Below are 1,153,433 nucleotides of genomic sequence, written 5' to 3'. Positions count from 1 at the left end.
GTTTTAAGAACAGCAGCGAAGACGAAGACGAGTTGTTTTTACATGAATTCGGCAGAAGTCGACTCGAGTACATTTTTTCAGGGAAAGTGCAAAAACATGGAAGAGAGTAGAGGACGAGACACGCCTTTCCTTCTCAAAATTTGTCCTTCTCTAAAAATCGAATCGAGACGCATTCTGTCGCATTCATGTAAACGCGGTGGCTTGAACGTGAGAGGGAGAGGAGGATGCGAGGAGGAAAGCAGGAATTACATACATCCTAGTACAGAAGTGAGTGTGAGGAGGCGAGTAGCGCCCACGCGGAGCAGGAAAAGTACTAAGGAGTTTGAGGAGGAAGCAGCGGGGTAGTCGGCGCCTGGTCGATTCATGTGAGTTGAGTTTCGTCTCAAGAGTGAGCGGTCTAGCACCTTCTCAGCCACAAGAATCTCATTTCTCTTCTGATTGTTGCAGTCAGCACACGTGTACGCTTATGCGCATCAATGCATAAGCGTTTATACGCAGACACAATAAAAGCATCGCATGTAGTCTACCTGGCCTGTTGGCAACAGAACGCACCAGCCACACAACGCAAAAGCCAAAGCGCCGACTCAAAGATAATGCATACAGTTGCTGCACCCCCCGTTGCAAACACGCCTCGCCAGGGAAATGGCGAATCACCGCCTCAAAACCGAAGCAACTAAAAATGAAAGGCAATGCCACCACTGCGTCGCCACAACCATAAGAGTCAACCATTAGTCTGCTACGGATCATCCTTTAGTGCGCGACCGTTCGTCCGAAGTGAGACACCTAGGGGTGCAACCACTCAACTTAAGTGAGCAGCAGCTGAAAGGAGAAAAAATGCACGGAGTTCAGTCTTTGTTTCCGGCCAGGTAGAGAACCGACAAAGCTTCTTCCCTGTCTTCCGGATGCTCCCATGACCGTCGGCATCGTGACAGTGCCGCATGGCGCAGTGCGGCAGTTTTCGCGACATAACGGCTTTATAATCAGGGAGCAATTATTCATTGGCATCCACCCAAGCGCAGCTATACGGCTACAGAGGAACGGTATACAGCTTTCTCATAAACTTCGCAGTTAAAGAAAAATTCGTCCTGGTCCGTGGTTCGAATCCGGGACTACCACCGGAGCAGTCGCTCCATCAACTGAGCTAACCGGGACGGCACGCTTATGGTAGGGAGAGAGTGAATTGGCCAATAACTCGAAGTGGGAGCTGTCAGACAATTGACGGATGGATACTTAGTCCCCCACAGATTAGATGGAGTGCGATGGGGACGAAGCGAACAGGTCGGGAACCAGATCTAACTACTTCATTCTACTTTGCGCGTTGCTTCACGGAGCCGGCACCAGCGCGTGTTGCAAGACGAGGCGGCGCAGCACTGATGACGGTGATAGCGCCGATACATACTCTATATGCAGTCATGCGTACAACTTTGCAGGCATTGAATAGTTCACTTCATATAACTTACGACAAAAAGCACAGCTTAAACTGATGAGCATGACGAGCACAGCGCTCGTTGCGTGTTCTTCTGTTCTCGTGCGTCGTCTACGTTTTGCGCTGCTCACATCAGAGCTTAAGGAGCACAGCATAAAATGACGAGTCAAATAAATTAAGAGTGAAAGCCCTAATTAACCTAAAGCAAAGTTTCAGAAGCCTGAGACAATACATCATAGCATCACTGCATCAGCTAAGGTAAAAATATTTAGCCAAGCTTTTTGCTACAATACAGTGCGCTCGGCAGGTGCGATCTGCTAACACAAACCGCAACAAGGATATTAAAAGAAGACGTGTGTAATTACTTGGAAACATACTAATTAAAACCGATCACAAATACGTCGAGCGGGCGTTATCAAATGTTTTAAACCATAACATTCGTCAATCTGATTTGGAAATTTATTCCATTTATGAATGGTTCCAACCATGAAAGAGATTTTGAAAGAATCTTCTAAAAGCTAGAGATCGATATCTTTAGAATGCTTTGTTTTAGTTCCAGTGGGATTCTCTGGTTTGAGATAGTACTTTGATATCCCGGAGGTTTCAATTCAGGAGGACTTTGAGAAGTTCAAAAATATAGGTTTTTAATTTAATACATCGCTTTTTCTATATTGTATTACCAGTGTTGACGGACACCAAGAAACCACTAAATCGTATCAGTAGTAAGTGGCCTAACTAATTTTTAATAATTATCTTTTAACTATTAGAGTTACGCGCCAAGCTGTAATTAGAGATTTGTAGCTGACCGTTAGTAATAACCATACTAATCTTTAGAATTTCGATAACGCGATTTTCCTCGGCGATGTGGCTCCGCAAAATCAGGGTATACATCGTGACAAAACACGTGAGCTTTCGAATAGCATGCAGGCAAAGCAAACCCTCCCAGTGCATGTGGGTATAGTCAAAAAAGCCAAATTTTGTCGAGCCACAAGGTCCAAGGGTAATCGCGTTTTCGATATTCTAAAAACTGTTATGGCTATTACTAACGGACAGCTACAAATCTCTGATTGAAACTTGGCGCCTGACTATAATACCTAAAAAGTAAATTATTAAAAATTAGATAACCAGCTTCCTACTTAGGATGACTCACCGGTTTTCAGGCGTCCGCCAACGCTGGTTGTAATGTGCCGCAAAAGACACATTTCGAGTCCAAAAACCTGTTTTTAAAAAACTTTTAAGCCTTCCCTGAAACACGTGGTATATTGCACTTGCCATATATTAACTTGTTCTCTCTTTAATCCTAATTCCCGGTGGCAATGATGGTGCAGCCGTTGACATCCAGACTAGTCCGAGGAGTCAAGGAGAGAGCAAATTCTCCTCATGTCATAGCTTTGTCTAGCCGCACACTGAGGAAAGAAAACGGTTAAGGCGCCGCTGGCGCCGAAGAAGCGCGAATGATTGCTAAGATGCGTTGAAGGGCAAGTGAGGAAAGTATAGAATTCGATGAGCCCTTGGGGCCGAGTCTGTTAAACTTGGCAGTACCACATGCTTAGTCTTTTCGGGCTAGTATAAGGATTAGTGGCGCAATCACGCAGGTTTACTAGAACCGCTTTCATGCTTTCCGCAGCGTACAGCGCAGGGGAGGAAAGCGGCGTAAATATCTTTAGAGTGCCTGCACATTTGCAGCATTACAACGCAAGTTTTGAAGAATGAAAGCGAAAGCCATTGAATGCAAAGTCCGCAAAGCGTTGTTGGCGGCATCCGGCGGCGCACGCAAAGTCGCGGGCGAAGACAGCAGCAGTTTGAGATCTCTCCTTTCGTGACGTCATCGACGAGTTTCCGCGAAATTATCTGATACTGTCAGGAGAAGGTTGCGCATTAATCGTTGATTGCGTCACAATTTAAACGGTAGCTCAAGATCTCGCGCAAATTATGGATCTGAAATGAATCAGTCTAGCATTCCACAGGTTTTAAACAAATACCACTTCAGAATAGAGAAATTGCGTGGACATTCTAAACTTGACTTGTATTCACGTTTTGTATAATGCTTGCTAATATTTTGCTGTTTATTCTAATTTTCCATTTTTTTGTCTGTTGTTTACAAACTAGCAACGTAGTTTTTTATATTTGTTGTGCCAATCTGTGCTACTCACTTCTGTCTAGGCGTCCGCTGTCAGTTATTGAGAGGTAGGGCTAGTCAAGCTACTTATATGTAGCTTTTTTCCCACCTTCCCTACCACATCTCATGTATCATTGTGCGTTGTGGTAAAATAAACTTCAAACATTATCTGCAGCCTATATAGATCTGTATCTTGCATTATCACGGAATCCACGAAAAGCTTCCTAGCCACATTTTAAGCAGCAAACGGACGCTGAGCGTACTGCGTCTACCACAGATATGCAGGATGTGTTGCGTAACTTGAGCCAAGGGTTGAGAGGAATGATGAGCGGCTTACTTATAAAAACAGCATCATGTTTGCCGTCATGTACCGCATCTTCAAGAAATTTTTCGACGTTCTTGTCGCCCTGTGGTTTCCGTCAATTAGCTATGCACCAACTAGCCCAGACAAAATTCTTTATTCAACGTACTTCATCTACACAGAAATCTTTTCTGTGTCGACTAACTTAGCATGACTCAGCGATCACTCTGGTTAACCTTGTTGCCGTAACGACGTGCCAGGCGAGAATTCAGTACCCATCCTGTCTTCTGTGTTCCCTCTTGCCTTCATTCTTTTCGCGCTGTGGTTTCCGTCGATGATAAACACCGAAGCGATAACACCAGCTCAAGTGGGCTATGGCCTTCTCAGCTCCGATAGCGAACGGTAGGCGGAATCCCAGTGCACGCATGGAAGTTTTCACAGCTAGCCCAGCAGCTTGAGATTTCATCATTATCATGATCTCACGTCGAACGAGAGTCAGTTCGTTTTCGCCCCCTTATTGCCCTCTGTCTCTGTGGGCTGCTCTTCTTTCCCTTCTGACCAAAGCTCTCTGTGGGCAAAAACGACCCACCATTTTCTCCCACTACTTCCCTTCTTTCTCTCATCGCCGCCCCTTCACTCGCTTTCTGTACTTTCTCTCCTGGCCGCATCGCTTGGCCACCTTGGACGGACTTCATACACGCGAAGAGTCGCCGCTTTCCTCTCTTGATTTGGCTGTGTGATGAGCGGGTAAAAGCCTCGTCTCAATTCCCGTTAGTGGCCCGACTGTCACTTATCGGAGTGGTCGGGGAGCAGTTTACATTTTCCGGGAAAAAGTGCTGACGCATTTTGCAGGTCACTGCTGACCGCAGTGTCCACCCCATCTCTTCAGCACAGTTGGTGTGCACGCTTCGTGCGCAGAAAACTCGGTTGAAAGCGCGAACATACTGTTGCCGAAGAGAGCGGTCTCGTTTACTTTTCGTATTTAGAGTGATTTCTCGAACTGTCAGAGAAAGGAACCACGCACGTGTAGAAAAAAAAAACTGCACGGGCTGTCTCTGAACACTTTTTGCACTCTAATGAAAGACGCATGGGTGTAAAATCAAAATAAATTTCTTGCATTTTTAGCTTGTTTTATAATTCGTCGAAAATTTAAAAAAAATTGAGGGGCCACAATACCCACCTCTAAGAGCATGACTCGATCTCCTTAGCTCATTACCCGACCGCACGCTCTACTAAGGTAGCGGACCACATGGGACACTAATGTCATGTGACACATGCACTGTTGTTCGCGTACGCTCACCCCTCTCGGATATGCACTTTGCTACTTGCTTAAAAGCAACTACCTTAATTATTGCCTTTCTGATCCCTCACACGCTATTAGCATAATGTTGCAAGCTTATGTCAGAGACTACACGACATGCTTAAAAAACTCCCTTTTAAACAAGTCGTACGAACGTTCCTGCGTAGCCAAGAGGCACCGTGTGTGACTCGCAGTCCAAGATTCATGGTTGCGGTTTCCCACTAATTACCGCAATTTCATTTTCAGTCCACAATATTTACTTTATATACTGGATGGAGCCGCCGCGGTGGCTGAGTGGTTGTGGCGCTCGGCTGCCGGCCTGAAAGACGCAGGTTCGATCCCGGCCGCGGCGGTCGAATTTCGATGGAGGCGAAATTCTAGAGGCCCGTGTGCTGTGCGATTTCAGTGCACGTAAAAGAACCCCAGGTGGTCGAAATTTCCGGAGCCCTTCACTACGGCGTCCCTCATAGCCTGAGTCGCTTTGGGACGTTAAACACCCATAAACCTAACCATATAGTGGATGTAATGACGTTTGTGTCATGCTGGGACCTTGTAATCACAATTAATTTAATGTTTTGTTCAATTTTTGGCTTCACCGTTCTACTTAAGACGCCAAACGTTTTCGACCAATCCGTGGTGTCCAGACTCAACAACGTCGGACGCCGACGGGGCAGCGCCGCCTTTCTTGCTGAACGCTGTCACGTTAAAACTATGCTCTGAGATGCGCCACACGATTCCAAAGATGGCATTGGTTGCACGCGTACTGCGGCTGTTTTAAAATCTTCGCTCAAGTTACATAAGAACGCCCTGCACGTGTGCATATGCACTGGTCAGGCGAAAAATGTGCATATGCCGCTCCCGGTTATGTGTCTTTTTATCTGACCTTGTGATCCCTTTTGACGTTTTCCGCAATGAATGTGTTCAGAAGGGCACAATAAAAGGGACGAAATGAATGCAGAGAAACTGTCATTTTTTGCATTGTTAGGAATTTTCGAAGCCTGTTTTCGGAAACATCTGTTTCGAAATTGCACCTCACGCAGGCATCTCGATCAGTTTGATAAGAAACAGCAACATATTCTGTGGGGGAAAAAAGAACTAGAAAGCGAGGTCACCAGTAGAGTTACAGGCTTACGCTGCATGCCGATTGCTGCGGCAGATGCCTTATGCGCCGATGCCATGGAAGCCTTTCATATTCGCTCTTCTGTTGTTGCTAATCTTGGCTGGCCTTTGTCAAAAACCAATCATACGTTACGCGCTCGTTCGGGCATCTTTCCTCTGTAATTGCACATGTGTGTTTCACGACTTTTATTCAGCTGTTTCAAATACCTGCTCTTTTTTTCAGTGTCACCCAATGAGTAGGCCGTCTGGATGCCCATCCGGTTGTGAATGCTTTGCAAACCCTTACACGCCTCGTGGACACTTCTGTGTGATTATTGGACAGCCGCTGCATCCAGAGCTGCTTACAACATACCGCCACCTATTTGTGTGACCATGCGGGCACATACCGTTGTTACTGAACGACGGATAGCCTTGGGCACATTAAACTTTTTCAGCCGAGCATTCTCAGAATGACTTTTTACGTAATTTACAAGGCACCTAAATATCACTCGAAAAATCCTTGCAGGCAACGGCATCTTGCGCTGTTGCCTTAGGATCCTACCTCAGCATCTTACAGATGCTACCTCGTCTACCTCAGCATCTACCTCATCTACCTCATCTACCTCAGCATCTTACAGATGCTGAGGTAGATGCTGAGACATGCAAAGCCCCCAGGCAGAGCGCTGTTACTTGGCTCGTTATCCATTTTATGACTTCCTCATCTTGTTTTATCGTGCTATGCGTTCAGCATTGCTGAGAAGTTTGTGAATTATTTGCAGTCACAAAAATTGAGTATTGTTATGGTCCTGCAAGCTCCTGTAGACCTATGCGGTAAGGTCACAACCCGACTGTCGCGTGGCTGCTTTTCTCGAGCTAAATGGCATACAACACTTTAGTTTCCTTTACTCTGGTTTGTATGTGAAGAATTGACTCGTATAGTGAGTCGTCGATTCGATAGATCCAATCAATGTTTACACTTAATGTAATGCAAGCTGGAAGCTGGAATACTGCGTTTAATTGACATATCTCAAATCATTCTCTTTTATTTCATATTTATGTTGACTGGCTACCAGGGACCCCGGGCTGGCTCACACAAATATCCGTTGTTCTGCGGGTTATCAAAGAATAATTTGCGGCTAAATAATTGTCTACAGTTTTCTGATGTATTGCTGCAATTCTGTTCAAAACACATATATTCTATAGAGCCCTAAGTACTTACACCTCGTATTAACTATTGTGGTCTGGAATTACTACATGAAATAGAGAGTATAGTAGTTTATCGCTAGTATATTATACTGTGCGTAAGAACATTAGAAAAATAAAATTGTTTCGTCGGTGACGAAGATGGCGTTACATTAGTTGCCCGAAGAGGGCTTGCTTGCATACGCTTACAGACAATGGAAGCTCCTGGCGTGACTCAGAACGGCATATTCCGCTGCAAAGGAGCTTTTTGAAGCACGTTGATATCGGTAAAAGCAAGAAGTCGCTTAATATGACATGACGGATGTAGGCGACATGATATTGTGGGTTCTACTGACGGCCGTCCCTCCGCGCGCGCTTCGTCTCAGGCCTCGGGCATCGCATTAACCCCGGAGCGTTGCGCAGCCTTACCGGCCGATGAACATTAAACGCTTTGATGTCCCTAAAATGGGAGGGAACAAATAGCAGAAGAAGAGGATGTACAGATACTTGCCGCGGTGAGTGATGGCATCAATGAGGTGGATGGTATCTCAAGGAGTTCAAGACAGCTCGGCCGATGTTCTGTCAGGAAATTTTTTGGGAGGCTTCATCATTTCTGTTGTAGTGTTGAGGACAGTTTGACGGGGTGCTGTCTTCGTTCCGTGAAATCGGTGCGGGGGACAGTGCAGGGAGAACGACAATATTCGGTCTCCACCAGTTCTAGCTGGGCTAGACTTGGATGTTATCAAACAGGAACGCTCGGCCGGCGATGAAGACGAAAGGCTCCGTATCTACAACGACTGAACGATGATGAGCTATGCGGCTCACAACCTGAGCTCCCTTGTGCAACCAATTTTCAGCAGATTTCTTCAGTATGACGACAGCCTGTAGCACTGCATGGAGTCCGATTTACAATTCTATGTTTTAGCTACGTACGGCAGTTATTTTTTCCTAAAATGGTTAAGGGTGAGGTTGATAACAGAAACAGACGATTAAGGATACAGGCTGAATCGCACGATAAAAATGAGATTTTGAGTCAAACAAGAACAAACAGTTCTATTAAAATCGCTTAAGAATATATGAATAACGGAGAAGCGAAAGTATGCCAAAGCATCCACACTTAAAGCCGACTTTCATCGTGAGCGAATAAACGAAAGGTAAAGGTAAGATAAAAATAAAATACCAACAAGGCAGAGTGTCAGGCAGGGAAAAACGACCTCGGCAACGATATTCAACACCTGTTCAGAGCAGGTACTCAAGACCTGGATTCCAGGGGACAGTTGGTGGTATGAGTTAATATAGACTTCCTTGGTAATCTGCGATCCACTGATGGCATTGCCTTGTTGAGTCACTCAGGAGGTGAACTGAAGACCATGATCAAAGAGTTAGATAGGCAAAGCAGAACGGTGGATCTAAAAATGAATATGCAGAAAACTAAAGTAATGTTCAACAGTCGCGCAAGGAAACCGCAGATTACGTGTAGTATGAAAGCACTGGAAGTGGTAAGGGAATACCTGTACTTAGGGCAGGTAATGAGCCCCTGACCACGAGAGTGAAATAACTAGCAGAATAAGGGTGGCGTGGAGCGCATTTGGTAGGTTCTCTCATATCTTGAATGGGAACTAATATCCCTGAAGCGAAAAGTATACAACAGCTGTATCTTACCGGTATTCACATATGGCGGTATAAATGGGGGGGGGGGGGGGGGGGAACGAAAAGGGTTCAACTTGGGCCAACGCAGCGATCCATGGAAAGGAAAACTATAGGTGTAACGTTATGTAACGGGCTGGATTCCAAGAGAAGGCTAATATAGATGCAGACAGTTAGGCGCGCTGATCAGATTAAAAAGGTCGTGGGGGTAAGGCGGCCGCGGCTGGAGCCAGGGAGGGTTTATCGGAGAGATATGGCAGAGTCCTTTTTCCTGTATTGGTCGTAGTCAGGCTAATGATGATCACGACGAAGGGGAGTACGACGGCATATAATGCGACCTGGGGAAAGAATAGTACACGCAACATTACGATGCAGACGAAAGAAGCGAACAGTCACTGAACAAAAGGAAAATATATGGGAATGTGTTTTTCATTTGAGTGTTGATCGAAATGAGAAATAATTTTGATAAGTAATTTTGGGCCGATTGAAGAGAAGTTAATAGACCTTAGAAGAATAGGCGGCCACATGTCGTTGCTGAAATCCAAACTGACGACTATGGTACGACGCGTGCTGTACTCTATTAAACGTGCTACAGCGACGGCTGTCCAGCCTTTAGCTTTCAAGTGCATTTGTGCTGCCGGTAACCTGCACTTGACCGCATTAACCAAAGCCACCGAAACAATAGCTGCGTAAGTTGAACGTTCGCTGTGGTTGTGGTTCAGCAGAACGTTCCTCTTTCGTGTCTTTGTCATAATGAGCTCCTTATTCCGCTGCCATTACCACTCGGATGAAGGGAGACGGCTATAAAGGTATAAATTATTCAACAGCTGGTCAGAAGGTGACGATGTGCCGTTGCATTTACCTAAACGACACTGTGTGCAACTAGACGCAAAAGTAGAAGATTTGTTGCAGAAAATGTGCTACAATTTCTTTGGACACGCTTTCAAAAACTGACTGTCATGCCGCGAAAGCAAAAATATTCGACGAACTGCGCCAGGTAGGGTCGATATAAGGAAGCACAATGAAGTGGTAACATTTTTAAACTCACTGAAAAACCTTGGTTACCTCTGCTCTTTATTACCACTGTTTTATAACGAAACTAAGTGAAAAAAACAGAGCGTGTCTCTTTCCATCTGTTTGTTATCATGTGAACATGCAAAGCACGTGTGAAGCAGATACAAAAAATGTTCCGCAACTGCCCAGCAAAATCACTCGAAAGTGCATACTTCTGAGTGCTTATTAGTAGTTCAACCTATGAGTTCAAGCAATAAAAAATTGGTGGCGTTTTGGCATTGCTAAGCACGAAATATGGTGTGAAGGCAGTTCTTTCAGGTAGACACCACCGCCACGTACCTTAAAGCGCGATTGTAGTGTCCACTGACCCAGGGAGCTAGTTATGCGCCTTTCCTTTACACAAAATCGACAAAATCGATGTCAACGCCAGCGGCAAACCACTCCTCCCCGCTGACCTCCGTCCCATGTCTCTTACGTCGTGTGTGGGCAAGCTCATGGAGCGCGTTCTCCAGACTCGGCTCAGCCGGTATTTGGAGAACAACAACCTTATGCCTTCGCGCATGTTTGGTTTCCGCCCGGGCTTGTCCACCCAGGACGTCTTTCTACAACTCAAGCACCAGATCCTTGACTCCCCCGCGGCCGACACCAAGGCTATCCTCCGCGTCGACCTAACAAAAGCTTTCGATAACGTTACCCCCGCAGCCATCCCAGAAGGCCTCCACGCCCTAGGAGTAGCCCCGCGGATGTACAATTACGTCCGCAATTTCCTCTCCGATCGAACAGCCACACTCACCATGGGCGACCACCAGCTGTCCGGTGTCTCAATGGGAGCGCGGGGTACTCCTCAGGGTGCTGTACTGTCTCATATCTTCTTTAATATAGCCCTTCTTCATCTCCCCCAACAACTCACCCAAATACCCGACATACATTTCAGTAGCTATGTTGACGACATCACTGTCTTGTCTAATCGAGGCAGTGATGCCGACATGGAACACAACCTAAAGTCGGCCCTCAACATCATCGACTCATACGCTCGCGCGCGTGGCCTAGCCTGCTACCCGTCTAAATCAGAACTTTTCTTCTACCACCCGAGGCCGCATGACCTCGCCAACCCTCCCTTCTCAATCACTCTTGGAAACCACCCCATTCCGCTGGTCTCCAAGATTCGCATCCTGGGCCTCGTCCTTCACTCCCACAGCGCGCATGGCAACGCCATCCAAACTCTCCAGACCCAAGCCCAGCAAGCCACCCGTCTCATTCGGCGTGTGGCGAACCGGCGCGCGGGTCTGCGAGAGCGGAACACTCTCCGCCTCACCCAAGCCAACATCAGGAGCCGCACGGCGTACTCATTCTCCTACCTCCCCCTAAAGCAGAAGGAGCGGGACCGCATCAAGGCGCTCCTCAGTAGTTGCACGAAGGTTGCCCTCCGCCTACCTCCCAGCACCTCTACTACCCGGCTGCTCAACCTCGGTACCCACATCACGTTTGAGCAGCTGGCAGAAGCCACCCTGACCGCACAACTGACTCGCCTGTCGAGTACCGCGGAAGGCCGCACTCTACTCGATCAGCTAGGCATCACCCCGATCACCCATCCTACCAAGGGTGTTCCTACCTCCAGACCTACGCTCCCACCTCATAATCCTTCCAATCCCTAAGAATATGCACCCCGAGCACGACGGAGAACGCAGGAAATCCCGCACCAAAGCCCTGCAGAAGCTCTACGGCAAGAGTTCCGAGGTAGCCTACATGAACTCGGAAGCTTACTCGTCGGGCTCCCGCATTGTTCTCGCCGTCCCTAATAATCAGGGCCGACTAGTCGCATCAGGATCCGTCGGCACAGACTCATCGGAAATTGCAGAGGAAGCGGCCATTGCAATCGCTCTCATCTCCACCTCTGCCTCCAAAATTCTATCCGACTCAAAATCCGCCCTATCGAGTTTCGCCGAAGGCCTGATATCCCGCACTGCGGCTGGCCTTCTACGCTTCTGGCACCCCACCCACCCCGTTACCCTCATCTGGACCTCCGCACACGCAGGCCTCCCGGGTAACAAGGAGGACCGCTCTCTCGCCCGAGGTCTCACTTTCCGGGCCGGCGTTGGACCTTCCTGCATCCCAGGAGCGTCTTCTTACGTTCAAGGATATTCTTAACTACTACCGAGATATCCGGCGCGTGACGCGCCGCCGGCTCCCTCCCTAACCATAACCCAGGCCTCCCACTGGCGCCGACTCTAGACACGAACTTCTCCCTACCCTATTCTCCTTCATGCCCGCTACCCCGATCAGTTCCTTTCTTCTTGTAAGCTCTGCGGGAAACCAGGAGACTTCCTTCATGTCCTCCTCACATGTCCTACCTTCCCACACCCTCCATCCCCAACCACGGCGGAGTCATACTGGGAGACTCTCCTGGCCAGCTCCGCTGGTGCTGACCAGCGCCGGATAATTACCGACGATAGCCCTCCAAGGGTCGTCCTTTGCCCTGTAAGGGCAGCCCCCTAAGGGTTGCCTCGTGCCATGTTAGGGGGTTTGCCGACTTTGTATTTGGCAATAAATATTTCCACCACCACCACCTCTGCCACTACCGCCATGTTGTTCAAAGCACGATTAAGGGTACCACATACCCGGGGAGCCATCTAAGCATGTTTCCTTTCCTTTCTTGACTTTTGCTCAGAGTCCGAAGTTGATGAAGACGAGGATGCAATTCACCCTCACGTTAAAGTGGCTAGGCTAGCCACCTTACTCACGTCTTTATTGCCTCGATTTTCATTCCAATCTCCTTACAGTCACTTAAAATTGGTTATTTGTTTTCCCAGACTCCTCAATTTTTTTATTAATGAGCCGCTTGAGATGACCCTGGGTGAATTTTTCTTCTATTTAGATCTGCACCAAACACTGGCCAATCCCCCACCGTAGGTATGTGCCATCGCTTCTGAGGCAACAACAACAACAAGAACATGAGGCGTCATCGGCTGCGGCGATAACATAACTATAGCTCTCGCGCAGTGGAAAGCGAAATTGATCTGTTCGCTGAGCCGCGGGTTCGAAACCCAGTCGCGGCAATATTTATTTTATTTCTGCAGGTATCTGAGAGGCTTTAGACAGACATCGACTTTTTCAAGATTGCTAGGGAAGTACTGGTTTCACACTAAAACAAGAAAATGTACGTAAGTCTCAAAACACCAGAGAACGTTCTGTAATCGGCTTGAACCAGAAGAATGCTAAAATGTACTCGAGCGTTTCAGACATCTATCCCTGGCCGATACGGTACTGTTGCACTTTTGCACACAGTATAAAACTATCCGGATTGTTTTCAAAGCCCCAAGTGGTCCACACAGTGCACTCAGACCGAATATTTACGCCGAAAGAGTCGCAAAATTGTAATTATTCGACGAATTAGTTTCGCAAGCTCTTCGAATTGTGAGAGAGACGCAAGCTCTACTTTTTTTTAATGCCGAGGTTCCTCATCCCACCAAAGCCTTCGGCTGCGGTGCCGCATGTAGTTCATGAATATCACCAATAGGTTCCTAGAGTTGCGCGTAGTTCTGCCATTTCCAAGTTATGGGGGAAAGCCGCAACTTTTGCGTGCAAGAGGCACACTTGGAGCAGTGGGTAGAAGGTGTGGAGGGTCAAACCGCTTGTTTTTGGCAGCCGAATTAGCTTTATTCTAGCCGAAATACTGGTGCAGTGAATAACACAGCTTGCTAGTAACACGTCTGCTGCACAAATACCTAGCTAAAGGAGTTGCGAATAATATACTCACCACGTAGTATGGGTGGCGCCACTTGTTTTAAACGGGCCACAAGTCAGAAGCGTTTTCTTTTTAACAGTTAGAGAACATTTGTAACAGAAGAGACATTTTTGATAAGAAAACATCGTTTTTAATGTACGTTGCACTAAAACAAAAATAAGAGCCGGAAAGCACGGGAACAGTGAATGAACCAGTAGACTGCAAGCAGCCGCGCGTGTTGAACGATGTGGAGGAGTTGGCTTCTTCGCAAAGCATGGATGCTTTGTCAGCCATGTGATCGCGTTTGGTCAATAGAGACACGAGCAGCACAGGGAAAAAAAACGCGGAAATCTCAGAACCTATACAGTAACTCTATTCGCTGTGATGTTGCTCTGACACGTATCGAGAGATGCCGAAATTTGGCTATTCAGCATTACGTATGACCTCAACAGATGGCAGAGGCATGGTTTCACTGCCTGCGATCATTGGGTACAGCTGCTTCGAAGGAACAGAGGCTTTTGAGCAGGGCGGCACATTTCAACGGTAAGACCCAAGTGCGCAGATGAGGCTTTCATAGTCGTCCCTGCAAACCCTTAATGTGGAAAAACGCGGAAAACTCAAATCCAAGCCCACCCACACTTTCCTTTCTACTTGGAGTTTCCCCAGTAAATGAAATTCGGGGGCTTCTAAGTTTGTAGGAGGAGGCCGAGGAGGGGTGGGGGGGGGGGGGTTGCTTTTGAGGGTAGAGGACAAACGGTGATGGTTTCTATTTTTTATTTCGTGGTTTCTTCTATTACAGGCCAGCTGTGGAAGATCTGTTCCTTCGCGTATATGCCTTTCTTCCGGCGCTATTAAACGAAATTCCCGGTTGTGTGTAAAAAAAATCTTTCCGTATTAAGGCGATGTCATCATAAAATCAAATGTGTGTGTAATAATATAAGTGATTTCTATGCTGGGCTGGCATCCAAGGCACGATTGTGATGAGATAGGCACTAAGCGTTTTATTTGTGTATCGTCTTCAATCGCGGGCGAATTTCGTACGACGTAGCGTCGATAAAACCCGTTGATATTGAAAGTAGCGCATTTCTGTGAACTTTGCCGCCACGCCGCGAACTCTCGCACATCCTCCTCGCCCGACTCTCTGCTCGGCGCTTTTCTGAACGATGATTGGCCCGCCTGTCCGTCGCCCAAGCAACGCGCGGGAAAGGATAGTTTTCTTGTGTTTTCTTCTTTCATCGGCGCCATGTGCAGGCCGTCTGCTGCGGGTCCAGCTCCGATGACTTACGCGCTGACAATTCGAACTCTACTTTTAATGCCGGGTTATGTCCAATTGCGGTGCATTTCAGTGCACAAGACGAAGTGAAAACTACGTCGTGCTATTCGCGATTGCTCGAGGAAGAAATGACGTCAGCCTAATAACAAAGGGGACCCACAACATTGCCCTTATGGAGTTTGTTTTGACAAAGCACACCGTCTTCGGCGAAGTCCTGTGCTTTTCATGGTACCTAACCTGGTGAGCATGCTTAAAACCTTTTGCGAGATAGTCAGGAAGCTTTTAATATTGCTTCATTCGCTGATCATTGTGCGTTGTTTCACATGCTAATCTTTACATTTAATGGCATTGCTCTGTGTGTCCTAACCGCATCTGTTGGCGTGAGGATTACGCCTATTATAGTCAATTTAATTTCTGAATCTCAGTGTGGGTTTCCGCAAAAAAATTTTGCGCCATAAGCGTTATTTTTTTTTTTGCTAGTAAATACGCGTGCTGCTGACCTTGCGCAGAATATAAAACATGTAGATTTTCGTAGCGTGTACGGCAGTCTCCCTCCCTTGTGCCCCAGAGCTCTAGCGTGGCAGCTTTAACGGCGTTATACCATCCTATGTCTGAGGGATTATAAGGGGTGTGAATCTATAGGGAGTTAAGGCGCTCGATCCACCGTCGCGACTGTGCGCAACCCTACCGCTATTCCGATATCTGATGCCACCTGAGGAGCAAGTCACAGAAAAGGTGCTTTGTAGAGCCAGCTTTGAATTGTCGCAGGCGAAATTGTTATGATAACCGCATTGAATGGGGCTTTCAAAATAACATAGGATTATTTAGGTTCGTAGTTTATAAGAGTACAAATCGTTTCTGTGAGACTCACTTAGTCACGGAATTGCTCCCTGGGGACACTTCCCTCTTCTTACAGCCATGGTTTGCGGCCAATGACCCGGAAGTCTTCAAAAGGAGGGCTTAGGAAGCCAAGCTGGCCCTCGCCCGATATCACACTATGAAGAAGGGACCGAGCCTGTCCCGAAACGTCGTGTTTTTCAAAAATGTAACCTGGTTGGAGTCAGTCGTATTTCTAAATTAAATTTCCCAACCAGACAGACTTCTGTCAAATGCTAAATTGATATTCAGCACGGGCATCTGAAGCATTCCTTGAATACATTCGAGGGATTAGCGCAGATGAGTCATCAAGAGAATACCATATCTTTCCGTCACTTTATAAAATCTTCTGTTCGCACCAGCAATCACCGCAAAATTTAAAGCCAAACCCTTGGCCAGGCTCGCTTCTGCAGTGTGTAATAAAGTTAACGAAAAACTAGAAAATAAAGTTCTCTTTCAAACAGCCGTGGAATTTGTAATGAAGGCAATAAAGCCGCGGCGTATGCTTCACTCCGACGAGCCAAGCTTAAAATTTTCGCTCTGAAACCTGATAAAAAATTCATAACGCGCATTAAAGAAAATTTCCCAGCATTTGCGCAGCCGGTCACTCGCTCGCTCGCTCGCTCGCTCACTCACTCACTCACTCACTCACTCACTCACTCACTCACTCACTCACTCACTCACTCACTCACTCACTCACTCACTCGTGAAACGACTTCGTTAACCAATTTACCGCAATATTTACCTACTCCGATTGCAAAATAATAGCGTTATAAAGAGTATTTCCGCGAAAATGTAGTGCTAGGTCAAATCTACATTTAGCGGAGCAAATCTCGGGTTAACGTAACGCAAATCTCGGGCTAATAAAAACTGCCGTATTGAGGAGCACGGAGTGCGGTTTGATTGCTCATGCCGCAAGCGCTCACGTTTAGTGCTTTTCTTGCTCGAACGAGAAAGTGATAGATGTGGTTCGTGGCAGAGTCACGCATGTCGCATCAATTTCTTGTAGTTGTGTTTAATAATAGAGCGTGAAAAGAAGCGCAAACTTCGGCGCGCTCATGTGTGCCACCGAACACATCGGGCCGGCGAGCGCGCGATGGTTTGCGATGCGTGCCGTGCGCAGCGCGCACAGCCGGCGGGCGATGATAATCGAGGAGGAAAACGCTGGAGTAGAGGAGAGTGTCGCTGCTTTCAATATCAAGGGGTTTTAAGCGTCGTCTGCTCGTTACGCCCCCTATATCTCGTTGAGCAGTTGGTTTTCCCATGTATGCACATTAAAAAAAAATATTCTTTTTTCTTCTCGCCGATCATGTCTGCTTCTGCTTTCTCTGGGTGCACTGCGGCTCACTATTTGTTTTCCTCTTGTATTTCTTTCCATTTTATAAAGCACGCGCGCTGGCGTACCGTCTGTGCAGAAAACTGCTCGCACGTTGTTGTGCCTCGCCTTCTGGTTCAGATAATCGTGTTTTACGCATAGCTTGAGCAGTGTGAACCAGTGTCTTGAAACGACAGGTGCAGACTTCGTCCCTAGTAGAGAGATCAATGGGTTGGCCTATGATCAGCGTTGTGGGGCTACCTTAGTGTCGGCGGAAGTGGGAAGTCCTAAGCCTCGAAGGGGCAAGGTCTGGCAGCAGCTATAGTCATCATTAAGAGGAGCGGCTGGTGCGAACGTAATTGTGTGTAGCGTTGAGAGATGTGGTAGCTGCAATGAGGAGGGTGTGGCAACCGTATGCCTACCAATCGATAATTCGTGTTTGAAATGTAGGTGACAAAACATTCGCAGTGTACATTCTCTGCTATTAAAAAATTAATGTAGCTCAAAAAATTAATGGGGGTGTAGCTCAGCACACGGATGAGACTTTCATCAGCTACATTGAGGACGCAGTAGACCTCTGCAAGCGTGTTGATCCGGCTATGTCCGAGGCTGACAAGATCAAACACATCATGAAGGGTATCGATGACGATGCTTTTCAGCTGTTGTTAGCGAAGAGTCCCACCACCGTTACCTCGGTGCATACCCTTTGCCAGAGTTTCGACGAGTTGCGCAAGCAACGTCTTTGCGCTCGTCGGCCTCCTCCGCCTGCCGACTCCATCTCCGGCCTGGCCATCAATCCAGATCTACTTGCTACCATCAAAGACTTTGTGCGGGACGAGGTCGGCCGGCAGCTCTCGCTCCTATCTCGCCAACATCAGACACCGACCCCCCTCAGCGCTGAGATCCGGCACGCCATCACGCAGGCGGTCGCTGACGCCCTCCCTCCTCTTCCACAACCAGCCCCCTTGGATCCCCAGGTCGGCCTTCCCCCGACCCCGCCACCGCCTGTTGCTGCTCCGTTGAGCTACGGTCCTCCAGTTGAAGTGCCGCCTGCCCCCACTCCCGTGCCTCTCACGTATGCCGAGGCTGTCGCGCGACCACCGCGACCGCAGGCTTATACGTACGTTCCTCAAGTGGTGCCTGCGCCTGCTGCTCCACGGACCCGTTTCACGCCCCCTACTTACAACCCTTGGCGCACGGCTGACAATCGACCGATATGCTACGCATGCGGTCTTCCGGGCCACGTCGCGCGCCTCTGTCGACATACTCTGCATGCGCCTGTCCACCCTCTGCCAGACTACCCTGATGCAGACCGTACCTTTCGCCCACGTTTTGGACCACAACCTCAGGAGACCTCTCCTGACCACGGGCACGGTCGCCAGCCCTCCGTTTCCCACCGCTCGCCTTCGCCTCGCCGCCGCTTATTGTCGCCCATGAGGCGTCGCAACGTCCGTGCCGATTCGGAAAACTAGCAGCCGCAGTTCCGGGGGCACGAACTGCGCACTCATCGCCCTGCTTAAGTCCTCGCCTTTCCCCGCCGAACCTTCTTGACGTTTTTGTCGACGGAGTCAAGACACATGCGCTTGTGGACACTGGGGTCACCGTTTCTGTTATTCACGAAAACTTCTGCCGCTCGCTTCGCAAAGTTACAACCCCATCTTCTGGACTCTCACTGCCTACCGCCAGCGCCGATACCGTTCATCCCTCTGCCGCTTGCACAGCACGCGTCGTCATCGCCGATGTTTTGTATGTTGTCGAATATTTAGTCCTCCGTGCCAGCTCCCATGACGTCATCCTTGGATGGGGTTTTCTCTCCCTGCACAGTGCCGTCATTGACTGTGCCCGTGCGCACGTCGTCTTCTCTCCACTCTGCGATGCGCTCCTCGACGAGCCTCCGATTAGTTGTGCTGCTAAGCTTGTTGTCGCCGAGGACACTGACATTCTCCCTGACAGTGCCATGCTTGTCCCTGTTTGCGCCGCCTCAGTTTTTGACGCCACCGTTCTCTTCATGCCTTCCCCTGTACTTGCCTCTCGCCGACACCTATGTCTTCCCTTCGCCTTCATCGACATTCACCACGGTGCTGCCGCCATCCTCGTCTCTAACACCTCATTCTCCGCGCTCTCCCTGCTCCGTGGCGAGTGCCTCGGCCATTTTTAAACCGCTGCTTTGATCTCTTCCTTCGACACTGATGTAACCTCCTCCAGTGCCGAAGTCGCTGCCCTCACCCCACGTGGTGCTACTCCAGCTTTGTCATCGGACATTTTCGACCGCTGCATTAACCGCGCTCTCAACACTGCTCACCGCGCGCAGCTCCTTGCCCTGCTCCACCAGTTTCGCTCATCGTTTGACCACCAGTCGACTTCTTTGGGCCGTGCGACCACTGTCGAGCACCACATTGACACCGGAACCCATGCTCCTCTCCGTCAGCGCCCCTACCGTGTGTCGCCTCCCGAGCGCCGCGTCATAACTGAGCAAGTTGATGACATGCTACAACGCGGCATTATTCAACCTTCCGCCAGTCCTTGGTCGTCCCCAGTCGTCCTGGTTAAAAAGAAGGATGGCTCGATACGATTTTGCGTGGACTATCGCCGGCTCAACAAAATTACGCGCAAAGACGTCCACCCGCTACCACGTATTGACGACGCCCTTGACTGCTTGCAAGGCGCCGAGTTCTTCTCCTCCCTGGATCTCCGTTCCGGCTATTGGCAAGTCCCGATGGCTGAGTCCGACCGTCCTAAAACGGCGTTCGTCACCCCTGACGGACTCTATGAGTTCAACGTGATGCCATTCGGCCTCTGTAACGCTCCCGCAACGTTTGAACGAATGATGGACAACATCTTGCGCGGCCTGAAGTGGACTGTTTGTCTCTGCTATTTAGATGATGTCGTGTTTTCGCCCGATTTTCCGACGCATCTCAAGCGCTTGCGCCAGATACTGAGCCGCCTCACCAATGTTGGCCTTCAACTTAATCTCAAAAAATGCAACTTTGGTGCCCGGCAGCTGACAATACTCGGCCACCTCGTCTCCAAAGACGGCGTCCTGCCCGATCCTGAGAAACTCCGTGCTGTCGCTGACTTCCCTAAACCGACTTCTACAAAACAAGTGCGCCGATTTGTGGGTCTCTTCTCCTATTTTCGGCGATTTGTTCCCAATTTCGCCTCCATCGTCGCGCCCCTGACGAAACTTCTTAATGGTCCCGCCGACCTGTCTACGTGGGACTCGGCCTGCGACGACGCTTTTGCTGCGCTCCGTCGTTTTCTCACCTCACCACCTATCCTTCGACACTACAACCCCAGTGCCCGTACTGAAGTGCACACCGACGCAAGCGGAATCGGCCTCGGGGCTGTCCTTGCCCAGCGCAAGCCTGAATTTCCTGAATACGTCGTTGCGTACGCCAGCCGTGCCCTCACCAAGGCTGAGTCGAACTACAGCGTGACGGAAAAGGAGTGTTTCGCAGTAGTGTGGGCTCTAACAAAATTCCGCCCATACTTATATGGCCGCCCGTTCACCGTCGTCACCGATCATCATGCTTTCTGCTGGTTGGCTTCACTCAAAGATCCCTCAGGGCGCCTAGGCCGCTGTGCCCTCCGTCTTCAGGAATTCGATATCACCGTAGTTTGCCGATCGGGCCGCAAGCACTTCGACGCCGACGCCTTGTCCCGCTCCCCACTGCCCTCTCATGCGCCCTCTTCGCCAATATCTGCATCCCTACTTGCAGCGCTCACTACCATGGACATACCCCATCAACAACGCCAAGATCCATGGATTTCATCGTTGCTCGACGCACTTCGTGCACCCTCTACGGCATCCTTCCCTCGAGCACTTCGTCGCCAGGCTTTCCATTTTGCCCTTCGCGACGGTCTTCTGTACCGGCGCAACTATCGTCCAGATGGCCGCAAGTGGCTTCTCGTGATTCCCCGACATCTCCGCACTGAGATTTGTGAACACCACCATGCCGATCCTCAGAGCGCTCACGCTGGCTCGCTGAAAACGTACGAGCGACTACGCCAGAGGTACTATTGGCGGGGCATGTACAACTTCGTTCGTCGCTACGTTCGCTCCTGCACGGCCTGTCAGCAGCGGAAGTCGACACGTCGCCCTTCGACTGCCCCGTTACAGCCAATACCGTGTCCGGCTCGCCCTTTTGATCGTGTGGGCATCGACCTATATGGGCCACTTCCCTTCACGACCGCTGGGAATCGCTGGATCATAGTCGCCGTGGACCACCTCACTCGGTATGCTGAGACCGCTGCCCTACCTGCGGCTACTGCTCGCGATGTAGCCTTCTTCCTTCTTCATCACTTTGTCCTGCGTCACGGCGCTCCTCGCGAACTTCTCAGTGACCGCGGCCGTGTTTTCTTGTCTGAAGTTCTTCACGAGCTTCTCGCTGCGTGCCACACAGTCCACCGCACCACTACTGCTTACCACCCTCAAACCAACGGCCTCACCGAACGCTTCAACCGTACTCTTGGGGACATGATCGCCATGTACATTCACTCCGACAGCTCCAATTGGTATCAGGTTCTTCCGTTCGTCATAGGCATATAACACCGCCTCTCAAGCAACCACCGGCTTTTCCCCATTCTTTCTTTTATTCGGACGCGAACCTTCTTGTATGTTGGATACAATCCTTCCCTACAACCCCGACAGCTCGGAATATGCTTCCCTTTCTGACATCACCCGCCATGCTGAGCAGTGCCGCCAGTTGGCTCGCTCCTTCACCGCCGAACGTCAAGGTATCCGTACCCATGCTTCCGATCAAGACACGCCCGCGGTTCACTTCTCCACTGGCTCACTGGTCTGGCTCTCTGTTCCGAATACGTCCAAATTTTCGGCCAAGCACATCGGCCCTTACCGCATCTTGGAGCGCACGTCACCGGTCAACTACATTATCGAACCGGTGACACCATCTTCGGACCATCGCCGCCGTGGCCGCGACGTCGTTCACGTCAGCCGCTTGAAGCCGTATTATAGCCCCCTCGTAGTCTCCTCTCCTTGAGTCGCCAGGATGGCTCCCTCTTCCCGCCGGGGCACTTGGAATGAAGAAGATGAACCGGCCCCGAAGCCAACGAGGACGAAGCGCTCGCGCCGCCGGTTGGATGCTCGTGCTGGATGGAACACTGCCGCTTGCGTCTGGTCTCTCGGCTCTCTGCCTCGTAGATTGCCTGTGCCAAGGTCTTCGTAGCCGGCGCTTCCATCGTGCCAATAAACCGCTCTACAAAGAGATTAATGTTTCTTTACTATTTTATATATCTTTACTTGAAATATACCACAGCCCGAAGTTTGGTTTATTCGGGTTTTACGTCCGAAAGCGACTCAGGCTATGAGAGGCGCTGTAGCGAAGGGCTCCGGAAATTTCGACCCTCTGGGGTTCTTTAACGTACCCTGATATCGCACAGTACACGGGCATCTAGAATTTTGCCTTCATAGAAATTCCGCCACCGCGGCCGGAATCGAACACGCGTCCTCCGGGTCAGCAGCCAAGCACCGCAACTACTGAGCCACCGCGGCGGGTAGCCAACTTGACTACGTTGTGGTCTACTTGCTTACGTTTTCTGCGAGCCTCTAAGTACTTGCTACAACTGTTCCTCTTTTTGGTGAAGCAGTGCTTTAGCTCGATTCATCGAAGTTCCTATGCTGTCACCCCCAGCTTACCATCATCATCATCATCATCATCATCAGCCTGACTACACCCACTGCAGGGCAAAGGCCTCTCCCATGTCTCTCCAATTAACCCTATCCTTTGCGAGCTGCATCCACCCTTTGCCTGCAAACTTCTTAATCTCATCCGCCCACCTAACCTTCTGCCGCCCCCTGCTACGCGTACTTTCTCTTGGAACCCACTCCGTTACCCTTAAAGACCAGCGGTTATCTTGCCTTCGCATTACATGCCCTGCCCAAGCCCATTTCTTTCTCTTGATTTCGACTAGGATGTCATTAACCGGTGTTTGTTCCCTCACCCACTCTGCTCGCTTCCGATCTCTTAACGTTACACCTATCATTTTTCTTTCCTTGGCTCGCTGCGTTGTCCTTAACTTAAGCTGAACTCTTTTCGTTAACCTCCACGTTTCTGGCCCGTAGGTGAGTACCGGTAAGATTATGCTGTTGTACACATTCCTCTTGAGGAAAATTGGTAAACTGCCACTCATGATCTGCGAGAATTTGCCATATGCGCTCCACCCCATTCTTATCCTTCTAGTTGTCTCCCTCTCATGATCCGGATCAGCTGCCACTACCTGCCCTAAGTTGACGTATTCCGGCACAATTTCTAGGCTCTCGCTGCCAATTGTGAACTGTTGTTTCCTTGCTAGGCTGTTGAACATTACCTTGGTTTTCTGCATGTTAATTTTTAGACCCATCGATCTGCTCTGCCTGTCTAACTCGTTGATCATGATTTGCAGTTCACCTCCTGAGTGACTCAGCAAGGCAATGTCATCAGCAAATCGCAGATTATTTAGGTATTCTACATTTATTCTTATTCCCCAACTGTTCCAAATTCAGGCCTTGAAATACCTCCTGCAAACATGCGGTGAACAGCATTGGCGAGATCGTGTCTCCTTGCCTGACGCCCTTCCTTCTTGGAATTTTATTGCTGACTTTATGGAGGACTATAGTGGCTGTGCAGTTGCTATATATATCTTCCAGTATTTTGACATAAGGCTCTTCTACCCCCTGATTACGCAATGCCTGTATGACTGCTGAGGTTTCCACTGAGTCGAATGCTTTCTCGTAATCAATGAAAGCTATATATAGAGGTTGGTTATATTCTGCGCATTTCTCTATCACCTGATTGATAGTGTGAATATGATCTATTGTGGAATATCCTTTACGAAAGCCTGCCTGATCATTTGGTTGATTAAAGTCTAACGTTGCCCTGACTCTATTAGCGATTACCTTAGTAAATACTTTGTAGGCAACGAATAGTAAGCTGATCGGCCTGTAATTTTTCAAGTCCTTGGCGTCTCCCTTCTTATGAATTAAGATAATGTTTGCATTCTTCCAAGCTTCTGGTACAGTCGAGGTCATAAGGCATTGCGTATACAGGGTGGCTAGTTTGTCTAGCACGATGTCCCCTCCATCCTTCAACAGATCTGCTGTTACCTGATCCTCCCCAGCTGTTTTTCCCCTTTTCATTGCTTCTAAGGCTTTCTTTACTTCATCTTTCGTTACTGGCGGGATGACGCATTGCTGTGCACTGCTGTCTTTCTCATTAGCGCTCTGATTGCATTGGCTACTGTACAGGTCTGTGTAGAGCTCTTCGCCTACGTTAACTATCTTATCCATATTGCTAATGACATTGCCCTGCTTGTCTCTTAATGCATACATCTGGTTTCTACCTATGCCTAGTTTCCTCTTCACTGTTTTAAGGCTACCTCCGTTCTTTATAGCATGCTCGATTCTCTCCATATTAAACTTCCTTATGTCGGCTACCTTGCGCTTATTTATTAACTTTGATAGCTCCCTTAGTTCTATTCTATCGGTAGTGTTAGATGCCTTTATGTTTTGGCGCTTCTCAATCAGATCTTTCGTCACCTGAGATAGCTTCCCGGTATCTTTTCGAACTGTCCTACCGCCTACTTCTACTGCGCACTCCGTAATTATTGATGTCAGGTTATCGTGCATTGAATGAACATCAAGATCATCTTCCTCAGTTAAAGCCGAATATCTGTTTTGCAGCGCTATCCTAAACTCCTGTGCTTTCCCTCTTACGGCTAACTCGTTGATGGTCTTCTTCTTCGCTAGCTTCTTCCGTTCCCTCTTCATCATCATCATCATCATCATCATCATCATCATCATCATCATCAGCCTTACTACACCCACTGCAGGGCAAAGGCCTCTCCCATGTCTCTCCAATTAACCCTATCCTTTGCCAGCTGCATCCACCCTTTGCCTGCAAACTTCTTAATCTCATCCGCCCATCTAACCTTCTGCCGCCCCCTGCTACGCTTACTTTCTCTTGGAACCCACTCCGTTACCCTTAAAGACCAGCGGTTATCTTGCCTTCGCATCACATGCCCTGCCCAAGCCCATTTCTTTCTCTTGATTTCGACTAGGATGTCATTAGCCCGTGTTTGTTCCCTCACCCACTCTGCCCGCTTCCGATCTCTTAACGTTACACCTATCATTTTTCTTTCCATGGCTCGCTGCGTTGTCCTTAACTTAAGCTGAACTCTTTTCGTTAGCCTCCACGTTTCTGCCCCGTAGGTGAGTACCGGTAAGATTATGCTGTTGTGCACTTTCCTCTTGAGGGAAATTGGTAAACTGCCACTCATGATCTGCGAGAATTTGCCATATGCGCTCCACCCCATTCTTATCCTTCTAGTTATCTCCCTCTCATGATCCGGATCAGCTGTCACTACCTGCCCTAAGTAGACGTATTCCGGCACAATTTCTAGGCTCTCGCTGCCAATTGTGAACTGTTGTTCCCTTGCTAGACTGTTGAACATTACCTTGGTTTTCTGCATGTTAATTTTTAGACCCATCGATCTGCTCTGCCTGTCTAACTCGTTGATCATGATTTGCAGTTCACCTCCTGAGTGACTCAGCAAGGCAATGTCATCAGCAAATCTCAGATTATTTAGGTATTCTCCATTTATTCTTATTCCCAACTGTTCCCAATTCAGGCCTCGAAATACCTCCTGCAAACATGCGGTGAACTGCATTGGCGATATCGTGTCTCCTTGCCTGACGCCCTTCCTTATTGGAATTTTATTGCTGACTTTATGGAGGACTATAGTAGCTGTGCAGTTGCTATATATATCTTCCAGTATTTTGACATAAGGCTCTTCTACCCCCTGATTCCCTCTTCAAGTCTAAGCTAATTCTAGACCTTACCATTCTATGGTCTCTGCAACGCACCCTTCCGAGGACGGCCACATCCTGAATGATGCCCGGTTTAGCGCATAGTATGACGTCGATTTCATTTTTAATCTTACCATTGGGGCTCTTCCAGGTCCACTTCCTGTTTTCTCGTTTGCGGAAGAAGGTACTCATGATCCGTAAATTATTTCTATCCACGAATTCGACTAATAACTCTCCCCAGCTATTTCTAGAGCCTATCCCATAGTCACCTGCCGCGTGGTCGTCAGCCTGCTTCTTGCCCACCTTCGCATTGAAGTCGCCCATCAGTACAGTGTACTGCGATTTTACTTTATTCATTGCTGATTCTATGTCCTCATAGAAGCTTTCAACGGTGTGGTCATCATGGCTGGATGTGGGTGCGTAGGCCTGCACCACTTTCAGCTTGTACCTCCTATTCAGCCTAATTGCTATAGCTGCTACCCTCTCGTTAATACTGTAGAGCTCCTCTACGTTGCCAGCTATATCCTTATTAATGAGGAATCCCACACCTAGTTCTCGTCTACCCTCTAACCCGCGATAGCACAGTATGTGTCCGTCCTTTAGTGCTGTATACGCCTCACCTGTCCTCCTAACTTCGCTAAGCCCTATCACATCCCATTTAATTCCCGCTAGTTCCTCAAACAGCACTGCTAGGCTAGCCTCACTAGCTAAAGTTCTAGCGTTAAATGTTGCCAGGTTCAGATTCCAATGGCGGCCTGTCCGGAGCCAGAGATTCTTAGCACCCTCCGCTGCGTCACAGGTCTGACCGCCGCCGTGGTCAGTTGCTCTGCAGCCGCTGGGGACTGAGGGCCGAGGGTTAATTGGTTTGATCATAGAAGGTTGTGGCGAAGTACTACACCAGGGTGGCCAAATCCTGCTCTGGTGAGAGAGTGCGTTGTCGGTTCTGGTCACCGAGGAAAGGCCGCACTCCAGGCCTGGTTATGCAATTCCATCGACACGCGGATTTTTTTTTTTAACCCGGTGGAGAATTGCGCGGCACCAGGATTTGAACCCCGGTCCTCTTGCACGCGAGGCGGATGTTCTACCTCTACGCCATCGCTGCATCGCGCCTCTACGCCATCTACATCTACCTCTATGCCATCGTTGCTTACCATTCTTTGTCATCTGATCGATGTCATTGGAATAGGACTGGACCCGTTAAAATATGCGCCTTCACCCTAGGATCACAAAATGTCGTCACAAAGTTGCCGCATTGCCAGCAGAATCTTATCATGCCCCGCCGCGGTGGCTCAGTGGTTAGGGCGCTCGACTACTGATCCGGAGTTCCCGGGTTCGAACCCGACCGCGGCGGCTGCGTTTTTATGGAGGAAAAACGCTAAGGCGCCCGTGTGCTGTGCGATGTCAGTGCACGTTAAAGATCCCCAGGTGGTCGAAATTATTCCGGAGCCCTCCACTACGGACCTATTTGTTCCTCTCTTCTTTCACTCCCTCCTTTATCCCTTCCCTTACGGCGCGGTTCAGGTGTCCAACGATATATGAGACAGATACTGCGCCATTTACTTTCCACCAAAAACCAATTATTATTATTATTATTGTTGTACAACGTGCTCCAACGTTCCAGCAACGTGTTCATAAGTTGGTCGCGATAACATACTGTCTGTTAAAATTGCAGCCACATGTTCAGAAGATGGTTAGGAAAACCTACCATCTGTCATCGTTGGAACAAGATCGCAAATCAACTTTAAGCCATACACACCTACACAATATTCTGCATTTAAATGCTAAATGCTTCGGACGTTTACCGTCCAAATAAGCATTCTTTTATTAGAGCCTTTTCAACGTTATTAAAGTGTCTGAATCATAACAACAAAACAGCATTACAAATATATGTCAAGCACAGGGTTCCAGAACTTTTCCGATAGTTGTTTCAGTAAATATGTGTTTCATTTAGCAGTACCTTCCAACTAAAGTTCTTATAATGGGTCTTCTATAGATTGCATACACGCCCTCATTATTTCTTCACAAAGCTTTGCTTATTATCCAGTTACCACTGTCACCCGTGGGACACCTTTCCGCGCTTGGGCACGGAATAAGCAGCCACTAGGGCAAAGGCTTCCTTATTCCTGGTGAGCGAAGAATATCTGGAGCTTTATCGGCCAGTGTTCATATTCGCACCATTTTTTGGACGTTTAGTCGATAACAGAACCCCTGAGCAGAGGCGTTCCTCTTTCCAAGCGGCTCATCCCAGCGGGAAGCTTCCTCGTCGCTAATCACCCTGCTGACCCCGCCACTTATTTTGGCCGATGTTGGCGCACCAACTCGTGCTCAAGTTCGCACCGACGCCAGCGGACACAGGACCGATGCTGTGCTGAAACAGCAGCGGCAAGGGCTTGAACGCGTAATCCTTAATGCCGGCCGCTTCTGCCGCGGTTTAGCGAAGCCATTCCACTACCGAAAGCGAATGTTTTGGGATTCAGTTGGCTATTTCCAAACTGCACCCTTCTTGCTCGATCGACTATGCTTTTAGATGACCGACATATGTCTGCTATAAGACACCACCGGCCGACTAGATGTCTTTTCTTTGTGCGTTACCTTATTCGCTCATTATCTCGCAGAAGTCCACTCGTCTGCACCAGCACGCGCACAGTTTTTCACGTCACCCTGTAGAGATGCCTGACTCGAATGAGGCTCTAGTTTGAGCCTTGCCTTTTCGCTATTTCACACTTCCTCACTTTGCCGACGAGAACAGCCTCCACGTTTGATCAGTTAAGGCTTCTAATTGAAGATCTTGAGACTTCATACCTGAATGCCGCCATGCAGCTACTTGTTCTTCGCAGAAGCACTCTGCATCGCAGCAATGTGTACTTTGACGAGCCACCATAGTTGCTACCTTCGAGCCTTTGCAGCCCCGACGGTTAAGTCAGGCTGCCCATTGGAAGCTCAATGACCTGCCCACCTCCGGCCATCTTGGCGTGTCTCGCACATACAACCGGGTGCTCCACTGTTGCGTACCGCACCGTGCTTTTGGCTCTTCCATCCTCTACCAGCGCAGGAAGCCGCTACTAGCTACGTTTGCTTGTTGGCCCCCTTCCGTTCTGACATGCTTTCCTGAAAATTTTATCGCGTTTGCGGCGACGTCCATGGTTTTTTGCCGACGTCCCGCTGAGCAGATAAGAGCATTGGCACGGTCAATAGACATATTTAGTAGGGAGTACGCAGTGAGGTAGCGTACGCAGCGACTCTGCGGGCAACTAATGCGCATGCGCAGAACGCTACGTATCAGGCAGCGCCTTGAAGGCGTACACACTCTGCAAACCATAGCGTGCGCGCACTACGGGCACGTTACGGCATGCAGTGACAAAATGGCGGCGCCCAGCTCGCCCACTCAGGTATAAATACATATCGCCGCTTAAATCTTCGAGCGCGATACCTCGCTCAAATGGTAGCGGTTCGCTTTTGTTACGCGCACTCTCGCATCCCCAGGATTCTGGTCCATGAGCCTCGAAGAACCGGTCGCGCCATCTCGTGACAGCCGCGGTGCGGCTGCGCGTAGCTCAATGGCGATGAAAAATAAAAATTAACACCTCGTCGCTCATAAAAGTTAGAGAATAGCTCTTTCGCTAAGATGTTAAACTCTTCTTAAAGTTTATTTGAGTACAGTTTTATCAATGTAGCTTACATGCTGCGTTTACCATCCGCAATAAGCTGCGATAGCATGGAGCCTACGGCGAGGCCCTGAGAAATACCCCACTTGACTTCACCTTATCGCTCACCACAGCCCTAATTTACAATATATCGACAAGCTCTCGGAGCTTCAGGTAGCGTAATGTCCTATACCTTTAAAGAAATATGAAGTATGTTACATTTTAATGAAGCAAAAGATTTCCTGCGCTGTTTTTCTATTGCTCATGCATTCTCAGCATCGGTAAGAACCGCGTGGCGCCCTCTCTCGGTGTTTTGGCAAGGCGCATGTCTTTGCTGCAGTGTCCCTGTTTTGGTAGTTTGCTTTGGGAGGTTGAGCCGTGCCGTACGAATGCGCACTTTTATCAAAAGTGCCCCCATTTGAGTGAGGCTATGACCATCGGCTGCTACATAAAATGCTACAAGAAAGCGCATGCCTTCTATGAGGTATATAGAGGAAACTATAAGGAGACTCTTTTGCTTGACAGGTACACTTTTAATTAAGCGCGTACAGTGACCACACGGGCATTGGTGATAGTCCGGGAATGAAATTCCCGGACGGTTAGAGCTCACTCACCGATACTTGTATATGGGTCTTGCACTGTGCATTAAAATTATCAAAATCGTGTATTAATGACTACATTTGAACAATAATATTATTAGGCTCAATAGCAGACAGCTCTTCCAAAGTTTTGTCGATGTGGAGAAAGTGCAGCACGGATGCCTTGAAGTGAATGTTGTAAGTGCCAGGCGGCAAACCTGATGCTGCGTTTTATGGCAGTAGGTGATTTGTCTGATGTAACAATTAGTAGTGCGGTAGTTCACAAAATTTTTTTCAAAGTTGGTAAAGTGCATCCCATGATTCGTTTGTTCGCCGTCGATCAGGGCTTTACCATTGCTGTGATCGATGCTAGTTTCGGCAATTATATCAATGGTGTACGTAAACTATGAACCGCTAACGAAGACTTCATAGAATGGCATGCTGGGAAGTATTCTGAAGACTGCGCCATCTGTTCGGCATGCAAGTAAATACGCCGTTACCCAGAGCAGCAATCAAGAGTCAAACATTAATTAAATGTTCTTGATTACGATTTAAATTTGCTGAGAAATGAACGGAAGTTATTGTCGTCTAACACGAGGTTTCCAAGCTTACTGGGTTTCTCCAGCGCGGCGGCTGGGCTGTCCACCCAGCCCGCTTGTGCAATGTGGCAGTCGCATGATTAATTATTGACAGGATGCTACGTGCGCGCGGCCCTGAATATGCAGTGAATTTACCGCGTTGCGGATATGTGCAACACCACTTGTAGGCACTCTCGGACGAGTGGCGCGAACATATTAATTTTTTTTTTTTATATGGGGTGCAAGCCTACCCCCGCCTTTTTTATTTTTTTGCTGTCGCTCTCCTATGTACAGTACTCACGGATTGAAATAGGACATTCTGAGCGCAAGCCTTGCAGTGCCCCGCAGGCATGTGGTAAACCACAGTCCGGCTCATTGGCTACTGGAAGGAACAATTCTGCTTTGTAGATGTTCTCCCCCTCGCGCCATACCACAATGCACCACCTTGGTTCTATGAGCATCTACAGGCGGCGCTCCATGAAGCGACGGCCACGCGCTCTGAATGTCCTATTTCAATCGGTGAGTACTGTACTTCTCTGTATCCTCTCTATTTGCCTTTAATTTTGCCGGTTGCAGTTCCGGTACTTGAGAGATTAGATAGCAATCGCCGGGCCCGCAACATTTTTAGATTACTTGTATTTTCGTCAACTGTTGTCTATGAAGCGATTGACAAACTATTACTTCTTCGAGGTGCGGCTCCGGGGGAGTTGCACCGACCGCGGGTGTAAAAAGAGGTGCCATTTCCAGGGAACGATTAACATCTTCCCGCGACTTTTAAATTTGCCTTGATTGGTATTCACAGCCTACGATACCAAGCACTTGAAGCAGGGTATATTCCATACCATGCCTTAGGCCTTTTCTGTAGGATGACTGTCGTGAAGGGGCAGAGGAACGGTGGCCGGCTTGTGTGTAGTTTGCATCCCTTCCTTACTGACAATACTGGCCAAGCTTTCGCTGACACCTTTCGCGTGCGAACTGCATGCGCGTTTTTGCCACTGGCGTGTCCTTAGCGTAAGCATACAGAGTTGTTTGCGTTGCTTCCTTTTCGGTTTTGGATGATACATCGAGTGAAGAATCTTGGGCATTCATTTATTAGAAATGTTTTCTTTTGCTGATGATGAGATTTAATAGTGCAATGGCAACCTCGCACCAAGCGCAATGGGATGAAGTGTTTTCTTCAACACAAGGTTAGGTGCAAGAGCATTTTCCAAGCACTTTAACTCAAAGGAACCAAGCGCCAGGCTTGAGGAAGCTTGTGCCCATTGTAAACAAGTTAATTGGTACATGGCGGCACTGAGGAAGGAATCACACACCGTCCTCGAGCGGCATGCTTAAAGCGATATGTCCATTGCTGTTGTCGCGGATTTTGGAACAAATAAAAAAGAATTTGGAATCGTCTTAAACAAAACTTGCTTGAATTTCACCCTACCTTTCAGACACAATTTTTGGCAATGTTCCTCCCACAAAAGGTGCGAGAACAAGACCCACTGTTCGCAGCATCAAACGGATGAAGAAGGGTGAGGGGCGGTAACGTGAAGGGCCAAGGATGTGGGCAGGTACATAGGTAGGGAAAAATTCTTTTTCCAGAGCTATACACGGACAGCCGGTTGCAGGGTGGTAAGGGGGAGGAAGAAAAGGACAGTGGGGAGGGGTCTTCTGCTGTACCTTTGCCTGCCTTTCTTTTTTTTCCTCCTTTTACTTTTCCTCTAATAGTAGAGCGCAGACCGTGGTTGCTTGTTGAATGGAAACTGAAAATTTTGACAGATTTGCCTATCTGGTTTGGTTTGAAGACTCATATAAAGTGTATGTCTCCAACCAAAAACTTTAATTTTAACGCAAAATTTCGAAGCTGACTCGGCTCCTTCGTCAGGGGTGGCTGATACCTCGGTCACACGGGCAGCGCAAAAGCCTTTAAGAATCAGGTCCTTATATCCAAAGGTCGAATTTCGATGGCGGCGAAATTCTAGAGGCCCGTGTACTGTGCGATGTCAGTGCACTTTAAAGAACCCTAGGTGGTCGAAATTTCCAGAGCCCTTCACTACGGCGTCCCTCATAGCCTGAGTCGCTTTGGGACGTTATACCCCCATACACCAAATCTTATATCCAAAGGCGTAAGGTGTGCAGCTATATGGCACAAATGTTGCGCCTTTGCCGCTAAGGGCCTTGGACGCGATGGTGCTCGTCAGAGACCTTTGGAGCCCAAACGCGCGGCCTTAGAGAACCTACGATCGCAGTGTCATCCAACGTCTAAAGTAAAATCAATAAAAAAAGATACAGCCAACAATGTTTGAAAATATTTTTTTTTAATACGAAAGGTGTGTCTGGCTTTGCTTTTGGTGCGGGTGTTTATATTCTATGCACAGATGTCAAGACAGTGAAAGTGTTGTAGCAACACCGAGTGCTGCTGATGACCAAGGCAATACACAATACGTGCTGCTGATGATGAGAGTAGCTCTTGCAATACTTTTAAGGAAGCTATCGGAATAAAAAAAAATTGTCTGAGCTCAACTAATGAAAAGAATACCCCACTTTAACTTTAAAACACTCACTTCAGCCGCCTCGAGAACAGCAGCGGGTGCAAAGCCTGAACGACTGTTTGGGCTACACCATGTAGGTGCGTCGCTGCTCCTTTAAGCTTTCGCTCCTTTGGTGAAAAAAGGTGCCTTTGCTAGAAAGGCCTTCGAGGAATGCCGTGTGACAGGAGTATGAGGGCAGTAGCTAGCTTCTTTAAGTATGGAAGGAAGGAGGCGGTCAAATGAACAAAAGCTGTGATGTGAAAGGCGTGGGGGAGTGGGTGGAAGGGAGGTTAAGGCTGTTAGTCACGTTGTCGCACTGCGGGGAGGCGGTCAATGGCGACTTTTTTTCGTTCAAATGAAGAGCGAAGTCCCTGGGCCTATACTGGGGGCAGGTTTCCGCTTGTGCGGTTGATGCTGTTCGGGGTGGTTTGGATGTGTCAGGATTCGAGAACGAGTGTTTTTTGGTAATTTGTTTCGGTTCCGAGGATGCTGGTTTCTTCGAAGTTGATTATATGGTCGGAGTCCGCGGAATTTTTGGCTACAGGATTGCCCTCTCTTGCGAAGTTGCGGACGTCGTTTCTATGTTGCCGTATTCTTTATTTGAGATTTTTGGTTGCGCCGATGTAGCTTGCGTCGCAATCGGCGCAAGGAATTTTGTAGACAATGCCTTGGGCTTTTTCTCTCGGCGGCCGGTCTTTGGGAACAGGTAGGCAAAGCAGAACAGTGTTTGTCGGCTTGTGCGAAACCTGGAGACCCCCTTTTTTCAAGATTCGGGCGATGGTTTCGCTGACGCCTCCGACATAAGGTAGAGTGACGTATTTGGTGGTGGCGCTGGTCCTTGTGCATTGATTTCTTGGCGCATATTGTAGTGTTTGTGAAGTCGATTTTTTTTTCAATAATATATTTTGGGTAGCTGTTCATGATGATTTCTTTGAATATCGTGCGTTGTTTCTGCGTTATGTTTCTCCTCCCTACGGTTTGAAGTACGACGAAGTCGGTGCCTTTGCGAAAACGGCGCGGAAAGGTCAGGGACACACTCTTGTCTCCAGGTTGTCAAAAAAAAAAAAACTTACAACCGCTAATGTGTCAGTCCCGGCAAAGGGTCTCTCCACACACGGACAAAAATCTCCCAGAAAAGACATCAGAGCTTGTGCAGAAGATCAGTTACATTCTTTAATGCCTTCCACTAACCTAAGGAGTTCTACCAGCTTTGTTAAAAGCGCAGCGCATCACACAGGTAAACAGAGGCACAAAAACAAATTTTGAATGGTTTAGCGTGGTTTCGCCCAATGCAACTAGGAGCGCTTGCACATCGGTTTTCAGTGCTGTTTCGGTGTTCGGTTCCATTGAGCACGGATGCAGTTGAAGAAGACGACGATATCCAAAACACAGCGCAATAGACTGGTATTTTAGGACGCAGAATGTGCGGCTGTGGCGGTGTTGCAGTTGTCTAATGCAGTAACCAGCAAAGCTGATGTGCTCTCGCCGCCACGGGCTCGAGACTCACTCGCGGCCGTAAAAAATTTCCGATTATTTTATTTATTTCAGGTCAAGTAAACCTCAGACATACAGACAGACCACGTCGAAATCCAAAATTGAAGCCTCAGTGCCAGAATAAGAAATGCGACCCTGTTAGCCCGCTGTTGTTCTGCCAGCTTGTGGAGGCAGCGGTTGGTACCAATGCGGTCGCTCGATGGAACCGCATCATCGAGTGGCCATGGTTCTCACCTGCTCACTCAATGAATGAGACTGCACGCTGAAAGGCTTTTACTTAGAGCCTTTACTACGTTCCTTGTCATGGCCTGTGTACAGTACAAAATAAAGGCGACCATTGTGAATGGGCTGCACCCTTCTGCGGCCACGTAATTGGCGACAGCTTCAAAAAGCACGTGTTTTCGCCTTGTGTGGCAAGAAATGAGTCGAGTGGAACAAACTGCCCATTTCACCAGAGATCATTTGGTGACGAAAGGGGTCGAGCACGGTGGATCGAGTCTCCAACGCCACTATATCAAGAACAAAAGAACACCGCTAAGTACAACACAAAAATCAGGAGACTCGGTTAAAAAAAACTAAACGTCTTGACAGGTTTGCCTGTCTGGTTGGGTTCGAAGACTTACAATAAACTGCACATCTCAGTCTCATCTGCAGAACAAGCACAGAACTTGACAGAAAAAGACAGCAACGCACGATATTCGAAGAACTCTTCATGAACGGCTAGCCAAAAAAAATTTATTCAAAAAACCAATTGACATCAAAACCACGACAACATGCGCCAAGAAATCAACGAACGAAGACCAACGCCACCACCAAAATACGTCTCTCTACATTATGTCGGAGGTGTCAGCGAAACCAACGCCCGATTCCTGAAGAAAGGCGGTCTCCAGGTGGCTCACAAGCCCACAAACACTGTTGCGCTTTGCCTACCTGTTCATAAAGACCAGCCGCGGAGAGAATGAGCCCAAGGAATGCAAGCTACATCGGCGAAACCAAAAATCTCAAAGAAAGAATACGGCAACATAGAAATGACGTCCGCAACTTCGCAAGAGAGAGCAATCCTGTAGCCGAACATTCCGAGGACTCAGACCACAGAATCAACTTCGAAGAAACCCGCATCCTCGGAACCGAAACAAATTATCACACAATCCTCCTTCCCGAATCCTGGCACATCCAAACCACCCCGAACAACATCAAACGCACAAAAGGAAACCTGCCCCCAGTATATGCCCACGGACTTCAACGAAAAAAAGTCGCCATTCACCACCTCTCTGCAGTGCGCCAGCGTGACGAACAGCCTAAACCCCCCCTCCCACTTCCCCACCCCTTTCGCATCACAGCTTTCGTTGCTTTGACCCCTCCTCCCCTCCATACTTAAAGACGCTAGCTACTTCCCTCGTCACCCCTGATGAAGGAGCCGAGTCGGCTTCGAAACATTGGGTTAAAATTAAAGTTCTTGGTTGGATATGCGCAGTTTATTATGAGACTGGGTTACCACTGCAGAACGCCAGATATCTTATTCTTTATTGCCATATATTTTCACACTGCTTTGAGACGCATGGCGCCACTATTCTTTTATTCTTTTAGTCGTGATGTCACTGTGCTCGTATACCGCTCAGCGGGGAAACGTGAGCGCGTGCTTGTTAAGACTTGTTATCTTGTTCGGTGAGAATTTGTGCAAGAAAATGTGGCGTTTTAAAAAAAAATAACGAAAGGATTGGCAGCGTCATGTGTGTGTACACAGGTTGACTCATTCTCATGTACAGGTGTGTAACAGAGCGGCTTCCTGGCTAACAAAACTAGGAAGTGTGTCGCCGTGCACGGAAGCGTGAATTTCTTGAATATAGACAATTCAACCAGCATAAAATGTCTTTTTTTATGAGGACATGACCTAATGTCGGATCGAAATGGTCGTGTTTCCTCGAGGTGTCGGCGTCGGAGGAAAACCGCGTCCCTGGTGGTGTTTGCGGCTGGGCGGGCAACCCAATTTAGGCCGGCTTCGTTCAATCGAACACGCTAATTCTTTTAGATAGCTATGCCCGCATCTTACAGTTAGTGCAGCGGCGCCGAAATCAAATTTTGCCACTAACAGAAGGACCAGCGTCGCTGCTTTGTCAGGCCTTCTCGCTTAGCAGTGCTTGCCCTTCGTTGATGACATTTAGCTTTAGCATTGAGTGATACCGCAAGTCGCTTTTTTGCTTTATGTATCTCCAGCTGAGCGTCAACGCGTCGCGGCGCTCTCTGCCTCGAAAATTCTGTCGAGAATAGCGTCCCAGGCTTAAAGCGTCCCGATATTTTATTATTTTTTCAAATAATGAACGTAATGAGCTTCCGAATACAGTTTTAGCGCAGAAATTCATCCAGCTCCCACGTTCTGCAGACTGAAGCTAAACCTTCCGAAATTCGTTTGACGGTACTAAAAAAAAAAGGAAACTTTGCAACCATGAGCGCAGAGAGGGATTGTGACAAACGCCGCCAAAAATGGGCATTCTTTGTTTCCGTACGCTTCATACCACTGAGCCACAGCCGTGGCATCCCGCGCTATGATAAAGTGCTTGTTGGTAGGAGTTACCTATATCGTCGTCATCATCATCTTTCATCGCTTCGTTCTCTGGTTCGCAGGGGTCGTGCCGTGAAAGCGTACGAGTGATTAACGATAAAGTAAGACTCGTCTTTGTCACCCACAGCAGCTTTTATGTAGCCGTAAAAATAAAGGCGAGAAGCGGACCATCTCTTGTGTGATGTGCATACTTGCAGTAGTTTTAAGAGCATGAGCTCTTACTCATCACGTTTCTCGAGTTCTTAGGGTCTGCTACCAGCTCCCTTCGGTGTGCAATTTTCTAAGTCCGAGGAATTCAAGATGACAGCCTCCTTAGTAAATCAATTTTGCAACCAATTTTGTGATTTACTGCCAACATCATGAGTATATCGAATTGGTGATTGATTGGTTACATCAATTATAAATGCAAGATGTCAAATTTGTATTTCAATTGGTGTCCCCTCACTTTAATCTCATTCATATCAATTCTAGTAAACCACACAGCTAAAGCGCGAACTCCAGGCGCCCTTCGTTGGCGTACGCGCTCAGCGTCGGCGCTCTTGGTGTACGCCAAAACCGGCCTGCGCATGCGCACTGCAGAAGACGCTAGCGATTCTGGGCGAGGCGCCGATATCTGCCCGTGCTAGATGTCCGTGCTAGCGAGCCATCGCCAGGAACATGGAGATGCATGCCCCTTTTCAACGCCAGTTCCCGCGTACACCAAGAGCGCCGACGCTGGACGCGTACGCCTAGGAAGGGCCCTTGAAGTTGGGACTTAACGCTGGTTACTTCAACGTCTTCCAGACAGTGACGGGCCGGCATATTTTTTGACAGATGACCACTCAACATCGGACAAAGACGGCGCGGTATTTAGCCGCGACCCGACTGTTTTCGTTTTCTGACAACCCAGCCAAGGAAATGAGTAGGGGAGCCGCCCAGTCTGTCCCCCTTTTACACGCTGGTGAGAAAAGAAAAAAAGAAACAAATGCAAAGCCGACCCCCCCCCCCCCCTTGCTCGGGAAGCTCCCCGGTGTGAGGGGGACGACACACGAAGTGGACAATGCGCGAAGCTTATCGGCGCCTCTCTCCCAAACCAGGGAGGGAGAATGTAAGAGAAGGAGGAGGCGCTCACCGTCATGCGGCGAGTGGTGGCGGCTTTGTGAACTAGCGGCGCATGAACCAGAATCCTGGCCATGCCCACACGTAGAGGCATAAGCGCTAACTGGCCCCTGTTTTTCAGATAATTTCGCGATTTTCACGTTCTTCAGCATAACTAAATGCACTGTGTTTTCCTCGTAGAAACGACACCTTGCGAAGAAGTTCTCTAGCTTTTAGTCAGTTGTTACATTTTCTTCTATTCGCAAAGTATTTTTTCTTAAAACCAATAAGGCTCGCAATGCACCCACCCTCGTCACCAGTAATTAGGAATGAAAATTTTGGGAACCCAGCATTGATGTGCCTTGAAGTCTTGACACTAGAGGGCGCTACTGTTCACACGTGCCCGTGAGGGACGCTGCAGCATAGAGAAGCATACTTACGTACTAGTATCTACAGTACTGCCAACTAAAAGTGTCGTGTTTACACTTTCTACAGCGTACTCAACACAGTCAGTGATGCGTACTCAGCCCTAGCTACTACGTATGCCCAACTGAAAGTGTCTAACCATACCACGACCACGCAGGTAGGCAGTAACGCTTCCGGAAGGCGCATGTGACGCTATCGAATGCGCAGGTTTTCTTCGACAAGACGTGATCTCTCACCATTACGCTCTCGGCAGGTACTCACCCACCGAGGCCGTCGCTGATTTCAGTCAAGAGCCGTCCATGACATACTCCGCTCGTGTACCTGCCCAAATTTACAACAGCCGTATCGAAAAATCTCGTATATATATATATATATATATATATATATATATATATATATATATATATATATATATATATATATATATATATATATATATCTGTGCCATATGTGTCTAGCCCATACGACATTAAATAACATGTGTCATACGTGACCACATATGCGATACGTTCCCATATGTCATACGTTTCTCGTATGTAAGTCTATTGGCACAGAGAACACTGGGCTGGAATTGAAAAGGTGGAAACGATAAAAAAGCTGCCATGCAATTTAACACTAACCATTACTCCACGACTGCCACATGGAGCTCTTGGGGTTTTTTTGTACCACAAAACTGACGCTGTCCTTTCCAATACTTTGCAACTGGAGTCTAAGACATGCGGTGAAGTGGTTATTCGCCTGGTTTAAGGAACGCAATAGAGAACTGATCTTCCACTGATACTGTGAATCTTGATGTGTACTGCGATAAGCATTGAAACAAGCTTTTCTCACTGCGCAAGTATTTCTTCTACACACAGAGCTCTGCCAAGTAAATACCCAAGTTATTAGTTGCGTTGCTTTACAGACGGCTCAACAAAGGAATGCCATATTTACCAACCAACTAAACGTGTATGCAAGCACATTGAAAACGCCGGACGACAGGCAGCTTGGGTAACCGGCGTTCAAAGCAAGATTGAGGGCATAAGGAGAGAAAGAAGGAAAAAATTGTGTGAAACAGGCCAAGCGTTCTCTTATTTCTTTTTCATGGTTCGCATTTATTATGTGCTTTTTGGTCGCTACATTTCCGCGCGTTTCAAGAAGCACGCGCGACTGTACACAAGGCACTCATGAACGGCAATGTTTCCAGGATGTAGATGTAGGCTGATACGATGCACATTGGAGCTCCTGTGTGCGCACGAGTGCCGCGTACTTGTGTTCATTCGAGACATGTTCACCCAAGACACATGTGTTCACCCGAGACATTCGCAACGCGTATGAACTCGTACAGAGCCCAGTAAGTTCATACGAGGCACATGTCTGACACGTATGAACTCGTATGAAACTTGTTCATACCAGGCACCTATCTGGACACATATAACTCATATGCTGCCCTTTAAGTTCATACGAGACACGTTTGTGACACATATGACCTCGTATGAAGCATAGATGTGTTAATACGAGGGACATAACTCGACACATATACATCAGTGCGGTCCCTGAGAGCTCTTACGAGATACATATGTGACATGTACAGCTCGTATATAACACATAAGAATTCATATGAGACACATGTTTCGAAGGATTGCTTTAACTATTCATTTTTTCTATTAACATGGCGTGATTGGAACCTGCCTGAACAAGCAGTAACGGCTGAGAGTGGTGAAGTATTTTCAACACTTTTATTGAACATATTTAAAATAGAATGCTGATGTACTGGGTAATGGTGTATTTTGCTCTGTTTTCAACTTCTGTTACTTTAATTTGTCACATTAGAATGTATTATAATTCTAGTGAAGTGTTTGGCACTGTTCTGTTCTACAGTTTTCTACCGTTTTTTTTTCATTCCGTTTTGATACTATGCTGTACGAAGCCGATCCTATTGTATTTTCGCACTGTTTATTGTTCCCGCTGTTTTGCAGTTTTGTTTCTGTCGCTCTTGTATGATCTAGTACATAACCACTCCTATCCAGGCTCTATTTTGGCTGATAGTATAAATAAATAAATAATTAAATAAATAAATAAATAAATAAATATGTAATCATACGAAATTTCTCGCTAGGGACGCTGTCCCCAAGTTAACGATATTACTGAAAGCTTCAACGGAGGTCAACGTTATGACTACTGGACCACTTCATAAATCTACCCAAAGTTTTTCTATTGTTGCATCCAAAGTCATACACCAACCGTGCGAAGTATTTCTTTGGACCCTCTTTCATTTTGAATTTAAAAAGTGTCATTAGTTATAAAAACTTTGCTGTGAGTTGTCCCTGCAGTATTGCGAATCAGTCCTCTATGGCTTACAATGAGCTTCATGAAATCCCCGTTTATCCAGGGCTTCAGCATTTTTTCGAGTTAAAGCTTAGATGCTGGGAACCTAGTCATCAGTTGGGCTGTTAATGCTGTCTTTAAACAAACCCCAAAGGTCATTAACGCTTGCGTCATGTATCATGCATTCAAAGCAGTAAAAATTATCGTGTGTTTCTCTTATATTGTCGTACAATCTGCTCTATCGAAACAGTACAGCTTCCTGGACTCGCGTATTTTTGTTTGCTTGTTAGCTATGGCCTGTTCCGCAGTAACTGCATCATGATCACTAATGCCACTAATAGCACGTGCATCAGAAAGCACATCAGGCGCGTTGAAGAACAGCAGGTCAAAAATATTGGCATCACGAGTAGGCTTAGATACATATTGCACGTAACCAAGCGTATCGGACAGCTTTTTTAAAATAACAATATACACCAGCACCATGATTCAAAACGGAAATTCCATCACACCGCTTTACATCACCCAAATTGAAGTCTCCACCAAGCTGTCTGCTGTCTGCAGAAAAACTACATGCAATTTTCCGTAGTTCATTCATGACACCTGGTTCCCAAGGAGGTGGGCGGTAAAATGTACTAAGAACAAGGCTTGAACAATCGCAGTTAGTGACACGACATCATACTGACACAGTTGTGTTTTGTTAACTTGATGTTCACAACTCCCGATAGCAATCGAGAGAAGAATAAAGACACCCTCAGCGCGCTTTGTTCTATCATTCCGATACACATGAAAGGAACTATAGAAACACTTCACTGTTGGCTGCCATGTCCTCAAGGCAGTGTTCTGTACCGATAATATCACCGTCAACGGTACCGATTGAAGCGGAGAGTTCTAGCACTTAAAGTTGACGACGTTTGCAACAACGTTGCACAGTTTACCTGTCTTACAAACCTGTCATTGTGGATTTACTCTGAGAACCTTCTGCATCTGAGTGTCCCATGCGTACTGTTTTTTCTCAATGAATAACTTATCGTTAATGAGCTTCAGAGTTTGTTCTTTCTATTATTTTATGCTTTCAGCATACTCAGATAAGTGCTTCTATCTTTCATAAACTTCCCGAGTATATTCCCCGCTCAGTGACAAATCGGACCCCTTAAATTTATCTGCATGTCAAAAGAGTGCTATCTTTCATCGTCTTTATACAATCGCAATATGACCGGTCAAATCAAGTCATGCCTGATCTTACCAAAGCGATCAATTCCTTCAAGACTTGACATCTTGATACCCATATGTGTGGCAAACACGTCATCAATGATGCTTTCCTGCTGGAATGTAGGCGCTTCATTGTCTTTTTGGTCCACCACATATAAAACGATATTATTGCGTCTACTTCGCTGTTCAAAGTTTTGAAATTTCATGCTTACTGTCGCCATAGGAGCTGATAGCGCTCCACCTATATTGTCACATCTCTCAATATGTGCACCATTTGCTCCAAGGCGTTTCAGTTCACTTTCAATCGTATCTAATCGCATATCCATCTGCATAATGTAACCGCCAAGCTTCTCTTCGACTCCACCGCCAACTCCACTAGAGAGATGCGAACCCACCAGCAAGAAAAATAAGGGGTAGGGGTTTAACGAAAGAAAACCGAATACAGGAGAGAAAGCAAGGGACACTTAATCCCGGTTTTGCGGGCTTTATTAGGTTAATGTCCACATATACCGAATTGCGAACTGTGTACTTAGCGTTCATAGATTGCAGCGAGTCCGCATACCACAACCAACGCAGTGGCGAGGCGGTTCAGCTATACGCCAGTGCACTGGCAGGTGGCTGTTTTTATAACAGCCACAAGTAGAGTTGTGTGACACATGTTGCCCTTCCCGAGCAATCTTTCGCGACAAGTCATTATTTTAACTCCCAGGTGCCATATGGCGGTAGTTTGCTCAGAATGCGGTGGACAGGTTGGGATAACGCCACAAGATTACGTGACCTAGGTGGCGCGACGTCCTTGTCCCATTAGCTATAGGTGGCGCGACTCTCCCCCGAACTTAACCGATGTTCCTCCCATTTGCTGGAGCTTGCGCGACGTCTTCAGAACGAGCCCCAGCTGCTCAGGGTAACTCGGGTAAGCACGGGCTAATTCTAAGAACAAGAAAAAATTGGAGCGGAAACTTGAGCTCTGCCGTAAGGGTATGACGCGATATCTTCAGTGGGTTAATATCAATATATGCATAATTGGTCATTCTGAATTTAGCATTCATTGATTCCTGGGAGTACTCATACGCCTCCTGGCGCAAAGGTGCAGCGGTTAAGCGACGGCAGGTGCTCCAAGCGGCGGGCCTTGTGCGACTCAGGTTGCTCTTTCAAACCAACCACTAGTCTCATTTAACTTCCACCTACCACAGTGGGCAGTTAGATCACTATCCGATGGGCAGGTTATGTGATCTCAGTGGCCTCCCTGCCTACTAGGTTGCTCTCGGTCCACCATCTGCCACATGCTCGTGATTTTTCGCTCACAACGCCGCAGTTCCGACGCCGGATATTCTGGGTAATGGAGCTCTTAATGCTCTCGCATTAAAAGGCAAGATTCTTGCTCGTGGTTGGACAAGACATTGCACAAGACTGTCCACAAGACAAGATTATTGCCAGAGATTGGTACGCCTGGAATAGTGTTCTCGCTCCTAAGCAGTACCGATACTCCGATCAAGCTAGACGTCTATAGGATCGAATATGCTGACATTTATAGCTCTGATAATCAGGATGCTCTCATTTTTATAACCGAACAGTCTAAGTTTATGTCTTAAGGCGAATAAAACTGAAAATAAGATGAAGGCGAACTATCGATGGATGCTATGAGTCTGCTGCGACTCTTTAATGGCAACGCTTCATTATAGAATTCCAGCCACACGGATTCACATTGTACATTCGTAAATGAGAGATCAAGTTGGCGTTTATATTGCAGATACTGCGAGATAAATATGTCTGATCCACCACTGCGGTGCATATCCCGATGATGATACTCAGAAACATAACCTGGCAGTCATAAACATGACCTGACGGCTGCTTATTTTTTATTTCAAGTCCTTCTTTCCGTGCGTCAGGGGCTCGTTGTGTTTCTAAATAGTTTAATAGAGCTTGTTAAAAATGCTTAGGCTCTCACGCACTCCAGTGACTTCGGCACGGAGGACCGTTGAAGGTCAACGGGCAGCGAGTTGATGAGGACGTGCGCATCACATGGGCTCCGTCAACGTTTGCTCGTGGTGGCGGAATATCGACCTGAAGTGACCTGCTTTCCATCTGACACAGTCAGTGAAGGTGTTGTGCACCTCTACGCACCATTTTTTCGGCTCTTTTCGCCCATTGGAACCGATTTTGGAAGATTTTTCTGTCGCTCCAGGCGTGGAACGCCGTCACCGGTTAGGCCTAACGCCGCCGGCTGCTCATAGCCCTGTTCGTCTCCGGGTCTACATCGTCACAGATGGAGTACCGCGTCGATGGCGATGTGATTTCCCCAGAATAGTTCGAAAATGATCCACGGTGGTCCCGCGCCGTCCGAGCGCACAACAAGCTCTACCCCACCACGAAGCCGTCATCGCCAATGACGCGTCAGCAGCGTCCAGTTCCCGGGCAGGTCCAGGAAAGCCCGCTCAACCGCCGCAGGACAAGTCTACTCCGCCAAAAATCAAGAAATACGCTCCACTTCCTCGTCTACCAGCTTCAGACCTCAAGATTGTGTTCCGCCCGGGCGGTGGTCTCGACCTGCGGCCCGTGAACGGCGGAGCTCTTCTCCAGCTTCTCTGCACTGGCACAGAGATCGACTACGCGCAAGCGCGGAGCCAGGACAAGCTCCGAATCAACCCTTACAATAACTCGTTCACCGTGAGTACGCCTTCGGAAGCCCGAGTGAAACGATATGTCCAACTTCAAGAACTCAGGCTCCGCGATCAACAGTATCCGATGAAGACATACGTCGCGGCCCCCGACAACGCCGTCAAAGGGATACTGTACAACGCGGTATATAACCAGACTCAAGAAGATATTTTCTCCAACCTCGTGGCGCTGAACCCCAGCCGCCACTTCACGATCGCCGACGCCCGCCAACTAGGCCGCACCAAGTCCATCTTGGTCACCTTTATTGACACCACGGAAGTTCCAAGACAGCTCGTCTTCTACGGCACCCTCTACACGTGTCATCCCTTCAAGGCGAAAGTTGAAGCATGCTTCAACTGCCGCAAGCCAGGCCATCGTGCTGATGTGTGTCTGAAAGAGCGCACCGACCTTTGTCCTCGGTGCGGTGCGTCTCATCCCATCAAAGAAACGCCGGATTGCACTCCCAAATGTATCCTGTGTAATGGAACGCACTTCACAGGGACGCGCAAGTGCAAAGTACGCTTCGAACGCTCCGGCAACACCATGCCGGTCTCCAGTCTACGGACAACGCCCCCGGCGAGTCCACCACCGTCTTCGCCACTCAAGAGTCCCAGGGCGTCGCGAAGCCGCCAACGCTCCACCTCCCGCCCAAGAACTGGTCGCAGTCGCAGCCGTTCCGTGTCCTTCCCACCACTTCCAGGCCAAAGGGTCCAGGAGTCTTCGAAACAGGTGAGCTGGGGGCCGTAGTCTTCCCCGCTCGAGAAGGAAAACGCGGAGCTAAAAGCACAGTTGTCCTCCCAGAGTCGCGAAATTGCTGCTCTAAAAGAGCAACTGCAAAACCTTTTAAAGGCGTGAACACTTCCCACCGACATTGCCCCCAGTGGTGCAAACCCCGACACATCCAAACGTGCCTAGTTCCTCCTCCGTCTCTTCCCTCTCCGCCTCCTCCTCGTGCGCCACGTCACCGGCACATGGGCTTCCCGCTAGACGCAAGTCCGCCGATGACGCCAATTTTCCCTCCCAACCAGTCACTGACAACCTTGTACACCAGGTGACGTCTTTCATGCAAGATTTTGAGAAACGCATGATGGCGACCCTAAACACGTTCCGCTCCGAAACTCAAACGTGGAAGAAGAACATTTCTGACCGCGTGGCGGCGCTCGAGACCCGCCAGAGCCGACCCGAGACCCGCCGACACTTTGTGCATTGCGTGCGGAGAGGAGGAGGAAACGGCTGAACACTTGATACTTTTCTGTAAAGGGCTTCACCCTACAGTGGAAGGAGCGGGGCTGACTTACCCAAGGCATTGGGGTTTAGGGATAGTGAAGGGAAAGTGGATTTTAAGAGGTTAGAAGTAACCAAGCGAAGGTTATCTGATTGGTGGCTAAAAGCAAGACAGGAGTAAAATTTCACAAGACATGGCTAGGTGGCTTGAGCCACCGCCCGATGTAAAGGGTTCAGCCGTATCCATCCATCCATCCATCCATCCAGCAATCTGGAGGCCAATGTTGCCCAACTCCAAACTAAGATTCACGAGCCTCTTCCCAGAGGTCATACGCCACCCCCTGGATCTTCCGCTCTCTCCGTCATTGCCCAACATGGCTGCGACACCCCAACGCATTAAGGTGTGGCAGTGGAACTGCAGGGGTTTTCGCTCAAAGCGAGATAACCTGCAGCTTTACTTACAAACCCTCTCTAGCCGCGACGCCCCGCGGTCATTGCGCTTCAGGAAACTCTGACGTCAGTCAAGCTCCGAAACTACACCGCATACGAACCTTCTATCAAGCCACAGACCAGGGTCGCCACGCTCGTACATCGCAATATCACTGCGATAGAGCACCCATTAGAGGTAAACGACATAGACGGTCTTCTGCTGGAGCTTCTCCCTCCCACACGCAAGTCACTTAGCCTCTTCATCCTCAATCTCTATAGCCCCCCAAAAGGTCCTCCTCCCCCTCTTCTTGCGGCTTTCCGCAAGACGCTCTCGATCAGTTCGAACAACTCCCTGTTGGTAGTGGGCGACTTTAACGCCAATCACATCAGTTGTGGGTACCGCAAGAACTGTCGCAAAGGCACCTACCTCCCTGTGGTCATTCATTCAGGACGAAGGCCTCTCCCTTTTGAATGACACCACGATCCCCACCCGTATTGGTTCCAGTGTTCAGCACAACACCAGCCCAGACCTCACAATTAGCAAACACATTCGCGACAGCCAATGGATCAACACGACACACTCCTTTGACAGCGACCATTATATCATTTCCACAGAGGTCAATACCTCTTCCATTACCTCGCCAAAACGACGAGGGACTCAGGTGGTAGATTGGGACAAATTCCGCCAACTTCGGCGCTTAACCCCGAACACTATCACGGACCTCTCTGAATGGACCGCCAGTCTCAACCGCAATGTCGCCCGCGCTACCTCCACCATTCCCGAACCTGAGGACACGTCGGGTGCTGACAGCCGGCTCATCCACTTGTGGGAAGCACATGCCAGCCTGCAAAGGCGCTGGCTCAATCAAAAGCACAATCGGCCCCTCAAAAGCCGTATCGCTCATCTCGTACGCGAGATTGAAACACATGCACGCGACCTGGCCCATCACCAATGGGGACAGGTCTGCGATCGCATGAGTGGAAATTTAGACCTCAAAGACACCTGGTCCCTCCTCAGATATCTCCTGGACCCGGGTCACACGAAGGCCACCCAACTCAAGCATGTAACACGCATCTTGCACCAGCTCCCCCTCTCAAACGATGCACTCCTCCAAGCCCTCAAAGATCAATATCTCGCCACCACCCCTCCCACCCCCCTCCCCCCGTACACGGGAGACCCCAAACCGGAACTCGACGCGGACATCTCTCCGGCGGAGGTTCGGGCGGCTATGCACAAACTTCGGACCACGACCGCCCCCGGCGCTGACAGAGTCCCCAACAAGGTTCTCCGCAATCTCGACGGCCAGTCCGTGGAGGCTGTTGCAGACTTGTTAAATAACTGCTGGCTAACGGGAACCCTCCCTTCGCAGTGGACTCATGCCCGCATAACTTTCATCCCCAAGCCAGGAAAGCCTCTTGAGATAAGGAATCTCCGTCCCATTTTCCTTACGTCTTGCATCGGCAAGCTTTTGAGCACGTCGTCCTTGGTCGCCTCTAGGAACACATGGACGACAACCTCCTCTTCCCCCAACGATGGTTGGTTTCCGTCCCCACCTCTCCACCAAAGATATGTTTCAGCTCTCAGAAGACGTCCTCCACCCCCGAAACACGAGGCGCACGCACGCGGTCCTGGCCCTGGATCTAAAACAGGCATTCGACAATGTACATCATTCGGCCATCTTGGACGCCCTGTCGTCCCTACCCGTCGGCACTCGTACCCATCAGTACATCTCAGCCTTCGTCCGCCACCGCACAGCTGAAATCACTTTTGGCTCCCTCTCCTCCCCTGTTTTCCCCCTCGGTAGCCGAGGTACCCCTCAGGGATCGGTACTCTCCCTGCTTCTATTTAAGATAACTCTCATCCCCATTGCAATGGCTCTTTCAGCCATTCCCGCCCTCTCGCACTATTTATATGCCGACTACATCACCCTGTGGACCTCCACGGGTAATGTCGGCACCATTGAAGATACACTACAAGCGGAGGCAGATGTGGTGACCTTCTATGCCCATCAGGCCGGCCTTGCATGCTCTCCTACAAAATCGGAACTTCTGGTCCTTCGCCCCCCTTCGGGGAAGACTGGACAAAACTCCCCCACCTGGCATCAATGTCACCATTGATGCCACCCGCATACCAGAGATAGACAAAGTTCGCATCCTGGGGATGGTTCTCCAGAACAATGGCAAGAACACTGCCACAATCACCAAGCTCACTGCTACCGTTCAACAAACCGTTCGCCTCATCAGACGAATCGCTAACAAACACCGAGGCATGCGGGAACACGACCTCCGCCGCCTTATCCAGGCTTTCGTCCTTAGCCGGGTAGTATACTCCCTGCCCTATCTCTTCCTCTCCCGAGTAGAAGAGAACAAAGTCAACTGCCTCATCCGTCAGGCGTACAAGACGGCCTCAACCTCCCCCAGCACACGTCGAAGGAACGCCTTCTTAAGATGGGCGTACACAACACCCTCGCCGAGCTCACCGAGGCCCATCGATCTGCCCAACTTGATCGGCTCTCCTCCACCATAGCCGGCCGTCACATTCTTGACGCCATTGGCCTACACCCCCCTGGCTATTATACCCACACCTTCTCCCTCCCACACCGCACACGGGACCTCATCACCATTCACCATTCACCCAAGAACATGCATCCCGAGCATCACGCGGCTCGTCGTGCTGCTCGGGCTGCAGCCCTACACAAACACTATGGCGCACAGCCGGAGAGCGTCTACGTCGACGCAGCCTCTTACACCTCCTCTTCCACCTTTGCCGTGGCGGTAGTGCCCAATTCGTACACCCCTATTACGGCAGGCACTGTCATTGCGTCCACTCCTGCGGAAGCGGAGGAGGCAGCCGTAACCTTAGCCATCGCTGCTACATCGGCGACCCACATTTTCAGATACTCAAAGACCGCGGTCCGTAACTTTGCGAAAGGCCGCATCTCCGAACCCGCTTTCCGGTTTCTAAGCCAGTCTCCCGCCCCTACCCGACCTATTCAGCTTCTCTGGGTCCCGGCCCACGCCGGCCACTCAGGTAACGAGGCGGCTCATTCTTTAGCTCGAGATTTCGTCAGCCGAGCATGAGCCGCCGACGCCTGGGGAGACGCTCGAGATCGAATGGTCGCGTATCACGAGATCACTCTACACTACCGTGAGCAACGGCTAACGTATCCCCCTCCGCACACGTCTCTCACTAAATTGCCGCAGGTGACGTGGCGACAGCTACAATCCCGCACCTTCCTCTCTCCTGCCCACTTAGCCCTGGTTCACTCGGGACTGTTCACGCCAGTATGCATCCTCTGCGGCGCTCCGAAAGCGGTTTTTGCACACATTCTTTATTCATGCTCCGAGCTCCTTCCACCAGCCGATTGGCAACTCACAGACCTCGAGCGATGGAAGGCTGCGGTGTCCAGTTCTGACCCGGCTGCCCAACGGCAGCTAGTGGACTGGGCTTTGGAAGTCGCTGAGAAGCATCACCTTCCGGCCACGACACGCATCCAAGAACAATCCCATCACTAGGATGTAACAATTAAGGCTTGCTCTACTTTATAAAGTTTTTCACCACCACCACCAAGTTCTTTGGATGGCTCGGCATTGGTGGATATGATGAAAGAAAAATTATGAGCAGAGGGCAGCAGCAGTAGCGGCGCAGAACAAAATAAACAAGTACAAAGCAGCACCTGAATACCAACCTGGATGAAGGGCATGATAAATTTTAGATGCCAGTAGAGCCGCAGCCTCTGCTGCCAAATGAGGGACAGGAGCAAAAGTGCTTCTTATATACAGCGCTTCTTCCGTTAGGTGACAAGCTATGCGTGGCAGGCAGGAGGTATGACAGGGGCAGGAGGTGGGGCCAGTCTCCGTGACGAAGACGCCAGTCGGGCGTACATAGCGTTTGTCTTTTGTTGATTGTTTGTTATGTGCAATTTTCTGTGTCAAAGCCAGGCAATAAAGAAAAAAAACACGTGCGGCGTTGGAATTGAGCGGCCGCCAGCGAGCAGGTTACTCCAGGTTGATGACGTCCGTAACCTGGATGAAGGGCAGGATAAAATTTAGATGTTTCTAGAACCGCAACCACTGTTGCGAAATTCTGCCAAACTCCTGCAGGGTGCCCTCACTGCCGTGTACTTACCTAAACTGCACTCAAACTGAGTAGTCTACTGCACAGCCATGTTATAGGCGAAGACGGCGTATGGAAGAATGGCGTCCCAAGTCTTGTGTTCGGCGTCCACATACCAGGTGAGAATCTCAGCGATGGTTTTGTTCAGTGTCACACGGTTGGGTGGTCCGCGTATTCTGCGTGTGTGGGCCTAAAAGGTCGAGGGATGGACCCCGAGGCTGCACTTGAGACAGGACATTTTATACATGATAGCACAAACAACGACACAGCTAATGAGACGTGCAACACAGATCAAATGCTAATCACGCAAAAAATTTTATACGCGCACACGACAAAAAAATAAAGGCTGTCAATCTCGTAACAAGCAAACGTTCAACTTAAGGCGTTGGAGTGCCAATGCTAAGCAGCGCCGGAGAGACGTTACTCGACGAAGCAGCGGTACTATGCGTCCCGCGTTTCGATTGTAAAAGTAGCACATCTGGCTGTTGAGGGCGTCCGGTGGTGATGAAAGCTTCCAGAAGGCTCTCAGAAGAAACTAGGCTGAATCATGCTTACAAAGAACTGAATGACTCGGCAGCGGCGATAGCAACACGCATGCTCGGCAATCATCGACGAATGCCTGCCGCTCTCGTCCGCGCTCAATTTAAAGCAAGCAAGGACCGTTCGGGATAAGGCGCCAAAGCCAATGTAACAATTTTGAACAAACTGAAAGCAGTTGCTCGTGGCTGCGATGATAAAAGATAAGTCTGCGCGCATCTCGCGTCACAAGCAAATGATAAATCCGAGTGCCGACGGGTTGAAGCATAAACAAGCTAGGTGTATACCACCATCAGCACGTTTAAACCCGAACGTGCGATCGCGTGTCTTCCACCGACATTAGCGCCTCATGGCATCGGCCGCTGGGTGCAGCATGCATACCGTGCAGCGTGGTCTCGCACTCGGCGCCCAGCTCTCAGAGGCTGTAATATCAGCGCAGGACGAGCGATCGAGCGTTCGTGTTAAGCGTGTTGACGGCGGTACAAAGATCCGTGGCAATAGAGGTCTGTTAATGTTTTGGCACCCTTTAGAGATCTTGTCAGTCATTTAATGACTGAATCCGACTGGCTTTGTCTCCTTTCTTCTTTCTCATGAATACTTTACCGTTTCGTGTCTCACGCACTTTTGATTTTGCCACCAGGCGCACCTCCAAAAAAAAACGGCGAGTCAGATTATTATTGACGTCACTTTCTTAAAGTTTGAATGCCTCTCTTTGCGGCCCATAAATCACTGTTCAGGAACAGGGCTTTTCCTGTCAGCAGCTTCGACATACGCGGAACTCGGTGCACGCTAACGTCTTTTGTGACACAGACCCTAAAATAATCAAGAGATTTTCGTGTTCTTTGAAAGTAATCTAACGACTCCGAACGTTCTTGAGCTGTAAATATTGTCCAACCTGATTCTTATCTATGTTTAGCTGTTTTGTCTCACGATTACCTTTATTCTAAATATATTTTTACAAAGTTAGGCCATGCTAGTTACATTTTCAGCAGCGTTTTTCATGACGTATTATCACTGTCCTGTCTTTTTTTACTGGCAGTAGTTCTTTGCTCCTGTGCCGTTTTCAAAAGAGGAAAATCTGACTGTGCGGCCTGCCCGTGGATCCCCCTACCAGCTGGATCGGCCGAATGCGGTTCTGCCTGCCAGGATTTGTCCAGTTACAACGCCAGCGTTCAGGATGGTATCTGCCGGGGCACATCATGGGGGGAGGCAAAACTTCACGCTAGTTGTCAGCGTACTTGCCGCAGAATTGTGAACGTTCCACAGCCCACGTTCGCCGATGCGAGATGTGGGGGTATGTCCGGAAGGTTCCGAACCGTGCACGTGAAATCCGGTGAGAAAAAGGTGGCAGAAATTCAAAAGTGAATATTGGCAAGCCGCTCAGTTACAGCTCGATGCGGCGTGCGCACCACCGGGCTGGTACGCGTGGTTTCCGACTCTGAAGAGGTCAGGTCAACGCGGGGCCACCGCGTCTCGGGCGAACCAGGCTCTTGTTTTGAGGAAGCAGTCCTTAGGCCCGATGAGTAACGAGGAGAGAGGGGATCTCAGCCCTCTAGAATCAAGTCTTGGTTTTGGATAACCTGCCTTTAGGCCAAAAGAGAAAATGGGATGAAAAAGTAGTCGATGGGAGTGGCCAGTAAGCTCCGAAACTAGGGAAAGACCGGCGGCTACACCAAGAACTGCTTAGTATATCCAACACAAACGCAGAGATATCTCACGGCCCTGGCGCTTCGGCTTGAGGGTTAGGAATGGCTCTGTGTCTCTGTTAGTAATCCCTTCCTCTGAAGGTCGGAAACCTGGCATGCGCTTAGTGGTGTTGGCCGCCCACTTGAAGGCCGAGGGCGTCATATTCGGCTAAAAGCGAATGCTCGACCTCTCACTTTAGGGAAGGTGGTTTTGTGGTTAAGGGCAGAGGTTCAGTCGAGATTAGCAAGAAAGTCAGAGAGCTCTTAGAAGATTAGCACTAGGTGCCCACGGCAAAACCACAAACGACGCAATACAGAGGGTTATAGGCTGAGCATCGAAGCTGGGTTGGAAGCGCGAGAAGGTTAGAGTAAAAGTTTATATAAAAAACGTCTCTGGAAATTGGATGATAACAGGTGGGAGCTAAAACATTTAAATACTTACGTTAACTCACAATGGCGCAAAGGGACTACGAAACTAACCATTAAGTATTCAGAACACAACGACGGAGAAATAAAAAGCTTTAACGACAGGTAAAAACACAGAATGTAAAGACTGGAATAGATCAATGGAAAAGAATCAGAGTGTGTAACTATATCGAAACTTAAAAAGGCAGATCAGGAAGGAATCGTTCTGTGTTAAGTGACGAGCCAGTGCCCTACTCTTCGAAGCTGGGCCAGGGACCTTGGGACGCGCCGATACAAAAAGAAATTTAACCAAGCAGATGACACACGTCCTCTGTGTGGTAAATCTGTAGAGCCAACTGAACATCTCACACTCGAATGTGATGGTATACATCCGGATGTAAGTGCAGCCACGGTCGCACTCCCTGATGCCCTAGCGCTTAAAGATAACAAAGGTCATGAGGTGAATCTGCGGTGTAAGTTAACAAAGAGCGATTGGAAGGTTGGTGGCTCAGAAGCAGCGAAGGGATCCAAGGTTGGGATTGCAGGGCTGAAAATATATTTAAAGGAAATAGGAAATTTCAGACAAATTAATAACACTGGTTAATAAAAAGGAAAAGAAAAGTAGAGCCTGGTGGCACCTGCCAGCACCGCGTTCCAAAATGGACGCTCCTACCTTTCATTCATCCATCCATACCGCACCTTCGTAGGTAGGGAAGGAGGGTATTCAGCGGACTTAATAGTGACAGCCAGACACAAGGGCTGAAAGGCTCCCGGTTCGCACATACCTTGTTGGAGACGTACACCGCGCTGCAGCGTTGCGTTTTGGGCGAGTTCGTTGTTCACAGGGAATAGAAATCTTGCGCACACAACAAACATGGACCAGAAAGGAGAAAAGGAGACACACAGAGGCACAAAAGGTTCCCGTCGTGTGGTGTGCCAGCCACTGCGAGTTCGGGTGCCTTGAAGTAGGAGCCCAAGCCGATTCTTACGGCGAAATCGATTCCTCCAGTACCCAGTACGGCCGGGGCGGTGGAACAGGTCTTGGTGGACGGAGAACATGAGCCGTCCCTCCAACACCTCTAGTACCAGATACGGTCGGGGCGGCAACAGGCTTTGGGGAAGGGGACACCGCCGCCCGGTCGTGCCTCTGTTAGGAATCCGTGTCTCTGAAAGTCGAAACCCGGCAAGCGCGTTATGGTTTTGGGAGTCCGCTTGAAAACCGAGGGCCGCATATTCGGCTAAGAGCGAGTGCTCGCACTCTTAGAAGGCCTGAAAAGGATCTAGACTCATTCGGCCTCACTGAGCTAAAACCGACGCTGCCTCCATTCTCCCCAAATTCCCACAACCCCCTCCCGTTAACCCTCATCCCATTCCTATTCCCAACTCTTCCTGCTGCCCCCCATTGGAGTCAAGGGGACACTTCCCTGGCCCGCTCCCCTGGCTGTCATGTTGCTAGTGTAGCAACCTCCCCCTTTTATTTCTTACATAGTTCCGCCTGTTATTATTTTTATAGCTGCGCCTGTTGGCGAGACAAACAAACCTTTGTTTCTCGGGATCGATTCGTGTATTTTACCATTGACTTAAGCCTGTTGTGCCTAGTGGTGCAGTCAGGGGCAATTAACTGTCATTCCTTTTGCGCGCCCAATATAATATTTGTACCGTTTTCAAGACGTCATCACGTCTCTAACATTGAACAATCAAACTTCTACTCTGCCCTTTCCGTCTTTTTCAGCGTGCCCTAAGTTTCTGCATAGTAAGTACGTGTTGCAGGCGTAGATGAATGATGTAAGTCAACGTTTTACCGGCCTGTTCTCGAGTTTCTACCCGTCCTGCATCGTATGCCGGTCGTCTCTCAACCTGACAGTTTGTACCACTTCAAGCGTCAATCTGACAGTCATAGACATCAGTGAAGCCTTTGTCACACCACAACATCGCCCACTATGGCTCGTATCTTCGCATTGCCAGCACTTAATAGTGCAAGATCCAGGTGTAGATTGCTTGTGAGTGACATGCCCAGCGGAGCATTTTACGACGAGGGCAGACCAGCAGACCAAAGAACGAAACAAGAACAAAATCACACCGCGGAGTGCACTGCCTGCTGATGTCTTTTCGGCCCGTGTTTTTCCTGCTTTTTAAGAAAGTTTTTTATCCTATCTCTCAAGTAAGCGTTGGCCGCACATCTTATTCCTCTTTCTTTCCATTGTTTGTTGCCTCACAGTGTTAAATTTGCGATGCGGTTGTTCTTATCTTGATTTTTAGAATGTTGTCCTCCTGCTCGGTCTGTGACTGCAGTATGTGTAAATAAATAAAAAACAAGAAACGAACACATTTAATGGCGAGAAGACTCCGTAAGTGGTTTGTAAAGGTTGTGCCCCGCCGGTCTGCACGTTCGTGCAGGGTCCTCATATAGCCGCAGTCACTCCATATACGAAGGCGCGTCCAGCATTGGCCACTGTTGTAAAGGATACTATGCACAGCGCCTATAGCAGTCCCGGTGCATGCGCTTTTGGTATACATGCATGCTTCAGTTAATCGGCTCTATTTGTATACTCGCAGCGTTGCCATTTCCGTCCGGAAATGGCGAGAAGACCACGTGAGTAGTTTGAAAATCTTGCTCGCATACGGAAGGTGCGGTGTACGATCGCCTCTGCTGGCGGGAATCCAGCGGTGTTCGAATGGCTACAAGGTTCCTCCGCCCTGGTCCTCGGTTCTTCAAGGCCAAGAAAAATTGGCGGACACTCAATCTCCGCTTTAAGGGTCTCACGCAAGAGCGTTATGGTGTCTCTTCAAAGGCCTGAAGTTATCTTTGCAGATCACTTCTCTGACACTGATACTGTTTTTTTCTTTCACCATCACATAACACCTAGGCTACCCATCAGAATACGATGAGATAGATATAGATATACCTATATGCCTAGATACCTGTATGTGAGAAATTGCTCATTTTATGTTTCGCGTTTATAGATAGGAGGGAGTCTTCATACCACAGATGGTGCAGTGGTGGAGCGGCTAACCGGTTCGCCATTACCCCTCCAGGTGGCTGTTACAAACGCAACCAACGGTGGAGCTTGTGACACCTAGGTTTGTCTTCCTGAGCAAACTCTCGTTATCAATCATAAATTTAACAACTACCTGCCACGCCGGCAGTTTGGTCACAATCTGGTGGACAGCTTGTCACCTGCCGCAGTGGTGTCACCCTGTGTCGCTCGGCTTTCCTGAATTCCATAGCCGTGAGTAAACACCGTCAAGAGGTTCAGTACGTGGATTCACTTCAACCTGTCCTTTCACTCTGGCCATTTGCAGTTACGAATGATTGCAGGAGTGCGCCTGATTTCGTGGCCTAAAGGATGACTATTTAAAAGCAACAAGGGCTGGGCGAGCAATCATTGTCCGTATTGGGGGAGCTCTGCAGGGGAGGGCCTTCCCATTGCCGAAATTGGCCTCAAATACTTGGTGGTCTTCTTGAAGCTACTGAACAAAGTGCCGCAGCTTTTTGTCACTAGCGTCCTTAGCCTCCAGCATTTTACGCAGCTTGTCCAATGTGGTGCAGACGTCAGAGACAAGAAACTTGCCGATTTAGCTTCCGATCTGGAAACTGGTTCCCGGGTTTTCGCACAGCCTACTTGTCGCACATCACCTCCCACGAAACACAGTAAGAAGTAGTTGACGTTTAAAAAAATTTTTACAAAAAACCTTCTCATCTAAATGGAGTTTCACCTAAGCAGAATTTTAGACATGGACGTTTACAAGCTCTCCTGTAGCTGTGCCAACGCTACGCTTGTAGATAACTACAAAACTTCATAGGTAGACATTTTGAAGAATTTTTAGACTCTGCCTTTCTAGTCGGAAAAGGGCCCCTTATATATTCTACGAATTTTAATACTAAATTTAGCGCTCCGTTTAAATCCTTTAAAGAGTTTATAAATGTAAAATAGTTCATTTTTCTGAAAGAACCAGCTTAGAACTGAGCTCAAATCTCACATGCAATGATGGGAACAATTAGCCCGCATTACGTGAGATGAACGGCTGCAGTCAAGAGCCGTAAATGCATATGCTAAGTTTGAAAAGAAAACATGCTTCTCATTCGCTGCGTAATTCTCAATTGAATCAAGTGCTGATACACGGAGAAAAAGAAACTGACCAGGCAATGAAACTTAGTAGCCACAAAGGAGGCAGGGTTGCTGATTTGCTTGGCATTCAAATGGTAAGCATTTGGATGGTGGAAAAGCATTTTTAAAATAAAAGACGTCTTGACCCAGCCATAGGAGCCTTCTTCACAAAGGATGCTTTGATGAGCAATTTACTTGAAATTAGACGACAGTGAACAGCTCTCTAGGTGGTGCCAAAATCGCTTCTCTTGCAACGAAGGTGCCAAATAGGAGGTTCCATGACTACAGTAAAACGAACGGGACCTAGAAAAAGGACACAGGCAGGGACACGATACAGCGCTTTGTCGTGTTCCTGCCTGTGTCCTTCTTCTAGGTCCCGTTCGTTGCGCTGTAGTCATGGAATATCGTAACCAACTCGCGCAACAACTTAGTTTGTCGAAATAGGAGGTAACACGGGCAATTAACCCTGTCCTGTGCCACCTGCGGCCACGCTATCTCTGCCAATCGTTTATCTCATCCTCCAACCTAACTTTCTGCCACCCCTGCTACACTTCCCTTCTCTTGGAATCCAGTCTGTTGCCCTTCAGAACTATCGGTTATCCTGCCTTCGCATTACATGCCCGGCCCAAGCCCATTTCTTGCTCTTAATTTCCGCTAGGATGTCATTAACCTGTGTTTGATACCTGACCCACTCTGCACTCTTTCTGTCTCGTAACGTTACATCTATCAGCTTTCTTTCTACAGCTCGCTTTGCGGTACTAAGTTGAGCCCTTTCCTTAATCTCGACGTTTCTGCCCCTTAGGTAAGTACCGGTAAAATACTGCTGTCGTATACTTTCTCGTGAGGGATATTGGTAAACTGCCATTCATGATCGGAGAGAACCTGCCAGCAAGGTGAGAACCAGCCAGGCACGTAGCCAGATATTTTTTTCGGGAGGAGGCCGAGAGACTTGTATCGGGCGAAGCCGGAAGGGGGGAGGGGGTTACATGCTTAACAAGAGCACAGTCAGGAGGCTGGGTGGAGAGGAGAACTTGATTTAGAGAGGGGGCCGGTCCCCCTCGGCCAAACGTTGAATACGTGCTTGGCACAAGCAATCTGCTCGGAAATCAAGGACCACTTTCTAATTTCACTTTCGACTGCCTGGTGCAAACTGCTCAAGGGCTCTAAACTAGGTTGACGCGGGCTGTACTCTGGAAACCTCCTGAGCTGTATCCTGCCAACAGGCTTTCTTTTACTGCGCGATGTGGCTGAGACAGAAGCGGTTGATGGTTCACATCCTATCCGCATCCATCCGGATAAATTAGCTGAAATCATGCAATCAGAGCTAATCTACAAAATATTCAGCCATATTTTCATTATGACGTGCCGCAAAACAAGTCATCAAGAATATATTGGTTGAGTCCTTGGTTTGCTTGGTTTTGTAAATCGTGGAGTTTAACGTCCAGAAACAACACATCCGGACTATAAGGGACGCGATAATAGAGTGCTCTGGGTTAATTTGAGCTACCTAGGATTCTTTAACATAAACTGGCTTCGTGCATCACACGGTCCTTTTTGTATTTCGACTCTATCAACATATGACGGCCGCGTCCGGCGTCGGAAAACCCGCGGAATTGGGATCGGCAGCCGAACACAAAGCCACACGGCCACGACGACGGATTTCGAGATCATTTCATAATAATTAATACTGCACATTCCACTCCTTAGATATAACCAAAGCATAATAAAAGGCGCATAGCCGCTGAGATGGAGCCCAATGTCTCTCATTGCTAAACATACAGCGACAACAACAAGCTTAGCCAGGGAAACGTACCTCTCACTACGTATATCCTGGCACGTATATATATGTGGTATAGTCGTTCACCTACTGTGGTAGCTTATGACCTTATGGTAATGAGTGTCTTTAGAGAGGCACTACTTAAGGGAGTAGTAGTTAAGCGAGTAGCAAAGTGCATATCAGTGAGGGGTGATAGCACGCGAACGACTGAATGATTGTATTGCGTGGCATTAGGGAGTCATGTGATCTGGAAACATTAAAAGGCACATGATTGAGCAATATGCTAATGAAATCAAGTGGAGTCACTGACGGGCCCGTTAACGCTATCGCGTCGTACCCTTAAAGGCGGAGCTTAAGTGCTCACCAATTTTTTTTATTGCGACAGCACTGCTACAGACGAACCAACCCCGAGCAAGAATCTCGTCTTGTCTTGTCAATTTTATCCTTGTGCTCCAAACTAACGCAGGTTTATCCGTGTCAGCTCATGTAAGTTCGGAGGAGCGTCGCGAAAACTGCAGCCAATGGGAGGAGAGCGACACACCACCTAGGTCACGTAACCTTGTGTCGTCACGACCTGCCCTTTCAGGTGGCAGTTAAATTATTGATCAGTCGCGAGAGGTTGCCCGCAAAGAGCAACACGAGTCGCATAGTCCCTACCGATGTATGTGATAGAAGCAGCTACCTGCCATAGCAGTGGCGTAGCGATTAAGCACTGCGCTGGTGGTGGTATGAGGACTCACCGCGATCTATGAATGTTTAGTGCACAATGAACAATTCTGCATATGCTGGCATTAACCCACTAAGGCTAAGGCGGAGCTTCAGTGTCCCCTTCCATTGAAGTATGTAAAACTGCTTTCGCACGTCTACTCGGTTTAACTACGTTAAACCCCTACCCCTTTTTTTCTGTACGCGATATATGATAATGAAGACAAAGGTGAATTTTTATCACTTAAGGGCATCACTTATGAAATAGTGCCATGACGCAAGGCACAAGGTTTTTAGGACTACGAAGATTCACTCAAAGAACCATTTTCTAGGAGTTCCATCCCCCAGAAACCAAGCACCAGGAAGGTTGGTTTTCTATGGCCGTCTTAAGCGCTGCATATGAGCGATGCAAATATTTTAAAAGAAATATTTTGCTACACGTCTGAAGAATGGACCATTACTTCAACATTTCTGTAATTGTACCATACAATATTCCAATATTCAAAATTTTTCAAAGAATGTTGGACATGACTGTATGCAGTGCAACTTTTTTGATGTGTAATAGTTAGGTGTGAATAAGAGGAACACCACAGCATGTTTTCAAACGCACATGTTGTTTACTGTATAACCTCACCCTAGCAATGTTTGAATATGCTGCCTCTGGCAGTAAACTGCCTTTATGCTTGCTTGAATGACGCCTCCTTGTTACAGGCACTTCTCTGCCAGGTACCTAAGTGAGCCTTAGCCCTCTACTTCAGTTGTTGCATGATGTGTGGTCAGTGGTATTGGTTTAAATATCTTCGATAGCTTCGCTACATATAGGCAGAGTCAAACATTTAATTGGCTTTTAAAAGTGCGTGGTGTTACACTGCTAATTAACTGTGGGACCTTTGAAACCTATAGCATTCCTTCTGTTGTCTAAAACAAGAAATAGCATGCTTGCAATCTGTAACTGTGCAAATGCTGTTGTATTTCTTCGAACTGCTGTGCTCATGCTGGGATAAGACTGCGGAATACTTCCTCCCACTTCACTTGAAAGCTACATGAATGCGGATACCAGTTAAGTTCTTAATTTAACCAGCTTTTTTTTTGTCTAGTCACGACTGTGATCTCCACTTTTGACGACCGCTGCTGTGCGTGCGGGGATCTTATCAAGAGATGAAAGCTGTCTGAAAAGTTTGTATGTTTTGTTAGCAATTAAATGGTCGCCCTCTGCGCCATCTCAGAGATCTGGAGCTCCTTTTTTATTGTGTGCAGATAGATTAACATGGTTTTATAGGTGACAATAAACTGCGTTTACAAGCCTACAAAAAAAAAAGAAAAAAGTAGAAAAATTTTCTCTAACGGTTAGGTACTGGCCACTGCTGCCGGCCGTGCTCGGTTACAAAGAGCACTTTAAAAAAGTCGGAACCGGACTTAAGCTGCATATTTTTTCTGCTCTGATAAGCGAAGCGTTTACTTTTTAATTATATTTTCATATATTTCATTTACCGCCGAGGGATGCACATGCTTAAGACAGGCCTTCGGCTCGGGAACCTTCAGCGGTTGGCGCTTAAAGAAGACGACAAGCGCTGAACGCTCCGACGATCGTGCGTGCTCCGGAGTGATCGCTGCCGCTGGTCTGGATCTGGTCTGTACCGCTAGTTCGCGACACAGCGCCTTGTAAGACGTTCTTTATTACAAGTTCTGGAGGCGTTAGCGATCACCTGACCCTGGAGCATCTCAGCCGAGAATTTCCTACCGATTCCGCGATGCCCGAGACCGTCACCCAACCTGCTTCACCGCTTCCATCGGCTGTAATCTGTTCCGCCGCAGCGCGGCAGCGTGACGCGGATGGCACGGATGTGAAGGATTGGTTGGCCTCATATGAACGCTTAAGTGCATACAATAAGTGGGATGACAGCATCAAGCTCACGAATGTTATCTTTTATTTGAGTGACGTTGCCAATCTGTGGTTCCGAAATCACGAGGCTGACATCTCAAACAGGGCAGCTCTTGAACTAGCCTGACAGAGGTCTTTGGCTGCCCGGCAGTGCGTATGCTGCGCCCCCGGCAACGCTTCGGCCTCTGCAATGCACCTACCACATTCGATGTATGTTGGACAGCCTACTACGAGGGCTCAAATGGCAAACATGCCTTTGTTACCTGGACGACGTTGTGATCTTTTCCAGGATTTTTCATCTCACCTCCAGCGCCTTGAGACTGTATTTCGATGCCTGGCCGAAGGTGGCCTCCCAATCAATTTAAAAAAGTGCCGCTTCGGAGCTCGGCAGCTCGCAATTTTCGGACATGTCGCGTCAAAGGATTGCTTTCTCTCGGGTCCGGAGAAGCTGCGATCTGTAGCAGAATTTCCAAATCCCACTTCCATGAAAGAATTCCGCAGCTTCGTCGGTCTCTGCTCCTACTTCCGCCTCTTCGTCCGCATTTTCGCCGCTATCATCGACCGTCTGGCCAAGTTCCTTTCCAGCCACGACCTTTCGACCTGGTCGCCATCCTGTGATCAAGCCATTACGACGCCTTTACGAAGCCATTACGAAGCCATTACGAGCCTTTTGACGGCTCCGTCAATCCTGCGTCATTTCAACCATCGTTCTCTCACGGAAATCCATACCGATGCCAACGGCGTCGCGCCGGTTCAATACTGAGGCTAAGTGCGAGCCTGGCTTTGACGAATACGTTGTCGCTTGCGCCAGCCGGACACTCTCAAAGGCTGAAGCCAACTATTCCGCCACCGAAAAGGAGTGTTTAGCCATCCTTATGGCAATCCACAAATTTCGTCTCTACTTGTACGGGCGCCCTTTTGACGTTGTCACCGATCACCACGCCCTCTGCTGGCTGTCCTCTTTGAAAGATCCCTCCGGTCGACTGGCGCGCTGGGCTCTGCGACTCCAAGAGTACTACATTACCGTTGTCTATCGTTCCGGCCGTAAACATGCAGATGCTGATGTCCTCTCATGTTCCCCTCTGCCGTCTGAGGCAGTGCCTTGTATGTCTTCCCTGCATTATTTCTCGTTTGAGGCAACTGATATAGCTTCCGAGCAACGCAAGGACCCGTGTATCACTTGCCTGTTGGATTTATTATCTGGCCAATCGTCACGACTTCCTTCCTGAGCTCACCGACGCCACTCCCACCATTTCGCCATCACAGACTACTTTCTTTCCTGTCGGAGCTACCTCCCGGATGGTCGCAAGTGGCTGTTGTCATTCCGACCCATCTGAGCTCCGTCGTTTGCTCCTACTCCTTCGATGATTCCCAATGTGCCCACGCCGGCTTATTGAAGACGTTCACCCGCCTACGACATCGGAACTACTGGCGTGGGAAGCACGCCAGTTCGCCCTGTCTTGCCCCGAATGCCAGCGCCGAAAAACCCCACCTCGACGACCCGCCGCTTCTCTGCAGCCGCTGCCCTGGCGAGCACAGCCTTGCGAGTCTGTTGGCATTGACCTGTACGGCCCCCTTCCCAGCACATCAACCGCGAACCACTGAATCATTGTTGACATCGATCATTTTAGACGCCGCGCGGAATCGTCGCCTTTACTATCTGCTACAGACCACGACATTGCTTCTTTCATCCTATATCTTTTTCCGCCCTGGTGCTTCCAACGCGTTTCTGAGTGATAGACGTTCCGCCTTCCTCTCTGAAGTTGTACAAGCTGTCCTTGAGGAATGCAACATTGTTCAGTAGTGTCGCTTTGTGAGCTTGATGGTACACTGTAGCACGGCAGAAGACGAAAACACAAATAACAGAAACGGCAACGACGGGCGCTAACTTCCAACATCAATCCGCAGACAAATGACATGGTTGAGCGTTTTAACCACGCCTTCGGTGACATGCTGGCCATGTATGTTGCTTCCGGTCACTGCAACTGTGACCGCGTTCTACCTTTCGTCACCTGTGCTTATAACTCCGCTGCGCAAGCCACCACCAGATTTTCTCCAGACTTTCTCCAGTACAGCCTTGACCCTTCTTGTACAATGGACACCAATCTGTCATACCGCACTGATGCTTCTGAATTTACGACTCTTTCCCAAGCCGCAACTTATGCCGAGTGAGTGAGTAAAAGACTTTATTGTCCAACAGGAGAAGATGACCTCATCCTGCGGCTCTCCCTCTCAGTGGAGAGATGAGGGCCAGGAGGGATTGGGGTGTGCAGGGTTGCCGCGTCAGATGCTGGCCTTGATTTCTTGAATCCCGGCGGCCTCTTCAGCCAATCGGAGAGCGAGAAGCTGGTGCTCAGGGTCCGGGCTACGCAGCAAGGTCTCCCAGGCATCTCTACTATTTATTTTCTTCCACCTATGTGGGGACTGTGTGCATTCCCAATTAAAATGGTCGAGGGTCCCTCTCGCTCCACATTTCTTACATTTGTCATCCTCAATTTCCGGAATAATATGTTTAATTATTATTGGGTGCGTGTAGACAACTGTTTGTCGACGTCTCCTCGCCACCGCTTGCTGATTATTAAGCTTCACACTGGGCGGGGGAAGTTGTCTGCGGTGTGGCCTATAGTGCTGCGTTACTTCTTGATATGATATTAGTCGCCCTTCTCTTCCGTGGTTCTCGAAGGAGAACCCTTCTTGAGCTCCTGAGTGGTCGAGATCTCGAGCCAGCTCATGGGCAGTCTCATTGCCACGTACAGATTCGTACGCCGTGGCCCAGATTATGTCGAAGAATTCCGCCAGCTTGCCCGGTCCTGCACTTCTCGCGCCCAGCAGAAGTAGAAACGCACCCGTGATGATTCTCCACTTTTTACCGATTACCTTACTGACCCTTCGGTCTTGCTATGGGAACTCTCCTCAATTCCGGGCCTTTCCTCCAAAGTGGTTGTTTGGGCGCGTTGATTGTTTGGGGTTTTTTGGCGTCCTCCAAGCTTCTTAGCAAGTACCAGTGCCCCTACCGCATTCATAAGCAGAAATCCTCCGCCAATTACCTCATCGAACTCGGTACACCGAGCACTGATCACCGTAGCTGAGGCCGTGAAGTTGTACACACGGCCCGCCTCAAACCATACTACGACTCCGCAGTCGTCCCATCTTCCTAGGCCGCCAGAATGGCGCCTTATCGCCCGGAGGAAGTTGTAAGACAGGCCTTCCGAGCCTTCAGCGGCTGGCGCTTAAAGGAGATGACAAGCGTTGAACGCTCCAACCCTCGTGAGTGCTCTGAACTGACCACTACCGCTGGTCTGGATCTGGACTGTACCGCTAATTGTTCGTGACGCAGCCCCTTGTAAGAAGCTTTTTATTGCACATGCATCATCATCATCGTCATTATCAGCCTGACTACGCCCACTGTCCCTTCCCAGCGGCCGCTACCGTATCCCCGCAAACTTATTGTCATTCGTCAACCTAACTTTCTGCCGCCTCCGCCTACGCTTGCCTCCTCTTTCCTCTTGGAAACCTTTCCGAGGACCTCCACATCCTGCACAATGCTAGTGTGAGTGCACAGTATGGTGTATTTCATTTTTATCCTAACCACTAGGGATCTTCCACGTCTACATCCTTTCTCTCGTTTGCGGATGAAAGTATTAATGACCAGTAAATTAACTGTCACCGCGAACTCTGCTAATAACTTCTTACTGCTATTCCTGGAGCCTACGCCATAGTCGACTACCGCCTGGTCTCCACCCTGCTTCTTGCGTACGTTCGCATTGAAGTCACCCATCAGCACAATGTGCTGTTATTTTCGTTCATTTTTTTCAAACTGGTTACAGACACTAATCTGCATGGTCTCCTGGGCTAAGAGTTGCACTCAGCAACTTGGTGAGGCCCAGGGGAGATAGTACAAAACAGCAGTCAACACAGGTTACTAAACACTTAAACTGCACATTCAGAATAAGTGAAAGAACATGTAAAAAGATATTATCATCAAACACACACACACACACACATCACGAAAAAAGAATTTGTTATACTACGGAAGCATAAAATACAGGAAAAGTGAACTCATTTAATAAATCATAATTAAACACCAATAAGAGTTCTCAGCATATCAGGCTGACGCCCATAATTTCAGCTGAGGTTACAAATTTTTTAAAATTCTTTTTTAGATGCACAAGGCTCTTTAGGGTATGTGTTTAGAACGGATGGTAGGTCATGTTTTAATGACTGAAACTTGTATTGCTTGCTGAAAGAAGAAACTAACCAATATGGCAGGTTTCTAATGAAGAAATTGGTTGTTCGCTGTTGTAATGATGCCACAAGTTTAAGGAAACTTGGATATTTTGCGGAGGAAACTAGATCCCGTTTAACAACTGTTGTGCATAACTGCGCATGAATCTAATAATCCCGTATTTCAGGAATAGGTTCTTTGTGACTGTCTGTAGTCAAAGTTCACCAAATCACGCAATGTTTTTCAGAAGAACACTGATTTTATCAATGCCTCTTTTTGTTCTGGAGCTCCAGATAAGACTGCAGTAATTTATTTGAGGTGCGAATAGTGCATGACATAAATGAAGTTTAATTTGTTCAGGAAAGATATCCCTGCTATTGCAGAGAGCTTCTTGATCACATATTTGATGTGGGGATGGCAGCTTAGGTGAGAGTTCAGAGTAACACCATGAATTTTATGTTCCTCTACTATTGCTGTATGATAAATCAAATAACTAATGGAATTTTGGAGCGTAAATAATTTATATTTTGGTCTAAGCAGTAAAACTTTAATCTCTTTGGTATTCATTTTAAAGCGGCTAGACTGGGACTACCATGACAGTTTTTGAGCGTTCTCTTGCATTCAAGGGCTAGGTCATTTGGATCTTTACGGTAAAAGGGCAATTGCCGCTGATCCGGATTGTGTCAGGGAAAGAACTAGAAGATTAATAATGGGATGAGGCACATATCGCAGGTTCTCTCAGATCATGAGTGTCAGTTTACCATATCCCTAAAGAGAAATATGTACAACAGGTGTATGTTACCGGTGCTCAACTATGGGGAAGGACAACGCAGTTAAGGACAACGCAGCGAGTTATTGAAAGAAAAATGATAGGTGTAACGTTAAGAGACAGGAAACGGGCAGAGCGGGTAAGGGAACAAACGCGGGTTATGACATCCTATTCTAAATGAAGAGGAAGAAATGGGCATGTAATGCGAAGGCAAGATAACTGTGTTGTATTGGGTTTAATTGCACATAGGCAGCTAAGGCCATCATGAGCCGAGCAAAAGGTATATAAAAGTTTTCTGCAGAATTGTATAAAAAATGTGAAAAGTGATCAGTTGTGTAGACGACCTAAAATGTAGGTTTTACTACCTCGTGATGCCAAAGAAAAGACATTTTGAAAACGGACATTAGTAAAAGCTATAAAGAGAGTCAGATAACCTCTGCAGCCATCCTTACCTGTGCAAGGATGTCGAGGCTCCCAACCAATCGAATAAAGACTCAGCCCTCTTACCAGGAATGAGAAATTGGTTGAGGTGTGGTTAAAGAAGTGTCTTGATATAAAATTACTATATATTCCCATGTCTACATTTTTTAACATGCCTGCTCTCTTTAAAAACTTAAAACCTGTGAAATCTGAGCAAGCGCTCCTTCACCTAAGAGTAATGTTGGGTGGAGTGGCATATGTGTTCGTTGTAAAACACTGCACAACGCTTTTTCCTTAGTGTTTCGAGTTTTCTGCATGAAAATAAAACTTAGTTTACTGTTAGCTGACCTTCGCATAATTAGCATTGGGGCTTCTCTTGTGTTGTCAATGGGAATTTATGTATGAGTTGTGTATGTCCTATGCGTAGACGACAAATAATCACTTCCTTGAAACGTTCTTGGTGGGTGCAGGATTTCCATTCTACTAAAACTGGTTTTACAAAGTGCAGTTTGTTACTTCCTTCATTGTACCAAGCGGAACTACCATTTTTGCCTTATTTCACAATGTACAGAGTTCATCTTTAAAGGGAATATTTACTTTTTTTATTTGCTTGCCACGAGCCTGCGCAGAGCAGAGGTCTGCTCTCTCGTTGCCTTTAATTCCGACATGACTCGGCGCCCAGCAAAGTGTTCCGTTTTTTCCTGGTGCTATGGCTTTTGTTGTGTTGTGTATGATGTCACCGAGCGTCGGAGTAATTGCATATATAGAGTGGAGAGCTGTAAGTAAGCTAAGGTAGTCTGTGTAATTGAGACTGATTCTGAGGTTCTCATTTACTATTTTTTTACGGCTAAGCATGGAGCGTACCATTGGGCTCTGAAAATTGATCCACACCGTTGAAGTCTGATTATTTCCGGCTCCTGCCCTCTTACTACTGCACTTCCTAGGCAGGCATCTGTTTTTGAACCGTCAGTATCAAAGTCCGCAAAACCATTTTATTTTCCCTCTAGTGCAAGAAATTATAGTACTATATTTTGTGGCGGAGTTTGCTTTTTGTGAAAATGTGTAAGGGTGAAATTGCATATCGCAGGAAGTTGCACCATAGAGGTGGTAACTCTCGTCTGAGTGCAATGCTAGGTAATGTGTTCAGTACGCCGAGATTCTGAAAAATTTCTTCAAAACGCACGAGGAGTGGCCTAGTAGTTTGCGGTTTGTTATTAAAGACTGTTCTGTATTGGCACTTTGTAACTATTTAGTAGCAGATATGTTTCAGTATAGAACGAACTTTACGAACGTATGAGCATGTGAGCATGATGGTTCGTTAGTTTCAACATAAAGACTGTAAATACATAAAGTGTGAACATAAATACAAGCGCTGGCCTTGTGATAGAGCATCCTCCTCACATTCGGGAGGTGCTGGGTTCGATCCCCAATGCCGCCGGGTACCCACTGGTTTTCTAATGGGCACAAGATTTACCACATCCTGGTGTTTGGCTCTTCTGGGGTGAGATGCTTGGGAAAAGGGTCTTGACCACAGTTGCCTTGACGGATCAGAGATAAGTTCCGCCGTCAAGCAACGCTAAATCCGCCTCGAGCGGTAGAAGCCCAACTTGCGGCCATTTTTTCAGAAAGTGGGGTCAGAGGCCCATTTACTAAGCATTTCGCCCTAAAGAAGCCGAGCACCAGCCTGGGGAATGCCTGCACCCATTGTACCACCGGTGGGTACCCGGCGGCACTGGTGACAGGCGACGTCCTGTAAGCGCCAGTTGAAAAACGTAAACCTGAACCTGAATAGGGCACTGGTTCGAGTCGTTTCAAGTACGATATCCATGCTGAACCACACGCTATACTACCATAGTTTAAGCAGGATCGTACCATAGAGCGGTAAATTTTTAGAAGGCTTGCCCTGTCAGAACCCCAGTGTTTATTGAAAGGACTTTGAGTATGTTCAGTGATCGGGAAGATTTCTTTTTTACGCGTTAATATGAGGCAATAAAGTGAGTTTTTTGTCAAATATTATAGCTAAAAATTTTTGTTCATCTATTACGGGCAACTCGGTTTCGTTCAGATGTAGGGTCGGATCTTACTATAATCCTCGTTTGAGTGAGAAAATAATGGCTACTGAATTCTGTGCAGAAAACCGGAAGCCATTTATTTCTGTCTGCCCACGATGCCAGTCTGTTTATTGTTAATTGTGTTTGTCCTTCGCTTGTTGGTCTGTTGGAGGATGTGCAAGCTATCTGGAGGTCGTCTACATAAAGTGAACATGTAGCGGTGCTGATGAAGAAAATGAAGCTGGGAACGTGACATGCCCCGCGCAGAACAGAGCGCTTTCGGCAACCGGCCTGGCCAGCAACTTCAACAGCCCACTCCAACGGCTGGCCAGCTGCGGCTACCGGGACCTCCAATAAATGTGTTCCACCCTCCACATCTGGTCACCCGGACGTCAGCTCCGACGCACGTAACGCCGCTCCCACCGGCACTGCGCTCCTGCCCGTCCTGTCACTCCACTTGGCCTTGCCGCTGCACGCCCGCTGTTCGCACCCGGCCTTCGGCAGCTTCTACTCGCCTCCATGTACGCGCCTACTATCACACGCGGTGAGCTCCTCCAGACTTATCAGCGCTCCTTCCTTCGTCGGCTGCCCGGCATGCCCGCTTTTTATGCCAGAGACCACGTTTTGTGGCTGGCGCTGCTGGACTCTCACTCACTATCATGTCAACAACGTGTCCAGCCAGCTGCGGCTGCCACCTCTTGGCCCCGACATATACACCGACTTCAATAAGGGCCTGATGGAGTATTATGGCTTGTAGCTCCCGCCGACTCTCTGCGCTCCTTTTCCCGACTCAGCAGCGGCGGCGCCACTCGATCCACCACCACCACCCCTGGCCGCATTCCCTACCCGAGCTGTTTCGGCTTTCCCTGCGCCCGCTCCTACGTCGGCGCCCCTTCCCACACCGGTCTCTCCACTATCGCCGCCACCATACGTGCCCCACCCACGGTTAGGCAAGTGCCACGCGAGGACGTACCAGTCTCTTGCCAACCTTCTCAACCAGCTGCCTCCCTACGGTGTCTCTCGGCTTTACTTCACCGGACCCTATTCACGGCCATCTACCTGTGATCTCCCGTCCCAGAGCGCCCCTGCCCAGCTCTGCTTCCCAGCTGTGGCGCCTACCCTTGGGCCATCACCGGCAGCACCCTCTCTCGACCTGGGCTCGGACTCGCATCTAGTCCCAAATTCTCCTGCTCCCAAAGTCCAACCACAGTGAGCACAACTGTCATTCCTGTCGCGAGGAACGCATGCACGTCACCGCAGGGCCTTGTCGCGCCTAACGCGCCACCCGAAACGCCTGCCACGCATCCCTGCTCACCTGGCGCTTTCATCAGTGCCTGTGCCTCCGCAACAGACGAGACAGCCTCAGCAGGTGGTGGTACGCTTGCGACTCCTCATAGCGTGCCCCATCCAACCCCGCCAATGGCCTCCGCACTACCGCTTCCTTCTTACTCTGACTCCTACGTCAAGGACTTGTGCCCTCTGTTACCAGCACGCGACCCCAACGCCACAGTGGGATTGTTGTTGCAGACAGCCGGTCCACCCTGCCACCCGTTTCGACTACTTCCTGACGGGGCAGCCCGAGCCCCACGCAACAAACCTCAAGCACAGTACCGTTCGCCGTCGTTTCACCGTCGCCAGCGGCGGAGGAATCGTCTTCATTTCTACGGCTGTGGTTTCCCCATGCCTTATCTTCGTCCGCACCGACTGGGCCAGCGCACATCGCCCATCTCCCGTACATCCCCACGCGGCTTCCTTTTCTGTATCGGCCTTGCCCGGCCCACTTCAACCCAACTGCCCGCCCCACCCTTAGGCCATCCGACTAAACCACGCCTCGCTCGCCTCCCATTCCTCGGTGACTTTTCCCACCTTGCGCTTCCGTCATCACCATCTTTTGTCTACCCTCGCCCTTTGCGAAGCAGCCAGGCTCGACCGCCGGAGCTCGTTTCCTCCGCCCGATAGCCTTTCCGACTCCTGACCCGACCTTCACTGACATAGTGTTAGTTCTAGGCCTCCACCGACGCGGGGAAGTCCGGCGGGATGCCGACCCATGGACCGGCTCTCCCTGCTTAGGGAATGAATGGGGCGCTTTCGCTGTCCCTGCCTGGGGCGTAGATGGCCCTGCCTTAGGGTCGGTGAAAGTGGCCTCGGCAGGTGCCGGCGTGCTGTATGGTGCTACCCCCCTGCGCACCACATTCACGAAGTTGGGTTTTGCTGTGAAAGAGAATGTGTTGGTAGGCGCAAAACTCCTTCTCGCTTCTTTAAATGAAGTGTTTTCCTTCGTCCTTTGGTGATTATCTCTTTTTGTTTCTTCCAGGACGGGCACGCCCTGCAATATGCAGCATGAGCCTCCTCACAGTTTTCGCAGCGCGAGGCTGCGTCCTTCGAAGCACATTTTGCGCAAGGTTTGCGACCGTGGCAGCTCTGTGAGCCGTGGTTGAACCTTTGACAATTGAAACATCTGCGAGGGTTGGGTATGTCTGTTCTTACATTAACTTTCAAACATCCCACTTCGATTTTGTCGTGCAATTTGCTGGTGTTGAATGTGAGGATCAAATTTTTGTGCCTATTTCGTTAATGTTTTTCCGGATTTTGATTCAGCGAACATCTATGACATCTTGGTCGCTGAGCCCTTCGAGCACTTCTTTTTCGGTGATGTGGACAAAATCAGTTTCAGAGATGACGCCTCGGACAGTGTTCAGTCATCGATGAGAAGTCATGGAGACAGGGACTTCCCCTATGGACACGAGGTTCGGAGTTTAGAATGATGGACGTTCTCACATAGTTCGAGCAATAAGTCGCCGCAGGCCATTTTTGAGACCTTGTATCCAATGCCCAAGGTTTCTGTTAAGCACTTGGATACAAGAAATGGTAGTAGTATTCTCGCTTTATCTTCTACTTCGTTATGGACTACATGATATTTTGGGAACGTTACTTTTCTTTTTTGAAAAAGATTTTTGCCTCATCCCGCCCTCTTTTGATAGCTCGATCAGGTTTCGAAAGGGGGAGCCATAAAAAATTTAGTTTTTCGGTCACGGTGCCTGCCACCCACCATGGAGCCCAACAAGGGAACGGGACAGGAACTTGCAAGCAAGTCCTGCCCATGCCAGCTGTACACCTCAACTATAACCAAATATGACAAAACTCAGGGTAGTTGGTCGCGCAAGTTTAACCCTCGCCGCCAGGAAAAAAGGAAAAAAACCAAGAAGTGAGTAGGAGACCGGATAGTTGTGAGAAAGGGGCAGGAAAGTGAAATATAGAGGGCAGGATAGGAAAACGCGAGTGCCGATTTCCCCCCGGTCGGGTCAGACCGGAGGTGCCGTCTACAGGGAGCTGGGGCCAAAGTGGTGTGTTGCCTCCACCGAGGGGCCTTAAAGGTCCAAACGCTCAGCATCGGCTCAACCACCAGGACCCCCTTTTCCCCGGACACTGCCGTGCCACGCACGGTCAAGCACGGGTGCTCAGGTCCGTGGTGACACACTGCTCACCATCACCCCGCGGGGAAATCCCTGTGGATGCTCAGGAACCCGTGGTGCCGCCACTCACTCACCCCACCCCCTGCGGGGGAAGGCAAGATAACCGCTTGTCCTTAAGGATAACAGAGTGAATTTAAAGGGAAGGCAAGCGTAGCAGGGGGCGGCAGAAGATTACGTGCGCGTAGAAGCAGGCCGGAGGCCAGGCGTTAGGTGACTACGGCATAGGCTCTACGAATAGTAGGGCTGAGTTAGTAGTAGAGCTCTCGGAGAGAAATTATTTTCGGATCATGAATACCTTTTTCAGAAAACAAAAGAACAGGGAGTTGACGTAGAAGAGCCCCAATGGAAAAACTTCGCACTATGCGCTGACCCTGGCACCATGCAGGATGAGCAGGTCCTTAAGAAGGTGCGCTGTAGCGACCACAGAATATAAACGTCTCATATTAGCGTATACTTGAAGAGGGAACGGAAGAAACTCGTGAACCTCAAGCCCGTTAACGAGTTGGAGGTAAGAAAGAAAGAGAAATTCGTGCTATCGCTGCAGAATATGCATTCAGGTTTAACTCCGGAAGACTGTCTTAATGTCCAAACAATGAATGATAATCTCACAGCTATCATTACGGAGTACGCAGTAGAAGTAGGTGGTAGAACGGTTCGAAAAGTTTAGCGGTAAGGTGTCGCAGGAGACGAAAGGTCTGATTAAGAAACGCCAAAGCATGAAACCGTCTAACCCTTCAGATAGAATAGAACTGGCAGAGCTATCAAAGTTAGTACATAAGTGCAAGGTAGCCGACATCAGGAAGTTTAGTAATATAGAGAATCGATGATGCTCTTAAAGGGACTATGCAATAAATTAATTGAGATTATGTAAGCAGACGAGAGATAGGCATTTCATCACTCGTCCCCGCAACGCAAGAACGCAAGCTAGCATCAATAACAACGAAGATATAGACGATTTAAAATTACGCTCCTTCTCTCCCTCTCTAATCGTACACGCGGGACACCAGACAAAAATAAACAAAACAGGTCTGGGACTGGGCCCTCCCTATGAACACGTCGTCCGCTGACGTTCTTTTTGCAACTTCCGGTTGTCACTCCTAGCACCCCAGCAGCAGCGTCGGCGGCGTGATTGCGGCGCGCGTCGGGTTTCTTTGCTTGTCGCCTGTTATAGTTAGCAGTAATGGACCCGGACCTCGGGGCGCAACTGCTCGCTCTTACGTGATGGGCATCAAGCCCTATGCCTTCACGCCGTAGCGGCTGAATACCAGCGACGAAAGTAGCGACTCCGCGAGCCACTGCGAGTGGCTCCGGAACTCCCGACAGGAGGCAGGAGAGGAAAATTGAAACCATATGCGCGAAGGCAATGCCGTGGCTCGCGCTTGCCCGAGAGGGTCGCGCGGCGGCACGAGCAGACGATTTTCACGGCTACCGGAAGTGTGCCCGTGACGTCGTGGCTGCCATGGCTACAGCAAATGACAGCGTGTGGTGGCTTGGTGACGTCATGGTTATAGTGACGTCTTTTTCACCATTTTAGTTTCAAAATCGGTCACTACGAGCACACCAATCGGTTCGCAAATTAAAAAAAAACACGCTTTTTAAAAATTCATAATCAATTGCCGGCAGTTCCGAAGACTCATACTTGGTGTGAATGCTTCTTAGCATCATTTCTAAGCATTGGAAACATTTAAAATTGACTTTTTATTCATTGCATAGTCAACGCAGCGAGCTATAGGAAGAAAAATGATAGGTGAAGCATTAAGCGTCCCGAGCAGACATAGATAGAATCAGACTTGTTCTAATTTATATCATCATTAGGCAGTCTTACGTTGCTCCCCGTTATCACAACAGAATCTCGCTTTGCTCTAGACTTTAATTGTGCAACGATGTGTTTTTCAGCTTCTTTCCAAGTGGGCACCTTATGGCACACCTCAATATCATGCTCCGAGAATGATTCTTTCTAGGCACTACCCATCTGTTTGACAATGCCAACATTGTTTTCGTTTTGCTGTACACTTACTGGTCTAATTTTCATGTATTTGTTCCTGGAATACCGGTATGCTTGCATAATGCGTCCTTAAAGGTCCCCATTTTCGGTTTCCACGCTATTGCATTTTTCTTCCCATGCCCTGTTTTCATCACCAAGCGTTTGATTCTAGGTGACATCTGCTTCTAGCTTTTCTTTCAGGTCTTTGACACCTGACGGGTTTCATTTCGCGCGTCTCTTTCAGTTGTTAAGACACTTAAGACACTTCACTTTATTTCCTTAAAGACCCTCGTGTGAGGGTATTACATAAGGGGTGGGACACATATAGATTAACAACAGAAAAAGTACACAAAACTTGAACGAGTTATACAAAGAAAAATGATTATCGTGATGCAAGCAAACGCGGTTTTAGCTTCTCCTTCAGTTCCTCCTTCAATTTATGCAGATTATTTGTCATGACGCAGAAAGTATAGTGGGGGCGCTCTAAAGAGAACAATGATACGGCAGAAGCGATCGTACTTCACAACAGCGAAAATATTTACAAGAAATACTTCTAAAGTTTGCATGTACCTGCGAAAAAAAGCGCAGCAAAGTGCTGAGTTTGATGAAGGCTGTCTTCGCCGCTTCTGCCAAGTGAGGGTCAATGGAAAGGACAGCTCCTTTTATATCCAGTAGCAGGCCAGGCGTGTCGCAGGTCAGGCGGTGCAGGTGATGAGTCTTGCTGGCGTGTTCTCAGTTTCCGATGAAATCGCTGCCGGAAAGTCAATCAGTTCTTCACACGTGCCGCATCTCAGATGGCAGGGAGGACGGCTGGGCTTTTAACTCTGTGGCAAGTAAACCTGAGGGAAAGAGCGCAGCGAGGTGTTGAGTGCAATGAATGCTGTATTCCCCATTGCTGTTCGTTGCGGATCCCACGTCTTCATAGAAGCTTTCAACTATCTTGTCATCATGGCTGGATGTAGGTGCGTTGGCCTGCATGTCATGCAGTTACGATAGATGCCACTCTCTCGCTCATAGTATAGAACTCCTCTATGTTGCCTGTTTTTTAATGATTGATGAGGAGCCCCACACCTAGTTCTCGCCTGTCCGCTAATCCGCTATAGCACAGCACGTGCCCGCCCTTAGTGCTGTATAGGCCCCATCAGTCCTCCTAACCTCCCAAAGTCCTATGACATCCATTTAATACCAGCTAATTCCTCAAGCAGCACTGCTAGGCTATCCTCACTGGATAATGTTTTAGCATTAAACGTTGCCAGGTTCAGTTTCATATGGTGGCCTGTCCGGTGCCAGAGATTCTTAGCACCCTCCGCTGCGTCACAGGTTGCTCCGCAGCCGCCTGTCAGTTGTGACTATGGGCCGAGGAATAATTGATTTGTGCTTAGAAGGTTGTGGCCAATTACTACGCTACACCAGGTTGGCCAAATCCTGCTCAGGGGGGGGGGGGGGGGGGGGGAGTGCGCTGTCGCTTCTGGTCAGCAAGATCAGGCCGCAGCCCAGGCATGATTATGCAATCGCATCGACACGCGGAGTTTTTTTTTCAGATCTGGTGGAGAATTTCGCGGCACCAGGATTCAGATCAAGGATCGAGGTTAATGCTCTACCTCTCTACCATCCCCGTTTTTTTACAGCGAAGCTGTATACTTCTGTCGTCCAAAGAAATTTTCGTGTCGCCATCGTCGTCTTAAGCAAAAAACGCCAGGCTAAAAATTGAATGCCACTCCAAGTGGCAAAGTACTCAACAGCATAGGAATCGTATATCATATTGATTATAAAGAAGTCGTAGTATAAAAACAAAAATATAAACATATGTGTAAAAATAAAAACCAATGAAAAAAGAAAACATGATAAAAAATAAAATATACAGTTTTGAAATCGTATATCATACTGATCAGAAAGAACCGCGCCGTAAGGCAATGAAAATGAAACTAAAATTGGTTTAAAGGGAAGGAAATGACGCCTATCTCACAAATCTCGGTGGACACCCAAACCGCACCGTAAGGGAAGGGATATTTCGGACGCGTGGTGGCGACTATTACAACTACGCGTTCCGGCAAAAATTACGCTTGCAGCTGCTCCGAAAGGGGTTTACGTCGTTCGAAGCCTTCGTGTGAAGTGGAAACCGCATAATGTATAATAACGGCGCCTGCAAACGATACGAAGCACGTTCCTTCTCCCCGCGTGTTTCCCGGTAAAGATAGCGGTTACGTTTCCGTGTCGTTGTCTTAAGCAAAAAACGCCAGGCTAAAATGGAATCCAAACAGCATACCTCCTTTGAAATCGGGCATACAGCGGACAACTGAAGTACATTTCACTTGTCTCTGATTTCACTTTTCGTGAGCCACATGTGTTAATTTTCAAATGACGGCGCAATGGGTAATTGGGTGTCGCTTTACAGCTTCGCTGTCCGGCCATCTTCAGAGCATGGATTGCAGCCACAGTGTTTTTGCATAACAGATGCATAACAAGGCCTAAGAACTAAAACAAGTGAGTGAAGACAGAGCGATTGAGTAGGGAGACATGTGCCAAGCACATAAATTTGCTACGTGTCGTGGCCGAAACCTGTGAGAGGTGTCCATGCGAGCATCGTAAAATGTCTAAAGCATGTAAGCCCACGAAGGCCACTAAAAGCAGATGAAGAAATTCAGGAAGAAGAAACTTTATGTAAGGCGAGCTCAAATCACCACTAAAAATGAGGCCCTGCTCCACTATGTCTCGTTGTTCATCTGTAGAGACTGAGTGAAGAAAACTACTCCAGGAAAGAGAAGGATAAGAAAAATATGATGTAATGGCTGCATTGCATAAGGGCAGAAAGTGTTGTGTATCTGCCTTGATTTCTAATCTGGACAGCTGAGGCAGTGAGCTGGGTCACGCCATCAGAGCATTACGGAGTGACGATGCTTACCCTGGTGGTACGTGATAGATGAGCTAGGTCTAGATCGTTGGCGAAATGACTGTAGGAATCGTGGCACGATGCATAATGGTTTGGTTTGGTTTAAGGGGGTTTAACGTCCCAAAGCGACTCAGGCTATGAGAGACGCCGTAGTGAAGGGCTCCGGAGATTTCGACCACCTGGGGTTCTTTAACGTGCACTGAAATCGCACAGTATACGGGCCTCTATAATTTCGCCTCCATCGAAATTTGACCGCCGCGGCCGGGATCGAACACGCGTCTTTCGGGCCAGCAGCCGGGCGCCATAACCACTCAGCCACCACGGCGGCGTGATGCACAATGAGGTTGGTGCTGCGATAATGAATACTTCAAGATTCTGTAGTTTGTTACCGGATTCTTTATTTTTGCGATTGGTCCCAACTATATTGGCCAGTTCCGCATCCGATTCGTGCATCCAGACTGTACCTGCTCCGTGCTCATTGGAATGTGTGCCTATAGCACAGTCGCTTGTGCAATGCAATGCTTGTGAATAACGATCTATGCACGTGCTTCGTGATGTTATCAACTCTCTTGCATTAGTGTGAAAGCGAAGCTCCTTGGCGCGGCATGAAAGGAAAGTTGCTTGTTCTTCATGACATCGACGTTTCTATCACAAGCACGAACGATCAGCGAAGTGCGATCAAACCCGGCGTGGGAGGAAAAGGAGTTTGGCCTTTCATTCTGTAGAGGCGCTTTCAAGAGGTTACCGACATCTTGCTGCGACCCGCGAGGCGCGAAGCATAGGCTCAGAAGACGGGTGGTCACGGGATGTAGACTGCGCCAATTCACGGTGCACTGCCGACGCCGACAATTAAACGAAACGGGAAGTACTTGGCCTATCGTAGCTCTCCGTAATAAATTCACGACGCAAAGTGGATGGTGAAAGGGAAGAGATGAATTCGAGTCCATAAAAGAGCTCGCCACCTATAGTTAGATGGCGTCGCGACTCTCGTCTGTTTTAGTGGTTATTTTTTGGCTGTGTCACCGTCAGAAAGCACTATGCCAATAAAACTAGGCTGAGACACTTAAAACTGCTTACTTGCGGAAATGAGAAATATTGCTGTCCATGGGTGTATTGGGTCAGAGGCTTGGTGGGTCAGAGGCTTGGTGATGCACGAAACGGTCTTGAAAAATCGTCCGTAATACGCGCACAGTCCGAAGAATCTGTGCACAGCTCTCTCATCGGCTGGGGGTGGAAACAGTGCGATATCGGATGTTTTCTGCGGGTCTGGGCGTACCCCTGCTTTCTAACGATGTTGCCTAGAAACAGCAGCTACTCCTAGGCAACGTGGCACTTTTCTGCTTTCAAGGTCACACAGGACCAACATGATTGCCTCTAGTACTGTCTGAAGCCCTTTTTAGCTGCTCTTCAAAGTTCGAGCCGAAGACAACGACGTAATCTAAATATACCAAACAATTTACCACTTCACTTCTGCCACCACTGTGTCCATTCACTGGCCCGGGACAGAGACCGAATGGCATCACCTTGGACTCGCGGAGGCCATCCGGAGTGATGAAGGCGGTCGTCTCGCGATCTCTCTCATTGACCTCAATTTTCCAGTAGCTGCTCCTGAGGTCCATCGATGAGAAATACTTGGCGTTGCGAATCAGATCCAGTGTGTCGTCGATGCAGGAAAGCGGGTATACGTCCTTTTTCGTTATGTTCTTCCAGCCGCATTAAATGACGCAGAATCCAAGTCTGTCATTTTTATTACTCACTGTAAGAACCGGTGCCACACAGCGGCTCTTCAATGGCCAGATGAAGTCGTCGCAAGGCACTTCTTCTACTTGGTTTCAGATGGCTGGTCATTCTCGCGACGACACACGGTAAGGGTTTTGGCGGACAGGTCGGGCGTGCTGGTCGCTTGCGATGCGAATTTCGCAATCGGCGTTTGTCGGGCTTTCGGCGATGACGAGAAGCACACACTGTAGTTTTGAAGCAGATTGCGTATTTGGTCTTGTTTGTTCCAATGCAGGGCTGGGTTTATGTGAAGATGTGCTTGTGATCTTCCTTAGATGAATCTTCTGAGGGTCGATCAGAGCGGGCGAAGGCGTCGCAAACGTCGGATAGTTCTTCGAAGAAAGTAATCGTCACTTTTTAAACGTGCATGTATTCTTCGCTGAAGTTCGTCAGCAGCACTTCAGCTTGGCCATTGCGGAAATGAGCAATGCTTTGCGATACTTTAGAAGCAACTCCGTGTTCCCCTCGATGGAAGCTTTCGTGTTATTGGCATCCGTGGGATCTAAGGCAACCATAACGCTTGATCGGGGTGGGCTGCTCACTTGTTTATGCAGGACAGTCAGGGCAACATGCTGCTGCATGGTTGTCATCGATGGGATGGCTTAGTCCGACAAAACCATGATGAGCTTAGGTCGCAGCTCGATGATCGTCTGATGTTCGCGCCCAATATGATGTGATGTTCATGCCCAATATAAATCCATGCAAAATATGACATCGCTAAACACTGCTGCAATACTACGAAGGTCTTAGGATAGATATGCCCGTTAACAGTCATTTGCCCTGTTTATCGTCCCGACGGCTTAATGAGGCGGCCTCCTGCGGTCCAAATTTGTAGGCCATCCCAACTGGTTTTGGCTTTCCTTTTCCTCAGCAGTGTGGTGAATGATCCGTTCCCCGAATAATCGGTTCCTTTGTCGACTAGAGGACTAACTTTCCGGCCGTCGTTAGCCACTTGCACGCCAAATGTCGTGGATATTGCGTTGCACGTCGTCGTCGGCGTCGGGTCACGGCTTCGTAGAGCATGCGAATCGTGAGCAGGACGTGCCGTCGGGGCTTTTCTGGGTGGCAGCGTGATTCCGAAGTGGGGATCGTGTCAAGATCGAGCTTCTGTTTGTATGCGGCATTAACGTCGCGGGTTCGGCGTCTTCATGCAGCGTGGTCGCTGGAGGATCTTCGTCGATTTGTAGGCAAGCAACCCGACATCCTCAGGTCCCCTTGTTTAGTTTGCCCTGCGGGGGCCGGGGGGGGGGGGGGGGGGGGGGCTTCCGCGAACAGCTGTTGCGTAGCTGCTGCCTGGCGACGCAAAACTGTGTATACGGTGATAGTGAGCAGGACAGACGGCTCGACGACACGTAATCCTCTCGGCGCAGATACTCGTTGATCTGCCGTGGTCGTTTCCCGTGGAAGTGGTTGGGGCATCAATTGAGAAGTCACGCAGGCCCATTCCGTGGGGAAGTGTCGAAGAATGTAGCCGAGTTCGCCACAATAGAAGCAGAGCGAGCGGCGCTGATCGGGGGTTCTCCATAGGTTTGCTTTCCTTCGCTGAGCTTGTAGCATACGTAGGCGGGCGGGCGACTGATGTCTTTTGGGCACTGTACAGGGTTCCTGGAGTAGAGTGGCAGGACGTGTTTGGCTGCGCACTGCGGCGGCGTAGGTTATGGCGTGGTTTTCTGAGGTAGTTGGAGTCGAGTTTCCAAGTGGCTTTTGCACCCTTTCCCGTACTGCGTCCATCAGAGTAGGTGCTTGCGGTTGTGGGGAGGATGGCAGCAGTCGTCGTAGCTCCTTGCGGGCGATGGCACGGATGATGTCCCGTAGGTTGTCACTCGTGGTCGTTTAGATATCCGCACGGCACACGGAAAATGCTGGTGGTGTCCGGCGTACTGCCGACCCCAGATGTCGAGGGTATTCTCGATTGTAGACGCTTCGGTTACGAACTACGGCAACGTTCTTAGGTGGTTTCCAACAAATGGGGCGAAAAATTCTTCTCTGATACCACGCTTGGAGAAGCGCACCTTCTTCTCCGATGTCATGTGAGGGTCAGCGCGTCGGAAGACAAGGCAGCTCTCTTCGACGTACGCAAGGACGGTCTCATTTGGCAGTTGGATACGCTTCTCGAGTAGTAATTGTACCTTTTCTTTTCGGACAATGCTCGTGAATGTTTTCACGAGTTCTTTCCTAAATTCTTTTCATGTTCGCAGGGAAGCCTTTCGATTCTTGTACCAGTATTTAGCTGGGCCATTCAGGACAAAAAAGACGTGCCGTTGCTTTGCTTGGTCGTCCCATCCGATGAATGTCGCAACACGTTCAAACTGGTCCAACCTTTCATCGGCGTCTACAGGAGGATCACGTAGCTAGCTGGTGAAGAACGAGCGGTGATGAAGCAGAGTTGCCCTCCATCTTAAGGAGCATTGCAGGCCCACGACAACCAGCATCGGCAACACATGTCACGTAGTGGTGACGGCAGTCCAGGCAGTGAGGAGGACAGCGACAGAAGGCCTTTAAAATAAAGTGTTTTTTGGGGCTGACCTGCGCCCACAGGGAACTGAATGAGTCGGCAGCGGCAAAAGCAACAAGCGTGCTCGGCGGTCGTCGAAAATAATGCCCGCTGCTCTTTACCGTGCTCAGTTTAAAGCTGATAGCGAACTTTCTTGGTACAGCGTGCAAAGTGACCAGAGCAGTTTGAATAACGTAGAATCGGCTCCGCCTGGACGCGCTCAATCGAGATAAATCTGGTTGCGTCTGACAACACAAACAAAGCTATAATGCAGCGCGCCAGTAACTTTGAAGAATGAAGAAACAAACGGTACAAAGGTTCGCGGCAAAATGACACCACTCGGAGTGGTGTAGCGGTGTATGACGAACGTTTGCATCACAATTTTGATGCGAATATTGGTTTTTCAGGAAAGGAAATGTCGCAGTAACTCGCTCACATCTCGCTGGACACCTTCCTTAACCGCGCCTTAAGAGAATGGGGACGAGTCTGGGAAGGCATGCAATTGAAGGTGCATATGTCGTTGGTTGGAATAGTTGGCGTAAGCGAGCCTCCAAATTGATTAGCACATGTAAGCTATATGCAACATAAGAGACATGTGGGCTAGTTGGTACGGTGACATAATGAATAAACAGCGCTAAAGAAGCGGACGAAGAGCAAACAGGACGAGTGCTGTTCTGCTCCACTCCTGGTATGAGCGTTGCTGGTGACCTTGCATATCTTGGGTGGTTGGTTGGTTGGTTCTGATTTATTATCTGCTACGTGTTCCATGTGGGCCTAAGATATTAAATTTCTTTTTGGAAACATGGCGGAGTGCTTGAAGCACTCACGCAGGGGCTGGCTTGGTATTGCACTGCCTCCGAGATCGGCCAGGACATATTAGCGCGCGCGCGTCTTTCATAATCTTTACTCTCTTATCTTTTGACTCTCCAACTTTAAGCACGTAGCAGTGATTGTGGCTCAGCTTGAGCTAGTTTGCAGGCCCGTGCACTTTCGTTTTCATTCTTCCTGACAGCAACAGCAGCAGCACATCGACGCCACAGCCGACGCGCAGATTGTAATTGTAGAATGTACCTGTCGCCACATCTCAGAACACAGTAAGCTGCACATCCTACGGCTGTGACCTTGCGACCGCTGTAAAGGCCCAAAAATAGCTTGGGCTTCAGGGGGGCAGCAGCCTAGCTTCTTGTACCAAGAAGCTCTCTTGTACCAGCGCTCCTCCTGTTCGCTCTTCGTCCACGTCTTTAGCTCTGTTTATTGACTATATGCAACGAGGAATCGAATGGTACCACTCGGAACTCTGTACGACAAGCGGTTGCGTCTCAATATTAGTACGAATGCTGCCGGGAAAACTGGTGCCACATGAAAGTCGGCCAGTGGCGAGTATAGAAGAACGACATGTATAGGACGGTCTAAAGTGGCGGTGCTTGTCTTGCTGTGTGCGTCATACGGGTGCTTGATGACGTCACCCTAGTTTTCTTGCCATCGCTGCGATTTTATCTATCTGCAAGTACACATGCACACAAATACCCGCCGCCAGATTTTTTTGGTAATGCGACTTCTAATGCTGTCTCATTAAAAAGAATGGCAGCATCTTTTGTTACACTTCAATGGGAACTTCGACCGCAGCATAACATGTGATACGCCAAGAACGGTACTGTCGAGTATGGTACAATGAGGCAGTCGACTAGTAGTTTATGCCTGTACGGCTGCACAATATGAGCCCTGCTCATACAGTTCTGGAAATTCGCGCATGGTGCCAGCAGCGTCTGAGATGGCTTTCTTTCTAAATCGAGCATTTGTCTGGATACCCTTGTTCATACTCGACCACTGTAACTGCATGCATTTCCTTTGCAGCAAAAAACGGTGTAGAAAAGTGGCTCAGAAGCGTGAATTGCAGGTTAGTTGGCGCATGTTCAAGAGAAAAAGTGATTTGGCTGAACTCACCGGAGCCGGGATTTGCAAAGCGAGAGCTCTGCTAAGCATGGTTAGACGCGGTTTAGATGATTTGGTTCTTTATTTTTTTCAAGGCATCAGCGAGAGCAAGTCACCTGATGCATCACGTGCCACAAGTGCAAGAGCGAGCGTCCAGAGCGGCGGTCGGCGCAGCGGCGGACGTGACTGCCAAGCTCAGGAGCGAATCACGTGGCACCTCGAATGAAACAACTGGGGAGGAGGAGCGGCCGAGGTGCAGCCAAAGCGCGCAGCTATGGCGCCGATGAAGAATATCGAGGAACCTGCCACGCGCGATTTCCCACATGATGAGCACCTCCTGTTACAGGCGAAATCCAAGAGACGTTTGAGCTTCAGGCTTGGCATGGGAGGAGTAGAGCTTCTCGCTCTAGTAATGGCTGGCTGTTTAGCATTGTTAAGCACGAAATATTTGCGAAAGCACAGTTTTTTGCAGCTTTCTTTTCCGCCAAATCAACGGAGCCAAAGCATTGCTCATTCGTTAGGGCACTCGGAAACTGAGCCGGAGTTCCCGAGGCCGAACCCAGCCGCGGCGACCGCGTTTCGATGCAAGCGAAGCGCGAAGGCGCCCGTGTGCTTTCCTGTGCCAGTGCACGTTAAAGAACCCTCTATCCGGCCCGTGCACGACGGTGCGTCCATAGAGAAAGGGATTCATGAGGAGCGGACACTGGGCGAAATCTGGCCCCAGGAAAAATGTAACAGATTAGTTGATATCCCCTCTTTTTAGTAGCGCCACCAACGTAAGAGGGCGGGCGAACGGCGACAGAGCGGACGGGCAGAAGTGGCAGAACGGAACCAGGAAGCGGTCGTCTGTGCGGCTGCGCCTGTCAGCGTGTGGCGTCATTGTCAGCGCGCAGACTCTGCATTTTAAAGCGAAAGCTTTACTACGCCAGCCAGCGAGCCATTTCGGCTCGTCGCGCCGCATGCCATATGTACCCTGCCGAATGCCGTATGCCGTATGCGGTGGCGGATGAACAACCTTTAGCCACCGTTGCCTAGCAACACCGCAGCCGCGCTCCGACAGATGGCGCCGCCGTCAACACCGCTTACCACCATGAGTCATTTCACTTGTTCACAAGCATCAATGTTCACTGTACCCAACTGGATCATTGTGGCAATATATGTAAACAAAATGTAACTGTAAACACTGACATAATTATGACCAACATGAAAAGGGAAAATGCTCACCTCAGAAGGTGCTCATGCAGCCTGGTACAAAGCTCACTGAAATGCAGGTTGTGCTCTATGTAATATAAAACAAGGCAATAGATGCACCTTAAAAGCAGCAACAGCTTTTTGGGGTAATGAAGATTCCCTGCAAACTTCTGCAAATGTTGGGCATAGAGCCCTTTATTTACATGTCACAATATCATCCCTTGCACTGCATACTGCCTTCTTGCACATGTCATGGCTACTATGTTTGTGCAACATTAACACATATAAATTCTTAGCGCATGATAAAAGATGAGACGCGTGTTAAAATTAATGTCACAGCAACAAAATGTTCATTTGTTTGTCATAAGTGGCAAATGACAATGTGAATGATATGTCCACACACAAAGACAGAGTTCGTAATTCTCAATGCTTTGCGATTATAGGTAACGGCAACAGCCAGGGAGACGGGAAACCTAGGAAACGTTCTACATCAGCAACAACAACAAAGCTGTCAGAGGCGGACCATCTCTATAATAAAATACATTCGCTGCAGCTACTCGCAAAAAATAAATGCAGAAGAGGGACTACCGCGACACACAACTGATATATTCTAAACGATGCCTCCAACCAATGCAATCGGCCCATATAGTTCTCATGAACTCATCAACAACAATTCAGAAGCCGAAGTAGCAAATCGTTCAGCAACAATACTGCTTTTAAATGCAACAGGAAATTAGGGGGCCGTATGCATAAGAACACTCCCATCGTAAACAACGGTCAGTGCGAAGCCTGAATAATGTGTGATGTCCCACAATGTGCCTAAATCTGTGCTTTAGATTCAACGATATGCTGCAAAGTTGCAGCGCTTGCTTTTTATTGACTTTTATGCACAACACAGTAGAGACATTGGTTTCAACCGAGGCTTCCTAGAATAATTGTTGGGCTTTGATAACAATTTTTTCATACGGGGAACTTGCTTCTCACTTCAGGAACAAAGGGGTAAATATTAATGAGACATGACTGTAGTAATATAGCACAGCAAACAAGGAAGGAAGGGAAAATAAGCAAGTGCACCTAAACGGATTCGTCCTTGGTCTATAAGCTAGGGCAGCTGTCTGCACCACCACACACTTACATATATTTCAACATGAAAATGGTGGGGACACTTTGGCTAGAAAAGCGTCGTCGCAGTGGCCTAGTGACTATAGTACTCAACTGCTGACCGAAGAATGCGGGCTCGATCCCGGCTGAATTTCAATCGGGGCGAATTGTTTGAGGCCCGTGTCCTGTACGAAATCACTGCACGTTCAAGAACTCCCGGTGAGTTAAATTTTCGGACCACCCCACTGCAGCGTCTCTCACAGCCTGAGTTGTTTGGAGACATTAAACCCCATAAACCAAACAACCAATTAACTTTGGCTAGAGCAGTTCGCTGCAGTGGCTTAGGTGACTCGGTGAAATCACAGGTAGCCCCATATCAAAAGAAGAGAAATCCAAAAATATGCGTGTGCTCTCCAAAATGTCGGCGCACATACCTTAAGAACCCCAGGTGTAATATGCAGCTGTCCGCTATGGCTTAATTCTAAGCTGACATGCTGCTTGAAAACATTCAACCCAACATATCACAAATGCAAGCATAGAGCACCACACAACCCTTTGTCTACAGTTAATTTAAACACAGTATTAATGTGTGCCAATAAATTTTGCAAGAGCACCAAGTGCTTGTATTCCTTGTTTGTCTTGTGCTCATGTCATTTCATGTGGATTGGTGCGCCGCAAGAGGCTACCACTTGCATTTCTTATACAGAACACAAGAAGACAGCATGTCAGTGTTCACGCCGCTGGCCTTAAATACCCTTGCAAGCTTGGGGGCCACAAGCAAGAAAAATACGCTAACCTGGCTCCTGTGCAAACATGTGTGGCAACTGACAAGTACGGTTGCCACCTTGTACATCTGGGGTGCGTTTTGCAGGAGCAGCTTTTGGTTCTTCTCGCAATACAAGAATACTAACATACTGACAGTCTTGCCGAACCCCCACTCAATGATTTGACGAACAGTGCTCATCGCACAGTTAAACAGCTGTTGTTCTCAGCTAAGTGCAGCACTTGCATACGGCCGCATCAGGAGAGGGCCCAGGAGATAGGCTGGATCCCCATAGGTAGTGAAGACGGAGCCGTTCACTAAATCCAGCAACTTTCCATGCAGGCCACTGTCTCCTAGGATGCCCGGAAAACATGTAACAGAAATGAATAATCACTATGCCTAAAGGAAAAACTCTAAACATTCAGTTAGGATAATCATGGGTAAACTTGCAGATTTATGAAAAACCCCGGCAACGGCATCTAGTTTCTTTCCTCTACTAAGGCAGGCGTGTGATGCACTGAATATTGTGCAGTGTGCTGAACAGAATGAAAGCAAACTGAAGGACTCGCGTAAATAAAATCAAAGCAAACGAACAGTCTGACACCGCGGATGGCAAAGGAATAATTACTTTGTTTTAATAATGTGTAAATATAACAATGAAAATTACATGACCTACATGAGTCATAAAACAATTAAAATCGAAGTAGCAGAAAAGACAAGCACCGCTGGCTGGACCCGAATCAGCAACCCTCGAATTACGTGTCCGATTCTCGACCAATTGAGCTACAGTGTGGTACATGCCTCCCCTGCTAATTGTTCAGGACTGTTCGTTTGGTTGTATTTACGCGAGTTCTTCAGTTTCCTTTCATTCTGTTCACTGCATTGCCTTAGTCAAAGACTCAGCGTCTTGGTGCCGAGGGGAGTTTAAGAGGACTTTCACAGCGTCCACCATCCCTCTCGTTCACGTTCCATGTGACACTTGCGGTTTCATGTGGACGTTCTACGCCCGCCGCTTGTCCTGGTAAAGGCTCTCAAATACAAGACAATAACTTCCATCAATATATATACCCGAACAATTAGCTGGGGAGGCATGCACCACTGTAGCTCAATTGGCAAAGCAAAGGACGTGTAATTCGAAGGTTGCCTGTTCGGGTACAGCCAGCGGTGTTTGTTTTTTCTGCTACTTCGATTGTAATTGTTTCACGGTTCATGTAAGTCATGTGATTTTCCTTATTACGGTCACACATCATTAAAAAAAAGTAATTTCCTCTTGGCCATTCCCAGACTGTAAGTTTTCTTTGAATGAATATTGTGCAGTACGCTTTTGTTCTGTAGCAGTAAACAGCTAGCACTAGGTATTGTGTACGCATAAGCAAGAACACAGGTTCACTAACACTAATACAGCTGCGCATGTAATGTGTTATATTATTAATTGTGTAATGTATGCTGCAACTGAAGTGTTGAAATCAATAGGTAAAAAATGAAGGCTGCTCACTGGTATGGTCTTTCAATGACAACAGTGTTATTTTCGTAACTTAGCACACTGCTATAAAACTGCTATACATTTCACAATCTCAATATTCCGCAAATTCAGCTGAGCTCATTGTTCATAAATAAACAACATTTTGCTGAGAATATTACAGGAAACTGATTTCTCACAATTTATATGCCATTTGCAACCATCCAGTATTATATAGCACTGATGTTCGTTACTCTAAAGGTTTTATGTCACAGAAAAAATATGTGTAAATGTCACAAAGCAGTGCCTAATTTGATTTCTCGTAGACACTGCCATAGAACCTATCTTAGTTGCTATTGATGCTACTACTATTTATGGCTGAGCATTTCTACATTCTGCCAATAAGAGAGGTTTTCAGGTCACTGCTGCTAAGAAAGCGCAATGACTTCATGGCTTTTAAGTACAGCCTTTGAAGAATAGGTGCACCAGGTATGAATATATAACACGACGTTTTCAACGCCACAGACTTGTATTGGTAAGTCAAAACCATGCAAGCAAACCTGTTTACACTGAATTGATGTGCGGCGAATATACTGCACTTGTTGGTCATGGCTGACATGACATCGCATTAAATTACAGTTCCTAAACGAACTCTATTTAGTGCTGAAATGTCAGTTGCAAACCTAATGAGATACCTACCAAAGCTGTAAATTTACATCTTTAATGGCAAAACCTTGAATATATTTGGCTCACCTTTATCATGCCTGTGGCCAGGGTATTGTCCATCGAGTTTTACAAACAATACCATTTGCGCACATTCTGGCTTGGTGCTTGACGGCATGCGGCCGCTTGTGTCCAGAAAAATAGATTCTCTGGTTTATAGTTGGTCGCTATATGGGCCTGGCAGCGCCATCCACGAATCCCCAGCATTTGGTGAGAGGGGAGCCCCTGCGATGAGCAGCCTGCAATAAAACCGGCACATTACTATTTTTTTGTACAAATGAAGGCTTCTGGCCGAACAGAAGTATGCAACATTCCAAAACCCTACTTACAGTTCGCAGAAGCAGTTAAAGATCCCTAAAAAAATTGCTGCGTCGCTAATGGTTTCACACACAAACTGCGCATTAAACACTTCTTTCTGCACAGATGTTTAGCTGCAGTTACGAAGTTCTCTGTAATGTGAAAAAAAGCAGCCTTGAGTAACTTTTTTCGGGCCTCGGAAAAGAGCTCGCCTTGTTTGACGTACACGCCCGTCTGAAAAACGAGCCAAGTCCGCCAGTTTCAGTTACTCGGTGCAAGTACAGAAGATTACCAAACGTAATTTCAATGTGGCCGAAAAGTGACGCCACAATGCTCGACATTGCCGAAAAATGACGGCCGAAGATGGGCTCTACGTCCCACCACCTATTAGGACAGGCGAGGTCTTCAGTGCGCCGAGATGCTCTCTATCAAATCGGAACATCCGCCGAAGCGACTCCTCGTCCAGGGCATCCGCGTTGAGAAGCCCGTTGCTTGAGGTGTAGCGTCGCGGCGCGGGCTCCCGGTACCGGAGAAAAAGATCCTCTGTTTCGCTCCAGCTGAGGTGCAGATAGAGGAGCTGGTCGCACAGCAATTCTACCCGAAAGCGCCTCAACCTCGGCATCGTTCAAAAGCCACAACAAAGTGTGCGAAGACGAAACAGTTAGTGCCAAAGCGAGCGCAGAAGTTATGCAAAAAAACAAAGCAAGGCACCCTCACGGAGGCAATCAGCTGTTTATTTATTTATTTATTTATTTATTGATTTATTGATTTATTTATTTATTTATTTATTTATTTATTTATTTATTTATTTATTTATTTATTTATTTATTTATTTATTTATTTATTTATTTATTTATTTATTTATTTATTTATTAGAGATACTATCAGTCCGGTCAGGACCAAGATAGGAGCGATACAGGGTACAGATTACAAAGGCGGAACACGACAAACAAAACACCAGCACCATCCAGTCGGTGCCAAGTTTTAACATATCAAAAATGGAACTGACCTCTAAGCAACAAATAAAAATGCGCAAAAATATCGCTGCAACGAAACAAAAAACAATGTGAAAACACCATGCCCAACACAAATGCAAGGCGCATTATATCAGGCACTATACCAACAATCACGAACTCCGGCAGAGAACACATCCACACCCGATGCGAGCACCACATTCTCTGGCAGTCTGTTCGATTCTCTCGCTGTGGACAGGAAGAAGGAATGCTTGTAGCAGTGCTTAGAAAACTTTTGTTCTTTTACGTGTCTGCAATGTTTACCCCGAGTGATACGTGAAGTAGTTTCGCTTATGTATCGCTGCTTATCGATATGTACCATGTTGTTCATAATCTTATAGAAAAGAATGAGTCTTTTTTGTTTCCGGCGACATTGAAGAGGGCGCAAGCTCGCTAAAGTGTAAAGTGGGCTTACCTGATCTTGTCTTCGGAAGCGAGAATAGATAAAGCGAAGTGCACGTCGCTGCACTCGCTCCAGTTCAGCTGCAAGTGTTTGAGTGTAGGGATCCCACACCTCACACGCATATTCCATTATCGGGCGTACGAGCATCTTATAAGCCGTAAGTTTAGTATCCTGTGTAGCATGCTTAAGTGACCGCCTAATAAATCCTAATCTTTTATTTGCTTTAGCAACAATGTTATGTACGTGAGTGTTCCAACGCAGGTCTGAAGTAATTGTCACTCCCAGGTATGTATATTCTGTTACTTGATTAAGTTTGTTTTCTTGTAATGAGTAGTCAAATTCGAGTGGCTGATGTTTGTGTGTGATTGTCATCCATACTGTTTTACTGGGGTTTAAAGACATTTGCCACTTTCTACACCATTCGCTAATGTTGAGCAGGTAACCATTAAGCTTAACTTGATCTTCAACTGAATTAACATTAGTATAAATAATGCAATCGTCTGCAAATAATCTGGCCTTGATTTCTGAATCTTCAATGAGGTCGTTTATGTAAACAAGAAACAATAACGGTCCGAGTACCGAGCCCTGTGGCACTCCGGATGTCACGTTACACACTTGGGATGCGCTCCCGTCAATACTTACAAATTGCCTGCGGCCCACAAGAAAACTTTCCAGCCAACGAACTATATTTGAGATTTTGAGTACTGATTGAAATTTGCTTAAAAGTTTTCTATGATTTACCTGATCGAAGGCTTTCCTAAACTCTAGGAATATTACGTCAATTTGCCCTTTCTGGTCAATGATTTCGCTAAAATCATGCAAAGTTTCTATTAATTGTGTAACCGTTGACATGCCCTGTCGAAAACCATGCTGACACCTATTCAAGAATTTAATATCTGTTAAGTATTGTCGAATGTGCTTTGAGACAATGTGCTCTAGAAGCTTACAACAGGTTGACGTTAGTGCGATGGGACGATAATTACTGACCGTTTTTGAATCTCCAGTCTTGAGAATAGGAACTATTTGGTAGTTTTCCAATCATCGGGAACCGTGCTTATTGATAGTGACTTCCTAAACACTAGTACGAGGTATCTAGCTGACCATTCTGCGTATCGCTTCAAACACAGGTTAGGAATATCATCAGGGCCCATTGATTTTGATGTTTTTAGGCTCAACAATGAATTCAGTACGCCTTCTATCGATAAGCTTATGTCGTCAATTGCGCGTGTTTCAGCAGCGAACCTAGTATCCGCTGGCTTGTTATCGTCTTCACTGAAAACACTTGCGAAGTATCTATTGAAAAGATCGCACATTTCAGTCTTTTCACTTATAGGTCCGCTCTCTGAGCTTATCTCCGCGACTTTTTTCTTTGGTACTGCCAAGTATCTCCAAAACTTTTGAGGTGATTCTCGTAGAAATTTTTCCAATGTAACATTATAAAACGTAAATTTAGATTCCTTTATGTGTGACCTCATATTGCTACTTAGAGCTAGCATGTCACTCAACGCAGCCGGATCGAGTGTGCGTCGGTACTTTTTCCTACGCCTGCCGATTTTTCTTTTTAGTTGAATAATGTTCCTTGTTATCCACGGACTGCACGCACGTTTCTTTTTTGTGACCAGTGGCACATAACGAGTTATGCACCTATGGACTAAAGATTTGAATTCTAACCATAGTTCATTAACAGTCACTGATTCGTTACAGCTTAGTTCTTCAAACGGGCCAAAGCAGTAATCTAGCTCGTCAAGTACGGCGGTGTCGTCTGCCCTGTTAAAATCTCTGTAAGATGACACTTCAATCGTTTTCTTTCGAAAAGAGGCAAATGACAATTTCATACTAACTAAACAATGATCGGAAAGACCAGGCAACACTTCTACCTCCACCGGCTGTGACAAAAGACCTTGAGTTAGAAAAAGAAGGTCTAAAAGTTATTTGCTGTTACCCTGTACTCTTGTGTACTCTCGTACTACCTGCTGAAGCCCATGAGAAAAGCACAAATCTAGAAAACCGAGCGCTGCCTCTCGTTCACGTTGCCCCGGCATCATTTCATCCCATTTCATATCCGCAACGTTAAAATCCCCCGCGATTATCGCGTTTTTGTTTTGAATTCGCAAATGGTGTAGAAAGTCGTTCAATGCATCAATGACGTCTGAAGTTGCGCCCGGAGGACGATATACAGCGCCAATTAAAATTTCATGTGTTCCGCGATAGAGTCGGCAAAAAGCGGATTCGATGTTATGAGGGCCTGAAATAACCGTGTGCTGTATCGTATTGTCAATGAAAATAGCTACGCCTCCCCCTCGGCTGCTGCGGTCAAATCTGATAACGCCATACCCAGGGGGGCATATCTCCGTATCCAAAATATCAAGGTGAAGCCAAGTTTCCGTGACAACTGCGACATCAGGTTGGTGTTCTAATAAAACGTGCTCCAGCTCATCTACCTTATTATCAAGACTGCGTGCATTTATGTTTAGTATATGAAATTCTATTCCGCTTGTCTGTCAGTCTTGAACAGATGGAGAAGCACTCCCCCGGGTAGGCGTAGAAGCACTCTCTCGGGCAGGCGTGGAAGCATTTGATAGCGGCTGATGAACCTGATAACGTTCGCTTGTAACGTCATTCCAAGCATACATGACACCATCTATTTTCAGCTTGTCAAAGATTAAAGCCACTTTTTGTCCGTTCTTTCGGTTATCTGCAGCACTCTTCCAAAGGTTTTGCCTTCAGTTCCTGACGATACTTGAGAAATCTTCGTGAACGGAAAAATTTGTATCCTTCAACTTCTTGGTATTTTTTAGTACTTCTACCTTTTGATTGTAGTTGCCAAAACGCACAATTACAGGCCTGGGACGCTCTGTGCTTGGTCGTCCTAGCCTATGAATACGTTCGGTGCTCGCCACGGAAACGCCCAGTTTTTCATGAAAAACACCGCTTACTACACTGGTTTTTAGCTGTTCGTACGTTTCATCTGGAACCTCACGAATACCGTGAATGACAACATTGTTTCGACGAGAACGATTCTCGAGGTCGTCGATCTTTCTCAACATGTTATCCATGCTTGCACGCAAACTAGATAGTTCTTTCTCAGACTCCTGAAGCCTTTTAGCCAATTCGGTCACATGAGATACCACCGTTTCCATGTTAGACAGCTTATGCTTCATTTCTGATATATCCGCCTTGATTTCGTTTTGACCATCAAGAATAGTTTGTAACAAAGCCGCCGTGTCGGGCCCCGGGTTCGTTTCAATATCGGCGGCAACTTCCTTGTTGGATAGTCTTTGCTCGGATTGAACATGTCCGCATCATAAAAAAATATTTGCATTATTTTTCACATTTTCTAAGTAGTAATTGGTAACTACAACAGATTACGTGTATTTTTATTCACACAATGAAAAACACAGCATATATATTAACTTTTTTCGTCTGAAAGCTTCTCTTTACCGCCGTCATGGAGCGGCCTTCTAGCAACGCGAAGCGATCCTGTTCTACAGACAGAAAACGTGAACCCGTTCCTCTAACGCTAAGCGCATGCGGATAGGGTCACCTATTCACCCCGAGCCTATTCTAAAGCTTTCTACTATCAACAGAGACAACAAAACAGATAAGGGGGCGCCTCGATGGCGCCTCGATGGGTTGCACATGTAGGGTGCCTCGATGCACGCGCCCATGGAGGAGAAAAAAACTTTTTTTTTTTGGCGGAAGAAAAAAGTTTTTTCGTTTTTTGCTACCTTCATGCGCGAGCCCCCGCTTAAGCCTGTTTCACATGCAAGCGAACCGCTCGCGAATCCCGCCGCCGCTGCGCATGCGCCCTCTCTCAAGCGGCGGAGGAAGCTCCAGCGGCTGGAGCGGTCAGGTTCGGCCAAGTTGGAAATTTTCGCGGCGGCTACGCGGCAGCACCGCATCTCAACCAATGACGCCCCGGCGTTGCCGCGGAGTTTGTACGGTGCACGTGCGAACTTTTGTTTAAAAACGAAATTGTATATAGTGCTGTTTAATGCTTAAAACGCAAGAATTATATTTATTTATATAAACTGTGAAAAGACATGACAAAATAATGCTTATATTTTACGCTTCTTTTGTTTGCGGGCCACCAAAATCGGTTGCAAGTGCATATCTTTTGCCAGCAACATTGGTTTTTGCAGCGGTGGTAGGGTGGCTAAAGTCTAGCCACCCTAGCGGTGGTACAGTGCTCTAGAATATGGGTAGTGGGTTCAGGGAGCGGCCAGCGGTGAGGCGACTTGTGTCGACGATACCAGATGGCGCCACCAGAGCATGGGCTGTATGAAATGCGGTGCGCCGCGCCGTGGATGCGCGCTGTGCACAGAATCGTCGGAGAAATAAGCAAGGCTCTGTCTTTTAAAACAGGTCCTACAAATAGGTGAAGCTGTACACAGATATTGTCGGCGAATCAAGAAAATTAGATGTAGTAGTAGCCAACAGCCGATAGCGCGGCGGTGCGGACGAGCGGCCCCGTTAATGCTTCGCAACGCTGATCGTGCACTTTTGCAGGTACGGCGCCCATATTTCAACGTTAGTGCATACTAGTATTATCGCCGCCCATAGGAAAGGCTGAGTACAGGGAGAGGAGCAAACATTCTATCGATCATCGTGGTTATCCAGCGGCCAACTCGAAGCTGTCGGCAAACGTGGCCGAGTGTACTCCAGCTTGAGCCATCGGAAGTGTTTTAGCAGAGGGGCGGGGCAACAAGAAATTGGAATAAAAAAAACGCTTCACTTAGAGACCGTTGTGTGTACAGCGTACTATATGTGAATGCGATAATTTTAAGTGTGGTATGCATGCCTCTGTTTTGTAAAAAGGAAAGGAACGCCGACCAAAGGTTGTTGTTAAAAAAGAAGACGTTCTGGCTTCCCTATGGAAGCTTTGATAACTCTGATCAAGGCTTCCGTATGGCAGCCGAAACGTCTTTTTTCTAACAACCTTTGGTCGGCGTTCCTTTCCTTTTTACATGAATCTTCTACATGACCGGACGAGTTTTCGTCGAACTTTAGATTTCATGCCTCTCCCTGTTTTAATTGTTGTTTTGATGCATGCATTTTTTTCATCAAAACGAAGGGTCAATTGCCGCCGGTGCATAAACGCTGATGAATGCAAGACAAGATAAAATAACTTTTATAAAACAAAGCACTCCTTTATTGCAGCGCTCCAACTATGCACAGTGTGAGACATATTCTTGAATTTCTCAAAGGAATGCCGTGTTTTCTTGTTTGCACAGTACATTTAGCCGCGCGACTATGAGCACTTGCCCATCTTAGCATGAAGCTTCTTTTTCCTGCGAGCTTCTCGCGACTCATTGATTGATTTAACATAAAAATGCAGCCTTGTCAAAACATAAAACTTGAGAATGCTGACTGTGAGCGCTTCTGAGTGCTGGCTGCACCCTACACCACATGAAATCTGAGATTTTCCCAGCACCATAACATATACCATGCTGTTACTGCACAGCTTTTCCTGACTAAAAAAAGTTGTGAAAAGGTTTTCCAGCCTTCTCACCATCAAAAAAAGCACACGAGATGGGTAGAGCAACACTCCTTTGTCACAAATTGCAGTAAACTCACTGTCCTGGCTTTCCTCATTTGGCGCCTGTAGAAGCAAGTTTTTGCATTCGACACAGTCATTGCGTGCAATGAACTTGCGCGCTACATAACCTGCCATATGTAGTTTATTAGCCGGTCATCGCTGCTTACACTAACATAACCGCTGTGATCTGGAGATATTTGACGTAGTTTGCCTTCAGCCAATGAGAGATTGCCCGACTCTATGAGTTTGTCAATGTCTTCCTCTGCAGTGTTGGCATTATATGCGTCCAGCAAGGAACTAAGTGGCTCATTGCTGTCGGCGTTGCCTGATCTCTCTACTCTCGCTAGATTGTAAAACGAAAAACAATTCACTACAATCAAAAATTGGGTTGGTGTAGGGCGATCGTTAGATACACAGGACTGCCTAACGATACCGAAAAAGTTCGCCAATGGATCCTGTCTCAAGCGCGATGTTATTAAATACTTAAAGCCCTGTGTACTCAGGAAGTCCAATAGTTCGATGGTGGCAGTAAGTGTGACCTTAAAGCCAACTGCCGTTGACAAACTTATGAATCCTGCACCATTTGCGTGCGTTTCCCAGCTTGATAACAGCTGCAGGAAGTCCTTGATTTGCTATACACTATGAGAGCCTGGACGCAATGCTTGCGCTGTAAACCGAGACGTCATGATCCTTATGAGACTGCTGACAGTTTTGAAAAAATGAAAAGCGAACTTTAGTGCAGACATAGGACACCACATGGTAAAATAACCAAATTACGTTGCTGTCGAAACGATACCTTAAATAAGCATAGGAGCAAGAACGCAGTTATGCGGAAAAGTGAGAAATGAACATTGGGGTTAACTTGTCCGGCAATCATAAACAAATGCTATTGCTGTCAGTGCTATAATGTCACGTGGTGGTGACAATGCCGCAGGCACCAAATGTACTGGCAGGTAGGTGTAGCACTCGTATGAACTCTTTTATGGGGGCTGACTCGCGTCCGCAAATCTACTCGGCGTTGGCGATAGCCACAAACGTACTCGCTGGTCATCGAACAGAGAATACCCATTTACCCGTCGAACAGAGAATACATATATAAATGATCCGCGCGCTACAATCACACTGATAAGGCCACATGCCGATGGCAGCTAAAAAACAGAGCTTTGAATGGTTCGCGATATCTTAGTGCCCTTCAATCCAATTACGAATAGGTAGTGATGTTTCTGAAAAAGCGCTTGCTTACCTGAAGAATGATATTGTTGCATCAATGTTGCCCCAAGACGATTCTAACTTCTCCTTGTAGAAGTGTAGGCCACTGATAACACGATTTCCAAATAGCTGGAATGCAAGTGTCACCCTCATCTTTTCAAACCCATTAGGTTCCAAGTGTGTAGATGTCAAGCCAGGCATTGCCTTTAGAGTGATCTGGCTCGAGTCGAGCTTGAAGGCTTGTTTTACAGGCTGGATGGAAACCTGGAACAGTTAACATACCACATGTTGAGCTGTCAAAAAATGCAGTATCTAGAACGCAGCTTTCATAAGACTTGCTAAGACAACTGCTATTATACAAGGATGGGCACTTACCATACCAGTTGGAGTGTTCAGAGGACCTTTGAGTAGAGAGTTCCTCAGGCATTTTAGGAGATGCGGAAAATCCGATAGGAAAAACAGCTGTCGAGAAGGGTCCACAGGGTGTTCTCGGCTGCACGTAATATTTCCATTTTTTACGCCAATTCCCAATAGGTTCCACATACACCGATTCCATGACGCACCATCACATGTAATGAAATCAACCAGAAGTCCATTGGCCTCGGCGACAATTGTGGCTTCTATTAGAATTGTTTCCAGCATTTCAGCCTTGACATTGCCACTAGTAGCAAAAGTGCCAATAACTTGCGACCATCGTCCAGTAAAGGGCACAAACATTACGACCATCCCATGGTCAGATGGAACATTCTGTCCGTCAGTTGTAAACGGGCCCAAGTCAACGAATCCTTCAATACGACCAGATGATGTCACATTTAGGTATTCAGACAATTTGATTTCATCAACCAAAAGGCCGCCACGAAGTTTGAAGCTATCCATGCGTCGAGTTTTTTTCTTCAGTTGGCAAAGTACTCTGTGGCTGAACCCAAAAGTGGTTTTGTAAGCCCGTAAATAGCGCTTTAGTGTACTCTTGCTTGGCAGGCAAATAATGTTGTGATTTCGGAGATGTTCATACAACTTGGCACTTTTCATCTTCATTAATATGCATTCTAGAATCCAAGCTTTACTGTACACATTTCCCTTGCTGCTTTTTTTTTCGCTGCCGAGAAACATTGTCTCACGCATTCTTGCTGTTTAGGATCCAGGGCTGAGATCTCTGTCTCGATCACTTCCATAGGCTTAGAACCATTTTTCTCTTGCATCTTGCAGAGCTCATCTTTCAGGTCACTCATTCGTGATGATAGCCTCCGGTTCTTTTGTCGCACTGAACGCAGCTTCTGCGTTGTACTTTACACAGTATTTCTAATTGACCGCGTTACCCTTGAACACCGCGTCAGTAAGGCCTTTCTGAGGTAGCGGCAGGATACGCATGCCTGTCCTGCGAAGTAGAACAAAACAGAGGAAAAATAACTTACCACAACGTCGGCTCTAATCGTACATGCATTACATTGTGTGTAATGTAGTAGTGTGCGGCAGCCGAGCGGCCGCACCAAAGAACCAGCGAAGACCGGTGCAGGACAAGGAATCAGCGTTTATTTGTCTGACGCTTCTTTTATACGCAGCGGTTGCTTATCCGCTGCTGCTATCAATGCGCGTCATGGCAAAGTGACGCGTCATGCACTTGACGCTATCACATTCCTTCCCTCCAAGATCTTCGCCTCCACTCATTAGCTGCAGTGGCGGAAATCGTGGGAGGTATATCGGTCTGGTGGTTTCCGGGCGCGCTGGCTTCTGCGCAGTGTTGTTGGTGGAGAGTCGGAAGGCGCTTCAGCTTGCGCCTCAGGATGTGCGTTGTGAGCAGCTGGTAGCTGCAATTCTTGCCCGTCTTGTGGTGGCGGGGTCGGGGTTGGTGCATCATCGCGAAGAGGGGGTACTCCCGCGTCCGCGTCATGCTGCGCCTCTTGTGGTGGGGAGGGGAGCGTCTCCTGATGACGCTCAAGGTCGTCGGTGTCGGGTCGTCTCGGGGCTTCCGCCCCGGTGTCCAGTCCTTCATACTGGAAAGAGCTGCGCGATCGCAAATGATCAACATGAACGTACCGAACTGTGTTCTGAGTCTCTACGAGATAGGTCACAGGGCTGACTAGCCGCACTATACGCCCTTCCGTCCATGACACCTTCTCTTGCCGGACAGTCTTCACGTACACCCAGTCTCCTTCCTTAAACGAACGGAAAGTTGATCTCCGTTGGTCATGCTGCTGCTTTAGCCTTTCTTGCCTACTCTGCATGTCATCCCGAAATGATGGTCTTAGTAATGACAGTTTAGTGCGTGGAGTTCGTTTCAGAAACAGTTCAGCCGGACACTTGCCAGTTGCCGTGTTAGGGGTTGTCCTATACGCCAGCAGGAAGTCGTCCAGTCTCTCCCGCATCGATCTGTTGTTACCTCCCTTGTTGTCGTGCAGAAGCTGCTTACGAAGACTCCTTTTTACAGTTTGCACCGACCTTTCGGCAGCCCCGTTGGACTGCGGATGGTATGGCGGGCAGTACGTGCGTCGGATGCCACAGGCATCGAGGAAGTCCTGGAACTCCTGCGCTGAAAACTGGGGCCGTTATCAGAAACCAGTTGTTCAGGGTATCCGTAAGCAGCAAACAGACTTCGCAAGCGCTCGATAGTTTTCGCGGCTGTAGTAGAGCGCATAGGAAACACTTCGATCCACTTTGAAAATGAGTCAACGCACAAAAGAAATGTCGTTTGTTCAAAGTCAAAAAAGTCCACATGCACTCGCTGCCAGCAGCGGGCGGGAACCGGCCATGGCTCGAGTGGAGAACGGGGAGCGCTATTTTGCATTTGTTGGCAAATGCTACACGTTTTTACCGTGTTTTCTATCTCTGCGTCTAGCCCTGGCCACCAGAGCAAGCTACGTGCGAGCATCTTCATGCGTGAAGCACCGGGGTGTTCCGTGTGCAACAGACTCAACACTGCATTTCTCATCTTTGTTGGCACAACAACACGACTGCCCCATGTGACGCATCCCGCTTCCAGCGACAGCTCCGCACGTCTGTTATAGTACGGTACAAGTTGAGCATCTTTGATTTGTGCTGGCCATCCTTCAAGCGTATATCTGTAGACTTTGCTGAGAATGCCGTCATACTTGCTAGCTTTGGCAACGTCTTTAGCCGTCAGTGGCGTAGTTTCAAAAACAGCGAGCGTATGTGTCTCATCAACGCTGTTTTCGGTTGCAACAGGCAGTCTGGACAGCGCGTCCGCCACTTCCATTTGAGATCCTTTCCGATATCTCAAGTCGTAGCGATAAGAAGCCAGGATTAACGCCCACCGTTGCATTCGAGCAACCGCCAAAGATGGGACCTGCTTCCGTGGCCCTAAGATGCCTAGTAATGGTTGATGATCCGTGAACAACGTGAATGCCCTTACATATAGGTAAAGATGAAACTTCTTGAGAGCAAAGATTATTTCCAGCGCTTCTCGCTCGATCTGGGCATAGCCGCGCTCAGCTTGCGATAACGTCCTGGAAGCAAAAGCGACAGGCTTTTCTTGCCCACTGGGAAGTATGTGAAAAAGAACCGCGCCGAGCCCATACTGCGACGCATCACAGCTTAGAGCCAAGGGTTGCTTCGGATTGTAGTAAGCAAGTACCGGACTGGTCGTGAGCAAGTTCTTTGTTTTTCGAAACGCGCGAGAACACTCGCTTGTCCATTTCCAACGCGTGCCCTTCTTCAGGAGCTCGTAGAGCGGCGCAGCCACAGTCGCCAAGTTCGACAGGAACTTGGAGTAGAATGTTACCATTCCCAGGAAAGACTTCAGTTCAGTACCATTTGTAGGCTCCGGTGCACGCTCTATTGCCCTTGTTTTCGATTCCAGTGGCTTTATTCCATCCGCTGAAATTATGTGGCCCAGATAGCGGACTTCACTGCAAAAGAGCTTGCATTTTTCCATGCGCAGCGTCACATTGTGCTCCTGCAATCGTGTCAAAACTTCTTCCAGCCTTTTCCGACATTCATTCTCACTTGAACCTCCAATGATGACATCATCAATATAACACCCTACTTGAGGGATACCCTTGAGAAGCCCGTCCATGAGCGACTGGAATATGGCAGGAGCACTGGCAATGCCGTAAGGGAGCCGCTGGTACTGGTAAAGGCCTTGGTGGGTGTTTATAGTTAAAATCGCCTTTGCATCGTCGGCAAGTTCTACTTGCTGGTAAGCGGCAGCAAGGTCTAGGACGCAGAATACTTTTGAGCCTGCCAATGTTGTGAACAAATCTTCTGGCAAGGGAAGAGGGTAGTGCTCAGTCAGCAGCACAGGGTTCACCGTGACCTTGTAGTCACCGCACAACCGCAATTTTGCTCCTCCGTCTTTCGGTACCACTACCAGCGGAGTCGCCCAATCGCTTCTGGTGACCCTTTTCAGTACCCCCGCCCGTTCCAAGGCGTCTAGCTCTTCGGACACAGCTTGCTTCAATGCAAAAGGCACGGGACGGGCCTTGCAAAATACTGGCTTGCTGTCTGGCTTCAAGAGGACCTGTGCTTTGTAGCCCGTTATCAGCCCCATCTGCGGTGAAAACAAAGCCTGAAACTTCTTCTTAAGTTCCTCCACGGCGTCGTCTTGCTGTATAGCATGTACTTCCTGCCAGTTTAATTTCAACTTCCTCAGCCAGTTGCGGCCGAGCAGACACGGCAACACTTTCCCACCGTCATCTACTATCAGAACAGGTAGAACGTCAGTTTGATTAGCGTGCTCAACACGCACATCAGCCGACCCTACGATCGGCACTAGTTCTCCTGTGTACGTTCGTAAAGGAACCGTAGCCGTCGTTACTGTCAGATGGGGAAACGTACGAAGAAAAACTGACTTCGGCATGACGGTGACGGACGCCCCTGTGTCGATTTGCATCCTTAAGGCCTGTCCTTCCACCAGAACTGTGACATAGTATGCAGACTTATTTGTTGTCATACTGTATATTTCTTGCTCTTCGTCAGACTCATCGGCCGAGTTATCGATCGCATTCAGCGCGTTCGGTTTGCCTGTGCGCTGCCTGCACTTTGATTTCAAGTGACCTTGCTCTCCGCAGTTATGACACTTGTACTTGCGATATCGGCAATTATTGGCCGCATGGCGTTTACCGCAACGGAAGCGCTCTACGGGCTCAGTCTTGCTTCGATAATTGTCCTTAGCACGGTAGCCTTGACTCAGAACATCAACTTCTAGTCCTGAGCGCCTTTGTGGTATACTTTTCAGCTCTTCTAGCTTTACTTGTTGAGTCTGGGTGGTGGCTAGTTCACGATTTAACGCAATTTTGCACACCTCTTCGAACGTCAGCTTTTCAGCGGCAACCAGCTCACGCTGAGTGTCGACGCAGCGTAGCCCGGCGACTAGCCTGTCTCTAAGCGCTTCGTCGAGAAACTTGCCAAACTCGCAAGTTCTGGCCAGGTGCTTCAGCTGCACAATGAATTCGGCTACAGTCTCTTGCTCAAGTTGCAATCTTCGGTTAAATCGGCACCTTTCCGCAATCACGGCCTTTCGGGGACTGTAGTGTGTTTTCAGTAGCGCCGTGACCTCGTCATACGTTTTGCTGGCAGGGGAGTTCGGAACTAGCAGGTTCTTCAATACTTCATACACTCGAGGTCCTACTACAGTCAGGAATACGGCTAGCTTCTTGCCTTCAGCCACATCATTTGCCAAGACGTAAAGCTCAAATCTTTCCAAGTAGGACTCGAAGCTGTCGCTCCTTTCGTCAAAAGTATCAATTTTTCCCACCTTCGCCATTGCAGCATCCGCCAGGCAGTAGTCTTCAGCAGCAACCGAAGAAAGCAGCCAGCCGCCTCGATCCCATCCTCGTCGCCAGTGTAATGTAGTAGCGTGCGGCAGCCGAGCGGCCGCACCAAAGAACCAGCGAAGACCGGTGCAGGACAAGGAATCAGCGTTTATTTGTCTGACGCTTCTTTTATACGCAGCGGTTGCTTATCCACTGCTGCTATCAATGCGCGTCATGGCAAAGTGACGCGTCATGCACTTGACGCTATCACATTCCTTCCCTCCAAGATCTTCGCCTCCACTCTTTAGCTGCAGTGGCGGAAATCGTGGGAGGTATATCGGTCTGGTGGTTTCCGGGCGCGCTGGCTTCTGCGGAGTGTTGTTGGTGGAGAGTCGGAAGGCGCTTCAGCTTGCGCCTCAGGATGTGCGTTGTGAGCAGCTGGTAGCTGTAATTCTTGCCCGTCTTGTGGTGGCGGGGTCGGGGTTGGTGCATCATCGCGAAGAGGGGGTACTCCCGCGTCCGCGTCATGCTGCGCCTCTTGTGGTGGGGAGGGGAGCGTCTCCTGATGACGCTCAAGGTCGTCGGTGTCGGGTCGTCTCGGGGCTTCCGCCCCGGTGTCCAGTCCTTCATACTGGAAAGAGCTGCGCGATCGCAAATGATCAACATGAACGTACCGAACTGTGTTCTGAGTCTCTACGAGATGGGTCACAGGGCTGACTAGCCGCACTATACGCCCTTCCGTCCATGACACCTTCTCTTGCCGGACAGTCTTCACGTACACCCAGTCTCCTTCCTTAAACGAACGGAAAGTTGATCTCCGTTGGTCATGCTGCTGCTTTAGCCTTTCTTGCCTACTCTGCATGTCATCCCGAAATGATGGTCTTAGTAATGACAGTTTAGTGCGTGGAGTTCGTTTCAGAAAGAGTTCAGCCGGACACTTGCCAGTTGCCGTGTTAGGGGTTGTCCGATACGCCAGCAGGAAGTCGTCCAGTCTCTCCCGCATCGATCTGTTGTTACCTCCCTTGTTGTCGTGCAGAAGCTGCTTACGAAGACTCCTTTTTACAGTTTGCACCGACCTTTCGGCAGCCCCGTTGGACTGCGGATGGTATGGCGGGCTGTACGTGCGTCGGATGCCACAGGCATCGAGGAAGTCCTGGAACTCCTGCGCTGAAAACTGGGGCCGTTATCAGAAACCAGTTGTTCAGGGTATCCGTAAGCAGCAAACAGACTTCGCAAGCGCTCGATAGTTTTCGCGGCTGTAGTAGAGCGCATAGGAAACACTTCGATCCACTTTGAAAATGAGTCCACGCACAAAAGAAATGTCGTTTTTTCAAAGTCAAAAAAGTCCATATGCACTCGCTGCCAGCAGCGGGCGGGAACCGGCCATGGCTCGAGTGGAGAACGGGGAGCGCTATTTTGCATTTGTTGGCAAATGCTACACGTTTTTACCGTGTTTTCTATCTCTGCGTCTAGCCCTGGCCACCAGAGCAAGCTACGTGCGAGCATCTTCATGCGTGAAGCACCGGGGTGTTCCGTGTGCAACAGACTCAACACTGCATTTCTCATCTTTGTTGGCACAACAACACGACTGCCCCATGTGACGCATCCTGCTTCCAGCGACAGCTCCGCACGTCTGTTATAGTACGGTACAAGTTGAGCATCTTTGATTTGTGCTGGCCATCCTTCAAGCGTATATCTGTAGACTTTGCTGAGAATGCCGTCATACTTGCTAGCTTTGGCAACGTCTTTAGCCGTCAGTGGCGTAGTTTCAAAAACAGCGAGCGTATGTGTCTCATCAACGCTGTTTTCGGTTGCAACAGGCAGTCTGGACAGCGCGTCCGCCACTTCCATTTGAGATCCTTTCCGATATCTCAAGTCGTAGCGATAAGAAGCCACGATTAACGCCCACCGTTGCATTCGAGCAGCCGCCAAAGATGGGACCTGCTTCCGTGGCCCTAAGATGCCTAGTAATGGTTGATGATCCGTGAACAACGTGAATGCCCTTCCATATAGGTAACGATGAAACTTCTTGAGAGCAAAGATTATTGCCAGCGCTTCTCGCTCGATCTGGGCATAGCCGCGCTCAGCTTGCGATAACGTCCTGGAAGCAAAAGCGACAGGCTTTTCTTGCCCACTGGGAAGTATGTGAAAAAGAACCGCGCCGAGCCCATACTGCGACGCATCACAGCTTAGAGCCAAGGGTTGCTTCGGATTGTAGTAAGCAAGTACCGGACTGGTCGTGAGCAAGTTCTTTGTTTTTCGAAACGCGCGAGAACACTCGCTTGTCCATTTCCAACGCGTGCCCTTCTTCAGGAGCTCGTAGAGCGGCGCAGCCACAGTCGCCAAGTTCGACAGGAACTTGGAGTAGAATGTTACCATTCCCAGGAAAGACTTCAGTTCAGTACCATTTGTAGGCTCCGGTGCACGCTCTATTGCCCTTGTTTTCGATTCCAGTGGCTTTATTCCATCCGCTGAAATTATGTGGCCCAGATAGCGGACTTCACTGCAAAAGAGCTTGCATTTTTCCATGCGCAGCGTCACATTGTGCTCCTGCAATCGTGTCAAAACTTCTTCCAGCCTTTTCCGACATTCATTCTCACTTGAACCTGCAATGATGACATCATCAATATAACACCCTACTTGAGGGATACCCTTGAGAAGCCCGTCCATGAGCGACTGGAATATGGCAGGAGCACTGGCAATGCCGTAAGGGAGCCGCTGGTACTGGTAAAGGCATTGGTGGGTGTTTATAGTTAAAATCGCCTTTGCATCATCGGCAAGTTCTACTTGCTGGTAAGCGGCAGCAAGGTCTAGGACGCAGAATACTTTTGAGCCTGCCAATGTTGTGAACAAATCTTCTGGCAAGGGAAGAGGGTAGTGCTCAGTCAGCAGCACAGGGTTCACCGTGACCTTGTAGTCACCGCACAACCGCACTTTTGCTCCTCCGTCTTTCGGTACCACTACCAGCGGAGTCGCCCAATCGCTTCTGGTGACCCTTTTCAGTACCCCCGCCCGTTCCAAGGCGTCTAGCTCTTCGGACACAGCTTGCTTCAATGCAAAAGGCACGGGACGGGCCTTGCAAAATACTGGCTTGCTGTCTGGCTTCAAGAGGACCTGTGCTTTGTAGCCCGTTATCAGCCCCATCTGCGGTGAAAACAAAGCCTGAAACTTCTTCTTAAGTTCCTCCACGGCGTCGTCTTGCTGTATAGCATGTACTTCCTGCCAGTTTAATTTCAACTTCCTCAGCCAGTTGCGGCCGAGCAGACACGGCAACACTTTCCCACCGTCATCTACTATCAGAACAGGTAGAACGTCAGTTTGATTAGCGTGCTCAACACGCACATCAGCCGACCCTACGACCGGCACTAGTTCTCCTGTGTACGTTCGTAAAGGAACCGTAGCCGTCGTTACTGTCAGATGGGGAAACGTACGAAGAAAAACTGACTTCGGCATGACGGTGACGGACGCCCCTGTGTCGATTTGCATCCTTAAGGCCTGTCCTTCCACCAGAACTGTGACATAGTATGCAGACTTATTTGTTGTCATACTGTATATTTCTTGCTCTTCGTCAGACTCATCGGCCGAGTTATCGATCGCATTCAGCGCGTTCGGTTTGCCTGTGCGCTGCCTGCACTTTGATTTCAAGTGACCTTGCTCTCCGCAGTTATGACACTTGTACTTGCGATATCGGCAATTATTGGCCGCATGGCGTTTACCGCAACGGAAGCACTCTACGGGCTCAGTCTTGCTTCGATAATTGTCCTTAGCACGGTAGCCTTGACTCAGAACATCAACTTCTAGTCCTGAGCGCCTTTGTGGTATGCTTTTCAGCTCTTCTAGCTTTACTTGTTGAGTCTGGGTGGTGGCTAGTTCACGATTTAACGCAATTTTGCACGCCTCTTCGAACGTCAGCTTTTCAGCGGCAACCAGCTCACGCTGAGTGTCGACGCAGCGTAGCCCGGCGACTAGCCTGTCTCTAAGCGCTTCGTCGAGAAACTTGCCAAACTCGCAAGTTCTGGCCAGGTGCTTCAGCTGCACAATGAATTCGGCTACAGTCTCATGCTCAAGTTGCAATCTTCGGTTAAATCGGCACCTTTCCGCAATCACGGCCTTTCGGGGACTGTAGTGCGTTTTCAGTAGCGCCGTGACCTCGTCATACGTTTTGCTGGCAGGGGAATTCGGAACTAGCAGGTTCTTCAATACTTCATACACTCGAGGTCCTACTACAGTAAGGAATACGGCTAGCTTCTTGCCTTCAGCCACATCATTTGCCAAGACGTAAAGCTCAAATCTTTCCAAGTAGGACTCGAAGCTGTCGCTCCTTTCGTCAAAAGTATCAATTTTTCCCACCTTCGCCATTGCAGCATCCGCCAGGTAGTAGTCTTCAGCAGCAACCGAAGAAAGCAGCCAGCCGCCTCGATCCCATCCTCGTCGCCAGTGTAATGTAGTAGCGTGCGGCAGGCGAGCGGCCGCACCAAAGAACCAGCGAAGACCGGTGCAGGACAAGGAATCAGCGTTTATTTGTCTGACGCTTCTTTTATACGCAGCGGTTGCTTATCCGCTGCTGCTATCAATGCGCGTCATGGCAAAGTGACGCGTCATGCACTTGACGCTATCACAGTGAAGTTCGAAGCAAAATTGAAATAATTAATTTGAAAGAAATCTGCACACCTTCACATGGCTCCTTTCCGGCGCATCTTTTACTGAAGTATGTGCCGTCGTGTAGGGTCAACTGCGCTTGAAGTCCTTTGGTAAGGCTGTTTTTCGGCATGCTGCTAACGGAGAGTGCTCCTTTACATAGGCGGTATAGGTCGACACTTCGAAGCAGTCTGTTTCCTTCCTCACGGCTGGCAATGCGCCCCGTTTCTACTAAGTGGCCGCAAAGGACGCACTATATGCGGCGCCGGGCCCATCATCGCGTGAAAGCATCACCACCCTCTCTGACTCCACGCATTGATTTTCGCCCATTCTTAGCTTGCAGTACACCGTACCACTGTAATCAGGTATGCGATGGCAGCTCCAGTATTCTGAAGGAACATCCAGCTTAGAAAAATCGTTCGGCACAGATGCTTCGTCAACTTCACAAGGGTCTTGGTCGTTCGCCAACACGCTACTCTCAGTGTCAATGCCCGGACACCTTGATTTCTTGTTAACGTCGGAAGCATTACTTTGTGGTCTTTTCGCTTCATTAGGATATGTACTTGTGCTTTTCCTCTTTCTAGGTGGTCTCTGTAGCGGTGTTGTCTTTGACAGATAGCTCGGCGCGTTCGGCAGCAAAGTTGGCACCGCATCGGGTAAAAGTTCCGGCTTTTCACGCGGGATGCGGACTTCTTTGCCGTCAGTGATGTGTATAAAGTCCCTCACAATGCATGATGGCTCGAAATGTAGCTCACACACACAGCAGGTTTCGTCCAAAACCTTATCTTTTCGATGAAGGTTGCGTTCCCACTGCTTCCGTCGGTTCTCATCCTTTGGCACAGCGAAGTCTTTTCGATGAAGGTTGCGTTCCCACTGCTTCCGTCGGTTCTCATCCTTTGGCACAGCGAAGAGCGACGGCTGATCGCCTTTCGTCCACTGGTATCCCGTTTTGCACCTGGGAGCAAAACAATGCCGTTGACGCCGACGATTCGGCATGACCGTAGTCTTAACGCCGCGAACTCACAAAGAGGAAAAATGCACCGCACAAAAAGCAACAAACAGCTGCAGGCAGCTTGGCGGGACTGCTAGCCGCGCGCGCGGGCGCGCCGAGCCTACAGCCCACGCTACAACAGCGCCACCGCTTACATCCGGGACCTGTCGACACTCGCCGCCTCACCGCATCGCATGGAGCGCGCCGGCTCCTGAACCCACTACCCATATTCCAGAGCACTGTAGCGGTGGGAAACGCGCAGCGGTGATGCATGTGAAACGAAAGCTCGCAAACCGCTTCGCAGCGCCGCGCCGCTGTTCGCTCTGTTCGCCAAATCGCTTGCATGTGAACCGCCCTTTAGCCTCGTGAGACCCCTTACCCCTCTACAGGGGCATTGGTTCTCAGATCCTGACGAGAAACTCAGTTTATGTAGAACATAGACCTAGTGTCCCCCTCGGAGGACAAGCGTTGTGGCGCCACCTGTGAAGAGCGCAGACAGATATCTCGCTCCGTAAAGAAGACAACTTGGCGGGAATAAACACGAGAATGTTTTACATGCGAGGGAGAGATCAGACGCATTTTACCATTGAAAACTGTTTTGATTGGAACCGTATTCGGTATGTCTGGAATCACTATGGCTTAAAGGGAATTTTAGTGCAGTTCATTGCGAAAAATCTTACTTTTCTGCCGCCAGCGGTATAATAAAAAAGTGTCCCTGCACGGGGACATGGGGTCTCAGTCCGGCCAGTTCTTGGTTTGCTCCGGGTGATGAAACGTTTTTTGTTCAATGTACGCAGCTTAGAAATTAAAAAAAAATTTTTGTTGGCTGTTTAGGCCCTACCTATTAGCAAGGGCGAGGAGATTTTGAGGTCAATTTGTGACCGTGATAACTCCGATATATCTGACTCTCAAAGCAAAGAAGAGGATAATGATGCGTACGACTGTAATACTGAGGAATACACCGATTCCTCATCTCGCAGTGACAGTGAAGAACCAACCCCTCAAACTTAACAGCGACGTGTTTTGTGGAGAGCAGCGAGTTCAGCTCCAGAGAATGACGACCCAGATCTAGAAACCTCGACATACAGTTCATTTGTTAATTACGAATAGTAAACACTTAGTTCTTTCTAGTGCTGAGTGGCTTGAAATTCTGACAGCGTTTGAGGATGTCTGCAAGAGCGTGGGAAAATTCTGAACTACCTACGAAATACACAGATAGGAACCCAAGTGTCCCTGTAGGGGGACATGCATTTTCAGCCAAGCCGAAATTGCGATAACTGGAACTGAAGTTTATTTATTTAGTACATACTGTTGGCCTCACTTTGATGCCGTGACAGGATCGGATTTACATACATATGAAAAAGTGCGAAACCACTTTTTCGTATATATGTAAACCCGATCTAGTTTATATATGTTCTGACGTTCAAAATAGGAAGCATCATATTTGAAATAAACATTTTCGCTCGGACGTGTGTTCTCAGGTCTGAGGAGGTTAGGGTGAAGTCACCCTTTCAACCACACTACGCCACCTTAACCTGTTTTCGCGCGCTCCCTGCGCCATTGTGTTGCCCAGGTCGACCTCGCCGCTCTGCTGTCGCGCGGGCGTCACTGCTGCGTGCCTGCGTCCGCGCGGCTTTCATCGCCGTGCAATGCCTGGATGTTCTGTTCCTCAGTGCTCCAACCATGAGAGAAATGGTTGGAGGAAGTTCCATTTCTCAAGAGACTCGAAAAGGAGGTTTCTGTGGCTGGTCCGGATCAAGCATGACAAGTGGCAACCGGCGAACTCCTCATGTGTCTGTCGTGTAAGTGCCGAATGTTGGTTCAGTGCTGTTTTTACTGCGATTTACCGCTTTTGCGTTTAGCCAGCTCAGTGTAGTATAACATTTTTATTGGTCAGAAGTCATTTCCGCACTATTCGTCTTGCTCGCGAAAAAAAAAAAAGGCACGCTTCAGCACCGAACCGGCCATTGGCTGCCGCTTGCCTGTTTGCATCCGAGATTGCATGACACAATATTTTCGCTCGTGAATGCGTACCAAACGTGCTTTAGCCGCTTCTGCTCATTAGAAAACAATTGCCTTTACGAGGCGCTTGCCAGCTAACCGCGGCCTGCGCGAATCAAGGCACAGAGCACTAGAACAAGTGAAGGCACATAAGCTTTGGCAATTACTGTGCATCTGAGTCGTCTAGAAACCAATACGGAGTAATTTACTTACGATTTTTTGAGTTTTTGACATGTATGCTGCGTTGGTTAGGTTGCGCTGCCTGTTAGCCCGATGCTTCGTCCAACGACGTCCCATTAGGCCAGTAAACAAGAATTACAGAATGTGTTGTTATGTGCAGATTCAGGTGCTCATTCAAATAATTGGACTCATATATTTGGAATACTTTGTTTTCTTGCGTGCTGTGTTCATTGTTTTCATTCTTGAGCAGGCCATGCTGAGCCCATTCCAATAACAAATTCATCTGCAGGCTTATTTCGAAGGCAAGAGCTTCGAACTAAACCGCGCAGATGGATGGAAGAAGCTCAAACCTAGTGCTGTCCCAACGGTGTTCCCATTCAAAGTTCAGATACCTCCGAACCTTGGTGTTTGTTACCATGTTTCTTATCGCCTCATCGTCTACATTTGTAAACGTTGCGTGATTATGTGGTTGGTGCTCATATATATTAAATTTTCTGGTGTGTCTTCTTTGGACACTTCTCAAAAGTTTGGAGGTCAGCTTCTTGGCACAGCAAAATTCCTTCACCCTGGCCGCCAAACCAGCTTTGTGGTCAGATAAAAGTGGAATGCTGCAGACGTATACCAGGTGTTTCAGGGAAGGTGATCACTTGTGTTTAAAAATAGGGTTTTTGAGGTAGGGTTTTTAAGGTTTCTCCGGCACAGTAATGCCAGCGCTGGTGGACGTCAAAAAACAGCGAATCATCTTAACTAGCTAAGTGATTAACAAAAATTCTAATCGTTAACTTTCGACTATTACCAATAGGCACCTGATTGCAGTTAGAGATTTGTAGCCGGGCGTTAATAATAGCGTATCAGGTTTCAGAATTTCGAAAACGCCATTACTCTCGCCGCTTTGGCACGACAAAATTTGGCTACATCGTGCTAAAATACATGCACTTTCGAAAAGTATGCAGGCAAAGCAACCCCTCCAGTGGTCGTAACTCGTCGAAATAGCTAAATTTTGTCGTGCCACAGCTAGGACAGTAATGCTGTTTTTGGAATTCTAAAACTGATATGGCTATTACTAACGGCTGGCTACAAATTTATTATTGCAATCAGGTGCCCATTGGTCATAGTTAAAAAGCTGACTATAAGAATTTAGTTAATCACTTGCCTACTTAAGATCATTCGCCTGTTTTTTGACGTACGCCAACACTCATATTACTATGACGGAAATTGCTTCTCGTTACCTCAGAAACACTATTTTTAAAAATTAGTGATCACGTTCCCTGAAACACCTGGTAAAGTCTGAACAATGCCGCGTACCTTTCCTTTACACGACACGCTGTCGGAATAAACGGATTTGCACCAGCTTTTCCTAGCCACTCCTTTTGTTGAAGAGGGGTGGAAAACAGCTTCCCCTGACGTTCAGGATGGGCCGCCATGGTGAAGAGTCGTTTGCAATGCAGAAAACCTTACTTTCGGAGTTTTGAAAAAGAACCACTATTTTAATTATCTAATGTGCTATTTTTCCTTTTTTATCTGCTTCCAGAACTTCCTAAAGAGCGAAGGCCACTAAGAGACCGAAATATGCACGTGCCTGCATTATTCAGTGATGACGCTGCCGCACAAGGTTCTTCGCCAGAAGTGAGAAACGCGGCCTTCCCTCAAAACACGGAAAAGTATCCTCCACCAGATTCATTCTAAGACGGCGTGATAAATGAGACATTGGTGGGTACAGAAAACAGCAATGCTTGTGAGCAGCTTACTTCGACCATTACGGATGTACAGCCTCAAGAAGCTGCAGTGGTTCGCACGACCCAACCCTTTGATTCTGAGGCAACAGAGCTTAGGAAGAAGATAGTGGATCTCCCAGCAGCAAATAATAAGCTGAAAAAAAAACCGTAAAGAATCTAAGAACACTGTGAAAAAACTACGGAAGCAGAATTTGACAAGCTGCAGGAAGAGGCAGCTAATTTCTCACGAAATACGAAGTTTTTAAATGAAGACCACATTCGTGCCCTTTCTCGGAACGACAGGCATGGCAATTCATGGTCAGCGCAAACAATAAAGCAAGCTCTAAAAATTAAATTTCCTTGTGGAACCACCGGATATGAAACGCTCAGAAAGATTGGCTTCCCTCTCCCATCAAGCAGAACGTTAGTGAGAAGAATTCAGAGCCTGAAGTTTCTGCCAGGTATCCTGCATGTAGCGATCGACGTAACGAGGTCGAAAGCAGAGGGAATGTTGGACGCGGAAAAAGGCACCGTTCTCTTTGTAGCTGAAATGGAGATAGCACCCGGATTTGAACTCGATCGTGGAGAAGACGAGCTTTTGGGAGGAACGACCTTGTCCTCGAAGCCTGAAGAGGCAGCCAACCATGCTTTTGTGTTTATACTAGGTGAGGTAAATCAAAGATGGAAGAAAGTGATAGCCTATGAATTTAATGGGAGGCACGTGGACGGCTCTGCACTCAAGACATATGTCCTGGAAATAGTTCAGATATGTAACCACATTCCTCTAAGAGTACGGGTGGTCACCTGTGACATGGGTGCAGCAAAGCGCGCTATGTGGAGAAAATTTGGCTTTTCCAGTCACCGCCATTCGACAACTTCGTGCACAATACCCCACCCGACCTTAGGCGGGAAGGAACTTTTTTTCATCTCTGACCAAGCACATGTCCTCAAGAACCTGAAAGGACAGCTTCTAAGCTCTAAACTTTTTCCACTCAGAGATAATACAGTAAACATGAACTGATTGACTTCCTCGAACGGGAAACTAGAGCGTGTACAGGCCGTCTTGAAGTATGACGCTGCCAATGAACTTAAGGTAGCGCAAAAATTATCAGAAATCCACATTAGTGCTGGACACTTCACCAAGATGAAAGTTGGAGTCGCTGTCCAGCCCTTCCGCGAAGCCCTACCAGCTATTCGGTTCCTAATAAAAGAAGGAGCGATCGAGCCAGAAACAACAACGCGGTTTCTAGACCTCGTTGCTAGGTGGTACACCCTTATGTCGTCGCGTCATCCCACCATGGCGCTAAGCCGCGGAAACATGACTAAATGTCATGCCGCCTAGGACACACTGCGTACGGCAATAGACACGATCATAGAACTCAAAATGGGTACTGGATCTGAGTAGAAGCCATCGCAAGTAGGGGTCCTAATTGCAACAACGGCCGTCCTTCGCCTTCAAGAAGTGCTTCTTGGCAGTGAACGGTATGAATTCCTTCTAACGAGCAGTCTGTTGCAAGATTGCCTAGAAAATTTTTTTTCGGTGGTGCGGCTCATAAAGCCAGTGCCTATTGCGTACGACTAGAAGTGTGCACTTCGACTCATCAGCGTCAGCCACACTTTCTTCATACTCCCAGGTAGACAAATTACGAATTTGATGACCCTGAATACCTTGTCGACCTGCTTGCCCACGTCAAGAAGGAAGGTAAAGAAAATTAAGTCGATGAAATCAATGATTCGGAAATCTTGTTTATTGAAGAGCTTACATCAACCGAGTGCCGTATTTTGTTTTACCTTGGCGATTTTACTTTGAAAAGAATTCTAAAATTCGCAACTTGTGCGCAGTGCAAGAGTGCTCTCCTTGGCAACCCTGACGATGACTATGTTTCCCTCACTGCACGCAAGGAATACGCCAGGGATGGACAAAACCCCATATAGCCCAGCATGGATGTAATGAAAACATTAAAAACTATGAAGAGCATTTTACTGCCGTGAAATCATGGCCTACGGGCACATTTTCCACCATTAAGTCTCCTATTCGTTTTCTGATGGCATACCTTGATGAGACAGAAAAGCCCTCTGTGAAGACTTCCATGGCTCAGAAAGAACGAATAAGAAAAATTTTGACCGTTGCGTATGCCAGAGTGAGGCACCGAATTCATCTTCGCCAAATTCCGAGCCCTCATTCTAGTGCTCACGGAAGCAAAACTTGTGCTGGAGTCAGCCTTGCGCAACCAATCCGGAATATGAAGTTCCGCTAAAGTTTTGCTTCGAAGCCTGAATTCTGAATCTACGTATATATGCAATCACAACTGTTTTTCAATTGCAGTCATCTATTTAACATAAATGTCTACTTTGAAAAAGTGCAGAAATGTTCACGTTCCCATAAAGAGAAATATTGGCAACTTTACTGCGAGTTTCCATAAGCACTAAATAAATGATTACATGTTTACTTGGGCAACAGTGTATGCGTTCATCTAGGTATACCCAGACAAAGAGGCGATTGCTTATATTTTATTACCGTTGCTCATATTCTTTGTTACTTCAAAACGTGCGAAACTAAGACGATGTGTCATTGACCACGTCTGCTCAGTTCCCTTACCCATTCATTGCACTCACTTGTATAAGGACATCCATAGCTTAAAATTTAAAATCGAATGCCAAACAAGCTTTAACAGAAATCACCTGATGCGTTTGAGCAATTCTAGTATACTAGGTAGTTTGAAATTAACTACAAATGAAGTGAACAGAATAAATGCTTTGAATTGAGGGAGGTGCGGTCTAAAATAAATTTTCAAACTCTCTCTCCCCCCTCAACTCAGTGCATTTTGACATTTTTCAAACGTTTTGTTCGCCCGGAGATTAAACATGCGTAGTAAGGACAAGACCAACAGGTCTGGCAATACCCGCGGTGGTATGCAGAATATGCCTTTACTTAACCGTCACCGAGATTTGACTCATCTCAAAAGCTGCTCAAATGTTTTCATTGCATGCTCTCCTGCTTACTAACGGTTCCCTTCATCGTAATTTATCGCAAACCTCGGTAAATAAACGTTTCCAGGAATTTTTTTCCTCCTCTTCTCTACGAGGACGGTCGCTTGACGCGAGTAAGCTAGCTGACGACGCAAATTTATGTTGTGTGGAGAGCTGTCTCGACGCACCAACGGGGTCAGTGCATGAGAGATAGGTTTTCAACTATAGCAATAGAATCTATAGAAGCTTCACTGCAATAATTGGCGCATATCTTGCATACCCGCTTTCCTTGTTACCGTCGACGCCTTCACGTTGGCTGCTTGTCCGGTTTTTCAAAGCAGAAGGCTGTCCATCAAAATTTAGTATTTTATTGTCATATAAAACAAAAGCACACCGCAAGACTCCTTATTTTTCTTATTTTAAGCTCCCCTAGCAAGCGAGAAGCGAGCAGCCCTCCCCCCACGAGAACGAAGCCTGCATGCCACGGGAGCGAAAATGGCGGCCGCCGTAGCAGACGACGCAGCTGTCCTCACCCTAAGCGGAGGCCCAGCATCGAGGCACCCTAGGCGCATGTATCGAGCTGTGTACGCGAAACCGCGCGCCCTGCACGTTCCAGGAGATTTGAGGCTCCCCCATTTGTATGTTTGTTACCGTATTACTGCTATTGGTCAAAATTGGGCGAGAGCTGGAATAGCAAAGCTCCGCCCAATTATCGAAGGGTTTAAAACCTGTGTCAAACAAATAGGGGGAGCGCGCCGAGTCTCAGTCTCGCCTTTTTCTCAAAATTCCTTTATCTCACCTGCCTTGTATTTCGATCCCGTGTTTAATAAATATGTTTTGTTATTAAGCAGTTGGAGTTGCTGCCCCAACCGGCAACGTGTCGCCGGACGAGCGGACGAACCCCCAAAGGCTCTTTGCACTGCTAACCGCCGTGTATTCGATCACCGGTCAGCCTGCCATCATCAGTCATTGCTCAGGACGAGCATTCAAATCAGCACCAAACCGCGACTATAAGAGGGTTCCGAAAGTTTAACTATGCTGAGCAGAAATAATGCGCTAAGAGGGTGTTGGCGGCAGCAGCGCATGTTAGCATTCAAACTGCGCTCGCCTGAAACCGCAACCGGAAGTCCCCTTACCCAGCCGCTTGGTGCGCTACAGTCAATTGGGCCGCTGGACCCCATGGGAGTGTTTGCTCGTTATGAATCCCTTTCTCTATAGTGCGTCTGTGTTCGCTGACTTGCGCAGTGCGACCTCCTTGTATTCACTTGTGGGCTGTATAAGTAACATGTTCCATTAAACCCGTGTTCTCGTTCTGGCCATCATGCTGTTGTCACGTTCTTCCCGGCTCGGATACATGGTGTCAGAAGTGACTACGCCGGTCTAGCTACACGAACGACGTACGAACCATGGAACGGGTGGTCACACCGGAACGACTGCGTCTGCCAGGGAACGTCTCGGCATCATGGAAGCCGTGCAAGCGAAAATTTGAGCTCTTCCTGCAAGCGTCGGCAGTCAAGGACCAACCGAGAAGTGAGGCTCAAAAGCTGCGCTCTTCCTTGGTATCGCCGGTCACGAGGCACTCGATGTGTTCAACAATTTCAAGTTCAAGCCGGGCGAGAGCAAGGATAACTACAACACTAATAAGGAACATCGGCGCTTACTGTACAGGGGTGAGCAACGAAGTACATGAAAAGTAAGCAAGGCAGCAATGTGGGCTAGTTGGTTGTACATTTTGGTTTAAATAACGCGCTACACACTAACAAAACGACACCGGAACGAAGGACACAGGACTTGTCCTGTGTCCTTGCGCACTTGTCCTGTGTCCTTCGTTCCGGTGTCGTTTTGTTAGTGTGTAGCGCGTTATTCAAACCAAAACATGAAAAGTACCTTTTTCGCACGAGGTACCAAGCCAAAGGAGAACCCTTCGAATAATTTATGCATGGCCTGAAGAAGCAAGCCTCCCAGTGAAACTTGGGACGTTGCAAGACTCAATGATTAGGGACCAGATCGTCTTTGGTACAAACAGCCCTAGCTTGCGTGAAAAGATCCTTCGTGAGAATGGGTTGAAGTTGGAAAACGGAGAAGAAATGTGTGAAATTGCAGTCAGAAAGAGGTGTGGCGTACAGAAGACTGCTGTATGGATTTTATTTCAAGACGCACAGACTTGCGGAAAGAAGAGCCCAAGCTCGGCAGCGAAATTTGCAGCGCAGAAGGCGTAGTTGTAAGCACAAACCGAAGCAATAATGCCCTGAATTCGGTAAAAAATGTTACGAGTGTGAATGGTTTCACCACTTTGCTAGATGCTGTAAGAAGTCAAAAGAAGTGAGCGAAGTCGACAAACTTAAGGAGAACGACTTTGACGCACTAGATGTAGGCATTAAAAGTAGAGGCGCGAAGGAGTGGACTGTAAAGGCAGAAGTCAACGGTCAGGATAGTAGTAGTAGTAAAGACTTTTATTCGACCATAATTTATAGGCCGAGCATGTCGACCGCCTGGGCGACCAGAAGCCGCTGTTCTTCTTCCCCTTCAGCGCCAAGCCAGTCGAGCCAGGTGGTGATGGATAGAAAGGGTGGGGGGAAGGAACCCGACTGCTGAGCAGCCGGGCAATAGAAGAGGCAATGGGACAGGTCCGCATAGATGCAGGGGCAGTTGGGACAGGAAGGGTCCGATCGATAGCGATAGAGGAAGAGGCGGGACGGGGTGATAACTGCATTCATCTGAATGTGCCGAAGAAGGCGAGACTCCGGCACCGTGAGTGATGGATGAGGAGGAGGGTAAAGGCGTTTGTCGAGGCGGAGCTCAAGGTAGACCTCTTTTATGGTGCGGCGAAGGGTGAGCCTCCCACTGTTCTCCGAGGGCCTGGGCCAGGGGATCAACGGTGCCCGGAAAAGTGTGTCGCGGGCGAGCTGATGGGCCAGCTCATTGCCGTCAATCCCTGAATGCCCAGGGACCCAGCGGAGGAAAACGATGGAAGGCTGCAGTGCGGAGACCGCTCGTTCGACCTCCTGTTGGAGAGAAGGGGTCAGGGTGCGTTTCTGTATGTGGTGTATAGCGGCTTGTGAGTCTGAATAGACTGTGTACTCTTGGAGAGAGGGAAGGAGGGCAAATGACTGGAGGGCATGCGCAATGGCGAGGACCTCGAGGGACAATGCGTCTGGAGGGTGTAGATACGGCCCGCTGGTGTGGGTTTCAGGAGCAGGGAGGTGTGGATGGTACAGGGCGTAGCCGCAGGAACCTCGAGGAGCCACGAAGGAGGCATCCGTGTAAGCTACACCCTGGGTATCAAAGAGAGGGGAATGGTGCTGTGCGGCCGCATGACGACGTCCGGCGTGCAGGACGGGGGACATGTTGGTCGGGAGGGGAAGGATACGAAGATTGGGAGCGGGGGTGGGAATAGGAGAGGTAAACGGGGAGATATTGCCTTCAAAATAGACACAGGATCACAAGCGATCGCCTTTTACCGCTTTCAGTTTATGGGAAACTGCAATCAGCTATACAACTAACCCCGACGAGCACAGTGCTGGGGGCGTATAACGGTAGCGTCATTACGTGCTTTGGTACCGTATCGGAAACTGTGCGCGTGGTAAATGCCCAGACTACAGTTAAACTTTTCATTGTGAAAAATGGTCGCCACGTTATACTGGGACTAGAAGCCAGTGAAGCTTTGGGACTGGTCCAGTGTACCGGTAACGTTGTAAACATGTCCCCCCTCCGCCCATATGGACCTCGCAAGGATTTCAGGCCTGTGTTCGAGGGACTGGGTTGCTTGAAGCAGCCATATCACATGGTCCTGTAACCATGAACAGTACCGGTCGTGCAACCATCCCGTCGTGATCCGCTGGTGCTAGAACAGCCCCTAAAAAAGGAACTCGAAAGAATGGTAGGAGCTGAAATCATTGTGACAAAGAATGAGCCTACTAAGTTGGGTAAGTCTGCTGCACCAAGAAGTATGAGGCCGGCGCAATGAAGGTAATGGTCCAAAGTGCTAGAGCCTATGCTCCCTTCACCCAGAAAGCACCCAATGGGTCGTGACGCCAGCACGAGAAGGGAGCTCAATTCGGCTGCACTTCGGCGTCATCTTCGGCGGCTGGTGCCACTCGTGCTGCGGAAGGCCGCTGCTGCTGCTACAGCAGGTCCTCTCGCAAGTTACGGAGCCCGGTGAACTGGGAGCCGGAACGGTACTTGCCGCTTGTGAGGAGTGGCAGGGAAAGATGGCGGAGGAGGGCAGCTGGTCGGTTGGGGCAGAGAAATCACAGATGTAGGCCCAATGTGTGGGGCGTCCTCTGTGAAAGCTGGCTTCAAGCGGTCGATTGAAATGGTGTCAGTGCACCCATGAATATCGACGATGAAGAACTTCGATGTTCTTTCGAGTGCATGGAACGGGCCGTCGCAGGGACGCTGAAGCGGCTTGCGGACAGAGTCTCAGCGAACAAAGACGTGTGTGCAACTCGCTAGTTCGGATGGAACGTGTGAAGATGGTCGAGGCTGGCGTCGGAGGTGACGACGCAAATGGCGGAGCTGCGCCACGTAATCGATAGGGTCGGGACTTCTAGACGAATCGGTAGATGCGGAAATTTCACCAGGTAGACTCAGGGGCAAGCCGAAAATAAGTTCTGCCGTAGTGCAACGAAGATTTTGTTTCACTGTAGCACGGAGGCTGAGCAGAACTACTGGTAGGGAGGCAGTCCAGCGGGTAGTGTCGAGTTGGTCTTTGAGTGATGCCTTTAGCGAACGATGGAAGCTTTCGATGATGTCGTTTGCAATGGGATGGTAAGCAGTAGTTCTCATTTGGGAAGTTCCATGTAAAGTCACAGGGTTATGAAAAAGCGATGATTCAAACTCTGTGCTGTGTTGGGTTTTATGGCACGTAGGCAACTCAGGCCATCATGAGCCAAACTCAAGGAAAGAAAAAATTTTTGCAAAATTTTTTAGAAATATTATTTTCGGTGCTATAGAGGGCGTAAACGTTGCTTTGTATTACCTAATTATAAAGGAAGAAAGAAGTTTTATGAATGGGTAATATTAAAAGCTTTGAAGAAGGTCGGGTAGTCTCAGCAGGCAACCTTGGCTGAGCAAGGATGCAGAGCTTCCCAACCAGTAAAACAAAACCTTCGCCTTCTTCTTAGGATTGAGAAGTTGGCTGAGGTATATTAGATACGAGATAGGGAATTTTAATGAAAGAAAGGCGGAGAGGTCGGCCGGTGGTAACAGGGCCCTGGCCTGCTACTCCACACAGGGGAAAGGGAAGAGGAGGAAAAGGAAAGTGTGAATGAAGGCTGATGATGGCATAATACAATGAGTTTCACGGGTGATGTCTATGCACACGCACACACACACACACACACACACACACACACACACAACACTGGCTGGCGCTCGCATCGCGGTTACTGGACACACATAAAACTCAAAACTGGTGTCTGCAACACAACACCGACACATGTCATTAACCATGTAGGTTGTGCACAGGCGGTCACAAACGAGTATCCAGGCCTGTTTCACACAAAAAGTTGAGCAGGGCTTTTGTCACACGCCACCAATCAGAACGTCTCGTCCTTGCGCCCAGAAGAGTTTCCTCAGAGAGAGGGCGAGAGTCCAGGTTTTTCACGGTCGCCTCCAATGTTGTTCTTTCAGAAGTATACTTCGGGCACGCGCAAAGAAGGTGTCCAATAGTCTCTGGTGTGTTGCACTGTGCGCAATTTGGGTTACTTTCGATGCCGACCTTGTGAAGATAGTGTTTGGTGTAGGCAACGCCAAGCCGTAGCCGGTGGAGTAAAGTCCCATGACGTCGCACCACCACAGAGGGGAAATGTAATCGTGAGCCAGCGTCAAGCTTACACACGCGGTCCTGTTGATGACTCGGATCATGCCAGTGCGACTGCATTGCCGCCTGCATTAAATGCGCCAACAAGGCTCCAATGTCTGATCTTGAAAAGGCTATCTCAATGAAAGCACCATCACTATGTGCCATCCGAGCCTCGGCGTCAGCACGCTCGTTTCCCGCTATGCCGCAATGGCTCGGTATCCATTGAAACTTTATGATATGGCCGCGGTGGAAAGCCTCGGCTAACAAAAGCACAATCTGTTGAACCAGCTGCTCGCATGCTCTTGGTTTTAGATAAGTTTGTACGACCTGTAATGCCGATCTGGAGTCGCAGAATATAGTCCATTGCTGCGCTGGCTGGTGACCAATATAAAGGACGGCTTCTCGTATGGCTGCCAATTCGGTTGCCGTAGAGGACGTTTTGTGCATGAGCCTGAAACGGTGACATGAGGCATTTCCTGGCACTATCACCGCTGCAGCTGAAGAAGTGGTCGTAACGGATCCGTCCACGAAAACATGCTGGGTGTTAGTATACATAGATGTAATGTATGACAGCGCCAGCTGTTTCAGTCCGACTGTTGGAATGTGCGTTTTCTTTGTTATCCCTGGGATTGTTGTCCGTATAGATGGTTTTGGTACTGCCCAAAGTGGCACCTCCGCAATCTGGTGTGGCGCGTAGTTCGAAGGCAGCGCATTGCGCTGCATCCAAAGGGCTCTGGAAAAGGCTGCATCTGGACGCACCGCACTAATGTTAGTCAGGGGGTGATGACGATGCCTGGTCAGATGCCGCAAATGCACACGAAGTGGCTCCTGTTGAAAATAAATTCGTGCTGGGCAGGCGCGGGCCTCATAAAATGTGCCCCATGTAGAAGTTTTACATGGCAAACCCAAGCATACTCTTAAAGCACGAGCCTGCGCGCTTTCAAGCACACGCAGGCCTGATAGTCTGACCCCCGAGAGAACGGGTGCACTGTATCTGAGAAGGCCGACTACCAGCGCCTGGTACACGTGTAGTAAAGATCGCTCAGAGGGACCCCAACATTTTCCTGCCATACACCGCACAATGCTTGCAAAGCTGTCGAGCTTTTTCTTGAGCACAGAAATGTGCTTCGTCCAGGACAGGTCACGGTCTATCGTAACACCTAAGAATTTGTGATGTGTTACGTATGGAACAATTTGCCCGTCGATTGTGACCGGATACCACGCCATTATCTTGCGCGTGAAAGCCAATGTTACGCTTTTAGTTGGCGAAAGTTCAAGCCCCTGACGGCGCAAGTACGCAGACGTAATGGACACCGAACGCTGCAATCTTGCTTGCACTTGGGGACGCGTGACACTTGATGTCCAGATGCAAATATCGTCTGCGTAGGCGGATATTGAAACAGTCTTCGGTAGTTGTTTGAAAAGGCCAATGCGCACGAGATTGAACAACGTTGGACTGAGCACTCCTCCCTGAGGAACACCACAAGCAACATGATGATCTGCTGTGTCACCTTCAAGAGTCTCCATGTAGACTGTCCGGTTTGTCAAATAGCTTGCAATCCAATTGTGTAGACGTCCGCCTATACCACATTCTTCGAGTGCATTTAGTACTGCATCATGCTGAACATTATCGAATGCGCCCTTTATGTCGAGGAAAAGAGCAGCAGTCAACCTGTGACGGCGTTTTTCATGTTCTACCGTTGACACGAGATCAATTACACTGTCGATGGCAGACCGGCATTTGCGGAAACCCGTCATTGTGGAAGGGTATAGCCCATGTTTTCAAGGAACCATTCTAGACGGGTTAGCACCATACGCTCCATCGTCTTGCCAATACAACTTGCCAGAGCTACTGGTCTGTAGGTTGTTAATGTGAGTGGCGATTTCCCTGGTTTGAGCAAGGCCACAATGCGGCTTCTTTTCCACTGTTGTGGTACAGTGGCAGAGGCCCAAGAGTGGTTGAACAATGTTAAGAGGGCTTCCATTACCTGTGGGCCTAGATGACGAAGCGCATTGTATGTTATTCCATCAGGTCCTGGGGATGAAGGATGCGTGCAAGCAGAAAGAGCTGCTTTCAGTTCTTGAATTGTGAAGGGGATGTCCAGTCGATCGTCCATCGTGGGGGGAGCACATCGATGCTGCCGAGGTAAAGAAGCGCTTCCGGCAATTCTCGAGCAGAAATCCTCCGCCACCTCTAGTTCTTGCCGTCTATCATGAAGTGCCAATGCACGGAAAGGGTGTTTCTGCTGGGGAAATGTCGGCAGTGCTCGAACAACGTGCCAGATTGTGGAGAGTGGTTTGCGGGGATCCAATCTGCTGCAAAATGACCGCCACCGTTGTTTGCCTAGGTTCTCCAAATAGCGCTGTATTTGCTTCTGGGCACGTCGAGAGGCCCGCAGATCCGAGACATCCTTTGTCCTCCGGTATTTTCTTTCTGCGCGCCGACGAATCGCCCGAAGCTGCGCGTAGATCACATCCACTGGTGCTGTGGAATTTGGCGCTGAGATATTGCGTGTTGCATCGTGCATGGCCGAAATAATACGCTGTTCCACATCTGTTGGATCAGCGAGGTTCCCACAGGTTTTTTCTAGAACAATGCGGAAAGCACTCCAGTCGGTGCAACGTATTTTGGCATTTGGAAGACGGTGAAACCACCGTAGCTGCACATACGGCGGTATGTGGTCACTTCCATAACTTTCAATATCAGCACACCACGTTGCGAACGATGACAGGCGCCTGGATACAAATGCAAGGTCCAGGCAGCTGCTGTAGGTAGTCCCGCGTAGAAATGTCGGCGTGCCATCATTGAGCAAAACGAGACCTGCATTGTTCATGAACGTGGCGATATCCCGTCCTCGAACGTTCGTAACGGCGCTTCCCCAGCCGTGGTGATGCGCATTGAAATCTCCTACTATTATATGGGGTTCCGAAACGCTGTCAAGTAGCGATTGTAGTCGTAGGGCATCAAATCGACCCCTTGGTGGTATGTAGCCACCTATAATAGAGATTGTGCGCCCATTCAAAGTCACTGTGATTGCTACATACTCGTTGCTACTGCCCCCAGGAATTTGATGCCGAACGTAAGTGAGGTCACGACGGACGCATAGTAGTACCTTGCTCAAATGCCCAGCCGCTTCAGAGAGGAAACTTTCATAACCGGACAGTCGAAAAGGAGATGTGATATTAGGCTCACATATTACAAGCACCGAAAATCGGTATTTGAAGATCCTCTGCCTGAGATCTGCTAGGCGGCCTCGCAGACCTCGAGCATTCCATTGTAATACTGCCGATCGAGAGATTCTCTCCTGCAGTGAGGGTGCTGACGACGGTAGAGCCATAATTTTGACTGCTATTAAAGGGTGGCAAGCACCGGTTCAATAGCGTCTAAAATTTGGACAGCAGCCTGAGCAATTGGCGTGTCCACTCCAGCAATTATCAGCCGTAAGGTGCCTATCAGCTGTTTCAGCATCGCCCTGATTTGATCATCTGTTGTCGACACAGCCGGCGGACGCACAGGCGGACGTGTCACAGAGCTTACAGTACGCGATGGTAGAAGTGGCCACTCTGCGGGGTCCTCCTGGGGGGTTGTCAGTCTTGGCTCTTGCGGAGCTGGAGGCAGTGGCTTTTGCGCGGCAGAGCGGTCTCGGTCCTCCTGATGTGTTGACACGTCATTTGCTGAGCTCAATTTCTTCTGCCGACTTCGTGTCCTCCTCCTGGAGGTATATTAAAAAAATGAAGCGAATCAGTGGGTAAAAATTAAGACTTCGTTTAGGAAACCTGCTTCTCTTAAAAAGCTAAACACACATCATATGCCGACAATTGCATCATCTCCCAAAAGTAACATAGGGTGCAAAGGAATCTGTTCATTATAAATTTAGTAAAATAGTTTTCCTAAGTTTTTCAAGTGTCGAGCATGAGTATAAAATGTAATTAACAGTCAGCTCACACACAGGTTTGTCAGCTCACACACAGCTCACACACATTTTTCACAAACAGGTTTGTCTTGTTTGCTCAATAGAAAGTTGCGTGTGAAGTAAGTGTGACCTATGCGGAGACGGCATAAAATAACTTCAATGAAACGCTCATTGTGCAATCATGGCTTCATTCATCTAAAACTTGCTTTATCAAATGTAATTTTTTATTTACCTCGTTGTTCCGAGACGTCTGCCATTTTTCTCTTAATTTACGTTATAATAAGTTTACGCAGTCCTCAAAAGGTATATTTACTTTTCTTTATTTCCTTGCCACGAGCTTATACAGCGCACAAACCTGCTCTCTCGTTGCCTTTCATTCTGACATGACCAGGGATCCAGCATATCTTTATATTTTGTCCTTGAGCTGTGGCTGCTACTTTGTTGTCTATGATGTCAATAATTAGAGGGGTGATTGCATTTTTAGAATGGAGAGATGTAAGTACGCTTAAGGAGTCTGTGTAATTAATAGCGTTTTTTAGGTTCTCGCTTAGTATTTTTTCTCTGACCAAAACATACTGTATAGCATTCCGCAGTGAAGGTGGACGCGACTTTGGAAGTGGTACTGTTTCCTCCGAATTCCCTCGCACCAGTGGGCTTCCTACGTAACCATGTGTTTTTCATCCATCAGTATAAAATTCAGTCAAACCACTGTATTTTTCTTCAAGGGCAAGGAATACTTATAATATATGTTGTTGTGGAGTTTGTTTCTTCCAGAATTGTTTAAGAGTGAAATCGCATATTGTAGGGGAATTTCACAAAGGAGATAGTGGTTCTCATCTCTGCGCAATAGCAGGTAATGTGTATATTACGCAAATATCCTCGCACATCTCTTCAAATCGCAAGATCAGCGGCCTGGTAGCTTGCGGTTTGTTGTTAGTGTTCTAGATGGGAACTTTGTAGCAATGGGGTAACATAGATGCTTCTGCAGTGAACGGATGTTTAGAATGTATGAGCATGTCAGCATGCTTCTGCGGTCTGTAAGTGATGGTTCGCCAGTTTCAACATAAAGACTGCTTATGGGAGACGTCCTGTATGCACAAATGGAAAGACGCAAACCTATATTATGCACTGGATCCAGGCATTTAAGATACGATGGTCTCGCTGAGCTGTAAACTATAAATCTGTAATCTAAGGTCGAGCGAACAACAGACCGATAAATTTGTAAAAGGGATGTCCTGTCAAAACCCCAGCGTTTTCGGGAATGTACTTTAAGTATGTTTAAGGATCCTGAGGCTTTCTTTTTTAGAGCATTAATGTGAGGTAACAATGTCAGCTTTTTGTCGAAAGTAATGCTTAAAGATTTAACTTCATATTTATGGGTAGTTCGACTTTGTTTAGATGTAAGCAGGGGTCACAATGTAGACCTCGTTTTGTAGAGAACAGAACGCCCACTCCTTTTTCTGTCGAGAACCGGAATTCATTTCTGTCTACCTATGTCTCTAGTTTGTTTATTGTTAACTGTGTTTGTCTCTCTCATGCTGCTTGTAGCTAGAGTGGATGATGTGCAGGCTATTTGAAGATCGTCGACATAGACTGGATACATCATGGACTTCGGGATTATTTTGCTAATGGAATTCATCTTAACAATAAACAGTGTTGTGCTTAAAATACACCCCTGAGGGACCCTGTTGTCTTGAACGAAGTTCCCGGAAAGGGTTGATCCCAGGCGCACTTGAAATGAGTGGTTCGACAGAAAATCATTTAGGCACTTTACCATCCGGTCGCGGATGCCAAGTTCTGCAAGGGCGCGAAGAATGCTAAATCTCCACATTTTTCCGTATGCTTTCTCCGGAACAAAAAAGACAAGCAAGGCAATATTGTTTGTGCATAAAAGCTTATCTAATGGCGTTTATAGGCGAACTAGGTGGTCGGTTGTTGAACATGCCTTTTTAAAACCGCAGTGATGGATGTCAAGAAGTTTGCGAGTGTGAAGTACAAAAGTTTTAAGATTATTGAGAACACTTTCAAAAGATTTGGCGAGACAGATTGTAAGGGCTTTTGGCCTATAGCTGCTAGGGGAGGTGGCAGCTTTTGAGGTTTCGGATGTGGTACTATAATCGCTTTTTTCCATTCGTTGGGTATTTTTCCTTATATGAATATCCTATTAAAGAAATTCAAGACGGCTTCTTTGGTAGGCTGAAAAAGATGGGCAAGCATTTTGTAGTGTATCTGTCGTGCCCAGGGGCACTTTTTTTGGCCGGCAGACACTACTCTAATTATTTCTTGGAGGGTAATTAGACTATTGTATTTTTCAACTCATACCTCCACTTGTTGGCGCCTATGTTTTTCGCTGTGGTTTTGTATTTTAGAAATGACTAGCTACAGTGGGAGGAGCTTGAAACCGCAGCAAAGTGCTCCCCCAATATGTTTGCCGGTTCCCCTATATTTGTTTGTGTACCACGTGTTGTCAAGAAAGGAACTGTAAAGTGTGAGTAGCTACCATTCAGATTTCTAACTTGCTCCAACATTTTCTTCGATAGGGTTGAGCTGTTTATGGAAGACACATAAGTTTTCCATGATGTTTTTTTCGGCATTACACGGAACATACCGTGCTTGTGCTTTCGCCATTTTGAAAATGATAAGGTTTTCATATGTTGCGTACCTATGGAAAATACCCCAGGCTTTGTTTTGTTTCTTTTTCGCTTCACGACATTCCTGCGTGCACCAAACTTTGCGATTTTGACGCACCAGTTCCGATGATTGAGGAACAGACAGCCATGCAACACTAATTACACAGATTATGAACATTTTATTTAGTTCATCTATACCGCGATCATGTGAAAAAAATTTCTCCGGACTGGATTTTTCTTGAAAAATTGCCCAGTCGGCTAAATGCAACTTCACACGGCGAGGTTTCGTCGGGATAATTCATGGTGAGGATGATAGGTTGATACTAACTGCCAAATATTTCCAGGCAGCTCATTTTCCCAGTGCTCGCAGAGCAGTACATGCGCTTTCCCGCATTTAATAGGCACACATTATTGCAGAGAATAAAATCTTCTAAAATACGGCCTGTAAGGCCGTATTTTAGAAGATTTCATTTTGAAGATATCATTCTGGCGTGTCCGTTTCTCCACTACACCAAAGAGAGGAGGGTGCTTTAAAATCCCCCACTACAAGATGGCTCCGGCAGCTGTTTAAAAAGTGCTTCTAAGTCATGTAGTGTTCTCGATAGATGTCGTGCAAGGTATACTGAGCATATTTTTATTGTTTTAAAGCGTAGTATGGTGACTACTACAGCTTCATGTTCAGTCTTAAGGTTTATTTCGTGGGTTCAAAACCGCTCGGGACCAAAATAGCAGCCCCTCCAGACAGCCTACTCGCTTGCTCTCGGTCACGCCGAAAGGCCTTATATACCTCTTTAAAATATTTTTTGTAGAGGTCCTAAGTTGGGCTCTTGTAGAAAGAGGACGACCAGAGGATGAGAATTTAAAGCATCTTTACATCCCTGTAGAGTTTAAAAATCCGCGACAATTCCAATGAATTAAAAACTCATTATAAGTGATTTTTTGGAGGCTGTGGTCAAAACCTAAATGTCCGGAGTTTATGGGCTTGTTATTGGGGTTTTTCTTTTTCGCTCAGGAGAGCTACGAACTTGGCGTTGTGTTCAATGCCTCCCTGGAGGCGCTGGAGGACCGCAGAGTAACTGCGGGGGCACGAGTTGTAGGCCTCTCCCGACTGGTGAAGCGTTGGGAGCCGGCCGGCCCTTTGTTAGAGGTAGCATGGCAGCCTTTGCTGCTTCTGGCGGGGGCGCGGATGGCCCCGCTTCACGCTCACGATGTGTGGCCTGGGCAGGAGCCGTAGGCCGCTGTGGTGCTCCGCCCCATCGCGCCACATGGGCGAAATTTGTTTTTCTTGTGAAAAAAAACAATCATTCTGGTTGTGTGAATCGTTTCCTTGCTTCCTCAAAAGTTATGCTTTCCTTAGTTTTAATTGTTCTTATCTCTTTCTCTTTCTTCCATGATTGACACGATGTCGAGTATGCAGGGTGGTTCCCTTCACAGTTAGCGCACTTCGGTGCAGCGTTACATTGCACGGATTCATGGTTATTTGATGCACATTTGGCACAGGTCTACCGGCCGCGACAGTTCTTGAAGCCATGGTCGAATCTTTGACATTTGGTATGTATGGACGGACAGCCGTTCTCATGTATCCTACTTTTGTGCTTCTGGGAGTTATCTAGAGGCGAAAGTCAGGACTAAGTGTTTTGTTGGTCTTTCTTTGCCGTCCTTACGGATGTTGATACGGTTGACGTCAGTCACGTTGTGGTATTTCAGGCGTTCCAACATTTCTTCTGTTAAAGTCAGGAAATCGTGCTCTGAGATTAAACCTTTCACGGTATTTAGTGATCTGTGGGCGCTGATGGAGACCGTTATGTCCGCGAAGGTCACTACGTTTTCAAGTTTGGAGCATTTGTTATTATCTCTGATCTAAAGCAGCTGGTCACCGTTGGCTAATTTCGTAACTTTGTATCCAAGTTCTAGGGCATCTGTTAGAATTTTAGAGACAATGAACGGTAATAAGATTGTGGCTGGTTTTTTCTGTTCCACTATGTACCACATGATACTTTGGGAAAACTTTTGATTTTTGAAAGAATTGTGGAGTTACATCGGACCGTACGTTTTTTGGAGGGCGATCATTTGTTGCATGGGAAGCCAAGAAGATTGTGTTTTTCGTCCACGGTGCCAGCCGCCCACCATAGAGCCCAACGAGAGGACGAGACAGGAACTTGCACGCAAGTCCTGTCCACACCAGCTGTACACCCCAGCAACAATCCAACATAACGCAACTAAGAGTGGTTGTCACACAAGGTTAACCTTTGCAGCCAGGTAAAAAAAAAAGAAGAAGTGAATACGAGAGTTCTGAGAAAGAAAATAGGAAAATGAAAGATGGAGGGGTGGACAGGAAAATGCGACAGCCTATTTCCCCCGGTCTGGCCATGCCGAACGTGCCGTCTACAGGAAGCTAGGGCCAAAGTGGTGTGTTGCCTCCGCTTAGGGGCCTTTAAGGTCCAAACGCTAGGCATCGCCGCAACCACCAGGAACCCCTTCTTCCTGGACACGGCGGTGCCACGCACGGCTAGGCCCGGGTGCTCGGGTCCATGGTGACGCACTGCTCACAATCATGCCCCTGCGGGGATATACCTGCGGATGCTCAGGAACCCGTGGTGTCGCCGCTCACAAACGTCTGCACACTGCTCACGCCCCTCCCCCGCCCCCCTGCGGGCAGAAGATTCAAATTGGGCGTCATGTTCAGTGGTGATGGTCGAAGGTACCCCGTAACGGGATACCCAGCCGGCGACGAAGGTTCTGGCGTTGGTGTCACTGGCAGCGTCAGGCAGAGGGAACGCTTCGGGCCAGCGAGTAAACCGATAGATGCACGTAAGAAGATAGGAATATTCAGCGAAAGGTGGCCAGGGACCCAAGATATTGATGTGGACGTTGTCGAAACGTGCTGATGACGGAGGGAATGAGCCGAAGGGAGATTTCGTGTGTCGCTGAGTTTTAGACTGCGGGCAAGCCAGGCAGGCACGGGTCCAGGCGCACAAGTCTTTGTTGCTGCTGGCCCTGACAATATTTTCTCAGGAAATACTGCGTGACTTGAATTCCGAGATGGGACAGGCCGTGGAGGGCGCCGAAGACAAAATGACGAAAGGCAGAGAAAACCAAAGCGCGCAGAGGGCCTGCCGAAGTGTCGCTGAAAATGGGCTCGGGGCACGAAGGGAGGAGAATGTCACAGAGAACCAGCAAGCCGGGGTCCTTGTGAGAGGGCATAACTTCCTCGTCATGTAGCTACGTTTTTGCGAGGGCGGCAAAGTCGAGGTTCGGCGACGGAGCAGCAGGGGCGAGAGAAGCAGTAACACGTGACAGTGCATCAGCCGGTGCGTTGTCAAGGCCTTGCATATGTCTGATGTCGGTCGTGAATTCCGACAAGCATGAAAGGTGACAAATTTCACGAGGCAAAAATTTACCGCTGCCCGATTTGATAACAAAGGTGAGCGGTTGGTGGTCGGTGACAATGTGGAACTGCCGACCATCTAAATGGTGCTTCAAATGCCCAACGGACATGGCAAGAAGTTCACGGCCGAAAGTACTGTAGCGGCTTTCGGCAGAGGAAAACTTGCGGGAGAAAAAATACAGGGCTCCAAGCACCATCCACGAGCTGGTGTAGCACGGCTCCAACGCCGGAGTCAGAGGCATCGGTCGTGATGCAGAGGAGTGCACCAGGGCGCTGATGGGCAAAGAGAGCGAGGTCGAATAGTTTCGCTTTTGCGGCCTGGAAAAAATCCAGAGCAGCTGAAGACCATGTCAGTTGTGCGGAGTTTGTTTTCTTGTCGTGAAGCATGTCTGTCAATGGTATGAGGAGTGCCGCACGGTGAGGAATGAAACGGCGACAAATAATTTATAAGGCCGATAAATTTACCGAGCTTGCGGATTGAGGAAGGGTGCAGAAAGTCTTGAATGGCCTTCACCATTGATGGCAGAGGTCGGATGCCAGAGAGGTTGACACGGTGACAAGGAAGCCGAGCTCCGACTTGCCGAATACACATTGTGCTCTTTTGATGATCAGGCCGCAATCAAAGAAATGTTGAAAAAGCTAGCGGAAGTGGTGCAATTTCAGCTCCGTGTCGCGGCTGAATGCGAGGAGATCATCGTGTAGGCCACGCAGAAGAGTTGACCCTGTGTCACTGTGTCCATGCAGCGTTGAAAGGCCTGGCCAGAGTTACGGAGTTCAAATGGCATGAGGATGTATTCGAAGAGGCCGAATGGTGTAATGACTGAAGTTTTGGGTACATCGGATGGTTCTACGGGGATATGGTGGTAGTTCTTAACGAGATCTATTTTAGGAAAATTGTGGCGCCATGCAGCACTGTGGTAAAATCCGCGATGTGAAGTATTGGGTAGCGGTCCGGAACGGTAGCGTTGTTGAGGGCGCGGTAATCACCACAGTGCCGCCAGTCCCATAGGGATTTCTTCGGTACCATGTATAGAGGGGACGCCCATGGGCTAGATGAAGGTCGAAAAATGCCGAGCTCGAGCATGTGCTCGAACTCACCGCGGGCGATCTGTAAACGGTCTGGAGCAAGTCAACGGGCTCGAGAGTGTGCGAGCGGGGCAGTGGTCACAATGTGATGAGTGACCCGGTACTTGACGGGCAGTAAGAAATTGGAGGGTTGGAGCGGAGAATGGTATTCATCCAAGTGGACCTCCCAGGCCGACTGGTGTGGGCTGGGTATACTGGCAAGCAGTTCTCGGAAACGGAGGCCCTAAACAGAGAGGTTCATCGCGGCGTCCACGACACACTTGCTGTGTGTGTTGATAAGCAGATTGTAGTGGCGCAGGAAATCAGCTGCAACGATTGGGTAGCGTACGTCCGCGACGAGGAAAACCCATCGGAACACACGTCGGAGACCCAAATCTAATGTGAGAGCATGTTCTCCGTACGTAGCGATGGAGGTGAGGTTCACGGCTTGTAGCGATGAGCCAGTGCGGCGAGAAGGTGCTGATGTAATGCTGCAGGGGGGGGGGTGCTCACCTGTGCTCCGGTGTTGACAAGAAAACGGAGGCCCGAGATGCGGTTCCGCATGAAGAATAAGCGGCTGGTCTCCAGGGCGACACCACTTGCCCCTTCTAGTGGCGTCGTGGGAAGTTTCCTTGGAAGGCACAGGGAGGGGTACACCAACGTACTGCTATGCCAAAGGTGCGGTGATATCAACACTCGCTGGCTTGAAGAGGTGGTGTATCATTACATACGTTGTCGAGGTGAGGTTTGGCGACAGGAAGGCGAGCGAGCGCGGGAAGTTGACAGTGCGGCGATCTGGTCTAAGAGACGTGTGACCTGGGCGTGGAATTCGTCACGGAGGCTCTGAAGGTCGACGCGGGAGGGAGGAAATGATGGCGGGGTGGGAGAGAAATTCTAGAGTAGTAAACGACCATGACGAAGTCCGCCAGCTTAGCGAGCTTCTCCGAGGACAACGGCTAAGCGGGCACGAGCACCATGCGGCCCGACGACAGCAAGCGCTGAAGGAAAACGCAGGAAGGCTTGGTCGAAGGTAACAGCCTCGTCGCCCAAGACCTCCCGAAGCCGCCGCAGTAACTGTGTAGGTTTGCGGTCGCCCAGTTCTTCGGAGGAGATGAGCTGCTGCAGGCAGCGATGTTCCGAGACTGCTCTTCTCTTGATGAGCTCAGCAGCCAACGTGTCAAACGGGCCTGAGGCGGGTGGAGTTATGAGGATGTCGCGGACCTCGGTAGCAATCTCAGGTGGTAGCGACGCAGCGATGTGATGAAACTTCTGCGCCTGGCTGGCGATGCGGCCAATAGTGAACTGGCTGTTGACTTGAGCGAGCCAGAGTCTAGGATCGGCCGGCAGAACTCTGGAGGGCGAAGGGACAGCGCAGAGACGGCAAGGAGGGTCCGTCACCGGGCATGGCGTAGGCGTTGTCGTCGGCGTTATCATCTTCGGCGGCTGGTGCCGCTCGTGCTGCGTAAGGCCGCTGCTGCTCTTGCAAGTCCACTGGTTGTCGTCAAGAAAAAAAGAGTTTGCCTGCTGCGAGTTTGCTTGGGTCGCAGACAGATCAACCAGTACGTTAAGAGGCAGCATCCTCCTTTCCCGGGACGGGAAGACTTGGAAGCTAAGTTGGCTGGCGCGCGCAGTACCTTAGCTGCCTAGATGCTACCTCGGGGTACCACCAGATACCGTTAGATGAAAAAACGTCAAAGAAATGTACTTTCTCGTCGCATTTTGGGAGATTGCGTTGTTTGCTGTTACCGTTTGGAATATCGTCTACACCGAAAGTGTTTCAACAAACAATGACTCACGTTCTAGACGGGTTACCAGGCACGCTAGTATACATTGACTACGTTTTGGTGTGGGGCTCAGCGAGACAAGAGCACGACGACCACCTAGTAGCTGTCCTGAAAGCTGCCAAAAAAGTGGTTTGGTTGGCTTGGTTCATGGGGGTTTAACGTCTCAAAGCGACTAAGACTATGAGAGACGCCGTAGTGAAGGGCTCCGGAGATTTCGACCACCTGGGGTTATTTAACGTGCACTGACATCGCACAACACACGGGCCTCCAGAATTTCGTCTCCATCGAAATTCGACCGCCGCGGCCGGGATCGAAGCCGCGTCTTTCGGGCCAGCAGCAGAGCGCCATAACCACTCAGCCACCGCGGCGGCCCAAGAAAGTGGGCTTGTCTTTCAGTGCATACAAGTGGAAGCTCAAGACGACAGAAGTAAAGTTCCAGGGTGGCACAAAAGTTGAAGGGAGCACTTCAGTTACTTTACGTGCATCAAAGGGAAAGCCTGTGTCGCCCTGTAGAGCTCTCTAGCTCAACAAGATTGCCTCATGCTTCTGTAATTAGTTTGGGTTTTCGGTTTCAAGTTGTGACATACTACACCTTCGGTATATCCGATGTTCTCGCTATATCCGGTTTGAATTTACGACATATGATTTTGAAAACACCCTCGTTTCGTCGGACTAGGTGGACGAGTGGTTAAGGCGATTGGCTGCTAATCCATTGGGCTCTGTCCGCGTGGGTTCGAATCCCATCCTTGTCGAATTTTCTTTCATTTTATTTGACCCACAGGTGGAGCGGACACTTCTTGCACACGTTTTCTGCGGACAGGGCTTGCGCACACTGATGAGACAAGAATAGCTTCCGCCTTAAGAACCAGATATGGCATATCTCTCAAAGCTCAGCCCGTTAAGACCATGACGGAAATGCCACAATCATCAACGGTGATGTGCAACGTCTGCTTGGTGTCCTGAACTACTTTGGAAAGTACGTGCCGCGGCTTTAGAAAGAACGGAGTTGTTGACGGATCTTATCAAAGGTTGCTCTTATTTTCAGTGGACTGAAAACCATGTTAGAAAGTGGAAGAGCATATCGAAAGTTTGACCACCGTTTGACCACCGCTCCCGTGCTTGCAATCTTTGACACTCGAAGTGAAAACAGGATCGCTTGCGACGCTTCGCGGTATGGGCTAGGGACGGCTCTTCTGCAACGTCATTCTGATGAATGGCAACCCGTGGCATATGCCTGACGTGTTTTAGCACAAGCAGAGCAGAGGTATGCTCAATAATACAATGTTTATTCAACGTCATGGGGATGTTTTGGGGAACGGGCAAAAGCCAGTGTAAAGGAGGCCCTTGGCATTTGCTTTGGATACGAAAAGTGTCATCAGATAGTCTACGGGCCAAAGCTGTTCTATGAAACTGACCATAAGCCACTCATCAATTGCGGAAAAATCAATCGATGACATGCCGCCTCGACTACAAAGTTCTTTTTTCTCACGTTGGCATGTGACTTCGTTTTGCAGTACATTCCTGGCAAGAACTTCGTTCTGGCTGATATGTTGTCACGATCAACGGTTGATGACGGAAGTAGCGAAGGCACTGGCAGGAACAGTGTGGAAATTCACGCAGAGGAATCCCTGCGTGATATGCTATTGGCAGCGATGCAGCACGAACTACCGAAAGGAACTACATGGGACGAATACCTGCCGGCCGTGGTTGAAAGTCTGTCAAGGCGCCAGACAGTTGAAGGTGAACTCAAGCCTTTTATACAAGCATTTCAGTTTATAATGGAATACTGTTCAAAATCTTCAAAGTAATTAATCGCACCACAGAACATGCGAAAGAAAATTCTAAGATCCATGCGGGGACAAGTTGGTATGCAAAATTGTAAGTAGAGGGCACGCCGTCTTGTTTTTGGGCCCGGACTTAACAATGAGATCATGTCACTAGCAGTCAGCTCTCCAACATGCAAAAAAAATTCGCTTACGCGCAAGCAAAAGATCCGCTTCTGATGCGGCCAGTTACCCAATTAGCATGGCACAGGGTTGTAGTGGTTGGCTGGAGACGCCTACTTGCTGACTTATGATACATTTTCTAACTTCCCAGAGGTCCAGCAACTTCACGACACTAGTGCAAGACCTACAGTTGCTGTACTCAGCCCTATCTTTTCAAGATATGGCATTCTGCTTGCAGTTTGCACAGAAAATGGCCCACAGTTTTCGATCTACGAGTTTGCCGTGTTTGCACAAATCTATGACTTTCCACGTGTAACTTCTAGCCCCATTATCCCCCAGTAGAACGGTCTTGCGGAAAAAGGTGTGCAGGCCGTCAAACGCTTCTTAAAGAAAACACAGGATTTCGGGACGACTTCTGGCAACGCCTACTGGCTTCTTTGCTTACAGGTGCCAAAACACACACAACACAAAGCAGAGATACGGGACGAAGCGCCACTCACAACTGATTTATTTGAAGGCAACACGCACATATATATACCATCTTACTCGCAAGGAATACTATCATCTTCAATGTTGATATAATAGCGAAAGAGTGAAAAAATTGTTCTCAGCCTTATACAAAGATATGAACGTGTCGCTGACGCACATGCTTCCTTTCTTTGCAATGAAAAAGCTTCGATTAATACCATGGCCTTTGTGTCTTTGCTTTTTGATAGAATTCGCGCACCGGAAAAACATGGCTCACAAGAGCGTGACAGGCAGGACCTTATATGCTTAGGCGTATTTGGGCCTTCTTTATCTTGCTCAACGTTTCTTTCGTGTTCCCTGATTCGCTCGTTAACGCAGCGCCCAGTTTGCCCTATATAGGAGCGGCCACATGAGAGTGGCATTTCATGAACTACCTCTTCGGCGCACTTCATGAACGATCGCCCATGTTTGGTGCCACACCCTCTCTCTTCTTTTCGTTCTCTTTCAATACGAGAGCATTGCCTCACGCTCTTGTGAGCCATGTTTTTCCGGTGCGCGAAAACTATCAAAAAGCAAAGATGCAAATGCCAGGGAATTAATTGAACAATTTTTATGGCAAAGAAAGGAAGCATGTGCGTCCACGACACGTCCATATCTTTGTATAAGGCTGAGAGCAATTTTTCACTTGTTCGCTATCATTTCAACTTTGAAGATGATAGTATTCCTTGCGTGTAAGATGGTATATATTTGTGCGTGTTGCCTTCGAATAAATCAGTTGTGAGTGGCGCTCCGTGCCGTCTTTCTGCCTTGCGTTGTGTCTGTTTTCGCGCCTGTAACCAAAGATGTACAGTTACCAACTTGCCCTGCAAGACGTTCTTTTAAGCCTACTCGCTTATCGATCAACGCCACTCCATGACGGCCGTTCCCCGGGTGAGCTTTTGCAAGAGAGGCGCCTGCGATCCAACCTTCCTGACTTCGACAAAGTGCCATTCAGCAAGGTAGAAAAGCATCGCCAGCAAGCAAAGGGCAAACCTTTGCCGAGGCTCTATCGAGGCGACGTGGTAAGGCTGCGAGGACCAATAACGTGGTCCTGAAAGACGAGGGTAGTAAGCACGCCTTCTCCAAGGTCGTGCCAACTGTGAATTGAAGATGGGCGATTTCTGCGGCGCAACCGGGGACATCTTGTGCAGACGCGACCGCCGTATGCTGAGGCGAGCAGCGACGACGGTGACGATACAGCCTAACCGAGTAGGCCAGTTGGCAGCTCCCGGGCTGTCAATATAGCAGGCCTCAATCAACATCACAAGCCTCCGGATCGCAAACGAAGGACTGCCGGGGAACCACAGGGGAACGAACAGTACGGCGGGAAGCTCGCTGCCGGATTCCTTGAAGCTACCAGCTGTACGGAGGTCGTCTCGGAACACGAGGCCCCACAACGCCTTCGTTATGACACGGCCTTTAATCGGATCATTTAGTAAATCCCACTTATTGCGACTGTTTTTGTTTCTCCCTGCGAAAATACGTATCGGCTCCGAAAAGATGTATTGGGCCTGTATCGCTGACATGCGCAGTGCGACCGGCTTGTTATCACTTGCGGGCTATATAAGCAACACGTTCCATTAAACCCGCGTTTTTCATGTTCTCGCCATCATGCTGTTGTCACGTTCTTCCCGGCTCGAATGAAATCCCCAGGTGGTCGTTAGTGAAAGAAGCCGTAACAAAACATCGGAAGACGCTTAAGCTCCGTCTTTAAGAGTGCGACGGGACAGCGTGTTGCATCGCTGACAAGAAGTCCACGGAACGCCATCGCCCGTTCGGCGCGACGCTTTGCCCGTTGGACAAAACGCTCGGAGTCGCTAGGAGGCCTCTCAAAATGCAGACGCTGCTCCACACTAGCACTCGTAGACGTCTGCGGTTCCATCACACCTGTTCAGAAACGAACAGCGCTACTCCGCCACCGGAGGGTCCCCTACGCGCGCGCCATCTGCCGGGCCAGCGCCGTGCATGGCGAAGTGGGTGTCTCAGTGGGTTCCATAATATGACGCGACGACTGCACACCAAGACCGGGGGAAATTTACCGGAAACGCACTTACTCGCTTAATTCTGACATCTGTAATTTAGATGCACCCGCCGCGGTTGTTCAGTGGTTAGGGCGCTCGACTACTGATTCGGAGTTCTCGCATTCGAACCCAACCACGGCGGCAGCGTTTTTATGGAGGAAAAACGCTAAGGCGACCGTGTGCCGTGCGATGTCACTGCACGTTAAAGATCCCCAGGTGGTCGAAACTATTCCGGAGCCCTCCACTACGGTACCTCTTTATTCCTTTCTTCTTTCACTCCCTCCTTTTCCTTACGGCGCTGTTCAGGTGTCCAACGGTATATGAGACAGATACTGCGCCATTTCCTTTATCCAAGAAACCAATTATTATTATCATTAATTTAGATGATCATAATTACTCATGAAGCCTCCGTACAGATCTCGAAGGTGTGCTTCTAAGAAACCCGTGCATTCACTAGACGCGTGTTTATTCACGCCCGAACGTCCAACCGCTGTGGCGGAGTGGAAGCGTCTCCGTCTCGAAAGTCAGCGCTTGTGATTCGATTCCAAGCCTTGACCCAGGATTTTTTTGCTCATTGAGTGTGTGTGCTCCGTGATTTTTACTCAGCCCTCGATTATATCCGACGCGCGGTGATGACAACTACGCCTACGACGCCGACGGCTTTTCGACCGAACGAGATGTATAGGCTGTCGCGTAACAAAGAGCAAATGGCTGAACACTACCGGCACATCATAGAAATTCGCATAATTTTACTCCAGCCACAACCGTCACTAAAAACGGAACTAGCACGCGTCCTTTGCAGTATTCGCCTCTCCTCACGCCACTAATGCTCTACCAATTCGGATAGCATGACACGGCTCACTGTCTCAACTGTCCAGAGATCAAGGGAAACAAAGAACGCATTCTCTTTTTACGTAATACTGCTATTACCTCTCCTTATTTCTCATACCATTCCCCTCCTTGTTGTAGGGCTTGGCAGGACGTCGCCCCTTTCTGGGGGTCACAGAGGGCCAACCTGCTCTAATTCCAGACACCTGTGGCAAATAAAGTTGTGTGTCTCTCTCTCCTTCAGCAGATCCTCAGCGGGCCTTGGAAGAGCAAGCGATCTTGTTCACTGACCCTTAGTGCTGGCCTCAAATAAGTATTTTTTCCTCCCCCTTCCCTGGTACAGGTTTTCGTCATTAGCCGAAAAACATATGCAGTGCCTTACCTCGAACTGCGGCAAAGCGACAAGAATAAATTAGACGTAATAGTCAGAGCAGCCATCAAGAAGGCGCTCGAACTTCCGTCCAAGACGTCCACTGATCGCCTTCTCCACCTAGGAATGTATAACACGCTAGATGTATGCAATGAATCCACCCATTCCCACCCCAACAAGTCCTACACCTCACATGATTTCTCTGCGCATGCAGGATCACATGTGCCAGAAGCCCCTACAGCGCAATGTGAGCGCTAGCCTCCATCAGGGTAGGCGGAAGGCTCGAGCGAGCTGTTACACCAAAACATACAACAACCGCTCCGATGTCCTTTATGTCGACGTGGCAGAAAATTCTAAAGTAGGATTCTTCACGGCAGTCGCAGCCTATGAAGACGGCATCGAGGGGGCCGCCGCCACCATCCGAACTAATTCACCTGCAGAGGCGGAAGGAGCCGCCATCGCACTTGCGGTGGCCCACTCCACCATTGACATAAATGTAACCGAAATTTGCACAGATTCCCAGGCCGCATACCGCCACTACCTAAAGGGCGTGGCGACGCCGGCCACATACCGTATTCTTGCCGCAGCCACCTCTCTCGACCGAACGGTTACTCTGTCGTGAATCCCTGCGCATGCCTCGATCCCCGGTAGTGAGCGCGTTCATGCGCTGGTCCGAGAACTCTCCTCCCGGACCCCGGATGATCAGGCACCCAACCCTGCGCAAGAGGCCCCATCGGTCCTTTATACATATCATCAAATAACCGCATTCTACAAACTCAGCCGCATGACATTACCACCACCCCACAGTACTTTGCCGCCCTTATCCAGCGCCACATGGCGACAATTACAGACGGCCTGCTTTATTTCACCCTACCGTCTCATGCTTTCACCCCACCTTTCCTCCTCATTTTAACATCTGTGGCGTGCCCAGGTCTCATGCTGCGGCGTATGCGCTCGCACCCGCGCTCACGAATGGGCGCGGCGCTGCTCGAGTATGAGCAATTGACACAAGGCCCACCCCCCTACGGCTCCTGCGCGCCCTGGCCTGCTGCCTCGGAGGTACAGCGAGAGATCGTCGGCATTGCGGGAAAGCGTAGCAAACCACTCTGTGCTGTGCAGCAGCTGGCCAGAGCCGTCATACACGAGGAGCTCCAGGACCATCTCCTTGTGTACACCGACGGCTGAGTGGCCCGCGACAGCTGCTCCCTTGCTGCGGCGGCCACCATCCCCACCCTGCGACTGCACAGCCAGCAACACGCAGCCTTCCTGGGCTCCTCCACCACGGCGGAGTTGATGGGGATCCGGCTCGGGCCGGACCTGCTGCTCACCCTCGGCCCTCCGCCGCCCAGGAGTGCTCTGCTGTGTGACTCCCGCGCCGCCCTCAGCCGCCTGCAATCTAACGGCCGCGGTACCCCACTAGTGCCGGAAATTCGGTCGCGCATCGAACGCCTCGCGCAGAGAGGTTGTGCCGTGCGTGCACAGTGGGTGCCCGGTCACTGTAGCATCGCCGGCAACGAAGAAGCTGACGACCTCGCGACAGCTGCACACCAACTACCTGCCAGCGATCTGCCCCTTGCGCTGGAGGACGTGCGTGCGGCCATCCACGACCATCTCTGTAAGCAGCACCCCGACCCACGCATCGCGGGAGGTGAGCGCATCGACAGTGTCACCGGCTGTCGCGCACTTACACGGTCACAACGTGCAATGATCCTCCGCGCGCGCATTGGCTGCGTGTGGCCCGGGGAACGACGGGTGCGTCACGGAATCGCGACGAGTGATGTGTGTGACGGATGCGGTGCTGTGGAAACACTAGAACACCTGCTCCTTCACTGTGCCGCGTTCGCCGATGCTCGTCGCGATATGCTCGCGGCCTATAGGGCGCAGGGCATACTACCAGACTCCATAAAGACGCTATTGTGGCCGCAGGGCAGTGCGCGCACTCGTGAGAGAACTTTGGTGAGCCTCTGTGCATTCCTCGAACACACGGGCTTGACGTCCCGTCTGTTCTTCATCAGGTAGTTACACGCAGTGACCGAACGCTCCGCAAGTTCTACCTTGAACGATTAATAACTGGACGCCCCACTCCAGTTGTAACCAACACAGTGGTGTGCGCGTGCGCGATTTAATTCCTCTAAAATGAACTAATCACGCGCACAACCTGGACACATTTCTTATCGTGAAAATAGTTTGTACATATTACTTCTCCCCCTATCCTCTCTTCCTGTCCCCTCACCTCTGTCATTTCATTTCTCCATTCTGCCTGCTGTCCTTTATTTCCGCTGCCCCAGCTCAGGTGCTTCAGTATCGATTGCAGATGCCGGGGCTAGCAAAAATCTTTTCCTTCATTTTTTACTACTATTTTTAATAAAACCACTTCCACCACCTTCCCCACAGGCAGTACCCCCCATTACCAATCCTACTCATTCTTCCTGGGACGCTGCTTTACGGACCGCTCAGTCCGCCGGCCAGAAATGGCTGGTGGATCGGGCCTTATGTGAGGCACAAGCCCGTGGACTCCTGGACCAGTAGGAGACCACCCTGGAAGATTTTTTTTCTTTCCTTTTTTTCTAATAAAATTTGTTTCCATCCATCTATCCAACACGCTGAAGAATTAGTCGAATCTCACCAAACAAGCCAAATAATGCGGTTATCAACGACCAAAGTTGGTAAGCGAGTCCTCGAGGATCAGCACAAAGCGCTGCCACCAAGAACAGAAGATCAAATCAAATCAAATCAAATCAAAAATTTATTTTCAACATTGATACAATGTTGATGGCTTCCGTGACAAAAAGCTGTGAGGACAGCTTGACTAGGTCAGGGAACCATTTTGGCAGCAGCGACTTCATATGCACTTCAATAATTCAAATACAAATGAAATGTGCAACAGACTACATACATTGTCCTACTTACTGAGTACAATAGTTAAAATGCAAGTGAATATTGTAATGGAATACACGGACTTCATTCATCAACTTAACTACGCCACAAAAGAACAATGTGCACTACAATCAAACTACGCAACAAGCGAATAAAAATTAGTACCATAAAGAGTTTGACATGTGAGATCCCGATGAGAAGGCAAACACACACACACACTCACTCTGTATGCCCAATTTCACAATTACCACTCAAAATCATAAAACAGTCTTAGAAAATTGCCCAGAAACAAACATGCTGCGCAATGCGGTGCGCGTTAGGGCAATGGAACCAGAAAATTGCGTTTTAATCTTGTTTAATAGAAATGGTACGTTGTACGTTAATGTTTGCAGAAGATAATTAGTGCGTGGCCGCGGTACAAACCATTCCTCAGACGACCTGGTTCGATATGTGCGAGTTTGCAAAGTAAGAGTACACAGCTCCTTCAGGAACTGCTGGTAAGATACACTAGAGAAGTACAGCAGGTATAGTAGACGGTAATCGTAAATCTGTTGTATACTGACCAACTTGAACTGAGTAAAGAGGTCATGAGTGTTGTGAAAGTATGAAACATTAGCGATGCAACGAACAGCTTTCTTTTCGAGCCTATGTAGTATAGTTATGTTTTTTTTAGTAGTCGTGGCCCAAATTAACGTGCAGTAGTTAATGATAGGGGGCACATTTCCAAGAACTGGAGAGATAAATTACTGGTCAAATCACTACCAAAAACATACATCCAGAGTACAATCAAGGTAGGAGAGAAGCCAGAGCTAGAGCTATGGAGAAGTATTACGGCAGCAAAAATGGCACGTATTATGTAGACGCGCCGCGCCCTACGGAAGAGGGCATCTGCACCATCGCGGTCACACACGAGGGAAAGCAGGTGGACGGGCTCTAGGTGAAAACTAGTAAAGTTACGGTAGCCGAGGAAGCGGCGATAGAGCTGGCAGCCACTCACTCCGACGGCACGCACAAAATTTCTGATTCTCAACACACCTGTCGAAATTATATAAGGGGAAGAATAGCGCCGCTTTCCAGCAAAATTTTAGCCAACGCGCAATATAGCTCAATGCAGAGAACAAAACAATCGGTATGGATGCCCGGACAACAGGAAATATAAGGGAACGAGGCTGCTCACACAGCCACCCCGAGCATCCCGGAGTTCCACTGAATTCCGAGAATGTCGGGACTCCTGTACCGAATCCGCGCTCCACATATGTGGACATTACAGCATATCTGCGCCTCAGTAGGCTAACGTTCCCAGAGCCCGCCAAAGGCCTAGACAGAACTGAGTAACGACACATCAGAAGGCTGCAAACGGGGCAGTTTCGAAGCCCTGCGCTTCTAAAACACATAGACCCAACTTTTTCGGGGTACTGTAAATTTTGTGAGATGTAGGCAGACACATATTATATGGAATGGGCCTGCAAGAAAAATTCGCAAATAAAGAGAGTAAATCAGCCAACGAAAGAGTGCTGGTAGGTGACTTTGTCCATCTGCTTGGACCTGGAGTCCCAGAGGGCTCTAGTTCAAAGAGCGCGGGCAGCGGCTACCGTTAATGGTGTCCCTAAATGAGGAGTAGCACCCAGGCAAGGGAGCAGCGAAACTCTCCACTCTCCTTTAAAACCCGCTACAGTGCATCCAATAATGTTTTACCACCACCACCACATCTTTCCTCCAGGTGGTTTAAATGATTCCGGTGCTCTCCACTGCGGCACCTTTCTTTTTCTTTCATGCCCACCTTCCTCCGTTCTCTTACGGCGCGGTTCCAGTATCCACTGAGATGTGAGAGAACTATAGCGCTATTTCCTTTCCCCAAAAACCCAAATTTTCATTTTTACTGTATCCGGAGTTCCCGGGTTCGAACCCGACCGCGGCGGCTGCATTCTTATCGAGGAAAAACGCTAAGGCGCCCGTGTGCTGTGCGATGTCAGTGCATGGTAAAGATCCCCAGGTCGTCGAAATTATTCCGGAGCCCTCCACTACGGCACCTCCTTCTTCCTTTCTTCCTTCACTACCTCCTTTATTCCTCCCTTACGGAGCAGTTCAGGTGCCCAACGATATATGAGACAGATACTGCGCCATTTCCTCTCCCCCAAAACCAAATATTATTATTATTATTATTATTATTATTATTATTATTATTATTATTATTATTATTATTATTATTATTATTATTATTATTATTATTATTATTATTATTATTATTACTATTATTATTACTATTATTATTACTATTATTACTATTATTATTACTATTATTATTATTATTATTATTATTATATTATTATTATTATTATTATTATTATTATTATTATTATTATTATTATTATTATTATTATTATTATTATTATTATTATTATTATTATTATTATTATTATTATTATTATATTCCAGTGTCTCTGCTTCAGAGAAATTATGAAGCGCTGGAGAACATACTTCTGTCTATCCTTAACGGATTCTTAGAGACTGCTGAAATACCGAGTGTCTTAAAAACGGCGATTGTGAGACCAATATACAAGGGTGGCAAGAGAGAGCTTCTTGATAATTATAGGCCCATATCCGTTTTACCAATACTTTCCCAGATTTTAGAAACATTTATGTTAGAGTGCATGACATCATTTGTGAAAAAGTTTTCTATTCTGTCTGACCGACAGTTCGGGTTCATAGAAGGCCGTGGAACGCTATTACTTTTAGAAGAATTTGCAGATGAATTGTATACTGCTTTTGATCACAATCTGTTTGCCTGCTGCCTATTTCTAGATATCGCCAAAGCTTTTGATACAGTAAATCACGAAATATTATTACAAAAATTGTACCTACTTGGATTTAGGGGTCCATTTCATAACCTTTTAAAAAGGTATTTGCAAGATCGCTCACAAGTCGTAGCCCTTGATAATACCAAAGCCGTGAGCAGCCGTCAGATGTTGAAGGCTGGGGTTCCTCAGGGGTCCGTTCTGTCACCTTTACTTTTCAATCTATTTATAAATGACTTCGCGTCAGTGATAACAAATTCCCTGGTCTTTCAGTACGCCGATGATACGGTGTTACTAACAAAACACATTTCATACAAAACTGCGGTTTCCTTACTGCAAAAAATATCGGTAATGCTATGCACTGGTTTTCTTTGAATAGACTTTTGGTAAACCACCAAAAAACAAAATTAGCTTGTTTTAGAAACCCCTTGAAGACAACTGTACTGACTGAAACTGTTTTCTTACACTGCCACAACGGTAAAGATTGCCATTGCGCTCCTGTTGAAAATGTTCATTGTATAAAATATCTGGGTATATACTTCGACAGTGATCTGTCTTGGCACAGTCACATGGCATATATTTGTAGCAGATTACGTAGCACTGCATGGCTATTGTTTACAATTAAATCTTTCCTTCCTGTATCTGTAAAAAAGACAATCATGCATGCACTAGCGTACAGTGTTATAGGGTACGGCATCACAGTTTTTGCGCACTGTTCGCAAAGGTGGCAAGATCGTGTAGATACCCTTCTAAAAAGCATGTTGAAGAGTACTGCCTACGAACGTTCATTTACCCCTCGAGGAAACTTGTTTAAATTTCTGGCCCTTGCGTCTTTTGAAAGTTTATATAAACAAACAGTAGTTCTCCGACACTTTTGGAATCCTGCCTTCAAGACTAAATCAGTTGCTACCAGAACCCTACGTTAAGGTCAGCGCTACATAGTTCCTAAATACTCAACCAGATACGGCAAAGCAAGACGAGGTGTATATGTCCCTGCAATATTCAACAGTCTTCCTGATCATGTATTTTCTGCCACTTCCAAAGCGACGTTGAAACTGATGTTGAAATCGATGTTATAAGGAAAAATGATGCAGACAGCACGTCATTGTTACAGTGGGTTTTCTTTTTTTACTATATAATTTGTTTAGTAGTTATATTTCAGTGTATGTACACTTACCATGATATTTTATTGCTTATACTTTCGCTCGCCGTTGCTGCCGGGCCTAATCCTGCAAGCCTTCTCTTGGCTTTGACAGGCCCGAGTTTGTATGTATAACAAGATGTTATGGCAATAAAGTTATTATTATTATTATTATTATTATTATTATTATTATTATTATTATTATTATTATTATTATTATTATCATCAAAATTATTATTATTATCACCATTATTATTATTATTTTCAAACCTTCCTCTGGTTTTGAAAAAAGGAAAGGGGCATAACTTCCTCAGTTTGCAGGTGGACGCCACCGGCTACTCACAGCCGAGGGACGTGTCCACAGACCTACCAAGCCAGCTACAGTTGCTACTCAGAGGCTTCACATATATACACAGACACACAGCGCTGAAACTCGAGGAGTGTGGCTAGAAGTGCTTTCGAATAAAATTGCCTTTCTGAGCTGTATGAGTGGAGGGTGTGAGCTTGGCATGAATGAAACGGAGGGATGGAAAACGACATTTGCAGACTAGATATGTGTCGTAATCAAGGCATCTCACAGACCGGCTGTGAAAGCATCGTAGCGTGAAAGTTTGCAATATCTTTTTCTCACTTGCATCTTTATTTTGGTTTGCATAACAGCGAAGGGAGAGCAAGCAAAAGGTGTATCAACACCTGACGAAGACCTGCCCACCCTGTAGAGAGACTTTACAAAAATAAATGCAAAAAGCATCGCATGAAGATATTGTCACGGTGGTGACTGCAGTCCGGAGAGCAGAAAAGGCTGCGAAAATGATGTCTTAACAAAGCTCTTTATTTGGGCTGACTTCCGCCCACAATGGACTCAATCACTGGGCGGCGACGTAGCAACAAACGTGCGTCGAACAAAATGCTCGCCGCTTAAGCCATGCTCAATTTGAAGCTGATAGCGAACTTTCGAGATAAAGCGCGCAAAGTTACAACATTCTGGAACAATGTAGAATCAGCTCTGCCTAGATGCGATCAATCGAGATGATTCTGGTCGCTTGTTGATTGCAAACAAAGCGATAAAGCAGTGTGCGGATGAAAACGTTTCTCCAGTGTACATTAATGAGCACTTGTTCCTGACATTGAAAAAATTGCTTGGGATGGCTAGTGCGCGCAAGCGTGAGCACAACTGGAAGTTTGTCTGGACCCGAAACGGCAGCATTTTTGCGCGCCGCACTGAGACGTCACCGATTGTACAAATTCTTCCGAAAGTGACATCGGCTAGATCTGTGCCGATACATCGCCTGAAGTATAAGTGGCCAATATCATGGATTGTATTCTCCCGGAAGATATAAAGTATCTCGTTGGGGTTAACCTAGCAAAGTGCATCAAATTGTTCTACTTAAATACCAGAGTTGTTTCGTCAAACCACGATGATATAGGTGTATTGCTAGAATCATGTGGCTTCAAGTTTGATGTCATTATGTTCAGCGAAACATGGTACACAAACTTTTCTGATTTTCGAGTCTTGCCTGGTTATCAACATCACTACTTAAATCGCCAAGGCCTACGAGGAGGGGGCATCGCAATACAGACAGTGTTCAAGGACAGCGAAAAGGTAGAAGAATTCTCAGTTATAAATGATAATTTCGAGGTCCTCTGCATAAGAACGGGCAGGAATTTGTTTGCGGTAGTATACCGTCCACCTAGTGGCAACGTATCTGCGTTTTTAGAATTCCTTGAATGTCTTTTATCTTATTCAAATGACAACAGATATGAGCTAACCTGTGGAGGTGATTTTAATGTGGACGTATCTAAAAATTCAACCCCAGCGGCACAATTTATATCCGTCCTTGAATGCAATAATTTTCGCAATTTTACATCGCCAACGCGTGTCACTGCATCTACATCTTCACTGCTGGACATGTTCCTTACGAACGCGTCGTCAGAAGTCATACTATCGGGAGCATTATGTGCGGACATAAGCGACAACATGCCTATATTTTTGTTTATAAAGCACCGCAGCGTTCGTAGGCCCAAAGAAGCAGATGTAAGCGCATATCCTGATATCTCGCCCGCCACATTAGAAAGTTTCAGACAGAAACTGCTCCGGATTGATTGGAGCGATATCTTTCAGCTCACAGACGCTGATGACTCCTATAACAAATTCCTGAGCATTTTTCGGAAACTTTACTTTGGATCCTTTCCGTTAAAGATACACCATCAAACAAAACGAGCACGCAGGCCATGGATCACAAAATACCTTCTTAAGCAAATGAAAAAGAAAAATGAACTTTATCAATGCTTTATCCAATCTAGAAACATCAGTAAATGGATAGAATATAAAGCTTTTCGAAATAAAGTAAACAAAAAATAAAAAAGCAAAAAATGACAATTAATATCGTGTATTTGGCGAAACCTGTCTACAAAGAAGCGATATCTTGTGGAAAAGGACAGTGTGTTAAACAGGAAATATGAGTGCAGCCGCATTGACAGCCTGACAATAAACGATACGCTTCTCAAAGAAAAAGAGCTCGCAGACCACTTTGATAGCTTTTTTACTGATATAGGAGTCGGCAGTAACGATTATGATGCCCCCACAATTATCCAAATGAATTTAAATACATTATTCTTCAACCCACATGTACCTCAGAAGTAAAAACGCTTATCCAGAGCCTCAAAAACAGCCGCAGTAAAGATGTAGATGGCATCGAAATGAGACCAGTTGAACATGTAGTGGATCTTATTGCACCTGTATTAGCTCATATTTTCAACACTGCATTGTCAACAGTGGTTTTTCCCCAGAGCATGAAGGTCGCGAAAGTGATAATTATACACAAAGGAGGAGATAGGAACAATATAAGTATTTATCGTCCAGTCTCTATACTGCCAATTTTTTCTAAAGGCCTTGAAAAGGTAATTAAGGTCCGAGTGGATAGTTTCTCTCGCAAATATAATTTAATAACAGATAGTCAGCATGGTTTCAGACAAAATTTCTCTACAGAAACCGCCTTACTAATTCAGAAAGACATAATACTAGATAACTTTGAAAAAAAATTAATGACGCTTGGTATTTACCTAGACTTCAGTAAAGCTTTTGACCGCGTTAACCACGACTTATTGCTCACCAAATTAGAAAGATATGGTATCCGAGGACTATCGCTCCAGCTTCTAAAATCTTACCTTCACTCACGAACCCAATTTGTAGAAATTAACGAACATAAATCAAGCCCTCGACAAATAAAAACTGGCGTTCCACAAGGCAGTATCCTACGTCCCATATTGTTTTTGTACTACGTAAATGATGTTCAAACAATCCCCAGATGTCAATTTGTAATCTACGCCGATGACTGTACTGTGTATGTTGCAGGCCGAGATTTATCATGTATGCTTCGCGAAGCAAGCTCCGTTTGCAATCCACTTCAACAATGGTCGCAAAGAAACAACCTGCTTATCAACGAGGCAAAAACAAAATGCGTCCTTTTCAGGGCTCGAGGGACTTGCGTCAAGATGACACATACTATAAGATTAGGACGATTTAGTATATCTTGCGATAAAAGTGTAAAAACACTTGGGGTGACTTTCTCTGATGACATGTCTTGGAACAAACATGTCAAGGTTCTTTGCGGGAAAGTGCAAAAAGCTACCGGTATTTTAAATAGGTGCCGTCACTCGTTTCCAACTGGCGTAAAAAAAACTTCTTTATAATTCGTTAATCCTTTCGCAGCTTGATTATTGCTCACTCATTTGGGGAAACACGACATTAAATAATATACATAGCTTAATTCTATTGCAGAAGAAAGCAATACCAGCAACTGAGAATGTTCCTTACTTGGAACACACTCAACCACTTTTCCTCAAAAACAATATATTAAAAGCTACTGACATATATAGCTTCAAATTAATTAGATGCTACAAGCGACCAATTAAGGGGAAACTTGAGACATTACTAACACAGGCAAACTTATAGAGCACACACAGCGTCTATCCCTATCGTCATCAGGTACCCTGGAACATTCCTTTTTCGCGTACATGCTATGGCCAACAAAGAATTGCGCGCACGCTGCCAAGCATTCTTAACCGCGTCCACTCGTGAGGCGTGGATGCGAAAAAGCTTAAAAAGAACCGCATTTCACTGATATTATCATGTTATAGTGAACATTTGTGATGTCAAGAGAAATAAGCAGTGTGGGTAAGTTTTTCATTTCATTGAAATTATTAGTGTTTTCGCATTAGACAGATGCGTTGCGTATGTATGTCTCTCTTCCATGTATATTTGTCCGAATCTTTCATTTTTTATATTTCTTTTTTTCCCTGTAATAAAAAAAGAAAAAGATGATTGTCATCTGCCTGGTGCCTTTGTAAACTTCTAGGATTTGAAACCTGTAGTCTTGTATGCAGAATTTATTCTTTTTTTTCTGCAATCTTGTAACTGGATATATGCAAGCTGTTACTGTTGCCTTTGCCTTTGGCGGATGGAGAGCTGTCAAGCTGTATTAAAACAGCTTTTTCTCCACCCTCCCTTTTCACTTTTTGTGTGGAATAAATGAATGTTCAAATTCATATCTTTACACAGCATTATAGTACGGCTGAAAAAAGAAGTGCATTTCCAAGAAAGCCAATGTATAACCAAATTACTCTTGGGGGGGGGGGGGGGGGGGTATTAGGGAGCGTTTATGCTCACTTAGACGACCATTGAGGCAACGCCCTGTTTGACCAATATAACAACGCCCACAGGATAGCTCTATCTTAGAGATAACATTTTTACGGCACGGCACATAGAGAGATTCGTGATTTTTTTTCACATTCGGCAGGTGGAGGTCCTTCATGGTTGACGGTTTTACACAAGTGCTGCAGTTTGTTTGGGGCAGAAAAGGCGACTCTGACGCCGGCCTTTCCTGCAATTCTTTTCAGGCTATGTGATGCCTTGTGCACATAAAGTATAACCGCGAAGTTTCGGTTTTCTGCAACAAGAGAACTGGTTGTTTTTTGTCCTGGATTCGGCAAGAATCTTCTCCGCTACAGCGCGTAGGATGTGTTTTGGAAAGCCGGCCTATTTCATTCTCATGATCTGGCTTATGAAATAGATTTCATTTGATGGGAACATGACGTGGAAATGCCATTTTTTAGAGCGGCTGTCACGAATCCTCGTTTTACTATTTTTGAATGAGAGGATGAGTATGACAAAAGCCCTTTTTGTGCTCGGGGTGCGTAGCGCCAGCATACCCCTTCGTCGCACATGATTAGACAGTTTTAGCTGTGCGTACGCAAGTGCTTGCGTACGTAAAGCGCTACGGCGCTGCGTGCGTTATGCTGTCCGCTCCGAAGTATAGTTATAGCTGACCGAGCGGTAGCGTCCCTTAGACGCACGTAGCGCCATCTAGTGACAAGACGTCAAAGCACATCAACGCTCGGTTGAAGAAAATTTCATCCGTGATCACTGATAACTAGTGCGAGTGCATTGGGAGCCCTTTTTTGTTCCAAGAAGAAAAACTATGCAAACCGAAGAAAATGTAAGAATTGGCTGAAAGCTAGAAAACTGCTTCGCCAGGTGTCGTTGCTACGAGGAAAACACACTGCATTCAGTTAGGCCTAGGAGCTTGAAAATCGCCACATTATCTGAAAAACAGGGGCTAGTTATCACTTATACCGCTAGGTGTGGGCAAGAGTAGGCGAAATAAAAGCGAACCGCTACCATTTGAGCGAGCTATGGCGTCGGAGAATCCAGCGGCGACATGTATTTATTCCGAAGCGGGCGAGCAGGGCGGCGCCATTTTGTCAACGTTATCGTACGCAAGCCACGCAAGCGCCGCAACGCAAACTCCGCTGGCTAGTGTACGCACGCAAGACGCAGGGCTTGCGCTTGCGTTCTGCGCATGCGCACTACCATCCCCGCAAACTCCTTGCGTACGCTAAGCCGTTGCGTACGCACAGCTAAAACTGTCTATTATCTGCAGGCCCAGAAAGCGAATGGTTTTAGACCTGAACAATGAGAGGATTTCACTGGCTTGATTTGCAACACTGTGGCCACTTCTTAATCTAGACATCACCAGATAGTCATCAACGTATCAGGACACACGTACCACTGAAGATCCAAGTAAAGCTTTGTGCAAATTTTGGTCCAAGGAAGCTAGTAGACAGCCACTGAGGAACGGAGCGAGGCTAGAGCCTATACAGACGCCCTCCTCCTGAATAAAGTAGCTGCCGTTGAAAGACACGACGGTCGAGCACAGAGATAGGTCTACTAGACCAAGGAGGCTGGCAACGTCCATTCCGCAGTGGTTTTGGAATTTGGGGGCAGCGTACAAGTCAATCCCTCACCCACGGCAATGTGCACGGCGTCTTGAGGGAGGCAACAGAACATGTCCTTGCTGTCGACAGACAAGGCGCTGACATTTTTCTAAGGCTTCTCCTGAAAAAATTCAGACACAGCTGCTGGGAAGCGCACAAGGAAAGGGTCATTGACAGTTAATTCCGAAAAACAGTTTTGAAGGTAGGACGCGAGGGCAAGTTGCCAGATTCTGTCTGTTGATTGTGCTCCTTCTCGCCTATTTATTGCATGCGAGCATTAAAGCCTTTTAGTCGTAAGTCAGCGCTGTGTTTGTCTCTTTCTTAATCCCGTCCTTCGTGCTCTGTGCCTTCAGTTAGAGCATTATGTACCCGTATTCACACTTGGCGTCTAGATCACATGCAAACTACGCAGCAGCGAATCCAATTAAAAAATAATGATGATCATCCTATGAAGCGAAAATCAAAATTGAAGAGAAGTTGAAAACAAGCATACGGTGACCGGGGGCGCAGCGGCAGTACATTCACCATGTTTAGGAGCGGTTCTCAAGGACGATGGTCCTTCCGGAACAGCAAGCGGGTTTTCCAGGAAGTCGAGGTGTCGTCAGCGTCTTGGAGTCCCTGGAGTACTGATCGGCGGTTCCATCGCCCCGAGGAGTTGACTGGAGAGGTTGACGGACGGGCCTCTATTTATAGGCTTTGCGGCGGGCGATGGAGACTCTCGTGGGTCCTCCCTTTGTTCACCTGTCACCTCACCCCTCAAACCGCGAGCACGTTCACAAACCACTTAGTTACTGCTTGGCCTTACTGTTACAGCGGGGTGAAGGTCACTTTGGTTGAGGGCCGCGGTTGGGATCAACTCGGCACCGAAAGAGATACATCACACACAAAAAGAGACACGTACGCCCTTACTTTCAAACTGCTAGAGCTAACCTTGAAGATCTGAAAAGAAAAATATAAACTGAAAAATCTTCGCTTACACCTTCCTCTGTCTCCGGTGGGTCACCAAGAGTAACCAGGTATGCCTAATTCACGAAGAATGTCATCATCATAATAATACTCATCGCCCTGACTCCACACACTGCAGGACAAATGTCTCTCTCCCATATCTCGCCAATTAACCCTGGCATTGGCCAGCTGCGGCCACCATATCAACACAAACTTTTAAAGCTCACCCGCCCGTGTAACGTTCTGCCGCCCCCTGCTACGCTTGCCTTCTCTTGGAACCCAGTATGCTACCCTTACGGACCATCGGATATATTTCATTTACATTGCATGTCCTCCCAGAGCACATTTCTTCCTCCTGATTTCGACAACGATGTCATTATTCAGTGTTTTATCTTTGACCAACTCTGCCCTCTTAGCGTCTTTTAACGTTAAACCTATCATTTTTAACCGCACTGGCCGCTTACATATGTTGAATTAAACAAGACGCTAAAAAGCATAAATGCTACCATGTTTGTGATACTACCCATTTGATTTTATTTCGGAAATTTAACGTCTCAAAGCAACTCAGGCTATGAGGGATGCCGTAGTGAAATGATGCGGAAATTTCGACCAACTGAAGTACTTAAACGTGCACTGACATCGCACAGTACACATGCCTCTCGAATTCCGCCTCTAGCGAAATTCGACCGCCGCGGCCGGAATCGAACGCGCGCCTTTCGGGTCAGCAGCCAGGTGCTATAACGACTGAGCCACCGCGCCGCCTTGTGACACTATGTAACGGCAGCGTAAGCGTATTAGATGTCACTACGCTTGTCGTATCTGTCTCCCAAAGCGCACCTTTCTTTAACGACCACGAACGACACTTGAAGAGACCTACAATCATGGGATGCGAACAGCAACGGTATTATATATCAGGTTAATGTTATGATACCTAAGGGTGACCTCGAGCGTACCACAAAGTTGAAAGAATGGTAACATTATCTTAATTCATAACAAAGGAGACCTCAAGGGCTAGATAAGTTACAGACTGATCAGGTTACTGTCCGTTGCCTACAAGGTATTTACTAAGGTAAACGTTAATTTTGTAAGGACAACCTCCGACTATAATCACACAAATGATCAGACGCGCTTTCGTAGAGGATGCTTCACAATAGTTCATATTAACACTATCAATCAGGTGATAGCGAAACGCGCAGAATATAACCAAACCATATATCTAGCCTTTATTGATTATTAGAAAGAATTTCAATCAGTGGGAACCAAAGCACTCATGCAGGCATTGCAGAATCACGGTGTAGAAGAGTCTTTTACGAAAATACTGGAAGATATCTATAACGAGTGTACGGCTATCATAATCCTCCATAAAATCGGCAATAAAATTCAAGAAAGGAAAGGTGTCAAGCAGACGGACACGATCTCGCCAATGCTCTTCACGCCTGCTTACAGGAGGTATTCCGAGGCCTTAATTGGGGACAGTTCGGGACAAGAGTTATTGGAAAATACCTAAGTCATTTGAGATTAGCTGATGACATTGTCTTGCTATGTCACTCAGTAGATAAACTGCAAATCATGATCAATAAGTTAGAGGCATAGCAAAATGGTGGGTCGATGCAGAAAACCAAAGCAATGTTGAACAATTTAGGTAGGGAACAGCAGTTCACTATTAGTAGCAAGGGGCTAGAAGTCGTTAAGGAATACGTCTACTTCATCCAGGTCATAACCGCTGATTCGATTCATAAGACGGAAATAACTAAATGAATAACAATCGCGAGAAGCGCATATGGTGCGTGCTCTAAGATCATGAATGACAGTTAACCAATATCCCTCATGAGAAAAGAATAGAACAGCTCTATCTTACCGGTACTCACCTATGGGGCTGAAACGTGGAAGCTAACGAAAAGGGTTCAGCTTGAGATAAGAACAACGCAGAGAGCTATGGAAAGAAAAATTATTGGTGTAACGTTGAGACAAGAGGAGGGCAGAGTGGCTGAGGGATCAAACGTGGGTTAATGACATCCTAGTCAAAATCAAGAGGAAGAAATGTGCTTGGGCAGGGTATGCAATGCGAATGCAGGACCACCGCCAGTCGTTAAGAGTAACGGAGTGGATTCCAAGAGAAGGAAAGCGTTGCAGGGGGCGGCAGATAGTTAGGTGGGCGGATGAGATCAAGACGTTTGCGGGGATACTGTGGCCGCAGCTGGCAAATGACAGGGTTAACTGGAGAAACATGGGAGAGGCCTGTTCCCTGCAGTGGGCGTAGTCAGAAAGAGTCTCTTCGTAACCACTCCAAATATGGCGCCGTGATGACAAATTCCACATAAATTGCAGCGATGGAGGCGCGCCTGGCCAAGCTTTATCTCTACAGCGCAAAAGACGAGGACGAAACGAGTATACACATGAGTTGACCGCCGTATCTGTGTGTTCGTCTCGTCCTTGTCTTTTGCGCTATAAGGATTATGAACCTACATGCCCAAGCTTCCACCTGGTCTCGTCAGGCTGTCCGCTGCGCGCGCCCACAGCGCTCCTCTTAGACGCAGCGCCCTCTCGTGCCGCCCTGAGTTCATCGCTGAAACGACCCGCTAACCTCAAGCGTACGACATACTTTCCAGTTCGAGTGCACTATAGCATTTGTGCGCCAGGCAGGCGGTGAGACTTGACCACACGCTTTGTGACGGCAGAAGGTGCAGCAATGCAATTTTACTTTGCTCCGCGACGCATCTTAGATGCCGCAAATTTGTGCGGCCGACATTGCATCGCGTATCTTCGCCTTGCCCATAAACACAAAATTGTTACGTGACGGCAAGCCGATGAACAGAGGACTACATGGCCGATGGCGATGGAATGATTTAATGATAGACGGCCTGGCGCGAGCACTCCTGCCCGCGCCACTGCAGAATTCGCCGTCTTCTCGTCCGTCACACCACCCGGGGCCGCCGGGGATCGTCCCGAACGCGAACGAGAAGATCGGCACTAAGGATGATATGCTGTAGATGGCGATGGGCTTGAAAAATGGTTCACAGTGTATGAGACGATCGACGAATGTGTCCCGGTCCACGAAGATCCGGGCCGCAGGGTGCCAGGAGCCGACGGCTGAGGCCCTTGAACGCGCCGAACGGCAGGGGTAGAGGGGCGGTGTCCTCACGTGTGGGCAGCGTCTCGGGTCGGCTGGGTCATTCTGGTCGCGGCAACGTCGTCAGTTAGTCGTGCCTTGTGGTGCGGGCAGGGGACGGGGCTGGGCTAAGCGGCGAGGTCGGTTCAGGTGTGGCGGGCTGATGCACAGCCGGGCGAGTGGACTAGGTGCACTTGGCCGATGACCACGGCAGGCGCAGGACTCCGAAGCTCCGGGACCAGGATGGCGATGAAGGGACCCCCGCACCTCACACCAAATGTTACGTGACGGCAAGCCGATGAACAGAGGACTACATGACAGACGGCGATGGAATGATTTAATGGCGGACGGCCTGGCGCGAGCACTCCGGCCTGCGCCGCTGCAAAATTCGTCCTCTTCTCGTCCGTCACAATATGAAGCAAACTCACCACAGAAGATGGGTCTCAATCTTATGACGCCTGGATCTTGCCAGTAAAGCAGCCACCCAGCTGCAGAGCTTCCACTCCTGCCCGCCACTTCGACGACCTGGAACACATACTGGCTAAATGCCCCCGCCCCCTCCCCACGTAGCCTTTCCTCTTTTCTTCTCTTTCCATTTCATCCCTCCCTTTTCCGTTCATCTTCCTGATTTGAAGTTTATGGATAAACCAAGAAACTCCAAATATGGACCCAATAAAGTATTGAGCCAGTCAGTAAAGTCGTTCAAGTCAACAGCAACACCATAGCACCAATATGCACGGAGAAATGCGTGGCTGTGTAAAATTAGTCCCTTAATTAAATAGAAAGATGCTTCTGAAAGGAACGAACAAATGGGCCAATGTGGTAGACACTCCAATAAAATAAGTGGCCTTTGGTTTGGATGCTTTTTAGGGGGGAAAAATGGCGCACTATGTGTCTCATATCGTTAGACACCTGAACCGCGCCGTAAGGGAAGGGGTAAAGGAGGGAGTGAAAGAAGATAGGAAGGAAGAGGTGCCGTAGTGGAGGGCTCCGGATTAATTTCGACCACGTGGGGTTCTTTAACGTGCACTGACATCGCACAGCACACAGGCGCCTTAGCGTTTTTCCTCCATAAAAACGCAGCCGCCGCGGTCGGGTTCGAACCCGGGAACTCCGGATCAGTAGCCGAGCGCCCTAACCACTGAGCCACCGCGGCGGGCAAAGTGGCCTTTAATAAAGTTAATAAAGCTGACAGAAATAAAGAACCATCAATGCCGCCGCTGTGATAGGTGCGTAACGTATTCTGCACTCAGCCAGCCTTATTGCAGAACTTTCCGCCCAACAGCAAGGTTGAGCGGTTATGGTCTTTTCCTGCCCTTGAAGTGAGCATTACATTCCATGTGTAAAGCAAGCAAGCCTTTCGCCACAAAAAGGCTGTAAGCTTGTGATGATCCTGACTTGCGGCTGAATCTCTGACTTGCTGGGGTTACTAAATCTGCGCGTTTGTTTTGATTGGCTGCTTACGTGAACGCGAAGCGGTGCTTCGGCGACTTTGTCGTTCTGGTCATGATGTCCCGTTGGATTAAGATGCACGCTCAGCACTCCAGTAAAAAGAAGGGGGAAGGTGATAATCACTGCTATCATAAAGAGGGGAGTCGCACCAACTTAAGCGAACACGGCAGAAGTAAGTGAAAAATAGAGGGGCGAGGAAAAGAAAAACCACAGGCGCGCACCTACTCTGCTCAGGTCTCCTTGTCATGGAGGTCACTGTCCGCCTGGCTTTCTCCTAGGGCTTTTCTGCGCTCTATTATTTTTCTCCGTTCGCTGCACGGTTTTTCGGTCGTCAGAAAAAGTGTCACCACTTTCCTTATCCCTGGTCGTAATGGGGCAATAAAGAAGGTAGTCTTCCCCTCCCGGCCTCGAATTATTTTTACTGGCCCCTTTCGGACATAAAAGCTGCCTTTTCGGGCCGCTGAGAAATAATTCTGACATTGCTGCGCAAAGCAGTAGCAATAAGAAAGAGGGTCTGCGTCGTCGCTTTCTTGTCATTCTTTAATGTTCGGGGCTAGGCTGCCAAAAATAAAAAAAGGGAAAGAAAAGTCGGCCATAAATATGCGAGGCGATGAGGCACGGGAACTGAGGACATTAATTATAATTGCGCTAATGGTTCCGACGAGGCGGCCGCTAGGCATGCGAGGGCAGATCGTGAAGTGCAGCTGCCGGTGGCGCGTCGTTATCGCGACGGCAATTAATGCAGCAATCAATACTAGCACCGAAACTACCGGCCTCTGCTATCGCGCTATGAAATGCAGCGGCACGCCCGTCTGCCAAGATTTCATCGTTTTGAAGGCTTTAATGGTGCAGGTGGACTCAAAACAGTTGCGTATGCAGTTACACGATGATGTGAAGCTCAACTGTACTGTGTCCCACTCTATCTTGGCATTGAAATGAAGCGTCAGCACATCACCTTGCCAATTACAAAACTGTTCGTGCGTTATGATTGCTTGTGATTCTTGACGGTTTTCTTTCCCATGTCGCGATCCACCTCTAGCAAGAATGTGACGGCATGGGATTTTCACTAACAAAGGTGCGAACCTATGAGAGCTCGCACGGTGATCTACAGGCTTAGGCGCAGCTGTCGCTTCAATAGAAACAAGCTGGGACGCAGGTTAATCCGGGTGCCAGGATCTCTCGTTCATTTTACGGCTTCATAAAATTTTAACTGCTTAACCGTTTCATGCACCCTCATATGATTTTTTGAAAATTGAGTAAACAATATACAAATCCAAATCCACTTTATTTCCAACCTACAAGTTGGGGGCCCCCAGGCAAAAAGCTGCCACCGACAGCTTGACTGGGCCCTAGGGGACTACAGGCAGCATCACGCAGTGGAGTTCACAGCACAATCTAAATAATATGAATATGAAGCTTATACCTAGAGCAAATGCAGTGCTTACACTTCCTAAAGAATGATACACACAGCAGATGTCAAAAATGAAGATGAACATGAAGCTTATACAAATAGCAAATGCAGTGTTTAAACTTCCTGAAGAGCTATAAAATAATATTTCAGTATAATATATTTCATTCCCATACATTCAAAAAATCAAAAAACGGTAGCACATTATGATGCAAAAAAAGTTAATCGATTAAAAACCAATCAGTTGTCCGTCGGTCGAGTAGTGGTGTCTGTTCTTATTGTCAGTGCTATTTATTTGGATCCCAGTAATATTCATTGCCTCATCAGAAAATTTGTTAATTCGTGTCTAAATGTGTTAATCGTGGCAGTAAAGTCAACGTGGTTTTTAAGGTTATTATACAGTGATGGTATGCGGTATTCAAGAGTGGACCGGCCATAAGTTGTTCGTGTACGCGGCACTGGTTTTAGTTCCCTACGTAAGCTGTAAGCATGCCAAGGAGGATGTGTATTATTTGAAAGGTTATGTTTATCCACATAGAGAGACACTTTGCAATCATATAATTTAGTTGCTTTAGGCACAATATGTTTAGTAAACAAGGAATCAGTAGATAGCTGGCTAGGGTTTCCATAAAAGTTCTCAAGAATTCATAACACCTTTTTTTGTAGTTGCTCCAGTTTATTGTAATTATTGATGGTTGTAACTCCCCGAACTAAAATGCAATATGAAAGACGTGAGTAGAAATTAGCAAAATATTTTGCTTTTTTGCGCCTGGGGGAAACGGATATCGGGCGATAGTTCGATATATCACTAACACTTCCACCTTTGTGGACCAGGGTTATACGCGCCTGTTTAAGGTCAGAAGGAAAGATACCAGTTTCAATCATTTGATTGATTGTAAATGCGAGTGGTATGGCTATAATCGGTGCTACATGTTTAATAGGGACACTTCTCAGGTCATCCAGTCCAGCAGCGACATTCTTTCGAATTCTGGCAATGAAGCTGATGACTTCTTGGGAAGTAACTGGGGAAAATATAACTGAATTCTCAAGCCTTGGGCGAAGTATTGAAAACGAATTAGCACAGTATCTGTTGGGAGAAATGTATGTTAGAAAAGAACTCATTCATCGCATCTAACACCTCTATATGTTTTTCCATCAGCAAAAGCTGGTATATTAAGATGAGACTTAGCTTTAAGGTTAGTGGATAAATTATTGATTTCTTGCCATAGTTTCATTGGGTTGTTATATATTTCAGCAAATAGACATTGATAGTAGTACATTTTTGCCTTCCTTAAATCGATATTTAATTTGTTACGATATGCCTTGAATTGTTTTAGTAGAATAGTATCACTTGATTGGAGGAAAGCGTGGTACATTTTGTTTTTACTTTTATTCTCCTATGCAAGGTGGTCGTAATCCAAGGCTTGCGTATTTTTTTCATTCGGTTAGAGTTGTGCGCATGAGGAGAATGTTTCTCATCGCAGGCCTTAACTTTGGTGAGGAAAAGGCGATACGCTTGAGTAGGATCGCATTCGGCGTAGATACTTTCCCAGTGAATATCTTCTATCGCAGTGTAAAATTTTTTGAGCGAAGCAGAGCTTATGTCACGATAAGTAAAGCTATAAGTGACTTTCTGTTTGGCAATCGCTGTCGGCAAACATGTAAAAACTGGGAGGTGGTCACTGATATCAAGGGAAAGCACACCTGATAAGCACTGGTCACAAGGTACATTGGTAATGCAGATATCGAGAAGTGTAGCGCCGGTATCGGTAACACGGGTAGGCAAGGAAATTATATATTGAACAAGCGAAAGTTCTAAGTATGGTTTCTAAGTGCTCAGAAGATGAATTTTCACCGAGCATATTGATTTTCGTATCACCCATAACTAAGAACGCTCCATGCATTGAATGGAGGCTTGACAGCAGTTTCCATGAATTCAAAAAAATTGGACTTTTATCCTAATTGTGGCCTATAGACAGCTGCTATTAGAATATTTTTCAACCGTACCACAAGGCACTCAACACTGGGTGTAATGCATGTTAATTCGTTGACAACTTCACAGGTAATTGAGGCTTTGATGAACATAGCAATTCCACCGCTCCTGCGGTCCGCACGATGCCGTGATAAATATAATCTGGTATTCTCGGTGGACCATCAGTTACAGAAAGCCAGGATTCTTTGAATAATATAGCATCATATTTACCCGATAGGTCATCGAAGAACATGCGCAGATCATGCATTTTATTTTTAGTGCTTCGAGCATTTAGGTGAAATGCTCTGATGTAGTGAGACGGCACTTCAAATGCTTTGTTGAAATTGTCAAGTTCATTGTATTTACACTCTGGTGCGGTAGCCATATCGCTGTTAGGGCGAAAGTGAGTTTGGAAAAACATTGCAAGTCCTACTATTGCATTTTGTTGAAATCTTGGCAGGTGATTCTTGCCATGTCTGATGAGTCTGTCTTCCTAGCACAAATTTTTCCGCCTTGTGTCCAAATAAATTTCCATCCTGCCTTTCGTTTCTGTGCTACTGCGGCTCCCAAAAGCTGTTTGACCTGCCTAGTCAGATGTTAATTGACAAATACAGAAGCATCGGTTTCGAAACCAATGTCTTGAGTGGAAAAACGTGCCTTCCTGGCTTTAGCCAATACAGCATTTCGCTTGTCATGTCGCACAAAGCGTACGACAATGTTCTTTACATCAGACTTGTTGGTTGGTACTCTATGGCAAAAGTCAACATCTTTCTGAGTTACTGGCTCCCTTACCTTTTCACAAATATTCTGCACAGTGTCAAAAACATCTCCGCTATCAGGCACACCCTTAATTTTAAGGTTATTAGCCCGTGAGTACAGTTCCAATTCTTTGATTCGCATGTGCAGTTTCTGATTTTCTGCAGCGAGTCCTTGGTTGCAGTTGCGCGTTGCGGCAAGTTCCTCACGTAGAGCCTTTATTTCCACGAATAGTGTGTTGACACTGCCACAAGATTCGCTTCAATATTCTACACTCTGCTTGAAGGAGCGAAGTTCAGCACGAATTTCCCGTTTGAAATCATCAAGCGTCTTACTAAGCTCCTTCACGTTCGACATCACAAATAACTGATTGAAAACACTAGGACTGTTCTTTGGCAGCAGTGCGCGCACTAACAGTAAGATAATAAAAAAATGAGGAAAATGGTCCTCACCTGTACAAGAAAGAACTTGGATGAGTTTTGCGAAAACCGCACGCACTGCTGCCAAACTGAGGAGAGCACGCGAAAGCGGCCCGTATATGTAGGCGCGGTCTGTGGCTTGTTAGGACACGGCGCAGGCGCGGCAACGTCGACGTTCACTAGCTGATCCCAAAGGATAACGGTGCAACGATGCTCGTCGCCATCGACGCTTTAGCTTGTCAGACACCTTCTTTCCCAGCGCAGCTTGTACCCTCGCAGAAGCCAACGGTTCGCGCCGAAGAAACTATGCGCTCCGCACCTGTACGAGAAAGAACTTGAATGAGCGTTGTGAAAACCGCACGCACTGCTGCCAAACTATATATTTTTAACCCCAAATGCACCTGAGAAGATAGTGCAATTTTGCAACGCACAAGCTGAAGTGAGAGCACGGAATCTAACCGATATGTTCCACTCATGCTTAGTGGTAGGTTCATTTCACTGCTGCTAAGTTGTATTATATAGCGCTTGTTATGCTTAACATTTCTTAATCGCAGGATAAATTTAAAAAATTGCCTGGCCGTTTTAAAATCCTTTAAATTCCCTTAATTTGACCATCACATATATTAATACTTAGGGCCGCAAATTAAAAGCCACAAAAACGGTTTGACGAGGTCCACGGCCCCATACACTTGATATAGGCTGACACAGCAAGAAACAGTGAAGAATACAGTGCATGAACTGATACACTTATAATTTATACAGAAAAATAAGAAAAATATATAAGAAGAAATAAAAGAAAAAGAAACTCGCAGATTCACTGAAAAATCTGCTTATACAGCACTATTTAAACAACTTGGAAGGCCAAAACATAGCGTGCTATTTCCATAATTCCTTCGAGTGCGTGGAATTTCAGTCTGGCAGCATGCGAGTGCTACGAGCTTTCTTCGTTTGTCGAGGTGCGAAACTAAATTAAATAAATTGTTATTATACTTAATGGCCATTTTATAGCGCCTAAGAAGCACGATTTTGTCAAACTCAGGTATTGCAGGTTAACTGCGGTCTTTAAATAGGGGTTTTCTGTGTTGCATCCCTGTGGAGAATTAGTTATAGCACGGATTCCTTCGTTTTCCTTCCAGTTCGAAAACTCAAGCAAGGTTTGTTGCTGGGTGAGTTGGTTGGGGTACATCTTGAGAACACAGCGCTTGCAGACAAAGGACCAGAACAAGAAGGGCACACACCTGCGCTAACTAACAACTTTTATTTCGGAAGGGGGCCGATCCGCGCCTTTTATACAGAATTGGAGGGAATGATGCGCACGCGCACAACACAGCCAGGTGGGAGCATGGAAAGAGCCAACACATAGACCAACTATTCTTATCGCCACTGATAACCAACAACGCAGCCAAAACAAGCAAGAAAAGAAAAAGGAAAAAAGAAAAAAGAAAAAAGAAAAAGGAAAAAAGAAAAAAGAAAAGAAGAGAAAGAACCAACGGGGGGAGCAAAGGCAGGGAAAGTAAGAAACAATTCCAAAAAGTACCAAAAGATCCCGAAGAAGCCAACAACCAACACGGCTAAACGACTGGCGATGAAAGGTAACAAGATGAAGGCACTAAAAACTGAACAAACAGGCATAAAAGGTGCAGGAAAAACCTGCGGGAGAGTAAAAGATTCGGCACAGCTAAAAGATGACGGAAACTAAAGGCGTTAAAACAGATACAAGCAAAAACCCAAGAAGCCGACGCGAAAGAATACAAGCAGAGGCAAGGAAAGAGCCTAACCTCAAGGGAAGGGCAGAGTCGCAATAAAAAGGTAGCTGTAATCCCCTACATCCACCAACTGTCGCACAACCTAAAAAGAATTGGAAAAAGGGCAGGAGTAGACGTTATTTTCTCTGCTCCTCACCGGCTTTCTAGACTCTGCAGGAAGGTCAACGGCTCTGGGGAAAAAGTTCCAGACTGCACAATTAAGCATCGGGATCCGTTCGTAGCATGCTCGTCGGGTGTCGTCTATTCGATTCCTTTACCCTGCGGCAAAAAGTACGTCGGCCAAACAGGCCGATGTATCAATAAGCGGTTACTGGAGCATAAAGCTAATGCTGAGGATAAAAGGTCCGGTAATTTGGCCATACACTGCCGTGATTGCAGTCCTTGCCGACGCGTCTCCCCCACTTTCAAGGAAACAGATATTTTGGCAAAAAACTTAAATCAACTGACTCGAGAAATCATTGAAGCAGCCACTATTACCAAGCTAAAAGATGAGTGCGTTAGCACACCATCAGTTGCATTGTTAGACAAAGAGTGTTCATTCCTCTCTGCTTTGATTTGATTCAGTGTATTCTTTTCGTTTCATTCCGTGATGATTTTTTGAGATGTTTTCCTTTTTAAACTCTTCTGTATTCTTCTCTGTTAGGTTTTATCGCCCACACGTTTTTTACGATTCTTTGCTTGTTTTTAGAGATCTGTTGTCTGTTCAATGTCATATTTTAGTGACCACCTTTTCTGCTTGTATTCTTTCGCGTCGGCTTCTTGGGTTTTTGCTTGTATCTGTTTTAACGCCTTTAGTTTCCGTCATCTTTTAGCTGTGCCGAATCTTTTACTCTCCCGCAGGTTTTTCCTGCACTTTTTATGCCTGTTTGTTCAGTTTTTAGTGCCTTCATCTTGTTACCTTTCATCGTCAGTCGTTTAGCCGTGTTGGTTGTTGGCTTCTTCGGGATCTTTTGGTACTTTTTGGAATTGTTTCTTACTTTCCCTGCCTTTGCTCCCCCCGTTGGTTCTTTCTCTTCTTTTCTTTTTTCTTTTTTCCTTTTTCTTTTTTTCTTTTTTCTTTTTTCCTTTTTCTTTTCTTGCTTGTTTTGGCTGCGTTGTTGGTTATCAGTGGCGATAAGAATAGTTGGTCTATGTGTTGGCTCTTTCCATGCTCCCACCTGGCTGTGTTGTGCGCGTGCGCATCATTCCCTCCAATTCTGTATAAAAGGCGCGGATCGGCCCCCTTCCGAAATAAAAGTTGTTAGTTAGCGCAGGTGTGTGCCCTTCTTGTTCTGGTCCTTTGTCTGCAAGCGCTGTGTTCTCAAGACGAAAACTCAACGCGAGTGCTCTTATGCTTTTCAAGCGCCACGGGACTTGCATCGCGTTTGTGATGTTAGAAAGTATGACCTGTTGTTTTGTTCAACTTTTTAAGTATTTTTTCATCTGCCTCCTCTCATCATCATCATCCCCCATCGTGAACCTCTTTTTTCTCCTCTTCCCGTTACACAGTGCGCAGTAGCAGTTCAGTATTCCGCATACGCGCGAAATCCTGGCTGCGACTAAATCTATGTGCATGTTCAAAGTCATATGTCGCTCAAATAGATAGCCAAGGCATTGAATTTCAGCCACAATTCTGATCTGTAATGATCAATATTTCAACTCTAAGTTAATTTTTATCCTGCAGTTTTTCGGTCGGAAGATCACGGTTTTTGTTTTCATTGTATCAATGGCAATAGAGTTAGCAGTGGTCGAAAAGAAAAGGCTTGACAACACTCGATTGGCATCGGTACACATCAGCAGGATCTAGCCTTGGGGAAAGCAATGCGGTGTCATCCCCATAAATTATGAACCTGGTGGCATTACCATTGTTAACTAAACCGTCAATATCAATACAGAAGAGTAGGGGCCCCAGTATGCTTTCCTGCAGTACGCCTGCAGTAAAATTGCTGAAAAGTGAAACATGATTGTTAATAGATGCTTGCTGTTTGCAGTGTTGAATATAAGATTGTAAAAATATATAAAATACCCCTCAAAAACCATTGTGATAGAGTTTTTTGGACTAGGTAATACGATTAATTCGGTAAAATGCTTTTGAGTAGTCCACAAACGCATTTAGAGTGCACTGCTCACGCTCAAAAGACTCCAGTATTTTTTCTTTTTGTAACAAAAGTGCGCATTCTGTTGAAAGCCCTTTCATGTATCCAAACTGCGCACTTGTGATTATATTGTGCTTACTGACAAAGGACGCCATGCGTGTGTGTGTATTAGCTTTTCCAAACCATTTGAAAATACCTGAAGTATAGATATCGGTCGGTAATTGGAAAACATGTTTTTATCACCAACTTTATGTATTAGAGCACTTCCGCCTCTTGCATTCTTTTCAGAAAACTTCCCTCAGAGAAAGCAAGGTTAAAAATGATCGTTAAGAGAGGTGAGATTACGTCTATACCTTCTTTTACTGGTATAATTTGCAACCAGTGCAGTTAGAACTTTTTAAGGACGGAAAAATGGCGACTACCTCTTCTTCACTGGTTGGAGTTAGGAACGCGCTTTCATGCATCTGAGTTCTAAGGAAAGCCATGAAATCTGGATTATGGTTGCTGGCGTCACACAGAGATGTAAAGTAATCATTAAAGGAGGACCCTATATCCATACCTGAAAGAGCTATGTCGCTTACAGTAATGCAATCTATACCTGTCTTCTCATTGCCCTTACGTCCTAAAAGTACATTTCATCGTTTCCACGCAAGGTCTGTGTTTTTATTGCATTGTTGTCAAAAAGATTACGCAATTATCGCCTTTATTTTAATACCGCAATAGCGTATTCACCTTATATTTCAGGAATTTGAACGCCCGTAGGATTTGAGCATTTTTGTTATTTATGAACGCTTCATACAGTTTGTTTTTAATGCGTTTTTATTTAAGAAATTTCTTGGTAATCAGTCGTTTTTGCCTTTACGTGGTTCCTTTAATGTTTTATAAAGAAAGTCACATGCAGAGATAAATTTCTTCAGGAAAACTTCATACACTGTTTCGGCCGTGTTGGCATGCCAAACATCTGACTAATCTGTTTGCACGAGTTCGTTTCGAAACTTCAAGTTAAACCTGTTTACATCTCTGAATGTTCACGAACTCGCCGGCGCAATGTGTGTCAGTGAAGTGTGCTGGCTAGTGCTAATAAATATAGGCAGGTGATCATTAATAGGTGCGCAGATTAGAGCAGACACCAGGTTTGGATCGTCGACATTAGTTATGAACATATCTAGCAATGTTGATGTACTTCTTTGAATGCGTGTTGGAACTGTTATAACGTTAGAAAAAGCACTGCATTCCAAAATCGTGAACAATTCCTGCTGTTGCGCAGGTACCTTGAGAGCATATATATTCAAATCTCCCGCTAGAACTAATTTGCCACCGCTATCATTAACACTGCCTAGGTAATCATTAAGGAAGGAAAAAATTTGAAACACTTCCCTTGGGAGGACGATATAAAACACAGAAGAAAAAATTGTGCAGTGGTTTAGCTCGGCTATGCCAGGATATACGTAGCGAAAGCTAAGGCATAGCTTGGGCCTTGGTTAATCTTGATTGCAAGTCCAGGTTAGTCTGGTTGTCTGTCGCACGTGGTTCGTCACGCCGTTGGTCACGTAAGCAGTCACGTGGTTGGCCACGTGGTGCGGTGCGAACACGGTGGGAATGCGAGCACCGCGAAACTGCGAGTTCGTGGCCAATGTAGCTCTCGCTACAAAAGTCGTTAAAGCGAACAGCCAATAACTGGTAATCAAGTGCTATACTAGTGCGGAAATGTGCAAGATGACAATGTATAGCTTGATTTGCCATAAACATAATGTCTCCCAATTTTTAGTGAAGCGATTTACAAAAAAGCTTTTATAGCCAGGTTATTTAAATACATCTGTTTCAGTCCGTGTACCATGCTTTAGTCACCATAAAGACACCAGGTTCGAAACCAAGGGTGGCGTAGAGTGCAAGGATATGCTCTTCTTTATTCCTGGCAGCTTGCGCATTTACATGCATTAAAGTTTTGTTCTTATTGAGTTTAGCATGCAGCGCACCAACCTGGCGCGGTGTCAGAGTTGTCGCTAATATTTGATCGGAGCGTTACGCTGCCGTGAAAGGGGGCAAACTTGCTCAGTCCATCTTATCTAGATTACGAATATGGGTAATGCGCACAGTTACTGAAGATGCTGACTTCCTCGCGTATATTTTGATGATGATGATGATGATTTCCTCAGGCTGAATGGCACGTACCCACGGCGGGGGATTGGCCGTATATTGTTGTTCTTGCCGCCCCTGGTCCACGTGCAACGCCAGTCTTTTTGTTTCTTCCTTTCAACTGTCATGCCAAGAAGTTTTTTTTTTTTTTTAGCTGCGGACATAAATTTTCTTTCCCGAACGCTGAAGCCTCATCTGAGAGGCGAAGATCTTTGGCAGAAATATGCTTTTTTTTAGCTTTTCCAATCACAGAATCGAAGTTCGCTTCCCTAGAGAATTGAACAATTATGTTCGATTGGTTAGAACGCTTGACTGGAACTTGTGGCAGGCTTCGACATCGTTTTCTGTGATAGGTTTATCAAAGGCATTTCCTGTCTCTCCAAGGAGGGCGGGCAGGCTGTCACCTTGTAATGTCGGAATACCTTTGATTTCTTTATTTCTGTTGCTAGAGTATTGCTCCAGTTGTGTTATTTTTGTTCGTTTTTCAGCATTGCTTAGCCCCAAATATTGCGCGAAAGCTCAGTTGTTTTCAGGCGGACACCATAGCACCGTACCTGGAAGTGTGATTAAGGTGTCCATTGACCCAAGGAAGCAGTTATGGGCGTCTGCAATTTTTTCATCATCAATGCCAATTTAGCGAATGTATGCCGGCGGCCTGTGCTCCAGTGCGGCGTTTCCGCAGCAATGCTGTCAACCCCAACGCGTGAAGCGTTAGTGCTCTAGTGAAGCGTTACTGCCACAACGCTGTCCACGACAACGCATGCAGCGTACAGGTTTGTGTTACTTCCGCCACATAGCTCAAAGCTCGAATACTAGTTTGATAATAGTGTTAGTTGATGAAGAAGACAATGCGCAGTGCACAGCGCGAGTGTGTGTCGCAGTTTAACACGAGGCGTGATCCTCTGCGGCGGCGAACCTAAACGGTTGGGTGTCTCTGTATTTGCCACAACAGGCAAGAAAGAAAAAAAATGCGGCGATGCAGTGCAGTGCGTGCAGTGCCCAGCGAAGCTTAAATTTTCACGCCACCACGGGTTCGAATCCCAGTCACGGCAATATTTATTTATTTATGGTCTTCAAAATCATCCATCACACAAACCGGTGAGCCAGTTTGACTTCGTGAAGTAGTGCATTTGCTCCAAAAGTATGCTTTATAAGTAGGAGGCCAGCACACAGTTATTGACCTCGCGTCTTACGGCATCACTGCATCGAACGTTGCTCCCATGTTAACGACGCCTGCTCAAAAGCTGTTGGTCATTTTAAAGAGCCGTCCTGATGTTGAAGCCATGTTTTCGCAGTGCGTGAAGGCAGGGAGGCCTCTCAGAGAAGCTGATGTTGGCCTGCGGGAACTATTCGTTCTCGCATTGTTCGAGAAGAGCACCCTTAGTCTCACAAACCCCACCGCGGGCTGTGTTCGAAAGAGCCAGCTGCGAGTGCAGTGGCGCATTGCTTAACCGCTGCGCTACTGCGCTGGTAGCGATATGAGGACTCGACGCTATGTATGTGACGCATTTTGAGTAGTTGCGCAGTCAGAATTGGAACAGCATAAGAATTACAGTAGACTGCGTAGCGAAGGACAATGCATCCAGAATTTGAATGGAATCATGGCTGGTATACACTGGAGAGAGAAGAGAATGCTATCGCGTTTCCTCCGCAACGATCCAATTCATCGTCCTTGCATTTTTTTTGTTATAGATAATGAGAAGGGTAACTTGCTTTCAACTTGTCGAAACACTTTTACGAATGCCCACAACCTGGCCTAAGCCACAGCAATCTTCGAACTTGATCTGCGTCGCAGAGCATCTGCCGGATACGGTTTTTCTCTCAGAGTATGAAGATGCTATTCGCAATTTCACAACTGCGCTTAGAGGATTTGATAAGCGTCGAGAACGCTTTATTAGTCGGTTGACAATATTGGTACAAGGTACGTCTGAACAACTTCGCACTATTTCTCTTACCGTTACTAACGTTGAGCTCAAGTTCTGTTAACGTAACTTTGCAAGAGGATTATTGTATTTTGTCTGTTATTCTATATCTTTCTTTTGTTTTCCTCAAGGACGTTACCGGTTTTCAGCGAACATTCATTGGTGCAATGTTTGTCTTGCATCCTTCCCATAATTTTTTTTATTCCAGTTTGGTGTTATGAAAAAGTACCAGATACTTTTGTTGGCACTGCTTTCAAATATTTTCAGCACTGTGGAGTGCCCTTCACAATTTTTAATCGAATAACAATCCCAGACTACAATTACCTGTACATTAATGAAATTCAATTGAATTTTCTTTCGTTGCTATGGTTAGATATCACCCAATAGTGATGTATATCGCAATGGCCCCATGAAATTGAACGCTGCATTCCCGAGATCCCTGAACATCACTTGGCCTTTTCAGCCGCGCAGAGATCGCTGCCTCCTTCGTCAGCTTCATGTCTTCGTGGAAGTCCTATTTTCAGCTGACACGCTTCCTAGTGGTGTTAACCTTTCACTGCCTCTTATTGCCAGTCGTCGTTAAAGCCACTTCAAAATGGGCTTTGCAGCGCCAGTCCTGAAATAGAATACATTGTCACTCTTGCACTGCCTCCATGGAATACAGCAATGTTTACCTTGAGTGCATTTTTTTTCCATAGCAGCTCTCCTGTTGCCCTCACCGTGCCGGCTAAAGTAAGACAGGGCAATAAAAACCAAAGTTTTACACATGACCACACCAACCGTAAAATAGCTCACCGTTACTCTTGATTTTCATCAGTTAGTGATAGCAAAAAACCGGCTGGCAGGTGTTCTTTCTTTCTTATAAAGACGATGTGGTGATTCTCAAATTTGTTGCACAAAGCACCGTTCATAATCTGCCCGAGACTTAAATAAAGCGGATATATCAAATTGCTGACACGCTGGGCCTCGAGATCGTATCGTAATGATGGCCAACCAATTTCGGCATCGCTAGAGAAAATTAAGGGGGCACACGCTCAAATGTCATATGTCCACTGTTCTTTGTTTTCTTTTATTTTCTCAATATTTTAATTTTATTTCATTTTATTGTTATTTTGTTTTCAATTACGAGACACACAAAACCTTCCTCAACCAAGTCGAATGAACGTTCCTCAGTAGTCGAGGTGTACCGAGCCCAGCTCAGGACCCAAAGAGAAGTTGTTCGAGTCCCGCTGGATCATTTTCCTTTCAATCGTTGTGGGTGTTTTAATTACCCGCCGGAGGCCATGTGACTCTGACTTCATGACCCTCTCGACCAATTCCGAATTTCTCGACACGTGAATGCCCTCGCCCACTACGACACCGGGTTCTCCGCTGAACGTGAACCTTAATGCTGTCGCGTTAAAACGAAATGTCCCGCCCTGCTCTTGAAGGCGCAAATGCTTGTAGACAGCATTGTAAAGACCTGATGGTGCCACATGTTTGAAGCCCGATTCTCTAAATGGTGCCAGCACTAGGTTTACACAGGACGGTTTACCTGGGAAGGGCCCCATGGTAAAAGAAGTAAAGTCACAAAAATCTCAGGCTTTGTGTTCTCTGAAGATAACCGTTCTGATGAACTTATTGAAGGTAGTTAAAGATCGGTAAAGCCAGCCAAAAAAGGACGCATACAAGACAGAGCAAGCACAGGACAAGGGCGGCACTAACAGCTGAAATTTTATGGAAAACAAACCGCCCAGTAAAGGTCATGTATCCGCCAAGCCTGGAAAGGTAATCTACATTTGATAATTAAAAAAAATGAAATTCTTTTAACATCAGTGCTTTAGATTGCGAACTTACAAAGAATTCTCATGTTTCGCTATCTTCGTGGCCGCAAATATTTCTCGCACCTTAGGGTGTTTTCCAGTGGCTCGGAACGGAAACATTAACTGAAACGAGGGGAACATTTGGGCGTAAATCTGCTGCAGTGCAAGGAAAAATCACCATCTCTTCCGGCGCCAATTTGTGTTCGTTGCTTCCGCATCTTTTTTGCTGACATTTCCTTCAGTCTGACCTATGCAAAGATTACTTCTTATTTCCCTTCTCTGTCTTTGTACCGGCAGGAACGCTTGGTGATATTCATGTAGCCAGGAAAGGCAACGGATATGCACTCGTAAAGAGTCGAGGGTTCTGTATGTCCAAAGCGCATGGTCTGGCCAATATCAGTCTCCACAGCAGCTGAGGCACTCCAACGGAGAACCTTGCGTGTGCTTTCGTACTTGTTTTTATTAGTGCGAAAGCATTAAATGACTCATCAGTCAGAAACCCCTGTGGTGACCGACCGTCCACAAAAGACGGACCGAAGCCCCCACGTGACCTCATGACGTCATCGGCAATCCCTACATCACCAGGAAAGAAAGAAAAATGAAATCGGTTTCGAACCTAGGCCGGCGTGAACAGACGTGATTCGCTCGCCACTTCATTAGAGCGCTAAGCCATCACTTTTTTTCTTTATTGCCTGACTTCGGCGAGGGCCACAATAAACCAAAACAAAAGCTTACAGGTCTCAAGAACGAAACACTAGACCATCGCCGAAGCAGAGCACCCCGCGCGCTAAACTGCAAATCCTCCGCTCTGTGTTTGGGTATCGTCGTCTTCATCAAGTTCCATTCGGCCGGCGCGAACAGATCAGCTTCCCTGGCGACTGACTGCATTAGAGAAGTATTTTGTATTCACAGCACGCAAGTGGCCTTAAGTGCCCTCCGTCATTGTTGGTGGCGCAGCGTTACTTTTTTCTGCCGGGCGTAATCTGTGAGCAGAGACCTGACAGCTTTGCTGGAGCTGACAAACCACATTATCGCCTTGGCGCTCTGCTACTTTCTTATTAAATTTCCTGCTACATTCTGCAAATAAGAATTTACAGTCTTCCTTTCTGGCCACTAAAACTATTCGTATTTACTCAATAGAAACCACGAGTCATCTAGTTAAGCCCAGATTCAACTACCGCTAGCAGCCATCGCTAGTGATGGCATGCCTACATCTTACAAGCGCTTGGCCTGCATAGTGAAACTTATTGCTGCAACTTTTTCTCACTGTCTTTGGGAAGCAAGTCTTCGCATACCTCTCTTGATTAGCTTTGCATCAATCATAATGTAAGGGTCCTTATTGGGTTCCTGGTGAGTACATTCAGCACACATGGCTTTTTCACGAAAACGTTATTAACAATTAAAGCAAGCGGATGGAGTTTCGCGTAGCTAACTCTTATCCTTTTGTGGCCAAGGACCGCGAATTCGCGACAAACCCCCAAGCACCACAGGTCATCGGCCCAATATTCCAACAGGATGGTCTCATCCTGGTCATTTGTAGGGCCAACTTTGCCAATACAGTTTCAATGTTGGGCCAATTACTTGTGCTGCTTGGGCCGTTTGTGAGCTCCTGCATCAAGTTTGAACGCACTAAGAAAGTACCCCGGTTTAGACAATATTTAAATGTGTCAGCAACCGCTTAACTTCGTAGTGTCACCTCATGCCTCATAAACAAGTTCTATACGCCATTGTTTGCGCGGAAGAAACAATGCAGGAGCCCTGACCGTTTTCTTTCGCTTTCATCGTCATCGCGAAAATGCGATAGCCATATCAGCTGTGAAAATATATTAATATCAGTCATTCACTTCTATATAATAACTTTGTTTTAAAAAAAACGCTGTTGTAACATTCGGGACTAAATTACGTTTGCAATGGTATGTCGCGTTGTCGCATCAAAAGGCTATAAGAGACCGTTTAGAGGCAGTTTCATAGCTACTTCAATTACTATTGAACATCAAGAAATTCCGCCATATTAAGAGGCAATTTTTCTTCCGATTTCCGGATAGACGTGAAGATTTTAAAGAATTAGTGGGCTGTGCGCAGACAAGAGTGAAAAGCGCTGTTTTACCGATAGCAACAGCAGTTCGGACTACCATCCTGTTCACGAGGGGTACGAACCAAAAACTGGGAGCTGCAATTTGGCGAGTGGGACTGATATGAAAAAAAAGGGAAGGGAAAGTAAAGAGAGAAAGAATCCCTGGCCGATGGGGTAGATGTGACGGTCGCAAAATGGTACAACTAAGGTGGAACACTGGCTTACACAAGCGATAGTGCTGTGAAAATAGGGCAGCAAGAAGTATGAGAAGAAGGAAAAGGAAATACGTGATTTGCTACAGTCATCGGTTGTTGTCGCAACTCATTTATGCATGGTGTTGATTTCTTTGGTGCACTGAAGGCATATTACAGAATTTCTCGGAAGTGGTGGCGGGGAAAATAATTTTGGGAGAGATAGGGAGAAGTTGCCAAAGGTAGCTGGGCTCCTCAAGTCCACGGCTTCAGTGCCGAGGGCCGAAAATCGTAGTGCAGTGCCCAGACATGAAAGAAAACCAGCAACCCTTGAAAATGAAACGATGAAAAGGTTACCATTTGGCCTAGCGCTTAAAGCCAAGCGATTTAAAGCCAAGCCAAAGCCAAGGCTTAAAGCCAAGCCAAAGACAGCCGTCTGGCCTGATGCTTAAAACCGCAGTAGGAAAAAAAACTCTGCGCCACAAACGTATACGAACAATTGTGTAAAATACGGAACGGAAGCCATATATAACAGCGCTGACGCCTGCAAAATTTTACATTGGTAAGACTGGAGAATCTGTGAACGAAGAGATTCGCAGGCACCGAAGAAAAAATAATGCCCGACGGTATGATATAACCTTGCCTAGAAATATTACAGATGTACCCGCAAATGTACCCCAAGTTTCGGTGATCCTTGTATCCCGAGCCGCGCAGAAACACGTAAAGCTCGGGAAATCAAAGGTTTTCCTGATAGTGAAGTAATTATGTAATATAGTCATCTAATGTGCTGGTGTCAAAGAGTTTTGGTTTTAGCGCGACAGCAACCGAAGCCTCATCCGCAAAAAGACTTAACCGCGTTCTATCACTTCGCACTATTAATTCCCATGGGCTGAAAGGGACGTGACCTCACGCAAAACGTGATTAGCGCAAGCTCGCGGCGGGTGAGACGACAGTCGGCTGCTGCTCCCGGCCGTGCGCTGACGTACCCGGCTCTCTCTTGGCATGAAGCCAGAACCAGGTCTGTCTACGCCATTGAGGAAGGAGAACTCAGGAGAGGCCCTCGCTATCCGAGCTGCACGCCAAAAAGTTCGCCGGAAGTCACGCGCCTGCGCAACGACTACGGGAGTCTTTGGCCGACGGCGCAGCCAATGGTGGCGCTGGGCGCCGCGATGTCGTCTGCTAAATTGTCTGCTGCGCATGCGCAAGCGCGCCGAGACGACGTCCAAGTGGGGGGGAGGTGGGCAGCTGGGAGTAGTGGCTTTAAATGTTGGCTGTGGTTTACCTCTGGTTAAACCTGGTTAAATTGCGAGAGCTTGCTTAGCTTTCGCCTTAGAATTTAACTGTTCCGAAGCAGTAAACCAACTAGATTCAAATATAGACTCTTCGTCCGTAACTTCCATGGCGACACTGATCACCAACGCGTAGCGCACCGCTATATATCCCAGTGAACCCGCCACGGAGCGAGCGGAAGGCGAGAAGGTCGTCACATCAACGACGGTGAGACCACCTGCTGGCGCGGCGCCGGCTAGGTGGCGACGGCGCACGCGACTAGCGGCCCCCCTCTAACTGCGGCGGGGACCATGGTGACGTCACGCGTCGTCATAGCAACGGAGAAAGCTGACGTCACATCACCTGCCAAGCTCAGCGCCGGGTCTGGGGGGAGCAAGGCATACGCGGCGGCTGGTTAGACCTGGCGTAGTATTCCTTTCGCAATAAAAAACGTGACCTAACCGCCACTACCGAGTTCTTTCCTCCCTCCATGATTTGCGCGCTGCGTAAAATCGCCGCAAGCGCAGAGAGCGCCCATATGCGCGCATTACCTTTACGTATCTTGTGGTACACTGGCAGTAAAGCAACAGTCGCACGGAAGAACTATGCTCTCGCATTTCAGTATGCAATAATAATTAAGCGTCCCGCTATTTTTTAAATCAATTATCATAGGTAGACTACCATACCTGGAATGTTGCAAGGGCACCTATTAGTCGATTTTTCAATTTTTTTATTCATTCAGTCCTTGTTCTGAGCTTTTCTCTACCGTGTGTGTGCCTTTTTTCGACTTTTTATACACATACCAGTTTTGCTTAGCGGCAAGACGGATCGAGTTGCGTGATCTGTTTTGGTGGCGATGTGCGAGCGTCCTAGCAGAATTTTTTTTGCTCAGACCTGTTTAAATAAAGTACGGCTGACAGCCACTAAAGTTTAGTCTTGATAATGCTCATATGCGTGTGTTACTGCCGCCGCGCCGAGTGAGAAATTTCATTAGGAGGAGGAGGAAAGGCAGGTTAACCGGCTAACCGGTAGATGAAACCAGTTTATTACCCTGCGCTGGGGGAAATGGATAGGGTACATAAATGTGGGGTGTGAAATAAACGAAACTTCATTAAATATATCGCTTACTTTTGTACGCTTGACTGCTAGCTTCACATGCCCTGCCTTGCCCTGCTTGGCTGCCCGCTTGCCTAGCTAGCATATGACAGTATCAGCATTACCGTCATCAGCATCCACACCAGCCTGACTGCGCCCATTGCAGGACAGATGCCTCATCCATATCTCTCCAAATAACCCTGCACTGTGCCAGCTGCCGCAACGTTATCGCCGCAAACTGTTTAATCCCATCCACCCACCTAATTTTCTGCCGCCCCCTGCTACGCTAGGAACAATCGAGGACCAAGGACCGGGTCTCGGCAGAGTCCCGATGTTAAAAGCCTGATGAGGTTAACTTTTGTCCTTAACGAAAAGGAACTAGGGGTGGTTAGTTAGAAACTCATAGATGCATATAATGACGTTAGGGTGTAAATTCAGCTGCTCTAGCTTTATTTGTAAACGTGCAGAAAGTACGGTGTCAAATGCTTTTGCAATATATTAAGCAATTTTATCATTTTAGGTATTACGATTGGGACTGGCGCGCAAATAATTTCGGAGAAGTGCGAACAGGCTTTCTAAGAAAAGCTTTAGTAAAAGCCATGTTGCAAAAGGACGAAAAAAGCAGCTAGCGTTCAAAAAGTTCTGATTGATTCGGGTGTAAACGGCGTGTTCCACAATTTAACGCGGCAGGCTGGTTAGAGAATTTGCGCCATATTAGTGGGGCGATTGGTTGCCCCCTGATTTTTATGGCGGAGCTACCTTTACCACTTTTCAGTTATACGGTAAGGTTCCTGCAGGAAGTGACGGTGTGAGCAACAATGAAAAGTATTGAACGGGGATGCGTTTAGTGTTCTTTAACAATTCGGAATAGACTTGATTCACGCTAGCTGTTGACGAAATGTCCGTATTTTTCGTCAGAATAGAGTTAAAAATGTTTACACATGCATTGCATCGTATTCTAGTCCTATCATCAATAGCTGACTGTGTATTTCTAGATTTTTCAAAAGCTTTCGACAAGGTATGTCACAAACTTTTACATCATAAACTAAAACAACTGAATATTGACTGTAGCTTATTGAAATGGATTGAATGTTTTCTACTTAATCGCTCACAATTTGTTTTTGCTAACGGTTATAACTCCAGTTTTACCGAGGTGTCTTCCGGGGTTCCACAAGATTCAGTTCTTGGGCCCCTACTGTTTCTATTTTACATTATTGATCTTTCCTTTCTTGCGAACTCTCATATTCGCTGATGATTGCGTCATTTTAAGAGAAATAACCAACGCTAACGACATTACATTGCTTTAGTCAGACCTCAACACAGTAGGGAACTGGTGCAAAGATTGGTTAATGCAGCAAAATATTAACAAATGCAAAGTCATGCTTGTATCTACAAAAACTTCCGTCCCGCCTCACTACTACATCGATAACATTGTGTTGGAATTAGTCTCGTCATATAAATACCTAGGCGTTCACATTACATCGAATCTTAGCTGGTCTATTCATGCCGAGTACATAATTAAAAATGCTAATCGCATGCTAGGCTACTTACGCCGCAACATTTTGTAATGTTCGTTCGAATTTTGAACTATTGCTTTATAAAACACAAATACGATCCCAACTCGAGCACGCAACACCTGTATGGAACGCTACTTATGACAACTTAATTAATGATCTTGAGATGGTGCAAAATAACTCTGTACGTTTCATTCTTGCTAAGTACAACTGTACAGTGAGTACAACTGCTATAAAGTTTTATCTCTGTCTCCCAAAGTTAACATCACGTAGGAAAGTGTTTCGTATCGCCCTGTTCCACAAGCTGTATCATTATCCCGCTCTACGTGATCACCTCATCCCCCAGCCAATTTAAGTATACCGCCACATTGACCATAATCACAGAGTCGGAATTGTGTCGTGCAACACGGAATCGTTCTCGCAGTCATTCTTGCCGCGAACCTCACGTGACTCAAACCACCTTCCCGCAGAAATTGTTGGCAATGTAAATTATGAGCAGTTCCGCATAGCACTAGCTAAAATTGTATATTCAGATGCTAATTAACATTCACTCAACGAACCGTATTTTCTCTCTGTTTTTGTATATTTACCACTCCTCCCCTGTAATGCCATTGGCCCTGAAGGGTAATGTAAATGAAATAAAATAATAAATAAAAACATGAGTACAAAAGAGCAGTAGACAGGGTTAAGGGTGAAGTACAGTAGTTGAAGGCGCAGGTGAAGTGCGAAGTTAATTGGTTAATACATAAGATAATGTGACGTTAAACAAATCAGCACAATGGGCGCCACCGAGAGTTCGTGAGGTTTGTAAAGACCGAAGGTTTTTGGCTCGCTGTTTGCTATCTTGGGTCAATCGAAATAAAAGTAGGACTCTTGAGAGCTACGGATAGCAGCGTAGTATTCATCCTCGGGAGCATACTATCTGTTGCAACAGCAGGTGCTTGGTCTAAATTAAACTTTTCGAAAGAGGCGGTTTTTCCCTCTTGATAGCCTTTTTAATGCGGTCCTGAACCTGATGACTCAAGACAGCTCCTCATGTCTTGCGCGGATGGTCGATCATCTCAGCAGTGTATTCGTTCGCCAGCTAGGCAAATTTCTTAATAAACAGTAGCCAATTATCAGCGTAGTTCGGACTGGATCTCAGGAAGTAATTTATTCACCTCGTTTTAATTAAATATTAACTGCCTCGATCGTAAAGTTGTATGGTCTTCTTATGTGTCTTACGCATACCGGTAACAATCTGAAAAAGTGCATGAATAACTTTCGGATCACTAGGTACACGTAAATTCGCTATTAGTGATAACTTTCCGTCGTCAGTGATTATTATCGAATAGTATGTTTGAGAACAGCGAGTCACACGTGATGACTTGATACTAATATATGTAGAGCAAGCATGCAGAATTTTTTTTATCGTAGTTACTCGTTAAGGACGTTTCGTTTTTTTTCCAGCAAATATCTGGTTGATTGAAATGCATAAAAAGAATGTTGATTTTCCAGCGCGAACCTTCATGGCCAGCGCGCGCTGGCGTACCGGGCCAGGCTGACGGCAGCAGCTGCTGTAGAACTGGACTGAATTAAGGCATATCCGGGTGGGGCAAAGTTACTGTTAAACTAAATGAAGAAGATGGAAAGTTTTCGAGGACGCTATGGATTCCTTTTTAAGGTGCTTCGCATGCGCTTGGCTCGGCGGTTTTCGGTGTTCCCCGCCGCGGTGGCTCTGTGGTTAGGGCGTTCGACTACTGATCCGGAGTTCCCGGGTTCGAACCCGACCGCGGCGGCTGCGTTTTTTATGGAGGAAAAACGCTAAGGCGCCCGTGTGCTGTGCGATGTCAGTGCACGTTAAAGATCCCCAGGTGGTCGAAATTATTCCGGAGCCCTCCACTACGGCACCACTCTCTTCCTTTCTTCTTTCACTCCCTCCTTTATCCCTTCCCTTACGGCGTGGTTCAGGTGCCCAACGATACATGAGACAGATACTGCGCCATTTCCTTCCCCCCCCCCAAAAAAAAAACAACAATTATTATTATTTTCGGTGCGACGCGTAAAAAGGCCACATCGTTTCAAGTTTAGACATGATATTAATACGGGAACATAATCATTGTTTAACAACGGCATCACAGGCAGGGGCACGAAAACACAAAAATTTGACACTTCATTACCAGTCACATTACGCGTAAATCAAGTTTTGGTCATAAATATATATTTATTTATTTGATTTAATACTTGCTGTTGGCATCACTTTAAGGCTGTAACAGGGTCGGGCTCACATGAGAATGAGCCGAGAAGCAGCACAGAAAAAAAAAGAAACAGTAGAGAAGCAGTATGGTTTATCACGCATAATGGCAACGCTGCCGTTAATAATTTTTGAAGTATCTTGTTAAGCGCGACGAAAATGTTTCAGGATACATCTGGTTTGCCCTTTCAGAAGGCAGGATATTCCACTCTCGAGTCATCTGCGAGAAAAATAAAATTTGTATCACCATGAAATCTTGAATTTCTATTATGTCCAATCTGTGGCTGTGTGAATGCAGGGTGCCTAGGGCCTAGTCAGGTGACCACGTGTGTCACCTTTAGCTCGGTTCACAAAAACAATTGTATTTTGCCTAAATTTCAATGAATTCAAATTCAAACAACATCTGAGCCTTCCCTGACAGACCTTACAAGACACCTTTCCAGCTGTTGCAGGCACCCAGTGACCACGGCATACCGAATAGACTGAAATACCCTACCGTCCCAGTGTGATTTGAGTGGAGAACTTATCACTTTGACACTTTCGTATGCGGCATCGGTTCATCGCTTCAAATGCGCTCTTCGTCTCGAACGAAACTGCCTTTCTGAGGACAGCACCGCTGAGAGTTAAGACTGGAACTGTGACTGGTGTGGCAAAAAACGATTACGCATGCGTAGCCGAGGAAAACGCACCACGAGGACAATAAGTAAGCAAGCACTTGTAAATAACGTTGCTAGCATGCCAGCAGCAGCACGCAACGAAATCGCCACCCAGCTATAGCACCGGTACAGTAGATTGAGAATCAAGAATGGGCAAATAATTTTTTTCACTATAATTTTTGTTCACTCTTTTAATTTGGCGCTTCGGTTCCACTGTATCTAAATGCTCTCACTGGGATCTGCTTCTAGACAATATTTGAGCTTTGTCTTCGCGGACCGTATTCATTTCCCTTACGTGTTGTCTTCCTGGTACCTCGAGCAGCCTCTGCCATCAGCCTCTTTCTTAACTTGGACAGCGCGTTCGGTTTTGTTTGCCAATTTCTGTGCTTTTTGTGCCGCTGAGTTCAGCCGCGCCTGCATGTTTACATAGGTAAACAAGGGTATTGGAGAATAATAAGTACATAAGTTGTGAGCCTTGATATACAATGTTAGCTAAACTGTTACGGAAGCGCAGGTTGTCTTGAACGCAGGCTGTCGATCCGGGAAGGTTGTTCCAATATGCCGATGTACGGGGAATAAACGAATGTGAACAAGCTTTTGTTTCATGGAACGTTGTGACGGCTTTGTAAGCGTGATCTAGTTATGGAGAGATAGCGATGAAAGACGGACAACATCTGATTTCATCGCGTACATTAGGACAGTTGTGAAGAATTTTATGAATTAAACATAACCGTGAAAATTTTCGACGGCAGGGTAAAGGTCAATAGAGTGCCGAGCCAATTTCTTTATGGAATAGGCTCACCATCTTGTCACTTACACGTCGATATGCTTGTTTAACGATACGGTATGTCTCTAGAATTTCGAGCTGGCTCCGAGTTTTACCGCGTCCGAAAATTGTAGTCTTCTGAAAGAGCGGAGTGCACTTGTGCTTCATGAATTGTTTAGGTAAATTCGCCCCGTCATCTGTGAAAAGCGACCTTTCATGTTCTCTGAGCCGGGTGTTAAGACAGCGGCCAGTATGCCCGATGTATATATTCCCGCAGGATAAAGTTATGCAGTACACAATCTGTGTGGCACAGGTAACGTATTTGAACTCATGATTGAGCGTGCGCTGTGAAATTTTATTCTTCCTATCGTCAATGCTTCTGCACAAACTGGCCAATTTCCGCGGGGCTGAGAAGGCTACATCAACACCGTGCCTACTCGCGGCCTTCTTTATGTTATGTGAATGTGTGTGCAAGTAAGGCATCACTTCACAACTTTTTGTCCTTCGTTTCTTCTGTCACCTTAGGGTTGACTTTCATTTTTTAGAAGCTTTTCAGAAACACCTTTGACAACATGCGTAGGCAAGCCTGCTTCTGTTAGTCTTTGCTCTTGCTGCAGAAAGCTTTCTTGCACAGTATGAAAACAGCTTTTCTCTAGCACGTTGAGGCAAAAGGTTGCAATAGCCCTTTTGGTAAGTTTGAAGTGGCAGGAGCTGTATGGAAGTATGACTTTCTTGGTTCGTGGGGCGTAGGTCCAGCAAAGCTGTCCATTGCAAATAAAAGTTAAAACAAGGTCTAAATATCTAATATGATTATCGGCCGGGAATTCATAGGCGAAAGTCAATGAGCTAGAGCACGAACTAAAATAATCTAAAACGCTAGCCGCCACATCCTGCATATTGTCATTTCGTATAGACATTCAAAAGTCCCAAAAAATCATTAGCATACACGAACACCTTTGTCACATGGTTCTTGTCCGGTTTTTCTGTCAGTAAGGTGTCATACCAGGACAGGTAGATGTGAGTTAACATTAGCGCCACACAACACCCAATACAAATTCTCTTTTTCTGGACGTACACACCACCATTAAAGTCAGCATTATAAAGGACAAGTAAGCCGTAAGAATTCTAAAAAAAAAAAAAACCTTCAACTGAGCAACCAAACCGGTTCTGGAACTGAACCGTTCCGGATTCTTCCGCTAGGTCGTGCACTGCCTGCAGCATCTGGTCATGGTGCAGTGAGTAGTACAGCTCCTGGATGCCTGTGGACACACCTGCATTGGATACGTGCTCTCGTAGCTTGGGCACCGCTGTCAAATCCTGGAAACTCCCAACAGAGTGGGTCAAGGGGCTCTAGAGTAGAAAGCTTGTATTTTAGGAACTGTCTGGTTATTTTTGCCACGATCCCCGTTCTGTGATTACAGTCCTCAGCGGGCAATCAATTTTGTGTATTTTAGCAGTGAAAAAGTCAAGGAATGTAATACTTTGGCAGAAATTGACGGATTTTTCCAGCCTCCCAAATATGAGCTCATGAAGAAGCTTCAGGACTTCATTTTTGGCTCTTATCGTTGTTTTCTTAGACTTGTTGAAATTCTTGTTGACCGCTAGCAGCCAATGCTTTGTCACTGAAGGCCTTTTTTATTTATTTATTTATTTATTTATTTATTTATTTATTGTTCCCTCAGGGCCAAAGGCATTACAGAGGGGATTGGGTTAATTACGATAAACAACAATGAATAGAATACAGTGAAAATAGATAGTACAAAATAAATTTCCTCCAGAATAAAACAAACAGCGTCCAGAAAACGTAAATAGTATAAAAACAATGTATACAATACAGTGGAAGCAGATATAACACACAATCAACTTTCTTCAAAGTAAAAAATATCAGCTACAGCGTCGTGAAAGATTTTATTATCAGCCTTGGCTGCAATATCGGGGGGAAGGCCGTTCCATTCCACAGATGTGCGGCGAAGATATGACTGAAAAGAAGATTTGGTGTGGCATGTTGGGATGCCAACCTTGTGGCGGTGATAGAAGCGACGTGAAATGTATTTGGGGGGTGACATGAAATAGTCGTGAAGCGCAACGTGGTGATATAGCTTGTGAAATAGTGTTAGGCGACCAATTTTGCGGCTAGATTGTAACGGTGGGAGTGAGACGTTAAATTTCATGGCCGTATTGCTTACCGTACGGTTGTAATTTGAAAGAATGAAGCGAACGGAATTATTTTGGACTAATTCCAAGGAATATACGAGGTTTTCATGTGTAGGGTCCCATATTGATGCTACGTATTCTAGTTTAGGACGTACGAGTGTTTTAGAGAGTATAAGTTTAAGGGATGAGGAAGCGGCAGAGAAATTGCGACGTAAGTATCCTAGCGTGCAGTTAGCGTTATTAATCTTATTAATCACGTATTCAATATGAATAGACCATGTTAAGTTTTGAGTGATATTAATTCCTAGGTACTTGTACGTTTTTACTCAATTAAGAGGAGTGCCATCAAGATAATATGAAGGAAGAGCGTTAGATGACCGCGAAACACGCAAAGCTTTACATTTATTAGTGTTTAATTCCATACTCCATGTAGTGCCCCACTTTGGCACCAAATTGATGTCTGACTGGTGAGTGTCAGTATCGTTGACGTTATTTATTTCCTGAAATAATACACAATCGTCAGCAAAAAGGTGAATGTTAGAAGATATGATAGAATGAAGGTCATTAATATAGATTAAGAATAGGAGTGTTCCAAGGACCGATCCCTGTGGAACACCAGATAGCACACTAGCAATCAGTGAATTAGTGTTATTAGCATGCACAAATTGCCAACGGTTTTGAAGTAAAGATTCAATCCATTGGAAGACGTTAGGATCAGGATTAAGATGACTCAGTTTATGTAGCAGCAATTTATGGCATACTCATACTTTATCAAAGGCTTTGGAAAAGTAAAAAAAGGCAGTCAGCGCAAGATGAGTTGTCAAAGATGCGGTATAGCTTATCAGTAAAGGCAAGCAATTGAGTTTCACAGGAATATGTTTGACCAAAACCATGTTGCGCAGGCGTGAAAAATGAATTCTCATCGAGAAAGATAACGACATTCTTGAAAATGATATGTTCTAGTAATTTGCAGCATGTGTTAGTGAGCGAAACGGGACGAGAGTTTTGAGGGCAGTCCTTACCACCGGACTTGTGAAGTGGAGCCACCTTCCCAATTTTCCAGTAGTTAGGAAGGCTTGCTGTGTCGAGTGACTGTTGGAAAAAGTTTCTTTAGTATAACTGAACTAAAAGCACAAGTATTTTTTTTTAGGAATTTAGCGCTAATCGCATCGGAACCAGGTGAAGAATCACTTTTTTAAAGATTCAATTAATTTGGCTGCACCAGGTGGATCGACAGTTATAGGAGACATTGTCGGGAACCTGTTGTGCGGTATGATTGGAAGAATGGACGAGAAGCTTTAAACGAATGTGTCATTCAGCACGACAGTATAAAGGTCATTGGGGATAAATTTACCTGAGGCGTCTTGTAGTCTATTTTATTGAGTTGTTCGCAGGGTGTATAACGCGCCAAAATATTTTAACACTCGTTTTCAAAATAGTTGGTAATGTGAGAGACAAAAAGTTATTCTTTGTAAGTTTAATCGCGTTGACGTAAGCGTCGGAAGCAGACTTGTACTTCGCCCATAGCGCATTATATGGTGAAAGCTTCGCGCGGTGGTATAGACGTTTCTTTTTGTTAGATAATCGTCTGATGTGAGAGTTGTGCCATGGTGCTTGTGGATTGGAGGTGACGATGCGCTTTGGGATATACTTATCAGTTAGTTCGTGAACCTTCGTTTTGAATGATATCCAGTTATCCTCGACAGAGCAGTAGTCTGACTTTGCAATAAAGTAATCAACAAATGTGCACAGTTCATTGTTCACAGTTCGGCGGCGGCTGCAACAGACATCGTGTTAAGCATACTTTTGCTATTGCAGTTCTGCAAGCCTGCTGTTTCCATCGCCCGTGAAGAAAGAAGCTGTGAATAAAGAAGGACCGTGAAGAAAGATCGCCGGCTCCTGAGCTCGTATCAGCATCCTGCGCATGCGCGGTGGGACTGAGGTGACCGGCAAGGGGGCGTCATCGGTGATCGGATCGTGCCCCATAAAGAGCGCGACTGCCCAGTTCGGCATCAGTTCGGCGGCGGCTGCAACAGACATCGTGTTAAGCATACTTTTGCTATTGCAGTTCTGCAAGCCTGCTGTTTCCATCGCCCGTGAAGAAAGAAGCTGTGAATAAAGAAGGACCGTGAAGAAAGATCGCCGGCTCCTGAGCTCGTATCAGCATCCTGCGCATGCGCGGTGGGACTGAGGTGACCGGCAAGGGGGCGTCATCGGTGATCGGATCGTGCCCCATAAAGAGCGCGACTGCCCAGTTCGGCATCAGTTCGGCGGCGGCTGCAACAGACATCGTGTTAAGCATACTTTTGCTATTGCAGGTGAGGCTTTTGCTCCTTATTATGCAATTCAGAAAACTGTCTGTGCGCCGCTGCCGAACACAGCATTGAGTGTCGAAGTGCTTCATCTGCTTTGTGTACGTACATTGTCTGAATTTGGTGTTAATCTCTGTCACGCACTACACTGTTCGCCATGAGCAAAGACGTCAAAGAAATCAGTAAGGCGTTAGAAGATCTGAAGCGGGAACTGCGGGCTGATCTTAGAACATTGAAAGACAGCGTGAAAAACTGCAATGACACGTGTGATGGCGTAAATGAAATCAAGAATGAGTTAAAAGAGCTGCGAAAAGAAGTTCAGGTACTGACGAAGAAGAACGATGAGCTGACAGCAGAAAATAAACGGCTGAGTGAAAGGATAGAAGAGTTGGAACAGTACCAGAGAGCTAATAATCTTGAGATCAAAGGAGTACCAGATGCCCGCGACCCATGCGACGCTGTCAAGAGAATTGGAGCCTTTCTAGATGAACCAATAGTTGACTCCGACATTGATGTATGCCACCGCGTCCCAACATTCAAGCAAACAGAAAAAAACATTGTTGTCCGTTTTGTACAGCGCACTAAACGCGACAAGGTTCTGCAGAAATTCCGCAAAAAGAGGCTAACAACTAAAGATCTTGACTTCGGCGGGGAAAGCTGTTCTGTGTACGTAAATGAGCACTTAACTGCCTCGAACAAAAAGCTCTTGGGTGCTGCGGTTGCCCGCAAGAAAGTGGTGGGATGGAAGTTCGTGTGGACCTCCCATGGAAAAATTTATGCGCGCAGGGATGAAACTGCAGATGTCATTAGAATTGCCAGTGCATCTGATCTGGAAAAAATAGGAACCTAAGCGAATCCTACAGGAATGTTTCAAACGCTCACTGAACGCTTGCAATGGAGATGGCCGAGTGTTGCTATTATGACCCTGAAGCTTTCAACAAAGCATATAAAACAAGAGAACGAGAGCTTACAAGTATTCATTTCAATATGCGCAGCATAAGAAACAAAGCAGAGGATCTAGCTATATTCCTGCAGTCCCTGACCATTAAATTTAAAGTAATAGTTTTAACTGAAACCTGGTTAACAAAGGACGACATTCCGCCTTACTTGTCAGGTTATACGTGCGAAAGCGTATGCAGGGAGGAAAAAAGGGGAGGTGGAGTAGCTGTTTATATCGAGGAAAGTATGCGGTATGAAGTTCTAGATAACTTGACCAGGAGTGACCAAAACACAGAAAGCTTGTTTGTTAAAATATCTGATACGGCCATTGGAGCCATATACAGACCGCCATCTGGTATCATGTCCGATTTTTGTGACTATTTAGAAAGTGCACTGAGTTATGTTGGAGCCATTACAAAGTCGTTTGTTATTCTCGGAGATGTGAATATTGATACAATATCGGACAGCACGAATGCAAACGAATTCCGCGACATTATGCACCTGTACGCTTGCACTAATGTTGTGACAATACCTACAAGGGTGACTATTGATACCGCAACGTCCCTGGATATCTGTGTTACCAACATGAGTTGTGAGGATATTTCTGCTGGTGTCATGATATGCGACCTCAGTGATCACCTTCCAGTATTCTGCTTGGGACCCCCTGTGACTGGTAAATATAAAAGTAGCAAAGAAAGTACCTGGTATCGCACAATTAATGACCAAAGCCTGCGACATTTTTGCAGCCTAATCGAGAAAGAAAGCTGGGACGACGTTTACAAGGAAACTAATGCTACAGTCGCCTACAAAATGTTCCTGAGTAGGCTGCTACAGTGCTACGATGCAGCTTTTCCCTTGCGCGAGCACAAAACAAAACGAAAAAGAATGCGGAAACCCTGGCGGACTGTTGACTTGTTTAAACGAATAAGAGAAAAAAACAAGAAGTTTCATGCTTTTCTTAAATGTCGTGATCTGCAGTTGCTGAAAGAATTTAAATCCTACAGAAACAAATTGATCTCAGACCTGAAAAAAGCAAAGATCGAGTACTTTCAGGCTCAAATTCTTCGTGCTCGCAACGACTATAAAAGGTTATGGGAGATGGTTAACGACCTAATGAACAAAAGGCGCTCAAGCCATTGTGTAACAGATATCACAGTCGATGGCGAACGTCTGTCTGATGATCAGCTTGCTGAAGAAATGAATATTAGGTTCATTAGCACAGGGAAATATACAGGCCAACTTGCTAGCATGTCCTACTATACACATGCAAACAGTCCAATGAGCTCTATCTCGCTTTTTCTGTGCAATCCAACTGAAATTTGCAAAATAATCGGAAGCTTGAAAAGTGACGTAGCGCCTGGAGATGACGGTATAAAGGCTTTGCCAATTAAACATGTTGCAAATCATATTAGTCATGTGTTGTCCTATATAATCAACTTAATGCTTCTTACTGGGGAGTTTCCGGATGACCTGAAGATAGCTAAAGTAGTACCCGTGTATAAAGGCGGCGGTGCAACAAATATGAATAACTACCGGCCAATCTCTGTTCTAACTGTATTCTCAAAAATATTTGAGCGTGTCATTAATGATAGACTTAACAGCTTTTTTCAGAAACATAAAATAATAGCTGATGCACAGTATGGTTTTCAAGCAAATAAGTCTACGGAACACGCTCTTATACATATAAAAGACAAAATTATTGAAAACATAGAGAAGAAACTCTTAACCCTTGGTATATTTATAGATCTTCGGAAAGCGTTCGATACTGTGCAACATGACATATTGATAAAAAAGCTAGAGATCTGCGGGATTCGGGGCGTTGCGCTGAGGCTGTTGCAAACGTACCTGAAAGACAGATTACAGTATGTAGTCATAAACGATCGCACTTCGAGTAAAATGAAGATAGAACACGGCGTCCCTCAAGGATCAATTTTGGGGCCTTTACTCTTTCTTATATATGTGAATGATATAACTATGATACCAGGATCCCCCCAGTTAATCATGTATGCTGACGACACGAATATATTTTTTGCAGGAACAACAAAAACATGCCTTGAAAAATCTGTCAATGATTACTTATTATAACTTTCCAGGTGGCTACAAGCCAATCGCATTACTCTAAACACATCAAAATCTAAATACGTAATTTTTAAACCGACAAGCGTTAGGGATCAGAACCTTATTAGCATCAGATATGAAGGTAGCCTATTGGAGGAGGTCACTGAGCAAAAATTCTTGGGTGTATGGTTCAGCAGTGATCTGTCCTGGAACGCCCATGTTAGTTGCCTTAAGTCTGATTTATCACGGATCATTGGTTGTCTTTACAGAATCCAGCACTTGATTCCATCTTGGATGAAGCAGACATTATATTATTCTCTATTCTATTCTAGAATTAGTTATGGTATTTTAGTCTGGGGTACGACAACTGAAACTAATTACAAAAAATTAATTACTTTACAGAAGAAAGTGTTACGCATATGCGAAAATTATCATGGCGAAAATAGGGAACTAAGAACGCATCCACTTTTTTTAAAGTACAATATGCTGAGGGCAGACAAGGTATACTACTTTAAGTTGCTACAATGGATACATAAAAATCGCTTGTATGTCACATCCACAGACAGAATAAACTTGTACGCTATCAGAGACCCGAAAATAGAGATGCCGAGGATAAGGACAAATTATGGTCGTCAAACACTTTCTTTTCATGTTATCAGAATTCTCAATAGAAGAGATATAAATATTAAATACAGTAAACCCTTCTCCACTTTCAAAAACGAATGTAAGGGAGCTCTTCTCTGCAGCGATGTCACCTATAGCAATCGCTAAAATTTCTTATGCGAGCAAGTTGTGGTCTATTTTTTCTTTTTTTTTACTGATTCTGTGTTCGCCTCTCTGTACTCTTTTTTTGTGTTTATATGTACATAATGTCTTGTTTTTCAGTAGGCTAGAACAAGCCTTAAGTAGAACTTTGTTATTTGATGTAGTGTTTCATGTATGTCTTGGTCCTTGTTTCTTATTTACATACTCATCGTACATTTATTATGCAAATTTTTTGTCACGCGCTTCTGTCTTTTTTTTTCCGTATGTATTTTCCTCTGTATAACGCTTACATCTGGCCTACTTTTTTTTACCGGCCCGCCGGACTGTTATAATTTGTAATTTGTATGTTTGTTTGTCATGTAGTAGGGGGCTGAGGCCCTGTCAGGCAACATTGTGCCTTTAGCCTCAGCCCCTTCTTAGGCAAACGTCTAAGCAACAAATAAAAAAAAGAAAGAAAAAGAATAGCGGTAAAGTTCGCGCGTTTGTAATCTAGATTGACTTTTTCTTTTTATTCACTTTTGGACATGGTATATTAATGCAAAAATTGAGCAGAACGTGATCGCTGATGCCTGGAAGATATGTTATGTCAGTAGCTAACCCTGGATTAGTGGCTAGAATTAGATCGAGAGTGTTCGAATAGTTATTTAGCATCCTGATGGCTTTTGTAACTGACTGAGTTAGCGAAAATGTGGTGCATAGTTCTAAGAATTTTTTGGCTTGATGCGAAGGGGGCTGAGCAGTCCATAAAATAGTCGGGAAATTATAGTGCCCAAGTAGAAAAATCGGTGATGAAGGAAATCGTGGGCGAACAAGATTTATAGCGTCGTGAAGTTCGTTAGTGAATGTAGACGAATAAGAAGGAGAGCGGTAAAAGACGCCAATAACCAATTTGAGATAACCCATCACTATTGACGCAAAAATTAGTTCTATTTCGCTGAAGACTTGGATACGTGAAGATGGAATGTCTTTAGAAATGGCAAGTAAAGCACCGCCGCCACGTTTAGCTGTTCTATCGCAACGATACACCGAATAGCAATGAGCGTTGTGGAAGATTTCCGAATCTGACACATGTGTTGGGAGCCAGGTTTCCGTGAGCGCTATAATTCAGCTGAGCATGTGTCTATGGCAGAAGATAAAAGACGTATGCTTGTTAAGTAGGTTCCTGACGTTAGTATAAAGAACTGATATCGACGATGACAACTGTCCACCACCCCTCTCGATTCCCTACGGTGCAGCGGAAGATCCAGCTACGGAATTCAATGGAGACGATTCCAATGCCCGTGCCACGATTTGTTCGACAGTGTCCGTGGTAGGGTTATACATTAAGCATTATTTATTGGATGTGCAGCTTGTAATATCTTATCTTAGAAGAGCGAGGGCCAGCGTGATTATATCCGAATTCAAAAAGTTTTTTCGACCCTGGAGCGTAGCAGGTGAGAAATCTTCGGTGATATTGGTGTTATCTGTTTTAAATTGGTTACGATGGGTTAATATCTTGTCCTTCATTTTAGTGTCAGAAAATTTATCTATGATTGGTGGACACTTCTCATCTTAAAAAACGCCCAGGCGATGTGCACGTTTAATTGAACTCGAGGAGCATACTTCGACCATTTTAGTCAAGGCTTCCAGAAGTTTAGATTCAGTATCTGCCCAAGTCTCTTCCGCATCGCGTATACCGCTAAATAATACATTTTCACGTCGCGATCTATCTTCTGCGTCATCAAGGCGAGACTGCAGCAAATCTTTTTAAATACGTTGGTCTTCTATAGATTTCTTTAAAGATGAAAGCTCTTGAACCATGTCGTCGAATTTATTTGCCTTTTCCTCGAGTTCATCAAGCCTCTTGTGCATTCCAGCTAACTTTGATTCAATGTTCTTCCGACTACTCATAATGTATTTTATATCAGCTGCTAATTCGACCTGATCTTTTGAGCTTTGCAACGTACAAGAATGTACATACTTAAGCAGCTTAAACATAACTTTCACTTGTTCAGACGGATTGTCTGGCAAGTTGTCTATGACAAGGGAGCGAGTCGTAGGACCCGGGTTAGATTCAATGTCGCCAGAGCGCAAAAGCAGGAAAATAATTGAAAAACATTCACAAGCAACATCAATGCACACCCGTGGGCACGGGAACAGAAGTAAACAGCGATCGTCGCATTTCCTAGCGTGCAAAGAATTGTGCGCACAAACCTGCACAGTGAAGAACAAAGCATTGGAGGCATGCCGATGTCACTGTTACCGTGCCCTCTGAAGGGAAATCCAGCGTGTCGTCGCTTTAAATCCGGTGTGGGTGGCGATGCCATCGTCGACGATGCTGGACGTGTGTGGACGAGCCATTCGATGAGCAGAAAAGCCTGGCCGGGTAAAAAGCTGAAGTTGTCGGTGATCCGAATCCCCGAACTTGCAACCACCGGACCAGGGAAAAACGTCGAATCAGTGCCTGCAGCCGGCGTAGTTGATATGGCGAGCGCCAGCACAGCTTGCACAGTGAAGAAACGAAGCATTGGAGGCATCCCTTTGTCACTGTTCCCGTGCCCATTCATAATAATAATACGACGAAGGTTAATGTTTATACGACGAAGTTTAAGAGTGTTTTTATGGAGCTGACACTTGCAGTACGATTAAAGTAAAAGGAGCATGAAACGGGCGGCGTTATTTTTTATTTGTACGTACTGCAGCACCTACAGGGGCTATCCCAGGAGTGGACATAAACATTCAAAAACTAAAGACATGGTAGCAAAAAATTAAAATATCAGGCTTGAATACATAGGGAAAGTCGCACAAATGTGGAGTATGGGTACAGTAAATAAAGAGATCACGAATCAGTTATAGCCTGTTTAAATTTGTCGATAGGAAGGGAACGCACTGGACCGGGCAATGTATTCCAGTGTTCGATCGTGCGCGGAAAGAAACTATTTTTAAAGCAAAGTAAGGTGAAAAATTAAGTTAATGATAACTTCTTGTTAACGATAGTATGACACTCGTGATGTACCAGTCGCTTGAGAGTCGATGGTTCGAATTATCGACACAGTGTAGAAATGACCTGAAGCGCATTAATTGATATTGTGTAGCTGAGGTCCCAAATTGCAGCTGCGCATTCCAGTTTGCTACTGACAAGTGTTTTATATAACACGAGTTTTAGGGAGGTAGGAGAATTGGAGAACTTCCGACTTAGGTAACCTAGCCTGCTGTGGGCATTGTTAATTTTTGGCGTTAATATGGAGTGAGCAATTTAGAGAGAAATATATATGAACTCCGAGATACCGATACGACGTGAAGGCCTCGAGTATCGTATTATTTAGATAATATGCACCAGTACTAGATGATGTGAGGGAGACACGTAAAACTTTAAGTCTAAAAAATGTAGTTGCGTTAGCCATAAGTTTCACCACGCTGATTTAGAAGAGAGATCTATTAGTACAGCGCAAACGTCATTAGTGTCGTTAATTTCACGAAAAATCGCGCAGTCATCAGCGAATAAGTTCATGCTAGAGAATACGAAACTCATTAGGGTGTTAATATAAACAAGAAATGAAAGAGGGCCTAAAACAGATCCCAGGTATGGCACGCCAAAATGGACGGGGGTTGATGGGGAGGTAGCATTGTTAGCAGTACGAATTGAGAGCAGTTGCAAAGGAAGTATCGAGCCAGGAAAAAGTTTCAAAGTTTCAAAGTTCATTTCCCATCTGACAATACAGATGGAAGAACCGTAGAAAAAAGCTGCCCTTGGGCAGCTTGACGAGTCTACGATCCTAATGATCGGCAGGGAAGCAGCATAAGAGTTTCTACAATTTTAAAAACAAGCACATCAAGGAACCATCAAAGATTACACGAAACATCAATATGTAAACATAAGGAAACTTAAACCACGTTATTCAAAAACAAATTATGAAGTTCTCGACGTGAATAGGAAAACAAATCGAAATTAATGTGGATATACCTGTTTAGAATAGATGGAAGAGTGTATTGAACGCATTCTTTAGCAAGATTTGGTCGGGGTGTCGGCACTGTCCATTCTTCGCGAAGTCTTGCTGGATACACCGATTCTTTTTTCTTTTGTTCTCCTAAATTCTTAATATTTGTTATATTATTCTTGATTTTTGTTTTCAAAGTGGCACTATGGCGATATTTATAAAGATTATGCGCTTTAATGACTCTGGAACGACAAAAGAAAGTTGCACAAGTTGCATAAAACCTCGGATCAAGGTTTAGTTTGCTTATCTTAAAAGTAGTAATTTATGGCATACTTTTTCGAAGGCCTTAGCGAAATCAAGAAAGACATAGTCAGCTATTGAGTGGCGATCAAGGATTACGTTAAGTTCATGTGTGATTGATGCCAACTCCGTTTCGCAAGATAGTCGCTTACGGAAACCATGCTATGTGTCCTTAAAAATGAATTATATTCCAAGAAATTCGCAATGTCTGTGTATAATATTTGCTCAAATACATTACGTGGAATGCTTGTTAATAAAGATATGGGCCGGTAATTACGGGGTCAATTCGTGTTACCCGATTTATGGATCGGGACCACCTTCCCGACCTTGCAGTCAGCGGGCAGGGCACCGGTGTCGAGAGGCTGTTGAAATATCTTAGAAAGCAGCTGTGAGCAGTAAGTTTTTTAAGTAAGGAGTTTCGAGCTGATTAAGTCAATACCTGAACTGGAGCAAGACTCAAGGGATTCAATTATCTTCTCAATACCACAAGCTTCGATGTGAATGGCATCCATAGTTATGTAGTTATAAGTCTGCGCTTGGGGAAAAGTGGCGTTAGTACAATGAACAAAGTTTTGAGGTGTAGTTCAATACCGCTGGGCATTCTGCATCAAGGATGGCAAGGTTATTTTCGTCTAATAAGTTAATGATATCTGTATGGTTAGTGTTTACGCCGTGCCAAAACTTGTTAGCAACGGTGGAAAGAATGCTAGGAAGCGTGTTGTGAATAAAATTTTTGGCGCTTTTAAGTGCGGCTACGTAAGTGTCGTTAGCTTCGCGGTATGCCTCCCTTCTTTCTTTACTACCAGATATTTTGGCAACTCGGTAAAAAGGCTTTTTTCTATTGGATAATCGTTTAAGGTAGGAGTTGTACCACGAGGCTCTTGAGTGGGAAGAGAAAGTCCGTAACAATGTATATGTATCTGTTAGTTATTTAACCTTGGGAACAAATAGATTCCAGTTAGTATGGACAGAGCGGTCATCATACCCGTCGCAAAAAAAAATCAAGAAAATCGCGAGTTCCCTAATAATGGCCTGAAAATCAACTTTCTTATAGTCGCGGATATGTTTAGAAATCTTCTCAGCTGCTGGAGTAAACTTGACTCTTGCGGCTCAATTCAAAAGCCAAGGCGGACGTCCTACTGGATCCAAGCGTTGTAAACGTAAAACGAACAGATGAAAGAAGAAGAAGACGGTATGCAGCAAAGAGCTCGACAGGCGGCGGTGATGGCCGACATCAGAAAGCTGTTAGGGCCGTTGCTGGTTCAATCTTCACCAAGTGGCTGTTCATGTGAGCTGTTTCTTCAAGACAAAACTCGTAACGCTTGAAGACACGGTAGTATGTTGAAGACACATGTTCGTCTCATTCAAATCCCACCCATGTATTAGTGAATTTCTGCTGTCTACAGTTCGGACAGAAAAATATGCAAATTTCTGGACAGGTTTGGATTCATGTTCGCCTCCATGTTCAAACTCAGGCACGCCGCGGTTTTTGGACGATGTCCGCCTGAATTCACAAAGAAGGGGAGCTAAAAGAAATGCATAGTTAATACTGTCGCATATTTCGCTGCTGTATTCATAGAGTCTTATTTCGTTGGTTCAAACTCGTCGAAGGCCTTTCTAGAACCAACTTTTTGACCATGTTGGAGAGTTCGTTAACTTTTGAAAGTGATTTTAACGCCAGCCTGTGGACAACAGCTGTGACCTAGATAATGAAAAGCTGCACTTTTGGGGTTACGACTTTTCTGCATGTTTGTCCAGTGCTGTGTTCTATTGCAGTTCTTTGTTGCTTCGGTTTATTCCACTCAAATATTTTCTCGCTGGTTAAAGTACCCGGGCAGGCTGAATCAAGTCAAGTTGAGTGAAGGAGGCTGCAGGGAATTGCTGACGCTGAGAAAATATGCCGGGAGCTCGGAGCCTGCGCTTGTCACAGTTTGCAACTCTGCACAGTGGTAGTGAGCAAGAAATTTGTCCCGTGGTTGAATTCCGAACAAAGAAGTGAGCTGATAAAGCTTTTTTCTTATTTACTCAGGCCCAACGAACGCTTTCGTTCAAAAGAAATAATTGCAAAAAGTTGTCCTACCTTTATATTTAAAACTACTGCAAAGACAGGCGCAAGAATCCGAGGGGCAAGAAAAACTGCGGTAAATTTAGGAAAACAACAGAGGCTAACATAAGACTGATTTATTGTGGCGATTCTCGCCATAGAAAGTAACGTATCCTAAAAGAAAATGAAACAGCAACCGCGCGAAAGAATCTTCGTTCCTTGCCTGTGCACTGCCTTCATTACCTTATTACAAATATGCATAACAATAATACAGGCTTGCTGAGCTTTTCGTGTCTTCCATTCGTGCCACGAATATTGCGCGGTGTCGCCTTCGCCGCATAAAAAGCTCGGCTGAGTTTCTTCGGTTTCTGTGTCACGTGCATACAATGCACCAAATATAGTGTGCTTAAAGATAGCGTAGGGTGGAAGCTTCTTTCCATCAACGATGGTGCAAAGCATCACAGTACATCTTGGCCGTTCGCCGCTAGTAGAGCACACGGAGACACTCTTCGTCCTCTTGGCTTCCACCGTGCAATTTTCAGAGGCATTGAACGAGATTGGAGTCTGATCAGCATTGCCTATCTGTCAGACGTCGTACTCGTGCTCCCTGCGATGTGCGTTGAAATATTGATGAAACTTTATTATTTCGTCCTCTCATTCGGCTGGCAGCTTCTGGCACAACATCTGATCAGCATTGCCTATCTGTCGGATGTCGTACAGATGGCAGAACACATGTCTATAACGACCGAACTGTGTAATCCGCAGCTCCTAAAGCCGCTGCACTCAGGAAGGCAAGAAATGAGGATGAAATCTTATGAGTTAAAGTGCACATGCATGCTTACATCCAGACCATTTTGAACCAAAATTATCGCTATATATCGCGTGTTCAGGCCCAAAACACGCCGAGAACGTGTTCTAGACAAGCGTTTTGCGCTCTGCACCCATGCTGCCTCCGAAGCGCATTGACAAAGTGAATAAACTTAATTATTTATTCATCGTATTTGGCTCGCAGCTTGAGGCACAACGTCTTTCAACGACGGATGAAGAGTTAGTGCCATTTCGTAAAACGTTGAAGCCACCCTCGACTGGCTTTGAAGTCCGCAGGTCTACTGTCCATGTGCTCAGCGATATTAACGGTTTTCATGCGGATCATTTCCGTAGACACTGCACAGCCGTTGCTTCTAGAAGTGTGAACGTGCTCGACGAGGTCCTCTTTAAGTTTTGGGAACTTGCACTGTTGCCTACAGAAAGGTTTCCGGTTTCGGGTAGTCTCGACGAGGTCTTGCATTTGCATTCACCAGCAGCGAACACACTTTTCGTCGATGTCAGACTTGCGCCTGCCCTCCCTTTACCGTGTTCCTCAGCTGCCACTTGAAGTTTGAAGCCTGTTGTGTAGGACCGTCTGCACTTGCCTTTTTGCAGCAGACTGCAGATATGGTATTGTCACGGCCGTAGGCACGGAAAAAGAAGATGGCGAAGTATGGTGCTGGTGGGTGGGGGACGTGGAGGACGAAGTGTATCCGGGCACTGGCCCTTATTGTATGGCTCCTGGGCTGTTGCGGCACCGAACACCTCCACCAATAACAGCCAAGGAGCCATACAATAAGGGCCAGCGTCCGGGTACACTTCGGCCTCCACGTCCACCACACACACAAGAACCACGCTTTGAAATCTTTTTGTCCAAGCCTGGCCGTGACGATATGAACAACAACCTCTGCACGTGCCGTGCGATGTTCCCAGTCCAATTCGAGAGGTTTGCGCCGAACATGCGGAGGTCGCAAGTTCGGGTCTAACCTGAGGTGTGCGGTATTTCATTCCATTAAACGTTAGATTAGAAGTTTACAGTAAAAGACTGCCATTCATGCTATCGGTTTTATTCATCTCTTTTTCTTTCCTTTGCCTTCCCTGTCGGCGCTTCGCACTTGTACATATGTGTGGCGCCTTCAGCAGAGTAAACAGTTGGAAGTCACCGCTCTTTGCACTCTATCTCAGTCGTCGTCCCTTGTTTAATGTTATTCGCTCTATTATATAAGTTATAAGCTGATGCATATACTTCTAATTTATAAGGTTTCCATATACCCGTGAGTACATGTATGCAAAATTTTAAATGTGCCATTATTAACGGCTACACATTTAAAGGTTGCAAGCTAACGTCTGTGTTAAAGGTTGTCGTGTAACCTAGAAGAGTACCGGAACCTATACGATAGAATTTGCAATATCAAACGGTTACGCGTACCTTGTAAATTCGAAGGACACAAAATAAAAGTGTATGCCTTTAATTATTATTGCACATTAAAAGTGCACACAGTCTCAGGAATATGTCAAATGTTGTTATATATTTATTAAATGATTCGCAAGGTTAATGAACAGTAAACGAAGTTTTTAAAAATTGCGTCGGGATTTGACCAACTGTGCTATAAGGCCGACTTCTGTCTGTGTCCTCAGTGCACTACACTTAAATAAGCTCGTAAAGACCCCATGATCAAATGCCCGCGCCTGCGATATTGCCGCAAGAAAACATGCTCTGAACACAGTGGAGCACTACTACGCAACCGTTGCTGGCAGCGCGACGACCGTGTCCACGCGCTCGCGCCCCGGCAGCGCTGGTATGGAACTTCAACAGGAACCTCGGCCACTAAACCTCGTTGTTAGTGTTTTTCCAGCGCGAAAAGGCCAGGTCGTCGAGTCTCGACCGAGCACTGAGAGAAAGGGCAGCAGGGCCTCGAATGGCTGCTCACAGCTCTGGCAGGGAGGGAGACCCTGGTGCGTTTCATTTATTTATGCGCGGCTGTCTATGAGTCCTGTCCCGCGGCCTGTTTGGTCGCTGTCGCGCGGACCAGCGGCGGGCTTTTATGGCCGTCCAAACCTGACGGGAACTCGCGCGCCCTAATGAATTTCCCCGCGTCGGCAGCGGCCGTTAATTAAAGGAAAGCACGGGGAGCGAGGAGACGGGGGCGTGCTCTGATTATGACGACAGTCCGGGGAGGAGAAGCAGAAGGAGAGAAGGCAGCGGATCGCTGCACTACCGCAAACGACGCGACGACAACGCGCGCTCGTCTTTTCCGGTTTCATTTTTGTGTGCTCGGTGTTGATTTTTCCCCGCCAGCGAAGCACGGTATACAAATTCAGCTGGAGAGTTGCTGTTCGTTGCTGCGACACGCGAGTATATACATTCTGGCATAGAGGGCACACTTGCCCCTTCCAGCGGAGCGCGAACGAGTGAGTGGCGGCGGCAGAGCAGCGACACTGCAAGCCTCAAACGAGGCGCGTGTCTGCTTTGCTGCTAGAGAACGTGCGCGGCGAACATGGATACCGCGACTCCAGCAGTGTTTATTCCTTGCTCTCCCGTTGCAATGCCTTTAGAGTAAATAGATAAAGAAAGGTTATTCGAGTTCACCTAACAGCGCCTGTGATTGGTATTGTCTCCCTGTCTTCGTCCTGGCAGTTATTGCGTTAATCTCTTTTCAACAAGATAAACCGATTCGCCCAAAAACATGCATTACCTACGAGCGCTCTCCTACACTCTGCGCAACTAGAGAAAACGGAGGCGTTGCGTTTGAACGAATGACTGCAGTTGTTTCAGTTAGAGAAAGAATGCATTTGCTCGCGATGTGATTGAAAACACCTTTAAATAGCGTGGAAAAGGTAAAATTTTTCATTCGTTGATCCAGTGGTGCCCAGATATAATATAAAAACAAACGAACACTTAATGGCCAAGTCGCAGGTGCTGTCACGTTCAGACAACTACCCGCAAACCCTCTATGACAGGAGAGGCGTGATATTTCAGAGTGACGGAGCAGATTTCAATTTGCACAGGTGCCACTCAGCGTATGGAGCACATCTATGACCGCTTCTGCAGATCCTCCGCGTAACCCTGAGCTGCTTCACCAGCTCATTTCGCTCTCATGAATTCGGAAAAGAAACAGAAAATAAGCGCAAAGCTCCAATGTGCATTCCATTCATTGTCAGTACGCAAAACGCCAGTCTTGTGAGCGAAGAGCTGCTTCAGCAGGTGGGTGATTTGCGGCCGTACGCTTGATTTTCGCAGTTGGAGAGTCGGCGATCCTGTCCTGGTGTAGAGGCGCGTGTGCGTATGGGCTCCGACTATTTTTTCTATTTTGACTGACTTTTGACATTCTGCCGAATTTTATTGTGTCTCCCGAAGTTCACGAAGGTGCCCGGCACCTGCCCAGCCCATTTTCAAGACAGGCACTCCGTTTTTGTGACCTGCATGGATACTTGTTTCCACCGAGCCCAGCGCCATCCTCTCTTCCTCTACCGCCGCTGGCGATAGGCTCCGATTGGCAGCCAAGCCCAGTGCATCGGCAAGCATGGACGTCGTCACCGTGGAGGGGGAGGATCTGGCCCCTGAGTAGTATACACCCACGGAATGGACCTACGCAGCCCACTGCTACGAACGCGGCTCCGCCGCTTCATCATCTTCGAAACGCACTCCCAAGCCACCGCTGACAGCGTCGCCTTCCGCGTCCGCACAGCATACCGCGACCCAACAGCCATCTCCCTCCACCTCCTCGTCACGTAAGCTACCTCGCCGCGCTCCGTCACTGCCACGTCTTAAAGTCATCATTCGCCCTCGCGGAGGCCTCAATGTGCGTGCCTGGGGCGAGAACGCTCTTCGCAGAGCAATCACCTCAAGCCTTGGTTTGGCCTACTCCGACACCGCAGAGGACCGCCTTCGAGTGAATTTCGTTCACAACACCCTCACCTTTGGTACTCCGAGCCGGGACCGCGCAATCACTTATACGAAGATCCAGGCAATCATCCTGGGTCCGACAAGCTACTCAGTTCCCACCTATTTGGCCCCACCAGACGCATAGGCCCGAGGTATCATTCACCCCCAATACATGGATGAGATCCAGGAGGAAATAATGGAGTACTTGATACCTCAGAATACAGAACACTGCATTCACTACGCCTGTCGTTTATGCAAGATCTCATCTATTGTCATCACTTCGCAGGGACCAAGGTCCCCCGCCAAGTCTCCTACGCCAGCAGTGCTGTGCGCTGTTACATCTTCAAGAACAAAGCGGAAGCGTGCCTTAACTGTCGCAAAACGGGACACGAAGAGGCCGTTTGCCCGTCTCCCAAGCTCTCCAAGTGTCCTCACTACTCAGCTCGCGGCCCTGATCAGGCCCATGAATGCGTCCCCACTTGTGTAGTTTGTTCTGGCCCTCAGCAGATTGGCTCCTCCGACTGTAAACGCCGCTACAAAGTGGCTCCTGCCGCACTGCAACTCCAACTAGAGGCTGCGAGCTCAGACAGTGCCACCACCTCCCATCGTTCCCGACACCGCTATTTTGATTCAACGCAACCTGACGGCCGTCCAACACTCCTTAGACGACGTTTGAGTAGACAGCATCTTGATCGAACTCCTCCCTCGTAAAAGAGGTGACCAAAGCTTCTTCATTCTTAACCTTTATAGCTTTCCAAAAGACAGAAATGTGACTTCACCCCCTTCATTCTCGTGTCAACAAGCTCGCGCACCATTCGGGTCTCCTCAAAGTAGGCAATTTAAATGTCCACCACCACGCTTGGGGATACCGCGGCGCCATCTGAAAGAGTAGCAATCTGTGGTGACGGGCACAGGAACTGGGCTTCACCCTTGTTACTGACCCTCACACTGCCACCCGCGTAGCAAACAGCGTGTCTCTTGACACTTCACCTGACAGGGGGGAAAGCTCCAGGGGGCAAAGGTCAGAGGTATAAGTTTCTGTGCCTGATTAATAGTAGGGAGGGAAAGGAGCTGCACAGCTTGGCCAATGCCAGAGTTAGTGAGTTAGACGGACACGGTGTAGGAAGAGCTTCATCCCTGGGAGGACATGGTGAAGATGGATAGCATAGTTTCCAGGGAGGCAATCACAACTAGCGGGAGACAGCCCGCTTCCGCTACTGTTTCTGATGCAGAAGAGCTCCTTGGGAGCCAAGCCATATCCGCAGGCAATTCAGCGTGACCTCGAGAATCTGCTTGCTTGTAGGAGATAATCTTTGAAGCACCGATAGACACTAGCGCAAGGTTCCTTCATCGTAGGCTTTTTCCAGCTGTACCATTAACTGGTAGTTGCCGCCCCACCGTGTACCTACATGTCCCCGCCATGAACCTAAAACTTTCGATGCTGCAGTGATCCTCACACGCAGTTTTTATCTGAGGTGACCACGAGAGATTACTGTCTATCAGAATACCTAGGTATCGCTGAGATTGCACATAAGGCAGTGACAGTCCACCCAGGAGAAGCGGATATCGAGTCATCATTTTTCATTTAAAAGCAATGATAACTCTTTTCTTTCGAAAGACGAAGACATCCGGGAGCCAGGTACATCGAGATTTGCAGTTACGCTTTCTGAAGGCGCTGCTGCGTAATATATCGCGAACGTGACGCGCTCCAGATGTAGATATCTGCATAAATCGTTATGTGTACTGTTCTCGGAAGGTTCCTTGTTATGTGCATAAGGGCAATAATGAACAGAAGGCTAAGCACCGCTCACTGAGGTAAGACCCTCTCCATTGCGTGAAAGAACTTTCGCCTGTTCGGAGTGCTTACAAAATTGGTCGTTTTTTTAATGGTGTTCAATCCGCTTGTACAGCTCTCCTCCGAGGCCATGACTGGCCAAGTCTGCGAGAATTGCATGGTGAAAAACAGACTCAAAAGTGGCCCTGATGTCAAAGAAAACAGCTGTCGGGACATACCTAGCATGAAGGTACTCTTCAAGCGATGATACGAGGGCGATAATATTATCACACACAGACCTATTTTGACGGAACCCGTTCATTTCTTGGGGATACTTGTTGCGGCTTTCGTGGAATCAAGTGATGCGTTTGCAGATCACTCGCTCCATAAGATTACCTACGCAGCTCAGTAAGGCGATGGGCCGGAAGGACGCGCAGCTGGTTGGCTGCTTACAAGGTTTCAAAACAGGCACAATTTTCGCCAGTTTCCATTTAGTGGGCACCTCACCAGTCATCCAAAAAGAATTGTAGTATTTCAGGAGTCGCAGACGGGAGTTGTGGGGTATCTTTGCGATGGCGTCATAGGTCACTTCATCTGGGCCCAGAGAGGTGCGTCTGCTTGATTCCGCGACGGCTGTGGATTGGTCTTCAGTTGCTTGGTTTGGTTTATAGGGGTTTAACGTCCCAAAGCAACTCAGGCTATGAGGGACGCCGTAGTGAAGGGCTCCGGAAATTTCGACCACCTGGGGTTCTTTTACGTGCACTGACATCGCACAGCACGCGGGCCTCTAGAAGTTCGCCTCCATCGAAATTCGACCGCCGCGGCCGGGATCGAACCCGCGTCTTTCGGGCCGGCGGTCTGCAGTTATCAATGAAAGGTCCAACACTGGGACTGCCGCCCGTGCGATGCCTGATTGACTCTCTGTGGAGATTTCCAAAGGCCCTGACCCCGCTTACCTGTCTTCAGTACTCTTCTGTGACTTCCTTTTGGAATTTACGTTCATGCTGAGAGAGGGCAGCGAAGGGGTGACGCTGTTGGATTGCAGTGCGCATACCTCTTATACCCCTGTCACACGGGCACTCCAAAGGCACTTTGAACTAATGCTCCTTTACGCTCCCAAAGGAGCACTACTTCAAGGGAGTTCGTCCGTGCTACACGGTCACGGAACGCCATTCGCAAGAAGTTTTTAGCGCCCTCATCGCCGAAAAGCGTTATTAAAATTGCAAACCTCACTGCACATGTAAATACCGAAATGTCACATTTTTTTAGTAAATTAGTTTTATAAGCGTATTATGTTAAAGCAACGCAATTTTAACTGCAATGATGACATGATTTTCCAAGTACAGAGCATAACGTCACAGTACTGGCCACACTGAGCCCAATTCCCTCAGTCGGGCTCAGGCTCAGCTTCGTTCTTCGGTTGTTCCCTTTGGTTCTTTTGCCCCTGCTATCGCTGTTTTTGTGGTCACGTTTTTCTGGTGTGCCTTGTGTTCGGCGGTCTCCATCAAAATGAGTGGCGATCCACGCCACGACGAGAGAAATTTTGAAATTGCGCTTGCAATGTGTGGTTTTGTCGTCGTCCGTGGACCTTGCGCTATCAAGGCGAAAGGTGCGTGAAATAAGGCGGCGTCTCTTTGCGAATAACGCCTTGCTTATAGCACTGGCTATATGCAAGGCGTTGGTTTTATCGGTTTGGCACTGCCAGACGCCGCAGGTTCACCGCCACTCATTTTGTCAACACACACACACACACACACACACACACACACACACACACGCACACACACACACACACACACACACACACACACACACACACACACACACACACACACGCACACGCACACGCACACGCACACACGCACACACACGAAACTGTATTAAAAAAACGAGCAGTGCAGTCTCGACGTGCGATAATCGTGGGCGATCAGTGGCCACCTCAGTCTAGTGGCAACAGCACCGCAGATGTGACGAGCTGCTCCGTCGCTACTCGCCACAAACAACAAGCAACATGGCCGACATGGCGGCATATTTCCCGTGGCTACCGTGACGCTCGTATATCTGGAACGAGAGTATGGCGTGGTGAGACCGCCACAAAACAAATGATCTTATATTTTATAACACCACTAATCTTATAAAGTGAATTTATAAAATGAAAATTGAACGTTTCTTTTCACAATTTATTTATGCTGTAACTCGCTGGGGGAGAGAGTACTCCCTTGAAGCCTCGAAGGACGAACTCGGGCTGCCTTGTTTCGAAGCTCCTTTGAGCCAGGTGTCCTTTGGCGCGTCCGTGTGGCAGCGCGCGTTCGTCCTTAGAGTAATGGAGCATTAGTTCAAAGTACCTTTACAGTGTCCCGTGTGACACGGGTATTAGTCTTACAATCAGCCAAATTTTTATTCACTGGTTACTTTTTACAGCCTGCAACAAAAGTCGCGCCATCTTTACGATTCAGTTTATCCAGGCAGTGCCGAATGTGAAGTTGCCCCCGTTGCCAGACACGAAGGTCTTCAGGGATTTTGTGCGCACAGCCTTTGGCTGCACAGCTACAGCTTTGTCTCTGCGCACAGCGCAGAGCCACAGCTGTGAGCAGCTTAACTCTTTATAAAGATCACGTCGAGGCTGCTGGCAGTCGTGAAGCCTCGGAATTAGGTTATGCTGTCATCAATCAGCGGCTGACTTGAATATATTGAGAGAAGTTCTGCAAGCTTGGCAACCCTGGAACATGTATGATAGCTGCCCCAAATTTCATTGTGAGCATTGAAGCGTCAAAAAATAATATGAGGAGAAAGTGTCCTTGATGTCTAATTTTTCAAGCCTCGAAGCGTCGAACTGCCTATCTGGCTGAAGGTACACTCTAATGAGCCAATTACTCTTACAGCGCACACATATTCGTGGCCACTGTGAGGGAGGACATCAACCAAGGATGCTGGAATATCCTTGTGAAAGCCTATTAGCAATCTGCTGACGTCATCTGGTCGTTGTGAATGGTAAAAATAGTGTCCGTGCAGTCTAAAACTTTGCTTGACTCGTGATTCAGAGATGACTATGAAAGGGAAGTGGTACGCTCACACGAGCTGCCGGAAATGAGAGAGTTTTGAGAGCAAACCGCGAGCGTGCCATTGTTAAATCTTTCATGCGCAAATGACGTTGTGATGATCAGCTGCGGTGAAGCTGTCGCTGTTGACGCCATGGTTATTGGTGTTTGGTACTACACTCTTGCGGAGCGCAGGAGGTCGACACCAACGGCTCCGTTACAAGAACAGCTTCTAGTTTTGGGAGACCTCGTGGCGAGGGGTTGGCGTGGACAAAAACGTTTATAGCTGCAAACACCATAGGATTCAGTAAGCATATGATGTCTTGTTCAGTGCTTACATCTGCGTTTCGCTGACCGTCCTGTCGCGTTGCGGCGCCTTAGACTCGGAGCGAGTGAGGCTGTGTGTCGTTGCGGCAGCTTTGATGGAGGAGAAGAACCAACGTACTTTCCACGCTTCTTTTTAACCGCAGCTGCGTAGGAGTTGTCAGCTGTTTTTCGACGTTGAATTTTGTCATAACTGGCCGCGTAAGAGTAAGGTACTCCGGCCTCTACAGCCCCGTACTCCAGCCAGCTTAGTTACAGTGAGGAGACGGTTGGCAGCGGCCAGTGTCGATACTGTAACCATCAAGCTTCCGTTCTTGTTAAGGCGATGGCTGAGTACTTTCTCTTGAGACAACGTTAAACCGCCGAAGCCACGATATTAGGGTTTGCTCTCTGTAGGCTTCGTTCTACTTCAGTTGGCCTGAAGACGACCGGTACACCAGAAGCTCTCTTTCCCTCGCAGTACACAACCGTGAAGGATCCCCGGTCCATGTCCTCTGCATGGTCTCCCAAAGGCTTGCCGCTGGCTTGTTCGTCGCGTAGTCTCTGGTTAGCAGGGCCCTAAGTCTATAGCCGCGACTGCACGATCCTCTGGACTAGCCGTTGCAGCTGCTGCCGTCAGTAGAGCATGGAGTTCAGCTGGCGGTGATGATCAGTGTCGGCGTGGATACGGAGCAGCGCGCCTAGGAGCGCAGCCTAGGCGCAGCGCGCCTATGTCTCGATGTGCTTTTGGTGCCCAGGGACCCCCAAGTCGTCGCACGTCGAGGACACAAACCAAAAAAGGACTGCCTACTCTCGGACTGAGAAAAAAACGCCCAAAATTAAGCACCCACCAGTTAATCATCGCCGTCTTCCCAATTTCGTCAGGGTGAAGTTTTCGTTCGCCCGCCTGTCTGCCGAGGACCGGTAGGGCGACTGTTCGCCGTTTGGTTTCGTCGGCCTCACTGACCTGAAAGCCTGTCACACTACGGCGATACGCGGGGGTTTATCGCGCTGGCGTCGTCGTCGGCCAGATATAGCAGACTGGTGTATCAGTGACGGGGTCTGGCGGCCAGCCCACCGCCGTAGTGTCTGCCCAGTGTTACTGGGCCTTTACCGCGCTGGCTGGTGATCCATGGCCGCAGAACGCCACACCCAACTGTGCCATGCGATGCAAAGAAACAGCGGGCACTACACTAACCACGAAGCAGCGGGAAGCAGCGGCGTAGCGATGACGAAGGCTTGCTGGCGGAGTCGACGCGATGGAGAGACGCGAGCGCGTTTTTCCAGAGTGCTTTGTGCGGCTGCCCGGTGGCGCGGCAGAATTACTGGAGAGGTCTAATGACTTCTAATTCTTCAAGAACAACCATAGCAGTCATACAATGGCACCTGTCGCCGCTCCCCATGCATGCACAGAGCACACAGAAACGAAAGGATAGAACACGAAGAGAGACGACAGGACGAATCGAAACTGCTCATTGTCCTTTCGTCTTCTCTCGTGTTCTGTCATACTTGTTTGGCGTCCTTAAAGTCAATGAGCATAGTACCTGTTCAAAGCTGTATAGAATATAGAAGTCTCTTAAGAAACGTGATACATTGCTTTTTCTATTTCTTATTTATTGTTTATTGTTGTTTTTATTTATGTATTTTATTCCCTCCCCCTTCTTTTCCTGGAGGGGTCAATAGAGTATTTTAAAAATAGATAAACAAAACACTACATGGGTGCATACAGCTCTACGTACTCCAAAATATTGCATCAGAAATTACAGCAATAACAAGTGTTATAACGCCTTGGATGGAAATGAACGATTATTTGGTCAGGAACATGTCAAAAGCTATAACATGTTGGCAGCCGTAAAGAAAGAGCACAGCTGAAGAAAATAATCATCAAAAAGAAAAAAACATTGAGGGTATAAAAGAGGGCACATCAAATATGCAAACAACATGACCTCATGTCCACGATGTCGGAAAGGAGACCGAGATCTGTTCCATCGAAATGGCGCCATCTTGACAGTGCGCGAATTGGAACCACCGCCTACGCCTGTTCTTTATTTTATTTGACCAAAATGCGCTCAAAAACTAATTCACTACCTTGAGGAGAGCATTCGTTTCTTCCCCGATCAAATGCGCCACACCCTTGCGGTGGAATTTACTAGTGTTTGCCGAGGAAAACGTGACCTGCTAATGAACCAACCGGCGGCACCCTCAAGTATTTTTTTCTAAGTCTCTTGGAGAGGTGCAAGACTTCTGAACCTGTGGTAGCCTGGCTTGTTCGAACATTTTCTTTTATCGTGCCCCTCAGTACACCTCATGTCTAATCTCAATAAAAGCTGCCATTTTAGCGTCTGCTCCTCCTGTCTCTTCTAAAGAGAGCCACTAGTGTTTTCGCTCCATTTAAATTAGTAATCCTTCCCGCTTAGCAGCAGTAAGTTCTCACTCTACCTCCACCGTGCGCTTCTTATACCAACAACACAAGTCTCGTTGCAGGCTTAATCCGAATACATAGAGAAGCTTCGATGAATGCTATTTGCGCGTTTGTGCTTATGTTTATTCAGCGGCTGCCACTTCTGCAATATGTGACGCCATACAGCAAGGCACTCTAGGCTGGTTTGGGGATAAGAGAGAAGAATCGGAAGATGAGGCGGAATTTTTCTTGAATGCTTCAGGAAGTCTCAAGCACAAAATGTTTCTAAACTAATTGCTTACTTTAATATGATGCACGTGCAAGAACTTGTTTTTGAAAATAATCAGGAACCCTTCCCTACATGGCTCCTCATAGCGCTGCATTGCGTCACAAAAATCTATCGACCAGTCAAAGCGTAAGGCCATTTGCCGGTTGTGGCATATGTCTTTCGCAAACCAAGACCGATCGCACGGGAATTGAACGTCGAAAAGAAATCACTGCGAATTTTTTTTTGGTTCCGTGTGCCCCCTTTCGCTTCCGCTGCCTTGTGTTTTCTGGCTACCCCTCAGTGCACTTATTCGCTTTGCCAGAAGCTCGGCGTTAACCTTCTTTCAGAGCACCGTTTTGCTCTCCGGTGCCTTGCATTGCGGATCTGCACCTTCGACCGCTCTATCTGACAATCACATCGTTACCTGCTATTTTTAATGACGCGTATATGTTTTCTGCTTACTGGCACCACTTTTCATTGTTTCCTTGCAAGCTTCCACAAATAAGCGGGCCGTTTATAACGCAGCGGTGGCGCCACTCAGGCAAAGAGGAACATTTACACACTGAAACACAAACCGTCTATTTTGGTGAACTTGTGCTCCGCCGAAGAAACCGCGCTCGTCAGTGGCGATGCTTACGCACGCACTCCCCTTTCCTCGCGATGAAAATACTCGTTGCTATGGGCCACACTAAACTGTAAGGTAACCGCGAACTTTGGACACTTTGGACACGAAGCGCCTAAAGCGGCGTCTAGAACGTATTTGGCACATGTTCCCGCTACTGTAGCACACAAAAACACAAGGAACGAACACAAGACGTATTGACACACGCTGCGCTAACTACCAACAATTTTATGTTCTGTCTGAAAAAAATTTGTAAATTCATTATACTTGAAGAGCGTAAGTATCCGCCGCATTTTATTAGACCGCTAAATCATCCAGTCATCGGCAAATAATGAAATGTTCGTTGAAATACTATTGCATAAGTCATTGACGCAAATCAAGAAGGCGATAGGATCGAGAACTGTGCCCTTTGGAACACCAGACCGAATGGAAAGAAAGGCCATTAGAAAGGAAGGAAGGTGGATTATTAGCTTGTACAAACTACTCACGGTTAATAAGAAAATCCTTTATTCCATCGAAAACAAATCAATTAAGGTTTAGCCATGAAAGTTATAACAGCAGGCTTTTATGTGGGCTCGTGTCAAATGCTGTTCTGAAGTGATTAAAGGACGTCAAGGATACGTTAAGCTCAGCACTAGTTTCTAGGTTATGAAGTAATAATGCAAATGGAATTTCACTTGAAGGGTCTTTACGAAATGTAAGTTGTTTAGGGTTGAAAAATTTGTGATGTGTGAGTAAATGATGGTCTTTAATTTTGGAACATACGCTAGTTAAGATAGAGAGTAGAACCCTGTTTATGGGACGGAACAACTTTACGAATTTCAAGTCTTTAGGGAAGAAGAAGAAATGTTTCTCCTCACCGTAGCGTCGCTGGTGCTGTGCAGTCTGGAGGCAAATATATTAGCTGTCCACTTGAATAACGACAAGGGAATTAGTCCTGACAAGTGCAAGTTTTAGCGCTTCCTTTCGTGAGGCGTTTTGGAAGGAATTTCTGCCAATGAATCCCGCAATAAACTGTAAACAAAATGCTCGTACTAGTTGAAGTTTTTCTTTGTGGATTTCATATTAAAATAAACTTGTCCAAGTGAAAACGCGACAAACCACATTTTCGATTCCATAGCTTTGCTGTGGACGCGAAAGCGTTCTGTTGCACTCCGTTTTCCTTGCGCCCAGATATCTCTGCCGGTACACTTCTGAAACCGCAAAAAAAAGAAAAGGCACATAGCGAGATTTGCTCGCGGAAGCTAAAGACAGCTGCTGTCCGAGACATCCGCTTGCTCTCTTCGCGATGTTAGCGGCGACTATGCCACGTAGTGTGATCAGCGAAGAAAAGAATCGGCGGCTGGACACAACTCCGGGAAGGCGACAACGGCTGCCCCGGCCTGTGCTGAGTGCGCGTGCGGCAACTCTCGCCGGGTTTGCCGTGTCGCTCCGTCATACGGCGCTGCTGATCAATCGAAAGATTGATCAACCTATTGAATGGGCGCTCCCGTGCTATAGATAAGACCTTGGGACGGTGTACTACATTCACGGGTGGTGGCCAGCACATATCAGCGGGAGACGTGATCTCGGCGAACGCCGGACACAACAACCGTCATCTAACCACGTGCTTCACGGGCGTTTCTCTGCATCGGGCACTGCGCCTGCGTGGATACCTGGCTGACAACACATAAGACCCCAAAGAAGCCGTCATTTGCGAGTATATTTTTGCAGGCTAGTTGGTGCCTAAGCATTCTGGGTTTTTGCGCAAAAGACACGACACAAAAGAAACGAGGTAGCGCTTGTCCTGTCTACCTCGTTTCTTTTGTGTCGTGTCTTTTGCGCAAAAACCCAGAAAGCCGTCATTTAGCCCCCTCACTTAGCAGCATCAGTCATGGCGATCGCACGCTTTTCCAAGCGCCTTAGAGTACATTCACAGGTTGGTGAAATTTTGCCTTACTAGCTTTAATGCTTTTACCCTCCCCGTGACTGATGCTGCTGCCCACTGTCTATCGCCTATACTTGCTTTCGCTGTATTGTTGTTCGTAGAGCGTTCTTCAAACTGCATGTTTTTCCTTCTTTGTAGAGACTCTGTGGAAGGAACTTGCTAAACAAGTAAAAAGTGAGACTCCTACAAAACGAATAGCATATACGGTGTTACAATGTTTTTGATGAAAGACGTACCGAAGTGGCAGGATGAGGATGTCATGGAGGCCAAAAATAAATGCATAGGTCATTCAGATGCCCCTTCAAGGTGGTGACAGTGTAACTGAATGGGAGAAGAGGAACTTTGTAAGTGAATGGGAGAGAAGGGAGAATGGGCGAGTGAAATGTCAAGTGATGTCGTCCGCGAGCTAATACACGTCAATGTAAGGAGTTTAAGGAAAAATTGGGACACACCACGGGTACACTTGCCAAAATCTCTGCCATTCCTGCAGACTCTTGTCCTGAGGGAGGTTAATATTGACGAGCCTGAATGCTTGCAGTTATCACTTATCAGTTTTAAGTCACTTTCATTATGTACATAACACCGGAGGTCACAGTATACTCATTCTTTTAAATAATGATTGATATGCGAACAGGTGCTAGCTGATTTTGTTGAAGCAGAAGTGATTACTCTTAATGTTACAAAAGATGCAGATGAATTCTTAGTGTGCGCATTATATAGACCTCCAAATAAAAAACATAGCCGTTTTTCTTGAAGAGCTTTCGATCTTCCTTCGTGCCCATGGTTCAAAACGAGTTATTCTAGCTCGTGGTACTAATTTAGATATTTGTAACGTAAACAAAACGGGCGTATCAAAATACCTCACATTACAGAGAGCTTCGAACTGGAAAATAAAATTCAAAGTTATACGCGTGAAGAAATTTAGGCATTCGTTTAACAAAAGGTTATATTAACCCCATCAGTACAATATTTTGTAAAGGCAGTTCTTTTGGGTGTGTAATTAAGGAAAAAGTAGCGGACCATTATACTGCGGCCTTGGCCTTTTTTTGAGATGTTGACCAATCCGGCCAACAGTTTAAGGAGAAGTTAATTTTGAACAATGCTTATATCAGTAAACGAATAAGGTCTTTTGACTGAACCGGTTCATACGTGCTGATCATTTACAATGCTATGAGTTATTGGTACAGAGTTTTGCTGATATTGCAGCAAATCTCAAAGGAAAATTAAGCTAAAACGAAGAAACCCCCCAGACCCTGGATCCACAATGAAATTTTTGTACTTTGCTACATTAAAAGCAAACTTAAGAAAAAGCTCTAGGAAAATCTCGCTGATATAAGTACAAAAGATGAATTTCGATATATGAAAATAGAATTACAATAACAGCAAAAGTAAAAGTAGCCAAAAAACGTTATCACATACAGAAATTCTCTGCTCCTCGCTACGATTCTGGAAAAACCTGGAGTATAGAAAACACGGTTCTAGGAAGATCAGCTATGTGTATAGCCGATGATACAATGAAACGAATTTTTCCGAATGTTGAAGGCAAGAAACTGGCTGAAGATTTTAACAGACATTTCATTGACTCTGTGGCGAAATTATTTGCTCCTAATACTTCGTGCGGTGCTCACAACGCAGCAAGTGACTCAAATGTTCATTCTGCTATCTGCCTCCTATCTGAGAAGCTGAACTGTGGTATTTAGTAAATACATTAAAAATCACGAAATCGCCTGGCTACGATAGCCTTAGTTTAAGAGATATTGTTCATGTCGGTAAACTAAAACCAGTATTGTTTCACGTCATCAACAAAACCTTAAAACAGGCCATATTCATAATAAATTGAAAACCAGGGTAGTAAGGCTCCTTATTAAAAAGGATCACGAAGTGTTTACGATAACCACAGACCAATAGCGAGCCTTTCATCTATAGCCTGCATCCTTGAAAAAGTTGTTCATGCTAATATGGTGTCATTGTTTCAAAAGAATGAATATCTAACCCATGCTCAATACGGCTCTCGACCAGGATACAACACGACTCGCCTATTAGAAGACTTCAATGATTTCATCTCCTCCAAAATTGACCAGAACCGTATTTCTCTAACACTTCTTCTTGACGTTCAAAAAGCATTGGATACAATTAATCATCAACTTCAGCTACATAAAATAGATAATTTTGGTTTCAGAGGGCCCTATCAGTCATTCATTTACGGTTATTTCCAACAAGAACAGCAGTGTGTAAAAAGAGGTGACAGTTACAATACAGTGTCGGATAATAATTCAGGAGTACCTCAAGGGTCGGTCCTACGACGCCTCTTATTCAATATTTACAATAATGTAATTGGCAGACAGCTGCAATCCAAGCTGTATTTGTACACAGATGACACTGCCCTTGTACTCCCTGGAACATCTCATAACGAAATTGGATGTATACTTCAAACAGATATAGAGCGCGTGTTCGCAGGGTTTTCAATTAATGCAATAGCCGTTAACAAATCCAAAAAAAGCATTATCTGTTTCCGCAATCCACATAAAGTCATAGCAAATACCAAGCCGACTTACTTAGATAACTCTTGTTCCGAGAGTAGTTCATGTATCCCAGTACAACTAGTAGACAGCGCAAAATATTTAGGAATGACATTCGAGAGCACACTGTCTTGGAATATTCATATCGCGCTAATTGAAAAAAAATAAGAATGGTATGTGCATATCTATACTCCTTGAGGTCGCTATATGATGCACCTATACGGAAAATGGTGTATAAGAGCTTGAGTGAATCAGTACTAAGATATGGTCTTAATATTCATGCTTCCGCATCCACATACAAACTATATGTAATAAATAGTGTTTTAAGAAAAATTGCATCCAGCCTGTCATATGGCACAAAGTTTGGTAGGAACATGTATTACTTAGCATGAGTCGTTTTGATATGTTATTCATGGAAAAATAGTTTTTATTTGATATGGTATACAAACATTATTTCTTATGTCTCTTCAAGGCGGAAAACATAAAATCACGATTCTTACGCCACATAGAGAAATTTATTATTCCACGTGTGTACACTAAATGCGGAGAGAGAACCCGCGCATTTGATGTACCTTCATGTTTCAACAAATTTGAAACCGATAGCACAGTCACACTTTTCGGAAAAATAAGCCGTTTATACGATGATTTGTGCAGTCAAATGAATGACACCATGTGCCTTTTTTATGTTGGCCTTGTTAGAAAATTCATTTGGTAAAGTCCTCTTGATTTACATGCAGTGCTTAAAAAAATTCAGATGGACAAATGCCCTGTCTGGTTTTTTAATGTGCAATGATGAAAATACAATTTTGTGCATATACTATGTCCTAATACCTTATTTTTAGTCTCGATACTTTAAGACAAGCATGTGTTCCGCATCTTAATCTTCGTTTGTTTCTGTTTGAACATTTATCTACTTTAAATATGCTTTTTTGTGCAAGGCTTTGTCCTGATGCACTCATGCTGTACTGCCCAGCCAAGCTCACGAGCATCAATGCTTAAGCGGGCTCGTTATTATCATGTCCACTTGTCTGGAAATAAACTATCATCATATGCATATCCACACTATAAATCAGATGATGGAGAAGTGCGCAGAATATAACCAACCCCTATATGTAGCCTTCATTGATTATTAGACAGCATTTGACTCAGTGGAAACCTCAGCAGTCGTACAGAGATGGCGGAATCAGGGTGTTGATGAGCCTTATGTCCAAATACTGGAAGATATATACAGGAGCTGTACATCTACCATAGTCCTTCATAAAGTCAGCCAAAAAATTACGGTAAGGAGAGGCGTCAGGCAAGAGGACACGATCTCGCCAATGCTATTCGCCGCCTGTTTACAGGAGGTATTCCGAGGAACAGTTGGGGATGAGAGTTAATGGAGAATACCTAAATAATCTGCGATTCGCTGATGACATTGCCTTCCTTTGTCACTCGGCAGATGAACTGCAAATCATGATCAATGAGTTAGAAAGAGCAGTACGGTGGGTGTAAAAATTAACATGCAGAAAACCAAAGTAATGTTCAACCGTCCAGCCAGGAAACAGCACTTCACAATTTGCAATGAGGTACTGGAAGTGGTAAATGAATTCTTCTACTTCGGGCAGGTAGTGAAAGCTGATCCGGATCATGAGAGGGAAATAACTATAAGGATAAGAATGGGGTGGAGCGCATATGGCAGATTCTCTCAGATCATGATAGCAGGTCACCAATATCCCTCAAGAGAAAACTGTGCAACAGCTGCCTCTTACCGATACTCACCTACGGGGCAGAAAGGCGGAGACTAACGAAAAGGGTTCCACTTAAGTTAAGGACAAGACAGCGAGCCATGGAAAGGAAAATGAAAGGTGTAACGTTAAGAGACCGGAAGCGGGCGGAGTGGGTGAGGGAACAAACGCGTGTTAATGACATCCTAGTCGAAATCAAGAGGAATAAATGGGCTTGGGCAGGACATGCACTGCGAAGGCAAGATAACCGCTGGTCCTTAAGGATAACGGAGTGGATTCCAAGAAAAGGCAAGCGTATCAGAGGCTGGCAGAAGGTTAGGTGGGCGGATGAGATTAGGATGTTTGCAGGCATAGGGTGGGCGCAGCTGGCAAAGGACAGGGTTAATTAGAGAGACATCGGAGAGGCCTTTGCCCTGCAGTCGGTGCAGTCAGGCTAATGATGATGATGATGATGATGATGATGATGAAACTATTATTATTATCTATCGTCTCCCCGCCTCTTTTATATAGGAAACGAAATTTCACTATTAGCGAACTCATAACACCTCGGTTATATTCATTACGCAGTGCTTTTTAGCTTCTTGGTTGGACACTATGCGTCCGATGCTCGGCGACATCCCCATTTATCACGCCAGCTGCGTGCCGGTGCAAAGAACGATAAAAGCTTGATGGCCCCGACACTGGAGCCGTTTGGTTAGTTTTCAGTTCTCGTTCAGTTTTCGTTCATGTTCAGTGTGCTTTTGTCTCCATTATTCCTTTACCCGCAGCATTCTTTTTGATTTTCGGCTTTTTTCAACTGGCGGCTTTAGCAACGTCAGCGAACCGCCGCCATCGACTGGACGGGAGTGCCGACTGGATCATTAAACTCTCTCCTGCTGCCTGTGCTGAACGGAGAAAATTCGAAGTATTTCTTATCTCATGGTGTCATCAGGCCGGTCACAAAGTGATGTCGTCGCATTTTTTACCCGGTGCTCTTCTTGAAACTCTCCATTTCTCATGTCCGAGATCTGGGTGATGTGCTGCGCTGGCAAATTGTTCTCCGCCATACTTGATCGCCTCGTGTCACGACAGATCGAGACTTCGGCGACGTGCGCCGCTTCCCGAACCACGTTTCGCTCGTCGCTTTCTCGAACTGTCCGGCACTGAGCGCATTTTTATTTTTTGTGCTTGCCATCAGCTCTCTTTGCACTCTTTTTGCGGCAGGTTCGCCAGTTCCTCGCCCAGAATCCTTCTTTCCGTTTTCGCAGTTCTGAACTTCAACCTATTGCTCATTGCTTGCTCAGGTGGGCAGATTCATCGTCATAATGTGTTTTTATTATGAACGGGTGAATATAATTTTAGCCTTAAAATAACTTTCAGCGCGCTCACTCCCAGATTCCAAGTCATTCTCGGAATTTCTGGACAAGCGCATTTCTCAACGAGAAGTTGTTCACGAATGTAATATTTTTAATGTATCGTCACATTTCACTATAAAAATCAATATATCCGCAGATCCCTACTCAGCAGGCGTGATCTTAATGTTTTTACTGTCGCCAAAAACTTTCCCAATTGTTTTTCTATGAAAAGCTTTACTCTGCGATACAAGCGTGGACAAACATTAAAAGAAAGATGTTGCTACACGTTCGAAGCAGGACCCATTACCCTCAATATTGCATAATACTACCTTATAGTATTCCAGAATTGACTAACAATTAAAATTGATGTCCAAGAATCCTGAGCTTGAATATCTTTGTCGCTTTTAATCTACGGTTGCGCAGACACTTCATCCTTTTATCTGAGCATTGAGACGGGTGCACATGCATGCCCCCCCCCCCCCCCACCTTCGTCAGAAAATCACTGTTCCAATGTTGCGACAAATACTCCATGTGAGATAGGCTTTGTCATTTTGTGTTCAGGTGCAGGTACTATTGCACAACGCACTCAAAAGATTCATAAAACAATCGAAGAAAGAAACACATTCGAATTTATTTTGCCACATGTTAGACCATATTACAGCAATGGCCCTGGCAGTTTTCTCTATACAGGGGGGGGGGGGGGGGGGGGGTAGTATGCGACATGTATTTGACTTGCACATAGAAGAAAACATGTAAAAAATTTTCCAACCTCAATGCTCTGTACGTCGTGCCAATGGGCATAGATAGTTCATGTCTAAAAATGTAAACTGCACAGAAGGCAGGGGTAAAGAGAGATGCATTAAATAAATTCCAAAAGTGCGGCTTTCTGTTTATTAATGACAACCAAGATCAGAAAATATACGCAGGAAAAACAAACCATGTCCAAATGACTGCAGCTTAATCACTCGATGTGCTCACATAATCACAAGCATACTGGCTTCTCAAGAAAAAAATTCCCGCTGTGGCCAACGAAACAAAAAAACACTTAGGAATCAGATGAAGCAAGAATATTGTTCCTAGCTGCAGTGTCAAACTGCAGGCATCCCGGACACCGGACTACTCTGAGGGTCATGTCAAGAAAGAAAACATGTGCCTGCAACGAGAACTAGTAAAAGGTGAGAAAATTAAATGCAATTTAACAAATCCCCCTCCATTATCATGCGTTTAGTTCTCCATATTTTAATTTGCTTTCATTGTTAAATCATGTCTTATTCCCACGCCTTCACCTCTGCTCTTGTTTGCTGCTTTTCAATTCCATCATCTACGAATTTTCATTATGCTTTGAGAATTTACCTTCCCAGTGGCCTATTTCTAGAGTGGCTAAGGTTTGATGCAGCCCCTGGTAAAAATATCCTCTGGTCTCGGATGCCACTGTATGTTTTGTTGCCATAGTGTGAACTTCTTTTCTAAATGCAAGTGTAGTTGATTATCTGAGCATCAGTGAGTGATATCACCAGCTGTAATTTTCAGTATATTCCGCTATGCCCGCATATATTGCTTGTGAATTCATTTCCTATTAGTAAACAGCATTAAGCTTGTGGCTGTAATGACATTTCAGAGCGTATTCCATTGTCGCCATATTTTCATAGAGTTTAAATTCCTGGAGAAAGGCTTCGACTTGACACAAAGGCTATGCGCTATATATTGTAGCGTGCTGCTCCTGGAAAACAAGGAAAAGATTCCGGCAAAAAGTGAAATAATAACACCAGTTACTAGTAAACCAATGTCTATGGTTCCATCAATTTTTGTTTGTATTTCGCAAGTTATGCAATACATAAGCAATAAATAACGAATATAAAATAATAAATAAGGGGAACTTACACATCTAACGAGTCTTCTCCACTCAAGGGTAATGAGGATGTTTTACACACAAAGTTATACGGACCATTATAATAAAGGTAGCATTTACTCAGGTTCATAACAAGTTGAATACTATACCTCTACATTATTAATGTGCAAAAAGCTTCGGTTATTGGACTCGCTTTCACTGAAAAACTACGTTAGCTACGCAATGAGCATAAATTAATTTCCTTCTGAAGCACTATTTTGCTTGAGCAAATTACATACCTTGACTTTTTATATGCATGGTGCTGCTTCAATCAATGCATGCAGCAGAGCAGCAGCAGTAATTTTCATGAATTACATTTTGCCGGAACAGCAGAATGCAACCTCTACATAACATCTTTGAGATACTTAGCATAATGAAATTGTAAATATTGACTGACAGCGTGCAAGAATGGGTATTAAAACTATATCTGCTATCACGTACACGTCACCTGAGCTTAATTAAAGTTTAGGAACACTCTACTGCAAATATACAACCTAATATGGATTCATGCGAGCTGCTGGAAGTTATTCACATCAGGAAACAACCCCATCCTTCTGCAGAAAGGCAGTGTGAACAGTCCATAGAAGATTAACAGCTTCACACAGCTGCACATCACATTTAGCTTTACATGCAGAAATGGGGCTAATCAGACTAGCTCGGTAGCATGCCGCCGTACCGAGCATTACCATAACTGTGCATCATTTTCTCTGACTTTCGCCACACGTGAATTGCACGCAGCGCCCCTCAAACTAATTCAATATGAAATATTTGCTGAAGTCCAGCCTACTTTTGCAGAAAGAACTGCATTGATACTTCACGCAATAAAAAGAGGTCACAATTATTCAGACTGTTTTCAAAAATTCCTTTACTACTAAGTCCTCCAAATCCTTTAATGGATCCAAGATATGTGTAATGAAAGGGATGTAGCTGCACAAGATGGCTGGCTATGTTAATTGAAGGACAGCAGACAATGAACTTGCTAAAAAGTCATAATTACATAATAAAATGCATACACAAAAATCTAGTCACGACCACTTGTGCAGTTTGGAAGAAGCCAGGTTGAAGTTCAATGCCAGGAGCGACAGTGCTCGTGTACCTTTGCATGCGTCCTACTATCAGGTACACTGCAATAGAGGCGTCGTTCATAGCATTAGTGTAACGGTTGGTCATAACTTGTATATCCATTAAAACACATAATGGCAACACACATGCTCAAAAAACAACAGGGATATTTTGACAACGAGAAATTACAACCTTCGATTGCATATTTTATTCATTACAGCGCTTTTCACGCATTTATAAGAGGCATAATTGAAAGAGTGCACTAGTTTATACAACACAGCTGCTGGCACAGTCAGCGTACACAAACTTCTAAACTACAATGGCTAAATACCAGTGAATTGTCACTAAGTGCCTCATAAAATTCAAATATTGTATAACAACAGCGACTGCAGAAGGAAGAAAGAACAATATTGTTACTGTTTACGAGATTAAAAATATTCATAACAGAAAAACAAGCATATTCTCCATTTCAGGCTCTTAGAGTGCCATCGAACTTAAAATCTGCACTCTCCTATAAGGATTGAGTGCTGAACAGAACTTAAGAAAACACAAGAGCACAAAAAGATGTGACGTAGACTGCATGCATTTGTGATCAAATATTCAGTCACCAGACCTTTTCACTTGTCAAAAGAACTAAACAAGTCCACTTTTCACCATTAGTTCTCAGCGTGAATTACATATCAACTTAACACCATTCGCACGCATACCTTGCAATTCGAATAAGCTAGAACTGATGGCATGATAAGTCCCTTTCTGGGTTAGCAAAGAATATTGCAAGGTGTGTGTTTCACATTTACTGTTTTATCGTTTTATTTCTACTCCATGGTAAAAAAAAATGAGGCCATCTATTCGCCCACAATAGAGAAGAAAAAAAGCGACCGGGCAGGAGCTGTTCTCTTGCAGCGCTAAAATTATAACAGGATTACTGTCCAATGAGAATCGGATGCAGTGCTGCGGTAGATGTGAACGCTACGCGTGCCACTGAAGCGCGCACACTAATTTACTCGCCCTTTTCTAAATTGAGACTGTGCTTTAGATATACCTGACTGAATGGTCGTGAGCAAGGACACATGCGTTGCGTTAAAGAGACGACAGGCATTGTTCTTCAGCAGAGGAGACGAAGGATCATAGCCTGCTGAGAAAGGAAGCATCAGAAAGATGCACATTGCGCCGGTGCGGTCTTGTGTTGTAGATGAATCGGCTCCCTCCGGCATGTACGCAACCGGCTCAAAGCAAGAAATAGCAACAATTGAGTAGCGGCTCGCGCGCACAATCCATGATAAAGCATCGTTACTCAATACAACATGATTTTATGGCAGGCAAAAAACAAATATGACCAAATGAATAGGTCCCTTACATGAACGCTTCAAATTTGGCGCCAAAAATCTGTACGATGAGCTGTGCCGCGACGATCTGGCGTGCGCTGTTTGCTTCAGACGTAGACTCTTCCGCTAAGATGTCGCTAACTGCAGCGTCGCACCTTGACGAATAGAGTGCGATGAAGTAATCGCTGAGCACAAAAGAACTCAAAACGCATACGGGCCCGCACAACGTAAAAAGAGGAACGCCCGCCGTGACTCCCACGCACACCACCCTGCCACAACTACCACAAGCGTGGCCAACAGCGGCTTCGTCTTCAGCTCAAGGGGGGCAAATAGTCAATTCAAATATACAGGCACGTGACCTGAAAGCGAAGGGTAAAACCACAAAATTTATATTAAAAAACATCGCTTCGCGCCCTGCTTTTGTTCGGCAGGGAGCCGCGCTTGCCCTATTTCCCTTTTCTCCTCTGACTGAGGGAACGTGACCCAACATATATTTCCCAACAGTGTTCCAAGGTCATGACGCCTGTGTACGGGGCGACATAGCCTTCGGTGCTTGCAGAGTTCGGGTTGCTTGCATTCTTTTTGCGTGCGCCTCTCTGCCCATGTGCACTCATTTTCCGCGCTTTCGGTGTGTCCACAGGTCTTCCGTTCTCGGAGACGTCGAGAGCGGCGAGACTTGTCTTCACAATCATATTTGCTAGCGCTTGTTTCGATACGAGGACAGAATAACATATAGGCACAGGACAGACTCTGTCCCTGTGTCAAAACAAGCGCTAGCGAATTTGACTGTGAATAATTTCCAAATAGCCCAAATTTCCGCTTTAGTATGAGACTTGTCTTGTCCAGCCTCTTCCTCCTCTTCATCGCAGTATGCGTTTGAAGCTTTTCTGGCAGTCAGCTATTACGCAGTATGGGTAAATATACAAATTCTTCCCTACATCTGTGGCGTATGCAACAGAATAATTGTCGGAGTAGCTGCAGCCAGTTACAAGCATTGTTCGGAAGTTCTCGTCAGACACTGCGAAATACCAATAAATTTTCCTTCCTCTACTTCGATGTCATTCACAGAACTGTCTAAAAAAGCGATGTACATGCTAGAGCATTATATACTTCACGTAAGGCAGAGTAACAGTTTGTAATACTGATATCAAATTTTAACCTTGTTTTTTGCTTATGGGCCACACGTTTCAGAAGATTCCGAAAGAAAGCAAAAACCAGCTCTGTTTCAAAATAGTTGAGTTCAAGCGAAATAGATGCAAATATAGAAATATGGATTTTTTTAAAGCCGCACCTAGTGTTTAGAAGTTTGAGGCAAACGAAAGAGATTCAAGACATTTGAACTTTTGAGGAAGATGGCGCAGAAGAGGGTTTCATACAAAAGCCGACCACTGCTGATGCAGCAGTTCCCACCTCTCATCGCTCGAGTGTACGCGGAGTTCTCGAAATATTTTAAAAGATGTGTCTACTGAACGGAAATTGCGCACTGCCAGCGCTCTGCAAGCCTAAGCACGTGGTAAGACGCTACAAGCGACAGGTGATTCGAGCCATTCCACCACTGAATTTATGTTTTTGTTAAAGATGGGTTCATTAGTGCGATGCGATTTGTTGTTTAGCTCAGTTTTTGTGCCTACAAGATAAAAGTCTCAATCATCCGAAGCAACTTATGGTGATGAATGAAAACCTGTCTGTTTATACGGCATAGTTTCTTTTGTTTTCGAGCTTGGGTCATCTAGTTGCGCCTGTCCAGTGAAATGTACTGTTTAGTGCTTATCATTAGCCTCGAAAAGAATAATAATATTAATTGGTTTTTGGGGAAAGGAAATGGCGCAGCATCTGTCTCATATATCGGCGGACACCTGAATCGCGCCATGCTTCTAAAAGAAAAAAGCTATTTCCTGATGCATGAACCATTCCATCAGAATTCTCAATCCATTGCCGTAAAATTTGTGCCTTGGTTACTGTTTCTAGTGTCACCCAGTTTATTGAATTCGGTACTATTTGAAAAAAAAAATTGGAGTCAATGAACGTCATATCTGCCTATCACTACAAATTGATTGCATTAAAGCTGTGCGAAACATCTTAAAAGCTAAACATTACGTACACGTACACTGAGTTTAAGCTAATTTCTGCTCTTGTGAGCGCGCTACATAATTTCAGCCGTGAGTGATGTTCGTAATAGACTTTAATTGCGTTGGACTCCTCGCTCCCGTTTTATCAATTTAATATAAGCTGAAATCAAAATCCTTCTAGTGAAACACTTGTAGACGCCAAACCATTGTCAGGAAAAGCAGCTGTCTTGAATACGGATTACTGTGGGCTTCGCTACCTCGTGTTGAGATAAAGGATCTGCAAAAGGAAAGCTCTAAATGGCATTTACGGTGCGTTGAGGAGTTTCGGAGCAGATGCACAAATACTGGTGATATCATAGTAGATCGGCAAAGCTGCGACTCTTAGACCTGACTGTGTCATAGTAAAAGTGCTCTGAAAAAAAAATTACGTATATGGGATGTCAAGTCCACATTCACAAGGCAGTTAACGTGCTGAATTATTATTTTCATTGTTTCTTGCATTTTTGTTTTTCAGCGTTGTTGGTATTAGTGGTGAAGAGGACGCGTTCATCAACGAGTGGGGCTCGTTTTTGAGGAGATGGAGCAGAAATATGAGAGTGCAATTTATTCGGGATTTGCGTTACACTAGAATATATCTGCTGTTAACACAAAATTACTGCGTCAACAATCTCGCTCCTTCGTAAGACTATGTTTAATTAATTGTATGCATGTTGACCTGAATCTTTTTTGGAAGTTGTCTGGCATCGCTGATATTCCAGTTAAGACTGGAGTGACTGTAACGAGCAAAGCACTTTTGAGGGCATTCTTGACGGGTGGACGGTACGATTTGGCTGGTGTCCCGTGTCTCGTGAGAGAGCGTAAGGATGATTTCGTGTAGCACTATTCCGCTTTATTTGCTCAAGGAATACTTGCCTTAACGAAGGTTTCCTCGAAAAGCAGTGCACGTGCTTGGGAACTGCACGGGAGCAATTATCCTGGTGTTTATCTTACGCTATTATAAAATGAAGAACGTTGAAGACTAGAGCTTAAGCCCGCTGTGAAACAAAATGGTTCCTTTTAAAGCTTTCATTACTGCTTTAATGAAAGGTTCTTCATAAGCCGAAATTATAAGTGAAATATTTTCATGCCTCTGGTAGGTTTGTTAGAGTGAACCGTTAAAATGTTGATTTCGTTCAGAGCTCGATTGGTCAACGTAGTAACACAGCACTCATCTTGCCGTCAGTCTTTGCTGACTTACTGCTTTTTTTAAAACAATATTCAGTCATGACTATGAAAGCACTTGCACCGCTAATTAGTTCGCATCATTACCAGCCAAGAGTGTGTTTGCATGCGCGATGCTTTCGTGGCCGATCCCGGCCAATTCACCTTTTTCCAATAAAGCTGTGTGCATGCGCTGTGCGCTCAGGCAACTAGCAGTCGACGAGGGGTGGTACGGTAGAGGAAAGCGCGCACGGCAATTTGTATGTGGGCTAGACGGGTCGCGCTTCTTCATGCGATGTTTTGTTCGATCTCTAGAGCAAAGCAGGCCCTTGTTTTGACTAATCCACGGTGCACATCGTATGTTCAGCCTGCGATTACGCCTTTTGCGGTAGTTCTCGGTGCTTATTCATATGTTTTTCGTGCGTGTGTGTGATTGTATTTCAATCATATACACGCAAATCTGCATTTTTTGTTTTACTTTTATTTTGCGGTGCACAATTTTGAACACATGAGCCTACATTTTCTCTCGCTCTTTTCTTTTTATTGCATTATACATGTTAAAATATATAGCACTGTATTTAGCATGTGTATAAAACTCCGAGCTGCCAAAATAAGGGGCAATAATATCGTCAAGCTGCTCATTGCAGCTTTTTTGTTCTTGTCCTAGCATTTCTTTTCTTGTATGGGGAACAATGCTGAATAAAGAATGATTTGATTTATTTTATTGATTGTCTCCCGACCTCGAAAGGACAAATGCTCGCTTCATATCACAATCGCATAGCTCTGATTCACAATATGTTTCGGCTGTTAATTTCGTGCCCCGGCTGATATTGCGATTGTGTTCGATGCCTTTCACGAGAGCAGCCGCAGATTCCACCTGTGAGTACGCGCTCAGACGCGCCCATATATGAATGCTGTATACGTGATTGGCGAGGTGTTAGTTGAGAGCGATTAGAGGAGAGCGTGGTCTTCATTGTTTCTTGTGCAGGGGAAAGGCGGACATGCTTTGAGAAATACTTGATTGATTGAAACATTTTCGTTATTAAAAGCCCTCACAAGCACATTGCTCGAGGCATTTGTGCGGGCATGCACAGGGAGTTTCACCTAAATCTTTACAGCTTTTTGAGAAATGCGCTTTTTGACTTTGAACAGCTCTTTTTTCGGCATAGCATTTTCAGTGCTGTAGTACATCAGAATAGAGCTAAGACGTGCTAACTAGCAGACTGGTTAACTGTGCATATATAAGGAGAGCAGCACTACTATTAGACAGTTGAAAGTTCCCGCTCGTTACCTGATTCGTCTTCCTGTTCTTTTTTGTTGTTGTTGAAAGTCCTTGTATTTAAGTACAGCGCCCCAATACCTTAGAGATAAAAACTAATATTGAAGAGTTAACTTTTAAACTATTGCTCATAGGGTCCTTAAATACTGAAAGCCGTTTAGCCCACCGTAAGTAATACCTATATCAGTTTTTAGAATTTCGAAAACGCTGTTAGGCTGCGCGCTTTGGCCATCAAATTTTAGCTCCATCGCGCCAACATAAAAGCGCGTTCTAGAAGCTTGCCGGAAAAGCAATTCCTCCAGGGCACATAACTCGTCCAAATAGCCCAAATTTTTTGGACCACAGCTTCGAGGTAATCGCCTTTTCGAGAATATAAAAACTGATATGGATATTAGAATTGTCTACACATTGCTACATAAATAAGGAGACTAAATCTAATAGTTAAAAGTGAACTATTGAATAATAGTTACCGAGTCTGCTAGTTACAGCATCTTAGCTGTAACTGGTGCACCACACCGCTGGCAATGCTATGGTGAAAAAGCGCTCTTCTGACTCAAAAAGCTTATTATGAAAAATCGTATAAGATTATAGGTGAAACACACTGCATATGTAGCCACACAGTTGTCACGTACGGCAGCCGAAGGAGTGCTGATTTTATCGGTGCCGACTGCTGTACAGCTTGATGTTCGGGCCTCCTGCCACAAATGCTGTACGCTAAGTGCCGTACGCATGCATCACCTCGCGTTTGGCTCATTATAAAGATTTTCCCAGTGCGGATCATCATGCATGCACACACGGTACGTGAGGCTCCGACACGCAAGGCCGGATTGTAGCGCCTTTCATTCGAGTGCCAGTCCTCTACGGTAAAGCTCTTGCATTACAGAGATTATACGCAGCTAAATTTGTACAGTATACCCGTTTGCTCTAGATGAACATTCAACCCGCTGATATGCGCTTTTGTCGAGACTATGCGTACATTCTTTGCCGGTAGCGACGGCCGGCCGGCGACAGACTGCAGTTGAGTGGAACGCATTCCGAATTTTTCCTGCTTACAGCTCACGTTAAGGAGTTCAAGAACGTAGAAGTCTCAACGAACATAGTAGAGTCAATCACCGTACAAGGTAGATCTTCTGCAGCAGTCATACCATACTTACTGCGTAGTAAATAAACACGCGATAATCCGAGTACGGGGTGTCGCTTAATGAGCAACGTACGGGCAGTTTTTCCCTCCAATGGGGTGTTGACTGAAAAACGTAAGATTTCGATTGCTCATCCCATGCTTTTGAAGATTTCGCGAAACTTACCCAGCACACGGTGCACCGAAGGCACACGCTCGCGTTGTCGTCAGCTATTCTGCAGTCTGCGGCAGCACTCAATAACTTCAAGTCGTTGTTTTCTACCCCAAGGAGTCTTTTTCGTTCTTTACTACTAGTAGTAGTACTACTACTCTACCGTACGCGTGCGCAGCAACGTGACGCAGCAGAATGCCGAACTACGGAGAGCATCTGCCCTGCATGATCCGTGGCTAGCTTGCCGCCTTGATTGCCGGTTGGCTGTTTCCGGTGACCGCCAACTCATGTGAACATGATGCGTTTCTGTGAGGGGCGAACTTCCTGGCATCCAGCAGACTGCCCGAAGCGGTAAATCGGACAGACCAAGTCATTAAATCGACTGCCACCTGCCACGGCAGGCAGTTTTGTCACAATCCGGTGTGCATTTTGTGATGAAGTCACAAGGCCACGTGTCCTTGGTGGCTCACCTGCCACCTAGGGGGCTACCTGGGGCACGTGGTCGTGTGATGTCATCACAACTTACCCACGGGTTGGCGAGAAAACTGCTCAACGCACATGGGAGGCCACCTAGGGCAGGCGCCCACTTTCCGGTGGGCATGCATACAGAGGAACCTCACAGACAACGGCTAAGCGGCTGCGTCCAAGTACAGAACGGAGGAAAACACGAGGGCGATAGCAGTAGTGAATGCCAAAGGAAAAATAATCACCGGTGCGTCAGTGCGCACAAGGATAGCAAAGGCAGCGGAAGAGATCGCCATAGCTCTATCCCTAGCTTAGGCAAATCGGCAGAGACTGATTTATTATACAGCGACGGACTCTCAGGGTGCAGCAAGGGCATACAGAAATGGAAGGATCGGCAGCATAACCGCGAAGATCCTGTCTGAACAAAAACACAGATGCGGAGCCAACCCCACAAACATTTAACACAACATCATTTGTGTCCCCGACACTGGGATTGAGGGAAGTGTCACGGTAGACACCGTTGTCCGAGGGTTCACGAAGGGTTCAGGATGCCAGGATGAGGGCTGCAAAGCCTTTTGTCTTCTTTATCCAGCTTTTTCTCGGATTGGTCCCTCTGCTGATGGGGCAGCCATTGACGTTCTACTACGCATCGTTATCGGACATTACGGCTGCTTGCATCGATCCAGTCATCACGTCAAGTCAACCGGCCGCATTCCAAGATTTATACCACAGTCTTCCCAGCGGCGCCACTGTTTCGTCGACTGAAGAGTCAGGAGCATCGGAAGCAGCATTACCGGACTGTATAAAAGAGGCGTGCCACGATGCCCGCGGCAGTGGGCGCGGCGGCAATGCCAGGATGAGGGCTGCACACCCTTTTGTATTCTTTATCCAGGTAAGCAAACGCTACAGAAAATGCCTTCGTAGCAACAATTTTTGCCTTTTTTTTGCTGCCGTGCCCACAGCCCATGCTTGATTTGATGTGTAGTTTAAGTGTTTCACTACGATTCTTGTTGCTCCTGGGGGGCGATATCAAGGCGAACCCCGGACCAGATAATTCGATTCCGGAGCATTTTAAGTTGATTGGAGCAGACATACAGGAAATAAAGAAAGGAATAATGTTACGAAGCAGAAGATCGACTTTATTGAAACGTAGCTGGAAGAGATAGGAAGCCTTCAGGAAAAAGTCATGGAATGTGAAAAAATGTAACTCAATTGTAGCAACAGCTGTCAGCAATGACAAAAAAAATGGATGATTTAGAAAATAGAAGCCGACGACCAAACAGGATTGTTTTTGGCATAGAGGAGAAAGAAAAAGAGTCTGAGGAACAACTTCCGATAATATAGTAACAAAAGATATTCTTGAAGATAAGAATACATCGGCTCGGTAGACGAAATGCAGACAATGGAGGCAAAGATGGACATGTGATCTTTAGGTTATTAGACTACCGTGATAAATTGAGCATTTTAAAGCAGTGGCCTAAACTTAAGGATCTACCTATTCAATCAGCGAATATTTTTCACAAAGTGTCGCAGAGGTGAGGAGAAAGCTGTGGAATCGAACCAAAGAAAATCGTGACAGGAAAGAAAGATTGAGGTTGACGCATGATAAAGTCCTAATTAATGGTTGTCTTTTCGCCTGGGAAACTGACAGCAAGGACATCATTGAACTAGAACCAAAAAATGAAGAAAGCGAAGTAGAGCACAGTATGGAACCACGAGACACTAAGTCAAGGTGCCGGAAACGTTGATCAATTTGGACGTGCCCAGCTTTATCAGCGAATATGACTATCTAGAAGCTTACAATCAAATCACCATGAATGAGGTAAAATATAAGCAATATTAACAAACGCCTCTTTTCGTTATCTCCTTGTGAATGCGCAGTCTAACGTGAATAAAACAGCTGATCTTGAGTACCTGTTTAATAAACTAGATAAGTTTGAAGTGGTTATCATAACAGCAACCTGGTATTCTTGTGAAATAGTAATTAATATGCCGGATACAACTCGTTCTTCATGAACAGATCCTTAAATCGTGGTGGCGGTGTTTGTGCTTGAGTAAAAAATTGTATAAATTTTGATCTAGTACCAAGATTTTATTGTGTCACGTCTGACTACGTATCGGTTTGCTTAAATTTTGACCGTACTTTTATTGCAGTTTTTCACCGCCCTCCTAATGGCCGCACTCCAGAATTCTTTTTTTTTCGTTGACATATTTTTTAATTTTGTGAACTCTAACAACTTCAGTGTCATTCTAGGCGGCGATTTAGATGTAAACCTGCTTTCCGATAGCAGCACAGCAAGAGATTTTATTTTTCGGCTCTCCGCAAATGGCTGCATTAACATAATTGGTACGCCTGCAGGAGTTACTATGCACACATAATCACTCATTGACCTTTTTATTACTAATTTTGATGAAAAGAGCATTGTGTCCGCTGTCTTTCATTACGACCTTAGTGGCCATTTCCCAATACTGCTAGGGGTGATATTAGTATGAAGAAAAAACCAGCACGTGCTTGCTTTCACCAAGCGATAACTGAGAAGAGCCTTGCTTCTTTAAGACAAACTGCTCATTCAGATATGACCTGATCTGACGTGCTCTATGAACGACGTGAAAGCCGCTTAAGATAGATTTCTTGATAAATTTAAAGCGCTTTACAGCCAACATTTTCCGTACAAGGCGCACGTAGCAGCTCGGGAAGAGCGCAAGGCGTGGATGACGTCACAATTGCCCAAGAAGATGCAATCTAAAGAAAAAATTTACCAAGAATTCACTAATACACCCGATCCCGAACTATTAGGAAGATATAAAGTCCTCAGAAATAAGCTAAACAAAAATTTAAGGCGTGCTAGGGATTCCTATTACTACGGCAAATTCGAATCATGACACGGTGATTCCTGAAAGTTATAGAATCAGATTAACAACGTTGTTTTACGCACAGCGCAGACTAGCTGTCCTCAAGAAGTGTGTATTCAAGGACGAAGTGTAAATGGGCAGGAACTAGCGAAGGCGTTCAATCAATATTTCGTTACCCGGGAATACCAAAGTTCGTCAAGCATGTCATATGATGCTCGCATCAGGCAAAGCAGCGATTCTGTGTACCTAATTCCACCTACATGTTCTGAAGTATTCACTGCATTTCTGAACATGAAGAACAGCACATGCCACGATGCAGATAGATGATTTGCAGATGCAGCCTGTGATGCATGTATTAGATATTCTAGCCCCAATTGTAGCACATATGTTTAATTTAGGTTTTGAATGCGGAGTGTTCCCATGGGGCGCATGCAAATTGCTCAAGTGACAGCTTTGTATAATAAAGGTGATATTCTTTGTGTTTCAAATTATGGGCTAGTTTCTGTGCTGGAAAACTTTTCTAAATGACTGGAAAAATTATAAACACGCGAATATCATGTTTTTTGACAAACACCAAATAATAACAGATTAGTAGTTTGGTTTTATCAAACAGAAATCTACAGAGACAGCATTACTGAGCCAAAAAAGAGTATATCTTACAGATTTTCGAGAAAAATAAACTTGCCTTTGGTTTTTCTATAGATTCAAGGTTAATAAGGTGGATTGTTGAGCTAGTTGGTGCATGATCGAATAAATGGCAGCGGAAAGTAAACGAAGACATCGAAGAAACACACAGACGAGGACGATGCTGCACTGACTACTGAACGTTTATTGGAAAGGCCGCATATTTATACTTAGAGACCAGCCAGTGCTTCGAATGATATCTTATCAATTCCTGCTTGCATCCCGGCACAGATATCTCACTTCTTTTTTCGATAGGCCAACCGATGGCGTGCTGACGCATTGCTCTCCGGATTCACGGATGGCCCAGGCTTCCAGGATTTCTCTTGTCAGCTTGTCTTTGCTCTTTTTCACTACCTGCACGTGGTGAAGGTCAGCAGGGCTTGTTTGTTTTTTGCAAGTTTCGCAATCTCTGCAGTGTATCGCAAGGTTGGTGCCAGACTTGCCTGCTATGGCTGTTGCGTGCTCTCTTGCTCTGTCGTTGACGCATCTCCCGGTTTGGCCTATGTAATGCTTCCCGCAGAATAGAGGGATACGATAAACGATGCCCTGAAAGCACTGAGAATACCTCGTTCTGTGTCCGATTTGGCAATCGGATTTGTTTTTCTGCCCATTCACTCGCGCGCACATGCTTTTCGCCTTGTTTGGCGCCGTGGGAATGATCTTGATGCTGTGCTTCTTCCCGATCTTTTTGAGATTGTGGGTCAGCCCATGTACGTAGGGAATAACAGAAAACTTCTTTCTTTGAGTCGATGCTTCAGGGACACTTTCCTTTTCCCTGCCAAGCTTCGTCGGCAGCACGAGGTCTTCTGCTATGCTGCAGAGCAACGCCAAAGGATATCCGGCTTCCTGAAGCCTAGCAACTTGCCTCTGAAGGCCCTGGCTCATCTGGTGTGGACACGACTTCTTTAGAGCAGATTGCAATGCTGCCCTCACAATTCCCCTTTTGACCGTCTTAGAGTGGTTAGAGCTGAAAGGAAGAAACTGCTTCTTTGCTCGAGGCTGGTATGTCCAACATAGGTGCCCCGGCAAGAACTCAAGGCATATGTCTAAGAAGCGTAGGACGCCGTGCTCAGGAAGCTCCCATGTGAACTTGAGCCCTGGACAGCTATTCTGAAAGGTGGTCAGTGTGTTGTCTTTTAGGGTGTCCGTGTCCTCTTTTTTCTGCTCGCATAGCACCAAGTAGACGTCGACGTACCGGACGATCCTCACGATGCGTCTGTCCTTGGTTGCTTCCTGAATTCTTTTGTCGCAGGCCGCGAGGTATAGATCACTCAGGGCTGGAGCGACTCTGGACCCGATGCACACTCCACTCTTCTGAATGTACAGGGTGTCTTCATGGGAAGCGATGGTAGACATAAGGTAGGCTCCCAACAGCTCCAGGAAGGAGTCCACTGAAACTCCAGCGGCGTTTTGAAACGACACAGCTCCCTGCTTTTCTATAGTGTCTCGTAGAACACTCATCAATTCATCATGTGGGATGGAATAGTACATATCTTCAATGTCGAGTGAAAATCCATAAGAGATGTTCCAGTTGTTACTCTTTATCTCAGAGATTAGCTCTTCAGAGTTCTTGATTCTAAAGGGGTCATCCACGTTTACGTTGCTTAGTGGCTTGGCAAGATAAGCCGAAAGAAGCATCTGCCAAGTGTGTGCTTCTGACAGAATCGCCCGGAAAGGGATCCCAACTTTGTGCGTTTTGGCACTGAAAAACACGGACAGGGTGCTTTGTCTTGTCGCTTATACCTTGAGGTGGAGCGGCCCTAAGTTGGCGATTTCGAGCATCGATAAAACCTTCTTTTTTGCTGTTGTGAGATGCTTTTTGTGTACTTCACGAAAGTTCTTCTTCATGGCATCCAAGGCTCTCGTTTTGTAGCTGCAGGAATCCAACACCACAAAACACCCTTTTTTATCCGCAAGGCACAGCTTCAAGTTTTTTCCTTTCAGTTCCTTTATGACTGGTTCGAAACTTTTCTTACGTCGTTCACCTGCATTTGACCGACTTAAAATGTCAATTCCTTCAGCCACAATTCGGCTGGCGTCTTCATCATCCGCTTTGGCGGCGACATGTCTAACGATGGCGAGCTTCCCTGCAGCGTCAAGTTTAGGTGGAAGCGTGAACTTAGGTCCGTGTTCCAACACGTCATTGGTTAAAGATGATAACTGGACGTTCCCGACGGTGACCACGGGGTTTTTTCTTATTTGGACGCGTGTTCTCTGCTTCTCTGTGCAAGCCTTTACAAATGGGAGGAACCACACATTCCACATATGCTCGGTGCAAAATCGTGTGGAAGCGGAATAGTGTCGAAACGAGGTTTCGTCCGAGGCTCTCAGCTTGAGAAATTCGTTGAACAGACGAATCTGCCTCCATACTTCTGGACGTAGTATCCTCATCATCTTTCGACTACATCAGTCAGAATATACTTTTGACAAAACTGTTCGACTACGGCTTTAGGGGTCGTGTTCATGCGCTACTTGCGTCATATCTTGCGCACCGCTTTCAGTTTGTAGGTATTAATAGCTGTCGATCCTCAGTAAAAAAAAAAGTAACTGCTGGTGTGCCTCAGGGAAGTATCCTTGGGCCGCTTCTTTTTAACTTATATATAAATGATATCGTTATATCAATGCCTTCATGCGAAGTGTATTATGTGTACAGAGGACGTCTCACTGTTCTCATCAAGCGCATGTGAAGTTGTGATAAACGAGGAAAATAGGTCGCTAAGTAGACTCCATCAATGGTCCCTTAATAATCCTTTGAAAATTAATGTAACTAAAAGTAAGGCTAGGTTTCATAACGATAGAAGTTGTAGGCAATATTATGATCTTAGGGCCATATTTCAACAAACAGCTACGCTGGGACAATCATGTTAACGCTGTCATCAGTAAGCTTTCTAGTGTCACAGGTATCATTAACCGGCATCGTCACTTACTTCTACCCAAAGTTAAACTTCTCCTGTATAATTCGCTATTTAAGTCCCAAGTGAACTATGCGCATTTAGTTTGGAGAACAACTACAGGTACCAATAAAAATAAGATTTTCGTTTTACAGAAGAAGGTTCTAAGTGCAATACTAAACGTCGGTGCTGATATAAACACTTTCGACTCATTCAGCCAGTTCAATGCCGTTAACGTATCTGAAATGTATAATTCTAGTCTGGCAGAAAGATATAAGAAGGACATAAAATAAAATGTGAATTACTTGCGTGACACGGCTCACTTTTTGCTACATGTACAAGTTTACCCTAGCAGACACAGCGAACTGTGGAATATTCCAACGTGCGGCACAATATATTGTACATATAGCCTAGCAAACACGTTTCCCCGTATTTTAAATAAGTTTCATGCTGCAAAAGTTGATGTCCCACGAGCATGCCGCGAAGATATACAGGATGTATGTGCTACTTTTTAGATTTCACCATGCTGTCCCTGCTTCTTTATCTCTTTCGTTCCATAAAGGGTTGACCTAATTTCAATAACCAAAGAGATTTTTTTCAATGAAATATTTTTTTCTGATAATATTTTGTTACCATTTTTTTTGTACGGTTCATTCCTTATTGTTTTTCTAATGGTGCCCCAACCGTTCTTGACAACCATTGCTTTCATTTTGCCTCGTTACTTGTGTACGTAATTTGCATGTTCCCTGCTGCCCTGCAATATAGGGGACGAGGGGCAAGTCAAGCCACAATTCCTGCCTTTTTTCCCTCGGCCCACACCATGTGTACATGAGAAAATGAATTGAATCTAATTTAGGGCTGATTTGCCGTTGAAACTCTTCAGCTCACAAGAATGGGAGGCAATAAAGGCGTTGTTTGGGGCGCGCAAGAAGTACTCGGTTCCAGCGTACAACCTCAACGGAGAGCAGGCCACCACGCTGAGACGACTGCAAAGAGACACCTACCCAAGCAGAGCCATATGTCATACACTGGAGCCAAATAGATACGTGAAGGAGTGCGTGTGGTGTGGAGGCTACGCCACGGCGCATTACGTCACCTGGCAATGTGAAAAACATTCCTTTACTACCCAAAATAACTAGCCCTAGTCTAGAGCAGTGAGAGCCTCCTGACAGAGTCCGACCCGAGCACACAGCTTATGCTAATACCGAGGGCCTAGGCGGCGGCGGAGGCTAACGGGGTACTGGAAGAGGGAACACCGGCCACTGAACCTCCTAATCTACCTCTACTCCACCTAACGTACTAATTTTTCTCTCCCCAAATCAATGGTTTACTACTACTACTCAGAGGATAATCTTGCGCTAACGCACTAAAAACCTTTAGCTGATCCTCGGTGGATAGTTTAAAAGTGTAAGCAATCAATCGTTCATTATATCCGAGGATTATACTCTAAAGTTGGTTACAGCCGAGGTCCAGGCACAAAAGTTCGTGATTTCCGAAGTACCATAATTAATTTCATTATACCCTGGGCAACACGTGGAACCTTGTCACGTACAAGATAGCATGTATAGGTACGATATATCCAAGAATAACACAATAAATTTCGTTATGGCCAATGTAGTATACTAAGTTCGTATAGGTAACAAACAATGTTCACTAGTAGCCCGGCGGGCAAGTTGCCACTTCCTGATCGTACGCAGTTTACTGACTACTGACAGACGGCGGTTGCCATTAGGCTTGCAAATACGTTTTAATCATAAAGCCGAAGTTGTTAGAAATAAAAATGCACTCTATTTCTTCTAACGGCGTCATCCTTGACACATATAAAGTCCAGCTAACAGGCGAAATTTTAAAGTCATTTCATATTAACAACACCGACTGCTGAGCATAAGTTAAGCATCGAACACTCAATGATAAGGAGATCACCTATTTATCTGACAAACATATCTAACTTTCATGTGCGTTTGCACCATAGTGACGAGGTGTTTCTGACAATCCTCAATAATGAGTAGATTTGTTTGCTTTCACGTTGGTGTTTGCTGTTTTTCTTCGTTAGGAAAACTATAAGGATAATTTTTCCTAATTAAAAGTCAGTTCCGAGTCGCAGCTTTTGTTGCATTTTCTTTCTTTTGTCGGTCCTGTTTAACAGACGGATGAGAACCAACTTGCTGAAATCGCAGACGTAATTTATCTAAGGGGAGGGTCAATTCCAAAGAGTTAGGGCCGCCTTTCAGAACTGCGCGCCGGTTACTACCTTCGCGTCCATCCCGCGGAGCTGTGGTGGTGGTGGTGGTATAAAGCATTTGTTTCACTATATTTACAAACAGGTGCTAGGAGAGAGGTCCCTAGTGGGTCTCGCCCTTTATAATGCAAGGTGCACTCCCTCATTCCGGGATCCCGCTGGTCTTGACCGCTGCGCAGGTCCGTCGAACCAGGAACTGTTGAGCCGATAGTCAATGGCAGCCAAGCAGGGCCGCCTCCCAGTCCTATCGGGTAGGGGAAGGCGAGATGGGGGCAGAGAAGGATTTTGCCTCCATGCCCAAACCATGTGGAAGGTATCGCCCACGTCCCCACAGAATGCCTAATATGTTCGCGCCTGAGCCGTAGCAGTTGAAGAAAAGAAGCGGGCAGCACCAACAAAGGAAGAATAACCTGGAATTGCGAGGTAGGGTTCCCGACCTTGGGGCACAGGGCGTGAGTTCCAACGGATCTGCACTTAAGTGCCACGGCTCAACGCCTTTCCAAGCGCCTTCTCCCTGCGCCCACCACCAACGCCCGCTTCTAGGACACCCTGAATGGAACGGCACACTGCCCGTTCCTCGACCACCAAACTGTAGCTTTGATCTGGCAACATTCCCTCCTACGCTATTCGAGCTTCCGTGACGGGACGGTGTGGGCTTCCGTACCTTCTCGTCACTATGCCTTTGCGCATGTTGATGCCCACTGTCGCGTCTCCAGGATTTTATTGATGCTCGTGCATAATATTCGACCCCATTTTGTATGTTAAAACTGTTCTACACTAAAATAATAGTATTAGGCGTAATAGTAGCTAACCATAAATTTTACGAATAAATACGTGAGATGGAAGCAGAAAATATCCTTGTATTTTGTGCTTTTACCTTTTAGAGCGATAACCGCGCAATCGTCGTCGGCATCCGCAGCGCCGCTTCTCATTTGCCACCCCCCACCAGCCTCGGTGGGCAAGTGCCAAAGTGCAGAGAGAGGACAGAAGGTGGAAGGCGACAGGGTGCAGAAGGGGATAACGGGAATCGTCCACATTATTTTAGGGTAAAGTATGCAGAGGCAAAAGAAGAGACACACAGAGGGCTGAAGGCGACGGGCGGACAAGTGGAGAGGTGAAAATATTCTCTCCAGGGCACAGGAGGCTGATGGAAATGGAAAGAACGAGAGAGGACTAGATGCGACCAGTGGCACATTGGTTTGGGCGCCCGCATTGATTGCGGGAGGTGGCTGATTCGAAACTCACAGAAACCTAAGGCTCAATATCACTGCGGTCCTGGGCTACTCCGGATTCACCTCCGGATGTCTGACTTCCATGGCGTAGAGCTACATTATTTACTTCGCGTGCAAGAGTACCTGGGTTCGAATCCCGGTGCCTCGCAATTCTCTACCGAAATTGAAAAAATAAGAAAAACTCCGCGCGTCGACGGAATTCAACAACAAGGCCCAGGGTGTGGTCTAATCTCGGTGATGTTAAGGATGGAGAACGCCAACATGCCAAGAATGTTCAACCGACTGGGGGTCATCAAACGACAGATGCTTCAAGGGGATGTCGGCGGGCTGCGGCGCCACGAATGCAGGTGGCGGCGTCAGCGAGGGACCCCCGTGTTGTTTACGGGGTGAAATGGTCATCCTCTGCCTGCGAACATTTCTCGGGACCATGGTTTTCATTAGTTCACGACGCCAGACCCACCCGGCACATAACGACCATCGGCACATCGGCAGGGGCGGCGAGCGGCGCGGTGCTGCAAGTGAGTCACGGCGGTCGCGGCTGTGTTTGATTGGGACCAACGACGCCGGAATGCTCGTGCTTCGAAAACGATCTCGTCTTCTCCTAAGTGTCTTCCCTTAAATGGGACCATGTGCGCAAGTGCAGTGGCGGTTTTTCATTCCCACTGAGAGCTGTGTAGTGCAGGTGACTGACCTTCTACACCAATTGGGCCCCCATTCGGGCTTTTCGTCACTGCTTAAGGGACAGCACGGACCATAACTTGCCAGAAGTGGAGAGAGTGTGTTGTTGGGAACGTCCTGGTAGGCGGATCCGAAAAGCTGGACACGTGATCGACACCACAGTGATTGGACGCATTTTTAATGAACTAAATTCCCCAACCAGGACCTGTGGAGAGGAGACCCTATTCAAGAAGCAATCTGGCATGTGATCAACCAGCTCCCGATTCACTCTTTTTAGCTCTGTAAAAATGTAAATAAACACTTTTCACTCTCTTTTCAACCTCGAAGCCCATCTCGTCTCTTCGTCACCCCGTAGCAGCAGAGTCCCGATCAAGAACCCCTGGACATCGGCCAGGCGAGAGACGGCCCAGGCAAACCAGGGGCCCGCGTCTATCAACTGGTGGCAGGGGTGGGATCGAAGCGCAATCCCCAAACACTGGTGGCGTGTTGTGCTCGCGCTCCCTTCCTGCTCTTCAGTTCGGCCAAGTTGGATATGGGGGAGGATTCCCTGAAAACCAGCTCGAAAGTGAATGAGCCCTCTGGAAGAAACGTGGCTGCAGGAACATCGGGTGCAGCGACGATAATAGCGTTCCCACGTGTTCGAACAGGTCATCGGGTGCAGCGACGATAATAGCGTCCCCACGTATTCGTTCCGGTCATCAGACGACGAAGTACAAGATCAGTGTTGCCGTCTTCAGTCACGCAGAGGTTGAACTATTGCGCGAGTGCAGCGCCTTCGACAGAGGTTCCGCGTTCCGGTCAGCAGTACAAGATCTTTCAACCCCTGCTGGGAGACAGCCTGCATTAATTCGTCACGCAGGCGCCTTCCGGGTCCACATGGGCGCGGTACGGAAACACGTGCGCGCCCACCTGGAGGCCGCGTGGACGACAATGTGACCGGGTCCTGTTCCCTTTCCCTCGACCGAGCTGCGAGAGAACATCAGGACTGCCCTGCCGTGGGTGGTACCATCAGTGCCATCGTGTGATTGGACATCATTCTTCGAACTGTATTCCCCAGCTAGGGATCTGGGGAATACAAAGAGTATTTAACCAGCTGCTGGTTTGGTACCAGAGAGAGCCCCCCTCTTGAGCGATACCCCGTTGCTGGGAGAGACTCCCGACTGCTAAGAAGCTCTCTTTACTGAGAAGCACTCTCAATTGCCCGTACTTGTACATTATCTAAATAGTCTTTGTATTAAGTTTTCCAAGTTTTCTTCCTCCGATCATCCTCGTCTCTTCTCCGGCCCAGTCACTCTACCTGAATTATAACAATTGGATGACAGCTGTGGGATGTCCACGTGAAGTTACCGGCTCCAACGGACCTCGGCAACTACGGGACTGACGGGCGTGAGCTATATTTTGGTAGGGTGAGTGCCCAATCTTTTCCGTTGATTTCGCCAGACCGTACTACCACAGGCAGATGCTAGGTGCAGATTCATTTTGTCTGGGAAATTGATTTAGGGAAACTGTTTTGTCCACTTCAAGCTAGGGCTTTTGCTTTAGTGGGCTTGCTAACTTATGGTGGAACTCACGATGTAGAAGTTAAAAGTGCAGGAGCTGCACGAAATTTGCCAGGAGCTGGGGATTTCGCTATGTTCTGCGAAAAGAAAAAAAAAATCCTCGAGGTTACGTGGCAGGAGGAGGTGACTACTGAGGAGGTCGACGAGGCTTGGCAAACGATTGTTGGACGCAAAGAAGAGCAGAAAAGACGGGAGTTGTGCGAGCAGAAAGAAAAAAAAATAGCTTCGGTTGGCTCAAGAAAGACGGGATTTGTGCGAGCAGAAAGACAACGAACAGCTTCTGTTGGCTCAAGAAATACGGGTGTCGTTCGAGCAGAAAGAAAAAGAAGAGCTTCGTTTGGCTCAAGAGAGACGGGAGCTCCATGACGCAGAGGAAAAAGCGAGAGAACATGCTCGAAAAATGAAGGAGCTCGAAATCGCGTCGAACAGAGGGAATATGGCGCGTCTTAGCCCTGTAGCTTCGGTAGAGGAGCAAGGGAGGCAGAGATTGCAGGTACTCGTCGCACCATACCGCGTGGGAGGCGATATTGCACTCTTTTTGATAAATTTCGAACGCGCATGCGGGAAGGTGCAAATCGACAAGAGCGCTTGGTCGGAGAAGTTTCTTCCTCTCCTTCCGTGCGAGGCGGCCGAAGGTGTGGCTCGCCTCTCACGGGAAGAGTGTTATGACTACGAGAAGGTAAAGAGCGCACTGCTTAGGAAGTACCGGCTTTTTGCTGAAGCCTTCAGGCAGCGATTCAGGCAGGCAAAGAAAGGTGAAGAGTCGCATACTGACTTCACGTACCAGCTTAAACTCAACTTAAACGAGTGGCCTAAGACCGCTGAGGTGCACGGAAGTCATGACAATGTACTGGAGAGCATTACACTAAAGCAGTACTATAGCATGATTCCAGAAGATCTGAGGATATGGCTGCAAGATAGGCTAACAGATATAGACCTAGACAAAGCGGCATAGCTCGCAGACGAGTATTACGTTCGCCGAAACCTCCAAAGCAAGGAAGGGTACGATAACAGGTTAGGAAAGGGAGAAACCTATCTAAAGAGAAGCCCCGACCGAAGGGTGCCACCAGCACGCCGGGATCACCGAGCAGAGGATGCGGGATCAAAACGAGGAGGTAGCGAAAAAAAGATTGAGTCAGCCAAATCTGACGATTCACCGAAACAGCAGGCACCTGGAGCTCGCACGTTTGAAGTGCAAAAGCCTATTGTCTGCTATAATTGCAACAAGGAGGGTCACATCTTATTTAACTGCAAACAGCAAAAGATGGCGTTCGCGTGCATGCGAGAGTCGGAGGAAAACCTTAAATTGCTGGAGCCATACATGCGGGACGTGGTGATAAATGCCAAGAAATTCAGAGCACTGCGGGATTCAGCGGCTACCATGGATGTTGCTCACCCGTTCTGTGTTTCTTCCACGGACTACACCGGCGAATGTGCCTGGATTAAGCAGGTCGCCAAAGAACAGGGTGCATGCTTGCCTATAGCGAAAGAGACTCTAAAGGGGACTTTTGGCAGGCTAGACCCAGAAGCGGCAGTTAGCGCAAACTTGCCGACACACTTGCCCTACCTGTTTTCGAACAAATCCGAGCAGCTGCTGAAAGAGAAAGGTCTCTCTTTCACCTCCGGCTTGGCTTGCATGGCGCTAACACGTTCTCGAGCGCGAGAGCTCGCAAAGAAACTCGACTACGCTGCGATAAATGAGCAGGCACTGAAGCATTCTCCTGACCAGCCGGGGGATTCTTGCAGGAAAACTGATCCGTCTAATCCGCATGAGCATGACCATGAAGGCGTTCCCGAACCAGCGGTAGCGCATGAAATCCAAGGAACTGCCGATTCCGTAGAGAATGGGGCAACAGGAACCAACGCGAAGGGTTCGACATTAACACCTGCTTCGACTTGTTCGGAGGAGTTGACTAAGGTTGATAAGAAAGCACTCATTGCAGAGCAGAAAAGCGACCCATCGTTACGAGCTCTAAGCAATAACGTGAGAGAGGGAGTTGCCAGAAAGAACATCAGCTTTCATGAAAAATCGGACATTCAGTACTTGAGATATTGCGACTCAATGGGACGCGCATATGAGCAACTCCTGGTGCCTGAGAAGTATTGGCGGCAGCTTCTAGAGCTCGCACAGGGAAATGCATGGGCGGGCCACCTGGGCATAAAGAAAACAAAAGCTAGATTAGCCCTCGAATATTACTGGCCTCGCTGTTAGAAAGATGTGGAACAGCTTGTTAGATCTTGCGACACCTGCCAGCGGGTCGGCAAGTCGACGAATAAATGGAAAGCGCCCATGACACTGGTTCCCATCATTACAGAGCCCTTTCAGCGTCTTGTAATAGATACTGTCGGCCCACTACCAGCGTCCAACACTGGTTGTCGCTACATTCTGACCTCACTGTGCGTGGAAACCAATTTCCCTTGAAGAAGCTAAGTTCCGCATGTGTTGTTGACGCCCTTTTGTCAAATTTCTCTCGCGTGGGGTTCCCTGCAGAGATACAAAGCGATAACGAGAGCGTCTTTACAAGCTGCTTGACAACAACGTTCTTTGAACGGTGTGGGATTAAAATAATCCGCCGTTCCATTCACCACCCTCAGTCAAATCCAGTCGAGCGTATGCACTCAGCGCTAAAGCGTATACTTAGGTCTCTGTTTTGAGCATAAGGGAGATTTGGAAGGCTGCATTCCAGCAGCACTCTTTGAAATGAGATCCGTCCCCCACGAAAGCACAGGATTTAGCCCCGCTGAACTAGCCTACGGGCGTGACTTAAGGACCCCGTTGCGCATGCTTAGGGAGTCATGGGAGGGTTACGGAGAGGATTCCTGTGTAGTGGAATACGTTTTAAAGCTACTGGAAGGACTTGAGAAAACCAGAGACCTCGTGGAAGCAAATGTCAGAGCAGCGCAGTCACTGTGTAAAATGTACTACGACAAATCTGCAAGTGAGCGCACCTTTCAATCTGGCGACCAGGTGATGTTGCTGCGTCCGTCAAGAAAGAACAAGCTTGAAGTGCAATGGGAAGGGCCAGCTAAGGTGGTGTCTAAGCTTTCGGACACCAACTATGAGGTAAAATTGAAGAACAAACACAATCGTATAATCCACAGTAATTTGATGAAGCCTTATGTACAGCGTCAGGCCATGGTTAACATGGCGCTGAACATGCCAGAGGAAGAGATCTCAGACATACCTTATGTCCCTCGTGAGGATGAGCAAGCAGCGAATGAGCTGCTAAATTCAATCTACAGAGAGCCACGTTTGACGGAAAGTTGAGGAGACATTAAAAACTTCGTCCGCGACTTTGAGGCGGTGTTTTCCAACAAGCCAGGAAAAACAACCCTCATCGAACACGACATTCAGCTGTACAGCGAACAACCGATCAGGAGCAAACCGTACCGTGTCTCTCCAAGACAAAAGAAAATCATTGGGACGGAAATCCGCCATATGTGTGAACTTTGCGTCACAGTGCCCTGCGAAAGTGACTATACGTCACCAATCATTATTGTAGAGGTTCCAGGCAAGGATTCGAGACCTTGCGTGGACTACCGGAGACTGAATTCAATCACAGTGGACCAGACTTACCCCATTCCGAACATCGAGGAGAGGGTTGAAACAGTCGCTAAATCAGAATATATATCCACACTGGATTTAGTTCGTGGTTACTGGCAGGTGCCACTCACTGAGCGCGCCAGCACGTACGCAGCATTCGTGTCCCCCGCAGGCACGTTTCGCCCTGTAATGTTGAGCTTCGGCTTGAAAAATGCTCCGTACTGTTTTTCAAATTTAATGAACCAAGTGCAGCGGGGACTTGCAGATTTCGCTCTCCCCTACCTTGACGAGGAGGCCGCTTTCTCACAAAACTGGGAGGAGCACATTGAACACCTGCGTATTGTGTTGAGCCTACTGCTTGAGGCTGGTTTAACGGTAAGGGCGGGAAAATGCCACCTGGGTTGCGCCGAAGTGAACTATCTTGGGCACGTGGTTGGACAAGACCAACGCAGACCTGCAGAACTTAAAGTGGTTGCCGTGGTGGAGTACCATCGCCCAACGACAAAATCAGAACTCAGGTCTTTCCTTGGCCTAGCAGGTTATTATCAACATTATGTAAAGGACTACTCTGATTTAGCCAGCCCCCTGACCGACGCGCTGAGAAAAAGTGAGCTTACCAATCTTTCTTGGGACCAAAAGAAAGAGAAGGTATTTTAGAGTCTGAAAACAGCCCTAAGCGAGCGTCCAATACTAGCAGAGCCACATTTCTCGAAACCCTTTATCATACACCGCTGGTTAGGCGCTATTCTTTGCCAGGAAAGCGATGGCAGGCACACACGGCCTGTCCTTTACTTGAACCCCAAGCTCAGCACGCGGGAAGAGGGTTATAGCACGTCTGAAAAAGAATGCGCATGCCTCGTTTGGGCTATTGACAAACTAGCATGATACGTCTCCTGGTCCCGTTTCACAGTGGAAACGGACCATTGCCCTTTGACTTGGCTGCACAATATGTCGCCCAAAAATGGTCGTCTACTGAGGTGGAGCCTGGCACTCCAGCACCACAGCTTCGAGGTTCACTACAAGGCAACCTCCACCGACGGTCTAAGCCGAGGCTTTTAGCTGGTAAAGATTCTATCAAAAGGGGATGTCCCCATATTTTTAGTTTTGGAGATTTATTTCATATTCTCTTCCTAATGGAAAGCGTATATCTCCCACTTTCTTTGCCATAATGTTGTTCACAATCAGGTAACATACCTAGGAGTACGTTTTCCTTCTTTCGGCCAAAGATAAGTAAGAACGAGTGGTGTAACGTACCTTGACTCTGAGGTATTGGGGCGGGCAAAATTGAACGCCACGTCGACCAAAACTACTCGCCTATAACCGTACAGCGTGCCCTCTAAGCACTAACCTGATATCATTTAACGAATTTTTTTTCCTTCCGAGCGCACCTCGAGTGCAAGCACACGCCTTGGACAGGCGCCATCACCAAAGTCTTCGTCGGGAGAAACTATGTGTTCATTCAGGCGAAACATTTGATCTCTTCAAGTTTTAGTTGAAATTTTTTTGCTAAGTGCAGTTTTGGCCCCGAGTTTTGGTCTGGCGGGATGAGTGGGTTCTGAGGGCGCTTGCTTTTGTCAGGTGTGGTTTGGCGTCTGTGATCCATTTTTGGCTAGCATTGCAGAGAATGTCCCAAAACGGCCACCTGACGAGGGGAAGCGATGCCGAGCTTCGGCATTGAAGGTCATCCGAAGACTCCCAGAGAACATCTGGTTCCTGGCACGCCCAGTCAGCCGAGCTACGTGCGAGCAGTTCATCTTCCGGGCGCAATATCTGGCGGTGGGGGTGCTGTTGTGCTCGCGCTCCCTTCCTGCTGTTGTGTTCGGCTTGGACATGGGGGAGGACTCCCTGAAAACCATTTCGAAGGTGAATGAGCCCTCTGGATGAAGCGCGGCTGCAGAAACATCGGGCGCAGCGACGATAATAGCGTCCCCACGTGTTCGTTCCGGTCATCAGACGACGAAGTACAAGATCAGTGTTACCTTCTTCAGTCACGCTGGGGTTGAACAATTGCCCGAGTGCCGCGCCTTCGACAGAGGTTCCGCGTTCCGGTCATCGGTACAAGATCTTTCAACCCCTGCTGGGAGACAGCCTGCATTCCTGTGTCACGCAGGCGCCTTCCGGGTCCACGTGGGCGCCGGTCCGGACACACGTGCGCGCCCACTTGGAGGCCGCGTGGACGACAACGTGACCGGGTCAGTTTCCTTTCCCTCGACCGAGCTACGAGAGAAGATCAGGACCGCCCTGCTGTGGGTGGTACCATCAGTGCCATCGTTTGATTGGACATCATTCTTCGAACTGTATTCCTCAGCTAGGGATCTGGGGAATATGGAGAGTATTTAACGAGCTGCTGGTTTGGTACCAGAGGAGAGCCTTCCTCTTGAGAGATACCCTTTGCTGAGAGACACTTCCGAAAAATAGATTGTGAAACAGCGCACAACCCTCATGAAGATAGCGGAGCTGTAAGTGCGTTGAAACGCAGTATCGAAAGCCACGCTGAGACAGAGGACGAAAGCTCAGTTGTAGATGAGCAGAGCGTTTCAGGGGTAAGCGCTCAGAGCGATAAGCAAGCCGTGGAGGAATACCTTCTGGGGAGCGAACTGCCCAACTCGGGGGCAGCGGAAAGTCCGCCTGTCAGCAGTGTGGAGCTGACACCGGGCTGCGAAGAGGCCAGTTTATACTTGGATGGACCCAATTTGGGGGCAGTGCAACGCCCGCCTGTCGGCTGTGTGGAGCTGACACTGTGCTGCGAAGGCGACGAGGCCAGTTTAGACTTGGTGGGAGGTTTCCGAGGTGCGATAGAAAAACTAGAAGAAGCTAGTTTTGATCGGGGGACGCGCAGTGCACAGCCGAGACGGAAAAAAAGGAAAAGGGCAAGGACCAAGACGAAACGATTGAAATTTCAGGCACTAAATTCAGCTGCGCAGACAGTTGCGAATGCTAGCCCACATGGAAATGCGGCCGAAGGGAAAGAAAAACCATCCCGCATTGGACGTTGTAATCTTGCAGCTACCGTTACTGGTCATGCGGCACGCGCAGGTACTTCTAAAGGTGACCGCAGTAAAACAGAAAGAGAAAACCGCGTCTTCCAAGCAGAACAGGACAGGTTTTTCAAAGAGCATCGGCTTACAGAAGGACCCAGACCACCCCGACCTGACAGAAAGGCGGTAAGGAAGAAAGATAATCTACCCGAAAGGTCAGAAGGCGCTAGATTGCCGGACACCCGGCGCATGCGAGCGCAGCGGTCGAGCAACAGAGACCGTGAATGCAGGCGTGTTCAGCGCGTGCTCTTGAGAAGGATGCGTTCTTCACTTTCCGCACTGTATTCGAGAGAGAGAGAGAGAGAGAGAGAGAGAAAACTTATATTGTAATTCGGGAAGGTTGCTCGAGCAACTTGGGTGGCACCCCTAGTCCAAGTCACCGCTGGCTTTCGCTGACTGACGGACTTGCTGAACCAACTTTAGTTGCTGATCCAGGGCCTCCTGGTCAGGGCCACCTCTCATTGCTCATGTGTCCGGTCGGACACAGTTAAGTGTTTTGGTTTCGCTGTGCATTCCCACGATATGTGGTAGAGCGTAGGGCAAGCTCCACACCAAGTGCATGTATTCTGATATTGAGTGGGGCTAATCTTTTGTAGGTTGAACAGCTTAGGAAATGTGTTGGTCTAAATGTTTCTCTAGTCTATGGCTTCGGAGGAGTCGAGTTTTTTGTGATGGGGTGGGTATTTTCTGCGCTCCATCCTAATATGTTCTAATCTGTCACCATAGGTGCTAGGCATGGGCGTGGGGTTGGGATGAGGATCCGCCCGGTTGGGTAAACCTCGGGCTAGATCGTTGGCTACCTCATGGCCAGCTAGTCCTTCGTGTCCAGGTGTCCATGTTAGTTTGTGTGTTTGGCTTAGTTTGCCAAGTAGCTCTGTTGCTCTTCAGGGAAGCCTGCCATTAAGAAAGTCTCGGCAGGCTTGTTGGGAGTCTGTTATGACGTCGGAGGACTCTCCTTTTTGGTCTTTGTGTTTGATGGTGATAGCTATTGCCAGAGACTCTGCAGAGGAGGGGCTTTCTGCATAGATAGACGCTTAGATAGCCGGTTTTAGTTGGTGGTCAATCGCAGCGACTGAGAACTTTCCTGGCTTGTGGTAGGCCCCAATGTCTACGTAGACGGCTTCACGGCCTTTTTCTAGCTGTTTCTGAAGTGCCTTTGATATCGCTTGTCGCCTGCCTTGCTGATGAGCATGATACATGTGACTTGGGATTGGGCTAACGGTGATCTCCTGGGTTCTCTCGGCTATTCGAGGAAGCGCGCAGGGCGACAGTGTAGCCGAGCTTGCTTGGGGCGAGAACAGAGAGCAGCTTCTCGCGATGGTCTCGGTCCTGTCGCCCAGAGTCGGTTATCGGCACTGCATGGGCTACCAGGGCTTTTTGAGCGCGTCGAGGGGCTGTGGAGATGACTGTAGCAATCAGGGATGGCTTTCTTAAGCTCCCTTTTGTCACGAGTTGACAGCAGTACAATCAGTCAGAGCGCGACCCCGGCGGGCTCGTCTGAAATACTAATCCTTTAAACGCGGGGATGGTAAGTCAGCATTCACCCCGCGTAGCCATTCACAGTAGCTGTTTTTTATTCTTTATTTTACGTGCGTGTAAAATCGGGAAAGGAAAGGCTACTTTGTCTCAGGTTAAATATTTGGATCTGATCAGGTGTTACTGTTTTCTTAACACTTAAATAAAGGTAATTGTGCCATTGAGTAAGAAATGACGTGTGTCAATTTGGGATCCTCCCAAGTAATAAGGCACTCACAGGAATGCAGCGAAGGCAGTTCCCGAGTAGGCGATGAGCTGTTTGCTTAAGTAGAACCGTTCTGAGCAAGAAAATTTCTTTGTGTTTGAAAATTTGGCACAGGTTTGCTTTTATATCTTTAGTAGATTCAGACATGTAGGACTTGGTAGAGATACCAAGAGCTTTTCACTACATTAGCGGCAGTGTTGCTAATGTCAGGCGACGGCAAAGAAAGCACGGATATTTGTGCCCGTTTGAGTACTTGCGCTTAGCGGCGTTTGATTAGCTACCCGGTTTTAGTGTTCAGAGACTAAGCGAACAATGTGAGGCTGCAGAATTCTGCCAAGAATAGCTGTAGCAGCTTTCTGTACAGGTCATAGTGACGAGGTGCATAATTGACTAATTGAGTTTAAGAGGAGTCTTTCGCCAGTACGGGAATGAGTGTGGATTGCGATGTGCAGTCGCATCTTTCTGAGTTCAACTCGAACAGTTGATTATTAGTCTCGAGAGTCAAGCTTCTTTGAAAAGAGCGAGTGGATTAATTTGGGCGTGGGCCAGATATTAAGCAGACTATCGATATTCGGGTGGTACAGGGAAATCAGAGCTTTGAATGATAACCAATAAAAATTCTAATCAAAAATTTGTAGGCTTTGGCACATCACCGCTTATCGTACATCCTGGCAGTCGGTATTTGGCGACCTCTGATGAGGCGCGGACACTCGCTTTGACCTTAAATTCGGGCAAAATTGAGGTGCCAGTTTGTTTTTTTGGTGTAGTGTCATTATTATCATTATTATTGTTTTGCTTCCAAATTTGCTACCCCTCTTCAAGTCGTGAACCGCGAATGGGGCTTTGGCAGCGGATTTGGCAGACATGGAAGCAGATCATAGTAGCCGAGACTATTGCTGTCAACTACAAAATTTTGCGCTTACGTTTATGCCGGCAATGCAGTCGTATTGCATAACAGCCTGGCGGCTCTCGGGTGAATTTCGGGCACTGCCTGGGGAGTGGCGCCATGTTGACTGGTTGGTTTCGACTAATGCCTCCATTTTGCGAGGCTTAGGACTCTGTTCTGTGCTCGCAGAGAAAATCAAGAAGGGCCTCCCACGCTACAACTCAAGTCCATCTCTCCTCGGCCAGTGATTGTGACCACTGGCCGATCGAGATTCTCCTGGCCACGGAGGAGCTGTTACGGATGGAGAACGCCAACATTCCAAGAATGTTCAAGCGACTGGGAGTCATCAATCGACAGATGCTTCAAGGGGCCGTCGGCGTCGCTGCGGCTCCACGAATGCGGGTGGCGGCGTCAACGAGAACCCCCCCCCCCCCCCCCCCCTTTGTATACGGGTTAAATGGTCAGCCGCTGCCTGGGAAGATTTCTCGGGACCACCCGGGACATAACGACCTCGTTTTCCCCTGTGTCCGGAGGGGCGGAGGGCGGTGCGGTTCTGCGAGTCACGGCGGACGCGGCTGTGTTTGATTGAGCCAACGACGCCGGAATGCTCGTGCTTCGGAAAAGACCTCGTCTTCTCTTAAGTGTCTTCCCTTAAGTGGAACCATCTGCGCAAGTACAGCGGCGGCCTATCGTTCCCAAGGAGCGCTGTGCAGTGCAGGTGACTGACCTTCGACGCCGATTTGGCCCGCATTCGTGTTTTTCATCACTGCTGTAGGGACAGCAGACCATAACTTGCCAGAGGTGACGAGAGTGTGTTGTTGGGGACGTCCTGGCAGGCACGTGATCGACACACGTGATCGACATCACAGTGATTGGACGCATTTTTATTTAAATAAATTCTCAAACTAGGCCAGGCCCTGGGGACAGGAGACCCTATTTAAGCCGCAATCTGGCATGTGATAAACCAGCTTCAGATTCGTTTTTTGAGCTCTGTAAAAAATGTAAATAAACCGTTTTCAGTCTCTTCCCCACCTCGAAGCCCATCTCGTCTCTTCGTCACCCCGTAGCAGAAAACTCCCGATCCGGAACCCGTGCACCTCGGCTTGGCGAGAGACTGCCCAGGCAAACCAGGAGCCCGCATCTAACAACTGGTGGCAGCGGTGGGATCGAAGCGCAATCACCAAACACTGGTGGTCTGATATGAGATAGAAGCCCCATCCTAACAGTGACCAGTCCGACCACGCCCACCTTACCAGAGTTGGATTTTGCCATCCTGATTAGTTCTTGGCTAGAACCTTCAATGAACAAACAAGTTAACACTCGACTCTCAGTCCAGAGTGACAGTTGATCAGTTGAGAAAGGCGGCGGTAAGATCTTCGTAGCTCACGCATATTCTACCGTGTGGCTTGCCTGCTGGCCATGCGAGCATGCGAGTTGCAGTTGCAGTATATATCAGTGGCACCGCAAAACTGTCTGCGCTTCCACTAGGCTGCATCCTTCAGTAGTGCGCATGTATGCATCAAGGTGCGCCTGAAACGCATTACAGATCCAGAAAAAAGCACTGCTCTTCGCACGGGGCATCCTGCGGAGGGCAGCGCGCACCCACCATTCCGCTGCGCCCGTCACAAGAGAAGGGCGTTTCCCTGCATTCTTCGCGGAAGACGATGCGCCTAGCTGTCAAAACCAGGAGCCGCGGCAGTGCAGAGTGAAAGGAGCAGCTCTCGTTTGAAATTCAAAACGACAGCCGTAGGACTTCGAAAATGGCCCGCTCCGTTCGGAAAGACAAAACCAATATCGAGAATGTGCTGCTCTCCTCTGTAGACCGCAGTCGCGGATGTGGCAGTAAAGGTTGCATGTGCCGGGTTCGTAAGCACGATCTGTTTCGTCAAGCAGTGTCTGGAAAGAGTATTCCGAGTGTGCGTGTAGAATTTCCTTACAAAATGTCAACGTGGCACGCGCTGAAGAGCTCTAACCCTACAAAAGGCTACTCGGCATACTTCGAGTAATCATCAAGTCCGGCTTTTTGGGACATCACTTTTATATATCAGGCAACTGTGGAATACTGCAAGATGCTGTTATGAACATAGCGATGTGAATGGTTTATCCTTCCGATGCGTAGCAAAATCTTGTTGTGAACTATGTCCTGCGCTCGTGCCGAGTTAACCACTCGGCACGAGCTGCTCTGAAAACCAATGGAGCGCATTTTTGACCATTATTGTAAAGCAACTGTGAAATATTTAAGATACTTGCATTAACATAGTGATCATCATCTTCAGCCCGACTACGCCCACTACAGGACAAAATCCTCTCTCATATCTAAAAAAAACCTGTCCTGTTCCAGCTGCGGCCACCCTATCCCCGCAAACTTCTCAATCTTTGTGACTGCAGTGGTCTAATGCTCTGATACGTTGCAAAACCTTACCTTTAAAGTTAGTCCTGGGCTCGCATCGAGTAGTTAACACTGCCATGCAAAATGAATAGGCAGCGTATTTGACAATAAATACAAGACTATAAGCGGCCCTAGGAGGGACATGCGGACATACTGACTTTCGTGGTGCAGTCTTACGATATGAATAAAAATTGCGGGCATAAACAATTTTGCTTTCAAAAAATGCGCTTGTACATAATTCGCTCGGAGGCAACACTCTAGATCATTTCTTAACATTCCTGAGCGAGCAAAGCCTCCTCTTTTCTTACTATGGATTAGCAGGGGTTCCGAAATGAAACTGAAGAGAGAAAGAGAGAGAGCAATCCTTTATTCAGAAAATAGAGAGGATGAGTCGGCGCAGTTCGTGAATGCCGGCATCTTCTTGGTCCGCGTCCCTAGTCCGGGATGCCGCAACATTCCGCCGCCTCGCGAGCCCGGCGTGCGAGGGCAGCTTGTGCCGTCACACCCGAGGAGGAAGGTCTCCCAAGCCACCTTAATGGAGGTGGGGTATAGAGGGAAGTGGGGACTAGGTTGACAGGCCACACCATGCGGGATAGAGAAGAGAGCTCGTCGCAGTGTGGACACAAAGTATTCACTCTTGGGTCATAACGAGCAGCCATGGCGGGACAACAGTAGGCGTTAGTCTGTAGCTGTCGCAACATGCGTTCGTCTGCCTTCGACTCCCCTTTGCTGGTGGAGGGAACTAGTGATGCCTGTCTGTAATAGTCGGCGATTTCTCGAAACCGCAGAAGTGGTCGGTTGGGCTCATTGGTTGCGGAGGACGCGGAAGTAGGTGCCCGGAGGATAAGTGCTCGGGCAGCTGCATTCGCAGCTTCGTTACCACGGAGTCCCTGGTGGGCTGGCGCCCACACGATGCGTCTAGGCCTGTGTTCGGAGTCTTTAACGGCGTTGTAGAGTATATCATTGAGTACGACATTGTTTACGATGGTGGGCAGCGTCGCATATACCTACAGCTATGGTAAGGCACGAGTAGCTGATATTCCTGCTGTTCTCTAATCCTACTTTCGTGTTTGATGCATTATCTGAAACGACGACATCGCACGAGTTGTGGAAGATATTCAAAGCAAAAGTTCTTGAGTAGTAGTAGTATTAAGTGGTTTTATTAAAAATATTAATAAACAAGGAAGGGAAAGATTTTTGCTAGCCCCCGCATCTGCCATCGATACTGAAGCACCTGAGCTGGGACAGCGGAAGTAAAGGATAGCAGGCAGAATGGAGAAGTGAAATGAACGAGGTGAGAGGACAGGAAGAAAGGAAACGGGGAGAGGTGATGTACAAAAAACTATTTGCACAATAATAAATATATGCAGGTTACACGCGCGATATGTTTATGATAAAGTGATAAGAACACACGCGCACAACACTATGTAAACTACAGCTGGAGTGGGGCGTCCAGCTGCTAGTCGTCAAATTCTTTAGCTACTGCAAAGGTATGTCCCTGGATGGAACTTGACGGCCCACCGAAGCAAAAGAAAACCACAGTTCAACAATACCCTGTGCAGAGGAATCGAATTGCTGCGAATTGCGCAGTGCTCCCGGTCCTCTTCCCAGTGCATGTGCGACTGAGTTCTGTAAATCTTTGCGAATAATTTATCTGAAATCCATAAAGCAAGGTGCACTGCCTTCTCTCTGGAAATCAGTCAATGTAGTGCCTGTGTGCAAATCTGGCCCTGGCAATGTGGTTTCTAATTATTGTCCCATCTCTTTGAAAAGTATCGTTTGTAAAGTTTAAGAGTATGTGCTTTTCACTAGTATTATTAACCATACATGTACATTCATTCCTTATTAATTAAACACGAGTATCTATTTTTCAAAGGTTTTTCCTATGTTACACAGTTGACTGAGCTAATTCATGTTGAGATAAAGGCCCTTACTAAAAACTGTGATGAAATTAATGGAACACAAATATCTTCAGTATCTAAGTACAGGTCGTCATCATCATCAGCCTGACAACACCCACTGCAGAGCAAAGGTATCTCCCATATCTCTCCAATTAACCCTGTCCAGTACCTGCTGGCCACCCTATACCCTCAAAGTTCTTAATTTCACCCGCTTATCTAAGTTTAGCCGCCCCTGCTACGCTAGCCTTATTCGGAATCCACTCCGGTACCCTTAAGGACCAGCAAATGTCTTGCATTCGCAGTACATGCCCTGCCCAAGCCCATTTCTTCCACGTGATTTTGACTAGGATGTAACCAACCCGCGCTTGTTGCCTGGCCTACTCTGCACTCTTCCTGTCTCTTCGTTTTACACCTATGAGTTTCCTTTCCATAGCTCGCAGCGTTTTCCTCAATTTAAGTTGAACCCTTTTCGTTAACCTCCATGTTTCAGTCCCATAGGTGAGTACTGGGAAGGTACAGCTGTTATATAGTTTTCTCTTGAGGGATATTGGTAAACCACTATTAACATTTTTCTGTGTTAAAATGCATTCCTCGTTTCTCACTCCACTGGGCTACTTAAACAGCGGACACTTAAATGAGAAACTTAAACAGTGTACATACATGAAGGTGACCGTTCGTTCAGGCTGGTGAGCACTTTTAAGAAGAGCATTAAATGTGCGCAACGTTATTTCAAAGCAGGTATCTTTATCAAACATTCTGATAAATGCATGTCGTAATGCCACACATACCCTTCAGGCCCTCAGCTGGGTGGGCATTTCACGAACCTTCACGAAGCTGAAAACTGAAGCCACAGGTCACGACATCGCATAAAGTTATCTTCCGGATTTCCGGATGCAAAGAGAGTCGATGCATACACTGGTCAAACTAGGGCAGCACTTCGCGGTTACTGCTTTGAAAGCTTCACTGTGCGTTATAAAAGGACGAAATAGTCGTCTACAGATCGAATGATTTTAATAACGCTCATGCCTATTTATCTGCTGGTCCTATGAGCCCAGAGGTAAAATACCACTCCTATCAATAGCGTCTGCCCTTACGAAGCTAGTGAGGCGAGGTTTATTCGCCTGTGCTTTTGCAAGGCCCTACAAAAATCTTGTGATCATCGGTTTCAAGAAAGCTTTTACAAACAGGTAGAGAATCTTCTTGGAGCAGACTACCGCTTACATCATTTGATCTCGGTAGCTGGGAGCATCATCAAGAAAAGCGTAGAAAATACCCCATTGGTTCGCAATAGAAACGACTGCCAAAACACCGTCACAATGTTCCGCCAGCACACAGTAAGCCATTGATTTAACTAAGTAGGCCGCCGCGCAGGCGTGGACGTGGTTTTTCGGCGCCTAACAAGCTTTCCTTACTCTCATCATCATCATCATCATCATCATTATCAGCCTGACTACGCCCACTGCAGAGCCTCTCCTATGTCTTCCCGATTAAAGCTGTTCTTTTCCAGCTGCGGCCACCGTGGGCTCGCAAACTTGTTAATCCACCCACCTCACTTTCTGCCGCCCTCTGCTACGCTCGCCTTCCCTTGGAATCAACTCCGTAATGCTTAAGGAGCAGCGGTTATCTTGCCTTCGGATTACATTCCTACCAAGACCTATTTCTTCCCCTTGATTTCGAATAGGATGTCATTAACCCACGTTTCTTCCCTCACCCACTCTCCCCGTTTCCAGTCTCTTAACGTTGCACCTATATTTTTTTTCCATAGCTGGCTTCGTTCTCTTTAACTTAGGCTGAACCCTTTTCGTTAGCCTCCAAGTTTCTCGTCCATAGGTTAGCACCGCTATGATATAGCTGTTTTATAGTTTTCTTTTGCGGGATATTGGTGAACTGCCATTCATGACCTGGTAGAGCTTGCCATATGTGCTCCACCCTATTCTTATTCTCTCTATTTATTTGCCTCTCATGATTCAAATCAGGGGTCACTACCTGCCCTAAGTAGACGTTTTCCCTTACCACTTATAGCACCTTGTTACTAATTGTGAACTGCTGTTTCCTTTCGATATATTTGAACATAGCTTTGGCTTTCTGCATATTAATTTTTAGGCCCGCCTTTGTGCTCTGCTCAACTCATTATTCATGCTTTGCAGTTCGTCTACTGGGTGACTTAGCAAGACAATGTCATCAGCGAATCGCAGATTACTTAGGTATTCTCTATTTTCAGTTATCTCCAACTGTGACTTATCCGAACTCTGCTTGAGAGTAAATAATCGACAGGTTCTTCGAGGCTGCGGGCAGCCGCATGGTAATCCATACGTTTCAGTGCCACCGATGTCGTCAATTCAGTGGCCTTGTCCTGTGGAAAAAGATTTCTCGGTGAAACTAGACGGTGTATGAATATCACAATTAAAGAGCATACAAGCAAGGTCAATAACAGTGCGATTTCCAGGAATCTTGCCAACTACTGCGAGAAATGGGAAAGTAACACTCCCACTTCTTCATTAGAAGAATACGTCATTATCATCGTTAAAAGATGAAATCGCACATCCACATCCACAGTGCCTACAGGGATGAGGCCATGGAACACTGAAAGCAGCTGTTCGTACATCGAGTTGTGGAAATGTTCAGAAAGCATTTCTGTGCTGCTTCGCTAATATTATTGAACGATAATAGGTTAGTATTGAAATTAATGAACGGCAACCAAGTTTTGTGATAAACAAGGTGTTGCGAAGCCTGTTCGGTTGCGTCAAGAGGGTGGCGCGACAGCGTGCTAGGTGCAGCTTGGCTGTTAAACACACGCGTAGCGGCTCTTCTCCAACCACCGGGTCCCTGACCTTTAACCCGTGCGCACACGACAAAAAGGAAGAATTCTGAGCGAGCGATTAACATTTCCCTATATCTTCTAAATGTACAATGCAGTACACTCTTAGTGCGAACACACGAGCGCATGATCTTCCTTTGGGAGGGCCCCTGCATCCGACACGGCTGCGCATCAAAGCGAAATGGCAGATGGCGTAGAGCGCCGCGTACAGGTCCACCTTCTCCTGCGCCACTTTCCTACGATAAGCGGCTGTGTCGAGCACGCTGGCCCTAGAGAGTGCGGCCACGCACTCGTCCGTTCGCACTAGGAATGGACGACCCTGTACCTTGACTCAAGCATCAATGTTCGTGGGTTTTAACACCTTGCGCGACAGCAGTACAAAACTGATTGTTGCTACTTAGACGTCATTTATAGGAGATAGCAATGTATGACGTGCGAGAAGGGTATTATAAGCACTTGCTAATTCATGGAGTGTTTCCTGAACCACAATGACCCCTTAGCTTTGTACGTTCATTTAGCAGTGTTCGTGTTTAAATTGCTTACACCCAGATCTGAAGCTTCGGCTTCCATCCGGCCTACCACGACGTGAAGTAACTTTGTTGTGTCGCCTGTGGCTTAGTGTAACTTTCACCAACCACTACTCCTTCTTAATAGGTATGGCTGACAGGCGTGCATGCGCCATCTGAGGGTGTGATGAGACTATAGCCCTCATTTTTTGTGAATGCCCTGCCTAAAGCGCCGAAAGACCGTCTCTCTGCCGTGCACAGGAGCATCTGGACCTGCGGCCACTGAAGGAAACGAAGATTCTCGGTCACTGGCCCCGGTGGTCGTGGGCAGCGAAGGCCTCCAAGGCACTGCTCCGCTTTTTGAAGACTTCTGGCCTGCACGATAGGCTCTGACATTACTGGACGCGATAACTTTACATAGTGACTTTAATTTCCTGCAACTGTATTTTCTCCTTCATCTTTTACTGCCCTCACCCCTTTCCCCCCGTGCAGGGTAGCAAACCGGCTATTCGTCTGGTTAACCTCCCTGCCTTTCCTCCTCCTCCTCCTCCTATCAGTACTACCCTAATATAATGTTATATGCACTCTGTGGGCCATGATGTGCAACTGGGTGAGTTTTTCCATCTGTGTCCTGCGTTTTCAGAGATGTCTGCATTGTGAGCCACTTGATTACAGCGTAAATGCAATGCAGGAGCCCTTTGTACAATTTGGCGCTTAACCGGCACTTTGTTCACTTCAAAACCTTTTCTCATTTCCGATATGTCTATGATAGCGTTAGTACAATTTCAGTTTATGTTCAAAGCGAGAACACATTTTTAGGTAGCGTTGTCTTAATACATTTTGAATTATTCTCTTTGAGCCCAGCCGTGAAGCTGTTTTCTACATTTATTCTGTGTTTTTGTGCTGTTTGAATTGCAACCTACTTGTTTATATTATGAGTGCAGTGCAGGTGCACTTATCGGTTTTAATGCTTGAGTTCCACACTGTTATACTTTGTCACCTTTGAGACTGTTCTCCTCAACAGTATTTCAGCGATATTTATGCAATTTATATTCTATGCAAACTTACACAGGCAGCCAGCTGTTAGTGCATGAACATGTCCGAAAGGAAATTTGAAACAATAAATGCCATACTCTCGCTGCAGACAATGTAGCCTGGGTGATGAGGCGAAGAGAGAGAAGAGAAAGCTGCTGTAATGCATTGCGGTGTGGAGCTCTGCATTGCTGAACAACTAAACAATGCCTGGAATAGACTGAACAAATAACACCTTTGATGGAGGTGTGGGTTAAACTGTAATATATCTCTCTTGTCTAAAACGGAGCCACAGGCTAACAGAATGGCACCACTGCCAGTTGAAATGCAAATCAAGACTACCAGTACTTTCAGCGACCCACTGGAAGCGTCATCATAAACAATCTACTCTATGTAAAAATGCTGAAGATTGATGAAGAGTTCTCCGACCACAAGCAGGTGAAGAAATACAAACAGTGGGTTGCTACTAATTTAGATGCTAATTTCAGTCCTGAATCATGAAACCACTCTGAAAGTGGAATCGCTTTTTTACAGAAATCAGTGTTTTGCTGAAATCGTCGCGAAAAAATCTAAATTACTGAGTGACCCTTGCGTAAAAATTTAATTACGTCATAGAGCTGTACGCAAAGGGGAACTCAAGTATTTCTCAAGAAAGCAAATTTGCCCATTCCACTCAGCTTGTCAAACAGCCAAATAGGTGCACGTCAAAGTCCACTAAAACGCTAGATGTAATACTGACGACTGACCCGGAATTGCTGTCTCCTATCACCCATTTGCCCGTAATTACTGGCCAAGGTTTGCTTCACTTCGATTTAAAAATTTCTTTTCCGCGCTCACCGGTGAAAGTTGAGCAGATTAGGAACTACAGGAAAGGTAATTAACGCTATTAACGAGAAACTTTGTCGATACTGGGACACGTACATCAAATATTTTGAACTCTGTTCTGTACAGCAAGACTGGAATTTGTTTGCCGCGAAAGTTACTGAGCTCAGCAACATGTTCATTTCATTCAGATGTATTAGGAGCAACGTTAGAGCCCCGTAGTTTAATAGAACACTCGCCCGCATTTCTAACAATAAACAGCGGCTCTTTCATCCAGCTAAAGCTCGAAACATGCATAATCGATGCGACGCCTACTTCTCAGTTTATAAAGAGTCATCATCATCATCATGAACCTGACTGCACCCACTGCAGTACAAAGGCCTCTCCCATGTTTCTCCAATTAACCCTGTCCTTTGCCAGCTGCACCCACCCCATTCCTGCAAGCTTCCTAATCTCATCCGCAATCCTGGATACCAAGGATCATTTCTTTAACAGCACGTTGCAAAATATGTTAATAAGCAATCCAATGAACTTCTGGTACATTGTAAACTTGAAAGATTATAGAGTAATTTGTCGTCACGATGATTCTGGAGAGCCATTTCCGCCTGATGATTTTTCCTGTGTTCTGAATACTCGAATGAATTTTCATCCGTGTCTGTAGAATATGTTCTGTATGAAAACCCAGAATTTAAGTGTTCTCGGATGTTGCCAGTTATAATTGCTCCTGGTGGCATTACAAAAGTAATTGTTTCCTTGAAAATCTCATCATCTTTGGGTTCTGATAACATAAATTCAAAATTTCTAAAGCAAACAAAAGTGTGGTCGTTTTTTTTAGCAAAAATTTTTCAACAGTCTTTTAAACGCGGATAACTACCCCTGCAATGGAAGACCGGGAAGGTGGTTCTGTTGTATAAATCAGGTAAAAGATACTCACCTCAAAACTACAGAACCATTTCATTAACAAGCGTTTCTAGCAAAGCGTTGGAGCACGTGCTGTTATCCTATATCTTTAACTTCTTAGAAGAGAACTCATTCTTCACGCATGCGCAACATGGCTTCCGATGTTCATTCTGCTTTGCAACACAGTTCTTGGTCTTTACACATCGTTTTCATGCTATTCTTGACGAGCACTCCGATATCGATATCATTTTCCTTAACTTCTCCAAAGCATTTCAGAAGGTTAACCAAAAGCTACTAAAGTTTAAGCTGTCTCTTCTGAAGTTAGACACTAAATTTCTTTTTTAGATTGCGTGCATTCTTACTAGCCGCCTCCAATACGTAACAGTTGACGGCTACTATTCAAACCTAACTAAAGGGACATCTGGCGCCCCTCATGTTTGTTTTAGGTCCGTTGTTTTTCCTCATATCTGTTAATGACCTTCATAATTGTGTGACAACTTCGATGCATATTTAAGCTGACGACTACTTTGCTTATCGGGAAGCTTGCAACGAAAATTATATAGAAATTTTACAGTCTGACATTGACAGCATTGCTAATTGGTGCCAAATATGGAAAATAGAGCTTAAGAGAAAAAAAGCAAGTTAATGCGTGTATCACGTCGCGGCACGCATCGACCAAAGTACCACCTGAATAACACTGAAACGCAAGCCATATCATCGTATCGGTACTTAGGTCCACTCATAACTTTAACATTAACGTGGCAAACACATGTTGATTCAATAATTTGCACCGCTAACCGCAAACTCAGGTATCTACGTCAAAATTTCAGCAAGGCCTCAGTTTCATGAACAGTTCTAATTTTTAACACTCCTGTACGATCCAGACTAGAATACGCCGCTTCCATATGGGACCCTAACCAAGCTCACTAATGGCAGTCTCCTGAACTTGTCCAGAACAATACAGCCGTTTCGTTCTTTCTATCATCGCACATCAAGCGTAGTAAGCATGAAGAACAGCCTTTCATTAGCTGGTTTTGTCTATGCGTAGAAATTTCTGTCGTGTATGACTCTGTTACAAAGTATACCATCATTCAACTTCAAGAAAGCAGCTCATTCTAGAACCCTCTTATCGCTCATCACGAGTTCACCACAGACACAAGGTTGGATATATTCGCTGTAACACATACGCATTCTTTCACTCGTCTTCAGCACGTACTTGCGGCGACTGGAACCACCTCCCAGCTTTATCCGCTTTTAAATTTGTTGATCACGTGGCCTAAGTGCTGTAACGACTTTTTGTTTATATTGGTCAAACGAAGTCTCAACGTTTTGATCTTGTTAACAATAATGCTGCGTAATAAAAATCATATGCTTAAGCAATCGGTTTTGTATTTTTCCTCTTTTTCCATGGCTGTGTCCCGTTATGTTTTCGTACTTGCGAAAGAACCAATTTCAACTGTCCGTTCAGTTATCTAAATTTTTTCATTGTCTTTTTGCTAATATTATGCAGTGTTTTTAATAGTTTGTCATTGTTTACTCTAATATTCTTGCAGTTCGCTTATTAATACTGTTTTTCTAAAAGTCTTAAATAAAACTTGCTGCTCTTCGACGAAGATAACTCACAAATGTTTGTCTCCGCATATTCATTTTCTTTGCATGCAATACGATTTCAACTCCACTCCCCTCTGCAATGCTTCGGCGACTGAGGGTATTGTAAAAATAAGATAACAATAAGGACATCAGCGAAAGAGCCTACAGTTTTACTAACCATATATAAAGTTAGAACTCCACCACAAACACAAGGTATTGCTAAGCATGAAGCGCTGAAGCTGTGCCCTATGGTCAGGCAGCTGGGCAAAGTAACTTGCATTGCGAGTATTGGCGCCGCTGCACCTCTGTCTATGGCCAGCATAACCTGCGAAACTGCATGAGGAACCCTCCCGGTACAAGGGCAACAGGCGCAAAGGGAATTGCATATCATAGTGAAGGCACGCATGACACTTGCTCACTTCAGCTGCTCGCTGCAGGCAGTGCCGACTGACCCTTCCACTGCTTGCAGCCCAACTTTACACGCACTGAACTTCAACAAACACTGACTATATTGTTGTTGTACTTGTTGGCTTCATAAAATGGTAGTGTGCCCTACTTACCGACAACTTCATCTTTTGCGCCTTCATTGTGTCTACCACACTAGAGCATCCGCGGGAGTACGCGAACTGCCCGCCGTCATCTGTACCCAATTCTGCCACAAATCTGTACTGTTTGTTGGTTCACGCACAAAGTGGCTGGAACACAGCTTTATCAGTTTGCTTTGTGATGCGAGATACAACCAGACTTATCACGAACAATCACAACCAAGCGCAGCTGCTTCCGCATTGTTCCAGATTGTTTTAGTTGCTTTGGAGCCTTATCTTAGTGGTTTTTGTCAGTTTCAAATTGACCGCAACCGATAGGGACAGGCGTTCTCTTCGACGCCCGCCGAGCACGCTTGTTGCTATCGCCTCCGCTGAGTCATTACGTTCTTTGTGGGTGCAGGTCTATCCAATAAAAAATAATGGGGCGCTTTGGTTATCTAAAGTGTGATGAGGCGAAAGCCTCTTGAGCTTTATTGCTGCCCCTATCACTGTTAGTGTGTTGAAACTACTAATCAAAGACTATGTGATTGTTATGAATTTTTGTACTGTCTTTATTCTAGTGAATCCTATTCGGTTAGGTCCATTTGTACTTATTCCATTTCTACTGCACCATTGATGACGTCGTCGTTGACGTTGTCACTTTGCCTGACAGTTACAGTGTGATAGAAAAGCGAGCGGACACGCTGGCGAGTCCAAGGCTATCTAGACATTTTCCTAGCGTTGAGTCCATGGTCTGTTCATTGATAAGCGTCGACTTGTCAAGCTTTAGCAGATCTTGGAAATTCGTGCTTTCCGGCGAAGCAAGAGTGGTCACGTCCGCTCCTTTGAGCATATCCTACAGAATCGCTTCTGCCGTTTCGTTATCAGACTTATCAGCTTCTGTCTTCGTCGCGAGTTTTTGCGGCTCGGAATCGTTCACTGTTGTGATGGGGCGAGTGACTGCTCGAACGGGATTCATATCAAGAGATACGCCCGAGTCGCTCAGCTGCCTTTCCGTTCTGTTCGAAAGAGTGTACGGACAGCTGGGGAATACTTAAGTGCGTTTTACTTATACCATTCCTTCCACCATTGATGGCGTCATCGATGACGCCGTCAGTTTGACAGACAGCTATAGTACGACAGAAACGCGACCGGACACGCTGGCGAGTCATGAGCTTATAGAGGTTTTCGCCTTAATAGTTTCTGTTGGAAGCCCTTTAGAGTGCCTTTTTTACTGCCGGACTGCAGTCATCACGACATAACAATACCCTGCAGCTTACTAGCAAGAGATCTGCAGTAAAACTGGGGGTGTTCGTGCAGTTGATGCAGCTACTTACGAAAAGGAATAGGGTAAGGGCATCTACTTTGGGCGGTTATTGATGCCATAAAATTCATTTGGCTAATTTTGAAGCCAGCCTAAGGTAGGGAGGTTGACCTAGCTAATGCTATTCGATCCTTACCAAAGGGGCTGGGTGATGCCTTTGACGTTATGTACGGCTGTATTAATATTTTTTTAGTTAATTTAGCAGCAGCGAGAAGCGGTGATAATAAGGGTGGCGCACACGTGGCATTGCTCATTAGGGATTATTGCATATTGATGCACTGCGAAGTTTTTACAAACACACAGTAGCGTAAGAAAACGAACACGGACGTGTGTGGCAACGGGAAAAGCATTGTTACAAGCACAGCACTGTAACGGTTAAAGCCGCCGCGGTGGGTTAGTGGTTACGGCGCTCGGCTGCCGGCCCGCAAGACACGGGTTCGATCCCAGACGCGGCGATCGAATTTCGATGGAGGCGAAACTCTAGAGGCCTGTTTACTGTACGATGTCAGTTCACGTTAAAGAACACCAGGTGGCCGAAATTCCCGGAGCCCTTCACTACGGCGTCTCTCATAGCATGAGTCGCTTTGGAACGTTAAACCCCCATAAACCGAACCAGACCTGTTGCGGTTACGGAGTACAGCACGCGTCTCGTTCCCTAATTACATTCGTGTTGTTTTTTCTTTCGCTGCTAATTTCCAAAATCTCCACCAAAAATCACAGCTACAAGTACTTCTCTGTACTGAAAAGCACGGAATAAATCATTTTAGTTCGCTGAACTGTTTTAGCTTTAGTTGTCTACTTACCAATGCAGCTTTCATGTGCACAACTTCATTCTTGACCTAGCCTGCCCAGCCATGTGTTCCATGCAATCCCTGAGACACTGTTTAGTATATTTAGGCAGAACAAAAATCCTAATGAGCAGTAAAAAGGGCAGAAGTACTAACGCTGTACGACAAAGGAGACTGCATTAACATGAATCGTGACCTTCTTGTTTTCCATAACCATTTTGCTTCTACCTACCACTTACGTTCTACTGAGTCGAAAAGGTCTCACTTCAAATCAAAATTACTGCGTTTGATTCAATTTTACATCACTACCGTCAACATAACAGACCGAAAACGTTCTCCATGTTTTAATATTACACTAAAACGTTTAAATAACAAGAAAAAGCGCCATTTTCCGTTCTGCCAAGTTATCTAACACCAAATGCGCCTGGAACAAATACCACACCGCTGCCAAGTAACATTACGTTCTCGCTACTCCAACTAAACGACAGTTCGTTTCCACTACCCTCACTGAAATGTTACAAAGCAACTCTAAACGCTTCTAGAAAACAATCATCCCTGATATAGATAATACCATTTCTCTCATTGACAGCACTGGCTCACCAGTAGGCGTGTCCGACGTACCCCATGTCTTGAACCACGCATTCTCTTTGGTTTTACTAATGAAAAAATTCATGATGTTCCTGATCTTCCGCCTTTGCCACATCTACCAATAGACGGCATCACCTTCAACGCACATGGTATTGTTAAAATTATAGACTCGCTAAAATGTTCACCTTCCTGCGCTTTCGATGGAATTAATTGTAAAGTCTTAAAGAACACTAAAAATGTTTGCATTCTTAATCTTTCCCTCATTTTTTCAACAGTCGCTTGATACTGGCTCCGTTCCACATGACTGGCGAATTCGGAAGGTCCTTCCAGTTTTAATGAAAGGTGACAGATCATCCCCAGGTAATTACCGACGCCTTTCGCTAACCAATGTATGCTCTAATATTATGAAACACGTCATTTCTCTAATTTTGCCACATTTCTAAGATCGGTCAACTTTTTTCACACAAACCAACACAGATTCTGGAAAGAGCACTGATGTGAAACCCAATTTGCCTTGTTCCTGCATGACATTCATACCTATCTTGACCACAATATCCCAACTGACGCACTATTTCGAGACTTTGAGAAAGCTTTCGATTCCTCATTCCCGCCTTTTACTTAAAATGTCTATGGTTAAACATTCATCCTAGTGTCTTGAACTAGATTAAAAGCTTTCTAACCGACCGCATGCAATTTGTTTCCGCTAATGGTTTCTCATCATCTTACACGTTCTTTCAGGAGTACCCCAAGGCACAGTTCTTGCCCCCTTGCTCTTTATAATATACTATAACGATTTGCCTTCCACAGTAACATCTAGCATCCGCCTTTTCGCCGATGATTGCGTACTCTACCGCCCCATAACTAACGCCGAGGATGCTTACATCCTCCAAAATGACCTGGATAACATACAGCAGTGGTGCACTACGCGGCTAATGTCCCTAAATACTACAAAGACTACAAATTTCTTTTCACCACCGCCCAAATTATACTCCGCCTACTTATAAAGATAACGATACTACCATTATTTCCGCTAACTCTTTTAAGTATCTTGGTAATAACCTTGCCAGTGACCTATCATGGTCTTGCCACATTAACCACATAATAAATTCATCTAATCGAGCACTTGGATATCTGCGTAGTAACCTGCGCATTTCACCTTCTTCCTTAAAATTATTAACTTATAAAACATTTGTGACACCTAAACTTGAATACGCTTGCGCAATATTTGACCCGCATCAGTCTACCTTTCTTTCAGCCCTTGAATCTGTTCAGAATCGTGCCACTCTCTTTATCTTTCAAACTACTCGCGATACTCCAGCATATCCCCCTTGAAGTTCCAAATAGAACTTCCTTCTCTCGCTTTCTGTAGCCGCAATTCACGTCTCTGCCTTTATCACAGGTTTCTTCATTGTTCACCCTGTGACAGCAAGCTCATTCTACCAGTACATCTAACACCCCGCACAGGTCATCCAAACAGCGTCATCCCGCATCGTGGCCGCACTACTACATTCCAGAAGTCATTTTCTGTGCACAGCTCGCGACTGGAATGACCTTCCCTGCGACTTAGCGCTAATTCCTGATCCAGCCCATTTCAAGACTGCCATCGAGGAAACCATGTCATCGTCATGATTCCAAAGTAACAATCATTGGTAACCGCCGTTCTTGCACCCACCCCTCATCTAATGTCCCGCCAGGGACCCTTGAGGTTGAGTAGATGAAGCGCACAAAAACACAGAACGCAGGAAAAGAAAGACACGAGATAGGCGCTTCTTTCTCTTCCTGTGTGCTGTGTTTTTCTGCGCTACTCAAGCTATGAACCAACTTGCCCAAGAACGTGTTCTACTGAAAGACCCTTGGGGTTAAAATAATTAAAAATAAATAAATACATAAAAGAATTTTGGGGCGCTGGTAAAGGAGAGGGTAGAGGGACAGTAGAAGGGATAGAATTAATGGATGCTCCGAGGTGCCTTTCCTCTTCCCGCAGGAGAGCTACCTCTTCCTCCCGCTGTGAGGATTGGGGGAGCACAGGTGGCTTTGGACTACGCTCGCTGGCGGTCTTGATGAGGCACTATCGGTGGAAATTCTTTTGGCGTGGGCACTGCTTGCTTGAATTTCGGCATTGTCTGTCGTCGAGGTTGGCGAGTCCTGGCATTGCACGAGCCTGCACCGGTAAGGTGGTTCCCACCACAGAGAATGCATCTCGGCGTGCAAGGCGCCTCTTGAGTGCAGGGCTTTTCACCACACCGCGGGCAGAGTCCAACTTTTGGGACAGGACATACGTCGCACCTGTGGCCAGCTTTCCTGCAGTTCGTGCAAGCATCAGGGCTGCCTTTATACTTAGTGCAGTGGTGTACCACACACATGTGCCTAATGATGTGGGGCACGGGACCTGAGACGAATTCTATTACAATAGATGCTGTTTTTCCCATGAGTCGGACCGTTATGATGCTAGCCTCCGGGCTCCGATGTTGTAAGTCATTCAGGATTTGCTCTGGTGTTTCATTCCAGTATCCTCGGGTAATCACACCTTTGGCTGCCGCTGGAGGGGCCGCGATGTACGCGGCTTCATGGTATAGCTTGTCATCTGAAGCGATTTCCTGTATTTTCACCAAAGCAAGAGATTGTCATTTGTGCTTTGGAAAAGCATAGATTCCACAAAATTGGAAAATATCGAAAATAATTTTGTTGCTAAATAACCAGAGGATGGGGTTTTGATCTCGACGAAATTCGGCCTATTGCTCTCACTTCAAATGTAGTTAAGCTTGTAGAACAGGTAGTCTTCAGACTCCTCACAAATCATGTTCTGTTTCTTGAAGGCTTCAGCGAGGCTCAGATTGGTATCCGCCATGGGTGTTCTATTGGAGCGCGCACATAGACTTGTAGAGCCGTATTAGGGTTGCTATTAAACAAAAAGAGGTGTTAGCTCTGGTTACTGAATTTGGATATTGCAAAGGCGTATGACAGCGTTGAACACAGCATTTTGCTTCAAAAGCTAGCTAGTGTACAACCTCCTTGGTACATCTTCGCGTGGATAAGCGAGTTCTTAAGGAATAGATCATTCTTTTGCACTAAGGTTACGTTAAATTCTAACACATACGCCCAGTCTAGAGGTATCCCACAACGATCCGTTCTTTCGCCGTTATTGTTTAACATACTAATGCGTGATATCCCTATTCACCCGGAAGTCAAAGTTTATGCGTATGCGGATGATGTTGCTTTTTTCGCTACAGTCAAAAGTATTTTAAGGACTTTGGAGCCTGTTTCTGGATGGCTAACCCCATATTTAGAACGAACCCATCTCTATTATTTGGTGGTTTTTGGCCTAGGTATAAGCTTCCTCAAGTTGTGTTCACTAATTTTCTGCTGTCAAAAATGCTTATATCAATAAACTCTCCAGCACAAGATAACCACTTCCGGGCTGATACTGTAGCCTCCTTTGACAATACCCTCACAGGGAATGCTAACAATGTGCCTGCCAATGTATTAAACGGGCTTATTCAGGAGTATCTGGATAATTTTCCTAACCATATTGCCTTTTTTACAGACGCCTGATGGCAAATTGAAAAGGCAGCCATTGGCATTTGCTCAGGGGCTCTTGATTGGAGCTATTCATTTCGGGCCCCTGACTATACCTCTATATTTGTCGCCGAGTTTATGGTCATTGAGTTGGCTTTAATAAGGATACCCTGCACTATCTCTCATGTGATTATACTTTCAGACAGCATTTCCGTCTTCACAGCACTCGAAAAGTCAAGAGATACTCCCGCCGTTCCCTTGAATTTTTTATTTCACCAAATATTACATACGTACGGTTTCGCTGGGTCCCTGGGCACTGTGGCATTGCTTCTAATGAGAGGGCTATTTTTTAGCAAAGTCCGCCCTTGGTGGACCTATTGTCCCGTTCTTCCCGTTCCTCACTGTATCACACTTCCAACAGGTCCAGCGTCTCAACTACTTGTGCCATGAGCCTCTCCTTGCTGTAGCGGATTTTCAACACCTGGCATTTCCTTGGAGTGAGTGGATGTGCCGTTAAAGGCATTGTGAGGCGTCTATGACCCTCCTGCGCTGCAGAATACCGAGACTAAATCTCTCTTTATGTCAATCAGGGTTATCTCTAACCAAACTTTGTGAGTCTTGTGGCGAAATTAGGCCCATAGATCACTTTTTCCTTTTTTGCTGGCGGTTCACTTACGTGAAGAACTTACTTGGAGATCCCTCGCTCGACTGCTGCTTCCTCTCTCTATGCCGATTCTCCTGCCCTTTGGGGCAAACGCCAAGGGATATGCCTTGAAACGAGTGTGTGATTTAATTCACGAATACATAATTACATCAGCTAGACTCCTATGCTGCAATGATAATACATTGATTTTTCATTTCCGTTTTTTTTATCTCCATTTTTATTCCAACTTCGAGTCTAGGTCCAAAATTATCCAATTACTCCAGTCTTTGTCCATGAGTGCGTTTATATCAGCAATGTACCCTGGCCAATCCTCCGCCGTGGGTATGTGCCATTAAGCCTGAGGACATCATCATCATCATTTCGACCACCTGGGGATCTTTAACGTGCGCTGACATCGCACAGCACACGGGCTCCTTTGCGTTTCGCCTCCATTGAAACGCGGCCGCAGCATTCGGGTTCGAACCCGGGTACTCCGGAGCAGTAGCCGTGCGCTGTAACCGCTGAGCCACCGCGGCGGGTGGACATTCGAGGACAAATTCATATCTCGATATCTCAGTGGACACCTCAACCTCGCCTTACACTTGTTAAAAGGGAACGGTTTCACTACTTTCGTCGGAGAGATTTCGCCATCGCCGCGAATTTGACCTAGACGTGAACGTTCAAGGTCAAACTCGCGGCGACGGCGAAATCTAGTAAAACCTTCCGCTTTTAAAAAAGTTTAAGCTGGGGTTGAGGTGTCCACCAAGATGTCGAGATATGAGAGCCACTGCGCACTTTCCTTTCCTCGAAAGACATGCTTTCGCATTTCTCCACGTAAGCAGACTTAAGTTTGGTTGGTTGGTAACAACTTTATTCAAAAGTCCAGCAGAGCTTTCGCCTACGGGGCCTTAGGTCTCCCACGTGGGGACGTCGAGGTGTTGCCTCGCCGTCGCCTCGCGGGCCTGCTGGACGGCCCAGAGTTGGTCACCGAGTTGTATGACTAGAGGATGGTGCTTTTTACCGCCTCTTCTTTGCGCCGCAGGTGGTAATAGGGGTACGAGTAGACAATCCTACTAAGCGCCCGTCCTGTCTGGTCTTTCTATGTGGTTCTTGTAAAAATTAGCGCTAAGAAGAAAGGCTTGTGTGAGGCCGCAGAGGTCGGTCGTCCGCATGCCTCTGCGGCGACTGGCGATGCGGAGGATGAGGCGACTGATTTGGTGGGCGGAGGCGTTGGATGGCTTCTGAGTTCTACATGTTGTTCTGCACCAGCATGCCTAACACGCGGATGGTCTGGTCTGCACGGGAGGTATGAGGTGGGTGTCGATGTGGAGTGTGGTCGGCTCTTCAAGGTCGGTGATGGGTCGGCGAACCCGCCTATCCCGGATGACTAACAGCTCGGATTTGGTGGGAGAACAAATGAGACTGTTCGCCTGCACGAAAGCGTGGACGGTGTCGACTGCCTGTTGGAGTGAATCTTGTATCTCCCCGTCCGAGCCAGAGTTGGTCCAGAGGGGAAGTCGTCGGCGTATAGTGAGTGTTTGAAGTTTGGTACGGTGTCCAGAGGTGAGGGGAGGCCTCGCATAGTGATGCTAAAGAGGAACGGAAACAAGACTGTTCCCTGTGGTGTAACCCGGGTGCCCGTGGTGATTTTGTCGCTGCAGAGGTCTCCAATGTGGAGTTCTGCAGTGTGGCTGTGGAGACAGTTGGAAATATAATTGTAGGTGCGGGTGCCTACGTTCATCTGAAAGAGGTTGGTCAGTATAGAGGCGTGCGACACCTTCTCGAACGCCTTAATGATGTCGAGGCCGAGAATGGTGCACGTGGCCCGGATGGGACCCGGGTCGAGTATGTCGTGTTGTGTCTCCCACATGATGCCCTGGGTGGAGAGTAGCCCGGAAACCAAACATGGTGAGGGGGAGAAGGTCCGCCTTGTTTACGTGGGAGTGCAGTCTGTGTAGAATTACATGCTCCATAACCTTCCCCAGGCAAGACGTGAGCGAGATTGGCCGGAGGTTGCCCAGCTCGAGTCGTTTGTCTGATTTCGGCATGAAGATTACTTTGGCATGCTTCCAGGTGTCTGGAAGGCGACCTAGATGCCAGTAGTGGTTGAAAAGGTGCGCTCGTGCTTCGACAGACTGGTCGTCGAGGTTGTGGAGCATCTTGTTGGCGATGCACTCGTCGCCGGCGGCCGCGGTAGTCTTGATGTCGTCGAGGGTGGCACGGATTTCCGACGCTTTGATGTCGCCACGTCTGGGCTTTTAGATCCCGTGTATTCCGATGGAATGAAAATGTCGGTTTAGGTGCTGATGTATTTGTCTTTCAAGGTAACGAGAAATTCCTCGTTGGTGCCTTGAAACGCGTTTATGACGCGGTTGAGATTCTTGTGGGATGCAGGCTGTATTTGGGTCAGATCAAGCAAGTGCTTGAGCAGAAATCACGTGTTCTTGCATCCCAACTGCCCGTTGAGGCGGTCGCATGTCTGCTGCCATTGCTCCTGGCGGAATTTGTTCGAGTAAGCTTTGATCTCTCGTTCAAGGCGCGCGAGGCGAAACTTGAGAGGGCGGTTGTGTTTGCGTCGGAGCCAGCTAGCCTCCATGGTCTCTTCCTAGGTTGCCAAGGAAGTGCTGTTGGAGGCATCGCGGCATTGTGTATGCGACTGTGCGACGGGAGGCATTGCTGTGTATGCCTGTAAAGGTAGTGCTGAGAACATAGTGATCGCTACCTATGTTCATAGCGAGATTTTCCCAGCACGCGTCTGGGGTACTGCGGACGAAAGTGACGAAACGGGTGGGTCGGTTGGTGTCCAGGAGTAGCGTGAGATCCAGTGTCTGGGCTCTCTCCCAAACCTTGGCTCCTTTGCGACCACAGGCTTTGCGCACGTAGCCCCACTCGGCGTGCGGTGCGTTATTGTCGCCATCTATAAGTAGCATCACCTTCCGCGCGGCCACAAAGGCCTTGCGGAGGAGAGTGGCTACCTTAGTGCTCTTATCACTTGGGGGGCTGTACACGTTTAGGATGTTGAGCGGGGATTGGGTTCGGTGCTGGGAAGGACCTGCACGAAAGTGCGCGGGACTTCGGCGTAGTCCAGATCGAGCTGACTGGCTGTGAGGTTGCAGTGCCCCAGGATAGAGGTGCTCGGGCGGGGATCCGGCGTCTCCGGTTGGTTGTAAGCGGCATAATGGTACGAACACACTGGCGGCAAAACGCGCGCGGCACGCCGCAGGTGGCAAGGGCGCCGCGCGGCAGAGGCCACATTGGTTGTGCGCGCGGCGGCCGCCGTGGAGTCACGTGACAGCGCTGATCTCGCCTTGTCTCGAACTGCGCGATCATAGGCACGATTTCGCGGTTTTCGCGCGCTTTTTCCTTGCTCGGCTAGCAGACCGCATACCAGCTCCCCGTCCCTCGTCATCTACCGAGCCGATCACGTTGACTTCTGCAATGGCAGATGCGGTCGACGATGAGCGTTTTGGTCATTCTGTGTTCTCTCTGCTGTTGCGACGGCGGTGCGCGGAAAAGGCACGCAGGCGAAGGTTTTGGGTGCACCTCTGCTAGAGCTACCGAGACGCTGAGGGGCAAGCGAATGCTTTGCTGCCCCGGCTGCGCGCCCAAGTTGGAAGCTTCTTCCGAGAGTGAGTGGTTACAAGCTTTTTAAACTCGTAGTGTGCCGTGTGTGTCACGTGGTAGTGATGCTGCGTTTGATTCTTGATTATAGCTTCCTTCGAATGCCGCTGAGCTCGTTCGACATACTGCTTCACCTAGTTCGGCCTGTGATTGAGCGGCAAGGCACTCCGTTCAGGCGATCGATATCCTCACACGATTGACTTGCCATGACAGTAAGGTAAGTCCGAAAGTCCGTGACCCCGTACTGTCTCGTCACAGTGCCCGATCAGCAGTCCCCCGGAACATATTGTGTAAAACATACCGCATGAGCACTGTGATGGAATTCACCCCCTCCTCCTCATTTATCATTTGAGACTTATGTGATGAGAATACGCTTTTCAGACTTCTCGCAAACGGCGACACGACGAGAAGTTTCTCGTTCAACTTCCTGACAGGATGTTCTACGGCTGGAAAGATCGTAAGAGAAACTTATGCTGCATTATGGGAAATACTTCAGCCAATCTATGTAAGATTTCCACAAACAGCAGAAGAATAGAAAAAAGTAAGTGCACTGCAGCCCGTTTTGTTACTGCGGAGAAAGTTTATAGTGTTGACAAGTGGCCAGCTTGCCTTTCTGTACCTCATTTTTTATGCTACTGACTTTCCCAATGCCCTCTGCGTACTGACTTTTCAAATGTGTGGAACTCCTGCATCTCATAACGCATAAGACAACTAAATGTCGCCTTATGCATTACTACGCTACTGTTTTTGTCACAGACTATATTATATTGCCTCTCGATTACTCTTTCAGATTGCCACAGACATGCTTGTCGAGTGGAATTTTCCGAACTGCATTGGATGTATTGATGAAAAGAAAGCATGTGAGCATTGAATGTCCGGCAAATTCAGGGTCACGAAACTTCAATTACAAGAAGTAATTATGTACAGTCCTCATGGCAACATGCGATGCACATTACAGATATGGTGCATTCATGGCAAAACAAAGCTTTTGTTAAACGACTCGTTAATGGTGCATTTTTCTTCTGAATCATGAAAACAGTATATCATATACATTGAGAGTGTTTTTGTATGCACTGAAAGAAAAGAGGACCGTTCTAGCTAGATGACGATTTAATGAGCATAGCGTAGACAAGTGTATTATTACACTGGTTTTCTCACTCAGGTTGACAATGATTCTGCACAAATTGCAGCAGATGTTCAGATGTTAACCTCTGAGGGATGATTGTGTGTGGCATGTATATTTAGTCGAACTATGATGTACAACAGAAATGACTTTGCGAGACTTGAACGCAGTGGTGATTTCAGGAGGAGTAAGGTTAAAGTCATGTGCTATATCAGATGCTAAATGGGCTACAATGAAACTTCTTGCTTTATTTCAGATTTGTGTACGTGGTCATGGCCACTACGGGGGAAAAAGTGATGGAGGAGTTTTCTTAAGAGCAAAGTTGATGCGCACATTGGGCGAGCACAGATTTGGTACCACCCCAGCAGCAACAGTGGGCTCAGCGGGACAGATACCATACTCGATGGTGGGCGACGAGGCATTTCCATTGAAGCCTTACCTCATGCGGCCTTATACTCGACGAGGCAAGTTGCTTCAATTACTTTTAAAGCTTACATGTTTCTCTGATTGCCGAGATGAAATATCAATGCAGCTGTACTGTATTACTGCTGCCACTGTTTTTCATATCAGAAAGAGATCATGCAATGCATGCATGCGGCAAAAATGGCGAAATGGCCAAACAATTTCTACAAAAAATTTACAAATGCAGTCTAGCCTGCATTCATCTACATAGCATGCGTTACATGGAAAGGTTTAGTTTCTGCATGAAAAAAAAATGGTTCAGAGGACTGAAGTTCGTGTATGCAGTGCAATATGAGTGTATTAAAATAATTTTATTACGGATAATTTACATGTTAGGTTGCATTTTGTGTGAAAGCAATGGAATTATGCAGTAATAAAATGTAGTGTTGACGTATATGGTTTAATTGCATGATTGCAAGCAAATGCATGAGCACTATTTAACCTGTTTTTCTGACAGGATAATATACTGTAAATCACAAGTTGTGCAATGCAGCCAAATGTGGCCCTATGTAGCATTTCTTTAGCGCAACTTAAGTATGCAACAATTGAAAAAGAAACCTGTAATATTAGGTAATGTAGTATTTCAAATTGGCCGCATTGGAAAAAGGCACCCAGAGGACATAACACGTCCCAACAGTTTTTTCGTTTGAAGTTGATTTCAGCACAACGACCAGTTATTTCAATGATTTGAAATTAGTGCCGTTGCATTTTTCATCTAAGTATGTACGTGATTGCTGTAATTTTATAGCCCTGACCTTATTATGTTTTTTCTCGCTCTTCATGCCTGCAGGTTCAGCCAGTACAGCGAGTACTTCAAGAGGGCAGTATGTAATTACCGGCTTAGTCGTGCAAGGAGGCTCATAGAAAACGGTTTTGGTATCTTGGCTAGTAGGTGGCGAATACTGAAGAGACCCTTTCGAGCGTCAGAAGAAACCACTGACAACATTGTAAGGGCATGTGTGGCGCTCCACAATTTTCTTATGAAGGATTCGGTGTCCTCAAGGACAACGTACAACCCTCCCGGATTTGTTGTCCATGAGGACTGGCAGCTAAATGTCACAAATGGAGCATGGAGGAACGATACTAGTGCCCTCTCTGGATGGACAGACCAGGGGTACCCCTCTGCTCGGTAATTATTTCTAACAGAGCATGAAATCAGTAATGTTTTGCATTTCCTCCTTTATTTACATTAAAGCAATTGAAGCTCATCAGTAAGAAACAGTGAAACCTTCAAAACATTTCATTTAACTTGATCATTTACCACAACATGACAAGATGTTGTTCATTAGAGTCTGCGTTAAGAATTTTATCAGTGCAAAAATACATGCGTAGTGCATGTTTTGAACAAAGTCAGTGGGTACAGCTAACAGTGAGGAGTAAAAAAACGCCCATTAGAAACTGTGACCTCAGTCAGACAGGCAGAATAAGCTGAAGGAAAAGATGAACATCTCCTGCATTTCTGTGTTGCAGGGCTCCATTAGAAGCAAGGGATAGGCTGGCATCCTACTTCATGAGTGACGGCCAGATGGCATGGCAGGAAAGTGTCGTGACCCGTGCAGGACGGCAGGTAATTTCCGATAACAAGCAACTACTTGCCAGCATGCACAAACACTATCATGTCAAAAGAAAGCCGAAATCGCTTGCTTTCATAGAAACATATTATCAGATTGCTTGCACTTTACATTTCATTTATTCATACTGCTCCATTTCAGCTTCATACAACAGCTTGTGGATTTGGAATGTTACCTCGCATCTTTTTTTGTGTGACAGCATCCTCAGCATAGCAGCCATCCAGTTTGCTGCCTCTTGACTGTCATCTTTCGGTGCGGGCATTTCATTTTGTTTCTTAGTCCTTACAGCGTAGCTGAGCAGCTCCCCGAGACATCTTTCACCGCATCATCGAAGCTGTCAGACTGCCTTCTTTTGGTCCTGCATAAAAATATATCAGCACAATGTTTTCTTGCAATCGCTGATTATCATTCAAATACTGCAGGAAATGTGAACCATGCGAGTACCGAGAGGACGGTCCATTGGATGCTCGCCTTTTTGCACACCTGCAGAACAGCCCACATCATTAGATTCAAGAAATGCTCTGGAAAAGTATGTCTGCTTCAAATAAAAGAAAGTGCTCACAGCTTTTTTACCCTGGATATGGGGCAGCATCTCCTTTTTGTGAAGTTGAGAACCTGCCTAAAAAAAGGTTTGTCATGATGTCATTTTCCGACACAAGAAAGTAAGCACTAACTTAACCTGAAGAGCCAGCAGCAGATGCCGCAGCTTCTGATGTAGTGGGGAGCCTACAGAAAAATAAAAATGCTGCCTTTGATGCCGTGCAAAAAACCTGTCTACTTGCAATGCGATGAAAAGGAGCAAGACACATTATACTCATCTAGTACCCGAAAGCTTGGTTTCACACCTTGTTGCAGTTTTTGGGCGTGCAGTCAGTAAATAGGAGACTGAAAGTTTTTCCCAGTACATTGCAATGCAGTGTTGAGTGTGTGATTCACTTGAAACTACAGACCAGTGGCGAGTCATGACAGCAACTAAGCCAAGATCTGTATGCCCATAAAACTAACCCATTACTATGGGAGTGAACCATAACAGTGCATAATAATGGGGGCCCACTCTTAAACGTGAAAGACTGATGAAAAGGGTGTTTTGATATGGAATCTCTGATGCACCACAGCTAAGAAAATTGAAAATCACCGCCCACCTCAAATCGTCTTCATCAGTAAAGTCATTGGGGCTGTCACTGTACATGCAATATATAAAGGCACAGGATGTTGCTACTATTGGTGGATAACGACACCAAAATTAGTACAGCTTACTTACATTTCTTGAAAAAGCGCAGCAGCCGGGCTTGAGACAGAGCTGCACAGGTTAGCGAAATGACAATGCTGTATATATACTGTTTCACTGCAGTAATCGTTATGGTAAGGAAACAATGAGGTGTACACCTGGTCCCCAGTCTGGGACTGGAGGGACTGTTGGATGACAGTGGAGATGGAAGAATGCAGCTGCGCAAAAGCGCAGACGCACTTGCTTTCAGCATAACAAGTTAAATAATTTGAAGCTTTATAAAATGAAGTTACACTTATGGAAGCAAGACTTAACCTACGTACATGTCCTCTTCTGGGGCACATTAGTTGAAGACCTGAAATATGAAATTAGAAGTGTTTTGATGCAATCCATGCAGATTTCTCGCCAGAAAAAAGGTAATGCGAAAATAGCAATAGCGAAGCTACCAGCGCAGGTGAAGGTAAAATAAATTATTAAAAACACAGATGCTTTGGCAGTCAAATCAGGTAAAAAGATATTAAACACGAAGAAAGCGGCCTAAAAAGGAGTGGTAGGGCGGGTGACAGTAGTGAAGTTATGAACCCCAAGCTTGAGTTTTCGCAGATGGCTGCGCAACTAAGTGGTGCTTTTTTTACCTTTTTGCATAATGTGGTGTGTTCCTCAGTATGCCATCCACGATGTCGAAAACTGTCCACTTCGTGTGGACCTATCCGGCCTCTCTTCCAGCGCCACTTTTCCGGGCCCCCTCCGACACCGACACAATTTTAAGCCAACGATTCTTCACATTTTTAAACTTTGCGGCTGTTTGAGGTCCTACAGAAATGCCACTGTTTATCACCAAGAAAGGTTGCAACATAAAAAGATGGGCAACTTGTTCTGAGTGCTCAAGCGGCGCTGTACGAAGCGCGCAGCCTGATACGACATGCGAACTGCTCAGGCAAAATCATCATGCCCCTAGGAAACCGAGATTCATAATCATTTGCTCCACAGCACACTGCTTGAGCTCTCTAAACAAGTGTGCTCACCCCTGCACCTTCCTGCCGACGTGAACATTTAGCGGAAGCTCAGATAAAGAATGAAAACAACTCACCAGTCAGATCGAATGTTCTGCCGATGATCGCTCACCGGTTCATTTTGGCGTTCTTATCTTTGTACTTTGGGTGAGTTTTATCGTACAAAAAGGGGAACACGCGAACAGTCTCCAGAAATTGTTTCATCATGTTCTCTCGGCTGAGATTCATTTTTCAACGTGGATGCACACGAGGAGAAAGCTCTAGCGCTGTTTGTCGCGGCCGGCTCGGAGCGCTTGGTCGTGGTTTCGCCGCTGCCACTGGAAGTTAACTTCGGCAATAGCCAAGAGGCAGCGCTGAGGAGAAAGCCCGGAGTGTTGGGTAGAAAGTAATAGAATACTCGGAGAACTTCAGAACGGGTTCAGAAGTGGTAGGCGCTTAGATGAAGTGGTAGGCGCTGTTAGTGCTTACCCAGTGCATAGAAATAGCTAAGGCGGAAAACAGACCTCTGTATTTAGCCTTCTTGGACATAAGCGGTGCATACGACAACGTGAACAGGGAACTCCTGTGGAACATATTAAAAGGCGAAGGTGTCAGTCATGAGGTAATTAATTTTCTACAGGAAATATATCAAGAAAATGAAGTTGAAATAACATGGGAAGGAATTAAGAGTACAACAACTATCCAGATACACAAAGGATTAAGGCAAGGTTGTCCTCTATCACCGCTGCTGTTCATGTTTTATATGATAATTATGGAAAGAAGGTTACAAGGAAGCAATCTAGGCTATGATCTGTCATACACATTAGGCGGAAATGTTGTTGAGCAACGACTACCAAGTTTAATGTATGCGGACGATATTGTACTGTTAGCAGAAAGCCAGAAAGATTTGCAATCTTTGGTGAATTGCTGTGGAGACGAAGGAGACAGTCTAGGTTTCAGTTTTAGCGCAGCTAAGTCAGGTGTGATGGTTTTCAACGGCACAACTGATCAGGAGCTTACAATACAAGGCCATGAAATACCCCGAGTGGCCGAATACAAATATCTCGGGGCATGGGTAAACAATGGGCATATGTACACGGAAAATCACGAGCAGTCTCTCATAGCAAAAGGGCGAAGAGATGCCGGGATAATGAAACATGGGGCTTTGTGGGGGTACAACAGGTATGAAGTTCTCAGAGGTATTTGGAAAGGAATAATTGTGCCGGGGCTTACTTTCGGGAATGCGGTTCTATGCTTAAGGGCTGCAGTTCAGTCACGATTAGAAGTAAATCAGAGAACTGTCGGAAGATTAGCACTAAGTGCCCACGGGAGAACCACAAACGAGGCAGTAAAGGGGCTTGCCGCGGCACGCGGCAAGCCGCCGAAAATGGCTCCTCGACCCATCCTCTGCGCGGCGGACCAACCCACCTCCGCGGCAGGTTTCGCGGCACGCGGCGCGCGTTTTGACGCTAGTGTGTCCGTACCTTGACTAGTGAGTTTGGGGTCGCTGCACGTTTCTTGGAGCGCGATAATGTAGGGTGTGTGTGGCTGGGCCTGCCGGGTATGCTCCAAGGCTCTCCGCTTTGCCTTCAAGCCATTGCATTTCCACTTCCATACCGAGATGGGCGCGCTTGTCGTCGCGTTTCGTGGAAGGTTCGGGACGCTGCGGAAGCGCTATGGTGGTGTTGAGAATACCTCCAGCACACGCGTGCGTGGCTGTACTCTAGGGCTCGGTAGTCGGACCAGGCGACTGAGTGCGCGGGGGGAGGGGGGGGGGGAGGTCGACCACTTGCGAGAGGCCCGTAAGGTGGTCGAGTGGGATAGTGAGGGGGTGGATATTGGCTGCCATCGTGGCACAGCTATCAATGAGGCTTTCAATAATGGGGTCAGCCCTTGGAGGGCGTTTTCTATTTTAGAGGACGTCCTCGGCGTGTCCGGCAACCAGGTATTCTCGCAGCGCTTGGTCGTAAGCCTGAATGACGTCGTCACTTCTCATCAGCTTGGCTGTTAATGACCGAAGCTTCTGCGCGGCTACGCCTTTTTTCTCAGCTAAATTTGAAGCATTGTCTTCCCAGGGCGGCGCCACCTGATAACGACCATTTCTCTAAGCGACGGTTTCTTGGAAGTCTTTAAGTACATTGTCTTCCTTCTTTGTGGCTTCGCTGTCGACTATCCGAAGATGTCCAGCTCCCAAAATGATTTAGGCTGACTGGATAGGTCGTCGTTGTCCTGCTGGATGGTCACCAAGACGCGCATGACTCCGGTAGTTGTTGTTAAACACGTCGTCGCCGTTGTTTCGGCACTATACCTTGTAATGTCCACCCAAAGATGGTCTCCACGGCAACGAGCTTGTCGCTGACACGTTTGACATTTCCGGTGGTGATGTCCCAGTATCGGTCAACGCCAATCAGGATACAGACGATGGTGTTCTGTCGATGGTCGCCAAGAACAAGATCAGGGAGCTGGAGCCCCTCGTCTGCAGCCAGGCAGGTAGCGGAGGCGTCCGGTGGTTGCATAAAGTCCCCGGATTTCTCAGGAACCTCGAGGGCCTCGACTCGAATAATGTGGTCGTTATGCCGGCTTCGCAGCCGCAACTCCACTCTGTTGCACGTTTTTATGCTTGGCTTAGTGGTCCCAAAGGTGTGAATGGCGAGACGTTCTTCACCCAACACTCGAAGCTTAAGACGCCGGGAAACTTTTACGAACGTTCGTTGGCTACTACCGTCGAGCAGGCTTCTAAACAAGGCACAATTCTGTTTCGCTTCTGCCCAGGCTTGTGCTGTCTGCAGGAACACGCATGGAGTGGAGTTAGGACGCGTTCACACTTGTCCAAAAACCCGGCGAGCGAAGCGGGTTCGCTCGCCGGGAAAACTAGAACCAGTTCACATCTGTTGACGCCCGGACAAGACGGAACCACCGCGTCGTTGCTGTTTCTCGCTTTTCCACACACTTCCCGGCCACCATGTCACCGCACGCGGCGTACACAGATATGGTTCGAAAAGGGCATAAATCGATGCTGTCTGTGTACTATAACCGTATGCACGCTTACGTACGTAAACGCAGGCACATTCCCATTTTTAGTTCATCGTATGCAAACAGACTCGCAACGGAACGCCCAGCCTAGTGGCGCGATCTCCTTGTCAGGACGCGAACTAGTACCGTCAACAAAACCGGTGCTCCTCGTAAGCCTAGTAGCGGCAGAATGGTCACTCTAAAAAAAAACAAATTTATCACTTATACGTCTACTTACAGGTGAGATGAGACGAAGCGATGTACCGGTGTCCCGTATATGGCCAACGAACGCGCTGAAGAAGGCCACGACAACGGCAAATTCATTCCGAGGCGAGGGGTCCTGCGCCGAAGGGCGCCGCCATGTTTTTCGCGGCCGCGGCGGCGGCGAACGCGAAAAATTTGGGTCCAGGCCGATTGCCCTCGCAGGGACTCCGTGTGCATCTCAGGCGCTCTCCGCGCGGAGAAGCACACCGCACAGCCACCATGACCTCCTACACAAAAGTGGGGTCTTCTCAAAGGCCTGTCCGCACGCGAGTAATTGTGCCGCTGATTGGTTACGCGACGTTTAACACAGACGCCTGTAGTTTGTATCAATGCTTGATAAAAGGACACACACAGATCCAGCCACGCGCTGAAGCTACCTGTCCGATTATTCGCGGGATCACTTTCCGTAGTCTGATCACTGCCAACCTTCACGGAAAGCTCCGCACACGAAGAGGCCACAACTTGCGCGAAGTATGAAATTAGGATCGTAAATAGAAGTCTTTACCTTATATGTTTCTTCTTTTAGCAGAGTCGCTTCCTGAGAATTGTGACACGCATGCCATACGCCATAAAATCGAAGAAACCGTTTCGTGGTTCAGCCGTGCCTTTTTGACGAATCCCTAGGGATCGCATTAAGGACAAGCTCTGCATGCAGCCGCTTTTAAGAAAGTGCTTCGATCAGAGTACATTCACTTTGGTCGGCTTGAAATTCTCTCTATTCACAGCAGTGACCCAGCGCTGCGAGTTTTTGATTTTGCAGGAAACAGTGGAAGAAGACACTTCAATAAAACGGAGAGTTGAGCGAGTTGGTACATACTGCTGGGAATAACAGCGCGTAGACGAGGGACAAAGAAAGAAGAAGACGACAGGACCGGATGTCCGTCAAGAGGAGCGGCCTAGGTGCGTCATTGAAAAAAAAAAAAAAACAGCGCCGGTCCTGTCGTCTTTTTCTTTCTTTGTCCGTCGTCTACGGGCTGTTATTCCCAGAAGAAGACACTGTCGCGGCCGAGGTTGTTCGTGTACCCGAACGCAGAGCGGTACCTCATGTTGAACCTGGGGCTGAAACTCGGCTGACACATTTAGTACGTCCACAACGCACGCAATACGTGGAAAAACGCACGCATGACGAGAAACAACGCTCACTGAAAGCTCACTCGGGTGCCTAGAAGTATCTCCGCCCCACAACGTGACGTCACATGAGCCGGCATGAACGAGGTTTCCCTCTCCGCTGTTCCCCTCTCCTCGCTCGCGCAGTATGCGGTAGGTTTGAACACCGCGCTTTGAATTGGTGATTGCGCCAGTGTTCTAACCCGAGTCAAAAAAAAAATCTTTCCATACGTGATTAACAAAGAGCCTGCACCAAAACCCCGGAAAGTTAGCAGATTCGATAAGTGCCTCAGTATCCCTTTAAGGTGCTGCTAAGTGAAGGAAGGGCAAAGATAGGTACAAGGTCCGTCTGTGAACACGTTGGCTAATAAAGTGACCGGCGGTGAAAGAAAGGAGGCAATGCGCAGGTCAGAAGACTTAACCCGTAACAGAAAGTAAGGTGATTTGGATTCCCAACCGATAAGTGAATAAATTATCAAACTGATAAAACCTGTAGCAAACTTTTACGCTGCTTTGCTGCAATACTTACGAGACTGAGTGCACGGCACAGGCCTAGCAGTAACACAAAACGCAGAGCATCGCGTGCCGTAAAGCCTCAAACCAGAGCTACAAAAGAACAGAGACAACAGGCCGTGCGGATGACAGCGGGTGAGAACAAAACTTGAGCTGCCAAACCTTTCTTCTCTCGTCTTCAGCTCCGAGCGCCTCTTTTGTGTCGATAGCCTCGGGTGTCCGGCATTGATTACCGTCGGCCGACACGCCACCACATCGCGTGAGGTGCGCACACAAAAAGTGCACCGCCCAAGCGCGGAGCGGAGGAGGCGCTGCGCTCGGCTCCGGGACTCCTTTGGCAACGCTTCGGAAGAGAAAAACGCGTACTTCGCTCAGGACTTGCATCTGACAGCCCTTCCATACAAGCCATGGCGAAAACCAGCACTTGTGGCTGGCTGTTCGATTTTTATGTCTTGTATATATATATATATATATATATATATATATATATATATATATATATATATATATATATATATATATATATATATATATATATATATATATCACCCAGCAAACCAGCGAGGTTATAACAAGTGCCGTCTTGCGTGCTGTTCGTGTCACGCCTCGCAGCGTATGTGTACGTACACACAGCTGATGTCCTTCCCACGAGCCTATCGGGTTGCGTACTTGTTCCAGTTTCTTGTATGTGCCTTCTCGCTCTCAGGCATGAGGAAGAACAGTGACAGCTTGTGACGAGCGCGCTGCACCTACTCACGCACGAAACAAGCCTAAACATGTATTTTCGATCGTTTTCTGCCCCTTTAGCACAGCTCTCTGGTTAGGAACTGCCGCCAAAGAACGCGACCGTGCGTCGCCAAGCCGTGAGGCATGCATGAGACGTGGGAAGAGAAGCTTTAGCTGTTCACCACTCGAGTGAGCAGCATAAAGGAACGAAAAGGACGCGCAGCACGAGCATCGCCCGCCGCCTCACCACGATGCTTGCTGCCAACCCCCCGAGGAAAACCGCTGGCATGCGCAGGGTTTGCGCAGAGAAAGTAGGCGACTTTGTTTTTCGCTCGCATTACTACTCAACTCTCGCACGAAATCGCAAAACAGCATGCCCCAAAACAAAAAAAAAATATTGGCCCCCGATCACCTGGTCAACATAAGCGTGACAGAGGTCCGCTAGCACGTTTGCCCTTTTTTAGTTTTTATTATCATTTTTTAGGTTTCTTTAGCGCAAAATTTTGAGTCACCGAAATGTTCTTGCAGCCGTTCCGTGGCTTTCCCTTTCGCTTTAAGCCGCATGAGCTGCTCGTTGAGATTAGATCATCGTCCCCTGTCTTCGGCGGTCTCTGCAGCCACCTGTTCTGGCCTCTCTACTGCCCGTTCCTTCAGCGGCTTCATCATTCACCCCTCTGTGGCACCTGAATGTGCACGAAATCGCGATTCTTGCTCTTCATGTGTTTCCGCACCCTGATTAGCAAAATAAGCTGCCTTCGCCGCTCTGCTTCGTCTTGCCACCTCGCTATATCTACAGCGTCGGTTGACTCACGTTGGGGCTCTCTTTTTTTGCGTCGTTCTTCACGTAGCTGTGCACGTCGCTCGGTTTCGGAATCTGTCGAAGGACCGGCACATCCATGATTTACCGTCTGCTGCTGTGCTCGTTCCTCCGGCGACTTCATTCTTCGCCTCTTCTGCGCATGTGCACGCAGCCACGTTCGTTTCTCTTCGTCCTCCACTCGGCTGAAGCCGGTGCGACGCTCCCACGAGCTTACTCGAGCAGACCCGGGTTACGCCGAGCTTCATCCGGACCCATCACGGCTTTTTCGCCAGTGAGTTCCCATCTAGTGTTAGCGCACTGATAATACGCACCTCCAGCCACCCCGGTGCCTCTTTTTGATAGCGCCCCAGGAAAGTCACAAAAATTCTATGCAGCGCATGCAGCTTATAACGCGCACAATAGCACTTGCGACAGGGTCGCAACGAATATGTTGCAGATTTGCGTCCGTGCATAAACGAATTACTCTCAATCCATCCAAGCCTGCTTTTTTTATCATACTCTTTTTATCAGAGCAAAAGGCGAAGACGTCATCAGCATAGGTCAGTCTTAATTTCACATTGTACTAGCGAGAGGCCATGATTAACTGTGTTTTTCAAGATACTGAGTTATGCGGGCTTGAGATATAGAACGCGTTCTACGAAGGCGACGAAGAACAGGTGATTTAATTAAAATATGTTTGGTAAGCTCGTGACTCTTAGGGAGAGCCATTGGTCCCACACGAGACTCTTGAGTGGAGGATGAGCGGTTGAACGAGTCTCGCATATTCTCGTACCATGCGTAAGATGATCGGAATGTGTGTTTTTGTACATGTGGGCGGGTGTGAGGGGGAGGGGTGCTGACTGGCAAGCCGTTTTCTGTCTGCGAAAGGTATCAGTCTCTTCGGATACAGGACAGCTTCCCTTCTCAATAGACTGTGGTAGGGTAGAGGGGGCATGCAGTGGTCCTGACGGCGCCCACGTAAATAATCTGCGTATGATACATTCAACTGACAAACAGCTTCAGGAGAAACATATTACCCGCGCGACGGGGTATCGGAAACTGCTGAAGCTGGAGAACTTAGTAGATGCAAAATCAGCCAGCATTTCACCATGTGTACTTCATCATATAGATTCTGCCGCATGCACAGCGGATTTAATTAATTTTGAGTTAATGTGAGTTTGCGGCTCTAGCCGTAAATTCGTATCTTTTTCCCCAGAGCAGTAACTTATAGTGGTTAAATTGAGAACTGAAGGAACTAGACACCGCAGCATACACGGGACAGGGAAAGAAGACGACACAGGGCTGTACTTGCAACTACAATTTTATCAGAAACTTCATGGCTTTAAAAAGACAGAGGCACGTGTGATCCTACAATCAAGTAAAAAAGGGGGAATGAAAAGCAACAGATAACAAGACCTAACTGACAACAATGCACATGAAAGATATGCGAGTCACAATCTACAGAAATCAGACTTTAAAACGTTATGCAATGCTCATCATGCGAGTCACAATCTACAGATATCAGAAGTGTTAAAAAAACCGTCGACCGCATGTGGAAGCATGAAAACCACAAGACAAAGGAAGAAAAGAACGTCAAAAGGAAGCAGCCCAACCTGTCACCTGTCAAGGAAACACAGTTCTTTTTGGAGGATGGAAACCGAAGGCGAACTAACGCATTCATCCGGTTGCGAGCGCAAGATGGCAATGGCCTCCATAATCTCTCTCTCAAGCTGCCCCTTCCTTCTTCCAAGAATCTGAGTCTGGCTGAACTGAGGGCAACAACCCCGTCACTTGCGGCAATGAACAGGCAGATTCGAACCCCCCGCCTCCCCCAAGGAACGCGCATGTTCTCTCAAGCGATCATTTAAGCACCTACCGGTTTGTCCAATATAAAAACGCCCACAACTGAGGGGGACCTTGTAGATTACCCCTGTTGCACATGCGACACGCTTATTTTCTTCCAAATGTTTCTTGCCGCAAGTTCCACGAATCGAGTCCCCCTTTCCCACTAGATTGCATAATCTAGAGAGTTTACAGGGTGCCGAAAATACAATGTCGATGCCATATTTGCTTGAAATCTTTTTGAGATTATGTGAAACCCTGTGCAGGTAGGGAATGACTTCCACTTTTTTCTGGCCGGCTGGTTCTTGGGAAGCAACTCCTTTTTTTTCTTTTTTACGGAGCTTATTGGCCACTGTTTCAGCCACCGTGGTTAACAAAAACCTCGGGTACCCTGCCTTTTCCAGCCGCTCTATTTGAAGGGAAAAACTGGACTTCAACATATGAGTGCATGATTTTAAAACTGCGGATCTAAAACAGGAGGAGGCAATACCCCGCTTTACCACCTTGGAGTGGGATGAATCAAAAGGCACCAATGCTTTCTTTGACCTAGGTTGGAAGGCCCAGCACACATGATCAATTCTGTTAAAAGATAACTTTAAATCCAGGAACTGAATGGTGCCGTTTTGTGGAAGTTCTAGAGTGAATTTGAGAAATTGCGAACAGTTTGAGAATACACTTAAGATCTTGCTAGCTACTTCTGTCAAGGAGTCATGAGAAGAAAGTTTCAAAATAATTAAAAAGTCGTCTACATATCTGATGATCTTTGCTATGAAAGGTTGGGTTAGCTTGAGCTCGAGCACTCGACTTAGACGCGCAAGAAAGATTTCACACAGCACTGGCGCGACACTGGAACCTATACAAATTCCTTTTTTCTGCACATACAATTTCTCGTCAAAGGAAACAAAAGTAGAATCAAGATAAAAACCGAGCAGCTCCATAAAAGAATCAGGCGACACACCACAGGTGTTCTGCAATCCAACCACGCCGGCAACGTCTATCAGTTCTCTTACTGCACTGAAAAGTTCACCGTGCGGAATCGAGTAAAACAATTCTTGCACGTCGACGGACAACGCACAGTTGGCACTTGGAACACCAGAAGTCAATGCTTTAACCAAGGTGTCAGACCCAGCTATCTTGAAAGGATCCTCAGGCTTTAGTTGTCCCAAATGTGTTTTAAGGAACTTGCTGACTTGGGCCTGCCAGCTTCCTCTTTCTGTAACAATAGCCTGAATGGGCACAGATCTTTATGCGTCTTTGCCGTGAAGAAGATGCTCAGAACGTTCAAATCACATCCCAGCACCGCCCTGTGTCGTCTTCTTTCTCTGTCCCGTGTCCGCTGCGGTGTCTAGTTCCTTCATGTCTCACCAACTGGCCTACACATCTACCCTCCTAAGTTATGTGTCCCCAGACGTAGGCTCTTATATGTGTTCCTTGGCCCCCGAGGATCAGTGTGCACTGTGTTCTTCAATCATCGCTTCTTCGACGTGCAGAGCTAGGGCCTATGCCTATTGCCTGCGAAATAATACTTGCCCCCTTGGCGTTTCGTCAATGTTCGGGGCGCTTGGACCATCTGTAGGACATTGGAAAAGGGTTTCGAAAATCCTAAAAACAGAATGCTGGAGGCAAGTGGGATTCTTCAACGCTTGGCTTCGAAATGTGTGCTTTGAAAGCTTTGGTCTTGGATCGTCTGGTTGGAGGCGATGGCAGGACTTTCGGCGCACAACGCGGCAGTCGACAGATTTCCTTTGGAACCGCTTGCGCCACCAGCTCCCAAGGAAAGGCAAAGGGAAAGAAGTGGGCGTTGTTCCAGTTACCTTCCTCGGCAACGGGAATGTCCCTGCAGAAGTGGAGGCCGTATTACAGCATGGCCCCAAGTACAGCTTGGAACCATCGGTGGACAAGTATGACCTTCTAGCGTCCGTGCACAGAGTGGCCAACAAGGCTCTGGCTGAGGAAAGGACACCCTGCCTTTTAGAAAGCGTCGAAAGTTTGCGAAAGAATTTCACCAAGAACTCTGGTAGCTCAAACGTTCTATGTGAAGTAGCCTGCTACTTCCGGGAGAATGACCTCGCTCTTGTCCAGGCTGACAAGGAAGGTGGCTTCACCGTACTTCCGCAGAGCCTATTTCAAGAAAAAGCCATCAGTGCCGTGAGTAAGAACTTTAAGCCTGTTTCTCAAAAACCTTCCAAAGTTAAGAGCAGGGCAGTGGCTCTTTTAGATAAACTCAACGTACAGAAGCTATCAAAACAGGTGATGGGATGTGATTTGAACGTTCTGAGCATCTTCTTCACGGCAAAGACGCATAAAGATCTGTGCCTATTCAGGGCTATTGTTACAGAAAGAGGAAGCTGGCAGGCCCAAGTCAGCAAGTTCCTTAAAACGCATTTGGGACAACTAAAGCCTGAGGATCCTTTCAAGATAGCTGGGTCTGACACCTTGGCTGCAGCATTGACTTCTGGTGTTCCAAGTGCCAACTGTGCGTTGTCCGTCGACGTGCAAGAATTGTTTTACTCGATTCCGCACGGTGAACTTTTCAGTGCAGTAAGAGAACTGATAGACGTTGCCGGCGTGGTTGGATTGCAGAACACCTGTGGTGTGTCGCCTGATTCTTTTGTGGAGCTGCTCGGTTTTTATCTTGATTCTACTTTTGTTTCCTTTGGCGAGAAATTGTATGTGCAGAAAAAAGGAATTTGTATAGGTTCCAGTGTCGCGCCAGTGCTGTGTGAAATCTTTCTTGCGCGTCTAAGTCGAGTGCTCGAGCTCAAGCTAACCTAACCTTTCATAGCAAAGATCATCAGATATGTAGACGACTTTTTAATTATTTTGAAACTTTCTTCTCATGACTCCTTGACAGAAGTAGCTAGCAAGATCTTAAGTGTATTCTCAAAATGTTCACAATTTCTCAAATTCACTCTAGAACTTCCCACAAAACGGATCCATTCAGTTCCTGGATTTAAAGTTATCTTTTAACAGAATTGATCATGTGTGCTGGGCCTTCCAACCTAGGCCAAAGAAAGCATTGCTGCCTTTTGATTCATCCCACTCCAAGGTGGTAAAGCGGGGTATTGCCTCCTCCTGTTTTAGATCCGCAGTTTTAAAATCATGCACTCATATGTTGAAGTCCAGTTCTTCCCTTCAAGTAGAGCGGCTGGAAAAGGCAGGGTACCCGAGGTTTTTGTTAACCACGGTGGCTGAAACAGTGGCCAATAAGCTCCGTAAAAAAGAAAAAAAAAGGAGTTGCTTCCCAAGAACCAGCCGGCCAGAAAAAAGTGGAAGTCATTCCCTACCTGCACAGGGTTTCACATAATCTCAAAAAGATTTCAACAAATATGGCATCGACATTGCATTTTCGGCACCCTGTAAGCTCTCTAGATTATGGAATCTAGTGGGAAAGGGGGACTCGATTCGTGGAACTTGCGGCAAGAAACATTTGGAAGAAAATAAGCGTGTCGCATGTGCAACAGGGGTATTCTACAAGATCCCCCTCAGTTGTGGGCGTTTTTATATTGGACAAACCGGTAGGTACTTAAATGATCGCTTGAGAGAACATGCGCGTTCCTTGGGGGAGGCGGGGGGTTCGAATCTGCCTGTTCATTGCCGCAAGTGACGGGGTTGTTGCCCTCAGTTCAGCCAGACTCAGATTCTTGGAAGAAGGAAGGGGCAGCTTGAGAGAGAGATTATGGAGGCCATTGCCATCTTGCGCTCGCAACCGGATGAATGCGTTAGTTCGCCTTCGGTTTCCATCCTCCAAAAAGAACTGTGTTTCCGTGACAGGTAACAGGTTGGGCTGCTTCCTTTTGACGTTCTTTTCTTCCTTTGTCTTGTGGTTTTCATGCTTCCACATGCGGTCGACGGTTTTTTTTAACACTTCTGATATCTGTAGATTGTGACTCGCATGATGAGCATTGCATAACGTTTTAAAGTCTGATTTCTGTAGATTGCGACTCGCATATCTTTCATGTGCATTGTTGTCAGTTAGGTCTTGTTATCTGTTGCTTTTCATTCCCCCTTTTTTACTTGATTGTAGGATCACACGTGCCTCTGTCTTTATAAAGCCATGAAGTTGCAAATAAAATTTTAGTTGCAAGTACCGCCCTGTGTCGTCTTCTTTATCTGTCCCGTGTCCGCTGCGGTGTCTAGTTCCTTCATGTCTCACCAACTGGCCTACACATCTACCCTCCTAAATTGAGAAAATCTTGCATTATATAAATTTTGCCTCATCATTTTATATTCCAATGCCACAGGAAAAAGAGAACCGCATAACACCGGTAACAAAAATCCATCTACGTTCACAATTTTTCAAGGCCCTGAACCTGCTTGAACCAGCTCGATCCGGTTCGAACCGGGTGGAATGTCGCACCGGTGTCCAACCCGGAACTAGCCCAGCTTTCCGCATTGATACCGGAACTAAACCTGTAAGGCATTAACCCGAACCCGAACCAAAGTCGAAGAAATTCCAGGTCAACACCCTCTGGTTAGGCTTTCTACGCTCTCGCCATACCCTTCTCGTCCTTCCAGGATAGCTACACTCCAGACGGTTTCTGCGGCTACCACCGACCAGCTGCGCCATACCTTTCTGCATTCACAGCAACCATTCTCCGGTTAGGAATTCCTTCTCTCTCCCGATACCCTCCTCCTTCCATGGTAACAACCTTCCGGATGGCTCCTGTGGCAACCACTCACCCGTTGCAATTTCTTCGCTCATGTCATACCTCAATCCTTACACGGTTACCATCCCACGAGCGGTTCCCATGGTAACGCACTCACTGGTTACAGAGACGACTGCGCCAGACTAGTACTACTAGTATGACGTGAAACCGAGGAGGAGGCACTTAATAGCGGTCGCTGTAGATAAATGCACAGGGGTGCGGAGAAACAGCGAACGGAAGGGATATTGAGGAGGCGAGGGGGATGGGGGCGAAAGGCAAGGGTTGCAGACAAATGTTAGTTAAGTGGGAACTGTTGCTCGATATTGCTCGCAAAGAGCACTATAAAATGTTGAGAGCTTTCCGATTAGAATCTCTTTGAGCGCTCATATCCAGAAAGACGAACTTGCTTACTTTATTTCAATATAAACGGAGTGGTCAAGCATAATTTCACAGTGCATTTGCGTTAGTGTGCTATATATCTCCATTTACCACCAGGAAATGCTTCTGCTTGTCTTGTTACGAACGTTGCTCTAATGTTAGTGCGTACGTGCCCTTCGTGTCAATTTTTAGTGGTTCGTGTTTCCCTGCTCTTCCTCTTGGTTTGGAAGGTAATGGCGTGAACTTTTTCGAGTGGCAATTCGAATAAACTGTCAGTTGTAAGCAGCACCGTGTTGCATTCCAAGTTGCTCCTTCTTTGTTCATGTCCCGCTGCAAACTTTCGTCTCCACGAATTATTTTCACTTCGGAGCCTTCAGGATAACTCTACTAATAGGAACCGAGCAATGATTTGCCATTCTTTGTTGTCGCTCAGCCGCTTTTTATTGTTCAGAGGGCAGAAAAGAAATGCGTATCGGAGAAAATTTTTCATCAGCGAGAATCACGGACGCCTCAGCGAACAAACAACTTCCCTCTTGTTCCGCATCTCGCGGGAAACGGGCGTAGCTAAATTTTTAATCCGAAAGCATTACTATACTTCAATACAGAGTGGGATGTCGAATCTGCTGACGGACGAATGCGAACATAACGTAACTGCTTATTAAGTAAGCGGTGGCATCGGACGAGCATACGAACGCTACGCACGTCCCGGTAGCAGAAGGAAGAAAGCCGCTCTTCCCAGCCGGGCAGCCCGTTTTTGTAGCCACCGTCGGTGACGCATGCCTCGCGTGACGCAGCGGTGGCGCTTTGTTTTATCGGTAACGCAGTCCAGCGTGTGACCGTGTTACGCTGGGCCGGATGATAACAAGGCAGACTCTTCGCGGAAATGTGCGCAGAGTGTGTCGCCGCAACAGCTTTAGAACGAAGCAGCGAATCCCCCTCAAACGACCCCCGCCCCCCTCCAACCAAAGGCGTTGGCTTGATCGGCAGCTCGATGAACACCTCCTAGGCGTGCTGCGTGGAGAGAACCTAGTGTTCCTGTATATGCTCCCTGCGGGGGCATATACAGGAACACTAAGAGAACCCAGCTCCCAGCGCCGGGCCGCGACGGGCGTCGGTCGAAAAGGGGCGCTCATCTCCATGCTCCTGGTGCTGGCTCGCTCCCCTTCTAGAGCCGACTGAAAGAATGTCAAGCCTTGAACAACAACAAAAAAAAACTCAGGGAGCTGAAAGGATTCCAAGAAAATATTGGGGAACCTGAAAGAGCTTCATGCCATGAAGAGTCACCGAGAGCCCCGCGGTCCTTCGACTGTTGTAAACCACAGGGGTCCCCAGTCTGGGACCCCTGTGGTTTCCTCGGCACCTCGGGCCATAGCGACGAGGGCTCTTTGGCACTGTATCGTAGAGCAACCGAGCAGGGCAACCTCCCAGCTCTCTCGGGTAGTTTAGGGGAAAGGGGGTAAGCAGGGTTAGAGAGGCATGCTCACACCATGTGGTACACGTCCGAGAACACGAATCCACAATGCGGGCACTCCCCGTTAGAAGCCACTTTAAAATACTGCAGCACTGCAGGGCACAGTACTCTGTTGGTATATAAACGAAGGAGCCAACGCTCCTCGCTTTTGGTTAGCCTTTTCGCAGGGGGATGAAAGCGGCTATGCTGTGTTCGGTATGACTGAATAATTTCTTTGCAAGTGATAGTCGCATTATTTTCTGATAGCTCAGGCGGGGAGTGCCGAGGCGATGCCCGGTGGTTGAGCGCGCGGGCTGAGGTGTCTGCAGCCTCTTTTTTTCCCTCTAGTACCGCATGTGCTGGGTTCCAAATGACGACACGTGTGTGCGGGCGATCCCAGTACTCGCATCTTTGTAAACTTTGGCGACTCGTGCGCTAAAGTTCAAACACAAAAAGCATTGAATTATTTTCTAGCAGAATTAACGTGTTAACAAAGTAGAAGTAATGCAAGTGTGAACGGAAGCGAGATGTTGCGAAGTTCAGCCCGCAGCTGACAGCTGCAGGATATGGCATAGTAAAAAAAAAATACGTTTTCTGGCTGGTACAGTTGTTAACTCTGGCACATTTATTCCATGGAGTTATTGGCACCTGTAATGGGCTCCGAGGAAGGCGAGGGACTGCCCCGAGGAGCGCGCTTTTGCAGTACCGTCTCACTCGACGTACTGAAGCTTTGCCTCTGCGTGCAAGTTGCGGGTTTCAGAGAAGGTCTGCGCCGGGCGTTGTTCTTTAAGCATTCGTGAGGAATAAGGCCTGTCACTTGCATGATGCTGGAACTCGTCACTTATAGCGACAGCTTCGTTAAGTGGAGTCTTCACTGCGCCTCTCTGGCATGCTCTGCGGCCGCTGTTAATAGCCCTCCGTGTAGAACTTTGTTACAAATTATCGAATCGGCGAGGCCAGCTGCTTATATCGATGCTCCATCGTCTTTGCTTGAAGTGGGAATCGATTCATTGTCTCAAGTGAGGGGCTCATCTGTGGACACATATGTCTATGTTGGGATTGTAAATTACCGCAAAGTACGCAGTGCTACTTGAACTCCCGCTAAGCTTTTGCTATATTTGTTATTGCAGGAAGGTAAAAGTCGGCACAGTGCTTTTGTGCCAACGCTGATGACAGGGCAAGGGCTTGTTCTGTTTGATAAGAACAGCTCATATTTACCGGAAAGGTGCTGCGAAGTGCTTGCATTAACAATTAATCACCACACGGGTGGGTGCACTGAACCTTGTTACATGCAGACAAGTAGGTGCATAGTTTTATTTATTTATTTATTTATTTATTTATTTATTTATTTATTTATTTATTTATTTATTTATTTATTTATTTATTTATTGATACTGCGATCTAGTAAAAGATCACAGCAGCATGGGTGTACGTCAAGTATGCAAGCATACAAGCACTGAATTTCACATTTGCAGGAATTTTCCGAACATCATTAAAGAATCCTGGGTACCAATCTTGTTACTTAGTTTACTCCAGTCTGTAATTGTCCTCTGAAAACAAGAATATTTAAACAGTTATTTCGCGCGTTCAAAAGGGTTATTGTTAAAAAGTGCCTTCGTTTCGTGTCATAACCTGAGGAGTAAGTAAATGTGTTGGGTTTTATGGCACATAGGCAACTCAGGCCATCATGCGCCAAACTTAAGGTAAGGAATATTGTTTTCTGCAGACTTTTTTAGAAAAAATTCAGGGGGCGGGGGCGCACTTTCTTGACCTAAATTGCGGTGATGGTAAAGCCTTTAGCGCGGTGCTGCTGCTTGTGTCGCTGATGTGTGGTGAAGATTTTGATTAAAGACTGGCTACAACAACGTTTATAGATACTTTTTTTAGTTCCCAAACTCCTCCGCTGAAAGCGGGCGCTGCTTGTACCCGGGCGGTGAGAGGGCGCTACAGTCGAGGTTTGCGCGGTCGCCGGCGCGCGCGCGGCCGCTCTCCCGCCGTTACTACTTTGCCCGTGCACGCGTTTGTCGTTGCCTTTTTTTTTGTTCATTTGTGTTCCTGTGCACTCTGCGAACACGTGGTGCCCATCGTGCACTCAGAACAACAAAGCAGCTTTCGAGCGCGACGATGCCAACTTGCCCGGCTGTACTAGCGGGCACAAGAGCAACCCGGAGAAACGGCACTTTTTTGCCCCGCCATCCGATCCGGAGCTTCTCGGAAGGTGGGTTCGAGCTATTCCGCGTGCAGACAAAGGGCTCAGCAAGACTTGCAAGGTGTGTGACGTACATTTTGTGGCAGATGACATTGTGAAGACTTGTCATTGACGGTCAGACTGTCGAGATGGACCGTGGGTGTTGGGCACTGAAGCCTGATGCAGTTCCGTGCCAATTCCCGAATGTTCCGAGCTATTTATCGAGAAATCGCAAGAGACGGCGGTCGCCAAAAAAAAAAGACCCAGCGTACCTATCAATGCGGCCCCTGCTAATGCCACATTTGCGGAGTCCCACCTAGAAATTCCTGAAGCATTGTCTGATCCCGTGCAAGGCATTGATTTCGCACAGATTGTGGAAAAGAGCTCGTCGATACAGCTTCCGAGAAACTGGAGAATGGCGGCCCTTGAGGAGGAGGCGGGAAAATACATAGAGGTTGTCTTTTATGACGCCGGGATGAAGGAAGGCGTTTATACCATCCTGAAAAGTGTCGTATTTCGTGAGGACCTGACCTACGTTGTCCAAGCAAATCGAAGGTTGTTGTACAAGTGGGATGCGGACATTCAGGTTTTTTCTTTGAAAGATATAGAGGCAATTTTGCAGATCGTGCACACAAAGCAATTTTGCCGTGGTTGCTCTGACTTCGATGTCGCCAGCTTCAGGAGCGTGGCCCAAAATGCTAGAAGTACGCTCTACCATAAAGACTGCACTGTTTTGACAAGTGCAGACAAAGAAGTGTGTGCTATGTGCACCAGCTTGGCAAAATGTTTGAAGCGGAGGGCAACATCGACACGACCGAAGAAAAAGGTGCCTGTGGCCGCAAGTGTGCTGAGGAAGCGGCTAATCCGTGCCACTGCAGCACGAGAACGAAAAAAGCAACAAGTGAAGCGGCTCAGTGAGAAGCTGAAGAATGCGTTGACAAGAACTCTGGATGAAATCACCCAAGATTTGCCTGAGGTACAAAAAATGGCCCTCCGAGCAGCTGTAATGCAGCAGGCAGCAAAATCGCCCCGTGGTCATAGATACACAGCCGACTGGCTTATGGTCTGCTTACTTTTGCGGCTAACAAGCCCGAAGGGCTACAAGGCCCTTTCTAGTATGAAAGTTCTTCCCCTTCCAATTACATGTCGCCTCGTGCAGCTGCTGAGGGGTCTGCCGTGTGAGTACGGTTTAAACAAATTTGCCCTCGAAAGCATTCAGCTTCAAATGACAGGAAAGCCAGAACATCAAACCTATGGCTGTATAATAATTGATGAGGTGAAGTTGCGGGAAACAACGGAATTTAACAGAACATCTTGCAAATTTGATGGATTTATCGACTATGGTGATGTTGCCGAAGCGAATTCTGAACAACTAGCAGACCATGCTTTAGTTATAATGTTCAATCCCATGTTCGATTCGTGGGTTCAGCCCATTGCAAGCTATGCCACAAAGGGAGCAGCACCAGGCTGGGTGCTGGCAAAAATAGCAGTAAACTCTGTTCTGCAGCTTCACCAGCATGGCGCCCAAGTCTTGGCTGTAATCAGTGATGGTGCTGGAAACTATAAGTCAATGTGGAAGCACCTTGGGGTCAGCGGAAAGCTTGGCGAGGCCCAATGCTGGATGGAACACCCATGCCTCCCTGACGGTGCATTTTTGCATTTCATATGCGACATGCCGCACATAATCAAGTGTGTCCGAAATCATTTGATGAAGCACAAGTATGGAGAGGTAAGCTATTATAACCACGCCTTCTTATTATGTGGAGAATTGTTTCTTTTGAATGAGCATGTGTGCCTTGCTTTTATTCCCTTGAATCGTGGCAATTTTATTGCAGATCGGGGACCATCGAGTGAACTACCATCACTACGAGCGGCTTTATGAGGAGGAAAAAAAGGCTGAGATTAAAGTGGTGCCAAAACTGACAGAGTTTCACGTCAAGCCGCAGAGGCTTCAGACCATGAATGTTCGCCTGGCAACACATGTACGATGTTTCAGATGCCTTTCCCTGCCAACATGTTATTACTCTTTCCAGATTAAATACTGCGTATGCACGCTCCTACCACAGACAGTTCATATTTCCAGTGTGGGCAACGTTTATTGATTGGCAAACAATATGTTAAGCTTCTATATTCTGAAGCTTGCTGACTTGTAGGTGTAGTAAAATCAGGAAACTGTTTTTCAGCTTTCAGCCGCAGTGTGGCGACGGGGTTAAAGGTCTACCGGCAGCTAAAAGTACCTGGCTTTGCCGACAGCGCAGAGACTGAAAAACTTACTTTGCTGCTAAACGATCTTTTTGACATCCTGAATGCCAAGATTCCTCAAGCTGGAATAAGAAAAGGCTCTCCTAAAATTAAGGTAATCAGTTTCTGTGTACTCAGTTTAAAAGAATCAATCAGAAATCTCTTAATGTGAGAAGAAAAAAAAAATTTTTATAGTGTAATGCACCATTTCTGTTGTAGTTTAATATATTTATTATTTTTTTTCATCTACACACATTTTTTTCAGTTTTTGGAGGAATTCCTCGACATGATGAACCGGATGGAAGCAAGAGGAAATACCAAACTCATTGCATCAAATCAAACCGTTGAGTCCCTGCGGGTGACATTGATGTCAGTGCTATCCATTATAGACTTCCTACACAACAAGGGCGTCAGCTATATTCTCACAGCGAAGTTAAACCAAGACCCGCTAGAGGTAATTAGACTGGCACGTTGAATAAGCCTAGAAGTGCTCATATATAATGTGTTTTTTTTTTATTCCAGAGATTCTTTGGCCTAGTGAGGTCATTTGGAGGTGACAAAGACCACCCTACAGTGACCAAGTTTAGCCAATTATTTAGGCTGCTTTCTCTTTACACGCCTGTTGAAGTAGCTGTGAAAGGGAACTGTGAGATGGGAACTGATCGTGTATTACTTAGTGCATTCAAGAGCCTCGGAGAAAAGCGTCGCGACGCCCTTATCCAGAAAAAGGCTATGGAAGAACCGGTCTGGCAGGAGCTGATGACGATACCTTTCAGGGACCTCTCCAATGCTTCCAACGACAAAAGATGCAGTGTTCCATCACCAGAAGAAACAGCCTTGTACTATTTGGCAGGCTATGTGGCTTTCAAAATGAAAAAGAAAACGCAATGTGAACTCTGCAAAGCGGACGCACTTGGCACGCAGGATTCTCTGCCGCGTGAGGCTATGCTCATTATTGAGCGTGAATATGTCAGTGGCAGTCTCGCGTACCCTTCCGAAAAGCTGTTTGCCTGTGTAAGCACGGTAGAGGGCACTATAAGACAGGCTAGAAAGGGCGAGTTGTTTGGCGACCTGTTTTGGAACGTGCTGGATTCTCTTGTAAAAAAAGGCACGAATGGTGTTGGTTGTCCACAGCTTGCTGAGGTGTTCACAGCTCAATTAATTTACTTTTATTTAGTGACGCGCATGCACTTCTTTGCGCGAGCAAAGTGCTTGGAAAATAGTAGCGCCGTTAGAGCTCAAAGAGAGCGAAAGAAGGCGAAGCTTGTCTGACAAATTAATGGACAGCAAATTTGTCATCAACAATGTTTAGTGGATTTGTGAATAAAATTTTTTATTTAAATGCCAATGGCCTTGAGTTACTCTTGCATTTCGCCCACACCGGTATCGAACTCGCGGCTTTCGGAAAAGCAGCCGCGGGCCGTAGCCACTGAGACAGCTAGCAGCGGGTTTTAGTTGCACCAGTATTGCTGTAATAAAACTTAAAAGTAATTTTGCTCGAAATGCATGACACAACAGCCAGTCGCGAAAATGTGGTTCGGCGGATAATCCGAATCAGTTGAAGTAGCAAGGTTAGGTTCATCTCACGGGATGCAGAATCGAAGCATGCATTTCGTCATTGCCTGTACAAAACGGCCACTTGCGACACTGCTCAGAATACCGCTCTTAAGCTCGCATACGCGCTAAGCACATATATGTTACGAAATACCTCCGGGCAGGAGCCGGAAACAAAAAACAGCCGTCGCGCAGCGATGATTCGAATGCGAGTGCTCGTGCTAGCACGCTGCACGCTAGCAGACGACTCTCGCTCTCCCCGCTCAACCCGCGATTGCAGCGCCGCGGTGGCGGGGACGGCGACAGGCCGCCCGCTCCCTACGGGCGCTGCGAGGAGTTATGGAACTAAAAAAGTATCTATAAACGTTGGGCTACAAAGAGCGTTTCGGCGGCATCCTTTCAGACCGGCGTTCAGGAGGCGTCTACATTGGGACGCGACAGCGTGTTGCAGCGTTGCCAAGCAGTCCATGGAACGCCACCGCCCGTTCGGCGTGAGACATTGCCCGTTGGACAATTTAAAGAAAAGAAATGACGCCTGTCTCCGATATCTCGGTCGACACCCGAACCGTGCCATAAGGGAACAAAAAGGTTTTCTTTAGTTGCTGGATGTAACGGACGCCGGACAGATCCATGGCCGCGAGTATAAGCCATTAAAGGCTTTCGCCTTAATATTAATTATTGTTGGTGCACGGGGCGTAAAGCATTGTTTTCTATTACCTAATGATGAAGACAGAAATTTTATGAATGGCTAATATTAAGAGCTTTAAGAAGGCCGGGTTGTCTCAGCTGCCATCCTTGGCTGACCAAGGAAGCTGAGCTTCCCAACCAGTAAAACAAAACCTCCGCCTTCTTCTCAAGAACGAGCAGGTGGCTGAGGTCTGTCAAGAAAATGAAGCAAATCAGTGGGTAAAAATGTAGAGTTTGTTTAAGAAACCTGTTTCTGTTAAAAACGTAAAAACACAAGTCCTGTCCACAACTGTATCTTTACCCAAAAGTAACACTGGGTGTAAAGGAATGTTTTCATTATAAAACTGAGTAAGATATTTTTTCCTAAGTTCTTCAACATTTGTGCATGAGTGTAAAATGTAAATAACTGTTAGCTCATCTCCACATTTTTCACAAGCAGTTTTTTTTTTCCTTTCGTCAATAGGAAGTTGTGTTTTATGTGTGTGTGGCCTGTACGGAGACGACATAAAATAAGTTCAATGAAACGTTCTTGGTGCAAGCATGACTTCCGTTCACCTAGAACTGGCTTTACGAAGTGCATTTTGTTTTTTACTTCTTTCTTGCAAGCTTTCTGCCATTTTTTCCTTAAGCTACGTTCTACTACTACTAAGCTCATGCAATCCTTAAAGGGTATATTTACTTTTTTATTTCCTTGCCACCAGCTTGAGCAGCGCACAATTCTGCTCTCTCATTGCCTCTTATTCCCACATGACTCGGGACCTAGCAGTTTTTTTATTTTGTCCTTGAGTTGTGGCAGTTACTATGTTTTGTATAATGTCACCGAGTAAATGGGTGATTGCGCTTTTAAAATAGACAACTTTAAGAACACTTAAGGAATATGTGTAAACAATAGCGTTTTAGAGGTTCTCGCTTAGTATTTTTTCTATGGCCACACATACTGCCTAGCATTCGGCAGTGAAGGTGTATGCGCACGCTGGAAGTGGTACTGTTTCCTCCGAATTCCCTCGCACCAGTGGGCTTCCTACGTAACCATGTGTTTTTCATCCATCAGTATAAAATTCAGTCAAACCACTGTATTTTTCTTCAAGGGCAAGGAATACTTATAATATATGTTGTTGTGGAGTTTGTTTCTTCCAGAATTGTTTAAGAGTGAAATCGCATATTGTAGGGGAATTTCACAAAGGAGATAGTGGTTCTCGTCTCTGCGCAATAGCAGGTAATGTGTATATTACGCAAATATCCTCGCACATCTCTTCAAATCGCAAGATCAGTGGCCTGGTAGCTTGCGGTTTGTTGTTAGTGTTCTAGATGGGAACTTTGTAGCAATGGGGTAACATAGATGCTTCTGCAGTGAACGGATGTTTAGAATGTATGAGCATGTCAGCATGCTTCTGCGGTCTGTAAGTGATGGTTCGTTAGTTTCAACATAAATACTGTTCATGGGGGATGTTCTATATGCACAAGTGGAAAGACGGAAAGCTATATTATGCACTGGATCCAGTCGTTTAATATACGACCGTTTCGCTGACCCCTTAACTATACATCCGTAATCTCAGGTCGAGCGAACAACTGGATGACAAATTTGTAAAAGGCATGTCCTATCAGAACACCCAGCGTTTTCGGGAAAGTACTTTAAGTCGTAAGCTGGGGTCGGATTGTAGACATCGTTTCAGTGAGAACAGAACGTCCTCTGTTTTCTGTATGGAGAACCGGAATTCATTTTTGTCTACCTATGTTTCTTGTTTGCTAATTGTTAACTGTGTCTCTCGCATGTTGCTACATTGGAGGATGTACATGCTCTTTGAAGATCGTCGACATAGACTAAATACATCATGGGTTTCGGAATTATTTTGTTAATGGGATTAATCTTTACAATAAACAGTGTTGTGCCTGAAGTACACCACTGAGGAGCCCCGTTCTCTTAAACGAAGCTCCTGGACACGGTTGATCCTATATGTACTTGGAATGAGCGGTTCGGCAGGAAATCAATTAGGCAGTTCAACATTCCTGCCGCGGATACCAAGCTGCGAAGAATCCCAAACCTCCGCGTTGTGTCGTGTGCTTTCTACAGATCAAAAAAGACAGCAAGGCAGCGTTGTTGATGTTCAAAACCTTCTTTGATTGTGTTTCCAAAGCCAACTAGATAGTCAGTTGTTGAGCATTCCTTTTTGAAACCGCATTCATGGATGTCAAGTTGTTTACGAGCTTCAAGTACAAAAGTTAGTCTTATATTTAGAACACTTTCAAAAGATTTGGAGAGACAGCTTTTAAGGGCAATTGGCCTATAGCTATCAGGGGAGGTTGGCAGCTTTCCAGGTTTCACATATGGTACAATAGCGGTTCTTTTCCATTCGTTGGGTACTTTTTCTTCTGCGAATAACTTATTAAAGAAATTCAAGAATGCTTCTATGGCAGGCTGGGAAAGAAGGGCAAGCATGTCGTAGTGCATCTGGCCGTTCCTTGGAGCTGTTTATTTGCTGGCAGAAAGTACTTTCTTTGAATTGAATTGCCTTTATTTCCATAAACATGCAATTTATGGAGGATTTAAGGAAAAGGTTGCCCACGGCAACTTGAGGGCCTTAAACACAGTCTGTTGAAACATTGGTGAAACATTGGTTGCCGTTGAAACATTGGTGATAAACAAATCTAGGCAAGTGGGTGCGGTATGGGTTACTCGTGTTGGGACGGAGATAACGCTTGAGCAACCATGCGGCCGAAGCACGATATGAAAATCCAGAGTTAAGCGAGTATCAGCTAGAAGATCAATGTTAAAGTCGCCACCCATATGACGTCATACTTACACGCAGAAACATATGTGAAGAAATTTTGGAAAAAACAAAAGAACCGTGGTATATTGCCACCTGGTGGACGATAAAACACCGAGTAGACACTTCTGCCACTGAGAAAGGATAGAACTTCGTAATTATCTGTGACACGATGTAGTCGACAATAATATCGTCACGAAAAAGTATGCTAACACCACCACCGCGAGAGGTAGTCCTGAATTGGTTGAAACACTGATAGCCAGGTAGATGCCAAACAAGAGAACTGTGGTTGTACCATGTCTCAGATAACATAACGACATCAAATTTAACATTAAGACTACCGAAGAACACATCTAGCTCATTAGGTTTGCTTCATGCAACCTGAGAGTTTAAATGAAAACATTTAGTGAAAAGGCGGTACTGCGAGCCGATGTAGTCAAGTAATTCTGTAGGTGATACCCAGTCTCCACTTGACATGATGAACTGATGACATGCAGTTTGACCCGTCATTTCAGGCTGTTAAGACTTCAGATCAGCTTCATTCTATATCACGCGAGCACTATCTCCTCCTTCCTTCCTAAAAAAGATCTTGTCATCGCGGTGCCAGACAAAGCGGAAGTCATTCGCTTTCGCCATTCCTTAGCCTTCCTAAGTACAGTCCTGTTTTGCGTTGCCAAGCTCTCCATTACATGTAGGCCATATTGAAAAGTCGGGAACGATTTTCTTTCCTCTAACCTCTTATCTCAAACCGACCGGTTTGCAAAACGTATCGAGACACGAGGAATTTTATCCGCTCTAGCTGGCCGCCTGTGTATTGCCTAAACTGACTTATCATTCAGTACGTCTAGCTTGAGTTTGGATGCAATAGCATTAATTTCGGTAAGCAGGCATTCATCTTGAACGTGCTTAATACCATGAACTTCAAGGTCCAATTTTCTGCTCTGATACGCGATGTCATTTACCGAAGAGCCAATGCGCTGCAGATCGGCACCAGAGCCGACGGTTTTTTTCAAGCTTTGAAACCTTAACGGTGAGACCTTTAATCTCGCCTGCATGCCTGGTTACGTCACCAAGGACGGCGTCGTAAATGTCAGACATAAGCTTGACCGAAGCTTGCAGGTCATGAACCATCTTTTTCAAGCGTAACAGCTCGTTAATTTTTCTATTCATCTCTCGAAGCAGAGCAGTGACAGAAGCATCTTCAGCATCTTTGGGATAGAAAACATCTGGCTTAGACTTACGGCACTGTGTAAATTTCCAAAATTTCTTTTTGTCCTCGCCTTTAAATTTAAATGTTTTCTCTGAGACTCCAGAGCAAGAACCCAAATGTAAAAAGCTTAAACATTCACAGCACGCCATGTACCGAGTATCAGATGGCATGCCTCCTGTGCAGTTCGCACAGGCTTTATCATCGAGATTGCCCATTGCAACTAAAATACAGCTATCTCTGCAGAGGTAAAAGGCAACAGACAACAGCTAAGAGCACTTCGAACATAAAATAGCAGAAAAAGCAGCATGGCAGCAGCAGCGGCAGAGTAGGCTAACACGAGTGTTTACTACTTAAGACAGCATGTGGAAACAATCAACCTGCAAGACGTTCGCAGCAGGTTTAGACAGCGTGTCGGCGTCTCCGCTTCCAGAATGACGGCAGGCTTGTGGGCGCTCCTTTTTATGCCCTGGCTTTGGTTCCCCTGGCACTTCCGTCGCAGCGGCAATGATGTGGCTGTTGACTCGGATGGACGATCACGTGAGGTTCTGAGACTGCGCAGTAGTTGGGGCTCCGGAGCAGTTGATCAGGAGGCATCTGCGAGAAGTTCGTAACAGCTATAGACAGCGTGCCGGCATCTCCGTTGCCGCTGCCGGAATTGATTTCTTGGCGGGTATTGATTTCTTGGAGGGTATTTAAACTATTGTATTTTTCATTCACACCTCCACTTGTTGGGAGCCAGTGTTTTTCGGCTGTGGTTTTGTATTGTATAAATGACTGCCTATAGTGTGAAGAACTTGAAACCGCAGCTAAGTGCTCCCCTAATATGTTTGCCTGTTCCACTATATTTGGTTGTGTACTGGGGGTTGTCAAAAAAGGAACTGCGAAGGATGACCTGCTACCACTTAGATTTCTAACTTGCGCCCACATTTTGTTCGATGGGGCTCAGCTGTTTATGAAAGACACATATGCTTTCTATGACGTTTTCTTGGGATCACGCCGAACATACCGCGCTCGTGCTCCCGCCTTTTTGAAAATCATAAGGTTTTCGCGTGTTGGGTACCTACGGAAATGCCCCAGGATTTGTTTTGTTTCTTTTCCGCTTCATGATATTCCTGCGTGGGCCAAATTTTACGATTTTGCAAAGCAGGAATAGACAGCCATTCAGCACTAATTATACAGGATATGAAAATTTCTTTTATTCATTCAGTCATTTATTTTTCACAGCAACCGGCACAGTGTATATGCATTACATATTTCATTTTCCTACCTCGATAGTCGAGGCAAAAGGCGTATTAAAACGCCTGACCAGGCCTCGGAACCATTATTGCGCACAATGCCTCAGACAACGGCGCGACGATCAAAAGTAAAACTGTACTGATTGGGAGAAAAAACAAGAAAGCATAAAAAGAAACAAAAATAAAAGGGTTGTCTTGCACTAAGTACAACATTAAACGATGTACACGCACTGACGAAATCAAAACGACCAAAGTATCAGGATACACACAAGTGATCCGCACAGGGAATGCATGCAATGACCTTACAATTACAATTACAATAACACTATGAAGAATGCCAATAATCATATAACACTATAAAAATCATAATTTTGGCGGGAACTGAAAAATCATCTTTCTTTTTTTGTCATTTTCTCCACACTCGCTTTGTCTTGAAGAAGTGCCCAGTCGGCTAAATCCAACTTCCAGCGGCTAGGTTTGGTCGGGATAATTAATGGTGCGGATGATAGGCTGATACTAACACACAAATAAATCCAGGCAGCTCATTTTCCCAGTGCTCGCGGAGCAGTACGTGTGCTTTCCCGCATTTAGTAGACACACATTATTGCGGAGAATAAAATGTTCTAAAATACGGCCTCTAGTGTCGATTTCTTCACTACCCCAAAAAGTGGAGGGTGCATTAAAATCCCCCACTACAAGATGGCTCCGGAAACTGTTTAAAAAGTGCTTCTAAGTCATGCAGTGTTCCCGATAGATGCAGTTGAAGGTATACCGAGCATATTTTTATTGTTTTAAAATGTAGTATGGTGACTGCTACAGCTTCATGTTTGGTATTAAGTTTTATTTCGTTGGTTGCAAAACCGCTCGGGGCCAAAATAGCAGCCCCTCCAGACAGCCGGCTCGCTTGCTCTTGGTCACGCTGAGAGACGACTTGATACCTCTTTAAAATATTCTTTTGTAGAGGTCTTAAGTTGGTCTCTTGTCGACAGAGGACGACCGAAGGATGCGAGTTTAGGGTATCCTTTACATAGCTGTAGATGTTTTAAGAATCCACGACAATTCATTGAATTAAAAAAGTCAAATGAGTTCTTGGGGTGTGGTTAAAAGCCTATATCTCCGAAGTTGTTGGGCCCGTTATTGGGGTTTTTCTTTTTCGCTCAAGAGAGCTACGCCTCCGCTTCAGCGGAGGCGAACTTGGCGTTGTGACCATCGCCTCCATAGAGGCGCTGGAGGACCGCAGTGTACCTGCGGGTACACGAGTTGTAGGACTCTCCCGAGTGGGAGTAGCCTTGCGGGCAGCAGACCCAGAAGCCGACGAGCCCTTTGTGTGAGGTGGCAGGGCAACATTTGCTGCATTTGCCGGGGGCGCGGATGGCCCTGCCTCAGGCTCACTGTGTGTGGCCTGGGCAGGTGCCGAAGCCTGAAGTGGTGTCCCGCTCCGTCGCACCACATCGGCAAAGTTTGCTTTAGCTGTGAATAAAAACGTTCCCTATGTCTGTGCAAATCGTTTTCGGGATTAATGAGATGTTATGTTTTCCTTAGTTTCGATAGTTATCTCTTTCTCTTTCTTCCAGGATGGGCATGACATGCACTGGATCAGAATGACATGAACTGAATCAGACATGCACTGGAAAACACACATTAAACACCTTTGTTCGAAGCTCGCATACGCATGCTATGTTCTACTTAAAGCACTTGAATGTTTCGCATATCCCTTTATACGCATTCTTTACCTTATCCTTCTTTCATAGTCACCTCTCTCACTGCATTGAGTCTTGGGGTGCCACTTTCACAACTTCTCACGAACCTCGAATCTGTCGGCAAAAACGTGCATTACGAATTATTACATTTGCAAGTCGCGGTCAATCCAGTAGATCCCTGTATAATTCTGTCCATGTGCTGCCGTTCAATGCATTATACGAATTAAAAATTGCACAAACTATGCACAGAATCTTAAAGACCAAGGATCCTCTTCCCAAAGCTTTGTTTAAACTCCCATGACGAAATACAAGAGCTGCAACTAATAATAATTTTAATCGGCCTCCATTTCCAATTGTGCACGAAAAGGGCTCATAGAATTTAACGGAGCCCTGAATCTTTGCCGGTACACATCAAGCAAGCTTATAACTTCAGTTCAGTTCTAAAGAAATAGCTTTTTGAATACTATTTTTATGTTTAAAAGAATTTGCGACGGAATATTATTGCACTGCCTAAGCAGTGTGCATAAAGAATTATTTTCTGTATTTAATTACTTTCCTCCTCTGCTGTGTTAGAATTAGAATAAATACATGAATTAGAATAAATACATATCTCAGATAGAAAGAAACAAACAAATATTTCAATGTGTTTCGGCATCGAAGGTAACACACGCGGTAATATGCATCAAGAGCAATAGTTAAGAATGGGGCAGAAAAAGAGCATTTACTTTAACTTTCTCTAGTCTTCATGACGGCCAATTTCACTGATATATTTTGAGAGATGTGTGGAGCCTGAATAATCGAAGCAACAAAATTCAGCACAAAGCTGCTAAATTATGGTCGACCAGCGAAAAAGTCGCATGCTCAGGCAAGAAGTCCAGGATTTTGAAATACACACTCAGCTAACTGCGAACTCTGGGCCCAGTGCGTACCCGTCAAAGTTAGCGCTCCATACCGACGCAGAACAGTTGCGTCGTGCAGTCAAATGCGAACGTTGAATGACATGCGAATGGTTATGCGGATATGCACTTCGGTGGTATTGATTTATTTATCATTGCGGTCTTTTCGCCGTACGCCGGACTAATTGCGCACAACTTTGTCTATCTATCCCGTCGTTGCCAACAGATGCTTACACCGTTCGGGAAACGTTGTTCCAACCTATGTGTCGTAAAACGCGCGTGTATGGCCGATGTTCCTGCTACTGCTCTGTAAAGTACCTCAACCAGTGTCTGAATTTGTCAAAGCGAGAAATACACCGATGCTAGCCTTGACTACGACTTTTCACCAACATTAACAGCCGTAGACTGCTTCCTGACAATGTCTGAAACTACACTGAAATCGCGTTGAAAGCACTGAGGAGCGCTTTTGGCAGCTGTAGCAGATAACGTTACTCGTTATTTTGCGTTATGACGCTAAAATGGTACTAGCGGAAATTGTTCTTACTTCTAGGTAATAGAGACTTTCCATCCGGTAATACGGCGGCCCAAATAAGGGTGAACACGGCGCTCTTGTGAGCATTACGGCGGCCGCCGCTCCACGAAGCCAAAGCACGAAAAAGAGCCGCAACTTTTCGTGATCGAGCGAGCGCCCTCTCCCGAAATAGTCTGCAAGGCGTGAGCGATGTACCTGTCAGCCTCGCCGCATGCATAGGCGCTTCGTGTAGCATTTTCAGCGACGAACCTTCTGCCACATGGAAAAGAATCTGAAAGGCTCTCTCTAAGATGAATAGGGAGCATGGATGCTGGGTACAGGATTAAGGAGGCGATGTGCATTTAAAGATTCATTTTGGTGTAAAATAAGACCAAGAGAAAGAAAAATAAGAAGACCTGAGCATACCTACACTTTGCGGTGTACGCTGAGACATTCACGAAGAAAAAAAGCTGCAGATTTTTGCCGGTTAACGGTGCTGGGGGGGAGGCTGCGTTTGTTTTTGCTTCCGTACTTTTGATTGAGGGGTTCCCTCTTTCTAGAGCCCAGCACAACCACTCCAGCTTGTCTTGTTTAAAAAAAAGAAAGCACTCTTAATTTTAGTTCACTTCTTAAACAACATTACATGCGCTTCCAATGCGAACTACTAAAACTCCCAGGTTTGCCGCTATTCTTCGTTTCCCTATGTTTTTCAGGAGGCTTGTGTTTACATTTTTTTTTTCGTAGAACCTATCGTTATCGTAGTCGGCGCACAAATGCAGTTCAGTTTCAATCAGAGCTCAGATCTGGGAGCCGCAAAGGCGGGCATCGCCTGAACGTGTGCTTAATTTATTTCGTTACTATCAGGGCCGTTGAGGCGTTGCAGATAGGAGTGTAAAGTGATTAAACAAAATCAAATACAAAAAGAGAGATACTAACATAGATGACGAAGAAGCGCAGAGTTGAATGCTTCTGGTTCTGCGATGCAGACGATGCAGGCGGGCAGGTGGTTCCAGTCTCAGCTGGTCTTGGGCAGGAAAGAATGAAAGTACTGGACAGGTCTGCAACTTGGAACGCTCACTTTGAAGCGGTGATCAATACGGGATGATACATAACTTGGAGCAGTGAAAAGACTTTGTTTTAACGATTCATTTATGTAATATATTTTGTTGCAAATGAAAAGTCTAGAAAGATGGCGCCGCAGTGAAAGATCTGGAAGGTCTAGAGTTCGCTCCATGAATATGACGCTAGATACACGAGATTAGTTACACAAGATAAAACGGGCTGAACGATTGTGAATAGATTCTATAGCATTAACCAGTGACTTGATGTTAGGGTCCCATACGGAATGCGCATAATCAATTTTAGACCGGACGACCGTTTTGTACAGAAATAGTTTTAAACTAACCGGAGCAAGTGAAAAGTTACGGCGAAGGAAACCATTAGCATTGTTAGTTATGTACTCGATATGCGTTTTCCCTGAGTGGTCATTGGTAATGCATGCGCCAAGATACTTATATGCAGAAACAAAAACTATATCCATTTAGAATATAGGTATGCGGGTTAGCTTTGTAAGGTATTCGTGTTACTTGCATTGCTTTACATTTAGACATATTAAGCTTTATTAGCTAAGTGTCGCATCAAGCAGAAATGTTATTAATGTCATATTGAAGAACTACTTAGTTCTTAAGGTATCAGATACCTTAAGGTATCACATGGGTTGGAAATTTCTCTGTATATTACACAGTCCTCAGCGAACAGCCTGAAATATGATGTTATGAGATCAGGAAGATCATTAATATATATTAGGAAAAGGAGAGGCCCTAGAACAAATCCTTGAGAAACGCCCGATGTTACTGAAGAAAGATCAGAATTATGATCATTAACTGTTACAGGCTGAGTACGACCGGCTAAAAAACACTCAATCCATTTTATTGCATTACTATCTTGTTTAGTTTGCTAAGTTTGAGAAGTAGAAGAGGACGAGAGACGGTATCGCAGGCTTCAGAAAAGTCAATGAATATGCAATCCACAATCGAAGAACGATCCGAAGCTGCAAAAAGGTCATTAGTTAATACCATTAACTGTGTTTCACATGAATGATTTCTTCAAAAACCATGTTTATGGGCTGTAAAAAAAGAATTGGACTCAAGGTTACTCATGAGGGCAGAATAGATTACATGTTGAAGTAATTTCCATGGAATAGAAGTTAATGTAATTGGTCTGTAGTTTATAGGGCTGTGAACATCACCAGACTTGTGTACTGGAAACACCTTGCCCACCTTCCAGTCGTCAGGGAGCATGCCGGCCTGCAATGATTGAGTGAAAATTTCGGACAACATAAGTGAAGCATAAGTAATAGTGTTTCTCAACATCTTGTTGCTGAAACCATCAGCACCTGCAGAAGATGACATTTTAGCATTATCAATAAGTTTGTAACTTCCCTCCCAGTCAATGGTGATGGCATCCATCATTCGGGAGTCAAACGTAGGCATGCCGGGAAGAGTAACGGGGGTAGTTGTAACGAAACATAGAGAAAATGTACGATTTAATAATGTGCAACATTCCTTCAGTGGGACAGGGCACCTTGGTTATCTTTCAGTATCATATCTTTTTTTTTTTTTGGTTTCACGTTAAGGATAGTCCAAAACTTGCGTGGGTTAGTAATGAGCATTCCAGGCAAGGTATGTTGAAATAAGTTGCTTTTCGCGCTGAAAAGGGCATCTTTGTATTGCGATGCCACAGTACGATAAGCATTCGATCTCTCAGTAGAGTTAGATGCCATGCAGCGACGAAAGATGCGTTTTTTTTTTTAGCAGTCGCTTCAAAGGAACACTGAACCATGGTGAACGTTTAGTGCATGTTATTCTACGAAGTGGGACGTACTTATCAGTGAGGGCTTCCAGCTTGTCTTTCAAAAGAGGTCACTTATCGTACAGTGAACGTTCCCAAAATCTGGGGAAAAAATGCCAGCAAATTTTTCTGGTTCGGTGTTATTTGCAGAATAATTTTCATTTTTGTAAATCCGAATTACCTTGTAACGTATGACTGGGCGGGGTGCACGTGACGGCAGAGTGAAGTTGATAACTGAATGGTTGCTTAGTCCAGGCAGAAGTGCAAGAGGCAAATCGGAATCAGGGCAGGTTGTTAGAACAAGGCCCAGAATGTTGGCAGTGGAAGCTGTAATGCGAGTTGGCTCTTTCAGAAGTTGACAGAGGTTATACGTTGAACATAAGTCAAGGAGGGCTAACAATTCTGAAGAAGTAACAGCAGGGCGGCCTTCCGTTCATGACATAGCAGGGAAGTTAAAATCGCCCAAGAGAAAAATTGGTGCTTTTGGAAACCTGAGTACAATTTTGTTAAGACACTAATGGAGGATATCGCAAAAACTCCTGGCTGATTGGGGTGGTCGGTAGCAGGCACAAAATATGGTTTCTTTGTGGTTTATCTTAAGCCATGTGCAAAGGAATTCTAGCCCCGAGGGTATGAGAACGTCATAAGAAAACAAGTCATCTGCAAGAGCGATCAAAATCCCGCCACCCGAACGCTCAGAGCGATCTTGTCTATAAACAATATAATGTCGTTCACAATCAAACAGTTCAGAATTATAAATTTTTCCTACAACCAATGTTTCAGTGATAATATTCACATTGGCACCGCACGTGTCTATCAGGGCGGATATGGCGTCGCGTTTATTCATGATGCTTCGAATATCTGTGAAAGAGAATCTGAGATCACGCGTATATTCTGCGTCAACGGCTGCTGGTTCCTAATCACCGAGAACGGACGAGTCTGAAGAGCCTCCTGCTCCATTGACACGTGTAGATGCCACGCCGGGCTCAGTTTTTCACACACGATCAGTTTGTGGACAATGAACGTAGCATTTCTTATTCACATGTAGTTTGTTGTAGCGCAAAAGGTAGAACGCTCCAGTAATTTTACCGAATTGTAACAGCATTCTCCGCGGTTGTATGGTCGCCTTGCAGAAATCTCTTTGCACACTAACGCGTTTTTTTTAACTTATCCTTTTGCGATAAGATGCGGTCTTTGGTCTTGGGAGAAAAAATTAACAACTATCGGCCGGGTTTTAGCTGGAACGAAAGACCCCAACCTATGCGCGCGAGAGATGGCCTCATCATTTAGTTCCAGCGAGAGGGAATCTATTAAAGGGATCAGTACGATCGCTTTAATAGATTGGCTTGGTTTGGGCCCAGCTCTCATTTGCTTCATCTTCAATTTCATATAAAATTAAATTGTGTCGGCGTGGCCTATCTTCATAGTCATTGAGACGAGTTTGGATCGTAGCAGTCTCGCCTTTGACAGCATCTGTGACATCATAACATCCGCGCAATCAGCAGCCAATAACGACAGAACATGTGCGCATGGGATGAGCAGCAAGCACCGGTTCCTTGAGCGTTTAGAATAAACGGAATCAGGTTGACTAACCTGGGTAAAAGAAAAGAACGGATGAAGCAGCGTCTGCATCCTTTGCTCCTCTCCCATGCCCACTGATACGCGCACTGCTGCTGTTGCTGATAGGAAGAAAGAAAAGGAAAGTGCACGGGCTTGCCTACTGGCTCAAGCCGAGCCACGCTCGCTGCCGCGTGATGAAAGTAGGAGAGTTAAACGATAGGAGAGCAAAGATATAAAGAAAAGGCGCGCGCTAATATGCCCCGGGCCCATCCCGGAGGCAGTGCAATACCGGGCCGACCCGTGCCAGAGAGCTTCAAGCCAAGCACTCCGCACTTGAGAACAGGCAATTTATAGGTGATGAAGACGCTGGCGCTGACAATGCTGTTGTCTCGTAGTGACAGAGCACCAGTGGTGTTCCAATGAAAGGAGGTAGCGAAACCAGAACCTGCAACCCGCAAGCTGCTGGAGGAAGGTCACGGTCTTCGTCTGCGAATACAGTTCCAAGGGCACCTGGCCCAAGACAGCGCACCAGGGATAGGCGAGGACCAGCAACTGGGTAACGAACAAGAACAGATGAAGCAGCGTCTCAATCCTTGCCGCTCTCCCAGGCCCACTTCAAATCTGGGAAGAATGGCTGACTGGCGCATGTGCTTTTAGGTTGTCAGTTCCTGGAGCGACCTGAACAACTGCCCAGGACGATCAGTAGTTGAAACCCGCGTTGTTCGCACAGTTTCTTGCTCCTTCTCGACGACTTTTTTTGCGCTGTGGTGTCTTGTCTCGCTTCGTCCCCGTCTTTATTCGAGCTGTATCGCATTATGGAAAAATACCAACTAGCCCGATCTGCCACTCTCGCAGATGTTCCTGGCCCTTCTGCAAATGGGATATGGAACATAAAAACATTCCTCTGTTTCCGAATATTCTTGACACTCTTCAGCTCCATATTGTCATTACTATATTTGGCGGTCCACGTAAACGCCTTCGTCAACTGCAAGCCCCGTTTCATTTTTCCCCGCTTTGGGCATGGTGGTGGTCGTTACAACTTTACTGCAACAAAAGGGAATGGATTAGTTGGGAGTGAGGCGAGTCCAGGTTGGCCTCCAGTCGGAGGCGACCTCTTTAGCTCGCGTGATGAGGGCCAGCTCCGTTGCCGGAGGAATGCGACAAGCTCTCGGAATTCAAGAAAAACAACGCAGCCGCTGTGGGCAAACCATGCAGACTGAACTATCAGCCGCGCTCGTGTTCGGGTCACTTCCCCAAACTCTGGAGCCAATAATTCGGAAAAAAAGAATCACCTAAGAGCTCGTGCGTTTCACGTGTGCACACTTTTCCTTTGCACAGCATGCTATCTGGACAGCTGCGTTCATAGTTTTAACGTGATAGCGTTGAGAGTCCCTTTCAGCTGAGAAACCGCCGCAGTTGGCATTGGCGTGTCGAGAAAATCAGGATTGGTCTGGAGGGTCGTGACGTCACAAGCACTATACCTCGCCTGGGTAATTCAAGCACCACACAACCATCATATTGTGCTAGAGCGATGACATCACTGCACAATTTCTCATTGGTCTACAGTGTCGCGACGTCATTGCACCAACCATAGTGCCTCTGGAGATAGAAAATGAAGTAGGCTTGGGCCCAGCTGGGACTCGAACCGGTGCCTCCTGGTTAGTGAACTGGGTGCGTTACCCGTCAACTACAGAGAGGCGTTCGTTCGACTTGATTGGAGGTCTTGTGTGTTGTGGTAAGTGAAAGCAAAAACAAAAACAAAAATAATAAACATGATACAAGGAACCATGCCCGTTTCTGCGAAGTTATAAAGACCCCAGGCCTGTTGGAGATTAAATGTCGCCGAAATTTTTCATTTTCCAGAATGCACCGATGTGCAGCTGTGAGTGATTTAAAGGGACACTGAGGACAGCTCCATCCAATTTCTTCCAGAATAAATATTACTTCATGCTTCTCTCTGGGTCTGCTTATGTTTGTCAGGGGGTAAAGGACGGTGAGAAAATTGTGCTCAAATATTTTTAAACGCTACGTTTCCTGGAACATTGTGTTTAAATTGTTTTTAAATACTAAAACTCACAGTTTCTACGCCGAAAACGGCCCTGTGATCACCATTTGGTAGTGAATGATTGTACAGCCTAGGCCCTGCGGTCCGTCCCCCGCACCCCCCCCCCCCCCCCCAAAAAAAAATGGATTAGTAGAGCTAATCCAGGATGTGAAACTAGAAATTGCTTTTCGGGGAAAGGAAATGGCGCAGTATCTGTCTCACATCTCGGCGGACACCAGAACCGCGCCGTAAGGGAAGGGATAAAGGGGGGACTGAGATAAGAAACGAAGAAACAGGTAGCATAGTGGAGGGCTCCGGTATAATAATTTCGACCACCTGGGGATCTCTAATGTGCACTGACGACATGCACAGGACATGGGCGCCTCTGCGTTTCGCCTCCATCGAAACGCGGCCGCCGTGGTCGGGTTCGAACCGGGGTACTCTGGATCAGTAGCCGAGGCAGCTAACCACTGAGCCACCGCAGCGGGTAAATCCAGGATATACAAAGCGAAAGCTTTCGGCGTTCACTGCGTTCATTGACATTGGCGTTGACATCGTTCTTGACGTCGATGATTTTGAGGCCCTGGGTCAGTGAACGCCGCAGTCGCGCTTTGAGGTACGTGGCGGCGGTGAGAGAGAGAGAGAGAGAGATGTGAGCTGCATGCTTTATCGCTGACAACGCTGTGGCGTACACGCGGCACTGCAGCAATAGGCCGCACCGTTCATTAAGTGACTAACCTCTCACGGTCAACCATTAACTGCCGCATGCTAGGATGGCAGGGTGGGCGCGCTGCCTGTCCAGTGTGCGAAACGCAATCAAAGCAGATCTAAATGAAGCGGGCGGAAAACTAGGACAAGGATCGAAACTTTGGACAAGGACATGCAACGACTGACAAGCGCTGCTCCCAACAGTTTAATTGGGTGACACACGGAATATGAAGCAAAAATACCAGCATGCGCAAAACAGTGGAGGCACACACGTCATGCACAGGCAACTTGCCCGACAATACGCTCTTCTCAATCAAAGCAGGTTTTTGCAGTTGGAAACCAAAGCCACGTACATTAAAACGAGATTGACGTTTCCACTGACGACGACGTCCCAGCACACGAAATCAGTACAAGTTGAGTCTCCTTGTCTGGCTGGGTGAGGATTTGGTCCCAGCTTTCCGCAGAGGGAGCTGACAGGAGGGCCTGTGGGGGCCGGTTATTTTCGCATCCCACGAGGATGTGCAATTTGGGAATTGTGGGCTCATATTCCCCGTTGGTGATTTGTGATAGCCTGAGTGGCTAAGAATTGAGTGCGTCGGCAATCTGCGGAGCAGGGTGGCTTGCGCTCTGCCGAGGTGGAGCGGAGGAAAACGACGTCTCGGCTGTTCATGAAAATTGGTGATCTCGACAAAAGTCTGGGGGGCTTCAGCAAGGGCGTCTGGATCCGTGGGGCCAGCCTCCCGGATGGTTAATCCTCGGGCAAGTCGGTTGGCCCCTTCGTTTGCAGAGTTGCCCGCGTGAGCGGGTACGCAGATTCGGTACATTTTGCGGTCGGGAGTGCAACTGCGCAGGATGCGTGCGGCAAGAAGACAGATGCAGCCTGTCGAGTAATTTGGGATTGCTCGTTTTGAGCCCCTGAGGACTAAGCGCGTATACGACGGTCGGCAACGGCCAGCGCTATCGCTGTCTCGTGCGCTGCGGTGGGGGAGGGACGCGAACCATGGTGGCGAAGATAAGGGTAGATTGCGGCGTGGTTGCAAAAACCACGTAGGTTGTTGACTCTTCCATTGATGCGTCCGCGTATGTTGCGTGTCCGCCGGCACAATAGAAATAATCCAGTGTTTGGGCTTTGGGCTAACGGTGCTCGTCGTGTCGGCGAGGGAGCATGTTCTCGGGTAGCCGTTTGACAACGAGGCGGCTATGTACGCCTATCGAAAGGGGGCTGTGGCATGGGGATCGCCTATTGGGTTGACGTTTAGCCGGTCAAGGATGAGACGCCCGTTCTTGGTTCTGCAGAAGTGATAAATTTGGGCTGTCTTAATGCCAACACAAGTTCCCTAAGAGGGTTGCAGATGCCAAGTTAGCAACCCTTTGGGCAGCCTTGTACACCTAGCGGATGATACTGTTTACTGTCTCGTCATCTGTTCGGCTAAGATGATAGCAAGGGCAGGAGTATATTATCATGCTGATGAGAAACGCCTGTGTCAGCCGACAGAGGTCGTCCTCCTTCATGCATCCTTGACCGTTATCAGTTGACAGCCGTGCGGTGCGGACGCTTGTTTCGGCGCTCTTCGGATCAGGCGCGGTGACCGGGACCGGACGGAGGAGTACTGCGAGAGCGCCGTCACTACGACAAATCGATGAGTTCTTTCCGTTAATATTTTGAGAGCTTAGATTTAGGCTAGTTTTAGATCTAGGCTAGTTAAGAGAAGTGCTCGCGTGAGAACAGGTCAGTACCTTATCGGCATGGTCTGTTCCGGCAGGCAGCTATTGAGTTGCAGGGCTCATTTTAGAGTTCACTAGTTTATACAGGTGGTTAGTATTTTTTTCTAGGTGATCGGATTTTGCGGTAGGCAGGATTTTAATTGAGCACGTGGTTGCAAATGGTTTTTCTTTTCTATCATTTGGTGGTAGTAATAATAGAGTCCTGCTAAGATGGCCAAGCAACTGAAGGTTAAATGCAAGGAGTGTGAGGCGTCAGTGAACTTGAAAGAAATGCGGTTCGAATGTGTAGAGGAGGCCGAAGGCGCAGTTTGTATGTGCAAATTCTGCGTACTAAGTGCACGCCTGGAAAGGGCTGACAAAGCGAATACCAACCTATCGTTATGTATGGATGCTCTAGAAAAAGAGCTAAAGGTAGAGAAGGCAGAGAAGCGCAAACTACAAGAGCAGCTTAGTGAATTGTTGCAAGCAAAAATGGCTCACACTGCCATGCGAAGTCACATTGGCGGACATTCCAGCGCCAGCCACGTGGATGGGGCCTGCAATTGCATGCACAGCAATAGGAAAGTAGGTCAGGCAGGTTCAGACAGGAACAGCTACGCACGCGTGGCAGCTAGGAAGTCTGGAGGCGATGGAGAGGAGGGGAACAAGCTAACCCCAAGGAATGAGGTCACAGTCAATGATAGGAGGCCGCATAATTCGGAAGTTAGGAGGGAGGAAGGGAATACCCTAGTACTTATCAGTGGTGACCCAAACATGAGTAGGTGCAAAAGAACTGTAATGAAGCGTGTAAATGGTGATGAGCGGGTAGCAGTCGGGGCATTCCCAGGCAAGACAATGGACGCAGTACTGAGAAAGACAACTAGCGAACTTTCTAAAAATGTTGCAGAGCGCAAATTGGTAGTTGTAGCAGCGGTGCTAAATGATGTCCAGAATGGTGAAGCCGCAAAAGTAGTGGAAAGATTAGCGGACGGAGTTAACGATTTAAGGGCGATAGCACAGCAAATCCAGATCGTGGTGTGCACAGTGCCGGAGGTGAAAGGACGGATAGGAGAAATTGCCAAGGACGTTGTGGCTATTAATCGAGAGATAAGGAAGTTAAGCCAGGAGAAGAGCTCGGAAGTGGTAGACTTAAACAGCGAAGTGCATAGACCAGGCTTTGGCAGAAGCTTTACACGAGATGACATCCACTTTAATGGAAGGTAGGAATCGTGATCGACTGGCGCCTGGCAGGCCGGGCAATAGCTTTTTTAGGGGGTCCACTGCGGCTCAGGATGTAGGGGTACGTAGAAGCAAAGTATAAGGTGTAACAATTTTAGGCTGACTCCAATAAAATGGCCACTAGGAGGTCCAGGAAGAAAACTACAGAAACAATTAACACCAGGAACAGATGCATAAACATGAAAAGCGGTAGAAAGAGAGCGAAGTGGTAAGAAATAAAACAGCAGATAAAGGACGAAGAAGTAGGTGTATACGTGCTATGCGGGACACATCTCAGGGATCTAGAAGACCCACCGTTTATTACTGGCTACGTCTAGGAACGCAGCTGGAAGGTATGCTGATACATCAAAGAAAAAATTGGCAAAGAATAAAGTCCACTTGCAAGGAACATCTCTCGGTATCAGGTACAATGGCCGCTAAAAGGGCGTGGCTTGGTGTAGTTTATTTAGGGATAGGGGACAAATGCAGGCAAGAAAAGAAGGGTCTAGTTAAGTGTCTCAATGACGATATAAAGCAGTTTCGAGAAGGCGCCGACATTATTCTGCTGGGTGACATGAATGGCCACATTGAGGATCTGGATGGATATACAGATTGTAACGGGAAGTTGATGCTATACTTCTGTGAGCGGCACAACCTAGTTATTGTAAATAGAGAAACTGAGAGTGAGGGACAAATCACGCTGAAATCCCGCAACAGGCAAACGACCATTGACTACTGCTTAATCTCGCATGAGATGTATAGCAAACTCGCAATAATGGAAATAGTCGAAGAGGGGAAGTACTGCCTAGGTAGTGATGAAAAGCGTGTTAGTCTACAGTTGTGAGCCCTGCTCAAAAGATAAATGCAGGGAAGTCAAAAAGAGTACGAAAAAATAAATGACGAACAATTAGCGCAAATAGCGGCCGGCATAGAGGAAGCAAGAGAGAGGTGTCCCATGGAAAAGTTGGATTATAATCAGAACTACTATTTAGTACAAAAATAGAAGAAGTAAAAGGAGTAAACCGCTGGAGAGGTAGGAGGAAGCCACGAAGTTCGTGGAATAACGAAATAGGGAGGCCATCGAACAACGACGGTTGGTGTCACGGAAACACAGAGAAGCAAAGAGGGCGCAGTTATCTGAAAAGGAAATAGGCGAAAAATGGGAATCTTATCGACAAAAGAAACAAGATGTGCAGGTCCTCGTCCAGGCTAAATTGAAGCAGTCCTCAGATCGCTGGCTGGCGGAAGTTCGCGATCCAACTAAACGGGAGCAAAGAAAATTCCGAAACCTTATAAGCTAGCTGGGCAAAGCGAATCATAGAAAGCAGGAACAGATTCACGATGCCGAGGGAAAACGTTTAGAGAGAGCTGATGCTGTGAATTACATTACATCAGTTATAGCTGAGTCATTTAGGAAATGTGATTGAGTAATCCCCCAAATGAGGCGAAACACAGCACAGCAGAATAGAAAAGAGCTCACAACTCACCAATCATAACTGGAAAAAGGCGGAAGCAAATATTCCAAATGCACGTGCGCAGGGATAGACGAAATTACAATCAAGCTAGTTAATGAACATGGCCTAAAAGGCAAGGAAACGCTAATAAAAGCATTGGTGGCAATCATAACGAATAAGCAAATTCCGCACAGCTGGAAACAGAGTAAAATGAATTTGATTTATAACGGGAAAGGCGATAAGAACAACATAAAATCCCGAGGAGCAAAGCCGCAACACAGGACGGGTCTGAGGCAGGCAACCACACAGGGCCTCAGTCCCGTCCTATTTTGCGATTTTGCTCCTCACGATGTCCTACCAACTGGCCTACAACAAAGTCCTTCTAAGCAACATGAAATCCTTCCGAGCTATTACGATAACATCAGTTATATACAGGCTGGTGATGTAGGCGGTGAAATTAAAAGTGCATTAATGGGCAGCAAGTAAAAGAAAACTGTAGGAGTACTTCAGAACGGGCTCAAAACCGGTAGGCGCTTAGATGATGGCCTGTCGTGCTTACCCAGTACATAGAAATAGCTAAGGCAGAAAACAGACCTCTTTATTTAGCCCTCCTGGAGGGTTAAATACGCATGGCCCACATGGAGAGAACATTCAAAGAGACTAGATCGATTTCAAAAGGAGTTGCGCTACGCCACCGCTGCCGCGACGCATTCTGGTTGTTGTGGTCTTGCGCTACGCAAGCGTTTGAGTTGCGCAACTCTTTGTGAAATCGGCCTATTCGCTTTGAAAGTTCGCTCCATGTGGGTCACCCCGACCGGCCTTGTTGTTTTTCAAGCCAAGATGGTCCCAAAAAGATGATGTCATCACGGCGTCTCCGAGCGACGTGCACGCATTGCGCCGATAGATGGCGCATGCATAAAGTCTGATGTCACGCGGGAGATCCACTTCGGATCTGACTGGCGAAGGAGGCCGGGTGATGAGGAGTAAAATCGATGACCACAAAGTGACGTCATCTGAACGGATCCCCCTGAATCCTTGCCTGAGTACGAGCCAAGATGGCACCGCCGTGCGCAAGGCTCTCTCGGCGCGACCTCTCATCTATGCAGCGCGCTTGGCCTTGAATGGTCGTTGTCGCATCTCTTCCCAGCCATTTTGTGCGGCTCGAAGTTCCGAACGTATGCCGGTCCTCGTGCACAATAAATCAATTTTTTTTATTGTGAGCAGCGAGAAGTATCCTAGAGCGCAAAGGCCTGCTTTATTTCTCACGTCAGGATGAAGCAAACCATCGTTGTTAATTCTTAGACACGTTAACCATGCGCAGAAGTCATCATTTGCAAGTACGGCTCACGCTTGAGCTGCAACGCAGGCGCCGATCACCCCTGTGACGCAGGTCACGCGGAGAGGAGGAAATATTGAAACCGTTTCTTATAGATTGCATTGGAGAACACGCGCGCCACCCGGCGTCGTCCAGAAAAATCTTGATTGGCTGGGCTGCAGTGCAATCTTTTGTAATGCCACCAGAGCTGAGAAATCTCATTGATGGCGAGACGTGACGTCACCAGACCAGAGAATCATATTGGCTGGAGAGTAAGGACGTCACCAAATGGAGAGTGAAATCACCAGACCTGGTTCATCTGTGTCAAATCACCTGCCAACTGTGTTGTTCAGGAAGTGCACTGCTAGGGTAGACCAAACTGGCTCTCACAAGACCCGCCAGTCACATCCGGCAAAGGCATCCACAGCTTCTAATGACATCGCATTCTCAGCTCATGGCAGAGTTAAGTGCCTGGATGTTTGCGTTTTCTTTACATAATAACTTACTGGGATTTCTGTTTGTGGTCACAATGTTCGCTAAGACAAAAACATGGAGGGCACTTTACCTCTTGTTTAAGGGTACGACGCGATAACGTTAATATATGCGCAGTTGGTCGCTCTAACTTATACTCACGGATCTCTGGGAGTCTTAATACCACTTCTGGCACAGTGATTAACCAATGCCCCACTCTGTTGCGATGGCGCATGCCGCCATCGGTGGGGCTTGTGAGACACTAGTTGGTATTTCTGAGCAACCTCTCAGTTTGCACACAATTCAGTAAGCTGGTTGTAATGACGTAACAAGATCATGTGACCCATGTGGCCCATAAACCGTCTACATTGCTCCTCTGGGGATTTTTCGTGGATTTTTTGGTCATGTACAACGACAGCGGGTTTTTCGCTACACAGGGCCGCTTACTCTATTGCCTTAAAGGAGCGAAAATTTAGGCCATCTTGTTACCCTCGCCAATAGATTAAAGTTATTATTCTATTGCAATTTCGAGTCCATAGTCTTTCACTCCCCAATCTACTGAAGATGTCATTATTTTTCAATTCCGAATATGACACTACGCCAAATGTGTCACATCGTTAGATCGCTGAGGCTCCTCAGACAACTCCCGACGCAGTGGCGCTTCGGTCACGCTATGCGCCACTGCACTGGCAGGCGACCGTTTCAAACACAACAGTCGGTGGGAACTGTGGGACCGAGGTCGTTCTTGCCGAGCTATGCGAGGAATGGCGCCCGCAAGCCTCACTTTTGACACACAGTTCTTCGAGCGGCTGTATATTTTTCGTGTAGACCTGCTGTTGTCTGATTCATTTTTTCTTTTGCTGAGAGTCATTCTGCGTCCGGCGTCTCCCTCCTCTTCCCTACAAGTTGAGAGGGGGACGGCTGAGAGGTGGAGAGAGACCGATTCCCCTAAACACCACCCAGCAGGTGGAGCCTTCTTAGGCCGAAGCCGCAGGATAGTTTTCGCCTTCACGACACCCTTAGTGTTATCCCCTTAGAAAATGACACAAAATTACCTAGTTAATCAAATGCGAAGTAGGTGCGCTAGCACTGCTTACCGATGCTATACTTTGCTATGCATTGTTACATTTTGTTATGGTTTTGGTTTATGGGTGTTCAACGTCCCAAAGCGACTCAGGCTATGAAGGATGCCTTGTGAAGGGATCCGGGAAGTCCGACCACCTAGGGTTCTTTCACGAGCATTGACATCGCAGAGTACACGGGCCTCTAAAATTTCGCCTCCATCGAAATTCGACCCTCGCAGCCTAGATCGAAGCCCCGTGTTTCGGACCAGCAGCCGAGCGCCATATACCCACTGAGCCGCCGCGGCGGCGCTACATTTCGTTATGCATGAGCGAAGGAGATGCTCCAGAGTTTAGGCATTATCACATCTGGCGCCGTGAGGTAAGTGGCCAATGCTAAGGCAGATAACCCAAGAGCATCAGGACGCGAAGGTGAGCACAAGCTGCTTCACGATGCGGAGCACGACGCAGAAACGCAGAGCACCCGAGCCTGTCCGTGTAGACAACCCAGCCTGACCGTGGGGGGCTGAGTTGCGGCTGACGCGAGGGGAGAGCGGCCGAAGCTGAGGGATCGCGACTTACACGCGTCCGTTCAATTGGGAGCCCCCAGCGAGAACAACACATGTCGGCTGCAGCTGTGCGACCGCGCCGTCTCTTCATTGGCTAAGCCACGTGACGCGCAGGTCGCCACCTGCTTGCCTCTCCCGCTTCAAGGTCACGGCGGGGTTTCGAACAGACTCCGGCGCAATCTGTGACTGCGATTGTACTGCTAGCACATTAAAAAGAAATGGTAGACCTAAGCTTAGGGGCTTATCGCATTAATGAGCGTGGGCAGATCGGCATTAGCGGCCACAGGGTGTTGAGTGGTACAATCTTCCGGTACGACCGCCTCATTGTTGTCCGCAGCTAGGCCGGGAACACAAGCGCAGTCTTTGCTACCTTTCCCACATGCCATCTTCGGGAAGAAGCGCTTATACACAGCGCACTCCGCATACAGGAGCCTTGTCGAAAGCGCCAGCAGTGTGGTCCGGCCGCTTAAGTGGCTCGTGTTACGGGAGCGGACGACGGATTTGAAGCTCCCGATGTAACCGAAAGCCGACCCTCTCCCATCTACAATGCAGCTGGCCCTCCGGCCACCGCCAGGGCGAAAGAGGCGGAAGGGAAGAAGTCGTTCCCCGAAACATTTTCGCGGCGACACAGCCACTGGCCCTTGTCACATCGCTTTCGGTTGGGGAGGCTTGGGAGGGGGTGCATCGAGACCGTGGCCCACACCCTAGGGGGTGGAAAATAGGCGTCACTGAAAGGTTCGAGCGGCGAGAAGTTTGTTTTCGCCTCTCCCTCTTGCGTATTGGCGCTCCTGCCCTCTCTCTCACTTTAGGGCCGCACTGATTTTTCTCAGGAGGCCCCCTTAAACTGTAAGAAATGCAGCTCACACCGCAAAAAATTGGAAGGGACATTTAAGCTCTGCGTTAAGAGTATGACTCGAAAGAATAATAGGTTAATTACCATATATATATATATATATATATATATATATATATATATATTAAAGAAGCCAACAGTCACCGAAACAAAGGTGCATAGGGGAATTTTTATTTTTTTTATTTTTTATATCTAGTGCCAATCAATTAGTTTTTAACGAAGATTACTTATAAAGCAGCAGAACAAGCAACCATGCCGCCGGTGGGATCCGAACCCCCGACCTCCGAATATCGCGTCCGGTGCTCTTACCAACTGATCTACAACGACGGCTGCCCGATCTGCTGGTTTCGTGGGTATTTATGTTTATTTGGTGTACGCGAAGCTTGAGAGTGTTCACCAGCGCCACCCTCGTCCATAGCGGCGGACGTAGCACGACCTGTAGTACCGCAAGTGTGACGTAGAACGTCACCTAACGGCGAGGGCGGAAACTGTGCGATACCCCTCTTAAGCAACCTGTGACATCAAGACTGCCAGAACCGAGACCCTCGTTAAGCTATTAGCAGACAAGGTAAAGTAAATGAGGGCCCATTTGACAAACTTATGAAGGGAGCCAACAGTCACCGAAACCAAGGTGCATAGGGGAACGTTTTTTTTTAATGTGTTGTGCTTATCAGTGGGACAATATTACTTAGATTAATAAATCGCTTAAGGAAAGTTACTTATAAAGCAGCAGAAAAAACAACCATGCCGCCGGTGGGATCCGAACCCACGACCTCCGAATATCGCGTCCGGTGCTCTTACCAACTTAGCTAAAGCGACGGCTGTCCAATCTGCTGCTCTCGTGGGTATTTATGTTTATTTGGTGTACGCGAAGCTTGAGAGTGTTCACCAGCGCCATATTCGTCCATAGCGGCGGACGCAGCACGTCCTGTAATACCGCGAGCGTGACGTAGAACGTCATCTAACGGCGAGGGCGGAAATTGTGCGATAGCCCTCTTAAGCAACCTGTGGCATCAAGACTGCCAGAACCGAGACCCTCGTTAAGCTATTAGCAGACAAGGTAAAGTATATGAGGGGCCCATTTGACAAACTTATGAAGGGAGCAAACAGTCACCGAAACCAAGGTGCATAGGGGAACGTTTTTTTTTTTTTAATGTCTTGTGCGTATCAGTGGGATAATATTACTTAGAATAATAAATCGCTTAAACAAAATTACTTATAAAGCAGCAGAAAAAACAATCATGCCGCCGGTGGATCCGAACCCACCACCTCCGAATATCGCGTCCGGTGCTTTTACCAACTGAGCTACAGCGACGGCTGTCCAATCTGCTGCTCTCGTGGGTATTTATGTTTATTTGGTGTACGCGAAGCTTGAGAGTGTTCACCAGCGCCATATTCGTCCATAGCGGCGGACGCAGCACGTCCTGTAATACCGCGAGCGTGACGTAAAAACGTCATCTAACGGCGAGGGCGGAAACTGTGTGATAGCCGTCTTAAGCAACCTGTGGCATCAAGGCTGCCAGAACCGAGACCCTCGTTAAGCTATTATCAGATAAGGTACAGTAAATGAGGGGCCCATTTGACAAACTTATAAAGGGAGCCAACAGTCACCGAAACCAAGGTGCATAGGGGAGCGTTATTTTTTTTAATGTGTAGTGCTTATCAGTGGGATAATATTACTTAGATTAATAAATCGCTTAAAGAAAATTAGTTATTGTTTTTTCTGCTGCTTTATAAGTAATTATAAGTAACTTGAGCTTTTGGAACGAAATTGCTGATTGATCTTCCAAAACGACGAGGAAGAAAGCCTTCTTTCCCCGCAGCTTTGGCCGCGAGGGGGAGAGAAAAGAGAGCGATTAGTAGATTTTTATTTCTTGTTTAAAAGCTTTGGTTCCGAAACGTTATACTCATTTATCTTTCTGGTAACGAAATGCTATGATTTGTGTTCGTTGATTCCCGAAAGAACGTTTCTATACCCTTAGTGGGCGTACGGCCCTTTTGCTTGTGCTTCTATGTCCTGCTTCCACTGTCTAGAATTGTTTGATAAATGTTGTACTGGAACTGGGACGTTCCATCCTTTTTGGGCGCGCACAGGGAGGTTCGCGGCTTGTTGGGCTGATGTCGAATTCGTTGTCGCGCCATTCTAGCACGCCAACGAGTCCGCCATCAAAGGACCCTGCGAGGCTTCCATCGATATCATCATCATCATAAGCCTGACAACACCCACTGCAGGGCGAAGGCCTCTCCAATGTCTCTCGAATTAGCCCTGTTCTTTGCCAGCTGTCTCCACCCTATGCCCGCGAAATTCTTAACCTCATCGGCCCACCTAACCTTCTGCCGCCCTCTGCTACGCTTACCTTTTATTGGAAGCCACTCCGTTACACTTAAAGGGACACTGAGGAGAAATTAAAGTTAGCTTGTATCGATAGAATACCAGCTCCTGATCACAAAAACGCCGCTCTTACAAAAGCTGTTGTAGCGTAGAAAAGAGCAAGAACCAACACACAGGTATCGCCGCCACAGGCCAATCTCGCACGTTCAATTGTGATCACATCATAGTAGAATAGACGCCACCAACGCCACTGTGGAAGCAAAGAACACCGATGTCTGGCGGCGCCACAGGCGGCCAGGAGAGCTTCGGTATCTTATGGCGCTTGGCGTCTAAGCGCTTTGCAAGCCCCGTGGTTTTGTTTTTGACGCGCCTCGATTTACAAGCGCCGAACAGCAGAGGGATTCCAAGTGCCGCCTCAAGTGCTAGTTAGCCTGTGAAGGAGCCTGTTAAGGCTGGTCAGGTGATCGCCACGGTAGATGAAAAACTATGATGGCACGATGGTCGATGGTCCTACAGGGCCGTTAGGAGTATAAAGACCACCCTGTGTCCACGTACGCTATCCCGGCGAAAAGTTCTCGGTTGGGCCAGTCAACTGTCAACTACTTAATGGAAAACATTTATTGGGGATGGGAGACAAGATACAGGGCTGTTAAGAAAAATAGATTTGGAACCTGCCGAGACCGTGACTATTCGCTCCTCCAACTCCCTTTTTAGCGGCTTCATTCAATAACTTCGGCAGTTGGGCGGAGCTGTTATATTCGAGCTGCCGGCCAATTTAATCCATTCACAATACGCATCTGAAGGTACATGCAAGTGAGCTCGAGATCCTGATCCAGTGCACTCCGTACCTCCGGAAACGCGTAGGGCTCAAGGTTTCGTGCACATTGCTTTAACCAAGCGAGGAGCCCGTTGAAGCGTCGTGCGTCGGCTTTACATCCAAGCCGCGAACTTTAAACGTGAGTGCCCTTGAGCACCCATCCGCTTTTTGTGGCAAAAAGAACACTGGCCCTCGCAAACGTGGCAAACCTCCTCAACGCCGCCTGCTGCACCGAGCAACGGCGCCGTTCAAGGAATCACAATTCTTGGGCCCCAAAGCCTCGGACAGCCTCCGATGCGCGCGACGCGGCGACCTTGTCCTCACCCCTTGCCATTCCTCGCACTGAGGTTACAATATAATTAGCAGTGGCTGCTCACGGTGGAAGGGGGAAACGTAACCATGCTCCCCGGACAAAGATATGCCTCGGCAACAATTTGTTGTCCTGTGGCGCAGTTTACCTTGCGCCGTAACAGGGTGCGCTACTTAGTGCCTTCGTGTGCGCCGCGCTCACAGTCAGCGTACTATGTGGGCGTATTGCGTCTTCGGTCTCTTTTTGGTCAACTCTACAGCGCCGTACTAGCAACGCCGGTGGAGGCTGCTGCGCAGCAACAGATCGGGCAATGCGACGTTGGATGTTGTCCTAAGCCGTGCCGAATCAAAGCAGGGCAGTAGCAGAGCCCGTGAGGTGGTGTACCCTAAACTGCCGACAGATGAGCCACAGCGGACCACTTAGTTGCATGCTATGCCGCTACGAAAGGTGAAAGGCAGTATCGCTGTATGCGCACGTGTGTTCGCTGCATTTTCGTCCCGAAGACTACATGATAGATCCGTCCTTGAGCGCGTCTTTCGGGATTCCATGGAAACGCCGCAAACTATCCCAAGCCGCGGTCCCATCTATACTTCCGGCCGAAAGTGGACAACAGCCCTCGCTGCAGCGTGATGGCAGCATTTCTGTGAGTATTCCATTTCTATGCCCAAGAGTAAAATAACGAGCGCCAGAACACCAGCACTCCGACGACTCATCAGCTAGGTTTCCTCTATAGCTGCTGTGTACAGTCAAGCCCTCTCATAACTGGCAGTCACGGGGCACGGATACGTTGGATCCGAAGTTCATAGTAAGTGGGATTCCCCAATCACAGCGAAAAATGCAAAGTCAGGCAATGGTGGCGTTTATTTCTCGAAAATATCCGTTACGCACGTCTGCTGCTTCTATTAGGCAAGCGCTTTCCAAGCACTTCAGTATGATTAAGTGCTACTCGTTGAAATTATTTCTGCCAACGAGCTGCTTTAGGAACGCCCCCAAATCAACCGCATTTAGATATGAAAGCATGTAGGCTCAGTGAGTCTGCATAAGGATACATGCATAATACTATCATGATGTCAGAGCAGTGCAGCACATAATGCAAGAGGAAAATTTTTTCAACATAGTAATGACGTCTTAAAGTGACTGGATTGAACAGCGCACACAGGACGAGGACACATGAAGAAGAGGAAAGACACGAGCGCTTACTATCAACTGAAAAGGAAAAGAAAAATATCGCAGTCATACCGTATGTCCATAGAATGTCGCATCGCCTACGCCAAGTTGGACATAGGCTTGGAGTAGAAGCTATGTTTTCTTAGCCCAATAAGCTAGGCAGCATTTGAGCTAAAATAAACAGAAAAATAGATGACAGGAAAAGCAGTGCAGATCTAACAAAATGCCAGGTAAACATGAAGTATCTTTTCTTCCGTGCACAAAAGGGGTTGTGTACAGAGTTCCATTCACATGTGGCAAGAATTATATCGGTCAAAGAGGAAGGTGTCTCAATATTAGGCTACGTGAACATGGAAACTTCTTAAGAAAAGCGCCATCCTCGAATCTAAAGCACTACAGCATAAGGAGTGCTGCCACAAGCCCCCTTTACACGCTCCTTGCATACTTTTGTTCAATGATGCTTCAACTATGTACAAACATAGAGACAAATTAACCAGAGAATTAAAAGAAGCCTACCTCAATCACAAGAATTCTGACATGTGCGTAAACACACCTTCGGTAATCATTAATTCTCGCGAAATCGCCTATCTGGACGAAGCTGCTTAATGTCAGTGCTTTTATTTGCGAACATCTGCACTTGGTTTTCAGATTGGTTTTGCACATACACATGTTGCTCCAATAAATAATGTAGTTGATAGTCATCGCTCGTGTCTTTTCGCTTCTTCCTGTGTGCGCTGTTCAATCCTGTCATGCACCAACTAGCTCAACTCTCCGTGCTTTTACACGCCTGGAAGTCTCGGGTCATATTTCTTGACCTTTCTAGCATACTCCTTGTGGCTCTTCATTTTAATGCGAATAGCCACAGAGACCAGACAGTAACTAGCGATGGCACACACAGGTGTACGTAAAGGCAGAAAAAGCCAGGCACGGTGCCACATTCGTCACCCCACAGAAGACAGCGCCAACATTTGGCAAGTCGCTGTAATTTGCATATTATATTCCTGTGTAGTTTGTGGTTGCGTGAAAAAGTGCATTGCAAGCAACCAATGCTGGTACTACGCCTTTACTAAAACTAACAGCAGTCTTCATGTTGCAAAAAATGCACAATACCACTGTTTTCATCAAAGTAAAGGTGAGCATGTGGTGAAGAGTCGCTTTAATTGGCACTGGTCGCCAAGCAAGACATCAGCATTCACGACTCGTTCACGAGCTTTGTTCGGTCCCACATGGCAGAACAAGTCAGGCTCTAGTTTCCGCAGACTGTGGAAGAAAAAAAGCATGTGAAGTATATCACTGACAGACCAATGCATTTGTCTATTACGGGGTATGCAGATGATCTAAAAATGAAGGTCATCAAGCTGTGTTTTTTGTATCATAATCAACTTCAGAGGTGCCATGAAACACACTGGACTGACAGTTGGACCAGCGTACACAAAAAATGTGCAGTCCAGGGCAACCAAGGCAGGCCTGGTGGAAGCCTACAAAGCGTTCTTTGCTAAGCCATAAAATGGCTGCTGCACTGAAATAGCTGCCGGAAAAAGACTTGGAAAGCCTTCAACTCATCTCCAGTATCTCGCGTCATGAAACGGTGCAAGCATATACGTGTTCAAATAATTTGCGCATCTCGCTACCATATATCATTCCGCGAAAAATGAAGCATTTAAAATAATACTGATTTACCTTGTGCATTGGTCGCGATTTTTGTTTTTCTCGTTTATCTTTTTTGGCCTTTTGTCTGACGTTCAGTGGCAACCTATATTTGCTAGTATTGTAAAGTAATGTAAGTAATGTGTCTTATGTGGAATCCATATTTTTATTTTCATCCTGTAAGCTTGTCATGAAAATTTGTGTTTATTATTGACATGCAATTCACTTACTCTATGCCCTAACGGCCCCATATATTAAATGTCGAAACCAACCCTGTATTCTTCTTTTGCTGATGTAACAAACACCATTCTGGTCTTGCCACCAACTATGACAGTGAATACGTTGGAAGCAACAGAAAGTAAACTCAGTCTACAATTTTTAAGGGTTTGCTCTGTTAGCACTCCTGAATGTACCTTTTTTTTTATTCAATGTCAGCCTCTATACGTATTCATCTTCTATCTTGCTTATTATGTCAGAAGTGAAGTATGAGGCAAATAAACATTTCATACCTCGCCACAATACCAGTAACTTAGCAATGACCTGCAGAGAATCTTGTTTGAAACGTCTTTGATATGCCCATCAGTGTTACTAGCTGCATATTTTCCAACAACTAAATTTTAAAACTAATCGGTTGGCCAACTGGCAAGCTGTTAAATGAAGGCTGCACCTCGACCAGGAAAGCACACATGTAACAGTGGCCATGCACAGCACTTCTTGAAGCTGGTTCATTTGGCGAGAAGTGCAATGGAAGCAACACTGCGGCTCTATGTTAGCCCTGGCATGACGTTATACCGAAGTGTGATTACTACTTTCATAACCTGACCGTAGCAACAACACAGCCTTAAGTGGCTTTTCAAACAATTCCAGCGGACGATTAGGCAGTTCTAGAGCGCTTGAAACTGTGATTTCCTCATAAGAGTGCGATCACACAGCGGCACATACCAACAGTCATGCCAGTGCACTAACAACTACTGAACCACCCCCTTCATCCCCCTTTCCCCCGTCCCCCTTTCGTCGTAATTTCTAATTTCATTCGACAGGCTGTTCATTTTAGATCTGAACATTACGATTATTTTTAGGACGTTGTGGGCATTGTTTATTCATATGTAAACGACATGGCTTGTATTTTACATGTGAAGTGCCTGAGTGTAGATTTTAAAGTTTTAAGATCTGAACATTGAGTTCTGCCGGAATTGGGTGTGCTGGTGTTATGAAGTGTTAAGAAAAAGTGACATCTGCCATTCGACTTCTCACATTCAAAATTAGTAAGTTATTCCTTTACTTTAACTTGAATTTCTGCTCAGGAAGCCATGCACTCACAAGATACAGTTGAGCTTTGAAAAGCAATTGGACAGGCTGGCTTTAGCTGGCTTCCCTCATTCACTTGTGAAAGCGGTCGCCAGAAGCCTCACACGGAAAATGAAGAGAAAAACATTGAAGCTCGGACAGATGTCCCCCGACAAGAGGTGAGACTAGTGGCGGTGCTGTATGTGCACAAGGTGGCCCACAATTTAAAGAAATTTGCGAGCAAGCATGGCGTATTGCTTTGTCTTTTCAGCCCGCAGGAAGCTCGGAGGCCTTTCCTCTTCGTTCAGAAAAGGAGGCAGAAAGAAAAAGAAGGATGCGGAACCAAGCATGGGTGACTTCATGAGGTGCACATTAGGGGTAATATATAAAATCGCCCTCTCAAGCGGTTTTCCTATATAGGATAAACCGGGCACTGTGTAAATGAGCAAATCTCAGGGAACATGAACAAGACATTTGAAAAAATAAAGCGGGTCAAAATTTAACAAAGCACATCAGAACTTGCCTTCACACTCTTGTGAGCCATGCTTTGCTCGCATGCGATTTCTTGCAAGAAGTAAGAATATAATAGCCATGGAACTGATTAAAGCATTCTACACCAGAAAGAAAGGTAGCTCGCGCATCAGTGAAAATTCTATAACATTGTATAAGGCCGAGAAAGCATCCTTTATCACATTACACTTGATCGATATATTCAGGACAACCTTCGACTTCAATGAACCAGATGATCAGGCAGGCTTTCATAAAGGCTACTCGACAACAGACCATATTCCCACTATCAATAAGGTGATAGAGAAATGCGCAGAATATAACCAAGCATTATATGTAGCCTTCATAGATTACGAGAAAGCATTTGACGAGAAAGCAGTATAAACCATAGCAGTCATGCAGGCATTACGGAATCGGGCTGTAGATGTGTCTTTAGTAAAAATACTGGAAGATATCTATAGCAACTACACAGCTACCATAGTCCTCCATAAAGTCAGCAATAAACTTCCATTAAGGAAGGGTGTCAGGCAGGAAGACATGATCTCGCCAGTGCTATTCACCACCTCTTTACAGAAGGCATTCAGAGGCCTGGATTGGAACATTTGTGGGTAACAGTTAATGGAGAATACCTTAGTAATCTGCAATTTGCTGATGACACTGCCTTGCTCATTTACTCAGTAGATGAAGTGCAAATTATGATCAATTAGTTACACAGGCAGAATATAACGGTGGGTCTAAAAATTAACACGCAGAAAGCCAAAGTAATGTTCAATAGTCTTGCAAGGGAGCAGCAGTTTACAATTGGAAGCGTGGTACTGGAACTGATAGGGGAATACGTCTGCTAAGTGCATGTAGTTACTGCAGATCTCGATCATGAGAGGGAAATAACTAGAAGAATAAGACTGCTGTGGAGCGCATTTGGCCCGTTCCCTCAGATCATGATTGACGCATTACCAATATCAATCAAGAGAAAGATATTTAACAGCTTTACCTTACTGGTACTCACCTATAGGGCAAAACGTGGAGGCTAACGAAATGGGTTCAACTTAAAATCAGGACAACGCAGCAAGCCATGGAAAGGAAAATGATAGGTGTAACGTTAAGGGACAGTAAGAGAGCAAAGTTGGTCAGAGAACAAACATGGGTTAATGAGATTCTAGTCAAAGTCAAGAAGAAATAGGCTAGGGTACGGCAAGTAATGCGAAGAGAAGATATTCGTTGGTCCTCAAGAGTAACGGACTGAATTCCAAGAGAAGACAAGTACAGCAGGGAGCGCCACAAAGTTAGGTGTGTGGATGAGTTTAAGAGGTTTGCGGGGCTAGCGTGGCCGCAGCTGGCACAGGCCAGGTCTAATTGGAGAATTATGCCAGAGGCCTCCTTTGTCCAGCAGTGGATGTAGTCAGGCTGATGATGATGATGAACTGATGCATGAATGTGTTCTTTGAGCAATTGACGACTGAGGGCACACATGGACGTGTTTTCTGTGAAATAAAGCAGCTTTTAGTGGTGCTCTGTCCCGTTGTCCTCCATTGCGGAACGTGTAGTTGCGTTGGTGCCTTTAAATAGTTACAATGAGCAGCTACCAACCCACCCAATAAGAAGCTCTCTTGAAATGTAAGGAGAACCACGTTTCTCTGAACTTACCTTTAGGAGCATGGAATCCAGCCCACACCTCAAGAACCTCAGAAATCGGCAGTACTTTCCTCCTAGTATTCAGCGTATCGAAACCCTGTCGGTGTGTCTGCCGGGAATGATGCCCTTATCTTCGCCACTACACAGGCTAGCAAGATGAGGCGATGCTTTTTCCCAAGCAACGCCAGAGCCACCGAACTAACTGCCGGTACGCTGTACACCGGTACCTTCTGAGAATAAACAAAACCACTGAGTGAATCATACATTGTGATGACAATACACACGTGCATGCATGTTAGAGGACACCCAAGAATGAATAGTCACATAGTGCCATAAAGTTACAATATGCTACAAGACTATTTCGCACGTAATGCAGTGCACCAGAAAATAAGTTTTTTTGCTTTGCATCTAGCACGAAACGCTTACTCATAACAATATAACTCAACCATGATTTACTGTAAAATAAGAACTTTCACGGAAGAACACCCTGGAATGCTAAATAAATTTTTCATACGCAATTCAGTGCACCGGAAATTTACTTTTTTACAGGGCATGTAGCAGGAACCGTATACGCATAAAAAAACTGCACTATTATCTAGAATAAAATAAGAACATTCGGGCATTAACGCCCTGGATGCTAAGTTGTACCGTATGCGCAGCCTAACGCAGCATCAAACTAGAACAAAACTTCACTTGTTCTGTTCTAGTTTGATGCTGCGAATATGAGAATAGAGCAGAACTTCACTTATAGCCGCTGCGGTAGCTCAGTTGTTATGGCGCTCGGCTGCTGACCCGAAAGAGGCGAGTTCGATCCCGGTCGTGGCGATAGAATTTCGATGGAGGCGAAATTCTAGGGGCCCGTGTATTGTGCGATGTCAGCGCACGTTAAAGAACCTCAGGTGGTTGAAATTTCCAGAGCCCTTCACTACGGCGTCCCTCACAGCTTGAGTCGTTTTGGGACGTTAAACCCCCATAAACCAACCAAACCAAACCATAACTTCACTTGTGGTTGTCGTCGCTCATAGATACCCGTTGTGCGCGTAGCTCGAAGTCAGCAACGCAGAGCACGGCGATGTTAAGGCATAAAAGGTGAATTCCGGTGCTCCATAATGCAGCCATCCGGCTGACGACGAGCTCTGTCTCGTGGCTGCACACGCACTCGAGCTCCTCAAAGTTCGACAGAACATGGCACAGTACACAACTGTATCTGAAACAACCGCAAATTTAGAGTGCAAAAAGCAAAAATCTGACTAGATACGCGTATCTCCAGCATCAATGAAAACTTCACTTGTGAGCCTATAGCGTTCAGCTCACGAGGGCGTGCCCTCATGAGGACGTCATCACCTTCACCTCATGAGAATTTCAATCGGTGAGGTGAGGGTGAGGAAGGATGGGCGCATGAAAATTCGTGATGACGAGAGTGAGGGAGGAAAGACGTGGTTAGGTGAGGGCGAGGGAGGGAAGACATGATGAGGCAAGGGCGAGGGTGGAAAGATGTGATGAGATGAGGGTGAAGGAGAAAAATATTCACTGTCTTAGGGAGAGGGCGGTGACCCACACCATACTCCGGGCTAACTTTTGTCTCTGCAGTACTTTATGAATTCCCATTTTAAAGCACTATTTGTTACTGTGAAGGTTCCTGAAGAAGACGTAGTTTCTGCTGTCTGTAGGTACACGAGGCGAATACGAAAAGCGGGGAGCCACATACCTTCTCCGTCGCCGTGATGGACTACACCGTTGAAAATAAGCGGTCTTCTAACTCAAAGAGCCTATTTTTAAAAATTTTGTAAAGTCTTAGGTGAAACACCTGTATAGTGCGCTAACAAGGGCGCACTGGCCGGGCGGTGCGGGTGGCGGCCGGTCCAACGGGAACTGTGGCACCGCAGTCAAGATTTTAATTATCAGCCCCGAGTCTGTCAAACGATCACAGTGTATGGTAAGAGATGTAGAAATTATACCTTATAAGGCTGTTGAATTCCCAAGTTCGAAGCCTTGTTTCCAGGAACGAAGTCCGATTTGAGCTCATAAGGTTTCAAAGAACTGGCCGCGGCGCAAAAATACTTCTACATAATTCCACTGACAAACCAAAGCCTGTTGGTTGCATTGGTGTGAAATTTTTTTACAGTTAGTAGTTCAATACAGCCATATCTTCTTTCTATATATAGTATGGGAAAGCGGTACAGCAGAGTGGTGGGGAAAAGCTAACCACTATAGCCTTACCGAAGAAATAAAGCAGCAGCTGAACCACATTGGTCTGAATAATTGATCGCTTGGCCTTGCATTGTAGGATGTGCTAAAAAAGAAAAAGGTGTACTGCTCTCTAAATAATAAGAACGACTCTTGGTTTATTTCTGTCCCTGGTGAGATGTATGGCCACGTAATCGCGCGCCTGATTTTATGAACCAAATTTCTTTCAGACATGATAGGGAACAGACACTCAGCGTTTGGACAGTGCCTAGACGTGGAAGCGAAAAAATTGCGGGTCAACCATGAATTATCGTGCTCTAATACCATTAGCCCTGTTTTTTCGTGGTTTATCTTGACGTTCTATGCTTTTGCTTGACCTGAACTGGCTTCATTTGGTAGATATATCATATGATGTAAGTTTGCGTGATATGGCATCATTTTAGAGTTATACTGTGGTACAATTGGTCATTCTCTACATTCACAGATACCTGGGAGTCCTGATTCCGCTCCTGGCGCAGAGCTGCAGCGGATAAGCTACGCGCCACTGCCCTGCGACGGCAGGTGCTGCCATCGGTGGGACTCGTGAGACCCACGTTGTTCCTGAGGAATCTTGCGCGACTAATCATGAATTGCACTGCTGTGGTGGGCAGTTTGCTCAGAATCCGGTGGGCAGCTTGTGATGACGTCAAAACATCACGTTACCAAGGTGGCTTTTCGGCGGAGTGGAAGCGCTATGGCACTAATATTGCAACCACAGGAATCGTTCACTCCAAACTCGGGGATTTAGTGATCACAATTATTCAGCCCAAATACTGCATTTTAGCGACCCGTTTGATTTTCAAATGGCCTGAATGATGTTTTACTTTAAGCGACAGCATAAGAGCCTCACAGCAGCGGATAGCCGGCATCCGACGTGGGGAAGACACTAAAGAAATGAAAACTTTATAGCTTGTGAAGCGGGACTTTTACCCGCGGCGGCACTAAACAATCAGTTCCGCTGGCCGCTGCTCAGACCACTACGCCATCGCCACAGCTTTTTTAAGCATGGTATTTGTTGTATTTGTTACATTGAAAACATATTCTATTTAAATTAACTAAATTGTTTTCAAAGCATTCAGAAAACGCCACGACCACATCGCAAAAAGACAGAGCAACAGAGCACGAAACGCGAGGTAAGGCTGAGCACTTCAACAAGAGGGAGTTGCACTCCGGTTTAAAGTCGGTCGGTTCAAACACTTCCCTCAGATGAACAATCATTTGGGAGAAATCGTAACAACCTGCCTGTACTAACTGTCAACCTCTCGAGTTGTGCTTGCAATGTCTTCGTGTAATGGTAATTAAGCGACCTACAAACTTTCCTTGTTCTGAGTCTATTCTGTGCTTAGCACTTAATGTAAGTGCCGTGGGAAACGCTACTGTATTGTTTTCTAAATATCCTTGGCGTACACAACAACGGGCTGACTCATTTGTGCAGTGCATATAGATTACAATGAAATGTTCTAAGTGCACGGCGCATGCATGCATGCATGCATGCAGTGCGTGCCAGAAGTAAAGGCAGTGTGATATCTCGGGGATCAACTCTTAACTCTCTCGGTTTTGTCACACGTATTAGCTCAAACAAAACACGCACACACACATACACACACACGCCAAACAATATAATCATCTACCCACAAGTCCAATAATGCCTCGAGGGCTTGTCTTATATGTTTCTTACTCAGTGTTATCGCCAGAAGTCGCCAACTACAAAAAACAACTCGAGTTTTGAATCGACTATTAGTGAGGGTTAGTGTGAGTGAGGGCCGACGATGTGAGAGCGAGGGCGAGGGAGGGCCAGAAATTTTTCGAAATGAGGATGAGGGTGAGTGAGGGCTGGATAACTTTTTAAAATGAGGGCGAGGTTGAGGGAGGGCCGTAAATTCAAAATTGAGGGTTGGACCTATGGTTGCACGAGCCTCGACATAAGCAGACGCACCGCTCGGTGCGTAAGTAAACGTAACAAGACGCTGGGCAGCACTACGATCTACGAGGACTGTTATTACACAATTCGCATACGTCCGCACGTACCATTCTGAACTCATCAGTCGTGACGGTGGCTCAGCGATGACTGCTCGTGCACTTTCATCCGGCTCCGCGGTGCTTGGGCCTTGATATCCGGCCGCACCAGCCGCTTCAGCCCTCAAAAGCATCCTACGCTCTGTGAGGCTGAGGTCGCTGAAATGCAGGCTGGAGTTTTGCGAGAACTTCGTGGTCGGGTTCGAGGACGGGATCCATCATAACGCTGGCAAGACGCCGTTGCAAACGTAAACGAAGCGACGGTAGCGTCCGCCGATAGATGCCTTCAACGTGCGGCCGGCGGTAGCTTTCATTTCGGCTGCTTCTAGAGCCCACCGCTAGCTGCCAATATTCACGGAGTCTGCGATTCCGTCAAGTTTCACGTCACACCGTCTTATGACGTCATAAGAGAGCCCCGAGTTTGAATCGGAGCGGCGGCAAAAGGTTTTTCAACTTCGGATCCAAATTTCTTTGAATTAAATTCATCTTTCGCTTCCAGACAAGCGACAACAAAGCCACGAAATGCCGAACTATCAGGTTTTGCTTACAAAAAAAAAAACATTGATAGAATTCTTCTCACTGTCCCTTTAAGGGCCAGCGGTTATCTTGCCTTGTTATTGTTGTGGTTGCCTTGGTGACATGGAACATACCCACGACGGGGGATTGGCCAGGGTTAAGTGGGGGGACCCCATAGAATAGGGTAAACTGGTGTTAAGCTAATGATTGTGCCTTAGGTGAAATTTCCCAGTCATTTAAAAGAAAAGGAAAAACAATACACAGGGGAGGCAGACGTAGCTTAACGTGTGCTACGATGCCTTCTTTCTCCCCTAGTGCCCTCCTCCTTTTCTGGAACTTTCAAACTAGGTTATTTAAGAGCACGTTGCAGAATATTATGCGGTTTTTAGTCAGGCTTCTGTATTATCTTGCCTTCGCATTGCATGCCCTCCCCAAGCTAATTTCTTCCTCTTTATTTCCATTAGGATGTCATTAACCCGTGTGTGTTACCTCGCCAACTCTGCCCTCTTCCGGTCTCTTAGCGTTATGCCTGAAAAGATGTGAAATTGTTCTTCCTTCTTCGCACCTCACTTCCTTGGAGGTGCTCGCTTAATTTGCGTTGCACTCGTAGCCGGCATCCAGACGATGGACAAGCGATGACACGCGGACCAGCAAGGAAACTGGACGTAAGTAACAATTAAAAAAACTATACAGAAACAATTATACACCGAAGAAACAGGGGTTATGCACTCAGCTAACAAAGCTGTCTCAAAGTAACCCTCATGCTCCAAGCTCGCTCCTCACGGCTTGCAGAAAGCCGGGCCTGCCTGCTCCGCTGCGCGAAGCCTGACTAAAAACCGCTTAATGTTCTGCAACGCGCTCTTAAATAACCTAGTTCAAAAGTTCCAGAAAAGGGCGAGGGCGCTAGGAGAGAGAGAAGGCATCGTAGCACACGTTAAGCTACGTCTGCCTCTCCCTGTGTTCTCCAGAGCGCTAGAATTCTCTCGAACATATGCCCGTGCGCGCCCCGCTTCGCCAAGGTCGCGACGGGAGGAGGTCCTGGCCCTTGTGCTACGATGCGCTTGCGGCCGCACGCGCCTTTCTCTTTTCTTTTTTCGGCGGGCGCGCTGGCATCGACTCGCGCTCGCTATAGCGGCCTCACAACACCTATCATTTTTCCTTCCATAGCTCGCTGCCATGGAGGAAGAAAAAATTAGGAGGAAGCACGACGTCACGCGCTCAGCCTCTGCAAGCCATCCTCCTCTGACGCCGCTGCCAAGGGCCCTTTTGCGCCGTGACTCTTGGGAAATAAGCCCTCCACAGTTACCAGACTGCCAACCAGCTTGGATCGCGGTGCTTTTTAGTCTGCCGCAACACAACGAAAGAGCGAAACCGAAACCGAAATGCGGCTGATAGCTACCGCTGCCTTGTCACTTGAGGGCCTATTTCCCATGATGCTTTCCATTATATTTTTTTATGACTAGGCTTCGAGATTATGACGTCACGCGCCCTCCTACATTTTTTTCCTCCATGCTCACTGCGTTGTTCCTAACTTAGGCTGAACCCTTTCCGCTAGCCTCCACGCTTCTGCCCCTTAGTTGAATACCGGTAGGATACAGCAGTTGTGCACTTTTCTCTTGAGGGATATTGGTGAACTGCTATTCATCATCTGAGAGAACCTGCCATATGCGCTCCACCCCATTCTTATCCTTCTAGTTCTTTCCCTCTCATGACCCGGATCAGCAGTCACCACCTGCCCTAAGTAGACGTATTCCCTTACTACTTCCAGCACCTCGTTGCCAATTGTGAACTACTTACTGTTCCCTTGCGAGACTGTTGAAGCTTACTTTGGCTTTCTGCATGGAGTATTTTTAGAACCACCGTTCTTCTCTGCCTCGCTAACTCAATGATCATGCTGTGTAGCTTATCTCATGTGTGACTTAAGAAGGCAATGTCATCAGTGAATCCCACATTACTTAGGTATTCTCCATAAACTCTTATCCCCAACTTTTCCCAATTAAGGCCTCGGAACACCTCCGGTAGATAGGCGGTGAATAGCATTGGCAACATCGTGTCTTTTCGCCTGACACCCTTTTTTATTGGAATGTTACTGCTGATTTTGTAGAGGGCCAAGGTAGCTGTGAAATAGTTGTAGATATCTTCGTCTCTTCACATACATATCTTCGTCTCTTCACATACTCTTCTACACCCCAATTCCACAATGTCTGCATGACTGCTGAGTAATTGACATTGTGAGTATGATCTATTGTAGCATGTCCTTTACGAAAGCCTGCCTGATCATTTGGTTGATTAAATCTAAGGTTGCCCTGTCTCTATTAGCGATTACCTTAATAAATGCCTTGTAGACAACGGACAGTAAGCAGTTCGGTCTGTAATTTTTCAAGTCCTTGGCGTCTCCTTTCTTATGAATTAAGATTATGTGTGTTTTTCCAAACTTCTAGGTACGTTCGAGGGCATAAGGCATTGCGTATACAGGGTGGCTGGTTTTTCTAGCACAATCTCCCCTCCGTCCTTCAACAGACCTGTTTTTACCTGATCCTCACCAGCTGCTTTTCTCTTTTGCAATGCTCCTTAGGCTTTCTTTACTTCCTCGTTCGTTACTGGCGGGATGTCCCATTGGTGTACGCTACTGCCTCTCTCGTTACGGTTCGCATTACATTGGCTACACTACATATTTGTGTAGAAGTCTTCTACTACACTATCTTATCTATATTGCTACTGACATTGCACTTTTTGTCCCTTAATGCATGCATCCGGTTTTAACCTATGCCAACATTTCTCTTCACAGCCTTTAAATTACCTCCGTTCTTTAGAGCATGCTGGATTTTTCCTTATGTCCGCTACCTTGCTCTTATTTACTAACTTTTATAACCCTGCCAGTTCTATTCCGTCTGTAGGGTTACACGCTTTCATGCTTTGGCGTTTCTTAATCAGATCTTTTGTCTCCTGAGATAGCTTGCCGGAATCCTCTTAGCTTGCTGGGATCATGGCGGCTCGCCGCCATCCTTTCACGGCGGTGGGTTCGAGGATGTCGAGGACTACAACCGACAGGACAGTGCCGGAAGGCAGATAGATCTGTCTGACTGCCAGTAGTGGACGTCATGGTACGCACCGACCTCGTCAGTGGTTGACACTCAGGTTGCAGGCCTCGCAGGCGGCGGCTCGCTTTGTGGACGGGGGTTGTTTCCAAGCGTCGCTGATGAGCGTCAGAATTGTTCTCGGGGTCAGCGTTCATGGGACGGCACCCCGCAACTCCACCAAAATGTCGCCGGCAAACGTAGGGCGACACAAAAGGGGCTATTAATCGGATGGCCAAGAAGACCAGCAGCGCGCGTCCGAGCGGGAACGTCGTCTTCCTCGCTCCCACACGAGCCCAGACATTCCCCTCACCCGCATGGCGGCGCTCGCAGAATGTGAGCAGTGTGGCAATATATTCAACCACCTGCCGTTGTAGCTTCGTGGCCATGGAGTTCGTTTGCTGAGCAGAAGGACGCCAGATTAAATCATGGCCGTGGCGGTCGCATTTCCATGGAGGCTGTGTGATGCCAGAGCACTTAAAGAACCCCACATGGCCTGAAATTTACCTGGAACTTACCACTACGCCATTTGTCATGAACCATGTTCAGCTTAGGGACGTTAAACCTGGCATACTGCTTACACTCAACCTGTGCACTAGTCACTGAACCAGCAAAAACTTACGAAACGAATAGATACATTACACTTGTATGCGTAAAAAAATAATTTGATGGCGCAATTTCAGTTTCAAATGCACTTCAAGTTTATAGTGCCTGCCAGTTCTAGTATCACTTTGTGTTAGCGCATGTCAACGTCTTGGTAGTACGCCAAGGGGAGCTGCAGCCGGAAAGCACAGCAGGCGAGGCTCTCTGGCCCGCAGTACACGGAACGCCCTGCAGCACTACAGATCACGACAGCAGCGACATGGAGGCGTAGCACTAGTAGTCCACAACGCAATCGTCTGCTGGCTAATTCAAGATACACCAGTCTGTGATAGCGGACTTTCATGGCCTCGTGAACACGGGTCTCCCTTTGTGCTGTGTGTGCATGGCAGAAAAGTCGTTGACGCATGGCAGAAAAGAGGAGTCACCGCAGCGGGCGGCCCAATGAGCTCATTTAAATTGGATTCAATTTATTTTGGAAATGCAAAAATATATATGTCCGCTAGATTAATAAAAAAAAAAGGTTCATGTGCCTCCTGACGAAGCCTTTACTCTGGCTTAGGCATCAGACAGACAATACTAGCAAATTTCATTCAGGTAAATACCATTATATTTGTACTCATTGACCCATAAGCAATTAACATAAGCAGAAACATTGGATTAAGAAAAAAAAGGAAAGAAGATAATACAGAAAATCAAGCTATGCACTACTACAGAATTACGCAGACAGTGCACAATACAACAACTCAACAGCTGAAGCAAGCAATTATAAATAAACCAAGAAATAGTTTGGAACCTGCTCAAAGTTATATCCGGTCTGAAGATAGAAGAGGGAGCCGCTTTACTTCTCTTTTAAAGCAAGAAATGGTTGTGTTTCCTTGGCGAGGTTAATTATGAATGGATATATATTTTACAAAAAAAAATTATATGATTATCTGTATCGTGTGCGGCAACGTTATTGTTTGCATTAGCATTGTGCTGCATCAATGCAATCTTCCACGCAGACGCACAATTCCACCGTTTAATTCTCCCCGTTCATTCAGCAGGGTTGAGGTACGGGCTGACTCACTATATCGTATGCGGCGCCACAGTGTATTTCTGGCGGCGTAACGTATAAGCGGTGCAAGCCTGTCGTTGAATTGTCCAGAATAGCGTGCGAAGGTTGGGCACCTGTAAGGATGTTACGAGAAAGCGCCATAAAAAGTTGGTTGCCCCTTTTCGTCACTGCCTGTTCGTCCCCAAAGAGCGCCGAAGCCGCTGAAAGAAGCGCGAAGCTCCTTCTCAGATTGTCCCGAACTAGCGATGGACGAGCCACGCACCGCCGCTAACTTTGCGAGCACCGCCTTCTCCCTGCGGCATGTTTACGACGTCCGATGCCCGAGAGCATCGCATCGATGGTCTGCGCATCGATCCACGTGCTTTGCAGAGCTGCGCCTCCCACGCGGTTCCATGGGAACGTTTTCGCCTTTCTTGCTGCTTCTTCTTTCTGTTGGCAGCGCAGCGTTTAATTTCGTGCGTCCCATAATTTGCATACTTCACCCTGCGTCTTAGTTGGGCTTAAGTTACAGGGGTTCATTTTACTTGCACCAAGAAGCGACTCCTTATGCCCGGGCAAAGGAATTACAGAATGCTGGACAAACAGTGTATTAAAAACTGAAGAGCTAGGAACGTAATCCTGCAGCTCGAATCGTTAAGCATTTTATCATACAAAAGTGCCGTGTTGCCACTGCCTTCACCAGGGAATCTGGAGCCAGTCCACCGCCAGCGCGCACGCGCTCAATGTTCCCAATGTTCCCGACGGAGGGGTGGAAGATAGGAGCGTCCCCTTTTAAAAGGGTTGTCACAATGCTCTGATTTTTTTTCTGTATTTTTTTTTAACCGGGTTGTTAATCGGTCTTTAATTCGCTTTTTTCTTTTCAGGACTGTAGACATCAAATTTTTGCTTGCGTGTTTTCTTCTTTCAAACGATGCGCCAAACACTGGCATACACGGAGCATTCCGTGGTATTCGCATACGACCGCTAATTAATTTATAATTGAATTTCTTCTTGACGCTGTTCCGGTTTGATCAACCGAGCGATGGCTTCGACATGTAGTTGATGTTTAGATCACGTGAGGCACAAAAAAAAGGCAATATAACCGCTGATACTTTGTTTGTTGTAATTCTAGCAACTGAAACAGGGTGGTTTAAGTGCTGTAGTGAGTTAAAACTATGTATCAGCTTTTATATTGGCGTTTTTTTTCGTGCGTAACGTTACCTAAACATCAACTACACATCGCAGCCATCGTTCGGTTGATGAAGCCGAAACCAAAACAGCATGAAATAAGAAATTCAGTAATATATTATTTAGCTGTCGAAGGCGAATCCACTCGGTAATGCATGTAATCTAATGTCTAAACCATCATTTGAAAGAAGAAAACACGTAATGAAATTAGATTTCTGTAGTTCTTTAAATATGTTTTCAGTCCTAAACTCTAGACTTGTGTCACCTCTCTGCTTTTGAGCCATCAATCTTCGGCATACCAATCTTCGGCAATCTTCGGCAGTTTCGGCATACCGGGTCAGGTGATCAATTGTAAAAATGACCCAGTGGATTCTAGCAGCGGTGTACGGCAGAGGGTCGTATAAATCTATGCCAACATGGTTGCAACTCTCCAGCAGCGTTATGAGGCAGTTGCATGCTTACGGCATTGGCAGGACGGGCAGGAACGGACATACTTCGGGATGAAGTTACACATGCCGCGCCAGTACTGGACACGGATTCGAGTGTACGTCTCGAATACTCCCGCGTGACAACACTGCGGGTCAGCGTGGAAACAGCGGCCTATTTGGGACCGGAGATTTCGAGGAATGACGAGGAATGACGAGACGCCATTTGCGCCCATCAGAGTTATAGTTGCGCCGATAAATTCGATAATCACGAATAGCAAAATGTGAAGCTTGGCGACGAAGGCGGAGGACGCTGGAGTCGTAGGTGTATCGGATAGAAAGTCAAGAATAGAGGCAATCCATTGATCTTTACGCTGCTCAGAAGGCATGTCGCAGGTGGTGAGCGAAGGCGCAGCGGATTGAAGGGCGGAGAGGCTGGCAAGCGCGGCCGGTATCGGGGAGCAGGACAGGGCATCGGCGTCCGGATGCTTGCGGCGCTACCGATAGACTACACGTATGTTATACTCTTGTAGACGGAGAGCCCATCGAGCCAGGCAACCGGAGGGATCTTTCAGCGAAGAGAGCCAACATAGGACATGGTGGTCGGTTACCACGTCAAAAGTACGGACATATAGATAAGGTCGAAACTTGCCAAGGGCCCAGACAATGGCCACTCTTTTTCCGTCACGGAGTAGCTGGATTCGGCTTTCATGACGGCGCGGCTGGCGTACGCCACCACATATTACACGAATCCAGACATGCGTTGGGCGAGCACAGCCCCGAGGCCAATGCCACTGGCGTCCGTGTGCACTTCGGTTTGGGCTTGCGGGTCGATGTGGCGCAGGATGGGTGGTGTCGTGAAGAGTCTGCGCAAGGTGCTGTAGGCGTCGTCGCAGGAGGTGGGCGACCAACTGAAAAATATTCACGTTGCTGCCGAGAAGCTCAGTTAAAGGGGCAACAATGGCCCCAAAGTAACGAAAAAAACATCGAAAACAGGAACAGAGGCGTAGGAAGCCGCGCATTTCGTTAATGGAAGTAGGTTTTGGAAACACAGTCACAGCACGAAGTTTGGCGGTGTCGGAGCGGGCGCCCTCCTTTGGCACAACTCGAAGTAACAGCGCAAAAAACACAGACGGGACGCATAGCAAGAACACACGCACAACGAGCGCTGCTTCTGCCCAAGCCTTCTTCACATTTAGTTATGCGCTTGCGCAGTCGTTATTTAGCGGTTGTGTCTCTGTTCTCTTCTGTCCCGTTCTTTTCTCTCTGTTCCTTCCTAATGATAGACAATATGGGACATGGTTTCCTCCGGCCAGCGTAATGCGGGAGATTAAAACAGGAGTATCGTATCGTCTGTCTTTGAACTTTGCTGGGGTCAAATGCCATTGTTCCAAAAAAGAAACATATACATGAAACTCACTGCCAGTGAAAGACACGCAAGCTCTAGCTCTTTATGTTTCTTTATCAAATTTACCACCTATTTGACTTTAATTTTCCTCGGTTTTGTTCGATTCGAATTGTTTTTACCTGAGGAGGGGCTCCCCAAATGCTCGCCTGTGAAAAGACTAAAAGATATGTCCGTTTATAAATAATATTAAAAGTCTTTAAATACATCGATAATATATACTTCCGCTGCTTTATTCTAGCTTTCCGCAACTTCTTCATCCCCTCAGTTCTCTTCTGCATAAAGACTCGCAGTTTTGTGGGCACCCGAATGATAGCCATCCTTCAATCAGCTAAAATTTTCTTTGACCTCTGCTCTTTTTCTGCGCCACTTTGACCCCAAAGCTGCCATTGAAATTCATACCGATCTCAGTGGTCCTGCTGTCGGGGCAGTGCTCGTTCAACTGGTCACTGAGCATGTGATTGCCTATGCGAGCCGTACATTAACCAAAGCAGAGAGCAATTATACATTGATTGCATTGCAATGACTTGCCGTTGTCTTTGTGACTGATCATCATTCAGTGTGATGGATAGTCGGATTGCGCGATCCTTCTGGACGCCTTGCATGTTGAGTCTTGCGCTTGCCAGAATATGACTTTTCTGTCCCCTACAGGAGTAGATATCTTCATAGTGATGCGGATTGCTGGTCGCGTCATCCCTTGCAAACGACTGCTGCAGATGAGGACACCTTCGAGGAGTGTTTAGCTTCACTCGCTCCAGCCTTTCCCGACGTAGCAACGTTTCGGAGGGAGAAACAATTCGACCTCACGTTGACACCCTACATTCAAGCAGTCCGCACGACTGAGGGTTCTGCACCGTTCATGATTCAAGATGGACTGCTTTTCAAAAAAAAAAAACTATTTGATCGATGGTGCTTGCCTGCTTCTGGTTGTCCTGGAGAGCCTCCGCAATGATGCTTTACACGCTATGCAAGACAACATTATATCGGGTCACCTCGGCTTCTCCAGTGGGCTGCACAGAGTCCTACAGCGCTTTTATTGGTCAAAGATGTATAAAACGACCAAGCAATACGTCACAAGCTGTGACCCATGGCAGCGCCTCAAACCACGCGCCATTCCTGCTGCAGATCTTTTACAACCCGTTCACACTGCATCGTCTTCTTACAAAAAAGTCGGGATCGATCTCCTGGTCCCCTTTCCTAAGTCCTCGAATGGCCACCGCTGGATTATCGTGTGTGTTGAGTACCTGACACGATAAGTTGAAACGGCCGTTCTCATTTCCGCCAAAGCAGATGACTTGTCGTACCTTATGCTCCGATCCATTTTTCTTAGACATGGTGCTTCACGAGTTATAATAACAGACCGCGGTCGACAGTTCAAGGCCGACGTCGTGGAGGAAGTACTTCGCCCGTGCTGCATGGACTATCCCCACTCCACACCCACAAACTATACAAGATGGGGCGAACTAAAAGAATGAAAAATAAAATTATGAGATCGATGCGGCACCCGCATTGGTGGAATGCGTAAGCAGTGACGCCTCCTCTCCCCTCTTTGTCCCTCTTTGCCGAAAGTAATCAAGTTCCATCATGCCCATGTTGAGTTTTCAAACTTGACGCCACGCTTCGTTTTCAAATTTGACGCCACGCATCTCTCCGTCGACACTTCCGACTTTTCAAATTTGGCGCCACGCTTTAGCTCCGCCCACTTCCAGTGTATTCAAAATTGGCGCCACTTTTGCTCCGGCCCCGCCCAATTTCTTACATTTTTAGCTCTAAGTAATTACCTAATTAACCCACCTTAACTCTTTTGTCACTTGCACACTCTCTTTAAATGCTCTATCGGACGATACATTCTTTTTCCGATATACCTACTAGTTCCCCTGTTATAGGACCGAGATTATCTAGTCCACGCCGAAACCGCCTACAAAGCCATACAATGCTTACACATTAATAATAGCCCCTGCCTACACACACAGACCAATGGACCAAATGAACGCCCCAACCGCACCCGCACTAATATGCTGTCGATGCATGTTTTGTAAAACAAAACAAAACAACAAGCAAACGGATGCTAGATAGAAGGTGGGCACAAAACATACTAGAAAAGAGAGAAAGAGGGGAAAAAACAGGGAAAAAGAAAAACGCGCTGATACCCACCCCCCACCGAGGAGCCGCGGGGAGCCGTCCCGGAAAAAAGAAAAACGAGGAGCGGGAGGGAATAATAGCCACTCGTAAGTAATTTTCTTCAGGCGATAGAATAATCAAAGTATTATTATCCTACATTTAAAAAAATTACATTCCCTTCTGCATCTTGGTTTCGATGGCTGTTGGCTTCCTTAATATGTTTGTCAAACGAGCCCCTCATTTCCTATACCTTGTCTGCTATATATATATATATATATATATATATATATATATATATATATATATATATATATATATATATATATATATATATATATATATATATATATATATATATATATATATATATATATATGTGTGTGTGTGTGTGTGTGTGTATATATATATTGCCGCGAATCTTTGCAGTGTTCATTCTTCAAATCTGCCGCCACGCCGCATTATCGCTTTGTTTGCGGTGCAAGACGCGACTAGATTTATCTCGATTGATCGCAGCCAGGCAGAGGTGATTCTACGTTGTTAGTAACTTTGCACGCGTTATCTTGAAATTTCGCTATCAGCTTTAAATTGAACACGGCCGACAGCGGCGGGCATTCTGTTCGACGACAGCCGAGCACGCTAGTTGCTATGGCGCCGCCGAGTGATTCAGTCCATTGTGGGCGCAAGACAGCCCCATAAACACTTTTCTTTTAAAAGAACTTTTGTCCGTATTCATTCCTCCTGAGTGCAGTCACCACTTCGTGACATCTGGTTGAGGTGCCGGGTGACCTTCCAAGTTCCGGACGCCCCCTTCAAGTCGTGACCAGCCCTCTGCTATCGCCCCCGAGGATGAGCCAGCACCTCGCCAAGCCAGCCGACGTCTTCAGGGAGAGGAGCCGGACCGCACCAGACAGCGAAAAGGCGCTGCTACGAACACCGCAACCTCACTAAAGGTGTCGACACCAATTTTACTGCAGCAGCCGCGAGTGCCGCCAAATTTCAATAGATCCCTAGGCGAAGACCCTGAAGAATGGATGGACCAATTTGAGCGCGTGGCATCATTCAACAAGTGGAATGATGCGAGAAAAATTGGACACATATTTTTCTCATGGCAGCGCTCAGCACGCACGTGATAAGAAAACCACGAGTCGTCCCTAACGACATGGGAGCTATGCAGGAGAGAACTATTTAAGGCATTCACCAGTGTCGTGAGGAAAGAAAGAGTCGAACGACTCCTAGAATCCAGGATCCAGCTTACGAATGAGCCCGTCCACGGTTACGTCGAAGAGATGAAGCGCCTATTTGAACGCGCCGACCCCGAGATTACCGAGGAAAAGAAAGTTCAGTTTTTAATGCGCGGCTTAAAATAACAACGCTTTGGCATCCTCGTCCGCCAGCCGCTAAAAACAGTCGAGGAATTCATGCAAGAAGAAGTAGTAGTAGTAGTAATAGTAGTAAAAGACTTTTATTCGACCATAATTTATAGGCCGAGCATGTCGACCTATAAACAGCGACAGAAGCCGCTGTTCTTCTTCCCCTTCAGCGCCAAGCCAGTCGAGCCAGGTGGTGATGGATAGAAAGGGTGGGGGGAAGGAACCCGACTGCTGAGCAGCCGGGCAATAGAAGAGGCAATGGGCCAGGTCCGCATACATACAGGGGCAGTTGGAACAGGAAGGGTCCGATCGATAGCGATAGAGGAAGAGGCGGGACGGGGTGATAACTGCATTCATCTGAATGTGCAAGAAGTATACCCGATTGAGAAGGCCCTCGACGTCCGAGCTCGGCATTACAATCGCCCTTCCTCTGCCTGTGCAATCCTTTCGGACACGCCGGCCACCACCAGCGACAGCTTGCGGGAGTTATCCGCGAAATCATCCGAGAGGAGCTACGCCGATTACTGCCTTCCTCCCCACAGCTACAAGCAGCGACTCTGATGAATGTGGTACGGGAATAAGTTCAACAGGCACTTGGCACCCCGACGGCCACAGATCCCCAAGCCATGACCTACGCCGCTGTAGTAAGGACTCCTCAGCCCCAACGACAACCCCTACGTCCTCCCCGAGATGAGTCACTTGTTCCACAACGCCGCCTCCCAGCCCCTGCCCGCCCAGCCTCTGACAGACGCTCAAACCCCCAGAAATGCGACGCCTGGAGGACTTCCGACAACCGACCGTTGTGCTTTCATGGCGGTGAGACCGGGCATATTATTCGTCACTACCCGTACCGACGTATCGGTCTTCGAGGATTTGCCGTTGACGCCCCACGACCACGCTTCGGGCAACGTCCACAGGAAATCGACGAGTACCTGCGTCGAGAGGAGTGCACGCCGAACCGCCTTTCGCGCTCACCATCGCCGTCAACCTCGCGCTTTGAATCTCCACGCCGCAGCTACGTAGCCGCGGTACGAGGAAGGTTTCCCAGCCCCCTTAGGGGAAACTAAAGACAGCAACCTCTGGAGGTGAGGTTCCTCATGAGTGAAAGGCCGAAGACCCTCCACTGACCACGCCCCATGAAGACGCTGCACCCGCTACGCCGCAAGAAAAACCTACACTCGCTGCACCGACGCCGCACAAAATGACAACCCCGGCAACGACACAAACTGCCTACAAAACGACGCCACCACCCAGAAGAGCTACGACCACACGCCCCACCCTCGACTCGCCTACGCGACGAAGCCGTGACCCGACGCCGAGGGCGACATGCAACGCAAGAGCCAGGTCATCCGGCTTAGAAGTGACTGTCGACGGCCGGAAAGTTACCGCTCTAGTCTACACAGGAGCCGATTACTCAGTGATGAATGGAACATTCGCTGCGCACCTCAGAAAAGTCACAACGGCTTGGGAAGGGCCAAAAAATTGCACCGCAGGGGGCCACCTCTTTACGCCATCAGGATGATGCACAGTGCGAGTGACTGTCAAAGGACATACATATCCTGCGACCTATGTTGGGCTACCGCAATGCTCCCGCGAAGTGATCTTGGGCATAGATTTTATTAATCAGCATCAGGCGATCAACGACCTGCGATCCAAGCTGACCACGCTTTCGACGGACGAGGCCATCCCTTCGATGAAAACTCTGGAAAATCACTTTGCCCTGAGTGTCTTGGAGGAAGAATTGAGCGTCTCACCCTGTTCAAGCGTTATAGTGACGGTAGGTGCCACGAAAGCCATTAAAGCTGAAGCCATCATCGACAGTAACATGCAGTTGCTTTTAGACCGAGGCATCAGCATCGCAAGAGGCATCGGACATTTCTGCAATGGCCAGGCCGAAGTACTCCTCAATGACTTCAGCGAAGAAAACCGGCACATTAACAGCGGAACGACGATTGCTTTCTTCGACGAAATACACCCTCTCCGACCCATCCGCATAAGATTCGCCTGACCAAAAGATCTCGCCCACTTTCAACATCAACCCAGCCCTGCCCCGGAACAGACAAGACCAGATCCGCAATCTGCTTCGAAGCTACAGCGAGTGTTTTTCGTCATCGCCGAAGATTCGACAAACGCCAATTGCCAGGCATCGCAATATAACCGACCAACACGCCCGACCTCTCCGTCAAATCCCCTACCGTGTGTATCCGCGAGAACGACAAGCCATCCGGGACCAAGTCGAAGAATGGCTTCACGATGACATCATCCAGCCTTCAACAGCCCATGGGCGGCACCGGCTGTTCTAGAGAGAAGGACGGCGCGCTTTGATTTTTCGTTGATTAAAGCCGCTTGAACAACATAACAAAGAAGGATATCTACCCCCTCCCCCGCATCGAAGACACACTGGAGCGGCTCTGCAACGCCAAGTATTTCTCATCGATGGACCTCAAGAGCGGCTACTGGCAAATTGAGGTCGACGAAAGAGATCGCGAGAAGACAGCATTCATCACTCCGGATGGGCTCTTTGAGTTGAAGGTGATGCCATTTGGTGTCTGTTCCGCCCCAGCGAAATTTCAGCGAGTAATGGATACAGTGCTGGCAGGCCTGAAGTGGCAAATTTGTCTGGTATATTTAGGTGACGTCGTTGGTATATTCAGATGATGTCGTTCCGCACTCTATTTTGGCAACATCAGTTTTATTTGTTGCTAGTCGCATTATTAGTTTTAATGCATCGGGTCGATGCTTCTTTGAGAGTGCAGTAATGCCGCGAATCTTTGCAGTGTTTGTTCATTCTTCAAATCTGCCGCCACGCCGCTTTATTACTTTGTTCGCGACGCAAGACGCGACTAGATTTGTCTCAATTGATCGCAGCCAGGCAGAGCTGATTCTACGTTGTTCCAGAATCTTGTAGTAACTTTGCGCGCTTTATCTAGAAAGTTCGCTATCAGCTTTAAATTGAGCACGGCCGACAGCGGCGGGCATTCTGTTCGACGACCGCCGAGCACGCTAATTGCTACGCCACCGCCGAGTGATTCAGTCCACTGTGGGCGCAAGTCTGCCCAAATAAAGAGTTTTGTTTAGGCACCATGTTTTCGCAGCCTTTCTGCTTTCCGGACTGCATATATATATATATATATATATATATATATATATATATATATATATATATAGTGAATAAACAGAGACCAACATTTGAAACAATGTAATTTGACGTATTGACCGTGTGACCGTGTAACGGCCTTCATCAGAATAACAGAATAGGAACGGAGGACAAAGAATATGACGGAGGGTGCAAAAAAAGTACAAACATATAATGCACTGAAGATTAAAACCGTGTCACACACGTGACTAGAACGCGAATGTGGGTCACAATGGCTGAACACGAGGGCTACGTTGCGAAATTTAGTGCGTTAACACTCTTAGCTACAGAATGCGATGACAGATGATTAAATGTGTCATGCTTAGAGTGCAAAGATGAGAAACCAGGATTACTGGACAGCAAAATCTTAAGAAGCCAGAAGTTGCACACTTCTATATATATATATATATATATATATATATATATATATATATATATATATATATATATATATATATACACCCTCCCGACACGCTAATTTTGGATGCCTGCCGCGGGACAAGGACGGGTGCACGGTGACCTTGCCGCTCATCGGATGACCCCGACACCCCGCATTTACGCGCTGTCTTGCCGTCATCATCGCAACGCTCGTGGCCCCTTCGTCGATGGCATCCACAGACGGGTTCAACCGTAGGCCGACATTTAGGGCGTTGTACGATCGTTTCGGAGCGCCTTCCGCCTCGTCCGCTTCGGGAGCGGAGCTGGCGGATCCGCCTCGTTCGGCGAACGGATGGAAAGTTGGTGAACTTTCTGGCGGACGAGCGCATCCGGCCGGGGACCGGATTGCAGCTATTGGCTGCTTTTCCCGTGACGTCAGTGACGTCCGAGCCCCTCCTCCCTCCGCCTCGGTTCTGCTCTGCCCCGGCCTGCCGGGGCAAGATGGCCATCCGTCGACTGAACTGGGGAGCGCGGCCTGGGCAGTGGCAGCGATGTCGCGAAGCATATTATATTGTACACATCTTGATATTACCAGTGGTCAGAGTGACTGCAAACTTCGCCGCGTTCAGCAGTGGCGAGCGATAGTTCCACTAGTTGAATTCTGTAATCATCTACGTTGACGGAGTTGACAGAGCGCCTCTTCAAACCGATGCAAACCTGTGCAGTGGCGGTGTCACGAAGTGTTTATTTCGAGCTGTTTTTGGTTTTTGCATGCGTTTGTAATTCCTGCTGCGGCTCTGCAAACCGACGCAAGACCTGTGCAATGGCGGTGTCACGAAGTGTTTATTTCGAGCTGTTTGTGGTTGTGGCAAGCGTTTTGAATTTCTGCTGCGAGTTATTTTCCTGTGCGTGCGCAAGTTTCACAGCATAGCGACAAGTGTCCGCGTAGTGAAAGTGATTATGGTCGGTGCGAGTGCTTTCCCGTCAAGTCAGCGATATGTTCATCTGCGAAAAACTCGCGACGCCCGCCGTTTTCCGAATGTTGAAATGAACTTGGAGCTGTGCAGCTGGTCGCTTCCGTTGCGATGGCTGCAGTGATCGTGACCGAGGCGAGCCCACGACGTTGTTTCTGCTACATATCAAACTGCTGCGTGTGCGACTTGACACGATCTTGGCTGCACGGCCGTCGCAGTGTTTTCTGCTGCGACAACAGCAGCGTCGCCAGTCTTGTGCGTCTTGGTGCACGATACAGTGGTACGTTTTATGATCATGGGTGCGCAGGTTGAGACAGTGTGCCAGCGGCATTATGTAGCCTGTGTGAAAAAAATCGGTGCGCAGTGCAAATGTCAGTTCGGGGGCACCGTCATTTTGTATGTGTGTGTGCCACACGTCAAACAAAAGTACCAAAGTGAATTAAGCTGTCTCTATGCTTTTGTTGGAGGCCTGTTTGCCAACATTTTGTCAGTGCCGAGCAGTTGTTGAGCAGCAGCGCTTAATGCTATCAGCTGCATTAGGTTATTATTTGGGGGGGGGGGGGGGCGCTCGTACGGGAAGTAGGTAGGAAAGGGGGGGGGGGTGGAAGCGCAGTGTGCAGGGATATCGGGGTTTGGAGAGGGGGGGCAGGAAAGGAGGCAAGGGAGAAGGTAGTCGGGCGCATACCGATCTGCCCCTTGGGATGCGGGAGCCCGTTTCGGCGCGTGGAGCGATGCTGGCGGTGCGCTCGCGCCGGCTAGGTTGCCACCGGCCGGAGAAGGCTATTGGACAGACGGATATGCCCGGCGCGCCAATCGGCATGCTGGGACCATCCGCCTCGCTCGCAAGCGCCAAAGTGATCGTACAACACCTTTCCGCCTCACGTCCGCCTGGCGGCCGAAAACTGGCGGACCGCTCCCGAAGCGGACGAGGCGGAAGGCGCTCCGAAACGATCGTACAACAGCCCTTAAGGAGGAAGGGATGTGGAGAACCTGTTTCACCCTCCATTTCGATGTGGCCCATCTTCATCGTCGGCCGTCGGGACGGACAGCCCCCGGCTGGGCGAGGAGGGAAGTCTCCCTCATGGGGGAAAGGGAACGGCGACGGGAGCGCCACCTCGTAGGTTACGCGGAATTCTGCGGAACCGGAGAGAGGCTCTTCGGGATCCGGCCAGCATCACGAGCGGTTGGAGCCGCACGCTCTCGTCACCTTCCGCGGCAGGCGCACGGGGATCCGTTGTGCCTTGCCGCTGGACTTCTGGTTCCAGGCAGCGAAGCGAGCGCAGCGAACGCGCGCTCTGGACGCCTTCCCCAGCAAATGCTAGGGAATGGCTTAGCCTCAAGAATGCGGCGCGCACGGGAAAACCCGGCCGCCATTATCGGCGCATACAAACGTTCGCCGCCGATACCTCCGAAGTGGCGCCCCTGCCCCAGCCGGTAAGTCGGAAGTCCTTCTTACGCAGCCTTCTATTTCCGAGGAATGCCTCGTTGATGTTGTGTAGCTAGCTGGCCCGCTCTGTGTATTAATTGCAAGTGTAATAAATAGCATATGAGTGGTAACGCTGTGTCGTCCCTTCCCTTTGTCCCTCGAGCACGAACCCCTCCGCGGTTAGCGAGCGGGAACGCTGCATCCGCGGAGTGGGAGTGCGGGGCGAAAGGCTTTGATCCCCGATATTTCCACTATATATATATATATATATATATATGAAGGAAGCCAACAGTCACCGAAACCAAAGTGCATAGGGGATTGTTTGTTTTCTCTGTAGTGATGATGAATGGAAGAATAATGCTTAGATTAATCTCCTGCTTAAAGAAGATTACTTACAAAGCAGCAGAAAAAACAACCATGCCGCCTGTGGGATCCGAACCCACGACCTCCGAAAATCATGCCCGGTGCTCTACCAACAGAGATACGGTGACGGCTGTCCAATTTGCTGCTCTCGTTGGTATTTATGCATTGCGTGTAAGCGACCCTTGAGTGTGTTCACCAGCGCTGCATGTAGCAAGAGTCCAATCACGTGAACAGTTCCTGCAGTTGGATGCCACTCAAATGTGGGCTGGACCTCGAGGCTTTAAAACTGAGCCCGGGAGTCCAGTCGGTTGTTTGGAGCTGTTTTGGGTGTACTTCTTCGGCTATGCCTAGCCAGCCAGATCCCCGTTTCATTTTTGCCCTACCTTCCTGTAAATATTGTAAGTCACGATATAAACTTCAGTTAATGTCTCTTTTTTTATAGTGTTGCTATACATAATGAGTCGGGAAATATATATCACCGTGGATGAAAATTTACTTCTTCAATATTAAATTTATTTGTACATTAGCTAAGAATGAATCGCAGTGTCACAAGATTTTGAAAAATTGAAAAGCGCGTGAATTTGATAACCAAAGCTACTATAACGAGCAATGTCAAGAACGAATTACACTAATTGGGCACAAGTGCTGAAACCTTGCCTAAATCCATTCTGAACTTAATACAAAACATTATTCGATTCAAGAAATTTTATGCTTTGTGTGTGTGGATGATATGCTGAAGTATTTTACGTGATGACGATGTATGCGGATAGGCCGGTAGTTGTCAAGATGTTGCTTATTGCAAGGCTGAAATAACGGCTGAACTTTTGCTAATTTTCATTATTTAGATACAATACCATAAGTGAGAGATTGAATGAATATAGCATGTGGATCGAGATGTGGATGGTGAATATTTAGCCAGGAATGCATTGGGGATTCCATAAGACCCACTTGATTTGTTGACATAAAAATTCAGTGTTACGCTCAGAAAACCATCCAAGAAAACGTAACATAATCAACTGAAGATAAGTCAATGTGCTGGAATGAAGGAATTAAGTAATGGTCATGCCGAGAAACAGACTTAACGGAATTGCCCTTTCCGCTCTGAATTAGTCGCTCGATAACAAAAAATAAATTCGACGGAGTATCTTTTGGAAGGACCGTGGACAACATTTTTTTGGGCTGCCAATAAGTAAATTATGCCGTTCGAGATGAAAACAAAAACCTTTTGCAGAAATAGTCACAACACGGAACTATTTTTTCACTCCTTTAAAGGGCCTCTAATAAAGCTTCACTAAGTCTGGGATGTTAAGCACGCTGTTTCGTGAAAATTGTCCAGCAAAGATTTTTTAAATCGTTTCTATAAACTGGATTGTGGTTGAAATTTGAATTTCCGCGTCTTCGTGCCTTTCCCTCTCCTCTCGTCACTTTTTGCACGCTAGAAGGTGTTACGTCTCGCCTTCGACGCGCGGTATAGCCGGCGCGGATGAACGAAGCCGCGGGGTCTGTTACGTCTCGCCTTCGACGCGCGGTATAGCCGGCGCGGATGCAACGGACGCCGCGGCTTCGTTCATCGCGGCCGCAACGCCTCCCGCCAAGCGCGTCCAGGCAGGTTTCAGTGCCACGTGTCGTCGTGCGTGCGTGTGTGTGTGTGTGCATGTTTTGCCCACGCTTGTCAAAGCGCGGCAGCCGGGGAGAGGAGCTCTCCAACTGGGAGGCGAGGAGGTCTGACCGGCGCCGGCCTGGCGGACGCGCCCGTCACGCCTGAACATGTTCATGCGTCGCCGTCTTGTGCGACTCATCCCAAGCCGCTCCTTCTTGCCCTCGACTCCGAGGGTATATAAAGAGAGCTGCCCCGGACGCCAACGAGAGACTTCGATTTCGCCCTTCGAGTAACGTGGTCGCCCTGACCGGCTGCTCTTTTGCGATGCCAGAATAAACAAGTTGTTCTGTTGCCAGTCGACTCATCCTTTGCCGGGACCTTCGGATGTTTCCAGCTGTGCCCCAGGCCGCCAGGCCAACGCTACCCTTGGGGCTTGCAACCCAAATGCAACAACTGGTTGCCAGCGGTGAGATCCCGACAACGGAGGCCAGCAGCGAAGATATGCGTTCAACTGTATGCTGAGCAGCACAACGACAATCCGGGAGCAGTGCAACGAGCCCTGTGTGATGACTGGTTGCCTGCAGCGGAACGACTGCGCTGAATTCTTGGCTGCGAGGTTTGGTGAGTGCGGGACTTTCTTCTTCTGAGTTTTGCCAGGCTTTTGTTAGTGTCAGAAACAGAGCTGGTAATTGTGGTTGTCGTTGCTGCCGGGTTAGTTTGCGGCAAGACAATAGTAGGCAGTAGAGAAAGCAGCATTCGGAGCAGCCATGGATTTGAAGTCGTTGCGCAAACCGAAATTGCTGGAGCTTGCAAGAGAGTTGGGTCTGGATGTCTCAGACAAACTCAGAAAACCAGAACTGCTAAGGGCTATTCTTGAGTTGGAGGCTGATGATGACGAGCTGTCGGAATGCCTTGAGACCATTGAGGAGAGGGAGCAAAAAGAAAAAGAGGAGCGCGAACGTAAAGAACAAAAAGAGAAAGACGAGCGCGAACGTAAAGAACAAAAAGAAAAAGAGAAAGACGAGCGCGACCGTCAACACGCTTTGGAAATGAAGCGTCTCGAGGTAGAGATGGAACGCGCTCGTAATGGAAGTCAGGCACACGGTGCAGGAGAACGGGTATCGTTCAAAATGACTGACCTGATGCGGCCGTTTAAGCTTGGAGAGGACATTGGTTTGTTCCTGGTTAACTTTGAGCGAACGTGCGAGAAGCAGGGGTTCTCTCGGGAAACGTGGCCACAGCGCTTGCTCACTTTGTTACCCGGCGAGGCGGCCGACGTAGTCGCTCGCTTGAAGAGAGAGGAGGCAGAGGATTTCGACCAAGTGAAATCAAGTCTGCTAAAAAAGTACAGGCTGTCAGCGGAGGCGTTCCGTCGGAAGTTTCGGGAAAATGAAAAAGGCAGAAATGAGTCATATACAGAGTTTGCCTACAGGCTTATGTCAAACATGCAGGAGTGGCTCAAAGAAGAGAAAGCGTTTGGTGACCACGAGAAAATTCTGCAGTGTTTCGGGCTGGAACAGTTTTATAGTCGGTTACCTGAGAACGTGCGGTACTGGGTCTTGGATAGGCCAGACGTTAGTACAGTGGCTAAAGCCGCCGAGCTAGCCGAGGAGTTTGTGACGCGTCGGGCTCGCGGAGCTAAGGACGGTCAAAAGGGTGAATTTGGCTCCAAGTCTGAGAGGCCGAAGTTCACACCCATGAGAGCAAGGGGGGACACGCGTAGTGCGGATGCGAGTGAAAGCAGTCCGACCGAACGTAAGGAGACGGCGGGAGCCGAAGCCGAACGCAGAAAGCGGTTCGAGGCGAGGCAAGCGCGCGTGTGTTATACGTGCCAGAAGCCGGGTCACTTTTCGGCGCAGTGTCCAGAAACAAAAAGAGAAGTCGTGTGTTTGTCATTATGTAGCACTGACGAGAACATGAAGCTTCTCGAGCCTTACATGCGAGACTTCCTCGTGAACGGGAAAGAGTGCCGAGTGCTTCGTGATTCCGCAGCTACAATGGATGTAGTTCACCCCTCTTACGTAGAACCCGATATGTTCACGGGCGAGTGCGCATGGATCAAGCAAGCCGTGGAAGCTCACAGCGTGTGTCTGCCCGTAGCAAAAGTGGTTATTGAAGGACCTTTCGGAGCAATTGAGACGGAGGCCGCAGTGTCATCTATGCTGCCCCCCCAGTACCCGTACCTATTTTCGAACCGGTCCGATCACCTCCTGCGCGAGAAGGGTCTTTTGTTTGGTGAGGCTAGCGTTCAGGCCTTAACCAGATCGAGATTTCGGGAGCTCGCTGCAAAGGCGGTAGTTGCGGGGCCGACGTTGTCGAACAATGAGAAAGGGTCGGAGGCGCAGCAAGCTGATATTCAGAGCACGTCCGAACTGAATAAAATTGAGCCTGTAGCGCTTAAGGCACCAGGTACTGGAGAGGAAATGCCCGACAAGGGAAAGTTAGAAGAGCTTCCGGTAGAGCTTCCGGGACTAGGCTCAGTGACGAACAGGGAAGACACTGATCAGGTCATTAGTGACTTACTCAGTAAAGCACAGCTGTCGCCTGAGCAGAAAACCGAACTACACCAACTCTTACAAGAGTTTCAAGGTCAGTTCTCTGAGAGGCCTGGTAGGACTTCTGTCCTTACGCATGATATAGAACTTACCTCCCCAGAGCCAGTACGATCCAAGGCGTACCGGGTGTCACCCCGCCAGCGCGATATTATGGAGGCTGAGGTAAAGAAAATGCTACAGCTCGGTGTTATTGAGGCGGGTGAGAGTGATTATACCTCCCCCTTGATTTTAGTTGAGGTACCGGGCAAGGAACCTCGTCCTTGCGTCGACTACCGCAGGCTTAATTCCATCACTAAGGATCAAATTTATCCGATCCCTAACATCGAGGAGCGCCTTGAGAAAGTTAGTAGCGCTCAGTTTATTTCCACCCTAGATCTTGTCAGGGGTTATTGGCAGGTTCCACTTACAGAAGAGGCTAGTAGGTATGCGGCGTTCATTTCACCAATGGGAACATTCCGTCCTAAAGTTTTGAGTTTTGGTTTGAAGAACGCGCCATACTGCTTTTCAAGCCTCATGGACAAAGTGTTGCGGGGACAGGAAGAATTCGCTTTACCGTATTTAGACGACGTAGCGATATTCTCTGCATCCTGGTCTGAGCATATGACACACTTGCGGGCAGTGCTAACCCGCCTGCGCGAAGCGGGCTTGACAATCAAGGCTCCCAAGTGCCAATTAGCACAGGCCGAGGTTGTCTACCTCGGTCACGTGATTGGACAGGGTCGTCGCCGCCCCTCTGAAATAAAGGTGGCCGCTGTGCGAGACTTCCCGCAACCGCGCACGAAGACCGATATTCGGTCGTTCTTGGGTGTCGCCGGCTACTATCAGAGGTACATCCCCAGGTACTCCGATATCGCGGCTCCCCTGACGGATGCTCTAAGAAAAACAGAGCCCCAAACAGTCGTCTGGAGCGAGACAAAGGAGAGAGCTTTTAGCGCCCTAAAGAGCGCCCTAACAAGCCAGCCTGTGCTACGATCGCCAGACTATACCAAAGGGTTCGTTGTTCAGTGCGATGCTAGTGAGCGAGGCATGGGCGTTGTACTGTGCCAAAGGGACAATGGAGAAGTGGAACACCCCGTCCTGTATGCTAGTCGTAAGCTGACCTGTCGTGAGCAGGCGTACAGCGCCACCGAGAAAGAGTGTGCGTGTCTCGTGTGGGCCGTTCAGAAATTGTCATGCTACCTAGCCGGCTCGAGGTTTATCATTGAGACGGATCACTGCCCTCTCCAATGGCTGCAGACCATATCTCCCAAAAATGGCCGCCTCCTGCGCTGGAGCCTCGCTTTGCAACAATATTCCTTTGAGGTGCGTTACAAAAAGGGGAGTCTCAACGGTAACGCCGATGGCTTAAGTCGAAGCCCCTAACGTAGGAATCCGCCTTAAAGTTGTTGGTTACTGATGTTTTCTTCCTGAGGCAGGATTTTTAACATATTGCTTTTTTTTAGTGTTTCAAAGTGATTATGTGCTTTCTAGTGCAATTTTCCAATTTGTGGACGCGTTCTGAGTGCTGCTTGACTACTGTAAGGAACTAGGCAGTAGTATAAAAGGGGAAAGAGCCTGGCAGAGCTTAGTGAGGGTTGTCTCGTGCTTGCTGACTGAGCGGTTGCGTTTCGGCGTAGTTCTAACGCTTGCTGGGAACGAGCACAAAAATGGCAACTCTCCCGAAGTGACTTTGCAGTGTCCTATGTGATCCTGAACCCGAGAACGAGGCCTTCTCTGTGCGCTGCGCTCAAGCAACGTCGAGGGACGATCGGTTTCGATTACGAGCATCATCGAGCGACATCCCTCTGGACAGCGGATGCAGTCCCCTGACCATCGGGATCTCCTTCTCCCGGCGGGGCGGTCTGTTACGTCTCGCCTTCGACGCGCGGTATAGCCGGCGCGGATGCAACGGACGCCGCGGCTTCGTTCATCGCGGCCGCAACGCCTCCCGCCAAGCGCGTCCAGGCAGGTTTCAGTGCCACGTGTCGTCGTGCGTGCGTGTGTGTGTGTGTGCATGTTTTGCCCACGCTTGTCAAAGCGCGGCAGCCGGGGAGAGGAGCTCTCCAACTGGGAGGCGAGGAGGTCTGACCGGCGCCGGCCTGGCGGACGCGCCCGTCACGCCTGAACATGTTCATGCGTCGCCGTCTTGTGCGACTCATCCCAAGCCGCTCCTTCTTGCCCTCGACTCCGAGGGTATATAAAGAGAGCTGCCCCGGACGCCAACGAGAGACTTCGATTTCGCCCTTCGAGTAACGTGGTCGCCCTGACCGGCTGCTCTTTTGAGATGCCAGAATAAACAAGTTGTTCTGTTGCCAGTCGACTCATCCTTTGCCGGGACCTTCGGATGTTTCCAGCTGTGCCCCAGGCCGCCAGGCCAACGCTACCCTTGGGGCTTGCAACCCAAATGCAACAAAGGTCGGCGCTCCACCGCCGGCGCTACGCTGCATACTGGCCGCGGTCACTGTAGCTGCGTGAGGCCCTAAAGAACGTAACCAAAAGCCGTGTCTGAACTGGTATACGCAGGTGCGAGCAACGGATTAAGGTGCGGGCACGGAAGAGTCACCGAGAAGGACTTGCCAACTTTCGCGCGTGACTGTGGGCTCTCTGCTGCGTGTAAAGGGTTATTACTTGGCTCAGGCGCTCATGACAACACATGCAGTGATTGAGCGAGTGGATGCGCTCTCCTCGGAAGGTGTTTCGAAGCTCTTATAAGACAGGTAGTGCTTTCAGAAATATAGCATGATCTCGATGACCTTAACCTTTTTTTCGACGTGACAGGTGCAAAATTTCCTGGTTAATCCACGTAGCGTTAAGCCTTTCTTCTTAGTCTTAAGAGGAACAAAACGATTAATGCAAGTTTTAACAGTGTTCAAAAAAAGTGCTAGCGGTTTAGCTTTGCTAAGCACGAAATACTTTGCAAAAGCATAGTTTTCGCAGGTGGACAACATCGTCATGCACCTGAAAGAGTGATTGAGGTGTCCACTTACCTGGAACCAGTTATGCGCGTCTTGAACTTTCTCGTCGTCAGTGCCAATTTACCCAATGTACGCCGGCGGCCTATGCTTCAATGCCGTGTTTCTGCAGCAATGTTGTCAACGCCAGTGCGAATTGCTGTAGTGCGGTGTTCCTGCCACAGCGCTGTCCCCGCCAACGCATGCAGTGCACATTTCTCTGTCACTGCTGCCACAGAGCTCAAACCGCGAATATTAGTTTGATAGTAGCATTAGTGGGTGAAGAAGATGATGTGCAATGCATAGCGCGAGAGTTCGTTATAGTTTAACTCGATTTGTGTTCGGTTTCACCGAGAGTCTAGTGCTCTCGCGCAGTGGCCTGCGCAGCTGATCTGTTCGCGCCGCCGCAGATTCGAATCCCAGCCGTGGATATTTATTTCATATATTTTGTTTATTGCTGCCACTTGGCACAAACCCACAAACACCGCAAGCACACAAACATCCCAAGACATTGCTCGGGGTCTACCCAACAGAATAGTGTTTTTCGCGCTAAAAAGTAACTAAAGTGTCAACGCCACTTGCTTTACTAAGTGCTGAAAACTCATCGAAATGATCAGCAAGACAGCCAGTGTTCAAAAGATCGTCGGCACTATTAAAATCTGGAAAATACGAGAGGACATATCGCGGCTTATGAGTAGGACACTCAGTCGAAACTAGAACTGCTTTATGATGCGAGATACTGTCAATTACTCACATTAGGAACATTTCGCTGAGAACTCGGAACTTAGGAAAACTAGATCTAGCGATGCGTCACCTCGAGTTTCACCATCGGCGAATTGCGAAAAACCGAAGGTTGTAGAAATATTCAATACCTCACTACAGATAAAAATGCCTTTTCCAGAAGCACTTTGGCAAGGCCACTTAGTACAGGGGAATTAATGAATCCCATGCACACGCAGCTAGAGGCACCAAAGTCATTTTAGAATATGAACTGATACAGGATAAGCAAGGCGTCGATATGAGAGGTGGGCGGGCGATAAAAAGCACAAATAATGATGGAACACTTGGAGCAGATGATTCTGCACCAAACGGATTCCCTATCTAAGGACTAGGCAAAAGACCAACCCCAAGGTCTGATCCGACAAGCAGAGGAACGCCGCCTCATTTGCCTGTTTGCCTATCTGCTCGAAATGCAGTATAACCAGGAGAAGTGAATACACAGTCGTAGACGCCATCATGCAGCCAAGTTTCAGTGATGCAAACAACATTAGGTGCATGGAGAGAAATGAGTGAAAGTGGACTGAAATATTTATGGACGATGCTTCGCCCATTAACATTCAGAGTTTCAATCGAGTCATTCAGAAGGGTGGAAAGGACTCCGATGAAGCAGATGGACCGGCTGTTGCCGAAGATGAAAGATGGATACGCTTCTTGCACACAAGGGTTATCTGAGTTATTTCGGGTACAAAAAAGCTCTATGAAGAAATTGGAAGCGTGATCCCAATCGTACCAAACGTTATCAATAAACAAAAGATCAAAACCCAGTCGTACACGATAACCGTTGCTGCGAAAAGAAGCCGAAGCGTCCCACAGTTTTTTCGAGCAGAACGCACCCTTGGCAAAAAGTGCTCCGTAATTTAAACCTTTGACAATGTCAGTTTTCAGACATTCTTCATTACGCTGACCTTTTTGTGAAAATCAAGGAGTTTGAGAACAACTGGACGAATCCGACCGTAGCGCCTTTTGCCTATCCTCTGGCAAAGTTCGAGCCGACAGCATTCAATGTCCATTGTTTTTCGTAACTGGAAAACACTGGCAAGCAGTGTGTAATAAGTTTTCTCTTCTTACTCAGCCTGTCCATGCACTAAAATTTTACGTCGCGAAAGACTTTCTAATTCATTCATTTTATTATTTAAGTTTGCGATTTCGCCATTTGTTAGAGAAAATTCAGAACTAAGCTCTTCACGGTTGTGACCACAGGAAGATGATTCGAGCGTTGATATGCGAGATTCCAAAGCTCTAAAACGGGCCAAAAACTGTTTCTTGATATCAGATACATTTCGAGACATTTTCTTTTGATTTTCAAGCAGTTCCGAAAACATTGAAACAACTCAGATATATTCAGCAGAAACAACTCCAGCAGCACCTAAAACATAATCTGCTCCAGACGCAGAGCCAGAAGAACCATTTCTAGAGTGTGTTGCAGGCCTAACACCTGACCGACCTTGCCAAAGAGTTGTTTTTCGATGGGTTCTTGGTTAAGACCGACATCGCCTCTTAACAAAAGGCGACTAAAGCAAAACAAAGCATGTTAAAGTGAGACAAGGCAATGTGGGCAAGGTAACAGCAGCAGTGAACGATCGTCAGATCGGACACAATGCGCACAAGGAAGGTAACATACCTGCATAAGAAACAAGCATCGGTTAAGCACTGTGTTGCTGCCGCTGCCACCAAGCCCACTCAGACACTCATAAAAAATTCTATTTCCTCCCTCTATATACCATCATCATTAACCTGATACGCTCACTGCAGGTCAAAGACCTCTCCCATATACCCCCCCCGCCGCCCCCTCCTCACTGACTGACTTAAATGTGGCGCCAGTTTTCCCGACTACATTCGTACCAAAATTGTGAGCAACCGTTTGTCGTACAGCGGTCCGAGTGGTGCCATACGATTGCTCGCTGCTTATATCTTCATGTGCAAGTCAGGTTTGGACGCTAGCTTGCGAAAGGGATTCGAACCGACAACATATGCGCCTTCGATATATGTCTTACCAGACTTTACCAGTTGCCGTAATGCACTGTCGAGTTGCCACCAAAATGTGAGACATTTACTGCGCATTTCCTTTCCTCAAAAACCAATTTTCTCATTAAAATTGTGAAGCTACGTTCGTCGTACAACGTTGCCGGTGGCTGTCATACGGCTTCTTGTTGCATAACACACACCTTTTATTCTGTTTGGAGGCCAGCTCGTGACTGGTATTCGAAGCGAGTGTCCAAGTGTTTCAATGGGACTTTATGGATCCAGCGTGTGTGAAATGAGCGCTTGTAGGCGCGTATTCGTTTCATTTCTCAATGCGCAAACGCCGTCGAGGTCGAACGCTCACGATGACACACTAATGATTTAGCCTTCGCAGCACGTAGGCTGTCTTGAGTGCCCTCTTAATTTTTTTTTCCTGCGTACACTTGTACTTTGGATCTCCGAAAAGGTTAGAACTAACTGGTATACTATATTAAGCATGAAGGCGCCATAACCATTTTGCACATGTCTAACTGGTAATTCACAGGAAGAACGCATTAGTCAACTCACTTGTGAAGTACCAGATGACGGGAAGAGGCGTCGGGCTAGAATAGTCAGAACCACCGGAAACTTACGCTTCTTCAAGCGCCCAGCCCTCTGTGCAGAAGACGCCTTCCGTCAAAGGGGAATGCAGCGGGATTTTGGCTTGATGCCCACGTTGCTAGAAGTGTGCTGACGGTCCGGAAACGGCCACGGTTCTGCAGCGATTCGGCTCGCTTCCTTTTCCTCTTGCGAGGCATGCATACCCGTCTGGGGCTGCGCGCGACGCGGCAATTAGTTAAACGATGCCGCACCGCTCGGAATGGCCGCTGGCTGCGGGCGGGAACGTTCCGTCCGCTCCTGCTTTGGATTCCGGCAGGAATTTGGGACGTTGCCTCCCGTTGCGATATGAAGAAGAGTAGCGTGTGGAACGAAATAATAACGTCCGTAGAATGCAGGCCCTCCGCGGAATGCAGAGAAAAGAATTGCGCACCAGAGTGGCGGAAATTCGTCCCATACGAGCACAGCAGCAGAGCCTCGCGGGAAGGTACGGAAATGTTCGAGTTCGTTTGTTACGCCTCGTTCCCGCCTGGCGTGGCACGGAATGACGGCTCGTAGTGCTTCTGGAACGGCACGAGCGAGACCGGACGGGTTGGGCTGCGAAACTTCTGCGAACTGGTGATGAATGCTTGGTCTCGACGCGATGCGCTTTGCAGAGCTCTGGCAATCTGTGAGGATTGTTCCCCACAATATGCTTTTCATTATTATCATTTCTGTCGACCTTTGTCGTAGAGGAAGCAATTATAGTTTAACTATCGCCATGCAGTGCACACGCATTTGGCTACCTTGCATTCTCAGCACCGAGGCAGGTAGAGCCCGTATTTGAAGGGAAGACGGCAAGTAGAAATTTCGACAAAAAGAATCGCCTTCTAGCTTTCCGTTTTGCGTTTTCCTATTCGCACCCGCTTTTGAACAATATTCGTCGTTTAACTTCTCTTTGGGTTACATTTCTAGGCTTGAAATTGGCATTTTAAGTAATAAGGTGGAGGCAAACCACTGCCCCTTCATTTCCGTTCTTGATAATCACCACAACAGTGTCATAATACGCCAGTCATTTTTTTTTAAGTTTGGCATGACGCTCTTTGTTTCACTTTATTTGTACATAGTTTTTCATGTGCAGCAAAGCTAAAAAGTCAGGGACAAAAGGTACTCTGCACCTGACCGGGCCTCTAAACCTTTTACATAGCTTGGAAAGCGCGGAATTTTCTTCTAAGAAACAAAAAATACAGACCTGGAACGCATAGAATCCTAGACTAGCAATAAAAAAAGGGCTAATAACAGCACATCAAAACAACTGACGCGTGAACATCAAGCAGGACAACAAATATACATATTTGGAAATAAAAGATTAATTGCTTCCCTCATCTCTGAAGTGCTGTTAGAGATTACAATGGTAAACGGAAATTCATCAAATGAAATACAGCACTAATGACAGGACGGTACAACAAATGACTCAGAATAAATAAACTAGAACAATGCATCTTGCGCGAAACTTGACTCATTATTTCGTTTTTAACCAAGCTTGCGACGCTGCGTGAAACACATTTGTTCTGTCACGTTTTCATTAGGTACAGATCACTTTTCCTTTGGCCCAGAAATTTGGCTTCAACGTTTTACGAAATGAGAACGGCCAAGCTGCTAAGCAAATGTCAGTTCTGTGGAAATGAGAATGCTTCAGCCAGTCAAGCAAGCGAATCTCGAGAGCAAAGCCGAACACTGAGCCAAGCATTCACGGCCAGCTCTAGTTTCAAGCGCATTGACGACATCAAGGTCAGCCTTACTGATAGTTGTTATCGTGTGATGGGTATTGACCTCTTTTCGTGCTCTTTCAGAAAGGTTTGCGTGCAAAATTCTAAGCAAATATGCTAGATGTTCTTTAACATGTCGCTGCGCATACTCAAAGATGTGGAAAAAGTGCCTCGGTTAGCATCGGTCGCGGCATCAGGGAAGGCGGTATTAGGGCTCTATGAAGTCAATTTTAGAATGGTTTGAGCTTTCTGATGCTTACTGAAGCAGCAGCTTTTGGGAATGGAGTACGTGTATGCGCATGGCGATCCTGTCAAGGACAACTACTCCCTAGTAAAGCAAACTATTTAAGAGCCTGCAGAGCAGATGCAAAAACAAAGGCGCCCAGCGAGCAAGGCAGGAAGGAATGAAAAGTCTACTCATTTTAGGAATGACTGCCCGTTCAGCAGTTATGCCTGGTGCAGCGATGGTGCAGTGATAGCGTAGAGGTCGAGCATCCGCTTTGCGTGCAAAAGGGTCGCGGTTTGAATACATGGTGTCACGCAATTATCCGCCGGACTGAAAAAAAAAATAAATCCACGTGTCGATCGAATTGCATAACCGGGTATGGTGTGTGTGGCCTGACCTCGCTGACTAGAATCGACAACGTACCCCCTGACCAGGGTAGGATTTTGTCACCCTGGTGTAGTTCTTGGCCACAACTTTCTATGAACAAACCAAAGGGGAAGTCGTGGGGGAAGGTCCCCACATCCCCCAACTTTATAAATAGACTCACGCGCCTGAAAATACATGCTATGGAGGAGTCTCCTGTTCTTCATGCACTTGAGGCAGGCCTTGCAGCACCCACGCAGACTTCCGCGGTGTTCCGAAGTCGGCGTCAATGTCTGCGCTGGATATCGCAGACGCCGACATGATCGCGCGTGTTGCGCATATTTCATTGACGGAGCAAGCGGCTCGGTGGTACCGACTAGCCCGCAACCGAGCGAGGACAATAGAGAGGTTTAGCGCAAGCTTCCGCGACGAATTCCTTCCCGCGAACTACGACTGGCGTTTTGGAGGGAGCTGGAGCTCTGCACCCAGCACCCCGTTGAGTCTCTCTTAGGGCCCTGTCACACTAGCCCGACACGCCGCTGACGCCGACCCGACAAAGACACCAAAGATCGGCCAACCCGGTCGGCAGACCTTGTCTGTGGCAGACCAAGCTGTCACACTAGGCCGACAACGACACCAACGCGTCCGACGACCAGATGTCTACGTAGTGTGGCATGCTTTGACGCCCGCGACGGCGACAAAACCAGTCTGCCGACCGTGTCGTCGTGAGATCGGTCGCCGAGCTAAAACATTCACCAGACACGAACACAAATCCGCTATAGTACTGTTTGTTTGTTCATAAAAAGCTCTGGGATAGATCAATGTCCAAAAAGGTATCATTACTGAGGATCGTTGACCAATGCCAAGGTGCTGGTTGAAGTGATAACTACGATACAAGCAAATTCGCTGGAATGGTCGAATAGTCGTTGGAATGGTCGAGTAGCCGCCTGCTGCTGCTGCTGCTTCTTCGTGCGGCTCGGCTGACGTTTGCTAGATCCGCTGCTGAAGCCGTCGCGGAAATCGAGCACAACTTTATTTTGAAATCTAAGTTCTGACGAAATCTCGTCTGGTCGAGTATTAAGTAACTCACTTCAACAGAAAAAAAGGCAGACGCCGACCAAAGGTTTTGTAAAAACATACGTTTCGGCTTCCATACGGAAGCCTTGTTCACTAAATTTTTATTGCAGAACCGCGACCCTTAGCTAGCCTTCAACAGGAGGCAGGTTGTGGGAATCCGGGCTTCCCGCCGTTGCCTTTGCGCGGCTGTTGCCGGTATCCCGCGTTGCTCTCCTCTTTTCTTTTCTGCCGCCTCAGGCGACGGAGAGGTGGCTGGGTGACTAGTCACTGTCATTCGGCTGCAGCTCCATCCCGGCTTCCCAAGGCCTTTTCCACTGGTGCATTTTGGCTTAAATTCGGCATCCGCTTGGGCGGAGCGGAGCCCGAGCGGAGCCCAGAGAGACCCCTCCGAGACAGCGTAAGGTGCGTACGCTACTGTCTGTTCGTGCCGGCCTTTGCCATTCGGACCAGTGCATACTCGAGGTCGCCAGCACGGGTCCTCGACCTGCAGCGGCTCGAGCCTGTCCAGGGGTCCAGCGACCTCCGACAGGCGCAACTTGCGTTGACTGCCCACTCTCTCTCGCAAACGGCCCAACGGCCGACACGAGAAAGATCACAGCATTGCCGCGGGGACAATCTCCTGCAACGGCGTGCTAGCGGCGCGCATTACTCTTGTCACTCCGAGCGCGCAGCGGAGCCTTGCTCCTCGCGCGTCCGGGACGGGGTGAGTGTTGAGTATGTGTACCTGCTGGAGGACGGCGTGAATAAATGTCTCCTTGGTGAACTTGGAGGCCTGTGCCTTTGCGGCGAGTCGCTCTCCTCTCTGGAGAGGTTGAGTGCGCCGCAGCGGTGCCCATGCAGGGTGCGTGTGGTGACGGCTGATCGGGGCCCTTGGCTCGCTCGAAGCCCGAACCCGCGGTGGTTAGTGGCCTGTGCTCACTAAGAAACCCACAACTGGCGCCCCACGTTGGGACCGTGACAAACCTCCCGCGCCGTCCCGAGAACCAGGAGGCGAGCGGACAATCGCCGCTAAGAGAGAGGGCAGAGAGAAGGGTGCCGTGGTAGAAAACTGTTCTGCCATGAAGGGAAGGTCAATGCACCCCTTGTTGTCGGAAGTGAACAGCGTGTCGGAGAGGCGGAAGGCACGTTTGTCATCACTGTTCTGTGAATACAACACTACATTCACTGACCTTTCTGGCCTCACTTCACTAGTCTGGCACAGAATATACACGGATGACGCACTGCCTTGGAAGTACAATCCTAGACCAATTACCTTGGCTAAGGGAAAAGCACTACACAGCGCATTACACGAACTTATCAACACTGGCGTTGTTGAGAGGTCTAACAGCCCTTCGAGCTTTCCAGTAGTATTAGTTCCAAAAAGAGACGATAGGTATCGAAGTTGCGTAGGCTACCGCAGGCTGAATGAGGTTACGAGAAAAGACGCGCACCCTCTACCAACCATTTCTTCCCTAGTGCCCAACCTAGGTGGGGCGAAGTACTTCACAACGCTCGATGCTAGCCGCGGATACTTTCAGGTGGAAATGGATGAGCGCGATGGGGAAAAACTGTTTTCACTTGTCACAGGGATCTTTTTCAATCCAAGAGAGAGTCTTTTGGCTTGGTAGGGGCACCCGATACTTATCAGCGCCTAATGGACTATGCTCTGGGAGGTACGAAGTTGCAACATGCGCTCGCATATCTAGACGACATCGTGTTGTACTCAAAAATGTTCGAGGAACACCTGCGCCACTTGAAGGACGTCCTAGAGAGGCTGTGGTTCGCGGGACTCACTTTCAGCCCAAAGAACGTACAGATCGCCGCGACCCGAATAATACTGTTGGGCTACACGATCGACAGAGGCCGCATTCAGCCGCGCGATGATAAGCTTCAGGCTTCAGATGCTTCCTGGGAATGGCGCACTTTTATCGCCAGTGTATTCACACACTGTCAGCGAATGGAACCGACTTCCAAAGAAAATTGCTGAATGCCATAGCGAAACATTGTTTCGGGCTTTGTTGTCAGATGTGTAGCTGCTTGTGCGGTGGCTTCGTTTATTTGGCTTGTCCATTCCTTTCAATTTTTTTCTCTTGTTTGTTACTGTGGCGCCATTCTGTTTTTTTCTCTTTTTTTTCTTTCGCACAAAACGGCCTCTCGTAAACAACATGTATTTCCCCTCTGCAATCATGCTTTCGGGCGCTGCATATATATATATATATATATATATATATATATATATCCCAGATTCTGCAGCGCTGCAGGCGCCTTTGACGAAGGTATGTTACCTTCATACAATGGTATGTTACATTCATACAATGGTATCTTGTCCCCCGCGGCAGCGGCGACCGTGACACCCATGCGCGCGCGGCCACCAGAGAATTCAGGCACTCATGCGTCTCCGCCCATTCCTAAACCTTGTCGTGACGTCAGGGCAGCGTTCTGCTTATACTTCGGAAAGGCTTGCATGCCTGAGTATGTGAGTAGCGTATTGCTCGTAGTTAGGCATAGCCCGAGGGGATAAAAAGAGGAGCTCGCGGCGGGGAAACTCTCTGGCTGCTGGCCTCCACCTGACTACCCGAGGGACCCCTTTGCTGCCCGCCGACCTCCGAACCCAACACCGGTCGACAACAACGACTTGGTGAGCTACTGGACGTCTAACTTTCCGATAGAACATTCTTAAGCAGAGTGCTTTGCCTCGCGTTAGAAGAATAAACTATATTTCCTAGCGTGCCCTGCGGTTGCCTATTTCGTGCGGACCTGCCGTGGCTCCGACTCGGCGCCACTGGTGGAGGAAACGTGTCGCGCACGAGTAACACCGGCATGTAGCTGGCACAAAAGCTTGCCTTCCCAGCCGGCTGGACGCAGAGTGGCCCCATAACTTGAACAGTAGAGAAAATATATACAGAAAACTCGGACCACCAACGCGGCTTCCGTACTCACTCGCTTCGGGCTTGGCAACGCCGCGGGCGCCAGGCCTCGCGCTCCCTCGATGCGGACCAAGTGGTTCTTGTGCTGAAGAACCCCAGGGAAAATCGTGATGAAAAACATGCTGAGCATTTCGAAAAGTCTAAGAGCAGGCCCTAGTCTGGGCGCCAGATGTGGTGTTTTGATAGGGGAGCTAAATACGTTTTCCCCGCTTAACCGCGGCCAACACAGTTCAACAGCGCCAAATTCAACCCGTGATCGCGTAAGCTACCAAGTGCACGGTGACCACGCCGGGCCTTGCAACAAGCGAACAAAGGAACGGCACTGGCTGACACAAACAGGCATTTATTGCTACAACAATAACGTCCGTTAGACACGAAATACGCTAAGGAATCGAGGACGTCCGACTCACCAGCAAGGTTTCGAGCGAATGTTAGCCAACGCTATGGCAGGGGATATTCCGCGGCCGGACAGGACGAGATGCGGGAGAACGTTCCTCCTTACGAGGCCTCGCCCTGCTGGCAGAGAGTGGAGAGCCGCGAGCGCCAGGTCTGCCGGCAACGATGTTCCCCAGCCGAAAGGGACGTGCTCTACGTCGTCTGTGGCGGATGGATGGATGGATGGATGGATGGATGGATGGATGGATGGATGGATGGATGGATGGATGGATGGATGGATGGATGGATGGATGGATGGATGGATGGATGGATGGATGGATGGATGGATGGACGGACGGACGGACGGACGGGTGGATGGATGGATGGATGGATGGATGGATGGATGGATGGATGGATGGATGGATGGATGGATGGATGGATGGATGGATGGATGGATGGATGGATGGATGGATGGATGGATGGATGGATGGACGGACGGACGGATGGATGGATGGATGGATGGATGGATGGATGGATGGATGGATGGATGGATGGATGGATGGATGGATGGATGGATGGATGGATGGATGGATGGGCGGGCGGGCGGGTGGATGGATGGATGGATGGATGGATGGATGGATGGATGGATGGATGGATGGATGGATGGATGGATGGATGGATGGATGGATGGATGGATGGATGGATGGATGGATGGATGGATGGATGGATGAATAAGGCTGAACCCTTTAAATCGGGCGGTGGTTCAAGCCAGCTAGTGATGACTTGTGAAATATAACTTTTCTTGATTTTAGCCACCAATCGGATAACCTTCGCTTGGTTACTTCTACCCGCTTGAAATCTACTTTCCCTTCACTGCCCTTAAAACCCAATGCCTTGGATAAATCAGCCCCGCTGCTTTCCACTGTAGGGTGAAGCCCTTTACAGAAAAAGTATCAAGTGTTCAGCCGTTTCCTCCTCCTCTCCGCACGCAACGCACAACGTGCCTATCTCGTGTCGCCGTGACACCCTCTCTTGCTAATTAAGGTAACTAACGAAGAAGAGTTACGTGGCGCGCCCCTCCTTGAGGCGAAGCCGTTGAGGGTGCACCGCGGGAAAGCAAACCATTACATTTCATGTCATTTTTATTTCCTTTCCGCTCGAAAAGGTAGGAGCCGGGACTAAAAGCTATAAAAACATCTTGACAAGGGCCCCGGCCCCTATATATTGGCACTGCAATGTGTCGGAGACAAATACCACCATAATAACGGCAAAATAAATACAGATACAAATTACAGAGGCCATATACTTAAAGCGTAATAAATAAATACAACTTCAACATCGCAATACAACAATAGTTTGTAACGCTTCGGATACACAAAGAAAAGAAAGAACAAAGAGAAAAAAACAGATGCAGGTGCAGTGTGTTGTACATTCTGGACACAGTATATAACAAACCGAATTTCAACAATAAATTTCTATAGTGGACATGTGTACAACAATTGCAGCACAGGAAACATCTCACATTAAAAGATCTAAGAAACCTATAATAATTTATGCCGACAGAACACACTGACGGTCTGTTTAAGTTCGCGTGCCGGGTCGAAATTCGATGACTGTAAACTATTGAGTAATGTGGGGATCGTATATTTCAAGGATTGCATATTGTATAACGTGCGAGCCGCAGGTACAAGCCATTTTTCCTTCTGCCTGGTAAGGCGAGGTCTCGTGTTTTCTTGTAGCCGGGCTGAAGAAACTAGGTACGTTTTTCTTTCACAAAAAAATTTATATATTAGCATTAAATTAGTTATATAGACAAAACACTGGGAGAACATTATATTTTTCGAAAATGGGAGCAGAGTGATGCGAATAAGACACATTAGCGATATACCGAACTGTTTTTTTCCTTTTTAAGCAAGTGTAGTTTTTTAAGTCTGCCATACCACTCGTGCCCCAGACAATACTACAGTACTGAAGAAAAGATAATACTTGAAATTATCGAGAATAATTTCAACTTTGGTAGTCAAAATTTCTCTCATTCTCGCAATAACGCCAATGGCACTGGATATTTTCAATTGGAGGTACTCAACATGCCTGTTTCAAGTTAAATGTTTTGGTAAATGAACACCAAGTATTTTCACTGTATCGACTGTCTGGATGCGATCTGTACCTAGACGTAGATTCAATGACGTCAGCTGATGTTTTCCTTTCGGTGAATACAAAATTGCTTGTCTTTTAGACGGGTTTATCCTTAAACAGTTTGTGTTAACCCATTTGTGTAAATCAGCACGCGCTTTATTCGACAGCCATTGAATGTTTGCTTCTGTCTTGCCCCTAACAAAAAGCGTCGTATCATCTGCGTACGAGACAAACTGAGCGCAGTCTGTGCATCGAACAATGTCATTGAATTAGACGATGGATTACTGTGGCCCAAGTATGCTTCCTTGCGGGACTCCAGTCGATACCTCCAGAGCGGAAAATTTACTGCCTTTTATGTCAACGCACTGCGTTCTATTTTCAATATATGGTGTGAGCAGTGTGTGAGGAATGCCGCGGAGTCCGTATGTGCGTAACTTGGAACGAAGACTTGAATGGTTTACGAGATCAAACGCATTTGTAAAATCTATATAGCTTCCTGCTATAATCTCTCTCTTCCTAAAAGCTTCTAAAATGATTTCTTTTTGTGTCACAAGGGCCGTCTCTGTTGATCGGTGCCGTTTGAAACCGTGCTGAAAGTCGAAATATAATCTGTGTTGCGGAAAGAATGAAGAAATTCTTATGTGTAATATTTTTTCGCTTCAATTCAAGAAAATTGGACGCTAATTGCTGAGTGTGCCTTTATCCCTGTGTTTGAATATAGGTATTACACGAACGACCTGCATTTCTTTAGGAAATATGCCTCTACATAAAGTTAGGTTATAAATATGAGTGATAACTGGACAGATTGGGTCAAGAATTTACTTTACCGGGATCACCTGCATTCCATTTCAGTCTTGAGCTTTACTGTTTTTTTTATGGCATTCATGGAAGAATAAACATCTGAGTGATATGTGGGTGCAAGAAATAGTGACTGTCTGCTGTATATTTTTGGCAGATACCGGTCAAACTTGCCCTAATTATTATTACTGCTATCCTTAATCTGATTAGATTGCTCAATGAAAATGGTATTGAAAGCGTCGGCTGGTTCGCTACCGGCAATAGACACTTCATGGTGCAGGAAATTTTCAGGAAAAGCCTCTGGGCCACCAACTGAGAGCAAGGGTTTCAATTTTCGCCACACTACATCTGACCGCAGATAGTCTCGTTGTAGAAAATATTAAGAAATAGTAATTCTGCGCTGCCTTTAACTTTGAGTTTCGGCTATTTCTATATGTCTTAAAAACAGCAAAATCATCGCCACTTTTGGTCTTTTATGAATCGAGCATATGTTGCTTTCGTGCGTTTATTCATGCTCAGCAGCTCATGCGTTGGCCAAGGCTTCCACGCTTTGAATGTTTTTTTTTTTACATGACGCAAAGTATAATGGATATCACATATGAATCTGAACACAGGTATGAAATTAGAGTATGCGTCATCGCTACTACTTGCTTTGTAGATGGTATTCAAGTTTTCTTCGTTAATCGTAAAACGGAAAGATCCAAGATGGGTGGGAGTCATGATCTGAACAAAATAATTTTCTGTAAATTGTTTCTTTTTATTTGCGAGCCTTGTCGGCCAGCATAAATATTCCTAAACGATCGCTGATACAAGTGTATACTGTGTCTGCGGTTATTGTCTTAGCATTAATGTTTGTTATAAACACATCTGGCAAAGAACTGCTTTTTTGAGTGACACACGTGGGTTCGGTTATAACATTTGTGAAACAATACGACTTAATTAAATGCTCAAATTCTTTCTGGAAAAGCGTAGGTGTAAGCATATTAACATTCAGGTCTCATCCCAAATAAAGGTCCAGACTGTTAACTAAAGTGTGTTCGAGAATTTTGCTAAAGAAAGGTGTTTCCCACTAGTATGTAGCCGTAAACGTAGAGCAAAAAAGCCATGGGTCACCGAAGAGTTACTGCGCAAAATAAAGCAAAAACAGAGGCTGTACGGGCAATTTCTGAAGTCTAGGGATCTCGCAAAACTGAAACAGTATAAAAAATTCCGCAACCTCCTCAACAAGGAGCTACGCAACGCAAAGCTTGCATACTTTACTAAAAAGTTTTCTAGATCGCCCAGTGAAACTTTTAAACCGTGGGATCATCTGAATAAAATTTTGAATTTTAATACAAAGACTGCAATTGATAGTATCATAAGGGATGGTAAACTTATTAAGGGCGAAGAGCTTTCAAATGAACTAAACAGTTTTTTTGTTAATTTCACAAAGTACTTTTGCGGTCCTTTTACTGGTGCCACAGGGTATGATTATCAAACGCCAAGTGTTCCTGAGTCGATGTTTTTTGAGCCTGTAACAGATCACGAAATAATAACGGTATTCACAAACCTAAAAACTAGAAAAGTAGAGGACAAATACGGCTTTCAAATCAGGCCTTTTATGTATGTGATTAACTTACTCGCACCGGTACTGGTAGGCATTTACAATCTTGCTCTTTCCACCGGAACTTTTCCAGACCAAATGAAAATCGCTAAGGTTGTGGCTATATATAAGGGTGGTGCGAAAACAGAACTGTCCAATTATAGACCCATTTCAGTTCTTACTGTACTATCCAAGGGCCTAGAAAAAATTATATATACCAGAATAACCAAATTTTTAGGAAAACACTCCGTGCTTTCTGACTGTCAATACGGATTCAGGCAAGGGAGGTCAACAGAGATCGCGCTTAATAAACAAAAGGAACTGATCATAGATTCTTTTGAGGACCAAAAAATCGTTCTTGGAATTTATATTGATTTTACAAAGGCGTTTGACTTAGTCCACTATCGCCTACTACTGCATAAGCTACTCCATTATGGAATCAGAGGAATAGGTTTATCCTTAATGGAATCCTACCTAGAAAACCGCATGCAAATGGTTGTCAATGACCGCACATCGTCAACATTAAAACCTATTTTTTCTGGAGTCCCACAGGGCAGCATTTTAGGCCCCTTACTCTTCAATATCTATATTAATGATATATTTTACATGCCCTTACCTGTGACTTTATTAGCTTACGCCGATGATCTCACAATGCTTTTGCCCGGTGATAATGAAAGAAATCTATTGCTGTATGGAAACCAATTTTTAGAATATTTGTGCGAATGGTCGAGAAAGAATTGCTTAAGAGTAAATGCTAAGAAAACTAATGCCATTATCTTCCGTCCAAAGAACAAGCCTATCTCAATGAGTTTTGACTTCATGCTGGGTGACACTAGAATTGAAATTGTAGACACTATAAAATGCCTTGGTGTGGTGCTCACGGAAACCTTGAGTTGGGACAAACATATAAACACTATCCGCAAGAAAATGAACCGAGTCAATGGTGCCCTGTGTCAACATAGATACACACTTCCAAGAAAGATAAAGATTCTTATATATAATGCATACTTACTTCCAATCATTACCTGCTGTATAAGTGTCTGGGGTACCACAACGAAACATAACAAACACAAGATCTTAGTTGCACAGAAGCGTGCTGTCAGATTGATTGCAAATGTACCATGGCATTCCCATGCGTTTCCTTACTTTAAACAATATGGTATTTTGTCTGTTGATATATTGCACCCGTTCATATTGTTATGTGCATACAGAAATGCAGTTAAAACAAACAAGCAACTGTTCCTTGCAGCCTTTAATCTACATCAATACACACCAGTATACAATACCCGATGTCTTTTACCTTGGCTTCTACCCTTTTGCCGTACTTTATACCGTAAACAGTCCTTATCCTATAACCTAGGAAATTACCTCAACACATTGGCAGAGAATAATGTTTTTATAGAAGACATCTCAAGAAACAGTTATTATCTGTCATGTGCATTTTCGAATCTATTGTGGCATCAATGTAAATAGGTTTGCTATATTATATTGTCTATTGTTCCTATTGTTTATGTGCATCTCTGTCGTGTACGCGGTCAGGGTTACACTATTGTTGTCCTTTTTCTTCGTTTGTTTTGATGGGGATATTCAGCTCAACTTCAGCCTGATGTTCGCGAAACACACTGCTGTCGTTGTATTCATGGGGCACTGGGTGCTACTTCAAGCTGCATTATGCAGCTTTTTGCACAGTGTCCCCTTTTTCCACTGTAATGTGCGTGGAGAAATAAATTTTTCAATTCAATTCATAACCTAGTAAAATCGTCAGAACGTGGCCGGGACAAGACCACAGAAATGTTTTTTCTGTTGCTCATGTGTTTTACCAACGTGACCACCTACCGAACGGGCGTCGCGGTGCACCCAGTTTGCACTTCGAGGCGCAATAGTAATGGCGCGTAAGCCCTAATCAGATGGGTACCAACCCTGAGCAAAATCGTCTGTTATCTGTTCGCTGCCGGCCTGGCGCAAGCAGGAAGGAAGGAAGGAAGGAAGGAAGGAAGAAAGGAAGGAAGGAAGGAAGGAAGGAAGGAAGGAAGGAAGGAAGGAAGGAAGGAAGGAAGGAAGGAAGGAAGGAAGGAAGGAAGGAAGGAAGGAAGGAAGGAAGGAAGGAAGGAAGGAAGGAAGGAAGGAAGGAAGGAAGGAAGGAAGGAAGGCAGGCCTCAGACGTTGCTGGCACATACCCACTACGGAGGAGTGGCCAAGACACAGGCGGTTAATAGCTGGATACAGGAAATTTTTGACGGGAAAAGGAGTGGTAATAGTATGTAGTCTGATAGATTACAAGATGGAAGGACAGCGGTCCTGTTAACTTGGAGATCGAAGACGGGACAATGGCTTAACGTGCATAATAGTATACAATGCATGTAATGTTGCAATGTCGTACTGACTGAGGGCGGGAAAAAGAAATTAGAATGGGAGTCGCTGCGTCTCTTGAAGAAAATTTTGCACAGCAGAGCGCACACTCCTGTCGCTTCGTCCAAGCAAAGAAGCGCCAATTGAAAGAACAACCGTGGAGGACACAGGCAAGCCCAGTTGATGAAATGGAATTTGCAAAAGACGCTTCCTCAAATGAGAGAAGCGGCGGCAGAACAGCAGGAAGTGATCTATTGTCTCAGGTTCAGCACAAAAACGGCACAATGGGGAAACCGCCAGGACAGATCTGTGAAGGTAGAAATTTAGAAGGGGAACCCGGCAACGCAAACGCGTTGAAGAGACCTCTAGTCTGCGTGAGCGCCAGTCTTTGCTACTCCAAGGATGCAGAAGATGCTGATATTCGGGAGATGATGTGAGAGCCGAGGCAGCAAATTCCTGAAAAATTGTGTAGCTGCGAAACCTCACCGCAGCTGTATACGCACACGTTGGCAGGACAGCAACAATTGGGCCGCAGAGAGAGGCTCTTGCTAAGGAATCTGCAACCTCATTTAAGTGAAAACCCATGTGTCCTGGTACCCAAAGCAACCTTACCGAATTTAGATGGAGCGGAATCAGAAACTTAACGAGGCGTAATGCCCGAGACTCAGTGGGTGAGGATAAGGAAGAACAAATGGACAGAGAGTCTGTCATAACCTCAACCTGGGAAACGGTAGTTTCTAATTTTCGTAAGGCTAAGATTACTGCCAATAATTCAGCCAGAAAAATGGGAGTGAAGTCAGGAAGACGGAGAGAAAAAGACCAATGCAGTGAAGGCGAAAAAATTCCCACACCTACCTTCTCGTGATCCTGCGAGGCATCGGTAGCAATAAGAACATGATAGGGAAAGAACCTTAGGTGGTCCTGCAACAGACCCTGAAGAAGCGGGAAGGGCTGCAGCTTTGCATTCGATGGGAAAATGTCATCGAATTCAATCTTTACAGATGATGAGTTGTTATACAATTGGCGGAAATCTGTGAAATGAATATTTATGGGATCAAGGAGGGACTGCACGTAACAAATCTGCGGGGTATGAAAACGAGACCAGGAAGCAATAAAAAAGGCGGAAGGTAGACTAAGAAATATTATACTGGAAGCGTGAAGAGGTGAGTCGCACAATTTTAAAAACGTTTGAACTGTTAAAAGGCGAAACCTAGCTGATAATGATGGCATTCGCGCCTCAAGGTGCAGAACAGCATTGGCGACATATTTAGGAAGCCCAAGACAAAGGCGCCAACGCCTCATGCTCCAACAGCACAAGAGGGCGAAGTCTATAGGCACGAGCTCCTGAGAATAAGACACACCAGAACTCCAATATTGGGCGGACGTATATTTTATAAATCATCAGAAGTGTATGCCTTCTCATGCCTGAGCTAGCACTACAAAGCCTACGCAGGATGCCAATGGCCCGAACTCCTTTTGCAGAACGTTGCTCAATGTGTGGCCGCCAGGAAAGAGTAGAGACATATATTACTCCGAGATACTTCACCGTCTGCACTTGAGGTATTGTGTTATTTCTATAGACCAGGCAGATATTTACAGGAACAGAAACTAGAAATACTAACAATGCGCATTTCTTCACATTAAGGGAAAGATGAATTCTTCCTAACCAGTTGTCAAGAACATTGAGGTAATTTTGCAGGGTTCGATTAAGAGTGTGAATGTCTCCTGCTGTTGCAAAAAATGCAATATCGTCGGCGTACACATGTTTTCACATTTTGAATGCATGGAAGTGAGCTTAGAAAAATGTTAAAAAGAAGAGGTGAGCGAACTGATCCTTGCGGTACACCTCTTGTCTGCTGAAATCTCCTTGAGGAAACACCATTTTGGCAGCAGTAAAATTCTCTATTTTCCAAAAAAGCAGAAATCCAGGCTACAATATAGCTTGGGAAGTTCAGTTCCTGTAATCTTAGTAATAGAGTCGAGTGCTGAACGCTGTCGTATGCTTTACTGACATCCAAGGTGACAAGCGCAGCAAACAGTTTTCTATTGCGAACTAATTTAATACGATCTCTAGGTCAGTATGAGCACACCAAATTGAACAACCCGGCCTGAAACCAATTTGACATGGATTCAATATAGCATTTTCTGAAATGAATGACATGACAGGCTGAGAAGGACCCTTTCCACCAATTTCACTAGGTTCGATGTTAAGAAAATAGGGCGTATATTGTCTAAAGTTAAGCCCTCCCCTTGCTTTTTAAGCAGTGGAACTATTTCAGCAAGACGCCACTCATGTGGTATCCAAGGACCTTTATTAGAATTGTTAACTAGAGCCAACAGGTCTGCAGGAGATTCATTGCACAAAATTTTGATCATAGATAAAGTGACCTTATCGGGGCCAGGAGCCGCTGGGGATAAGCGCAGAACAATTTGCGACAGCTCAGGCAAAGATACCTCAATGAAATCACTTGAGGTGCATGTAAACATAGTAGGAGAAGGTAAGGCAGATGTAAAGGAAGCTCTAAGCCACACGCAATATCCTCTAAGACCTTTTCGTTGTCAGCAGTGGACTGAACGAAGGATTCAATGTTGGCAGCCGGTGGAATCACCTTGTTGCGCCTCATGAAATTAAACGAGGCTCGTTTATTTCCTGATTGTGAAAGAAAACCGTAATGATTTGTATTATACTCCTCCTTTGCACGGGCGACGGTGCGCTTAAATGTTGCTGCAACATATTCATAATCCAACCAATTTTTTGGGCATTGATTCATGAGAAGTTTCTTCCAAGCTGCTTTCCGTCGTCTATATGCACGCGTGCACTCAGCATTCAACCAATTGTTCGCAATAGCACCCTTGGTTCTCTTAACCAAAAATTCAGACTTTTGCCTTGCATGGTCCAGTACTGAACATAGATGTGCAGCCCTGCTTTCGGCACTTGTCTGAGCGCAAGTGTCTGAAGTGATTTGGAGGGCTGATTTTAGCGTGTCTTTAAAGCAACTGTAATTTATTAACGTGCGCTGATGTCGCTCAGGAAGAGTTAATTTGCACGCAAACTTGAAACTAGTCGGTAGATGATCACTGTTTGTTGCATTGTCAACAGGCGCCCAAGACATAACAGAGACTCCTGGGGAGAAAAAAGTTAAATCCAAGGCAGAGCGGCATTGGCTCCGAACAAACTTTGGCAACCCAGGATTGTTGCAAATCAAGTTGTTGACAGAAGCCCAATCAAATAGTCTAGAACCAAAGCTGTCTGTTTTAAACACCCACGTCACATGGTGCGAATTGAAGTCTCCAAGTAATAGAACCTGAGATCGGCTACTAGACATGAGTGAGTCAAGGGGTCGAGAGTCACGCACACCAGACGGGAAATATGCGTTAGCTACCGTAAAGGGCTGTTGACCTGGGGCGCTGAGGTCAACCGCAAGGATTTCACATTCGTTGTCCGCATATTGGAAAGAAATGCATGCCCTGTGGCAAAACTTTCTAGAGATGAACACTTACAACTCTCCCCCTCGTGATGACCGGTCAAGCCGGAACGGACGGTAATTCTTGAGATGATAATTGAAACTTGAAGTTAGCCATGTTTTCTGTAAAGCACCTAAATCTGGTAGAAGCTGATTGCATAGGCAATTTAAATCTGTTGAAGCTGAGAATATAGATCGACAATTCCACTGTAGTACACTTAAGAACCCTATCTTGGCGGGAGTGCCGCAGACGCGACTGCCATTTCTAGAATCCTGGTCTTAGCATTTTGACTTGCGTTACTTTTCTTTGTCTTTGACTGGGGGCAAGATGGGCCTGCAATATTTAGAGGAGACCCACTTTGTTTCTGGGCGTGGAGATCAGACTCCATATCCATACAGTCCATAGAGGATGCGTCCATAACGCTGGTCGAAGGAGTGGCCTGAGAGGTCTTTTGTTGCTCACATTGTTTTTGGCCCTGTGGAGCGGAATCAATTACTTCAGAATTAAGGGTAGCTTCCGAAGCCAAAGAAGACAAGAGCGGAGCGGTGGACGCCTGCAGAAGATTGGTCATCTGAGCAGCTATGACCTGCGAAATGCACGTGGACACGGTTTCCATAATGCGATCCATTGCATTTGCCACAGCTTTCTCAACTGCCGCTGTAATAGCCTGGGACCAACTAGAATCCATTATGGGTGGGCATTTGGCGGCCACACTAGAGTAGCCTGAGGCTCACTCCTTGACTGCGGCAAAAGCCTCTCTCCACGTGCATCTGCGCTTGTCTATAAGCTCGAGCACCTGAACTTCTTGTGCTCGTGCAGGACAGTCAGGTGAATCAGCAGGGTGAGCACCACTACACAAACAACATTTCTCTTGCTGTTCAGGACATTCCTCTCTGCAATGACGTTCCCCACAGGCACAACAGCGTAAGGCCGATTTGCAGGCTTTGCCGCTGTGGCCAAATCGCCAGCAGTTTGGACACTGAAGGGGCCGAGAGTTAAAGGCATCTACTCGAAAAACCAATGGCCACACCTTAATCTCTTACGGGCAAAATATTCCTGCAAATGTGGCAATGATGGACTCCATAGGAATTTTTACTCCGTCAACCATCCTGCTGCATCGATGGACAGCAATCACCCCTGCAGGCAGGAGGTTCTCAAGCGTTTCCGCAGGGCTCAATCGAGAGTCAACCCCTCGGACCAAACCCTTGGAACATGCTAGATGAGGCGGAAGTAATGCGCTCACCGGGTGGTTGGCGAAGGACGTACACTTTAGCAGGTCATCAATACTGTCTTTATCCGGCGACCTGCACAAAATACCACCCCTGCCGAACTGTCGGACATCGGTAATGTGCATAAAGTGCTTCGATGTGGACTGAAAGGCCGCCTGCACTGCCTCCGGGTTGTTCAGTCGGATAGCGCCCCCATCGGATGGCACTAAAGCGACCGGAATTCTCGAAACACTACTGCGGAAAAAGAGATCAATTGGGAGCTGGTCTTGGGGAAGAGATGCCGACAAGCGGAAAACGCCCGGCCGGGAGAAGTAGACATTGAGCTCTCGTCCCGCGCCCGATCACCCCAGAGCAGGAGCAAGCAGGCACAGACAAAAAGAAGGAGAATTTAGGAAGCTAGCGCAACATTGCCAGGTACTTAGCCGCTGCCCCGAAGCCTGGGTTGCTGGGCCACGTCACACGTGGAGCGTGCGGGCCGGTCCAAGCGCTCGGTCCAGGGGCACTGCCCGCTCAGCGTCTTCTTCTACGTGGCATTAATCCAACGGTTCTGCCCGAGCAAAATCTTCTCTTGTGTGTCCGCAGCTGGCCTAGCGCGAGTGCTCCGTCCCGCGGCACTGCCCGCTCATTGTCGTTTTCTATGTAGCAGAAATCTGTGCTTTCGCAGTGACTCGAATCTAGTAAACATTGTCTTTGGTTTTTATAAATAAAGCAGGCTCTACGGGACACTTGTGTATTATTTACACAATTAACGCGGACTGCATTTATCTACATCACGGAAAGCGTGATTACATGTCCACTTCTTTGTTATCATACTGTTCCTGAAACTATGCATTCAAGCAACCGTGGTTTACGCAGGCCAAGTAGAATTCTCACGCCCTTATTCATGGCATACAAAGCATTCAGAAGCAAGTCTTTGTGTACGGCTCTCAAGATTCGTTCACCTGTCTTATGGCGATCTCTCTTTTGCCTCGCGGACTGCTCCGTCATCTTCTGCTTCACTCTGGCTCAGCATTTCTTCATCTGATTGGGGTCGCGCCGGTTCACCCAATGATTGCTGTTGAACAGCCTGGGAATTTCCTTCCAGGTGTCGTTTTCTTCTTTTTCCAGTGAAGACACGCGTGTTTTTTTTCGTCTATTCTATGCCAGTGCGTTTACAAAATTGGTTCACAGTACCTTTTCCTCGGGTGTCAAACGAGGCGCTGGTCTCCGCTAAGAGCTGGAATCCTCTTGTGATGATTGCAGTGACATTTTGCTACCGCGATTTCAGCTCAGATGAACACAGCGTACAGCAGAGACTTGTCAGTTGCTACACGGCAACAGGAGAAAAAAAAAGCGACCATGGCTCTAATAGAATTGGGGAATTTGGGGCGCGTTTTATTGTCACCCAAAAACGTCATTCATGCGAAAGCGGTGGTGGTGGCGAAAAACTTTAACGGGCACAGGGGAGCTTAGGACATGCAGATCCTTGGGCCCCCGTACGGCCCCACTGCACTTAAACTTTCGTGTCCCGGAGGCTCATAACACTGGCAGCCCGGCCTGTGGCGATGGCTTCCTTGGCCGGGTCCTCGGAGCGCAGTAGGGTCTCCCAACCCTCCCAAGTGGTAAGGTGCTCCAGGCCCCGCGGGGGAGGATCCGCCAGGCAGAGGAAAAAGATATGATCGAGAGTGGCTTTGGGGTGGCGGCAGAGGGTACAGGAGGGGTTTGTATGGACTTGGTGATAGCGCGAGCGTATATAAGGGGAGGGTAAGGTGCGTGTTTGGAGCCGCCTCCGAAGTGTCTGCTGATAATTGTCGAGGGATGGACGGGCTGCGGGTTTAGAGCCGACGCTCGGCTTTGCAGGCCTGCGTCAGTTCACTAAATAAATGCATGCGCTCCCGTGAGAACACTTCATCGGAGGCCGCCGGTGCCTGGTTGAGAGAGCCTTGGCTACAGCGTTGGTAGCCTCGTTTCCGGGATTCCCGGAGCGGGCAGGCACTCATATGAGTTCCATGTGGCTGGGCAGGTGTGCGGCGAGGGAGCGCAATATGCGAAATGCAGGGACGTGATCTCTCCCGCGAGCAAAATTTAGTATTGCAGTTTTAGAGTCTGACAGTATATACCGGGCCTCCGTGCGCGTGATGGCTAGGGCAATAGCGGCCTCTTCAGCCTCCTCCGAAGTGGCAGTGGGAGATATGTGAAGGGTGGCAATCGGTTGTAGGGAGGGGCTCGTGATGGCCACAACCGCGTCCTCGCCTGTGCATGCGGCATCCACCCACACGGCATCCGGTTCCGTGTCATAGTGTTTGTGGAGCGCCCGTGCGCGAGCTCTGCAGTGCGGTTCATGGTAGGTGGGGTGCACGTTCTTGAGGAGAGGTTTAATTGTAGTTCGTGGTGAATGTGGTGAGGGACCTGGAGCTATGTGTGATCCGTGGCTAGTATCCTGATACCGAGGGTGTGTAGAATGTGTCTGCCGGTGGTGGTTCTCGCGAGACGTATGTATTGTGTCTGTCGGTGGGCCTCGATAAGCTCACCTATCGTGTTGTGTAGGCCTAGCTGGAGGAGTTTTTCGGTTGAGGCATTTAGGGGTAGGTGTAGTGCTGTCTTAAATGCTGTTGGGGTCATGGCATCCAGGTGGAGATTTCTGTGCCCTGCAGTTTCAGGTAGGGGAGCGTGAAGAGAAAGTGGCTGAGAACGAAGGCATGAATGATAGAACATAGGTCATGCTCCTTCATGCTCCGGTGGTGTCCAGAAAGTGGCGGGCGGGATTGAAATACAAGCATTCTTCTGCAAAAGTTTCTCATACCTAGTGTCCACTTATGATTTCTAAACGAAATGCCTGGTTGTATAGCTGTGAAATGAGCGTAATTATAGAAGTTTTTTTAATACTCTCTTCTCCAGACGAGAAACGCGCCCTTGCTTTTAAGCACGCGCTTGGCTTGGCGAAGCTAGTCAGGTTGAGCGTGTATCAAACACGAAACCAGCTTTGGCGTTTTGAAGTCGCATTGGTGTTTTAAGGCTACTTGACGTTGCGAAGTCCAAGCGCGATACAGGTTAGATTTCTGCATTCAGGGGTATGACGCGATACTTAAGGGTATGACGCGATAGCGTTAATGGGCTAATTTACGACCATACATGCGGAATTGGCCATTCTCGATTTTACATTCATACAACCCTGGGTCATCATATCACTCCTGGCGCAGTGGTTCAGCAGTTAAGCGATGCGTCACTGCCCTGAGATGGCAGTTGCTACCACCGGTGGACCTTGTACGACCCAGGTCGCTCTTCCCGAGTGACCAATCCTTAACTTAGCTGCCACTGCCATTGTGACCAGCTTGCTCACAATCCGGTTCGCAGGTTGTGATGATGCCAGAAGGACGCATGACCTAGGTGGCACACCTAGGTTGCTTCTCCGTGGATTTTTCCCCCACAACGCCGACGATGTCGTATTTTCTGCACAACGGGAGCTTTAACGCTGTGGCGTTAAAGCCACAGTACAGTGTACTGACGAGTGCTTCAGTGCCACGGTAGGCAAGAAGCACGCTAGAGACCAGGCACTGGGTGACTACGGCATATGATCTAGAAATATCAGGGGGGAGTTATTAGTGAAGTTCGAGCAGAGGAATAATTTACGGATCATGAATACCTTCTTTCGCAAACGAAAGAACAGGAAGTGGTCGTAGAAGAGCCCCAATCAGACTTAAAATGAAATAGACTTCATACTATGCGCTCACCCTGGCATCATGCAGGATGTGGAGATCCTCGGAAAGGTACGTTGCAGCGACCACAGGATGGCAAGGTCTCGAATTTGCCTAGTCTTAAAGATGGAACGGAAGAAACTATAGTGGGGCGGAACCCCATCAACGAGTTCGAGGTAACAAAAAAAAGTAGAGGAATTAGGGATGTCGCCGCAGAACAGATATTGGGCTTTAACTGGGGAAGATTACCTTTATGTTCAATAAACAATATTCTCACATTCTATTACAAAACATGGACGCCTAAGCCTTAGAAGCAATTAAAAGGGGAAAAGCAGCTGGGGAGGATCAGGTAACAGCAGATCTTTTGAAGGATGGAGGGGACATCGTGCTAGAAAAACTAGCCACCCTGTATACGCAATGCCTTATGACCTCGACTGTACCAGAAGCTTGGAAGAATGCAAACATTATCTTAATTCATAAGAAGAGAGACGCCAAGGACTTGAAAAATTACAGGCCGATCAGCTTACTATCCGTTGCCTACAAAGTATTTACTAAGGTAATCGCTAATAGAGTGAGGGCCACGTTAGACTTTAATCAACCAAATGATCAGGCAGGCTTTCGTAAAGGATATTCCACAATAGATCATATTCACTCTATCAATCAGGTGATAGAGAAATGCGCAGAATATAATCAACCTCTATATATAGCTTTCATTGATTACGAGAAAGCATTCGACTCCGTGGAAACCTCAGCAGTCATACAGGCATTGCGTAATCAGGGGGTAGAAGAGCCTTATGTCAAAATACGGGAAGATATATATAGCAACTGCACAGCTACTATAGTCCTCCATAAAGTCAGCAATAAAATTCCAGTAAGGAAGGGCGTCAGGCAAGGAGACACGATCTCGCCGATGCTGTTCACCGCATGTTTACAAAAGGTATTCCGAGGCCTGAATTGGGAACAGTTGGGAATAAGAATAAATGGAGAATACCTAAATAATCTGCGATTTGCTGATGACATTGCCTTGTTGAGTCACTCAGCAGGTGAACTGCAAATCATGATCAATGAGTTAGACAGGCAGAGCAGATCGATGGGTCTAAAAATTAACATGCAGAAAACCAAGGTAATGTTCAACAGCCTAGCAAGGGAACAACAGTTCACAATCGGCAGCGAGAGCCTAGAAATTGTGACGGTATACGTCTACTTAGGGCAGGTAGTGACAGCTGATCCGGATCATGAGAGGGAAATAACTAGAAGAAGAAGAATATGGTGGAGCGCATATGGCAGGTTCTCTCAGATCATGAATGGCAGTTTATCAATATCCCTAACGAGAAAAGTATACAACAGTGCGTCTTAGCGGTACTCACATTTCGGGCGGAAACGTGGAGGCGAACCAAAAGGATTCACCTTAAGTTGAGGACAACGCAGCGAAATATGGAAAGAAAAATGATAGGTGAAAAGTTAAGAGACCGGAAGCGGGCAGATTGGGTGAGGGAACAAACGCGGGTTAATGACATCATAGTCGAAATCAAGAGGAAGAAATGAACTTGGAGAGGTCATTTAATGCGAAGGCGACATAACCGATGGCCGTTATGGGTAACAGACTGGATTCCAAGAGAAGGCAAACGTAGCAAAGGCCGGCAGAAAGATAGGTGGGCGGGTGAGGCTAATTTTGCGGGGATAGGCTGGCGGCAGCTGGCACAGGAAAGGGTTAATTGGAGAGCCATGGAAGAGGCCCTTGTTCTGCAGACGACGAAATCAGGCTGGTGATGATGATGCCGTTTTGGTGTCCTCTGAATGCATTTCCCTCCCTGCTTTGAATGCAGACAAATTTTAGAATAAAGGCGTTTTACTTTGAACCTACACTCCTCTAAACACGAATATTGTCGACATTTCCTCCGTTAGGTCAGGTTATTGCAATCGATATTCTCAGTCAAGACGAGGTGAACGAAGTGTCTCGGAGGTGCGCGTGTTATGGTCTTGGGTGGTCTGTGCGCGCCCTGTGCTCTCGGCCTGTGTGCTGTGCCCGGGGCGTTCTTGCGTCGTTCCCACCCGCCTTGGAACACGCAACGTATTTGGTGGAGGTGCGGGGAGATTTTCCGGTCTTTTTTTTTACAAACACTTTCAGAAAACTCAGATATGATAGAATTTTTAAAATATAAGAAAGAACAATTGTTGCGCAATTTATTCCGAGCTTGAAGATTCAAAAATTTTAGGACTTTTACTAAAGAAAATAAAGAAAAATAACACTAGGCCTTGCGCCTGCCATTTTCCTTGAGCTAAAGAGCCGCAAGTTATAAACCCTATCACACTATTGCAGCAATTTTAGCTCTTGTAGTTCCGGAGAAAACAGGCCCTGAACGCGGCTCAAGGTAAAGAGAAGCAGAGGGTCTCTACGTCATCCGCTGCAACTTTTTCGGTGAGCTCATGTCTCGGTTGCTTATTCCAGAGTATTGCCACTCGTGGTGAGCATTACAAAACAAGTAGGACTAGTTAACTATCCAGCTGCTTGGCAAAAACTTGTATTATAGGGGTTTAACGTCCCAAAGCGACTCATGCTATGAGGGATGCCGCAGTGAAGGGCTCCGGAAATTTCGACTACCGTGGGTTGTTTAACGTGCACTGACATCGCACAGTACACGGGCCTCTAGAATTTCGCCTCCATCGAAATTCGTCCGCCGCGGCCGGGATCGAACCCACGTCTTTCAGGTCAGCAGCCGAGCGCCATAACCGCTTATCCACCGCGTTCCGTACGCTGGATAGGCAGCGCACCCACCTTGCCACCCTGGCAGGTGGCAGTTAACGGTTCATCGCGAGAGGTTGGTCACCCAATGAAGGCTGCGTCCTATTCAACCGCCCTCTACCGGCGAATCGAAAAGTCAAAGGTCAAGTGGTGCGATACTATGTTTGACCACATGTGGTAAGGACTATAGCAACACTTGACCTCTGCCTGACTTGAAGGTCAACAGGAAACGCATGGTGAAATCGGCTTTACCTAGTGTAGTGAATTTTTGGCTTTAAAAATTTGTTGTGCCCGTCAAATAAATGCGATGCAAAAACAAAAGCTTTGTTGGCGTTTTCCGACCTCCACACTGCGTATGCTCATGCACGATCACCAAAAACATAGTGACCGCAGGTAACTGCATGCCGCAGGTCGACGTAAGCAACGACCAAGGAACGTGTACAAGGACGCATTCTACGTGTCGGACGAGCTGTTCCGGCGTCTATTTCGAGTTGAGAAGCAGACAGTGCAGTCGCTGTGCGGCAAGCTTGCTGATGCACTTGCAGGCATACTGGTGAACACTGCTGGTGAAATAGGAGCTGGTGTGCGCACTTCATCGCTCACCACTGCAGGCTTTCAAGCACAGCTAGCAAAAAAAAGCAATTTAAAAGATGACGGCACGTTGCTGCTTGCGGCCAAGGGCACGATGTCACACAGAGCCTGAGACACGAACCCAGCGCCATGGTAGTACCAGTAGCAAGAGTGGCTGTGTGTGATGGGCACAACAGCTTCTCGGAGGATTTGTGAACGCGGCGCGTCGACAGTGGTGCGTCGGACAGCGGAGCGCTGCGCATGCCAGCCCCACGTTGCGCGTGTGCACGTGCGAAGGGTGTGTGCGAGGTGACAGCGAGGAAGGGCGTGGCGAGCACGAGAAGCGAAGAGCTGACGTGTCAGAAAACCGAGGTGTGGATGGAGACAGTGCAGCGGAGGTCGGGCCATTCAAGCGTGGAGGTGACAGCCGTCGCTGCCGTGGACCTCCCTTGGATCACCGACGCAAGCCTCCTGCCCAGAGGTGGGCAAATGCCCTCATCTTTACTTTTCCTCCCTCACCCTCACTTTTGAATTCATGGCCCTCCCTCACCCTTGACCTCATTTTGAAAAGTTATCCGGCTCTCCCTCACCTTCATCTTCACTTCCGAAAATCTGCTCGCCCTGCCTCGCCTTCACCTTCACACCGTCGGCCCTCCCTCACCCTCACAAGGGGCATTTTAAAACTCGAGTTATTTTTGTAGTCGGCAACGTCTGGCGATATTGCTGAGTAATAAACATACAAGACAAGACAATCACCCTGGTGGCTGATTGTCAATCGCACGTTTTCTTTCCTTGCCGCTGTTAAACGCAACTGGGAAATTGTTCAAGAACAATGTACCCACTCCTGCTTTGACTGCCAAGAGGCAGTTGGCAGTATTTGATAAATAAATAAATAAATAAATAAATGTCATTCTGCCTTAACTTCTGGCAAGCACTACATGCATACATGTGGCCTGCACTTATAACATTTCATTGTAATCTACATGCACTGCTCAAACGAGTCAGCGCGTTGTGTCTCTGTACAAAAACTAAAGTGCGCTAAGAATATTTGGAAAACAATACAGTAGCATTCACCACGACAATTACAATAAGTGCAAAGCACAGAATAGACTCGGAACAAGGAAAGTTTGCAGGGCGCTTAATTACCAATACCCGATAACATTGCGATAGCACAGGATCTTCTGAAGTTCACTGTGCCTAATCTCCCGCCATTTTATGCCGTTTGCTGCACGCTCGTCTAATGTCGCTTTCACGCGCACCGATGGAAGATGATGAGGACCACGCTTCCAAACTGCACCGTGAGACTTGCAGTATAACACGCGTGAACGCGGGCACGTGACGAAGACGACGGTATTACAACAGCTTCAGAGCGCCAAAGGATTTGCATTGGGTTCAATTTGGGGGATTCTCCATGATTACATAATTGCAACTGGTAGGTTGATTTGCTAATTCTTTTAATATTCTTCGTGGTCTTCTTTTTTCACCAAAATTCTATCTGTTATTTAACTTTAATTATTCTTCTGTCGTTTTTATTGATACATTTTTCAAAATTCACGTTTGGTGCTAAAATTTTGTCGTAATATCCTATGAAAATTTCTTTGTTTATGCCACTGCACCTTGGCCAATCCCCCCGCGTGGGTACGTGCCATGTTTACTGAGGTAAAGAAGAAGAAGAAGCTTCAGAGCTTGCCAGCGCGTTCAGGCAGGATGTTAAGTTTTCTCCCTACTGACTGTTCCTCTGAGGGCAGTGTATGAACCGACCTACTTTAAACCGGAGTGGCACTCCCTCTTGGTGATGTGCTCAGCCTTACCTCGCGTCTAATGCTCTGTTGCTCTGTCCTTTTGCGATGTGTATCGTGGCACTTCCTAAATGCTTTGTAAATAATGTAATGTAAATAGAACACATTTTCAATGTAATAAATACCATGCCTAAAAACGACGCTATGGCGATGTCGTAGTGGTTTGAAGCAGCGGCCACCGGAACTCATTTTTTAGCGCTTGCACAGGTTCGGATCCCGCTACCCCAGCTATGAAGTTCTTTTATTTCTTTAGTGTCCTCTCTCATTGCGATGCCGGCTTTCTGATGCAGCGAACTTCTTATGCTGTCACTTAAAATAAAACATTATTTAAACCACTTGAAAATCAAACGGTTCGGTAAAATGCAGCATTTGCGCTGAATATTGGTAATCACTAACTCCCAGAGTCTGAAGTGAATGATTCCTGTGGTTGCCATTTTAGTGCCCCAGCATTTCCACTCCGCCGTAATGCGGTTGTCTGTCAGTCCGAAGCCTGCTTCTAGCGCGTGGGCCTCCTTGATCACTTGACGTTGTGGCACCTCACAAGCTGCCCACCGGATCGTGAGAAAATTTACTGCCCACCGTGGCAGTTCAGTTAATTTTATTTATTTATTTATTTCGGAATACTCTCAATCCCTTCTTGGGATTTTTACAGGACAGGGCAAAACATACAAATATAGGTTCAGTGCTAACATTTTTTTAGAGTCAAATATAGAGGCAAAACGTGCAGTACACATGACAATAATAAATAAAGCAATCGAGTCATAAAACTGATGATAGCAGATGAATACAATAAATACGCTCCGAGGAACACTGCATTACAAGATTATGAACAAAGTTATGGTGAGAGGAATGTCAGCACAGAGCTCTCATCGAGGGTAATAAATTTGTCTGAAGTGAATGATTAGTCGCGAGAGATTCCTCAGGAATAACATGGGTCTCACAAGCACCGCCGATGGCAGCACCTCCCATCGCAGGCAAGGGGTGCCTCACTTAACTGTTGCACCTCTGAGCCAGGAGCAGAATCAGTGCTCCCCTGCAGGGATCTGTAAGTGCAGAGAATGACCACTTCTACCGCAGTACAAGTCTGAAATGATGCAATATCACGCAAAATTACTTATGATATATCAACCAAAGTAAGGCAGTTCAAGTCAGGCAAAAGCGTAGAAAGTCAAGGTAAACCATGCAAAACCAGGGCTAATGGTGCTAGTGTACGATAATTCATGGTTAACCACAAACTAAACCGCCCGTGATTTTTTGTTTGCATGTCTATGCATTACCCAAACGCTGAGTGTCAATTCTCTTCCATGCCTGCAAGAAATTTGGTTCATAATACCAGGCGCGCGATTACGTAGTCACACGTCTGACCAGGGACAGAAACGAATCAAAAGATGTTCCTGTTATTTGGAGAGCAGTACATCTTTTTCTTTTTTAGCAACTCGTACAATGCGAGGCGAAGCGACAGGTGACTCAGATCAAGGTGGTTAAGCTGCTGCTTTATTTCCGTGGTAAAATTAGTGGTTGGCTTTGCCCACCAGACTTTGCGGCACTGCTTTCCTATACCGCATTTCTAGCAACAATAGGAAGATGCGACTGTACTGAACTCCTCACAGTGTGCATGAAAAAATTCCACACCCACGCCGCCAACAGGCTTTGATTTGACAGTGGAATTTCGTAAAAGCATATTTTGCGTTCTTTGAAACCTCACTGAGCTGATATCGGACTTTGTTCCGGCAAACAAGGCTTAGAACTTGGGAATTAAACATCCTTCCTAAATATGATTTCTACATGTTTTGCTCTACACTCTGATCATCTGACAAACCCGGGGCTGATAATGAAAATTTTGACTGCGGTGCAGAGGTTTCTGTTGGACCGGCGGCCACCCGTACGGCCCGGCCAGTGCCCCCTTATTGGCGCACTATAGAGGGTGTTTCACCAAAGACTTTACAACAATTTTTAAAAATAGGATTTTTGAGTTAAAAGAATGATTTTTTTCGGCATAGCATTGTCAGCAGTGTAGTATGTCGCGGCGACGGAGAAGGCATGTATGTGGCTCTCCGTCTTTCGTGTTCGTCTCGTGTACCTTCAGACTGCAGAAACGGTCTTCCCCGTGAACTATCACCCTATGAGCTGGCGCTTTATAATGGGAATGCATAACCGGGCTGCACAGACAAAATACCTTAGCGCGGAGTACAGTTCGGGCCACCAGCCTCGACCTCAGACAGCGCATCTTGCCCTCCCTTACCCTCACCTCATCATATCTTCGCCCCTCGCACTCACCTCATCATGTCCTTCCTCCCTCACCATCGTCCTCATGAATTTCATGCGTCCATCCTCCCTCACCTTCACCTCACCGAGTGAAATCCTCATGAGGTGAGGGTGAGGATGCCCTCATGAGGGCTCGCCCTTGTGAGGATGCCCATATCTGCTCTTGCCTTCCTTGCAAATGTGAAGGTGGCAGCCGACGGACTGAGGGTCCATGCTGCCTAAAGGCACTCTTGGATAGCCCGTTTCAAGCCTCCGGTGTTTCGGGACGCCGTCGACGGGTCTCGGCTACGCGTTTTTTTTTTTTTCTCCTGCTGCCAAGTTCTTCGGGCTGTTGACGGGAGACCACCGGCGTCTTCCTGGAGTCCTCTCCGCTTCTACTGCCACCTAGCTCCGTTCCGCAGCTTCCTTCGACTCAACGCTAGCGACGCGTCCCACTACATCCACCCGCGTCCGCCCTGTCTGCAAGGCATCCCCGCTTGACCTGGGACGCTCAGTACGTGGTCAACTCTCTCCTTTTATTCTGTAGAGTTGTACGCGTCTCGAGTGTGTGTTTTTCTTGTTTTCGGGTCCATTTCTTATTGGTCCCTTTTCCTCTATATTATAAATACGGATTTGCTTTGTTTTCTTCGGGCTCTTTGTTCTCTTGTTCTCTTGTCCTCTTGTTCGAATCTGCACGCGATAGCGTTCCCCTTCGGAAAGTCGGGGACGCATTACCAATTCGCGACATTGTGGCAACTCTCCACGCCAGCACGGTGAGCCTCGGCAGCTACAGCTGCCAGAAGGTGTTGAGCTCACTTCCGGTGACGCTTCCGGATCACGTACTTCCGGATCCCGTCCCCGCCAAGTACCCGGCAAGCAGAGGTGGCCCATTGTTGTCAGGATCATCAGCAGTATCTTCTGCATCGTCTGCAGCCATGCGTTCGCCAAGGCAGATGTTGTGCACGCGGCACATGCTGCAAAGATGATCGCCATTCGCTCCAGTTCGTAGTGTCGTGTCCGGTATCTCTGCAGGCACCCGAAGCGGCTTTTGAGGGCATCAATGCTGCGTTGCATCACACATAGCATTGAGCCGTGTGCAGTGTTTTACTGCCCTTCTGCCGAGTTTGCTCCATGCCTTGACGAGCCACGGCTCGAGTTGATATCCGCTGTATCCTGCACTGCCAAAATATGACGCGCAGTTAAGCGTGTTGTTGTCTATGTAATGAATGATTCATACCAAGCAGCCCACAGCCAGAATGCTGAACATGACATTTACAGACATGCAGAAAATGCTTGACTAAGGAGTACCTCTGACTTGTAGCTTAACGATGCGCTGTGGTATCCTACAGAACACTAGTGGTGTACACACACCCTTTTCCTTGGTGTTTAGACAAGAAATGCTATTCATTATTTTTACAAAGTGCCTTGTGTGTCTGCTAAAATACACTACGCGGCCGTTGTATCGTACTGTTACATCTCTTCCACAGTATAACTAGCCCGCCACTGCGCTGTACTGCAGCTTAATTTATGTCATCCATGGCAGTGAGGGACAACCGGTAGGATTTTCATTCTACCGTTGCAAATCTGAGAGAAAACAGGCACACAGGCTCAGTCATGAACTTGCATTGTCGAGGACCCCACTAGCGACCCGTCAAAAAGGCACTCTACTCACGAAAATAGTGTTCAGCGCGTAGAATCCCTTGCGGCTCCAGAATGCTGAGCTTTTTCCAGCATCAAACTCTGGCACTTTGATTGCAATAAGCGTGTAGTCACAGCCTACACAGCCGACGACGCCGGGGATGATGCCGTGAAGAAACGAAGGTCGCCTTCTCCGCCGGCTTTTCCGCCGGGTAGACTAGGAAGCGCGCCCATCCGTTCTGTGCATCGACTTTGCAGATGGCCTCAGCCACTCGACGCTCGCACTTACTGATCATCGATTGTGTGAGGCCGACGGTCTTCACATAGCCTATGCAGGCTTGAAACTCTCTGGCGTCCAAAAATAAACGTGGTGCGCGCTGAACCTGCCGCTGCACCGACAGAGCGCTTCTCCGCACGCACCCCTCGCAGTTCTTCACACAAGCACTCAATTTTTTCTTTACCCAGTCGGTATAAACGGCGGAGCAGCTCGTCGGACAAGTCTTATGCGTCCTCTAGCACCGCCCTTCGTCGTTTCTGGTGCTGACGTTGCTGCCTCCGCCACCAATGCATCAGGAACACAGCCGCCATTTTCGCTCTAAAACTTTGTAAGCGACTGCACGCGCTCTCAAAAACAGTCTACAACAGTGGGCATAATTTGTTTTATTTTGTTTATTTTATTTGTAACATTCTTTCAGACACAAACGGTCTAGGATGGCAGAGCAAAAGGCAGGTGCTCTGACGAGCGCCCTGTCACCCATAGAATGCTCAGACATGTACAGAGGGTTATAACATTATATAAGTGCAAACGCAATACAAAAATAACATCCAATACAGAGTTTAGTCGGTTTTCAAAACATCTATGCCTAATGCTTTGAATTGGACGGTGTGTACGTTCTGAAGGCATTTTTGAATTGGGAACGCAACGTCGTCTCTTTTTCTCAGTCACGACGCAACTGCAACTCTCCGTGAGGCTACTTTTCAATGTGGCGCCGGCTACCAATAGGAGCGAGCATTTTACAGCCCTCTCAGTTGTAGATGGGTTTTAGAGCGGTTCGAAATACGGCCCCCGTTTCTGCAAATCGGAAGCAGCCCCGTCAGCCTAGCGGCATGTTTTTACTTGCTTTCCAGTGAATGTCTAATAAGGATCACTTCGTCAGCGTTCGCAGCTTCCGCAGCACAAAGGGTGTATGCACCCTGCGCTCCACGGTGATGCGATGCAATACTAGCTGACACTTGCAACTGCATCGTTTCGCTCGCCTTTAGCCGGGATCAAGTGCACAACATGCACCAGCAACGTAGTGCACGCCTGGCGCGGCAGATTCTTCATGCCGCTCATCATTTCCTGTGTTTTTTGGCTTCGCCGCAAGGTCAGTGTTCAGCTTCTGGACTGTTGTTACACAACGGACAGTAGATTTGCGCACCTGTGTCGATTCGCGCTAACAGTGTTGTGTCGTGAATCGTTCGCCTTGCAGCAGGCGAGCCAAGCGACCGAACAAGCGATACCGGCTGCCAATGCCGGCACTTTCTGCATGCCGAATAAGCAAGAGTCTCGTTACGTTACAGCGCCGTAGCTTCTTGAACACCACCGCGTGGATGCAAGCGTTTACTTGGGGAGTCGAAGCTAAAGATGGAACAAGATCCTCTTGCTGCTTGGCACGCAAGACCGGCTGCACTATTCCCTTCTGCAAGCTGGGCCACCCGTAACGAGCTCTAAAAGCATCCTACGAACTTCATCCGAACTGAATAAATTCTTGCAGCGTATCTGTTATCCGTAATAAGAAAGATAGAATTTCGGCTTGCCTCAAAACCGGTACTAGTGGTTTTTTCGCCAATATCCGCTCTGCGAGACGTGGGAAGAGGCTCAGCGCGCTGCACTCAATCCCGTAAACGTAGCGCGTTGCCACCTCGAAAGCTCGGCGCCCGCGCTCTATAGCGAAAGCCCTGACTCCAGCGATCGGCAGGAAAACGTTAAAAAGGGCTCGCATTTTGCTTAGCCAGCGCTTTGTCGACTGTATATTCAAATCTCGTTGCCGCCTCGAAAACATCGTTGGGCCGCAGTTGCGCGCGCAGGCTGGAAGGAGTCGGAGAGAGAGACTGCCGGGTAGATTACAACGGCGGCGTCTGCTCGATGCTAGGCAGATCGCGAGCGTCACTGAACGGAGCTGCAGACGGCGAACGATCGACCAGACGACAGGAGAACGCGGCTGCGGAAAATGGATGGTTTCGCTCAGGTTACCGAGCGTCGACGTATGCAGAGGAGGTGCCTCACGACGGCGCTTTAAAGCATGCGCAAACAAAACTGCGCGCTTTACTCGCGGGGATGCAAAGCCGACGAGTAAACGATCGCGTCGAGTGCATCTGTACCCACATCTGTGTGTAGCGATGTAAGTAAAAAAAAATGGAAGGCATAGGCGGAGGCTCTTGTTTTCTTCTCTGTAGTATAAAAAGAAGCCTACAAGTTTGCCACGATCTTTTTATTTATGCTTCATTATTTACATCCCGGTACGTACTTAATGTCACCCACAGCACTAAAAGCTGAGATCTTAAAACCTTTCTGTTTCTAAGACAATATCTACTTGGTTGCAATAAGAACCGTAAACGCTGGAAAAAGCGTGTCTTTACAGAATGATGCAGTACGTTGAATGAGCGAGCTGCCGTTTCCATTCATGTGCTGAAAAATGTGGCATTAACCCCCATGCGGACTGATATGAGCCAGGCTCGACATAAGCCGGCAGTGATTTCTGGCGCAGGATGAGCCCAGCTAGTTGTATGTTTTCTGGCGCCGTGTGTCCGGTCTAAGGCGCGCAGAGCTCGTCTAAAAGGCAGCATGGGCACTAAGTGACCACTTTGGTTCTTTTTTAAATAAAAGCAACTGTGTCTGTTAAGGAGGTAAGTCGCATCACCTCCGCACCTGGCGCTGTGATGGCACGCCCAGCCCCATCCATTCTGACAGCTGGTCCGACAGTGCCGGTCAGGGCTGGTGCCAGGGAATCAGGAACCACATGCTCATAAAACTACATTCGTCAGAAATTTTGACGACTGACCGCACCTATACTTTGAGAACTCTGCCTCTGCTATGCTCGCCTCAGATCTGCACCTTTTGCTGCAATGCCAGCAATTGTACCTAGTACAGGGCATACCTCTTTAAGTCTGAGCTAATTCGAGATATTCCCATTCTGTCGTAGCTAGAGTGAGTGAGTGAAAACTTTTATTGATCCATTCAAGATATTCGCGGATTCGAAAGCTCCGTCGTCTTCGTTCTTGGCGCTGGCGATCGGAGTCTTCTCTTCAGCATGGGTGGGCCCCTATTCCAGGGCTCCACTGAGCCGTGCTGCATCGCCCGCGTGCCTCATTAAGGCCCGTTGGGCCGTGAGCTCGCTGCTGGTGAGACGGCTCTCCCATTGCTCCGCACTCGGGTGTTTCTGTTTGTGGAATGCTTTGTTGCGTTCGCACTCCCAAGTAATGTGATAAAGTGGGGGTGTGGCTCCGCCCTGTATTGTGATGGGAACATTTTGTTGAGTTTGTGTAGGTTGGAGAAGGTGTTTGTCTGTAGTCTACGCCAGATGGTAGCCTCCTCCTTTGTCAGAGCTTTGTGTGGTGGTGGATATTTGATTCTGATCCCCCTGTGTAAGTTTAAAAGTTCTGCGTATCCCCCCTCGCAGGCTTGCAGATGGAACTCCGGGGCGTTAGACTGTCCTGCTCGGATTGCTTCGCCTCGAGCTAGGCTGTCTGCCCTTTCGTTTCCCTTTACCCCCGCGTGGCCTGGGATCCAAATCAGATTGTGTCTGGGTTTAACTCGGTAGGGGCTACCCCGCTGAGTATCCTGAGGGCCGTTTTGCAAATTCTGCCCTTCGTGTAGTTTTTGCACGTTTCTTTCGAATCTGTTAGAATATTGAGGGGGCGGCCGGTCCTATAGCCTTCTGCTGCCGCCAGCGTGACGGCAATTTCCTCGGCCTCCGCTGCGCCAGCGTCTTTCGCCGTGGCGCTCGTCACTAGGTTTCCTTCGCTGTCTACTACCACCATTGCGGCTGCATGTTCTAATCCGCATGGAGAGACGGCAGCGTCTGTGTAGAGAGTGTTGTCTTTTGGGGCTAGCGTTCGTTCGACGTATTCTGCCCTAGCCTTGCGTCGGTTTGCGTGGAGATTAGGGTCCATGTTCTTTGGCATAGGCCCTATGTTAAAGGATTTTCTGAGGTGGTCCGGAACCTCCGCGTATCTATCGACTAGTCCGCGCGTGTCCCGACCCAGCCTTTTCAGGAGCGCCCGTCCTGCGGGGGTGCCTCCGAGTCTGATGGTCTGTGCACCCAGCAGCGCTTCCGCGAGTCCGCTGAAGGTGTTACTGACGCCCAACTGCAGGAGTTTCTCGTTGGACGTGTTTCTGGGTAGGTGGAGGGCTGTCTTGTAAGCCTTTCTGAGGATGGTGTCGGCTTGCTCTCTTTCCGCCTTGGTGGTTGCGTGGTACGGCAGGGAGTACGTGACTCGGCTGACGATGAGGCTGTTGACGAGTTTGATGGTGTCTTCCTCTCTCATTCCGTGTCTTTTCTGGGAGACTCGGTTGATCATGCGGCCCACCTGTACCGCTGCCTTGCTTAGCAGGCTGATGGTGTGGCTGCACTTGCGGCTGCTTTGCAGCCACATTCCCAAAATTCTAATCATGTTCTTCTCGGGCTTCTCGGGAATGTGTTGTCCCTCGAGGATGACTTCTAGTGTTGCCTGGGTGGGATGTTTTCCAATTCTGAGGAGTTCCGATTTTTCCGTCGAGCATCGTAGGACCCGTTCTTTGGTGTAGTTTTCCACGCAGGTGGCAGCCTCTTGCAGCCTCTCTTGCTTTTCACCGAGTGATCCCTGAGTGGTCCAGATTGTAACGACGTCGGCGTACATCGCGTGCTAGATACCTTGGATCTTCTTTAGTCTATTTGCTAAGCCGATCATTGCCACGTTGAAGAGGACGGGCGATATGACGGATCCTTGGGGTGTGCCTTTGCAGGGGGTGTGAAAGACGTCGCTTCTCAGCTCGTCCAGGCCCACTGTTGCTGTTCTGTTGCTTAGGAAGTCCCTGATCTAGTCGTGGGTTCTCTTCCAGCAGATGGTATTGTTTATGCCCTCCATGTTTATGTTTATGCCCTCCATGCCCTTCATTGTTTATGCCCGCCTCGCGTGCAAGAGGACCGGGGTTCAAATCATGGTGCCGCGCAATTCTCCACCGGGTTTTAAAAAAAAATCCGCGTGTCGATGGAATTGCATAACCAGGCCTGGAGTGCGGCCTGATCTCGGTGACCAGAACCGATAACGCACTCTCTCACCAGAGCAGGATTTGGCCACCCTGGTGTAGTACTTGGCCACAACCTTCTATGATCAAACCAATTAACCCTCGGCCCTCAGTCCCCAGCGGCTGCAGAGCAACTGACCACGGCGGCGGTCAGACCTGTGACGCAGCGGAGGGTGCTAAGAATCTCTGGCTCCGGACAGGCCGCCATTGGAATCTGAACCTGGCAACGTTTAACGCTAGAACTTTAGCTAGTGAGGCTAGCATAGCAGTGCTGTTTGAGGAACTAGCGGGAATTAAATGGGATGTGATAGGGCTTAGCGAAGTTAGGAGGACAGGTGAGGCGTATACAGTACTAAAGGACGGACACATACTGTGCTATCGCGGGTTAGAGGATAGACGAGAACTTGGTGTGGGATTCCTCATTGCATGATTCCCTTACATGATCACTGTACGATTTCCGAGTACACCTATTGTCTTAGCTGGTGACTTTAACTACCCTAGTATCGTGTGGACTAGTACATCACCTTATCTCAGCTCTTTTTCTACTGAGTGTAAAAAGTTTTTGTCAACTTGTATGGATTTCAATCTTTCGCAGTTAGTCTCTAAACCTACTCGAACTACTTTATCCTCATCGAATGTTTTAGATCTTGTTCTAACTAACGTGCCTGATCATATCCCTTCGATTTTTTACCTACCTGGTCTCAGTGATCATTCTTTGCTGCATTTTGATGTACAAATTCCTGTATCTATCCGAGTTAGTCAGACTAAACACATTAGAGATTATAAACGGGCTGACTTTAATGCTATTAACTGCGAACTAGCTGGTTTTTTGGATGATTACTTACCAGGCTTTTCACAGCGTTCTCTTTACGCTAACTGGGATTTGTTCAAGGATATCGTTGAACATCTCATTAACACTTTTGTACCATTAAGATCTTTGAAGTGCGATCGGGAATCACCTTGGTTTAATAATGTTTTAAAACGACTCTCCAATAAAAAGAAGCGCTTGTTCCGCTCTGCAAAGTTGTTGAATTCTAAACAACGATGGGAGGCCTACTTTTCCGCAGCTGCAGAGTACAAAGGTGCGCTAAAAAACGCAAAGGACACATTTTTTAACCACACACTGCCTGCTATGCTGGTCAATAATCCAAAACAATTTTGGAATGTAGTTAACAAGAAAGACCTTTCCACAATACTACTTACTTCTTCTGATGGTGTTGCTTTTCCTCCATACGAATGTGCTTCTGTTCTAAACAATATATTTGCTGCGGCATTTTCTACCAACGTTTCTCTTGTTCATCGCGTGTGCCCTGTTTTTGATGCTCTTCCTATGGATCCAGTTATATTCGATGCGTCAGGCATCCAGTGCATCATAGAAAATCTTAAGGTTTCCTCTTCCTGCGGTGTTGACAACATTAATTCGAAGTTTTTAATTAATACAAAGTACTATTGTTCCATAATTCTTACTAAATTGTTTGAGCAGTCTCTTGCAACAGGTTGTATTCCCAATGATTGGAAAATTGGGAAGGTGATTCCACTGCATAAGTCCGGAAGTAAACATTCTCCTGATAACTTTAGACCTATATCACTCACTAGTATTCCGTGCAAGATCATGGAACACGTCATATATTCTCATCTCATCTCTTTTTTAGAATCTAACTCCTTTTTCAGCATTGCCCAGCATGGTTTTCGTAAGTCTTTTTCATGCGAAACTCAGCTTATATGTTTCACACATGACCTTCATTGCATCCTTGACCACGGGTCTCAGGCAGATTGCATATTTTTGGACTTCTCGAAAGCGTTTGACACTGTTTCACATGAGCTTCTCTTTCTTAAATTAAGCAATCTTAACATAGACCCTAATGTCCTTGCATGGCTACAATGCTTTCTTTCTAACCGTTCACAATTCGTAACAGCGAACAATATAAACTCTCATTCTTTGCCTGTCCGTTCCGGCGTGCCTCAGGGGTCAGTTCTTGGGCCCCTCCTTTTTCTCATCTATATAAATGACTTACCGGCTAACATTTCTTCTTCAATTAATCTTTTTGCCGATGATTGTGTTATTTACCGCGAAATTAAAGATGGCAATGATGTCTCTTGTGTTCAATCTGATATTAACAAGGTTCTTGACTGGTGTTTTACTTGGAACATGCAACTAAACATTAATAAGTGTAAACATGTACGCATTTCTCGTCTCTCTAATGCCCCTTCTTCTTATCACATTAACAACGTGTCTCTCGAAACCGTGTCATGTTATAAATATCTGGGTGTTTACGTTTCTTGTAACCTGTCTTGGAAAACTCACGTTGAATACATAATATATAACGCTGATCGCATGCTTGGGTACCTTCGCAGAAATTTCTCACGTTCATCTACTTCAATAAAATTATTACTTTATAAAACATTGGTTCGGTCCAAGTTAGAATATGCTGCATCTGTCTGGAGCCCTGGCATCGATTCACTCGTTTCAGATTTGGAAGCTGTACAGAACCGCGCATGCCGTTTCATTCTTTCTAATTATCACCGAACAAGCAGTGTAACCGCCATGAAATCAAGTTTGTCCCTACCACTTCTTTCCCACCGCAGATCAATAGCCTCATTGTGTCTCTTTCATAAATTTTACCACAACAGCTTTCTCAATCCTAAGTTACTGTCTAGACCATGTTACATATCAGCACGCGTTGATCACCGTCATAAAGTTGGAATCCCATCTTGTCACACCAAATGTTTTCATGACTCATTCATACCCCGAACTTGTGTCAGCTGGAATCACCTTCCCCACGACATCGCAGGTATTTCCGATAACAATGCATTTCGTAAAGTCCTTATTGTTTCTTTCTGAGTATGTGTCGTTTATTACTGTATAAAAATTGCCTTTTTACTGTCTACACACTGTTTTAATATATCCCCACTGCATTCTAATCTTATTGCCTTCCTGTGTTTTCACTTTTTATGTATTCCTGGTTTATTTTTGTTTTCCCTCCTTGTTGTTGCTGTTTAGGCTGAATTTTTATGTATTCCCACTCCCCTCTGTAATGCCTTCGGGCCCTGAGGGTACAATAAATAAATAAATAAGAATATAGCTGGCAACGTAGAGGCGTTCTACAGTATTACCGAGAGGGTAGCAGCTATAGTAATTAGGCTGAATAGGAGGCACAAGCTGAAAGTGGTGCAGGCCTACGCACCCACATCCAGGCATGATGTCCAGACCGTTGAAAGTGTCTATGAGGACGTAGAATCGGCAATGAATAAAGTAAAATCGCAGTACACTGTACTGATGGGCGACTTCAATGCGAAGGTGGGCAAGAAGCAGGCTGACGACCACGCGGTAGGTGACTATGGGATAGGCTCTAGAAATAGCAGGGGAGAGTTATTAGTCGAATTCGCGGATAGAAATAATTTACGGATCATGAATACCTTCTTCCGCAAACGAGAAAACAGGAAGTGGACCTGGAAGAGCCCCAGTGGTGAAATTAAAAATGAAATCGACTTCATACTATGCGCTAAACCTGGCATCATTCAGGATGTGGCCGTCCTCGGAAAGGTGCGTTGTAGCGACCACAGAATGGTAAGGTATAGAATTAGCTTAGACTTGAAGAGGGAACGGAAGAAGCTAGTGAAGAAGAAGACCATCAACGAGTTAGCCGTAAGAGGGAAAGCACAGGAGTTTAGGATAGCGCTGCAAAACAGATATTCGGCTTTAACTGAGGAAGATGATCTTGATTTTCATTCAATGCACGATAATCTCACATCAATAATTACGGAGTGCGCAGTAGAAGTAGGCGGTAGGACAGTTCGAAAAGATACCGGGAAGCTATCTCAGGTGACGAAAGATCTGATTAAGAAGCGCCAAAACATGAGGGCATCTAACCCTACCGATAGAATAGAACTAACGGAGCTATCAAAGTTAATAAATAAGCGCAAGGTAGCCGACATAAGGAAGTTTAATATGGAGAGAATCGAGCATGCTATAAAGAACGGAGGTAGCCTGAAAACAGTGAAGAGGAAACTAGGCATAGGTAAAAGCCAGATGTATGCATTAAGAGACAAGCAGGGCAATGTCATTAGCAATATGGATAAGATAGTTAACGTAGCCGAAGAGTTCTACACAGACCTGTACAGTAGCCAATGTAATCAGAGCATTAATGAGAAAGACAGCAGTGCACAGCAATGCGTCATCCCGCAAGTAACGAAAGATGAAGTAAAGAAAGCCTTAGAAGCAATGAAAAGGGGAAAAGCAGCTGGGGAGGATCAGGTAACAGCAGATCTTTTGAAGGATGGAGGGGACATCGTGCTAGAAAAACTAGCCACCCTGTATACGCAATGCCTTATGACCTCAACTGTACCAGAAGCTTGGAAGAATGCAAACATTATCTTAATTCATAAGAAGGGAGAAGCCAAGGACTTGAAAAATTACAGGCCGATCAGCTTACTATCCGTTTCCTACAAAATATTTACTAAGATAATCGCTAATAGAGTAAGGGCCACGTTAGACTTTAATCAACCAAATGATCAGGCAGGCTTTCGTAAAGGATATTCCACAATAGATCATATTCACACTATCAATCAGGTGATAGAGAAATGCACTGAATATAATCAACCTCTATATATAGCTTTCATTGATTACGAGAAAGCATTCGACTCCGTGGAAACCTCAGCAGTCATACAGGCATTGTGTAATCAAGGGGTAGAAGAGCCTTATGTCAAAATACCGGAAGATATATATAGCAACTGCACAGCTACTATAGTCCTCCATAAAGTCAGCAATAAAATTCCAGTAAGGAAGGGCGTCAGGCAAGGAGACACGATCTCGCCGATGCTTTTCACCGCATGTTTACAGGAGGTATTTCGAGGCCTGAATTGGGAACAGTTGGGAATAAGAATAAATGGAGAATACCTAAATAATCTGCGATTTGCTGATGACATTGCCTTGTTGAGTCACTCAGGAGGTGAACTGCAAATCATGATCAATGAGTTAGACAGGCAGAGCAGATCGATGGGTCTAAAAATTAACATGCAGAAAACCAAGGTAATGTTCAACAGCCTAGCAAGGGAACAACAGTTCACAATCGGCAGCGAGAGCCTAGAAATTGTGACGGAATACGTCTACTTAGGGCAGGTAGTGACAGCTGATCCGGATCATGAGAGGGAGATAACTAGAAGGATAAGAATGGCGTGGAGCGCACATGGCAAATTCTCGCAGATCATGAGTGGCAGTTTACCAATTTCCCTCAAGAGGAAAGTGTACAACAGCATAATCTTACCGGTACTCACCTACGGAGCAGAAACGTGGAGGCTAACGAAAAGAGTTCAGCTTAAGTTAAGGACAACGCAGCGAGCCATGGAAAGAAAAATGATAGGTTTAACGTTAAGAGATCGGAAGCGGGCAGAGTGGGTGAGGGAATAAACACGGGTAAATGACATCCTAGTCGAAATCAAGAGAAAGAAATGGGCTTGGGCAGGGCATGTAATGCGAAGGCAAGATAATCGCTGGTCCTTAATGGTAACGGAGTGGATTCCAAGAGAAAGTAAGCGGAGCAGGGGGCGGCAGAAGGTTAGGAGGGCGGATGAGATTAAGAAGTTTGTAGGCAAAGGGTGGATGCAGCTGGCAAAGGATAGGGTCAATTGGCGAGACATGGGAGAGGCCTTTGCCCTGCAGTGGGTGTAGTAAGGCTGATGATGATGATGATGATGATGATGATGATGATGATGATGATGATGATGATGATGCCCTCCATGATGGCCGCGTGGCTCACGTTGTCAAATGCCCCTTTTATGTCGAGGGCCATGACCACGTTTTCGCCCGCTTTTGGCATCGTCTCGAGCACTTCCTCCTTGAGTTGGAGTAGCACGTCTTGTGTAGAGAGGTTCGCCCTGAATCCAAACATACTGTCCGGGTACAGTTATTCGATTGCATCGTCGCTGAGATTTCGGATCAGGGAGTTCCGGATCTTGTCCGCTCCTGCTGCTGTTTTCTTCGTTGCCGATCTGATCGCTTCTACTACTTCCCTCGTGATGGGTCTGTCCATAGCGGGGTTGTCTTCCCCGCGGTATTATTTGTAGTTTTCGACCTGATCCCTGCCGTAGCATTTGATCTTGACTTCTTCTAATAGTTCTTCGTTCGTCCCTTGCTACTGGTGGGCTAGCCAGTGTATAGCCTTGCTGCCTTCTGACTTGTTTTTGCTCGGATCCAGGAGAGCTTTGAGGATCTGCCACGTCCTAGCTGTGCTGAGGGTGCCGCTCAGCGAATTGCTGAGTTGCTGCCATCCCTGTCTGGCCAGCTGGTTCGCGTACTCCTCCGTCTGCCTGGTGATGTCCGCAATTTTATTTTTGAGTTTTCTGTTGAGTTTCTGTCTCTTCCACCGCTTGGTGAGTCCGCTTCTTGCCTCCCATGGCTTGAGGAGCCGCTTGTCCACCTCGGGTGTTTGCTCTGTTCTGTCGACTTCTTTAGTGTAAAGGTCCTGGATTTGCCTTAGTTGTTGGCTCCAGTCCTCTGCTGAGCTGGTGGTGTTTCCCTCGAGCTGTCTGCAGTGCGCTCTGAAGGCGTCCCAATCTGTCAGCCGGGCCGTGCCAATCTTCCTCCGGACGTTTTCCGCCGTGAGGCTGATTCTTAGGATGTGATGGTCGCTGCCAAGGTTCTCGAGCAGGTTCTCCCACTACGCGTTCTTGGCGCCCCTTGCAAAGCTTAGGTCAGGACACGTGTCTGGACTAACGCTATTTCCCTGTCTAGTTGGTTGGTTTTCGTCGGTTAGCAGGTCGCAACCCGCGTTTTCTGCCGCCGTGCATATGCCGCGCCCCTTTTTGTCCTCTGTAGGGTAGCCCCACCTTGGACTCTTGGCATTGAAATCGCCTGCTATCACTAGGGTGTTCTGTCCCGCCATCTTTTTTTGCCTCCCCGAAGAGCCTAATGAAGTCTCCTTTGGTTTGCCTAGGCGGGCTGTATAGGTTAATGATAATGGTGCTTTTAGCTTTTCTTTTCTTCTTGGGTATTATTTCCGTAATTACGTGTTCGATCTGGGTGTCCTCAATTGCTTTGTGTGTTATGGCTACTACTTGGTTACTTATAAGGGTTGCCGTACGGCCGCTCTCCTGACATGTGTAGCCCCTGAGTGTAGGGGTGGTGTTAGTTTCTTGTAACATGATTACGTCTGGTGGGGTTGTTTTGGTGTGAATAAACTGCTGTAGAAGGCCCTGCTTACGCTTGTACCCCCTACAGTTCCACTGCCAAATTTCTAATTGTTGTTGTTTGCGTTCTGCCATGTTTGGTTATTGTTGGGTGTGCTTGGGGTTTCTGTGCCGAACCTACGTTCGTTAAATAGTCTGTCTCTAGCGTCGTTAGTGGTTCTTTGGGTGTTTTGGTTCTTAACGTAATTTCTGAAGCTCTGCTCTTGCAAGGCAAACTTTTGTTGAGTCTGTTGTATTTCGTATTGCATTTGCTGCATTCGCTCAAGTATTTGAGTCATGAAGGTTTCTATTTTGTCGTTGGGATTGCTCCCCTCACTGTTGTTTCGTTGCGTCTCCATAGGCGGAGGGGTTGGTGTTCTAATTGGCGAGTAGCCTGTTCTCATCTCTTGTTTTTCTCTAATGAGCTCGTTGAGCTGTCTTTTCAGCTCGTTCGATTCTCTTAGACTCTGCTCGAGCTCGCGACTAAGGTTTTTAATCTCTGCCATTAATTGATTGTTTTGTGTTTGCGTGTTTGTGTTAGAGTGTGGAGCATAAAGCGATTTGGGAGGGCCGTCTCCCCAGCTCACCTTAACGCCGCCGCTCTTCTTCTTATGCTGTTGTTGTCGCTGCCCCGGCTTGCCGGCGTTGTCCAGGGGCGGGAAGGACTCGTCCCGGCCTTGCGGTCCCCGACTCCGACTCCGGCTCCTGCCGTGACTGCGGCTCAGTGACTCGCTCCGGCCCTGGCTCTCGTCCCGGAACCACCGCGGCCGCCTTCCACGGCTGCGGCTGCGACTGCGTCGCTGCTGTTGTTGAGGGCCCCATCTCAGCTCGCTCGCTGACTTGAGGCGTTGCTTGCAATCTTTGGTCCCCGCCGCGTGGCCGCCGCCACACAGCAGGCACTTTGGCGTGCACTGGTGCATCTCCTCCGGGTTTTGGCAGCCGCACTGTCGGCAGGTCCTGGTCTCCGGGATCGGGCAGACGTCCATTCGGTGCCCCTGTTGGCCGCAGGCGTAGCACACCTGCCTTGTGGGCCGGTGGGGTTAACACCACATCTCCCCGCCGTAGTGCAGCACCTGCTTCGGGAGCGCGGGTCCGTCGAAAGTGATGACGGCCGTGCGGGAGTTCCCCAGCATGCGGGCCGCCAGGATCTTCACGCCTTGCGTGCGGACTCGAAGGTTGGTCTTCAGTTCCTCCGGCGAGGTCCCTGGGTCCACGCCGTGGATGACTCCGCGCAGCGTGCCTTCCGGCGCCGCCACGTAGCCGTTGACGGTGTAGCTCTTGCCCTCGAAGCTCAGTTGCGTGATGCACCTAATCTTCTGGGCCGCAGCTTCGTTGTCTGTGCTTACGATGATAATATTCGAACCGTTGCGCAGTCGGATGATCAGGTCCTCCGCCTTACACCCTTCTCCGGTAGCCACGACTACCGCCCGCGCCACTTGATGTCTGCAGGTCTTTAACCGCAAGTCCCCTCGGTCGCAGGACTACCTTCAGGTCGTCTCTCGGAAGCGGCGGGAGTCTCCTCCTCGGCGGCGCTCCTTCCCGCCCTAGGGAATTCCCTAGGGAATTTCCGTTCCCTAGGCTCTTTCCCGTCAGAACTTGCTGCTGCTCGCTGCGTTGTTGGCGCCTTTTCTGTCTTCTCGACATGGCGGTTTCCCAATCCGCGTTGGATCCGTCATTAGTGCTTACTTGTGAAAGTTACGTTGCTGGGGTGCTGCTTCCTAGGGCTTGGCTACCCGCCGCTGCCGCCACCGGTCCGCCTCGGACTTGCTGCTGCTGCTGCTCGGGCATCACCTCGATGTCTTCCTCCATTTGCGATTCGGCCGAAAATCTTGTCGGGCCTGTTGCTGAGGGTCGGTCGTAGTTGAGGAGGTCTGTTCGGGACATCGTTCCGGGTCTTCTCTACCTCGGGCCTAGGCCGGGGAGGCCGCGGAGCCCCGCTCTCGTGCTAAGCCTCGTTAGGCTTAATGCCTGGTTGGCCACTCGGAAAATTCAAATGCCGATAAAATCCAAAATATTGGACCCACCGGCTTGAATTTTGGGTCCTCGTGGTCCTTTTCACTTCCTGCGTCGATCCCATCCAAAATTGTGGTGGTCCAGTGGGATCATCCGGGTCCAAAAGCCCGAGAACTGCGGAGTGCATGTGACACACATCCCCTCGCTTCGACTGCTCGCAGTGCCATCCTCGTAGCTAGAACGCGCCTTTCCGAGGACCTCCACATCCTGCGTGATGCTTGGGTGAGCGCATAGTATGAAGTCTGCTTCATATTTAGTTTCACCATTGGGCTCTTACGCCCACTTCCTGTTGTCTCGTTTGCTGAAGAAGGTATTCATGATCTGCAAATTATTTCTCTCAGCGCACTCCACTATAACTCCCCCTTGCTACCCTAGAGCTTTTGTCATAGTCGCCTACCGCCTGGTCTCTGGCCTGTTTCTTTCCTACCTCCGAATCGAAGTCGCCCATTGTAGTGAACTATGATTTTATTTTGTTCATTGCCAATTCCATGCCTTCATAGAAGCTTTCCACAATCTGGCCATTATGGCTGAATGCAGGCGTGTAGGCCTGCTCTAACTTAAGCTTGTACCTCTTATTGAGCCTAATTACGATAGCTCCCACCCTAACGTCAATACTATGCAACTCCTCTATGTTGCCTGCTGATTGATGAGGAGTCCCACACCTAGTTCTCATCTGTCCGCTAATCCACGACAGCACAGTATACGCCCGTCCCTCAGTACCGTATACGCCTCATCTTTCCTCCTAACTTCGCTAAACCCTATGACATCTCATTTAATCCCAGCTATTTCCTCGAACAGCACTGCTATGCTAGCCTCAATGGAATAGTTCTAAGGTTAAACGTTGCCAGATTCAGATTCCAATAGCGGCCTGTCCGGATCCAGTGGTTCTTTGTACCCTCCTCGGCGTCACAGGTCTGGCCGCCGCCGTGGTCAGTTTCTCCGTAGCCGCTGGGGACTGAGGGCCGAGAGTAAATTGGTTTGTTCGTAGAAGGTTGTGGATCCTGCTTTGGTGAGGGTGTGCGTTGTTGGTTCTGGTCACCGAGATCAGGCCATACCCCAGGCCTGGTTATGCAATTCCATCGGCAAGCGAGTAGCGTTTCGACGGCGGCGAAATGCAAAGGCGCCTGTGTGTTGTACGATGTCAGTGCACGTTAAAGATCCCCAGGTGTTCGAAGTTATTCCGGAGCCCACCACTATGGCACCTCTTTCCTCCTTTCTTCTTTCACTCCTTCCTTCTTCCCTTCCCTTACTGCGTGGTTCAGGTGTCCGCCGATATGTGAGACAGATACTGCGCCATTTCCTTTCCTCAAAAACCAATTTTCACGAACTTTTTTGTCAACCCTGTGGAGAAATGCACGGCACAGGGATTCTAACCCCGGTCCTCTTGCACGCAAGGTGGATACTCTACTTCTGCGCCTTCGCTGAACAAATTAGTGTGCAGAAAACCAAAGTAATGTTCAACAGTGTCGCAAGGAGACAGCATTTCACAATTGGTAGAGAGGCTCTGAATGTGGTAAGGAAATACGTGTGCTTAGGGCAGGTAGTGACAGCTGATCTGGATCATGAGATGTAAATAACTAGAAGAGTAAGAATGAGGTGGAGCGCATTTGGCAGGTTCTCTCAGATAATAAATGGCAGATTACTAATCTCCCTCAAAAGAAAAGTATACAACAGCTGTATCTTAGTGTGCCCACTCTACTGTATGTTACTCACCTAGGGTGGTGGTGGTGAAAACATTTATTACGGATGAATAGGAGGTATGTTTGGATCAGCCCGTAAGGGACCGATCCGTACAAGCACTAGGTGGAGGTCCCTAGTATGGGACCCCAGTGGCGGTTGCCGCCGCCCGGGCGCGCCCGACTAAGGCTTGTTGGGGCTGTAAGTCGTGGCAGCCGAGCAGGGTCGCCTCCCAGTCCTCCCGGGTTGGGTTGGGGATGGGGGGAATAGCGGGGTTGGAGGGGCAGGCCCACACCATGTGATAGGTGTCAGAGGACACTGCACTACAGTGTGGGCAGCTGCCACTAAAGGAGGGGTCAAAATGTTTTAGCGCTGCCGGGCACAGCAATGTATTGGTGAGAAGGCGGAGGAGGAGCCGCTCATCCGCCTTCTTCAGGCCTTTACATGGACTAGGGTAAAGGCGATGACAATTTTGATATGTTGTAATATCTTTGAATGTATAGACCGGATTAAAATCGGGTTCCTGATCGGATGGAGAGGAGAAAACAGCCCGGTGAGAGAGCGCGCGGGCGGCTGCGTCTGCTGCCTCGTTTCCTGCCAACCCCTGATGAGCAGGGGCCCATATGAGGTAACGGTGTGCGGGGTCCGTATCCCGTATGCAATTTTGGTATATTCGATAGGCTAGGAAGGGAGTGCAGCCTTGTTCGACGTTCCGACAGGCCCCTCGCGAGTCGGTGATTATGTATTTTGAATTGGAATGTGAGGCCGCGAGAGCAATCGCGACCTCTTCTGCTTGTGTTACACTGCGGGCTCTGAAAGTTAGGCCGTTAACTGTGTTGCTGTTGTGAACTACCGCGGCCGTGTACCATCCCCCGTGGTGAGGGCCGGAGGCGTCCACGTAGTAGACACCTGTTTTGTTGCCATAATATCGGGCTAGCGCTTCCGCTCGTGCCAGGTAGAGGCGGAAATTGGCCCGCTTAGTGCGGTCCTTAAAGCCTCTACAGTTCCACTGTGTTATTGAAGTTGACATGGCCGAATTGGAGATGGCGGAATTCCTTTGATTAAGGTGTCTCGCCATGATTTAAAATTCTTGGGGGGGAGGAGGAGGGATTGGCTGCCTCAGAGCCAGCTACTTGCGCCATCAAGGGGGTGATGACGGAAGGAGCGGGGCAGTTGTCCTCATTGTCCGAATCAATAATCAGACGGGAGAATTTTGAAGGGCGGGATACGTCCCTAATGGGTCCCGTCCGACGGAGGAGGCGGGGGTTGTCCGAGATGTGTTTTGAGACCACCGCGGGGACGGCAGATTTGACCTTTGTCAAGATCTGGTCCATGGCGGTCTCGATCATATATCGCAATTTAGAGGTTAAGCGCTCCTCCATCGCAGAGATGGCTGTCACGAGGGCAGGCGAGATCTCCGCGTCGCTCTCCATTGCGTCCGAGTTCTGCGGGCTCGGTGCGGCGGACGCAAATTTTGATTCTAAATTTTGAATTTTGTTGAGCAAAAGCTCATTCTGTGCCCGGAGCACGTCTATCTGTTTTTTGTATTCCGCGTCGAGTGCGGAGACGGTTACGGGGGAGGGTGAGGGATGGGAGGAAGAGGAGGCGATCTCAGCCCAGCTGCTCACCTGTTTGTGGTGTTGAGGCGCTGATGCCCGGGCGTCGGTAGCGCCAATTGTCTTGAGGGCCGGGAAGTGGCCAGTGTCTTTGCCGGTGGGCGGTGGAGGCGCCGTCTTCTTCCCGGGCGCTGGTTTCACCGACGGTGAAGAAGGTGACGATGTCTTGTTGTCGGTGCCGTGAGCACCACGCGGCGTTCCGCCACCGGCACCTGGTTTTGAATGACTTGGCTGCTTGCCAGGTCGCTGGTTTTTTGGCACCTCTGGGCGCTTAGCCTTGGGGCCATGCACCTTGAGCTGCCGGAATTTTCCCGTGCAGTCGCGGGAGTTGGTAGCGTGGGCTTGCCCACAGACTGCACAGGACAGACTGCATTCATGCTGCGCCTTGACTCCGTCGACGGTCGGCGCCGTTTGGCCACACAGGCCGCACTTTTCATCCGGGCAGGGGCATGTGTCTGCTCGGTGGCCCACAGTGCCGCACCGCACGCAGGCCGGAATGGTTCTCTTGTAGGGACGCACAAGGGTCACCTCAGAGTTGTAATGCACATATCGCGGCACCACTTTTCCCACGAAGGTGAGCGACGCGACGTCGGATTTGCCAAGCTTGCGGATATCGGCAAGCTCTCCAGCACGCCACTGGATCTTGTTTTGGAGGGACTCACTGGTCTCGTGCTTGGCCACGGTGATGACGCCGCGGCACACGTCTCCAGTGAGTTTCAACTGGCCGTACATGGAGAGCTGGCCCTTCGGTGATGTTAGTTGAAAATTCCGCAGAAGCTTGTCCGCGACGTGCGGCTCTCTGGTGCCTGCGACGATCAGGTTTTGCTCCCATGTGAGGAGCAGGCTGAGGGATGCTGCGGCCTTGGCGCCCAGGTAGGCCGCGAACGCTGCTCCCAGCTCGCCATGTTGGTAGACATCCCTGAGAGCGACGGTCACCCGGGGCTTCAGGATGATGACGATGTCTTCTGGATGAAGACGCGGCAGTGGCTTTGGTTTCCAAGAGGGTCCGGTCTTAGACTGGGCCCCTCCGTGAAGCGCTGCAGCGCGCGCAGCAGCGCTGTGTCGTGTTGAGCGGCCTGCCGACGTGGCGTCCGCTTTCTTGGAGGCGGCGTCCCGCTTGCGGGAGCGGCGTTCCACTAGTTTGAAGAGCCTGGGGTTCTCGATGGGCGCAGAATCCGGACTCTCAGGCGTTGGAGCTGAAGGAACCTCGGACCAGGCCATGGCGTCCGGGTCGTAGCCGCGTTGTACTTTTTGGGCACCCATCTTGATACGGGTGGGCGACTCACTCACGGCCGAGCGTCGGCGTAGGCGTTAGGCCTAGCGCCGTCGCCACGAAACGCAGGTGAGGATCGGCCCTAAAATGCGTAAATGTTGCCCCACCTGTGTGTGAGTGGTGTCCACAGGTAGCTGTCGACTTCGCGAAGACAGACGCGGCTGTGTTGACGGGGTTCCGGCCGAGGAACCGTGGCTCCAGCCAAAAGTTGGTGGAGACGATGCGCTGTATGTCCACTCGCTTCGCGCGCTCACAGCGCCCCCACCTAGGGGCAGAAACGTGGAGGCTAACAAAAAGGTTTCAGATCAATTTAAGGACAACGCAGCGAAAAATGAAAAAAATTATAGGTAAGACGTTGAGAAACCGGAAAGCGGGCTGAGTGGGTGAGGCAACAAACTTGGGGTTATGGCATTCCAGTCGAAATCAAGAGGAAGAAATGGGCTGCTGGGCAATGCATGTAATGCGAAGGCAATATAACCACTGGCCCTTAAGGGTGACGGAATAGATTCCAAGAGAAGGCACGCGTAGCAGGGCGCGGCAGGTTAGGCGGACGGATGAGATTAAGAAGTTTGCAGGGATACGGTGGCCGCGGCTGGCAAAGGACCGGATTAATGGAGGGACATAGGAGAGGCCTTTGCGCTGCAGTGGCCGCAGTCAAGCTGCTGCTGATGATGATAAGAACAAGGCCTCTCGCTCGGTGCAATCAAGCCGGCAGAGGCACAGGGCTCCACGCGACATTTGCCGCGCCATTTATCGGTTCATAGTGTTCACAACCTATCAATAGTAAGAGTAATAGACGTCGTACACCTGAGTGTGACCACGCCTTTCGTCTTCTTTAGAACCACATGTATTCTATCGGAGCTTCGGCCGCCGCGGTGGCCCAGTGTTTATGGCGCTCGGCTGCTGACCCGAAAGACGCGGGTTCGACCACGGCCGCGGAGGTCAAATTTCGATGAAGGAGAAATTCTAGATGCCCATGTGCTGTGCGATGTCATTGCACGTTAAAGAACCCCAAGTGGTCGAAATTTCCGGAGCCCTTTACTACGGCGTCTCTCATAGCCTGAGTCGCTTTTGGACGTTAAACCCTCATAAACCATAAACCATTCTATCGAAGCCTTGAACACCGCCTATGACTGGTAGCAAAACACACTTTTCGGTGCGTTCGCTTCAAGTGATGCGAGTGTCAATAGTGTTACGTGCCTCACCATTACCCACTATCATATTGCCGCGCATCTTTGTGCTGCTTTTTCTTTCACGCTGTCGGCGGCTTTCATATTTTGTTTGTGACGCGAGATGCGAAACGGCTTATCTAGATTGATCGTGGGCACGCGGAAATGCTTTTACATTTTGCAGATTGTTGTAGTTGCTTTGGTTCCTTATTTGGGAGGTTCCTTGCCAGCTTTAAATTGAGCGCGACCAATACCTTTAGGCATGCTGTTCGACGACCGCGCAGAACGCTTCTTGCTTTCGACTGCCGTCACCACAACGTGACATTTGGTGGAGGTGCTGGATTTGTCCTTCTCGTCCTCACTCCTCGGGAGCCGGCAGAGCAGTGCGACCCGTCCCGAAGAAGCAAATCATGAGAAAGCCTCAGAAACCGCCTCAACCCAAGACGAAGTGCAAAGCAGCCGTCGTCTCCAGAGTCGTTTACATGAATACGGGCTACTGACAGACCTTACGCGATTAAAGGACTCATCAGCGCGGACGTCAATCATGGCTGCAACATCAGCCTCCATTATTTTGCACCAGCCCCGTCTGCCGCCCACGTTCAGCGGTTCATCGGGCGGGAGCCCTGAACAATGGCTGGACGAGTTTGAGCGTGTCAATGCATTGAACAGTTAGGATGACAAGACGAAAGAGAGGCACATTTTATTCGCCTTTGAAGGACCAGCCAGAATTCGGTTACAAAACCACGAAGCTTCTCTGGCGACGTCCGAATCGTTCAGGCGAGAGTTCCTCATGGCATTCACAAGCATCATCAGGAAAGAAGGAGCGCAGCTGCTTCTACAGTCACGCATCTAGCATCAGAATAAGATGGTGACCGCGTATACGTAGAAGACATGAAGCGCTTTTTTGACGAGCCGATCTTGACATGGAAGAGCAGAACGTAGAGCTTTCGTTGCGAGATCCTGAAGAGGCACTTTTCAGTGGTCTGACCCGCAATCCATCGAAGACCATCGCTGATTTCATTAGCGAAGATGCCACCGTTGAGATAACCTTCTAAACAAAAACCCGACATTTCTCTCGACAGCTCCAAGTGACCTCGACAACCCTCTCGGATATAACAGCCTTCGAAGGCAACCTGAAGGATGTCATCCGCGACATCGTACGGCAAGAACTTTGTCGGCTGTTAGCGTCTTCCATCCAGCCTCAAGCAGCGACCCTTGGGGAAACCATCCGCGAAGAAGTGCAGCATGCCTTTGGCTCCCCGGCACCCACGCCTCCAGCGGAACCTCAAGCGATGACCTACGCCACTGGAGTATGCAGTCCTCAGCCCCAAGACTGCAGAAGTCCTCCTCTTCGAAGTGAGCCAGCTGTTCCAGAACGCCGCCCAGCCCATAGTTAACGAGCGACACTCAAGCCCCGGGAAACGCTACGCCTGGAGGACTTTCGACAATCTTCCAAGGTCCTTCAATTGCGGTGAGGCCAGGCGCATTCTCCTTCACTGCCCGTACCGACGTATCGGTCTTCGTGGTTTTGTCATTGACGCACCACGACTAAGCTTCGGCCAACACCCGCAAGAAATAGGCGACTGCCTGCTTCGAGAGGAGCCCTGTTTCCTCTCTCTGTCCGTATCTCTTTATATGCGCTAGTAAACATGTGTGGTTACGATAACCAACTAGCCCAATTGAGAGCCTTAGCAGTCTCTAGGAGCATGTGCCGAGCCTCCTTTCCCGCTAACAATCAGCGTCCGCACCACGCTTTGCGTCACCGGGCCGCAGCTACGCAGAGGCTCTTCGCGGAAGGTCCCCCAGCCCCACAGGGGAAAGTGAAGACAGCAACCTCACGAGGCGAGGTCGCTCACTAGCTAAACGGCGAAGATCCTCCACCGAGCACGCCGCTGACGCTGCACACAAACACGAGCTCGACCACGACGCGACCGGACTTCAGAATAACGCTGCCAACCAAAAACGCCCTGATGACACGACCTGCCCATGAGCCACCTACCCGACGGAGCCGTGACCCGGCGCCGAGGACGGCGTGCAACGCAGCAGCCGGGATATCTGACTTGGAAGTGGCTATCGACAGCTGTAAAGTTACCACTCTGGTCGACACAGGCGCCGATTATTAAGTGATGAATGGAGCAATCGCAGCGTAACTAAGGAAAGCCGCGACCGCTTGGGACGAGTCACAAATTTGGACCGCAGGAAGTCACTTTGTTTAGCCATCGAGATGATGCATGCACTGCGCGAGTAACCGTCAGCGGACATATCTGTCCTGCGACCTTCCTAGTGTTAGAGCAAAGTTACCGCGGAGTTATCTTGGGCATGAATTTACTTAATGAGCATCAGGCGATCATCGGCCAGCGATCTAAGCTGATCACGCTGTCGACGGAGGAGGCCATCCCTTTGATGATAACCATTGAACATTTCGTCGCCCTGAGCGTCCTTGAGGAAGAAGTCAGTGTCCCAACCCGCTAAAGGCCGCTGTATGATCGTTTCTGAGCCGCATGCGGACGCGTCCTTCCGACCGTGCGTACGGGCGCGTGAGGGCGCAGGTCGGATGGGGTGTTGTACGATCAAGTCTGCTGCATGCGACTGATCGGACGAATCCAGCGTTCTGATTGTCGCTCTCGTCGCTCCCACCCGTGAAAGGGCGCAGGCATGTCGTGTAGCAAAACATGAAAATATCTTGCAGCACGAATACCCGCATTGATTGTGGTTCACTCGATATACCGAGACATGTTTAACTGTGACATTTTTCTCAGGAGGTAAAACCGCGGTGGGTTGTGATAGCCATACAGATCTCGGTGTGGCCGACGTCCACGATGTCACAACAAACGTTGCAACACCGCAGGCGAGATTTATCTGAAACAGCATTGCGGGAAACGATTGACCTTTACGTTATTTCTACTCCGGGAAGTGACGAAATGCATCGCACCGCGATCGTGACACAACTCGTTCGATCGTAGTCTCCGCTAAAACCCACCCATATATGCAACCGTTCTCACTACGATCTAAGTTGTTTGCCCTCTAATATTTTAAGAGTGCCCCCATTGAATGTTACGCTATCTCCAAACGTGCAATAAAAATTTCAGGATGAAGACGCGATTCGTATCACGATTTCTTAGAGCCAAGGACACGGGGCTACATCAAGCTAGGTTAGCAGTACATATTCTATTCTTTGTAACTACAACAGGGAAATTCATACAGCTAAGATCAGGTACAGGTAAAATCATCAGTTATTCAAACTAGCACACTGCAGTCTTTTTGCATGCATTTAATTGCCTTCATTTTGTACCTTTTTCATAAATCCATACACCGTATATATCTGTCATCTATAAAAGTTGGTTGTCACTGACATGTAAACAGGCCTCCTATTGTCTTCCCATTTAACTGTTATTGGAAAAGGCACTTATCGATTCATTGACATAAAAAGTGTGTATATTATGCATCCATTAAAAATTCAATGTTTGAGCACACTGCTATCAAACACAAATTCAAATACACGAGAAAATTTAAAATTATGACATTTCCATTAATTTGGAATATGTGAAATCAGTTGTAACTGCTGCAGTTCTGCATTTCACAGAAGAGCGACAGTGTAACAATGCTCATTTCTTTCTGTTATGTTTTTCAGCCAATTACAAAAGCCTAAATTGAGATAACATGGTGTGGTGTCAAAGCAAGCGGCCAAACCATGCATCACTGTGCTGAAATGCACGGTTTTGTTTCCGCAGTGACTGTGGGCCGCCAGTTTTATTTTGGCAGTCATTCGTGAGCTCATATTGCAATGGAAATTGCACAAGCCAGAGTTATGCTGCGAGCCAGTCAACGTTGACGCATACTGAAACAAGGTGGCATGTTGTTTGTACAACCCCGAGAACTTCTTAATGTGCCCATCTTAATGAAAACAAAGTGGCTCCTTAGTAATTAGTAAAAGAGCATTAAAAAGGCCATACATTTCACCTTCAGTATAAACACAACTTGATGTGGGAATTGGTAAAATGGTTTACATCTCCTGGACGGCTCCTGGTTGAGGCTGGGGAAGAATACTTCGTATATTCAGGGAAGCAGATACACTGACCATGTATAGTGGTCATCTCAAGCGGAATTTGTAGAAATATATTTACAGGGTGACAGCTATGTTTTCGCAAAATACAATGAAAAAAAAATATAAGCAGTTAAGTGTGTGTGAGGCATACCTGCGTATGTTCTCTTATAGCTTTACAGTGATGGTAAGACTTTTTTTTCTGAATAGAAAAAAAATTAAGGATCGTAACAATGATTCTGGCTCCCAAAAACAGCAGATAAAAGTAAACATTGTCTGCACCACTTGTTATATGTAAAATATTGGAAAGTGCTCTATTCGCTTTTTAGCAATATCTTTAGCAAAGTAAAGCTTATTTCGTAGCCAGTTCGGTTTTCAAACTGCCAAAATTTTCTTTAAGGATATGTTACGTTAAAGTGACTTTTTAATGAGGGAGTAATAACTCATTAGCATCCACCCAAGCGCAGCCATACGGCTATAAAGCAAAGCTATACAGATTTCTCTTTTATGTCGCAGTTAAAGAAAAATTCGTCCTTTGACGTCAACCTAAGTAGCTTGAAGATCTTTCCCAGGGTATGCCTGCTTTTTTGCTTCATACAGAGAGTCTATGTGAATTTAAACCGTGCTGAAATGTCTGCACGTAATTAGGCAGACAAATGTGTTCTTTTGTGGCCTCCTCTTACAAATTTATGCCCCAAATGATAATCCTCTTCAGAACCTTACATGAAAACTCATGTTATTAATTTAAAGAAAACCGAAACTCTATGAGTAAATTAATATTTATTACAGGCTCGTGCTCTTCCATGTGTTTCACTGCCGCCAGAATAAAAAAATCACTGCCACTGTAATCGGACTACATACAGGACGACAAAACTGTATGTGAAATTTACTCTCATTTTAGAGGAGAAGGAGGCACTCTTTTATAAACACTCTAAATGCTGGTCCCGTAGCATATCTCTCTGTGAAGCCATTTCAAATGAGGTTAAGGATCAAATTACACACGCACACAAAAGTCACATGCAAATACGCAGCTAGCATTTTAACCACGTCACATAATTGAAGTATCTGTGTTGCTTCGCTTGACACAGGGTAAGATACAAGAACAAAGGAAATACTGACACGGATGGGCTCGTAATGGAAACGGGTATGGCTGACAGAAAAACTATTAGTGCAGTCCTATTAACATTGGCAATTAAGCCATTATAGAGCACGCAGTTGGTTGTTCTGGAGGATTGCAATTTTGGTATTGATAGTATGATCAATCAAGACTAGTTAAAAGAAACACTGAAAGGATGGCCATTAATGAATGTAAGAAAAAGGGAAGGCCCATGCAAGTACAATACTTTTTGGGTTGCCTGAGGTTCGATAAAAAAAAGACAGGATGAGTAAGAGTCTGCATGGGCTAACTGGTGACAGCCGGCTAGGATCACTTAATTAGCTTTGTGCTCTTTCATGTGTGAGCACGTCGGCATTCTATCATAAAGAGACCAAGGTGGAAGTGTATGTCACTGAGAATCACAAGTTCGCTGCCACAGGAATTTCAAAAAGCGTGCCGATTTCGAACGAACATGTTAATGAGCTTCAACTATCTAGCAGTGCGAGAGTACATAATGTTTTTCATGATTAGGAACACAAGCTAGTCATAGAAATGAAGTAATGATTTGGTGCTTGTGATATTATCAGAACTAAAATATGTACGAAATTTTGCTCTATGCAGCCATGCCTCGTTAATATCCAACCTGTAATGGGAGGACTTGAAACATACACATTTTATGTGGGGCAAAACTTATTCAAAGTATGCAAGCCTTGTCAACACACACACGTGCTGTTTGGACAATGGACAGGGTGAAAGTGCACAAAGCCCATTGGGACCCGCATATTTTTGTCATGTAATATGGATTGGAATGCGAACATCTGACCTGTGGTAACCAGCTGCTATTAAACAGCGCAAGGACTGTTACAAGTGTTTGGCGACAAATACAGACTGAATCATACGGGTGCCTCACCCTGGAATTGCCATGATACCACTTGTAGCATAGCGCGGATTTTTCGTTAAACCTTGAACTGTCACGCCTGCCCACTCTCTCCACTCGCACTTTCTGATTGAAGAATCACATCTCTTTCTGCTGTCAAAATCATTGGCACTGAAAGGCTCGGTGACTAATTTCCAGGCGCACATTGTTCACTGCACAAATTGAATTAAGCTGCTCGCTTGCAGCATAATTTTTTGTTAAAATCTCACAGATGTCTACATGCCACACTAAGCAATTTTCTTTTTAACAGAGCATGCGGCGAGAAGAAAAAAGAACTGCTAGAGTTCACAGCATGTCGGGCAGGAGGAGAACTTAGCACAGCTGCAACGCAGGTCATCTGCAAATACAGATCCAAGCAGTAATTATGCAAGCAGTAAAGAAATGGGTTCAAATTAAATGTGGTCTCAGCCTCGACAGGTCGATGGCTGCACCGGCACTGCAGGACTTTCAGAAATGGCTCAACGTCAGCATTTCAGAGCCAACCACAATGCTACAGCGCATAGTACATTTTGAAAAATCAAAATGAACTTCTTTAATGTGGTTTTGCAATATGCAAAAAAAATAACCCTGTCGCGATCATATGACAAGTGTGAACAGGTGAGTGTCCCAAGAAACCTACAGCTGATCATTGTGGAAGGTGCAAACAAGCATCTATGTTCAAGCAAACAAGTTACGAAATGCAGCAAATGCAAGGAAGAGATAGGAAATACAGGAAGCATTCTATATTCCTGGAAAATACATTCTCACATGCCCAGCATCGCCTCCACCCAGCAGGCAAATAATGTTCATTGCAGGCAGTCGCAGGTAAACTAACGAGCAAATGCACGTGTGCATGTGCATAGATGACATACGCTTCTAAAGGCTTTCAGGATATTTCACACAAACCGCTGAAGCTTACCTGGGAAGCGCTGCTTAACAACTGTTCGACACCAAGAACGCCGAGCTGTCGAGCAGCTTGGCGACAGCAGTGTAGTGAAAGCAACAACAAATCTGGGATCAGGTGCTTACTCAACGAGTACGGTTTCTATCCTGCCTGTCATGTCTCACAGAGCACTTTAAGACCGCTGCGTTTCACTAATAGACATGGCAAACACCACAATGCACTTAATACTGTGATCATTTGTCTAAAATCCAACTTCACTCTATTCTGCTAAGCAAGAAAATTAGGTGCGGTTTAACAACTGCTGAACCTGGTTAGAGAGCGAAAGCAGTGCTGTATCGGGCATGTAGGCGCGGCTTGGCGTCTGTAACGTTGAGTGCGTTCCGCACGCTGGATAGCCAGCGCGCCCGCCTTGCCATCCTCGCAGTTAATGGTTCATCGCGAGAGGGTGGTCACCTTCTGCTGCAGTGCCACGTGTCTGCCACAACGCTGATGCATGCAACCCGGCTACGCCTCTCTCACATCACCGCCACGTACTTCGAAGCGCGATTCAGGCATCCACTTGTGGAAATATGGGGAAAAGCCCCCTCCCTCCCTCCCCCATCCGCACTCCCACTCCGCGGATGCAGCGTTCCCGCTCGCTAACCGCCGAGGGGTTCGTGCTCGAGGAATCAAAGGGAAGGACGACAAGGCGTTAACACTCATGTGCTGTTTATTACACTTGCAATCAATATACAGAGCGGGCCAACTAGCCACAAAACAAAACGATTGTGTTTCTGCCCCCGCCATCGTTTAGTGAGGCTGCGGCGAGCTTCCCAGAGGTGCATCGGGTGGTTATCGACGTCCGATGCACGCTCCGTAAGCTGGATCTGCTTACGGACTCTTTGCATGAGTCCGTGTGCCCAAGTGGAGTAGTCTTGCTCCAAGAGAGAAGTTACTGAGAGGGCCTGGCGGAAAGCATTCCAGTCGGGAAATTTGGCTTGGGCAAGGGGGCGATGTAAGGGTCGAGTGCAAAGGACAGTGCTCAGTATGAAGTGGTCGCTACCGAGGGTGTCTTCAGTGTTGAGCCACCCTGCGTGTCGTATGTGTTTCGTGAGGGTAAGGTCGGGGCAGGTGTCCCGAGTGGCGGAATCCCCTACAAGTGTCGGGTGGGCAGGGTCGGTTAGAAGAGTGATGGTCAGCGTACATATAAGTTCCGCCAACTTACGACCACGCGGCTCTTCCTTGCTATAGCCCCACATGGAACAGGGGGCGTTAAAATCGCCCACTATCATGAGGGGGTCGCAACCCGCGATCCTTAGCGCTGCGCTAAAGATGTTAAAGAACTGATCTTTTTGAGTTTCGCACGGCAGTAGATATTAAGTATGTGTGCGGAGCTATCTGTTTGCCGTAGAGGCAGGACAGAGACCATCACGTACGATTATTTCAGATTTAGGTCGAGATTAACCTCCTGCGCTGTCTAGGCCTTGTGGACAAGGAGACATGTAGGTTAACGGGTCTCGGTGAAAAGTACACTATAGCTCGTGAGCTTGACCGCGTGCCCGGTTTCTTGCAACGCAAGGACGTCACGGGACAGCCGCCAATAGCTGTGGTGCGACGATCTGGTCGTGCATCTCAAAGTTGATAATTGAGCAACTGAGTGCGCCCGGGCGGATGCGTTCATGCGCCCCATTGTTCGGACCGTGCACACGGCCGCAAAAACGCGTCCGCATGCGGGTGAAAAACGATCGTACAGCGGCTCTAAAGCGTCATCGCCACCGTAGGCGCCACAGAAGCTGAGACCTGCCCACTCTGTACCACTCTCATGCTGAGTGGTACAGACTGGGCGGAGCTAAAGCAAGGCCCACTTGTTTCAGCATCTCGTTTTACTGCGCGCTACTACATGACACTATCCACGAAGAGAGAGCCGAAGAAACAGACAAGTGCATGCAAGGCGCGAGTTAACAAATGTTTAATACACATGCATGCAATACTTGGTTTTTATACCTTTTAGTGCGAAAGCACTGCTTCACTTGGTCTAACAGGTACACCGTGTTTGTGTGTAGCTTGACCTTGAAGGCGACCTTTGCAAAACCTAGCATAGCAACATGCCGTGCAGAAAGAAAATAAATGTTGCCGTGACTGGGTTCCGAACCCGCAGCGGCGCAAACAGGTAAGCTTCGCTGGCCTCTGCCCGAGGGCACTATGCTATCGCAGCAGCCGTTCACGCCCCGGGTTAAACAGCAACACACTCCCGCGCTGTGCATTCCACATCGTCGTCGTCATCATCTTCCACCTGCGGTGCGAGCAGATCAGATCAGCTTCACCTCGATCAGAGCTTAACTTGAGTCTAATAAACTCACCAGGTGCGCCGACGGCAGAGCAAAAGTGAAACCCTCAGCCAACCAAGCGAAACATGCTTTCGCACGTCTACTCTATTTACCTACATTAAAAATTGCTGGTAGTTTCGCTGTGGTTAATCCTGGTCGGAAGCGAAAAGCAGCATCTCCCTCGCTACGTTTGTGGTCGAGCGACTGGAGGTTTCCATAGATAGCCATACGGACACACACACAGTAGTAGGCATTTTTTTATTTGTTATGGCGTCTTCGGCTGGTCGCTTTGAGGCTCCAAATCAGAGCAACCCAGGAGCAAACCAATCTGCGGGCGGGTCGTGATCCGAGCCGGAGGTACGGCGCCCCAGCCGAACACAAGGGTGCATTTCGGAGCGGCCGGAAGCGCTCGACAGCAGCGCCAACATTTCGCGGTTTCGCCGCTCAGCAACAAACAACATGGCGTCCGTTTACGGCGGCGGGGAATCGAGTCCGTCTACGGCAGAACAGCTACTGTACGCAATGCTGGACGGTAAGTTTACAGCGACTGCAATGCATTCATTTTAAACTCAGCACCAGTTGCTTTGATGTAAACGTGCAAACACGAGTGCTGGCACCAAATTTCTTACGTGTAGCAACAACTCGCTGTGGTGTTGGCGCCTAAATGGTGGGCTATTTTCAAGAAAGATGTTCTGCGCAAGCGACATACGGAAGGTTAATTTGCATCTAAACCCCAGTCGCATATGTTTGCGTTTGGATGAATCATTTTCGCTCTCTTCCTACTTTGCCGCTGTTCGCCTGCGCTTCCACTTGCGTGCTCCGTAGCACGTTATATGCAGGCGCATTTCGTCAAGCTCTCTGCTTTTCAGTTTTTGTTGACACTCCTCAATGACGTGGCATATTAGGGCCTCCACAACGAACTGGTCGATGATAGATACAGTTGTCAGCGTTAAACATAAATTACGAAATAATACTTATCTAGCGGTTACAGTGACAAGAGCGCTGCGTGGGAAAGCTAATGACCCCGCTTGTATTTCCTCGCCAGCATCTAATTTTCGTTTGTTTTCGCTTTATTTTTTCTTAACTGCTCACCCAGTTTCTTTACGCGCATGAAAATATATTTGGAAATAAAAAAAATCGTGCTATTGCCTTAAAAAGTGGCCACTTTGTGTCGTTCACATCGCTAAAAAAATGTATCAGATTTGTTTTCTTCAGCTGTATTGATATCAACTTATAGGCATATTTATAGGTCGGGACCAATTAATGCTGCTCTTCCTCACACACTGATGTTGGTAAACATAGAACACGGTGTGGGTGAGGGTCGTCGCATTGAGCGATCATATGATGACTCTCCTGCCTTCTTTATGTTCTCTCAGGTAGCCAGCCAAGCACATCTGATGAGCCTCAGTACTCAAGCCCAGAGCATGGACAGCCAAGTAGCATGGATGCTCCACCAAATGGTATGCTGAAGCGTCTGCATGGTCTAGCCTGTTTCCACGGACTTCATTTGCTAATAAGGAGATTGTGGAATATTTCAAATGCAAGCACTAGTGCGCCCTTCCCCACGTTTACTTCTTCGTCTATTTGTGTTATCTATCGTATTAGGCATCTACTTCCACTACAGGTTAGAAGAATATTATACTTTGCCCTTGTTCATTCCCATCTTGTATACTGCAACCTGGTGTGGGGAACTTGCAACAAGACTGATTCGTATAAATTTCTTTCTCTTCAGAAAAGAGCTCTATGCTCATTATGTTCAAGCCCAGTTGTCGAAAATAATCTTTTCGAAACATTTCATGTTCGCACTTTCTTTCATTCCTACGATTTGAGTTTGGCTGTTCACATTTTTTATAAAGTAAAGCATAATTTCAGGTCTTTCCAAAATGCTTATAATTCAAGAAATGTTACGTATGGTTTACGTGCGGTCGCCTTATCCACTGAAAGACCTAGAACAAACTATGGAAAACAAACTATAGATAACCTTGTAACATTGTGTAATGCTTATCAGTCTCTAATAAAAATCGCCGTAGAAAGTCATAGTGTATCTGGTTTTAAGAAAAAACTGAAGATTCTTTTTCCTCTATAAATTCAGCTAACTTTGTATATTTTGTCTTTTGCATTACTTCCTTTACTGCCGAGTGTGCGTATCATGTTTTCTGCCAATTGCTGTTTATTATCTTTGCATCGTTTTTTCAGTGTTTGCTATTTCTATCGTATAACTTTTGTTGCTTGTTTTGAAAGTGTTTTTTTTTTTTCATGCGGCCACTGTTCGATGCATTATTCGGGGTGTAGGCCTCGTCAGGAGGTTTTCCTCGTCTTCCTCCTTTTGCCTTACCTCGAGGGCATATTGTATTATATGGCCAAATAAAAATACCACTACTACTATCTATTTAATATTTTCCATGGCCATTTTATAGCAGTTGGGCATTGTGCGCTTAAAAAGTTGTGCATTGCAGGGAGTAATGTGAAGCTGCTGTGCATAAAATCGATTTTATTGTACTGCAGTAGCATTAAGCATGTACTGCAGTAGCTGGCATTAAGTAGCTGTTCAATTTCTGCGTCACTGTTTTGCCGAGGCCCGCAAGTACACCCAAATGTATTAGTATTCTCTTTGTTTTCCACACAGCGCCCTGGACCTCTGGGGAAACGAAGTACCTCCTTGACAAATATGCGCTGTATACGCCGAAAGTGGGTCCACTGATGAGGTTCCGGACAAAGCGCGCCATGTACGAGCAGATTGCTCGTGAGATAGAGGAGGTCCTTGGAACCAAGCGCACTGCAATACAGTGTGAAACTCGATTTAAAACCGTAGCTAAAAGAAAGAAGAGCGAAGAGAAGGTCAACAAAACGTCGGGACAAGCTCCCTGTCGGCCAACTTTTGAAGAGGAATTTTCCGCTATAAGGGCCATTGATGATAGCTTGGAGCCCGAGGTGCTACGAGGCATTGGAAATGTCCATTACAAAAACACAGCAACACATGTGCGAAGTTCATCCCATAGTAGTCAGGGCTCTGCAGAGCTTGATACTGCATCTGAGGGTTTGTTAGCCGAGGATCTGTGTCAAAGTAAATTGGAGGAACCAGATACAGTCAGGCCGTGCAAAAAGCGCAAAGCAGATAGAAGCATGCGGCCAAGTACTTCACGAGCAAAGCACATGGACTTATTTTTTGAGAAAATGAGAGAAATTGTCCAAGAAAATGAAGCCAAAAAAGAAGAAAGAGAGAAGAAGAGAGAAGAACGTCATAAGGAATTGCTTAGGGCACATGCAGAGCACATGGAAACGCTGAAGAAAATTTTGCATCACGAAGACTGAGAAGACATCGTCACATCTTGGCAATGTTTACACTACTAGTCTACTATTACAATAGTCAGCATATTTATCAATATTTTATTTATTGCTGTTAAGCTGCAGCTGTGTTACTTTATCATTTTCTTGTTTACACAGAGTTGTGGAGCAGTTCACAGCTGTTTTTAACTTTTCCATCCACAACCTTATGTTACGGATTCCTACTTTATTTTTTACAGCTTGTTTTGTTTGTGTTTGGAGCACAATGGAATATTGTCATTTCACCTCTTTGCAATAAAGTACTGTGAAGCAGAAAGTGAGTTGAATAATACACTGCAACTGCATTGCTAAGAATGAAACAGCCAGGTGCAATTTTATTGACTGCAATTTCTAAGCTCACAGTGTGAAGTCAAATGTAAGGAGCAGAATATAACAGCTTGCACAAAATAAGATAACATTTAACTCAAAAATAAAAGTGATAAAGTAATGCCTTAATGAATGTAAAGAGAAAGCCACAGCTCTGTACACGGTTGCAAACAAGGGGAGCATTGCCTAGTTTGCATCATGCTGCACCCTCATTCTAGCACGTCTTAGGAAGAGGTCGGCTAGCTTCTCTCGTTTCAGCTCCCCCAGATGACGTAGCACACTTTCACGTGTCGTCTGACCCGCTCTACATTGCTCAGGGTCCACTTCATTTTGCCATGAGTGCTGGGCAAAGTGTAGTGCTCTTTCTACCACCTCCTCCTCTGTTAACAGATCATCTGTAGAGTCTCCAGCATCAATGCAAACATTGTGAAGGACACAGCATGCTATTATAAGCTGTGTTATCTTGTCAGTCGTGGTTAGCTTAATGTATCTGAGTTGCCGAAACCTCTGTTTTAGCAGCCCAAACGCATTTTCTATTTTCACTCTCGTGGCTGTGTGGCGGTTATTGTAAGCAATTTTTGCTGCAGTAAGGTTGCCATAGTCTCTATATGGGGTGAGCAAATGCTCCCTGACAGGGTAAGCCGCATCACCGAGCAGATGATATTTGTTTACTTCACAAATTTTTGGAAGATCACTACTGATAGAGGATAGCCTTAGCACTCTAGCATCGTGAATTTTTCCAGACGTGCCAGTAAACACATCTTCAAATCTTGCATTTGCATCACATATGCCTTGCATAGTGAGAGACACCTGGTCGTGCCGGTTTCCATATGTGGACCGCACTTTGTTCTTTGGGCAGCGCATGGGTATGTAGGTGCCGTCTACACATCCTATCACATTGGGGAAGCCAGCAACCTGGAAAAGGTGAGAAAATCAAGAAGATAAAAACGATACCTTGTGCTATTACGCATGCAAATATTTTTCATCCATAATGTAATTGCGGTACCTTCAAATGAAGCGTTGAAGGCGTTTGCATATCAGTGCTGCTCTAGAAAGTGATTTTTGCGCAAGATAGGTCGTTGACTACACTAGATACTTTGAGCTACCTCAACCTTCACCAGGCTGTCGTCTACTGCCTGCGCTTGCATAGTGCTACTCAATAGAACAGTAAGTGTACATACTTTTTCAAAATCCTTAGCGATGGCATCCTTGTCGGTTCCGAAGTTGATGACTTCTGGTGCTATATGACAGAGAAACTGAAGAACTCTGTCTATCACTGCCATCTGTGTTGATTCTGCCATGTTAAAGAGTACTGCAACCTCTCGCATGGATGCTTTGTTACTTGCATACCTGAAAAACAAGAGTAAAGCCATTATTATACCGCATTCTTGAGTATGTTGATGCATTGCAAGTGCTACATAGAATTAAGATTGCTTTGATGCGATTACAATTATAAAGCAATGTTACTCATGCATGTTGCACGTTTTATGAATTGTCAATGTAAAAGTAACCCCTTTAGGTCGATGTGTGGGCTATTTAACTGGGTTGGATTCAGGAAAGCAGTGCGCTAGCGACGAAAAATTCTAAACACTGCAGTACCAACTAGTCAGCTGTAGATTGACCACTTTTAAACATAGCCAACCGAGCAAATGACACAGTCCAAGAAATTAGCTACAGACAAAGAATGCTTTAAAGATGTTTTCAGGCGGCAATTCAGCTCGAACCCTGCAAGAATGCCTAGTTGTAAATTCAAATCGCGTGGAGCAAGAACACTGTTTCACTACTTATCATGCTGGGGAAATTTCAGAAAACTTGCCAAAGAAACGAAAGAAGATGCTCCTCTGCCGTCTTGGCGGGTGAGCCACCGTGATTTCTGCTTGAAGGATAGAAATTGGAGCCCTCGAACTTGGAGACAAGCTCGTAGCAAGCCTTGCGCGGAAGGCGAAAATTCCTGCGGAACTGTTGAACATGTAAATTAGAGCTAGCAATATTGACCGCACCTTGGCGCTTACCTCTGATTCAGAATATTGTCGCACCGTCGTGTCCACGTAACTTGTCACTTTGGGTATTTTAGCCGGCACAGTGAACAACTCTGTGAACATCGCTGTATACACCTGAGTGTCATCTTCGTCGGAACTGCTGTCGGTGCTGTCATTTGCAGCTAACAAAAGAACTGATGGCTTCGCTAACGCCACTAGGCGCTTCCGCTTCGACATGATGCTGCGAAACTGCGTGCACTCAGCAGAGCTAAAACAACCAAAAAGTTTAGCACAGCGGTACCCGGTATACAACTTCGGTGCAGAGGCAACTCGATCTGTTCGTGCGTTGGCGCCAAATTTTTCAGCAGGTTACGGAACTGGCTTGGCCTGGCTTGGCGCGGATCCCAACACCGGAAAACGTGGCTATCACGTGATGCGATCTCCAGCCGAGCTTTCGTTGCTCCGTCGGGAAAGTGAGAGCAACTCGGAGCCCTCTGGCACAGAGCGCTCCAAGTCAGAGGCGCTCGAAAAGAACCAGCCGAATACATGCCAATTGCTCGTTTTCGACCAGCCGAATACAACCACCCGTTTCGTAGCGCTCTAGAGCGCTCAAAAACGACCAGCCGAAGACACCATTAAACATCTTGCTTTCTTCGAAACGACATTAAAGGCGCTCACCTATATTTAATATACCTTCGGTGATACTACTGTATTATTGCTCGTTTTATGCGGAGATATGGAACCAAATCCAGTTCCACACGACGCGCAAACCCTGCAGATAATTTGAAAAAGACAAATTGAAAAAAGACAGTCGTATTTTGGGGGAAAGTAAATGGCGCAATGTGAGACAGGTGTCATTTCCTTTTTTAAAACCAACTTTCATTTTCTTCGCTGACGGCGCGGTTCGGGTGTCCACCGAGATATGTGAGAGAGGCGTAATTTCCTTTCCCTTTAAACTAACTCATTTCACTTTCCTTCCCTTACAGCGTGGTCCGGGTGTCCATCGAGATATGTGAGACGCATCATTTCCTTGTTTGACCTCCAGCTACATACAAGGTTAAACTTGCGGCCTCGCTGACGGCTCGAAAAGCTGGCCTAGTGAAGCTTTTCGCTTCAAAACCCTACCACTTTTCTTATCGCATGATGTGGCCGGTTTTTGCTCATGATAAAGCGCGTGTCACCCACCTCCCACCTATATTCGTTGTTTGTTATATCTATCTGTGCTTCTGGTAAGGCACTGGAAGGGTCACTAACACACTTCTCAGCATCTGCTTCGAAGATTGCATATGGCTTTTGTAATCTCTCACTCCCTCCCTTATCCCTTCCCTTACGGCGCGGTTCAGGTGTCCAACGATATATGAGACATACTGCGCCCTTTCCCTTCCCCAAAAACCAATTATTATTATTATTATTATTATTATTATTGTAATCTCTCTCTACCCGTTTATTTCCATCTCATATGATGCTTGTCTCGTCAAACGATGGATGGCACTTGTTCCGAGCACAATGGTTGGCCAAGTTATCTGGGTGCGCATTATAAGAGCGGGTACCCGAACGTCCTGCATGCGTCTGTAGCAGAGAAAAAATTAAAATCGATTACACGAGGTAAGGCCATCAAAAAGCAACCAGGAAAGGAAAGCCCCCGTCCCGGTGCCATAAATTCATAACCCATGGGCTAAAAAAGATTGGCGACAGAGCGGTCCCGGTCGATTTTACTGTGCTTAAGCCGCTGATTTCGATGTGCTCTAAGATAAACAGAAGTGAAAACCAAGAAAACAAAATCCAAATGCAAAATCGCCCACAGAGAGAGAGAGAGATATGTGGAATGGCAAACTTTTCAAATAATTTAAAAAAATACCAGTCTCGTGTGGCGAACATTACGTCTGCCAATCAGGAACATGCATTAACAAAATAAATAGCGAAAATTAGAGAAATTTTGGGCTAATTGCACATCCAGAGAACACGCCCACACATTGGGCTCGGCCTAAGTGTCATCCATTATATGACGACATGAGCATAACAGAAGATGGAAATGAAAGGATACAAAGATAGATTAGAGAGGTATATGCAATCTTCGAAGCAGGTTCTGGAAAGTGTTTGTTATCCTTCCATTGCACTAACAGGAACAGAGATAGACATAATCAAGAGTTGATAGATTTGGTTCATGGCTATTCGGGTTTACCGTCCCTAAGCGACTCAGGCTATGGGGACGCCGTAGTGAAGGGCTACGGATAATTTCGACCGCATGGGACTCTTTAGCGTGCACTGACATCGCACAGTACACGGGCCTCTAGAATTTCGCCTCCATCGAAATGCGACAGCCGCAGCTGGGATCGAACCCGCGTCTTTCGGGTGAACAGCCGAGCGCCATAACCACTGTGCCACCGCGTTTGCCAAGAGCGGATAGAGTTTGGGTGATAAGTTCTTCTTCATGAGCTAAAACCGGCCACATCATGCGATAAATATGTATAAAAAATAAGTTTTGCATGTGCGTTATAAGTATTGAACAGTTTTGAGTTCGCGCCCCTTATGTGTTTGTCTCTTTCTTCGTCTGTCTCATCGACAACAGTAATCGGTTGTGGCGCGCAGTACACCTGCGCTGCAACAAACGCCGTATCAGCAGTTATATTTTGCTGTTTTTTCGTGCCTCACGTGAACTAAATGCGAACTATACGCCACAGCCATCGTTCGGTTGATGACACCGAAACCGAAACAGGGTCTAGTAGAAGTTCAGTTAAAAGGTATTTAGCGCTCGTAGGCGAATACCATGTGGTGATTCATGTATTCTAATGTCTAACGCATCGTATTAAAAAAGAAAACTCGCAAGCATACATTTGATGTCTATATAGTCCTTGAAACGTGCCGCGGTTAATCATGAGTGCTCAGCGATGCTTCTCAATACAAAGCGCCCATTTCCGCATCACTCCTTCCAGACAAGAAAAATAAAAAAAATGTGTTGTGATGGTTCTGGAAGTATTCCACATCAGCGTGGGAACTTCCTGTCCCCATGATCTCTCTGTGCTGCTGGCTCCAGAAACTCACGGGTGACACTTAGCGGATGTTCTATCACGCTAGCCTTTAATATTTTAATGTGAAAGCATTCCTAAGATATAATTTTACTGCAAAACTCTGACGAACAATGTCTGAATGTGGCGGCGAACCACGCAGGCAACGGAGGAAACGATGTGTTTCCGCACGGGCCGATCCTGTTTAAAGTAGTTCGGGACATCGCCGCGCCGTGGCGTCGAGTTAGTTAAAGCAACGTCACTGATTTTTGACGTCATAATTATCTAGTCACGTGACTATCTGTAATCGCTTATAGTTCAGTAATTAATGTAGCAGGGCATAATGGTAGGCCTGTTGGTATGGCATGTTAAAGAAGAAATATACCAGCCAAAAAAGACGAACACACAAGGAGAGAACAACGCAGGACAATGGCTGGGCCCGGATTACGGAACTCGCTCTAAAGTTGTAGAGCATGACGTCAAAATGAGGACAGCATGACCACAAGGCGAGACGTCAACGCGTGACGAAACGCGGAATCAACCAATGGCTAGGGGCGTGCCGCCCCGGAAGCGTTTTATTTGCCCGACAAGAGGCCTATTTGCATGGCAAGGGGCCGTATGCTAACTTGTTTATAAGAAAACGCAGTGAATAAAATTAATACCGTTTTATTCTTTCAAAAAAATGTATTTCACATTCACCGACATGAAGCAAAACAAGAACATTCATTTTTGCGAATAACTGCTTTCGTGGGTAGCCTTTGTTGCCATGAGGGCGCGCTGGCAGATGCAAACAGTGAACATGGCGGCCTTCAAGAAAACAGCTGATCCCATGGCTAGTTCCTGCTTTTTTACTTGTCTGAAATCAAGGGTCAATTTGGTTGTCCTAAGTGTGCGAAGAACATTTATCGAGGCCAGTGAGAGCCACGGGGCTCCAGAAAGGAACCTGTAAGAAACGTCGGGCCCGAATATCGACGAAGACAACTTGAGGTAAGCATGTGTTATTGGTTTAAAGATGCCATATGCCAAGTATATGCCATAAAAATCCATAATCATAATCACAAAGGGTTTTCCCTGTTATTTCTGCTTCCGAAAAACGGAACAGAAGCTATTGCCTGTTTTTTTTTTTCGCCACTGTGTTCGCTGCTGCAATTTTCTACGCGGGAATTTTAGTCCCGAAGTGGCGCCAACACGAAGAATGCCGAGCGAGCAAGAGCTAATCATAATAGAGTTTATGGAGAGCCATCCGCTCTTGGTTCGGGCTTCTGCTGACCTAACAAACTTATACACAGCTGTTGAAAAGCGCGAGCTGTGGAACCAGCTCGCGTCGATTCTGAACAACGAGGGGCCGGCCGTTTAAAAACATGATGTCTGTGCCTTGCGCCTTACAAGCACTGTTTATTCCGTCTGTGATTTCGTTTAGTCTTAAAGTAGGTGCAGGAATGCATAAACTAGTGGTTGAGCATTATTGATTGCTGCTGTTTTGCTAGAGCTCTCTTCGTTTCATGGCTTGCCAGTACCAACCAGCCGCACCTTTTACCCTGCTACAGCAGAGGAGATGAACGGGGACCCTCAGCAAGTTGTCGACAAGACACACGGAGCCCCACAGACCGTGAGTTGGCTTTCCATTATTCAAGCTCCATACTACCCTTTCTGGCAGCTGATTGAAAGTAATAGCACTATCTTTTCTGGCAGCATTCGCCGCTGTAGCCGAATAACTGCACTGATTTTGCACTATCCACAAAACTGTCTCTCTCTTGCTTTGCCACGCTGTGCAGAATGTTTATTTCTCTTGCACTGAGGCTGCGATATCTCCTAGTAGTCTAACAAACGTGCACATGATGAATGCTACAACAATGCTGCCCGAGATTGCTGTCCTGTATATTTATGTCAAGTGCTCTAACACATTGTACCAAATGCTTGGATTTTTCCACCACATGACGCGTTGCGTGATGAGCACAATTTCTTTCCCTACAGCTACACCGGTGCCCTCGCCGCGGCCCTCACCTCAGCCCTCACAGCAGCACACACCAGAGCCCCCACTGCAGCCCACACCGCATGCCACGCCGAGCCTTCTTGGGAAGCGACGGCGAGACGATGGGGCCGATGAGGTGCTGCGCCAGACGCTCTATGAATCGCGTCATTTGGCAGACCTTACTGAGACCCGGAACCGCCAGGACGCTGCGTTTCTGCAGAGCATGCTGGAGGTGTGTACTCACTGCGCACACTGCACTTTGCCGAGTCTGAACTGTCACCTTAAGCAGAAATATCAGTGCTCTCTTTTGAGCCCCTCTGCTTCTGTTTTGACGCCTCTTGTGGGGCGTGGTTGGGACAGCTGAGTTCATGAAACTGACACGAGTCCTCTACAACCATACCTTGTCCAAAATATCTCAACGGCTGACATTTTACTTAAAACTTAAGCGAGATCTCAATATTGGTTGTCACTAATAATTTGTAATTGGAGGCGTTTTACATGCAGGCCATACTGGAGGTGGCAGATGCTGTGCAGGCGTCAAAAGGGCAGCAAGAGCTGCTCATCAGGAACGTGAACCTACTGATGCTGATCTTCAAAAAGCAGCTTGAGCCACCGGCACCGCATTGAATTGTTCATCTTTATTTGCATTATTTGCGTGTTCTTATATTTATGAAAGAACAGCTTCATATGTCTATATTTATTCAAGAACATTATTGCCAGGTGCAGACACATTGAACTATTTTAAGTTTGCATTTTAAAATTTCTGTTTTTTGTGTATCTTTTATTTACATGTATTGTTTGCTTTTCTTCCAGTTGCAGAGACCTACCATTTTTAGTTTGTGTTTTTGAAGTGCTGTTTCATGTTTGTTTGTATTTACATTATTTGCTTCTCTGTCAGATTTCTGTTAATGTATTTATTCGGGATCACCTCTGCCATGTGCTATAGCATCATTTTTTTCTTGTAAGCTCTGCAGGCCCAGACGTTTCACACACTTTATTTTCTTCGAGTAATGTATTTTAATTTATGCCAGGTGTGGAAGCCTCATAGACTGTTTTTATTTTCCATTTCTTTCAATTGTTTACCTGCAGCTGTGGGAGCTGCACAAGGTGCAATTTCTAGTGCTTGTTTTCTTTCATTTGCAAGTGCAATCTGTGGGGCAAATTGTTCTGAAATGATTGTAGCTATGAGGGGCGTCATATGGGGACTCTGGATAAATTTTGAACACTTCGATTTTGTGCCTGTTAAGTTTGCTTTCGCATTACTTTTCCTTCTTTTCCGTACAGTGTCCACTGTGTGCACTGTAACATGTTCTATCCTCAAGAGACCCGAGGAAAACTGAGGCTTGCCTGCATTCGTCCAAAGTCACTTCTGAACTGGCGTTGAATGCAGGCAAAAAATATTTGGGGGACGTTTGAGCTCCTCCTTTAAAGGTATAATGCAACAATGTTAATGGCTCTCGTTCGTGGGTGGGTCCCTTTACGACTTCAAACGCAGCCATGTTGGCGTCATCGTCTGTGATACTCGTGTGCCTTGTACACGTCACATTGTTTTTTATTCCAGTAAAATCTACGAAGAGCAATGTCTTGTGTAGCACTTGCTGTGCACCCCATCAGTTGTGTAATGTGTTCCAGTAAAGTGCAAACCTGGGCTACAACGGCCTACAAGTATGCACAACATGCCAAACCTGTGATTACTAGCATTGAAGCTTGCAGTCAAGATTAAGCTTTTTTTAAGGGCAAGCAGCGCGTAAGACTTTGATGGAAAGCAAAGAAAACATAGGACGAGCGCTCGTCCTGTGTTTCCTCTGCTTTCCGGCTATGTCTTTAGCACTGTTCACCCTTAAAAATAAACAGCCAACTCGCCCGTTTGGCCACAGTGTAAGATACAACTGTTTTTGTGCAATCTCTGCGCAGCACTCGGCAAGGCATATGCGAATCACTGTTGATGCTAGATGCTTTTGCTTCCCTGCGGTGTTACAGTTGGGAAACTGGTATGAAGAGCTGCTGCAAAAATAATTATTGTGACCAATGAATAAATGTGTTGCAAAAACAAACGCTTTAATGGTGCCTTGCCGTCTCCGCACTACACTTTTTCCTCGTGCGCCGTTCACCAAACTTGTAGTGACCGCAAGCAAGTGTATGGCTAAATGGGCAGGTCGACATAAGCAACGGCGAAAGACGGTGTAAAAGGATACATTTCACTTGTTGGACGAGCTGTTTCTGCGTGTATTTCGACTTGAGAAGGAGAAAGTGCGGCAAGCTGTGCGGCAAGCTTGCCGATGCACTGAAAGGCATACTGGTGAACACTGTCGGTGGAGCAGCAGCTGGTTTGTGCACTTGATATCTTGCCACTGGAGGCTTTCAAGCACACGTAAGGAAAAGTATTTTAGAAATGCTGCAATGTGGCTACCTGTGGCCAAGGGCATGATATCACACAGGGTCTCATGCACAAACACAAGGTAATGGCACTGCCATGAGCAAGAGTGGCTGCGACAACTTGCCACGCCAGCATGGTGAGTCATTGCATCCACAGCTGCCAGATGGTGTAGAGCTTACTGCCTCTGGTGCTGTTGCCGCTGTCGCCGCACCGTGTGCAGGTGTGCTTGCATCTGCGGACGAGTTGTGCCAAAGAGGACAATGATACGGTCTCGCATGGCTCTACCACGCAGGTAAGTCATGATGTATCCTGTCCCCGCCAAGTACCCGGCAATAAGAGGTGGCTCATTGTTGTGAGGGCCATCGGTAGTGTCGTCTTCGTCTGCGGCCAGGGCTTCCTCTAGACAGATGTTGTGCAACGCAGCACACGCTGCAATGATGACCACCGCCCGCTCCGGCTCCTAGTGGAGTGTCCGGTACCGTTGAAGGCACTGGAAGCGGAATTTCAGAACGCCAATGCAGTGTTCCACAACACATCACATTGAGGCACGTGCTGCGTTGTGCTGCCCTTCTGCAGCGTTTGGATCCGAATGCCCTGACACTGGTGTGAGCAGCAACGGCTCCATTGGATATCCGCTGTCTCCTGCACGACCAAAATTTGCAGTGAAGTGTGTTGCTTTCTGTGCAATAAATGATTCATACCAAGCAGCGCAAAACCAAAATGCTGAACCAGAACTCATAGGCATGCAGATGATTCACGACTAAGGGGTACCTCTGTAAGCACAGCCTTCTAACTTAATCATGTAGTGTGATATCCTACACAACACTAGCGATGTGCACACCTCTTTTGCCTTGGTGTTTTACGCTTGCAATACGATTCACTTTTTAACTATGTGTCTTGTGCCTCTTCTCCGGTAGTAAAAGTAAATACACAAAAATAAATACGATACATCATACTGTTACATGCCTTCCATGTTATAACCCGCCTCATTTAGGTATGAGGCACTGCGCAGTACTGTAATTTAATATGTGCTGTCGAAGCGGCACGATGACCAACAAGCTGCTTACCCAGAAGAAACTCTCCATCCTTCAGCAGCCCGTGCTGCACCTTCCGGCGCAGCCATGAATAACGCCAAGAAAAGGCATCGTGACCAGACCCTGGGCAGCGAGGGTCGACCGGAAGGATCTTCATGTTTTTGTCGCAGATCTGCGAGAAACTTAGTCGTGAACTTCCACTGTCGATGTCGCGGCTTTCGAACACATGCGCTCAGAAAACCAGTCTACTCACGATCATGGTGCTGCCCGCGTAGTTTTCTTTGCGGCTCCAGAATGCTGCCCACTTTGCTGGGCCTCCCCGCGGCGCTTTTATGGCAATCAGCATGCCGTCGACGCAGCCGACGACGCCGCGGATGGTGCCGTGGGGAAGGAAGGTCGCCTTCGCTGCCGCCTTTTCCTCGGGGTGCACAGGGAAACGCACGCATCCCTTCTGTGCGCCGTCTTTGCATATGGCCTCAGCCACACGCACTTGCTGACAGTCGGTTGTGCGAGGCCGACGGTCTGCTCGTTGCCGACACACACTTGAAAGCCCCCTGAGGCAAAAAAACGGAGAGCGCACAGCACCTGCCGCTGCACCGACAAAGCGCTCGTCCCTATGTCTCGCAGTTCGTCGGCAAGTTCGCCGCACAACCACTCCACTTTCTCCTTATCCAGTCGAAATAAGCGACGGAACAGCTCGTCCGGCAAGTCATACGCGTCCTCGTAAACCGTCCTTCGTCGTTGCTGGCGCCGACGTAACCGCCTCCGACACCAATTGATAGCAGACGCCGCAGCCGCCGCCATTTTCCCTCTAAAACTCTTTAGACCGAATCTTCGCGCTCGCAAAAAACAGTCTAAAACCGCGGGCATAATTAGTTGTGCAACGTCATGTGTTTTTTGTCATCCGTGACGCCATTGCAGCTTCCCGTGACGCAACTTTTCAAAATTGCGCCGGCAACCAATAGGAGCGGCATTTTAGAGCGCTCTCAATTGTAGAGCGGTCAGAGCTAGTTCCGTAATCCGGGCCCTGGACTAACAACGGAAATCTTTATTGAGAACAGACCGCCAAGTAATCTCAACGCATGCGCCAAGGCAAGACAGGCACTCAAACATGGTTATTAAAATAATCAAATTATTTTATCGTCAGCGCTAGCGATGGGGAACTGACGCAAGCATCGCCATGTTTTGCTATTTGAAAGGCCTCAAATATTTCGCGGGCCTTTCGTGTTTTTCCATAGCCCAGAATGTTGACATCAGACAAACGTGGAGAACATTTTCCGTGACATCTACTGCAGTGCCAAGCAAGATTGCGATCTTCACCAGCGCCAACTTTTGTTCGGTGCTAGCGCCTTTTCTCGTTCACACAGTCACCCGTCTGACCTATGTAAAATTTTCCGCAGGTCAGCGGAATCTTATAAATCACTTCGGTCCGGCGCTTTGAGTACATAGTGCTGTATTCGGTCGTGCAACGCTTCTTATTTCCGCCAGGCATAATTCGTGCACAAAGACCTGAAAGCTGAACGGGAACCGAAAAAATCAAATTGACCCCTTGGCGCTCGGCGATTTTCTTAACATTGTGCGCCACTTTGTGCAAATAAGGCATGACTTGAAATTTTTTTTCTTTTGTCAGTGGCATCATTGCTTGTCTTCTTGACCCCGCCGTTCACCTCCTTAGATACAGATTCAGCGACCGCTCTCAACATTTCTGCTGGGAAACCTGCATCAGACAGGCGTTTGGCTTGCGTAGTGACAATGATTGACACAGTGTGGCAGCAACTTTTTTTACAAGTACTTAGACGTAGCTAAGTACTTGCAAGATAACCTGAATTTGCTTTCTATTGACAATCCCTATCTGGTGAAGGACTCGGAACAAGTCATTGGGTTTATGAATGAGAATAGAGGTAAAGTCTTTCGCGGGTTTTCTATAGACGTTAAGGACTTATTTTATTCTATCCCTCAAAATGACCTCATAAAATGCGTTCGCGAAGCTATCGACAATCACGGAGCCATACCTTTCCATAATAAGTGTGTAGTTTCGGTGGATGGTTTCTTGGAATTGCTCTAACCTAAAGTCAACAGTTGAGGAACGGAATGGTTCAGGCTTCATTAAAAAGCAAGGAATTTGCATAGGATCATGCATTGCACCCGTGCTCAGCGATCTTTTTCTTGCTATGCATGACAGAGCTCTCAGGAACCGCTTCGAACAGTCAAGCGTTCAAAAATTTTTCGCTTCGTGTACGATTTCTTAGTCCTTTTAGACTGCGGCAACGAAGCATTTACTCAGGAAGTGCCTCAAATTATTAGTGTTTTTAAGGGTACCCTGGCTCCATTCGAACTAACTCACGAATTGCCGGACAATAATTCCATGCGCTTCCTGGAGATAAGGATTGTCTACGCCCAGTCACGTGTGCTGGGCATTTGAACCAAGGGGCAAAAAGGCCATCTTACCTTACGAATCCGCCCACTCGAACCTGGTGAAAAGAAGTATCATTCAGTCTACCTTTATTAATGCCTTCAACAAGTCATGCGAGCACAAATTGCAAGAAAGCTTCACAAACCAGATATGCAGGCTCACGCAATCAGGGTGCCCGTCACAACTGCTTAGCTCTGTTGCAGAAAAAGTGCCAAAATGTATCAAGCGCGAAAAAAGTGGGACACCGGCTCAAGCGCGTAAGCAATATAAAAAGGTTGCTGTTATCCCTTACATGCACGAAATTTCACACAACCTTAAGAAAACTGGAAGGAAAGCAGGAGTAGACCTTGTCTTCCCCCCCCCCCCCCCCCCCCCCAGCGCCTAACGCAGGTCTGTGGGATTGTAAATGAAAAAGAAAAAAGGGACAGAGGTTGCACCACTCGGCGCAGAAATCCCTCAATGGCATGCGCGGAAGACGTCGTCTACTCAATTCCTTTGTCTTGCCGCAAGGTGTACGTCGGCCAAACAGGCCAATGCATCAATGAACGGCAAGGCAGCACAAGAATGATTTATCAGGTACATCACTCAGGAATGTGCGAGTCCACTGCCGAAATTGTGACCCAAAAAAGCCATGCCACCAAATGCTCGAAAACGCCACTGTGTAAAAAAGCACCGGAACAAGCTGACACGTGAAATAGTGGAAGCCACCGAGATTTTGAGGCACGAAGGTGAATGTGTAAGCGCTCCCTCGGTTTCACTGCCGGAAAAAAAGTTAGCCCTTCATTCTGAATCTGTTTGACTCAATCTTGGTTTTAGAAAGGAGTTACATTCTCTGTGCTTTTTTCCCTAATCTCCCTTTTATCGCTTTTATTACTATTTTTTTCTTGCTTTTAGACTTACTTTTTGTTGAATTTCATTTTTTTCATATTTTATCTTTCTCTCTCAGTTTTACTGCATCTCATCTTATACCTTCAGCCGTGTTTTTTGTTGGCTTCACCTTCCTTGCTGACCCCTGTTTTTTATCATTTTAGTTATCTAGCGCACTTCATCTCCTGTGTTTAGCTGCGTTAATTGTTGGCTTCATCTGTGTTGTTAAATTTTCCTTTCCGTACCCGATCACTATTGTGTTTTCATTGCGTGTTTTTTTCTTACCACTACGCCTTTCTCATTTGTCACCTTGTTTCATCTGTCGGTGTGTATGTTTTGGTTCAATGTTATCGGACCCCTTCTTGCAAATTCCTTTAGTAAAACCGCACCACTATTTCACGTGTCGGAGGTGTTTCTTTTTGAAATGACTCGGTAAAGATGTTTTTTTGTCTCATCTTGTTCTGGTTTTTTTCTTTCCCTGTTCAATTCTTTGGTTTATAGCCCTTGTCATTTTACCACTACTTGTCATATCATTTCTGTCGCCACGAGTGCATAAAGTTTCCGCCGCTTGTTGGCGCCTGTGTTTTGGGTATATATGCAGTGTTTCGCTGTTCTTGAATAAAGTCGAAGTTCAGCGCCTGTGCCGTCGTCTTCTATGATTTCTGTCCGTGTTTTTTAAGCGCTGTCAACAAAAGAATGGAACCCCACCCACTAGCTCGACAGCTTGTCCTATTCATCACTGTATGTCTCAGAAAAAAACCCCTCTTAAAATAGGAATTCAGACAGCAAGCCTTCTCATAATCATCAAGCACTGTTTTCTCGCCATCTGGTAAACTAGGGACAGTGGTGGCCTCTTTACTATTTATATTAACAAATTTTCAAAATTCTTTAGGATTATCCCTAAACTTTTCGTCAAGCGATGAAATATAATTTTGTTTATTTACCTTTATTTTTTGCTTACTTTTGTAGTTCACGTGACGTATTTCCTGGAGCATAGACTGATTGCGAGTCTTTAAATACGAAGCATACAGGCGGCGTTTCTTGATAATTAGCGAGCGAGTTTTCTTATCCACCTAAAGTCTATCATTCAGGCGTCTAGTTGTCAAAAGTTTGGAAGGTAAATATTTTTCAGTTAAAGCCTTTAATTTATCTCTAAAAATAATCCAACCGTCTTTTATGTCCACTGACTGGCTGACCTCATCAAAAATAGGGAAGAAATTAGATAGCTCTCTTGATAAAGACGTGTAATCCCCTCGGTCGTAGAAAAAACCTTTCTAGGATATTTATGGGCTGATCTAACTGTAGCGGCACTGCACATGGCAACAACGCAATCGTGATCACTGAAACCAGGGATGACAGCTACATTTTGGATCGACGTCTCAGAGCTAACGAAAAACAAAGCCAATGTAATGGCAGAAAAATGACCTCGTCGCGTGCATTCGTGCACGAATTGGGTTAGTCCATTAGTTGTAATATACACTGAAAGGGAAAGAGGTAGGACAGTAGAATCTGTGAACACAGGTTTTCCATTTTTGCCAGTCAACAGCAGGCATGTTAAAGTCGCCCCCAAATATATACTCAGTATTTACGGTAGTTAAAAAGTTTGATAGCTCGTTAAATGATACCAGATTTCAAGAACTAGGAGACCGGTAAAAAGACCCAAAAGCGCGGTAATTGCCATTGCTCATTCTAACCCTGCACCATATGGATTCAGAATAATTTCAAAAAGTAGATAGTTTACTACACTGAATTAATGAGAAGAAAAACGCCGCCACCATGTGTGTTTCTGTCACACCGGTAAACTTCCTAACCATACGGAAAAACCTGGGTTTTGGCGACGGATTCATGAAGCCAGGATTCAGTTCCGGTCACTATGTGTGTTTGGACAGCGGAAAGAAAATGTGCTAACTCGTCTACCTTATTTTTCAAGCTCCGACAGTTAACAAACAAAACATTAAGTTTATTTTCCAAGAAGTTGCTACAATACTAAAAAGCGATTACGGAAAGGAGAACAACAATGTCCCTTTAAAGATCCGGTGATTGTGTTTCGGCAAAGAAGCCGTTCTTCCACTTATCCGCTCTCGAAGCCGAAACCGAAACTCACTCAATTTTCACTTCTGACGAGTTCCAGCTGCGCCCGCACGGGCGCGCGTCAATGCGGACTGGTTCCTCTACTTTTCTCGGTTTTGTCTCCCTTTCTCGTCGCTTTCCGTCTCCTCCAAAATGGCGTCCTGCAGTGGTTGTTTCCCCGACCGGTCCGCTGTCGGAATGTGGTGAATCTCGGTACTGCGTGATCGGTGATCGCCAGCGTGCGTCTCACTTTTTTCCGTTTGGTGCTAGTGATATTGTGTGCGCTGTGGATACAGCTCTCTGCCGCGGAATGACGGCCAAGAGTGCGGACCTGGGTCGGCGCAACCACAACGGTGCGAGAACTGCCAAGGTGAGGAGCCGGAGACGGTTTGTTTACGGTGGCGCGCTGGCTTGCCTGCCATACTCGTGTCCGAACTGTGTGCGCGTCAGGACTGCGTTATTAGTGAGATATTCGCGTAGCTTGTTCTGGCGTGTCGCAGCGCTGCGGAAGCCCGGAGGACACAGTTTTGCTAGTTCAGTGCAGCGCTTTGACTTATCGATGCTTCGGAACATGTGCTGCGTTGCGGGTAGGCGGCGGTGGTTATGAGGTTGTTGTGAGTACTAGCGAAGGAAAGCATTTGTGTTGCTCAAACTGCTTACTCTATGTAGACAAGTCTTATTTTATTCCCTTCCTGCGGTCTGGCACGCCGCATGTGTTTCTTTACGACGCTATCGAGAGTGAAATCTTACGCTGTCACTTTCGGTACGTGTGCTTCGTCTCTCCTGGTCACTGCTGCTCGTCCAGGGTGTTGTAGCCTATTCTGTGCTTTACTGTGTGCGTGCGAATGTCACATGTTCTAGATTTACTAAAGAGGCCGAAACTTGGTCGTGAGGATTGCAACAGGCACGTGTGGGGTCCTCGGAAGGAGTCTGCTTTCTTTCAACGGGCGACGCACGGACAGGAAAGTCATATTCGCTGGAGTCTTTTATTAAATTTTATCGCTGTGCATAACGGCTGGGACATCCGTGAACATTTTGCTGACGGTGTGGTCTAGTCTCGAATGTGCGCTTCATGTCCGGCCTGTCTCCGGTCTACGTAAGAAAACTTGGTTGCCTTTGTCGATGTGTGAACGTAACAATACATAAGTGACGAACTTGATCACCATAATCGGCCAGTCATCTTTTCGTTCGGTAGCAGATAATACATGCAAATATTGAGCGTGCTTCGAGGCATGCTCGTGTCGTTAAGTCAAGGATATTAGTTTATGCTTACCGTATTTGTTGAAGCTCTCCTTAATGCCCCTTGTCTTAAACTAATCCTTGCTTGCTAACGATCTGGTGGTTGGCTCAGCGCTACACGAAATTGAGCAGTGCCTCATTATACGGCACAGTCTCACCCTTTCCAACACTCTTCCTGTTTATCTAATAGTAATTGGCGGAGAAAAAAGCCATAGGAGAATTTGTTGTAAATTCTGTTCGCGTGAAGTTGATGTCATTGCTGCCTGTTTTTTTCTGTACTTTGTTGTCAATGTGCGTCAAGAAACTTGAATGTGTATTACATGTTTGCGTAGCTATGTGTTGCCGTCTTGTTAAAGATGTTTGACTGTGAGCAAGTCGTATACGGACATTTTCTTCAAACTTTGTTTCAATTTTTGTTTACTTGCTTAATGTGCAGGACCAGTTATGTATATTGCTGGCTTTCAGTGCCACACACGGTGCTGGATTGTGAAGACGTAAATTCGTGGCAATAAAATAATTACAATCGAATTGTAAACTACTACAGAAATAATGAAAACACATTAATGGAGGCGTACTATGAACACTAACACTCACGTTGAATGAACTAGATATTTCTTCGTGCTTGCCGCTAGGTATAGTTCTGGCATTTAGTGTACATTCTGCTGCCTATACACTAGTAAATGTTTCAATTGTATTGCTTTAGCCGCGTAACAGTCAGATTTATTCTCTAGTTATCGCATAGCGGATATTTTGAATAAGGCATTTATCTATATTTCTTCTTTGCAGTTCGCGTATCTATGAAGCAGAGCCGACTTAAATTCAGGGCTCTAAAACTTCCGCCCATCGCTTCCTTACTCTAGGCATTACAGCACGATTCTAGTGTTCAATGTCAGTGAGGAGCAGAACGTTCGGATCAAGACCACCGCAGTAAACGTATGTACATGGCTTATAGCGCATGCGCTCACGTGATGCTGCCATATTCTGTTGATATTCGTGAGACACACTCAAATGAATCGTGAATCGGCGAGTTCACTTGTGTGACCCTTGTCCGGCTGGCGCGCAGCCCAAAACACTCGGAGCGGTCGGCGCGACTTGAGCAGAGTTTAGACGATCGGGTGAAAATATTTTCTATCTCGCGCTGCTTAATGTAATGCGCAGCGCACCTTCAGCAAGAAACGCAGGCATAGCACTTAGCCGTGCGTAAGGCGCACGTTTATCAGGTATACTTTTCCGCCCATACATCTTCGCTAAGCAATATCACTGCAATACTGCATAGCCGCCTTGAACCCGCGTGCACTTTGCGTCATCCGCGCTTAGGCGAGATGTGTCTAGAGCCAGCGTACTATAGTAGCTTCGCAAACGTTTCACGAAAACACAGCCGCCGCGATGGCACAGCGGCTTTGGCGGTGGGCTGCTGATCCCACGGTCGCGGGTTCGGTGGAGACCGAGCGTAAACGGCGCCGTGTGCTCTATGTACGATGTGAGCGCACGTTGAACAACCCCAGGTCTTCGAAAGTTATCCGCAGTCCTCCACTACGGCGTCTCGCGCAGCCTAAGTGTCAGGTGATCACCAGAAGTTGCGAATTTCATTTCACGAGAGCTGACCCCGTCTTATCCGTGCTGTGGTCGTGTGGCTGCCTCGGAGTCCGATTTTCGGAACTTTATGAACGCCGATAGTCGCTGTTGATTGTTCAGCACCGGAAGGAAGAGAAATAGACCATGCGGCTAACATCAAAATCCTCGGTGCCACAGCGCATGCAGCTGCACGCGCAGAAATGGGTGGCGATCTAGCGCACTTACGAATGGAATGATGTCGTCTCACGGGTATCTTCCCGTGTCGGCAATCGGGCTAAACCGAGCGAGTGTCCGTATGTAAAGAAACGCTGCTGCTTCTTGGCTCACTACCGGTGCAACTTGCGCCAGGTCGATGCTGTGCTACTGGCGAGCGCATCGAAAGACAGCTTGTCTGAAAGAAAAAAACCATGCCACTATGAAGGAGCGCCAGAATGGATCTCGAAAGGCTAGCTGCTGCACATTCAGTGGAAAGAACACTACCGGCATTCTGTTTGAGCTTAGCGTATTCTTTGTTTTTTCGGGAACGGAGGCAGCAGTGCTTATCAAGTGTATTCCGTGTTCTCGTCGTATTTACGCTGCATTCTGTGCATTTTAAAATAATATAACCGTCGGATACCATTAGGAGGTTCAAATTTTTTCGCTTCGTTCGCTATCCTTGCGAACACTGGCCTCTCGCCGCGTGAAATTCGCTGTCATAGCCCGTCTCTGCGCCCTCGGCCTCTCGCAGTTTTTTTTTTTTTTTTGTGGCAGCGCGCCGAGAACTGCACGAAGTTTGCTTTCTGATTGAGTAATGGAAATGCAGCTGGCAAAAGAACACTGTTGGCTATATCAGCTACACGGTTGTGGAAAGCTGTGGAATTGCTTTGGACGACATGGGGTCATTTAACGCGCTCCAAAATCTAATTTCGTCGTCATGCAACTGCTGCGGCCAGGTTCGAACCCACCAACTGGCGCTCGCTGCCTCAACTGTAGAAGCACACTGTGCCGTAAAGCACTCTTCCGTAGGGTAGTGCCCCGCAATGTTAGTGCGATGTGGTGCACCCCTTTCGACCCAGCACGATCACTCTCGGAGTGCCCCGTGCCGCGCTCCCGGTACGCCGCTGGTCGGGCGAGTCGTGCGCTATGGCGGCGGCGTCTGGCAACGCAGCCTGCCGGTCAGCACCGCCGCGGCAGAGGCAGGGCCCGTCAGGCGGGTTGTCGGCCGAGCGCGGCCCGACGTCATTTGCATAACAAACTGCGCCCCTGTCTGCTCTGCTTGCCTCGCTTGTTTCTTCCCCGGCTCCGCCGACGGCCCTCTCGTGGCAGGTGGCTGCTGGCGTCTGTGGTGTCGCCCAGCAGGATTGTTGGGATTATTGGAGGGGATCCTCACGACGGGCTGAGCGCAACACGCCCAGTACGCGCCCCGACTGAGCACCAGATCTGAAAAGCTCCAGCAAAGGGGGGGCACCACCTATGGCAACGTTGGACCGCACTCTCACACAACCTGGCTGTTGCCGCAAACTACAGCGAAACGTGACATTTGCTGCCTCTACAAAGTGCCTCTTTCAGTTCTTCAGGGCGGATGGGGGTCAGGAAAAGATGTCTTTGGCAGCGTAACGGCTTATCGCAGTGCGAACCTCCTCCACGCAATGCCCGGTGGTGCAACATGCTTGCAAGTGCTACTTCGTTCTTTTCACTGGGTTAACAGTATAGACCTCTTCCGGCACGAAACCCGTTGTCTGTCTGTGTTAAGCCTCCGCACCCAGAGAAGATTGCAGCGGATCGGGTCACCTTCCGGGCAGTCTCGGAACCCAGAAGGTGACTCCTCCGGAGCACCCACCGGTGAAAATGCGCCTCCCGCCTTGAAGCCGGCGCTACCAGACACCCACGCAGCAGTGGAAATCAAGGACGCAGTGGAAAGCCGGTCAGTGCCGAAGGGAAATATGCAGCCAAATTCTGCTAACGCTGATTTCTCGCGTCACTTGGTGCGATCGCCTGTGCCCTTTTCTTTGTTTATGTGCAAATAAATGTGTTTACGATATGGAGGAGAGGAGGAGGATTAACTTTATTTTCATCGAACAAGGTAGCAGATGGTGTGGGGTTATAGCCCCATCAAGTGGCCATGAGCCCGTGGCGTTCAGCGACTTGTAGGGCTCTTGTCACAACCCTGATCTGCGTGTCCGAGTCGGAACTGAGCAATGCGGCCTCCCACTGGTCTGGATTCGAGAGCTGCAAACCTCGCGGAGGGGAGTCCTGAGGGCAAGCCCGGAGTATGTGGGATAGAGTGGCATGTTGGCCACGTAGTTGATAGGAGGGAGAGTAGACCCCAGGGTATATGCGGGCATATATCGCGGGGTTGGGGAAGGTATTCGTTTGGAGTTGCCTCCACGCAACCTCTTGGGGTTTGGTTAGAGAAATATGTGCGGGGGTAGATAGAATTCTACCTAAGTGGTATTGCATGGAGATGTAATTAAATATAACCATAAGATCTCGGACGAGCGACTCTACATCCCGGTCGACGAATCCTCGGGCATGATTGTGGGCCACCTCGTTCCCTGGATTTGATGAGTGCGCAGGAACCCAGATCAATTGGATCGGGCGGAGTTGGAGATTGGTGGAGTGGAGGAGAGATAGGGTTGCTGTGGATATGGGACGGAAGCTAGGCCTTGTCAGCGACGGTCGTTTCGAAGCTTATTCCAAGCTTGTCGAGTAGGTGACGTCCCGTGGAGGTGTGGGTGAGATGCTCGTACTGAGCGGTGAGATGAGCTTCCGAGGGCTCCGTCAGAGTGTTGTAATCCCCTAATGCCAGTAGTTTATAGGTGGGAGCCCGGTGGGGGAGATGGAGAGCCGCCTTGCATGCTTGTCTAATAAGGCAGTCAACACGGTCCCGTTCCTTGCAGCTAAGGTAGAGGTAAGGGAGGGTATATGTGATGCGACTGATAACAAACGCCTGAACAAGCCGTCGGAGGTCAGCCTCTCGCATGCCTCTTTGCTTATTAGCAATGCGACGAATTAGGCGAATGGTCTGCGAGACAGCGACTGTGAGTTTAGCCAGAGTGTCGGTGTTTAAGAGCGTACGTTGTTGGGCTAGTCGGTCAATCATAGTAAATACAAGGAGGGGGGTACTGCGCACAAAAAGACAAGGACAAAAAGATAAAACAACAGGCAACATAACACACAATTGCTCTGGATGAGAGATCCCCGTATCCTAATGGTGGATACTTAGCGTATGGGTTGGCCGCTAGCAGTAATGCAGATGAGAGGATGGCCGTGGAGGCCAGGTTGACCTCGAATGAGCAGCAGCTCGGACTTCTGAGGTGAGCACGGGATGTAGGCTCCGGCTACGTAGCGCTCAATGACATCCACCGCTTGTTGAAGTGCGGATTCAACCTCAGCATCGTTGTCGGTTGAAACCCAGAGGGTGATGTCGTCTGCGTGTAAGGTATGAGATAGCCGGGGGATATAGTCTAATTTGGAAGGTAGCGTGAGCAAGGCGACATTGAAAAGAAAGGGGGAGAGAACGGATCCTTGGTTATAGGGTCAGAGAGGAGAGAGCCAAAGCTTATTTCAGCTGTACGACCAGAGAGGAAGGTGCGTATATACTCGTAAGTACGGTGACCAAGATTTAGTATGGAGAGGTTAGCGAGAATAGCTCCGTGCGAGACATTGTCAAATGCTTTAGTTAAATCAAGCCCTGTAATAGCATTTGTGCCCGCTCCGGTAGAGGGGCACAGTATCTCTCGAAAGAGCTGGAGCATATGTAATGTCTTGCGTAGAGAGAGATTCGAGCGGAAGCCAATCGTGGCGCGAGGTAGGAGATCATTATCTTCAGCACAATGATTAAGACGGTTGAGAATGGCGTGCTCTATCAGTTTCCCAGCACAGGAAGTGAGGGAGATGGGGCGGAGGTGCTCGAGAGCTAGTCGTTTGCCTGGCTTCGGTATGAAGGTCACGCGTGCATGTTTCTATGCTGCAGGTATTTCACCCTCTCTCCAGCAATCATTCATAAAGGCAGTGGGGGCCTCAGTGGACGGGTCATCTAAATTACGGAGAGTTTCGTTGGAATTGCGGTCCGGTCCCGGGGCAGAGTTAGGGCGGAGCTGAGTGAGAGCGAATCTTACCTCAGCCTCCGAAATCTCCGCATCGAGGGCAGGGTTGGCACCACCCATGTAGTGGGGATGGGGGGGGGGGGGGGGGGGAGAAAGTCCGGGGAAGCAGTACTGAGATACCGGAGGACACGAAATTCATCGAGAAGATCCTGGTCTGTGCCGGCGTGTTGATGGACTATGCAGGAAATGCTGTCTCGTTGGGACGTTTTGCAACCGTCCGGGTCTAAAAGGAATCGGAGAAGCTGCCAGGTGCGGCTTAGCCCGAGCTGGCCACGCATGTTGTCACAAACTTGACCCCATTGCTGGGTAGCCAATGAGAGAGTGCACGCCTCAATCTGTTTGTGTATCTGACCTATTCGACGCCGAAGCGTTCTATAGTGGCGTTGCTTTCCAGCGGTTTTGCATGTTTTCGCGGGCCTGCGATAGGTGGAGTTGACGGCTGTCTGTACTGCACTGATCAGCCGTGGCAGGTGATTCCTGAGTTGTAGCAGAGACGTATCTGCCTGGAGATTGGAGATTCACTCGTCCAGGTTATTAATCCGGGTAGGGGCGTTCTGAGAACGTAGGGAACGAAACTTGTCCCAATCAGTGATTAGGCTCGGGCGACCTTTCCGACGGTACGGGGACGTGCTGAGGGTGGTCGCGAGGAGATAGTGGTCGCTGCCAAGGGTATCCCCAGTGTAGAGCCACCGATCGATCCGCACATTTCTGCAGAATGTTATATCAGGTGAAGTCGCACATTTCTGCAGAATGTTATATCAGGTGAAGTGTCAAGAGACACGCTGTTTCCTACGCGGTGGGAGTGTGAGGGTCAGTAACAAGGGTGAAGCCCAGTTTGTTTACGATAAGAACGGCACAGCATGTTCAGTTTCACTTGCAATTAGAGTGGATGGCGGTTCAGACTTTCAGCTTCCGTTGAAATGGATGGCAGCTGACTGCGTCTTCCCGGCAGTTTCCCGATAATCCAGTTCGGCGGGCCTCCTCGGTCACGTGATACTGGCGCTTACGAACCGTTCAAGATTAAAATTATGTTGATAGGCCGTTTTTTGTCCTTCAAACAGTCAGTTGTATCTTTCAATACGCAAACAACGATCTCTGCGCAAGTTCTGTTCTTGCATACGCTACAGCTGAGTATAGTTAGCATAGCGAGTGTCAGGAATCCAACTTAGCGCAACCGATGGACCGTTTACAGAGAGCAGTTTGCTCTCTCCACGAGAGGTGGCGCCACTAGGCCACGCATGTTGTCACAAACTTGTGACACTAGGCCACGCATGTTGTGACTGCCACTTCTGGCCTTCGTAGCAGTCGTTAGCAGCATTGGCGCGAAGTGAGAAATGCTGTTGCGCAGCTTGTGTACGAACGTCGAGCGACTCTTAAGCAATCCGGCTGTGATACGGATGTCATGCTTATTATTGAATTAATATCTAGAGCTAATATCCTTGTGGTCTAGTGTCAGAAAAATAGACGCACTTGTTACATCTGGGAAACTTCGCGACACATTTGCCGCCGTCTTTCGCGGAGCTGTTTTGCTAGTTCATAATGTTGCTTTAAGGAAGAACAGAATGTTAATGTGTTGTTCCACGAATAATAACGTCTCACAGACGCCATGCGCCAGTTTAATTTAGAGCCAGCAGTAGCGGCGGCAATGCCAGAACGAGCGTACATGCCTGTAACCATTCTCATCTTCGACAAACACTGACCCAATACATCGAATACGTTGCATGATCATTCGCCGATGCACCTTAATACGCATTTAATGGCCGCATTTTATCACCTTTCCGTTTTATTTCTTTTTGTTTACCTTTTCCGCACCGCTCTCCTTTCGTCTTTATCTCCCAAATTCCCTTCCCCATGCAGAGTACCATGCCAGAGATTTTAAAACGCCGGCTAAATTCTGTTTTTACATTAAAAGGTTTCTCTCTATATATAATCGGTGCTATTTTAGACCTTTGCAATAAGTGCTTCCTGTGCGTCGGCGCAGTGCTCACTAAACTGTCGTGCGTACTTGGCGCTAGCACGGTGGAAGCGGCAACGGAGCTTTTGCAAATGTCATCAGAGGAGGCGCTTCGACATGAAATTCTCTCGCCCAGTGCAAAGCTCTACAGAAGTACTCTAATACACCGGAGAGAGGTGAAATTTATCAAGACAGGTATATTTCCGCTTTCTCCTGCTGGCTACATCTGCGGGTAATGAACTCCGGAGCAGTTTTCACTTTTACGTAATTAACAACAGTGCACAGTCAAACGTCGCCGAGCTTCTGAACGGGCCCTTGAAAAACATGCATACTCTTCTTTTGGGAACCGGAAAGTTAACGGAAGATAAAGTAAATACCTGCGCGATCAGCCGGCGATCACATGCACGTTCGGTTGTAAGTCGCGTGCACAGTGGTGAGCAGTGAACGTTCCTAATAGCTGCGAACACACATTCTTTCATTCGGAAAGATATCGAGCTCCAAAAAGCAAGCTTTCAGGCGTTGTCCCGCTTGGGATCTGCTGCTGGACAACAAGCAATGCGGTCCACAAATAGCATTAGACCGTGAATTGGCTGAATAAATATGAACACACAGGTAGCTGACCACGGTTTGTTGATACATTTTTATTTATTTTACCCCCAAGGCTTACAAAAGCATTGTAGCCCCGCCGCGGTGGCTTAGTGGTTAGGGCGCTCGACTACTGATCCGGAGTTCCCGGGTTCGAACCCGACCGCGGCGGCTGCGTTTTTATGGAGGAAAAACGCTAAGGCGCCCGTGTGCTGTGTGATGTCAGTGCACGTTAAAGATCCCCAGGTGGTCGAAATTATTCCGGAGCCCTCCACTACGACACCTATTATTCCTTTCTTCTTTCACTCCCTCCTTTATTCCTTCCCTTACGGCGCGGTTCAGGTGTCCAACGATATATGAGACAGATACTGCGCTATTTCCTTTCCCCAAAAACCAATTATTATTATTATTATTGTAGAGGGGAGGGGCATAAATACAAATTACACTTTGCAATTTCATTAAGAAGAGAAAAAAATCAAAGAAGAAAATAAAGGCAACAACAACAAAAAAAACGGTTCGTATCTAAAGAGCACGGGTCGGTATCAAATACGCAATAGATTCGTAGAACAGAATGCAGCATAAAGTTAGATTTGGTCTCATGGCCTTTCGATCCCCGTGCTGAACTCCTTACTGGGAAATATGGCTCGGACGGAACCTGTCTGGCCAGCAACTACCAGCGAAGGTGAGAGATACGCTCGACAAAGGGCCCAAGTTCGCTACTGACATTTGTCCATCGACAGAACAACTTCTCAGCATGGCACATGCCGTTACCGCGAAGGTGTCCAAACCACAAAAGCGGCTTGTGCGGCTTAAGGTATGTGGTGTGTCATGAGGTACTCTCCTCCAAACATGAGAAGGTGCGCCACCAAGGAGACGCTGGACTTTTTGAAGTCAAACTACTTAGCGTTACTGCTGTCGGATAAAACAGGGAAGTTCGTGGTGCGCGCTTCACCTGTGTTTCTCGTTCCAGTTGTCGTTTTGTTAGTGCGTTGCGCGTTATTCACACCAAATGTACAACCAACTAGCCCACATTGCTGCCTTACTTGCGATAACGTTAGATGCTTTCGCATGAACGTATTAAAAAAAATTAAGTAACAGTCATACAGAGCATGGTGAACGCCAAGTGCGAGTAATGTGAAAAAAAAAAGGACTTCAAAATATGTTAGTAATTGAAGCACGAAAGCGGTGGTTGTCGGTGATAGCCACCAGGGCAGCAGGTAAGTGGTTCCAGTCACGTGATGTTTTTGGTAGAAATGAATGTGCATACGTCATGGATGCGGGCGGTCTGAAGGAGACAAGTAAATGAGCTGGTTGAAACAAGCATTTCCCAGTACCAACACGTTCTATGAGCAGTTTTTGTGCCGGCCGTCCGACACCTCTTTATCCACAGCGAGAGCCGGAGAAGCGTCTTGCAGCCGGGCACCAGCGCGCCGGCAGCCTTCGGAACGGGAAGGCTTGAAGGCTGGCGATGGCGAAATGGTCACATGACCAAATAAGGCGGCGCCCATGCTCCCGCGCTGTAAAGCGTCTATATGTGCGACCACAGAGCTTGATGCCAGTTCTCTTGCGGCGGTACGAATGCACCAGCTTTGAGTCTGGCATTGAGGAAGCTGATTCATATCCGAAACTGCTGCCATGGCAGTCCCGATTATAGCGCTCATCCCTCAGCCATGCGCACAATCGAAGATTCGACACATGTAAGGTGCATGTATCCTCGATACTATCTTTCGATGCATTCTGTGTACCTATATCACATATAGCCTGGTAAAGATGTTGTGTCCCTTTTCATGTCCTGTCCTGTGTATGAGCAGTTATCTCCAAAAGAAAAAAATATATGTGAGCGCACTATATTTGGGCGCTGTAATGCACAAACGGGTCGATTTGAATGCGAAGATGGGTAAGAAGCAGGCTGGCGACCATGCGGTAGGCGACTGTGGGATAGGTTCTAGAATAACCAGGGGAGAGCTATTAGTAGGGTTCGCAAATAGAAATAATTTACGGGTCACGAATACCTTCTTCCGCAAACGAGAGAACAGGAATTGGACATGGAAGAGCCCCAATGGCGAGAATAAAAATGAAAACGACTTCATACTATGCGCTCAACCTGGCATCGTTCAGGATGTGGACGTCCTTAGAAAAGCGTGTTGCAGCGACCACACAATGGTAAGGTCTTGAATTAGCTTACACTTTAAGAGGGAACGGAAGAAGCTAGTGAAGAGGAAGTCCATTAATCAGCGGTAAGAGGGAATATAGGGGAATTCAAGATATCAGTGCAGAACAGATATTCAGCTTTAACTGAAAAAGACGATCCTAATGTTGATACGATGAACGATAACCTGACAGCTATCACTACGGAGTGCGCAGTAGAAGTAGGCGGTAGGACGGTTCGACAGGATACAGGCAAGCTATCTCAGGAGACGAAATATCTGATTAAGAAACACCAAAGCATGAGGGCGTCTAACCCTACTGACAGAATTGAACTAGCAGAGCTATCGAAGTTAAGAAATAAGTGCAAGGTAGCCGACATTATAAAGTTTAAAATGGAGAGAATCGACCATGCTCTGAAGGACGGAGGTAGACTGAAAGCTGTGAAGAGGAAACTAGGCATAGGTAAAAACCAGATGTATGCGTTAAGAGACAAGGAACGCAATGTCGTTAGCAACATGGATAAGTTAGTTAAATTGGCCGCAGAGTTTTACACAAATCTATACAGTAGCCAATGTAATCAGAACGTTAATGATAGATAGTAGCTCACAGCAACGCGTCATCCCGGCAGTAACGCAAGAGGAAGTAAAAAAATCCTTAGGAGCAATGCAAAGGGGAAAAGAAGCTGGTGAGGATCAGGAAACAGCAGATCGGTTGAATGACGGGGGGGGGGGGGGGGGGGAGATTGGGCTAGAAAAACTAGCCACCCTGTATACGCCATGCCTTATGACTTCGACCGTACCTATAAGTTTGGAAAAACACACACATAATTTTAATTCATAAGAAAGTAGACGCCAAGGACTTGAAAAATCACAGACCGATCAGCTTATTGTCCGTTGCCTACAAGGCATTTACTAATGTAATCGCTAATAGAGACAGGGCAACCTTAGACTAATACCAAATGATCAGGCAGGCTTTCGTAAAGGATATGCCACAATAGATCATATTCACACTGTCAGTTAGGTGACATAGAAATGCGCAGAATATAACCAACCACTATGTATAACCTTCATTGATTACGAGAACGCATTTGACTCAGTGGAAACCTCATCATTCATACAAGCATTGCGGAATAAGGGTGTAGAAGAGACTTATGTGAAAATACTGGAAGATGTCTATAGCAACTGCACAGCTACCATAGTCCTCCATAAAGTCAGCAATAAAATTCTGATAAGGAATTGCATCAGGCAAGGAGACACGATCTCTCCAATGCTGTTCACCGTCTGTTTGCAGGAGGTATTCCGAGGCCTGAATTGGGAACAGTTAAGAGTGAATTGAGAATACCTAAATAATCTGCGATTCGCTGATGGCATTGCCTTGCTGAGTTACTCAGGAGATGAACTGCAAATTATGATCAAGAAAGGTGGGTCTAAAAAATAACATGCACAAAACCAAAGTAATGTTCAACATTCTAGCAAGAGAACAGCCGTTCACAATTGACAGTGAGGTGCTAGAAGCGGTAAAGTAATACCTTAGGACAGGTAGTGACAGCTGATCCGGATCATGAGAGGGAAATAACTAGAAGGATAAGAATAGGGTGGAGCGCATATGGCAGGTTCTCTCAGATCATGAATAGCAGGTTACCAATATCCCTCAAGATAAAAGTGTGCAACAGCTGTATCTTACCAGTACTCACCTACGGGGCAGAAACATGGAGGCTAACGAAAAGAGTTCAGCTTAAGTTCATGAGAACGCAGTGAACCATGGAACGAAAAATGATAGGTGTAACGTTAAGAGACCGGAAACGGGCAGAGTCGGTGAGGGAATTAACGAGTGTTAATGACATCCTAGTCGAATTCAAGAGGAAGAAATGGGCTTAGGCACGGCATGTAATGCGAAGGCAAGATAACCTCTGATCCTTATGGGTAAAGGAGTGGATTCCCAGAGAAGGCAAGCTTAGCAGGGGGCGGCAGAAGGTTAGGTGGGCGGATGAGATGAAGTTTTCAGGCGTGGGGTGGCCGCAGTTGGCAAAGGACAGGGTTAATTGGAGAGACATGGGAGAGGCCTTTGCACTGCAGTGGGTGTAGTCAGGCTGATGATGATGATAAAAAGCGGTGATTCAGCGTAGCCGAGTTAACTATTGCCCCGACGTCTTGGCTTGTGCGAATAGCCGTCCAGTGCGCGTTTTGGTTGTGTCCTGTAATAAATCCTTTAAGACATTATATTTTTGTATTCTTTCCAGTTTTATACACAGAACGTTCAACGTGGAACGTCTGTTAAACCCACTTACGGGGATATAACTCATCGGCTTTCGCAAACGCAGGAGCTTGCCCTTTTCAGCATAGGGAAGAGGCAGAGTCTAATACTGCATATAACTTATGAAAAGCATCAAACACACTTTACAGCTTAAACGATTGTAGTCAGTTGTCACAGACAACTTCGCCGGAAGAAGAGCAACTAAAAAAATGACTTTATTAGTCTGCTAAATATGACCCCTCATTGTCTTTCCCCCTTTTTGCTCATTAAATATGTGGTCAGTCCAATCCTTAAGTTTTAATGAAATCAGCGGCGCCGACGGTGCTCCTTGAAGAAATTTCAGCCTAATTCTGGTCGTGCAGCCGAGTCAATTTGATATATTTTACGCACTAAAGATTGTGAATCGAAGATACAGAATAGAGTATGTGTATCGAAAACGAATTACCTAAATGTATCTTGTATTGGTATTTAAACTACAGTTTTTTTAGGTTTTCGGTACCAAGGATAATTTCTAAAGTATCGTGCCCAGCCCTGCCATCCCTCATGTAAAATTTCTAGTAGGCACCTTTGAGGATCAAGGGAATAACTCTCCTATAGGCGGTAATTATTATCCAGGCATTTTTCTTGGGAGTATCCCACGATTTGTACTGAAAACATTCCCACCTTCCCAGACGGTTGATTACGCAGTTCTTGTTGAGTCCTCATATGTCCACGTCGTGTGGGTGAACACTGCTTTCGGGTTCTCGGGTTATTCTTCTTTTCATTGCCTCCCCTCATGTGAGACCCCTATGTAAAAAATCTGCACGTTTTAGGCAATTTAAAACTATCACGCGTGCAAGAAAATGGCAGTGAATGTCTGCTACGTGCGAATCAGTGCGAAAACATGGATTTGTGCGGGTAGTGGGCCCGCAGATGGTGTGTTGATGAAGACGACGCTCTGAAAGGCACAGCGCGATAGCATAGTAAGAATGTTTATGCACCAGATGAAATGCACATTCGCTTAACATGTTTTAAAGCACTTGTGTCAAGAAACTGCAGGAAAAGTTTGCAATACAACGGTACAGAAACAAATTCTTAGTTCCTGAGTCATCTCCATTCTTTAAGGATACGTACAGGTAGCCTAAAGAAAAGCAAACAGTGAGGAAATTGAAGGTGTCAGAAACTTCCTTAAGCAATCCACATAAAGGCCCCTCACAAGTGTGTCCAGTCGGTGCCAATGGGAAAGGCAAATGCGCACCACAACACCTAATAAGCACAGCTACTGAAAAGGGGGTTGTTTTCCGATTTGAACATTCTTCTTTAAGCTACACACATCGACGCTAGCTGTCTTTTAAGGCATATGCCTTCACGCTAAGGAGATGCTTCTGCCATGCACAGCGAACTGCCGCCTGTGCAGTACGCCAGAGACCATTGGCCATTGTTTTATTTTGTGCATTGATGCTATGTTCTCCTGGGACATTTTGTAGTGGACACTTAAAAAGGACATTGAAATCACACCCTACATTATACTTTTTTTGCCTGTTCAGAAAAACTGTGCTGTGATATGTGTTCTATTTATGTTGATGGGACTATTTAGTCTCTGGAAGGGCCGTAAGCGATGGACCACCACGCAGAATCACCGCGGTCATTGAAATCTTTGTTCCGCGAGCAGTCCGATTTGATGCAGGGATGTCCTCTGGTGCCCTGTCAGATCCACCATATATCACGGAGGCTGCCATTTCAGAAACTATTTCCTGCCTTCATTGTGCATGCCTGGCGAGATATATTTCTGCACAGAACTGAAGCAACGGGCGGCCGAGAAACGCTGGCAATCGCAGCGGCAAAGCTCCTCCGAATCGCTCGCGAGTCAGCCGAGTCCTGCTGTCTCGCTAAAGCAGTGCCCGTCTCGGAACGATCCGCAAACAGTGCCGATGGCGCGGTTTAGCGAGAGAGAGACGAACGCGCAAGTTGAGGAATGGCGCGACGGCGGCGCGTGCTGCTTGAGATGCTGAGAGGCCGCAATCATCGGATCGCTGCGCACGGAGCGAACCGCCGCTGTCGGCGGAATGCGTGCCGGGCCTGGAGCGACGCCGAAGCCTGCATCTCGTGGGGAGGAATTCTTGGGAGCATTCCGCGAGCACCAAAAATGCCTCCTTCCGAGATGCAGCCTTGACGGAGCAGATCGAAGACTCTCTACGCAATGTGGATATCCCGCTGGGATGTCAGCTGCACCACGCTGAGGGAGACGCTTTTGACGCAAGGCTAGGGAGTAGAGCACTTTGCTAGGGCAAAGCATGGTATTTTCTCGAGTCGACGCTACGACATTCATGCATTGCATAGACACACACGCAAGCTCCTCGGCGCGTATAGTGCTTTATTACTAAACGTAGAAATCAAGAGTTGGACAGAAACTCATGTGATCTGGGTGAATCATAAAACGTGACATTGCAGATGCTGACCACAACATAGAAAAAGATACACAAAAGATGTTTCCGCTCCCATACGGGAGCCTCGTTCACAGTAAAAACGAGAAGCGGGTGCGCGAGCTTATATATGCTTGAAAAAGGGGCACAGGGAGCGTGCGTAAGTAGTTGCCAGATTTCCGCAGTTGTGGTTCAAGGCGTGAGAGGTCGTTTGTATCGTCAAAGATTTCTGGTAAAGGCGAGGGAATTTCTTCTTTTGTGTCGCAAGAACATGTGCCTTGCCCCAGTCGATAATGTGCTGTTTCGGTATGGAGTGTTCGGCGATAGCACTGAAATACTTTTCTGTTTTTAAAGTCGTTTTTATGATCTTTTAGGCGCCTTACGAAGTTACCGGTTTCGCCAATGTAGTCGCAGCCGGAGCAGGGAATGCTGTAAACCACGCCGGGATATTTTTCTTGTGGAAAAACGTCCTTTACGTTGACCAAAGCATGTCGCAGTTTTCTGGTCGGAACGTGGGCAATGTCAATATTGAAGGTGCGCAGAATGTGTGCCAACGCCTCGCTGATTCCGGGGCTGTAGGGAACAGCGGCACGTTTCAAGGGGTATGACACAGCAGTTTCACGTTCTGGTCGACTTAGCTGTTTTTCGACTGATGCCACGAAAGATGTCGGCTAGTCATAGCATAAACGTCCTTGCCGCACCATGTCAAAGTCATTTGCCCTGTCTTCGGGCGAACTGCAAATGCGTTTGCTCCTTTTTAATAAGGTAGCAGCAGTGGATCTCTTATCTGAAACTGGGTGGACGGATCTAGAGTTGAGATAACGCCCGTCTGGGTGGGCTTCCTAAAGACGCTGAATGATAGTTTGCCACTACAGCGTTTTACCAAGACGTCTAGAAAGGGCGACGCACCGTTCTCCTCGACCTCAGGGGTTAAATAGGCGTCTTCTGTAGAGTTCGAATGCGACGAAAATGCAGGCAGAGAGTATATTTGAATCATGCAGAAACAGTAGTCTACATATCTGAGGAAAGCTCTTGGCGGGTGAGCAAAGGTTTCAAGGGCACGGTGTTTGACAGACTCCATTGTGTGGTTCGCGACGGTAACGGAGATAGAGGCACCCATAGGAGTGTCTTTAAGTGGACGGTAAAACAAGCCTTGAAATACAAAATATGTATTCCTGAGGCAGAACTGTAGGAGTCTGCAGAGGTCAGGAACGTCAATAGGGGTCCTTTCAGGTAAGGATCTGTAAGACTCGAGGGCAGAAGAGCAGGCTTGTACGAAAGGTCAACAGGGACGCACGTGAAAAGCGACTTGACGTCAAACGAGCCTAGCAGCTCGTTGTCGTCCGGTGATATGTCGCTTACCTTCTCGATGAAGTGAGTCGAATTCCGTACGTGTGTCGAGCCACAACCCACAATAGGCGAGATGTGTCGATGAAGGTAACCAGATAAGCTGTGGAGTGGGGAACGACTGTAGTCCGCGATCGGACGCATCGGCATACCAGTCTTGTGCACTTTGGGAAGGCCGTAGAGGGCGGGTGCCGAACCGTTGGTGCACAAGAGCTTGAGGTAAAGTAGCCTGTGGGTCGGAGGGATGAGACTGAAAACGTTGGTGAGAAGTTTCTGTAATTCGCGCTCCACCTTTGCGGTTGGGTCCCTGTCCAGTCGGCAGTAGGTGGTGTCACTTTCAAGTAGGTTCTGCATCCGGCTTACGCAGTCTGTCCGGTCCAAAAGGACAGTGGTGTTGCCTTTGTCGGCGGGAAGTATGACTAGTTCCTTATTTTTGCGAAGGCTCTTGGCAGCTTGGCGCTGTTCCTTAGTAAGAGGGGGCAGGAATCGCCCCGGGTGGTACTTGGAGAGTATGCTGATAGCACGAGTCCTTGCTTCATCTCGACGTGCAACGTCCACTTGATTAACAGCGTTCTCCACAGCACACACCAGATTTATAGCCTCCATGGTAGGTCCACAGTTGAAATTGAGGCCAATGTTTAAAACGGAGAGTTCAGCGTTGTTGGGGCTATACATATGACGAAACGTTGTGGCCAACCGTGGCAGGTGCAGCTTTCGAAGTAGTTGACAGGGATGGGAGTAGCCGGTGTAACTTGTTTTTGCGCGAGACTTCAGCAGAAGGGGGATGCATTGCAGCATTATGATTATCATGCAGTTGAATCCTGACAAACTCATCCGGGTAGAGCGACTGTAGTCGACGACGAGCGAAAAAGACTTCATTTTCTAGGGTTCAGCTTCTCTTTGCAGTCAAGTATCCTTGCTTGAAAAAGGGAACGTTCAGCTTTGGCGATAACACTGCGTCCGAAGCTTGTGCAGACAGCGCGAATCAGGTGAAGCGAACGAGGAATAAGGGCTAGAGACTTGCAGCTGAGATTGAACTGAAGGTGGGCTTTGAACGATGCCACACGAGTCGTTAGGGACACGTTCTTGCGGATGCTTGTATTGATAGGTTGGCCGTACGCCCGGCGAAGGCTAATGAAATCAAGAGCTTGAAGAGAAGGTAAGCGACATATCACCGGACGACAACGAGCTGCTGGGCTCGTTTGACGTCAAGTCGCTTTTCACGTGCGTCCCTGTTGACCTTTCGTACAAGCCTGCTCTTCTGCCCTCGAGTCTTACAGATCCTTACCTGAAAGGACCCCTATTGACGTTCCTGACCTCTGCAGACTCCTACAGTTCTGCCTCAGGAATACGTATTTTGTATTTCAAGGCTTGTTTTACCGTCCACTTAAAGACACTCCTATGGGTGCCTCTATATCCGTTACCGTCGCGAACCACACAATGGAGTCTGTCAAACACCGTGCCCTTGAAACCTTTGCTCACCCGCCAAGAGCTTTCCTCAGATATGTAGACGACTGTTTCTGCATGATTCAAAAATACTCTCTGCCTGCATTTTCGTCGCATTCGAACTCTACAGAAGACGCCTATTTAACCCCTGAGGTCGAGGAGAACGGTGCGTCGCCCTTTCTAGACGTCTTGGTAAAATGCTGTAGTGGCAAACTATCATTCAGCGTCTTTAGGAAACCCACCCAGACGGGCGTTATCTCAACTCTAGATCCGTCCACCCAGTTTCAGATAAGAGATCGACTGCTGCTACCTTATTAAAAAGGAGCAAACGCATTTGCAGTTTGCCCGAAGACAGGGCAAATGACTTCGACATGGTGCGGCAAGAACTTTCATGCTATGGCTACCCGACATCATTCATGGCATCGGTCGAAAAACAGCTGAGTCGACCAGAACGTGAAACTGCTATGTCTTGACCATTGAAACCTGCCGCTGTTCCCTACACCCCTGGAATCAGCGAGGCGTTGGCACTCTTTCTGCGCACCTTCAATGTTGACGTTGCCCACGTTTCGACCAGAAAACTGCGACATGCTTGGTCAACGTAAAGAACGTTCTTCCAGAGGAAAAAAAAAATATCCCGGCGTGGTTTACAGCATTCCCTACCCCGAAATGCGACTGCGTCTACATTGGCGAAGCTGGTAACTTCGAAAGGCGCCTAAAAGATCAGAAAAACGACGTTAAAAACAGAAAACTGGATTCCAGTGCTATCGCCGAACGCTCCATATCGAAACAGCACGTTATCGCCTGGGGTAAGGCACACGTTCTTGCTACAGAAAAGAAATTCCCTCGCCGTCAGCTGCAATCTTTGACGATATAAATGACCTCTTACACCTTGAACCGAAACTGCAGAAATCTGCCAACTGCTTAAGCACGCTCCCTGCGCCCCTTTTCAAAGCATACAACCTTTGTCCGTAAAGTTTCGAGACTGATTTATTTTTTTCTCTAGAAAAGATTCCCCGAAACAAATGTTGGTGCGTATGTGCAGCGCCATCTTTTCGATCTAACCTGCGCTATTTATGTTAATTGCTGTGGCAGCCGTTAGGTGGAACCTACTGGCACGTGCCGGATGCACATGCTGGATGGCACGTGTTGGAGACAGTCAGGTACCACGAGGTATACACGTTGTGCGTTGCGTGCGGAGAGGAGGAAACGGCTGAACACTTGATACTTTTCTGTAAAGGGCTTCGACTCACAGTGGAAAGCAGCGGGGCTGATTTATCCAAGACATTGGGGTTTAAGGACAGTGAAGGGAAAGTAGATTTTAAGCGGGTAGAAGTAACCAAGCGAAGGTTATCCGATTGGTGGCTAAAATCAAGAAAAGTTATATTTCAGAAGTCATCACTAGCTGGCTTGAACCACCGCCCGATTTAAAGTGTTCAGCCTTATCCATCCATCCATCCATCCATCCATCCATCCATCCATCCATCCATCCATCCATCCATCCATCCATCCATCCATCCATCCATCCATCCATCCATCCATCCATCCATCCATCCATCCATCCATCCATCCTAGTGGTCTAGTGGTTTGAGCATCCGCCTCGCATGCGGGAGGTGCGGGGTTCGATCCCCAGTGCCGCCTGGTACCCACCGGTGATAAAATGGGTAGAAGCTTTCCCCTGCCTGGTGCTCGGCTTCTTTTTGGTGAAATGCTTGGGAAATGGGTCTTTGACCCCATCCATCCATCCATCCATCCATCCATCCATCCATCCATCCATCCATCCATCCATCCATCCATCCATCCATCCATCCATCCATCCACCCACCCACCCGTCCGTCCGTCCGTCCGTCCGTCCGTCCATCCCTCCCTCCCTCCCTCCCTTCCTCCCTCCCTCCCTCCCTCCCTCCCTCCCTCCGTCCGTCCGTCCGTCCTTCCGTCCATACGTTGTCAATAGTCGTCTGCGCATTCTACTGTGAGTGAATGGGGACAGATGGACGTCCAGTTCGAAAAGCGGGTAAACATAAAATTTTGTGTCAAGCTACGCAGGACAGCCACACAGACGTATGAGCTCCTTCGTGACGCTCACGGCAACGAGACATTATCGCAGGTGCGAGTTTGCGAGTGGCACAAGGGGTTCGTTTCAGGGAGAACGTCGGTGGAAGACACAAGGCAAGGGAGCCCTGCAACCTCACGGAATGAAAGCCTTCGTGGCTCGGATCAGGGAAGTCGTACAGCAAGACCGCACCATTACAGTCCGCATGCTATTTGATGCTCTCGACGTTAGTGAGACAACATGCCACCAAATTTTGCGTGATAACTTGGGGAAACGAACGCTGAATGCCAGACCTGTGCCGCACTCCCTCACGCTGGACCAGAAGTACACGCGGGCATCATTGAGCGCTGATTTGCTCTCCGAGGCACAGAAGGGCTCTACATTCGTCGACAGCATCAGTGCTGAAGACGAAACATGTTGTTTTCAATACGATCCTCAAACAAAGAGGCAGAGAGCCGAATGGCGGTCCACAACCTCTCCTGCGTCGGGAAAGGTGCGGCGACAGAAGGCCAAAACAAAGACGATGCTGATAGTTGTTTCGATGCCAGAGGTGCCATACACCACGAGTTCGTCCCACAAGGGCAGACGGTGAATCAGGAGTTTTATATCCGCGTGCTCCAACTCATGCGTGATGCACTGCGACTCCGTCGCTTTGACTTATGGGCATCTGGACAATGGAGCCTTCTCCACGGTAACGCAAGGCCGCACACTGCTCTCAGCGTGACAACATTTCTCGCCAAGCACAGCATTACTGTACTTCCCCATCCGCCATACTTGCCTGACCTTTCCCCATGCGATTTTTTCCTGTTTCCTCGTGAGAAGAGAGCCCTAAAAGGTCGCTGGATGGGGAGCGTGGAGGCCATTCAAGACGCCACGACAAAGAAGCTGAGAGCCCTGCCAAAAGAAGCGTTTTCCAACTGTTTTCAAGACCTCAAGAAGCGTTGGAAACTGTGTATAGACTGCAAGGGAGACTGTTTCGAAGAAGTGCTGCACAAATTATTTCAATGTTAAATGCATTTCTTTTAATGGACTCAGCCTCGGAACTTCACGGACAAAGGTTGTTCATAAGCTCGCGCACCCGCTTCTCGTTTTTACTGTGAACAAGCCTCCCTTATGGGAACCGAATCGTTATTTGAGCATTCTTTTCTATGTTTTGGTCGGCGTCTAGAATGTCACGTTTTATTACTAAACGTTGCCGGTTAGCAAGAAGTGATTCAATGCGTTTGGAATAAATCTTTATTAAGGTACTTTCATTTACAAAGCTTAAGTAATAGCAACTTATCGGCTACCTAGCCAGTGTTCTAAGTCCAACAGTATGCAGGTATCACAGGACCCTGATGAGCTAGAGGGGTTTGTTTTCGTGACTTTTTCGTACCACCTTTGAAGACTTCACCACAACGTTACCAGTGTCGCAGTATTGTCGTAAAATTCTCTTTTGACAAAATCCCATCATTCTCGGCTTCATCGGGCCGAAGAAGTGGTAGTCATTGCAAGCATCGGACGTTCAAAAGCTGCGTCATTGCAGCTGTGATGATTCCAGACAGCGCGTTATCTTCTATGCAGGCATTTCACTCCCATATTTATCGCCGGAAGTTCCGTTCTTATATTCGGCGGGAGTATGCGAGACAGAGGGCATAACCCGATGTGGAAAGGTGGTCAGGATATGGCCCTCAGGGCACATCAAAAGGCCATAAACTGATGTGTCAGCAGCAGCGCCAGCACGCGAGGAAAGTTTTCGCAAAAGTCGCCCCGTAATGCGGGCGGTGGAAATCAAATGTACTCTCACAAAACGAACGAATATCTCTCAAACGTACGTGCTGGAAACCTTGCGCGGCAGAGCACTGCGGCAGAAAACTTTCAACGACTTGCAGCGTCAGCAACGTCCTCGGCGTGCGCGCATTAAGCCCTTAATGGCTCCAGATAGGAATAAAGCGTTCAGACAGTCGACGTTCGCCGACACAATGTGACCGTTTCGGGTCGGCGGGCGAGTATGCAAGAACAATAATAAAAAAAAGAACATTCGACCTGGTGGTATACGGAGACGGAAAAGTGCGAACCCGCGCCAATGTCGCTGCCTCGTCGTCGACCAGTGCGAGCCCCGCCAGCTGCTAAATGATTTTCAAGAAAAGGATGCACTTTATCGGAGGAAAGGAAAAAGAAAAGCTAAGCGAAGAGCACGTGGCTGGGAATACCGTTTTATGCGACTCTCATTCCAGCTTTCCTTCTGTTCCGGCGTTGTGATTCGTTTCGCCCCTTTGCTTTCCCAACGGCCGCTGCTCCGGAAGTAGTTTCGCCGCAGCCTCGTTTTCCTCGTTTCGTTTTTCTTTTTCTTCCAGTGATTGTATCTTTCGCTACGTTTATCCGTCCTTCCAATGCGCCTGGTAGCACATCTGCACGCCTCTCAGGAGTGATTCACAGGCGGTGGCTGGAAAGAAAATTCAACAACGCCCATCATTTCCCCCGAAACTGCAAGCGAGCACTATGGGTGATGGGAACGTTACTGAACGCGCTGCTTGTCGCCCGTATCATTGCGGTGTTTGTGTGCACACACACACACACACACACACACGCACACACGCACACACGCACACACGCACACACACACACACACACACACACACACACACACACACACACACACACACACACACACACACACACACACACACACACACACACACACACACACACACACACACACACACACACACACGCACGCACGCACGCACGCACGCACGCACACACACACACACACACACACACACACACACACACACACACACGCACGCACGCACGCACGCACGCACGCACGCACGCACGCACGCACGCACGCACGCACGCACGCACGCACGCACGCACGCACGCACGCACGCACGCACGCACGCACGCACGCACGCACGCACGCACGCACGCACGCACGCACGCACGCACACACACACACACACACACACACACACACACACACACACACACACACACACACACACACACACACACACACACACACACACACACACACACACACACACACACACACACACACACACACACACACACACACACACACACACACACACACACACACACACACACACACACACACACACACACACACACACACACACACACACACACACACACACACACACACACACACACACACGCACGCACGCACGCACGCACACATCCTGCAGCGTGTCTCAACGGGAGTGGTGGCGGCCGCCTTTGAGTGCGAGCAAAGCGGTGCTGCACTTCCACTCCTCACAGCAGGACGTTGTTGCATTCATCGTGCGTCGCGTAGCCGCCGCGGTGGCTCAGTGGTTATGGTGCTCGGCTGCCGACCCGAAAGACGGGGCCGGGTTCGATCCCTGCCGCATTGCGATGGAGGCGAAATTCTCGAGGCCCGTGTCTGTGCGATGGCAGCGCACATTGTCGGGGTGGTCATAGTTATTCGGAGCCCTTCTTCTGCGCCCCTCGTAGCCTGAGTTGCTTTGGGACGATAAATCCGATTCAGCCATGAAACCAATCGCTGTGAGTCGCGGAGGTTGCGTGGAAATGTTCAGTGAATTCCATTACTGCAAGAACCGAGCTACCTGCACAGAGTCAGCACAGAAGCGTCTTAATACTGGTCTTTAGTCTAGAGGCCGTAGTCTTGCAAGACCGTGTGAGTAGTACGTGGCGGCTGGCAGTATACGGAAGAACCGCCCACTTTTGTGGAGCATGCGGGACGAAGGAGGGCAGAGCCTATTCCTGCTTTAAGTGCGTCCTGTTCTGGTTGGCTAATTTGAAGAGCACCGTTACCTGTACTCGCCTCAAGTTCTGTGAAGTTTTCGCTCGGTCACTGCAAACTGCCTCGACGACAGTAACGTGTGGGAAAGATGTTTCTAGCCCGCACATACATTGATGTTCAGTGCCCCCTTAATTTCAGAACTGTATCATTAACATTTACCCATGACAAAAGGAGCGCGAAAACAAGACGACGGACGAAGGCAGAACACACGCCGCGAGCGCTGCAACCCTCTACCCTCTTCAGTAATTTAGAATGCGATTTGTTCTCTGCTGCAAATATATTTTACGGAGGAACCGTTCTTGTGAAACAATGAACTGCAGTTGCAAATGACCGATTTGCAATTCCAGACGATCCCTCTGGCGGTGACTGCATATTCATTGATTTTGCTATAACGTTCGGCACCAAGTTTCATGAACGTTTTCTGTTAAAACCCATTTAAAAGGAACATTGTCAGTGGAGTATTAAGGTGGATCGAGTGTTCGTTTCGACGTTCACACTCAGTACGGAACAGTTAGCAGTCAGTATCATAATTTTTCCACAGCACACGTCGCGTGTTCCTCGACGGCCAATATTAGGGTGTGTCGTTTTTCTGATCTGTGTTAGTTATGTTAATGACATTTCTTAAGGGGTACCATCATCTACAACGCTTTCCGCGGACTGTTGTGTCATGTGCTGCGGATGTTTTGATCCCTCGAATATTTTCATTCATCAACGTGACCTTAGTGACGCTTCTGCTTTGTGTGCGTTTGTCTTATGAAGGAGAACGATCAAATGCAAAGAAAGTAACGCGAATTACCAACGGTTCTAATTCGACTTGTCCTTAAGCTTTGTTTCGGCGTGCAAGTATCCGGGAGTTCACTTTAACACTAACCTTTTATGAGTTTTACATTGCACTCAACGGGAACAATGGTAATGGCGTGCTTAGTTTTGTTCGCCGGGAATTTTCGCTTGCTGAGGTTGCTTTAAAACTACATCTTTACAAAAGACTCTTTCTATCCGAAATCGAATATGCACTTACTCCAGAAAAAAGTCTTGAGATGTGTAGCAAGTTCTCCTTGCCGTTATCCTTCCCATTATATTTTTTTTTTTGACGATATCACGCTTCTTCCGTTTTCAGAATGGCCTCTAGGTGTGTAATATGCTTCAGTCGTGTTCGTATTCGGTTCGTTTCGGTCACTAGTCTTTATTCAAGTTCATTCGCTTTCATTCTCAATACTCGCTGTTTTTTCAATCACTGCTCAAGCATATTTCTAATACTTGCGCTTTCCTTTATTGACCTGTGAAACACTTGCACCATAGCCGTACCTGTATGAATGCCAATTTGTAAGGGGGAAGGACCCCCGTGAAACCGCTGCCGCGGCTTTTAAATTTGAAAATTCGTGATTTAAGAAAGAAACTGCGCGAACGTATGTCTTAAACACGCTTTGTTCACAATGCGTAGTTACGTATCATCTTGCGCTGGTGTTGGGTTGAAAGTACGCGTACCGACTTTCATAACTGACCAGTACTGTGATTCGTTCCAAAGACCAGCTGAGACTAGAGCCACAAGCCTGCTGCCTGCTTGCATAGTGTCTATTCTAGAATCTGGAAGCTTTATCATCGCTTAGATTAGAACTCTCCTTCCATCATTTGTTCCATCGTATTTATTCACCGCGCCAGTTGTAATGTTTACCTCTTTCTTGATGTTATTGAGAAGGAAATAAATGTTGAATGATGGTAAAGGGATGCAGAACGTCTTCCAGGCTCGACTTGCCCGATCATATTACTCGAAGTGAACCTCGAGAGCGCTTAACTCTTCGTTAACATTTAAAGCAAATAAAACAGGACGTAAGAACAAGAAGTAAACTACATACAGATGACTGCCTTGAAGATAGATCTGACGAAACTAGCCTCCGGTTCCCCCAAAACAACCTCTTTTTATTCCTATGTCCCCGCCCTCACTGGGGAGAACAACCAGTTGGGTAAATTCCCAAACGCTGGTTCAATCGAACGTTGGGGGGAAAGGACGAAACAACAGACAAAAGCGAAACAACAGAAGCAAATTCATAAGCTTAGCAAAACATGCTCGATTTCCCTCGCTTCGGCATATCTACTACCTCATAAAAGACACACGTAGTAAGTACACAAGGTCGTCGAAAACCCGTCTCTTAGGCAGAGTGCATCATTACTTCGTCATCACTGAAAAGCCTCAGGGACCCTCACATGCACACTCAGCGGGCGAACCCGGCCCGTCCGTAAAAGCACGTCTCCCGTGCCTCACTTCAGAAGACATGCGCCAACGAGCGGTCATTAGAGACTTATGGCATATCGTTACGATGTTTGGGTTGCCGTTTAACGTGTTACCGGACGCCGAATTTACCCGTTAGTGCTGCAAAACGCGCCAGAAGACGTTTTAGCATACCGTCCCCCGTAGTACTTTACCATAAGGCGAAGAGTAGTGATGGTGATGGCAGGTGTCCCGCTATTTGTTGCAGAGATAAATATGCACACATTGCAAGCATTTCTGTGCAGTGAGATTCTACGTGCACTGTCATAAGTATTTTCTCTGGATATAAATACATCCACGCTACTTTTATGCTGACAGCCGGCTCAGCGGCTTTTCAGAGGCGCCCATGAAGCTAGCCACATTGCGTATCGTGAGCACTTGACAATTTTAGTGAGCACTTGACAATTTTAGAACGCAGTAAGCGTGCTTACGCAGAGCATATTGCGTTAGAGTTGAGTTAAGAACGCTGTAAACAGCGCAACTGCAACACTTCTGCCGCAGCGTCGCTTGTTTTGATGCGTGGTTTAGATGTAAACAAAGTGGCGCCATCTAGTGACTGTCACCAAAGCCGGTGAAAACTCTTATTTATTTATTTATTTATTTATTTATTTATTTATTTATTTATTTATTTATTTATTTATTTATTTATTTATTTATTTATTTATTTATTGTACCCTCAGGGCCCGAAGGCATTACAGAGGGGAGTGGGAATACATAAAAATTCAGCCTAAACAGCAACAACAAGGAGGGAAAACAAAAATAAACCAGGAATACATAAAAAGTGAAAACACAGGAAGGCAATAAGATTAGAATGCAGTGGGGATATATTAAAACAGTGTGTAGACAGTAAAAAGGCAATTTTTATACAGTAATAAACGACACATACTCAGAAAGAAACATTAAGGACTTTACGAAATGAATTGTTATCGGAAATACCTGCGATGTCGTGGGGAAGGTGATTCCAGCTGACACAAGTTCGGGGTATGAATGAGTCATGAAAACATTTGGTGTGACAAGATGGGATTCCAACTTTATGACGGTGATCAACGCGTGCTGATATGTAACATGGTCTAGACAGTAACTTAGGATTGAGAAAGCTGTTGTGGTATATTTTATGAAAGAGACACAATGAGGCTATTGATCTGCGGTGGGAAAGAAGTGGTAGGGACAAACTTGATTTCATGGCGGTTACACTGCTTGTTCGGTGATAATTAGAAAGAATGAAACGGCATGCGCGGTTCTGTACAGCTTCCAAATCTGAAACGAGTGAATCGATGCCAGGGCTCCAGACAGATGCAGCATATTCTAACTTGGACCGAAGCAATGTTTTATAAAGTAATAATTTTATTGAAGTAGATGAACGTGAGAAACTTCTGCGAAGGTACCCAAGCATGCGATCAGCGTTATTTATTATGTATTCAACGTGAGTTTTCCAAGACAGGTTACAAGAAACGTAAACACCCAGATATTTATAACATGACACGGTTTCGAGAGACACGTTGTTAATGTGATAAGAAGGGGCATTAGAGAAACGAGAAATGCGTACATGTTTACACTTATTAATGTTTAGTTGCATGTTCCAAGTAAAACACCAGTCAAGAACCTTGTTAATATCGGATTGAAGACAAGAGACATCATTACCATCTTTAATTTCGCGGTAAATAACACAATCATCGGCAAAAAGATTAATTGAAGAAGAAATGTTAGCCGGTAAGTCATTTATATAGATGAGAAAAAGGAGGGGCCCAAGAACTGACCCCTGAGGCACGCCGGAACGGACAGGCAAAGAATGAGAGTTTATATTGTTCGCTGTTACGAATTGTGAATGGTTAGAAAGAAAGCATTGTAGCCATGCAAGGACATTAGGGTCTATGTTAAGATTGCTTAATTTAAGAAAGAGAAGCTCATGTGAAACAGTGTCAAACGCTTTCGAGAAGTCCAAAAATATGCAATCTGCCTGAGACCCGTGGTCAAGGATGCAATGAAGGTCATGTGTGAAACATATTAGCTGAGTTTCGCATGAAAAAGACTTACGAAAACCATGCTGGGCAATGCTGAAAAAGGAGTTAGATTCTAAAAAAGAAATGAGATGAGAATATATGACGTGTTCCATGACCTTGCACGGAATACTAGTGAGTGATATAGGTCTAAAGTTATCAGGAGAATGTTTACTTCCGGACTTATGCAGTGGAATCACCTTCCCAATTTTCCAATCATTGGGAATACAACCTGTTGGAAGAGACTGCTCAAACAATTTAGTAAGAATTATGGAACAGTAGTACTTTGTATTAATTAAAAACTTCGAATTAATGTTGTCAACACCGCAGGAAGAGGAAACCTTAAGATTTTCTATGATGCACTGGATGCCTGCCGCGTCGAATATAACTGGATCCATAGGAAGAGCATCAAAAACAGGGCACACGCGATGAACAAGAGAAACGTTGGTAGAAAATGCCGCAGCAAATATATTGTTTAGAACAGAAGCACATTCGTATGGAGGAAAGGCAACACCATCAGAAGAAGTAAGTAGTATTGTGGAAGGGTCTTTCTTGTTAACTACATTCCAAAATTGTTTTGGATTATTGACCAGCATAGCAGACAGTGTGTGGTTAAAAAATGTGTCCTTTGCGTTTTTTAGCGCACCTTTGTACTCTGCAGCTGCGGAAAAGTAGGCCTCCCATCGTTGTTTAGAATTCAACAAGTTCGCAGAGCGGAACAAGCGCTTCTTTTTATTGGAGTCTTTTTAAAACATTAATAAACCAAGGTGATTCCCGATCGCACTTCAAAGATCTTAATGGTACAAAAGTGTTAATGAGATGTTCAACGATATCCTTGAACAAATCCCAGTTAGCGTAAAGAGAACGCTGTGAAAAGCCTGGTAAGTAATCATCCAAAAAACCAGCTAGTTCGCAGTTAATAGCATGAAAGTCAGCCCGTTTATAATCTCTAATGTGTTTAGTCTGACTAACTCGGATAGATACAGGAATTTGTACATCAAAATGCAGCAAAGAATGATCACTGAGACCAGGTAGGTAAAAAATCGAAGGGATATGATCAGGCACGTTAGTTAGAACAAGATCTAAAACATTCGATGAGGATAAAGTAGTTCGAGTAGGTTTAGAGACTAACTGCGAAAGATTGAAATCCATACAAGTTGACAAAAACTTTTTACACTCAGTAGAAAAAGAGCTGAGATAAGGTGATGTACTAGTCCACACGATACTAGAGTAGTTAAAGTCACCAGCTAAGACAATAGGTGTACTCGGAAATCGTACAGTGATCATGTTAAGGGAATCATGCAATTCATCAACGAAGGTATGGCTCGAGGACGGGGGACGGTAACATATACCCAAAATCATTCTCTTAAAACGTACACTAAGTTCCACCCAAACCAGTTCCAGGCTAGTTGGAATATTAATAGGCGATGCTACAAAATTATCCGCGACAGCTATTAAAACACCTCCTCCAGATCTCTCACTTCTGTCAGATCTAAACACGTTATAGCGTTTTTTGCAGTCAAATAGTTCAATGTCCGCTATCTTGGAAGAAAGCCATGTTTCGGTTAGTAAGACGACATCAGCATCACACGAATCAATGATATGATTAAGTTTATCGCGCTTGGGTAGTAAGCTTCGTATGTTGGAAAAAAGAAAAGAAAGCGAGTTGCCAGTATCGGACACTGGCCCACTGCCCCTCGCGCAGCCCTACGGCGCGTAGGTCGAGCCAGAGGTACCGTCATTTGACTGCTGATTGTGGACTGGCGAAGGAGACAATCGATCAGTCGGCTCAGCATGTGATGAAGCAGCGATACCGTGACTTGAGTTACTATCAAGAGAAGTTGCTGATGCCCGAAGATTAGCCTCCATGAAAACGCAGTCGCGAGCAGGGTTATAACTGTAGCATTTGTTCTTAATGTACAGTTTGTTGTGCCTAAGCTTGTAAAATGAGCCCTGACCCTTAGCGAATTGAAGCAGCTTTTTCCTGGCCTGACGCGTTTCCAACGAGTAATCTTCACTTACGGTGATACCTTCATCTTTAAGTTTCGCTGACTGGGATAGAATTTGTTGCTTTGTTTTAAAGGAGGAGAACTTCACGATGACCGGGCGACATTTATCATCCGTAAATGTACCAATCCTATGGGTACGTTCAAACGCATCCTTCATAAGCGCCGGACTAAAGCAGTTAGAGATAACGCTCAAAAGCTTGTCTTCCGTTCCTTCCCATGTTTCCGTTGGACTGTCACGTAAGCCAAAAAACAATAGATTGTCTCTTCGCTGCCTGTCTTCAAGCTGTGACTGACTAAGCCGCAATTTGGCATTCTCGCTAATCAGGTTATCAGCGAGTTCGCGCAGGGTCAGCAGCTCTTGGTGAGCTTCGTCAGAAGCAGAAGCTTGAAGTTCAACTGCCGACAGTCTCGCATCGATATCGGAGATATTCTTTTTCATAGATTCCTGATTTTCCTTTATTTCAGATATGGAAGGAATTAAGCGTAACTGTTCGGTTTCCATTCTAGCAGTGCGTGAGTTAACGTTCTGTAATAAAGTTAACACGTCATTAAGCTTTTCCTGTACAGAGTCATCCGTTTCACTGTTCTTAGAACGCGTACCAGGGCCAGGGTTAAGTTCGACATCACCCGACTGCAGAACCAGCTGAGCACACACATCAAATGACTGCACAAGCAAACCTAATAGCACTTGTGGGCGTGGGAACAGCACAAGACAAACATTGCTAGATTTATTTGCAAACATAGGAACGTCATTACTAACCTGCATGAACAAACGCATGCTGTCAAGCAACCGTGCCACGATGCTGTTCACACGCCCACTGGAAGGCGCGGGCCGCTGGCGTTCGTTTATATCCAGAGGAAATGGTGATGTCGTAGGCGATGAGCTGAACTTCTGCGAAGGAGCCACGGTCCAAGAGGGTTGCCAGGACGGGTCATATGAAGCCAGGTCAGCATAACAGCAATAAGGTGCAGGTGCAATCCATGCGGTGTCTGTTGGAGCGGTCGATGCCACGTAGATCTGAAGACATCCCGCTATCTGCATGAACAAACGCATGCTGTCAAGCAACCGTGCCACGATGCTGTTCACACGCCCACTCTCAAGGAATATTTTTTCCCGCACTTGTTCATGAATATGGAGAGTGCATTACTATCCTATGTTTTTTCATGGAAGAAAACTGAAAATGCAGGAAAACGTTAAAGATGGGGCGAAGCTGAAGAAGCGCAATGTTGTCATTGCTATTTTGGTATGTACACCAACGTTCTTAAACAGTTCCAATTCCGCAGCTCCACTCGGTGGGTGGCTACAGTGGCGGTGGCGGGAACTAATGGCGCTGTAGTGGAGCTTTTCTACATCGTCCCCTATCGCGGCAGTTTCATTCGCTGCGGTAACGACAGGCTACTCGGATTTTCAAGCTCGGTTTTGCGTGTATAGTGCTCGCAGTGATTGTGTAAAACTTCTCTGTGGTGAAATGTATGCACTTTGTGAGTCCAAGCGAGGGTTGCACTTCTCATCTAGATTTGCGCCTCGCTGCACAAGTGACAACAGGAACGACGCCACCGGTCATCATGTTTTCACACCGCCTCGCGATGAAATCCAGTTTAAAAGGTTTAAACAGCTGTCTCGCACGTCTAACTTAGGTGAACGTCATTTTGAGGCTGACCACATTATCAAGGACCACAAGCACGTTGTAAACGGGCAACAGGTGCGAATTCTTTGCGGGAACTGCGTGCTGCACGGTTCTGTCCCTGGACTCATCTCTCTCCTCCGGAGCAAATCAGAAAACCAAAAAACGTGCAATGCAGGCGAAATATACCAAGAAAGCATGCTTTCAGGCAGGCTTTTAAATCCGGAGTTCATCGCATCGACGTACATACTACGTCGTCTGCAAGCAAGCCGTTCGTATGCACTCATTTCCGAATGAACTGGAGCCGCTTTGCTGCTCTGCTGAGACCAGTATTACGTCTGCACTGACGCTTGGTGGTCAGGCGACTGTGACACCTCTACGGACTGACGACATGTAGATATATAATATTGCTTGTCTTTATAGTGAGGACTTTAAAAAAATTTTCCTCCTCAACCGTTGGCTCGGGTGTGGTCAAACTGCGCTCAGATCTATTGCGGTAACTTTTTCCTCGTGGCAAGTTTGAGAGTGGTGCTTACTGTGGAACAGCCGCGCAGGCCCGTAATCTTCTGCTCCGAGATCGACGAACCGGAAGCCACCAACGCCGGGTTTTCACCAAAAGGGTGGCGGCGGCACCATCTGTTGGCGTAAAGATGCGAAAGGCGCCGAAGCGAGCGTTGCAAGGTGCGCGGGTCCTTTGATGGCGCCACCCATCTGGTGCTAGCGGCTTTCAGTTCGTCGATCTGGGCGCATACGATTAGGGGTCTGTATCATGCGGGGCTGAACCGAGTAAGTGCCGTTGTCAAGCTTGCGACGACATAAAAGTTGCAACAATACGCAAGTTCTGTGCGCAGGGTTATCACGAGCCAGTGGTTGAGGCTGGAAAATTTTTACATGTCGCATGAAATAACAGAGAAGATGGGTGGAATTTTCTACTCCAGAAAACTAGCTGCAGGCCATCAACAATTCCGAAGGCTGTTGTCAAGAAGATGGTATCTGCTTCGTGAATGGCTACAAGCTGCAGAAGCAGCTGTTGAAAACTGCAGCCTCTGTGATCTACCTTGAGGGAATTCTGATAGAAGTAGGGGGTTTAGATATCTGTGCAGGTGCAAGTGCAAGTCGTGATGAACAGGGGCCGAAGCCGGAGAATGTTCATCACAGACAACTTCAGCGAGGTAGAAGAAAGAGAAAGGTCTTGGCACTGAGGGCAGCACTCTCAAAAGTTACAGACCAAGGAACTCAGCACTGCATGATTGATCTCCAGCATTTGCAGCGCCTGGCGTTCATGTCATCAGCGGGCGGCATGACAGTACACAGCTCGATGCTTCTACACTGAAACAGTTCTGTCATTGCATTCGATTGGTGTTAACTGCTATAACCGACGAAAAAACACATGACAAACTAAACTGCTTGGACGGCATGAGACACAACAATGGAGAAGCGTGCCTTGTTTATTATCATGTAGTTTCTCAACCTCATTGTGTGTACCCTTGTGCGCTGCAAGTAATCTACTAATATTTTCAACATGTGCCACCACCAGCTAGACCATATTCTTGTTTTTTCACGCCTGAAAAAAAAATTATCTACAGGTATACGGGCGCAGTGCCGCCTGTCTTTACGGAGGTGTAGCATACGACGCGCGAGATGTGCAGAAAAGTGCGACTGCAGCGCCGCTCGTTCCGCGACGTCCACGATAGGCACGCCAGCAAGCGGCGGGAACTGTCTAAGAACTTTGATGGACACGGCATATAGTGAGGCATAATAGCTCGAAAATTGCCGAATTGTCTGAAACCATGGGCCATGGTTGGCGCTTATACCTCGACGTATGACTGAGAGCATGCGAAATAAAAGCGAATGGCATCACTCGTGAAATCGCGGCGAAGACTGCAGCAGTAATGCCGCATTTGGTCTGAAGCGGGCGTGCAGCGCGATGCCATGCTTGTTTACGAGCGAACGCTAACTCTGAAACCCAAAACGAAATCCCCTTAAGTACTCGCGCCCTGGTAATGGCCGCGCATGCGCAGATGAAGGTAGCCGAGCCCGGTAAACTGTAACGTAAACGCGGTAACGATATGCTTTAACTGCGAAGCTGTCGTAGGAACCGACGTGCTGACGATACGCCATCTGATGGAAAGCCGCGAATGACAGCATCCGCATGGCGGCGCCGTCGGGACAAAAGGGCGTAAAAATTAGGACCACTCATTGTTCTCCGCGTGCGGCACCGCTTACAGTGGGGGCATTAATAATAATAATAATAATAATAATAATAATAATAATAATAATAATAATAATAATAATAATAATAATAATAATAATAATAATTGGCTTTTGTTTAAAGTAAATGGCGCAGTATCTGTCTCATATATCGTTGGACACCTGAACCGCGCCGTAAGGGAAGGGATAAAGGAGGGAGTGAAAGAAGAAAGGAAGAGGTGCCGTAGTGGAAGCCTCCGGAATAATTTAGACCACCTGGGGATCTTTAACGTGCACTGACATCGCACAGCGCTCAGGCGACTTAGCATTCTGCCTCCATAAAAGCTATTCGGGACCTGTTCCTGCAACAAGGGTTAGCTCAGCTAATCCAGGATATACAAAGCGAAAGATATTGACGTTCACTGTGTTCATTGGCGTTGGCGTTGACAATGTTCTAGACGGTGGTGGCTTTGAGGAAAGGAAAGGAAGGGCGCATAACTGGCTCCCCGGATATGCGGACGCCTCATTCGTGCTTTGCTGCATGTGGCGGTGGTGAGAGATGGGGCCTGAATGCATTAACGCTGACAGCGTCGTGGCTGACATGAGGCCCTGCAGCAATAGCTAGGCCGCAGCCTTCATTTGGTGATCAATCTCTCGCGATCAACCATTAACTGCATGCCACCTCCCAGTGTGGCGGGGAGGGCGCGCTGCCTATCCAATGTGCGGAACGCAATCAAAGCAGGCTTTTGCAGTTGGACACCAACGCCACGTACATGCAAGCGAGATTGAGGTTTCCACTGACCCACGGAGCCGGTTGTGCGCGTTACCTTTCGTGAAAATGAACGGCCTTTCCAAAGTTGCCAACGCCTATGAACTATATGAACGGCGTCGACTAACTTGTTTTGTTTGGTTTTTGAGGAAAGGAAATGGCACAGTAGCTGTCTCACATATCTCTGTGGACACCCGAACCGCGCCGTAAAGGAAGGGATAAAGGACGGAGGGAAAGACAGAGAAAACTGGAAATTGAAAGTTGGGTTTTGATGAAAGGCGCGGCGCTGCACAGTGGTGGAGCACTTGTGGCTTGGTGCTACTATAGTGGCGCATGCGCAGTAGTGACTAGGGAGCGAGAAAGAGAAATATCCGCGGCGAGGCGAGCGTTGTGACGTCATGTGCCTCCTCGGAGTACCGCCACGGCGAAATCGCAAGGTCGCGGCCAGTAAAGCTTTGGCTTTAAAAGCGCAGTCGCCGCGGTCGGTTTCGAACCCGGGAACTCCGGATCAGTAGCCGAGCGCCCTGACCACTGAGCCATCGCGGCGGGTGGTACATTAACAAAGGACTGAAAATTGGTTTCTGATTAAAGGAAATGGCGCAGTAATTCTCGCACATATCTCGGTGGACATCTGAACCGCGCCGTAAGGGAAGGGATAAAGGAGGGAGTGAAAGGAAGAAAGAGGTGCCGTAGTGGAGGGCTCCGGGATAATTTCGACCACCTTTGGATCTTCAACGTGCACTGCGCTTTACGGTTTCGTTGAATATTCCGCTTTTCGACGACGTCTCCATGCACCGCCAGACGCACTGATCATCATTGTCCTTAGTAGCGGCTGCGACTCATTTCTTTGTTCTGCCAAATTGACAGCTCAATTTATTCGCTTCGTCCTTCCGTACTCGTGGTTCGATTGGGGGGGGGGGGGGGGAGGGGCAATCTAGCCGCGCATACACCTCCCTTCCACGTGTGCTCCATACCATCTTGGAATGAAGCACACTCACGCAGCGCTCGCCACGTCTGTTCATCCGTAATCGAGTTGCCCCGACTGACGTGCACGATAACACGTATCTTGAGCTCCTAGAGGCCCGCTAGTAAGTAATCAAAATAAATAAATATCTTCCTTGTGCGAGACCCGCTGTGCAATTTAGACTTGCGTTCAGTTCTTTCCTGAAGGCGTGACTGGTCCTTATAAGTACCTCCCCTGGGAGCAATATATATATAATTGGTTTTTTGGGGAAAGGAAATGGCGCAGTATCTGTCTCATATATCGTTGGACACCTGAACCGCGCCGTATGGGAAGGGATAAGGGAGGGAGTGAAAGAAGAAAGGAAGAAAGAGGTGCCGTAGTGGAGGGCTCCGGAGCAATGCGATTAGTTTTAACAAGAGCATGCAATGAACTATATTGTGGACTATGGGAGAAGCACACGAACGGTGCGCGCGTCAAAGGTCACTTGATCCACTCTGCTCACGTCCTCCACATTATTCAATTCCGAGGCCTCACATATGCGGCTGTGTTTCAAGCACAATCTGGCGAGTTTTTCGTTCGCAACGTTTGCTCAAGTAAGAATTGAGTTGCCCGTGGAACGCCGTGTCAGCGAGCTTTCGTGTTTTCAGGGCCATTAAATGCTGCGTCAAGTTCGCTTTGTCTCGCCTTGTCCAGATGTTGCATTTCATTTATTTTTTTCCTTAAAGGCCCGAAGACATTACATAAGGGGGAGCAAAGTCAAAATTTTTGTGACAAGAACATATCAAACAGAGAAAGAATAATTTAACAAAACAGAACAATAACAAAAAAACAGTATGTGACAGTTAAATGATCTTGTTACGCGTATACAATGCTAAGCGGAATGCACGGGATCGAAACAGGAAAAAAATTATATATGCAACACTAATACAAGAGAAAGATACAGACCAAAAGGCATGCCATCAAAAAGAAAAGTAACAACAAACAGCAAAGGGCCGACGTGAATATGGCGAAAACTTTTTGCCCTCATGAAAAATGGTCGCTTAGTTTTTCCCGGAATGATTGGCGATTAGTGCATGACGCGATGGGATTTGCTAGGCCATTCCATAGAGCTATCGCGTCCGGAAAAAATGAAGACTTCAGTGCTAAGGTGCGACAGTTGATGCGTGCAATGCTATGGTCATGCTTTAGGCGGCTAGACGTCCTGTGCAGGGTTGTAGCTTTTCGTGTCTCGTGCGTGGGTGATAATAGAAATGATGAAGAAGACAGAGTCGAGATGTGACGCAGCGTGACACGAATGATGGAATGCAAAGGGACTGTTTCAGCGCGTTGATACTGGTTTTCCTTGAATAGCAAGATGTTATAAATCGGATGGCGCGATTCCCTACGACTTCAACATCAACTGCGAGATACGCTAGTGGTAAGTGCCAGATGGATGACGCATATTCTGGTTTTGGGCGAATAAATATCTATATGCTAGTTTTTTTTTATGCCAGGGGATGCGGCTTTCAAGTTACGGCGCAGCTATATGAGTGTGCGTGAGGCTTCAGCGCAGATGTTTCGAACTTGAGTTACCCATGATAGCGATGGTATTAGATGGTAGCCATGGTATCTGTAGGATAATGCGGTGTCAATGGAAAATGAGCCAATGCTGTTTTGATGCTGATTCATGGTGCGTTTTCTGGTGAACGACATGGATTTGCATTTTTTAATGTTTAAGGGGAGGAGGGATTTATCACACCAAGAGGAGAGTGTGTCAAGATCGGACTGAAGCAAAGATGAATCGTTGGACGCCCTAATCACTCTGTATATGACGAAATCGTCCGAAAAAAGCCGTAATTCAGATTTTAGATTGCAAGAGAGGTCATTAATGCAAATAGTAGTGGTGGCAGTCCGGTGCCCTGAGGGACTCCCGATTTTACACTGGAAAAAGGAGAGTGGCTATCAATTGTAGAAGTGAACTGCTTGTGCCCTGAAAGAAAATTTTCTATCCAATGCATGGATTAGGTTGACGGGAATTCCTAGTGATGAAAGCTTTCGATGTAAATGGTTGTGGGGGGCCCGATCAAATGCTTTGGAGTAATCGAGGAATATAGCATCTATTTGAAGGTTGTCACCCATGGATTAGAGCAAATCGTGTATGAACCGGGCAAGCTGGGTTTCACATGAAAGGTGTTTCCTAATACCATGCTGGTGCGGATAAAAGAAGTCGTTAGATCCAAGATGTGTCCTTAGGTTCGTGGATATAATGTGTTCGAGCAGTTTTGATGACACACTCGTTAGAGAAATAGGACAGTAGTTGGAGGCTGATTTGCGGTCACCGGATTTAAAGACTGGGATGATTTGGGCAATTTTCCAATCATCCGGAACTTCCCCGATTGTAAAGACTGGATTAATAGTAGTATCGAATCCGAGGTCGCGGATGTGTTTTTTAGTAATTTACTATTGACATGGTCTGAGCCTGCTGACGAAGACAATTTTTGAGAAGCAATAAGGCTGCTCGTACTGTAGGCATTAACCTGGATCATAGGCATCGTAACTGCTGAGGCTCCTGGTGAAGTTATGGCGGTAAAGCTGTTTGCAGGAAAAAACACCGAGACGAAATAGCGGTCCAAAACGATGGCTAACTGTTCTGGTTCGTCTGGTTCCTCATCAGTTCCCATAGGCGCTACTTGGTTCGGGTGAGACCTAGGGGATAGGATGCGCCAGAATTTGTTGGGGTTCGACTGTAGGATTCTAAGTAACACTAACTGGGAATTGTTTAGGGACACTGTTGAACGTTTCACTAATACATTTGTGCCACTAAGACTTTTGCGGTCTAATAGACCATCACCATGGTTTAATATCATTTTAAAAAGGATATCGAATAAGAAAAAGCGTTTGTTTCGCTCGGCCAAATCATCGAATTCGCAACAACGATGGGACGGTTACCTTTCTGCGGCCGCTGAGTACAAATTAGCTCTGAAAAATGCTAAGCTAGGACTCCTTCTTTAACAGTACTTTGACTGCTCTGCTGATTAATAACCCTAGACAGTTTTGGAACATTGTGAACCAGAAAGATAGTTCGTCAATACTTCTTACATCTTCTGACGGCGTTGCATATTCACCTAATGAATGCGCTAGGGTTCTTAATAGTGTTTTTGTTGCTGCTTTTTCTGGAAATGTTTGCCTTACCAATCAGGAGTGTCCGGTCTTGGACGCTTTTCCCATGGATCCAATTCTTTTTGCCACAACCGGCATCCTGAGAATAATTGAAAACCTTAAAATTTCTTCCTCCTGTGGCGTCGATAACATTAATTCGAAATTTCTGGTTAATACAAAGATGTACAGTTCAATGATCCTTACCAAACTGTTTGACCAGTCTCTGTAAACAGGCTGTATTCCCAATGACTGGAAGGTTGGGAGGGTGATTCCGCTGCACAAGTCTGGCGATAAACATTGCCCTGATAACTTTCGCCCTGTGTCGCTCACCAGCATTCCATGTAAAATCATGGAGCATGTCATCTACTCTCATCTTGCTACCTTTTTAGAATCCAATTGCTTTTTCAGTAATGCCCAACACGGCTTCCGTGAATCATTTTCATGCGAAACGCAACTCATATGCTTCACAAATGACTTGCATTGCATTCTAGATCGCGGATCCCGCGCTGATTCTATATTTATGGATTTTTCTTAAGCATTTGACAAGGTTTCACATGAGCTTCTTTTTCTTAAACTAAACAGCCTTAACATCGATTCCACATTACTTGCATGGTTGTATTGTTTTCTTTCAAACCGAAGTCAGTTCGTAACAGCAAATAACGTCAATTCAGAATCCTCGCCTGTTGGCTCTGGTGTGCCTCAGGGGTCCGTTCTTAGGCCCCTCCTCTTTCTCATTTATATAAACGACTTAACAACTACTATATCGTCTTCCGTTTGTCTTTTTTCCGATGACTTTGTTATTTACAGCGAAGTTATTGACGATAATGATGTATCTGTTCTTGAGTCAGATATTAACAAGGTACTGAATTGGTGTAACCTGTGGAATATGAAGCTAAACATTACTAAATGCAAGCATTTGCCCATTTCTCGTCTTTCTACTACACACTCTACCTACTGCATTAATGGCATCACTCTTGAAACTGTGTTGTCTTATAAATATCTGGGTGTTCATGTCTCTTCTAACCTGTCTTCTAAACCTCATGTTGACTACATTATAAATAACGCTAACCGCATCCTTCGATACCTTCGCAGAAATTTTTCATGTGCACCGAGTTCATTAAAACTACTACTTCACAAAACGTTGGTCCGCTCTAAATTGGAATATGCTTCATCGGTGTGGAACTCTGGGGTCGAATCTCTCATTTCTGTCTTAGAATCAGTTCAAAACCGGGGTTGTCGTTTCATACTTTCCAACTATCATCGTACTAGTAGTGTAACTGCCATGAAAGCCAACCTTTCCCTCCCGCTTCTTTCCCATCGCAGGTCAATAGCTTCATTATGTACTTTTCACAAAATTTACCATAATCCTTATCTTAAAGAGAGGTTGTTAAAACGACCATCGTATATTTCAGCACGCATTGATCACCGCCACAAAGTTTGTATCCCTCCTTGTCCCACGAGATGTTTTCACGATTCATTCATACCTAGAGCTTGTGTCAGCTGGAATCACCTTCCCCACGATATTGCTGAAATTACTGATACTGTTGCCTTTCGTAACGCTGTTACTAATTTTATATGTCTCTGTCTATATTTATGTTTTATTTTATTAGCTGCTGTTTTCTTTTGTGGTTTGTTTTGTGTAATGCTGCCTTTTGCTAGTGCTGTTATTTATATTAAACCAGTGTGTGCTGTAACTGTATTCAATTTTTTTAGCTGCTGTTTTTGTTTTTTGTACTTGTATGTTATTCGCACTCCCCTCTGTAACGCCTAACGGCCCTGAGGGTAAATAAATTAAATGAGATGGAAAACAATTTACTTTTTGCTGCAGCTAGGCTTTCAATATATGTTTTGTACACGAATAATATCGGTCTTATGTAGTAGGGGAGCTAGATTTCTTTGCTAATCGATATAGGCGCTTTTTGCTCTTTAGGAGACGTTTCAGGCTTACGGTACACCACTCGTTGTCATGTTCGTACCTAATATTTATTTTTGGGATGTATTTGTTTCTGAGGTTTATCACTGCTGTTTTCTATAAGTCCCAGTTATGATTAACTCTTGTTGATAGGTTAGACTCGCAAAAATGCTCATAAAATCGTGTAAGTTCCGCGTTGATGGCATCGAAGTTCGCTTTATTGTAATTGAATATCATCTTTTCAGCGGTTGATCTTTCAGCAGTGGTGGCATGGAAATGTGTAAAAGGGCATGGTCACTGAGTCCAGGAAGAGCCGTTACGCCTTTTGTGTCTTCAGAACTGCACGTCAGCAAGAGGTCATGGGCGTTATTCCCTCTCGTCGGAAGTGTAATGGTTTGATGGAGACTGAAATCGAGGGTTAGGTCGAGGAATTGCTCGGACTCACTGGACTACGATTAAAAAGGTACACTAAGTAAAGGCCAGTTCATCTGGGGGAAATTAAGATCGCCGAATAGAAAAATAGGTGAGTTGGGGAAGTTATCCCTAATATAATAACCTAAGGTAGAGTGAGTTGCTGAAAGATGGCCCATAATCGGGTGGCCGGCAACAAATGCCAGTTATAGCTTTCACGGTTGAGGTGATAGTTTCACAGAAACCCATGATAATTGTAGTACGTCGTCGTGGTACACTAAGGATGATGACGATGTATTTATTACAGCTATTAGAACGCCCCCCCCCCCCTCCACGGTTTCTGCGATCATGATGGTACATGGTGAAGTTAAGACTTGCGGGAAGCACTTCGTTATCGAGGATATCTTCAGTTAACCGGGTTTCAGTTAGAATGATAATGTGCACTTCAATGTCGTCGATAAAGCTAAGAAGCTGGTCACGCTTTGGAATTAGGCTCCTAATGTTGGTGAATGCGATATGGATGTCGAGGTATGACGGAGGACGGCTGTTGTGAACACGATTCGTTGCGCGTTATTCGCTACCATCGGCGTTGGGAACACGTGCCGTACATTCCGTCACCGCGGCAGAAGGGGGTTGTAACTAAAGGACTTTTTTCCAACGTGTAGGTTATCTAGTCGTAGTTTGAAGGCACATTATGGAGGGCGGATGAACTGCAAAAGTTTTGAACGAGCAAGACGAATTTCAGTGCAAAGTATCTCACCAGATTTTTGCGGCCTTTGAATGATATGGCCGATCTCACGCACGCGGTAAAGGCCCCTTTTTGTTGTCAGCGTGCTAGCGTCTACGTTAAATTAAATTTGCAAAGTGGCGTGTGCCCAAAACAGATATATTTCCAGGTGGCGCTCACCAACACCGTGACAATGTGTAGCATTGGAAGCGGCGCTGGAAACAAGAGACGGGCCAATTCTTCTTGTGTTTGTGAAGTGAGCTGTATCTCGCGCTAAACAATTCCTTCATCCGGGCATTACAGCTTTCGTCTATCTTACTTCTGTTTTGAGCTTTTTACTCAATATTTCGATAATTTTGTATAGCGGAAGAGCGAGGAGGTCCAAATGTAATGCGATCATTAGGGTTAGGAAAGTCTCGGGAGTTGCCATTTAGTGAAGGCCAGCTGGCGGAGATCAGCCCGGCCTGTGTGCGCCGAAGCATGGCAATCAGGATCGATGGCGGAGAGAGCTTGCTGGCAGGCGTGGTATAAGTGTGAAAAAGCGCACTCTGAGTCAATACATGCTCGCCCGTCGAGCCACTGCCCGCTGTTGTTGCGACGCACAGGCAAACTGCGGTTTCCTTAAAACTTAATAAGCAGGGAGATCTGCCTGAGTGGGAGTATTTCAAGAGACTGCAGCTGCTGCCCCTTTGGTGTGCCCCTTTCAATCGATCGCTGCCCTTTGTGGTGGTGTCCGGGTGACTTTTGTTGTGTCACTGATAATGGAATTCTACCGATAACGGATTTTCTTCCGCGATAGAAGTCGAGGGGTGATCGCTATCATGTGCGTATCTTCTGAAAAGAACAAAGAAATCGCATCGCGGTTATGAGTTTTCGGTGCGAGTGGTCCATCGATATCTGGCTTGTGATGGTGAACATGTGCAGACGTTTAGAGTGGATGTAATTGGAGCGGGGCTCTAACCACTAAGCGACCGCAGCGGTAACCTCCGGTTAGCGCATTCGCGTCATATTCAGGAGGGGCTGGCAGGTGCTGGGGTCGTAGGTGGGAGATGCACTTTTACCGGCGGTTCCATGCCCAGCGGTGGGCTTCCGGCCGCCGACCTCAACGGCACAAAAAGTACTAAGGACAGCTAACGTTTCAAAGAATGGGCGCGTCGATTCATGACAGACCGATAATGGAGTCCGCTGCTACAGTTGTGCCTTTGTGACTTCCAGGATGCCCTAGAGGGCAGGGCAGGTCTATATGTTGCGTCTTCGTATATTAATAAGAGAAATAACGCCTCGTCCACGCCACTGAGCATATCAGGATAGGTGTAGAGGACAGGGAAGCCTCCGAGCCAAAGAAATTGTAGTGACCACAGATTGTGACGATTCGAGGCCGTTTAGCTCGAGCAACCATCCGCATCCCGAGCGGCCCGCCCCTCTAGGAGAGATGAAGGCAGGCGTACCTTGCTCAGGTTGGCCGTCTAAGCTGCGTGGTACCCTTCTTGAAGGGCTCGAAGCAGCTCTGAAAGCCTGACGTTTGTATATCGTCTAACCCTTTCAGCTGTGGCCAAACCATTGCCGCGCTATGTTAGGATACTAGCAGGCAACACGGAGAAACTTTAGAACTTCTCCGGGGCACATGTTCCCGCAGATAACCGCTCAGTGCTGGCACTATAGCTCAAGTGCACTCTCGGACGGAGATGCTATAGCAGGAGCCCGTCAACGTGTGGAAGAATCGGCGACAGGGCCACCGCATCGCCACTCGTTAGACTGCATGTTACATTCCGCGCAGCGGATCTGCCTAGTGCCTGCATACGTGCACTGCATCCATTGCCATGTTAGTCTATGGGGTGTACATTTTATACGCTTCTAAGAAGCATAATATACGGAGCACTGAGCTGCTTCGGTGGAATCCCGCACACCCGGTATAACCGCACAGGTGCTATTTCAGCTGCACAACAGTTGAGCGCCTATGTGCGATCAGCGTCAAATGAAACGGGAGCGAAGCAACTGAAACGTGAGCACGAACAATAAAAAAATATTAGCGGCTCAAGAGGAAATGCAGGCGTGGCCTATTAACACTTCAAAAGAGCGGTCTTCAGGCCTTCGATGCGAAACTCAACCGCTCCAGTATTCTGCCTCTCTAGTGTAACATTTTCCAGTTTTTTTTTTTATTTAGCGTTTCATTTGATGCTGTAGTACCCACAGCCTTTTTCTAAAGTTTAGAGCCCAGGTAGGTTTGCTTCTAAGCTCTCTAGTGTCGGAATCGATACCGTCCGTGGAATTGTTAATCTTGGAAGAGCGTTCCTCTTACCTTCAATAGATTTGTAACGCTGGCAATTAATAATGAGCCACACGACGCGGCGGCTCGAAACTTTTGACAGAGGATGTACAAGTGTACACACCGCCACGTATAGTGTGCGCAGCATACGCGAGTACATAATTAGGAGGCTGTGCGTTATCCTAGTGGGCTTGGAAGAAGATGATGGAGGGGTAGCTCGAAGGGCCACCCCCGTTGGTGCCGTGTACCAAATGAAGGCATAACGCGCTGCATCGGTGTCGGGGGAATGAAAGGCGTAGGCACGGCCAGAGGCGTAGGCGTAGCACGGATTGGCCGGAAAGCTATTCAGCAGTGCTTCGGTGTCGACTCCGCTTCCCCGCCGCTTGTATGTGCAGCGCCTGCGTCCCTAGTGTGGCAGATGTCATGCGGTGCGCTCCTTTCGGCAAGGAGAGAAACACGCAGGGCGTAGCCGGGAGGACGCGCAGTCGCGGCCCTTCCTCACCCTCACGCAAAGAAAGAAAGAAAACAAAACAAAAGCGAGAAATTGAGCCCGGCTCACATGAGCGGTGCTGACTTTTCGCTCGAAACGCTTGCGTGCGGTGGAAGAGGCCATTTTTACCGGTACCTGAAGCAAGCACATTTCGAAGCTCGCAAAAAAGAAAAATCATGTTGCTCACCATTTCCGTACAGCGTGAGTGATCAAAGCAGACCGTTACTGGCTGCGCATTGAGACTACACATTACTGTCCAAAAATAATATGCACAAAAGTAATGCTGAACAGTTTCGGAAGGGAACGGTATACTTTACGATAGGCAGCGAAGCCTAGCAAGCCGTAAAGGAATACATCTTAGGGCAGGTAGCGTCCGCGCATCCGGACGACAAGAGTTAAATGATGAGGAGAATGAGAATGGGGTGGAACGAATTTGGCAGCCACTCTCGGCCTGTGGATAGTAGTTTGCCCATGTCCCTCAAGAGGAGGGTGTATAGACGCAGTACCTTACTGGTACTCACCTATGGGGCAGAAACATGGAGGCTAATGAAAGGGGTTAAGCTTAAGTTAAGGACAGCGCAGAGAGCCATGCAATGATAGGTGCAATGTTAAGAGACCGGAAGCGGGAAGAGTGCGTGAGATAACAAACGCGGGTTAATGACATCCTAGTCGAAATCAAGAGGAAGAAATGGGCTTGGGCGGGGCATGTAATGCAGTGGCAAGATAACCGATGGTCGTTAAGGGTAACGGAGTGGATACCAGGAGAAGGCAAGCACGTGGCAGGAGGTGACAGAAACTTAGGTGGGCGGATGAGATTAAGAAGTCTGCGGGGATAAGGTGGTCGCAGCTGGCGCAGGACAGGTTTAATTGGAGAGAATATGTTAGCGGCATTTGTCCTGCAGTGGACGTGGTTAAGCTGTTGATGATGATGAGACGATACACGTACTGCGAAGAGGACATGGGCTTATGCGGTTTGTGGTCTAAACACTGTGTAACTGAACGTCTGGATGCCTTGCACCTGAGGCGACCTTACTGGAATATCAAGACGCTCGACGATAGAGCATGGTGTTTTGTGAGTTTTCTGCAGTCCATGTTAGACGTCTGAGTTGCTGTGCAGCATGAGAATGTGTATAGCCTAATTCCGCGGATGTTTTCTGCAAAAGACTGAAAACAGGCCCTGCGCATGACTGGGAACCTGCACTAAACGTGCGTGGCAGTTGGCACTAGGATCCGGAAAGAGGCATTGCGACTCCTTCTCCACTGAGTCGTTAAACACTTCTTCTTCTGTGATTCTATTCTTGTTGGAAATAGTTCTGTGCAGCGCGTGCAACTGTCTCTCTCTATTTAGAGATCACCTTCGCTGCGCGGCACATGGGGAGGGGGGAAAGGGGGAGAAAAGAGACAGAGTCGTTAAACACTTAGAACAGGAGTGGTATTGGTACTTAACATAAACAGTGCATATTATACAATATTATTTTACAAGGCGGCAGAAAATACAGTGGTCTTGAAGTTGTTAATGTCAGAAATGGCAGCGATGGAGGGAGGAAGGTCGTTCCAGTTTGCGCTGGTTTTTGGAATAAATGAATTATGACACGCTTTTGTTTTGAAAAATGGGACAGCAACTTTAAACATGTGGTCAGAACGGGAGGATATGTGTGATGGGCGAGCAAAAAGATGATACTTTAACACAGGGTTATGATGATACATTCTATGAAAAAGACAGTCGAAAGCATTTACGGCGCGAAGAAAGGTCCGGCAGGGCAAGGGTGCTTTTCTTGAAAGTAATGCTGGCGTGACGGGAATAGTTCGATAAGATAAAACGGGCTGCGCGATTTTGAATGGATTCAAGTGTGTTTATTAGTGTGATTTGAATGGGATCCCATACTGCGCATGCATATTCTAGTTTTGGCCGCACTAATGTTTTGTACAATATTAGTTTTATCGGCAGAGGCGCAGCAAAGATATTTCGACGTAGGTACCCAAGAACCCGGTTAGCGTTATTAGTGACGTGTTCGACGTGCATATGCCATGATAGTAAGTAGGCGTGTTGTCAGGGATGTTGGTGCGACGCGATACATGCATTGTTTTACATTTGTTAGCATTTAGTCGCATGAACCATTTATCGCACCAGTTAGATATGCTGCTAAGATCTTCTTGTAGCTTAATAGAATCACTGTGATCAGTTATTTTGCGATAAATGACGCAGTCATCGGCGAAAAGCCTGATAGATGAATGGGAAATGCATTTAGGAAGGTCGTTAATGTAGATAAGGAAGAGAAGAGGTTCCAGTACCGATCCCTGGGGTACGCCCTATGTTACGGAAATGTGAGAAGATGAACAGTCGTTAGCAGAAACGTACTGAGTTCGATTTGACGGAAAGCTTTTAATCCAATTTAGAACATTTGGATCAATGTTAAGCTTGCTAAGTTTAAGAATTAGGAGATCATGTGAAACAGTATCGAAAGCTTTCGCAAAGTCCACAAACACGCAATCTACATCGAAGATCATGTCAGCGTAGGTAAACAGGTCATTAGTAAAACATATAAGTTGTGTTTCGGATGAGAACGTCTTTCTAAAACCGTGTTGTTCAGCCGCAAAGAAGGAATTAGACTCAAAGAAATTGACGAGATGAGAATATATAACATGCTCCAAAAGTTTACATGGAATACTTGTGAGTGATATAGAGCGATAGATTTCGGGGGAATGAGTGTTACCTGATTTAGGGACCGGAACAACCCTGCCAACCCTCCAATCGCTTGGGAGTACTGAGGAACCTAGAGACTGTGAAAAAAGCATCGAAGCATAATTGCGGGATACGGTTGAGTAATTTTGAGCATTTTACAATTGATTGAATCTTTACCCGATGAAGAAGATATTTTCGCGCTTTCAATCAACTTTGCAATGCCGGCCCAATCTATAGAAATAGAATTCATTGGCAAGTAAGAGTAATTAGGTACAGAGGGAAGAGCAGTGGGAGCACTTTTGAGGAAAACAGAACAAAATACATCATTTAAAACGGAGCAGCACTGGTTCGTAGGAATGGGGACATCGTCAGAACGGGCTAGTTTGATTACTTTGCTTTCATTGCCACCAAAAATATTCCAGAATTTGCGTGGATTAGATTGAGAAGTGATGGAAGGGTGTTATCGAATTTTTTTTTTTTTTTGCATTTTTGACTGCGATAGCGTATTCCGCGTGAATGTGATGATAGGCAGCCCAGCGTTCAGGAAGCTTAGTTGCTTTGGCACGACGAAAAATACGTTTCTTTTTGTTGCGTAGGCGGCGCAGGGTTCCAGTAAACCACGGTGAAGCAGAATTAGAAACTATCTTTCTTTTAGGCACATGGCGATCTATTAGTGCAAGCAGTTTGTGCTTGTACAATAACCAGTTCTCTTCAACGGTACGTTTGGAAAAGTTTAGTGTGTACTCAGTAAGGAATGATTCTAGTTCAGCTGTGATGGATGTGGTACCGGCGGCATTGTAGTTACATATAGTTTTCATGACTTTCGTAGAACGAACTGTCTTCTTAATTGTCAAGTGGAGAAGAGAGTGGTCACTGATTCCTTTCATGTACGTCGGAGTAGAGACCAAATCAGGGGCTGTGGTAAAAAAAAAGGTCTAAAGTATTTGAGGAGCTACTGCTAGTGCTTGTAGGTTCATGAATCAGCTGTGTTAGATTGAAGTCGGCGCAGATGTCTAAAAAATGGACGCATTCGGTGGATGGCTGCTTAAGAGAGAGAACACCGGATTTCCACACTATATTTGGAAAATTGAAATCACCTTGAAAGAATAAATGTGATTTTGGGTATCGGAGAATTAATTTGTTAAGAACATCATAAAGATCAGTGCAGAAAGTAGCTGTTGAGGATGGGGACCTATAACAAGCACAAAAGATAAGGTCGCCTGTTGGAAAAGCTACATGAGTGCAAACTATTTCTAGCGGTGAATCAATGGGGATTGCGAAGGAATTGATAAGAGAGTTCACGGCAATGAGTACACCTCCGCCAGCACGGAAATCGCGATCGAATCTGTAAAAGTTATGTTTTTTCACAGTCTAATATTCCACAATTTTTTATTTTTGCTCAGAGCCACGTTTCACTAAGGACAACTATATCAGCTGAGCATGCGTCGATATGGGATGACAGTGATGTGCGTTTGTTGGCGATACTTCGAACATTCGTGAAAAGAAGCGATATGCAGTTTGGTTGTCTTCGAGCATGAGATAGTTATGCTGAACCTGAATGTGGAGAGGGTGAAACCGGTGATGCGTTGACTGTTTTGGGTTCAATCGAGCTCCTAGCTGGTCCGATCTCGCATACTTCGTCTGTGGTTGCGATATACAGGTAGCATTTATTACCTATGATTAGTTTGTTATGTCGCAAAGAATAGGACTGACCGCTAGCCTTTCCAAAGTCATTTAGTGCTTTCCTCGATCGACGGGTAGCTTTGCAAAAATCTTCGCCGATTGAAACAGCCTCCCCTTTAAACTTTGCTTTTTGGGAAAGTATGTAATCTCTCATTTTAGAATAGGCAAACTTGGCAATAACAGGCCGTGTCTTGCCGGCATTAAATGTTCCTAATCTATGAGCTCTATGAATTGAGACTTCCGAGGAATTCATGTTGAGCCACTTGTAAAGAAAATGATGTATCTGGGCTTCTGATTGTACCCACGTCTCTGATAAGTTGTCTGAGATTCCATAGAAAATTAAGTATCGCGTCTTGATTGGTCTTCCAGAACGTCTAGCCTTGACGCGAGCACAGCGTTTTTATTTGAAATTGCTTCTTGGACTGCGCTAGTAATATCTGTTCCTGAAGGCGTATTTTCAAGGGACTCGACCGCGGCCTCCACGGCAGCCACTCTATTGGATAGGTCGGAAACAGTTTCAGTAAGGGTTTCATGGTTGACCTTAGGTTCCGCTATGGCATTCATCATTTCATTATGACGCGCGTCAAACTTGGACGACAAAGCAGCTATAGCGGCCATAACTTCACTGTGCTGATGATCAGCGTTTCCAGGACCTGGATTTAACTCCACGTCCCTGGAAAGTAATAGCAACATAGCAACAGATACACAATCGTTCAGAGTGGCAACCAGCACTTTTGGGCAAGGGAAGAGCAGCATACAGACATTGTTTGTACGTTTGCAAACTAGCTATTCAGATTGACTAACCTGCACAAGAAAGCAGAAAGGAGTTCTTAGCAGCAACCGCATGGTAGCTGCTCTCCCGTGCCCGCTGGAAGCGCCTTGGAGGGACCAGTTGCTTAAATCTGGCCGCTGCAGTGCTGCCGCTGGCGGCAGTGTCGATGTCCCACTAGACAGGGGCATGAAGATGACGTCTTCGGTGATGAGATAACGAAGGCTGTTGTTGGCTGTTGGGGGCGGTAGATGCAGCAAGAAATACGATGCCGATGTAGACGTTACACACGTGTCAGACGGTGAAAGCCATGAGCTCATGACCTCTCAGCTTCACTCACCGTTGTATGGAGTTGACCACGCCGCCTCACTTTTTACACGCAGGACCCTTCTCACCTAATGAAAGGAGGCCTTTTGAATGAGTTCTTCGCCCTTGCAGCTTATATGCCCCATATTGTGGCTCACTGCAGCGTCGCTACTCAGAGGAAATGATTACGTGCTCGCTCTGTACGATGCTAATTCGCGGTGCCATGTCCCGTCTTCTCTGAGACTGGCCTGGTTTCGCCACAAGGGCGATTCGAGATCGCACCCTGCCGTTTCAACTACCGCAGCAACGGGCTCTAATACCGTAAACGGTGTTTGCAATGGCTTCTTTAAAGGGGCCCGAAACACATAATCAGTGCATTGTTTTGCCTCTTGGTTGCATAGAATGAGTTATAGTGATGCTGTTAGCATCGGTCGTACTGCGTATACTCCGGTTTTTAATATTTTAATTAGCTTGCAGAAGCAAATTCGTCGCGCTGATGGTGTCACCATACATTGGCGGCTTTTAGCAGTAGATATGACATCACTTCGTGGGAGCTTGATGATTGGGCAAACAGTAAATATACTTTAAATTGGGTTAATAACTAGAGATACGTTTTGTCAAGTTTTTGTGTTCTATATTACAGCAACAAAACCAACTTGATTGCTTTAGATAAAAGCGCTGTAAAGGAAGTAAAAACAAAAATACACCACCAGCGGCTCTGGCTACTTTTTGCATCGGACTTCGCGCCTCTCTGTGAACATCCTACGACCTAGCACACAACACTTATGGCTACGTTCTATGTATCGGAGAACGGCTTTGCGGAATGGATCTTGTCGAGCCATTGCACTCTATAAACGTTCGTTTCGCTCCCAAGGAATGATGCAAAGAAAAAAGCCGTTCGCTTCACATTTAGCAGTGCGCATCGTCAATTTATGGAGGATCACCGGGTGGCGGCGGCAAATGACGCCACGCCACATTCCCGTCAACAGCGCGCTCCTTTCTCGCCGTGACCAACGAGCGCGATAGGAGCGACGAGCCATGGTAAGCGGTAAACAGTAGCGGTACGCACTGTGCTAAATGTGTCTGATACCTTGCGCAGGCCGTCGCACCGTCACAGTATCTCGCGCTCGAGTTCGGATCCAGTTCGGATCGTGTTCGGATCCATAAGTCAGGGAACGTCACTTATCAGTGTTCCCTTCAGCGCCGTCGGCGTGACGATGAAGCATCGCTGGCACCCTATCGCAGGGTCAGCGGGGCGTTCATATGGTTGTTGTAACCATGCAAACGGCGCTGCCAGCCTTGGCATGAACGAGTTACAGAGAACAGGCAACCATGGAGTGCAAACTTCCGCCACGTGCTCAGATAGGCTATTTTGATTGGTCCCCCTAAGTGTCGTCATTGGGAGAGTGGAATGGGAATGGGAAGCTGCGCGAAAATAGAGTTGAGGGCAGCATTTTGTTTTGCTTGTATTTTGAAATTTCTTTGAATAACTCCCGTTCCTATGCATCGATTCTCGTAATTCTTTTTGAGTCGGCATCTGTGTGACCTAAATAATCCATCTGAAGCGTAACCGGCATCCGTTCAAGCAGTGTTTCGCAGCCCCTTTAAGGACTGATCAGAGCAACGTCAGGTGAGTGACGACTGTGCAGACACTTGAGGTTCTACATGCTCCTCGTTGCCAACTCGCATGGTGATGCGCCTTCCTTGCGTAATAAAGGATTTTCAATTCGGCTCAGCCACGTTGAAACAGGGTGATAATATCCTGCTTAGTCTTCGGCAAGCCGCTTCCCGCAATCCTGCCGCGAGTGACTGCACGCTAATTCTCTTCGTGTTCACGTCTCTCGACTTTTGTTGGCCGTCGCGATGCTGCGTACGGAGCGGCGCGGCAATTAATGTTGAAATTTCAACGCCCGCTCACGCGGGCGAAGTCGGCGCGCGAATGTACTCGTCGGGCGGCGGCGGTGCCTCGCGAGCAGGCGCGGCCACCGGTGAAAAATTTTGCGCCCCGCGAAATTTTCCGCCGCGGTGGGCCGCAAACTGCGGGGAGGTCGCTTTTATCGGCGCCTGCAGGTGACGTGCCCGCCTCCAGATTAGGAAGCGAGGCGGTGGGAAAAATGGGCCCCAGGATCAGGGGAGCCGGCCTCGGCGCTCTTTGTGAGCGCGCGTGTGTAAGCGCGTGTGTGTAGGCAGCACGCTTTGTTCGCCGTGCAATAATTGCGGCGCGTCGTGCGACTTCATTTTCGGCCGCCTCCTTCTCCTTCTTCCCTGTTCTCCCTGCGCCTCCTCTTCCATTCCGTTCCCCATCGACGCGGGGCCGCGTCCAGTCGCTCCTTGTTCCCCTGGGAGAGGAGCGCTTTTTGTCCCGCGAGCACGTTGCTGCGCACGGGCGCGGAGAAACACTGGGCGTCTTTTATCTGCCACTGCCAGTGCGGCGCTTGTCCTCTACTGACGTGTAGGCAGCGCTGTGTGTGCGACGCTTTGCTGCGGGCCCACAAGTCACGCCGGCCGAATCGAAGTTGCTGCCCTCTGGGGCTGTGCCGGCGAACCGCGGGTGCTACTCAGCTTCGTATACCTGTGGAGCTTTGCCGTGGTCCTGGGAGGCAAAATGTTTAACTGCGCAGGGACGCTGTTTGCGAGATGAGTCACTGCTACTCTGCGAGAATGGAAAGGTTGGCCGATCCGCTTGGCGGTGACGTTAATTGGGAAACACCTTGTAGTAGGCAGCGGCTACTACGCTAATCCGATTCTGTGTGTGTGTGTGTGTGGGGAGGGGGGGGGGGCGGAGCGTCTACGCATGTCGCTGCAATTCGTGAGATGTTGCTTTAATAAGTCTAAGAGCATATAAAAAAAAAGTAAACCTCTCTCTCTCTCTCCCTTTGCTTGCCACGTAAGCGCGAAGGCTGGCCTGCGTTTTCACCAGGAATGATCACGGGAAGCGAACATTCCAGGAGTATGTGAAGACAGAGTGACCGGATAGTGTGGCCATTAACCTTCCAGTGTTTAGCGTTGCATATCTTCCTCTGCTCTAAAGCGCGGCCATCGATGTGTGATTTCCGTTGCACTTCGTCGGCCGCCTTTTTGTATTTCATTTAACGCCCGCAGTGCCATTCTCTGAAGGAGGGTGTATATACTCCAACCGTCGCAGTACTCCTCTTAAGAGGCGTGAGTACAGGAGCAGCGCAAAGTATGCCCCCCGCCCCCTCCGGCGAACGGGTCGACCAGTTAACGAGCAGAGTATGACAGTGTTTGCCTGCTGCCTGAACTTGAACAGCGCATTCGGCGCTATGCTCTCTGATGGGAAGAAAGAATTGCTTTTTTTTTCTTTTATTTTTTCTGCTCGTCGCAAATGGCTTTCGCACATGGTTCTTGTTCACTTATGAATTGTTTGAAGCAGAAATGGTGACTTCCGACCGCTAAAACGCCTTTTCCTGCTATTGGGGCAATCGATGCCTCAGCTAATTAATGACCGGTGTTCAAGGTTTCATTCCTATGTAAAGTCAGCGAGAAATTCTGCCGATTGTACTGGCGGCGCCCGCACCGGACGTGTCTGGACGTAATTCTCGCGAACGCAATTGTGGTAATGGACTTTGATGTCTCGGAGTTGCACTCCGGGTTATGAGAGACGCCGTAGTGCTGGGCCAATTCAGGTCACCTTGAGGTTTTTAGCGTCTATGATATCCTAGTTAAGATCAAGAAGAATAAATTTGCATGGGCAGGGCGTATATTGCGAAAGCGAGGCAAAAAAAAAAAGGTCCCTTAGGGTAACGCAGGAAACCTCGAAGAGAAGGTGGTGGTGGTAAACATTTATTATTTACAAGGAGGTGTTTGGGCCCACGCCCTATGGCCCAGGTCCTCACAAATCTAGGTGACCTTTGTCCTGCAATTGACGCAGTTAGGCTGAAGAGGATGATGATGATTATGCTTGTGCTACTTTGCCTCCATGACAAATGTGGAGGCCACGCCAGGGATTCGATGTTGCTACCTCGTGGCCCTCAGCCGAACACCATGCACACAGCCTCCGCTGCTGATACGGGCGCATTCGGGACTATCAGCACCGGGCGCTGATTGATCGGGGCCAGTGAAACACCTTTGTTCGAACAGACATTTTTCGTTCGTTCCATTACATGTGAGCACTGCTAAAGAGAATGCCATGCGAGGTGCGCAAAAACGAATTTTGAACATGGGAAATTTTGAAGTTTTTCGGAAGGTAATATTACTTGGAAACTTTTCTTTGAAGTAACTCTTGAAGCTGTCGATATGACTTTGCGCAGTGTTCGAACCTTGAGTCCGTTTTTTCATGAAAAAGTTCGCTTACTTCCCTTTTTCCCACAGACCGCCCATATGTAGGAAGCTGACATGTTTAGTTAGGTCACTGCCTACAAAATTGTTCGAATGAACTGAACTGCGGCTTGTCCTATTCATTTATTAGCCGTTTTTCTAGAAAAACCTGGTGTCAATCTTGGAAGCGTAGTCATACCTGGTGAGGGAGGTAGGCCGACCCTCCGTGGTGGCCCAGTAGCTTTGGCGTTTTGTCTTGTAAGCCCAAGGTCGCGTGATCGAATCCCGGCCTCAGCGTCCGCGTTTCGGTGGCGGCGAAATGCTAGTGGCCCGTGGACTGCGCGGTGTCCGTGCGCGCGCTGAAGAGCCCCGGGTAATTGAAACCATGCCGCTGCCCTCCACTACGGCGTCCCTTTTAGCCCGCGATGAGGTTCGGAACATTAAACCTCAGATAATAATAATTGGTTGGTTTTTGGGGAAAGGAAATGGCGCAGTATCTGTCTCATATATCGTTGGACACCTGAACCGCGCCGTAAGGGAAGGGATAAAGGAGGGAGTGAAAGAAGAAAGGAAGAAGAGGTGCCGTAGTGGAGGGCTCCGGATTAATTTCGACCACCTGGGGATCTTTAACGTGCACTGACATCGCACAGCACACGGGCGCCTTAGCGTTTTTCCTCCATAAAAACGCAGCCGCTGCGGTCGGGTTCGAACCCGGGAACTCCGGATCAGTAGTCGAGCGCCCTAACCACTGAGCCACCGCGGCGGGTCTAAACCTCAGATACCATAAGAAGAAACTAAACTAGACCTTACAAGAGAAGATCTGTCTTTTAATCGCGATATACTGCTGAATTTTTTAACTATTGACTATCATAGGCCCCTCTAGAGTTCTTTTTATTTTTTTGAACATCTTTTTTCTTCTGAATGCGATCGCTTTGCGGCTAAGATGGACTTACATTACCTTTTCAGCACCTATAAATAATTCCAACCTGCTCGAAAATAAGAAAACTTCGCATAAGCGCAGATATGGCCAGCGCAAACCAGCCCCGAAAACGGAATAAATATTTTACTCAGGCAAGTAGTGTAATTGTCGCTTTTTAGCACAGCATCCGCTCTTAATATTATAATGTCCGTTTTAAAACAACAGTTTTAGCGCCCACGATGTCATCGCAGGGGGATGTTGGTAGGCAATGCGCCAGCACGGACCCGAGCACCCACGCTTAGCCATGCGTAGCAGCGCCGTGGCCGGGCAAAAGGGGTTCAACAGAGGTGTGGTGCGAGGGTTGGACCTTTAATGCACCTCGGCGAAGGCAGCACACCGCTTTGGCCCCAGTTTTCTTAGACGGTATACCTCCGGATTGACCCGACCGGGGTAAATCGCCAGTCGCCTTTTCCTATCCTCCCTCAGTCTTTCGCTTTCCTGTCCCTTTCTCACAACTTTCCAGTCCTCTACTCCCTTCTAAGTCTTTCCATTTTTCCTGCCGGCTAGAGTTAATCTTGTGTGGTGTAACTACACTGAGTTGCCTCATATTTAGTTATAGCAATGATGTACCGCTGGCATGGGCAAGATTTGCATTTTTAAGTTCCTGTCTCATGCCCTAGTTTGGCTTCATTGTGGTTGGCTGGCACCATCGCCGAAGAACACATGTTTTTATGACTGGCTCATTGCTTTCAAATGATCGCCCCCTGAAAAGAGGGCTGACCGAAGTCACCTCTGAGTTCTTTAACACAAAGAAACCAGCTTTCCCAAAGCGAACGGAAGAAAAGCCAGCTAGATTAATATCCCCGTTTCTAGTGTCAAAAGTTGTCAGATTTCTTGGGACTTAAGTACAAGGTGAAGAAATTGGCTAGTGAGGACCTCTTTCTCGTTCCACTCGATATAACTGAGATGTCGAAGCTTGTAAAGACTGAAACCTTCGGCGATATCCCTGTCTCCGCTGCACCACGTAGATTGTTGAACACAACACGTGATGTCAACTCGGACAAAGAATGACTTTATACACTTAACAGAGAAATAAATGCTTGAAGGACTGCATGTCTACTCACAATGTTACTAATTTTCAGAGAATTAAAATCCGCAAAGGAAGCAAAAAGATTCCAACGAAACTCTTTCTGCTCCTGCACCTTTCCCGAGTCAATCGAGCCAGGGTACGCAAAAATCTGTCCGTCCATATGTTCCTAATCCTCGATGCTGCTTCAAATGCCAGAGGTACGGCCTATGACCACTGCTCCCAAAGCTGCGGCGGCCGTGATAATTATGCCAGATGTGCCGCAAATGGTCACCAAACTGACGACTGTTATGCTGCGCCAAGCTACACAAACTGCGATGGTGACCACGCCGCTTATTTAAGGTCGTGTCCTGCCTGGAAGAAAAGGAAATAATTACCATAAAGGCAAAAGAGAATGTAACATTTAAAGAGGCAAGAAGGCGTCACAGAATGGCATAGGGCACTTTCTCTTTCACCGCCCACACAAACTTGGCCGATGTAATGCGTGGGTGCGGCTCACCACAACGGTCTCCAGCACCTGCACAGCTAACACACAGTGAGACTGAGGCAAGGCCACCCGCGCCTCTGGGAGACGCAACGAGAACTGTTATGCCAGCCTCGAAAAAGGGCCCTCAAGTCGGCAGCCCTTCGGGAGATGCCCGAAATCCCTCTGCCCGTGGGTCCTTGATGGAACTCCAGCGCCTCCAGCGAGGCGATGGGCACAAATCAGAGGTCGCCTCCGCCTACGAGGTGGCGAAGCTCTCTTGAGCGCAAAAAAGAAAAAAGTCCCAATAACAGGCTTCAGTTCCTTGTCCTGCGCTGGTTGTAGGTGAGGCGATGCCCCGTGAGTGAGCGCGCGGGCGGCAGAATCAGCTGCCTCATTCCCTCAATGCCTACATGCTGCGCCGGGGCCCATACAATGGTGCGGTGGGTTGAAAAACCCTGGCTCTCGCAAGTTGTTAGAATTTTGAAGGGCCCGCATGAGATGCGGCCTTGTTCACTGTTCCGGCATGCAGGCGCTCGGAGAGTCGGTGACGATGGCTAGATACTCTTGATGATATCCTCCGCGTGATTAATGTTCGGGGCACGGAAGGTGAGGCCCTGAACAGGTTTGCCTTGGTGGACGACGGTGTGCCGGCCCCCGTGGTGTGCGCCAGCCGCGTCCGCGAAGAACACTCCCGGCTTAGTGGCGGAGGCCCTCATGAGGGTCCTTTGTCATACTGGTGGGGGGGGGGGGGGCACCTTCAGAGTGAAGCACCAGGCTTCGGGGATGTGCGCCCGCTCTTCGGTACGTGCTGTGCATTAGATGTGTATGCGGGCCGGGAGGCGGCTGGCCGCGTCTGTTTTGCTGAGCCGCAAGAATTGATCGTTGAGATGGGCCTCTCGTAGTTCCCCAAAGGTGTTGGTCATCCCCAAGTTGAGGAGACACTGGTTGGACGTGGCAATGGGGAGATCGAGGGCTGCCTTATAAATTTTGCGGAGAATTAGCTCGAGGGCATGCTCGTCGCATTTTCGTAGGTGGAGGTATGGGGCATAGTGGAGAATCCTACTTGTTACGAATGCAACCTCCAGCCGCAGAGCGTCTTTGCACCGTAAGCCCCCATTTTGTTGGATACCGCGCTGACCATGCGGCCCACCTGATCCTCCACCTTGAGTAGTTTCTGCAGGGTGGTATCAGTCTTGTGTAGACGGCGTATTAGAAGCCCCAAGGCGCGTATTTGCTTGCGACCCAAAATTTCGACACCCACGTGTCCTCCGACGCAGGCTGTCAGGCGCTCCCGTCGACGCAAAGCTGAAAAAAACAAGAGGACGCCTTTCCCAGACCTTTCATCTCCAGCACCTTCGCACAAGAGCAACGCTCCGACCCTGAACTGCAGCGGGTCGTCCAGAACCTGGAAGGAAAGGTTGCTGCACTCCTCAGAATTTTCAGGCGTGGATTGTCCTCTTTTTGCTTACAGGACGTCATTCGTGAAGAAAATACGTTCGCGCCTAACAACACGTCCTGCCTTTTTGTCGCATGTACGAGCCTTCGAGAAAAAACAAATTCAACCTTCTTCACGCCGAAGAACGTCGGGCCACTCGTGATTCGCTCTAGCGCTGTAATTGAGGACCAAAGTTACTGGCGCCTTCTTTAACGGACATCGCACGCGATGTACAGGCGGCCAAATCTTTAGCTAGCGTGCGCGACGGCAGCGTTTTCCGTGCTCCTGCAGCTTACCACGGAGCGAACTTTCGAAACTATCAAATCTAAGCACAGGCTCACTAAGATGAACGATGTGCGCAAAACATTCGACGAACCACATACACGGGAGGAAGTGTTTCTCTCGTGTATGTGGTTCGTCGAATGTTTTGCGCACATCGTTCGTCTGTGTCAACATGCACCAACTAGGCCCAACAGAAGTGTTATTGAGGCTCACTAAGGCAGTGCTTAATAGTACTGAGCTTTCCGCAAGTTTGGTTCGTCGTAAAGCGCAGGAGCGTTGAAAAAGCGGCCTTCGCGCACGCTAGCTAAACGTTTGGACGGCTGTACCTGTCCATCGAGACAGTGAACTAAGGGATACGTCGCCAAGGATACCGCCAAGATTTTTGTACGGGTAGCTGTACCGCCTGCGAGATCTTTCCAGCTGGTCGGCATGGGCCTACTCGGCCCCTTCCATTTTCGGTGTCTAGTGACAAGACAACCCAGTGATGGCGTCAGGCGGCCACTTGACGCGTCGCTATGAAACGAAAGTCCTGCCTACCGTGCCACAGCTTAAGTTGCAGAATGTTTCGTCGCATATGGAGACCTTTAGAATAGGGAGACCCTATCGATTAGGGGATAGTCGAATAACGGTGCGCAGGACAATTACCCGAGGGGCGTTATTGTCCTGCGCCTGCGCTCTCGCGGCCCGCTATTCCCTTATTCCACTGATCGATAGGGTTCTCCTATCATAAATGTTCCTTGTGTATATGTGCATGTAGTGGGAAGAACGTATGCAAGCAGTCGGCACCTTCTATCTTCGATTTTTGTACTTTTGAACACTGCTCGCGCTTTGTCGTCCTTTATTCTTTATTTTCTTATTGTACCGATGCATTATCTGCTCTACTGTTTTCTTTGTAATGTCATCCAAAGCGTGATCTTAAGAATGTAAACAAAAACATGCAGAGGCAGAGGTGGGGATCGACGAGACAGCGCGTCCAAAACTTCGGAGCTTTGGGCGCCTGGTACCTGCATCTGTAGCGGCCCTGGCATCGCCAGCGGCACGGAGGGATAGATGAAGTTGGCGCGGCCTGCTTCGCGCAAAACCAGCTCTCGCTCGTGCAAGGAGAACGATTTCAGCAACCGACCAGGCCAGCAACGTCAACATTCCGCTCCGCCGGCTCACCAGCCGCGGCTACCGGGGCGTCAAATAAATGTGGTCTTCCTACCACATTCTGGTGACCCGGACGTGATTCGAACACGCAACCTTCTGAATGTGGTAAGAAGACCACATTTATTTGACGTCCTGGTAGCCGCGGGTGGTGCGCCGGCGGAGCGGAATGTTGGCGTTGCTGGCCTGGTCGGTTGCTGAAATCATTCTCCTTGCACGAGCGAGAGCTTCTGGTTTTGCGCGAGGCAGGTCGTGCCAACTTCATCTTCATCAGCGCCGCTACAGTTGCTCCCCCCCTAGCGCGATGCGCGATAAAGGAAAAAAAAACGAAGAGAGTTATGTACAGGGCCCGTGGAGGGCCTGGAGATATGGGTGAGCACATAATGTCCAGGGAGAAGCGAACGTCGAAATTCCGAGTGGGGGCGCCGGCGTTGAGTTCAGGCCTCAGGAGGGCGGACAAGGCTGAAGGGCGGTGGCCGAGGAAGGGCCACGGGACAGTAGGATGAAATAATATGGGTGTCCCAGTAGGCACAGGCGAACGGCACACTGCTCACGTGAGGAATGGCGCGCATGGAGGGGACCCATAAAGAATCACTGTTGAAAGCCGAAGTGTCTCGGTGGCAGGAGGTTTTGGGAGGCGGGAAGGAGACACTGTTGTGCGCGAAAGTTTCAGGTGAAAGGGGCAGCGCTGAGCTGGACTGAGGCACAGAGCACGGGTTATGGGAAGCAGAGCTCGGATGAAGTCGAAACGTCTGGGCTTGCAGAAGGCCAGAGTGCTGAACTGCGCCACTGCGGCCGCTCAGATGTCCAAGCGCAGGGAAAGCGGATGTGGTACCGAGGGCAGAAGGGCGCTGTGTGTCGAGCTCACAAGTGCACTGTGCAGGAGCATGTGCTCCGGAATGCACAACACAGGTCGATGGGACAACTGAGGTCGACACAGCGCTCTTGGCATCGGCCGGGCGCCAGTGCCCGCCAGCGGCATGATCGGCGCCCGGGGGTTCAGAGACGTGGAATGAAACGGAAGAGTCCGAGTCGACGCTGGGGCGCACGGGGCGTGGGGCATCCCTGGAGGCAGTGGTAGAGGCGCTTGAAGGAGTGGGTGGAGCAAGCTTGGGAGAAAACACGGTGTACGATGAGGCAGCTGATTGGGAAGGTTGGCAAGAGACCGACGCGTGCTCGCGTGGCACTTGCCGAACCATGGGTGGGAGCTCATTCGGTGGCGGCAATAGTCGACACACCGGTGTGGGGAGCGGCTCCGGTGTAAACTGGCGGAGGGCAAACCGAAGCAGCTCGGTTCGGGAATGCGGCCAGGGGCGGTGGTTCGAGTGGCGCCTGTAGTTTCTGTGTCCGGAACAGGAGCGCAGAGAGTCGGCGAGAGCTCCAAGCCAAAATATGCCGTCAAGCCCTTCGTGAAATCGGCGTATATCTCGGGACCGGGAGGCGGCAACCGCAGCTGTGCCAGGAGACCGGGTGGTAGTTCGAGGCTGGCGTGCTGATAGCGCAGCAGCTGGCTGGACACGTTGTGGACATGCAAGTGCGAGTCCAGCAGCGCCAGCCACAAAACGGGATCCCTAGCATAAAACGCGGGCAGGCCGGACAGCCGAGGAAGGAAGGGGCGCTGATACGGCTGAAGGAGCTCACCTGATGTGATGGGAGGTGCGTACATGGCGATGAAAAGCTGCCGAAGGCCGGGTGCGAACAGTGGGCGTGCAGAGGCAAGGCCAAGTGGAAGGACAGGACGGGCAGGAGTGCAGAGCCGGTGGGAGCGGCGTTGCGTGTGTCGAAGCTGTCGTCCGGTGTCACCAGAATGTGGTAGGAGGACCACATTCATTTGACGTCCCGGTAGCCGCGGCTGGTGCGCCGGCGGAGCGGAATGTTGACATCGCTTGCCTGGTCGGTTGCTAAAACGTTCTCCTTGCACGAGCGAGAGCTTCTGGTTTTGCGCGAGGCAGGTCGCGCCAACTTCATCTTTATCAGCGCCGCTGGCGATGCCAGCGCCGCTACACTTCCAGAGCAGTTGTCCTAACCGCGGTCAGCGACTGACGGCCTGAGAGTCATACGCCCCAAGTGGTGGCAGGACCTCGACCAACCGCCGTCACTGCCTTGACATCATGTTTCCTTCGGGAATGACATCAGATCCCTGATCAGTCAGAATTGTCGCCCCTGAAATCATATTTCTTCTACGGTCACGCGCCTGTGGGAGGAAACGAAAAGACTGGCGAGAACAGTCCTCCGCCGTTAATGCGACCCCCGCTAATATGGACGACTCGAATCATGGAAAATTTTTGTGGGGACCAAACTTTTCAGTTTATTTACGCCTCGTTAATAAGGAAACTCGCTGCCCGGACAATGGACAGGACGAAATTTCATAGGTCTCATTAGGGCGCATGTATTTTTGTCGCGTTAATATGGACAGCAGTGAAAACAAATTGTGTACTCCTCCAACGAGATCTTTCTTTTACATTATTTCGGGTACAGGACGCCAGCGAAAGGCAGTGCCAAAGTCCTCCCTTCTCCCCCTCTTCTTCTCCCCCGCCTGAGTGATGACCTTTTTGTGGTTTCATGCTCTACAGTGCCCGGTCGATGAGCCGTATACCATTTGCCTTATTACAAGAATTGCTGTGGCGAAAATCTCTGCAGGTTTTTGTAGGTTGAATACTGGATTCAGCAGCTGTCAGCAGCAAGGGTACAGGATGTACCAGTGGTTCGCGGGATGTGAATACTCGCACTATGAGACATGTACTCAATCCGTGATACTCCAACAGGCATCTCATGGACTACTGAGCGCTGCATACTGCACGAAAATATTTTGATAACAGCGACTGGGATAATAGAATTGGAGTTCACAAGATTTTGCGGCCTTTCCTCTTCACTGCTAGCCTCTAAGCACAGAAGCTTACTTTAATCGTAAGGTGTTTTTTTTTCTGAACATCTTTTTTTTTTCATGGCTCGTTCATATGGTCGACTCGCTTTATTTGCTCGGGAACCAGTGTCCATATTAGTGGCACTCGACTTAGTGCAAAACTGGCGTGGCCGCGTTGTGTTCCGCTCAAGCTGCCGTGCCCTCGCTATGTCCCACTTCATTGTCTTGTCGCACGTATCGTTGCAGGTGAGTGTCCACCCGAGCGGGGACTCCTGGGTCGGTGGCGGTGCCTGCTCCGAGTCCAGCTCCTCCACCTCCGACCCCTGGGAGAGCTGCCCCGAGTGCGTGGAAGAACAGTGCGCGTCTCCGCCTTCTGCCCGTGCTGCGGACGCATGCGGTTCCCTGCCTCTGACTGACTGCTCGGACCACGGCTGCTGCTGCTGCCTCCTCTCTGCGGGAACGCTGGGCTCCTCCTCACTCTCTTCCTGGGTATGGTGTCTAACCCCTCTCACTGTCCTCTTCGCATGCTCTTCCGGGTGACGCGGGCGCTTCGGCTCTCTCGCTTGGCGGCTAAGGGTCTTGGAGCGGTGCTTGCCGGGCTTTACTGCGTTCCTTTTTCACTCGTACTCCGTAAACAGAGGTTCGCGATAGGTGAACACTGCCGGAGTACTCACCGGGTGTTCTCGCCGCCCGTGGGCTTCTCTGTACAGGGCGGGTGAAAAGTTTCCAGGTCGCAGCAGGTTCTGTTTTTTAGGAGCTACGTGGGGCGGCGCCTATAAAGGAAATCTATCGGTGTGCGGGCGAGACCTCTTCTCAACGCCCAAAGATTTTGATCTGAGGAGGAGGTGTTTTAAGTCGCTTACTGCACGGCTCAAAATCAGGCCACCGTATTCGCGAATTCTCCATTCCATGCGACACCTAGCGGCGCAGGAAAGAAACGGAGAGCGGAGGGCCAATAGCACACGCCCCTCGCGAGCCTAATAGAAACACGTTAGCATAACGCTTCCAGAAAAGGGTTGTAGCGCTGAAAAGGACAACACATAGCAAGCGAGACGGCACAGGCGCAACTTCCAGCTGTTTACTCACCGCGAATGCGAATGAATATAAGGAAAATAATCGAGAGGGGTAGCAAGAAGCACACATGCGCACGAGGGTTGTACAAAAAATGTAAAAGAAATAAGTGAGCCACACAGGTGCATCACCCCCGTGTATCTAATTAAGCAGTTTCATTCTTATAAATGGTGATAGATGGGGTACTAACACAATCACTACAGCTGCTTTTGATATAGAAAGCCTCCAACAGTTCACGGGCTGTCTGGTCCTTGCTTCTGTTGAAAACCTTCGTTCCTTTCAGCTTTGCTGCACACTTAATCTTTCTTTCTTCTCCGCAGGCTTTGCAATGATGCGGCAAATGTGAACCAGTACCATTTTGTAAATCCCGATTATGTTCTGCTAATCGGTCGTTAATACATCTGCCGGTTTGGCCGATGTACTTCTTTCCGCATGTGAGAGGAATCTGATAGACGACTCCCACGGCACATTTAATAAACGGAGCTGCATGTTCTCTTTTTACATTGTTTTTTTGTTTGCCTTGTTGGAATCAGTTTTAACGCACAAGCCAGCCAGTTTCTTTGGGGTGGAAAAAACCACAGGAACCTTATATTTTGTCGCCACATGCTTCAAATCGTGCGCCACCTTATGGGTGTACGGGATGACAACCGGTCTACTTTTGCGTTTTGTCGCCTCATCTTGATTGCCCTTTTTACTACATTCTTTCTTCATTTTTCTCAGCAAAGCTTCAGCTACTCCGCTTAAGATCGACGTTGGAAAGCCTGCTTGTTCTAACTTCCGCACCTGGGTTTGAAAGCTTTCCCCCGCTTTATGGCAACATGATTTCTTCAGCGACGCTTCCAGGCACATCTGAGCAATGGCACGCTTTAGTCTTCGAATGGGAAGAATCATAGGGCATTGATTCTTTTTGCGCGCGAGGGCAATACATCCAGCAAAAGCATTCGTCTTTAAGGGTGATGTCAATGTAAAAAAACTGCAACCTACTGCCTTGGGAAAGCCAATCTGAAGATTTTTTCATGATGAACTTGAACCAACTAGCCCGATGGTCAACTCTTGTCGATTTGTCTCTTACCGCTGTTTGTGTGCTATATATTTAACACACATGCTTCAGTATGTTTTCTAGCCTTTCGCATGAGCTCTTTAGCTTGGTGCCTAGGCACCTCTGGCGAAGTAGTTGAGCACAAATGACAGGTGTTTTCAGCTGCACTGCTGAAAAAAAAAATACCACCAGGACAGTAAAAATTGTTAGCTGTAAACGAAGGCGCATTATAGGGTTTGCAGAAATTGCATAAAAGTAATATTACAGGTCAGGACAGCCTCGACAGAGAAGTGAAGTTTCAGGAAAGTAAAGCAAGGGACTATGCCCTCACTGGCCCATGGTGAAGACAATCGACTTCTGCTTCTCTAAGCTTCTCTCGGGATGTATTTCGACGTGTGCCATTCGAGTACCATGTGAACATCTGTTTACTGGTGGGCTTCTGAGCACAATGCCTGCTAAGCGACAGCTCCCGAGGCTCTCGCTCGGGAACGAGGCCTCCGAAAGCTGTGATGAATACAAAAAAAAAAAAGGCTGCGCAGCACCTGGACTTTTGCCAAGTATCGCCTATCACATGTTTGCACGGTATACGGCCCCACGTACACGATCTAGGCTTTGACCTTCGCAACCTCCGCTTTCTCAACTTTCTCTCAAGGGTTACCATTTCGAATTTAGCGTTAACACAGGCAAACTCACGTCACCGAGAGAGGCAATTGACACGTGTCGAGGTGACACGTGTCACCGCGAGAATTTCGGCACAAGCAAGCAACGCCCATGCATTCATAAGCGACGAGCTATGCGTGGACCTCCACTGATGCCATGTTGCTAGACTTCGCAGCGCCCCCAGAAGTTGAGTTTACTCGCGAATTTTCGCATCTCGGCGCGTGACGCGTGTTTGCCGCTTTGCATTGTGTGCGAGCCACCTCAGAGAGTAGGTCTCTACGAAGGTTTTTATTAGGAATTTAAATTCCCCTGATCCGTGAGGCATCCAATGGAACAGCTTTTATGACAACCGCAAATAATTTTCATAACTTCAAACTGCCGCATTAAAACGAAAAGAAGTGCACGAAAAGCGCGTGTTGCGGCTTCATTTTATCTCTGCGGTGCCGTTGTTTCTCTCGAGGCAATAGCTTCTGCCAGGTGTGAAAGCCTCGCCGCGCTTCCTGCCCAGCTTGCACTCGCACCAGCGCTAACTTGCCTTCTTTTCAGGCTGGATCAAAGCTGACGCTCTGTGGAACTAACGGATGCGTGGCTTCGTCTTTCTTGCAGTAGCATTTCGTGCTCCTGCGTGGATGCCCGTATCTGATGTCCAAACTGAGATGCAGTCCGCTTAGTCACTCCCGCCCTCCCGTCTTGTACACGTCACAGAAAATGAGTAGCTGATTGCGATTACTCCAACTCAAGTGTAACATATTACAGTGGTCGGTTAAAACCCCAGAAAGGTAACTAAACAACTACGTACAAGCAATATTTTACAACTGCGTTATTTTCCTTCATATTAAATGTCTTAACACAGATTACAGTGAACTGCTGTGGCTTGCTTGATATTCTATTACACTCTGTTGATTTTCAAGAGGAGCTAATTTTGCCAGATTTCCTCGTGAAGAGACCAACAGTTCCACTGGACACCCTCAGTGTATGCACTGGACGGAGAGGCAGTATTTCAGCGTATGAACACCTTACGCACCAGCTCGTAGTTGCGCAATGCTTTAATGCTAGAGTCCCAAGTCCCCTGTGAAGCGCCGCGTTTCGCTGCTGCTCCGTGTTTTGTTTGGAAGCCTCCAAGTTGAGTTTAGTGAAAAGTAAGTTGCAACGCCTTCTGATAGAACGGAGCGTCCCTACAGAGAGGACACGTAACATTTCTTGCAACTAGAAGTGCCGTAGAAGACGATGACCCTGTTGTGGACCGCACGTGATGGCGCGCGATTCCTATCCTCAGCCGGTGCGTTCTCACACTGTCGCGAAGGGCATTCCCGCTAGCACCAATATTTTCCGTCAGGTTGAGGTTCTCGCAGCCCTGCCGTTGGTTACAACTTGTTCTTGGAAAAAAGACCTGTGTTAAAGTAACAAAATTACTGGAAAAATAATTGAATTATGCAGAACGTTACCATTTTGGAAAAGAAATGAATGATTACAATATTACAAATATAATCGACTACAAGGAATCAGGCACTTCTAACGCGTAACGTGCAACCCTCCTTGCGCCCAGCCAAGTTTTTTTATTGAAGACATTTGAAAAGCCCCACTGCGAAATACGGGTGTTCCCAAAGTGGCCAGTTCCGCGGATTAGCAGACGGATGCGCCACGCATGCGGCACATCCTTAGCTATAGGCGCCTAGAACTTGTGATTGAATAAGCGCGGTTCGTTCTACTGCCAGATATGACGAGACAATCGACATACGCTTACACTTTGGGCCTTACACGTTACCGGGTTCGTAAAAGGGGAATCGTCTCTACTGGCATGAGTGACGAGCTTCAAAATGAAGACTACGTTGGTGCAGTAAGGAAGAAGGTGTGGTGGCAGTTGTTCGGAGCTATTGTGTGTACAGCTGTTTGTAAACGTTGTACCGTGTGCGCTTCATTTTAGTGCAGGTGTGTGCTATGCAGTCAGCGTATAATTCGATGTGCTTGGAAAAAAGTAAAGGCTAGGTAAAAGTAAGGTTAGGTGGGCGGATGACATAAGAAGTTTGCAGGCCTAGGGTGGTAGATTTCGATGTGCTTGGAAAAAAGTAAAGCGTACAAGTAAAGCCGTGAAAAGGGCAGTGGCCACCAGACGTATGCCCTAAGAGACAGAGTGCAATGTCATTAGCAATATGGATATAATAGATAAAACAGCCGAAGCGTTATACACGAATCTGTAAAGTAGCCAATCTAATCAGAATTTAATTAGAGAGACAGTAGCGTACAGCAGCGGGACATCCTAGCAGTAAAGAAAGCCTTAGGAGCAATGCAGAGAGGGAAAGCAGCTGGTGAGGATCAGGTAACAGCACATCTCTTAAAGGATGGAGGGAAGATTGTGCTACAAAAACTATCCGCCCTAAATGCGCAATGCCTTACGACTTCGAGCGTACCAGAAGCTTGGAGGGACGCTAACATTGTCTTAATTCATAAGAAAGATGACGTCAAGAACTTAAAAAATTACTAACCGATCACCTTACTGTCCGTTGCTTATAAGGCTGTTACTAAGGTAATCGCAAATAGAATCAGGACAACATTAGATTTCCATCAACCAAATGATCAGGCAGGCTTTCGTAAACGGTATTCCACAATAGACCTTATTCACAATATCAATCAGGTGGCAGAGCAATGCGCAGAATATAAACAACTACTATATATAGCCTTCATTAATTACGAGAAAGCATTTGACTCAGTTGAAACCTCAGCAGTCATACGGGCATTGGGGAATCAGGGTGTAGAAGACCCTTATGCAAAAATACTGCAAGACATCTGTAACGACAGCGCCGCTACCATAGTGCTCTATAAAGTCAATCAATCAATCAATCAATCAATCAATCAATCAATCAATCAATCAATCAATCAATCAATCAATCAATCAATCAATCTTTATTTTCATTCTGTCAGTGATACAGAAAGAAGGACTGTGACAAAAAGCTGTTTTTCAGAACAGCTTGACTAGGCCACAGCCCCATGGAAAAATTTCGGAGCGGTAACAGCACTACCGTAAAATAAATCAAAAATTGAAACTTAACAGACTATAGGGCACACACTAAGTAAAGGAAATGCTAAGGTAATACAGAAAAATATGCCCAGACATTTAAAATGATCAACTATTTCAATAGTGTGAGTACTCAGTACTATGTTTTCATGAGGTGGAATTATTTTATTTTTTGGTCGGAATATAACAGCTTTTGTTTTATTTTCGTTAATACGCTTAGCATTTTCCGCTGACCATCTCTCTAGTGTTTTCATTGTGTGATTACAAGTTCTGATAAGCACATGAATGTCATGCCCTGAAAAAAGTATGCTGGTATCATCAGCATATATTATGTATTTCGCCTCGCAATTTATATTTACAATGTCATTAAGATAGATATTAAATAATAGTGGGCCTAGAATACTGCCCTGTGGTACTCCACACAGCAAAGGTTTCACTCCGGAAATAGAGTCGCTTATCTGAACGACCTGCTGTCTGTTCGATAAATAAGAGTCGATAAGCGTTAGGGCTTGTCCACGAATACCATAGCAATGCAATTTCTTCAACAATATTTTATGGTTTACTAAATCAAAGACCTTTGAAAAATCAATAAAAAATACCGAGAACGAGTGCCTTATTTTCAAATCGTTTAAGAATATACTCTTTTTGCTCCAGGAGCGCCAGTTCAACTGATTTATTTTTCCGAAAACCAAATTGGTTAGGTGTAAATAAATTATATTTATCAATGAAACTTGAAAATCGAGTGTGCAGAATTTTTTCGAAGGCCTTTGAGTACACAGGCAAGACAGACACGGGTCTGTAATTGCCAAAATTATTTCGGTCACTTTTTTTGTAAAGTACGGTCACTTTTGCTATTTGCATATTTAAAGGAAAGACAGAGTTAGTTAAACAAATGTTAAAGATAACGGCTAAAATCGGCGCGATAACATCAGACACCTCTTTGACAGGACGTATTTGAATTCCGTCGATATCACAACTGGCGCTATTTTTTATACTTTTTATTGTTGATAAGACTTCGTGGGCGGTGACAGGACACAAGTACAATGACTGAGCGTTGTGAGCACTTACGTATTCGCACGCATCATCCGGGGTTCCGGTCGTTTTCATACCAGTGAAAAAATTATTAAATGCGTCAGCCAAATCTGATCCATCCATATCAATACCGTCTACTTCTAGTTTGGAAACAGGGCGGTACAATGGCCGCGATGAAGGAGTGTGTTTAATCTAGACCACAGTACATCAGAACGATTGCCAGGAACTTCAAGATATGTGGATTGATACTGAGTTCTCGCGGATCGCAAGCGTTTTGTAAGTTTGTTACGATAAGACTTGAAGGCCAGCCAGTCCTCCAGTAAATGAGTATGTAGAAATGTTTGGTAAAGTTTATCTCTTGTGTTCATTTGATTACGCATCTCCGGCGTTATCCATGGTTTTCGTGTTTTGCGATTTAATCTGCGCTCTTTTAACGGAAAATTCAAGTGATATAATCGCTTGGAAATTGTAATAAATTTACCGTAAGCATTGTTTGCGTCAAGAGATTTTCTTACATCGCTCCAATCTGCCTGCAATAGACTGTTACGAAATGCACTGAGCGCCACAGGTGTGATTAACTGAAACTTTATTATTCGAGGCTTTGCTCTACTTTGTGCCAATAGCTTCGCACATAAAAATATTGGAAGATGGTCACTGATACAACATGACAAAACACCTGACCTAATATTATTTTCAGACAAATTTGTAATAAAAAGATCTAGGACTGAACCGTATTCAAGTGCCACTCTCGTGGGTATGTTAATTGTATTTATGAAACCATTAGACAGTATGATAGTATTAAAGTCACGGCTAACAGAGCCTGTAGAACTGACGTCAATATTAAAGTCTCCCCCAGCAATTAATGTATACTTATTCTCGGCCATATATGAAAGGAATTGATCATAAAAATCAAGAAACTTTGCAATATCGCCATTTGGTGGACGATAACAAACTGAAAACACGTTATTGTTTGCACGTACACAAAGCATTTCATAATCAGAGTTTGTCTGGGTAAAATAATCCAAAAGCTGACATTCAACGCTTTCGTAAACTAACAAAGCAACACCCCCACCACGGCCGTGCATGCGATTTAAATAAAATGTCCTGTAATTGGACAGTCTAAAGACGTCGCATTCGTTAGTGCTCCAAGTTTCAGTCAGCATTATGGCGGAGTATTGGAATGAAAATTCAGTGAAAAACTCTTCTAGGCACGAGACTTTATTTCTAATCGACCTCGCATTTAGGTGCACGCATCTGCATGAATTAGGAGGTAGCCGACATACAATGTCGTTTAGGTCATTTGGCAGATGATAATGGTGATTTGTCATTGAAGTTACTTGCACAAAGGAACATAACGGTGATTAGCTTGTCTAGAGTCGGTTAAGGTCAGCATAGCTCCCAATGTGAACAGCACGTGCTCCTTTAGTCTTCCGCACCAGAACCTTACCGTGGCTATGCCAGACGTATTCGTAGCCTTTATCCTTAGCCATTTTCTTTGATTCACGTAGCAGTTCCCGGCAGTGCCGCGTCAGATTCTCTTGAATGAAAACCATCGGGTCAGACTGTTTCAGGTTACTTTTGTTCGTTAACCACGCATCCCTTATTTGTTGCTGAACAAAGCGAACAATTATTCCTGGTATTGTCTCTGGTCTTGCTGGTAGCCTATGAACAGATACCGCGTCCTGTTCGACTACATGAGGAACTTTAAGTTTGTCAGCGACTGTGTTTAGTGATGCAGTCAGGTTTTCATGAGGCACTACATGGACCCCATGAATTTCCAAGTTCAGCCTTCTGCTTCCGTATTCCAGCTCATTTGTCTGTCGCTCAAGATCACTTTGTGCGGTTGCGCGAGTAGCATCTTTTGCCTCCAGTTCTGCTACCTTCTTTCTTAGCTCTTTAATTTCATTGTCCTGGCGACTGATTGTGTTTTGAAGATCGTCAAATTTGTTTGACATGAACTGTAGACTATGCTCCATCTTTTGAACCTTTTCTGTCAAAATCGGAAGACTTTCAAGCTTCTTGTTAATGGAAGACAGAATTGCTTTCATATCTGAACTATCATGGTTATTACTTTCTACAGAAGCTGGTCCCGGACTATGACAGGGCGCACGCCGCCAAGTTTCCTTCTGTGCAGCATTTTTACCTTTGAAAGATTTTTCTGTGATTCCTGCACACTTTCCTAAATGATACATGCGACGACATTCGCTACACTCTACAGCACAGTCGTCAGATATAGACAGATGACATGTTGGACACAACATTGACATTGCAAGGAGCAAAATTTTCGGCAGCGGAAGCAGCAACAGCACTATGCGAAAAGTGTTTGACTTAATTACTGACCTGCGACAACGTGAAGACAGTGCCGAAAATTAGCGGTGATTGCAGGGTGCTGCCGCCGCTGCCGAAATGACCGCCGCCGCAGGAAGGCACGCTATTTATCTTGATGTGGTCCGCTGAAAATGGCGCCTGCGCAGTAGTCCCGCAGTACGAGGCAGCCCGGTCAGGTTGGTCAAAGCTTCCGAAAATGTCGGCAGATGATCCCTCTTGCAGCTGACCACGATGGCGAAACTCTCCACGGGCCCAAGCGGCAGGCACTGCTATGTCCGAAACCAGCGTCTATTCCTGCGACAACGTGAAGACAGTGCCGAAAATTAGCGGCGATTGCAGGGTGCTGCCGCCGCTGCCGAAAGTCAACAATAAAATTCCAGTAAGGTAGGGTGTCAGGGAGGAAAACACTGCTATTCACCGCTTGTTTACACGAGGTGTTCCGAGGCCTGGATAGGGAACAGTGAGGGATAAGGAACTTAAGTAATCAGCAAGGCATTGTCACCAGCGAATCGCAAAGTCACTCAGGAGATAAACTGCAAAGCATGACCGAAGCATTAGACAGGCAGAGCAGAACGGTAGGTCAAAAATTGGCTGTGGTTTAGCTCTGGTTAACCCTAGTTGAATTTCGAAAGCTTCGTTTCCTCGGCACGTCGTATACGCAGCGGCTCATTCCGACGCTCTCGAGTACTCAAACCGGTCTTTTCCGCAGTTGAAGAGTCACTCCGGGACGTGGCACAAATTTTCTAGCCGCATCTCCGTTACGGCGCTTCTCGAGTTGTGCGGCGCGTTCTTCTGGCGTCTCTTGAGCGCGTTGTCTCTCCCTCGCTTCGTTCTGGCGTTGTTGCGTCTCTTGCGCGCTCTCCATAACGTCTAGAATACACTGAGGCGTTGCGCGCGCATATATATATATATATATATATATATATATATATATATATATATATATATATATATATATATATATATATATATATATATATATATATATATATGTGTGTGTGTGTGTGTGTGTATATATATATCAGGAACACTGAAAGAAGAATGCCAGCGAATCAGCCTGCCTCCGAAGAACGCGAGAGCACAGAAAAACCAAAAGAAAAACGAGCTGCTGTCCCATACGTAGCGGGAATTAGCGAAGCTCTTGCACGTATTTGTCGCAAGCATGGCGTCAACATTGCGCACGTACCCGCTGGCAAGGTGCGAACAGAACTGGTGAACGTGAAGGACAAGCTCCTCGTGAAAGATTTCCAGGTGTTGTGTATGAGATTGGCTGCGCCGATTGATAATCAGTATATATTGGTGAAACAAAGGACTTCAGGAGACGCCTGAGAGAGCACCAGAACGACGTCCGAAACCAGAAAGCAGCATCTAACGCCATCCCCGAGCACGTGCAAGAATCCGGCCACGAGATTAACTGGGATCAAGTAAAGATATTGACAACAGAAAAGAACACGTCAGCACGGCAGAATCTTGAGTTCCTTATCATACAGACATCGTCTAACACATTAAACAGGAACGACGGAACTGTATATCCTATCTATGCTAAATCATTAAAAAGACTACTGGGTGCTACAAAAGAACGGATCCGTGCGCCGATTGCTTCACAGTGAACAAGGGAGCCGTATTGCTCCCGAAACGTCTTTTAATCTTTTGACGTTGGCCAGTGACCAGCATTCTGCATCACCATGATTGCCGACCAGACGGTATGCCGTCAAACCCTCGACTGCAGTTTATGAATATCCCTCAAGAGGAAATTCTACAACAGCTGTATCTTACCAGTAGTTACCTATGGAACATAAACGTGGAGGCTAACTAAAAGGGTTCAGCTCAAGGATAACGCAGCGAGCTATGGAAAGAAAAATTACAGGTGTAAATTTAAGAGACCGGAAGCGGGCAGAGTGGGTGAGGGAACATACGCTGGTTAGCGATATCCTATAGTTGAAATCAAGAGGAAGAAATGGGCTTGGGCAAGGCATGTAATGCGAAGGCAAGATATCCGCTGGTCCTTAATGGTACCGGAGTGGATTTCAAGAGACGGCAAGAGTAGCAGGGGGCGGCATGAAGTTAGGTGGGCGGATGCAATTAAGAAGTTTGCGCGGATATGGTGGCCGTAACTGCCAAAGGACAGTGTTAATTGGAGAGACATTGGAGAGACATTTGCCCGGCAGTGGGCGTAGTCAGGCTGATGATGATGATTATGATGACATTAATGGCGCCCGTGTTCTGCTTAAGTACGTAAATATTCGTTGTGAAATTTCTTCGAAGTTCCTTCTTCGGATGCCGTGGACTACGATGTTCGCCTTTGGCTGAGGTATCCGAATAACCTTTTACTCACTTTTAAGGTCGGCTATAGAGATAAAATATTATTCTTTCGGAATAGCGATTATGCGGCTTCAAGCAAGCACTGTGGGGTAGTCGATTGAAGAAATAACGTATGCGACTTAGACACATGCGGACATGCAGGACGGCCTTAACGACGTACAAGATTTTCTCAGTGACCGTACAAAGTTTTTTTTTTTTTTAGACTCGATGAAACTGAGTTTAGTGGAGGAAATGGATTTTAATTTTAGCCAGCGTCGAATGACCCTGAGTGGGGCTCATGCACGAAATGCCAAAAATCGGCGCAGGCAGGAGAGAGCGGTGTTGGCTTGCGTCCGAGATTTCTGAGGTACAGTTTGGCTGGCAGCCACAGGTCGGTGTTTCCCGCGCGCCCGTTCGCAGGGCTGCGGCTTTCGCAAGGGTGGTGAATCACGTGTGGGATGTTCCGGCTCTTTGGGGGCCGTCGAAGAAGCCCAGTGGGAATGGCTGACGAGCACGCCGCCATCTCTGAGGTGTCCTGACTGCGGCCTTAACAGGGGGCCGAAACCGAGCTGGCTGGTTCACTGACATAATCTCAGCAGCAGCGGGAAGGGCGCGACAAGGCAGAAAAAAAACGAAAAAAAATGAGACGCGTGGTTGTACTAAAAACTGGAAACTTTCTTTAATATGTGGGTATTTAAAGGCATAGAACAGGCATAGATACGTCTGTTCAGTGCCTTTAAGGACCTTCACCTCCCAGTTGTTAGTACATCTTCGTGTTTTCCCTTCTTTGTTGTTGTGCCCTTCCGTCTGTTATATTATGCGGCTAAACACATTTTGCCCACCGCGGTGGCTCAGTGGTTAGGACGCTCGACTACTGATCCGGAGTTCCCGGGTTCGAACCCGACCGCGGCGGCTGCGTTTTAAGGAGGAAAAACGCTAAGGCGCCCGTGTGCTGTGCGATGTCAGTGCACGTTAAAGATCCCCAGGTGGTCGAAATTATTCCGGAGCCCTCCACTACGGCACCTCATTCTTCCTTTCTTCTTTCACTCCCTCCCTTATCCCTTCCCTTACGGCGCGGTTCAGGTGTCCAACGATATATGAGACAGATACTACGCCATTTCCTTTCCCCCAAAACCAATTATTATTATTATTATGCTGACAGCAGCCGCCGCGCCTAGTTCCATCGTGCATCGCGGCCCTCGTGAAGTCCGCTTCGTTTTTTTCTCCACCGTTTTGGTTACGCTCGACGTCAGTGCACACACAGGCAGCTAACGCAGTGGCGTCAAATATGCTGCGCGGCAGCGCGTCGGACGCGACCGGAGACATTCTCTGATCTTTCATCCTGCTAGCTTTTTAATTCATGTATGACGGCGCACAAATTCTGGTTTTGGCTCGTTAACACTGGAGGGCTAGCCTGCTATGAGCTCAACAGAAGCAGAGCTGTGTCATCGTTGAGTAACAGAAATGTTCACTTCCTGTAACTGCCTAGCGGTGGTCGCAGGGCTGGCAGTTTCGCATTTCTCGTTGAGAGATTCAATGCGTCGTGGAGGAATACTTGCCTTTGTGCCCAAGCTGGAAGCGCTAATTTTGATGTAGCAGTTCCATAACTGCTGCTGTACTGACGCGTCATGTCGCTTCCGCCTCGTAAGGCGCGTTTCGCTTGCAGCGACTAGAACGAAAACAGTTGCCCTAGTCGGTGACGCCGCAGTGCGATTCTCGGCCAGTGCTTTCACATGCAACGCGTACCCAGTGAACTCTGTCAGAGGGACAGACAAGGCTGCTTGATCCATGATTAAACGCGACAGAAACGCTACACGAAATGCGTTGACGATGTTATGACCAGCCTATTTTTATATGCAGGGCATTATTTCGTATGTTTTGATTAGAATAAACAGTTTTGCTTCCACCGCGGCAACAGCTCCCACGTGACCCCACGCCGTCTCGGCGCTCCCCATTGGTCCGTGGTAGAGCGAACACACCGACGCTGCGACTGAATGCCAACCGGACGGGACTCCATCGCAAGCCGTTTGCGACTAGACCGATGTCGCAGAACCCAGTCGCAGAACGACGGAATTCGCAGCGTAGCAGGCGAAAATCGCATGCATGTCAAACGGGCCTAACTGGTATGAGGAGAGGCGTTATCGCTGCGACTGCGCTTCCCAGCGTCAATCAGGCGTGGTGTTATGTAGCTTTGTATATTATGCGAAAAAAAAAAGCACACTCCTGTCCTTGTAATTTCCTTGTCAGGCTAGGCGCATGCCCTAGTTAACCTTTGCTCTCTTTGAGTAACCTGCATCTTTCTTTCTAATGAGAATAAATGCGGTAATCCTGCAATATTGTCTTGCTTTCTGACTTTGCTGTTCCGCTCTGATGTGCTTCCAGTGTCGCCTTTTTACACTTACTGAGACAAAGCGAATGTATTCGTCGAATGTGAAACGCGTGTTCACCTTTCTCCGGGTCGTTGGCGGCGCCGATGTGCGTGTGTGGGCAGGAGGGTCAACCGCCTGATGAAACCCGACGGGAGCGCCGGCGATTAAGCTCATACTCGCGTAGAGCTCATGGCGCCTTGCGCAAGGCGCACTATCTGTGCCATTAAGTTTCAAGCGGAGTTTTACGAGTCGACCGGGGCGTAAACCTTGCAGGCGGCGTCGAATGTAGCGCGTGTTTAGGGCCAAAATTTCGTGACGAGTCGAAATCGCTATCGCCGCCAAAGCTGCTCTGTTCTGCTAGCGGCTTTTTGGGCCTTTGTCACAGTTGGTCCCGTTCACGGGCTTGTGATATCCCTTCGAAGCGCTGTTGGACACCATGCGTAGCCGTGTGTTGTTTCTTTTCTTCGAACAATTTACGCAGAACTGTCTGCGCCGTAAGTTGAAGCGACAACACGCTTCCCCCTCTTCTGAGTATTCATGCACGATGGGACTCCTCTCTGTGTGGGGGGCAGTCGTGCCTCAGACTGACTGGCTGCTCAATGAAGTCGCTTCACGGACAGCGATGCTTCTGCGTGGTGGCACGTTGTCTTGGCTCTTACTGTTCCATTTCATGTCTACTTGTCGAAACTCTCATCCTTCTTCGCAGCACCGTCACGTTCACTAAACCCGGGGAAAGTGCATTGCAGGAACACCTCAACTTAGCATTCGGGTGACATATTGCAGTTTGATTGTTTTGTTCTCGACACCAGGTGATGGCAGAAGTTGAAAAATGTAGCGCTCATTGTGGCAACGTAGTCGAGATCACGAGTCTAGTCTTGCGCCAGTCGTGGTCAGGGGCCAATGTGCGCCACTCGTCGGACCGTGTGTTGCCACAGCCCCGGAGGATGTTCTCTCGCAAAGGGGTACATGCCTGCGCCATCGGGCATTCGCTTCTGCCGCGTCTCGAACTCTCGGCCACCTATTACTTATCCATTCGCGCCCGCGGCTGCCGACAGGCTCTGGTGAAGCGTGTTGAGCGTGCTAACAAACAAACAAACAAACCAAACGGGGCGCCTAATTGATTGAGGTTAAGTGCTCTCGGATGGTCGTTTGCGCACTCCGCTCGTTGCCGACGCCGCCTGACGGAGCAGCGTTCTTTCCTCGGCTTAAAGAAAGATACAGACTGGCAACTGCCGCCGCAAACGTGCCGGCGATCGTTGGCTGCCGGGTGAGCGCGAACAAGGTTAGGAAGGAATGGGGAGCCCCCTGCGCGTTGATCGCTTCGACGGCTCTCCCGGGATCTGGGGAGGGCGCTTCCTTTCTCTGCATGCACTTTCCGCGGGAGCCGCCAGGGGCGCGCCAGTCGCCCGATTTTCGAGTCACGCGGGCGTCCCGGTCGTGCGGCCCAAACTGGGCGCGGGAGTCTTCCCGGACCGACCGAGCTCTCGGGGCTCCGATTGGCGTAGCACTCCGGCCCGTCGAAGCCGCCGCGCATCACGTGGGCTGCACGCCGACTCTTGGCGCTGGACTGTGCTGCTTGGCAGGACTCTGTCGCTTGTGCAGCATGCATCAGTGCGGCGTTGCATCTTGCGCGGCTGAGCTGTCGTCGTCAGCCGCCGCTGGCTGCGTCTCTTGAAGCGTCTGCGGTTTTGGGACATATCGTATCCAAACCTCACCTTCATCACCCGCTTCCAAGGGCCTGCTTCCGGTGATGTCAGTGGGCGGGTTCATTTCTGTTTTGAGCGCCATTGTGTCATCCCTCGTTGGGGTTCTCCGATTGCGTGCGTGACTTTGAGCTTCTGGTCTTGTTCCTGGCGCAAAGCTCGTAAGCGTGTATTCGTAGAAATTACATTCCGTCACTCTATCGCGGGACGTCTCGTTTTCTTCCGCAAGAGAGGCGTATGTTCATTTAGGGCACATCATGCAGGTGGCAGGCTGTCAGTTATTCGTCACGTGCCTGCTTTCCACACTGCAGACATAATTCCGCTCGGTGAACGCGACTTGTTCCGATTCGGCAGCGCGCTCTCGTTCCATAGCCATAGTGATGCTCGCGGCACGAAATGCCGCCGCTCGGCCGTCACAACATCTCAACCGGCGCTGCCTCTCTTCCGTCGCCAGCGAATCTTGGCATAGTTCGTTTGGTGTTTGGATTGCGGCTGCCGTCCGGTTTGTGTGAGCACTTTCTCGCCGGCGTGCGTGCATACTTTCTCGGCCAGTGTTTTGCCCCCTCTGTGCACCGCGACTTTCCGATCTGCGCGTGAAACGCCAGTTTGTGTTCCGCAAGTGTCAACGTTGAGCGTGTGTGGTCGCTTCGCGCACTGCATTTCTCCCTCTGGAAGCTCGGTTTGCCCAGCTTTTTATCTGTCCCCATGGTAGGGCGCGGGATTTTCTCGTAGTGTTGCGCGCTACTTGTGCGAGCGCTCGTTTGCCAGAGCAGGCACCCTTCTGCAGCATGCGCTGATTAGTGCATGAGAGGTAATATGCACGCGTCCTGAGTGAGTGTTTTCCTTGTAGACTATTGTCAGGATAGCAGTGTTAATCCTCTGCACTATTCGTGCACTGTGCACATTTTCTTGGTATAGGCTGCACTGAACCCGGGGGATTCTACGCGGAGAGTGCTATTGAGGGACGTCTGACAATTCGTATATCACTTGCACTTTGTTCAGTGACGTTTCAGTTTTTTTGCCTTACGTTTCCTACGGCGCACATCTCTGGGTTGTTTAGTAACCTTTGTTTTGCATTTTATGCACGGAGTGGAAGGTGTGGGATCTTTGATGTTTCGTCTGTGCGGACTTTCTTGTTTGCTTGAAGCACACTGGGTTGTATCCACAGTGAGTGAATCTTGCAGTGTTAAACACATTCACGCTTGATCTTGTCATCCCGGGTGCTTATAGACAGCCCACCGCAGTGGTCGGGGTGATGTCTCTTCGAAGATATTTAGTGAGGTCCGTTTTTTCAGGTTTCTGCGTTTGACTTCACCGGCCCCTGAAATTACGTCACTTCCGGTCAATCTGCGAGGCATTTCGCATGTACAAACTGCGTGCTTGATGCGTACTAATTCGTAACTTGGGCACAGTTTTTAGCACACACTCTTTCGGCTCTGTTTCGATCCAATTGCATGCATTCCTGGTCGGGCTTTCACGGCTTTTGTTTCTTTTTTCTTGCGCTCGGCGCCGGAATGGGCTAACTGTGCTTGGAACGCCGGTAGCGTTCGTCCTTGCGCATTTTCCCGATAAACTGGGCGCTGTGTACGTATGCCGGCGCAGGTGGGATGTTAATTGCGGCTTAGCCTGGTTTCGATGTGATGCAGCATTGAATCGATTGCTCTCCTTGCTCGGTTTCCTGAAGACGTACGAGATGAAGGCTATTTCTTCGCATCATGGGTGAACACCTCTTTGGCGCCAAAGGTTTGGGTATCGGCGGTGGTTACTGAGCGGCGCACTTCCCGGTGCTTTAGCGCTCAGCTGGCGCGCGATCTTCCGATTCTAACTCAAAGGCCCTGAACAGTTGAAGCCCCGCTCCCTTTCTGCTCGCGCCTCGTTTGGTTAACACGCGGGAAGCTTCGGCCTCTGCTGGAGCATCCGGTTCACCTTGGTGCCGTTTCTGCGGGGACGCCTCTGCAGGGCAGCCAGGAGGGAACACTCAGTGACTAAAAAATTGGTGCGCGGCCCTCACGTGACTATCAGGAATCGCGCCGAGCGTCAAAGGACGACTTGGTGCGCGTGTCGCAAACAACGCCCGTCTGGTGAGTCATCTTCGGCTGCCTGCGAGGAAACCTGCACCAGAGAGGCTGGTCGCAGTACGCCTGCCGTCTTTCTCAGACTGAGCCATGCGCCGCCACAATGTGAGTACCGGCTTTCACTCCCCTCTGCCGCTGGTGTAGGGCGCGTGCCCTTGCAAGCTTCGCGGATCCATTGGGCTCTTAGTGGAGGCAATTGCTCCGTCATCCCCCATCCCCTCCCATGATAATAATCACTACGCACATCTAGTGGGAACTTCACTGGTGTTGCCGTATGTCGCATTCTCACATTCTGTTCCCACATTAGGTCCGCTTCCTTGAGTGACGCACCAGGAGACGCGTAGGAAACTGCATATAGTTCGAGAGCAACGGGGAATGGGAGTGGAGTGGTCCAGGCTCACACCCTGGTGGACGTGAAGACTTGGTAAAGTGTTTTAGAGACACAGCACCCGTACAGCGATGGCAAGTAGCACGAAAGGAAAACGACGGATAAAAACAGGCTCTTAAAGCAACGTGCCCAAAATTTTGTGTTGATTAAAGGGGCTCTGAGACACCTTCCGAGGAAAGCACATCAACTCGCTCAATCACTGCATTGCGTTGTCATGAAACCCTGAGCCAAATAATACACTTCTACACGCAGCGGAGAACCCACAATACGTCCGAAAGTTGGCGAGCCCTTCCCGGCGACTTTTTCATGCTCGCACCCTCCTCCGTCGCTCGCATCTACGTATAGAGGTGGCTACTGGTTAGATTCTTTCAGACGTCAGGCAGCTACCGAGGCCACGGCCAATAAGCCGCGTAGCTCCGGCGGATCAGGAAGCTCTCCCCCGGAGGAGGTGTCGGCGGAGGAGCGCCGACCTTCCAGCGTGCAGAAAGTGACGAGAGAAGATGGAAAAGCGCGAAAACGCTAAAATTAGAATTTTTACTACAGATGACTCAGCTTCTAGAAAACACATTTCAAGATTTCTTGCTGGACAGGATTCGTTAAGAGGTGTGCTTTAACATCCCAGCCATACTGGAGCTTTATTGGAGCCCATTTCAGAGCCCCTTTAATGGGGATTCCTAGCACGGCGGGCTCTTATCTATGTACAGTGAAACCGATCGCTATAACGAAACGGTTTATAGCGAAATAATTGATAGAGTGAAAGTATGGCTATCCCCGTTGGAAGCTTCTATAAAAGCCCACGTGTTTGATGTCTCCTTTTTTCCAAGTAAAATTTTCCTGCAAGGGAATACAACGAACCTCACTCGAATCCCATGGGCCATTTCGTACAGAGTATATCGATTTGTAACGGTGCTCAGCTCTTCCGTACTCATTCGAGGCGGTAAACCGAAATTACCGCGCATATCCCGCTGTGTTGAGCACCGGTCAAAGCGTGCAGCAATCATATCCCGCTTCTAGCGGGTCCCGCATGCTGCGTTTCTCGGGACGATTCGTCGGCTTCGGTGCGACAAAATTCTCACGCTGGCGCACCCATCCTCGCCGAAACTCGGTTACTCGGCCCGCGGAACCATGTCGTGCCGGGTTGCCGCACTCTGTATCGAAGTTAAAAAGGACTCAGCTGTTCTCACGCGCACCCCCTTTCAGATGAAGCATATGCTGCCCAAAGTCCCGGAGTAAATTCGATAGCAAAGTATGCGGAATGCTTATTCTTGGCAACGACTGCACATTGCCGCTGCGAAGCTTAGTAACTTTATGCAGTTGTCAATGGGAGGACGCTTTTAAGCTCGACATGGGAGGCCTTGAGGTTAGGAATTAGAGCAGAATGAAACTTTGGTTAAAACCTTCATGTCCGCTAAAGCCTACCATGTGTTCAAGAGGGAATATGTTTCCGTTGTCACCGGTAAGCAATCCGTTTAGGGATGAAAATGCACCCCAGGGCTTCGGTAGCACACCTTGCCCTTGAGAATGTGCTAGATGACAGCTCACTCTGTTTTTACTCCCGTGTAAGCTAACTCGTATTTAAAAGGCGAGGTCCAGATTAGTTGCCGCTACGGCAGTCGAAAACGCAAGTCAATTTGTGGTGGCCAGATGTGGGCCCTAATCAGAGCTGTTGTGCCGGTCGCGAACAAGCTGCAGATATCGAAGAACTTGGACTTAGCCCCGTGATAAACAAATGTACTTCGTGTCATCTACGGCAGTATTCTTCCATGGCCTGTTCTGTAGGCGCTGCTTGGGCCGCGAAAACACGGGCGCGAGCTGGCGATTCTGATATGTTCGGCTATAGAATGCCTGCATTCGGCTGGCCTAGGGGGCGCTCGGTGCGCGTGTTGAAGGCCGCGTCAGCACACGTCTGCGATATGCTCAACTCTTTTAGGTTGTTCTCGCTCGACACGGAAGCACATAAGCTTATTGGCATGCGACAGTTGCGGCCTAGGTCGCGTATGTCTGTAACGCATGAGCGTCTATAACGAAGGGATCACGGGGCCCATTCGACTTCGTTTTAACGGGGTTAAACTGTAATAACCTCTAAGCGCCTCTCCTATGGCGTTTGTGACATCCGTCGTCTTTCCCTTCGCGTCGCTTTTCTCATGAACGCTTACCAACTCTTCGCACTTTCTGTACACCCCCGTATCGTTTCAAGATGGTATTCGGATGTAGCTATTGGCCCCCCTCGGATAGCGCATTTCCTCAGCGTCCTGTACAGGATGTCCCGAAAGAAAATATACCACCGAAGGAATTCATTCTTGCAGCTTAACTCTTTCCTAATCAAATCGTTCAATTTGAGCGATGGCGCGAAATGGCCCATTCTGCGCGCTGTGCCTCTGCCCACTATGTTACATTCGAACTGTACTTCACTTTCGGACCGGGCTTCTTTGCAAGCCTTATGAGCGATTATTCCCGCGATGCATGTCGACGCGGGGCGACCACGGCGCCTGCGTTTCGCACTGACCCTGCTCAAGCAACGTCGACACTTAATGCAGGCTTTGTGTGCCAAGCTGACGTCCACTAGTCTGATTTCAGAGATGCCCGGACTGCCGACAGGTGCCCGTCTGTGAATGCTCGTTCGCGCCGTTGCCGAGGATATTCGAGCCTTTCTGCTGTGGCTACTGGGCGGATCACGTTCTGTATTATATGCGGCTCTGGGTCGTCCGTGGCACTCCACTGCGCCCAAAGCGCTGCGCGGGAGCAATTTGTCATTTTTTTACTTATCGGAAAGTTTAGCATGAAGAGTTCTGTAATTTTGAACACGCTTTTCTCTTATGTTTAGTCGTGACACGAATACTCTAGATTTTTTATTCTCCTCTTTATCCACCTAGTATATGCATTATTTTTGCGAATTTTTCTCCTATGGGTCTGCAGAAATCCGTCGATCAAATATCTTTTTTTCTTTATGTGATAAAAAAGAGCTCTGCTACCTACGCTTTGATGCGTTCCAACAAAGCAAATTTTCATTTTGGGTGAATAAAATTTTCACGCACACCACCTTGAAATTCCCTGTTTTCCGGAGCTATCGAAATACCTAAGAGGCGGCTGCGTCGTCGTCGAAAGCTACGGGGCCGCTTAACTCACCTTAAGTGGCCAGTGCGATAGCGGTTCATTCTAGAGTCACCGCGTTTCTTTTCCCCGTGCCACCGAGCTTGGAAGAAATATGGCCGCCGCTGCCCAGTGTTGCCAAAACAACAAACACCATAATTTTCAGGGATTTCCCATAGAGCAGCAGGCTTGCAAAGCCTCTGGGCTTGCCTCTAGGATCCATATACATGCGGAAGATGTTGTCTGAACGAGTTACAAAAAGTATTGTTTGCTGTTCATTCTGAGTGTCCGTCCATGTAATCTCCGAATTAGCGAGGAAGTTTAATTTGTAATTTAAAATGACGACGTTACAAAGGCGGCTACACAGGGAACCACGGATGCGATTGCAGTGGTGGGGATGTCGTCAGGGCCAGCCATGACGCTTCCAAATCCGGCGGCGGGAAGAGGAGGATCGCGGAACTGGCATTTGAACACGCCGGATAGAGAGAGAGAGAGAGAGCAACTTTATTAGCCACTTGAGGGTTGGGAGTTAGAGCAGGTGGGCCGAGTGTGGCCCCCACGTGGGGGCGACGTATTGAGACCACGAGATGAGTGCCAGTTGTGTCTTCTTGGCTAGTCTTTCAAGGAGTTGGATCCAACCCTCTGCGGAGGGAGCAGGCAGTAATGTTTGTGGGGGCGGGTTACCCTCGCATCCCCAGAGGATGTGTGCCAGTCCGTGGTCGCAATTAGGACAGACGGATGTTCGGCTGCGGCGATGGCATAGTGCCGCCATGTAAACAATCTTTGGCCGTTAAAACGTGGCTGCAGGAGAAGTAATTATTTATGCCGGAGGGCGTCCGCTGCTTTCTGTGTAAAAATGACGAAAAGATTGACCATCGTTTTCTTTGACTGCTGGGACGCGGTTTTTCTCTGGCATGTCCTCCGAGGGACTCTTACGAAGGATTTTCCGCTTCACCCCGACGGCATTAGATACCTCCAGAGTGAAAACGATGTTGGCATGCCTTACGATCTTGTCATGGCGTTGGGATTGCATAGCATGTGGAGGAGCAGGAAGGCGTTGCGTCACACATATATCTAGACGCGCGGCCAGTTGGAGGGCATTTTAAAGAAGCAATTACAAGTTATACTGAAATAATTACACTTGGGGATCAGGCATCTGACTGGCTCCCTGGACATTGAAAGACAGAGAATTTTATCCTTTCCACGTCAGTCACAGCTTGGCTGGCAGTTCTTGTGTGCATATTGTATCATTTTCTTGGCAATAAAAAATAAAAGCGGCGCTGGCATAGGGGTCTAATGCAGTGGCCAGCGAAGCTGCTCTGTTCGCACCGCCGCGGGCTTGAATCCCGCTCGCGTTGATATTGTGCTTTATTTATTTATTACGTCATGAGCCACCCCGACACTTGTACTCCCGTTGCTACACATTTGCCCTCTTCGGTAGCGATGTCGATACTGTCGCAGCCTCCCAGCTCCTCTGGTGGTGGACTTTCAAGTTTGGCGGCTTGCTCTGATTGGTCCTAGGTGGTCACGTGACACCTCTGATGTCGTCACTGTCTAAAAAATTTGTGAATTTCTGGCCATCCAGCGGGTTTTGCTGCGACGACGGTTCTAATGCTGTCGCATTTAAACTGGCTCCGACCGGTGTCGCCCACCATTCTTTGGGCACGCACGCGTCAAAGCGGCACCGGCAGCGCCTGCTCATTCAGTGCGTGCAGGGTGAAGGAGACGGCAGACGAGCGTCTACAATGGCCGAGGCACTGCGCTGTGGTTGGCGCTTTCGCTACGTGTGCGCAGCCCGTCAGGACGAACTTTTATGCGCGTGCTCGTGGCGACTCTCACTGAAATGCGTCCACAGTCCGCGCTGCCTCGTCATCCTTCGGATACAGTACTTGCGAGTGCATCGCAACCTGTTTCTATTCGTTAACAAGATGTATATCGCTTTCGGCGGCAGTTTCCCGGTTCGTTTGTGCAGCCCGCTGTGTGTGCGAACAGTGAGAATCGCGTCCAAAACACGGAGTGCATTCCAATCCGCTTTGCTCATTATGTAACAGTGCAGCAAGTGTTGAAATGCGTACTGTGATTTCACCCCCTCCGAATGAGCCGGCTTTAGTACATTTGCAGAAGCATCTTGTTATCGTGCGCGTCTTTCAGGCTCCGCTGGTTGCAGAAAGGCACAGCCAATGAAGCATCACGACTGTGCCCTGACGCGGAATTCACTGGGGAGCACGCCAGCACGCAGCCGTGCAAAAAAAAAAAATCCTTGGAGGCGCTAGCATCGAACAGCGTGCGCTGTAAAACCTGTCAGTTCGGCTAGCGTACGATCAAATAATGACGGACACAGTGTAGTTCTCGCCGCGCTTGCCTGATGGTGCTGAATTTTCTAGAGGGTCTATTGCATGTTCGCGGTTAATACAGTGCAGGGTGGTTGCGATTCGGGACGCAGAGCGCAGTTAACAGAACAAAGATTTCCTTCTTGTGAGGCCAACTTTGAACAGGTTGATCGTAAGTGCGCAGTTTTAGCAGGCGCTTAAGGCATAGATTGGTGTCCGCGTTGTAATGGCAAAAGAGGTCTTGGCCAGAAAATGAAAGACCCGTATCGCCGGAACAGCTTGTTTTTACGAGATAACTGCAGTTCGCTCGGAAAAATGACCCATGGCGGCGATACCCGTGCGGGGACGTTGAGTACTTCTAAATGCGAATCCCTGAGGCCGCTCCACACCATTGACTTAAAACAAGTAATCACGGAGTCCTTCATTCTCATCACGGCATCAACTGTTGTAAAGGAGGTTCAAACCAAATACTAAATACGTATCGTCTTTTACTGAAGCCCGCATGGCTGTCCTAAGCATGAAAATCCGTTGAAGGTGGGGTCAAGGATTCTTTTCAACTTACAGAATTGCTCCACTATACGACTATGAAGCAAACCATACAGCCTGTAGGCTGCATGACATAAGTAACGGTTTTGTTTGTGGTGGTTTAACGTCTCAAGGCGACTCAGGCTATGAGGGACGCCGTAGTGAAGGGCTCCGGGAATTTCGACCGCCTGGAGTTCTTTAACGTCCACTGGCATCCCACAGTACACGGGCTTCTAGAATTTCGCCTCTATCAAAATTCGACCACCGCGGCCGGCATCGAACCGGCGTCTTTCAGGCCAGCAGCCGAGCGCCATAACCACCCAGTGACCGCAGCGGCGCCATAAATAACGATGATTACTTTTGGCAAAGACGGCACACGTGCCTCGCTGCCGAAGGAACGGCGACAGGGCCAGAGCAGATCCTCTTCGTCCCATGTGTCAGGGGGATTGTGCGGTAGAAGAGAGCGAAAGCTGTGTAACGCCAAAGCACAGGTTCCAGAGCCGCCGAGAGAGCGGCTACTTTTCAGTTCAAGGCAGCGCTTGCTATTCGCTCGTTTGGTGGGCGTCGTGTGAGGGCGGCGTTGGGTCACGTGCGTGTCCCCACGATCTACGGGATGTGGGCGTCGAGGGGACTGGCCGTTAAAGGCGGAGCGGTCCACGGGGCCCGCTTGGGGCGATAAGAGTTGGGGACGAGATCTGAGGCCGGGTGTGGTGCTGCCCCGCCGACACGCTACCGTCCGCACACGTAACGGGCATTGGGGAGGCGAAGGAACGATCAATAACGGATAATAAATTTGAACGCACTCCTTTCAAGTGATGGCAAGAAAGAAGTTTGCATAGCCCTTTGCGGCGCAGCGTCTCCGATTGTGCACGCCACTTGTCAAAATTTTAACACCACAGCCTTGTAAGGCTCCCGTCCTGCAGAAAATCCGACGTCGTCGTCGGCGTTGTGAGCCGAAAATCCCCGGAGAAGCGACCTAGGTTGGCGACCTACGTCACGTGACCTTGTGGCATCATCACAGCCTACCCACCGGATTGTGAGTGAACTGAACACTGATCGCAGATGGCAGTTAAATGAATGATTCGTCGCTCGCGAAGAGCAACCTGGGTCGCACAAGCCCCTCCGGTGGGAGCATCACAGTGCAGTAGCGCATCTCTTAACCGATGCACTACCGCTCCTGGACTGGTACGAGGATTCCCAGGGATCAATGAATGTAAAATTGAGAATGACCAGTTCCGCATATATGGGTTACCACATTAACGTGGGCTATCACATTAGTAACCGCACATTAGCGCTATCGAGTCATACCCTGAAGGCGGGGCATGAGTGCGCCCTCAAATCTTTTTGGAAAAGTCTTGAGTTGGTTGCACGAAACCAATGATGCCAGCTGCATTTTAGATCTCTTGTTGGACAGAATGGTAGGGCTGTTTCGTGCCTAGAGATAAGGGGTGCTTTTCAGAAACAATGAATAAACATCTACTTTGCGAACTTCTCTATGGTGCGCTCGGGAAGGGCTGTCTGATGCCTTAACTTTTTCTTCTCGCACGCGTTAGAATGTTTTACTGAAGGACACTGTAGCGTGCATGTTATTTTTATAGTGTATTGTGATCTTAGACGATTCTCAGATTTTTCCCGAGAGACAAACGTAATGCGTTTCTGAAAAAGGTTAAAGCAAATACAATCATCACTGTTGAGCGCGCCTTGTATGGCTTCATAGTCGCTCTCTCTCTCTCTCCCTCATTCCTCGATGAGGCTGTGCGCGAGCGGCATGGCTGTCGTCGTTCGCCCAGTAGCACCGGGAATCACCCTGTCCCCCAAAGCGGCGGCTCGACGCTGCCGTTGAACGCTAGGTCGAGGGGTAGAGACGCAGAGCTGGCAACACAATGGGTTACATCCCTTCATAGTTCGATGTAACCTTCATAAATTATGAGAAAGCATGTGACTCAGTCGAAGCCCCAGCAGCCATGCAGGCATTGAGGGATCAGGATACAGATGAGCCTCATGTAACAATACTGGAAGACATATGTAGCAATTGCAGAGCTACCATAGTCCTCCATAAAGTCAGCAATAAAATCCCAATAAGGAAGGGCGTCAGGCAAGGAGACGCAATCTCGCCAATGCTATTCACCGCCTGTTTACAGGAGGTTTTCGGAGCCTTGGGTTGGGAACAGTTTGGTATAAGAGTGAACGGAGACTACCTCAGTCATGTGCGATTTGCTCCTGGCATTGCCTTGTTGAGTCACTCAGGAGGTGTACTGATATGTTCATCAATGACTTGGACAAGCAAAGAAGGCCGGTAGGTATAAGTATTAGAATGCAGAAAAGTAATGTTCGACATTCTCTTGAGGGAGCAGCAGTTTACGACAGCTAGGCTTGTGCTGTAAGCGGTAACGGAATACTTCTACTCAGCGCAGGTAGTGACCGGAGTACCGGATCACGAGAGCGAAATAACTAAAAAAAAAACAGATTGGGGTGGAGAGCACATGCCAAGTACTCTCGGATCGTGAATGGCAGTTTAACAGTATTCCTCAAGAGAAAAGTATATAACAGCTGCGTCTTACCGGCACCTACCTAAGAGGCAGGAACGTGAAGGCTGACGAAAAGGGTTCAACTGAAGTTACGGACAACGCAGCGAACTATGGAAAGGAAAATGACAGTGTAACATTAAGGGACAGGAAGAGGGCAGAATGGGTCATGGAAAAAAAACGTGGGCTAATGACATCCTAGTCGAAATAAAGAAGACCGGTAAATATAGAAATTAGCTTGCAAAATTCGATGCAAGGGAAAGTGCTCGCAATTTCATCAGCTGTTTAGAGCGACCGCGGCGGCTCGAGCAGCTGGAGCGACGAGGTTCCAACAAGTTGGAAATATTTCGCCGCGCCGCTCAGTCACCCGATTCGCTCAGTCGCTTGCATGTGCAGCAGCCTTAACGGACTGGATTCCAAAGGAAGGCAAGCGTAACGTTTGAGGTTAGGAAGTGTAAAGGGGCAGCAGCTGTCACAGAACTGCGTTAATTTTTTGTGGAAATATGGGACAGTCTTCTTTTCTGCAGTGGGCGTAGTCAAGCTGCTGCTGGTGATGATAATAGCAGAGTTTTATGCGAATCATCTGTACGGTCTCGGTTGGGTGGCGCCGCCGTGGTGAGTGTTCTTTTTATGTGGGTTAAAATGCGTAGTTACCGTCACTTATACGCCTAGCTACCTGGCGGAGATACTTTTCCGGGAGCCCTCGACAGTGCGGGTGTCCTGACCCATGCAGAATTCATAGTGAAATAAGAAAACATGTCGATGTATTCAACCACGCATCTTAGCGGCATGCTTTCCTGTCTCTCCTCACACTGTTTTTTGTTTATTTTAACGAAGGACTTGACCACAGATAAAATGCAGGCTCGTAGTGGATTGAAGTTTGAGGACCGGCTTGTGAGCCGGTTCAAAGACGCAGGCTTGAGCTGCTAAAAGAGGCCAAGTCAGAGAGCCTTCTGTGTTCACTCTCCAAAGCATCAGGTGAGAATGGGAGGTTTCCCGTTCTCACGTAGGCAACCAGCGGCCACAGTAAAACGGGACGTTCTTGTGGTAGGAGAAAAACATCAGGGCACTACACCTATCCGGCCTTGGAGGCCGCCGCGGTGGCTGAGTGGTTATGGCGCTCGGCTGCCGGCCCGAAAGCTCCGGGTTCGATCCCGGCCGCGGCGGTCGAATTTCGATGGAGGCGAAGTTCTAGAGGCCCGTGTGCTCTGCGATGTCAGTGCACGTTAAAGAACCCCAGGTGGTCGAAATTTCAAGAGCCCTTTACTAAGGCGTCCCTCATAGCCTGAGTCGCTTTGGGACGTTAAACCCCCAAAAACCATACACCTATCCGGCCTTGGCCACAAACTGTTGCGCTGCGTCGCTGGCTACGTAGAAAATGATTTGCACAGGCGAAGAACACGATCCTCAATGACAAAGTGTAGCCCCGATCGATGATCTGCTCTTCTAAGTGGCATTATAGACAACGGTGTGTTGTTTCACCTTCTTGGCAGCACCACTAAGTAAGGAGAGTCTCTTCCTTGCCTGTTTCAAGCCGCCTTTACAGCTTCCACAAAGATGTGTGTTTTGCATAAAGCGTGGGGCCGGTTACGTTGCGCTGCACAACAGCTGACGGAAGCAGGCGAAGAAAATGGACCACTTGTCTCGTACGTTTACCGTTTTATTGCCAAAGAATCAGTGTCTGCCTCGGCCGTCGTCGACACGGTAAGCAACGTTTCGAGGTTGGCTAGAGTGAGGCGCCAGCGCGACAAGTAGCAGACGACGCGCACGCGAGCCCCAAGCGTAGAACAGCAGCGCCATTTTTGCCGCCGTGAAAGGGAGGTGTGCAGAAATATGCTTTTTGCCTTGCAGGTAAGCGCGTCTGCCTATACAGGAACCGTACTCAGCTTTATTCTCAATGGATGTAAATATAAGCAATAGCTATTCCACATTCAAGCTTGATCATTTATTTAATATCGCGTTCTGACGAAGGAGATGGGTCCTGATAAGAGATACAACGAATCCCAAGTGCACCTTACTGGCCATTTGCATGTATCGATTCATAAGAGTACAACAGTTGGAAACGATCTGATGCGGCAAAATGAAATTACCGCGCATAACTGCTGTGTGCAGCAGCACGCAAAACATGCATAAGAGTCTCCCCCACCAAATGGAAAGACGGCATGAAGCGCTTTTCCCTAAGATTCCTCGGCGTATGCAAGGAAAAATTTTGACGCCTGCGCGACCCTCTTTGTCGAAATTCGAACGTATGCATGCCCTGCTGAACGTGCCGTGTGCACGCTCCTGAGTGCCTTGTTGTGAGATCTGCCTGGGAATTGCCCTTCGATGCCGGCGGGTCATGCTCGTCGGGCGCCCTGTCAGGTTCAGCTTCCGTCCTTGCGGCGTGGTCGCGACGCGTTGCTTGACCGTCTGGCGGTGCGGCTCTCTCGTGTATTTCACGGCATCGACGTCCCGCTGTTTCTCAAGGCGTAGTTGAGTGACGGCGGCGGAAAACAAAAGGGCAAAACGAAATCACTGAGAAGAGCAGTGATATGCTTTGGTGGAAGGTACCCGTGCTCCAGCACAAGACATTGCTGTCATGCGGTGAAGCCAGGCAGGGGCGCCGTTGTGACCAGCATGCTCGTGAGTCATGCGGAGAAGCAACCCGAAAGTGTTACTCGCCACGGGATTGCCGCCGAGCACCTGGTTTAACCACGGTCGCTATCGTTTTCAGCGCCAAGTAAACTGCGCTAAATTTCCAGAACATGTCTCCCCTGATCATATATGCCAGTATTCCTCCAAAGTTCGTTGCCTAGGCGGTGAAGCTCATGCGGACCGCGGAATCAACAGGTGCGCATTGGCTATGGGCCGTATGCAGAGGCCTAGCTCACATTGTGCACATGTTCCGGCCGTGCTGCCATTTTAGGCCTCCTGAGCCGCGGTCCGCTGTTGTGTGTCATGTGGGGTTTGCAAGGCAGTTTTACCCGGCGCCGGATTGTCGACTGAAATGCAGAGAACAATAGTGTCTTCGCCTGCGCGTGTATGAGGCTCGTAGTCCTCGAATAGAAAAAAAAATGGCTGTGGTTTAGGTCTGGTTAAACCCGGAGTGACGCGATAGCCACATCTTGCCGAGCGGAACTCGCTCAGTCGAATTGCAAAGTCAGTCTTTCGCCGCTGCGTTTCGCTGGGCGTTCCTTCTTCATCTTCGTCCCATTTGGCACGGCGCATGCGCACAGCTGTTGTGCGCCGCGCCGCCGGCAGCAGCAGCTGCTCCGCACCACGTGACGAACCCACGTGACCAACGGCGCCGCCACGTGGCAGTACACTTTAACGGAGCTCAAGTGGTGCCACGCTGAAGGGTCGAAGAGGTGGCGTAGTGTAGCTATCGCCAGAGTAAAACAAGAAAAAGCGCCTCGCTGGGCGGGCGGTGGTGCGTGGCATAAAAAAATACGCAAAAACGACAAATAACGCCCAGGTTTACACGTGGCAGGGGCTTGTGATCTTGTCGTGTGTACAAAAACCCGCTATACTTGTGTTAAATCTGGGCTTGTAGATCATCAACGTGTTCAAGCGATCATTGACAGTGCCTTCGTGGACACGATCAAAACCTTAAGCGCCGACTTCGTCAAGGTAGCCAGGTACGATACACGAAGCTTAATGAAACTCAGCAAACACAAAACCCTGACTCTGGCAGTTAAATCTAGGCGAAACACAAGCAGCGACACAGTCCTGAGTTTCCTGACTGAGACGCAGAAGCTCCCAGGCGAAGACGCCAAGCGACTCATAATGGCGCCTACAGACGCGTGTGTTTCAGCAGCAGTTCGAACTCAAACCGTTTGGGTACTCCATTTCACATAGGCTTGGGATCATGAAAACTCCAGTCATAAAGGCTGTTTGTCTGTCGATGGTAATTAAGACGGCACATGTACCATAATCATCAGAATGGAGAACTGCAATAACTGCCGCTGAAATTTCCATCTTCAAGTGATCGTTGTCTGTGAATTTTTTTACCGCTGCTTGCGCACTGCCAGTCCCTGCATCTCTCTTCTTAAAGACAAGCGCAGTAAAGCAGGCCTCACTGCTCTCGTTGTCGGATCGGCAGAAGATCCGACGAAGCTACTTGAACATGAGGACCTTCGTGGCTGAGATTTTCCAATGGTTTTTCCAGCTTGTGGGAGGAAAGCACGTACGCAAGTTCCTGCACCGGAAAAGCAAACGACACAGAATAACACAAATACCACGCACCGACATAATTCAGCGCTGGCAGTACTGCGAGAAAGAGCTGCTAATGTTCGCAGCGGTAATATATTGCTACCTGTGCCGCACCCTTGCTGAAGTCTTTTTTATAATAAAGTCATCATGTGCAGTCGGCCGCGTTCATAGTCTTCATTCCCTAACGCGTATGCTGGCTTATGCTTGGGACAGTGATGAAATTTCTAATGACAGGATTTTGTATACTTCAGCTGACTACCTTTACGGCACCTGTGCTCCAGGGCACCTAAGAACACCTAAACCGGCCTCCGAGCAAACTCACATGCAGACTGTGAGCAGAGATAAATATATTTAAGGGGGCAGTAATTAGATCGAGTCGTACGCGCGTCCGCGTTCAATTGTAGATTTAGTTCACCCGCCGCGGTGGCTCAGTGGTTAGGGCGCTCGGCTGCTGATCCGGAGTTCCCGGGTTCGAACCGGACCGCGGCGGCAGCGTTTTGATGGAGGCAAAACGCTTAGGCGCCCGTGTGCTGTGCGATGTCGGTCCACGTTAAAGATCCCCAGGTGGTCGAAATTATTCCGGAGCCCTCCACTACGGCACCTCTTTATTCCTTTCTTCTTTCACTCCCTCCTTTATTCCTTCCCTTACGGCGCGGTTCAGGTGTCCAACGATATATATGAGGCAGATACTACGTCATTTTCCTTTCCCCAAAAACCAATTAAAAATTAAAAAGTACAGCTCTAAGCGGTGAGAAAATTCCAGGTGTGTTCATTTTTCTCCCTGCGGCCGATATTCTGGGACCAGGAAGGTAAGCTCTCACACTATACTGCAGTCATAATACACGCAGTTCGAATATTAAACATCTGTTCCACCACGAACGTCAGATGCGAACGAAAGAAAAGTGATAAGTTCGCACCAGGCTGTCCGGTTTGGTTTTTGAGGAAACCAAATTGCGCAGTAACTGGCTCATATAACTCAGTGGACACCCGAACCGCGCCGTAAGAGAAGGTATAGAGAAGGGAGTGAAAGAAGAAAGGAAGGAAGAGGTACCGTAGTGGAGGGTTTCGGAATAATTTCGACCACCTGGGGATCTTTAACGTGCACTGACATCGCGCAGCACACGGGCGCCTTGGCGTTTCGCCTCCACCGAAACGCAGTGCCCGGTCGGTAAGTGCAGGCGTATGGCAGCGAGGATCACGAGGATAAAAAGAGAAACCATAATTGCACGCCCCCTCTCCTTTAGCAAGAGTCGCTGCGCCGAAAGGTGATGCGATCTGCTTCACCCATCAGCGGCTTGGGCGTCGAAGCGGCATCTGGCGCCGGTTCTGATCTAAAAACGGTGCGCTTAATAAGATGGATGGACGGTACACTCACGTCTGCGAGGGTCGAAACAGTGAGCGTGCGCTTTTAGGTGGCGCGGGACGTTGTTTTGTCACGCGTTCCTGCGTCCCGCAATATTGTGAGCGCGTCATTACGTCGTTTGCACATCCTGCAGACGCCGCAGATAAGGCTGAAAAGAATGCGAAGCAAATAAAACAGGCACTTTTAATTCACTAGACAAGGTGGCGCTCGCCACCATGCCGATTTAAATGGACTTCAAATAAAATTTATCCATCATTCCTGGTTTTCCGCTACGTTAACGCGTCGAAGCAACAGCTCTCTATGCAACAGCTCCCCCTCGCCGCAGGTGAGAGAAAGTAGAACGCATAGTCCCCTTCGATTTATTCAGGCCCGTTAGACCGTGGGTGCACCTCCTTCAGCGGCCGTCTTCTCATTCCCGAATTTCCTGTTGTTCGCGCGCTTTAATGACTTCCTACACTCCGTTTCATACATCAAGTGCAACGCAGTGAAAAAGTACGGAAATGTATAGTCCGCATGAAGACGGATACGCGGAGGCATGTCACTTCTCGCTTGTTTCTTTGGCCAAGTGGTATAAGGCACGAGAAAGCGGTCGCGCGTCGTCAGCCATAAGAGCGCATTTCATGATGCTCCCGACAAATGTATCAGTTAATAAGCCTACAGGCAAAGCATTTATTATTTTTGCTCACCTCAATAAACGCATTATTTTTTTTTTATCACGGATGTAGACAGCGCGGACAAGACCGCTAGCTTAGGTGGCGTTGCACCCGATGAGTGAAATGGAGTACAGTCGGATTCAAGAAGAAAAAATGGCCATGGGCAATGTATGCAATGCGGAAGCGGTGGTTCTTGAGGGCAACAGAATGGATTCGAAGGGAAGGGGACGATAGAAAGTGAGGTGGATTGGGATAGGGTGCCCGTAGCTGGCACAGCATGTGGTTAATTAAACAGATATGGCAGAGGCCTTTGTCCTGCAGTGGGCGTAGTCAGACATGATGATGATGATGATGACGTCTTGAGGGTTTTGGAAGAGGCCCGCAGCTAACTTTTTTTTTTTTTGCTCTGTGTGCTGAGGCGGGGAAGCGAGCTGTATTGTCTGTCGGAGGTGTTTGTGCGGCACGTCTTGCTCAGTGTGTCCTCCGTTGGTATATGCGTATCTTCGGCACATTTGCGTGGCAGCGAGGAGCGATGCTCTGTGTGGTGTTTACGTGATCAACCGCCACACAAAGCAGCCAGGGCTTTGTGATGTTTTGTGGTTGCCCCCTTTCATGTCCGCGGTGCTCGAAAGGCGAGCATTGTCGGTCACTTGTGAAGTTCATTGCTTTTATTCGACATTAAGTTCATTAGTCCAGTCACGCCCTTCTCTCTTCAGCGAGTTGCCCGGAACGTGGGCACTGCGTCGACCTCCCACGGGCACTTTTTCATGCTGACAGGTCCGCTCATTCAGGCCCGCTCGGCCGTGGGCGCACCTCTTTCCTCCCCGTTCCTCAATTTCCTGTTGTTGGCGCAGTGTTCAGACACTGCCCGCAGCTCCGTCGATTCCACCCTGCCTTTCTTTTCCCAGCGATTTCTTACGCTGCGCCGCTCGATGCGCGGCCCGGCGTCTGCCGCCTTTACGAATCGAGTCCCGCTCATTTTTCATGAAGGACATTCTCTCTCTTCCTCCTCCCTTCGCGTGGCTGCGTGTGTGTGTCAGCTCCCCCCCCCTCCCCCCGCCCCCTTTTTTTTTTATCCCGCTCTGTCCTTTGTCTTTCCCCACGCCCTGTTCAGGCCCGGCTCGTTCGCATGTGAACTCGGACCGCGCGTGCTCTCGCCGGTCGGGGACAATCAATTTTTGATGGAGTCTCGCCGTGTTTTCATTCCGCGTGATTAGGGAGCGGGTGCCGCCCCCTCGCGGAAGAGGCCGGCGGCTCCGGCAGGGGGGAACCAAGAAAACGAACACCCGAAGGGGCGACGGTATCTGTGCTTTGTTTCGGCGGCTGTTTTACGTGAGATGGCGTTTGTTTAACTGAGCCGCGATCCTGCGGCCTCATTGGTTTCTGCCCTGCCTTTGGTTGTGCGGCCATCTCGCTTTCCGTTTTGTACGGGAGGACTCTTGTTTTCCAATTTCTCGCTATGGCTGTATATAGATGTATATAGTTCTGCTTGCTTCCTGCTTCGCGTTGGCGCTGATCTTTCTCGGGTTTTCTGCACCGTAGCAGGTGCAGACCCTGTTCGCCGTTGCTCCCGCGCGCCATTCAACCATTGCTCGCTGTTTGTGTTCAGTTCTTCCGGCGATTTGACTTTGGCAGCAGCTTGGATTGGTTCAGTCGTCCGGAGGGTGAATAATAAGGCCCGAATTGCCGAACGCCAGAAAAGGGATTTGAAACGGTTAAACGGGGAGTGCGCGAGTCAGCTGCCTATCGTACCCGCACGCTCGCGGTCGTTTGCGTTCACGGCGGGGACCCGTTTGAGGGAACTTGGAGAGTGAAAACGGGCGTTCCTCTCTTTGAAGAAATTAATGGATCCCATGCATTATACATGAACCCCTGCGTCTGGCAAGAGGGTCTTTCGTTCTTGCGTGGCTTTCTGTGTTCCTGTTTGCGGGCTTCGCGAGTGTAGCGCACTCTGTTTGCCATTATTGTTTTCACCTCCTGAAATTTCAAAACGACAGGAACGTTACGCCATGAGGAGGCGGCAAGCACATGACGTGGCCATGAAACAAACGTTTGCGTCAGCTGTGGGAAAAGTTTGCTTTTCCACCTTTGCAGGCCTGTTACAGCATTTTAATTCAGTGCTTATTAATGAAAGAGCCTCCGCCCCATTCTTACACATGTCTGCACCGCAACGTTCCGACAGAAGCTTGCTAGCACCATGGGCCTTTGCCTTGGCTTTGCTGCGTATGCCTCAACCGAATGCTGCATCGCTTGGCGGGAACGGTGCCGATGCCCTTTCCACCTTAAACGCTACCTCGGCGGCGCTTGAAGCAGGTTTTTGTTCCTCAAGACCGACGCGGCGTTGCACATCGGCTCCGTCGATTTTCGACTGGAACCGCGGCAATCTGGTGTAACACCTATCAAACCTGTGCGACTGCATCTGTGAAGTCAGCAGGATCCTGGAGACACCGATCTGACCCAGGTACGCCCAATTTTCGGCCATTTCGAGCAACCCTCCGCATCACCACGTAGCGGTCGAGCTAAGCCTAACGGCTTCGGCTCCCCCGCCGCTGGCTGCGGAGACGCCCGCCGGTCAACCGCTCAACATGGCTCTGCCTGAACAACGCGGATACGACCCCACGACTCTGTCGTGGTCGTCTGTCCCTGCAAGCCAACCAGAGGATGGCCCATCCACCATTTCGGCGCAGCAAGCTGCCCTTTTTCAAGTCGTTGAAAGCCGGCGCCGCCGCCGGCAGAACGCACGAGGAGCTGCAACGCCCAAGACTCCTCTCGACAAATCAGCAACGGGAGACGCTCGCGCTCCGTCTTCTAAAGGTCCACAAAAGTCATTTTCACGAGTCTCCAAGTGGACGCCGAAGCCGACGGTCAGGATGAACCCTGACGATTACGTGATCGTGCTGCGGCCACGCAGTACGGTCGCCCACAAGACAGCATTCCAGCAAGGTGAGCTCGGCGCTGCCATTTCGGAACTCATCGGCAGACAGCATATGAATGCGATTACAATTTCTCCCAATTGGGAGCAAAACATTATCGTCTGCGGCACGCAGAACCCCGAGGTAGCTCAAAAGCTTCTGACGGACATCCAAATTACAACCAGCAAAGGATCGCTCCCACTTCACGGACACCTCAAGCTCACCGGTGATGTGTGTCGTGGTGTGATTTCTGTGCATAACCTTGAAACCAGCGAATCCTTGAAACATAGTGTGCAGTGGCGCGGTGGTGATTTAGTCCATGTGCGCAAGCTGGGAAAATCGAATGTAGCTGTGTTGACTTTCGAGGGACGCAGCGTTCCGCGTTACGTCCATTATAATGCAGAACTGACTCCCGTCAAGGAGTATAAAAAAACGGTGCCAGCGTGCTACCGTTGCGGCACACTGGGGCACCGGGTGGACAACTGTCCCACCCCGGTCAAGGAAAGATGCGGCCTTTGTGGTCAAAACGTGGGGCTTGGTACTGAGGGGATGGCCCCCCACGTCTGCAACCCTATGTGCTTAATCTGCGGGGGCCCGCACCTCACCAGCTCCCGCGAATGCACAGCCAAATTCATCAAGCTGCCGCAGCCAGGGCCCAGGACGCCATCCAAGGGAGCCAATTCCGGCGCTACACGGGGAGGGCGGCAGCAAAACAACCAGAAGACGCCACGACGTGGCGTGATGCCTCCCCCAGGCAAGACAGCAACGGTAACGCCACCACCCGGAACAGCTGAGTTCCCAGCTCTCGGCGCTTCACCTGGCGGAGCCGCCTGCAACCAACCCAAGGTAGGCAGCTGGGCGAGGGTCGCCTCCTCTTCTTCCCCTCCTCCCTCCTCCCCCACCAGCACCGCCGAGACGCAAGAACTCAAGCGCGAGCTCGCCCTCTTGCGAGCTCAAAACGAAAAACTAGCCAGCGAGCTTAACTCGCTCAAAGCCAAATTCCCTACTCAGCCCGCGTCGAGCGAAGAGGAAGAAAATATCACAGACAGGGAGATTCCTACTAATGTGGAGAGTCGCGCCGCGGCCCTGGAGAGCCGGGTGACCGCAATTGAAACACAATTGGCTGACCTCCCCCAAATTATCCACGATACCATTGCGCGTCAGGTGGAGAGTGTCATCGCACAGGTGACCCAAGCAGTAACTCACATTATCCAAAAATGGATAAAAGACAATCCGCGCGTCCTTAAACGCGTAGGGTCCATCAGGGACGATAACCGCCCCTCCAAATTCAACAGAGTTATTCCCGATGAATTTGACTTCTCGGAAGACTCCTCCACGTCTGCGCCGGGCACTAGCGGACTGGGGAGTCTTAACAACGTAACCCCACCCTCTGCCTCCTACCATGGCCCCCAACCCTAAGTCGCGAGCAAGAGCAACTCAGCCGCTTACAATAACGCAGTGGAACTGCCGAGGTCTCAAGAACCGCACGAAGCGGACTCATCTGCGCATCTATCTTGAGACCTTTGAGTTTCTCGTCGCCGTGGTTGCCCTTCAGGAACCCGGCGCCGGTGCCAAACTCACAAACTACACTACATTTCAACACAACCCGCAGACATGTATACTTGTTCACAAGCAGTATACTGCGCAGGAAGTCACGCTCCCCACAACACCGCCTTTCCCATACACGATGGTGTCCGTGCTGCCCCTAAAGCGGTCTGACCCACCTGTACACATTCTAAACATTTACTGCCCACCTAAACTTAAGAACGTCACGTTCAATGAAATTTTCACCCAAGCAATGCAGGTGGCGGGAAGGGATCCCCTTCTGATCGTCGGCGACTTCAACGCCCCGAGCAGGCTATGGGGGTACCCCCGGGAGGACAGACGTGGGCGGAAGCTTGCGGAACTTCTTTCCACACTTGGACTTACTTTACACACTGATCCCGCCAACCCAACACGAGTCGGAAATTCGATTCAACGAGATACTTGCCCGGACCTCACATTTACACGCAACATACGCCATGCCGACTGGCTGAATACAGAGGACACTCTGGGTAGTGATCACTGTATAATCAACACCACCATTTACATGCGTCCCCTGAAACGCCCACTAACACAAGCTCGTGTACCGGACTGGACGACTTTCCGCACATCTCTACCTATCGTAGATCCCCTCCAGTCGGGATACGACGCATGGTCCAAATCGCTCACGTCTACACTCAGGCAACACGAGAAGCAGATACAGCTCACAGAAACACAAACGGACGTGGACAACCACTTGCTCCACCTTTGGGAGGCCCGCCGCAGCCTCACCAAACGATGGAAGAAACAGAAACATAACAGACGCCTAAAGAAACGCATCCTCGAACTCACACAACAAGCAGCGGAATATGCTACTCAGCTAGCCGACACTAACTGGGTGGACCGGTGCAACGCGGCTGCGCGCCAGATGTCTGGCCGCAACACGTGGCGCCTATTCCGCGCTCTCATCGATCCAATACAAACACGCACGGAAACCCAACGCCACTTACATAGGGCATTGCACAACTTTACAGGAACGACAACACAGCTAGCGCACACGCTCAGGGATCGATACCTTTGTACCACTAAGGACCCCCGGCAGGCGGCGTACTCGTATGCAGGCGAAGAGAACGCGGAGCTGGACAAGCCGTTCCAGCTCCACGACCTCCGGGCGGCCTTAAGCAAGATGAAGCGGGGCACTGCACCTGGGCGCGACAAGGTTACGGTCAAGCTTTTGGCCAACCTTCCCGACGCAGCCTACACCGCGCTCCTCAAATACATCAATAGCATTTGGGACGGAGAGACTCCTCTCCCTCTCGATTGGAAATCGGCTCTCGTGACCTTCATTCCGAAGGCCGGCAAACCTATCGATGTGGAGAACCTTCGCCCCATCTCTCTGACGTCTTGTGTCGGCAAGCTGATGGAGACGATGGTGCGCGACAGACTCTCCGATTATCTCGAAACACAGCACATTTTCGCGGACACCATGTTCGGTTTTCGTCCTCACAAGTCAGCACAGGATATACTTCTGCAGCTCCACCACGACATCTTAGATCCTGTCGAATGTCCCCAAAACGACAAGGTGGTCCTGGCCTTGGATCTTAAAGGCGCATTCGACAACGTCAAACATGCAGTAATCCTGGACCACCTCAGTAACACCAACTGTGGCCACAAAACATTCCATTACATAAGTCAATTTCTTACAGACCGTCAAGCCTATATACGCATACAAGATGCGGAACACGGGCCATACACCATCGGCTCGAGGGGAACACCTCAAGGCGCGGTCCTGTCTCCCCTGCTCTTCAATTTGGCAATGCTTCGCCTTCCCTCCAAATTGTCTTCTCTGCCCGGGATACATCACGCTCTTTATGCGGATGACATTACAATCTGGGCCACGCAAGGCAACCTGGGCCACATGGAGTCCTGCCTGCAAGCAGCAGCGACCCTAGTCGACGACTACGCGGCCTACTGCGGACTCCAGTGCGCCCCAGCTAAATCAGAATTTGTGCACTTACGTCCCTCCCCCCGGGACACAACTCCGCTTCACATCAGTCTCCCCTCGGGACCGATCCGGGAGGCCAAGGAGATCCGCGTCCTTGGCCTCTTCATACACCACCAACGCAGAGTCGACACCACCATAGCCAAACTTCGCACGGTGGGAGACCAGGTGGGCCGAATGGTCCGCCGGGTCTCAAACAAGCGGGGCGGATTACGAAGCAAGGATGCACTGCGGCTTGCCCATGCTTTCGTAACGAGTAGAATCCTCTACTCAACTCCCTACTTGCACCTGCGCAAACATGATGATGACCAACTGGAGGTCATCCTGCGGAAAGTCATCAAGCGGGCTCTCGATCTTCCGATCGCCACGTCCAACCAGAGGCTTCTGGCCTTGGGCGTGGTGAACACATTTCGGGAGCTTCGAGAGGCCCACTTATGCAACCAATACACGCGTCTTGCACAGACCACATCCGGTCGCCGCCTCTTGGACCGGCTACACATCAAACACGACTACCACATTGAGGAAAGGGAGAGAGTGCCAGAACCCTGGAGACGCGCCCTCCGGGTCCGACCCCTTCCCCGCAACATGTCCAGTGAAGACCATAGCGGTCGTCGCCAGGCGCGCGCGGAAGCGTTGGCGCGATACTATGGTAACCAAGAACATGTGTATTACGTAGACGTTGCCGGCCCACACCACGGGGGGTGGTACACGGCCGCAGTCGTACACAACACAAACACAGTTAACGGGCTCACTTTCAAAGCCTACAGCGCAACACACGCGGAGGAGATTGCCATTGCTCTGGCTCTCACGAATCCCAAGTCAAAACACATCATCACCGACTCGCGAGGGGCCTGTCGGAACTACGAGTTGGGCTGGGCTCCCCCGCTTGCCTGGCGCATACTGGAATATCGCTGTCGATCTGAAGATCCAACTCCACGCAACCTGATTTGGGCCCCCGGTCACCAGGGCCTCCAGGGAAACGAACAGGCCGATCAGGCCGCCCGCGCACTCTCTCCCCGGGCTATCTCCCTGTCCTTGGAAGGGTACTCCCAATCAGACAATCTGGCCATTACATTCAAACAAATCACCGATTACTACAAGGAGGAGCACCGGCGCTACCCGGCCCCTTGTAAGGGTCTGGATCGCGCTGACGAGCGCCTCCTCATCAAAATTCTCACTAACACTGTACTGTGCCCGGCGGTGCTTAAACACTTCAATACATCCTTTGATGGCACGTGCCAGTTCTGTGGGGAGGTGTCTGACACCTTCCACATGGTTTGGGCGTGTCAATCTAACCCTTCTATCCCCCCCAACCCCAACCCCACCAGAGAGGACTGGGAGGCGGCCCTGCTCGGCTGTCAAGACCTGAAGAGCCAAAAGGCCTTGGTTCAACGGACGCGGGCGGCGTTGCTTGCCAATGGGGCCCCGGAATAGGGGCTCCACCTAGTACTGTGAGGGGAAAGGGCCAATAGGGTCCTACCCCAATCACCTTTCTGTAAAAAATTTATTGCTTATAAATGTTTTTCACCACCACCACCGGCGGCGCTTTTCCCCTGTGGCGGCGTGTAGTGAGCACTGCTGCTTATGGGACTTACCGATGCTATGCAACGGGAAGTAAAGCGTTGTATGCGGCCGGGCCGGAGGATAGAAAAAACAATAAAATTCAATTCTCAGGCGCCAATAAAAAATGAGCCGAGCTGCCATGGTATAGCGACGCTCATCTGCAGTTGGTGATGTCTCCACGTTAAATTTTTTTTAATAGACGTGGCTGCCATTGTATCTGCTTTAGAACTCTGCAGTTATGAGCCAGCCATATCGCAATAGGCAACACTAAACACATCTTGGACGGACTCTACAAAAAATACATATCAGATCAAGTGCTACGCCCCTGAAGCTGGCTGGATGGAGACCCAGTAGAAGCTATAGGAATAAAACCTGCTGCCAATATCCGCCTTTACGTAACCTGTGAGCGCGAATGGGCTCCCGGTTCAGCCGAGTGAATCGTTCTTCATACCTTTGCGTCCCATCGACGCAGCGGTCCGAGTGGCGTCTCAATGCTTCAGCTAACACCGACATACTTAACTGACGATTGTTATGCAAATTATGCCTTCAGGCTTTCATTTGTGGCGGTCTTTAAGAAATGTTTGACACGCAGTAATTGGCGAGTATTTACTGGGGGTGTGCGAATATTGAAATTTTCGGGTTGGAATTGAATACGAATATGAAGAAAAAATGGCTCCGAATATGAAATCGAATATCTAATATTTGTTCAGTAAAAAAAAAAATTCAGAAAGTGATAAACAAGCAAATGATGTTTTTTTTTTCAATGTAGCGTATGGTCTCTGCAACTAAAATAAACAAAACTAGACTGCCTCAGTACGGTATAAAAGAAAATGTGCACAGAAATGTACACTATTCATGAGACAGCATAGCAGTATCCAAAACCAAAACCAGTTGTTGCGCGAGTTGGTTATGGATCACTGGATAACAGTATCCAAACTGTAATGAGGTCATGCGAAACAAAATCCATAAAATGACAAGACTGCAACAAAAAATAGCATGATGACTAGTAAAACCTCATTCATTAGGAGTTCAAGGGACCGGAAGAAATGCCCACTTTATCCGGAGGCCTAGGTTTATAAACTTCCCCTCGCCCCACGAAAAAAAAATAACCTGCCGAAAATGCGAAGATGCAGTAAGGCCTTGTGAAGCAGCTCCATCACGTTAACACCTGTAAGCCTGTGACGAGCCTTGGAGAACAACGCAAATGGAAGCAAGAGGCCGGGGAACACACACTGGCGTAGGAACGGCGAGGCGGCTTCTAAAAAGGAAAAATAAAGAACCTGCGACGCTCCAGCCGGCGTCCAAAAGCCGCGCGGAGCTGGGATTGGACTACCGGCGAATGCGCGGGCCGGCAGTTGCTGTTGCCGCGGGGCAGCGTCGAAGCTCAGAAACCGAAACTACGCGGCGAGGCTATCTTTTGACCTAACGACAAGGGCCTTCCGATCGTTGACACGCCTGGCGTTACGCCCACTAAAGAGGTGCGCGGGTTACAATGCACCATGCAATAGGCGGGATTTTTACAGGATCGCTTTCCCTATTGTGACAACTCGACGCGCCCCTTTAAGCCCGTTTCACATGCAAGCGAACCGCTCGCGAACTCCGCCGCGGCGGCGAGTACGCCCTCTCTCAAGCGGCGGAGAAAGCCCCAGCGGCTGGAGCGGCGAGGTTCGGGCAAGTTGGAAATTTTCGCGGCGGCGACGCGGCAGCACCGCATCTCAACCAATGACCGCCCGGCAAGGGTGGCTAGACTGGCCCGGCGTTGCCACGCGAGTTTGTACGCCGCACGTACGAACTTTTGTTTAGTAAAGAAATTGTATAAAGCGCTGTTTAATGCTTAAAACGCAATAATTATATTTATTTAAATAAACCATGAAAAAAATGACAAAATAATGCTTTTATATTACGCTTTTTTTTGTGTTTGCAGGCCACCAAAACCGGTTGCAGGCGCATATCTTTTGCCCGCAACATTGGTTTTCGCAGCGGTGGGAAACGCGGAGCGGCGATGCATGTGAAACGAAAGCTCGCGAACCGCTTCGCAGCGCCGCGCCGCTGTTCGCTCTGTTCGCCAATTCGCTTGCATGTGAACCGCCCTTTAGGAGGCTCCCGCGAAAATCCGCAAGTAGGCTTCCCCGCATAGCGTAGTTTACAAAACTTCACTTCACTTCACTTTATTCACTTTATTCACAAAACGGGATGGCGGAGGTCACGCTCGGAGAGCCATAAAGCCGACAGGACGCATTCTTCGGATTTGAGCATTAAGTATGTAACGTATTACGGAAGGATTAAAAAAAAAGCGCTTGTGATTGTTCGTAGCGGGCCGTCGGCATCTTGTACGCAGCATGGGTGGTATGTGGGAAAGCCCACTTGTGGAATTTCGCATGAGGTCAAGCCTAGCGGCGTCGGAATGCGATCGGACCGCGCGATAAACGATGGAAAAGGAAGGGAATAGAACCTCTGTATCGCTTTCCTGAAATTTTTAACTCGATCATCGGCTAATTTGTCCAGATATTGCGGTTTTGCCACGGTAGAATTTATGAAAGTCTGCGCAGTATAAGGTCGCTAGCGAGTATTCGGCACTTTTCGAATACTCAGAGGTTCTCGGAATCAATTTCTCGAATACGAATACGAATCGAATATCAAAGCTGCGCAGTATAAGATCGCTGGCGAGTATTCAGCAATTTTCAAATACTCATAGATTCTCGAAATCAATTTCTCGAATACGAATCGAATGTCAAAGCGGCGCAGTATACGATCGCTGGCGAGTATTCGGCAATTAGGATATTCGATTCGTAGAATATTCGATTCGTAAGAGCTGGAGCTTTTCACGCACAAGGGAGCAGATCGTCCCGGAGGAGGTCAGGGTTGCTTCCGAATGCCGGGAGGGACTCCGTAGCTGAATCAGCAAGTACTGGCCTGTCGTACTCGGTGGAACGCTGCTAAAGCACCTGCTCTGTCGTAACCACTTCCGTGAAAAACTCGGGGACAGTACAGCCAGGGAGGGGTCCACGAGGCAAGCGAAAAGTTATTTAACCCCGCGCATTAAGTGGCGCAGTTTTTTCGCTTCCAACATGGCTTGGTGAACTCGCCGGAAGAGCCGCGTCATGTCTTCAACATACATGCTAACTGTCTCATTGGGCATCTGGATCCGGTACTGCAGAGCCCGCTCAGCTCATTGCCGGCGATCCGCGCTGGTGTATGACTCGAGCAGTCGACGGCGGAACTCACGCCACGATGTCAAAACGTCTTCACGGTTTTTGTACCACGTACGAGCGCCGTCTTCCAGGGTAAAAGACTTCCGTCAGCTTCGCGGCGTCATATCCCACAAATTGAACGAGGCGACGCGTTCAAACTGAACGCGCCAGTTTTCCACGTCCTCAAGCTGAATTCTGTGGAAGGACTTCGGCACTCGTGAGTTCTGGAGGGTGTAACAAGTAGAACCTTGCATGGCTGGTTGACGGCCAGGCGCCGAGGTAGACTCCAATGACCCGTGCTCAGGGGGCTGTCCTAGGCTTCGGCTGCTGACTCGATGAACTGGCGTGTCGACCGGCAGAGGAGTGCAAGGAGGGGTGTGTGGAGGGCAAGAACCTCCACCGGTTCTGTGGAGGGCAAGAACCTCCGCAGAAATTATGTCACGGAAGAAAAGGCCGAGACACTGTTCGCCGGTAGCCTCCCCAGATAAGTACCCAGGGCGCGTGAGAAAACGTCAACATCTTTGTCTTTTGGTGCTACCTGGGGCCGTCAGGTGGGAATAGTATACTTTTGATGGGTCAGAGCTGCACTCCGGCTACGTAATTTAGTCGCTAGGATTTAATCGCTCTGCAGGCATTAATATCAAAGACACCTGCACACACTTGCATTTCGCCCCATCGACTTTCGAATGAAGTCAACAGCATAAAGGTATCGCTGCTGGTCTTTCGCCATAAGTAAATGGCAATAAATTTACCAACTAATTTTATTTTGCTGTTGTGACACCAGCTACAAGAAAAAAAATGGCAGTGGCTTAGCTCGGCTATGCCAGGATATACGTAGCGAGAGATGCGTTTCCCTGGCTGAGCTTGTTGAGGTCACTCTATGTTAAGCAATGAGAGACATTGGGTATACACATCTTTTATTCATTTTGCTTGATAGAGACGAATACTGCCCGATGATCTGTGAAGTAGCATGCAGCGGTCTGAATTTTGTCGATACAGTATTTTGATTTGGTAGAGCCTCTTTAGTGTACAAGCTCTATAGTGGTTCCCCATTGTGTAGTCCATGGGCGTGGGGGTCCGAAGCTAAATTAGTCAAACTTTTCTTTCATACACTGACTAAGAGAGTCCTGTTTTCTCTTGAAATCACCCAAAGTCACACACAACTGTTAAACCGTGCCGCAAGCTGGTATACACGTGGCAACCACATTAATCGTCCGCTTGGCAGATGTTCCCGGTGCTACGTAGACTCCTTGGATGATAATGCCGCTTTCAAGAAGCCGAACACCGCATGCTTCACCATTATTCACCGCGATCGAAGGGAGGGATATGTCTGACAGCGGTGATACCTTGTTTCACGTACACATAGACTCCAGCGTTGTTACTTGGTTCAAGCCAACTTCCAGGCGACAACCTCAGGATCGGAAAAGTTAACCTTCTCTTGTCTATACCGCCGTTTATCAGCGCTGCACTCTCCTTCTGTGCATGCATGTCAAACGCTGTGACACAGGCGCCCACTACATCTCACGAAATCCTTCGCATGCGACGCAAAGTTCGGTTGATAGAGCGGCGTGCGGCGAGGCGGCGACGAAGCACGCGGCGCAGCAGTGGGGTCTCTCTGGTTACCATGGTATCGGCGCATGCGTACGACTGCTCATTCGCGTGACGTCACGCTCGGCTTTAACGGTGGAGCGGGCGCGCGGCTTCGCACGCCACACCTTGCTCCTCTTCGGCTTCCTTGGTAACGGCGCATGCGCACAACTGTCCTCTCCCATGTACCGCGAAATGCTGGACTGGTAGCCCAGTGTAGCTCCCGTTACAAAATGGGAAGAATAGAGAGGAACGCATTGTTATGGGACTGGAAAACTATGTTCCTGTCTTCACGTCCAACATCCGCGATCTTGCTCGTGTTCGATTTGCTCTGCTCACTGGCTCTTGTATGTCAACGTCGGGCTGTCGGCACTCGATGAAACTTCGCCTTGTGGCGTGTAAAGGGAGGGAAAAAAAAGAACACCGCTATGAACGCTGAGTTCGAAAGGCGTTCGGGCCCTTTCTCAGGTGCGAACAAGGCTGCCGAATTCGATCGCAGGGGATGAACCTCGTTGCATCTGCGGATGCATCACACCTCGCTTCAGCGTTTTCGCCCTCCCGGCGAGTCTGCTGTCGGAGACTCGCTGCCTACGCACTCAGTACAACGCCGCGAGGTTTCCTTCCGTGTCTACCGAGCTGCTTCGTTTGAAAGAAAAAGGGACTCGCGCCTCGGACAGGTGTACGCGGAGGTGGCGCTGGGAAAACAATCGAGTCTCGCTTCTGCTGACACATCTCTTGCAGGGGCTTCTGCTGCCGCTTCGTTTCCCCAGTGCGCCGATCGAATTTTGAGTGAAAAAAACAATATAAAAGTAAGAAAGGTAAAGCTGCGCCGCGATAGTGTTTATCGTTCCTCGGATGAAGTCTGAGCGGGAGGTTTTCCAATCCGTTTCAGACTTTTCTGTACCTGGCTCGAGAATTCAACGCTTCGCTGAAGCAAAAAAAGGAAAACAGTGCTTCGACGGGCCTCACTGCCGGGCTGCGGGTGTTCTCCCATTAGTGGCGCGCGTGCAGTTTGCTGGCCACGGCGCGGGGCTGCTGTGGACGGGGCCGCCGGCACGTTTCCAGCCCCACTTGCTCCACTAATGGGGGCGACCTCGCTCGTTCAACCGACCTGCGCACCCGACGTTGTGTACACTGCCGTTTCTGCGGGAGGCGTGTGTCTCTGCAGTAAAGGAAACGGTTCATGAAGATCGGCTGCTGTCGGGTGGCTTCGAACCGTGTGCTGCTTTTTTTTTCTTTTTCTCGAACGTCCGAAACAGCTTAGACGCAATCTACGAGGAATACTTGTTCGGGAACCGTCATATTAAGTACTGCTTCCGCGAACCGGGCGCAATGGCCGAGTAGGTGGGGCGTTCCTCTCTCCAACACGGAGAAGCGGGCTGGTGAGCAGGCCCGTGTTCTTATCATCTTCAGCAACAGACCTTTAGCGATAGCTACGGAAGATGAGGGCAGGCCAGTGGGGCGGCGCTTCCCGGCGCACAAGTACAAGGAAAGTGGAGGAGGGTTCGAATCAATTAGAGGAAGCGGCAGTAGGTGAATATTGTGCGTTCAACTATCTTCCTGTCATGAATAGCAGTTTTATCTTGTGTACTCACTCACCAATGGAGCGAAAACTTGAAGACTAATGAAAGTTCTTGAAATCAAGCTGGGGACAGCGCAGCGATCCATGGCAGGGAAAGTTGCGCTTAACGTTAAGAGAGGAAGACGGGAGGATGCGGTCAGGCAGCAAGCGAGTGAATGATATCTGCGAGTTGGACTTTTCAGTTCTAATTTGCTTCTAATTCCGCGGAGTTTTTTCAGTATTTATTTCTCAACGCTTTTTGCGGTTTTCTTCGGCAAAAGCTATTTCCTACGGATAAATTGCCGATTTTTTTTTTCGGTCGGTTGTCAGAAGTCACTTACAGTCCACATCGGACCTTTTTTCAGCGCGAGTAGTTTATTAATTCAGACGAACTTAGGTTGTCGTCTTAAAAAAACAAAAAAAAAACACCCGATTTCTTCGTAACGAAACTCCGAATGGTTGAATAGTCGTAACGCCATCCGCACCACCAAATTTGAAGGTCGAAGCACTAGAATGTTCGATTACCTTCCGTTGCATTATCATATCGCATTATACTAACCCAACCCTTAATCCCAACTAATCCATCTTAATCCAATTTTCTGGGTTGGGCCTACTTCCGAAATTTGGTGGTCCTTTGGTGTATTTGTGGATGTGTCAACTTGCATGTGCTAACGTATTTTCAAGAATGTGGTTATGAAGGGAACCCAGGTTTTCACCAGAGAGTAACGCACAAATTGGCGTACAGTCATGAACAAAAAGTTGGTGGATGCGAATTCTTAGAAAAAAAAATTATTTGTTAGTTGGCACACTATTCAATCCGCTGGTATTTATTTCACCCCATTGAGCATAAATATGCCTTCCTATTTCTATTACTTGCCTTTTCGTGGCCTGATTAAGCAGAAACAGTAATTTTTTTCTCGCATCCCTTAAACTTTTTTTTTTGGCCTGTACATACAGCTCTGTTTGTAGAAGGAAATGTCGCCATAAGAAGAAACTACATAATTTCACAACCATAAAGGCAAAACAATATCAGTACATTATATCAGGTGCTCTTCAAAAGATTTTACTCATTTCTGCGTGACTGCGTCGTTAGTGAGGTTATTCCAATCAATTATATTTCGTGGGAAGTAAGAGTACTTAAACGAATTAATTCTTGAGTTTATGGGCAATATAGTTCCATCATGTCATTGTCTTGTTTTATAACCTGTCGATAAAGTAAAGATACCAGAGGTGTTTATATTGTAATGTCTTCTTAGTAACTGAAAAAATAGCTTTAACCTACATATGCGGTGTCTCTCGCTTACTGACGAGAAGCCCCATTCTCGAACCAATTCAGTGATAGAAATAAGACCATATTTATTGAAGGTGAACCTTGCTGCTTTTCGGTGAATGCGCTCCAGTTTGTTGATATTCGATGCAGTGAACGTGTTCCAAACTATGACTGCATATTCAAGTGCTGGGCGGATTATGGTGTCCTATGCGAGAGATCGTACAATTGGTGTTGCTGAATTTAAAGATCTTCTGAGAAAAAAAAAACAGTTTCCAGAAAGCGTTAGCTGTGAGCCTGTGACAGTGTCGATGTGTTTTGTCCATGAGAAATTATTGCTGATCCATAAACTGCGGTACTTGTAATGTGTTACTTCTGAAATAGTGATGCTGTTAGTGATGTACAGGAACAAAAGGGGACTTTTCTTCTGGGTGATCCTCATGAATACTGTATTTTCAAAAGTAATTGCCATCTGCCACTCCTTGTAACTAGCTATGACTTTTGAAAACTCGTTATTTAATATTATTTGGTCCCGAACAGTATTAACAGTTTTGCAGAGCACGCAGTGATCTGCATACAATTTAATACCGACAGAAAGGTTATCAGGAATGTCGTCTATGTAGAGCAAGAAAAGGAGGGGACCCAGCACGGACCCCTGGGGAACACCAGAATCAACAGGCACTGTGTGCCAGACGATGCATGTTGCTCTCAAGAAAGCCGAGATCCAAGCCAACAGTTTAAAATCTTTTATTATACATCCTAATTTCTGAAGTAGTTTATTATGTGACACTTTATCGAGTACAATCGAAAAATCCATGAAAATTGCATGTCTGCTTTCCTTCATTTATTGATTTTGAAAAGTCATGAGTAATTTCAAATAACTGCGTGGTTGTCGAATAACCGTGTCTGAATCCGTGATGTGCTTTAGAAAGGGTGTTGTGTTCCGCAAGAAAAATGTTAAATGCTTATGAATTATGTGCTCGAAATTTTTGCACGATGTTGAAGTGACTGAAATCGACCGCTAGTTTTGAACACGTGTTTTATCGCCAGTGTTATGTATCTGTTTGATTCTCGCAGTTCTCCAGTCGTCCGGTAGGGAAGATTCATTGAGAGAATTATTGTAAATGGCACACAAACATTTTGAACACAATTCCGCGTAGCGTTTCAAAAAAGCATTAGGCATGTTATCTGGCCCAGGGGATTTTTTTTACATGAATGTTCAGTAACAAGTTGCAAACACCAGCCCCAGTAATCACCAAATCAGGAATTAAAGTTAAGGACTAGCAAAATTGTGGCAGATGGTCATTGTCTCTGGTAAAAGCAGATTAAAAATGATTATTGAAAGCCGAACAAATGGCACCATTATCACACACATCCACACCATCTACTGAAAACACACTCGGAGATAGGGAGCTTGGGGTTACAAGTCGCCAGAATTTCTCGGGAGACGTCTGAATCATAGACGAAAGTACCGTGTTATAGTATTTATCTTTATCATGAGCAGTTTTAGATTTTAGTTGCTGAGTTAAAATTTCTGAGTTGTTTCAAATTGAGGCAACTAGAATTCTTTGACCTCTTTTCCAACCTTTTAAGCTGACATTTTAAACGGAATGTGTCCCGAGTAATACAATGATTACGACACTGTTTCTTTAGCAATTGTTGGTACCAACTGTTGGATGCATTCAAAAACAATCTCTTTGAACATGAGCCACATGCTGTTGACATTACAATCATTTCTTCTGAACTCGTCGAGATGAAACGCCTGCAGATCAATAATTGATTCATCAGCGCCAAAAAATTTGGAAAGACCTCGATGTTGTTGCAAGCATTGAAGCGTAAATCGTTCAAACATAACATGACTCCTTCGTCATCGGAGATGCAGGCGATGTCATCTCTTATTGCTCCGCTGACAAAGAACAGATGAAGAATTGAATTTGAATTCCCTTGAATTCTAGTAAAGTTACTGACAACCTGCAACAAGTCGAACGTGAAGGAAATATCTAACATTTCATTTTCAATCACGCTCTTTGAAGATGATGTAAATGAGGCCCAGTTAATGTTTGGTAGATTAAAATATCCTGCTAGTATTAATCTATCTTCTTGTTTCAAATGTAGTTGTAGATACGCTCTTAGATTTTTTCGGGCGGCAACAGTAGGCTTAGGAGATCTATACACGATGCCCAAAACGTATCGAACCTTGTTAATATATACCTTGCGAAATATACTTTCTACGTCCTGAATATCAGGCATTCTAAAGAGTTTTGCAGACGATTTGAAAACAACACCTACTCCACCTCTCCATCTGCCGCGATTCTTGCGAAACACATTGTAATATTTTGGTACAAACTCGCTGTCGTAAATATCTGTGCTCAACCATGTTTCGGTCAGGAGAGCGATATCCGCGTCCTGTGGAAATAGTAGACACTCAAACTGCGCATTTTTGTTAAATGCGCAGAATTTTAAATGTACAGAATTTTTTAATGTCTGTGTGCCCCCCCCCCCCCCCCTTTTTTTTCCGTGATTCACTGTTTCTAGGAATTTTTATGAGCATGTTTTCTTCTTGATTCCATGCATACATGATGTTATCTACGCTTAACTTATCGAAAATTAGTTTAACCTTGGCACTCTTTGCTCTTTCCTCAGATGAGCTCAGCCAAAGTTTTTTGTCCAAGATCCCGAATCGTGTTAGAGAAGTCTTCCGTTGCAGAAAAATTTGTTCCCTTTAGTTTCTTGCATGTTTTTAATATCAAAATTTTCTCTCTCTGGTCTTGTAGCTTACTGATAATTGGGCGCTCGTGAGCTTTCTTTTTGCCTAACTTGCGGAACCTTTCAATGCCGTTCAATCTTACTCCAAGTTTTTCTTGAAATACTTGTTTGTAGAGAGTTTCTGCAAGTTCTTGTGATGTTTCGTCGCCCTTTTCCACCAACCCCTAAATGATCAAATTATTTTTTCTTCGATTTTATAGATCGTCAACTCTGTTGAGAAGATAAACATTTTTTTCGAGTTTGTATACAGTCTGTTTGCGGTCACTTACTTCTGTTTTCAATGCACTTATAGCTTTGACTTTGACTTCCCAGCTGGTAACGCGTTCGGCAATGAGAGAAAGTTTATATTCAAGTACGCTTTGCTTCGACACAAGAGCGTCTATGGAAGCAGTCATGGTGTTCTGTCCTGAAAGAAGCTGCGACAACATTTCTTCCTGTGTTGGGCGGGGTTGGACTCATCTTTTCCGCATATTAGTAGATTTTTCCTGAAGGAGTGTACATCAGCTAGGAATTCACTAACACACTTTGGGCAGGGCAGCAGCAGCAAAAATATATTGTCACTGTGATAGCAGGGAGCAGGCAGGTAGGTAGTAACCTGCACCATAAAGCAGAAGGCAAACGAAAGGTTAGTCATTGAAGCGTCTGACCCATAGGTGAGTACCAGTACGATACAGCTGTTATGTGCTTTTCTCTTGAGGGACATCGGTGAACTGCGATTCATGATCTGGGGGAACCTGCCGAATGCGCTCGACCCAGTTCTGATTTTTCTAGTTACTTCTCTGCCCCGCCGCGGTGGCTCAGTGGTTAGGGCGCTCGGCTACTGATCCGGAGTTCCCGGGTTCGAACCCGACCGCGGCGGCTGCGTTTTTATGGAGGAAAAACGCTAAGGCGCCCGTGTGCTGTGCGATGTCAGTGCACGTTAAAGATCCCCAGGTGGTCGAAATTATTCCGGAGCCCTCCACTACGGCACCTCTCTCTTCCTTTCTTCCTTCACTCCCTCCTTTATTCCTTCCCTTACGGCGCGGTTCAGGTGTCCAACGATACACGAGACAGATACTGCGCCATTTCCTTTCCCCCCCAAAACCAATTATTATTATTATTAGTTACTTCTCTCTCGTAATCCGGATCTGCGGTCACTACCTGCCTTAAGAACACTTATTTCCTTACCACCTCCGGCGCTGCACTACCAAGTGTAAACTGCTGTTGAAAAATTGCTTTTTGATTTTTGAGGAAGGAAATGGCGCGGTAACTGTCACATATCTGGTTGGACACCCGAACCGCGCATAAGGGAACGGAAAAAGGAGGGAGTGAAGGAAGAAAGAAAGAAAGGAAGGAAGGAGGGAAAGGAGGAAGGAAGGAAAGAAGGAAGGAAGGAAGGAAGGAAGCGGTGCCATAGTGGAGGGCTCCGGAATAATTTCGACCACGTGGGGATCTTTAACGTGCACTGACGTCGCACAGCACAGCATACGGTCGCCTTTTGTATTTCACCTCCATCGAAACACGGCTGCCACGGTTCCCTTCCGAGACTGTCGAACTGTATTGTGGTTTTCGGCGTGTTAATTTTCAGACCCACCATTCTGCTCGGCCTGTCTAACTCATTGATCATGCTTTGCAATTCTTCTCGTGAGTAACTCCGCAAGGCAATGTCATCAGCTAAGGTAGTCTTCATAACCTATTATCGCCAACTGTTCCCAATCCACGCCTCGGAACACCTTCTGTAAACAGGCGGTGAATAGCATTGGCGAAATCTTGCCTCCCTGCCTGACACTGTTCATTACTGGAATTTTATTGCTGGATTTCTGGAGCGCTACGGTATCTGTGCAGCCATTACTGATGTCTTCCAGTACTTTTACATAAGGCTCTTCTACACCCTGATTCCCAAATGCCTGCATGACTGCCGAGGTTTCCACTGAGTAAAATGCTTTCTCGTAATCTGTGAAGGCTATATATAGGGGTTGGTTGTATTCTACACATTTGTCTATCACCTGATTGACAGTGTGATTGCGGTCTATTGTCGAGTATCCTTTACTAAAGCCTGCCTGGTCCTTTAGTTGATTGAATTCTAAGGTCCCCCCCCCCCCCCCTATTAGCGATAAACTTATTAAATACCTTATAGTCAACGGGCAGTAAGCTGATCGGCATGTAATTTCTCAATTCCTTGACATAAACTTTCTTATTGATTAAGATGATATTAGCGTTCTTCCAAGTTTCTGGTACGCTCGAGGTTATGAGGCATTGCACGTTCAGGGTGGCTAGTTTTTCTAGCACAATCTCCCCTCTGTCCTTCAACAGATCTGCTGCAACCTGAATCTCGCCAACTGTTTTTCCCCTTTGCATTGCACCTAGTGCTTTCCTTAGTATTTGGTTATTGACGGGATGACCCATCGCTGTCCGTGCTACTGTCTCTCTCATTAACGTTCCGATTATACTGGTTACTGCATATATTTGTGTAGAACTCTTCTGCTACATTAATTACTTTATCCATATTGCTAATGACATTGCCTTCTTTGTCTCGTAACGAACACATCTGATTTTGGCCTATGCCTAGTTTCCTCTTCACCGCTTGTAGGCAACCCCCGCTCTTTACAGATGCTCGATTCTCTCTGTATTAAACTTCCTTCTGTCGGCTTCCTTGCGCTAATGGATTAGCTTTAATAGGTCTGCCAGTTCTATGCTCTCTGTGGGGTTAGAGGCTTCCATGCTTTGGCGTTCCCTAATCAGATTTTTGGCTGAGGCAGAGGGCATGTATCCTCTCCTACCATCCTGCCGCCTAAATCTACGGCGCAATCCGGAATGATCGCTTTTTTTTATTTATGTATGGAATATCTGCATCCCCCGTAGGGCATTACAGGAGGGGGCTACAAACGTTAACTGTCACTTTACATATTATTTCAACGCATGGTAAAAAGCATTGTTCATCGAATTATTCACTTTGCTTGATGGCAAACTGTTCCATTGTCGCACAGTTCTAACAAAAAATAAGTAACGCAAGACGTCACCCCTGCAAGAAAATTCCCTGACCTTCAAATCGTGGTCGAGTCGCTTCGGTGTATAATTTGGTGCCTTGATATGCTTTTCGCGGTTGATGCCTGTTTTAGAGTAACAAATTTTATGAAAAAATCTTCATCTAGCATTTCTTCTACGATCCTTTAGCTCTTGCCGTTAAGTTGCTTGTCGAACTACAGACCGATTTCATTGACATCACAGTCGTGAAAAATGTTGGAACACATCATTCATAAACACATCATGCTTTTTCTTGAATCCAATAATTTGCTATCTAACTTTCAGCATGGGTTTAGGCGCGGTTTTAGTACGGTAACACAATTAACAGAATTTGCTCATGATATATTACATAACCTCGATGTCGGTAACCAAGTTGATGCCATTTTTATAGACTTCTCGAAAGCATTCGATACTGTTCTACATTCCAAGCTTCTTGCTAAACTAAATGCTATACTAAACAATCCTCACTTGGTTGATTGGATTTCTAGCTTTCTCTCATCTCGTTCCCAGTTCGTATCCTATAATTCTTCTCATTCTACTGCTGTTGATGTAACGTCAGGTGTGCCTCAAGGCTCCGTCCTTGGACCACTACTCTTTTTAATATATATAAATGACTTGCCGCATAACATTTCTTCTAGCATTCGTCCTTACGCTGATGACTGCGTTTTATACGAAGTAATTAATGGCCCTAATGATCATCGTCACCTCCAAGAGTCATTTGCTATGTTTTGTAGTTGGTGTAGTACCTGGCAAATGAGAATTAATTTCGACAAAACCGTCCTCATGTCTTTTTGTAACAAATCTTCCGTTTCCCATTTTAGTTACTCTTTCAATGGCCGTGTGGTGGATAGGGTCTCGCAGTACAAATATCTTGGTGTCATATTCACGCATAACATGTCTTGGTCTAAACACATTGATTACGTATGTAATAAAGCACTAAAAAAACTAGGTTATCTACGACGCACGCTACCCAATTCACCAAAAGACACAAAGCTACTGTTGTATAAATCTCTAATCCGCCCTGTTCTTGATTACGCAGCTGTAGTGTGGAACCCGTACAAGCATTTCGAAATTAACATGTTAGAAGCAGTCCAGAAGAAAGCTGTGCGTTTTATATGTCATCGTTATGATCGCGATTTCTCACCCTCTTCTACACTTCTCTCTTTGAATTTAACCACGCTGTCTGTCCGTCGCCACACTGAATCATTAAAATTCTTACATTGTGTCGTCAATTCCTCAGTAAGGCTGTCAGCTAACCACTACATTAACTTTGCACCATTATCATCTACAAGAAGTCATCACGAGCTTAATTTGATACCGTATTTTGCGCATGCTAATTTGTTCAAATTCAGTTTTTTTTCCCCGTTCAATAGAAGCCTGGAATTCTCTATCCGGGTCCATTCGTTCTTGTCCATTTCAAAACTTTGTAACTGCCGTTGAAGACGCATAATAGCTGTGTATTCTTACCCTGTCGTTAACAGTTCCTTTCTTGTTTGATATTTCATTTGTGATTTTAACTTTTTGTAGTGCTCACTTTGTACATTTTGCTGCATTTTGTTTCCTTGCATTTTTGTGTGTTTTCCCACTCCTGCCATAGCGCATATAATTGCGCTGCAGTATGTATAAATAAATAAAAAATAAATAAAGTTGCCGAGCTGTTGCTCAGGGACCGATCGCGCGCGCACCCCGAAGCCGGTAGCTTGACCCTCTTGGTTTTGTATGAGTTAGTCTTTTTTTTTCTGGGCTCCTCGAGAAGCCGCCATTCCGGCGCCGCAGAAATGGGTTTGTTTTCAGACAAACGCGGCAGATGGCGGCAACGGCGGTTAACCGGCAGTGAGAAGGCCCGTCCTTGTAAGGTCGCGCTCGGGCCGCAAGACACGGCCGACGCGCGTACCCCTTGGGTTTCGAGTGGAGGTCGCGTGTAAATTTATTGCTTTCAACGGCGGACCGGCCGCGGGACGGGCCGGACGCCTCGGAGCGGCCAGCAGAAGGGGGGGGGGGGGGGGGGGGGGAGAGCGCGACCGGGGCAGTGCGCGCGGTTCGGACTGGGTGTACGGTTTCCCTGAGCCTCCGCTGGCGGTTTTACTGATTTTGTGTCTTTGTGCTGTGAATAAGCAAAAATGCGCAACATCTTCGCGGAATTCGCGCGGGGCTCGCGCGACAGCAACAACGTGAGCACCGGCGTGCTATTGGCTCCTTCCATTTGAACGAAATTCAAGCTGATTGGCTCTGAGAAGCGCATTTCCTATTTGTTACAAAAGCGGTCCCCAGAATGCTGGGCGAAGGGATTTGAGGGCGTTTTTGGCGTGAACAGAGAGATCGGAGGGAGGTCGCCTGTGAACGCCCGTGCAATAAAGAGATAGTGTCCCGAAGAAGTTGTCCAGTCTGTTCCGCAACGTGTCGCCGAATCAGCGAACCATCAGAAGACCTCAGGATCAACACCATCGATCTGTCGATCACCAACATCGATCATCCGCCCCCCTCATTTCAAAATTAGCTCTTGCCATTGCTGGTGCTTATTATGATTATGACCCTTCGCTTCCATGTTTTCTTTTTTGCTGAATTCCTGGGGGGTGAAAATAGGGAGATATTTTTCTTGTTTCAAATCGACTACAAATCGGGTTGTTCAACGAAATGTTGCATAATGCGGGTCTTATTGGGTGATATTTCGTGACAGAAGAAAATTAACTATAAACGTGATTTGTTGGGCGTGGAATAAAGTACTCTGTTTTTTGCACAATGTTTGCCGACAGTGTGGAAACAGCAGGTTGTAGTACTGCAGCACTTTAACCAAATCAGATTCTTTTTTAAATTTATTACAATTATTCCACCTCGAACAACATAGCCTGCTACGCAGCACTTCCCCGTCCGCGCAAGGTGTGGTTGCCTTTGTTTGTGCACTGCGAATACGTCGATTCGACGCCACAGCGAGCATTTAATTTCAGAACAGCTTTGGACGTCGTAGCGTGGGCTGCGCTCGATAAACGATACGAATAATGCATTTGGCCAGCACTCTCGTTTTGGCTGATCGTTTCCAAAACGTACTGCTCGAACCTCATCTCAGATAACGCACCGTCACAAATAAAAAATGTTGAAGAAGTTTAGAGTGTTCAATTGACTGAAGACCCCCTGTGTGTTAAGCCCAAGAGAGGTGGCGGTTTTCGTGCGGGATCTTTGGCTTTGTGCACAGGAAAACTAAGATCTTATTTTCTGGCCGAATTCCGATTTGAGCCAATTTTTAAGAAATGTGGTCGGGCCGCATGAATCGGATAAAATCGCGTGTTACCCGAAAACGAAGGGCCATAATTATGATGAATCTTCTCGATAACCTGGCTAGCTGAGACACGCGGATTTAGTCGCCAGATTTCATTGAGAGAGGCGCTAATGAGATGTGAAGATATGGTTGAGAAAGAAATGCAGCTCTCTGTATATAATGGCGGGATCGCTAGCGGACGCGTTTGGCTCGTGCATTTCGCCCGTGCCTTTTTCGCGGCTGTTCCAGTTAGCGTGTTCTCCGTGCTATGAACGCGTACGGTGGAGGGCTGCCCATCAGCGTTGCCGAGCGGGCGTTGCGATCGCTTGGGGAGAAAATTGTTCAAAACGCGCTCGACGGAGTAAGAGAAATTGAGAGAAAGACGAGTGTCAACTCGACGGGGGGCTTGCGCGCGAGGAATAAGAAGGAATCTGTCGCTGGTGTAGAAATTGAGACAGCTCGCGTGGTTTTGCGGTGTCGTACTTTTTCTTTCGGGGCTTACTGGTAAGTTATGCGCGTGGCGCGCGAAGCGACTTCGATGCTGCTATATACGGGAAGGCCGGCGTCGCTGGATGCTTGGCTCTCTACGCGCCCCTACGCAAGCAAAGCTGCGCGGGCACATAAGAATGTCAGCCCGTGTGCACACGAGCGCCGTGTCCGAAAAAGAGGCACCGATGCACGCGCGTGTACGAACTCGTGTTACAGCAGCGAAAGGCGGTTTTCGTGGGATTTTCTCTCTGCGGCGAATGAAGGATACAATGTGCTCGACGGCGGACAGCCGGCGAGAGGAATGCGTGGCCGGGCGCCTTCTCTATATTTTTCTGGCCCTCTGTTTAGGCCGTTTGGCTGTTTCGCTGTGCGTATATTTCCGGGTGTCCTCTCGACGTTTGAGACAGCTGAGCCGTGTATAAGCGCGCAGACAGCGCTGCAGCTTCTGGGCGCTCGGCTTTCGTCAGCGTCGCGCTTGTTTCGTGCACATGCTGAAGGAGCACTTGGAAAGGAGAAAGGATAGACGTAGAAGCGCTGCTACTTTCACTTCACGCTCGCTGCCAAAGCGAGCTGTCGTTAGATAAGTTTAAGAGTAGCTGCCGAAAACAGCAGCCAACTGTTGGAACAGGGTCAACCTTCCTCTGCAGCTGGGTTTGCAGGCTGGCTATTGTCCTTTTCTGCGAAACATCCGCAGAAAAGTAGTGCAGCCAGGCAGTCAGCGCCTTCAACACCTTGCACAGCATTTGACCTGTACCGTCTTTGCAGAAGGAATCAGGCAGTGCAGTAAGTTGCTTAGGCCTGTGCAGTCTATAGACACGCCCCTACGGGAGTAGAAATAGAGTAAGCTGTCCTCTAGCTCACTCCCATTTATACTCCTTCTCCGTTCAGAGCGTGGCGAAGCACTTGTGGCACCCATCAAGATTTAAACCTGTATATGAGGCAAGGAGAACCCTTGTCCTCACCTTTCTGGGCCTTTACGGGTGCCGTAAGGGCTCCGCTATGTGGCCAATTGGAACGAGCGCCGTTTCCTGCATGTTACTTTTGCTAGGGCGTTACCTCGACCGAGCGTTCTTATCTCAGCTTTATTCGTGAACTTTGTGCATGACACGGTGCGAGCAGCCCTGCACGTGATTCCATTCTCGATCCACAAATTAAGTGGAAGAAATGCCCATGGTTAAATACTAATAAGCACCGCAGGAGCGTACTATCATGGTGTTCCTGGTAGCAGATAATACGTTTTTACTAAGGGAATAAAAAAGTAAAGTGACAAAAAACAGTATTGCAGGAATTCTCTTCCTCTCAGCGGCATGGGTAACAATGCAGTCCGTACTGAATCTCCTACGTTATATTGCCATTCTTGCCATTAGCAGCAACGGAACGCAAAGCATGAGTCGCTGAATTGTTTACGCAGAGTTCTTAGTTGCGTTTAGATTGTAACGTGATTTTGCAATAGTAAGCAATCCAGGTCTGTTTCCTCGGCCGTGTGTTTAAACCAAGTTGTTGAATATATCCTGCTTTTCAAATCAGCATTTTTTGTGCTTTTGTTAAGAACGTTTAATACATACGGTATCATCAATGTTTGTAATAGATTTTTCTTATCTTCTGACAGTCTGTTTTGGCTGGACAAGTATTTCTCCCTTAGCTCCTGGAGGTGAAAAAATGGACGCTTTCTGTTAGTAAAATAAAAAAAGGTACTTACTTGCAGGTACTTACTTGCCGTGGCCGCAAAAATCACGAGCTTCGGGAAATTACAACACGAAGATATGGTCTAGAATCTGATGCCATAACGCTTGGCAGCGTCCACCGTAGCGAATGCGTGGCGTGAGCCGTGATCGCGGTGAGCAAAATCAATGGCATGTGTTGCTCCGCGAGTTTGTGCTTTCTAGATCAATACAGGCGGCGGTTGCGAAGTCCCAGCCTGACACGCTGTGCCGGCCAACGTGCACAACTCAGCCCATGCAGCTTCCGTACCCGCGAACTTGCTTGGTAGAGCCCTGAAAGCCCCAGCTGTTGTGAGCGGGCAATTTCGTTGTGGGTGGTAGGCATGTTTTGCACGCATTAGCAGTAAGATAATAGAGCTGTGCAAATGTGATCACTGTCGCTGCATTACGTCACATGTATGTCATACGTACATTGGACCAGCACACAACCGTCTTTTATATTGTAAATATAACTTGCAAGGCTTTTATATTATGTAACCTGCAAGGTGTTGCTCACGGGAACATAACGTGAGAAACACCGCATCCCGTCACCTTGGCATTCATTGCAGAGACTGCACAGAAGAGAGAAAAAAGAACAAGAAAGCGGCATGTTATCCACTTTTGAGCCAGTGCTCCGTGCTGTCAGACAATCGAACAAAAATCAGTCGTGAAATCATTGAAGCCAATGAAATCCATAGATTCAAAGATGAATGCGTAAGCGTTGCCACAATAGCTAGCTATGTCTGTAAATGAACTTTGTGTTCTTAATGATAATAGGAAAACGTGCGCAGCTGTTCTTGTGCCACTGTAGCCCTGTGCTCAGGAGCTGTCATTCTCGCCACTTTGTGTATCTCTGTTTTTTTCATGTGAGATTGGTTGCCACTGTATTTAAGAAGCGTAAATTGCCTCACTAAAACCAGTTGTAAGTTCAGCGCCGTGTCTGTGCGCTTGTCTCGTCTTTTGCCCCTTGCGCTGCTGAAAAACAACACTGACTACACCCTCCCATAAAATGTAAAGGATTTGGCTGCAAATGTGTCAAACGGGCTTATAGAGGGGTATTCGGACAATTTTCGTACCAGACCAGTTTTCACAGATGCCTTGCAGCAAAACGGAAAGGCAGCGCTTTAGATTTTGATAGAAGTTATTCATTTCGTATCCCTGATTATACGCCTGTATGCCTGTATTCGTTGCCGAGTTTCCAGCGATTCATGAGGCCTTAAAAAAGGCCCCGTGCAATATTAATCAGGTCCTTATACTTGCTGATAGCCTTTCTGTCCTGACTGCGCTCGAAGGCTCCATTGACGCTCTTCTGAGCCGTCCCGTAAGATTTTTCGTTCCACCGCATGTTAAAGAAATGCGTTTTCACTGGCTGCCTGGAAACTGCGGCATTGATGTTAATGTGCTGGCTGAATTTTTAGCGAAGTCTGGCCTTTGCCAACCTATGGTGCCATTTATTCCAAACACTGCGCCTTTGACAATGGGCCATTTCTAGCCTTTCCTGCGACTGCACTCATTGAGTCGTGAGCCTGTCCTTGCTGCAGCGGATTTTCAGCATTTGGCTTCACTTTGGAGTGCCCGCTTATGCAGATCACCGTTAGTCGCGTTGTCCATGAGCCTCTTGCGGTGCGGAATACCACGATTAAATATTTATTTGTGCCGATCGGGGTTCTCTCTGTCGAACCTTTGTGAACCACGTGGCGAAATTGGATCAGTTGACCACTTTTTCCTCTCCTCTCGGCGGTTTGCTTCTCTGCGAAGCGCTTTTTTGCAGATTCGTTTAGCTCGACTAGGGCTTCGTCTTTCTATTCGAGTTCTCTCCTTTGGGGCAAGAGCCAGGGGATATGTCCTAAAACAAGTGTGCGATTATCATCATGATTACATTGTTGTCTCAGGGAGACTCCTTTGTTAGCTATAATTGTCAAAATTATTCCCTCTAGCACAGAATTTCACCCACTTCTACTTAATTGCGTCAATGTGTCACTTCTCTTCGTATGTGCAAGGCATCCAGTCCGCGAATGTGGGCATGTTCCACTCCACCTGTGGCCCACAACAACAAGAATAGTCGGCGAACCGGACGCTGCGCTTTGAACAGGTGCAGGAAGTCGCCTAACCGTGGCGTGCCTGAAAAAACAGCCAAGGAACATGTGCGCCATGCGCAGAGCAATCGTCTACTGGCGGGGCTGATGCCTGCTTTTGAAGCACTTCACGCAAGACTGCTTCGGAGTGCCGTGCAGTGCGTGCGATAGACTATGGTTCACGTCGGAAGGTTGCAAAGATGAATTTCTATGAGATCGGAGTTCTACCTTCTGAGCTTACAAATGAAAAGAGAAACGTCTAATATCGACGTTTCATATTGTCATGGCTGGTAAACGGCAGCATGGGCACATAGAACTCAACGAGGATAGGGACGCACATAGACTGCGGTTGAGTTTCCTTTTAAACAGCTGCTCCTTTCCTCTCATTAAAATTCCTTTCTCTCTGCCTGAACATTTTGTCTGTGCTGTTGCAAGAGCTAAAACTCCGCCCGTCACGGGCACAAATTCTGCCATCAGTCGTATCTGGATTGCCCTCCGTCGGTCTCCCAAAGGCATGAGTTCACAGCAGTGATACCTACCCCCTTGGTGAAACTCATGTAGACGTCATCGCCCACGACTGTGAATGCATTGGAGCTGCGTGTGATTTCTTCTTCTTCCCCATCTTTTTGCACGAAGGGCGTTTTTTGGCTACTGTCCTCAAGCCTCCTTGAACGCAGCTCCTCAGTCGCTGAATTGACGAAATGAACCGAGCCGGGGTCTGAAAACGAGGCCGGGTCAGTCTATCAGATTAGCGGCGCGTTGAGAGAGCTTGGCTCGTCTTTGTTCGCCTAGTTCGTTCTGTGTAGCTCACCGGAAGGCACTCCACAAAGCCTGTGCCTTCCACTGGTTTGATTGGGTCGGGAAGGCGCAGACAGGTGGCAGCTGGACTACGTGACGCCGTTCCTAACTCGATGTTCGGCGTCGGCCTACTGTGGGGACCGGTGCTGGTCGCCTCGGGAATCACAAGCTAACTGAGCGCGAACCGGTGGACGATGGTGAATGATGCAGGAGTCGTCTCTTAACTTCCCCGGCAAACCGTATGCCTGGGGACTCGCTACGGAGTCTATGGGGTGTGTGTGGACATCGATGATCGAGGCGTGCTGTTCGTGAGTTTCACCGCTTCGCGCCAAGGAGTGCTGAGCGATTGGCTACTGCGCGTGGGGACTGTTGTGGACGGCAAACGATGAGGTAAGCAGAATGAAGAAGCTTTCGTCTCGAAATCCATAAACGAGGTAACGACTGTTATTGAATGAGATGTCAGCAGCCGACTGTTTGCGCACGTCTGTATTGTATTCAAGTGTATTGCAGTTGGGGTGGACCAGCTGAGCGTAAACACCATTTTAGCGGCAGTCACAGACTCATTCGAATCGCAGTCTGTCACCCTAACACTCATAAAACGCCTCGCACAAAAGAGAAAGACAGTAAGTTCTCTTCACCTACGCTTACAAATGATGTCCAAGGTAATTGAAGTCAATGGATCGAATATGTTAACTCATATTTCTAATATTCCGTCTTAGACATTGCAAGCTGACGCTATTTTATGTACCAGTAACCTTGCCCCAAACAAATCATCGAATAAATAGCACCACCCGCCGCGGTGGCTGAGTGGTTAGGGCGCAAGGCTACTCGGCCGGAGTACCCGGGTTCGAACCCGACCGCGGCGGCCGTGTTTCGATGGAGGTGAAACGCAAAACAATTGACCGAACCTGAGGCAGCGATCGAGTATCGAGCGTTAGCTCTGAGTTTTCTGTTGTTGCATAAAGTGTTTGGCAATTGTTATAACGATTTTGTGTATGCATTCTGTAATGACACTACGCGGCGCCTTACATACATACTTTAAGGCAACCCATGCGTAGCGCCGCCTATCGATCGGATGTTACAACATGATCACGTGTCGTGTATCTGCCTTTGTTATATCCAATTTTTGCTAACAACGTATACAGCACAAGAAGACAATTCGTTGGACACCACCCCGAACGTTCTACGTCGAATGGTTCGGCCGCAATGGCCGTTGGAAAATTCATGAAAATTGTGGTTTCGGATGTCAACGGTCGTCAGTGCGAATCCCTGTCGCATACTAGGCTCTGGCAGAACTAGTAATTTTGTGCCCTATAAACACTGAATCGTTTGATACCACTCCGAGAGATAGAGAAAACTTTATTGTCAGGAAGATGGTTATATTCTTCGGTCACTTCCGCCGCTCCAGGTGGCCGGCAGTTAAAGTCTGTCGGCGACCTCCTGCGCTCTTGCTGTGGCCCGGGACTGAACGTCCGGGTCCGGGCTGGCGAGAACAGCTTCCTATTTTTCAAGCGTGGGAGATGTGACTAGATCTGCCGGAGGCTGCAGATCCTCCGTGCAGTCCCAGATTATGTGGTCTAAGGTGGTAGGCTCGTTGCACAGCTGACAATACGGATTTGCCAAATCGGTAAAGGTATTGGAATAGGCCTACGGGTTTGGCTGCGACCGCGTTTGCAGCCACCTGCCTCCACGTGGTAACCTGTCCGCGGCTGATCTAAACATGCGGAGGAGGCAGGCTCGCCCTATGCTCCCTTTAATAGTTGGTTATGGCCTGATGTGTAATTAGCGTCTCGTCCCTTGGGACATCCAGGTCGGAGACCCCCTCACCTGATCGGCTGACAAAACGTCGAACATACTGGTGAGCGGCCTCATTCCCTGTCGGGACCCAAAGCAGATCCACTTCCTTCCTATCTTTTCGCATCGTACGAATAAATAATTATGTATGCAGTGGCGAAGATACGACACTCGCGAAGTTGCGAAGGGCCGTTTTGGAATCACTGAGAATTGTGCTGGTGCCTTCTTGAACGACCCCCAGTGTTATTGCAGCCTCTTTCGGCCTCTTACATTCGGTCCGTGGCCACCGTATACCACTCCGAACCTTCTGCATCAAATAGGTGGTCCACAATCTGTTTACGAATGGTGCTGCCAAGTGGTCCAACCTTTATGGTTCACAAACGAGTATACATAGCGAAACGAAAGTATGCAGTTTTTTTCCTGCTCCCGAGTGTCGCTCATAAACATACGTTGTTGCTATGGGGCCGACCTAGTCATACGGCATACTAATGGTGTGGCAGCACTTAGTTACCATGGTGTGGTAGCACTTCAGTCACGTAGTATGGCGGCCGTCGCGGCAACGTGGTGTGTATACATTGTGCTATGCGATGGATGCATTGCGGCCGCCATTTTGAATGTATGGCATGCATGACCTCCGAGTGCAGGCAAACATTACCTTGCGTAATGCGAGTAGTAGAGCTAACGCTCTGAAAGGCGCCAGAAATTATTCCGGAGCCCTCTACTACGGCACCTCTTGCTTCCTTACTTCGTTCACTCCCTCATTTATCCCTTCCCTTACGGCGCGGTTCGGCCGTCCACTGGGATATGTGAGACAGTTACTGCGGCATTTTCTTCCCTCAAAAAAAAAAATTGTACCGTTTGTGTGACGTCAGCAGCGCTGCTTGGCAGAGGAAGATTCTCAGACTCGCTTCAAAGAAGGGTCGGCAATGAGCAAAACTGTCACATATTTCACTTCCTCCAAATTCGCATACCAGCAACCAACACCACACTACTACCAGTCCCCCGCAGCACACCACACGCAGCTCCTAGTCAAACCCCTCCCTTGGAACACACGCCCCCACCTATCCCTCGGCCCACCGCATAGCCCGTGCAAAAGCTATCCACAAGTCCTACGGTATGGAAGCCGACTCCGTATGGGTGGACGCAGCCTGCATGGGCGAAGAATCGGTAATTGCAGTCCTTGACCATACACTCTAACCCATCGCAGCTCATCACCTGCCTGTCACATCCACCCCGGAATCCTGGGAAGAGGCTACAGTCGCGCTTGTCCTCACACACACTATAATGCCCGGTGCGTCCTTATTGACCCAAAAACTGCACTCCTGAATTTTGCACGAGAGCCAGTCCACGAGACCTCTTTCCGCAACCTCAGCTCGCCCCCACAAACCTGCCCCGTCATGTGGAGCTGATCTGGGTTCCTGCACACTCTGGGAACCCCGCAAACGAAGCCGGCAATGACCACGGCCTGGGTGTCATAAACCGGGCGGCGGCGGCGTCGAAGTCAGGCTCTTCTTCAGCAGGCTCTTGCCGGGAGCGCCTGCACCCGTTGAGCGAGCTGACCCAGGCACCGACCCCGTGACAGTTATCACCAGATATTATGGCACCGCCTTCTGACCGCACCGCACCGCACCTTCTCCTATTTCCTCTTCTGCATCCATCCAGGACCGTACACCCCCTCCTGTACCCAATGCACCCACTCCCGCGCTACTCTTACCCGCATTCTCCTTGAACGCCCGGCTGACATGGGGGGGGGGGGGGGGGGGGGGGGGGGAGAGAGAGTAGACACCACAGACGCCAGTGTCGGTGGTGTCTACTCTCTTTGCCCCTGTGTTTCTGTGCGCTGGAATGATGTCTCATAAATGACCCTTCCCCACGGGGTCCGGTGCGCCTGACCACGTGGGAGGAATGGCAGACCCTACTGAACTCGACGGACCCAGCCGGCAGAAGAACTCCACTGACCGGGCCGTCCACCTCATGGCACTGCATGAACTAATGAAAGCGTAGTAGAGTGGTGTCGTGCGGGGACCCAGGCACCTGCGTGCCCCAAATCCCTTGGTCGAGTAAAGTTATTTTTCCCTTTCCTGTTGCAGCAGCGCAGTTAATTTAACGACAATGAGGACGAACGCTGGCTGGCGACTGTTTAGTGGGCGTTCGTGGTTTTTGTTTTTTAGTTCATGGTGCGAGTGAGGTGTCCATCGACAAAACAAGCCATTCACTGCAGCTTTCCTTACCCCAAGACTGCCATTAAGACTACACTGGGAACTGACTGTGTAATTTGCTTCGTGGAAGTGGGCCCATGCTAACTTTTCATGCTATTAAACACCTGGCGCCCGCCGCAGATGTAGATTAGGTTAACGCGCTCGGCTACTGAGTGGGTGTACCCGGATTCAATCCCGGCCGCGTTTCGACGGAGGCGAAACGCGCAAGGCTTCCATGTGCTGTTGCATGTGAGCGCGCACGTTAGAAAGCACCGGACGGTCTACCTGCATATTAGTCCGGAGCCCTCCACCACGGCGTTCCTCATAGCCGATGTGTCGATTCGGGGTGTTAATCCCCACAATTCACAGTTCACGCGAATATCTGCTTGCCCAGACGCAGTCCGTCCATAGTCGTGGCGTCAAAAAGTGATGAGGTTTTGATGTAGTCAAAACCGAATAGACGTGAGAAAGCATGTGTTTAGCCTGGCTGGTTCATGTTTTTTTTTTTTTTTGCTGGGCGTTGGCACGTCTGGCGACAATATTAGACTCAGGTTAAGCTCTGATCGAGGGTAAGCTGATCTAATGTGAACTGTTCGCGCCGCAGATGGAAGTTGATGAAGAGGACGATGTGCAATGCATAGCGCGAGAGTATGTTGCAGTTAAACGCGAGCGGTGATCGGCTGCGGCGAAAGCATAGAAAATAGCATAGTGGTTTCGTGCAGTGGCCAGCGAAGCTAATCTGTTCGCGCCGCCGCGGGTTCGAAACTCAGTCGCGGCAATGTTTGTCTGCACCTTCAAGGTCAGGGACGTCACAAGGTCCTTGGTTGGGTTTCCCCCCGTCAAGCAGAGTCTTCGCAAAGAAAAAGTATGCTGTAGGGCAACTTGGTCAGGCATCCTTAACAAAAACGTGGCGTAAAGACGGGACGAAGAAATACGAGGACAGGACGCTGCTTCTCCTGTCCTGGTCTTCGCCACGTTCTTCTTAAGAAAGAAAAAGAAAACTGCATGACTGAATGAAATGTGTCGACCTCTCCATGGTCTCGTCCGTGAGGCCGCCTTTCTTTTCTTTGCTTTTACTAGTAGTCAATGTGGAAACGGTGGGCACATGCATTCACAAAAAATCTCATAACAAAAAAGGCGCGCGACTGCAGTCTGTCGGGAGAAAGAAAATTCGCAGAAACCAGACTGCACTCTCAAGCAGCTGCCCCCGGTAAGGCATACCTGAGGTCATACTCCGAGTTTGTGTCATATAAAACGCTTCATAATCTGCCGCAGCGGCCACACCTGATTGGTCGCAGCACCGGAAGCGGATGTCGGTTCGGTTGTGACTGTGAGCGGCGGCAGGATGTCACTGCGTTGCGGTTGCCGCAGCGAAACGTTCAGCGGCGCTTTTGCTCATTCCCGAGAACTGGAATGCGATCAATGCGACAGAAGAAACATTCAGCCACAAGTTTGGTTGCGCATCGGATTCCATTGTAAAGGGGTAATATCAAAGCTGCTTTATTTGCTTAGTGAACTTCCACAAATATAAACAATAGTTAGACACTATTCTGCAACGCATGGCTTTTCAGTGACAGCCGCGATCGCCTATGGTAAATAAAAGGCAGCTAGCTTGTTCGCACAACACGGCGTTTTACATTTATCTTGAGGAAAAGGAAACGGAGAGGAAAATGTGTAGTATGCACTCACTTTCTTCTTTCACTCCCTCCTTTATCCCTTCCCTTACGGCGCGGTTCAGGTGTCCAACGATATATGAGACAGATACTGCGCCATTTACTTTCCCCAAAAAACCAATTATTATTAATATCACTCACTCGCTGCACAATGCGCCCTCTGTGCCGTGCTGAACGAAGGCGCCGTGACGACTTGCCGTCTGCAACATCGCTGAATGTAAGTTGGCGGTGTGATCGGATGGTTGTGCAGACGGTAATTTAAGTTTTTCATTCCTCTTATGCAGGCACTGCAAGAACCGCGAGGTGCCGTTGTTCGGTTTTTAATTTTTCTGCAGCAAATAAATGAAAGGGATGAGCTAAAAAAGTCTTCTTGCTGTGTCTCTCTTCATATATGTGTTGGGACACTTCGGAGACGAAGTTTTCATCGGTTCGCCATGGTACGAAGCGCACGCATGCCCATTGACGCCTGAAAACTAACTTGCAAGCTAACTCTCGAGCTCAGTGGTGCAGAGCCGCGGCTATCGAGAACCGTAAGGGGCACCAAAAAACCACCTCTGTCATTTCAAACGCGTCGGTGTAGCAGCGCGTCACTGGAGACTTACCATTCGTGCGAGCGGTTTCACGCTGGCAAGGCATTACACACGGCCATGATGCAGGACGCTTGAGCACCTAATAGAGAGTTTTAGAATAGGAAATTCATGTCTGCGCGCAGTAAACGCAAACATTTTGTGGGACATTATGGTTTATGTTAAATGATTTAACATACGCAGACGAGATAGCTCCGGTGACAGTGGCGCCATCCGGTTTGTTTGAAGAGAACAATTTCTGCAACAAACCGGTGCTCGTTAGGCCTAGCAGCTACCGAATCATCCAACGAAATAAAAAACAGGCCAAATTTATCGTCCATCCAATTTGTTATAGACAAGACACGACGAAGCGAAGGTCCCGTACCCAGTTTATAGCCAGTTCACGGGCCGAAAAACGAAGTAACATCGACGAGTTCACTTCGAAGCGAGAGGCTCTATACTTCAGAGCTCGCCGCCATGTTGGCTGTCGAGCATCAGCTGCGTGCGCTATGTGTTTGACGTCACCATCCGGTTTCTTCCACCCTATTCGCTGCATCCGAACCACCACATCCGCTTCCGGCGTCTCACATATCTATTGAAGCGTTACCATATCGCACAGCAAGCAGAATTCTAGGCCCACCTTGACCCTCCCAAACGAAGCAAATTCCGTTTGGGACGTATCTTGAGGGGGTGCAACTCGACAATGGGTAGACGGGCATCGTAATTTCTCTGACAGATGGCGCTAGGCGGCGATCGCTCCGCTAGGCGGCGTGCGTGCACGCGTAGCCGAACACGGTGGCAATCCACCCCGTTTCAAAGGGTACTACATCCCTGCTCGAGACGAGCGGCGCATTCTTCTTCGCTTTCTTCATCTAGTAAACCAAACAGATAACGCTCGTTACTTCAATGTCTTGCAGACTGTGGCGGCATTTTTGGCCATTGAGGGCGCTCGGTGGACCTGGTAGTTTGTCAGGATCATTATCATCGTCTGCTTTCGACAAATGATTTCTCTCTCACGGCCTCCCCCTGCAGTTGTCCTGTCTTATTAATTTGAAACATAGTAACGAACGATGCAAATATGGCATTTCTTTAAATCCTGGCGGTGAATATTTTGTTTGCGCGCAAGCATGCGCTAGATTTTCTGGCATCTTTGCTAGGCTATGGATGAATGATGAATACTCAAAACGTAGACAGATGACAAAACTATTACATCTTTGAAGTGAAATAACCGACGCCATCTTGCTCAACAGGTTAATTGTAGCGCCACGCCGCCCGTAGCTGCCCTTCCCTTGCGGCAAAAGGTATGAACTAGAACTTGCGCGCTGGATCAGTGCCAAATTTTCAGGTCTCTAGTTTAGTAGGTCTTGCTTTTTATTAGGACACGAACTCGGAATACGGGCCCTGATATATCCAGGAGCGCTGTCGTGTCTGTATATCTCCTGACATCGCCATGTGAAAGGCGCAGCGACAAATATTTTGCGCTACCTTTTTAGAATAAGTACCGGATTCTGTGACTAATGGTTAACGGCTTATTTTTTTTTTTTGGGGGGGGGGGGGGAGCACCACTGTAAGCCATTTCAAAAAGAGGTGTCGTCAGGGCAAAGATGTGAAAAAGTCTGCTCGGTAGCCTTCAAAACTGCGGAGGTGTGAACCTGGCCCCGTGCGGTACAGACAGAGCTTTTTAATTGTGAGGCCACGTTCATTCTAAGAGCAGCGGGTGTTCGCTAAGGCCTAACGCTGTGGGATGACATCCACAATAAACCACCGACGCAGTTTTCGGACACTTCAGTCCGAAAAAGGACTACACCGGACACGCACTCTATCGTATAAAGCAGGCGGCTTTTCATGCACTTCTGCAACGGCTGCACGTTTGCACTCTGGGTCACAGTTTCGCGTCGTCGAAACGTGCGCCACAATCCTTCCAGTCTCCTTTGGGTTCTCACCGCCAAAGCTCACCGCGGAAGAGGGCGGTCCCTGATCCATCCGGGCGCGTCGCTGCGTGTACGCTAGTGCCGGCTAGTCACGCTTTGAAGCACTGAGAGTTCCTCCTCTCGTTCTCTGCCGCAAGAGGCAGCCTCCTGTTCGGGCTCGAGCGGGATGCAACGTAGCTCTCCTTGTGGCTGCAAAATGAGCCACACTCTGCAGACAGGTTCCAGATAGAAGTTCGCCGCTGCGCCCCACGGCGTCGTCGTGTATCAGTGAAAGTCCGTTGGGATCACGCGATTGGCTTTGGACCGGTTGGTGTGGTGAACAGACGTGGTCGCTCGCGGGCCAATATGCCATCTGGGGTGACGGGATCCACGTGCGCCGGGAAGTGGACACGCTTTGAAGGGGTGGCTTGAGCTTAAGCCACTCTTAGCCGTTTGGTCAAGCTTAATTTTAAGCTTGGCTTAAGCTATTCTCTAGCGATTCTTTTGCAGAAAAAAAAAGAAAACATAACGAAGAAGGCAGTGTCACCAATTTTGAATAAAACGTCTTAAAGGGATACTGAGGACAGACTGTAGTTGACCTGTACCGCTAAGTTATCGCATAATATCAACAAAGACGCACCTTTCATTGAAAAAATAAATTCAGGGACACTCGAGCTCTGCCGTTAAAGTTTCCGTGAAAAGGATGTTCGAGGTTGACCCTAGAATGCTCGCATTACGAGTCGCTTTGGGACGTTAAGCCAAACCGGAACCCCCATCTGTCGCCGTGGCTCTGTTGTACGGACGTGACCTCAGGCGAAGAAGTGACCCTTGGTGACTTTAACGCGCCGATTTTATTCACTCCAAAAGGACCAAAATTGCGACATGGACTAGCCTTTCGGGGCTAACTACGTTTTCACAACCATTTGTCCGCCTGAAAGGAGCAACCGCAATCCACTCCGTCACCCTGAAGGCCCATCGTTAATTGCGGTTCATTTTCTTGCCTTGGCATTGCATACCTTTTCCTAAATTGGAGTCGTGCAGTTACTCCAATTCTTCCTCTTTTTTAAGTTGCACTTTTACTAATATTCTCAGCCTCCTGGAAGCCCGCCTCACATGCAGCCTGTTCATTTCTCGGGTATTATTGTTGTTGTTGTTAGCCTATCAAAAGATGGCACATACCCACACTGGGGGATCGGCCAAGAATCGGGTGGCTATTCACCTGAACGCAGTTAACAAAAAGGAAAAGCACGTGGGAGCTCAACACCGGTGAATTTTTCGTCATGAACAGAAAAGGGATGAGTGTTTTGATTTTAAAATTTTAAGAATAATAATAAAGAGAGGGATTTAATATTAACGATTAAGTCAAAATGTAATAATTGATAGAAAAGAAAAGGTTGCAACACTTAGCAAGGCAGTCGGTGAGATTCTATCAGGAAATTTAGAACAGCGGTACAAACAGATCTGTGGCTGAACCCAAATGTGGTGGCGCCAAATGATAGCTCGGGTATTAGTGGTGCTGCTGAGAGTGGTGCTGCTTCATCTTCAAATTTAGTTTGTTTGGACTAACACCGTATCCGCTTCAGTTCTGCCTCGCCTTGCCATGCATCTGCTAGCCCTCCTGGTTAACTTGGTTTCTAGAACGACTGCCCGGGACGGGCGAGTGTTCGGTCCCCGTTCCCGGACAATTTTTTGTCCAACTGCGAAGTTTCTGAGCAGCATATAGCTTTCATTTGCAGCCGTAAGGGTGTACGCTCAGGTGGACGCTAATGAGTAATCAGCCCCCTGATTGTATCCTTGGCAGTCACTGACTGTCCTGTATCCTGTATGCACGCGCAGTCCGTGCTCAGTGCATTTTTTTTCCTTTCTAGCTGCGCGTCCTTGGTGCATGGCAGAGGCAGCAGGATATTTCAGGGCGCCGATGGCAGCACCGCTTTCCGCATAACGGGTTCAGAGCGGACGCCTGTGTTTTCTTGTCGCATGCTCGTTCCCGTGGCTGCTATCGTCGGCGATGCACTTTCCGCGTGTGCGCGTTGGGCTTCGGAGCCTGCCCGCTCTTCAAGGAACAGGCCACTCGGCGGCCAAATGGACGCGCTCCCTCGCCTGCGCGATGTTGATATCCGGATTACGCGCGTTCTGCGGCGCTCTGTGCACCCGACGTCGCGCATGCGGCTCCGGTCGGGCATTTCCGTGCAGTGGTTTCTCAGCGTCGGGAGCCGCGTCTCGCGGGCCACCCGCAACGCAATTGCTGTTGAGTGCGCCTTGATCGCTTTATGCCTGCGTGCCCCTTTTGAGAATTGATTCGCAGCCGGCGGGTTTCAACCGTTTGCCAATGGCAGTTTTCTCCTTACAGCGCAGTCACTCTTAAGGCGGTCGTTGGCATGACGGGTGGTATATTAGCAGCACTGCCGGTATCTCGATTCTGTGTTTTCACTTACGGTCGACTGTACAGGCTTTCCGGCAACTTACCGTGCTTGCGGTATTTCCTTTTTCTCTGTAAATTCCACTCAATGGCAAAACAAAAAAAAAAGAATGGTCAGAAAAGTGGCAGCAAGTATTAGGAAGGATTATTCAGCAGCCGTGTAACCGCTTCGATAAGCGGGGCCATGCTCGGATTCCGGGCCCGAGTCGGAGTCCCCCTGTAGCCTCCTTCCCACGCCTGCACGGAACCGGCGGCGCAGTGCACGATGCCCCTAATTCCGAGTGCGGCTCACAGCGACGCGCGCTGTGTTTGCTCCGCGTCGACGGACCATTTGCGGAGGAACACCCCGTCGTGAGCGGCGCTGTTTACCGGAGCCTTATCCGAGGCGCGCCGTGTTCGCGCCAAGGGCATGTGCCGCTCCGGGCGCCCGCTACTTTTCCAGTGAGCGCCTTGCCGGCGCATGCGAGCCTCGCCTCGCCACTTGCTCGTGTCCGTTAATTTTACTTCGTCTGCAGCGCATGTGTATGCACTCGGTGAAGCGTCCCGGCTGCTGCAAAGCACGCATATTCCGAGCGGGCGACATTTCCATTCTGCGAGAGCGCGAGAAATTTTTTTTTTCCAGGAAAGGAAATGGCGCAGTACCTCTCTCTGGAGAAACATCTCCCTACACACCACAGCCGCACCGTGTGGGAAGGGAGGAAGGTGGGAGTGCAGGAAGAAGATGAGGTTGAATTTTTATGGCGCAATGGTATCTGTGGTCAAAGAGCGCCATGCCACAAGGTTTTTTTCTTCTGCTCAAGGTGGGGCCCTGGACCCGTTTCCCAAGAACTTCACCCTAAAGAAGCCGAGCACCAGGCAGGGGAAAGCTTTTGTTCACTGTATCACCGGTGGGTACCCGGAGGCACTGGGGATCGAACCCCGCACCTCCCGCATGCGAGGCGGATGCTCAAATGTCTAAACCACCGCTGCGGTTGGAGTGAAGTAAGAGAGAGAGAGAAAGAGGTGCCGTAGTGGAAGGCTCTGGAATAATTTCTTCTCTTGGCTTCTCGCAGTGCAGTATGGGCGGATGACGGAGACTACTGCACGCGGCGGCCGACAGTAGGCCTGTTTCTGCGCGGCAGGCAGATGGCAACGAGCTGCTGGTACTCTCCCGCGCATGCACGCGAACCATGCTGGCACCGAACTTCACACAGACGCCAGTGGCATCGGCGTGTGTGCTGTGCTCGTACAACGCCACTCTGGGAATCCACGTTGTCGCCTACGCAAATCCACCCTCACAAAGCCAGACCGGAATTACACCGTAGCCGCCGAACAAGTCTCTCTCACCGTTGTTTTCGGCGCACAGCGATTTCGTTCGTATCTTTTACGGTCGTGTCTTTACAGTCATCACAGACCGCCATTCCCTTTGCTGGCTTTTGAACCTGCGCGACGACCCCTTCACAGTCCCGTACAAAAGTGGCCGCCAGCACGCCGACGCTGACTGCCACTCGCGACTACGATAAAGACGACTTTGACGACTATCCTGCCGCCGTTCCCTTACAGTTTCCGGATCTTGACAGTTTCCAGAACGAACAACGCAGAGATCAGCAGTTGGTGCCGCTTTTCGAAGCAGCCTGTGATCCGACATCTGCAAGTTCTTTCTGCATTCGCGACGGTTTACGCTCATCATCATCAGCCCCTGACTAGGCCCACTGCAGGGCAAAGGCCACTCCCATGTCTCTCCACTCAACCCTGACGTTTGTCAGCTGCGCTCACCCTACCGAAAGAATTACTCGCATGGCGGTGCGCGCTTTCAGCTCGTCGTTCCGGCTATAGCCTCTATTCTGTTGTACGCGCAATGCACGATGATGTCATGGCTGGGCACTTAGCGTTTGCCAGCACCCTTACCCGAACTAAGGAACGTTTTTACTGGCCAAACATGAGTCGCTCGACTCAGCGGTACGTGACCTCCTGTGTGCAGTGTCAGCGGTTCAAAAATTCAACAACTCCGCCAGGACGCTTGTATCCGGTGACATCTCCCAGCGCACCCTATGAGCAAGTCGGATGTGTTATAACCCTGCTGGCGACACGATGTTTGACCCCTCGTTGATCCACGGAAAAAAGGATGTGTCTGGGAACCTGCCTGCGGAATCATTCCCACGCTCTTCAGGAGGATGGGGAGATGGCTTTCCCTTTGTCTGGTTCGCCGCGAGACGCGACCGACGATGGACAAGGCGACGGAAGGAAGAGAAGAACGATGCCTTTTTTTAACTAGCCGTGTCTGGCCAGAGCCGTCCCGACCGGAGAGAGCCCGCCGAGGTTGTAGCCCCGGCGCCGTACCTGTGTTTGGATGGACACGTGCAGCTTGGGCCGTAGTAGCAGCGGACCTCCGAATCCTCGCCCATTCCCACGGTACTCCGCGCGCTATGTGCTGCGCGGCGCTGCGGCCGAGCTACTACACTGCCGCCAGCGCCCCGAGCGGGTGGTCGGACCGCTAATTTTGTCCTCCGAGATTTTAGGCTCGTGCATCAGCTCTGTTTCAGTTTTGGTTTCGATAGCAATGCTTTCGATTCTGATTTACCTTTGCCCTTTAAAATATTCAACTACGTCGTCTAAGTGGAGCACAGATGCTTCAATATTTCATTTCTAAGCATGCCTTACATATAGACGTCATAAACTCTCGGATCGCGAAGGATGGCAGTCTTTTACTAGTAATATATGAAGAACCTACGCAAGATGAATTAGTTCATGCAGGTTGGAATAATGCAATCAGAGCTGTTCTTACTTTAATTTTGTGCTGTCACTGAGCCGCCTGCTTCAGCTGCAGACAGAGAAGGGAGTGGTTTCACACAGAGTTTATTTTTTCTTGTTTACAATTTGAGCTGTTAAAAAAAAATGCTGGATCACACACATTTTATAAAATACATCATAATACAAAGAGCAACAACAAAGAAGTTATGGAAAAGCTGGTGGCAGCATGTCACCAACAAAAATATATTGCACATACGCTCTGCGGGTTTGTCATCCAAAACATCACCCGTGCGAACAACACAACAGGAGTTGTCAACAGCTAGACACAATTAAGAGGTTAAAAAGGCACGTATACGCGGTCGATTCCTGCACATCATCGGCTTTGAGCGATAGGTTCATAGGCTGTTCAGAAATACAAACACAACATATTCAATGCATCATAGTAAAACAATAGTAAGCTTGCATTGTTCGTAAAAAGGCGATTATTGTGATTTTTTGCTCGAGGTGTAGACACCACGCAAAAAAAAAAAACAGAATCGTGCTGCACGCTCTTGTTCTAAAACAAGACAAATGTGGACAAATGGCAAACAACAACAAAATAAATCGTCTCTTCGAGAAAGGCTGCATGCAATGGCCTTCGAGAATAATAAAAAAAATACAGCTTTCTAGAAGCATTTTCCTACATGTACAGAAATAAGTCCATACCTTTACTAATTATCGAACCTAGCTAAGGGAAGGAAAGATGTAATGAATGATCAGCGCAATAATGAACTTAGCGACGGATATATGTAAGCGAACCCTGTGTTCTATTGGCAGCGTTGAGAAACAATGAGACATCAGGCTTTAAATTTGTCCAGCTGTCTGCCAGACACTGATTTCTTGAAGCGAATGCTGTCGTAAGTTGCTATTGATGAAACGTACATGCCAGACAAGGCGAATTCTATATGTTTTATTCAGAAATGTACGTTTCAATCGCTGGGATTACATCGAGCGGGTCCTGTGGTAAGTATAAATCGTTGCTAGAAAAAGACAATTCAAAGCCTCATTGGCCGGGCGATTCTGTGAAGCGTTTAAATACACGACAAGCGCAGACTGAAAATTACCTTCAGCGAGCTGACAATCCCAGTATCATCTAGGATGAATAGTATACGAATTGCCGTCTCCTTCAGCAAAGTCATCCCGGTAAACAATTATGGCGCAGTATAACCTGTAATTATTCGCTTTACTGGCTGCCTAAAAAAAAAAAAACGTGCATAGTAGCCGGTTCTAACAATAGATTGGCAGCGCTGTTTTAGATTTTCTTTAAAGTACACAGAACAGGCGTCAATCACCTGCTGTCACGAGGAATGCATAAGAGCTTCGCCCCCGGCTTCCTTTGTCTTCGTCCGTTGCTCCCACACCATGAAACGCAGCAGTAGCTTCCGTAATTTAATCCGCTCCGTGGCATATTAGTGTGGGCTTGTGTACAGACTGTAAAGATTGTTGCAGCCATCAAACGGCAAAGAGAAATATATCGCAGCAAAAAAAAAGAAATAAACTCGCTGATGACAGTTATTTATAATATGCTTGCAGGCAAGCATGTTAACATATCGTTCATGAAAAATTCTGTCTAACTAGCTTCAATCCCTTGCGGAGGCGAGCTGACGTAAACTGATTTTTTGTCTCTAAACCTGTGACTGCTGTCAATGGTTGTCTTTATGGTTTTCAATCAGATTGTACCTGTATGCGGCACGGACCAGCTATAAACTTTCACTTTACAGTGATCGCATACTGTAGTAATGATTGTATATATCGCAGTATCCGCAACGATTTTCTTACAACCTTTCACGTGGGCACCTTCCATTGTGGTCGAGTCCTCGACCGTGATCCGACTTTCAATCACGATTGAAAATTATCGCTGATATAGCTGTCCAAGGATCGGGGCCCCGGTAAGAAAAGCCCTAGCGCAACAGATGTCACTAAGTAGGTCCGGAACACCCAACAAAATCTGCCAAGTTGGCAGAAAACAGTCCTTGTATATTACTTTTTCAAGGAAAAATATTTCAATGTGGTATTATGGCTAAAAAACGTACCTATCAATTCCGATCACCTGAAATTTTCTGAAACACATCATGTCGGCGGTGTTGACACAGATATGAGAAATTATGCCTGAATAAAACGTATTAGCATTTGTTGTACTGCAGTCTAAAACAACCTTTCTTGTTTATATTTTAGACTTCTCTCTTTTGCAGTTCGTTTCCTAGCACTCTATGACACCTAAAAAGCACATAGTAGGTTTCGAACGCAATCGGGCAGCTCAATTCCGACGCTCCGATGGCGGTCAACTATTCCTAAGAGCGTCTCAAACGCGATCGGAGCATGTTGAGGCCCGATTAGGATCTGACCAATCACGATCAAATCTGCCCGCTTCCCGTGTGACAAAGGTATATTCATGGGGTCGATTTCCAATGTGCGTTACTCGGTTGGACCCACGCCATTAAAAAGGCTTGTGTTACGATACGGGTGAACCATCGATAAGTTCTGCGTTTTAAACCGAACGTGTTGCGAGTGAGTTTTGGAAAATTACGCTTTCGAAATAATGCACATGCTCTTCCGGAAAAGACAACAAACGGATGGCTCACGGCTCATATTGTATGCTACACGCGCAACATACGTACACGCAGCGTAACAAACGACTTGCTACAATGTTCTCAGCTCAAGAAGCATCAGAATTAATCCTGCAGGCAAAATGTAACAACTTACCGGAAAAACGTGGCGACGCGATGAAAAGCGCGGTGAGGTGGGCGTAACCGACGGCACATGACCGGCGCAGCACCAACTTCTGTATGGAAATGGAACGCTTGGATGCAACCCGGTGGGCGTGTGATAAGCTATCGACCTTTGAAGTGGAGTGGAAGCAAACATAGGCCGCCTGCCGGGTAGTCAGACCCTTGTTTGCTCGGCCGCGAAACGCCTTGTGTGTCCGCTCTTTACGTAAGTTTCTCTATGCCTGACTGACTGGCCCAGGGGACTTCGTCTGCGAGTATAGCTAGATCGAGAGTTACGTACCCGAAAACCTTTCTGCTATTGGCTATTCTCGCGGATGATGAGCCAAATCTCTGCAAACCCGGAAACTGAGCGACGCAGTGGCCTACGGCGCGGTTCAGCGGCTGCCAACCAATCACGCGAAGCCATCGCGCGGCGTGTCGCCGCGAATTATCGCCTCCTGCGGTTAGCGCTTAATACTCGACTGAGATGTTCATGACAGCGCGGTGCATAGCGGCGGCCGCAAGTGTTTACGGCGTTCTAGGGGGCGCTACGGGGCTCCTTTAACTCCAGGCATCGCGGTGCCGATCGAAGGCGGCTCGCGTTGTACCGGTTGCGTGCGGCGGCCACTTTGGTCGCCAGCAGCAGCCGGCCGGTAATTGGCGGTGTCTAATGACAGAGCCAGGCGCGCCCCCCTAGATGGAGGGCCGTCGTTCTCCATTGGCCCCACAATGAACCGCGCCCATTGACAGGTCCCAGTACATAGCGAAGAGTAACGGCGGCGATTGCGGGCCGTTGGCGCGATGGCCGGCTTGTGCGTGAACAATCGCCGAGGGTATCCCCGGACGGTGTACCGCGTTTCGCCGACGCAACACGCGCGCCCGGACAGACGTCGGATACAACGCGAGCGTTGGAATGGTTGTCACCCTCGAGTGGGATTGGCTTTCAGTTGCTACATCGTAGCGATGCACTGCGTAACAAAATAAGGGCGAGATTTTTCCGCCCAGTTCTGTGACGTCGGTCACCACGCACACACACACAGAGAGAGAGAGAGAGAGACAAACGGAAAGGCAGGGAGGTTAAGTAGGCAGCGCCCGGCATGCTACCCTACACGTGGGAAGGGGAATGGAGGGAGATATATAAAGGGGAGAGAACAAAGGGAGATGCAGCATTGTAAAGAAAAAGATAATCTCTATCACACATCTTCTCAGATTTCTTGGCGGCAAATCATGGGGCTTGTCGATTCTATCAATGCTGCAACTCTAGAGCATTTTTTTTTATTTTTGCGGTATAGTGCACCAGTGCTTTCAAGCACATTCAATACGAATTTGCGTGCCCTCCAAACTATACAAGGTCAGGCACTTCTCACATGCCTGGGCCTCCCTCGCAGCTCATCAACAGTTGCTACCATTGCAATCGCCCAGGAGTACCCACTCTCGACGTATATAACCCTTGACACCCTGCGGATCCACATACGGCATCTAACAAGGATTCCCCAGCACCACCTTGTGTCAGTGGCGGTCAAAGACCACACGCAGCGTTTTCAAAGTATAGCAGCCCACCAGTCGTCCATCCCATCCCAGTTCACCCCGGCAGCACGGCCTTCCTCTGCGCTGTGGTGTCTGCGGGAGCCATGCGTGCGCCTTACAATTCCTGGCATAACGGAAAAAAAAACTTATCGACACCGGCCATTAAACAGTTGACACTCTGCCTACTCCACGCCGCACATAGTGACCGCACTCATGTGTATACAGATGGTTCGTTCTCAGGCACAAGTTCAACCTACGCCGGGGTCATTCCGGCGAGACAGACCATGCAGTATTATCCAGCAAACTTCGCATCGGACAACGTCCACCGGGTCAGAATTGGCCGCTCTTCGTGCGGCTGTGCAGTACATCGGTGCACAAACACCCCACAAATGAGCTGTGTTCTGTGACTCAAAAGCAGCCTTACAGTGTCTTAATTCTGCTTTACGCCGTGGCGATCACGATCAACTCGTAGCTGAATTAAGACATCTCCAACACCAGGCGCAGGAAGAGGGTCATGACATCGTCTTCCAATGGATATCGGGACACCCTGGCATTGTCGGAAATGACGCAGCTGACGCTGCAGCTCGAGCGGCTCACGGCAGTGCCAACATTGTCCAGATACCGTTGACAAGAGCCGACGCCGCAAGACATCTGCAAATGCCTGACCGAAGAGAGCTTTTAGCGTCATGGTCCACTACTAGCAACTCCACATGCCGTCTGCACCGCCTTCACCCCTTACTTCAACTCAGTCCTCCGTCCGGCCTCTCCCGCTGCGATGCCACACTGTTGTGTCGCCTGTGGCTGGGAGTGGCGTTCACAAATGCCTACTCCCACTTAATTGCAATGGCAGACTCTCCTGTGTGTGAGATGTGTGGGTGCGACGAAACTATAGAGCACCTTCTTTGTAACTGCCCTCGGTTTCAGCGTGAGCGTGCACTCCTGGCTGCAACACTCCGCCGTTTAGATCCTCGGCCCCTTACTAAAGCCAAGATTATGGGTCCTTGGAGTAAGCCTTGATCGCAAAGGACAGCTTTGAAGGCACTTTTCAAGTTCTTGAAGGACTCAGGACTGAGTGCAAGGTTGTGAACTATCAGTGTGTGCCCTGTGTACCCTGCAAGTAATGGCCAACGGGCACGTGGAAAGGTGACCACACTCACAAGCCCCCAGAAAAGTCGCCACATGCCAGTGTCACCTTTCGGCATCACTTTGCTAAGTGCGGAGCGCGGGTGCCCTGAGCTCAGTGACTGTTTCCTGCGCGCGACACTTATACGCTCTTTTCTCTATAGGCAGCAATCGTACGGTAGTGAAACGCTTGTTAGCGGAAAATTGTGAGTTTTAACCGCTTCCCAAGGACTTTCGCAGTCTTTACATCATCAAGGGCCCAATGAGGCAACCCGCAAATTTGCGTGCATCGGGTCGCTGCTCTTCGATGAGCTGCAAAAGAAAGGGTCAACAAGTGCGAAAAAATCTGCGGCAGTAAAAGCTGCTTTTTAGCGCTGCAATCAGAAAAGGACGACTGCGTCCCTTTTTTTCCGTGATTTTCCTGCAAGTCGTGAATTATTCGCGTTGAAAAGAGACACTCCACTAATGTTCATTGCCCGATTAAGCTGAAAATGAAGTGACTTCCTCATCCTCTACCTCTTCTTGCTTTCTTTGAAAAAAAGGGGGTTGAGCACTCCTAATTATAAAGTATGCAATTCGTGCCGGAAACCATGCAAGGCGTTGGTGAAAATGCGTGACGCCACTCATTCAGAGGGCGACATATAGCCACTTTGCCGCGTCAGTCGTTTCGGGGTCCTGCTGTGCTTTTGAACTGACGGTGCGGTGTGGCCGTGCGAGGCGCATTTTGACTTCGTGGACATTGCAAGCTCTCTGCTTAAGTAGTGCAACCGCTGGAAAACTGCGAAAAGAGGCTCAAAGCGCGCCGCCGGCCCACTGCCAGCGAAGTTCGGGCCCCTCCCTCCAATCGCAGCCTCCCTTTTCGCTCATTACGTGTCAGGTCGCTCGTGCGGGGATTAAAGCGCTCGCTGAGGGCGCGAGGCTTTGCGTACCAAATCAGCGCCCGTAGCGACGCAGTCGCGGATTGATCCGGATTACCCCTGACCGCGGGTACAAGCTCTCGTGGCCCACCAGCATTGTTAAGCGGGAAAGACGCTTGCTGGACTGCTACCGCCGCGCCTAAATTGCGAGTCATATTTGAGACCTGCAGTGTCGCGGAAGTGTGTACAAGGCAGTCGGACTTGAAGCGAGTATTTAAGAGGAGAGAGAAGCGAACATAGAGTTTGTTTTTAAGACTATAGCGCAGGAGCAACATATACAAGACAAGAAAAAACATAAACACAGCGGCTGTGTTTACATCATTTTCTTCTCTCCCGTATTGCTGCTGCGCTGTAGGCCTAATTGTGCACTAGCCAGCCATTACTCATTATAGCGTTTGCTTCCCGGCGGTCAGGCTGCATCTCTATCTCCGATAGCCATCGACACTAACCTGTTCGGGCTTGTCCAGCGTGCAGTTGTTTCGACGCACGCGCAAAGTCTCGCCGCGCCCACAAAAATGGAACCGAGTTGCGCACGAGGCCGTGTTCGCGCGGGTTGTGCATCGGTAAACACGGTACCCTGCGCGCGCCTCCTTTTTCACCTTTTCGCGGAGCAGCCGGCGTTGAGCGCAGTGTGTTCCGACGCGGGTTGCCGGGAATCTCGATCGGGCGTCGATACGCGACTCTATTACGCACGCACGCACACGCTCCAAGCCCGCTCTTTCATCGGCGCTGTTCCCGGTGTCCCTTTGTTGCCGCGCCGCGAGAGAGATTGCTCGAGTGTCCCGTCTGCTCCTTCGGCCTGATTGAGAATCATTGGCGGAGACGGCTCCGAGAGCGCCGGCCGGGACTCGGGCGCAAGGCGAAGGAGGACGTTCCCGCACACGTTACGGAACGGAGTGCTCGGTGTCAGCCAAGATGCGCCAGTGGAGTGACTGCTCTCTCTCTTTTGCGACAAAAATGCCGGCGCTCTTGTACGTGCTCGCACGACCTACTGGCTGTTCGTCCACACTGTCACCGCGATTGTTCGACTCAGGCGGGGAGCAATTTGTTCTCTTCCGTTTTTTCCCTAAAACGGCCAGGTTTCAGGAGGGACCGAAACGGATGTGACAAACTAAGCAGCGCGGTGCTAGCTTCCTGTCGAGCTGCGCGTTTTTCGGGGCCAAATTTGTGCCTCCGCTGGGCAGGGCAGTGCCCGTGGAATTTCTTCGCGATTTAAGCGTGATCACTTTAGGCATAGCCTATACTCAGATTAAGGCTCTATGACTCGACTTGTTCCTTCACGGTGCCTGAACAAAAAGTTTGAGGGCACACTTAAGCTCCGCCTGAAGGTTATGACGCGATAGCTTTAATGGGTTTAATGCCCATACATGTAGAATTTGTTATTCTCTGCTGGGAGGTCCATACCGCTCCTGGCGCAGCGGTTAAGCGAGCGGTGGGTTGCGATGACGTCACAGGGTCACGTGGCCTAGGTGGCCCACCTGCCTCCTAGGTTGCTTCTGCGGGGATTTTTCGATCACGATCAGCGACGACGACGCGGGATTTTCTTGGACAAGAGCTCCATGACGCTGTCGCGTTAGAATACATAAGATTGGCTTGGTTCCTCTTCCTGCTTCGCTGTTATCGTGGGGGAGGAAGTGTCCATCACACCAGGCAGAAGTACATCACAATACAATCGTTTATTCGCCAGTTTTTCGCGCCCGTAAGTCTGCTGGTCGACCTAAGCGCATTGCGTTTTTTTTTTTTTTTTTGCAAATCAAACCATTAAGTCTGAAATGGCGTCAGACTATAGATACTTCCGTTTTGCGCAGTTCTCAATTTCACCTGTATGGTCTTTTCGCTCTGAATTTCATATCACGTTGTGGATAATACGCCGAAAGAACAGGTAAGAGCTTCGACTTCCGTGAACGCTCCATGAATCGGCGGTGGTAATTTTGAACTTGTAAGCCTATCCAGCGCTTATCAACTGTTCATGCGGCTCGTCGTTCACCGACGAGCATTTAGACGTCACTGCAGCTGACTGGATCCACTTGCGGTCTCATTTTAAAGCCAACCGCCACAATGGCTCAGTGGCTTTAACGTCCGGTTGGTGAGTCCAAGATCGCGGGTTAGAATCCCCGCTTCGGCGGCCGCGTTTCGATAGAGGCGTGTTGGGTATACAGAGTTGGGAGACTGGTGGGGCGGAGGGGGGGGGGGGGGGGTATGCTTTATTTTTTGCGCATCCATCAATATACACGGGGCTAACTCAGTATTTTTTTACATACGAGTGAGAACTCAAAAGTTGTTGATATCTTGAAAGACATGGAAGAGGCCTTTGCCTTACAGTGGTTGTAGTCAGGCTGAAGATGATGATGATTTTTAAAGAAATAAGTATGATTTTATTTTCACTTCATATTATAGCTATTGGATGCAGCGGACCTGTCGGATGGATGTTTCCAACGGCAGATAACGTTTTCTAAGTTCTCGGTTAGGTTGCCTGATGGTGCTTTTAACTCAGCTTTTTCCTTCGCTTTAGCTTTCCGCCGTCCCAGTGAGGTCGTACTTCGACGGATTAAAGAAAGCGAGTCGAATTGATCGAGATCACGTTGATGTGTAGAATGGTTTGTGGAAGCCATAAGGTTTGGGCAAAAACTGCTGCACAATCAGCGCCGCGTGAGCAAGCAAATGGTGGACGATCCTGTCTTCCAGTGTGTGAAGTCGTTAGGCCTAAACTAGATTGTGCATCCGCCATGTGGCACCCTCATCATATTAACCTCATTAACGATGTAGAAGCCGTCCGGAGTCGTGCGGCAAGGTTCATTCATTCTTCTTATTCGCATGACGTTAGTGTTTCAGCTCTAAAAACTAAATCTGCATTACGACCTCTTTCTGTTCGTCGTCGCATAGCCACACTACCCCTGTACCGCAACTTCTATTGCTCATCGCTTAATCGTGCCCCTTACATCATGCCAGCATCGGGCACAGCTTCAAGTTTTTCGTCCACGTGCCCGAACCTCTTCAGCCTCCTTCTTCCCACGTGCAGCAAAAGATTGGAACGGCCTTCCCCAGCATATCGTCGACATCACCTGTTCTTTCTGATTTGGTGAAAATTAAAATAAAAACTTTTTGTATATAAACACATGTCGCGCTGTCATCTACGTTTTCTGATGATTCGACCCCTTATGTAATACCCCCCGAGGGGTCTTTATGGCAATGAAATGAAACTTTGGTCTACTTTCTCACCCGCGCGGACATATCTTGAGTTTTCAGTTCCTTTTTCTTTAAGAAAAAAAAAAAGAAGCTTCTGTCAGTTATTTCGGTTTTAGTCTTAACAATAATAATAATAATTGGTTTTGGGGAAAAGGAAATGGCGCAGTATCTGTCTCATATACCGTTGGACACCTGGACGGCGCCGTAAGGGAAGGGATAAAGGAGGCAGTGAAAGAAGGCAGAAACAGGTGCCGTAGTGGAGGGCTGCGGATTAATTTCGACCACCTGGGGATCTTTAACGTGCACTGACATCGCACAGCACACGGGCGCCTTAACGTTTTTCCTCCATAAAAACGCAGCCGCCGCGGTCGGGTTCGAACCCGGGAACTCCGGATCAGTAGCTCAGCGCCCTAACCACTGAGCCACCGCGGCGGGTCTTAAGTCTTCGCCTATTTTGCTTTTCTGGCCATACCAATGAGGCAGCCAATCGCGGCTTGTACTCCTTTTTTGCCTTTTTAGTAGTTACTGCAGCACAAATGTAGCGCAAATCACGGGCGTTTCACCTCCGCATTTCGATGGAGGCGGAACGCAAAAGGCGTCTGTGTGGTGTGCGATGCCAGTACGCATTAAACAATCCCGAGTGGAGGAAATTAATCCGGAGCACTCCATGAAGCGCCTTTCTCCTACCTCTGCTTCGTTTCCCTACCTTCCTCCCTCCGTCCTTCCTTCCTACGCGTTTGACATGTCCTGTGAGGAAGTTGTGACGTCTATCTCTTCTTCAAGCACCAATTTTCAATTTCCACTTGATTAACTCAGACAGTTGCCGCGCCTTCCCATTGTCCGTAGCTTTTGTCTCCTTATCCGCCATAAAACTGGTTTTAAGGAAATGGGGCTGTAACTGTCCCGATAGACACCTCAACGGCGCCGTGAGGGAAGGGAAGAAGGTGGGAGTGAAAGAAGGGGGCAGAGAGGTGCGTAGCTCCTGAGTAATTTCGACCACCTGGGGATATTTAACGTGCACTGACATCGCAGAGCACACGGGCGCCTTTTGCGTTTCGCCTTCATCGAAACGCGACCGTCGCGCCTAGATTCGACCCCGGGTACGCCGGCTCAGTAGCCAAGCTCCCTGACCACGGATTCATCGGCAAACCAAGCCCTTTTTTGCGTGCAGTCTTTCGCGGCAGCACCCATACGTATCCAGCACCACAACGCCATCGAACGCGGCGGCTGAGGAGCTTGCGAGGAAAGGCCTACCAAGTAAACAGCTACAATGCCAAAGCGAGACCACACAGAAAGAAGCGATGAAGGCGTACACTTGACAAATCGCCGAGTCTCGTCCCATCTTTCGATCTGCATAGAAATACTGAGTCGGTCGGTGATCGCTTTTCCGTCCTCCACTGTGCATTCTTCGCTCGGCCGCTTCTTCCCTGTTCGTCCTTTGCGTGTACATGTTGGTTCACGTTCCGTGCGTTCATTCCCCTCGCTCCCTTATTTTTTTATTTTTATTTGTATCTTTCTTGTTTCCCTTGCGACCTGCTTATAGCGGCGGAGAATGTACAGAATCGATTCTCTGCGGCTGGGCTCGCCTGCGCTCCATCGCCGGTCGCCTCTCACCGCGCTGCCTTATAGTTCCCGCCCTTATCCCTGCGGGCCTCCCGGCAGTACACGGTGTGCTTCTCGAGCTTCGGTTTGCCTTTGTTGGCCTGAGCGTGATAATACCCTTGTCACACGGCCGCGCCTAACCGCAGTTAAGGTAACCGCGGTTCTCGCGAACAACGGTTACTGCAGTTCACACGGTGGATCGACCAAACCGCGGTTACGCCGCTAACCACGCTTATCGCGAACCGAGCTTGGCTACCCCCCGGTTTGCGTCGTCAGCCGAGAAGATGGCGGCGTCTGTGGACGGAAAGTGCCCGTACGGCACCCGAGTTCGAAAAGCACGGGATCTGGCCCGCTTCAAGGACGTACTTTCTTCTCACTAAATCATGCTTCACGAGCAACGCATTAAAATAGGCAGTGTGTATATGGTGCCGTCCGACGGCGCACTGCAGCAACGTCCCACGGTGCTCAAGCTACGCATATTCTACCGCCGTTACTTAGAGAAAGGTCCGGTCCCTGCGTTAAAGTAAGCGACAAGTACGCAACACTCGCAGCGCCGGATTCCGCGAGCGTACCTCAATGGTGCCGCCCGCGATCGCGGTGCACGACAGCGCCTTGGTGTGCTACTCCTGTAGTCGCCGCCAGCCCTCATTTGTTTCGCATCGAAGTCACAGCGGACTGCGCTTTTGAATTGACCAGCGCTATAGTTAATGGTCTACTCATGGCCTGCCTTAGTGACAACCTCATTATCTCATATTAAAAGAAAGATATATGATCGACTTCAGCGACGCCTTAGCAGCAGAGCTGGCGTGCAGGCTGATGGGGTCAGCCGCGCTGCAACGGCGGCAGCTGCTACGCGGCTGTGAACATAAAACTAGCTCGTATCGCACTCATTACTCGTACCAGCAGCAGGTCAGCGATCCTCTAGGAGTATTCAGTATCGACGTCCCCTTATCCCAGGGCTTATTATTTACGAGAACAAGGAAGTTTAGCACGGTTTCCCGACGCTGGCGCCAAGGATCCCTCGTAGAGATGTTGCCTTGGCACGGATGGCTTGCGGGAGGCGCGGCGATGTATTCGGCGGTAAAAGCAGTGCTACCACCGGACGGCGCTGTCGGACGGCACCCGGTACTCTCAGGACATGGCATGGGGTTGCAAGATAATTGCAAATGTCGCTTGGGTCCCGATCCCTGCGTCTCTTCGTTCGTTGCACCGTAACCGAGAAGAGTGGCGAGCCGTGTGACAACGGCAAACCGTGATTCGAGATAACCGCAGTTAAGTTCGGTAACAGCGGTTAAGTGTAACCGCGGTTAGACACCCCGTGGGAGTAGGGTATTTATGCGCCCGTCGCACCGTTAAGGAAATACAGCCCAACAGCCGTGGTGTGCACCTGGGTGGGATGCGTTCTCTGTCCCGTTTTTTATGCACCCTTCCCTTATGCGCTACCCTCTGCCGTGGATTACACAAAGAAATCGAGTAAAGCCGCACATATGTCATCGTTTGAGCGGCATATATCCAAGCTGTAGTGCAGTCTCTGATAGCATATTGGGTGTCCTACATCTTACTGAAGGAGTGCGTATTGGGTGTCATATTTTCGGGTCCATAAATACTGATCCGGACGCCGTGAATTCGTCGCCGTACGCGTTGCGTACGTGGTCGCTAACCATGGCGCGCGATGTACTATCATCCGCAGTATGAGCAAGAACGCGTTAGCGCGTGCCAAGTGGCCTCAAACCCTCCTTGTGGCGACACAGGGCGGCCGCTTTGGGCAAATATAAGTGGAAAGGGTTCGCCCGCTTTTTTTTCCTGCACCCCCTGCCGCGCGCATATTTCTTCAAACGTGAAACATTACGTCTGCACTTGAACGTGATAACGCTTAATCATCCTAGGCGATTGGCAATGCACCTAACGCACTTATATAAAGGAAGGTGCCTCTTCGCATTGCCATTAATGCTTTTGCTTTCAGTGACTGATTGGCATACTTATGGCCATCCCCTTTCTCGGACATTTTTTTTTTATTCCGGGTGAAGACAAGCTACTGTTTTTCTTCAGCAACAGACGGAAAGCTTCTCTTTCCGATCCAAGGCCAACGATGGCCAGGGCGCCTATCAGCGAGCGCAAGACAATTGTAGAAATGTGTTTAAAAGGCCACTCTCAGCGATATATTTCTTCCGTGACAGGACGGCCGTTCTGCTCAGTAAACAGGATCGTCCAAGCATATCGAACCGAAGGACGGCTTGAGGATGCACCGCACGATAGGCGACCACGCTGCACCACACAAGCCGGAGATCTCGGCATTATTGGCGATGCTAGCGACATTCCATTTCAGACTGCGAAGGACATCGGCAGTGCTCATGACCTCGGTCGTGTGAGTGGCACCACAGTGCGACGAAGGCTCGGAGAAGCCGGACTCTGCGAAGTCGTATTGCCGCCCGGAAACCACTGCACACGACAGCTAGCAAAAAAGCTCGGCTCAGTTCGCCATGGACCTCCGCGGCTGGACGGCGAACGAGTGGAAGAAGGTGCTTTTTTCTGAATAATCAACATTTTCGAGCCGCTGGGATCAGCAACAGAGAGCATGGCGCACAGACTGCCCACGTTTTAGCTCGCAAAACATCGAGGAAGTCGCATCAAGCGGACGCACAGCAGTGAACGTGTGAGGTGCGCTTTCATGCGATGGCCTTGGGCCCTTGGTGGGAATTGATGGAAAATTCACTAGCGCCGCTTACTGCACAATATTAGACCAAGCGGTCATTCCGTATGCGCTGAACGGACCGCACCCGGATGGCGACTACCTGTTCCAACAGGACCTATAACCTATGCACACACCTATGGTTGTGGCAAGCCTTTTGGAGGAGCGAAGCATTATGTGCCTCGCATGATGCCCAAAAGTTGTGGCCCTAACCATTATCGAACATGTTTGGGGCCGTATGAGAGTCAGCCTTTCCAAGCGATACTTGGACTCGGCCACAACTGCGCGACTGTGGGAAGCAACTCAACAGGAATGGCGGCGCCCTCAGCGGTACACAACCTTCGTTGCCATCTCTTTAAACTTCCCTGCCTTCGAGAATGGAGAATAGATTCAGGCCGCCGGTGGCATGACGCGCTACTAGGACACAATCTCCAAGGAAGCGCATATAAATATACTGACAGGAGTGCTTTTTTGCAGTGTTTTTGTGACCTGTTTTTTACATTGACAGACATCAATAAAACAGTTTTATGCTCACTGCGCCGCGCGGCTTCATTTCGCTTCAAACGCTGATAGCAGTAAAGCGAAAAAAATTAATGTGGATCAGCTCAGCTACTCCAAGATATACAAAGCGAAAGATGTCGGCGTTCATTATGTTCATTGGCGTTGGCGCTGACAATGTTATAGACGGCGATGACCTTGAGGAAAGCAAGGGCGTATAACTGGCCCCCTGGATATGCGGACGCCTCATTCGTGCTTTGATACATGTGGCGGTGGTGAGAGAGAGATGTGGCCTTAATGCATTAGAGCTGACAGCGTTGTGGCTGACATGCGGCACTGCAGCGTTAATTTGCTGATCAATCTCTCGCGATGCACCATTAACTGCATGCCACCTCCCAGGGTGGCAGGGAGGGCGCGCTGCCTATCCCGTGTGCGGAACGCAATCAAAGCAGGCTTTTGCAGTTGGACACCAACGCCACGTACATGAAAGCGAGATTGAGGTCTCCACTGACCCACATAGCCGGTTGTGCGCCTTTCCTTTCGTAAAAATGAACGGCCTTTGCAATGTTGTCAGCGGCAATGAACTCTATGAACGCCGTCGGCTCACATGTTTTGCCTGGTTTTTGGGGAAAGGAAATGGCACAGTAGCCGTCTCGCATATCTCTGTGGGCACCGGAACCGCGCCGTAAAGGAAGGGATAAAAGAGGGAGGGAAAGAAAACTGAAGATTGAAAGTTGGATTTTGAGGAAAGGCGCGGCGCTGCACAGCGGTGGAACACTTGTGGCTCGGTGCTGCTAGTGGCGCATGCACAGTAGTGACTAGGGAGCGACAGGGAGAGAGAAACGCGCGGCAGCGGCGAAAGGTCAGGCGACGGAGTCGTCGGCGGCCACCTGCGCCGTGCGTGACGTCACTCGTGCTCCGACATACGCCGGCTCGCGCGAAGCGCGGTATTGACTAGCGTAGTGAAGTTTTTCGCTTCAAAAGGAACCACTACCGGTGCTTTCGTTGATCGTCGACCGCTTGAGAAGTAAACTTCCATTGAAGCGCGGCCTGCATGCAGCGATTCTTGCACGCGAAATCAAGCGGCATGTGAAAAGCCTGCGGCCAAGCCTCGGAACTTGCACTGTCATGGCCATTCATCGCGGCCGCATCTTGCGGCCGTTTTCTGCGGTCGCATGAGGGCGCAATAATGAATCGCTGCGTTATGCGCATTGCCAATCCGCTAGGATGATTAAGCGTTATCACGTTCAAGTGCAGACGTAATGTTTAACGTGTGCAGAAAGATGCGCGCGGCAGGGGGTGCAGGCTGCAGAATGCCCAACGGGTGAGCCCTCTCCGCTTATTTGCTGAAGCGGCCGCCATGTGTCGCCACAAGGAGGGTTTTAGTAAAGTCACTGGGTTGGAGCAGGGTGCCTGGATGCCCATCGAGACACCCTAGGTTTGAGGCTATCTGCCACGCGCTCCAGCGTTCTTGCTCGTATTGCTCACGATAGTACTTGTCAGCGCCATAGAAAATTTACCGTCATTTAAGGTCGACGCACTAGTTACGGTTTCGATTTCTACGATTCAGTTTTGCAAAAATTTTTAGCGCAAACAGGCACAGCCCACGAGAAAGGCACACACAAAAATGGCCGTGCATGACACGTCCATGGACCGAAATTGATCCGTAGAGCTGTTCTCTTGGGCGTCGTTTTCGAGAAGTCACGCTTGCAAATAGCATCATCATCAGAGCCGGTGGCTCTCGAGCACGTCATGCCGGCGGCACCGCGCCAGGCGCAAATTCGGATGGATGGATGGATGGAAGGTAGGAGCGTCTCTTTTGATACGGGGTGATGGCAGTTGCCACCATGCTCAGCTTTTTTCTCCTTTATTTTTGGTTTAGGTTTAGGTGTATGAGTGTTTAACGTCCCAAAGCGACTCAGGCTATAGGGACGCCGTAGTGAAGGAAATTTCGACCACCTGGGGTTCTTTAACGTGCACTGACATCGCACAGTACACGGGCCTCTACAATTTCGCCTCCATCGAAATTCCACCGCCGCGGCCGGGATCGAACCCGCGTCTTTCGGGCCAGCAGCCGAGCGCCATAACCACTCAGCCACCGCGGCGGCCCTTTATTTTTGTTTAGCTCTGTTGCAATTTATTAAAATTCGCCATTTTCTTTAAATACGTCTTTCCACAATTTTAACCTTATGTCACCTCTCTGCTTTTGAGCCACCAATCTTCCAATCGCTTTTTGCTAATTTCCACCGCACATTTACTTATATATTGTTATCTCTGCACCCTATGGCCTCAGGAAGAGTGACTGTGCCAGCATCGACATCGGGATGGATACCATCACATTTTAGTATGAGGTGCTCTATTGCTTCTACAGGTTTACCACACACAGGAAATGTGTTATCTTCGTTAAATTTCTTTTTTATAGCTGCGCGTTCTAAGACATCCTGACTTAGCTTAAAAGAGTAGGGCACTGCCTCTTGAGTTATCATAAATCGCTTCCTTCCTGATCTGCTTTTTCCAGTATCGATACAGTTCTACACTATGTTTCTTTTCCTTGAATCCAAGTTTTACCTTCGGCGTTTTTAACCTGTCGTTTAATGCTCTTTCTTTCTCCGTCCTCGTGTCTGGCATACTTACTGCTTAGCTTCCTAGTTCTTTTACCGCCATTCTGAGTCAACGTTCTTTTTGTATAGGTATTTAAATACCTTAGCTGCCGACCTGTTATCGTCCAGTTTCCTCAGGTGTTCTTCGTATAGTATTTTACTCCGAGCTTCCCGTGCTTCGAAAGATGCCCAGCCCATACCCCCCTGTACTGCCTGGTTCGTGGTTTTCCCGTGGGCACCTAGTGCTAATCTTCCAACAGCTCTCTGATTTACTTCTAATCCCGACTGAATTTCTGCGTTTACGCACAGAACCGCATTCCCAAAAGTAAGTCCCGGTACCATTATTCCTTTCCAAATACCTCTCAGTACTTCATACCTGCACTACCTGTCCTACCTGTCCGATGCGGCGCAGCAGCTATGCCTGCAGAAGCGCATGCGCAGAACGTTCGGCCCGCCATCTGCAATAGATCCGCGAAGCTGCGCAGACCCGGCCAAGGCGGGTCTTGCGCGCTTTCGCTCTCTTCCCTACGAGACCGGCCGTGCCACGGCGATGGGAGGAACCGGCACGGCTAGGCCGGCGAGGACCGGCGCGCTCGGCGCGATATAGAGGCGGTGCCATTCCGCGCCGTCGGACTGCGCCACTGGTGCGTAGAAGGGTCACGCTTTCGCTAACGTGACGTCGTAGTATAGACGCGGCCGAATACATGCAGCGTTTTACGGCGGCAAGTTGGCGATTTTCGCCCTACGTAGCGCTCTCTACGCCCGGCGTAGCGAAAAACACCCACCGCCGCCCATCTGCAGGATCGCAGAAAGCTCGCTTTTCCGGTTTAACTGCTCACTCCTGCAGCCGCCAACATGGCGGCCATGGCCGACGAGTTTCGCAGCGATTTAATATTATCGTTAAAGTTAACGCTTCACCAAGCATGAAATGTCACTTTTCTCAGAGAACGCGACCTAATCTTGGATCGAAATGCCTGTGTTACCTCCCTGAAGCGAAAGGTGTCGAAGAAAACCGTGCCGCTGGTATCCACGGCTGAGCTGGCATCCCAAGGTACGCGACTTCATGCATTCGAGAACGCAAATCCTTATATACACTTATATGCGCGTGCTATAACTGCTACAGTAGTGCCGAAATTAAACTTCCATATTTTAGCAGGAGGGTACGTCAGTGTCGGTGCTCGCACAGACGTCCTCGCTCAGCGCCGTTCGACACCTGTTGATCACATTTGCTTTCGCGTCGAGTGCCGCCGCCGCGACGTTTTCTGCCGAGCGAATTTCGTCGAAAAGGACGTCGCATATGTCCCGGCCTTAAGGCCGCTCCCACTGACCCTCAAGTAAGGCTTTCCTGTGTGCCAGCTGAGGCCACCTTATCTCCACAGACTTGCCTAGCTCATCCGGCCATTCGACTCTCTGCCGCCCCCTTGCGGCGCTTGCCTTCTCTTGAAATCCGTTCTGTTGCCCTAAAAGACGATCGATTATCTTGCCTTCGCATTGCATGCCTTTTCCATGCTCCTTTGTTCGTCTTGATTTCAACTATAGATTCATAGTTATGCAGGCCTGTATACATGCGCGCAGGAAAAGATGCCCGACACTGCGCTGTCCCGAGACGAAAGCGTCCTTGGCGAAGTGTGCGTCTCTCGAGAGCGGCCTGAGGCTGAGCCGGAAGATTAATGTGCACAGGATCTCGGTGCTCTCTGTACTTGTGCTCCCTTTGGGCCATAAGTGCTGAGCGGTTCCGCGTCGTGCTGGGGTTCGGATACCGGCACACCTGGCCGCGCTGCACTGTTGAGCGGGTGAGAACCGCAGGTATATAGGAGTGCGTGCCAGCGCCACTTCCTTTCTGCGGTTTCCTTTTCTCCAGCCTGGGCTGTTGAGCGCGTTGCGCGCGCTTAATTACGCAGCCTGTGCTCGCGGCGCCTCAGCTGGGACGCACGTTGGCGGCCCTAGCGCGTGCACGAGGACTCCGAGCCTGGCGGCAGCGAGTGGCGCGTGTGCACCTCCGCCGCTATACGCCCTGAGTCTCGGAGGGCGCCTCTCGGCCATTGAGGCGGATGCGTTTAATTAGTCGAGGAGTCGGGCTGAGCCCCTTCTCCCGGGGGCCGCCGTGCGGTTGTCGCCCGAAATGCGGTCCCAGCCACAGCCAGCGGTGCTGGGTGCCCATGGCGCCAGGGACACAGTGCCGCGCTGGAAAGTGCGGTTTGCGAACCTTTGCAGCGTTGCCTGAAATCAAACACTACTGCCATGCGGAAGGAGCATCACGTAATTAGGTTTTCACGCATTCAACTGCATGAACATCGCAGCATGTCTAGTAAGCAGATGTAAGCAAATACTTTTCGCTTTATTCACTGACCCATCAACCTCCACCCACTACTTGAAAACGAAAAAGCGAGGGCGAAATCGAATTCACGGATGCATTGGGAAAGCCAGCTGCCCTCTTGAAACACCAGCCAGCAGCCACGAACCGCCCCCATCCATGCTCGAGATGAATGCTGTAGCTTTTTTGAAGCCTCGGCTTAGAGTAAAAGCGTTCATTCGAGTTTAAAACATCAAAGTAATCATCCGGGGTAACGCTCACTGCTTTCTCGGAATAGTCGCACCACATGTGAGATCGCCCTGTAAATGTTTCAGTGCTTCTAACTCGGCTGCATTAGGTGTTTCGTTATGCGATATTTAGGATGGGTTTTTTAGGCACAGTAACAGTGGCGCAATGGAAAATTGCAACTTGCTGTCGGCGGAAGTGCCTCAAAATGAGAGGTCATGCCCGTGGTGGGAGCAAGAGGGCGGGGTGGTGGTGGAAACTTCATTGTTACGCACAGGAGGGCAGGGGGAGAAAAGGCGCGTTTGTCGCCGAGCAGACAGTGACGGCATATAACGTGCACGGGTGAAAACAGTGAAGATTAATGTTTATTCACAAAAGATATGTGTTACATGCAACCATACAGAAGGAGGTTCCAGGGATCAAGGCTGTAACGGGACCTCGTATGAGTGGGTGCACAAACTTTTGGCAAACCAGCAGCCAGCTAAAAAGAAACAAACTTGGTGAATACAATTAAGCAAATAAAGAAAATGCAAATTGAAACTGTCATACGAGGCTTTTACAGTGAGAATTAATTAAATCAAACTTGCACAACTTGATAATGCGTTTCGAAACTCGTATGCACTATCTCAAGTATGGAATATGAGCTAGCCGATATGCGTAGTTACTAAAACCATTTGTTTGAACTATAACGCTAATATGACATTACTGATAATAATGAGTTGTAAGTCAGCGCCGTGTTTGCATCCTCCTCTTTCTGTTACAGTTGTCTAGCGCTGTTTGAATTCTCTTGTCACCACGGAACACCAACTCGCCCAATCTGCCGTCCTTCTACAGTTCATTACTGATAATAGTTGGTGTGTGAACCAAAACAGTGGTGATAGTATGTTTTTATTTTGTGCTTATCATATATGTAAGGTTTGCGTCTAGAGTGATACCAGGAAAAGTGCAATGGCCGGCTGCTTCAGTGGATTGGGAGCCAAAAGTGAACGACAAAATGTGTGGTTGAGCCTTAGAAGGTTTAATCCGTAAGCACTTTAGATGACACCAGAGCAAAATATTGTTACGGGGATGTTACGGCGGTAAGTCTATATGGCGGCTGCTCTGAGAAGGCCAGCACTCAGCTCAGAACCGAGCGCCCAGCTACCAACTGACAACGTCGTCGTCGTTCCGCACACCGCCACTTCTTCGTTCATGATTCGTCCACTTGTAACACTATCCCCCTCGGCTGAAGGCAACGTCCCGGTGCGTGTTAGGCGTGCGATGTCGATGGTGGGTGATAGGGCTTGAGGCGAGCTACATGAACGACTTCGGACTTCAGTGGAGCGGACGTCGACTTTGGGTGCAGCGGCGTGATTTCATACGTTACGTCGGTCACTGCCCGTAATACACGATAAGGACCTGTGTAGTGCGGCAGAAGTTTTTCACATAACCCCACACGACGGGATGGGAGCCACAGCAGGACGAGAGATCCGGCAGGGTATCGCACATCACGGTGCAGGCCATCGTAGCGGTGTTTTTGAGCCTCTTGGGAGACGGAGAGCTTGTGTCGAGCAACCTGGCGGGCGGCGTCTGCTCGGGCGATAGCGTCACGCGCATATGTAGTGACAGGGCCAGCTGTGGGCAGCAGAGTGTCGAAGGGCAGTAAGGGGTCTCCTCCAAAGAGAAGATAGAAGGGCGAGTAACCAGCGGTATCATGGCGCGAAGAGTTGTAGGCGAAGGTGACAAAAGGCAAGCTTATGTCCCAGTCCCGGTGGTCGTCGGATACGTACATGGCGAGCATGTCTGTCAGCGTGCGGTTGAGACGCTCCGTAAGGCCGTTCGTCTGAGGATGATAAGCAGTGGTGAACTTGTGACGAACGAAGGATTTCGTCAACAACTCGGGAAAGGAAGCAGCGGCCACGGTCGGTAAGGAGTTGACGGGGAGCGCCATGGTGTAATATGACGTCGTGCAGAAGGAAGTCAGCGACGTCAGTGGCGCAGCTGGTTGGAATGGCACGAGTGATCACGTACCGCGTGGCATAATCGGTGGCGACGGCAATCCACTTGTTCCCCGTGGAGGACTCCGGGAAGGGCCCAAGTAAATCTAGCCCAACACGAGAAAACGGGTCGGTCGGGATGGGGATCGGCTGCAGGTGTCCAGACGGCAGGACAGCGGGCTTCTTTCGGCGCTGACAGACGTCGCAAGCGGTGACGTAGCGTTGGACGGAGCGGTACAGACCAGGCCAGAAGAAACGCCGGCGCACGCGGTCGTACATACGGGAGACACCAAGATGACCAGCCGTAGGTGCGTCATGCAGTTGTTCGAGGATAGTGGACCGTAGGTGGCGGGGAACAACGAGCAAGTGCTCAGCGCCATCAGGTCGCATGTTGCGGCGGTACAGCGTGTTCCCGTCCAGCAAAAACCGGGCCAGAGAAGTGTCGCGGCGGTCGGTGCTGAGGCGGTCGATGAGAGAGGTGAGGGTGGGGTCCAAGCGCTGTTCGTCGGCAATGTGGGAGAGGTCGGAGATGGAGAGGACACAGGCATCCGACTCACAGTCTGTAGAAGGAGGATCGACGGGATAGCGGGACAGGCAGTCTGCATCTTGATGGAGGCGACCGGACTTGTGAACCACGGAAAAGGTGTATTCTTGCAATCGCAATGCCCACCGGCCAAGACGGCCAGTAGGGTCCTTGAGAGATGAGAGCCAACACAGGGCGTGGTGGTCGGTTATAACAGTGAATGGGCGGCCGAACAAGTATGTGCGGAATTTTCCAATGGCCCAAACAAGAGCCAGGCACTCGCGTTCTGTGATGGAGTAATTCTTCTCGGCGGAAGAAAGAAGACGGCTGGCGTACGCAATCACGCAGTGCCGGCCGCGTTGTCGCTGCGCAAGGATGGCGCCAATTCCGTGACCACTGGCATCGGTGCGAAGTTCAGTCGGGGCAGACGGGTTGAAATGGGCCAATACAGGAGGGTTGGTGAGGACGGCGATAAGGCTGGAGAATGCAGTAGCCTGCTCTGGGCCCCAGGAAAAAGGAACGCCTTTCTGCAACAGATTTTTGAGAGGGCGAGCGACGGCTGCGAAGTTCGGGACGAACCGGCGAAAGTAGGAACAGAGACCGATGAAGCTGCGGACATCACTGGGCGAGCGGGGACAGGGAAAAGCACTGACGGCACGAACTTTATCAGGGTCAGGTTGTATGCCACTCGCATTCACCAAATGGCCGAGGACTTTGAGTTCGCGGCGGCCGAAAGTACATTTTTTTTAGTTGAGTTGAAGACCTGCGCGGCGGAAAAGTGCCAAGATGGACGAAAGGCGAAGCAGGTGGGTTTCAAAAGAGGGCGAGAAAACAATTACATCATCTATGTAACAAAGGCAGGTCGTCCACTTGAAGTCCCGGAGTAACGAGTCCATCATCCGTTCAAATGTGGCAGGGGCGTTACAAAGGCCGAAGGGCATGACCCACCCAACGCCGAGTCCACACCGCCTCCTCGTAGAACCAGCCGCTCTCCCTCCCCAACAGCCCACCGTTCCCGCTCACCTCTTCCGCACCGCAGTTACTCACCGTCCTCTGCAGGCCGCTTCGCGGGAAACTAGCCAGTGCAGCTCCCGGAGGTGATGCTGCATTGGTGCCCCGACCTGAAAATCCTCTACTTACCCCGCACCTCCACCAAAAGATGTTACGGGGATGTTACGGCGGTAAGTCTATATGGCGGCTGCTCTGAGAAGGCCAGCACTCAGCTCAGAACCGAGCGCCCAGCTACCAACTGTCAACGTCGTCGTCGTTCCGCGCACCGCCACTTCTTCGTTCATGATTCGTCCACTTGTAACAATATTATTAAGATTAGTAATGAGGTTTGTTAATGAGTGATATGATTTATTAGTATCTGATATGGTAGTATCATCGATGTAAAAAGGAAGCACTTCGATATATCATATTAGCAATGTACTTTCAGGATAAGAGAGGGCCGAGGGATGTCGTAGTAACCACCACCATGGTAGCTACCACAGTGCGAGCACTTTGGTAAAATTCAGTCCAGTACCTCAGCCATGCAGGAAAAGAGGGTAACAATGTAGATGAGGCATGGCCAGGACGATCTCATGACGTTGCAATCAAAAGTGTCTTACAATGACTGCATGTAGCATATATGCCACTAAGACAGCAGTGTCAAATTAACCGAAAAATCTTAAAAGCAGATTTTTATACGTGCCAAACCCGTACTGGGAGTTTGGAGGCCATATGCATACACGAAGAGCGTTTGATTGATGAAATTGTATGCTACTTATGTGCAGCTTTTATACCAATGAGAACCTACAAGTCTGTTTTAGAGCACTGTGAGTGAAGTCATATATCTTAAAGGGGCTTTGAAAGGGGCTGTAATACAGTTGCGGTATGTCTGAGATGTTAAAACGTGCCGCTTCCCGAATATTGCCTAGCAAGAATTTTTTTGTGCGCCTTGTTGAAGCTGAGTTATTTGCAGCCGAAATTCGAATTTCAGCCTCTTCCCGCCTTTCCCTCTCGTTTCCTCACTTTTTGCACGCTGGAAGGTTTGCGCTCCTCTGCCGGCCCAACCTCCGGGAGCAGAGCTTCCTGACCCGCCGGAGCTACGTGGCTTATTGGCCGCGCCCATGGTAGTTGCCTGACGTCAGTAAGAATCTAACCAATAGCCGCCTCTCAACTTGCCTACGCAGCTCCAAGCGACGGAGGAGGGTGCGAGTACGACAAAGTCTCCGGGAAGGGCTCGCCAACTTTCGCCCGTGGCTGTGGATTCTCCGCTGCGTGTAGAAGCGAATTATTCAGCTCAGGTTTTCATCATAACAAAACGCAGTGATTGAGCGAGTTGATGTGCTCTCCTCGGAAGATGTTTCAGAGCCCCTTTCTTAGGATGCAGTAAGCTGGAAAGCCTTATCTCGCTTTTTGTTGCAAAAAAAATGCTGCTTTTCGCACTTACAAGTTCCTTGGTGACGAGGCGCTCTTCTGGCCTTTTATCATTATTAATTGTTTGAGAGACTAGAACATCTTTAAAAGCTTAAAATGGCTCAAGAACATTAACTGAGTGAACTCTACGTTTAGCCCATGATAGCGTTAATTTCATTTCGCGCCAGTAAACACCACACAACGCTACTTTATTTGGAGATGTAAGTGTCTTTGAACACTTCCCGGGGCTGCGGTTCGCTGCAGTAGCCCCGCTTATCAGTCTGAATAGTACGAAGCGCGCGTCTGCTTATTTGCATAAGCCGGATGGTACTTTTTGGCGAGGTGGTTGGTGGGTCGTACTTGACTGAAAAAGCTCGCTGGAAGACTGGAACATGGGCTCACGTGCGACACCGCTCTTTCGCTATGGTTGACATGTTAGTGAAGTAGCAGCTCAGTGTGTACCGTAAGTGTATCTCTCTGTGATGCCATGCTTTGATTGACTACTTACCGTTACGCTCCGCTGATTTTAGGGACAAAGCGCTGAGCTCACTTCAAGCCAGACTTGGTAGCCTAGCCACGAAAAGCAAACCTATAGGACGACTAACACATTGTTGATGCATGATGCAAGGGAACGGCAGCGCAGCTACGATAGCACAGGAAAGGGAACGACACATGCTCATGTTTTGTTCTCTCTCTTATTCTGTCGCATAGCTGCGCCGCCGTTCTCTTGCCACAGGACAGTGCATTTCTTGGTGAGCGTATTTCTTGCATCTGGGCTGGAAAGGGAGAGAGGGAAAAGCTCAATCCTCACCCGATGTCCAGCGAGTTGGGCACGTTCCTGAAGGAACACACTTTGGTGTCGAAAAAGCAGAGGGAATCGAAAGATGCTGTGACCGGTGTCGGACCTTGTGTCCTTCCATCGCTGGACAGAGGTGCCCTTCGCACATGCACATTGTCGCGCTAGTGGGTGCAGAATCCGTGTACAGCTGGGCGTTGGACCAACTTCGATAATCTGGAGCGGTATGTATGTCCTCTGTATGGCATCTTTCGGGCTCTTTTTCCTCCCTTGGTATTCATCCTCTTATGTCTGCTAGAGGAAAATGTGTCTGTTCCGAGTGTTCTTCTTGGGAAGGGCTCCGTGCGTGATGCATTTTCGGCACACTTTTTGTTCTTTATTTGCCGAAAAGAAGTTTCCGTGCTCGCCTACGCCTAATTTGTGTGGCAGTTTTGTTCTCACTACGCTATGCTGCTTGACTGCAGGCCGCCGGGGCGAGCTGTGGAGAGTTTGCCCGCCTTTCAGGTCCTCCTTCGATGTGCCCTCAATCAAGCCCACATCAGCGGGTTCCTTTCATCTCGGCTGTGTACCCAAGTGGTCGCGCGTTCCAAGTTCTACCGGCTTTGCCGAAGTCATTAAGCCTTAGCTCCCGCCTGAAGCGTCAGCACTATCTCAGTGTGCACTGTGTCGAAGCGCGGCTGGGTTCTCTTCCATTCTCAGACGCTGTCATTCGATCTTCGGGGTTGGGGATTCTGCTTGCGAGTGGCTCCGGCACACGGTGCACGTGGTCTTAAAGGCCTGAAAGGAATCGCGATCCGCTTTAAGTAGGAAGCAAAGAATAGCTTCGAATACGAAAGACCCGCTTGAGAGAGCTCACCTACAGTCTGTCTATTGGCTGCGCGGGTTGTGCCCTTTTGTGCCCGTTTTATTTCAGGACCTCAAGCCACCCTGCAGTCTCGTATGCAGGACTGAAGAAGGCCGTACTACAGTTTGTTATCGATGCACTAACTGGTACGCGCACTGCCAACTGAGGTTCGTGGCCTTGGACTCCATGTAACTCGTGCGTATAGACCTTTCCACTCGGGGCTGCCTGGGCGTGGCCACACTGCTCGCTGGGCTGTTGTGTGGACCCCGCGCTAGCGTGCTGCGAGCGGAAGCGGATTCGGCTTGCATCAGCACGGAGAGGGAGCATCCCGACATTCTTCTCGCCCGATGGGAAGATCTATAAGTGGTTGGTACAGCCTTTGTTAAAAGTTTTGAGTCCAGGGAGTAGGCTTTAATCCGTGTAGTGGGCTTGTTGTAGCATCCGTGGAAGTCTTCAGTATCAAAGAGGTAGGACCAAGTTCTTACACTTAAGTGGCCTGGAACGCTGGGGATGAAAAACGAGCCATACGTCGCGGTCCAGAAGGAAACCCCTCTGGACTATAAACTTTTGACAGAGGATGAACCTTTTCAGTTTCAGATGAACGCTCCGGTGGACCTTCACGTCGCGCATGCAGAAAACGACTCCCCACGTATACGTGCGTCATCGCAGTCGCACGCTGCTTGAAGGTGTACAGTGCAATGACGTTGACGACAGTCGCGCAGCCATTGGCGGTAGTTTTGGAAGAGGCATAACACGGGCTGGGGGGGGGGGGGGGGGGGGGGTTGGTACATGTGCAAGTAACAACGCTTTTTGGAGACAGCACAGCGAACGAGACAGACACGAACGATACAGGTGTCGGTCTCGTTTTTTGTCCTTTTCCGTCAACAGTAGTTTTTAAGTGCTTATCGTCGACCCTTTCAGGTCCGTTGGGGCTCGGCACCGGCCGTTTGTTGAGGCAAGCTGCAGTTTTCAAGTTTCCCCTAGCGTGCGTGTCCGTGGCAGGCACGCTGTGCTCGTTGCGAGGACTCTCGACGCTTGCGGAGCGCAGCTTGCAGCTGTGGTTCGGAAACCTGAGGCGCGCGTCTCAGTCGTGCGTTTTAACGGCGTTTAAAGAAAGAAAACTGGTATGTTCTCCCAGACAAACGACGGCGGTGCTGCTGAGGACGTGCCTTTCCTCGGGACAAGAATTCTCCCAGCGCGTTGCCTCGGCGGCAGCCTCCTCTCCGGGGTCTGTCATACGGCTGCGCGGGCACTTACTCGCAGAAGGCTCCGCCTGGTTTGTTACTCGTTCCTCTGCTCTTTCTTTTCGCCTGTGCTGCGTCGTCGCCGCCACGGAGCGACGCGCCCGACCGGCCGCTGTCGTGCGGCTGCGCGCGACGTGGCAATTAGTTAAGCGCCGCCGCCTCCGCTGCAAAGCGCAAAATGGCCGCCCACGGGGCTTTTTCGCGCTCGCAACAGGATTCCGGTAGGAATTCGGCGCATCCTTTTCCCTGCTATGCCGGCAGCAGCGCCGCGCCACGCACTCAGGCGGCGTTCCTTGAGGTGCAGCAACGAGGGACGGTGCGGGACTGTACTCCGCGGACGGACAGTCGTCTTCTTTTCGAAAGGGAACAGTCAGTTTGCATGCAAGAACGAAATCGACTGTTATTTCATAATTGAATTGTTGAAATGTCGTGTGGTTATTATACGTGGCGGGCCAGCCCAGGTCTGCAGTGTGCCGCAATGGTGCTGTTGTTGCGGATGATGCGCATCATTCGTTTAAATTTACCCGCGTTTCTGCGATGATCTTAACCGCGCCTTTGGCTGGTCGCTTTGATCCCCTGGCTTAGAGCGCGCAGGTCGGAGAGAGCTCTGAATCCGAGTCGGAGGAAGCGCCATAAAGCCGGACATGCGACGCTCTTTGAAAGCGGTCACGTGACGAAAGCAAAGCAGGTACGCTGTTCGCTTGGCACCGGCTGGCGGAAACATTAGGCGGATTTTATTTGCTCCGTGTCTTGCCGTTTTGTCAAAGCGTCCGCTGAAAAAACTGCTTGATCGCCGCCGTCACGTGACCTTCTAGCATGGTCAGCGCCGTCATCCCGATCTGCTCGCAAGCTGACACTGCTACTGTAAGCCAAAAAAACGTTGCACTTTCACTGGCCACCACAACTATATTTTTTGCGCTTTGAACACTAATGAATTCACCTCTACTGCATTTTCAGTCACAGTAATGGAGCTGCAAATGTAGACGTAAATACAGCGCAGGAGGCCCCTCGCGCTAAGCCTGTCCGTGCTTCCAAACGCCGCTAGCTCAGTCACCGCATGCTCTTCATGCCTCCAGGGATCGTAGCCAAGTTCGTCCGCTCATCGGCAAGTCGGGCCTTGACCCGATCAGCCATATGCATCGGAAACTATCGAGGACGAGAATAAGGGCCTTAATTGTCTCGCAGTAAACATCCCGGTCGGTTCTTGCGCACAGTTTTTATCCAACCAAATACCGGTTCGTCCAGGGTTATGAACGCAGACCACGACGCCGTTCGGGAAACTTCTCAGGGAGAGTCTTCCGTTTGGACACCACGCATGGTGCAAGTTTCCCGCCGTCATCAAGCATCGCCATACATACAACGTATTTGTCTTTCAGCCCCTGTCGTGCGCAGTGATGCTTTTAGCGTCAGTAATGTCCACAGTGTCTGGCACATCGAACTAGCGTCTGAACCGCAGTTGCAATCTGTTCGAGATCGTACCCTCATTCTCTCCAACATGCGTTGAGAAAACGATGGATCTTTAACACTTGTCCTCATCTTCGGCTGGTAGCCTCTGGCACAACGTCGTTCTTCGGCGAATGGACACAGGCAGAGGTGGGCAAATGCCCTCATTTTTACTTTTCCTCCCTCACCCTCACTTTCGAATCCATGGCCCTCCCTCACCCTCGCCCTCATTTTAAAAGTTATCCGGCCCTCCATCGCCCTCACATCGAAAAATTTGCTGTCCCTCACTCGCTCTCGCCCTGACATCGTCGGCCCTCCCTCACCCTCACTAACTGTCGTTTTAAAATGAGTTATTTTTTGTAGTCGGCAACTCCTGACGATATTACTGAGAAATAAACATATAAGACAAGCCCTCAATGCAATATTGGACGAGAGCCTAGATCTTTATATTGTTGTGTGTCCGTGTACATACGTGTGGGTGTGTGTTGTTTGAGCTAATATGTGAGAGAAAACCGAGACGGCTACGTGTTGAGCCCCAAAATATCACTTGCCTTTACTCCTGGCACGCACTGCATGCATTCATGCATGTGCCCTGATAACATTTCATTGTTATCTATATGTACTGCTGAAAAGAAGAGTCAGCGCTTTGTGCAAAAACTTTGTACAAAAACTTACGTACGACAAAAATATTGAAAAAGCAATGCAATAGCGTTTACCTCGACAATTACAATAAGTGCTAAGCACAGAATTGACTCAGAACGAGGAAAGTTTGTAGGTCGCTTAATTACGATTTCCCGATGACATTGCCATAGCATTGGGTCTTCTCAATTTCACTGCTTCTAATGTCCCGCCATTTCCTGCAGTTTGCTGCATGCTCGCCTGATGACGCTTCCACACGCAAGTATGGAAGATGGTGAAGACGACGCTTTCAAAGTACAGCGTGAGAGACTGGAATTGACTTTCGTGAACGCGGATACGTGACGAATACATTGCACTGGCGAAGACGACATTGCAAGCACAGCTCGAGAGCTTGGCATTTCGTACAGGCAGAATGTTAAGGTCATCTCCCAACTGATCGTTCATCTGAGCGAAGTGTACGAACCGACCAACTTTAAACCGGAGTGGCACTCTGTCTTGGTGATGTGCTCAACCTTACCTCGCATTAAGTGTTCTGTTTCTCTGTCTTTTTGCCATGTGTTTTAGTGAGGTTTCCTAAAAGATTTGGAAATTACTGAGTTAATGTAAATAGAATATATTTTCAATGTAGTAAACACCGAGCTTAAAAAAGATGTGGCGATGGCAGCGGCCGGCGAAACTTATTTTTTAGCGCAGCCTTGAGTTCGGATCCCTCTCCTCCCACTATAAAGTTTTTTTATTTCTTTAGTGTCTTCCCCCAGTGCGATGCCGGCTCTCCGCTGCAATTAGGCTTTTATGCTGCCGCTTAAAATAAAATATTATTCAGGCCACTTGAAAATCAAGCGGCTTGCTAAGATGCAGTATTTGGGCTGAATAACGGTAATCATTAAATCCCCGAGTCGGGAGTGAACGATTCCCGTGGTTGCCATTTTAGTGCCCTATAGCACTTCCACTCCGCCGAAATGCGGTTGTCTGTCTGTCCGAAGCCTGCTTGTACCACGTGGGCCGCCTTGGTCACGTGGCGTTGTGACGTCATCGCAAGCTGCCCACCGGATTGTGAGCAAGCTGCCCACCATAGCAGTTCAATTCATGATTAGTCGCGAGAAATTCCTTTGGGTCAACATGGGTCTCACCAACCCCACCAATGGCAGCACCTGCCATCGCAGGGCAGTAGCGCGTAGCACCTCTGCTCAGGAGCGGAATCGGGTCTCCAATGGATCTGTGACTGCAGAGACAGACCAATTGTACCACAGTACATGTCTAAAATGATGCAAAATCACGCAAACTTACATAGTATCAAATATAAACAAAAGTAAGCCAGTTCACGTCAATCAAAAGCACAGAAAGTCAAGATAAACCATGAAAAACCAGATGGTATGGCGCTAAAGTGCCCATAAATTTTTTCCTTGCGCGTCTACGCATTACCCAAACGCTGCGTGTCAATTCCCTACCACGCCTGCAAGAACTATGGTTCATAAAATCAGGAGCGTGATTACGTGGTCGCACGTCTCATCACCACGGAAAGATATAAACCAAGAGATGTTCCAGTTATTTGGAGAGCACTACAACTTTTTCTGTTTTAGCACATCGTACAATGCAAGGCCAAGCGAGCCATGAATGAGACCAAGGTTGTTAAGCCGCTGCTTTATTTCTATGGAAAGGATATCTATACTGGTTGGCTTTGCCCACGTGTCGACATTGCGGCACCGCTTTGTTGTTGTTAGTGGCTATTTATTAAGAAAGTAACAATGTAAGGAAAAGATGTTCCAGTACCGCAATTCAAGGGAAAATAGACAGGGCTGTACGGAACTACTCACAGTGGGAATGAAAAAAATTCGACACCAACGCCGCGGACTGGCTTTGATTTGACATTGGAATTCGTAGAAGTATTGTTTGCGCGGCAGCCAGTTCTTTCAAACCTCTCTAAGCTGAAATCTGGCTTCGTTCCGGGAAACAAGGCTTAGAACTTGGAAATTTAATAGCCTTACTAGGTATATTTTCTACATACTTTACACTCTGATGATCTAAGAGACTCGGGGCTGATGATGAAAATGCTAACTGCGGTACCACTGTTCCCGTTGGACCGGCGGCCACCTGCAAGGCCCGACCATTGCGTCTTTGTTAGCGCACTATACAGGGTGTTTACAGTTTTTAAAAATAGGTTTTTGAGTTAGAAGAGCGCTTTTTTGGCTTAGCATTGTTGTCGATGTAGTACATAGCGGCGACGGAGAAGGTACACGGCTCCCCTCCGTTCGCGTTTGCCTCGTATACCTTAGACTGCAGGAACTACGCATTCCCCGGGAACCCTCACCCTTAGAACTGGCGTTCTAAAACGGGAATTTATAAGGGGCTGCACAGACAAAAGTGTCAGCCCGAAGTACGGTTCGGGCCGCCACCCTCTCCCTCAGACAGTGCATCTTGTCCTCCCTCGCCCTCACCTCACCATGTCTTGCCTCCCTCACCCTCATCCTCAGGATTTTCATGCGCCCATCCTCCCTCACCTCACCTCACCGAGTGAAATCCTCATGAGGGCTCGCCCTCGTGAGGTTGTCCATGGGGCACGGATTCATAAATCAGGGCACGGATTCATAAATCGCTGAGCCCATCCTCGGCTTGCCTTCAAGTCCACTGGTGACCGTGATATGTCGGTGTGGCTCGTATAATGCCACGAATATAATTGGCAAACTGTTCTCCAAGTTTCGGAAACTGGCGTAGTTTTACGCGCAAAGCCTTTCAAGTTTTGTTTTGGTCTGCAGACGCCGAGAGCGCAAGCACTTCTCGTCGAGGTGGCGCCCGATTACCGTCCTATATAGTCAATAGCCAATAAGTTTATTTTCCAGGTTCAACTCGAGGGTTTCCTGGCTAAAATCTGCCTGGGCAGCTTGACTGGGTCCAGGAAACCCCTACAAGCAGTAGGACACGAGCGGTACGGGACATTTTGCAAAACCAGTCACACATACAGTAGTAGATTAAACAAACAAAAAACACTCGACACAAATATACACTGACTCGAATAATGTTTAAAAATGAGAACAATGAAATGGTCATACATATGTTGAAAGTGCTGGCTCGAAAGACGCGGGTTCGATCCCGGCTGCGGCGGTCGAATTTCTATGGAGGCGAAATTCTAGAGGCCCGTGTACTGTGCGATGTCAGTGCACGTTAAAGAACCCCAGGTGGTTGAAATTTCCGGAGCCCTTCCCTACTGCGTCTCTCATAGCCTGAGTCGCTTTGGGACATTAAACCCCCATAAACCAAACCAAACATATGTTGAAAGAAAAATGCATTAACACTCAAGCAAACGTTCAACAATCAACAAGTGGAGACATAGAATGGCATTTGAACAAAATATCTCCGCACCTCAGCTTTTGTATATCCCTTTGTATGTTGATATGTGTTTAAAACATGGGGCAGATTGTAAGACATTTGTAATGTATAATCGGTGCGAAAACGGGGTATATTCCACGAGTTAGTACTTCTTGCATGTATGTTAGCACGACGCGTTTCCAAAGATGCTAGGAGAGTAAAAATTGACAACTGATGCCGTGGAAAATACATTTTTTTGCAATATTTTAAAATTATACAAAAGATCAACGCGCACAATGTTATGTGTTTGGAAGGCGTATTTTGTAGTAGTCATGTTATCAATATTGGCGATTATTCGAACAATTTTCTTTTGCAATACTAGAAGCTCATTTACGTTATTTTTAATCATTGTGGCCCATACTAAGCTACAGTAGTTAAGGTGAGAAAAAAATAATGCATAATAAATTTGTATTTTACATTTCAAATATAAAGTTTCACGGCATCGCGAAAGGGCTCCGCAGACCGAAGAGAGTTTTTTGCAGAGGTGTTCTACGTGGGCATCCCAGTTTAAATGACACGAAAAATATACTCCAAGGATCTTGTGCTCTTCGACAATTTCGATTAGTTGATTTTCAAAGTTGAGCATGCAGTTTGGTGTTGGGTGTTGTCGGGTTATTTCTTGCGCGACCTATTATATCCTTGGACTTTGTAGGATTTATCTTTATTTATGCATCATTGACCACCTAGAAAATTTATTGCGTATATTATTACATTTCACAATTCAATCGTTAAGGTTAGTGCCTGAAATAAGTGTTGTGCTATCATCGGAATATATTGCAAAATCAATGGAAGTATCTATGCTAGCAACGTCATTTATGTATGCATTAAACAAAAGTGGTCCCAGTATGCTCCCTTGTGGGACACCATAACTGATAGGCAAAAGGGAAGAAAGTTCATTATCTACAGACACTGACTGACTTCTGTTTTGGAGGTAGCTTTTAAGCAAACTGAGTGGTTTACCACGGATGCCGTACATTTGAAGTTTGTTAGCAAGAATCGTATGGTTTAAGGAATCAAACGCCTTACTGAAATCAATAAAAAGGCACATCGTATATAAGTTCTCATTAATATTTTTCAAAATAATTCCTTTCGTCGTTAGTAAGGCTGTTTCTGTGGATCTAGGAGTTCTGAAACCAAATTGTGATTCAGTTATTACCCTATGTTTGTTAACAAACCTTGTTATTCTTGACGAAATAACCTTTTCCAGTCTCTTCGAAAACACAGGGAGTACTGAAATGGGCCTGTAATTTGGTGGGACATTTCGGTCGCCCCCTTTATAAATTACAGACACTTTTGCCGTTTTCATTCCGTTGGGGAAAGCCCCGCATTCCAGTGCAAGATTATAGATGTGAGAAAGGAAGGGACAAATTGTGGGTAAGACATATTTCAGTGGTTTCATCTGCATGGTATTGATATCTAAGGCTTTGCTGTTACTCATTTTCATGTACACATTATAAACCTAATTTTCATCAGTAGGCTCGAAAAATAGGCTCGCTAACCTGACTAGGGTAACCGGCGATATTAGTGTCTGTAGGATCTTGAGATGAAGAAATGTTATTGAGAAAATGTTTGTTAGAATATTCTGCGAGTGCTCTTCCTTTTATTTCCTAGCCACTTAATAGCATAGTTTTTGCAACACAGTTGTTCGCACGGCGACCTAGGACATCGTTTAAAGATTTCTAAGCGGTATCAGGTCTCTTTGAACTGACGGTAGAAAAGACCTGCTGATAATATGAATTTTTTGCTTTCTGTAGCTCCGAGTTTAATCGGTTTCATAACTTTTTAAAGGAAAGAAGTGCATCTTCTGCACGTGTTCGAAGGAACATTTGATACAAACGATTTTTGTCCTTTATCATTTGGAACAGTTCTCGTGTGATCCATGGTTTCTTTATCTTTTTGGAAGGGGTGTACTTTTCGGGCGGAAAGTGCTTAAAATAAAGACTTAGGAAATGATAAAAAATAAGTCGTACGCATCATTGACGTCCGTTTTTTGCAGCACATAAGACCAGTCAAAGTTCGTAATATCGTGCTTAAATGCTTCCAATGAGGCATCTGTGATGCGCTGTACACTAATGGTCTCATTCACATTGTTTAGCTTAGCATGCTTATTTTGAAAGACGACAAACACCGGACAGTGATCAGTCACATAAGAAGCAATTGTACCGCAAGAGAGCACATTGGCTTCAATATTTGTAACTATTAAATAAAGTGCCGACACAGTCGTGCATGTGACACGTGCTGCTGTTTCCAATAAGTTGACAAACCCACAGGAAAGAAGTTTCATTTTGAAATCACGTGGAGTAGCGTTGTGGTCGAGAATACTAATATTCAAATCACCACTGCACAAAAGCGAACATTTATTCAATGATGCATATTCCAGAATCTCGTCAAAATATTCTGTAAATTTAGTTTTTCATGTTGCCATTTGGGGGGCGGTATACTACAGAAATCAGCTGGTTTCGATTTTCCAATGTTAACACTTCATAATCTTCTGTAACTTAGCACTAAGATTAGGCAGGATGTGGCACCTTTTGCACGCGAGAGTATAGATAGCAACACCGCCGCCGCGTTTGTTAGGTCTGTTAAGGAAAAAGACTTCGTAACCGGGTAGCTCTAGCATCCTGCAGCCACGTTGATACCATGTATCAGTGAGCATCAAAACCGTAAATTCAAAAGAGAACTGTTTTAATAACGGAACGATTTCATCTTGTTTGTTGCCTACTGAGCGCGCATATACGCCGTCAGGCCTCCGACGATTCGCGCCGTACAGGACAGCCTGCGACACGACACCGCAGCGCTGCTGACACAAGGCGGCACTGCTAGGCGCAACGCACGCTGCCCGCCCTTCGCACAAAAGAGCCTCCAAGAGCGGCGTCATGTGATTGGGCGGCCGAGCAGCATGGCTCGATCTGAGGCCGCTATCGTAACCCGGTTGAAAACCAAACATTTCGACAAAGTTTGATACACACCCATCCATCCGGTAGCCGCCTCGGCTTGCAAACGTTGTGATTGAAAATTAAGAAGTTTTGTCTGGAGAAATTCAGAGTGCAGTATATACACGATCCGGTGCAGCGAGGAGCCAAGTGCGCATGCGCAGTGGCAGCTCATTTCCGCGTGCGCTGTTATGCCTGGGCAACACGCCCGGATTCCAATTCTGCACGATGCAAAAGTTCTCCTGCGAACGCCCCTTTGACAAGCCCCGATGCTGAGCCGCAAGGCAACGGCGCCCTAACGCTCCCTTGACAAGCCACGGTGCTGTGCCGCAAGGCAGCGGCGTCCTACGGGGAAGGATCGGCAAGCGGCATGCCGAAATAAGCAGCGATCTGCCGGACAGCGAGGCGCCGGTTTTCCTTTCCCCTGGAAATCACCGCTCGCGGCAAATTTAAAGCGGGTGGCCAGCGTGGTCGCTGGTTGGACCTCTCGGACTGCCGTCAAGTGCTGGCTGTGTACTGAACCGTTTGTGTGACAGCCATTCCTCGGGCTTTATAAGCCGCAGCGCTGCCGCTCGGAGAGAGTGACCAACCCACCGTGAGCCGAGTGCAGCTCACGAGTGGAGTGAGATGGTGGGACGCGTTGGAGCCTCGCCGGACGTCGCTGTGCGAGAACAGTCGGGTTTGCTGCTATCTCTCGGCCCCCGTGCCGAACTTGTTCTGTACAAAAGCCCTGCATATAGTGCATAAAATGCATTTTTGTTCTTCTCATCGACGCCTGACTCGGAGTCTTCGCTACCGCCAAGAGAGCTGGCATGCGCTCTGTCACAAAACGGGTGGCTAGCGGTACGGGACCACCTCTATGGCACAACAGTGCAGACACCTCCGCGGGGCGTTGTGCGGCCTCAGATCGCTCCATGCTGTAACTCTGTAGTGATGATGGAGGACGGCGAGAGAGCCACTCAGTAGCCCATTGAGGAACCGGCTTCTGTTTACTTTCTTCCCCGATTTCTGCATCCCAAAGTAATAATGATAATGTCACCTTTATTTTTCATCCAGACGATGAGGGAATGGAGGGAAAAGCTGAGAAGCCAGCTTGACTAGCTCCCTCCTCCCCAGCAGTGTAATACGCTTTGCGCACAGTACAGCGTAACGTGCGCGCAATTTGCACGAGAAAAAAAAGAAAAAATCGAAATGACGAAAAAAAGAAAATTCACATTCAGTCAAAGACAAGAGCGCATAATACAGGCGTCACAGCGCACATATAAGTGATCGAGCGAAGTTCTTGTGATCAGGAATACAGCAAAGCGGTACAGCGGCTTGCACAAATTAAGGAGGAATTAAGGAACTTTGGAGGGCGATGGGCGCTTTACACGAGCGCGGGCCTTACACGAGCAAGTGCGGCAAGCATCGATGTCAGCACTGGGCGCCTTCGGTAAATAGTACAATGAGCGCAAGTCCCCTTGTCTTCCTATCAGACATTTAAGGCGAAAGCCTTTAATGGCTCATGCTCGCGGTTTAGTGGGAACTAATAAAGGTATGAGAAAAAGAACAGTGATAAAATGACCATAGAAACAACGTTTGATGACAGTAGAGTAATTAGTTAAATAATTATAGCCTAAAATGTCAAAATTGTGTCGAAATAGCGCGGACGCCGATATAGCCACGGGAGCGGTGGGACGTCACATCCACCGGCAGTCGTCACAGCACTGTTAAATAACTCGGGAACTAATAAACATAGAAGAAAAAGAATGGTTTCATCAGATAGAGGAAGAAAAATAAACCTAGAACCAAGTTTTACATCTGTCGCGTAATTAGTTAATTAATTAGCTAGAAATGTAAAAAAATTGCGTCGAATAAACGCGGTGTCGTCACATCCACAGGAAGTCGTCACAGCACAGTGAAAAAACAATGGAAAAATATTCCGGATTTAGTAATTAGTAATTAATTTGAGATTATTAACTAGTAATTAATTAATGGTAGTTCACAGACGCAGCAACAGTAGCAGCCAAAGTCGCGCGGAAAGGCTTTCGCATCACTCAGTTTAGATCGTCAGAATCCCCTCCCCCCCCCCCCCCCCTCAAATTTTATTCTCAAGCCAACATCGCCCGTCAGTTGCTTGCGTGCTACGAATTGTTCTTTCCCTGAATGAAGCTTTAGTTGCCCCTTCCGTGGCAAGGACTACTCGTTTTCTGGCTTTTTCGGCTCGGTAAACGCCTGTAAAGCTGGCGAGTTACGAGCCCACGGGACTGCGTAATTGGACTGGTGAGGATGGTGTTTCGCGAAGGCCTGCTGAGGTGCATCGCAGCTTTCTGCACAGGGATAATTTTCAGACTTACAGCGCAGCTGAAACTGAACAAAACAGCAGGCAAAATTGGCAGTGGTTTACCGATGCGTACTGGACATCAGCACCTCTTCCTGCTCCGTGTACCGAACTCGATCAGTAGCCTTCTCACGCGCTTTCAGGCCTAACCTGGGCTAAGCCGTCGCTGTGGCTTCGACGTGTTGGCTGTGGCTGTCGGCGAGTGTTGCCTTAACTGGCAAGAATTCTGTTCAGATGGAGAAGAAATGGAGTGCATGGGCAATGCTGTCAGTGTCGCCGTAAAAGCCCGAGGAGGCCGTGGGTCCTCTATGCGTCACGCCTGCATGTTAGGCTCTCCCTCTCACCCATCACCGCTTCTTTTTTTTTTCTTCTTTTGCTTCTCAGTTTATGCTTATTGTTTGAAGCTTTGTTCTGAAGATTGATATCTGAAGTCTGCGATTTCAATTCTTTAGTCCTCTGAACACTGTGGGTCCTTCCTTGGTGAAAAAAAAACGAAACAGGTATTGCTTCTCTCGTCTAGAGCTGTTCTCCGTGTCTGTAGTACAATTTCTAGTTGTGTGGCGTCCGTATCCGCTCCAAAACGTTGCGCAGCCATGTTAAATTCGCAGCTTTGTGGTTCCGCGTCATTATTACAATAAGTACGATACCTGACGGCATTCATATCATTTGACCCCCTGCGACTTTCCGACGTCCTCCAAGTATCTCTTCTGGAAATTGGGCGTTTCATCTCCAACTAGATGTAGTCCCATCGGTTCGGAATCGAACCCGCGAACCTGCGCAAGTCACGTCAGCGTCGTAGCCACCGACAAAGCACGGCGGCGGCGAACACAGTGCGTTTTGCATGACCCGAACTCCAGTTTTGCATTCGGTGATTACCTTCCTTGTCGGTTTGTTCTCCAGTAGACATCCCCTAACCCACCCTAAGCCAGGACCTTCGGATGGCTAGACGACACGCTACCCTTATGGGAAGCGTTTCTCGCATGGCCCAGAGGGCTCGTTCGTTCAAGCTGAATAAAGGTGGATCTGGTAGATGTGTTGTGGTCTTCGACTTAGTGACCCTTCGTAGAGACATATGTACTGATACGTAGGTGAGTAATTATTAAAAGGCTGATTAGGAATTAGGTAACTGAGCAGGTGAGGCGAACGGAACCCGATAACGTGGTCGTATTCTACTTTTAAAGGGAATCTTAATTGTGTCCCCCAAGTTTTTAACGACGTTTTAATGCGAAAGCAGTTCTTGCCTCATGAGTGGCGTGTACGGGACGTGTCGGCAGAGTATGTCCGCACGAACTGTCAATCATCCATTATACTGGTAATTAATAGAATAGTTGTTTGAATAATGTAATTAGCATGACTGAATAATCATCACAAGCTAATTAATTAGGAACGTAATAAATGAATTGGCCGAGTTGGCCGTAATAAATGAATTGGCCGAGTGAATTGGTTCATTTAGGGGATTACGTCATACGTTCATCGGTAACTTAATGGAATTAATGAGTATCTAATTAGTTTATTGGACAACTAAATTAAATGAATAATTGATTAATCAATATTCTGGTATGTTTACTAGATGCTCTAGCAACGAGACCCACATCTAGGATGTGGCAGAACCGAAGTTAGAGCGACAACACGACTTAAAAACGCCAAAGGCATAATGAAACGAACACGCAGCATTACTGCACCTTAGCAGAGTCATGCGCACCCCAGGAATTTTTTCCCTCACGAGTGTCGCGCCACACCTTATTGGTTAGGCACCCAAGGGTGCATACCCGTTGCCCTAAATACGCGCCTCTTTCACATGCCGAGATTTTTTGTTAGAGTATACTGGTCTTGCCGTGGCCTTTAAAATTCTGCAGGAAAAGATTTACGCCATTTAATTTTAAGGTAAATTCTTCTTCATTTGGAGATCGGAAGACCAGCTTTTGGCTCGTTGAACGGGCTATGGCGGGCAGCAAAGGGAGTCGTGGAAGGAGGACCCAACAACGAGCGCTCTGCAAGACTTTTTAGGGCACGTACTCTCTCACTCCCTCGTTCATATTTTCGTTCTGCTCTGCTTTCTTGTACGCTCGCTTCGAAGAGGGGCAACTGCTTCGTGTGCGCGCTGTGTCCTGAAAAGCCGGTTGTTTAGCGAATGCCGACACGTGTTTCCCTTCGGAATCCGCCGTCGACCCGCGTGGAGCGGCGCTCTCGGCGCTAATCGCGTTCGGCGCCGTGTCAACACGGCAGCGAGCGTGTTGGGCGCATTCGCGCGCGGCTCAGGCACGGGGCGTCGGCGCGTGCTTCCGCCCGATTATACGACTCGTCCCGCGCTCAGCTGGAAAGGGGGAAAAAAGCGCCAAAGAGCAGCCGACGTGGAAGCGTCGCGGATCGTTGAGCTCCGCGAGCCGCGTCTTGTATCTCCGCGTTCCAGGGGCTTACGGCGCGCGCTTCGCCCGCTGTTCCTTTTCGGCAACACTTTTTCTCTCCATCCATTCCTATTTCCGTTGCTTTGTAATATTTCCTTTCCTGGAAAGGCGCCTAGCGTGTCAGAGTAGCTGCGACGTCCCAATGTGCATGGTGTCCAGAAAGTTTCTCGACGCGAGGCCGGCACAGAGCGCGAATGTTGCTCCGGTTATGGTTTACAGGTTGCCTCTGCTCTGCAGCTTCAGCTGCAGCCAAATCCAAATGTTTCTGAGAGGAGGCAAGTTGCTGAAAGGCCCACGGAACGTTCCAATGTTAGGGGAACAACGCCCAGTACACGCTGGACCCTGTCTAGAATGAAAGGTCGTTTATCGAAGCAGTAGAGGCAGATTTTAGCTGCTTGTGCAGCGCTTTCTGCATACCACAGCATAAACAGCCCGTTGAGGCGTTCTCCCGGCGTCGTTGTGTCGCTGCCACACTTGGTGAGGCGGTGCTTTCTGGGGCAAAGATTGCTTGCGGGCACTAATGCGGGACGGATCGCGTTAGCATTTGCGTGAGATCCAGAACAGAACCGATGTTCGCATTGACGCCAGCCATCGGTCGGGACTCGAACCGTCAACAAATGCATGCGAAGCTGTCTACGGGAGGAACGGGTCGCACTATGGGTGTCTATGACACGAGTGTCAGTGGCGAGCGGCTAGGCTATCACTTTATCAGATTTAAGGCGGATTCAAGGCGCGTTCACACTGGCGAATCGCGACGGGCCTCGAGCAACAAAAAACGTTCGCACTGGCGAGTCGAGTCTGCGACTGGTTTCCCGAGACCTCTCCCTCCGAACGAGTATCGGCGCCGCTCGCGTGCCCTCTCCCTCTTAAGCGCACGCATGTGAGCGAAAGAAGACCATGTTCAAGCGTAATGCGGCTTTGAAAGCCTAGAAATCTGCAGTGCACCAGAGACGAAGCCAGAGGTCCCTTTGTACGAATCCGTGCTTGCGGTGGCGGTAAGTAGCCAGCCACGCGAGCGTCTCCAAACTCAGCGGCGTGTGCACGACGCTACCTACGATCGGTTTCCTCCTTCTAGCTGGCGTGACGTATTCGTCTCACCATGTAACATACTGTACCTCTATTCCAACACATGTCGAGAAACGGACAGATGCGCGTCATCTAGCGTAATGAGAACAGCCTAATCACGAAAAAGCATATCGTTAATCGTCAATCCGGGAGAATTACTCCCAGTAATCGTCCCAGAATCATAAAATCAGCATGCATGTATATGCACGCATGGCCTATTGTTGTATAAATGTTCCATACAACTCCGATACAGTGAACTAGCATATTGGTTAGTGTGCTCACAGCGCCGTGTCTCCATAGGCCGAGGTGAAGCCGCCGATGTCGACATTTTTTAGTTTCCCGCTTGTCCGCGGAGCGCCGCAGCCGAACACTTACAATACAAGGCCATGAAATACCCCGAGTGGCCGAATACAAATATCTCCTGGTATCGGTAAACGAAGGGCAGATGCACACGGAAAAGCACGAACAGTCTCTGAAAGCAAAAGGGCGAAGAGATGCCGGAATAATGAAACATAGGGCATTGTGGGGGTACAACAGGTATGAAGTCCTCAGAGGTATTTGGAAAGGAATAATGGTGCCGGGGCTTACTTTCGGGAATGCAGTTCTATGCTTAAGGGCTGAAGTTCAGTCGCGATTAGAACTAAATCAGAGAACTATTGGAAGATCAGCACTAGGTGCCCACAGGAAAGCCACAAACGAGGCAGTACAGGGGGATATGGGCTAGGCAACGTTTGAAGCACGGGAAGCTCAGAGTAAAATACTATACGAAGAACGCCTGAGGAAATTGGACGATAGCAGGTGGGCAGCTAAGGTATTTAAATACCTGTACAGAAAGAGCGCTGACTCATAGTGGCGGAAACGAACTAGGAAGCTAACCAGTAAGTACGCCAAACATGAGGAGGCAGAAAGAAAGAACATTAAACGAGAGGTTAAAAACGCGGAAGGTAAAAATTGGATAGATTCAATGGGAAAGAAGCAGAGCGTAGAACTATATCGATACTGGAAAAGGCAGATCAGGAAGGAAGCGTTTTATGATAACTCAAGAAGCTTCTTGAAGCTATAGGTCAGGGTGTCTTAGAACGCGCAGCTACAAAACGAAATTTAACGAAGATGGCACATGTGCTGTGTGTGGTAAATCTGAAGAAACAATAGAACACCTCGTACGAAAATGTGATGGTATCCATCTAGATGTCGATGCAGGCACAGTCACTCTTCCTGAAGCCCTAGGGTTTGGAGATAACAGTGGTCATGTAAATAAATCTGCGGTGGAAACTAGCAAAAAGCGATTGGAAGATTGGTGGCTCAATAGCAGAGAGGTGACATAAAGTTAAAGGTGTATAGGAAGACGTATTTTAAGGAAAATTGCAAATATTAATAACTTACAACACGCATAAACATAAATAAAGGGGAAAAAAACTGAGCATGGTGGCAACTGCCATTACCCCGTTTCAAAGGCGACGCTCCTACCTTCCATCCATCCATCCATCCGTCGTCGCCGCGGCACAAGTATACGCGGTCGCGCGCTTGGGAGCCGTTTATTGGTCGTTATTGTGTGCTGTGCTCATTTTGTGCTTGCAAGGTTTGGAGGATTCAGTGGTGTGCTTAGAACATTATTTCGTCACCCACGAACCTGCAATGCAAGGATGTAGCATGCTGGATAGATTGAGAGAGTGTTCCGTAAAGGTAAAAAAATGCCGGGCCGCCTGCAGAACCATTGCTTCGGGCCGGGCTCCGGCTATGCCTAGAGGAAAGATGGCCCGGAGGTAGCCCTCTTCAGCGTGCTGAGTTTTTAATTATAGTTTTAATAATCTTAATCGCAGTTTTCATTCATAATAAACTGTGTTTCGATTTTGGCTTCGTGAAATGCACTTCTCAGGGAAACTGTGGAGATTGTATCTATATTGGCCCCCTTGCTTAATGCGGAAGGTAAAGACGCTGCTGAGATATCTTGACGTCGCATGCCAGCAGGAACGATGGTGAAGTTGCCGGTTGATCAGGCTGGAGCGTGTCGTGATCATAGCACGTAGCCAAGAGTGACTCGCGACTAGTCTGTCACAGCGCAGGCTATGTGGCACGAAAATGTATCGTAAAGGCAGATTGTGAAATAGGCACTGGCCTCGCATGCCAGGCACAGATGACAGTTTTCAACTTGCAAGGTACACAAAATACTGCGACAAGGTATACGACTCATCTACCCTTCCGCACAGCTCTATGATTCTGTGCTGAAGCCTGAGAACCTTTTTACAGAATGCTGCAGCCAATGCCAACTCTACTCAGAGAGCACCTTTGATGTGCTGGATGTGGTCAGGGCAAGGCTGTGTAAAGAGGTCGGTTGCCATCTTCACGCGGAAGTTCTTCCCAAGTTAACTGTAAAATTTTACATTGTAGTCAGCCTTCACTTTTTTGTGAAAGGAGTGAACACTGAGAGGCCTGACAGACGTGAACGGACCAAGCACTTGGAACTTGAGCCGTAGCGGAACCTCTGCGACACTTGCTTTCTCTCTGCGCTTATGTCAAACAATATAAATAAATTTGTCCCTGCCCCTTTTGAAGATGAAAGGCTTCGTGTACTGTTTATTTTCAAATTTTCAAAAAACCCGGTTTCGATTCCGGCTGCACCTGTCGAATTTCGATGGAGGCGAAATTCTAGAGGCCCGTGTACTGTGCGATGTCAGTGCACGTTAAAGAACCCCAGGTGGTTGAACCTTCCGGAGCCCTTCGCTATGGCGTCCCTCATAGCATGAGTTGCTTTGGGATGTTAAACCCCTATAAACCATCAACCATAATTTCAAATCTGCTGAACACCTTTTGGCAGCGGAGTTACAGCGTGCAAGTGCAAAGACATGGGTGGGTACAGGCAATTCCAAAAAAACCGAGCGAGTCGCGAAATGAACTGCAGAGTAGCGGAACGCCAGAGGTAAATCGGCGAGCATGTGCGAAATTTCACAGCCGCCATTAGCACTGATCTGAAGCGATATTTGTCTACTTTAAAATTGGATATTTGTCTACTTTAGAAAAGCGACAAGCCGTAGCCGAAGTGGTGTGCTCAAAGCATATGCTTTTAAGTCGCGCTGGTCGGACGATGCGGAGCGTCGAGTCCGCAATTTCAGCTGATGAGTTCTTGGAATCGCGAAGTAGCGGCTGCTGTGCACCTGCGCTTCACGCGCTTGACTCCGCCCTGCCTTCGCGTGAATGAGGATATTATTAAACCTCAATCCGTTGGTGTTGAATAGCACGCATTATGCAAACTAGTTTACTCCACGCAGGCACGATCTTTTGGCAGTAACACGGCATTTTATCCCGTATACGCCTGGACCGCTTTCCCTCGCTTCCTACAGTGAACACGACAGCAGCGCCGCCGCCGTTTTGCGACACCGGTGGCTTCACTCCAGCCCGGGCCGTGAGCACACTACCCTACTCTAGAGAACTCCGATATCTCTTTCGACGTTTCAGTTTTTTTTCTGTTTTTAGCGGCACATGATTTTGAGTTCTTGCTTATTCATAATGAAAAGAAAAGTATTTTACACCTTCGTTGATTGCCTCTGCTGAAAATTTCATGACAGAGACATGACCTTCAGTCGGATATAGAAAAAAAAATGTAACAGCGTATGCAGGGGGCGCAATTAATGCGGCCCCCGAAGCTTGTATGTTTGAACACGGACGCCTAGAACCGGCGCGCGTGCAAACGGCTGTCGCGCGGCGTGGCTGAGTTTCCCGGCGGAGCAAGAACCCGGATATTAACGTAACGTGGCGTAGTGTCATACCCTGCGACGCCGCTGGTTGGTTGAGTTCTGCGACATGAGGTCGTGTCGCAAGAAGTCGGTTAGAGAGCGGCAGGCTCAAAAGGGTCGCTGGCGACTTGTTCCGAACTCCCCCTCCGTGATGAATGGGCTTAATTACGTCCGCTACCTCCGCGACTCGCCAGTGTGAACGCGCCTTGAATTTGCCTGTAATCAGGGATTTTTTCTTTCTTAACCGTCTCAGAGGCATCACAGTCTCCTAAATAACTACCGGACGTGTGCCTGATCCGATCGTTTTCCAAGGCAGGCTGTCAGTGCATTGTCATCATCATCATCGTAACGGACGGGGGCTCCCCCCCACACCCCTGCGCTTGATCCTGTCCTCTGCCAGCTGCAGCCACCTTATCCCCACAAACCACGTAACCTGATGGCTTTCTACCGCCCCTTGCTACGGTTACCTTCTCTTGAAAATATTTCCCTCGCAATACATGCCGTGCCCAAGCCCATTTCTTCTTGTCGTTTTCGGCAAGGATGTCATTAACTCGTGTTTTTTCCCTGACCTGATGTCTCCTCTTCCTGTCTCTGAACGTCACAGCTGTAATTTTCATGCGCATATCTCGATTAGCTGTCTCGAATTTAAGCGCAGCTTTTGTCAAAAGTTTAAAGAGCTCACGGGTAGTTCGCTGCTGGGCCGTGTAGCATTCGTGGAACTTTTGGACGCTTCAGAGGAGAGTTTATCTCGCCTTCAAAAAGGACACAGTATCATGGTCCTGAATAAAACTCTTTGGTCTCTTTAATCTTGATCAGGGGTGCACCTAGACCGCAGCCTATAATATGCATACTTGTGGCTGAAGGTGCGTACCTTTGTCTGTAGGGTTGGGTGGTTACCCGCACCATGGCAAGGTGTCCATAGCTCGTTGTACTCAGAGGCAGACACATTTGACGGGCAAGGTGCAAGTAACGTACGAAAGGACAACGCAAGTGGGGTTTCAACTCAGGTACAGACATCGCAACATCGCAGCCACAGCTGCTACTAGAGGCTTCACGTATACGTTCATTGACCGCGCTTCTTATGGGCGTTATAGATGATCACGTTGTCGGCGGGTAAAAGGCGTGAATTGTTCGTATTCTTCATTCACGCAATTACACAGTGCATATGTGTGCCTACACAAGCCAACGTACTCTGAGTAGACAAGATGAAAGGTGTGCACACATTTGTGCGCTATCGTATCTTTGCGCCGTCTCTGCAATATTGCCCGATACATCCTCGTCTCAAGAGGGAAAGTCGAACCGGGAACCACTGCATGTGCCATTTGGCGATATGCGTTCCAGGAGCATATTGAGCGGATGTATGAATTGGAAAATTTTCTCCAATTGGCTTATGTGAGAAAACAAAAGCGATAACACCAATATCGTTCCCGTGTTCTTTTATTTTTCGCGGTGCACTGTTATGATGCCTCTATTTTGGGTTGGGAACGTTCTGTCTCATGACAGCTTTATGGCCGGCCCTGATTCACACGTGGCTGCTTGCTACAGTGGCACAAAAAGTCTTTTTTTACAAAAGAGTGCGTACGCCTGGTATATACGCCCTTAGTTTTTCCTTTGCTACTGCGCGCGAGAAGCCTCGCTGTCTTTTCTTGGTGGATTTCTCGTTTCGCTTGGGCCTCAGCGCGTCCCGACGAAGTTCCAGAGCGCGGTGCCGGCTGTTTTACCAATAGCAACAAGAGTAGCCACCTTCATATTGTCATACTCGTCCGCCTTGGCCATCGCACTGGCCGATGCACTCCAGTTCCCGACGCCAGGGGCCGCCCGCTGCCGACGTGCTGCGCGTCACTCGGTGGCCGCGGGCGTCCTGCGAGATTTTATTATTGGGCCTCCTTGCTCAGAGCGCAGCCGCGGCTGCCGCAGGGGGCGCTGCGCCGTGGTCTCTCTGCTGCGGGAGGGCCGGAAGCACAGCCTTTTGGCTTTCGAGGAGGCAGACGACGTGGCTGCTCATGCGTTCTGCTGGGAAGCGCGCAAGGCAAAAACATACGGGCTCAAAAAGAACGACGAAGAGATAAGCACGCCTCTTGTCGACGTTTCTGGGCTCCTTTTATCCGCGCTTGCTCTGTTTTACGGTTTGCTCGCGTCGCTGTTCAGATGGAGGCCGGTGTCCTTCCGTCAGCTTCTGCTCTGGCTTCCTTTTTTTTTCCTTCAACGCAAACACACGAGGCTTGGCCGCTAACTTTGCTGCGCGTCTGCAACATTAATTAAACACACGCAAATGATTTACGGCCATGGGCGGCGGAAATTAAACAATACCCGCGGTTTCTGCGGTGCTCTCCTCGCTCTCGACCGCGGTGTCGCGTGCGCCCGAGGCGCCGTCCGCTCTGCTTTCGGTTCGTAAATGCCTTGTGCGCCCAGCTTCACGTCCGTCCCGTTTTTTTTTTTCCTTTCGTGGACGGCACGTTTTTTGATGCACTCCGTCATTCTCCAAAGGGAGGCGACCCACGATGGCGTCGCGGGCCTTCTTTGCTGTTCCCACCCTTTTTCGTGAGGCGCGGCGGATGGAGTGGCCACTGCAGCCCGCCCATCCAGTGGGAGCGTCTCTGCTGTTTCGCTGTTGCCGTCGTGATTAGCGAATGCTAACTCTGTGCACTTCACTCCACTCTCATCGGTTGCTTTGTGTTTAGTCTCTTGGTCATGTATTGCGCTCTCGAGGGTTACTTGCTGCTAGTCCTGCACTTCAACACCTTCAGCCCTTACCTTTCTCTTAAAAAAAAAGATGTTCATTGCGCCACTCGCTGCCTGGGTTCTCACCACAGCAGAATTAAGACTAACTCCTTTTTATTTTTATTATTTTTTTTTTGAAGTAACCGCACCAGCACTGTCAAAACAATATGGAAGCATAGGCACGGAAGTACAAATATGTCGCAGAAATAAGGGAAGCGTGGAGAAAAGTACGAAAAAGAAACCGACACTGATAAATGTCGGATTCGAGAGCACTCACCGGCGAAGGTTGTCACTCGGCGGCGTGCGTGTTTGAGAAAAACCGAAAGAAGCCATCGAGCAGCAAAACGAATGAGGATAGAAGTGGATTGTTCTAAAAAGTAACCCCTTCTTCGAGTTGTTAACTTTCGAGAGAGTAATTTTGCCATCCACGCTGTGCATGCGTGGATGTGGTTGCGTGGGATCCCGCGCTGCTGACGTTTCGCCCGCGTGTCTGTATGCGGCCGACAGCGGCAGCTGGGTTCGATCGCGTGCGTCCTTCGGACCGCGGGTTCTCCGGTCCGCTGCCGCTTTCATGCCCATCTTCACCAATGAGCGCCCGCTGCTGGCGACGCAGTTCACTTGCAAGCTCTGGGGCTGCGCGTAACTGCTGGTTCTTTTGCTAACACCTGAGTATCGAAAACCCCCGTCTTGAACGATCCTCAGAGCCGCGTGCACAGTCGCATCATCGGTGAGCGCGGGCAGGGACACAGCTAGCGTGCGCATTTCACTCTGCTGCTGGCTGCCATTGATCTCGGAAGAGAATCCGCTGAGAACAGCGAGCCGGCGTCTCACGGAGTCGAGACGTGGGTTCCTTAATCCTGCAGAAGCATCGAGAGAGAGAGACCAAGAGGAAAGGCGGGCGAGAGGGAGGGGGTGTCATTCAGTGTTCCAGTTGGCTGTATCTTGCACTGAAAGGATGCGAGGACTAGAGATGAAGAACCACCAAGGGCGTCGTGCGGTGCGGAGTTTCAGCCTCTCGCTCGAACACAACGTGCATAGAAACCGCAGCAGTGCCTGGCAGTGCTACCGGGGGCTCACGATGGGCGTGTTTTGTTCTCCTTCGGCGGACGAGGATGGGGCCAATCTAGAGCACAGCATAGCGTTCGTCTTTCGGATCTGAACGCAGGGCACTCACTAAGAACATGTTTTCTTGTCCAATCACAGCTGCAGACCATACCAGTGAGGAGTGAGTATGCCGGTTCGTGAAAGCAGCATTCAGCCACAGAGGACGTAGCAAAGTTCCTTCGCGTCAGCGTAAGCCAGGCGGGAGACTGAGGAGTACTCCAGCTTCCAAGGAATGGAGTTGCGAATGCCATGGCACTTGGGAGGCGTGCCCGAGTGGCGGCAACTCTCAAGATGGGGATGGCTGCAGGACGACCTTCGTACAGGCGCAGTTTGGGTAGCCTTTTTCCGCGTCGCTGTTTCTTGTAATGCTGCAGTATCCCGGCCGCCGTTGGGAAAGCGTATGTCTTGTAATTTGAAGATGGGACTTTCATTTCTGAGAAAAGATGTTCACGCAGTGGTGGAACAGCTGAGCCATTTGCACCAAACTGCACCAAATGGTGAATCGGGCTACATGCCGCTACAAAATCTAGTGTTTCCTAACTGCGGTACCGCACCTGCGCCAAAATGGAGTCGCGCCGGAAATAGCACGCGCGCGCGCCGAATTTCTGGCACCGTCGGATCCGATCGGCGCTCGGCGGCGGCCGACGCGTCGCGCATGCGCATACTTCTGTGGCAGGCGCGTGGGCGCCCAAGCGCGCAGGACGCGCGGCGTAAAGGGCCCATGGAGTTGGCCTTTGTTCGTTGAAGCGCTCACTGCCAACTCTACGCTGCGTCGGTGCCGGGCGACGGGCGAAGTAGCGGACGATTATATGAAATCCGCGGATTTCCCAGCTCCGTTTAACTCGCTGTCAAGAACTGTGGCGTCAGTTAACAGCGCCCGTTAGCTTGATATGTACAATCTCGTGCTTGTCACTTTAGTGAACCTGTGTAATTCTCGTGTGGCCAATCGCCAGCACGCGGCGAAAGCGCGGTGTGGGCCTCGCATCGAAGGAGACTGGCGTCGATAGCCGCATGCGTCTGCTCCGCGCTCGTGGATCGTAAAATGAAGTGCAGCCACGACGCAGCCGATATTTAACGAACAATGAGAACAGGCGAGTCTCTGTGATGCGCACAGAAAATTGGCTTGCGGGTGAAGTCGCATCCAAGACGCGCGCGCTCCAGCGTTGTATTCGCGGCGACCGCTGTCACAGCTGAAACTTGTCATCCATTGGGACGGCCTCTTAGGCATACGGAATAAGAGAAAGCTGGAGACGGAAGCAGAAACCTGAGGGGACACACAAGCTCTGCGACAGATTTTATGGGTCCCTTGCAGTGGTCCTCTGCGTATCATTTTGCAGACACTGAGTACAGTGCGACCACATTCCTCCCGCGTAAGTAGTCCTCCTCTGGTTGTGCACCGACATGTATGCCCATATGTGTGGAACTGGTCATTCTCTACTATGCATTCATAGAGCGCGGGTAGTCGTCATACTCCTGGCGCAGCGGTGCGCCGATACCCCGCGGGGGTTGTGCGACCCAGGGGAAGAGCAACCTTTCGCGACCAATCATTATATTAACTGTCAATGCCACGGTGGGCAGATTGCGATGACGGCACAAGAACACGTGACCTAGGTGGCAGGTGGTCCGCCTGCCTTTCTCGACACGCCGAGGTGCGGTTGCTGGTGAACGGGGCCCTTAACGCTCTCGCGTTAAAAGCCTCGCGGTTAGCCCGTGCAGCTGCATCTCGTTGAGCGCTGAAATTTGTTTCTGAGGAGAGGAAATGGCGCAGTATCTGTTTCCCATCTCGGTGGACACCCGAAACGCGCCGTGAGGGAACACAGAAAGGTGGAACTGAAAGAAGAAAGGAAGAAAGAGGTGCCGTAGTGGAGGCCTCCGGAATTTTTTCGATCACCTCGTGATCTTTAACGTGCACTGATATTGCACAGCACATGGGCGCCTTTGCGCTTCGCCTCCGTCGAAACTCGGCCCCCGCGGTCGAGTTCTAGCCCGGTTACTCGGGCTCAGTAGCCAAGCGCCCTAACCACTGAGCCACCGCGGTGGGCTCACCCGCGCTCTTTCTATCGCGGTATATTTTCGTTTTCGCGCGTTCGGTTGGACGTGCTCGCCTCACTGCGGCGATGGTACGGCACGAGCAGCAGCAATGAAAATCACTGCTCGCGCGGAAGCACGCTGATCGTCACTCCACAAATTTCCTGGAAGTTTCTGAGACTGAAGTGGTTTGGCGCCCCTGAGAAGGCACGCTTCGAGCGCCTTTAGATGTGACCGCGATTCTTGTAAACGAGTTAAAGTACTACGAAAATTTTCATACCGAACGTAAACTTAGGGTGTGCGAATATTCGAAAATTTCGAGTAGCGAATAAGACGCACAGTATTTTTCTTCCACTTTCATGATCATTTTCCGCTCCGTCGCCACATAGTAGCATGCTGCCGCGATCGGTCCGGGCGGGAGGGAGGCTTCAGATCCGAGATTCGTTCAATATTATGTGCCATCGTTCATAATACTCATACTGGCGTCCAAAATTGCGCGATGCGGAAATGCTCAGGTGCGTTTAGCGCACCGCGCTTTGGTGCCCGGTTCTGGACGTCACTGCTCGTACGATAGCTCTCGCGTGGACTGAGACGTGGCGCTAGTCTTTCCCTGCCGTCATCAATAAAGATGGTAATTTTCTTTTGTAAGTGACATGACGGTCATCAGGTTAGCTCAGCGGCGTTGGTTTGCATAGCTCCTAGTAGAGATCGGTTTAGGGTTTATGCGCGTGTAACGTCCCAAAGGGGACCCAGGCTATGAGGGACGCCGTAGTGGAGGGTTCCGGATAATTTCGGCCACCTGGGGTTCTTTAACGTGCGCTGTCATCGCACAGTACACGTGCCTCTGGAATTTCGCCTCGATCGAAATTCGACCGCCGCGGCCAGGATCGACCCCGCGTCTTTCGAGTCAGCAGCCGAGCGCCATAACCATTGAGCCACCGCGGCGGCTGGCAGCATTTACCGGGGCTAATCCCCCCATGTGGGTATGTGCCATGTTTAAAGAAGAAGCGCGAGAGTGTGTTGCAGGAGTGATCGGCTGCGGCGATAGCATAGTGTTCTCGCTCGCTCGCTTGCTGTTGTTGACAGGAAGAATGAAAAGGAAAGTGCACGGGCCTGCCCTCTGGCTCGAGACGAGCCACAACCGCTGCCACGTGCGGAAAGTAGGAGAGTTAAAGGATAGGAGTGCAAAGAGTGAAAGGAAAGACGCGCCGCGCTAATACAACTTGGGCCGATCCCGGAGGCAGTGCAATACCGGGCCAACCCCCCGGAGTGCTTCAAGCACTCCGCCATATTTCTAAAAATAAATTTAATATCTGGAGTCCGTATGGGACCCGTAGGAGATATTAAATCAGCACCAATACCAACCGACCACCTCCTAGTGCTGTTGTGCATGCGTGCGTGCGTGCGTGCGTGCGCGCGCGCGTGTGTGTGTGTGTGTGTGTGTGTGTGTGTGTGTGTGTGTGTGTGTGTGTGTGTGTGTGTGTGTGTGTGTGTGTGTGTGTGTGTGTGTGTGTGTGTGTGTGTGTGTGTGTGTGTGTGTGTGTGTGTGTGTGTGTGAGTGTGTGAGTGAGTGAGTGAGTGAGAGAGAGAGAGAGAGAAAGAGAGAGAGAGAGAGAGAGAGATCGCCATTGGTGACAAAATTGTGGCCCACCCGTTTGGCGCTGATGTTTGCCAGTGGTGGCAAACGAATCGGCAAGATTCAGCGCACAAAGTTTTAGTCGAGTTGAAGCCTGGTATGTGTGAGGGATTCGTACGGACGATCTTTGGTCTTCGAAACAGTAATGGGGGCGACCTTCGGAGGGCCATGGCGGGGCGAACCAGTGGTCGCAGAGATATGTGGGTGGTACCAAACGAATCGTCGTTGGTATCCGAATTTGGGACCTAAGAGTTAAATTCGGATATAACTAATTTGAGCCTCGGATATGATGAAGATGCACGTTATTAATCTTCATTAATAATCACGTAAAACATAGTCGAAAGCATAGGGGAAAACAGCTTGCAGTCGCGAATCATTCGACTAATTTTTTTTAAAGACAGACCGCTAAAACTGCGGCATCTGGACTTTGAGCTTTTTTTTCGTTTATTTGTGCGTTTTACAGTGATCAGAATGCATGAACTGAACTCTTCTTCTGCAAAAGCCGCGATTTTACTGCAACTATCTTTTCTTTATGTGCCGCAATAGCTTAAAATTTGCTACGAAGCGCAAATTGTAGTGTTACAAAAGCCGGAAATTACAGCAAAAGTTTCCTCTGCTATTCAAAAGCTGCAACAAGAACCCTGTTGCCAGTTGCATCACTACTGTTCATGCGATCTGCAGAGAACTGCTCCAATGAGAAAATCAGGGCATTCCTGTGGCTGCTTCTTCTGACGCTTTCAACTGAAGTGCTGCCCCTGAATACATTGCACTGGCTTACTTCGTGGTCACGTTAGCCTCTGCGCCGACTCTCATGTACTCTTCGTCTGCTCTAGATGGCCACATAGCTCAGTTCATTCTGCACATTACGAGACTTCGTGTAGTCTTACGCACAGGGTGTTCAGGGCTGCTTAGTATTAGGCATGCGTTGGCGTTTTTCAATATGCACGAAATGGTACCAACACTAGTCTAGGACTTGCAGTGTCACTTAATAGCCTTCCACTCACTGCAAGCAACCGGAAAACGAAGAACTAAGGCAACATTCGGGAAAACTCAACGTTTTACCCAAGGTTTCTTGCGACCCAGTAGCGGTGTGTTAAATCACAGTGCTGTAATGAAAGGACTAATTTACTAAAATATTTGGCGCCCCCTTACTGCATTCGGCTACAGAGTTTGACTGATGGTTTTTAGAGGTTATGCGGCAGTTACATAAGAGAGGAAAGCATTTGAGTTATGTTCGTACACAGAATACATATGCACATGTATGTATTCATGCTCAAGGCACAAGGTCGTTGCTGGGATGTGTCCCGCATGCGTTGCGTTAAAGGGCAAATGCACCACTTTGTGAGAATTCCGCGATATTCTAGGATTCTAATCTACAGGGTGTTCCACCTAAGACTTCACACTATTTTTAAAAATAGGTTTCTTAATTTAGAGGAGCGCTTTTTTGGCATAGCATTGTCAGCGGAATATTACTTCGGAACACGGCTAACGTGCTATCTAGCGCGTTGGTTAACGAATATTGAATAGTCAACTTTTTAACTATTACTCTTAGGATCCTTAATTATTTACAGGCGTGTAACCAACCGTAAGTGATATCCATATCAGTCATTAGAATTTCGAAAACGCGTTTACCTTCGGAGCTGTGGCCCAACAAATTCTGGCTACATCGCGCCAAAATGCATGAGCTTTTCGAGGAGCTTGCAGGCAAAGCAACCTTTCCAGTTCACCTAACTCGTCGAAATAGCCAAAATTTGTCGGGCCACTGCTCCGAGGGTAACCGCATATTCGAAATTACAAAAATTGCTCTGGTCCTTGCTTGCGGTTGTTTACACGCCTGTCAATAATTAAGCAGCCTAACAGTAATAGTTTAAAGGTGAACTATGCAATATTAATTCACCAGCCTGCTAGTTAGCACATCTTAGCCGTATCCCGATGTAATACGCCGCTGACAATGCCATGCCGAAAAAAAGCCTTCATATAGCTCAAAAACCCTATTCTTTTTTAAATTCTTTAAAGTCTTAGGTGGAACACCTTGTATACAAGGTGCAGGCAAAGCAAGCCAAGCGTTTTTGCTCTCGCCATTAAAATAATAACGTAATAGACGATTGTCTTTTAGGCTTCTCCTCAACGCACCTGAAGAGTGCGGGGAAGCTTATTGTGACGTCAGAGAACGTACGATTTCAAATTACCGCTGCCGTCAACCACGCCCTTCCGTGACTCCGTTGATGCTGCTCGGCGGGCTTTGCCTTCGGCGGCATTGGTATTTTTCCACCAAAGCAAGCGTTTATGCGTTGGAAATGTAGCGGCACATTCGATGACGTCATTATGCGCCCCCCGCTCGGCTCTGCGCGCTGCAGAGGAGATTGAAGACCGTCGCGATTTTAATCGGTGATTACGTCACCATTTCAAGTGCTAGCTCAAAGGACTTCGCATGCTTTACCTCCAAGTTTCACACAGTCGTGGATTTCTAAAGCCTATGCAGTAGTCAGCTGTTTTCTGCGACATCTGCCTATGGACCTTTCCACTGAGGGCTCCTTGGGGGTCGCTGCATTTCTCGTTGGGCTGTTGTGTTCACTCCGCGCTAGCGCGGTTATAGTAGCGCGGTGGAAGTAGCAGCCGAACAGGTTTGCAACAGCCCAGAGAGGAAGCGTTTCAACATCCTACCCCGCAGGGGGGCGCCTGCAGCTTGCAGGCGTCGCGACGGTGAGTGGCGACACCGCGGGTTCCCGAGCATCCGCAGGGACATCCCCGCAAGGGGATGATGGTGAACTGTGCATCACCATGGACCCGAGCACCCGCGCCTCGCCGTGCGTGGCATCGCCGTGTCCGGGGAAAAGGGGATCCTGGTGGTTGAGCCGATGCCGAGCGTTTGGACCTTTAAGGCCCCTCGGCGGAAGCAACACACCACTTTGGCCCCAGCTTCCTGCAGACGGCACCTCCGGCCTGACCCGACCGGGGGGAATCGGCAGTCGCCTTTTCCTATCCTCCTCTCCATCTTTCACTTTCCTATCTCTGTCTCACAACTCTCCTATATCCTACTCACTCCTTGGTTTTTCCTGTTTTCCTGGCGGCGAGGGTTAACCTTGTGTGACCAACTACCCTGAGTTGAGTCATATTTGGTTATAGTTGAGGTGTACAGCTGGCGTGGGCAGGACTTGCTTTCAAGTTCCGGTCCCGTCCCCTTGTTGGACTCCGTGGTGGGTGGCTGGCACCATGACCGAATAACTAAATTTTCTTTATGGCTCCCCCCCCCCCCCTTTCAAAACCTGATCGCTCTCTGAAAAGAGGGCGGAACGAAGCAACAGACTTTTTTCCGAAAAAGAAAACAACCTTCCCAAAGTTCCATGTCATACATAGTACAGTAGAAGGAAAACAGGCGAGAATACTATCACCCTTTCTTGTGTCAAAGTGCCTAACAGATGCACTGGGCCCCGGATATAAGCTATCGAAAATGGCCAGTGGCGACTTATTACTAGAAATCCGTGACCATACCCAAAACTCCAAGATCTCAGACATTCTCTCTATTGGAGACATCCCAGTCTCCATAACAGCCCACAGATCCCTCAATACCGTCCGTGGTGTCATCTCAGAAAACGACTTCATTCATCTAACAGAAAAAGAAATGCTAGAAGGTCTCAGCGACCAAAATGTCACAGATGTCTATCGAATTAAAATCCGCAGAGACAACAAAAAGTAGATACTAAACACCTGGTACTCACATTCAGCACAAGCACATTACCTGAAACCATCGAAGTCGGATATCTTAAAGTTAATGTCAGGCACTACATTCCTAACCCACGCAGATGCTTCAACTGTCAGAGATTCGGGCACGGCTCTCAGAGTTGCCGCGGCCGCAAAACCTGTGCGAAATGCGCTTCTAAGGACCACAATTCAGAGGAATGTGACGCAGCACTGCGCTGCGCAAATTGCGAAGGAGACCACGCTGCGTACTCCAGGGCGTGTCCGTCCTGGAAAAAGGAGAAAGAAATTATCACCATAAAGACCAAAGAAAACATTTCATTTAAAGAAGCCAGGAGGCGTTTTGCACTAACCAACACATTCTCGTTCACAGCGAAACCAAACTTCGCTGATGTGGTGCGCAGGGGCGTAGCACCACACAGCACTGCGGCACCTGCCGAGGCCACTTCCACCGAGCCTATGGCAGGGCCATCCACGCCCCAGGCAGGGTCAGCGAAAGCTGCCCTGCCATTTTCACAGCAGGGAGCGCCGGTCCATGGGTCGGCATCCCGCAGGACTTCCCCCCGTCAGGGGAGGCCTGAAACTAACACAACCGCGGCTGCGCGGTCCTCCAGCACCTCTGGCGAGGTGATGGATACAACCCCCAGTCCGCCCGCTATGCAGCGGCGGAACAGCTCTCTTGAGCGAAAAAAAGACAGACCCCTCATAACAGGCCCTGAGCATAAGTAAACGCCTTAGCGTTCTCACCCCAAAAATAAACATGGCTTTCTTAATTCAGTGGAATTGTAGAGGAATTATGCGGAACTACAGCGACGTAACACATATTTTAGGGTCAATGTTACCCACAGTTTTATGTCTTCAGGAGACCAATCTTGGTCCACAACATGTGCATATCCTTAAACATTATAACATTTTTAGACGCGATCGCGAACAGGCAAATCGACTCTCGGGAGGCGTCGCGATTGTCCTTCAAAGCGGCGTCCCTGCTCAAGAAATCAAACTTTACACAAAACTTGAGGCAGTTGCAGTTAGCGTCGTTACCTACAAAACAATAACAATTTGCTCTTTATATCTCCCCCCACACATCACATTAACAATACAAGATTTAGAAGGCCTGATCAATGAATTGCCGGAGCCATATCTGGTAGTTGGCGATTTTAACGCTCACTCCCCGTTTTGGGGAAGCGAACGCTGTGACTCTAGGGGCAAAATAATCGAAGATTTTCTACTCTCGAATAATGTCTGTCTTTTAAACACAGGAAAGGCCACATATTGTTGCCCAAGCTCAGCAAAAATGAGCTTCCTTGATTTAGCTTTCACATCACCGTCTCTTTTTACCGATTTTAAATGGGATGTTTTAAATGATCCTCTGGGAAGTGATCACCTACCCACTGTCATCAGGCTCTCGTCTTCCACTCCAGTCATCCCCACAAGACCACGGCGCTGGAAATTTCACCTCGCCGACTGGTCACTTTTTACAGAAAGTGCCACTCTAGATAAAGAATTTTCTGAAGACCTCAGCATAGATGAAATTAATGAAAGATTTACTACATGCATAATATCTGCTGCAACACTCGCTATACCACAAACAACAGGACTCGTACAGAAGAAACACAAAGTATGGTGGACAGAAGAATGTACATTTGCAAAAAAAACAGCAAAATAAAGCATGGGGCACACTGCGCCGGTACCCCACTGCAGAGAACTTACTCATTTTTAAAAGGGCCAAGGCGAGAGCGCGGTACGTGCGCAGGAATGCTGAGAAAACCTCCTGGCAGAAATATGTGTCCTCTATAAATAGTTCAATACCATCAAAGAAAATGTGGGACAAAGTTCGTAAATTCACTGGTGACCATACTTCCTTCACACTTCCGCTTTTGACAACACCCGGTACACAAACATCGTTGAAAGAACAGGCCAATTTATTGGGCGAGCACTTTGCTGAAGTCTCAAGGTCATCCCACTACACAAGCACATTCCAGAAACACAAAGCTATAGCTGAAAAACAAAAACTTCCATTCGGAGCAGGCATGCAGGAAGACTACAACCAGCCCATTACACTCCAGGAATTAAATAGAGTATTATCTTCCGGTAAAAAGACAGCACCAGGCCCAGACAATGTGCATTACAATATGCTTGCCCATCTCTCTGATACAGCCGTACAGGCACTGTTAAAATTCTTCAATAAAATATGGATGACTGGCAGAATACCTGAGGAGTGGAAGAAAGCAGTAATAGTACCTTTTCTGAAACCCAGAAAACCACCAACAAGTCCTGACAATTACAGACCAATAGCCCTCACCAGCTGCATTGCTAAATCTTTTGAAAGTGTAATAAATATTAGACTCACCTTTGTACTCGAATCTCGGCAACTATTAGATGTACATCAATGTGGATTCAGAAAAGCATGCTCAACCACCGATCACCTTGTCCGCCTAGAGAACACCATACGGGAGGCGTTCATCCACAAACAGCAGTGTATCGGGGTCTTCTTCGACATGGAGAAGGCATACGATACCACGTGGAAGTTCGGCATCCTCCGCGACCTAGCAGAGCTAGGTATCCGAGGCAGGATGCTGAACTGCTTGAACGACTTCCTGGCTAACCGCACATTTAGGGTCCGCCTAGGAACAACTCTCTCCATGACTTTCACCCAAGAGAATGGCGTACCCCAAGGTTGCATTCTAAGCACGACACTCTTTGTAGTAAAAATGAATTCGTTAGCCAAAGTAATACCCAAGTCCATAATGTATTCGGTTTATGTAGATGACCTACAGATAGCATGCATTTCCTCCAGCATATCGTCCTGCGAGAGACAAATACAAATCACACTAAATAAACTAGCTGCTTGGGCAGAGATAAATGGGTTCAAGTTCTCTCCTCAAAAAACAGTAGCCGTTCTGTTCTCATTGCGACGAGGCCTACAATTCAATCCCAACCTATACTTGAATCAAGCCACACTACCAATTAAACCAGGACATAAATTTTTAGGACTCACTTTTGACAAGAAACTCACATTTCTACCACACATTATTAACCTTAAAAAGAAAGCATCCCAAGCCCTCAATGTATTAAAGGTGCTCTCGCGAAAACGGTGGGGGTCCGATAGAACATGCCTATTACACATCTATCGCTCTCTGGTACGCTCCAAGCTGGACTATGGGTGCATAGTATACGGTTCAGCAAGAGCATCCTACTTGAAACGACTGGACCCTGTTCATAATCTTGGTCTGCGACTATCAACTGGAGCATATAGAACATCCCCGATAAACAGTCTTTTCATTGAAGCTAATGAGCCTGCACTAGAGGATAGAAGAGTCACACTGACATGCGCATATGTCCTAAAAACCCGTTCTCTTCCTAAACATCTCTGCCATTTCATTGTTACCAAGTGCCCATCCAAAAGATTATTCAACAATAAACCACAATCCATCCGGCCACTAATAATGCGCTTTGAAGATAAATGTGAAGAGTTAGGAGTACTGGATGCCCTGCCGAATATTGCACAAAAATATGAAAATTTACCACCATGGTACAGCCTGCCTTCAGTGTGCGACTTCACACTGACACACTTACATAAAAAGGAAATGCCACATCAGCTCATACTACAAGAATTCATTGAACTGCAAGAAAAATATGACACCTTCACTGAATTTTACACTGATGGGTCAAAAACAGAAAGTCACGTTGGAAGTGCAGTAATTCAAGAAAAAAATGAAAAAATGATACGACTGCCACAGTATGCATCGGTTTTTACTGCCGAGAGTTATGCAGTCTTTGTAGCCGTAGACCAAATAGTAAAAGAAAACATTAAAAATAGCGTCATTTACACCGATTCACTGAGTATGCTCAAAGCGCTGCACTGTAGAAACGCTGCTGAACCCATTATAGGAAACATCATACATAACATAATTAAAATAAAAAAACAAAAACATAACATTATATTCTGCTGGGTGCCCAGCCATGTTGGAATTGTCGGTAATGAGAGAGCAGATGCATGCGCAGCACAAGCTCGAATTGATCAAATAAAACAAGATAACATACCACACAGGGATTTTTTGAAATTAGTGCACAGTAAACTCAGAATTAAGTGGCAGGCTGCATGGGAAGAACAGGCAAACAACAAACTGCATTCTATAAAACCCGTTTTAGGAGAATGGAAATCATGTAGACATCAAGAACGTTTCACTGAAGTTATTTTATGTCGGCTACGCATTGGGCACACACACCTTACACACAGCTTCTTACTGACAAAACAAGACAAACCTCTCTGCGAAATGTGCGGCGAAGTACTCACTGTAAACCACATTTTAATTTCATGCACAAAACTGGAACAACTGAGAAAAAAATATTTTACAACACTCTACAATGAATACATCCCATTGCACCCAAGTTGCTTTTAGGTGATCAAGCACTGGTTGATCTTTCAAGTATTTTTAAGTTTCTTAATGAAGCCAATGTTTTAAACAAACTCTAGGTATAAAAAGCGTAACATTTAACAAAAACCCAACCTTGTGTTTGGCGCATCATAGCCATAGTTGCTTTTGCGCCATTAAAATCAATATAACTAACTCTCACCATCCTCCTCAGCCCCAGTCGAATCCTTCAGCAGGCGAAGAGGGTTTCTGTTCACTGCGAGCGCACGTTTAGAGAGACCGCACCTCCGCTGTGTTGCGTTCAAGATTTACTCATGATAAGGTTGCCTTCGCAACGACGGCCTCCCTTTTCCTATTCTTTGGACTCCGCTGCAATTCTTCGCTGTAAACAGGCAGTAAAGGAGTGTACTGGTGGTGTACAGGTGAGCACTCATATGATGAATCACGCTGCATCTTGATGCTATAGAAGGGCCAATACACTGAGAACCACTTTCCGCACGCAGAGAAAAATTCGCCGAGGGGCAATGCCACGTACTTCCCAGAAAGTGTACGGTGCACGTGTCAAAGCTTTGTCGCGTTTAGTCAGAGAAGTATGCTTTGGAATAGCATTAGGCGCACTGTTCCTGCGTGTCCAGCCCTTGTGTGTGCACACAGTGAGTGACATGCGTCGAAACTAGTCTGCTGCAAAAGCTGCTCAACTCGGGTGGGGCACACCGAGTGTGATTAGGCTCCGCGCGTCCTCGACATTGGCCTGTCGACGGCGTGCCTTGAAGAAGCCATGCATCGTCTGCATTACGGGCACTTCGTCTTGGTGGAGGTTCTGCGCGGATATTTCAAAGTAGTGTTTGTGTGTTTGTGTAATTTAACATACAACCTGACCGATGCCTTTCGTTAATTGTAAATCAAACGTCGCCTCTGTATACGAACACCACCAGCAGGCCGCGCCCGCGAGGCTTGAGAGAAACAGTGCCTTTTTACGCGGCTATTCCGAAGCCAGCCTACAGCGGCGGTTTTGTGCCGTCGAAATAGTGGATGAACTGCCATGAACATTGGCGTCGCAAATACGTTCGCTTCGAAGCGAGTTCGCCTATCTACGTTGAAAGTGCCTTCAGGGCAGGTCGAGGACGTGCAGAAGCTCTGCAGACAAGCCTTCTCTCCTGTCGGGGCAGTTGCTACAGGAAGAATATATGAGAACTTTTCGCGGAGCAGGCCAGCCAGGATCGTCGTTGTTTCTCTAGCCTGAAAGCAAAAGAAAAAACAAAGAAGTACGTGCAGTCTCTGATTGTTAAGAGCACTCTGGTTTCTCACTCGTCTGCCTTTCTACTTATTCCACACCAGCAGCGCTGCTGTCTTGCGAGCACGGATTTGTGGCGTCTGGCGGCGAGCCGGTAAACTCACCTGCAGCGTAAAGCATCTCATGTTTGTCTTGCACAACGAGCTCCGCAAATTGCACTGCACGTGCCTCGATTGCCGGCCGTGAAATACCTCGTACGAGATGTTTCTTTTTTCTTTTCCACGGCGCGGCTGCTTCCCGTCATTTCTTTTTTTTTTTGTCACTGCATTTCACCGGCCTCGTTGCTTCTCTTCTCGTTATAACGATGTTCTCGTTATGCGTTGCCCACTTCGATCACCGCGGCGGATGGTGATCGCAGAGCTGATTGGGTTCTTAACTGGAGCATGACGAAGGATTACGGGACATGCTCCGTCCCTATTAAGTTCGTTGGAGAGGCTTCCGCCTCCACGACGTCCTCCGGTATGCTCCGGAGGATCTCGGGAGATGAAACACTTATCATTTTCCTTGCGCAGGTTCGTTTCAGCCGTCTCTCTTTGCGTTCGAGAAGGACTTCGTACAGCGGGGTTTGTAGGCTGCCGGTTTTCTGAAGCTGATGATTGTATGTACATTGGCTGGAATGGCGCCTGCAGATAGAAACCCTGGAAGCGCTACATCTAATTTGAATTCACGAAAATCCCGAGCGCCCAGAGTAACGATAGTTGTGCGGGGCTCTCAGATGCTACGCTGGCTTCCTGCAAACGACTCTTGCGGCTTCGAATTCGAGCAGCACAGTTCGCTGCGGCGGTTGCCGGTGGTATATGCCCTTTGAGTCTATAGGCTGCGAGATGAGGTCGGTAACATTGGAAGCCCTGCATGCGAGAACGGGGGCTGTCGGTTCGCATAGGAACGTTAGACCTCGCCTCAGGAGAACAGGTCAGCATCACACACCAGCCGGCAGCTGCGGCGATCAACCAGCTTTGTCGTCCTTGTCGTTGCGTTGGCGTCATCTTCGCCGCAGCATAATCACAATTATTATTATGATAAACATTTACCGGTTCACGACGTGCAGGGCTATACTGGGAAATCGATTCCTCATGACGTCAGCCTACACATGATGCCAGTTATTGCGTGAGTCAGGAACGTCAAACTACCTACGTGATCTGGGAGGACGACGCGAGCCGTGAGTACGCTTTGGCGTCGTCCGTCACGTCCTCAAGCAGATATCAAAGACACAGCAGGACAGCCCTTTCCGTCCTCGCACTGTGGGCGCTCGTTCCGACATCGCCTTCCTCCCCTGCCAGGCGCTGTCGTGGCTGCATTCGCGGTCTGCTCGCGGTGATGGCGGTGGCTGATGGCCGCGAGGGGGCGACTAATAAGGCGCCGTGACATGTCGCCGGGTCGGCCGGGGCTTGCGCGCCGTCGCTCGCTGCGGAACGTGATCTGAAAACAGCCGAGCCGGCCAGGCAGGCGGCGCCGTTGTATCGCTGTTTAGCGCGGCACGGCCGGAGATATTGGGTCTTTCGTCTTTGGCCAGTGCGCCGCTTAGGGGACGACGTCGCTTTCATTCGGCGCAGTGCTACGAGCAACTAAGCGCAAGCGCGGGGCGGCAGGACAGCTGCAGCCTCAGTAAAACGGCGCCGCCCCTTACATCACTCTTGTGGCTTGTATCGGAATGTCGCCACGATCAGCGCGCAGGCGGTGTGCGTCGGGAATGACGCCGCGCCTCCTTTTGCCTGCCGGCCGGGCCAACCGTCAAAAGCAAAAAAAAAAAAGATAAGAATAGGCGGAACCGCACTTGGAGACAAAAAGACACTCACATGCTGCGTACCCGTTCGTCTGCTGATGGCCCGCCACAACTGAGGGGATCACGCGCGAATGTTTCGGAGAGAGAGAGTGAGCAAACCTTTGTTATGTGAATAGAGAGGACGAGCCGGCGCAGATGGTGAATGCCGGCATCTTCTCGGTCCGCGTCCCTAGTCCGGGTTGCCGCAAGATCCCGCCGCCTCGAGAGCCCGGCGTGCGAGGGCAGCTTGTGCCGTCGCACTCGAGGAGCAAGGTCTCTCAAGCCTCTTTAGTGGGTTTGAGGTGGGGAGGGAAGTGGGGACTGTGTTGATAGGCCACACCATGCGGCATAGAGAAGAGAGCTCGTCGCAGTGTGGACATTCACTCTCGGGTCATAGCGAGCAGCCATGGCGGGACACCAGTAGGCGTTCGTCTGTAGCTATCGCAGAATGCGTTCGTCTGCCTTCGACAGCCTCTTTGTAATAGTCGACGATTTCTCGAAACCGCAGAAGCGGTCGGCTGGGCTCATCGGTTGGGGAGGACGCGGAAGTAGGTGCTCGGAGGTTAAGTGCTCGGGCGGGTGCATTCGCAACTTCGTTACCACGGAGCCCCTGGTGGGCCGGCGCCCACACGATGCGTCTAGGCGTGGGTTCGGAGTCTTTAACGGCGTTGTAGAAAATGTCATAGGCTGGAGGACATACCTCGCCCTTGAAATAGCTCTCGCAAGCGAAACGCGAGTCTGAGATGACAAGCTTGCACTGGGGATCTGTGACCGCGAGGGCGATTAACGACTTCTTCAGCCCCGGTGGGAATTCTCGGTGCAGAAGGAGAGCCCATTGGTTTGCAAGTTCTGGTGGACTACGGCTGCCGTGTATTGGAGTCGGACCTGCCACGTCAACGTAGAACACGCCGGGTTTTAAACCATGTTGTGCATCTAGCGCCCGAGCTCGCGCTGCGCTCCAGTCTTCGTGTGTGTGTGGAGTCATGTTGTGTGGCACGGGTTCGACCCATAGCTTGTGCCGCCACAACTCCGGGAGACGGAGTCGTTCCTCCGCCAGGGTATGCTTATTTTGAGGCGACGGAGTATACGGCGTCCTGGCCCCGTCTGCTGCAGTCTCTTGTATTGACCCATGAGATGAGCCTCTCGTAACTGCGAGTAGGTGTTGAGCACCCCCAGGGCCGTGAGGCGGGCCGTGGAGGCGGCAATCGGGAGATCCAGAGCTCTTTTCACGACTTTGCGAATATTGACGTCCAACTGCTTTATGTTAGCTGCATTGAGGCGGAGGTACGGCGCGGAGTACAGGATACGACTAGTGGCATAAGCTTGAGCGAGACGGAATCGCGCCATCTAAGCTCCAATGTTCATATGCTACAGACCTGTATTAATTAGGGCTTCAGTTTTTTTTATTTTCATGCCTTGTTTAAGTGTAAGGTAATGTGTGTCGCTATCTTTCTGTCGCCGTCTGTACGTGCATCCGTCTGCTAGGGTACGTAAATGGTTTTCAGCGGGGGTGTGGAACTCGCAGCTTCCACTGACACCATCCAGCAACTGCTGGCATTGGGCAGTATATGGAGAAAGGGAGGGAATTCCGGAGAAAACTGAATGAAGAAACAGGGCACGCTGTAGAGATGGCAGAGCGCTAAGGCTGAAGCTAGGCAGCGATAGGAGGCCGTTTCGTGTTTGGCTACACCATTTCATTGGCCCACCTTTGTTCTTTTTTCTTCCTGATTCCCTTCTCTTCTGCCCTTCGTTGTTAGTAGGTAGCGTTTTCTATGGCACACAAAAGTGCTCCGTGCCTCTGCACTGCTGCCCGGTTCCGTCTACGACGAGTTGTTTCTGGCGCAAAGCGGAAAAGGCTGGGAATCGGGGAACAATCGCACTTGAGGAAAAGTTGCCCGGTTCCGCGGGCGCCGGACCCGTCTTGCTGCTTCTTCGGAGCCCAGGAGCATGTCGGCACGTAGGCCTTCCCTACGTGGTCGGCCGCCGGGCCTTCTTGGGCGCGAGTCGAACGAAGAGGCATGACTCCACTTTTAGGGGATCACGTCCACGTAGAAGCGGCAGGTGCGAGCAAGAAGCTGCAGGGACGTGCGTCCAACTCTTCCCCAACTCGGAGAACGGCCGCGTGTTCCGAGTTTCGCGCAGCCCCGCGTTCAGCCCTTGTGATTTCCTCTGAATGGGAGCTAGCCTCACTCCCATCGCCCCCCGGCTTCGAGTCTTCGAGGCCGTAATCGCTGTCTACAGAGCAGCCTTTCTGTCGTCGTCTCGCCTTGTCCCGGAAGAACACGAACTAACGCGAGTTTTGCCTTTCTCCGCGATTTCCGAACAAGCTAGGTCGTTAAATCGCCGAAATCTGTTTTGTTCGTGTTGATTCCTCGGAGGTCTTTTCAAGTAATGAACCAAATTCCAAGTAAAATTAAAATTGTTTCTAAGGAAGCTGTTTATTTTGCGTTGCCACAAGCGTCGCCAATGTTGTTGTTTTTTTCTTTCTTCAGTTTTTGCAGCACAGTTCTTGTTTTCCTCTGCAGCACACGCAGATGCGTGACGAATGAGGGCGTTACTGCAGCGAGCGTCGGCCGTACAGACTGCGGGCAACTATAGCGCTACGGAAATGAATATCGGAAGCGCTGCAGGAGCGACGCGGCTCACGCGAGCACAGTTGCGGCCTCTTGCGAACACTGTGCCGGTAGACGGGATTCCAACACGGCAGAGACGAACACGCTCAACGAATCGACCGATCCGACAAAACGGGTCGCGGGAGCATGGTCTGCGGGGAAAACGGCTTGGGCAATCGCCTCGCAAGGAGGTAGAATCCACTGCTCCGCTCCAGTATGGTGTTCTTCTTTGAGTTCGGGAACAAGCACGAGTTAACGATGTGTCATATCTGTAATCGAAAAGAAGAAATTGACATGGGCTGGGCATCTAACACGAAGACAAACGAAGCAGGGGGCGGCAGAGATTCCGGCGGGCGGATGAGATTAGGGCATGATTTGGAGGTCATTGAGGGAGGCCTTTGTCCTGGGACGAACGTGGTCACACAAATGGTGGTGATGATACCGTTCTGTTGCTTTTTGGTTATCTTGTATGCGCTGTTAATCTACCCCTGTGCCCTGCTGGGTGAAGTTGATCGCAGTGACTGCCACCGTTCGGCGCATTTATCCGTCGACGATCCTGCAGCATGCATGCGGTGTTAAATGAACTTGCCAGGAGTGCACAGATTGCACGTATTTTTGCGATGCCAGCCTCCCCAGTCGGAACCTATTGCGACAGAGCTGTAGAGGCCGGCGGAAGCGTCTAACTGCGCGCACTGAACGCGAAGCTGCCAAATGAGCGGGCGCGCTTTTGTCTTTGGTCCCCGTGCGGGGCCTCCCCGTTACTTTTCATTCCGCATCATGGCCCGGTAGCGGAGAGGGGGAGAAATTTGTTCGAACCTGATGGCACTGCCGTTTTTCGAAGATGGAGTCCTGAGTACAGTGTTAAAGGGACAGTGACGACAGCTTGGTCCAGTTACTGTTCTCAGTAAAAATTGATTCTCTAGCTGTTTTTGGGCGTGTGTTGGTTGGGTTCCCGCCACCGAAAGACACATTTATGCTCAGAAAATTTTGTTTAAAATTTTTTTCCGCCGCTCCAATCTCACTCGCGATATCTGCACCGAGTGATTTCCACCATTTTGAAGGGGATGACGGTCTAGCCTACCCTCTGCGATCCGCCTAGCCTCCCTTGCGGGACAACAGCTATACTCTTGGTGCGCAGTGAAGTCTCCAGGAACGTTATTGCTAGGCAGCGCTGTTTGCTGGTCCTGCTCTCACTATAGCGCCCGTAATTGTTCCTGCGCACTTTTCTCTGTTGCAAAATGTCATAGCTTAATAAGACGGGCAGCTTCCCAGTTGGCCAGCGATGTAGAGGCACATGTTATTCACCTCCGACGAGACAATTCAGAAATTCAAGCACACTTTCGAATATACACGACGAATGGTGGCAAGGTGTGCGAAACAAGTCATGCTAGTCACGTGCTGTTCCATCACTCCCTCGCTATTAGTAACTCATTTCTTTTCATTCCTTTCGCCCCGTCATCCGCATGTACGATCGAGCACTTACGCCCACGTAGGCTGTCAAGAACCAATTCGTGCATATTTCGGTCTTCATCGTAATGTCTTGGTATCTCTAATTATATCTCTGATGTTGAAATATTTACTGTTTTCACTGCTGCTCTGTTTACCAGTCCCTCATGTATATGGGGCGAACACTGCTCCGATCGCGCCGATGAAGGGGAAGGAATCATATGTCCGCTGACCTTGCAGCCCACATTTCAAGCAACGCGGCGATGCGTATGCCCTTGTGATGTCACACGAGCATTCCAATATGGAAGTCAGTGTTGGTGGGAGGAGCTTCGCGGTCTGAGTTGAGGTTTTCTTTTTCCTTTGAATATACTAAATCGCATCCACGGTACTTTAACTTTGTAAATATAGAATAACATTGCTGGCAATTCAAAACAGCAGTACGTCTAAGAACCATGCCTGGCCCCTTTGAGGGAACGCGACAAGCTGTCACTGAGATATCTGTGATAGGCGGTTTAAGGATTTGCAGCGACTCGCACAGCAATCTGCATTGCTTGCACTGCAGAGCTGCTGCATCGGAAAACTCATTTGCCACGTCTTGCAGTGAAGGAACCCAACATATACCTATATAACCGGAAGGCCAGACGAAACCAGCGCCAAATCGACTGCACAATACATATGCACCCTTCTTTATAGTGCCCACCGGACTCCTGTCAGGAAATTTCTAAGAGTTGGCAGCATAAGGGCTACGCGTGTATTATCGGGATGGCGGAAGTAAAATTAGCGAGTGCGCGACAATGGTCCTAATTGAAGAGGGTGTACGCACCGCCCATTGTCGGAGCAAACCTGCACGCTTCGTTGCTGTCTTGTTTTTTTTTCGGTTTATATGAAGCAAATGACATCTGGCTGTGTAAGCTTGAATTTGCTGATTACAGCTCTCCGTTAGCCCACCTCTTGTTTCGAGCACTCCGCCATCGGAGTTTTAAGGACGCGTGTCCGTCGGCTCCTGCACGTCTGGCGTTCGACGTGCAGACAGGCGCTGGTGCACGCGTAGAGAGCGACAAGCTTGTCAACCGTGCGCGTCGGTGCTGCCCGTTTTCGGCGATGGGCTGCGGCCGCGTCGATCTTCGCGCCGCTCCGCTTTTCCTTCGAGTGGCGGCGATGATCGCCCCGCGGCTTCGGAAACGCACACCGCGTTGACGAGGGGCGCGCGATCGACTGCGAGCGGTGATCGGGGGGCTTCGCTGATTGATCGTCCTGCCATTGTTATCGGACGGCCTTTGGGGACGTCATTAGGGCCGCGTTCGATCAGAGACCCATCCTCCCACCTTTTGTCGCGCATGCGGTATCTTTTCTTACGTATCAGTTTGAGCGCACCCTCCGTTTCTCGGGGCCCCTTAGTCTTCGTCTCGGCCGTTGTGCGCGCGAATTAGGGTGCTACTGCACGGTCGGTTGAAACTGCTCCCCCAGCCCCGGCAGCCACGTCGAGTACCTGTTATCGGGCCCCGCGGGAGTCCGACCGCCGCCAGCAGACTGACGACTCTAGGCGCCGGGAGGGTGTAGACGTGTGGGCTGGCGAACATCAGGGGACCCGCTGACGGTCGTTTCTGGGGCGTTTGGCACCCTCTTGGTTGAGCCAGGCACGTGTCCCTCCTCCCCGGAGGTTGGTTTGAGGGGGGGGGGGGGGGGGGGGAAGGAGACGATTACGAAATGCAGCAGTTCATCTTGTGAGCGGAGACTTCTTGGGCCGGATTCGCCTCTGGAACAACGACCGAGTGGTAATTTTCCACTGGTCTCTTCTACGCCCCCATGGACGGACGTCCGGTGTTCCAACACGTGTAACGTGAAGCCCGTTATATTATTTATTAGTGCGGCACAAACACACGCCACCTTGGCGCGTAGCTCTTGCATTTCGCGCGCAACGAAGCTAAAGACGTCTTTGTCCAGTTCGTAGCGGTGTTCTGTCCGATACGAACCCTCACGGACTCTCCCAACTGACTGTGTACTTCTCCAGCTCTTCTCCAGATTTTTTAGAAGTTAGCTCTTACCACTTACGTTTCCCAAGGACGCGTCTGTCTGCGATGAAGGTTAAATTAACCGAAACAGTTACCACGTGACCATACTATATGACATAGAAACAATGAGCACTTAGCGCCTTATTTGATACCTCTACTTTCGATCCTTTATATATGTGCTTGTATAGCAGCCACCGAAGTGGTACAACCTCCACCCCCCCCTCCCCCGGGACCACCATTTGGATAAAATTTGGTGGCCACCCGTTTGACTCGAAATGATCGAATTCAGTGGTGTCAAATGACTTGGCATGTTCCTGAAGATAAAATTACTAATTGAGATGAATCCCAAAATACGTGCGGGATACGCACCGACCACATTTCCGCCCCCAAACCGTGCATTCAGAGGACCTTTAGACGCCCATTACGGCCGAACCGTTCGTCGCAGTAGGTTCTGGATGGTGCCAAATGATCCATCGTTTGTGGTGTACACGTTTATAAAATTTATTAACTGATATAACGAGGAAATATACCGGACATAGCCAACGTGGCTGTAAATCGCAATTGTAGTTTAAAATCCATAAGGTAGATGCCGCTGTTTGTGTGTTAGGTGGTACATGGTGATATGGGATGGGCATCGTTCGAGAGAAGAGAAGTTACCAGTTAGATAGCATTTGAGGAGCGATTAATAACAATGGTGGAAAAGCAGTGGGCTAGGAAAGTTTTCAGTTACCTGTATAAAAAGAATGCTGACACGAAATGGAGAAAGCCAACTAGACAATTGACAAGCAAATATCTTGACAGCTGTTGGTTAGCAAAGCAGCAATTATCGGCTAAGAAAAAGGTTAAAGAAACAGAGCTCTGTGGAGAACAGGGACGCTGATGAAATCGCCACTGGGAACATACAGAATCTTTAAGCAGGAAATCGTTAAAGAAAATATCTGCGATAATTGCAGCGGAAGCTCTTTGTTGTTCGAGGCCAGGACGAGAGCTTTGCGGAGTCGGGTACCACGAGATAGATACGTTCTGCGGTGCGTGTGGAGGGTACGAGGAAACGGCTGCACACTTGATACTTTTCTGTGAAGGGCTTCACCTACAGTGGAAAGCAGCGAGGCTGATTTAATGAAAGCATGGGGGTTTAAGGACAGTGAAGAAAAAATAGATTTTAAGCAAGTAGAAGTAACAAAGCTAAGGTTATCTGATTGGTGGCGAAAGTCACGTCAAGAGTAAAATTTCACAAGTCATGGCTGCTTGAGCCACCGCCCGATTTAAAGGGTTCAGCCTTGTCCATCCATCCACCAACCCACCCACCCACCCACCCACCCACCCACCCACCCACCCACCCACCCATCCATCCATCCACCCATCCATCCATCCATCGACATCCATGCATCCATCAATCCACATCCATGCATGCATCCATCCATCCATCCATCCATCCATCCATCCATCCATCCATCCATCCATCCATCCATCCATCCATCCATCCATCCATCCATCCATCCATCCATCCATCCGTCCGTCCGTCCGTCCGTCCGTCCGTCCATCCATCCATCCGTCCGTCCGTCCGTCCGTCCGTCCGTCCGTCCGTCCGTCCATCCATCCATCCATCCATCCATCCATCCATCCATCCATCCATCCATCCATCCATCCATCCATTCGTCCATCCGTCCGTGCCGGACGGACGGATGGATGGGACAAGGCTGAACCCTTTAAATCGGGCGGTGGCTCAAGCAGCCATGACTTGTGAAATTTTACTCCAATTATCTTGCAAAGTGACTGGCAGAAATATGCGCGAGAAGGGTGAGACCGCGTACGTGTGCGCATTTCCTCCCCTTCAGCAACTCGTGACTGAGGGCCGTGGGCATAGGCATGTCCTATTAGCGCGAAAGCTGGCCTACGTCCGCCGCCTATGTCATGAAATTCGGAGGACGTCAGAACATCTTTTGACGCCGCACCTAATTTCATTTCGGTGCCAGGTCATCGCGCTAAACGCATCTGCCCATGACCACCATGGACATGTAGATGAAGATTTTCGCCAGCCGGCGTCAGATCCTTGGCGGTGCCTGCATCATCATTCTACGCCAACATGCGCAGAGCACTGTGCACCGGGACTCCAGGTGGAGACACAGTGCATTCAAGATCGCCCTGGATTCGCAGTCACTGGGCACGGCAGCATCGGAAGCATGCGCGACACTAATCTGCTCATCTAACTTGTGCAGTCCTACACATAATGGTTTCGTATTCCCACACGTAAGCTGAATGCATCTCCGAATTTTTTTAGTTTGAAGTTGAGTACATACAGACTTGCACCGACTCGTACGGATGCACGGTGACGTGGATAAGCCCTCCATCGGTGTGGTGCAGAAGCGGAGCGAAAGCGGCACGTGCAGGCTTCACAAAAACTGTTCAGTGCAGCACAGTTATGCATGTGCATATTTCAAGCAGCTGGACATTTCATGCGCGGGCGCTCCATGCAGTCCACCGGCACACGTGGTAGATTTAGCCGCTGCTAAATTCGTTTCGAGATAAGCGATGATGGGGCTGTAGAGTAACTGACAGGTCGGTAGGGCGCCTCGGAACCGACAAGTAGAACCAGACAACCCAGAGAAAAGTCCTGTACTGCGGAATCAGCCGTCTCAGGAACAGGTTTGTCAGGTATACTGAAAGTTGGCTCCTGCGTGAACGGGAAGCGCTGGCGTTTCTTTAGGCAATTCATAGCATGATAAAAAAACTGTGCACCTTCGCTTACTGCGACCCCGCACATTCACCTCGAAGAACGTTGCAATGCAAAGGTCCACTTCTGGCTGTGCGCTACAAGGCCCTCTTAGCGAAAGCGCCCTTGTTGAGTCAGAGCATGGGTCGTTCACTGACTCATTTTTGTTGCGTGTGTCGTGAATTAGTGGTTTTGAAGCAAGTATGCGAACGTGTGAATGTGTGAACGGCACTACTTGGTCCCGTTTTTTTCCTCTTTCAGATACTCATTGCTGCTATCGCGCCGTTAAGAAAGAGGCCCCGATTTTTACCTTCCCCATGTTGAGTTACTGACAAAAGATTTTTGGACAGATGCAAGTTACGGAACATCGAATCAACTCCTCGTTGCGCTCGCTGAGGGAGGGTAACCATCATTCTACAGCGTCCTGCCGTCGGAGTAGTGCTCAGGCTGTGGTTCTACACCTTTCTGGAGCGGGAGTGCACGCACAATTTAAGTGCACGGCCAGTTTAGTCAGAGTATAAAACAGCATGTTTCAATCGAGCCATTTTTTTCATGTATTACAGTTCTTATGTGAGGGCGCACTAAATGACATTTATACAAATTAAAAGCAACTCGTCCTTGCAGGAAGTACGCCGGACTGTTTTAACCCAACAGAGTTTGTACCCCCATGTCGGAAGAAATTGTCCGGCGTCGGCGTTGGAGAGTGTTTAAAGCCTTGCAGCTGGAGCTGCCAGAACACGCAGGTGGAATGTGTGGCATTTGGAATCAGCCAAGTAGTTCAAGTAACTTTGTAATGTCACTGCAACTTGCCCACCGAGGCAGGTGGTGACCTGCCCACCGAATTGTGAGAAAACTGCCCACAGTGGCAGGTGGCAGTTAAAGAATGGTTGTTCGCGAGAGATTGCCCAAGAAGACCAACCTGGGTCTCGCAAGCCCCCACCATTGGCAGTGCTTGAAACAGCCACCTGCCAGGGCAGTGGAGCATCGCATAACCCATGCACCACTACGCCGAGATCGGTATGAGGACTCACAGCTATCTATGAATGTTAAGAAGAGAACGACCAGTTCTGCATATATAGGCATGAATTCATTAACGCTATCGCGCCATGCCCTTAAAGCGGAGCTTAAGTGTCCCCTCCATTTTTCCAGACAAAGCTCCACCTGTTGCGTGCAAACCTCGAAGGTCATGTTACGGCGCATATATGACCTGGAAGCGGCCTCTGTTAACAAAAAAAACAGAAGAAAATCGTGGTGTAGGTGGGAGTCGAACCCGGGCTTCCAGCAAGCGAGGCGGGAACGCTTCCACTCCGCCACGGCTGTTTATTTTTTCGCCATGGTATTTATTACACGTGATTATATGCAGGAAAGAGCTATATACATTATTTACAAAGTAATCAGCCAGTAGCCGAGCAAGTTGAATGGAAACACAACACCACACAGCTAAAACACACGTCTTAACAAATTGTTCGACTCTTGGAAGTGAATGAAAGCGCGTCGAGTAATTGCGCAGATGTCTAAGAAACGTACCTTGGAAATATGTACTGAAGCTTGCATGAATATTAAAATTATGAGCATATAAATTACATATATTTTAATTAAGCGAGTAGTAATAATAATAATAATAATTGGTTTTGGGGGAAAGGAAATGGCGCAGTATCTGTCTCATATATCGTTGGACACCTGAACCGCACCGTAAGGGAAGGGATAAAGGAGGGAGTGAAAGAAGAAATGAATAAATGGGTGCCGTAGTGGAGGGCTCCGGAATAATTTCGACGACCACCTGGGGATCTTTAACGTGCACTGACATCGCACAGCACACGGATGCCTTAGCGTTTTGCCTCCATAAAAACGCAGCCGCCGCGGTCGGGTTCGAACCCTGAAACTCCGGATCAGTAGCCGAGCGCCCTAACTACTCAGCCACCGCGGCGGGTTAAGCGAGTAGTGAAATACGTTTCCGGTAAATTTCCCTCGTGCATGGCATGCAGTCGTAGCGCCATCATGCGGCACCCACTGACACCGCAACACGCAATGTACGGTGATGATCCAGTAGATGGCGCGCGTCTAGTGAATGCACAGATGTCTTAGAAACGTATCTTCGAGTTATGTACTGAGGTTTGCATGAGTAATTTCATTATGAGCGTGTAAATTACAGATGTTCCAATTACGCGAGTAGCACTCAACGTTACAGACACCAAGCCGCGTCTGGTTGCCTGATACACCAGTTTTCTCCTCTAACCAGGTTCAACAGTTGTGAAACCACGGCTATTTTTTTTTCTTCTCATGCTACCTCTGATTTTTAAACAATGCGGGGCATTGGTGACGACGCTTGGTTAGATCTGTAGTATGCCTTGCTGCGCAAGGGTCCTGTGGTATCGCTGATTTCCGTAAGAGGCCCGTGTCCGCAACACCAAAAGTATTTTAGCGCCAAATGTGTGCACGTAAACCTTGTGTTCAAAGGATTAGCATTAATTGTCGCGTGGGTGCAGTTCACTCCGAACGCTGTGTGTCTGACCCCACTTCGTGCCTTTTCCGCAGGCGGACGGCGGGCCCTCTGGCGGCGCCGAGCCTTCCTCGTCCAACGTCAGCCCGACGCATGTAAGTTTTCGGCACTTTGTTTCAGCCATGGCGTATAACCTGAAAACTGCATGCAATTTTTGGTCTGTGCGTCAATGCCACGCGGAAGTTGCCTTGACTTGCGTTCCCGCGCACACTTTTGTCGCCAAGTGTGCGGGCGAATCTCGCCATGTGCTTGATTACCTCTTTGCCGAAACGTAGCATGACGCTTAGCTCGGATGTTACGGCTGAATGGTGATTTTTTGTTGCAGATTAGTACGATGGAGCATGAGACGGCCCCTGGGCTACATATTTAAGAACAAGTTGTTTTAACATGGTAGCGGTCCTAGTGGGTATCGCATGAAACCGCCCCTCGGAACAATTTCAAAACGGTCGTTTGGTGTACCGCTGCCGTACGCGCTGTGCAGTGCATTGAATGGAAGCTGTTCTAAAGCTTTCCGTGTTCCGACTGCAGCGCCCTATCGTACGTGCGGCAAAAGCGTGCCTGTTACTATATCGCAAAACCACGCGACAGCGTATGTCCCGTGCTCTCTACCGTACTTGTGTGGTGCTGTTCGCGCTGCTTTTTTCAGATTATGAATTTGTGCCAACACGCCCAACTCGCGGTCCTTTTTCAATGACTACAGCGCCGTGAACCGAAAGCCCAGTCCTCTGCTCGCTTGGCGCAGCAGTTAGTACATACCTGTGATGCACATGGCAGTGGCACAAAACGTAATTTTTCGCGCCCTTATGATGAAGCTTCGTACTTAAATTCGCGTTGTTAAGGTATTCTCCATCTCAGAAGCAGGGGTCGCGCTGGGACTGAGAAGAACATGTTTATTTGTTTTTCGATTCTACCAGTTACGTGCTGCTACAAAGTTCACTTGCCTCCGCTTTTGAAAGAAATCATTTCCACTGCTGTGGGAGCCATATCTTTTGCTGAAAACGGACCGTGCTCAGAACCCGTTCCTACCCATTGCTCCCACTGTTCGTGCGTACTGCCTGCAGCTTTCTCTTCCTCGTGTTTCTGAGTAGGGCACAAAGGGGGCGCTCTTTCGTTGTCAAGTCAAGCGTCCTCTGGTCAGACGTGTTTCTGTTCATATTTGCTATCGGAGCGCCCCCATTGCCGAAACGTGTGGGCTGCGCGCTGAGACCACGGATCCCGTTTTAGCCTATTCGAACACACCATTTCAGAATGACTTGGGCTGGCGAGGTTGGATTGGCCGCAGACCGTATGAAGTACACGGATTTCGACTCGCGGTCGGGATCAGCGGTGGGCTACCGATACTATTTAACAGTGAATTTAGAACGTGTACAAAACCAGCAGGCAGGTTTGCATCCAAACAATATTGATGACAAGCTGGCGTAACTGATATCAAGAATAGCATCCAACTACAACCATTGATAAAAAGGCGAAAGATAAGTAGGCTAAAGCTTCCGCACTCCATATATTATAATTTGACAAAGATTTAGAAGGCATAAATATATCAAACTCCTCACTACCGTTCGACCAGAAGGGACCACACACACACAGGATTCATGAAATTAACTGGAAAGCTAATTATAAGAAATTCTTCGTTTCCTCGAAAACAATCTTTGAATAGAATGCGCTTCCAACGAATGTGGCAGGGGCCAGCAGCAACACTTTTGTCACTTTACTGAGCGAAATGTGAATCCACTGTTTTTCCTCTTTATTCCATAAAACCTCCTCGGAAATTTATTATGCTTCTATTTATGTATTTTTCTCGGCAAGGAGAATTTGAATTGTTAAATCTCATGATTGTATAATCTCAGGTTATGTTATTGCTTTGTGACGCCCGCTCCCCTGCTCTAATGCCTTGGCGCTACAGAGTAAAGTGAAAGTAAAGAAGTAAATATATTCTCATTTCTCCTCCGACTGCATCGGTCACCCTCCATCGTTAACCACTTTTTTCCCCTTCCCGCGGTGTAGAGTAGCAGGCCAGGTAATGATCTTCCACCCCCTCTCCGTCCTTCTCTCGAAATCAACCTCTAGTCTATATTCTCCCGAGCGCGCTTAGGCGATCGAACTTGTGCAGTAGACTTAATTGGGCAGGGTAAAATAATAAAGATGTCATATATCGTTTCCAGCATAATAAGTACAGGCAGCAGATAAGCTTTCAATAAACGAAAATGTATAAGCTACTCGGTTAAAAAATATTATTGCGTGAATGTGTTATTATTCAGTCTTCTGAATGATAATAATAATAATAATGATAATAATAATAATAATTGGTTTTGGGGGAAAGGAAATGGCGCAGTATCTGTCTCATATATCGTTGGACACCTGAACCGCGCCGTAAGGGAAGGGATAAACGAGGGAGTGAAAGAAGAAAGGAAGAATAGGTGCCGTAGTGGAGGGCTCCAGAATAATTTCGACCACCTGGGGATCTTTAACGTGCACTGACATCGCACAGCACACGGGCGCCTTAGCGTTTTTCCTCCATAAAAACGCAGCCGCCGCGGTCGGGTTCGAACCCGGCAACTCCGGATCAGTAGTCGAGCGCCCTAACCACTGTGCCATCGCGGCGGGGCCTAAATGAATGAGTAAGGTTCAAATTAAAGCTTTGTCTTTAGGTTTTGCGAAGAACAGAGAAAAACGGAGTGTGCGTCTGATTGTTGCTATTTATTTTTGTTGTTTTGAACGTTATTTTAACGAACTCATTGCGCTGATTGTTTCGATTCGGCTGTACGTACGGACGGTCAGCACCGAGGTAGCAGTGGCCGCCATTTGGGCGGACCAGGAGCAGGGCAAACGCCTCTTACTTCGTCCAGTCCGCTTGTCACCATCTTCCCCTTAGATTTTTGGTGGAAGCTGCGCGTTATCGACCATCATGGCGCCCGTGTCGTCATGTGCAAACCATCTGTAGTTATCTTTAAAACAGCGCGAAGAACACGGACAGTGACAAGAGTGGGCATACAGCGCTGTGAACGGAAAGGGATGCTGCGTGCAGTGGAGCTTGTCTTAGTCAATCGAATCTCAAGATCGTGCAGATCCGAGCGTAGGGACCCACAGAAGGCTTAGAACCAGCATACAACGCGGTGACGTCTTCTGGAAGCTGCTTGGTTTTCATGGAAACACCTTCTATTCTTTCCTCCCTGCAATACATGACCTCGGGCGCTGCATGTATTTCAGAATAAATAAGTAAAAAGTACGACGGCGACGGAGAAATGAGCACCAGACTAAACGCAGTGGAAAGGGTCCGCGGAACGAGAAACTAAGCTTACAAGGGTGCGGGCAAGTTTGTTCCGCACCTGTTCTGCACAGCGACGCGTGTAAGCGAAGCGTGGCCTTGTGGTAGAGCATCCGCCTCGCATTCGGGAGGTGCTGGGCTCGATCCCCAATGCCGCCGGTTACCCACCGTCATTCTAATAGGCACAAGATTTCCCCCGGCCTGGTGCTCGTCTCTTCTAGGGTGAGATGCTTGGGAAAAGGGTCCTGGATCGAACAGTTGCCTTGATGGATCAGAGACAAGTTCCGCCGTCAAGCAACCCTAAATCCGCCTCGTGTGGTAGATGCCCAACTTGTGGCCCTTCTAGGAATCTGTGTTTAGGCCCGTAAAACACTGTGGCGCGTTTGCCGGACAGACCTGCTGCACGCAGTAGACTGGCGAAGGGGAAAAATTGCGCAATGCTTACGCTCTCCCTGCTCATCTGAGCGAGAGCTTCGTATACACCGAGCGCTGGAGCCCCCTTAAGAAGAGCTCGCGCGCAGTGCTCCCTGCTCTCCAGGGTGTCTCACGCCGCTCCTTATAGCCGTGTGGTGACATCACTACTCTCTCCAATCCACATCGCTCACTTCATGCGGCGCACGCCAGCGTTTGTAAACGCGCCTATGAAAACTCATTCGAGCCGTCTGTTTCAAAGTATGATGTCTGCATGACGTTGAGACCAGTGTGCACGGTCATTGGTACAGAGAGCGCTGACGCATACGCTGCTTGCACCAGCTCTCCCTCCACCGCATTCCTCTCAGTGCAAGCGTCCCTCGCCTGTGCGCTCATCCTCCTCTCACGTGACCCCATCCGCCTTTCAATCAGCATGCGTACACGCGCACTAAATCTTGCTGGGGGTATACAACCAATCATTTACCGTCAGTGCTATTGGAGCCGGCCTTCTCTTGACCTACGCCGGACATAACCGCAGAAGACACAACGCAGTGAAATAGATGCACTATTGAGTTCTGTACGAATACTTTCGTTGTTTCTTAAAACCAGCTGCGTGTATGCGTGCTATTTTACGTAATGCGCCATTTTTGCGGACTTTCTCTATGACCTCGCTGGAAACTTATGACTACCGTCTTCAAGGTGAGCAGATTCGGTTTGCAAGTGATGGGTCACGCTGCGATGCCTCCCGTGTGCTTCCGCTCTAAAAAGAAAAAAAAATCGTACGCTTTGTCCGGAGGCGCTGGGCAGCCCCTGGCGTGGCCCTGCCTAGCCTTGTAAAAAGTCGTGCGCCGTGCCGGCGTGTGCGTTGGCGTTCGCTGCGTAGCATGCATAGCTCTCTCGCCTCTGGCTGAGCGTCGTGAGTCTTCGCATTCATTCGCCCTGCTTCGATGGTTGCACCCTTCGAATGGCTCCCGATTCGAAAACTCTTTCGCTGACCTTTGGTAGGTAGCCCTTTGCGCCGCTACTTTTGGCACCGGTCACGGGTCGTATGACCTGCAGACCTGCAGAATTGCTTCATTCCACACCCCCTTTCCCACGGGTCACGTAGGGCTCTGTCCTTACTGCACACACCAGTCAGGTTGTGTTTTAGCGCAAAGAAACCTTTTGACGTTTCCAGGGTGACATATGCAGGTCATGAGAAAAAAAAGGGCGGGAAGGTTAACATATGCTTAAACTACAGCGCAAGCACGGCTTGCTACACGAACTGGAACAGGTCACCTTGAAAAGATTTCGCTTTAAAATGCAGCTGCTGCTGCCGGGACTGACTTAGTGTCGAGTGCGAGTGGAATGCAGGACGCGACTAGAAAGGGGTGTGCACGACCTGGACCCAAGCCTGATTGATAGCGTTGTCATACACGGTCCCTTCAATCTTTCCTTCCCGGCACAACCCAGGGCCTTCTTGCACGAAGCAATTAAATTAGACTGTCTAGTTCCCAGTCAGTGGTAGACCTTCCGCTGGATTTGAGAAAAGGAAAAGCGCATAACTGACTCACTTTGCCGGCGGACACGATAACCACGCCGTGGTATAAAAACACGAAGGCTGGCTTTTAGTCGACGTTCGTGTTTTTCTCTCACGGCGTGAATGGGGTGTCCGCCGGCAAAGTGAGCATGCTATGCGTATTCGCTTTCTTGAAATCCAGCGAAGGGCTTTGGTCTAGACTGCGAATAAGGCTAGACTGGGAGCCAGACTGTCTAATCTTATTCGCGGTCTAAATAATCTCTTCCAACTCCAGACCTCAGCCTTACCCAAAAACATGCATTTCCCAGGGTAGCAATACGCTACCCAGGGTGAACGTGGCTGCTGCTAGGGGAAAACATGGTTGCGGGCCCAAAATGGGCGAGCCGTAGCCCACCGCATTTGGCTGCATGCCCATCTTGTCCTCCCAAGTTCATGTTTGACTCGAGAGAAGGAAAACCAAAAAGTGTACAACACCCCTAAAAATGGAAAAAGCAGTGGCCAGCCCCAAAGCGCCTTAGTCTAGAAACTCAACGCGAGGACAAACAACCATATCCCCCCAAAGTTAAAACTACAAAATAACCTTCTTGGTAAAACGACCAAGGCGGATTAAGCTTCCAATTTGCACCTTGGAAGCAAGAAATGATAGATCAGAATGGGTCAAACCAAGAAGCTTGCCCACCTTGATGGTCGATGGGCACAGCATGCTCCGGGCACCGAAGGCCATTCCAAAGACTTGGAATTTCTTCCCAGCCGGGAAGTTGGCCCGGAGCACACTGTACTTCCTGGCCTTTTCAGCATTCTTACTGGTAAGGGTTCCCTCACTGGCATCCAAAACTACGGCGATGTCGACTACAAGGACCTGTGAGCTTGACTCAATGACTATGTTATGTTTAAGACGCGTCCCACTGGTCGTAGTGAAAATAGGCTCTTCACGGACCTCAACCCCGGGGAGTTTTTCCCGAGCAAGTCGAGCGACTTGCTTCGCAATAAAGTTGTGTATGCCCTCTCCTAAATCCACTCCGGCGAGCGCAGCCCCGTCTGCCAGCACCCCCGAGCCACACAATCCCACTTCCTCTACAAATGCCCCTCCGATCCTCCTCCCCTGGAGCTTTTTTTCTAAGGTGAACGACAAGCGCAAACACTGTAGACAATCCACGAAGAAGAGACAAGCACAAGGACAGGCGCTGCACTAACAACTGCTTTATCCTTCTTGAAACAACGCATATGCGTATATAGATTCGTCCATCCTTGCGCAAGGAAACCAAAAATAGGCATAGAGGACGCGAGCACAATAACCTATACTCGGCTGTGTAAAGCATCGCTAATGCATTCTTCTGCTTTTTTCTTAATGTGATAAGCTTCTAGGATAAGCTTAAGACAACAGCAGAAGACTGCATTAGCGATGCTTCCCTATCTCTTACACAGCCGAGTATAAGTTATTGTGCTCGCGTCGTTCATAAATAGTCTCGGATGACATGCCTATTTTTTGTTTGCTTGCGCAAGGATGGACGAATGTATATACGCATATGCGTTGTTTCAACAAGGATAAAGCAGTGTTTAGTGTAGCGCATGTCCTTGTGCTTGTCTCTTCTTCGTGGATAGTCTACGGTGTCGGCGCTTATCGTTCACCTTAAGAATAACATGCGCCAACTGGCCCCAACCGAAGTTTTACTGAAGCTTTCTGCTTACGAAGAATGGGAGGCAGCACTATACGCGAGCCTACCCTCCATGGAGCTGCAGCTTCAGGCTGTGGGGCGCTCTGAGCTCGTCGTCCGGTGACAGTGGCTGCACCACTTCGGTGAGGCGTGCCCGCCCATGAGGGAGCCTTCTGCACCGTTGAGTTAATAAAGGTGTTCCTCCGCCTCCTGGTTTTGAGGAAAGTAAAGCTGCTCATAACTGGCTCACTTTGTATGCGGGCGCTGCGAACAATCTCTCTCCGCCTCGCCAGGATTTCCTCCCTTCCACAGTGTGATGCTGCGTCATGTGACATTCACGCCGCCGTTGTACCCCCTGTGTCTGGCTCTTTGACTAAGGTATTGCAGCCTTCGCTGTAAAACAAAACAAAAAAAACAAAGGCTTAGGCTACTTTTGGTGCTTTTACCGACGTCGAAGGAAAAGACGGAAATTATTTTGCGCCACACTGCCTGCAGAATATCCTAACCTCTCCAGGCAGTCCGGTGAACTTATCTTTACTGCGCACGCCCAGAATCCGCCCTTGTGCTGCCGAAGCAGGAGGCTCCCCGCGCAGCGTCTGTGCGCAGTAGAACCGCGTTCCTTCGCGTTAATCGCGGGCTGACCGCACGCAGGCTTTGGGCCCTTTCCCAAACAGGCCATGCACGCCAGGAGTCCCCGACCCCAAATGACTGGGCGCAAATGACGCGACGACAGTTCGCCGCCAGGGCACTCAAGTGGCTGCCGTAGGGCGCTGTGGGCGTCTATATGGGCGGGCTCTGCGTGCCTTCCCGGGTATGAACCTCTGGCGGCGCCGTCCTCTCGGCCAAGCACGCGCAGAAATTTGTCGCCCCGATCGCCCGCCGTCGGGGTTGCGGCCTCTATATATTACGGATTATGGCGCCGACGCCATTACTGTCCGCTGTTGAAGAACATTAAAATCGAGTCGTGCCAGATGAGGCGGCAACAGTCCCCCCTTATCCGAAAGGAAAAAAAAAATGAGAAGGTGGAAATGGCCTTCCCTCGTGCATCAGCTTTCGCGGAAGCTTTCTCTCTCTCTCTCTCTCTCTCTCTCTCTCTCTCTCTCTCTCTCTCTCTCTCTCTCTCTCTCTCTCTCTCTCTCTTACCTCATTTTACCTCGTTAATGTCGAGAAAGCGCCGACTCCTTGGAAAATCGGAGTGTTTCCAGGCATCATCCGCGCGCTGACCATCTGGCGGTATTTCGCGGAATGTCCCTGCCTCCTGTTTCCACTAACAGAGGCCAAGGCTGGTGTAATGCAGGGATTTTTCTTTCGGTTTCGTTTCTTCGTTTTCATCCGCCGCGCCCGAGCTGTAGGTCCAGCCGACGGGCGATCTGAGGTGGCGTTCCCGCTTGTGAGGATGGACGGAAAGGGTTGGAAGAGGAGTGGAGTACAAACATTATTACGTGTCTCGCGTGGCAGTATAGCCGCAACCTTAGGGTGCCTTTCATTGTAGAGAAGAAATACAGAGCGCGAATGCGGATTTCTTCGAATCCGGTAGCAGGTTGGACAGGTCTAAGTGGACGAACCGTGACTACTGGAGAGAGAGAGGTGTTTATTACTGGTGACATTGACATCCTCAATGGTTAGGGCCCTTTTCCATGGCTCCACTGGAGATTGTCAGCCGCTCTGCTCTGTCCACTATAGGTAGACCTGGCCGACATAGGAGCAGATGCTGGCCAGCGGTGACCCTGCGACTAGGAAGCAGAAGTTTATAGACGTTCATTATTAGCTTCAGGCCTGTAGGTGCCTTTCCTTGCATCTATTTCATTGCGCTGGTGGTCCATTTGGTTCGACGCCCGCCATGTACTCCAGGTGTGAGGCGAAGAGGGCATGGCTATGGGACGGTGAAAGATGCAGTGTTCCAGGTTTGCATAGCGTGAAAGGCCGTTGCAAGGGGAGGGGTCACACCGCCGGCGGAAGAAATGCGGGCAGGCTGTTGTGAGAAGGGTGCTGCGGCGGAGTTAGCGATAATGCGATTCTGGCCGACGGTTCAGTTGAGAATGGGGGCCGGTGATTGAAAGGAGTTGACGGAGCTGTGTGTAGTGTGCCCTGATAGTGTGTTCGTATCCAAGATTCTAGCCGCAGGTCGGAGGGCTTCACCGCGGGGTCGCAGGCGCCCGACTGAGAGTTTCGCGGGTGAGCTGGTGGTCCGTCTCATTGCCTGCAATCTCAGCATGGCTACACGTTTGCGGAAATCCAGGAGGCTGTTCTGAACTCCCGACAGACTCGACTCCTCCCCACCTCGGCGGGTAGGGCCATCCTTTCAAAGATAGGTGACCCGCAAGCCACCAGGACCATGGCCTTGACCGGAGTTCTTCGAAATTCTGTCCGCTCACTCCTTTACATGGACCCTATTCCTCGCCATATGAACCACGAGTCACAGGCCCCGCGCCGTCAGGCCCGTCTTCGCAGCCTCCGTAGGCAATACGGCCAGGACACCTCGGCTATGTATGTGGATGTGGCTTCCTATGCACAGCCCCACAGATATGCTTGCGCTGCTGGCAATCACGCCAACACCGCTTTTCTTGGAGCGTCCTTTACGGCACAGGATCCGGCGGCCGCAGAAGCCATTCCAATAGCCATCACCATCAAAATGAGCGACACCCAACACCACGACACTCACATTTTTATAGACTCCCGAGCCTCCTGAAGAGCCTATACGAGTGGACGTGTCCCGCGCACAGCTCTCCGCGTACTGGGCGGCCATCTCCAGTATATTCACATCATCCCCTGGGTCCCAGGACATGCAGGTCTCGATGGCAATATTAGGGCAGATGCCCTAGCTCGAGATTACACCAACCGAGCGGGGCACTCTGACTCTACTCTCTACCCCCTCTCAACTCATTCTTCAACCCGCCTAGGGACCCTCCGCCTACATAGGCGTCTCTACCCCCCGCCACCTAAGGAACTTTCCCCGGAGGACTCCTACCACCTTAGACGCATTCAAACAATTACTTTCCCCAACCTTCACCACCTACACCGCATTCACCCAACATTATACGCAGATACATGTCCTTGGTGCGGCGAAAATCCCAGATTCACGCGCCTTACATGGACATGCTCCGCTAAACCGAACCACTTAAAGCCGCACAACGCGGCGCTGGAGCAGTGGGAGGTGACGCTGGCCAGCGGCGCCCTAGAAGACCAGGAGGCGCTAGTCGCCATCGGCAAAGCGTCGGCGGAAGCCACTGCAGTCTTGTACTGGGGACCCCACCCGCAATCCGCTCCGGTCTTCTTTTTACAACTAAATGTTTATTCTCTCTCTCAGCATGGCTAGGAAGGGCGTTTGTCGTGGACGTCTGCAGGGTGTGTGGGGTTTGAAGGGAGCGAATGGCGTGCGTGGAATCCGTGTATGCATACTGTGTACGCTGAATCTGCATTTATTCGAGCGGATAAGAGCATGACGCGAACAATGAGAGGAATATTCGGGGTTGCGGCGGTTGGAGGCTTCCAATTTTGGCCAGAGGATATATGGGATGTGTAGATGCCATGCGATATCAGTGCACGCCCGCAAACATGACACAAACGCTCGAGCCCGTGGCTTGCACTAACATCAGGGAGTTTTAGAATAGGGAGACCCTATCGATTAGGAGCATAGGGCAATAGTGGGGCGCCATGTTACGGTGGCAGCAGGGCAGCCGCTATCGACAGTCCCCGCAAACACACCGTGCAGCATGGTTTCGGAGCCAGTGGCCAGCGCTCAGCGGCTCTAATGTCAGTGCAAGCCACGCGCTTGTTACAAAATACGGCAGCAGAATACAGTTCCAGGTTATCTAGTGAGCGCCTAGCTTTTATTTTGTACTTTAAGATGACCTCTGTGCGCGTAATTTATGTGCACCTAACTTCGCTGTCCAGCGGCACTGTGCTTCTCTACGCGGACAGCTGGTCGCTGCTAGGCAGCAGCGGCCAAAAAAAAGCGACCGCCGGATTCCTGGCGGTCCATCGTGCGCACATCGCACAGGTCAGCGCCTTTTGAACTCTGCGCCGCCAGGAATCTGCTCCGTCAGATGCGAGCAGCTGCGTCGCCCCTCTTTGTACACAGGGCAGGCATCTTCTGTGTGTGCTTTCAGTGTCTGGTCGGTCCATGAAGCCGAGGTCGGGCACTGAAATGCCGTGCGCCGAAAGCATCGCTTCAAAAGACTGAAACCAGCGCTCGTCGTTGGCTGGGAATGGTGACGCTCCCAAGAAAAGCAAAGAGGACACAGTGGAGGGAGGCAAATAGCGGCAGAATTCCGCGCACTTAGCGGAAGCTGAATGTGCCGCGCTCACATCCTTGTTATGCGGGAGCAGCTTCCGGACGCGACGCCCGTAGCCCCGGGGTGCGTGCCTTCTTCGCTCACTCTTGTCTGCTTGCTGTTCCGGCGGGGTGCCCTTCACGTTGCCAGCTTTCTTCTTGCATGTTCCCTTCTCCTTTTTCTTTCTTCTTGCGTTTTTGCGTGTGTGCACCAGTGGTCCTGGCCGCTGTGGCGTTCTCTCTGTATTTCGCTGGTGAGCAGCGGGGCAGGTGTCGCTGATTCTGCGTTGGCTGCTTCGCGATGTTTATCTCCACCGCCGACGCAGGCGATTCGGTTTTTTTCTCTTTTCTTCGCTCTCCGACCTCGCGCTCGTCCCGACCGGCAATTTCCGGTTCCCCAAACCCTTTCCTGCCTCCCCTATCGCCACCTTTTTTTCCTTGTTTGCGTAATCGGCTCTGTTTTGCCCGTCGTTTTGTTTTCTTACTTAGTTCTCGTTCCTCTCCCCTGAGCACCGTGCCCCTGAGCCATGTGCTGATAGCGTCGTCGTACTACGACACTGTTCGATATGGGCGTGTACGCACATACACGCGCTCAGTATCTGTCCGGCCGTGCAACCCTCTAGCCGGAATATATCACCTCGTCGCCTTGAACCGACGGTCGCGCTGTTTGCGCCTGCTAATTCGCGGCTCGGCCCGGACCGGAAGGAGCGCCGTGATGCGACCCAGCGCACGTCCGCTGGATCGGGTCCCGCGGGCGGCACAGGGCTCCGCGTGCTTATCTCTGGCCGCCGGTTGCCACCATTACGGGAATGTTGTGGTTGGCCGACCGGCGTTGCTCTTTTGCCAACCGACTCGGGAACGGCTCGGTCTTCTGCTTGGCTCTTCTTGCGGGGCATCCTCGGTGTGCCAGTACATACGGAGGGCGTTCAGCAAGTTCTCACTACTTACGACATGTGTATGCAGTAGCTTCTCCATTAATCGCTGGTTGCATTAGTACGAACGACTGTATAACGACCTGATCCCCGGGAACGCGTTCCTTTTCTGCATTGTCCCCTCCATGGAGGTCAGTCAACCTCGGCCACCGGTGCACCACGCTTGGCATGCCTTCGCAAAAGCAATGATCCTGTTGCTGGCCTTTCGGACTGCACGTGGCTTGCCTGACCGTGCTATCACCAACGCAGGGTTTCCCGCAAGCGGCACTCATTAGCAGTTGCTGTCGACAGGTGGGGCACATGTCGTAAAGTCAGAAATGACGTCGCGGCTCGCTGCTTTAACCCCGCGTACATGTTGTTGGTCGCTTCTCAGGCTACTTCTTCAATGTTATTGGCGCCGGCTTCGAACAAAATGTCGCTGAGAGAAAATTCCAGTATGTTTTGATAGGTAAACCTTTCAGCTGTGAATTGGTATATTCCTTTTTTCAAACCTAATGTATACGGCCTTTCGACCGACGTCAGCATGTGACAGATTACTATTCTATGGAGCCTCCACCCCAAGTCGCCACTACACCTCTACAACTCAAAAGCTTGGCGCAGACTCAAGCGCATTTCGTGTGGCGCATCTGGACGAACCAAGAGATTAAAGTAGTCTTTCAGCCATCGGGAAGCGGAAAGCCGGTGTGGCCACTTTGGGATAAGTGGAGCGAATACACAATGTCTGAACGTGTGGCGCATGTCGTGCACGTATCGGGGACTTCTGCCTCAATGTAGTGCCTGACATGGCTTATGGACGCTGCAGCCGCAGTCGGCGCGAGCCAGATGCGCGACTCTCAGTGCGATTCGTTGCCCTGCGGGACGGTCCGTCACTAAACGGAGCCTCTGCAGAGCTCCAGGCTGTTAGTTGAAGCAGGTCACGCGGGTGCCCCGCACTACGAATGAGCGAACATCTGTCTCGCTCCTTTATGCCCTCTGTCGCATTTTTTCTGTGTTCCTGCACTGAACCAACTCGCCCACCTTCACAACTTGGTAATTACGAACCGCTGCCATGTCAGTCACGCCGAACTTTTAAGAACGTTTTTCTTACTCATCACGTTTAGAGATTTCGTCGGGTCTGCTACCACCCAGAGATCGCAGCGCCATGTGTGGCAGCAACTAGAAAATAGCACATATCTCATTGAGACTTGCAGCGCCATCTACAATAACATTGCAGAAACAACCACCTGCCGCGTGCCAATGATGACGTCACGGTCCGATATGGTGGACGGAGGTGGAACTATGTGAGTATGACGTCAGGGGACGAAATGGCGGCATAGTTTCGAGTTCTAGAATCCAAGATGGCGGCCATTACAATTGGTTGCGGCCTCCAAGGTCGTGTTGAAGCAGAAAACTTCAGCACCTTCGTATATTTAGGTATCCTCTACCCGGTTCCTATCAGACTATTCAGTCTGATTGGTTGATTGATTGATTGATTGACTGATTGATTGATTGACTGCTTCAGTCGTGGTTAGCGCAACAAAGCTTGTTCGAAATGAGGCAAGGCGCAGTCTAGCAGTGCGCGTTGTTGACGCCGGCTTTGGTTCCGTGCCGGCCGCTCGTTGCCGCCGCCGCTCCGTGTGTAGGTGGGGCCGTTCGCTGCTGCTGATGCTGCACTCGGTCCGCGTGCGCCGCGCAATTTCGCTGAGAGCCGGCCGACTGCGGGTGCCCACGATCGGGGTTAGAGACTGCGGGGCCGACGGACTCGATCGGCCCCCGCCCTCATCGATAATGCCGTGCCCTCTCGCCCTGCACCTCGTCGCGCGCCTCTCCCGCGCCAGCGCCAAGAGTTGCCTGGCCGACTGTGCAATCTCGTGCACGACTGATGCGCCGCCATGAGTGGTGCCGGCCGCCACGAAATACTGGGGCGGAACGCTACCGAGGAGTTGACGGAGGCCACCATCACAAGCAGCACGGGCTCGATCCCTGTCGGCGTGTGAATGCTCGTCGCCGAGGGTATAGCTGCGGGGAGGGGAAAAAGCGTTCCGTAAGGGGCATACGCAGCTGCGGTCTTTCTGACGTCCAAGCTGGGCACTTGGCTTCCGAAGCCGCGTGCTTCTACGGCTGTCCTCCAACTGCATTCTCTCTGGCGTCCGAGACAGCTGCCCGTGATGCCAGCGTGGTCCGGCAGCGAGCTGTTCCCTGCTTCCGATGAGGAAAGTGGCATAGCTGACTTGTCGCCAAGGGGCAAAATAATGATTCAGGAGCAGAATGGTTTAAAGAAAATATGACTGGCGGTTTAGCATTGGTGGTGGTGAAAAACTTTTATTGATAAGAAGGCCAAAAGTAAATAAATTTACAAAACAGCGTTCCGGGCGCCCTTCAGGCTGCCGGTTGTGGCGTGCCTAGTCGCGATGTCCTCTGCCCAGGTCCAGAGCCAAAATTGGAGGTCCGGCTCGGTGCTGGACAAAGCAGCCTCCCACTGCTGCGGACTGGTTAGGTGCCTAGAGGCAGGGGGCAAGTGTGCTGGGCAGGAGGATAAAGGCTGACCTCCATGCGTACGCGAAAACTCACGCGAACGCGACCGCGGCAATAAGCCACGCCGTCGCGCGAAGTATTTTTGCCGTGTCGCGTGACTCGTCGCTCGGACCTGCACAGCAGAAAATTTCGCTCGTCGGCAGGAAGTCCCCCCCCCCCCCCCCCCCCCCCCCCCCCCGATTGGCCGAGACCTCCACTGGCTGTTTCCGGTTTGTCGCCCTCTTCTCTTCCGAGATCTGTCTTGGCCTCAACAAGCGCTCGTCTTGGTCGTCGCCGCCGTAGAGAAAATATGCTTTGCTGTAGCAGTGAGGCAGACCGGCAACATTTAAATAATGAGAACAATCTGCTTGCCGGCTACGGAGGGCTAACAACACCTGCAGCGGGCTGTACGAGCGCGCGCACTGCAGCGAGAGATGCGTGCCCAGCCGCGTGGACCGCGGCGCTCGATTCACCCTGCCGCTGCGCTCCAGCTGTATGTTCGTGCAGGAACACTCGCAGTGGGTATTCGCACTTGCATATTATAGTCTACTCACTTACTAGGACGTTGAGGTGACAGTTTGCGGGAGTATTTTTACTAAGCCGAAGTGCACAGACACCGAACGAAAGCACACCTTCCCCGCGAATCCGCGATGTGACCTCGTCTCCGCAAGCACGCCGGCTTGGGCATCGCCGTAGAGAAAATGTTTCTTTTGCCCTGGATATATGAGAATCACCCGCAAAATTTGAAGACAGACAAGAGGTTACGGGCTTGCGCAAGCACGGAGACCGCTGTGCACGTCGCTGGTGCACGTCGCCTGCCGCCTTCGCTTGCTTGGGGGTTGCCTGCCACGCCGCCTCGTCGCGTCGCTCTGTTTTTGGCGCACACGGAGCCCACTCTTGAGACGTGAGCGTAGTCGGCGCTCCCTTTGAGTTAGAAGAGCGTTTGTTTCGGCATAGCGTTGTCAGCAATTTAGTACATCAGAATACATCTAAGGTGTGGTACCTAACAGGCTGGTTAACTAATGTTGAATCGTTGACTTTTAGTATTGCTTTTGGGCTCCTTAATTTTTGAGAGGCGTCGAACCCACCGTAAATAATATCCGTATCAGTTTTTAGAATTTCGAAAACGCGGTTACCCTTCTGTGCTGTGGCACAACAAATTTTGGCTACATCGAGCCAAAATATATGCTCTTTCGAGGAGCTTCCATGCAAAGCAAACTCTCCAGTGCACGTAATTTTCGAAATAGCCAAAATTTGCGGGGCTACAGCGTTGAGGGTAATTACGTTTTCGAAATTCTAGAAACTGATATGGATATTACTTACGGTGGGTTAGACGCCTCTCAGTAATTAAGGAGCCTAACTGTAATAGCTGAGAAGCTAACTTTTTAATATTAGCTAACCAGCCTACTAGTTACCACTTCTTACCAGTCTTCTGATGTATTGCACCGCTAAAAATTCTATGCCGAAAAAACCACTCTTCTAGCTCAAAAATCTTATTTTAAAAAATTGTGAAAAATGTTAGGTGAAGCGCCCAGTATGCCGTCCTGTTTCCGTGCCAGCCATACTAAGGTACTGTGTGAGTCGATGTCCCTCTCTAAGTTCTTGTATAGTGTTGTGCATTCCTAATTTTAAGAGCCTCTCTGTGCTAGTGCTCTTTGGTAGCTTTGAGTGCTGCTTTGGTAGGCAATCTCGTTATTACAAGTGACAATTTAAACTAGCGCGCGCTTGGCAAAGCTAACTTGGGAGATAACATGCACGGCCAGTAAGAATAAAGGGGTATCGGCATTTTTTTGAAACTCGTTCAAGCAACATCTCGTCATGTAGGCGGGTCCCAGAGGAAATCCTCGAGGCTTTGGAAAAAACCCACTGAATGGAGGTTCCCTGGCCCTTCGGTGCTGGGGGCTATAGGGCCTCTCCCGAATATGGCTAGGGCTCCTTGTCACCGGGGGCTATCTGTTGTTAAAGCCGTCGTCGTCGCTTCGGTTGTTGTGACGCGCGTCTGTCTTGTATACATTTCAACTCTCCTACTTTATGGACGTGGCAGCGAGTTTGGGTCAGCCGGAGAAAGGGGACAGGCCCGTGCACCGCACACAGGCGCACGCAAGCGCAATAAGACTAAATATTTCCTTATTCGACGGTGGTAGCCTGCATCCATCTTCCCTGTTCACTCTGTTTATATGTGTTATGGGAGCACAGATTGATAGCGCATAGACAGAACATAACGGCGGCTCTGCGAACCTCCCTAATAGCTCATGAGGTAGGCGTCTTCATTTCCTCTGTGGATACTATTAAATAACTAACTACGCTGGTTAAGCTCGCCGTAGATACAGTGCTTCAGTACGCTGCCATAGAGAACTTCAGAACGGCTGCATGCGTGCGACACTCCGCTCAGTTTCATCCTTTGCCCCAGGAACTGCAAGTCCGCACATGAATGGAAATTATGATGCTGTAATTCCGACATCATGGCGAAATCCGTCTCCCGCAGACCGAAAGCAATCAACTGGAAACGCTCGTATAAGCTGACGGCGTCTTTGACAACGCCAGAGATCAATGAGACCTATCTCTGCCTCACCTTTCGCCTTCCCCCCTCTTTTTTTCTTTGTCTTTACAGACTCGTTTTGTGCTCCTTTCCCTGCATTGCCCACAGTTATAGCAGCTGTACGTGTGTCGCTCTGCGCACAAGGAAACGGGAAACCGCGGCAGCCGCTCTCCCTTTCTTTCTGTGGCCGACAATTTCACGTGCCGGCAGGCTTAACCATTTCTCGGAGGTTTTTTGCGACCCACAGTTCCGTTCGACCCGCGCACGCTGCGCTCGTGAAGTGATCGATACATCTTTCATACGTGGAGGGCGCACATTTCTCGCTACATTAAGTGCCAAGCATGCCGGCTGGGCGCTTGTCATTCTTACTTTCTTTAATCCCTGCCCTGCACGGGAGGAGACAGCCCTCGAGAGGACTTTCGATTGGAAAAAGGCTCAGCATAAAGTACATGCGCACAGCTCTGGAGCCGGTGAGCATGCAGAGTGCGTTCACCCGTCGGAGCGCACTTCCTCAAGGGCGGATGGTTCGATAAACAATAGGCGCGCCTCGGTGATTCTGCTCCGTCGCGCCTTCCGGCTCTAATGGTCTTCGGGGGACGGGCCGCCAAGGGCGCGAACACGTACTATATCGACGCGCGGCGCCCCGTGCGGTGCCGCCGCTTTTGCTTATTTTGCACCGGAATTTCAGTCAGCCTGTGAAGGAAGGAAAGGAGCCTGCGATAACCACAAACGCAGAAAGAACCGGACGGGTCCCGAGCTGCCCTCTATACATCTCGACCTTGTGAAGCGCGCGGCTGTGTAGTCAGTGTTTTCCTGCATGCGATATATATATATATATATATATATATATATATATATATATATATATATATATATATATATATATATATATATATATATATATATTCGCCAGCATTATTCACCGACTACGCGATCAGAATGTCCCTTCTATTATCGTGTGCGCTATTTGCACTCAAATAGACGCGTTTTGTTCGCTCTCGCCATTAGATGTTGCCGCCTTGGTCGCAGTTCCGTTCGCTGGTGTTAATTTTTGTTTTTTCTTGCTTGGCTTCTCACGACGCGGTCCGTGAATAGAGCAGCAGCGATAGTTCAGTATAGGCAAGGTTATTAGGACATGTTCACAGGTACTCCGCCTGTGACCGTGTGTGCCGTCTGTGACGCGACATAAAGGAAGGACCGTTGTAGACATCCTCCGGTCTCTTCTTGCGTTTGCTGCACTTCGTATCCCCTTGAACATGCATCTAACTCGTCTTTAATCGTTACCTCCTGCTTGATAGCAGTACTTTTTAGAACTGTGCAGCTTCCCGGGGCTTCCCACTTTGCGAAATTGTAGCTGCCCCTTGGGCTAGAAGCAATTACCAACGGTTTGGAGACGCATAATCGCTCTTAGGGCGCTTGCGTGTCATCTTTATTTTATTACCTTCCGGGCATTTAGGTATACTGCACAATGGTCGATCATGGTCCTGAACGGCATCAGGAATAAGGTAGGTGTGGCGCTGCCTGAGCTGAAACAAGCCACGAAAGAGTTGTGGGGTGCATAGGGGCAGACTGGGCGCGTGCGGAAGCGTCCTGTTTTAGCTCCACTTGTGAGGCTGTGCTGTCATCGCGACAAAGTACGTCGTGGTCGAGTTGAACACATTGACACTGGATGTGCTGACCTGGTTCGCCAGAAACCGTACAGAGCGGCGCCGTCCGAGCGAAAAGTCATAAATGAGCAAGCCCACGAAATGTTACAAGAAGGGGTTATTCAGGAGCGTTGAAGTCTTTGGGCGGCTTCTGTGATTCTAGTCAAAAATGAAGATGGGACGTGGCGGTTTTGCGTGGATTACCGCCGCCTCAATGCAGTCACCAAAAAACACGTCTACCCGCTTCCTCGCATCGATGAAGCCATCGACTCCTTGTTATCCGCCTCGTACTTTTCATCTGTCAATCTGCAGTCGGGCAGGTACCGATGCACCCAGCGGTCAAGAAAAAGACTGCCTTCATTGCGCCCGACGGTTTGTTTGAATTTAGTGTTATGCCAGTCGGTCTGAGCAGTGTGCCCGCTGAGCGATTCAGGATGCCATATTACGCGGCTTCGAATGGCACATCTGTTTGTGTTATTTAGATGATGTTATCTTTGTCCGGATTTTCCAAGCGCACAACGAGCGCCTCGCGCTGGTCCTCGACTGCTTGCAGCAAACCGGCCTTGTTCTAAATTCTAAGAAATGCGTTTTTGGCGAGCGTCAAGCATCGGTGCTTGATCACCTCGTCGACCGAGAAGGACTCTGGTCTGATCCTCACAAGACTGCGGCCGGTGCAGCGTTTTCAGGACGCCACAATGGGAAGGAGCTTCGCCGTGTCTTCGAACTGTGCTCTTCTTCTTCTTCTCCTCAAGTAATATGGCACATACCCACGTGGGGGGGATTGGCCAAGGTATAGAGTAGAATTTTCGCCGCTTTGTTCTCGTCGCCCACTCGCTCACGTGCCTACTGCAGCAAGACGCTACATACGAGTGAACATCGGAGTGCGGCTCGTTATTCGGCCAAATCAAATGCCTGCTAACGTTGCATCCTATTCTCCGGCACTTCAAGCCGTCTGCTCCGACGGAGGTTCATACTGACGCAAGTGGTGTTGGCACCTGTGCAGTGTTCGTACAACGCTCTGATGAGCAAGAACATGTTATTGCTTACGCCAGCAGATTTCCAAGCAAGGCTGAACACAACTACACAATTAACGCGCAAGAATGCCTTGCAGGTGTTTTTGCCGTGCAGCGGTTTCGCTGTTACCTGTACGGACGGCCTTTCAAAATCACTACCGACCACCTTGTCCTCTGTTGGCTGCTCAATCTTCGTGATCCGTCAGGTCGTCTTGCTCGCTGGGCTCTCCGCCTACAGGAATACGACTACACCATCTCGTATAAATCTGTTCGACGACACGCCGACTGCCTTTCTCGGTTACCATTTGCTACGACACAATGCGATGCTGATGATTTCTACCATTACATCGCTTCTATATCATCGGAATTTCCTGATGCTCGCACCTTCCGCACTGAGCAACACAGGGACCGTTGCCTCGAGCAATTTCCTGTGCGGGGCTCTACCGGTTCCAGCACTTTTTATCTACGTGACGGTCTCCTAAACAAGAAGACCTACTCGGACACCGATCGCAGCTTCCTCCTTGTTGTCCCCGAGAGTCTCCGTTCCTCCGTTCTGCGCGTTATGCATGATGACCCAGCTGGTGGACACCATGGGATCTGCGAGGACCCTCCACTGCACCCAGGAGCGTTCTCTGGCCGCGGATGTGCGCAACTATTGAGAAGTATGGAGCCAGTTGTGCTCAATTTCAGAGCCACAAATGTCCCACTGGCGCTGCTCCTGGTATGATTCACCCTGTGGCGCCTACAAAAACTCCTTTTGAGAAAGCCGGAATCGACCTGTTGGGTCCTTTCCCCAAGTCGCACAATGGCGACCAGTGGATCGTCGTCTGCGTTGATTACCTCACTCGTTGCTGGGAGCCGGTGGTCCTTCCTGCGGCACCAGTGCACCGCGTGCCTCTTTTCATGCTGTATTCTATAATCTTCCGAGACATTGATCCCCATGAGTGGTGATAAGCCACAGGGGCCGCCAGTTCACTGCCGACGTCATCGAGAAAATCCTCCGTTCGCGCGCATCTCATTTCCGACATTCGACTCCTTACCATCCTCAAGCAAACGGGTTTATGTAGCGCACCAACAGAACACTCCCCAAATGATTTCTATGTACGTCGCTGCGAATCATAAGGACTGGCACTCTGTGTAGCCGTTCATCACGTATGATTTCAACACTGCCAGACATGAAACAGCAAGCTACACTCTATTGTTCCTCCACTATGCGCGTTCCCTCCGCCAGACTCTTGAAACCATCCTACCTTTCTTCACCGATGACGATCCATGCTTAGCGGAGACTCTATGCCTGGCTGAAAATGCTCCCCGGCTTGCCCGCCTGAGGACCCTCGCATTCCAAGATCGCTCCAAAGCTCGCTACGACAGCCGCCATCCTGGCCAGTTTCTCTGGCTTTGGCGACCAATCAGAAAGCGCGGGTTGCAGCAGAAAATCCTGGCGCACTGCACTGGTCCTTATGTCATCGTGGACCAACTCATTGACCTTAAATGCCGCATTGCGCGCCTTACCGCCAGTGGTAGACGTTCCGCACAAACTGAAGTCACGCACGTTGCCCGCTTAAAGCCCTGCCACTCTCGTGACAATGCCTGACTCGCCCAGAGGGCTCCGCCTGCGGAGGGGGAAAGTGTTACAGCCGGGAAAGTGTTACAGCAGCCGGGACGAAAACGAGAAAAATAGAAGCGCGTGTTGCTTTTTCGTGGGCTAGCGTCTTCCACCTAGTGGCTGCCTGTCTCTGCGTGCCTGCGTCGCCAATTCTAACGTTGCGGACGTTGCAGTTACAGGCACGACGGTATCAATATATTTCCTGACATCTTCCACGGATCCGGAGCTCGCCGCTCTTCGTACCATGATGGGGCTCTCTGAAGTGGAGTATATTCCGTGACCCTAAAGCGGCACTCCGAAGCCTACGAACTGCTTCTGCAGACCGCCGCCAATTAGACAATCTTATGCTGCTTTGCGCGAGCGAGCCCATGCCTCCGAAATAGGGAAACTTCATCTGAGGGCACAATCTACACTGTGCAGTGTCTGCCAGGCCCCGGCGACATCGCGGGAAACCAAGGCTTGGGGAGAGACTGCCCGATCTGCATATCCTCCAAAAATTTAGGGGCGATCAGTTAGATCGATGCGGAGGAAATGCGACAGCATTCTTCTTCCGCTCCCCAATCTACTCCGGTTCCGACTACACGACTACGCAAAATGTGTCACCATATACCACGGCTACTCCTCGTACCATAATTGGCGCAGCCACTGCACCACCAAGTGGCTGTTTCAAACACAGTCATCGATGGCGGTTCTCAGACCTGCACGTTGGTCTTCCCGAGCAATGCGGGAAGGAATAGCTCCCGCAAGCCTCATTTTTGCACAGATAGTTCTTCGAAAGGCTGTCTATTTAGAATGTGGGCCTCCTGCTGTTGTCCGAGACGTTTTCTTGTTAGTCGTTTTCATTTCTGCTGAGTCGTTCTTAGTCCGGCGTCTCCCTCCTCTTCCTCATCGAGTGCAGAGGGGGAGAGGATGGTTGTCAGGAGGAAGGTCGAAGGAGGGAAATCCCCATAAACACCACACGCTTCACACAGACGCCGACACCGCGGGACAGTTTTCGGCTTCATCGCCCTCCTAATGATGTCGCATAAAAATGGTCTCGTATCTATTCCATGCTTGAGAGTGCTGCGTGTGACGCGTCCGTCTCAACCCACGACTTTATTTCAGGTTTTTAGCAAAGCGGAGGCGTATTAGCGTAGACGTATACCGGTTTATAAATACAGCAATTAATCCTCGGCTTCCAGTGCCAGGCGGCTGCGGAGCAACTGACCACGGCGGCGGTCAGGCCTATGACGCAGCGGAGGGTGCTAAGAATATCTGGCTCCCGACAGGCCGCCATTGGAATCTGAACCTGGCAACGTTTATCGTTAGAACCTTATCCAGTGAGGCTAGCCTATCAGTGCCGTTCGAAGAACTGGCGGGTATTAAATGGGATGTTATAGGGCTTAGTGACGTCAGCAGTATACAGGTTAGCAGGAGTATACCGTGCTAAGCGGTGGGAGCGCACTATGATATCGTGGATTAGCTGACAGACGAGAACTAGGTGGTGGGATCCCTGATCAATCGGCATACAGCTGGCAACATAGAGGAATTCTGTAGTATTAACGAGGGGGTGGCAGTTACCGTAATTATTCTTAATCAGAGGCACTGACGCGCCTACATCCAGCCGTAATGACCACATAGTCGAAAGCTTATATGAATACGTGCAATCGGCTATAAACAAAGAAAACCATATTGCACTGTACTGATGGGCGACTTCAATGGAAAGGTCGGCAAGAAGCAGGCCGCAAATCAGGCAGCAGTAGTCTGTGGGATAGGCTCCAGGAACAGCAGGAGGGAGTTGTTAGTACAGTTCGCAAAGGTAAATAATTTACGCATCATGAATACCTTCTTCCGGAAGCGAGAGAACAGGAAGTGGACGTGGAAGAACCGCAATGGCGAGAATAAAAACGAAGTAGATTTCATACTATGCGCTCAACCTGGCATCGTGCAGGATGTGGACGTCCTCGGGATGGGGCGCTGTAGCGACCACAGGTAAGCTCCCGATTTAGCCTACACTGGAAGAGGGAACTGAAGAAAATAGTGAAGTGGAAGCCCATTAACCAATTATCAGTAAAAGGAAAAGTAAAGTAAAGTAATTCAGCGTATCGCTTCAGAACAGAAATTTGGTTCGATGAACTTAATCTTCAAGCTATGAACAATACTCTCACAGATCATTATGGAGGGCGTAGCCGATATAGGCGGTAGGATGGTTCGAGTGGATACCGGCAAGCTCTCTTAAGAGACGGAAGATGTTAAGAGACGCCAAAGCAATGAAAGCGTCTAACCATACAGACAGAATATAACTGGCAGAGCTATCAAAGTTAATAAATAAGTGCAAGGTAGCCGCCATAAGGAAACTTAAATTGATAGGATCGAGCAGGCTGCAAAGAATGGTGTAGAAGAAACTAGGTATAGGAAAAAAATCAGATGCATGCGTCAAGAGACAAAGAGGGCAATGTCATTAGCAGCTTGTATAAGACCGTTCAAGTAGCCGCATAGTTATACACAAATCTATGCACAAGCCAATGCAGTCAGGACGCAAATGATATAGGCAGTATCACACAGCAATGGTACATCCCGCCAGTAACGAAAGAGGCAGTAAAGAAAGCCGTAGGAGCAATTGAAAGGGGACAAGCAGCTGGTGAGGATCAGGTAATAGCAGATCTGTTGATTGTGCTAGAAAAACTGGCCACCCTGTATTCGCAATGCCTTATGACCTCGAGCGTACCAGAAGCTTGGAAGAACGCTAACATAATCGTAATCCATCGGAAAAGAGATGTCAAGGTCTTGAAGAATTACAGACCGATCAGCTTACTGGCCGTTGCCTACAAGGTATTTACTAAGGTAATCGCTAATAGAGCCAGCTCAACCTTACACTTCTATAAACCAAAGGACCAGGCAGGCCTTCGTAAAGGATCCTTGACAGTAGACCATATTCACACTATTAATCAGGGGATATAGAAATGTGCAAAATATAACCAAGTGCTAATTTATAGCATTCACAGATTACGAGAAAGCATTTCACTCAGTCGAAACATCAGCAGTCATGGAGGCATTGCAGTATCAGGGTGTAGAAAGAGCCGTATGTATACATGCTGGAAGATAGCTATAGCGGGTGCAGTACTACCATAGTGCGCCATAAAGTTAGCAATAAAATTCCAATCAGGAAAGATGCCAGAGAGGAAGATACGATCTCACCAATGCTATTCACCGCCTGCTTACAGGAAGTATTCAGAGGCCTTGGTTGGGAACAGTTGGAAATGAGAGCTAATCAAGAATACCTAAATAATCTGATTCGCATATGACATTGCCTTGCTAGGCCACTCAGGAGATGAACTTCAAAGCATGATCAATGAGTTGGAGAGGCAGAGCAGTACTGTGCCTCAAAAAATTAATATGCAGAAACCAAAGTAATGTTCAGGAGCCTCGGAAGTGAACAGCAGTTTACAATTGGTAGCGAGGTGCTGGAAATAGTGAGGGAATACGTGTAGGGCAGGTAGTGACCGCTGACCCTAATCATGAGAGAGAAATATCTAGAGGAATGAGAATGGGGTGGAGAGTATTTGGCAGACCCTCTCAGATTATGAATGGCAGTTTACCAATATCCCCCAAGAGGAAAGTCTATAACATCGGTACCTTGCTGGTATTCACATATATGGGGCGGAAATATGGAGGATAACGGAAGCGGTTCAACTTAAATTGATGACTACGCAGCGAGCTACGGAAAGGAAAATGGCAGGTGTAACGTTAAGTGACAGGAAGCTGGCAGAGTGGGTGAAGGAACAAACACAGGTTATTGACATCCTTGTTGAAATCAAGAAGAAAAAATGGGTTTGGGCATATAATGCGAAGGCAAGATAATAACCGCTGGTCCTTAAGGGTAACTGAGTGGATGCCAAGAGAAGGGAAGCGTAGCAGTGGGCAGCAGAAAGTTAGGTGGGCGGATGAGATTAAGAAGTTTGCGGGGATACAGTGGCCGCAGGTGCCAAAGGATAGCGTTAATTGGAGAGACATGGCAGGCACCTTTGCCCTGCAGTGGGCGTAGTTAGGATAAAGATAATGATGTTGGTCCTTGCTTTCTTTCGTTGACGAGCTTATTTGAGTGAGGTTTAATACCTAACAAAGCTCTGCTCTTTCTCCGCTTCGCCTTCGGTCCCCTCTTTTCGCGCCTCCTATGCCTTCCCTTCACCCGCACTCCACTTCCGTGCGCGTTATTTCTACCCTTTTGATGCGGCATCTAAGGAATGTGTTCCGCACAAGTCCCGCAGAAAGAGTCGCAGAATGCTCGAGCATGTGGTTCCCCCTTACCGCCACTTACGTAGAGCGTCGTGACTTCTGGCATCAGCGGAGACTAAGGGTTGTAGGAGAGCGCGCGCTACAAATTACCAGCCTATCTGCTCCGCCCGCAACTAGCGTGTCTCCGCCGGCGAAAGCACGCGGTGCATAAACACGTCTGCACAACGTGTCCTATAGGGAATCCAAGCTCATGTTCGGGGTAGCAACACCGGCGCCGCCGGAGCACCGGCTCTGCTAGCTTTGTGTGCGACGGGTGAATTGCGCGAGGCGCATCTTCGCGATGTCGGGAGCGGTCCTGCCGCACTAAAACGGACGCAGTGCGGAGAATTGATGTGTCCTGTTGCTGTGATGCTTTTGTCGCGCTTGTATACGTAGCTGTGTACGGAGCGCGAAAGTGTACGTAGCGGAGAAAAAAGTTTTCAATTTTTTTCTTCGCTACATGTACTTTCTTCCCCTGATCTACATGATTAATCATGTAGATCAGGGGAAGCAAGTAAGGCCGTGATATAGAAATTACCGGGGCATTTAAGTCTGCTTACATGGATGAATGCGAAAGCATGGAACCTTCTAGAACGCGGGTTTTTTCCACGACGCCTGTACGCGATCTGTACATGTGTTTTTTTTTACTTTTACTTTTTATTGTGCTTAGTTTTATTCTCTTTTTTCGTTCCTCTTGTTTTTTATCGCGGTTTTTTTATTTTATTCGTCTTGCTTTTCACGTCCAGGCGCTATGTCGACGTCTGTGGCTGTTCTGACACCCAGGGGCAATGTCGCCGGCCGTGGCTATTGTGTCGTTGAAGTGTAACTAATTACAATTCATCAACGAAGCGCTTCCCACAGCAAGCTCTCATCACGCGCTATATACCACAATCAAACTTTTGCACATTTATCTGCGCAGAACGACGTAATCGTGCGGAGAAAGTTCTGCTGACACGAAACACGGGTCATAATTCCGGGCTATTGTGGCGTGAGAGTATAATTTTTGCGTTTAATTAATTAGCCAATTACAATTCATTAGCCAAGCTTTTCGCACAGCAAGATCTCATCACGCACTATCTAAAACAATTAAACGTTTGCGCATATATTTTTATAGACAAGCGTCATATTTGTAAACAAAGGTGCCGCTGCGGTCGGCAGCGACGCGGGGTGTAGGCAAAAGGGAGCATGGACTGCGTCAAGCGACGCTGCCTTCGAAACCAACGCGCGTGTGCGAATATTTCAAAGCGTGCGCGTCGCTTCTGCTTAGAAACATTTTTTTTGATGCTCGGAGAGTAGTTGTGCACTTTTTCAGCCTGTGCGCCAGTATAAGGCTGTGCGCTGCAGCGGGTGTTTCTCCGCTCCTAGTTGACGGCAAGTATAACAGCGCGGCTACGGCGGCCGAAAGCGCGAGGTACGGGGAGAAACTACTATCGTCCACAGTTCTAAACTTCTGTGCCGGTACAGCATATGTGATTGCTAGTGCAAGATACAGACGACGCGGTGCACGACGCGAAGCGGCATTTTCACATATTTTATTTTATTTATTTATTTATTCAATACTGCAGGCCTTTACGGCCCAAGCAGGAGGGGCATACACTTGGCATCAGCGTATAGAACGAAGATAGCAAATAATAATTTCAAAACACTTGTTCTATGGGCAATAGAACATGAGCAAAACAAGGACTAAACGAAATGCAAACCGAGCTCTTCATTTGGGAAAGTCAAACAGAAACAAACAGAAGTAAGCCAATGAATGAAATATGCAAAAATGAAATGTCAAACTTGCAGCAAGGCAAAAAACACGATCAGTTTGGGCAACCAAAAAGCAGACAAGAAAAATATTCAAGAGCAATTCAAGGTTTCAATTGAATCAACGCTGGTTAGAAGAGGCAGAGGTAAGTTGTTCCAATCTGTTATCGTGCGAGGAAAAAAAGAATATTTAATATTATGACGAGCCTTGTGATGTACTTCCTATTTTCGCCGAGCCGCGTCGCTCCGGAGACCGTCACGCGACCGATGAGCAACGGTGCTGATTAGGAGACGCGGGCTGACTGATTAGATTTTGATGCATGAACGGAATGGTAGCCGCGAAGCCTACTAGTCGCCAAACTTGTCCTTCTCCTCGGCCCGTCGCTTTCGCGCCTATCTGACTGCAATAAACTCGTGGAAACTTATGCCGCTTCCTTTCTTCTGCATTGCGGCTCAACCAACCGCACCTCAGGCTATCGGCACGCCGGGAATTATGCCCGAAAAAGAAGCAAGCGCGGCGCACCCAATGCGGAAGGTCCTGCTTTTTGCCTACACAACGAAAGTCACTGCTGACGCCAGCGCCGCTGCATCTCCTTTACGTCACGGCCTGGCGTTTCTCTATAGAACGACACTATCGGGAGGAGAAGCTATGTCGACGTCCGTGGCTGTTTTGGCGTCGAAGTGTAATTTTCGAGTTTGATTGAATAACTAATTGCACCACGTCGACCAAATTTTTCCCACAGCGTGTTCTCATCGCACACTAACACAGCCAGATTTTTGCACATTTATTTTCACAGAACGACGTAATCATAAGGAAAAAATTTTACTGACACGAAACTTCCCATACAAAAAAGTCCTATGGGCGTCTATGGAAAAAGCTATGTCCGTCTATGGCCTTTTATGAACGTCTATAAGCACCCATAGAGGTGCTTATTGCCAGCTATTGAAAAATCTATGCCACTAAAGCTATAGCTTTGGAACCATACAACTGTCTTAAGCTCTCTATAGAAAAATATATCAGCCTTTATAGACAGCTATCGACAGAAATAGGAAAGGTCTATAGCTATTTGGGCCAAAATTCTATAGCCAGCCATAGGACATTTTTGTATGGGTTGGGACATAGCCATCTAATGATTTCGCATTAAAGACCAAAGCATATACCTCTTGCTAATATTCCATAATTCATTAACCTCTGGCACACTGTACAGACTGGAGAATGACTAAACTAATCCCCATATTGATTAGTGGGGATGTAAAGTGCGTGTCCAACTACCGGCCATTTGAGCTCACGTCCAGTGCTTGTAATATGTTATACCACATAGTTTCCAAACAAATTGAAAACATTTAGAGACAAACAAATTCTTCAATAACTGCGAGCACTGATTCCGCCAAGGGTGGTCGACTGTCACACAGCTAATAGAGACAGTAGATGGTATCAGTGACGCACTGGATCGCCGAAGTCAAATAGATATAATATTCCTTGATTTCGAAAATGCTTTTGATTCTGTTATTCACCAAAACTGCCAATGAAACTAAGAACTCTTCTAGGGAACAACAATATTGTCCGATGGATAGAAGCTTTTTCTACTGACAGGTACCAGTTTTTCAGTATCGAGAGGTACAGGTCGGGTCACGCAGCGTGCGGTCAGGTGTGCCTTAAGGCTCCGTCCCTGGGCCCTTGCTGTTCTTGGTTTGTGTGAACGACCTGACGGAAACGTCATCTGTGGAAGCAAGAGTCTTTGCTGACGATTGACTTATTTATACTGAAGTGAATTCAGTAGCCGACCACATTAGACTTAACGATCAATTAACAAGAATAAACGACTCATGTAATCACTGGCTGTTTTTGACCTTGAAGAAAACAGTATTTATGACAATCTCCCATAAAGACGAGCCTCTGCATCATAGCTACACATTACAGAACCACCCTTTATCGAAGGTCACGAAATATAGTTACGTATTACAATTACTACGAAACTTGGTTGGACCTCGCATATAGCTACAAAACTTTATAGGGAAAGCAAATAAAAAGTTGGTATGCTTAATACGTTCGCTCAGACTTGCCACATCAGAGACAAAACTAATAGCTTACAAAATGACAGTACGCCCAATGTTTGAATACACTTGTGATGTCTGGGACCCCGACACTAAGTCCGCGACATCTAAACTGGCGCATGTGCAAAGGAAGACGTGCTCTGCATTTCATCTTTTCTAATTTTCGGGGGAGCTAGGAACAAATTTCCCCATTGTATATCCGAGCTGACTTACCCCTCTTAGAGGTTCGATGGAAAATAAGAAGGTTGAATTTGTTTTATAGTGTTATGAATGACAAAACACTCGCAGACAAATGAAAGTATACATCATAGAAAGTCCGTCACGTATAACTCGAAGTAATCATTCTAGGCCCGTCCGAGGGAGAAAGGTTTCGAAGGATTGATTAAAATATTCATTTTTTACTAACATCATGTGACTGGATTAGCCTGCGCGAACAAGCAGTAAAGGCGGAGAGCCGTGAAATGTTCTCATCATTTTAATTGGACCTGTTTAAAATGGGATGCTTATGTACTGGGCACCGTGGTATCTTGCACTGTATTCCGCTTTCTGTTCTTTTCCGTTGTCATGGCGCCGACTTTAGTGAAGCGTTCTGCACTGTTCTGTTCCACGGGTTTTGCGCTGTTCTTGCCACTCCGTTCTCATACCACGCTGTACGAAACCGCTCCTATTAATATATGATAGTATTTTCGTTGTTTGTGTTGTTCGCACTTTTTGCTGTTTTCATTTTTCCTTTCATTCCTTTATTTTGTTGTATATAACCACTCCTATGCAGGCCCTATCTGGTTGATGCAGAAGCAAAGAAAAATACAGTCTAGTTGCCCGGTTGTTCGAGCTATGATGGCAGGCTCACCAGAAGCTGGCACTTTTTGTGAAAGCCACCTTGTTTCTACCCTGTGTACGCCGATGCTTCGGTAGGCAGCATAGAGCACCTTGTTGGAAGTCTGGAAGAATAATTTGTTTGCAATAATTTTTTATCGATGTGTTTTGGGGAGACGCATTTCTCTTTTAGTTTTAACTATCTGTTTTGATATCTCATTTACTTGAGAATATTGGATTGCATTTGGAGGCAATTAATATTACTCCTACCCGCTTCAAAAAAAAGATTGATATTCGCACCGACTTACTGGAAACATCAGATGCTGAAAAAAAAGTGAAGAGGGCAGTCACCCTTATTAGAGAGGTGGAAAAGAAAAAGCAACCGTTTCTTCATTAGTCAGATCAAAAATGGTCTAGCTTAAAAAAAAAAGAAAACAGCTCTTCTAAACAGGACGAGCAGATCTGTTTTCATTCCCGCAATTGCATGCAGTTCCAGTAAATAGCTTTTTGCTGTGAATGGACCATGCATGCTGTCATGACCACTCCGTTTTTACTCGTTCGTCAGGGATTTTCGACTGAAACAATTTGGGAGCATTCCTAACTACATGCTTAAAGAGGAAAATGCGATAGAAGTTGGCCCACTTCCAAAATTTCAAAGGGCCCCTCAAGTTCTGGAAGTAGTTCCACGCTTTTAAGGTGGGTTAGCTGGAATTGTAGTGTTCGACTAAGGTGGTTGGGGGGGGGGGGGGGGGGATTATTTGGTCGATTTCTTTATTTAGCATATTATCAGTCTTCTCCAGGACTCAGATCGCAGTGGGTTATTTACAACTATACAGGCCGTAACAGCAGTCTAGAAAACGAACATGCAAAGCAGTTTTGCCCGTAGCAACGCAATAATGCATGAATTACATATACCAGGTGCAAGTATACTGGTCATGACAACAGTCTACAAAAATCGGCGTACGTACAGTCATGCCCCTAGAGAACACAATACTTGTATTATAATACAGGTCAGGTGCTACTGCACTAACTCAATCAACGTAGCGAACTCCTCGCGGCTCTTTCCACATAAAATATGATTCAGAATCAGAATCAGTTTGTTTTAAACGACCAATCAATGCGTACACATATTTGATCAATGTAGGAGGAGGTCCCAAAGCGAAACAGCTGCACAGGGGATCTCCTGTTACAAACGTGCAAAAAACGATTAAAAACAAACAGCGGATAAAACTGAAACTGATTGCATAAAGTAATTAGTAAAACGCGCATAAATGTAAAATGATGGAACTGTAAACGAGACATAATTTTAATAAATGTTCATAAATGCTTAAACAGAGGAATACAATTCAAGTGAGTGGTTTGTATGCTCAATCAATGAAAGCAGTTGTTTATCGCGACTGAAGAAATGTACGAAACTATGCTTGAAAGCATGAATGCTAGATGATTGGTTTATACCAAGTGGTAATGAAGTCCACAAAAATGAGGCAGAGAAATTTACTTTAATATGCCGTAGTTAGCGCTAGGCTTCGGTAGTAAGAAGTTGTTTTTGCATTAGAAGCGAGTGAAGCTTCGCCGAGGAAATTGGATATTATTAGTTATCGGAATGGGAAGTGATCCTTTCGTTAACTTAAAGATGAGAATGCCAAGGGAATAATGAACCATGGATGAAACCCCTAGGATCTTTAGAGCCTGCAGTAAGGGTTCAGCACTACATAAATAGTTATTGAAGGTAATAATGCGTATGGATTGATTCTGTATCTGTTGTAGCGGTGAATGTGTGCTCCGCAGGTGTTTCCCCAAGATGTACAGTAGTTAATATGACTATGGATGAAATCGTAGTAGAGTGAACTGAGCATGTGTAAATTAAGGTAATTTCATACCTTAAACGGGCTCTCAAACGCCTTCCGAGGAGAGCACATTAACTCACTTAATCGCTGCACTCCGTTGCCATGAAACCCAGAGCCAAATAATACCCTTCTACGCGCAGCACACGACCCACAATCACCCGTAAAAGTTGGCTAGCCCTTCCCAGCGACTTTTTTCATGCTCGCTCCCTCCTCCGTCCCCGCATCTCCGTAGACATGGCGAGAGGTGGCCATTGGTTAGATTCTTTCAGACGTCAGGCAATAAACCGCTTAGCTCCGGTGGGTCGGGAAGCTCCGCTCCCAGATGAGGGTCGGCGAAGGAGCGCCTACCTTCCAGTGTGCAAAAAGTTACGAGAGGGAAAGGCGCGAAGACGCTGAAATTCAAATTTTAACTATAGATAACTCAGCTTCTACAAACAGCATTTAAAAAATCCTTGCTGGACACTATTCGTGAAGCGGCGTGCTTCATTATTCCCGGCATGCCGCAACTTTGTTAGAGCCCCCTTCACAGCCCCTTAATGAGTACCCTCAGGCGTTACGCTGTTTTTCTTGTTAGGCAGCTTGATTCGAATCTCGCGTTGTTCGAACAAATTAAGAAATAATATTTCATGCAGTTCTTTGAAAACCTTCCCTCTTCTACATGCCGAGGATTTTTATTGCTCGTTAGTCGTGATTTGATTGTCGGTTAAGATGTATTAGTGGGAATTATTCGGTGGATTAACGTGGATCAATGTGTCGGGTTAGTATTTATAATTCTATTTGATAATCTAATGCAAGGTACTCGAACATTTTAGTCTTCAGATTTTCAAATTTCACGGTGCTGATGACGTCACGACCTTCTCGACCAATCAGGCAATTTCGTTACGGAGAAGCACGGTGGTTTTCGCAAGACGACAGCCTGAATGCTGTCTCATTTACAGTAAGGGAGGAAAAGTCAGAACTTGAAAACAGTAGCTTGCTAGGCACCCTGATGAGCATCAGCATTGGTGCGTGCCGAGCATCGCCACTCGGCGAGAGTTGTGTGGAAAGCCGCGGGGATGAGGCGCTGTGCTCGGGTACATTGCTTTGGGTCTCGCATGGCTCCTTACATAATATATCGCGCTCCATATCGCCATTATAAAACATTCGCTTTCTGCTCGCAAGGGAATTCAGCAGACGGGCTCCGCCGCCGTCTGCGGAGAAAGAGAGAAACGAATTTTATTACAGATGGTTGGACATCGAAATGTAACGTTGGACGAAAACTCGTCTGGTCGGGTAGAAGATCCATGTATTAAGAAAGGAACGGCGACCAAAGGTTGTTGTTAATACGAAGACGTTTCGGCTTCCATGCGGAAGCCTCGATCACTGGGCGGAAAGCCCAAAGCACAAAGCTTATGTGCGCCGCAGAAATCGCCCCAGGCATCTTGCCTGCGTAGGCGGGAGATTGCCTGCGTTGTGCTTAAGGGTTCTTTTTGTTGTTTCGGTTATCAGGGGTTCCAGATATCGATGTGAGAGCCAATTCGGTTCTCTTGCGATGACTGATGCTTCTTCCCAGGATATTTTGTGCGTCGCGGCGTCCACGTGTTCCGCAAACGGGTTAGATGCAGTCGTCTTGTTCCTGACGTCGTTCTTGGTGTCCCTCAATCGTCTCGAGGCTCAGTAATCATGGCTCCCGTACGGAAGCCGAAACGTCTTTGTAGTAACAACCCCCTCCGGTCGGCGCTCCTTTCTTAATACATAAATGGTCCGACAGCAGCCACTGTACAGCAAGCGAGGGGTTGGTATATGGACGGGCCACTGGGACTGGGCTCGTTTAGCGCCAGATGTGGGGCAGCAGGGATGAGAGGCAGGTGCGAAGGAGGACGCTGCGGGTCTGGGCTGCGCTGAGTTGAGGTGGTGTTAGGAGTTACGCCACCACCACAGTTATGTGGATCCCTGTCGGGACTTAGAATGAAGACACCTCGACGGCACTGAAGGGCTGCTACCGTTGCGAGCATTCTAGACGGAGAGGTTTGTAATCTGAGCGTCACAGTTGTGGGTCGCGTCGAAAAAAAAAATCAACTTTCAGCTTGTTGCAGCTGCTCTCTGGATAGGAGATCCGCCTAGGTAGCAATAATTGTGGCATGTTTGTATTTCTCTTTTCTTTTTCGGCTTCGGTAAGAAACAAGGCGGCGCTTAAGGGGGCCGCCGTTCGTTCTCCTGTCTTCCTAAGCGCGTCTTCGCGGGGGAAACTGAGCGCATCTCTCGGGCCATAAAAGGCGACGCCCCCACGTCCCGCTGACGTCGCAGGAAGGCGCTCTGCCGCACCTGGGCGCAAATCGCGTTACGCCGGAGCGCGCCTTTTCGGGAACCGCCGGAGGGGAAGCGATGGCGCGCGCGTTTTGATTTAAGGCTCGCTTAATCCGGCTTTACGCGCTCTCGTCGACGTCGAGTGCGCCGTATCGGAAGGCGCCCGAACATATTGGCGGGCGGAGGGACTTTGTTGAGCGGGATCTGTCTTCGCTGAGCGGCGGACGCGCACTTGGTAGGCCGGCCGCGTGCACACAAGCGCCCCTCTATCCATCTCCTTCCGCTCCTGTTCCGTGCAGCGGTATTAGCACCGGAGGAGGCTGAAGCTTCGGGGCTGCATCGCTATGCTTGACTAGATGACCGAACGCAGCCATTAATCGGAGCGCCCTGCAGTCATGCGGTCACCTCACCGTTCGGTCGGTTTCCCTTGAAAGAATCCGGCCGTCTTTCTAACCAGTGAAAGTACGGGGGACTAGCGCTATTATATTTCTTTCTGTAGCGGTAGGAAATAGATGAACCATTTGGATGAGAGATATAATTCGCAGCAGATGCATGTGCAAGAAGCCAGCAGTGACAACTGAGCCTGTGAGCTGCCATGTACCTGTTCAACGGTCTCTGTTTTCTAACTGGTCATGGCTGTGAAGTGTAGGTTGTAATGACCGGCGTGCATTAGTGAGACCATGATTGTCCAATTTACACACCATAGCCCAATTTTTAAATCTATGCATGCTAGTCCGAAGGGCACGGTCGTCCAGTACCAGCGCTCAATCATTCCTTTGCATCGGGGGTGGCAGAAACTGTAATCGGTGGTTGGGATTAGAACGTTTGCGGGCGTAGAGTTGCAGCAGCAAGCACAGGACGATGGGCATGTGACAGAGCCTCTGGCCTACAGTAGACGTACTTATGCTGGTGATGGTGACTATATTGTTTTGAGGCCCAGTATAATAATCATAGATGGAACAAGCAAAAAAAAAGACCACAAGCCTGACAGCTGCCCCTTTCAGGAGCGCTGCCATGCAGCGGTGGTCCTGGGTTCGAACTCCGGACCAGGACGAATTTTTCGTTAACTGCGAAGTTTCTGAGAAAGGTGCATAGCCTTCCTTTGTAGCCGCATAGTTGCGCTTGGGTAGATGTCCACGAGTAATTAGTCCCCTATATCAAATCTGCTTCACGTTGGGACATTCCCCTGGACATTTGACCATGTACAAACATTATGCGTAAACAATGCACCGAGGGACAGCAATGCTTTCGCATTCCCACAAGTCGTTATTATCATCATCATCAGCCTGACTGCGCCAACTGCAGGGCATTGGTCTCTCCAATATCCCTATCCCTCCAATTAACCCTGCCCTGTGCCGGCTGGGCCCAGCCCATCCCCGAAATCTTCATAATATCATCCGCCCACCTAACTTTCTGCCGTCCCCCGCTATACGCTTGCCTTCTCTTGGAATCCACTCCGTTGCCCTAAAGGACCAGCGATTATTATCTTGCCTTCGCATTACACGCCCTGCCTAGGTCCATTTCTTCCTCTTGATTTTAGACCAGGATGTCATGCTCTTACATTTGTTCCCACACTCACTCTGCCCTCTTTCAATCTCTTAATGTTGCACCTATCATTTTCCTTTCCATAGCTCGCTGCGTTGTCCTTAAATTAAGCTTAACCCTTTTGGTTAGCTTCCATGTTTCTGCCCCGTAGGTTATTACCGGTAAGACACAGCTTTTGTATACTGTTCTCTTGAGGGATATCGGTAAACTGCCATACATGATCCGAGAGAACCTGCTGCCATATGCGCTGTACCTCATTCTTATTGTTTTAGTTATTTCGCTTTCGTAATCAGGGTCAGCGGTCACTACCTGCTACCAATTGTGAACTGCTGTTCCCTTCCGAGGCCGCTGAACATTACTTTTGTTTTCTCCGTACTAATTTTTAGACCAACCGTTTTGCTCTCCTTGTCTAAGTCATTCACCATGCTTTGCAGTTCATCTCGTGAGTGACCTAGCAAGGCAATGTAGGCAGGTCCGACTACTCAAGACTTAAGCGGTGTTAAGTGTTTCTGCCCATTTTTTTTCTCTTTCGTGAGGGCTGTCCTCTCTTCTGCAGAGTGCACCGACCATTCCAGCTAGACGTTATTCTGCTGAGCAGCATTTCGAAGCGCTAAGCTCAGATGCATTTTTTTAGCCCTTTTGTTTCAAGCTTTACCACACAAAATATGTTATGAATTTTCTTGGTGTCCTGCACAGTAGGACGGTTCAAAACTCGTTGTTGAGAAAAAAATCTAAGTGAATATAGGTATGATTCTAAATTCTGGAGTGAAGTAAACAGTTCATATATAGATATATGTTGTTTTTATTTCCTGAAGTTTAGGCACGTATGAGTTAAGTTTAGTTTCAGTGCGTATGTGGTGGGTCAGTTCACCTAAGAATGAAATTCATTTTATTGCGCGTTTATAAGTTTGGTTGGCGCTAAATGACAATGTCGCGATTTGGCTCACTCTTCCCCAATACCATGCGCCGTATATATACAGTATGGTATGTGGGACTTGACGTGCCAAAGCGACTCGGGCTCGGAAAGGCCGTAGTGGAGGGAGCCGGATCAATTTAGACCTCCTGGGGTTCTTGAACTTGAACTGACATCGCACAGCGCACGGGCGTTTTTACATCGGCATCACCGGCATCGAATTGCAGCTGCCGCGCAGCCGGATTCGAGCCCGCGACCTTGGGATCAGCAGCGAACGCCAAAGCCACTGAACCACCGCGGCGGGTAAACGCCGTATACCCCGATAAACCTGAACAATACATAGCTAGAGGTAGCTTCCCTGCGTATATATCGCAGACAGACATAACTGGAGGCCGGTGGAGGAGGCGTTTGTCCTAGAGCAGGCCTAATTACGATGATGGTGATAACTTCGTATTGCAGACTGTGCTAATGATTTTATAGGCGAAGCGTAGGCGAGGAAAAGAATGCTACAGCCCTCTTTGAAGGCCACACTTTATAAAACAGATGAGTAAAAAGGGAGTGAGCTGTCCTCTCCCTTTTACAAAAGAAAGTGAGCTTAGGACAGATTGCTTTGTTTTTATTTTCATAAAGGCGTATTTTTGTTTTTCAGTGCACTACTCTGGACGTCCTCGGCATCGGCGATCAGCCTTGGCCGCGCGAGGTCAGAAGAAATGGAAGCGATCGAGTGGCACTGGCTCCAGTTATGCTGGCGAAGACTTTCAGTCGAGATTAGAAGTAAATCAGAGAGCTGTTGTAAGAATAGCACTAGGTGCCCACGGGAAAACTGCAAACGATGCAGTACAGGGGGATATGGGCTGCAGGCATCGTTCGAAGCACTGGAATCGCACAGTAAAATACTATACGAAGAACGCTTGAGGAAATTGAACGATAAAAGGTGGGCAGCTAAGGTATTTAAATACCTGTACAGAAAGAGCGTTGACTCACAATGGCGGAAAAGAACTAGGAAGCTAAGCAGTAAGTATGCCAGACACGAGGACGGAGAAAGAAAGAGCATTAAACGACAGGTTAAAAACGCCGAAGGTAAAAAATGGATAGATTCAGTGGAAAAGAAGCACAGTGCAGAATTATATATATATATATATATATATATATATATATATATATATATATATATATATATATATATATATATACTGGAAAAGGCAGATCAGGAAGGAAGCGTTTTATGATAACTCAAGAGGCAGTGCCCGGCTCTATGAAGCTAGGTCAGCGTGTCTTAGAACGCGCTGGTATTTGTATTTGTGATAAATCCGTAGAAACAATTGAACATCTTATGGTGTCCACCCGGATGTGGAAGCAGGTACAATCACTGTACCAAGGGCTATAGTGTTTAGAGGTAACAATGGTAATATCAATGAATGTGCGGCGAAAGTTAGTAAAAAGCCATTGGAGGATTGGTGGCTCAAAACCAGAGAGGTGACATAAACTTAGAAGCGTAGGATTAAAACTGCATGTCCATGAAATGGTGATTTTATAGAGCGATTTGCAGCACCATTAAACAAATATAAAGAAAAAACCAGACCATGCTGGCAACTGCCACCGCCGAGTTTTGAAGGGGACCCACCCAGCCATCCATGCGGGCAAGGTTTCCTCGATTGCGCTGTAGGAACACATGGATTGCTAACGGAAGCTAATCGCATTATTTTCTTAGGCAGGATCACATTCAGCTCGGAGGGGCACCAAGCCGCTAGCCTTACAAGTCCCGTATTCTCGGTGTAAATGAGGGCGATGCAATCTCCTCCGCGAGCTTTAGCGAATTTCCCGGCGAAAACAGCGCAGAAGGCGTCTTTAGGCCCGACTGCAGCGCGCTGCCTTCCTTCTGGGCGTCTCGAATTGCTCATCCTTGCGACTGGCCCCTCGCACAGATTCCCAATTCGTTATACGGCGTCCCGAAGCCGTCCTAATGCCGCTTCCAATCACACGATTCGTGTCCTCTTCGGCGTAGCGAAATTGCGCCGCCGCCGCCGCCGCCGCTGCTGCCTGAAGCGGCGCTGCTACTGCATGCGCGGCCGATAGCAAGGGCCGCGGAAAGATAAGGAGGCTTCAATCACGCCCTCTCTGCAGAGGCTCTTCTTTGGCAGATTGCAGGAGCGCTCCGGGACGAGGCGGGAGGGGGGCAAACAATCCTGAGCTGCTGCTGCGTTCCTGCGTATATATGCCCTGGGAAAACAACGCAGGGCCCGCGCACCGCCTGCCAGTCGGGCGTCGCGTTTTCTTCGCCGTCGACTCTCCGTCTGTTTCCCTCGCGCTTCGCTGCCGCCGCCGACTTGTTCTCGACGCCACTTAACCCAGCCGGCGGCGCAGTGAGCCCTCATATGTAAATAAGCTCCGAGACAGGCAGCCCCCTTTTTAGGCCGTATAAGCTGCTTTCTTCTGCTGTCGCCGCTCGCAGTGCAAATACGCGGGACGGCGTCGTCCCGTCGAGCGCTTTTCGGTCTTCGGGACGCAGGGGAAATATTTTCCTTCTGCTCAGGCTCCGGCGTTCTCCGCCTCTATTCCTTTGCTTCGCTCGGAAATATCCGCTAGCAAGGGAATGCAGCCAGTGTATCTAATGTATTGGCCATTTGTCTCGACGAGGAGGTTTCTTTCTCGCGCGCACTGGTGCTTTCTCGTCGTTTCTTTTTTGTCCCTCTTTTTCTGCCCTCCACTTCGAACAACGTGCTCTTTATTTTTCTTTTTCACAGCATAGAGGTGACTCGCGATTACACTTAGTGAGTATTTTACTGTGGAAGTAGGGCTAGCGTCAAAGCGTACTGCCACGGCTAGCTGTTTACTTCCCCCTATGAGTCTGGCATATTTGTTGCAGCCTGTCGATTTACGCCGCTAATCCTTCGCGCCAAGGTTGGTTCCGGTCGACTTGGCGCACGCGCGCTCTGCGGGCCGAGGAGGAAGGCTGTCGTGGCTCTCCCCGCTCTGCTCAACTCTGCCCCGCCATGTCTCCCATCGGAGTAATCGAAAGGTAGATTCGACAGCTCCGTCTCCTGCAAGGCGCCACTGCAACAGAAAAGCGGAGGGGGATAGAAAGCAGCCACGGGCCAGAGTAGACGTGCGCAGAGGCCCTCCAGGAGCATCGGAAGCTTTTAGAACAAAGCTTGTCGAAGGGCATCAGCGGCGGTTATTTTCTTTTCGATTTTTCCCCCGTCCTTTTCTCGGTCTCCTCAGCCGTTCTGAGCGGCGCTGCGCCGGCTGTCGGCGCTGCATTAGCGGAATGAAAAACTTTTTCCCCCTCGGCGTCGCAGATCGGCCGCCGCAGTCGCGATTGCTATAGGCAAGCCTCTTGGCGCTCCACGCGTGCTCAACTCCGTCAGCGCTTGGCGGCGCGTGATGAATGAAGTGCGCCGAGAAAGCCTCTTTTTATAATGTGTGACGCGGCATGCAAGTGACATCGGCCTAGCCAAGAGGAATGCGGTGTTCTCTCTGCATCAGAAAAGAGATTGATATTTGTTCGGTTAACATTGACATTGCGAAGATGTGACAGGAATAGCACTCCAGCCAGCTCCTTTCAAGTTCGCAAATGGGAACCTTTTGGCGCGAAAGCACTACTTCACGAGGGTCAAACCGCCTCACCAGTTTGTGTGAAGCTTGACCGTCAGGGTGACCTTGGGCAAATCGTAAATAAATAAAAGAAAAATATTGCGACTGGGTTTGGAACCTGCGGTGGCGCGCACAGATCAGCTTCGCTGGCCACTGCACGAGAACACTATGCTATCGCCGCAGCCGATCACTCCTGCAACACACTCTCGCGCTTCTTCTTTAAACATGGCACATACCCACATGGGGGGATTAGCCCCGGGAAATGCTGCCAGCCGCCGCGGTGGCTCAATGGTTCGATCCCGGCCGCGGCGGTCGAATTTCCATGGAGGCGAAATTCCAGAGGCACGTGTACTGTGCGATGACAGCGCACGTTAAAGAACCCCAGGCGGCCGAAATTATCCGGAACTGCGTCCCTCATAGCCTGGGTCCCCTTTGGACGTTAAACGCCCATAAAACCATAAACTAAATCAACTAATGCTACTATCATACTGATATTTGCGCTTCGAGCTATGTGGTGGTAGTGACAGATATGCACTGCATACGTTGGTATGGACAACATCGTGGCAGAAACACGACACTAGAACTGTAGATGGTGGCAGCGGCCGCCATGATTCAAGTGCACGTCACTCTACACATCCTGCTCGACAAGCATTTTCTTCGCGTGTCGCATTCAGACTGCTTTTCGGAAACCGCGTGCATCGGAGGCTCGGCCGGTAGTCGCTTGGCGCGATAGCCGAACGTAACTACGCCGTAAACGAACGCCACATCGATTGGGCAGCTGCGCTTGTTAGCGTTGCTCCAGCCGGCCGAGGAAACAGGCGCAGTGACGAAAGTTGGCCTCGGGTTTGGTTCCCCTCGATAGAAGCTCGGATAGTGGTGAATGACAGCAGCGCTTCTGTGGAACCGGAGAGCCACATACAGTTCAGGCACATTCGCACAGAGGAGATTGGCGCCATTCGATAGCGTCTGCGGTACTCCTTGCATTACTGGTGCCTGCGTATCTGCACAGAGCCATTGATTTCCGAGCTTTATTACATATCTGACCCTGATATAATGCTTCAGGTTTTAATCTCACGTTGATCTGCGAAAATTTTGGACGAAGTGCATCCTAAACAAGCGCTAAACGGCCACCAAAGTTTGCGTAAACGTTGAATGTAATGATGTGACCTCGTGCTTTGATCTTGAAAAGAATTCTTGGGACATGCGTGTCGCTTTTCAATGGGGTCTTTGCCACCCAGGCGGAGTCTTTATATTGTGGACGATGTGAAATCCTCGCTTGCGTCAGAGTAGTACTGCGCGCTCGCGAGTTGGCGCGGCAACCTCGATCCCTACCAAAACAGCACACTAATTGTTGCATCATGCGGTGTGTTGTCAGATGCCGACACAAAAAGGGACACAAAACTGAATGAGCGCGGACTAGCGACTGCCAGCTCGCAGGTACTCTCGCGTCGTGTTTTGTCTTTCACTGCACGCGCAGCGCAAAAGTCAACGTAGTCCAGTTTGCTGGCTTATGAGCGGCCGTTGTGCCAGTCTACGACCACCTTTGTTTTTTCTGCGGCTTTCTCAGTAATTTTCTTTAAGCGATAGATTAATCTGAGTATTATTATCTCACTGACCAGCACTACAGATTACAAAAAAAAAGATAATAAACATTCCCCTATGCACCTTGGTATCAGTGACTGTTAGCTCCCTTCGTAAGTTTGTCAAGCGAGCCCCTCATTTCGTTTACCTTGTCTGCCAATAGCTTAACGAGGGTCTCGGTTCTGGCAGTCTTGATGCCATAGGCAGAATAAGAGGGCTCTCGCACTGTTTCCGCTCTCGCCGTTAGGTGACGTTCCACGTCACACTCGCGGTATTACAGGACGTGCTACGTCCGCCGCTATGAACGAGGTTGGCGCTGGAGAACACTCTCAAGGTTTCGCTTACACCCAATAAACATAAGTGCCCACGAGAGCAGCAGAATGGACAGCCGTCGCCGCAGCTCAGTTGGTAGAGCACCGGACGCGATATTCGGAGGTCGTGGGTTCGGATACCGCCGGCGGCATGGATTTTTTCTGCTGCTTTTTAAGTAATTTTGTTTAAGCAATAGATTAATCTGAGTATTATTATCTCACTGACCAGCACTACAGATTAAAAAATAAATAAATAAATAAACATTCCCCTATGCACCTTGGTTTCGGTGACTGTTAGCTCCCTTCATAAGTGTATATATATATATATATATATATATATATATATATATATATATATATATATATATATATATATATATGTGTGTGAAGGGAGCCAACAGTCACCGAAACCAAGGTGCATAGGGGAACGTTAATTTTTTTTTTAATGTGTTATGCTTATCAGTGGGATAATAATACTTAGATTAATAAATCGCTTAAAGAAAATTACTTATAAAGCAGCAGAAAAAACAACCATGCCGCCGGTGGGATCCGAACCCACGACCTCCGAATATCGCGTCCGGTGCTCTTACCAACTGAGCTACGGCGACGGCTGTCCAATCTGCTGCTCTCGTGGGAATTTATGTTTACTGGGTGTAAGCGAGCCTTGAGAGTGTTCACCAGCGCCACCCTCGACCATAGCGGCGGACGTAGCACGTCCTGTAATACCGCGAGCGTGACGTAGAACGTCATCTAACGGCGAGGGCGGAAACTGTGCGAGAGCCCTCTTATGCTACCTATGACATCAAGACTGCCAGAACCGAGACCCTCGTTAAGCTATTCGCAGACAAGTTAAAGGAAATGAGGGGCCCGTTTGACAAATTTATGAAGGGAGCCAACAGTCACCGAAACCAAGGTGCATAGGGGAACGTTAATTTTTTTTTTAATGTGTTATGCTTATCAGTGGGATAATAATACTTAGATTAATAAATCGCTTAAAGAAAATTACTTATAAAGCAGCAGAAAAAACAACCATGCCGCCGGTGGGATCCGAACCCACGACCTCCGAATATCGCGTCCGGTGCTCTTACCAACTGAGCTACGGCGACGGCTGTCCAATCTGCTGCTCTCGTGGGAATTTATGTTTACTGGGTGTAAGCGAGCCTTGAGAGTGTTCACCAGCGCCACCCTCGACCATAGCGGCGGACGTAGCACGTCCTGTAATACCGCGAGCGTGACGTAGAACGTCATCTAACGGCGAGGGCGGAAACTGTGCGAGAGCCCTCTTATGCTACCTATGACATCAAGACTGCCAGAACCGAGACCCTCGTTAAGCTATTCGCAGACAAGTTAAAGGAAATGAGGGGCCCGTTTGACAAATTTATGAAGGGAGCCAACAGTCACCGAAACCAAGGTGCATAGGGGAACGTTAATTTTTTTTTTAATGTGTTATGCTTATCAGTGGGATAATAATACTTAGATTAATAAATCGCTTAAAGAAAATTACTTATAAAGCAGCAGAAAAAAACAACCATGCCGCCGGTGGGATCCGAACCCACGTCACGCTCGCGGTATTACAGGACGTGCTACGTCCGCCGCTATGGTCGAGGGTGGCGCTGGTGAACACTCTCAAGGCTCGCTTACACCCAGTAAACATAAATTCCCACGAGAGCAGCAGATTGGACAGCCGTCGCCGTAGCTCAGTTGGTAAGAGCACCGGACGCGATATTCGGAGGTCGTGGGTTCGGATCCCACCGGCGGCATGGTTGTTTTTTCTGCTGCTTTATAAGTAATTTTCTTTAAGCGATTTATTAATCTAAGTATTATTATCCCACTGATAAGCATAACACATTAAAAAAAAAATTAACGTTCCCCTATGCACCTTGGTTTCGGTGACTGTTGGCTCCCTTCATAAATTTGTCAAACGGGCCCCTCATTTCCTTTATATATATATATATATATATATATATATATATATATATATATATATATATATATATATATATGACTCAAAATCGTTTTCAATTTGGCCGAACGGTGCCTCGCAGGGGTTTAACCATGCGTCCTGTGGTGCCGTCGTCAGGTCGGCTGCTGGCCACTCTGAGGCCGAAGACGGAATGGGTGCACCATGCGCCACATATTATTAGAAAGTTAGCGCAGCGCTGACACCCTAGCGTAGATGCGCACCGGACCGGACAGCCTCATGCGTTGCGGCAAGTGCGCGTGGCCACTTTGCCGCTGCGCATGCCAGCCTTGTGGCACACAGGCCTCCGCTATGCTAGGCTCTCTGTTGCCAAACAGCGGGAAAGAACGCAGACGACGCTAAGAACGTCCTTACTCCTCCTTTTATTTCTGCGTCTGCTCCGCTTCCTGAGATGGGGCAGGAACTCTCAAGGTATGGTACTTTACCGAAAGGGCATCTTGGAGGGCTGTTTGCTGCATGATGAGGAAATCACAAGGGCGTGGCGTCAAAGCCTGTGCCGTCTTGTCACGTTCTTGCCATTAGCGCTGTTTCCCTGGCTTAGTGTAATACCTATCAATTGTTTGGTTCAGCGCCGCTCTGAATTCCTCTGTACCAAAGGTGTCCATGCGAGCTGCCATGGATTCAGTTTAATTGCCTCACTTTGCTTCCTCGTCGCTGCGCCTCTCACTCGGTACGGGGGCCCGCGGTGGACTGATTCGGGAGCCACATCTCCCTTTCACTCTCGCGCCCAGTTTGTCGGCCACTTGCGCAGAGGCTCGCACATGCCCACTGAATGTGCCTTCATAACGGGGCCCGCGGCATCTATCGCCCGATTGCTGCGCGGAATTTCGCGAAGAATCCCAGAACCTTAATTCCGCCATCAGCCCGCGTGCGGGAACCAAGGAAGAGGGGTAGGGGGTAAAGCGTGGAGAGGGAAATCTGGGAGGTCAACAAGAAGGGCGTTCCGGAGCGTGGGTAAATGGGAAGAGCGGATGCAAAAGGGAAAGAGATAGAGAGAGAGAAGGAAGGGGTGAGGAGCAAGGACTTGAGGCACCAATGTCATGCGTGCTGCGAATACACAGTATGTCCAACAAGCGCGATGCCCCTAGCAATCACGGACAGGAGGTTCTGCCAACCACCTGCGGCGCCATTATGGTGCACTGCCGAGAGTGCTTGCGCAAAAGGGAACGCAAGGTGAACCACCCTCTGCTTCGACAACCGCCGAAATCTTTTGGAAGTGAGTATTTTTGTACATCTGAACAGCGTCATGTGAAAAGGAAAGCCAAAGTCACAGCAATATTGCGTATACCGCGGCTATCCTGGTGCCGGTTGGAATCACGTGATCGAATGAGATGGCTCTTGCCAGATTAGTACGCCCGGCATCTTATCCTCCGGAGAGCAGCGGTTGGCAATCCGAAATGGCCGCTAGAGTGATTGGTGGTCATGTGGAGAGGGTGCCGCTACTTTCACTGCAAAGCCAGTGTACGAACTCCTTGAGCGGCTACGTGTCTGCTGGGAGATCGTCGTCGCGGGAGCGCGCGCACGTGGCACTTGGACGTGCGTCACGCCATACAGCGGGCCCCAGGGCGTCAGGGGCGGCTCGCTAAACGGGGCACGCTAGCGTGTTGATCATTTCTGCGTCGGTACGTGGCTCGTGAGCCACGGGAGGTCGCCAGTGGCGCATCGCCGTCACGTCGGTTTTCTCGCGCCCGTCACGCGTCTGGGTCGTCAGGCTGCCAGGCCCAATTTCGATGCCGTTTCGGTGATGCCAGTAGGGGAGGAATCGACGCACTTTCGCCGATGTGCCGCGGCCAGTGTTTGGCACAACCTTCAGCTGTGCACTTCTGTCAGTGTGTGCGCGCGTGGCTATCGAGTTTGCTTTTGCGCGCAATGATGTCACGTACAGACCAACACCCGGTTTACGAACTTGTGGGGCGCCAGGGTGATGGCTGCGGTTACGGCCCCTAGAAATACATGCAAACAAAAGTTTGCAAAGCAATTTTCTGATTTCACAGTACCCCTTTGATGTCGCCCGTTCAGGAAGAAAAGCGGAGTACATTTTGGAACACATTGCGAAGCAACAGCAAAACTTTCCACGGAGGCGGTGCTTTTATGAACTGCGTGGTAAGCTACGCGACGTAACTTCGAGTTTGATTTTGACACGCTGCGATAAATGTACGCTGTGAAGCCGGACATACCCTCAAAAGGTGCTCTAACCGCCGGGTGTTGCTCCGAATCGTAAAAGCTTCTATGCAGTCCGACATGCTGCCGCGTGCGCTTCATTCGCTCACGAATGTAGTCGTTCAGACTAGACAGCCCAGATATCATTAAGTAAAAAGCAGTTCTCAAACGACATTGGAAACGAACGAAAGCGAATTAACCGCACAGCAACGAAGGCGCAGACCATACTTCCCGGCCGCCTCCGACATATGGGAAGATGGATAATTATCAGCATTCCCTTTGCATCGGGGTGGTGAAAACTGTCATCAACGTCATCATCAGCCTGTCTACCCACTGCAGGCCAAAGGGCTCTCCCATTAACCCTGTTCTATGCCAGCTGCGGCCACCCTATCCCCGCGAACTCCTTAATCTCATCTGCCCACCTAACTTTCCGCCGCCCCTTGCTACGGTTACATTCTCTTCGAATCCGCTCCGTTCCCCTTAAAGACCGGCGGTTATTTTTCCTTCGGATTACAAGCCCATTCCTTCCTCTTGATTTCGACTTGGATGCCATTGACCCGCGTTTGTTCCCTCACCCACTCCGCCCGCTTCCGGTCTCAACGTTGCACCTATCGTTGCGGAGAGAATCGAGCATCCTCTAAAGAATGTAGGTAACCTAAAATAGGTGAAGAGGATCTAGGCATAGGTAAAAACCAGATGTATACGTTAAGAGACAAGGAGGGCAATGTCATTAGCAATATGGATAAGATAGTTAACGTACCCGAGGAGTTCTACACAAATCTGCACAGTAGCCAATTTAATCAGAGCGTTAATTAGAGAGACAGTAGCGCACAGCAATGCGTCATCCCGCCAATAACGAAAGAGGAAGTAAAGACAGCCTTAGGAGCAATGGAAAGGGGAAAAGCAGCTGGGGAAGATCAGGTAGCAGCAGATCTGTTGAAGGATGGGTGGGAGATAGTGCTAGAAAAACTAGCGATTTATTATACGCAATGCCTATGACCTCGACCGTACCAAAAGCTTGGAAGAATGCAAACATTATCTTAATTCATAAGAAGGGAGACGCCAAGGACTTGAGAAATTACAGACCGATCAGCTTACTATCCGTTGCCTACAAGGTATTTACTAATGTAATCGCTAATAGAGTCAGGGCAACCTTATACTTTAATCAACCAAATGATCAGGCAGGCTTTCGTAAAGGATATACCACAATAGACCATCATCACACTGTCAATCAGGTGATAGAGAAATGCGCAAAATATAACCAACCCATATGTATAGCCTTCATTGGTTACGCGAACGCGTTTGACTCAGTGGAAACCTCAGCAGTCATACAGGCACTGCGGAATCAGGGTGTGCAAGAACCTTATGTAAAAATACTGGAAGATATATATAGCAACTGCACAGCTACTATAGTCCTCCAAAAAGGCAGCAATAAAATTCCAATAAGGAAGAACTTCAGGCAAGAAGACACGATCTCGCCAATGCTATTCACCGGCTGTTTACAGGAGGTATTTTGAGGCCTTAATTGGCAACAGTTGGGAGTAAGAGTAAGTGGAGTATACCCAAAAAATCTGCGATTCGGTGATGACGTGCCTTGCTGAGTCACTCAGGAGGTGAACTGCAAATCATGATCAGTGAGTTAGACAGGCCGAGCAGAACGCTGGGTCTAAAAATTATCATGAGGAAAACTAAAGTATTGTTCAACAGTCTAGCAAGGGAACAGCAGTTCGCAATAGGCAGCGAGGGGCTGGAAGTGGTGAAGGAATTCGTCTACTTAGGGCAGGTATTATGCATTTCATACATTAGGTGCAACGCTGTCAAAGCTAGCGTTCTTGTTTGCGCTTCCTGCATTCGCGACCAAAAAGTGGTGCGTTCCTTGTAGTTAGCGAAACATAGTAAATGCTTTGCCTTCATGCAGGCTTACTAAATGACACATTTGTCATGAGCTTGATTAAATGCACTCTTATTGCTGACGACACGCTGTCGCTTTCTCAAGCCGTAGGCCACTCGGCCACAGAGCAAGCGCGGAGTAATACGCCTGCCTTTATTTCCCCATGCGGACTACTTCCGTACCTTTCACAGCGTTGCACCTGATGTATGAAACGTAGTATAGCGACAGCTGGTCCGGATCATGAGAGGGAAATAACTAGAAGGATAAGAATGGGTTGGAGCGCGTATGGCAAATTCTCGCAGATCATGAGTGGCAGTTTATTAATACCCTTCAAGAGAAAAGTATACAACAGCTGTATCTTATACCGGTACTCGCCTACGGGGCAGAAGCGTGGAGGCTGACGAAAAGGGTTCAGCTTAAATTAAGGACAATGCAGCGAGCCGTGGAAAGAAAAATGATAGGTGTAAGATTAAGAGACCGGAAGCGGGCAGAGTGGGTGAGGGAACAAACGCGTGTTAACGACATCCTACTCGAAATAAAGAGGAAGAAATGGGCTTGGGCAGGGCATGTAATGCGAAGGCAAGATAACCGCCGGTCCTTAAGGGTAATGAAGTGGATTCCGAAAGAAAGTAAGCGTAGCAGCGGGAGGAGGACGGTTAGGTGGGCGGATGAGATTAAAGGAGTCATGACATGGTCGTTCTGCATATTGCACTTTTGTGCTTCAGTAACTAATACAAGAGATTATGATTCAGTTTCTGAAATTTGGCTGCCCTAGACGCGCTGTATATTCCCAAAAATGCGATCGAAATTGAGACCAGGAGGCTCCTCCCACTGGCAGCGACCGCCATATTGAATGCTCTCGTGACGTCACTAGGGCATGCACGGAGCAACGTCGTCTGCCCTCGTTGCTGCAATATGCGCAGCGAGGTCTCATTCCCCCCTGCACTTTCGCGGGCGATCTAAGTAGCAGTCGTCCCGCATATATGAGCTGCTGGTGCCGCAAAAGCGATAACAGTAACGCAGTTGTTTGGTATAGGTGGTCCGGTCACACTATAGGCCGTTGCGATGGCGATCGGCGGTCGGTGGGCTGGTCGGTATGCAAATGCCGTCGCTGAGGCACTGGTCTGTCACGCTAGACCGACGACGACGCCAGCACGATCAATGATAGCGTATCGTAGTAATTAATGTTAAAGAGTCAGCTTAGTGGGAACCAGAAGAGAGTGGTAGGGGACTAGTTGGTCTGACATTCTATAGACTTACGAATCTTAAAACTTATTGGACCTCATGCTAGCCACGGCGACATACGCGGTGTGCGTGCACCAGCGAAGATGTGGATTAAGTCGGTGCCTGCGCATAGAACCGATCGGCGAGGCAAGCGACAGGGGCAAAAAAACGCCGCACGACGGTGCCGCTCGTCGCTCGCCGCCGTCGCCTGGATGAAAGTTTCACGCCGGCGAGGCAACGGCCGAAAAAACTGCGCTTGTGTACCTTATCCGTATCGAAAAAAGCGAAACGGACTGCTACATATCATATCTTGACTCTTGCTTACTAATCAGTGAGGAACTTTTGTCATATTCTGGAATTTCGGCCGACGGTGGACCGTCGGTCCCTTTCGTGACGAGGCCTAGCTAGCGAGTACGCAGGATGCGTGTGCGATTTCGGCGATTGCGGAGAGCGAATTAGCAAGTTTTCGCGCCTGCAAATAGCTGTCGAGCATAGTTTTGGCTGCAGTGCCCTCAAAGCGACTGCCTACATCGCAGGACGCGAGTACAATAAGGGGGGAAGTGCCGATATGTGACCCGGTCTGCATAGCATATGTGCAGAAGGCATCCGGCAGCAGCTGTCGGCGTCGACTGTGGACAACAAATCTGGTTGTTTTCATTAATTCAAGTAATGTCCGAACGTATCTTTATCTAAAGCGATCTAAAATTAAATTTTGGTGACATACGAAAAAGCGGATACAATTAGCGGGAAGCGCCGGTATCCTACGCGAAGCGTTTCCCAAGCAGGCGATATAGCATCATCGGCGCGTATTGCAGTGCTGTCATGGTGTTTAAATGAGTAAAAGTGCAAGTTGTGAGCAAGAGCACGTGATATTTAAGATAATGAGAACCCACTTCGCGTTTTATGCCACGCGAACGAGCACTACTGTTTGCGGACAGCCATGTAAACAACCTCAGCGCGGGGCTGCAGTTATCGTAATCGTCGCACTCCTGGGGCACAATGCGTACGCAGAGCAAAATGCTGTACTATTATTTCGAAGCACTCATTCAGGCGGGGGCGCCTATTCATCGGTGCGGACAGTGAAATCATTCGAGTCTCATAGGGTTTGGCAAGCGGCTTAATTGGTTCCTGCAAAAAGGTTCTATGAGTCGAAGGAAATGTATGTTCGACTTACAAACGCGTACATGCAGCGCGGAAGTCGTCGCACTGGGCGCTTTTCTCTGCTCCTTTCGTGCCTCAAGGTTCCTCTAGTGCCACCTTTTGATAATTTCAGTTTAATTATGGAGCGATGAATAGCGGACAAGAACTTGGTAGCTAGCTATAAAACGCCGCGGATTTCACGGCGCACATCGGCGAAGGCATGCACGCCACGTGCCGCTTTTCACATACGGGAGCAATTGACTGCTCAAAAGAGACCACTCATAGCATAAAAATAACATGTTTCTGAGCATAAATAACAAAGCAGGGGTTGTTGCAAATGGGTTGCAAGCCCCAAGGGTAGCGTTGGCCTGGCGGCCTGGGGCAAAGCTGGAAACATCCGAAGGTCCCGGCAAAGGTTGAGTCGACTGGCAACAGAACAACTTGTTTATTCTGGCATCGCAAAAGAGCAGCCGGTCAGGGCGACCACGTTACTCGAAGGAAGAAATCAGAGTCCCCCTCGGCGTCCGGGGCAGCGGCGTTTTATACCCTCGGAGTCGAGGGCAAGAGGGAACGGCTTGGGAAGAGGCGCCCGATACGGCGACGCTTCGACATGTCCAGACGTGACGTGCGCGTCCGCCGGGCCGGCGCCGGTCAGACCTCCTCGCCTCCCAGTTGGGGAGCTCCTCTCCCCGGCTGCCGCGCTTTGACAAGCGTGGGCACCAACATGCACACACACACACGCACACACGACGACACGTGGCATTGAAACCTGCCTGGACGCGCTTGGCGGGAGGCGTTACGACAGCACTGAACGGGTCCAAATGACCGCCGCTTTGAACGAAGCCCCGGCGTCCGTTGCATCCGCGCCGGCTATACCGCGCGTTGTAGGCGAAACGTAACAGGGTCCATCGATTTCAGTTTCCTCAACAATCGGAAAACGGGCGCCACCAGGAAGTCCGCTTTCCCAAAATCACTCAGCTCGCGTACTAAGTTGAAGGCTTCCCAAAAGAGAACACGGAAAATTGATTGTATTTCGCTGAGCTAAAAGGAAAAAAAAGCTATTCCAGCGACCGCTGTCTACGGTGTGCATGCTAGCACCTCAACAGCTCGCAGCAGACGACGCGTGGCGTGTATGCGCTCGTGACGTCAGCGATTAGTGGTTGCCAGACCAGCAAGCAGTTCGCAGAAGAAACGAAAAAATTCGTTTTAAATATATTTACCGCACAAAATCAAGTGAAAATGGGGGGAATTGTAATTTAACCTGTTGGCAATTAAAGGCGATAAGCAGGGTATGCGTGAAAATAGGCTCTCATGGCCCCTTTAAGAAGTTTGCAGGCATAGGGTGGATGCAGCTGGCAAAGGACAGGCTTAATTGGAGAGAAATTGGAGAGACGTGGGAGAAGCATTTGCCCTGCAGTGGGTGTAGTCAGGCTGATGATGATGATGAAATAACCTTAAGATTTTTACCAGTTCTGACCAACATGGCTTCAATAATAAGGTACTTAAGAGCACATCGCACTCAATTGGTTCAACAATAACCGCCCTGTTCTCCCAATCATTATCATCTGGTCTCATACCTTATGACTGGCGTGTTGTTAAAGGGATACCCATTTCCAAATCAGGTAATCGTTCATCTCCGCTTAATTATCGCCCTACCTCACTAAGCAATACTTTCCGCAAACTTCTCGAACACGTCATTCATAGTCAAATTTTTCAGTACCTGGAAAACAAGAATCTTATTTTGAAATACCAGCACGGTTTTCGGAGGGGCTTCTCTTGTGACACACAACTTGCCGGATTCGTTCATTGTTTGCACTCATCCATCGACGCTAGCGGTCAAATTGGTGCCATTTTTCTCGATTTTTCTAAAGCATTCGATCGTGTTTTTCACCATAGGCTCTCAAACTAAATCCGTTGAATATATTCACCCCGCTACTATTGCTTGGATTGCGGACTTGCTAAACGCTAGACTTGAGTTTACGTCCAATAACAACTACAACTCCACTTATTCTAATGTCACTTCTGGCGTACCACTGGGGAGCGTTCTTGGTCCCCTCCTCTTTTTAATACATATTAATGATTTACCTAATGATGTGTCCTCACGAGTTAGGCGCCTTGCCGATGACTGTGTAATATACCGTAACATTGTTTCTATCACTGACCAACAATGTTTGGAAACTGACCTGGATGCAGTAACCGCATGGTGCGCACCTTGGCTTATGCCACTTAATACTTCTAAAACTAAGCCTTTGTCTTTCAGTCGCAGTTCTCGCTTTCCCACAACTTATTTCCTAAATAACGATTCTGTCGAACTTACAACTACTTACAAGTACCTCGGAGTTCACCTACAATCAGACCTAACATGGCTTAACCACATTAATCTAACTTTAGCTTCCGCCAACCGCTCACTCGGCCTACTGAAGCATAACCTCAGACTGGCTCCCCCGCACATGAGAAAACTCGCGTTCATCACGCTCATTCATCCGAAGATTGAATATGTGTCAGCCGTCTGGGATCCTGATCAAGCCCATCTCATAGCTAACATTAAGTCCTTGCTGAACCGTGCTGCGCGTTTTTTTTTTTCAGACTACTCTCATGCTACCTGCGTCACTGCCTTAAAAAACCGCGCTGAATTAGAAGACTTGTCTAACCGCCGTAAACTATAACGACTAGCACTTTTCCATAAACTGCATCACCATCCTTCGCTTTACCACGAGTTTTTCCAATCACCATCGGCTTTCTTGCCTCGGCTTGACGATCCGCACAAAGTTAAACGCATCGCGTGTCGTTCATCTGCATTTGCAAATTCATTCATACCACGCACTATCATAGAGTGGAACAATTTTCCATCGCACAGAGCCATTGAATCTAACGCCTCCACATTTCTTGCTCTCATCCGCAGCGACGTTATCATTTGAAAGTTTGAAATGTTCGACATTTTTGAATGTTTCTTTTTTCAGTTTGTGTACTTTTGCGATTACTTCTGTTCCTTTCGTGCCTAATATGTACACTGTTGTATTTTTTGTTTCTGTTATGCGTAATTGTTTTCTTCAAACCTACAATTTGTATTATATTGTTTCTTATCGCCTGCTTCTTTAATTACTCCCTGGTGCTTAATTTATTTTTGCCCGTTATACCTAGCCTGTTTATTGTTCCTTTGCTTGTTAATGCTGTTCCTTGTACAGAGGGCAAAACGCTTGTCTGGAACACGTTCTGGCCGTGTTTCGGGCTGAACACGCGATATCTAGCGATGACATTTCGTTAAAATTGGTCTGGATGTAGCGTGTGCACTTAAACTCAAAGGATTTCATCGTCATTTTTCGCTCTCCTCGTCGCAGCGGCTTTGGGAGCTGTGGAACATACAGTTCGGTCGTTCTAGACTTGTGCTTTGCCCCTCTGTACATGTTTTTACACTGACCCCTTACCCGCCCTTCTATGTAGTACCCTCGAATGACGGCCTTTAGGTGTGTGCTGAATAAATAAATAAATAAATAAATTTGGAGTGTACACCCTTTGTCAAAACAGTACAGCGGACGAGATTTTATTCTGGGCCCAGCTGTGGGACTTGTTTGAGGAACTCTGGTCCTCGCCGTTCCGACAGATGGGACTTTCAAGGATGCTGCCTCCGCCACACGTGTTGGAAGCGAATCCCTAGGGCTGGATATTTTTTACAAGGACTGTACATCGGATATCTCAGTCTGGCCGCATAGTGGCATAGGGGGTTGATTCGGATGTATGCTGTCTAACCTACCTAGCGTCGGGTGCGACGCGATGTCACCAGTAAGGCGTGCCACTACTATGTAAGGCGCCCGTTTATAAACTAGCCCCATGCCAGGGCTGTTGCTTCGTAAGAGTCCTTTGTGCCGCATGTTTCCTCGCCAGAGGAAGCCGCGCGACGGCCGGTCGACACACAGTGGAGCTGCGCGCATTCAACTGCTGCCGTCTTGCGCGTGATCCCGAGGCATCGCGGCGGCTTCCGCCGCGCGTGCGTGCCTTCGCAAGCTCTTGCTGCGCTGTAGCTGATGAGCGCGCTACTTTGCCTCGATATTTGCCTTAAAATCAATGCGCAGTTTCTCTTGCTTCGCGAGGGGGCCTCATTGTTTCTCACTCAGCGCGTAGCTGTACCGAAGGGAGGGGAGAGGAGGGCCTCCAGGAAGGGAGGTGCTTAGCAGCGCGGCGGTGCTGTACGTGGCCAGGCCGCGTCCCTCGACTGCGCAGCGCTGCCGGGTGGGGCCCAAGGATATTGGCTCTTGGCGCCTTCATAACTGTGTGGCGGCGGGCGCAGCACACATATTGCCGCCCCCCGTTGCATTGATCCGAGGCCTGTATCTCCGTCGCCACCTCGGCCGCCTCTTCTGCCGTCACTCAAGCCTTCTTCGCCACCGGAGCCAAAGTATTGATCCAGACAGCGGGAACTTTGCATATCAGGGAAACGATGGCTCACGGCAGCAGCAGCAGCCCCCCTTTGACGTGCCCGGCAGAGGGCCGAGTCTCCCTCGACGTCTCTGTTACAGCGCGCCGGGAAGGGGGCGAGCGGAGATGCATTCATTCCGTTTGCTACTCCTCCATCCCAGCGCCTGCTGTCAGGGGTGCAGTATATATGCGACGCGCTGCCGGACGTTTCTGCCCCCCCCCCCCCCCCCCGCGTGGAAAGGGAATGAGATCGAGAAAAATGGCGCTGATAAGGAAATCAAAAGCGCAGCACGACAGACCCGCTGGCTCTGAAGAGTTATGTCTGCGCTGATAAAATTCTTGCCCTGCCGCCCTTCGGTGCGAGTTCTTTTTCATCTTGGTGTTTTGTTGCTTGCGTATGCGGCACCGTTCATGCGATGTCCGGCTTTCGTTGGTAGGCCATCATGCGCGGCGTAACTGTGTGAGTTGTGGTGCGGGTGGCGGCGAATAATCGTTGCCTTGAATAGGCGAAGCATGGCGACATGTGGTTGAAAAGTAGTGCGGAGAAAAGCCGGCTGTGTGTAACAGTCCTGCCAAATAGCAGCGGGTTCCCATAGGTGGGGTAGCAATGCATCTTATACTGATAGATGTATTCCTAGAGACAACCATGCGCTTGAGTTAGAATGTATTGAAGTGCATTGCACGGTACGACCACTAATGGAGCTCAACTTCCTGATGCCGCAAAGAGGAAATGTAGACCAAATACACTAGTCTGGGACAAATTTCGGAGCTGACTGAGCAGGTACAGGCGTGTAGTGAAATGACAGTTTGTCAGTTATTAGGCACAGAGGCATCAACTGTCATGACAGACATCTATGATATTGTCACGTGGGAGTGACGACAGTCCAGCTGTCAGGATGGCAGTGAAAGACTTCCGAAAGAACTCCTTATTGGGCTCACTCGTACCCACGAAAATCTGAACACCTCTTCGGCGGCGGTAACACCAAACGAGCTCGGTGGTCGTCGCAAAACAATTACTGCCGCTATCGGCCGCGCTTAATTTAAAGCCGACGAAGGACTCTGGGATAGACGCTGCAAGCGGCTGTACGACAATATCCAACAACGTAGATAGAACCAGTTGGGCGTGAGTACAAGCATTCAAGATGCTCGTAAATCTGGTAGCATCTCTAGTACAAGTATAACAAATGCTGTGCAGCAGTGTCAAAGAAATCTTTTTGAAAGTATGGTAAAGAAATGTGGGGGGGGGGGGGGCATTTTCACAGAATAGATACTGCATGTAGCAAATGAACCGATGAAGTGGCAGAATGCTTGTTACAGTCAAAAGTGAAACATGGACGTTTTTCCTTATTTTCTTCGTTACTTGACTGCGACGACGTAGCAGACGCTATCAACGCTAGCGGGTAGACGACCCACACAGTCGTATTCCCGAACAGAAATCTGAACTGCGTATACAAAGCATGCGCGGCGATAGAGACAAGACGTGCGTACAAAAATAACGGATATATTCAACTGCGAGCTCGTAGTTAAATCATACCTTTCCCCAAATCCTCGCTGCACGCAGCCTGTCAAAAAAACCAGATCAAAACACACGACACTGGGCATTCGCATACTGGGTTCCCTCTCCTGCGTTGCGACGCCATTGTGGAGGCAGTGGCGATGGGCTGTAATGTAGAACCTTCTCGACCCGATCTGCTGAGAGAGCAGCCGCCGCAGCCCGCGTAAAGAGACGTGCCTTTTTACTGGAACCTTGTTCACGAAAAACGAAATGAAAATTGGTTTTGAGGGCAGGAAGACGCGCAGTGGACAACTCAACGGCGCCCGGGGGGGGGGGGGGGGCGGGGAATGGAGGGAGTGAAATAGGGGAAAGGGACTGCAAGGGGATGGACTGGGCGAGTTGCAGCGGCAGCGCTCCTGCAGTGTGCATTTCCTTTCTCTCGTCCTCCTCTTCTGTGCGACTGTCAAGAGAGGAAAGGGAGGTACAATTCTTCGGATTAATTGTGCCCTTTAACGCGTGTACTGACGCGGGACAGCACACGCGGGCGTCGTTCGCGCTTCGCCTCCGTCGTACCGTGGCCGCGGTTTTCGTCGTTCAGCCACCGCGGCCTTTTCTCGATGCGCTCCGCATGGAGCGTAGTGATGCGCATCTCCTTCCGGCCGACTTCTGGCAGCATGTTTACTTCCCCTGCCGGCTTGCGCACCGAGAACTCCTTGCGTTAATTCGAGTGGCATTGCAGAAGCGGAAGTAGTCGGGGGCAGTGGTGATGCCTACATATGGTAAGAACGTCTGCCAGGCTGCGGTGATCGCGGCTAGCGCGATGCAGGCGTGCCTGCGGGTCATCCTGGTCCCTGTGTTCGATGTACCTCGGTTGATGTTGATAAGGACGGCCGTGAACGGCTTCATTATATGGGAGAGTTATGCTGTCTTTAGGAGGCGCCCTCTCTGTTGACTATCCTCAAAGCATGAGTCGGCCACGTCATGCATGGTTCCTGTGAGTAGCCGCGGTGGCTCAGTGTTAATGGCGCTCGGCTGCTGGAGGCGAAATGTTAGAGGGCCGTGTACAGTGCGATGTCAGAACACTTTAAACAACCCCAGGTGGCCAAAATTATCCGCAGCCCTTCACTACGGCGTCCCTCGCAGCCTGAGTCTGTTTGGGACGTTAAACCCCATTAAAACAAACAAATCATAACGCCTCTGCGCACCGCCATCGCCGTTGCTTCCACTTCAGCATATGTCATCTGCTTATAAAAGCGATGTTGCACTGGCCTGTATGCGATGATATGATATCCGAAGGATGCAAAACTCTGTATTGCTCCTTACAAGACCACTGAACTGTCTTTCGAGCAAGAGTAATGTACAGCCGCGGTCAAAAATACGCGGCCCACGGCTCCGGCGCAAGGAGCGGATGCGGGGCCGCACCGCGGCGCTGCTGCCTGCGTCGGGCGCTCAGTGCGAGGGTGTAGAGAGTGACGACAAAGCTTCGCCCTCACTCTTCCCTGAACACGCCACACGGCTGATGAATATTAAGTGCAGCGTTCAACTGTTTCCCGGCGGACGTTCCGTACGAAAGAGGGCTCTGCAATGCATGCTGCGTGTGACTTTCATCGCCTACTCGGATATCTCGTATTCCCTATGCACAGAACGGCTACGGCAGGCGCGCGTTCTGCAGTTCGACTAAGCGCGTCTGCCTGCGAAGCGTCCAAGTTCGGTTCGCATTCCATACTTACGCGCGTCTCGCGTCCGGGTACGCCGGGCTCCAGTGCCCGGCGCTGGGTCGGGTTAACCCTAATTAGTAGCTGGAGCTCGCTCCTTTAAAAACGTTAATTCAAAGCTAAAAAAAATGTAAGCACGTTCCTGCTGCAACGAAATTACGAGTAACACACTACCAGAAACAAAACTGGGCTTCACCGAGTTCACAGACCGGGCTTCTGACGCGACAATAACTTGTTCTGCGCTATTTCTTGAGCATCGTAATGCCCTTGCACCAAGGCTCACCACGCATGGGCGCGCGGGGCATACGAGAGCGAAGCAGAATCGAGGCGGCAACGGCGAACCGCGCGCACTCCCCTTCAGCAGAACGCCGCACTTGACATTTATCAGCCGTGTGGCGTGCTCAGGGGAGAGTGAGGGCGAAGCTTTGTCGTAACTCCGTGCACCCTCGCACTGAGCGCCCGAAGCAGGCAGCAGCGCCGCGGTGCGGCCCCGCAGCCGCTCCTTGCGCCGGAGCCGTGGGCCGCGTATTTTTGACCGCGGCTGTACCTTCTTTCTGCTTATAGCGCTTTCGTACGACATTTTTGCCAGTATATCCCGAGTTTTACTAAAAAATGCAAAAAATAAATGCTCGCAAACATTGGATGTCCCCACCACTATAAGACTTGCCAAAAAGAAGCACAGGAAATTTGCTAGGTTTAATAACTATAAGGATACTGTACTCTTATCCATGTTTTAAAGCATTGAACAACCGTTGGAACAATGAAATTGTGCCAGCTAGGACCACTTACCACAATAATTTATTTGAAGAGCAACTCTCTTGAAATCCATAAAGGTAAATGGCAACTCCCTCATCTGCTTTTCAATAGGATTATATGTCCAAATGACAGTAACAATCGTGAAAGTTGCTGGTGCCCCGCTAGGTATACTTCTAATTAATTTATTATTGCAATTGGAGGTTGCTCCCACATTTGCTCAAAATTCTGGGGTGACAGAGTTTCAGGAAACAGCTTCTTCGAGCAGTGAGATGAAAGTGAGGTGCGCTGTGTTCTTAAAAAAAAAAAAGCCTGAACTTTACGACAAGCTTATACCCCTGTCACACGGCCAGTTTCAATCACTATCGAGTCGAGGGCCTTCGCAGTTCTCAATCGCCATCGAACTCGAAGCAGTTGTGTCGCTGCAACACGGCAAATTTCAATGGCCATTGAAATGGTTCTCGTGTCTTACGCCAAGCTTGTGTGGCGCCACAATCGCTAGTTTGAATTTTGCAAAAAATAACAAAAATATTTGGTAAATGTATACTAAATTCTGAAATACACGCATACGCGCATGTCTTTTAAAACAGTTTTAATCGCACGTACGCGACGGACAGATGCAGACACTGCTGTAGCCACTCTAATACAAGGCGAGCCAAAACCAAGCAAGTCCAACTGCGTCAGAGCGCTGCTTCGTCAGGCTTAACACCTGGGAAATCGCCTTGACATCTGAAAAACAAAAGCTAGTTGTCTCTTCAAACTTTATGGGTAAGAATGGGCAAATCGATGGCGAATGCACGGGCATTCGGACGGGCAGGGCGTCGCCATGTTGTCAATATTAAGTACGCAAGCAACGCATAAACCGCAACGCAAAATTAATGCGCTTAATGCGCTTAAAACCAATCTGATACAATTTTAAAATTATTGTACGGACTACTTGCATTAAATCTTAGGCGAATAACGTTTGCTCGTGCTTTTGTACCGTGAATGTATCGTGTACGAAAGTGCGCTTGACGCCGCTCGAAGCAACGCTAGCAACCTTGGGCAGCGCTCTAAGGCCCTCGAAATCTCGATGGGAGTTCCGCGCTGCTCCGTTGACTCGATAGACTATTGAGTCGATGGCCTTTGAAATTGCCCGTGTAGCAGTGCTCGATCGCCTTTGAGTCGATAGACTATCGGTTCGAGGGCCTTTGAAATGCCCGTGTGACTGGGGTATTAGACTCGTATAACAGACGGAACATATAGTGCTAAGACACCAGGACGAACAAAGAAAGAGACAACACGAGCGCTAACTTTCAACTGAAGTTTATTCATTGCTTGTGAAGTTCTTATACAGGCTGAATATCGCAGAAATACTACCAGGCTATCATGCCGTGAGTCACCACATAACACGCACTTACTTTTTATTTACATCATCAAGAAAATCAATTTCTTTCTTTGAAAGCGAGATAGATGCTGCACTAACACATTTACATTTCAGTTTTCGTATCTGCCTTGCTTCTTTAAACCCACGTATTAGTTGTTGTTTATTTTTACTGATGATTCGGCATTCTTTGAAAACTGGATGGATGGCGCCCCACCGCCTTGCAATCCAGACAGTGTTCGGCAAGGTTTCCTTTGCCGTTCTCCAAGTTCCTATTATGTTCTCGGAGTCTTTCGTTAACACACCTACTGGTCTGACCAATGTAATATTTTCCACATGACAAGGACAGGGAATATACGACGCCTTCTGCACATTCTGCACGTTTCTTTTGGCGCCTTATTGTGCACGTTTCTTTTTTTTACAGCAGAGGGATCGGTAATCTTACAAAGTTTTGCCAGTTTATCGGGTGCTGAAAACACTACTTTGACTTCTGCTCGTTTATATTTCTCGGGCGGGGTTAGACCTGATGACTGTTTTTTTCCGATGAAACTTTCGGCTACTGCTACCAGGAGTGCACTTGGATAGCCTACTTCCTGTAACCGTTCAACTTGCTAGCAGAAACTATTGCTCATCATGTGCTGGCATGACTTGTCCAGTGCTTTCTTAAAGGTGGTTTTGATTATGCTTCGCTTGACTATTTTTGAATGAGCTGAAGTGTACGGAAGCAATTGTTTGTTAGTCCTAGGTGCATAGCTCCAGCATGTGCGATCTTCTGCAAATGTTAACTTGGTGTCCAGAAAACGAATTTCATTGTTAGCTGGCATTTCATACGTCAGCTGAAGGGGGTTCAAACATTCTTTGAATACTGAAATTATCTCGGAGCTTGCGTTCCTTAGGTGGTCCATAGTACCGTCGATGGCGACCAGAAAATAATCAACATAACGGTGCACTCTTTTTACTCTTGTACATTTAAGGCGATCATTAAGAGTCCTGTCAAGATGAGATAAGAACAGATTGCTTAGTACTGGTACCAAGAAAGACCCGATACATATAACCTCCTTTTGAAGTTAGGGTTTTGCCTGCCTGGTAATAACTGTGGACCGGGGATACAAAACTAAAGGATCTAAAAATCCTTGTACTGACACACCAGTAGTTTTCTGAAATTCAACGCCCCCGAATTCGTCAATGCTTTTTTATATGCACTTTACTAAGCCTGTGTGGAGTAGTGAGTAGTACAGACCTTTAATGTCGACAGAGAAGGCTTGAACGCCCTTGTTATGCTGTGCTGTGAAGAATTCTAAGATCTCCTCTGAGTTTATTACAAGGAATGGGTCCTTGAGAGTCAAAAGGTTTAGTTTATCTCTTAGAAATGAAGCGACTGACTTCTGCCAGGTGTCATTTTCTGATACAATTACCCTTAAAGGCATGCCAGGTTTGTGCGTTTTCGCACTAAAAAACACTTCCAAATGATTACGCGTACTACTTTGTGTGCTTCACGACCCCATTGAGGTTTAGCTGCTGACAATTTTTTCGCACGAGTTTTCAGTCTAGATAGTGACTCCTTAGCGTGACGCTTGAAGAGGACTGAAATGGCCTCATTTGCTTTAGCATTGAAAATATCCTTGGGAAGAACTGCAAAACCGCCTTCTTTATCAGCTTGCAAAACGCTTAAGGAATGTTGCACAAGGTACCCTGCAATGTTTCGTACAGAAACTTTCGATGTTGACTGCTTACACCTAGACAAGACATCCATCCCTTCGACGACGCAGGGGTCCGCTTGTTCTGCAGCGGCAAGCCGGGATACTGTACGGACAAGGGTTGGCAGCTCCTGAGGGGATTTTCTTGTTTCCACGGCGAACGTCGGACCACGCAATAGAACACCCCTTATGCTTTCGGGCAAGACGACTTGTTCCGGAATGTAGATGGAAACCTCTTCGCTCCGGAGGCCTGATGAGCAGACGGGAACGGAGGTGCTTCAGTTGATGCTGCCACATGAGCTCGGTTGTCTGGTCGGCTAAATGAAGGAACTGTTGTATCTGGCGTCTCGCTGTATCCGGTGGGGCTGCTTCACGCAGTTGCACATCTAGTTGCTTGCGGTAGAATCGTGCTTGTCGATGAAATTCCGATTTCAGTATTTTACAAATCCCTTTTCCATGGCCCTCAGAAGGCATAAAGCCCCCAAAGAGCAGTCTTATGTCTTCCGGAGGTATGTCCGATCGTGCGCAGAAGGACACGTATCTTGCTCGGCACGTATCTTACCGCTGTATGTTCCGTCATGGCAAACCAACTCTCCCGAACAGCCACTCTGATCGTATAACAGGTAATGGTACCATGCTTAGCGCGGTCGCCCTGCTATCGCCGGCCCCTTTAATTCCGACTGACATGAGCCGATAATTTTCAAAAAGGGAACCAGCAAGAGTCTGGGTAATTGGAAGCTAATATCTGTCCTGCTGCGTTTCTTCTCGAAGGGACTAGAGCCTGTAATACATTGTCGCACTCACTCACAATTTCCTTGGAAGACACTTCTTTATATGTGACTGCCAGTAAGAGTTCACGAAGAGCCGCCGCGGTGGCTGAGTGGTTACGGCGCTCGGCTGCCGGCCCGAAGGACGCGGGCTCGATCCCGGCCGCGGCGGTCGAATTTTGATGGAGGCGAAATTCTAGAGGCCCGTGTACTGTGCGATGTCAGTGCACGTTAAAGAACCCCAGGTGGTCCAAATTCCCAGAGCCCTTCACTACGGCGTCTCTCATAGCCTGAGTCGCTTTGGGACGTTAAACCCCCATAAACCAAACCAAACCAGTTCGCGAAGAATAATTCAGAGGGAACACGCCCTACTGAATGAAAAGGCACATATATTACGCAATATCGAATCCCAACGGCTTACTTTTGGAATTTTTATATTGCAGTGACGCCTTTGATCGGCTTTCTTTGTTAAAGGGGTTGAGACATGAAATTTTGAGCCTGTAATAAGCTTGTTAAGGGCTTCCTCTATATGTGAGGTCACCCACGGTGAAGTATTGGATGCAACAAATGCTTAAAATATATTTTCATTTAGCTCCAAAGAGTACCTAAATGCTCTTTCTCACAATCGATACCCATCCATAGGACGTCACATGGAATTTTCTAGACCTATTTGAAAACCTGCATGTCATCCTACTTCTCGGACACTGACACTCAGGGCTCTGTTTTTTGCTTAACTCTAATTGGTTGTGGGCGTGACGTCATCAGACATGTGGGATAACGCCACACCCATATGACGCCACATGGTCTCACTGATTAGCCCAATTAATCGCATTCATTAATCAACATCGTTAACTAGTACCCCTAATTGGTGCGATTGATTAATGTAGTTGACTGTGGTCGTCAGTATGGGTCGTTAATTATTGACTAATCTTAATAACCAATGACTAATAACTGACTCGATATTACTTAATCACTGGCTTTATATACTTCCCCACAACACTCTCGCGGACACTTTTTGCGGGCACTTACGTTGCCGACATAGCCTAGTAATGCTTTCGCATTAATAAAAAAATTGGAGGATGTTTAAGCTTCGCCTTTAAGAGTGGAACACGGCAGCGTGTTGCAACGCTGCCAGGAAGTCCGCGGAACGCTATCGCCCGTTCGGTGCAACGCCTTGCCCGTTGGCAAAATCGCTTGGAATCTCTAGGAGGCCTCGCAAAGCGTTGCTGAAGTGCCCACCGATATGTGAGACAGTCACTGCTGCTTTCCTTTCCTCTAAAGTCACAATCACAATTGAGTCGCACAACCGCCAATTCAGAGAGCAGCGTCACTGCAGCCCATTCGTGATCTCTTCGGGCGGCGGATGGGCTGTTTTGAGTGGCCTCCTAGAGACTCCGAGCGATTTGTCCAACGAGCAAGGCGATGGCGTTCCGTGGACCCCTGGCAGCGCTGCAACACGCTGTAGCGTTTCACTCTTAAAGGTGAAGCTTAAACGTCCAATCACTTTTTTTACACAGCCCCCGATTAAACGTCGCTGGTTTAAATCCCTGCCGCTAGATAAGCTCTAATTTAACTAAAATACATTTATGCTACACGAAACGCTGAATCGTATGACACCACCCGGAACATTCTGCTGCAAACGGTTGGCATGATAGGATTTTTGTTTTTTTACGCAGCCCCCGATTATTTCACACACGCTGTGCCGACTACGCCGACGGCTTTTCGATCGAATGAGCTGTATACGCCGTCGCGTAATATTTCACGCTAAATTCAAGACAGTAGCGAATGCTGCACATGTCTTTCTCAGCGGCCTTAAAATCGAGCACGTCGAGAGATTCGCATCGATTTTGCACCTTCTGTCATGGAATGCCCACGTAAGGAAGATCTGCATCGCATTTTCTAAATACGCAGGCATCGATCATCTCTCTCGACCTTTACTACGAATTGCCCGTGTACTGTGCGATGTCAGTGCACGTTAAAGAACCCCAGGTGGTCGAAATTCCCGGAGCCCTTCACTACGGCGTCTCTTATAGCCTGAGTAGCTTTGGGACGTTAAACCCCCATAAACCATACCAAACCAAACCTTTACTACAAATTATATTTTTTCTCATATGTAGGGTATTGTTGCTTATTATAAATACTGCAATGTCGAATGTGCAAAAACTGAGTGTTTTGCAGAAAAAAAATGGGACGAGTTATTTCAGATGCGTCCTATGAACCCCCACTCTCCCCATGCGGATGAAATATATATAATTATTCCGTTGAATAAGCTCTTTGACCGCAGGCTCAGTCGCTTGGTATTATAACAAAGAAATAGCAGCGCGAAAGGCAACTTTTTTTTTGTCCCGCATTGTCCATAATTGTGTCATATAACACACCTTTCGCCACTAGAGACCATCAACTGTCGGAGATCCCCAGATGGCAATCAACTATACTGTTGCTATATCGAAGTATACTCTACCAAATTGCTCAAACGTCTATTTCTGCCCTCCGGGAAATCTGCATTGATTGGGTTGTATCTGTGGCTGTTGAAATGCTCCTCTGTACCATGTTTCATTTTTTTGTCTCCTTGTTTTTCATTGTCCTATTTTTCTCCTTCCTGTATTTTAGTCACCTGCTTTCGATAATTTTTATGACGCATGAACTGTCGATGCTCACATTGTCAACTTCTGCGGGTGACGAAGCCTCTCAAGCGGTCACTATGAACCGCTTTTTTTTGCGCCACCCATGGTTTTCGCATGACAAAACCACTATAGAGGCCAAATTTTGCTTGCTTGTTTTCCTATTTGAAATGATGCGTTAGACATTACAGTACATCGATCACACAGTTATATTTGCGTACGATCGCTAAATAACTTCTATTTGAATTTCTTCTTGACGCCGTTCCTCTTCCATCAACCGAACGATGTCTGTGAAGCGCATAGTTCACCTTTAGGTCACGTGAGTCACTAGACAAACAGCAGTACAACTAACTGCTGATACATTGTTTGTTGTCAATGCAGGTCTTGAAGCAGGCTGGTTGACGTGTTGTAGTAAATTAAAACTAAGTATCAGCGTTTTTAGTGCAGGTTTGTTTGTGTCTCGCATGACCTGAAGATCTACAGGACACAGCCGTCGTTCGCCGGAGCAGCATGAGAGAAGAAATTCAATTATAAATTATGTATCGGTTGTAGGCGAGTACCACGTGTTGATTCGTGCATTCTGATCTCTAGCGTACCATTTGTTTGAAGAAAACACGTTACTAAAATTAGGTTACTATAATGCTTTGAATAAACATGTTTCGCATTACGGATACGCTTCTCAGCCTTCGGTGCACACACCAGGCGCGTTCCATGTCGACCGCCTGGCGGCGCCTTTGGCTGTGCTGCGCGCGTGCGCCTCTCGCTTATGCCGTCGGTATACGTGTACACACAAAATGCAGGCACCGCCCTCGTCTGACTAGTGGAGCCGCGCATCGGTATTTTACGCGCTTATGTTGTCGTTCGTGCTAACTCGACTACCATCGGGTCGAGTTATTCCCGTAACGAGCTGCTTGTCATTCGCTCCCGTTGTGGTGCAGGCAGCTCACAGATTGATTCCCTCCGTTGAAATGCCCGATAAAATACTGCCGTTGATTAGAAGAGGAAAAAAAATCTTTAAATGCGGACTTGCTCCCATCTCAGAGGGCTGATGGCAGAAATTGTCAATATCAAAGGCGAACTGCCAGTTAAGTTATCTGTCTGAGATTACAACCACGGAGCACATTGGAGGTTTACGCTAGACTGGGCGGTGCAAACGGTTCGCCGTCACGCAGTTTCTATCCAGGTCTCGCGCAATCTCGCTGTCAGCTCCAATTAACGATCGATCCATCGCAACGGCGTCTAATGAACTGGCGAATGGCTGCTCCACGCTCGTCAGGAGCGCCGCGTGCTCGCGCATCGGTCTTCTTGTTCTGGCCCGTACTCTCCAACTTTTCCGAAAAGATGGCCTCGCCTCGCGAGTGCACGCTCATCCATCTCCCGGTGATTCGCGAGGAAAACCCTTAAGCCACCTAATTAGATTTCGCGCGCATACGACGCTCTCGTGGCTGTAACAGCTTTCTTTCCATTTTTATTCCTAATAATAGGAAAAACCTGCTTAACGGCGTACTGTGCTGGGTTCGATGGAACGCTTATATGTGCCAATGTGGTTTCGGTGATTTTTTTTTTTAAATCGCTAACTTAAGATAAAGGCCGGACGCAACGCGTGCAGCTTCATGCTTCTGGGGAATGTTGTTTCTTGTTCCAAGGTTCTGGAGCCCTCGCCGCTAGTGCCGTGTGGAAAAACTAAATAGCAAAACCTGCACGCCATTCTTGAGATTTCCAGCCATAAAGAAAACCTGCTCCTTAATGGCTTGTTCGGGGCGCTCTTTGAATCCAGTGTTTTCTTTCCGCATCCTGCTCGCTCAACCGCCGCTATTGGCGTCTTTCTCCGTTCCGAGATTCCGAAGATTTCGTTTCTCGTGTAACTCCCCGGTGCTTATTGGCTGACAGTGAATTTTTCTTAAGTGGTTACGGAGGCCAGTTAGAGGCATGTTTTTCTTCCTGCTTTATGTTCGTGTAGTATGCTGTCGGGCCCAGCAGTGGAATGAAGTCTAATTTGGGTGTCGGAATCACTTCTACATGAGGGCGCATTACGCTCGCCACGCTGGCCTCCCGCGGAACAAAAGTTAACGCGTGCGTTATCGCTAGCGCTCGTATTTTGACTTCTTACAATTTAAAGCTCCAATATTACGCGACATTGAATACATCTCGTTCGGTCGAAAAGCCGCCGGCGTCGTAGCATAAGTTGCTGTACACTCTGAACAAAAGGAGTAAAAATGGAGTAAAACGGTCCTCCAGCGCACACCCTTTTATTAAAGGGTGCGCGCTAGAGGACAGTTTACTCCCATATAGATGTATTTGTGCTTAGAGTGTAGTTGCCAGCAGCGCGCGTGAGAATTATTCAGAGGCTGCGTAAAAATCAGAGGGCACGCACACTCAATAAATAAAAAAGCCGGGGTCTAGGCAGGGAATCGAACCAGGGACTTTGACGTTTGAGACGGGAACGCTTCCACTCCGCCACGACGGCTCTTTTTCGTTTTCTTTATTGCATGGAAATAGTGCCGAAAAAAAATCTAAGCATCCTTACGCCACAAAACACCAGGCCACCATACCCCTGCGCGACCTCACCTTCCAAAACATCAAAAGCCCGGGAGGCACACACATGCATCCAGATAGGAGAACCAACTATAGGCTGCTCTTCCAGCGCAGCATACACTCCCTGCACCAAAACGCATTGTTTACGAAACGAAGAGTTCGACGACCGTGGTGATTCAGCGTGGTGGTTCAAACTCACTTTTTTTCTAGACGACTTAATATTTACAAAACCTCGTTCTTTCCACGGACGATCAATGAGTGGAACAGGCTGGCAGCCGGCGTCACTGAGTGATGCACGGAAGATCAATTCCGCACATTCTTGTCTGATGTGTGACGTGGCGCCCCGTTTTCTTGCGCGTGTCTTTCATTTCATTAGTGTGATTGTACGCGGTTGTCCTCCTTCAGTGCATGCTTTTCCTCATCCATTAGTAGTTGTGTCATTGTATTTTTGTTATCCTGTGTTACTTTCGGCCAAACGAGCAAAAGATATTGTTTTCCCCCCTCAATAATACCTTCGGGCGCTGCAGGTATCTGTAATAAATAAATAAATAAATGCGGCTTTTCCAGAGACTAAATAGAAGTCGACCGAGCAACTGGAGGACCGGTACATTACGCCAGTTATCAATACGGTATCCTTAAGAAATAACTTGCACCTTACACTTTCATGGCCTTCTAAGGGAGGAAGAGGTTCGTCGGTTCATGTTTTCTTAATTAGCAAGGCAACGCCGCCACCTCTTGTTTCTCGGTCTTTCCTGAGTGCATTATAAAACGGTGGGAACACTTCGTCGTTCAGTATTTCATCGCGCATTCAGGTTTCCGTAATATCGATTAGATGGGGCTCGTGCAAGAGTGACAAGCATTCGAGACCTTCAGGCTTGTTAGCAATACTTCCAGCATTAACATTATTTAGCAATCTGAGTTCATTCTTGGTTATTCGTCACTCTTCTTTACCTGCTGAGGCTTCCTGACTATTTCGTAGTCTAACTCGATTTTCACGTTCCACATCCTATGTATAGGTAACGTCATTTATTGTCAGTTTGTCGTTTATATATGCTTAACTTTCGCGCGTGCGCTCTTATCGCCCTCAGCTGACTGCCACATCAGCTTCCTTTTCAAAGGAGTTGCTGCCGAGTAGTCGTCCGAAACGCTTATCTTCGATCCCTTCAGCTTGCTGCAGTTCTTGAAAGCAGCCACTTTTTCAGTGTAATCATAGAGTTTCATCATAGCCGGCTGAGCTCGGTCGCGTTTCGGTTGACCAATTCTGTGAATTCTTTCCAAAGACGTTACCGTTACGCCAAGGATATCCGCAAAGACATCTTTTAGCACTTTTCTTTCAATGTCGGCTCCCCTTACTTGTGCATCTTCTTTAACATCAAAAACAATAATGCTATTTTCTTGGACCTGTCCTCAAGATCTACCGTTTTTGCTTCCTGATGTTTGATCGTGCGTTCTAGCTCACGATCAGTGCACTCAAGTGCCAGTAATTTAGCACAGTGTTCGGTAAATGACGCCAGCTTCCCTTCAATGGCGGTTAGTCTTGCTTCAATCTGAATTTGTTTTTCCAATATCTTCTCTAACATTTCAGTATTTGTTGGACCTGGATTGAGTTCAATAAACTTCCTAGAAACTACGAGCGTTTTGCCCAACGGGCAAGGCGTCGCGCCGTACGGGCCATAGCGTTCCTCAGTTTAAATCTGGCAAAGAACTTTCGAGATAAATAACCAAAAGCAACTACAACAATCTGGAAAAATGTGGAAGTATTTGCACGTGTCCATGATCAATGAAGATAAGTCTGTTCGCATCTCGCATTACAAAACAAAATGATAAATCCGCGTGCCGGAGGTTTTGAGCGCCAGCCAACAAACAATGTAAAGATTCACGGCAATATAAAATGGGAAACTTTACTCACGAGGAGGGATCAATTGCATTAAAAAAGTTCGTGTATAGTTCGTTTAAATGCTGCTAATCAAGATCATGTACACGGGTAAGGCAGTCGACTTCTATTGGAACATGGCTGGTTTAGGTTACTCATATACTAAATGATTTATAGCTGGCTACGAAGCCAAGTAGCTTAGCTCCAGTGTGCTTTGCATTAAAAGTGTTCTAGAACTGAAGCGACCTGTTCCGGTGTCCCTGATCAAGAAGTACCTGCAACTGCATAACGAGACCTCATTATTCGTACAGCTCAGTGTATAAATCGTAGCGAAGCGGATATACATCTCGCGTAACCAGAAACATAAAGAAAGTGCTGAAGTGCGAAGCACTAACAAATTGGCCCTTCATGAAATCCGACCAGCAACACAAGGCGCGGGCGTCTGTAACGATTTCGCATGAACAAAGACAGTCGAGGTAGCGCGTATACAAGACAACGGTTCCAGATGTTTCTTGCGCCAATGGAGGCGTTCTATGTGCCGCACTTTTGGGCCCAGGCAGACGTGAAATTTTTATGATGGAAAGAGCAGCCAGTTTTCTGCCAGCCCCGTGTTGGCTCCGAAGCGCTTCGCGAAGCTCCCGTCGCTTCGCTTACTCTTTAATGGCGGCGCAGTAATTTGATTCCTATTTCCTATCATCTAATATTAATCTTGTTCGTCGGTCATCGCCGTTCCTTTAATTAAATTGCGGGTCGTGAGCGGGTACTTGATTCACTGTGCCTCGTATGCTTTGTTTACATTATTCATCTATTATCCACTTTATCTTTATGCCTCTGTAATGATTAATACTTAAGAGGGGCTGCGGCTCCCCTCCGCAGTTATCTTAGTGAGGCCGTTTATGAATGCCTTGCGACGGAAACATTCTTCATCTAATGCAGCTGTTATGGCCGCTAAAAACAAATCAAAGCAAGAAGCGCTCATAATCGCTAACAGTATTCGAGCTTTCATTTCTTCGTGATGCGAGCCCTTTGTTTCGTCCTTCGGCGAAGCCCTTACACGCACTTTACTGCAGCGATCTTATGGAGCAAGGGGAATAAAGTATACTTTTCTGCCGGCTGTGATGTAGCAGTGCAGTAATCATCATCATATATAAACTCTTAAACCACCTGCTCACCTTTCAACCTCCATTAGAACCGCGACTGCTCGCACATATAGCAGCGCAAACTTGCCGCCGACTAGCGTTTCGGCGATGGGACTCTATCCCGTACACGGACCCATGTCGGATGCGGCCACGGGCCGGACACTGGTCGTCGTTTAAGTATAACGCCCCCCCTCTCTCTCTCCGGCCAGTGTTCCTAGCGGGCCGGAATGTTGCTAGGATGCGCTCTCGGCTCCATTCCGCGCCCAGTGAAGCACGCCGAAGCTGCGGCTATTGATTGGGCGCCGGCCAAGCAAAACGCTCGCCGGCCTGGCGCGGACAACTGCCGGGAAATGCTCTCTCGCGCCTTGCATGCGCTGAATTCGCACTCGTTCGCCGAGCAGTGCGCTGTCGTGTCTCAGCCGAATGCAGCGTGGTTTCAGAGTGGATTCGGTCGCATGAACAACGAGGCTCGCTGTGCACTGTCGTTACGCAGCCGTAAAAGAAAGAAATTATCAGACGCTCTGGTGGCCATCAACTGCGTAAGAACCGAAGCGCCAACGCACTGTTCGCATCTCTTTTCATCGCCCCTGTGTTTAGTCAAACTCGCTTGCTTTAAGTGCGGCACTAGTAGCAACAGCGTTCCTACACCGCTAATTTCGTACGCAGGGGAGCACGAGTAGAACAGCAAAGATTTATGTATAAAGCGCCGTGCGGCGGGAACAAAGTTGTATCTCCTTATGAACGCACAGTGTTCTCCCGAGATGACCAAAGAGGGACTCCTTGAAAACGTTGTAGCTTGCTTTTGCAACACGCATGGCGTCTTTCTTTGTGACGCGTTCGCTGTTGCATTTGAGCACACGTTCGTAGCCTCGCTCGCACGTGCTTGCAGTGTCCTCGTTTCTCCCTTCCACTGTGACAGTTTCTGCGTGCCTGGTTGTTCCATGGCGGCCACAAAGTGAACGAGATTAAAAAGAAATGCTCGCGCCGAGACGCCGATAAGGGGCGGTGCGTTGAAGCAGACATGTCGCACACGCTACGTCATCGCTGCGTGCTTGCAAGTTATGTAACGAAACAAGCCAGTACTCATAAATATGGCACATTATAAATATGGAAATAAATATGGTACTGCCCATATTTCAGAGATTTGTTCCTCTGGCTATTTCCAGTCTGTGCTATTTACGAGTGAAGCTTAGAAATGCTCCATTCTTCTTGCGTACACAACATTTATTACGTCAAAGTTAATGTATGCTCCGGTCTTATGGGATCCGTTCATGAAGAAACACATCTGCCAGCGTGCGATAGTCCATAGGAAAGCGATTAGGTTTATTTATAACAAATTCAGGAGGTTAGACTCACCTACCACCCTAGGGAAAACCTACCACATCCCACTACTAGAAGTTGCCAGGAAAATGTCGCGCTTTGTTGTTTATGCATAACCTCTGAACGCATGAACTAAACTTACATCGTCCTACAATTTTTAAACAGTTTTTGTCGGGACGAACACACCCAGTCAGGAAGTTATTTGCTTGAACCAATTTTTTGCAAGGACTGAACCATTCAAGCACAGCTTTTCCCGCGGACCGTTCGCCATCGGTGATGTCTTCCGAAGGCCATTTTCCAGTTCTTTTGTTTTTGGTAAAGCTCTTGAACACAATTTGTTTGAGTGAATGATTGTTGTATCTTTTTGTGCGAAGTCATTACCAGTTCCGTTACCAGAAAAGCCGAAGGCGTGTGTTACTGTGTGTTCTCGCAGAAGGAACAGAAAATTCCAGCGATGGCAAGAAAAATGGGACGACGTCCGCATGCCGCCGTATGATGCACAGAACAAGCCGAGCACCGCCACTTCAGAAAGCCCATGCATGCCATTCGTCTATATATACCCGCCACTGGCCGACCTCCATGTGGCGCCAGTCTTCTGGTGATATTCGTACCAAACTTGTGACACAGCTGTTTGTCGTACTGCGTTTCGGGTGGTGTCATACGATTTCTCGTTGCACAAAGCTTACATGTGCTACTGAAGCTGGAGGCTAGTAGCTTGCGACAGCGACTCGAACCGACCACATACGCACCTTTAACTGTATGCCTTCCCAGACTTTCATACCAGAACCGTGATGCGCCCGTTTGTCGTACAGCGTTTCGGGTGGTGTCATGCGATTTCTCGTTGCACAAAGCTTGCGTGTGCTACTCAAGCTGGAGGCTAGTAGCTTGCGACAGGGACTCGAACCGACCACATATGCACCTTTAACTGTATGCCTTCCCAGACTTTCATACCAGAGCCGTGATGCAGCCGTTCGTCGTACAGCGTTCCGGGTGGTGTCGCGCTCGCTTGTGTGTGTGGCTAGGTGCCAGTGCATCCAGGGACAGCAATCTGTTCGCATTCTCACACGTTAGCAATCTTGAGTGTCTCTGCCGAATTTTATCGTTGTTTGCAACGTCGTGAACTGCCGTTTCTACTCCCACTCTTTGTTTTGATGCTGTATATAGCCCCTTCCGTGTGGGCCATAAATGTTGGCGTGCAGTTGATTTGAAGTAAAATAAGTTCATAAACCTTTCTTCAGTGACAACCTCCCTTGGATTGTTTCTTATGTATACATGTGATGAAAACATTGAACGTAACCCATTCATTCCCGCAATGGGGTGATTTGTATGTAGCATGGATTAGACTGATTTTTTTTTCACCTGCACGCGTATAAAAAGGAAGTCATGGGTGAATTAGTCATAGCGAAGCGCGCGAAGAAGTGATTTTTGAATCGCAGGCGTTATCAAGAATATCACAGCTTGTCTTCCAATTAAGGGTCTGTGAATGCCTTATACTTCTCTGTAATGTCAGGAAATGCTAAGGAGCCTCGAAGGATCAAAGTTGTTCCGAAGCCCTCCACTGACGGCGACTCTTCAAGGGGTTTAAACATCATTAGTCATTTCCAAGGAGGTTTAAATTGTTCGGTTTGCCCGCGGCGCTGTTCAGGTGTTCATCGTGAAAGGTACAGTTCCGTCTCCTTTCCATTCCGTGCAGCCACCTCCAGTGAGGTTTGGGCCATCTCATCGCCGCCAGCATGAAGTGGCGGAAGTATGTTGGGTACTCACGAAGACGCTGTATGCTGCTCTGTTTCGAAGACATGGGATACGCGTGATTCTCCGTACATTTACCTCCGCCCAGCTGTGTTTTCACTAAAATGCATATCACGACATCACCTGTCACATAAATTTTTTCACAAACTTTGAGAAAGACAGCGTTCACCACCGTATACGTAACCGCTGCACCGCATAGCTCCTCACTTTTGCAGCTTCTTTCGGATGTTCCCAATTCATGCCTGATGCAACGTCTGTTTTATTAAGATCACGTTGCTTTTCTTTTCCGAAGCTGGAGATAAAGTGCGATTACTAGTGGCAATGTCGATCAGTGCCACCTGCGGTTGTGCCTTGGGATTGGCTTTGGTGTCTTGGCTTGCTTTCCGAATGCGTGCTGTGTTGTGATGGTCCCGCTACAACACTCGGACCGCAACGGTGGCCCAGTGGATTGAGCATCCGCTTCGCATGCGGGAAGTGCGGGTTTCTGTCACCTCTTCCGCCAGGTACCCACCGGTGATACGATGGGTACTGTCGTGGACGCCGGGGCTACCTCGAACCCGGGCTCCGTTGGGTAGCGTGTCTGAGTCATTGGGTTGAGGAAAGATGGAAATTGAGACTTTGAAAAGAAACTTATTTACATAATTTAGAAAGAGCAAACAGTCAAAACTCAAGAGTTCATGCGTCGAGTGACTGGATGAGCCTTGTCGCCAGGGCCCAGAGCGTCTCCTCTCACTCGACACGCTCCTTAAGTCTCCTAAGGTCCCTCCCTTCACCAGGCGGTGGCCGGAAACAATACGTTTCATTTATTCATTTGTGAAGGGCCGCATACGGGAGGCCCCGGCATTGCTGAAAAGAACTAACCCGGCGACCAGTGCCCAAGACATTTTTCCTGCCTTCCAATTTATCGACCCAGACATGTCGGCGAAGACGCGGTGGTGGGGAATGCGGCGAGCGATGCAGAAGACAGATGTGCAAAGACCGCCAGACGGCTAAAGAGGAGAGGCTGCACGCGGTGCCCAACGAAACCGCTGTCTTCCCCGCGGTTTGCGCCGTGCTCCCCCCCCCCAACCGGCGCGCGAAGACGGGTTCGTTTGTGCGTTTGTGTGTGCAGGCCGACAGGCGACCTTACTAGCAGCGGACACGACGGGCTGCGTAATGGCTCGAGGTGGCGGAGGACGTCGGCGGCTGGCACCAGACGGACTGACTGCAGAGAAGCGTCGCCCTACGAGGGACACCTGATCCCCTTCGACCCATCCCCAACGGCGCCATCGGCCTTCCCGTCGTAACAGCCGCGGATTCCTAGAAGTTTGGCGGGTGCCTTTGATCGGCTGTGTGAGCAGCGACGACGAAAAACCGTTGGGCGAAGATTACCCAGAGAGAGAAAGGGAATCTCCGGAGAGACGCGGCGGGGGCAGCGGACAAGGGAAAGGAGTCGAGCAGAGACGGGCGAGGCGAACGGACGCACGATATCGTGCTGGTCTATAGTCAGCGAAGCCGGACCTCAGCGTCCGTAGCAAACTGACCGCCAGCCGAAACGCCCAAGAGTCCTATGGCCTCGACCCGTCACAGCACCGCCAGCCGAGAGATGCCGGGAAGAGAGGCAGACCCCGGGAGAGCCGAAGCAGCCGCGGCCCGCCGACGCGAGCCGATTGGAGTGGAGCCCGGATCTGCCGGACCTACAACCAGAGGCTCCTGAAAGCCAGCGGTGAGCGGACCACCAGTTACGCCTTCAGGCAGAGAAGAATAAATACTGTTTTGCCGGGTTACCGCCTTGTTGGCTTATTTCTCCTCGCTTCAGCAGGACCCGTAGATTCTGTGACTGACCCCCGACAGGTGGGAACGTCACACATTTATTTATTTATTCAATAATGCCAGCCTTGGTAGGCCCGACCAGGAGGGGCAATACAACGAGATACAAGGCATGGTAACGCTTAGCACACAAATTAAAAGATAAACGAACAAAAGACAACACATGCATGATTCGAACAAAAAATACGTAAATTGAAAACAATTTTTTTTTCACCAGAACTGGACATACAACATTCAAAAGTCTTTATAAGAAATTGGCAATGCTCTCAGTGCTTATTAGTCTACTCAAAGGAAGCTGGTTCCACTCAGTTATTGTTCGGGGAGAATAAGAACATTTGTACAAGTTTGTTCTGGCACGATAAGGTGTTAAGGACTGGGCGTGACGATGTCTCGTTAATCGCGTCACGAGTGGTTTTGAGTAAAGGTCCGGGCTCACTGATAACTTGTTATTTTTGAAAAAAAAAGAGAAATTTTAGTCGCAAAAGCTTTCTTCGAGCTTCCAGTGTCTATATGCCATGAACATTTATTAAAGTTATAGGGGAATCGGTAGTGCGGAATTTAGAAAAAATAAAACGAACTGCTTTCCGCTTAATCATTTCTAACGAATGGATATTAGTTTTAGCGAAAGGATCCTCCACTGTACAGGCATATTCTTATTTTGGTCTAATGAGTGATGTATAAGCTAAAAGCTTATTTGCGGAAGGGGCTCGTTTTAATTTGTATCTAAGAAAATGCAGTTTACGGAATGATGGTGCACAAATGTTAGAAACGTGAGCATTCAAACTTAAGGTATTAGTTTTGTTACTCCAAGGTACTTGTACTGCGTTACTTCTGATATAGGCACCGTGATGATCGGCGGTACTGGTAAGATAGACTGTTTTTTGTTAGTTATTCTCATCAAAACTTTTTTCGGCATTTAGTTTCATCTCGTGTCTGCAACACCAATCGTTAATGCTGCTGAGGTTAGAGTTAAGCACTACTTGCTCCTCCGGAGTTTTAGTTTCTGTAAATAAAACGCAGTCATCCACGAACAGCCTAATTTGAACTGGTTGTGTGATAACGTTAACAATATCGTTTATATAGATAGGAAATAATAACGGGCCAAGGACGCTTCCGTGGAGGACTCCAGATGCTACTGGGAGAGAGCGCGAGGAGTGATCACCAACACAAACAAGTTGTGTTCTGTCAGTGAGGTATGCAGTAATCCATTTGATTAAGAAAGAAGGCAGACCAGCGAATTTGAGTTTACAAATTAGTTTGTTATGTGAAACAAGATCAAACGCTTTCGTAAGATCTAAAAAAATTACATCTACTTGGACTGACCTATCGAGGATTTCTCCGAAGCTGTGCACAACTGAAGTTAATTGAGTAACAGTTGAGTAACCTGTCCCAAAACCATGCTGAAGTGGAGTTAGAAAGCCTTTGCTATTTAGAAATTCAGTTACGTAATTGGCAATGATGTGTTCTAACATTTTACAACATGATGATAGCAATGAAATGGGGCGCTAATTCTGGAGGAAAGTGGAGTTGCCTTTTTTGAGCACAGGGACTGTACGAGCCGCTCGTCAGTCAGAAAGAAGGATTGCCGACGAAATGGACGCTCGGAAAATAACGACTAAGAACTTTGATAACATTTCAGCGTAGCGGTGCAGGAATACATTGGGAATGTTATCTCGTCCTGGAGACGAACGTAGTTTTCAGTTCAGAAGCATTGCACAGACACCGGGGAAAGACACCAAGTCACACTCATCGTCGACTTGTTTGTGGAAGAGATCGCTTTGCGCATGTCTGAATGGAACGGAAAAAAAAACACTGGAAATATTCACTAAAATGATTCGCTATTATTGCTTGTCATGAAGGATAGCACCGCCATGCAGTATTTGATCTACTGGCTTTCTCTTCTTGGATAAATGGCCCCAAAATTTATCAGGCTTATTCTTTATAAAGTTAGGCAAAGTAACCTGAAAATAGTGCCGCTTGGCTCTGCTCACAGCTTGAGTAAGTGTGGCCCGTGTACGATCAATGATGCGCTGGTAGGCGCCACTCCGTTTCAAACGTTTCAGTTTCCTTTTGGTTTGTAAGATATATCGTGTAATCCAAGGTGTTGCTTTTGTACGCTTCCCGATTTTGTTAGGGATAAAACTGTCGAGACAATGACTGCATATCTCCTTAAACTGGTGCCTTAGTACAGGGACGTCAGACCAATAAAAATCACTTAGTCCAAGATCAAGATAGTCCAGCACACTTTCGTCGCTTGCGCGTGTAAAATCTTTCACACTTTCAGGTTGCACGGACAGGAAGTCGTGTGAAACATCGAAAACACATGAAAAGCACACCATTTTGTGATCAGATGTGCCAGGCTCAACAGTCACTTCAAAATTTTCAATTGAACTGCTAGCAAAGACTAGATCCAGTACAGAACTAGAGGAGTCAGTAATATGAGTAGGCTCGTCGACTATTTGTGTTATGTTTTTAGCAAGCATTATGTCAAACATATACTTAGAATGACTGCTGTGCATGCTGTCAAGGGGTGGTTTGTTCCAAGTAGTGCCAGGCAAGTTGAAATCCCCTGTCAGTATTATTTTGTCGTCAGTAAATGTAGCCATATGTTCACACAAATTATTCATAAATTTGGGGTGAGAATCGGGTGCTTTGTATACAGGAAATAACAAAATATTCTGCCCCAAAAATTGACTTTTAAGGTGACACCCTCGTGATTGTCTATCTGTTGTAAAAGAAATGCAGACAATGTTGTTTTTTTTTTTTACTAGAACGGCAACTCCGCCCCCTCTTGACTCTCGATCACGGCGAAATACGCGAAAAGTGCTAGGAAAAATATCATCATCAATATCCTCATGTAACCAAGTTTCCGTTATTACCACTATATGTGGGTTATATTCTAAGCAAATAGCCTCCAGTTTTTCGGTTTTGTTGACGATGCTTCGCGCATAAATTCACCAGGCGCAGGTTTTTGGCTTGAGGGGTGACTCAGTTAACCGAATTTGCACATGACATTCTTCTCGGCATAGATGCCGGTAACCAAATCGACGCCATATTCATCGATTTCTCAAAAGCTTTTGACACGGTCCTTCACTCTAAACTGTTATGCAAACTAAAAGTCATTCTCAATAAGTCTCAACTCGTTGATTGGATTGCCGATTTCCTTTCGCACCGCTCCCAGTCTGTTCGCTTCAATTCCGTCGATTCTTCATTAGCTGATGGAACCTCAGGTGTTCCCCAGGGCTCTGTCCTTGCCCTTTGTTGTTTTTACTCTATATTAATGATTTGCCTGACAGTATAACCTCAAAGACCCGTCTATACGCCGATTATTGTGTATTCTACCACACTGTTAACTCTGTCAATGATCACTTCCTCCTGAATGAGTCTTTTGGTATGTTCTGTGACTGGTGCAATACGTGGCAGATGAAAATCAATTTAAGAAAAACAGTTGTCATGTCTTTCAGCAACCGCTTATCACCTTCTAATTGCGATTATTCATCCCTACAAATGGTACATGAATATAAATATCTCGGCGTTGTTTTTTCCCACAATATAACTTGGTCAAAACACATCGATCACATCACAGCTAAAGCTCTTAAAAAGGTAGGTTACTTGAGGCGCACAGTACGGGATGCTCCTAAAGAGACCAAATTGCTCATATACAAAACTCTAATTCGCCCTATTCTTGGATACGCTTCAAATGTTTGGAGTCCATATAAGCAGTGTGAAATTGACCAAATAGAATCTGTATAACAAAAAGCTGTAAGATTTATTTTCTGCCGCTACGACTTTCATTTTTCACCCCCATCTGCGATGTCTTCCCTACACTTAAATCCGGTCGCATCCCGCCGGAAAACTGAGTCCTTAAAACTTTTTCACTCAATAGTGTATTCTGCTAATTGCTTTTCAGAGGGCAAGCATATCTCGTTTTCAAAACCATCTGTAACTAGGAGCCATCACGATCTTAATATCCAACCTTTTTTTGCCCGTACTAACGCTTTCAAATACAGCTTTTTTCCGCATACTGTGGAGAGTTGAAACTCTTTGCATGGCAATCTTCGTGCATTACCAATTCCGGACTTTGCGTCGGCAACTGAGTCGTAGCATTGTATGGTGTTGTGTTTATATTTTATATTTTTATATTTATATTATTTATATCTGTAAATTCTTGTCATGTACCCTTTTATGTGTGGAATTGTACCACATCATATGTAACCACTCCTGCTATAGCCCTTAGAATGGGGCTGCAGTATTTTCAAATAAATAAATTAATTAATTGATTAGGCGAGTTGTCTTCAGTTCTGGCCAGCTTACCTCTTTTTTATTTTCATCCCATATGAAGATATTTTTTTCCGATCTTCAGCTTGTCATTTACTAAAACACTTTTTGTTTCAGCAGTTTTTCTTCCTTAGCGCTTTCCCAGAGAAGTTTTCGCTTCCTGAGCGTGTGCCTAGAATAGTCGTTCTGCACCGATATTTTCCCACCTTTTAGATTACGACATTTATTCAGCACTTCTTGCTTTTCGCTGTAATTCTGAAAAAATACGATTACTGGTCGCAGTGGTGGTCGGTTGCCACTGCCTCTCCCTAGCCTATAAATCCTGCCAACCGAAGTGCAATTTATGTTAAGTGTCGTAGAAAAAAGGTCGGCGATAACTTTCGTTTTTAATGCAGTGACGTCGTCATCATCATCTCCATCTTCCTTAATGCCGAGAATAAGTTGGAGCGTCTACTGCGATCCTCCATTCCTGTAACCTTCGCCTGAAGAAAGTTGACTGTCTTTTACAGGGCGTCCACAACGGCTGCTCGCTTTTCCAGCTCCGTATACCTGAGATTCATATCGGAAATAAGTTTTCTCACCTCCGTTTGTTCCGCCCTGAGTGCAGCTATCTCATTTGTCAGTTTATTTGGTCCTAGCAGCATTTTTTGTAGGAGTTCAGTAGTACTGGCATCGTCTAGATCGGGATCGGGGTTTGTTTCGACGTCTCTGCACAAAAGCAAAGCGCATATGCAGTAAACACCGTGTACAGAACAAAGAAGCTGTTTGGGGCTCGGCAGACCGGAAGACAGCGAGAGTCGCTTTTCATAGCAGAATAATAGCTACCAACCTGCACAAGGCAGCAGAAAGGATTCTGTAGCCACATGCTGACGCTGGGTCCGCCGAGCCCACTGAAGCAGGAACTTGCTGGCCGGTCTTTTAAAGGCAGCTCTGACGAAGTCACGTGTCCCAAAGGTGGCGCTGCAGATGTGACGTCACAGGGTACGTAGTAGGGATGTCCATGTGCCGATGACGTGGTTCAAGCAATGCTGCACGCGAGTCCTGATGATGGATAAGGCTGTGCGTGCGCTCCGGTCAGACCAAGCAAGACAACCTGCGCAAGGCGACAGAAAGGATTCTGTAGCCACATGCTGACGCTGGATTCGCCCAGCCCACCAATACTTGGCACATTTCTTGAAGATGGAAAAAGTCGCACAGCATGTAGCAAGCGGAGGCACTTGTGGGAATGGGAGAGGGAAAATCACAAATCCGTTGTTATTTCCTACTGAGGTGTAACAGTCTTGCAAGCCGCACACAGGTGGTTCGTGCGGCACCGCGGGTCACAACTGCGGCAGGCCCTCACCTGAGGTGGCCGGCTCCTGTCGTACACGGTTAATTGCTTGAAGACAGCGTTCCCCTCTTACCCTGTCGTCTGTAGATCGTCGGTCGCTTCTTGCGGGGAACCAGTCAGAGGGAAAGCCACCCCCCCCCCTCCCCAAGCGTGGGAAACTCTCCGCAAGGACTTTCACAGCCAGGCACCCTTTTTTTTTTGTCTTGTCAACGGATGGTCAAACGGCGTGTCGCCAGCAGGGTTGTAACAGTACAAGCTTTCCCCTGGCCTGATCCTCGGCTCACTTGGGGTGAACTGCTTGGAAAGCGGGTCTTTGATCTCACCCTGTGCAAACGTAAATGCCTTGTGCGATTGGGCTCTTTGGCCACAGCTGTACTCCGCCATAAAAATTCATCACCACCGCAGCCATCGGGTTGACGTTTTCGCACCCTAGCCTAGCGTCACGAGTGCAAGCTTCCGTACGCCGTTGTTCCGCTCTATCCGTGGCACAGCTGTTAGCAGACTTGCCTATAGACCTCCTGCATGTTTGCAGACAAACGAGGTGGCGCAGCAGTCGCTAGCGGGCTCGCGGTAGGCAAAAGGTCAGGGAGTGTCGCCGCGGAGAGGTGTTGAGCGCCGGTTTTCAAGGCTTGTAGGCGCGTTTTCAGTTTCTGCGAATCACAGCAATGGTTGATGTTTACAGCTTAGTAATTTCTTGAAGTACACGAGCTCGCGTTGGCCACGTGCGGCGTATTCAGAGAAATAGTTCGCCACTGTGCACTGCATATATGGCTAGTAGTAAACAGAAAGCGTTTCTGGCGTTGATTTCTACGCTAGGCATTGAATAAAATAGGAAGTTTTTGACACTATGCTCTAGCCAGAATGATTTTTTTTTCGGGAAAGTAGTAAGAGGATGTGCTGGTGTTCTTTCGGCGGAGCAGACGTGCGCTCACCGTCTGCTGACATACGTAGGTGTCGCGCTGTGCAAAATGTGGGGACAGCGTCGTGTCCCCATTCTCCTCTCTCTCGCTTAAGCGCTGTTTTTATCCGCAGGATCACGCACCAGCCAGGCCGACCTCTCTCCCCTTGTTAAACTCGTCGATTTGGTGCAAATTTGTTATTTCTGGAATTATTTTCTTTCTTAGCCCTGGGGTCTTCTGTTTCGTGACGAAAAATTATAGCAAAATATTCAGTAGAAATTTATAAATCACGCTTTCTAGATGCGTGGTGGTCGAAAATTGTGAGGTAATTTCTTTGAGGCTTTCTTTGAGTTCAGTGCCGCATTTCTTTGACCAAAGCGCAAGCGAGGAGGCCAAAAACGAGGGAATAAACGTTAAGGTTCATTTTCTGATCGTTCACATTTTCTGCCATTGGCATCACTCACACCTTCGGAATTTCGTAACGCATGAACATTTAATGATTCTATTTGTCGCAAACGATTCCTGAAACATTGAGCAGTGTAATTTATCTCTCGAGTTTTTTCCTACACGTGCAGTACTATGTTCGTTATTTTTGTAAGAAACGTTTTCATGTAACTATGCATGCATGTACATGGTCATGTACATGATCATTTAAAAAAAGAGCTAATAGCGTCATCATACAGAACAGGGCTTTGTGAACATGCTGGCATAAAAAAAAAAATTGCGTACATTTTACTCAATTATTTAAGACCTTGAGGAGACATGACGAGGGTGTTAATTATAGTTACCCAAGAGCTGCACCAGGTATAGCTAAAAATGAAGCGCATTACTGAAACTAGCGTAGCAATTTCATATTTGCACCAAATTTAGTTACTTATCGCATGCATAAATAACAAAAGCACTTTTAATTGCCGCGTCCCCTCTCAATCTCGCCACGTGTCTGTTAGTAGCACGCTTGCGGCTGCTTCTTTCCAAACAAGCTTCGCGTTCATGGACTACATCATGAAACATGACACATCCATGATGCAATGAAAAAGGATGTGGCTTTAGCACACTTAAGGTACGCTGTTCTAAGCACGCCAACGTGACCGCGCAAGAGCTTACCAGACTTCTTTATATTCAAGCCAGATAACTACGTCTGTCATATTAAAAAACACCTTCAAGTAAATATATTTATAAATGTCATAAAACGCGCCAGTAAAATATGCTGTGCTATTTAAAAAAAAAAGCATTCCTTGGGGGCGAGTGAACCTGCCGGCGCCCCGTGCACACCGGCTCAAGGTGATAAATACGTGTGCAGCTACATATGTTTTTTTTTTCTTTGCGCAGTTATTAGCGTACTGTGCTGATGTTCGGGTGAGTGAACGCAGTAACTTACATCCTATTAAGTACATTGAGTGGCAGTGCCGATCGACTCCCAGACTTCGCGTTTTACTTCCACGGCCCATTCCCTGTGAGCCAGTTTCCTAATGCGGTATTTATCTGCGAGAAGCCTATCGGGGCTATTTTAAATTTCCTTTTATGCTACTACGCGGATCCAGCAGTGACGCAGCTGGTAAATACATGCTGCTTCTGCAAAGCTCAGGCATGATAAAGCCGGCGGTAGCAGAGGCAGCTGCGGTAGGCACGGGCAGGCGGAACCTGTTTTGCCTACCGTGCGAAAGTCGCTGCTGACATCAGCGCCACCGCATCTTCGTGACGTCGCGGGGTGAAGGAGGTCTATGGACCTCCTTCACCCCGCGACGTCACGAAGATGCGGTGGCGCTGATGTTAGCAGCGACTTTCGCATGGTAGGCAAAACAGGTTCCGCTTGCCCGTGCCTACCGCAGCTGCCGCAGTTACCGGCGGCTGCATCAAGCCTGTGCACTGCAGAAGCAGCATGTATTGACCAGCTGCGTCACTGCTGGATCCGCGTAGTAGCATAAAAAATATTAAATTAGCCTCGATAGGTTTCTCGCGCATAAATGCCGCATTCGGAAACTGGCTAACAGGCATTGGGCCGGTAGTAAAGCGCGAAGTCTGGGAGTCGACAGGCACTGCCACTCAATGCACTTAATAGCATGCAAGTTACTGCGTTCATTCACCTGAACTTCAGGATAGTAGGCTGATAATTGCTCAAGGAAAAAGAAGACATATGCAGCTGCACACGTACTTATCACCTTGAGCCGGAGTGCACGGGGCGCCGACAGGTTCACTCGCCCCCAAGGAATGCGTTTTTTTTTTTTGTTAATAGCACACCATGTTTTAATGGCGCGTTTTATGACATTTAATATTTACTTGAAACTGTTTCTTGATATGACGACGTAATTATTTCATTCGATTAGAAAGAAGTCTGGTAAGTTGTGTCAATCTTGCGCGGTCGCGTTGGTGTGCTTAGAATAGCGTAACTTAAGTGTGCTAAACGCCATATGCTTTTTCATTTCATCATGCATGTGTCATGTTTCATGAGATAGCACATGATCGCGAAGCTTGTTTGGAAAGAAGCAGTCGCAGGCGTGCTACTAACAGACACGTGGCGAGATTGAGAGGGGACGCGGCAATGAAAAGTGTTTTCGTTATTCATGCATGCGATATGTAACTAAACTTGGTGCAAATATGAAATTCCTACGCTAGTTTCAGTAATTCCTTTTATTTATAGCTATACCTGGTGCAGTTCTGGGTAATTATAATTAACACCGTCGTCAAGTCCCCCCAAGGTCTCAAATAACTGAGTAGATAGTGCGCAGTTTTTTTATGCCAGCATGTACATAAAGCCCTGTTCTGTACGATGACGCGATTAGTTCTTTTTCTATATGGTCAGTACTTATGCTTGCATAGTTACATGAAAACATTTCTTACAAGAAATAACTAACAGAGTACTGCACGTGTAGGGAAAAAATCGAGAGATTTATTACGCTCCTCAACGTCTCAGGAATAGTTCGCGACAAATGGAATCATTTGATTTTCATGCGAATTACGAAGGTGAGTGATCCAGTCGCAGAAAATGTGAGAGGTCACAAAACGAACCTTAAAGTTTATTTCCTCGTTTATGGCATCTTCGCTTTCGCTTTGGTCAAAGAAATGCGGCACTGAAACCAAAGAAATTACCTCACAATTTTTGACGACCACACTTCTAAAAAGCGTAATTTATAAATTTTTGCTATAATTTTTGCTCAATATTTTGCCATAATTTTTCGTCACGAAACTAGACTTCAGGGCTAGGAAAGAAAATAATTCTAGAAATAAAAAATTTTCACCAAATCGACCAGCTTAACAAGAGGACAAGTCGGCCTGGCTGGTGCGTGGTCATGCGGCTAAAAACAGCGCTAAGCGAGACAGGAGATCAGGGACACGACGCTGTCCCCACTTTTCGCACATCGCGACACGTACGTATGTCAGCAGACGATGAGCGCATGTCTGCTCCGACGAAACAAGGCCAGCGCTTCCCCTCATTATTGTCCTAGTGCAGAGTGCAAAACTAGTGCAGTGACACTAGCTAAGAGTGTCAAAACTTGTTTTATTCAATGCCTAGCCCATAAATAAACGGCAGGAACGCTTTCTACATGTTTACTACTAACCATATATACAATACAGTGGCAAACTATTTCTCTTTATAGGCCGCACGTGGCCAACGCGAGCTCGTGTACTTCAACAAATTACTAAGTTGGAAGCATCGACCATTGCTATGATTCGCAGAAACTGGAAACACGCCTACAAGCCTTGAAAACCCGCGCTCAACACCTATCTATCCGCGACGCCGACCTTTTGCCTACCACGAGCTCGCTAGCGACTGCAGCGCCACCTCGTTTGTTTACAAACATGCAGGAGGTCTATACAACGTCGATACTCCGGCACGGAGAAACCGCTGGTGTCTTACGCTAAAAGAATTTATTCCTACACAGGGTAAGAAAGGTAGCCGGGGGTATTCAGAAGTCACGCGGAGAAATGGCGTTAATAAATTGGCTGGTACAGTGCGGCCGCAGGGGTGGTCGTTATGTTTAGGCACAGTCGGGGTTATCCTTTACAGTTGCCTTGTCCGCAGTTGCTCCGCCTGAGTCAGTTAATTGAAAGAGCTGTCTCCACTGCTGTCCGATAAGGCCCTCTAAAAACTTTTAGACTTCTTGTCACTGTTCGGCGCTCAGTTCGTGCTCCTTCAGGGCACAATTAAGATTCGAGAGACGTCGTCCAGCGAGACATTCAATCTCATCTTGAACAGGAGTGTTTCGCGCTCTTCGCCAATAGGTGGGCACACTAGATGGAAACGGTTTACATGGCCCCGGACATCACAACTGACTGACATATGGGGAGGCGGCGCAGTGATTCTCTTGCAACTAGACCGTTGTATAGGCGGAGTTGGTGAGCAGACTATAAAAGAGAGCAGCTGTCGCTCGCGAGAAGCCTCGTGTAACGCAGGGGAGGCGGTGAGGCGGCCGGAGTGAAGGAAAACGCTGCGCCACTAGCAACTTTGAGTTGTCGTCATTTGGGATAGCCACTGAAGTTTAATATCACCGAGCTTTCTGGGCAAGATCTCCAGCCGTGTCACCAACTACTACCCCAACGTGAGAGGGCAGACACTGGAAGCAAACTGTACTATACGCATAGTTTAGTATATTAGTACGTGCTATACTCGGTTGTATATTCCGTGCTCTTTATAGCGCCTTCAGGCAGCCACCATGAGCGGCTGAAGGTCATCGACATGCGATGCGATGCGAGTTCCACTCCAGGCCATTTCTAGCAAGGTCTTAGAAGAAGCCCATTCCCTTTCGTTATGTCCGTAGTCCTCCCAAAGACAAGCTTCTACAATTAGTCCGCCTTGGGGAGATCCGGACAGGTCATGTGCTTCTTTGTCGGCAGAAGGCACGTAAATTTTTTTGTGGCCCTTCGATAATTCCCTCCGTACAGTATGTTGGTCTTCCCCGGAAAACAGGGGTCAGCACCCGTCATGGTTTTAGGACGGCATTCATTGAGGCCTTTAGACATCGCAGGCCTGTGCTCAACACGATCGACGCCAGTGGTACAATTATCTTTGATTCTTGAACACCTGGACAGCACCTGCGGTGCCACCTACAAGTTTACACTGATGACTCTGTGAACGGGAATGTGCAGTCAAGCTCAGCCGTTTGCAGTGCCTGACCTTTGGTATTTCTTGGGCTGGCTCCTTTCAAAGAGTAGTGTCGTCATTTTTGGGTGAATCGTTGGCCTTTGCAAAGTCGTTCAAACGTATTTCTTTCTGGGAACCACAGAATGGCACGACTTTGGCTGACTTCCAATTACGAACTAGGGCGCCTAAAACGCTTCATGGACTCCCGTTGATAAATTGTGCTTCTCGGCTGTTACCAGGATTAGGAAGTTACAGCTTGGAACATTTACAGTTTTCTTTCTGTGCTGCAGCCGCGCTTGGCGCATGACAGCGATAACTGGATATCGTAGGCGTTTGCCGAGCAGTAGGCGTGATTCAGACAACGATGATGATGGTGGTGGTGGAGATGGGAATGATGTTGAACATGATTTATGTTTAAATGCTACTTTTACAGCGATAGCTGTAAAGAGCACGTTTCCAGTTTTTCCGACGTCGGTGTCGTTGGTGGAACACACCAGTGTGCACCCGTCAAGCTGAATGGAATGACGTCACGCATAAAGTCGTGACAATGCGCCACCCTGACTGGTCATAATGTCATTCACTGATTGGTCATATCCCGAAGACGTCACGAGCCGTTCACTGGAACTGGAGCTTAACCGTGGCGCTAATGGAGTGACTACATCCTGCTCCCATAACCAGAGCTACGAACCGCACTGACTATGGGCATCGCACTGCCCAGATGTTGCTGAAGTTGGCATTAGCACAATGGTGGACCCCAGTCAATTGTTCCGTTGCTTCTTTCTTCAGGTGTGTGGGAAAAGCTGCCACTCTGCCGACGGTGCACAAATATCTCCATAGGGAGCGATCACGCTAAGCACGAGCCAGCCTATACGGGGGGTGAGAAGGAAGTAGGCTGTCCTTAGCGCACTCCAGTTTAGAGGCTGCCCAGGCCTGGGGTAGACCTCCATCAATGCTTACTGTTGCCACGCCCTCTTCAAAGCATGCCAAGTTATATCGTTTACGAAGATGTCAACCAAGGTTTCAATCTCCTCAATTTGGTAACCTCACGACCTCCGAGGCCGCGTTTAAAAGCCTCTTCCCAAGTTACTGTGCTCGGCGGTGGGAACATGCCTGAGCTGCCAAGAGCAAACATTCCTGATATGTAGTAATCGTAACCTACACCGGGACTTGGGCGGTGCAGACTGCCCCTAAAAGAGAGTGCGCTGGAGGGCAGCTTACTGCCTTTGTACTTGCGTATAGGCTGATTCCTATTTAATGTAGACATAGCAGCAATTGCAGGGGTCGCAAACACGTGGCTCGGTGCTCCTTTTTCCACTTTCTGGTGACAATTCTTCGACCTCTGATGGACAGTAGTTTCGTCACTGGTTAGCTTTTCGTAATAAAGGTGTTAGAATTTGTGATTACTAGAGAAACTAAACGGAAGGTAACAGATAAAATAAATTTATAGTTAACGGGCGGCCCGCTTCGCTAGAGGTTCTGACTTATTTGCTTCGATTTTTGGGGCCTGAACTTATCTTTACCTGATTTCGCGTACTTTTCACCATCTTTGTGGCCTCCTGCGGCTACCGTCAAAGTTTGTCAATGCGGCCTGCGTGGCGATATGAGTTTGAGACTGTCGAGCCTCAGCCGGGAGGAGCGCCTGTGTCATGCCTTCACGGGGCGCGGCAAGGCGTGCAGACGAGGGGCCTCCTGGAAGCGGCGTCCGGCTGTCTGAGGGGACGCGAGGGGGGCGGTTTCCAACGCCCGGCTGCATTTGCATAGCAAGGCGAACAGGGTAATTAGCGGCGACGCCGCCGCGCTGTGTCTGCAGCTGACGCGGGACACTCCTTCCCGAAGGGAGAGGATCCCTCCCTCGGCCGCAGATGCGTGCACCGTCCCCGACGGTCCCGCCGTGGGCAGCCGCGTGCGCGCAGCCGTCCTCGTCGGAAACGACTTTGGCACACTGCGCGCGTCCCCAAACTCGTCGAGACTGGAGGATCGTCTTACTGCGCGTCACCGTGCCTCATGTATTCATGGCGCTTGCTGTGCGAGTTTTTCGAACACACCTTTGAGCTTACACGAAGGGATCGGGCACATACAGACGCACAGATATATAATATATATATATATATATATATATATATATATATATATATATATATATATATATATATATATATATATATATATATATATATATATATATATATATATATCGATCGTAGGCGTGTAACGTACATATGCTTGTCCCGCCGTTGCCTCTACAACTCTGTTGCCGCGTCTGCTTTCTGTCAGATTTCCTGCTAGATTTAAGTGCACTATTTAATTGCCAATATGTGGCCACTTGCCTGCGCCTTACTGTTGCGGGACGTGGTGAGCCCCTTGGGCATCGTAATTAGTGCTGCGCAGATGGCTCACGTTCCCCCTCTGCCCGTCGGCTCGCTCTGCGCTGCACACAAGTGGCGGACTCCGTGGTGAGGGCGAAGGGGTGGCCTGGGAGGCGGCCGGGCCTGCCACGTCCGTCCTCTGCGCGCGCGACACGCGGGGCCGCTTATCAATGGTGTCGTGTCGCCTGCCTGCTGGCAGTTATGACATTACTCTAATTGCATTCGACTAATTCACTTACTTTCGTCTTTCATGGGAGTATTGCTCCGATTTCATTTCGGGGTCCTGTCTTTTTAGTCGTGCAGTGAATTGCCTCGGAGCTACAATTATCTGGGCACATGCTCACCCCAGTTGAATTTTCTTCACCCTGGAGGGCACCGCCGCTTCGCCCTTTCTGTTCTGTCAAGTCTGGCTGCGGTTTAGGTTGGTGGCATCTCGCAAATCAGCCCAGATGGGAAAATGTGTACAATTCACGTGGACTTTCTTTTCTTTTTGTCGATAAAATCAAATGTCCTGACTAAACGAAGGCGTGCGTGGCCTATCGCCCTTTCAACTTACGAGCGCTGTGATTGACCACGCTAAATTTTACAACCGCGCTTGCTTGCATAAGTCTTTATTCTACACCTGAGAGCCGGAGATTTTATTGTTTTCGTAATAGTCGTCTGTAAGGTTTTTTGGCATCCGTTCACGGACTACTGCTCTCCTAAGTCTGTGACGAAAACGGTAGCGTGAGAATATAATTTTATGAACCACTTTTTTGTTAACAATTGCAGCCCGGCAGCGAAGTCTTTTTTTTTTTTATCATGTGGATTCCAAGAACGATCTTTCATCTTTGTGCCGTTATTCGCCAGGCGTTTAGGCGCAACTAGCGAAAAAAAAAGCGCAAATGGTTTAACGCAAAGCAATCACTGTTGGCACTCTCTGGAGACACGACGCTCTGAGGAAGCTGTTGTGTTTCTAAATATCAAGAACTTAACATCCTTCCCTGTACAGCAGCAGCGCTGCGTTAATGTGCTCAGAACTATCTGTGCAGAATTTGAGAATCCCAAATTGCCTCCGGCTGACAGCTGTCCGTCAACCTTTATCCTTTATCTGTTCAAATGATTTCACGTACAAGAATCCTCGTAGATGAAGAGTCACTCGTACTTGGTTTAAGTAAATGTTGCAACTGCGGCAGTGACGCCAAGCCTGAAGGCCTCAGTATGAGGTCTGTTTCGAGTTATGCAATACGCATAGCTTTCTGAGCTATCTAACACACGCAGGTCACAGTCTGCTTAGTGGCGGCCGTGTGACAAGAAGAGCAATATTCGACGTGCTACCGACCGCTTGCGCACTTGCCCGTTTACCCTGAGTAACGTCTTGCTCGAGGGAGTGACATGCAATTTTAAACGATCTGCCAAGAAGCCACGCCGTTACGAGCATTTGTTCTGGTACTTGCTGTCGGGTGTAACGCCTCTGTCGAACTTTCCATCCTCGCGTAGTCCATTAAGCTCGGCCTCAGAGCTGATCCGGCGTGTAAAATGACTAGCGTCTGGGAATGGAATACAATAGTATATGTGACGAGCAAACAACCAGCCCAGCTTTCCGCACTGACTGTTGCCAATTTCAGTCGTGTGTGGGCCCGATCTTGCTGCGAAACAAAAGCGGTTTGGAACCGAGGAGCTGCCGCTGCTTCCACCGGGCTTAGGAAACAGCTGGAATCCTAATAAGTGACCGGACTACTTGCCTGCGCATAAACCGGAAACGGCGCTCTAATATTTCGATCGAAAGTGTTTTTATAACTGCCTGATCACTTGTTCGGTGTGCATGTCAGAGTGCAAGCAACGCCACGTGGCGACAAACATGGCCGGCCGGAAATGCGCAGTTGCGTTGCGTGTGCCGAGCGCGCTCTAAACTTTAATCGGGATCGGACTTAGACGAAAGTGCCCGTGTGGCAGTGGTACTAAAATGTAACGACCAGCCTAAGGAAGCTAGCCCCGTGTTTTTAACATTTATTTGTTGACAGATACTGCTTTCTCAGTTTTGAAACATTGCAGGATAGGTTACAGAGAACGACAAAAAAGAAACATCATGAAAATTCTGCAGAGCAGTTTCTTCCGCCAATGCGTCTTAATGCTTCATTTTGATTGTCGCCTCACAAAAAATTCCAGCTTCTCCGTCATGAAATTTTTTGTTTGGTTGTGAGGGTCATGGCGTTTTCAGCATTGCCGGATTTGAAAATCTGAGGTCTCGAATGTTACAGTACCTTCCATTGCATTATCATGGGACAATATACTAATCTTACCCAGTCCCGCCAGCCTGGTCTCCTTTGTCTGGCTAGTTCACCTTAAAGGGACTATGCAATAAATTAATCGAGGTTACATAAAGAAGACGAGAGATTGGCATTCAACCACTCGTCACCCCAGTGCAAGAATTTTTGAGCTAGGATCAATAACAACCAAGATGTAGACGATTAAAAATTACGCTGCTTCTCTACCTCCTCAACTCGTACACGCGGGGCACCAGAAAAAAAAGTAAAGAAAACAGGTCTGGGACTGGGCACCGCCTATGAACACGTCACCTGCTGACGTTCGTTTTGCATTCCTAAACATCAGATCGGACGAAAAGCAGAAAATAGACGCACTCATCAGACGATGCGTGAAGAGGGCTCTGGGACTCCCCATCTCGACCTCTACTGAACGCCTCCTCGAAATGGGTGTGCACAATAATTGGACGGAGCTAGCGGAGGCTGTGCGCATGGCACAACTGGAAAGATTAAGCAAATCTACCTCGGGCAGAACCATCCTTGGCTGGGTGGGGCTGCAGTCAGACAGGGGGACATGCCAACACGCGGACATTCCACGAGGATGCCGCGAACACATAACAGTGCCCCCGCTACCTAAAAACATGCACCCCACATACAACGGGGAGAGGAGACGGAAAAGGGCCGAGACTCTCGCAAAAAACGCGGACAAAATAGGGCCGAAAGGAGTCGCCTACGTAGACGCGGCTAGCGGAAAGTTGGGGGCGGCGGTGGCTGCGGTCGTTGACGGCCGCGGCGTACCCGTCGCCGCCGCTTCCGTTAGAAGTCGAAACATAGACACGGCCGAAGAAGTTGCAATAGCGCTCGCTTGCGTTGGCACGGAAGCCAATACGATCATTAGCGACAGCAAAACAGCTGTCTGGAACTTTGGAAAAGGGAGGGTCTCGAAGGAGGCAGTCAAAATCTTGGAAAAGGGAAAACTCGATAGACGAGTTCGAATAATTTGGACCCCCGCGCACGAATCCGTCCCCGGCAACGAGGCGGCGCACGAGCTAGCCCGAGCACTCTACTTCCGGGCAGCCGCAGAGCCGCCTGGTTGCGAAGGGATGGACGAGAGGCTGCAGACATACAAAGAGATCATAGAGCACTATAGGCTTGGTAGACGGTCCCTGCCACCACCGGACCGAGCGCTAACAAACAGGGAGGCAGTCGCATGGCGGCGACTGCAAGCTGGGAACTTCCCGAACCCCGTCTGGCTCTACCACACGCAAGTGGAGGAAAGAGCCGACGATAAATGCGCGACATGTGGAGAGAGGGGTACTTCAGACCACATAATCTGGCAATGCCCTGGTTCCCCGGGCGCCAAGGAGAACATAAGAAGTAGAGAAGCCTGGGAACTGATGCTGCGAAGCGAGTCCCTCGCCCACCAGCCGCAGGCCATCCGCCTGGCGGCTAAAGCCGCGAAGAAACACTGTCGCTTCGCCTGTCTTTAGTCGCGGAGACCCCGGCCCCCGTTCTCCAGGCCTGCGTGCCGGGGATGGGGAGTAGGGGGTCTCCTACATCGGTGGAAAATAAAGTTCTTACTCACTCACTCACTCACTCGGTTTGCAACTTCCGGTTGTCGCACCCAGCGCCCCAGCAGCAGCATCGGCAGCGTCTCCGCGGTCTCTTCGCCCTTCTGGATTGCGGCACGCGTCGGATTCTCTTGCTTTGTCGTCTGTTGTTGCGGACGAAAAAGACACTGCGGGTGGCTCCGGAACTCCTGACAGAAAGAGGTGGCAGAGGTAAATTGAAGCCAATGCGCGAAGGCAGTGAGTGACCTGGCTCGTGCTTGCCCGAGAGGGTCGCGCGTAGAGATGCAAAATTTCAGGAAATTTTGAACAATCGGGAAAAAAACCGTTTTTTTCATGTTTTTTTTCCGAAAATTTGAAAAAAATGGAAAAAAACAAAAATTTATTTTGCGCATGACAAATTTTTATTGTGAATGTCAAGAGCCATTACTCTCATAATGCAAATAACAGAAAAGAAAAAGAAATTATTTCTGCCTTTTCACAAACAAGTGCAAGGATTTCACAGATTGAAGGAATTATAGAAGCATCCAGCAAAAGCGGTCTGTTCTCTGTAAATAGGCATGACATTGTGGAATTGTTATGAAAGTTATAACAAAAAACACTCTAATGCCTCTTCTGCGGCTGCTATTTCGTCATTGCTTCAACTTTGGATACATTGACCAAGGCGGTGAAAAGGTGAACTTATACAACTTATTCGGAGTCAGTATCACTGGCTTCATCTGTAGCCTTCTTCATCATGTTGAGATGTGCGTGCACAAAAACAAGCTTTTGCACCTTGTCATTACTTAGCCTGTTCCTACGCAGAGTATGAATGTTGGCGAAGTCGGACCAGTTTCGCTCACAAGCAGCTGATGATGGTGGAATCTGTAAAACGTTTCGAGCCAGAGGCATCACCGTTTTAGTGGTGCAGATTCCCTCCCACCACGTTGAAGGCCGCATGTGGTTAGCAGAGGCCCATATTCCGGACCTTGACCATATGCCTTCATTGGTCCTGTATTCTGCAACGTCGGAGTACACTTTTCCGACTTCGATGTTCATGTGCTTACTGTGCTCAGAGATCCAGTCAAACGCTGACAAGACTTCCTCGTCAGTCAAGTTTTTCCCCTTGTATCTTGGGTCAAGAATGACGGTTTGCTGCACAGTGTATGGGACGAACTGTAAACGCCTTGCGTGTATTTAAGGCTTTTTCGGCGAGATCCCGTTCATTCTGCAGAACAGAGCACTGCAGATTCGTTTGAATCTCCTCTGCTAGATTGTGAAACAAATTTTTGACGTCCGACAACAGGGCTTGGTCACTTTCTACGGCTTTGATAGCCTTTGCGATGGGTTCTAGCAAAGTATGGCATGATTTCAATGCAACCCAGAACTCTTCTTCGTCCAGAACGACAACCCTAAGAGCCTTGTCGAACTGCACGTTTTCCATTATAGCAATTTCTTGCAAAACCTCCTTGTTTCGCAAAAGGCTTTCAAAGGAGAGGCAGGCACCACTCCATCTTGTCTTGCTCGGAAGCTTCAGGCTGCAGCTCACACCTTTGCCGTACTTTGTTGCCTGCCTTTCCTTGAATGTGGCCAACACCAAGTGAGTTTTCTTAACGTATTTGATGATATCTTTCGCCTGCTTATGCACATCTTGGATTGTGCCAAGTGTAAGTAGATCATTCATCAGCAGGTTCAGACAGTGTGCGGCACAACCAATCGCTGTAACGTGAGGAAATCGCTCGATAACGAGAGCCCATGCTGCTTTCATATTAGCGACCGATTCCATAACTGCACAGATTTCTTCTTTCAGGTAGGCCGCGGTATGCCTGTTTGTGCCGGTGTTGATTGACTTGAAAAACAGTGGCGATGGTGTGCACAGCACAAAGTTTATAACCGATTCTCCTTCGACGTTTGTCCAGCCGTCAGTGACAAGGGTGATGCATGAAGCCTTTTCAATGGAATTTTTCACTGATACGGTAGCGGCCTCGTATTCTGCGTCGAGCAATGGTCCAGCCAAGCTGTGCCGGCTTGGGGGCTTGTAAGAAAATCTGAGTGCTTTAAATGCAGCCACCCAATAGTCATTTGTAACCAAGGTGAAGGGAGAGTTGGAAGCATATATCGCCTTTGCCAGCGCTTTATCGGCGTTCTTCTGCGCTTGAGGTGTCATCGTGTCGACGAACTCAGTCACCTTTCCACTCGCTGGCGCTGCGCTGCTCGCTGTGCTGTTTACTACGCCATGAGCTTCGCTTGAACTACGACTGCTACATGAAGGGCTGCGAGAGCGGCTTCGTGGTGTCACTTCCTCTCTTGGGAATTTCACGCACTGAGCAATGTGCCCAGAAAGGCGCGTGGCATTGGGAAAAGCATAGCTGCTGTTGCAGTACTTACACACTGCGGGTCCCCGTTTCCCGCCAATGGTCTCCCCGACCGTGAAGTGCATCCACACGTTGGAAAGTGGCCGTACCATTGCAGAATTCACTCCAACACGGATCTAAATGAGGATTTCCGCAACAGTTTGCACAGGGATGCGAAGGAAAGCCAAAAGAGGACAAAACAAGCACCAAAACAAGAGAAACTGTATCCAGCCGACGAAGCTTCGCCGACGGCGGAGCTGACATTACGTGGTAACGATGGCGATTGCTCAGCCGTCGATCGGCATTTCGGTTTCACGTTCGGTGTTTCGGTTTCGCATTCGGCACTGTGTGTTGCGTAAACTTTATTTCTGTACATTTTTTCCCCGCAGAAATTTTGACTAATTTTTCCAACTGCTCCGAAAAAAAAAACGAAAAAAAAACAGTTTTGTCCGGAATTTTCCCGTTTTTTTCAGCACTTCGCATCTCTAGTCGCGCGGCGGCACGAGCAGACGACTTTCAAGCGCTACCGGAAGTGTGCCCGTGACGTCCTGGCTGCCGTGGCTCCAGCGAATGACAGCGTGTGGGGGCCTGCCGACGTCACGGAACTAGTGACGTCTATTTTCACGATTTTAGTTGCAATATCCGTCACTACGAGAACACCAATCGCCGAGCGAATTTTGAAAGACACGGTTTTAAAAATTCATAGTAAATTGCCGGCTCAGTTCCGAAGACTCATACTTAGTCGGAATACTCGTTAGCATCATTTCTAAGCATTGAAAACATTTACAAGCGACTTTTGACTCACTCAATAGTCCCTTTAATCCATTTTCTGAGGTGGGCCTATTTTCAAAGGCCCTTTGGAATTTTGGGGATGGGCCAAATTCCAAGTGCTATCGCATTTTGCTTTTTTAAGAATCGGGTTATGGAGGCTCCGAAGTTGTTGTTTTTTTCGCGTCTTTACACCCACATTGAGTCGCACGGCAGGCAACCATTTTCTGGTTTCTCTGTGCAGCCCCTGTGGAGAATCCAAAGATAGGAGTACTACTCATATACGAGGTTCGTAATCAATGGATTTGGCACAGAACTTAGTGCAAACTAATGCGAGGAGGTTTGAAACGTGTGGTTCTTTCTACTTTCTACTCGCAAATGCGAAACTTGAGCCCGAGGACAAGTGCGCGTATGCTCTCCATGCGCCGTTACTGCCGTATCGAAACACCCATTTTAATATGGCAGGGTCATTTCATCCACCTAGCAGCTATGTGGAGCGCGCGCACGGTTTAGTTTTCGTTTTTTGTTCTTTTACAACACAGTAGTGCCTTTCAGCTAGTGGCTATCCACAGCATTGCTAGGTGTACAGTTCGCTTTGGGGCGGCTCTCTTGTACCTGCAAAACTTGGAGCTTGGAGAGCCTTTTGGAACGGTTCTCGATTTTATTAGCCGTGCATGCTACGTCGGCAGTACTCACTGCCAGGCAATCCGCACTGTACTAACTGCATCTTCATCCTTGCTCTGCGGTCATGCCTACCCAACAAGACACGAACAATAATCCTCTTATAATGAACGCTGTAAAACATTTTTTTCTGTTTTTGCGACGCAGAAGGACGACACACACTTCGCTGAAATCGCTCACCGCGGCCAGTAATGCCAGCGCATTAAAACCGAGCGGCATTCGCTCTTTTGTGCCAAGCTTAGCCTTGCTTTACTTCTAGAGATTGGTGACCCCGAAGCGTTTTGGTTCGGGGTGATTTCGATACTGCTTGCTCAGGGCATTTTTAACAGCTCATGTGAACAGAACATTCTACCACTGTACTAAATACCATCTTTGGGGAAAAGAAGTTCCTGAGTGGCCCCGGCTGTATCGCTCCCGGCTCACGAGCCAAGGGGAAGCCCCGGTTTGGGTCCCAGCTCGGTCATTTTTCTCTCCAGTGAAGTCGCTTTTCTTTCTTCTGTGGCACTGCGTAATGGTGGTGAGAGAACGTCACGACCCTATAGACCATTGAGCATTTCCTGACACCACCGGATTTTTAGTCGGATGGGACCTCTGACTATTCGGTCGTTCCAGCGACGGTGGCGGCGCCACGCGGCCTCTTCCTGAAGCGGCGAGCCGTTGGTCGCTCTGCGCGGCGTCTGCAATCGCAGTGGTTTGGAGCCTCAGATACGCGTCAAAAATGAGCGCATTCTGTTATTCTACAATCTGCGAACATTCCAAATAGCAAACATGTTGTTTCTGCAAACACGTAAAGAGTTCAAAAAGCAATGATTAAGTTCATTTTGCAGGTTGGTAACGAGTTTCAGCCCAATGGCCCGTCTGCTATTCAGCGACGTACTATGTTGACGCCACGACACCGTGTCGTCAATGCATTCCTATACGGAGTTCTGTTCATGCTGCCAACGTAGCCTATTACAGCTGCATAAAAGCAGTGCAGTGCTTAAACACTGAGCTGATATGGAGTATATTGGTTATATGTTAAGGCGGACGTTTGCAGAAAAGAGATTTTTCATCACGCTTCAGTTCATACTGGTCTAGATTAAACACGGCTCTCTGGCGACGACGTGATTGCTAAGGAGCGATATGAATGGCAAGAACTTCACAATTCTGCCTCATTCCTCGGATATAATGCGTAAAGTGGATGAATAATTGCCAACGCTTCTTAGCAACTGTCGTCTGCTCACTCGATCACAGCGTTTTCCCCGCTAGTCAAAAACACATTTTGAGCGCTAATTTTTACTATTATAAAGTTGAATGACCCCCTGACCCCCTGGAAGGTACGCTGCAGACGGACTGCAGTCGGATGCAATTAAATCTGCAGCAAAGCTCCGCCCACATGCAGGACCACCGAACAAAATTCCCCCGTGAGAAAATATAGACCACTTGTAAAACTTTTCTGTTTACCTAAACAAGCAGTCAAACACGCGTGTAAATTGTAGGCTGAAGGATTTCGACGTTTCTGGCTTGTTTGATGCAGTCCAACACTAAAAAGTTGATTTTGATCACTGTTGTTATAGGTAAGCGTTGTAATATTACGCTGCGGACCATGATCAGTGTTACCAACTGGGGATTTTTTTTTTTTTTCAGTTGTGTCCTTATAAGATCAGCCGGCAATAAATACATATACCGTGTTTACGCGGGTAACGGCCGCACTCGTGTAGGCGCGAAATATAGCGTCAGACTGTCTGGGTCATTAAAGTAGTTTATTTCCGCTCTCGGGTGAGTGCCGATAGAAGAAAGTGAAAGCGCAAAAAATTACAGCTTAAAGTGTTCGTCGCGCTGCACCATACTGAGTTCGCAAGTTTCAACGCCAACAGGGTTCTTGCGCGTGCGGCACTTTCGAACTAGGGATTCCATGCTCATATCGATAAAAATTTCTTTCGAGCCTGTAGTGCAGCCAAACTCAAGCATAGGATCTTGTTAATAACCAAGAATCATTTACTGCTACTTATCTACACTCTAAAAATCACACCAAAAGTGCCGCAACGTCAAGTAGCCACTTTGCTTCTATTGAGACGCACGCTATGGCATCGTCCGCCATGTCGCACTGCCGCCGCGCCACCTATAGGAGCTGGAATGACCGAATCGCGTTAAGGGCTGCGTCGCACACCACAGTGTACTTGGGAAATCTTCGGCTCGAGACGACACCTATGTATAGTTGCCTTTTTTGTGAGACGAAAGCTGAGTTTTTAGTTAAAGAAGTGTTGTTGTCGGTAGAATTCCGTAACCTGTCGACATAAGTCAAGCCTAATTTTTCTCCAGTGTCCGTCTGAGAACACTGGTGGTCATTGTATAGAAGCGTTGGCACTGTCATTCCGGTGAACAACGAAGGAAGCGTTTGCGTTATTTCATAATTGTTTGTGTTAAAAACTAGGTTAAAATAACCCAAGCAGCACAAGTAATTGGCCCAACATTGGAACTGTATTGGAAAATTTGGCCCTACAAAGGACCAGGATGGGACCATCCTGTTGCAATATTGGGCCGATGACCTGTGCTGCTTGGGAAGGTAGAGTTTCCGCCATACGGCGTAGTTTTCCTAATTTATACTGTGGATATTAAATATGTTTTGAATAACAGCCCGCATTGTTCGCTCCATCCGTTAAACCTGCGACTGCAGCTTATGCCCCAAAATCGCGAAAATCCTGCCATTTACAGCGGCAAACACCAGAGCTAACAAAAGAGATCACTTCGCTCTAACCAGAAGGACGTCAGGTACTGTTTTAGAGCGCTAGCACTACCAGATGCATTTTCCGATTTCCGGCATACGGATGTGCGTACGTCCTTCAAGCCTGCTTGGTCGGGTTGTGGGCAACCTGCCAGCAGTGTACACCTGGCTGTCCTTCACCTGGGCGAAGGCCTTTATGCTTTTACCCAGTCCTTTACCCAAAGGCTTTTAGGGTGAAGGCCTTCTTGGTGGGTGCCTTCTGAGTCAAGGCCTTCATGGTAAAGGTCTATAGTTTAAGTGCCTTTAGCATGTACAGCACCTTAAGTGACCAACTCAATTCGAGCTATACTGCACGATGTTCCACGCTTGCCATCCGAAATCGTCTGGTCTGCTATTTTTGCTTTTTTTTTCTATCGCTTTAGCAATAGACCAGCAGAACTTCGCATTTGCTTCCGTGCATCGGATTGTTCGTGTATCAACGTTCGCTTTATTATGTTCCAGCGCATACGCATGCAACTGCCTCAGCCAGCTTATGCGCTTTTCAGCGACGTAAATAAATAACATGTAAATGGCTATTATTTAGGAATTACGCTTGCGTCAAGCAAGCGCATATCAGTAAGGAAGCGTCGTATAAGTGCGCCGTAATTACACCATTGTCTTTGGTAGCTTCTGCTAGTGCTCCAGCCGCAGCAAGCGGCATACTTTGTGTGGCTGTGGGCGCTTTGAAATTATATTAGCGTGTAGGTGGTCTTCAAGCTTTGTCCTGGTTTCTGTTGTCAACGTGTAGAACTCTGAGCGCCATTGCAGCAAAAACGCCTTAAAAGACAGGACGCAGTTCAGTGGAGCTATTTCCTGTGGCACGCTCGGGGGCATACGGTGTGCTTGTCGGTGGATGGATGCGGTAATGATCATCGCATAGGAGCGTCCACGTTTTCCACTCTGTGCGAGCTATTTGCTCACAGTGACAAGCGCCCGTGCACTCGAGGGCCTCAGCAGGCCCCGTTGTCTTCGGTTCCGGCGCAGTTTGTTTCCGAGTGGCTTCAAACGACAGAGCAGCCTTTCGCCGTCGCTGCGCTGCGGCTGGAATGGGCAAAGCCAGGCGCTTATCTTAGCGACGCGGCCATATATGCACGCTTGTTCGCTGGTTTACTTCCGCTTCCGGCGCATTGTTCCCTCGTCTCGGCTGAGTCACAGTCGTGGGCGCGGTGCGCTCATTTCCTGCTTAATTTTGCGGAATGCGTGGGTTTTTAATATTCGAGCCCCATTTGTACTCACAACGAGAAAAACAAAATTCACTGCGTGTTTTCGGATGGTATTTTTAGCGCGCCAGATGATTTAGTGTTCTCTCAATAGCCACGCTTTCTCTGCCGCCGTACACACACTCTTAATCTGGCCACCTTTTATAAAGGCATACATTTGCAAAACTTGTATGCTTATAATTTACAGGTAATGCATAACCTTTACATATGGTAACCTCTATGGTATAGGTCACGGCACTTTCATAGGTCACACGAAAACTTTTAGCAGAGAGGTTAACCTGCAACCTCCAAGATTGTGACCTTTATTGAAGGCATACATTTGAAATTTTTGTATACGTCTACTGAAAGGTATGTGAAAACGTTATAAATTAGAAGTTTGCGCAGTATTCTTGCTGTAAACCTTTAAAATTAACCTTTAAGATAAATACAGCACACAACAGCTACATGGGATTCAAACCCACCACCTCCGCATGACTGGTGCAATGATCTCTCATTGAACTAAGATCACCACATATGACCTGCAGAGGTTGTGGGTTCGGATCCCGTCTGCGGCGAACTGCATTTTCATTTCACAGCGTATATATGATTCGTGCTCGAAGTAAAAAAAAAGATTAACTGTGCCTTTTTTTTTTGGCCTAGTGATCTATCATCTTTCTGATCTATAAATATAAAGTCCGCGCTTATACGGTAACCTATGGGCTACAGATGGAATGATAAACTCAATCGGCAGACGCAGAAGCATGACACATGCAAGTGCATAGGACCTTGAACCTTCTCCCAGTTACAAAACAAATTACTGCAGAGGAATAAAAAAGAAGAAGCACTTTATTGCAAATCCAAAATATACATTCGTTATGTGAACTCCTGGGTAGCCGACAAGTTTATTCTGAAAAAAGTTTACATGGGCACTTCTAAATCTCTTTGCCGAAACGGTCTGGGGTAATCGTACTGAGCAGACCACTTTATTTTTTAAGGGTGCCAAGAAGCACTTCAGTCGGTTTAAAATCAAACAACGTGGAATTTGTTCTTTAGGTCTTAGAGGCTTCTGAACTAGAATAAGTGTTTGTGAAAATGCAGAGGCTTAGCTGAGGTTTTTCAAGCAGTAGATCAGCAGGCATATGATGAAATCATACTCAATGCTTCTGTTGTTCAAATGGATGAATTCTGCTTCAGTGCCTCCATATGTGCAAGATTGCTCCTTGGAAGCGTATACATGAGGTGCTGTAACATTGATTACTGTCGGTAGCAGATTTCGCAATTAGGATTGCCAAAGGCCCTAGAGAATCAGATTGTCAAATTCACTTAATGTAGCAGTCTTGTATGTTTTCCTGGCACTATGCTTGTGCTCTCCTTACTCCTTCATGACAGACGGAAATCTTATCTAGATTTTGGGAAAAAAATAAGTCCTCTTGTTTTTTCTTTCCTGGTAGAAGACGTTTTTCGTTATTTTTCCACTTTTGAAATCGTTTGCAGGGTTCATACTGGTCTTGAGAGGACAAATTAACGGGTTTTCAAGGACTTTCAGGGCATTGTATATATATATATATATATATATATATATATAGCTTTTAAAACAGCATTTTTCATACGGCACAAAATTACCCTTCAGTGGACAAGAAATTTCTGAGAATGCTCAAACAAATTTGCTTTTTAGGGTAGGCTTTCACGAAGTTCCGCTTCTTTTCCTTCAAACTCAACAGATCCTATATCTAGGCGCCTTTTCTTTTTTCGCAAGGATGCGTTACTGGATCGCCTAGATCATTCTGTTTCGGCGCTGGATATCACAGTTCAGTTTGCAAGCCGCAGGCACGTGCGTTTCGCACCACCCAAACCTATGAGCCAGGAGTGCAGTAAAGGCGCAGTACGGGCTCAGTCACAGTGAGCGTGAACACGGCTGCACGTGGCTGCGCGCGTGCGCAGCACAATTGCGACCAAGCCGGTACCAAACTCGTGCAAAGGGGCACATGACACGAAGCACCGTGTCTCTCTTTTCGTGCGCCACTCTGAAGTGATTCATGCCCGGGTTAGATGCAGTGGATCTCCACACGTGAGTGGCCACGCAGAGCCGTGCTCCCGCTAATGGTTATTGACCCTGTACATGAGCAGAAACAACAGACAGCAGATTATGGAAGTTTTTGTTTTTTCCCCAGAACGGTAACAAGCAGCTGACACCGTGTGCGCGCAGTCTCTGCTACTGTGCTTCGGAGAAACGCATTGGAAGCCACCTTTCCGTTTTGTTCCCGCGGACACGGTTGTCAGGTGAAGGAGCACCCTAGTAAAAGTCGATCAGTTTATTCCAGGATCTTTCCCTGACTGCGCTCGTGGAGACGCGACAAGGGCGAGGCAGATGCGGCGAGTGCGGGAGGCGAGCTACATGAGCCGCAGAGAGAACAAAGATCCTCCATCCCTTGTCAGGCGCGAGCGCCTGACTGCTGCGTCAAAACAGTCCGGTGGTGGCGACGTCTTTAGCGCAAACAGCACCTAAAAACACCACATCCGTCAAAGCATCCTACCTTAAACCTACCTCACAGCGTTTCAGTCTTTGGCGACAGAAGCTATATACGCGCGCACGTGAAAGCAAAACAGGTAATACTTGGACGAGGGATAGGTTCGTCAACTGCAGGCGAAGACAGGATGTAGCGCAAAGCAACTATATAATTTGGATTGTCTTGCTTCTAGGAGTATCGCGTATACAAAAGGCAACATAGATTGTCAGGGCCCATAATCTGGAATGCAGCTGCTGCATAAATAAACTTAACTTACCGGGATTGGCGATCCTGCTGTAGTTGCTCGGGCTATGATCACAGTAGTCGCATCGAATGCGCTCCTCGGCGATGTCGAGGGGACGCACCACCATGTATACTGCTTGTAGTTGCATTGCTGCCCATGGCAGCGGCCGTGTAAAACGCCGCAAATGCCTCTGTGCCTGATGCGCATCGCAAGCGCACAACTCCCAACATCAGCAACACGTGCGCTACGCTCGGTCAGTGGGGTGGCACTTCAAACGAACCAGTAGGGAACCGAGGCTGGAGTTCTCCTCGCGAACCTAGCGCTGGGTTTCTAGTGGAGAGACACGAACCCCCGCCTCCGCCGGCGGAACCGGCGCATAATTCGGCCTCCTCGCCCAATTATGCAACCCTCGCCCTCTTCTTCCTTAACTTAAACGCATACGGCGCAAACTCGATCAGCTATAGATATCACCGCTTGAGTTATACAGGAGCCGTATACCTTTAAATGGCAATTGTGACCTCTGTGAACAAGTATGTGATCTTTAGAGCTTGCAAAAGATTGAAAATATAAAAATGTACAGCCCTGTATACATCGAAGATAAAGGTTAAAGACCGGTAAAGGTATACATACAAGTTACACGATTAAAAGTGCAGCGTTAAAGGCGGCTTCTCTCTATCCGACCCTCTTATCTCTGGCGCTGGCACCTTGATCTTAAAGTGCAGCTCTAGCTCTGATCATCCGCGGCATGATCGTCCGCCGCCGCTGCTGTGAGCTCATTGCTCATGGCAGCTTGAGCGCGTGGCCGCTAGGCACGCGACTTCGTGTCAGAGACGGGGCGTCAGAGAAGGCACTCACTGGCCTACACGGAGTGCTTCGCAAATGCCGGATAAAAAAAAAACCGGCTGAGCAAACTTTGATTACTGGACGAAGGAACCAGCACGGACTGGCCGAGTTCTTCCTGCGCACGGCTCGGCGCTGGGGGATGAGCCTCGAAAGAGGTCTGGACGCCCTTCAGTGCGAAGTTTGAAGAAGGACGTCGGTGGTGAAAGCCCAAGCGCATGTCGGGTTTTGTGTAGTACAAGTGGGAGAGGGAGGGTGGTGACGCGCACCGTGTGTACACGATAGCTATTCTCAGCATTTTGTGTCTGGTCTGTTGCCTTTCAGAAGCTGCAATTAAATTAGCAAAAACACCTATCTTTTTGTTGCGTGTTTTCCTCTTTGGAATAAGATATTACCATACACGGATCACCACGCGCTGGTCGCCTACGGCTGCTAAATAATTGAAAATCGACTTTATTATTTCACCTGTTTCAGTTGCAACAGCCGAGTTATACCCACGACGTCAGATCCGTATAGGTCACGTAAAGAGCGAGAAAAACTGCGATATAATCGCTGCTTCGTGGTTTTAATTCTCTACAACACTGGAGCCGATCTGCCTTAAAAGCCGGAACACAATGAGTGAAGAAGCAGAGATTATGTTGCAGTTTTTTTCATGCTTTTCACGTGACCTGTGCGGACCTTTTCCGTCATACCCACCGCTTTGCTGTCGAAAACGAAACCGAAAGAAGTGAAGCAAGAAATTTGAGTTTCAATTATTTTGTGGTCGTAGGCAAATACCACCTGGTCATTCATGTATACCAATGTCATGTGTATAATTGCAAAGAAGAAAACGCGACAAAAAATGTAGATGTCTATGCTCCTTTCAGGTTTCCTACGTTCACAGTTTTTTTTTTTTCTCGTGATCACACGCGTTGAAGCCAAGCAGGTGCTGGCGCTGTTTCTTGGCTGACACCATGGGCCATTGCCTCGCGATGCTCTGAACGATGCGTCTAACCTGTGTTTGCGAGAATGAACTATTCTCCATCTCAGTAGTTCCTCGCAACACCACCAAGGCTGCGATGAGTGCAAAGGCGACGTTCTGACGCTACAGAATGTAGTGCCAGTATAAATTAGCCATATCGTATAGCGTGCGCTAAAGAATAGCGTGCTAAAAACGCTATTTCTAATCGAGGTTTAACGTACGCTTGCGTTACATGCGCTATATCCAGAGTTGAGCGTGCGTGGCTCTTGGGTAGCGTTTCCGACAAGGCGGCGCGCTTCGAAGCAGAACCCCTCGCTTCGGACTGAATTCAGGTTTAGGTTCAGGTTTATGGGAATTTGACGCCCCAAAGTGACTCGCGCTATGCGGGACCCCGTAGTGAAAAGCTTCGGAAATTTCGACCACCTGCGGTTCGTTAACGTGCACTGACATCGCAGAGTAGACGGGCCTCTAGAACTCTGTGAGTGAATTCGTTGTTGTTATTGGGTTTTTCTGTACGTTCACTGCCCATAGATTAGGCGTTGGCCCTTCGCTTTCTTTCATCTCGCGTACAGCAAAGCTCATGAGCGATAAGTTTGCTTTATCCTTTTATTTCGAGTGAAGAATCTGCCGCTCATAGGCCTAAAACAGTGTTTCTTTGTTCACAGAAGTGGTTCCCTTTCCAAAAACCGGATGGCGTCGCAAGGTTGAAGTTATCGTTGCGTTCTGTTTATGTGCGCTGAACTGAAAGTGTGGATGTGAGAAACAGCGTAACTTCGCCCAAAATGCTTGCGTTTAGAGCACTTAAGCAGGCATACTCTGTTCTAAAATTGCCTAAGGTTCCTTGAGTATTCGCTTATGGTGCGCAGTAAGCGTGGGTTGATACTCTTTTCTAACCATACATGCGTACGCCGTAAGCAGACCACATACAGACGACACGTAGAGGAGGAACACGTTTAACGCGCTTTCCTGATTGGATGAGGAGGTCTCTACCTTCTCGAGTGCTGCGAGTAAGTAATTAAATGGAGTATACGTCCATGTTCTTAGTGGCAGTAGAGTGCTGTAAACGGTGGGATGGGATGAATCGAGAACCAGCGAGCGTAGGTTTGTCTCTCGAATCAGCAATACCTGGCCGAGGTAGAGTGAAGTAGTGCGGGGTGATAACATGCATCTATAACGATCTCAGTCCGAGGAGCGAGTCTTCAAATGGGCCCTCACGCCATCGCTGCAGAGTATCCTACGTATTTCGTTCATGGCCCCCGTTTTTTTACCGCGAGAAGTCTTCGTATTGGCCTCAAATTTTGCTCGTTACGGCGCCGCACGTGATTCATTGCACACCTGGAGACAGGGGTTCCTAGTTCTGCTCAAGGCTCTTCTTCCAAGGAGTGCTCTTCTGCGTAGGAGTTGTACACTGTTTTCAGGAAAGCAAAAAAGCGCGCTAGCACTTCCACTGCAGGTGACCATCTGGAGGAAGGGATTCAGGAACTGGTGAAAGTTTCAGATATTGGTGAATGAAAGAAGCAAACGAAGTTTCCTCTCATTGCAGGTGAACTTGTTCGATTTACAGACCTCGACGTATATTTACTTTGAGGCGCGGTCAGCATATTACTCGGTATCATGACATCGCCCATCAGTCATAACGTGACACAAGGGCCATGCTGGCGATAGCGCTTTCCCGGTAGGCCCTTATTAGAACCGGAGGAAGTGGCAGCTTCTTTGGTTGCTTTATTTCCTATTCTAAGCAGACACTATATAAGAAGAAAGATTGCGACTCCGTGAAAGACCTTGGCTCACAGGAGCGCGCGGCTGCATCATGTTGTTTTCCACTGGACCGAACTATTTAAGTGATCAGGCGGTTCGCCCCCGTTCTTACCTTTTTCATTCGTTATACTTTTCCCAGCGCGGCAGCCCGTGCTCGCCCTCTGCTCGCATCCCATGCGTGCGACCAAACACATGGTGCTGCCGTTGCTTCTTGGCGTTCGTAAAACGGCGCATCGTACCAAACGGCCGAACAACGCATTCATTACGAAGCACAAACGAGCGCTGCTCTCCCGCCCTCTAATAGCCCTCATCGTTTGAGAAATAGCCTCGCGGTTTCCCGCCGAGTGCTTTTTTCATTATTACTCCAGGCCCGCATCGGAGCCGCTTCGCATGTCCGCCAGTCTGCTTCCCATGCCGATAGGCAGGCCGCCGAGAAACGAATGGCGCCAGTCCGCACTTATGAATCGTGTGCTCTGCTCTCAGCGGGTTCGCGCCGCCAGAGCCTTACAGCGCCGTGTTGGATGCGGACGCTGCAGCCGCACCTTCCTCTCCCCTTCATATATATTGCTGCCGGTCCTCTTCTTTTTTCCTTCGCTCTTTTCCACCCAAGGGCAGAAACGATTAATGATTGGCGTATACGCCGTTCCCATTTTCCGACCATTAGTAGCCTAGAGCGCCAGCCATCGCGTTCATTTTTATCATTTTGCGTACTCCGATCTGCCTTCACTGTTCCGACTGCCTTCTTCCTTTTTGCTTGTTAACTCTTTCCTTTTCACTTCTTTCTTTGCTCACTGGTCAGCGATTACATACCTCGTCGTCGCTGCTATTCGCTTTTGCGGAACGGGCGAATATTAAGGCAAATTGAATTGGGAAGTGCGGGGACCGAATTTCTTGCACATTAATTTATGCCCAACCTACCCGAGCGTTTTCTTGTGTTCTTTTCTTTTCTCATGGCACATTTACTGCATACGGAACAGGAAAGGGGGATCGGGCGACAAGCCCATAGACGTAAAGGGGGGGGGGGGGGGGGGGGGGGGCAATGACACCGATGAACAACCAAAATACCCTTCTAAAAACTAGGGCGCGAACTCTACTGCGTAAAACTTGAAAAACAAACTTAAAAGGCCTTAAAAATCGGCTAGGCATTAAGAAAAAATAGCACCGACGAGGCCACCGACGAGAACTGCGCGAAGAAATGAGGCAATAAGAGTTCAGCAGGGAGAGAAAAAGGAATTAGGGAAGCGAACTCGCCGGCAGTGAGAGGATGGAAACAAATGAGAGAGGGTCTGGAGGAGAGGGGTGGCCAACGTTCTGTGCGTAATCACGTGGTAGTGCAAGGGGAAAGGGAAGGAATAAAGAAGGTTATCCCCCGTCTTTTCTGCCTTGCGCTGTTAATACGGAGAAGGTGAGATCGATTAATCTTCCTCGTGGTCGGACTTGCCCGGTGATTAATTGACATAGGCTTCGCGAACCCACCCGTCCATATCTACTTTCTTTTTTACTGGCGTTTACGTTTTTTCATTTCGCCTGATTTTCTCCGCCTTCCTTTCTTTTTTTTTTCTTCTTTACTGGCTGTGCCTATGGCAGTGTGTGTGGAAACGTTCTCATCCTTCTTTGAAAGCGGAGATGTATGAATCGCCATGTTGTAATGACTGTGAGGTTGTTCGATGGGCGGCGGTGTTTTATTCCGACTTCTCTGGCGTTTCTCGCCCCCTTCTGATGCCAGGTCGTTCATCTGTTTCATGACCGTGTTGTGTTCCCGTTTAGAGGGTGGGCTCGTTCGTTGCCCTCTTCGGATAAGGTGCTCTCCGGGTCGTTGCGTTGCTGTCTTCTAGGTTCGGTGGTCCTGTTTCATGCTGCTTCGGTGGGACGCAGTTCATTCATTCATTCATTCATTCATTCATTCATTCATTCATTCATTCATTCATTCATTCAGATACTTTGTGTTCTTACGGACAGTACTGAAGGAGGCGAAAAGGAACGGGAGAAGCAACGTTACAGGGTGCCGCGAACAAAGAAGACTCAGCTTTACATCTACAACGTTTAAAATATTTTAAAAAGCTTGTTTACCTAGGATATTTGTACCCTTCAATCATATAAGATCACAGTATCGGGGACAAAAAGTAACAAAATTGAAAGCAAAATGGAGCAAAGTTGTATGAATGAAATATTTCTGAAATTTGTGCTGAACGTTGAAGGGGGCTCGATCCAGTTCCCTCTGGCGAGCCTTTCCGACTATATCGCCTTTGAAAAAGTTGCAGTTTTATGATGCTTCGTCCTGTACGTGTATTTACGCACATTTAAAGAATGGTCAGTATACGCGCAGCGGATGTATCAGTTGGGTTTCCCTATGCTCGGACCGAAACAAGGTTTGGTGCTCTCATTGGCGACACTGGGGCATCCCGCGCGTGCTCCGCTGCTTGCAGTCCTGAAATGGTCGCATATTCTGTCACCGTTCTCTTGTAGATCTGTGCATTTGTTCTCCGTAAAGTCTTCAAAGCGTGGCAGTCGCTATTTTCGGGCTATTCGCAGCGTTCTACCCATTGCAGTGTCGTGGGCTCGTTGCCAGGGCGTCACACGGAAAGGGAGTCGCCGTTCTTCTCGGGCTGCGTAGTGAGCACTTAGTGAGTGGGCGGCATGCGCGGAAAGTGCAGCCGGGCATGTTTGCTGCGCATGTGCCTTTGCCGCCCAGTCTCGCCGGCTGTCTGCGGCAGCGCTTCGCGAAGTGCTGAGGCCACTCGCTCCCATGTTCCCTTACAAATGGAGCGACCCTGTACATGCCTTTCCGTGGTCTGCACTCGGGTGCGTAACCATTGTGTGTCGGTAAAGCGCCAGCATTGTAGCAGCGACAGGCAAGATTTGAAACTCTTATGCACTCCAGATTATGTCGCTTTACCTCGTCAAAAACAAAACGAAGCGATCGCTACAGGTGCATCACTTTCGCATTGCTGTCTTATAGGTGCATAAACACGAGCACCTTTGTTACTCTTACTTTGAATTTGTACAGCTCTTAAGATTGTGCTAGTCGATTGCTGTGGGGGTCCTTGGAGGCGATCGCTGTAACAGGAGCAAATCAGGGACCTTCGTCGGTGTGCTACTGCACACGTATAGATTTTCTTGCAAGTATACTAAACGTTTAATTTCGTTTTGATTCGAACAGCAGCGTAACGAGCAGCCGTGTGTCGACGTCCCTCTAAATCTGGTTCGCATATCTCTCTCTCGCGTCCTCACTCTCTTGCGCAAACGCCACGATTTTTTGTTGACACCACGTGTTCCGCGTTGTGGCCCCCTTCTGCTGAAGCTTACCTTCGCTTCTTGAGCGCCCTATCGGCTCGACCTGACTGCTCTGCATGCCGCGCCCAGTTTGTCCTTGTGAAAGCTGAAAGTCAGGCTTCTACGAGAGCCGACTTTTCGATCCGCGCGCTAAGCAGACGGAGGCTATGTCGCCCCAGGGCCCGGTCCATTAGCCTCGGCTTCCGACACCGGCCACTCGCCGCACCGAAAACTGCACTACACTGCAGCCGGCGTTGTTGTCTCCGCAGCGTTTCAGGTACTTCTGCAATGGCTTGGAAAAGCTCGGTTCTACCGAGCTGCCTCCCCGAGGGCCACTCAGGGTTCCTTTTAATGCAGAGCACCGGCGCTTTGTCGGAAGGCGCGCGCCTGTGCGTTCGACACTGTGTGGGCGCCAACTGTCGTCTGTTCAAGAGAATTCCAATTCCAAATATAGCTGGTATGGGAAAAAAGGAAGAAGATACTCCGTGAAGATGTGTTGCACGTGGGATGTGTGACTCCCGATTCTAGGCCGCTGCTGCTGCTGCTGGTGACGACAGGAAGAATGAAAAGGAAAGTGCACGGGCCTGCCCACTGGCTCAAGCCGAGCAACTACCTCTGCCAGTGCCGAAAGTAGGAGAGTTAAAGATTCGAGAGTAAAGATAGAAAGATAAGACGCGCGCTAGTATGCCCCGAGCCGATCCCGGAGGCAGTGCAATACCGGGCCGACCCGTGCCAGAGCTTGTTCAAGCATTCCGCCGTATTTCAAAAAATAAGTTTAATATCTCGGGTCCCAATGGGACCCGTATCAGATATTAAACCAGACACCAATCTCCAAGTGCGGGTATATGTGCCACGTTTTCTAAGGTAATACCAACAGCAACATGTGTGCACAGCATACTCTGCCAGTTTGTTGTTGTTTTTTTGCCGTTGGCGCAGTCACGGAATTGCCTGCTGAGACATTTTTTGAATATTGTTAAATAATGCATCAGTGTTTCCGCCAGCGGTATTTTTATTATGTCTTCCTTCTTCCTCTTGTTGAGATGTACCATCGGCGTCGAAGGGTGGAAAAAAAACTTCATTTGCGAGAAATTTAAAGTGTTCCTAATTTTTACGGGACCCATATTCTCGAATATATATATATATATATATATATATATATATATATATATATATATATATATATATATATATATATATATATATATATATATATATATATATATATATATATATAGCGCTGCGTCGCTGCCCCCCCCCCCCCCGCTTAGTATCTACCAGCTGATGTAGAAGGAGGGCAAACTTTATTTGAGGCCAGCCAGTGACAAAGTGCGGTTGCTCAGCTGAGCCCTGTTGTTCATCTTCCTAGCCAGAGTGAAGCCACGCACTACAGGAAGGAGTGGGGAGGTAAGGGAAATAAAGAGGCAGCTTTACATGAGTGCAGAATCCTGATATCTAAACAGTCGGGACAATAAGCTGTGTCACCCCACCCGAAGTTGCAGAACAGTATGGGGTGAGGAAGGTGTTAGTTTCAACTTTGCGAAGGGCGTGTGCTTAATTGTTCCATTTTGAGTGACAGATGGGGTGAGATTGAGCGGCTTTCTCTGAGGTTCTGGTAGTGCCCAGCTACGTGATGTTTGTATTCTGCGGCATCTTCCACTGACGTCGTATTTGGCCAGGGGATAGAGGGCGCCAGGAACGCCCTCGACCATCGCCTGTGTAAAACGGCAGCTCCGGCGCATTGCTCCGTGAAACATCCGCCGTCGCCGCAGAGACACGCGTACTTTACTGCAATCGTCGCTTGCACCATAGATGGCGCCACCCGCCCGCCACTTAGTTGGCACGCTGATAACAGATGTCGCCTCTTTGAGTGAGCTGCTGGTTTCGGCGGGAAACTGTAGACATTGTTGTGTGTTGCACTGACACAAATGGCAAGGCCATAGACCATCGTCGTCGTCTTGGTTGCTTCCCTTGATGTCTCCTGCGAACTGACCACATGCTTCCTTCATTCCATGCGTTCGTTTCCTGCTTGCACGTGCTCTGCGGCGACAGTCGTGCAGCAGGCGCACCACGGCGCAGGATCAGTCAGATAAGTCGGTTATTAAACTTTCCATATGGTCCACGTATAAAAAGACTGCAGTCCGAGGTGTCCGAAATTTGGCTCTTTGCCGACTGCCGCGTCCCTCGCGTTAGTAACCGAAATCGTGTTCAAGTTGAAAACCTCGAGATTTGTGCTAAACGCACATCCGCCTTGCAAAAAAAAAAATCATTGAAATAGATGCATTACCAGAAATCCAAAGGTATGACAGTCCGACAGATAGCTTAAGTGAAAAAGAAGTAAAAAGAAAACGCTTTTCTGAAGACAGTGGCATCATATGAGAGCAGCTGTCATTGGCTACTGTCATATGATGACCCGGAAAGTGGCTACTGGGGCGAGTCATATTTTGAAGCGGCGTTTAATGGCAGCAGTCTTCGCCGCCGGAGTTCCTCATTAAGGACCCCGCCAGTCGAGACCTCTTGAAAGGGTCAATAAAGCATTCTTAGCATACCACCATCGCCACTTGCAAAACACGGAAACCTCACGAACGTCAAATACAGAGACGCGGCGCGATTTGCCTCCCGACCTGCTATGGCCGCCTGTGTCGTCGACCACCGCCTGCAGATGGTCTCAACCGCCACCGTATACGAACCTCCGAAACCGTTGAAGGAGAGGAGACTGCCTATGGTCTCCGCTGCTCCAGCTCAAGCTGCGCGGAAGACAAAATTCCGAGCGACATTCCGAAATTGCGGAGATGGCGGAATAGCGAACGCATGTCCAGCAATAATGCAAGGGTTTAGAGGCCGTAGCTGAGAGAGAATTGTTTCTGGTAGGACACAGTCGCTAGGCTTGTCGCGCGACAGAACCGCTCTATTGCATTATCGAGAGCGCACGAATTCTGCCTATACGCATGTATGGATGTGCAAGATTCACCGCGCCACTCACCGATGTGCGTGCGATGTTGTGGATGGTGGGAACCATTTAATTCGTTTCAATGTTCCCGCGTTTTTCTGCCGAACGTGACTGAGGAGTCTGAACGTTACCTTGGACGACGTCTCTCGCATCGTGTACCCTGAGGGATCCCGAAGTGAGCGGTGATCAGTGTCACGATAACTCTTTCAGTTTTTAGAGGATATTGACCTTATGGAAGAGTGGTGGAGATGCCGTCACTTAAATCAGTGACTAAGGCGGAGCAATTGCCGATAAGCCGCTGTAAGGCTAATCTCACCAGTACATTTACACTACCATCGCACCACTACCTTATCACCACTCCACCGCCACCCCATCACCACCGCATACGCACAGCGTATTTTAAAAACGCGAGAAACGCCAATTTCGTGAAACTATTCTCAACTGGGCACCAGGCCACGAGTCTCTGAGAAGTATTCAGCGCGCGCATGCCGTAGCCCGAGGTCTTACAAAGCAGTCGCCGACAGAAAACTCAACGACCCCGGAGCCGGTCCCACAGCAGTACAATGAGATCCTTCATAATCTAAAACGGCCAATCTACCGCTTACCACACAAGAAGCTCACGCGGGAAGAAGGCGTAGCTTGGAGGTAGATACAGACGAAAACATACCCATACATCAGTTTCAGACACCACATACATCATCATTATCATCACCACCACCAGCATAACTGCATGCAGGGCAACGGCCGCTCCCATGTCTCTCCAATTAACCCTGTCTAGCTGTGCCAGCTGCGCCCACCCCCTATGCCCGCAAACTCTTGTTAATCTCATCCGCCCACCTAACTTTCTGCTGCCCCCGTTACACTCAAACGCATGCCCGTTCTGCGGAGAACACCCTACGCTCTATCACACGGCTTGTCAAAGCATGCAGGCCTTGCCGAAATCCCAGACTCATAGCCTGAGCAATGGGAGGTCGTGCTGTCCAGCTCAAGCTATGGAAGACCAATGACAGCTGGTTCAGCGAGCGCAGCAAACAGCTGAGGCCGTGAGTCCCGGGCTAAGGGCCCAAGCTTCCAGTTCACAGGGTTCAAAGCTCTTTACTGATTTATCACCGCCGCCACCCAAATTTTATGACTTAGGAGCTCGGGATCAGTGTGCAGCCATGAAGCGTCTTCCTGATAAAGAACGCTGCTCGAGTGCGGCGCCGATGCTGAAAATGCTAGGCAGTGTCGACAGCGGCAGCTGCGTGCGGCCACACACAGAGGTCAGAAAGCAGCCGAACTAGTCGCTAACTCCACCCAAAACATAAAAATCGGAGCGAGCGGACGCTGCAGCCTGTTAAGGAGCGATGTACGCCTAGCGTGCTGCCCAGCTGAAAACATACGAGTGGCTGAGGTCAGTGGGACGTAAGCAACCTACGAAAGCAGCGCGGAACGCCGAGTGCGTAGTCCAGTTAGAAAATGAGAGAAGGCGTGTGTGAAGCTTCGGCTGAGAGTAAAAGCATTCCTCAAAGTTAAAGCGTCAGAGTCATCATCGAGGCTAAATCCAGCTGCTTCTCGGAATTGTTGCATAGGATTTCTGATCGTTCCTTAGGTGTTTTTGTGGAAGAAAAATAACTCCTAATATTAGAGTCAGTGTCACTGGAAGAAGGTTGTCCACCAGAGTGCATAATTCAGATTGGAAAAGGAGTACAAGAGTGAGTGGGCAAGTTCTTGCGAAGAGAAGCAGTGTCGACGGTATCAGTGCGTGCCTTGTGGGACAACGCGCGCACATTTTAGGGGTGGTAAGTCGGTTTTAATGCGACTTCACTAGGAGGGCCATGAAGGCGAGAACGGTCGGGGGCCGCCGACGTCGGCGTCTGTGTGAAGCCTGTGGTATTTAAGGGGATTTCCCTCTCTCCACCGGTCACCTCTTCTTGTCCCCCCTCTGCACTCAGTGAGGAAGAGGAGGGAGACGTCGGGCTAAGAATGACTCAGCAGAAATGAAAACTACTAACAAGAAAACGCCTCGGACAACAGCAGGCCCCCATGCTAAATAGACAGCCTTTCGAAAGAACTATCTGTCCAAAAAATGAGGCTTGCGGCAGCTATTCCTTCCCGCATTGCTCGGGAAGAGCAACCTGCAGGTCTGACAAGCCCCATCGGTGGCTGTGTTTGAAACAGTCACTTGGTAGTGCAGTGGCTGCGGCGCAAATGGTACGAGGAGTCGCCGTGGTATATGGTGACACATTTTGCGTAGTCGTGTAGTCGGAACTGGAGTACATTGGGGAGTGAAAGAAGAATGCTGTCGCATTTCCTCCACATCAATCCAATTGGTCGTTCTTCTTATTTTTTTTTTTCAAGCAATGGCTGCGAAAGTTCCGGTAGCACCTAAGTAACCCACTTAGTTTGCACCCGAAGGATCGCGATCAGCGGAGAAGCGGGCGGAGGAGGACATAAAACACGTAGCAAAGAAAGACAGGGAGAGAATGCCTCTCTTGGTACCTCCTCTTTTGCGTTCATTTCGTCGCCAGCAAGCGCGTGTGGAGCAGCGACATCTGCCGACTCCCGCGTGCGCAAGGACAAGTGACCCCATCGCGTGCGTCTGCCCTTCCAGCTACTGCTCCATATGCATCCGCGTCGACACGCGGTCCTCTTCGCTTTTGCCCACCCCATGCCGTTACTTCGCTTCCTCCGGGTGTAGCGCCGGTTGGACCGCATGCGTTGACTTTTAGTGGGCGCCCCTGTCCGAGATTCCTTAATGGGTAATCAATTGTAATTAGCGCCCTCCGCTGGGGGCCGCCACTTGGCGAGGCTAGGCGGCGTCGTTTGTGCCCCTTCCCCGCTTCCTTATTTCGCCGGCTCAGGGAAAAAAATAAACTCGAAGAAAGAAAGCCGTGAGGGCGTAGCGGGGAAACGAATGAGAGCAGGCTTCGAGAACAAGCTGGCTGAAAAGGTACTGAGTGAACAAGCAGAAAGCCATCTCGGCAGCTTCTTTCTAATGGACGTACCCGGGAGACGCTTTGCTTTGTTCTAGACGCAGCGCTGAAGATTCACTTAGCGCTGCTGCAGCCCCCGCCGTGCGCGTGCACGGTAAGCGCTTTTTAACGCCGACTGACCGTTCGCCGCTAACTGACGCTTGCTGTTTATCTTGACCCCTTAGTGGCTTCGCATGAACTGTAGATTGTTTGAACCGGTGCAAACGGGTTAATTTGTTTTTGACGCTGTGCGTCTTTCATGGCAAGTGGCAACGCGGAAAGGTGCCTGCTATATCCAGTCGCGCCTAAAGCACCGCTTGCACGCGCCACTTGATTTATAGCTTAAGACCGATCGAACGTACCCCGTATTAACAGGTAACGCATTAAGCTATGAGCTGTGGTCCTGCAGTCGCTTTCACGGGCAGACTCCGAACTAATCGCACGCGAAGTGGAACAACGCTTTCTTTCCCTTTGCGCCTTTTTTTTTCACCCACGAAAAGTGGCATGTAGCCCACTGTCCGCCCCGCCGCGGTGGCTCAGTGGTTAGGGCGCTCGGCTACTGAACCGGAGTACCCGGGTTCGAACCCGACCGCGGCGGCTGCGTTTTTATGGAGAAAAAACGCTAAGGCGCCCGTGTGCTGTGCGATGTCAGTGCACGTTAAAGATCTCCAGGTGCTCGAGATTATTCCGGAGCCCTCCACTACGACACCTCCTTCTTCCTCTCTTCTTTCACTCCCTTCCTTATCCCTTCCCTTACGGCCCGGTTCAGGTGTCCAACGATATATGAGACAGATACTGCGCCATTTCCTTTCCCCAAAAAACTAATTGTTATTAATTATTAGCCCACTGTCCCTATATAATTGGTGCAACCGAATGACTTTGAATGTGTCGAGCTACCCTTCGCCATCTTGTGCCCACTTCGAAGTTCGCCGTCGGAAAAATGCCTCTCTTGGATGGATCGCCAATCAGTCCTGCGCTGAGCCACATGCGTCCGCGTTTGCATCAACCGATTTTCTGCTGTTTCGGCTGCGCTTCCGTCCCACTGGTGTGCACTCTTATACCTTTACTTTGTTGTTAGTGGCTATTTATTAATGAAATAACAATGGAAGGAAAAGATGTTGCTACCGCAGCAACTGCTAATGCTGATGCTAATGTATTCCTGCTAATAGTAAGAAAGGATAGGGTTAGGGGAACATGCACTATGTACAAATACAGAATACGGAAATATGACGGACCACATCGCTTTCCTGTTCGGTGCATGCCCCGCCCAAGTGCGTCTCCTGTGCAGGGGTTTCTCTGGTTTATTTCTCCTAGCCGCGATGCACAGCGGGGCTTGGGCTGGATTTCGGCGAAGGGGGCAGAGGCCCCGTCTCATGCGCTGCAGGTGAGCGCACGGCCAGGCTTCAGCGGCCGCCGCTCCGCTCCGGCCGTGGTGAGTGGAGGCTTCTGGGAGGGTGTAAATCCTTGTATCGGGGGGAGGGAAGATTGGCAAAACCAACAAGGGTACTGCCAAGCATCATCTAGAGAATTTGTACTGCCAAGAAAAGTCGGGGGGGGGGGGGGGGAAGAAAGTGTTGCCCTGGGCCCCTCTTTTGGTACGTGGCTGACTTGTGGGCGTCCGCCTAATGCGTCCCAGCCCATTCTTATTCTCGTTCTTTCTTCTTCCTCGTCACCCCTGAACACTCGAGCACTGCACTGCAAGCTGAAAAGTTAAATTACAGCTGTCGGGTTTGAGATGATGTTGTCGTGCTTATCTGGATTGTGCGTTCACGTGGCGGCGCTTCGGATCAAGCACAGTCTTTGTATCCCACGAGCTGTGGCCGGACGTAGCTTGCTTGCTGCGTGCACCTTTCAAGCGCTCTACGCCAAGGACACGGTTGCTCTTGCACGAGACTGAAGCTCACTGCCATGCTACATGTAACACCGCGCGACCTATCATATACTCAGTTTCTTCGGGAGGCTGTTGATGGTTGCGTTTGTTTTCTTCTTACCGATTTGCAAGCGTGCTCTGCTTTCCTGTCCGGATTTCAAATCACGCTGCAACTCATACGCAGAGTTACTGAAGAGAATATACTTCCGTCATCTGACCGGGGGCTCTTAAGGCCTCCTCCTTTACATTTGCACTTAAAAATTCCCAGCAGAACCCCCGGAACGCGTTTTGTAAGCGTGGAGTAAAAAAAAGACAGTCTTGGACCCACACATGCCCCCTGCCGTCTGTAGTAATGCTTGATGCCCAGCATTTCAGACTGCGTTTGTGACGACCTGCTATAGGTCGGTCTGACACGAACCACATGTCCCGCTCTCCACGCCGTGCGTATCTCACGGAAGGGTGGACAGGCACTTGGGCTTGTTGGTTCATTTCAAGTCCAGGAGACGTAGCGCAAAAAAACACATGGACACGGAAAGACAACGCACACAGCGCTTACTTCCAACAAGGGTTTATTTCGCAAAAGAAGGGTGGTTTTTTTACACCGACTTATCATAAAAGCACTATCAAACCATGCACTAGCAATGCGTATCAGACAGATATAAGAGCTCCTTTGGCAACAGACCGACTGAAGGGCTACCCACACAGTCATCTTCCAACATGGAAATCCATTGCGCTTCAATTATTTCTCGTGTTAAGCGGTTTCTGTGCACTTTTAAGATCACACGTTTTTTTCAGGAGCGCTATGCAATTACAAACACGGCAATGGGCTGACAAACCTTTCCCACACATATCCTTTACGTCACGCCCATGTTCCCGAAGCCTATCGTTCAGGCATCTGCCTGTTTGACCTACATACTGCTTGCCACAGGAAAGAGGTATCTGGTATATATACGACATTTTCAATGCAATCAAAAAATTTATTCTTATGTTTATTCGTACAGCCAACCGCCTTTTTGGATATTGTCAAATTTTTCGTGCACAAATGACTCAGCTTTTTGGGGGCTGGAAAAACCACTGCAGCTCCCGCACGCTGCGTTATTTTTTTTTTTTTTGAGATTGTGGAAAATGCAATGAAAGTAACGGATGACAACTTTTTCTTTCTTACACGTAGCTTCTTGATTTTCTTGCGTTTTTTTCAGGAAGAATTTTCTCTGCTGGAAGATGACTGTGTGAGTAGCCGTTCTTCAGTCGCTCAGTTGCCAAAGGAGCTTTTGTATCTGTCTGATACGCTTTGCTAGCGCATGGTTTGATAGTGCTTGTAAGATATGTCGGTATAAAAAAAACAGCTTTACTTTGCGAATTAAATATTTGTTGGAAATCAGCGCTGCGTGTGTTGTCTTTCTGAGTCCTTGTCTTTTTGCGCGACGTCTTTTACCCTTGAAATGAACCAACAAGCTCAAGTGTCTGCCCTTCTGCATTATATTTCTAGTACAACCGGCCCTTTTTCGTGTTCTGTGGACCTTTGGACTGTCGTTACTATCATTGCTGTCACGGCCAATTCGCGTTAGGACACTCTCGTTTTGCTGCCGGAACAGTGTGGTTCCGGATGAGGGGAGGCGTCTTTTCGGAGGGTTTATCCCACCACGTGGTCATGGCGTCGGAGTGTGCAAGATTCTAAAGGCTGAGTCGTTTCGACCAGCTCGCCTTTACAGGGAATATCCCCACCTTTTGGTTCACCAAAGATCAAGCCCAACCACAGCAGGAAAGACGTTACGAGAGTGGCTTGTCAGCCAGACTACGGACTTCATTTGGCAGCGACAACTGGACTACCTCAGAAGGCAGCTTGGCATTAAGCCAGCTTCACCCCGGTGCGTCATCCAGATGCCGCAAGGACTGGATCTTCCTGGACATGTGAAATCTGTTCTGTCGTTGGGACCTAAGTTTGGCCTTGAGAAAAAATCTTCTTCAGCGGAGCGGCTCACGTTAGTTCACCAGATTTCTCGTATCATCCCCGAGCAAGAGGCTGACCGTTGTGTTTCCGCAGGCGTCGACACCTTACTGTGATTTAAGTTGCACCCTTCAAGACTTTCCCTAAATCGAGCTAAGTCTTACTTTGAACAGCATTCATTGTGCCTCCTTCCCGCAGACAAAGGGGGGGGGGGGGGGGGGGGGTTTGCTGTATTTTCATCTGGGCTCTTTCATAAAAATGCACGTGAAGTTGTGTCCTCCGCTTTTAATTGCCATCCAAAAGTAAAAATTTCAAAGATAAAAGGTGAAGCAAAGAAACTGTGCAATAGGTTGAACCTTGGGTGTATTCTCAAAGGAATTACCGGTTGTAAAAAGGACTTCCTTCCCGTATTCTTCAATGCAAAGACCCATAAAACTAATGCTCCTTTCCGAGTTATTGTATCAGAGAATGGTGCATGGCAGAAATCTGTTGCCCTGTTGTTACGAGAAAAACTAAAGTTCTTATACATTCAAGATCCCTTCCTTGTCCGCAATTTTGAGCAGGTTTTAGAATTTGTAAAGTCAGATGCGGAACATGGCCTATCTGTTTTTTCGGTTGACATAAAAGATCTTTATTGTTCCATTCCACATGAAGCTTTGTTATCTTGTGTTGGAGACTGTATTGACCGGTACGGGCCTATTGCCTTTAAAAATGCATCAGGCATCTAGGTAAATGCTTTTCTAGGACTTTTAAAATTTTATCTTTAGTCCACGTTCATAGTGTGGGATGAAAAACCACACCTTCAGAAAAAAGGCATTTGCATAGGTTCTTGCATAGCACCCATCCTTAGCGATTTGTTTTTAGTCCAGCTGGACAGGTCTTTTGCGGATATAGTAAAAGATACCAATGTCATTAATATCTTTAGGTATGTTGACGACTTTCTTTTTGTACTTAAAAGAAATTACGGTTCCTTCAAGGATGATGTTCTTTATGTCCTCACCTCGTTCCGTAACCATTTGCGACCTCTAGAACTAACGTTTGAACTACCTGAAAAAGGGTTAATCAAATTCTTAGACATCAACATCATACTGCATCATGATCGCACATGCTGGATGTTCAGACCTCGAGGCGAAAAACCATTGTTGGCTTTTCATTCAGCGCACTGTAAAGTCTTAAAAAGATCCATTGTTTCGCATTTCATTTCTTAATTATCTCATCAAGTCCTGCCGACACCTCATGCATGAAAGTGCAAGCGGGTCCAGAACGCTGGATACCCTTCCCATGTTCTGGTCTCTGTAGCGGAAGGCGTTCGAAAAGAATTCTGCCAGAACAAAGCGCAAGAAAATCAAGAGGCTACGCGTAAGAAAGAAAAGGTTGCCGTCGTCCCTTACTTTCATCGGCTTTCCCACAATCTCAAAAAAATAGCCCAGCGTGCGGGAGCTGGAGTGGTTTTTCCAGCCCCTAAAAAGCTGAGTCATTTGTGCAAGAAAAATATGAAAATATCCAAAAAGGCGGTTGGCTGTGCAAAGAAACATAAGAATAAATTTGTTGATTGCATTGAAAATGTCGTTTACCAGATACCTCTTTCCTGTGGCAAGCAGTATGTAGGTCAAACAGGCAGATGCCTGAACCATTGGCTTCGGGAACATGGGCGTGACGTATAGGATATGCGTGGGAAAGGTTTGTCAGCCCATTGCCGTGTTTGTAATTGCATAGCGCTCCTGAAAAAAACGTGTGATCTTAAAAGTGCACAAAAACGGCTTAACACGAGAAATAATTGAAGCGGAATGGATTTCCCTGTTGGAAGATGACTGTGTGAGTAGCCCTTAAGTCGCTCTGTTGCCAAAGGAGCTCTGATATCTGTCTGATACGATTTGCTAGCGCATGGTTTGATAGTGCTTGTAAGATAAGTCGGTGTAATAAAAACCACCCTTCCTTTGCGAAATAAGGCTTTGTTGGAAGTTAGCGCTGTGTGTGTTGTCTTTCTGTGTATACTGAGGGACCAGTTGTTCAGACATACTATAAACAAAAACGTAGCACATGGACGGGACGAAGAAGGGCGAAGACAGAACGGTTGCTACTGTCTTCGCCCTTCTTCGTCCCGTCCATATGCTACGTTTTTGTTTATAGTATGTCTGTCTGTGTTCCTGTCCTTTTTTGCGCTACGTTTTCTACTTTGTATCTCACCGCTTAAGCTGGCCCTCAGAAACACCAGTGGTTCTGTGCTCAGCACGAGTGTAGTAGGATGTCAGTATCAAAAGTGCGGTCCAATTTAGACTCGAAAAGAGAGCGCGATGACCGGGCGCACGCTTCGTTTGTGCTCTCGACTTTGGAGCTGCCCGGAAGCCGTCCTCAGAGCCGCCGACAGCTGTCTCTCTAAGTGTTCAGAAATGCTTTCCACGTGCTCCTCTTTTGCGATGCAGTTTTGAAACGCAAGGTGCTCTTGGTACCGGAGTCGCAGAGTCGACCTCGGTGCATTCATCTGCATGACTGCTTAGATGAACGGCCGAAATCGCATTTATCGTAGAGCGTTGTGTCCATTGTTCGCTTCTGCCTTCTCTACATGAGGCTCATCGTCTCCTCGCAGTCTGGCTGCGACCGAGAGCCGACATGGCGGCTTCCCGGCGGCCGCCGCGTCGGCTGGCGCTGGTACCTGGCCGTGGGCGCGCTATCGTGGCTGTGCTACGCCAACGCGCTCGGCTGCGGATTCGTCTTCGATGACGCGTCGGCTGTGCGCGACAACAGGGACCTGCGGCCTTCCACGCCTATCGGCCGCCTCTTCGCCAACGACTTCTGGGGGACACCCATCCACAAGGTATGCAGCGGTAAACACCTGCTCAGTTTAGTCATTTATTTATTATCTTTTGTTGCGCAAATTCGTCCTTTGGCAACAGTTAGATGGAAAGGTGCAGCTGCTAGTTTCTTAACTGGAATCTAGCCGAAGTCGACATTGAGGCCCATATATCCTTATGCATGGGTTCTAGCCTCGACTGACCAAATTAAGTCCCGGGCAAGTGCCGCCAGAAATGGTTTAGCGTTGCTTCCGTGGCGGGAGCAGGGCAAAAGGGACAAATCAGCGGAGGAATCCGCGGTGGGGTGTCTAGGACGCTCCGACTCCAGGAGACTATGCACTCTACGCATCGTGGTCGGCAGCGACGGCCAGTGTAGTTCGTCATGCGCTGCAAAGGCTAACCACTGCCGCTATACGCACCACCCGCACGATTTGGAGGCAGAAGAGTCTCCAGCCCGAAGGGAGAAACAACTTGTACCCTCAGCCACTCGCAATCGGCCTGCGGCAATTACGGCAGGGGAATAATATCCACCGCACACCACGTCCTGAAAAAATGGCTGTGGTTTAGCTCTGGTCAAAGCTGGAGCGACGCGATAGCTACATCTGGCCGAGTGTAACTCGCCCAGTGGAATTGCAAAGTCAGTCTTTTGGCCGCTCCGTTTCGCTGGGCGCTCCTTCTTCATCTTCGTCCCTGGACGTGGATCACCCCCCCCCCCCTCTCCACCCTCCCCCCCCCCCCCCCCCCCCCCCCGTTTCGCTGGCGCGCCGCCCCGCGCTGCTCCGCACCACGCGAAGGCCCCCTTCCCGTAGTGGCTCAATAAGCCTGCACTCTGCACATCATTCAGCAATTTCGCGGTAATGTAAATGTGGTCAGGCTTTTTCCACTGTTTCTTTGTGGCGCAGCGCTGAGATATGCTCTCCACAGACCGATCTGCCGCCCCACCCCGATGGTTTAGTGGCAATTCCATATGGCTTCTGAGCGCAAGGTAAAGGGCTCCAATCAGGGTCGCGGCGGCAGCGTTTCGATGAGCGCGGAAATGTAAAAACGCCCGAGGTCAGCGAACGTTAATTAGATAACCCCGAGTGGTGTAAAGTACGGAACCCTCCACAACGGTGCCACCCATAGTCTGCCTGAAGCATGTATACATACCTCTACCTGGGTATACTGGGTGGACCGATCTCGTCGCCCTTACCGAGCGCGCGCGCCAGTGTGCTTCGCATACAACACTTTACCGTCTTGTTTCCCGAGGAGTGAATGCACATTTCAACGCGGTGGCATTAAGGGGACAGTGAGGAGAACTCTATCAATTTTTTTTTTGTTAGGAAAATCTGATAGTTCGGCATTTCATGGCTTTGCTGCCGCTTGTCCAGGAGCGAAAGATGCATTTATTTCAAAGAAATTTGGATTCGAAGTTTTTCCCGCTCTCGCATTCAAACTCGGCGCACTCTTATGATGTCACGGCGACTCTTATGACGTCACAAAACAAAGTGACGTGAAACGTGACGTAAACGCAGACTCTGTGATTTCTGGCGGCTAGCGGTGCGGTCTAGCAGCAGCCGAAATGAAAGCTACCGCCGCCGCACGTTGAAGGTATTTATCGGGGGTCGCTACCGTCGCTTCGTTTGCGTTTGCCCGGCGCCTTACGATGGGTCCCGTTCCCGAACCCGCCAACGAAGTTCTCGCAAAAACTCCGGCCTGCATTTCAGCGACCTCAGCCCCACAGAGCGTGTGATGCTTTTCAGGGAGCACGGTTAGGTTAGGCGCCGGCGGGTCGTTTCCCCCTTCCCCAGTGAGCAGCCGTTGCTAATTACATATCTTAACCCCAGTGCGGGGAATCGCGAGGGGCGAGGACACGGTCGGCACGTCGCGCCCAAAAAGAACGTCATTGTCAAGTTTGCTTCACGCGCAGCTCGGGACAAATTTTTGCAGTCTGCAAGGAAAAAGAGGCTATCCGCAAATGACATCGGTTTTTCCGAGACCACACCCGTGTACCTGAACGAGCACCTGTGCCCCGAATACAAAGCATTGCTTGAAATGGCAATTGCCCGTAAGAAAGCCAACAACTGGAAGTTCGTCTGGGTCTCTAACTCTAAAATACTGGCAAGGAAAGCAGAAAATTCCACTGTCATACACATAGCCACTCGCGACGACCTGTCTAAGATAGTATAGCCGTTTCCTTTTTTCTAAAGCATTGCGCTTACATAGCGACAAGCATAAAAATGCTGAACAGCACAGCCAGAATACGTGGAAAAAACATATCTTTACTACACTGCAACATTAGAAGTCTGCATAAAAACTATGACTCACTCGCTGCCTTTCTTTCTCACCAGAAAATGTGATATGACGTCATAGCAATTTCAGAAACGTGGCTTAAAGGAGACGAATCTCTGAATCTACCTGGTTATAAATTTGTGTCCCTGCCAAGAGCGGCTGGTTCTAGAGGCGGTGGTGTAGCTTTTTACCTGTCATCGGAAATCACTTACAAAAAATTACTGGACATTACAGAGACCAGTATGGGTAACTACGAAATGCTCTTTATAGAACTAGGGAACAACATGGTTATTGGTGTCATGTACCGTCCACCCATGTCTAGAACTCAGCCATTTTTGGACAAACTAGAAGAGGCACTGTACAGCCTCACAAATAAGGAAAAAAAAGCGGTTATTTGTGGCGACGTTAACATCAACACAGCTGTTTCATCTAGTAGTGAATACGTAAATCTTTTGTCATCCTACGGCTTTCAAAACCATATAGCAAGTCCAACCAGAATAACGCCATCATCATCTACAATAGATCACATATTATCAAATTTGGATGTCAGCCCCTTGAAATTTGGTGTGATAAAATATAACATTACAGACCATTTCCAGACCTTTCTTATCGCTCCTACAATAGCTGTACATCATTCCAAGGACAACACTCATATGTCACCTAGATGGGACTATGAGGCAACAAAAATTTCTATCCAAGAAAAAGACTTTTCAAGCATCGATTTTGATGACGCCAACAAAGCATATAATGCATTCAGCACGCTGCTTTCATCATGTTGCGTCCAAAAGCAATACAACTCTCGCAGAGCATGGCGCCTTCATTCACCTATTTGTCCTTGGATGAATGAAGAAATACTTTCCATAATCAGACTAAAAGAGCATTGGCATACTAAGTTCATGAAAAATCCAAACAACAATTATTACAAGGAAAAGTACAGAAGCATACGGAATATGTCACTTTCTATGATGCGGAGGCGAAAAAAACAGTATTATAGCAACCTGGTTAAGAAAGCCCAAGGTAACTCAAAAGAAATATGGCGGATAATCGCTTCCATTACTAGATCCCCCGAGAAATGTAGTATTTTGCCAGAGCTCAGTGCCTTCAACTCTGACCTAGCATGTCTTGCTTCAACGTTCAGCCATTTTTTTCTTAACATAGGTAATAATATAGCTGCCACCTTGCAAATCAACTCTTGTACTGTTTTGCCAACTCCGTGCTCTAATACTTTTGCTTACACAGAGATAACAGCTGCCGAAATTGTTGCTGTCGTCCGCCAGATGTCGCTTAATAAAGCTATGGGTCATGACGAAATATCAGTGAACATCATTAAGGACAACATTCATATTTTCTGCCTTCCACTGGAAAAAATATTTAATCAGGCTTTTTTATCGGGTATCTATCCTGAAACGCTCAAGATTGGGAGAGTTGTACCGATCTACAAAAACGACAATCCCAATGATGTAGAAAATTACCGCCCAATCACCATACTGAGTTGCATTAATACGCTCTTCGAAAAACTAATAGCTAAGAGAATACAGGATTTTGTTGAAAAATATGGCATCTTAGCCAGAGAACAGCATGGTTTCCGCAGAGGTCATTCTACAGGCACAGCAGTACACTCAGCAACAGAAATAATTAACCGGGCTTTAAATTCAAACAAGATTATTATAGGCATATTCCTTGACATTAGAAAAGCATTCGACACTGTTAAACATGGCATTTTGTTAGAGAAACTTGAAAGTTATGGATTTCGAGGACCAGCCAGCAATTTTTTTCGTAGCTACCTAACTAACCGCATGCAATTCGTGCAAATCTCAGATCAAAGATCTTCAATGGGGGAAGTTAGGACAGGAGTTCCGCAAGGGTCAGTACTTGGCCCCCTGCTTTTTTCCCTCTTTATAAATGATTTTCCTCGTTTCATTGAGCATGGACAAGCAGTCATGTACGCAGATGACACAGCTCTACTAATACCTCATCAGTCGGCAGAAAAGGCTGAATCACTTGCAAATGATAGCCTCCAAAAAGCAGCAAATTGGTTTAGCACTAACAAACTAGCGCTAAATGTTAAAAAAACAAAGTTCATTGCTTTCACCTCCCGTCGTAAATCTACCCCCGTAGAATGTAGTCTGCATCTCGATGGATTACCAATTGAACGGGTTCAAAGCTACAAATATTTAGGAGTAACTCTTGATGAGAATCTACACTGGGCACCTCATATAGAAAACTTATGCAAAAAGTTAACCTCTGGGTGCTATGCACTAATTAAAGCACAAAAACATTTTGACAAGAACACACTACGAATGATATATTTCAGCGTTTTCCATAACCATTTAATATACTGCATTGAATCCTGGGGTTTCACCTTCGCATCTTACTTAGCAAAAGTTAGCACTCTCCAGAAAAGGGCTGTCAGAATAATATCATATGCACCGAGAGCAATACCATCCAAACCTCTTTTTGATGTATTAAACATAATGCCCTTCACCAATGTACGTGAGTACAAAACGGCCATTTTAGTCCGCCAGATAATTAGCACGAACTCTCCACATCCTTCTTCCATATTCATCTCTCCCAAACGTGACACTAGGCAGGCACAGCACAATAATTTTAATTTACCCATAGCTCACAACATATATGGGCGGCGCTCAATTTCTTTTATCGGGGCTAAAATATGGAATACCGTGCCGTGTTACATGAAATACACGTCCAACTTTGTTTCTAAACTAAAACGCCACTACCTTAACAAGCAATCTGATGCACCAAGCTAAACACGTGTTGTTGCTCATAGCAATGCTCCATATAGTGATTGTTTAACTCTGACAATGTTTGTAATGGATCCATCACTAGCCATAGCGGCTAAGGATCCAGATGACTACGCAGCATTTTGTGTATCAATTTCTGCGTGAATAAACGTTCTGATTCTGAGGCTGGCCGAGGCTTTGGGGCCCATGGATTGTGATTCCTTGAAAGGCGCTGTTGCACGGTGCAGCAGGCAGCGTCGAGGAGGTTTGTCACGGTTGCAAGGGCCAGGTTAATATTTTTTTTTGCATAAAAAAAAACGGATGGGTGCTCAAGGGCGCTCGCGTTTAAAGTTTGCGGCTTCAAAGTAAAACCGATGCGTGACGCTTCAACGGGCGTTTGAGGCGCAGACACTGCCACTCCGCCACGACTGCTCTTTTTTTTTCTTTATTGCATGGAAATAGTGCCGAAAAGTCTAAGCACGCTTACGCCACAAACCACCAGGCCACCTTACCCCTGCATGAACCCTCCTTCCAAAGCATCAAAAGTCTGGGAGGCACACACTTGCATCCAAATAGGGGAGCCAGCTAGGCGGCTCTTGCAGGGCAGCAAATACTCCCCGCACCAGAGCTCATTGTTCACGAAACAAAGATTTCGACGACCGTGATGATTCGGCGTGGCGGTCCATCATGCGGCTCTTCCAGAGACTAAATAGTCCCAGCAACATAAATAGATCATATGTCAGAGCACTGTTTTTCTCCGCGGGCAAAAAACGAATACTGTAGGGTGTGATGTCAATGTCCTTCTTAATTTTTCGTTGTAAAATGTCCCAGAAGAAGATATATAGCATCAGTGCACAGAGCAAAACAATGGTCAATTGTCTCTGGTGTATTGCACAGGCGACAATTAACCGTTCATGGCGCAAGCATCTACTTAGCATGAAGTCATGCCTTCACAGGCAGCGTCCGCCACGACGGCTCAAGCATCTACCGTGAATAAAGGCGCATCTAGCGAATGCACTCCTCCTCCTTTCGCATATCCTGGCCTAACAGAGCTAGGCCACCAGCAATTTTTTTCCTTAACTGCCTTGCATCTTGTCTCCCGTCCCTAATAAACGATTTCCGTTAAGTAGTTTGAAGTCGACTGGCACAGCCGGGAATGTTTCGCCGGGCGAGCGTCCGAAGACACAAGTGCTCTTTATACTGCTAACTGCCTTGTACGATCACCGACCATCGTGCCATCATAGTTTTTCATCGACCGTGGCGATAATCTGACCAGCCTTAACAGGCTCCTTCAAAGGTTAACTACACTTGAAGCGGCACTTGCAGTTCCTCTGCTGTTCGGCGCTTGTAAATCGAGGCGCGTCAGAAACAAAACCACGGGGCACGCAAAGCCCATGATGATGATGATGGCCTCTGGTTGAATGGCACGTACCCACAGTGGGGGATTGGCCAAGGTACATTGTTGATACAAATACACACATGGGTAAGGAGTGGAATAATTGGATAATTTTGTGAAGAAGGAGCAAATTTGGAGAAAAAAGGTGAAAGAAAAAGGAAGTGTAAAAGCCGTGAATTCACATTTTGGCATAAGAATCGACCTGATGCAATTATATACCCGTGAATTAAATCGCACACAGATTTCAAGGCATAGACGCGAAGCGCCATAACAAACAGAAACTCTCCTTGCCGCCTGTGGCGCCACCAAGCATCGGTTTTGTTTGCTTCCAACATTCAGGTTGTCTTTTGTCTGTGTTCCTTTTGTGATAAAAGTGCATTGTCGGTTCCAAAACAAAACTTACCTGAATATTGAAGCGCGCAACCCTTCTTTGTCAGCCTCAGAGATTCATGGCGTCCATGGAGTAAGGAAAATTCCTCCAAGGTGGCGTCTCTTGTCCTATGACGTCACCAGGCCTGTACTTGCGAGATTGGGCTGTTTCGGCGATAGCTGTATTTTGGTTCTTGCTGTTTCTACCTTACAAGAGTTTTGTTTTCAGTAAGAGTGGCGTTTTCGGGATCAGGAGCTGGTATTCTATCGATGCAAGCCAACTTCAATTTCTCCTCAGTGTCCCTTTCAGTCTCCCGTTGTGCATAAAATCCGGCGTCGTTGGCGATGGCTTCGTTCCAGTCATTGTCGGCGGCGGCGTTGTGAGCGAAAAACCGGTTGGCCTATCTGGCACGTAGGTCACGTCATGTTGTGACATCATCACAACCAGCCCACCGCGTTGTGAGCAAGCTGCCCTCCGTGGCAGGTGGCAGTTCAGTTAATGACTGGTCGCAAGAGGTCGCTCGGGACGAGCAACCTGAGTCTCCCACAAGGCCACCGGTGGCTTGTTAAACAGCCACCTGCCGGCGCAGTGGCGCATCGCTTAACCACTGCACCACTGCGCCAGCAGTGGTATGAAGGCTCCCTGTAGCCTCTGAATGTAGAGAATGGCCAATTCCGCATATAACCCTATTAAGCTATCGCGTCATACCCTTAAGGCGGAGCCCTCCCCTCAGTTTTCGGCCGACATAGGAAGACGGCTTGGCGTGTTCGTGCATGGGGCTAGCAAAACCGTCTACGCGCTACTATCTGCACCTTTACATTACGGTGCGTTTGAAAGGTTCTAAGACAAGCAAGCAAGTTGCTTGCGGGAGTGCTGTTTTCCTTATCGATGATGCAGTACGCGTAAGTTACTGAGTTTTCCGCTTGCTTTTCCGAAAAATCACTATTTATTCCATATATCACCATTTTATTCAAGTCATTGTTCATTTCGTTTATTCACTGTAGTTGACAACCCAGGCCAGGCTGCTCTCTCATGCGATAGTGCACTTCGCAGTGCCATTGCAGTGCATAGTAAGAAATCTTCGACGGCATGGGCATGAGTCGATCCATATGCGAAGGCATGCACACGCAAACGTGACACGTTTCCTAGGCACTAGGAAGAAGAAGAAAAAAACGCAATTTTAAAAGAAGACAAGATATGAGTCAGTTCAGAAGAAGTTAAAAGTCGGTTCTGTATGCAAATCAAAGACAAACAGGGTGCCGAACCTAATGAGGAACTTGAGCTAATTATGGAAAATATATGAATAACTGCGCAAAAAGGACGGAACAAGAGATAAGAAACACACGTTTCTTCTTCTCTCTTGTCCCGTCCTTTTTGCGCAGTTATTCATATATTTTCCATAATGCCGTACCAACTAGCCCCTCACCGCACTCAACTTGAGCTAAGCCGGAACGTGAAGAGCGAGATATCGCGCTCTGCGCTTGTTCAAATGAGGGAATAATGCAGATAGATAGCCCGGGTACCTGAACTGATAGCTCGTTGCGGAAGCCTCTTCCAGTCACTTATCATTTTCATTGCAGATAAACAATCAAGGTGCATCGTTTTTATCCTTGGGCATAAGATAGCCTTGTCATGCTTTGCCAGAGTCTATTCTACTTCATGGAGGTATCGAACTCCATTTCCGTGAGACTGTCGTCTCTATAGAGCAGGCGTTCTGCGACAGTGGAATGTTGTGCGTTCTTTCTTTGCTTTCTTCCTCGACTGGATGCAAAATCTCTCTTCCTGAAACATGTCTATGCATTGTTAATGATGCACCCCAGGGCTTGGTGTGAACGCTTTCCAGACTCTTTGGTCAGCTTTTGCATACGCGTTCAAAGAAACGTCAGGAGTGTGGAGTGATGGAGAAGTTCGGGGTTTAGTAGCGCCATACTTAGAACGGTGCGTCAATAACCGAGCACTATATGGACGGGGCTGAAACTGTGCGCTTAATGCAGGCACTGCTTCTTAGATTACAGGTTTGCGTTTATTTAAACACAGTAGGAGAACTAATTATTCTGAGCGTGGATCTATAGCTTTTTTCTCTTTCACGTTGGAAGGAATGGTAGAGGCAGTGAAAGAAGTGAGATAGAAAGGAACGCTCTGAAGTTGTATTCAATGTGCAGAAGGGCAAAATACATCGTCAGCTTTGTTGTGAGTACGCGAATACCCGCGAGGTTAACAACGCAAACTACCAGTTGGAGACGGATGCCGAGGTGTATGCAGTCGTCGGGAAAGAAGCGCAAGCGTAGAGGAAAATTGAACCATACGTTGTTTTAGCATGGCAGAAGAGGAAGGTTATGAGGAGGGATAAAGAAAAAAAAACGGCCGCATTTTTTGTCCTTGAGAGGCACTCGCGAAAATATCCCCCTAAACGGGGGGCTCCATCCCTTCCGTCCCTATGGATCCGTTTACTCTCGTCCATCACATCGCTGCCCTCGTTATCGCCGAGAACACGCCGCCTCCGCATCCGCCAAGTCCAACTGACGCACTGCTTTCAGGCTCGCCTCAATAGGAAGCGCGCGCAAACGACGCCCAGCATTACGACCAGACAGCCCTTGGACTGTGCCGCCGGCCAATAACGTTCGTACCCCTTGCTGTTTGGTATTACGACTGTCCCTGCGCCTCGCCAGTCGGTTTTGCGGTGGTTTCCCAGCCACCTGGAGGGCAGACTGCGGCATCGCCTCCTTTTTTAAGTCTCGCCCCGTGCTCTTCAAGGCCTGTTTGCCCCCCTTCGGTCGTACGAGGCTGCGCCGCGCGCAGATGACGCCAGCGGGTCCGGACACTGTCCTCAAGCCGCTGGCTAGAGGCTTGCGCTATCCAGCTCTGGAGACCGAGGACTGTAGAGGGGCACACTGTGCCGCCGCCATCTTGGGCGGAGTAAAACAGCCCGTTCAGAGGCAGTTCGTTGCTTCCCCCCCCCCCCCCCCCCCCCCCCCCCCCCAGAAAAAGCATTACATTCCTTCGTTTCTATTTGCCCTGGCTCCGTACGAAACCAGGTAATGGGGGAAGAAGTAAAAAAAAGAACGTTGTCGCGGTGCCTTGAACGGTAAAGAACCGAAGGGGCGCCATGCTTCGTCGTTTGGCGGCGAACTTGTTTGGCTCCTGAATCGCGGCTGGAAGTTATCGGAGGCCGGCAGTCGTAAACGGGCGACGACGCGGCGTACACCGGAGTCCGCGACGCTCATTTTGGGGTCCCCTCGTGACTGCGTTCCTTTTGCTTGCTTGCCACAGCACGGCTACACTGTTTACTACGTAGTTGGCCGCCGGCCGCACTGCGTCGAGAAGTCTGTGCTTGTATACTTGCGTTTACGCCTGTTTCAGGCCGCATTATAGCCTGCACCTCTTCTGGTCGCTCTTTCCGCTCCGCCGTTCAGTGTCGACTACGAGCTTGTTTAGTGTTGTTGTTGTTTGTTTGGTAATTTGTTATTCCTTCCCTTATGTTTTCTCTCCTGCAGAAGCACAAACTGCTCTCGTTTCCTTTTTGTCCTTCACTTTCGAGTCCTATTCCAGTTTCCACACTAGCGCGAACACACACTGCGTTTCTGTTCGCACAGTTCGTTTTTCCTTGTGCCGCGTCAGCTTGCTCTCCCGCTCCCTTTCCTCCGTGCGCCTCGAGACGATTTTTGCGTCGTTGCATTTTGGTCATGGATACGGCACCGGTGTGAGCGTGCTTCGGGCTCCCACCTTTTGCCTTTTTATTCCTCACTTTTATAAGGTTTCGAGAATTTGCCAGAATCTGTTCACGCCTCCTTCTCGGCTCCCGCCTGGTCTCTCGGTTCTTCCTCTCCTGCCCATGGAATTCGATGCTTAAGTTTTCGGTCTTTATATTGTCGACCCCGCGTGGGCATATCCTTGTGGTATTATAGACACTTGATTACCCGCTGAACTGGTTCCCTGCATCTCGCTGGTCTGCTCTCTTAACTAGAAGTGGTCGAAGTTATTTCAGTGTTTTTTTTTGTTTTTTTACGGTCGATAACATCTTCCTTCCAGTGCTGGAATCGGTCTGGAGCGACGCTATACATAGCTTGCACTGACGTCAGTGAAAGGGATCCCGTGATATGCTTCCACCGTGTTCATGAACCAGCGGCTCCCGCAGCCTGCACGCGGCGTCGTTTCAGTCTGGCGATATTTGCTCGCTCCAAAGGCAGCGGTGGCCGCGAAAGGAGTCTTCCGACCAACATAATCTTTTCTCACCACGGAGTATCGCTGTGGCAGCGAACGAAGGCGCGCTTAACACACAACCGTGGAGTGGCGCGCGCATTAAACGTGCCGACTTCGACCGACCGCCACCGCGCGGTGGCTCTCATGGTGCTCGGCTGCTGGCCGGAAAGACGCGGGCTCGATCCCGGCCGTTGAACTTCGATGGAGGCGAAATTCTAGAGACCCGTGTACTGTGCGGTGTCAATGCACGTTAAAGGACCACAGGCGGTCGAAATTTCCTAAGCCCTTCACTACGGCATCCCTCATAGCCCGAGTCGCTTTGGGACGTTAAACCCCCATAGAAAAAAAAACTTCGACAGCGAGAGCCGCAGCCTTCTAGTGCGTGACGTGCACTTTACAACAGGTAAATCTGCAATGTCGAAACATAATGGCGAAACAAGGAAAAGCGCCACTCATTAATGTGATTGGTAGAGCAGCTCGAGGAGGCAATTGGCAAATGAGCCGCCTCACTTCTCCTCGGGCCAAGCATGAAGGTTGCACACGAGGCCAGCGCAGTGCACGCAGCGAAAAGCGGCGAGCGGAGGCAGAAATTGCATGCCGAGGCCGACGTGACGGCGACAGAGATCGAGCCGCGCGCCGATCTCCAAGCCGCCGCAGCGGACCGCAGTAAGCAGCCTTTCCTGGAACTGTGCTTCAGCATCTAGAAACTAAAAGTGAACTAATACTTACATTAAAGCCTCGAAGCAAGTTCACCCAGCTCAGAGAGCTTAAAAGCTTTGCGTTCACCCTTCACACTAGTTGTTGTTAGGGGCTATAACAATGGAAGGAAAAGATGTGTTGCTAGCCGCGCATCTGCACCTGAGCTGCGACTAGCGGGAATAAAAGGAAAGGGAGATGCCGTAGCTCTCACTCACGCGGTAGCGAAAAGAATGTGCGGTTAAAGCAATTTGTACGCATTCATTCGAGGGTCGCAAACAGCTGATAATATTACCGTGCAATGTTCAAGAACAGGCTAGAGCCCGCGCTCTTCTCTACTCCCAGTTTTGTTGGTTGGCGCCCACATTTTCACGCTTTAATGTGATTGTCCCCGACCAGATGGGTCTTCGTCCAACTCTCCACTTCGCGAAACATTTATCCCAACGATAACAACAACAAAAAAACAGGAGGGGACACACAAGCTCTGCTTCAAAGTAGGGCGCGATAACATCAATGGCTTAATCTCTATATAGGCGGAATTGGTCTACGTTACATTCACAGTTCCGTGGGAGTCCTCGTACCACTCCTGGCGCAGGGATGCAGTGGTTTTTTTTTTTTTCATTCGCGCTGACAACGACTACAGCGACGAGTTTCCCGCTGAGCGAGACCCTTCAAGGGCAACTGCACCATTTTAGGGGAATTCCGCGCTCTTAAAGAATTCAAACATATATTGCCTGCAAGTAAATCATGCGAAGCGTTTTTGAAAACACTAGCATTCAAAATAGTGACGTATTCGGTGATGGAATTGTAGGCTTCGCCTCACAGCACCGCAGGAGTGCGGATAAGCTTGGGTGGTGGCACGGAGGGTAATAATAATAATAATAATAATAATAATAATAATAATAATAATAATAATAATAATAATTGGTTTTTGGGGAAAGGAAATGGCGCAGTATCTGTCTCATATATCGGTGGACACCTGAACCGCGCCGTAAGGGAAGGGATAAAGGAGGGGGTGAAAGAAAAAAGTAAGAAAGAGGTGCAGTAGTGGAGGGCTCCGGAATAATTTCGACCACCTGGGGATCTTTAACGTGCACTGACATCGCACAGCACACAGGTGCCTTAGCGTTTTTCCTCCACAAAAACGCAGCCGCCCATGAAAACGCACGGAGGGTAAGATTTTAAATTTCGGCTGCCCTCAGGCACACCCTGCCGTGCCTCGTTGGAACAACAATCGGCGGCCTTTGCCTTCGGTGGCGTTAGTTTTTTTTTTTTTCATTGAAAACAAGTGGTCATACTTTGAAAATGTACTGGTACCGTCGATGACGTGATGATGCGCCCCCACTTGGCGCTGTGCAGTGCGGAGAAGCTTGAAGGCAGTTGCAATTTTAATCGGCGATTACATCACCAGTTCAAATGCTAGCCCGAAAGGACTTCGCATGCTTTACGTGCAAGTTTCGCGCATTGGGCACCTTTAAGCTTGCAGATTTCTAAAACCCATTCAGTTGCCCTTTATCTCTGTCGCACTGAAATTAAGCGCTGTATGTATCGCTCCTGCGTCGGAAACCTGTGTTGGTTTCCTTTTGGGGCCGAAGTGCGTGTGGCGTTGTTTTGTTAACTGCCGAGCGATGCTCAGCCCTTTCCTCACCGTCCCTCGCAGGAGCAGAGCCACAAGTCGTATCGGCCGCTGTGCGTACTCACCTTCCGCCTCAACTACTGGCTGCACGAGCTGCGACCCGCGGGATACCACCTGGGGAACGTGATCCTGCATTCACTCGTCTGCATGCTCTTCCTCAGGTAGGGATTTGTGCTCGGGAGGCGACTGAGCTTTGTACGAGCGGCCGTTGTCATTACTGCGACAGCATTAGATGCCTCATCGGCCTCGAAATTAGGCGTCGCCCAAAAAGTGGCGTTTCAAAGCCTCAGACTGATTAATGGGTGGATCAAGATGGATTGGTGGGTGGACTATGTCGGAACAATATTAAAGTCGGATTGAGATGCATTAGTGGGTGGAATGAGTCGGATTAGTGGATCTAGACACTACAAGTAAATTACTCGCAAAATTTAATGCAACTACAGGTAACTAAGCCATCAATGCTTTCGCATCACCAGCTCACAAGTCCCTTAATTGCGGCCTGTAACAATGCGTTTTTTCCTTGTGTAAGTGACGGGGTAGGTGTTGTTAGAGAACATTAATACAGTCCTGTTTGTCATACTCCCTTGTGCGAAGAGAATTACGTTGCCGTTCAGGTTACTGCGCATTGTAAGCAACACTAATTCATAACCGCCCATTAAGAGCTCTGTGCATTAAAGTGCAAATATGTAGGAGGGCGGTGCTGTTTTCGGCTGGCGATAAGACGTCGAAGGTGAGAGGTCCTGAACTTCAGTGCGTGTGCTCATTTCTAGCCGTCACGCGTTCTGCTCTCGCACAGAGCTCAGTGCGCCGCACTTTACGGAGACAGGCAAGACCCGGTGGCAAACGCTGGCATGTTTTCGCATTGCGGTTGCCCCGGGTATACTAGGCACGGTCCGTCTCCTGCGGTGGAAACTGCGCGCGTGTAGCATGACGTATACGCGCTAGCTTCAAGGTACCGTTCAGCGCAGAAACCGCCGTAGGTGATGGCGTTGGCGTGTCGAGAAAACGGGGATTGGTCGAGAGGGTCTTGACGTCACAGCCACAATACTTCCTGCGGGTAACTCTGAAGTCCCTCATCTCCAACTCCCTCGCCCTAGGAACTCGAACTTGGGTGCCGGGCGCACTATACCCATTGACCAGTGAGGAGCGTTCGTTCGATTTGGTTAAAAAGAGGCCCTGCGTGTCTCGGGGCAACTGATAAAAAAATGCAAAACTAAAAATTATTGAATCTAACTAGAACGAAAAAAGGTAAAAATGAAACGAATAACACCGTCCGTGTCTGCGAAGTGACATGCAAAGAGGAGCGCAGACCGCTGGCGGAAGCAATTTAACGCTACCGCGTCATAGCCTTAAGGCGGAGCTTAAGTGGCCCTCGAATTTTTCTTGCCCGTTCGCCACCCCCGAGGCTATCCTTTCATTTTTGTGCTTTGCTTTTAGCGTCGGGCGGAAAGGGTAGTCCGACTCAATGAGTGAGCGTATAATAGGGGTTCTTACCAGTGATTGGAAGGAGCCACGTCCTCGCAAAATGTCAACTGGAAGGGTGCAGTTGTTCGCGTTAAAGGCGCCCCTGTCTTTCGGCATCAGAGGGCCGCAATCCCGCGCCCACTTCTGGGCTTGTGCGTGTCCGTCTCCAGTGCGCGTTCTCTGTCCGCAGGGTCTGCTCCATGGTGGTTCCCCGCAAGCCAAGCGTGGTGGCGGCCCTCCTCTTCGCCGTTCATCCCGTGCACACCGAAGCGGTGAGGGCGGCAGTGAAGGCACGCTTCTGGGCTCTCGTGAAAGGCGCTCGGTGCTTTTCTGACGTTCGCCGCTGGCCTCGGTAGAGCTTCTATGGAAATGAGAAACATCTCTATCCGCGCGACGTAAATGTGCTATTCTCAGCCGTAGGCCACTCTTGAATGACGCCGGTGCACTTCCACGTGTCCGAGCGCTGTAGAAAAGTGCGTGGACACGTGTGCAAATGAGTCGTGCAGTGCCTCATCCCATGACCAACGCTTAACCTCTAAACCGAAAGCGTATAAATATGTTTATCAGCCCGTTGCTTGCGAAACGCACATTATACTGCGTAAACGGTGGTACATTCTCTATCACGCGAACGTTTACACGCCTGTTTGGATGTAAGCGAACATTGATGCTCGCTGAAGGTGTTTACGAGGGTTACTGCACGTGAAGTTGATATTCCCTGGCAGAACTTTGACCCGTTATGATTAGTTGGATGCTCGAAATTTGTTATAAACTTCGTCGGTCGTCTCCATCTCATTGAGCAACCATTTGCCAAGAAGGTGGCACGATTTCGAAACAGCAACGCCCATAGATTGCATTGTGTGCATTTGAAAAAAGTGACGGCTTGCGCTTCCCTCGCATTAATTTTGGCGCCGAACTGACACCACGGGAACGCCGAGCCGATGTGGACGGCAGCTCTGTGGTCCCCCACTATGGCAAGGCTGTCTATCTGTGCCATGTTAACGCGATAGCGTTATAGCGCACGGTCGACGGCAAACGCAGCTAGAACGGGAGCGGAAGTCCCATTGGTCGATGATTTTGTGACGTCACGGTCTCTGCACCTACCAACTAGAAGCGTGACGTCACATCAGGAACTACTGCGTGACTACTGCGTCGAGTAGCGGTGCGAATTTGAAATTGATTAAAACACCAGATTAATTGTGATTATAAGGTCACAACATGGTTCAAACGTCGTTATGACATGTAGGAATGAAAAGTAAATTAACTTTGCTGTAAATAAAATCGGGGTTAGATCGGAAATGTACTCATAAGCCTTGGATCGCTGTCGAGGCACATTCGATGGAGTTCGTTAAAAGTAGGCCTTGATTTCGATTTATTACATTAAAGACTCCTTTCGGCGTATGACGAAAGGCGTAGGATTAAATATAGGTGATGATTACAATTTTTTAACATGAGAAGTGACGGTCGTCGCAAAAGTCGACAGGCAGGTGATGGCACCAATGACGCGAGGAAGGCCATTCCAGTCGATAGCTGTCCGTGGAAAAAATGACCCAGCAAACGTAGTGGCTCCAGTAAGTGATCGAGCAATATGAAATGGATGCTCAGTGCGGTGGAATACGCGTGAAGGTGGCGGTGCTATGAACGGGGGACGATTGAGCGAACTATGAAATACCTTATGGAACAAGCAAAGGCTAGCGATGCGACGATCAGGGCTAAGGCTGAAAAGTTCGGACTGAAGTTTTAATGCTGCTACTCTGCTATGGGTTAATTAATGTTACATCTTGATACTGTAACGCTTCAAGGGAGTTTGCTAGATAAGTTTTGTAAGGCCGCGCTTCGTTGACGCCTCGTGACGTTTTTAATTAGTTCAGCTTGAGTCCAATGCGCGCCTTCGATCTGCGCGGAAAGTTCTAGGAGCTCCCAGTCCGCGCGTCCCCCTCGAGCATACACAAAGTAATTGTCGACTTAGCACCATAGCTAGGACGGCCCGAGTGCTCCTTGCACTGTTGACTGCGGGGACCCGCCGGGGTACCAACAGAGCACTCCAGCGGATCCGGGTACGACTGTCGCATGAAACATGCAAACCTGCGAATAGATTCGCGAAGGGCCCTTTTGTTTGCAGGCACTCTTGGAAGCGTCGCGAGGCTCGTTTCCTGCACCCGCCCTCCGACTGTCTGTTAACACGTCATCCTTCTAGAAGTGCCATGTGCAGGTGACGCGGCGACAAGCCCGACGCAAAGGCGCGCGTGCAGAATGGAAAGGAAGAGAAAATCGCGCGGAGAGAGTGTCCGGAATGTTTTCTTTGTAGCGCCACCTTGTAGCTGCCGTAGCGACACGCGCGAAGAGAAGGAAGAACCTGAAGCGCGAGCAGAGGGGAACACTCGGGACCTTGGCCAGGGCGGGACGCTGCCGCCGCCGCTCCGCTGCTCTCTCCTCATCGGCATCCCTCAATAAATGTGGCTGCGGTCGCCATCATGGGCGGCCTCCACGTCTTGATGTGTTTCTCTTTTCTTTTAGCCAAGCCCTGGGCTTGAGGTTGTGCCCAACCTTCAGGGGCTGTGGCTACCTTGTATTAAGAGCGTCATTGATTAGCTAAGACTAGGGCGGACCTTCAAATGCATAACCTCCCTAACTTTTTTATTCGTGAAACATAAAAATGGAAGAATAAGCATTGGACAGCAGTCTTGTCTAGTCTAGCTAGAGGCTCCGTGCTTTGCACTTCTACAAGTACCTAGGCTTTAACCTGTGGCCGATAAGTAAGGTCATGTAGAGTGTTTCTCTGTGTGAGATCAGCTCTCTTAAGTTGGAGTTATTGAACTTGTCTACGTGACTTCGTTTCTCTAACGTTCAGTTTTCAACCTTGTAGGTTTCTGTAAGTGCATTTACTCGTTTCAACATCTGCATCAGTGATCGTCGCGTAGTTCTTTACCACCGAATAACCACGTTGTGGTCCTCCGCAGAAAGAAGGCAACGAACCATCTTTAGAAATTTACTAGTTTGATGTGGATGCCAGATTGGAGATGCATACTCCAGCCTTGACCTGATAAGCGATTCAGTAATTTCACGGCCCATGACACATGTCGTAGGTGACGTTTCAGAAATCAGAGAGATCTGTTTGCTGATGACGCGGTGTTACTGATATGAGTGCGCCAAGAAAGACCACTGCTTAAGATTACGCCGAGGTATGAGTTAGAGGATAGGCCTTGTATGTATTGAGGTGAATAAAGCAATTAGTTGAAATAAAATAGCCCTAACACAAAAATAAAAAGCCCCAAAAACTGTAATATTAGAACTTAAAAAAAAACATGCCGCCACCGTTCGGAAGGCGGAGTAACGAGCGTGAGCTGTTAATGACGTCATCAATTAATTACTATTATTAGCCGACATCTGGATTTATAAGTGACATCACCAACCAATCACCACTTGGGCTGCTATATCGATTTACTGTGGGGGTCGCCATCTTGAATTCCTCGGACTTCACACCGAAGGGAGGTGGTAGGCTGCAGACCCCAGGAAATCGAGAAACGTGATGAATAAGAGCCAACGCTCTTAAAATACACATGTAAATAAATAATTGCGAATCTTAAGTAGAGGAAGGGCAGTGTCCATGTGTTCGAAGTGGTACGCAAAGGTGACCCCAGGCCGCTGAAGGGGCCCCTTAACGCTATCGCGTCACACCCTTACGGCGGGGCTAAAGTGTCCCCCGAATTTTGCGCTTGCTTTCGTTTAAAAAGAAAAAGAAACGCTTCGAGCAAAAATAACCGAAAACTCGGACCATAGCGTTCGTATTGCGTTCTATCGAGGGAATAGGATTTATGGAGCCTCCTCGAGCAAGCTGGAAGACCTCGCCGCCGCCCCCGTCTGCTGGAGCGGTGATAACTGCGGGTCCCTGTCACTTAGTGGGTTCCGCGTGCGTTATGGTCAGTGACGACATGCGCCAGCGTGTATGCACTATACGTATATGTGGGGCCAGAGAACAGCGCGCGACAAGAAATTAATTTTCTGAAAGCGCTTTTCATTACCTCGTGGCCCGGTCGGTGGCTATCAATTGCCGCTGTTCTCGCCATCTATCCTCCGTGCGCTGCTTTGTGCGCGGCAGCCGCGGCGCAGGCGTTCGACGCGAGTTCTGCCAAGATGCCCGCACGGCGAAGGGAAGCGTCTTCGGGGCCTTATATGCGCTCTCTAATCCCCCGCGATGCCAGCGCCCATTATGGCGGGGCGGAAGCATTTTTCACCCCCCCCCCCCCCCATAATGCCTCCCGCGTGTGGAACTGTTGGCCGCCCCTTTCCCTCCCCCCTCGCTGCGGCGGGGCAAATTCATTGCGCGCACTCTTGCTCACAAGTGCGCCTCGTATCGCCGCCCAACCACGCGCCGGCTCGATGCCCGTCCCTGACAGCGCTCGTTTTGCGCGAGCTTGAAAATCGGGCCCGGTGATTTATGCGCCTAGCATAATATAACCGCGATATGTAAGCGCGGGGCTTTGCTCACATAGGAAACGAGCCTGTTCTCAAGTGCAAACGAAGCATCTAGTTCGTGTTGACCGCTTTTTCCACGTGTGACTTCGGCTATTCCCCGGCTCCGTGACGTGTTCGCTTTGCGCACGAATTCTTCTCTCTTTCTCTCCTTTTTCTTCAGCGTGGCGTAACTACGGTCATGGCCTCGTCCTCATCCTCACCCTCATGGAGTGCCTCGCAGGGTAACGCCAGGCTGACAGAGGGGCGAAGCAGGAAAATGGGTGATGAGGATGGCAGAGGTTGGGACGAAAACGGGCTCGGGGCGAGAGTGAGGGACGGCCCTCTGCGGCGTCATGCGCTCGCCGGCGCACGCTTCACTCCTGTGCACTTAAAACGTGCTAACTTCAAGCGAAAACGATTCATTCGCTTCCGCATAAGCTTGAAAGTGTGCCGCAAGTGTCTCCTCTTGTCGTGTGCATGGTTCACTGTCCGGACCACTGTTTACCGCCTTCTGAGCTCTTCGCTGCCTCACGTAACTGCGGGCTCGTTCCTTGCTTACGGCGTACGCTGCAGCTTTGAAGTCCAGCGAAGAGGAGGTCAAGAAAAGTTTCGCCCACGGCTGCCGCCGTGCAGCGTCACCACTGAAGGCGCACTACATCGACATCACCATCGCTCTTTTGCCGACCAGCTTCGATTTCAAGGGATGTGCAGAGGTGAATTTGATGCGCGTATAGAACGAGCAGCGCATTTTTTTTTTCTTTCATTTCACAGTGCAGCTGATTCATACGCACGGTATGCTTCAATTTCGCTCTTACAGCATGCGCAAGTAGTGACAACAGTTAAAAAGGTAATTGCCCGGCAAGCTAACTGCAAAACAAAAAAAAACCTGCCAATGTGAGCCGCTTTTTTTTTTTAACGAACATTTGGTGCAGCTTAAGAAACACACTCAGCTTCAAAACCTGTCTTCCCGGACAGCTAAAAACGTGTGACGCCAGACGACAAGATTTGACGTGCACAAGGGGAATGCAGCGTCTATCTTTCCCTCCGCAACCGAAAACTACGATTCTTGTTTTTCATAGGCTTAGAACTCTCTGCACTCTGTTTCATACATAGCGGGCAACGCTGCCAAAGCTAGCGCGCCTGTTCGCGGAGACTAAGTCCGAGCCCAAAAAGTGGTTTCGCCAAACAACCGATGTGAGCACAAGCACATTTTGTCTTTAGTGCCATTAATGGCAATATCCTGGACTTCGTTTTACCTCTCGCCACTTTTCGTCCTCCAACTCAACGAGACTTCGAGGAGTAAGAATGACTTTGGCGACCTGATACGCAGTTGGTAGGGCGAGTCGCCCTTAGTCCATGCGTGCCTAAAAAGTAGTTCACACTCAGCGCAAATTATAGCCAGATGGTCCAAGTACTGAGCGCCTCGCAGCTTCGACCGTAATTCCCAATGGTACCACTTCGTCTGATACCGGTCTTTGTTTTCGTCCAAACAGCCATCTAGGCTTTGAGACGGACGAATGATACGTGGCGGAGTATATGGTTTTGCAGACGCACTACTTCCGCACCCTCCGCTTCGTTGCCTGCTATGAAACGGAGTATAATTCGTGATACACCGCATGCTCACGTTCCATACTGTCATGATTAAACTGCTCACTTAGCTTCCGCGTTGATTCGTGCATGGGATGTGAATGTGGTCGTGCTTCAGCGTATAAGTTACGATTGATACACAAGCTTAATTTCAGCCGTCGCAGTGGCTGAGTGGTTACGGCGCTCGGCTGCCGGCCCGAAAGACGCAGGTTCGATCCCGGCCGCGGTGGCCGAATTTCGATGGAGGCGAAATTCCAGAGGCCCGTGTACTGTGCGATGTCAGTGCACGTTAAAGAACCCCAGATGGTCGAAATTTCCGCAGCCCTTCACTACGGCGTCTCTCATAGCCTGAGTCGCTTTGGGACGTTAAACCCCCATAAAACCAAACCAAACAAGCTTAATTTCTCCACAGGAGAGCCTTTTAGGAAGATCATGAATATATGGATTACAAATAGAAGGGGCACAGGCCGTTTGTGAAGCGATTTGTACAACGCTTTTTTACTGCTGTTTAGCAGAGAGCGTGCTAAATACGCTATTCGGTATCGATTGCGTAGATAGCTACCAAGTCATTAAGGGATTGTCCGGTTGTGCTATGAGATGTGAACTTACCAAACGCAGTCTTAAAGCGTAGAAAAAATTGCACCCGCTTGCCCTCATGGGACGACGAGTGATGAGCCTAGTTCGTAGCGCCGGCGCCACTGCGACACGTACGTCAGTCTCTGGACATGTTTTCAGAGTACCGGCTGTGTTCCTTGCCCCGGGATTAAAAGAAATTCAGGGGACGTTCAAGTAGCCTTCAGAGTGTAATGCGGAAGCGTTGCCAACTGTGCGGCATGAGGTGGCCCCACGAAGTCCCTAAACTATCGGACGGTACGAAGGTTCCTCAGCGGCTCGGGGTAGCTTGCCCGGCTCACGACCGAAGTGGCAGAGGTTCGAGTTTCAGTAATGGCTCTATATCGTTTTACCTTCCCCCCCGCCCCTCCCCCCGGTCTTTGCCGAACGTCCGCCGCTCGAACGCTATCGCGTTGAAATGATTAACATAACCATGACGTCACGCTACGTGCGACCGCACAAGCGCAAATAGCCGCATTAGTAGCCTGTGAAGGATTGTGCAGATCTGTGGCTGAGGGATAATGCACTGTGCACCAGGGCTCGGCTTAGCGCCTCCTGTTGGCTGCCCTGCAGTTGGCGGCCCTGCAGTTGGCCTTTGCGGAAGTGGCGTCAGGGTAGAGTGGCCTTTCCCCGAGCCGCAGCTTTCTTATTCCTACGCTGGTGCGTTCCTACGTTAAAGCTGACGCTAACGCGGAAAACTGTGTGGATTTAAAGCAGCATACTCTAGCATCTGGGAGAAAACGCGCTGCCTTTCTGATGCTACCTGGAATGGATTTGCTCATCTATTATCTTTTCGGCAGCTTTGTGAAAGAAAGGACAAAATGAAAATAGGCCTCACAATTGTGGCTGCTTACTTTATCCCAAGTAATATCTTTTCAACTCCCGAGTGTGTTCTACTCTGTATGAAAATCCATGAAAATCCATCCTAAGGTTTTTGTGCAAGCAGGGTGATTTATTTAACCGCTTAGAGATTCTTATTTAAAAAAACTCAGGGATACGTCGGTGTGGTCTGCGCAAGCGTATTGTACTGCAAGGCGGGCACTATTTAACTTCTTGAGCTCAGTATTTAGACGTCTAATTAGCTAAAATTAGCTAATCAGTATTTTTATTTTTGATTTCATAGTGTGAAATGATATTGCGAATGTGAAGGCCGTCAACATCGAAGGTGAACTCACTTTTTTAAATGTTCTTTATCGGCAGCGTGGTTCGAAATATTGAAAGCTAAAAAAACGCGTTTGAAAGCACGTTGAGTTGGCTTTTCCGAGTTTCACATTTATAAAATGGTGTCGCTTTCATTTCTAATGCAGCAAATATAGTCGCCCTTTGTGCATTTTGTCGCGTAGAAACAGTGAACGTAATTTTGGTGACGATTTCAAGAGCTGTAACACCATTTATAGATATGCAAAGCGGGAAAGCCAAATCGGACAGCTTTAAAATTTATAATAATAATAATAATAATAATAGCTTTATTTCCATCAAAACGATGGAGGGGCCGTGGGTAAAAGCTGCTGAACAGCTTGACTAGAGCCCACGGTCCCCTCTACAAGGCAGTACAGGAGCATACATGAAACATACAGGAATACAAACATGCAGAAACGCAAAATTGATTCGATTTAATGTATTACAAGGAAACCAATATTAGAATTGTTCAAAAACATGACATATCACGTGGCGCAGTTCACGAACTGTTGTGCGACCTAAATCAATTCCACATTTATTCAGATCATTAAGAAGTTTAGGCAAAATGTACGATAGTGTACCCATAGAATAGTTAGCACGGGGAGTGACCACCTTCCAGTATTCAGACTGACGTATAGTGTAGGATGTAGGCTTTATTTCTAGCTTGGCTAGGTTGCGAAAGAAATTTCGATTTTCTTTTAATTCGTACTTAAAGGCAACAATTAGTCTATAGCTAAACAATTTCCAGACAGGCATTATATCTGCTTTAATGAACAGAGCATGTGTATGAGAATTGTAGGGGACATCAAAAATAAGCCTAATTATCTTTTTTTGTAGGACGTAGGATGTTTTGACGTTCAATATCATTAACTACATTGCCGATAAAGAAATTTTAAAAACTAACCTCTACTTCGAAGTTGATGATCTTGAATTTATCAATATGAAGTTACCCGATTAAGTGAAAATAAAACAGGTTTTTTTCCCCTGAATTTAATCCTAGTGCCAGTGGAAATAATCTGAGCACTGACAGGTATAATCTTCATGCTATATATTTTAATCTTAGCGCTAAGCCCTCAATCTAAGCGCCAGCGTATTTAATCCAATCGCTAACTCGAATAATGCAAGCGCCAACCAATTTAATCCGAGTGCCAACGAAATTAATACGCGCCAGGGGTTTTTAATCCGGATGCCAGCCAATTTATTCCACGTGAGAACAACGAATGCCGTAGAAGACTCCTAAGCGCAAAACACGAATGCCAGAAATAAAACGAAGTTGAGATAATTTCTGACACCATGCGACGCCCAAGAGTCACATCCTTATGCACTATATTTCGTTTTCTTCGCATATCTTGCAACATCAAAGAGTCACGAGCAGCTGTAAAACCTCAGTATTTGACACAACTCTTGCGGCTTTCAGTTTATACGCTTGACCAGGAAATAAATGTGACTGTCGTGTTATAATTAGCTGGTTACGCACTGCTAATTATGGGTTTTCAGATGGCCTTCATACTTTTATCATCCTGCCGGCTCTTTTCATGGAATAGCTACCGGTGCAAAATGTTTTGGGAGGATCTGATAACGATTTAACACCACTAGCAGAAACAAGAGGGAGTAGTGTAGTGTAGAGTTCTTCCAGGCGGGACGAGTCATAGAACCGGAGTAACTTTTTTACACTTACCACTTTTTCAATTTCACAACGGAAAGACAGCGAAGCTACACCAGAGCTTACAGCCTAGGTCAAGAATAGCTACAGGCGGATAACTTGTAGCCGTGTAGGTTACTAACAATCTAGACTTATCATCATAGTCATTATCACCGTCGTCATCATCATCATCCTTACTGCACCCACTGCAGGCCAAATGCCTCTCCCATGTCTCTCCAATTAACCCTGTACTTTGCCACCTGCGCCCATCATATGCCTGCAAACTTCCTGATATCATCCGCCCTCCTAACCTTCTGTCTCCCCCTGCTACGCCTACTTTCTCTTGGAATCCACTCCGTTACCCTTAAGGACCAGCGGTTGTCTTGCCTTCGCAGTACATGCCCTGCCCATGCCTAGTGGTTTGAGCATCCGCCTCGCATGCGGGAGGTGCGGGGTTCATTCCCCAGTGCCGCCGGGTACCCATCGGTGATACAATGAGTACAAGCTTTCCCCTGGCTGTGTGCTGGGCTTCTTAGGGTGAAAATGCTTAGGAAATGGGTCTTTGACCCCACCTTCTGAAATGAAAAACTACCTTGTGCCATGGCGCTCTTTGGCCAAAGCTGCCCTTGCCCCATAAAATCTTCATCATCATCACCATATCTTCCTCTTTATATCGACTAGGATGTGATTAACCCGCGTTTGTTTCCTCGCCCACTCTGCCGGCCCGCTTCCGGTCTATTAATGTTACACCTATCATTCTTCTCTCCATAGCTCGTTGCGTTGTCCTTAAATTAAGCTGAACCCTTTTCGTTAGCCTTCACGTTTCTGCCCCGTAGGTGAGTATTTATTTATTTATTTATTTATTTATTTATTTTGTAACATTCTTTCAGACACAGTATTGGCAAGATACAGCTGTTGTACAGTTTTCTGTTGAGGGAGATTACTAAACTGCCATTCATGGTCGGAGAGAACCTGCCCTATGCGTTCCACCCGATTCATATCCTTCTAGTTATTTCACAATCATGATCCGGATCAGTTGTCACTACCTGTCTAAGTATTCCTTTACCGCATCCAGCACCTCGCTGCCAATTAGAACTGCTGTTCTCTTGCTCGACTGTTGAACATTACTTTGGTTTTCTGCATGTTAATTTTTAGACCCACTGTTCTGCTCTGCCTTCCTAACTCATTGATCATGATTTGCAGTTCATCTCCTGAGTGATTCAGCAAGGCAATGTCATCAGCAAATCTCAGATTATTTAGGTATTCTCTATTAGCTTTTATCCCCAACTGTTTCCAATTCAGGCATCGGATTACCTCCTATAAACAAGCGGTCGATGTCATAAGGCATTGCGTATACAGGGTGGCTAGTTGTTCTAACACAATCTCCCCTCGTCCTTCAACAGATCTGCTATGACCTGATCCTCACCAGCTGCTTTTCCCCTTTGCATTGCTCCTGGGGCTTTCTTTACTTCTTCTTTCGTTACTGGCGGGATGACGCATTACTGTGCCCTACTCTACCATAAACGTTCTGATTACATTGCCCACTGTACAGTTGTGTGTAGAAATCTTCGCCTACTTTATCTTATCTATATTGCTAATGACATTGCCCTCTTGTCTCTTAACGCATACATCTGTTTTTTACCTGTGCCTAGTTTCGTCTTCACCGCTTTTAAGCTACCTCCGTTCCTTGGAGCATGATCTATTCTCTCCGCGTTAAATTTTCTTACGTCGGCTACCTTGCGCTTATTTATTAACTGCGATAGCTCTGCTAGTTCTATTCTGTCTGTAGGGTTAGGCACCCTCATGCTTTGACGTTTCATAATCAGATCTTTCGTCTCCTGAAATGGCTTGCCAGCATCGTGTCGAACCGTCCTACCGCCTATTTCTACTGCGCACTCCGTAATGATAGCTATGAGATTATCGTTCATTGCATGAACATTAAGATCGCCTTCCGCAGTTAAAGCTGAATATCTGTTCTGCAGCGATATCCTGAATTCCTTTATTTTCCCTCTTACCGTAAGCTCTTACCGCTATGCAAGCACAGAAGAGGCCTTCTTTGAAATTCAATTTTATTTCTTGGAGGTCATTAGATGGCTAGAAGTATGACCTCACACTTTTTACATATCATCTTCACATAAAGCTGCTGCTACAAACAAATAAAGAAAAAAGGAAAAGAAACGCTCTTTCTGTATATGTATTTAAATACCTTAGCTACCGCTCTGTTATCGTCCAATTTCCTCAGGCATTCTTCGTTTAGTATTTTACTCCGAGCTTCCCGTGCTTTTAAACGGTGCCCAGCCCATATCCCCCTATACTGCCCTGTTTTTGGTTTTCCTGTGGGCACTGTTGTGATCGGAGGCCCGACAGCGGGAACAGACGAGCCCGGCAGGCGCCATCGAACTATACTTGACCCAAAGGTGTTGTCGTCCTGAGAAGAGGATTAGGAAGGGCTCCTGGCGACTGTGAGCTGTGACGAAAGGCCTCTCATCCGGTCGTCCGGAGTATGGAATGCGGCATTGCTCCCAAACTGTGCCCTCACGTGGACCGGCAGAAAGACGCGAACAAAGGCGCCGAACCCGCCTCGCTCGCTTGCACGTGCGGCCAGACAAAGAGGGGGCGGACACGGCTGATTCATCTTACCCTCGGGAATGCCCGGGGGCGTCAGGACGCATCTTTACACGGAGAGCATCACCACCTGCTAAGCCAGCGACCTTGTGCACATGATCAATCCGTCGGGAAACACATTCCAGGACGCCTCTTTCCCACGGAGGGGGTTACCGCCTGCTAAGCCTACGACCTTGCGAACCTGCTCAACCGGTCGGAAACAGGATTCCAGGAACTCAAGGCGCCAGGATTCCTTATCGCCTGTGCAGGTGTTTGTGGTGGCGGAGTGGTCACGGGGTTAGGGCAGAGACACTGAAGAGTGTGTCTTCCCATTGGACGCTTGATCAGCCACCGGTTTCCCTAGCTAGGTGCCTAGGGAATATCCACTGTATTTAAGCCGCGATTTGGCTGGTTTCAAGGGACTCCATCTCTGACTTTTGGGTCTCCCTGCTTCTGTTGCAAATATGTAGCACTTCATCTCTGACTTTAGGTCACCCTGCTTCTCTTGTAAATATGTAAATAAACCTTCAAGTTTTCCAACCCTCCTGAAGGCTTCCCTCCGTCGTCTGCAGAGTTCATCGTCATGCGGTGAAGACCACGGTCCCGATACCCAAGCATAACAGCACCTAGTGCTATTCTTCCAACAGCTCTCTGATTTACTTCTAATCTCGACTGAACTTCTGCCCTTAAGCACATAACCGCATTCCCGAAAGTAAGCCCCGGCACCATTATTCCTTTCCAAATACCTCTCAGTAATTCATTCCTGGTGTACCCCTACAATTCCCAATGTTTCCGTGTTAAAACTCTGCCCACGGCCCTAACTCACGAGTTGCTGAAAGGAAGGAAATGCGCGCACGCACGCGGCCTCACCCTTCTCGCGCATATTTCTGCCAGTCAGTTTGCAAGATAATTGGGCTACCCGTCTACAAATGTAATCATTGCAAAGCTGCATATAGGCAGCATTCGTTTTACGCTGCCTTGGTGGCCCCTTCCACCACCAGACCTGTTGTTTACGCTGATGTCCGACTTCGGCAGGTACTCAGCAAAGCCCGAAGCGAAAAAAATTCTCAGCCAGTACTGCCTCAGTGTTCGACTTAAAAGTGTTAGCTACGGCAGCTTCAAGTGTTCGTACATCGGTGTGCGCAGCAAACGTGGACAAGACGAAATCCAAACATCTGCAGATGTTTCCGTTGGATGGACGGACGGAAGGATGGACGGACGGACGGACGGATGGACGGATGGATGGATGGATGGATGGATGGATGGATGGATGGATGGACGGACGGACGGACGGACGGACGGACGGACGGACCTCTTTGAAACGGGGTGATGGCAGCTGCCACCTTAATCAGCTTTTTTGTAGCGATAGCTACATTACAGTAGCATTTCGAGCCTTCAGCGTGGCGGCGCTACCATCCTGTGGCTGCGCCACCATGCTGTCACGTGGTTGGTCACGTGACGCTGAGCAGCTTCCGGTGTCGCTGCGCCGTGGCTGATCACGTGGTTTGTCACGTGGTTGGTCACGTGACCAAGTTCCACTCGGCCAGCTGTAGCTATCGCGTCACTCCAGGTTTAACCAAAGATAAAACGCCGCCAATTTTTTTCCTTTCTTTTATATAACTGTGTCGCATGTTATTAAAAAGCCACTATTTTTTTTTAAATATGTCTTCCTACACATTTAACCTTATGTCGCCTCTCTGCTTCAGAGCCACCAATCTTCCAATCGCTTTTTGCTAATTTCCACAGCAGATTTATCTACATGACTTTTGTTATCTTTAAACCCCAATGCCTCAGGAAGAGTGACTGTGCCTGCATCGACATCGTGGTGAATACCATCACATTTTAGTATGAGGTGTTCTATTGTTTCTACAGATTTATCACACACAGCACATGTGTCATCTTCTTCGTTAAATTTCTTTTTATAGCTGCGCGCTCTAAGACACCCTGATCTAGCTTCAAAGAGTAGGGCACTGCCTCTTGAGTTATCATAAAACGCTTCCTTCCTGGTCTGCCCTTTTCAGTGTCGGTATAGTTCTACACTACACTTATTTTCCATTGAATCTATCCAAGTTTTACCTCCAGCGTCTTTAACCTGCCGTTTAATGCTCTTTCTTTCTCCGTCCTCGTGTCTGGCATACTTACTGGTTAGCTTCCTAGTTCTTTTACCGCCATTGTGAGTCAACGCTCTTTCTTTATAGGTCTTTAAATACCTTAGCTTCCCCTCTGTTATCGTCCAATTTCCTCAGGCGTTCTTCGCATAGTATTTTACTCTGAGCTTCCCGTGCTTCGAACGATGCCCAGCCCATATCCCCCTGTACTGCCTCGTTTGTGGTTTTCCCGTCGGCACCTAGTACTAATCTTCCAACAGTTCTCGGATTTACTTCTAATCACGACTGCCCTTAAGCATAGAACCGCATTCCCGAAAGTAAGCCCCGGCACCATTTTTCCTTTCCAAATACCTCTGAGGACTTCATACCTGTTGTACCCCCACAATGCCCTATGTTTCATTATATCGGCATCTCTTCGCCCTTTTTCTATGAGAGACTGTTCGTGCTTTTCCGTGTACATATGCCCTTTGTTTACCCATACCCCGAGATATTTGTATTCGGCCACTCGTGGCATTTCATGGCCTTGTATTGTAAACTCCTTATCAGTTGTGTCAATGAAAATCATCACACCTGACTTAGTTGCGCTAAAACTGATACCTAGACTGTCTCCTTCGTCTCCACAGCAATTAACCAGAGTTTGCAAATCTTCCTGGCTATCTGCTAACAGCACAGTATCGTCCGCATACATTAAACCCGATAGTCGTTGCTCAACAACCTTTCCGCCTAATCTGTAGGGCAGATTATAACCTAGATTGCTTCCTTGCAGCCTTCTTTCCATATTTGTCATATAAAGCATAAAGGCAGCGTTGTCGTATAAAGCATGAACAGCAGCGGTGATAAGGAACAAACTTGCCTTAATCCTTTGTATACCTCCACAGTTGTCGCACTCCTAATTCGTTCATTTTCTCGATATATTTCCTGTACAAAATCAATTACCTCATGACCGATACCTTCATCTTTTAATATGTTCCACAGGAGTTCCCAGTTCACTTTGTCGTATGCACCTCTTATGTCCAGGAAGGCTAGATACAGAGGTCTGTTTTCCGCCTTAGCTATGTCTATGCACTGGGTAAGCACGAACAGGCTACCATCTAAGCGCCTACCACTTCTGAACCCGTTCTGAAGTTCTCTGAGTATTCTATTACTTTCTAACCATGACTGCATTTTTACTTTCATCGCCTGCATCGCCAGTCTGTGTATAACTGATTTTATCGTAACTGGTGGGATGGATTGTGTGGTCGTCTTATCGCCTTTCCCTTTCCGTGGCAGTCGAAAGTGGCGCACTCTACCCGTTGTATTTTCTGCATAGAGTGTCGAGCAACAAAGTCATTCCGGACGGAGTGTTGAGCGCCAAGTCTCTCCCCTCGCTGCGGAAAGCTTTCACTTCCGACTTGAACTTCGGAAACACCTCCCCTGTAGGGTTAAAAAATTGGCTGCAAGGAGGCAGCCGCTTGATCGAGCGCATCCGGCTGGCCAGGCTTGCCTGTTCCGCACGGCTGTGAGCATTGGCAAAAATAAACACAGCTTCTGAACCAGGTTCTTCACTTTCGACACGTTCTGACATTTCGCTCAAGAATTCATTGGAGACGACCTAGTGAACTTTAGGTCCGTTTGATTCGCCTGCACTTCGTGAACTGGTTCTCGCGGTGCTGCACTTTGCCATTCGTTTCAACGGTGCAAGATGGCGCCGTCTTCACGACGCCATTCGTTTCAAAAAAGTGCAGGCGTTGTGCAGGTCTAGTTCAGGAAAGTGCAGGATAACTGTGCACCTCCTTTACGGTCGGTGCCGAAATGGTGCAGCTGCAGCCGCCATGGAAGCAGACGACGGATTGCGCGACGACGCCTTGCGCTTTGCAATAAACGGCGGATATAGTCAAATTATTCCACTCGTCGATGATAACAGTGCCCCACGCGGGCCCGCCGACCCTCATGGAACGTGAGTGGCCACACGAGAAGGCGGCGACGGAGGTGGGGACGGCGGCCCTCGCCGGCACCTTGCATCTCTCGACCATCCTGCCCTCGTCGGACCCGTAACCGGCGTCTTCCCTTTCTACTAATAAAGTTATATTATTACTCGAAGCCGGTTATGTTAACTAAAGAGTAAACACGTGCATGCAGCGCATGATGCACGTTGTTGCAACAACCGCTTAGCATGCAAGTCGGCGCGCGCACACCTCAGTCGCGTTCAGTAAAAGAACACACGTGCGTTTCGCTTAGCTGCCGCGAGGTTGCATTGAGGCTGATTCATGGCAACACTTCGCTGCGATATGTGCTGTTTGAAAATTCTTCATGCGGTTCGGGATGTCGGGGGCCGTTGATTTGGGCGCCACGCTGCTGGCTGCAATTTGGTGGCGACGCCAAGGCTAGCAGACGACCAGGCCTGCACTCGACCATTCGTTTTGGAAGCAGCCAGTGTCAAGCAGCACTTGAACTGCTGGAACTGGCGCTGCACGCTCACGGCACCGCCACTGCACCGCTGCGGAAGTTTACAGAACTGGTGCAGGGAGTGCAGGCGAATCGAACGGAGCTTTTGTCGACAGCCGTCCGATGTACGACACCATTTGCTGGCATGCAGGCAATAATGATAAGGTTTGCTCCTTTGGTGCCCGTCGTCATCTGCACTACAGGTTGTCCTTTAATCGCACGGCCGAAGCTCCTCGGACACCACGTGTTATAGTTGGTCTCATCTCCGTAAAACCTGCACAATCGGGGTCCTTCACACTGCAGCCATTGCGCGTATGCTTTGCGGCTGCGTTTCACGTCATCTCAGTTGCGGTCGATCGGCCTCTGAGTCACCAACTTCATAGAGTAGCCATGCGCTTCCAGTAGGCGATCAGTTCTACTTGTGCTCATGGCAATTCCGGGCAATTCTTCTTCCACCGCCTGCTTTATTTGCTTTGTCGTGAAAGCAGGGTTGTTGTCCACAATATTTTTTAGAGCCTCTACAATCTCATTTCCGAATTTCTTCGAAGTTCCGCCTTCATTCAACGCCTCTCTATCGGTCGCTTCAATGGAGCTTGCTGTCTTTAAACTGATGCCCAGCGTGTCTGGCGTTTTTTTCACATCTCCTCCACGCCTCGACACATCGAGAATTCTGGCCCTGTCGTGTTCGGAGACTTTCCTTTTCTTTCTTCTGAGTGCATCTGGAGACTCGAATGGCGGTCCCCGTTTTCGGAGTACCACTAGGATGCAAGATCACGGCTCATCGGCTTTCACGGAAGAAATTACTGGGCGTTAATGTCCTTGCGGGGTGAATGAAAAGGCGTGCACTACCACCTGCCTAAAGTATATCAGCATGCACCACCGCCATCTCGCTCTACTCCATTGTACAAATGCAGCCGACAATGCGGCACTCTGATCGGAGGCGCAGAACTTGCCGTCTGCTATGGAACTCTCTTGTCTTCTGGGTTTTTAGCAATGTTTTTTACGTGCCTGACAAAGCAATTACATTTCTTGCAAAAGAAAGTTCTCAGATTTCTAATAATGAGTGCACATGTATGTGCATTCGTCCGTTTTCCCAGCATATTGTGCAAAAGTGGACGATAATCCAGCAGCAAGGAAACGGAGGCGCAAAACTTGCCGTCTGTTTTCCATCATTGGCTGTGTGCCTTTTTTTATGAAGGAACTACGTAGGACTAGACTAAGGTACAGTTTATTAACAATTTTTTAACTGTCTGACTAAATAATTGTGTATTTTATCGAATACAGTTTAATCCAATGTTCTGTAAAAAAGAGAGCGCCCATTTGTGGCCTCATCCGTTTTCTTGGCATAATAAAGGGCCAGTTAGCCATAGCTCTGAGTCCCTGTGCATTTCTTTAGTGCTGAGATTGTGCGTTTTGAACGGTGTTTTAACACACTTGCATTAAGCCAGTGTAGGTTATAATATTAATGAAAGCTATGAAATATGTTGGCGCTTCGCTTATGCCATCGCATGTTCTGAAAAAATATCTCAACATCGCTTTATTCCTGGCATTCGTCTTCTGTGGGCTTTCGAGTCCTTTGCCGCATTTGGTTTCCATATATAGATTAAATTGGTTGGCACCCGCATTAAATAATACGCTGGCGCTTAGATTAAACGGTTTGCACTCGCATTGAATTACATGGCATGCAGGTTATACCAGTCAGCGCTTAGATTACATCCGCCGGCACTAGGATTATATTCAGTGGGAAAACCTATAGTTAGTTTATTTATTTAAACGGCCAATTATTGAGCTCTATCACAAACATAATGTCCGCCTTGCTGGTACTACAGTCCACCTGCACATACCGAACCGACATATGTGAAATTTTTTCAATGAAAACCTCTATACGGTTTTAAAAAATCGCTCTTTATTGTTCTAACGTGACGGGTATGCAGTGTGGCTTAAAGGGGACAGAGAGCTCTAGGAATTATTTAAATGGTCCCATTACGAGAAGAGCCGCGCGGCGTGTATACCCGCAGAGAAAATCCCAGCGATGACAAGAAAAGTAGGGTGACGCCATCGAGCGGCCGTATGACGCACACAGAAAGCCGAGCAGCGACACTCCAGACGATCGTATGCATGTCGTTCGTCTACGTGTACTCGCCGCTGGCCGACCAACATGCGCCGCCAGCCTTCCGACGTACAGCGTTCCGTGTGGTGTCACACGATTTGTCGTTGCATACAGGTTGCATGTGCTCGTCAGGTTGGCGGGCTTGCTACATGGGTGCGAACCGACGGCATATCTATGCCTTCCCAGATTCTTTGCACATTCCCTAAGGCGCGGTTTTGGTGTCCACCGAGAATTGAGACAGGTACTTCTTTTCCTGCTTTTACCTGATTATCTGTTTTCTGCCGCTCATAACGTCGCCACCGACGACGGCAACACCCGCGACGCCGTATTTCCTGCAGAACGGGGGCCGAGACTCAGATGCATGCACAGGACGACTGCAATAAACATTGTACCTACTGTGCTTCATCCGTGCCATGCAAACGCTAAGGCGCCCGTGTGCTGTGCAATGTCAGTGCACGTTAAAGATCCCCAGGGGGTCGAAATTATTCCGGAGCCCTCCACTACGGCACCTCTTCTTCCTTTCTTCTTTCACTCCCTCCTTTATCCCTTCCCTTACGGCGCGGTTCAGGTGTCCAACGATATATGAGACAGATACTGCGCCATTTCCTTTCCCCAAAAAGCCAATTAAAAACATTAAAAAATTAAAAAAAATGCAAACACAGAGAATACACTTGATATACGACTTTAACCACAATGCAATATCGTGAGTAACAAAGCATGACCACGATAAACAATGCAAAGCCAAAGATAAACAGTGTAAAACAAGTCCACTCAGTGCTTGCGCACCTGATTCGCATTTGGCCTAACTACGCAAATACACCGTCACTTTTTATTGTCGTGCACGCTTCTCAAGGGTCTGGACGGTAATTGCTGTGCGCGGTCTCCACGGCGTATAGCAGGCGTATGAAATCTCTCCTGCGTGAGTGGTAGCAGGAGCGGTTTCCCCTTGACGTATTTGTTCTTTCTCGCATTTTTTTTTTTGCTTCTCCCTTAGCTCGATCGGGAAGCCACAGAACTGCAAAGTCGCACTGGCGTCTCTCTCGCTCAGATTTGCAGTTAGAAGGGGACGCCGCTTCATTGCGCGCTTTGCTCATTTTGCGCTCCTGCTCGACGTGCCACAGTGTTGCTTACAAAAAAAAAAAAGAAAAGGCGCCACTCTTTCGCAAAGTGCAGAGGACGTCGGAAAGAGCGGTGGAGGGGTTCGCGACCCAAGTGTTCCGCAGAGATGGCGCGGTTCGTGCCGAGCCGGCTCCAGCAGATGTATGTACTACCACCACCACCGCCCGTGCATGGCTGGCCTTGTTAGAGGGAGGATTACGCCGTCGAAAGTAATTGAGACGATTGGGCGCCCGGCTTGCTGGCAACCGCGCTCCAGTCCCGCGCCCGGCGGGGGCCGAAAAGGGCGAGGGAAGCTGGATAGATGGGACAAGAGCCGGGGTCCCGTTCATTGCTGCCGGAGACACCCGGTTTTTCTTACTTCGCTCGCGGCACGTACCGGGGTTTGAAACTGGGCGCTCCTCCTAATGATGTGTCCTCTCTGCTGGAAGCCGCAGCGGCGGACTTGAGGAACGGAAAGGGGGAAAAAACGAAACGAAGAGGAGCGCAGAGTGCATTGCGAGACTCGTGCATAAGCGAGAGCCGAAAGTTTTGCTCGAGACGACGTGAATTCGCTTCAATAAGGACTCCCCCCGCGGGCTCTGTTGAATTAACGCGGCGAGCGAGCGGTTTGCCGTCCTAATCGTCGCCGTGATTGCGCGCGCCTCCGAAAAAGGGTGCTCCTCGGGCCTGGCTGGCGCGGTGACGGCGGCAGCAGCCGCGTCCAGAACTGCACTGTAAAAAATTTTTTCCAAAAAAAACAGACATTTTCTGGCAGCTGTCCTGCCAGAAAATGTCTGTACAGTTCTGTTTTCCGTTTTTAAGTTTTTCGGTTATTTTACAATGTTAGATTTTAATCATTTACCGAAAATCCCTGTAAAATTTCTGTGAAATTTCATTTTCTGTTTCAAAGCAAGTCTGTGATTTTCAGGTTTTTCTTTCTCAATATTTACTGAAAGCTTGTAAAATGTCAGGGAAATTCATTTTTCTGTTTGCAGTTATTCTGTTATTTTACAGTGTTTCTTTTCTGTCATGTACAGAAAATCTGTGAAATTCACTTTTCTGTTTTCAGTTATTCTGTTATTTTACAATGTTTCTTTTCTATCATGTACAGAAAATCTGACTGCAAATTGAGTTTAGTTGTCTGTTTTTAGCTCCCTGTTAATTTACACACAATTTTCTTTTTGGCTTGCAGAAAATATATTTGAAATTCCTGCAATGTTCTGTTTACTATTAGTTGTTCTTTTATTACAATTTTTTTCCCCGCACAAAATACGGTTTCTGTGCAAGCACAAGGGCTCATTAAATTACAAATACGATCTTTGCGTCGTTTATGCCAATGAAAGTGTGATATTACATAATTCGTTGCTCGAGGGAAGTTGCGTGAAGTAATTTAAGAATATCTAAATATGAAACGTTTGCACAACACTGATTTTCATCAGTATAGCATTGCCTGAGAACCAAAAGCCAAGCAGCTTGATATGAATGAACACTTTATTAAATCGAAAGTCACATCAGCATCAGCAGTCTTCTATAGCTCGAAGACTATTTCTGAGCCCAACATAATAAAATGTTATACAACACAAGCAACAGAAACAAAAAATCTAAAAGTCATAGTCTTTCAAAGCCGTTGCGAGTGCAGCCACTCTTGGTGACAGGCAGTGCTGCTTCCCGCCATTCTTTTGCACCTTTGTTCCTCTTGCAGGATTAATACCTGCAATAGCCCTGAAACAAAGAGCCACGAGCTATCACTAACGACCAGGCACAAAAACTTAATTTTTATAGTTGAAAGACAAAAATATATTCGTTCTACACTTGTACAACCACTCTGACAAGGGCGGATGTGTTAAAAAAATCAGGTCTCATATATGATCCGCTACGTTGTGAGGGGTAAAAGCTAAGTAAAAAAAAACACTAATATCTTACCTGTTCCCACCCAGAAATAAAACTCTAGGTTTGTGAGGCATCACTTTGCTGCTCAAACCTTCTTTTCAAGCTCCTCATAGCGATAAAGTAGCAAGATTCGTTTTATCAACAACCACAGATCAGCATGACTCACAGGCAGTGCTGGGCGGAAAGAGCATACGATGCTTCTACAATGTCATTGTTTACGAGGCATGTGTTGGAGTTTCCGGTCATACAGGTACCATTGGAAACAGAAGTATCTAGGATGCTACTGAAGTCATTTAAGCACCTTGCTTCTCAGTGATCACCTCATTTTACTACCACATATTGAATGACTTGAGATCGACTTTCATCTCCACAAGTGAGGTTTTGATCCAGTGGGTAATGATAAAAGTGTCGGACTAGTTCGTAGCTTATGCGCCCTAGGAACTCATAGCCACTACAGTACATGTGGCCCTATGAATGAGGAGGATTTAACGGATAAAACAAGGAGAAACGTGCTTTAATAAAACGTTAGGTCTCTTTTGCCTACCTTGCTACAACGGTTTGCCATGTCAGGACGCACCCCTCTCTCATAAAAAACAGCCTGAAATCCGTACCCCGATTCCATTACCTTAAGTGTGTGTGTGTGAGATGCGGCAGAAAAAGAGCGGGAGAGACATTTTTTTCCTTCCGATTGATATTTTATATACAGGGTGATTTTTGTCACTTTTGAAGATATGTTTTAAATACTTAGCTACGTCGGTGTGGTCTTCTGAGCTGGACTGTACAGCAAGGCAGACATTAGGTGCCTCAAATGTATCTGTAGTTATATAATTAACTTTGACTTTTCTATTTTTCATCTCAGAAGCAAGGTAGGTTATGTTGCAAAATTGATGGTCGTCAACTTTGAATATGAGCTGTTTTTAAATACTCCTAAATGGCAGTATCATTCCAGACACCGACCAACAAAAATACACATACGAAAGCTCGTTGAGTCAGCTTTCCACCATTGCATATTCATAGAAAAATCGCTTCTCGCACTTCTAATGCATGCAGCAAGTACAGGCACAGTTATTGTATTTTTATGATGTATAAGTTAACTAGATTTCGGCAAGAATACGATGCGCAGTTACGGCATTGTATAGATAGGTAAAGTGGGCCAGCCAATTGAACAAGCTTTCCTTCGATACTCCGAAATACATTGCCGAGTAACAAAATTTAAAAATAAGCCTAACCTTCGATGTTGCCAGATAAATTTTGCAATACAACCTTCCCTTTAAAAAGCAGAAATAGTAAAGTTTGTTAGCTAATTTAAGCTGATTAATCGTCTAATTATTCATCCTTATGAGGTACATAATGTCCACTTTGCAGTACAATCCAGCACAATAGAAAGCACCGGCGCATTTCTCACACTTTTTAAAATAGAAGGCTGCAAAGGTTAAAAAAAAACGTTTATAATACAGTTGCGTGCTTGTCACTTGCTTTGTTTCTGGTGTTGTGCTTTATTATAACAAAACAAACAAAATACCTGATCTCAGACCTTCACATTTACTAGAATGCATCCTTGTCTGTATGCTCTTGCATTAGCCTTCCAGCAGAACTAATAGACAGCACACAGGCGTGATCCCAAGCTGCTGCTGTACTGTTAACTATAGAGATAAAAGGTTTCTTCATGACGTCTCGCTGTTTGACACATATTTTCAAAAATGAGACTGGATAATGAGGGCATGTTATTACGTCAGTCAATGGTAAATCAATTATTAATTTCTTGTACTACAATGTTGCTAAAACTCCCTACCTTAAAGCAAATTTTCTTCGCTGCTGCTCCTATACTACAGCACACTACCAAATATCTTTAGCATTATTGTGTCCCAGTGCTAGTTCAATGCCAAGCTGAAGAAATGCCAACTTTCACCTCTATAAGCAAACTTCATTGACAGTATGATATTCTCGATGAACACGCACACTGTTCAAAAAGCTTTTCAGTTGAAGTGCATTTTCTTCGCGTACACTCAGTTTAGCAGCGTAGTAACCGCTTTTCTAAATAAGGTTCTGGAAGATTGGCAGACTGCAGTATGCATTTGCACAGGGCGTGCTGTGACGTCAGGCAAGTGTACAGGTGAGTGAACATTGGCTTCAGTTCTTACCTCTGTGTGAATTCCAAGCACAGGCTCGTCTCCTTCTGGTACTGGATGTTAAAAGCAAAATGGGCAAAGAACAGCAGCTTGAAGGCCTCGTCTGGCTTCGATGCATGAAGCACTGGATGGGTGTCCATGCAGATTGTGTATGAATTAGCAGTGAGAAAAGTCCATCCTGGAAAAGAGTTGGAAGGAAGAATTATTATTCGCTTTGTCCTTCTGTTTTCATCATGTCTTTCAGTTACACGTAAAGTCTCTTTATTCAGAGGGGTTGGTCCATCACCATTAGGTTTAGGAGGATAAGTGAATAACGAGGAAGGGATAACGACGAAGATTGCATTGACCTATATATGATAGGCACATCGAGCCAGCAATACTCATTAAGCATTTCAATCAGCGGGAAGTGTCTTTTAATAAATTGCATACATTTGTCTAATAAAATAAAGATTTGCATTTCGGACAAGGTAGCACCATTTAGTGCATTTTTCAGCAATTTTTTTAAGAACTGCACCTTTAGTCAGTCATCAGTATCTTACCTTTCGCGCAGATGAAAGGACAGCTTGGCAGATCCCCCAAGTCATCGTCGCTGGCCATCTCCTTCTATGAAAAATCCAATTCACATGTGCATTAGCATTAGGATCAGTCAATGGCATGTAATAAAAGAAAAATGTTGCCTTAAGTCCTCAACACAGACGCCATTTCACTTAAATATGAGTTACCATTGCGTCGCACGCTAAAACACACCGCAGCAAGTCTGCTGGCTTTGAGGATAAATTTTTGTTTATGGGCAAGGTTGACATAAAACTTCCAGATTTTTCTGTTATCTCAGTACAAATGTTATAAGACGTGGGTAAAACAATCACTGCACTACTGTTATAAAAGGCAGTGCTGACTTGATTATTGGGAGGAATAAATTAATGGGACACTTCACATTGTGCATTAACGTGCGACGACTGCAAGGAAATAATGCAAACTACATTTATCAGTTTTTACCTCTGTTAGCTTGTAAAACAGCTCTTTGTCTTCTCCGAAGATTGCGAGCAGTAGTAGTGGCATGGCTTCGTATTCAACTGCCATTGACTTCCTGTTAGTTTTGGCAGCTTCTACTTCTTGGAGACAAGACTTCACACATTCTTTTTTTACTTGGCTGTGTGCGTAACGAAAAACTTGCCGTCCAACAGTCTTTAGTCGGTCATCGAAAGTCTTTGCAACATTTGAGCCTAGCAAGATGTTTACGTGGTTGGTCAGGTGCTTTCCCTGAAACCGAAATGGCCGGCTTCGCTCAATGTCTCGAATATTTTTGGATGCATTGATAAGCTGACGTTGTGATGCATAAGTCTCTGACATGAGCTGTGCAACCATGGTCTCATCTGGAAACGCAAGCCTGAACTGCGACAGCAAGTCGTCTTTTTTCTTCTCCTGTGAGTCAGCAGTTTCGTCAGATTGAAGCTTTTGTTGCCATGCCACACACCCATATGAGTCTCTCTGAATCTTCACTCGTTTGACACTCAAGTCCAGTTCATCGTCCGGTTCGAACTGATGTGGCTGCTCAGAGCTTGGCCTTCGTTTGTTGTTAACACAGTTTTCAAGTTTCCACAAGAGTGTCTCAATACCCGAGCCAATTACTGCCCCATTTAGGGTGTCCTCGAATGTCTTCGGGTAATGGCTCACAATTTCAGCTGCGATGGCCCTCAAGATCTTGCGACCTGGCTTCCTGTTTATGGCAAGAATATGGTCACTCACAAGTCGTACCATTTCATTCAAGTCGCTCTTTACTGGACGCTTCCCTTCTTGGCAAGCCTTCATAAGCTGTGGTGGGAAAACCTCCCAAGGTGTAGAAAAGCTTGCACATTGTGAGCTTGTAGGCGATTGAATGTCGTTGGGAGAAAGTGACACTGGTGGGTTGGGCGTAGCCGCTGAGTGAAACCTTTCAAGAAGAATCCTTCTGCTGATGGGCTTTAAAAATTGCAAATCCTCTTCAACCACATACTTCAGATGTTCCAGGGACTCTACACCACATTGCTGCACCTTCTGGACTGTCAGCTCTACAATCTCCTTGTCCAGGGCTGGCAGCCAGTTGGAAATTCGTTGTTCCAACTCCATTGCAGCTATCTGAAACACAGTTCAAACTCCATCAAGTAATCCATGCTTCAAAACAAAAACAGGATAACTGCAGCGGGCAAGGTTGTACTGGATTAATGGTGTGTTGTCAAGCAAGCTGTCGAGCTCAATGCACTTGATTGGACCGTCATTACTTAAGATGTTAAAATACTGCATTCCTGGTTCATACGATGTACTAACAGTTTTTACAAGAAAAAAATGCCGCGCATCTTTCGACAGGATCAGCTGTATTTCCCCAAACTTTAGTTCGCCGTTCTGCCGTGACATTACAACTAGCATTTTGCACTCATACAACAGACCCCGAATAGTTGCTTGCTGTGTTAAGAAAATTTCCCCTTCATCAGAAACAACTTCCCGAACTTCGTTCTGAATTTCAGGACTGCAAAGGCTGATCATGAAAGTAGATGCATTGTCGAGAACGTCAGTACTGCTTCCTGTGTTCTTGTAAGCTTGGAAAAGCTGATGCCGCTGAGATAAAGTCAACGTCAAATTCTTGAAATTTTGACAATTTCTAGCACATTTCTTGAAGTAGCTGTGTTTGCTCTCGCATCGCATTGTCCACAATCTGATCAGGGGACCAAAGTGCATAATAAGCATTGGATAGTGAAGAAGGTAATGGTGTTTTGGCCTCAATGGAATATTTGGGAACAGAGCTGTTCTGCTTGTCATGTAATCTTCGATGATATCTTGGAGCCTCATAGCCATTGCACTTGTAACTGCTGGCGCAGTAACTAAAAGAACAATTTCTGACAGCAACAGAACCTGCTTCCAGACCTCACTCTCTGTAGACTGAACGGAACCGACTAGGAAGAGGGGAAGAAAACGAACCATATTCCAGTTCTGAATAGCATGGCCTCCAAGTGATTTCTTTACAGGAACCTCACATGGTCTGTCATTGAGGTCGCTGTGCTTAAAAGGAAAGCCACCTATACGGTTATTGAGATCCTCTAGAGAAATCCACTCACAAACCGTGACAAAATATTGTATATACAAAGAAAGGTCGAATGACACTATGCCTTCAAAAAGATCGTGTGCCAAACAAGGGGGAAGCCCTGGTGCACAAACGTCGAAATACTTCAGATCGTTGAACAAAGACCTAAACTTTACTCCCTTTTCTGCACTTAAGGAACTATCGGCTGCTAAGGTTAGGACAGCACTGTTGTAATTGTCGGGTGTTCTCAGCTCGAATACACCTGACAATGCAAGTGGAGAGAAGAGGTCTCTTCTTTCCGCCAAACAAAACCTGCAGATGTGTGTTGCATTGCTAAAGTTTTCAACAAAGCCACCAATTCCATGGCTTCCAAGATTGTCACCGAGGATTGCGCACACTGTGCCAATCAGACGTGTGCCCTTTGTAGTGACGACTGTGCCTGCTTAATTGGGAGACGCCTCGCATGCTGACTTTCAACCAATTAATATAGCAGCACCGTAGATACTAATTTGTACTGTGAACAGCATGCATTTGAATACATAAGCTTGAACACACCTGTCCTGAACATGGTAGAAGTCGTTTTCTTTTTTTATACTGAAACCCAAACAGTGCCTTACATAGGAGCTGTTATTTAGGCTTGTTCTCTGATATATGCATCTGTCACGCAAAGTAAATGGATGATCAGTGTTAGCTAGTCCACGTTGTACTTCTATCGTCGCATTTGCTTTGAATACCGCGGCCATGCACTAGTGCGTGATGATTGCGGTTTTATTTTGGCTTAGTTACAGGCTCTCTTGACTGAGCTGCAGCGTGATTGCGGATGCCTTAAGTTAGTATCTACTACTTTACAAAGGCCGGGAGCCTTCCGCTCAGGTTGTGAATGCATTTCTGCCAGTTTTTTAGCGCGAAAGCACTAATCCGGAGGTTCCTACCCCTAAAATTCTGCTCTTGCTTACTTGTGAAGCAGCTGCATAGGAACACTATAACAGTTAGCCAAGCATAGTGATGACACTGTGCCTATACATGATAGCCATAACCAGGGTCAACCATGACCCGAACATGAGTTAACTTCGAATTTGGTGCCCGGGCCACCGTCAAATTTCAGCATGGTTCACCCAAAAATTGACCTCAGCCAAACTGGACCAAAACTGATTATAAGTAATCAGTTTTATTCAATACAAGTATATTTAGTTCTCTGCAATGTCCAGTTCAAGTACTGTTAATTTGATTACATTCGGAGAATTTTGGTTATTTAAGTCACTAATTACTCTTCACTAATTAGCGGTCACTAGTCAGGTACTACTAATTGTTAAATTATTATGTCAAGTTCAAGTACTGTTGATTTGGTTGATTTTCTGGTAATTTAATTCCCTAATTGCTTTTGACTAATGAAGGGTCACTTATCAGAGGTCACCATTTCTCCTTTACTACCTCCAGGTCAAATACCGTTCGTCTGATTACATTCGGAGCATTTATAGCCATTTTATTCACTAATTGTTTATCGCTAATTAAGGGTCGGTAATTGTCAGTATTTAGTCCTTTACTACCTCGAGTTCAGGTAGTGTTCATTTCATTGTAATTTAAGCATGCTGTCAAGCATCTACGCCGTTTGCAATTCTGCGCCAGCCTCCGAAGAGAACTGACACGTGCGGGTGACCGACGACCCGTTCCCCGCATAACATGCATCTCACCGTCCAGAACTGTCCGTAATACGTGATATAGTCCAATATGGTAGTCTCATTAGCCGACAAACAGATCAAACAGCATATTCAACATTAAAATTTTCAGATTATATTTCACAGCCATAGCAAAAGCCGTGTGGAATCTATTTGACGCTTATGCCGATACAGCGGCGGCGACCAGGCCGCCGAGCCTACTGAGGCGAAGACATGCTCCACCGCAATACACGGGGGAGCGCAGGCCGCGTAGCAACCGCAAAGCTGGAAACGAACGATCCACCTCCGGGTCGACGTTGCTTGTCGACAGCTAGGCAAGGGCCAAGACCGCAGCTTTGTTTACTCGAGAAAGTTCGCGTACGCATGCAGAGTCTGAACACTCGTGAGTTCAAAGATACCGTGAGCCGAACGGCCTCCGCTCAGCCGTAGCTCCGCGTGAGCAAGAAGCGATGCCGCTGCATTCGAAACGACAAGCTGGCGCAGGGCTGGAATCTCGCGAGACTGGTTCGGCTCGCGCGAGTGGCCGGTGCGCCGGCCGAATGACGACAGTCGGCGCGGCGGCCAATGCCGCGAGTCGAAGCTCAAGCGAGAACCCGAGCCCTGGCAGATCTCAAATTTAACGCACACACCACGTTAAAACACGCTGCAAAGATTTCAGATAGCCTTTAGAGGCAATCGTGAATGCGATGAAAATTAAGGGCTGCGTGGTTGCGGTAGCGAGGCCGCGGCACGATTTAGAAGCTAGCACAATGAAATATGGAATAGACACACGACGCTTGCCGCTACGGCGGCGTCCGCGGCGGCAAGTGATTCGCGCGTGAGCGCTCGTCCTGTTCGTTTTAACTTTTAACTGCGTGTCAAAGCTGCACCTTCACCATGAACAGTTTACGGAGCGTAGGCAGCTTGAAACCGCAAGGCGGAGGATGAAAGTTACGCAGGGCTAGGGCTTTCCCGCTATTTAGTGAGATGCGAGCTATGTGCCCATGCCTTAATATTTCGCTACAGTAATCCACCTCCATCGCACGCAACATCTACAATATAGTTTAGAGATTTCCACCGGTGACACAAAGCAAATCACACTGTCTGTATCAAGTGGCAGAGATTGTTTGTTCACTCACCTTTCCAAATGAAACGAATAAATCGATGCACGAAGACACCAAGCCCCTCTTCATGCGGAAGTCATCTTGCGAAGTGCAGCTCCGCATCAAAAGCAACCACATAGTACTAGTTGTGCGAAAAATTTAGTTTACTACACTCTAGGCTTTAAAAAATAAACGGATGTTTTTAAGGTGTTCAGGTGCATTATTTGTAGCTTACTTCTTAATAGAGACGCACGTGAATAGACCACGGCGGTCAAAAACAGAAAATGTCTGTTTTTTTGCTTGATCACCTTTCTGTTTTTTCCAGTAACAGATTTTTTCCGTGCGGCAACAGTAAATTTCTGCAAAAACGCCTGTAATTTTACACACTTTTTTTACAGTGTGTGCGCGCAGGCGAGACCACTGTGGGCGTTCTTGGGGCTCTCCGGCGACGAGATTGCGCCTCGCTGTAGGGGCTCGAGTCAACGAGCAGTCCATCAGGACGAGCGCCCCCCACCATCGAGGCAGGGAATTTTGTTCCACTTTTTCACCCCCGCTCGGCACGACTGAAAGCATTCTTCAAAGCGAGTCGCCGGTTGCCTACAATGCTGAGGGAGGAGCTGCAGCGCACATGTACTCTGTTTCGCAGTCTGTAAGCGTCGAAGCAGGGGGTATGCAGCTGGCGCGAACAACGAGGAAGACAGCCGTTTGTCTTCGAAGCTCATGACAGGTTAGTGTGGTATACGTTGTGTTATGTTGGCCGGCGCCCTTGCCGTGGTATGCGCCGGGCTTTCGATGATCCGAGTGAGTGGGATGCGAGCTTTTCCTGTGCTCATGCTCCCTCACTGGCTCTTCCCGGTTCGCTGGCGCCGTTTAGCTTAGTTTCCAGCCGTAAGGCAAAAATGAGTAGGCGTGGCACAAGAAAGTGGGTGTTCCTGTGAAGTTCATGCTGTCGCTGCCACGGTTCAGTGTGCACTGTCCAGAATCTCGGAAATCAGCGGACAAACCGATTGCGGGAAACAAAACGTCCCTGGGGCGAGCGCTTCTTTACGGCTTCTGCGTGGAATCGTGGAAGCTTTGCAAAGAACTAAGGGGCGAGAAAAGTGAAGTCCTTCTGATAGCCTCTACTCTACAGCTGCATCGCGGCGTCCAGGTTTTCGGCTCCCATCCACTCCTCGTTTTCAACAGACGCTCGCCTGGGCGCGATCTTCTTTTCTGCGCATGCGCGAAAATGCAACAGTATTTGTGAGAAGGGGTAAGAGCACAATCAAAAGCCGCTATTTGCGTTTCTCCTGTGACGCAATGCTTTAGAGTTGCGTATTTTAACGCATAAGGCAGCGGTTCGAGTCCGCTTCTTACTGGTACCTTTTCTTCTCGTATACAACCGACTCACGCGCACCACCACGGGACGCACCGTCCTCTCAAGCCGCAACATGGACTTTGAATCCACCAGTCCCGGCCAATTACGACACTGCCGATTCAAATTATAGCGTCGCTAGAGGTCTCCTATACTTGTAAAAAAAACCTGCACCCTGTTTACTACGAGAATCGCCGGAAAGTGCGAGCTCAAGCGCTCCACACCAAACGTGGGAATCTTCCCTCCTCTGTCTGTGCAGACGCGGTAGTACATCCTGATCGCCCTGATTTCGCACTGGCTGCAGCAACCGGGACACGGCTGTAAGCTCCACACTGCACTGCACCCTACGTGGCTGAGGAAGCCGTCATAGCGTTAGCTTTTAGCACAACCGAGGCTGGCAAAATTCTCAGCGACTCGGAAACAGCCGTAAGCAATTTTTCGAAATGCAGCGTCTACCTCTCTGCGGCAGCCCTCCGTCGAGCCGGCCCAGTCCGACACGCCACATACGGTTAATCTCGATACCGGCCGCTCCTCCAATCCGGGGAAGAGGCAGGTGACTTCAGTTCCCGAGGTATCATCAGCTGGGCTGTGGGCTGATCAGACCTGCGGTCTGCTAGGGCAGGCTGGTATCCTACCACGGCATCATTCTCCACCAACTGCTTGCTAGACCCAAATATCTCTCCCTCAAAAATCCATAAATAAGGCTAAGGAGATCAACTGGCGCCAACAACAAATCCCATCCTTCCCTTAGCCAAGCCGCCGCGGTGGCTGAGTGGTTACGGCGCTCGGCTGCTGGCCCGAAAGACGCGGGTTCGATCCGGGCCGCGGCGGTCGAATTTCGATGGAGGCGAAATTCTAGAGGCCCGTGTACTGTGCGATGTCGGTGCACGTTAAAGAACCTCAGGTGGTCGAAATTTCCGGAGCCCTTCACTACGGCGTCTCTCATAGCCTGAGTCGCTTTGGGACGTTAAATCCAGAATAAACCATTAAATAAATCTTCCCTTAGCTAGTAGTTTACTGCCATATTTTCCCAGGCCAATACTCCGGAGCATGTGCCAGGTGTGGCTGAAGGGCGACCCTAGATCACATAATGTGCCTGTCTGTTGGAGCCGCCACCTTGGGATTTACTGGAACTCCTCAATCTCGGAAGGCAGATGTAGTAGTAGCAGGATTTTTGGGGGACAAAAATTTACAAAATTTGTCCTTAGTAAGTAGGCTAAAGGCGGTTTCCCGCCTGACAAGTGCTCTATTACCAAGGTGACTCTATTAGCTATTGTAATTGCTAATAAAGTCAGGACAATCTTAGACTTCAATCAATCAATCAACCAAATGATCAGGCAGGCTTTCGTAAAGAATACTGGACCACAGTACATATTCACACTATCAATCAGGTGATATAAAAATGCGCAGAATATACCAACCCCTATATATAGCCTTCATAGATTACGAGAAAGCATTTGATTTAGTCGAAACCTCAGCAGTCATGCAGACATTGCGGAATGATCAGGGTGTAAAAGAATCTTATTTGAAAATACCGGAAGATATCTATAACGGTGGCATAGCCACGATAGTCCTTCGTGAAGTCAGCAATAAAATTCTAATAAGGAAGGGTGTCAGACAGCGAGACACGATCTCGCTAGTGCTGTTCACTGCCCGTTTACAGGAGGTGATAAAAGGCCTGCAATGAGGGCAGTTGTGGATAAGGGTTAATGGAGAATACCTTAATAATCTGCGATTCGCGAATGACATTGCCTTCCTTAGTTCCTTAGGAGATGAGCTGCAAAGCATGATCAATGAGTTAGGCAGAGAGAGCAGGGCGTTGGGTTTGAATTTAACATGCAGAAAACCAAAGTAATGTTCAACAGTCCCAGAAGGAAACAGCAGTTTACAATTGGCAGCGAGGTGCTGGAAGTTGTGAAGCTAGTGACCGCAGATCCGAACCACGAAAGCGAAATAACTAGAACAATAAGAATGGGGTGGAGCGCATTCTGCAGGTTCTCTCAGGTCAACAATGGCAGTTTACCAACATCCTAGAGAAAAGTATCGAATAACTGTATCTTACAGGTACTCACCTATGGGGCAGGAACGTGCAGGCTAACGAAAAGGGTTCGACTTAAGAACAACGCAGCGAGCTATTGAAGGAAAAACTATAGGTGCAACATTAAGAGAATGGAAGCGGGTAGTGTGGGTGAGAAAAGAAACGCATGTTAATGACATCCTAGTCGAAAAATCAAGAGGAAGAAATGCGCTTGAGCAGGGCATGTACTGCGAAGGCAAGACAACCGCTGGTCCTTAAGGGTAACTGAGTGGATTCCAAGGCAAGGGAAGCATAGGATAGCAGGGGGCGGGAGAAAGCTGAGGGGATGAGATTAAGTTTGCAGGCAAAGGGTGGCTGCAGCTGTACAGGACAGGGTTTTTTCGGGATACATGGGAGAGGCCTTTGCCCTACAGTGGGGATAGTCTGGCTGATGATGATGATGATGATTTTTGCCATACTATACCATACCGTACCGTACTGTATGATAGCATGGCATCCCATATACCATACCATAACATAACATACCATAACATACATATACCATACTATAAAATACCATACCGTGCCGTCATTTGCTCCACCGCGCTGGGTTGAGTGGTTCAGTGCCAGTGTGTCGTGTCACATGCATCCATCCTGATGGCTCTGTTCTCGCAGTGTTCCAGTATGCGTCCCTTGTGCAGCTCAATCTCAGTATGTTCTTGGACGTAATCTTCTTCTTTTCATTTGCTTGTTACACCGCGGTTCCTTCGATGAGCACGGCTGTTCGAAAAGCAGTCTGCCCACCGCGGCAGCACTTTGTACCGCGGTGCACGCAACTTGTCTTTTCGTGTCGGTCCACCGCGCTCTCATCCGGTTCCCGGTAATTGGACGCTGGAACCGGGCGGCTGCAGTGAAATCCGGCCTCTGCGGTGCCATCCCGGGAGTTGTTCCGTCACCTGTAGGAAGAAACACGCGCCGCATCTTCCCCGGTTGTTCTTTTGCACAACGACGAACGCCCGTTTTAATGGGATGCCTCCCGCGAATGCGGAATATTTTTCGGTTCGATTGCTTTCTGTGCCGCTACTGCCCATCCTGGCTCATTGTCTTCTGTTTTTTGGCCATTGGAGTGCGTGCTTTTCCGCGCGGCGATAGATGCCAACAGCCGGGACAGGGATGGCGGAGCGCGTGTCGAACAACGCGCGAACTGTGAAAGGTACTCGTCTCCTTGTTCCGCGTTCGACTGTATCCGGGTCAGGTAAGTTGAGTCTATCTCCGCCCTTTCAGTGCAGGCCTAACAATCCTCTTAGCCGCAGGAGTCCTTTTTTCTTCCCCGCGTAGGAACAGCCAGCAGCCCCGGATCCTTGATGGGGTGCTTGTACTGATTCACAGCGTCTCGCTCTCTGATTTTTCTCTGTCGATATAGGCTCGCTCGGTGCGCCGATTTATTTCATTTTGTCGTTGCAACTGCACTGTCGTGCAGCGACCGCACGGCTTCCAAACCGCAATTTTTCTTTTCTCGCTGCAGACGAATACTCTTTTCCCTGTGCGCTCAATTTTTGCTTCCGAGACTAATAATGTTCTCGATTTAAAAAAAAAAAACGTTGGAGAAACTTTGGATTGCGGAAAGTAAGCTCAAAGTGCGAAACGTAAGCAAAAAAAAATATCGTGAGGTTGGATCCTTCCTCTTTTTCGTGTTCCGATTATCTGCTCCTCGAATACGTGTTGAGAAAAAATTCCCCATCTAGCCCGTGCATCGGGCGCCGTCGCGTGTCTGGTCCAGGCGGTCGATCGTGCTGCACCTTTCACTCTGTTGGCGCTTCCTCGAACGCCGGACCGTGGCCATTGTTTCGAAGTGTTCTGCCGCGTCCAACGACCACGCATCCCACCCGACGATTTTCACTCCTACCCAGATGCCCATAAGGCATTCGAGTGTTTCTAGACGTCTGACGGCATCCTACTATTCAGTGCCAATAAAGGCGGCACATTGCGCGAGCCGCATAGTATGGCGACCATGTCTTTTCTCGGAGAGATGCGGCCTCTCTATTAAAATGCTGCCTTTCCAAGGACTCTATTTTTTGTCATCTAGTCAGCATATTCGTAAGTGCATAAAATTTCCCTCTCGTACGCTACCTTTTAATACAAATATTTTCTTTCCTCCTTCTACTTGACTGCATAAGAAATTAGCATCACTTTTTAGCAACACTATTGTTCTTCGCTTTTTTCATGCGACTTGACGAAGACTGGCTTAAAACTCCACTTTGCTAAAGATAGGAGCGTCCCCTTTTAAACGGGGCGGTGGCAGTTGCCACCATGCTCGGCTTTTTTCTTTATTTTTGTTTAACTGGGTTGTAAATTCTTGTTAAAATCCGTCATTTTCTTTAAATGCTTAATCTATACTCTTCTAACCTTATGTCACCTCTTGGCTTTTGAGCCACCAATCTTTGAATCGCTTTTTGCTCACTTCAACCGCAGATTTTGTTATATGATTATTGTTGTCTCTAAACCCTAGGGCCTCAGAAATAGTGACTGTGCTTACATCGACGTCCAAGTGGATACGATCACACTTGAGTAGGAGGTGTTCAATTGTTTCCACAGATTTACCACACACAGCACATGTGTCCTATTCTTTGTTAAATTTCTTTTTGTAGCTGCGCGCTCTAAGACACCGTGACCTAGGTTCAAAGCTTAGGGCACTGCCTCTTGAGTCATGATAAAACGCTTCCTTACTGATCTGCCTTTTCGAGTATCGATATAGTTTTACAGTATGCTTCTTTTCCATTGAAGATTTTCTCCGTCGTCGTCTCTGGCATACTTACTGGTTAGTTTCCTACTTCTTTTCCGCCATTGTGAGTCAACGCTCTTTCTGTGTAGGTATTTAAATACCTGAGCTGCCCACCTGTTATCGTCCAATTTCCTCAGGTGTTATTCGCATAGTATTTTACTCCGAGCTTCCCGTGCTTCAAACGATGCCCAGCCCATGTCCCCCTGTACTGCCTTGTTTGTCGTCTTGCCGTGTGTACCTAGTGCTAATTTTCCAACAGCTCTTTGATTTACTTCTAATATCGACTGAACTTCCGCCCTTAAGCAAAGATGTGCATTACAGAAAGTAAGCCCCAGCACCATTTTCTTCCAAATACCTCTCAGTTGTGATGACCCCCATAATGCGCAGGTCCACACGGGACGGAGAGGCAAAGAGACACTGTATGGCTCAGTTTAAACAAACAGATATATTCAATAATTATACATGATTAAGATTCAGAGGCTGGGGCGAGTGTGACGTTCCTTGTGTGTGCTACGAGGTTCCGCGTTCGACGGCGCGGCGTAGACGGAGACCAAGATGACAGCGGCATCATCAATTACCCAGCCATGCTCTTTGAGAGTGACGACCAGAACGAAGGGGTTTAAGCCCAACCGGACCCAACCGGACCCGCCGCCGCGGGGAAACGGGCTTTATCCTCCCCAATTGCCGTGGCGGTTCCAGGGGTGGCCTCGTTTCGGCGGGCCTGGCCCCTCCCGAGCACATCCCAGGACAAAGGACCACTTTCCCGGCCGGTGACCCGCGAGAACTGTCAGCGGGCCAGAGCGCGCCTTACCTTGAGGAGCGAGTGTCAGTTGATGGATGGAGAACGGAGGCCGGTGACCCGCGGGAACTGTCAGCGGGCCAGAGCGCGCCTTACCACAGCCGACGCTATGCGCTACCTCGAAGACAACCTTCTTTCCCTCGGACTCAACACGTGAGGGGGGCGAGACCATAAGTGCGGTGGTATGTTTGTGCGCCCAAGTGAAAGCCCTAGCTCCCCCTCCTTCCCCTCCGGCGTGAGCGTCCTTCTTCCGTACTGCTTGTCGATTTTTATATCCTCTTCTCCCCACACTCCCTAGGGTGAGGACGCCCACGACGGAGGGGAAGGAGGGGGGCTAGGGCTCTCACTTGGGCGCACAAACATACCACCGCACTTATGGTCTCGCCCCCCTCACGTGTTGAGTCCGAGGGAAAGAAGGTTGTCTTCGAGGTAGCGCATAGCGTCGGCTGTGGTAAGGCGCGCTCTGGCCCGCTGACAGTTCCCGCGGGTCACCGGCCTCCGTTCTCCATCCATCAACTGACACTCGCTCCTCAAGGTAAGGCGCGCTCTGGCCCGCTGACAGTTCCCGCGGGTCACCGGCCGGGAAAGTGGTCCTTTGTCCTGGGATGTGCTCGGGAGGGGCCAGGCCCGCCGAAACGAGGCCGCCCCTGGAACCGCCACGGCAATTGGGGAGGATAAAGCCCGTTTCCCCGCGGCGGCGGGTCCGGTTGTGTCCGGTTGGGCTTAAACCCCTTCGTTCTGGTCGTCACTCTCAATGAACATGGCTGGGTAATTGATGATGCCGCTGTCATCTGGGTCTCCGTCTACGCCGCGCCGTCGAACGCGGAACCTCGTAGCACACACAAGGAACGTCACACTCGCTCACCCTCCAGAAGAATGTTCTCCGAACATTTGAGTCCATGCAGCTCCCCTTGTCTTTCAGAATCGCCTCGCACAGTGCGTCCGACCAAACACTTTTCGCTGCACTCAACACCACTGCACAACACCATATGCCTCCGCTGTCATAACTGGCGTCTCCAGGGGCAGCACTGATCTTCTTTTACAGATAAACATGAAACTCAGCACCCAAGCCTCTCCTTTCTAGTCCAAACTGGACGAAATAAATTTGCCACAGTTACAAAGGAGCTCCCACTTCTAGCACGATCACGGCACAGACAAAAATATAGATAACGAAAGGAAGTAGGGCAGGTTCTGCATGCGCTCCGCATGCTCTCCTGTGAAGGTGTTACTTAATGACAGAAAGGTTTTACTACCAACTCCGATAACTTAACACATAAGCACATAGCAATGTTATGAGCTGTGGCATTACACAATTCTAACCAGTTCACAACTCCGCTCTGTTTACGCCATTAGTCCGACTTAGCTTTCCGATTTCGCAGCGGATATCGGCCTTCATGAGTCATACTAAGTAAGTCTGTGACCCTTTGTCTGCTTTGGGACTCGCGAGGGCTCGTGGCAGGAGCCTCTCCTGGCGTTATCTGCGCGGCAACCTCGCGCGCTTCTTCTTCTAGCAATGCATGAAGTAAATCCGGTGGCATTCCGGCCGTCACCTATGGCGCCTGCCGAACAAATGCAGGAGAGGGCGTTTCTTGCGAACTATCTGCGCGCTCCGCTTCACTTCTGTCCCCATAAAAATCCGCGCTTTCCCTTTCCTCATTTCGTGAATACTGAACCGGTGCCGACTTGAGGCGATTTGCGTGTATCCTTATCAAGCGCCGGTTCACGTCTCGGACTCTGAAGTTTACCGGAGAAAGCTTCTCGACAACCTCGCACGGTCCTCTCCACTTCGTCTGGAACTTACGAGCTAGCCCAATCTGCCTTTGGCAGTTTTCAATGTACACGCTGTCCCCCACATTAAACGGCGCGTCTCTAGCACTGCGATCGTGCACCTCCTTCCTGCGCTTCGCCGCTTTCTTTAAGGCCTCCTTTGCGATGTCCCTCGCCACTTGCAAGCGCGATTCTAGCTCAACCTTATAGTCGTCCAGTGAAGCGTATGGGACACGACGGGGGCCCTCTGGCACTTCACTAGGCTGGTCCGGGTCTCGGCCGTAGAGAAGAAAGAATGGCGATTCGCCCGTGCTCTCGTGTGCTGCGGAATTGTAGGCAAACATTGCATACGGGAGCCACAAGTCCCAGTCCCGCTGGTCGCGCGAAACAAAATGCGACAGGAACCCGGCCACGGTTTGGTTCAGTCGCTCCACTGCGCCGTTGCAAGCCGGATGGTACGGTGTTGTCTGCTTCTTAGCGATCTTAAGCAGCTCGCAAACTCTCCTCATTAGCTGCGACACGAAGTTCGTTCCCCGATCTGTCAAGAGTTGCCTCGGGGGTCCATGTCGGAGCACGATCTGTTCGACAAATGCTCTTGCAACCGTGTCTGCCTTCTGATCTGGGAGTGCTACCGCTTCCGCGTATTTTGAAAGGTGATCGACAAATACTAAAATGTAATCCATGGAAAGTGAGAGTAGCGCAAAACGGGACAAAGGGACAGAGAAAGACAGACACAACACAGTGAGAGTAGCGCCTGTGTTGTGTCTGTCTTTCTCTGTCCCTTTGTCCCGTTTTGCGCTACTCTCACTTTCCATGGATCACCGTTACCGACTCGCCCAAGTTTCTACCCTTGTGACTAAAATGTACTTGTTTCCGGAAGTGGTCGTGGGCAATGGGCCCATTATGTCCATACCTGTCCGCTCGAAGGGAGCCGAAACCTCAGAGAACGGCTGAATTGGAGCTGGTCTTCGTCCCTTGGGTGTTTTTCTTTCGAGACAGGAATGACACTTCGCACAGTAGTCTCTAACATCCTGTCGCATGCCACTCCAAAAGTACAAACGCTCCACACGCCTGCGTGTCTTCGCTACGCCAAAATGACCGGCGCATGGCGCATCGTGAAACGCGCGAAGAACCCTTTCTGTATACGACCGAGGTATGACGACTCTCTCCCAAGCGGTTTTCTCTGGTCTCCCTTTCCTGGTTGGCCTCGTGCGCCGGCACAGGGTGCCGTCTTTGCCAATGAAATAACCTAGCTGTTCAGGGTGAGACGGTGCGCCCTCTAAGCTTTCGATTATTCGCTTCAGGTCAGGATCTTTGCACTGCTCTGTGCGTAATTCGGCGGGGTCGACTACGAGGACAAACTCTTCTATAGCTGCCACGGCAGCTGTGCGGCTGAGTGCATCAGCATTCAGATGTGTCTTTCCTGACTTGGGCTCAACTTCAAAGCAGTATTCCTGCAGGTGTAGATTCCATATAGCGAGTCGCGAGCTAGGGTCCCTGACACTCATCACCCATTTCAGAGGATGGCAGTCTGTGACTAGCTTGAATTTGCGGCCGTAAAGGTGGCATCTGAAGTGCTTTACTGCCCAGACAACAGCGAGGCACTCCCTTTCCGTAGCTCCGTACTTTTGCTCTGTGGGGCTCAGCTGTCGGCTAGCAAAAGCAACGGGATGTTCCTTGCCCTCGATAACCTGAGATAGCACGGCACCAACTGCGAACTTTGACGCATCTGTGGCCATAACGAAGGGCAAATTAAAATCCGGGTGGCGCAACAGCGGTGCACTCATTAGCTTCCTTTTCGGGGCCCCAAAAGCATCCTCCGCGTTTTCGTCCCAGCGAAAGGCGACATTTTTGGCTGTTAAGGCAGTAAGCGGCTTAGCGAGCTTGGCGAACTCCTCTATGTGCCTTCGGTAGTAACCGATCAGGCCGAGAAACTGCCGGACCTGGCGGACGCTAGTCGGGGATGGAAAATCCGAGACACACCTTAGTTTCTCAGGGTCCGGTCGCACGCCGTCAGCTGAAACAACGTGCCCGAGGTATTTCACCTCGTTTTGAGGAATTGGCACTTAGAGGGCTTCAGCTTGAGACCCGCTCCTCTTAGTCGCACCAAAACCTGCTCAATATCGCGCAAATGGTTCTCAAAACTGTCACTGTATATGATTATGTCATCCATATACACGAAGCACAGCCTCCCCAGAAGACCTGCCAGGATAACATCAGCGGTTCTCTGCCAGACAGCAGGGCTGTTGGCCACACCCATCGGCATTCTTTTCCATTCATAGTGCCCTGAGGGCGTGTTGAATGCCGTTTTCTCGGCATCTGCCGGATCCATTGCTATCTGCCAGAATCCCGCCGCCATGTCCACTACCGTGAAGTACCTGGCAGAGCCCAGCTGAGAAAGCGTCTCCTGTATATTGGGGATGGGGTATGGATCGATGCGAGTTACAGCATTTAGTTTGCGGTAGTCCACTACCAATCGATGCGAGCCATCTGGCTTTTCCACCAATAGTGCTGGTGCTCCCCAGGGTGACATTGAGTGTTCGACAATGCCGCGATCAATCAGGTCCTGCACCTGCCGCTCCATCTCCTCACGTTGGGAGTAAGGAATCCTGTACGCACGCTGGTAAACGGGCGATGAAGTGCCGGTTTCTATCCTGTGCTTTATAACGCCACAGCAGCCCAAATCCAGGTTGGACGCGGCGAATACCTCCGAGTAGTCGTTCAGCAAACCAGCCAGAGCCTCACTCTCCCTGGATTTTACGTGAGAAAGATCGAACGACACCTTTGGAGCAGCCGAAGGACTAGCATGCTCTACAGTTGCGAGTACCGTATCGGTGGGCTCACGTTTCTCTATCGCAGAGGTGAAGAAAGCCAATGTTTTGTTCTTGGGAAGGCTCAGTGGCTGCTGGCTACAGTTAACCACCCGTAGGGGCACTCTGTGGGCGTCATTAACTGTCACGAGGCACGCAGCTGCCTTCCGGCCATTGCTGAGAGAGTCGACCGGCTCAAGCACTCCCACGGCGCCGCTCTCTACATCTGAAGGCACAAACGCGTACAAAATGTGCTCCGACCAAGGAAGGACGACCGCCTCATCGACCAGCCTGACGGCAACCCGCGAATATACCTTCTCCAAGGATCCCACTGTTTGACGGGTGTCAATATCGGTAATGCGAATCTCAGCCCCTCTCCTGTTCAAAAACGGAACTTTTGAGCCGCCCGCATTAACCTCTTCCTCAGAGAATGAGACTACTACCTTCCTTTTTCTCAAAAAATCCTGCCCTAATATACCTGACACTCCGTTTGGCAGAGACACCGTGTCCGGGCATACGTAGCAGGGGTGCTCCAATGCAATTCCGCCGAGAGAGAAGTGTAACCGGTAAAGTCCACTTATGCCAAGAGGATCCCCCGTTATGCCTACAAATTTGGTTGCCATACCACCAGACGCTTCCAACACCTCGCGGTCCCCCTTCCTTCGAAGCGTGTTAAAACTGTTCTCCTTAAGCAATGTCACCTTTGACCCCGTATCTATCAACAATTCCATGCAACAACCATTTAACTTGCAACGCACAACAGGGCATGACTCGTCGGCCACACAAACTACCACCACCTCATCATCCACTGCTCCCTCCCCACGCTCCTTAGGCTGGGGAGGACTATCTAGTTTTTTGTCTCGGTATCTGGAGCCCCGCTGTAGGCTTGCTTAGGGCGTGTCTCGCCTGCTTCTCTTTGTGGCTCACCACGGCGCACGTTTGGCCAGAACTTGGCGATGTGTCCGCGACCCTGGCAAGCGAAGCATACGATTTCTTCAAAATCTCGCATACCGCGCCTGTAGCTTTGTGGCGGTCTCCGCTTTCCAGCGAATGGGTGCTGTTGAGCGCGCACTTCAACCTGGCGTTCTACCTGCTGAGATAGCAGCTGTTCTAAGCGATTTAACCGCTCTGTCAAGAGAGCAACCTCTGGGTCGAGCACCGCTCTCTCTATGACGCGTACTCTCGCTGCGGCTGTCGTTAACGCCTCATTTCGTTCCTCATCCAATGCGGCCTCCACGGCTTGGTCGAAATTGCTCGGCTTGCGCGAGAGCACGAACCGGCGCACGGGGTCTAGCAGACCAGCCACGAACAAAGCGGTCACTTCCTCTTTAAGTATATCCTCCGCGTATTTCTTCTTTAGCTGGTCTCCTTCCTCCTCCCTGCTTAACGTATCGCGCGCTAAGCGCTGAAGCCGCGACGCAAACGTTCGCACGTCCTCCCCTACCATCTGTCCGGCGTCACGGAACCTCTGTACCCGCACGTGACGTGGTTCAGTGTCGAAATGCTCAAACGCGAGCTTCTTAAATTCCGCAAATGATTTTGTGGATTTTACTTTTTCGTCTCGCCATGCAAAATCATGAGCAGCTCCTGCCATCTTACACCTCGCCATTCCTAGCATTTGAGCATCGGACCATCCCCCATTTTTCCAATCTCTTCTAGCATAGAAAAGAAATCGCAGATTGGAACCCCTGTCTTATCTCCCGTACACGTCGGAATGACGCTTCCTAATGCCAGCATGCTTGCTCCGAGCGACGGCTGTGGAGTGGGAGCTCCCTCAGATAAAGACATTTTTTTTTCAAGCCCTCCGGTGCCTCAAGCCTCTCAAATGGGGGTAAATGTCCCACAATCAGTCCCGTGATTCCCTTTTGATTACAATTTTGAAGTCATGAATGTCGCAGCATTCAGAGGACATTTGCTTTTGAGACCCCACTTCTGACACCAGTGTGATGACCCCCATAATGCGCAGGTCCACACGGGACGGAGAGGCAAAGAGACACCGTATGGCTCAGTTTAAACAAACAGATATATTCAATAATTATACATGATTAAGATTCAGAGGCTGGGGCGTCCGAGCTTACGTGCCGATGACTTCATGGGGACGATGGAGGGGCTCCGGAGTTGAGCTCGAGCGGTTGCTGGCAGAAGCTGCACGCCGTCGGGCTTCGGCGCTGAAGGCCCTCTTGGCGAACGATGTCGTCCTGAGCGTGCTTCTTCCGTACTGCTTGTCGATTTTAATATCCTCTTCTCCCCACACTCCCTAGGGTGAGGACGCCCACGCCGGAGGGGAAGGAGGGGGGCTAGGGCTTTCACTTGGGCGCACAAACATACCACCGCACTTATGGTCTCGCCCCCCTCACGTGTTGAGTCCGAGGGAAAGAAGGTTGTCTTCGAGGTAGCGCATAGCGTCGGCTGTGGTAAGGCGCGCTCTGGCCCGCTGACAGTTCCCGCGGGTCTCCGGCCTCCGTTCTCCATCCATCAACTGACACTCGCTCCTCAAGGTAAGGCGCGCTCTGGCCCGCTGACAGTTCCCGCGGGTCACCGGCCGGGAAAGTGGTCCTTTGTCCTGGGATGTGCTCGGGAGGGGCCAGGCCCGCCGAAACGAGGCCGCCCCTGGAACCGCCACGGCAATTGGGGAGGATAAAGCCCGTTTCCCCGCGGCGGCGGGTCCGGTTGGGTCCGGTTGGGCTTAAACCCCTTCGTTCTGGTCGTCACTCTCAAAGAGCATGGCTGGGTAATTGATGATGCCGCTGTCATCTGGGTCTCCGTCTACGACGCGCCGTCGAACGCGGAACCTCGTAGCACACACAAGGAACGTCACACAGTACTTCATACTTGTTGTACCCCCACAATGCCCTATGTTTCGTTATCCCGGCATCTCTTTGCCCATTTGCCCTAAAAGACTGTTCGTGCTTTTCCGTGTACATCTGACCTTCGTTTATCCATACCCCGAGATGTTTGTATTCGGCCACTCGGGGTATTTCATGGCCTTGTATTGTAAGCTCCTTATCAGTTGTATCGTTGAAAACCATCACACCTGACTTAGTTGCGCTAAAACTGATACCTAGACTGTCTCCTTCGTCTCCACAGCAATTAACCAGAGTTTGCAAATCTTCCTAGATATCTGCTAACAGCACAGTATCGTCCGCATACATTAAACCCGGTAGTCGTTGCTCAACAGCCTTTCCGCCTAATCTGTACGGCAGATTATAACCTAGATTGCTTCCTTGTAGCCTTCTTTCCATATTTATCATATAAAGCATATAAATCTCATATAAACCTCGACAGTTCTCGTACTTTTAATTCCTTCGCATGTTATTTCAACTTTATTTTCTCGATATATTTCCTGTAGAAAATCAACTACCTCATGGCCGATACCTTAATCTTTTAATAAGTTCCACAGGAGTTCCCTGTTCACGTTGTCGTATGCACCGCTTATGTCCAGGAGGGCTAAATACAGAGGTCTCTTTTCCGCCTTAGCTACTATGCACTGGGTAAGCACCAACAGGCAATCATCCAAGCGCCTACCACTTCTGAACCCGTTCTGAAGTTTTCGGAGTATTTTATTACTTTCTACCCATGATTGCATTTTTAATTTCACCGTCTGCATCACCAGCCTGTATATAACTGATGTTATCGTAATCGGTCGGAAGGATTTTATGTTGGTATTATCCCCTTTCTCTTTATAAATGAAATTCATTTTACTCTTTTCCAGCTGTGCCGAATTTGCTTATTTGTTATGACTGACTCCAATGCTTTTATCAGCGTTTCCTTGCCTCTTGAGCCAAGTTCATTAATTATCTTGATTGGAATTTCGTCTATCCCTGTGGACGTGCATTTTGGAATATTTGCTTCCGCCTTTTTCTAGTTAAGATTCGTCAGTTGTAAGCTGTTTTCTATTATGCTATCCTTTGTTGCTCCCTCATTTGGGGCGATTACCTGAACGTCTTTCCTAAATGACTCAGCTATAACTGACGCAATGTAGTTCACAGCGTCATCGCCCTCTAAATATTTTCCCCCGGCATCGTGAATCAGTTCCTGCTTTCTGTGATTCGCCTTACCCAGCCAGCTTATATGATTCCAGAATTTTCTTGACTCCCCTTTAGTTCCATCGCGAACTTCCGCCAGCCAGCGATCAGAGGACTGCTGACGAGGACCTGCACTTGTTGATTCTTTTGTCGATAAGATTCCCATTTTTGGCCTATTTCCTCTTCAGATAACTGCGCCCTATTTGCATCTCTGTGTTCCCGTGATGCCAACCTTCGTTGTTTGATGGCCTCCTTAATTTCCTTAGTCCACCAACTTCGTGGCTTCCTCTTTCCTCTCCAGCGGTTTACTCCTTTTACTTATTTTATTTTTGTACTAATGAGTAGTTCTGATTATAGTCCCATTATTCTATGGGATGTTTCTCTATTGCTTCCTCTATGCCGGCCGCTATTAGCGCTATTTGTTCGTCATTTAGTTTTGCGTACTCTTTTTTACTTCCCTTCATTTCTCTTTTGATCAGGGCTCCCAACTGTAGACTAATACGCTTATGATCACTTCCGGGGCAGTACTTCCCCTCTTCGTCTATTTCCATTATTGCGAGTTGCTCTAGATCCCCTGCGACATTAAGCAGTAGTCGATGGTCGTCTGTCTGTTAAGAGATTCCCACGTGATTTGTTCCTCACACTTAGTTTCTCTATTTACAATAACTAGGTTGTGTCTTTCACAGAAGTCTAGCATCAACTTCCCGTTACAATCTGTGTCTCCACCAGGATCCTCGTTGTGGCCATTTATGTCACCCAGCAGAGTAATATCGGCAGCATCTCCAAACTGCTTTGTATCGTCACTGAGACTCTTAATTAGATCCTTCTTTTCTTGCCTGCATTGTGTGCCCTGTCCCTAAGCAAACTACTCCTAGCCACGTCCTTTTACCGGCAATTGTACCCGATACCCAGACATGTTCTTTGCAAGTTGACTTCATTCTTTGCCAATTTGTTCCTTGATGTGGTGTATCAGCATACCTACTCCTCCTGCCTTCCTCTCCGTTGTTGTTCTGTTGCTCCCTTTCCAGACGTAGCCATCAATAAACGGTGGATCTTCTAGATCCCTGAGATGTGTCTCGCGTAGCGCGTATACACCTACTTCTTCGTCCTGTTACTGCTGTTCTATTTCTAGCCACTTCACTCTCTAACCCCTTGCATGTTTATGTAACTGATCCTGGTGTTAAATTTCTTTCTAGTAGTTTTCTTCCCGAACCTCCTATTGGCAATTTTGTTGGGTTCAGCCTCCATTGCTACACTTTCTACTTCGCTTCTACCTACCCCTACGCCCTGAGACGCCGTGCACCTCCTAGAAAAGCTACTGTCCTGCCTGCCAGGCACCAGCCAATCTCTGCTCTATACCTCTCCACTAAAATGGATGTCATCTCTTGTAAAGCCTCTGCCAAAGCCTGCTCTATGCACTTCCCTGTTTATGTCTGCCACTTCGAAGCCTTTCTCCTGAGCTATTTTCAAAAGAGCAGCAACGCCATCTGCTCGCGTAGCCCCAAAAGGCCTCGGACCAAACCATTGCCACTGCCTATCAGCGTGTGTTTTATTTCCTCGTGGCGTGGACGGACGGAAAATCTGCGGACAAACAGAGGTTGAAATGTAGCTGTTACCTGCACTCGTGCATTAAAACTGCGCGGGACATCGAGTCTGCGTGCTGCACCATGCGCTCACGGATACCAGCGTTATGGACTAGAAGTTTAGAGCAGCTCGGACGACTGGGCGAAACCGGAACCCCCTTAATGCGAGTCGACCCGTGAAGAAGGTCGTTAGGACAACGCGATGCTTCGCCATGGAGCCGCATTGCAGCCACGGCTGATTGGCGCGCGATAATCCACGCCCGCCGGAGGACAGCGCGGCCTCCGAGAACTGCGTCGGTACCCAGATGATGTCAGCGACGGCGAGATTTCCGCGCCACTGCTGCAACTGGGCGGCGGCAAGGAGTTCGGGAAAAAGCGCGTAATTGCGTAGTTCCTCGCGAGGCTGGGGATTTCCCATCCCATTCGGGAAATGTATCCGCGTGAACTCGGGAGTTGGATTTCGCCGAGACACACGCCACAAGGGCGGCGCTCCTTTGCCCCGCAAATCCCCGGGGACTGGCGCGCCGTAAGCTCGGTGTACAGGCCCCTCGTTCCTCGGGCCCCTTTTCTTGGCGACAGTGCCGCCATCGGCGCCGGCGCGCGATGAGCCGCAGTTGAGCCCCCGGACGACTGCCGTCCCTGCTTTTGTCTCTGCGCCTCTGCGAGAAATGCGAATCGGGAGGATGGGGGATTAACTCCGCGCAACCCTTTTCTTCTTCGGCAGTCAGTGGGTTTTGGAATGCAAGGTGGCTTGTAGATACCCTTCACCGCAGACATTGGCTTCAGCAACGTGTCTCGAATGCCGGCCGTTGCGAAGCTGTCCTCGCGATTTGCTCGCATCGGAGGTCGGCTAACTGCACAGCTCTAACTGTTTGCTCTCTCCGGTAAATTCCACCATAGCGCATCGGTTGCTGTTGCGCACATCTTTGCTAAATATTAAAGCTCGAACTTCGGTGCAAAGGTGCCGTGATTACAGCTAGGACTTTATATCCAAAGTAAATAGCAAGCACGAATGGCGGTGGCTCGTTGCGAAGGGCTAAAATTGCGTCATCGGAACTCGCAGCACGTCGGCACGTTCGCTAAACGAAACGGAGTGCTCATCTGGCCGCGCGAACTGCCGGCCGTTCAGGGAACGCAATAAATTTTATCGGCGGCCAGCAAAGCGGCGCCTGCACAGCGCGCTCCTAAACAGGATGCAAAACATGCGCTCGTTGTCATTTACCCTCCTCTGTATAGCCGCAGCTTGGGCGGCCACATCAACCGCTTTGGGGTCTTTTGTGCAGAGCTCTTGCGGCTGCATTGGGACACTGAAATCGCATCCGAGCGGCGCAGTTGCGGTCGCTGATATACGCCGAACTCAAGGCCTAGCATGTGTAAGATCGGTGCGTATACCGCAGTGTGCCATGAGTTTGTCGCATTTTCCGCGGCTAGCGGCACCCAGCGGGTGGCTTAAGTTGACATGTGGCCCTACCTTGGGAAGCGAATGCGATATTCTGTCGCAACTCTCTACGCGCATGTGAGCAACGCATTGGGCTACGGGCATTTTGAGCAGGTCGCTCGGAGAGCGACCTTATATAGCTTGGGTTCTTAGAAAGGGGGACGACGGACAAGACACAACTGCGCTGCCTTTCTCTCCCAGCAACATACCTATAGCTTCGGTTGCCTATTGGCGATCATCAACTAATTAAATACGCGTCTGTACTGAGGACTGCTCACGTGCGTGGCCTATAGGTAGTCTCGCTTATTTTGACATTTCACGGTAAACTTGCGCTTGTTTGTCGATGGTGGCAGACTCGTGTGAGCCAGTCATTTCTCGAGGTTGTAAAGGAATAAACGAGACAAAAGTAAAATGTCTCTGGCTGACGTTCGGGAACGGCAAGCTTCAAAGCGGAGCGGTGGGGTCGACGTGTACTTTATACAGAGAATTTAACGTCCCAATGACATCGACGAAGAAACCTGTTATACAGGTGGGGAATGACAAAACTAGAAGCGCACTTTTTTTTTTCTTTTATCCTACGACTGCAGGCAAGCAAACTCAAGTGATTTTCATAGTGTTTGCGCATAAAACAAGCCATAAAAGTTAGGCACTCACTGCAGCTTGATAATGATCTAATTAAACCGCACCCTTCTGCGCTTTCTTGTGCTCGTAATTTTTGTTAACAATGTGCATATTATTGATCTCTAGTCGTCTGTACAAATGGAAAGAAAGAACAATGGGGTCGCCTACCCCGCGTACCTTTTTTTCTCGGAGCTGTCAACCGCGTCTGGTGCTCTCTCCCTCAGTTTGTTCGTAAGCAGTGGATGGAAGGCATGTAAGGAGACGCTATGATGCAATTGTTTTCCTATTCTTTTCTTGCGATCCGCCGATCGGACTGATTGCAGTGACAGCGAGCGCAATGACGAAGCGTGAAGAGAGTTAGAAGGAAATGCAGTTCGGATAAAATATCACCGCACACGCATGCCGTAAGAAGGCCTGTTGCACAAAACTTTTCGCGCTTCAAAATGTGCCTGTTTGTTATGTGCGCTCAGCGGTGTTGATCATCATATACCGCCTCGTATTTACGCAGGTCCGTCTAGTCCGGACAGATCATGTTTTCAGAAATATAGGCTCGGTGCCTGATTATAACCACGCTGTCATGCATGTCCTGCAAGCACTCCACTACAATGAGTGCCAAGCTTCTTGTTCCCGTGCTCTCTCTCTCTCTGTATTACTGGCCTCAGAAAGCTCGCGCAGTGGGGCTTAGTGACTCGTCTGTCTCTTTAGCGCGCAGACATCCATGAGACAGCGCTGCTCAAGTATGTTTTTACAGGAAAACTGCGACGCACGCAGGCAGCGGATCACACGACGTGGTTCCGAGCGTGCCACTCCTCCTTGGACTAGTTCGCAGCACCGTCGCAGCGTGGCGCCGATTTTGCAAAAGTGGCCGATACTAAGGCGACTAACACTCTCTAATGCCGCAACGAAGCCTGCGTGGTTACTTGGCGCTCCAAAGCCAAGCACTCGATCCTGAGTTTCTCATGCGCACTCTGGTCAATAGGAGTTCTTATTGTTGCTCTCTCCGAACCCCGTGACTTCACTCTCGAAGAGCGCTCACGCTCTCGCTGCAGTCGTGTGCCTGAATGTGCTGCGCAGGTGACGGGCGTGGTGGGCCGCGCCGAGTCGCTCTCCTCCGTCTTCTTCCTGCTGGCCTTCCTGGCGTACGCCCGAGCTGCGGACCGGTGGAAGCGCACAGGTGCACACCTTTTGTTTCTTTACACCGTCCGGCCAAGGTGCGCGTACAGCGGGGGTTTCCACAGTTAAGTAGTACTCCCAAAGCTTAAGTGCCACGTGTCCCGTTTCGCTGTAGCATACTAGTTTACTACGAAAGCTGCAATAAGGAGTCCTCCCTAACGGATGTTTGAGGACTACGCGGCCGCTCACGTGAACCACCGCCGCCCAGGTGATCGCCCGCCCGTTGCGATTGTTGTGGCGGTTGCGACAATGCCTGTAACAGGCACGTAGCCAGGATTTTTTTTTTTTTCAGGAGGGGCCTGAGGTCTTATTTCTTCCTTAGCGCTGTCGTCTGCGACCGCGCACAGTTGCAGACGGCGGCGCCGCTACACCAACACCGTGTGTGTTTGAAAACATGCGCAGCGCTCGCGGACGCCGTAATGGTCGCAGAGCAGAGGCTTCCGGGTATAATGTAAGCGGACGATATTTTGCAATTAGCTGATAGCCAGGAAGATTTACGGACTCTGGTTAATACTTGCGGAGAAGAAGGAGACGTTCTACGCTTTACGTTTAGAGCCATTCAGTCAAGTTTGGTGCATTTAGCGATTCCACAGATCAGATGCTTACAGTACAAGGCCAGGCAGGCTGAGTATAAATATTTCAGGGGATGGGTGAACAAAGAACAGACATACATGAAAAGCAAGAAGAAGCTACTGGAAAGAAAGAGCGAGGAGATGCCGCAATATTGAAGCACAGGAAATTATGGGGATTCAACAGGTGTCAAGTATTGAAAGGTATTTGGAAAGGAATAATGGTGCGGGGTCTTGATTTTGGGAATTCGGTTTTGTGCTTAAGGGCAGAAATTCAATCGAGATTAGAAGTAAATCAGAGAGCTGTTGGAAGATTAGCACTAGTTGCCCACGGCAAAACCACAAACGAGGCAGTACAGGGGGATATGGGCTGGGCTTCGTTCGAAGCACGGGAAGGTCGGAGTAAAATACTATACGAAGAACGCCTGAGGAAATCGGACGATAACAGGTGGGCAGCTAAGTTATTGGAATACATATACAGAAAAACGTTGACTCACAATGGCGGAAAATAACTAGGAAGCTAACCAGTAAGTATGCCAGACACGAGGACGGAGAAACAAAGAGCATTAAACGTCAGGTTACAAATGCGGAAGGTAAACTTGTATAGATTCAGTGGAGAAAAAGCAGCTATAGACCTGTCTAGACCTGCATAGAAAATGAGAAAAATTAAATCAGGAATCAATCGATCTATTGTAACTCTAGAGAGTGGCCCTACTCTTTCAAGCGAGATCAGGGTGTCTTAGAACGCGAAGCTACAAAAAGAAATTTGACCAGGATGGCACATGTGGAAAATGCGTAGAAACAGTCGAACATATTTTACTAGAACGTGGTGGTATCTCTCCAGATGTCGATACAGCAATGGTCAATCTCGCCGAGGCACTACGGTTTGGACATAACAATGGTCATTTGAATTAATCTGCTGTAGACGCATCAAAAACCGATTGGAATATCGGTGGTTCAAACGCAGAGCGGTCGCGTAAGTATATAAGTTCAGGATTTAAAATTTACTAAACGTAAAAGTTGAATTTATACATAAAAATAAATAGCGAATTTATAGATAATACCGTTAAATTTGACACATTGAGTAGAGAAATATCAAGAAAAAGCAATGCCGAGCGTGGTGGCACCTGCCCCGTTTAAATGGGCCGGGACTCTGGTGACATCCATGCATGGATGGTATGCATTCCCGCCCATAGAAACACTCTCACGTATCGCTGTGTCCTAAAAATACATCGCCTTTCAAATGGCGTTTCATACATTCGTTTCTAGGATGCATTCGGCTTTTCTCCACGAAGGGACGACTTCGTAGGCACAGTGCAAAACAACAAAACTGCTTTGAACACTTTTAATGCGCCAGCATTAGAAGCCCCAACGTGAAGAAAATGTGTCCGGCATGTGGCGGTGTAGTGTTGTGTGCACGTGCTACCTGCCACTACTTGTCAGGTGAAAAGAGCCACCCGCCATGGTTGGCAGCTGGCAAAGTACAAAGAGGAAAATCCCCTTCTCTATATGTAGGGGAGGGGCCGGTAGGTGGGTGCTACGGGAAGAACACCCCTCCAAAAGCAACTCTATAAAGGGAGGAAAATAAGGCATTTGCAGTCGGATACTGAAGCACCTGGCCGCAGCTCAGGTGCTTCAGTATCCGATCGCAAATGCCACAGCCGGCAGAAATATTGCAGCGATAGCTACACTACGTCACCTCTTCGACCCATCAGCGTGGCACCACCTGAGCTCCGTGGCGGCGCTGTTGGTCACGTGGTTGGTCGTGTGGGTTGATGACGTGGTGCGGCCGTTGGTCACGTGGTGCGGAGTAGCTGCTGCTGCCGGCGGCGCGGCGCGCAACAGCTGCAACAGCTGTGCGCATGCGCCGTGTCAAGTGGGGCGAAGATGAAGAAGGAACGCCCAGCGAAACGGAGCGGCCAAAAGACTGACTTTGCAATTCGACTGAGCAAGTTCCACTCGGCCAGCTGTAGCTATCGCTTTACTCCAGGTTTAACCAGAGCTAAACCACAGCCATTTTTTCCTTCCCTTTTGTTTAATAAATAACCACATATTAAAAGGGGTGATGGCTGTAATCACACCGAGAGCAAGAAGGCCTAATGCTAACGCTTTGCCATCGCGGCGTCCCCATAATTTTCTCTGCTCGTGTATCCCTATCGGCCGTAACCCCAGCCTGCTCCAGCGTCCGCGAGCTCTCCTTTTGGTCGTCAACATGGCGTTGGTCTATACGTTACCGTGCACAGGGCGCCCTGTAGAAATCACCAACCCTCCGTTTTCACGGGCAGCTTTCTCATCAGACACCAGTTGACGGCGCCCGTGTGCGGTGACAGTTTGCGGGTGCAGCGCCGCCTTTTGCGACGTCAGAAGTACCATATGCATCTGTCGATAGGCAGGAAAACACGCATCGAGGGTCAACTGCGCTTTAGTTCTAAAATAGGTGCCTTTTTTTAATGTCCCTCATTGTGGAAGAGCTGCCTCCGTCATCCGGTCTTGTGTGCCGCCCTTGCACGTTATTTCAAGCGTACAGAGGCCCGGCCACGCAGGGGCAGAATAAACAGCGCAAAAGGCGGTAACTGTGACGAAGTAGGGAGGAGGGGGACGCGACGCAGAAACTGCCGTGCAAGATTCCCGCGGCGTCCCCTCACGCAGCAATCGAACGTGGGCCGCATTTAGGAGCCCTTCCGCGCCTGTGTGATACATCGCACTCATTCGGTAGTATGAGAGGTGTTGCTGGCGTTTTACTTATTCCAATTTTCGTGCGGAGCTTTTGAAGCATGCGAGGAGGGTTTGCAGGGACTACGCAGTTGACGCCGCCTGGCCTCGTTTCTCGCGCAGAATGGCGTCCCCTGGTGGCCTGCGTCGTGCTCGTGGCGGTGGCTACCCTGTGCAAGGAACAAGGCATCACCGTGGTGGCCGTCTGCTTCGTCTACGAGATATTTATCGTCCAGGAGGTAACACTCTCATCCGGGGCCTTCCGTGCTGATCCCTCCTTGCTGTCTACTTGTTGCAGCTGTCCCGTTTCGGGCCGCACGCTCTCTCCGTTGTGGCCGTCAAGCTGCAGCGCATACATTCTCTCGAGTTCCCTGCGCGTATACGCTTTTGTGGTGAAGTGGACCGTAGTGGCGATGCTTCGTAACAACCATTTCCTGCATTTGAGTGCCGTCGACTTGTTGCTGACAGGCTGTTTTGTGTGCAGAATTTTATCAACTATGGTCTTTGAAACTGAGAGCCCCAAACAGCTGGCTTTCTGGAAGCTGCGGATTGCTACAAATAGAGCCAACAGACAATAATTAATTTGGCGCCAAATGTGCTGGACGAAGAGATAAAAACCGACTTTTCGTGCCATTGCGATGGGCTTTACAAGCAGTCATACAAATAAACCGGGCAAACGGCACTGAAGAGGCAGAATGCTGCTAATGAACAACATCAAGCGACAAAAATTATTGCGGGACGATAAAAAGAACTAAAAATAAAGTATGGCAGATTCGTCATTTGTGGGGTTGTATTAAGGCGGATGAATACGTTCTCCTCGGCAGTTCAAAACCGGCCGGACCCCACCCCGTGATCGCGTGCGTTCCGTAGCGCACGCGGACCTCGCTCTGAGGGGGAACAAAGAAACGACGACACTGGCTGACACAAGCAAGGCATTTATTGCTTTAACAATGAAAACGCCAGCTAGCAACAAGATACACCAACAAAATCAAGGTCGTTCGACTCACCGGCAGGGTTACGAGCGAACGTTCGCCCACTCTAAAGGGTAGGGCAAACGAGAAACTCCGCGGCCGTACAAAAATTATTGTGGGACTATAAAAAATAAAAATAAAGGGTCCCTGCCCGTGCCACTAAGACAGGGCGAGTTCGCGGGAATGTCCCTAAGAGACCTCGGCTCGATGGCGTAGAGCGGAGTCCCCGAGTCTCTCTTCGGAGCGCCCGAGCCGAAGAGAGACTTCCCGCACGCGCGCAGCAACCACGCCGTCCGTGGCTCTCGTTTCGCTGCGACGCAGGTACCCTCTCCTATTAGTTAGCTAACTAGGGAAGACGCACCGCGGGGGAGCAAACCGAAGGGGACGGAGTAAGGCGCGTCCCCACATCCCCCCAACCGCAAATAGATCTAACCACGCCCGTGCAAGTATGCATGCGACGGATACTCCTCCCGGTCTTCATGTGAACTTGAGGCAGGTCTTGCAGCGGAGATCACGCCGATGGCGCCCACGCAGACATCCGCGGTGCGCCAAAGGCGGCGTGAAGGTCTCCGCTGGCTTGACTTGCATCATAGTAATCATAATAAGTGACTCAAGAACCGCGATAAATAACTTCGTCAAAGCCAGTGTGTGCCACGCAGCCCCAAAACGGATTAACAGTTACCCCCCTAGAAACTCGAATCAAACTAATATGGACGCCCACACAGTCGGGCCTTCCAGGAAACGAACAGATCAACAATATATCCTGAGGATTAACTATATCCGGGCAGGACCAGGCGTGTTCCCAAACCACGGGGCCAGATCAGGGAGCGACCATCTCCTGACACACACACACACACACACACACACACACACACACACACACACACACACACACACACACACACACACACACACACACACACACACACGCACACACGCACACACACACACACACGCGCGCGTGCGCGCGCACACACACATTCCCATGTTCAGCAATACTAGCCAAAATGCACCCAGAGATAGGCTCCGCAGAATGCAAAAGCTGCGGAGAGCGTGCGAAACTCAACCACATCACGTGGGCCTGCAGTAAGAACCCTTTGAGCCAAATAGCCACTGGGAGACCGCGCTACGCAGCTCGGACCTGTGGCAACAAAAGTTGCTCACAGACAGAGCTGACCAGGTCGCTGAGACCCGAGAGATGAAGGCCGCCAAGCGACAGCAGCCCACCTGCGCCAGAAGGGAGCCTTCCTCTTCAGAGTCTCAAGGTTTATTCTTTCTCTCTCTTTCTAGCTGTATCTGACGCAAAAGTTCAAGCCAGGGCTGATGGACCAGTAGGGTTCTTTTTTCTTTTTGGAGCTGTATCGATTGCATTAAGGCAAGGATGCTCGTAGAAGTGCGAAATGGCTGGTTGATCTAATAAGGCCCAGAGGAGAGCGGTGGTGAAGCCTTTGTGCCCAGGCAGCATTGGGCGCTGCAGTGTCTAGCGAGACTCGCTGCTGCCGAGTGTCAGATTCTCGTTGGCCTGAATACTGGGCGGGGATTTTCTCTATATCTCCCCTTTATATTCCAACAAAAGGGCTGGTGGAACTTCCAGAGCAAGGCCGAAACGTCAGCTGCTGTACCCAGATCAGCTACGGAAATTCACTGCACTTGGCTACTCAAGACGCATCCATCCAGCAGTCGCGTCCGAAGTGACGAAGCCGTTGCGGAGAGCTGAAATGACCAAGCCCACCTGGAAAAACGTACAAAGATAAATCGCGGCTTCTATTCGCCAAGCTGTCTAGGCTCACCGAGCCCATTCGCCCCTCTTCTTATTTACCTGCAGAGCCTAGTGTCCTCGTCTTCCAGTCGATCTCATTTTGAAGCTCCCTATCGTGCGGCACCATTTTTCTTCCCTCAGTCGCCGCGCTGAGACCTGGAAGTTCGGCGTAGATGAGAAACCCATCCTTCTCTGGCGCTCGCACTGGACGAGCCGCTGGGACGAAGCCAGATTTCTGGAAACGATGGACAAGATTGCACAAAAACAAAATCTCATCATCTCCCGTTCGTGAGCCATAAGACGGGGCAAGGAAGGACGCTTTCATTTCTCTTTGAACGGTCGGTGGCAAAGGGGAAAAAAAAGATGATTGCGAATTTGACATTTTTGGTTTCGTTGTTTCCGACTTGGCGGGAACTTATCGCCACCAAGAATTAACCATCTCCGGGTACATAATGCCACAGCTCTATATTGCTAAGGTGGTCTCGGCATTATTGTTTTCGATTATGTTGCCATGCTCTGAATTAAACTGCGTGGAATAAAGAAATACAGTTCTTGGAGAGGGTGTCAGTCAGATAGATTTCGACTTGAACTTGTTCAGCTTGCGCGCACACGGTAAACACTGAGGTTATCATCTTAAAGCCTGGCTGCAGCCTTCTACATTCACCATCCGAGGGATCTGGATGAACGGTTTGCTTACAAACGCAAAACGAACTTCGTCGAGTTGTGTGCAGCGCGTGTACTACTCTCTTTGCATCCCATCCTTCCCACGGCCAGCCAGAGCGCTAAGTTTATTTCCTTTAAGTTGAGTAGATCTCACTCGTTCATGGGCAGAGTGCGTCTCCCGAGAGCGGATCAGGCAGGCACCAGGAAATATTCCCAGAGAGGTTGTTCTTTCCCGTATAGAGGCGGATTGAAAGGAGGAACCCCCCGAGAGATAAATGTTACACATAAAAACCATGCTGAACCCCAGTTTTTCGGAGAAAGAAAGTGCACGGAATACTTAGTTAAAATGGCCCTTCCCACCGGCCTTTCCAAGAGCGACCCATAAATTCGTCTCTGTCTTCGTGCGTCGAGAAGCTGGGTGCCTGCGTCTTGCAAGAACGAAGCCGGGCAACTAGTTTCTGACACGAAAGTTTCGCTTGTTTGGCTTTTTTCTGTGGCTCCTCGCCCTGTAAACGTAGCGTTATAAGCCTAAATCTCTTGCAGCTTGCGGAAAATCGCATGTTTTGTTCCGACCGCGGGAGCTGCGATGCCCCCTGGAGATCCGAAAAGAACAAGTGGGCTCAAAACATCTTGTCCTTTGCCTACGCGCCTACATCATTACAAACAAGAAATCAGTGCCTGAAGACTGACATTCTTTTATATTTTACTGTTCACAGACCGGTGCAGAAGATCAGTGACACCGCTCTCCGTATCGAGAAACTCCGCTCCATCGCCTTAAAGGGAAATTCAGGACGAACTGAAGTTAGTCTATGTCGATAAACTACCGCATTCTAACGACAGATACGCTACTTTCACTTGAACGCATCTTGTGTAGCTGTAAAAGTGCGGAAAAGAGTAAAACGCAGAAGTCGCCATCACCGGGTGATTTCGCAAGTTAACTTTTGTTCCGCGTGGATCCCAGAGGTTCGGCTTCCCTGCCATTCACTTGAAATCGGTGATTAAGGAGTCCCTTTTTACGTAGACGTCGCGAGTTTGAAACTAGTGGCGGAAAAATTGTGGTATGCAATTTTCTCATCCATAAATGCGCGTTTTGCTGTCGGGCAAATGGATGCCCAGAAATATCCTGAGAACCAAATTTTACGCCGAACAAAACTTACTTGGCTATCCTGAGGGCCAGAAATGGCTCGTAAACAGGACCGCCGTAGCAGCTTCGGCCAATGCAATCCTGAAATATATGGACTCCAACCGCAGGGTTTGTGCTCAGTTTGGTCAATAGACATTTTCAACAACACCAACAAGAGCGCTTATTAGACCGCTAGCCGTGCCTAATATTTACGGGAGAGCTCTGTATAAGAAACTTTCTTTCTTTAATGAAGACGTGAGCTACACAGTAACATTCGGTGGTGGTTTAGATTCACGCGACTCTGAAGAGACGACGACGAAGTGGTGGGGGACGCGGAATAAGAAGCCCGCCATCTTCGCGCTAACGCACCAGGCAGTTAATGAAAAAGAAAAGCACGCGGGAACGCAACACCGGTGAATTCTTCCTCATAAACAGCCACCCGATTCTTGACCGATCCCCCAGAGTGGCTATGTGCCATCTTTTGATAGGCTAACAACAACAACAACGCACCAGGCTCAGGTCGGCCCACCCCTGTAAATTAACCTGTGACAATATTGTTCAACTAAACTATGATGCGAACATTGACGCCCACGGGAGGACGAAAAAAATAACACGACACCATTACCAGAAGTTGCGGACAGCGCCCAGGTTGTGCCGCAAAGCCTAGCGGCCTATCACGTTCTGCTCTGCAGCCACTTCTTACGTCACAGATGATGTGAGCACCGCTATTTTTTAATGTTCAAGGCTATGCGACGCCGCATGATGGCAGCCAAGGGAATCGCTTGTCCCGAATTCCTGGTAATGGGAGTAAGCCTTGTTCTTCGAGATATTTCGCGGAGCCAGTTTCGCACAGCGCTGCACTCCGCTTGGATAATAAATAGTTTAGGTCAGAGGTCACGTGGTCAACAATAAACAGCGCCCATGTATAAGTGTATATAGCCAAGTATATAGGGCACACTGCAATTTTGTGTATAGCCGCGTAGGCAGGGCCACAGGTTATCGATAGTGCAGCATATTGCATTGGGGGGGGGGGGGGGGGGGCGAAAGCAAAGTATAACTACTACCTATACGAGTTTAACGACAACAACAGAAAGGACGCACAAGTAAATTGTAAATGAACGAAACAAAGCAAAAAATGCATCATAAGACAAAACACACTTGCACAGAATCACGTAGGCACGAATTTTCCCTCTCGTTGATGTCGTTATATCGTGATGTTGGCGTCAAGTGGTAGAGGGTAGACCTCGTGAGTGACCCCGGGGGCGCACTTCGCGACTGGCGACTACGAACATGTGTCACTTATTCTGACGGCGAGACACTTGATTGGCTTTCATCGCGAAGTTAATTATTACTATATGTACAGTACTCACGGATTGAAATAGGACATTCGGAGCGCGTGGCCGTCGCTTCATGGAGCGCCGCCCGTAGATGCTCATGGAACCAAGGTGGTGCATTGTGGTACGGCGCGAGGGGGAGAACATCTACAAAGCAGAATTGTTCCTTCCAGCCGCCAACGAGCCGGCCTGTGGTTTACCACATGCCTGCGTGGCACTGCAAGGCTTGCGCTTCGAATGTCCTATTTCAATCCGTGAGTACTGTACATACCGACTTCGAAAAACAAACCATTGTTCACTCGCTTCGGCCGAAGAACACGGATATCGCGCGCGGCGCCGTTTTGAGTCTGTCGGCGCATTCGAATTTCCATTGCTGCCGTTCGGCGGCACTCCTCACGTTTTACCAGGACGTAGCCTAGCTGCGTCGTGAGTCGTGACACATCCCATCTGTTATGCGAGAGACGCCATGTTGAACGCGGATGACTCGATTGATTCATTGATTGATTGATTGATTGATTGATTGATTGATTGATTGAACTTTTATTGGCGGGGATGGTAACTGCATGGAGGAGCGCTTTTGGGTGGACTCAGTCCAGGGCTCCGGAGGCTTCCGCCGACCTTCTGGCGACGACAAAGAGCACTGTCTGGTCGGCCGGGCGTGCGCTGGTCAGCTTCACGTGCCGCATGCAGCTCCAGGGCCGCATTACGCGCCTTTAAAAAAAAAAGGGGGGGGGGGTTACATGTCCGTGTAATATGGTCAGGTTGGGGTTTCGCCGCACCCTCCGCCGTCGTCTTCGTATATATTGGGTGTACGCGATGTAAGTGGTGTAGGTGTTGGTCTGAAGACGCCGTAGGAGGCAGGAGTCTTCGGAGAAGCGAGGGTGATGAGGGAAACGGTAGAGGGGCGTCTGTTAAGGCGTTGGGTAAATTGCTCAATCTGTGCACGAACCGCTAATATGGGCAGGGCATTCTGTCGGGCTATTGCATCTGGGAAAAATGAATCATTCAGCGCTGACGAGTGGACATACATTAGAGCCATCGGATGACTCCGGCTTAGGCGAGCGGATACCCGTGGCAGTGGTTACGTTCATTCTGCGTTGTGTCCTGTGCACAGAAGCCAAGACACGAGAAAAACGCCGCACGGACGAATCGCACACTACGTGGTTTCCGTTCATTTTCCATTTTGCGCTTCGTCCGTGTCGTCGTTTTTGGCGTCTTCGTTTCTGAACTTAGCAGACAGTGCGCAGGTGGTCATCGATGTGGTCCAGCTTCGAAGACGAGGAAAATGAAGATCGGCTGGACACAATACAGGCCAAAAAGTGGTTTTCAGAAAGGCAAAGGCGCGGTAACTGTCTCACTTCTCGGTGGACACCTTAACCGCTCCCTGAGGAAGGTCGAAGTGAAAGAGGTGCCGTAGTGGAGGGCTTTCTAATTCCTTTTTTCCCGCTCTTAGTCAGTACGACATTGAAACACTGCAGGCATTGTATACTATTATGCACATTAAGCAATTGTCCCGTCTTCGATCTCCAAGTTAACAGTACCCCTGTCCTTCCGTCTTCCAGTCTATCAGACTACATAACTACATACTATTACCACTCCTTTTCCTGTCAAAACTTTCCTGTATCCAGCAATTAACCGCCTGTGTCTTGGTCACTCCCCCGTCGTGGGTATGTGCCAGCAACGTCTGAGGCCTTCCTTCCTTCCTTCATTTCGACCACCTGGGGATCTTTAACGCGTTAACCTCTGTGGAGCTCCCGAGGTTCGGCAATCCGTCACCGGTCGCAACCACAACTAGCAGAAATGCATTTCTGCAGCAGCAGCCAGCGTTTCGCCGGTGCATCAGCTAATCTGTCCGGTTAAATTTCTTCGCATCCCGCCGCAGTGGCTTTGTCGTTCCCCTACTGATTGCAATGTCGCGGGCTCGATCTCGGCCACAGCGGTCGCATTTCAACGGAGGCCAAGTCCTATATCTCCGTGTGCTGTCAGCGCGCGTTAAAGAACCCTAGTTATTCTAAATTAATCCGCAGCCCTCCACTACGGCGTCCCTCATAACCTGTGCGTTGCTTCGGGACGTCCAAACCCACAATTTACATTTGTTTACAAATTTGCTCTCGCCGTTTGTGCTCCAAGCAGGTGGCGCTCGCGTGAACAACAGGTGGTGGCGCCGTCGCCTGCAGCAGTGCCCTACGCTGGCGCTGCAGTGATCGCGGGGGACGCCCCCTAAATGGAGCCATTCGGGCCGACTCCGTGATCAGGCGTGCCGCGAGGCACTAAGAGAGGTGGGGGAGGGGGGGGGGGGGGGTGTCTCCGTCGCGGCGACCCGACGGCGGGAGATGATGATCTCACAAACTGATTAAATTTTCAGGAGACCGCGGGGAAAACCCATTTCCACAAACGGACCTGCGCGGTCCCCGTGTGGGGAGCAACGGTAAATAAAAAATAAAACGAACCGAGAACGAAGTTCGGAAGAAAGCGCGTTATTAAGGAATTACATTATCCTCTCCTTCTAGCCCCCCTCCCGTCCATTTTCGAGAGAAATGTTTCCTTTGCTGCTCATTCTCCCGCGCTCTTCTGCCTCAGAGCTCCTCGTCTTTGTTTCGTTCCTCCTAAATCGCCTTCACGCCGTCTGTGAAAAGCTTTATCCTTCTTCCGCGGCGTCCCTGTTAGCTTTCCTTGTGTGTGTGTGTGTGTGTGTGTGTGTGTGTGTGTGTGTGTGTGTGTGTGTGTGTGTGTGTGTGTGTGTGTGTGTGTGTGTGTGTGTGTGTGTGTGTGTGTGTGTGTGTGTGTGTGTGTGTGTGTGTGTGTGTGTGTGTGTGTGTGTGTGTGTGTGTGTGTGTGTGTGTGTGTGTGTGTGTGTGTGTGTGTGTGTGTGTGTGTGTGTGTGTGTGTGTGTGTGTGTGTGTGTGTGTGTGTGTGTGTGTGTGTGTGTGTGTGTGTGTGTGTGTGTGTGTGTGTGTGTGTGTGTGTGTGTGTGTGTGTGTGTGTGTGTGTGTGTGTGTGTGTGTGTGTGTGTGTGTGTGTGTGTGTGTGTGTGTGTGTGTGTGTGTGTGTGTGTGTGTGTGTGTGTGTGTGTGTGTGTGTGTGTGTGTGTGTGTGTGTGTGTGTGTGTGTGTGTGTGTGTGTGTGTGTGTGTGTGTGTGTGTGTGTGTGTGTGTGTGTGTGTGTGTGTGTGTGTGTGTGTGTGTGTGTGTGTGTGTGTGTGTGTGTGTGTGTGTGTGTGTGTGTGTGTGTGTGTGTGTGTGTGTGTGTGTGTGTGTGTGTGTGTGTGTGTGTGAAGGAGCGCGCTCTCCCTCTTTTTTTTTTCACTCTTCGACCGCATCATAGCGAAGCAGCACCGCAGCATCTTGCCCCGCTTTTCTGTGCCGCTTTAAACCTGCCAGATTGGTGAGCGTTCGTTTTATACTCTGCTGGATTTCTGTCCAGTAAGCGGCTTAGTTGTTAGCTATAGAATGCGCATTCATTTAGCTCCACCTGTTTGTGGCTTCTTCCTTGCTACAAGCGTGATGAACACAAATAGAACGCGGACGAAATAAAAATGAGGCTTTGTTCTGGTCAGTCCTCGCATTTTGTCATTTCCTCAATGTCGCTTCAATGTAGGTGGGCAGTGGCTCTATTTGACATCTCAGCATCAGCCACGACGAATAATTGCACAGAGCGGACGCGGCGGCGCCTGAAGTGTGCGCGCTTTGACGCAGTGTGCAATAGACGGTGCAGAGACGATACAATATATCGTCTGCTCATTTCTGACCTTTTTTTATTTTGCTCTCTTCTTATCGAGAACTTCCTCATTTGCTTCAGTTCAACCAATTGTTTCCAATGAATTAATTCAAATTTAAACGCCCGTCTGCGCGTTCCTGCGTAGAGTCCGCTTGTTTGCGCAGTTTGGAGTCGATTGTGAGACAGTCCTCCTCTACACGCGCACAGCTCAATGACAGATTTGTTTGCACCTTACAGTGCACGCTTTCTAGCAAACACTGCACACAAGCGTCTTCGTGCGTGGCAAACGTTACTGCACTTATGTTTCCTCCTTTTTTCACGACGTCTTCCCATGAGCAAGTCGGCGAATATTTGCGGACAGTTTGGAGGGCTGAAATCGGCCAGTGCAGTTTTCTCGCTGGAAATTTCTCCTTCGGAGAATTTTCCTCCCAAGGGCCACCGCCTCTCTTTCCCACCTTTTCTGACCCTAGTCTGAAACTACAGAATTCGCCGGTGTGTACCCTTAGAGTGCTTGCGGAGAACAGCAGAGTCGAGTAGATCGACTGCGGTAGCCATTACGATGACCGTTGCAGCTTTGCTCTGCTGCGTCGCTCCAGCTTCTCCGCTCGCCACACACGCGTGGCCGAAAACTGTGCTGCAGGTGCAGCTCCACCGAAGAAAGCGATGGAAAAGCTTCCAGGCTCCATGCCTGTTTTTCGGAGAACGTGAGCTCTATCCGTGACTGCATAGCTCGACAGTATACGCATAACCACGAAGGCGCCGTCGGCCGCTCAGCCCTGCCTGGTATAGTGGGCGAAGTGAAACGGGTCGGCCGAACGTTGGAAAACAGATAGCTCCGACGAGATACGCGAGGCAGCAGCATTAAGTTCCTTTCCTGACCTTTTTTTTTTCACTTTCACCCTAAGCAGACTTGAGGGCCCTTCGCACGGTGGTGCGGCGACTATATCCTTCGATTGACTTTTGGTTCCTTCGCTCGTAGCTAATATCGCGGGTTGCCCCGGAGACCGCTGCAAAGTGTTACCGTTCCATCACTTTCATCCCCCCCCCCCCCCCCCGTATATCAGCAGAGCAGAAGAGGGAGGGGGACCCCGGCAGTAAGCTTCCGCGAAATGCCGCCGTTGCCCGCGCGCCAATTTTCGCTTCAAGGCGTCGACGGCTCGAACCTCACGCGCACGTACAGCTGTCGTGCCTGGAAGCGGAGCCCGGTGCTGCTTTAATGGCCGATTTGGAGTTCCCTCTTTTCGCGACAGTGAGCGCCGCGCTTTCGTTGTTTACCGTGCGTGCTTCGAAACCGACGCCCCCCCCCCCCCCCTGCGGTCTCACATTTCGGTCAATTCCGAAGCATCTGTATAATGCTATCCCCGCAGGCCGTCTCAGTGCGCGGTTTCAAAACGAACCACACTCGTTTTTTTTTTTGCGGTTCTGTGCGTCCCAGTTATTTTTGGGGCTCATCTCCGGGCTCCATCGCGAAATTTAGACGCCTTCAGTTTCTCCGTAACCTAATGAACGGCGCACGTCTCCGTTTAGCGTCTCTGCTGCACTCTCTTTTATTTATTTCTTCTCCGTTCACTTCTTTTCCTCTTCCCTGCCTGCAAAGCGCTTGTTCGTATTTGTTTTGCTCTCGCCTACTGAGGGAGCGAATGTGTTTGTTTATCATGGTTGGGGTGCCAGGAAATGTGACCGCGGCTCGGTAATGTTTCGTGTGTGATTTCTGTATTTCAACGTGAACACTACCCCATGGCAGCTACGTTAGCAGAAACGTGAACGCATTTCCATAAGCCGGTAAGCGAAACGTTTCGGAAGTGCGTGCTGCACTTCCGTATGTTTGTACGCGCGCTTCCGGCTGCCATTTTCGTGGAGTTTAAAGTTTGTGTGCCTCGCCACTGACATGTCTAACCGTTAACGAGGTTTGTGGCCAGCCGTGTGTGAAACACCTAAAAAATGGAAGAAATTATACACTCGTTTGCATGAATTCTGAATTCTTTATTTTTTTTTTGCGCCTCTCTTTGCGCGCCTTCGTGCGTATAGCTAGCATGCCGCTTCAGTTTCCTTATTTCTTTTCGACGTTTGCCGCATAAAAGTGAAACGCGTCTCAAGGAAGGACTTAATGTTCGCATTCTCAACAGGTGAATTGCTTTTGACGGCTTCCTTCATTGAAACTGTGTAGTCTTTGTCACCCGCAGGAAGTTTTTTTTTTTCCGTCGAAATAAGTAGTGCGGAATAAACCAATGTCTGGTAAAGCTTTTAATTAATTTTCATTTTAACATGCAGGTTACTCAAGTGCATTTTTCTCGACGCGAAGAAACGTAGTGCCGTTTATTGTTTCCTTCATCAGTCTACCAGAATATAACTCTAAAAGAAAATTGCTGGAAGAGCTCTCTCCAACCTACCTTCGTTGCGTAGCCGTCTCGGACGTATATACTAGGCAGCGGAGAGGGATATGCCGTGGCATCAATTGTGGTGCAGTGCGTGCAGTTTAGGATCGGAAAAGAGCGCATGGATACCTCAAACAAGAGGAGGCGGTCCCCGTGTCCCGCGTGTGCTATTCATGTTCGCTACCCACCACCTAACCCAACTACATAATTTTGTTACTGGAGCTAGTATGTTAGTACCCGGTGCTTATTTTAATAAGAAAGCATTCCCGGCGTCTCTCAAAATGTTGCGAAACTCGCGATTGGTCAAAACAGTGTGACGTCATCAAATTCGTGAAAATACGAAATGTCAACCAGTAGTAATGAGTCAACCGCACCAACTACTAAGGAATAGAATAGAATTAGAATATAGTTGAAATATTATTTGAATAAAATTGAATAGAATGTAATGGAATTGGAATGTAATTGCCATGGAATTGCAGTGCTCTCGCATTACTCTCACGTAATTAATTTTCTTCAGTACCCCCTGGTAACATTATTTTGTTGCCGTTTTAAAGCGTTGTGTGAAAAAAGGGGTAAGGGGAAGGCAATAATTAGAAAGCATTCGTGGCTCGCTCTCGATCAAAAAAGAAGTGCAGGACAAAAACGATAATAAACTCACTTTGTCGACGCGGTCGAGGTTGTTCTTCGTATCACTGTTGAACCCAGAGTGTCGCGGTATTTCTGTTAAGCTAACGCTCCATTTGGCTTGAGACTTTCGTTTTAATCATCATCAGCCTTATTACGCCCATTGCAGGGTAAAAGCCTCTGTCATATCGCGCCAATTAACCCTTTCCTGTGCCAGCTGCGGCCACCGTATCCCTGCAAACTTCTTAATCTCGTCTGCCCACTTAACATTCTGCCGCCCCCTGCTACGCTTGAACGTTGTGGTGGTCTAGTTGGTTAAGAATCCTCTATCGAACAGCACGAGCACAGACAAGCACAGGAGACAAGTAAACAAAGAGCTCTGTTTCCTTGTCTATTGTGCTTGTCTGCGTTCGTGCTGTTCGATGGAGGCTGCTACGCTTGCCTTCTCTTCGTATCTGTTCCGTTACTCTTGAGGACCGTGCGTTATGTTGCCCTCGCATTGCATGCCCTGTCGAAGGCCATTTCTTCTCGATTTCAGCTATGGCGGCGCCCGGTAACCTGTCGTAATCTCTCCTTGTGTAGTACCTAACCGTGGGCGAATGCGAGCCAGATGCGCCACGAGACGACAGCTGTCCACACCTCATGACTCGTGTATACCTACGCCATGGGGCTGATAACCGTCGTTATTCGTTCGCTGCTCTTATTGGAGACACACAGACGCGTTCAGTGATGGAAAGAACAGGTTAGAATGGTAATCACAAAATGTGCCCTGCTCACACTTGTAACGAGTGGTCGCCAAAATCAGCTTAATCTCACCGTTTCTGAGTAAAACGCGCCTACCACCGGCCATGCTTCCATGTGGCACCACGCGAAAAGGCTCTGCTGAGCCGCATCGTTCTTGAACCAGGGCCCTCGGACCAGTGTCGAACAACACACGCTGTATAGCAATGCAACGTTTGTTCCTTCTTCTCTATTGAAGTGACGTTCCTCTCTTTGCATGCGTAATGTTCGATGAACCTAGTGGAGTGGGAGTGCGCAGCGTTGTTCCCCTTGTGGTGTCTGGAGGAGTTTGTGAACGTGTCCAAACTGGTCGTTCCCTCCCCCGAGCAGCTGCGGCCCCCGGACGTGGTGCGTGGTCTGCGGGGTCTGCTGTCGGGCGCCAGCTGCGGAGGAGGCGGCTCCCCTTCCTCTGCGGTGTCCCGCTCCCCGCGGCTGCACGCCTGCTGCTGGCTGCGTGAATGTGCCCAGCGCCTAGGCGCCCTCACGCTAGGCGCCCTGGTGCTCCTGGCCGCCCGGCTTCATGTCATGGGCGCCCAGCTGCCCGTGTTCACCAAGTGAGTGCGCCGCAGGAGGCGAAGCGTCCTTCTCACTTCGTGCGCGATTCTGCCGTGGTGTGAGCACTTTGTTGCTGGCTCAGAAAGCGACACCTTCGGTGCGCGATGACAACTTCCCTTGTGCTCGCTCTTTGCTGGCGCCAGCTGTGTGCGGGTGCCGAAGCCGCGTCGGGTGCCTGATTTATTTGTTGTTCTACTTAAGGGGTAAGCTTCCTGACGGGGCTCCAGTCACTGTGGACGCCCGTGCGCAGTAGCAACCTGCCCGATGCAACGGGCCAGGGCGACGCTTCCGTGCCACTGCGCGGAGTACGCGCGTGGTTGCGATGGCAGTCCTCGCATGCGCGCGCGAGATGGGCGGCGCTCGGGTAATGATGTATCTGCGCTGGTGCGTTCCCTCCTGTTCATCAGGATGGCAGCGCAATGTCGGGAAGTTCCATTCCAGAAAGAGCGGGCAGCTTTCTTTCTAGTGAGGTCCTGTTGGAGTACGTGACGGGGCTCCTTGTGCAGGTTCGACAACCCAGCGGCCGTGGCGCCGAGCCCAGCGCGTCAGCTGACCTTGCTGTACCTGCCGGCGGTGAACGCGTGGCTGCTGCTGTGCCCGCACGCGCTCTGCTGCGACTGGACCATGGGCAGCGTGGCGCTGCTGCGCTCGCTCGCGGACCCTAGGAACGCCGCCTCGCTGGCCCTCTACGCGGCACTGGGGGCGCTCGCCTACGCGGCGCTCTTCTCCGCAGCGCGCCACCGCGCCGCCGCCGGGGAGGCGGTCACGCACGACAACGTCATCTTCCTCGTGAGTCACCGCTTTTTTTTTTAATTCGAGAAGTACGCATTGAGGCATTCGTTGAAAAAGAAGGAAGTAATGCAGCAGATAGAAAGTTAAAAGAACGAGTGAATACCTGTTTCGTTGAGGTATCCGCAGAGGTTGCCGATAAAGTGATTGTTCATAGCCCACTTCACATAGTCACATTCGCGGTTTCACCGCAGGCCCACCGCCCTGAGGAGCCATTTTTTTAATAGGAGCCGTCGGTGGGCACGTCCTCAACAAGTGCCGCACATCACAAATGTCCGGCGCAGCGCCACAGTGAGGGCACCTGTCAGATCTTGTTCACGCCACCGATGATGGACAGGTGGGGTCAGAGCCGCCCGTGCCCGAATCCGGCGCACGGATACCTCCTCCTCCCGAGTAAGACTACGAGGGAAAGGGTGCGAACACGGAGGAATTAGAGCGCGTGTTCGCTGGCGCAGAACTTGGGAATCGGAAACATGGTTCAGGAACGGACCTGGGGGAAGAGGGGAAGGTGGCGGGTCGTCTGACGTGTCGAGGTGAATCATAGCATCCGCTTGAATGTTATGTGGATCCCGAGCATTGCCGCGAATCCAGTGTATGCGCACAGGACATGGGTACTTTGCGCAGAGCAGATGAATTGATTGTGTTATCTGGAATGTGCGTTGAGGGCGGTGAGGGAGTCGGTGTAAAGATGAACTGTATTGAATGTGGGTACGAGCGGAAGGGAAGCAATGACACTGTAAATGGCTTGAAGTTCCAATGCCAGGGAAGTGCACGTATCCGCGGTATGCGTCGCGCGAGAGTTGAGATGCGGATGGGAGGGACTATACCACAACAGTAACTCCCCTCTCTGAAGTGTGTGATGATGCATCCGTGTACAGTATGCACCCTTCAGGTAGATACGCGGCTCATACTGACGGGGAAGCAGTGGGGCAATTGTCTGTGAGGGAGGGAGGGAGGGAGGGAGGGGGGGGGGGAGGGAGTGTCTTTAAACGATGAATTTGGAGAGACTGTTTGCGAGCTCTGTTTGTCACCTGTTGCCGGATGAGTTCACTGAGTGTATTAAGTTGGGCGAACTCCTGAAGCATGGGTATGGGCATTAAACGGGGCAGATATATTATGGCCCGCATAGCCCCACGATTAATAGTTTCAAGGCAGTTCCACTGTGTGCGGGCGAGACGTTGAAATTGTGCCTGATATACTATCCGTGGCTGAAGGATAGAGCGCACAAGCTGGCGGGCCGTATGAGCACGCGCGCCACCAGAGCGCATAGCTATGCGACGAATCAGACCTAGAGTAGCGTGAGCCGGTTTACGGGTGGCTGTCAGCCACGGGGTGCCAGTCCCAGATGTATGGAGGAGAAGACCAAGAATACGAACAGTTTCTACCTGAGGAATCAGAGAACAATCTGTCGTAAAATCTAAAGGGGGAGCTAGCTTTCCGTAAGCCGGCTTTATTTCCAATGCGAATTAAGCATGATTTAGTTGGCGAGAGGGTTAGATCCAGAGGTGGGAGGCGACATGTTAAGACATCCAGCGCGTGATGGAGGACCGACTGGTGGGTAGACGCATCCACAGCACCGCAATATTATATCATCGGCGTACGCAAGCACACGGATAGAAAGGATGGTCTCTAGGGCTCAAACAAGAGGGATAAAAGGCACATTAAATAATGTGGGGTCTAGAAAAGGGCCTTGGGGCACTCCTGTGTTGCAAGTGAAGTTACCAAAGTGCTTTCCATGGACACGCAAAATGAAGGTTCGATTTGTTAAAAGGGCATGAATGGAGAGCAGAAACCGGTGAGGGGGACGAGAAGTTTGAAGAGAGGCAAGAATGGCAGAGTGAGGGATGTTATCATATGCCTTTGTTATGTTTGTAGCGATCATGGTTCGAAAAAGGTGACTCTGCGGAGAGTGGTCAAGCACGTCAGCAGCCAACGTAGCAAGGCCGCCCTCCGTTCCAATTTATGGGTGGATACCAATTTGGGAATCTGGGTAACAATCATGGGATTCCAGCCACCACGACAAGCGTGCGGCGAGAATGTTTTCGTCAGGCTTGCAGATGGTAGGCGTGAGGGAAATTGGATGAAGGGCCGAGAGATACTGGAGGATGATCTGACTTGGTTATTGGAACCACAGTAGAATACTTCCACTCTCCCGGCATGACGCCAGAATGCCACACTTCTTTGAAAGTATCAAGTAGGGTTTGCAAATCAGTCCCTTCCAAGTTACGGAATAAGAAGTTAGGTATGCCGTCGTGCCCGGAAGTAGTGGTAGTTTATAGGCGTTCAGTCGAGGCTTGCAGCTCTGCCATGGTTAGGTTAGAAGAAATCCCATCGGAGGGCTCTCTAAGCGGTAAGTCAGGAGGAGATGTAGAGGTGTAGTAATGGTGTGGAAAAAAGTCTCAAGTCGACGTCTGTTGCAGTCAAATAAACGTGACAGTAGCCTCGTTTACATGAATGCGACAGAAGTGGACTGCACTCCACTTTCTGAGGCAAAGTGCAAAAAAGCTGTTTTTAGCTCTGGCTAAACCTGGAGGAACGCGATAGTTGCATCTGGCCGAGTGGAACTCGCTCAGTCGAATTGCAAAGTCAGTCTTTCGCTGTTCCGTTTTGCTGGGTGTTCCTTCTTCATCTTCGTCCCACTTGACACTGTGAATGCGCGCAGCTGTTACAGCTGTTGCTCGCCGCGCCGCTGGCAGCAGCAGCAGCTGTTCCGTACCACGTGGCTAACCCACGTGACCAACGGACGCATCACGTGATCGACCCACGTGATCAACGGAGCCGCCACGGAGCTCAATTGGTGCCACGCTGAAGGGTCAAAGAGGCAGCGTAGTGTAGCTATCGCTATAAAACTGACGGGCCGCTTGTTGCGCGAATGTATCCTCATGCGCATTCAGCGCGAGGCGAATGCTGTATGTGTAATCTGCAACCTGAGAAGGGCGCTCCATGGTGTGAAACACTCGCCAGAGATGTCGATTGCCCCGCGTTGAAGACAGGCAGGCACACCAATCAGCCCAACGTTGCCTGCCTAGTCGCTTTGCATAGCGCCGCGCACGTGCGGTAGGCCGGTGAAGAGAGGGAAGAGCCGATGGGTCCCCGGGGTGACGAGAAGCATTATGATCCGCCTGGCGGCGAAGAGCCCACAGATTCAGGAGGTGTATGTCCGGGTTTGGCTCGTCTTCATTTACTGTAGTGGTAATAGTGTGAGTAGCGAGAACCGCAGAGAGAGTAGACAGTGCTGAAGACGGGTTGAATTAATGTAGATAAACGATTGTCTGCGCGTACAGATTCCGATGACGCTATGTGTACGCTGCGGCGTATTTTCCGTAGATGCGAAGGAGTGAGGGAGATGAAAATAGGGCTGTGATCACTACCCAAAATATCTGATTCAACAGCCTAGTGAGGGTTACCGGGGCCTAACTACCAAGTCAGATTTTGCCAGAATTGAAACTTGGGCGAGTTGGTGACAAGTCAAACCAGGTGAATACGGGCCACCTTGCGGTCGGGGAGTGGTATGCGGGTGGTTTAAAAGTTGAAAGGAATTATCTGAAAAGGTGATTTGAATGCGTGCACCCGTTGAGGCATCCGGATGGGTGACCCCACGAACTGTGTACGCCGTTGAAGTCACCACCAACTAAAATAGGGACACCCGAGTTGGTAGAACGTAGAAAACGAGCCCATCCAAGATGTGGAGATGCGGAGCCAGGACGGCCATAAAATGAAACTAGAATAAGGGGGGTTGGTGCAGGTTTTACAAGGATGGCGACGACCCCTTGGCGTGTGCCGCACTACGTGAAAGGTCGAGGGGCGCATGACGAGGGGCGCAGGTTTAGCTGGGCTGAGGGAGGAGGTGATGCAACGGCGATCAGGGATGGTGGGTGAATGGTATGTGCAGAATTCTGAAAGGCGAGGAAGTGAATTATGCCCTTGCAATAGGAAGGCCCATGCATTTTGCTTTCCGTCGCGAAGGCGGATGTTCCCTTCACAAGCCTTATTATCCAAGCGTTGGCAGTTCCATTGCGCCACTATGGATGATGCGCTATCCATGGCAAGGCCGAAGAGCTTCTACGATGAGGGAGGTCACCTGCTTCACACCCACATCCCGCTCCTTCCTTGCACAAGTGGGGGAGCGAATGTCGTGGTCCGGCAATTTACACAGGGCGCAAAGAACTGCTGCTTCATTCATGTGAACCACAGCTCCAGGATTAGGGCAGGTATTTTGCATATGTCCTTCTTTATGGCGCTGGTAACAAAAGTACGAGGAGTTCGGAAGGGCTGTGGATTGATGATCGCAACGTAGCAGGTAAGGTACTCCGGCAGAGTCAACGGGCCTTGCAGGATGGACCGCTTATTGAATCCTCGTTTTAATCTTTGCGCAAAAGGTGGCATTTCAGCCCGTATATCCGCAAGTTGCGTTTGTTGCTCGTGTTGCTTTCTTCTTCATTTATTATGGCGAAAGCCTTACCAGCCCCATTACGAGAAAAGCCGGAGGCGTTTGTTAGTTACCCGCTGCGGTGGCTCAGTGCTATAGGCGCTCGGCTACTGAGCCGGGGTTCCAGGGTTCGATCCCGGCCGCTGCAGCCGCGTTTCGATGGAGGCGAAACGCAAAGGCGCCATTGTGCTGTGTGATGTCAGAGCACGTTTAATATGGAGACGCGGCGTTCGGAGGCCGAGTGAGCGGACGCGTTTCACATGCGCTCCGCAAACTGTCCTTTACGACCGGATTTACTCATCCCAGCCGTCTGAAACTAGTGTCATCAGCCTCTGCTTCTCGTCAGGAACCTGCCGATGCCAACCTTTCCCGCTTTGGACCACCACACTAAGGGGCAAGTACATATCTTTTCATCACCTCGCTGTGCTGAGGCTAAGCCTCGCGGCGCTGCAGCCGCCGATACCTAACGCCGCTAGAAACGCAGCTAGGACCACCGGCGCGTCGGCGCCTCTACGGCGGCATGGAACCCATTGTAGTAGAGGGAGAAGACATATCTCCTTCGAAACTTATCTCTACCAACGGCTGGCAATCGGCGCACGACAAGCGAAGCTCCAATCGCAAATCCCCTCCCACCGTTACTCCGCATCTGCCTCAAGCCCCGGCCGGGCGCCGGCTCCGGCCGCCACAACTGTCTTCCCTACGCCACCCCAAGCTGCCCATCATCATCATCATCATCAGCCTTACTACACCCACTGCAGGGCAAAGGCCTCTCCCATGTCTCTCCAATTAACCCTATCCTTTGCCAGCTGCATCCACCCTTTGCCTGCAAACTTCTTAATCTCATCCGCCCACCTAACCTTCTGCCGCCCCCTGCTACGCTTACTTTCTCTTGGAATCCACTCCGTTACCCTTAAGGACCAGCGGTTATCTTGCCTTCACATTACATGCCCTGCCCAAGCCCATTTCTTTCTCTTGATTTCGACTAGGATGTCATTAACCCGTGTTTGTTCCCTCACCCACTCTGCTGGCTTCCGATCTCTTAACGTTACACCTATCATTTTTCTTTCCTTGGCTCGCTGCGTTGTCCTTAACTTAAGCTGAACTCTTTTCGTTAGCCTCCACGTTTCTGCCCCGTAGGTGAGTACCGGTAAGATTATGCTGTTGTACACTTTCCTCTTGAGGGAAATTGGTAAACTGCCACTCATGATCTGCGAGAATTTGCCATATGCGCTCCACCCCATTCTTATCCTTCTAGTTATCTCCCTCTCATGATCCGGTTCAGCTGTCACTACCTGCCCTAAGTAGACGTATTCCGTCACAATTTCTAGGCTCTCGCTGCCAATTGTGAACTGTTGTTCCCTTGCTAGGCTGTTGAACATTGCCTTGGTTTTCTGCATGTTAATTTTTAGACCCACCGATCTGCTCTGCCTGTCTAACTCATTGATCATGATTTGCAGTTCACCTCCTGAGTGACTCAGCAAGGCAATGTCATCAGCAAATCGCAGATTATTTAGGTATTCTCCGTTTATTCTTATTCCCAACTGCTCCCAATTCAGGCCTCGAAACACCTCCTGTAAACATGCGCTGAACAGCATTGGCGAAATCGTGTCTCCTTGCCTGACGCCCTTCCTTATTGGAATTTTATTGCTGACTTTATGGAGGACTATAGTAGCTGTGCAGTTGCTATATATATCTTCCAGTATTTTGACATAAGGCTCTTCTACCCCCTGATTACGCAATGCCTGTATCACTGCTGAGGTTTCGAGTCGAATGCTTTCTCGTAATCAATGAAAGCTATATATAGAGGTTGGTTATATTTTGCGCATTTCTCTATCACCTGATTGATAGTGTGAATATGATCTATTGTGGAATATCCTTTACGAAAGCCTGCCCGATCATTTGGTTAATTAAAGTCTAACGTTGCCCGGACTCTATTAGCGATTACCTTAGTAAATACTTTGTAGGCAACGGATAGTAAGCTGATCGGCCTGTAATTTTTCAAGTCCTTGCCGTCTCCCTTCTTATGAATTAAGATAATGTTTGCATTCTTCCAAGCTTCTGGTACAGTCGAGGTCATAAGTCGAGCTACCCATAGATGACCATAAAATCATCCTTCGTCCTCGTGGCGGCCTCAACCTTCCGACCTTGAACGGCGTTGTGCTTCGCGATGCCATTCTGCATGTAGCCCGCCTCGGGCCTCAAGAGGCCAAGCCCGACATAGTCATCATCAACACCCACCAAAATCTCATCCTCGTCAACACTCTCCCGACCAACAGCACCGACTCCGCTACATCACCATCAAACCCATACTATAGTATGTGAGGGTAGCGCAAAACGGAACAAGGGACAAAGAAAGACGCACACAACACAAGCGCCTATGTCTTTCTTTGTCCCTTGTCCCGTTTTTCGGTACCCTCACATACTATGGAACATCATTACCGACTCGCCCAAGTTTCTACCCTTGTGAATTACAAGCCCATACTCATCAAAGGCACCGCCTACGGCATATACTCCTACCAAGCGGCACCGGAGGACTGCACCCGCGGCGTTGTCCACGGGTCCCTCTCGACTACTCATACGAATACATCAAGGGCCGTCTCAGTCACGAGCAGAACCCTCCCATCCTCGACTTTAGACGCATGGACGCGACAGAGTCGATCATCATCCTCTTCGAACAAGACTGGGTGCTCAAGCACATCTACTACTCCTCTGTACTCTAAAGGTGCTACCTCTGCAAAAAGAAGATCGAGCACTGCCGTAACTGCGGCGCACTCGGCCACCGCGCGGATGTATGCCCGGCTCCCAAGTAACGCCGCGTCCCTTGCTGCGACCAAGTCGAACCCCCTCAGGACCACTCCTGCTCGCCGCATTGCAAGGTCAGCGCCAAAGCATTCCTGACGGCGGACAGAACGTGCAAGACACGCTTCCGCACCCCATACCTCGTCAAAAAAAAAATGGATCATGGCCTAGCTCTGTTAGGCCAGGATATACGTAGCGTAAGTGCGGCGACATCTAGTTCGGAAAAGGTAACATATGAAAGGCGCGCATTCACTACATACGCCTGTATTCAAGGTTAAACCTTAGGTTAAACACTACCACTCCGCCACGACGGCTCGTGTCTCCGCCTCAAGCGCGAAAGGCTCTGGTTCGATTCCCAGCCTCGACGCTGTTTTTTTTTTCATTCAGCGAGTGTGCAGGTGGTTGACCACGTGATTGGCCATGTGGTCCGTCACGTGGTGCGGAGCAGTTGCCGGCGGCTGGTCACGTGGTTCGTCACGCGGTTGGTCACGTGACCAGTCACGTGGCTGGTCACGTGGTGCGGCTTCCAGATGATGCGCAGAGTAGTGTTCCTGTATATGCTCCCGCAGTTAGCATAGCGGGAGCATATACAGGAACACTAGCACAGACCAGCGAGGCGCGCGCGGTGGCGGCTCGATGCGCAGCGCGGCACTCCAGGAGCGACGCGAAGCTTCTCAACCTCTGCCAGTGTAGCTTACGCTACAAAAGAGGTACTGTGATGCCAAGCGAGCCGCTGAGGCAAACGCCAGCCAGGCTACACACCAACACCGCAGCCGCTCCACGACCCGCAAGCCCGAGGCCCCGCGGCTCACATCGAAGTCCTTTCCGGTGCTGCAGCCTGCCGCACCGAAACAGCCGTCCACCCCTAACAAGTCCAAGGTCCGGTCCCGCTCCTGGACCGAAACCAGGCCACCACCACCTCCAGTCCCACCGAGACCACCTCCCCAGGTACCCGGCTTTTGCACCAATGAGGTGAGCTGGGCAGGCGTAGTTTTCCAAGACTCCGCCTACCCCTCCTATGAAGAGCTGTTCTGTGTCCACGCGCAGCTCGCCTCCCTCCAGACCATGCACAGTTGCATGCCCGCCAGCAGGCCCAAACTCCTACCACAGCCGCTCCTACCCCCACTCTTCTACCGCCACCCCTCCCTACTCTCGAACCGCCGTCCAAGAAGCGGGCCGCAACACCCACTACCTCTCCGACCGCACCAACCCCGGCCGAGGGAACCACAGCCCTGCTTCCCAAATTCTAACCCATAGAGGCCACAGTTCATGCCGCTGTGCAGACGGCCATCCAGGCCTTCACTAATCAATTCGCAAACCTCACTACACGTATAGACGAATTTGCTCGCCAAACTGACCTGCGGCTGAAGGAGCAAGAGGCTCGCCACGCGACAACCTGTGCTGCTGCGCGGCCTAAATTGAAAGCCCGGCTGCACACCGTCTCCAACTCCTCCACGGCAAGCGACAGCTTCAGTGATGGCGAGACCACGCTCTAGCCTCACCATCTGGCAGTGGAACTGTCGAGGCTTTGGTTCCAAGTGGAGACTGCTCACCAGTTCCTAGCTCGGGCAGACGGCCCTGACGTGCTCGCGATGCAAGACGTAGAACGCAGGGCATCCCGCGCCAAAGCCCTGCAGAAGCTGTACGGCGACAGTTCCGAGATAGCCTACGTGGACGTGGCAACGTACTCGTCGGGCCTCCGCATGGCTCTCGCCGTCGCTGACAATCAGGCCCGATTAATCGCCCCCATATGAGTTTCCATCACCACTGACTCATCCCCCACCCGCCCCATAACCCTCGTCTGGACCCCCGCACACGCAGGCCTCCCGGGCAACAAGGAGGTCAACTCCCTCGCCCGAGGTCTCACATTCCGGGCTGAAGTTGGACCTCCTTCGCCATCCCAGGATCGTCTGCTTACGTTGAGATATTCTTACCTACTACCGAGATACCCGGCGCGTTAACGCACCGCCGGCTCCCTCCCTAACCTTAACCGAGCCTCTCACTGGCGCCGACTCCAGACACGTACTGCACCTTACCCTATTCTTCTTCATGCCCGCTACCCTGATCAATTCCTTTCCTCCTCCTGTAAGTTCTGCGGGAAACCGGGAGACTTTTTCACGTCCTCCTCACATGTCCTACCTTCCCACACCCTCCATCCCACACCACGGCGGAGTCATACTGGGCGACTGTCCTGGCCAGCTCCGCTGCTGCTGACCAGCGCTGGATAATTACCGACGTCTTGAAGCGGATAGCCCTCTAAGGGCTGTCATTTTCCCTAAGGGCTATCATTTTCCCTGTAAGGGCAGCCTCCTATGGGTTGCCTCGTGCTATGTTAGGGGGTTTGCCCCCTCTGTATTGCTTGACAACAAATGTTTTCCACCGTCGCCACGTTAGAGAACCTCAGGTGGTCTAAATTTTTCCGGAGCACACCACTGCGTCTCCTCTTCCTCTATTTCTTCTTTCGCTCCCACCTCCCTCCCTTCCCTTACGGCGCGGTTCCGGTGTCCACCGAGATATGAGACAATTAGGTGCCATTTCCTTTCCTAAAAAGCCAACCAAAGTTTGTTAGTGTGTGTGTGTTAGTGTGTGCACGCGCAGATGGTAAAGAAAATCCCAGCGATGGCAAGAAAAACAAAGGTCAGAGCTCAAAGTTCAACTAAAGGTCATGGGTTAAGGTCAGGGGTCAGAGGTTCGACACCATAACTGTACCACATATGGTCATACAAGGCTAACATTGTTGGGCTGAGGGTCGTTCAAGGTCATTCTCCGGCATAGGCGACGACTGCTTTACCTAGCGTAGTGAAGCTTTTCGCTTCAAATTTGGAGGAGGAGGAGGAGGAGGAGGAGGAAAACTTTTATTTCTATTTACAGTGAGAGGTCGATGGGGCGAGCCGGAAGGGCCCGTCCCTTACAAACACTAGGAGGGAGCCCTAGTCCGGGATCCCTGTAGCTTCCGCAGCGGCTCGGGCTCTAGCTACCAATGCCTGTTGGGCATGGAGTTCGGAGCAGCCGCGCAGGGCAGCTTCCCAGGCCTCTCGAGTGGGGTGGAGGTGGGGTGGGTAGGCAGGATTGGAAGGGCATGCCCACACCATGTGGTAGGTGTCCGAAAACTCCTCCTCACAGTGTGGGCACGCGCCCGAGAAAGAAGAATTGAAGTGCTTAAGTACTGCCGGGCACAGTACAGTATTGGTATAGAGGCGGAGAAGCCAGCGCTCCTCCACCCTGGTGAGGCCTTTACAGGGAGGGGGATAGAGACCATGAAAATTTTGATAAAGAGAGGTGATCTCTTTAAAGGTGATGGCCGGATTGAAATTGAATTCCGGATCAGGCTGCGGATGAGGCGACGCCCGGTGAGTAAGCGCGCGGGCGGCAGCGTCGGCTGCCTCGTTCCCCTCAAGACCCGCATGAGCCGGAGCCCACACGATGGTACGATGGGTCGGAAACCCTGTGTAATCGCATGCGTGGAGAATTTTGAAAGCACGGTCTGGAATGTACCCTTGCTCAATATTGCGGCAGGCGCCCCTGGAGTCCGTAATAATGACTCGGGACTCTGGATCTGCTGCGGCCAGTGCAATGGCGATCTCTTCCGCAAATGTAATGTTTGGGGCACGGAAAGTAAGGCCCTGAACTGTAGTGTTTTGGTGGATGACGGCCGCCGTGTACCAACCCCCATGGTGTGGGCCGGCCGCATCCACATAGAAGACACCTGGCTTGTGGCCATATTGTTGAGAAATAGCCTCCGCCCGCGCGAGACGGCGACCATCACGGGTGTCTGCAGTCATGTTCTTCGGAAGGGGTCGCACCTGGAGTGCAAAGCGCCAGGCTTCAGGGATGCGGACCCGTTCTTCTGTATGTGTTGCGTAGGAAATGTGTAAGCGGGTTAGAAGGCGGCTCCCCGCAGGTGTTTTGCTTAGGCGCAAGTATTGATTGTTAAGATGAGCTTCTCGTAACTCCCCAAAGGTGTTGGTCATCCCCAGACCGAGGAGACGCTTGTTGGACGTCGTTATGGGGAGGTCGAGCGCTCTCTTATAAATCGTGCGGAGAACTACCTCTAAGGCATTCTCATCGCATTTGCGTAGGTGGAGGTAGGGAGCCGAATATAAAATCCGGCTGGTCACGAATGCATTGGCCAGCCGCAGGGCATCTTTGCATCGTAGTCCCCCCCTTTTATTGGACACCCGGCGGAGCATCCGACCCACCTGGTCCCCCACCTTACGTAACTTGTTTAGGGTAGTGTCTATCTTGCGCCTATGATGAATGAAAAGCCCCAGTACCCGGATCTCCGCGTGTTCAGGTATCGGTCCGCTAAGTAGGGAAAGGGCAATTTTGGTTGTGCACTTTGAGTTGGGGCGTATGTGCACAAATTCAGATTTGCTCGGGGAGCATTCAAGACCACAGCGACGAGCGTATTCGTCCACTATAGCTGCCGCTTGTTGCAGGTTGGTCTCGATGTCTCCAACCGATTGTTGTGTTGCCCAGAGGGTGATGTCGTCCGCATACAGAGCGTGCTGCACACCGGCGACCTCCGCCAGCTGGGTAGGGAGCTTCATCATGGCCAGATTAAATAGTAATGGCGAGAGGACAGCTCCCTGTGGGGTCCCTCGTGTACCAAGTTGATATGGGCCATATTCTGTGTCTTGTAGCCGGATATAGGATTGGCGATCTGTAAGGAATTGTTTGATATAATTGAAAGTATTGCGCCCACAATGTGTTTGCGACAAGTGGGATAGGATGATCTCGTGGGTCACATTGTCGAAAGCCCCCCGCAGGTCAAGTGCGACGACTACTTTATCATTGCTGGGGTGCTCGACGGGGTCGAGAATCTCCTTGTGAAGTTGCAACAGGACATCTTGTGCGGACCGGTGTTGGCGGAAACCGTACATGGTGTCTGCGAAAATGTTTTGTTGTTCCAAGAAAGCCGACAATCTGTCGCGGACCATAGTCTCCATCAGCTTCCCCACACACGAAGTGAGGGAGATGGGCCGGAGGTTGTCGGTGTTAATGGCTTTACCTGGCTTGGGAATGAAAGTTACTAGTGCCGTTTTCCAATCTATGGGGAGTGGTGTGCTTCCAATCCAGATAGTGTTGAAGTAATCGAGGAGAGTTTCGTAGGCGGGATCTGGGAGGTTGGCAATAAGCTTCACCGTCACCTTGTCCCGGCCTGGTGCTGTACCTCGCTTCATTTTAGCCAGGGCTGCTTTTAGGTCATGGAGCTGGAACGGTTGATCCAAATCCACGTTCTCGGAACCGGCATACGAGTACGCCTGACCACGGGGATCCTGGTGTATACTCAAATATTGGTCGCGGAGCGCATCGGCCAGTTTGGCCGTGTCTCCAGTGAAGTTATGTATAGCCCTTTGAAGCTGTTTTTGTGTCTCAGTACGGGTTTGTGCCGGTTCAATAAGAGCGCGGAAGAGGCGCCACGTACTCCGACTCGACATTTGCCGAGCTGCAGTGTTGCATCGGTGCACCCAATTGGAGTCGGCGAGTTGGGCCGCGTATTGTGCCGCCTGTTGGGTGATATCCGCAATTCGAATTTTGAGTTTCCGATTGTGTTTTTGACGACGCCAGCGGCGGACTAGGCTGTGTCGTGCCTCCCAGAGGTGGAGGAGGTGGTTATCCACCGCCGGGCTCGCCTCTGAGAGTTGAACATTTTGCTCGACTGATTTCAAATGGGATACTAGGTGTTGGGACCACGTTGAGTATCCTTGGTCCATTATCGATTGAGGATTGGTGTAACTGTTCCTAAATTTGGTCCAGTCGGGTAGTTTTGCATTGGCCTGTGGTCTTGTGAGTGGCTTGGTATGGATTGTAGTGGTAATTATGCAGTGGTCACTACCGAGGGATTCCTCGGTGTTCCTCCAATCTGCATAGCGAATATTTTTGTGAGGTCCGGACACGTATCGCGTGTAACGGAGTTACCTATACGAGTGGGTTGCGCGGGATCCGTGTGAAGAGTAAGGCCCAGTTTGGAAACAAGCTCCGCCAACTTGCGTCCGCGTTTCTCTTCACGTGTGTATCCCCATAAGGTGCTGGGAGCATTAAAGTCCCCAACGATTATGAGGGGATCCCGATTCGCGACCTTCAAAGCCCGGCTGAAGATATCTGCGAATGTAACATTTGGTAGCTTTGGGGGACAGTAAATGTTGAGTATGTGCAATGGGGGGTCCTGTTTGCGTAGCGGAAGGATCGTCACCATTACATAGGAGAAAGTAGCGCTAAGATCCAGGTCAACCTGGGAGGCCGTGTAATTTTTATGTACGCAGAGGCAGCTATGCGCATCCTGCTGGTACACCGTGTAACTGGCAAGGGTGGCGCCATTTCCTGGCTCCTGAAGGGCCACCACAGCAGGTAATTCTGGGAACGTTGTAAGGAAAAGGCGTAGATCGGCTCGCTTTGTGCGTGCCTTGAATCCGCGACAGTTCCACTGTACAATTTGAATAGGGATCGAATTGCTTCGCGGATGCTTCCTATTTCTAGGGGCGCCCGTCATGATCAAGGGTAGAGTTGTGAGTTTGGAGAGAGGAGGCTTGAGAGCCAGTGGCTCCAAAGAGAGGAGCGTTCTCTGTACTGAGGATGGCACAGGGGACCTCTTCTTCTTCTCCGGCGATTCGACGCCTAGACGCTTTGAGCTGCCGGCCTGCGGAGGTTTTGAGCGGGCCAGCGCGCTTGGGAGCGCGGGTGAGTTGAGCGAACTGAGCGGTTATGAGGTTCGGGATAGATGCCGCAAGGTGGCTAATTTTGTTGAGTGCCGCCGTAAGTGTGGCATTGATTTGCGTTTCCAATGCGGATATTCTGTTGTTAACTTGAGTTTCAAGCGCGCTCACTCTCGCCTCGAGTGCCGTGAGGGCATGCGCAGCCTGTCCTGAAGGGGTTGCGTCGCTTTCCATTGCCTCTGCTGCGGGTGAGGCAGAGGTGTGGTAGGGGGAATTTTGGCGGGCCTCCGCTATTGCGAGGCGCTTTTGAAAATTTGCAACCTGCTCGCGGAGAGCAGATATTTCTTTTTGTTCGGCAGAGATTGGCCGTTGTTGGGATTGGGAAGGGGGAGCGAAGGGAGAAGCTGCCCTGCCGGCGCCGCTCACCTGGGAGTGTTGCTTGACAACGTTTGCCCACGTCTTGGAGCCGCCGTTTTGGGGAGGTCCGAGGGGCTTCGCTGCACCGGCTTGAGGCGGCGGTGGCGCAGCTGGAGGTTTCCCTTGGCTCCCAGTAGAGGAATTCACAGGCTGGTCCATGGCTTGGTCGGCAGCCTTGGCCTTCAGCTTGTCCGGGCGACGCTTGCCACGCTTGCGTCGGTTTCGCTTCGATTTACGCCCGCGCTCGGCCTGCGTGGGCTGGATAGCGCGATATTTAGCAGTACACGCTGGGCCCCCCGTGGCATGGGCCGCGCCGCACACTGAACACTGGGTTGCACTGGTGAGGGGCCCGCACCCCCTCAACGAGTAGAGCCTGCTGTCCGCACAGGCCGCACCGGTCCAGCCTCTGGCCGGGGCAGGCGTCCACGCGGTGGCCGACCACACCGCAATGTCGGCAGGCTGGAATGGTTCGCTGGTAAGGCCTAACTTGTACAAGCTCCGAGTCGTAGTGCACGAAACGTGGCTTCTCTGTTCCGGCGAAAGTCAGTCTCGCTTTGTTGGATGTCCCAAATTTTCGCACTTCCACGATGGTGCCGAAGCGCCATTGGAGCCTAGTACGGAGCGAGTCCGTAGTTTCAGAGTTACGGACGGTAATGACGCCGTAGCAGACGTTCTTGTCGTCTTGGCGCAGGTGCCCCACAAGGGGGACCTTCCCGTCGGGTCCATTAAGTTCAAATTCGCCGATGATACGGTCGGCTAGCTCAGGTTTCGCAGTGTGAACAATAATGAGGTTTTGTTCTCTTACCGGTATTATGGTAAGATCTGTTGCGGGTTGCGCGCCCAGGAGAGCCGTGAACGCCCGGCCGTAGCCGGTCTCCTGGAAAGTCTCGTACAACGAGACGCGGGTCCGGGGCTTGATGACGACGACGTAGTCGTCTGGAGCAGGCTTGGGAATAACAGGCGGTTTCCACTTCGTGAGCAGTCGCCGACTGCGGCCCGCCGCGCGCGGGGCGGGTGACTGCTGGTTTCCGGCGTGAACGCCGGCCGCGTCTACGGACGCCGGCTTTAAGGCTTGGTCTTGCGCTCGGCGCAGCACTGCGGCGTTCAACGCGGCGCTGCGAAATCTTGCCGAATCTGGGCCTTCGGTTTCCGCTGGGTTAACCGTTGTTCAGTGCATGTTCTCGGGGTCGTAGCCTCGGCAGGAGATTTGCGTAGCAGCCATACTGGCGTCAGTGGCCAGAGGCCCCGATGTGCCGGGTACCGGTTCGGCCGTTAGGCCTAGCCGCGCCACCGGCCCGATCGGGCCATGTGTTGCCCGAAAAGGGGGTTTAACCGGGCCCACCTTGGAAAAAACTGGTGTCCAGATGTTCCCGACAGCTTTCGGTGCACGTTGGGGATGATCTTGCTAGGGTCAGGCGGAAACTTCCGCTGCTCCGGCTGAAAAATCGCCGGAGCCGACGACCAGCACGTCTGACTCCCCGTGCGAACGCGCGCGTTTCTCAGAGGCTGGGGCGTCCGAGCTTACGTGCCGACGACTTCCTCAAATTTGGAGGATGCTTAATCTTCGCCTTTAAGAGTGAAACGCGACAGCGTGTTGCAGCGCTGCCAGGGAGTCCACGGAACGCCATCGCCCGTTCGGCGCGACGCCTTGCCCGTTGGACAAATCTCACGGAGGCCACTCAATACTGCCCATCCGCCGCCCGAAGAGATCACGAACGAGCTGCAGTGACGCTGCTCTCGGAAGTGGCCGTTGTGCGTCTGCGTGGTGATTTTAGAGGAAAGGAAAGGCGCAGTAACTGTCTCACATATCGGTGGACACCTCATAGACGCCATGAGGGAAGGGAGGAAGTTTGTAGTGAAAGATAAAAGCAGAGAGGCTGTAATGGAAGATCTGCGCCTTCACAACATATAAAAATCCTTAAGTGCCATCTGAGTTTTTTTTTGTTTATGTAATGCATACTGGCAGCCTCCTGGATATATGGTGGTGGCGGTAACATTTATTGGGCGATGTACAGAGAGGATTTTGAGGCAGACCTTAATTTAATGGTCTGACCTTTACAAATTCAAGCCGGGGTGGGGGGGGAGGGGGAGGTGTCCATGGGACCCCCGTGGCTTAGCAGCGGCTCGGGCTCGAGCCACCAGGGCTTGTTGGGCCTCCAAGTCGTCTCGGGTAGGGTGACGATGGGGTGGAAAGGAAGGATTTGAGGGGCAAGCCCACACCATGTGCCAGGTGCCCGCAAATACCTTCTCACAATGTGGCCATTCCCCTTAGAATGCCGCATTGAAATGCTTTAGGAATGCTGGGCACAGTACCGTGTCGGTGTATAGACGGAAAAACCAGCGCTCCTCCGCCTTTTTGAGGCCTTTACGGGGGGGGGGGGGGGTGAATGTGGCGATGCAAATTTCGGTATCTCGCCAGAATCAGCTGCCTCATTGCCCTCAATGCCTACATGCTGCGCCGGGGTCCATACAATGGTGCGGTGGGTTGAAAAACCCTGGCTCTCGCAAGTTGCTAGAATTTTGAAGGCCCCGCATGGGATGCGGCCTTGTTCACTGTTCCGGCATGCAGGCGCTCGGAGAGTCGGTGACGATGGCTCGATACTCTGGGTGATATCCTCCGCGTGATTAATGTTCGGGGCACGGAAGGTGAGGCCCTGAACAGGTTTGCCTTGGTGGACGACGGTGTACCGGCCCCCGTGGTGTGCGCCAGCCGCGTCCGCGAAGAACACTCCCGGCTTAGTGGCGGAGGCCCTCATGAGTGTCCTTTGTCATACTGGGGGGGGTGGAGATAGAACAGAAGTTTCAAACTGCCGCAGACGTAGAGGTTAAATACGCGGCAGACAGAGGTCTGTCCTACTCCCCGGAAAAATCGGAATTTTTCATCTACCACTGGAGAAAAAGAAAGACGTAGACAAAAATTATGGTGGAAAACACTCTCGTCCCGACAGTAGACGAAATAAGAATCCTGGGAATGTTAATTCAAGCCAATGGACAGAACACAAACACCATTAGGACATTAGAAAACTACGCAGCACAAGTCACGGGCATATTCAGAAGTCTCGCTCAGAGGCCGCGGCCTCAAAGAGCGCAGCCTCCTAAAGATGACCCAAGCTTACGCCATTAGTCGCATTTGCTACGCCACACCCTTTGTAAACATTAAGAAAATGGAGCGCGACAGAATCGACGCCATAATTAGGAAATGCGTGAAGCGAGCACTAGGACTCCCCATATCCAGTTCAACGGGAAATCTGGAAGGCATGGGAATCCACAATAGCTGGCAGGAACTAACTGAGGCAGTAAGAATCGCGCAGTTAGAAAGACTGAGCCAGACAAAAACGGGGAGAACCATCCTCGGGTGGATAGGCCACCAACCAGACAGAGGCCAACACGAAAAAACATACATTCCCCTAGACGCGAGGAAGTATTTATTGTCCCACCTCTATACCGAGAAACATGCACCCGATACAGAACAAGGAACACAGAGCAAAAACCATCGCCAAAAATATAAAGAACAATACAGCTGAGGAAGTAGCCTATGTCGACGCAGCAGGCAAAAAACATGGAGCGATAGGCAGTGGTAGATGGAGGCGGTACAACCAAAATTAGGGCCTCATTACGCACACGAGACATAGTTACGGCCGAAGAAGCTGTAATAGCGCTCCCTTGCGTCGGCACCCGAGCATACATAATAATTAGTGACAGCAAAACAGCCATCTGGAATTTTGCGAAAGGAAGAATTTCGGAGGAAGCCAGACGCATCCTCTCAACAAACCCAATTGATAGAAAAATGTCCATCATATTGGTACCTGCGCACGAATCTGTTCCTGGCAACGAGGCTGCACACGCGCTCGCTCGAGATCTCTGCTACCGAGCGGCCGTAGAACAGCCCGGATGCAAGGGAATGAAATATTGCATCATTACATACCACGAACTTAACGAACACTATAAATTACATAGAAGGATATTTCCACCCCCAGATCGGTCTCTCTCCAATAATGAGGCGCGCATTTGGAGGCGGTTGCAAGCTGAAAATTACATCTTCCCAATCTGGGTCTACCTGACACAGACCGGGGATGAAAAATAGAATATTCTAAGTGTAAAAATTGCGGTGAAAGGGGCGCTCTTCATCACATAATTTGGGTATGCGCCGATTCCCTGGGCGCCGGCTTAAACATCAACAGTAGAGAAGCCCGTAAAGTTTCGCTGTGGAGCAAGGACCCTGTCATCCAGCAGCAAGCCACCCGGCTGGCGGCTGACGCCGTGAAGAAACAATGCCCCTTGTCCTTAGTCTGCGGAGCATCGCCTACCCGCGTGCCAGGCCTTGCTGCCGGGACCTGGGATTTGGGGGCTCCTTCTCGGTGGACAATAAAGTTTTCATTCATTCATTCATTCATTCATTCATTCATTCATTGCTAGAGAAGGGGCGCACCTTCAGAGTGAAGCACCAGGCTTCGGGGATGTGCGCCCGCTCTTCGGTACGTGCTGTGCATTAGATGTGTATGCGGGCCGGGAGGCGGCTGGCCGCGTCTGTTTTGCTGAGTCGCAAGAATTGATCGTTGAGATGGGCCTCTCGTAGTTCCCCAAAGGTGTTGGTCATCCCCAAGTTGAGGAGACACTGGTTGGACGTGGCAATGGGGAGATCGAGGGCTGCCTTATAAACTTTGCGGAGAATTAGCTCGAGTCCATTCTCATCGGTATGTTAGGTCTTATGCAAGAGTGGCTGGTACATAAAGAGACAGTATACAGTTATGCGATATATATGCAGTCGAGTGAACGATGGCATGAGAATAACATTTAGAATACATACAAAGCCATATGAGTTATAAACACAATGTTAGGACAGTGTGAAGCACTGCTGTATTTTAGGTCATGTTTAGGAATGGACTAAAAAAAGGGGGCACGACCGAACACTCAAGCATGTTCAGGTCAGTTGTTCCAGGTGCGGATTGTTAATGCGTTGATCTATAACAATTCTCATTTTAGTTTTTGCATTGCTCATCAGTTCTGTGAGATGTTTATTTATTCTTTACAAAGCTTACGTTAACAATTACAGTTGCATTTTCTTAAGAGGTCCCACTGCACCGTTGCACTACGGGGTCTCTTTATACAATACATACCCCGAAAGCCGTATCATTGATTGATAATATTCTTGAAACGTGGAAAAAAAATGAAGCTTTAAACACATTCGTTGTGCACAATAAATTGCTCACTTTCTTTTATTGTAAAGATTAGGTTGTGCGCTGGATAACCAGCTCAAAAAATGAACATTTTGCTTATTTCAAGTTTAATGTGGTAAATCATGTTGAGCAGTTTTATTATTTCACTGTGAATATCATCTTGCTCGCATGGTCTCGAAATTAGACCTTTGCAAAAGAGCTGTTGGGTAAGTGTTCCAACTATAACAGTTATAGATAAACTAGACAGATTTGCGCTGAGCATTCTTATGTTGGGGGATATTGGTGTGGGTCCCGAACAGCCGATACATATTCTAAAACTGGTCTGATGAAAGGCTTGTATGCAAGTAGTCACATCTGTTAGGTCTATCAATTTTCTTACCTAACCTAAGTGAGTACTGGCAGGATTCATCAGTTAACTGTTTTTATTTTTAAGTATGTAGGCTGCTGTTCATAATTCGGAAGATACAGTCCTAATAGACTCCAGCCATTCTTATATTCTCCTGCTAATTTCTCTCTCTCTCTCTCAAGATCTGGACCTGTCGTGGTTCCTCTCCCCCGGTTCTCTCGCTTCGTGCCCGTTTATGCGGTTCGTTTCCGGGCTTAATACACCCTCTCTCTTGTCTGCTGCTAGATTGCTTTTACACGTGAGCTGGTGGGAAGTGTAGGGAGGGGGGGTTCCCGGCTGAATTTCGCAATGGAAAGCGCGCCGTACATCCACGCATCGACAGAGATGCGATACTTTTCGCGTCTGCCCAGCGATTCGAAATGGCTGCGAAAGGCAGCGCCTATGGGGAGCTTCCGATTCGCGGTTTTCTGTGGCAAACAAGATGGGTGCGTTTGATGTGAAGGCTGATTCGCACGACTCGTCTCATCGGGCGAAGGCAAGGGACGTTTTTCACGGACCCCGCATTTCGCTGAGTTGCGCACGAGAGTACGTATATAGGACGGGGAGCAGGTGCTGTCTCAGCGATCGCTTCGTTGGGATCCAGTGCCTGCAATGTCCGGTACAAAAAGAAAAATAGAAAACAAACCAAGAGGAGGCAGCACACTGGCCCTCCTTTTGCTGGTCTTGCGGCTGTGCCGCCCCGTGGGCAATCGCGTCGGCCTAGTAACGAAGCATATCGACCGGACCGCGCGCGAAATAATGGGAGTCGTAATCGTCCTCTCGGAGCCTTATGGCGAGTGAGACCTGATTCCCTCCAGTGGTTGCAGGGACAGGTCACCTTTCCTGAGGGATCTGTTGGTTCTGTACATGGAGCATGTCATCTATTGTACTCACCGAAACTGAGCTCCCTGAAAAGCGTACTACTGGCCTCAGTTTACACTTGGTGTTGAAACAAGTGGACGACGTCCAGCGATAACAACAAAGGGACTCACCTCTATTCCTTCCCCATCGTTTAGTGATTGCCGCCGCTAGTTGCGCCCACGAGTTGTTCCCGTGCCCTGTGGGTTTAACGAGGTGCGAGGTCTTCGAGCCATTCCCCTGCCACGCGGGTCGTCCTACGGGCTTTTCGCATCTCTTTAGCTTCGACTGTAGACATATTGATATATAGGAAGAAAAATAATGCGCTATGTATTGTTCTGTGCTCAACTCGGACAGTAAATTTCGTTCCATCGCTGGAACGAGATGCTGTAATGACCACTTACGGGAATTGCAAGAACGTGCCAATAAATTCCTCAAGATGTGCATTGCACCAGCCTTGGGCCATTTTTCGGGCATTTTATTGGACGAGGACACGTAGCTTACAAACGCGAGAATCTCCGCACTCTTCGTAATTGCAAATCGCGCTGACGTTATAGGAAACGTGTTCGCCTGCGTATCCTGATTTCACAGCGCCAATTTTTCGCGAGCTGTAGTTGATTTGCGAAAATTGTCCTCCCAAAATGCTGGGATGAATGCTGGACTCCAAGCTGGGGCTCCAACCTGAGACCGAACGCTTGCTTTGTTCTGCTTTCTTCGGTGCATTGTTCACTTCTGTCATGCGTGAGCATTTGTGTCGGACCTCGGCCGTCATCTGTGGGCGTATTTCTGGCGCATGTGGTGACATCTGTGGGGTTCCTGGATTTGAGGTCCTCTGTTCAGCTCAGGTTGGAGACATTTTTTGAAGGTCACGCTGGGCCGGCTCACTTTGACGCCCGCTGACGTTGCGTTGCGCCGTGCGGTCGCCTCGTGACCTTTCTGTGTGAATTTTATTACACGCCTACAACAAACTGGGTGGTCGACGACGCTCAGTAACTTCATGATAATTATAGTAAAATAGCATTCAAGGGCGCGGAGACACCGAGATAGAAGTTATGGACGGCTCGGCGACCCGATGCAATGAAGTCCTGACTCGAACTCAGATGCGGCAGTCTTTCATTACATTTTATTGACTCAAGGATCTCCATGGACGATATTACACGAAAGAAGAAAATCTGAGCGTTATTTTCTACCATATTAGTGGCGACACCTTTCTGCAAGCAGGCTGGATGGTAATGGCTTCCATGTGTCTGGAAATGTCGTTCACTGGATGGCTTCTTTGTGAGTCGCGCAAGGGTGCACTGCTTGCTTGGATTGTGCTAAAACTTTAAGGGTAAGTTATCCGCAGTTTTGCTGTCATTTGCGTCAAATCTCGCAGCTGGGCGCCGTCTTGTTGCAAACCAAATTATTTTAAAATTTGCAATTTGATGGCCTCAATCGGGGCGATTTTTACAGGCAACTTTGCGCATATGACTTTGTACTTTGTCATGCTCGTTATTGTTCGCTCTGCGTTTGGTGAACAACAATATTTCGGGCTTGCTCTTGGTCACTCGATACAAGTAATGACTGAAGCTGTCGCTTGCAGTCGCCTGTTTAGCCTGCGCACATGATAAGTTGGACAGTATTCGTGGTGTCATAGCCTGGTATATCGTGACGTCATAGTTTGGCCGAAACCTAGTTTCGGTTTCTGCTGTGGTAGTATATTACTTCTGTTGGGTATCTTTTTTTTTAATTGGTTTTTTGGGGGGAAAGTAAATGGCGCAGTATCTGTCTCATATATCGTTGGACACCTGAACCGCGCCGTAAGGGAAGGGATAAAGGAGGGAGTGAGAGAAGAAAAGAAGAAATAGGTGCCGTAGTGGAGGGCTCCGGAACAATTTCGACCACCTGGGGTTCTTTAACTTGCATTGACATCGCACTGCACACGGGCGCCTCAGCGTTTCGCCTCCATAAAAACGCAGCCGCCGCGGCCGGGTTCGAACCCGGGAACTCCGGATCAGTAGTCGAGCGCCCTAACCACTGAGCCACCGCGGCGGGTTTGGGTATCTTGAAAAACGGCTTTTTGTACCGGAGAGAGGTAAGTCTAAACAATGCGATGTGACATCGACTCAAAATGTTCAAAAAGAAAAAGAAACCCCGGAAAGCAAGCTGGCCTTACGCCACTGATCAAAAACGTGTCGGGGAAGGAATCATCGCTTGAAGTGAGGACTGCGTCGTGCACGCCTTGCTGGAAATCGGGCTTGTCTGGAGATACGCGGATCCACAGTCACTTCCACGGCGCCCCTGCCGTCACCGTGACGTTCTCCAACGGAGCACAATGTTTCGAGTTTTATCCCGGCCGTGGTGTTCACATTTCGCCGGAGACGAAATGCAAGACCGCACGTGCAGTGAAATTTCAGTGCCCCATATGGTTGACATTAACGGTGTGTGCCTCCGCTCCTTCGGCATTGCCACATAAAAGTGCATCAATTACAGCAGGACCTCGTTAATGCTTTGTTGGCGGGGACGCGCAAAAACTACGTACAGTACGGCTTACAAAGACGAATTCGCTCACGCTTGCGTGCCGCGAAGGAAACTGTTCGACGGTTATTATTAATTGTTCGAATAAAGCACCGACGCGGGTTTTGTCTTCGTGGGCAAGGCAAAAAAAACTGATTGTCCATTTGCCGCTGCAGTTCATCAACGACGGAGTCGTCCCGTACGGGTCTTTCTAAGGAGCCCAGCTTGTTCGTGCATGGATGGGGTCGTGTGTTAGCGTGACCACGAAAAGCGACCGTTCAAATTCGCGCTCCTGCTTCCAGTTGCCTGGCTCCGCAACTCGCGCGAATCGTTTGCATCTAGTCAGTGAAGCGTTACTGTTCTCGATAAGGGGCTTAATGCAGCCTAGTGTTTTTTTTTTCTCGATACCACCAATGGCTATTCGCACACCATTGTCGTGTTCGGACCCCGATTTTTACTGAGCTGTATTGGGAACGCGTCTCATTCAACGGTAACGTTCGACTTTAGTCAACAATTTATATTGGAGCCGCAAGAGCCGACGTCCAACTGTCAAAAAAAAATTGAGGGGCGATGAATTGGATTGATACGGAGGTAATGCGAGAACAATCTTCCCTACACTCCTATTTTCCTTTGGCGTATCGTTTGCAGCCTGGAGCCCCAACTCTACCACTACCGCTACTTGTAACTTCACTAAACAGCTATTATCAATAGAACCCAATCACTCTCATCGGTCACTGACGGGTCCTTACCAAGTTGCTATCGCCGGTGTTTCATTGTATCCAGTGTTTCATTATGGCTGGTGTGTCCTTAGAGCCGATGTTTCGTGCATAGAAGGCCGACGCCGGATGCCAGACAGTTTTCGCCATCACAGCACTCTTAACGCCTTAGGTGATGTGCCATTACCAGGGCCGCATGCTGAGCTGGAAAGATGGAGACAGCGGTACACGCAGCTGCTCGAATGCAAGGCCTCGAGCCGGCTTCGTGCCGCATCGAAGTTCGCGCGGTGAGAATCGGCGGCAGCTATTCTGCCTCGACTGGTGTGCTTCGCATGCAGGACAGGAAACATATTGCGGCACAGCATGGCGTCAACGACGCTGCCAGTTTGCTAGGTTCTTTTACCTTTAATTACGAATGAAAATTACTGGGGGCACGGGAGGAACTTAGGTGCGAGAAATGCCAAGGCATTATGTTCCAATTCTGTTCCCATTCTCTTCTATTGCTTTGTAGTTGGCGCAGTTGTAAGCGCTAGTGCTGACTATTACTGGTTAACATTTCGTATTTTTTCCGCCTTTGATGACGTCACACAGTTTCGGCCAACCACGAATTTTGTAAAACGGCGGCACTTGTTCGATGCCGCCGCATTTTCGTGTCGATGAGCCATATCTAACGCTCTAAAAAGTGGAAGTATTCCACGTACCTGCGGACGTGAAAGGCGGTGCGTATCAGGCGGTCAACTTCCATAAGGTGCGCGCGAAGAGCCTTTAGCTCTCGCGCATCCGCGAACCACCACGACGCGACAGCCGCGTGCCAGTGGCTGCGTCCTTCTTCCCTCATTGGCCTTGTGAGGGGGACAGGGGCCGCAGTCGGTCACACCGGGGACTCGTCGACCGAGCCGCAAGGGCAACCGTGTACCTATACTACTGCGGCCGCTTTCGGCAGGGCTCCTCCTCTCTGCGGGGCTGCGTGTGAGCACTTGTCCCCGAAGACTGCTAGCGGAAAAGAGCACAAAGCCCGGCCTAGGTGCGGACAACCACGAATCGGTCGTGCCGGAAGACAGTACCGCTCAAGGCGTTTCGGCCGCTAATATCAATCAGCTCATGCTTATAATGTGCTAAGCCCCTAAGCTTAGCTCTACCGTTTTTATTAACTTTTTTTGCGTGCTACTACTATAACCAGTGGCGGCAGTGCGTGTGTTAGCATAACACGGTGACATAGCATAGGTGGCACCCATCGAGTCGCCACCGAAATGGTAACGGTCACTTAAGTGGCCTTTAGCTGCGTTACACAGTGTGATGACCCCCATAATGCGCAGGTCCACACGGGACGGAGAGGCAAAGAGACACCGTATGTCTCAGTTTAAACAAACAGATATATTCAGTAATCACACATGATTAAGATTATACATCAGAGGCTGGGGCGTCCGAGCTTACGTGCCGACGACTTCATGGGGGCGATGGAGTGGCTCCGGAGTTGGGCTCGAGCGGTTGCTGGCAGAAGCTGCACGCCGTCGGGCTTCGGCGCTGAAGGCCCTCTTGGCGAACGATGTCGTCCTCCGCTCAGACTGGACTGGACTGCATCCGTTTACATGTGCTTTTAAGCACTTGATTAACAAAGGACTAAGGGCGGTCATTTCCAGTGGCCCGCTCAAAGCATCAATTCTCCAATCAAAAATAACATGCGAGATGGGGACAACTCCTTGGGTTGGGCTTAGCCTCGAACCCAGAGTCTGTTAACAATACAAACTAAATAAACAACAAAAACGCCACCACTCTCTCTCAAGTGAGAGTATACACAGGCTCTCTCTTCGGAGCTAATCCTTGCCTCAGGCATGCATACCGCCTCCCACCATCGGTCCGCGTCGCTCGTCAACAACAGAGGAGGGGGCGAAAGGGCCCACGATGCTGCCGCGCTACCGACGGCGGGACACAGCTAATAACCATGAATGGGTTCGTCTGTTCCTCCGGTAAACCAGACTAAGGGTCGCCCCTGTCTTCCCACATTCTTGGCGAGTCTTGCCTGTCCGCCATGACAGGTGTCCGTCACGGCCATCCTGGGAATGCGCTTTTTGTTCACTAGCGCCTGTCTTTCCACATTCTTGGCGAGTACTGCCTGTCCGCCATGACAGGTGTCTGTCACGGCCCTTCTGGGAATGCGCTTTTGTTCACGAGGCACGGCGGGAAGCTGTGGGTGCCTTCCCGGCGATAGCCCACGTCGTAAGGGTAAGGAGGGGGGGGCTAGGGCTTTCACTTGGGCGCACAAACATACCACCGCATCGTGGTCTCGCCCCCCCCCCCCCCCCTCACGTGTTGAGTCCGAGGGAAAGAATGTTGTCTTCGCGGTAGCGCATAGCGTCGGCTGTGGTACGGCGCGCTCTGGCCCGCTGACAGCTCCCTTGTCCTGGAATGTGCCCCGGAGGGCCGCACCTGGAACGGCCACGCAAATTGGGGAGGATAAAGCCTGTTTCCCCGCGGCGGCGGCGGCGGGTCCGGTTGGGTCCGGTTTGGCTTAAACCCCTTCGTTCTGGTTGTCACTCTCAACGAGCATGGCTGGGTAATTGATGATGCCTGTCATCTGGGTCTCCGTCTACGCCGCGCCGTCGAACGTGGAACCCCGCAGCACACACAAGGAATGTACCTCGCAGCACACACAAGGAATGCACCTCGTAGCACACAAGGAATGTCACACTCGCTCACCCTCCAGAAGAATGTTCTCGGAACATTTGAGTCCCTGCAGCTCCCCTTGTCTTTCTGAATCGCCTCGCACAGTGCGTCCGACAAAACACTTTTCGCTGCACTCAACACCACTGCACAACACCATATGCCTCCGCTGTCATAACTGGCGTCTCCAGGGGCAGCACTGATCTTCTTTTACAAATAAACATGAAACTCAGCACCCAAGCCTCTCCTTTCTAGTCCAAACTGGACGAAATAAATTTACCACAGTTACAAAGGAGCTCCCACTTCTAGCACGATCACGGCACAGACAAAAAATAGATAACGAAAGGAAGTAGGGCAGGTTCTGCATGCGCTCCGCATGCTCTCCTGTGAAGATGTTACTTAATGACAGAAAGGTTTAACTACCAACTCCGATAACTTAACACATAAGCACATAGCAATGTTATGAGCTGCGGCATTACACAATTCTAACCAGTTCACAACTCCGCTCTGTTTACGCCATTAGCCCGACTTAGCTTTCCGATTTCGCAGCGGATATCGGCCTTCATGAGTCATACTAAGTAAGTGTGTGCCCCTTTGTCTGCTTTGGGACTCGCGAGGGCTCGTGGCAGGAGCCTCTCCTGGCGTTATCTGCGCGGCAACCTCGCGCGCTTCTTCTTCTAGCAATGCATGAAGTAAATCTGGTGGCATTCCGGCCGTCACCTCGGGCGCCTGCCGAACAAATGCAGGAGAGGGCGTTTCTTGCGAACTATCTGCGCGCTCCGCTTCACTTCTGTCCCCATCAAAATCCGCGCTTTCCCTTTCCTCATTTCGTGAATACTGAACCGGTGCCGACTTGAGGCGATTTGCGTGTATCCTTATCAAACGCCGGTTCACGTCTCGGACTCTGAAGTTTACCGGAGAAAGCTTCTCGACAACCTCGCACGGTCCTCTCCACTTCGTCTGGAACTTACGAGCTAGCCCAATCTGCCTTTGGCAGTTTTCAATGTACACGCTGTCCCCCACATCAAACGGCGCGTCTCTAGCACTGCGATCGTGCACCTCCTTCCTGCGCTTCGCCGCTTTCTTTAAGGACTCCTTTGCGATGTCCCTCGCCACTTGCAAGCGCGATTCTAGCTCAACCTTATAGTCGTCGAGTGAAGCGTATGGGACACGACGGGGGCCCTCTGGCACTTCACTAGGCTGGTCCGGGTCTCGGCCGTAGAGAAGAAAGAATGGCGATTCGCCCGTGCTCTCGTGTGCTGCGGAATTGTAGGCAAACATTGCATACGGGAGCCACAAGTCCCAGTCCCGCTGGTCGCGCGAAACAAAATGCGACAGGAACCCGGCCACGGTTTGGTTCAGTCGCTCCACCGCGCCGTTGCAAGCCGGATGGTACGGTGTTGTCTGCTTCTTAGCGATCTTAAGCAGCTCGCAAACTCTCCTCATTAGCTGCGACACGAAGTTCGTTCCCCGATCTGTCAAGAGTTGCCTCGGGGGTCCATGTCGGAGCACGATCTGTTCGACAAATGCTCTTGCAACCGTGTCTGCCTTCTGATCTGGGAGTGCTACCGCTTCCGCGTATTTTGAAAGGTGATCGACAAATACTAAAATGTACTTGTTTCCGGAAGTGGTCGTGGGCAAGGGGCCCATTATGTCCATACCTGTCCGCTCGAAGGGAGCCGAAACCTCAGGGAACGGCTAAATTGGAGCTGGTCTTCGTCCCTTGGGTGTTTTTCTTTCGAGACAGGAATGACACTTCGCACAGTAGTCTCTAACATCCTGTCGCATGCCACTCCAAAAGTACAAACGCTCCACACGCCGGCGTGTCTTCGCTACGCCAAAATGACCGGCGCATGGCGCATCGTGAAACGCGCGAAGAACCCTTTCTGTCCACGACCGAGGTATGACGACTCTCTCCCAAGCGGTTTTCTCTGGTCTCCCTTTCCTGGTTGGCCTCGTGCGCCGACACAGGGTGCCGTCTTTGCCAATGAAATAACCTAGCTGTTCGGGGTGAGACGGTGTGCCCTCTAAGCTTTCGATTATTCGCTTCAGGTCAGGATCTTTGCACTGCTCTGTGCGTAATTCGGCGGGGTCGACTACGGGGACAAACTCATCTATAGCTGCCACGGCAGCTGTGCGGCTGAGTGCATCAGCATTCAGATGTGTCTTTCCTGACTTGTGCTCAACTTCAAAGCAGTATTCCTGCAGGTGTAGATTCCATCTAGCGAGTCGCGAGCTAGGGTCCCTGACACTCATCACCCATTTCAGAGGATGGCAGTCTGTGACTAGCTTGAATTTGCGGCCGTAAAGGTAGCATCTGAAGTGCTTTACTGCCCAGACAACGGCGAGGCACTCCCTTTCCGTAGCTCCGTACTTTTGCTCTGTGGGGCTCAGCTGTCGGCTAGCAAAAGCAACGGGATGTTCTTTGCCCTCGATAACCTGAGATAGCACGGCACCAACTGCGAACTTTGACGCATCTGTGGCCATAACGAAGGGAAAACTAAAATCCGGGTGGCGCAACAGCGGTGCACTCATTAGCTTCCTTTTCAGGGCCCCAAAAGCATTCTCCGCGTTTTCGTCCCAGCGAAAGGCGACATTTTTGGCTGTTAAGGCGGTGAGCGGCTTAGCGAGCTTGGCGAACTCCTCTATGTGCCTTCGGTAGTAACCGATCAGGCCGAGAAACTGCCGGACCTGGCGGACGCTAGTCGGGGATGGAAAATCCGAGACACACCTTAGTTTCTCAGGGTCCGGTCGCACGCCGTCAGCTGAAACAACGTGCCCGAGGTATTTCACCTCGTTTTTGAGGAATTGGCACTTAGAGGGCTTCAGCTTGAGACCCGCTGCTCTTAGTCGCACCAAAACCTGCTCAATATCGCGCAAATGGTTATCAAAACTGTCACTGTATATGATAATGTCATCCATATACACGAAGCACAGCCTCCCCAGAAGACCTGCCAGGATAACATCAGCGGTTCTCTGCCAGACAGCAGGGCTGTTGGCCAGACCCATCGGCATTCTTTTCCATTCATAGTGCCCTGAGGGCGTGTTGAATGCCGTTTTCTCGGCATCTGCCGGATCCATTGCTATCTGCCAGAATCCCGCCGCCATGTCCACTACCGTGAAGTACCTGGCAGAGCCCAGCTGAGAAAGCGTCTCCTGTTTATTGGGGATGGGGTATGGATCGATGCGAGTTACGGCATTTAGTTTGCGGTAGTCCACTACCAATCGATACGAGCCATCTGGCTTTTCCACCAATAGTGCTGGTGCTCCCCAGGGTGACTTTGAGTGTTCGACAATGCCGCGATCAATCAGGTCCTGCACCTGCCGCTTCATCTCCTCACGTTGGGAGTAAGGAACCCTGTACGCACGCTGGTAAACGGGCGATGAAGTGCCGGTTTCTATCCTGTGCTTTATAACGCCACAGCAGCCCAAATCCAGGTCGCGGCGAATACCTCCGAGTAGTCGTTCAGCAAACCAGCCAGAGCCTCCCTCTCCCGGGATTTTACGTGAGAAAGATCGAACGACACCTTTGGAGCAGCCGAAGGACTAGCATGCTCTACAGTTGCGAGTACCGTATCGGTGGGCTCACGTTGCTCTATCGCAGAGGTGAAGAAAGCCAATGTTTTGTTCTTGGGAAGGCTCAGTGGCTGCTGGCTACAGTTAACCACCCGTAGGGGCACTCTGTGGGCGTCATTAACTGTCACGAGGCACGCGGCTGCCTTCAGGCCATTGCTGAGAGAGTCGACCGGCTCAAGCACTCCCACGGCGCCGCTCTCTACATCTGAAGGCACAAACGCGTACAAAATGTGCTCCGACCAAGGAAGGACGACCGCCTCCTCGACCAGCCGGACGGCAACCCGCGAATATACCTTCTCCAATGATCCCACTGTTTGACGGGTGTCAATATCGGTAATGCGAATCTCAGCCCCTCTCCTGTTCAAAAACGGAACTTTTGAGCCGCCCGCATTAACCTCTTCCTCAGAGAATGAGACTACTACCTTCCCTTTTCTCAAAAAATCCTGCCCTAATATACCTGACACTCCGTTTCGCAGAGACACCGTGTCCGGGCATACGTAGCAGGGGTGCTCCAATGCAATTCCGCCGAGAGAGAAGTGTAACCGGTAGAGTCCACTTATGCCAAGAGGATCCCCCGTTATGCCTACAAATTTGGTTGCCATACCACCAGACGCTTCCAACACCTCGCGGTCCCCCTTCCTTCGAAGCGTGTTAAAACTGCTCTCCTTAAGCAATGTCACCTTTGACCCCGTATCTATCAACAATTCCATACAACAACCATTTAACTTGCAACGCACAACAGGGCATGCCTCGTCGGCCACACAAACTACCACCACCTCATCATCTACTGCTCCCTCCCCACGCTCCTCAGGCTGGGGAGGACTAACTAGTTTTTTGTCTCGGTATCTGGAGCCCCGCTGTAGGCTTGCTTAGGGCGTGTCTCGCCTGCTTCTCTTTGTGGCTCCCCACGGCGCACGTTTTGGCAGAACCTGGCGATGTGTCCGCGACCCTGGCAAGCGAAGCATACGATTTCTTCAAACTCTCGCATACCGCGCCTGTAGCTTTGTGGCGGTCTCCGGTTTCCAGCGAATGGGCGCTGTTGAGCGCGCGCTTCAACCTGGCGTTCTACCTGCTGAGATAGCAGCTGTTCTAAGCGATCTAACCGCTCTGTCAAGAGAGCAACCTCAGGGTTGAGCACCGCTCTCTCTATGACGCGTACTCTCGCTGCGGCTGTCGTTAACGCCTCATTTTGTTCCTCATCCAATGCGGCCTCCACGGCTTGGTCGAAATTGCTCGGCTTGCGCGAGAGCACGAACCGGCGCACGGGGTCTTGCAGACCAGCCACGAACAAAGCGGTCATTTCCTCTTTAAGTATATCCTCCGCGTATTTCTTCTTAAGCTGGTCTCCTTCCTCCTCCCTGCTTAACGTATCGCGCGCTAAGCGCTGAAGCCGCGACGCAAACGTTCGCACGTCCTCCCCTACCATCTGTCCGGCGTCACGGAACCTCTGTACTCGCACGTGACGTGGTTCAGTGTCAAAATGCTCAAACGCGAGCTTCTTAAATTCCGCAAATGATTTTGTGGATTTTACTTTTTCGTCTCGCCATGCAAAATCATGAGCAGCTCCTGCCATCTTACACCTCGCCATTCCCAGCATTTGAGCATCGGACCATCCCCCCATTTTCCCAATCTCTTCTAGCATGGAAAAGAAATCGCAGATTGGAACCCCTGTCTTATCTCCCGTAAACGTCGGAATGACGCTTCCTAATGCCAGCATGCTTGCTCCGAGCGACGGCTGTGGAGTGGGAGCTCCCTCAGATAAAGACATTTTTTTTTCAAGCCCTCCGGTGCCTCAAGCCTCTCAAATGGGGGTAAAAGTCCCACAATCTGTCCCGTGATTCCCTTTTGATTACAATTTTGAAGTCATGAATGTCACAGCATTCAGAGGACATTTGCTTTTGAGACCCCACTTCTGACACCAGTGTGATGACCCCCATGATGCGCAGGTCCATACGGGACGGAGAGGCAAAGAGACACCGTATGGCTCAGTTTAAACAAACAGATATATTCAATAATCACACATGATTAAGATTATACATCAGAGGCTGGGGCGTCCGAGCTTACGTGCCGACGACTTCATGGGGGCGATGGAGTGGCTCCGGAGTTGGGCTCGAGCGGTTGCTGGCAGAAGCTGCACGCCGTCGGGCTTCGGCGCTGAAGGCCCTCTTGGCGAACGATGTCGTCCTCCGCTCAGACTGGACTGGACTGCATCCGTTTACATGTGCTTTTAAGCACTTGATTAACAAAGGACTAAGGGCGGTCATTTCCAGTGGCCCGCCCAAAGCATCAATTCTCCAATCAAAAATAACATGCGAGATGGGGACAACCCCTTGGGTTGGGCTTAGCCTCGAACCCAGAGTCTGTTAACAATACAAACTAAATAAACAACAAAAACGCCACCACTCTCTCTCAAGTGAGAGTATACACAGGCTCTCTCTTCGGAGCTAATCCTTGCCTCAGGCATGCATACCGCCTCCCACCATCGGTCCGCGTCGCTCGTCAACAACAGAGGAGGGGGCGAAAGGGCCCACGATGCTGCCGCGCTACCGACGGCGGGACACAGCTAATAAGCATGAATGGGTTCGTCTGTTGCTCCGGGAAACCACACTAAGGGTCGCCCCTGTCTTCCCACATTCTTGGCGAGTCTTGCCTGTCCGCCATGACAGGTGTCCGTCACGGCCATCCTGGGAATGCGCTTTTTGTTCACTAGCGCCTGTCTTTCCACATTCTTGGCGAGTACTGCCTGTCCGCCATGACAGGTGTCTGTCACGGCCCTTCTGGGAATGCGCTTTTGTTCACGAGGCACGGCGGGAAGCTGTGGGTGCCTTCCCGGCGATAGCCCACGTCGTAAGGGGAAGGAGGGGGGGCTAGGGCTTTCACTTGGGCGCACAAACATACCACCGCATCGTGGTCTCGCCCCCCCCCCTCACGTGTTGAGTCCGAGGGAAAGAATGTTGTCTTCGCGGTAGCGCATAGCGTCGGCTGTGGTACGGCGCGCTCTGGCCCGCTGACCCTTGTCCTGGAATGTGCCCGGGAGGGCCGCACCTGGAACGGCCACGCAAATTGGGGAGGATAAAGCCTGTTTCCCCGCGGCGGCGGCGGCGGGTCCGGTTGGGTCCGGGTTGGCTTAAACCCCTTCGTTCTGGTTGTCACTCTCAACGAGCATGGCTGGGTAATTGATGATGCCTGTCATCTGGGTCTCCGTCTACGCCGCGCCGTCGAACGTGGAACCCCGCAGCACACACAAGGAATGTACCTCGCAGCACACACAAGGAATGTACCTCGCAGCACACACAAGGAATGCACCTCGTAGCACACAAGGAATGTCACAACAGGCTCGCGCGCCCCTTGTCACTGCGCCACAGATGCAGAGGCATCCGTTCGAGTTCCTCAAAGAGTATGCCGAAGAAAATTAGGTGCAGAGCGGTAGTGAGGCTGCAGACCGGGCTCTCGTCGTCCGCTGTGCGCATTAACGAGAAGAGCAGGAAGGAGCAAACAGCTCCGGCCGGGCTTGTTGCCCGAGGGTCCGCACAGCCGTCGGAGCAGCGGTGCTCCCATGCACGGGTGGCCCGCTGCGTGTAGACCGTTTTGACGGCGGGCCTTCGATCGACTCCGCTCCCGCGACGACACTTTTAAAGAGAGCACAAACAGCCGCTGAAGCGCCTCCACTCACTGCTTGAGCGCTGCGCCTCAAAAATCCAATATATGTCGCGGCTTTTCAGAAGGGCCTGTGGATATTGTGCCGCGTGTTCTCTTCGTAGCAGTCAGCCTGCCAGCAGCAGCATTACGGCGACGCAGGTTGCGTTTTGCCTGGCGTTCTCGTCTACTGCGGCCCAAGCGCATGTTTAGTTGTGTCTAAAGAGCGAATGGGCCTATCCCCCCCTCCCCTTTTTTTCCGCCTGAGGGCGGAGCGCGCGCAGTCAACGAAAGCACGGCGCCGGCTTCGAGAAATGGCTCAACGCGCGGCTTACGCACCAACTGCACATTTGACGGGGCACTACAAGCAGGCCACTTTTCAGCTATTCTGCTCCATGGAAAGCATATTGCACCGTCCGACCACTGCGTCCTCGTGGCGCGGACTTTCGGGTAAATACATGATCCAGAACTGTAGAAGAAGTTGGTCCGGAAAAAAAAGAAAAAGTTACGATCGCTGTCCACCGTTCTGGTCAGATATTTGTGTTCTTCCATGCAGCAACTGCGAAGCTGTGGGAGCATTTAAGCACATTTTGCTCAAACGTTGAGCACGCGGCAAAGGTGGTAGACAATATAGACATCCGTATGGAAGTGATCAACCGTAGTCCCCTCACGATGTAATCCTTCCAGCGGGCTCCTGGCGCGTCGTGCTTTGCTCTGACATAATAAAAGGAATATAGCGCCGAGACGTACAACACCCAAGAAAGAAGTCAGCGCGGGCGCTTGTGTGTGTGTGTCGTACGTCTCGGCGCTATATAATCCTTTTTTTTTCATGTCTGACAACCAACTAGCTCAGCAGCTAACTCTTTTAATGCTTTGCTCTGGCCCGCCTAAGGCGCCTTCTGCACATTTCTGCATACTTCCGTACTGGAAAAATGACGCCAGTTCATTTTACTAGTGAAAAAAAAAACTCACAGTACGGTTACGGCTGTGTAACGCGATGTTCAGCGATAGCTGTTTAGGCGCTTAGCTTTGGGGATATATTCCTGGCGCACTGGTGTAGTGGTCATGTGATGCACCCCTGCACTGGCAGGCAGCTGTTCCAAATAGAGCCACCGGTAGGCTTATGCAACCCAGGTTGACCGTGACATAAGGTCACGTAACATTAAGGTCACAATGGGTGCGTTAACGTCACGTGACAGTGACACTAACGCACCCACCAGTTACATTGGCGGCGACGGGAAAGCCAGGGGCGATCAGTGGAATTGATGCGGAGGGGAATTCGTTTGCATGTGGGCTCCGATTTCGTGAGCGATTTGCATTGACGAGCTACATTCTGCGGGGTTAAAATAGGGGGATAAATACGTTCTCTATCTCCCCCCGCCCCCGCTTAACCGCGGCTAACACAATTCAAAACCGCCGGACCCCACCCCGTGATCGCGTACGCTACCGAGCGCACGCCAACCACGGCGGGCCTTGCTCTGTGGGATCAAAGGAACGGCACTCTGGCTGACACAAACAGCATTTATTGCTACAACAAAAATAACGCCAGCTAGCAACAAAATGCGCAAAGGAATCGAGGTCGTCCGACTCACCAGCAGGGTTACGAGGGAACGTTCGCCCACGCTAGGGCAAGGGAGAAACTCTGAAGCCTGACGGGACGAGCTGTCAGGAGAATGTCCCCACCACGAGGCCTCGCCCTGCTTGCGGAGAGTAGTGTTCCTGTATATGCTCCCGCAGGGAGCGGGAGCATACGCAGGAGCACTAGCGGAGAGCGGAGCGCCGCGCGAACAGTCCGTGCGCGCCGAGTTCCTTCCCGAGCCGAAGAGAGTGCTCTCCCCCACACGCAGCAATCACGCCGTCCGTGGCGCTGTGATGAAGGGAAAGCGAAGGGCAGATGTACACGGAAAAGCACCAACAGTCTCTTAAGGCAAATGGGCAAAGAGATGCCGGGATAATGAAACATAGGGCATTGTGGGGGTACAGCAAATATGAAGTACTAAGAGGTATTTGGAAAGGAATAATGGTGCCGAGGCTTACTTTTCGGAATGCGTTTATGAGCTTAAGGGCAGAAGTTCAGTCGGGATTAGAAGGAAATCAGAGAGCTGTTGGAAGAATAGCACTCGATGCCCACGGCAAGACGACAAACAAGGCAGTACAGAGGGATATGGGCTGGGCATCGTTCGAAGCACGGGAAGCCCGGAGTGAAATACTGTACGAACGGCTGAGGAAATTGGACGATAACAGGTGGGCAGCTAAGGTATTTAAATACCTATACAGAAAGAGCGTTGACTCACAATGGCGGAAAAGAGCTATAGAAGCTAACCAGTAAGTATGCCAGACACGAGGACGGAGAAACAAAGAGCATTAAACGGCAGGTTAAACGGCGGAAGGTAAAAATTGCATTGACTCGATGGAAAAGAGGCATGGTGTAGAACTATATCGATACTGGAAAAGAAAAATCAGGAAAGAAGCGTTTTATGATAATTCAAGAAGCAGTGCCCTACTCTTTGAAGCTAGGTCAGGATGTCTTAGAACGCGCAGCTGCAAAAATAAATTTAACGAAGAAGATGACACATGTGCTGTGTGTGGTAAATCTGTGGAAACAATTGAACACCTCATACTCAAATGTGATGGTATCAATCCGGATGTCGATGCAGACACAGTCACTCTTTCTGGCGCCCTAGGGTTTAGAGATAACAGTGGTCATGTAAATAAATGCGGTGGAAAAAAGCAATTGGAAGATTGGTGGCTGCAAAGCAGAGGAGTGACATAAGGTTGTAAGTGTAGGAATAAGTATTTAAAGAAAATGGCTGAGTTTAATAATTTACTACGCAGTTAAACAAAAATAAAGAAAAATCCGAGCATGATGGCAAGTGCTACCACCCGTTTCAAAGGGGACGCTCGTATCTTCGATCCATTGAAGTCACTTTACCATTCATCCATCACCGCACCCTTCCTTGTTAGCCAAAGTAACTAAGGAGGATGCATCGCGGGAAAGCAAACGCAACGACACGAGTCCCCAAAGTTCATTCATTCCGAAGACAATTTAAGTTTCGCTTTGATAGATCATTTCTCCGCATTTTTTCCCCAATTATTTGACCGCAAATTCCAATTATTTCAATCCTATTTACAGTTCCGATTCTTCCAGTTACATTTCCCATTGCAATTTTGATTCCGATTCGAATTTATTTGACTCTTCCTCTCCCCTAAGCCGCGGCGCAACTGTGCTCGCTGCGCTTCCTCCGTGACGTCACGGAGCGTTCTCGTCACTCCACTGTACACGGGTGGGATTTCGTTCGCATGGCTGTTATAATGCTTACACATCTTAAAAATGAATCTGGCAGAAGCATGCCTGAACATTTTTTTTAATCTTTGCCCCTTTCACCCCTTCCTTTAGTATCCCTTTTAATGCGATAGCATTTCGGCTGTCGTCATGCATTTACCCGCGGAAATAATGTGGCGCGGGAAGTCCCCATCCATTGGACTCATCTATTAACCGTCGTCATGCCTTTTTGAGCGAAAACCTCTACTCATCCCATGCTGAGCCTGAAAGTCAACTAGCTCTTACATTTGACCGCTAACGGGATGTGCGCCCCCACGTGGCTGTGACGTCATGGCATGTGACTCGCCGACGCCACAGCTGCGCGCTTACAGTCACGTCCGCCGCTGCGCTGGCTGCTGCTCGGCCGCTCCTCCTCGCCAGTTGTGGCATGTGATCTGTCAGGTGTTCCGCTCTTGCGCTTGGCAGTCACGTCCGCCGCTGCGCCGACCGCCGCTCCGGACGCTCGCTCTTGCGGCACGGGATGCATCACGTGATTTGCTCTCGCTGAAGTCTTGATACAATAAAGGCGAACCAGAGCTGCATGCTTAACAGAGCTTTCGCTGTACAATCTGCGTCACCCTTGTGTAGAGCGCTCGGGTGGTGCACTTCCTCGCAAATAAATCCAGATCTTGCCGCAGCCTCTAGGCTCCAGCGGCAACACTTGCGCGGAAGTAGTGCCAGATAGACCCGCAAACAAATTAGACTCGAGCGCTTTGCCCAGAAATTAGGGGCCGCTCTCTAGTGTCAGTTTTTGTTACGAAGTACGCACTGCTCAAGCGTTCTACTCAAGGGTGGCGCGGACTGTACATTCTGGCTCATCTGAGTTGAACCGCAACCACTTTTTTAGCGATAGCTACATTACAATAACATTTCGAGCCTTCAGCGTGGCGGTGCCGCCACGCTGTTACGTGGTTGGTCACGTGGTGCGGAGCAGCTGCCAGCAGCGCGGCGCCGTGGCTGATCACGTGGTTCGGCATGTGGTTGGTCACGTGACCAAGTTCCACTCAGCCAGTTGTAGCTACGCGTCACTCCAGGCTTAACCAGAGCGAAACCACCGCCAATTTTTTTTTTCGTAACGAAAGTTTCCGATGGATCGACGGGGGTTCCGTGACCCTGATGATGTGACCAGAGACACGTGACCCCAGTTGATCCATCGGAGAGCATTGACAAATTTGAAAGGTCACGCGACATTGTGACGTCGTCGCAACATGCCAACCGTGGAAAATGATAACTTGTCCAGCTAATTGTGAGGAAAGTGATCGCAAAAGAAATGATTGCAAATCCCTTTCTGCTGCTAGTGTTATATTTTTTAACAGGTGAGCTAAGCGTAATGATAATATCAGCCATCAACGCTGTTTGGCTTCTTCGGCGCTTTTGGGCGACGCAGATAATTTAGTTTGGTGTGGATAAATACGTTGCCTTATGTAGATAGCCTCAGTCACGAGTTGATACAGCGATGGCTCTTAACGCCCGTTTCTGGGTTTCGCGTCGTCGTCGTAGTAGAAGTAGTAATAGTAGTAGTAGTAGCAGCAGCAGTAGTAGTAGTGGTATGTCGTTGTATGTCGTACTCGCCGGCTCAACCTGTCGGTGCGTTGCCATGGGAACCACTCGGTGGGTGGCTACCGTGCAAGGAAGGAAGTATGACGTGAGCGGAAAAATGCGTAGTGGGTGCATGATTACCTCAAGAACCAACCGGAGAGTGGTCGCAACGGAAAAAAGAGGGTATCGGAAGAGAGGACAAATTCCTAACCGGAAGATGGTTACCATGGAAGGAGGAAGGTGTTGCGAGAGCGAGAGAAGGCGCCGAGTAGTTGACATGGGAACCAACAGGAGGGTGGAGGAGGGTTCCCGTGGAATGAGGGAACAGCGAGAGGAGGACCTAGGTTATGGCGAGAGTGTAAGAAGGCGTACCACGGCAACCATCCGTAAAGTGGTCACCGTGGAAGCAGGAGGAAGAAGGGCATGGCAAGAGCGGAGGAATGTAGCATGGTCCATTTGCGGCAGCCGCTGCAAAACGCGACGCCCGATGAGTGTGTCATCTGCGGCACTGCTCTTCTATAGAATGGCGGACTGGAGAGCAGACCTAGACGAAAAATGACTATGAGTGGAAAATTACAAACAGCGCTCTAGAATTGTACAGATGTGAGGTTGCTCCGCATATGTCGTGAAGTATAAATACCTTAACAGTTGTCGCTAACCGTCCTACCAATTTGTGTTGAGCTTTTTTAAAAAGTTTGCCAATTTCCTCCGCTATCTCTCGCGCTGGTCTCTTTAGCACGATTGCTAAGTAGCGGGTGCTCTTCTTGCCTCCCCCACTCCCTCCCTGCCTCTCCTTCTCCTCCTTGCCTCGGCAGCTGCATTTTAATGGAAATCAATACTTAAATGGTGGTCGTTAGTGCAAGGTAATAGACGTTCAGTAGCACCAAGTCGCACAACTGAATGTATACACTGAACGGTTCATGAGGGAAATTGTTGGCTATACCCGAAAATGCCACTGTGATTATTGTGCGTTGGCTGTCTCCAGTATGAGAACTAAGAAAACCGAATGAACAAAAATTTCTTTAGCGGTTTGTGCCTGAGCTGGAACGTGCAGACATGAGGCGGTGAAGGCAGGCAAGAGCACCGGCGCATCAAACAGACGGGCAGGCTGGCATGGCATTCAAACTCTTTAACATGTGCCGGCAAATATAAAACTCGTCAGCGGTAAAACCTAGCTGCCATGCACTGCGCTGAGCTGCCGTTGAACGCAGATAAACCGCTGCTTCGCATGGTCACACTGCTGTTAGGTCTATTTCATTGCGCACGCCGCTCATCACCTGCTCGTCCCAGCACAGCCGGGAATATGGGACAAGCGCTTTTAGTTCCCTTGGTTGCCACCACGTCGCACATGGCTTTGAACATCCGAATGATGAAAGGCAGAAAACTGCCGAGTGCCGCCATTGAAGTGGCTGCGGCACTGCCTGGGCGCTACCCCGAATGCCTGGCAATGCGTGCAGTTTCGGGGTATCCCGGGGTGCGTTCGTCGGTTCCGTGCACCTATCGCGGCGCAGAATTTAGTTCCTTTCGCAGCCGCGGTAAGACGGCGGCGTAGTGGCACCGACGGAGCCCTGTCGCGCATCGGAGGCCACAGGTGTATACCTCCAAAGCGGTTACCCGCACAGCACAATCCCATTCAGCCCCTCGTTGTGATCGGGCTGCTGCCAGTTCGAAACCCGTGATATTAGAGCAAATTTTTGACCACCATTAAGTAGTCGATCTGGGATATAACGAGGTCGGACATATCGAATCATTTTTTATATCGAACAGTCACAACATCCTCCTGAAAATCTTATGCAGAATTATAGCACTGCTGTTCGTATTTATCGAACTCGCGTCATGCGGGACGTAGATATATCAAATGGCGCGCCGTCTTCCTCCCACTGACACCTTGGCCACCTGCTGGCAGCGCTGTGCAACCCCGTGGCGAGGTGGGGCGTGCTTGAGGGTGGCGTATACAGTCTCTCATATGCAATTTTCACGCGACGCTGCTTTCATGCGGAGAAGCTGTCATATGAAGTAGGCGGCATGAGCGCTGCATAGCTTGTCATGCGGTGCAGCCAACCTAACTGACCGAAGCACTAGCAGTGGCCCTCGCCTGCTATCAGGGACTACGTAAAATGGGGTGCAGTCCCCCCCTCTCCCCAACAATTCTCCAGAGGGGAAGCGCTCCCTCCCCGTTCTCCAACTGCTTGCACTCAGATCAGATTTCTGACAAATGCTTCAATTTTAGGACATATTAATGTAAAGCACAGTGTGGGTGAACTAGTTGGCTTCGTAGCCATGGTCATGAAGCATTTAATTTCAGTAACCTAAATCAGTCATGCCGCACAGAAGTCGTTGACTGACTGACCCCTGTTCACAAGCATGATCAGTGACAGGGCATGCGCAAACTTTTTTAGTGTGCAGTCGGTCACTCCTCGCATGCACATTTTTATAAAGCTGCTCATTTCAATTTAAGTTTTATATGCAATAGCAAGTGCACTTTTTAACTCTGAATTGTAAAAAAATATAAACAAAAGGTAAATAAAATTGAATAAATGTGTAAATAAAACATCCAATAAATAAACAAATAAATAAGCAGCCATGAAGCCTCGCCGCTCGCCCCACTCGAAAAAAATATTCAGGAGTTCCTGCCTGGTGTGCTTCGCTGCCGAAGGTGCTGTGGAAACGAACAAATATATCTTAATTTTAATGAGAGATTATTACATTTATGATTATTCTGACGGGTGATACTGGTTCCAAAGCACCGTCCGCTGCCAAGTTGGCTATAGGTCCAATGGCACTTAGTGAGTGGTGCGCTGCCAGTACGCCAGTGGGCGCTGCAAGAAACGCGCCGCTAGATAAGATTAAGCATAACCCAGAAGCAACAATACACTGCAACCATGCTAGCGAAAGAATAAGCTGGTCTACTTGGTGCAGAGCCTGTCGCTACTAGTGTTCCCCTTCCTGCCGGCGTCCAACCTGTTCTTCCCCGTGGGCTTCGTGGTGGCCGAGCGCATCCTGTACATGCCGAGCATGGGCTTCTGCCTCCTCGTCGCACATGGCTGGCACACGCTGCTCAAGAACCATGCCGACAGGTGGGTGTGCTTACTGCTTTGTATGCAACGCGTGCGTGTTTCTGTGAACCTCTGAAAAGTAAAGTGTGTTTTGTCAGGGACTGTACTGTATACTGTTGGGCAAGTATAAGCGCTGTGCTGTTTATAAAATGTAAAAGCTCTTCTTATAAAATGTGGACCTCTTTCATTTCCTTTGGCAGGATCCAGTATTCTTGTATGATCACATGATGTCCTGGTATGCATTTGTCCTTACATAGTTTCATGTCTCAGCCACTGTTCCAAGGCTCACTCATAGCAGGAAAACTGGTGCATGGACAGTTTATTCCAACTCAGTATAACTCAGCTTGCCGAACAGATATTTTGTTGATGCATCCCACAGTTTGGGCGTTGTTAGTCATGATTGAGTGGCATGTTTAAAAGATTTTTTCAAAGCTGCGGCCAATAGGAGGAAGAGTGGTTAACAAAACTTCTCCATATTGTCTCTTTTTTATTGAAACATTCAAGACAAGGTAAACGTTGCCATGATGACAGCGATGGCGCAGAGGTAGAGCGTCCGTCTCGCATGCAACAGGACCGGGGTTTGAATCCCGGGGCTGCGCAATTCTCCACCGGATTAAAAAAAACAAAACTCCTCGTGTCGATGGAATTGCATATCCAGGTCTGGGGCGTGGCCTGATCTCGGGCACCAGAAGCGGCAACGCACTTCCTCACTAGAACAGCATTTTGGCCACCCTGCTGTACTACTTGGCCACAACCTTCTATGAACAAACCAATTAACCCTCGGCCCTCAGTCCCCAGCGGCTGCGGAGCAACTGACCACAGCGGCGGTCAGACCTGTGACGCAGCGGAAGTTGCTAAGGATATCTGGCTCTCTACAGGCCGCCATTGGAATCTGAACCTGGCAACGTTTAACGTTAGAACGTTATCTAGTGAGGATAGCCTAGCAGTGCTCTTTGAGGATATCATAGGCCTTAAGCGAAGTTAGGAGGACAGGTGAGACGTATACAGTACTAAAGGACGGGCACATACTTTGCTATCGTGGATTAGCGGATAGACAAGAACTAGGTGTGAGATTCCTCATCAATCAGGATATAGCTGGCAACATACAGGAGCTCTACAGTATTAACAAAGAGGGTACAGCCATCGTAATTAAGCCCAATAGGAGGTACAAGCTGAAGGTGGTGCATGCCTACGTGCCTAAATCAAGCCCTGTTGACCTGATAGTTGAAAGCTTCTATGAAGACGTGTAATCGGGAATGAACAAAGAAAAATCACTGTACACTCTACTGATGGGCGACTTCAATGTGAAGGTGGGAAAGAAGCAGGCTGGCGACCACTTAATAGGCGACTATGGGATAGGTTCTAGGAATAGCAGGGGCGAGCTATTAGTTGAGTTGTTTTTTTTTTTATTCAAGAAATTAAGGCAACACAGTACCTTGGTGCAGAGGGCAAAAGGCACAGATAGAAATAATTTACGGATCATGAATACCTTCTTCTGCAAAACGAGATAACAGGAAGGGGACCTGGAAGAGCACCAATGGTGCGACTAAAAATGAAATAGACTTCACACTATGCGCTCACCCTGGCATTATGCAGGATGTGGAGGTCATTGGAAAGGCTTGATGCAGCGACCACAGAATGGGAAGGTCTCGAATTAGCCTAGATTTAAAGGGCAAATGGAAGAAACTAGTGAAGCGGAAGCCCACTAACGAGTTAGCAGTAAGAAGGAAAATAGAGGAATTCAGGATTTCACTGCAGTACAGATATTCGGCTTTAGCTAAGAAAGATGATCTTAATGTTCAATGAATGATAATTTCGCTGCTATCATTACGGAGTCCGACATAGAAGTAGGCGGTAGGATGGTTCGACAGCATACCGGCAAGCTATCTCAGGAGACGAAATATCTGATTAAGAAACGCCAAAGTATGAAGGCGTCTAGCCCTAGAGACAAAATAGAACTAGCAGAGTTATCGAAGTTAATAAAGAAGCTCAAGGTAGCCATCATAAAGGAGTTTAATATGGAGAAAATCGAGCATGCTCTAAAGAACAGAGGTAGCCTAAAAGCACTGGTGAAGAGGAAACCAGGCATAGGTAAAATTCAGATGTATGCGTTAAGATGCAGGGAAGGCAATGTCATTATCAATATGGAAAATATACTTAATGTAGCCAAAGAGATCTACACAAGTCTATATAGTAGCCAATGTAATCAGAACGTTAATGAAAGAAACAGTAGCGTACAGCAATGGGACAGCCCGTCACTTACGAAAGAGGAAGCAAAGAAAGCATTAGGGAGCAATGCAAAGGGGAAAAACAGCTGGTGAGGATCAGGTAACAGCAGATCTGTTGAAGGACTGAGGGGAGATTGTGCTAGAAAAACTAGCTACCCTGTATACGCAATGCCTTATGACCTCTACCGTAGGCTTGGAAGAACGCTAACATTATCCTAATACATAAGACAGGAGACGCCAAGGACTTGAAAAATTACAGGCTAATAAGTTTACTGTCCGTTGCCTACAAGGCATTTACTAAGGTAGTCGTTAATAGTCAGGGCAACCTTAGACTTCAATTAACCAAATGATCAGGCAGGCTTTCGTAAAGGATATTCCTCAATAGATCATATTCACACTATCAATCAGGTGATAGAGACATCTGCAGAATATAACCAACCCCTATATATAGCCTTTATTGATTACGAGAAAGCGTTTGACTCAGTGGAAACTTCAGCAGTCACGCAGGCACTGTGGAATAAGGGTGTAGAAGAGTCTTGTGTGAAAATACTGGAAGATGTCTGTAGCAAATCCACAGCTACCGTATTTACACGAGTGTATACGTCGACTGGAATGTATGTTGACCCCCCACGTCACAATTCAGAAAAAAAAAACTTGGAGGTGGTTTACGCTTGGCCTTTAATAATACAACGCGATGAGCACCATTCTGTGGCCTCCGCTTATTCAAGGAGAACTCTAGTTTGGGCTAGTTTGCTCATGATTAACAACGGAAACGGCACGAAATACGGGGACAAAAGAGAAACAAACACGACAGGACCAGCGCCAGCCGCTTTCCGCTTATCGCCAGCCGCTGTCAGCTGCCGCGCGCGGGACCGCCCGTGGGCACATTCCAAAACGCAAAAATGTATTAGTCACTGGACTACTCGTCCACACTTGCGCCATCGTCCTCACTAGATAGAGCTGCCGTCGTGATCGCTGCTGCGGTCCCACAGCTCGTCATTCCAACATCGTTGTGCAGCGAAATCCTGCACTTCGCAAACAGCCACATCACGACATCGCGTGGAACAGCTGAAAATTTTGCATCGCTGCAGCTGCCACACCTGTATCTCCCGTTGCGAACGTCGACCTTGCGGCCCGGCGCGTAGTTCATCTCTTCGGCGTAAAGAACGACAGACATCTTGAATGTAGCCGTGAACGAGCGCTGGTCGCTTACCAGACCCGGAGCACAAATGACGAAGCACTACATTAAAAACTTCTGAAACGCGGCCGGCAGTAGTCAAATGCGTCAGAGCCAAAGAGAACCTACGCGTGAGTGGCGTCGGCTCTTCCGCCAGCCAACGACACTACCCGGCGCCGCTGCAGTTACTAGTGGCGGTAGGCGGTGCCGCCGCGATTGGAACAGCGGCCCGTCCATCAACTATCGACGCTCTCTTGAGCGCCGAATGCGCGATTGGAAGTAAACAAAAAAAAACTTGGATGTTAAAGGAGTATAGACCCCTAATTTTGGTGGCATCTTTTCTTCTTAGAATGATGCGGAAAACTCTACTATGCATGAATCACCATGTAATATTCGCCTACGGCCACTAATTAATTTATCATCAAATTTTTTCTGTCATACTGTTTCGCTTTCGGTTTCAACAGCCGAACGATGGCAGTGACGTTAAATAGTTAAAGAAGGGAATTGCGCTAAAAAAGACATGGACGAGAAAAGACAAGGACGGGCGCAAACTCGCAACTGATTTTATTCAGAAAGAACACAAATATATATATACCTAGATTCTTATTCAATCATTGCCTAAGCGCACATGCCAGGAACGTTTTCTCTTTCTTATACAAATTGATACTAGAATCGCTTACGCATTCATCACCTGACTTATCAATGAAAAAAGCCTCTGCGAGTTCACGTGCTACCTGGTTACGACTGCGCCTTAAGATTTTTGTTCTAGCCAGCAAAGGCTGGCATGCTTTATCAGGCGTAGCCAAAGGGCATGCGCCGCAATGTAAGGGCAAATTTGACCCTTTTTCGTTAACCATAGAAAGCTTATGTTCCCTTAGTCGTTCATTTATACAACGGCCCGTCTGGCCGATGTAAACTTTTCCACATGTCAGGGGAATTTCATACACAGCCCCGACAGAACACCTGACAAACTGGGTGGCGTGACGTTTCGTGCAGTCTCGCACGCATTCCTCGCCGGAGACAATCCGGGGGCACAAAGAGGCCAACTTGCGCGGGGCAGAAAATACCACCGGCACACCGTAGCGATTGGCTACATTCTTTAGGTTGTGGGACACCCTATGAATATAGGGGACCACCGCCGGTCTGGTCTTCGGTTGACCGCCACCTTCTTGAGGTGTTCTAAGTTTCAAACTTTGCAGAAGCTTCTCTGCCACAGCAACCACAACGGAAACGGGAAAACCAGCTTTCTGTAACCTGCCAATCTGATTGTTGAGGCTGTCCTTTACCAGGTGAACACATGATTTCTGCAGGGCTTCCTTCAGGCACAGCATAACAATGGCGCGTTTAACCGTCTTAGAATGAGCAGACTCAAATGGCAACAGGTCTTTCCGGGCTCGTGGTGAGTATATCCAACATGTGTGATCTGGTGTTAAAGTGATGTTAATATCTAGAAACTGCAATCTATCTTGTTCAGGTAATTCGTGGGTGAAGGTTAGACCCCTCCCGTGTCGTTTAAAGACAGATAAGGTCTCTGGCACGGTAACCGTGTGCGTCAAACTGGGTTGCTTCTTGAAAAACACCAAATAATCATCCACATATCTAAAAACTCTGAGAACTATCTTGTCGTCCAAATAACACACCAGTTCACGATCAATGCTGGCCAAGAAAATGTTAGCCAGTACCGGTGCCACACAAGACCCGATGCAAATGCCCTGACGTTGAACATGAAAATGGTTGTCAAAAGTAACAAAAGTGGATTCAAGATAAAATTCTAGTAGCTTCATGAAAAAAGAATACTAGTGGCCTAACCGTGGACAATTTCATGAAGCTACTAGAATTTTATCTTGAGTCCTCTTTTGTAACTTTTGACAACCATTTTCATGTTCAACGTCAGGGCATTTGCATCGGGTCTTGTGTGGCACTGGTACTGACTAACATTTTCTTGGCCAGCATTGATCGTGATCTGGTGTGTTATTTGGACGACAAGATAGTTCTGAGAGTTTTTAGATACGTGGACGATTATTTGGTGATTTTTAAGAAGCAACCCGGTTTGACGCACACGGTTACCGTGCAAGAGACCTTATCTGTCTTTTAACGACACGGGAGGGGTCTAACCTTCACCCACGAATTACCTGAACAAGATAGATTGCAGTTTTTAGATATTAACATCACTTTAACACCAGATCACACATGTTGGATATACTCACCACGAGCCTGGAAAGACCTGTTGCCATTTGAGTCTGCTCATTCTAAGACGGTTAAACGCGCCATTGTTATGCTGTGCCTGAAGGAAGCCCTGCAGAAATCATGTGTTCACCTGGTGAAGGACAGCCTCAACAATCAGATTGGCAGGTTACAGAAATCTGGTTTTCCCGTTTCCGTTGTGGTTGCTGTGGCAGAGAAGCTTCTGCAAAGCTTGAAACTTAGAACACCTCAAGAAGGTGGCGGTCAACCGAAGACCAGACCGGCGGTGGTCCCCTATATTCATAGGGTGTCCCACAACCTAAAGAATGTAGCCAATCGCTATGGTGTGCCGGTGGTATTTTCTGCCCCGCGCAAGTTGGCCTCTTTGTGCCCCCGGATTGTCTCCGGCGAGGAATGCGTGCGAGACTGCACGAAACGTCACGCCACCCAGTTTGTCAGGTGTTCTGTCGGGGCTGTGTATGAAATTCCCCTGAAATGTGGAAAAGTTTACATCGGCCAGACGGGCCGTTGTATAAATGAACGACTAAGGGAACATAAGCTTTCTATGGTTAACGGAAAAGGGTCAAATTTGCCCTTACATTGCGGCGCATGCCCTTTGGCTACGCCTAATAAAGCATGCCAGCCTTTGCTGGCTAGAACAAAAATCTTAAGGCGCAGTCGTAACCAGGTAGCACGTGAACTTGCAGAGGCTTTTTTCATTGATAAGTCAGGTGATGAATGCGTAAGCGATTCTAGTATCAATTTGTATAAGAAAGAGAAAACGTTCCTGGCATGTGTGCTTAGGCAATGATTGAATAAGAATCTAGGTATATATATATTTGTGTTCTTTCTGAATAAAATCAGTCGCGAGGTTGCGCCCGTCCTTGTCTTTTCTCGTCCGTGTCTTTTTTAGCGCAATTCCCTTCTTTAAGTATGTACGACCGACTCGCCCAACAACGTGCTCTCCTAAATTACGTTAAATAGTACTTTTTGTTAAGTGAGGCATGGAAAAACGTCTATAATCGCCGTTCATCATTATAATTTGCTGCAGTGCTGAAGCCAGCCTTCCTCAAGAGCCAGAATGACAACGAATGCGGAAGCAGCGATTACATTGCAGTTTTTTCGTGCCTCACGTGACCTGTAAGTGCATGTTGACATGACAGTCTTCATTCAGCTGTCGAAAACGAAACAGGACGAGAAATAAATGCGATTATAAACTATTCAGTGGTCGTAAGAGAATACCAGGTGGTAATCCATGTATGGTAATGCCTTACGCATCATTTCAAACAAAAAAAAACACGCACCCAAAAGTTAGGTGTCTATACTCCTTTAAGAGCAGAATGCGAATGCGTTTTCGGGCCGCCACCGCTTATCAGCAGATGCAATCTGCGGCCACGTGTGGGAAGTGGGCTGGTGCCAGTTGGCTGCTTATCGACAGCCATCATCGGCCGCCTCACGTGGGGTGGGGATGCCGGTTCTGGGCGTTCACATATATCAGCTGCTCAAGGACAGCACCAGGAGCAATGCGACGGAGCCACACAGCAAAAATGCAACCACGCTGTAGCATATATGCCTGATATCTCATTTGTCTCGATTTAAGTTGGCCCGCCCACTTCAGATTTTCAAATTTAAAAAAATAGGTCGACTTACAATCGTGTAAATATTACATATGAAGTCAGCAATAAAATTCCAATAAGGAAGAGTGTCAGCCAGGGAGACACGATCTCGCCAATGCTATTCACCACCTGTTTACAGGAGGTATGCTGAGGCCTGAATTGGGAACAGGTGGGGATAAGAGTTAAAGGAGAGTATCTAAATAGTCTGCGATTCGCTGATGACATTGCCTTGCTAAGTCACTTAGGAGATGAATTGCAAAGCATGATCAATGAGTTACACAGGCAAAGCAGAACGGTGGGTCTGAAAATTAACATGCAGAAAATCAAAGTAACTTTCAACAGCTAGTCTAGCAATGGAACAGCAGTTCACATTGGTAGCGAGCTGCTGGAAGCGGTAAAGGAGTATGTCTTCTTAGGGCTGGTAGTGACTGCTGATGTGGATCATGACATGGAAATAACTAGAAGAATAAGAATGGGGTGGAGCACATATGGCAGGTTCTCTCAGATCATGAATGGCAGTTTACCAATATCACTGAAGAGAAAAGCATACAAGAGCTGTACCTTACCAGTGCTCACCTACGGGGCAGAAACGTGAAAGCTTACGAAAAGGGTTCAGCTCAAGTTAAGGAAAACGCAGTGAGCTATGGAAGGAAAATGCTAGGTGCAACGTTAAGAGAGCGGAAAAAGGAAGAGTGGGCAATGGAACAAACGTGTTAATGACATCCTAGTCGAAATCAAGAGGAAGAAATGGGCTTGGGTAAGGCATGTAATGCAAAGGCAAGATAACCGCTGCTCCTTAAGGGTAATGGAATGGATTCCAAGAGAGGGCAAGTGTAGCAGGGGGCGGCAGAAAGTTAGGTGGGCGGATGAGATTAAGAAGGTTGCGGGCATACGGTGGGCACAGGTGGCAAAGGACAGGGTTAGTTGGAGAGACATGGGAGAGGCCTTTGCCCTGCTGTGGGCATCAGATTGATGACGATGATGATGAAATGTTGTTGTGCTGACCTCGCTGTCATGCGACTGAAGGCATTAAATGTGAAAAAAAAAATTGGAGGGGACATTTCAAGGGGCTCTGAAAAGGAGCACTAATAAAGTTGCTGTATGCTGGGGATGTTAAAGCACGCTGCTTCATGAATATTGTCCAGCAAGAATTTTTTTTAATGCTCTTTCTAGAAGCTGAGTTATGTGTAGTCAAAATTTGAATTTCAGCGTCTTCTTGCCTTTCTGTCTCCTCTCGTCACTTTTTGCATGCTGGAAAGTCGGCGGTCCTCCGCCGACCCCACCTCTGGGAACGGAGCCTCCTCACGCGCCGGAGCTACGCATATTATTCGCCGTGGCCACGGTGGCTGCCCGACGTATGAACGAATCTAACGAATAGCCACCTCTCAACTTGTATACGTAGATGTGAGCGAAGGAGGAGGGTGCGAGCATGAAAATGTCGCCAGGAAGGGCTCGGCAACTTTTGCTCTTGATTGTGGGTCCTCTGCTGCGTGTAGAAGTGTATTAATTATTTTGCTCAGGTTTTCATGACAACACGGTGTAGTGATTAAGCTAGTTGATGCGCTCTCCTCGGAAGGTGTTTCAGAGCCCCTTTAAGCTCCGCTAATGGTGTGACGTGACAGCTTAATCAGTTGACGCCTATATATGTAGAATTGGTCTTTCCCTGCTTAGCATTCATAGATCCGTGGGAGTAAAAATTGGTTTTTGAGGAAAAGAAATGACACAGTAGTTCCCTCACATATATCTTGGTGGACACCGGACCCGTGCGGTAAGGGAAGTGATAAAGGAGGGAGTGAAAGAACAAAGAGGTGCTGTAGTGGAGTTCTCCGGAGTAATAATTTCCACCACCTGGGAATCTTTAACTTGCACTGACATCGCACAGCACATGGGTGCCTTTTGCGTTCGCCTCCATTGAAATGCGGCCGTCGTGGTAGGGTTCGAACCCGGGTACTCCGACGCAGTACACGAGCGCCTTAACCACTGAGCCACCGTAGTGGCTATCTATAGGGGTCCTCATGACGTACACTTCTGGCGCAGTGGTGGCAGCAGTTAAGCGATGTAGCACTGCCCTGCGATGGCAGATGCTGCCACCGGTGGGGCTTGTGGGACCCTGGTTGCTTTTGCCAAGCAACCCCTAGCGACGAGTCATTAACTTCCACCTGCCACGGTGCGCAGTTTGCTCAAAGTCCAGTGGGCAGGCTGTAATGGCGCCTCAAGGTTACGCGATCTTTGTGGCCCATGACAACGTCGAATTTTCTGCGACACAAGCTCCTTAATGTTTTCACGTTAATATTGGAGTTTGCTGAAGAACAAGACGAATTCATTATTGACACATGCTTGTCCTGATATATTTAATTAGGTAGTTCACTTTCCAAGCTATCACACCCAAGGCGATCAAAAATATTACATACTGAACAGTAATAACAACAAAACTGCTAGATAAAGCTAGGAAACTGGAAATAAAGATGCATAAATATATATAAAGAACATTAGCGAACCAGCAACAGAAAGCAAGTGCAGTGAATCTTGTGATATCTGTTACTATAGTTAAAATTTTGGTATGGTCCAGCATAGTTAATGCCTGTGTGCAGTAGTAGATCTTTGCAGTCGGTTTTGGTTGCATTCAGATTATGGTTCCTTCCCACGAGGGATTATGAGAGGGAAAATTTTTTTTGCTGAAGGGAATAAGAGAAGTCATCGCCGTCATTACAATAACCGATACTGGTTATATAGCGAACATACATGACTGTCAGGCTCCATTTTGTTCATTACATGCTGCCAGTAAGTGGACTGGTTAACTATAGATGAGAGCCGCAAGGCAAGCATTAATTTGTGGTGCTCTGTCGACGCAAGTTGCCATCGACCTGGAAGTTTCAACGCTGGTTCGCACATTTATGTGACACTGTCCGTTTCAGTTTCGATTAGGAAATGATGGGAGCATCGCGCACATCGCGTTCAATGGGGCGATCGGCACTGTTAATGCGTCACGTGATGAAAGGCCATTTCTAATTATGGGGAATATTTCATCCATACATGAAAATCTGTAGCCTCAAATATGGTCCTTTCTGCATATGCGGCGCTTAATTAAGTTCCGGCCAGATGCCGCTTTTGCGGAATTCTAACTATTGACAACGTTTCGCGGAAGATCACATCGACGCTGCGTGCAGTGCAGCGGCGGCGGTGGCCGGGCATAGAAAGTGTACACGCCATCCAAGTTTTAGTCTTAGCGAGAGTCAATTTTTTGGGAGAATTAAAGCGCGGTAACAACCGATTAAGTGGTGAGATTAGCACGGACACAATTCAAGGGGGTCGACTCTGTGGTAATATGCTATTCAATTGTATGTTCGCGAAGGTCAAGTGCCTATATATATCTGCTCTTGTCCGAAAGCCATATACAATGAAGCGTGGAGATTTGACGAAGTACGCTGTAACTTTTTCAGCTTGAAAGCCTGACTTCTATCAGTGATCAAGTGTGTACGGTGCAGCTTGACGACTGTACAAGATTCTATCTCGATCGTTCCCTGTTTCTTTTTTATTCACACGCGGTAAGATCTCTGATTTTATGACATGCCAAAAAATGATTTGCGGCCTCCTGCATTTGAAGCAGAGGACAGGTACCGTTGGCTGGCCCTGAGTAGAGTCCTTTGCCAAGAGCTCATTTCCTGAAGTGAGCAAGCCTCAATGCATGCAGATAAGTGGGTGGAAGGTGATGCTGCACACCAGCAGCGGACTTTTTTTCATTTTTTCTTCGTATAACCCACATCCTTTTCACTGTCTTCAAGCAAAAAGCAAAAATGGTATCGAAGCTCATGTAAGACAGCGAAGAAGAGTGCACACAACATGCTCTGGCCGGGCACGCCGCTTCGTGGTGCCTGCGTGTTCACTGTAGCCGAATTGTTTCTAAGGGCATTCGTTTATCTGCACCATGCACATCATGACAGTCGCGTCGTCTCTGTTCCCACCAATAACGTGAGTGCTGCTTATAAAAGAGGTCGTTATAAGTGGGCTCAATTGCACACACTTTAACGATGTGCTTAGGCAAGCTATATTTTGCGTCGATGCAATAATTCCCCAAACGGCAGTACATGGTGGTCCACTTGTGAAACGTTTCTTGTTATCTCTCGAAATTGTCGAGCTTACTAGTTGCTGTTCTGGATACGTACAAGCATTCCCAAGCCTGCTGCTCACCTCTCTGAAAGAGAGAATGCTTTGAAAGGTTTAGGGAGTCCTAACAATTCATATGTTGAAAACTTTAAATATTCTCATGGATGTAACATTACCATTCTAGCTGTGTTTTCACTGGTATCATTTATTGCATTTGTCAATGTTTACCTGCCTCATCGTTCTTTTTTTCTTACGTGAACAGTCGGCTTACCAAGAACTTCTTGTGGTTCGGGCTCCTCCTCCTCCTCGCAACGCACTCCGTGAAGACATTTGTGCGAAACTACGAATGGGAGTCCGAGTACAGCATCTTCATGGCTGGTCTGAAGGTGAATGGCCAGAATGCCAAGCTGTACAACAACGTGGGCCACGCCCTGGAGGGACAGGGGGACTATGCCCGGGCACTCGAATACTTCCTCAAAGCGGCCAGGTATGCACAGCAGTTGGTACTTTGCCACACAATCGTCTTGATGAATGGTGCAAACCAGATGCAAAAACAGTGCTCGGAATCTTGTGATCTGCACTGCTGCAGCTCAGGTAACCATTCACCAGTGGGGTGCAGGTGGAGCGGACCGCACCAGGTGCAGCGCTGAGGGGTGCGCAGCTGCGGCATTGGGGAGCAGGGAGAGGAAATGAATAGGATTGTGGTCTGTGCTTGTCACTTGAGCCATTGAGGTTCAAATGTTGCTGATGGATTGATTTCATTTTCGCTAGATTTGAAATGAGAACCTTGCTCTGCATATCGATGCACACATTTTCTCGTGCTCAGAGAATTTGGCATTTCTTGTCAGTTTATTCACCCGGTTAGCTTTCACGTTGTTAATTATTCCAGCTGTTTGCATTGGGCCACGAGTAAGCTACTTAAGACCAAACTCAAGGACAGCAGGTAAAAAAGGCTGTAAGTGCAACCTAGCCAGTATTGGTGTCTCAAATCCTCACTCGAGCGCATCGCCGCTCCTCTGCAGCCAGGTCCTGATACTTTTCACAGATGTGATAGCAAAGCCGGTGTAAGCGATTTAACACAGCCTTTTGTCGATTTGCCGGCACGTGATCCTCTGTGCTGCCCAAGTTCGAAAATAGTTGTCTATATGTGACAATGGGTAAGGGCACGATTAAAAGCAACCACTAACGGTGCTCCCATGGTGGATTCGCCATGCAGGTTCCTGAATGCCAGACACGGTAGTTCAAAAATCTGACGACAGCCCTGGTTTAGAGCTGTATGATCTAAGGGTGGCCATGAAACACGGTGTGTTACTGAGTTCTGCTTTTTCTCAGGAATACGTAGATATAGAAGATCCTGTTAGGAACACCACATGACGACATACAATAAAGGAAGGAAGGAAGGAAGGGAAGTATTTATTTTCAGCAGAATTGCAGTACATATGGGATTCATTTCGTGATTACATCTGCTGAGGTTCCCGAGGCAAAAGGCGTCATGGCGCCTGACATGGCCTCATGACCTTCACGTGCGCAGCGCGGCAGCGTACAGTGGCAGTAGATTCCAGATGGCGGTAAACAGAACTGTCTGACATCAGTTTTACAGAAGATCAAACGCGACAAGTTTCGAAAAGGAAAATATAATGAACAGCCAAAAAAAAACATATATATAAGTAATGCAGGCAAAGCAGTATATCTGCACGAAAAAACGAACAACCAACAATACAATTGCACATTTTCTTTGACAACACTGACAGGAAGCATAAATAAAGAGGGTTTGGTTTGCACAGGTGATAAGGGTATGGATTAGTAACAAGACTGCAAGTGAAAGCGAGACGTGGTTCCGTGTTAATTTGCGATATCAGCCAAATCGTTTTGGTTGCCTTTTTTGCTTCTTTCTTACAAGTGTGCCTTTTGGACTTCTGAACTGTGAACAACGCCCTCATGGCATAGTTTGGTGGCCGTACTTGGTGTTACTGTGCGGCATTTCGCAATAGTACTTCTTCCACTCGCCTTTTAAAAGAGTAGCGTGTTTTGCTCTCAGATGCGATGGTAACTATTTCTGGAAATGTGTTTAGTAATAATGGTAGCTGATAATCTATTGATTGTTCTCCGTACCTAGTTCTAGCCCCTTGTTTCACATATTTTTCATCTCTCAAAGCATAACCACAGTCTGGTCGTTTGTATCTGTTAACAAAGCTTGTGCCATGGGATTTTATTTTAAGATACAGGCAATTCGCCATGCTTTGCTGGTAAAGGTTAGTAATAGGCAAAATTTTATATTTAGGAAACAGTGCCATAAGCCGTTCATATCACCCTGCCGCTTCTACCACTTTGCTTACAGCCTTGGCTCAATTTATATGAAATGTCCTGTAAGTACCTTGCCATGCGAGCAAATGTAATGTAGTTGTTTCTGTGGCAAACTGGGTTGAACGGTTGCTTATTTTTTCTTGCTCATTCCTACAGCCGTAAGTTCAGTTTTGTCTGTTTTCAAGTGCGTCCTGTGCGATTCGCCACTTCACTTGTCCTTGATCATTCTTGAGCAATCAATACTCACATTTTCACATGCTTGGACAGTGTTTACATCGGTCGGTAATTGATTGCTTTCTAGCCGTCCCTGTGGATATCAGTTCTGCTTTTCTGTACATTTTCAAATAGTACGTCCTTGATCAGTTGCCGTTTTCTCTTTGGAGCTGTTCCTACTCATGTTGTTGTAAACTTTTTAAATCTTGAAACGATATTTGCAATCCTTTAATATTTATCTGCTCTGCCAATTTTCGCATTAATTGTATACTGCCACGTTTATCCATGTCACAAAACATTGTTTTGTTTCTCTCTTCATTAGTGCTCCTTTGTTGATAAAGCAAATTTCAGGAGTTTGTTTTTCTAATCCTCTAACATATGCAAATACATTGAGTAAGTGGGTCTTTTATGTGATTGTTTTACTGAATTATCTGATGCATGGGATGGAGTGAGCTCAATCCTGAAGCGGAGCACTTCAAGAATAGCCGTGCGCTAGAGCGGAAGGTTGGTTGACACACTATATAGCCGCTAGATCAGGTGTAGCTTACCTTAGTTACGTCACTGCCAGCTTGCACTTGCTTTTGAGCTGCTAGTTAGTTGGAAGGGCTTGACACTCGGCTTTGTTCAGGGCTGTTAAGTGCGGCAGTTGTACCAAAGAAGCCGAGAGAGGCGCACCACTAATCATTTGTTTGCTTGTGTTGTACAAATATCATTTAGTGGCTCATTTAATATTTAAGCATGTTCTTTCGATATGTTCGAGCTTCTGATGCACAACCATGTATGACAGGTGATCTAGGAAGGATATTGATTTATGTTGTGTACTGATTTCATAATGACAATATTCACTTAGCATTTGATGTGTGTGGCAGGATGCCTGTAGTATTTCACTTTGTGTTGTATGGCTCTGTGACGAGGTGTTGCACTATTCTGCCCCCCCCCCCCCCCCCCCCCCCCCCTCTCTCTCTCTCTCTTCCTCTGCATTTCTTAAGGCAGCAGGCACTGTATTTGTAAAACCTTCATGGTTAACTCAAAAACCATTGGAAATTTGTATGGCTTCAAATTAGGCTGGTTTTCATATTATCCAAAACAGAATCAAAACAAGAGAGGCAAGCATGAAAAATCCTTGTTCTTCCACTTTCAGCTCACTGCACCTAATAAAGATACAGTCTACACTGATCAATAGCTGGTCCTACAGCAAGAGCTTGTTCGCACTTGTCATGGTCGTCCTATCACTGCCGGTTGCCTGAAATTCGGTTACGCTGGTTTCGGCATCTGCAAAATATATGGTTGTGCATCTCTCTTTATGTAATTGAAGCTATTTGCAAAGCTTATCGCCATTTGCTGTCGCTGAATACTTCGCGTGGACATTCCTGCTGCCCTAATGGCCATGCGCAATTATCTTGTGTTGAAGAACTGCAGATTGGGGTAGTTGGTGTTGATGCATAATGGTGGTTCAACAGCACAAACACACACAGACCAAGAAAGAGACGAGACACACAAACCAGCGCTGAACTGACAACTGATTTTTTATTAGGAAGAAACACATCATGTATACACACACGAAAAAAACAGCGCACATGCGCAGTGTCAAAGAACTCCTAGTGCTGGTAAAAGGCAAATCCGCTTTAAAAGCACATGTGCATCCGCAGAATCACTACCCACTATGCAGCATATTCATTTCTCGAAGAGATAATGTGACAGTTGGCGTACTCACGCACCCTTTACTTTTTCTGATAATATGAAACGCTTCAGCTACTTCTCTAGTGCGCTGGTTAGGATGAACGAACAACACATCACTGTCATCAAAAAACGGCGTGCATTTGCACGTGTAACAAAGCTTCGCTAGGTTAGTTTCTTTCTTTTTTAAAGAATTAGCATGCTCCATAAGCCGCACGTTAATGCAGCGGCCAGTCTGGCCTATTTAGGTAAGGCCACAGGACAGAGGTATTTGATGTACTGTGCCTGTCTTACACGGAACATATCTAACTCACTTCTGGTTTCGAGAGCAGACAAAGTCCTCCGTGCACTGAAATCGTCTGCAAGTACCTCGGGGCTGGAAAGGGGTTCGGGAGAAGGGAGAAGAAAGGTAGTGGTTATGCCATATGTCCACACGCTGTCACACCGTTTTGAGTGAATGGGGAGCAAGCATGGAGTAAAAGTTCTGTTTTCTGCACCTAACAAGCTAGAAAGAGTGGGAGTGGCATTTCAAAGAAGGCATGAGGAGCGCAGAAGAAATGCTTGCAATATAAATTATGAAAATAGATATGTTCCGTGTAAGACTGCCATAGTATGTCAAATATCCCTGTCCTGTGGGCTTACCTGCATAGGCCAAGCTGGCCACTGCATTAATGTGCAGCTTATGGAGCATGCTAATTCTTTAAAAAAGAAAGAAACCAACCTAGCGAAGCGTTAATTGTTATATGTGCAAATGCATGCCGTTTTTTGATGACAGTGATGTGTTGTTCGTTTATTCTGACCAGTGCACTAGAGAAGTAGCTGAAGCGTTTCATATTATCAGAAAAAGTAAAGGGTGAGTGAGTTCGCCATCTGTCACATTATCACTTCGAGAAATGAATAAGCTACATAGTGTGCAGTGGTTCTGCAGGTGCACATGTGCTTTTATATTACGGTTTTTAGCTTTTACCAGCACAAGGAGTTCTTTGACATTGTGCGTGTGTGCTGTTTTTTCATGTGTGTATGCGTTTTTTCGTGTGTGTTAATGACCTGACGCTGAGTCAGGTCATTAACGCCGAGATTACGAAGATTCTTGATAAGAGCATTATCAAACTCTCCTACTAGCCCCTGGGCCTCGCTAGTAGTCCTTGTGAAGGAAAAGGATGGCGCATGGCATTTTTATGTTGATTATCACCACCTGAACAAGATAACCAACAAGGACGTGCACCCCGCACCTCCACCAAATGTTATGTGACAGAAGTCGGTGCAGGCAGGACTAGATGACAGATTGCGATGGAATGATTTAATGGCGGTGGGCCTAGTGCGAGCGCTCCGTGCCGCGCCACTGCCCACTTTGTTGTCTTCTAGTCCGTGACAATATGATGTGCTTCTTCCTAATAAAAAATCAGTTGTAAGTTCAGCGCTGGTTTGTGTCTCGTCTCATTTTTGGTCTGGGTGTGTTTGCACTGTTGAACCACCATTATGTACTCTGTGTTAATTGGCGCTGAGTTATGTACATGGTCGTCCACTTCTACCTTGAACACCGCTCTGCGTGGCCAGCGGTCCGCGCAGAGCCTCTCGCGGCCGCCTGGGGAACTAGCGCGCAAGCGCAGTGACAGTTGTAGGTGGGGCGTCCGCTGCGTCGTCTGCTCTGCTGCGTCGTCTGTTTAAGCAGACGACACAGCGGAGGCCCCACCTACAGCTGTCACTGCGCTTGCGCGCTAGTTCCTCAGGCGGCCACGAGAGGCTCTCCGCGGACCGCTGGCCACGCAGAGTGGTGTTCAAGGTAGAAGTGGACGACCGTGTACATGACTAGCTCAGTCGTCAGTAATCACTGAAATAAAAGATGCATAAAAAGTCATATGATTGGACTTAGGTTCACTACGGCGTTAGTTCACATCTACCGACTGTTTGTGTCAAGTACTTTGACATGCATGCAAAGATAAGCTCGGAACAAATTGCTGTTAAAAAGCTCTCTAAAACATTCCCGAGTAGAGTTCTCAGCAGAGAAATTTTTAAACCGTTGCATGGAAAACGTATATTTAGAGAAGTTTTTAAAACATTTGTGAATAAACCTCTTTTGTCAGGATGTTAAAACTTTTGTGAATAAACCTCTTTTGTCAGCGTGTTTTTAAAACGCTTGTGGATAAACCTCTTTTGCTGAGATGTTTTTTAAATGTTTCAGTCTAGAGTTAGACATTGCTAGATGTTTGGAGTTGTTTGAAGACGTTTTACAGAAGTTATGTGTTTCGTGGGCACTGAATGGCGGCCAAGTGTTAGTGAATTGTAGAGGGTCGCTTTGGCCGGCATGATCTCAGGTAGCCCCTAAACATTACAACAATATGCTACTTTTTTGTTTCAGTCAGGCGTTAACTCAAAGTTCTTAAACACTTTTGTATCCAACATTCTGTAATTCTGTAATGTTGCATACGAACGTTGGAATAGCCTTTTCGTTAAAAGCCGGCTACGGGGGTTTTGTAAACATTATGAGTTGATAATCACATCACATTCTGTAGACTTCCCTCACTCTGGTACAAAAGAAAAAAACATTTTTCAAAAATGCCAAATAGATGTATTTCAAAAATAAAAAACCTGGAAGCCAGAACTGCATGGGGTTCGTACAAATGATGATGTCGTGAAAGACCGCCCCATGACGCCACGGATACAATCACAAAAATTACCATGTGTGCATGGATTGGCCGAACTGGCGAGTTTAAGGGAGAGCTTGCTCATTATTTCTCTGAAGTGATGAAAAGCCAGCTCGAAATGTTGTCCTTCATAAAACGCAGTGATTATCGATGGCGGTCTTGTGTCTAGTGACATCACACATGCAAGGTTGCCGTTCGAAATTTCCCCAGTTGAGACCACGAAATGAAAAATTCTAATATTCGTTTGTTCAGCAACAAAAAAACACGTCTGCGAAATTTTCCAGAAATGATCTGTAAACTGCGGAGAACATGCCACGAAAATCTCTATAAAATCAGGGAAGGGAGAAAAAATGCCGGAGTTGGTCTTTGACATCAATTAAACTAACCCCTATAGTAAAAGCCCGTTAATTTGAACTCGGGTAATTCGAACTGACGCCCAGGTCCTGGCACAGCCTTGTGTATTTCAATGGGGGAAAACTCTCGATAATTCGAACAAGTCAGCATCCACTACGGTTAATTTGAACCAGGAGCCACTGGTCGACACCGCTCCTCGTAGATAGAAGTTAACCCATAGTGAGTAAAACACGCTCCAAATTTACCAGAGATGTAAAGTAATAGAAGAAAAAGTCAAAAGAAGTCAAAAGAAAAAAAGTTGAGTACATGAGGCTCACGGAGCCCACGTTCCGGTGCATGCCGTAGCAGGTTTTCGCTGCCGGAGCACTCGCCCGCGCTGCTGATGCTTCGGTGCATAGAGTTTCTTACTATTAATAGTAATAATAGGAAGAGAGTTAATAGTAAGAAACTATTAATAGTAATAATAGTAAGAGAGTTAATAGTAAGAAACTCTATGCTTCGGCGCGAGCCGTTCCAGGTTTTCGTTGTGCCGCGGTTGCTGGGTCACATAGAGTTATGGTGTCTTCGACTGGTCGCTCCCACGATCCAGTTAGGATCTGGCAGAGTGGGAGCCGCTCTCGCTCTGAGCGCATAGAGAGACTAGTCAAGCCGAATGGTCAGCGAGTTTTTAGAGCGGAAGCGCAGGAGGCAGAAGGGGGACGTAACTTCCGGAACCACTACGCGGCACCGCTACTGATGTCAGCTGTAGCCGCACGTAAGGTCCATTGATTACCTTTAGCCGCACTTGGCCGCACACAGTTTGCGTCGCGGTCGCCGCTTAGCCTGTATCGATCGCTACCCCGGGTTTCCGTCCCACGGGATGCTCATTTTTCGAACATCGCCTTCTGGATAGCACTGTCGTCCTCGTCTGAGCTGCTGCTGGAATCGCTGTTGTTATGTGACAGCAACACAGACTGCATTCCTAGCGTAGTTATCCAGCGTCTCTTGGACATTTTGCCTCACACAGCGCGGCACCCGCAAAACACAGCACAGCAAGGACGTTACTACTGCGTCAAAAAAAAAAACCCACACTTGTTTCTGCCTACGCGCAGCGGACGCCGAGGCCTCGCACCGCTTTCGCGAAATGGCTGAAGTGGCTCTGTCACGTGGACTCGTCTCGGAGCCGCTCCGACTTTTTTCTCGGAGCGCCTCAGAGCACTCTAAGCTGGAGGCGAGCGCTCAGAAAGAACAAGCCGAATGTAGTCAGAGCGGCCGGTTTCGACCAGCCGAATGTGCGGTCGCCTCTCAAAGCGCTCTAGAGCGATCTAAAGCGACCAGTCGAAGACACTATTAGTAAGAAACTCTATGCTGGGTTGTGATCACGTGGTGTAAAATATGGCTAGTGTGCCGAGCGTCAGTGCTGCGCAATGCTAGCATATACGACACGATTTCTGGGTTCGGAAGGCAGTAACTTGGTCTTGTGCGTGTGTGATTACCCTGCTTGTGCGCGTATTCTTTGTTGAGCGAGGTGTAGTGTTTGTTGTCCTGTGTGGCTGCTTGCACATGTGTCATCGCGTCTGCTCCTACCAGTAGCTCTGTAATGATTTTGTCGTTTTTGTGCATGTGTTCTGCACGCGCGCACGTATCCGTTCTGCGTGCATTCAACAGTCAAATCATGTACTGAGCTCTCGATTGTTCTTTTGCCGTGCCCATCACTAAACAAGCTACATGTGACTGCACAAAAAGATGTCAGAGCCAAAGCGACAGTGTAAAGAGAGACTTGCTTTGTGCCACAGTGTAAAAGCGGTTACCGCTTGAACAAGAAGTGCGTTTCCGAGTTTACTGCCTCATCTGATGCTGCTTGCAGAATGGGAATGAAACTTCAAAACAGAAGACGGAAGGCTGGCACCAGCTGCTATGGTTTGGGAGAAACATTTTGAGAGCAGTTTAGCGCATGTTCACTATCACCGCGTCCATGCAGCGAGCTTCCCCACGATAAACCACGTCTTAAACCCGACACTATGCTTACGATATTCACGCATTATCTAAAACACATTGCTTAAAACATCAGTAAAGAGGAAAACTAGACATCTGTGCGAGCAAAAGCCTCGATCCAGCAATGCGTCACAGGCGACCAGCGTCGGAAACCTCCGCGAGTTATTGTGCTCAGCCATTGAGAGTGCCGAATCGGTGAGCCTGGAATGATCTGGTGCCGACAACGGAGTTTTAGTAATTGAAAAGTGCAACACACGCTATAGTTCTAATTAAAGAATCAAGCGCATGGTGAATTGCAGAATGATTGTGAACATCTGCCATCCACAAGCGAGAGTGCACCCATTCTATTCCAGTGACATGGATGAAAGTGCCATTTGTGCCAGTGGTTTAATTAGCTTACGCCTATTGTGAAGCTGAAGGAGACAACTTTGCTTGATGGGCAATCAGCGGTAGCTGCAATCGGAAGAAGTCAAAACATACCATCACAATGGGCATGCAAAGAGGCCGAATCCTTGATCAAGGGGCTAAATTTCCTTGACAAATCTTTGTGGTGGATGCGGCATAAAGCCGGCCTCAGGAAAGCGCACTTCCAATAAATGGATGGTTTTTGCTGAGAAGTGATTACCAACGTGGTCCGATGGAGAGCCCTGCGCTTTCTGTAAGTACCAAAGAATTCTGGCCCAAAAACAAGCATGCAGAAGATCTAAATAAAAGCCAGTAAAATAACTGACGCATTTCACCTGCTTTGTCAGAGAAAATGTTACCAAAAAGTACTTTAGATAAAAAGCTTATGTTGTATTGGCTCTAAAGCACATATTCCCTGTTCCTTTCATAGGCACCCGATGTTCGAAGCTCGGAGATGTGCTAAACTTCATTAGAAACTTTCGTGCATGTGACAAGCACTAAATATGCAGCTTGTAGACTCAAAAGAAACACTGTAACCTGCCTCCATGACAGCTATGGTCGCATACGGCTTAACGAAAGCAAAGATGCAGTGCTCATTTTGCTGATGTTGCGAGAGCGAGACGGCGTAGTCTGCACCCTCCCGACTTGCAGCGCTCCATGCGGCAGCCGGCGGCATCGCTCGCTGTGCCACCAGGGAGGCCCCGGTCGGCTCACTAGCCAGTAAAATCTAGGCACTATAGTATGGCTGGGATCGCGGTTCGGGCAATGCCGGCTTTTGTTGGTGCCGCGAGCGCGAGCTGTGTAGAAAGCAGCGTGGAGATGTTGGAGCCCTTGAGTGACGGCGATATATTTGAGGCTGCATGCTCCCAGCAGACGTCGCAGGGCTCACGTGCGATGAGAACAGCCGACAGTGATGAGTCCGACGGCAGCGATGAGACTATGCCACCACCAAGTGCACATGAAGTAGCGTCGGCGCTCGATGTTGCAGCACGCCACTTCTCTGTCAATGAGAACTCTATGTTGTGCAGGAGCTTTAGGCAGTCTGCAGATGAGGGTGATGGAATCTCGGCAGAAGAAACACAAGCAAATGCACTTCGCCTATTACTTTTAATTTTGACAACACATCCCCTAAGTAAACATGTTTTGGAGCATAAATAGCGTCATATATTCCAGCACTAAAGCTCGCTGCTCACGTGAATGCATTCTAGTACTTGTATCTGGCACATAACTGGCCAATCAATTTATTTCATTTGCCACTTTGACCGGATGAATAGTAGCGCCTAGCTCGCAATAACAAGTCTAGATGTGACTGCTTCGAGTACTGCCCGTGCGGCGGGGTGCTATAACCTCTCATCCTAGCGCCCATTCAATAATTCGAACTTCGCTTAATTCGAACAATTTACCGGTCCCCTTCGAGTTCGAATTGACGAGCTTTTTACTGATAGCCTTTATTGGTTATGAGAAGGCATTTGACTCAGTGAAAACCCCAGCTGTCACGCGGGCATTACGGAATCGGGGTGTAGAAGAGCCTTATGTGAAAATACTGGAAGATGTCTATAGCACCTGCACAGCTACCTTGTCCTCCATAAAGTCAGCAATAAAATTCCAATAAGCAAGGCCGTCAGGCAGGAAGACACAATCTCCCCGATGCTATTCACCACCTATTCACAATAGGTATTCCAAGGCCTGAATTGGAAACAGGGATAAGAGTTAAGGAAGAATACCTAAATAATCTGCTATTTGCTGATGGCATTGCCTTGCTGAGTCACTTAGGAGATGAATTGCAAAGTATTATCAATGGGTTAGACAGACAGAGCAGTACAGTGGATCTCAAAATTAACATGCAGAAAAGGCCTGAATTGGAAACAGGGATAAGAGTTAATGGAGAATACCTAAATAATCTGCTATTTGCTAATGACATTGCCTTGCTGATGACATTCCAAGGCCTGAATTGGAAACAGTTAGGGATAAGAGTTAATGGAGAATACCTAAATAATCTACTATTTGCTGATGACATTGCCTTGCTGATGACATTCCAAGGCCTGAATTGGAAACATTTAGGGATGAAAGTTAATGGAGAATACCTAGTCTGCGATTCGCTGATGATATTGCCTTGCTAAGTCACATAGGAGATGAATTGCAAAGTATGGTCAGTGGGTTAGACAGGCAGAGCAGAACTGTGGGTCACAAAATTAACATGCAGAAAAGGCCTGATTTGGAAACAGGGATAAGAGTTAATGGAGAATACCTAAATAATCTGCTATTTGCTGATGACATTGCCTTGCTGAGTCACTTAGGAGATGAATTGCAAAGTATGATCAGTGGGTTAGACAGGCAGAGCAGAACTGTGGGTCTCAAAATTAACATGCAAAAAAGGCCTGAATTGGAAACAGGGATAAGAGTTTCATTTCATTTCATTTTCATTTTGCATTTATTTCAGTCATGTACAATGGCTGAGGAGAAAGGAAAAAAAGCCGCGCACGCGGCTTGACAAAGCTCCCATCTCCCGTAGCGGCTTGGCACGGCGATGACAGGCAGCAGTAAAACAATAACAAGAGAATGCATGAAATAACAAATATGTACAATATCTTCATAACAGATCACCAGAATAGTCTCGGTACTGTTACACACACGCAAATGATAGTTTAATCACAGCACATGGATACTAAGTTTATTTTACCGTTGGATATGATTCATTGTTTTGTAAGAACATATTTCTGACAGCGTTATATGAAACGGAAAGAATGGATTGATTGGTGAAAGCATTTCTATTAAGGAAAGATGGCAACACATACCTGAGTGTTTGAAAACCGTAATTTGTGCGTGGACAAGGTACATACCAATATTCGTAGTGTCTTGTGTTGTGAACAGCGGTATTTTCCCGTAGATTCGCAAGGTCAGAAAAAAATGTGCTGTCACTATGTACCTGAGATTTGTACTGCTGAATTACACGGTACTGATGAATAACCCTTGCATCCATAATGCGGTATTTTGCAAATAGAGCACTCGTATGTGCTAAGTATGTGGCACCCGCAATTGCTCTGACTGCATTTTTTTGTAATGTCAAAACCTTTTGAATATTAGTTTGCGTCGTTGTACCCCAAACCAAATGACAATATTTAACATGAGAGTCAAAGAGGGCATGGTAAATAACAAGTTTTGTCCTAGTAGGTATCATGCACTTTAACCTTCTGAGTATGCCGACAACGCGAGCTAGCTTACTCTCTATTTGCTCGATGTGGTAGTCCCATAACATAAATTCATTGAAGTGAACGCTAAGTGTTTTTACAACATTAGTTATTTCTATTATATTACCACCCAATACTAAATCTGTATGTACAGCCCATTTGACATTTTTAGCTCTAAAAAATATCGCCTTCGTTTTCCGTGTGTTTATTAGTAGGGAATTTTTTTCAGACCATGAGTTAAGTTTTCCCAACACGCTATTAGCCTTTTCTACTATATCATTCGCGTTGGTGCCGGTCAGAAATAAAGTAGTGTCGTCAGCGTAAATTACGTATTCTGTTTCGGAGTCAATCTGTACTAAATCATTAATATATACATTAAATAATAAGGGACCAAGGATACTACCTTGAGGTACACCATGCTTTATTTTATTGTAAGTAGAGCGATGATTATCTATAGAAACGTACTGATATTGGTCAGTTAAATAGCTGGTGATAAGAGATAGTGCTTTGTTCCGGACACCGTATGCAGAAAGTTTAAGAAGAAGAGTTTCGTGATGAATCCTATCGAAGGCTTTGGAGAAATCTATGTATATTCCAAGGGTTATTTGTTTACATTCAATGTTATTTAAGATTATTTCTTTTTGCTTCAAGAGAGCCATTTCAGTAGAGGACTTAGGTCTAAATCCAAACTGTCTTGGAGTTATCACGTTGTATTTTTCAAGAAAATTGGAAAGTCGTAAATGTATTGTTTTTTCCAAGCCCTTAGAAAAAATAGGCAATATAGACACTGGTCTATAATTACCAAGATCGTTTTTCGAACCACCTTTATAAAGAACAACTACTTTTGCTATTTTCATGTCCGAAGGGAAAATGCCGGTAGTCAAAGACAAGTTATAAATATAAGTTAAAATTGGGCAGATAATGTCCAAGACGTACATAACAGGTTTCATTTTCAGTCCAAAAGCATCTTCACTGTTTGTATTGTTCATGCCTTTATATATATTAAGCACCTCATTTTCGTCACAACATGTTATAAAAATACTGTTACTTGTATGATTCGTAATGTAATCCAATGCCATATTGTTGTGTTCACTATCAACAAGTCCACTGAAATAGCTATTAAACTTATTTGCGAGTGCGAGTCCACTATAACTAATGCCTTCCATTGTAATACTGTCAATTGTATTTGTAGAGTTAGGGTTCAAGACTTAATGAAGAATACCTAAATAATCTGCTATTTGCTGATGACATTGCCTTGCTGAGTCACTTAGGAGATGAATTGCAAAGTATGAACAGTGGGTTAGACAGGCAGAGCAGAACTGTGGGTCTCAAAATTAACATGCAGAAAAGGCCTGAATTGGAAACAGGGATAAGAGTTAATGGAGAATACCTAAATAATCTGCCATTTGCTGATGACATTGCCTTGCTGATGACATTCCAAGGCCTGAATTGGAAACAGTTGGGGATAAGAGATAAAGGAGAATATCTAAATAGTCAGCGATTCGCTGATGACATTGCCTTGCTGATGACATTCCAAGGCCTGAATTGGAAATAGTTAGGGGTAAGAGTTAATGAAGAATACCTAAATAATCTGCTATTTGCTGATGACGTTGCTTTCCTGATGACATTCCAAGGCCTGAATTGGAAACATTTAGTGATGAAAGTTAATGCAGAATACCTAAATCTGCTCTTTGCTGATGGCATTGCCTTGCTGAGTCACTTAGGAGATGAATTGCAAAGTATTATCAATGGGTTAGACAGACAGCAGAATGGTGGGTCTCAAATTTAACATGCAGAAAAGGCCTGAATTGGAAACAGTTATGGATAAGAGTTAATGGAGAATTCCTAAATAATCTGCTATTTGCTGACGACATTGCCTTGCTGATGACATTCCAAGGCCTAAATTGGAAACAGTTGGGGATAAGAGATAAAGGAGAATACCTAAATAGTCTGCATTTCGCTGATGACATTGCCTTGCTGAGTCACTTAGGAGATGAATTGCAAAGTGTGATCAATGGGTTAGACAGGCAGAGCAGAATGGTGGGTCTCAAAATTAACATGCAGAAAAGGCCTGAATTGGAAACAGTTAGGGATAAGAGTTGATGGAGAATACCTAAATAATCTGCTATTTGCTGATGACATTGCCTTGCTGATGACATTCCAAGGCCTGAATTGGAAACAGTTAGGGGTAAGAGTTAATGAAGAATACCTAAATAATCTGCTATTTGCTGATGGCATTGCCTTGCTGAGTCACTTAGGAGATGAATTGCAAAGTATTATCTATGGGTTAGACAGACAGCAGAACAGTGGATCTCAAAATTAACATGCAGAAAAGGCCTGAATTGGAAACAGTTAGGGATAAGAGTTAATGGAGAATACCTAAATAATCTGCTATTTGCTGATGACATTGCCTAGCTGATCACATTCCAAGGCCTGAATTGGAAACAGCTAGGGATGAATTAATTGAGAATACCTAAATAATCTGCTATTTGCTGATGACATTGCCTTGCTGATGACATTCCAAGGTCTGAATTGGAAACATTTAGGGATGAAAGTTAATGGAGAATACCTAAATAGTCTGCGATTCGCTGGTGACATTGCCTTGCTGAGTCACTTAGGAGATGAATTGCAAAGTGTGATCAATGGGTTAGACAGGCAGAGCAGAACGGTGGGTCTCAAAATTAACATGCAGAAAAGGCCTGAATTGGAAACAGTTAGGGATAAGAGTTAATGGAGAATACCTAAATAATCTGCTATTTGCTGATGACATTGCCTTGCTGATGACATTCCAGGGCCTGTATTGGCAACAGTTAGGGATAAGAGTTAATGGAGAATACCTAAATAACCTGCCATTTGCTGATGACATTGCCTTGCTGATGACATTCCAATGCCTGAATTGGAAACAGTTGGGGGTTAGAGTTAAAGCAGAATACCTCAAGTCTGCGATTTGCTGATGACATTGCCTTACTGAGTCACTTAGGTGATGAATTGCAAAGCATGATCAATGGGTTAGACAGGGAGAGCAGAACGGTGGGTCTCAAAATTAACATGCAGAAAGGCCTGAATAGGAAACAGTTATGGATAAGAGTTAATGGAGAATACCCAAATAATCTGCTATTTTCTGATGACATTGCCTTGCTGATGACATTCCAAGGCCTGAATTGGAAACAGCTAGAGATGAGTTAATTGAGAATACCTAAATAATCGGCTATTTGCTGATGACATTGCCTTGCTGATGATTTTCCAAGGTCTGAATTGGAAACATTTAGGGATGAAAGTTAATGGAGAATACCTAAATAGTCTGCGATTCGCTGGTGACATTGCCTTGCTTAGTCACTTAGGAGATGAATTGCAAAGTGTGATCAATGGGTTAGACAGGCAGAGCAGAACGGTGGATCTCAAAATTAACATGCAGAAAAGGCCTGAATTGGAAACAGTTAGGGATAAGAGTTAATGGAGAATACCTAAATAATCTGCTATTTGCTGATGACATTGCCTTGCTGATGACATTCCAAGGCCTGTATTGGAAACAGTTAGGGATAAGAGTTAATGAAGAATACCTAAATAATCTGCTATTTGCTGATGACATTGCCTTGCTGATGACATTCCAAGGCCTGAATTGGAAACATTTGGTGATGAAAGTTAATGGAGAATACCTGAATAATCTGCTATTTGCTGATGGCATTGCCTTGCTGAGTCACTTAGGAGATGAATTGCAAAGTATTATCAATGGGTTAGACGGCAGAGCAGAACGGTGGGTCCCAAAATTAACATGCAGAAAAGGCCTGAATTGGAAACAGTTATGGATAAGAGTTAATGGAGAATACCTAAATAATCTGCCATTTGCTGATGACATTGCCTTGCTGATGACATTCCAAGGCCTCAATTGGAAACAGTTAGAGATAAGCGTTAATGGAGAATACCTAAATAATCTGCTATTTGCTGATGACATTGCCTTGCTGATGACATTCCATGGCCTGAATTGGAAACATTTGGGGATGAGATAAAGGAGAATACCTAAATAGTCAGCGCTTCGCTGATGACATTGCCTTACTGAGGCACTTAAGAGATGAATTGGAAAGTGTGATCAATGGGTTAGACAGGCAGAGCAGAACGGTGGGTCTCAAAATTAACATGCAGAAAAGGCCTGAATTGGAAACAGTTAGGGATAAGAGTTAATGGAGAATACCTAAATAATCTGCCATTTGCTGATGACATTGCCTTGCTGATGACATTCCAATGCCTGAATTGGAAACAGTTGGGGATAAGAGTTAAAGGAGAATACCTGAAGTCTGCGATTTGCTGATGACATTGCCTTGCTGAGTCACTTAGGAGATGAATTGCAAAGTATGATCAATGGGTTTGACGGGCAGAGCAGAACGGTGGGTCTCAATATTAACATGCAGAAAATGCCTGAATTGGAAACAGTTAGGGATAAGAGTTAATGGAGAATACCCAAATAATCTGCTGTTTGCTGATGACATTGCCTTGCTGATGACATTCCAAGGCCTGAATTGGAAACAGTCAGGGATAAGAGTTAATGGAGAATACCTAAATAATCTGCTATTTGCTGATGACATTGCCTTGCTGATGACATTCCAAGGCCTGAATTGGAAACAGTTAGGGATAAGAGTTAATGAAGAAGACCTAAATAATCTGCTATTTGCTGATGACATTGCCTTGCTGATGAAATTCCAATGCCTGAATTGGAAACAGTTGGGGATAAGAGTTAAAGGAGAATACCTGAATAGTCTGCGATTTGCTGATGACATTGCCTTGCTGAGTCACTTAGGAGATGAATTGCAATGTATGATCAATGGGTTAGACAGGCAGAGCAGAATGGTGGGTCTCAAATTTAACATGCAGAAAAGGCCTGAATTGGAAACAGTTATGGATAAGAGTTAATGGAGAATTCCTAAATAATCTGCTATTTGCTGACGACATTGCCTTGCTGATGACATTCCAAGGCCTAAATTGGAAACAGTTGGGGATAAGAGATAAAGGAGAATACCTAAATAGTCAGCATTTCGCTGATGACATTGCCTTGCTGAGTCACTTAGGAGATGAATTGCAAAGTGTGATCAATGGGTTAGACAGGCAGAGCAGAATGGTGGGTCTCAAAATTAACATGCAGAAAAGGCCTGAATTGGAAACAGTTAGGGATAAGAGTTGATGGAGAATACCTAAATAATCTGCTATTTGCTGATGACATTGCCTTGCTGATGACATTCCAAGGCCTGAATTGGAAACAGTTAGGGATAAGAGTTAATGAAGAATACCTATATAATCTGCTATTTGCTGATGACATTGCCTTGCTGAGTCACTTAGGAGATGAATTGCAAAGTATTATCAATGGGTTATACAGGCAGAGCAGAACGGTGGGTCTCGAAATTAGCATGCAGAAACCAACACTACTAGTCTACTGTCTACTTAGGGCTGGTAGTGACTGCTGATGCGGTTCATGACATGAAAATATCCAGAAGAATAAGAATAGGGTGGTGCGCGTATGGCAGGTTCCCTCTGATCATGAATGGCAGTTTACCAATATCCCTCAAGAGGAAAGTATACAACAGCTGTATCTTATCTGTACTCACCTATGAGGCAGAAACATGGAGGCTAGCGAAAAGGTTTCAGCTCAGGTTAAGGACTAAGCAGCGAGCTATGGAAAGAAAAATGATAGGTGTAACGTTAAGAGACCAGAAGTGGGAGAGGGAACAAACGCGGGTTAATGACATCCTAGTTGAAATCAAGAGGAAGAAGTGGGCTTGGGCAGGGCACGTAATGCAAAGGCAAGATAACCGCTGGTCCTAAAGGGTAACGGAGTGGATCCCAAGAGAAGGCAAGCGTAGCAGGGGGTGGCAGGAAGTTAGGTGGGTGGATGAGATTAAGAAGTTTGCGTTCATTAAGTGGGTGCAGCTGGCAAAGGACAGGGTCAATTGGAGGGACATGGGAGAGACCTTTTGCCCTGCAGTGGGCGTAGTCAGGCTAATGATGATGATGATACATTTCATCCCCTTCACCTGAAAACAGTAGCAGCCAGCCCTTCTTGGTGTGGTCGTGATGAGTTTGAATAAAGTGGCGCAAAAATTTTTGAATTCAATTTTCTGAGCCATAATTGCGTTTCTTGCTGCTTAGCAAACGTCAACATACTCAGAAAAAGGCAGATTATCAATTTTTGTGAGAACAATGATTAGATTGGATTGCTAAAATTTCATTATGAATTAAAGCACGCCAGAAATTTTTATTCAGGATGGGGAATAAATCGAGTTCGAATGGTTGAGGTTTTACTCATTTGTTAACATAGTGAAATTTCTTCTTCAACAGGTTAATATAAACCTTGATGTAACAGCATCATTTTTGCTCCACTGCCCTCTGCTGTCTCTCTTGGATGTTCTTTGATGTTGGAAGTGACCTGAAATCAGCGACTCTTAAGATGAAAAAGGGATGCTCTACGAAATTTATTTTATTGGCTTCAAAAAAAAAAATGGTGCTCTTGCTTGTTTGATGGTGATAGCACCACTCGTGGATGAGCTACATCTTCTAATTTTGAGGTGTTTTTCGGGTGTTCATTGGCATCTGGGAAGGTCAGTTATCATTCTGCAGGTATAATTGCTAGAAAGAGATGTAAAATGGCAGGTGGGTACCAAGAATAGCACCTCAGGTGAGGCAGGTTTCAGAAGTCTTGTACCACTGGAAAGGAAAATAAACAAAGACAGAACAAGCCCTTCAGTAGCCTGGGGTCGTCTTTGCATGTCACTTTGCGGACCCAGACACTGTTTTTTCTCTTGCCACCGCATGAAGCTTAGCCTGGCTGCCTTGCTCTTTGAAAAATTTTTTTATTAATGATGTCCCAGTTATGCAATATTTAGGGACCATGTATTTTTGTGTGCTGATTCTAAATACTATGTCGTTTATTTTAATTAAAACAAGTCCTCGTGCACTTATACAATGCGTTATGTAATTTTTTGGAGAGAACTTTTAAGAAATTTTGTTGCAAGGAACTTCCTGAAATGCATGGCTATACTTCTTTTGTTACACCAACGAATGCAATAAGGGTAAAACTATGATCCTGCCTATCATAGATCTTGAGTTATAGGGTTTTTAAGCTGGTACTCCAGAAACAGGGATACCCTCCTTTCTTCCCATTTCTGAAGTGGCAGCATCAAAACCCTATAACTTTACTTCTACGATAGGCAGAGTAATAATTTTGCCCTTATTGCACTCCTTGGTGTCAAGAAAGACCAGTCGTATGCATATCGGGTAGTTCCCTACAGTTAAATTGCACTCCAAAAGACTTGCATAATATATTGCATAAGTGCACAAGGACTTGTTTTACACAAATTAAATGGCGTATTCAGAATCAGCGCACAAATATACATGTTTCCTAAAAGTTGCATAGTGGAGACTTAATTAACAAAAAATTTTTGCCGGAGCAAGGCCTCCCATAAGTGTGTTAGCATTAGATTCCATTCATGCAAGTACTCCTTCTCTGTCGCCTAGGTTCTGCCTACATGCCAATATATGCAGAAGTCATCAATTAAAAACAGCAGCAGAGAGAAACGAAGACAAAGAAGTAACACACACATGCGATGAGAACAATGCTAGAGCATCATCCTTGTCATTTTGTATGTTACTTCTTTGCATTCGTTTCTCTCTGCTGCTGTTTTTAATTGATCATGCACCAACTAGCTCAACAATACACCTTACTAATGCAGAAATGGTAATATCTCTACTTTACATGCATAGATTGCTGGGAGTCCTCATACCACTCCTGGTGCAGTGGTGCATCGGTTGAACGATGCGCCACTGCCCTGTGATGGCAGGTGCTTCCACCGCTGGGGCTTGTGTGACCCAGGTTGCTCCCGCCGAGCAACATCTAGCCACCAATCATTAATTTAACCGCCACCTTACACAGTGGGCAGTTTGTTCACAATTCAGTGCATAGGTTGCCACCTGCCATGATGGGCAGGTTGCAATGACTGCGCAAGGTCTTGTTACCTAGGTGGCACGTGGGTAGTTGCTTCTTTGGGGATTTTTCACTCACATCACAGCCATCGATGATGCTGGGTTTTCTGTTGATTGAGACCCTTAATGCTATTGCTTTAAAATTTGAGGGCTGTAAGTACATATTAATGCGAGAGCTTTAAAGCTCCTGTTCTGCAGAAAATCCGGCATCGTCAGCGTCACTGGTGTTGTGAACGAAAAATTCCCAGAGAAGCAACCTAGGTGGGCAACCTAGGTCGCGTGACCTTGTGGCATCATTACAACCTGCCCACCGGATTGTGAGCGAACTGACCACTGCGTCAGGTGGCAGTTAAATTAACGATTGATCGCGAGAGGTTGCTCGGGAAAGCAACCTGGGTTGCACAAGCCTCACAGGTGGCAGAACATGCCATCGTAGAGCAGTTGTGCATTGCTTAACTGCTGTGCCAGGAGTGGTATGAGGACTCTTGGGAATCTATGAATGTAAAGTTGAGAATGACCAATTCCGCATAGTGTATGGGCATTAACCCATTAAGGCTATCATGTCGTACCTTTATGGTTGAGCTGTTGAGTGTTCCCTCCTATTTTTTGGATCCCCACTTATTCTGTAGCACTGATTCTGTGATCCTGTCATTAGTGTCAGCAGACTACGCAGGTGATGCAGGGTGCTATTTGTGCCTGAATCTTTGTATGCATATTACTTCTGTCCCATCTCTTTAACACAGCGATCTTCTAGCATTCCTTCTCACTACATGCCTCAGCATGCATTTGGTGTAAAAGAATATGCAATCGTAACCCTTGGTTGCATTGATAACAGACTGACGAGACCATGTTTCTCGTTTCTTCTAGTGTGCAACCCGATGACATTGGTGCCCACATGAACGTCGGTCGCACATACAACAACCTGCTCATGTTCGAAGAAGCGGAGTCTGCCTTCCGCAAGGTGACCACTGTAGATTTTATATATTTTGATTTATGGTGCATGCTTTAACTTACAGCATTTGAATTTTCATTGTGTAGCCAGATTTTTCATTGCTGAGCAGCCTCGTTGATGGCCACTGATGCTCCATTCGGGGAAGTTTCTTTTTTTTTTTCAGGCAATTTTTGGCCTGAAATTTGGCTTAAATGGAAAATATTGTTTTCTTGGGTTTTCAAGGAATTTAAAAATCAGGCAGACAAGGGAAATATTTTTGGTTGAACATGTTGATTGAAGAAGCTAAGCACTCACAATGTAGTACTGTCCTATTACAGCATTTCCAAGCTGACAATTATTTGCTGTGTTATTGCGCAGTGACATGAACTTGTATTTTGATCTCTGAACCATGAGTGCAACCACCGAAGGTGTGTTGCATATTTGTTGCCAGTCAAACAACACATACCGCAACGGTGGCCAAGTGGTTGAGCATCCGCCTCGTATGCGGGAGGCGCGGGGTTCGATCCCCAGTGCCGCCGGGTACCCACCGGTGATACAATGTGTACAAGCTTTCCCCTGGTCTGGTGCTCGGCTTATTTAGGGTGAAATGCTTGGGAAATGGGTCTTTCACCCCACCTTGAGAAAAAAGCAAAATACCTTGTGACATGGCGCTCTTTGGCCATAGCTGCCCTTGCGCCATAAAAATCCATAACCATCATCATCAAACAACACATGGACATTACGATAGCATTATGAACCAGACCAGTGGTCATAGTGGCATAATCTGGTTATTCTGTGTGTCAGCGTCTTGCTTCCTTTGGCCATATCACAACAGGCCAAGGACCTGCTGCCCCGGCCAAAGCCAGGCGAGCCATACAAGGCCCGAATTGCACCTAATCACCTGAATGTCTTCCTCAATCTAGCCAACCTCATATCACGCAACAGCTCACGCCTTGAAGAAGCCGACAGTGTGAGTTGCTCTTGCATTTCCCCATTTTTGAACTGACTCAGGCAGGTGGAGGGCTTGTCGCATGTGCATAGCCAAAGAAGCAGACTTGCAGAAACATAATGAAAACCTACAGAATTGCTGCATTCTTGCTTTAGGCAGAGGGGAGGGGTTTTTGTTAGTTTATTTCACTTGCAGAAAATCACAAAATAAATTATAAATGGGAATGCTCTTGTAGTGGAATATATTTCTGCAATATTTCCTTTCATTAGGGTAACTACCTTCTGCACAAAATTAGTTTAAATTAACGTCCTGATGGAAACTCGTCTGTTGGCAATACTGTGGAATCTCAATGATACCAACATGGTTGATATGAATTTCGGGATGGTATGGATTCATGACATTCCCTGGCCAGAGTGCATTGCTTACGAGTAGAATTTCGGATGTTCCGAAAACATTTCCACGCCATTATGGATGATAAAAACTTGCGAGTCGCGACCGCACCCCCGAGCACTAAGTACTGCTCGTATGTCACTGACGCCGCAATCACTAGTCGTGCGGCACGTCTGCGTGAGTGAGCTATGGTCGTGCTACTATAATTAAATCCCGTCAGCCCTGGCGACTTGTGTGAATGCATTTCCCACGCTTCTGCATACTTATTTTGTTTGTCTTGGATGATACACAGCTTCGAACAATACGAATTTTTCCACGCCCCATGAAGTTTGTATCATCGAGAATCTGACGAATCCGTATGAATTTAAACTGCCATTTAAATTCAAAAGACATAACTCGCATATTGGAGCTAGTATGTTTTTTAATTTCATAACAACTGGTCAGTACTTGATGAATTTTTACTGTAAAAATTGGTATTAGATATGCCCATCTGTCACCTTTTACTTTTAAAGACATGAGCTGAAAGTTACTTCGCAGTTGCTAGCAATGTACTACATATATGCACTGTGTATGTTATGCAATAAGCTCTATAATTTTTTTTAATTTATGGCTACAGACAGCATATGCGCTTTCATGTTAGTGCTTGTATGTTTAAGTTATTGAGCTTAGAGCCTACACTAAGACGTCACAGTGTGAAATTGCTTTTTGTGCACATTTTAATAGAATCTCCTACATGCGAAAAAGATTCTTGGTACTAAATTACACCACCAAACTATATTGATCAAGCTTTTTGTCAATCTGCATGGTTTCCACAGTGAAATGATAAAGAGCTGTGATCTTTTGGTGGATTCTAGTTTTAAGAAGCAAGCAGCACATCGTCTGAATGCCAGCTACCTACTGTGTGCGCGAACCTTTGTCGCCAAAAATATGCAGGAAAAAACAAAAACAATTGGATTAGCCTGCCTCAATAACAAAGCAGGGAACATAACTGCCGTTTGCTCATAAACTACACTTCTTCTCACAAGCTATTTACAGCACTCTGAAATGTAGAGTGCTCTTGTCCAGTCAAGGCCAAGGAAGACTACAAATAGTCCCTCAAAGATTTTAGCAGTGTTTTGACTGTTTTTTAAACAATTATTGCAGTAATTGAAAAAGGTAGTTCAGGATGCTCTTTTGGAAGTTCAGTAAGCATTTCATTCACTGGATAACTTAGCTGAGAAAGTCCAGACAAACACAGCACTACGGAGGCCTCCTGTGAAGTGATGCAGTACGTGCCATTCGTAAGCATGGTGTCCGCCAAGTTGCCCGAGTCTCCTATGTGCAGTAGCTGGGCACTGGTGCTCTTTCCCTCCCAGGGATGGAGGCACCAGTTGCGGGGTGAGGGGAACAGTGGAACACATTTTGCAGTGCATGTCGTTCTGACTGACTCAAATCGTCTCAGCATTCACAGTGCTGCGAACAATTTGTGAAATGGTATATAGAGCTTAACTTGAAGAAAGTTACAAAACACATAGGTGTTGATGCAGTTTTTTCAGCTCCAGAAAATCTGTCCAAACTTGTAAAAGCTGTTAATGCTGAAAATAAAAATTAAGTTTCTTGCACCCAAAACCACAGTGACCATTTTATTTAATGCAAGGCAGGAGTTGTCTACTCTATTCTGCTGACTTGTGGTGCAAGCTATATAGGACAAATTCCTGTTGTCTAAACGATAGCTGGAACACTTTCATTTTTCATACTTATATCTGTCTCAACATAGTATTTGTCTAAACGATAGATTAAGTGGGCATCAGTATGCAACTTGACATCTGTGTCAGCATATCTTGGAATATACTATTGCTGAGATTTCCCCTGTTAGTCCACGTTTACAGAAACTTTAAGGTGCATAACCAGAGAGACAAGTTAACAAGAGAGATTATTGAGGCACATGAAATCATTAAACTTAGTGATGTCTGCTTCAGCATCCTGTCAGTGGCACTATCAGGATATGTGCACAGCTAGACGGGATTATTGGTGTGGCTGTGCGTTACTGTTGGCTTTAATTTTGTTGAATTAATTTTAGTGTCTATATTTCGCTAGCATTATTCCATTCAACATTAGTTGAAAGTCAGCACCATTGTGTGTCTTGTCTTGATTATTATGTGTTGTGCTGTTTTTGTTGAAAAATTGGCAGGCTAGCCGCTGTTTGTGTATCAGTATTCTTATAGTCACCAGACAGAAACAGAATGTAATGCGTTTGATGCTTACTCCAGTTTGCCTGCCATTTGAGAATGCTCATGCTGATTTCTTGAGGAGAAAGGGGCACAAAAAGCAAGTTTATTCTTCAACCGTAAAATTATGCTGTTTTAAACTTTTTCGACCACACCATCAGCGCCATGTCCATGTTGAGGTCTAGCCAAAAAGTCTATGCACTAATTTAATCACCAATTAGTGCCCCTTGAGTTAATTGGTTACCACCCTTTGATTTGTAGCACTTATGGTTTTTATGCAGTTGTACCGCCAGGCCATCAGTATGCGCGTTGACTACATACAAGCCTACATAAACAGAGGAGACATCCTCATCAAACTGAACAGGTACGAATGAGAGTTGCTCATTTTCAGGCATGCACGTATTTTATATCCTGGTTGTTTTCAGGATGCCAGAGGTTTCTGGAGAAGCTACATGAGTCAAGCAGCTTTTTTTTTCCCCCGTACCTATAAGTAAAGATTTTTACTTCTTTCTTGCTCTCCTTGGCTTTCTTCTCTCTCTTCTTCTTCGTAGGTCCCGTTTTCCTGCCTCGCCAAATAAACCTCTCGAATTGGCCGGATTAACTGAGAAAACTGATTTAATTATACACTTGATGACAACAATAAAAAAAATACAATGCAGTTAAAATGATGACAGCAGCATAGATACAGAATAACTGAGCTGGGCCACCCTTGGACTTAGGACAGTCCGTCGTCCTAAGCAAGCATGCGGGAGGAAGTCCATCTCCTACCAAGCTCCGGCCTCCACTGCCGCCCCACTCAGAGCTTGCGGCCGTCATAGGGTTTCTTCCCAAAAGCAATCATTCTTTTGGCACTCCCACATTCCCAACGTCACTTTCCCCCAGATTTCTGAGAATGGATGTATCGCAGACGGGGCTGGGACGCCGACGCGTCGGGGCCTCGGTCCGCCATGTCAGGAAACCCATTCCCGTGGAGAAGCGTAAATTTACGACCAGTGGCTCCGAGGTTCAGCAAAGAAAAGCGCGAACCCAGCCACCTAACTAACCCGTGGTGTGTGGTTCGCCGAAGGCGTTCGGAGACCCGTGCCCTAAATGATGCGCGAAGGGCCGTCTATGGAGACACTTGGTGCCTCCCCTGTCAGTGCGAGAACAAGACCCGGCACACTCATGCTCTCTCTACGCAAAGTCGGAGTTGACCCGCGTTAACAAACACATCGAAAGCCGGGTGATGAACGCGCGGACCGTGTCGCCTAAGGGGCCCGGCCTCCGCTCGGACCGACAAACAAAAGTCAAACCGAAGTTCCCCCGCGGAGGCGCGCGGCCTCTCGGCCACGTGACTCGGGGGTGCAACTGTACAGAACGCGACTGCAAACCACAAACCAAAGACAAACAAATGTTTTCCCCGAAAACGCCTGGCGTCTTGGCGACGCGGCCTCAGAGGTGCAAATGCAAAAAAAAAAAAACATACAAGCAAATGAGACGCGAACAAGCTGAAGCGCATGACGACCTTACATATACCCTTGAGTGAGGCCTAGTACGAGAGTCTGTTCATTGTCTCGCTCTCCTCTGCCCATCTTTTAACCAGCAGTGAGTGCTTAATTCTTTCCTGCTATTTCTGGCTCAGTCAGTGATAGGCCACTTAGCTCACTGTGAAGCGTTGCTTGTGAGGCTTCCATGGTAAGTCACACCCAGCCCCGTCATACCTTCCTTACCCCTGTTAGGCCACGAGTGAACCTTTTCTATTTTTTCATTAAATTCATCTCTCTCTCTCTAGTTGGCTAGAAATGTATGCTCTTGAGGTGGGGGAGGGGGCGGTGTACATATCACCATATTAAGCTCTGTCTTTACGAAAAGTGTCTTATATGCTTGTGCTTTTCTCAGGACAAGAGAGGCGCAGGAGGTTTATGAACGAGCACTCGAGTTGGATGCCACCAACCCCGACATCTTCTACAATGTACGTTGTTCCAGCCACTTTGGCAGTTTTTTATGCACATGTGGTTTCACAAAGCACCTTTTTATGCTTTCATCAAGTGGTGCTAAGATTTTCAGTTGCTGCTAAATGGCACTCATTAATGATATAGAAACAATGCAGATGGAAGGGAGTGACGATATTGGGCTAGGAAAGCTGGCAACCCTGACAACACAATGCTTCTTAACCTAAACTGTACCAAAGCATCAAGAAACGATAATATGGTACTACTAATCTGTGAGCATGGTGAATACAAACACTTGAATAATGAATAGCTTACCGTTCGTTAATGTGCAAGCGCTAAAATCTTCAATCCCAGATTTTGTCGCTGTTTGTTTGTCCAAAGCCTTTTTCCGGGACCTTCCAGTTGCTCGGGAAGAGCAGCACAGGTCTCATTACTTAACTGCTGCGCCACTGTGCCAGGAGTGGTATGACTCCCTTGCGATCTCTGATGTAAATAAGTAGATAATGACCAATTCCACATATATGGGCATTAACTCATTAACGTTATTCCTTTATACCGTTAAGGTGGAGTTTAAGTCTGATTTCACCAATCGTTGTCTGAAGCTTACTTGAACTTGAGAACCAAGCCTCAAACCAAAACCAGAGTGAAAACCAAAGTGCTAGCGCATCTAATTCACACTTAGCCTAACCACGCTAAGTATTCTGTCATTTTTTGCTCATTAGAATGTTGCTAAAGTACTTCCTAATGGTCAAAGCAACATTATTGTCTCTTACTGTGTGCTGTCTCTCCTGCGCTGTTTCTTTTTCCAAAGAAACCAGTTGGTTTTCAGAGAAAGTGCTTGACAGTGTACAAAGTATATTGAATTATCATGGCATAGAGGAATGTACGGAATATAATATGAGGCCCTATATCATAGATAGAGGAAAAAGCATTTCACTCAGTTAAAATATCAGCAGTCACGCAGACACTGTGCAACCAAGGAGTTGAGGAAGTGTGTGTAAAGATGGTAGACAGCATGTGCTATAGGCACTACACAGTGACCATGCCTTCCAGGGGCGTAGCCAGGGGGGCTTATGGTGCTTCAGCCCCCCACCAAAATTTTTTCGAACTGTCATGCACCACTGACCAAAACAACCACCGGCGCTGGAAGTCATTCTGGATTTGGTCACCTACAATGCCCTTTTCAGACTAGAAAAGACATTCGGTGCAAACGGCCAATTATGGGCATAAACGGGCAATTACAAAAATGTATTACTGTTCATACCGCAGAAATTTATGCCACTATTGTAACAGCTGTTAGCGTCATAATCAAAATTACCATGCAAATACAAAAATTTTGAGGACATCAATAATCGATTTTGATTGACCTTGCTCATTGGAAGCCCTGCCCACGCGGTGTTTCTCAACCTACACATTCGGATATTGGTTATTTAAACTTGCGGCATCATTCGTGGCTTTCGTTTGTCCTTTTCTTTCTTTTTATCTACCTGCTTTTACTTTTTCTTTGAATCAAAGGAATACCCTTCTGTAATTATGGGCGCAGAATAATTGTCGCCATGCAGGCAGTTAAAAAATACATACTTTTGTATTGATTTCTGTATTGTTTCTCTATTATTCTAACCATATGGTGCTATCGCGACCGCAGCGTGGCCTAAGTACATATCGCGACTTCTGCTATCATAGTTTTGTTCTTGCCCTGATCGTCTGTCTTTCCACGTCTAAAGTTTACTACCTGCAATTGCTCAAGATGTTTATTTGCCCTGTGTGACGCAGTGTGTACAGTGACTTTTGCTTAGATACGTAGATTTAATGGAGACATAAGTGTATTTAAATATCTTGTTTCGAGGTTTGTGCATACATACAGTGACTTTGTTTCCAGTGACACTTTCTTGTCCTTTATCAAGTTGTATCTTCGCATTTCTATACTACATTTTATCTCCACACTTATAATGTATATTTTGCAGAACTCGTCGTTTATACATGTGCTCGCTGTTGTAAATAAAATTTCGGTGCAATTACTCACAATGCATGACCGGTGACAGCTGCTGCTGCGCAGTACACTGGAACGAAGGACAGCATCAGTGATATTTTTCTCTGGCCATTGGATAGGTACAAAAATCTAAAGGTTCTTGAGCGACAAAAATTCATTAAAATGTTTGTCCTCTGCTTGCTCATTTCATATCCTTTACGTTTTTCACATCAGCGTCATGCACTGCTTTGCTGGTTTCGGACTGATATAGTTTTATAGACTTCGTGTGATATTTTCTTTACTAATTAAATACACAAAAACATGGAAGCATTGGTATCAGTTATGTCTGCCACGATTTTTAAGACATACGAATGCATTCTTTTATTTAAAGAATACATATTTCACTCGTCTAGACAGTGCGTAGCGCTATCTAATACGCAATGGCATTGTCAATGGCAATGCAGTTATTATTGTTGCATTTGATTCCTTCACAAATTCTATGAGGCGGCCGCCCTGCAACGTGAGCCGCCCCTGAACAAGATTTCTGGCTACGCCACTGATGCCTTCCACAAAAGAACTGAGAGAACATGGGTTGAGACGAGCCATGTGACATAACTTTGCCGTTACTATTCATTGCTTGCAAGTTCTTAAAAGTGTCCAGAGGTATGGAATTTGAAAAGCATGGGGATAAATGTTGAAGGAGAATCTTAAAAGGAAGGTTTTTAGAGTGATAAGGAAGCTAAGCAGTGACTAAGTAGAAAGTCGAAAAAAATTACCTGGAGAAAAACTGTGCAGCAATCCTTGGTGGATGGTTTGAATGCCTTAGCACCCAAGAGTTGTTATATGTGAGGTTGACGCACTAATGTTCATTATATTATAGGTTCATTATATCTAAGGTAACGCATGAAAGCTCATTATATCCGAGGTGCCATACTTTGGTTTGGTATACCCAAGGTTAACACATGAAATGTCATTATATCTTAGGTGGCATGCTAAGGTTGGTTATATCTGAAGTAGTATACTAAGTTCATATAAGTGGTACAATAAGTTCATAGCCCTGCGGGCAAGTTGTCACCTGCCACTGGCTACTGACAGATGGTGGTCACCATTTCCGCTTGCACAGACCCTTCTAATGCTAACACATTAATAAGTTTAGGTTGAAGTGCATTTGGCAGGCACTGTCCGGTTATGAATAGCAGGTCACTGATATCCTTCAAAAAGAAAGTAGGTATGTAGCCGTTGTCGTTTTACCAGTACTTGCCTATGGGGCTAAACTTGGAGGCTTATGCCAAAGGGCTTGAAATTGAATTTGTAGCGCAAAAAGCCGTGAAGAGAAAAAAGGCATGGGTAACATTAAGAGACAGAAAGAAAGCAGTTTGAGTTGGGGTACAGATGTATTAGTAACATATCCTAGCGCTAATAAAAACAGAACGAATTAGGGCAGGGTGTGTATTGGAAGAACAGATAACCAGTACTCTCTCAGGACAATGGGGTGCATTCCAAGAGAAGAAAAACAGAACCAGGGCACATAGATTCAAATGCACTGATGAGATAAGAAAATTAGCTGAGGTACTGGTATCAACATGTGTGTTTCACACTTATCACATTTGCAATATGCCTAAATTATGTAGCGGGCTCACAGCAGTCTTTCGAAGTATCTCTTTTTGCCTTTCTCGGCACACGCGGGAATTCAGAGCATTTCCTAAGCTGATTTTATAAGCAGCCATGCTGAGGCTAGATCTGGACCTGAGTTAATCCTGTTTTGTGCCAGCTGTAGCCACATGATTTCATCAAATTTTTCTGGGATTGTCATTCCGTCTGACTTTTGTCCGCCATCAATTACGACAGGTAAATTACACTCCTTTGCATATGTTCATTGGCTGAAACAGTTTCTGGCGAGAGATATTAAAATCCGATTTTGTGTACTGAATGAGTCCTGTTTGGAGACATTGCTATGTGTAGATAATGCTGGTGCTTGCACTGTTCACAGCTGGGTGTGGTATTCCTGGAGCAAGGCAGGCCTAGCGATGCACTCATGTACTTCAACAAAGCACTGGAGTTGGACCCGGATCATGAGGTATTGGAGTGCTTTGTCACAGAAATGAAAAAAGTCATCCTCTAAAATGGTTTTTCAGTTGTGGTTATTTCTATGAGTAAATCTCATTCATCCTTTTGACATTTTTCTTCAGGGTGGAGCCATTGAAAACTTCTTGGCACTCTTGAGAGTACTAAAATATGCGTAATAACTCTCTCAAGAGTTGGTACATACTTGAAAAAAAGTATGTGCCAACTCTTGAGAGAGTTATTATGCATTTTTTAGTACTGTAGAGGACCAAGCCAGAGTGCAAATATGCAGTGTTGATTAGCTCACTTTAAGAGTAAATAGTTCTGCAGTTTCCGTATAATTTTTTTCTGAGGGCGTGTCACTAGCAACTGGGCACATATACTGAACCTCAGAAGGCAGTAATTTGGACATGTCCATCGACAGCGTAACATAGCTGGCACTTAATTGCTCCTTCGGGTGCTGGCTGAAACCACCCGAATGTCTGTTTTTCTTTTTCAGCAAGCACTGATGAACTCTGCCATCCTTATCCAAGAGAGTGGAAATGCAAAGCTCCGGCAGCTGGCATTTGAAAGGTGAGGCACACTTGGCCCTTTAGCTAATTCAGCTTGGAAACACATTATCAGTCCCATAAACATTTAATGTTCGATTTAGTGTTCACACACATCAAACAGAAGAAACACCGTTGTGAGAGGGAGGAGGCCCTCCAGACTGCCAGTTTTTTGCATCATGCAGCTTAGGAAAGATATGAGAGAGGCGTTTGTTCTGCATTGGGCATAGTCAGGCTGATGATATCATTTACTTAGCCCTGCAACATCACCATCATGGAAAGAAAAAAACGTGCTGAAGATCAGAATGGAGGAATGTTTAGCAAGCAATGGCAGCAGTTGCTCTAGCATCCATAGCTGCCGCTTAAGCGTTGCTGACTGACTCATAGCTTGGGCAGAAATTGAAAGCTACTTCCGTCTATTGTACATTCCATTTTCTTTCACGAAGCTATGCAAAAATATTTTGCTTGTGCCTGACCTTAACTCAGATAATAGAATAAACGACCAAAGCCAGATATTATCACGCCTTAAAATCTTCCTGGAATGCTGCCCTACCCCTTGAGACTGTGTTATCAACTCACATAACACACCACCCTTACTCAAAACGCAACGACCTCCTCCCTTGGACACTGAATTCTGTATTGATTCTGGAAATTGTAAATGTGCTCTCCAGCTGGTCCCGACATTTTTGTTCCATAAAGAAAAAGTTCTCTTTGAATAAAAAGTGCTGTGTCTTGGAAGTCTGGCAATGTCCCTCAAGGACAACGTGCAAGCAATGAGTGACATAATTGGCTGTGAAAGCAGACATTCGCTCATCTGTTCACAATGTGGCGACAGGCTAGAGCTGCTGCTTCGCAAGGGCAAGGCCAATGAAAGGGTCTACTTCAACCTCGGCATGCTCTCCATGGATGACAAGAAGGTGGAGGATGCCGAGCGATGGTTCAACTCAGCAATACAGGTACCTTGCCTTGCAGCTTACTTCTTTCTCATTGCACATATCTCATTCTTTCTCATTTTTTCTTTCTCATTGCACAGCAAATTGTAAATTGTAGGGTTTCACAGCCCAAAGCAAAATGTGGGCTATGAGGGATGCCATGGATTCTGGATTAATTTGGACCACTTGGAATTCTTTAATGTTAGCTGACTTCACATAGCACGCCTGAAGGTTTTATACGTTTCGCCTCTGTTGAATACGTCTGCCACAGTTGGAATAGATCCTGCAACCTCGGAATCATCAGCCAAATGCCAAAGCCACTACGATGGGTTACGTGGCGGAACATTTGTAACACTGTTTTCATGAGCTGCCCACCTGTCCACTGTCCACAGCTGCAGGTCTTTTTGCTTAGTGGACATCCCTGTGGGGTTTACAGGAGTGAGGTGATATGATAATTGGTGCACTCCATTGTGATGGCATAGCATAACAAATAAGGACAATAGAGATTGGACCACACACAAGCGCGGTACATGGTCTTGTCTCTGTTGTCCCTGTACTTTGTGCTGTGCTACTACAGGATTGCCAGGTTTGGCTGCTTTGTGCCAAATTGACTAGATTTGGGGCCCCTCGGCGACAAAAATTTGAATCCGGCTACTTTTTTCCTACTTTTGAACTCATGTTACTGAATAATGAACCATTTTTTTTGCCATTGGTTCCAGTACATTTTTCCTTGAGTACGCCAGGATGCCATATATGAGCACTATTCTGCTGTGCCTGCCCTATTCACAAAAATTTGTGTTTTCGTCTCCTAAACTTAATAACATATGTTTCACACGTGTTTTCTGTTAACGTTCTTTGGACTTGTTCTCCCAGGCAAGGATCACAAATTCCCCTGTCCACTGCATGTACTGTGCAAGGCTGCTATGTAGGTTTCCTAAGAATCAGCAGTAAGACATTGTCCTATTGCCAGTCACTCAAATATACTTCGGCAAAGTCAGGAAGTGACTTGCTACATAGCAGATATACGTCGTTTCCTCAGTGGACTACAATGACATTGGTTAAATGTTTTAGGCCACATGGTTCAGCCATTTAGTGGTGCACTGACAACCGTGAAAACCAAAAAGTTTTGCTAGGTGAAGACAAAGCACCTTATCTTACAGAGATGAACCGCTTCAGTGGAGCCACAAGTTCCTGCACGGCTGAGAAGCAAATCATATGCGGTCTGAAAAACTTTTACCAAGGCTGTGCTTTCTTTGCCTTGAATACATATTAACTGCACTTGGCAAACAGGCCTGTTTTTGCTATGGAAAGCAACAAAGACCATCAGATCAAAAATAGCAAAAGAAATATGGGCACCAAACATGCCCTTGCTTACAAAGTTCTAAAACAATTTCATACAAAAAAAAACAATGTCGCACATGCCAGATACATATGGAAAGTAAAACTTATTTATTATTTATTTATTCATTCACGTTACCCCTAAAGGCTTCCAGGGGGGGGTATTGTACATAGGGGGGGGGGGGGGGGGGGTAAAATAATATTAACAAACACAGTACATTTTAGCAAGACGTGCAACAAAAAACAATAATTAAAATGTAAGGCATAACACAAAAAGAAAAATTAACACAAACAAAAACAGCAAATTTTTCACATTTCTGTTGCAGCAAAGAAGCTCTTGGAATTGTTTAATGACAGTTTCTGTGGCGATGACTGATGGCAAGCTATTCCATTCAATGATAGTGCAGGGAATGACTGAACTGGCGTAAGACAACAAATGACACTTTACGCATTTAACTTTGAAAGAATTATGATCACAGCGTGGAAAGATGGCATGAGGCGACTGAAACAAATCACTGCGAAGGAAAGGGTGGTTCAGTTTATGAGAAAGTGTTAAATGAGCAAGTTTACGGCGATGTCACAAATCATCCATTTCGGCACATTTTTTAATGCTGAAACTCTTGTGAAGGGTGAGCAGTCTGAAAATATTAAGTGAACAGCACGGTTATGCAAGGATTCGGTGGTGTTAACGTAGGCTTGATCAGGGTCGCAAATGGCTGCAGCACATTTGATTTTAGGACATATTAGAGTTATATATAAGCAAGTTTTTTGACATGCATAGGGGCGTGTCTGAGGTTACGTTTAAGAAGACCAAGTGAGTGGTTGGAAGTTTTGCAAGTGGTCCCACTTGAAGTGGGTTATTGGACAGGGACCACTCGAGCAAGTGGGACCATTTGACAAAAGGGACCATTTGGAACTACCATGTTAAAAAAAAAACATTGGAAATTTAGATTAGAACCAGTTGGATATTTCAGTTGGTTCCAGCTGGGTTTTGAAATTGGTTCGAAATCATTTTTAAGGTACAAAGGAAAAAACTGATATGTGAGGACTGCAGGGCAATGCTCAAGAGAATTACATATGCTGTCATGGAATTCGACACACACACATACAGGTATATATCACGCACAAGGAACACATATACTATGGTTGAACATTAGTAGTAAGTGGATGAAAGGGGAAGAGGAAAGGAAAATGCACGGGCCTGTGACTGGTGTTAATACACCACAACCACTGCCGGCGTGCAGATAGAGAGAAGGATAGGTAGGGTTTCAGAAGAAGAAGGCTAAACCAAGCGCCTGAACATTAGTAAAATTGGCTCATGTGTATATCCACAGAACTCACTACTGCTCCTGCATTTATACCCCACTTATGACACTCATACTAGGGCCAGTGACGCTTACCCATTGAGCGCAGTTATTTCGTATAATTTCGACCGCAGTGACTAAGTAAATGATGAATGCCATTTAGTAAGTTAAGCTGCTGATATTTCTTATTTTAGGAATCGTTTTAGTCTTGTCTTGCTTGCCAAATATGCAAATGTTCATATGGATTGTGGCCCAGCTGTGGCCACTTGCAGTCTAATGGTACCACTTGAAAGCAAGTGGGATCATTTGTAAAACCACTTGCTTTGAAGTGGCACCACTTGAAAGCAAGTGAGACCATTTGGAATCTCACTTCATATTTTCACCTGGGTTAGCGGACGCTAGGGTGAAGTCGATATGGGGATACGGATATGGCGATGCCATGCTAGGTCAAACTGAAGGTGCACCCCAAAGTACTTGTATGTTGTTCTTATAGTTATACAGTATTGTCATTAATTGTCATTAAAAATATAAGTGGTTGGAATGCGAGCTGAACGACGAGTGAGAGATATCTGTTTTTCATTAACCAGGATGAGCATGACCATAAGCTTACTGCATTGAGGTCAGATTGTAGGGATAGGCGGTCGCTGTCACTAGTAATGTTACGGTAAATTACGCAGTCATCAGTGAAAGTCGCACTCTAGATGTTACACAGGCAGGTAAATCGTTAATATAGATTAGAAAAAGCAAAGGTCTGAGCACGCTTCCTTTTGGTGCCCCAGATGTCACGTAAGCAGAGGGAGAGTTCGATTTATTACCTGAGGGGAACCAAGTTCTAGATGATAGAAAGTGCATAATCCAAGCGAGCACTTTCGGGTGGGTGTTAAGCTGTCCTAATTTCAGTAGAACTTTGTGATGAGGAACCCGATTGAAAGCCTTTAAAAAATCCAGAAACACTGTGTCGACCTGAAAGCCCACATCAAGTGATAATTGTAAGTCATTAACTAAGCCAGCTAGTTGGGTGTCACATGAAAATCCCTTGCAGAAACTGTGCTGGTATTTGAAAATAATGTTATGATCTTCGAGGTAGTTAATGACTTGGTTCTGGATGATATGCTCAAGAAGTTTGCAAACAGTGCTGCTTAACGACATGGGTTGATAGCTCTATGGAGAGGAACGCTCACCTGATTTAAATATACGTATTACTTTGGCTATCCACCAGTCATTAGGAATCAGTCCATTTGATAATGATTGCAAAAACAAACAGGACAACACAGCTTAAATGTTTTGGGATGCACTCTTAAGTATGTTATTGTTAAAGCTAAGGTGATCCTAACTACTAGTAATTTTAGATTGTTTAATAAAGATAAGATACCTGTTTTATTAATAACTATTTCAGGCATGCAATGGTCATGGATTATATTTAATCAGTGGATGAGCTAATGTCTTCTTTGGTGAATACTAATAAAAAGGTGTCGTTAAAAACCTGAGCACATTCAGACTCATTAATTATAACGTCGTTACTGTCGGCAAGCAAAATATCAGGATGAAAGCTAGGATTTATGATGAGTTAGAAGTTACGAAGGTTGTTGGTTAGCAGATGATGGGTCATTATTGAAAAATTGACGTCTAGTGGTTTTTAGCAGTGTCTGGTAGTCCTTGTCGCATTTCTTATACTTTTCCCATGCGCTTAAAGACCATTTTTTACTGCCTGCCGGTAGAATCACTTTTTCTTATTATTCATATGTTGCAACTTCTGATTAAAGCATGGTGCACTGCTGCTACATCTAATGGTCATAAGAGGCACGAAGTCATCGATAAGTTTATTGAGAGTACATTTGAATAAATCCCAGTTTTGCTCAACAGCGTGCAATAAATATTGGTTCATGAACTGGGTGGAGAAATAACCCTAATTTAGAATTTATTTTTTCATGGTAAACTCTGTTGTAACATCTGATTTGAACATCTGTCAGGAGTAGTCTTTCTCATCTTACAATCGACATTGTAACTTTTCATTTCATCTCCTTTCACAAATTCCGTACAATCTTCCGGTAACTTTTCATTTCATCTCCTTTCACAAATGCCTAGGGCATTTCTGTGCTTCTTACCCGGGATCTTAGTATGGTTTTTCATTTGATTTAAGCGATGCTGTTATACTTCCAAGTTACACAGTGCCGATGTTGCACACAGCCGATGTTACATGCAGTGATGTGCCCTCAAAGAATTACTAATTTCTCACGACGTTTCTGCTTCTGGTGATGTTTTTGTGGCCCCTTGACGCTATTTTTGGCTACTTTTGACACCTTGGCTGAACGTTTGCTACTTTTCTGGCTGCTGTTATGACTTTTGTGGCAATTTTTTTTTTGGTTGGGAACCTGGCAACCCTGATGGAGACACCCCATATTGTGGTTTGTCCTGCTGCTAGTTCAATAAACATAAGTCTTCGTCCATTGCAAGATGCTGCAAATATGTGCAGTTTCTAGTGACAGCTTGACAGTGGACTAATGTGCTGTATTAATTTTATTTTAGGTCACACAGTGAAACGCACAGTCTCATGAATAAGGCGCACATGCACCACAGTATAAGCTATAGTTTACCGAGACAAATTAGCTTGAATATTGTTTGCGTACATGAGAGCCAGTTACACAACACAACAAGGAACACAATACTCTGAAAACTACAATCAGGTGACTTTAGTAGGGTACAACTAAAAAAAAAGCAGTTGGTAACACTGGGCCAAGGTCTTCTGCGTTCTGTATTGCTCTGCTGTATTACAACAGTAAATGAAATCAGCTTTTTAGTGTGAAAACACTACTTCACTAGTAATCCTGGAAAAGCCAATGTCTGTCTGAAGCCTCTCAGATACCTGCAGAAATAAAGGAAATATTGCTGCGGCTGGGTTTCGAACCCACAGTGGCACAAACTGATCAGCTTTGCTGGCCACTGCACAAGAGTACAGTGCTATCGCTGTAGCCTATCACACCTCGTGTAAAACTGCAACGCAGTTTCTCACTGTGCATTGCACGTCGTCTTTATCATCTTGGGTTTTAGGGGGTTAACGTCCCAAAAGCAACTCAGGCAAGAGACGTCATTGTGGAGGACTATGGATAATTTCAACCACCTGGGATTCTTTAACATGCACTGACTTCGCACAGTACATGGGCCTCTGGCATTTCGCCTCCATTGAAATGTGGCCGGGATCAAACCCACATCTTTGAGGTCAGCAGCCGAGCACCAAAACCACTGAGCCACCTGGTGGCGGCGTTTATCAACTTCTGTCTGTGGAGAAAATTCAAAAAAGGAAAGGAAACGTGCATAACTGACTCCCTGGGTCAATGGACATCTCATTCGCACTTTGAGCTATATGTGGCGGTAGAGAGAGATGTGCTTTGCTTAAGTTTGCGTTAACGTTTTGGCAGAAATGCAGTACCGGAGCAATAGGCTACTGGTGTGCATTGGCATTGAGAATGTTATAGATTTCATTGTTTTTGATGAAATGAAAGACACATGGGTTCCATGGGCTGCTTTTGTTATAGCACAGTGCGATCCGCTTCTACGTGCTGATTGTTCAGTGCGTTGAGGGTGTGCACAGCTGGCGCCATCAGAGTGATTTGCGGCACCCCGCTGAAGCGGATCACGGTAGTGGATTGCGGTGTGCTATTCACTGCCCCCTCCCCCCCCCCCCCTTTTCTGGTACACTTCTTGCGGGAGCATGAGGACCAGACATAATTACCTCGTTCCCACTGTCGGTGTCGATGCCATCCGCTACACGCCCACACCGGTAACGGTGCAGCGTGTTTGTTTTGACAGGAATGCCGGCGGCACTGGCTGGCCTGGTGACCTTGGCAGCGTGCGAAGACACTGCAGCGCCAGTGCATATTTAGAACACCGACGAGATGGAAAAGGGCATGGCGCACTACGCGATGTGGAATACATGCACTCGTGCGTATGGTGACTGAAAGTGTTGGCTGCTCCGCCCACGTAGCCAAACCAAACAATTAAAAAAAGCGATTTCCGGCCGATTCGATGGCGTATGTCGGCAGCGCTGGGGCGAATATTTGCCGCTGGAGAGCCCAATTCCGTCGGAAAGCCAGTGTCTGCCAAAAGAGAAAAAAACACAAGACACCCCTCTGCCGCCGTAGTGGGAAGCGGCTGTTAGTGAAAGCGAGGTAAGCCGTCTCATGATTCTGTGTGCAGCCTAGCCGGCCGAGGACACGAATGTGGTGGAATGCTTGTCTTGTGATTCAACTGTAACTCTAAGACAGAAGTAGCCATGAGCGAGAGGTTGGCAATTAATAAAATACTGATTGCTGGAAGCAAGAAAACAAACAAATGCTTACAGAAGTGAATTGAACGGTAAAAATTCACTAGCGACGCCCACCAATTGTGACACTGTGATGAGGGGTGGGGAGGGGGGGCAGTTCCATTGACACATATTGAAGACTTCTGGGATTTCTTTATGCAAAAAGTTTGAGAACTGCTCATTTAGAGTGGCATATGCTGAGGCAAAGCCTGCTCTCTATCAAGACTTTTTGGTGTTTTTGTCTTTGTGATCATCATCTCATGTGGCCCCATCTTTGGTTTGTGAAAAATATAACAATGCAGGTGAAAGCAGACTTCCGTAGTGCCTTGTTCAACCTGGCCCTCCTGCTGACCGACTCAGATAGGCCGCTGGAGGCTGTTCCACACCTGCAAAAGCTTCTCCAGGTGAGATAACAATGGCTGCCTCTTGACTGGAGTAATAGTGGCTTATCATATCAAAGGCATATTTGGCCAGTGCAGATTGCCTTGCAGATCTTGACCAGCTAAACTGAGTTTTAATATTCACCCATTTTTAACCACCGGCACTTGGTTTTGCCATTTGTAGCTGGCCACTGATAACAGCAGCCCAATAACCTTGCGTTGAGCAGTAAACATAAGGTTTAAAGGTGCACTAAAGAGGAATCTGAGCTTGTCTTTTTACCACGAGAACTCTATCTACATATTCGGAGCATTCTTGGAAACTTCAAATTACTGTCCTGTGTGGCCTGTATCCCTAATTTAAATCGGATTAAACGTACCGGCTCCTGCCTTTTTTTTTTTTAATTTAAGGCTTAAGGTATATCAGGAGTCAACCAACGCGTGGAGTGCCTTTCAGCCAGTCCCGTGATGGCTTGATGCTCTGCCATCGGAGGAGTGATATGTAAATCAGAGTCTACACGTATTTTTATTTTCATGGGCCTAATTTGTGGCTATGTTGTTTGTGTTTGGGACTGAAACTATTTATTCACAGAAACATAAAAAGCAAAATAAAAGTTAAAGCGAAGCTGCCATGGAACTGGCTGAAAGGCCGTCCACGCGTTGGTTGACTCGTCCTACCTTCAGCGTTGAGTTAAAAAAAATGCAGGAGCCGGGACGTTTAATCCGATTTAAATTAAGGAAATTGGCCGCACAGGACAATAATTCGAAGTTTCTAAGAATGCTCGGAGCGTGTAGATAACGTTCCCACAGTAAAGACTAGTTCAGATTCCTCTTTAGTGCACCTTTAAAGTGTGCATGGATGAATGGTAACTTTCTTCACTGAGCTGCTTGAAAACAGGTTGGACACGGTACACTTCAACATTGCAATAATTGCCTGCAAATTTGTATAGTGCAGTGTTTCCAGCTGTCGTCAAGTTATTTGTGGCACATTTTGTTTTTTTAAGTGAGTCGCTGCTTAAAAATGACGAGAACAGTTTATTGCATTATTTTCAAAACACACTCAGAGGAGGTCTAAGGCCTCTTCAGCTGGAGCATGCTTTTTTTTTTTTTGTCAAGAGGTTATGTATATGCAACCATGTGTCCTCCTAAACTTAGTTAGTGAGTGATCTCTGAGTTATCACTCAATGTAAAAAAAATGATTTATTGACATTTATTTGATTTGGGAAGTTATATAAAGAACCAATAAGTATGTAAATAAAACCTTGCTCCAAACCTTGAAGGAGGATTTCTGTTTAATGAAAGCAGTACGAAGTTTGTTTAGTTTTTCTCTTAATAATCACTGTAACATATACATTTCTTTTCAGTTCTGTATTATATTCAGTTTATTTTGGATATAAATACAAAATAACAATATGACCATGAGGTGATGCAAAAGAAGATGTCTCTTGATGAGGCGTTCACACGTGTTGTTCTCACCTTATCTTCCTCAGTTTCACCCTGACCACATAAAGGGACTCATCTTGCTGGGTGACATCTACATCAACCACATGAAGGACCTGGACAAGGCACAGCAGGTATTTCTGTGCTTTACGAAGCATTTAATGTAAATTTGGCTGTAATATTTTAAAGCAGTTGCTGTGTGAGGACATATATGGCATAAATGTCATTGCTGTTTCACCTTGCTACATTGTGCCAGGAGTAATTGTTGACATTACCGTGCATTGCAGCCAGTTTGGTTTCACCTGTGAAATCCACCGAGCATGGCTTGATGTCACCAGGGGTCGTATTTCAAGTTTCTGTTGTAATCAAAAGCGTCACAATCTGCCGCAGCAGCCACACCTGATTGGTCGAAATGCTGGAAGCGGATATCGGTTTGATTGCGACTTTGAGCGGCAGCAAGATGTAACTGCGTTGCGGCTGCTGCAGTGGAACCTGCAGCAGTGCTATTGCTCTTTGCCGAGAAATGGAACACGACCAATGCAACAGAAGAAAAATTCAGCCACAAGTTTAGTTGCGCATCAGATTCCATAGTAAAGGGGTAGTATCAAAGTGACTTTATTTGCACTGTGGACTTCAACAAATAGAAACAATAGTTAAGGTATCCTTTCTGCACCGAAAGGAAGAAAATATTGTATGCAACTACACATGGCTTTGTAGTAACAGAAGGTGGCCGCTACAGCCGCCAATCGCCGATGATAAATAGAAGGCTTGTTCGCACAACATGCCGTTTTACATTTATCTTGAGGTGAAAATGAAATGGAGAGGAATACCTGTGGCATGCACTCACTCACTGCACAATGCGCGCTCCCTGCCATGCTGAACCAACAAGACGGTGTGACAAGTTGCCATCTGCAACATCGCTGAATTTGATCATCGTTTAAGATCTTCAATTCACGCGATTCAATCTCATGATGTCTGCAGCAAAACGGACTCCACGATCACCATTTTGAAGTCAACGGTGATGGTGTAGCCTAGCCTCTGGGATTTGAGCCCAAGAAACCGTGTGCACGCATCACAGTTTATTTGTGAAACCGGCTGATGTTGGCGATGTCTGTGTATTAGTAATGCATTAGCCGCTCCCTCCACTCCCAGCGAAGTTGCGTGAACGTTTGCTTATTATGTGGTGTCGCGTTGTGTTTATGCTATGCGGTGACATTGAAACTAATCCGGGCCCAACAACAGAGGCCATGCTTCGCTTATTTTAGAGAAACAAACTCAAGTTGAAGCTCGGCTGACTGATATTGAAGGCAAGTTAGAATCCTTTGGGACCAGCTGAACTAAATTGCTAACACTTGAAAGTGCTGTTTGTGACCTTGAGCACACTGTGCAACTCCAGCAACAAAAGTTAAACGACATGGAAGACAGAGCCAGATGCAATAATATCATTGTATTTGGTGTGTCAGTGGACGCGAATGAAACAAAAGCAGGTATTGAAACTAAAGTGATAAAGGAAATTTTTTGGAGCAGCTGGGCGTTTCTGTAAAATCACTGGAAAGAATACACAGACTTGGGGAAAAGGAAGGTTGGCCGAAACGGGCCCGTTGTCATGAGACTGCATGACTTGAATGAAAAAGTAGCCATATTTAAGAATTGCAGCAAGCTGAAAGGTACTAGTGTAAGTGTTTCCGACGCCTATTCGCAGGCAACTTTGCACAAAAAAAAACTTCTTTGGGAATCCGCTCAGACCGATAAGGATGCGGGGGCGAAAGTTAAGCTCGTGCATGATAAACTGCTCGTCAGTAGCACTACCTATGTCTGGGACCTGAAAACAAATACCCGTGTAAAACTGCCAGCCACCCAAGCGAAAGCATCCACTTCTAATGAATGACAGAAGCAAAAACATCAACTAAGAAAACTAAACATAAATGCGAGAAGTATCGTAAATAAATCAGGACCCTTCGAATGTTTAACGGTACTGCAGAATCCTCATGTAATTGCCGTGACTGAGACGTGGCTGCACGACTATGTTCAGGGTGAAGAAGTTTTTCCTAATTCCTATAATGTGATCCACACAGATACTAGATCAAACAGAGGTGGAGGAGTAGCACTGTTAATCAAGATCACACTACAGTATGAACCTTTGCCTCTTTATTAGTGATCATGAAATCGTATGGTGTAAACTAATTTTAAACGATTTGATATTAGTAATTGGGGTCATTTATAGGCCACCAGCCAGCCCTGTTGAGTAGCTCCAGAAGATTGACGAACGTTTAAGTGCTGCTACTAACAATAGAAGCAGAATTATACTTGTAGAAGACTTTAATTTACCAGGTGTAAATTGGGAAGAACGAGTTCCCGGGCATACAGATAGGTCTCACGCTGACACTATGTTAGAGATTATGACGAAATATGGTCTTATTCAAATGGTTGATAAGCCCAAGCGAACTGAAGGAAACTCTCATTCGCTGTTGGATTTAATATTTTTGTCGGCAGAGGCCTTTGATTGTGCAATAGATATTGAAGATGGTATTTCCGACCATAAAAGTGTACTTGCTACCATTAATGTTAGCAAGAAGTGCACCTCAAAACAGAAGACGGTGAAAATTTATAATTTCCGCGCAGCTGATGGCACTTCAGTTATTGACTACTTGGTATCTTCCTTTGATATGATGCCACAAAATGATAGCATTGAAAACCTGTGGAATTGCTTCATCTCAACTGGAGGCATATGTTTGAGGCAGTTTGTACTGCTGAAAAAAAAGCGGTCACGAAAACCGAATCCTTGGATTACCCAAAATATTATCCAGTTAAAACGCCGTCTATAATGTGCGCGGAAAAAGAAGCCTAAGCAATGCAATGTAATTGCCACTCTCAGTGCGCAAGTACGAAAAGAATTGAAAGAAGCCAAATTGCACTTCCTTTCTACAACACTGGCAGAGTATATGCACAGCGCTCCCCAAAAATTTTGGAGGTGTCTCTCTGGTTCTAACTCAACGACAAATAGAGTAGTATTAAATGGTACGTTATGCTACGAACCGAAATTAGTCGCTGAAGCCTTTAATGAATTTTTTGTATCAGTATTTACTCCGAAACAGCATTTACATTCAAAGAAAGCGCCAAGCACCCAGCAGCATGATGGCATAGTCATATCAGGAGAAGGCATTCTTTCATTACTTTTAAAACGTGATTCCAGGAAGTCACCTGGTCCTGATAATATACCTAACGAATTTTTGAACGTTACTGCGAATGGGTTTCCTATATTTCGGAGATAATTTAAAGCATCATTACATGACAGCACTGTACCGGATGACTGGCTGTTAGCAAGAGTTGCGCCTCTTTTTAAATCTGGTGATAAATTTGATGTTTCAAATTACCATCCTATATCTATCACATGTTGTACGTGCAAATTTTTGAGCGTATAATATCCAAATACCTTGTGGAATACATTGAAAGTAATCACCTTTTTTATAGTAAACAGCATGGCTTCCGTAGCCGTCTCTTGACAATAATACAACTCGTTGAAATTACTCATGCTTTTGCTACAGCCATAAACTCAAAAGAGTAAATCGATGTCATTGCGATAGATCTCTCCAGAGCATTCGACAGAGTGTGTCATGGTAAGCTTTTACACAAATTGCATGAGATGGGTATCGATGTACAAATATTTAATTGGATTCAGGCTTGCTTAAATAACAAAGAACAATTTGTACTAATAGATGAAGAACGCTCGACTTTACCAATAACCTCCGGAGTTCTGCAAGGGTACGTTCTGGGTCCTGTATTGTTTTTATTATATATTAATGATATTGCGAAAGACGTATGCCCTCTCGTCGAAGCGCGTTTGTTTGCTGATGACATTGTGTTATTTTGTCGCATAAAATGCCTGCAAGACCAGGGTCTCTTGAATGACTCCTTGAATATTGTGTGTGATTGGTGTGTAAACTGGGACATGAAAATTAATTATAAAAAGTCAACTTTTATGATCGTGTCGAACAATAAGTCATTAGTGTTCCCATACATAATTAATGACAGAGCACTAAAGCATTCTAATAAATTAAAATATTTAGGTATCACAATTAGTCGTGACTTAAACTGGAGTGATCATGTACAAAACATTTGTGGAGCAGCTCAACAAAAACTTGGATGCCTAAGGCGGAAGCTAAAAGATACACCATCGGATGTGAAACTACAAGCGTATAAATCTATAGTAAGACCAACTCTGGAATACGCAAGCATAATTTGGGATTTGAATCAGCAATATCTTGTAGGCAAAGTTGAATGTGTTCAAAGGTTGGCAGTAGGGTTTATATTTTCATCTTACCAAAGAACACAGTCCGTATCAGAACTTCTTTTACGAGTGCAGTTACCAACATTGGCTATTCGCAGAAAAATTGCTAGGCTAAAGTTTTTTATCAGCTTTATCACAGTATGTTCAGTCTGGATTCCAGCTTGTACTTGCGGCCGCCCGGAAGGCTGTCATCGCGTACTAACCATCCTTTTGCAGTTATGCCATACATGCCGAGAGTTGATGTCTATAAGTTTTCGTTTCTGCCTAAAACATGTATAGAATGGAATAACCTTGACCGACGCGTATTCGACAAAACATGTTCACTTGAAACCTTTGTAAAAGAGCTGCAACGGTGTTGTATTGACTGATTATTCCATTCCCACCCTGTAACAGCTTGCAAGGGCTAACAGTATTTGGAAATAAATAAATAAATAAAATGTTCTGTGCAACCTGAAATGGTGACCGCTGTCACGCATCACTGCTGATGCGTGACATGGTGTGAACCTTGTGATCAGGTGAAAATTTCCTGCTGGGAATCTGCTGGTCCCAACACTGCTGGGATTTTGGCAGATTCCCAGCAGCTGCTGGGACCAGCAGGAGCTGCTGGGACCAGCAGGCGTTGCTGGGACCAGCAGTTGTTGCTGGGACCAGCAGGCGCTGCTGGGACCAGCAGGTGTTAGTGGGACCAGCAGGCACTGAAATTAGCTTTTGACCTCTCGAAATTCGTGAAAGAATAACATCAGTAGAAACGAGGCAAATACCACAAATACAGTGCTGTCTGGTATTTGTATCACTTCTATTGTTCTAGTTCCTTCACGCAGAATTTGAGGAACCTAAGCTAAACTAACATGCCAGTTCTGCTCATCCGAGACTGCCGAGCAAACACAGCTCATTGGACACAGGTTCCCACTTGCTGCTTTGACGCATACTAATGCATTGCATGTTCTCAACAGCAGGAGAAAGCAAGAAGCTCTACTTGTCTTGTGCAGTTTAGCATGTTTATTCTCATGTGAATGGACAGTTCACTGCATATCCTTCCTCTTGGATTTTACGACATCTTGAATCTTCTCGCTGAGGATCCTGTTGATGTTTTTTTACGACGGGGTCCACGTCCACGCCCTTTTGTAGACCCCAGTGCTTGACCGTGGCTGCAAAAAAGTATTTACAACAGTTAATAAGGTGCTGCAGAGATAGCTGCCATATGAAAGAAAGGAGGGGTGTGACACAGTAGGATCCAGCAGGTGATTGCAGGGGCATAGTGCGCATGATCCAGCAGGTGATTGCAGGGGCATAGTGCGCATAACTCCCAACTTGCTATAATAACTAAAGAACTTTAGCCAACTCGCTTCTTGGCCTATAAAGAATTATCATTCACGGTTTCAGATTTAATCTGACGTTTAAAGGTGTCTGATAATTATAAGGCAGCTTATAGCTAAGCAGGCGTACTACTTACCACTTGGCGGCTGTCGCGGCTTTGAGCTGCCAGTGTTTTGCTTCTGGCATCGTCCATGTTTTTTTTTTTAGCATGGTCTCATCATACTCTGCTTTTTTGGATGCCAGCAGAGTTCGCTTTTGCTTCTAAAGAACGAAAAAACTAAAAACACAGGATGTGCTGCAACAAGCATACACTACAACACATCGCAGGTTAAATTTCACGAGATTGCACTATGAAACAAGATATAACACTGCACAATGCAAGCACACCTTCTTCTTTTGGGCTGCTGTTTCCTCTTCACATGTCTCACTTGAAGAATCATGCGGATCTAGAATTTTTGGCATCGCAAGTCTTTTTGTTTTCATCCTTTCCTGGATTTCTTTCTCCGACTCTGCAGTGAGAAATTCAGACATACACTCACATATATTATAGTAACCCAGTTCGCGTGGCAAAATCTCATGCAATTAAGGTGCACAAAACTGAGCCATTACCTCCTAGCATCAGGACTTGGGTGCTGTAGTGACTGCTGTCCTTTCCGTCCAGCGGATCTCTCCAGAACGCGGTATACACAGACCGCGTATTGAAGTCTGTGTTGTTTTTCGGGTTGAAATTCGTAATATCCTTTGCAGGAATCACGTACAACTTATCTATATCGTGCGCGAACCTGACAACGGCAAACATCGCACGTGTCTGTGGAGCGTGATGCACACCAAGGATCACTAATAACTCTGCAAGCGCAGATCAGCCGCAGATTATTTAACTGAATAAGTTCGGATTAGCGAAGTAATTTAAAAAGCTAAAAGCCGCCACAGTATGATAGAACAGAGAGACGGGGATCGATACTCGTCCGTGCACTCCGAGAAGACAGGGAAAAAGGGGAAAAGAAAAGTAAACAGGTACCCAATGTTGCTATCTCCAAAAATCGATGCGACAAACTTCGGACAAGAAAAAAGGTAGTCAGTAAGCAAGTTTTTCAAAACTGGTTTAAAACAAAACAATTGATACACAGTTACTTATTAAGTTTTAGTGGCATGTTCATGTAATTAAATGTGCTAATTTACTCGTAAATCAGTTCAATGAGCTCTTGAAGGATAGCCACATCGGCATTTTCACCAGTCCAGGTTGTCTAAATCCAATCCAAATCCAACTAGACGCTTCGTTCAACTCGACGACTGTAGTGCAGTGAACTAGTATATTTTCTGTAACTGTAGGGCCTCCTGCAAAATAGGCTAGGACACGAGTTTTTTTTTTTTTTTTGTAAGGGCCGCCCGATACGAAGAGAAAGCCCCATATCCAAATCCTGCAGCAGCAACAGCAATCCCCGCCTAGTGCTTCTCTTCGGTCGACGTTCAAGTGCTATTCGGATGGTGGCCGTGGTATTATTGTCACAGTGAGCTGAAAGAATGGGCCGCAGGAATAAGCGGTACCGGCGTTGTCTTGACCCAGGCTGCGATGCTGGTCTTCCGACTTCCACCAGAAGTTATCTTCGGATGTCTGCGCACCCACCGTCTCTAGCTGAAGGGCCTACGCGGTAATCGTCACCAGTGCAAGGGGATACGCACCCGACGTCAACAGCGCAAGGATCTCCGCGGCCGCCACCATCGCCAGCGCAAGGATCTACACGCTAAGCTTCGCCAGAGCAAGGACCTATGCGGTCATCTTCACCAGCGCAGACATCACCACAGGCCACGCATCATGATGGGGATGATTATGGCAGCAGCTATAATTGGTCAGGTCCTACGGAAACTCCTACATCGTCGAGCAATCACACGCAACTGCCTGACTTTTCCGAGCACCCTGAGACGTCAGATCAGACGCAATGCAGTAATTTAACTGTTGAGGACTTCCTTGCACTGACTGTGAATTTTGCCATTGAGTGTGGATTGTCTTGGAAGGCAATCAAAGCGCTTCAAAGACTGATATTATATATTCTTGATAGGCATGATCTTCCATTGACGAAGTATCGTTTTAAGAAAAGCGTTGGAGTTGGAATTCACAAGGCGAAGTTCCACTTTTACTGCTAGCCGTGCATGAAGCTTGTTGCAGAAGCTTGTCACTGTGTTTTTTTATTTAGTTACACCTGTCTCCCAATAAATACTCAAGTTTCAAGCGCTGAAGCAGTTGCCAAATGGCTGTTAATACACACCTTCTGAATGAAACTAGTCATGTCTAGTTGGTTTCCAACTAGCTAGGTCATCTGGTCCAATACACGCCAGGTTGAATTCCCAGCTGATCAGTTTTTCTCCAGGCAAGTAAATAATAATCTCAATATAAAGCCGGTTTCTTCTCTACTGAGACCAGTAGAACCCTTCTGACGACCGGCTACTTGATTTTAAAAGCAACAATATGTTTCAGTTGACTGAGTACAAAACCAGCAGGTTTACTGCTGGGACCAGTTGATCGAGTACAAAACCAGCAAGGTTGCTGCTGGGACCAATCCGCCAACACAAAACCAGCAAGTGGTGCTGCTGGGACCAGCAGGCTCAGACATCAAAACCAGCAAGGTTGCTGCTGGGACCAGTTCCCAACACAAAACCAGCAAGTAGTGCTGCTGGGACCAGCAGGTTCAGACCAAAACCAGCAAGTGGGCTGCTGGGACCAGCAGGCCCAGACCGAAACCAGCAAAGTTGCTGCTGGGACCAGTACAAACCAGCAGATTCCCAGCAGGAAATTTTCACCTGGGTTATCACAACCTGCCCACTGGATTGTGAGCAAACTGTCCACAGTGGCAGGCGGCAGTTAAATTAATGATTGTTCATGACAGGTTGCTCAGGGAGAACAACCTGGGCCTTACTAGCCCCACCAGTGCCTGTGTTTGAAACGGCCACCTGCGGGGACAGTGCGCATCACTTCATTGCTGCACCACTGCGCCGATAGTGATATAAGGATTCCTCACGATCTACGAATTTGAAGGCGGAGCTGCAACAAAATTGGCAGCAACAGAAAATGGTTATGCTTTCAGACAATCCACTGAGGATCATCAGAGTTTTTATTTTACTGTTTCTATCATATAAACACTGTGTTTTAAGTTAAGAATGCTATAATCTATCGACGCAGGCCAGCTTAAATTCTTTCTCTTTCAAGTCGTACTACACCATGTGCACATGTTCCAGCTTAGCTTCTGCAGGTGGTTTTTGCTACCAGAGGGCTGTATTATGATGTTTGTCACGAAAAAAGACAAAGGTGAAGAAAAGGTCTCGCGTAGCATGCTGCGTTTCCCCAGCTCTACTGCTGCACCTTTCTCTTTCAATGTGCATATGTCTCTTTTGTTCAGTGCATCATCACGGCCACGTTATTTCCAGTGGGCAGGTATTTATGTGGTGGTTTACTGAGATACTGAGATGAGGTACAGAGCGAGCTTCATAGTTAAACATGTAATCCAGATACTACTATATGGCACTCTTTACACGGAAATCTTAAAAATGCTGTCAAGGCAGTACGGTCGTCTACATACCCCACGAAACACAAGAAGGGCTGCACAACGTGTAACAAACGTCTGCAAAAGTATACGGTAATGTCTAGAAGAAATCTATTTTCAGATGTTCTGTAGACAATGAGGCAAAAAAAGGTGTTATGTGCCTGCTAATGCTCCGCCAAAAAAGATCTAGAAAACTTCTTCGTAAGAACTCGTTTTGAACATATTTAGACATTTTTTTTTTTTTGGAAATGGCTCCTTATATGAAGCCTATACACTCAAGATCAGTATGCTATATATATAGAACCCTCTAAAGTCAACCAGTGGGATCCCGGTAAAAAAAAAACAATGGCCCCAGTTGGAAAATATCCACTTGAAACTAATGGGCCAAAAACCAAATGTGTTTTCGGCACCCATTGGGTTCGACCAATTGAGCCGACTGGTGCTTCCAGTTAGAAATAATTGGCCACCCAGCCAGATGAAATGGCCCACCAATTGAACTCAGTTGGCATACCTATTTGACTTAAATGATTTGAACTGGTCAGCAAAAAAAAAATTATAATTGTATTGGAACCAGTTGGCCTTTCTTCTATGACTGCTGTGAGACTGCTGCCAACATTTCTACAAGGGAACTGAAATTATAAATACACGTCGTTATGAAAATCAAGAGAGACCGACAAGCGTGCATTACACACACACACTGTATACAAACACAAGTTCTCAACGTATATCCACAGAGCACACTTTTGTAGTCACTTACATATACCGTTTAGCTGGAGGCAGTGGCGGCTGAACATTAAGCGAAGCTGTCTAATTTAAGAACGCCCGCAGTGATGGTGGAAGTGATGAAAGAATTCAAGAGATTAAGCCGCTGCTATCTTTATTACAAAAACCTAATTAGCCTAGCGTTCTGTTTTATAGCCAGCTAAATATATATACAGAATGAAGGACATCATTGACTTACACCTAGATTTTTCAATTGGATCGCCCAGTTGAAACCAACTGGAGCTTCCAGTTGGCAGATCAGCTTCCAATTGGTTTTCTTGGTTCCAACTGGGAAACCCAATAGGTTTCAAGTGGTTCCAGTTGGGCAAAACAACTGGGAGTGCCGAAATCAATTGGAAGCTCACAAACCAGTTGGGTAATCCAGTTGGAAACGCAGAACCAATTGGAATGCCCAACTGGAACTAAGGAAACCAAATGGACTACCCAGTTGGATTCGTGAGCCTACCTGGCTGACCAATTGGGTCCAACTGGTTCCAATTGGAATCAAATGGTATGCTCAACTGGACCCATTGGTTTTTTATTTACTGAACTATTTCATTAGGTGTAGTGCTCATGCTTTTTTGGAGCTGCACATTTTGTTTGCTCAGATATGTGCAGTATAGGTCGAACTGCAAAGGGCAGGCAGCTGCCCTTTGCAGCATAAATACACACTGAAAATGAGGCGAGAAAACCCGCTTCAGCAGTCTGTTCCATAATTTATTATATAAGTGTGCAATAAAAAAAAACTAAATGGCTTGGCATTAAAACTGGAAGTAGCAGGATGCTTGTTTTGCAGGGGCCACCTTCCAAACTTCTCTTAAACTGAAAAGTTTCATACCTGCAAAACGTTCCCAAGCAAACTTCTCATCAGAGAATTTTTAAAACGTTGCGTGGAAAACGTATATTTAGAAAATTTTTCAAAATGTTTGTGAGTAAACCTCTTTTGTCATATGTTTTTAAAAAGTTTGTGAATAAACCTCTTTTGTCAGTACGTTTTTCAAACGTTTGTGGATAAACCTCCATTGCTGAGATGATTTTTAAACGTTTCAATCTAGAGTTAGACGTTGCTAGATGTTTGGAGTTGTTTGAAGACGTGTTATAGAAATAATGTGTTTCATGGGACCTGTCTAGAGCGCTCGAACTCCGTGCCGTCTGCGCTCCGCAGTGCGCAGAGCAACGTCTTGCGGCAGTGTCAGGTTCGAGATTGCGCATATTTGAGTGTCGTCTGAGCATTAGACATGCGCTATCTTGAGCCAGACGCTGCCGCTAGACGTCGCTTTGCGTTCTGCGGAGCGCAGTCGGCACAGAGTTCGAGCGCTCTAGACAGGCCTGTGGACGACTGTACAAAATAAAGCAGCCAGATTCATACCATCATCTTACTCACCTCATAAAAGCATATTGTCATTGAAGCACACTCTATATCTTCCAACCTCTTGCCATGTATAGAAAGTTTGGCCACTTGTCATTCTTTCATGCATTGTACCATAGCATCCATCCATTCTCCCGAAGTCATATCTTCCGTGCTCCTCACTGCTCAGCTCACCCGGATCATGCGCATAAAGTCCGTACAACTTTTGCTTGCACAGCAACTCACCACTGGTGTTAGCGAAAAATGAATGGAACCTAACACTAAGTGTCGTCAGCCATATATTGAATCATTTTTTCAAGCAGCTTTACTAACATTTTTGAGCACAGAAAGCGTGTCATAGTACTTGATTCCTCTGCAAGTGATAAATGTCATTGCATATTTGCTGGCACCTTTCTGCTTCGTTTATGTTATGTTTTCCCTTATGCATGCTGTATTAAATGATGCCAGAGCTTGCTTTTTGTGCTGACCTGTTTGCACAGTTTGTGATTGTTCTCTTGCATTCAACTCTAAACTGAGCTTTGCCAATTGTATCTCTCTGCCATTTGTTATTGTTCTTTTGTTGACAGTTCTTTTGTTGATGACGTCACAGCTGCTGAACTTCAACTTTATTCAAGAACACCGAAACATTGCATATATACCCAAAACACAGGCGCCAACAAGCGGCGAAAATTTTATGCACTCGCGGCAACAGAAATGATATGGTAAGTAGTGGTAAAATGACAAGCGCTCAAAACCAAAGAATTGAACAGGGCAGGATAAAGCCAGAATTAGATGAGACAAAAAATATCTTTTACCAAGTCATTTAAAAAAGAAAAAGCGCTGTCAACAAAAGAATGGATCACCACCAACTAGCCCGACAACTTGTCCTATTTGTTATTGCGTTGCTCCTTGTTTTGAAAAATCCCCCCCCCCCCCCCCCCCTTCAATGTAACCATGTAATGCTCAGTTCTGGGCGTTTAGGATAAATAAATGAATAATAAATAAATGAATAAAATAAAAGAGGAAAGTGGTAGGTGAATGCAAGGTCACCATACTGGGCACCGTTCACCCTATAGTGACACCACTGGTGAGAAGAGCCCTTTTGTGCGCAAAAATATTTAATTTTTGCCGCATTTTAAAGCTATCCCTAACAGTTGCTACCATCATCATTATCATCATGACGTAACCCAGAGTGGTCGCATATTTTACCACATAGCAAGGCATTGAATAGTGACCAATGCCCACGTGCCATCACACCATTACAAATAGTACCTTTAAGAGGCACCACAATCGGTGCACCAAAGCAGAAGTCGCGTTTGATGTGCTCACTAGGTAGCATTTGACAGCATGGTGTGCATTTGATTTTTACATATTACTTTTCACAGACGCAGTATTACAGACGCTGTTTCATTGTTTAATGGACCAACACAGGAGAAAATAATAGACAAGACAAAGAGAGGACAACACAGATGAAAGCGCTAAACTTTCAACTTTTATTTAAGGAAAACCGGAGACCATATATTTGAAAAGGTTTCTTATCAGGTTCATGCAACGAAGACAACTAAGCAAAAACAATCGAATGTGAAAAAAAAAACAATGCTGTGGGAGATACCTAAACAGAAAAAAAATGCAATGAGCATAAAGACCTTTATAAAAGCTTGATGGAACGAGCCAGCAAGAATCTCCGACATATGATTAAAACAACAGCAGGGTGAAAAACTGTAGAAACAGCAAAAAGGAAGGCAGAAAAAGTTTGGGAAAGAAAAATGCATGGCAATATATATATATATATATATATATATATATATATATATATATATATATATATATATATATATATATATATATATATATATATATATATATATATATATATATATATATATATATATATATATATATATATATATATATATATATATATAACACGACATTAACAGCTAAAAGCACTATGAGGTTCACAGGTAAGTAAAGAACATAGCAGAAAGAGCTAAAAGAGAGAACAATGCAAACTGTCAAATGAGCAGCCAGAAGTGAAAAACATTAAAAAGAAATCAATGACAAAAGCCAATAGAATTTACTCAAAAATTAGGAGGGACACTTAAGCTCTAGTTCGAGGGTATGACATATGCGATAGCATTAATGGGTCAGTGCCCATGTGTTGGAATTGGTCATTCTATACTTAACATTCATAGACCCCTGGGAGTCCTCATACAGTACAACTCCTGGCACAGTGGTGCAACTGTTAAGTGGTGCGCCACTTTCCTGTGATGGCAGGTGCTGCCACCGATGGGGCTTGTGTGACTCAGGTTGCTCTTCCTGAGCAACCTATCATGACCAATCATCAATTTAATTGCCGTCAACCATGGTGGTCAGTTTTCTCATAATCCAGTGGGTAGGTGCATGGTGATGATGCCACATGGTCATGTGACCTAGGTTGCTTCTCTGGGGATTTTTTCATGGACTTTTTACTCATAGCCAATGATGCTGATGACAATGACAACAGCTTTTCTGTGACACAGGCTGCTTAACACTTTCGTGTTAAAACACAAAATGGTTACATGGCACAATGCACCTAGAGTTACCTAAAATGTGTTAATTTATTTACATATCTTATTACGTCGGGTAAGGAGTCAAAAAAAGTATAATTGAGACCTTGAAAGTAATGTTGAGTCATGATGAGGATATATATGAGGACCCAACAGGAATTGCACAATTAACCTTCGGGGAGGATTGGAATTTTTTTCTGTTCAATGCAATCATGGCATATTCCTTACAAGAATATGAAGCACTGAAAATCCCCCCCACCCCCATTAGACCGTAATTCACGCCTGAACGAGATATAGGAGGGATCAGTTTGAAAGCTTGCTCCCTGCGCTTCCCTCATCACCTTTTGCAGAGAGAGGACACAGTGTGCCACTAAAGCCAGGAATCGACACTTAATTACTGCATTGAAAAAAAAAAAAGAAAAAACTCTTAAGCTATCCTCGGGGAATGCTTTGGCAGCCAAATGTTCATTTATTTGAGGTTGACACACTAAGTTTGTTACATCCAAGGGCCAGAGATGAAAGGTAATTATTGTATCTGTGGTAACACGCTGAAGTTCGGTATATCCAAGGTTAAGACACTAAAGTTTGTTATATCAGAGGTGGATTACTTAGGTTTGTTATAGCTTGTGTGGCATATACTACGGTTTGTTATATCCAAGGTAGTATGTTAAGCTCATATAGGTAATGTACTAAGTTTGCTCATTGTCAGGTGGGCAGGTTGCCACCTGCCACTGGCTGCTGATAGACAGCAGTCACCACCTACACTTCTGACCCCTCCTCTAATGCTAGCACATTGATAAAAGCTTCAGTAAGTGCATAACAGTGCCACAGTAAGGCATGAGAGAGTTTTTGGGCAAAGTAGTGGGCCAAGCAATTGCAAACAGCACTTCATGCACGTATATATGCATGGCATTCAAGATTCAACTAAGAAGGATGTCAGTAGGTATGCTGAAATGAAAGATACAGAACTTTGTACTGCATTCCAGGCCCGAAAAGAAAAAAATTATGTTTGATTTGTGTAGTTAGGTGATATGTGAATTAGGTGCACTTTGGTTTTTCACTTCGGTTCCAGTGTTCGGATCTATTGTCCACGGATAGAAGTTGTACAGATAGCGACGATGGGCTAATGCCCATATATGATCAAAGAATTGATCATTTTCTATTTTAGATTCATAGATTCCTGGGAGTCCTCGTACCAGTGCCGGTGCAGTGGTGTGCCACTACCCTGCGATGGCAGGTGTTTCCTTCGGTGGGGCTTGTGAGGCCCAGGCTGCCTCGGTTTGCAACACACACGCACGCACACATTTCAATGGAGGTGAAAGGCTAGAGGCCTGTGTGCTGCGTAATATCAGTGCACTACACTGAAAATGAAATAGACAGCGTAAGCTGCTGTTGGTTTGTTTGTTCTTTGTACTCTTTGTCGCTCTTTTAAGGCAAAAGCCTTACTTGCCTTATCAGTGTCCGCAGGAAGTGTTTGTTCGCAGAAAGTGTCCGTCTCACCTGTCAATCAAATGATGTCATCAGAACTAAAATAAATTATAAAACAAAAATAATAAATGAAAAATAAAAAAACACAAAAATTAAAAATAGAAATAAATGACAAAAATAAATAGAATGCGTACTGGAATTGTGAAAAAAACCAGCATTCTAGAAAGTTTCATGCTTTTACATTCCTCCACGTAAACAGACGTAAGTGCCCTCAGAATTTTTGTTTTAACTTTTGTGTTAGAATTCATGGTTTGAACTCTGAAAATGTTGCCATCTGTGAAACTGTAGGGAGCAATAGAAAATTGGAGGAAGTAACCATGTATGCGTAGGAGTCTAACTTCAACACATGTCCTTAGTTCAAAGCCGTGAGTGTTTCCTCCTTGCAGGCACTTCTGGTCTTATAGATTATTGCTGATTGCCCATGTTCTTGCATTGTGTGCATTTGCAGTGCTACGAGCGCATCCTGTCCCTGCAGCCTGACCACGTGCAGGCACTGCACAACCTGTGTGTGGTGCAGGTGGAACGAGGTGCCCTCTACCAGGCTGAGGCCTGCCTCCTCCGAGCGCTGAAGCTTGCCCCGGGCGAGAGCTATGTCGCCAAACACCTGGCCATCGTGCGCAACCGCATACGCAAGTTAGTGTCCCCAGCTGAGCTGCTCTACATCTATGGAGAGGGAAGGGCAAAAGACAGGAAAGAAGGCTGAACCATAAAGGAAATGCAGAGGGGAGGGGGTAAAAAAAATTGGCAGCCGATTTACCTGGTTGATCTAAATGCGACTTAGGTGTGCTAGCACTTTTGCCCTTGTAGTGACCGCAGATCTGGATCACGAGAGTGAAATAATTAAGAGAATAAGAATGGGGTGGCGCGCATTTGGCACATTCTCTCATATCTTGAATGGCGTTTTGCCAATATCCCTACTACTGCCGCGTGTCACTGCTCCTCTGCAGCAATTTCAGATGTATTTAGTTTTGCTGAGCCATTCTGAGTCATATTTATATTTTTGGAGTCATTCTTAGTACAGCCTCTCCATCCTCTCCTCTGCCAGGAGGATTTCCCTCTCTCAATCGGCAGGTGAAGGGAGGGAAATCTTTAAACACCACCTTCCATGGTAGGCAGGTGGAGGACTCACCCGGACATAATGGCTTTAGTGACCCATCTAGTGCTAGTGCGCACTAAAAGTGGAATAGAGAAAAGATAGTAGGTGATAATTTGTTGCTAAGCAGGATTGCCCTGGTCATGAACTTGTGTGCCTATGCCAGCAGGCAGTTCTTAGGGAAATCAAATGTTGATCAGGGTGGTGGTTCTAGTGAATTGGTTGCTCATGACGAATGCTGTAACACTCGTAACAGAGGACAGAATGAATAGATTCAATCTATTCACAGGTTTTTATGCACAGTGAAAAAAGCATGTGTATAAATGCATAGGGGAGGTTATGATTTGCTGTTTATAAAAGCCTGCCATGCATTGAATGAAAACTGGTTGAAAGGTAGCACATATGTCTTCCTTTTTGTTCTATCCTTGTATTACAAGTGCCACAGTATCCGTCGAATGCCAAGTACAGCACCTGTCTCTCTGTATAAATGATGCGGGGCACATGCAGCGTATACAGTAGAACCCCGCTGTTACGTTCCTCGCTGCTGTGTTTTCCCGTCTGCTACGTCGTTTTCATCCAGTCCCGGCATAGCTTCCATAGGATCCAATGTATAAGGAACCCCGTTGTTACGTAGTAGCTGTGAAAACGTTCCCACATGATACGTCGCAACTTAGCACCCCGAACACGCCTGGGCTGAAGTAGGTAACGCGGTGCGACCGCCATTTTGACTTTTGGCGAGTTTTGGCCGGGCTTGGCTATAGAACTGGCTGCAAGAAGCCGCACGCCAGTTCGAGAGGCCACCACTAGGTGGCTGTTCATGAAAAATGCTCTCACTTTTACAGTCGCCGCATGGTTGTTGAACGGGTCGACTCCTCTTCTATCATGCTATCGTCATTGTGCATTAAGCCTCGTGAACGTCGAACTTGTACTTAGACGGCGTCGCGCAAGCGGAAGGCGCTTTCCCTTGAGGAAAAGCTGGATGCATTAAACGCAGTCGCAGGCAGGCAGCGCGGAAGAGAGTTGACATTGCCAAAGACCTTGGTCTCCCACCCTCGACGCTTAACAGCATCGTCTCGAAGCGTGCCAAGATAGAGGGAAATGCCGCGCTCTTCGGCCCGAAAGCAATGCAGGCTCGTGGCAAAAACGGCAAGCCACCATTCTGAACTTTTTAAAGTCCTAAGCGCACTCTGTGGAAATAAATTGTCTATAGTTGAAACTGCACTTTTTCATTCATTTTTGGAGCTTTCCTCACTGTTGCGTTTTCCTGGCTGTTACGTTTTTTTTCCCGGTCCGGTGAAAAACGTATGAACGGGGTTCCACTGTATATGTTTGGTTGGCCTGTGACATCATTCACATTACAAACAGGCCTGTCAGACGTCGCAGTGACAACATGGCATTGCTGCTTGAGCGCAAGGGCCATTTGATGAACGCACAGCGGGCTTTCTTTACTGCCAGGAGCCGCCGAAGTGCAAAGGCTGTGACAATTGTGAAAAAGCTAAGGTATGCAGCCTGGAGTTGTATTGACTGCTGTAATTGGTTGCTGAAGCTTTAGACTGGGATGCAGAATTTAGAAATTCAGTTTTTCTCATAGCTACTGTGGCCTGTAAACTTCTGCAGCCAACTGCACCCTGCAGTGGTTTTCAGCACATATCTTGCTAAATGGTTGTTGTTACACACGACTATCACCGAGTTATATGAAACAGACTGTTGCAAACACCAGTTTAGAAATATGCAAGAACAGCCTCGGAGGAGGTAAACTATGATTGAACCTACTATCTGATGTGTGCATTTGGGGCATGCAATTCTAGCTTTGTCATTATATACTTTTCTAGCTTGAGGACAAACCTTGGCAAGCTATCATAATACAGTTAAAACTCAATATATAACGAAACCCGATTTTACGAACTTTCCAATCTAACAAACATATTTTGGTTCGCCTGCAAGTACTCATAGAGTTCAATGTTCTCAATAACCTGAAACAACAAAATGAACGACCATTAAACTCAATTTAATGAAGTCTTCCAGGAATAACTGAGTAAAAAAAGATGATTTCTCATTTATTTTGGTACAATGTTTCGCAGCTTGTTGGCAGCATGCCTATAGTAACAGCTAGGCAGCCAAGACATGGCCCTGGTTTTGTTTTTGTTTTGATGGGGCTGCAAGCTGCGCTGCTGCACAGAACAAAGGACTCGGCAGTTGGCGGTGCTTCCCACCTTGACTTCGAATCTATTTTACCAGATGGCGCTTTCACGCTCAAGTAATTTGGGCAGCTTTCTTGGACTTTTCATACATGCAAGTGTGGGTTGCCGGCAGATACGATGCTGCGGTATTGCTTTTGGCTGCCGCTACGTTACCATTTAATTCAGATTTCGAAGGGCAGAAAAATGCCTTCCTTGATTTTATGATTTTTCCCATTTAACAAAATAATTTGTGGCTGCTCTTCACTTTGTTAAATTGGGTTTTAACTGTAATTACTTTAGTAGTTAGTGGACATTCATCATACATCCACAGGATATCATGTGCTGTCTCGGAACATGCAGGCCATAATAAATCTAAATATAATGCTGAACAAATTTTAACTACAGATAACCCACATTTTACAAAGCGCGTTAAAAAAATTCTTGCTGGAGGATATTTGCGGACCGGCATCCTTTAATGTCCAAGGCATACTCCTTTTAGAGACTGTAGCTCATGTGTGCTTGATTCTGTCTCTCTTAACGCTTCAGATATCAAGAGCACCTGAAGAAAACAGGAGCAGCCGCAGGTTCTGCATCTGCAGCTGCACAACCAACCACAGCATCACCTTCAAAGCTGAAGCAAGCCACACAAACTGCCAGCAGAGCCACGTAACGAGAACCATGGCTGCATACTTCCTAACTTATGAACAGGGTCATTTGTGCCAAGTGTCTGTGCAACAGTGTTGTGAGCAAGACAGGACACCCTTCTCTGGAGCCGTTATCAATGGCTCGTGTGGATGAGAAGTGCAATTTTACAGTGCGCGGTTTAAATTTTTTTGTTGATGGTGGTAGACTTATCCCTACAGTCCTTTTTTGTTACATGATTAATCTTGGGGAGGTTAGATGTGTATCGTTTACTGGTGCACTAGTGCATCTAACGTGCTGCGGCATTTACTGTAGTCAGCATGGTTGGTCAGTAGAGCAGCATGGTTTCTCAGCCTTTTATCTCTAACAGTGACAAAGCTGGGCTTCTGATTGAATGGGGAATGGGAATGATTGTTTCAGGGAGTTATTCGTAATAGCAGTGTTTGTGTGCCACAGTTTCAGTGTTGAGATGGTAGACTTAGATGATGATGGCTGTTAACAGTTTAGAAGTTAAAAATGCTTGCGCTCTCTTGGCTGCACGGAGCAAGGATAATAGTTTTCATAATTGTTATAATGCAGACTTAAAAAAAATACTAAGAAATCCATCCACATATACTCGCACAGTTTGTATATAGTTCATGAATATAATCACAGACATGGTATGCATGTTCTGTTTATAAGGTTACCGAAAAATTCAAATGTGTCATGGAAACTACTTTTGATGGATGCCTACATGTGTGAAAATGTTAGCTCTCAACAAACATCCAAGAGATTTCTTGTGTGAATGCAGCAAGTAGTATGTTGACCATGTTGATAAATGAAGCACAGATAGTGCTTGTCTATGGGACAAGCACTTTGGTTTGTCTTAAATTTGTACAGTGTAAAATAGCCTAAACCATGGCAAAGGGGCCATATCCAGTATATTTTTGAGATGACTCACATGTACACTGCACATGAGTGGCTGAAAGGGTGATTAAAGACACGCCTAGCTTTGGTTAAGGCCAGGCGACTTATACGTAATTTGTTAATACATTGTACAGGTGTTCCAAATTGAACACACATCCTGTACAGGTTTGGACCATCTGTGACCACAGTTGCCATTATTGCAGTGGCTACGAGATTTTACGAACTGTGAGATTTTTCGCTGTTTAAGCCAAAAGAAAAAAAAAACTTTAACTTGTGTATTTCAAGGAAGTTACTCAATGTGCATGCACAGTTGATCACTGAATTTTTTTTCTGTACATTGATTCAGCTGCTTGTACCAGATACTCGTTACTCACATCCAGTTTCTGTCTGTCAGCATTATGTGTGCTCAAAATTTCTTATTTTATGGTTTATTTCTGTTTAGGACCTTCAACGTTTCACTTCGAGACCTTCTTCTTTAGAAATTCGAAAAAGTGAAACGTCTTCCATTTTTTTTAAGCTTATTGAGGCCAGGAAAGAGCTTTTCTTTTTCTAATGAATAAGAGAGCACAGCATATCATTTATCTGTAGAGCATCTCTTTTGCAAAACTGTAAAAGTTAGCTTGCCCATAGGCACTGAAACCATCATATCACTTCCCAACTATGCATATAAATGCTCAGAAAAGCTTCCATAAATGTTTTCATTGTCATATTTTTTAAGAAAAGCATATTTTAGAAGATGTAGCCAAGAATAAAATGCTGTAATGGAAGGGCAGGATTTACCATTTCACCATGTTAAACATAAAATATTGGTTATTATCTAGCTTACTGAAATGTTTGCTTTTTTTCATTAGTTTAAACCAATTAGTTTTTGTATCCAAAATCAGAGGAAAATTCTCTGCTTTCATATTTTTAAATGGGTTTAAATGTGGCTTTTATTTTTAAAGAAATTTTTGTCCCTGCTTTCAATGGTTCCCACTTGAATATACCTCAGCACCTAGTTCACCTTCATGCAGAGCGTTGCTCCCGTGAAACATATCACAGCTAGTGACCATTTTAAGTAGCCAGCCTCTTTTAGAAAAGTTTTCTTTGTCGTTTTGCCAAGGATTTTTTGTAGTTGGGAAAAATAAACTCAACTAGGAATCTTAAATTGGGATCCTTAGAACTGGTGAGAAGTAAACAGTCTATCTCAGTACACTCTAATCATGAATTATCCTATAAGTGAGTGTAAAGTGTGTAAACAGTTGTGTCACACCCCCTTTTAGAGGAGGGGTGGGCCGCCCAAGTCCCGGGGCAAGTTTTGATCACTAAATGTACGGAAAGTTTACTGTTGGTGACAGAGGCATATTTCCACTTTAATGGATAGTCACTTGATGCAGTTAGCAATCAAAGGAGGCTTTTAAACATGGTACCGGAGTTTTTGAGGTTTTTCATTAGAGGAGGTGAAAACCTCGGTTAAAAAGCTTGGTAACTGCAAGAACTTCATGTTTTCAAATGGGAATGTGCTTCTGTTGTCAACTTTATTATCGCATTATTTGTGATGGAAATCCACCTCATTGCTTGTGCAGCAGCATACCCTGCTTCTATTGGAGGGTCTGCTAAAGGATCAGTTACTCCATTTTTCTCGGTTGTAGGCAGCTCACACCTATATACAAGATGCTGTTTCTTCTCTGTTGTTTCTTGTTTACAGGCTTATGATATCCACAACAGCTGTGAAATCTTGCGCATCACCATGAATTGTGTATGGTTTTTGCACCTTGAAAGACTGCGTTGTCCAGTGGTTACGGCAAGAAGTGACAGCATGACAAATTTTTTCCTTACCTGTGGAATTCACTGCACTCACAGCTGTCATGAGAGAAGATTCAGAGCTGCATTCACTTAGTCTGGGCGATTTATGAGCAGTAAGTAGTCACATATCAAATATTTACTTGGATTCAAGCAAAACTTGAACTGGAATGCGGTTCTCTAAAAACTGTTTGACAGCTTCCCTTTTTGTTTACCTTCTACTCCATTTGCCGTCCCCTACCTTTGTGAGGAGTTTCACTTTATTCACAGATGCTTTTGCATTATTTTATTGCTACAATACAGTTTCTTTTTACTTAAGCTTTCCCTACCAATTTTTTCTTGTTTTTAGATGTGTTTCTTGGGTCGGGAAATGGCCATCAATATATGTACTTGTTACTAATCACAGCAGGTCTCCTAAGATGTACCGAGCAGAGTTAAGTGAGTGACTGAGGTTAAACTGATATGTCTGAATACACCTGTTATTTTCCTTACAGTGATTAAACATGCCAAGTTTTGTTGTGCTTTGTGAACGTTTTATGTGCATGATGATCCCTTGGTGGCAAATGGTCATGCATGAACCCTTCTCGTGTACACTTTTGATTCGCGTGCTGTTTTAATTTATTGCTGACAGCAGAACATGCACTTTCAATATCCTCGGTTTGTACCAACAATACTTTTTGCCTCTAGTGGCTTGCATGCTTTTTGCAGGCTACGTGTGTTGCCAGTCTGCTTCCCCTTTCACGTTTTCAACCTTTGCTACGCAGCTCCTGGCCATGATGGCTGCACGAATGATCACCAGCAAAGGCGATACTGATAAGCAACAACTGTTCAGCCTGGTACTCATAAAAAGTTCAACTAATTTAGTGCTTAGTGCCAGTTTTAAGGAGGTGCTAATTGCTGCACCTGAGACCTGTCATCACGCGGCAGTGATGTCATGGAAAAAATTGAAGCATGCAGCTGCCAACGTTAGAGCTTGGTTATGTGGGCAACGTTGTTGCTTTTGTAGCCAAGTCTGAAATTTTTTTTGAACTTTTGCGACCTTCGTATCGTTTTTCTTTTAAAGGAACACCGAGCACAAATTCAAGTTTGCCTATGACATACTGACAACAGGAGAGATGACTCTCATTAAAAATGGAGCTTTTATAAGTTAAAAAGACCAAAGAAGGAAATGCAGGTTTCGCCATTACCCGCCAATTTCGCCAGTAAATGCATGTGTCGACATTTTCAGTTTTTTCCCGCATGCCAGTGGCTATGCTATACTTCCAGTCACTCCAAAACAGCAGCAACCACTCCTTCTTGGTGTTGACGGCTCCAGCTTGAATCAAGCAGCGGTAAAAATTTAAAAATTTTCTCAACCATAAATGGGGATTGACTCCCGGAAAAATGTCAACACACCTTAAAAGAGCCAGAGGGCCGATTTTAGCAAAGGATAGTAATTAAATGCAGCTGAGCTCAGTGTCCCTTCAATGTTGGCCAGCCTGGCACTTGATATTTATTTCACTTCTGATAACACAAGAGAATTCAGGGCCCCTACTGTGCACAGTTAAGAATTACAAGATTTTTTTATTTTTTTTATTCAAATACCTCACGGGCTCCGACTCGAGTATTATGTGAGGGAGGTTACATAACTAAGGTGGGAAAAAGAAGCAAGCAGAACATGGTTATTTTAACATCGTTATACAAAGAACAAGCAACCAACCAGAAAATAGAACTAAATTGAAAAACTAAATTGAAAAACGCACTACAGAACACACTTCAGAAGAAAATGCTACTTTTTTTTTTTTATGCCTACCAATATTTTGTAAATACTCCTATCTTTTTACATTTTGTTTGCAAAGAGGTCTTTATTTGTAGAGGCAGCATGTTTTACCCTTAAAAAACAACTACTGCACCAGTCTACAGTATAGCTGATCTGCCCACTATGATATTATATCGTTGACAAAGCAGCCTTAAATACTGCTGTCACTTTGGTATGCATTAGAATAAAAGGAACAAAGAGCAAAGAAGCTACGTTTAATGGTATTGTCCCTCTGCTTCAAACCATTCTTTGTATTTCTTACACTTATAGCTTCCAGGTCATAGTGTGGACGTCTTCTGGAAAACTTTTCACCAGTTAATACTCGACGTGACTTCAAAGTTGCATTCTAAATGCAACATGCTTGGAATGGATTCTACCTAAGGAAAGCCGATCTGTGGCGTTGTTGCTTGTTCCTTAAGCCAACATACTTGGTCATCAGCATGCATAGATTTACATTTACGATCATTACTTATGAGTTTCATTCCTGTTTGTCTTTTTCTGCAGTGAAGTTTTACATGCTTAAAGAATGTTTTTCGCGTGGAGCGTTTCCTGGAGGCTGTTCACAATTTGGGCATTGCTTAGTACTGCAATTTTCATTCCCTTGTCTGCCACTATTCTCATCAAGAAATAGGGTATTTGTTTGACATTAACTTCCTATTTGCTTAAAACACTCCTAAAAATGTAGTACAGTTCTTTGCTGTTTCATTGTTCCAATAGGTTGTGCACAATTCCATACACTTCAAACTGATACCAAACTTTGCATTTTTTTTTAAGGCAAACTTAATATTGTGAAAATAGTTTTCAGCCTTACTGGTATCATGTAAAGATAACTGTTAACTGGTATTTAACCAGGTGTTAACCCTTCAAGTGTAACGAAGAACTTTGCTTGTCAATGCCTGCATTAATTTTCTCGTGAGGAACAAGCCTCTTTACACAGGTCAAATTGTGCGCAGAACCAGTGGCAGTATCGGGTGTTCGGTGCAATATCTTTCCCTTTATGATGGACCAGGCTGTACCTCATGCACACCTGTAAATGAACGACTATGTGTTGGTACATCTTATAGCAGCTAGATTTGAGAAACAGAGCTGTGTAGTCTTGTATATCAGAAATTATTACAACGAATGTTGTGGTGCCATAGGGAATTTGTAAACTTGTTGCTAATACTTCAACATCTTGTGCATCCATTACAATGACGAGCTATGCACTTACAGGATGTGTACACATACAGGTGCACACTCATTTCGGGTAGTTGTGTTTTATTTGTGTCATGATTAATAATGAGTGTAGTCTTGTTACGCATTTGTGAAGATGCACTGACTCCAAAATTTACGTTTGGCATGTACAGCTGTGAAATACTTACCTATGATAATGTAATCAAACTCTAAATAATCCTTGAACCTGTTTGAGCATGCAATTTTAAATACATAACAGCTATGTGCACTTTGAAACTTGGGCATGATGTTCTCTGGGTGAAAATGCTGCTGAAAATGTAGGCTTCCCTAAAATTCATCTGCATGGCCTCTTCCTTTCTTGCGGGAAATTTATGACAGTTTTATTTCTTCAAACACTGCTTATGCAGAGTGTGGTATTGATATAATTACCCTTATTTATCTAAGAATGGTGATTATCTTAACTTTCAGTTACTGAAAGTGAAATTCATCTTTTGCTTACATTTTTTGCATGTATTTTATTTAGATTTTTAAATGGTTTCCAAATTTCAAGCCCAGAGCAGTTAATGGGACCAAGCAACAGACCTTCCAGATGTTAGTTTATTAGGAATCATGTCCTTGATGAATTCAGCTAACATTTTGGGAATCTGTTTGTGTCTGTGTGTGTGTGCACGTGCGTGCATGCATGCACACGTGTGTGTGTGTGTGCATGCATTTTTTTTTAGAAAGTTCACAGCTGTCCTTGTACTACAAGTGTGCTCATCGATGTACAAAATTTCTATCGTTTGTACAAAATTGTACAAAATTGCATTGCCGCTTTGGTGCTCATTTACTTTCATACTGCATTCAGGGAGTCACAGTTTTGTTATTCTTGATGTTTGCTGTGGATTTCAAAAATGGAAACTGCATTGGTTATTTACTGATGTGCGGCATTTCTCAATGAAGACAGCATTCAGTGCTGCGTCTTCAAGAGCTGACCATGCATAGCATTTTGGACTGCTTCATGAGTGCAGCTGTTACTTTATTAAAAAGAAAAACATAGAAGACAGGATGAGAGAAAGGACAGCTGAGGTGCTACTAACGTCTCATTTTTAAAACCAGTATGAACACAACACAGGTAACAAGCAAAAGTCACTCCTTTCTTCTCAATCAGCTTTTAATTGTCTTCCTTTCATCACTGCAGAAACATTAGGGCTAGGCAACCTACAGAACTTAATTGTTAAATAAGCAACACACCCAAGGGCTACTAACGCAAACTCGGCCCTTCCTGCTACCACAAATTCTTTAAAAATTTATTGTATACACTGCTAATGTTGTCACTAAGTATTGCTGTTTCTAAAACCGTGTTCAAGGAACTAGCAAATGTCTCAACTCTTCAAAAACATCAACTGCACACATCAAAAGAAGAGAATAAAGACTGATCTGGAAAAGGAAGTGGGCGACTTCTGTATTGCCTGTGTTTTCAGTATCAATTCAGCAATTTACAATTCCTTGCAAAAAAATTAGTTTTCAGTTGCGCCTCTGTGCTCTCCTCTTCGTTCACTCTCTTTTCTGCTTTATTTCCCATTGAGTATGCTGCACCAACTGGCCCAAATTAGTATGTTCAAGAGTTTGTGTAGGTGTTAGTAACGAGGAATGCAGTAAATTAAAGAACTCTTTCCTAAAATAAATTGTGTGCTCAAGGCAGTGGCAACATTATAGCCAGAGAAATCCAGAAAGGCTAATTGGCCGATACATTTAGTTGAGCATGCTAGTGACTTGGATCGGTGCAGTTGATCCTTGTTCAGTTTCATTTCAATAGGTTTGCTGCTTAACTCTGTGCACTTTTGCCTTCAACTGTTAACACATGACCAGTCAGTTGTGCTACTTTGCGGAATGTTATGTAACTGTCATGACTTCTAAAATCAGTACTTTTGTGTTCATTTTTCTTTCTGTACATATCATTTCCATCCTTCAGTGCAGAGCATCACGAAAAGCAGATTTTTGTGCCTGGTGCAGCTATACCAGTGAGCATAATATATACATTAGCAAGTTATTCTGGTATTGCTGCTGTTAGCACCTGTATCATAATAGTGCAGAAATTATACTGCACCTCATCTAGGCATTTAGAAGTGCACCAGAGTTTTCAGAAACACAACTGGGACCAGGAAGTTCCCAATGTGTTCTAGAAACAACTGTTGTTGATTTTTTTTTTTTTAACAGGAGGCTTTGCAGAACATGAGCATTATTCTGTGTTTTGTGATGTATTCCAGAGTCTTCCAGAGTGTGATAGGATTTTAATGTGATTGTTACATTTCTGGTCTATGGTGGCTTTTGCATTGTATGCATACATGAAGGCTGCAATAAATGGATTTTTTCCTGAGCACTGAAGTGAAGCATGCATGTTTCAAAGATCAGCACTGATTGAGTACGTACTTGGAAGCTGACTGGCCATTCCTTCCTTTTTCGAACACTGGCTCTCTTGAGGAAAACTCTTTAATTGGAATGCCATGAACCATGCAGTTAAGCTGCTTGCAGTATTCTGAAATTCAGCCAACAATTTGTGCATAGCAACAGATAGAAGGCCAGAACCTTGGAAAATTGGGTGTGTGCGTTTTAAGGTTAATCAAGAAAAGTGCGACACAAATGGGTAAGCGTGCACTTTTTCCTCCACTGTATGTCTGCTGTGTCTTGAATGTTTCGCATTCTCAAATCATGTACGTCAAGCAGAATAAGTCGCGAAACTTTTGCTGCCTGTCATTTAACATCAGTCTCATCGTCACCAACTGGGCTAATTGTGGTTCTCCCAGTCACCTCCAGCTGCCTGCAGTGCCTAGCATATCCCATACCAGTGAACTTATTTTTCCATTCAAATACGGCGAAAGTTCTTTAATTCGACGGTAATTCGGTACTCAGGATAATTCGCATCGCGCATCGAAGTTTAGTGCATCGGTTGCTCGCTAATTCGGACGCTGCGGGCCTCGCAACAGTTAATATTAACCATCTGCGTTTGACTGGAGCAGCAAGAGACCGTCAAAATAGCCTTACTTAAAACCACCTTAAAACTTGAGCTCGAAGTCGTAGAATCGAGCAGGCACATTCCTTCATGCTCAGGCACTTCTAACGTGAGCATGACGGCAGGAGTGACGAAAAACGAAGTACTCCCTCTACGAGAACAGTCCGCCCCTTAGTTTCGGTTTCGTTTTTCTGCGCTTCGCGCCTACTCCTAGCGACGGCGGCTTGACCAGCCACGTAACCAAGCCAGGAGGGTGAAACCTCCTGCATGTTTGTAAACAAACGAGATGGCGTTGCAGTCGCTAGCGAGCTCGTGGTAGGCAAAAGGTCGGGGAGTGGCGTCGCGGATAGGTGTTGAGCGCGGGTTTTCAAGGCTTGTAGGCGCGTGTCCAGTTTCTGCGAATCATAGCAATGGTCGATGCTTCCAACTTAGTTTTATGGGTTTATGGGGGATTTAACGTCCCAAAGCGACTCGGGCTATGAGGGACGCCGTAGTGAAGGGCTCCGGAAATTTCGACCACCTGGTGTTCTTTAACGTGCACTGACATCGCACAGCACACGGACCTCTAGAATTTCGCCTCCATCGAAATTCGACCGCCGCGGCCGGGATCGAACCCGCGTCTTTCGGGCCGGCAGCCGAGCGCCATAACCACTCAGCCACCGCGGCGGCTCCTTCCAACTTAGTAACTTGTTGAAGTACACGAGCTCGCGTTGGCCACGTGCGGTCTATAAAGAGAAATAGTTTGCACTGTATTGTACATATGGTTAGCAGTAAACGTGTAGAAAGCGTTCCTGCCGTTTATTTATGCGCTAGGCATTGAATAAAACAAGTTTTGACACTCTGCACTAGCCGGAATGATTTTACTTCGGGACAATAGTGAGGGGAAGTGCTGGCCTTGTTTCGTCGGAGCAGACATGCGCTCATCGTCTGCTGACATACGTACGTGTCGCGCTGTGCGAAAAGTGGGGACAGCGTCGTGTCCCTGATCTCCTGTCTCGCTAAGCGCTGTTTTTAGCCGCATGACCACGCACCAGCCAGGCCAACTTGTCCTCTTGTTAAGCTGGTCGATTTGGTGAAAATTGTTGATTTCTAGAATTATTTTCTTTCCTATATCCCTGAAGTCTAGTTTCGTGACGAAAAATTATAGCAAAATATTGAGTACAAATTTATAAATTACGCTTTTTAGAAGTGTGGTCGTCAAAAATTGTGAGGTAATTTCTTTGATTTCAGTGCCGCATTTCTTTGACCAAAGCGAAAGCGAAGATGCCATAAACGAGGGAATAAACTTTAAGGTTCGTTTTGCGACCTCTCACATTTTCTGTGACTGGATCACTCACCTTCGTAATTCGCATGAAAATAAAATGATTCCATTTGTCGCAAACTATTCCTGAGACGTTGAGGAACGTAATAAATCTCTCGATTTTATTCCCTACACGTGCATTGCAAACAATATTCTTTAAAATGTAAAGCCTCGTTAAATCATTTGTTCTGATATTTTTCCGCTTAATTAGTCGAAAATGTTGTAAGCGCTTCAGTAGAAGCAGACGAAACGACAGGAACGGATATTCAAACGGCCCGCGCTCCTTGCAACGCTCTCCTCGACGGCCTTGTCGTGACGCTTTGCGCTACTGCAAACAGATGGTGCCACTGCCGCCCTTCAGCGAAAAAGCAAAAAGCGTCGTCTGCGGGTTTTGGCTCGCCGATTTCTCGTAGACGCTTACGTTTTCGCATCATGTGCGCCTGAACTAAGTAAGTACCATTGTCAAACTTGCTACGATACAAAAGTTACCATAATACGCAAGCTCTGTGTGCAGTTTCACAGCAAACGAGCCAGCGGTTGAGGCGGGGAAATTTTTGAAAGTGTCACCGATAAAAACGCACAATACTGCACATGCTGGCATAAAAAACTGCGCACTCTCTACTCAATTATTTAGACCTTGGGGGGACTTGACGACGATGTTAATTATAATTACCGAGAACTGCACCAGGTATAGCTATAAATAAAAGGAATTACTGAAACTAGCGTAGGAATTTCATATTTGCACCAAGTTTAGTTACATATCGCATGCATGAATAACGAAAACACTTTTCATTGCCGCGTCCCCTCTCTATCTCGCCACGTGTCTGTTAGTAGCACGCCTGCGGCTGCTTCTTTCCAAACAAGCTTCGCGATCATGTACTACCTCATGAAACATGACACCTGCATGATGCAGTGAAAAAGCATATGGCGTTTAGCACACTTAAGGTACGCTATTCTAAGCACACCAACGCGACCGCGCAAGATTGACACAACTTACCAGACTTCTTTCTACTCGAATGAAATAATTACGTCGTCATATCAAGAAACAGTTTCAAGTAAATATTAAATGTCATAAAACGCGCCATTAAAACATGGTGTGCTATTAACAAAAGAACGCATTCCTTGGGGGCGAGTGAACCTGTCGGCGCCCCGTGCACTCCGGCTCAAGGTGATAAGTACGTGTGCAGCTGCATATGTCTTTTTTTTCCTTGAGCAATTATCAGCCTACTATCCTGAAGTTCAGGTGAATGAACGCAATAACTTGCATGCTATTAAGTGCATTGAGTGGCAGTGCCTATCGACTCCCAGACTTCGCGCTTTACTACAGTGGCCCAAAGCCTGTTAGCCAGTTTCCGAATGCGGCATTTATGCGCGAGAAAACTATCGAGGCTAATTTAATATTTTTATGCTACTACGGGGATCCAGCAGTGACGCAGCTGGTCAATACATGCTGCATCTGCAGTGCACAGGCTTGAAGCAGCCGCCGGTAGCTGCGGCAGCTGCGGTAGGCACGGGCAAGCGGAACCTGTTTTGCCTACCATGCGAAAGTCGCTGCTAACATCAGCGCCACCGCACCTTCGTGACGTCGCGGGGTGAAGGAGGTCCATACCTCCCGGTGGCCACAAATTACCGGCGGTAGCGGGTATATCGGTAAGCGCTAGCAAAATATGGAAAGGGAAAGGGACAAACACACACGACGAAGTGCGGAGAAATATGAGTAAATGCACATAACGTCATATGCGCAAGAGGGAAGAGCACAGCGTGTAAAAAAACGAAAAAAAGAAAACGATCAACATGTGTGCTTAATTACGACAACTACGGTTACTGTTCCTCACGAATAAGTCTAGTTCCGTTCTCCCTAACATGACCGAAGGCAAGGTGACGCATTCGTCATCTGGACCAAAATATGCACAGCGAAACCCTCGGTAATTTCGCGTTCCCTTATGGTTCTAGCACGGCCTATTATCTTGGTGTATTTTAGAATTGGGGTGCACTTACAGTGTTGGCAATGAAGTGCCAGATTCCCGGATTTTGCAACTTGTTCACATGATCTTTCGTGTTCTCTAAGCCTCTTTTTGGGGCAGTCCCTGCCCGTTTGCCCTGCGCAGGTTCGTTGACAGCTAAACGGAATGTTGTAAATGACGTCTTCGTCACACGCCACATAGGTGATTTCGTGTTTGATGTTGCATCCAGGTTTCTTTTCGTGGTTTTCATTTCCGTTGACGTTTTTTGCACATTCCATGCAAATGAGCCTACTATGAGCTGAAAAAACCGCCTTAACCCCGTACTTGCTAGCTGCCTTCCCTATATTGTGGGAGACGTTACGAATATACGGCAACAAAACGGGGCATCCCTCGTAGCTCGTTTTCGTAGTCTTTTGCTACCCAGTAACTTCCCTTATTAAAGGGGCCCCGAAACACATTTTCAGTGCATTGTTCTGCCTGTTGGTTGCATAGAATGAGTTATAGTGATGCTATTAGCATCGGTCATGCCGCGTATAGTGCAGTTTTTTTATTTTAATTAGCTCGCAAAAACAAATTCTCGGCGCTGACAGTGTCACCATACAGTGGCGGTTTAATTTTAGCAGCGGATATGACATCACTTAATTAGGAGCAGCTTGATGATTGGACAAAGAGCAATTATTCTGCAAATTGTGTTAATAACTAGAGATGTGTTTTGTCAAGTTTTTTGTGCATTATATTACATTAACAATACCAACTTGTTTGCCCTAGATAGAAGCACTGTAAAGCAAGTAAAACAAAAATACACGACATGAGGCGCTCTGACTACTTTTTGCATCGAAGGACTTTGCGCCTCTCTGTAAACATCCTACGACCCAGCACTCGACACTTATGGCTACTCGCTATGTATCTGAGAACGGCTTTGCGTAATCGATCCGATCGAGGCATTGCACTCTATAAGCGTTCGTTTCGGTCCCAAAGAAGGATGCGTTCGTTTCACATTTAGCAGACAGTGCGCATCATCAGCTTGTGGAGGATCACCGGGCGCCACCACGTTCACGTCAACAGCGCGCGCTCCTTGCTCGCCGTGACCAACCAGCGCGCTAGGAGCGACGGGCGATGGTGCAGTAGCGGTACGCGCTATGCAAAATGTGTCTGATATCTTGCTCAGGCTGTCACACCGTCGCAGTATCTCGCGCTCGATTTCGGATCCATAAGGGAACGTCACTGATCAGTGTTCCCTTCTGCGCTGTCGACGTGATGATGCAGCATCGCTGGGTCAGCTATGCGTTCACGGGGTTGTTGTAACCATGCAAACGGCGCTGCCAGCCTTAGCATGAACGAGTTACAGAGAACAGGCAACCATGGAGTGCAAACTTCCGCCACGTGCAGAGATAGGCTGTTTTGATTGGTCGCACTAAGTGTCGTAATTGGGAGAGTGGAATGGGAATGGGAAGCTGCGCGAAATTCAAGTTGAGGGCAGCATTTTGTTTGCTTGTATTTTGAAATTTCTTCATTGAATAACTTCCGTTCCTATGCATCGATTCTCATAATTCTTTTTGAGTCAGCATCTGTATGACATAAAGAATCAATCTGAAGTGTAACTGGCATCCGTTTAAGCGGTGTTTCGCAACCCCTTTTAAGGTTCTTCAAAACCGCCAAGACGTCTGCTCCGGATGGCCGCTCGCCCTCAATTGGGATACCTTTTGATCAATGCTTTGCAATATTATATGCAAAATTACCTGATTACCTGCTTTGCCTTCCCAACAGTCCAACAGAAGCAACAGCTGCTGTCGTAAGTGCACATATTGATCGCTTTCGATTTTCGTTTTTTTCCTTATCACTCTTGTTAGCCTGCTGTGCTCTTCCCTCTTCTGTCAATGATATGACGTTGATATGTGTATATACTCAGGTTTCTTCAGTATCCTTGTGAAAACTTACAGAACGCCGTGTAGTGATCAAACATCAGAAAATAAACAACCCACAAAACACAAGGGCTATGCAACGAGTAATAAACGTCTACAAATGTATTCGGTAATGTCTAGAAGAAATCTATCTTCAGATGTTCTGTAGACAATGAGGCAAAAACAGGTGTTACATGCCTGCTAATTCTCCGTCAAAAAAATATCTAGAAAACTTCTTCGTAAGAATTAACTCGTTAAAGGGGCTGCGAAACACTGCTTGAACGGATGCCGGTTACACTTCAGATGGATTATTTAGGTCACACAGATGCTGACTCAAAAAGAATTACGAGAATCGATGCATAGGAACGGGAGTTATTCAATGAAGAAATTTCAAAATACAAGCAAACAAAATGCTACCATCAACTCTAATTTCGCGCAGCTTCCCATTCCCATTACACTCTCCCAATGACGACACTTAGTGCAACCAATCAAAAACAGCCTATCTGAGCACGTGGCGGTAGTTTGCACTCCATGGTTGCCTGTTCTTTGTAACTCGTTCATGCCAACGCTGGCAGCGCCGTTTGCATGGTTACAACAACCATGTGAACGCCCAGCTGACCCAGCGATGCTTCATCGTCACGTCGACGGCTCAGAAGGGAACACTGATCAGTGACGTTCCCTTACTTATGGATCCGAACTCGAGCGCGAGATACTGCGATGGCGTGACAGCCTGCGCAAGATATCAGACATTTAGCATAGCGCGTACGGATACTGCTTACCGCCTTACATCGCCCGTCGCTCCTAGCGCGCTGGTTGGTCACGGCGAGCAAGGAGCGCGCGCTGTTGACGGGAATGTGGCGCTATCTGGCGCCGCCGCCCGGTGACCCTCCACAAGCTGACGATGCGCACTGCCTGTTAAATGTGAAACGAACGCATCCTTCCCTGGGACCGAAACGAGCGCCTATAAAGTGCAATGGCTTGATCGGATCGATTCCGCAAAGCCGCTCTCAGATTCATTGAGAGTAGCCATAAGTGTTGAGAGCTGGGTCGTAGGATGTTTACAGAGGCGCAGTCCTTCGATGCAAAAAGTAGCCATGCAGAGCCTCTGGTGGTGTATTTTTGTTTTACTTGCTTCACAGGGCTTTTATCAAGGGCAAACAAGTTGGTTTTGTTAATGTAATATAAAACACAAAAACTTGACAAAACATCTCTAGTTATTAACACAATTTTCAGTATATTTACTCTTTGTCTAGTCATCAAGCTGCCACCAGTTAAGTGATGTCATATCCGCTGCTAAAAACCGCCACTGTACGGTGACACCCTCAGCGCCACAAATTTGCTTTTGCGAGATAATCAAAATATTAAAAATCGTAGAATACGCGGTACGACCGATGCTAATAGCATCATTATAACTCATTCTATGCAACCAACAAGCAAAACAATGCACTGAAAATGTGTTTCGGGGCCCCTTTAAGAACATATTTAGACAATTTTATTTTTTTGAAAGGGTTGCATTAGAGTCACTAAATAAAGTCTTTATTTAGTGACTCTAGGTTGCTTATATGAAGCATATAGACTCAATATCAGTAGTTATATATTTAGAACCCTCTGAAATCAACCCGTGGGATTTCATTAGGTTTAGTGGCCATGCTTTTTTTAGAGCTGCAGATTTTGTTTGCTCAGATATGTGCAGTATAGCTCAAACTGCAAAGGCAGGCAGCTGCCCTTTGCAGCGTAAATACACATGCAAATGAGGCCAGAAAACACGCGTCATCAGTTTCTGCCATATAGTTTCATCAGTTTCTGCCAGCGGTGTGTGTGGAGCTTGAAACCGGCATAGTCGTAGAAATTGTCTCACGTGATACTACGTGTATCGTATCGCGCCTGGCTTCGAGCGACAAAATGATAAGCCGAAGGGGCGTTGCCCCTTTTCTGTGTATAAATGCGAGCGCGCAATAAAGCTTGGGGGATTCGTGCCGTGGCACTGGGCTCGTGCTGGTCTCGTCGGTCAACCCAGTTGACATGAAGACGATACACTACGTAAATTACGTCGGACGCGCACTCTATATTGCTATAATTACTCTTATTGTATATTTACTTTGAAGAAGTCAATACACCATTCAAGAAGTCAGTATGCTATTTGCAACGTTTGTTGCATGGACATTCCTGCTGCCCTAACGGCCGTGCGCAACTATCCTATATGCTAATTGGAGCTGAGTCATGTACATGACTATATAGCTCAATCGTGCACTAATCACCGAAATAAAAGATGCATAACAATTCATGATTGGACTCAGGTTCACTGAGGCGTTCTCCTCTACCGACCGTTTGTGTCAAGTACTTGGTGTGTGTGTGTGCAAAACTTTATTTCAGGGAGGAAGCTTGAGGTAGCCGGAGCAACCTCTCGCAATCTCTAGGTGGGCCCCTCATTACAGGAGCCCATTGGCGACCGCCGCGACTCGGGCTCGGTGGACCAGGGCCTTCTGGCTTGCTAGGTCCGAGCAGCCGAGCAGGGCTGCCTCCCAGTCCTCCCGGGTGGGGTTGGGTTTGGGGGCGAGGTTCGGGGTTGACTGGCATGCCCACACCATGTGAAAGATGTCCGAAGACTTCTCCGCACAGTGTGGGCACTCTCCTGTACAGGCAGGATCAAAGTGTTTTAAAACTGCCGGGCACAGCAGCGTTTTGGTGTAAAGGCGGAGGAGTGTGCGTTCCTCCACCTTTGTGAGGCCCTACAAGGCTTGTGATACATTGCATGGCCGAATTGGAATAAGTCAGTAATTTCTCGAAAAGTGAGGGCCGGATTGGGTTCGGGATCCGTATCCAAGGGGTCTGAAGGCGTTGCCCGGAGAGTGAGCGCGCGGGCGGCGGCGTCTGCCGTTTCATTGCCTTCGAGGCCCATATGAGCTGGAGCCCATACAATCGTTCGAGACGCGGGGGCCCCGAGGTAGTTACTGTTTTGAAGGATGCGATGCGCAAAGAGAGGAATGTACCCCTGTTTAATATTTCTGCAGGCCCCTCTCGAGTCGGTGACGATCACTCGCGACTCCTGGTCTGCGGCGGCTAACGCGATGGCAACTTCTTCCGCATGTGTTATGTCTTGAGCTCGGAACGTTAGGCCATTCACCACGATTTTTTGGTGGACGACTGCGGCCGTGTACCACCCCCCATGGTGAGGGCCTGAGGCGTCCACGTAGAAGATGCCATGTTTGTTCCCATAGTGACGGGCCAGTGCCTCCGCCCGCGCAAGGCGCCTGCCACTGTGGTCGTCACGTGTCATGTTGGCCGGAAGAGGGCGTACGTGCAGGGCGTATCTCCAGATTTCAGGAATGCGTACGCGCTCTTCCGTAAGTGTTGGGTGGTGGATGTGTAGTCGGGCTAATAGGCGGCGACCCGACAGCGTTTTTGAAAGCCTTGTGTATTGATTTGTCAAGTGCGCCTCCCGGAGCTCCACGAATGTGTTAACCTTCCCCAGGCCCATGAGACGCTGGTTGGATGTGGTGATCGGGAGATCGAGGGCACGCTTGTACATCTTTCTGAGAATCCCTTCGACGGCGTTCTCATCAAACTTGCGCAGGTGGAGGTAAGGAGTCGAGTAGAGGACTCGACTGGTGACGAATGCATGCGCCAGCCGCAAAGCGTCTCTGCACCGTAACCCCCCGCGTTTGTTGGAAACCCGGCGGACCATCCGGCCCACCTGGTCCCCCACCTTGCGCAGTTTTGCTAGTGTGGTATCAGCCCGTCGATGTTTGTGGATAAGGAGACCAAGTACTCTAATCTCATCGTGTTCGGGTATCGGGCCGCTGGCCAGAGATAGTTCCATTTTGGTGGCGCACTGAAGCGACGGGCGAATAATAATAATAATAATAATTGGTTTTATGGGAAAGGAAATGGCGCAGTATCTGTCTCATATATCGTTGGACACCTGAACCGCGCCGTAAGGGAAGGGATAAAGGAGGGAGTGAAAGAAGAAAGGAAACAAATTCGGATTTGGACGGTGAGCACTGAAGGCCGCAGCGGCGGGCGTAATCGTCCACGATCTCCGCCGCTTGCTGCAGGTTGGCCTCAATGTCTCCAACCGATCCGTGTTTGGCCCAGATGGTTATGTCGTCGGCGTACAGCGCGTGCTGGATGCCTTCGACCTTCGCCAGCTGAGCCGGGAGTTTCATCATGGCCAGATTGAAAAGTAATGGCGAGAGGACCGCACCCTGTGGGGTTCCTCTCGTTCCCAGTTTATATGGGCCGTGTTCTTCGTCTTGTATTCGGATGAAACTTCGTCGATCCGAGAGAGATTGCTTGATGTACTGAAACGTGTTATGTCCACAGTTCGTTTGGGAGAGATGTTGCAGGATGATTTCGTGTGTGACATTGTCGAAAGCCCCCTTCAAGTCAAGGGCGAGTACTGCCTTATCGTTGAAGGGATATTCGACAGGGTTGAGAATTTCTCGGTCGAGTTGAAGCAGAACATCTTGAGCGGACCTCTGCGGGCGGAAACCGAACATGGTGTCTGGGAATGTATGTTCATTTTCAAGAAACCCAGACAGCCTATCCCGCACCATGGTCTCCATCAGCTTTCCCGCGCAAGACGTGAGGGAGATGGGGCGGAGGTTGTCTGTGTTTATGGCTTTGCCGGCTTTCGGAATGAAAGTTACCAGGGCGGTCTTCCATTCAATTGGTAGAGGTGCCTCACCAAGCCAGATCGAGTTGATGAAAGCGAGCAGGGTTTCGTAGGCGGGATCGGGAAGATTAGCAAGCATTTTCACAGTTATCTTGTTCATGCCCGGTGCCGTTCCTCGTTTCATTTTAGCTAGGGCCGCCTTGAGGTCATGCAACTGGAACGGTTGATCCAGATTCGCGTTCTCTGAACCTGCATACGAGAACGCGGGTCCTCCGGGGTCCTGCTTAGTGCAAAGATACTGGTCGCGCAGTTTGCATGCGAATTTTGATGTATTTCCATCGAAGCTATGAATAGCTCGTTGGAGATGTTTTTGTGTCTCGGCGCGGGTTTGAGTCGGGTCAATTAGGGCGCGGAAAAGGCGCCACGTGCTCCGGCTCGACATTTGTCTGGCCGCCGTGTTGCAGCGGTCTACCCAGTTCGAGTCGGCGAGTTGGGCCGCGTACTCTGCCGCTCGCTGGGTGAGCTCAGCGATACGAATTTTGAGCTTTCCGTTACGTTTTTGGCGGCGCCATCTGCGGACGAGGCTGTGCCGCGCCTCCCAGAGGTGCAGAAGGTGGTTGTCCACCTCCGGAGTGGCCTCCGAGAGCTGAATTTGTGTTTCCACCGAACGAAGGTGTGTAACCAATCCTTGTGCCCACGCGTGGTAGCCTTGTTCGTGGATAGACGCCGAATTGATGTAGTTTTGCCGGAACTTATTCCAGTCTGGAAGCCGAGCTTGTGCGTGGGGTCTTGCCAATGGTTTAGTCCTTACTGTGGTATTGATAAGGCAGTGGTCACTACCGAGGGTTTCCTCGGTGTTGATTCATTCTGCGTGTACAATGTTTTTGGTAAAGGTGAGATCCGGACATGTGTCCCGGGTCTCGGAATTACCCAGCCGCGTTGGATATGCAGGGTCAGCGTGAAGAGTCAGGCCCAGCGTGGACGCGAGTTCCGCTAGCTTGCGTCCCCGCTTCTCTTCACGCACGTATCCCCATAGTGTACTGTGGGCGTTGAAATCGCCCACAATCACCAGGGGGTCCCTGCCCGCAGCCTTTAGAGCGCGGCTAAAGAGTGCTGCGAAGGTTACATTTTTGAGTTTGGGGGAACAGTATATGTTGAGTACGAGGAGTGGTGCATCTTGTTTCTTGAGCGGAAGAAGTGTCACCATCGCATAGGAATATTCTGTGTAAAGTTCCAAGTCAACTAGATTAGCCGTATAATTTTTATGCACGCAGACGCAGGAAGAGGGGTCCTGCTGAAAGGGGATGTAATTTGTGAGGGTGACGCCACTCCCTGGCTCCTGGAGGGCAAACACCGCGGGAAGAGAATCGAAAGTTGAAAGGTAAAGTCGGAGATCCACCCTCTTTGCGCGAGAACGGAAGCCCCGCCAGTTCCACTGGACAATTTGGACGGGGGTGGCCGAATTGGTTCTTGGGGAGCGCCTGATCTTAGGGCTGCTCGCCATGGTCATTTAGATTGAGGAGGGGTTGTACTGACACTGCTCCGGAGCCAACACTCGCAAGAAGGGGGGTATCCTCCATACCAGAGAGTGAGCAGTTGTCGTCGTCGGCTACCTCGGGGTGCGTCTAGAAGTTTTGTGAGGGCTGCCGGGTAAGGGATCGCCGGGCCTGCGCGAGGAGTGCAAGGAATTCGCAATTTGTTGGGCAATCATCGCGGGGATTGTCTCTTGCAATTTGGAGATGGAGTTTACCATCATTGAAATTTGATTTTCTATAGCGGCGAATCGGGCCTCTGTGGCCCCGAGGCGGGCCTCGAATGCGGCCTCCAAACTTGTTACCGCCTTCGGTACCACGAGCTCACTCTCCATTACCTCAGCCGCGGGAGGCGAGGGGGGAGAAGAAGACTGGTGGATTTTAGATTCCAATTCGTTAATTTTCTTTAGCAGCATCTCATTTTGGGCCCTGAGTGCTGCTATTTGATCTTGCTCGGCGCTATGCGCCCTTGGAAAGGGAGTGGAAAGGGGGAGAGAGAAGCAGCCCCACCCGAACCGCTCACCTGGTGGCCATTTTTGACTGCGTTGACCCAGGCCCTGGTATCACCGCGCGTTTCTGTCGACTGTTTCGCCAGTCCGCCGTGTGGTGGCGACACCTTGGATGGTTGTTTTGCAGCACCTCCGGTAGGTGGGTTCTCGGTGTTGGAGATTTCCTGACCATGCTGATCGCCGGGAGGCCCAAGATAGCGGCTTTTCTTCTTGGACGCCGTTTTTTTCTTTTTCGTCTTGGGTGTGCGGAATTTTGCTGCACAGTCACGAGAGTTGGTGGCATGGGAGCCACCGCACAGAGAACACCGGGGAACACAGTTGTGAGGAGCCCGCACCCCCTCCACTAGCGGAGCTTGGAATCCGCAGAGTCCACAGGTGCTCGATCGCAGGTTTGGACACGCATCAGCGCGATGCCCGACGACCCCACACTGACCGCACGCCGGGATAGTTTTGTAGTAGTTTCTCACAGAGACGACCATGTTGTCATAATGTACGTAACGGGGCTTCTCCTTACCCGCGAAAGTGATGCGTGCTTTGTTGGATGTCCCGAACTTCCGGATTTTCAGGATGGTGCCGGTGCGCCAGCACACTCGGTCTTTAAGAGTTTCCGTGGTGTCCGAGTTACGGACCACGATCACGCCGTGGCACATGTTGCCGCCGTCTTGTCTTAGGTAACCCCGAAGCGGGATCGACCCATTGTCGGAATTTACTGCAAAGTCCCCGATAAGCTGGTCGGCCGCCTCGATGTCCGGGGTATGCACAATGATGAGGTTTTGCTCTCGTGAGGGTAGAACGGAGATGGCGCGGCCCCGTTTCAACCCGAGGTACGCTGAAATGGCAGTGCCGTAGCCGGTTTCTGTGAACGCCTCGTGAAGAGAAACGCTTTCTCTGGGCTTTATAAATATGACGTAGTCTTCAGGTGTCGGTTTGGGCATTGGACGCGGCTTCCACTTCGAGAACGCCTTGGCCTTGCTTCCCGTGGCGCGCGTCGCGGGAGCGTTCACGTTTCCGACCGACGAACCGGCGGCCGGGGCGGCGCCGAACGCCGCCATCTGGGCTTTGTCTTGGGAGCGGCGTGCAGCCGCTTGAAGCAAAGCTTGACTTCGAATTTTGGGAGTAACCGTCGAATTTGAATCTCTGGTGGTGGGCACCGAGGTCCACAACATCGCCTCAGGGTCGTAGCCGCGCACTTCTTGCGCGGAAGTCGCCATCTTGTCCTCGGAGGGCCAATTCCACCAGGCCAGGCGTTGGCGACGCCGTTAGGCTTAACGACGGCGCCGACGTGGTGGGTCGAAAAACGGCCGTAAATTTAGAGAAAATCGGCCTACCTGGACGAATTCGGAGTCCAGGTGTTCCGCTTCGTTTTCCGGCTCGTTTGACGCCAGTTTTGCCGGGGTAGAATGATTTGGGACGTGGCCCCAGCCGAAAATCGGCGGAGCCGAAGAGACACACGTCTGCTCACGTCGCGCGCTCGCAGCGCCCCCCCCCAAAAAGTACTTGGACATGCGTGCAAATATACGTTCGGAACAAATTGCCGTTAAAAAACCTCGCAAAAACGCTCCCGAGAAAACTCGTCAGAGAAATTTTTAAAACGTTGCGTGGAAAACGTATATTTACAGAACTTTAAAAAAATTGTGAATAAACCTGTTTTGTCAGAACCCAGATAACAACAAACAAGGATGTCCCCAAATGGTCAGAACGTCCTCATTCGTAACAAGATTATGAGAATTTTTTGAGGGCGTCACGTCCAAACGTCTTCTGAAAATGTCCTCAGTTTGTAATTTGCAGGACGACTCGAGAATTAAAATTTCTAAAATGTCCTACAAGCGTCATATCGCTGGACAATATTGTTGCATTGAGCCGAGATAAATCAAGCTTTATCCCTCGCATTCGGCTTTCATTAATAAATTGAATTGCAGGTTTAATCAAAGATACTTGTGTACAAACCATTGTGACTGAAAAACTATATGCCTTGAAGAGATATTTTAAGGTATTTTGGCTTTTAAACCTGTTATGTGCTGCATGCTTCTGATGGGGTGGAACTGTTTAGATTTTAGGGCCATTAGTCCAAGCTTTTGCACTGAGGGGGCAGAGTTCAACTCTTCAAAGCGTAGTATATTGCCGCGAATATTTGCAGCGTTTGTTCGTTTTTCAAATCTGCCGCCACACCACTTTATCGCTTTGTTTGCGACGCAAGACGCGACCAGATTTATCTCGATTGATCGCAGCCAGGCAGAGCTGATTCTACATTGTTCCGGAACGTTCTAGTAACTTTGCACGCTTTATCTCGAAAGTTCGCTATCAGCTTTAAATTGAGCACGGCCGACAGCGGCGGGCATTCTGTTCGACGACCGCCGAGCACGCTTGTAGCTTCGCCGTCGCCGAGTGATTTAGTCCATTTTGGGTGTAAGTCAGCCCAATAAGCAGTTTTCTTTTAGAAGACCCTTTCGTCCGTCTTTATCGCTGCTTCGACTGCCGTCACCACTACGTGACAATATACAGTCGTCGCTGTATGAAAATATTGCACAAGAACAATCTGCATGCACCAAGAAATGCGACAAATGAACCGGTCTTGACCAAGCAAAACTTTTGCATAATTTGTTTGCCAGAATTCAAGACAAACGAAGCAAAAAAAGCTGTTTCACAGCCTCTGTGTACACTCCCCACAGTAATTACGCGATATAATGACCCGAATTCACGGGGCTAAATCCTCATCAGACGTCCTGAAAACATACTAAGAAGGTCCTTGAGAGAAATTTTGAGGAGGTCCTGAGGACATACTGAGGCCGTACGACAGGAATATGTTAGGACTTATTCAGGATTAATAGAAGACGTCCTCAAAAATTAATCCTCAGGAAGTCCTGAGGATGTATTTGTGTTGTCTGGGTATGTTTTTAAAACGTTTGTGGATAAACTTTCATTGCTGAGATATTTTTACACGTTTCAGTCTAGAGTTAGACGTTGGTAGATGTTTGGAGTTGTTTGAAAACCTTTTATATAAGTTATGTGTTTCGTGGGTACCTCTACGTTTTAACAAATCGCACTTTTTCAGCCAAACGCGAGGAGGTGCATGCGTACGGTAGTTCTAAGATATTTTAAGCATTTGTGGCAGAAGGACAGAACATCAAGCTGTACTGTCGGCGACGTCAAAATCAGCACTCGCCTCGATCGGCTGCTGTAGTGAACTGTGCGGCCCATGGACGACGGAAAATATCAGTGGAGGCCCTTCCCATACAACAACATAAGAAAAAAGTGTAAAGGAAGTGACGTATTTCTCTCTCTCTCTCTCTCTTTTAGGAGGCCATCTTGTCCGGGCAGCTTGTTTACAAACGGGGCGCCAGCAGCGGGCCGCGGCGTACCATTTGATGTGCGGCGTAGCCGTAACTGCTCGAGTTTCAGTTTTTGGTGGTGCTCACAGGCTGGCGTTGACGGCGTTCGTCCATATTTCAATGTGGAATTCTGCGCAAAAATCTTTTTGCGTGACCGGATTTGAACGCGCTCGGCGACAACGATAGCACGGGCATTTCGTCTGCTGCGACACTGCTCGGAGCCGTCGGGAGACCGCCGCTGTTCACTGAGGAGCATTGGCGCTGTTCGTTCACCATTGGTTAAATACGGCGTGCTCTGCAGAGTGTTCGTCGGCGTGTTGTGCGATCGTTTCGTGTCTTGGGCGTGCAGTGTGCGTGTGCCATTCGCTCTCCCGTTTCCATCGGCAGTGAAACCTCGTTGCTATTTATGCGTGTTCTAGCAACGCTCCAGCGATTGCAACTGGTGTTGAATACAACTGCCAGTTTTGTTTTTCGGAAATTGCGCTTGTGTTAGCGGCGGGGGCCATAACATGGACGGAGAGCGCTATTGTAAAGGAAGCAGCTGCGCTCGCTTTGTTCCTGAAGCGTTTAACGTCTGAAGCGTCTAGGCAGCTATTTGCCTCTGTGGCGTGCCGAGCTCAAGTGTATTCGTTCATATCGAGGTCAAGTCTATTTTTGATCGCGTGCTATTTTCAGACCAGTTTCCTGCAGCAGGTATTGCAATTGCTTTTCGGGCTGAGGTCAGGGTCAAGAAGTGCGAAAACGGCGAAGCTCTAACTGAATTTGGAGGCCTTTTCTCACACGCGTTTATTGTGCCCGTGTTCTGTTATAGTGTTATTTGAGGTAAAAAGCAATTAGTGAAATGAAGATCCACTTGTGCATTGAATTTCAATGATGCCTGTGGTTGAAGAAAAATATTTCCATGTGCTCATTATGTACAATAAATTCAGTTTCATTGCCTGTATTGTTGATCACAAGTAAAGTGTGCTACTATGCAGTAACATATTACAAGCTAGTATTTCATCAAGTAACAAAAATTGGTGCGTACAGCTGCAGCTTTGCACGTTAAACATGAAATACGGCACTGAAATAATGCACAGCACTGTGAAACATACTGCAGCCACTGAAGCAGTCTGAAAAATCCGCGGTCATATGTATTATGCACCAAACTAAATCTGCAGATGTGAAACATGCTGCGTTGCAGTGCTACAAAGGGTGGATTTATGGATCATTCTTAAAGAGGGCCAGTCCTATTTGAAACATGTATTTCTTGGACTGTTTTCGCTGAGAAAAAGGGATTCAGCATGGTTTTCTTAAGTAAAATTTCTGGCTTGGGAGGGGGCGACACCCCCACCGCCATATATCCTCCCCTGCCGTGCTACGATAGGCACTTCGGCCCTCTCTGTTTCTGTCACCTCTTTGAGTTGCTTTTGGAGTTGTGAATCAAAAGTCATTGTTGGCACGGCCACCTTTATGAACATGTTGTGATACTACATTTTGCATTCAGGGTCAAGAACTCTTAAGTTGTTAGGATATTTGCCTATCCTCACTGCTGCATGAGAAAGCATTCCTGGCATGGGAAGCCACACAAAAACGTGTTATGAAGATAAATACAATGTTCAAGATCAAAAACAAAATACTGCAGGATTTTTCTCGTCCTCACTGCTGTAGCAAAAGGCCCTGTTGACAGAGCTGCGCAAATATACGTAATGGAGACAGGTTGCAGCATTAAAAAACAAGAGCAGCATTAAAAGGCGGGCTGAAGACTAAGCTGGGGTATAACCATGCATGGCAGCATTGTTCACGACTCAGCCAAAAGCAGACACGTGCACACTTATTCAGCATTAAGCTGAGAGGGTTGTGCTATCCACCACAGAGCGTGATTAAAGTGTGGCCAGTATGTGGGCCACTGTTATGTGAGCATAGCATGCAAACAACCCGACATCAAAAACCTTGCTCATGGATGTCATGCACGAAGCTCTAAATTCATTCTAGCAAAGAAGGATTTTTTTTTACAACCTCATGAGCACATTTGACAGCTGTCCACTAAAAAATCATTATGCTCTCAAATACAAAGTATTGCAGAGGGCCATTTAAATATAAGACACGTGCCAGCAAGCTGGGCACATAAAGCTCCCATGGAGAGCCATGTACTAAAAATTTTCAGGAAGTTTTAATTTAAAGGCAGTACTTTACACTGCCATTACCTGGCATTGCTCGAAGACGAGATCCACTGCCTCCATGGTATCATTTTTCTACAGTCTGCGATTTTACTCTCACACAGTTCCGTAAAAAACAAATTCCACAACAACATATAATGCGCAAGATTTTCTTGCATTTCAGGAAAAATGCAGTACTTTCACACCTTTTATACAGATGGCTCAAAAACATATTTACTTTGGAAGCGCAGTAATAAAAGGGAATCGCAAAGAAGTTGGCTTCCACAGTGCGCATAAATTTACACTGCCGAATGTTACGCCGTCTTTGTAGCCATTGAACAAATAGTATACGAGAACCTCACAAACAGTTTTATTCACACAGACTCCTTAAGTTTACTTACTGCTCTCCACTCTAGAAATGCAATCACTCCTACGATTGGTGACATCAGCTCTAGGACAAAACATAAAACTCATCTGGGTCCCACGTCATATCGGAATAAAAGGCAACGAGAGAGCAAATTTATGCACTGCTCATTCTCATGGCAAGGAACTAAAAAGGTAAATATGACGTTCAAGGATTGCATTAAATTAGTACAAAGGAAATTTAGGAAAAAATGGGAGACAGCTTGGAACAAATATGTAAACAACAAACTGCACTTTGTAAACCCAGTTCTAGGTGAATGGAAGTCATGTTTGCACCAGGAACGATTCATTGAAGTTATTTTATGTCGTCTTCGTATAAACCACATGCTCATAACACACAATTTTCTATTGACAAATGAATACAAATCAATCTGTTAAAAATGTGGAGATGATCTAAGTCATTTCATACTCATGCACAAAACTTGAAAAACAGGGAAAAAATTTTACTCAGTTTTGTAATGAACACATTCCTTTACACCCAATGTTTCTTTTGATTGAAGATGCAATTGTTGACACGACATGTGTTTTTAGCTTTTTAGGAGAAGCAGGATTTTCTCTCAGCAAACTAAATTTTTAACCACTGATTCGCTTCATTTTTTTATACACCTCAGCCACCTTCTCATTTCTGCGAAGGCTGTGGTTTTGTTTTACGGGTTGGGAGGCTCAACATCCTTGCCCAGCCAAGGATGCCTGCTGACACTACCCAGCCTTCTTCAAAGCTCTTAATATTAGCCATTCATAAAATTTCTTTCTTCCGTCATCATTAGGTAATACAAATCAAAGTTTTTCGCCCTCTACATCATCGATAATTAATATTTCTAAAAAAGTTCGCTGAAAACAATTTTTACCTTAAGTTTGGAGCATGATGGCCTGAGTTGCCTTTGTACCATAAAACACAACACTTTACTTTACACTGCATTAAGGTGGGGTAGTTGGTTCGGAAACATCATGAAATACACAGCGCGATCCAAGACACACTGCATAACAAAACGAGTGAAAGATGACGCACGGCACAAAGTAACAAGTTCTATTTCAGTGGCACCATGGGCAACAATTTATATCAGAAAAAAAGAAAGAACACAAACAAGCATGCCCTTCAAAGTGAATGCCAGGGTTTTCTTCTGCTATATTTTGGCAGCAGCTGCATATTTACACACAATTTTAATGAGCTAAAATTTTGTGCCCTTCACCTCATCTGGTGAAATTAACCTTCTATCCATGCGATTAACACGATACTAGGATGAACCGTATGTAAGTATACCAGTATATTTCGCCAAGTGCAGCCTGCACGGAACCCAGGGACACATACCTCCGCCGTCGCAAAACGACGCGATGCAAAAACGGCAAAAGACACTGAGTACCATGGATGGGCCACCGCAATAAGTGAAAGTTCCTTCCCGCACTTACCGCAGTTGCGATAAGTGCCTTCGTTGAATGCTACTTGATTATGGCCATGCAAGCCGGAATGTTTCGTTCGAACGAGAGAGCGGGGATGGCGCGGAGACGACGCAGCAAAGACCAATAACTGGAAGCAGCAGAATGTCTCGCACGAACGCTTCCGATGTCTCCCGTACATAAACAACGGCCAGAAACCAAGCGCCACTCGCACTGGAGTCTCTTTAGGCTGGCTCCTTCGCGTGGTATGAAACGCGCGCGCGGAGAAACGTAAACAAGATCGCGGATAAAAATAAACAAAAGCGCACCCGGACAGTATACGGCGCTGAGCTCGTTTCCGGCTTCAAAAAATGTCACGTGATGGTCTCTCCTCTAATTTTTCCTTCCTCCATGGTTGGACACCTGAACATTGGGAGAACAAACTCTGCAAAACTGCGCTTGCGCGCCCAGAGCATAGGTGGAAAGGAGGATAAGGAGGAGGGAGTGTTTTTGGCTGCCGGATGTGATGCGAGAGAGTTTTTCGGGTTTGTGTTTTTGCGACAATTAACTCTCAAACCCCTCAAACCCAGACGCGAAAATAATGCCGAGGTCGTGGATGGCGCGCGTTTCAGGGAACGGTTGTATGCGCCAGCGCAGCGCCTTGTTTGTGTGCACTATGCGAGCTCGGTGAATTTTGCTTTCAGTTCATGGTTTAGGCAGTCCTGCCTTCAGCCTTCTGCAGACTGAGGTGAGTGTTGTGAGAATACTTCGTTGTGCACACGCGATGTTGTTGCGTACTTGCCCGCCAACCCTAGATAGTGTTCGTCGCTCCCTCATCGCCCAGCAGCCTGTTGACAGAGCTGCTGCACGACAGCGCAAGTGTGCGATGGTCTCGATTATTAATGCGGCACCTTCTGATGTAACGATTTCGCGACAGCCTCCAGATGAAGGCGCGCGAAGAGACCGCGGAGTGGCGTCGATGAGGTCGTTTCTTAGCTACTGTTGCATGTTTGCTACTGTGCACCGATCGATAGCTGGTGGCCTTTAACGAAAGTTTTGTCTTTTTAAAGATTCGTCTCCTTCGCGCATGGCCTCTTTATAAATTTTGGCCGTAGCCGTTATTTCTGTGTGTGCCAGCGTAAACGCGCTGACCGTGGGATTTTATTGCCTTAATCGCAGATTGAGCAGATGGGGTACGCGACTTTCGCTATGAAACCGTCGGGCTTCGCGACAGGTAGATCTCACCTATGCAGACCAGTCGTATGTCTATTCTTCACGCGGTGGTGCAGAACAGGAAATCAGCTTCTTTGTGGCACTGCCGAAGGGCGAAAGAAGGGGTTGCTGGCCAGCGGGGAGCCAAAGTTTAAATATCAGTTGGCTCATTGTGAAATAAAACTGGCATACCTGATAGTGTCACGAACCTTCTGTACAGCATGAGATTGCAGTAAAGTTTGTGCACAGGACATGTATGTAATGCATTCATTGTTTTTACTCGCTCAGGCCTGTCACTGCAACTGATTTGTAAGGCGATGGACGCCACAAGGAAGTCATCTTGCATACCTAGTTGACATCATTAGCCCTCAGCTGGCCTCAGATTCGAGGTCCATGGAAATATTTGTGATTTTTTAACCGAAATAACTGCATTGGTATAATTTTTTAGCTTGTTTAAACACCTTTATTTAACATTTGGGATGCCTGTCCCTACCACAGTTTCTCAACATTTATTCTGCATGATCCAATGCATTCGAGGAAGCTGTGGGAAAGAATTTCAGAAAAAATAATGCATCTATTAATAACACATTGCGAGGAGAGCTAGCGGCCGCTTCATGGGCCTCACATGGCTGTCAATCAACAAGGCAGCTGCTACCATCACCACTTTCCAGTACAGTTCCATGCAAGCAACATATACGGCACTTACTCTATCGATGCATCCACTGCACTGTTTTTGTTTGTTGCTGATTAATTGTCTTGTAAATGCACTAGATATTCATGTGTGTGTTAACCAGTGGCTGCCAATGTCGTTACTTTGTTTTTCTGCTGGCGCAGGAGCCCTCACTTTTTTTTTTACTCATTATGGGAGTGAGGTTGTTGAATTTATCTCTGTAAACTAGCTGCAGTTTGGCTCCCAGAGCCAAAGAGAATATTTACAACTATTTACAACTATATACAAGAAAAATCGGGCCACCCTTCAGGCTTCCGCATTCACTCGCTTCTGGCTTGCTGTTCTCCGTGGACGGCTCGGTCTCGCTATCAAGAAAGCATCTTAGCCTTGCTAGCATCTCTGAATTCGGGTCAGGCGTTACGCTGTTCCAAATCCGGGCGGGAATTCCACGAACTGAACTGACTGTCGTCCCTCGTCCTAAGAGCTTGTCCTACGTTGGGCTGCCATTGTGGAAATATGGTAAGAACAAAGCCTATCGCCCCCCCCCCCCCCCCCCCCCCCGCACTCCCACTACGCGGATGCAGCGTTTCCGCTCGCTAACCGCTGAGCGGTTCGTGCGCGAGGGAAAGAAAGGGAGGGGACGACACAGCGTTAACACTCATATGCTATTTATTACATTTGCAAATAATACACAGAGAGGGCCGGCTAGCTACAAAACATCAACGAGGCATTCCTCGGAAATAGAGGCTACGTAAGGACTTCCGACTTACAGGCTGCGGCAGGGGCGCGACTTCGGAGGTATCGGCGGCGAACGTTTGTATGTGCCGACAATGCCGGCCGGGTTTTCCTGTGCGCGCCGCATTCTTGGGGCAAAGCCATTCCCTAGCATTTGCCGGGGAAGGTGCCGAGAACGCGCGTTTGCTGCGTGCGCTTCGCTGCCTGGTACCAGAAGTCCAGCGGCAAGGCACAACGGATCCCCGTGCGCCTGCCGCGGAGCGTGACGAGAGCCTGCGGCTGCAACCGCTCGTGACGCTGGCCGGATCACGAAGAGACTCTCTCCGGTCCCGCAAAATTCCGCGTAACCTACGAGGTGGCGCTCCCGTCGCCGTTCCCTTCCCCCATGAGGGAGACTTCCCTCCTCGCCCAACCGGTGCTGTCTTGACGGCCGACGATGAAGATAGGCCGTGTCGAAATGGAGGGGGGAAACAGGTTCCATAAGTTGTAGCATTACTCTGATCTGCAGTGTCCTTCTTTCTTTCCTACTTTTTTTATTTGCCTGTGCAGAGGCAGTGAGCTCTTGGGGCTGATGTCCTAGTTCCCAGCTCGATTCTACCTTTACTACAGTGAGCTGGGATTTGTATGACGATATGCATACTCTCACTGTTTCCGCAGGTTCAGAGTTTGGCCCTGGTTAAGTTTAAACAGTTGGTATTTTTTAAAAGCTTGCCTGCATTTAATTTTATTGTAGAACGTGTATTATGGCATCTGTGCATTTCCTGGTATGCTGCTGTTCGAAAATTATTCTGAGCACTTTCAGCTACATGATTTACAGAGAGAGTAGTTGGGGAAACACCATTATGCCTGTGTAATTTCTTGCCAGTTTCGCAATGAAGGCAAGTTTAGGCCGCGGTAAATCTACTCTTGATTCATAAGCATACAGTGAACCATATTAAGCAAGCTAGGCGCAGGTTCTTTATACAGCAAGGGTTCGGAAAATGGGCTCCATGGAGAACTTTTTTGGTTCCTGAGGTCTCTCTCCTTTCTCTGCATTCCTTCCTTTACCCACTTTATTTCGTGACTGATTAATACTATGATTGCTCATAGCAGAATATTTTACCATTCATCCTGTTGCTTCTAAATGCATTTGGGTATTTTTGCCCCCCGTGTCGGCATGATTTTTTTGTCCATATCAGGAAGGTATGAAGTCTGGAGAAAGGGTTCCACAGCAACTTGAGACCCTTGTTCCACAGGCATGGCCCTTGTTTGGTAGGAGCACTTTTACAACTGGTGGGTGTTTTGTTCAAAGACACGCATCATGAAATCAGCCACGTCTCTTTGTAGTCACTTAGCAGTGTGTACTGCATTACATATGAGGCAGAATTTGGAGTGGGCTTGGGAGCAGCAGGCTGGGCACTAAGCTCTAAATTATACCCTACTTATGCTTACAGAAGTGATATTTTTTCTTTACCTGATGCCTTGCTCACTCACTGTCAAAAATATCAATTTTTGTCATTAATTGTTTTTATGTTCTTTGGTATGGAGTCAAACGCTGGCCCAAATGAGAAAGAAATGTTACTACGGTACGGGGTTGGGCTAAGGAACATAAGATCCTCTAATAATAACCTAAAAACAGAAGAAAAGTACAAATAAAAAATCCCATTTGAGCAAAACAGATGCAATCAATTAAAAAGAAAATGTTGTGCGTCGGCAGAAAAAAGCTCATTTGATCTCACATGAAACGGTAACGCATAAAGAGATGTTCCTCGTGACGTGCCATAGTGATGACAGCCGTTGTCTACATCTGCCACTGCCGCTGGTACACCCACACAAAGTGAAACTTGGCAGCAGAGTGGTGCTTTCAGCAGTGTTGCTCGATTGTGGCTGCTTCAGTGTTCAGTCAACTTGTGTTATGAGATAATTAGACCTGCACTAGTACATTGAACAGTGGTGCCTAATTACATGTCTGAGATGCTGCGACATGAAATAAATGAGAAATGCACCCTATATTTATTTTACTGTTACACAGCTCCTGCCAAACTTCCAGTAAATTGTACATGCATGTTGGCAGCTTCATCATTTAAACCACGCGAAAAAACAAACTTTACTTGCAAAATATGTATCATTGCTGGGCTTGCCAAAGTGAAACGTGAACGCAGCAAGGGAACAGTGAACCAATGTCTTTATTAAACGCAGGTAGTAATACCGCACTCTATATGTAAGAGAGCGAGTGTGTTATCGTGCATCCGACAGCAGCATGCTACTGATTGCTGAAGCCCATGCTTGGTGCGCATGCATGCGGCAGCGCATGCAGATACGCTACCAAGTAGATCAAAAATCACGTATGTACCCGCAACACCTTTTTCTGTAGGCTACTTTCGCAAGCCGTTCTCGGACGATGGGCGAAATTTTCTGCAAGTCGAGAACCTGAGAGGTTCAGAGGCCCTCAGCTTATTGCTGCGAATCACCTCATGCAGGCGGTCGAAATTATTCCGGAGTCCTTCACTACGGCACCTCTTCCATCCTTTCTTCTTTCACTCCCTCCTTTATCTATTCCTTATGGCGTGGCTCGGTACTGTCCGGCGAGATATGTGAGGCAGTTACTGTGTCATTTCCTTTCGTTAAAAACCGATTTTACTTCCAGGCACCTATGAAGCTAAGTAGAGAATGACGAATTCTGCATATATGGGCGTTAACTGATAAGCTATCACGTCATACCGTTAGCAGAGCTTAAGTGCCCCCCTCAAGTTCTTTTTTCACGTTTAGTGTCTTCTGTCACGTGACAGCGAGGTCAGCGCTACAACGTTTCATCATCATCAGCCTGACAAAGCCCACTGCAGGGCAAAGGCCACTTCCATGTCTCTCCAAATAACACCTGCGCCCACCGTATGCCTGCAACCTTCTGATCCGCCCACCTAACTTTCTGCCGCCCCCTGCTACGCTTGCCTTCTCTTGGAATATACTCCGTTATCTTTAAGGACCAGCGGCTGTCTTGCCTGCGCATCACATGCCCTTCCCAAGCCCATTTCTTTCTCTTGATTTCGACTAGGATGTCATTAACCCGTGTTCGTTCCCTCGATGGCCGCTATACTGGCACATATACCTCGTGTTAAAAATTAGGCTTTAATGATTTTTTTTAATGTGAGACGCCATATGCTAATGCCGTTTTTGCATGTTGGTAATGCGGCCAGGCGGACACAAATCGGAGTAATGATTGCCCCTGTAAATTCAGTAATTATTTATTAATTTATTTATTTCAAATACCCTCATGGCCCAGCGGGCATTATTTAAGGGAGTGGAACAAGAAACACAGATAACAGGAAATTAAAAATACGTTCATGGGTTACAGCATACATACTGCACTGCACTGCACTGAGTTGTACATATTTCGGGAATTGTGCACATCCATGGAAAGCTGCAGAAAAAAAACGAAGGAAACAAGAACTAACAAATCACAAAACTACAAATCAACAAAACAGAGTTCATGTGGGACTGCGAGCCGAAGGACACACATATCATGAACAAGAAATGCAGGCGCTTAACTTTTTCTTGAAATTCTCGAGATCGTTGGTGCGTGCCACATCTGCTGGCAAGTGATTCCGCTCGGATGATGTAGTTGGGATGAAAGAATTTCACCGAGCCGTAGTGTGACAAGGTGGAACGCCCACTTTGCGTGAATGGTCAATGCGCGATGAAACATAGGTGGGCGTTTTTCAAAACAGGATTCAGATTGTAGACCTTTAAAAAAAGACAGTCGTGAATTTTTTCTGCGCAATGAAACTAATGGCAGTGATAAAGTGTTTTTCATTAGTGTGACACTTAATGTGCGGTTATAGTTGTGGAGGATAAAACGAGCGGCATGGTTCTGAACAGCTTCCAAAACAGATATAAGGGACTTAGCTTGAGGGTCCCATATCGACGCGGCGTATTCAAGCTTTGAACGGACCAGTGTTTTATAAAGAAGGAGTTTGACTTAAATGGGTGCATTCGAAAAGTTTCCTTTTATGTAACCAAGCATACGGTTAGCGTTTCCAGTAATGTAGGTGATATGCTGGTTCCAGGATAAATTTGATGTCAGATGTACACCGAGGTATTTATACGAGGTAACCGGGGCTAACGAAGCATTGTTGATGCTGTAAGAAACTGGTGGGGAGACGCCTTGACGTGAGAAGTGCATGGATTTGCATTTTGATGCGTTTAAAACCATTTTTAATTTAGTACACCAGTCAGTAACACAGTTAAGATCTGCTTGCAAGAAGTGGACATCATTAGGGTTTTTAATTTCACGCTATAGTATGCAATCATCTGCAAATAGTTTGGTAGAAGAATTTATGTTGTTAGGTAGATCATTAATGTACACAAGGAATAATAAGGGTCCTAGTGCCGATCCTTGTGGTACCCCAGACGTGACCGGCATTGAATATGATTGAAGACCGTTAACGTGGACAAACTGCGAGCGATTAGATAAAAAACAACGAATCCATGCTAGAACATTCGGGTCGATATGAAGATGAGCAAGCATATACAACAACAGACTATGGGACACTTTATCGAAAGCCCTGCAAAAATCTACGATGCCGTCGACCTCTGAACCTTCATCAAGAATGGAATAAATTTCGTTGCTGAAAGATAATAGCTGTGTTTCACAGGAAAACTGTTTCCTGAAACCATGTTGTGTAGGCGTGAAAAACGAAAATGATTCAAGAAAACCAGATAATTGAGAAAATATTATATGCTCCGTGATTTTACAAGAAATGAAAGTTAATGATATGGGACGATAATTGAAGGGTGAAAGCCTGTCGCCAGATTTATAGAGTGGAATCACTGTAGCCAGTTTCCATTCGTATGGTATATCTCCTGCTTCAAGCGATAGCTCACATATCTTCAGTAAAAAAATTGCGGAGCTCTGAAGGACTTTTGAATAAAGTTGTTACCAACCAACCAAGTACACTTTAGTAGACTTCAGGACTTTGGAGTTAATGTTATCAGGCCCGCAGTTTGGCAGCAGCGTACCATCGGGACCACATCACGTATCTTATCTGCCTTTTGCAGCCTGGAAAGGAGCGGAAAGGATAAATCCCGGAAGGAAGTGCCGCTTCAGCAACGCCAGTTGTAGACACCAGGGGGATCCCGGCAGAGGGCTGCAAGCATCGGCTACGGAGCTATAAAAGGACGGCAAGGCCAACGCCTCCCCGCAGTTTGGCAGCAGCTACCATCGGGACCACATCACGTATCTTATCTGCCTTTTGCAGGTGAGGTAGTTTTGTTAACTTCAGTGCCGGCGTTATATGTAGAAATTGTGCGCTGCTGCCAAACTATATTGACTGATGTGTTGAATGTGGTGTATTTAAAAAAAAAAGAGAAAAAAAAGCTGTAAAATGGGAAAAGACGACCGCGATACTGCAAAAGCAATCGAAGACCTGCGGCGTGAGCTAAGAGCTGAATTTCGAGTTATAAAAGATAGCCTACAAGGAATGACAGAACTTAAAGATGAAATTCAGCAAGTACTGAAAGAGAACTGCGAACTGAAAGCAGAAAATGACAAACTCGCACGCAGGCTTGATGAGCTCGAGCAGTATCAGCGCTCCAACAACCTTGAGATCAAGGGCATTCCACTGGATGGTGAACCGTTATCTATTGTGCAAAAAATTGGTGTTATTGTTGGAGAGGAAATTACTGAACAGGACATTGACATATGCAATCGTGTACCCACTGCACGCCATGATGAATCAAACATTTATGTTGTGCTTGTCCGCAGAACTAAGAGGAACGCAATACTTAACAAGGCCAAGAAATTCAGGATGGATGCAAAAAAACTTGGGTTTGAAACCTCCTCTCCTGTCTATATAAATGAGCATCTGACAAGGTTTGGTAAACAGTTGCTTGGTGCGGCGATTAAGAGGAAGAAGGAGGTGCGATGGAAGTTTGTCTGGACCGCTGGATGCAAGGTTTTCGCGCGAAAAGACGAGGGCTCTTCGGTCGTTATGATCACTTGCATGGATGATCTCGAGAAGATGACAGCCAACGAAGAGTAGACAAACTGTCCTCTATTTCTGCATGGCACGCATTCAAGATGGACACAGATATAAACTGCGAATACCATAATCTTGACTCTTAATTCATTTCTAGACAGCCCGCAAAATCGGCTGACAGTATTGCATATAAATGCTCGCAGTATTCGCAATAAGCAAGATAAACTGCATGATCTGTTGTCATCTTTTTCATTTTCAATTGATGTTCTACTTCTCTCTGAAACCTGGCTTTCAGTGGGCGAGTGTCAACCGCAGTTTGAACAATACAGGTATAATGGCTTAGTTCGTTCAAAAAATAAGGGAGGTGGTGTGGCCGTGTACGTGCTGCAGTCACAAAAACATGACGTCATATCGCAGTTTTCAATGGTCACAAATAATGTTGAATGCCTCACTGTGCGGTTAGATGCAGCTGTGATTGTAGTAGTCTATAGGCCATCAGCAGGGAACAAGTTGCACTTTTTTTAACACATTGAAGCTCTTCATTACCTATGTAGTTCAGGGCTTCCCTTTGCAATCATGGGTGACGTGAATATCGACATGGTTTCTGACAACCCACCGGCGAGGCAACTGAACGAACTGATAAATTCATCTGCATGTGTGAACCTTATTACAAAAGCGGCCCGACTCACGGCAGAATCTGCCAGGCTACTAGATACCTGTATCAATAATATGCATCCGCCCGGCAGTATTTCTGGATTATTATCAGTATATATAAGCGATCACCTACCAAAATTTCGTTCCATTCCACTTGCGCACTTTATAAATAAAGAGAAATTAAAGAGTCACGCATTATAAACGACAGCGCTATGGAAATCTTTCGCTCTTTTATCAGTACCACTGACTGGCAATCTGTTCTAAGTGAAAAAGACCAGAACAAGTCGTATGATGTGTTTTTCGATAAAAGTATATGGTGCTACGATCAGTCTTTTCAAATAAAAACGCAGAAGCGGCACTGTAAAAAAATAAGAAAAACATGGATCAGCAAAGCTGTATTGAAGATGATAAATAGAAAGAACAAGATGTACCACGCCTTTGTTAAATGTCGTGACCCGACAGAGTTTACTGAATACAAGAAGTGTAGAAATATGGTGAACTCGCTGGTAAAACAAGCGAAAACTCAGTATGATTAGCAGCTATTTTCAAAAATAAGAAGGAATCCCCGAAAAATATGGAATGAAGTTAGAAGCCTAACCAATCAACAGAAACCATGTGTAGACTTGCATATTACAACGCCGAATGGCGTCTTGTCTGGCTGTGCAGCTACAATCGCCATGAATAACTACTTTGTTTCTGGCTCTGAATGTACCGACCTTAACACAAAACAAAAAAATAACTCTGCTACTAGTAGTGCTGACTTTGAAAATTCGATCATGTTAACTCCCGTGACACCTTCCGAAGTGAAACGAATAATTAATACGTTAAAAACAATACAGCTGCTGGCTATGATGACATTTCATGTGGACCGATAAAATATGTCGCTGATTTAATATCTATTCCTCTGGCTCATATCATGAATTCTATGTTCGAGATCGGTGTTTCCAGACCGCTTAAAGATAGCACGCGTACACCCGATTTTTAAGGGTGGGAACAGCTATGCTTTGACTAACTACCGACCAATTTCAGTACTGACGATCCTGTCCAAGCTTTTTTAACATGCCATCAACGTCAGGATACAAAACTTTTTCGATAAATATCATGTAATCAGTAATATGCAGTACGGATTTCCAAAAAACAAATCTACATAATCAGCCCTGCTTAACATAAAAAATGAGATAATAACAAATTTTGAACAAAGACAATATACGCATGGACTATTTCTAGATCTGCGTAAAGCATTTGATTCTGTGTGTCACGATGACCTCCTAGTTAAACTGAATAGGTATGGGATCCCCGGAATACCACTAGAATTAAAAGCTATCTGTCAAACCGCTATCAATATGTCAGTTTTAATAAATATTCATCTCCAGTTCTGCCAGTTAAAAAGGCGTTCCACAGGGATCTTTTCTCGGGCCTTTGCTGTTCATATCCTACGTAAATGATTTATGCTCTATTCCTAATACCCCGAAACTAATCATGTATGTAGATGACACAAACGTATTTTTCTCTAGCCATTCACTCCCGGATATTGAACATGCTGTCAATAACTATTTGTTCCACCTGTCTACTTGGTTAAACACAAATAAATTATGCTTGAACATTGAGAAAACGAAATACATATTGTTTGCACCGCGAAACAAGCCCAAGAAATCTCCCATAAAAATTTTGTTTGATGGCATAGAAATAGCTCAAGTCAAGGCCCAAAAATTTTTAGGCGTGTGGTTTGAAGAAAGCTTATCGTGGAATTCTCATGTCAACAGCCTCATAGCTGACCTAGGTAAAACAATTGGCTTAAAGCCCACTCATCCCTCAATGGTTACGAACTGTATTTTATTACTCACTCTTTTACTCCAAGGTCATAGTTACAAAAGATTAATTAGCCTGGAAAAAAAGTGTTAAGAATATTTGAGCAATATCACGGCCCACCGGAACTACTGCGGACAAGGCCGCTTTTCCTGAAATACAAAATGCTAAAGGCCAATCAAATTTATTACTACAAATTGCTTCAGTACACAAAGAAAGCGAAGCTTTACACTGTACAAAAATTCAATGCAGCTCCAGCATACACACTCCGTAAGGAAACTTTACGACCGCCAAAAATAAGAACGAATTATGGACTACAACATATTAAATACCAAACAGCTAACCTTCTAAATAAAATACAATAATTAACAGATCTGAGTGCTAATGTCTGGAAAAACACGCTTAGAGCTCTGCTGCTGGAAAATAACTTATAACTGACATAATCTGCCATGTTTCTGTCCCTAATTGCTATTTTTTAGGAGCGCATTATCATTTTGTATACTGCTGTTGTTTTTTATTATGATGTTGCAATTTTATTGTTCCAAAGCTTGCAACAACCATGTTCAGAATTTTGTTATATTTGCAATCTTTGTAACAAGTATTTTGTGTCGGCATGTACAAATTATTTCGTTGTATACTGTTATTTTTTCGTTACATGATTTATTTACTCTTTTCCCTTCTTATTTCCCCCAGAAGATTTTTGGTGTGAAACTTTTTAAAGCTATGTTTAACGTTTGCGCCAAACTGTATACGGGGCAAGAGCCATCGTCAAGCGTCTCGCCTTTTGCTCTTGCTCCTCTTTCTGCATCAGAAACAAATAAATCAAATCAAAAGGGGAGATTTTCAAACTGTTAATTATGTTAATAATTCCGTCATAACCAAACCTAACAAGGTCCATTGGAAAACTTATGTTACATGCATACATAGTCTCTAACATCAGTAATGTCAGTTACGGTACTTGAAAAAGCTGCACTAAAGGTCTCGTTAAGGATGTCAGCGACGTTAGCGCTTGAAATAGGGTTTGACTGAGGGTCAACGAGGGATATAAGTGACTGGTTTTGTTTATTGACACTACACCAAAATTTCTTTGGATTGCTCGCTAGAAGCGTTTCCAACGTCACATTAAAGTAGTAGTGCTTCGATTCCTTCAAAGACTTCTTGTAACTGTTAAGGGTTTTTTGGAGCGCTGACCAGTGCTCACGCTTTCCAGAAGACTTAGCTTTTCGGAAAAGCCTCCTTTGTTTGCCAGACGTTTTAATGAGCGGTTGTACCATGGGTAGTGGCAGTTAGTTAAAAGCTTTTTTCGAGGAATATACAAGTCAACCAACTTGCAAGCTCGCTTCTGAAAAGCTGCCAGTTGGCATTTACGGATCTTTCGTTGAAGTTTTCCAGAAATTCGTCAAAGAAGACTTCAAGCGCTTTATTGATTGCTGTGTAATTTCCTTTAGCATAATCATATATTACTTTTAGATTGTTATGTGATGTTCGAGCAGGGAAGTTCAACATGACGTGTAATAAACAATGATCGCTTATCCCTGGTAAATAGGTAATATTGCAAACAGCATCAGGGGCTGTTGTTAGCAACAAGTCTAATACACTAGGTGTTGAAGATGTTACCCTCGTAGGCTGCGTTATTACCTGAGTTAAACAAAAGTCGGAACAAAGATTTACAAAATTAGAGGATTCCGATGAAGAGTTGATAGTGGTATACGAAACGCTAGACCAGGTAATATTAGGGAAATTAATATCGCCAAATAAAAAAATAGGAAGATTTGGAAACCTGGCACACACAGCGCTTAGCGCGTCATGAAGTTTGCTGCAAAAACCAATCCCAGTAGAGGGCGAACGGTAGCATGCACACAATAGAAGTTTTTGATATTCAGTCGTGATCTGCACACATAAAAACTCTAGTGTCGTAGGAATATCAATGTGAAGACTATCAAGATGATCAGAGACCGCGACAAGAACACTGCCACCACGTGCGACTGCGCGATCACAGCGAAATATGGAGTACCGCTTTTGGGTAGCGAGGATTTCCGTGCTTAGAACAGAATCATTCAGCCATGTTTCCGTTAGGACAATAATGTCGGCCGATGTGGTATCGGCGGCACAGGAAAGGTCATCGCGATTGCGAACAACACTGCGTACATTTGTGAACAGCACTGAAATTCCAGAGACCAGCTGCGCACGCGGACGAAAGCGCCCAGCCAGCTATCCCGAATCATCAGAACCACCCGCGGCACTGGGATCAATACGTGAAGTAGTAGCATACACTCTAGTTGTTCACGAACGCTATCACTTTCAGCACAATAGGTATAGCATTTCTTGTTTAAGAATAACCTTACGTGCCTCAGTTTGAAGCGCGTGTTGGGTGCAGTCTCCTTCGCAAATTCCACCAGTTTTTTTCTAGCATGTCTTGTAGATGGGCTAAAATCTTCAGACATAGAATCATCTGAATTTTTTGAGCATTTAATAGCATTTGCTTTGTTTTGTAATTAGAAAATTTCACCATTATTAGCCGCGTTTTGGTGTGGTCTGCAATGCCGATTCGGTGGGCCCGGGCGATATCAGTACTGGAAAGGGTAATTGACATTTGTTGCTCTATTATATTCACAATTTTTTCCTCTGACTGCAACCATGTCTAGGGGCCTTAAGTGTCTTCAGATATACCGAAAAATAAAAGGTTATCTCTACGGGATCTATCTTCAAGGTCGTTCATTCGGACCCTTAAAGAATAATTTTCTTTGGCTAGGCGTTCAGCAGTTGACTTGAGAGCCTTAAGATCCTACCGGACGGATTTAAAACCCGCAAGTTTTGTCTCAACATTTATAAGCCGGTTTGAAATATCAGTAACCTTCACGTCTAGTTCCCCTTGATTGCATGTAATAGACTGAATTGAGTTCAATATTTCGACCTGCCCTTGTTCAATGTTTGTTGAGCGAATTCTTAGATCCTCCAGAAGGGCGAGTATGGCACCGCTGTCAGATTCGGGCGTCGGGTTTTGAGGGTTGTTACGGGTTTTATGGCCAGGCCCAGGGTTTAATTCAACATCTCCGGACAAGAGCAATTTGAGCACATAATAACACTGGCATACATTTTCTAACAACACTTGTGGGCAAGGAAGCATAATGAGGCAGACATCATTTGAACGCTTGGATGAGACTGGACTAACCTGAAGGATGAAAAAAACGAAAGAAGTTGGTGAACCACACCGCATCGCTGCTCCCATGCCCACTGAAAGGGTGGCGATGGTGCAGCCCATTTATATCTTCTGCGATGGCTGACGTCGATGCCGATCGGTGGCAAAAATCTTGAGAACCGGTTACCAGCTGCGTCATGAAAGCATTCCATGGGCCGTCGGAGCATTTGTCACTTGACGCCGGCGCACTCCCGTCGAAAAGCGCCAAAGGGATTCCGTCGTAGCACAGAACTGGATCTGAACTAAAATTCACTAATTAACTAAAATTCACTAATTAACTTTTTATTGGCTGAACTTAGCGTGCATATTTATATTGAGAACATTAGTTGCTTCTGAGGGCTATTCAGTTTTGTACAATTTTAGTAACGCGCCAGTGTCCTGATATGCGCACGTCTAAAATTTCGCCCAAGTTCGTCTAATTACGAATGCGAGACAGCGGCTCTCGACGTGAAGCACCTCCCTCGTGTGACGCAGCTGTTGCGTATGGCACTCCGCCTTGCAAGAGTGCAGCGAGCGGCGAAGCGGATGTCTTTTCGTTCTGGGCCAGCGTTTTCCTTCTTTGCGATCGAAACTAATGAATAACTGTTCTGTCGGCTAGAAGGGAGAGCTATTTAACAATTCAGGCTCAAGGGTTGCGTTCAGGTCTGTCAGAAATAAGGTTGCTGCAATGCTGCGAGCTAAGTACCTATTTGTGAGGTGCACAACAAATCGTCGGGGGATTTTTGAACGCGGTGCGTCGACAGTGGTGCGTCGGACAGCGTAGCGCTGCGCGTGAAAGCCCAGCGGTGCGCGCGTGCGCATGCGAACGGTGTGTGCGAGGCGACGGCGACAAAGAGCGTGGCGAGCACGGAGAGCGGAGAGCTGACGTGTGAGAAAACCGAGGTGGGAAGGGAGGCAGCGCAGCGGAGGTCGGGTCATTCAAGCGTGGAGGTGGCAGCCGTCGGAGGCTGGTTCCGTGCTGCCGTGGAACCCGTTGGATCACCGACCAGAGCCGGATTAAGAAAAATAGGGGCCCTGGGCTAATGCGCATGCAGGAACCCTTCCCCTATACTGACCCCCACGGTCGCCTGCTACGCTACTGGAAATGTGCCATGTTTCATTTTATTTTCACCAAATTAAAGGGAACGAAGTGCGATCAACGGGATTATTATTATTGTTAATATTATAAGGAAAACAACAAAACCTGCTTCAAGCGCGTGCTGTTTTAAAGACGAACACAAATGTTCACTTTGTGAATGATCCGCATTCTGTTTTCAGCAAAAGCTAGGCGTTAAGGAAAAGTTTAGTGCACTCAAGACGAACAAGAACGTAGAAAAGACAACACAGCTCAAATGTCGATCCTTCTGAAGCTAGGCTTTGTTTCCATCACTAAGTTTAATCCCATGAGGAGACGCATAGTTGTATTCAAAACATTCTTTATTAAAATACAAGCACCAGACTGTAGTAATCGTTATACACGTTACTCTATAAATATACAATAGATATATACAATACTTAACGCAATATAAACACCATAAAAGTGAACTAGAATACAGCTTAAAATTACCAAATGTAATCACAAAACATTGTTTGAAAATATTTTCGTTAAAGGTAAGACAAGCAAGGATGACACCGAGTGAACGTGGCACTATCAAAAACAACAAAAATACAGTTATTTATAAGCATGCTAAATATCACAGGAAGAACAAGCAAGAGACGAACAACGAAGATTTGCATATCTTGAATGACACTGCTCAGCGTTTCATTGGCAACGTTGAGGCTTGGAGGCGACACAACGAAATTATTGGAACTATTCATTTATAGCGCAAACAATCCTATTTTAAAATGGCATCTTTCGCGCCTTCGCTTTGCCGAAATCAGATATAGTCAGTTCGAAGGATAGATAGCGGAGGAGGTCACTTTCAATTGACATGATAGCAAGCGAGTTCGCTTTGCAGTCAAGGAGGCTCGAACGAATGCGATTTTTTATCAGCGACAACTTGGAAAACGTCCGTTCGATCCCAGAATTTGCCACGGGTATGCTTAAGTACCTTCGCAAAGCAATAGAAAGGTTCAGAAACACATCAATAAACTTTCTTTCGTGCAGCAACTTCATTATTCCCAGGGGACTCGTGTCCTGGCACACAGAGTTGTGCAGGAAGTTCGCAAACTGAACGATTTCAGAGGAAAATTCTGGCTCCAAATAATTTTTGTAGGTTTTCACCAACTTCTCAGCCTGCTGTGCCAGAGAGGCCCCGCTCCAATTTCATTCAGCAATTTTAAGAATCCGAACCTTTCACAGAGTTCAGTTTAGGCAGCCTTTCGCCCTCGCAAAGCAGAGCCTAAACTGTCAAGTACAACATTGTAGGTCTCTACGATAAACTTTTTTCTACCTTGTAGCGCACTATCGCTTTTTCCGTCCGGGTGCTTACTCAAAACGATGCGTTTGCCCTCATCCTGATAACATTGATTGGTAATTAGCGTGCGTGCTCTCTCTTCGAAGGTATCAAAGAGAGGTCGCAAAGAATTAACAAAGCCTTCTAGAGAGCTCAGCAGGTCTACAGCAGTTGAAATGTCTAGGCCTGGTTTCTGAAGTGCTACGCTCGTTTTGTCAAAGCGCTCCAAGATTTTACTCCAGAAAATCGCCATGAATGCAGTCTCTAGTTTTGTCATTTTCTTGAAGAGCGAGTGAGCTTCGTTCCTAGTGTCACCGTTTTCTTCCTCGTTCTTTGATATAGCTTCTAGCCAACACAAGACTTATTTGAAATTTTTCAGAATGGCCTTACATGATTCAGCATGTCTTGACCACCTGGTCTCAGAGAGACTTTTCAAAACAAGCTGCTGGCCAGTTCCGCCCATGCTGTCCAAAAGATACCTTAATCGCTTAGGTGAGGCAGCAAACAACACATACAGCCTCTGAATCAGAGTGAAAGTTTTGACTGCCTCAAGGCAACTGTCAACGCTACACGCTAAACTAAATTTAGTGAATGACCAGCACACGGGACGTAGACTGCAAATTCGTTCAGGTGTTTGATTTGAACTTGCAGTCATTTGTATTTTCCTGACATATTACTCGCATTATGATAAGCTTGGCCCCTACAATCATCAATTGAGATGCCATTGGTCGTCAAGAGGAACATCACGGTATCGAAAAGATACAAGCCGGCATGCAATTCGATTGAAACAAATCCAGGAAAGCGTTCGTACACTTTCCCATTTATATAGTATCGTAAAACAATTGACAGCTGATCAACGTGAGTGAGCTCTGGAGTGGAATCAACAATTAAAGAGAAGAATTTTGCGCGTTTCACTTCGTCAACGAGACGTTCCTTGACAGCTCTTGCCATATGCTCGATAAATTTATCACAAATGGTTTTTGACATACGATGGGTGACTTTTTCCTTTGTTCGCGTAGCGTTTGATGTGCTGCTCTAGAAAGGGATCAAACTTGGCAGTGGCCTCAAGCACTCCCATATAATTGCCATTTCTCGGTGAACCAAAAATCTCCTCACTGCCCCTAAACGCGAGGTTGCGCTCAGCTAGAAGCTTAACTACAACGACTACGTCTTCAACACCTTTGTCTAGTAAGCGGTCTCAGCGACAAGATGCTTAACCAGCTCCTTGTCAATTGTGCTGCTCGAGTTAGAGCGGGCGAGCCATGCTGCCACGCAGTTCCGGTGCTCGATTCTATTTTCATGTGCCCAAACCTTTTCTTCGGCTCTTTTCCAAACAGAAAAGCCGTGCATGGTGAAAGCCCTGGGGTTGCTGGAAATCGAAAATGGTTTGCACATAAAATAGTAAACGGAACCTTTAAATTCCGAGTACATTAACAGGTGTCGCTCGTACGCCTCCCCATTTACAGCCTTTTGCACGAAAAGAGGAGGTGACATATAGAGTTTCTGAGTTTTGTATTGCCTTTCGGAAGACGGAAAATTTTCTGCCCGATTTTGAAAATATAATGTCCCTTTCTCAAGGCGCACACTCCGAAAGCTGTCAGTAATAACGTCCGGCCACTTAGCAGGGTCACTTCGGAGAATCTCGCAATGTACCACTTGCTGCGGTCTTGACTTCTCTTGGCGGTCTGTACTTCTCTGATGCCGCAACGAGAAGCCGTCTCATTCATCCTCTCGAGGCACACTTTGTGGGTGGGAACATGATTATTTGAAGCCAAACTAACAGGAAACAAGTGAGTCGGTTCTTGGAGTGTTGTTTACGCTCGTCAGTAGAAGGAGGCTCATTGGGGACGTTTGGCACCTGTTGACCGGCAGTACTAGAAATCGGGCGTGGCGGACCGGACACCTGAAGCTCTGTGGCAGCGGCCCGGCCGAGTAGCATAGACGTTGCTGACTCAGGAACAGGACAGGGCTCGGTTAACGTCGGTGGCTCAGAAATATGGACGACCGAGGTTGGCACCGTTTTCACAGGTTTCAGACAATCAAGAAGAGTCAAACCTTGCTTCTTGCCAGGAAACCATGGTGATATAGTTGGCAAGTCCTCCACAGAAGCACAGTCGGTACTATTGGGAGTTTGACACGGACTCTGGGTAGAGCGATCATTCTCCTCCGCGGAAGCTGCATTCAGTAGGTACTTTGGCATCTTTGGTAGCTTTTTTTCACGCTCTTCTCTTTCTAACTTCGCCTTTCGTTTAGGCGCACCACTTTGATGCTTCCGACCGAGCATTTTCGCATGAATGGATGCTAATTGTTCAGCGCACCGGGCACTTCGTCAGTCCGACGCGACCGCAGGCGTCCAACGGTGGCCGTACCGATGACTGGCGCACGCTGCCTGGATGGTCCGTGGCTGGCCGAGTGGTGCGTCCCCCGGGAGCTCCTCAGCGGGCGGGCTTATGCAAGCTTTGCTGAATCGCAGCCCGCGATCAACTTCCTTTCATAGAGGCGCGCCGCGTCTGTCACTAGCGCCAAAGCAGGCGTTCACATACGCGTAGAGTTCCTTGTACAAATTCCCTCCTTCTCCGTACAAACTCACTCCTCCCGTTCCGGTCTCGCCTTCCTATTGGCTAGGAGCAATCGTCTGTTCTGGGAGGTTCTCGATTTTTCTTTCGCCCCGTCGACGCCGAGCGCGAGAACGAAGGGGAGAGGGCGACTCCTAGCGCGGGCGAAGTTACGCGCCCTCCGTCGCCCCTGAGTCATCTTTTACTACATCTTTCTGGAAAGCTCGGCGGCAGTCTGACCTACTTATTCCGTCGAGCGCGCGCAAGGGTGAGCAGCCACTAGGCAGGAATGGGCCCTGGTGACAGGCCTTTGTGTCCAGCTCTACAAATTCTCCCTTCACTCTTCCACAACCCTAGCCCGAAAAGTGAACATTCCATGCCCCACGGCACGCGGACAGAAGCACGTGTGACGTCTTCTTTCCTTTGTTGCCTAGACTCTGTCATCAGACTCATCATCTGGTATCAGACTCATCCTCCCCCGCCCAAATTACCATCACGGTAAAGAAAAGTCGAATGGGAGGCACTGTTGGGCGCTGCAGCACATCCTTTTCGTTAGAAGGGCAGCAGAGGAACTATTTGAGAGGTGGAGGGTGGCGTGGTGGTGACGAGGTGCAAGGGAGATTTAGGCCCTCATTCCACCTTACATGTTTTGGATGTTTCCCCCTTCCCCCTCCTCTCCAGACAGCACTGGACAGACGGACTGACAGGAAACCACGAAAACTCTTCCAAGCAAACGCACCTCACTTCGTAAGAAATAGGGCCCCGCCGTGGGGAGGGGGGGGGGGATTCCTGTTTTTGCAGCTCGACAAGCTCTCCCCAAATGATCAGGCTAAACACATGCTGTTACATTAGGTGGGGGGCCCCGTCTGCTCGTTCTGGTTTTCTCGCTTCATATATGTCGCTCGAAGTTCCGTTGCCCAAGGTAAAGTGTACTAGAAGGGGGCAGTGGGCTTACTCTCCAGCCAAGCTCCCACTGGCGGGCGCGCCGGAAATGTCAACGATTTTTGCTTCACGCACGTGCTCCAACACAGTCGACACGGCCCGCTACAGTGAAGTTGACATCAGCGCCGCGCCGCGGCCTTTCGGCATAAAAACGCTAACTAATGAATTCCTTTGCAGATCATGTACGGAGCGTCCGTCAGCCGTTTCCCCCATAAAAGTAGGTTCAGGAATTAAAGCAGCGCCTACATATATGTGAGCGACCGAGCAGCGCAGACCAGCACGAAGCTACACTGAAGTTGCTGGTGGCGCCACCTTTCGTGCTTGACATGAACGGCATCAGGGAACGATGGTCAGTGAGCCCACTGCCCTCTTCTAGTACACTTTACCCAAGGTTCCATATACTAAGCAGGTTAGAATAAATGGGCCCCCTTCTACTACTGTCCGAGGCATGGAGGAAGGGATAAAAAAGGAGAGGCCATCACGTGACATTTTTTGAGGCCTGAAACGAGCTAGGCGCCATACTGTCCGGGTGCGCTTTTGTTTATTTTTATCCGCGATCTTGTTTACGTTTCTCCGCGCGCGCGTTTCATACCACGCGAAGGAGCCAGCCTAAAGAGACTCCAGTGCGAGTGGCGCTTGGTTTCTGGCCGTTGTTTATGTACGGGAGACATCGGAAGCGTTCGTGCGAGACATTCTGCTGCTTCCAGTTATTGGTCTTTGCTGCGTCGTCTCCGCGCCGTCCGCGCTCTCTCGTTCGAACGAAACATTCCGGCTTGCATGGCCATAATCAAGTAGCATTCGGCGAAGGCACTTATCGCAACTGTGGCAAGCGAAGGAACTTATTACGGTGGCCCACCATGATACGCAGTGTCTTTCGCCGCTTTTGCCTGCGTAGTTTTGCGACGGCGAACGTATGTATCCCTGGGTTGCTTGGAGGCTGCACTTTGCGAAATATACTGGTATACTTACATCCACTTCATCCTAGTCGCGTGTTAATCGCAGGGATAGAAGGTTAATTTCACCAGATGAGGTGAAGGGCACAAAATTTTAGTTCATTGAAATTGTGTATAAATACACAGCCGCTGCAAAATGTAGCAGAAGAAATGAAAACCTAATCTCGCATTCACTTTGAAGAGCATGCTTGTTTGTGTTTTCTCTTTTTTTCTGATATAAACTGTTACCCATGGTGCCACTGAAATAGAACTTGTTACTTTGTGTCGTGTATCATCTTTCGTTCCTTTTTTTATGCAGTGCACCTTGGATCGCGCTGTGTATTTCATGCTTCCGGACCAACTACCCCACCTTAATGCAGTGTAAAGTACAGTGTCGTGTTGTGTTTTATGGCACACAGGCAACTAAGGCCATCATGCGCCAAACTCAAGGCAAGGAAAATTGTTTTCTGCAGACCTTTTTAGAAATATTATTTATCGGTGGTGTAGAGGGCGTAAAACGTTGTTTTATATTACCTAATGATGAAGAAAGAAAAATTTTATGAATGGCTAATATTAACAGCTTTAAAGAAGGTCGGGTAGTCAGCAGGCATCCTTGGCTGGGTAAGGTAGTTGAGCCTCCCAGCCAGTAAAACAAAACCGCAGCCTTCTCGGAAATGAGAAGGTGGCTGAGGTGTACAAAAAAATGAAGCGAATCAGTGGTTAAAAGCTGAGAATTTGCTGAGGAAACCTGCTTCTCTTAAAAAGCTAAAAACACGTCGTGTCAATAACTGCCTCTTCACTCGAAAGAAACATTGGGTGTAAAGGAATGTGTTCATTACAAAACTAAGTAAAACATTTCTTCCTAAGTTTTTCAAGTTTTGTGCCTGAGTTTTAAATATGATTAACTGTTGGGTCATCTCCACATTTTTCACATATTTGCTTGTTTTCACTTGTCAACGGAAATTTGTGCGTGATCCGCATTTGGCCTATACGGAGACGACATAAAATAACATCAATGAAACGCTCCCGGTGCAAACATGACTTCTATTCACATAGAACTAACTTTACCAAGTGCAGTCTGTTGTTTACTTGATTGTTCCAAGCTGTCTGTCCTTTTTTGTTTAATTTACTTTGTACTAATTTAATGCAATCCTTAAAGGACATATTTAGTTTTTTTATTTCCTTGCCACGAGATTGAGCAGCACACAAATCTGCTCTCCCGTTGCCTTTTATTATGATGTGACTCGGGCCCCAGCACAGCTTTATGTTTTGTCCTAGAGCTGTGGCTGTTACAATGTTGTATATGATGTCACCAATCATAGGAGTGATTGCATTTCTAGAGTGGAGAGCAGTAAGTAAACTTAAAGAGTCTGTATAAATACTACTCTTTGTGAGGTTCTGCTATACTATTTGTTCAATGGCTATGCAGACGGCGTAACAGTCGCCAGTGAAAATTGATGCGCACTGTGGAAGCCTATTTGATTCCAATTCCCTGTTATCACTGCGGTTCCAAAGTGAATATCTGTTTTTGAGCCATCTGTATAAGAAGGAGTGAAAGTACTGCATTTTTCCTCAAGTGCAGAAAATTCTTGTGTTATAAGTGTTGCTGTTGAGTTTGTTTTTTACGGAACTGTGTAAGAGTGAAATCACAGATTGTAGGAAACTGATACCATGGAGGCAGTGGATCTCGTCTTCGAGCAATGCCAGGTAATTGCAGTGTAAAGTACTGCCTCTAAACTAAAGCTCCACGAAATTTTTTAGTACATGGCTCTCCCTGGAAGGTTTCTGTGTCCAGCTTGCTGGCACGGGGCTTATATTTATTGGCCCTCTGCAACAGTTTGTATTTGAGAGCATAATGATATTTCAGTGGAGAGCTGTCAAATGTGCTCATGTGGTAGTAAAAAAAATCTTTCTTTGCTGAATGAATTTAGAGCTTCGTGCATGACATCCCTAAGCAAGGTTCTTGATGTCGGGTTGTTTGCATGCTATGCTCACATAACAGTGGCCCACATACTGGCCACACTTTAATCACGCTCTCTGGTGGATAGCACAACCCTCTCAGTTTTATGCTGAATGAGCGTGCACGTGTCTGCTTTTGACTGAGTCGTGAATAATGCTGCCATGCATGGCCATACCTCAGCTTAGTCTTCAGCCTGCCTTTTAATGCTGCTCTTGTTTTTGAATGCTGCAACCTGTCTCCATTACGCATATTTGCGCAGCTGTGTCAACAGGGCCTTTTGCTACAGCAGTGAGGACGAGAAAAATCCTGCAGTATTTTGTTTTTGATGTTGAATACTGTATTCATCTTCATAACATGTTTTTGTGTGGCTGCCCATACCAGGAATGCTTTCTCATGCAGCAGTGAGAATGGGCAAATATCCTAACAACTTAAGAGTTCTTGACCCTGAATGCAAAATGTAGTATCACAACATGTTCATAAAGGTGGCCGTGCTAACATCGAGTTTTAATCACAACTACAAGAGCCACTCGTAAAGGTGATAGAAACAGACAGGGCCGAAGTGCCTATAGTAGCACGGCAGGGGAGGATATATGGCGGTAGGGTGTCACCCCCCTCCCAAAGCCAGAATTTATACTTAGGAAAACCATGCTGAACCCCTCTTTCTCAACAAAAATAGTCCAAGAAATACATGTTTCATATAGGACTGGCCCTCTCTAAGAATAATCCATAAACAACGCATTGTAGCACTGCAACACAGCATGTTTCACATCCACAGATCTAGTTTGGAGCATAATATATATGATCGCAGCTTTTCAGACTGCTTCTAGGAGTTTAGAATAACCCAGTGGCTGCAGTATGTTTCCGAGTGTTGTGCATTATTTCAATGTTGTATTTCATGTTTAACGGGCAGAGCTGCAGCTGTACACACCAATTTCCGCTACTTGATGAAATACTAGCTTGTAATGTTACTGCATAGTAGCACACTTTAACTGTCATCAACAATACAAACAATGAAAGTGAATTTAATGTACATAATGAACCCCCTGGAATTCTTTTTTTAACATAACCACAGGCATCATTGAAATTCAATGCACATGTGGATCCTCATTTCACTAATTGCTTTTTACCACACATAACACTACCACAGAACATGGGCACAATAAACACGTATGAGAAAAGGCCTCCAAATTCAGTTAGAGCGTCGCCGTTTTCGCACTTCTTGACCATGGCCTCAGTCAGAAAAGCAATTGCAACACCTGCGATAGGAAACTGGTCTAAAAATAGCACGCGATCAGAAATACAGTCTTGACCTCGATATGAATGCACTTGAGCCCGGCACGCCACAGAGGCAAATAGCTCCCAGACGCTTCAGAATTTATACGCTTCAAACGGGCATGCAACTAAGTTTCTGAATACTAAGCACAAAGCTAGCGCAGCTGCTTCCTTTACAATAGAACTCTACGCCCATGTTATGGCCCCCGCCGCTAACACAAGCGCAATTTCTGAAAAACAAAATTGGCAGTTGTATTATAATCAACACCAGTTGCAATCACTGGAGCGTTGCAAGAACACGTACAAGTAGCAACGAGGTTTCACTGCCGATGGAAACGGTAGCGCGAATAGCACAACCACACTGCACGCACAAGACACGAAACGTTCGCCAATACGCCCACGAGCACTCTGCAGCGCACGCCGTACTGAACCTATGGTGAACGAACAGCGCGAATGCTCCTCAGTGAAGAGCGGCGGTCTCCCGACGGCTCCGAGCAGTGTCGCACTACAAGAAATGCCCGTGCTGCCATTGTCGCCGAGCGCGTTCAAATCCGGGCACGCAAAAAAATTTTTGTGCTCAATTCCACCTTGAGATATGGGCGAACGCCGTCAACGTCAGCCTGTGAGCACCACCAAAAACAGGAACTCGAGCAGTTACGCCTACGCCGAACCTGTAATGGCACGCCGCGGCCCGCTGCTGCCGCCCAGTTTGTAAACAAGCTGCCGAACTAGATGGCCTCCCGATCGAGAAAACCACGTCATTTCCTCCACACTTTTCTTCAATGTTGTTGTACGGGAAGGGCTCCTCCTGAGTTTTCCTTCCTCCTTGGTCCGAGGTGAGGCCCTAGGCTGCAGTCCCCTTAGACCCCCCCCCCCCCCCCCCCCCGCCCTTAATCCAGCGTTGTCACCGACACAAGTCTCCTGCGTTCCTTGCAAGCGTAGAGGTGGCAGCCGATGGACTAAGAGCGTGCTGCCGAAAGACACTCTCGGATAGCCTGCTTTAAGCCTCCGGCGTTTCGTGACGCCGTCGACGGGACCTGGATTCGCTTTTCCTGCTGCTTCGAAGTTTTTCATGCTGTTGACGGGAGACCACCGGCGTCGCTCTGTGTTCCTCTCCGCTCCTACTAGCACTTCGCTCCCTTCCGCCGCTTCCGTCGACGCAACGCCAGCGACAAGTCGCAGTTCATCAACCAGCGTTCGCCCTGTCTGCAAGACATCCCCGATTCACCTGGGACGCTCAGTACCTGGTGAACTTTCCTTTATTTTGTAGTGTTGTACGCGTGTTGAGTGTGTGATTTTCTTGGTGTTTTCCTTTCTTATTGGCTGTTTTACTTCAAATTGTAAATACGTCTTCGTTTTGTTTTGTTTGATCTTCTCTTGTGCGAACCTGCACTCGTGGCTTTCCCCTTCGGAAAGTCGGTAACGCACAACCATTATATATATACGCGACAATTGGCGTCCGCGCGACAGGACGAAACCGTTTAGCTTATACTGAGGGCTTTTTTTAAGAATAACGAAACGATGAGCACGCTAACGATGCAAACTATGATGCAGCGATGGCGTAGAGGTAGAACATCCGCCTCGCGTGCAAGAGGACCGGGGTTCAAATCCTGGTGCCGCGCAATTCTCCACCGGGTTAAAAAAAAATCCGCGTGTCGATGGAATTGCATAACCAGGCCTGGAGTGCGGCCTGATCTCGGTGACCAGAACCGACAACGCACTCTCTCACCAGAGCAGGGTTTGGCCACCCTGGTGTAGTACTTGGCCACAACCTTCTGTAATCAAACCAATTAACCCTCGGCCCTCAGTCCCCAGCGGCTGCGGAGCAACTGACCACGGCGGCGGTCAGACCTGTGACGCAGCGGAGGGTGCTAAGAATCTCTGGCTCCGGACAGGCCGCCATTGGAATCTGAACCTGGCAGCGTTTAACGCTAGAACTTTATCTAGTGAGGCTAGCCTAGCAGTGCTGTTTGAGGAACTAGCGGGAATTAAATGGGATTTGATATGGCTTAGCGAAGTTAGGAGGACAGGTGAGGCGTATACAGTACTAAGGGACGGACACATAGTGTGCTATCGCGGGTTAGAGGATAGACGAGAACTAGGTGTGGGATTCCTCATTAATAAGGATATAGCTGGCAACGTAGAGGAGTTCTACAGTATTAACGAGAGGGTAGCAGCTATAGTAATTAGGCTGAATAGGAGGTACAAGCTGAAAGTGGTGCAGGCCTACGCACCCACATCCAGCCATGATGACCAGACCGTTAAAAGTTTCGATGAGGACGTAGAATCGGCAATGAATAAGGTAAAATCGCAGTACACTGTACTGATGGGCGACTTCAATGCGAATGTGGGCAAGAAGCAGGCTGACGACCACGCGGTAGGTGACTATGGGATAGGCTCTAGAAATAGCAGGGGAGAGTTATTAGTCGAATTCGCGGATAGAAATAATTTACGGATCATGAATACCTTCTTCCGCAAATGAGAAAACAGGAAGTGGACCTGGAAGAGCCCCAATGGTGAGATTAAAAATGAAATCGACTTCATACTATGCGCTAAACCTGGCATCATTCAGGATGTGGCCGTCCTCGGAAAGGTGCGTTGTAGCGACCACAGAATGGAAGGGTCTAGAATTAGCTTAGACTTGAAGAGGGAACGGAAGAAGCTAGTGAAGAGGAAGACCATTAACGAGTTAGCCGTAAGAGGGAAAGCACAGGAGTTTAGGATAGCGCTGCAAAACCGATATTCGGCTTTAACTGAGGAAGATGATCTTGATGTTCATTCAATGCACGATAATCTGACATCAATCTTGAACAAACAGCGCGAACAAAGACGAGCACAAAAGACAAGAAAGCGAACGACACCGTGTCGTTCGCTTTCTTGTCTTTTGTGCTCGTCTTTGTTCGCGCTGTTTGTTCAAGATGCTTAACGAACTAGCCCGCCAAAACGTGTTGACATCAATAATTAAGGAGTACGCAGTAGAAGTAGGCGGTAGGACAGTTCGAAAGGATACCGGGAAGCTATCTCAGGTGACGAAAGATCTGATTAAGAAGCGCCAAAACATGAGGGCATCTAACCCTACCGATAGAATAGAACTAACGGAGATATCAAAGTTAATAAATAAGCGTAAGGTAGCCGACATAAGGAAGATTAATATGGAGAGAATCGAGCATGCTATAAAGAACGGAGGTAGCCTAAAAACAGCGAAGAGGAAACTAGGCATAGGTAAAAACCAGATGTATGCATTAAGGGACAAGCAGGGCAATGTCATTAACAATATGGATAAGATAGTTAACGTAGCCGAAGAGTTCTACACAGACCTGTACAGTAGCCAATGTAATCAGAGCGCTAATGAGAAAGACAGCAGTGCACAGCAATGCGTCATCCCGCCAGTAACGAAAGATGAAGTAAAGAAAGCCTTAGAAGCAATGAAAGGGGAAAAGCAGCTGGGGAAGATCAGGTAACAGCAGATCTGTTGAAGGATGGAGGGGACATCGTGCTTGAAAAACTAGCCACCCTGTGTACGCAATGCCTTATGACCTCGACTGTACCAGAAGCTTGGAAGAATGCAAACATTATCTTAATTTATAAGAAGGGAGACGCCAAGGACTTGAAAAATTACAGGCCGATCAGCTTACTATCCGTTGCCTACAAAGTATTTACTAAGGTAATCGCTGAAAGAGTCAGGGCAACGTTAGACTTTAATCAACCAAATGATCAGGCAGGCTTTTGTAAAGGATATTCCACAATAGATCATATTCACACTATGAATCAGATGATAGAGAAATGCGCAGAAAATAACCAACCTCTATATATAGCTTTCATTGATTACGAGAAAGCATTCGACTCAGTGGAAACCTCAGCAGTCATACAGGCATTGCGTAATCAGGGGGTAGAAGAGTCTTATGTCAAAATACTGGAAGATATATATAGCAACTGCACAGCTACTATAGTCCTCCATAAAGTTAGCAATAAAATTCCAATAAGGAAGGGCGTTAGGCAAGGAGACACGATCTCGCCAATGCTGTTCACCGCATGTTTACAGGAGGTATTTCGAGGCCTGAATTGGGAACAATTGGGAATAAGAATAAATGGAGAATACCTAAATAATCTGCGATTTGCTGACGACATTGCCTTGCTGAGTCGCTCAGGAGGTGAACTGCAAATCATGATCAATGAGTTAGACAGGCAGAGCAGATCGATGGGTCTAAAAATTAACATGCAGAAAACCAAGGTAATGTTCAACAGCTTAGCAAGGGAACAACAGTTTACAATTGGCAGCGAGAGCCTAGAAATAGTGACGGAATACGTCTACTTAGGGCAGGTAGTGACAGCTGATCCGGATCATGAGAGGGAGATAACTAGAAGGATAAGAATGGGGTGGAGCGCATATGGCAAATTCTCGCAGATCATGAGTGGCAGTTTACCAATTTCCCTCAAGAGGAAAGTGTACAACAGCATAGTCTTACCGGTACTCACCTACGGGGCAGAAACGTGGAGGCTAACGAAAAGAGTTCAGCTTAAGTTAAGGACAACGCAGCGAGCCATGGAAAGAAAAATGATAGGTGTAACGTTAAGAGATCGGAAGCGAGCAGAGTGGGTGAGGGAACGAACACGGGTTAATGACATCCTAGTCGAAATCAAGAGAAAGAAATGGGCTTGGGCAGGGCATGTAATGCGAAGGCAAGATAACCGCTGGTCCTTAAGGGTAACGGAGTGGATTCCAAGAGAAAGTAAGCGTAGCAGGGGGCGGCAGAAGGTTAGGTGGGCGGATGAGATTAAGAAGTTTGCAGGCAAAGGGTGGATGCAGCTGGTAAAGGATAGGGTTAATTGGAGAGACATGGGAGAGGCCTTTGCCCTGCAGTGGGTGTAGTAAGGCGGATGATGATGACCACGCTAAAGAGGTAATTGAGTTATGGGAAGAGTTAGGGTTGAAAGACGCCGAGCTGCACACGTGGGTGGCTGCCGAGCAAGAGAAAGAACGCGCTACACGTGCAGCCGAACGCGAGAATGTCAAGGCGCAAGCAGAAGCCGAATGCGACCACGCCAAGGCCGAAGCAGAGGCCGAACTTAGCGTAGATTGTAGCTCCTGTTAAGGCTCGCAGAAGCTGGTGGGGGTAATCGTGAACCCGCATCGGGGCCCTCAGCAGCGGCTAGCCCACAGAAATCGATCCCACCTTTCGACACTCGCAGGGATGATTTGGACGCATACCTCAAACGCTTTGAGCGTATTGCAGAATGGCACATCTGGCCCAATGAAAAATGGGCTACGGCACTTAGTATGTCTTTGACTGGGGAGGCTTTCGGTGTGTTCGGTCGACTGTCCCCAGCAGATTAAACGGATTATGACAAGGCAAAACTAGCCCTGCTCCAACATTTTCGGTATACAGCAGAAGGCTATCGCGAAAAGTTTCGTGAAAGTAAGCCGCTTGATAAAGAAACAGGCAAGCAATACGCAGCACACTTGCTCAGTCTTTTTATCGATGGATCGAGATGTCGGGAACGGCCACAACGTACAATGATTTACGTGACTTGATGGTGGCCGAACAGTTCATGTGGAACTGTCATAGTCGTCTGGAGATTTTTCTTTGAGAAAGAGAGTGCGAGACACTGGACGAAATGGCTGAGGCAGCAGACAACTTTCTAGAGGCCCAGCGGCAAAGAAACTTGTCTTCGTACAAAGAATCGTTCGAGGTGGGCTTTCGGAAAGAGAAGGATGTACCATCAAGTAGACAGTCAGGACGGTGTCTCATTTGTAACCGACCTGGACATAAGGCTGCCGACGGTGGCTCTAAACCAAAACAGCTTTATTGCGTTTATTGTCGAGAAACAGGGCATGATGTAAGTTCCTGCTCAAGAAAGCATGAAAATCAGAAGCAATCGTCCTGTTGTGTTCAGCCAGAGAGTGTTGCGCCTGAAACTGTGTCCACAACAGCAGGTAAGCTTGAACCAGCTGAGGATAAGGTGGTGGTCGGACTTGTCCGGGAAAAGCCTGCAGACGCCCAACACACGCCTGTACTAGAGGACGAGCTCCGAAGTCTACCCGTACGTGTTTTAACGGGACACGGGGAGCAATACAGCGGTTGTGCGGAGGGCCCTAGTTCCTGACTCAGCTCTCACCGGTTCGAGATCTACGGTGTTCCTGGTTGATGGCAGTAGTCTGGAAGTTCCCGAGGCAGAAGTTTATATCGCTTCCCCTTATTTCACTGGCATGGCGCTGGTGAAGTGCATGGGGACACCATTGTACGATGTCATAATTGGAAGTATACCAGAGGCCAGTGAGCCATCAATTCCAGATATTAATTAGAAGAAATCGGAGGGCGTTGTTAAATTATGTCCGGACATAGTCAATGACGAGGTCACCAGTGAAAATGGTGAGGGCGAGGGCCCAAAAGTTTTGTCGGCTGGAAAGGAAGTTTCTGGACGAAGAAGGGAAAGTGCTGCTTTAAGCGTTGGTCCCATGAGGTTCATCAAGGAAATGCTAGAAAAAGAACAAAGAGACGATGATTCATTGAAGGCGTGTTGGGTGAAAGAAGGGAAGGTGTTCCATGGAAAGCATGGCACTTCGCAATCGTATTCTGTTGAAAAGGGTTTGCTGTACCTCCTCTATCATCTCGCCTCTGACAGAGAGGTTCGACAGGTAGTACTTCCCATGTCTTGCCGATCACAGGCGTTAAGGCTTGCCCGCGATAGCCCATTGGCGGGGCATCAGGGCATTAAGAATACTACAGATCGAGCTCTGGAAGAATTATACTGGCCGGGAGTGCAGGAGGAGATTACGAGGTATGTCAGGTCATGCGACTCCTGTCAAAGGACGTGCCCGAAAGGTAAAGCAGGGAAACCTCCGTTGGGACGCATGTCTCTTATCGGCACTCCATTTGATCGGGTCTCCGTCGATATTGTCGGTCCGCGGCCGCTCACATCGGTGAAAGGGAATAGATATATTCTCACTATCGTCGCCGTGACTCTGCCAAAGATAGATTCAGGCAGAGGGCTTGGTGGAGATGTTTTCGCGAATAGGTTTTTCGAGAGAGATCCTTTGTGACCAGGGCTCCTGTTTCACTTCCGAAATGATGAGAGAGCTTAATGATCTCTTGGCAGTGAAACATCTCAGCGCGATCCCTTACCATCCAACGTGCAATGGGGTGGTGGAGAATTTTAACGGCACACTCAAGCAGATGCTGCGGAAGCTCAGTCAGGAGCAGCCCAAATTTTGGGATCATTATATCGCTTCGCTTCTGTTCGCATACAGGCAAGTCTGGGGTTTTCTCCGTTTGAGTTGATATTTGGACGACATGTGCGAGGACCATTCGCAGTCCTCAAAAAGCTTTGGACAAGAGAAGATTTGGGAGAAGACTCGAAGACGACCTATGATTACGTTCCTGACCTAAGGGAACGTCTCGAGCAAACTGTGAGAGCGGCACATCAAAATTTGTTGCGTGCCCAACAGTCTCAGAAGAGATACTATGACAGGAAAAGAAGCGGCAGTTAAGGGATGGAAATCGTGCCCTCATTTTTTTTCCGAGTAGCCACAATAAACTCAATGCATTGGGAAGGTCCATTCGTGGTTGTTGGCAAAAAGAACGACGTGAATTATCGGATCCACTTGGGCCACACTAAGAAGCTATTCCACATCAATATGCCCAAGCGGTACGAAGAGCGTTCGTCTCTCAAGGGACCGTCTTTTCTCGAAATCAAAGAAGTTGACAGGATCAGAAAACGTAGGTGCTGATTGCAAGAGTGGTTTATAAATTACCGGAGGGTAATGCCCAATGTACAGTGCTGATATCCGGTGTGTTTTCAATGGTTTCCAGTGCAAATGTAGTCTAGGAGTATCTACGAGTTGTTTATTTCTCTTTGTTCTCCGGTCATGGGTTGGTCAGTGTGCACATATTCACCTTCATGGTACAGACAGGTTGAAAGTTTGTCATATTTTGCACTGTTCTTATTTTATATTTTGCCACATGTATAAGGTTTGACCCTCTGTGTATAAGGTTTGACATGTTCCCTCTGTGTGCGTTTCCATGTGCTTACATGTGTCACTGTGCAAAGTGCCTTCGGTGACTTCGGCGGTGTCTAACTTGTCCGTTTACCACATGAACATAAGTGTTGTGTGCACCAACGACAGTTTTTTCTATGCTAAAATACTTTTCCTAGGGGGGGGGGGGTGGGGTGGCATATGTGAGGTGCACAACGAATCTTCGGAGGATTTTTGCACGCCTTGCGTCGACAGTGGTGCGTCGGACAGTGGAGCGCCGCGCTTGCCAGCCAGTGTTGCGCGCGCGCGCGCGCGCGTGCGAAGGGTGTGTGCGAGGCGACGGCGACAAAGCGTGGCGAGCACGAGGAGCGGAGAGCTGACGTGTCAGAAAACCGAGGTGGTAAAGGAGACAGAGCAGCGGAGATCAGGTGATTCAAGCGTGGAGGCGGCAGCCGTCGGACGTTGGGTCCGTGCTGCCGTGGACCTCCCTTGGATCACCGACGCAAGCCTCCTGCGTTTTTTGCAAGCGTGGAAGTGGCAGTGGATGGACTAAGGGTCCGTACTGCCGAAAGGCACTCTCGGATAGCCTGCTTTAAGCCTGCGGCGTTTCGTGGCGCCGTCGACGGGAGCTGGCTACGTTTTTCCTGCTGCTGCCAAGTTCTTCAGGCTGTTGACGGGAGTCCACCGGCGTCTCTCTGTGTTCCTCTCCGCTCTTACTACCGCTTGTCTCTTTTAACGCGACAGCGTTAAGGAACTCGTGTCGCAGAAAAGCCGGTGTCGTCGGCGTCTTCGGCCGTGAGCGAAAAATGGCGCATCTCGGTGGACACCTGAACCGCGCCGTAAAGGAAGTGATTTTAACGCTACAGCGTTGATTGATAGATAGATTGACTGACTGACTGACTGACTAATTGATCGATTGATTGATTGGTTGATTGATTGATGTGAGACAAATGATGTGAGAAAAATGTGAGACATTCGTCATTTACTTTCCTTAAAAGCAATTGTTCATTTCATTTTTCTTCCCTTACGGCCCGGTTCGTGTGTCCGCCGAGATATGTGAGACAGGCGTCCTTTCCTTAAATTGTCCAACGGGCCACGCGTCGCGCCGAACGGGCGATGGCGTTCCGTGTACTCCTCGGCAACGCTGCGACACGCTGTCGCGTCTCACTCTTTAATTCAGAGGCACGTTGACAAATGTGGATTGGACTAGTGTACTTCACGAGACTGACTCGAACAAAGCGTACGAACATTTTTTAGACATCGTTAGGAGTGTTTACCAAGAAAGCTTTCCTGTCAGAACGACAGAGCGCAATCATCGCTCCCGTAAACCATAGATCACACCTGACCTGATAAATAAAATTAATAAGAAGCATGAACTCTATCACAAATTTATCAAATCAGAAGAGATCAGTGAACTGAAGACTTTCAATATATACCGAAACCGCCTGAACAAAGAACTTGAGCGAGCAGAAAACACTTACTACGCTAACAAGTTTGGTTCTGCTGGAGGTATGGCGGAGATAATGAGGAAAAAATAAGCATTCTTTTCTCTTTTAGTAATAGTCGCAATGAGATTAATGTTATCAGGCGAAATGGGGTTGAGATATCGGGACCACAATTAGTAAACAAAGTCAACCAGCATGTCGTTAATCTTTCAATCCCGCTATGCGTGCATAACGACCTTTGCAACATCCCTTTGAGCAGTAAAACAATATTTCTCGACGCTGTTGAAGAACATGAAGCACTGCATGTTATCCAGGAGTTTAACAATACCACAAGTATAGACATTGACGGGATGCAATTAAAACCCATTAAGTTTGTCCTTGATGTCCTGCTTCCATGCCTCACACATATTTTTAATCTGTGCATTGCTAATCCTATCTTTCCATCTGAAATGCAGATTGCACGTCTCTCTGTCTTATGCAAAAAAGGCAACAAAAATGACTTCGGCAATTATAGACCCATCTCTGTGCTACCAGTATTTTCTAAACCACTTGAAAAGCTATTTCACAAACGTTTCGCAAATTTCGAGGAGAAACAAAATATAATAACTGACTCACAGTATGGATTTCGTAAGCACCTCTCTACAGAGCACGCATTACTAGCTCAAAAAGAGTACATATTAAAACATCTTGATCAAAATAAATTAGCCATCGGCATTTTCATAGATTTAACAAAAGGGTTTGATTTGTTGAACCATGCATTACTAATCCGCAAGCTCGACCGCTACGGTTTCCCAGGTCACGCAGGATCTCTTGTACAATCTTACTTGAGTAATCGCAGAAAAGCGGTGAGTAATAATGGGTACATATCGGAAATAGAATCACTTCACCGCGGTGTTCCTCAAGGAAGCATACTGGGTCCTTTTCTTTTTAATATTTTTATTAATGATATTGTGCACATTGCCCCTGCGAAATATATAATATATGATGACGATACGAGTATATTTTTTTCGGGAACTCAAGCAGATACTTTTGCAGATAGAGTGAATTCTGTCCTCTCTAATTTATATGAATGGACGCAAAAAGTAGTTTACAGGTAAATGTCGCGAAAACAAAAGCAGTTATATTTAGAGCAAAAAATAAGAAAGTTACACTCGTAAAGGACATTTGCTTCAATAATGCTGATTTAGATATAGTACCTACATTTAAAGCACTGGGCGTTGTATTCAATGAAAAAATTACTTGGGATGACCATATCTATTTTATTGCAGCAAACTGTCGCAAATTATTTATTTAATTTGCAGATATCGCGAACTACTGGCAACAAGAGCATTGCTGTTCGTTCAATGGTTCTGATGGAAAAAGCGTATACGCTGAAGGAACCTTGCGCTACTGTCTGCCTGTGCTTCAAAGATTATCTCCAACAAGCAAGAAGATTCTTGAAGCAGCGCGGAACTGCTTGCGGATATGCCTTGGCCTCCCAAAGGGTACCTCTGCATCAGGAACAGTAGCGGAAGCAGGCTGTCTGCCTCTAGATGTGATTGCCGCCCAGGAAACTATGCGTACCGACCTCCGCCATGTCATTCAAGTGAAGAGGCACTTCCTACAATGTGTCCACCTAACACACTGCAACCCTGGCTTTGGTCAAGGTGTGCAGCTCCTGTCCCTCCCTACCATTAATCAGCCTGAGAAACTACTACCTCTAAGCCGCCGCGGTGGCTCAGTGGTTATGGCGCTCGGCTGCTGACCGGAAAGGCGCGGGTTCGATCCCGGCCGCGGCGGTAGAATTTTGATAGAGGCGAAATTCTGGAGGCCCGTGTACTGTGCGATGTCAGTGCACGTTAAACAACACCAGGTGGTCGAAATTTCCGGAGCCCTTACCACGGCATCCCTCATAGCCTGAGTCGCTTTGCGACGCAAACTCCCATAAACCAAAACAAACTTCTTCCCCCCTCCTTTCCCCCTAGACACTCTTGACTTTTCTCTACACTCTTCTCTAAAGGTGAAGAAGTTTATTCCGGGTGTTCATGCAAAGAACCACACGCCACAGGCAGCGCTTCTGCAAGCTACTCTATTCGGAGAAGTGCTTGAGGATGGGCTAGTTGGAACATGATCATATGCAAGACGTGCGCTGTTGAGATTGACAAGAACAGAGTTAAAGACCACACGAACGGTTAAGCACAATCTGCCAATTGAGTCTTGACTCCATTCCAGTGGAAGAAAGAAAACAAGAACACGTGACAAAAACTTGATAAAAGCATAAGAGGAGAATAGAAGACAACACAGAAGCGCACGACACTAATAGCAAATATGACAGAGGAAAAAATTAAGTCTTCGAAAAAGGAAAAGAAAACAAGATCACCGAACAAGTGTTTTCGAAGCTCGGCTGGGAGTCCCGCAGCGTAACCATGACCATTCTGCTTACTGATGCACATGCGTAGCTGGTAATCATGTGAATTTTTTGCCGTTACGCAGCATAGTAATCTCCCTTTGGGTGCACCATGACAAACTTGCTTGCTCACGGCGGTATTGTTATGTGGTCGTCAGAGACGCGTAGTGCTGCTTTGTGCGGCTCGGGGTCGGTGTCAACGGCTAGCTCTGTTGAAAGCGATACCGACTGCTCCTGCAGATGGCCGCCCCATATTTTTAAGGAAGTCGATGCAGAGAATCAGTTCATTCGAGCACTCTCGTAGCACGGCATAGGAGCCAATGAAAGTGGCATCGCGGATCCGTATGCGGCAGGTGAAGACGGCAATCGGCGTTACCGCATGTCGACCAGATCTGCGTATCTGCTGCCAAGACCAAGATGTTAGAACCTTTCTGAAGGTCGTGGCTAGCTGGGTGCTCACGACAGAAAAGTCGCCTCCGGTATCCACGACTGCTTTCACATCACAGCTTTCGGCGGAGGAAACTATTCTTTTATAACTCGTCGATGAGGCCGTCGTCTGAGGTCGTCGATGTGGTCGTCGGTGGGGTCGCCGATGACGTCGTCTTTGAGGTCAGCGGGTGAGGTCTTCCTCGTTCAGGTCATCGCATCAAATCGTCCGATGGAGGCAGCGGTGGTACTACCCCCGAAAGACGCCATCTTCAGTTTTTCCGGCCGGGAGACATGCCTCTCAATTGGCCAGAGGATGATGCGCGACTGGGCTAACTACCCCGTCTTGGAGACGGCGACCTACACCGACGTCGTGGCTGCGTCGACGACAGCACGTGATTGGCCAGGTACTGTTCAATGTGCCGCGGTCTCTCACCATAGCGATGTAGAGATGCGCCCGGTGGAAATCCTCTTAAGCCTATCCTCCGGTGGGGGCAGTTGCGGAGGACATGACGTGGCTCCCCGCAGTGGTAGCAGAGCGGACGATTGTTGGGTGTGCGATACATTTCCGGTTTTCGTAGAACAGGGCGCGGGGTCACGCAGCTGGACGGGGGGAAGGTACCACTGCGTTGGTTCGGCAGCAGGACGGAATGCATGCGGCACCGGCGCAGGTCTCCGTAGGACTTCGCTGTAGCTCATGATGTATGGCTCCGTCTGTGGTGCCGGTGGTGGCTGCACCGCTCGCCGAATTTCGTCACTGACGGCATCGGCTACAGCTGCAACACTGGCGGGTGGAGCATCTAAGCGGAGGTTGCGCAGTTATTCGCGGACCACACTCTGCACAAGCTCCCGAAGTGCCTCGTCCCCGGCGACTGGCAGTGACGCACAGTAGATGGTGACTGCAACACTTCCCTGACAACCGTAATCCGCACTGCGTTCCTGCAAGGAACGTTCCATACCTGTGGCTTCTTTGGCGAAGTAAGCGACGGTTCTTGGAGGGTCGCGTATGAGGCCAGCGAATAGCTGCTCCTTCACACCACGAATGAGGTGGCGTACCTTCGTTTCCTCGGGCATTGCAAAGTCAGCCCGATTGAAGAGACGTGTCGCATCTTCTATAAACATGGCGGCGCTTCCGTTCGACTGCTGTGACCTGGAGCGAAGGGCGATTACGGCGTTTTCTTTACGTTCCTTTGTTTTGAAGGATGTGAGCAACTCACGGAACGCTTCCCAGCTGGTAAGGGATGCCTCAGGGTTCTCGAGCCATGTCTTCGCCGTGTCTTGGAGCGCGATATACACGTTTCGTACTTCTCGGTCGTCGTACCACTGGTTAAAAGCGGCCACACGGTCAAAGCTGGCCAACCAGTCCTCGACATCCTCGAGCCGATCGCCGTGCAAGGATGGCCTCGAGCGAGGTGCAAGGAGTACAACCGGCGGGACAGTGCCGGAAAGTTGCCCTGTCTGTCTGCCAGTAGTGTCTGTGGTCATGGTACACACCGACGTCGTCAATGGCTGAAATTCATGTTTCAGGCCTCGCAGGCGACGGCTCATCCTGTGGTTTATCGTTTATGGGGGTTTAACGTCCCAAAGCGACTCAGGTATGAGGGACGTCGTAGAGAGGGGCTCCGCAAATTTCGGCCACCTGGGGTCATTTAACGCGCACTGACACCGCACAGTACATGGGCCACTGGAATTTCGCCTCCATCGAAATTTGACCGCCACGGCCGGGATCGAACCCGCGTCTTTCGGGTCAGCAGCCGGACGCCATAACCACTGAGCCACCGCGGCGGCTTTCACCTTGCGGACGGGTGTTGCTTCCAAGCTTTGGGGATCAGCATCAAAATTGTCTTCGGGGTGAGCGTTCATAGGAGGATACCCAGCGGCTCCACCAAAATGTCGCCGACAAACGTAGCGCGACTCAAAAAGGGGCTTTTGTAGCGACAGCTACATTACACTAGCATTTCGAGCCTTCAGAGTGGCACCCCTCGAGCTTCGTGGCGGCGCCGTTGCTGGTCACGTGGTGGTGGTTGTTGCTATGAAGGGGGCGAGGGGGATACTGGTCCCGACGTATGTTGGCCCTTTGGGCAACGTGGTGCGGAGCAGCTGACGGCGGCGCGGCGCGCCGGCGAAACCGAGTGGGGGGAGTGGAGAGAGGGAGAGAGTGAATTCACGTCCAAGGACGAAGATGAGTCTGTCTGTTGTTGCCAGGAAGAAAGAAAAGGAAAGTGCACAGGCCTGCTGACTGGCTCTAGCCGACCCACAATCGCTACCATGTGCAGATAGTAGGAGAGTTGAAAGATGGGATAGAAAGACAGGATAGTAAAGACGCGCTAAAGACAAGGCCGATCCCGGAGGTAGTGCAATACCGGGCCAACCGATGGCGGGAATGAAGCATCCTTCAAACTCTCCGTCACATTTCCAAAAATAAGTCCAATTGGACCCGTAACAGATACCCCAAGGGGTCCGGATATTCGCGCATCCGTGGAAGAAGTTGAGGAAGGAACGCCCAGCTAGTTCACTATAGCCCAGCGAAACGCATCGCCGAAAGACTGACTTTGCAATACGACTGAGCGAGTTCCACTCGGCCAGCTGTAGCTATCGCGTCGCTCCAGGATAACCAATGCTAAACCACAGACATTTTTTAATCGAACGGCCAAGCAGAACAGCAGCACGCACCCGAGCGTAAGCGTCGTCTTCCTCGCTCCGTCACGAGCCAAGCCATGCCGCAGGGTCGCATGGCGGCGTCCGCAGAATGGGAGCAGTGTGGCTATAGTGAACTAGAATATTGGGTAGTGTGCTCACAGGCACGGTTCGGGGTGACCCCGCCGGTGTCGACAGGGAGCGGCGGCGTGTGGTGGCGCTGCACACGGCTTCGCTGATAAAAACGAGTGGCGATTTCGGCAGGCGTCGAAGTATAGGCGTGGTAGCCACGCCGACGAGTTGAATTATTATCGCGGGATTCCCGTGGGTGTCGCCGAAATGGCTAAGCGGACATTAAATGGAACTTTATTTCTGGCCTGTGCACATGTTTATTCATTCCTCAAAGGTTCGCAAGGGACTTTGCATGAGGGAGTATTGCTGGAGATTAAAATCCACTGCACACGGGTTGTACAGGTTCTTCTATTAATACTTAACGTCAATAGTAGTAGCATGCGGTGTAGCGGCATTTGATTCTTGCCAGGGACAAACGCGGAATTATTGACGGCGGCAACAACTATTTTCATTCGCTAGGAACCGATATTGACAGAAAACAGAGGGGCAGGAAAACGATAGGTAGAAGGAATTAGGCACGTAAACACATATCCGCAAGCCGTTTAGACAGAACAGTAACTGTGATTTCTTATTTATTTGGGCAGCCACTGCTGTTTGAAACAAATGAGGCAGATTTAATTATTGTCACCACTGCAAACACACACACACACACACACACACACACACACACACACACACACACACACACACACACACACACACACACACACACACACACACACACACACACACACACACACACACACACACACACACACACACACACACACACACACACACACACACACACACACACACACACACACACACACGTATGTATGTATGTATGTATGTATGTATGTATGTATGTATGTATGTATGTATGTATGTATGTATGTATGTATGTATGTATGTATGTATGTATGTATGTATGTATGTATGTATGTATGTATGTATGTATGTATGTTAAGGAAGCCAACAGTCACCGAAACCAAGGTGCATAGGGGAATGCTTTTAATTTTTTTTTAATTTTTAGTGCCAGTCAATCGGTTTTAAAGAAAATAACTTATAAAGCAGCAGAAAAACCAACCATGCCGCCGGTGGGATCCGAACCCACGACCTCCGAATATCGCGTTCGGTGCTCTTACCAACTGAGCTACGGCGACGGCTGTCCAATCTGCTGCTTTCGTGAATATTTATGTTTACTGGGTGTAAGCGAACCTTGAGAGTGTTCACCAGCGCCACCCTCGACCACCGCGGTGGACGTAGCACGTCCTGTAATACCGCGAGTGTGACGTAGAACGTCATCTAATGGCGAGGGCGGAAACTGCGCGAGAGCCCTCTTATGCTACCTATGGCAACAAGACTGCCAGAACCGAGACCCCCGTTAAGCTATTAGCAGACAAGGTAAAGGAAATGAGGGGCTCGTTTGACAAACATATTAAGGAAGCCAACAGTCACCGAAACCAAGGTGCATAGGGGAATGCTTTTAATTTTTTTTAATTTTTAGTGCCAGTCAATCGGTTTAAAGAAAATAACTTATAAAGCAGAAAAAACAACCATGCCGCCGGTGGGATCCGAACCCACGACCTCCGAATATCGCGTCCGGTACTCTTACCAACTGAGCTACGGCGACGGCTGTCCAATCTGCTGGTTTCGTGGGTATTTATGTTTACTGGGTGTAAGCGAACCTTGAGAGTATATATATATATATATATATATATATATATATATATATATATATATATATATATATATATATATATATATATATATATATATATATGCTCGCTCATTTCCTCATTTCGCCTCTTTTCCCTTCAACTTATTTGTTCTAGCACTTGAGAGCAGCGTTAGCAACGGCTCAGCAATGACGCGTTCGGGTTGGAAGCTCAAATAGGGGCCCAAATGTACAGGCTCCAGCAGTCAACCACCGGCCGAGCGCTGCTCCGAAGGCTGGGCTACTTAAGTGAAGAAGTGGAAGATAGGGTTGCAGGCATACCTGATAACATTCGCCAAACACTCAGGATGTGCCCAATCTCTCGCAACATGGACCCTAATCTGCACGCAGGGAGAAGGGCTGCGAGAGCATAGTATGTAGAAAGGCACTTAGCTGAAAAAACAAATGTTGTATACACAGATGTTGCTTTGGATCGATGGAACAGAAACACGAAGGAACACAGAGTAGTATCGGTGGTGGTGAACCATCAAGGAGACCTAGTCACCAGTATATCACAGAGCGGCTGCAGAGTATCTTATGGGGAAGAAGCTGCTGTTGCGCTAGCAGTAGCTGAAGGATACCGCAGAAATAAATCGCTCACAATGATCACTGACTCCAAAGAAGCATGCAGGCACTACACTAATGGTAGGATCAGCAAGGTCGCGCTACGCATCATCCTCCTGGCGGGACCCCCGAACAAAGAAATTCAGCACAAAATTTTCTAGGTGCCGGGGCACACCGGGGTGACTGGGAATCAGAGGGCCGACGATCTAGCTCGCGAGCTTACCAACCGAGCAGATACATCAAGTGACCCTGAGCCCACCACAACGGTGGAATCATCGTACGCGCAAATCCTAAATCACTACATAGGACAGAGGATAGCGTATCCTCCACCACACCATCTATTAACGCAACATGAGGCAGTCGGTTGGAGTAGACTGCAAACAGGAAGCTTTCATAACTTACACATACTTCACAAAATGTTTCCGAACCAGTACGCGGACACATGCAAGTGGTGGGGAGCCACCCCCACTTTATATCATATTACATGGGAATGTAAAAATAATTATTCATTCCATAAACTAAAAGAGCCCAATGCGGAACAGTGGGAGAGCCTGCTCACCAGCAGCGTGCTGGCGGTCCAAAAAGGACTGGTCCAGCATGCGTACGAGGTAGCAAGACTCAGTGGGGCCCTGGAATAAGGGCACCACCCCTGGAAGACTCGTAACTTCAACATGAAGACAACCGGGTCCCACTGAATCGACCAATTTTTGGCACCAATAAAGTTTTTTTCTCTCTCTCTCTCGGCCTTTTTTTAATTGACCCCTTTCACGTAGAACTGTAGTCTAGTTACAAAATAAAACCTTAGGACTTTTTCGATCAGGGAGGTCTTCTGCGTGAACGGGGCAACCAAGTTCTTTCTGCAGTCTACTGCTAACCACTTCCAACACATCAAGAATAGTTTCGGAGTGCAATTCATTCCATTTAAGCCATTCTGTGAAGAAGTATCCAAGTTTCAACACAAAGCAATAAAGCTGCGCCGATGGATACAGCGTAGTCCTCCGTCTAGGATGATTACCTAGGAGAATCTAGGATGATTACCTTGCGATACTCATTTTATGAGCCCATAAAATGAAAGCAATTGCCTAGGATTAAAAATTGGGTCAGTGTATGGTGCTGGTTGAATCCTGAAGACTGCCTTATGATTCCGAACAGATTCTCAAGAGTATCTTGGCTAAGCTTTGTGACATTCCGTGTGTGCTACGAGGATCCACGTTCGACGGCGCGGCGTAGACGGAGACCCGTGACAGCGGCATCATCAATTACCCAGCCATGCTCTTTGAGTGACGACCAGAACAACCGGACCCGCCGCCGCCCTGGGGAAACAGGCTTTATCCTCCCCAATTTCCGGGCACATTCCAGTACAAGGGAGCTGTCAGCGGGCCAGAGCGCGCCGTACCACAGCCGACGCTATGCGCTACCGCGAAGACAACATTCTTTCCCTCCCCCCCCTTTGTCGTGGGCTATCGCCGGGAAGGCACCCACAGCTTCCCAGAAGGGCCGTGACGGACACCTGTCAGACAGACAGGCAGTACTCGCCAAGAATGTCGAAAGACAGGCGCTAGTGAATTAGCTCCGAAGAGAGAGCCTGTGTATACTCTCACTTGAGAGAGAGTGGTGGCGTTTTTGTTGTTTATTTAGTTTGTATTGTTAACAGACTCTGGGTTCGAGGCTAAGCCCAACCCAAGGGGTGGTCCCCATCTCGCATGTTATTTTGGATTGGAGAATTGATGCTTTGGGCGGGCCACTGGAAATGACCGCCCTTAGTCCTTTGTTAATCAAGTGCTTAAAAGCGCATGTAAACGGATGCAGTCCAGTCTGAGCTGGGGCTCCATGCTTAGCATGTAATGTGATGCTACTTAGGCACTAACCTGCCCGGTCGATGAGTAAAGTAGTGCAAAGTTTGTTCTTTTGTAAAATTCAGTTCTGCTTTTTCCAGTTTAACTCTCTGTATATGTATGTTGTAAAATTATGCTCTGCTGTCATCATCTACAAGCTCGCCTCCTGTTCATCTTCCAAGCCGAACGACACTAGAGGAAGGGTTTGTGAACCATCCTCGAAGAAACGGACGACTATTGAAATTCTACTGCAAGCACGCTCAGGACGACATCGTTCGCCAAGAGGGCCTTCAGCGCCGAAGCCCGTCGGCGTGCAGCTTCTGCCAGCAACAGCTCGAGCCCAACTCCGGAGCCACTACATCGCCCCCATGAAGTCGTCGGCACGTAAGCTCGGACGCCCCAGCCTCTGATGTATAATCTTAATCATGTGTAATTATTGAATATACCTGTTTGTTTAAACTGAGCCATACGGTGTCTCTTTGCCTCTCCGTCCCGTGTGGACCTGCGCATTATGGGGGTCATCACACTGGTGTCAGAAGTGGGGTCTCAAAAGCAAATGTCCTCTGAATGCGGTGACATTCATGACTTCAAAATTGTAATCAAAAGGGAATCACGGGACTGATTGTGGGACTTTTACCCCCATTTGAGAGGCTTGAGGCACTGGAGGGCTTGAAAAAAAAAAATGACTGTATCTGAGGGAGCTCCCACTCCACAGCCGTCGCTCGGAGCAAGCATGCTGGCATTAGGAAGCGTCATTCCGACGTTTACGGGAGATAAGACAGGGGTTCCAATCTGCGATTTCTTTTCCATGCTAGAAGAGATTGGGAAAATGGGGGGATGGTCCGATGCTCAAATGCTGGGAATGGCGAGGTGTAAGATGGCAGGAGCTGCTCATGATTTTGCCTGGCGAGACGAAAAAGTAAAATCCACAAAATTATTTGCGGAATTTAAGAAGCTCGCGTTGGAGCATTTCGACACTGAACCACGTCACGTGCGGGTACAGAGGTTCCGTGACGCCGGACAGATGGTAGGGGAGGACGTGCGAACATTTGCGTCGCGGCTTCAGCGCCTAGCACGCGATACGTTAAGCAGGGAGGAGGAAGGAGACCAGCTAAGGAAGAAATACGCGGAGGATCTACTTAAAGAGGAAATGACCGCTTTGTTCGTGGCTGGTCTGCAAGACCCCGTGCGCCGGTTCGTGCTCTCGCGCAAGCCGAGCAATTTCGACCAAGCCGTGAAGGCCGCATTGGATGAGGAACAAAATGAGGCGTTAACGACAGCCGCAGCGAGAGTACGCGTCATAGAGAGAGCGGTGCTCAACCCTGAGGTTGCTCTCTTGACAGAGCGGTTAGATCGCTTAGAACAGCTGCTATCTCAGCAGGTAGAATGCCAGGTTGAAGCGCGCGCTCAACAGCGCCCATTCGCTGGAAACCGGAGACCGCCACAAAGCTACAGGCGCGGTATGCGAGATTTTGAAGAAATCGTATGCTTCGCTTGCCAGGGTCGCGGACACATCGCCAGGTTCTGCCAAAACGTGCGCCATGGGGAGCCACAAAGAGAAGCAGGCGAGACACGCCCTAAGCAAGCCTACAGCGGGGCTCCAGATACCGAGTCAAAAAACTAGTTAGTCCTCCCCAGCCTGAGGAGCGTGGGGAGGGAGCAGTGGATGATGAGGTGGTGGTAGTTTGTGCGGCCGACGAGGCATGCCCTGTTGTGCGTTGCAAGTTAAATGGTTGTTGCATGGAATTGTTGATAGATACGGGGTCAAAGGTGACAGTGCTTAAGGAGAGCAGTTTTAACACGCTTCGAAGGAAGGGGGACCGCGAGGTGTTGGAAGCGTCTGGTGGTATGGCAACCAAATTTGTAGGCATAACGGGGGATCCTCTTGGCATAAGTGGACTCTACCGGTTACACTTCTCTCTCGGCGGAATTGCATTGGAGCACCCCTGCTACGTATGCCCGGACACGGTGTCTCTGCCAAACGGAGTGTCAGGTATATTAGGGCAGGATTTTTTGAGAAAAGGGAAGGTAGTAGTCTCATTCTCTGAGGAAGAGGTTAATGCGGGCGGATCAAAAGTTCCGTTTTTGAACAAGAGAGGGGCTGAGATTCGCATTACCGATATTGACACCCGTCAAACAGTGGGATCATTGGAGAAGGTATATTCGCGGGTTGCCGTCCGGCTGGTCGAGGAGGCGGTCGTCCTTCCTTGGTCGGAGCACATTTTGTACGCGTTTGTGCCTTCAGATGTAGAGAGCGGCGCCGTGGGAGTGCTTGAGCCGGTCGACTCTCTCAGCAATGGCCTGAAGGCAGCCGCGTGCCTCGTGACAGTTAATGACGCCCACAGAGTGCCCCTACGGGTGGTTAACTGTAGCCAGCAGCCACTGAGCCTTCCCAAGAACAAAACATTGGCTTTCTTCACCTCTGCGATAGAGCAACGTGAGCCCACCGATACGGTACTCGCAACTGTAGAGCATGCTAGTCCTTCGGCTGCTCCAAAGGTGTCGTTCGATCTTTCTCACGTAAAATCCAGGGAGAGGGAGGCTCTGGCTGGTTTGCTGAACGACTACTCGGAGGTATTCGCCGCGTCCAACCTGGATTTGGGCTGCTGTGGCGTTATAAAGCACAGGATAGAAACCGGCACTTCATCGCCCGTTTACCAGCGTGCGTACAGGATTCCTTACTCCCAACGTGAGGAGATGGAGCGGCAGGTGCAGGACCTGATTGATCGCGGCATTGTCGAAAACTCAAAGTCACCCTGGGGAGCACCAGCACTATTGGTGGAAAAGCCAGATGGCTCGTATCGATTGGTAGTGGACTACCGCAAACTAAATGCCGTAACTCGCATCGATCCATACCCCATCCCCAATATACAGGAGACGCTTTCTCAGCTGGGCTCTGCCAGGTACTTCACGGTAGTGGACATGGCGGCGGGATTCTGGCAGATAGCAATGGATCCGGCAGATGCCGAGAAAACGGCATTCAACACGCCCTCAGGGCACTATGAATGGAAAAGAATGCCGATGGGTGTGGCCAACAGCCCTGCTGTCTGGCAGAGAACCGCTGATGTTATCCTGGCAGGTCTTCTGGGGAGGCTGTGCTTCGTGTATATGGATGACATCATCATATACAGTGACAGTTTTGATAACCATTTGCGCGATATTGAGCAGGTTTTGGTGCGACTAAGAGCAGCGGGTCTCAAGCTGAAGCCCTCTAAGTGCCAATTCCTCAAAAACGAGGTGAAATACCTCGGGCACGTTGTTTCAGCTGACGGCGTGCGACCGGACCCTGAGAAACTAAGGTGTGTCTCGGATTTTCCATCCCCGACTAGCGTCCGCCAGGTCCGGCAGTTTCTCGGCCTGATCGGTTACTACCGAAGGCACATAGAGGAGTTCGCCAAGCTCGCTAAGCCGCTCACCGCCTTAACAGCCAAAAATGTCGCCTTTCGCTGGGACGAAAACGCGGAGAATGCTTTTGGGGCCCTGAAAAGGAAGCTAATGAGTGCACCGCTGTTGCGCCACCCGGATTTTAGTTTGCCCTTCGTTATGGCCACAGATGCGTCAAAGTTCGCAGTTGGTGCCGTGCTATCTCAGGTTATCGAGGGCAGAGAACATCCCGTTGCTTTTGCTAGCCGACAGCTGAGCCCCACAGAGCAAAAGTACGGAGCTACGGAAAGGGAGTGCCTCGCCGTTGTCTGGGCTGTAAAGCACTTCAGATGCTACCTTTACGGCCGCAAATTCAAGCTAGTCACAGACTGCCATCCTCTGAAATGGGTGATGAGTGTCAGGGACCCTAGCTCGCGACTCGCTTGATGGAATCTACACCTGCAGGAATACTGCTTTGAAGTTGAGCACAAGTCAGGAAAGACGCATCTGAATGCTGATGCACTCAGCCGCACAGCTGCCGTGGCAGCTATAGAAGAGTTTGTCCCCGTAGTCGACCCCGCCGAATTACGCACAGAGCAGTGCAAAGATCCTGACCTGAAGCGAATAATCGAAAGCTTAGAGGGCGCACCGTCTCACCCCGAACAGCTAGGTTATTTCATTGACAAAGACGGCACCCTGTGTCGGCGCACGAGGCCAACCAGGAAAGGGAGACCAGAGAAAACCGCTTGGGAGAGAGTCGTCATACCTCGGTCGTGGACAGAAAGGGTTCTTCGCGAGTTTCACGATGCGCCATGCGCCGGTCATTTTGGCGTAGCAAAGACACGCAGGCGTGTGGAGCGTTTGTACTTTTGGAGTGGCATGCGACAGGATGTTAGAGACTACTGTGCGAAGTGTCATTCCTGTCTCGAAAGAAAAACACCCAAGGGACGAAGACCAGCTCCAATTCAGCCGTTCTCTGAGGTTTCGGCTCCCTTCGAGCGGACAGGTATGGACATAATGGGCCCATTGCCCACGACCACTTCCGGAAACAAGTACATTTTAGTATTTGTCGATCACCTTTCAAAATACGCGGAAGCGGTAGCACTCCCAGATCAGAAGGCAGACACGGTTGCAAGAGCATTTGTCGGACAGATCGTGCTCCGACATGGACCCCCGAGGCAACTCTTGACAGATCGGGGAACGAACTTCGTGTCGCAGCTAATGAGGAGAGTTTGCGAGCTGCTTAAGATCGCTAAGAAGCAGACAACACCGTACCATCCGGCTTGCAACGGCGCGGTGGAGCGACTGAACCAAACCGTGGCCGGGTTCCTGTCGCATTTTGTTTCGCGCGACCAGCGGGACTGGGACTTGTGGCTCCCGTATGCAATGTTTGCCTACAATTCCGCAGCACACGAGAGCACGGGCGAATCGCCATTCTTTCTTCTCTACGGCCGAGACCCGGACCAGCCTAGTGAAGTGCCAGAGGGCCCCCGTCGTGTCCCATACGCTTCACTGGACGACTATAAGGTTGAGCTAGAATCGCGCTTGCAAGTGGCGAGGGACATCGCAAAGGAGTCCTTAAAGAAAGCGGCGAAGCGCAGGAAGGAGGTGCACGATCGCAGTGCTAGAGACGCGCCGTTTGATGTGGGGGACAGCGTGTACATTGAAAACTGCCAAAGGCAGATTGGGCTAGCTCGTAAGTTCCAGACGAAGTGGAGAGGACCGTGCGAGGTTGTCGATAGCTTTCTCCGGTAAACTTCAGAGTCCGAGACGTGAACCGGCGTTTGATAAGGATACACGCAAATCGCCTCAAGTCGGCACCGGTTCAGTATTCACGAAATGAGGAAAGGGAAAGCGCGGATTTTGATGGGGACAGAAGTGAAGCGGAGCGCGCAGATAGTTCGCAAGAAACGCCCTCTCCTGCATTTGTTCGGCAGGCGCCCGAGGTGACGGCCGGAATGCCACCGGATTTACTTCATGCATTGCTAGAAGAAGAAGCGCGCGAGGTTGCCGCGCAGATAACGCCAGGAGAGGCTCCTGCCACGAGCCCTCGCGAGTCCCAAAGCAGACAAAGGGGCACATACTTACTTAGTATGACTCATGAAGGCCGATATCCGCTGCGAAATCGGAAAGCTAAGTCGGACTAATGGCGTAAACAGAGCGGAGTTTTGAACTGGTTAGAATTGTGTAATGCCACAGCTCATAACATTGCTATGTGCTTATGTGTTAAGTTATCAGAGTTGGTAGTTAAACCTTTTTGTCATTAAGTAACACCTTCACAGGAGAGCATGCGGAGCGCATGCAGAACCTGCCCTACTTCCTTTCGTTATCTATATTTTTGTCTGTGCCGTGATCGTGCTAGAAGTGGGAGCTCCTTTATAACTGTGGTAAATTTATTTCGTCCAGTTTGGACTAGAAAAGAGAGGCTTGGGTGCTGAGTTTCATGTTTATCTGTAAAAGAAGATCAGTGCTGCCCCTGGAGACGCCAGTATTGACAACGGAGGCATATGGTGTTGTGCAGTGGTGTTGAGTGCAGCGAAAAGTGTTTTGTCGGACGCACTGTGCGAGGCGATTCAGAAAGACAAGGGGAGCTGCGTGGACTCAAATGTTCGGAGAACATTCTTCTGGAGGGTGAGCGAGTGTGACATTCCGTGTGTGCTACGAGGATCCACGTTCGACGGCGCGGCGTAGACGGAGACCCGTGACAGCGGCATCATCAATTACCCAGCCATGCTCTTTGAGTGACGACCAGAACAACCGGACCCGCCGCCGCCCCGGGGCAACAGGCTTTATGCTCCCCAATTTCCGGGCACATTCCAGGACAAGGGAGCTGTCAGCGGGCCAGAGCGCGCCGTACCACAGCCGACGCTATGCGCTACCGCGAAGACAACATTCTTTCCCTCCCCCCCTTTGTCGTGGGCTATCGCCGGGAAGGCACCCACAGCTTCCCAGAAGGGCCGTGACGGACACCTGTCAGACAGACAGGCAGTACTCGCCAAGAATGTGGAAAGACAGGCGCTAGTGAATTAGCTCCGAAGAGAGAGCCTGTGTATACTCTCACTTGAGAGCGAGTGGTGGCGTTTTTGTTGTTTATTTAGTTTGTATTGTTAACAGACTCTGGGTTCGAGGCTAAGCCCAACCCAAGGGGTGGTCCCCATCTCGCATGTTATTTTGGATTGGAGAATTGATGCTTTGGGCGGGCCACTGGAAATGACCGCCCTTAGTCCTTTGTTAATCAAGTGCTTAAAAGCGCATGTAAACGGATGCAGTCCAGTCTGAGCTGGGGCTCCATGCTTAGCATGTAATGTGATGCTACTTAGGCACTAACCTGCCCGGTCGATGAGTAAAGTAGTGCAAAGTTTGTTCTTTTGTAAAATTCAGTTCTGCTTTTTCCAGTTTAACTCTCTGTATATGTATGTTGTAAAATTATGCTCTGCTGTCATCATCTACAAGCTCGCCTCCTGTTCATCTTCCAAGCCGAACGACACTAGAGGAAGGGTTTGTGAACCATCCTCGAAGAAACGGACGACTATTGAAATTCTACTGCAAGCACGCTCAGGACGACATCGTTCGCCAAGAGGGCCTTCAGCGCCGAAGCCCGTCGGCGTGCAGCTTCTGCCAGCAACCGCTCGAGCCCAACTCCGGAGCCACTCCATCGCCCCCATGAAGTCGTCGGCACGTAAGCTCGGACGCCCCAGCCTCTGATGTATAATCTTAATCATGTGTAATTATTGAATATACCTGTTTGTTTAAACTGAGCCATACGGTGTCTCTTTGCCTCTCCGTCCCGTGTGGACCTGCGCATTATGGGGGTCATCACAGCTTTGAAGTCATGAGATATCTATACTTCGGCTTTTCTGTCAGGTATGCCAACAGTTGCAGTGCGCTGAAAATATTTAAACGAAGAACAACGGCTGTTGAGGCGCTCAGAAAGCCACGACAACTTTTTACAAGCCTCTCCCAATTGTCAAGGAATGTTAAAAATGTTTTCATACGTGAACGTCACCATACGTGAACAAAAACGTGAAGTGCTCCGAGAAGCGCGCAAACCTGCGCAAAACCGCACAACAGAACAACAACGGCACCCGCCGCGGTGGCTCAGTGGTTAGGGCGCTCGGCTACCGATCCGGAGTACCCGGGTTCGAACCCGACCACGGCGGCTGCGTTTCGATGGAGGCGAAACGCAAAAGGCGCCGGTGTGCTGTGCGTTATGTCACTGCACGTTAAAGATCCCGAGGTGGTCGCAATTATTCCGGAGCCCTCCACTACGGCACATCTTCCTTTCTTCTTTCAGTCCCTCCTTTAACCCTCGCTTTTCAACGCGGTTCAGGTGTCCGCCGATATGTGACAATGATTGTGCGCCATTTCCTCACCCCCCCCCCCCAAAAAAAAAATCAATTTCATTTAATTTACAACAACGAACCCGCCAGTTCGCACGCGGCGCAACGACAGCGACGGCAAATCCTACCGTGAAGTCTACTGTGGCGCCACCTCGTGTCGGCGCCGCGAAGCAGAAGCATCTCGACATTCGCGGGGCCACCGCTCCCCAGTGAGCCGCCGCGGAGTGAGCACACTACCCAATATTCACTGTAGTGTGGCAATACAACCCATCTTGCGGAGCAGCGCGCCACTGTTTGCATGTATATACCACACCAAGTGCGGCGGGACGGTGGCCCCTCGTCTAGCGTACGCGGCCAAACCTGTTTCCATTCACGGCGCAAGTAGACCTTCGATCAAATGAAACCAGCCGAAGGACGCAGACAGAGAGAGAGGCGTACAGGACGACGCTGGACGATCAGCTGAATTTATTTAAGTGATCACACATATATACGCTTCAGCAATGAAACCGGACATGCCCACATGAAAACATAAAAATACGTGAACACAGGGAAAGATGCCAGTCACATCACTCTTTCTATGGTTACCTATGGGTGCTCTAAAATACTTAATAATCTAATTTCTTGTGTCTGCGTCCTTCCACCGGTTTTATTTGTTCGAAATATGTACCAACTCGCCCAGCTCTCCACTCTACGGATGCAGACTTGCTCTGCCTGGCGGATTAGCGTGACGCCCTCTACTGGAGCATTGTCCGTTTGCATACGCCATAAAGTTGATACAATGCGCTGCTCTCGCATTCATGTAAACACGGTTACTGGTAGTTGTGTAGTATATTTTCCTGCGACCCCTTTATGGCCCGTTTGTTGCAACATCCGTAGTATAAACGGAAAGCTGCATTGCATATGCTACCTTCTGAACGGTTATAATACGGCCCTAACTTCGCATTAACTGAATAGCAGCGGTACGTTTCTCAATTCAGGCAGTGCACAGAAATCCGCGGCTCCGGGTGAATTTTGCATTCTCTTATACCTCCAGATAAAATTTATGGCATTCCAAAAATAGAACGGCGCAGCGCGTATCCTCCAAACAATTCTTGTGCTTCAGTTTTGCTCTGTTGCACCTCAAAGGATTGCGTACTTACCTGGCTCTTGTTTTGCCCATCTTTTAGATACTTCTCATAATGCTGCGGTCGGCAATCGTCAAGGAAATAGCCCATCGATACAGTTACTATGGACTGGCACGTAGACACTAGCGACGCATTGTGGCAGCTTTGGGCTACCGGCTAAACGTTAGCGACAGATTACCGCAAGAGTACTGCACAACACGGGAACGAGAAAAAGGTACCTGAACCGAATGCTACTTCTATTACTACTCACAAGTGAATTAGCTTTAAAGCGAGACATCATTGCAAGGCCCCATATGGTGAGCCAGGAAGCCCACTTCGGTCAGAAGACTATCAGGGTCGAAATGTCTTCACCTGTCCTTACGCAGCCATCAGTAAGCAATGCAGAAATGAATACAGAAGACGTTTGTAAGACAAGCCACAGAATAAAATAGAATCCAGCCCCGTCGGCTATACAGACGCCTGGAATGAGGGCCCTCGGAGGAAGTGGAGCGTTGCGGAGATGGATTAGAAAAATCAAGGAGAGGCAGGTATAAAGAATAGAAGGGAAGCGGTATCTTTCAGCACGTCTCCGTCGTGAACGGGTCCAGCACCTTTCCCTACTGCTGCTAGAGCATGCAGTGCAACTTCGCTTTTAGTTTGCTTCCTTCGAGGACGAGTACATTATCTTTAAGGCGTGCGGTGAAACTTGGAAAGATATGCGGTAAGAGGTGCGAACTTCAGAAAGTTCATGACGTTAGGTTTTACATTGAGGTCGGGACAGTATATTGGTAGGACAAAAGAAAAATAAGCAAGAGGTTTCGGTCAGATCCGGATGAAGCAGGCTTGCCTCGGAGTTCCCCCACGATTTTTTTTTTCATTCCTTGACTTAGGCGCTTCTCTTGCGCCCAGTTCTTCAGCAGCGAGGCTGGTGTCTTTCCGCAATCGCATGCCCAGTTCTCAGGCACGGCGAATAGAAGAACGAGCCAGTGGTTTATTCGCAAGTTTTAATAAAAAATAAGAAAGCCGCATTTATAGCCAGCGCAAAATGTACAGCCGTCGACGTGGTGGAGGCCGCCTTCAGTGACGCGATGAAAGCGACTGCAGCGCCAGGGAGATCCGCACCGCCAGCTGAAGAGCGTTCGAGACGAGGTTCCACCAGAGGTCATTAAATGTCCGCGTGTGCTTCACCAACAGCCTGATGAGGCCGGCCACGAAGAGAAGCTGGGCGAGCATTGTGATGTAGTAGATCCTGTAACAGGAGGCCATGGATGCGAAAGCAGCGCAACGGCAGGCCACACAGCACGCAGAGAAGGCCCGCAACAGCCACAGACGAGCGAGCAGTGCCAAGCCGAAGCGCAAGCAGTGCGACGTGCTATGAAGCTGGGGCGCGTGGCATGCAAGCTGGGTGGCCGGCACAGTTTCTTGGCAAGCTCACCTTTGGGCCGGCTCAGAGGCGCTGTTACACAAGGCGGTCCACGAGGTTGGTTTTGTCTGAGCGATTCCATCATTGTGGCTGTTAAGGAGAGGGGGGTTCGACATGCCATGTTTAGGCTTGCGAGAAAATGTCTGAGCCACCTTAGCCTGCCCCCCTGACAGTTTGTGCTCGCCCGGCAAGCCCCCGATCAGAGAAAGTGATGCTCTGTGCGTGCAATGCGGCATAGAGTGCATACCCAAATCCGCGCCGTTTCGCACAAATGGTTATGGGTAGGCCAGAAAAGAGAAAAATGAATTCACGCTCCTGTCATTCCAAGGTATTTATGCCAGCACCTATCGACGGTACTTTAAACCCTTCAAGTTGTTTGCCGTACTACGTGCATGCAAAAGCTTTCAAAACCTGTGCGAAGTGTGCAGGGCGTGAAGCTTCACCTTGTCGCAAGAAATAAAAAAAAATGTTTTCCCGGCATGTGTTCAGTGCCAAAGTAAAGCGTTACGTACCTGTTGAGGTTTCTTCGGGCGGCTGGGATCGTTGAAGGGTCCTCCTTCAACACGTACCTTCGCACTCCCAGTATGTACTGCTCCATATAATCCACCCAGTCGATGGAGCGGATATCGAAATCGAATGTCTGAAGTACAAAAAAAAATTTGTAATCCTGTTTAGTTCTCGATACTTTGTTTCTGAACGAAGTTTGCACTGGAAGTTCGCCTCTAAAACACGCCCGAAAAAGCACGTCGTGTCAGCGCCAGTACTCACTTATTTAATTTGACTCCGACACCTCCCGCCCTTTCACAGCCTGACAGTTTTTTCCCCGTAAAACTGTATTTACCCTGGCTGCTATATAAAATCGCGCAGAAGTGGTCAGAGAATTCGGACTTCTTAAATACTTTTCTGTCAACGAATCCTTACATTGGCCTCAAACGCGCACCACAAGAAATTGCAGTCTCGCTCTAGTGAAATTGGTCAATATGGCTTCGTGGTGAGATGGCCCAGCATGCGTGCGGGAAGCAGTTGAATTATACGGTAAAAAATCAAAAGCTCGAGCCCGTTTACTTGGTGTGTAACTTCCACAAAACTGTACAAAAAAAACTAGTTTTGTTAGTCTCAGACCAAAGCACAGGCGAATTTGTGACGTCAAGGAAAAGAGTCAGTGTCACCTCATAGTGGTTACGGCCATCAAACTCCTTCATTCTAAGTGTCAGACTGAACGCGACCCTTATTGCCGTTACAAATGCTAAGCCCTCTTAAAACTCGCGCAGTTGTTCCGCTATCTGCCAATAAAGGCACTGAAATTTGAAAGAGCGCTGGTAGACACCTGCAGGCTCGCAGGTAGACAACTGCAGGCTTGTACCAACATACTCATTTGTCTCCTTGATGCGGCAGCCTCTTTCTTGAAAGTGTGAGAGAACCCGAAAAAGTACTTGGGACAAAATCATTCATCATCATCATCACCAGCCTGACTACGCCCACAGCATGTCAAAGGCATCTCTCAAGTCTCCAATTAACCGTGTCGTTTGCCAGCTGTGCCCACCGTATGCCCACAAATTTCTTAATGTCTTCGGCCCATCTAACTTTCTACTACCCCTGCTACACTTGCCTTTTCTTGGAATTCACTCTGTTACCCTTAAGGACCAACGGTTATCTTGCCTTCGCAGTACATGCCCTGCCAAAATCATTTATTGAATCGAAAAATTCTGGTGCCGGCAGGTGACGCGCGCCCAGAACAAAATATGCGCCGAGAATATTAGCGTATTACTGTAGAATATCTACAGTACCAAAATGCGGTCCAGTTAAGAAATAAGACGGGAACGCGCCGCCTACCTCGCGGTCAGGCCCTTCCAGCCGCGCCATGAGAAGACGGAGGTTGTCCACGCCGAAGGTCCACTCGTGGGTGACGAAAAACTCCAGGATGCCCATGGCGCGGTGGATCCTCTTGTAGATGTCGCACAAACTGACAGAACACAGTCACCGTAGTTAGGCGTCTGTCTCATTCATTTCATTCACAAATTTTACGCGCAATACAGGCGATCCAGCTAGTTTGTGTCCTAGAAAAAAAAAAAACCGCGAGAGAGGCGAAGGAACAACAGACACTACAAGCGCTGACTAGCAACAGAGGGTTTTAATGACAAAACGCAGAATACGTGCAATCATGCACAAAAGTTTGTAGGATGCGATGATGAACACCCTGATGAACACTGCAAATTACGAAAAAAACATCCCCTATGCACCTTGGTTTGGGTGACTTGACTTTCGTCATGTAGCTGATGGGTCAGTAACGCACGTGTGCTCGTTCTTAATGGTGGACCTCGGGCATCTGCCAAGTCAACTGATTAGGATGCCGATACAAAGTTGTTTGATCAAGAAAAAGCTCACACTCGAGGATTTCGCCAAAGTGTTTTGCTACATTTTAAGAAGGCGGTTTGCCCAGCGATCGCTCATGCTCCTGTAAGAGTACAATAAGCGCTGGCCGTTCGATATACGCAGTAGCGAAATTTTGTAGAAGACCGTTTTTTCATATGTGACGCACTGAATTTCATGGTTCATAAAACGCCCCTTCGTCTTGTTACGTAAAACACTATTGGATCGTTTCTCGACTGTATATCACAGATTCTCCCAACTTTTCTCAGGGCCGAAAATAACACTTCGATACCATACCTATGGCTCTCATTTTTACCGAAGTAATGCACACGGTGATCCAGTGAACACGGGAGTGTGTGGCCACGCTTTGCGGAACGCACATGGGTTTGGCACGGCCGCTCATCGAAGCAAAGTGGCGCATGCGCAGAAGGATCTGGAGGTGGTGCTTTGAGTCGTCCGCTACTTCTTTCTGATGTGCGGCCAGGATGGACGCACTGGCGCTCCGAAGAGCGTGGCCACACACTCGGGTGTTCACCTTAGGTGTGGGTCATCATCAGCCTGACTACGCCATTTGCCAGCTGCGGCCACTGCAACCCCGCAAACCTCCTAATCTCATCCGCCCACCTAACTTTCTGCCACTCCCTGCTACGCTTACTTTCTCTTGGAATCCATTCCGTTACCCTTAAGGACCAGCTGTAATCTTGCCTTCGCATTACATGCCCTGCCCAAGCCCATTTCTTCCTCTTGATTTCGACTAGAATGTCATTAACCCGCATGTGTTCCCTCACCCAATATGCACGCTTCCGGTCTTTTACGTTACACCTACCATTTTTCTTTGCATAGCTCCCTGCGTTGTCCTCAACTTAGGCTGAACCATTTTCGTTAGCCTCCACGTTTCTGCCCCGTAGGTGAGTACCGGTATAGATAGAGCTGTTGTATATACTTTTCTCTTGAGGGATATTGGTATACCGCCTGTAATCCTGTACATTTTCTGCGTTTCGCGATTAAACGCGTAGTTGCGAGTCAGCGGTTGTGGTGTCTGTCATTTCTTCTTCGTGCTTTGTCTCTTAGCATGCATTTTTTTCCAAACGAAAGCTCTACTTCACGATCAAAGCTACAAAAGCCGTTTCATGGCTCAAGCTTGAACTAAATAATTAAGAAAATATATATTGCCGCGACCGTGTTTCGAACTCGCGGCGGCGCGAACAGATCAGCTTCGCTGCCCACTGCACGAGAGCACTATGCTATCTTCGCAGCCGATCATGCCTCGTGTTAAAATGCAACACACTCCCGCGTTGTGCACTGCACATCGTTGTCTTTATCAACTTCCACCTGCGGCGCGAACCGCTCGGATCAGCTTAACCTCGATTATACCTTAACCTGAGTCTAGTCGTCGCCAGAGGTCGCACAGCAAAGCAAACCAAGAGCCAACCAGGCTAAGCACATGCTTTCGTACGTATACTTAGTTTAAATACGTTAAAACCCTTACCGTTTTGTTTTTCAAAAATTCTACATCCACTCAATGAAGCCTATCTGTCGAGACATAATCGGAACAGCTGTAGTCACATTAAGAAAAATGGAATATATTGTGCCTGTCCCAACCACACGTCGTCGAAAGCTCTGCATGCGAAGCCAAATGCATAAAAAATCGACATAACTGTGTGCGGGCGAGGGAACTAGGTTTAATTTCAACACAGCGAGATAATTTAATACTACGCTTTAGATTGTCACTAGCAGGCTTGCGCACTGCAGGCGCATCATACAAAAAGTCTATTCATAGCAGGCAATGAACAAGCTCACATGGGCTTGTATCCGCCTAGGCGGGCCACTGTGTCGGCGATGAAGGCGGGCAGGTTGTGGTCAAGCTGCACGGCGATGGAGTGCCAGAAGCGCGTGGTCTTGAAGCTGCCGCCCGGATAGCGGAATACCTCGCTGCTCGGGTACTTGAGCACCAGCGGCTTGGAGTAGTCGAAGATCTGCTGCCACGTCAGGCGCCGCATGGCCCCCGAGGTGCAGTTGATGACGAACGGGGTGGGCGGCTTCTCCTTGTAGACGTGCCACGTGGCGGTGAGCATCATGTTGGCCACCATATCGACGGGGTAGATGTCGGCCGAGTTGTTCGGCCGCAGGTACATGGTGCGCAGGACACCCTTGCCCGTCTGCGCGGAAGCGCCACTAGAGTAAGCACACTTCTCACCGCAGCTCCCTGGTGGTTGACAGGTTCGTAGTCAGCATATTTCCCCGGATTTCAAGGCAATGCTCATAGAAGACCTGGCAAAAAGCTAACGATAATAGTTCACAGCGAACTGGTGCAAGAAAACATGCAATGGTAGTTCGTATGAACGTTTGCTGGCGAATCCAGTGTCAAGCAACCATTCGTATTCGCGATGACCGCTAGTTTTTTTAATTTTGGACATTCTTCAGCTCGCTGATTTTCACGCCTGAGTAGAACTCGCTACAGCTGACTTCGGCCTAGAAATGTGTAGAGGTCAAAATTACTAGATTTCAGAATTTCTTGTTTTTATTGCCAAAAACAACTTCTTGTTGCTTTTCATCATCATCAATACTCCCACTGCTTGCTGTTTTTATTGTCATAGAAAGGATGAAAGTACTTACGGCGATGATAAAACCAGCTGGTCCGTTGAAGTTGTCAACCCAACCCTGCGAAGAACATGACGATGCGATTTAAGAGAACCGAACGTAATGGCCCAGTGGGCTGCACGTGCGTTTACAGACGTAAGCAGGTCGAACTTCCTGTTTTCGTCGTTTAAGGTAAAACAGGGAGCCGTCAGAATCGAGCACAAACACGCGAGGTAAAACCGACGCAAAGAGTTGCGCTTCGGAAGGTTCACATACGGAGTACATGCAGCAAGTACACAAGTGATGTGTTAATGCTTCGGGTGCCCGGTTCTAAAAGCACAAAGCTGTTTTGTGTTAGCGCTGCGCGCTCTTGTACACCTGGTTGAGCTGAATGCTATTTTTTACGTATATAATTATTTTTTACTTTGCTGCTCGAGCCTAACCTTTTAATTAAACGCGTACACAGCATTTCAAGCTTTTAGAACTTTCCCAGAGAAGCCCGTAGCTGAAGCTCATACCAGTTGCTTCCTAGGCCGCGCCCAACACTCACCGGGAAGGGCTCCCTGACGGCGCACGTGACGATGGAGGGGCGCAGAATGACGACAGGCAGGTCTGCGGCCTCGTTAACGAGCATGCTTTCGGCCAGCGCCTTGGTGTAGTGGTAGGTGGTGGGCCGGCCGCCCATCACCTGTCCCAGGATCTTCTCCTGAAGCTCGTCCTCCAGCCACCTGCGCCGACGACAAGTGAGGCTTATGGCGCAGCAAAAATATTGCACACGTTCACGTGTCCGTGGCGCGGAATAGCTATACCTTCCGCGGAAACATGGGGATGCCCTTCTGTGTGGGAATCCGCTGCCTCAGTCAGATGAGCTGCACATGACGTCACGGAAGCCGTAATTGAAATTTAGCCCTTTGGTCCTAAGGCGCTAGTGATGATAGTCGAACGAGAACAACGGGCAGCTATTCGCCGTTCATTCTTTTTTTTTTTAGAATAGCATCCGCCATGACGTCGGCGCAGGCCGCTTATAAAGGCCGCACGAAACAATTAAGAAGCAGCGGACAACCACATTTCAGCGCGATGGTGGCGTGCGTGCTCGCCACACGCGATTTGATCATTAACGCTGCCATGGAAGCAGACCAATGCCTTTGCATAAGATGCAGCTATGGCAGAGATTAACTAGAGGACATTTTCCGGTGGCAAACCGATGCTTTAAACTGCGCTCTCTTTTGCGCGAAATTAATTTTATTCGATTTATGGGCGTTTAAGTCCCAAAGCAACTAAGGCTATGAGGGACGCCGTAGTGAAGGGCTCCAGAAATTTGGACTACCCGAGGTTCTTTAACGTGCACTGACATCGCACAGTACACGGGCCTCTAGAATTTCGCCCTCATCGCAATTCGACCGCCGCGGCCGGGATCGAACCCGCGTCTTTCGGGCCATCAGCCTAGCGCCATAACCACTTAGCCACCGCGGCGGCCCCCCGCGAAATTGAACGTGTAATACATTGAGCACGGATAGTCCATTGTGTGCTTCAAAGCGGACCACTCGCTACAGATGCGCCGTTTAAATGAGAACCGCCGAGGTCATCCATGTGCCCCTGCCCAGTTCGGTGGCGGGTAGTTTCTTCAGCGGAGGTTTCAGAGCTTGTGACACAGTTTTATGCAATCAAGCGTTTCTACATGTTGTGCACGGGAACACACAAACTTGACACAGTTACATGTGGGATCCTGAATCTTTTTGGTTATCGCGTTCTACTGCACGACACTACTGACGGTACATTAAACAGACACGCACAAAATAAAGCGCGAACTCACAACTGCTTACTAGACATATATATAGCTTTTTATGCATTTTTCTAGCACATGCTATGTTTGGTTTAGATCATGATGAAGCACGTGTAGCCAAACATGTATATGTTTCTTTAGTTTCTGATCAGTTGTATTTTAGTTTGTCAACGGAGAGGAAGGAATCGCTAATGCAGTTTTCGAAGCAGGCCCGGAAAACAGTGTTAGCGACCCTTGCTCTGCATTGACGTAAGCGGCAACAAAAGTACACAAAATGAATGAAGTTATATATAGAGATACGGTCACAAGTGCATAATCATCATCAACACCAGGCATAGCATATGCAAAAAATGTGTAAAAATCAAGATTTATGTGCATAATAAACAGACGTCAGTGCGCACTTCGTTTGTCCATGTCTGTTTCTCGTATCGCCAATAACGTTGTGCAGTAGCGCGCAGTAATCAAGATGCAGAACCAACTCGCCCCTGTTTCGGCACGACTCCTGAAGGCATATGTAAACTGTTATTGGCCCTCCCCTAGAATACTGCTTTCAGCCAAGAATTGTATCTCGCACAATTTCGCGTCGAGTGGCAATTGTTAAGCAGGGCCAAGCTGTAAATGTAATGCGCAGGCGATAAACAGCCGTCTTGTCTAAGGAAGGCGTCAGCAGTGTGGCCGTTATTCAAACTCTCGTGTGTCGTGTTGTGTCTGTGCCGACTCTAGGAGGAGCAGCCATCGCTTCACTTCCGATGCGTCTGCCAGTGTGCAGCCACGGCACATGCATCACTCTTTGTCGGCACTGCGTGCTGAAAGGGGGAAGAGTAGACCAGCCTTTCACGGCCACTTACTCGTTACAGTGCCGAGTCTCTTGTGTACTTTCTCACACGTGAAAATGTTGCCTGTTAGTCTAAACACACTCGCTAAGCACCCTAAGTCTCTACCCTCCAATGTTCAATTTGTGTTGTCTCCTTGCTCTCCCTCTACCACGGACACAAGAATAAAGATGCGAGGCAATCAACCGAAACGGTGGCCTTGTGGTAGAGCATCCGCGTGGCATTCGGGAGGTGCTCGGTTTGATCACCACTGCCGCCGGGAACCCATTGATTTTTCTAATGGGTCGAGACGTCCCCTGGCTTGTTTCTCGGCCTTCTGAGGAAATCACGTCTCGACAGCGGGCCTATAGTGGCTCCGAGTACGGCTGCCAAAGAGGATACAGGGCGCCCCTTTCCCAACATGGACGGCATCATCGTGGAGCGTCCGCCACGACCACGGGACACACCTGTTGTGGGTGTCTCCGGGTGCCCACCGGTAAAATAGCAATGAGCGAGCCTCTCGGACAAGCGCTCAGCACTCCGAGTGAGTCTGCAACGCTCGCAACCCCCTCAAGCCCAATTTCCCTACCATCTCGAAGGACCAGCCCTGCCGATCGAAGCGGGCGAAGGATCGAAAGAAACGCAGAAGTGGGTGAACAAGAGATTACAGGAACCCTTTTAAAATGACATAGTACGATCATAGCGTGGCCATCCTTAAATAATCAGGCAATACTCTATTCACCAGCTACGAATTCCTACCTCCACCTTCCTACAGTTAATAGCAAGACATAGAATTCTTTCACTATGCTAGTGCAGTCAATAGGCGACATGAACATTTTGGATAAAAATAAATTCACAGGAAACATGCCTAATGCTGCTGTGTGCTGCGGACCACTCAGACGATCATAAATTGCTTTGGCGATACTTCGGCTCGTGCGCATGGTGTTACAAGAGAAGCATTAGATTTAAAACAAGCCTAGAAAATTAATTCGTGGAAGTTCCCGCAGTGTCAGCGAAGGTGTTAAAAAATTATAACGAAGTTGCATTGCCAGGTTACTGCTGGAGGTGTTCGGTTTTTGTCAATCAAAGCACAGGCGACTTTATGCAGACAAACTCAATGTGAATTATCAAATGTCATCAACTGATAAATAGCAAAACAAAATATTCGTGGGGGCTATTATCATGCAACTACACTTAAATATACCCGAGGAAAAGGCGTACATGAGGATGCCAGTCAAAATGTAAATAATAGGACTGCAAAAAGCCCGAAAGTAGACGTGTTTGACACCAGAATGCTTACTCGGAAACGTCGATGACTTTCTGGTAGGGCACTTCTTCGGGATAAATGATCTCGTCGACATGGTTTCTGTTGCAGAAGCAGTAGGCTGTGGACACGTGGACGAAAGCCTGCCGGAAAAAGAGGCGGCGCTTGAGGCGGGCCGGACAAACGCTTGTGGCGTAGATTTTTAAACTAGGAAAGCAGTCAACAGTGTCGACGCTAAGTTACAGATTGTCAGTATATAGAATTAGCTCAAAATTACAAGCGCCGAGACCCACGCGCTCCGTTCTGTTTCGAAAAGCTTTAGAAGGAAGACTGCGTACCTAGGCGCGAATTCTATCAGAATGTTTTCCCTTAAAGACATAAGAATGCTTTCAGTAAACAAAAACAAATTACAAGGAAATGAAGTTATTAAATTCACTGCTCGGTGCCGACGACGCTAACCACGCTATGCAGGCAGCATCGGAAAACCTTCGAAAAAATCAGCTTGCTTAAAGTCAGTTGCTGGGCGAGTTGGTATTTCATGCTTACATTCACAGCGCAAAGACGAACACAAACACAAGAGGAGACACCACAAAGCGCCGTGGTGGAGTCTCCTCTCGTGTCCGTGTTCGTCTTTGCGCTGTGCATGTAAGCGTAAACTTACGAAAAGACAGCTTCGTCGACACTATTTGCAGAACTTCATTGTGCATTTCTACAACTTCAGCAAAGATAGTGTGGAAGCTTGGGCAAGTTGGTGTGGCATTGTTTTTCAGGAGCGCAGGGGACAAAGGACGAGACAAGTGCACAGACACGGCGCTGAACTTACAACTGGTTTATTGAGGCGATTCCCACTACTTAAATACAGTGGCAACCAATCTCAAATGAAAAGACATACACAAAACATATTGACGATAATGACAATTCCTGAGCACAGGTCTACAGTGGCACAAGACCAGCTGAGCACGTTTTTCTATTCTCATCAAGGAAACGAAGTTCTTTATCAGACAGAGCTATTGAGGCAACGCTTACGCATTCATCTTCAAAGATGCTTACGTATTCACCTACATAAAGTTGCCCTGGTGTGCAAAAATTGTAAATTAGGATTACACTTCACCTAAGAGATAAATTTGCACATTAAACAGTGAAATATCTCCAGAATGAATGCCTGTTTAGCAGTTAAACATTGTCTGGAACCTGGAGATTAAATTTAGCACAGATATTTACAAAACCTCGTTCTTTCCAAGGACGATCAATGAGTGGAACAGGCAGCCAGCCGGCGTCACTGAGTGCTGCACGGAAGATCAATTCCGCACATTCTTATCTGATGTGTGACGTGGCGCGCAGTTCTCTTGGGCGTGTCTTTAATTTCATTAGTGTGATTGTACGCGGTTGTCCTCCTTCAGTGCATGCTTTTACTCATCCATTATTAGTTGTGTCACTCTATTTTTGTTAACTTGTGGTACTTTCGGCCAAACGAGCAGAAGATATTGTGTTTCCTCCCTGCAATAATACCTTCGGGCGCTGCAGGTCTGTGTATTAAATAATAAACAAACAAATGTCCACCACACATTTTATCTGGTGGGCTTTGTTTAGGTTTCATATCTTAAGAATGACTTATGCTGTAAAGCAGGCTTCATGCGGCTTTATGAAAGCCCAGATTACATTATTGCTGACCACATTTTACATCTAATTTGCATATTAAGGTTGTTTTCAAACCAGTTGCTGTGTGTAATCTGTAGCTAGAGATCTGCAACGATTCACAAGAGCACTTTTTTGTGTTGCTGCTATGCAATTCATTCACTTGAGGTTTCACTGTGCATGGATGTTCACCGGTGTTGTGTGGATACTGCTGGTGGAGACTGGTATGAATTTTCTACAATGGGTTTTAATAAGGGGTGATAATGTTTTGCAAGTGAATCTGTGTGATTGTGATGTAGTGGTTGGAATGGCTGAGACAGCTTTGTGCCATAAGACAGCAGTCTCATTTTTCAACAATAAAAGCCACTTCGTACTTGCCGTAAACTTTAGTGTCGTTTCTTCGACTACTCGATCTGGTGTTTGGTGGGAATGGCATCATATGTACTGAACAGAGGTGGGCATCCCCATGAGGGCGAACCCTCATGAGGGCGTCCTCACCCTCACCTCATGAGGATTTCACTCGGTGAGGTGAGGGTGAGGGAGAATGGGCGGATGAAAAAACGTGAAGACAAGGGTGAGGGCGGAAAGGCATGGTGAAGTGAGGGCGAGGGAGGGAAGACATGATGAGGTGAGGGTGAGGGAGGGTAGATATTATCCGGTGAGAGTGAGGGTGGTGGTCCGAACCGCACTCCGGGCTAACGCTTTTGCCTGTGCCGCCCGTTATGAATTCCCATTTTAAAGCACTACTTCTTAGGGTGAAGATCCCGGGGAAGACGTAGTTTCTGCACTCTGGAGGTGAACACGAAACGCGGGTGCAGCACATCTTCTACGTCATCGTAATGTACTACACCGCCGAAAGAAGGGCTCTTCTAACTCAAAAACCTTTTTTTAAAGATTGTGTAAAGTATTCGGTGAAACACCCTGTATAGTGTGATACACAAGGGGCCACTGGCGGGGCCGTGCGGGTGGCTGCCAGTCCAACAGGAACCATGGTTTCCGCAGTCAACATTTTCTTAATCAGCCCCGAGTCAGTCGACTGATCAGAGTGTAGAGTAAAACTCATAGAAATTAAACTTAGTAAGGCCGTTCAATTCCCAAGTTCTAGGCCTTCTTTGCCGGAACGAAGATGGATTTAAGCTCAGTGAGCCTCCACAGAATCGGCTGCAGCGAAAAAAAAATGGTTTTGCGAAATTCCACAGTCAGGTCAAAGCCTGTTGGCGGCGTTGGTGCGGGCAAGTCCTGCCTACGCCAGCTGTACACCCAAACTCTAAATATGACGCAACTCAGCGTAGTTGGCCACACAAGGTTAACCCTCACCGCCATGAAGAGAAAAACCAAGAAACGAAGACAAGACAGGAGAGTTGTGAGAGAGGGACAGGAAACCAAAAGAAGAAGGGGAGAATAGGAAAAGGCGACTGCCGGAGGCGCCGTCTACAGGAAGCTGGGGCCAAAGTGGTGTGTTGCCTCCGCCGAGGGGCCTTAAAGGTCCAAACGCTCGGCATCGGCTCAACCACCAGGATCCCCTATTCCCCGGACACGGCGATGCCACGCACGGCGAAGCGCGTGTGCTCGGGTCCGTGGTGATGCACTGTTCACCATCATCCCCCTGCGGGATATGGCCCTGCGGATGCTCGGGAACCCGTGGTGTTGCAACTCTCCAAAATCTGCATGTTGGAGACGCCCCTTCGGGCGCATTGTACATTGGCTATAGTCATATCGGACTTAATTATTGACCACTTGAGTTTTTTTTTTCAATTTTGCAACACTGTCTGTTTTGTGTGCTGTGTTGTGTTGGGTTTATGGCACATAGGCAGCTAAGGCCATCATGCGCCAAGCTCAAGGTATAGAATTGGTTTTCTGTAGAATGTTTAGGGATATGAAAAATCGTCGATGGTGTAGATGGCCTAAAAATATTGAACTGCCTAGTAAAAAACAGAGAAGAGGAAATCTAGAAATAGCTAATGGTAAAAGCTCAAGAGAAGGTAAGGTAGCCTCAGCGGCTATCCTTGTCTAGGCAAGGATCCTGAGGCTCCCAACCAATCAAATAAAAAGCCTCAGCCTTCTTCTCGGGAATGAGAAAGTGGTGAGGTGTATCATGTATTAAAGCGAACCAGTGGTTCAAAATTTACTGTTTTTCAAGTACACCTGCTTCTTTTAAGAAGCTAAAAACGGAAGGTATGTTAACAATGGCATTATCATCTAAGAGCAGTGCTGGCTGGAAAGGAACGCATTCATTATAAAATTTAGCAAAATACTTTTTCTTAGTGTTTCAAGTTTAACACATGAAAATAAAATGTGATTAACAGTAAGATCATCTCCGCATTTGCAAACAGGTTTGTCTTGTTTTGTTAGCAGGAAGTTGTGCGTAAGGTGCGTGTGGCCAATCCGGAGACGGCATAAAATCACTTCCTTAAAACGTTTCTGGTGAACACTTGATTTAAATTCAACAAAAACAGGTTTTAGCAAGTGTAGTTTATTATTCACTTCGCCGTTCCGTGCCGACTGCCATTTTTCTCTTAATTTACGCTGTACTAAGTTTATGCAATCATTAAAAGGTATACTTATTTTTTATTTCCTTGCCACGAGCTTTAGCAGCGCAGAAATCTGCCCTCTCATTGCCTCTTATTCCGACATGACTGTAAACCCAGCAGAACTTTATGTTTTGTCCTCGATCTGTGGCTGTTACTACCTTGTGTATGATGTCACCAAGAATCGGAGTGACTGCATTTCTAGAGTGCAGAGCTGTAAGTATACTGAGGGAATTTGTAAATAATACTGTTGGATAGGTTTTCGTTTTTTTTTCTACGACCACACTGACTGCGTAACATTCTGCAGTGAAGATGGATGAGCACTGTGGAAGTCATACTGTTTTCTCCGACTTCCCTCGGACCACTGCGCATCCTGCGTAAACATCCGTTTTTGAAACATCTGTGTAAAACTGAGTAAAACTACCGTATTTTTCTTCGAGTACAATGAATTCTTGTACTATATGTTGTTGCGGAGTTTTTTTATGAAACAGTGTAAGAGTGAGATCACAGATTGCAGGAAAATTGTGCCATGGAGGTAGTGGATCTCGTCTCCGAGCAATGTCAGGTAATGCATCTAGTACGCCGACGTCATGGCACATCTCTTCATAACGCAGGAGGTGTGGCCTGATAGCCTGATAGCGAGCGGTTTATTGTTAAACAATGTTCTAGATGGGCACTTTGTGACTATAGGGTAACATAGGTGTTTGGGCAGTGAACGGATTTTTAAAATGTATGAGCATGTGAGCACCGTTCTTCTATATGTAAGTGACGGTTCGTTGATTTCTACATAAAGACTATTTATGGGCGAAGTCCTGTAAGCACCAGAGGAAAGACGCAAACCTAAATTATGTACTGGATGTAGTCGTTTCGGGTACGAAGGTCTCGCTGACCCATAAACTATACATCCGCAGTCTAAGGTAGAGCGTTCAACGGACCGATAAATTTGTAAAAGACATGTCCTGTCAGCACCCTAACGTTCACGTGACAGTACTTTGAGCGTATTTAGGTATCCGGAGGCTTTCTTTTTCAGTGTGTTTATATGAGGCAGGAAATTGAGTTTTTTTTGTCAAAAGTTATCTCTAGAAATTTGTGCTGATTTTTGACGGGTATCTGTGTTCCGTTCAGGTGTATGAATGGGTCGGCTAGTATGCTTCGTTTCAGCGAGAAAAGGATGGCGACTGTTTTCAGTGTGGAAAACTGGAAACCTTTCTGATCTGCCCATGTCACTAATTTGTTCATGGCCAACTGTATTTGTTTCTCGCATGTTGCTACGTTTGAGGATGTGCAGGTTATTTGAAGATCATCAACGTACACTGAATACAGGATGGACTTCGGGATTATTTTACTTATGGAATTCACCTTTACAATAAAAAGTGTCGTGCATAAAATACACCCCTGGGGAACCCCGTTCTCTTGAACGAAGCTCCTGGACAAGGTTGATACCAGGCGTACTTGAAATGAGCGGCCGGGAAGAAAGTCATTGAGGCAGTTTAACATCCTACCGCGGATACCTAGGTCGCCCGGTCGCGGAGGATCCCAAACCTCCAGGTTGTATCATACGCTTTCTTCATATCGAAGAAAACTGCAAGACAGTGCTGTTTGTGTATAAAAGCTTCTTTTATTGTATATTCGAGGCGAACTAAATGGTCTGTGGTTGAGCATCCCTTTTTATAACCGCATTGAGGGACATCAAGAAGTTCGCGGGATTCAAGGACAAATGTTAATATTATATTAATGACAATTTCAAAAGATTTCGCGAGACAGCTTGTGAGGGCTATCGGCCTATAGCTACTTGGGGCAGTCGGTGGTTTTCCATGTTTCAGGAATGTCACTATAACGGTTTTCTTCCACTCCTTAGGTATTTTTCCTTCTGTGAATATTTTGTTAAAGAAATTCAGGAGTGCCTCTATGGCAGGCCGGGAAAGATGGGCAAGCATTTGATAATGTATCTGGTCGGGTCCTGGAGCAGTTTTGTTGCCGGCAGACAGTACAGCATTGATTTCTTGAGAGTGATTAAATTGTTGCATTGTTGGTTTGCACCTCCACTTGTTGGAAGTCTGTTTTTCGGCAATACTTTTGTATTTCAGGATAGACTGCGTATAGTGAGATGAACTAGAAACTGCAGCGAAGTGTTCTGTCAAAATGTCTGCCCGTTCACTTATGCTTGTTTGTATGCCAGGTGTTGCGAAAAGAGGAATCGTGAACGGTGAGAAGTTTCCATTCAGTTTCCAAACCTGTTCCCACATTTTTTAAATTTTATTTGACAGCTCATAGATGAAATGTAACTCTGCTATGACGCTTTCTCGGCACTGCGACGGACGTACCGAGCTTTTGCTTTTGCCTTTTTAAAGCGTACGAGGTTCTCATGTTTAGGATACCTGCAAAATTTGCCCCAAGCTTTATTTTGTTGTTTTTTTTTTTGCTTCCTTGCATTACTTTGTCCACCACACTTTGTGTTTTTGCCTCACCACTCCTGGAGACTGAGGAATAGCTAAGTGTGCGGCAGTAATTATACAATTTGTGAACATTTCGTTTATCTCATCGATGCTGATCTTTTCTAAACTATATCTTCTAAATTGGCTTGTGAGCTAAAAATTTTCCAGTCTGCTAAATACAGCTTCCAACTTCGCGGTTTAGTTGGGATGATTTCTGGTGCGAATGTCAAACTTATTAACACAGGAAGGTGATCACTGCCATATGGGTTGTCGATAACATCCCATTTAGAATCGTTAAAAACGGATGGTTAACTAAACGACAAATCTAAACAGCTCATATTGCCCTAGGTTGGAGAGCAGTATGTGGCCTTTTCCGCGTTTAAGACATATATTGTTTGTGAGAATAAAATATTCATTTTTTGCCCCCTAGAGTCGCAGCGCTCGCTTCCCCAAAAAGGGGAGTGAGCATTAAAATCCCCAACTACCAGATATGGCCCTGGAAGTTCATCTATCAGTTCTTGTAGGTCATGGACTCTTAATGTAAAGTGTGGAAGAATGTATACGGAACAGATTGTTAGTATTTTGTAGCTGACGATGCTGACTGCAACCGCCTCAAGTTCTGTATTGAGCTTAATTTCTTGCGCAGGGACGCTGCTTTGAACGACAATCACGACGCCTCCCGAGAGTCAATTTGCCTGCTCTCGATTGCGTCTAAAAGTTTTATTATCTTTCAGGATAGGCACATGTTGTGGACCAAGATTGGTCTCCTGAAGACATAAAACTATGGGTAACATTGATCGTAAAAATGTGTTATGTCACTGTAACTCCGCATAAGTCCTCTGCAATTCCACTGAATTAAAAAAAGCCATGTTCATGTTTTTGAGAGGAAATGAAAAGGGATTTACTTATGCGGTGAGCCCGTTATGAGGGGCCTGTCTTTTTTTCGCTCAAGAGAGCTGTTCCGCCGCTGTAAAGCGGGCGGACTGGGGATTATATTCATCACCTCGCCAGAGGTGCTGGAGGACCACGCCGCCGCGGTTGTGTTAGTTTCAGGCCTATTCCGACGGGGGAGGTCCTGCGGGATGCCGACCCATGGACCGGCGCTCCTTGCTTTGGCAATGACAGGGCAGCTTTCGCTGACCCTACCTGGGGCGTGGATGGCCCTGCCATAGGCTGTGTGAAAGCGGCCTTGGCAGGTGCCGGAGTGCTGTGTGGTGCTACGCCCCTGCGCACCACATCAGCGAAGATTTGTTTTGCTGTGAAGGAGAATGTGTTTGTAAGTGCAAAACGCCTTCTCGCTTCTTGAAATCAAATGTTTTCCTTTGTCTTTATGGTGATCATCTCTTTTTCTTTCTTCCAGGACGGACACGCCCTGGAGTATGCAGCATGGTCTCTTTCACAGTTTGCACAGTGCGGGGCTGCGTCACATCCATCAGACTGGTTATTATTCGAAGCACATTTTGCGCAAGTTTTGCGACCGCGGCAACTCTGAGCCGTGGCCGAACCTTTGACAATTGAAACATTTGCGAGGGTTGGGTATGTATGGTCTTACATTAACTCTCAAATATCCCACGTCGATCGTGTCGGGCAATGTGCTGGTGTTGAATGTAAGGATCGAGTGTTTGGTGTCTATTTCATTATTGTCCTTCCGGATTTTGATTCGATGGACATCTATGACGTCCTGGTCGGTGAGCCCTTCGACCATTTCTTTTTCCGTGATGTGAACAAAGTCATTTTCGGATATTACGCCTCGGACAGTGTTAAGTGATCGATGGGAAGTCACGCAGAAAGGGATTTCCCCTATGGACGTTAGGTTGGAGAGCTTAGAGTGTTGGACATTGTCGCACAGTTCGAGCAATAAATCGCCGCTGGCAATTTTTTAGAGCTTATAGCCAATGCCTAAGGTTTCTGTCAAGCACTTTGACACAAGGAAGGGGGATATTATTCTTGCCTGCTTATCTTGTTCTTCACTCTGGATCACGTGATATTTTGAGAAAGTTACTTTTCTTTTTTGAAAGAAGTCATCTGCCTCGTTACGCCCTCTTTTGAGAGAGCGATCTGGTTTTGAAAGTGGGGGAGCCATAAAAAATTAAGTTTTTCGGTCATGGTGCCAGCCACCCACCATGGAGCCCAACTAGAGGACGGGACAGAAACTTGCAAGGAAGGCCTCCCACGCCAGCTGTACACCTTAACTGTAACCAAATATGACGCAACTCAGGGTGGTTGGCCACACAAGGTTAGCCCTCGCCGGCAGGAAAAAGGGAAAAACGAAGAAGTGAGTAGGAGACAGGATCGTTGTGAGAAAGGGGTAGGAAAGTGAAAGATAGAGCGGAGGATAGGAAAAGGCGACTGCCGATTTCCCCCGGTAGGGTCAGGCCGGAGGTGCCGTCTACAGGAATCTGGGGCCAAAGTGGTGTGTTGCCTCCGCCGAAGGGCCTTAAAGGTCCAAACGCTCGGCATCGGCTCAACCACCATGATCCCCTTTTCCCCGGACACGGCGGTGCCACGCACGGCGAAGCGCGGGTGCTCGGGTCCGTGGTGATGCACTGTTCACCATCATCCCTCTGCGGGGATGTCCCTGCGGATGCTCGGGAACCCGTGGTGTCACCACTCACCAACGCCTGCAAGCTGCAGACGCCCCCCTGCGGGGGCATGCCATGTTTCAGTAAACAATACTACATCAAAAGAGTTTCTTAACTCACTAAACAAACTTTCAAGTTCCTCGACCTTGTTTCGTATGAACTGAACATTTAAATGAAAACAGCGAAGAAAACCGTTTTTGATGTGAAAGGATTTAAGCAATTCTGTTACTGTAATCTGCCCTAGATGAGCCATGCTGGGGCTACTCTTGCACACAATAGAATAGTTTATCCGCTCAAAGCTGAGAAATCACTCAGGCTCCTGATTACAGCTGCTGTTTCTACAGTCTTTCTGCGGACTAGCACTTTAGCATTAGTGTGCCATACAAAATCATAGCCCGCCTCTTTTTCCAAAGTTTTCGCAGCCGTAAGGATGGCCATAGAGTGCTTAGTCAGGTTTTCAGAGATGTACGTGTCCTGTTCTAGTTCTTGCAACTTTTTCTTTTTTTTAAATCTAGGAATCTCGCATGCCCTGCTGCACAAAGCAATGTTCGCGCCAAGATGTCTTTTCTACTCTGAAAAAGGTACTGTAGGTGACAAAATCCAGAATGACTTCCGGCGCCGGTGGTTGTTTTGATCAGCGGTGCGTGACATTTCGAAATAAATTCAAGGGGGGGGGGGGGGGGGCTGAAGCCCCATAAGCCTCCCCCTCCCTCTGGCTACGCCCCTGGGCATGGCAGCAGTAAACGAGACAGCATGCTAAGCAATCCTTTTTTTTTTTTGCAGCCGCCGCGGTGGCTGAGTGGTTATGGCGCTCGGCTGCCGGCCCGAAAGACGCGGGTTCGATCCCGGCCGCGGTGGTCGAATTTCAATGGAGGCGAAATTCTAGAGGCCCTTGTGCTGTGCGATGTCGGTGCACGTAAAAGAACCCCAGGTGGTCGAAATTTCCGGAGCCCTTCACTACGGCGTCCCTCATAGCCTGAGTCGCTTTGGGACGTTAAATCCCCCCATAAACCATAAAACCTTTTTTTTTGCTTTTCCAACCAGGTTAGTGATTCCAAATCTGCACATTGCTACAGGAGTGACGATCGCTTTCTAGAGCTGGTGCCCTGCCCACTGTGTTCACGTTTCCTTTCTTTTTTTTTGAAGCGAAATTTATTGCCCCAGGGCATCAATGATGGGTGAAGGTGTGATGAAAGATTTAGTAGTGATTAAATGAATGGAAAAAGGCTAGCTGATTTGATGAAGTCCAGTAGAGAACGATGGTACGGTCCCTGCGTCCAGGTAATGTATAAGCAGGGTTGCTTAGTGAAAGACCCGCTACATTCAGGTGCCGGATCCTTGTAGGCTTGAGAGCTGGGCAGTCCCACAGTAAGTGATGAATGTCGGCATCGATGTCCTCGTGTTTACATATTGGACACCCAGGCCGAGGAAACAAATCTCGGTACTGAGGCCACTTCCGAGTGACGGCAGGTGTGAGGAAGACCCCGATCCGGATCCTCCTAAGCGCAACCTCCTCTGCACGGGTAACACCGCAGGGGAGGATTACCGCACACGGAGGAATGAGAGCACATGTGCGGCGCCGGAGGAGTTCCTTTCTTGAGGAAAGGAGTGTAAAGTTGTCCAAATGAAGGAGCCGAGGCAATAATGAGTCCGGATTCGCAAGGCGGGTCGCTAAATCTGCCTGGCTTTGAGAGGTCAGCAGATCCCGTGGGACCCACTCAATACGTACTGGCTGCGCGATGCGTGCCACAAGCCGGTGGATGTCCTGACAAATCGTTGGACAGCGGCTAACACGTCGTAGCAATCGGACAACTTGAAGGGTGGCAGTGTGGATGACAACGCGGGCAGCAGGGAGCATAGTTGTGGCGGCCACGGAGCAGAGTGCTTCTTGAACTGCAACGAGCTCCGCACAGAAGGACGAAGGGGGTCCCGTAAGCTGAAACCTAGAGGTTTGATTCAGGACAGGTCTGCACGGGCAGTAGATTGCTGTTGTTGCTTCACAGGCTTGTATGCTTGCGTCTACGTAGACAACAATGGATCCTTCAGACAGGCAAGCATATTGTTCCTCAAATTTCTGGCGAAGCAACGATGCCGAATTAGCAGATGTTGGTCGGCGATTATCTGTTGGCTTGTTGTTGCTGAGCTGTACAAACTTCCATGGGGGAAGAACTGGCGTTGGCGGCTGAAGAATGAAGTGTGACGTTGCATAAGTGCTCAGTGCATGCGTGGAGTGCGATAGACTGGCCATAAGGCTACGCGCATCGCGGCGCTGCTGCACCAGCTCATCAATGGTACTGAGCTGCGCATTTTCTTGTAAAGCTATGACCGGTGTGATGCGTGGAAGACACGTAATGGTCCTCATAGCCTCTCGGTTCACGGCTTCAAGGCGATCCCGTTGGGCTCTTGTAAGATGTTGAAACTGGGCTTGATAAACAATACGTGGCTGCAGAACTGCCCTCGCCAATTGCCGTGCAACGAACGAGCCTGCGCCACCCGTTTTAGGAGCACTTCTAATCAAACCCAAAATCTTAATAGCTTGTCTTTTTGCCTGAGAAAGCCATGCATTCGCTGATCCTGATTGGTGAATCATTAAGCCAAGGATTTTTACACTACGACTTTCCTGTGGGGCGCCTGATAGACAAAGACAGATTGGACTTGCAGCAAGTTTACGGCGTCCCCAACATTTGGCGACCGACGTGTATGTTGTTTTATGCCCGGATAGCTGAAGTCCGATGGATGATGCGCAGTTAAGAGGTAACATCCAAGGCAGATTGAAGGGCAGCCTCCTGAGTACGGAGATCGTGGTGAGTACTCCGCACCGTGATGTCATCAGCGTACTGCAGAAATTTTGTCACGGATGTCATATAAGCTTCAAGCCAGCGGGATGAAAGCAATATTAAATAACGTTGGCGGCAATACTGATCCCTGGGGCACGCTGCAGAGAGGAACAAATGATCCGACCGATTCGCTGCTGAGGCGTATTGCAAATTTTCTGCCTTCCAAAAATAATTCGACAAAACTACGCGCACTCTCAGAGGGAGATGAAGCAGGTCAGTGGAGTTCAGAATGGCTGCATGACTGATGCTGTCATATGATTTTTCAACGTCCATTGCTAAAACGGTACGCACATTGCGGCTGCGGGTAGATGACAAAACTGCAGATGCCAAGACAGCCAACCCGTCCTCTGCACCAATATATGGACTAAAGCCGATTTGTGTGGGGTGATAAAACCGTGCTGCTCTAGCCACCATGACAATCGTGTGGCTAGCATTTTCTCCGCCAGCTTGCACAGCGTAGGAGTTAAGGAGATAGGTCGTAAGTTTGCGAGGTCCGTCGGAGGCACTATCAAACGATCTGTGGTCTTGTGTTCATCATCATCATCATCATCAGCCTTACTACACCCACTGCAGGGCAAAGGCCTCTCCCATGTCTCTCCAATTAACCCTATCCTTTGCCAGCTGCATCCACCCTTTGCCTGCAAACTTCTTAATCTCATCCGCCCATCTAACCTTCTGCCGCCCCCTGCTACGCTTACTTTCTCTTGGAACCCACTCCGTTATCATTAAAGACCAGCGGTTATCTTGCCTTCGGATCACATGCCCTGCCCAAGCCCATTTCTTTCTCTTGATTTCGACTAGGATGTCATTAACCCGTGTTTGTTCCCTCACCCACTCTGCCCGCTTCCGATCTCTTAACGTTACACCTATCATTTTTCTTTCCATGGCTCACTGCGTTGTCCTTAACTTAAGCTGAACTCTTTTCGTTAGCCTCCACGTTTCTGCCCCGTAGGTGAGTACCGGTAAGATTATGCTGTTGTACACTTTCCTCTTGAGGGAAATTGGTAAACTGCCACTCATGATCTGCGAGAATTTGCCATATGCGCTCCACCCTATTCTTATCCTTCTAGTTATCTCCCTCTCATGATCCGGATCAGCTGTCACTACCTGCCCTAAGTAGACGTATTCCGGCACAATTTCTAGGCTCTCGCTGCCAATTGTGAACTGTTGTTCCCTTGCTAGACTGTTGAACATTACCTTGGTTTTCTGCATGTTAATTTTTAGACCCATCGATCTGCTCTGCCTGTCTAACTCGTTGATCATGATTTGCAGTTCACCTCCTGAGTGACTCAGCAAGGCAATGTCATCAGCAAATCTCAGATTATTTAGGTATTCTCCATTTATTCTTATTCCCAACTGTTCCCAATTCAGGCCTCGAAATACCTCCTGCAAACATGCGGTGAACAGCATTGGCGATATCGTGTCTCCTTGCCTAACGCCCTTCCTTATTGGAATTTTATTGCTGACTTTATGGAGGACTATAGTAGCTGTGCAGTTGCTATATATATCTTCCAGTATTTTGACATAAGGCTCTTCTACCCCCTGATTACGCAATGCCTGTATGACTGCTGAGGTTTCCACTGAGTCGAATGCTTTCTCGTAATCAATGAAAGCTATATATAGAGGTTGGTTATATTCTGCGCATTTCTCTATCACCTGATTGATAGTGTGAATATGATCTATTGTGGAATATCCTTTACGAAAGCCTGCCTGATCATTTGGTTGATTAAAGTCTAACGTTGCCCTGACTCTATTAGCGATTACCTTAGTAAATACTTTGTAGGCAACGGATAGTAAGCTGATCGGCCTGTAATTTTTCAAGTCCTTGGCGTCTCCCTTCTTATGAATTAAGATAATGTTTGCATTCTTCCAAGCTTCTGGTACAGTCGAGGTCATAAGGCATTGCGTATACAGGGTGGCTAGTTTTTCTAGCACGATGTCCCCTCCATCCTTCAACAGATCTGCTGTTACCTGATCCTCCCCAGCTGCTTTTCCCCTTTTCATTGCTTCTAAGGCTTTCTTTACTTCATCTTTCGTTACTGGCGGGATGACGCATTGCTGTGCACTGCTGTCTTTCTCATTGGCGCTCTGATTACATTGGCTACTGTACAGCTCAGTGTAGAACTCTTCGGCTACGTTAACTATCTTATCCATATTGCTAATGACATTGCCCTGCTTGTCTCTTAATGCATACATCTGGTTTTTACCTATGCCTAGTTTCCTCTTCACTGTCTTTAGGCTACCTCCGTTCTTTATAGCATGCTCGATTCTCTCCATATTAAACTTCCTTATGTCGGCTACCTTGCGCTTATTTATTAACTTTGATAGCTCCGTTAGTTCTATTCTATCGGTAGTGTTAGATGCCTTCATGTTTTGGCGCTTCTTAATCAGATCTTTCGTCACCTGAGATAGCTTCCCGGTATCTTTTCGAACTGTCCTACCGCCTACTTCTACTGCGCACTCCGTAATTATTGATGTCAGGTTATCGTGCATTGAATGAACATCAAGATCATCTTCCTCAGTTAAAGCCGAGTATCTGTTTTGCAGCGCTATCCTAAACTCCTGTGCTTTCCCTCTTACGGCTAACTCGTTAATGGTCTTCTTCTTCGCTAGCTTCTTCCGTTCCCTCTTCAAGTCTAAGCTAATTCTAGACCTTACCATTCTATGGTCGCTGCAACGCACCCTTCCGAGGACGGCCACATCCTGAATGATGCCAGGTTTAGCGCATAGTATGAAGTCGATTTCATTTTTAATCTCACCATTGGGGCTCTTCCAGGTCCACTTCCTGTTTTCTCGCTTGCGGAAGAAGGTATTCACGATCCGTAAATTATTTCTATCCGCGAATTCGACTAATAACTCTCCCCTGCTATTTCTAGAGCCTATCCCATAGTCACCTACCGCGTGGTCGTCAGCCTGCTTCTTGCCCACCTTCGCAATGAAGTTGCCCATCAGTACAGTGTACTGCGATTTTACTCTATTCATTGCTGATTTTACGTCCTCATAGAAGCTTTCAACGGTCTGGTCATCATGGCTGGATGTGGGCGCGTAGGCCTGCACCACTTTCAGCTTGTACCTCCTATTCAGCCTAATTACTATTGCTGCTACCCTCTCGATAATACTGTAGAACTCCTCTACGTTGCCAGCTATATCCTTATTAATGAGGAAACCAACACCTAGTTCTCGTCTATCCTTTAACCCGCGATAGCACAGTATGTGTCCGTCCTTTAGTACTGTATACGCCTCACCTGTCCTCCTAACTTCGCTAAGCCCTATCACATCCCATTTAATTCCCGCTAGTTCCTCGAACAGCACTGCTAGGCTAGCCTCACTAGCTAAAGTTCTAGCGTTAAACGTTGCCAGGTTCAGATTCCAATGGCGGCCTGTTGTGTTGTCTTGTGTCTTGTGTTGGCGTTAAGACAAATCCTGGCCCGGTTGAAAACCAGATGATGTCAGAGTTTCTAGAAAACCTGAGCAAGGTTAATTCAACAATGGGAGGCCTTCAGGCATCTCAAAACATAACTGAGAATAAACTTTCCGGTTTAACTCAGCGAATTGATGGCACTGAGAAACAGTTGTCGGGCCTAATGTCTTAGCCACGAAGGTAAAAGACATAGAATCGGCAATATCGGAACTTCAGGAGCAGCTTAGTACAGTGAGGAACCAGATAGACGACTTGGGAAACAGAGGCAGAAATAACCTGATCATTTGCAGAATAAAGCAGCTTAGCGAGGAGACTAGCGAGGAACTGGGAAAAGAAGTAATTGATGATGTTTTTTTTCTGGAACAAGGTTTAACACTAAGTCGTGTCGAAAGATGCCACAGGGTGGGTAAAAAAGAATTAAATAAGGCGCAACCAGTCGTTTTAAAACTCTTCGACTTCAGTGAAAAAAATTTATTAATACGATGATGCTATTAACTCAAAAACACCAAAATCAGCTCAAAATCCAAACACCAGAAAAGCTGAAAATTTTGTAAACGAGTTAGGGAAATACGGAAACAGCAGTGAAAAAGCTGTGAAGAAGAGGGGAAAGAGGGCGCCAAGCTTTAAAGCTAATCTATGACACGCTAAGCGTTAATAGCGTACTGTATGGTTGGGGGTGGAACAACAGCTCCTCGCTTTAGGCTTATAAAGAAATCAAACTCCGGACTATGAGACTTCAGACCATGAAAATACTAAATGTTGATTGCAGAAGTGTCATAAACATGACAACTGATTTGGAGGCCCTTCTGATTTTGCACGACCCTGAGATTACGGTTCTGACAGAAACTTGGCTTAACATTACAGTGTTTGACAGTAAGTTCGTTACCACTGGCTACAGATCGTACCGAAAGGATCGTGATGATGGTGGTGGAGATGTCAACATTCGGTTTAAATCATCCCTGTGAATTTTAACAATGCCTGATGTACCCAACGTAGAGTGCATTTTTCGCACAGCGTACCATGGAAACGTTACATATATTATTGGAGCAATGTACAGGCCCCCCAATATAATACGGCCCCCCAAGTTGGCGTATTATAGGAACTGAAACAATATTTGTGCACGAAGGTTAAACCCGATAGCCGTATTATACTGTCAGGATATTTTAATTTGCCTGAAGTAGGCTGGTCAAATTTTTCAGTTAAAAAGCACGACCCCCAAGGTGAAGATATGTTGGGCATTGCTTTTGGCTTCGACTTATTGCAGATTGTAGAAGAAAATACCATATTTCAGGGCAATTCTCAATCAATGCTCGACCTCTATTTTTGTTAGCAGATCAATTACTGCCAAAACAATTAGCCAGATAGAAGATAGACTATCGGACCTCAAAGTTGTACTGCTCACTACTGCAGACGCCACTTTAGATGAGAAACGTAAACATTCATCCTATCGAAACTTCTCTCTAGCTTTCGTCGAGACATAAGTATCTCGGTCTCTTGATCACTAATGACTTCACTTGGACTAAGCACGTTGAGTACATAATTAATAATGCTAAGAGCAAGTTCTTTCTGAGGAGAGCTTTGAGACTTCCTCCTCCTTCTGTCCGACTGCGCGCATAAAAAACCAATTTTGCCGATAGTAGACTATGCATGCGTTGTTTGGGAAACTTTCACTAAAACTTACACTAATAAGATAGAAATGGTGCAACGAAAAGCAGCTCGCTTCATTTAAAATCGATTTGGACGTACATGACACAACTGTTAACCAAAGCGGAATTGCCCCCATTAACGCAAAGAAACCGTGTGTCACGACTAAGATTCGTCTTTAAATCTATTAACGGCCACTATAAGACAAATCTCATGAGAATAATTTTTTCATCTTTTTACGCCACTAGCAGCAAAGACAGCCGCACAGTAACGCCATTTACCATGCGTAATAGCTGTTTTAAGTATTCTTTCCACGAAGAGTAATTGAAGGGAATCTCTAAACCAATGACCACGTTTCGAAATCATCTATGTCGACATTTCTTTCCAGTATTGTTCAAAAATCTGTTGTGCATGCTTATTTTACAAAATTTTCAAGCTACGTTATTCTACTTAGTTCTTGTGTTCATTGCCTGTGGTATTACGTTGTGTTTACTTATCGGTATCCCACCCTGCTAAAATCCCCAGTAAAGATTGCTGTATAAGCAAAATATATATAAATAACAATTAAATGTTATAACTGCAGGGCACATGTATGCATGCAGTGCGTACCAGAAGTGAAGCCAGAGTGATATTTTAGGGCCCAACTCGTAACTGTCTCGGTTTTGTCTCACGTATTAGCTCGAACAACACACACGCACAACAATATAAGCTCCTAGGCTCTCGTCTAATAGTGCCTTGAGTGTTGTGTTATATGTTTATAACCAGCAATATCGCCACAAGTTGCCGGCTGAAAAAAAAATACCTCGAGTTTTAAAACGACTATTAGTAAGGGTGAGGGAGGATCGTCGATGTGGGGGCGAGGGCGGGGGAGTGCCAGCAAATTTTTCGAGGTGAGGGTGCGGGAGGGCCGGATAAGTGGAGGTGTGATAAGTAGAGGCATGTCAGCTACTTGACTTACCACGTGACTGCGCTGACCGCCGCCTCGCCAGCTGTGTCACGTGACTGACCACGTGACTCGCCGTTCGCTTGAAAGGAAGGCGGCACCGCTCTCGCGTGCATACGTATGCACTGCCGCCGCGCAGTTTCTCGCTGTGGATGAAGCGAGTCGGCCGGGACCGTCTACACCACTGGGACTGTCTCGTACACGAAGGGCTGACTCTGATCATCCGGCTGACGTTGCCAAGCGTTCGGCTAGAGGTAGGGAAGTTAAACGTGCCAAGCTAGCAGCAGAGGCCGACGAAGAACGGGAGCGTCGACTGCCTCAACGGCGGTTGAAGAATGCCGAAGGGCGGCGGCGGCGAAGAGCTTTGGAAGCAGCCGCTGCTGTTTCTTCCTCCGCCACGATTTCGGCGACGGACGAAGATGTTGAGTCTAACCTGGCTTAGCAGCACAGCACAGTTTAGTATTTGATGTAAGCTCCACTGTAGGGCAAGCCATAACACATGCTTGTGAGTTATTCCGCACGTCCCGTATATATATTTTTCCCTGATGATACCATTTTATTATTCTGCACAACTCGAACGTTGCCGCATTTGCGGCTGTTGCCTACTATGGCTTGGAAGGGGTATACTAAATAAGTGAGACTAGTGAGCGAAGCAATATCAAGAGAAGTATGTTGGACGCAGGCACATAATTATGTACGGAAAGTTCCTATCATGAGGACACAACAATGTGCAATTCTACTGAAAGGAATCCCTGACAGGTTTCTCGGCTAACTTGCTGCTGAGCCTGTGTGGCTTATTATTCAGTGCTTAGCAGGTTTTAACACCAAGTTCGGCTGGGTATGAATGTTAAAACTCATATGCATGTGGACGATACATGCGGACGCACACCAAATCGAGAAGGAGCTCTTCCATGCCAACGGCACCTCCTTGCGAGCGAGCAGCACATAACTTCCAGCGCGCGTCTCCCCGCTGTATGTGTGGACTTCTCTCCTAAGCGCGCGCTTTTCTCGGACCTTATTCGGAATAAAGGCACGTGTGTAACGGCCGGTCGTCGCTCCCTCGCAGTCCACGCAATACAAATACGGGGGCATAAGTTTACAGTGCGGCGAGCGGCGCCAAATACGCGAACGATCATACAACTCGCAGTAACGCGCGCGGTCCAATATTGAGCCCGGTGCCACTGACCCGCTGAAAAAAGATGGGGCGAAAAAAGCGACAACCACGAATTGCTTCCATACACGCATTTAGCGTAGAGATAAAGAAACACTGAAAGGCAGGGAGGTTAACTAGGCAGCGCCCAGTATGCTACCCTGAAAGCTTGAAGTAAAAGCACGAGCTTGAAGTGCGCTCTGATCCCAGCTGTTGCAGTTTGTGCGTGCCGCCGTTGCGATAGCAAAGGCGAGCATGAGCACAACTGCGCAGGAGCTTCGCACCTTAGCAACCTTAGGAGAAGAACTGACGAAAACCGCACTGTCAGTGGGACTTTTTCCAGATCACAGGAGAACCTCAATACGGACAATGCTGCGGCGCCGATCGTTTCAGCATGAAGTTGATTTATAAAATGATGTGTCAATGCGTCGACCCGGACTGCGCAACAGTGCAGATATGGTTTCCCGTTAGCTGTTTTCGGTTATTGCGGCTCTATGAGCGCTATGCTGACGCGTTTCCATCAGGCTGGCGACGAACGTCTGCTATTGGACCTCCATTCTCCGTCTCTTGCCAGCTCCGCTAAGCGCCGCAGGGATTGGAGAATTCGCGAATATGGGCTCTTAATGCGCTGTATATGCCTTTGCTAGCAACGCAGTTTCGAACAAGCCACACTATGGCATGCGCCGAACAATTGACACTTTTGCTTTTTTAATACCACCCTAGAAACGCTCTTACCTCCGAGGGACATGCATCTGTTAACAATATGTATCAGAGCTATGTGATTAGAAAAAATTAAAAGGATGTCGACAGCTCGCGTTAAGCGCACCACTTCAGCGTGGGGAACGTAAAGCCATGCGTCCAGTACTTACGGCTATGTTCTTGAGCTTATGGCACAGCTCCACGACTCTTCTTGTGCCCAGGACATTTATGTCTATGGCTTTCCTGCAAGAAAAACGTTGAGACGAGAAAAACGACGTCAGCGTTCAGTTGAAAAGAAGGCAACCACCGGCCCCTAACAAGTCACCTGGAAACATTATAGGAACAATAGTGTTGAGTTTGTATTTATTTCCACAAACAAGCAGATAGAATGGTTGTGGGCGATACAAGGGGAAAAGGCTGCTAAGGGGCAGCTTGACTGACCTCAAGTTGGATTTAACCGCTCAAATTATCGCTGACTGTTTCAAGATCTTTTTTTTTTGTGGATCCAAATGCACGCATTTGCTGAACATTTTACACTGTACCCATTTCACGTCAGAATTTATGTGCTAAATGTTTGTTTAGTATGCCGGAGTGCATTTTGTTCTTTTATTCTTGAAGTGCAAATTGTACAGCATCAGATTTATTTTTCGATTCTTTGCTTCCTTGCGTTAGTTATGAGCAAGGCATGAATGCCGATTGGGTAATATCGTGGAGATCGTCAAAGTGACTTAGTTTCTTGATAACGATGGCGTCCTCAAGGTGGCGCGAATATCTACAATAGAGTGAACATTAACATAAAGTTGTTGAGTAGACAACTGAAGGTGATTATTGCTTTTCCGGTACAATAAACATTCTTTTTTGCCTTGTGTTTGTTTTGTGCATGCGAACTGCACAGGTTGTCAATATATATGCAAATTCTCCGGTTACTTTTCCAGATCAGTGTCTGTGGATTGTCGAAGATACAGTCCTGCAAGCCCTAACTTGCACAGTCACGAACAGCACTAAACATGCTGATCGAGGAATCCTCACCTCAGTGGTTCGTCGAAGCGAACGGATGCTGCGGAGTGGTAGACGATAGTGACGTTTTCGACGAGAGTGCCGAGGTCTTCCTCACTGAGTCCCAGCCCCGGCTCCAAGATGTCTCCGATCACTGGAACCACCTTACTGAGAGCCGAAGGGTTCTCCTCTTTAACCTTGCCGAAGACCTACAAACACGCGGTCAGAATGTCGGTGGACAAAGGGGAACGGTTGGAGTGAGAGTTCTAGTGGGGGCGTTTTGTAGCGACAGCTACATTACGGTAGCATTTCGAGCCGTCGGCGCGGCAGTGCCGCCACGCTGTCACGTGGTTGGTCACGTGGTGCGGAGCAGCTGCCGGCGTCGCGGCGCCGTGACTGATCACGTGGTTCGTCACGCGGTTGGTCACATGACAAGCCACGTGGTGCGGAGCAGCTGCTGCTGCCGGTGGCGCGGCGCGCCGGCGAAACCGAGCTGCCACAGCTGTGCGCATGCGCCGTGTCAAGTGGGACGAAGCTGATGGAACGCCCAGCAAAACGGAGCGGCGAAAGACTGACTTTGTAATTCAACTGAGCAAGTTCCACTCGGCCAGCTGTAGCTATCGCGTCACTCCAGGTTTAACCAGAGCTAAACTACCGCCAATTTTTTTTTCACCACTCGATGTCCAGTTGTTCCTACGCTTTACATGAAGTTGCATGCCATGCGAGGTGTTCGCCACATTTACTATTATGCTGCGTAACGTTATTCAATGCAAAGGCATTTATCACGGCAATGCGGCAGAATTCAGTGGCGGCGGCCACTGGTCTTGGAGCCGCCTGAGATTTCACCAAAAAAACGAGACAACGAGAGCACGTATGAAAATTATTTTGGCCCCCTCCCCCCACCACCATCTTTATTTTTTTTTTCAGTGCAGCAAGCAGAGCTCATTGATTTGCGACTAAGAAATTCGGTCTTTGAGGATGCAGGGCCGTAGACCACCCTTAAGTCCACATGGACTTTTTCAGTCAGCAAAAGCTCTAGTAGCACGTAAATCGATTAATTATACACCGAACGTACACAGAAATCAATGCTGCGATGTACTGAGGCGCGATTGGCGCAATACGAAGCCCCCCCCACAATTTACAAAAACAGGTCAATTCATTCACGTGCACAATGCACGGAAACCCGGAACAAAAGAAAGCGTTTGAGTTAGACATGTATATTCCCGACAGTTTTAGCCTCGGTAGCTCTGGAGCGCCACACTAAAGGAGAAGCTTGGCAAATAGCTTACCGGACAGTCCAGCATCTCCCTGAGTCTCTGGCTAGGTTGAACGCCATCTTTGGCGCGCATAAGGACATACACATTCTTGAGGCCAACGCACGACCGTAGCAACTTCTCGATCAGGATCTGTATGGAAGCAGATAGACAGAATGTAATTTGTTAAGGTTGCAGATGAAGCTCCAGGAATATCAATGCGCGGAACAAACTTTGTCGTTTAGCGCTAACTTGTACTAAAGCATGCCTTGCGGAGGTCTAGGCTGATGACCGATTTATTGCGGCTCTTTTCAGCATGATACAGCGCATGAATGGTTCTCAGTAATGTGGCTGGTTACAAACATGCACCTTTTTCATGAGCGGTACGGTTGGCAGTTTTGTGAACGGCTGGATGCCAGAACGATCGTGAGAAATCTAACACCATAAGACGCTAATGTAGGCGTCTCTCAAAGCTTCGAATTAACGAGAAATGGCCATTAAATTTGAATGCTGTACTTTCTAATTAAGTTCTCGCTGAGGTAAACTATGTGCTCTGATATCGCGCAAAACGCGCCGGCTACCTTTGTTTTAAGGTAGTGGCAGTTTTACATAAAAAACAGCGACGAGAAACCACGTGACGCCGTAACTTCCAGTGCGACACTGGGTTTAATACAATAGCAATGACAAAGCATAGTTCGGTTTTCGTATTGGCACGAAACATGCCAGTACTCGCCTTATGCGTTAAATGCAATCGTGACACCAGCGTAACCGCCCACGGTGATGCCACAGACACGAGTCCTGCCTGCTACCATATCCATATCCGCGTCACTCTTCTCTGACGAGCATACCGCTACCGAGGGGATGACTTATCCCAGCAGCCATAAGAGCGACAACCGTAGGCGTGAAAAGACGACGTTACGTCTCCTGGCGCGTTCGTCGAGACGCTAAGAGAACCAGCTAAACAGAAGCACAGTGCCTTGGTTAACGCAACTCCAATGAATTTGCAGTCCGTTCACCGCTCGGTCGAAACGCCACAAGAGACAGGAGGAGCTACACCTAACAGGGCGCCTTTTGGAGCTTATGTTTGAGCGCGCTTGTGAGGAGGCGGGCGGGTTTCAAGTTTGGAAGGAAATAGCTCCAGTTTTAGAATTACAAGTCTGTCGCGTAGGCAATGCCGGTTCTCAGAAGTGCCGACCAGTGCGACCTTGTTTTCTGACGCTGCCGAGAAGTAATTCAGCTACTCTTGCGCACTACAACTCCAATGAAGGAAAAAGAAGCGCATCTTCATCGAGCGCAACGCGAAGAGGAACCCGGGAAGGTATGCCTGCTCGCTTGTTCTTGCAAGACTTAACGCTGGTGACATCTAAGAATATTACTTCGTTCCAAATTAAATGTGGCAAGGGGACAGATTGAAGCCTCGCCTTTGTACGCAACGTAGTGTGCTACGCGCATGTGTTGTAGCAAGACGCCAACTGCCTAGGCACTAGTTGTTTCGAGGCCGACCGTCCTTCAGACATAGTCTAATGTGAAGAGTAGCACTGTGGCGACTTCGCTGTGTCCTCGCTAAACGAAATATTCAACATTCGTATTTCACCACGAAAAATAAAGGTACAAAAGAGCAGTGTTAAATTCACTTTTCGCCACCATCGCAATACGCTATGACTGTATGCAGAACATCCATCTGGTGGTAAGCACTTTGTGCTGTTCCCGTCACTTCATGCCAAAAAAGCCCTCTCGGAGCACAATAGGCTCACCGTTTCGCACATGGCACGCGCCCAGCACCGGCGACTCACCTTGCCCAGGAAGCCAGTGCCGCCGGTGATGAAGACAGCCCTGTCGCGGAAGAAGTGCTCGATGGGCGAGTGGCCGGCCCCCCGCTTGCTCGTCACGCCGTTCATCAGGGCTCCTCGGACCTGCGAGGACGGGGAAAAAAAGACGCCGTCCACCCTCTGCCTTCAACTCGTCGGCTCCGCCGCTGCAGCGCAAGCTCGCTGTGGCCGCGGCTGAAGCAACAGAAACCGTGCACGGCAGATTGGACGAGCAACGCCTGTCTGCTGCGTATGCACAACTGCCCGGCAGACTCAGCTATGCAGCTGTAGCTCGAGATGCGATAGGTGAAACAAAAGAAAAATTGCAGGCCAATCCCTGCTACGCCTATGCCCTGCACTCTAGGAATGCATGCACGCTGCGCCGTGCTTTTTCTTGCTCGGCCGTCACAGCGAAGCGCTTCCATGGATGGACAAAGCGTGCGAAGAGGAGCGAAGGTGTGGACGTAAAATGCATTCGAAGCTCAAATCCTTTTTTGACTAATGCAGAAACCAAACAAAAGGATAGTGTTGACACCGAAACCTTGCTTTACAATGCGCAGTCATTTCGAATACTGCACCGAACACTTACCTCAACTTAGTATGGCGTGTATAGAGCACAGTAAAGACCTCGAGCAGCTGTTCTTTATATTCTCACCAAGTGGTGACTGCATTGCGGAGAGCAGAAAGGCTGCGAAAATGTTGTCTAAACGAAACTTTTTATTTGGGCTGACTTGCGCCCACAATGGGCTGAATCTCTCGGCGGTCGTCGAACAGAATCCCCGCCGCTGTCGGCCGTGCTCAATTTAAAGCTGATAGCGAACTTTCGAGATAAGGCGTTTTAAGTTACTAGAACGTTCCGGAACAACGTAGGATCAGCTCTGCCTGGCTACGATCAATCGAGATAATTATAGTCGCGTCTTGCATAGCAAACAAAGCGATAAAGTGGCGTGTCGGCAGATTTCAGGAATGAGCAAACACTCCAGAGATTCGCGGCAATATGTATGGCGCATGCGAAATTCAATGCTGGCACGGCTGCAGCGATACGCCATGTTGAGAGAAAGATGAATGCTTAGTAAGCATCAGGCGTGGAACATTTATCACATTGTCCAAGCTGCCATCCATACAATATGGAGCCTAGTTTTCTATACTTGCGAACGAAATTTGAAAGAAACGAGGCCTTCAGACAAAGCTATGACAAATCCATGGGACTGTGCCCGACAAAAACAGACGGCCACTCGACTTCTAATCAGAAAGCGCATTTGTCAAACAGCAGTCACGGCGTCTTAGCAGCAGTTTTCAATCCGAAACTATCTCTTTGGAAACATTGCTCTATTCTTCGCATTTGCCCTATTCGTCCCATGTAACAGGGTGGCGATAATCACTTTTTTTCATAGACTTGCGGTAGGGGAAGAGCACGCTGGAAGAAGAAACAAAGGCGAAAATTCTTGCCTCTGTGGCCTGTGCCGCAACAAGCTTGAGCACAGATTTGTCACAATCTATTTGGCCCCTAAGCGGATCATCCGCTCTAAGAAGGACTAGACAATCGCTTCGGGTGGTCTTGCAGCGCCAGTGCTGTAACGCGTCACGAGAGTGCTTGTCTCAACTGTCAGTAGTGAAAAAGTGAACAATAAAGACTGCAGTGAAGAAACAAGCCGAAAACGTAGTCACTGAGGAGAAAGACGAGCTGGAACGGAAAACTGTGCAAGCCGGAAGTTGCACTTGCTTTTCCTCCAAACCACGGCGTTTACGGTCACAGCGAAGCTCACACAGATTTTGCACCTTACGCAAAGACGTCAAATGCACTCGAAGCTGGCGGAAAAGCTTAGGAGCTTTTTAGCACGTGCGCTGTTGTGAACAAAATTTGTCAGAAAAACTGGAGGGGACACTTAAGCAGTTAAGCGATGGTGCACTGCCCTGCGATGGCAGGTGCTGCCACCGGTGGGACTTGTGAGACCCATGTTGCCGTTCCCGAGCGGCCAATCATTAATTTAACTGCCACCTGACAAGGTGGGCAGTTTTCTAACAATCATGTGTGTAGGTTGTGACGACGCCGCAGTGTCATGTGACCTAGGTTACCCGTCCACCTCCTAGATTCTCTGGGGATTTTTAGCTCTTGGTCAACGACCCCGGCGACGCCGACGTCAGATTTTTTGCGACACGAGCTCCTTGACACTATCGCGTTATAGCCTTCTTTGCCGGCACGTGAAGCTCAGGCAAACTTAATGCGTGCACTGAAAACAACATTGCGCCGTGGTGGCTCAGTGGTTAGGGCGCTCGACTACTAATCCGGAGTTCCTGGGTTCGAACCCGACCGCGGCGGCTGCGTTTTTATGGAGGAAAAACGCTAAGGCGCCCGTGTGCTGTGCGATGTCAGTGCACGTTAAAGATCCCCAGGTGGTCGAAATTATGCCGGAGCCCTCCACTATGGACCTATTCGTTCCTATCTTCTTTCACTCCCTCCTTTATCCCTTCCCTTACGGCGCGGTTCAGGTGCCCAACGATATATGAGACAGATACTGCGCCATTTCCATTCCAAGAAAAACCAATTATTATTATTATTATTATTACATGCTTGTATCTGGCACTTGAACCAATTCAAAGAACTCCACAGGAGACAAACGGTGTGACGTTCGAAGCGACGACAGTTTATAATTCGCGGCAGAAGGTTCAGAAGGCAGCTTTTGCTCCACGCAGTCTGGCGTGTGCGCGCCTCCAGGCCAGCGCCCGCAGACCGTCGACAATTGTGTCGCGCAACACCTCGGGTTTGACTGGCGCGCCGATACACACAAACACACACCAGGTGTTGCAGGGATGGTGATCACACATTTTTCAAAATAAGGTTTTTGAGGGAACGAGAAGCAATTTGCGGCATAGTAATGCGAGTGTTGGCGGACATCAAAAAACAGGCGAATCATCCTAACTAGCTACGTGATTAACTAATTCTAATAGTTAACTTTTTAACTATTACCAATAGGCACCTGATTGCAATTAGAGATCTGTATGAGTTTTTAGAATTTCGAAAACACCCTTACTCTCGCTGCTGTGGTACGACAAAATTTGGCTACTTCAACTAGTTACGACCACTGGAGGGGTTGCTTTGCCAGCATACTTTTCGAAAGTGCATGGATTTCAGCACGATGTAGCCAAATTTTGTCGTGCTACAGCGGCGAGAGTAATGGCGTTTTCGAAATTCTAAAAACTGCTATGGCTATTATTAACGGCCGGCTGCAAATCTCTAATTGCAGTCAGGTGCCTATTGGTAATAGTTAAAAAGTTAAATTTTAGAATTTAATTGATCACTTAGCTAGTTAAGATGATTCGCCTGTTTTTTGACATCCGCCAACGCTGGAATTACTATGCCGGAAAAAGCGTCTGTTTACCTCAAAAACCCTATTTTTAAATACGAGTGATCACCTTCCCTGAAACGCCTGGAATATACATATTCCTTTGCACATTATGCTACCGTCTGCCATAGGGGAGCTTCAGGTAATAAGAACTCAAAGCGTCGAGAAGCCGATATTGCACAAAAGTGGCCATGGTGTGCCCAAATAAACAAATAAATTTCCTCAACCAGTCCTCATGATATACAAGCCAGTGCACACCTTAGATCAACCGGCTTTGAAGGCGAAAAAAAAAGTAAGTACGTAGCAGAACCTTCAAATCGAGGAAACACAGCGCCTCTTCAGTAAGCATACATAAAATCGCACTCTCGAACGCGCTACCCGCGGTGCGACTGAGGTTACCTTTTATCAGCCTCAATCTACAGCCCCTCGAACGCACAATATTGTCACCGATAAACGGTCGAAGCACTCAAAACGAGGTTTAATTAGACGTGCTAGGCGTCCAGGACAGCAGGGAGTTCGAGCGAGGAAGAAGACGAAAACCTCTAGCCCCTCGAGAGCGCAAGGCATGGCAAGTCCCATCTAAAACAGTTCGGCCGAGGTATGGCGCCACTGGATTGATTGGGACTGTGGAAATATACTGAGATGTGGCAACAGTGACTATGACGATAGTCTGCGTGTGGCGGGTGCATCGCGTGAAATGCTGTGTTGAAGAACGGACACTTTTTATCGAAGGTTGTAGCAAACGCTAAATGCGTGCCAGACAAATATGTCGATACGAGAACCGTCATTTGCAGCTACCCTGCACGAGGTGAGGCCGCCGAGCAGCAGATGGGCGGCAGAAGAACTAGCGTGGCGTGCTGGCGAGGCTGCTGCTGAACATCAACAACGGAGTCACGCTCGGAAGGCGTAGCGTCGACAGCCGGTCTGAAATGCAAAGCGATGGCGCTCTGCCGGAAGGGCGACAGAGCAGAGTCCACTCGCTCGAGAGGCGAAGGGTGAAGACATCAGTTTGTGCAGAGGCAGAGAAAACGGCCAAAGAATCCCGACATGCTCGCCAAGGGGCCTGCGAACTCCCAGCGCGGCTTCGGGCGGGTTTCGTAGTGAGTCGAGAGAAGATCGCTTTGCGAGCGTATGCGGTATGTGTGGTTCGCGAGATATGTGGGATGCGTGAATCAGCGGACTCCGTGAACGACTCTGATGGTGTTTTTTCACAGGCAACACGAATACATGACTAGGAGAACCAGACACTGCACCACGTTGAATTTCCGTACACGCCGACTTGCGAGAAGGTGTAATGTTTCTTGGGTTAGACCATCATTACATATGCACCGTACTTGGAATCAGAAGGGATATAAATAATGCGCGTGCATATTCGTTATCAACATCATGCAGTTTGCGTCCTCTGAATGATCTCCGATCGGCCCAGCACGTCTTGCACCTACCTGACTCAGCCTCTCCGATCATATTGAATGGAATGTACTTTCTTTCATGAGAAGGACAGTGCTGGAGCTGATGCGTAAGACAACCGTATAGTGCCGGCTCAGAAAGAACTTGACCTTAAGGTAGTGTGTTTCGTTACTCAGCTGCGTGAGGGAACACACAAGTCTGCCGCGTTTCCTACGTCTGCGCTGCCGGTGTACGCGTAGATATTGCGCCCTGGCGTTTAAAACAATACCACGTCTCTCTACGTAGTAACAGCAGGAGCAGCTGGGCTCTAGCGGCGTCGCGGCAACTCTCGCCACAGCGCGTCGAACAAAAAGGCGATACTGGATGTGTTTATAAAGCTCAAAAACTCGAATGAAAAATGCGTAGGCGGCTCTCCATTTCTGAAGGCATCAGGTGAAGTGTGGGACAGCCGCACATCCTATTGTTGCCAGCACTAAGAACAAAACGCGGTATAGCGAAGGGAGGCACATAAGAAAATTTAGCTAGAAAAGGCGCACTCAAAGCGCTACATTCACAAACCGCAATGGCTGATGCCAAGTCCTTCGCTCAAACGCCGAACGACATTGGCCTGCGTGTTCGTCCACTGCATGCGAACATGACGACTCAGTCGTGCACTAGTACACCGTTCCTCGCGAACGGGCGTGACTGCATATTCACTTACCAGTGGAACAGCTTTTGAGAGGAGCCTCTATGATGGAAAACGAACTTGGCAGAGAAAGTCTCGATAGGCAACGTGGCTTCAGTGGGAAAGGAGTGGGCAGGGCAACAGGTGGTGGGGCTAGGATCCCCTTCGATGATAGTGCCGGTAGCGAAATCAGACACGAAGAACTACGCCGACGCCTATCGTCTTTTCAGAGGCACAGATCGCGGCACGACACTGCACTGGCTCGTCCCTTTCGAACGCAGGCACAAGTGGCTCTCCGTGCGGCGACCACTCCACCTCTGGTACCGCGCACGACCTGACGGGAGAATTAAAGAAATGTCGTCGGAGTTGGCGGAAAAGTGGGGAATTCCTGGCCTTGTGCGACATAGCGGGCACCTTTCCTGGAAGCCGCCCATTGTGATATCTCGCTCCTAGAATTATTTCGACGCGCATAGGAGGGTCCCCTGACGCAAAAGGTCAGCTGGCGGAGGCCGTCATGCTGTCATGTTTCGCCAGAAGACTTTGCCCTTGATTAAGCATTGTCCTACTCGGCTTTCAGAAGCCGTTATTCATCTCTCTAGGTGATTAACAGCTTCACACGGAGCATTCGAATTAATGGCGCTCATTGCAGTCATGTGTGAAAAGCTTTGCACCTGACAAGTTAGGCGATAGTTTCTGGCACCAACAGGTTACGTCACTCGACGCGTGCGTGGTGACGTCCTGCACTGCCTGCGCGGAAAAAACTGCCGCTCACGCATGTCACGCTGAGGTAGGCTTTGTTAACGCAACTGAGCTGCTCATTCAAAGGAAAGCGGATTTATACGCAACGCACTGCCAGTTTAGTGTGAACGACCCGCTTAAAAAGTGTGCGAAATTCATTTTACTCGCCTATAGTGCTCTGGAACAAGGTAAACCCCACCAAAGCAGGCGTTCTGTAGGAGGCAATGAGGGTCGTTGCCTGTCGCACCTAGAGATCGTGATGGTTGTTCTTCCGAAAGCAGCTGCCGCATCCTTTCGCACGTCATCAAAAATAGCAACGACGCAACGCCAGGTAATTAAGATTCATTTGCGCGGCAATTTTACAGCAAGTAACGTAATTGAACAGCGTAAAAGGTTTGGCAAGTTGGTGCGACAGGCACGAACTATCTCTGTTCATTTCACATGTCATATCTGCGTGGAGAAAACTGCCGAAAAACATGGTTGACTGTAAATCTGTGGAAGCGTTTCATGCATTTACTCACAAACTGATGTTATCCTAACAATGCATAATTCAATGTACGGCAGTGTGTGCGTGTTTTTGTTGCGTTTATTGCTGTTCCATGTGTTGTTCGAATGCCCCCATCATCTGAATATGGCAGTTTTAGTGCTTGATTAGACTGACTAATTACCTTTATTAATCAGTGTATATGTATGTTGCTATAGCAACCGATAACTACAAGTGCTAAACACATCACGTCACCTTCAGCTTGACCTTGGAAAAGAATTCAGCTGAATGTAAGAATAACTAGGGGTGAATGGATGACGTCATATACGGTGTAACCCAATATAGGTAACGTGACAGCATGACGTCAATCGGCGGGTTGAAAAGGCGTTAACCTAGGCTGCCCTGGCCACAGGCGGCGGCGACATGGAAGGGAATGAAGACGCCGTCGCTTCGACGAGCAGCGGTGCTCAGCGTTAAAGACGCCAAGCCGCGTCTAGTTGCCCGATACACCCGAGGTTTCGCTCTCTAACCAGGTTCAACAGCAGTTAAATCACCGATAATATTAAGTTGTTCGGCGGCTGATACCTGCTTGCTTTTTGTTTACTTCTCTCGCTCATCAGTCATCCGCTGAGAGGCGAAGCAAATATGAGAAATTAGTCTAGGTGCACGTTACTTGTCATTTCGTGCTTAAATCACGCATTAGTTAACTGGTAACAACTTTGTTAATTCCGCGAAGTGCAAACGTTTACCTCAGTCCGGCTACATTGACCTGGCACCCGCGTATAAGCACTGCATGCTTAGGTGCGGTAGCGATTTTGCTGGGAATTTATGGGCAACAAACCCATGACTATCATTATTATTAAAATTCTAATCTTAAGGCACCTTCGTTTGGTCATCTGTGGCTACCTACCTGGCGCGACAGTGCTTTGTTTTGACCACTGCGCCAGCACGGTGCTGCGGTCGGCGCGCGAGAGGAAAAGCATGCGACGCCGGTAGCAGCTCGGCATTGCTGCGAAGAGCGGTAAAGTGGTTGGCATCTTGAGAATGTGCGTTAACTACATAAGGCGGCTTCGTCGGCGTTTAAGTGTTCTCTTCTTTTTTTTCAATGGCCAGAGGCTGGTCTGCCCCCCTTTGTTCTCGTCAGACCCTTCTGGTAGCAGACATAACAGCCCGGGAACGTGTTGTTGCTACGGAGCGGGGTGCAATGCAGGCGCACACATAGCTACAAAGCTCGTAGCGGGCGCTCTATTGGAGTGGATCCTCCGTCTGGCTTACAGAACTTTCTACGTACCTACTGCTACACGCGGACTTATCCTTTCGAAAGGCGTAGCTCACTGCAGGCGAGTGACGTCTCCGTTTCGTTACGGCGTCCGTGCCAGCAGGGTGGCCGCAAATTTGAAGCCATCTTCGTGTTCGCTATATATACTTAGAGTGGCGTATGCGGCAAAGCAAGCCTGTGTCGGCACCGTTCCCTTTGACTCGCTTTCCTCCGCTCCTGCCGGCGTGTGCTCGGCGGGCTCTTTTTCCGTGTGAGCAGCAGCCTTTCTCTGCGCACAGCAAACGCGGCGGAGCCAAAGTGCACGACCAATCCTCGTGGCGGAAAACTTGCGCGCTCTTCGCTGCCCGCACGGCGGAGATTCGTCAGCCGGCGGCGACACACTCGACACAGTTGCAGACTGGCGCTCACGGCGAAACGGGGCCGTCGTGTGCGAGCAGGTCCCTGCCCGAGTGCATACTGATATGCGCATGCGCACAGCACCAAAATGCCTGTCCCAGTCCTTCCTAAAGATTTAAAAACCCACCTTGGAATTGACTATCTTTTCGACGCTCCACTGAAATGCCTTCATATTAATGCCCGGTCTCTTTGCAACAAATTTGATGACTTTTACATGCTACTGGCAAGTTTTGGTTTCGATTTTTATGTACTCATGATATCTGAGACGTGGTATGTAAATGATTATGTGTTCACGCTTCCCTCATACGAAACTTTTTTCCTAAATCGCCAAAATGGACGGAAAGGCGGTGGTGTGTCCCTGCTGGTGAATCAATCCATGAAGTGTGAACTGCTCCCACAGCTAAGCTTCATAACTGAGTGTTGCGAAGTTCTCACAGTTCTCAGCAACTGTACTGTTTTTTCAGTTTTTTACCGCCCTCCCAGTGGCGATGAGAATGCTTTCCTGGAACGTCTAAACTCCCTCTTTCATTTCATTGATGATAAGTATAACATTGTATGAGGCGGTGATTTTAACATTGATATGTTGTGTAATAATACTATTCAGAACAATTTTGAAATTCTTCTTTCTTCAAATGGCTGCTCAAACATAATAAGAGAACCCACTCGCATTACTTCCAACACGGCAACGTTGCTTGATCTTTTTATTACTAATTTTGATATAGCCCTTATTAAGAGTGGTGTAATCTGCTGCGACATTAGTGACCACATGGGAATTTATATCTGTAAAGAAAAACATCGTACAAAGAGGCTGTGTCATCAGCCTTATTACCGCCAAATAATCTCTGAGCATAGACTGAACGCCTTCCGCAGAGAAGTAGAAAATGAGACATGGCATGACATTTGTTCAATAATGTGTCCTAATAACGCATACCACACTTTTCTACGCAAGTTTATCGTTCTGTATCAAAATAATTTCCCCCTTACGAAGGTAACAAAACGAAGAAGAATTAGGAAGCCATGGATTTCATCGCCGTTGTTGCATCGCATCGAGGTAAAAAACAAACTTTACTGGAAATTTATCAAAACGAGAGAGCCTAATGACTGGAAACAGTACAAAGCTTATCGCAAGCAATTAAACCGTGATATTAGAACTGCTAAGGACTGTTACTACAGTGACATCTTTGAGAGTAGTGGTGGTCGTACGGATATATTGTGGAAACAGCTTTCCAACATCATTAACCCTTCAAGTATTACCAAGGCTCCTGATATTTTAACAGTTAATGGTGTTGAAATGGGTAGGTTCGACTTGGCTAATGCGTTTAATGATTACTTCCTTGATAACTCGCGGTCCCAACATAACCCGGAAGCGATCGAATTTCTAGAGACTAACAACTCGCAGAGGGTTTTTCTTACTGCAGTTGACAACGAAGAAGTTCAGTCAATCTTCAGGGAACTACACAATAGCCCATCGCGTGATGCGGACGGACTTCAAATTTCTCCTGTTAAGTATGTTATAGACATTATTTCACCCTCACTGACTCATATCTTTAATCTATGTCTTAGCACTGGTACATTTCCCACGGAGATGCAAGTTGCTAGAGTACTGCCTGTATTTAAAAAAGGTGATCGCAATAATACCGCCAACTATAGACCAATATTCCTTCTACCAGTGTTTTCTAAAGGTCTTGAAAAAGTGGTCGCTAAACGCCTGCACCAATTTTTGGATCGCCACACTATTATTACCCGATCTCTTTACTTCACTTTATTCACCTTAAAGACCCCCTTCAGGGGGTATTACATAAGGGGTGGGTTAATATGTTGATCAACAAGTACAAGCCATTTCTTTGAAATAATTGCTTAGCGTATCTGAAAATGCAGACAGGTGTGTGATGGCAGTGATATCGGTGGGGAGGCCATTCCAGTCCACAACAGTTCGGAGAAAAAATGAACCTGAAAAAGTTGCAGTACGCGACACAGGGCGGGCGATCTGAAACGGATGGGTAGTGCGGTGAGATATGCGGTTCGGATGAGTAATGTAGGGTGGTTGATTTAGAGAACTATGGAAAAACTTGTGGAGCAAACACGGTTTTCAGAAAGGATTTTCTACTGAAGCTGCATTGGTGGCCCAAAAAGAATTTATCTTAGAAAACTGAAGAAAAAAAGATTACACTTGGGGTTTTCATAGACTTTAAAAAAGCCTTCGACAGCATTAGTCATGACACCCTTCTTGCGAAAATTCAGAGATATGGTATCAGGGGCCATGTGCTAGAGCTAATTCGTTCTTATCTTTCGCACAGATAATATGTCGACATCAATGGATGCTCCTCGCGCATGCCTCAAATCAAAACTGGCGTCCCGCAAGGGAGTATCTTAGGTCCACTTCCGTTTAATTTATACATCAATGATATTACCACTATTAGTACGAATGCATACTTTGTAATATACGCGTACGACACGAGCATATTCTTCAGTAGTTACAACCCCGATGATCTCATTATCCTTGCAAATAGGACGCTTTCAGCGCTTGTCCACTGGGTAAACTCTAATGCTCTACAGATAAATGTTTCGAAAACGAAAGCAATGTTCTTTCGTCCGAAAGGAAAAATATTAAGTTTCTCAAGACAACTCTGCTGTGCCTCGAGTAGTATAGAAATTGTTAACACCTTTAAAACATTAGGAATCTGGTTTACGGAAAAACTGCTCTGGGATAGACATATTGATCATATATGCCTTAAGGTTGCTCGTGTAGTTGGCGTACTATCACGTTATCGCCATTTTTTCTCTACCTCAATTAAACTGCTTCTGTTTAAAGCCCTATTCATGTCACATTTGCATTACTGCAACCTAGTTTGGGGAGCTGCTACAAAGACCACTCTTCAAAATATTTACCTCCTTCAAAAGAAGGCCTTAAGAATTATTTTAAACCAACCTTACGATTATCCTTCCGCAGCCCTTTTTCACAATAGTAACGTGCCGAGAATATTTAGTCTCTATGATATACGTCTGTCCTTGCGCTACAAACAGGAAACACGGGGCAAAATTTCAACAATATCTCAAATTGCTAACCTTGAGCTCCTTGTGCCTACATACCCGCTACGCCGTCTGCGGCACTACACCCTTAACACGCCACGAACTAACTACGGCTACAGATGCTTAGATATTATCTTCCTGCACTACTCAATCGTCTCTTTGATGCAGGCATTGACATTAATAAATGCAGCAATGCTGACCTCCGGGCGTTCTTTCACTAAATAATTCTCTTTTTTTATGGTTTGTGGTTCTTACGTATACGGTAGAAATATGCAGGCTCGTTGAATGCTTATCGTAACCCGTCAGCACGCCAATATCATGCTGTCTTCATTCATATATGTTGAAAATTGTTCTTTTATGCGTTGTCAATGTGTTCACTGGTGTGAAATTAAGTGCTATAATCTCTGCGCATATAGAATGTTTAAATAATGCTTTCAGTGCATGCTTTGAATTTTGTATATAACTTGTTCTTTATGTTATATTGCGCGCTTAGTTTGTGCTTCCGCTGTTCATTCACAGATTGTGAATCATGCCTTAGGTTGATGTATGCCCATCTTGTTTGCACGTGACCAATGGCGCCACTGTTGCTGGATGTTGTGGGCCTCGGGAGCTTGTCAAGCTACGGCTTTTTTTCCCGGGGCCCACTGCTCTCTGTAGCAAGAAATAAATAAACTGAACTGAGCATATACAGTGATCCGGGCCTAGCAAAAAAAGAAAAGCGATGCGGACAAAGCGAGGAGAGCTTAACTACTGCAGGCGCTTTGTTCGCAATTGTGTACACCGCAGAGTCGCCGCTTTCTCTGAGAGCGTGCTGCACCTAACAGTGATGTTACGATTTCAGTTGAATTTGGCATCCTTCTTGTCGCAAAAAGTTCCTTTTTTCTGTACATTATTGCAAACGCAGTAAATAACACTTCACAAAACAGTGAGCTGGCACGTCTTTCCCCATTTTTATGCCGACAGATTTTGCCGCCAGTGATCGCACGGACTGTTCTTGCTCAGTGTCTAATGTAGTGTGCATCTTCACAAGTTATTCAGTGATCCCTCGGGTCAGGCACGTATTCAGTGGAGGGGAGCTGGCATGGGCCGGTATGGCTTGATTATTAATGCGAAAGCATTATATGGTTATTCCGCGTCAGCAAAAACTGTACGCAAATTTTGTCCGCACGATTATGTCGTTCTGTTGAGATAATGTTCAAAAGCTCGATTATGTTAAGCAGTGCGTGACTAGATCTTGAAATAGGAAAAGTTTGGTTAATGAATTCTAATTAGTTAACTAAATATACTTCATTAATGAAAATAAATGCTGTGTTTAAAGCAGGTTTTGTCTGACCGATTCGACGAAAACGTCGTAAATGCGTGAGAAGGCATACTAAGTATAAAAATAAAAATAAAATAAAAATAACAATGTTAAAAATAGAAAAAGATTTAAAAAATCCAAAATGTAGGGAGATCAAGAAGAAAGGGAAAGACCCGCATTTTCACTCTTAAGCAGACTTAAGTGCATTCCTGTAATTTTTTGTACAAGCATCTGCGTTCACATAGCTCACTTTCAGTCTGACAGTCAAGAACAGCCCCAACAAAATTTCGAGCACCGGCTGCCCGCGTGAACTTGCGAACACGGCATCTTATTTGTGTTTCACTACCTTACTTCATAAAATATATTGTGATAGCTTTGTATACATGTTCTGCTTATTTTTAGAAGGCAGGTCTGCAGATTTGCTGAAAACTGCGTTAAACTGTGCTGCACTTGCAATTTTTTGTACACTTATTATTCTTGTGAAGTGCGAAATTCTATATTAAATCTACTTTTCACTTCGTGACAAACAGCGCTGTGCTAAAGTGTGCGTGCTACCGTTGCCTTGTACAGGGGGCAAAGTCCCTGTCAAGGCACTAACTCGCTTTTCGACTGTGCCCTCCAGCGTCAATGATGTTGAATAAATTTGATTTGATTTGATTTGAATTCTGGCGTGTTCTAGAGAGAAAATGCCACTCACGTCAGCAGTAATTCAAACAGTCATACATCACAGAAGTCAACAGCCACCGGAACCAAGGGGCATAGGGAATTATTTTTTCTTTATTAGTTAGTGTTCATCAATTAGAGAAAAGGGGTAGTTAATTTGAAGAAGACTGATTAGAAATAAGAACAAGAACAACCACATTCCGCTCTTGGGATACGAACCCACAACCTCGGAATTTCACGCCCTGTGCTTCATCAACTGAGCTGCGGCGACGGCTGCCCAATCTTCTGCATTCAGAGGTGTTTATGAATGGTGTAACCTAACCTAACCTAACCCTCTTGCATAGCGGCGGACGTAGTGCGTCCTGCATTTTCGCGAGTGCCGCGTGAAACGTGATGGAAAAGGTGAGAGCTGAAGCTGTGCTACAGCCCTCTTATGCTACCCACGGTATCAAGACTGCCAGAATCGTCATAAAGTAGACCCTGTGGGGATGAAGGTGGGATGTAGGCGTCAGTGAAGCAACTATGGGAGCGGAGTTGTCCTCAAGAATCTCTTTGCTTGCAGTCGTCAGGACTCGTGGTCTTTACTGCCCCCCCCCCTCCCCCCAGAATTGTACTTTATGCAGGCGGCTAATTGGTAGATAAGGTGGAACTGGAGCAGTGGCGAAACGCGTCATATTTCGTAAGTTCAGCCAGTAGGGATCAACGTTACCGCGTCGCTTGCTACGAGCACATTTTCAACGATCAGAATCAATCCATAGAATGCTGGCTTCTATAATCTGTCTTATCTCCAGGACTGGACTCATGAAACCCCGGTAAAAAAGTGAGGGACGTTGGTCCTGTGAGAAAATGTTCTGTTACGTTCAGCATTCGCCCTGCACGGCTGTGTCCCTCTGTCGTTAAATGCGCCGCAAATAAAACACTCAAACGGTGCACTTTACGCGGTGCGAGCTCAAGCTGGCATAAGCGCTGTAGGAAGTCGCGCGCTGGACTATTTCAACCGTCAGCAATATACGACTCCCAGCAGGTGAGCGCAGAACCACGCCTCGCAGACGGGATTCTCCTGCGGAGGTGCGGAACGACGGTTGCTGGAGAGTTGAAAACGCCAGCCTCGCGACAAAATTGGCGCGCATGCTACCCGATCACAGTCACCGGCGGCGAGAAGCTGGTGTCACCGATAACAATATAAGGCAGTGGACAAAAGACGGGCGATTGTTGAGCAACGGGAAGCCGTGCTCTTTGTTTCCAGCGACACTTTCTCCCCTGTCCTTGAGCAGGAATGAAGACAAGGGCGGGTTTCCACCTCCGCGCCGTAGTCGCATCAAGGCCACCGCGGCGCGCCGTGATGAAAGCGGCGATGCAGGGCGTCAAAGGACTCAACGTACACCTGTCGCGACGACGCGATCCGAGTTTTGCTCTGCACCCGTAATAAAATTCGACCAAATGCGCGCCTCCTCGGTGTAGGCAGCGGAGCAACGACAGCAGAGAGCGGTCCTTGCCACTAACAGCGCATTGCGCAATTGGACACTATTAATGCGGCCCACGTGGTGGAGCGAGGCTGCATTCAACACGCTTATTGCTCAAGCGGCGCCACGGATGCCGCCTTACCGAACGGGATGCCCGCCACGTTGCGAGGATAGGCGAATGAAGCAACGGGGGGCATCGAGGGCAACGGACTTGCAGAACGGTGCGCGTGATTCGAGTGGACGTTACGCATAGTCAAGCAAAATGCTACCGAAATCAAGAGTTGGACAAGGACTCGTCTAGTCGGGTTGAATCATTAAAAGTGACATTGAAGACGCCGACCACAACAAAGAAAAGAACATACAAAAGACGTTTCGGCCCCCATACGGGAGCCTTTTTCACAGTAAAAAACGAGAAGCGGGTGCGCGAGCATAAGTATGCTTGAAAAGGGGGCGCAGGGAGCGTGCTTAAGCAGTTGTCAGATTTAGGCAGTTTCGTTTCAAGGTGTGACAGGTCGTTTGTATAATCAAAGATTCCAGGTGAAGGCGAGGGAATTTCCTCTTTTCTGCCGCAAGAACTTGTGCCTTGCCCCAGTCGATAATGTGCTGTTTAGATGTACAGTGTTCGGCGATAGCACTGGAATCCACTTCTCTTTTAACGTCGTTTTTGTGATCTTTTAGGCGCCTTTCGAAGTTGCCAGTTTCGCCAATGTAGACGCAGTCGCAGTCGGAGCAGGGAATGTGTAAACCACGCCGGGATATTTTTTCTTTCAGAAGAACGTCCTTTACGTTGACCGAAGCATGTCACAGTTTTCTGGTCGGAATGTGGGCAATGTCAACATTGAAGGTGCGCATAATGCATGCCAACGCCTCGCTGACTCCAGGGGTATAGGGAACAGCGGCACATTTCAGGAAAGAAGACAGCAGTTTCACGTTCTGGTCGACACAGCTGTTTTTCGACCGATGCCACGAAAGATGTTGGGTAGTCATTGCGTGAAAGTCCTTGCCGCACCATATCAAAGTCGTTTGCCCTCTCTTCGGGAGAACTGCAAATGCATTGGCTCCTTTTTATTTTAATAAGGTGGCAGCAATTGATCTCTTATGTGAGGCTGGGTGGACGGATCTAAAGTTGAGATAACGTCCCGTGTGGGTGGGTGTCATAAAAACGCTTAATGATCTGAATCTGATCTAAATAAATTCCAACATCTTATGCACTCATGTTTCAACAACTAAAAAGGTATTTTTTGAGCGTTCTTTTCTTCCGCCTTGTCTTCTTTTTATTTTATATTTTTTTTGTACTTCAGCGCACCTTTTCCAGTGTTGTCTTTTTCTTTTTCTAGCGGTGCTGTTATTTATGCTCAAATTTTGCTGTTATGTGCATTGTTGCGACCCTTTCTGTGAATGCCTATTTATGATTAATATTTTGTGATTTATATTTTATTTTTAGTGCAATATCTTTAACCTTATAACAATGCTTTGTATCTTACTCCCCCCCCCCCCCCCATGTAATACCCTCAAATGAGGGCCTTTGGGGGTATTTTGAATAAATAAATAAATAGATAGTTTGCCACTATCGCGCTTTACCAAGGCGTCTAGAAAGGGCAATGCACCGTTCACCTCGACCTCTGTTGTGAACTCAATGGCGTCCTCTATGGAGCTCAAATGTGATGAAAAAGACAAAGCGTCTTTTTGAATCATGCAGAAACAGTCGTCAACATATCTGAGGAAAACTTTTGGCGGGTGAGCAAATGTTGCAAGGGCCCGGCGTTCGACAGACTCCATTGACGGTAAAACAGGCCTTGGAACACAAAATACGTGTTGCTGAGGCAGTCTGCAGAGGTCAGGAACGTAAATAAGGGTCCTTTCAGGTAAGGATCTGTCAGACTCGAGGGCAGAAGAGCAGGCTTGCACGGCAAGGTCAACAGGGACGCAAGTGAAAAGCGACAAACGAGACTAGCAGCTCGTTGTCGTCCGGTGATATGTCGCTTACCTTCTCGATGAAGTGAGTCGAATTCCGTACGTGTGTCGAGCCACAACCCACAATAGGCGAGATAATGCGATAAAGGTAACCAGATAAGCCGTGGAGTGGGGAACGACTGTAGTCCACGATGGGAAGCGATCTCGGAAAATTAAGAAACACTGGGTGACATCAGAACTTCTGAAATGTATCAATGAAAAGAACAACATTTGTCACGCTTTTTTACGCCCGCGATGTGAAGAACAGCTTAAGGAATTTAAGACTATGCGAAATAAACTAAATGCGACACTTAAACTGGCAAAACGTTTTTACTACAAAAACCTTTTCGCTGAAACTATAGCTAAAAACCCATCTGCCGTATGGAATATTGCAAATGAAATTCTTGGAAAACGGGAGAGTATAGCGCAAAAACAATAGTTAATAACGGCGAAGAGTTGTGTAGTGTACAACTTGCTGATCACTTCAATCGACACTTTGCTAATATGGCCGCGGCAGCTAATTTAGGCCCACCAAACATAAGCCCACTTAACTACAGTCTCATTCACAGTTTGTTTCTTGAGCCTGCTGACACCAAGGAAGTTTACCATAGATTCGTTAACATGAATAATAGTAAAGGTTTACATCCCAATAACATACAAATGATGCCAGTGAATGTATTCTATTAGAATACATTGCACCTGTTTAATCTACATTTCTAAATTATCTCTTGAATGAAGCAATTTTCCCGATGGTATCAAAAAGGCTAGGATTACTGTAGAGCTCAAAGGAGGCGATAAAAATGTGGTGATTAATCACAGGCAAATATCGATCTCATTGTTGTTTTCGAAAGAACTCGAAAAGCTTTTCTTTCATAGATTTAATAAGTGCTTTGAGAAAAATAACATAATAACTGATTGCCAATATGGGTTTAGGAAAGGACGGTCGACAGAAACGGCCCTACTTCTATTTAAAGAACAGATAGCTCAAAACATAGATGCTGGTCTTTTTACTCTAGGTCTGTTCATTGACTTTAGCATGCCTTCGACTCCCTAAACCACAGCATTTTAATAGGTAAGCAACCACAATATAGAGTAATTGGCGGGCCCCTGAATTTAATTGTGTCATACCTGAAAGGCAGAGTCCATTGCGTCCGTATAAATATTGTTGAATCATCTTTACTACCCAACAGGGTAGTGTCCTACGCCCACTATTATTCAGCCTATATATTAATGATATTATATATATTAATAAGTCAGCCAAATGGTTCATCTATGCCGATGGCAGTAGCCTCCTTTTTAGCGGTAAAGATCCAAATGACCTGGTCCTTCAGTGCAACAGAACACTAGAAAAACTGGAATGATGGTCCCAGTCTAACCGCATTATAATTAATCCCACAAAGCTTTACTGTTTGGAGCAAGAAATAAAATATTTACAGTACAAAATTTGATCCGTGATATTAATGAACATATCGCAATAATAGATGAACGTAAAGTTCTTCGTGTTACTCTGTCTCACTTAAGCAGAGATCACTACATCAACAATGTGTGCAAGAAGCTCTCTGCGGTAGCAGGCACTCTGTGCTGCAGCAGAAATATCTTACCTGAACAAATTAAACTTCAGTTATGCCATACAATATTCGCACCTCACGTAAATTACTGTAGTCTTATTTGGAGCCACAGAACAAAACGAAATATCGGTAAAATCAATGTGCTTCAGAAAATTTCTTTACCGTTATTTAGCGCACGTTGACATACAGACAACAAAAAAGAACCTATTCCCGAAATACGGCATCATTAGATTCATGCACAATTATAAACATCAGTTGTTAAACAGTGGCTATTTCTCTTCCGTATAATCTGCAAACTTTCCTAAACCTGTGGCATCATTACAGCAACGAACAACAAATTTGTGCATTAGAAACCTTCCATATTGGTCTGGTCAGTTCCGGATTTCCGCACCCAATACAAGTTTAAGTCATTAAAACATAACCTACCATAACTTCTAAACAAATACCCGAAAGAGTCTTTAACCTAAGAAAGAATTAAAAAATTTTTTGTACCTGAGCTGAAACGTTACGCGTCACCCTGATATGCTGAAAGCTCTTATTAGTTTGTGATTTTTTATTTTGATTTGCTAAACGAATTCAGTTGTATTGTGTTTGTATGCTTCTGTTTTATACAATAGATTCCTTTTCATGATGCGTGTCGTTGGTACTATTATCTTTGTACATGTTCTTTCAACTTCGATGAGCGTGAATTTTTTATGCGTTTAACGACCTGCGTTGGCTGCTGTTTTGTACTGTGGCCCTTAGGACTCGTCAAGTTGCTGAGTGCAATTTTTAGCAGGGGACCTTCACAGTTGTGTCTGTAACTACTCTGAAAATAAACGAATTGAATTGAATACCACAGCATGTATGCAGACGATTTTACGCTATGGATAATGACAGGCAGCGACGCAGAAATATCAGAAGCGTTACAAGCAGGTGCCAACAAGCTAACTGAAATCCGAAGTGCTCATCATCCCCCCCCCCCCCCCCCCCCCCCCCCGGCGCAGGGAAACTCATCAAAACAAAATCAAACTCGGGATAGACAATCTTGAGTTTCCAACACCCAAAGAAGTGATGACCTTGGGAATGCGACTGCAGAACAATAGGCAAAACTCTACCTTCATCAAGAATATGACTAACTACATAGACCAAACAGCTAGGCTCACCAAGAGAGTCGCCAGCAAGAACAAACGACTAAAAGAAAAGGAAATAATAAGGCTAGTGCAAGTCTTTGCGCTCAGCCGCATATGCTACGCACTCCCACATCTTAGACTCACGCGAAAGGAAAGAAACTGGATACACGCTCTATTACGCAGGGCATACAAAATGACAGACTACCACCGAACATCCCATCAGCTAGGCTCATCTATCTAGGGGTAATAAATACAGCCGAAGAACTCATTGAGGCGCACTTGACAGGCCAGGTAACACGAACCGCCAAAACTGCGGCAGGCTGAAAAGTTCCAGAAAGTGCCAACGTAAAATGCAGGCAAAACTCGATTCAAATAATGGATCAAATCATGGAGTTGATGTATCATAATACCACCACTCCCAAAAAAACATGTACGCTCGCACGACATCATCAGAAGGAAAGCCCGCGCTGCAAATATACACAATAAACTTAAAGACGACAAGTCAGTGCTGTACGTTAACGTCGCCGAAAACAGGCACATGTTGTGGCTATAGCTGCCCACACAGGAGAACGCATAGCAGCTGCGACCATACCAGTGAAAAGTGCGGAAGAATTATAAGAAGCAGCAATATCATACGCAATGTTCATAACGGAGTATCGGAGCGAAAGAGCATAACAGGCGGCTCAAGAACTGCGAAAAATAACTTCATCAAACGCACAGTACACCACGCCGCTGCAAAACTGATTAACAGTTACCCTTTAGAAACTCGAATCAAACTAATATGGACGCCCGTACAGTCGGGCCTTCCAGGAAACGAACAGATCAACAATATATCCCGAGGACTAACTATATCCAGGAAGGACCAGGCGCGTTCCCAAACCACGGGGCCAGATCTGGGAGCGACCATCTCCTGACCTTAAAGAATTATCGCGACTTTCTACCAGACGAGCAGAAGGGAATACCGCCTCCCAGCCCCACGCTCACGCAAGAGCAAGCAGCTCCTCCCAGGCAGCCCCCCCCCCCCCCGCGCGCGCGCACACGCACACACACACGCGCGCACACGCGCGCACACACACACGCGCGCACACGCACACACACACACGCACGCACACGCACACACACACGCGCACACGCACACACACACACACGCGCACACGCACACACACACGCGCGCGCACACGCACACACACACACGCGCGCGCACACACACACACGCACGCGCACACACACGCACACGCACGCACACGCACGCACACACGCACACACACACGCACACACGCACACACACGCACACGCACGCACACGCACGCACACACACGCACACACACACACACACACACACACACACACACACGCACGCACACGCACACACACACGCGCACACACACACACACACACACACACACACACACACACACACACACACACACACACACACACGCGCGCGCGCACACACACGCGCACACACACACACGCGCACACACACACACACACACACACACACACACACACACACACACACACACACACACACACACACACACACACACACACACACACACACACACACACACATGCCCAGCAATACTAGCCAAAATGCACCCAGAGATATGCTCCGCAGAATGCAAAAGCTGCGGAGAGCGTGCGAAACTCAACCACATCACGTGGGCCTGCGGTAAGAACCCTTTAAGCCAAATAGCCACTGGGAGACTACGCTGCGCAGCTCGGACTTGTGGCAACAAAAGTTGCTCACAGACAGAGCTGACCAGGTCGCTGAGACCCGAGAGATCAAGGCCACCAAGCGACAGCAGCCCACCTGCGCCAGAAGGGAGCCTTCCGCTTCAAAGACTCGGATAAAATTCTCTCTCTCTCTGGAGATAAAGTTCGCCTCTATGATCTCTGTCTGCCTTTGCACGTGGCCAGAACTGGTTGTCTTTTAGGCGCTATAGCGCAAGGAGCTCGTTCTGCTGAAACCCCGGTGAAGTCCGTCGTCCTGCGTCAGTCGGGCAAAATTGCCCAAGTTTCAAATTAAGCTGTCAGATTGGCGGATTAAGCTGTCAGACGCCTTCAGACCCGGCGATGGCTGCGGCCATCGTTCGACAATCTCAGTTAGCAGGGGGATAAAGACGGTCCGGTGCACGGCATGGCGATTCTCTCTCGGCAAATCTGAGCTGGGACAATACAGTGAGCACATTCGTGCAGAATGACATCGCGAGCGACGCATCCCCGAAAACCGCAGCGGGTTCTATATTTGCAATCTCTCACCGCATCGCATGGACCGGAGGCCACGGTGAGATGCCCCCAAATGGTTCAAAGATATTTTCCCTGCCCGTGCCAGGATGGGGAACTTGCGCTGAAATTTGCGGTGCCGATTGCAGCGCCATAACACACTGCGTAGCTAGAAGAGCAAGCAGTTCTGGGTAGTACCCTTAGTACTTTTCCGCGCCACCTTCAGGCGCTTATTGGCGTGAGCCTCCGCGCTCTATCGAAGGCGCACGTGCCGTGCGTAAGCTATCTGGGCTACGCCGAGAGAAGCTAGGCAATGAATGCTGTCAGCCAAACGCGGGTATCTAATCGCGCGGTATGTGTTCTCGCGTTTGCAGCGGCCCAAGCGGCGGACAAAAGCAGTTTTGAGTCACCGAATGGAACGCAGCAAAGCGCACTCCGCGAGCTGTGTGTGCCCTTTACGGACTGCGCAGCTGTGCGTCTGTCTGCCCTCAGCGAAGATTGCGTCCGGCGCGGCCCTGTTCCCGGCGGGTTTCTCGGCCAGCAGAAAAAGTGGCACGGTGACGCAATGGCGGACACGTAGGCCCGGTCTAGTTAGCCGACATGATGCTGCTCGGGATAACAATGCCCGGGACGAACAAAGGCGCCGTGACGACGCTTCGCCCTTCGAGAGGAAAGTCTGTTCTGCTGCAGCGCACTCGTGTTCCGTTCTCGTCGCAAGAGGTGCGCTTTGAAATGACGAGCAGCTTTTCGGTACGCACAACGAAGAACTTGCTGCCATACAACGCTACCCTGCGTCACACCCACCGGGATATTTTTGCCTATGTTCTAACTCGCTACTTGCGCACACATTGGCAGCGGGCAAGCACTGCGTAAGAAGAAAGCAAACAGTTCGTCGTAGCGGGAAATGCAGTAGCGCTATTCGCCACGACAGAGGAAGCGTGACACCTCGAAGCTAGCGATGGTTGTGAATGGCAGAATGCAGCATCTCAGCTGACTGCAGCGCTCAGACCTGTTCGCATGTTGACAAAATGCCATTACAACGCGTGCTGATTTGAAGCGCCAAAACAATAGTCGATAGCACTGAAAAGTGAGCGTCTCGCTCTGCTTTAAGAGTTGACAAACTAGAATTAAACTGGCGGGACCACTCAAATGCAAAATCTGAGGCAGCATTTGCGAAAAAAAAACGGAATGAGGATTTCGCTTAGTTTACCAAACTTTCAAACCAGTTACTGTTGTAACCACCCAAAGACTGGAGTGACGATCTTTAGGGCGCGTTTTATTTGACTGAAGATAGTCTTGTCAGAGCTTTAGTGTGTTATATGCGGACAGAGGAATTTGAAAAGAGCCATCTAAGCAGCCCCTGGAGATTTTCATTACCTTTGTGCATGCAAACATGTACCGATAGATGGGTGGATATGGCTGAACCCTTTAAATCGGGCGGTGGCTCAAGCCACCTAGCCATGACTTATGAAATTTTACTCTTGTCTTGATTTTAGCCACCAATCAGATAACCTTCGCTTGGTTACTTCTACCCGCTTAAAATCTACTTTCCCTTCACTGTCCTTAGACCCCAATGCCTTGGATAAATCAGCCCCGCTGCTTTCCATTGTAGCGTGGAGCCCTTTACAGAAAAGCATCAAGAGTTCAGCCGTTTCCTCATCCTCTCCGCCCGCAACGCACAACGTGTCTATCTCGTGGTACCTGACTCTATATGTCTTAGTCCGCAAAACTCCCGTCCTGGCCTCGAACAACAAAGAGCTTCCCCTACAATTATCATAGATATTTTCTTTGACAATTTCCAGCTTAAATATCCTGTATGTTCCCAGTGCCGATATCGTCAGCAGCCCTGTTTTCCACAGAGCTCTGTTTCTTTAACCTTTTTATTAACCGATAATTGCTGATTTGCCCCACTGCTGCTGTCCAGATATTTGCTTGTCAATTTTCTAGTTCGCTTTCTTCATTTCGTGTCAACATTCCTTATGTACAGGTATCTGAAAACTTCCCTAGCCCACCGCGTTTCCCCCATTTTTCTCAATCGCTCCTCAAATGCTATCTTACTGCTAGCTTCTATGCTGTCGAACGACGCCCATCCCATATCACCCTGTACCCCCTGATTTGGTGTATTGCCATGTGCTCCCAAAGCTAGCCTCCCTACACCGGGTTGTTTGATTTCTAACCTTGCTCGAACATCAGGTCTCATGCACAGGACCGCATGGTCGAAGTTCAGGCTAGGAACCATCACTCCTTTCCAGATCCCTCTTACCACTTAATGCCTATTGCAATTCCACCGTGCCCTATTTTTCAATACAGCTGCTTTCCTACTAGCTTTATTCATTACAGATTCTTCGTACTTTCTGCCGTTTCTTTCACTTGTAAGGACATTCTGGGACAATGTGCGTTTAAAAGGCAACCTGGAAGGAGAGGGCATGCAGGGAGAGGACAAGGAAGGAAGGAGGGATCTTGACGCACGTGTAGTGTGTCAGGAAGGGCCGAGATGCGGCAGTCGCGCAGGTTCTGATTTCGCGGACACTATCACTAGCAGAGTGCCACTCCCACTGATCCACCACGGCAAGAAACTCGGTTCGTTTGTATAGCTGCATATGGTGAAGAGCGGGGACGCAGACAAAGAAAACATTTACCCAGCTGCACGTGTAGTATCCCGGCAGCCCCGCTCTCTCGCGGACACGGAGATTGGCAACGGCGGCCTTGGGCCCCGCTTAAACACGCAGACAGCCTCACGCGCCCTCCAGCACTAAACATCGGCGCACGAACGCAACTTGCGGGGTTACATCAAGGATTTCCTGTTATCGCGCACCTGATTTCGGGTGCGAAAAGGATCACATTGCCGGCGCCCCGCGTAACAAAAGAAACACGTGGCTCTGCGTTCTACCGCTGTACACGAAAACACACTAAAAAAAAAAAGCTGACACAGAGGCGCTTATTTCGCATTTCTTTTGTCGTAATTATGTCCTTGCGCGAATGTCTTAGGAGAACGGTGCAGGTGTATATATGTTTCGTAACTCGGCTTCCCATTTCTGAAAATAGGCTCAAATAATGACGGAGGCGGATCTATAACTCGAAAGGAAGTTGCAAAGGGGTTTGTTATGCGAAAAGACAGAAATTCACCCCATTATGTTCAAGAACGCTAAAGAAAACATTGAAAATTGTGGCGTGCTACGTCTTGATGCGAAACCTGGGCTACGCAGTATAGTGAAGGGCTCAGACTTAATTCAGACTACGAGGGGCTCTTTAACGCGCGTCAACGTCGCACAGCACAATGACGTTTTTCCACTGGGACCTCGGGTTCAGTTCATCTTCTTCGCTGCGTGCGCGGTACTCCGCAAGGAGAGCGTGGAAGGAAACGAGACGGAATATTTCACTTGGCGACCCACGACGTGCTCAAGTGCAGATGCGAGTTTACGTGAGCGGCATGATTCGTGTTGCAACGCAGCAGAAATTTATGGAAAGCTCCAGAATTTCTGAGAATCAGCGGCCAGGCTTTGGCGACGCCCATCGACGCTGGTACGCAAGCGAATTCACCTCGTCTGAGAGTCATATTTTTGCGCACTGCTGGCGTTGCGCTCAGATTTTAAGCGAGCACCGGAGACACTCTGGTATTCGACACTGATGCAGTGCGGCGTGTTACGGAAACATGTCGCCGTTTCGCAGTTAAGTATCACGTCTATGCTCGCATCACACCCACATGCCATCAATCTGCATCGTGGAGCCGGCGAACCAGCAATAAAAAAAGTTATCAACTAAGGCGTCTGACGTGCAGAACGATCTCGTGAGATAATTTCACTGCTTACTGTCGCGTGCGTTGTTTGTGCTTTATATAGCAGAATTAAACCGCACATTATGAAAATTGTTGTTACATAACAGCTGCCCGATGTCTTATAGACGAAAGCAAGACCCACGCATTTCACCCTCTTTGCTGCTAGTTTACAGGTGCGCAAATCAGTAGCACCGGTGGGCCTTTCGATGTGTGACTGCTTCCAGCAAGTTCACTTGGCCACCCGACGTTCCAACTAGAGGTGCTCAGTCAACCGCGACATTCAAAAGAGCCTCATACGATCACTGGCCAGTCCGAAAGATTCGAATGATGGTGGACTTTAAGGCACACGTTGTACAAACTTTGAAACGTACCAGCGACAGAAATCTAAGGTTCGACGAAATCTCGTCTGGTCGGGTGAATACATTGGCGAAAATAATGAAGCGCCGACCAAAAGGTGTTGTCAATATGGAAGGACGTTTCGACTTCCACACGGAAGTCTTGTTCACTGATGGAAAAATTTCGCACACAAAGCTTAAGTACGTTGTGCTAATCGTCGCAGGCATCTAGCGTACGAGGGCGGTAGATTGCCGATGTTACGGTTGAGCGTCTGATCTGTTGTCTGGATAAACAGAGACTCCAGATATTGGCGTGACATCCAGTTTTTCTCACGGCCGATAATTGCCGCTTCTTCCCAAGCGATATCATGCTTCGTGTTTTCAACGTGTTCAGCCAGTGCGTTGGAACAAGCCTTCTTTTTCTTGACATCATTCTTGTGCTCATTCAGCCGTCTTTCAAAGTTTCCGCTTTCACCTATGTAGGAGTGATCGCAGTCTGAGCAGGGGATTTTATAAATTACTCCGGGAAACTTTTCCTTTTTTAGCTTGTCCTTTACGGACACCAACTCGTGACGAAGCTTGCACGCAGGCACGTGAGCTATATGCACATCGTAGGTGCGAAAAATGCGGGCCAATGACTCGCTCACGCCTGGCACATAGGGTATTGCAGCTCGGGCATGGCAAGGTAGGCGAACGGGTTGAGCTGGTCTCGTTGTCTGCTGTATTACAGCGTTCACGAAGTGCTGTGGGTAGCCACAATTGTTGAGCTCGCGCCGCACTTGGCGTATGTCAGAGGCCTTTTCTTCGGGTTTCGAGCATATTCTTTCCGCACGACGGACGAGGGTAGAAACGACGGAGCGCTTATGACACGTAGGATGGACTGAATTAAAGTGAAGGTATTGGCCTGTGTGCGTGTTCTTTCTGTACACCTTGAATGATAGGCGGTCATCACGTCGCTCCACCATGACGTCCAGAAAAGGAAGACGGCCAGAAATCTCCTCCTCGACGGTAAACTGGATGGAATCTTCCATGCTGTTCAAATGGTTCGTGAAAGCAGCCAAGGCATTCTTTTTGATTATGCAAAAGCAGTCATCAATGTACCGCAGGAAGACCTTCGGGCGCGGCTCAAACGAAGCCAAAGCGCGGCTTTCCAGTGCTTCCATTGTGAGGTTTGCGGTTGTGACCGAGGTAGATGCTCCCATGGCAGTGCCATGAGCCTGCTTGTAGACAGTGCCCCGAAAGATGAAGTACGTGTTCTTCAAGCAAAACTGCAGAAGCTTCAACAGGTCCGATGGATCGATGGGTGTCCTAGCACTCAGTCCGTCGTCGTCTCGAAGCGCTGAACGGCATACCTCCACCGCCAGATCCACGGGGACGCTGGTAAACAGTGATCTGACGTCAAATGACACCATTATCTCGTCGCTGTCAATCGTGATTTCGCGTATTTTTTTCAGTAAAATCAAAGGAGTTGCGTACGAAAGTCGGTCTCTTGCCAACGAGTGGCGAAAAAACTTTGTGCAAGTAGCCTGAAAGCCGGTACAAGGGAGAGCGGGTAAAATCCACTATTGGTCGCATTGGAACGCCTGGCTTGTGGATCTTCGGGAGGCCATATAAAGCAGGGGCAGATCCATTGTGGCAGAGGAGCGTGAAGTATAACGACCTGTGCTGTGGTGGAACAAACTGGAAGACGTCTGTCAAAAGCCTTTGCAACTCTCGCTCTACATTGAGTGTAGGGTCCCGCTTGAGTCGCATGTACGTGCCATCATCCTCCAGAAGCTTCGTCATTTTCTCAACGTAGTCGCTGTGGTTTAGGATGACGGTGGCGTTGTCCTTGTCAGCAGGTAGGATTACGATATCCGTATTGCTCCGCAGGCTCCTGACTGCATCACGCTCCTGAGCAAGGAGTGGGGTGGGGTGCCGATGTGGCAGCTTGGCGAGTATGCTGATCGCACGGGTACGAGCTTCTTCTCGGCGATTGTTTTCCACACGTCCCACAGCCTGTTCCACGGCACAGATGATTTTTCTTGCGTCCGGAGCCGCTCTCGTATTGAAGTTCAAACCAAGCTCCAGAACGGCGAGCTCTGTTCGAGTAGGCCTATACGAAGACAGATTGCGGACGGTGGGGGTAGGTCTGTTGGCCGGACTCCCTTTACGGCCAGGTAGCAGTCTGATTAGCTTCTCTTTGTGTGTGCGCCCAACAATTGTGGCTCAACAATTGTGGCTACCCACAGCACTTCGTGAACGCTGTAATACAGCAGACAACGAGACCAGCTCAGCCCGTTCGCCTACCTTGCCATGCCCGAGCTGCAATACCCTATGTGCCAGGCGTGAGCGAGTCATTGGCCCGCATTTTTCGCACCTACGATGTGCATATAGCTCACGTGCCTGCGTGCAAGCTTCGTCACGAGTTGGTGTCCGTAAAGGACAAGCTAAAAAAGGAAAAGTTTCCCGGAGTAATTTATAAAATCCCCTGCTCAGACTGCGATCACTCCTACATAGGTGAAAGCGGAAACTTTGAAAGACGGCTGAATGAGCACAAGAATGATGTCAAGAAAAAGAAGGCTTGTTCCAACGCACTGGCTGAACACGTTGAAAACACGAAGCATGATATCGCTTGGGAAGAAGCGGCAATTATCGGCCGTGAGAAAAACTGGATGTCTCGCCAATATCTGGAGTCTGTTTATCCAGACAACAGATCAGACGCTCAACAGTAACATCGGCAATCTACCGCCCTCGTACGCTAGATGCCTGCGACGATTAGCACAACGTACTTAAGCTTTGTGTGCGAAATTTTTCCATCAGTGAACAAGACTTCCGTGTGGAAGTCGAAACGTCCTTCCATCTTGACAACACCTTTTGGTCGGCGCTTCATTATTTTCGCCAATGTACCAGCGACACTACGATGGTGTCAGCGTTGTTCCTAACTGCGGCGCTCAGTGTTGAATCAGAGAACTTTAATCCGCGCAAGAGCTAACGGAACGATGCGTCAACACCTACGGTCACACAGTGCAGGCGGGGTGCTCCGCGACAGTCGCACTGCCTCGGCGCAACGCCACCGCTCACTTGGTTCGCTGCTGGACCTCAGATATTTCCACGGACACCGACGCAACGCTATCGTGGGCCCGACGCTGCTCAGTCAGCACCAGTATTCTGGAGCCCACATTACGCATGCGCACAGAAAAGCGTTAACGGCAGACTTTTGTCGATTGCAGATGGCGCAATAAAACTCGAAAGGAAGCCTGCAGTGCCTGATGATGTTACATCGACATGTTTGCGAATGACTGCGGACAGTACGACAGGAGACATACTGCGCGATGATCGGTACTTGCCAACGGTGGACAAGGCATTTGGTTCCGTTCACAAGGCTAGCGCAGTGCGGCTCAGCAGGCCAGGTGTACTCTCGGGGAGACCGTCACTGCCTGGAGCTGTGGTCGCAGTGCCATTACTCCATGCTGACGCCCTCCGCAGCGCACACGCTGAGATTAAATTTCCAGCTGAGCGCAATCGTCGACCCCACTGAGCCCGCCTACCAGCGGCCCGATACCGCCTTCGTCCGATCCGTGCCGCAGATAAGTGGCCGCCGCTGTCTGCGCTACTGGCGGCCTGGTCCGTCGGCGCGTTGCTCGCGGGGTCCGGCCGGTTGCGTCACTCGGCTGGATTGCGGGCCACGGCGCTCCGTGGCCCCGTGACCGAATTCGCGGCCGCGCCGTCCGCGGGACGAGGAAAACTCCCCCTCCTCACGCGTCACTGCTGCCGCTCCGGGGGCAAGGCGCGCGCAGTTCGCCGAAAAGCCCGCTGGTCGTCGCCTCATATATTTGCTTTTGCCCGAGAGTATTCCGCGGGACGGTCTTGCGCGCCCCAGAGAGTCGGGTCATTCGAAACCAGGAAGAAGAGGCGCCGAAAGTTGATACCTGTTGGCCGTGCACACAGTCCGTGTGTACTGAAATTTCCTGTGTCATCAAGTTGCCCTTTGAAAGGGGCAACGCGGCTGGCTGGCGCTAGAGGACGTTTGAACAGCCTGTGGGGTCTCCTTCATGGAGGACGCACAACGGTGCAATACGTTGGCCACAGCACCATTGCGACGCACGACAGTAGAATGCTGTCCAACACCTCATTTCTCCCGATTGAAAATCCACTGTTGCACCTAGGGAAATTCTTTACAAGTCGATGCACAAGGAAGCTCAGAAGAGTTGATGCCAGCAAGCGACACTTGCATACCGAGTTGAGAGTAGGATGCTATTCCCAGGGTGCTCTTAAGTGTAGTCCCGCTGCTTTTGAAACGTTATTCTGTGGGCGCTATATATTGTGCCTTTCAGACAATACACCCGTTTCAAATTGCCACTCTTGTTATATATCGCATCCGGCTCTTGTTAGAAGCGAGAACACTCTGCTGCAATACATACGTCCCAGTTCCCATAGTTCAACAGCGCGGAGGACGCGAACACACAAAAGCGCGGCTTTGTTAACAGTACGTTCTTAGTGCCGTCGCCTCTTCCCAAACTGCCGAACCATCAATCAGTACGAACTTGTCCAAATCGCAGCCCTAATAGATCACAAACGAAACGTGGTCGAAGCAAAGTAATTAACCGGACATGAACCTGGATGACGTCAGAAAAATCCAGTTCACTCGGGGAACACGAGCCGTGACGGACCGAGGGCGGCGGCGGCGTCGCCAGGAAGAGGAGCGGAGAGCACAGACTCACCGTTCGCCGCGCATCCGAGGTCAACAGCTGCGTCGCCCTAGCAGGTCGCACCGAGCTGTGCCACGCCGGGGCCCCGTTCGGCATGGCACGCACGGCCGCGGTGGCGAGAGGGCGCCGACGCCAGCGGCTCCTCGCGGAAGCAACCCGCATTCTTTCTTCTGCCGCTGGGAGGGGTGGGGCCTTCCTTCCGCGCAGGGCTGACCGGTCATTAGGGCGACCTTCGAAAGCAGCTTTGTTGACGGCGCGTACGCAGGTGAGTGGCCATTAGTCGGGGAGGCCACGCTGGTGGTAGTACTATGCCGAGGGGTCGCTTTCTGACCGGCAGACGCCGCGCGCGTGCAGCTACGCAGGCGTGGGCGGAGGTCTCGCTCTCGAGTCCCTGGCCGCGCAGTCATTTTGCGCATGCCACCTGTGGAGCCAAAAACGCCGCCGCAGACATTGATCTCCGGAAAGAAAAGTAAAAGGAAGACCGGTATTAATTCCGAGTTTTAATGACGGGCCTTCTTTTGAAAATGTATGACGGTGAAATGTGACGTCACCGAGAGACTTCAGGCCTTTAAACAGGAATTTGCAAGGAAATCAGAGCCTTGTTTCGCAAATTAGGCTAAATCTTGTAACTGCTGAAAGAAGTTTTCTAAAAAGATCTCCTGCTGAGCTGTTAAAGCACAGTAACTTTTTCACGTGTTTTCAATGTTGCTACTGAGAGCATTTATTACACTTCAATGCGCGTTTTTCAGGGTCGTAGGGATGGCCCGTCAGCAGTCTTTGCAGAGCCGCCTCACTTCTTTGTGTTATCAAAGTGCGCAAAAATAAAGAAAAAAGCGGATGTTTGGAAAAGCCTTGCCCATTATGCATGCAGGCATCCACTCTTATCAATGGCTCGTTTCATCCTAGCGATGCGTTGGCTTGCCCAGCCGTGTGAATTTATTAAAAGACGAATGACGCGCAGTATCTACGTAGCTGGTCGGCAAATGCAACGTGTCATTACAAAGCGCCGCATGGTGCATCATTCGATAATTTGTAAGAATTCAGAGCGGCTTGTATGATTTCAACAAAGCTTTGCGCGGCTTTAGTTGATTGCTGCATTTCTGCTGCCGGTTCGATTATATGTCATGCTGCTCGTATGCATGAGAAAAAGACGAGGCCATGAAGCTGGCATTGCTTGTCCCGCCCATCTGCGTCTCTTGTCTTTGTTGCGTTACATGCATTCCCAAACACCATGAAGGAACAAACGCTAAACTGGCTTCCATGCACTCTCTAAGAGGCTGGAATTGGCAAAAGTTCGTTCCTTGAATACGCTGAGCGTAGACAGAAGGAGTACGAAAAAAACGAGACAAGTGGACGTAGCGCAACTATCAACTGAATCCTTATTCCCCAGAAAAGCCGCCGTGGTGGCTCAATGGTTATGATGTTCGGCTGTTGCTTATAAAGACGCGGCGGTTGGCATCTGAGTCGCTTGGGGACGTTGAACCCCTAGAACCAAACCTCATTTTACAAGAAGGAAAAAGAACACACATTGTATATGGAAATGGGAAGCGGGCGCCATCATCGGGCAAAGGTACGCCAAGCGGGGCGAAGCCACGTCCACCTTGATCAGTCATGCAGCGGGGCCCGACCCAGGCGGCCCCGGACTAAGCAGGCTGGGACACGCTGAAGCTTACGTACAGCTTTTGTCAGAAGTACTGAGCCCAAGGGGCCTGCTTCTGGGCCGTGCTGTGTGGCTTGCTATGCATTCGCCAGCGTTTCGTATCTACTGAAGCTGAAAGGAACCTCCCTTCCCACTCAAAGTATAGGACTTCAACGGATGCTACAAAAGCCCACCGCACGGCTTAGAAACAAACCTCTTGGGCTGTGTACTTTTGACGAATGCTGCACATGGACAGCCCGTTATTCTCTCACTGTGGGTGCCACAAGGTGCGCGTTTGCTCTGCCGTCTAGTAGGCCCTGTCCCCACCGCACTGAGCGGGGACATACTTGAAGGGCGTCGCTGGCATTCTCCCAGCGTCTATCGGGCGGCCACTTGTCAAACTGCGACGTGTGGCTCGCGCGGCGAAAGCATGCGCTCGTCCTACATCGCTCCATTGGAGCGCTCGCGCGTCGACGGCAGCATCCAGCCATGATTTTTGCTACAGCGAGCCGTTCGACGTGACCTGAGGGCGGCGACGCGTAAAATTCAAGACGCGTTTGGTGCTCTTCATTTTTAGTCCGAATGCGCTTTGAAGCAGCTGAATAATGCAGCACCTCTCGTGCGAGGTATAGCATCTAATCCGTCTAAGAGGTCGTGCTGGGCACATTGCTTTCGCAGAGCGAGGAACACGGCACTATAACGTACAGTCGGGGACAAAAGTCTCTGCACCACGTGTTCCTCAAACGATGTCTGTAGCTCTGTTATCAGCCGGCGACTGGAGACGTCACTTGTTGAGGTGAAAGCCAAATTTTTGTTCTTTCACCCCCGCAAGTGTGGTTTCCAGCCGCCGCCTAATAGTAGCGCTATCGGCTTGGTTTAATGAACACGTGGTCCAGAGACTTTTGTCCCCGACTGTACAAAAATATCAATTTTTTTTATTACACGTTACACATACGAGAGGACATTGGACTAGTGAGGCTGACATTCGTAATAAACGCAAGATGCAAACCTAACAAAACGCGCATTAAAAAAATATGGAGGGTTGACAAGGCACAGCCTTTGTCAAAAGTAAAGAGCCGAAGGGGTTTGCTCCTAAGCCGCGTGGCAAGGTTTTCGTAGCATTTCTAGAAGTCCTAACTTTAGGAAATGTGAGGCTCAGAATTCGTCGTATACCTCCAAGAAATTTAGAATACTGCCGATTCATAATAAGCCATAGAGCATGGCCCAGAAGCAAATGCCTTAGGCTGTAAAATTTGAGAAAGGTTGTACACCATTTATTTATTTATATATACAGCAGCGCAATGACAGGAGTGGCTGAGTAAGACTATACATATCTGAAAACATTCAGTGCGGCGTTCAACATTGTAATCTGCTAAAAAGACAAACAAAATACAAACATCATCTGCAAAATGAATCAACTAATGATGTGCAGGGAACAAAAAGAGCGGATTACACGATTTCGTTTGGATTGAGGCAAGAGCACAGATGATTATGTGCCTTCAATGGCAGTTACAAAATTTTCAAAATCAAAGCAGCGTATGTTTCTACGTAATGCATTCCAAGATTCAATGGCACGTGAAAAAAAAAATTCAGGGGAGCACTTAAGTCACCTTACGTGCATCAAGGAGAAAGCCTTTGTGCCGTCCTGTTGATCTCTCTAGACCTCCCTTGAAACCAATTTAATTGATTAATTATGAACATATTAATTAACATTAATAAGTTTTGGTCGTTTAATACAATTAATACATCTGGTGTAATTATAGTATAGTGATTACCTGACATAAATAACGATTAATTATGTCAGTTATTGATGACTATTGATGACCTTAGATGACACTTGGTTTGATTATCAGGCGTAGTGGACACTTCTTTACACGTTTCCTGCGGACAGTTCTTGCACCCACTGATGAGGAAAGAAAGGATTTCGTCTTAAAAAACTGAATTTGAGCGTGTTAGTACGTGCGTAGAAAGGTGTCAGGCGAAGTTCATGATGTCTTCTGGTTGATGTTTCTGGAGCAAAAGTGCAGTGATTGGACGAGAGCGCGGCTGCGGAATGGATTATGCATTGCAAGGGTTCTGATGATCCCATGAGGCGACCAGCAGAAAGCGTTGTTAGTTGCTCGGAAGGAGGTGCCTAAAATACTAAGAAATAGCGGTTATAACGGCAGGAAATAAAACTGAAAACTTCTTTTTGGACTGCCTCCAAACCTGCCTCCAATCTGTTATTGTGCACATGAATTCCTAACTACAGAAGCATAATCTGAAACTTGATGTATTAGTGATTTAAACATTATTAGCTTGTCTACTGGTGGGTTAGTTAATGTTCGCCGCAGAAAGCATAATTCTTAACAGCTTTATTACAGATGCAATCAATATAATTAGTCCAAGACAAGTTCTGTGTGAAAATGACACCAATATATACTCGCACACACTGCTTAAGGTACGGTTTTTGAATGAATAACTAAAAATCGAAGGAGATTCTTTATTAGACGAGGAAATCAGGACAGTTTATCTAAGTTAATGCTCATCTGCCGTGTATTGCAACAATTACAACACCTAGGAAGCGACTCTTGTAGGCAAAAGTGATAATTAGAGCAATTAATAACTTCGTATAAAGCGCAGTCATCAGCGTAAAGACCAACCTCAGAAAGAATGTTGTTAGGACATCATTTATGTATTAAAGAAAGTAATGGCCTGAGGGCGGAGCCTTGCGGAACCCCTGATGTAACATTAATTGAAGCAGAGCCAGTAGAGGCGTAAGAAGCGAATTAGAAGTGATCGGACAGGAAGCTGCAAATCCAGTTTACTAGTTGAGAATTATTTAGTATAGTATTAAGCTTATCAAGAACTTTAGAATGCAATACGGTGTCGAATTACTTCGAGAAGTCAATAAATGTGGCATCAACCTGTTTACCAAGACCAAGGCTAAGTTAAATATGTGTGACTTCAGCCAACTGTGTTCCTGAACTGAATCGGTGCTGAATGTTTAACAGTAAATGATTAGACACCGAGAAAAGCCCGATGTGCTTACGAATTATGCGTTCCGGCATTTCGCATGATTATGATGTCAGTGATATCGGCCTGTAGTTCGACAAAAGCTGTTTATCACCACATATCTGAAGAGGGAGCACTTTGGGTAACATCCTTGAAGAGGGAACTGTCGCAAATGTTAATTTTTTTTATATGACACATAGATATTTCGATGACCACATTGAGCAGCGAACCAGAAACGCGTTATGAATACGTCCTGACTAGTGCGTTTCTTTGTGTCCAAGTTAAGCGTAATTCCAGATCTACTTATCTCGATGGCACTTATCGCTTCAGAAGGAACTGCATCGGTAAGTGGCGGGATGAAGCTGTTAGAGGAACCAAATATGGACTGAAAAAGCATATCTAAAGCATATGAGACTGTTGCCGGGTCGCTAGCGACGCCATTTACTGTTTTAAACGAAGTGGATCAAGTGTCACTAGACCAAAATTTCCCGAGGCTAGTTTTTAACAGATCACGTTGACGAACATGAAAAAAGAAATCTTGGGCTGATCGCACTTTAAGATTAAGTTAATTCTTGGCCTTGATATATCTTTCTAAGGTTGTAGGATCATAACGAGAGCGAAAACACTAGAAAAATAAGAATGGGGTGGAGCGCACTTGGCAGGTTCTTTCAGATAATGAAAGGCAGTTTACCAATATCCCTCAAGAGAGAAGTGTACAACACTTGTATCTTGCCGGTACTCACCTACGGGACAAAATTGTGGAGGCTAACGGAAAGGGCTCAGCTTAAGTTAAGGACAACGCAGCGAGCTTTGGAAAGAAAAATGACAGCTGCAACGCTAAGAGACCGCAAGTGAGCAGAGCGGATGAGGGATCAAACACGCGTTAATGCTATTCTAGTCGTAATCAAGAGGAAGAAGTGGGCTTGGGCAGGGCACGAATTGCGAAGGAAAGATAACCGCTGGTCCTTGAGGGTAACGGAGTGGATTCCAAGAGAAGGCAAACGTAGCAGGGGGCGGCAGAAAGTTAGGTGGGCGGATGAGATTATGAAGCTTGCAGGCATAGGGTGGGCATAGCAGGCAAAGGACAGAGTTAAGTGGAGAAACATGGGAGAGGCGTTTGCCCTGCAGCGGGCGTAGTCAGGCTGATGATGATTATGACGTTTTTTGGAACGCCTAAGCCTGCGAACGCGTCTTACAGATCATGCTGTAAGGAATGTATACATCATACTGGAAAGAATGCAGGTTGTCGCGTAATCACAGGCGCAAGGAAAAGTATAGAACAATAAAAAAAGCGCTAGCAGTGTAGCTATCAGTATAGCAGGGGTATCGAACTCATATTTTTCAACGGGTCACATTGAGAAAATTTCGTCTTCCGCGGGCCACGAACCGGAAAATAACATAAAGAGGGAGAGGGGGTCAATGTTTTTTCTATATAGTGTGTAACTTGCGGTGTGTTAAATAGAAGAGGCAGGGAAGATAATTAGCCTGATGAAGAGATTTTATCGTGAATCGCAGGAATTAGCCTTCAGTTATAAGCATGCTGCTGGCTTGAGGTTTTTGAAAACGCTTATAGCAGTTACAAAGGAAGCAATGACAGGTGTTAGATCATCTGCAATGATTATTCGTATGGTGGCGCTGAGGTGGTCGTCTGTTAATCTCGAATGCAGAGCAGACTTGTTTACAGTCTGTAAAGAGAGTACGTGCTCGCTCAAGTATGTGCTTCCGAACATGGCAATGATTCTTGTGGTTTGGTGCAGCACAGTTATAAAAATTGTAAAACTCCGGGACACCTACATCTTCAAACTTGCCTTGTAATGTGCTGCTTGCTTGAAGTTCAATAAGCTCTCTATTTGGAGCTCGGGCTCAATATCGTCGACTGGCACAACAAAGGGTAAAGAGATGATATGGAATTGTTTGCAGAGGCTGCGGATTTCTTGAAACCGAATTTCTAATTGCGCAGCAAATATGCGAAAATATTGCATGGTTCTTGGGCAACGGGCGATACAGTGACTTGAGAGCTGGAATGTTGCGCACCTTATTCGCTCTGATCTGGCGCTGATGCTGAGTTTGAAGTTGACCTGAAATGCATGAACATTCTCGCTTATTTTTGTTATCACTTTTTGTTTGCCCTGAATTTTTGCGTTCAAAATGCTCAGGTGATCACATATACCCTTCATAAATCCAAGAAAACGAGCTCACTTCTGAACTGACAGCTCAGCAGTTAATTTTCTCCCTCAAGGAGCTCTAGATTTTCTGTGTCAGGTAAAAAAATCTCCCCAGCACTTTCCGTGGCTCAACCAACACGCGCCTTATGATATGCATTTTACCGCTTAAAACTGAGAGGTGAACTGACGGCGGTTGAACGCTCTTGAACGAATGAAGTTCTTGCCCGTACACAGTGTCCATGACAGATTTCGTGTTCAATGTCTTGCTGCATAGTGCTTGTTTGGCCAAGATGCAGCGCGCCAGTACAAACTGTAATCAAATCCGGATATATCGAACTTGAAGGGGCTGCGAAATAGTTCGATATTTAAAAGATGGCAACATATAAGCTTGTCTGTAACCTAAGAGCAAGAATGCATTGCACCAAGCCAGCAGCATGCTTATAACTGAAGGCTAATTCCTGCGATTCAAGATAAAATCTCTTCTTGATCAGGCTAATTATCTTCTCTGTCTCTTCTATTTAACACATCGCAAGTTACACACTATACAGAAAAACAAATGTTGACCCCCTCTCCCTCTTTTTGTTATTTTCCGGTTCCTGGCCCGCGGAAAACGAAATTTTTTCAATGTGGCAGACCACTGCACGCTGGGCGCTACTTGGTGCTTTGGAACCAGCCACTGCCTACCATATGATGTTTATGCCTATTACCTGTACTTTATAACTAGTATAATAAGAACAAAAACTAAAGAACTAGTATAATCGCCTATTATGAAATTAAGGTGTAGTTGTTTTCCACAAAGACTTCAGCAGCGAAGCGAGCAGGCGATTGCCGCAGCTAGGTTTTGGTCAAGTTGTCTTCGTCGCATGACAGCAATGTGCCCCTCAGGTACACGCCACGTTCACGTCGCGCATCACTAGCGTGGACAGCAGGTGCCCATGGCCACGCAGCCGACCCGTATCCGCGCGTGAAAACTGATCGAGGAGCGCCACTTGCAAAGAGTTTGATATATCGAATGACCGGCGAAATAGGAGTTCGACATACTACTCAACTTTTCTACGTTTCTACACTTGATATTCAATGGGTTAATCGATGTGTGAGACATACCTATGATACTAGATGGTTTCCACTTTCGAGCGTTATTAGATACTGGTGCTGATTATTCGATTCTAAGCAGCCAGCTCGCCGCCATTCTAAAAAAAGGTTCTCACGCCATTGGCTGGCACACACGTCGCACGGCGGGCGGTCATCTGATTGCACCTCTCGGCATGTGCACCGCCTGAATTCAAATCCGGGAGTTCACATTTGTCGTCCGCCGTCTTGTTCTGAATAACTGCTCACGCGACCTCATCTTGGGTGTCGATTTTCGGCGTGAATATGGGGCCATTATTGACCTACGCGATAACAAGGTAATGTTTTCAACTGCTAATGCTGTCGCCCTCAGCAGTGCACCGCGACCAAGCCAGACGCTTCGAGTTTCTACGGACACTATCACCCTGGCGCGTCGAACCAGCGCCTTCATTACTGTTGAGTGCGAAGCATTTCAGGACGGTGACGCCATCGCCGAAACCAACCTTTCATTACTGCTGACACAGGCATGTGCGTGGCCCGCAGTCTGAACCATCTTAATAGTGGCCAGTCACAGTTACTTGCTACCAATTTTACGCACGAGCATCGGCATCTTTGTCGCGGCACTTCCGTAGCCTTTGTCAAACGCATCTCCGATGTTTCCGAGTGCTTCTCCTCAGAACCAGTGCAGCCTCCCTTCTCCCTCGAGAGCCTCTACGTCAACTCCGCGCTGTCAACCAGCAAACGGGAATAGCTGTGTGCACTGTTGCTCGAAGTCAGAGAGTGTGTCGTCTCCTCGTCGAAAGTGCATCAAACTACCATAGCCAAGCACCACATCGTGACGTACGATGACGTACAGAGTCGATCACACTTGTCTAGAGTGCTCTAGAGGTGCCATCCGGGGAAAGTAAAACGGAATTCTAAAGCAGGTATTGACTTTCACTGGTAACGGTTGCGCTGGAGAGCAGCAGAATAGACACGTGAACCGCACAGACACCAGCGCCTTGCTGCTAGCAACACAGGTGCGAAAAGATTTCACTTAATTTGCTCTGAAGCACACCGTCCGAGCGCTCTAGACAAGTGTGATCGACTCTGTACACCCAATCCGTCAACACCTCTATCGCGTATCGCCCACAGGGCGCGAAGTCATTAAGTCCCACGTTAGGAGATGCTCCAAGATGTCCTTATGACGTTATCCAGCCTTCCAACTGCCCATGGTCCTCGCCGGTCGTCCTCGTTAAAAAGAAAGCCGGCACTCTGCGTTTTTTCGTCGATTAAAGGAAGCTGAACGCAGTCACGAAGAAGGATGTTTACCCACTGCCACGTATTGACGACTCTCTCGACCGCCTGCGGCGCGCTCGGTATTTTTTGTCCATGGACCTAAAAAGCGGCTACCGGCAAATTGAGGTCCATGAGCGGGATCATGAAAAGACGGCCTTTGTCACTCCCGACGGCCATTATGAATTTCAAGTTCTACCTTTCAGTCTTTGTTCTGCGCCTGCCACCTTTCAGCGGATGATGGACACTGCCCTTGCCGGTCTTAAAGGGCAGTGTTGCCTAGTCTATCTCGACGACGTGGTGGTTTTCGCCGACTCGTTTAGTCAACATATTGAACGCCTGCGGACGGTCCTCGAAGCCCTTTGTTCAGCTAACCTGACACTGAAGCCACAAAAATGCCACTTCGGTTACCAGGAGCTGAAATTTCTCGGCCATGTCGTCAGCGCCGCCGGCGTGAAGCTCGACCCCGACAAGCTTGCAGCGGTTGCGGAATTTCCACCTCCACGTGACAAAATAGCTGTTCGGCGCTTTCTAGGGCTCTGCAGTTACTATCGGCGTTTTATCGAAAATTTCGCTGACCTCGCAGAACCGCTGACTCGCCTCACCCGCGACGCCACACCTTTTGTTTGGTCCCACGAGCAAGACGTGGCTTTCGCCGAGCTCCGCCTGCGTCTTCAAAGGTCGCCCGTTCTTGCCTATTTTGGTGAGCGGGGTGGCACTGAAATACACACCGACGCCAGCAACGTCGGCCTCGGCGCAGTTCTCGTGCAACGCCAGGATGGCGTTGAACGAGTCATCGCTTATGCCAGCCGCGCTCTGTCGCGCGCAGAGATTCCACTATTCCACGACAGAAAAAGAGTGCCTCGCCATTATTTGGGCCGCTGCGAAATTTCGCCCCTGTCTTTATGGTCGCCCTTTCAAAGTGGTCACTGACCACCACTCCTTGTGTTGGTTGGCCAACCTGCGTGACCCGTCTGGACGCCTGGCACGATGGAGCCTTCGCCTGCAGGTGTCCGGACATAAGCATAAGTCGGACATTAGTCCGGACATAAGCATGAAGACGCCGACACCCTCTCTCGTGCGCCTGTCGATCTGGCAACCCCCGATACGGACGACGACATCAGTTTCCTTCTGGCTATCCATTCTTCTGATTTGTCAACCCAGAAGCGCGCCGATCCAGTGTTACGACTCCTCATCGATTATTTGGAAGGCCAACCAGCCACCGTTCCTTATGTTTTTCTCGACACCTGACGTCGTTTTCCCTGCAATGAGTCGTGCTCTATAAGAAGAACCCTGGTCCCAGTTCGCGAGCGTACCTGCTCCTCGTGCCGAAAACACTTCAAGAGGAAATACTTTCTGCGTGCCACGACGAACCAACCTCAGAATACGCCAGCTGTTTTACTGGCCCAAACTTGTCACTGTTGTTAAACGCTATGTGCAGAGCTGTCGGCAATGTCGGCGCCGTAAGGCCCCGGCCGCCAAGCCTCTGGGGCTCCTCCAACCTATTGCACCACCACGTGCCCCGTTCGATCAGGTCAGCATGGAGCTTATCGGCCCTTTCCCTATGTACTCGGGTGGCAACCGGCACATCATCATTGCCACAGACTACCTCACTCGATACGCCGAGGCCTCACTCGATACTCGTGGCACAGCGTCCGAGGTTGCGGATTTCTTCATGAATCAGATCGCACTTCGGCACGGCGCCCCTACCTACGTCATTACCCCGACCGAGGGACCTTCTTTACTTCCCAGATGATGGCCGAAATTTTTCAGCTGAGCTGTACGACCTGCCATAAAGCTACTGCTTACCACCTGCAGGCAAATGGGCTGACAGAGCGGCTTAATAAGACCATGGCGCACATGCTGGCGATGTACGTCGATGTCCAACACAGGACTTGGGACGTGATCATACCGTACCTGACATTCGCCTATCACGCAGCAGATCAAGCGACGACTCGCGTCACACCGTTCCGCCTCCTCTACGGCAGGGAGGTTCAGGCGATGCTCGACGCAATGCTCCCTTGAGCAACTGATGACCAACTTTCTGCTGACGCTGAGAAGTTTGCCCACGAAGCCGAGCAGGCCTGTCAGCTAGCACGAATTCGCATCACACAGCAACAATATAAAGACTCGCGCCGATACAACCTCCGGCACAGACAAGTCTTCTACAATCCCGGCGGCCGGGTTTGCGTATGGATACCTGTTCGACGGCGAGGCTTGTCCGAAAAACTCATTTGCCGCTATTTCGGTCCTTATAAAGTCTTGCGGCGCGTCAGCGACGTTTATTACGAGGTACTACCAGACGCGGCACTCTCACAGCAGAGAAGCCTTCGACTTCCCCGTCCAGAGATCGTCCATGTTTTACGCATGATGCCGTATTTTACACGGTGAACCCCAGATTCTTCAAACCTTTCTTGTGTGCTTGAGTGTGCTTTTGTTCGAGTGCTCTTCTGCGCGCGTTTTTTAAAGAGGGGAGGAATTCCAGGTGGCGCTGAGGCAAAACGACGGTGATGCTGGTGGCGCTCGGATTGAAGGACGTTGAAGGCCGCCGTTTCCCCCACCGAAAACGTGCTGCCGAACTCCTTCTTGCCAGGTCCCTGTCTTGTCACCAACACCGTGACAATATAGCCAATAATTTTACATATCCGGGTTCGATATATCCAGGCTCGACTATAGTCGGTGACTCCGCGCCCTGCACTATCCACTCCCATCTGCAAGCCGGTACCCGATGAACAAGCACCGACTAGCTCAAGGAATTGCCGTTGAGCCGGTAGCAAAAATGAACATGATTTGCTAATATTGTTAACTCCTTCAAGCATCGAAATGATGTCCACTCTTGTATAGTGGCACCTTTCATCGGTTCCAAGTACAGTGGTTCTTCTGTCTCGCTGAGATTTTTGTCTACGCCCGTATGAAAAATGGCACACAGGGCGTTATCTGTAATTTCAGTGTTTTTGTCTTTGGTATCGGAAATATGGCTTTGAAGTGCAAACATCTGTGCAACTAGATGCTTTATTTACTTTATTTTATTTTATTTCTGAATACTGTAAATCCCTTTTGGGCATTTTACAGGAATGGACAAGTACATATGGTATACAAATACTGTTTCACTGACTAAAGTTTGAAGCTTAACAATAGGATGATACACAGGGAACTCATGTGGCATAGACGAAGAAAGAACGAAGTCATAAAAAAAGAATGACACTTGCATATCATGAGTACATTGGAAGAAAGCACAGCAGTAAAAATGAAAAAAAAATAATACAGATGCATGTCGACGTAAATGTAAGAAAAGAGCTCTCAGCTATCTTGATAAATTTGTCCATGGTAGGCTGAGTTGTAATCGCTCGGTGCAACTGGTTCCAATCTCGGAGTACGTTAGGAAAAAATGAATATCAGAAGGTATTATTGGAACAACAAAATTCTTCAGGAGTGAGTACATGCTTGTGTGGAGAAGCTCTTGAATGCTTAACATGAACAAAGTCGATAGAGGACATATTTAATGGGTATGTACAAAAATTTGAGACGATGTAATTTTGCACGCTGGGCAGCGTGTGTAGGACTGATGATTGTAAGAGTTCTGTAGACGAATGTGTGCGACGATAGCAGTTGAAGATAAAACGCACGGCTTTTATTTGCACCATTTCGAGTGTTCTAATGTAATCTTTGGTTCATGATTAAACTACGCGAAAGAACGAGGACAGAGACAAGAAACGCGTACACAAACGCGTGTGCGTGTTTCTTGTCTCTGTCCCCGTTCTTTCGCGCAGTTTAATCATGAACGAGAAGCACCAACTAGCCCGCCAGAAAACCCTTCTTTAATCTTTGGTGTAAGGAAACCAGGCTATGTTCGCCCATTCCCAGACTGGTGGTATAAGCGTGACATAAGCTAGAAGTTTTGTATCACTTGTGGAATGCAGCAGGGCCCTTTTAAGGAAGAACGACTTGGTCATTGCTTTACTGGCAGTTCTTTGAACATGCGCATGCAGTCCAATTTAAGTCAGAAGGGATCAGAACACCCAAGCACCGATATTCAGTCACACATTAAATATTCGCATTATTCACCGAGTACGCATAATCTAATTAGAAGTTTTCTTTGTAATCAAAAGAGAAACAGTTTATTTTAATTAATTGTCATTTGCAATTTTTTGCACCATTCTACGATTTTTCCTAATGTGTTTTTTAGTTTTACCTGGTCATTAGCGTCCTTTATTTTACGGTAAAGCACACAATCGTCGGCGAAGACCCGTATTTTCAGTTTAGTTTCGTTTGGTGTGTCAATTATGAAGAGTAGGAACAGCGGAGTTAAAGCTGTACCTTGAGAGACTCCTGCATGAACAAGAACAAATTTAGAGGAATGGTGATCATATTGCACCAATTTATATCGATTGTAAGACATACAATTGGGGTTTGCTGCTCCAGCGGCCAGTGCCGTCGAAGGAGAGAAAGCTGAAGAAGACGAAGCTTACGCAGTTCAGTTTGCGAAGAAGACGAAGCTGACGCTCTCGAACTCTTGGCTTGGAGCTACGCTCTGTGGACAAACATTTTGCCTGTCCACATTTCTTGTGCGTCTGATTTGCGTTTTTGCATTTGGTGGAGGTGCTGCCTGTTCCCACCCTGGAGCTACAGACCTTACGGATCTACGGACCTGAAGATCTACACCCCATACCAGCCTCTACCAAGATGACTGACACCCAACCCCAGCCTGGCTCCACTGTTTCCGCCGCCATCGTCTGTTCCGGTCCCGTGCGTCAGCGCGACCCTGCGATCTTCAGCGGCACGGACGACACCGACGTCGAAGACTGGCTCGCCTCCTATGGACGCGTAAGCGCGTATAACAAGTGGGACGACAGCGTCAAGCTGACAAACGTCATCTTTTATCTGACCGACGTCGCCAACTTGTGGTTTCGCAGCCACGAAGCCGATTTTTCTACCTGGGCGGCCCTCAAAACCAGCCTTACCGACGTCTTCGGCCGTCCCGCTGTCCGAAAACTTCGTGCCGAACAACGGTTGCGCAGTCGGGGCCAGCAGAGCGGCGAGAATTTCACAAGCTATATCGAGGATGTCGTTGATTTATGCAAGCGTCTGAATCCATCCATGAGCGACGCGGACAAAATCACATTCTTAAAGGGATTGAGGACGACGCATTTCAGATGTTAGTGTCCAAAATCCTCAAACCATCTCCGACGTCGTTTCTTTGTGTCAGAGCTATGACGAGCTCCGGAAACGACGGACGAGCTCCGGAGCATCTTGTCACCCGCCGTACCATATGCCCGGACGACACCCTTTCGTGCTTGGCTGTCGGCGGTCCTGCTCACGATCAGTCGACCCTTCTTCAGCTTTCTCTCCTTCGGCGGCACTGGCCGCTGGAGCAGCAAACCCCAATTGTATGTCTTACAGCTACGAGCAGTTGCTGATTTCCCGAAGCCCACCTCCCTGAAAGAACTTAGAAGCTTTATTGGACTTTGCTAGTACTTTCGTCGGTTCGTCAAGAATTTTGCTGCAATTATCGCCCCACTGACACAACTTCTCGCTGGCGGCCACGACTTACCGGCCTGGTAAGCTTTTGCCATGCTGCGCCATCTTCTCACCTCCCTCCGATCTTGCGCCATTTCGACCCTTCCGCCCCTACGGAACTCCACACGGACGCCAGCGGCATCGGTCTGGGTGCCATTCTTGCTCAGTGGAAACCTGGCTTCAATGAGTACGTCGTTGCTTATGCAAGCCGTGCACTCACAAAAGCGGAGACTAATTATTCCGTCACGGAAAAAGAATGTTTGGCAATTATTTGGGCGATCACAAAATTTCGCCCTTACTTATATGGGCGCCAGTTCGCTGTCATCATAGATCACCATGCCCTTTGCTGGCTGTCGTCACTCAAGGATCCTTCCGGCCGCCTCGCTCGTTGGGCTCTCCGATTACAAGACTACGACATTCAGGTCATTTACCGCTCCGGACGCAAACACTCCGATCCTGGTGCCCTCTTACGCTCCCCTGTGTCCTCTGAACTCGACCAACCCTCTATTTCCAGTCTCACGCCTCCTTTCAATACCATTGATATGGCTTCTGAGCAGCGCAAGGATCCTTAGATAGCTTCTATTCTCGATATCTTAGCCAACCGCTCTGCCAGCCCCCTTCTAGAGCACTCTCCGTCGTCAAGCCCGTCACTTTGTCGTGCGTGACCAGGTGCTGTACCGTCGCAGCTACCTACCAAATGGTCGCAAATGGCTGCTCGTGATTCCCCGGCATCTCCGCTCCGCTATTTGTGCCAGTTATCATGACGACCCGCAATGCGCTCATGCCGGTCTGCTGAAAACTTTTACCCGCCTACGTCTTCGGTATTATTGGCGAGGCATGTACAGTTCTGTCCGTCAGTACGTCCGCTCTTGCTTCGAATGTCAGCGGCGCAACGATCCACCACAGCACTCACCGGCTCCTCTGCAACCTTTACCTTGTCCGGCCCGCCCTTTCTACCGTGTTGGAATCGACCTTTATAACCCTCTTTCTAGCACTTCTGCTGGGCACCGTTGGATCATTGTCGCCATAGATCACCTCACGCGCTATGCGGAAACTTCCCCGTTACCAGCTGCAACAGCCTCCGACGTCGCCGGTTTCATACTTCAAAACATCATTCTTCGCCACAGCGCGCCTCAGGAATTGCTCAGTGACCGAGGTCGCGTCTTCTTGTCCGGCGTCCTGGAAACCCTTCTTCGGGAGTGTCACATCGTCCACCGTACAACTTCTTCTTACCATCCACAGACGAACGGCATGACCGAGCACTTTAACCGCACCCTCGGCGAAATGATGGCGAAGTACATTTCATCCGATCACTCCAACTGGGACCGCATTCTACCATTCGTTAACTATGCTTACAATTATGCTATGCAAGCAACTACTGGTTTTTCCCCGTATTTTCTTCTTTACGGCCGGGAGCAATTATGGACACCATACTCCCTTAACGCCCAGATTCCTCCGAATTTACAACCGTCTCTCAAGCCGCTGCGCTTGCCGAAGAATGCCGTCAACTCACCCGTTCAATTACTGCCCACGATCAGTACCGTCAGAAAAGTGCCCACGCCACTTCTGCCTGTCTACCGCCGGCTTACCTTCCTGACTCCTTAGTTTGGCTTTTGGTGCCTTCCTCCAGCCCGGGCCTGTCGACAAAACTGCTAAGCAAATACCACGGCCCCTATTGCGTAGTTCAGCAGACATCCCCAGTTAACTACCTCGTCGAGCCCCTCACGCCTTCGCCTGATCATCGACGCTGCGGCCGCGAAATCGTCCACTTCGACCGCCTGAAACCCTACTACGACCCCGCTATCCTCTCGTGCCCTTAGGGCGCCAGGATGGCGCCTTTTCACCCCGGGGGTATTGTAAGGCATACAATTGGGGTTTGCTGCTCCAGCGGCCAGTGCCGCCGAAATAGAGAAAGCGGAAGACGAAGCTGACGCTCTCGAACTCTTGGCTTGGAGCTACGCTGTGTCGACAAAGATTTTGCCTGTCCACATTTCTTGTGCGTCTGATTTGCGTCTTTGCACGATTATAGTGGTAATTGCTTGTCCACTGTACCAGTGGTCCATCGCCAAATATATGAGCTTAAAGTGGAGTTTTACGTGACAGACGCGATCAAAGGCCATAGATACATCTAAGAAAATGACATCAATATGGTACTCCATATTGACACATTGTGCAAACTCATGAATAATTAATGCTAGTTGTGTAGTTGGCGACAGGGTGCTAAGAAATACGCGTTGGTTTCTATGGAGTCGGTTATTGGCTTCAAGGAACATTTTTCATAAATTCTAAAATGATATGCTCCAGTAAATTGAACATGTACACGTGAAGGAAATGCGCCGATAATTTGCAGCACATGAAATATTGTGTGACTTATGCACTGTATTAACTTTTGCGACTTTCTTCTCAGTATCAAGGCGTCATTCGTCGATTGATTTTTGATATATTAGGTACATATATTTACTGATACGCTCGGCATACCATTTAAGAAATCGGTTGGGAATTTCATCTGGTCCGTAATATTTCTTACCATTAATTTTTAGCAAGATCGTAAACACTCCCGCTTGGGATTTTGTTGGAGAATCTTTCAACAGGTTTTTGCATCCACTTGCTGTGGTGATGTTAGTAGAGCCATTGTCGTGTGTACACACTGACTTGAATTGTCTGTTAAAGGTGTCGGCCTCTATTTCTTCAGAGTATTTGTTCTTGCCGCTAGAGCGTTGCGAATATATATATATATATATATATATATATATATATATATATATATATATATATATATATATATATATATATATATATATATATATCCAGGACTTTTGGGGCGAGGTTCTAATGAACCCACTAAGCGTGGTACTGCAGTAGTGTTGTGTAGTAGCCTTTATATTACTTTGTAACGACTGGGTTAGAGCCTGCAGACGAGAGCGATAGTCCGGAATTGAGTTCGTTTTGCGCGATTTCCTTAATCGTTTTATTTTACGTCTTAGGGGAATGACAACACGTGTAATCCATGGATCCTGTTTCTTGGTGTGTTTTGCTACGATAGGGATACAGTTACCAATGCAATGTCTGACATCAGCCTTAAACTGCATTCATAATTGATCAATGGTTGATGATTCCTCCCATCACATTTCAAAAAAGCTGCAATATTCATGAACAAGATATGTCATAATGGCTAAATAATTTGCCTTCCCAAATGCTAGTATCTTTGTTCTGCCGTGGCTCATCTGGGTAATTTTCTCCGCCACAGTATGGGGTAAAAAATTATTTTCCTTATTCTTTTTTCTTCCTGGGAGAGACAGCACCTTCGACTTGAAGCAAACAGTTTTTCACAAATCACCAATCGGTGAAAGGTTTTTCAGATTTTGCAGTTAGATGGAAAATAATGAAGCTCGTTCTCACCATTTCTTCTGCCGTTTCGGGAGGGGTTTGGACGAATTCCTGCTCTTTTCTGAGCGACGCCTTCAGTGTAGCCGCTTCGTCGTCAAGGGTCTTTCCAGTTATTGCAATGTACTTGTCATGAATACAGGACATGAATTGGCGTCTCACGTTGTATTGCTTCGGCACAGATACACAATGTGATGGATTTTTCGTTCTGCACTAGCTAACATTGTACAAAAGGAGGATGATAATACTTTTTTTCAAACATGCATTGCATCTGTTTATGTATTTTTTGTTTTGTGAGCACTCCCCTCTTTAATGCCTCTGGCCTTGAGGGTTCAATAAATGAAATGAAATTAAGCACATTACTTTCTCCTGCGATTCAGCGAAGAAACACGACTGCTCCTATCGGGGCTGAAAATATCGGTTCTCACCTTTGAGAGTGACCTTCGACATTGAGCTTTCTCTGCAAAGAGTCTATGTTCTACTGCCACAAGGGCTACAGAAAATATTCAAATATATGTCGCAGAGGTGAAACACAAGTTAGAGCAGGCTATCACCGAGTGGCATTTGACATGGTGATGCACCCTTATAAAACTTCCTAAACAATGCCATGAGCGGGCCGCCGCGGCGGCTCAGTGAAGGGCTCTGTAAAGGGCTCCACCCTACAGTGGAAAGCAGCGGGGCTGATTTATCCAAGGCATTGGGGTTTAAGGACAGTGAAGGGAAGGTAGATATTAAGCGGGTAGAAGTAACCAAGCGAAGGTTATCTGATTGGTGGCTAAAATCAAGACAAGAGTAAAATTTCACAAGTCATGGCTAGGTGGCTTGAACAACCGCCCGATTTAAAGGGTTCAGCCTTATCCATTCATTCATCCATCCATTGTTGTGGCGCTCGGCTGCTGACCCGGAGGATGCGGGTTCGATTCCGGCCGCGGCGGTCGCATTCCGACGGAGGCGAAATGCTTGAGGCCCGTGTGCTGTGCGATGTCAGCGCACGTTAAAGAACACCGGGTGGTCGAAATTTCCGGAGCCTTTCACTGCGGGGTCCCTCACAGCATGAGTCGCTTTGGTACGTTAAACCCCCATAAACCAAACCAAATTGTCACGATGGGTGAGAAGAAGCAGGCGAAAGTGTCTGCAAACAGTCTCCCAAAATTCTCCGCCAACACTACCTCACTGTTCGACTTAAAAGCGCTAGCTACGGGAGCTTCAAGTTCTGACATCGGTGTGCTCAGCAAACGCGGAGAAGAGCAAATCTAAACATCCGCGGATGTTTCCTTTCCCCTTGGAGACGCAAGCAGCTCCATCTATCTCATTGATTTTGGACTAGTTTTGCGATTTACAGCTACCTTCGCTATATTCGGTATTTTTCCTCGTTATATCGTTACGGTACCCAGTCCAGAAAGCGAAGAGCACGTTGTTCTGTCGCTGGGAAGTTGACAACGACGAGGACGCTGCAGCTAGTGCTTGAGTGACTTGGTTTTTGAGGTGTCTTCTGTGTGCGGCCTATCGTTCCTGCTGCTGAACTAACCACGTAACATTTGGTGGAGGTTTTAGTACCACGCCCTGGACCTCTGCAGCGGTCGCCAAATTGTATCCATCACTATGCCGTCCAACACACCTCCGGCCGCAGCGTCAACCCCAGCGCCGACCGTTGTCGTGGCCCAGCCTTGCGACCCGGGCACCTTTTGTGGCACCGATGATGTCGATGTTGAAGATTGGCTAGCCATGCATGAGCGTGTGACTAAGCACAACCGCTGGGACGCGACCCTCGTGCTTGCTAACGTGATCTTCTACTTGGCGGGCACGGCGCGTCTGTTTCGAGACGGATGAGGAGGACCTTACCTCTTGGAACACCTGTAAGCAGAAGCTCCGCGACTTATTTGGCAAGCAAATTGGACGCAAGCTCGGCGCTAAAAAAGACCTTGCTTCCTCGCTCTTTGTCGTAACGTAGACAGCGCCACGTCAGAGACCGGCAAGGTGGGCCACATCCTCAAGGCGATCGCTGATGACGCTTTTAATCTGCTCCTATGCAAAGACTGCGCAACGGTCGACTCCGTCCTCCAGGTATGCCGGCAGTTTGAGCAAGACAAACACCGCCGCATTGCTCCCCGTTTCGACCGCCTTCCGAACACGACGGCGACAACCTCCTGCGAAGACCTACCAACACCGAAACAACCATCCCATCCTGCCAATTTTACCCGAATTGTACGGAGAGAACTGGAGGCTATGACTCCCGTTGCCTTCGCCCCTCAGCCGCCTGAAGCTACGATTGGTCTGATCCAGCCCGCTGTTCGCCAGGATTTCGCGAAAGTGGGTCTCAATTCTGGCCTGCCATCTGCGTCGTCCTGTACACCAACCATCACTCCGTTGGTTGCTGCTGCTTTACTGACTCTGGCCATTCCCGCCGGGTTATCGCTACCGGAATCCTGCGGACTGGAGAACCTCAGACGACCGGCCTATCTGCTTCACCTGCTCGTGTGTCGGCCACATTTCCCGCCACTGCCACAGCCGTTGGTTTTCGCCGCCTCAAGCTAGCTGTAATTATGATCGTCGTATGGACTACGGACATAGCTCTAATTATGATCGTCGTGCCGACAACGGACCTCGCTCTGATTACGATCGTCGTGCCGACTGCGGACCACGCCAGGTGTCTACCCGTGCTGAGTTCTCACATGGACCACGCCAGCGCGCTCTCCGCCCTTTTAGTTTCCTACAGCGGCGTCTTCGATTTTGGGAATCGTCCTCTCGGCCAAATTACTGTCCTGACCCCTCGCATAAACTTATGTGATGCCAGCCCCATACACAGGAGGCCCTATCGTGCCTCGCTTCTTGAGTGCCATGTCATCCAGATGGAGGTGGACAAGATGCTGGCGAATAACATTATCAACACTTCTAGTAGTCGGTGGGTGTCCACTGTGGTGTTGGTCAAAAAGAAAGATGGTAGTTGGCGCTTCTATGTCGAAAATCGCAATCTTAATCAAATACCAAAGACGTATATTTTCTCTCGAGAATCGATGACGCCCTCGACTGCCTACAGGGTGCCAGTTATTTCGTAGCGATAGTTACATTAAGGTAGCATTTCGAGTCTTCAGCGTGGCGGCTTCGCCAAAGTCACGTGGCTGGTCACGTGGTGCGGAGCAGCTGCCGGCTGCGCGGCGCCGTGGCTTGTCACGTGAACATCCACGTGTTGGTCACGTGGTGTGTAGCAGCTGCTGCTGCCGGCGGCGCTGCGCGCCGGCGAAACCGAGCTGCCACAGCTGTGCGCATGCGCCGTGTCAAGTGGGACGAAGATGGAGGAACGCCCAGCGAAACGGCGCGGCGAAAGACCGACTTTGCAATTCGACTGAGCAAGTTCCACTCGGCGAGCTGTAGCTATCGCGTCACTCCAGATTTAACCAGAACTAGACCACCGCCAATTTTTCCTTCTATTGATGTCCGTTCACGCTACTCGGAAATTACTGCTGACGAACAGGATCGCGAGAAGACTGCCTTTGTCACCCCCCGATGTCCTGTACCAATTCAAAGTCATGCCTTTCGGCCTCTGCAACGCTCCTGCAACCTTCGAGCGTATGATTGACTCGCTCCTGCGTGGCTTCAAATGGACGACGTCCTTGTGCTACCTAGATATCGTTCTCGTTTTCTCCCCAACTTTCGAAAGACACCTACACCGTCTTTATAGTATCCTTGTCTTCCGAGGCGTCGGTCGCCAACTCAACTCCAAGAAGTGCAGCTTCGGCCAGCGCCAAATTAAGGTCCTCGGCCACTTGTTTGATGCTTCTGGTGTCAAGCCCGACCCTGACAAAGTTCATGCCGTTCTCGAGTTCCCAGCTTTCCGTTCCTCAAGCGATATGTGCAGTTTCCTCGGGCTCTGCTCGTATTTCCGCCGGCTTATCCCGAAATTCACCGACACGGCCCGTCCCCTTATCACCCTCCTGAAGAAAGATGTGCCTTTCTCTTAGGGCCTTGACCAACCTCGCGCCTTCACCGCACTTGTTGCGGCCCTCACTGCTCCACCTGTGCTGGTCCATTTCAGCTCTTCTGCGCATACGGAACTTCGCACCGACTCCAGGGGCCATCGTATTGGCGCCATTCTTGCGCAGTGCCAGCACGACCACTATCAGGCCATTGCCTACGCCAGCCGCCTGCTATCTCCCTTTGAACGTAACTATTCCATTACTGAGCGAGAGTGCCTAGCGCTTGTTTGGGCGTTAACGAAACTCCACCCTCGAACCATGCCTGGTGTTGGCTCTCCTCTCTTAAAGACCTCACAGGCCGACTGGGTCGCTGGTCTTTGCGCTTGCAGGAATACACATTCACTGTTGTCTACAAGTCTGGCCAGTTGCAACAAGACGCTGACTGTTTGTCCCGCTATCCTGTCGGTCCTCCTGATTCCCACAACCATGATACCGACGATTGCGTTTTGTCCGTCTCGGACTTTCTACACATCGGCGACGAGCAGCGCCGTGATCCATCTCTGCGCCCCATAATCGACCGCCCCCGAAGCGGCCCTTCCGATACTGCTCTGAGCTTGTTCGTGCTGCATCACGGTATTCTGCACCGTGGCAATATGCATTCTGATGGCGCCGACCTCTTGATCGTCATCCCGACGCATCTCCGCTCCACAGTACTTGCTCAGCTTCAGAACGCTCCTACAGCAGGACACCTCGGCGTGTCCCGCTCGTACGACAGCGTGCGCCGGCGGTTCTTCTGGCCTGGCCTTTACCACTCTTTCCGCGGTTACGTTGCTGCCTGCGATCAATGTCAGCGCCGGAAAACGCCACCGCTCCCTCCTAGTGGCCAGCTTCAGTCCATTGGCATTCCGACTGAGCCATTTTTCTCTGTTGGTCTCGATCTGCTTGGGCCTTTTCTCACATCAACTTCCAGAAAAAAGTGGATTGCCGTTGCGACCGATTACACTACCCGGTACGCTATCACGCGCGATATCCCGACCAGCTGTGCCTCCGATGTCGCTGACTTTCTCCTCCATGACGTCGTCCTGTTTCATGGCGCTCCTCGTCAACTGCTTAAAAATCGAGGCTTTCTGTTTTCTTTCTGCTTTCTTTCTGAAGCGGTCCACGACCTTCTCTGCTCCTGCTCCACCCGTCACAAGCTCACGAGAGCCTACCATTCCCAAACAAACGGCCTTACTGAGCGCCTTAACCACACCCTGACAGACATGCTGTCCATGTATGTCTCCAACCACCATCGTGACAGGGACGTTAGTTTACCCTTCGTGACGTTCGCCTACAATTCCTCACGCAATGATACCACTGCATACTCCCCTTCTACCTGCTCTTTGTCCGCAACCCTTTGTTACCCTTTGACAGCTTACTGTCTTCTGACCCTTCTACTAGCAGTTATGCTTGTGACGCCATTGCCCGTGCTGACGCCGCCCGCCAAATCGCTAGGGATCGTCTCCGCGCTTCTCAGACCGCTCAAAAACGTCGTTCCTACCTTTATCACCGTGACGTCCACTACCCTCCCGGCTCCCTGGTGCCCCTCTGGCTCCCTGCACGCCGTGTGGGAGTGTGTGAGAGGCTCCTGCCTCGTTACGTCGGTCCTTACCGCGTCCTGCGGCAACTGAGCAGTGTGACCTACGAACTCACGCCGCTGCACCTCAACTCTCCTCCCGCTGCCCTCTGCACACGGCTTGTGCACGTCGCCCGTTTTAAACCCTACCCCTCGCACCCACCCCCTTAGGCCGCCCAGGGACTGTGTCTTCCCCCGTGGGGCGGAGGGGGAGGGGTAGTGTTACGGTACACCGTCGCGAAGCGAAGAGGACATTGTTCTGTCGCTGGGCAGTTGACGACGAGGACGCTGGAGCTAGGGCTTCAGTGACTTGGTTTTTGGTGTGTCTTCTTTGTGCAGCCTATCGTCCCTGCTGCTGAACTAACCATGTAACAATATCAGTTAATAAATTTTATAAACGCATGCATCACTACGCGACCAATCGTTAGGCACCATCCGGAATCCGCTGCGACAAATGATTCGGCAGTAACGGCCGTGTGAACGCAGTCGGAATGCACGGTTTGAGGGCTGAAAGGTCGTCGGTGCGAATCCTACACATACTATGGGTTTCATCTCTATCAGTAATTTTATCCTCTTGAAAATTCCATGTCGTTTTACACCACTTCGAGCGCTCTGCGTAAAACAGGTGGCCCCCAAATTTTATTAAAATGGTTGTCCCGTGGGGGGGGGGGGGGGGGGGGAGAGGTGGGGTCCCACTTCGATTACCGCTGTACTGGCAAATATACACGGCGTTTCATCTAACACTTACCACAATTCTTAAAAATCGTCTTTTTTAGTTAGAGGAGAGCTTCTTTCGGCATAACATTATCAGGGGTATAATACATCAGAATACAGCTAAGAAGTGCTAACTAGCAGGCTGGTTAACTAATATTAAAAGGTTAACTTTTAACTAGTACAGTTCGTTTCCTTAATTATTGAGAGTTGTGTAGGCCACCGTAAGTAATATATAAATCAGTGTTTAGAATTTTGAAAACGCAGTTATCCTCGGCTCTGCGGCGCAACAAATTTTGGCTATTTCGACGAGTCACGTGCATTGGAGAGGATGCTTTGCCTGCAAGCTTTTCGAAACAGCATGGATTTGGGCGGGATGCAGCCAGAATTTGTTAGGCCATAGCACCGAGGCTAACTGCATTTTCGGTATTCTAAGAACTGATATTGATATTACTTACGGTGGGCTATACAAATCTCAGTAATTAAGGAGCCTGAAAGTAATATTTGAAAAGTTAGTTATTCACTATTAGTTAATCAGTTTTTCAGTTTGCACAGGACGGGAGGGAGAAACACTCACACACACACGAGCGCAATGTGTGCGTGTACGTGTTTGCGCTCCTGTGTGTGTGCGTGTTTCTCCTTCCCGTCCTGTGTTTTTCTGCGCAGTTTTTAAATATGTCGCTACACCAACTGGCCTAACGTTCTAGCCTATTAAACCAGTAAGCACGCCTTGGCTGTATTCTTATGTACTGCACCACTGATACTATGCCGAAAAAAGCGGTCTTGTGACTCAAAAAGCCTCTTTAGAAAATGTGTAGTCTTAGGTGAAACACCCTGTATAACGGATCGAATCTATAGGTATCAACTGAGGCGTAACGCGCCCACTGTTGGTATGTGATATAGTGTGGTCACGTGGCAATTGTTTTGGTCAATTTGACTTTCATTGCAGACAGGCGCGTCCTTGACAAACGTAAGTAGTAAGAGTTAACGCTCTTAAAAGTGTAGCATGTGGTATGTGGAATTTAACGTCACGACAAGTGGGGTATGAGGCATGAAACTAGTACTTCGGGCTAAAAGGGCACCTCCTCGACTAATGATGTCCCTTTGCAGGAGCGCTTGCATGGCTGTGCTCACTGAGTGCGCTGAAGGAAAGATGCAAAAGTGAAGGCCAGTTTAATTTTGTTTTCATCCTGCGTGCATTAACACTCGCCTAGAATGCCTGATCTCGTCTCGGTTTGCTACACTTGGTAGGCAATAATCTCCACGTGCAGTCCTTCACATTTGTAGCCATTCTCAGTTTGGTTGTCTTGGTATTTCGAGTCGCAGTTTCTTTCTTATTTTCTGATACTACTTAACATTATAAAATATGCAAGAAGTGATATTTATTTAAGTGAGAAAAGGGCGCTAACTAAGCTAACACGACGTTTCCCGGCTGCTGACAATACGTAGGCTTGTAAAGCGAAGCACAACTTGCTCGCAGTCACACATCTTTAAGAAACCGAGTAGGTCCTGAAATGTCGTGTTATCTTACTTTGGTTGGCGTTCATTTTTTAAATTTAAATCAAGCAGAAAGAACTCTGTTGAATGTTGTCTTTTGAGGTCAGAGCGAGGTTTCAGCAATTAGGGAGGACAAAATTTTCATAGTGTTGTTGGTAGTCAGGAAGTCCATGGCTTGAGGGAAAATAAATAAATACGTGGCCATGCTCTGTCTTCATTTCAGTAAGGGGCTGATGACTTGGGAATGTTTGCAGGCATCGATCCGTACCCACCACTAAAGAAGAAACCACGCAGCTCTTCCGGCCTTTCGCATGGGCAAGTTTGTGTGCAGTGCGAGGTCCGCGCTCAGCGTCTTCAGGTCTTTCGTTAGTTGCCCGCCTCGTCTTCGGAGTGGGGTTTCACCCAGTGAACAATATGGCATTGTTGCTGGAGGGCCCCGGGAGGCGGGTAATGGATCAGTTTAGAGATTACCTGTGCCCTCAGCTACTAGGAAGTGCATCTTTCATGCCTTTTATTACCATCACGTTACTTTTGCCTCGTACGAGACAGAAGTTAATCAGCGACTAAGTCAGGGACAAAGGCAAGGTAGGAAGTTACTGCCCTTCAATTTTTACCTCAAAATATGGCTAGCTGCTGAGGGCGAGCAACCGGTTGTTGTGAGGTCGTCAGCGTCTTTAATGAGATAGAATGTGATTGAAAAAAGAAAACTGCTCTAAGCAGGCCATTTGCAGAAATCTCTCACGGCCCATTCCAGTGGGTGAATGGAAGTGGAATCACTTTCAACCAGTGGTAGAACGAGAACAGTTTCGCTGCAGGAAGAGCAGTCGAGAGCAGTTCAGGCTGCTCCTCGCAAAAAGCAGAGTGCGAGGAAATCAGTTGACATTAAAACGTCATATTCTTGCCATCCGCAGGGTTCGTGTATGCAACTTTGGCGATTGTGGAGAGCGAATTCGCAAGTTTTCGTGAGCTCAAACGAGCAGCGAGTGTAATTTTGACAACATTGACCTGAAAGCGCTGATCTGTTACATCGCAGGACGCGCTTACGAGGAGCAAGACGCACCGGTGTAACCCGGAGTGCCAAGCAATGGTTTGCGACCAGCAACCGTCGCCGCCTTCGCTTAATTGTGGATAACATTAAAAACCATTTCAAATAATGCAAGCTGTCACGGAACATATTCCTGGTTGAAGTGATTTAAAATCAAGTATTGATCACATCGGAGAAAGCAGGTTCAATTAGCGAAATAAGTCGGTCCTGCGCGATGTCAACGACCCGGCTATTGTTTCCCAGGCGTACGATCGCATGGGCGCTGTCGTACTGCGCAACCAAGCACGGGTACAGCAGCTTGAAAAATGGAGAGATCATTTAACATAAGCAAAGCTCGGTTAACATTTAGGCCATGCAAACGAGCAGTAGCTTGTACACAGCGATGTAAACAAGAGTACTTACTCTGAAGTGCTGTCGTTCTCGTCGGCGCATTAATATGGAAATTTAGCGCTCCCGCGGCAAATGGTCAGTGGTGAAATATTAACTTTAAGCACTTATTACGCTAGTACACGAGCTGGTTGTTAAACAAACAGCACAATGAAGCAAGCAGCAGCAGATATCAAAGTCAAATGGGAGAGAGCCTGAATTTTTTGAATTTGTGTTTTGAAATTTGGCGTTGCACTTTTATTTGTATACATAAATGCGTGCACGAATGTATCCTTGCATTTGCAGTAATTCTGTTGACTTATTCATTGTGGCAGCGTATCTCTGTAAGTTTATGACTTAAGCTCGTTTGCCGATTTTAGTTTGTTGGTGACATCTTGTTTTTTTTCATATACGTTGCTCTTTCCTGTAACAGCCTCTGCAAGACTGACAGTATGCTTGGAACAAAACAAAAAGAAATATCATAACACCACTTTGGTGCAAAAGCCATTGCTTTTAACGAACAACCCCATAGGAAGCATGTGCTTACATTGTGCTGAGTTGCCGACCTTGCAAGTACAGTGGTCCTGAAAGAACACAGATTTTTGTTTAATCAATCTTTGCGCTCGGTGTAAAATTATAGAATAAGATATTGCCTGAACAAGCTGTCAGTAAGGTAAGTTGCGTTTTACGCTTTGCTCGTTTATTTGATCCCGCTTTGTACTTGTAAGATAACAAACTGTACGGTGTCCGAAAAATGGGCAAAACGCTCGAGCGGTGTTCGCGCTGCACAATTTCCGTCAGAAGATTTAAGGCGTACTTGACAGGTGCTTTTATAAGCAGGAACGAAGGAACGGGCACTGTCGCGCACCTTTGAATATCGAATGTGCAGCGCGAAGGGCATCGCTCGATCCCTCTAGGTAAGACTACTACCGTAAGAACACAGCTTGTGCAGTACACGCAAGCAGTGTAAGAAAATTAGATGGGATAATGGTTACAGTACGTGCTAAAAAAACGGTCTGGTATATTAAGGCAGCTTTGAACGCCGCCGGTGTTGTCTAGCATACTGATCGTGCGAGACTATATTTATCTGACGCGTTGGCCGGCGTTCTCCACTAAGTGTTCAAGCGGTCGAGGTAAGAATATAACAAGCGGAAAACGCCCTCATTACTTTTATAACGGCGTAACCGTGAAATTCAAACTACAGCGCATGCAGTATTGCGTTGCACTTGTGAAGTTTGAATGCAGAGGCTTTGACTGACGTCAGCGTGCACGTTTTTACGCCGCAACACGCAACATACGACCGCGTTCAGGTCATCCTCGCCTTCAACGAGGCAGTGCACCCTGGCTTGTGTTGTTCTTAAATATGACAATTGAGCCCAATAATCGAGAGCCTGTGAGCGGAAGGGACATATTAACATGCCGACGAGAAGCGACACGGCACCGAGCAAGACCAGAGCAGTCCTCAATCTCTGCGACGACCATGTTGCTTAGCGGTTGTGCCCCTGTAGGTCGCGATTGTTGCGACTATGGAAGAACAGCAATTTACCTCTGCTTCCTGTCCTCAGAAGCACAGTTGGATTGGCCGTTGTAATTTTTTTATTATTCGTCAGGTAAAGGCACAGCGCGACTGAAACAAGACGAAAGAAGTGTACAGACACCTTCTCGCAGGCATGGCAGTATCGAGGGTACGCGTAACTTTGATACATTTTGTACATCCGTATTAAGGATCGCTTTTATTAATGAAATTATTGGAGTGGTCGCTACCTGTAAAATAAGTTTCA

General features: G+C 47.9%; 5 protein-coding genes, 5 long non-coding RNA genes, 1 other non-coding gene and 2 pseudogenes across 16 annotated transcripts in view; 4 read left to right on the top strand and 9 right to left on the bottom strand.

The window, feature by feature from the left end:
• Positions 1-6,709, top strand: part of LOC144130108 (uncharacterized) — a 61,444-nt gene extending 54,735 nt beyond the window's left edge. The window contains exon 3 of the long non-coding RNA XR_013313968.1: positions 6,489-6,709. This is a non-coding gene — a long non-coding RNA (uncharacterized LOC144130108). The remainder of the gene's footprint in view (positions 1-6,488) is intronic.
• Positions 6,710-86,986: 80,277 nt separating this feature from the next.
• Positions 86,987-90,168, bottom strand: LOC144129482 (uncharacterized; annotated as a pseudogene).
• Positions 90,169-211,956: 121,788 nt separating this feature from the next.
• Positions 211,957-261,583, top strand: LOC144130107 (uncharacterized). The gene is made up of 3 exons (XM_077664125.1): positions 211,957-212,108; positions 229,086-229,385; positions 257,714-261,583. The coding sequence occupies exons 2-3, from the start codon at positions 229,113-229,115 to the stop codon at positions 257,843-257,845; spliced, it is 405 nt and encodes a 134-aa protein (XP_077520251.1). The 5' UTR covers positions 211,957-212,108; positions 229,086-229,112; the 3' UTR covers positions 257,846-261,583.
• A 165,178-nt stretch (positions 261,584-426,761) lies between these two features.
• Positions 426,762-429,939, top strand: LOC144130106 (uncharacterized). 2 transcript variants are annotated; one of them, XR_013313965.1, is made up of 3 exons: positions 426,762-426,989; positions 427,838-427,917; positions 429,084-429,939. It is a non-coding gene; the product is annotated as an uncharacterized LOC144130106 (long non-coding RNA). The 2 variants fall into 2 exon arrangements; XR_013313966.1 differs by having other exon boundaries at positions 427,834-427,917.
• A 670-nt stretch (positions 429,940-430,609) lies between these two features.
• On the bottom strand, positions 430,610-432,636 carry LOC144130105 (uncharacterized). Its single transcript, XR_013313964.1, has 3 exons — positions 432,121-432,636; positions 431,290-432,067; positions 430,610-431,023 (listed from the first exon to the last, which is right to left on the bottom strand). It is a non-coding gene; the product is annotated as an uncharacterized LOC144130105 (long non-coding RNA).
• A 13,316-nt stretch (positions 432,637-445,952) lies between these two features.
• LOC144127925 (protein O-mannosyl-transferase Tmtc3-like) lies at positions 445,953-987,982 on the top strand. 3 transcript variants are annotated; one of them, XM_077660928.1, is made up of 23 exons: positions 445,953-446,195; positions 509,630-509,872; positions 660,065-660,124; positions 783,355-783,582; positions 796,894-797,030; positions 798,524-798,605; positions 848,252-848,351; positions 851,755-851,870; positions 865,308-865,531; positions 866,039-866,321; positions 907,908-908,065; positions 919,616-919,840; positions 940,946-941,039; positions 941,845-941,979; positions 944,837-944,919; positions 946,434-946,506; positions 950,446-950,532; positions 951,019-951,092; positions 951,903-952,023; positions 959,244-959,345; positions 960,809-960,892; positions 976,495-976,679; positions 979,866-987,982. In XM_077660928.1, exons 1-23 carry the CDS (start codon positions 446,136-446,138, stop codon positions 979,987-979,989), a joined length of 3,078 nt encoding a protein of 1,025 aa, XP_077517054.1. In that variant the 5' UTR covers positions 445,953-446,135; the 3' UTR covers positions 979,990-987,982. The 3 variants fall into 3 exon arrangements, with proteins under 3 accessions (XP_077517054.1, XP_077517055.1, XP_077517056.1); XM_077660929.1 differs by lacking the exon at positions 509,630-509,872; XM_077660930.1 differs by lacking the exons at positions 445,953-446,195; positions 509,630-509,872 and adding an exon at positions 524,648-527,079.
• On the bottom strand, positions 569,299-587,818 carry LOC144130104 (uncharacterized). Its single transcript, XR_013313963.1, has 4 exons — positions 587,760-587,818; positions 577,995-578,061; positions 571,469-571,647; positions 569,299-569,426 (listed from the first exon to the last, which is right to left on the bottom strand). It is a non-coding gene; the product is annotated as an uncharacterized LOC144130104 (long non-coding RNA).
• LOC144130750 (U2 spliceosomal RNA) lies at positions 771,733-771,893 on the bottom strand (annotated as a pseudogene).
• On the bottom strand, positions 819,623-828,204 carry LOC144127926 (uncharacterized). 2 transcript variants are annotated; one of them, XM_077660931.1, is made up of 5 exons: positions 828,018-828,204; positions 823,165-824,283; positions 822,708-822,771; positions 822,181-822,346; positions 819,623-819,871 (listed from the first exon to the last, which is right to left on the bottom strand). In XM_077660931.1, the coding sequence occupies exons 1-5, from the start codon at positions 828,117-828,119 to the stop codon at positions 819,751-819,753; spliced, it is 1,572 nt and encodes a 523-aa protein (XP_077517057.1). In that variant the 5' UTR covers positions 828,120-828,204; the 3' UTR covers positions 819,623-819,750. The 2 variants fall into 2 exon arrangements, with proteins under 2 accessions (XP_077517057.1, XP_077517058.1); XM_077660932.1 differs by having other exon boundaries at positions 822,708-822,768.
• TRNAS-ACU (transfer RNA serine (anticodon ACU)) lies at positions 889,002-889,073 on the bottom strand. The gene has a single exon. It is a non-coding gene; the product is annotated as a tRNA-Ser (tRNA).
• Positions 966,023-969,167, bottom strand: LOC144127927 (uncharacterized). The gene is made up of 3 exons (XR_013313635.1): positions 966,973-969,167; positions 966,751-966,872; positions 966,023-966,640 (listed from the first exon to the last, which is right to left on the bottom strand). It is a non-coding gene; the product is annotated as an uncharacterized LOC144127927 (long non-coding RNA).
• A 5,949-nt stretch (positions 987,983-993,931) lies between the features above and the next one.
• LOC144129481 (uncharacterized) lies at positions 993,932-1,001,909 on the bottom strand. The gene is made up of 2 exons (XM_077663651.1): positions 1,000,448-1,001,909; positions 993,932-993,940 (listed from the first exon to the last, which is right to left on the bottom strand). The coding sequence occupies exons 1-2, from the start codon at positions 1,001,642-1,001,644 to the stop codon at positions 993,932-993,934; spliced, it is 1,206 nt and encodes a 401-aa protein (XP_077519777.1). The 5' UTR covers positions 1,001,645-1,001,909.
• A 58,949-nt stretch (positions 1,001,910-1,060,858) lies between these two features.
• On the bottom strand, positions 1,060,859-1,124,628 carry LOC144127924 (fatty acyl-CoA reductase 1-like). 2 transcript variants are annotated; one of them, XM_077660925.1, is made up of 13 exons: positions 1,124,475-1,124,628; positions 1,094,017-1,094,136; positions 1,092,260-1,092,376; positions 1,091,004-1,091,179; positions 1,090,145-1,090,217; positions 1,070,137-1,070,243; positions 1,066,792-1,066,969; positions 1,066,278-1,066,322; positions 1,065,462-1,065,820; positions 1,063,125-1,063,254; positions 1,061,804-1,061,931; positions 1,061,304-1,061,381; positions 1,060,859-1,061,117 (listed from the first exon to the last, which is right to left on the bottom strand). In XM_077660925.1, exons 1-13 carry the CDS (start codon positions 1,124,622-1,124,624, stop codon positions 1,060,946-1,060,948), a joined length of 1,833 nt encoding a protein of 610 aa, XP_077517051.1. In that variant the 5' UTR covers positions 1,124,625-1,124,628; the 3' UTR covers positions 1,060,859-1,060,945. The 2 variants fall into 2 exon arrangements, with proteins under 2 accessions (XP_077517051.1, XP_077517052.1); XM_077660926.1 differs by lacking the exon at positions 1,061,304-1,061,381.
• Positions 1,124,629-1,153,433: the final 28,805 nt, after the last annotated feature.

The sequence above is a fragment of the Amblyomma americanum genome, chromosome 4, assembly GCF_052857255.1.
Source record: "Amblyomma americanum isolate KBUSLIRL-KWMA chromosome 4, ASM5285725v1, whole genome shotgun sequence".
Lineage (NCBI taxonomy): Eukaryota > Metazoa > Arthropoda > Arachnida > Ixodida > Ixodidae > Amblyomma > Amblyomma americanum.
The sequence above is the reverse complement of the archived record's forward strand: the minus strand, read 5'-3'. Positions and strand labels throughout refer to the sequence as shown.

Coding starts and splice junctions, on each gene's coding strand:
- LOC144129481 (XM_077663651.1), bottom strand. CDS start 1,001,644: ATGGCGACTTCCGCGCAAGAAGTGCGCGGCTACGACCCTGAGGCGATG.
- LOC144127926 (XM_077660931.1), bottom strand. CDS start 828,119: ATGTGGTTGCTTTTGATGCGGAGCTGCACTTCGCAAGATGACTTCCGC. Junction 824,284..828,017: donor TATTCGTTTCATTTGGAAAG/GTGAGTGAACAA, acceptor ACTGTGTTTCAG/ATAGCTGCAATGGAGTTGGA. Junction 822,347..822,707: donor TCCTTTCATCTGCGCGAAAG/GTAAGATACTGA, acceptor ACTCTTTTCCAG/GATGGACTTTTCTCACTGCT.
- LOC144130107 (XM_077664125.1), top strand. CDS start 229,113: ATGGGGCAGCCATTGACGTTCTACTACGCATCGTTATCGGACATTACG. Junction 229,386..257,713: donor CTTTTGTATTCTTTATCCAG/GTAAGCAAACGC, acceptor TGCCGTGCACAG/GAGCATCTGGACCTGCGGCC.
- LOC144127924 (XM_077660925.1), bottom strand. CDS start 1,124,624: ATGCGGGTTGCTTCCGCGAGGAGCCGCTGGCGTCGGCGCCCTCTCGCC. Junction 1,066,970..1,070,136: donor AAAGTCATCGACGTTTCCGA/GTAAGCATTCTG, acceptor TCGTCGGCGCAG/GTGGCTGGAGGACGAGCTTC. Junction 1,065,821..1,066,277: donor CAGCTGGTTTTATCATCGCC/GTAAGTACTTTC, acceptor GCTTCCGCGCAG/ACGGGCAAGGGTGTCCTGCG.
- LOC144127925 (XM_077660928.1), top strand. CDS start 446,136: ATGACGGCCAAGAGTGCGGACCTGGGTCGGCGCAACCACAACGGTGCG. Junction 446,196..509,629: donor ACGGTGCGAGAACTGCCAAG/GTGAGGAGCCGG, acceptor GTATCGTTGCAG/GTGAGTGTCCACCCGAGCGG. Junction 866,322..907,907: donor ACGACAACGTCATCTTCCTC/GTGAGTCACCGC, acceptor TACTTGGTGCAG/AGCCTGTCGCTACTAGTGTT.